This window comes from Scyliorhinus canicula, chromosome 3, assembly GCF_902713615.1.
Source record: "Scyliorhinus canicula chromosome 3, sScyCan1.1, whole genome shotgun sequence".
Classification (NCBI taxonomy): Eukaryota; Metazoa; Chordata; class Chondrichthyes; order Carcharhiniformes; family Scyliorhinidae; genus Scyliorhinus; species Scyliorhinus canicula.
This window is the reverse complement of record NC_052148.1, coordinates 143,085,799-144,239,231: the sequence shown is the minus strand read 5'-3', so window position 1 is coordinate 144,239,231 and position 1,153,433 is coordinate 143,085,799. Positions and strand designations below refer to the sequence as shown.

At 45.8% G+C, this 1,153,433-nt stretch overlaps 1 protein-coding gene across 4 annotated transcripts; it reads left to right on the top strand.

Moving 5' to 3' along the window:
• Positions 1 to 606,996: 606,996 nt before the first annotated feature.
• On the top strand, positions 606,997 to 1,108,670 carry pcdh7b (protocadherin 7b). Of its 4 annotated transcripts, XM_038791444.1 has the most exons (4): positions 606,998 to 611,971; positions 847,874 to 848,090; positions 985,027 to 985,080; positions 1,103,566 to 1,103,687. In XM_038791444.1, exons 1-3 carry the CDS (start codon positions 608,945 to 608,947, stop codon positions 985,053 to 985,055), a joined length of 3,273 nt encoding a protein of 1,090 aa, XP_038647372.1. In that variant the 5' UTR covers positions 606,998 to 608,944; the 3' UTR covers positions 985,056 to 985,080; positions 1,103,566 to 1,103,687. The 4 variants fall into 4 exon arrangements, with proteins under 4 accessions (XP_038647374.1, XP_038647372.1, XP_038647373.1 ...); XM_038791443.1 differs by lacking the exon at positions 985,027 to 985,080 and having other exon boundaries at positions 607,000 to 611,971; positions 1,103,566 to 1,108,670; XM_038791446.1 differs by lacking the exons at positions 847,874 to 848,090; positions 985,027 to 985,080; positions 1,103,566 to 1,103,687 and adding an exon at positions 684,486 to 685,183 and having other exon boundaries at positions 606,997 to 611,971.
• Positions 1,108,671 to 1,153,433: the final 44,763 nt, after the last annotated feature.

Genomic DNA, 1,153,433 nt, shown 5'->3' with positions numbered 1-1,153,433 from the left:
CGTAGACAATAAGAACATTCAGTGTTAAAATATATTTGACGTGTGATTGTTGCTTTAGTCTGGAAAGAGATCACCTAATTTTCTTCCTTCGCTTTCTCAGCAGCAACTGAATACAAAACCAAGATTTCAGGTACTGGAGATTTCCCCAGTGCTACAAGAGCCATGTCTGCATCCACATGTAGATCATGTGGTCTCACGAAATGAACGTGTTTTCCAATACAGAAAAGGACTTCATTCTGTGACTGCCCAGGTGTTGTCTAATTCCAATTTTTCTTTTTTTGTCTGAAACCTTGAGTTTATAATCCATGACCTTCGATACAATGACAAACAACTGTGCGACTTCTGGCGTTAACTCCCTGTGGATGAGTGTGAAACAATTCCTCGACAACCAAGTGTTACACCTCCCATTGATGGAACAAGGTGATTTTTCATTCTCCAGGGATGATATAAAGATTCCATTCAAAAGGGTTAGGCAGAGGAACAACTGTTGAGTCCCTAAAGCGTATATGTATTGAATGCCCTTTACACACCAGAGTCATACATATTTTGGACGTCCTTTACATACCTTAAAGCTTTATGCACTAGTTCTCCTTTGTTCACCTTATTCTCTTGGGCTGGATGATTATCTTTTTACATATTTTATTTCTCTGTGTACTGGATGTCCTTTTCACCTTCTAAACGTACATTACACAGATCGGGAAAACAACACTCAAACAGGATGCCTGAACACACCATTTGCTGCTTAATTCAATAAGGTTATTTTGCAATATTAAATCTTTTCTTACTTTTCAGATGATGTGAGTTGCAACACGAAACCATGACTGACAACACATTGGCGAACTCCCCAAATACTTGGAGAAGTACAATGCACTGATATGTTGCAGATGTTGCAACTTGAACTCTACACCAAATCCCAGAGTAACAAAATTCTTGTTGAAGAATAACCTTATTGGAAAAAAAAGAGCAATCACTTATTACAATGCAAACTAAGAAGATTTATTGGACAACAAAAATCAATACTTAACATTCCACTAGTCGAGTCATGGTGCATGTTTTTTTTTCCCAGCAAGCCTAATTGTTCTTGTGTACATTGGTGTATAACTGTTGGGTTCATCGCAGAGCCCAAATAATATTTATTTGCTGTTGTTCTGAAACAAATCGTTGAGGCCAAATATCGCCGGCACCAGTGCTGGTCCTTACCTTGTCAAGGAAGGTTGTCTGCTCCAATTAGCAAGGCAACGGCAGCACCCAACATGGCTGCTGGTTGCCTTTTCCACTGCTGCCAGGCAGGCAGCTTCCAACTCCTGGAGGTGCTTGGTGCCTCTAATTGGGCACAGAGCTTGCCTCCTCACCATTAGATCATTTACATTTAAAAATCGTAATGCAGGAGTTATGCAGCTCAGGTGTGGGGTCAGGACACAGAATTCTTTTTGATGGCAGGTTTCCAATTCTGTATTGAAAACTATGAATAGAAGCCACAAAATGTAAGGAAAGGGACCTGGTATGGAACCCTCTAGAAATCTACTGGAGATAGCCTTCCAGTCACAAAACCACCCATCGATCATTACCATTTGCTTCCTGTCGTTGAGCCAACTTTGGATTCAACTTCACTTTCATTCTTTCATTCACTTCATTCATAATTTCATTCATTTCATTCATCAACTTTCACTTTCATTCTTACTTTTCTGGCCTGTCTGTCATGTAGGATCTTGTCAAAAGTCTTGCTGCAGTCCATGTGGGCTACCCTCAAATTAGCTACCGTCAATGACTTTCCCGATATCTGCTAAAATAATTCAAATCAAGTTTGTCAGACATGACCCTCCCTTGGTAGCAGTGCCACACAATGTCTAATGATTTCACATGGGGTAGTCAAGGTCATTGAATGCATCTTTCCATGAAATCTCTGACCAACCACTCCATCATGCTGCTCAGTGCATCACACATCAGTATCCGGGACTCACAAGTAACATCCAAATACTCCAGCTCAGCCTCACACATTTACCAATATGCCAGCGTCAAACCCAGCTCCCATTGCCTGCACATACTTCAGCTATTCAGCTACTACTGACATATTACCACACAAGCACAATCCATCACAATCACTGGGATTCACTCTTTCAGCACAGATAAAGGGAGCAAAGCAGAGCTGGCAAGGGACAAGGATAACTGTTCTCCTGAGCACCACAGAGGAGATGATTCTCTGCATCATAATTCTGGCTGCCAAAGATCTCGTGGAATCTGATTCATTAAAACATTAAGGATCATGGAATGTTCCTGCCTAACACCACTTCTAAACTTCCAACTCATACTCATCTTGCTATCTGGCATGATGAGCAAATTGATGGAATTCTTGTTTCCAAGACTGAGTTCCTTCAATCACCTATCCTTTCCTTTCTGATTTCCTGATTTCGGACTTGCCAATCCAAGATCTGCTGCTGCTCAGCCCCAGGAGCCCTGGAGGCAAGTGTGAGTAACAAGATACATTGGTAAACACCCCTATCAACCCCCACCCCCTTCACTTGACCTGACACTCATGGCCATCAGTTCAGATACTGACACTGCACATTCCTTGGAGGTAAGTATAGAGTGGGATCGGTGTGTGGGGTACTATTGAATTAGCTTGTTGTCAGGTAAGGGCTCACGGATGGTTTGATTTCCAGCTCGCCAGAGGGCAAGGATGCAGATGAGTTCCACAACAGCTCAGGGACTCAAATGACAACCTTCATGATGTGGTATACAGGCAAAGGCTGACGAGGATACACTCTGAAATGCTGCATGGAACAACTGGCCTGTCAGAGAGCTTCCGATCACCACCACGTAGCATGGAGGGTTCCAGTTTCAAACTGGCACAAGGAATCATCCAAAGTTTGTCCTCAGTAGAATCCCTGCTCCATCTCCCTATCATGTTCCAGACCCAGAGTCAGTACAACTACAACCCCCCCCCCCCCCCCCCCCCCCGCCCCCGGCCATTAAAGTGTTTGTGTGTACAAAAGGCCAAATCCTCGACCCTCCTGCAGCAACATTCTGCCAAATCGATGTGCAAACATCCCAAGTGTTTGCAATTCCTCAGTTGACTGCACCCCTGGTTCCCGTGGTTCCGGGTTCAATTTTCACTTCAGAATTCAAAATTCAAGGCTGACACTCCACTAAGGGAGCATTGTACTGTTGGAGGTGCTGTCCTTATGTTAAAGTGAGGCCCATTTGCTTGCTTAGGTAAACGTAAAAGATCCCATGACATTATTTCGATAAAGAGCAGCAGTGTTATCCCCTGGGATCCTGATCAATATTTATCCCTCAAACAGCACCACTAAAACACATGATCTGGTCATTATGACATTTTGACTTGTGGGAGCTTGCTGTGTACAAATTGGCTGAGCCTTTCCTACCTTACAACTACGCCTACATTTCAAAAGTTCTTCGTTGACTATAAAGCACGTTGAGAAGTCCAGTGGTTGGAAAAAGTGCAAGACATAAGTGTAGTCTTTATTTTTCCCTTTAGCACCTCTTCCAGAGTTGTTACAATATTGTTATTCAAAATTGCCTGTACGTTGGGTGACCGGCTCTTTAAATAACGGTAATGCTGGCCACTCTTGCAGCTGGAAGTTGGGCATCATGTCAGGCAATAGGCTGAGTGATGACATGATAGCAGCACTTCAATTGTTTTTCAATCACACTGAGGGTGCCGTCAGGATTGCCCTTCTCAGGGCGGTGTATCACACGGTTCATAGTGGAATCAGCTGACAGGATGGTGTGGCACTTCCATAGCACCCCTTCCAGTTGCACCACAGATGCAGATTTTGCTTCATTTTTACTCCGTCTGTCCATCCATCCATCTCCAGAAGAGGACAGTTAGAAAATTCTGAATTCTGTGAAAAGTGAAGGAAAGCAAAAGTGAATGAGAAGTTAAAAGGAAAGATGCAAATGTCATGTGGGAGAGTGAGAGAAATGAAGACCTTTTGTCAAATATAAGTATCTTGGAAGCTGAAAATTATGTCATGGTTCTTAGTCCAAAAAAGTTTCAAAACAACAAATATTATTATAGATTATCCAGAACTTTATTATTTTGCCTGAACAAAATGGGTTTTGCCAAATGTTCGAAGAGATGAGTGTGTCACAATTGAGCTCATTGCTTCCTGCACCTCTGGCCTTCTCCCATCTAAAATTGCCTTCATTGTACACTCCACCAGCACCACGCCCTCACCTCCAGAAACATTTGTCCCACTTGCCTAGTGCTCAATGTTTCTGTCTCCCATGCATTTACTGCCAGCACTGTCCCTGTCTAATCTGTATTCTCATCTCAGTCTAGCCAATCTCAGATCTGGATGTGTGGCAGGCAGTAGGTTTGTGTTCTGGATTGCTTTGAAAATATATATTCCAGTATCTCTCAAACAGCATTATTCCTTCAGTGCATCAGTTCATCTCCCTAATCTTTTTTTTCTATGGAAATAAAACATTAAAACATTTCTGCTTCATGGGGTATTATTGTTACTTGATTTGTGTTTGCATTGATTTTCCCTTCAGCTATACTAGTTAAAATTAAATTAGAACAAAATTTACTTGCTGGAACAGTCAAAATCATTCTTTCAGTATATAGCAAAACTGACAGAAGTGATGATATGTTGTAATTAGTTCTCACACTGCAGCATATACACCGAAGCATACATTTATTTATTTGTTCTTGGGATGTGGACGTTGCTGATAAGGCACACATGAATTGAATTGTCCATCCCTTTATGTCTTGGGAAGATGGTGGTGAGAAGCCTTCTTGAATTGCTGCAGTACATCTAATGTACCCCACAGTGCTTTGAGGAAGGGGGTCCAAGAGTTTGATCCAACAACAATGAAGGAATTGTGATATAATTCCAAGCCAAGGTGATGAATTGACTTGAAGGGGAATTTGCAAGTGGTGGTGTTGACATGCGTAGGCTGCCCTTGTCCTTCTAGGTGCTGGAGATCACGGGTTTGGAAGGTGTTGACAGAGCTGTAACTGTGTGCTCTCTTTGGCAAGGCACTTGTCGTGGCTGCTGTCTGCCTTTGCTGCTCATTCTTCATAGGCAGCTCTGAGTTTATGTTCAAGAGCACTAATTGTGCACTAAACGTGCCTCCAGCCTAATTAGGGTGTTTACATTAAATGATTGTGTCGAGTGGTTGATGCAGATGTGATGCTCATTTGGGACCAGGGTATTACCCAAGCGCCAACTTCACAGCCCCAAATTGAAAAATCAAACCCATTCATTATTCTCTCTCCACAGATGCTGCTGGACTTGCTCCGCATTCCAGCATTTTCTGTGTGTGCTTCAGAATTCTTTTATCTGCAATATTTTGCTTTTCCAACAAATAAAAAAGGAATTATCTTTGTTCTACAGATTGTTCATGATCCCTATTTAATGTTAGAAAGCGATAAGAAAATAATTTATGTCGTGGCTTTTCCATCCTCAGGATGTGTCCAAAGTACTTTTTAGCCAGTTCAATAATTTGAAGTGTAACATTGCCACAGGAGGTGTGTTAACTAATGTATGCACAGCAAGGTCGAACAACAGCAGTATGATAATGTGCAGATAACTTGGTTTAGTGTTGTTGGTTGAAAGACACACACCAGGCGAGACACCAGAGAAAAGACCTTGCTCTTGCTTGAAATAGTGACTTGAAATAATTATCCTTGAGGGCAGACAGATTCCCAGTTTAATGTCACAACTTTAAGACCACACCTAAAACAGTGGCACACCTCCTCAAGTACTGTTTTGAAGGTTGAGCCTAGATTTTGCTTTCCAGTCTCTGGGGTGCGACCTGAATCTACTTCTTATGATTCAGAGGCAAATAGTGCTCCCATGGAAATTAGAACAGTTATGTCCAGTTGCACTGTGTGAGATCTGCTTGTGATTTATGGTGTAACATGTGAAACCTTTAATTTGTTTAGGGAAGCGGCACTAAGCCTGGCTCAGTCTGTTTTGTAGATGTCTGTACAAAAAGTGGCTTGACTGCACAATATTGAAAAATAGGTAATTTTCACTGAAACAATTTAATATGTTTCAGTTCTCCTATTTAGTTGGTATGTTGGGTTTCATGGTATATGGGCAGCATGGTAGCATAGTGGTTAGCACTATGGCTTCACAGTGCCAGGGTCCTTGTTTGATTCCCAGCTTGGGTCACTGTCTGTGTGGAGTCTGCACATTCTCCCCGTGTCTGTGTGGGTTTCCTCTGGGTGCTCCAGTTTCCTCCCACAAGTCCTGAAAGACGTGCTATTACGTAATTTGGACATTCTGAATTCTCCCTCTGTGTACCCGAACAGGTGCCGGAGTGTGGTAACTAGGGGCTTTTCACAGTAAGTTCATTGCAGTGTTAATGTCAGCCCACTTGTGACAATAAAGATTTGAAAACAACTTGAAGAAGAAATTTGTCTAATCAAGTTTTGTGATTGAATCTTGGTATGTTCCCATTTTAACACAGAAGGCAGCAACGAAACATTACTTTGGCCCAGGTTTTCACTACGATGGAGAGACTCCCCATCATGGCAAAAATGTCGGAACAGCTCAAAATCGTAAGTGCAACCCCTGAACACAGCATTTTCCATTTTCGCAGGGGTGGGTTTTGGGATCAGGTACACATGCAGGGGGATGGGAACCAATGGAGGAAGTCGGAAGGTAGTAAAACAGGGACAGAAACAAAAGGCAGTAAGGGGGAAAGTGTAAGGCACAGGAGCCATAGTCAAAAATCAAAAAGGGCGACAGTACAAGGTACAGTGACTGAGGGAAGCTCAGTGAATCGGCCCAGTAATACAAAAAAGAAATAAAACGGGAAGTAAAAACATAAATGGTAAGCGACAGGTTGTGACATGAAGGTATGGGTTCAACGACAAGCAAAATTAGGAGAAAAGTTAAGAGGAAATATAACTTAGGAGAGGTTACTGATCGAGGTGTTAAGATTCAAAACAGAGGTATAAAAGCCAACATAAGTGTACTTTACCTGAATGCTCGTAGTATTCGGAATAAGGTAAATGAGTTGATGGCGCAAATCATTGTGAATGACTATGATTTAGTGGCCATCACTGAAACATGGTTAAAGAATGGTCACGACTGGGAGTTAAACATCCAAGGGTATCAAACAATTCGGAAGGACAGAGTGGATGGTAAGGGAGGTGGTGTAGCTCTGTTATTTAAAGATGATATCCGGGCAATAGTAAGGGATGACATCGGTGGTATGAAGGATAAGGTTGAATCCATTTGGGTGGAAATCAGGAGTAGTAAGGTGAAAAAGTAATTGAAAGGAGTAGTCTATAGGCCATCAAATATTAACATTATGGTGGGGCAGGCAATAAACTAAGAAATAACTGATGCATGTAGAAATGGTACAGCAGTTATCATGGGGGATTTTAATCTACATGTCAATTGGTTTAACCAGGTCAGTGGAGGCAGCCTTGAGGAGCAGTTTACAGAATGTGTCTGTGATAGTTTCCTAGAACAGTATGTAATGGAACCTACAAGGGAACAAGCGATCCTAGATCTGGTCCTGTGTAATGAGACAGGATTGATTAATGATCTCATAGTTAGGGATTCTCTCGGAAGGAGCGATCACAGTATGGTGGAATTTAAAATACAGATGGAGGGTGAGAAGGTAAAATCAAACACTAATGTTTTGTGCTTAAACAAAGGAGATTACAATGGGATGAGAGAAGAGCTAGCTAAGGTTGACTTGGAGCAAAGACTTTATGGTGGAACAGCTGAGGAACAGTGGAGAACCTTCCAAGCGATTTTTCACAGTGCTCAGCAAAGGTTTATACCAACAAAAAGGAAGGACGGTAGAAAGAGGGAAAATCGACCGTGGATATCTAAAGAAATAAGGGAGAGTATCAAGTTGAAGGAAAAAGCATACAAAGTGGCAAAGATTGGTGGGAGACTAGAGGACTGGGACATCTTTAGGGGGCAACAGAAAGCTACTAGAAAAGCTATAAAGAAAAGTAAGATAGAGTATGAGAGTAAACTTGCTCAGAATATAAAAACAGATAGTAAAAGCTTCTACAAATATATAAAACAAAAAGAGTGGCTAAGGTAAATATTGGTCCTTTAGAGGATGAGAAGGGAGATTTAATAATGGGAGATGAGGAAATGGCTGAGGAACTGAACAGGTTTTTTGGGTCGGTCTTCACAGTGGAAGACACAAATAACATGCCAGTGACTGATAGAAATGAGGCTATGACAGGTGAGGACCTTGAGATGATTGTCATCACTAAGGAGGTAGTGATGGGCAAGCTAATGGGGCTAAAGGTAGACAAGTCTCCTGGCCCAGATGGAATGCATCCCAGAGTGCTAAAAGAGATAGCTAGGGAAATTGCAAATGCACTAGTGATAATTTATCAAAATTCACTAGACTCTGGGGTGGTCCAGGCGGATTGGAAATTAGAAAATGTGACACCACTGTTTAAAAAAGGAGGTAGGCAGAAAGCGGATAATTATAGGCCAATGAGCTCAACTTCGGTAGTCGGGAAGATGCTGGGATCTATCATCAAAGAAGAAATAGCGAGGCATCTGGATAGAAATTGTCCCATTGGGCAGATGCAGCATGGGTTTATAAAGGGCAGGTCGTGCCTAACAAATTTAGTGGAATTTTTTGAGGACATTACCAGAGCAGTAGATAAGGGGGAGCCAATGGATGTGGTATATCTGGATTTCCAGAAAGCCTTTGAAAAGGTGCCACACAAAAGGTTGCTGCATGAGATAAAGATGCATGGAATTAAGGATGAAGTAGTAGCATGGATAGAGGATTGGTTAATTAATAGAAAGCAAAGAGTGGGTATTAATGGGTGTTTCTCTGGTTGGCAATCAGTAGCTAGTGGTGTCCCTCAGGGATCAGTGTTGGGCCCACAATTGTTCACAATTTACATAGATGATTTGGAGTTGGGGACCAAGGGCAATGTGTCCAAGTTTGCAGACGACACTAAGATGAGTGGTAAAGGAAAAAGTGCAGAGGATACCGGAAGTCTGCAGAGGGATTTGGATGGGTTAAGTGAATGGGCTAGGGTCTGGCAGATGGAATACAATGTTGACAAATGTGAGGTTATCCATTTTGGTAGGAATAACAGTCAAAGGGATTATTATTTAAATGATAAAATATTAAAACATGCTGCTGGGCAGAGAGACCTGGGTGTGCTAGTGCATGAGTCGCAAAAAGTTGGTTTACAGGTACAACAGGTGATTAAGAAAGCGAATGGAATTTTGTCCTTCATTGCTAGAGGGATGGCTTTTAAGACTAGGGAGGTTATGCTGCAATTGTATAAGGTGTTGGTGAGGCCACACCTGGAGTATTGTGTTCAGTTTTGGTCTCCTTACCTGAGAAAGGACGTACTGGCGCTGGAGGGTGTGCAGAGGAGATTCGCTAGGTTAATCCCAGAGCTGAAGGGGTTGGATTACAAGGAGAGGTTGAGTAGACTGGGAGTGTACTCGTTGGAATTTAGAAGGATGAGGGGGATCTTATCTAAACATATAAAATTATGAAGGCAATAGATAGGATAGATGCGGGCAGGTTGTTTCCACTGGCGGGTGAAAGCAGAACTAAGGGGCATAGCATCAAAATAAGGGGAAGTAGATTTAGGACTGAGTTTAGGAGGAACTTCTTCACTCAAAGGGTTGTGAATCTATGGAATTCCTTGCCCAGTGAAGCAGTTGAGGCTCCTTCATTAAATGTTTTTAAGATAATGATAGATAGTTTTTTGAAGAATAAAGGGATTAAGGGTTATGGTGTGCAGGCCGGAAAGTGGAGCTGAGTCCACAAAAGATCAGCCAGGATCTCATTGAATGGCGGAGCAGGCTTGAGGGGCCAGATGGCCTATTCCTGCTCCTAGTTCTTATGTTCTTATGTTCTTATGCCTTTTTTGTTGAGATAGCTCACCATTTAAATCATCAGCTGCATCTCCCCTCATGGATCAGTGACTCTAAGTGGTGAAACTCCAATATTTACAAACATTGACCACATCAAAGAGAGGTAAGTGCATTCCAATCATAGGCTTGAGTGATTAGAATACACTTAGTGTGTGACATGCACTTATATCTCTTTGATAGGATTATACTCTCACATAAATGTGCAATACGAGTTAAGGTGCCAAATTCTCCAATTTGATATTTGACCCCTCCTAACATGTCACAGCTTCACCTTGCGCTCTGTTAGAAAAATCAGAATTCATCAGGGTGTCCTGGCCCACAATGCCTGACTCCTCTCATAGGTCTTGAGAGCCCTCAATTTCCTTGGAATATTTGTTGATATTTTTTTTTTTCAATTGTGTCATTGATTCGGCTTTGAAAAGGGTGGTGCCGAGGTACCACTGACAAAGTAGCTTTGACCATACCCCAGTGATTGTGAAAATTCCTCTCATCACGGAGGAGCATCATGTTCAGGTTTTCCTCCCTCTAGTCACACTTCTTTCCCCCCCTCCCCAACTAATCCACAGCAATAGTTATGGATATCCCTGTCCTTTCTTCTGAATTCTTTGATGTTGATGTCCTGATGCCTCATGTAAACCTGACCCCTCCACATTTTGAGGCCAATCGCACAATGACCTACAGAGAACAACCCCTAAAGACTATCGAATGCCTGACCCTATATTCCCTCTTTCCCATCTACAGGCAATAGATGCCTCGCTTGACTCTGACTATGCCACCCGCAGCCCAGTATTAAGCCAGAAACCCCTAGGACTGACGTGTGTGAGGGGATGAACATGCCCTGCACATGCCATGCTGGACATGACTGACAGACCCTCCCCCTCTTTGGACTGGGGCAAGGACAGTCATTTGACAGCTCTGTAAATTATGGCACAGAGCCACAGGACCGTATACATTCTGGCTCCAACTACCTCTTGTGCTCTTGCCCAGGATTGTCTGTGCATATGTACTCCCTCCCAGACATGATTCCGTGTGCACCCTTCCCCAGTACCACCTACTCGAGTGAAGCCTTTGCCCTCCAGTGTCCTCCCTTCCCTTACCCTTATCTTGTGTCACACACCCTCTCCCTCACAAGTAAAGCCTTTGCCCTCCAACCCATCAATGCCACCAACCATCGTCCCTGCTGGTTTGGAATGGAGAGCCTTGGCTCTAAGCCCCCTTGAGCTCTCGCTGGTCTTGCCAGCACAGCCTGGAGTCAGAGCAGCCACAAATGCAGCCCGTAGAAAGGTAGGTGAGCACACCTCAAAGTCATGAGTGAAGGGCAGGGTACCATGAGCATGCCACTTATACATAGCTGTGAAACACACCAGTCTAATGAGGCATCATTTGATCTGGAGTGAGAACATGATAATGGTTCACAGTGATTAACCCTTCACCAACATACAGCTGTTCAGGTGCTCTGGAAATTTCCATGTCCATCTGTTCCATAGGATGGATGTGTCTCAGCCTGCCTGACCCATCCGCAGACTGGGCCATCGCTGTGACCTTGTTCATCTTTTCCGGCTGTAACAACAAGAAGAATTTTTGTTAGTCTGATATACGGGGGCACGGTGGCACAGTGGTTAGCACCGTTGCCTCACAGCACCTGGGACACAAGTTAAATTCTGACAAGTTACATGTCTGAGTGGGTTTCCTCTGGGTGCTCCCACAGTCCAAAGATGGTTTGGCCATGCTAAATTGTCCCTTAGTGTCCAGGGATGTGCAGGGATAGGGAGTGGGTGGGGGCCGAAATAGAGTACTCTTTCAGAGGATTGGTGCAGACTCTATGGGTCAAATGGCCCCCTTCTGCACTCTAGGGATTCTATGGATTCTATTAGGTGGATTAGGTTAGGTGGATTGGCCATGCTAAATTGCCCGTAGTGTAAGGTTAATGGGGGGATTGTTGGGTTACGGGTTACGTGGGTTTAAGTGGGGTGATCATTGTTCGGCACAACATCGAGGGCCGAAGGGCCTGTTCTGTGCTGTACTGTTCTATGTTCTATGTTCTATGTTCTATGTTCTATGTTCTATTCAAGGAGGGATATTGATCTTCGCTACATCTGTGATTCATAATGCTCATTCACATTTGTTCTTTGTTACCATTTCAGTTGGTGTTTTAACTGGACGGGAACATTCCAGAATGAAACATCCGCTCAAGAGACCGTAACGTTTCCTTTTTTTTCAAACATTAATTAACAAAGTCACAGTAAAATTGTTAACTAATTTTAACAACAAGAAAATAACATATATTAAGCATGAAATGTTTGATGATTGTACAATACTCCTTTACTCCCCCCTTAGCTTAACAATACATACAGATTTAAAGATTAACATGCATTACAAGCGCATCGTAAACTATAATGGCCTCATTGACACAAAAAATCCCTTGAAGCACACAGATTGGCTCTGGTCAAATATACACACTCCGCCTTGAACCCAGGCTAGTGTCTGAGGTTTTCTTATCAAACCCCGTTCCCCACACCCCCCACACCCAGATGATTGTCAAGTTCCATTCCGAAAAAGACACCTTAAAATCTTCTCTCATAATTATGCTTTCCCTCAGCAGTTTTCATTCAAAAATCCAGTCCAGGTTTTACAAATGACACTTTTAAACAAAGCTACTGCTCCACTTTTAACAGTAAATCCAGTCAGGGTTTCAAACCAACTGCTTCTGGATTTCTTGGTCTTGACTCCTATGCAAACTGCTCATAATTTATTTAACTCTCAACTCGCAGAATTTACTAAAATTACATCAAAGTTTCATCTATCTTTCAAGTCTGTTGTCCCACTTTAAATGTAGTTAATGTGACTGTCTCTTTAACTCAGAACACTGTGTTTACAGTTCCTTGAATTTTCCTGAACAATACCTTGGTCTTTGTTCACTTAAATGCAGACTCCTTAGACACTCTTTCTGTTCCAATTCCTTAGCTATCTGGACTATAACTTGCACTTCAGGAAGACTGCCTCTTTGTAGCTCTCATCCTGTCCAGCTTTTCTTCTGGCACGGTTGAGAAATGTTCACTCCCCAAGATCCTGTTTCCAAATGCTTTGGCTTCCAGTTAAAACTAATAAAAAAGGAAAGCTCTTCCATGTGGAAGTGGCCTCCTGTTGCTAAACAACGGCTTACTTCTACTATTTATTCTTCATGTTGGAGCCCTCTCCAAGCACAATAGAAACACAATTAGAACTTAACTAACCCCACACAGACAAACACCTTTGTCCAGCATGAATCTGACAATAGGTTTTACCATTCCAGAAGCAGAAACATTAAGTTAAACACTCCTAAAACTATCCCTTACTTTAAATGTTGTCCATACAAATATAAATCACTTAAAAGTAACTTTGTTTTTCTACCTACATGAACTGTGTACAAGTACAAGCCTCTGAAGCAGGAGTATGTAGCATATATCACACATTAGCTACAGCATGCAGATGAAGCCCTTTCTTTGGAGGTTGGATGAACCAAGCAACTCACCTTGCCAGAACGCAGCAAGTCATTGAACCTTTCTCTGTTCTGAATCCATGAGCACTGAGAGACTCCTGCTGTGCTCACCGCTAGGCTTCTTATTTATTGCAGGGGCATTATGGAAGCCAGCAGGATACAGGGCTTCCTCTTCTGGACCTTTTGTAAGAAAACAGGAAGATCCTGGTCGGAAAAGCAAGGGGCAACTGGACCCATCTCTTCCTCTGTACCTCCTCTGTGTGACATGTTATAAATAAAACCCAAAGGCAAAAAGGGTTGTGCGTTATTCAGATCACAATGCTCTCAATCACTGTTGTCTGCTTCATATCCAAACTATTTTCACCGTACCATCAATGTGAAGTGTGATGGAGATTCTGTGCAAATGATTGATGCCATGTGTATTCTGGCTGTGACTACAAGGTGGCATGTTGTGCTCTGTGATGACTGACAGGCCTACTGGGTACTTCCCTCTTAGTCACATTGTTATACTGTAACAGTGTGCAACTGTGAGGCTCCCCCGTCAACATTTTGCAGGGACCGTATTCGACGGAATACCCTGGCCAACTCTTCCATCACCCCTCACACCTCACCCTCTTCCCACAGCACTTTCTCATGTAATCGCAGAAGGTGTAACACCTGCCCCTTTACCTCCTCTCTGCTCACCATCCTTGGACCTAAACATTCTTTTCAAGTGAGGCAGCGCTTCACGTGCACCTCCTTCAATCTGGTCCATTGCATTTGCTGCTCCCAATGTGCTCTACTCTACATTGGAGAGTCTAAACGCAGACAGGCTGACCACTTTGGAGAACACCTTCAGTCCATCTGCAAGCAGGACCCACACCTTCCTGTTACTTGCCATTCCAACTCACCGTCCTGCTCTCATATACACATGTCCATCCTGGGCCTGCTGCAATATTCCAGTGAAGTCCACTGTAAACTAGAGGAACAGCACCCCATCTTCCGATTGAGTACGTTACAGCCTTCCAGACTTAAAGTTGAGTTCAATAACTTCAGACTGTGAACACTCTCCTCCACCTTATCCCCATTTTTATTTCTAACAATTTATTTTCATTTCTTCCATTGATCTGTTTTTCCCTCATAAATGACTCCCCTCCCCCCACCCCACCCCACTTGGACCATTTGTTCCCTGTTTCTAGTTGTCCTTTGACTCACTGCTCAATTTAGTTCTGCCATTAACACATTCCAATCTTTTAATGTGCCACTATCTGCACCCTTACTTTACATTCCCTTTGTCTTTCTGTCCAAAACATCTTTTTCAATCTCCACCTAACGCTGGCCACTATCCAGCCCCACTGTTCTATCCCCACTCCCCCTGTTTCCCCACAACAGTATAAATCTGACCTTATTTCCAGTTTTCCCCAGCTTTGACAATGAGTCACCCAGACTCGAAACGTTAGTTCCCTTCATTCTTCACAGATGTTGTCAGGCCTGAGGAGATTGTCCAGTATTTTCCGCTTTTGTGTCAGATTCCAGCATCCACAGTAATTTCCTTTTTCTTACAGCTGTGAGGGACATGATCAAGGGCCAACAGTGTGGGTGCAACCTGATAAATGGGTACCGAGAGGTACCCATTTTTTGCTTCCACTTGTAGCCATGTTTATATTAACGGTGAGTGGTTCAAAGCAGGCATTTTGTTTCTTGCACGTGTATCATTTACATTTCTAATGTGGTCATTGGTTTACATGCAGACACATTTGCTTCACACTTCAATGTGTTTGTACAGATGGCTGTGGGGTGCAACCTAGAATAGTATTTTAGGTTTATTGCACACAAACATCAGGCTCCTCAAAGTTTATCGGGAATTATATGCCCACGCGTGTGTGCATGTAAACAAGGTATTGCATTTTGAAAACTTCACTGTGTAGAAGAGGTCATTCATCATTTTTAGTCAATCAATATGCCACTATGTGTCAGTAGCATACAAATCAGCACAAAGTATCAATGGCCCTTTGTGTGAGTCACAGGTTCTGATGTTTGTGCATGAATGAGTGTAATACTAAATAAAACTAGTTGGTATATTTTGGAATTCTGCTGTTCCAAATGTTTCAATATTAATCATTTAATGCTTCAGACCAAAATGCTTTTAATGCACAAGAGCATAATATGCAGGAAAACAAAGTAAATTTTGTAAATTACATAGCCAATAGATTTCCATTTATTGACAGAGCTAACTCATTGGTAAAGCAAGTATTCAAAATGATAGTGCATATGGGTAAGTTGCTCTTAAAAAGATTTTATTAGACAAAGCCCTGGGATAGATGTTTCTGAGCCATTAATGTGCACTCAGTGGTGTAGAGAATCATACAAAGGCTGAAAAATCACTTTACATCACTCTAATGTGCTGCAAAAAAGCGTTCCTAAGCAACGTTGCTTGTTCTTAAGTCTTCACAAAAATGCAATATAACTGAAATCAATGTGTTGAAGGGAGAATTTTGTTATTAAGAATATCTTTCTGCAAAGTCAAGCTGCCTGTTATACCCAATCCTTGGGAGAACACTAATGACTGAATAAGCATTCAAAGATTTTTGAATTTAAGATTTGGCTTTATGAAAATTAAGTATGGATCATTTTGAAATCAAAACCCACATCTAATGCCGCATCAGCCGTCTTTAGCCAGGAAATATTTGTGCCTCTTTTGTTCGCAGGTCAATGAGGAGTTACTCCTGCTGCAGCAAGACCAGCCATGAAAACTGAAAGCATAAACTTAAGCCGCACACAACTGCCAAGAATTGGCTGCTCGAGAACCAGGAACTGAATGAAGCCCAAATAGGGCCTGACCATCTTCTGAACAAAGCAATAATACAGCTGATATCGAATTAGGAAATGAGTGAATGACAGCATTGGATTTGCATCCAATTGTACAAAAATGCTGATCTCCATTCTTCCAAGTCAATTGGACATTTCGCTGTGCATAGTTCAGTGTCTCTGACTTATTTTAAGCCTCATTGTTCCTCAATAGCAGTTCCATTGTAGATTTGAAACAGGGAGAAGGGGCTGCATCTCCGTTGGCTGACACCAAAATTGGGAAGCACGATTGGGCGGAGAATAGGTTCCAACACCAAAATCGCAGCGGGTGCCGATTTGACGCTAAATCGTAATTCTCCTTCACTTCGACAGCGATGTCAATGCAGTCCGGAATGCACAGACAGGAAACGGCACTTGCATATCATTAGCGGACCTGTCCCAGTATTCTCCGGGGCCTCCGCGGTTCTCTCCCTCCGAGTTCCTAACTCTGACTTAACTTGTGATTTTAAAAAACCTTAAATCTGCAACATGGCTGCTGAGGAGGGAGTACGAAAGTGCCCAACATCGCCATTGTTTGTTGACAGTTCTGCCGCTGGCTGGTAGCGCCTGCCAGGGCTGGGGGGGAGTAGCAGTAGCAGCGGGAAGGGGGGGGGTGACCAGGAGGCGGGCTGTGGTGTCGGGGTGGACGGACATGGAACACCATTGCCGCAGTCAGAAAGGCAGCCCATGCAGCTGCGCACGCCGCTGACAGCCCACTATGAACTTTGGGCCTCGGGTCGTATAGGTGTCCCCGCAGGGCACTCCCCTCGGTGCACTCTGGCCCCAGCCGACCCATCAGCAGGATGGGCGCACGCCAGCACAACCAGTGCCACCTTGTTGGCTGGAATGAGTGGGAGTGGGGATTGTAATGTGTATATGTGTGAGCGTCATGGTAGCACAGTGGTTAGCACTGGTGCTTCACAGCGCCAAGGTCCCAGGGTTGATCCCCAGCTTGGGTCACTGTCTATGGGGAGGCTGTACATTCTCACCATGTCTGCATGGGTTTCCTCAGGGTGCTCCCATAAGTCCCGTAAAAAGTGCTGTTAGGTTAACTGGACATTCTGAATTCTCCCTCTGTGTACCTGAACAGGCGCCGGAATGTGGCGACCTAGGGCTTTCACAGTAACTTTGTTGCATGTTAATGTAAGCCGACCTGTGACAATTAAGATTATTATATATGAGGCTGCAGCTTGTCAGCCTCCCAAGTATCAATAATGGACCAGGCAAATCCCTGACAGTTTTTCATTGGAATCAATGGTGTTCCACAAGGTGCTGGTGCTAGCCGCTCCACTGAATCGGTCCAGTTCGGCACCAGTTTTGCTGTCGTGAAAGTCCACGAATCCTGCCCAAGCGTTACCACTTAGTTTCAGGAAGGGAGAATCCAGCCCAAGATTTTTTTTAATGGGTTAAACAAATAGGGGGAAGCGTGATGCCCTGAACATATTTCACCTCACAATGTCCTTTCCTTGGGATTGACAATTTCCACCTAATTTAGTTGTTTCTTACATTATTGAGTTTTTAAATATAATATGCAATTTTAGACAGATTGGAGTATTGTCATTGTATGTGGAAAACCTTATTCCAGAAAGCAAAAGAGATACATCAAACGGTATTGGCCAGAATTCTCTGGTCTTTGTGATTCAATTTTCCCTCCGGCAGCGCAACCCTGCCAGTGGGTATCATGGCAGTGTGGGGTGGTTACAGTGGGAAATCCCATTGACAATCGACAGGAAGATGAAATCCAGCCACCAGCAAATGACGCAGGGCCAGGAAACACGTGGCTGGTGGACCGGAAAGTCCCGCCAGTATTTTTACATTTCTGTAGGCCGTATGGCACACTCCTACCATGAAACAGGTATGGCACTGGCAGATGGCTCAGGAAATAGGCCGAAGTATGTCCGTGTTGCGTGACGGCAATTTATGATCCAGATTTTTCCTTTCATGGACAACATTCATGCCCCCCAACCGGCGCCGAACATTACTATTCTTATATTCCTGGGTGAGGGGTGTGTTTCGTGCGTGTGTGTTTTACGGAAATGGCTGGCCATTTAAATCCCCAGCTGCCTCTACCTGGGTGGGATTCTGCGGGAATCGGCGGGGCGGGCAACTCCGGCGTCGAGGAGTGGCGTGAACTACACCAGCATTGGGCCGCCCCAAAGGTGCGGAATCCTCCGCACTTTCAGTGGCTATGCCGGCGCTGGGGTGGTTTGCGCTGCACCGACCGGCGGGAAAGGGGTTTGGCGCCAAAGGGCCTCCGCCTGCCGGCGCAAGTTGGCACATGCAGGGGGGGGTTCATCTCTGTGTCGGCCATGGTGGAGGACCACAGCGACCGATGCAGAAGAATAGCGTGGCCCCACGGCACAGGCCCGCCCGCGGATCGGTGGGCACCTCCCGGGGTCAGATCCCCCCACACACACACCCCCCCCCCCGAAGACCCCGGAGGCCGGCCGCGCAGCCAGGTCCCGCCGGGAAGTAATTACTCTAATTTACGCCGGACGGGACCGGCCGATTGGCGAGGCTCGTTTCCTGCCCCCGCCAAATCCCCGGCACGGAGAATTCGGCAGCCAGCGGGGGGCGGGATTCATGCCGCCCCCCGCCGATTCTTCAGCCCGGCAGGTGGTCTGAGAATCCCCACTCACTAAGTGGGATTTTTGTAGGTTTGGAATGTGAAACCCAAAGTGTGCAGATTTGAACTACGAAGAGCAGGGATGGGATTCTCCCCTACCCGGCGGTGCTGGGGGTCCCGGCGTAATGGAGTGCCGCCAACCACTCCGGCGTCGGCCCTCCCCAAAGGTGTGGAATTCACCGCACCTTTAGGGGCCAAGCCCTCACATTGCGGGGCTAGGCCCATGCCGGAGCGGTTGGCACCACACCGACTGGCGCCAAACCGGCTCCAGCGGCCTCTGACGCCCGGCGCCGGAGCTGGCCGAAAGGCCTTCGCTGGTTCGTGCATGTGCCGGTGCGTCAGCTGCCGCTGACGTCACCACCGGCGCATGCGCGCTGGGGGATTCTCTTCCACCTCTGCCATGGTAAAGCCCATGGCGGCGGCGGAAGAAAAAGAGTGCCCCCATGGCACTGGCCCGCCCGCCGATCGGTGGGCCCCGATTGCGGGCCTGGCCACTGTGGGGGCACCCCCCAGGGTCCGATTGCCCTGCGCCCCCCCAGGACCCTGGGGGCCCACTCGCGCCTCCGATCCCGCCGCCACCAGAGGTGGTTCAAACCACGGCGGCGGGAGAAGCCTCCCAGCGGCGGGACTTCGGCCCATCGCGGGCTGGAGAATCTCCACAGGGGGCTCGCCGATGGGCGGGTGGTGTGTCCCGCCCCCGCCAATTCCCGGGTGGCGGAGAATTTCTGCCACGGCGGGGGCGGGATTTTCGGCGGCCCCGGGCGGGGTCGGAGAATTTCACCCCAGGTCTGAGCTTTGGGGATTTGTTTGGATAGCCAGGGTCCCTTTCTGGAGAGATAATGCACCCTTTTGAGTCTGGTCACTGGACACCTCCATAGAAGGACACGTGCCTTTTGTTGGATGTATAGTTCCTTTTGATGAAGGTCAGGTAACCTTTGGAAGACATAGGCTTCCTTTGGAATTGTTGAAAGTAGGCATGAGTGTGGATATGTTGAAAGTAGGCATGAGTGTGGGTAAAAAGTGCATGAGCTCATTAATTGCCAAGCTAATTGTAATTGTCAACAGACCTGTCAAAGTTGTCTGTCAAAAGTGTGAAATTAACCTCTCAAAGGGAGCTATCAAAGGTATCAAGAGGAACTGTCAAAAACACCTGTCCGTGGGAGCTGGCAAGCATTCAAGGCATTTAAAAGTCCTGTCCATTAAATCTTTGAAAAATTGTTTGAACTTTTGTAAAAAAGTCAATGCCACTTCATTCTTTATTTTGACAGAAGCCTCAATGTTTCCATTAGTAGATTACATAGAACATACATAGAATATACAGTGCAGAAAGAGACCATTCGGCCATCGAGTCTGCACCGACCCACTTAAGCCCTCACCTCCACCCTAGCCCCGTAACCCAATAACCCCTTCTAACCCTTTTGGTCACCACGGGCAATTTAGTATGGCCAATCCACCTAACCTGCACGTCTTTGGACTGTGAGAGGAAACTGGAGCACCTGGAGGAAACCCACGCAGACACGGGGAGAACGTGCAGACTCCACACAGGCAGCGACCCAAGCCGGGAAACGAACCTGGGACCCTGGAGTTGTGAAGCAATTATGCTAACCACTATGATACCGTGCTGCCCTAAATTAATTTCACAACCATCCATCATCATAGCAGAATGCCTACCATTCCACAGCTTGATTGACAAAATTGAGTGCTTTAGACTCTGAAATGGGAATTTGAATTTCAATACTTGTTGTTATTTGGGATAGTGTATTTGAATGAAATGTTTGTGATATAAAGCCCTATGCAGTTTTTTTACGAATGAGTGTTCTTTTTTCAATATTGTGAAGCCTGCGATAGACACTTAGAACTTTAGTTTAGATAGCGTTATTTTATATCATCTCTGTATGGGTCCTGAGATCTGCCCATGTTGGACACTGGGTGAGTTGGCATGGTGTATGTAAGGGAAAAGTGTGTTGGGTTGGAGGCATGGATTAGCACAACTTGAAACTAAATTGGTATGGGGCTACAATGATTATGGAGTGGGGACAAGGGCACAAGTTGACATCGAGGCTATAAAAATCTATGAGGGATTGATATGGGGCAAAGGTCAGTATAGGGGTTGTAAAGAGCCATGGGAGTAGGTATAGGGACATCAGTTGGCTTGGAGGGCATGAAGGACCATAGGGAAGAGTGGGGAAATTAAATGGCATGTGTTAGCATGGATGGAGCATGGGAGTGCGTGAGGGATTGGGGGTGAGGGGCAAGAACTGGAGAGATATGTTATGTTTTGTTCTTTTCAAAGTTTTAGCCACAGTGCCAGAGCAGCAAGGCAGGCCTTCTACCTAGCTTGCCTTCACACAGGCCTTCAACCTAGCCCACCTCCACACAGGCCTCCTACCAAGTCCACCCCACACAAGTCTTTCACCCAACCCGCCTTCAGACAGGCATTGGATCCAGCCCGCCTCCAAACAAGCCTCCCATCCAGCCCGCCTCCATGCCTGGCAGCCTTATCAGGTCTTTCAGGATTGCCAGCCCAAACTTCTAATCTAGCCTACATTACCCCACCCCGAACCAAAAATCTGCCATCTGGGCAGGCGTTTTTAGACGGCAGTTTGATGGAGCTAGGCATTCTACTGACTCTGCTTAAGAGTGAAATTGTGGGCCTGTGCCTCTCTAAATAAGGTTACCCCTGTCAAAAAAAGGTGTGAGCGGGGGGGGGGGGGGGGGGGGGGGGGGGGGGGGTTGTGGTTGTTGGGGGGATAGTGGCAAGGATTCCCAGGCTGTGAATTTCCTTATGCACACTAGGTGGCTGGCAGATATAGAATATATCTCAAGACCCTGAATTACCACCACGATCTCGGAAGATTCATGCCAAAACATTTATTTTGTGTTCGGGATAACAATTCCATTCTCCTGGGGCATTGGTACTGGCAGGGCAGAAAATCTTGCTGGTGCTATGTTTGTCATCCTCACTCTCGAACAAATGTTTAAGGTGCACAGATCAAACATCAGAAGGCAGCCTGGTAGCACAATGGGTAGCACCATTGCTTCACAGCTCCAGGTTCCCAGGTTCGATTCCCGTCTTGGATCACTGTCTGTGCGGAGTCTGTGCCACAGCACAACGGGCTTGTCATGCAGTTGGAGAAACTGACAAGGTCTCAGTTTATTTAACAGCTGCTTTAACATCAGCATTTTCTCATTACTCCAACCTCAATAATGTGTTCAGATCTCGGGAGTTTGGCTTGAACCCACAACCGTTAAGCCAGACCTGAATCTTTTCAACAGCCTTCCCACCAAATAGATGAACAGGCAGTTGGGAATAGAACAAGGGAGAAATTTGGGTCTTCAGGGTTTTAATCAGGAGAGCTATTGAGGCATTTTGGTTTAGAATGGGGAGGTGAAGATGAATTTCTTACAGAGGGTCATTCGTCTTTGGAATTCTCTTCCCCAGAGAGCAGTGGAGGCTGGGTCATTCAATATATCGAAGACTGAGTTGAACAGTTGTTTTGATATGTAAGGGAGTCAAGGGGTTTGTGGAGCAGGCAGCAAAGTGGAGTTCAGGCCACAATCAGATCTCATTAAATGGTGCAGGCTCCTGGGGTCATAAGATCTGCTCCTGCACCCATTTCTTATGGTATCAGCACTAAGCACAAATACTAACCAGTAAAAGGCAAGTTTATTGTTAATAGTAGGAAACATTTCTTCATGCAAAATGTAATTAATAGTTTTTACAACATTCTGGGTAAGATACTTAAGACTACGGAAACTATTCGAGAGACAGTTTATGACAAAGGAACTGTAGGTCTCCATCAGCCCAACATCGGGTTAATTTGATGACCACACAGAGATTTATGCCATGAAAGTCTTCTTATTCTGATCGTCTTGTTTGGAGCAAGTAGAAACATCAATGGTAGGATTCTGGTTGAATTTGTTCCCCTATTAGCCATTTTTATAGCCAAGGGTTTAAGAAAGAATGAGCTACATTAGTTGAGTTCCCTCTTTTCTGCACACCCTTTGTGAAGCACACCTAATCTGTTATATGGTTGGAGAATTTAAGATTGACACAGGTTGCCAAAGTGAAAATGATTCTATTCTACCACGCAATCATCCTTCATCTTAATTAGCACAAGAAAACAAAGAAAGGAATAAACGGCTGCAGCCAAACGGGTTTGGATCAGTTCAATGATTACAAGTTAATGGTAAGCAAAGGCGAGGTAATAACAGTGATTTGTCAAAATGGAAACTACTGCATGACAACAAGGAACCTTCCATTATCCACCACACCATTTTTGTACTGTGTTGTGAAATAAAGGCATATTTTTCCACAGTTGGCTTAATATATACTTAAACAGAGATCTATGATTTAGTGGAAATTGTGCTCTACACCTATTTTAATGAAAATAGTTATAATAAATAGTGAAACATAATATTAAAATAAGATTAAAACTTGTAATGCTTGTTTTCAAAAGGTTTCAATAGGCTGTGATTTTATTTTTGGTCTTGTTGGCAAAGTGGGAGCAGCTCTGAAGAAATTCCTGGCAATGTCTTTATCATGTGAACATTCTTCACTGAGTGCATCAAGAGTGAGCAAAAGCGAAAAACGAAAATGGGGAGATTTACAGAATGCCCCTCATCATGCAGTGTCATCAGAGTATCATTCTCTTTGGGAATCGGCAAGAATCCTGATCCAATTTCAGTGAGCCAATCTGTCCCTAGAATCAATGTTCTTCAAACAGCTATCCCTGAAGAATATTATTAATCATAATCACACTTGGAAATTTTAGGCTGTTCATTATTGTTATTATATTACAAATTTAAAGTTTGATTCATTGATAATTGAATGAAATATATTTTAAAGCTGTACATTGTAGGTTGCAAAGGAAATATCTGTGTTCTCAGAATGATGGTCCGTGCAAAGGAAAGGAGGGGGAAGAAATCAAAATTGAAGCTCCTCGAGCTCTTAACTGTGATAATTCATAGGCTTTTAATTTTGTACATTGTGAGTAAGTTCCAAGATTAGCACAAATTTGTGTCCTTTATACAATGACTAATGGATAATTTAGGATAAAAGCACTGAGAGTACACTTTGCTTCCAATGTTCTGGAAGTGATAATCATCCTTAGACAATCAAGACTCACTGCTGTTCCCAAGACAGGTGCAGCAGTAAAGCTACTATTTACAAAACCCAGACTATATTAACTGTGTGATTACCAAACCACATTTGACAAAAACACATTCTTATTTGTATCCTTTCCTTACGAAGAAAGCCAGCGATGTGCTGGTTTTGTTCTCTTCAAAGTGGAGCAGATGGAGGGGATTGAAGCTTCTGTGACTTCAAATAAATTGTACCTTTGAGATGTGAATGTTCTGCATTAAGAATTCTCCAGACTGCAAAGCCAATGGTCTGACTTTGATTTATTTGCATAACTACTGGACCACATTCTTCGTCACTGGATTTATAGATTCTCTTAACTACCTAAACAGACACCCCAGCATCCTAAATCAAGCTGAGGGACTTTTATATGAAGTTATAATTCTGAGTATACATTTATCCCCCAATATTACAAATGCCTCGATGTGAATGAAAAGAAGCAGATTGTGAAATGATAATACAATCGGCCACAAACATATAGATCAAATACCATAAAAACTTCAATGTGTCAGGTGGAATGATGATTCTGAAAATTGTAGACCAGCTCTCCTGATTTTACAGTTAAGGTAAAAGAATTATTCCTAATTCTGTAAATGTGTCTTATTTATTTTTACTTAATTTTCCTTATTCTTCTCCCATTTTTCTAAGTCTGTGCGAGAGTAAATCCAGGACTACATCTCATCGAAGTGACCATTTTTAAACTGCAATTGCTAGTTGGCAGGCTATTTGAAGGCTAGGATGTTCATTGCTAAGCATTAATCTGCACTTGCAAAAGTGCATTTGCAGCAAGGGTTGCTGGCTTGTAATCAGCAATATTGACCAGTTATCCTCTCCATAACTCAAAGGAGCCAAGGCCAATTGCAACACGCTTTGTACATACTTAAAATCAATTAACGTATCAAGGATCAACCATCAAATGCAGTTTATATGTCTCAGTTACTCACTCATAAACACAGGCATTGAATATTGTCTGTATGGGTAGGATTTCCAATACAGGGTTGAGAACCCGACACACAAATCATTTTGCGGTCCTGACCCCGTGTCACGTCATGGATCTGAGTTGAGCATGGCGTCCAATTGGTTAGGGATGACTGCTGCTTGGAAGTAGATACAGATTCTGGAGAGTTATTTTCAAAGGCAAACAACAGACATTACTGAGCTTGCCATTGCTTTGCTGAATAAAGGAGGCAGTCTAAAAAAGTATGTAAACATTCAACCATCGGGTACTTAATCTGCTCTGCTGAAGCAATGGTAACTTTGTGCCACCGCTTGAGCAACTCAGTTTGACTCTCCCTTTTTTTTATAAAGAATTACATCAGCAGCAATATATAATGGCTTGTGACAGCTGCCCATTAAAGTGCCTCAGACTGCTTGCTCTTCCCACTCCTATACTGTCGCTCTCCAGCCTGTTTACATTTTCATCAGAAAGCTTAACAGCCAGGCAATTGGAGGCATGTGGATTATTGGCTCCCCTCTTCACCCCAACCCTCGCTTTGAAAGCAGAAGTGCATTCCACAGGCTTTGGGAGGCCTACACATCACCTTTCAATACACGCTAGAATAAGTTGGCTCGCCAGCTAGGTATGAAACAACTAGGGTGGGATTCTCCAGTCTGCCAAACATACTCCCCTGGGCGGCCTGCCCTAGCCAGCAGCGGGATTCTCCATTCCTTCCATCTACCAATGGAGTTTCCCATTGTAGCCACCCCACAGTGCCAGGAAAACCGAGGGCTTGGGAATGCTGTGAGCACAAAGGAGAATCCTTCTGGTGGAAAATACCGAACGTAATGTTTATTTACAACATACTGGACGCGATCCAATGGCCATGCTGTGCCATGGTGCAGTGTGGCCGATAAAGCCGGGAGATCCCGCTCTCAGGAGCGGGCATGGGAGCAGGGTCTTTTGTTAAAATGGCAAGCAACAGGAAGGTCAGGTTACTGAATGCCCACAGACCGAAGATGCTCAGCAAAGCGATCACACAGTCTGCGTTTGGTCTCACCGATATATAGGAGACCACATTGGGAGCAGCAAATGCAGTAGACCAAATTGGAAGAGATGCAAGTGAAACCAAAAAACATGCGGCTGGGTGGCCCGGGAATCCCACCCAATGTCTTCCCACCTTGGCAATGTGCTGGATCACATGATCCACCCTGACAATCATGCACAGTCCTGGGCCGTACCATTTATGATGACACCCACCTCATGCAGGACCTGATTTACATTGCCACTGGGCTGATCTGTCGAGTGCCTTCCTGCCTGTTGACCAGGAAAAGGTGTTCAATAGAATGGATCTCAAATGTTCATGCAGAACTCAAGTGGACATTCTGGTTCGAGATGCACTTTGTCACCCAGATCCAGACTTCTGAACGCCAGCACAGAATGTCTCATTCATTTAAGATTAACGGGTCCCTGACGGCGCCCCTTTACTTTTGGAGAGGGATGCATCAGGGCTGCCCCTTGCCTTGTCAATTTTTATTCTGTGTTGAGCCTTTCCTGCATCTCCTGTGGAGGAAGTTGTCATGATTAGTTCTGTACAGGTCGGGCATTGTGGTGGTCTTTTTGGCCTGCACTGATAATGTGCTCCTCATGTTCAAAGACCCTGCCGACTGGCAGAGGATGCGCAAAGGCCAGGCTGTTTACTCTGCCAGATCAACTGGGCTAAGTGTTTCAGACTCCTGGTCAGTTCATGGCAAATAAGCCCCCTCCCAGAGAAGCTCAAGCCTTTTCACCTGGAACAGGACCAGTCTCCTCGACTTGGAATCCATCTTTGCATGGCTGAGAAATCCTGCTTGGCGAATTGAAGGAGCTGGAGGCCAAGGTCACCGCTTACCTGAGACCTGGACAGGACTGCTCCGAGAGCTGCCTTACAGGGGTTAAGTTCTGGCTATGGACCAGCTGATTGCCTCCATGTTGTGGTATCGGCTGGTCACTTTGACCCCTCCCCCCGAGTTTATCACAAAAATCCAGAGAATGCTCATTCAATTCTTCTGGGAGAACAGACTGCACTGGACCACTGTTGAGGAATCCACACCTCCGCCAATCCCATTTCTGGTGCCTGGTGGAAGAACGGGGAGTGGCTGATGGGGTGACGAAGATTTGGGGACATGCTAGGAAGCAGAGGAGTGGGGTACATAACGCCCCATGAGTTGGCACATCTCATGACAGTGGGTGTCCAGCTCACGGTCAGTGCCTTCCATGACCTCAAAACAATTGTGCTCAGACCCAATGGCACTCATGGTCTCAAGTTAGCGCGAGTGCGTGGTGTACTCCTATCTGAGTGTACCCCTGCTCGGACAGAATTTCACATTGGTCCCAAGCACCAAACTCTTGCGAGGTGGAGGCCCACAGCCTGCGCCACCTCACGGAAATGCCTTCTCTGCCCTTTCGCACTCTGGAGTATGGAACGGTTTCCCATATGGGTTGCTGCTGCACACACTTTACTTATTTGCCCTCGTCTGCCATCTGGAACAGTCCCATAGAACTGTAGGTTGCATCAGTTCATAGACTACCACGGTGCAAGCCTTTTTGGTCCCTTTTGGAGTCCATGGACAATGCGTATAGGTTGGTTTAGACTGCACTCTCTTTTTAGTTATTTAAAAAATATTTTGTTACAGTTTTTTTTGCACTTCAGCCCCATTCTCCTGATCTACGGGCACCCATTGTGGAGAGGGGAAGAAAGGAGGAGGAACTCCTCATGAACTTGCTCCTGGGCCTAGTTAAACTCTCCATAAACAAGTTCAGGCAGCGGGCGACTGAGGTGGGGGGGGGGGGGGGCGGGGGGTGGGGGGTGGGGTGGGGGTGGGGGGTGGGTGGAGTCCCGACCCAACTGCCCTCCCCTCTACCGTGGCTACATTCGCAGCCAGCTGTCTAGGAGAGGGAGCCTACGGTGTCCACTGAAGTTTTCAAGGCCCTCTGTGCTCATTGGGCACCACAGGGGCCAGGTGTCTTATTGACCCCTTTAATCACATTTTGATTCAGTGTCTTAAGTGTCATTTGTGATTTGTTTTTGTTTAAGGCAGTGTCCCTTTAAGAGACTGTCCCCTTTGTCCCTCAGTTCATTTAATTCAGTTTAATTGATTTATACAAAATAGTTTTGTTTGGGGTGGGGGGGGGGGGGGGGGGGGGCTGGTGAGGTGGTGGGGAAAGGCCTTGAGAAATGTGCCGGTAAGACTTTCAATTGTCTAGGTGCGTAATCCTGGTGGAGTTATGCCAGTGTGCTAGGGTAGGTTGTGAGGCGCAGTGGAGAGTCACTACTAAGGGGGAAGTGCATGGTGGAGGTCCCAGAGCAGCAGAGAACTGAAGGATAGGCCATTCTCAGGGATTCTCACCACTCACTCTCGTTTTTTATCTTCTCAGTGCATAATTTTGCAGGATTATGGAGCCTGTTGAGTTGCCGTTTCTACTCTTGTCTATAGAGCCGTAGCAGAGACAGTGACCAGCCGCTGTAGGTGGCCAGCACCAGCACCCTGCTGAGAGGAGGAGCCTGGGCCCATAACAGGACAGGGAGCAGCACTATTTGGGAACAGCCTTGTTTGAGCCTGTACCGGCAAAGATCTTCCTGCATTGGTCTTCGAATTTACAGATGTCAGAGCCAGAAGACTGCGCCTGTCCCAGGGGATGGTGGACTACCTGTGCCATGTCCTGCAAGAGCTGGCACCCCAAGGATTGAAAGACATCTACTTTCCGTTGCCTTTAAAGTCACCACTGCTCTGAACTTCTGTGCAAGTGGCTTGTTTCAGGGCAGCACCGGTGATCTGTGTGCCATCTCCCAGTCAACCATGCTCATACGCATTAGTGAGGCGAAAGATGCCCTTTATGTGAAGGCCCAAATATTAACCTGGACCGGGACCAGGAGAGCCAAAATGCCACGGTCATGGGCTTCACCCATTTAGCAGGCGTGTCCCAAGTGTAGGGTTTGATATCCTGCACCCGCATGACCTTGCGGTCTCCATGGCATCATGCAACGCTGCCAATTCCATCTACAAGCAGATTGTCTGTAAACACACAATGTGAATCATGAAGGTGTGTACCCGTTTCCTGGGGAGTATACATAGAAAATAGAAGCAGGAGGAGACCATTCAGACCTCTGAGTCTGCTCCGCCATTCATTATGATCATGGCATATCATCAGGTTCAATGAAAGTTCAATAACAGCATCCATAAGTTACATCTTGGGGCACTCACAAATGCCAGATATCTTTGAAGGAAAACAGTATCTGGAGGAATGATTCCTCGGGGACAAGGGGTACTCAATAAAGAGTGTGCTGATGGAGCCAATGCAGAGGCCACAAACTGAGGCAGAGGCTCGCTACAAATAAGCTCATGTTTCAATGCACATGCTGATCGAACAGGTGATTGGACAACTGAAGGTACAGTTCCAGTGCCTGGACTGGCTGAGTATGTCCTCCAATACAGCCCCCAGACGGTGTCCCTCACAATAGTGTTCTGCCACGTTCTCCACAACCTGGTGCTGCAGAGGAGAGACCAAATGGACCCGAAGGAGATGGCGAAGAACCACATCTCCTGAGATTGAGGATGGCAGAGAGGGGCAAGCCACAGAGGAGGGAAGGACTCACCTCCAAACTTTCCAAATTTTTTCCACCATCTGCATGCTAAGTCATGAATGTGATGGAATACTCTCTATTTCTCTGGATGAATGCCGGTCTAACAATGCTCAAGGTGATATGTGTTATGACCCCCCTCGGAGGTCAGGTGGTGTGCATTGTCCATTTCCCCGTGACCACCAAGGAATACAAACTTCCTCGATGAACGAGGCGGGGCTTCCCCCTTAACAAGGGGAGACTCTCAGTATACGTGCAGGCCGGGGAAGAGGACCCTTCGGGAAGTGAAGAGATTGCTGTATGAGAAATAAACTTGTGTTTGTTTTGTATCCAACTGTATGTTTCCGTGTGGTCACTCTGCCGGATTCTACACTGGTGACGAGGTTGAAGTGGGACTGCAGACGACACCACATATTTCATACCTGCACCACTTCATCTGGGCCTGAGTAGGCCACTCTTCAGCTGACAGAGATGCCCCATATTGGGAAGTTGGAGCCGTTTGATGGGAGTACCGATGCCCGGGCTCAGCACATTGAGCAAAGGCAGAATTTTTGCAGGACAAATGCAATTGTCGGAGACAAACGAGAAACCATGGTCTTACTGAAGGCCACTGGTGGACCGACCTTTGCACTATGTTGTCCAACAACAACTTTTTGGCGTGATTAAGGAAGCTCGCTGAAACTTGTGAATTTGGGCTCACCTTGCATGAGTCCCTGCGAGACTGGTTTGACTCCAGCATCCGTGGTACAGCGACACAGAGGGAACATTTGATGGAAACACATTTCACTTGACAGTGAGCGGTCGAAATTGGCGCCTCCCACATGTGTGCTGAGCTAGGGGTACAAAACAGGGGATGGCAGTCCTAAATCTGGAAGCCAAACCGTGTACCGACCGGGTTTTCCAAGGCCTTAAGAATGGGATCCCTGACAGTGGATGCACGCCACAAAGGTGGAGACCATTGCAGACACCTCTTTGGTCCCAGTGACGTATGGCCAACAATCGGCATGTCTGACGTTGGTGGTAGTTCGTGGTGGAGGACAAGGTTTGTTAGGCCGCGACTGGCTACGACACCTTATACTGGACTGGCAGAGAGTGCTGTCTGTGTCCAAATGGCCCCGAAGGAAATTCCCAGGGTCTTTGAGGAATGTTTTGGAACAATCAAAGGAGTAATGGCTAGGACCTCTATGCCAAGTTCAGCGGTGGCAGGGCTTTTGCGTTGCTCGACATGAGCCATGCGTACTTGCAGTTGGACTATACGGCCCGGTTGTTCATCACCATAAATAACCATGGGGGGGGGGTCATACAAGTATAGCGCCTGCCATTTGGAGTTTCCTCAGCATGCGTGATTTTCCAAAGAGTGATGGAGAACATTCTGCAGGAGTAGCCCAGAGTGCCCGTCTACCTTGAGGATGTTCTCATTCCCGGATTGTCTGACCAGGGACCTTTAGAGAACCTGTCCGAAGTCCTCCGGTGCTTCCAGAAGGCTGATGTCCATCTCCATTGGGAAAAATTAGTTTTCAACACCCCCAAAGGTCATGTACTTGGGTTGTAGGGTGGATCTCCACCGTCTACACCCTGTAGAAGACAAGGGGCTGGATTCTCCGCCCCGCCGCACCACATTTCTCCTTCACTCCGCCGGCGGATTGCTCCTTTACGCTGGCTGGTCAATGGAGTTTCCCATTGTGGGGCAGCCCCACGCCGTTGGGAAAACCCCGGGCTGTCGGCAAAACGGAGCATCTCGCCGGCGGAGAAGCCAGCCCAAGGTTTGGGTTATCAAGCAGGGCCCTGGAGGGAAAACTGGAGTTGTGTTCGTTCCTGGGTTTAGTTAACTATTATGGGACGTTCATCCCAAACCTGAAAATGCTTTTAGCCCCCTCCACTGGTTTTTGAAAAATGGACGCCTTTGGGAATGTGTCCAGCTACAACAGGAGGCCTTATCTGCGGTGAAACGGCAGTTGCCCTCCTCTAAAGTACCCACATATTTCGACCCGTCCAAGCCTCTGCTCTTGACTTGTGATGCATCGCTCTATGCGGTGGGGGCCATCCTCGCCCACTGCAAGGGTGATGACTCAGAATGGCCATAGCATTCGCGTCCAGAACGCTCGCCTACGCAGAGCAAAATTGTGCACAAATTGAGAAAGCGGGATTAACTGCCATCTTCGGTGTGAGGCGATTTCACCCATATTTCTGTGAGCACGCACTTACGGTCTACACCGACCACAAATCATTGCTGGGACTCGTATCGGCGAGGATCCAGTCGTGTACCCTGCTGCTGTCAGCGTACGAGTATATTTTGGAGCACTGTCCAAAGATTCCCCTTGCAGATGCTCTAAACCGCCTCTTCTTCTCCACGAGACCACCTGCACCTACGTAGGCTGAGGAAGTCATCGCTGCCCTCCATTTTATGGACACCCTGACGATCACAGTGGCTCATATACTGGGTTGGACCCAGACAGACTCTCCAGCTAGCTTGGGTCTGTCACATCATTCTATACTAGGCCCAGCACTGGGCTTTCCCTGAAGATCTCCAGGCCTATATCTCAAACATCTCGGAACTTACCATAAAGGATGGTGTCATCTTGTGGGGAACTCGGGTGGTCATCCCGAAGTGCAGTTGGGGCTTTCATGTCCGCATGTGGCACGTGCTGACTGGCCTCTAATGGGTTAGCTGAATTGGCAGTCCAGCCATCAAGCGAAACCCCGTTAGTCCGTTTTTTGTTACTGACCACACCGTACGCCACCACAGGGGTCACGCGTGCCAAGCTACTCATGGGCCATGGCTTCAAACGTGTTTGAGCCTGGTCATCTCAGACAGACATCGGCGAGAAGGTCTGCCATGGCCAAGACCGATCCAAATCAGACATGGGCAGGAGCATGTCGCTCTGTGGCTTCACGTTGGTAATGCAGTTTACATCCGCAATTTTGTCAACCATGCCACATGGATTCCAGGTGTGGTATTGTGCCAGACGAGGCCGGTCTCCTGTTCCGTGTGGATTCAGGACAGAGAGTGCAATTGTCATGTGGACCAAATTCACCAACACTTCCAGGAGCAACCGGAGCCTATCCCAGGCGCCCTGGACCCGCATATCCCACAGCCACCATTGCCACCTCGACCATCTGCTCCGCCAGCCGTTAATGTACAGGAGGTCAAGGTGCCTATCAGATTCCAATCATGATTCTGAAGTGGACGTCCAGCAATAAGCAGAGGTCGACATGTCGCCACCCATGCCCGTGTCCTTGGCCATGCTAATCTAGTCAAGATGCTCCGCATGGAAACGCCAGTCCCCAGTGTGGTGTACGCCCTCGGCCCAATTCCATTGATGCCTGATTGCCATCCTCTAGTTAAGTAATGCCAGGACCCCTCGCTACATAGATATTTCTCCACACTTGGGAGGGCAGGAGGTTATGACCCCCTCGGAGGTCAGGTGTGTGCGCCATCTGTTTCCCCATGACCACCGCAGAATAGCAACTTCCCTAATGAATGGGGCTGGGCTTCCCCTTTAACAAGGGTAGCCTCCCAGTCTATAAACCCCGACCTCGGTACAGGTCGAGGAGGAGGAACCTTCAGGGAGTGGACAGATTGCTATATGAGAAATAAACCTGTGTTCATTTTGTATCCAACTGCGTTCCCGTTGGTCACTTTGTCAGACTCTACAATATGCATCATATAAGATAAAGCACCCCATTTTATCAGTACCCCATCCACCATTTTAAACATTCACACGCTTCCATCACTGGCACAAAGTGGCAGCAGTGTGTACCATCTACAATGTACATTGCAGTATAATCCTTCAACAGAACCTTCCAAACCCATGACTTCTACAACCTAGAATTACAGGGGCATGGAATCACCACCACCTGCAAGCTTTTTGTCAAGACATACACCATCCAGATTTGTAAGTATATCCTCGCTCCTTCACTTTGCTGGGTCAAAATCTTGCAAGTCCCTTCCGAACAATAGTTTGGATGTTCCTTCACCACATAGACCACAGCAGTTGAAGAAGATGGCTCATCATTACCTTAAGACACGTGAGGGATGGATAATAAATGCTGACCTTATCAGCGACACCCACATCTCATGAAAGAATAAATAAGGAATAAGTGAAAAAACATTTACATATTAATTGGCAATTAAACCACAGCAGGAGGTTAAGTTTGCTATTTAAGAGGATAAGTACCCGTCTAATAATATGATATTTGTAAATACATGCCAACCAATCTTTTTGACCAGGATGTGGACAATTGACACTGATTCCTCCATGTAAATTGTAAACTCTTCCATGTAGCGAACTGACCAGCCCTCTAGGTTTCCAGTGGTGTTAGACAGGCAGCAGAGGAGATTCTCCTGCAACATCTCTAAGAAGTGACCCAGAACTACTCAGTAAATCATGTTGTCGTTTATGATCAAATTGTGTAACACACCTGCCTGATGTAAAAATAAAAGCCCAAGTTTTCTGGTATATAATCAAGCACCTATTAAAACATCTCTGATGAGCCTTTGGAATATTAATGGATTTACATCTACGAATGACGCAAAGAACCTTAGTTAGTCGCACTGAAATGCGGAGGTAGAAATTGGCATGCAGCCAAAATGAGTGCTACATGGTTGAGTTCGACAGCATAATGTTCCACGCCGCGAGTGTGTAGAAGTGCGTCCAAAGCAATATTTACTTGGGCATTTGACAAATGCTCCCTGCATGCCGAGCAAAACAAACGTAGACAAATATGTTAATGAGCACCCAGCAGCTGAATGAGGACTGCTTTGTGAATTTGGTACCAGTGCATGCCTGAAATATCATTTTGATAATCCACCCAGCAAATTGTAGCAGGAACAGTCAGCCGGTATATGTTCGAAGCAAATGTTTAAAAGGGTACTCATGTCCATTAAATTAAGACTCTGGTTAGTCATTTTAAGCTTCTCAGGCGCTTGGGGTCATGATTGACTGTTTTGGCAAGGGCTTGCCTTTGAGGTATTTTTGTAGAATAAGTTTATGAAGGGAAAGTATGGTTTCACAGAATTTGTTTTCTCAATTGCTGAAAATATAAATGTCTACTGGAATTCTGCTGAGGCTCACTAGAATCGTAAAATTTACAGTGAAGAAGGAGGCCATTCCGCCCATCAAGCCTGTACCGGTCCTTGGAAAGAGCACCCCATGTAAGCCCACGCCTCCACCCTATTCTCATAACCCAGTAACCCCACCTAACCTTTTTAGACACGAAGGGCAATTTAGCACGGCCAATCCACCTAACCTGCACATCTTTGGACTGTGGGAGGAAACCAGAGCACCCGGAGGAAACCCACGCACACATGGGGAGAGCGTGCAGACTCCACACTGACAGTGACCCAGCCGGGAATTGAACCTGGGACCCAGGAGCTATGAAGCAACTGTGCTAACCACTATGCTACTGTGCTGCCCTAGCAACGGCAAAGGAGGAAGAAAATAAATGTTCAGCCTACAAGAAGAGGTGAGGAGGCATTAAAGCACATGGTTCTTTCTGGAACATCATGGTGTTAAAATTGGTTTGCTCTCATTTTCAAGCCTGGGGTCCCGTTGAGACAGGCTGCAGAAACATTTGGTGCTGCTTCCTCATTTGACTGACAGAATCATTCAGTCGAGCACAAACTGTACTGCTGGCTGGCTGACCAATCAACATGGGGCCTAACTAATAGAGTGTTCGGCTAGTTCCAGCTAACCTACTCCTCTCAAAGGCAATCTGCCCCTCTTAAAAGGGGAGTTTCACTCAATACAAGGAAGTAGCTCCTCACAGCCTAAATTGGAGTTAGCCTTTGTGGTAGTCATTGTGTTGTGTTGTCGTGTTGTATATATCATATATAAGGTGTATTACAGTAAGGCCCCTGTACCACAGGTACGGGGGTAAATCTCTGCCTGTTGGCTCTGCCCAGTAGGCGGAGTATAAATGTGTGGGCTCTCCGAGCTGCAGCCATTTCGGCAGCTGCTGCTGGAGACTACACATCTCTGCGTAATAAAACCTCGATTACACTCTACTCTCGTCTCGTCATAATTGATAGTGCATCAGCCTTCAAGTAAAAGGCAAAACAATATGTTCAGGTTCACAATTCTGGAGACTTCAGTGATGAGGATAGCAGGACGACAATGATCATCTTGCCTGCGATGGTCAGACTAGGTGGAATTCTTCCCAAAAACGGAAAAGTGGCAGCTTCAGTCAGAAAGTGTGCTTCTCCCTAGAGAAACAGATATGTTTCCCGATGAGATCTTGCCTTCCTGTCGTGATCTTGCTGCACTTTGCCATTTTTTTGAAGGAGGGTGTGTTCTGTGCCGACATTGTGAGGGGTGGTCCTAAACATGCCAGCAAGCTCGGTTTCACAGAGATCTCAAAATGAAGTTAAAGATCCCCCTCCCTCCAACCACGGACATCGGGACCCCTCTCCCTTTTGGGCGAGGATCTTGGTTATGCCAGCTGGAACTGGCCTGGGCTTAGGGCTCCTTGACAAATTCACTGGCCCTGTGGGATTTGTGCCTGGGGCTAATGGGGCCACTGAATCACCCTCCCTTGTCAATGACCCCTTCTTTCACTTTGCCTGAAACCAGGTCGTCTAGGCCCAGAGCTGCTCAAGGACATCCTGCAATGTCATCTGCTGTCTCCCATGGTGGCACTCAGCAGCCTTTCAGCACTCATGCTGCCAATACTGGGATAACAGGCCAGGCAAAGGCACCTGCAAAATTGGCACTAAGACAATGCAATAGAGTAATTAGTTGATCTTAATATAGAATGTGCAGAGCATCCGTGAATTTGAGTTAAATTGAGAGCAGTTAAGACATCATCAGAATGCTGTATTGATCTTTATATAATCAGATCAGGTCAAGTGGTGGAAATGCCCACACTCACTGGGCATTGATGAAATCGGTGCATGTTAGAGTTGGGGGGGGGAGGGTGAAACTTAGCCATTGTATTTTGTGTAAGGGATCATACTCCCATGATCACATTATCTTGATTTCCTATTGCTAATTTTAGCAACAGCATGATTGTCACTAACAGGACCTATTTATTATTTCACCAGCTGAGCGGTCCAGATGGAGCTGCCACCATTAAAGAAAATAGAGCTTTAAATATTTGATATCCTTCATGTGGTCCCGACTGTATCCATCTATTCGACTACGTTGTACAGTTCCACTGACCTCAATTGAAAGGCAAGAAAACAAAGGCTCCTACAGCCACAGCAAGTGTCTGAATCTCATCCTGAATGGCACAATCCTGAGTTGCATACATATGGTACGAAATCATGAAATAGGCTTTAAAACCTGCTGGGATTAAAAATAAATAAATAATGTGATTCCAGAGTCATCTTCAAGGCTCATTTCTGATTGTAACCAAACACAAAAGGAGAACAAAACACAAATTCAAAATGCAGATCACGCTATTACATTGACGTTTGCTATTTTCTGTCAGGCGTTTTTATATAACTTTAGGCTTTTTATAGTGAATGAAACTGCTGTTGTCTTTTTTATATCAATAATGTAAACATTTTTCTCTGAAAAAAAAACCAGATTAAATTTATTTTCCCGAAATGTCTATTCCAACATTTGGCTCACGCTCAAAGTCCAATTTGTTTGCTGAACCTGTGAACTCACAGGCGATGTAACAAAGAAAAAAGCAGCTCATAACACTGGGATCACATTCACTGCATTTACTCAATGTCTAGTTAAATAGTACTTTGCCTTCACTGTTGTCAGCTTCCTGTTTTTGATGTTGTCGAGCCATTTTTTCCTTGGTGTTAGCTCTCAGCCGAACATAAGTTTAGTCAAATTTGCTGAACCAAACTGAACCCCTGTACTTTCAATATTGTAAAACATATAAAAAGTTTTAATATGCTCTGTATGTTTCTATATTTTCATGTAATTCCATAAATAAGATGCTGGAATGAAGATGAAAATCATTTAGTGTCTTTTACATGAACGTTTCTGGGGCAGAAAGAAATGGTTAAAGTTTAATCAACACCTGTAAATCAGGAACGGCACTGTAATTAACATAAATCATTACAGAGAACATTTTGCTGCTGATTCACCCACTTTAAATGGATTATTTTTGTCAAAGCTGTCACTTTGGGATATAATGGGAATGAAAACTACACGACACAGCAACTCCAGGTAAATCAATCAAAGTTAAATTAAAGGATAGAAATGAAAAGGAACTTTCACAAAAATGTCACAGCTGACCTATTTGATACATCACGCAAAATCTTATTTACATTTCATGAGCAACCTGCGCCATGTTTCTGCTCCATTTATTTGTTGCACTTTTCTTGGCTTCCCTTCATTTGAGGGGAAAGCGTAGATTTTAACATTAAAGTGGCATTATTGAACAGTAATTCAAATTTGCATGAGCTTACATGAGCATGAGCAATGTGCTAGTCTGTTATTTTGTAATCATTCTGAGCATACTGGTTACGATATAAATAGTTGAATTGAAGAAGGATGAGTTTCCTGATATTTTGCAAGTGCTATGTATAGTTGTGGAATAAATTCTCAGTAAATTGCCCAAATGATGCTGTAGGAATGCTGGGTTCCAATGATGTGCAAACAAGGACATATAACAACAATAACATGAAGTACTCTGAGCAGCTCTTGCATACATCCTTACATACTATTACCACACCCTGGGTGAGTGCATGGTCAATTCTAGCCCCACATACCCCGGAGTCCCAACATAAGTGAATAACCAATAATGTGTATTTTCCTAAGATCCTTGACTGCTCCAATAAGTTACAGGGACCATATTTGCAAGTAAAACATAAAAAACTGTTTATTTATAATAAGAGAAGAGATAAACATGCAATGAAAATAACAGAACAATGGGCCACTGATCTAAATATTCCCCAAACACCATCCGACCCTCCACTCACACACACACACACACACAAGACAGGAACACAGCGGGGAAGGATCAAAATAATGGGGATTTAACTGCGTGTGAGATATTTGAGGATTTTTGTTGTGAGGTTGAGGCCTTTATAGGCGGTGATCTCTTCAGAATGCGAGGTATTGAACCATCATCAATTGGTTTGGATCTTCTAATGTCTGTCTTCAATTAGAACATCCAAGCTGCAGAATTCTCTCTGGAATCACCTTCTCTTCCACTGAACTGGACTTTCACAGGTTCTCCTCAGGCCTGTGCAATTCTCACTGGCATTCACCTGATGGACTATCAGCCTCACTGAGTTGAATCGACACTTCTCAATGTGAGGGTTTTAAGTTGATTTTTAAACAGCCCCTTTGCCAGCAGGTGGCACTGGACTGAAACCTCCTTCAGGTTGAACTACTTGCAGAGGGAACGGTCTTTACAAGACCTGGTTGCATGGAGAGTGTTTTGAACCACCCCTTCAGACAGAGATCCATCAAATCAGAGAGATGAGGGCTTATACTCTCCAACTTCTTGATTTAACCAAAAACTGACTTGGAGAAACAGTCTCACAGAGAATGCTTACCAACTCAACTGAGGAGATTACAGAGCCCGCAACTGGTGTTTTTCACAGAGATCGACCCACTTCAGGGAGAGAGAACTTTACGCCTGAAACTGAGCCCTGCTAGCCAGCTTGCCTGTCTTTCTAGAAGTTTCTGAACTGTTCCACCAATCTCGGTCGACAACTGGGGTTGTACCGGAATTCTAGAAGAGGCTGCTGGTCAAGCCTGTCAAAATGGGACATCGCTGATTTTTTAAATCAAAGCCCCAGCACTGCCAAGGTGCAGGAAGTATAACAGCCAAAAGAATAGGAATTAAAAGGGAAACAGCAGTCCAATGAAGACTCACAAGATGGTTTGTTACAATACATCCAACTGCCTATGCTCCGGAGCAGCTCTTACATGCATCCGGTCTGCCCACACTCCGGGAAGAACTCTCATGCTTCCGGCCTATAAAACAATTTCATATCATACAAATTGAACAGGCTAATAATGCATAACTTTACATAAGGTAAAACATGGATTAGGCTGCTGCAGCTGGTGCATTTTCCATCATTTCTCACCCTTCCTCTCCCCACCCAAAGCCCTATACTATACCCCTTATTGGTTTCTTGTTTAAAAGGGCAAAGGTCAGTTGTAGACTAGTTTTTTTATGTAGTCCTGGAATCTTGCGTTATGTTTGATCATATGCCCTGAGCGTGTGATTGTGCCAGTTGGCTGTGCTGGAGCTGCTCTCAGGCTAGTGTCCTAGGTCTGTACAACCTGAGGCATTCCTGTGGTGTACCCAGTGGGTGCTGGGTTTGCTGTGTCGCCTTGGGGATAGCCTCCATTTCCACTGGTGTAGGGGGCCTGTATTGTCGGCTGGATCACTGGGGTATTGTGGCATTTGCTGGAGCTGATTCCGGTACCTGTAGTAGGTAACGCTAGTTTCATACATAGTGGACGCTGTCTGAAACTACCACATAACTGTTTGGCTGTGGGGCATGGTTGTATGACTAAAAATTTGTCACGGCCATGTGTGGTCTGGATTCTGATAGTTTGACCAGGGAATTATGATCATGCTATCTTTCCTGTTTGAGTCTGTTGAAGACCGCTGCGTGGTGCTCCTACAAGCACCATTCAACATTCTGATGGAGGAGTCTGCATTTAGCAGGGTTTAACTTCAGATGTATGGTCCTGATTCTGTAGAGGATGAGACAAAGACATGCATCATGTTTTTCCATAGTATGATCTCACATTAGGATGTCATCAGCAACGATTTTGCAAGTTTGGCCTGTGACGAGTTGCTTCATGCACCACTGGATGATCTCGCTGCCAGTGGGAATCTCATAGTGCATACAAAGAAAATAGTATCTGCTTACCAGAGACATGAATGTAGTAAGTTTTGAAGATTCTTCATTGAACAGGATTTGCCAGAACCCACATTTCACATCCAGAATGCTGAAAACTTAGTATCGGGCATGTCTGCTATCACCTATTCAACCATTTTGATTCGGTGATGAGGTCTGCGCAGTGATTTGTTTAAGTGGACTGGGTCGATGCAAATCCTGACCATGCCATCTTTCTTTACTGTAGCCACCATTGCTTCGTCTATAGGAGTCATGATACCCAGTGTCATCATCTGATGCAGCTCATTGACTACTTTCTGCTTCATGGCTATTCGTTCTCTTCTCGGAGCACAGACTGTTGGTGGTACCGAGTCACTATCCTCATGTGGTACATTACAGGTAGCTAAACGATGACGTTGTAGTTGAAGAGGTCTTAATACTGTATCATTTCTGGGGCCTGGTGCTGCAGAGCATGTACCTCTGGACCATGGTAGTAAGACCCTGTGTTATGCTGTCTTGAAGACCGAATCATATCCTTACATTCTGGTCAACTATGTGAAACGGGCGGCACGGTAGCACAGTGGGTGCACTGTTGCTTCACAGCTCCAGGGTCCCAGGTTCAATTCCCAGCTTGGGTCACTGTCTGTGTGGAGTCTGCACGTTCTCCCCGTGTCTGCGTGGGTTTCCTTCGGGTGCTCTGATTTCCTCCCACAAGTCCCAAAAGACGTGCTGTTAGGTGAATTGGACATTCTGAATTCTCCCTCTGTGTACCCAAACAGGTGCCGGAATGTGGTGGCTAGGGGCTTTTCACAGTAACTTCATTGCAATGTGAATATAAGCCCAATTGTGACAATAAAGATTATTATTAACTTCAGGCTGCCCCATGTGCAATTGAGAGTGACCAACGCTTCTGTGCAGATGGTTTATCCATCATCGGCTACACGGTCCAACTGCGTGTTAAGATCTGGCGCTGCATATGGGTCGAGTTCCTGTAGTATTTGTCTGGGCAATAGTTTGCCCAATGTTAATATTTACCTTTAGTTTTGCTTTGCTGCAAACAATGTTCAGGGTGATGGAAATCTCCCACTTCTCTGTGACTGTGCCGACACTCCCACAGTTGGAGGCTCAGTGGGTTGGTTGCTCTGACTGAGTTCGAGTTTATTTACCTCGCTCGCGTTTCGAACTTTGGTGGAATGACTGGCTACAATGTAGATGGTGACATAGGAAGGCTGCTGTGGCTTAGATTTGCAGCATTTTGCAAAATAATTCCATCTGCCACATATATTGCAGAGTTTACCAAATGCCAAACTTACTGTCCTGCTCTGAGAGTGATGGCCACTGCAGTTGAGGCGGGGCATGCCCTGTACCACCTTAACTCTGAGATGCTTTTTTCAGACTGCTTGTTCAGCTTGCAGATCCTGATAGCTGGTTGCAGTGCTAAATCATTCTCTTGAAGCAGCTGCTTGTGGGCAAGATTGCTGGGGATCTCACAGACTATGTGCTCCCTGACTACCTCAACCATAAGGGTGCAAAACATATGTTTTGTTGCTAATATTTTTAAGGTTACAAGTATATGGCCATATCGATTTATTCAATCTTTGGTTTGTCATGTTAAATGCGTGCCTGTCAGGTATTAGGTTCTTCGCTGGCAAACAAACGTTCTCAAGTTTTTTTTATCTCGGGGTCCTCGTTCTCCTCCATTTGACTGACAAAAGATTCAAACTTCTCGATGACCTCTGGGTCTGCTAGATTTAGTAGAGTGCACACTTGTACTTTTTTTGGATTTGTCCAATAATCCGCCATAGCACTGGATGCGCCATTTCTTTTCAAACTTGGCCTAGTTGTCTGCAATGTTTTCATCGAACACGAGTGGCCAATGCAACAAAGATTTTGTGCAATACTACCAACTCCTGACACCGTGTTGAAGTGCTGGGTTCAAGCAATTAATGACCAAGGACTTATAACAATAACATGTTAAGTATGCTGAGTAGCTCTTACATGTTTCTCTCAGCCCGCACTCTGAGGAGAACCTCCACACTTCTAACACATGACCCTTTAAATAGTCATCATCATGTGACCTTTCGGTCTACAGGTACTTTCAAGAATTCATAAGAGAAACTATTTGAAGCAAATTTAAAATTGAGACTAGCTTGGGTGCAACCCACTTAAAATGGAAATCGCCAGATGAATCGAATGCTGGGAAAAGGCTGTTAACCAGCACAAGCTCTCGGCTAGTTCGATCAATAAATGTTCCCAGATATTCAGGCCATAAGACAACAAAGTTCACTATGCCAGGAAAAAGCTAGTGCCAATTCTTTCTAACAACAGCAACATGCATATATAAAAGCAAATTACTGCGGATGCTGGAATCTGAAACAAAAGGGAAAATGCTGGAAAATCTCAGCAAGTCTGGCAGCATCTGTAGGGAGAGAAAAGAGCTAATGTTTAGAGTCTGATGACTCTTTGTCAAAGCTGTCAAAGACAGTGTCCAAAAATGTGCAGGTTAGGTGGGTTATGGAGTTACAAGGATAAAGCAGGGGAACAGACTTGGGTGGGGTGTTGTTTTAGAGAGTTGTGGCAAACCCGATGGGCCAAATGCCTCCTTCAGCACTTTAGGGATTCTATTGTTTTTCTATGGTTCTTACATCATGACTATTTTCGAGGCATACAACAAATCAGTGACAATTTCAGCAGAGATATTGCCCATATTTGACCGATGCGTTTGTCTGGGCTGCTGCTACATTGATCTGGACCTGATATCTTAGGTGGTTATAAAGCCCATCTGAAATGACCAGAGGTCTCATTTCATATTGAAATTATGATCCTTTATCCTTTTCCAGACGAATGCTTTCAGATTAGCCAGATTTTTCACTTCACAAACTCTGAAACGTTTTTCATGTTTTGCCGTTGCCTAAGCAGTGGTCCTTGTAAAAGGACGATTAAAAGCTGCAGAGGAAACCAGCAGGTATTATTTTTCTTCACATATTTTAATTTTGGTCTAAGGGAGCAGAAATGCAGCTTGCCACATTTATTCCATTGAGGCCTGAGGGAGTAGTTAGCACTCTCCTCGGGCTTTTCTGATCAAGCATACATGTTCATCACAATAATCGTGTTGCACCTGATATGAAGCACTGTTGAATTTGAGCCACAACGTCCGTCATGATGTTTGGAAAGCATGCCCAGTGACTCGATAACAATCATAAGAGTTGACATTTATCTTGCTCAGTTGTCAGAACTGGAAAGTGTGGGTGGGACGTGGGATGAAGGATGAGACCTTCTGTCACTTGTTTCACGCAGCCTGGTTAGGAATACATCCCTTGCTAATTAAGGTATCATTATAGAGTGGTCAGCATCTCCACAAATGATCAGTAATCGACAGTAGGTTGTAATCGTTTTATGAAGTTGTTCAGCAGCAGAGAGGGAAAATTATCTCTCCAATGCATGTCTCTGTGAAATTAGCAATATTTCTCTTCTGTTCAAACCATTAGAGTCTCTCCCAAACAGGTGCAGATAGATGCCTTTACAGGTACAGACATTAAGCGAAGGGATGAAATATTGAATTAACTTGCGAAGTTGAAGGAGCCAGCAGCAGGCAGGGAAAAGTGTCACTTAACTTTCAGTGTCTGAGAACAAAGAAAGGTGAGAATGAAACTGGTCGCAATCACTTATGCCCAAAGTGGGTTCACTTGGAATCAAAAGTTCTAAATGGAACTGATAACCTCACTGCCTGAAGGTAATTGGCTAGATGCTCTAAAGCATCTCTGAAATATGCCGGTCGGATAATCCCAGAAGAGAGAATATTGACCATTCCTCTGAACCCTCAGGATATTGCTATTAGGATATCAAAAACTACATCTTCTTATGTTGGAGCAGAGCAACTGACAGAGAATATTTAAACTTTATTTTTTATTTCTGCAATCCATTAAAATAGACGTAGTACTTTGGGTAATTGCCTGAGCAATCTGTCTCCTTGGAGATCTATTTGTTTAAGGATACATCACATACATCAAGGAGCTGGTTTAGCTCACTCGGCTAAATCGCTGGCTTTTAAAAAAGCAGACTAAGCAGGCCAGCAGCACGGTTCGATTCCCGTACAAGCCTCCCCGGACAGGCGCCAGAATGTGGCGACTAGGGTCTTTTCACAGTAACTTAATGGAAGCCTACTCGTGACAATAAGCCATTTTCATTTCATTTCATATGTGGTCCCAGTTTCCAGGCAAGCGCCTTACCCAAAGCTATTGCTGCTCATTTTGTTTGTCGAGATCAGGACACCCACATACATTGTAGCTTTTTATTCAATTAATTGCTGGTTAGATTTAACAACCCACAATATTACAAAAAAGGTCTCGCATTTTAACTTGCATTGTCCTCCCTCGTTCTTCAAAGATGTTTATTCGCAGACAGATGGATGCACAGATGAGGAATTGCTTCTGCCATTCAAATTGTTTGTGGAAGTGGACAACAGTGGGGGATTTGATGGAGCTTGCAATCCCAGTTTGCATGAAAATCCAGATGAGCCTTTGACCAATACTTAGTGTAGATTGTGTGTTCATGTGTACATTGTGATGACCTGTAGGTGCAGTTGGCTGTGATATGTTGGGTAAGCTGGGTCTGTGAGGACTGCGTTTACTGCAGTGGTGAGAGAGACAGGCTTCCAACACTTGAAGAAATGCAACTCGATCTTATTGAACTCTTAACTATAATACATGCTTTAAACTGTGGGTTGACACTATGCTGAGTTGACTGGAGACCTGAGGCTAACCTGACCAGACTATCTTACTACCACATGGTGTTTGTTCTAGTTGCTGCTCACGGGCTCTGACTGTCTCAGAGGCTGGATCCCGAGAGAGGGGGAAAACTGGTGCCCTCTGGCTTTCTAGTGGTCGTGTCCTGTCTGGTGATTGGCTGCTGTGTTCTGTATGTTCACTGGTCATCCTGTGTGTCAATCATTGCCTGTCTGCACACCATCATATACCTGGATGTATATTATGACAGGCTGGACAGCTGGTTTGTGATGCAGAGCGAGGCCAAGAGCACAGGTGCAATTCATAAAGGCCCCGCCTTCTCAACCTTGCCACTTGCCTGAAGTGTGGTGATCCTCAGATTAAATCACCACCAGTCAGCTCTCCCCTTCAAAGGGCCTATGGTCACCTGGGATGACGGCAAATTTACTTTACACAGGAAGTGACTTGCCGGTAGCGTAGGAGTTCTCCCCGGCATGTCCACACACACTCAGCATGTAAGTGCTGCTAAAGGACTCTCAGTAAACCCTTTAAGTTGTTAGTCGTTTGTCATCATTTCCATACAACCCAGCAGTTTTACACTTGACACACACAAATTGGGACAGGATTTTTATGTTCAACACTCTGAAAGGTCACAACGAAAATTATAGAAGCAGGAGACAGTTTGACAACGTGTCCTGTCATTCCACAATATCAGCATTCTAACATTCAAATTATTCTCTAAAAATCTAAGCAGTTCCAAAGGGCGGAAAGTAGTGCCAGACACAGGGGTATAACAGTGGCTAACATTTGTAGTGGGGAGCAACAGAGTTCATGAAAAATATGCATCCACGACAAAAATTAGTAAACGAGTCAATAACGAGGCATCATGATTAGTCCTCAAAAACATGAAGACAAATTTGAACGCGCAAACCACGATATGATTTATGTTTCCCATTATTTTAAACATCCAGATTGTGTCCCCCTTTTTGAAATTCATCTGAACAAATCTTTTTCCTACGCAGTGTTAAATTTTGTCATAATGGGTGGAATTCTCCTTAAAGCATTTCCAAGGGCGCGATTCTACAGAAAGATTTCTAAGTGTTGTAGCGAGTGGAAATTGATGCAAGCTTCCAGGCACTCGAACCAGCTAGGCAGGCAACGCTATTCAATGGTAATTGGTCCACTTAACGAGGCCTCATGGGCTTCTCGCCGCAAATGAAGATTCGCCAGCTGATTCGCCAGGACCTCACTCGCCAGCCCCCCGCTAACAAGGTTGAACAGAACTTAAGCTGCACTTGCTCAGCCAACCCCAGCCAGCTTGCAACAATGGCGCCGAGGAGACTAGCCCCAAGATTCTGGGATGGTGAGCTGGGAAGCCGCTAGACCATAAGACCATAAGACATGGAGCAGAATTAGGCCATCGGCCCATCGAGACTGCTCGGATATTCAATCATGGCTAATATTTTTCTCATCGCGATTCTCACGCCTTCTCCCCATAACCCCACATCCCCTTATTATTCAAAAACCTATCCATCTCTGTCTTAAAGATATTGAGTGAGTTGCCTCTAGGCTTTCTGCGGCAAAGAGTTCCACAGATTCACCAGCCTTTGGCTGAAGAAATTCCTCTTCATCTCTGTGTTAAAGGATTGTCCCTTTAGTCTGAGATTGTGTCCTCTGATTCTAGTTTATCCTACAAGTGGAAACATCCTCTCCACATCCTCTCTATCCAGGCTTTGCAGTATCCTGTAAGTTTCAATAAGATTCCCCCTCATCCTTCTAAACTCCAACGAGTACAGACCCAGAGTCCTCAACTGGTCCTCATACAACAAACTCTTTGTTCCAGGGATCATTCTTGTGGACCTCCTGTGGTCAATTTCCAAGGCCAGCACATCTTTCCTTAGATACGGGGCCCAAAACTGCTCAGAATACTCCATATGGGGTCTGACCAGAGCCTTATGCAATCTCAAAAGTACATCCCTGCTCTTGTATTCTAGCCCTCTCGAAATGAATGCTAACATTGCATTTACCTGTCTAACTGCCAACTGAACTTGCATGTTAACCTTCAGAGAACCTTGAACAAGATCTCCCAAGTCCCTTTGTGTGTCTGATTTCCTAAGCATTTAGAAAATATTCCCCATTTAGAAAATATTCTGTGCCTCCATTCCTCCTTCCAAAGTGCATAACCTCACACGTTTCCACATTGTATTCCATCTGCCACTTCTTTGTCCAGTCTCCTAGCCTGTCCAAGTCCTTCTGCAGCCCCCCTGCTTCCTCAATATTACTGTCCCTCTACACATCTTTGTACCATCTGCAAACTTGGCAACAGTGCCTTCAGTTCCTTCTACTAGATCATTAATGTATATTGTGAAAAGTTGTGGTCCCAGCACCGACCCCTGATGCACACCACTTGTCACCGGCAGCCATCCTGGAAAAGCCCCTTTTATCCCCACTCTCTGCCTTCTGCCAGTCAGTCAATCATTTATCTATGCCAAGATCTTACCCTTAACCATGGGCTCTTAGCTTATTTAACAATTTCCAATGCGGCACCTTGTCAAAGGCCTTCTGGAAATCTAAATAAATCATGTCCACTGGTTCTCCTTTGTCAAACTTCCTTGTTACTGCCTCAAAGAACTCTAACAGATTTGTCAGACATGACCTTTATTTTATCATGCACTTCCAAGTACTCCATGATTCCATCTTTAATAATGGACTCTAAAATCTTACCAATGACTGAAGTCAGGCAAACCGACCTATAATTTCCCATCTTCTGTCTCCATCCCTTCTTAAACATTAGCCACTTTCCAATCCTCAGGGACCCTTCCTGCCTTAGCATATTTCCTCTTCCTTGGGATGAATTTCTGTTGTGCCTCCCTAATAACCCCCAAAAACTCCTGCCATTGCTGTTCCACCATCTTCCCTGCTTGGCTCCCTTTCCAATCAACTCTGGCCAGCTCCTCCCTCATGTCTTTTTAGTTACCCTTATTTAATTGTAATACCATTACAGCTGATTCCAGTTTCTCCCTCTCAAACTGCAGGGTGAATTCTATCATATTGTGTTCACTGCTCCCTAAGGGTTCCTTCACCAAAAATCAAATCTGCCTCATTATACATCACCAAATCCAGAATTGCCTGTTCCCTAGTAGGCTCTGTCATAAGCTGCTCCAAAAAGCACCTTAGACATTTCACAAATCCCTTTTCTTGGGATCCACTACCAACCTGATTTTCCCAGTCCACCTGCATATTGAAATCCGCCATGATTATTGTAATGTTGCCTTTTTTACATGCTGACTACTGCTCGGGGGCCTGTGCATAACTCCCATCAGGGTCTTCTTATCTTTGCGATTCCTCAACTCGAACCACAGAGATTCTATGCCTTCTGATCCTATATTACTCCTTGGTATCGATTTAACTTGATTCCTTACCAAAAATGCAAACCCGCCCCATTCGCCCATCTGCTTGTCCTTTTGATAGGACACATATCCTTGGATATTTAGATCCCAGCCCTGATCCCCTAAATGCTGTGGAAGCCAGGAGAGATGTCCTATTCCCCTGTAGGTCCAGGACAGACAGTGCTGCCTGGAATGAAAGGCCGGCGGCTGTGCACTTGGGGAGTATGACCAGGAGGACTGGCCTCCAGTGCCGAAGAAAGGCCAATGACCTGCACCGGGCAGCATGAGTGAGGAGGCACCAATGCCTACCCCCTGCACCCTAACATCTTTCCGCCCCCACGAGAGCATTCCCCCCAACTCTCCATTTGACACCCATCCCTCCCTCCCATCCCCTCCCCTTCAACCCCCGAATCCTCCTTCTATCCCCTCCCAGTTTAACCACCCCCGCCCCCCAACAAACCCTCCCTTCACACTGGTGAACCACGGGTGTGTGGTTAACGATACCCTCTTGTTTCTCCTCAGGAAAAGCTCTCCCACAATCACCGGGAGAAGGCCCAGACTCGCAGAGGTATGCCAGACATAAGACTCCTCACCACCTTTGAGGAGCATGCCCTGGAGGTGACCAGTGGGTCCGAAGACATAAAGCATAGAACATAGACCATACAGTGCAGAAGGAGGCCATTTGGCCCATCGAGTCTGCACCGACCCACTTAAGCCCTTACTTCCACCCTATCCCCGGAACCCAATAATCCCCTCCTCACCGTTTTTGGTCACTAAGGGCAATTTAGCTTGGCCAATCCAACTAACCTTCACGTCATTGGACTGCGGGAGGAAACCGGAGCACCCGGAGGAAACCCATGCAAACATGGGGAGAACGTGCAGACTCCACACAGACAGTGACCCAGCAGGGAATCGAACCTGGGACCCTGGCGTTGTAAAGCCACAGTGCTAATCACTTGTGCTACCGTGCTGGTCCCCCAAGCAGAGATTGGCAGATGCAGCAGAGGTGAGGAACCATCTGGGAGGGTGGGAAATGGAGTGAGGGCTGACGGACCAAGCCACGTCCTAAGGGAACAGGGCGAGTATAACGGCTGCGGTGACCTTGATGGCCACCGGGAGCAGTTGTCCTCCTTCTCCACATGGTCCCTCTGCTCCTCCTCCTCCTCCTCAGAGGTGGCCACATGTTCCACATCACCAACCTCCAGCACGTCACCCCGCTGCTCTGAGAGGTTGTGGGGGACACAGCAGACCACCAGAAAGCGCGTGATCCTCCTGGCGATGTATTGGTGCGCATCACCGGAGCGGTCGAGGCATTGGACCCACATCTTGAGGAATCCGATGCACCACTCACTCACAGCCCAGCTGGCTGCATGGGCCTCATTGTACATGGTATCCATGCCGGACTCCGGCCTTCGTACTTGCGTCATTATCCAGGCCCTCATCGGGTACTCCTTATCCCTCAACAGCCAGCCACCCACCCTGAGGTGCTCTTCGAAGTGGGCGGGAATGACCGACTGCCCCAGGATGCAGCTGTCATGGACACTCCCCGGGAAGCGGCACGCACATGCATTACCTTCTTCTGGTGGTCACACATGAGTTGTATGTTGAAGGAGTGGAACACCTTTCTGTTAACATAGAGCACCCCCAGATGGCCCGTTGAGTGCAGGGTGACATGCATGGCATCTAGTACCCCCTGGACTTGGGGCATCCCGGAGATGGCGGAGAAACATGTTGCATGGGCATCTTGTAGGGCATGGTCCATGTCATAGATGATGTAATTTTCTGCCCTGGCAACCAGGGTATCCGTGACCTGCTGGATGCACTTGTGGGCTATGGCCTGCGTGATGTCACACAGATCTCCACTCGAGCCCTGGAATGATCCTGAGGCGTAAAGGTTCAATGCTGCGGTGACCTTAATGGCCACCGGGAGCGTGTGACCTCCTTCTCCATGTGGTGCCAAGTCCACGAGGAACGTTCTGCAGCACTTGCTGTCTGACATCTGTTCAAATGACCAGCGACACCTGTACACCCTCACCCATCGCGGACCTCCCCCTCTGGGTCTCATGCTGGCATGATGTGTAGCCGGATCCTCAGGGTGTGGGGCGCAATTCGGCACATGGGCCGCCGCCTCGAGCATCTGCAGGTGCTGCTGCCGTCTACAATGCCTGGCCACCCAGACTACCAGCAGCATCAAGAGGGCAAGTTCTGGATCCAATATCCGTGCCATAATGTTCAACATCCGGAAAGCATTGGAAGAGGGAGTTAGACTGCCAAACAGCAGTGGCTCCCACCCAGGGACCCTCCATTCCCCCATTGAACCCTCCCCTCCTTGCTGGGGAGTTCAATGAATGATGGGAGGCCGTTGGCTCTCGTTAATTTTCTGGAAGTGGGGCTTACGTGGTGATAATTGGTTTCTTCCCACTCGACGACGAGATCCAGATTTCGCCTATGGGAGTGAGCCAGTTGCATCAGAAACTATTTGATCCCTGGCACGGTCTCATTTACGGCTCCTTCCACTATTTATTGGCCTTGTTTCGCTTCAGCGAGAGTGTAATGAGCAGGGAGAATTGCGCCCTAAGTGTTGTCCAACACGAAAAACAATGAAATTTGTACCCAGTGAGTTACCGTGATCCAGATCGAAATTCACTCGCACATAGTCATTTTGTTGGAGGTTGGGGAGATAGCCCTACGACTCAGTGGCAGAGACCTCCCCCCAATCGCAAGCATTAGCACCACCCCCATGGGTGGTGCCTGTGAACCCTCCCTCTTACCAAGTGACTGACAAACCGCTATGGGGTCGCCAAAGGCCCCCTCCTTTCAGCCCCTCCCTCTATACCCCCACTTCATGCCTTCCCTCAATGTCCCCTTTAATAGCCATTTTCCTTTTCATGTCCCACCTCCTGGTAGTGCCCCGGGAACCCTGGCAGCGCCAACCTGAAGTGCCTGGTGAGCACTACGAGGGTGCCAGGGTGCCATGGTGCTGGGGAAAGTGCCACTCAGGGGCTTCAATGGGTTCCAAGCCCCCTGCTGAGGTCATCATGTCTGGTCTCTGTTGATGCTGCACCTCACGTGGGCGTGAACCAGATCGGGTATGGTGCCACAGGTCAGCGACATTGCGCTCCATTTGACTCCTGGCGCAGGCCCCATTTAGGGTCACTCTTGCTATCCTCCAGTAATTGTGGGATGTGTGCTGGGTAGAGAATGACCCCCAATATCGTACAATTCAATATCTGCACTGGCTGATGAACCACAGTTCACTTGAGATTCTGTCACTCAAGCTGTTTTTGTAAACTAATAAATTATCATGTGTTCTGACTGCATCTTAATATCTGAAAAGGTATGTTGCAGGATTCTCTAGTCCACCAGCATCGTTTTCCAGCAGGGCGGCCTGAATGCAATGGGAACAGTGACCCCGGTTTGGGGGGGGGGGGGGTTATCAGTGCTGGAGTATTGATGGGCAAGTGGAGGAGGTGGGGGTGATTGTGGAAGTAGTGGCACAAGGGAAGAAGGAATCTGCAGCAGCATTTCACTTTGTTCTTGCGGAATCCGAAGAAGCATTCCTGGTCCCACAGAAGTAATTTTAGCATTCACCTCTCTCTATCATGTTTCTTCAATTGCCCAATGGTTTTGACTGTGCCGAATATCCATTACCACTGAACAACATAGCAGGTCAATATGCATGGATTGACGAGGCTCCCACTTGAGTCACATGCGGACTTTGGCTGTCCATGAAAACCCTGAAGTCTACATCGAGCTTAGCGAGGGGCATGAAATGCGATGCTGCAATTTTAACTCCACTACTTTCCTTTTCCTGCCTGATGGGGGGAGGGGGAATCAGTTGACCTCTTGTGGACATGCAATACCACATTTTCAGCTTACTTGGAAATGGAATGGATTACTTAAGTCAAAATATCCTGACTGGCAGAGAAACATGACAAAGGTGCAGGGTGGGAAATGGAGGAGAGTGATTGCACTGCCGGCAAATAACACAGTAATGTGCTCCGAGAGGCTCTCAGAAATAAAACAAAGTTCTTTTCAATCTATGAATAAAGAGGCTTTTATCTCAACCCATGATCATTCAATGTTTTCTGCTCCTGCTCTTCAGTTTTTAAAAAATCTAAAATGAGTTGGCATGCTCTGTGCACTCCATCATGCATGCTATCCTATTCATCCAGAATTTGCTGGTGTGCCTCTTAGCATGTGTTCCTAATATACATTGCTGATGACTGCTATTATTTATTTTATTTTTTTAAATAAATTTAGAGTACCCAATTATTTTTTTTCCAATTAAGGGGCAATTTTAGCGCGGCCAATCCACCTAACCTGCACATCTTTGGGTTGTGGGGGTGAAACCCACGTAGACACAGGGAGAATGTGAAAACTCCACACAGACAGTGACCCAGGGGCGGGATTTGAACCCAGGTCCTCAGCGCCGTAGCCAGCAATGCTAACCATTGTGCCACGTGCTGCCCCTGATGACTGCTATTATGACTATTACGAGTATTACAGAAACTGCCATTCCACTAATATCATGAACTTTACCACTAATTGTTTTTGGAGGACTGAATCCAATAAAACTATAAATGTACAAGGAGGAATAAATTTCAAATTATTTATTTCTTGAAAATCTCCTGCAAGGTTGAGAATGTGGTGTTGTTTTTTCAGTGAAGCAGAACTGTTTTCTTACTTCAAATGGGCTGCTCTTATTACATAGTGATCTTGATGCAGGTGCTCATTTGGTAGCATAATGAGCAAATTCATAAAATGCAACATGAAAAATGGCATGAATCATATGAAATAATGAACTTGGTCTTGTATATTCTTACAGAATGCCTATTTTTATAGTAAAATCTATAGGTCACATTTCCTTACAACACTCATCCCTATCTATATATGTTGTCTCCCACAACATATGCAGCAGGTATTACTGTTTATATCATTTGTATTAATTTAAAAAAAGACAAACAAATAAAATATGAAGGGTATTCTCTACTTTTGCTCTACTGAACAGTGAAGGTTAACTTGGAGGACAGTTTCACATATTAATTTCATGTTATACCCACTATTCACGCATTGGCAGATAACTAAGAAAGCATTCACACTAATCCAGGATCTCAAAAAGATCCCTGCTGGATCACGTTCTACACGCTACAAACTGATGACAGCCTCACCTCTCGAGGGCGCATCTCCTGATTGATTGCAAACTTTACCAACCACAACCTGATAACTGACCCAGTGGTGAAGTCCCAGGTTGCAACTGTCACAAAAAATACAGACCACCTTCACCTGCTTGAGGACAGGCCAGGGAAGATGGAACGTGGGGAACAGCTTCAGGTCCTGAGAGTGGCCATCCATGCCAGACCTTTGCCCACATGCTGAATTCCAGCCTTGAGAGATCTATTTCTGATGGCAACACAACCATAAGCACTGGGCGGATTCCCGTGTGACGTTCATGGAATCTTGAGCCTCTTAGAAAAGCAAGTGAGTGACCACAGTTAATGCTGTCACTCTGGCAGAGTGGCGACTCAGAATCGGGAACCAGGCATGTCCCTCTATACCCCCCACTCCCCCACGCACACCCTTCCCCGGCCTCCCGAGAGGTATATTTACCTCTGAGCCCCAGAGGGATCACCTCGACTGCCTCACACCTGGTCAGACTTAGTGTAAATGATGCCGGCATGCTGGATCAAAATTCCATGAGGGAGGAAATGTCTGGAGAAAGTGCTCACTAATTGATGCTTTGGGTACTCTGGATCCGTGGAGACTGTGTTTACCTCAGCAGTAACACATACAGGTTACCAACACATGAAATAGTACAACACTATTTTATTAAGCTAGAAACTGTTGAACATACTTTCACTGTGGGTCGACACTATGTTCGATTAAACTAAAGACCTATGCCTATCCTAACCAGTCTATGCACTCAGCACATGGTGAAGATCTGTGTTGCAAGCTGTGAGCTCTGTCCTTCTGAGAGGCTGCATCCCGAATGAGCGGGAAAACTGATGCCCTCTGTCTTTATAGTGAGTGTGCTCTAACTGATGATTGGCTACGGTGTTGGGTGTGTTGATTGGTCTTGCTGTGTGTCAATCAGTGTGTGTGTCTGCACCATGATATACTGGTGTATATGATGACACTAATGGCATACTAATGTATTAAAATGAAGTTCCTGGGATTGCGCCGCCCCATTCGCACAACTCCAGTGGGAGGTGGGGGTAAGACTCCAAAAGCTAATCAGTCTGGAAAGAATCATGTTTTATGCTTCTTTTTGGATTTTGAGTCCACGTTGAATTTCTCACAAACGTAAAGTGGGAGTTCAGAATAGCTGCCACTGCATCGTTGAATGAATCGTTAACTTTGACAGTGAATTATAACTGCCACTCTAACAATACAAATATTATAATTATTGCTTTCTGACAGTACTTGGGAACCTTCATCTCATTGATGGCAAGGATTCAAGAAAGCTCAGCACAATCTTCTCAAAAGCAACTGGGATGGGCCCTAAGTTGATCTTCCTTGCAATGTCCATTTTCTGAGAATATTAAAAGCATCCTCAAAATATTCATGTTATATTTACAAATTGTGTCTATTATTACAACCACATGAGGAGAGTAAAATGACTCCCCTATTCTCCCTCTCTTGATCTGATTGTAACAGCGGTGTTTTGTGAATTTGGATAGGCTATGTGCTGCCAATACTACAGGAGTTCTATTATTTACACTTTCAGCCAGTAAAGAATTACTTAGACATGTTTTCTTAGGTTAAACAAAGAACAAAATAAGGGTAGGTAAACTGCAACCACCATTCACGCGTCACAGATTCACCAGGGCCTCATATACACAATAGAATAAGAGGATAGGATGTCAGATTCTTTACAGTTTGTGAAGAAGACCATTGACAGCAGCAGTGCACTTGAGCAGCCGTGCACTGATTCAAACAGATGGTACACAACGGGTACAACATGGCTTTAAGCCATGAAAACAACCACCCGGTATCCTGTCAGAAACATATAGGTAATTTGGACATTCTGAATTCTCCCTCTGTGTACCCGAACAGGCACCGTACTGTGGAGACTAAGGGCTTTTATAGTAACCTACTTGTGACAATAAAGATTATTATTATTTTAACATTAATTCAACATAATATTCCTGTTTTAGTCGATGGTTTCCCTGAGCACATTGAGGATACACACACTGTTCAGTAGAATAACAAGACAGAAGTCATTGTAGATATTTGTACTATTTTTTGGTGGGGAAATGTTTTTTCTATGCTGTGTACCAAAATCCAAAATACATTTCTAAAGAATAAGTTTATGATTATATTACATATGATGCAGGGAGGAAATTTTCACTCAGCATTCTCTGAACATATTTTGTTGTTGCACTTAAGTTCATCCTATAAAATTTGAGAATTCCAATGTTGCAGCGAATTTCGAATACCATGTGACCTCCTCGCCCAAGGTTCCGGCAAATCTCGAAGGTCACGTGACCCCCCGGCCAATAAAATCAGAGCGCGTGCAGATCCCGCTGGAAAGCAGCCCTTTAAAACCCACAGTCAAGATCTGGATAGCAGGAGAGTAGGAGTTTTTGTTTTGCTATGGTTATGTTCGATAAATGGTTATTTGTGAGTAGTTTTCGTCCTGTAAATAAATAATTGTTATTTTCATCCATTGGTGGTTACCTGGAGTTTTTGTTATTACATCCACAAAAGTCAATTTACATGCTTTGTGTTGCATTAACATCGGGGTAAAGGAACAGAAGTCCCTTGAGCCTTTCCAATACTCGATGAGGTCATAGCCAGTTCATTACCTAATTTGCCCAAATCCCTCAGTATGTTTGGGGTACAAAAAGTTATCAAGCTCAGTTTTAAAATGAATGTCAGTTGTTCTATGCAGAAGAGAGTTCCAAACTCCTCCCACCAGGGTGGGAAGAAAAAGACAGAATGAAAATAGAGGCAGGGTGACCCTGACAAAAAGGAATGACAGAGCAATAGGAGTAAGAAAGGATCTTGGCTCAGAAGCAGAAGCAGGAACAAAGGCAATGTGATAATGGTGGGGAGTTTTAATCTGCATCTAGATTAGGCCATATAAATTTCCAAAAATTGTCTCGTTGATGAGTTTGTTCAAAACCTTTTTGGTATTTTCCTGAAACAATATATCATGGAATTAACTAGGGATAAAACTATTTAGGTCTGAAATTGTGCACTGAGGCAGGGTTAACCAGTGATCTTATAGTAAAGTGTCCGTCGGAAAAAAGTGAGCACATTACAATTGAATTATATGTTAAATTGGAAAGTGAATTATCCAGTCCCAAACAAGAACCTTTTAAATTTAAACAAAGCCAGTTATGGTATGATGGCAGAGCTGGCTAAAGAGTGGGTAAAGAGATGAAAAGATTTGGCAATAAATAAACTGTGGGAGACATATGAAGAAATAATTCTAAATATTCAACAAAAATACATGCCATAAAAAACAAGCTCAACAAAAAAGATCCACCGGGCGACATACTCGCAAAGTCAAGGATAATATTAAAGAAGAGACTTATAATGTTGAAAGACATAGTAAAGCTAAGGAATTAGAATGTTTTACAAACAAGCAAAGAGTCACAAAAAAGTTGTTGAAAAGAGAAAAAAATAAAATATGCACGCAAACTAGCCAGGAATAAATAAAACAGTTTAAAGTGGTTTTAGAAGTACATAAAAGGAGCAGAGTAGCTAAAGTAAACATTGGTACATTAGAGGTAGAAAGGAGACATTGTCATGCCAAATGATGAAATGATGGACACTGAACAAATATTGTTTTTGCCTACCTTCACAGCACAAACACAAATTGCATACAAGAAATAGAAGATAATCAGGGCACTAATAATAATTAAAAAATAATAATAATCTTTATTAGTGTCACAAGTAAGCTTACATTAACACTGCAATGAAGTTACTGCGAAAAATAAGTAAGGAACCTAAGGTAATTAATCTCTTCAAAAAGTAGTATTGGGAAAACAAGGGACTAAAATTCAACAAATCTCCAGGAACTGATGGCCTACAATTTTGGGGTATAAAGAGGGAGCTGAAGTGAATCTTATGATTTTCCAAAATTCTCAAGATTCCTGGATGGTTCCTACAGATTGGAAATGAGTAACTGTAACATTGCTATTCAAGAAAATAAGGAGATATAAAATAGGAAACTACAGGCTAGATAGCCTGCCATCAGTTCTCAGGAGAACTCTGGAATATATTATTAAGAAAGCATTAATAATGCATTTAGAAAATCATAATACTATCAGACAAAGTCACTGTGGCTTTAGGACAGGTAAATCACATTTGGTAAATTTATTAGAGTTTTGTGAGGGTAAATTAATTGGATCTATATTCTCTGGCATTCAGCAGAGTAAGAGGTGATCTCATTTAAAGTTGCATGATCCTGAAAGGGCTTGATAGGATAGACTCTGTGAGGTTGTTTCTACTGGCTGTGTAATCTAGAATAGGGCATTACATTTGCACGGCAAAGAGCGAACCATTTAACCTGTGAAATTTGTCCATCCCAGAGAGTTGTGGGTGCTCCATCATTGGGTATAGTCAAGGCTGAGGTAGACAGAATTTTTGTCTCTCAGAGAATTAAGCGATCTGAGCAGTAAGTAGGAAAATGGAGTTCAGGTCGAAGATCAGCCTTGATAATATTAAATGGAAGAGCATACTCCAGGGAATGGTCAATTTCTGCTCTTATTGTCTATGCCCTTATGAATGTAATGAAGAAAATCACCAATACTCTGAAACAACAGTTCTTCTGCCTGGGCCGCTCTTGTGGAGCCCTCCAATACTCATCGAAGCATGTCTCCAAGTTTGTGGGGGTATGTTTCACCATTCATAAATTCACCATCCGACTTTACAACTGGTCCACCACCAGACCTTTGGAAGGTGCGTTGGAAGAATAAGGAAGAGGAGGAAGAGGATTAAGAGACAGCCTATAGGATTCCTTTGTTCTATGTCGGCTGTCCATGTGCAGGACTTCAGTTCCCCTGAGACCTCAGCCCCACGTAACCATTCCTTCACAATTTGCCACCCATCCTTCCACCCTTCTATGTGTTAAAGAACATAATGGCATCCTCTTGATTAAAATTCTGAAATAAACTACTACTGCAATACTATTCCAAAACAATGTTATCCAAAAATACTCCTCCATCCAATAAAATGTACAAAATTGAACGATACACTCTTGTGTATTGCCTTAGTGCTTGTCTTGTGGCCACGTTTGCCTGGCCTTCAGCTCCATTGCAATCGCGCTCTAGCTTGGCTGGCGGAAGGCTCCTGGGTTTCATTGTGGGCAATCGCAGATGATTTTGCAAGGTGACCTTTTGTAACTCTGATCATTGAAGGCCCTGTTTGGAGCTGCACCATCTCTGTATAATTGGCAGCCTTTGGACTGGCTGTGGCAGGCCTGTCAATGCAACATGATTTTGGTGTACATATCCCAAAACCTTTCACTGTTTTCTCCCCATTGAACTCTTTTCTGAGTGCACGACAGCAGAACTCATCTGCCATCTTGCCCTCTGGTGAGCTGGCACATGCTAGCCTTTCCCCTGACCTGGCTACAGCCCATTCGTGGTTCGCGACTTGTCATGTGCTAATTCCAATAGGAAACAATAGGGGCACTGAACAAAGGGAAATTATGTGAGCGTAAATGCTGTAATTCTGAGAGAGGACAGCAGGTTCATATTCCAAGGAGCCACTATCACTCCTCAGGGCAGCACATTACCAATCCCAATAATATAGAAAGACAAATTGTTGAACTTCTGTGAGGCCCTACAATTCCCTTTGGGAACTAATATCACTGACATAATGGCAACAGTCTTAAACTGGATAGATACAAACTGGGTTTGCATGGCAACAACCATGATCTCAAGTTAACTGCATAGATGAACAGGCAGAATGGAGTTTGTGTGACATCTATCTCAATGGACTAGGCATGGGCTATCATGCATTATGATTCCTATATCATATATCAGGCATAATCGGGCAGCACAGTGGTGCAGACTTTCTTAAAAGAGGAGAGAGAGGTCTAGGGGAGTAACTTCCAGAGTTTAGGATGTATAAAGATGAAGGTCTAGCTGCCGATGGTAAATCAACAATGAGAAATCATCAATTTAAAATTGAAAAAGTGAGGAGACAGGCTTAAACAAATTTATGTATAGCATTACTGACGAGTATAATGCTTAATGCAAGGAATACCTGAGTCAGAACCATTTCATATTTTAAAGAAAAAGTGGACAAACATCTGAGGCAAACAAAAATGCAGGTCAATGGCAAGCCAGCGGGATGATTTGGAATTGCTGTATCAAGCAAACGGGCTCCTTCTGTGCTGTAACTTTCCTTTTTATTTGAATAAAATACAGTTCTCCTCATGTTTACATTTTTATTGACCAACTGATGCATCAATTTGTGAAAGTTTAAGAGTGAATTTTAAAAAGGCAGATTGAAATAAAAATGGAGCAATTAACACTTGATTGATTGAATCTGACTTAATTGATCACCAACGACCCGTCCTTTTAACTTCTCCTTGGTCCTTCATTTCTGACTTTGATGTTTATGCTGCCATTTTCTGAAGTCTGTTTTCCTTTTTGCAAAATCCAGAGCTTTTGGAAATACCTGTATGATTTCAGCAAGGCTTTCTTAAAACTTCAGTGAAGAAAGCTCAGGTAAAACCAAAATAATACTTTAGGATCTACCAGCACAACAGAACAAAATAGCCCAGGTACAGTTTTTTGCCGAGCAAACTTAGCATAAAGATCAAGAAGTATTCCTCCATGCATAGCTACAGTCATTTGTTGTAGAGGCTTGTTTAGGCCATGATATTGGACTCATTCAAGTGGCAATCCGATACTGTTAATGGGAAGATGATGGAGTTGGTGTTCTGAAAAAAAGAGATCAAATGAGTTGTGAAGCCTCATTAATACAAATTACGGCCCCATGAAAATTTCTTTGGTATTAGAACAGAATACATGAAATAAAAGGCAAATCCAGCCTTTTAAATTGCTTCATTCAATATTCAGCACAATTTATAAAGTTCTTTTGAAGAGACTTCAAAATCAATTCAAGTAATTAAACTATAACTGATGTGTATTTCTTTAAAAGTCAAATTAATATTAGAACTACTGCACAAATTTGAAATTCGTCCAAATGAATGAAATTAATATGATTTCATAATTGTGTCATGGGGTTATCTGTAATATAATATATATTATTTTAGTCTTATAGTATTAAATCAACCAAGTTTCAAATAACTGATGAAAAATATGGGTTGAAAAGAAATGCATATATATTGATGCACCAAGAATTGGCAGCTCAGCTGCTTAGGACAAAGAGTTTGTGTGGTAACTTTGGCCTGAACACAAAGTGCTCTACTTTTTTAAAAGCATTTCCTCAAACTAGGCAATATCTTAATGAATTTCCGATGCACCTTCTCTATTACCCACAAATCCTTCCTATTATGTAATGTTTAAATCGACATACAATACTAAGGATTAAAGTGTTATTCAGGTTCCTCATTGCATCTTGATTTTTATATTCAATGGTGACTTAATTGGATTGCCATGCAATCAAGTTTGGAAATTGTATATGTGCAAATAACCAATTTCTGTTCAAAGTAAGGCACTGTGGTGAATGTAATATCAATGTATATATGTTAATTCACACTGTCTTTGTAAGCGCAGTAGCGCTATCCTACCACTAGGTGGAGTAGCACTGGGAGCACTCAGGAACTTGTACTGGGCTCCACCCTTGGCTCCGCACATGACTCCTCCCCCTAGTGCAGCTGTATAAATACCCTTGTCCAGAGTCAGCCTGAGTTCACTACGAGTTCATCAACAGGTAACAGGCGGGCTCTGAAGTAAGTCGATTAAAGCCTAGATTCACATCGGAAGCATGTGTCTGGTGAATTGATGGTTCCATCAATTTAATCGACTTAAGAACAGTAAAGATCGATTATGGAACCGGCCCTCAAGCCTGGACGCCTGGAACTCGACCCGCAGGATGCAGAGGCTAAAGAAATCTTCTCCAACTGGATCCGGTGCTTCAAGGTCTACCTGGCAGAAGTGAGCACAGCCGGAACAACAGAGGATCAGAAGCTAAGTCTACTGCACGCGAGGGTGAGCCACAGAATCTCTACGCAACTAAACTCGGCCAGTTCATATACTGCGGCGCAAGCAGTTCTCGAGAAAATGTATGTAAGGCCCATTAATGAAGTTTACGGTCGCCATGTGTTCACGACTCGCCGCCAGCGGCCTACGGAATTACTCGCCGAATTCCTAAGGGAACTTAATAATTTGTCCAATGACTGTAATTACCAAGCGGTTACCGCGGCTAAACACAGGGAATTGGCGGTACGCGATGTTTTTGTAGCGGGCCTCAGGTCTAACTATGTGCGCCAACGACTGCTGGAAAAGGGGGCCCAGGACTTAGAAACGACTGTGGAAGCTGCTACCACGATGGAGGTCTCCTTCCGCAGCCTTAACACGTTCCCCGCGGACCCCGCGACCCAATCATGGGCCCCCGACCTGCGACTCCCCCAGGTGTGCTACGCGGCCGCCCAGCCACGATGCTGCCCCAGCCAACCACTATGCTGGTCCAGTGAGCCACTATGCTGCTCCAGCCTGCCATTTCTGCGGCCAGAACCAGCACCCACGGCAGCACTGCCTGGCCCGCAACGCGACCTGCAGCAGCTGTGGGCGAAAAGGCCATTACGCAAGAGTGCGCCTCGCAAAAAGGGCCCCAGCTTCCAACTCCCCAGCGACTCACAGTAATCGCTCCCTTCACTCGCAGCCCCGCGGGGCCCGAAACGCTGCGGCCTATGCCCCGACTCCGCCCCCTCCATCCATGTGCGATCTATGGGGGCCGCCATGTTGGAAAACCTCCACCACGTGGCCGGCCACGTGCGACTCATGGGGGCCGCCATTTTGGACGCCATCTTCTTCGCCGCCCGCCACGTGCGATCCACGGGCACGATCGGCATCTCCGCGCTCGGACAATTCTGCGGAGGAATTCGAATTCGACTATGAACTCAGAGGGCAGTCATCACGGGGCCACTCCAGCATAGCTGATCGAGCCACCGACTACCCGCAACTCAGCGCGGTAACCCTGGACCAATCACGACCAAAGAATCTACGAAATTCAATGGCAGAGGTCCATATCAACGGGTACAAAAGGCCATGCCTCTTCGACTCCGGGAGCACGGAGAGCTTCATACATCCAGACCTGGTAAGACGCTGTTCGCTCCCCGTTTTCCCCACGCAGCAAACTATCTCGCTCGCTTCAGGCTCCCACTCGGTCCAGATCCAGGGGCGCACCGCTGCGACACTCACAATCCGAGGCGCTAGTTACTCGAAATTCAAACTCTACGTTTTGCCCGAACTCTGCGCGCCACTCTTATTAGGTCTAGACTTCCAATGCAACCTCAAGAGCCTCACCCTCAGCTTCGGAGGGCCCCTGCCCCCATCACGATCTGGAGCCTCGCTATGCTGCGAATTCCCCCCCCCCCCCCCCCCCCCCACCCTCCTCTCTTTGCCAATCTCACTAAGGACTGTAAATCCGTAGCCACTCGTAGCAGGCGGTATAGCCTGCAGGATAGGGTATTTGTCAGAGCAGAGGTGCGAAGGCTACTCAGTGAGGAGTTTATAGAGGCCAGCAATAGTCCCTGGAGAGCTCAGGTGGTGGTCGTTAAGACCGGGGAAAAATTCCGTATGGTAGTCGACCACAGTCAGACTATAAATAGATTTACGCTCCTCGATGCGTATCCCCTCCCCAGGATTGCAGAGATGGTAAACCAGATCGGCCAGTACCGGCTCTTTTCCACGGTGGATCTGAAGTCTGCATACCACCAGCTCCCAATCCGCCCAGAGGACCGCCACTACACAGCATTCGAGGCTGCTGGCCGCCTCTTCCATTTCCTCTGGGTCCCTTTCGGCACTAATTGGGTCTCGGTGTTCCAACGAGCAATAGACCGAATGGTGGACCAGTATGGGCTGCGGGCCACGTTTCTGTACTTGGACAATGTCACCATCTGCGGCTATGACCAGCAGGACCACGACACCAACCTCCACCGTTTTCTCCAGACGGCACAGAAACAGAATCTCACGTACAACAAGGAGAAATACGTTTTCCGCACATCCAGACTAGCCATCCTCGGCTATGTCGTGGAAAACGGAGTCCTGGGCCCTGACCCGGACCGTATGCGCCCCCTCTTAGAACTCCCTCACCCTCATTGTCCCATGGCCCTCAAACGGTGCTTGGAATCGGTTGCCTTCATGTTTGACAACTCGCAAAGGGGCAAAATAAAAAACGACAAAATTCTGAGGTGGAGGATCGAACTCTCCACCCGGGACGCTCAACGAGCCTCCAGATGCCCTATCTCGCGGGACATGTGCCAGCGCGCAGATCGACTGAGTAAAAGTCATCCACAATGACCTCTGCCACGTGGGGACCACCCGGCTCACCCACTACATCAGGGCCCGAAATCTGCCTTTCTCCAACGAGGAGGTAAAAGCGGTCACCAGGGACTGCCCGATCTGTGCGGAGTGCAAACCGCACTTCTATAGACCAGACAGGGCTCACCTGGTCAAGGCTTCTAGGCCCTTTGAACGCCTAGCGATTGATTTCAAAGGGCCACTCCCCTCAACTAACAAGAAGGTTTACTTTCTAAACGTCGTAGACGAGTTCTCCCGTTTCCCATTCGCTATCCCGTTCCCCGACATGACCTCCCACACAATCATTAGGGCCCTGCATAGCATCTTCACCCTGTTTGGTTTCCCCAGCTACGTACACAGCGACCGGGGTTCGTCCTTCATGAGCGACGAGCTGCGTCAGTACCTGCTCGACAAGGGCATTGCCTCGAGCAGGACTACCAGCTACAACCCCAGGGGGAACGGACAGGTGGAAAGGGAGAACACGACGGTCTGGAAGACCATCCTACTGACCCTCCGGTCTAGAATGCTCCAAGTCTCCCAGTGGCAGGAAGTCGTCCCAGACACGCTCCACGCTATTAGGTCCCTTTTGTGCACGGCGACCAACCAGACTCCTCACGAGAGGCTCTTCATTTTTTCCAGGGGCACGACCACGGGGGTCTCACTTCCGGCATGGCTGAGGACGCGGGCCCTGTTCTTCTGAGGAAACACGTCAGGGCGCACAAAACCGACCCCCTTTTTGAAAAGGTGCGCCTACTCCACTCCAACCCCCAGTACACATTCGTCGAGTTCCCTGACGGCCGTCAGGACACGGTATCCCTCCGAGATCTGGCACCCGCCGGATCCAGCGCCCCCTCTACCCCCATACAAGGATCTCTCACCCTACACCCCATGCTGCCGCCCCCTTGCGCTCCCGAGCCCACGAGCTCGCTCCACCAGTTCCGCGCCCCCGCGCCGGCCAGCCCCAGTGCCCCCAGTCCCCGGTCGAACCAGGAGAGTATGAATCTCGGATACAACCCTCCCTGGAGTCCGCCATCGTACCCCAGCACACTACACCCATCCAGCCACCCCAAGAGGCTGCAACCCCGGTGCTCCGCAGATCTCAGCGGACAATTTGACCACCGGACAGACTGACTTTATAGACTAGACCACCACCCCCGCCGGACTTGATTTTTTTGCAGGGGGTGAATGTGGTGAATGTAATATAGATGTATATATGTTAATTCACACTGTCTTTGTAAGCGCAGTAGCGCTATGCTACCACTAGGGGGAGTAGCGCTGGGAGCACTCAGGAACTTGTACTGGGCTCCACCCTTGGCTCCGCCCACGACTCCTCCCCCTAGTGCAGCTGTATAAATACCCTTGTCCAGAGTCAGCCTGAGTTTACTACGAGGTCATCGACAGGTAACAGGCTGGCTCTGAAGTAAGTCGATTAAAGCCTAGATTCACATCGGAAACACGTGTCTGGTGAATTGATGGTTCCATCAGGCACCAAGCAAACATTGTGTTGTGTGCTAATTATAATCATTCTGGAGAGCAGTCCAGGGTTCAAAATATACAGGGAGCAGCAGATGAATTTTCTCTCAAAAAACTGAAAAGAGCTCGTAAAAAATTGAGGGTCCAAATGGCCCTGAACACTTGCAAGCATCCCTGGGAGTGAAAATTTAATGCACAGTTCTGATTGGAGGAATAGTAATTGTGAGAGAGACAGAATCAGTGAAGTGCTGCTCCTCTAGTCAAGGTTTTCATTTCTCCGATGCTCACTTTTCCAGCTCCTCCAATCACAAGTTTCCTCCCTCCCACTCTTCCTGGTACGCCAGAGACTGAATCAGTGATTGGAGGAGCAGCTGGCCAGAAGGGAGGTAAACAGTGATTGGAGGAGTTGGAGCAGTTATTCTGGCCAATCCCCCTGCTGCCATTAAGGAGAATTTTGACTGTGCCATTACCAATTGCTCGAGAGAAAACTGGAAGAAAAACCCCAAATTTTTAAAAAATAAATTTAGAGTACCCAATTCATTTTTTTTTCAATTAAGGGGCAATTTAGCGTGGCCACTCCACCAAGCCTGCACATCTTTGGGTTGTGGGGGCGAAACCCACGCAAACACAGGGAGAATGTGCAAACTCCACACGGACAGTGACACAGAGCCGGGATCGAACCTGGGACCTCGGCGCCGTGAGCCACTGCGCCACCATGCTGCTGCAGAAGAACCCAAAATTGATTGTTTTTTTAAAAAGGAGGAAGGAGGCGATTGGAAACTCAGTAACACAGCTGAGTATAGGGCCCGGGGGACCTGTTGGGTAGCCTCATGCTAGCCTGGGCCAGGATAACATCTGCAAAGATGGGCCCAGGGTTCTTTACTGACCTTTGACCTTTTCACAGTGATGGAGCCTGGTTGAGTTTGCACAATGTAGTTCTGAAGGGAAGTGAGAAAAGGAGAACATTTTTAGTAACACTGGTTAACATGAAGGTTGGGGTCTAAGTTTTTGGGCCTGTGCCATTCATTATCTTATTGTTAGCTTGGTTCGACAGCATTTATTTGTGTGTCCTCCCCTTGTTGCACAGTTGGATCCTTGTTGTCAGTTTTCTGATGTGTTCTTCAGTGCTCACTTTAAATAGAACTATTGAAGGGAAAGAAACTGGAAATTGGCAGAACAAAACCAAAGAATCCTGGAGCGTGCTAATTATTTGAAATTAATATTTAAAAGGGACTGCGGATATGATGCTCATTCTCAATCATTATCCTGTGCCAAGCAATCAGAATCATCAGTTTAGAAACAGAGAATGGGAGAGTTATTTATAATAAATTTACAGGCACATCTTACTGAGAAAGTGAGTTTATTGGAAACTGAATATCAGGGCCTGGCTCGCAGACTCCAAGAAAAAGTTGCAATAACATATGATGGAACCATCAATTCAGCGAACACGTGAAGTTGGATCTGAACAGAGGCTTTAATATACTTACAACAGAGCCAGCCTATTCGTCGTTGAACTTCAGATAAACTGGCAGGCTGGCTCTAAGGCACTGATCTTTATACATCGGCCCCAGGGGGAGGAGTCCTGGGCGGAGCCAAGGGAGGAGCCCAGTACAAACTCTTGCGTACTCCCAGAGTGACTCCCCCTGGTGGTTGGATAGTGCAACTGCACTTACAATGGTGGATAGTGAATATATATACACGGAGTTATATTGGCAACTCTATACAGCATTGATCTTACAACGGGTAGAAAACAAACATATATACATGGAGTGATATTGGCAACTATATATAGTGTGAATCACATTCACCACAACATATACATTAGATACAGTCGTTGGTATTTATGCCATCTTACCTGCCCAAAGGAGAAAACACTAAAAGTGTCAATACAAGCAGAGGGAAATGCCACTATGTGACTGCATCACGTAGAAGTTGTTGAGAAAAAAAATGGAGCCCTTAAAAACCAAAATGTGGTCAATAAAATTTAAAGAGCAATCCTCGAGATAATTTCAAAAATAGACCTTTAAAAGAAAATTATTTTAACCCCTGGTGCAGCCCAGTGCTAAATGTGCTGTTCGGTGGCTGCAAGTCTCAGGAAGCGATCCATGTTTGTTTGAGATCAACATCAATTAGAGTTAGCCTGCACCATGTTAAGGCAGCTTAAAGGTGCACACTGAGTGCAACAGGCCAGAAACATGTCCAAGGTTCTCTGGTGCTGCGCTGAAAGCCTGAGTGCAGGGATTTCAGAGAAAGGGGGAGACCCTCTTTCCTCATAGGGTCAGGAGATCCTCCTGGTAGCTCCTCAGATGTCAATAGGAGCAGATAGCTGTTCAGGTCAGTGCCAAATGGCTAGCCTCAATGAAGTAACACTGCAAAAGGTTTAATGACCTCATACAAGTAGTCAAGGACATTAAATGCATCTTCAAGTGCCATATTCAACCAATTGCACCACTAGCCTCACACCCTCTTTCTTCACTTGTCCATCAAGCATTTTAGCAAGCCTCATGCTCATATATCACAGCTTGGAAGCATTGGCAACTACTGAACTGTGGCAGGCACATGAATCAAAAACTTTCCACGCGGTATCCAGTTACTCATTCACTCACTCAGACACCAGTAGGCCCAACTCCTGTCTCATGCTCTGCTCTGGAGTGCCTGGGCCTCTTTCCAGCCCACCTAGGCTCCTCTCTAGTCCACCTGGGCCCCTCTCTTGCCCAACAGGGCCATGCTCCAGCCAGCCTGGGCCTCCCACTGCACTACCAAAGCCCCACTCTGGCCCGTTTGGGCTCCTCTCCAGCCCACCAGGACCTCACTCCAGATGCCATGTGCTGTTGCCCACCCCCTGCTTCAGATGCCCTGCTCCCTGGCACCCATGCTCCAAACACCTCTACTCCTTGGAGCCTGCGCTATACATCTTGTTCCCTGCTCCTCAGCCCCTCCTTGGTTCCTTGCCCCTCGGCTCCCCAGCCCTCAGCTTCCCATGCCCCAAACCCACTGCTCACTAGTGAACCTATCAGCAATAAACATGGGAAATAAATGGGCTGCGATTGGAGAAAGAGCTCCTTGCAAATATTTCCATTGTGTTGTGACTGCCATCTTTCTGAACTCCATTCTCAGAATTTGAATATGCACTCATTCTTGATGCGACAGGCATAATGTTGGATAACTCTCTCAGCTGACATCTATTCCTCCTCACTGTCTCTCCATTCGGGATGGTCAGCTCGATGTGACTAAAGTTCATTCGAGATGTTTGACACCTCAGGAACCATGGTCTCTCATGCAGGGGAATCATTCTGACCTCCTGTCCTACATGCAGAGGAGGCACCTCCAGTCCTGCAGGTTTGACATGTATGATTTTCATTTTCTCTTGTTTTTCTCATATTTTTTCTTGAATCAATGACAATCTGATCAGATGATGTCTTGGAAGAGTTGCTCTGACTTGTCTTCTGAGAATAATCTCTGCCAGGAATGGTTATCCAATATCTAGCAGTGTTGATTATACAAAATTGTCATTGAACACTTTGACTGGTCTCGTTACATTTCCTAGTTTTTTGACTTTACTGTCTGCACCAGCGTTCTTGATAACTAATTTGACCTTCGATAGTGTGGGGATGGCATAACATGGTTTATAGCCCAATTTGCATGCCTGTCTTGGGGGGTTCACTGCTGTTTTGTGCATCATTTTCCAACACTATCCTCTCCAGAACCAAAAAGATCAAAATTGCGCTCAGCGTGTTTGCCAGGGATAGGACATTTGGAGAAGTGATTGGTAATAAGTAAGAAGTGATCGTCTCTGACAGTGAACAAGTCAGTAGCTATTCTTGACCACAGATATGACAGACCATCACAAAGACGCAGTGACTCTTTGTGTTGATGAGGCTCATGCTACTGACCTGCATCACACATCCTCATAGCTCATTCGATGATATTATTGATCCCTGGCTAATAAACTGTTTCACATGCAAGGCAATTTTCTCTTTCATTGCCCATGAACCTTGCTGTAACTGTGCAAGAATATCTTGACAAAGCACTTCCTGGATCAGCCCTTAAAATTTACTCTACTTGAAATAAAAATGTCATCATGATACTGCCAAAAGGCAACCTCTTGGACTTTATCCAGCCATCCACTGACGATCTGCTATAATGCTCTGATGACAGGATCTCTGGACTTCTCTCTTGGAGCTTCTCATGTTTGTCTTGTCTAAATCGCATTCGGTCAATGTTGTACACATCTTTAATTTCTACATCTACTTCATCCATTTGGACATCCAATGGTATATCATCTGCCTTCTTAGAGTTGAGTGGCCTGCTCAAGTTAGCAGACATAAACACGAGGTTTCCCGCTTTGTACGAGACCTCGGTATTGGTTTCTGTATAACCCTACACTTTGATTAACAATCTTTGGTGCACTGGTGAGTGACCTTTTCCACATAATCTCCAGCGGTTTGTGATCAGTATCGATGACAAAATGTTTGCTAAATAGATATGTATGGAACAGGATGATACCCAACACTAATAACAATGTTTCTTGTTTGATGTTTTAATAGTTTGCCTGAGCGATTGACAAACATTTGGAACCAAACTCAAATGGTGCAACTTTCTGCACCAGACATCCTCTGAGGCCCTTTTATGAAGCATCAACTTTGAGTGTAGTTTATTTTCGCATAGGTCATGGTATTGCGAGTATGTTTCAGCAGCATGTAACGGTTTTAATGAATTGAAAATGTGTAGATAATCGTCATGCCACAAGAATGGTGTATCGTTCGCGAGAGGTTGCACAGTAATTATGCTTTCTCAGAGAACTTCAAGATATATGTTGCCAAGAAATTTACAGTGTACATTTTCTGTAAAATTTAAAACTTCTTTATCTTAAGGAGTAGGCATTAATAATAATAATCTTTATTGGCATTAATTGCACATCTTCAACCTTGTTGGGATCTGATCATGTTCCAGTATGAGAGTCAAGTTAACTGAAAAAATTAACATCGTCCACATTAATACCACATTTTTATTATTAAAGATGTGACCTTTTTTTCCAGCTGTCTCCATTAGAATGGAAATATTCTTGCCCTGCTCATTTTTGGTATACCTGTGACCATTATGTCATCAACAATACAACATAGCCAGGATGTGATCAGTAATGCGATCCATATGTTATTGAAACAGGTCCTGACTCACTTACAGATCAAATGTCAAACATAGAAAGCGATAGTTCCCAAACGGCGCTCTGAATGTGGTTCATTTCTGTGAATCCTCGGGCACTGACCAATATCCTTGCTGCACATTGAACTTCAAGAAGAACGTGGCCCTAGCAAACTTTGTGTTGAGCCCTCCAGAGTAGGCATATTGTGAAGACATCTCTTGAATATTCAATTTAAAGACAGAGATTGATAGATTCCTAAGTATTTATGATACCAATGGATATGGGGATCATGCAGAAACATGCTGTTAAGGTAGATCCATGATCTCATTGGTAGAGCAGGCTCAAGGTGGTAACACCCTACTTCTGCTCCTATTTCTTATGTTAGTAATCGTCTGGGATCCGAGCATACTCTGATTGTACCATCTTTCTTAATCACAGTGTTCATGGAGCTACACCATACTGTGTGTTGCTGAACACAGCGAATAAACCCTTGCTGCTCCATCAAGTCAAGCTCAACTTTTGACTTGTCCTTTATATGGACTCTCCACTTCCATGGTGGATACCGAAGGAACTGAATCATTTTTCAGGTGAAGACTGGCATATAAAACTTGTATAAAACTGTCCATGACGTTAAACCTGTTTGGGTATTTCTGTTTCAGTCTTGAATAAACTTAATGGGGTCACACTTGCCCTGACTATCTAGCATTGGTGGTTTACTGATGTATTGATGTACTTTTGGATACTTTATAGAGTAGATCAGAAAGGGGTTTATTTACAAGACATTTACAGGAGCTGTATGTTCACAGCTAATCCAAAGTACCTCTGCATTTGGCGAACTCCTGTCTCTGGAGAGATTCCCCACGCTGGGTCCAGTTGGTCACCCAGTTGTGAAAGGGAGAAACACCACGACTAACCTTATGATTCATCATGATATGGAGTTCATTGCATGCTGGCAGTCCTACTACTGCTGGAACATTGGTGTCAACAACATACAAGAACTGTGACAAGCATTCAGAACTTACATATCTGCACTTCAGTGTCAATACTTCCATGCAGCAGATTGGCAAACTGCTATGTGCAGTGAGTCTAGCTCTTGTTGGCTGTAACATGCACACATCTTTTAGTATCCAGAGTGGTAAAATATTGGCAAATTCCACAGTATTTTCAGTCTTGGCTTGTCCTGGCTAATTATACCAGGATGTATGAGGGGTGGCACGGTAGCACAGTGGTTAGCACCGTTGGTCCACAGCACCAGGGTCGATTCCCGCTTGGGTCACTGTATATGCGGAATCTGAATGTTCTCCCCCTGTCTGTGTGGGTTTCCTCCCACAAGTCCCGAAAGACGTGCTAATTTGGTGAATTGCATATTCTGAATTCTCCCTTGAACAGGAGCCGGAGTGTGGTGACTTAGGGATTTTCACCGTAACTTCATTGCAGTGTTAATGTCAAACTACTTGTGACAATAGTAAAGATTATTATTATAATCATGGTGAAAACTTCCAGTTGGGTGATTGCATCCACGTGCGGCACAACTATGGAAAGCTTGTTTACTTTTGAACTTGTGTTCCTCTCTTTCACTGCCTTCTTTGTCATCCAAGTCTCTGGCTACCTTATGGACTTGACTGTGCTTGAACTGATGTTTGCTGAACACTTTATTGATCTTGTCATATTGTGAATTGCTTTTTGCTCAGCAGTAGTTGATCTGGCCTCCAGTCCTCTCTGATAGACTTTCTGTGCAATCTCGTCCAGTGTCTCTTTAAACCACACAACTTTTTTTTACCTTACAGTTATCTCCAATGCATGACATTTACGTAGTTGATGCATTAGACCACATTTGACTTGTGCCTTCCCCCGTCTGATTACTTTGACTATGTCACCTATGGTTGTTGCTACTCCAAGTGCTCAAATACATTGCCTGCCTCTGGATGTAGCCTCATATTTTCTGGCATTTTTAAGTAGAATGTTGATACTGTGTCCGTTTTTGTATCAAGCAGCTCCTTTTGGAGTGCTTCCATTTGGGGGTTATACGATTGGCAACTTCATTATACTCTCAGAATTCTGCGCCAACAAAATTTCAATCTCTGCTTGTGTCTCAACGCCTAGTAAGGAGCTGGTCAATAGTTTAATTGGGCTGTGGTCCACAGATCATCAGATAGAGTTAGTGGATTCTGAAGTTGGTCCAACATTCAACTGGTCCTCCAACATTTTCCAGAGTTTAGATGGGTCTTCTCTCTGCATCTGGCAGTCCAAACGTGGTGATATGATAAGCACCCATTGGCAATTGCTATCATTATCTTGGATCAGATTGGATTGGATTGGATTTGTTTATTGTCATGTATACGGAAGGACATTGAAAAGTATTTTTCTGCATGCAGCTCAAACAGATCATTCAGTACATGAAAAGAAAATACTTAATAGGGCAACACAAGGGACACAATGTAAAGATCTAGACACCGGCATCGGGTGAAGCATACAAGAGTGACTGCCAGCTCAAGAAGAACATACGCTGGTGAAACAATTTGAATTTGTTGAGGACTTCTGGAGCTATCCAATACATAACTGGATATCTCATTGCCCTAGCATCAAAATTCCTAGTTTCTCAATATTCTCTTTTCCAAGACTTTGTTCTGAAACCACTTTTCCTCGATGGAGCAAAATAGAGTGCAATTCAATTATTCTTGCATCACTGGACCTCTGTCACATCCCGAGCTCTGTGTCTGCACCATCATTTTCAGCTTCTGTCACATCCCGAGCTCTGTGTAAGCTGTAGGGGTCCTTCCTGCTATTCCCTTATTTCCTCTCTTTTATTTTGCCATTACCATTTTTGATCCATGGATGATTAATGGATATGTATCTTTAAGTCAAGCAGCGGAGAGGAGGAATTCAGAAGTTACAGGAGAGAACACCCTATTAATCTCTGCTAGTTTGAACGGGAGTTTCAGACGTTTCGGCACCAGAGAGAAAGATGGGGTGGGACTTGGTTTGATTGATTGGCTGGTGGGCAATGAATTGGCCATAAAGCCATACTCTGCCCAGCTAAATAAGTGATTGGATCCTATCACAGTGGGATAGTTCTCAAGATGCAGGAATGGCAGTGCCAAGATGCCTTTGTGACAGGTTGGCATTGCCAGGATCGCAGCCTGAGGCAGCCATGCCAATGAAGGTGGGGATGAGGGGAAGTATGAAGGGGCTGGGGGTCCTTAATGTAGGGTTTCTGAAATGGGCGGGAGGGAGACGGGGGAGTGGCGATCAGGCCAAACATTCTAAATGGCACTTGATCTTCTTGTACTAGTCCTGCTGGTGAGATCAGTTCCCCAGTGGCGGAAAAATTTCAAAGTAAGACTTCGATGGGGAGGCCCCAAAAAACATCCAAATGCCGTTGAATAGCGGCATCCATCTCGACATTGCATAACCCCCAAATGGAAGCATTCCAAAAGGACCTGCTTGATACAAAAATGGACACAGTATCAAAATAACCCTGCAAGAGTGCCCAAGTTCGCACTTTGAAAACTTTCCAGTGAATCACACCCAGGGAAGAATGAAAGTCATCAAAGCTATTATTGCAAATAGAATTGAACAATTATTGTCACACTAGCAGAGAAAAGATGGTTTAAATCAAGGTGTGGAGGCATAATTTGAAAAAGAAAGGTACAGCATTAAGTAAGGATTCCTGTCAAAGCTGGCTAAATCTCCATACTACCTGTACGTGTCATTTTGACCACTAAATTATTCGCAAAACATGAAAATCCAAATTAAACTTTACTTTTGATTGAATGCAGCACACCCAGATTCTCCAATTTGAATACTGATGAAGGATCAGGGTCAACTATTAGAGTTTTACAAAAATTGGATCCATGTGCAACATGTCAACATATTAAATAAAAATATCGATAGTTCACATATTACATTACATATTCTGGCATCAATCACATCATGTCTTAATTACTTTGGAAAATAACAAGGGCCATCGATTACATACTTAATCTCTATTGCTAGCACATTTATGGCCCAGATTTTGTGGTCAGTAGTGAGACAACAGCATATGTCACTGACCGCACTGAAAAAATTGCAATCACATAGTTTGATTAGTGGAATATGATTTTTAACTTTTAGCTGCAGTACAGCACAAGGAACAGTGAGGCCCGAGACCCTGCAGTAAATCACATTCCGGTTGAAGCCACAACCCCTGGTGATGCACAAACCAAAGGTACACCAATAAGGACAATCATCATGGAATCTCTACAGTGCAAAAGTATGCCATTCGGCACATCAAGTCCACACTGACAATCTGCACCCTACCTAAGCCCCCCACTTCCCCACCCTATCCCCGTAACCCCACCTAACCCGCACATCCTTTAGGCACTGAGAGGAAATTTAGCATGGGCAATCCACAATTGGACTTTGGGAGGAAGCTGGAGCATCCGGAGTAAACCCACGCTGACACGGGGAGAACGTACAAACTTCACGCAGGTGTCACCCAAGGCCAGCATTGAACCGGGTCCCTGGCGCTGTGAAGCAGCAATGCTAACTGTTGTGCCACGGTGTTGCCCCTGTTCCGCTGATGGGTGGGTGAGTGACAATGATTTTGAAACATTTTTCACATCTCTAATAACCTTTAGCAACTTACAAGTCTTTTGAAAACTTTTATTAACTTTTAAAAGCCGTGCCATAATTTGATAAACCTTTGAAAACGGAAAACAAAAACTTAAACTTTGAAATTATAGCAAGTGAAATGGAAAGGATGAGCTCAATAAAACTGACTTTTTTTTTTAAAGCATTTGTTTACTTACTTGCATACAAAAAAGATGGTAGTGCAGAAGGTAGAAGAGAGAATAGATATCATAGTCATCAGCGCACATCTCACTGGAGGTGAAGGCTGGGATTTTCCAGTCCTACCTGCCAGTGGGATCTTCTGGTCTCACCCAAGGTGATCTGCCACCATGAGTTCCCTGGCGGTGTAGCCGGCGAGCATCACAAATGGCTATTGACTTTGGTGGGAGCGGAAGAACCCACCAGTAGCCAATGGGAAGCCGCCTCCGCCATCAGAACATCCACTGCGGTGGGGGGGGGCAGAAAATCCCGACCAAAGTGTTACGGCTTATCATTTAATTGTGAGGCGCCTTGGAAAGTTTGCACCTTGGTGTGGAAGGAAGTGGCACAGGCTATGACCACTAACAGCACATTCTCAAACAATGCAATGTCACAAGCACTTGAATGATTTCTCTTGATCTGCCAGGGTTTATAAAGTTCAAGCTAATGTTTTCAAGTAAATTTTAATTTCAGGTTAAAGGGATATGAAGAAAAGGTTTTGTTTGCAGGTCGATAGTGTGTTCAGTTTAAGATGGCATCAAGTAGTTATAGAATTCAGTTGCAAGTGTTTGCAAATGTGCACAGTGAAAGTGTGAAATTGTTTCCAAATTACCCAACGAGTCTTGCCCAAATCCAATGAATGAGCAGAAATTGATATATATTTTCCATGGCTGTTGGGAATCACTTGGCTTTTTCATGCCTGTGAGCAATCATTGACCCAAAGGGAGGGGGGGGGGGGGGGGGGGGAGGGTGACATGTGGCATTTCTAAAGGATTTTAGTAAGTATGTAGAGAGGGCCAGGCAGTGTTGTGTTCATTTTTGAGAGTTACAATTATAACTTATTGTTTGTTTTCCACGTCAGTCTCGTGCTGTATTTACATATTAGTCTGAATGCTCAAGTGTGCAAAATAATTTTATTAATATGAACCATTTTAATTTTCCAACAATCTACAAAGCAGCAAAAATAACTAATTAGCACAAATGTTTTGAAAGATTTTGCACTAAGCACTAGGGCCAGGGTTTTAGCGCTCCGCCACAGCATGTCGTGTCCCCCTCCCCCACCCCCGCCCCCGCCATCGGGCAGGACCATGGGCCATTTAAATTGCTGTTTACACAGAAGTCTACATTAATTCATAATAACTACCTCAGAAAACTTACATTGAGTCCATGCTGCTAAAATTGTTTCACTTTCCACATACACTCTTATTTTGTCTGATTTCCTGCAAGGGGGTGCGGGGCGTGGGGGGGGGGGGTGGGGGGGGGGGGGGGGGGGTTATCATGCTCAATGCCCAAAACCAGCATCAACAACAACTTATATTTATATGGCACCTTTAACATAATCAAGTCCCAAAGTGCCTCATAAGAACATTATAAATCTAACTAAGACACCAAGCAAAAAAAGGCTCGAACAATCGAATTTGTTGAAAAAAAAGCTAAAATGTGGGCTTTAGTGAAGCCTAATACAAATCCAATATTAAACAAGTAGTAGCAGGACATGTCAAAAATCAAAATAAAACCAGGAGTAAATATGGTATTATGAAAGGCAAATTGTGTTTGACAAGTTTATACAGAGTTCTTTGGGCATGTAGTGAGCAGAGTGGATAAAGAGGAACCATGAAATGTAGGGCATTCAGTTTTTTGGTAAGATATCACATAAGCGGTTACTGCACAGTGAGCTCATGGGGGTGATACATCAGCTTGGGTCGAGGATTGACTAACAGGAAACAGAAAGTTGGGATGAAGCATCATTTTCAATTTGGCAAACTGTAACCAGTGGAATGTCACAGGGATCAGAGCTGGGGCCTCAACTATTCGCAGTCAATAAGAAATGGTTTGGAAGAAGAGACCAAGTGCAAACAAAACTGGCATGCCCACTACAGTTCTGGAAAGTGCTACAAAAGCTGTGGCTTCAAGGCATTCAGAAGAAATTCCAGTCATAAAATTTGAGTTGTAGATTTTAAATCTTGTTAACATTACCACAAGTGAATGTGACTCTTCCTCTTTGACAAGGATCTTTCGGTCTGTTCTCACTGTCTTTTTCTGACCCTTTCAATTAATCCCTCATTCATTTAATTCTTTTTTTTTTAAAGTATGTTTATTCAGGTTTTACGTTTTGACAAACAACGTAACAAAACCACAGGAATGATGCAGCACAGCAAGTGAAAAAAAAGCTCAGCATACATGAATACAGAGGGGGACAGGAGAACAATATTATTAAAGGCTCGATGTAATTATTAGACATAGCTAGATGCCTCAAAAAGTACTGACCAAGGGAGAAACAGGATAAAGCCATGACAACATGGTGAAATGGTGCACACCTTCCCAAGCGGCGATTAGTCGCAATTGCCACGAGAGTTCAGGTTAATATTTTCACACCTTGTTCAGGCGCGCACCTATAAGTGTCTTCGAGAAGGGACAAGGCTCAAGGGGGAAACAGGATGCCAATTACAGCACCACACCTGGCCCAACACATTCTGACATTCAGGAATTGTACCCCCAGGTCTTCCAGCACACCCCAAAACCTAAACCCTAGCCGATCCTGCACCTCACCAATCACACGGAGGGCACTGCACCACCACCATTTACACAAAAAATATTACGCCAGTCCCAGCCAGGAGACTCCACTGAAAAGAAGAAGATTCGTCAAGACACCCAATAATTGGGCACCCTGGGAGGGGGGATGAATTCCTCCCATAGACGACTGGACCGGAACAGGATTTATAACAATACATTGCTCACCCAGAGGAAGAGTAGAAGAAAAAAAGGGAAGAACACCTGAGCTGACCGAGGAATATTAGACCTGCATTTCAAACCAGGGTATTAAGGAAAATGACAGCACCTCAACAGGCACGCAAATATTGCTTCCACATGGAATACCCAACCATGAGGAGGATGCTCAAGAAACCACCATTTAAGACCACTTGGAGGAGGGCGCCCAACTCCCCCATCAATCCTGCCCCACATGAAGGAAGGGTTCAACAATGTAGAGATATGGCAAACGGTCTCTCTCTTCAACTAATCAGTGAAGGATTGGCTAAAGCGACCTCAGCGTGGACGACCACTCAATTCCTCCTGTTCTAATAGCTCTAAAGAAAAAAGATCCAAACAAAAACACTCCAACCTCAAGTTAAACTCTGAAGGATCCCAGTCTTCCTCAGGGTACCTGGACTGCCAAGCCTTTAAAGGAGAGAAGCACGGATTCTTAAATACAAAATAACAAAAAACAAATTAAAGGCCTCATACGATTAGCCGTCCATCTCAGTGAGGACTTAACTAACCCTACCGTCCAACTCCACTCCAACCAATCACCCATTACCCTGCCATGGTTCCACTCATCTTCATTATAAAAAGATAAGGGGTATCCATAAAATATTCCCTTCCCATAACAACAAGGATTACAGCACATAATAAAGAAAATAAGTAAAACTGCACAGACCCCATTTCACATCGAACATACAGTACAGGAGGAGGCCATTCGACCCATTGAGTCAGCACCAACCCACTTAAGCCCTCACTTTCACCCTATCCCCGTAACCCAATAACCCCTCCTCATCTTTTTGGTCAATTTATCATGGCCAATCCACCTAATCTGTACGTCTTTGGACTGCAGGAGGAAACCAAAGCACCCGGAGGAAACCCACGCAGACTCGTGGAGAACGTGCATACTCCACACGGACAGTGACCCAGCCGGGAATCGAACCTGGGACCCTGGCGCTGTGAAGCCACAGTGCTATCCAATTGTGCTACAGTGCTGCCCAATCAACTCAATATGGGTTTTGCTGGAAGGAGGAAAGACAATGGGCTGGATTCTCCCTCCCACCCACTGCAAGAACGCCATGGGCGAGTCGCAAACAATGGATATATCTCCATTGACCTCGGGCGGGATTCTCTGTTCGCTGGGCGAATGCGGCCGGAGAATCCCACCCAATGCCAAATAATGACCAACATAATCACAAGGGAGTAATGACCAGGATCCCCACTCATTCACTTGATATTGGGGCAAATCTCTGGCCACATGGCGCCCAGCGCAAATCCTGCTATGTCGGCAGAATTGCGGGAGAGTGCTGAAGTGGGATTTGTGCCAGACGCAAAACAGTTTCCAATTCTCCCTGCCCTCTCCCGCTGACGTGATGAGAATCGCGCCCAGAAAGAGTCAGAAACTGATCACAGCTAATTTATATTCATTTTAATCTTGAGAATGAGATTCAAGTAGAATTCAATGGCGTCCAGATATTCTCCCTCTATCACCGCCCTACTCCCTTATCCCGCAAGCGGGGAATCACCTGGGCACGAATCACCACTTGTTCTTAGAAGCATGGACCAGGTGCTATGGACTCTGAGGGGGAGCAAGGAGGTGAATACCCCTCTCCACTTACCTCCAGGGAGCAGAAACACATGGAAGCCACTGGCCATATGCCGTGGAGGGCCGGTCCTTCAAGGGAACTGGGGGTTTGAGGAGCTCAGGATGGGGTGGAGGGGCCCAAATTAGGGGTTCCCCCTGAATGGGGATCGCCGAGGGGGGGGGGGGGGGCACGGGAGCACAGTGGTTAGCACTGTTGCTTCACAACACCAGGGTCCCAGGTTTGATTCCCACTTGGGTAGTTGGGTAGCTGTCTGTGCAGAGTCTGCACGTTCTTCCTGTGTCTGCGTGGGTTTTGTCCGGGTGCTCCGGTTTCCTCCCACGGGTCCCAAAAGACGCGCTTGTTAGGTGAATTGGACATTCTGAATTCTCCTTAAGTGGGCGCAATTCTCTGCTCCCACGCCCGGTGGGAGAATCGCGGGAGGGTCGCTCTGGCACCCCCCGCGATTCTCCCACCTCCCCCAAAATGGCGTGTCGTGTTTTGCGACATGCCGCTCGGAGAATCGCGGGCCGCCGTTTTTCACTGCGACCTGCGATTCTCCGACCCGGATGGGCTGAGCGGCCTGCCGTTCCCGACTGGTTCACGCCGGCGGCAACCACACCTGGTCGCTGCCGGCGTGAACATGGCGCCAAAAGCTGCTTTGTGGCTTATGGGGGGGCGGAGAGGGGAGTGAGCACCACGACCGTCCTCGGGAGGGGACTGGCCCGCGATCAGTTCCCACCGATCGTCGGGCCGCGTCTCAAAGGGACGCACTCTTTCCCCTCCGCCGCCCCGCAAGATCAAGCCGCCATGTCTAGCGGGGCAGCGGAGGGGAAGACGGCAACCGCGCATGCGCGGGTTTGAGCCGTCAGCCGTCGTGACGTCAGCCGCGCATGTGCGGGTTGGAGCCGGCCAACCTGCGCATGCGCAGCTGACGTCATTTGGCGTGCCGGGCCTTGACGCCAGTGACAAGGCCCCGTGGCCGAGATTTAAGGCACGGCCCTCCTAGCCCCCTGGGGGGGGGGGAGAATAGGGGGCAAGGAGCGTCCTCCGACACCGTCGTGAACCTCTCCGGGTTTCACGGCGGCGTCGGGCCTTGCAGAGAATTCTGCCCAGTGTACCTTAACAGGCGCCAGAGTGTGGTAACTAGGGGATTTTCACTGTAACTTCAATGCAGTGTTAAAGTAAGCCAACTGGTGACAATAATAATATTATAATCACTTATTGTCACAAGTAGGCTTCAATGAAGTTACTGTGAAAAGCCCCGAGTCACCACATTCCGGCGCCTGTTCGGGGAGGCCGGTACGGGAATTAAACCCGCGCTGCTTGCCTTGTTCTCCATTACAAGCCAGCTTTTTAGCCCAATGTACTAAACTAGTCCCAGTAAAAGATTATTAAGATTATTATTAGGTCTGTGAAGCCATGAGGCCTGCTCTCATTCATGTTTAGCACCCCATAACACAACTGCTGCCTGTCTGTCCAAAAATCCTCCCAAAGGAGAGAACCATTCTGCAGCTTATTTCTGGAAGAGGCATTTCACTCCCCTTGAAGTTTCAATATGCTCTGCATCCCCACAGTATGCCTACTTTTATCCCTTTATGCTTGGTTGATTACATTAAACTCCACACCCCAGTGACTTTTAGAAAACTCTTGATTGACAGCTATCTCAAAGGAGGGTTCAGCTTTGTTTGAATTTAGAGAACTTCACGGTCCATTAACTATGAAGTGATTCCTCATTTGAGCAGTTGTGCTGTCTGACCGCATTCTTTTTACAGGACTTTTTCTTCTCCGAAGTAGAAAGACCTAGAAAGACATGGCTTCCGCTCTGTTCCTGGAAGTTCCCGATTAGTCTTTTTGTGAGGAAAAAGCTGAGATAAAATGCTAAAATCCTCATTTGTTCATTGCGGTCGAAGTGGGTTGGGGTGGGACCCAGCTTGGAGTGGCACAATTGCTGCTACGCAGGTTCAAATCTTGGCAGTGCTGCATGTATTGGATAATGGCCATCATTGAAGATGTTGCCTTGATTGAGAATTATGATTCTACGGTTCAGGTCGTTTGCGCTTACTTTGAGAGACTGTAGGGTGCATTTAGCAGAGCGGTAAAGGCACATGGAGGGTTCTTGCACTCAAAAGAACACTATCCCTGGTTGGGGGCCACTTTCATGTCATCAAAATACTGCTGCATAGTGTGTCATTTATCCTAACAGGTTTGAGACATGGAGGCCGAATGGGATGTCCCCCTGAGCCTGGTACCTGGTGAGAGATGGGAGATGAATTTCCAGTTGAGTTGAAGAATTTGGTGCCATGCTTTGGAGGCTAGGTACATCAGATTCAATGGAGCACACTGTATCCTGTCATCGAGACCAGGGTTCAGTAGGGCATACCAATCACCCGTCCTATTTCACCCTATTCTTGGGAATTGGTCCTCCCTCTAAGGGCATCTAATTGCTGTGTATCTTGATGGTTCTTCTTCTCAGGTGGCCCCCATTGGCCAGGGCTGGAATAATCATCCTCTTATGGTGCATCCACTGGATGCGATTGGAAAGGTACAGGCTTGATGGGAGTCTGGGTGCTGGCGGCCCTGGGGGTATAGTTTCTTGTGTGTTGGTTGGTGCTGGGCTAGGCCAGGCCTGGTGCTATGGCTATTTCCCTGTTGCCTCAAGAGGGTCAGGATGTAATAATAATAATCTTTTCATTGTCACAAGTATGAACTTACTGTGAAAAGCCCCTAGCCGCCGAATTCCAGCACCTGTTCGGGTAAGCTGGTATGGGAACCTACGCTGCTGGCCTTGTTCTGCATTACAAACCAGCTGTCTAGCCCACTAAGCTAAACCAGCCCAAGGATTTGGAGAGGGGCTGCTTGGGAGACTGAGTTTTGTTTCTTTTCCTTTCTGGTGCACAGGGGCCAGGGACGGGTCACGTTCTGCACCTTGTGCATCCCTGTTGTTCCCTCAGGGGAAGTGGACCACCCTCTTGATGATTGAATGGCCTGTTCTCCTTTTCACTGTTGGGCGTTGTCATCTGTTAGGATAGCTCCGAAAGGTCTTTTCTCACTTTTCTTTCTTTTCTATCTTGGGAGGCCCTGAATGGTTGACCATGTTTTGAACATGTTATTGTTGCCGCTTCTCTCTTCCTCTCCTCTCTTCATAATTGTGGCTTTTCCCTGGCCTTGGTTTTTGGGGTTTAGTTGAATTGTGCATTATGTATGTAACTCCCCTTAGACCTGGGGGTTCCGTGTACTTTCCTTTGTTTTTGTGAGGGTGGGTATGACAAATCCACTCTTGGCTCCTACATGAGCGCAAATGGATTGGAATCCGGAAAGAAAAGGCTGTGTTGGGTCACTGGTGCCATTGGCGCTGGTGGAGTTCAGGGGGGTCTACATTGGTTCGCACCCAATGATGCCACTGGATGTTTATCCTGATCTCTCGTGAAGATTGTGGGTTTGTTCGGCACGAGAGGCTGTGCACCATTTTGTCATGTTTCTATGATCCAATCCTGTTTCTCCCTCGGTCTCTGGTGGGGCGATATGGCTATCTGTTCTGTTTAATGATTGTATAAAGCCAATTATGATGCCGTTCTCCTGTTCCATGCTGTGCTCATGTAAATTAAGACATTTCTGTTATTCTTTTCCTTTTCTTGCTTATGGCGATGTATTATTTTGTAACTTTGTTGCGTTATTTTATGAAATGTAAAATCTCAGTAAACATACTTCAAAAAAATGTAAGTGAGATAAAGTAGAGGTTTTATCTGTTTACTATTTATTAGAAAATTATAAACCCATTTATAATAATGGGTTTATGTTTTTATTACATGCAATGCACAGTGCACATCTCCTATTGTCAGTTATTACAATATATGCAGGTTTCTATTCACCATTAATAGTAGCAATGGATCTGAAGAATGGGAAGAAAAGAATATGGGCGCGGTTCTCTGGAAAGATTTCCAAGTGTGGAGCGAGAGGGAACCTCCCAGCGCTCGGCCCGGCAAGGCCAGCATTGCTATTCAATATTAATTGGTCCACTTAATGATCCCCAATGGGTTCAAGCTGAAAATGAATGCTCGCCAGCCATTTTGACGGGACCACACTAGCCAGTACACACCTCCCACCCCCCTCCCTGCTAACAAGGTTGAGCAGCACTTAAACAGATAGCACTTGCACAGCCAGCTCCACGGCACCGAGACGTCGGGCCACACGATTTGGGGATGCAGACCTGGGGAGGCTCCTTGATGCTGTGGAAGCCAGGAGGGATGTCCTGTTCCCTCGAGGGTCCTGAAAGGTGAGCCACAGGGCAGCCAGTGCCACCTGGGACAAAAAGTGGCAGCGGCCGTGAGCTGGGGGGGGGGGGGGGGGGGGGGGGGGGGGGGGGGGGGGGGAGTGTGACTCAAGGACTGGCCTCCATGTGTCGCAAGAAGGTCAACGACCCTCATCGGGCAGCACGGGCGAGTTGTCTCCACCACCACCCCCCCCACCCGGAGCCTTCCAACCCCCCAACGCGACCAGCACCCCCCCAACCCTCCATTTGCCCCACCAACCCACCCTTCACACCCCCCTCTCTTCACCCCAACCCTCCCTTCACACCACCCCCAGTACTATGATCTATGGGTGTGGCTAATGGTGCCCTCTCTATGTCACCACAGGAGAAGCTCTCCCACAGTCACCGGGAGAGGGCCCAAATTGCCGGAGGAGCGCCGGATATTAGAATCCTCACGACATTTCAAGAACGGGCCCTGGTGCTGTTGAGGGTGGTTGAGGACTGAGTGGTCACCAATGCGAAGATTGGCACACGCTGCAGAGGTGAGGATCCACCGGGCCCGACCAGGAGGAGCTGGCAAATGTGAGTTGTAATTGGTATACAGACAGACCCATCCCTCCCATGGACCACACGTTCATTCTCCTGCAGGTCCTCCAACTGACGATACTGGCCCCTCCGGGGTAGTCCCATCCCTTGCCTCCCATGTGACCACCTCAGAGGAGAGCTCCGAGGATGCCATAGTCAATGCATCACAGCTCTCATCCCCACCCTCCGTCAACGCCGATGCATGCACCCTGGTGGGAAACCTGAGTGGACAGGCTTCTGGGGCACAATCTGGTGAGCACCACACAGTCGCTGATGCACATCAGGTGGAGGCAGGAACCCTCAGGCGAGACAGCAGTCAGAGGGCTGCTGGATCCCAGGACTCAGCTTGTCCCAGAGGCAGGTGGGCATTGCCGAGTCGTGCACAATAACTGCGGAGCATCGCCGAGGGCGTCGATGGTGCAGGCAATGGGTAGCTACCAGATCTGGCAGAGTCAGATGATGCAGAGGCATCCGAGGCTCAAACGACTCTCACTGAGCATGACATCAATTGAGGGAATCACTATCATTGATGAAACATCTTTTCCTGATACTTTCTGTTAATTTTGTGTTGCAGCCAACAAACATGTTGTTCCCTTCACCGCTGAAGATGGCAGAGATAATGACTGGGATTTTCTGGAACCACCTACAACAGGAATGCCACGGGGAGGATGGAAAATTTGATGAACAAGCCAAAAGTCCATTGACTTAGGGCAGAAATTTCTGGTCCTGTGGTTGGCAGGACTGGAAATTCTCAACCATTGTGTTAATTGAATCATTACAGTTCTTGATGATGTAATAAGCAAGGTGAATAAGGCGAACATGTAGATGTGGTATACTTGGATTTCCGAAAGGCTTTTGATAAGATGCCACATCAAAGGTTACTACTCATAATAAGAGTATGGTGCAGGTGGTAACATATTAGAATGGATAAAGGATTGGTTAGCTAGCGGGAAGCAGAGAGTAGAGGTAGGATTTTCCAGCCCTTCCCGCTCGCGGGATCTTCTGGTGCTGCCAAGGGTAACCCCCGGCAACGGGTTCACCGGTGGTGGAGCGGCGAGCAAAACAAATGGCCATGAACTTCAGTGGGACTGGAAGATTCTGCCAGCAGGAAATGGCGAGTCACCTCTGCCACCAGAAAACCCACCTCAGGGGACCCTGGAAAATCCCAGCCCAGAGATAAATGGATTTTTGTGGAATGGTAAGCTGAAACTAGCGGAGTGTGACAGGGATCAGTGCTGGGCCTCAACTATTTAAAATCTATATAAATTACTTTGATGAAGAGATAAAATACATGGTCGCTAAATTTGCCATTGACTCAGAGTTGGTAAAGTGTCTCTGAAGGGACATAGACAGGTTAAGTGGGTGGACAAAAATTTGTCAGATGGAGTATAATGTGGGAAAGTGTGAACTCATGCACATTGGCAGGAAGAATAGAAAGCAGTACACTATTTAAATGTAGTGAGATTGAAGAACTCAGCAGTACAAAGAAATCTGGATATCCTGTAACATGAATCACAAAAGATTAGTATGCAGATTCAAAAGTGACTGGAAAGCATATGGAATGAAGGTCTGAAAAGAAAGGTTGAACAGGTTGGGACGACACCCATTAAAGTGGGAGGTGACCTTATTGAAACATATAAGATCCTAAGGGGTATTGGATTGCTTTATTGTCACATATACCGAGTATTGTTCTGCATGCAGCTCAAACAGGTCATGAAAAGAAAATAGATTATAGGGAAAACACAAAATACACAATGTAAATACAGAGACACAGGCATCGTGTGAAGAGATCAGATCAGTCCATAAGTCCATCAGTCCATAAGAGGGTCGTTTGGAAGTCTGGTAACAGTGGGGAAGAAGCTATTTTTGAATCTGTTAGTGTGTGTTCTCAGACCTTCATATCTCCTGCCCGATGGAAGAAGTTGGAAGAGTGAGTAAGCCATGTGGGATGGGTCTTTGATTATGCTGTCCGCTTTCCCCAGGCAGCGGGAGGTGTAGATAGAGTCAATGGATGGGAGGCGGGTTCGAATGATGGACTGGGCAGTGTTCACAACTCTCTATAGTTTCTTGCTGGCCGAGCAGTTGCCATACCAGGCTGTGCTGCAACCAGATAGGACGTTTTCTATGGTGCATCTCTAAAAGTTGGTCAATGTGGTCTTGCCGAATTTCCTTAGTTTCCTGAGGAAGTAAGGCACTGTTGTGCTTTCTTGGTCGTAGAATCAACATGGGTAACCAGGACAGGTTTTTGGAGATGTACACACCTAGGAATTTGAAGCTGTCAACCAACTCCACTTCGGCCCCGTTGATGCAGACAAGGGTGTGTGCAATACTTTGCTTCCTGAAGTCAATGGCGAGCTCTTCAGTTTTGCTGACATTAAAGAGTGATTGTTGTTACATCATTTCACTAGGTTCTGTATCTCCCTCCTGTGTTCTGACTCATTGTTGTTCAAGATAGGGTGGATACCAGGAGGATGTTTCGTCTTATGGGGAGACTGGAACTAGGTGACACTGTTTAAGAATGAGGTCTCCATTTTAAGATGTTTTCTCTCTTAGTGTCATTATTTTGTGGAATTATTTTCCCCACAGAGTGGTGGAACCTGGATCATTGAATTTATTCAAGTCTGATTTAGATAGATTTTTGATTATGAAGGAAGTCAAGGTGAGTAAAGTAGAGTTGAGACCACAAGCAAATGATCTTATTGAATAGCAGAGCTGGCTTGAAGGGCTAAATGGCCTATTCTTGCTCCTGAGTCCTATGTTTCTTCAATGATTCTTTTTAAAGACATAGGCTTGATGTTTCCATTAGTTAGTGAGAGTATTGTCAGTGCAAAGTAGGTGAGAACAGCTGAACCAATACAAAGGGATAGGGAATTTTAAATATAGGTTACGATATATGTAACCATGTTACTGCAACTCCTAATGTAGATTTAAAAATGATTTCACCCAAAGCTAGCCCCTGATTGAACAATCAGGAAGAGCCAGTTTCCACTGATTGTGTTCATTTATGGCTGTTTGAGGTGGTTCTGTACATAAATGTATAATTTTCAATGTAAAGAAAAAAAGTTTTGTTCTTTTTTTAAATAAATTTAGAGTACCCAATTAATTTTTTCCAATTAAGGGGCAATTTAGCATGGCCAATCCACCTAGCCTGCCCATCTTTGGGTTATGGGGGCGAAACCCACGCAAACACGGAGAGAATGTGCAAACTCCACACAGACAGTGACCCAGAGCCTGGAACCTCGGCGCCATGTGTCAGCAGGTCTAACCCACTGCGCCACCATGCTGCCCTAAGTTTTGTTCTTTTATTCTTATCGAACACACATGTTCTTGGAGGATTTTACTTTTGCAAAAAATTGAATGATAAATTTTTCATAAGAACAACACAATTACACATGCAGTTGATGCCCAGTTTCATGATTATAGCCAAAACAGATCTCTCCCCCCCCCCTCCCCACCCCCCCCCCTCCTCCTCACTTCCTAATATCTAATTTAATTTTATCCTTCACAATCTATGACTGGCTTATTGGAAAGTTACACTTCAGGTTTACTCTCTGCACATCAGTTATGTTTAGCACTAACCTGTTTCCCTACAAGGCCAAAATCCATGAGTTTATTTCCGCTCTTCCCTCTGAGGCACGTCATGTTCTTCTCAAGGACTTGCACTGTCCTTTTATGTCTTTTTTTTTTTTTTTTTTTTTTTTTTTTATAAATTTAGATTACCCAATTCATTTTTTCCAATTAAGGGGCAATTTAGTGTGGTCAATCCACCTACCTGCACATCTTTGGGTTGTGGGGGCGAAACCCACGCAAACACGGGGAGAATGTGCAAACTCCACACGGACAGTGACCCAGAGCCGGGATCGAACCTGGGACCTCGGCGCCGTGAGGCAGCAGGGCTAACCCACTGCGCCACCGTGCTGCCCCTTTTATGTCTTAATGAGCAGAGCGGTACACAGTTATCTAAATGCACTACACAGCAGCCCCTCTGAGAATGTGAACATAAGTCATTTAGTAATATCATCCTATTTGCATGATAGCTGTCTCTGGTATTCAGATATGGTGAGTGGGAAGTCTCCACGAGCCTCAAAGTTGATCTTTTATCAGTCTCCAGGCTCGGTGGTCAAACACAATCTACTATTTGGCCCATATTCAATGTTGTTGGACATTTTGTGCAACGTTTGCTGGCGAGAAAGAATTGATAGGGAGCTTTATCTTTTAAAATTTGATTTTCTTATTTGTTAGGTAATCTGTGCTTTCTAATCTAATTTTCCACATTAGTCTATCACACCTGCGTAGAACAGGATCAATCTCTAATTATTACATAACCTCTGGTATGACTGAGACTCACCACATTAGAATTGACAACGTGAATCTATATCAGAAGACAATGAACGGTACAACAGTTGAGGTAATAATGCTGTCTACTACCTCACTATCTGCTTCATTTTTTTCCGAATGTAACATATCGTCAATGCAAGCCCGACCGAAAGAAAAAGCAAAGATTGTCATCTCCAGCAAAGCAGAATTCTCTCACCACTGCACTAATGTTTTGCCGCCAAACTGAGAATACCACTACTCAGCCAAGCTGAATGAGCATTTATTAGAACTTAAGGGTCATAGTCTCCTGAGTAATTATAAAATACTTTCCAACTGGGTGGATTAAGTCAAGATTTGAGTTCCCTGCCTCTTTGAGAAATTCTAATCTTCCTTTTTTCATAATTTTTCTAAGTTTCATAGACTGATTTTGAAAAACCACCTGTTCCAGAAATTTTATTTCAATATGAATAAAATTTGACTAAAATATACTGCAGATTAGTGAGAATCTGCTCCTGATAGGAGTATAAATTGAACAATATTGCACAGAGATTAGCAGCAATAACGTGCAGCACTTTGAATTTTATGTCCATAATCTCCATACCCAAATCTTTGATTTGTGCTCCCATCCGGCAGAACTGTTGCAATTTAATGACTTAAGCATTCAACAAGATGTTTTGGAGACTTGAATACTGATTTACTGGCCTTGTATTTTCATTTACATCTCCTTTCTTCTGACATTGACTGTTTTTTATTGTCATATACAGTTGAACATCAAGACATTTAAATTTTCCTTGTTTGTTTCATGTTTAAGTAGCATTGGGTTCAGCATAATTTCTTCACAGCTCCAGGGTCCCAGGTTTGATTCCCGGCTTGGGTGGACGTGGAAACCTTGGGTAGGGAGCTCTTTCAAAGAGCCGGTGCAGACACGATGGGCTGAATGGCCTCTTTCTGCACTGTAAATTCTATATATCTGCACCATTTAATAATCTATTCCATCCTTTTTTATTGATCTGTAAGAAGATAAGAGCTTGTTCAAGTGTTATTAACCCAATAAAAAAAATCCAATAAAAAACAATTTAAAAAAGCTTTGACAAAGGGTCATCCGGACTCGAAACATTAGCTCTTTTCTCTCCCTACAGATGCTGCCAGACTTCCTGGGATTTCCCAGCATTTTCTCTTTGGTTTCAAATTCCAGCATCTGCAGTAATTTGCTTTTATTTAAAATTAGCCAACAATTGTGCCCTCTCCCCATTTAAAGGAAACAACGTCATACTAAGGAAAGGAAATGTTCAACTATTCTTTATAAAGCTGAGGCCTACCGAGGTTGAAATTAGTTTCACAGACTTGCTTTTTCTCCTTTTCATCTTCATTCCAGTGGTGAGGCCAGTGTTTCAAAGTCTCAAGAGGCTATCATTAATAGACTAGGAAACTGGACTTGTTGAAGTGATTTATCTGATTGGTATCAGCCTAAGAGTTAATTGTGTGAAATTTGCTGTTACTTTATGATGCAAACGTGTTTAGTTATTTCTTTCTTAATCAATTGGAATGCCTCTGAGATTAAATGCAACAACATCTCAAAGTATTCTTCAGTTGTATCTTCCAGATTTCTGAAATCCGGGATTCTCCAGTTCGCTGGGCTATGTGTTCCTCAGCCGCGCTCCCTCGCCAGCAGAGGGATTCTCCGTTCCCGCCACCTGCCAATGGGAAACCCGCAGGCGTGGGTACACTGCCGGCAGAACAGAGAATCCTGCCGGTGGAGAATCCTGCCCAATATTTCTTTTTGGCTAGGGTAGTATTTTCTTCTCAGATGGTCATACTGACCACACACAATAGTCATCTGCAGAAGTGACAAAGCAAATTCTCCCACAACTGAGGAATATATTTTGAAAAAAATCAAATTGCTGAGTTCCCCAGAAAGCATTTCTGGAACAAAAACACAAGCCTTTCTGATATGCCAATCGGACATTAGAAAGAGAACATTACACAGTTTACTTTTCCAATGTCCATTCTAATGGATACATTAGAATCATCACCATACAAGGCACAGTAACTTGGCTTTGAAATCATCGAATTTACAGTACAGAAGAAGGCCATTCAGCCCATCGAGTCTGCACCGGCTCTTGGAAAGAGCACCCTACCCAGGTCCACATCTCCACCCTATCCCCATAACCCGGTAACCCCACCCAACACTAAGGGCAATTTTGGACACTAAGGGCAATCTATCATGGCCAATCCACCTAACCTGCACATCTTTGGTCTATGGGAGGAAACCAGAGCACCCGGAGGAAACCCACGCAGACACGGGGAGACCGTGCAGACTCCGCACAGACAGTTACCCAAGCCGGGAATCGAACCTGGGACCCTGGAGCTGTGAAGCAATTGTGCTTACCAATATGCTACCGTGCTCCCCCAAATACCAGAAGAGGACCAATTCGAGAAGATATTTCCAGGCTTTGACAATATTCCTAATGGCATCATAACATCCAAACATCTGCCTGTTGTGGAAGCTGACTCTTCAGTTGTATTGGAATGTACAGCACATCCGTTCATTATGCCTGTGCCAGCCCTTTGAAAGAGCTGTCCAATTGATCCTTCTCCCAACTCTTCCCTCATAACCCTGTTCTTGAATGCTACTAAGGAACCTACTTCCTTCATCCTTTCAGGAAAAGCATTTCAGATAATAACTGTCTGTGTAAATAACTGTCTTGTCATTTGGTTAATTTTCTTAATCTGCGTCTTATTTGTAGTGTTCTTCCGTGAGTCTGGTGGCAGCTATGGCACAATTTCAAAATTTGGCGATGATTCAAAATTTGGAGGCACTGCAAACTGTGAGGAGGATACTGTTGAACTTCAAAGTGTAAAGGTTTGTTGACCCCACAGGCAGTGGTCGCGGATACCAGTCTTGAATGTGTGTGTCTCTATCCTGCAGGTGGTGGTAAACTGTGAAAGTGTCACACTGGGACGACTTCGCCGGAGAGAGACAGAGTGGGTCACTGTTTATGCCTAGCCAGTGAACCCACTTGAGTGAACGTTTTTGAGGCGCTCAGACCCTTACGGTTCTGGACTTTGGAATTATATTCTGACTCTGTGATTCACCAGGACAAAAAGAGAGATGAGTGGGTGACACAAAAGGCCACATTTTATTCAGGAAGGGAAGAAGTCGTCCAGACCAGTCAATATGCACAGACACAACCAGCTACTATAATATGGAAGAGTAAAAAAGGACTATAGCAGCACAATGCATATCTTTACATTTACACAATTCCCAACCACCCTTCCCAACTCCCAGCTAATTGGGGATTTCTGGGAACCAAAATGATATATTCACCAATCCTGGGGTAAAATTAATTTTTAAAGTATTTTCAGTTGTTTGGAACAGTCGAAGGTAGTTTATTGCTCGTGTCTTCTGTCGGTCCCTGGGTCGTCTTTACTTCTTGCTTGCCCATCAGCTAACTGACTTCTCCTCTGTTCTCTCCACTCTCTCTGTTCCATGCTTCTGTTCCGTGCATCTGTTCTGAGTCCAATATTTTAAAGATGATGTGGAGGTGCCGGCGTTGGACTGGGGTGAGCACAGTAAGAAGTCTTACAACACCAGGTTAAAGTCCAACAGGTTTGTTTCAAACACTAGCTTTCGGAGCACTGCTCCTTCCTCAGGTGAAGGAGCAGTGCTCCGAAAGCTAGTGTTTGAAACAAGCCTGTTGGACTTTAACCTGGTGTTGCAGGACTTCTTACAATATTTTAAAAGAAGCAACTTTCACAAGTTTGGCTGGCTCCTCCCACTGGTCAGTTGAATTTGATGTGATTACCTCTGGCTGATAGGGTGAGGAATGGTTCAGTATGGCCTCCATGAGGTGTTAACTGTTTTACCATCAGGATGGTTTGCATGGCAAAGGCTGGGGCTTGAACCTATTAGAATCTTGTAGACTTCCTGGAGCCGCCAATGTGCTCCCCCATTGTTTTCCAGTTTCGAGCCAAGGCTAATGGGCCCATTTTGCATAACTATCAGGCTAGTTTTGCCCATCACTCAGAGCCCCTTTATCATGTTCCAGGGGGGTTGGAACAGGCTGTGCATTTCCTTATCTGTCTGCAGCCAGTTTGAGCACATGTGGGTTTTTTTAAAACGTTGCATTTTTAATTTGTCCTTATTTCATTCAAAATGTCCATTTTACAACCCAGTTCTGGTTCAATGTTCCTGAATCAAATCGACATTGGCCAAAAATGGATTTAACTCATCTTACAAAAGGGACACGGATATGAAGTTCAATGCAGAGAATTGTAAGGTGATCCATTTTGGTAGAAAGAACATGGAGAGGCAATGTAAAAGTAAGCGGATGTAGGAGCTGGGTTAGAAATGAAAATGGGGAAGGCACGGTGGCGCAGTGGTAGCCCTACAGCCTGCAAGCGCTGAGGACCCGGGTTCAATCCCGGTCCTCGGTCACTGTCCATGTGGAGTTTGCACATTCTCCCCTCGTCTGCCTGGGTTTCACCCCCACAACACAAAGATATGCATGGTAGGTGGATTAGCCACGCTAAATTGCCCCTTAATTGGAAAAAATTGGGTACTCTGAATTTATTTTTTTTAAATGAAAACGGAAGATGTCATCCTCCCCAAAGACCATAGGCTGGTGGTGATTTAGCATGAATGGCAAGGTTGAGAAGGTGGGGCCATTATGGGTAGTCTCACCCAGTACAGGAATTGAACCTACACTGTTGGCATCCCTCTGCATCATGAACCAGCCACCCAACCAACTGAGCTAACCAACCCCTGCATTTGTATGTGCACAAATCATTGAAGGTGACAGAATGGGTTGAGAGCACAGTGAATAAAGCATATAGTATCCTGGGCTTTATTAATTGAGGTATAGAGGCTAAGAGCAAGGAGGTTATGTTGAATTTGTGCAAGACATTGTTGTATTGTTTCTCGTTCTGGGTGCCGCACTATAGAAGGATGTAAAGGTATCGGAGAGAGCGCAGAAATGATTCCCCAGAATGGTTACAGGGATGAGGAATTTCAGCTATAAAAGGTAAATTGGAGCGGTTTGGACTGTTTTCCGTGAAGAGAAAGTAGGGAAAGATTTGATAGAGGCATTCAAAATCACAAAGGGTCTAAACGGAAGAAACTGTTCCCACTTGTGAAAGATCAATCACAAGAGGGTAGCGGTATATGATAAAGCTTGATAATGCAGTGAGTTGCTAAGGTCTGGAATACACTGCCTGCGTGCGGTAGGACAGGCTCAATGAAGGCATTCAAAAGGGAGATGCACTGTCGTTTAAAAAAGAATAATGTTCAGGGCTACAGGGAGAAGGCAGAAGAAGGGCAGTAGGTGAATTGATCATTCAGAGAGAGTGCAGACATATGGTTGAATGGCTTCCTACCGCGCTGCAACAATTCTGTGATTCTGTGGCCAACCAACCTCCTGCAAGCAGGTTGATTGTCCACACCTGCCCCTCCTCCATTAAAACTGGACGTAAGAAATTTTGTGGTGGATTGGGGGCAGGTTTGAGATTTTTAAAATTTTCACAACTCACCTCTTTTGAACACTTAAAATTCCTCACATGCATCTATTTTTAACAACCAATACATCCAATATGCATTTTTTGTAAAGTCTTATCAACTTATCTTTCCATCTTCAAATAATATTGTCCATGCATCAACAGAATTTTAATATGTTGTTGTGTTTCTGGGCTATCATAAACATTTCAGCTCAGCCAATAATTGAATGGTGGGTTGAAGATTTCAGTTGGATGGTGTAACATGCCCTCACAGGATAGCAGCATGGCATCACCACAAAGGAAGTGTGTCATGAAATCCGGATTTACTTTCACTTTTGCTTTTGAGCAACGCACACACAAATACACATATATGCACAGCTCTGCTGCTGACATCTTCAAGTTTTCTACCTTTGCATAAATGTGCCTCGTCTAAATAAATAAACCCACTATATGTTTGCACAAACCCTGATGAGTGATTTGTATTTTTATTGGTACAACAACATGATATGGTACTCAGCGATCATTAAACAGCATGCCAGCAAGATTAAATACATGCATGACAGACATGGGGAACAGCCTTAGGCCATGCAATATGGAACGAGACGACCCTTGCCATTATAGTCAGACTGCTATAATAGAGTCACATTGTTGGAGAGTGTTGAAATTGCCGTGTTGTGACTGTGCAAAAAAGATTTGAAGACACAATTCTGAGATAGGTCAACTAGGGATGGTCAATAAATGCTGGCCAACCAGCGACGCCCACATCCTGTAAATAAATTTTAAAAGTAGTGCCCAAGCAAAGAGGGGTAAGCAGTTAATCCTTTATGATGAGATTGCAGAGCATAGCCTATCAGTTAGTGAGTGGGATAGCTCGTCAAGAGGACCGGCGCAAGGTTATTTCGGTCAGGAAGATGGTTGACCAGGGTATGGGTTGGATTGATAGCAAACGAGGGAGAGTCAAACAAACCCCCCCCGCCAAAAAAGTCACAAAAATCAAGCCAGAGAGGGACGTGATTATAACAAGTTGAGCTTCACAAAAACATGGAAAAGTGGCTACAGCGACAGGCCATCGCAGGTACTATAGCAGAAGAAAGATCAAGGTGATATAGTCAAAATGTACACAAAATTCCCGGGTTTGGATTGGGGTGCAGCTTACCGACGACCACAATTTAAAATGTATAAACAGTGTACAGAGCTGTGGTTTCTTGATTCAGATATGACTTCAACAGACAAACAAACCATAGATATTCAACTGGCAATTAAGAATGAAGGTCTATATTGGCAAAACGCATCAGATTAAAAGAGCTGAAGGATCTCCAAGAGATATGGGCCTATATCCACCCTCACCCCCATTTCCAGAGGCAGCTGCGATTTCTGCTTCTGGCAACAAAAATATGACAAATGCAATTTCAAACACTGACTGGCCAATTAAGGGCCCCACATGTGACTCCAGACCCATAGCAATGTGGTTAACTCTTAACTGCCCCCTCAAGGGCAATTAGGGATGGGCAATAATTGCTGGTTCAGCCAGCAATGCCATGTCCCATGAATGAATACAAATAAAGTGTGAGGTCATCCATTTTGGTTGGAAAAATAGAAAGACAACTTTCCATCTCAATGGGGAGAGACTTCGTAGTAAACCGGTGTAGAGAGATCTGGGTGTCCTTGTGCATGAGTCACAGAATACTAGGTACACCAGGTATAAAAAAAGTGAATGAAATGTTGGCATTTATAGTTAAATGAATAGAGTATAAAGGGAAGGAAATGTTGTTGAAAATATACAAGGCATTGGTGAGAACGCACCAAGAGGATTGTGCGCAATTTTGGTCCTCTTATTTGAGGATAGATGTAATGGCTTTGGAGGCAGTTCAGAGGAAGTTCACCAGATTGATTCCAGAGATGAGGGGTTTGTCTCATGAAGAGAGATTGAGCAGTGTAGGCCTATAACCTCTAGAGTTTAGAAGAACGAGGGGAGATAAAATTGAGATGTACAAGATGATATGAGGTATAGGTAAAGTAGACATGGACGGGATGCTTCCTCTTGTGGGGCATTCTAGAATGAGAGGTCATAATCTCAGGATAAGGGGTTGCAAATTTTAAACAGAGATGAGGAGAAACTACTTCTCCCCAAGGGTCGTGAATCTGTGGAATTCGCTACCCCTGAATGCAGTGAATGCTGGGGCAATGAGTAAATGTAAGGAGGATATAGACAGATTTTTAATGAATAATGGGTTGAAGAGTTATGGAGAACTAGAACGGGCACGGGTAGGATGGTGGAGTTGAAACCATGATGAGATCAGCGATGATTGTACTGAATAGTGGAGTACGCACGAGAGGCTAAATCGCCTACTCCTGCTCCTAGTCCTTAAAATCTAACAAAGAACTACTCTGTGTAGTTCCACCTTCCAGCTCTTGGTCTGTAGCCCTGTAGGTAACAACACCTCAAGCATAAATCTGTTGTTCTTGATTAATAAGGGGATGTTTTTGTTAATAAGGAGATCAGGAATTATGAGGAGAAGCAGGAAAATGGGGATGAGTAACATGTCAGCCATTATTGAATGGTGGAACAGACTCGATGGGCCAAATGGCCTAATTCTGTTCCTATATCTTATAGAACATAGAACATGGAACATTACAGCGCAGTACAGGCCCTTCGGCCCTCGATGTTGTGCCGACCTGTGAAACCACTCTAAAGCCCATCTACACTATTCCCTTATCATCCATATGTTTATCCAATGACCATTTGAATGCCCTTAGTGTTGGCGAGTCCACTACTGTTGCAGGCAGGGCATTCCACGCCCTTACTACTCTTTGAGTAAAGAACCTACCTCTGACATCTGTCCTATATCTATCTACCCTCAATTTAAAGCTATGTCCCCTCGTGCTAGCCAGCACCATCCGAGGAAAAAGGCTCTCACTGTCCACCCTATCTAATCCTCTGATCATCTTGTATGCCTCAATTAAGTCATCTCTTAACCTTCTTCTCTCTAACGAAAACAGCCTCAAGTCCCTCAGCCTTCCCTCATAAGATCTTCCCTCCATACCAGGCAACATCCTGGTAAATCTCCTCTGCACCCGTTCCAAAGCTTCCACATCCTTCCTATAATGCGGCGACCAGAATTGCACGCAATACTCCAAATGCGGCCGCACCAGAGTTTTGTACAGCTGCAACATGACCTCATGGCTCCGAAACTCAATCCCTCTACCAATAAAATCTAACTCACCATGCGCCTTCTTAACAACCCTCAAATGGTTGAATGGTTGACACTGGGGGGTGACAGGTTTGCCTCCTCAAAAATGTTTGCTAAGGAGGTCGCGCTCCGACGTAAGGTTGAAGCAATGCCATGCAGCCTCGCTGAAGGTGCATTGAATTAAGGTGTGCCTGGTGTCTCTGCCTCCCTAAAGGTTCCTGATGTTTGCACACATCCTTACTCTGTGCCTCCCTGGCTCCTCATCTGATCCATCACTGGAGTCAACCTTTGTAGACTGTGGTGCTGTCTGGCTATCTTCATCCTTCAGTTGGTCCAAGAGGGAACACAAGCGGGCCATAGCCAGATTGTGACTAGATGATGACTATAATACATGTGCTCTGGAGTGCAGTGCTCCTCTTGATCAAACCCAGCACCTGAACCTTACTTTCAGCAGTCAAATCGTCCTCTCACCCACCGTCCTTGTGGAAGCATGGCTCCTATTGTACCTCTCTTCACCTCTGTCCCAGGATGCCGGAGTGGCATCATGAGCCACCTTTTCAAGGGATATCCTTTGGCTCGCAGCAACCAACTATCCAGCTGAGCTCGAACCATGAACAGCCTTGACATCCGGGAGTGTCGCAGGATGTATGCATTATGGGAGCTGCCAGGGTTCTGCACTCAGAACTGTAGAATCTGGGTCCTGTGAATGTAATTTATGACACCCTGGATGTGGGGTAATCCAGCAATAGCTGCAAAGTCTCTGGCTCACTCAGCCTGGCTGGCTTCATCCATCTGGTGATGAGTAAAAGTTACGACCCGCCTGAACAGAGTGTCAGTGATATTTTTTTTATAAATTTAGAGTACCCAATTCATTTTTTCCAATTAAGAGGCAATTTAGCATGGCCAATCCACCTAGCCTGCACATCTTTGGGTTGTGGGGACGAACCCCACGCAAACACAGGGAGAATGTGCAAACTCTACACGGACATTTACCCAGAGCCGGGATCGAACCTAGGACCTCAGCGCCATGAGGCAGCAGTGCTAACCCACTGTGCCACCATGCCGCCTAGAGTATCAATGATGAGCTTGACACAGGGTGTGGGCAGCTGATTGGATACTCTGCACAAATCCCCCTCTAACCCCTGGAAAGATCTGAATGCAAAAAAATTGAAGGCTACTGTGGTCTTCAGAGCCACTGGCATTGGGTGCCCAACCATATATCTCCAAGTGAATCATCTTGAATATTGATGTCATGGTGTCCCTAGTGAGGAGGAGTCTGCTGCAGCACTGGACCTTGGGCATGTTGAGGTAGCTGGATCGCTGCCTGTGCATTCTGGCAGAAGGAGAGTGGCTTCTTCTGTGATCCCTTCTGCACTGCTCTCCCTGCTGGCCCTGAACCCCCAGTGCCTGCTCCTCTTCTCCCAGACGTCTCTCTCTGCAACGCGACCTGTGGATACCGAGCCTCCTCTCCCTCCTGCCCCTCTTTTCCTTTTCAGAGGAGATCCCACCATGGGAGTAGACAATCCCCTGATGCCACTGTCCCGTGCACTGAAGACTGCACTGGGTAGAAATGCTCCAAGAGAGTTGAAAAAAGTAAGAGTCCTCAAAACAAAGTTAACAAAGCAAATACATCAGAAGAAAACACGGGAAACTGCATGAAATCTCAGCAATGAAGCAGCAGCCAACTTAGAACTTAGGACAGTACAGCACAGAACAGGCCCTTCGGCCCTCGATGTTGTGCCGAGCAATGATCACCCTACTCAAACCCACGTATCCACCCTATACCCGTAACCCAACAACCCCCCCCCCTTAACCTTACTTTTTTAGGACACTACGGGCAATTTAGCATGGCCAATCCACCTAACCCGCACATCTTTGGACTGTGGGAGGAAACCGGAGCACCCGGAGGAAACCCACGCACACACGGGGAGGACGTGTAGACTCCACACAGACAGTGACCCAGCCTGAACTCTCACCTGAACTTCACAAGACGGACACAGCATATACTCCTGTCCCCTTTTATCCTGCCCTTAGATGAGAAATTAGAAAAAACAGATTGGCCGCTGTGCATGTCGACTATGAACCGAGTGCTAAGTCGTGCGGGCAATGTAAAATTCGATTCAATTAGGTTGTTAGTGGGTTTAATTACCTGTTTAATTGTTTTTTTAAATTAAACTTTAGAGTACCCGATTAATTTTTTCCAATTAAGGGACAATTTAGCACATCCTTTGCTACCCTGCACATCTTTGGGTTGTGGGGGCGAACCCCACGCAAACACAGGGAGAATGTGCAAACTCCACATGGACAGTGACCCAGAGTTGGGATCGAACCTGGGACCTCAGCGTTGTGAGGCAGAAGTGCTAACCCACTGCGCCACCTTGCTGCCTCTACCTGTTTAATTGTTGGTGGGCACATTTCCAGCCGTCGCGCTCACCTGCCATCCACAATGTTGTGCATGAGCATGATGATATTGTCACAGACACACACACACAATGTCTGCTTGCACAATTTCACGCAATTTTGGATAGGGCATGCACCCGCTCAAACAACATAAAATTCTGACTCTGGACTATATTGGAAGGCCAATTTAGTATTGAGTTCAACTTGCAGATTCATCAGCTAGGTTTCATGTCACCTTGACAACAACCTACAGAATCCATAAACCACTTTGTCAGCAGATGCAGAAAAAGGGGTACATCCTGTGACTTTTCAAATGCAAAGTTAGCAGACTGAATTGTTGAATTGGTGATCGCATTCACTCCCAAAGAAATGTTCCAGATTGACCTACTAGGCAAGCCCAAAACATATAACGTCAAAGAACGATGCAAGGATAGGCTTAAATACAAGGCAATCCTCAAAGGTTTGCAATGCTTACAGATCCTAAGTACAATCCCAACTGTTGATGAACTCTCTACACCATCCAAACTGGCAAGATATGTAGAAGGTGCGGACTTCTGCATGCACCAAGGAAATGCCCAGCATTCCATAAATTCTGCAAAGCATGAGGCAGAAAGGGCCACTGACAGCAGCAGTGCACTTGAGCAGCCGTGCACTGATTCAAACAGATGGTATACAACTGGGGCGCGATTCTCCGGACTTACGAAAAATCGGAGAATAGCGAGCGGCGTAAATTTTTACGGACACGCTGGTCCGACGCCCTCCCGCTATTCTCTCCCCCCCCCCCACGCCCGCCTCCCGACACGAATCGCTGCCCGCCGTTTTTTTACGGCGAGCAGCGATTCACTCCCGGCCGATGGGCCGATTTCCAAGGCCTTTACGGCCGTTTTTACAAGCGTAAAACACACTTGCTCTGACCGTTCGTAAAAACGGCCGTAAAGTCCCGTTCTCGGGAACCATGGCACCGATTGGTACGGCCGTGCCAAGGGTGCCATGGGACCGCGATCGGTGGGCACCGATCGCGGGCAGCGGGTACTTACCCCGCGCACTCTTTCTCCCTCCGCTGCCCCGCTGGATCCATTCGCGGGGCGGCTGAGGGGCATACCGGCCCGCGCGTGCGCAGGTTTCACGCATATGCGCGATGACATCATCCGCGCATACGCGGGTTGGAGTCGTCCAATCCGCGCATGCGCGGCTGACGTCATCTGACGCGTCAGCCGTCACTAACTTTGGCTAGCAGGCTTAACGAAATTCGTTAAGCCCGCGATGCCGGAGTTCACGGCCGCGCGATGCTAGCCCCGACCGGGGAGATGAATCGGTTCCCGGTCGGGGTGGTGGAGGCTGGCGTCAAACGCGCCCGTTTTTGACGCCAGCTTCCCGATTTTTCGTAACGCGGGAGAATCGCGCCCCTGGTACTTTAAGCCATGTAAACAACCACCCGGTATCCTGACAGAAACATATATATTCAGCAATTTGGACATTCTGAATTCTCCCTCATTGTATTCGAACAGGTGCCGTAGTGTGGCAACTAGGGGCTTTCCACAGTAACTTAATTACAGTGTTAATGTAAGCCTACTTGTGACAATAAAGAATATTACTATTATATATGAGGTGATTGCCAAACCAGAATACAAAGATGATGTATGCAAAGAGATGATGAGTGATGAAAACAACTTTCACATCAACGTAGACATACTCACATCGTCCAAAGTGTTTGCCAATGTTCACATTATTTGTCGTAAGAAAATTGGGAACTACTCCTTATTGGCCAAGGTCAACACAGGGGCATGTCCCAATATATTTCCTACAGATTCTAAACGGTATGCATCCACAAACATGAAAGGCCATGATTCCCCACTGGGTCACTGTTTGTGTGGAGTCTGCACGTTTTCCCCATGTTTGCGTGGGTTTCCTCCGGGTGCTCCGGTTTCCTCCCAGTCCAATGACATGCAGGTTAGGTGGATTGGCCATGCTAAATTGCCCTTAGTGTCCAAAAAGGTTAGGAGGGGTTACTGAGTTATGGGGATAGGGTGGAAGTGAGAGCTTAAGTGGGTTGGTGCAGACTTGATGGGCCAGATGGCCTCCTTCTGCACTGTATGTTCTATATTCCATGTTGTGCTTCTCCTTGCTTGGTGGTTGAACATCAGTTGTTTACTTCATGATAGGGAACAGATACACGGATGTCAATATGAACAACATCACCCATGGTGACAGGGGAGTGTCAGGGGTTTAAAATTTGAAGTCTGTGTAACCCAAACCCAACACGCTGAGCCTGTCACAAGTTTTACAATGGTGCATGGCGGGGTGTCCAGGTATCCCTCCATGGAGAAGCAGGATTTTCTAAGCATATGTAAATCCGGCTTCCATACTGCAACTTGGGACCGGATTTTAAATTCAAAGCGACTTGGGAAACTCAGCACCAAATCAAAACAGGGAAGAGCCAGCTCCCGAAGATCAGTGTTCCACATGGTCTTCCTTGTGAGCCAGAAGGAGCAGGAGTGCTCCTCCCTTCAGGAACCTGAAGGAAACTTTTGATCTCCCCTTACTCCGATCTCCAACTAACAGTCCTCTCACCCACTGTCAGGCTGTCCATTTGGAGGTAGACCTATGACAGGTAAATGTGGGCTTGCTTTTAGGATTGTTAAGCGTTCTGCATCTCCACTCTTGCTGGGTTCTTTGGCCATTTTCAACATCACCTGCACGCTTCCTTTAATTATCAGACCTTTGTTCTCCAACTGGGAGTCAGGCATTTTGTAATTAAATCCCAAGTTTTGTTTCTTGTTCATTCATTTGAGGAAAAGGACTGCATCTAAGAAAGATAAATAATTTTAGGCAAATATCTCTTGCATGATGTGCAATTGGTTTTGGTTTGGGTGACGCTTGGTGAAAGTACTCTATTTTCTGATCAACGTGAATTAATATATGGTTTTTCCTTCATTTTTGAAGACAAATAATTTGTTCCTTGTTATTTAATGTGACAGACTGTAGTAATTACTGCTGACTGCAGTCATGGTTTTGAACTTCGTGAATGTAGCACAGGCTGTTCATTGACAACTGTTGCTTCCACATCGTCATGTTGTTCATCTCACTTGTACCTTATCACTGATGAAGTTACTAATGAATGAAAGCCAGAAGCTTGAGGCCACCATTTTCCCCTCCTTCCCAGCTGCCTCTGGTGCAAAAAGATATTTCACACCATGCCAAACCATCCCAGAGAACAATAATCGGTATAGAATTTTAATTAGTCTTGGCTTTCCGAGAAGATCTGACAGTAATCTAAAGAAGAACCATAAATGCAGGTCCAATTTACCAGCTGACGGGTAAAACTTAACTGAACAATTAACATACTTTAGCACTTGCTGGTATTATTTTTGTTATAAGTTTGGTAATTGCATTGTTGGAATGTTTCTAGAGCATAAAAGTGTTCAAGTATGGAAAATAGCATTTATGTTTTGGTATGATTTGTCATAATATCCACTCATGTATATCATGAGATGCAGACCGGCAGTGATTGACACACAGGATAACCAATGAACACACACGACACAGAACAATCAATCACCAGACAGGACAGCACCACTATAAAGCCCACAGGGCATTAAGGCTCTCCCTCTCTCACAGGACATGGCTAAGGAGATAGTCAGAGTGCACAGGCCAATGAACATCATCACCATGTGGTAGAGAGCTAGTCTGGTCAAGCCAGTAGGAGATTATCAGTGAGGTTAATAGAGTGTCAACCCACAGCAGATTATGTGCAGCAATCAACAGGTTCAATAAAACAGTGTTGGACCATCTCCTGTGTCGGAGGCCTGTTTCTCGTTTTACTGCATCCAGTTGCAGTCAATGTTAGACCAACACAGATAGCACATCATGATTCTGTATGTGGCACTCCTAACATTCCTTTCAACTTTGTGAGTCATTGAATTGTCTTCACTGGCCCAGACCTTCCAGTCTATGGATTGTTAGAGTCCAGACGTCAACCCAAAATGAATGTCAGGACCCTGCCGAAGTCCCAATGTCCTGACTCCATGCGAATTTGCACAGAACGTTTGAATTTCCAATGGACAATTCCCCTGATTATTGGGACCCTCTGAAAATGTTTCGAACTCTTGAGTTAGAGTTCTAATTTACATACCTGGATAGTAATCAGGCAATGTTGGACAGAAAAATAATTAGTCAACTTCCAGATAACGATCAAACTGACTTGAATGACTCAGACTGACTCCCAGACTCCACCCTCAAACCTGAGCTATGCTCGACCCCGTCCTGACATCCTGACTTCCTCACAATTCAACCCAAAGTTACTGCCGCACAATTCGAAGAGACTTGTCCTCCTGACCACACTAAACCTTGACCTCCCGACCCAACACGTCTACCCACCACCTAAACCTGAATAGCCCTCAACCCCCAACTATAATCCTGCTCTGACCCAGCTAGCCCCCAACCTGACTACCCCTCCTAACCCAGCCCAACTAACCCCTAACCAACCTACCCACTCAAACACCTACCTACCTCACCCAACTTCCACCTTACCTGTCTATCACCCTACCCACCTGCCACCCAATCAATCTATCAACCTACGTCTCTCCCCACCAACTGCTCTATCTCCCTGCCACCTACCAACCTATCCACCTGCTGCCCTACCCACCTCCAACCATACTATCCTACCCACCTACCATCTCACTTACCTGATGCCCTACCACCGTACCCAATCTGTAACCCTACCCAGCAACCTCACCCACCTACCTCACACAACTACACCTCACTACCATTCACACTGGACATTTAAACTTACCTTAAGGCAGTTCATGCCATATAAAGAGGCCGTTGCATCTGCACTGATTCTCTTTGCTGCTCTTTGTTAGGATTCCTGCACTGAGGGAGCTCTTCTGCATTATAGTCGGAAGTCTAGCCTTTTTAAACGTATTCAGGTAAGTGAGTAGTTTTCTGTCTGATCAGCGTCGGACAAAGTGGTGGTAATTGGGAGATTTGGGCCCTTGTGTATTGTTGCAAAACATTTTGATTCAGCAAGAAAACACATGAAACTGCAGTTGTCCACCAACCTTGACATTTGAAAGGCAGTTGTTGAGCACATTGGCTTATGCTGTCTATTGAATCACCAGAGATAAATGCTGAGCTCGTCGCCATTCAGTATAAACCTCTAATTTTTTACTAGTTTCATTTACCGGGATTCAATGGAGAATGAATAATTAATTCTTATTTTTAATAGCTGATTAAATATTTATAGAATGGTTTTAGAGAATATGTTTCACAGCAGAAAGATAGGAGGCTGGAGATTGAATCTCGTCCAAAAAATAATAGTAAATCTTGAGCAATATATGCGTTATGGTTAGTGAGTAGAACTATTACTTTTACTGATGCTTAATATTAGCTAAGACTGCTCTTCATTCATTAGCCATGCAAGTATCAAAATGCAAGCACATTTACTGCTCAGAACAGGATCGATATTGTAAAAACGATGCTATAACAATATCAAAGCATTTTCTGTTGAACAACAGAAATACAACAATGCATTTTGTAAGTTTGCAATCTTGTTTATGTCAGAAAAGAGAAATAAATAAATCATGTAAGCTTTGCACAGGTAAAGGAGACACATCCTGAGTGAGTGATACACATTCAGAGTGGGAATTGGAACTTGGTAATTTGGTGCAGTGAGGTAATCAGGAAAGGTAAGTGGTAAATCTAATTTTGCTGTTTTTCAGTTAAAAGTGCAGTGTGTAGCTTTGTGTCTGATTGGCTAAAGCTACCCCCACCCTAATTGTTGAGAGGCAGTTATCTGTCAGTCACCTGAAGCCTGCTTACTGGCACAAGGGTGTACATTGTATTCTTCTGTTTGAAGTTTAAGTAGTGTGAGTCACCCTGGTTAGCTGAGTTCTGTATAAAAGACAGACAGAAAGAGCACTCAGTAAACTTTGCACAGGTGAAGGAGACACATCCTGAGTGAGTGGCACAAATCCAGAGTGGGAATTGGAACTTGGTAATTTGGTGCAGTGAGGTGATTCGGTGCAGTGTGGGAGAAGGTGCTTTTTCCCGACCGTTTTGTTTTCTTCCTTCTGGCTTATAACTGAATCTGCAGGGAGAGAACCAGAAAGCATCCTGGGAAGGGAAGTGATTTTTATTTTATTTTTATTAGCTTTTCAAATTGTGTGTGTGTTGGGGGGGGGGGGGGGGGGGGGGCGGTGTCTGGTGTCTGTAAGGGACATCACAGTAAAGCTGTGACCTGATTGGCTGGTTTGGAATCTGTTAAGTTTCAAAAATAAATTGCAAAAAGAAATCTAATTGATTAACTAGATAGTGGAGTAACTAAACCTGAGGGCAGAGATTGGTATTTAGCATTTAATTTTACAGTGAAAATCATCCAGCATCAGGACCATAAAGTTAATTGTAACTCAATCGAACAACAATTCAAGTGCTTATTTTAAATTAATTAACTATTGCTTAAATGTCACTCAATGGGGTGCAGTGCTCCCACTGTGCAATGTGGCAAATCTGTGATGATTTCAGCGTTCCAGTCGACTATATCTGCAGTAAGTGTAACCAATGGCAGCTTCTCACAGACCACATGATTTGGTTGGAGCAACAATTGGATGCACTTCGGAGCATGCAGGTAGCGGAAAGCAACATAGATAGGAGTTATAGAGATGTGGTCACACCCAAGGTGCAGGCAGAGAGATGGGTGACCACCTTAAGTGGCAGGCAGGCAGTCAGTGCAGGAATCCCCTGTGGTTGTCCCCCTCTCGACCAGGTATTCCCCTTTGGATACTGTTGGGGGGAATAGCCTATCGGGGAAAACAGCAGCCAGAGCAGTGGCACCAGGGCTGGCTCTGATGTTCAGCAGGGAGGGTCAGAGCACAGAAGAGCAATATTCATAGGGGACTCTATAGTCAAGGGCACAGATAGGCACTTCTGTGGATGTGAAAGAGACACCAGGATGGTATGTTGTCTCTCTGGTGCCAGGGTCCAGGATGTCTCCAAATGGGTAGCGGGCATCCTGAAGGGGGAGGGCAAACAGGCAGAGGTCATTGTAGATATTGGTACTAACGACATGGGCAGGAAAGGGCATGAGGCCCTGCAGCAGGAGTTCAGGGTGCTAGGCAGAAAGTTAAAAGACAGGATCTCTAGGGTTGTAATCTTGGGATTACTCCCTGTGCCACGTGCCAGTGAGGCTAGAAATAGGAAGATGGAGCAGCTAAACACATGGCTAAACAGCTGGTGTAGGAGGGAGGGTTTCCATTATCTGGAACACTGGGAGCTCTTCCAGGGCAGGTGAGACCAGTATAAGAAGGACGGGTTGCATCTAAACTAGAGAGGCATAAATATCCTGGCCATGAGGTTTGCTAGTGTCACACAGGAGGGTTTAAACTAGTATGGCAGGGGGGTGGATACCGGAGCAATAGGTCAGAAGGTGAAAAAATTGAGGGAGAACTAGGGAATAGGGCCAATATGGCTCTGAGGAAGAGCAGATAGGGAGATGTTGCTGAAAACCGCAGGACTGGTGGCCTGAAGTACATATGTTTGAATGCAAGAAGTATAACAGGTAAGGAAGATGAACTTAGAGATTGGAATGGTACTTGGAACTATGTTGTTGTTGCCATTACAGAGACCTGGCTGGGGGAAGGACAGGATTGGTAGTTAAACGTTCCAGGATTTAGATGTTTCAGGTGGGACAGTGGGGGCTTTAAAAGGGGTGGCGGAGTTGTGCTATTGGTTAGGGAGAATATCACAGCTGTACAACGGGAGGACACCTCAGAGGGCAGCAAGGCTATATGGGGAGAGATCAGGCATAAGAGGGGTGCAGTCACAATGTGGGGGGTTTACTACAGGCCTCCCAACAGCCAGCGGGAGATAGAGGAGCAGATAGGTAGACAGATTTTGGAAAGGAGGAGAAAGCAACTGGATTGTTGTGATGTGAGAGTTTAACTTCCCCAATATTGACTGGGACTCACTTAGTGCCGGGGGCTTGGACGGGGCATAGTTTGTAAGGAGCATCCAGGAGGGCTTTTTAATACAATATGTAGATAGTCTAATTAGGGAAGGGGCTGTACTGGACCTGGTATTGGGGAATGAGCCCGGCCAGGTGGTAGAAGTTTCAGTCGGGGAGCATTTCGGGAACAGTGACCACAATTCAGTAAGTTTTAAAGTGCTGGTGGACAAGGATAAGAGTCGTCCTAGGGTGAATGTGCTAAATTGGGGGAAGACTAATTATAACAATATTAGGCAGGAACTGAAGATCGTAGATTGGGGGCGAATGTTTGAGGGTCAATCAACATCTGACATGTAGGAGGCTTTCAAATGTCAGTTGAAAGGAATTCAGGACCGGCATGTTCCTGTGCAGAAGAAGGATAAATACGTAAAATTTCAGGAACCTTGGATAACGAGAGATATTGTAGGCCTTGTCAAAAAGAAAAAGGAGGCATTTGTCAGGGCTGGAAGGGTGAGAACAGACGAAGGCTGTGTGGAATATAAGGAAAGTTGGAAGGAACTTAAGCAAGGAGTCAGAAGGGCTAAAAGGGGTCACGAAAAGTCATTGGCAAACAGGGTTAAGGAAAATCCCAAGGCTTTTTACACGTAGATAAAAAGCAAGAGGGTAGCCAGGGAAAGGGTTGGCCCACTGAAGGATAGGCAAGGGAATTTATTTATGGAGCCAGAAGAAATGGGTGAGGTACTAAATGAATAATTTGCATCAGTATTCACCAAGGAGAAGGAATTGGTGGATGTTGAGTCTGGAGAAGGGTGTGTAGATAGCCTGGGTCACATTGAGTTCCAAAAAGACGAGGTGTTGGGTGTCTTGAAAAATATTAAAGTAGATAAGTCCCCAGGGCCTGATGAGATCTACCCCAGAATACTGAAGGAGGCTAGAGAGGAAATTGCTGAGGCCTTGTCAGAAATCTTTGGATACTCACTGTCTTCAGGTGATGTCCCGGAGGACTGGAGAATAGCCAAAGCTGTTCCTTTGTTTCAGAAGGGTAGCAAGGATAATCCAGGGAACTACAGGCCAGTGAGCCTCATCTCAGTGGTAGGAAATTACTGGAGAGAATTCTTCGAGACAGGATCTAATCCCATTTGTAAGTAAATGGACATATTAGCGAGAGACAGCACGGTTTTGTGAAGGGGAGGTCGTATCTCACTGACTTGATAGAGTTTTTCGAGGAGGTCACAAAGATGATTGATGCAGGTAGGGCAGTGGATGTTGTCTATATGGACTTCAATAATGCCTTCGACAAGGTCCCTCATGGCAGACTGGTACAAAAGGTTAAGTCACACGGGATCAGGGGTGAGCTGGCAAGGTGGATACAGAATTGGCTGGGTCATAGAAGGCAGAGTGTAGCAATGGAAGGGTATTTTTCTGATTGGAGGGCTGTGACGAGTGGTGTTCCAGAGGGATCAGTGCTGGGACCTCTGCCGTTCGTAGTATATATAAATGATTTGGAGGAAAATGTAACTGGTCTGATTGGTAAATTTGCAGATGACACAAAGAATTAGTGGAATTGGTGATAGCGATGAGGACTATCAGAGGATACAGCAAGATTTAGATTGTTTGGAGACTTGGGCAGAGAGATGGCAGATGGAGTTTAATCCAGACAAATGTGAGGTAATGCATTTTGGAAGGTCTAATGCAGGTAGGGAATATACAGTGAATGGTATAACACTCAAGAGTATTGACAGTCAGAGAGATCTAGGTGTACAGGTCCACGGGTCACTGAAAGGGGCAACACAGGTGGAAAAGGTAGTCAAGAAGGCATTTAACAGGCTTGCCTTTATTGGCTGGGGCATTGAGTATAAGAATTGGCAAGTCATGTTGAGCTGTATAGAACCTTAGTTGGGCCTCACTTGGAGTATAGTGTTTAGTTCTGGTTGCCACCCGACCAGAAGGATGTGGAGGCTTTAGAGAGGGTGCAGAAGAGATTTACCAGGATGTTGCCAGGTATGGAGGGCATCAGCTATGAGGAGAGGTTGAATAAACTTGGTTTGTTCTCACTGGAACGATGGAGGTTGAGGGGCGACCTGATAGAGGTCTACAAAATTATGAGGGGCATAGATAGAGTGGATAGTCAGAGGCTTTTTCCCAGGGTAGAGGGGTCAGTTACTAGAGGGCATAGGTTTAAGGTGCGAGGGGCAAGGTTTAGAGGAGATGGACGAGGCAAGTTTTTTCACAGAGGGTAGTGGGTGCCTGGAATTCGCTGCCGGAGGAGGTGGTGGAATCAGCGACCATTACTTTTAAGGGACATCTTGACAAATACATGAATAGGATGGGAATGGAGGGATACGGACCCCGGAAGATGAGAAGATTTTAGTTTAGACGGGCAGCATGGTCGGCACAGGCTTGGCAGGCCGAAGGGCTTGTTCCTGTGCTGTACTTTTCTTTGTTCTTCATAACATTAGCAGTGGTTAAGAAGCAAGCAAGAGTTTTAGCCAATCATTTAATGCTTTGGGAATAGTCTGAGCGTTTACTTCTTTACAGATCAGGTGACAATACTAGGCCCCTTTCAAATGCTTACTTTAGATAGTTGGATCTCAGTTGGATTAAAATAATGCTGTATAGATATATCACACTTTAAATCATGTAAGGAAAACCAATGTGAACTATTTCTTCTCCAGGCACAGTCTATGCTGAGCATTAATGTTTTATATTGGAAAAAAAAGTCAATCCTTGTGGATTTGGAAAGCATTGGCGGAATTTTCCCATTTTTTTCAGAGTGTCAGGCTCTGACTGAAATCCGGCATGTAGCTCTCCCGCTGGACAGTTATCTTTTAATCCCTAGGACCCACCACCATCAATATCGGAGTCTCTCCCCCTCAACCACCATCAGCAGAATCAGGGGCTCCCCCCACTAGCACCTCGCCACCCCACCACAAGCATCGGGGGTATCCCATCCCCCAACACAAGGTTCTTCCCACCTCCTCCCCCTCCAACCACAAGCCTCAGCACCGGGGACTCCTCTCCCCAACAAACATACCATTAACCCCATCTCCAATGGGCTCCTCAGAGAATCCCCTTCTGGTGCTGCCCCCTGGCACAGGTTGGTACTGCCCACATCCTAGCAGTACCAACCTGACTATCAGTGGAGTTTCTTGTTGCACTGTAAGAGAGGGAAGCACAAGGATGGCAGCTTGCATGGAGATTTGGGACCAGCAAGGCTGGGTCAGTGGTGCAGGGACTGTGAGGAAGGTTGTGGGGTGAAGTCAGGAGCATGAGGTCTGGAAGACGGATCCAATGGATGACTGGGGCTTGGAGGGGGAAAATAATAAGGGCCTGCCGTTGTGATGTGATGGGAGCGAGAGGTGGTGGGAACAGCTAATGAACTTAAGAAAATGATGGGCCTCAGGGCAGAGAATCCACAGTGCAAAAGGAGGCCATTCGGCCCATTAAGTTTGCACTGGCCCTTACAAAGAGCACCCTATTCAAGCCCACATATCTACCCTATCCCCGTAACCCAGTAACCCCTACTTAACCTTTTTGGACACTGAAGGGCAATTTAGCATAGCCAATCCACCTAACCCGCACATCTTTGGACTGTGGGAGGAAACCAGAGCACCCGGTGGAAACCCACGCAGATATGGGGAGAATGTGCAGACTCCTCACAGACTGTGACCCTGCTGGGAATCGAACCTGGGACCCTGGAGCTGTGAAGCAATTGTGCTAATCATGATGCTACCGTGCTGTCCCTCTGTCAATATTGTTCAAATGTCTGGCAGTGTCTTTTCAGAGCTTTGAGCTTATCCACAATATTTCAGCTATACCAGCTGAAAGTGATCTTTGACAATGTATTTTACAGTGCATAGAAGTGAGTGACAGCTGAGCCTGCAAGTTCAACTGTGTCCTACCAGATGGCAAGTACCACACTGGTCAGTAACATAAACATTCAACGAATAATGAAAGCAAAAACATTGCATTGTTTCTTCCACAAAAAAGAAAATATCCTTAACTCTCCCATAACCATCAATGCATTCCAATAATTTTCTTTACTTAACTTTCATGGGATGTTGGTATCAGTGGCAAGGCTGCTATTCTATATTGACCTTAATGGCATGTGAGGCGATTTTAGAGGGATTTAAGAGACAATCACATAACTGTGGGTCTGAAGTCACATGTAGGCCAGATCAGGTAAGGATAGCAGATTTTCTTCCCGAAAGGACATTCGTGAACCAGATGGGTTTTCACACCAATTGACAATTTCTTCGACCAGTTTCTAATTCCAGGTTTTATGAATTGAATTTAAATTCTGCCAGCTGCCATGGTGGAATTGAACACATGCCCCAGTATATAAGTCTGAGCACCTGGATTACTAGTCCAGTGATATTAACATTAGGCCCTTGTTTTCTCGAGCCACATTGTGAGGCATGGCAGTACAGTTAACTACCTGACTAAACTAATTTACACAGAAATAAAGTGAAACCAATGTGAAGTGAAATATTTACATCTAAAACTGACTTTTGAAAACACCCTTGCCACCTTTTGCCTTCAATAAGTCTTACATCAATGGCAATGGTGTTCAGCAGGAAAGTTTTGACCATGATGCAGTGCATCCCTTTTTGAACAGGAGGCTCTTTTATAGCCCAGCCGTGGCTGCAGCATTGTTAGCTGATGGCAGGTTTTGTTACTGAAAAGAACCCGACACCATGGAATCACACATATTTTCCTTGCATGGCACCAACACTTTAAATGTTAATTATTATCGCATGGTAAATGACAAAAAAAACCGCAAGAGTATAAGTGGTGCCATGCTTCGGGTTCTGCTGTCAGGAACAATGCTCCACTGACAAAATTCCATGCATAAATTTAATTTTGAAACGATTTAATTTCAACTAATTTCAAGGATATGACACCATAATATTAGTATAGAAACTTTTAGAGGGCGATTTCAAACCCTCTCTCTCCATCCGTGAGAACGTCGACGTTCAAAATCCATAGAGAAGCGGAAAAAGTGATTCTCTCCAGGCGATTGGCTTTTGGAACATTACCACCTACCCCCTCTTTCGCCATTGGAGTAGTGCAAACTGCACAGCACAAACCCAGAAACCTCATTTTAATACATTTGCATGTCATTAGCGAGCACTCTCTTCAGACCTTCCCCCCTTATAGAACCTTGACCCGACACTGGTGTGACGTCACACTGGCATCATTTTCACCAAATCTGGGCAGGCGGGAGGTAGATCCATCCAAGGACGCAGAGGTATTTTTTAGCACCCCTCCCGGGGAGGGTGGGGGGCTGCGAGGGGGACATAGAAGGACATGCATGTACAGTGCCCTGGCACTACCCCATGACACAGGTTGGCACTGCCAGTTTGGAGCCCCATTGCAGGGGGGGTGTACATGTGTGGTGGGCGGAGACAACGCACATATTGAGGGTATGGGGGGATGGAATTTGCCGGAGATGTTGAATGACAAGTCGGTGGGGGGGGGGGGGGGTCTGTCGTCAATGACAGTCACGGGGCTGCTGTGGGGGTGGGATCTGCCGGCGATGACAGTCAGTGGGAGTGGAGGGCCAGTTTTCAAGGATTGACTGTCGGGGCTGGAGCCCTGAAACCTCGGGGTTGTGGCCTGGGTGCCGGTCGGCTGCAGCGCTGGTCAGGGTGCTCTTTAAAGATGAAGCCTCAATCTGTTTGAAGCTGGTTCCCAGCTCTAAGAATCCTACCTTGCCAGGGTGATGCCATTAATTAAACTCACCGTTTTGTGAATTTTATAGCCGTTTATACGAGTCGGAACCTCCTGCGGGGGAGGCGAGATTGAACCAAGTCCTGGAGAGGCCTGAGTTCCCGAAGGTAGATGAGGAGCTGGTGGAAGTCTTGGCGGGCCCAATTGGGCTGGGTGAAGTGTTAGACGGAGTGGGGGCAATGCAATCTGGTAAGGCCCCGGGACCTGACGGATTCCCAGTGGAATTTTATAAAAAGTTTTCGGGACTATGGGAACGCTGTTAGTCAAGGCTTTCAATGAATCCAAGGAGTTGGGCATGCTTCCCCCAATGCTATCACAGGCATCAATCTCTGTCATCCTGAAGCCAGACAAGGACCCGGAGTGCTGTGGATCGTAGAGACCAATTTCCCTTTTAAATGTAGATGCTAATTTACTGGCAAAGATCTTTGCCACCAGAATAGAGGACTGCGCCCCGGAGGTCATAGGTGAGGATCAGATGGGGTTTGTGAAGGACAGGCACCTGACGTCTAATATTAGCCGGCTTCTCAATGTTATAATGATGCCAGCCGAGGGGCGTGAGGCTGAGGTGGCAGTAGAGGTGGCGGAGAAGGCTTTCGACCGGGTGGAGTGGAAGTACCTATGGGAAATTTTAGGCAGATTTGGGTTCGGGCAGCGATTTGTGGACTGGGTCTGGCTGTTGTATCAGGCCCCGGTGGCAAATGTGAGAACCAACCGAACCCGGTCAGAATATTTTAATCTCGGGAGATGACAAGGCAGGAATGCCCGCTCTCCCCATTACTGTTTGCCCTTGCCATCGAGCCTTTAGCAATGGACGGGGGGGGAGGGGGGGGGAGGGGGGGGGAGAGGCTGGAGCACAGGGTTTCGCTTTATGTGGATGACTTGCTGCTCTATGTTACAGACCGAGTGGGGGGAATGACCAAAATCATGGAGGTACTAGGAGAATTTGGGTGATTTTCAGGCGACAAGCTGAATATGGAAAAGAGCGAGATGTTTGTGATCCAGGCACGGGGGCAGGAAAGGAGACTGAGGGAATTACCTTTTAAAGTGGTGGCGGGGAGTTTCAGATATTTAGGGATTCAAGTCGCTAAGGAGTGGAGTCAGCTCCACAAGTTAAATCTGGGCAAAGCCGGTCGACCAAATGACAAGGGACTAGCGGTGTAGTGATCTGTACATCTGTACATACATCTGCACATACACCAGGGACTGCAGACAGATGTAACAGCCACAGCATCACTAGAGGGCAGCATCAGAGACGGGTATAAAGGGTCCAGCCCAAGGGAGGATCCGCCTCTTTCAGAAGTAAAGGGCTAGTGAGCAGCAGCAGACAGACAGCTCAGCATAGGCAGTTTACCTTAGTCTCACTGGTCATACCTGTTGACTGTATTCTATCTAGTTAAGCTCTGGAAACAGAACAAACCCAGTGAATAACGTATTTGTGTTAACTGGAAGTCTACAATCTTTATTCAGACTTAGAGAATAACATAAGCGGGAAGTGTCCAGACGGTGAAAATGACTGTCCTCCCAAGACTGCTTTTCTTTTTTCAAAGCCTTCCGATTTTTGTCCCAAAGACTCTGTTTAGAAAAATTTTGGGTTTTGAGTGGGTGGGGAAAACCCCGAGAATAAAGAGGGCACTCCTGGAGCGGGGTCACGTAGAGGGAGGCCTGGCCCTCCCGATCTTTATTAATTATTACTGAGCAGCCAACATATCGATGGTCAGTGGGTCGTGGGGGAGGGGTCGGCCTGGGAGCGAGTGGGAGCGGCATCCTGTAAGGGCACGAGTTTAGAGGCTTTACTAACGCCGCCCCTGCCATTTTCGCCGGCTAGGTACTCTACAAGCCCTGTGGTGGTGCCAGCCGTAAGGGTATGGGGGCAATGGAGGCAGCACATGGGAAAGGAGTCCGTGTGGTCTCCAATTTGTAACAATCACCGGTTTATCCCGGGGAGGCTGGATGGGGGCTTCAGAAGGTGGCAGCAGGCAGGGATCAAGAGATTTGGGGATTTTAAATATATCCAGGAGGGCTTTCTGATCTTGGAGGCACTAGAGGAGGAGTTTGAGCTACCGGGCGGGAATGGGTTTTGATAGATTCAGGTCCGGGACTTTGTCCGGAGACAGGTTCCAAGCTTCCCTTGCCTCCCCCTGAGGAGACTACAGGATAAGGTGATGTCAAAAACGGGGGTTGGAGAGGGGAGGATTTTGGAGATGTACAAGGAATTGATGGAGTGGGAGGGGGCCCCAATCAGGGAAGTGAAGCGGAAATGGGAAGAGGAGCGAGGAAGAGAGCGGGAAATGGAAAAGTGGGAAAAAGCCTTGAAAAGAGTTCATTCACCTTCGTCCTGTGCCAGACTTAGCCTGATCCAGTTCAAAGTGGTCCACAGGGCCCACATGGCAGTAGAGGAGGTGGAGGATAGATGTGGGGGTAGTCCGGCTAACCATGTGCATATGTTCTGGGCATGTCCGAAGTTGAGGGGATTCTGACAGGGATTTGCAGACATAATGTCAGAAGTCCTGGAAGGGAGGGTAACCCCTAGTCCAGAACTGGCAATATTTGGGGTATCGGTTGATCCGGGGACAAGTGGGAGAGAGAGGCCGATGTCCTGGCCTTCTCTTCCCTGGTGGCCCGGAGACAGATTTTGCTGAGATGGAGGAACTCGGAGCCCCCGAAGTCAGGTATGTGGGTCAGCAATATGGTAGGGTTTCTCAGCCTGGAAAAAATCAAGTTCGCCTTGAGAGGATCAACTCAGGGATAGCCCATAGGTGGCAACCGTTTATCGACTTCAAAGAAAATTGAACGTCAGCAGTAAGAGAGATGGGGGGAAGAATATAGGAGGCATGGCAGTATTAGATAAGGACAGGGAACTCAGTATAGGGGTAATTAGGAAATAGGGCGTGGGCAGTTGGGGACATTGTGTTTTTTTGGGTTTTTTTATGTGTCGGCCCACGCGGTTGTTTACGAAATGTTAATGTGTTAAACTGTGAAAATTACAAATGCTTCAATAAAATATTTTCTAAAAAAAAATTAATTAAGCTCACTCACTTTTTTTTCTAGGAGGTTCAAGAATCCATGAGAAATTCCGCCGGCAGTTTTCTTGCCGTGACTGATACTTTGCCATTTTTAGTAAGATGCCACCCTTCATGTGCTTTTGTGACATTGTATTGCTATATTAACAAATCCATTATTTATTTTAAATGGGTTAATGCATCGGTTAACATAGCAAGCAAAATTATGTTGCACGAATGTATGTAGTGTCTGTGTGCTAACATTTTGCACAATTTCTTAGTTGATCTATGCAGCCAAATTGTGGATATCACAAATCTCAGATATTGCACAGAGATAATAACAAATATTGTAAAGTTCTGTAACATTTGTCCAAGGGTATGTTGAAAAGAAACCACTTGCATTGAAAAGTTTTATTGCTTGTACTCGAGTATGACTTTGCCTGAGGTCGGAGGAGAACACCTTTGATTAGTTGGATCAATAACTAAGTTACAGGGAAGGTTGTTTTTGATTTAAAACCACTTGTGATTTTGGTTGTTACTGCTTTATATATGAGTGTAATATGCTCCAGAATATTACAAAAAAACTTATGTTAATAATAGTTTGAGAATGTTTTCCACTGGATAAAGCAGTTATAATAACGGAACTTTGAACATATTCCTACTTTTCAAGAAAGTGTTGTGCTATAAATCTTAATTCTAATCATCTAATTGTCTTGAAGGCATTCATCAAGAAGACTAAGTGTGTTCACAGCACCTTGTAATAAGTCATCCTTTTAAGCAGGCTGTATTCCATCTTTGCCATATCTTCACTTAATATTTAGCCACAGAAATCGCAATTGTTGATATGGCTGAAAATCGGAGCAGCGAATGGCAGGATAAACCCTTTCTTCTTGATTGTGTGTGACACAAATGGCAGTGTATCAACTAATGAGTCTTTATACTTTAGATACCGTACATCTTTGTGGAAGTTCACAAGTGAGATCTTACTTATTGTAATGAGAGGGCATGGCAGCGGTTGAAGAAGGTGGCTCACCGCTATATTCTCAATGGCAATTAGGAATAGGCAATAAAACACAGGCAGGCTGACAACACCCACGTTCTGTGAAACCATCTTTTTTTTTAAAAAAGGGGGTGAGACTTTGTCCAGTGTGAATATCTGGTCGTGCTTTCCAGTCTGTTGGGAGATATGGCATCATGATGTTACCTAGACACTTGGTGTGTGCACTGTTAAGTAATTTCCTGCTTATCAGTGGCCAATGTAACATTTATGGAACGTATCTTAGTATTCCTCGTCAGAATGTTTTGGTCACTTGCTCCCTTGGTCAATGGGTAGATTTGCGCCCAGTTTGCTTCCTTCAACAATGATTGCGGCAGAGGAGGCCTCCATCACAAGGAATGCAATTTTTCTCCATACCACATGCTATGCACGACCTCCATATATCAAGCACTGAAGGAAGCAATTCTTGGACTACCTTAGAAATTTTCTTCACCTAGTTGCCAGTTTTCAACCAAAATTCCGCTGCACCTTTAATTTTTCTTTTGAATAATTGATCTCCAGTTAAGCTTCTTCCAGCTTTCTCTTTGCTTTTAATGAGGAAGCAGAAAATTAGACCATCAGAAGCAAAATATTCTAGTCATCAGCTTTGTCCTCTTTTTTAATAAGTTTGAATTTAATGTAATACAACTACAAACAAAATAAAACAGAGTCACAACCGAAACCAAAGTCCAATTTCATATACCATGCTAAACAGGGTCTCACCATAATAATTAAACCTGTTTCAAGTTCCACTCCATATGTAATTAAGAAAAGGAATCTCGGTCAAGTAAATACTTCTTTCTCACTGGCAAAAACTCTCCCATGATACAGAAGCTACATATTACTGAAGAAAAGTACACATTTTTCGGGCTTGAAGCTTTTATCTTTGACAAAATGTTTACACCTGAAACATTAATTTATTGATTCCCTTCACAGGCACTCACTGATCTGCTAAGTATTTTCGGCATTCTTTGTTTTTTTTGTGGTTACAGTATTTCAGGCTTGTGAATACTTAATATTGACACAGAAAAAGAGACAGAGAAAAGACCAAAACAACTACAATTTAATGAGAAATAGGCAATTCAAATTAATCCCAGATATAGAACATAGAACAGTACAGCACAGAACAGGCCCTTCGGCCCTCGATGTTGTGCCGAGCAATGATCACCCTACTCAAACCCATGTATCCACCCTATACCCGTAACCCAACAACCCCCCCCCCCTTACTTTTTAGGACACTATGGGCAATTTAGCATGGCCAATCCACCTAACCCGCACATCTTTGGACCGTGGGAGGAAACCGGAGCACCTGGAGGAAACCCACGCACACACGGGGAGGACGTGCAGACTCCGCACAGACAGTGACCCAGCCGGGAACTGAACCTGGGATCCTGGAGCTGTGAAGCATTTATGCTAACCACCATGCTACCATGCTGCCCTCCATGCTACCGTGCTGCCCTATCTTCCCAGAAGAATAACTTGAAGATATCTGAATTCACCCTTATTCAATCTACTAACAAAATGCTTACCTTTCCCCAAAGGTTGCCCCTTCATCTGTATACCTTACAAAACCATTCTAATTTCTCCGATGTTCGCCATTGTTGCACTGGTGGAAGAGAGGACACTAATTGTGGACACTAATTGTGCTTTATACTGAACAGATGCTTTTCTTGACACTAATTGTGCTTTATACTGAACAGATGCTTTTCTTGACCAGCACTGCACTGACTTCATCCTGTCTACATTGAATGGCCTGTTCGCGAGTACCAGCAGTAACAGAAAAACAGCTGCACATGCGTAGCACAGAGGTCAAAAGTCACAATCATGATCAAGTTTGAATTCTAGCCGCAAGCCTTCTGCCTCGTTTGAGAAAATCACCACTGTCAACTTGCTCGCTGCCAGAAACATGTTGGTCGATGTCTAATACTGTTGCTCCACCATTTCTGAGAACCAGAACACTTTTTTTCTTAATTTAGAGAACCCAATTATTTTTCTTTTCCAATTAAGGGACAATTTAGCATGGTCAATCCACCTAACCAGCACATCTTTGGGTTGTGGGGGTGAAACCCACACAGACATGTGGACAATGTGCCAACTCCACACAGTCAGTGACCCAGGATCTGTGTTATTAAAATATTCAGGTGATCAACTTTGATGCCGGATGACTTGGGTGGAAAAATGTACATTTTCAAATTGCCATTTGTGTAGTGTGAAACTCAACCTGATCAAAGGATATGTGTCATTTATTTAGTTCAGCGAAAAAAATTGCACTCGACTTTGCTGCCAAGATTTTTAAAAAATTTGCAGGGGGCTAGCAGGGCCCCGGAGTGCTTCTCTGTTATCTTCTTGGAGATCCTCTCCACTTTGAGCAGTCAGTTTGCAGTGTCGATGGTAGCCATGATGTGGAGATGCCGGCTGGGGTGAGCACAGTAAGAAGTCTTACAACACCAGGTTAAAGTCCAACAGGTTTGTTTCAAACACTAGCTTTCGGAGCACAGCTCCTTCCTCAGGTGAATGAAGAGGTGGGTTCCAGAAACCACATCATGGCTACCATCGACACCACAAACTGCCGGTTCAAAGTGGAGAGGATCTTCAAGAAGATCGCGCATATAGACACTGACATTAAGTTCCTATAAAGTTGCGAGAAAGTAGATCATCTTGCATCTTTGACTTTGTCTATATAAATGTTTCTGGAACCTACCTCTTCATTCACCTGATGAAAGAGCTGTGCTCCGAAAGTTAGTGATTCGAAACAAACCTGTTGGACTTTAACCTGGTGTTGTAAGACTTCGTACTGTAATTTAATGCTGAGATGAGGAAGAATTTCTTCTTGCAGAGGGTGGTGAGTCTTTGGAACTCCCTGCCACAGAGAGCTGTGAGGGCAGAGCGTGTGTATATTTAAAGCTGAGACAGATAGATTCTTGATCAGTAAGTGAATTAAGGGTACGGGGAAAGGGCAGGAAAGTGGATGTGAGGAACGTCGGATCAGCCACGATCGTATTTAACAGCAGAGAAGGCTCGATGGAATGAATGGGCAGCACGGTAGAACAGTGGTTAGCACAGTTGCTTCACAGCTCCAAGGTCCCAGGTTCGATTCCCAGTTTGGGTCACTGTCAGTGCGGAAACTGCACATTCTCCCCGTGTCTGGATGGGGTTTCCTCCAGGTGCTCCGGTTTCCTCCCACTGTCCAAAGAGGTGCAGGTTAGGTGAATTGGCCATGCTAAATTGCCCTTAGTGTCCAATAAGGTTGGGTGGTGTTACTAGGTTACGGGGATAGGGTGGTGGTGGAGGTTGGATAGGGTACTCTTTCCAAGGGCCAGTGCAGTCTCGATGGGCCGAATGGCTTCCTTCTGCACTGTAAATTCTATCTATCTACCTACTCCTGTTTCTATTACTGATGGTTTATTAAAACTCCAAGAAGGAGCTAATACTGATGCCCCTCCTCATGGGGTGAGAGCAGCACTCTCGCAACATTGGGAAGATGGCATGGGAAGACTCATTGTCTGTATCCAGGACCCTGGTGGATGCAGAGCATGCTACTCACAAACTGAGAAGGAGAGTTTGGCAGTTATCTTAAGTGTAAAATAATTCCACCAAGATGTCTATGGTCGACATTTTGTGATAATGACAGACCACAAACCTTTGCTGGGCCAGTTCAAAGAGGATTGGGGAACTGGTCTCATCACTTTGGCCCAGATTCAACATTGGGCCTTGTTATTGGCAGCCAACAAATACTCCCTCGAGCACATCCCTGGAGCATGAATAGCCAATGCAGATGCTTTGAGTCCTCTCTCACCGCCCACAAGCCTGACCCCTCTGCCGGCTCTGGAAGAGGTGACCATGACCTTAATTTTTTAGAAATCTTGCTGAACTCTGCAAAACAATTTGAGGCTTGGACACAGAAGAGCTCTGCATTGTCCAATTGACACATGGTCCGTCATGGCGGGATCTGAAGACATCTGTGTGACGACATGGAGCGCTGCCTTACAAAAAGAGAAAAACTGAGTGTCGAGGGTGGTATTATCTTGTTGGGATCCCAGGTAGCCATCCCCCACCCATCCTAGTGGTCAGCGCCCATCCTAGTGGAGCTACATAAAGGTCACTCTTGGGTTTTCAAAATGAAGATGCTCACGAAGAGCTACGTCTACGTCTGTGGCCCGGGATCTACTTGGATATTGAGACTTGGTGAAGCGAGCTCTCCTTATGCCAGGAGAACCAGATGCTCCCTCCTTCAGTCTCCCTACACCATGAGAGTGGCCAGGGAGACCATGGTTGCAAGAACATGTCGGCTTTGCCAGTCCGCTATTAGGTCTATGTTCCTAATCACGATAGGTGGAAGTACACTGCATGGCCTCGACTACTTCTCACCCCACGATAGAGAAACTTCAGCAGAGCTTTTGTATTCCCGTCATTCTGGATGTTCTAGTTTCCGACAATGGTGCAGCCTTCACCAGCAGGGAGCACCAGGCATTCCTTGTGTCAAATGGCATCAAACACAATCGGAAACCACTGTATCACCCATTGTCTAATGGTTTGGCAGAGCAGCCGGTACAGCCTTCAAAATCAGGATGAAGAAACAGCTGACAGATCCATGGAAAATAAGTTGGCATGATTCCTGTTTGATTATCTCACCACACCCCATACCAAAACGGAAGGGATGACGACTTCACACCAGGCTGAATCCGCTATTTCCTAATATGGCAGGGAGGGTGGAGTCTAAAAGGAGAGTCAAAAGGGAAATTGTGACACCAAGAGTCCCAAGAGAGTGTATAAAACAGGGGCCGCCGTACATGTATGAAACTTCAGGGACGGCTCCAGTTGGATCCTTGGAGTCATATTAGAGTACACGGGACCGATCTTCTACAGTGTTAAGGTCCAAGAATAATTCCTTAAAAAGTACCTTCACCATCTTATGAGCAGGGAGCCTGCTCCAGTTGAATCCATGTTTCCGACCCCAGTTGTGGCTATCTCTGGTGCCAAGCTACAGTCCAAGGAGGATCGGAAGGCCATCTCACCCAACAGTGAAGACTCAGGGTCTGATATGGAGGCCGAAGAAACTGTTCTACTCCCGGTGGCCAGTGCTGATGATGAACCTGCAGCAATGACCCTCTGGTTCTCCTTGACCTCCGTGGCTTTCATGGCTACCATAACAGTGGGGTGATTGAGCAATGGGCCAGAATGTCACAAAGTGAATGGTCGTTTCAGAATGCTGTATGGGCTGGGGCATGGGGAAAATAATTTTAGTGATTCAATCTTTCACACCAATGCTTCTGATGGTTTTCCATTTTTCTAAATTGAGGATTTCCTTCCACCATGCTTGATAGGGCCCTCAGCTCTATCTACCTAACATCCTGCATTTCTGCTTTTACCTCTTCCCCTCTCCCCAAAAGCATGATTGGGTTCCACTTGTCATTACCTTCTACTTCACTAGCTTCCATATTCAACCCAGCATCTTCTGCCATTTTCATCACCTCTAGCATGATGTCACCAACCAACACGTCTTCCTGCCCCTCTCCTTTCCCATTTTGAAAGGATTATTCTCTCTGTAACACCCTGGCCAACTCCTCAATCACTCTTAACCCCTTCCCATGGCACTTTCTCTGCCAAATGCAGGACATGCAGCATCTGGGCCCCAAACACATCTTACAGGTGAAACAATGATTTGTGTATGTTTTTTATTTCAATTTAGTACACTATATTCGCTGCTGAAGCAGCGAGCTGCTTCTATATTGGACACCAAACATAGATTGGGTGATTAACCTGTAACCCTGAACTGCTCATCGCCTGCCATTTTAATTCTCTACACCATTTCCAACCTGACCTCTCTGCCCTCGGTCTGTTTCGATGAAGCGCAATATAAATGTGAGAAACAGTAATCCATCTTTCAATGAGACACTTGGCACCCTTTTGGATTCAACATTGAGTTCAATAACTTCAGATCAAAAATACTGCTCCAATGTTTTTTCCTATCATCAGCTGTAGGTAATTATTCTGCTATTCCCATTTACAGTTCCTCAAGACCCATCTTTTGATTTCTTATTTGTTCCATTAACATTCCTTTTGCTGTTCATGTCATCCCTTTCGTCATTTAATCTCTCCTTCCTCCCCTATGCCAGATCTTCCTTTTTCTCTCCCCTCCCTGCTCCTTTCCCTGCCTCTGTTCTTACTTAAAACCTGTTAAAGCTTTAACTTTTTCCAGTTCCACCAAAACTTGAAACACTGTGGATGATTCTCACTGTGGATGCACCCAGCAAAAATCTCGCATCGACGGGAGAATTCCAGGAGAGGCCCGAAATGGGATTTGCGACAGGTGTCAAACAGTTTCCAATGTTCCTGGCCCGCTCCAGCTGACTCGATTAGGATGTCCCACAAAAAGGATGCGAATATGATCAGAGCTCATTTGCATTCATTTAAATCTCACTCCAGCTGCCTCTCCATCCCACAGAGTCCCCATGGCACTACGAGCACTCTCGGGGAGGAGGAGGAGCTGGGGGCCTGCCACCAAGGAGACCGCAGCGGTCTCCAGTTCGTCCGATTCTCCCCCCTGCTGACACGGATGCATCTCAAGGGTGGCATGACAACGGCTGTGGTGTGACCTTTAACCCCGCCCTCCGGTTCCAGCCCCTCAAGAGGACGTCCGCCAAGGGGATCAAAGATCACAGGGCGTGGAAAGCAGCAGGCTGCCTCCACCTCTGATGTGCATCCTGGGGACACACCTAGACGTAAGCATTAGATGATGAAAGATCAAAAAGAGTGAGGAGCATCGAGTGGGCACTGGAGAGGGTGGGGGGAGGGGGCTCGAAACAGCCACTATCTGAAACTAAGAGGCATGGAAATGTAAAAAGTTCACTATTAAAATATGCAACATCTGATACATGTGAAGCCTCTGTCGCGTTAATCTTCACAGCGGGCCTGCCTGCATCCCCCTTCCTCCCCGCCCGCCCCCCCCCCCCCCTCCCCCCACTCCGGGCACAGTGCTTCAAGATCAAAAGCCCCCGATGCAGTCCCCGTTCAGAGGATGTGTGTGTGCACATTGTCAGCAGAAAGCCAGGAGTCAGACTATTGCATAAACTGAGGAACATCAGAGCTTTCCTCACAATGAGTTAGCATCACTCCTCTGCCTTGTATATTGACCCGCTGACAGTGCCGACACAGGCCCATCATCCTGAAGTGATGTTACACAGACCTTTGGATATTGGAACTGGGTGCTTGGGAGGAAGTGATGTGATGGGAGGAGGATATGGGAGGTGGATTGGGGGAAGGAGGGAAATGAGGGGGGCATTGAGCTGACAAACACAACCTTGTCCTATGAAAATCCGGAGACGATGTGGGCCTCCCTTGTCCTCTGGGCATGTTGGATCCTTAGCACCTCCTCCACCACCTCTTCAGATGAGCTGCATGTTCCTCCTCCTCCTCATCCAGCATGTCGCTCCACTGCTGTGTCAGGTTGTGGAGGGCACAGCAGGCTATTATAAAGTGGGAGACCCTCTGGAGGGTGCACTGCGGGACACCGACACAGCTGTCCAGGCATCGGAACTGCATATTCAGCAGTCCAAAACACCACTCAATGACAGCACGGGTGGCAACATGGGCCTCATTACAACGGGTCTCCGCATCGGTCTCAGATCTCCTCGCTGGCGTCATAAGCCAGGACCTCCATGGGTATCCCTTGTTCTCCAAGAGCCAACCTGTCATCCTGAGGTGGTCCTCGAAGATGCTGGGGATCTCTGATTTCCCCAGGATGTAGCTGTCATGCATGCTCCCTGGGTAGTGGGCACACATGTGCATGATATGGAGGCGGAGCTCATACATGATCTGAACATTTAGCGAATGGAACCCCTTCCTGCTAATAAAGGGCATTCCCTTATGCCACGGTGCGCGCAGGGTGACATGCGTGCCACCGATTGCCCCCTGGAGCATCCCGGCAATGGCAGAAAATCCTTCAGCCCAGGCATATTGGTGTGTCCGGTACAGCTCAAAGGTGATAAAGTCTAATGCCCGGGTATACTGAGCATCAGTGACCTTTGGGATGCTCCTGTGGTCTGCAGATTGTGAAATACTGCACAGATCCCCGCTTGAGCCCTGGAATGACCTGGTGGCATAAAGGCTGAGGACAGTGGTGACCTTTAACCCATTAGAAGCAGGTGTCCCTCCTCCTCCAATGGGTGCCATACCCACAAGGACATGGCACAAGTGCGGCACTGTCTCTCTCCTGAGACGGAGCCTTCTGTGGCACATGCTGTCCATAATCTCATTGAATGGCCAACGACGCCTGTACATCTTGGGTCGTCGCTGGCTTCCTCTTCTGGGTCCCTCCTCAGTCTGAAGGCAGCCGGGTCTTCCGGGTGTGGGGCAGTCCCCTGCACATAGGGTGCTGCCTCCAGCCTGTGATGATGCTGCTGCCTTCTCCAACATTTGGCCAACTCGGCTACCACCAGCAATGCGAGAGCACCCCCTGTGGGAGCGATACCACCAATCATTTTGGTATCGGCAAGGAATTGGGGAAGGAGATAGACCGACAATCAGTTAGGGCTTCCATTCCGAGACCCTCAAATCTCCAAACCTACGCCCCGCTTACGTGTCCCACTTTCTCTCAGAGTGCCATCCGCCAAGCTAGTTGTGCCAGAACACCTCGCTCTGCACCCTCGCCCATGGCCACGTCAGAAAACCCTAGACCCCAGACCTCTGCCAGGAACATAAGGGAGTTCATGCCCTCCCATAATCCACACACTTGCCCTTTGGCTGCAAGAGGTTCCCCAGCGCTGAAGCCCTACTTTTTAGTGTTTGATAGTTGGCAGCTGCCTCTATGGTGCAGATCTCAGAGTATAGGCACACTGTTCAGGCTTCAAAGTTTGCTTGTCATTCAATGCACCAATTATCCTCTGAGACATGGCACATGTGCCCTTGAGGAGGCACTTGAAAGTTGTGCGTGAAGTGCTATCACAACTAACACGCTAATTACTCAGTTGAAATTGCATTCTGCAGTGAAGCTAGAGGCTGCTCACAGTCAAAGGGAGTGATATTGAATTTCAGGATAGAAGCTGCTGCAGGCTCTGTCCTGGAAGTGTTTGGTAAGACAGACAGGCTGCAGTTGGTGTTGCCCAGTTATGGGTCTCCACAATATTTAAAGATGGCTTGAAGGCCTTACAGGCAGAGAGCCACTCATCACCCGGCCCAGGTCCCCCTCCCCTTCATTCATTGAGCAGTCCGACACCATGTGCAGCAGAAGATTGCATCTAAGCAATGTAGCACCTTTGTCAAGTCCTTACGGTCTTGGCACCCCACGTAGGAGGAGGTGATCATGAAGGTCACGGCCGGCCTCAACATCTACACCACTGGGTCATTCAGGGCTCGAGCGGGCAATGTGGTGTCTTACAATCATCAACCCATAGGTCCATCCTGGAGGTAATGGATTCTCTTTATGCCCAGGCATCGAACTACACCTACTATAACCTGGACCAGACCCAACCCAGGCTGCAGGATTCACTGCCATCGCGGGAAACCCCAGGGGCCATTCATGCTATACATGTTGCTTTGAGAGCAATGTGGCATCAGGGAGTGCCCTTTATGAACAGAAAAGAGTTTCCCTTCCTGAATGTACAGATCCTTGCGACCACTGCATTGGGAGCATGCATGTGTGCGCATGCTATTCTGGGAGCGCACATGGCAGATACATCCTGGGGCACATGGAGATCCCTGGGTCTTCAAGGACCACCCAGGCTGATGGGTTTGCTTGTGGGAGACAAAGGATGCCCGTTGAGGTCATGGCTGATGACACCAATGCAGAAGCCCCAGAGCGAGGCGGAGCCCCATTAAAATGTGGCCCACGCTCCCACCCAGACTGTCATGGAGAAGTGCATTGGGTTGTTAAAAATTCTGTTCCACTGCCTTGACGACTCTGATGGTGCTCAACAGTACAGCCCCCAGAGGGTCTTTCGCTTCACAGTAGTCTGCTGTCCCTCCACAGCCTGGCACAGCAGCGGGGCGATATGTTGGAGGAGGAGGAGGAACTTGCAGCGTCTTAGAGGAGGAGGTCCAGGAGTAAGTGGAGTACCAGCCCAAAGGGAACCTGGAGAATGGAATATAGCAGGTGGCCAGCGTGTGACAGGCCAGGAGGGCCAGGCAGGCATTCATAGCCTCCAGATTTGCCTGACAGGAGATTTTGTGTCTGGCAACTCAACCATCACCCCCAACCTCCCCCTTCCCCGAACCCCGTTTCCCCCTTCCCCGAAGCCTTATCCTCCATCCCACGACCGTGCTCCCCCACAAATACATTGTCCCCCCCCCCCCCCCCCCCCCCCCTCCCATGACCTGCACTCCTACTCCCCACTCCAGGAGTCTAGTTGACATCACACCAGGGTGATGGCCAGCATTGGTCATGTCAGTGGGTCACTTGTCAAGGCAGGAGGGTAATGATGATTCACTGTGTGGAAAGCTGTGGTGTTCCATAGGTTCTGCCTATGTCTGACTACTGACTCTCCTCTGACAGTGCACTGACTTCCGGCCTCATGGCTGAGTATGGGTCAGGGGTACATTCCTTCGACCCAAAATTACACGGAAGGGCTAGGCAAGGTTGTGTCCACTGTGATGAGGCTGTCATTCCAAGATGTCCATCACTGTGGGTTTCATGGGCTCTCACTGGTGGCATAGCTTAGAGGGCCTTAGGTGCCCTGTGGCCTATGATGATCTTGTTGTGCATTCTCTGCAGGACCTGGACATGGAAGTCCCCGGCCGATTAACGGATGTCACTGGTGTCGCTGTATTACCCTGTTCTACCCGCTGCCTGAGATGCACCAGTGTCAGGAGGGGGTGAATTAGAAAGCCTGGAGACTTCCCGATTCTCGTTGGCGGAAGGCCCTGGATGGGCGTCAGCACTTTCTCCTCCCTCAGGGTGCTCGTGGGCCCTTGGGTTACTCCATGGGATGCAGGACCAGCTGGAATGAACTCCAGAAGTCACCAGTCAGTCCAGGCATCTGAGTCACCTGGCACTGCCTGTCCTGGAGGCCCGCCATCGTCTGGCCATGGTGTCAATGCACTCAGCCACGGTCCTCTGCGAATGGAGCAAGCTCTGGAATGCCTCGGCAATATTCCTCTTTTGCTCGGACATGTCCCTCTGCGACTGGGCAATGGTGTCAAAGCCCTCAGCCATGGCCGTTAGAGAGTGAGCCATGCCTTGGCGTTCACCAGGCATGACTCAGATGTCATGCCACAGGTTTTCCACTGCAGATGCACGCTTGAAATGAAATGAAATTAAAATCGCTTATTGTCACAAGTAGGCTTCAAATTAAGTTACTGTGAAAAGCCCCTAGTCTCCACATTCCGGTTCCTGTTTGGGGAGGCTGGTACAGGAATTGAACCCGCGCTGCTGGCCTGCCTTGGTCTGCTTTAAAAGCCAGCTATTTAGCCCACAGTGCTAAACCAGCTGCTGCAGTGTTGGCATGGGTGCCATGCAATGCCAACACAAACTCCTGCTGCTCGAGGCTTCCAAACTCCTCCTATCAGCCTTGCAGTTGCTAGAATGTAGCTGACACCTCCTGAATATCATGGGCTAGATTCTCCACCCCGCCGCGCCACATTTCTGCCCTGACCCGCTGGTGGGATTCTCTGTAACGCCGGTTGTTCAATGGGGTTTCCCATTATGAGGCAGCCCCGTGCCGTCGGGAGACCTCCGGGCGCTGGCTGGCAAAACGGAGAATCCAGCTGACAGAGAATCCCGCCCCATGCCTTTGCATCTCCAGCAGCTCAGAGAGAATCTTTTCCAGAGGCTTGGAGCCTGGCTGTCGGAACCTGTGTCCTGGGATCCAGTAGACCTCCAACTGCCGCTCCCTTGAATGTTCCTGCCTCCATCTGATGTGCATCAACAGCTGTGTGGTGCTCACCAGATAGTGACACAGAAACCTGTCTGCTAATCTCGCCCACCGAGGTGCGTATCTCTGCGCTGTGGAAGAAGTGGGTGACAGCTGTAAAGGCATTGTAGATGTCCTCCTCGCAGATCTCCTCCGAGGTGGTCTTTTGGGTGGTAGGGACGGCGGCGACTCCGGCCTCACTTGTTGGAGATCCCACAATACAAGGGAAGGACAAGAGACTGGGAAATAAAAAATTTGTTTGAGACAAGTCATCTGGATGAAAGTGCAGTGAATATTCACCTCTCTGGCACAGGCTAACCTTGCTTGTTTCTTGCCCTCCCCTGTGATCTCCAGCACCCTTCCCTCATCGGGGGTGAGTACTCACAACTCATGGACCCCCGTCTCTCCCTCTCCCTCCCCCTCATATTATGGGCCACCTCGCATGTACAATAAGAGGGCATTGTGAGCCTGACTCTTGGTGGGTCAGGGGGGTCTGTAGCAGTTGGCATGAGTGTCATTGCACCTAGGCAGAAAGGGGTTGTGATGAGGTGCCGGGGAGGGTGATTCTACGGAAAATGCTGGGAGGTCGGGTTTTGCGAGGGTGTAAAGCGGCTGCGAGTGGGTTGAGGGTGAGGTTCCAAAGATGATAGGTGGCACTGATGTGAGGAGAAGAAAGGTGGTAACTCACCATTGCGGCTCATAGGAGGTCATTATCTTCTTACAACAGTGGATGCCGGTCATCCTTGTCATGCTGCTGACACTAACTGCAGGTATCATTGCATCCCAGGGGGGTTTAGACACATTGTTCTGGAGTCTCCTACCCACATGGGAGTTCAGGGTGTGCCACCTCTCATCCATTCGCATCCTGAAGACTGGTTATGTCTCCCTCCAGGAAGTGAAGAGCAGGTCTCTGCATTGTTATCTTCCTGGCTTGACTGGGGGTGAGTGTTGAGGGACCATTTAAATGCAGCTCTCCCTTGTTAGAAGTAAACCGCTGAAACCCACGTCAGCTGAATCAGCCACGTGGGTTCTCTAGCTCAGCATGATTCACGTGGGGGATAATGTTTTGTGTGGGTTGTGGCCAGTAAAATGGCCGCCCGCAAAGAATAATGGGAATTATGGTCAAGTTGGGACACACATTGACCACTCAAGCTGTGTGAGATACTTGAACAATGGAATTCTGTACTTTAATTTGCATTTCTGGTCTCTCTCCAAAATCTATTGAAATTAAAATGGGGGAGTCACACATGGTGACAATCATAAAGGGTAATTGGAATTAAGAGAGAAAGACCAATAAAATATAGATGTCAACCAAAGATAATAACACAATACTATGCTTGATTCCCTAGGAAATACATGGAAATACACGGAAGACAGACAGAATACAGAATGAATCCAGGACCCCTATTATTCGCAATGATCATCGCTGGACTTATTGAACTCCAAGCGCTACAAAACATGGACTTACTCCATGCTGGACAATTGTGGTGCACCCCACCAAGTGCAGGGGAATGTGAGGACGGGACATTATGGGTAAAACCCAACAGAAGCATCCTAGTTGGGTATAACAATCAAAGGGCAATGTACAAAAGGCCGAATGGGACCACATCTGTGTGCTACATCAGCACAACTGGAAAAGGGGATTGGTGGGAACTTACGAATAAAGGGTGTCCCGAAATTGGATGTTTCAGGAGAAGCTCAATAACACATTAGGAATAGGACAAAACTGCTCTGGGACACCCACTAAAGGCAACTTGGTATTGCACAGAATTAGATTAGGACATAAACCAGCCCCAAACACCACCACTCAACAGACTACCTCCAGTCACGATACCATTCAGCAACTGTTAGAGATCGAGACCAAAACCCCCACCTGGTGGGAAGACTTTGCAAAATGCAACCCCCTCACCTACATAGTCGAGACTCTCCCCCTGATTGCGGTAATATATATTGTCCTCCTCACATTCCAACTCCGTAAATGGAAGGGAAAAGCCTCCCACCCCCAGATGTACACGGTCCGAGCCCCCCTTTACGGAATTCAATAAGAAGCTATCCTGAGAATGTACAACTTATAACTGAATGTAACAAACACTGTTCAAATGAGCCATTTGTGCCTTTGTATTGATGATAAGTAGATTGAATGAGGTGCTGCTGCTTTGAATCTTGTGTTGTAAATAAAGTCTTTAATATGTGAGCAAGCAGCATGAGAGTAGGTTAGCTTAGAAAGGTTAGTTAGAAATTAACTGTCTCTATATGAATGTAATTTAAAATGAGAAAATAATTCGCAATGGATTTAATTTTGATGAACTGTATGTAACAATGAATGAATTAGGTAAAACTGTGCAATGAATTTAGGACAGAATGGAGTAGGACCTAAACTGACCAACAGATGACTGGGACAATAAGGTAGACATGGGCTTGAATCTGTGATCCACCACGCTTAGCGTTCGGGAGCAAGAGGATGGATATGTGGCCATCTAAAATGGCCGCCCACAAAGGATAATGGGAATTTTGGTCAAGTTGGGACACAGACAGTACACAGCCCCTGTGTATTGTGCAAAGGAAAACCAGACCAAACTGAAACTTGCACCTGTTAAAGGTCAATCACCGATTTCCCCAGGACAATAGACTCAAATCAAGGAATAGCAACAGTGGCAGACTCCCCGGCGTCACTTCCCCTTATTTGGAAAGGCATACGTACTTGAGACAATGGTAACTGGGCCGTCCAGCCATCGAGGTACTCGCCCCTAATTAGCCAGAATCCATTGGGGTGATCGAGGTCCTATCGATCCATTGGATCCTGAGTTAGCACCGCCTAAAAGGGCGCGGAAAAGGAGACGGATAAGTGGCACTGTGCCACTAGGGATCAATCTCTTTTGGGACCGACCTTTGCCCTCACCAACTGTAGCATAACGACTAGCCAAGTTCTAGCGATCGCTGCCTGAGAGAGAGGAGCTGCAGCCAAGACAAACCTGACAACCTCCAGCCAACACACGTGGGGATTCAGTTAAAGGCCTTATCTACCTGCACAGAGCCGGTCATCCAGATGTTAAGTAAAGGTCATTTTAGTTGATAGCTGTAGTTTAATGCGTAGCTAAGATCAAGTGTCGTATCTGAACTGCCTTTCGGCTCAGATCTGGTATGTCTCTCTTGTGGGACCATGAATTGGATTCAATTTGAATTTGAATTAGTTTTTCGAGCAGGCAAGGAGCTGGATTAGGGGTTTGCCCCGACCACACTCTGAGCCCTGGCTTTGTAACTCAGAAAAAGTAACAAAAAAATCTGTATCATTGCACATAGAGATAAATCTTGTGTTTAATAATAAACTGCCTTTTGAACTAACATACTGGTTGTGTGGTTATTTGGTCAATACAAGAAACATACTCACAGCTTGTGGTTTGTTAATAGAAGTAACCTTAGGGTGGACTACGATCTGGATCGTGCCAACACCTAGTCATTGTTTGGAGGAATGGCTGTTTCTCTCTCCACAGATGCTGCGCAACTTGTTGCGTACTTCCATCATTTTCTCTTTCTCTTATTGGCCATTTAGCAAATGTTTTTTAGTGAACGAACCCAGTCCAGAATATTCTATCAAAAAGTAGGCAATTTCTTGACTTTTTTAAATCAAGCTTTTGTTGGAAAACTGTTTGTAATCTGCTGAGAAGATAACCCCTCTTGCTTTGATAATTTGCTCCGTAGCTTTGACTCTGGCTGTGTCCCAGTTCTTTTGATCTCTTGGCTCTTTATCTTAGTGCTTTGAAATAATAACAAAAAAAAACTTCCTCCAGAACCTTTCAGAAGCTTAAATAGATGTTATGTTCATGTCTCCTTTGTTATGTTGTTCAATGCAGTGTTTCAATGTCCATGAACTAGCTTGTGGAAAAAAAAGTAGAATGTTGGATTAAAAATTGCTTATTTTGAATGGCTATTTCAAGCACTAAACCTAATCCATTGATAAAGGCAGATCCTTAAGTTAACAAATGAACAAGTATCTCCATGTGTGCCCAGTCATGTGAGTTAGTACACACTCTGTATAAATCTATGTTCTTCCAGGCAGAGTTTCACTATCACAAAATAGTCTCTTCATTAACTTTAATCCACAAGGAGTTATGATTCAGGAAACAATAATTAGTTGATGGTGGGGCGTCTCATCAGGTGATCACACCTCTGGTAGCAATAAGATAGTTTTCTCTCATGAAAGCAATAATGGTGAAGTTTTGTGATTTTAGTTGCAAAATGATTGTTTTGTGATTAGAGATTTGTTTTGGTGCAATTTACTACCTGATATGAATAGATTAAACAGGTTGAAAGGTTGCTTTCAAGCTGTGTATAAAAATTACTTTTCTGCTTCCCTGTTTGAATATTTTAAAATTCTTAATGTTAAATTATTCTGCAAGATTCAGGTGTAAGCTCCAAAATCAATATTTGCATACATATTGTCAATCTGGACACATTGCTATATACACGATCTGAGAACTAAACAGTTAGCTTGCTATTTTTCCAACAACATTCCGTGCATATGATTATACATCCATCATAACAACTTTACCAAAGGATAGATTAAACTGGCATCATTGAATATTTATCATTGGGCTTTAGATTTTTGACTGTGGTACCTTGACTCCAAAGCTTATGATTCAAGCTAGATATTTTTATTATTTTACATTGAGGTGCACATTGCAAAGTTTAAAAAGGTTTACCTCACCTAAACTTCAAATTGACCATTTGGATGTGACTGATGGTTTAGTAAGGCAACCTCCTTCAGTGCTAAGTTTAATTAATGCTTTCCCAAGATGGATATTAATGTTACTTTGACTTTACCATTGTTGATTATTTATTCTTGCTGTAAATCATTTCTGAAAATTATGCCGACATTTTTGTCCAGTTGGAAGGATTCCGTGCCTTAGCAAAAATGGAGCTGGAGCCTCCCACCCACCAAAACACAGTTCCTGTCATTTTCTCTTGAGGAGGGGAGGTGGTATAGGTGGTGGGGGCAGAAGGTATTTCAGACATCCACAGATCATGAAGCAGCAACACATTTATGCATTCATCTGCCTTAAAACAGAAGCAATTTTCATTCGAGGAATCCGAGAAACACAATTTATGGGCTTTCGATATTTGCGCTTTAAATTTTGGAAAAATCAGACAGCCTACAGTTGAAAAGAATCAAGTCTTGCAAATTCAATAGATGGTTGTTAACATAAGCCTGAGGGTTATTATGACAGGATTAGTGTTCTTTGGCTGCTTCCATTGCCTATCATTATCACAGTAGGGAGCTGGTAAATTCATAATTTGATTGGCAGCTTCAAAGAGATTAGATGTCTTTGATGTCAAGCTATGAAAAACGAGTTTGTTTTTATGCAGGATTAAGTACTTAAAGGGATTTAAATGTATTGAATGGGCTTTTATCAATGAGACTACTTTGATTAAATATACCAAAGCCTGAACCAGGTATTTAGAAGTTTATTTTATTTAATCTCATCATGGTTCCTAAATCCACTCAAGGTGCATACTGGGTGAGCTGGTATGTAAAAATAAAGGATTTTGGATGATATGGGTTGCAACTAAGTTCGCATAGGGATTATAAAGGGCCACAGGGGTGGGTAGAGGAGCATAGGTTGGCATTGAGGGTACGAGAGAATCTGGGAGGTGGGTGAGTGGGGGCATGAGGTGGCATGAGGAATGTATGGGGTTTGAGGGAATATCAGGAGTGAGGACTAGTGAGATGTCTTTTGTTTGGTCAAAAGCCCAAAGCCCCGAGATGGAACTTTTTAACCAGCTTGTCTTGACACCCTGTGGCTACCTCTCCACTATTTCTAGAGGCAATTGGCCCAACTCCTGTGTGCACCACCCAGCCCACTTCCCAGAGCAAAACATTTCGGGCACATTCCCCCGAGTTGAGTTTGCAGTGTCTGAACCTCTCTGACCGAACATAAGAGCAAAGATTCAGTACTCACTCCCAAGCAAGTGCCCTGTTTAAACAGGTTAATTAGGCATTCTTTAACTTGCTAGCATGATGCTAGAATTAGCTGTGATCATGGACATAAAAGCAGTGATGGATGCATGAACGGTGGGTTGGGGTAATTTTCTGTTAACTTGACATTTTAATCCCCCTGCTGAACCTCTCCTACCCACCATGAAGGGAATAATATCAAGGTAATTGTGCCACATGGAGGTGGAAACATTTTCAGTTTGCTTATCGAAAAGCTTTAAACTGCATTGTTTACATTCAATTTCATGGTCCATTACCTTTTACAAGTTTCTTGATTGACAGGTCCAGGCTATTTCAAAGGAGGGTTTTTCTTTGTTTTTATAACTCTTCATGGACCATTAACGTTGAAGTGTTTTCTATTTTGAACAGGTGTTCTTTCTAATCATAGTTTTTTTTTTAAATAGGCTGTTTCTTTGTTCTGAAGAGCTTCCTAGAAATAACAGGTAAGAAACAGCCTCTGGGAAATGAAACTAACTGTGAAAAAAGCACTTCAAAGTTTTCCCGCACACCAGCTCTCTAGCCCAAGCATCCCTGATACCCACTGATACCCACCTCTGTGAAGGACCCACTCTCGGCACATTGGAGGTAAGCACAGAGAGGGTACTCACTCCCTTTACCCCTCTTGAAGTTCACAGCTCCTGGACCCCGCTTGTCAGGACCAGGAGAGATTGGCGCCCGTGGAAATTCCAGCTACGGAGCAGGGGTGGGAGTATACCAGGAGGCCAAAGCAGTTGGCCTCAAACCCGGTAATTATATTGAAATTCATGTTGATCAGCTGTAATCAGGTTCTTTACTGCTCTGGCGGTGAATCTGATTGGGCCAGGCACAGCAGGACAGCAGACTCGCAATGGGTTTGACGCCTGGCGAGAATCCCGTTTTGCCCAAATCAACAGGCCATTGGGAATCCCACCTGGGGATAGCGTCCCGGAGAATCATGGGTTGTTGTACAGATATGCGCATAGCAGTCTCAACAACTGAACAAAAAACAATGACCAGGAAAGGAGGATGAAATTTGTCTTGAGTAGCACTGCAGAAGGGGCAGTGTCAAATTAGCGACCCATTTTACACCCCTCCTCATTTTCTTTGTCCAGTTCATTAATTTTTAACAACCTTTTTGTGTTACTGCCCAAGACCTATTTCAACTCCCAAACTTTCAGTGATGTTTGTCAAAGGAGGAAAAGCTGGCTCAAATATCAGAAGAGTATCTATTCTAAATATTGTTTCTGCCCTATTGATTGCCTCCAGCATTTTGTGTTTTGGTCCCATATTTCCAATATCTGCATTTATTCTTTGTTTTTTTTTTTGCTCACTGCTTTTGAAAAGTGGCAATGGAAATTTCATGAACACCTGGGCAAATAGAAAGGATGTCACTTTTGCATTTCCACTGGTGTACGGCACCCTGAGACTGTTAAGCATTTTGTCAGAGCTGAAATAGCAGTTTAGGTCAGATGCTCAAGTCTATTGTTCATTAGTATTGTAAAAATATTTGAGTGTGACTGTAATGCCTTCTCATGTGGCCTTTTGCTTTCAATAACCTCTGTGAGCTGTCTCCCCTTTTTCTGTTTTAACATCAAAAGGATGAAGTGCTTCCTTTTTGCAATGCTTAATCCTCCCCCTCTGTTGCTGAGTTAAGCAAAGTGACAATACGCCATAGGTAAGCACCAGATTCATTGGCTGCTGATGTCCAAATCTCTGGAATCGGACCCAAAAGTGCATGCAATGTGCCAGGAGCAGAGAGGCATGTTTAAATCAGCTGACCTTATATTATGGGGCATGGATAGCTCATTCGTGTGCAGGAACATGAAGCATCTAAACAAGCTGCACATTATCAATCCATTGACTCCTTGTTGGATTACCATGGAAACTAGGCACCCTTTTCTCTCTTGCCCAAACAGCTATTATCCTTATCCAAACCTTAGCAGTGAGCAGTTGGCAGGCTGCTCAATCACACAAGGCATCGCAGTCCAGTGTGATGCAATTCTCATGCAACGTCTTCATGAGTAATTCCAGATGAGACTGAGGACAGTAATTCTGATTTTGAGTGACAGTGTAAACCAACAGTATCAACTACTGTTATATAACCAGTCTAATTTTCTACTCCTGTTGAAGTAATTGGAAATAAAAAAATCGGTGAGCAGTGTGTCAAAAAGCTAAATATCACAATTTTTACATTTATACAAAATTCAAAAGTAACCCCTGCAAGTGGAAATCAATTTTCCAAATACATTTATGGGATGTGGGCTAAGCATTTATTGCCCATACCTAATAGCCCTTGTGAAGGTGGAGGTGAGCTGCCTTCTTGAATCGCTGCAGTTCCTGTGCTGTAGCTGCACCACAGCGCTGTTAGGAAAGGAGTTCCAGGATTTTGATCCAGTGACAGTGAAGGAACGGCGATATATTCCCTAGTCAGGATGATGAGTGACTTGGAGGGAATTTACAGGAGGTAGGTGTTCCCATGTGCTTAATGCTCTTGGCATTGTAGATGGTAACGGTCGTTGGTTTGGAAGGTGCTGTAGAAAGAGCCATGGAGAGTACAGCAGTGCATGTTATAAATGGAACACACTGCTACTCATGTGTGTCGGTGCTGAGGGGAATGATTGTTTGTGGAAGGGATGACAATCAAGCGGGCAGCTTTTTCCTTGATGGTGTTAAGCTTCTTGAGTGTTGTTGAAGCTGCACTCATCCAGACAAGTGGGGAATATTCCATCACCAATGTGAGTTATGTCTTATCTGCAATAGGCAGCCGCTCCCAGCCCCCAGGGGACTGACCTCTCACAGCGACCCCCTGCCAAAAGGGACCACCTCCCCCACAAAGATCAATCCCACACCAGAAAAGATACCCCTGTCTGGAAGCTGGAGAGCAGTCCAGACAGGGGCAGTGAGAGGAATTAGAGCTGTAACACTTACAGCTCCATGTGTCCATTCCTGGAAGGAGAGCAGCTGTGACCTGCTTCTGGTACCCACAGATCCATCAGCTGCAAGTCATTCATCGCTTTCTAGTCGTGGTCTGTGATCAACAGCTTCTACAAACCATCTGTAGTTTTGATGCTGGAGGTCTTGAAGCGCATCAAGGTAGATAGATCCACTGGATCTGATGAAATGTATCCCAGGACGTTGTGGGTGGCTGGGAGGGATTTGTCGGTCCCCAAGCAGAAATATTTGAATCATCGGCAGCCACAGGTGAAGATTGGAGGGCAGCAAATGTTGTGCCTTTGTTTAAGAAGGGCCACATGGAACTACAGACTGGTGAGCCTGACGTCTGTGATGGGTAAGTTGTTGGAAGGTATCCTGAGGGATAGGATCTGCAGGCATTTAGAGAGGCACGGGCTAATTAGGGACAGTCAGCATGGAGAGTGGAGAACCATGTTTCATGAATTTGATTGAGTTTTTTGAAGGGGTAACCAAGAAGGTAGATGAGGGCAATGCAGTCGACATTGTCTACATGGACTTTAGCAAGGCCTTTGACAAGGTACCATATGGTAGATTGTTGCATAAGGTTAAATCTCACAGGGTCCAGGGTGAGGTAGTCAATTGGATACACAATTGGCTTGAAAGAAAAAGGGTGGTTGTAGAGGGTTGTTTTTCAAACTGGAAGCCTGTGACCAGCGGTGTGCCTCAGTGCTGGGTCCATTGTTACTGGTTACTTATATCAATGATTTGGATGAGAATTTAGGAGGCATGGTTAGTAAGTTTGCAAATGACACCAAGATTGGTGGCACAGTGGACAGTGAAGATCAATTGGGCCAGTTGGCCAATGACTGGTAGGTGGAGTTTAATTTAGATAAATGTGAGGTGATTAATTTTGGTAGATCGAATCGGGGCAGGACCTACTCAGTTAATGGTAGGGAGTTGGGGAGAGTTACAGAACAAAGAGATCTTGGAGTACAGGTTCATAGCTCCTTGAAAGTGGAATCACACGTGGACAAGGTGGTGAAGACGGCATTCGGCATGCTTGGTTTCATTCGTCAGAACATTAAATACAGGAGTTGTGACGACTTGCTGAAGTTGTACAAGACATTAGTAAGACAACACTTGGAATACAGCGTACAGTTCTGGTCACCCTATTATAGAAAGGATATTATTAAACTAGAAAGAGTGCAGAAATGATTTAGGGAGTCCCCCTATTAAAGGGATCTCTGTGGGGGGGGGGGGTGACTTCCCATTACAGGGGTCCTTGTAGGGGGTGGGTTGGGTCATTGCCGTCCTGGGGGGGGGGGGGGGGGGGGCACCAAGGAAACCAAAAGGGAAAATGTTGGAAAATCTCAGCAGGTCTGGCGATTTCTGTAGGGAGAGAAAAAAGCTAATGTTTCCAGTCTGGATGACCCTTTGTCAAAGCTAGTGGTCTCCTCTATATTGGAGAGTCCAAACATAGACTGGGTGATCGATTTGCTGAGCACCTTCGGTCTGTGCGCTTTCAGGACCCTGACCTTCCCGTTGCTTGCCATTTTAACAAAAGACCCTGCTCACATGTCCACATGTCTGCCCTTGGCCTGCTGCAATGTTCCAGTGAAGCTCAACGCAAACTGGAGGAACAACATCTCATCTTCCATTCGGCACGCTCCAACCTTCCGGTCTCAACATCAAATTCAACAGATTATTAGCACCACGCCACTTCGACCCCTTTGTCTTCATTCCATTTCATTTTAACTGTCTTTTACATTATATTTCTTTCTTGTCTTTATTTATATATATATTTTCCCCCTGTCCTAACCCTCCCCTCTCCTTACCTTTTCTCCTCTTTGCTTCCCCCTACCTCCTACATCTGTCACAGTTTACCCTCTGCTTTTAGTTTTTCTGCTGTTTGGCCTTTCACACCTTTTATTCTCTCTGGGGATTGCCATTAACACTCGTTTCCCTTGGTTTCTGAGACTATGACTCATCTTTCATTCTCACTCCACACTATAAATATCTCCCACTTAAAAGTAGCATTGATAAAAGCTTCATCTGGACTTGAAACGTTTCCTCTTTTCTCTCCCTACAGATGCTGCCAGACCTCCTACGATTTTACAGCATTTTGTCTTTTGGTTGCAGATTCCAGCATCTGCAGTAATTCGCTTTAATCTGGCACCAGGCAATCCAGGGTTAGAGCTCTGGGGCGGGAGGGAGGGGTTTGGGGTGTTGGAGGTGCGGGCCGCACAGCCGCGGACCTCGGTATCGGACCGCCCGCTCAAGGTGACAGTCCAATAACAGGATTCCTTCGTAATCCCTCATATTCCACATTTTGCATAAATTTACATGGCAAGTAATACAGAATTGCATCCTGGTTTACGCTCCCAGGGGAACGTAAACCGGTTGCAATTCAGCTCTGGCAGGAGAACATAGGGCTGGATTCTCCGATTTTGAGGCGATGCTCTGAGGAAGTGTCCAGTCTTACGACAAAAAAATTGGTGTTGCCCCCGCACTGATGCTCCGACCGGTGAGAGGCTAGCAACCACGCCCGCATCATCGAAATGCACTGATACAAACGGCAGAGAATTGGCAGGTCCGTGGCTGTGCATGCGGACGGCTATGACCTGCCGTGCTCGCGCCATACATGGCGCCAGCCATGCGCGGACCTGGCCTGACAGATAATGTCACCCTGGAGACCCCCTTTCCACTCCTGGGCCACCCCCCCCCCCCCCCCCCCACCACTCTCACAGCCCTCACCGACGACACCCCGGTCAGCAGCATGGCTCCCATCTGTCTTCGGCGGTGCTGGAACAGTTCGTAGGCACCACACCAGGTTCACGGAAACTGAGAGCACACGTGTCCCTGGCGGTCGGGAACACAGCCCATTGGTGGTGGAGAATCGGGGGAGGGCCTCAGGTAACGTCCGGACGCCACCCCAACTGTGTGTGGTGTACTCCTCGATGAAGCCGTTTTGGAGGGGGTGGAGCATCCGAAAAGAGGCACCGCCACCGATTCAGTCCTAAACAGGGATTCTCCACCCAATCACCAATTAGGATATCGCCGTCGGGCAATGGAGAATCTCCAAAATGGAGAATCCTACCCAACACCTTTAACTTTGAATGAAATTATTTCTTTATTAAACGCAATATAAAAACCCAATGCTTATGTTGTCACTACTACAAGAGAGGTCTGTAATACATTGGATCAAAAGTCCATTACACAAGTGTCAAAAGCTCTATTACACACAGTATCAAAACTTTGTTCTACAAAAGTATCAAAACTCATGGCTTCGACCTAAATACCGCCTGTTAGAGGCGGGGTAATCAGATGTCCTCTTGGTGGATCCGAATGTCCTCTCTGGATCCCGGACGCAGGGCATGGCTTCTTACGATGGTTATTCCTCAAGGTTATCGCTACAGAAGTCTCTTTGTTTCTCCTTTCTATACACATCTCGCTCATGCTTCCAATCACATACTCACAGGACAGCACTGATCAATCAATGTCTTTGAGTCATGAATGTTCAAAGAATCGTGACTCACTGAGGAGTCATATTTCTCCTCAGGAGCACAAAACACAGGGGTCTGTGTTCAATCACTGCCTGTCCAAGGCACAGCAACAACCATTGTCCAATCAGCTCCTGTGCTCACTCCCTAACTGCACATCCTGTTTTGTACTGCAGATCCCCCGCTGTTTATGCTGCTTATGCTGATGTAGAGTTAGCATTTTTAACCATCAAGCTTTGCTGGTGTCTTCACTTTGCTGGTGGCTTTATGAATACAAATTAGGCTACATTTTATTTTTGCCTTCGTAATCCAAGAGGACTGCCAATTATAACCATTCCTTCCCTCACTCCTGTCTAAATCAGGCATCCCTATGCAGGCCAAGATCAAATGGACTGTTTGCTGTCAGCATGGCTCCTCCACTGAGGAGAAATTTGCTGAGATTTCAAGGAAAGATTAGTTTGCTGGGCTTACAGTATATATATTTAGAAGCTTACGGGGGTTGGTTTAGCTTAGTTAGCTAGACAGCTGATTTGTGATGCTGAGCGAGGCCAACAGTGCGGCTTCAATTCCCATACCAGCTGACGTTATTCATGAAGGCCCGCCTTCTTAACCTTGCCCCTCGCCTGACGTGCGGTGACACTCAGGTTAAACCATACCAGTCAGCTCTCCCCCTCAAAGGGGAAAGCATCATATGGTCATCTGGTACTCTGGCGACTTTAACTTACATTTAGAAGCTTATGATAGTCACAAAAATCTCAATATTGCAGATCGCCTATAGGAGTATAGAAAGTACAGTGACCAAGTAAAAAAGGAAATAAGGAAATCAAACAGAGGACATGAAAAAATATTAGCAAGCAAGATTAATGAAAACCCAAAGACATATAACGAGCAAAAGGGTAATGAAGAAAAAAGTGGAGCCTGTTAGCGATGAAGAATGGAACTTGTGTGAAGATGCAGAGGATATGGAAAGAGTTTTAAACAATGTTTTTGTCGCCGTATTCATAAAGGAAAAGAGGAGCAGTGTGAAATATTGGATAAAATAATCATAATGAGAGAGCAAGTGTTAGGGGAATTGGAATCCTTGAAAATGGACAGCCGCCAAGGCCGGAAGGATTGTTTTCTAGGATGTTGAAGGAGATCAGGGAAGAAATAGCAGATGCTCTAAGGATTAATTTCCAATCTTCACTGAACACAGGGGAGGTTCCAGAGAACTGGAGGAATGAGAGACTGGTTCCGTTTTTTAAAAAGTGCACGGAGGAAATGCCAATTATAGTTGGTTAGTCTTACTGCGGCAGTGGGAAAATAGTTACAATCAATCCTGAGAGATTGGCTAACCTGTCAATTACAAAGGCATGGGCTAGTCAGGGATAGTCAGCATGGCTTTGTTAAGTGAAGGTCATGCCTTACAAATTTGATTTAATTCTTTGAGGAATTGATCAATGAGGGTAGTGCAGTGGATGTTGTCAACATGGATTTTGATGAGGCATTTTAAAAGGTCCCACATGGCACACTGGTCAAAAAAGTAAAAGCCCATGGGATACAGAGTAATGTGGTAAATTGAATCCAAAGTTTACTTAGTAACCATAAACAAAGGGTTAGCGGTTGCCCTTGTGAATGGAAAGCTGTTTCAAGTGGTGTTTCGCAAGAGTCAGTGTTAGGACCCCTGCTGTTATTTTATACATGAATGATTTGGACATGAATGCGGGGGGCACGATTAGGAAATTTGCAGACGACATAAAAATTGTCCGTGTCATAGATAGTGTAGAGAATAGCTGTAAACTCCAAAATGATATGGGTTGGTGGAGTGGGCAGGAAAGTAGTAGATGGAGTTCAACTCTGATAACTGTGAGGTAATGCATTTAGGGAGATCAGACAGCAAAAAGGAATGCACAATACACAGGAATAGATTGTGAGGGGTAGATGAAGTGAGAGATCTTGGTGTGCAACACCCTAAAGATAGCAGTACAGATGGATGCAGGTGTAAAGAAGGCATGTGGAATGTTCTTGTTCATTGGCAGAGGTATAGAATATAAAAGTAGGGATGTAATGATTGAGCTGTAGAAGACACTTGTAAGGCCACAACTGAAGTATTGTGTATAGTTTGTCTCACCACAATACAGGAAGGATGTCATTGCTCTGGAGCGAGTGCAGAGAAGATTTACTAGAATGTTGCCAGGGCTGGAGAATTGCAGCCAAGAGCAAGAGATTGGAGAGGTTGGGGTTATTTTCCTTGGAACAGAAAAGGCTGAGTGGTGACATGATTGAGGTGTACAAAATTGGGAGGGGTAGAGATAGAGTAGACAGAAGGAGCCTGTTTTTGCAACAGAGAATTCAAAAATCAGTGGTCATTGATTCAAGCTAAGTGGCAGAAGGATTAGAGGGAAACCAAGGAAAATCGTTTTTACAGAAGGTGGTGAGTGCTGGAATCACTGTTTGCATTGATGTTGGAGGCAGACACCCTAATATCTTTTAAAATATACCTGGATCTGCACCTTAAGTGCTGTAAATTGCAAGGCTGTGTGCAGGAAGATGGGATTAGAAAGGGTACCTGGGTGTTTTGGGGTCAGCATAGACAAGATGGGCTTAATGGTTCCCTTCTGTGCTACATCATTTCTGTGGTTCAAGCATAGAAACTCAGAAAATAACAGATCAAAAGGGGCTCATTTGGCCCAACATATTTGTGCCAGCCAAAAAACAGCTCTCTAACCTAATTCACTCTCAAGCTCTTGGACCCCATAGATCATCCGATAGAGTACAGCATCTATAAATGCATATCCAAGTATTATATTAAGTGCACTGAGGGTTTCTACCTCTATCATCCTTTCAGATGAGAAGCTTGAGACAATCATAAATAACCCTCTGGGTGAACAACTTTCTCCTCAACCCCCAACTAATCATTTTGACACTTAATTTAAATTTATGCCCATTAGTTTTTAATCCAGGTCTTGTGGCGCTGTAGCTAGCATCCCTGCTACTGGACCAGGAGCTTAAGGTTCAATTCCCAGTTCAGGAATTGATGACCAAGTACGGTGCATTCATAATGAATCCAAACAGGTTGAGTACCTACTTTTAAATCCTACCAACACATACCAATGGCAGGCAGTAAGAATGGGAGGCATTCTTGGTCAGTCATGTGATGGAAATAAAATGGGAGCCTCGACCATCACTATTCATAGCTCCAGGTTACAAAAAAGAAAAGTGTATATGTTGTCACGGCAACTCGGCTCCTTGGGGGAGCCAGTTGGCTGGCCAGCCAGTGTGGATCAGGTTATGCCAAAAGCTATGGGGTTTGACCCCTGACCCGCTGGACTTTGTTCGAGACATGTCTCTATAACGTAGACAATACAACCAATTCTTGTATTGTCTGCCAACCTATTAATCTGCCCCATTTACTTAAGTCCAAAACATTAACATATACCACAAAAAGCAAGTGACCTAATATTTAACCATCGACCATTACCCTTATTTCCTGTCACAGAGCCTATTTTGGAGCCAAACTGTCACTTGTCCTTAGATATCATAAGCACTTACTTTTCTGACTGGTCTGCCATGTAGGATCTCATCAAAAGCCATTCTACAGTTTACATAGATAACATCAAACATGCTACTCTCACCAACCCTTCTTGTTACACCTCAAATAAATGAAATCATGTTAGTCAGATAGTGGGACCGGAACTTTCTGGCTGCTCATGCTGGCGGACACTTCCAGGTCTATCGACGGCGTACCCCCAATGCCAGTTTCCAGATGGGAAGAGGTGCCTTTAACTGGAGACCCAACAGCGTATGACAAATGGAGGATTTTAGGAATATTGGATTCTAAATTTTGGGGGCAATTTAAGAGTTACAAGCCTGGGGTTATAGTATGTTTGACTGCAGTGGTCATGCTTTTAAAAAGGGTTTTATTTGCAGGGCCTGGGAGCTTTTAGGAATCAAAAGGTGAAATTGACCAAAGGAATGTGCTTTACAGCCTGGGCGAATGCACTGTGGTATGACTGGGGAAAGTCCATCAGGAGTTAATGTGCTTTTAGCCTTGCAAGGTAATTTGTTTTTCAGCTTGGTAGGGGGGTGCGAGGTAATTGCGAGGTGGAGCTGAGGGATTCGGAGAGATTTGGAAAAAGCTTTCGAGAGGAGCTGATGTCTGATCTGGCAACACTTTTTTTGTTCACAAGCGAAGTCAATTTTTTCTCACATTAGGATAGTTATGAAAAGAGTAATAACATTTCAAGCAGAGCAGTCTTGTCCAAGGATAAGGATGAAGCTGAAGCATGGCAGGTGAACCAGCCTTTTTAAGTTATCCAGCCAGAGTCTGCAGGGGTTCTAACAGGAGCCAAATCTGTTTGATAAAGCAAGTATTACTCAATGCCATGCTGATTTTAAGATGGATTGAAAGCTGTATATTTATTTTCTTATTGTTTAATGGGGATTTGAGTCGTTGTGTTTTGGGAGTCATTGCAAGCTGTTCTTCTCGGGTGTGAAGTTAAAGAGTTTAATATTGTATTCAGAATAAAGTTTTGTTTTAAAAATACCAAATCCCTATTTCTTCATGCAATCACTCCTGAAGTGAATCATTCTTTCCGCACAGTCTTATAAAATATAATAAAATATTGCGGTTTTGGTCCAATATCCCAGCCACTGTTGGGGACAGGTCTGGGATCCTAATAGGCAGGACCAGAAGATCCCGCTTCTGGCACATCCCGGGCTACCTCTGCTGCTGTGAAACACGCAGTGGGTTGCGCGGGAGCAAATCCATGATAAAGGTCCTTTACTGTTCCACACCTTTTAAGTTAAATACTGTTCCTCAGAACTTTCTTTCATTGATTTTTCCACTGCCTAGCTTAGACTGACTGGCCGAAGTATTTGGTTTATCCCTTGCTCGCTTTTGCAACAACAGTAGAATCTTATAGCAATCACCCAGTTCACTTGCACCATGCCTGTCGACAGAAAGGCTTGGAAAATGATCTTCCAGCCTCTGCTAATTCTTCCCTTTTCTTTTTTGGGAACTTATCAGCGCTGAACCTTATCCGTCTCCCACTTGAATAACTTCCACAACTCTGACACAGGTATACTTTCCGGTATTTGTCTCCTGCCCACTTTTAACAAATCAGATCTCAGTCTATTAAAATTGGACCTTACTCAACCTGAAACTTTTGCTTTTGATTGAACTTAGTCCTTGTCCATAACTATGCAAAATCTGAATCTGCACTCATCCCAATGCTAACTTGTTTAAACCATTCTCAACAACACTCACAGATGATATGAACTCGCCCCTCTTGAGATGTGTGGCTTATACAGTTCCCATCTCCCTCAGTTTCCTCGGAATCTAAAGATCTCTCTCTTGCTCCATCTCTCCATCCATGCATTCATTTGTTCTACTTTCATATTTCAGTACTTACCAATGTGTAGCACACAGAATAATTTTAAATTTCTTTCCCAGCTCACGAAAATCACTATTGCTTTTCTATCTCTCCTCCTCCTCATCTGTAGAGCTGAGCTAGCACTGGTGCTTGGACACAGAAAAACCCATTCTCTTCACCGGTATTCATAACTGAATATTGGATAGAGAACACAATGCACTCAGGAAACTCCTGCTCTATTGTCTTGACTCTCCTTGTCCTTATTGTGGTCACCCAGATATACCATTGGCATCTAAAGTCTTTGGCTTGTTTTATAAATATTTGTCATAAAAGATCCAGGGCGGGATTCTCTCAGCCCGGGGCCAGGCCGGAGAATCGCCGCGACCGGTGTGAATCGTGTCACGCTGTCCCGATGCCAGGACACAATTCTCCAGAGAGCGGAAAATCGGCGGCATTGGATTCTCTATCCGGGAGGGGCCGAGCGGCCGTACCGAAAAACCTGAGTCCCACCGGCGTCGCTCTTACCTGGTCTTACCCGGTGAGACCTCGGTGTGGAAGGTTCCGGGGGTTGCCTGTGGGGGGGGGAGGGGGAGTTCGACCCCAGCGGGGCCTCCGCTGTGGCCTGGCCCACGATCGGGGCCCACCAATCGGCAGACCGGCCTCTTGCGCCGGGGTCCTCTTTTGTTCCGTGCCGGCCCCTGTAGCCCTGCGCCACGATGGGTCGGGGCCGGCGCAGAGAAGGGAGACACCAATAAATCGTGCAGGTCCCACCGCAGACCCGCGGCGCACATCTGATGCCGGGCTCGGCAGCTGGAGTGGAGTGGGTCGCTCCAGTGCTGGGCTGGCCCCCTGCAGGGGCCAGAATTGCTGATCCTGAGGCCATTTTGATGCTGTCGAGAAACACGACGGCGTTTACGACGGCGGCAGCACTTAGCCTCAGGATTAGAGAATTCCGCCCCCAGTGTATTATTCGCACACTTAATTCCATGGAGTGTTTTTCTGCCATTCTGTCCTTCAGGAAATACAGTTTTTAATTTGTTGTAAATATGTCTAAATTTTGCAGATGATTGAAGGCTTCCTTCCCAGTGGATAAACTATTAGATTTACACTTTAATTGCACTCCTTGATAATGTGCTAAATTGTGAATTTTAAGGATATTTTAAGGTTCTTCACCTGAGGAAGGAGCAGTGCTCCGAAAGCTAGTGTTTGAAACAAACATGTTGGACTTTAACCTGGTCTTGTAAGACTTCTTAAAGATTTTACCAACACGCGAGTGTGTCTTGAATTCTTGCAAACAAATCACTGATCATTAAATATAAAAATAAAAAAGTAATGCCAGACAAACATACATAAATAATAATTAGGAGCAGGAGTAGGCCCTCGACCCTCGAGACCACTCCGTCATTCAATAATATCATATTTCTCATCTCAATACCACATTTGCACCTCCCCTCGATAACCCTTCACCCCTAGCTTACCCTGAACATAAATAGCTGTGCCTTAAATTGTCAAAGACTCTGCTTTCATCGTATTTTCATGAAGTGATTTATAAAAACTCACAACCTTCTGAGAGAAAAAGATTATCCTTATCTCTGCCCTAAATGGGTGACCCCTATTTTCAAAGAGTGACCCCTAGTTCTAGATTGCCTCACAAGAGGAAACATGGTCTCCACATACATCCTGTCAAAACCTCTTACGATCATATGCTTCAATCAAGTAATCTCTAACTCTTCTAAACCCCTTTACAAATCTATGGTACCGCTCAAATAGAGTAAAGTGTATAATTTGGATCAGGATTGGCAGGATGTAAAGGCCTTAAAGATGGTAGAGAAGAAATTTACAAGGGTAATATCAGGGATGAGGGGTTTCAGAAAATGGAGAGATTGGAGAAGACAGACAAAAGCAAAATACTTCAGATGCTGGAAATCGGAAATAAAAACAAAAAAGTGCTGAAAATACTCAGAGCTATAATGAAGGGTTATCGACCTGAAATACTAACCCTCTGCTTCTCCCTAGAAACGCTGTCTGACTGTTGAGCATTTCCAGTATTTTCTGTTTCTATTGGCCAAGTTGGGATTCATCTTCGAGCAGAAAAGTTAAGGGGAAATGCGACACATGTATGAATTATTATCTGGGGTTTGCTGAAACAAGTAAGAGAAACTGTTTCCTTACGTAAGTATGTCAGGTAAGTATGGGCATCACGGTAGCGCAGTGGCGAGCACAGTTGCTTCACAGCTTCAGGATCCCAGGTTCGATTCCCAGCTTGGGTCACTGTCTGTGTGGAGTCTGCATGTTCTCACCGTGTCTGCGTGGGTTTCCTCCGGGTGGTCCGGTTTCCTCCCACAGTCCAAAGATGTGCAGGTTAGGTGGATTGGCCATTCTAAATTGCCGCCTAGTGTCCAAACAAAAGGTTGGGTGGGGTTACTGGGTTACGGGGATAGGATGGAGGTGTGGGCTGGGGTGCAGACTCGATTCGCCGAATGACCTCCTTCTGCACTGTAAATACTATGATAATTAAATGCCAATTGGCAAAAGAAAAAAATGGGGAAATGAGCAGATTCTTTTTCAAACAGCAAGATGATGAGTAAAAACAGGAAATGCTGGAAATAGCAGGTCTGACTGCATCTGTGGAGAGAGAAACAAAGTTAATGCTTTGAGACAAATATGATTTCTTCCGAACTACATGTTAAGATCTGGAACACACTGATTGAAAGGACCGGGAAATTGCATTCCACAGGAACTTTCAAAAACCAATTGGGTTGTAGTTGAAGAAGACTAATTTTCAAGGTTATGATGAAAAAGTTGGACAGTGGACATCTCTTTCAAAAGGTAACGCAGGCACGATAAGTCAAGTGGCCTCCTTCTGTGCTGTAAGATTCTCTCATTTATTTTTCATTAATTGATGTGGCTACGGATGAGAATTCTTGCCAGTAATATCAACCCTCCAATAAAAAATATGATGAATTTAATTTTAAATCCATTTTAGATTTCCCTAGCTTGCCACTTGCAGGTTGCGGAACTCTTGATGGCAGAGGGAAGAATTTGCTCCCATCACCCATGCCAATCCAAGGTAACCACCAGGGTTTCACGATAACATTTTTATTGTTCCTTTTCAGAGACTTCATTTAATTAGCATCTCCATCCAGCAACAGTTGGTATTGAATGTGGTGAGGAATAAATGTTTTGACGACTTTCTAGTCACTGCTAATCAATGCTCCAACACACTGACCCAGTGCACCATGGCAAAGAATGAAAATACCTTCAGAATGGTGTTGATTATGGAATATGGTTACGTGACGAATCCTATTTTTTTGATGGTATTTGTTTAATTTCAGAAATGAAACAATCTCAGGTAAATGTGTGACCGAGGGTATATAATATGTTATTGATGCCGATTGACTTAGCTGCATTAATTTACGTTGTGGACATTGATTGTTTGGTACGAGCATTAAACGAGTTGGTTCAGTTGAAATAATTTTTGAATGGAATATGTTCTGCTGAATACGTAATCAGCCTTTGGTCATGCATATCTGTGGAATATTCAGCAATGTTGTTTTTGTAATGTGCTTTTAGCACATTGTCTCTAGTTGGTTTTATTGTCAGGTAGAATGTTGTTTCTTCCAGTGCTCTCTGTGGTTAGATAATATTTACTTATCATTGTGTGGCCTTTATTTTTGTCATCTCTCTCATGCGCTGTCCCTTTTTATGCAACATTTGGTTTTGATTTCCACTCGCATTTGGCTTTAAAGTAAGTATCTCTTTTCTTTCCAGTTACTTTCTTTTTAGGCCAATGCATATTGAATTCCAGTACACTGAAAAGTCACCTTGTGCTTATTAATATTTAGCTTGTATTGGGACTATGTTTTCCAGTTTACAAAATGTTTGCTTTGCCTTCATTCGTTCCAATTATTTGCATCATTCAGAATGTTCCAATCTTCTTCAGCTCTTTATAATTTTCCAGATAGTTAACAAAACATTGTTTGGAGATTAGACACCTACCATTGAAAGGTTTTGCTGTTATTTGAAATATCTCACTCTAGATCTCACTCTAACTAATGCTTAAACATCCAAGTTGAGAGTTGTCTTTCAGGAACAAATATAGGAGCAGGAGTAGGTCATCCAGCCCCTTCAATCAATTTCTGCCATTCATCATAGATCTGAAATGAAAAAATGAATTAAATGAAAATCACTTATTGTCACAAGTAGGCTTCAAATCAAGTTACTGTGAAAAGCCCCTAGTCACCACATTCTGGCGCCCGTTCGGGGAGGCTGGAATGGGAATTGAACCCGCGATGCTGGCCTGCCTTGCTCTGCTTTCAAAGCCAGCTATTTAGCCCTGTGCTAAACCAGCCTCTGAGTGGATCTGTGTCCATTTTAACTTTCCTTTTCAGGTGTTTGAAAGTGGATAACATGAAAGGCTGCAGAAGGATGTCCTCATGGTACTGGGAAGCTCAAGTGATGCGGCTGTGATTCAGCGATCTTGTTGCACCTGATGTGGAACTGGGTGCACCGGGTGAATCCCTGAAGAGCTCCAAATTGGGCTCCGCACCAGCCACCAGGCCAATAGCAAGCCATCCCAATCACTCGGCCCAGCACAATCTGGATCCCGCCCCCATTGGGGGAGAACAGATCTGCACATTTAAATGAGCCATTAGGCTCATTTAAATATCTGAATGTCAGATTCACCCGCCGCCCAGGCATCAACGAAACCTCGGTAGGGCAACATTTAGCACTTGTTTCTGCAAAAGTTGACAGGCATGATGGCACCTTGGGGGGGGGGGGTCTTGTAGGCCATTATAGACCTCCGGATGGTCAGGGACTAGGTAGGGTAGTACCCTGGCTCTCCTACTGGCACCTGGGCACCTTGACACTGTCAGCTTGGCACTACCAGGATGCCAAGCTGGCAGTGCCAGGGTGCTTGGGTTCCAGGGTGGTGCTGCCAGGTGTCAGGCCCAGGATGAGGGGGCCTTGCCCATTGGAGGGGGGGGATGGGGGATTCCAGGGGCCTCAACAGGTTGGGGGGGGGTGAAGGGGGGATCGATAAAGTGGGGGGACCTGAAAGAGGGGGAAGATCGGGACTGCTGTTCAAAATGGTGCCCAACCTGCAAGGAGCTGTTCCTCCTGTAGCATCTTGCCAGCTGAAAACCAACTAGAGTGTGGCCTTGGAAAGGCTAAAAACAACAGCAAAGTGGTGTTGGAAAGCAGGGTGAATCTTGGCACTGCAGCCGCCGAGAAACACCCTGTCAAACACGTCCAAATGTTGACTTGAACTTTTATCGCCTAAATCGTGCCCGCAGTGTGTTTTTAGCCAATTAAAGGGTTAATGTTTTGAGCTCTTGTTGCTGATGGGCTGTTTTACCCACCAATTACAATTTTGTATAATTTCAGCAAAGCCATCCACCATTTTTCGACGTTTTCCCCACTGGGTGTTCAAAGTTGTAAAATTATGCCGACAGTGTAGATATTGTGAACTTACATCCTTCCCCTAAAAATAAATGCACTTTCAAACATGTTCAGGTCTCCAATCCATGTTAATTCTCCAAGATGGCAAGTTCTTTTTTGTCCGTCGGATGAACTACAAGCATAAGTAATGTAGAAATCTGTTCCATTTTAAAGCTGGAGCTAGCTTCAGTTAAATATTTTCCAAATGAAGATAGAAGCTAATCACGAGTAGCTATGGATTTTAGGGATATTTCATTTCATCCACATTGATTGATGTCTGCAGAATGTAATTTATTTACTAATGACCCTGTACTCTTGTTGCATTCTCCTGCTTCTGTACAGTCAACTGCAATTCTTTTGGAAGTGATTGCATTTAGAAATAATCATTTTTAATCACAAACTTGCTTGTATTCTACCCCTGCATTAAAAATATCAAATTGTGGCATAAAAGCATTACTATAATCAAATAGTAAACAAACAGTAGAAATCATTTTCCAATTTGTGTTCTGACATGGAGCCTGACATCCGAGGAGCACACCGTTGAATGTGTGGTGCACATGATTTTCCAATCACTGATTTAAACGGTGAGTGCTAACCGTATTCTCATTCCGCCCCCACTGTCATGATATGCAGACATGCACATAATAAGATACAGACAGGCAGCTAATGAACACAGAGAACAGGACATAACCAATCAGCAGGCAGAACACTTGGGGATGGTTTCCCACTATAAAAGACACGAGGCACTCACATTCCGCCTCTTTCCACTGGTGACATCTACAGTGTGAGTCAGGGTGCACATATCATATGTGCACCCTGAGACAGAGTAATCACACTAGGTTAGCAGAGAGTCAAACTCACAAAGAATTGTGCTAACCGTGTGACAGGTTCAATAAATCAAATTGAACTAACTTCAAGGTCTGGAGTATCTCTCCGATAAAGCTGCATCCAGTTGCAGCCCATGTTATCTTAGGGTGCTTAAAACGACATGATACTAGGAGACTGCGATCCGTAGGTGATTTACCTCAATCTGTTCCGTGATGACCAGCAAATATATCCCAGCACCATGCAGAAGATCCAGGCTCCTCAACAGTTGCGGACCTCTGACAATCTCAGTGCCAACTGGCGGACTTTCAGGCAAAGGTGTCTGCTGTACATCGAAGCATCCAGTTGCAGCCCGTGTTATCTTAGTGTGCTTAACACGACACCCACCACTGACTTTAGCGTGCAACTTCAACTTCACTCCTCCTTTGCCTGAACACACAAGAAACATTTAATAAAACTTGAGAAGCATCTCTTCTGGTCCCAGATACTCTTTCCTTTTCCTTCACCCACAATGGTGAAGGTCACAATGCTTTATCCATCTGGACTTCCATTTCAGAATAAAGTCAGATCCTCTTAAGTACGTTGAAAGAACAACCCTGCTTGCCTCAGGTTGATTGCCCATTCAAAGGAGAAAGTTAATGTAAACGATGTCAGAATGGAGCAAGACTATAGGCAGGATTTACTAGCCCTTGACTCCAGCTGAAGGCAACATTCCTAACTGCCCCCCAACTCTCACGGATGAGTTGACTAACAGCAGACGGATAAGCCAAGCAAAATGCCATAGACATTGGCAAAACGTGAAAATCCTGCCAGCGGCCAATGGCGAGATGCCCCCACTACCGGAAAACACATAGTGATAGGGTGGGTGGGCTGGGGGTTGGGCGTAGGGGGGGGGGGGGGGGGGGGGGGGGCATGGGCGTGGTAATGATCCCGTCCATGGTAGCCAAGTGCTTTTAAGTGTTGGTCCCAGCAGATTTGCACCAGGTGGCAAAATTAAATTCATATTTTCAAATTTCTCATCTTCACATTGTAGTAGTGAGGCATAGAGCAGGAAATCAGAAAATAACTCTTACATGGGTTAGCGATAAAATTATTTATTAGGTTGTTATTTTTTTTTCATTCATGGGATGTGGGCATCGCTGGTTAGGCCAGCATTTATTATTCATCCCTAGTTGCCCTTCAGAAGTTGGTGGTGAATTGGCCTCTTTTTACCTCTGCAGTGCTTGCGGTGTAGGTACACCCATTGTGCTGTTAGGGACAAGGTTCCAGGATTTTGTCCTAGTGACAGTGGTTGCCAATGGCGATATATTTCCAAGTCGGGATGGTTAGTGACTTTGAAGGGAACCTCCAGGTGGTGGGGTTCCCAGTTATCTGCTGTTCTTGTCCTTCTAGATGGTAGTGGTTGTGGGTTTAGAAGATGCTGTCTAAGGAGCCTTGGTGAGTTACTGCAGTGCCTCCTGTAGATGGTACACACGGCTGCTACTGTTCAGCGGTGGTGTAGCATTTGAATATTTGTGGAAGGGGGAGCAATCAAGCGGGCTGCTTTGTCCTGGATGATGTTGAGCTTCTTGAGTGTTGTTGGAGTTGTACTTATCCAGGCAAATGGAGAGTATTCCATTAAACTCCTGACTTGTGCCTTATAGGTGGTAGTCAGGCTTTGGAGGGCCGTGAGTTACTTGCCATTGGATTCCTAGGCTTTGACCTGCCCTGGTAGCCACAGTGTTAATGTGACAAGTTCAGTTCAATTTCTGAACAATGGTAACCCCCAGGATGTTGATTATAAGGGATACTGCGATGGTAATGCCATTGAATGTTAAGGGGCAATGGTTAGATCTACTCTTGTAGGAGATGATCATTACCTGGCACTAGTGTGGCATCAATGTAACTTGCCATTTGTCAGCAGAAGCCTGGATGTCATCCAGGTCTCATTGCATTTGGACATGGACTGCTTCATTATCTGAGGAGTAGCAAATAGTGCTGAACATTGTACAGTCATCTGCGGACATCCCCACTTCTGACCTTATGAATGAAGGGAGGTCATTGATGAAGCAGCTGCAGATGGTTGGGCTTAGGACACTACCTTGAGGAACTCCTGCAGTGATGCCCTGGAGCTGAAATGATTGACTTCAAAACACCACAACCATCTTCCTTTGTGCCAGGTATGACTCCAAACTGATTCCCATTGACTCCAGTTTAGCTAGGGATCCTTGATGCCATACTCGGCCAAATGCTGCATTGATGTCAAGGGCAGGTACTCTCACCTCACCTCATTTAGCCTTTTGTCCATGTTTGAACCAAGGTTGTAATGAGGTCAGGATCTGGATGGCCTTAGCGGAACCCAAACTGAGCGTCTGTGAGCAGGTTATGCTGAGTAAGTGCCGTTTGATGCCACTGTTGATGACTCCTTCCATCACTTTGCTGATGATGGGGAGTAGACTGATAGGGCCCTAATTGGCTGGGTTGGATTTGTCCTGTTTCTTGTGTACAGGATACACCTGGGCAAGCTTCCACATTACCGGGTAGATGCCAGTGTTGTAGCTGTACTGGAACAGCTTGGCTGGGGTATAGCAAGTTCTGGAGCACAAGTCTTTAGTACTACTGTATTTCCAGAATATTGTCAGGACCCATAGCCTTTGCAGCGTCTAGTGCCTTCAGCCGTTTCTTGATATTACGTGGAGTGAATCGTATTGGATGAAGATTGACATCTGTGATGCTGGGGACTTCCGGAAAAGACGTAGATGGATCTCCACTTGGCACTTCTGGCTGAAGATTGTAGCGAATGCCTCAGCCTTGTCCTTTGCTCATATATGCTGGGTTCCTCCATCATTGAGGATGGGGATATTTGTGGAGCCTACTCCTCCAGTGAGTTGTTTAATTGTCCACCACCATTTAAGGCTGGAAGTGGCAGGACTGCAGAACTTAGATCTGATGTGTTCATTGAGGAATTGCTTAGCTCTGTCTATTAATTATTGCTTATGTTGTTTGGCACAGAAGTAGTCCTGTGTTGTAGCTTCACCAGGTTGACACCTTATTTTTCGGTACCCCTGATGTTGCTCCTGGCATGCTCTCCTGCACTCTTCACTGAACCTATGATTCTATTATTTTCTTCTATCCCAGAGTAATTAATGGTGGAGTGGGGGATATGCCAGGGCATGAGGTTGCAGATTGTGGTTGAATACAATTGTATTGCTGCTGATAGCCCACAGTACCTCATGGATGTCCAATCTTTAGTTGCTTAATCTGTTTTAAGTCTATCTCATTTAGCATAGTGGTAAGACCATAAGACATAGGCACAGAATTAGGCCACTCGGCCCACCGAGTCTGCTCCGCCATTCAACCATGGCTGATATTTTTCTCATCCCCATTCTCCTGCCTTCTCCCCATAACCCCTGATCCCACACAATATGATGGAGGATATCCTCAATGTGAAGACAGGACTTTGTCTCAGCAAGAACTGTTTAGCAGTCACTTCTTTTTTTAAATTTAAAGTGCCTAATTCTTTTTTTCCAAATTAAGAGGCAATTTAGCGTGGCTAATGCACCTACCCTGCCCATCTTTGGGTTGTGGGGGTGAAACCCACGCAAACGCAGGGAGAATGTCCAAACGCCACAGACAGTGACCAGGGCCAGAATCGAACACAGCTCCTCGGTGCCGTGAGGCAGCAGTGCTAACCACTACACGACCGTGCTGCCCTCTTTCAGCAGTCACTTCTACCAATACTGTCATAGACAAATGCATCTGCAGCAGGCAGATTGGTGAGGATGAGGTCAAGTATGTTTTTCTCTCTTGTTGGTTCCCTCACCACCTGCTGCAGTCCCAGTCTAGCAGCTATGTCCTTTAGGATCCAGCCAGCTCGGTCTGTGGTGTTGCCCTTTTTAATACTGAATAGGATACTATCCCACCAGTGTCACCAAGAATGTTGCCAATTAATAATGATGATATTGCTTTACAGAGTCGTCAGGTATCGAATGATGCCACCACAAGGTTCAACTGGATATTGATCAAGGACCCAACAACCAATCAGTTAGGTCAAGTTCAATAATGGTTTATTTACACACAAGATTAACTCACACATGCAACATAAAAACACCACGAGCTAAGTTATACCTAACACTACAACAACCTGTACTTAACTTCAGGCACCCGACTTTGGCAGAGGAACAAGGCTTTTGTTCGGATCTGGAGTGGCTGGGTCTGGAGAAGTAACTTTGGTTCGTTGATCTTGAACTTGCTTCTGGTCGTGGTGCTGCAGTTGGCTTCAGGTGTAGGCCGGGCTGAAGAGTGCCGGTGTGCAAAGGCCAAAATAGATCGAACACATGGCAGTGTCTCTCTTTAACCTTTGGGGTTTTGCGCTCCTTTGGGCGGTCCTTAGCTTTGGACCCAATAATTCGGCAGGCTTCGATTACTGCCTTCGATTTGAGCCAATAAAGGGACGGGTGCCTTGATGGCTGGGCGTGCCCTGAGCGGTCATTGACCTTGGCTGTTTGGGCTTCCTGGGTGAAGGGAGTGGCACCGATGTGTCTGGAATTGTATCTGATACCTGAGTATCTGAAATGGGCCATTAGAATGCAAATCGGCTAGGGGTTTCAATACTGTCTGGTTCACTGTCAGCAAATATATATTTAGGCTCTGAGTTTGCCTGAATCCTGTATTGGCCATATTTCCCTTGAGTCTTTGCAAGTATCCATGTTTACTTTGTGTGGCGCTAACAATTGCACACAAAGACTCGAGACATGCACTCGAGTACAGCTGTAGAATAGGATCTCAGTGACTCACATGCATATTTATACACAAGCTCCCAGTGGGTGGAGCTAGCCGGCAGGGGCTTACCGGAGGAACCTGTATTACAGGTACAGCCATACATCCCCCTACTGCAAGTACACATATCTACAGTGGTTATATCACCACACTTTGTAAGTGGCCATCCCAGATGGCTCCAGAGTTGATTAACCAAGCCACTCTTGGTGATGAAGATTGAAGTCCCCCACCCAAAGCATATTCTGTACCGTTGCCACCCTCAGTGCTTCTTCTAAGTGGTGTTCAACATGAAGGAGTGCTGATTCGTCAGCTGATGGTGGTCGGTACGTGGTAATCAGTTGGATGTTTACTTGCCCATATTTAACCTGAAGCCATGAGACTTCATGGGGTCCAGAGTCAATATTGAGACTCCCAGGGCAACTCCCTCCTGGTTTTATACCATTGTGGCACCACCACTGCTAGGTCTGCCCTGTCGGTGAGACAGTACATACCCATGAATGGTGATAGTGGTAAATGGGACCTTATTTGTAAAGTATGATTCCGTGAGTATGACTCTGACTATGTAAGGTTGTTGCTTGACTAGTTTATGAGACAGCTCTCCCAACTTGTGGCACAAGCCCCTAGATGTTAGTTCGGTTTCATTCTTTGTGTTTTCGTTACAGTTGAATACAACTGAGTGACTTTCCAGGCCAACATTTCAGGGAGGCATTTAGGAGTCAACCACTTTGCACATTTAGGCCAGATCAGGGAAGGATGCAGATATCATTCCTCAAAGGATATGAGTGAACCAGAAGGGTTTTTATGATAACCAACAATGGCTTCATGGTCATCATTCGACTTTTAATTCCAGATATCTTTTTAAAAATAAATTTAGAGTACCCAATTAATTTCTTCCAATTAAGGGGCAATTTAGCATGGCCAATCCGACTACCCTGCACATCTTTAAGTTACGGGGGCGAACCCACGCAAACACGGGGAGAATGTGCAAACTCCACACGGACAGTGACCCAGAGCCGGGATCGAACCTGGTCCTCAGCGCCGTGAGGCATCAGGGCTAACGCACTGCGCCAACATGCTGCCCCAGATATTTTATTGAGTTTAAATTCCACCACCTGCTGTGGTAGTATTCGAACCTGGGTCTCTGGATTTCTAGTCCAGAAACAATACCACTATGCCATTGCCTTCCCATATTCACTTATAAACATTTAGACAAAGGTTTACGTTCTCAATTGACAATATTTATTTTAACACTGGCTGAGATCCTTGGATTTTATTCTTCTAAATTAGTTCATCTTTGTTGTGGTGAAGATGAAGAAGCTTATTAACTAGCATTCTATGGAGCTCATGAATTGAACAGTTAACGCCAGGTATAAATGTTTTTGGCCTCATCCTGGGGATGTTGGACTGAAGACGCTGAGAGCAGGTTATTGTCTCAGCCATTTAGTTGAAAAATGAGGTCAGTTCTCGCAGCCCACACTGTTGAGGAGGATCATAAGCAACATTTCCATCAGCCAAATTGTTCATTCTGGCTCAGTAAAAATTATTCCAGAAACCACCCAAATCTGTGGAAATCTTTGCTCCAAAGAAAGCTTGGCCATTAATTCCAAAGATGGACTTATCATTAGTGACATCTGGCTGCCTATAATTGGTGTTACCTAGGCAATGGCTTTAGGCTTTTCCCAGGCTTGTAATCCATTATACTTGCTGCTGTTTAACTTCCTTACACTTGGTCTGCATTAACAACTTAGTTTGGAAGCTTTTGTACAGTCTGAAGATGATACATGCCAAAGCAGTGAAACGTTTTATCTTTCCATCCTTAATTTGTCATTTTGTGGTTCTTATCTTTAGTCTTCCTTTCAAATAATTCTTATCTAACTGTGTATGAACCATTTTAATATCTTTCTTGAGCAATATTTCTTGCCAGGAAGTTATTATTTTTTTTCTAATTTATAGTACCCGATTCATTTTTTCCAATTAAGGGGCAATTTTAGCATGGCCAATTAGCCTACCCTGCACATCTTTTGGGTTGTGAGGGCGAAATCCATGCATACATGGGGAAAATGTGCAAACTCTACACGGACAGTGACCCAGAGCCGGGATCGAACCTGGGACCTCGGTGCCGTGAGGCTGCAGTGCTAACCACAGTGCCACCGTGCCGCCCAGGGAAGAACCACCTTTACATGGTGGAGTGCTTTTGTGCTCTGAGGATCGCCTGAGTGACACAATCAGGAGCCCCTTACTCCTGGCAGGGCCACCTATGGCAGCCAGGTCAGGGGGAGGTGCCAGATAAAGCGTGATCCAAACGATCCCTTAGACAAAACCTCAACTTAGCGTCTCATCCAAAAGTCAGATTTCTGACAGTGCAGCACTCCCTTCATATTTCATTGGCGTGCCAGGCAGGATTATGGGTCAAGCTGCTGGAATGGGGCTTGAATTCACAACTTTATGATTCACACATGAGGACGCTACCACCTTAACCATTCCAGCCACAGACCAGGTACTCACATTTCACACATAGGTGTTTTGAGTTGCCGAGGTGAGTAGTGGTGAAGTGCATCCCCGACCTTGGCAGCAGCAGCAAGTAAAAGTCCCGGTTGATGTGTTGGGTATGCTGGGTCTGCGAAGACTATGTTTATCATAGCAGTGAGAGAGACAGGCTTCCAACATTTATAGAAATGCAACTCTATTTTATTGAACTATGAGCTTTTAAACATACTTGAACTGTGGGTTGACACTATGCTGAGTTAACTGGAGACCTGAGGCTAACCTGACCAGACTATACTACTCGCACATGGTAGATGTTTGTGTTGCTGCTCACGGGCTCTGGCTGTCTCAGAGGCAGCATCCCAAGAGAGCGGGAAAACTAGTGCCCTCTGGATTTATAGTGGCCGTGTCCAGTCTGATGATTGGTTGCTGTGTTCTGTGTTTTGATTGGTCATTCAGTGTGTCAGTCAGTGTCTGTCTGTGCACCATCATATACTTGTGTGTATATTATGACACCAGTGACTTCAAAAATTATAGGACAAACTGGATTTGATGCCATACGACCTTCGGATTATCTTTGTAAATAACTATTATCTTTTGTTGTGTACATAGTTTGACTCTAAAAGGGAGAGGGATGTTTTAAGGGGTGTTTCCCAAAAGGGGAATTTGAACTGCTGGTCCCCTGGGGAGTGTAGTTGGAGACTCACTCGGAATTAGAACATAGAACATACAGTGCAGAAGGAGGGCATTCGGCCCGTCATCTGCACCGACCCACTTAACCCTCCCAACCCCCCCCCCAACTAATGTTCGATGTTATCCTTTTCTTGAAAGTGCAAAATGAATAATGCCCATGAATTGTAGAACCCCTCCATCCTTCCCCTCGGTTCAAACTTCACCTTCTCAAGTGTCAAGAATTCCAACAGGTCCCCCCCCCCCCCCCCCCCCCCCCGTCCCCCACCACGCCAGGGCACAGGGTGAAGAGGTTGCTCTTCAACCCATCAGGATCCGCTTTTGGGCGATCAACGAGGTGAAGGCTACAACATCTGCCTCCGCACCCGTGTCCAACCCTGGCTGGTCTGACACCCTGAATATGGCCTCCTGAGGGCCCGGGTCCAGTTTCACATGCACCACTTTAGAAATTACCCTTGTGATGAACGGTATTAATAACTGCTGTAAACGGTACCTGACCTTTAATACCTTGCCCTTTTAAGAGGCTTGGAACCCTGGGGGACTCCGCCTCTGGCTACGCCCCCAGGAAACGGTATATAGGATAAGGCTCCATGTGGTGAGCACACTTCTCTCGGATGCTGTTCAGTTCTTTGTAGATTAAAGCCTTTTGATTACCGACATCGCTCTCACGTCGTAATTGAGGGTGCCTCAACCCGAAAAACCTCCTTCCAGTAATCCTCCAGCTTTGGGCAGGACCAAAACATATGAAGGTGATTAGCGGGCACCACCCCCGCAATGTTCACATACATCTTCTACCCCTTCAAAGGATCGGCTCATCCTCGCCCTCATAAGGTGTGCTCCATATACCTTCAGATGTGTCAGTCCCAACCTCGCACACGAGGTGGAGACGTTCACTCTCCGGAGTATCTCACACCAGAAACTCTTCTCCATATCCTCTCCCAACTCTTCCTCCCACTTTCCTTTAATCCCTTCCAGTGATGCCTTCTCCTCTTCCAAAATAGCTCCGTAAACTGGTGACGCTACCCCCTTCTCCAGTCCCCGTGTCGTCAGCACCTTCTCCAACAATGTGGAGGCCGGTTCCTCCAGGAAGCTCTGTATCTCCTTTCTGGCAAAATCTCGAACCTGCTTGTATCTCAACATTTCCCCCTGCTCCAGCCCATACATCGCTTCCAGCTCCTCCAATCCTGCAAACCGACCCCCATGAAACAAATCTTTTTGTGTCTTAATCCCCTTCTCCTCCCATTTCTGAAAATTTCCATCCCACTTCCCTGACTAATCTGTGGTTCCCTCGAATTGGCATTTCCCTTGACCCTGCCCCCAACCCGAAGTGTTGGGGAAACTGCCACCAAATTCTGTCCCCGGGGCCATCAGGAGCGGCGCTGTTGCTCGTGCCTTCAATCCCGATCCTCTGCACAAACTCTCCTCCATTCTGACCCATTGGGAGTCAACCCCTCTGACCCAGCTCTGCACCTCCACATTCGCCAAGCAGTAATAATATATCAGGACTGAATTCTCCAACCCCCCGCAGGGTGGGGGAATCGCCCGGGGCCGGCATAAATCCCGCCCCCGCCGTGGCCAGAATTCTCCGCCACCAGGGAATCGGCGGGTGCGGGGGGCGATCGGACCCTGGGGGGGTGCCCCCACGGTGGCCTGGCCCACGGTCGGGGCCCACCAGTCGGCGGGCGGGCCTGTGCCGGAGGGGCACTCTTTTTCTTCCACTGCCGCCACAGCCTCCACCATGGCGGAGGCGGAAGAGACCCCCTCCACCGCGCATGTGCCGGTGGTGATGTCAGTGGCCCATGACGCTCCGGCGCATGCGCGGACTCACGCCGACCGGCGAAGGTCTTCCGGCCAGCCCCGATGCCAGGCGCCGTGGCGCCAAAGGCCGTTGGCCACAGTCGGCGGAGCGGGAGCCACTCCGGCGCGGGCTAGCCCCTAAAGGTGCCGAGAATTCTGCACCTTCGGGGAGGCCAGACGCCGGAGTGGTTGGCGCCACTCTGCTACGCCGGGACCCCCCGCTCCGACAGGTTGGGGAGATTTTCGCTCCAGGTTCGGAAGACCCAAACCACCTGCCTGACGTCCCCTTTGTAGAGCACCTTTCTAACTCTGGCCACCTTCCCTCTCCATATGAAAGAGGTAATCATTCCTTCAATCTCTCTGAAAAGTGCCGTTGGCAGGAAAATCGGCAGGCATTGGAAAATAAACAGAAATCGCGGCAACACTATCATTTTAACCACCTGCACCCGACCCGCCAGTGACAGAGGGAGACCATCCCACCTTGCCAGATCAGCTTTCACTCTCCCCACCAAACTAAAAATGTTGTACCTGTGGATCCCTCCCCAATACTTTTGCGTTCACATTTAAAAGTGATATGGGCCTGTATGACCAACTCCAACGAGAATAGACTCAGCGTCCTCAAACGTTACTCATACGACAAGTTCTTCATTCCAAGGATCAATCTCATGAGCCTCCTCTGGACCCTTTCCAAGGCCAACACATCCTTCCTTAGATACGGGGCCCAAAACTGCTCACAATACTCTAAATGCGGTCTGACCAGAGCCTTATACAGCCTCAGAAGTACATCCCTGATCTTGTATTCTAGCCCTCTTAACATGAATTCTAACATTGCATTCGCCTCCCTAACTGCCGACTGAACCTGCATGTTAACCTTAAGAGAATCGTGAACAAGGACTCCCAAGTCCCTTTGTGCTTCTGATTTCCTATGCATTTCCCCATTTAGAAGATAGTCTGTGCCTAAATTCCTCCTTCCAAAGTGCATAACCGATCCTTTAACACAGAGATGAGGGGGAATTTCTTCAGCCAGAGGGTGGTGAATCTGTGGAACTCTTTGCCACAGAAGGCTGTGGAGGCCTAATCACTGAGTGTCTTTAAGACAGAGATAGATAGGTTCTTGATTAATAAGGGGATCAGGGGTTATGGGGGAAGGCAGGAGAATGGGGATGAGAAAAATATCAGCCATGATTGAATATCAGAGCAGACTCGATGGGCCGAGTGACCTAATTCTGCTCCTATGTCTGATGGTCATATGACCATCAAGGGCCCCCAAATGCCTGGGAGATCCTCCCCGCAACAAGTGCTTGTACATTGGTGGAGACCAGCGCTCACTCAAGGTCTCTGAGGCACAGGGATTAGATTCCGTGTCTTGGGTCACTCCGGGGAGAGCATTATCAAGTGAGCGTGACTGCACATTTGAATATGTAAATATGGATCCCGACCTCAATGGGTGAGATCCAGACCAGGATGCCTCGCGACATCTCGCGGGGCATGATGAGGCCTGGAAAATCTTGCCAGCGGCCTCTCATGAGATTTACTGGCTTCACCACGTCCCAAGTCGGGAAAATGTTTCATTGTATTTAACATAGCTTTCATGTGTTTCTTTTAGTTACATCTCATTAATATCACAGTGATAGAGCACATTTTGACACCTGAGTACTTTTATTACCAGAAATCATTTAGGCTTGTTTTAGCATTGCAATCTGTGGCAATCACACATATTGAAAAACATCTGAGATCTCTGGCCTCCACTGGCGATCGATCAGTCATGGTGCTTTGTTCTTTGAAGTTTTCTCCTGGAATCATTTTGTTACCTCTCTCTTTTTCCAACATCTGTTCATTCACTTTGTCCTCTTCCATTTAATGATCTACTTCCTGCCTGTGTTCCCTTCTCCCCTATGAAGTATTCTGAGGCATAAATACTGCACAACTGCTAGTTGTTGCTGTGTTGAAAGCATCAAAAGGTGGCTGGCCTGAGGGGACTGATATCTTCCAGGACTGACAGCTATACAGGACTGTAGAAAACAAATTAATAAGCAGGAAATTTTCGAAGAACTGAACTACAGCATAGTCGAAGACAGAAATCAATTGTACATGAAATATGGTAGCTGGAAAATAATCAAATGCCCAAGCTGCAAGAAGGGACAGCACTGCATCCACATCACAATTCATTGCTGAACTTAGCATTGTGATAACATGTCACTGATGTACCTGTGGGATGGGAATACAGTTTCCCAGACTCTGGTAGCAGCCTTCAAGCCTTTATTATTGGTTCAGTAATTAAAGTTTGAATTTGGAGATCATGTTACTGAAAATAACTAAATGTTTCCCCCTTCAACTAAAATTAAAATTAGATGTCTTTTGTGAAGGGAAGCTAATCCAATCAAGCAGTTTTAAATCCGTCTGCCACTTTTAAAATATACCCCTTGTGCTTTAAGCCTCCATTTTTTTGCTGTCTCCTGAATGGAAGCTGGGTCTTAAAATGATTAATTGAATGAAAGTGTCGACTTTTGGCTTTGTTGGCAGCACTCCCTCCTCGGAGTCTCCAGGTTCAAATCTTACTCCAGGGTGTGAGGGAGAAAAGTCAAAGCTGATGATTCTATGCTGCACTGAGGGAGTGCGAAATTATTGGATGCCATAATGCCAAAAGGGCTGTCTTTTGAATGAGATGAAAATGAAAATTGCTTATTGTCACGAGTAGGCTTCAATGAAGTTACTGTGAAAAGCCCCTAGTCGCCACATTCCGGCGCCTGTCCGGGGAGGCTGGTGCGGGAATCGAACCGTGCTGCTGGCCTGCTTGGTCTGCTTTAAAAGCCAGCGATTAGCCCTGTGAGCTAAACCAGCCTGCTAGTTACATGCCAATGGCATTGACTGTACGTGCAGAGTGGAATGTATTGATGCTGCTGTCGAGGCACGGAGAATTGCGATTCAGTGTGAAACTGGCGCCGGATTTGACTTTGGCATCAAAACCGATTCTCCATTCAATCGCATGATTCCGGCTTCAGTCAACCTAGTATCCCGCTCCCCATGTTTAATGTGACCATTCGTCTTTTGGGCGTTTTGAAGTTCAGTTATTCTTATTCTATCTAATTAGTATTTATATCTATCCTGTTGAACCAGGATAAAACTCAAAATATACATTTACATAGAGCAGACTGTGCATCACAAAAAATTGCATTTAATAATAAAACCTGACAGAGATAGGTGCTTTTTAATTCTTGGTACGTGACTTTATTTCAGATTGCATTTTAAAAATTTCTAGGTAAAAATGACTTGGCATAGATTTAATTCAATGGTCCTTCACTTCACTAACAGAAACACTCTGCAGGCTATTCTGTGTCTATTTACCGGTTTACCACTACACACACTGACACATTGCATTGTTTTCTATGAAGAGAGATGTAGTAGTTATCATGAAATAACATGTGATTGGATTGATTTGTTAAGTAAAAGCCCAAGGGCTGAGTTTTCACTCCTGAGTTGGGAGTGCGGAGTCTGCAAAGGCGATTCTGGAGAAAGTGCCCCGAATCTTTGGATTTCTGATCCAGAGTGGCATGTGTTGAAAGGAGTCAGGCCTGTCATGGTGGAAAGACTTTTGAGGCAAGTTCGTGGGCTATGGATGCCAAGGTGGGGTAGTTAAAAGATCTGCCTCAGTGCTCTGGGACTTTGTCCTAGTTATAATTAAAACAATGAAACAAAAAACAGTCCTCTGGGCCTCATCCCCCCTCACACACACCCAATGCCTCATCCAAGCCAACTCATGCTCTCGATCAACCCCACAATGGCCCTTCATATCCTCCATGCTAATACATGCCCCTGCCCATCCTCATGGCTCTTTACATTCCAATGACAACTTAGTGCCAAATCATGCCAACTTATACCCTCACCCATCCTTATGCTAACCTATACCCTCACGCATCTTCATTGCCTTTTATGGTCCATATGCCAACTTATTGCCAAATCATGTCCCTCCATGCATCACCCTTTTTCCCTTATACCCTCCATGCCAACTGACCAAATATCTACCATGGGCATATTGCAGGAGTCATGGTCAGATGAAATAAAGTATATATCTTGAATGTTGATTGCAGACTTCATTATATTAAAACAAATCTCAAAGCTAACATTTACATTCTTTCAAATACTTAATCCCTAATAGAAACAAACATTTCTTTCAATAATTTGATCCTCTATGAATATAAACATTTGTATTCATAACCGCACAGCTAATTTCTTGAAACTTTGGAGGTATCAATCAAAATCAATTCACAGATCTCCCACTGTGATAATGATAAGTTCTAAAAGCAGTCAAACAGTATCAAACCTAAAAAGATAACCCACAGGCCTATGTCAACAAATGGGGAAATAGAAAGCACTGTTATATTTTTCAAATGCAGACTGACGTTTTCTTTTCAAAAATATAAGGGTCCTGAGGATTTAAATTGTTTGAAAACTTAAAAGTTCGACAGAACTTATCCACATTGTTACGTACATGCATGGCTAATTTTAACAACCCCAAAGGGGGTTCTAACCTCCCCCAAAGGGATTCATGCACCTCTTCAAAAGGGAACTGACCTTTCTAAATAACTCTGGCAGTTTACAACCTTTTCCTTAAATGTCTAAACCACATGTGACATGTTTTGGATATCCCAGTAACAAAAAATTACTTCTGTTTGGAGGTGGTTGCATTTCTACATGTGTAGCTGCCTGCATGAGCCTCAGGTATACAAGTACTACCCATCTCCACCCCCTGCCCACAACCCCAGGCAAAAATGGTAGATGACGGGATCAGGAATGATACTTCTAGAGTTGGAGCTCAGGCACTAGTTGGCTAAGGTGCAGAGCCCTTTCATCCAAATGAAAATTCAGGCCTGAGTATTTCCACTTCAGTTGTTTTTTTTATTTAAAAAAAAAACAGATTTAGCATCAGCATGATTTATAAATGCAAGAACAGAGAAGCACTATTAATTTAAAAATGTGATATATATCAAATTCGATGCACCCCATCAACCTATCACTGCCATATCTAAAGCAAGGCTATTTTATGATTAGTTCTCGTGCCAGGAAGTATGTATTAGACAGAATGGATAAAAATATGTTGGAATAAATGGGAAATTAGAAAGAACAGTCATCATAAAAATAACAATTAGGAGCAGGAGTAGACTTTGCGGCCCCTCAAATAAATCATCTGCCCCTCTGCTTGCATTCAGAGACAAAATAGGTTATACACTGATAGTTCTCAACGCAATCGGTGAAATGATCGAAAGATGGGCAAGTTTTCTGTGGAGATGTCTGTAGAATAAGACACAAATGAATAATTTATACAGAGCTTTGTACAGCTGAACAGAGGGTTTCCCCAACAGTTAACAGAAAATACATCTCACCTAACTGGGACAGATTCCACGCTATTTTTCTCCTGGGCTGACATCTGAATGTCTTTAATCATATTGAAGTTTTGATGACCCTATAACCCAACTTCATACTCAATTTTGTCAGCTTCAAAAAATATTTTAAATGTCATGGCTATAGACTTGCCAGGAATGGCAAGCTTCAATGTTTTGCTGTAATTTGGTAACATACACATTTATTGCATCAATGTTACTTTGCTTACTTTTTCCAAATAGAATTGTATAACATTTTGAATTAGATGTTGGCTAACATATTGAAAGGTAATTTATGAATAAATTCAACTTCATGTAAATTTACTACCTGCATTGAGAATCACATTTCATTATGCTCTTATAACAATGTAATTGATTGGAATATTTAGGTCAAATAATAAAATTGGATGCAATAAAACATTAAATTTTCAGACTGATTTAAATCATTCTTTTAAAAACTTGTCAAACTAAAAAAGTGTATCTTTTTTCAAAACGCATCTGAAATTGCTGAGTATCTCATGCCCATGAAATAGCCAGTGCGGGGGAGGGGGGGTCCCGCCATCTGCCGCCGGTTGACCCTGGCATGTTGGACCTCATGGTGGGCAAATGGGGTAACTATTTAAGGTAGGTGCTCCCAAAGTCCATTCGAGGCCTCCCTCTCTGCTATAATGCAAATCCTACCCACCACGCCTCTGCAACTCCACCCACCAGAGACCTCCCCGTATCAGAGACCCCCTCACCAGAGACCCTGGGCTGAATTCTGCGAAATTGGGATTCTACATTTTGATGGCAACCTGGGGGATTCCCGACGGCGTGGGGCTACCCTACAGTGAGAAACCTCATTAACCAGCCAACGAAACGGAGGACCCCGACGATGTGTCGCACCAGAAATCTGGTGCGGTGGGATGGTAAAACCCGCCCCCCATATCAGAGATACCCCCATATCAGAAAACCTCCCCATATCAGAGAATCCTTGTATCAGATAACTCTTTATACCAGAGAACCCCCATATCAGAGAACCCCCCCATAACAGAGACCTCCCATAACAGTCACCCCCTCCCCCATCAGTCACCCCTGACTGGGAGCTAAAGAGCAGTCCCAGCAGAAACAGTGAAAAAAAAAATACTGCTTTTTCACTCACCTGTCCCTTACATCTTCTGCCTCAGACAGACGCCTAGAAATCAGCAGGTGTTATTTCATAGAGAGCCAACACCACATTACAAGGCTTTGATCTGCAAGGCTCCTATTCACTTTCAAAGGGAAAAATATTTTAGTTGACAGTAATTGACAGGTTCCAGACAACCAGATGTCTGGATTGTTTACTTTTTATTTCCATTTGAGTTTAAATGCATCTCAAGTGTCCTGCTTGGAACCTAACTGTAACATTTATAAACATCTTGGCTTTAAGTGCTTTCACTTCCTCTTTTTCTCAGCAGAAATCACTGAACTACTTTGGTATGGTCAGAAGCTGTGAATCATAGCTAGATGTTTATAAACTTTGCAGTTAGGTTCCAAGATGGGCCTACTGCTGGGGGTATCTGGTGGTTGGCTCTGTTGCATGAGTCTAGTGAGGAGTCTCTGATGTGGGGTTGCTGTGGGAGGGGGTCAGATTGCCCTCTTTTGGGGGAGTGGCCCTGAAATTCCCATGGAAGAGGGTAAGGAGGATGCCCCTACCTGTCAGTGGGGGGTGAGGGGTTGCAGGATTAGTGTTGGGGGGTTGCAGGGGCCAGCCGCCAGTACTCGTTACCGAGCCGCCTGGTCAAAATGGCAGTCCAATAGTGGGATTCAGAATGGAATCCATTACGCTCCCCGCCCTGCATACATTTGCATAGCTGGGAGAGTAAAATGAATTGGGGGCCGTTCCAAGTTCCAATGCAAACCAGAAACTATTGAGCTCTGGAAGCAGAATATAGGCCTGATTTCTCTGTTTGGGAGATGATATCCTCACACTGGAGATGAATAGTCTCTGATTTGTGCTCGCACTGGAAATGGAAATCCAAAGGCATTTCACTAACTATAAATGACAGCGATTGCGAGAGATTCTGTCACAGATCCCACTATCGATCCACCCTCTTTTGGGGAATGTTTGTTTTAGCCAAGTCTGGTCCCCCTGCCCCTCTGCAATGTAATTCCGCCCACCCCACCACGAAGATTTCTGGGTTCGAACCCCCACAGTATGAGGATGACCCGACTTCCCCAACGAGGTCCCCTAACAGAAACACCCCATAAGAGAGGTCCCCACCAGAAACCCCCCCATAAAATGACCCCACCAGAAACATATCATAAGATACCCCCACTAGAAACCTCCTCATGAGAGTAACCCCACCAGAAACCCCCATTAGAGAACTCGACCAGAAACCGCCTCATAAGAGTGACCCCATCCAGATAGCCCCCACTACAGAGACCTCTGCCTGTAATTCCCCCGTTACAGAGACCCCTGCCTGGAACTATAGAACAGTCCAGAGAGAGACAGTGATAAACACAATGGGCTTGATTCTCCGCATCTCTACGCCAAAATTGCGGCCGGCGCGGGGCGGAGAATCCATTTTCCCGCAAGGTATCGGGACCGGCAGCGGTGCCCGATTCTGTGGGCCCCGAAAAGTGGTGTATTCGGGGAGTACGCTGTGCCACCTCGGACACACCTGGGGCCATTGCCAGATGCCCGCTCCACCATTCTCCACACCCGACCGGCCGAATCCCGACGGTGTGGAAATAATCTGCTCCAGCCGGTCGGGATACTCGTGGAACAGCTACGGACACAGTCTGTGGCAGCCCTGGTCAGGGGTGGGCAGATCAGAGGGTGGAAGGGACTTATAGGCAGCCGGTAAATGTTAGTGCGGGTGTTAAAAGTTGGGTGCGTGGCCGATCAGGGGGTTTCTTTTTTGGTTTCAGCTCCACGGTGCGAGTCCGCCATGGAGCACGGCGCAGCCTCTGGAGGATGGAGGACGCTGCCGTAAACATGCAAGGTCTCCGACCCAGAAGTGCGGGGGCCCGCATCTGCAGCAAAAGCTGCTGGATCAATGCCAGGTCCCTGTGAGCCCCCTGCAGGGCTAAGAATTAGTGGTCCTTTCACGCCAGATTTTCTAGCGTGAAACTCCACCGTTTTGATGCTGGCGTGGGGACATAGTCCCAATAATGTAGAATATATCCCCACTGCTTTAAAACTCACCTGTGCAATTCACCTGCTGATTCAGCAGAGAAAGCAGCACCTGCACATTTCTAGAAAGAGGAAACGACATCAGCTGGATTCAAACCCTCTCAGATCTTTGATCGGCAAGACTTTCATTCACATCAATGTGAAATTGATTTTATTAGGCTGTGAATGGCAGCTTGCACACATCCAGCTGTCTCTATTGTTTAATTTCACTTCCCTTCCCGTTTGAGTGGATTTCAAATAGGCTGCTGTGAAGCGAAATGCAATGTTTAGAAACATCCAGCTATGATTAACAGATTTTGGATCACATCAAAGGCAGTTAAGTACTCTCACTTACTCTTTTTCTCTGTAGGAAGCACTTAACTGCTATTTATGTGGTCAGAAGCTGCCAATTATAGCTAGATGTTTTGGAGTTCCAAGATGGGGCCCTCTGGTGGGGGCTCTCTGGTGGGTGTCTCTGGTGGGGGTCTCTGGTGGGGAGTGTCTAGTTGTGGGTCAGTGGAGGCAGTCGGCCCACCCTCAGGCTTGCAGTGGGGGGGGGGTGGGGGAGGGTGGGTGACCCAGCAATTCCAATAGTGTGGGCCAGGATGCCCCTACCTGTCAGCAGCGGGCGGGGGGTGGGGGTTGGGGGGGGTGGGGTGCAGGATTAGCATTGTGGGAGGAGGTAAGGCAGGCTGTCAAACCTCGCTATCAGGCTGCCACTAAATTGGCATCCCAGTACTCAGATTTGGAATGGTATCACTTGCTCTCCCCGCCATGCACACTTTTGCATGGTTGGGGAGAGTGAATTGTTCCTGGGTGCCGCTCCCAGTATCAAAAGCAATTCAGTGGGAGAACATTGGGCTAAATTCTCCATTTGGGAAACCATGAGCAGGATTCCCCGCTTGCCGACGCCAAAATTGTATTTGCCGAATGGGCGGAGAATCCCTTCTGACATCAAAATCGGGGGTGGTGCCTATTTTCAGATGCTCCACCCCCTCCAAAATGGCATCATCGGTGAGTCTGCCGCACTCCATTGGGACAGCCTCAGGATGTCACCTGAAGGCCCTGCTCCGATGCGCCGAGTTCCGGATGATGTGGGACACGTATGCTCTGAGTTTTCATGAACCTCACATGGTGGCTGCAGACTGTGTCCAGCGCCGCCATAGTCGGGGTGGGGGGTGGGGGAGCTGCTCTGCTGGCCAGAGGGAGGGGAGATACAGCGGGGGCTGGGGGGGACTGGTGGAGGTTGGTCCAGGGGTGGTGAGGGGGAATTACAGGGGGGCACTATCTGACAGGCCGGGTCCGCACGCAGCCAGTGCCGCCATGTTGTATGACGCGACCACTGCAGGTCATCGCCATGTGCAAGCACGGCCACGGACCCAGCAATTCTCTAGCCGATTCTGTCAGGAAGGCCGGGTGTTTTACGTGGCGTGGCTGCTAGTCCCACACTGGGCGAAGCACTGACATTTTCATCATAAAACTTGACACTTCCTCCAGACAAATCCTCAAAATCAGAAAATCCAGTGCTATGTTCTCCCGCCGGAGATGTATCATCTCTGATTTGCACTTGCGTTGAAAGCAGAAATCCAGCGGTGGTTCACTATTTCTTGCCCATTCAAATTTATGCATGGCAGGGATTGTGAAGATCGCAGCTTCACAACACATGCCAGTTTGTTCACCTTTACTGTGAAAGGGGAGCCTGCTTAGTCCTTCCAATCCAGTCAGATTCACAGGAGGAGTGGGAAATGCACATATCAGGTGCAGACTTCAGCCAGTTCCTTTATGCTGTATTCATCTTTGTGAGAACAAAAAATTCAACCTCGCACATGTAGGTCTTTGTGAAGGGCATTCGTAACAAAATGGTTGTTTTGCTGAACTCTAGATATTCCTGGGAGATTCTACTCCACGAAGCTGACAGCCTCGTGGTCCTTTGGTTTGTTTTTAATGTTCTATTGCAGGTCAGGTACAGAAATGTAGCCTTATAATTATCTTGCTGGCAAGCAAGATAAGAGGATTATGAAGATGATTCATTTTCAGGTTAAAGTCCAACAGGTTTGTGTCAAACACCAGCTTTCGGAGTGCTGCTTCTTCCTCAGGTGAATGAAGAGGTATGTTCCAGAAGCATATATATAGACAAAGTCAAAAATGCAAGACGATGATTTGAATGTGACCATTTTCAGGTAATTAAGTCTTTACAGATCCAGAGATAGGTGTAACCCCAGGTTAAAGAGATGTGAATTGTCTCAAACCAGGACAGCTGGTCGGATTTCGCAAGCCCAGGCCTGATGGTGGGGGATGAATGTAATGCGACATGAATCCAAGGTCCCGGTTGAGGCCGTACACATGTGTACGGAACTTGGCTTATAATTTGGAGTCAGTTTAAGTTAAAAACTGACTCTGGGGTCTCAACATCCAAAGGAATTTCTCAACTATCACTTCTCTCTTTGAAATCTGAAACTTCTCCTTCCTTTGGCAGTAGTTCCCTGCATATAACACACGGGGGCTTTGCATCCTTATTTGCATTTGCACAATTGACAAAACCATACTCAAGAAATTAACTTTATACTGTTTTGTTCCCGAGTTAAGTCCCAGGAATCTCCTCAGCAGCTTTCTCCAGCAGATTTAGTTGTGAGATCATGGGCAGTAGGTACTCTGCCTATTTGTGTCTCTGGCTGTCCCTTTCTTGTAAGAAAATTATTCATCTTCATCATCCTCTGATCTTGCTTGCCAGCAGATAGAAAATGGAAGAAGTTCTCCTCTGTGATTTGGTGCTAAAAGCATGTACATACAGGGCGTTTCACATCAAGTGTCTATGAAAGGCATGTGACCTGCTCACTGCTGCTGCTTATGGCCAGAAGACTGCAAACAGCCTCATTTCCTTCTCATTTGAAAGACGGCAGCGGGTAACATTCTCAATAAAAGTTCCAGTAGCGGCTACTGGGTGCTTCTCCCGTGTTCGGGAACTCCGCGACATTCCAGACACTGGCCCATGACTCACCCGCTGGTTGCAACTTGCGCTTTGAAAAACCCTGCATTACAAATTTCCTAAAGGCATGAAAGTAGACTACTGGATTTTCAACTGGGGAATAATGCAAGACATAAATAAAAAGGAAAAAGTGTAATTACCAATGAACGCCTCTGTGCAATTGTGTCTTTATGTGTTTTGGTAGTGATGGTGGGGGCAGGGGAGACCAACAACTGAAGCAACTCAAAATTTAAAAGGATCGCTCAAAATTTATTGCATCAGCGTTTTATACTTCTGTTGTTCAGATAGAATCAAAAGGAATGCTGGTGTATTGAAATGGATTTTCTATTTAAGATGTTTTTGTGCACAAAATCTTCAAAACAGAAATGAAGGCTTCAGCATTTCAACAGCTGTTATTGTAATAGACTCTCTTATAACTGTAAAAAATAGTTGCACACAAAGAACTTGAGCTAATGAGAATGCTATTCAGAAATTCTTTACAGAAAGCTTTGTATAAATAATCCTTTTTGTTTTATTGTTCTTGACGATTTTCCTAGGGGTATACTGGCTGACTGACACAAAGCTCATATTGCTGAGAAATATTTTACTGGATTCAAATGGAAGCTCCCACTGCCAAAATCCAGCAACAAACCAGGAATCTTTAAAGCTTCAATTCATGAGATATTCAGGCTTTGGCTAGGACAAGTCATTTTCTGCTAGAGTATTAGAACGTTCATTTATTCTGCTCATGACCAACAAAAAAAAACTGTCAAGTACTCATGTCACTGATTTTGTTTTTCAATACTACAATTATTAAAACTGAATGGAAGCACACTAAAGGCTTGCTCCACAATACTAATGCACCAGGAGATAAATCCAGGATTCTATTTTGGTTTCTTTAGTTATCAACAGGGAAATGAACTGCAAACTAGAATGGAGCTAAATCCAGCTAATTTGGGTTTAATCACAGATATCCAAGTCTGCAGTGATTTAGGCAAAGCACAGAAATGTCAATCTATTTTTCAAAGACATGGCTTTACAAATTCAGGCACACCCATTTTTGGCACGACCTGAATGGTGAAGCTTGAAGTGTACCCAGAGTTGGGCCTTAGCCCTCATTAGCATAAAGCTAACTAACTGCAGAAACTAAACATGTCTACAAATTGAAATAGTGTTTGGCCAGCATTGGGACAATATGGCTAATTTTCAGTGAGTGGTTAAAATGAAGATGGGGTGGTGATTTTGTGTTTGGATTGAATGGTAGTAGCACCCCAGGGTGATGTTGTGAAGCGGGGGCAGGGGGAGGGATGGGAGGGTGGGGGACAGCGGGCCGGTGGTGGCCTGTTTTACTTGAATTTGGAGACAGCTTGCGTTCCATGCTTCACAATCAGTTATGTATATTTTGGCCTTTTTGTGGGTTGCAGTGGTCCCTTTTACGAATTGACAATTAGATTGTGGGCTTAGTTTTCCTGAATACAGATGATGCCAGCTGCCTAAGAGAAAACCAATCTTGTAGAGGGAACTGCAAAACAAGTGTAATTTGAAAGGCAGTGCCAGTCAATGATGATGACATTAATGTCTTTCAATCTGATAATGTAAAGAAAAGTGCAAAGGCTAAGGGGATTCAGAAAGATTGTGTAGCTCAGTACAAAGCTACGGTCTAAGAAGTCACCACTTATTGCTATATCATTTATTTGGGAGGGGGGGGGTGAAACCATAGGATGATGAAGCAATGTCTAATGCTTGATTCACACATGGATCTCCATGTTGATCTTTCATTGGATTTTACCAATATGGTAGGCGATACTTTTCTGTTTTGCAATAAAAGTGTGTTTTCCACCCACAATATTCGAGGCTTAGAAAGCTGTTTCCCATTTGTAAAACAAGTGCAGAACATCTGGTCTTCTTGGTTATTCAATGGTGTTTTGAGACCAGGGGCTGGATTCTCCCCTACCCGGCGTGATGGAGGGTCACGGCGTAGGGGACTGGCGCCAACCACTCAGGGGTCGGGCCTCCCCAAATGTGGGGAATTCTCCCCACCTTTGGAGGCCAGCCCCGCACCGGAGCGGTTGGCACCAGAAGACTGGCGCAAAAAACCGGTGCCCCCGGCCGCTGACGTCACCACCGGCGCATGCGCGATGTGGGTTTCTCTTCCGCTTCCGCCATGGCGGAAGCCGTGGCGGCCGCGGAAGGAGAAAGAGTGCACCCAGGGCACTGGCCCGGAGTCCGAGCGGGGGGACCCGATCGCGGGCCAGGCCACCGTGGGGGCAACCCCCGGGGTTCGATCGCCCCCCGCCCCCCCCCCCCCCCCCCCAGGACCCCGAGCCCGCTCGCGCCGCTGATCCCGCCGTTACAGAGGTGGTTCAAACCTCGGCGGCGGGAGAGGCCTCCCAGCGGCGGGACTTCGGCCCATTCGGGCCGGAGAATCACCGCAGGGGCCTCGCCACTTCCCGGGTGGCGGAGAATCTCTGCCACGGTGGGGGCGGGATTTTCGGCGGCCCCAGGCGATTCTCCGACCCTGCTGGGGGTCGGAGAATTTCGCCCCATGTCAGGAAAGGATTGAGTCTGACCCAGCAACCCTGATGGAAACAGAAGAGGCAGGGGATTAAATTGTGCGGTTGAGGGTGGGGAAGGGAGAGGGAGGGTGTTCACACTGCATTTCCTTTCCCCACCCTCTGTCATTTTAACTTGCAGGGTAGACTCGGCAGTGGTGGGAGCACAGTGGTATACAGTTGGATGAATATAACTCTGAACGTTCTCAATATTAACTCTGGTCTTCATGAATCCGTGACTTCAAGCCAAATGAAGTTACAACCTTTCAGAGTGCCACAGACCATTCTACTTCAAATGATGAGTTAGTACACGTCCATCTAGAACGCCACTTGGAGAAAGCACCAAGGGTAGCAAGGGCACAGATGTATTCTGTATAAAACAGTAAATGGAACAGGGGAGAATTCGCATGATTTAGTAGTTGGGGGAGAATACACTAGGCTTCATGGTGCAGTGGAATCTGATAATAGAGTGTGGGAGATGCTAATGTGCTGATATCTGGAGGGGGATCCTGGGGACTGTGAACAATGGAAGAGGGTTACATACCCTGAGATTATTCTGAGAGAAATTTTCTTGCAACGGGAATTGAATAGTTAAATTTAAGAGTTGTGGAATGGATCCTGAAGGCTGCGTTAGGAATTACAATGGGAACACGCAATGCATTGTAAATAACTCAAATGTGGTTCCCAACCCAGTGCCACAAGTGCTGTACGTGTTATGCTCCTTTCTACGCAATTGATATGTTCCCAGAAATTGGCATGAATGCACTTCTACTGTGTTAATAAGAGGCTGCTGTTCAGCATGTCCAAAGTGGAGAGAGGTAGGAAACAGTGGGAGGTGTCAGTACTTTGCAATTGGTATAATGCGCAATTTCACACACTTTTGAGATAAATTCCAGGAGTTGGGAGGATGCATTCTGGAGTCACATATGAAGAATGAGCCAGAGAATTAATGAAAAATAAACTTACAAGGTTGAGGTATGGTAGAGCTGAAGACTGCATTGATGGAAATATTGAAATGCAAAAGGTGCAACAACAAAATACTAAAGGAATTAGTGATATGTTTAAAGGAAGCATAGGCCAAATATACATCAGCTCAAACTATATTCTAAATATATGACCAGATTTGACTGACTCCTCTTTGCAGTGCAGAATCAGCATCTTGTCCACCTCCATGGGATGACAAAATACCACACCATCATGAAATTAGGAGCTGATGGGCCGGTTCACGATGGTAATTTTAGAAATTAGGAGTGGAATGCAATGTTGGTGACGGGATCCCACCCGCCGGCTGATGAACAAACAGGAGCCCTTCATCACCTCCATAGGTGAAGGCCAACCAGTATTAAAACCAGTATCCAACAGGTACATAAATGGCCAATGTCATATCTTCTCCTGGATTAAGAACCTCAGGTTGGAAATTGCAAAGATCAGCAGCTCTCCATTGCCATTGGTGTCAATGGGAGAGTGGCCAGCTTCCAGCAATGCACCCACCTGAGGATGAAGGCAAATGAGGGACCCCAGGCCAAATATGAGTGAGAGCAGGATGGGGGCCATGGGACAGGAAGGGGATGGCGGTGAGCGAGATGGCACGAGAGAAAGGAGAAGGGTGTCAGAAGCAAGGACAAGTGAGGGCGTGCTTCCAGCAGACAACCTGTTCCCAATGCTGAGTCCTTTGATCAGTTATTGTGTGCTTTTGATTGAGGAAAGCCCCCTCCCCTAATGCCCCCCCCCCCCACACCCCCGGAGCCCAGCTTTTTCGGCTTCCCACTTGACTGTCTTGCCTGTCGCTGGTTGATATTTAACCGCAACAGGATGAGGCTATTAAGTAGGCATTAATTAACATCCAGGTGGGAGGGCAGTCCACAAAATATCCGGACCCTGATTTAATCAGGCAGAAGTTGGAAGGTGGTGGAGTACCCACCCCACAACCCCCTGCCCGATCAATTTCTTACCACCTCCAAACTACCCTGAGGGGTGGGTGAGGGGCTGCGGGGAGGTGATGGAGGGTGTTTGTGGTAGTCACCACTGTTGTATTATATTGTATATATGAGTATTACGGTAAGGCCCCTGTACTACAGGTATGGGGGTAGATCCCTGCCTGCTGGCTCCGCCCAGTAGGCGGAGTATGAATGTGTGTGCTCTCCGAACAGCAGCCATTTGGTCAGCTGCTGAAGGAGGCCACACATCTCTGTGTGATAAAGCCTCAATTACATTCTACTCTCGTCTCGTTGTAATTGATGGTGCATCAGCGTTCAATTCCACTCTAGGAATGGACTGAAGGATTTTGGAGCAGGAAGGGATAAATAGGGGCAGCACGGTAGCATTGTGGACAGCACAATGGCTTCACAGCTCCAGGGTCCCAGGTTCGATTCCGGCTTGGGTCACTGTCTGTGCGGAGTCTGCACATCCTCCCCGTGTGTGCGTGGGTTTCCTCCGGGTGCTCCGGTTTCCTCCCACAGTCCAAAGATGTGCAGGTTAGGTGGATTGGCCATGATAAATTGCCCTTAGTGTCCAAAATTGCCCTTAGTGTTGGGTGGGGTTACTGGGTTATGGGGATAGGGTGGAGGTGTTGACCTTGGGTAGGGTGCTCTTTCCAAAAGCCAGTGCAGACTCGATGGGCCGAATGGCCTCCTTCTGCACTGTAAATTCTATGATCTAAAATCAACTATCCAGTGCATGTTGGGAGATGGAAGTGGAAGAAATGTCCCCATCTTCTCTGCTAACGAATAGCAGGGGAAATAGTGGAAATGGGGGTCAGATGCTTTAGTAGTGATTGTTAGTTTAAACTATGGCAGGATCCTCTGATTCGCCAGCAGCATGTTTTCCGGCCGCACGCTGTTCTCTGGCAGCGGGATTCTACCTTCCCTCCAATTGTCAATGGGGCTTCCCATTGTAACCGCCTCACAGCGCCGCAAAACCCGTTGGCGGGCGGCGCCGCCGGTGGGAAAATCGAATCGCAATGGCTGGAGAATCCCTGCCTATGAATTGATAAGTAACCTGCATCTTGTAGTCTCTACAGCTAAAAGCTTTGGAGAAAAATAATCCTTCTCAGAACTTTTAAAATAAAGTGGAACATGGATAAATTACACATATTATACAAATTTGTTTGTGATGTTGAAGAATAGCTTTCAATAGAGCTGAGTAAATCCTAATGAAATACCTTTTGTCCTAGAACTTCAATTTATATTTGACATATTCAAATGAAATGTTGAAAAACTGACAGGTGCAAGACTGTGAACCACTGTCTGTATAATGGAGCCACTTGAGTTTTTCCTACGGTGCATAATGGATACACAATCAATGGATGTGCATGCTGAGGGTTATAATCATTCTGTCTGACTTGATAAGAAAGTTACACCACTCTGTATTGGTTTTTAACACTTGAATAATATTTTAAAAATGAAACAATATTACTAAATTGCTGAAAAGCAGAAAATTCCTGGCGAGGTTTGGTAAGATGCAAAGTTCAGTTGAATCGGCTAGCTCTAGATATTGTAGTGGATTTATGGCTTGGTTCCACCTCATAAATGAATGTAAATGGGGCATAACTGAGCATAAATTTGGGCAGCCATCAGATTGACTCTCCGTGCATGGTATGCATTTTCATTAGGCACACTGATGGACAGAGGAAGCTCCTGTCTGACAGTCTGACTGAGCTGCTTCATATCTCAATCTTGTGCTTCTTTTGTGGTATGGTTGTGTGAGGTGACCTGTTGTTCTGGGTCCATGGGAGGCTCTGGAAGTTGATGTGGGCTTTCAACTGCTGTGACCCTCTGACAATGCCCACCAATAGGCTGTGACAGTTCCCTAATTGGAGGACAACTTGTCTTACCCACTTTCTGAAACATACAGGTCAGGATTTTACAGCCCCTCCTGCCCATCGGGATTTATGGCCCTGCTGACGTAAATGGCAATTGTAATGGCCCACCGCATCGACTGGGGACAGACAAGCAGCGGTGGGACTGAAAAATCCTGGCCACATAGTTATGGCAGGAGTAGATAATTTGTTGCATATAAATCCTCATGGCAACAATCTCAACATGTACAAGGAACACCACTATTTGGCATTGCTGTTTCTCCTAAGAGGGGCTTTACAACAGATGCCCCAAGAGGTGCCAGGGAGCCCAATGGTGGCCGTAGCATTTCAATTCTGTCAATCATCACAGCACTGTTGTGAATTTTGGATTGCTTCACACTAACTATCATTTGATGGTAGTTACATGCCTGTCTCCATTACCTGGTGCAATCTTTAATGCCGAGAAATCATTCCATATCTTGAAGAGGACAATCAGAGCAGAGAGAGTGAACCTGAAGGAAAACAGTGCGAGAGGCTAACAAAAAAAAGTGGGAGGTCTGGCAATTCATCAGTGGTGGTCGTCTTACCTTATTTAAGGCTTCACCAGTTGAGGATGTTTGTGAGTTCACTTTCTTTCCAGTTTGATTTGAATTCTCGCCTGCTGTCATCAAACATTGTGCTTCTGATCTGTGCACGTCGCTACACTATTCTTCATCTCAGCCTCAAAACCCCCAGGATGAATGCACCTGAACTGCTGTTCTGTATGGTTAGAATGCAGGACGCTGCATGCTGTGACTTGATGTCTTGATGTATTTCACTGCTTTCAGATTTAACTTCCTGTGGCTTTATGAGAACCAGAATGAAAATAGATGTGGCTTTCAGCAGGATGATTGATATGCAATTGTGTATCTGTATATACTTTGGTGGCAATGAGAGGGAATGGAAAGGATGGGAAGAAAAGACCAGGATAAGGATATCATAATGTGTTAGGACCAGGCCTCCTACTTTCCCACTCCTTGCTCTCGCATTCCAAAATCATTGGCATTACTTCCTTGAGTGGACAAAGGAGATGCAAATGAGCTTTCTCACTGTTCTGTAATGTACTATCGTCTTCAACAAACAGTGCAAAAAATGCAAAATTAAAATTGTCAGAAGCATGTAAAAGAGAAAACAAATGTTAAATAATCACACTTTGAGACAGAAATGCTGGGGCTGACTTTGAATGTATTTCTTGTGTCTGACCATGTTGGATGGAATGCTGCATTGTTGCTAGATACATGGACTGTAAGCGATGTGGCATTTATATATGTGCATGCAATAAAATAGTTCCTAAGAGTGCGATTTACCGGCCTCATTGCGCTCGACTTGATGGTGCAATGAGGCCATTGAATCCTGCAAAAGGCTTCTCATGTGATTCAGGGTGCTTGAGACGTCTCACAAGATTCAACTGAGCCTTGTGAGGTGTCGTGATCTGAATCTCATCCTTGCCGGGCAAGATCCAGATCAACATTTTTAAATGAGCCACACGTCTCATTTAAATATTTCTGCACAGAATTCTCCCGACGCTGGGAACTAACCGCCTCCCCAGCGAAGTCTTGACCAGGTGCCTTTTAGTACTGGTCCACACAAACATAGACTACGTGTAACGGCAACTGGAGGGGTGTTCCCAGGCCATTGGATATCCTTCGGTGGTTGGGCACAGGGCAGGGTGTCTTTCCCTTTGGTACATAGGCACCTTAGCACTGCCAGGTGCTAGGGTGGCAGTGCCAGGGTTCCCAGGTGCCAGGATGGCATTGCCATGGGTCAGGGTCTGAGGGGGGTCATGCCCATGAATGGGGGAATGAGAGGGTTTATGAAGGGGTGGGGGATGAAGGGCAGGCATGAAGGGGCTTCATAAAGGTTGAGGGGATTAAGGATGGGGGTCCTGAAAAGAGGGGTGGGGTCCGAAAGTTGGGGTGGGGAAAGCGGGGAAACAAGTGGACATCATAAGTCACATGCTCCTTCAACTTGGGGAAGTGGGGGGAAGCTGGGGATGGAGGTGTGATGGAACCATCAATTCACCAGACACATGCTTTCCGATATGAACAGTGGTTTTAATCTACTTACTATAGTGCCAGCCTGTTACCCGTTGATGAACTCTCGGTGAACTGCAGGCTGACTCTGGACAAGGGTATTTATACAGCAGCACAAGGGGGAGGACTCGTGGGCGGAGCCAAGGGTGGAGCCCTGTACAAACTCCAGCTCATTTCCATAGCTACTCCCCCTAGTGGTCGGATAACGCTACTGTGCTTACAAAGATACAGTGTGAATTACCAAGTTACATTCACCACAAGGTGATGTGGGATGGTGGGGGGATTGAGGGGTGGGGGGATGGGGGAGCAGGTGTGGGGGTGTGTCAGGGCATGTTATGGTGCTGCGTGGGAGTGGTGCCAAGTGAATCATCATTGAGGGGGACATCATTGTCGTTGATCTCCTCATGGCACTGGGTTCTGGTCCTCCTGGTGATGCTCCCTGAGCAGACGGCTGCTGCCACCTCCTCCCAGGCTGCACTGGCTGACCTGCGGCTGACCCTCTGAGCCCCTCGGGGGAATAGGTCACCCATCTAGACTCGACCACATCGAACAATCTGACCATGTCGGCATCTCCAAATCGTGGGGCTGGTGTCCTCGGTGGCATGGCTGCGGCTATGTATGGTTGGCCGTGCAGGATCGGTTTAAGTGCTGCTCCCCCTTGTTGGCAGGCAGATGGCGGGCATAGTCCCGGCAAATCAGCCAGCCATCATTTGTGGCATGCAGTCTGTGGGGTCTCAGAAAGCAGTTTGATACCGATGATGGCATCGCCAGCTCGGGCATCGGTAAGCTCGTTGCAGTTCCCACTTGGAAACATTTCCATGAATTTTCTTCATCACTGGGGAGCCGAACTCAGAGATTGGGCCACCATTTTGAAATGGTGCACTGTTCTCAAAGTGAGCTTGTGGGTCACCCTCATGGGCAATGTTACCCGTCACACACATGGGAATTACTCCTTCCCCTGACGTGAGAACACCCCACTATGTAATTCCTGGGGACCGCCCCACCTCTTCAGTTCCCCCCACATGATTTCTTGAGGTAAGTTTTCTGTCAATTGAACCGATGCAAATAAGGATGCTAAGCCCATGTGTGTTATATGCAGGGAAGTACTGGCAAATGGGAGAAGTTTCAGATGGAAAGAGAAGTGGTGGGTGAAAAAATCCTTTTGCGGTTGAGACCCCAGAGTCAGCTATTAACTTACTGCTGACTCCAGATGAAAATACTGCACTGCTGTTCCTAACTTGTGCCAGCACATTTAAAATATGCCAAAAGTCTGAAGTTGTCAACATTCTGCAGCAACATCTTCAAGTGCTGGTAAAACAAGCATTTTGAAATGAAAATGAAAATCACTTATTGTCACGAGTAGGCTTCAATGAAGTTACTGTGAAAAATTCCTAGTCGCCACATTCCGGCGCCTGTCCGGGGAGGCTGGTACGGGAATCGAACCGTGCTACTGGCTCTTGCCCTTCATGATGATCTACCTGTGTGAAGTTGGATTTTCTCTTCTCACAAAGATGAAGATGGCACAACGGAACTGGCTGAAGTCTGCACCTGATATGCGCATTTCCCACTCCTCCTGTGAACCTGATTAGAGTGAGAGCGTGAGGACCAAGCAGGCTCCCCTTTTGCACTAAAGTTAAGTGAACATGTGTCACAAAGGTCAGCCAGTGTGGATCTCAAAGGGCAGCTATTTTCCCTAATCCAGGAAAAAAAGTTTGAAAAACACTGGGTTAGGTCGTAGAATGTTGTGCCTTCATCTAATGGATTTGGTAGTAATCAATCTCAGTAACATGTTGTATTGGTAATTTTGTGTGTATTGCTCCTGGTGCTGTTGGAGTTGTGTTTGCTGTATTTGATGTGTCATGTGTTGTTGATGTTGCCTTGCTTGTTGGTGATGTTGTCTCATTGTTTGATGATGTTTCTGGCGTTGTTGATTACCTTTTCTTACTCTAAGGTGCAGGTTTACTTTACACTCTATTCCTTCTGATTTGCTTTCAGTCTTGATGAAGTATGACCTTGGAGTCTCAGCTTCGACGCCAACCTTCGTTGGTTTTCTTAATTGGGTCTTGTACATGTAGTCTGCTCTCTCAACAACCTGACTTAGATCTGGCGTGCTTGTTTAAGTTTTAATCTTCCACTTCCTGTCCATCAGTGTGTTGTTGTCTTACTTCCTCTTGGTCAATTGAAAGGTGTGTCTTGCTTGGCAAAGTTGCTTTGTACTTCTGCCATTAAGTAGCTTTGCAGATTGTTTCATGTCGATCTTGATAAGTGTAACTTGGAATGACAACAAAGTAAATTGAGTCTTCCTTTATTTCTCAACCTTTTGTAAGGGTTTTCTTGACTCTCTGGGCATGTCTTTCTCTAACACTATGTCCTCTTGAGTATTGTGGAGGTGAGGTTATGGTGTTGAACGCATACTGTTCAGTCATTTCTTTAAACTCTCTAGAAGTGAAGTAGGTTCCATTTTCGCATATTACTCTTTCAGAAATTCTTTGCTCAACAAATAGAATTTGCATTACTGACATGAATATTGCAGCCCTCAATTTTTGTTTACCTTTCTGAGAAAAGGGAACACTGTGTAATAGTCTGCTGCTATGAGATGCCAGCCTTGCCTTTTTCAGAACTTGGCCCAACTCAGGTATGTACACTATTCCGAAGATCACGCATTCTGCCATCTTCACAATGTATTCATCTGCATTTTACTTGATCCCATATTTTCTGGTTCTCTCCATGGCTTCCTGTGGATGGGATTGATGATTTTCTCATCTGTACCAAAGATCTGGATATCATCAGCTATGCTGACTGCTCCTTTGCACCCTTTATATGCCTCCTCTATTCTCTGCTAGAACACATCCTGCCTCATTTTACGGCCAAAATGTATATGCAGAAATTTTCTATCATCCAAAGGAGGGGTTCCCAAATTGGGTCGGCGTAACCCAGGGAGTCCGTGGAGCCTCCCTGGGGGTCTGCAGCAGGGTGAGTGTGTGTGAAAGAGAGAAAGGGGTAAGTGTGTGTGAAAGAGAAGGGTTAGTGTTTGTGAGAGAGAGGAGTGAATGTGTGTGTGTGAGAGAGATTTAAATGTGTGTGTGAGAGAGAAGAGTAAGTGTGTATGAGAGAGAGGAGTGTGTGTGGGAGAGGGAGATATGGATGTACGTGTGTTAGAGAGAGGGGGACGTATGTGCATATATGTGTGTGTGAGGGAGAGAAAGGTGAGTATGTCCGATATGAGTATCAGCTTTCCAGCATCAGTCCTCCCATCAAAAATGACAAAGGTCAGGCTTAAGTCTTTTTTAGTAACAGACCTTTTTAGATTATCTACTTCCAGCAGCGAATGTTAAGGGGCCATGGAAGCGTGGCTTGGCCAGGTGTTAATGTGAGGGAGGCATGTAGCTGGCGAATGTATTTGTGACTGTGTGACTCTTCCTAATTCCTAATATATGTATAGATACAGCTAGGAAAGATTTGTTTCCATTTGATTTCTGTGTTTGCACCTATTTTTTGTCAAAAACAGGGTGACATTAAGAGAATGCTTGATGTGCCTCGATGTTCTTGGGAGGTCACTAGGAGTTCCATGGCTCAAAAAGTTGCCGAAACCCTGATCCAAAGAGTATGTTGAATGTTATCACCAGCAACAATTCCCCGTCACAGTTCACGTTCCAGTAGCCATTTCAGCCATCCGTTTTGCGGTAAACATTTGCTTCTGCCAGTACTGGTCTGATCTCTTCTAATGTTGGAGCAGGATTCCTCGTTATAACTTAATGCCTCTAAGAGATTCAATGTAGCTTTAAATAATGCAGGACAGAATTAAGTCATTCTCATCTCGTGTAAACTTCGATCGCCTGCTGAGGTGGCATTGGAGACATTTCAGAGGAGGCTCACTAGATCGATTCCAGAGATGAGGGGCTTGGTGCCTGAAGCAAGATTGAGCAGTTTAGGCCGATACTCTCTAGAGTTTAGAAGAATGAAGGGAGATCAAATTGAGGTATAAAAGCAAACGATAAAGTAGACGTGGAGCATTCTATAATGAGAGGTCATATTCTCAGCTTAAGGGGTGGCAAATTTAAAACAGAGAAGAGGAGAAACTCCTTCTCCCGAAGGGTTGTGAATCTGTGGAATTCGCTACCCCAGAATGCAGTGGATGCTGGGACAGTGTGTAAATTTAAGAATGAGTTACATTTTTAATTGGTAATGGGTTAAAGGGTTCTGGAGAACAGACAGGATGATGGAGTTGAGGTCATGATAAGATCAGCCATGATTGTATTGAACGGTTGAGCAGGCTCGAGAGGCTAGAGTGCCTACTCCTGCTCCTAAATCTGGTGTTCTTTTTTAAAATCAATTTAGAGTACCCAATTTTTTTTCCAACCAAAGGGAAATTTAGCATTGGCAATTCACCTGTCCTGCACATCTTTTTGGGTTATGGGGGTGAGACCTACGCAGACACGGGGAGAATGTGCAATTTCACATGGACAGTGACCCAGGGCCGGGATCGAACCTGGGTCCTTGGAGCTGTTAGGCAGCAGTGCTACCCACTGCACCGCCACACCGCCCCCTCATTCTGATGTTTGAAGAAAGAACTATACTGTCTGATTTCATCATTCAGCTTTTGATCTGTAACCCTATAGTTAATAGCACCACAAGCACAAATCTGGTGTCCTCGATTAATAAGGGGATTTCTTGATTAATATGGAGATCAGGGGTTATGGGGAGAAGCCATGAGAATGGGGTGAGGAACATATCAGCCATTATAGAATAGTGGAGCAGACTCGATGGGCCAAATGGCCTAATTCTGCTCCAATATCCTCTAGTCTTATGGAGGTGTGCAGCCACTCCACATTATGTTCAGTAAATGGTTTCATGCCACAACCAGGAAAATGAGCAAGCAGAATTAAGTTTGTGTAATACCTGCATCACTTTGAATGGATGGGGTGTAATTACTCATCAAGATTCCTGTGCCTAATTTTGGAGGCTATCCAATTTAGTCCCCAATGTTCCTGACTGAGATTTAGGTGAGTGAATTGATCCCTGAACATTCTCGCAGAAATAGCCACTTGTTGAAAGCCCTACTCCCCCCTCTCCCTCCCTCTTCAAACAGCTTGTCCTGCTCTGTGCTACCTCTACTCATTCTCCCAGTCATGCCATAGTTCAAGGGAATTGCCTACTCTTGTTGTAAGCAGCATTCTTTAAGTCAGAAATAGGTCCTTAAGCATGTGCCACACACACCCAGTAGATTTGAGAAACTTCAAACTATTTTTTTTCTAAGCACGCCGACCTTACAAAGAGGATTACTAACTAAATTAGGTGGGTTCTTTTATTTAAAGAGGCAAAACTATAATATCCAAGTGATTAAATAACATGTCTGGTCTCGAGGACTGCGCCTCCCGCTGTCTGTTGATTACATGCCATCCTGTCTGGTGATACACAGCAGTTTCAGATGCACCCCTTTAAGATATGCCACAATAAAAAACTCTTCAAACAACCAAACACTTATACAATCGCAACAACTGCCAATGGAAGACAATCATCAACAAGTCTGAAACTAATTGATAATTCTTCAAAAAATGCTGAGAGAGGGGAGGTTCTTTCCTACAGCTAAACACATGTTAGCTGTGTGTGGTTAAGAGAGAATATTGACTGAAGCATTGAGGTTGAAAATGGCAGCACTGGCATCCAATCAGCTTTAGAGACTTTAGAGGATCTGCATCCTTCTGCGAGAAGATACCAAAATGGTAACAGGTGCAGCAAGTACCTGAAGTGTGCAGGCATGGTGCATCTTGCAGCATAGTGAGGAGTGGAATTTTGCAGCCTTGTTCTCATCTAAATATCTTCGCTGTTGATATCTGATAGAATGTCTATCAGTTTCAGTTAAGTCTAGTGAGTATATCTAACACCTACAGTTATGAAGCAAATTCATTGAAAGATTTAGAAATCATTTAAAAATCAGACTGAAAGCACATAGGCACAATGGTTAGCACTGCTGGCTCACAGCGCCAAGAACCCGGGTTCAACTCCGACCTTGGGTGTCTGTGTGGTGCTTGCACTTTCTCCCTGTGTCTGCGTGGGTTTCCTCCAGGGTGCTCTGATTTACTCCCAGAGTCCAAAGATGTGCAGGTTAAGTGGGGTTACGGGTTTACGGTGGAGAGGTCCCAGGTAATGTGCTCCTTCAGAGGATCGGTGCAGACTCGATTGGACAAATGGCCTCTTTCTGCACTGTAGGATTCTATGATTCTATAATCTCCACGTACCTGAAAGCAAAAGGGGGCAAAAAAAACACACATTTGTGACAATATATGGAACTTGCTATGAATGACAGCAATGGCCTAAAATGAAAGTTAAAATTATTTTGTATCGTAGAAAGATTGCTAAAAAGTACGATTAGTTTACTCAAATCCTAGAAGCATGCACCCAAGCAAAAATAATCCAGGCATTTGAGTGAACCTAAGCAAAGTTATTCCTTTTTAAGTTACAACCAAGAGGTTGGGCAGCAGTAACAGAACAATGTTGCTGACCAGAACATTTTAGTAGTTATTCCAAGATGCATTGAGTTGCATGAATCTTTGATCAGACAAATTACCAACATGTGGAATTACAGACTCGTCCTCGAAAGAAATAGGTTTAAGTTTAGTAAAGTGTGCAAGGTAGAAATTAAAATCGCTTATTGTCACAAGTAGGCTTCAAATGAAGTTACTGTGAAAAGCCCCTGGTCGCCACATTCCGGCGCCTGTTTGGGGAGGCTGGTGCGGGAATTGAACCGTGCTGCTGGCCTGCCTTGGTCTGCTTTCAAAGCCAGCGATTTAGCCCTGTGCTAAACCAGCCCCACAAGAGCACTCCTACGTATTAGTTCACAAAGAAATTAAACTCCGTGCTAAAGTAGTTGAGATTGCAGTCTGGCAAGATGAGACTGTGTAAGTAGCTCATTTAATTAGCAGTACCTGCTGTCGTTACCATACAACAGTGCAACTAGTTTGGGCAGTAACAGAAACAGGCAACAAAAATGTCCTGTATTTATGTTCTGGGGTTAGAACTGCCGCCTCACAGCACCTGGGTCCCAGGTTCAATTGCAGTCTGATTGACCGTGTGGAGTTTGCACTTTCTCCCCGTGTCTGGGTGGATTTTTCTCCAGAAGCTCCAGTTTCCTTCCAAAGACCAGGTTAGGTGGATTAGCCATGCTAAAATTGCCCTTAGTGTCCAAAGATGTGCAGGTTAGGTGGGCTACAACAGTGGAGAGAGAATGGGGAGTGGGCCTTGGTCAGATGCTCTTTCAGAGGGCCGGTGTGGACTCAATGGGCCGAATGACCTCCTTCTACACTGTAGGGATTCTATGATTCTATAAGATCTATATTCTGGGGGCGGCACGGTGGCACAGTGGTTAGCATTGCTGCCTACGGCGCTGAGGACCTGGGTTTGAATCCCGGCCCTGGGTCACTGTCCGTGTGGAGTTTGCACATTCTCCCCGTGTCTGCGTGGGTTTCACGCCCACAACCCAAAGATGTGCAGGATAGGTAGATTGGCCACTCTAAATTGCCCCTTAATTGGAAAAAATAATTGGGTACTCTAAAAAAAATTTTTTTACAAAGATCTATATTCTGGAATTTCTTCCTAAACCACTTTGCTACTTCACCGCTCTCTCCATCTTTAAGGCATTGCTTTCAACTGACTTTTTTGACCATGCACTTAGCCATTTGGCTTGATAATTACATCTTCGACTCAGTGTCACTCTTTATTCAGTAATGCCCCAGTGATGTGTCTTGAGATGTTTTACTGTAGGCAGGTACTATATAAATGCACATTTCTGTTTTATTTTCCAAATGAAACATCTGCCATCTGTTTGATGTAATAGCATGTTGCAGATACACTGATGGTGACTGATGTTCCCAGTCACACCCTAGAAAAAGCCCAAGGTAAAAAAGGTAAGGATACTTTCAGTAGCAATGGTGTTCAGTTGGACTGCAGGTTATCCTACAGTACACTGTGTCTCGCTTGTGAATCCTCTAAAGTTATGTAAAAGAGTGGTGTCTCCGCCTGTGGTCAAGCTCAACAAAACATCACTTGAAGCAGTGAACAGGTTCTGCTACCACGGATCTCTGATGACAGGAAATCTGTCTCTTGTTTGGACAACTAACAAAATGGAGAATCCTTGATGACTAGGTGGTTGCAGGGGGAAGGGAGACTCCTATACTTGTGTGATTGTGGAGGATGGGGGAGAACCGCTGATACCTCTGTGGTTGGAAGGGTTGGGGGGAGGTGAGCCGCCAAAATCTCAATGGTGGGGGAAGTCGCCCCAATGTTTGTAGGCGGTTGGGTGAAGTTTATACTCAATGCAGATCGGGACTCCCTTTAAAGATGGCGTCCCGATCTCTGCAGAGCCGGTCTTGCTGATTCTATCAAGCCCTGCCCTGCCAGGGCGACGGCACAAATAACTCCGCCTCCCCCCCCCCCCCCCCCCCCCCCCACCCCCAGATTATCTGTGCTCTAAGTGCCAAGAAATCTGGTCCTTTAAACTCGGTTGTGCACCTGGAGACTAACATGCTGGTTTTCAGTCAGAGCATGGCATCTGACAAATTTTGGTATAATTCCACCCAAAGTCACGAATGATGCACCCTTCTGTGGTGTTCTTTGTGGTTCAGAGCCTCAGATAGTTGGGTAGTGATCACAAAGACCACAACTCACTGCTGTATTAAGCAAAGCTAAAGATTTATTTACACTACTTAATTGAATATGACCTCTTCTATATAATAAACAATTGACAATAAATATACAATCTACATTCATCTACCACTAATCTCTACACTAATACAATAACTATGATCTGCTCTCTCTCACACAAGCTTTCCCACAGTCCAAAAGTCTTTCTCCTCGCCTTCTCCTCAACATTCTCCCAGAAGGCTTAGCATCAATGCTTTATATAGTTCCGCATCTAGCTCCCTCTAGTGGTTGATTCAGACACAACATTAACCCTTACAGTTCTGTACATTTCTCATGTCACACCTTTCCAAGGGCAAAATTGAAGTGCTAATCAAGCAAAGGAGACTTCTTTGACTTGGGCATGTGCACAGGATTGAAGATGGCTGCAACCACATGGATATGCAATACAGGGAGGTAGCCCATGCCAAGAGACAACCTGGGTGCCCAGAACTCCAATTCCAGGATACTGTCAAAAGACAAATGAAAACCCTCAACATCAATCCTGACAAATGAGAAATTCTACCTGACGATTGATGCAAATGACAACATGAACTGCTGGCAAGAATTCACCACCACAATGACATGGTTTCAGAAGCCCTAGAGCACATGTCAGGCCTGCAAAACAGGCATCTACAGAGGTCACCTCACACCATTGGCAATGGACAACTTCACATGTGGCACTTGTGGCCAACTTTGTCTTTCCAGCATCAGCTTGTGCAGCCATCAAAAGAAGTACAGATGATCTCATCTGACTTCTGAAAAGTTCTCATGCTACATTCCCATCTGTTCTTGTAGATGGAAGGATACCAACCAGGCCAACCAAATTTAGAGATGGCAAAATTGAATATATGTGTAAAATGGGTGTAACAATAAATTAGCAGAGCAATGTCAGTGCCCAAATTTCATGGCGGTTCAGGCTCCAGCTAATTTGTAAGATTGCTTCCTTGGTGACCCTATAATCTGTGTGAAAAGAGCAGAGGCCTCACTTCAGTGCTGAAATGAAGATCCTGACACATTTCCAGTAAAATTGTTTAAACTAGTTGCACTATTCATGATTTACAGGCTCAACATCAACTTAACAAGAGATCTTTAAAGGGAATGTCAGAGGCCAAGGAAGAAGGCAGCTGGATTGTTTACCTTAATGTACAGCCAGGAGGAGTATCCATGTTCTTTTTTGCTCCATATTAAATCTGTGAGGTTGTTGCCAATCCATGCTGGCTTCATTTCTATTTGCCTCACCCTCTTGCCTAGACTTGCATTTGGACTGGCGAGGTGTTTGCGTCAGATGAAGGGACTGGGCCAGTGAGCTATATCAGAGTGTTCGATCAAGCAAAAAATACTTCTCTGGCTTGGGCATGTGCACAGGATGGAAAATGACCTCACCCACATAGTGTCTTCAGCTCACCAGATTTAGTTCAATGAGCCATGAGGATGAATTTACATGATTATCATATCCTGACAAACAGGCGAACACCAAGTTCATTAATGAATAGCAATTTATTAAAGTAATGACCAAATACTGAGAGTGAGATAAAGGCTATCATGTTTCAGGACTCCAAACTCCAAACTAATTGGGAAAACCGCACTCCACTCCCAGGGTTTGGGTGCTCCTGCCCCATTGGTGACACATGACACTCTGGGAATTTGTCTCCTCAAAGGGGCACGCTATCACATCCCTCCCGCTTTACGTTCCGGATTAGCATTCTTCAATTAACAAAGGAATTAGTTACCAAAATATGTAAAAAGTGTCTCTAAAAACAGTCCCTAATAAAGTAAGTTAGTCAGGGGGCTTGTTGATCCTTTGAGAATTATGCAATTCACAAACAGGTGCTTCAGGAGTAAAGGTAACTTCAGTTTGAACCTCAATGGGTTGACTCCTGATTTGCAAAGTTACCTCCATGCAGATAGTTTCCTCAATTCCCCCTGGAACATTCATGGGTTTGTCACCAAGGGTAGCTTCCTGTGGCCTCACTTCCATTTGTAGCCATCTATCCGATACGTCTACCTGGGCCAGGTTGTCTCATTGGTTCGGTGTGTGGTTCGCTCCTTGTCAGATAGTCCATGTGTTTTTTTAACCTTCTCTCGTGAACATCCAGCCCATATGACACTCATACGGCTGGTGGAACTCTGCACAACCAAGGGCCACAGTGGGCAGTCAGTGGGGTGCGCAACAAAATGGCGGTAATGGCGATACCTGCCTGGGCGCCCTAGTCCCATGGGGTTATCCCAGCCTGCTGGCCCATCCCCTGGTCATCCCGTCACAACCCGCTGCCCCCCCCCAGAGTGGCAGAGGCCCGCCCCCCACTTGCCAGCCTTGCCAATGGGCAAAACTGGCAGTCTACTGTCACGCCTCTGCTTGTCCTACCTCCTCTCTCTCCCTCATCAGCCACAGCACCTGTTTCCCGATTTGTGAAACCACAAGTGAAACTCACCATAAGTAATTCCCCCCAGTGGAGGCGGAGCATCGTGGAGGCCCCAGAGATCTCCCAGTCAGGTCCGCTAATGATACACGTTTACTGTACATGCGAAGTAGAGCATATTGATGCTGCTGTTGAGACACCGGAGCATGGCAATCTGGTGTGTGTCCGGCGCCCGCCAGATTTTGGCTTCACGACCGATTCTCCATGTAATGGCCTTTCTCAATTTTGGCATCGGCCCACGGACAAACCCGCCCTATCTCTTTTGAAAGGTCAAAATTGTGCAAGAGACAGGATGACTGTAAAGCTAGTTAAATTTGCTCAAAGGCTGTTTTGTGATGGACTTTCTAATACAACCTCTTTCTTCTTGTATAAGTGTGTAAAGGTGCCAACATTGTAGAAAGATTAGGAATAAATCTGCCATAATAGTTCACCGTCCCTAAAAAGGATTTCAATTCTGATGTATTTTTGGCAGTCGTGCTTGCTTAATTGGTTTGATCTTCTCCTCCATAGTGTGCAGCTCTGTGGCGTCTACCCTGAATCCTAAGTACGTCACTTCCTGAGCTTGGAACAAGCATTTATTTTCAGCCTTATTCAGGCCTTCTTAAATCTTTTGAAAATTTCTTCAAGATTTGCTAGGTGCTCCTCCTGGGACTCTCCTGTGATAAGTACATCATCTAGATTGACAATCACCATGGGGAGATCCTGTAGTAAACTTTCCATCATGCGTTGGAAAATTGCACATGCAGAAGGGACTCCGAAGGGTAGCCAGGTGTACTGGCATAAGCCTTTGTTAGTGTTTATAGTGACAAATTCCCTGGATGTTATGTCTAACTTTTTAATTGTTGGTACACATGACCCATTGGCTGATCGAGTTACATGACACTCCGGGAACTCACCATCTTTTTCCCTTCTCGTTCATGGGTTCAATGCAAGGTATGAAATTTCAGCTCAGGATTCCTTCGTCTGCTGTTGCAAGTTTTGTTGGAGTCGACATATTTGGTTGTCAGGTGTATTTTGAATAAGAGTGCCTCTTGCCATGTTGTTTTAATCTCCTGCCTTCTGAAGGTTCTTCATTGTCCATCTCTGCATTAGTACATTGAGATTAAAAAGGGAAAATGTGGAAAAATTATTATTATCAAAGGTCTATTTCTCTAAGCATCAACTTCCTATCGTGGAAAGTGGTCAATTGAAGCATTAACTTTTAATTATTTTTGAGTGAATTATTTGTATCATAATGTAGAGTACAGACAAAAAGATAGAAGTCTCACAAGAGTTTTAGCCCACCACCTTGATCTTGCATTTACCCTGTCCCAAATCCTAGCGATGGAGTCACTTAAGTAATAGGAATGGGCGCCTAAACCTAGAGCAGCCCAACAGGGACAATCCACCCACAGAAGCAGCATTATTTTAAGTGTAATGTTGTGTCTCTGAGAAAAGGTGCCAAGGCCCAGACTGAACCAAAGAGAACCATGGTCTTTTCTTTCATCACCTTCAGCAGACAGAGAATTTGTGATAATAATCCATCCCTTTGGAATCAATTATCAATGACTTCTTCTTTCCTGAGGCTGAGACTGAATCAGGAACAGAATCTTTGTCTGCTTCACCAGATGTAGACCCTCTTTGGATGATGAGGAATTGCAATTTCTGTATGGCATCCTGGAAAGATTTTCCAAACATTTCCCTGGAATAATGGAAGTGGACGGCATTATGATTCAGATTTCCGAATCGAGCAGAAAACTGGTGGTTGTAGGTTCCATCTGACAATCCACTCTGCACAATAGAAATAGCTAGAATTGTGTCAAAGTTAGAATGAGCTCAGTAGTTCAAGGCAGATGTTTTTTCATTTGTTTTGAGGCTGTGGGCATCGTTGGCTAGGCCAGCATTTATTGTCCATCTCTAACTCCTCTTGTGAAGTTGGTGGTAAGCTGCCTTCTTGAATTGCCTCAGTCACTGTGACGTCAGTACTTCCATAGTGCTGTTAGGAAAGGAATCTAGGATTTTGACCCAGTGATGATGGAGGAATAGTTATATATTGCCAAGGGTCAGGATGGTACGTGACTTGGAGGAAATTAAAGGGTAATGGTATTCCCTCATGATATCGGTAGAAGGGGCGGTGAAGTTGATTGACAGGGACCCAGAGACACAGGAAGGTGGAAGGGGGAGGTCAGGTATGGGGGAGGAATTTTCACAAGGTAGGGAATGTGCATGTTTACCTGGACATTCCTGAAGGAGAAAGGTAAAGGTTGTAGGATAACGGTGGGGAGGTTGAAGGTGATGCCAGGGGGATAATGGTGATGGGGTAAAGGACATGGGTGACTGGGGAAGGGTATTGAGGGTCGAGCTGATTGAGAAGCTGGCCACTACCATTTGTCCAAAATAGAAAGTGAAGGGAGCCTCATGTTGGACAGGCACAGGTGCAGTATGGGAGTGGGTGGATGGGGACGCTGATTAGCTCAGCTGAACAACTGAAGGAGAACCCCAACAGGCAGCATTTAAAAAGCTCGGCACGGTCAGATGAGTGTGATGGATAAAGGATCCATGTGATGGACAGCTTGCATGAAGCTGTGAAAGGTCCTGACAAAGACACTTCTCTCTCCAGAATCATTCATGGCCCAGCTGTGTACAGCTAAACTGTGAGTTAGGGGTGATGATGGGGGAGGCCTGAGGGAGACTATATAAGAGGCTGAAAGACAATACTCGACATTGTGTAGTGAGAGTGAATATATTTGCAGATAATAGTCTTTACAGTGTTCACCCTGTGCAACCACTTGCGATCAATTCATGGCGTCCTGCTTTGTCTAACTGTTGCCAGTACATCTGCAGCAGGGGTGGAGGCAGCCTGTGCCGTTGTTGGCCCTGTTGTCTTTGATAGTTTGGTCGGCCATCCTTTCGAGAGCCGAGGCCTGGAGGGCCACAGATTACTCTGGCTCTCCACCGGTGGGGCAGTTGCTCTCTCTGCAGTGACAGAGGACGATGTTGAAGCGGTAACAGACCAAGAGGATTTGGAGGGAGTGGATAGCCTCTGAGAGTCCTGAGTGGATGATCCAGGGGTGTCCAGCAGCTGCTCCTTTTTTATTCTTTATTCGTTCATGGGATGGGGGCTTCGCAGGCAAGGCCAGCATTTATTGCCCATCCCTGAGGGCATTTGAGAGTCAACCACATTGCTGTGGGTCTGGAGTCATATGTAGGCCAGACCAGGTAAGAATGATAGATTTCCTTCCCGAAAGGACATTTGTGAACCAGATGGATTTGAACGACAATTAACAATGGTTTCATCGTCATCCTTAAACTTTTAATTCCAGATTTTTATTAAATTCAAATTTCACCATCTGCCCGGGTGGGATTCAAACCCATGTCCCCAGAGCATTACCCTAAGTCTCTGGATTACTAGTCCAACGACAAAACCACTGTGCCACTGCCTCCTCTCTCTTCCTTTGAGTGCCTGAGGGTGTCAGCCTGACTCCTTGAAGGGAAGAGGCACTTGGAGAGATATTGAGCTGCAACATTATGCTCTTGCATTACCATTTCATGAACTCACCCATGGCAACAGTAATGGAGGAAAGGCCTGCGCACATTTCCGGCAGAAACTGGGCATTCTGCTGGACCAGGATCTCCATGGTCAGCATCCTCCCCATGGAGAACTCAAGACCCGCACATGTGGGCACCACTTCATTAGAGAGCAGGTGGATGGACTCCTCTGACTCAGGTGTCACTCTGTTGAGGGTTTCTAACAGCACTATCTGATGTTCCCCCGCCTCTTCTAACTCTCCAATGTGAGTTGGAAGATCGATCCCAGAGCCCGTCATCGGATTCGGGGCTTACTGATGTCTCTACTCCAGCAGCCCTCCAAGAGCCGGAGAGCTCAGTTAAACTTGCCTCCTCCTGCTGTGGAAATCATGCCTGTGCAGTGACTACCAGATTGGGAGACACTTCCTGAATTAGCTCTAAATCCCACCGAGGTGTATGTTCTTGAGCTTGTGGAGGGTGCAGTTGACCGCCTAACACCTCTACGCGTGTGAAGCTCTCATATTCCATTCCCTCCCGGCTCAGCTCTGGGCTGAGGCATGATAGGGAGTCATCCCCCTCCTCCTCGGTCCTGGATCTATTCCTGGAGGCAACTGTACAGGAGAGTGCAAGTGACAACACCAACAGCCTCCAACATGGAGGCACATTTGACCCTCAGGTTTGCATTCAACAGATGAATCCTTACTGGGTGGCCCAAAGCCAAGCTCCCCATTGCCAATGGCTCTGTCATGCTCCATTCCTGTAAGCTCAGATGCAATTTCCTCAAATTAAGACAGAGCCCTCAAGAATGGTTGCCTCCGCCCCCCCCCCCCCCCCCCCCCCCCCCCACCCCCCGTCTTCTCACATTCAGCAAGACTGTGACACAGCTTCTTCTGCTCAAAGAAGAGAACATGTTTGAGACGAGTTGCATTTTACACCAGTTGGAGCATTAGGACTTGGTTTATTCGTCATTCCTCCCCTAGTAAAATAGCCCAATTCTGTGCGGCAGATCATAACTGGTGCGAATTGGGCAGAAGGTAGGCCAACTGCTCCAGAGCACTGGACACATCCACATGCAAGTGGAAGACTCACACAGTCATGTTATTTTCAGAGGTTGTTAAATCTCTCTGCACCAACCCCCCCCCCCCCCCAACCCACCAGCCCCCCCCCACCCCCGCCCCCGCACCCACCTTCAATGCAGTGTCCTATGTCTGCTGAAGGGTGAAGAAGGAGGCCAAGTGGTGACTCCACCGCAGCATTAAAGTGGGCCTGTGAGGCAGGACATGCCGTTGCCACTGCTCTTTGGACCTTGACATATTGGGGTATTTGTGGAGTGTGCAACCATCGGTGAGACTCACCCTGATGGAGCAAATCAGGTAATTCAACCTCTTGCAGCACTGTGTTGCCAAACTTTCATGAACCCCATTAACACCAGCAGCAGCAGCCACCTGCAGTGTTGCTTTCCCTATTTCGCCTCTTCCTCCCATCAAACCACATTGCTTAATGCCTCGATATGGTCCAGAGGGGCACTTAGCTAGGTGTCACTGAACTTTGGAGAAGGGTCACTGTCTGTGTGGAGTCAGCACGTTCTCCCCGTGTATGCGTGGGTTTCCTCCGGGTGCTCAGGTTTCCTCCCACAAGTCCCGAAAGACGTTCTGTTTGGTAATTTGGACATTCTGAATTCTCCCTCTTTGTACCCGAACAGGTGCCAGAATGTGGCGACTAGGGGCTTTTCACAGTAACTTCATTGCAGTGTTAATGTAAGCCTACTGTGACAATAAAGATTGTTATTATCATTATTATTAGTCCCAGGTGGGACGATTTCACCCATTGTTTCTAGAGGTTTCCCCACCACATAACTTAAACTGACTGTTCAGCAGTTGCTGGACTTATCTTTGCAGTCTGTTTTGAACAAAGCCCTGACATCAGCCCTGTGTTGAAAAAGGGTGTACAATCATGGCTTCCACAATTTCCACTCTCATTTCCCTCAGTATCATTGAATCATCACCTGGATCCAATGTCTTGCCTTATCAATTATAAACCGTTCAAGTATTCGACTCACTTCCTCTTCCACCATGACCCTGAGCAGCATCTTCTTCCTTGGTAAAGATCAGTGTAAAGTATTCATTTAGTATCTCAGAGAAGTCTGCAACCTCCGTGCGAAAATCTCCTTTTTGGACCATAAATGGGCATATAGATGGCACGTATGTCACCTTGCCGCACACCGCGTCATCTGGGAGTGCCCTACATCCACAGGAAGGGTATCCACTCCCTCAGTAACCTCCACGTGAAGATCATGCATATGTGTGCACGCTTCCCAAAGTAGGTGCATGACAGCTACATCCTGGGAAATTTGGCCACCTCCCGCCTCTTCGTGGACCACCCCAGGATGGCCAGTTGGCTATTGGGAAATAAGGGGTACCCGTTGAGAATCTAGCTCATGATGCCTGTAAGGGGGCCGGAGACCGAAGTGGAGACTTAATACAGTGCCCATGCCCGGGCTGTCATTGAGTGGTGCATCAGACTCCTCAAGATGCAGCTGGAAAGCCTCAGCCATCTTTGTGGTGCACTGCAGTACACCCCCCAGAGGGTTGCTCACTTTGTGGTGGTCTGCTGTGTCCCTCACAACCTGGCTCAGAAGCACAGTGACGTGCTGGAAGTGGGGGGGGGGGGGGGGGGGGGGGAGAAATATGTGTCCACCTTCGAGGACGAGGGCGAGTAGGTGCCCAGCCAGGAGGGGTTGGAGGATGAACCCAGGGAGAACCCACAGAACCAGCTGAAGGATGGAGGGCAGGCGGCAGCAGTGAAGCCTGGAGGGCCAGGGAGGCCCTCATCCTCACCCCCTTTACATAAGACTTGGCCTCTTCCATCATTCCCCCTCTCCCCAATCCCCCCTTTCCACTCCCATCCCTCAACCTTCCCTCTCCACCTTCATTCCCCACCCCCTTCACCCTCCCCCCCAACCCCCCCATTTCCCACCCTACCCAGGGTCTGTGTAACATCACTCCATGATGCTGTATTGTGTCGGCACTGTCAGCGGGCCACTGTCGAGTGCAGGGGGGGTGGTGATAAGCTGCTGAAAGCTGAGCATTGGTGTCCCTATTCGATGTTGTAGTCTGACCCCTGCCTTTCTGCTGAGTGCTCACTCACACCCGCCAACTTCATGTGGCGTGCTGGGGTGGGGCCGGGAGGGGGGAAGTTGGAGCGGGTGAGAGAGAAGAGGAATCCAGGACCTCCACATCTGGGGAGATGGGGCAAGGGCTTGGTGCTTGCCCTGTATTGTGGAAGAAAATGCCGCGCCATCATATTGGTCAAGGTCAACGATCTCTAATAATTTACACACGTGTCCACAACTGCCCCAATCTGCCAATGATGCTGCCCCACTCTCTCAACCCCTCCAAGACCCTGTTCACGCCCCTTCCCCCCCCCCCCCACAAAATGCACCCAACTCCCCCTTACCCCCTCCCCCCATTGCCCTCTCAGTGATCTTCAACCTACTTAGACTTCCGTCAAAGCTTGACCACTGCGTCTAGGTGTGTCCCCAGGATGTATATCAGAGGTGGATGCTGCTTGCTTCCTACTGCATCCCTTGGCCATTAATGCCCCTGGCGGGTGACCTCTGGGGGCCACCACATTTACCAGCAGCACATGCCCTGCTGTACCACCCTTTTCCAGGTGCTGACTCTGAGACAAAACTGTTGTCAGTGGGCTAGGTCTCAGGAGAGTGGGTGGCCACTGGCGCCACTTCACAGAGTGGCTCTGGGTTGGCACCCAATGCCCCTTCCTCCCGGTCAGTGCCCATATGACGCCGTGTGTCACTTTAGGGTGGAGGGGCAGCTGGATCAAGCTCCAGCTGCCCCTGCGTCATCTGGCTCTACCAGCACTGGCGGCTCTCCAATGTTTGCAGTACAGTGTCGACGCTCAGTCCTCAATGGGACATGCTCTGGAGAGCTCTGGCAATGCCCACCTGTGACTGTGACACACCACCCAGTGAACAGGACATGCTCCACAGCGTCTTGGCAATGCCCACCTGAGACTGGGGCATACCCTGCAGTGCCTCATCAAGTTTCACCTGGTAATAGACCACATCTCCTAGTTACTGGGACACGCTATTGATGCACTCAGCCATGGCTGTCACTGACTTAACCACACCGTGGACACCTCCACTCATGCTGCCGACATGGTGCACCAGGCTCTTCAGTACGGTCACCACCCTAGCAGTGTTGATCTTGGTGCTACGCATTGCCTGTGCCATCTCCTGCACCTCTAGCCTCTAGGACTCCTTCAATAAGCTATGGACCTATTGCAGGATCGTTGATATCTACCTCTGAATCTCACAGCTGTACCTTAGCATCTACATCAGCTCCGGGACTGGGACAGAGGGGGCACTACTGGACATGGGTGGGCACGGAAAGATGCCTGTCGGGAGCAGTACGAGGCGCATTCCCATGTGTGAGGGGTTGGAGGTCCAGTGCCAACCTACCTGTACGGCACTGGTTGCCTTCCGGTTGAGTCTCCGAGACTCTCGGGGGAACAGGGCAGCCATCTGGCCTCAACCGCCTCCAATAATCTGCCCAGGTCGGCAAGCCCGAATCATTGAGCTGGTCTTCTCAGAGGCATGGCTGCTCACTGTGTGAGGTTGGTTGTGCAAGAGCGTTGTTAACGAGGGGCTGGCAAGTCCAGTCCCAGTGAATCAGCCAGCGGGGTCATCATTTGCAATGTGAAGCCTGTGGGGCTTCTTTAAGTGGACTAATTGACGCTGTATAGTGGTGCTGAACTCACCAGTCCGAGCACCAGGAAGCTCACGGCAGTTCCTGCTTGCTACCACACATCAAATCTTTTCCATTTCATCATGCGCCCTATCTCTATGTCATTCACGAAGCTCCACATTTGTTTGTCCTTTGTGGGAATGTTCCTTGATTGTGCCTGAACTCTCACCTCTTTGACGGTACCCCATTGTTCAGGTACTGTTTTTCCCACCAATCTTTGATTCTAATTTCTCAAGCCCAGATCCATCTTATCCTGTTTACGTTGGCTTTTCCCCCAATTAATTATTCTTACTCTGGATTGTTCCTTGTTCTTTTCTATAGCAAACCTTGTGCTCCAATGATCATTATATTCTAAATATTCCCCGACTGACACTTGATCCATTGACCCATTCCATTTCCCAAGAACCAGGTCGAGCAGTGCTTCAACCCTCATTTGGGTGAGTAACATACTGCAGTCGAAAATTCTCCTGAAAACATTCTAGAAACTCTTGCCCCCTCTCTGCCTTTTACATCACTACTATGCCAATCTCTAATTGTATAATTGAAGTTCCATTATAGCTATTCTATGATTCCTGCACTTCTCTGTAATTGCCTTGCAAATTTGTTCCTCGGCATCTTCGCACAAAGTGGGTGGCCTATCGAATACACAGAGCAATGAAGTTGCAACTTTTTTTGTTCCTGAGCTCTAGTCAAATCGATTCTGTCCCTGCTCCATTTTGAACATCCTCTCTCTTTGGCACAGTAATAATGCCCTAAATCAACACTGCAACTCCTTATTTTCCGAACTTCCTGAAGACCTTTTATGAGTTTAAATTCCACCATTTGCCGAGGGGGGATTCGTACCAGGATCCCCAGAGCATTACCCTAGGTCTCAGGATTACTAGTCACGTGGCAATACCACTACCCCACCATCTCCCCCATATATAAGAACAACAAGAACTTTTAACAATTGTTTGATGTATGGCTGAAGGTATGCGCTCATGGTGAGACTGACTGATTACTTTAATGCATCGGAGCACTTCTTAATAAAAAGGTGAAATCTCCATAGTCCCAGATGACTATAGGCTGCTTTCCCCTTTGAGGAGAGCTGACTGGTGGTGATTTAACCTGAGGGTAACAACACACCTCAGGCAAGGAACAGGGTTGAGAAGACAGGATCTTCATGGACAATCTCAATCATTATGGGAATTGAACCCTTGCTGTTGGTCTTGCTTTGCATCACAAACCTGCTGCCCAGCCAACTGAGCTAAATTAGCCCCCAGTTTTTAATGTATTTAAGATGGACCTCTGTGGTAGAGTAATTGTTTTCTTTTTATTATTATTCATTTCTATATAACTTTTTAACGAAAGTGCAATGTACTGAAAATTGTTTTCCATTTTGACATTTGATCATAAGAGAATAAAATTAGCAAAGCTATAGAAAAAGGCAGAAAAATGTGTCTGGATGAGCTGCCCTTGCCAAGGGCTTACACTGGCATGATGGGTCATATCTCCTGCTTCTGTGCTGAAATAATTCTGGGATTCTTGTTGTAACATACACGAGACCCACGAGCCCGGCCAATTAGGCTCCCCATGAGTGTCATGGAATACGAGCTTCCCCGCTGAGGGGGACGGAGCTCCCTCAACAGCGGGAGAGCAAATCAGGCGATAAAAACCCCGGCCCAAGTGTGCATTGGCCGCGTAGTCCCTTCTGGGAGCAGTGTACATGAAGCCTTCGTTATTGTTTATAAATATTTTGTTCCTTATGCTTCCTGTGTGGCCGCAGCTTGAACTCAATTGAACTCAATATGATAAAAGATCACCTTCCTCAAGCACAAGAAAGGAAAAACAGGAGGTGAGGGACTTATGTCCATTGCAAAGTCCTTTCTATTACAAACATGCAATCCTCCCTGCCTGTTTTTATTCAACATACTGTGTCCGTGCAATGAGAAAAAATGTATTCCATTCAAGCAGCCCTTTTGGACATCTGAGAGAGCAGTGAGTCATTGAATAGCACTCTTGTTTTGAACAAATAGCCTGACTTTGCAGTAACTCAAAAGAACAAGAGAGGTGAAACACTACATCTAAATTTAGATTATTTCCTTCCTCATGACTGAATGGTAAATTCTTCTGTTGACTGTTTTAGTGCATTTATATGATATTTAGCAGTACTTAGATTTGTCAGACTAAGTGCACTGACATTATTGAGCTGTTATTCTCTTGCACTGACATTTCATGAAATCTGCAGCCCTAATGTTGGATAATGGCACAGATGGATCTATATCAAGATCTTCCATGTTTCTGCTCCATGTTTATTGCATTTTAAGTTATGTTTAGTGCATTTTGTTTATGCTTGTTTCCTCTTTCCTTACTCTCCAAACAAATTTAAAGTTAAACATCATTTTATTTGCTGTAAAAACATCACAGGCTATTTTAAACACAATTTCTCAGTAATCTTTCATGTATTGTCCAGTCAAAGATATGCTCACGATAGATAAAATGTTAGTTTAAGCCCAACTACAACGGAGGAACTAACTTCTCCTGCAATGGAGATGTTTTGGACATTAACGAAACATCGAAATACTGCTGAGTTTGATTGTTTGCTGTGTATAATAGGACTCCCTGATCGTTAGTCAGACATTCTTTTACTTTACTTTTCTGGGACCACATGAAAATGATGCTATGTCAAAAGAGGAAGTAATTAAAGGCAAAGAGGCATCACAGGCAATTTATTGTCTCAAGATTAAGTTAATGATCCTGAATGATTTTAGGCCTGAACTGTCTCTCATCAACTTGCATTGCTGGTTTACAGATGACTTCCCCACTAATTGTCATGGTGATAATAGTGGAGTGATTCTGGGAAAAGAGCCATACATTGAATAAATTGAGACAATATTTCAACATTTGCGGTATTATTCTCATTTTGCATTGTTGGAGACCCAGAAAATCCAGAAAATGAATTCACCTACGGAGAACCCTAGTAAGACCAAGCTGGTAGCAACAATCTCAATTTAAAATTTGACCTTTACAATATCACTTCCTCACATTGAAAGAAAACAGACTGCAGGTTACATTTAATGTGTGAAGATAGTATCTGCCCTTAGGCCTATAGTATAGGTTTAAATTTGTGTACCTCGATGTATAGGATTCAAATAAATCTGGTACTGTGGTGCTGAAGGTCACTGACGCTGTTGGTTACTTAAATGGAAAAGTATTTGGCACGAAGTGAAAAAATATATATCTGTGTTTGTTATAACTTCTTCTGACTCCATCTATAATTTACACATTGATCTACTGTAGCTTTCTTCCCAGGGCATTGTCACGTTATATTTAATTGAGGATCCAAAGCAATCCAAATGAAAATCTTGCATTCAATAATAATAATAATGCTCTATTATTCTTCTATTGCCCACAAGGCTCTTTATCACATGGTTTGCTATCAAATCCCCTTGAAAGCAACAGAATAGGAGGCTAAAAGGAGCAGTAAACATGTATCCAGGCAAAGTGACCTGCACATATGTTTCTCTTCCATTATCTTCAGCAGAAGGAATAGACACTGACAGAAAGGAAGGGATTCTCCGTTTGAGAGACCATGGGCTGGATTCTCCGGTCACCGACACCAAAATTACGTTCGACGATCGGCCCGAGAATACAAGTTTGCAACGAAACCAGGGGTGGCGCCAATTTCGCAATTCTCTGCCCCCTCCAAGACGCCATACTCTAGGAGTGTGCCACGCCACGTATCGACAGCCTCAGGACATTGCCTGAGGCCCGCCCCCCTGGAGCTCCGCCCTTGACCGGCTGAGATCCCGACGGTGTCAGTCGCCATGTGGTCTGATCTGTCAGGAACTCGGCGTGGCACCGCCACAGTCAGGGGGAGGGCCGATATGCGGGCAGGGGGGATATTATTTGGGGCTGCAGGCGCTGTGGGGGATGTTCCGCGGGGTGTGGGCTGGCCAAAGGGGGGGCACTATATCGGGGGCCAGGTCCGCGGGCCGATTTGCGCCATTATTTCTGCAATAAAACGGCACCATTCCCACGCCGGCGTGGGGACGTGGCCCCAGAATCGGTGAATTCCGCTCCATGGGCAGGTTTCTCCGTCCCGCCGCACCAGATTTCTGGATTCTCCAATTTTGAAGCTAAGTGGCAACACGGACATGGGAACCGTGCCTTTTACGACAGAAAAAATGGCGCAACAGCTGCACCAAGTCAGCTACATTAAATGGGCTAGCACCTTCAGCACGTGAAACGCAATCAATTCCATGGAAAACGGTGCCGGATTCACCGGTCCGTGATTGGCACTCATGAGGCTCACTCACCGCAGCCGCACTTAAACGGTCCATCCCCCCCACACACACCGTCCCAGCCAACAAGGTGGCTGGAAGGAGAGCAGCGGCACGGTTCAGGGACGCTGAGCTGGACACCCTCATGGACGCTGTGAAGGAGAGAAGGGTGACCCTTTGCCCCTGTGCCCCAGCCTGCGATGTCGGCATACTGGGGGTTAGTATGTAGCAGCTGGACCCTCCCAACTAGGGGATCCGTCTTATGGCACCTCACATGCCTCCGGAGAAGAACAGGTCCCGGAGTTGTCAGCCAGGATGGAAGCGAGACCCCGGAGATGGACCTCCTATGGAAAACAAACAAGCAATTGTGAGGGGTCTCGTTCATGGCCGTGCAGAGGAGAGATCTAATGGACTGGAGCGCATCGGGTAGTACTTCCTGCCAACGGGGAATTGGGAGACTTCTAGACTGAAGGGCCAGAAGGACAGCCTTCCAAACTCGTTGCGTTCTCCCTCTCCGCCTGCCCATTTCCCTGCGGGTTGTAGCTTGTAGTCCTGCTCGAGGCGATGCGTTTACCGAACAGTTACTGACGCAGCTCATTGCTCATGAACGATGTACCCCGGTCGATGTGGATGTGAGCGGGGAAACCGAACAGAGTGAAGATGCTGTGCAGTGCCTTTAGAACAGTGGCCGATGTCATGTCGGGGCAGGGGACAGTGAATGGGAAGCGGGAATACTCGTCAATGATGGTTAAGAAATAGACATGCGGTTGATGGATGGAAGGGGCCCTTTGAAGTCAATACACAGACTTGGCAATCCTTGGTCATGGCCCTGACCTCCTCGGTGGAGTAGGGCAGATTGTGGGCCTTAATAAAGTGGGAAAGCCGGGTGACCCCCGGGTGACAGAGGTCATTGTGGATAGCCTGGAGTCAATCCTCTTGCACGCTGGTGCATGTACCGCAGGACAGGGCATCTGGGGGCTCATTCAGCGCCCCTGGACGATACTTAATATCGTAAGTGTAGGTGGAGAGTTCGATTCTCCACCTCAAGATCTTATCATTCTTGATCTTGTCCCGCTGTGCGTTGTCGAACATAAAGGTGACCGACCGGTGGTCGGTGATGAGGATGAACCTCCTACCCGCTAGGTAGTGCCTCCAATGCCGCACAGCTTCCACAATAGCTTGCTCCTCTTTCTCGACAGCGAAGTGCCGGATCTTGGAATCGTTGAGGGTTTTAGAAAAAAACGCAACTGGCCTGCCCGTCTGGTTGAGGGTAGCAGCCAGGGCGATGTCTGACGCATCGCTCTCGACCTGGAAGGGAATGGTCTCATCCACCGCGTGCATAGCGGCCTTAGTGATATCGGCCCTGATACCACTGAATGCTGAACGGGCCTCAGCCGTCAGGGGAAATGTCGTGGTCTTAATAAGTGGGCGGGCTTTGTCCACATAGTTGGGAACCCACTGGGCATAATAGGAGAAAAGCCCCAAGCACCGTTTGAGGGCCTTCAAGCTGAGGGGAAGAGGGAGTTCCGTGAGGGGGTGATTGCGTTTGGGGTCGGGCCCTAGGACCCCGTTTTCCACGACATAGCCGAGGATGGCTAGCCGGGTTGTGCGGAATATGCATTTTTCATTGTTGTAAGTTAAGTTGAGGGCCCGGGCGGTCTGGAAAAACTTCTCAAGGTTGGTGTCGTGGTCCTGCTGATCATGGCCGCAGATGCTGACATTGTCCAAGTACCGGTAAGTATCCCGCTGCCCGTACTGGTCCACCATTCGGTCCATCATTCTCTGGAAGACCGAGACCCCATTAGTAATGCCAAAAGGGACCCTAAGGAAGTGGAAGAGCCAGCTGGTTCCTTCGAAAGCCGTGTAGTGCCGATCTTCCGGGCAGATCGGGAGCTGGTGGTAGGCGGACTTCAGATCGACCGTGGAGAAAACCCGGTATTGCGCGATCTGATTAACCATCTCCGCTATGCGGGGAAGGGGGTACGCATCAAGCTGCGTGAAACGGTTTATGGTCTGGCTGTAATCCACGACCAGGCGGTTCTTTCCTCCGGACCGGACTACCACAAGCTGCGCCCTCCGGGGGCTGTTGCTGGCCTCGATGACCCGCTCTCTCAAGAGCCGCTGGGCCTCTGACTTGATGAAAGTCATATCTTGGGCACTGTACTGCCGGCTCCTGGTGGTGATGGGCTTACAGTCGGGGGTAAGGTTCGCGAAGAACGGGGGAGGGGGATCGCGAGGCTACAGACCGTGAGGGGGGGGTAAGGGTCCGCCGAACTTCAGGGTCAGGCTTCGGTGACTACATTGAAAATCCAGACCAAACAGTAGGGGCGCGCTGAGTTTAAAGCGGGCGTATTCAGCGAGGTTCGTGATACAGTACCCTCGAATGCAGACGGAATGGGACCCAGAGGTGAGGGAGATTGTTTGGGAGGCAGGGTAGGTGCACAGGGAGCAGCGCCTTACCGTTTCTGGATGCACAAAACTCTCCGTTCTCCCGGAGTCAAAGAGGCAGGGGATCTCGTGCCCATTGATCTGGACGACCATCATGGAGCTCCGCAGGTGCTTCGGCCGCGACAGGTCGAGGGCGACTGCTCCAAGCTGCGGGTAGTCTGAGTCATCCGGGAAATCAGAGTCAAAAAATGGCCGCCCCCATCGGTCACACGTGTCGGGTTGAGCAGAAGATGGCGGCCATGATGGCCGCCCCTACGAATCGCACGAGGCCGATGACGTGTCGGAAAAGGGTGTGTCCGGCAGGCACGCAGCCACATTGTGGGGCCTGTGGCCTGTGAGTCCGTTGGTCAGACCTGGTGAGTTTTCTGCTTCTGGGCCTTCAGTCTGGCCAGGCAGACTCTAGCGAAATGCCCCTTTTTGCCACAGTCGCTCCATGTCGCGGAGTGGGCTGGGCAACGCTGTCTTGGATGTTGGCCCTGACCACAGAAGTAGCACGAAGGTCCCCCGGTCTGGGTGGGCAGCCGCGCGGCACAGGCCTGTGGTGTGGTCGGGTCTGGTGAAGTCCACGTGGGGCTCGCAGGGTCATCAGGATACGACCCCGGCGGGTAGAGAGTAGATGTCACACGAACACCTCATTGACGGGCTTGATAAAGCGCTTCTTTACAATCTCGACGAGGCCGCCTTCTCAATTAAAACGGAGATTTTGTGGCTCACCCGGGCATGGAGGAGGTGCAGCTTGCGAGTTTCGAGGATAGGTGCTTCTGAGGAGCCGATATATGCCTCGAAGCAGAGAAGCCAGTGCGAGAAGATCTCCTTGGCTACTGGCGCACGGGCATCTAGATCGAGTTTCTCTGGCTAGAGAGCGGGGTCCATAGTGTCATTGTTTGCGTATTAAATTGATATACCATCAATTACAACACGAGAGTGAGATCAAGTGAATGAAGGCTTTAATACGCAAAGAACTTAGCTAGCCAGAGACTTTGGTACAAACTGAGCGCCACACACTGGATGCAACATTATATACAACCCCAGGGAGGCGGAGCCAGAGGCGGAGTCCACCGGGGTTCCAACCCAAGCCTTTAAAGCATATCACACCAAACCTTAAAGGCATTTCACCTATCTGGTAAATACACTCACCACACCCAGGAACTACAAGAGGGGATGTCGACAGGTATCCAGCGCCTGCAGGCAGAGGTGGAGGAGTCCATCCGCGTGCAGGAGCAGGACGTGGTGCCAGTCATGCGTGCCACCCAACCCGACACTGCATGGGTGGCGTCCGCAGTTGAGACATTGGGGGCGATGGTTTCAGCTATGGATCACCGTGTTCAAGGCCTGGACCACTCTATGCAGACTGCGGCCAAGGCCCAGGATAGGGCTGCCCTCTCGAAGCCACCTGGACACTGCAGTGGCGCTCCTCAGCATGGCCCAGTCACAGCAAGTCTGGAAACGTTGGCGGCATTGCCCAAGCACTGGCCGGCATTGCACAGACACTGGGCGCGGTGGCCCAGTCCCAGAGGGAGGTGGCCCTCACTGGCTAATGTGGTACAGTCACAATGTGATATGGTGCCATCCCAGACAGAGATGGTCCACTCCCTGTGCTCCATGGCCGCGAACATGCAGACCCTGGTCCAGACCAGAGCGGGTATTCAGGACTTGCAGTGCCAGGTGGCGGAGGGGCCTCAGGGGATGTCTCCACTCGCACACCCATCCAATGGAATGCCATGGGGCCATCGGGATCTCAGAGGGAGGAGGAGGTGATAGGGCCTGTGCTGGTGACTCCTGCAGGGGAGTTGCCAGAACACTGCAGCACCTCAGACTCCCCCTCTCCTGTCCCTGGTGCATCTGGTGGACAATTGTGTCACTGGTTGGGTGGAGGTGACCCAACAGGTCAGAACAGTGCGGCACCATACTACCCAGGATACCTGAGCAGTGGCCGGGCTCATCCAGGCCGGGTCGCCCCAGGAGACGCTGGCAACAGGGACCCTTGTCGCAGGGCAGGAGTCACAGCAGGCCGCCTCCACTCCTGCTGTACCACCTGGGGAACCACAAAGTGTAGTGGTAGGGCACGTAAGGCAAGAAAGTTAGACACCAGTTAAGTTGACACGGGTGCAGGGCACAGTTGAGTTATAGGGGCTAGGGCACAGAGTGTGTATATATTTCCGCACAATCAAAACACCGTTAACACCATTGAAACCTGCCTCGGTGCAGGGACATGGTGGACAGGCAGAGTTTGGAGATGGCTGGTGGTCCTGCGGAGTGGGCAAGCTGATAGTGTCAATGTGAGGCCTCTGCCTAGAGAGGGGAAGTTTGCCAGTGTTTTAGGTTTTAGGGGGGCCTGCCAAAGGCCATGGTGCATGTGTCCTGTGTTTGGGGTGAGCGCTGCTATTCCGCTGCTTGCCCTGCAGCGGGGTTGTGTTTCTGATGAGTGCGCTGAGGAGTGGCAGCACCTGGTGTGCCACTGATTGAGCTTGGCCACGCCCATCCTATTGATGGGTCAGCTGGGGTCTGAGGGTTTCCAGACGGGCAGCCTGGATGGGCCCCCAAATGACCAGAGGCTCTGTGAACATTTAAAGCACACAGTGAGCAGTCGGCAGAGTGAACAGCCAGGGTCCTGTAACTTGTGCAGAATGGCAGAAATGGAGGTCCGTGCCCATCCACCCCGATCCCGGGGGGGTGACCCTGAATCCATGGCACTGCCACTAGGTATCTCCCCACTACTCCCCCTGGCCCTGGCAGTCATCCCCCAGCAAGTGGCACAATTTTCAGCACAGTACAGCTGTTTCAGAAACTTTTCTTCCCTCCCCTCTCTCCCTCAGCAGCCATGGCAGCTGGTGCCTGTATTTTAAGTACCTGTAGTGAACCACAGGGGTCACGTCACTTCAGCCTGATGGGGTGGAACATCATGGATGCCCGGAGAATACTGGGTCAGCCGGTAATGGTTTGTGCATGCCGGTGCGGGGCGTGGAGCACGTTATGTGTTATCGCATGGCTGACTTACACGCCTTGCAGACTACAGCAATGGTGTTCCATGCCTACACACCCTGACTACACAGCACACCTCCTGGCCACCCCCTGCCGGGCAGAAGCGCCCCCCCCCCCCCCCCCCCCACCGCCACCTCCACCCAACCAGTGGCACAACTGTCAGCATAATATGATGATGCTGCCCCCTTCCTCCCCCTCAGCAGCCACGGCGCCAGTTTCACAATATTTGAAAGCAGAAGTGAACCTTGTCGTCGGGAATTCCCCCTGGATGAGGAGGAAAATCGCGGAGCCCCAGAGCATACTGTGCAGGATTACTAATGATATGCAAATGCCGATTACTGTACGAGCGGCCTGGAACGCATTGACTTCACTGTCGAGGCACCGGGGTATTGGGATTTTGCATGAACACGGTGACCGCCACAATCGCTTTTCCCGATTTTGGCGACTGCTGACGGAGAATCCCGCCCAATATTTTGCACTCTCATTCCAGACTCATACGTTTATTTCACATAAAATTTATCTACAGCGAATATGGAAAAAAAATCAACAAGTTCTTTCTCTTGAACACTCTATTCCAGATTAATATCATGCGGATGTGTTCATATTACTAGTCAGTGTGTAGTCTCATTTCGGCCCCACATGACACAGAAGACTTTTACATGAAATTAGGAGAAAATTCTTATGCCATTATCACATAACAATTAAAGTTATTATCACTGATAAAAATAATAATTAGCACTGGCATTATGTGAATTAGGTATACATTCTAAATGAGTACACCATGTTATCGCCATTTTAGGATCGCCGGCAGATCACCACATTTCTTCATACAGTGAAACAAATAGTGGTATTTCCTTCAGGCTGCACCCAGATGCACTGGATAACCTGAGCCCAGTTGCTCAGATAATGTAGAAGGTCAAAGTCTTTAAAGGAAGCCACCCAATTTTCATTACTTCCTCCATAAATGGGGAAAACGTCAGATGGATACTTGCGTGCTTTAATCTTTCCAATTTTCCATAATTCATTGTATCCAAGTGATTGAGTACATCTGGGCTCAGATCCAAGAAAATCTGCCATTACATCTCCAGATATAATTATGCCCTCTGATCTTTTCCCAGTCTCAACATTGAATAGTGCCGTGATCTATTAATGCTGCCTGAGGCAGTCACTCTCATGCACATCCGGAATTGTCATTGTTTTCAAAAAATAGTGAGAGCGACAAAAAGGAGTCTGAAAAGAAACTTGAAAGGGACATTGTAGTCCGAGGGGGGTCACATGATGGCATGGCTACAGCAGGAGGTCAAATGCCAGGGGCACAGGAATTAGCATTGGGTGCATGGGCACGATACAAGCATAAAGTAGCTGCTATGCGAGTGTATATATTCTTCTTCATTATAAGCCCTTTTTTTCGGGAACGTAAAACATTTCCATAGTGTCAGGAGTTGACAATATGGCACAAGGACATTGCTACATCAACCCACAGAGAAGAAACCCCCTGCGCATGCGCCAGAACACGCCGGCGGTTCTGCAAGTGCGCCGGCCCTTCGGCACCAGTTGAAGAGTGTCAACACCATCACAAAAAGGGGTGAGTTTTTCACCACCCTCAACATGATTTGCAATAACGCAATACTGAAGCCAAAGATTGACACTGGAGAAAAGTGGAATGTATTGTCCAGCTGAATGTTACGTGAATTAGACCCATATGCCGCACCTGATCCCAGCACCCAGATGGATCTCGTGGCTTATGGCGGCTAAACCATCTGCACTGAAGGTGTAGCCAATCTCCACTGCACACAAGACAGTTTAAAGTTTCATATAGTTTACCAGGACATATATTAGGTCTTGGGGCTCATTCAACTTGGTCCAGAAGTCCATGCTTTACAACACCAGGCCCCAGAAATTGCAACATACAAAGACCTCTTCAACTGTGAAGTCATTGGTCATTTAGAGGTGGGACTGTGGGGGGAGGGGGGGTATCACATGCAGGGCTCGGTCTAGGGGTTAAAATAGTTACTCTGAAGTTAAAAGTGGTATTATTATTTCGAACTCAGGGTTTTTCAAACTGTGGGTCGTGACTTCAGGTGGATCACAGGAGGGTGTCAGGAGGGTTGCAGAGAAATCGGTCGTGGTGTTCCCGATCGCAGGAGAAACATCCAATGGCTGCGACCGACCTTCAAGAATGCCGGGCAAGACTGTTTTTAAGTTGAGAATACTGGCTGTAGCCACATTTAAATGTGAACAATGAAGTCTTCTCGGCAGAAGTGGCGGAAGAGAGCAGGTCATGCGCCCAGCACGTACGCTGATGTCATGCACCCTAAAAGTCTGTGCTTTTGGTGTGAAATCACGGAGGATGTGAGCTAAATACAGAATTCCAGGGTCTCTGGTGAACAGCTACTTAGAAGAAACTGAAATCGTGAACAAAGAAGTATAAACATTTATTGAGGTATGGCTTTGTTAATTGTGCCCGTGCAAATCAGGATGCAAATACCATGTGTGTTATATGCAGGCAAGTACTGACAAATGAAAGTTTAAACACTCAAAACTTAAAAGGCATTTGAAGACGAAGCGTGGCAAGTTCAAGGACAACCCTCGTGATTTCTTTCAAAGGATTAAGCGAGAATTTCACCTTAAATCATCAGCTGAAGTCTTCAGCAAAAATGTAACATTGAATGTCAATGCACAATTAGCCTCTTACATGATAGCTGACCATGTAGCTAAAGTGAAAATACCCTACACTATAGCAGAGATTAATTCTCCCTGCAGTGTTAGATATGGCTTGTACAGTCCCAAATGAGAGGCCAGCTGAAAGACTGAAATGCAGCCCACTTAGTGATAACACAGTGGTTCGCCAAATTTGCGATATTGCTGAGAATTTAGAAGTCCAACTTATTTCTCATTTAAGTCAGCACAGGAGTTCTCAATATAACTGGATGAAAGTACAGAAACATCGGATTGTGCAACATTGCTTGTTTACAGTAGGTATGTTTGGCACAATTAATTGTTGAGGATTTGTGTGATGCCTGATATTACCAACCAGCAGGACTGGCGCAGAGATTTATGAAGCATTGAATAGTTACGTGGTTGGAAAGTGAGAGCTCGACTAGGTTCAATGCAGAGGAATCACAAGCAATGGGGCAGCCAATATGACTGGGAAAAAGAGCAGAGTTATAATAAGGATTAAGAAGGCAGCTGGTCAGGATACTGTTTGGAATCATTACTTTATTGAAACATTGGAGTCAAAGGAATTCCATCCAATCTTGAAGTGGTGCAGAAAGGAATTGTGAAACTTCTGAATTTTATTAAATGCAGCGCACTCAATATTAGTTTTTTTGAGATTTTTTGTTCCGATATGGGGGCCGAGCACACACATTTATTGCACCGCACAAAGGTATGTTGTCTATCATGGGGTTGGGTGCTTATCAGAGTTTACAAACTGAGGTATGAAATCCACACTTTCCTCCTTGAGAAATCACCCCCTCTGGCTGATTCGTTTGGGGATGAAATTTGGTTGCCAACTATGCCTTACCTTGCAGATATTTTTCAATTCTAAATGAACTGAACCTCAAATGGCAAGATAAGGATGATGATTGCTTTCAGCACTGTGAAGTAATAGATGAGAATACTAAGCCAACGCTACCACACGTCCCCCACACTATTACGACACATAAAAAAAACAATGATAGAAAGGAAACTTTCAATAGACTGGCAAGCCTTATTCAGTCACATCTGGCTGTGCTGAACAACAGCTTTCGTCACTACTTTCCAGATGAGAAGTTTCAGATTTTTAAAGAAAAGAAGTGGGTGAAAATTCCTTCTGAGTTTGAGACTCCAGAATCAATTATTAACTTATAGCTGACTCTGAATGAAGAGACTGAACTTCTGTGAGGCTGTCAGCATTCTGGAGTTTGTCTCCAGGGATTGTCCAGTGCTGAGTAAAACAAGCATTTTGTTGTTATTGCCCTTCACAATGAACTATATGTGAGGTAATGCATTTTGGAAGGTCTAATACAGGTAGGGAATATATAGTGAATGGTTGAACCCTCAAGAGTATTGACAGTCGGAGAGATCTAGGTGTACAGGTCCACAGGTCACTGAAAGGGGCAACACAGGTGGAGAAGGTAGTCAAGAAGGCATACGGCATGCTTGCCTTCATTGGCCGGGGCATTGAGTATAAAAATTGGCAAGTCGTGTTGCAGCTGTATAGAACCTTATTTAGGTCACACTTGGAGTACAGTGTTCAATTCTGGTCATCACACTACCAAAAGGATGTGGAGGCTTTAGAGACGGTGCAGAAGGAGGGTATGGAGGGCATCAGCTGAGGAGAGGTTGAATAAACTTGGTTTGCTCTCACTGGAACGAAGGAGGTTGAGGGGCGACCTGATAGAGGTCTACAAAATTATGAGGGGCAGAGAAGAGTGGATAGTCAGAGACTTTTCAGACCAGGCAACATCCTGGTAAACCTTGTCTGCACCTTCTCCAAAGCCTCCACGTCCTTCTGGTAGCGTGGCAAACAGAATTGTGCGTAGTATTCCAAGTGCGGCCTGACCAAGGTTCTATACAACTGTAGCATGACTTGCCAGTTTTTATACCCGAACCCCGGCCAATGAAGGCAAGCATTCCATATGCTTTCTTGATTACCTCGTCCACTTGTGTTGCCACTTTCAAAGATCTGTGGACCTGTATGCCCATATCTCTCTAAATTTCTATATTCCTAAAGGTTTTGTCATTTATTGGATATTTCCCCTCTATCTTAAACCTACCAAAATGCATTACCTCACATTTGTCTGGATTAAACTCAATTTGCCATTTCTCTGTCCAAGTCTCCAACCTATCTATGCCCTGCTGTTTCTTCTGACAATCCTCAACACTATCTGCCACTCCACCAACCTTAGTGTCATCCGCGAACTTACTAATCAGACTAGCAACATTTTCCTCCAAGTTGCTTTTGTACACCACAAACAGCAGAGGCGCCAGCACGGATCCCTGTGGAACACTACTCGTCACAACCTTCCATTCAGAAAAACTGCTTCTACTGCTACCCTCTGCCTTCTGTAACTGAGCCAGTTCTGTATTCACGGTGCCACAGTTGTTAGCACTGCTGTCTCATTGCGCCAGCGACTTGTCCTTGGGTGGCTGTCAGTGTGGAGTTTGCACATTCTCCCGTATCTGCGTGGGTTTCTTCCGGGTGCTTCTGTTTCCTCCGACAGTCCAAAGATGTGCAGATTAGATGGATTGGCCATGCTAAATTGCCCCTCAGTGTCCAAAAAGGTTAGGTGGGGGTACTGGGTTATTGGGGTGTGGGGGCATGGGCCTAGATAAGGTGTCTTTCGGTGGGGCGGTGCAGAATCAATGGGCAAAAAAACTCCTTCTGCACTGTAGGGATTCTATCACACCCTGCTGTAGCAAACTGTTTTCTGGATTTGATTAAATAACAGTGACTATGCTTCAAATTTATTCAATTCATCGTAAAATATTTTAGGAAATCCTGTTGGGCAGCACGGTAGCACAAGTGATTCGCACTGTGGCTTCACAGCGCCAGGTTCCCAGGTTCAATTCCCCGCTGGGCCACTGTCTGTGCGGAGTCTGCACGTTCTCCCCGTGTCAGTGTGGATTTCCTCCGGGTGCTCCGGTTTCCTCCCACAGTCCAAAGACATGCAGGTTTGGTGGATTGGCCATGATAAATTGCCCTGAGTGATCAAAGGAGGGGTTATTGGGTTACGGGGATAGGGTGAAAGTGAGTGCTTAAGTGGGCCGGTGCAGACTCGATGGGCCGAATGGCCTCCTTCTGCACTGTATGTTCTTAATTCTGGCATGTTCTTAAGTATGAATGGCACTATATAAATGCAAAATTCTTTATTTTTAAATTCTGACGGTTCGACAAACATAGTAACAGGATTACTCAAATAAAGACAGTTAATGCACTCACACCAGGAAACATCCTCGTTATTTTTCTTTGTTCTTTGCGACAGTTTTAGATGGAGGATCTGGATCGGCGCAGGCTTGCAGGGCCGAACGGCCTGTTTCTGTGCTGTAATTTTTCTGTGTTCTTCTTCATTTCAGAACAATTGGTCACAAATGGTCTTCAAAGAAATTAACCAGCAAGTAAGCGAACAGTTGGGTCAGTTTGAGGAAAATAAAGAATAACATCTGCATTTTAAAAGCTTGTTTATTATACATGAGGAACAGACATGAATTAACCATAGCTACAACTAGCAGAAACCATCAGCTCACCTCAAAAACTTTTCTTGGTAATTTTGTGTGCGACAGGGCAGGTAGGATTCTCCCATCCGCTGCTGACAGTCTCAATGTGAGGATGGGGACAGGGAGTGTTTCCCTATGTGGAGGGCAACTGGAAACCACGACATATCTTTCAGTCCCGACCTCATTAATTATGCATGATTTCCCGAATCCTACTGTCATACTCAGGTGCCATATTGTAAAGGCCCCTGACATCACTGGCCCACTGTTGAAGAAAGAAGATGGATGTCCAGGAACACTGCTTGAGGTCAGAAGATGGATTTCCCCAATGACACTGAAGCTGGAAGATCCACCTGATTGATGATCCTCCGAACCACTGCTGTGGTGTTCCAGTGTCCAGGGCCACGGGCGGCCTCCATCCTGAAATCCAGAGACAGCCCCAGGCATTCGTCGGGTAGGTCTCGACTTCTGCATGCCATTCAGTTCCAGACGTGTTTTGGACCGGTAGCTTCTTCCTACTGGTGTCACGGAGAATCGGGCATGGTGGGAAAGTCTCTGGTCGGGCCTTCATCTGCATCCATCTGTGGGTTTCCTGATCTGCCCTGGCAGTCATCAACAGAAGATCTTGGAGGAAATTCACGCTGGTGCAAAACCGATTCTTGGCCTCCCGTTAAGTTCTTCCCTGTTGGCGCTCCATTGAACCTCCCGGACGGGGCAAGGGAGAATTTTGTCCTGGGAGTGGAAGAAAGTAACATCTGATTACTTCAACAGGCTCCATATCCTTGCTTTCCAAATAATTCATGTTGACAACCCTATTTAGTTTACTTTCCTTGCAAAATAATGATTGGCTACTGTATTGATTAAAACACTGGGCTGGATTCCTGTGTCTAAGCGCTGACGCCAAAGGAGGATCCCTGGTGTTTCATGACGGAAAAATCGGCACCACAACCGCACCGATTCCGGTACCGGTGAGGGGCTAGCACCGGTGCCGTGTGAAACACCCGCAGTGGGAGAATCGGCGTTTCCATGCTGGACATGACAAGCTGCAGCCAGGCATAAGTCTACACCTCTCACACATGCACCGATCGCGCCAGAAAAGATAGTGCTGGTTGTGCTGGAACTCGCACCCGTCGACCCCAGCCCCACAGCCCACCTCCTGGCCACCCCCCATGACTCCCTGCAGCCCTGGCAGAAGCAGCCCCCGGTCAGTGGCCCGGCTCTCGGCGGAGCATGGCAGTGCTGCAATCTGCCTACACACCCTCTCTCTCTCTCTCTCTCTCTCCAAAGACGCCATACCAGGCTCACGACTGCTGAGACCACATGTGGCCCATGCCGTCGGGAGCTCGGCTCATCAGAGCCGGAGCATCGCGGGTGGACCCGATAATGATATTCAAACGGGGTTGCAACTGCGCGTGGTGCGCGTCTCGTGACATCGGTTTGGAGGAAACGGAGCATCGCGGTCCGAAGTCAAACCGGCACCTGCTGCAATTTCGGCATCAGAAGCCATTCTCCGCTCAATCGCCGTTCCCAATTTCAGCACCGGGAACGGAGGATCCTTCCCTATGTTCTGCATGGTATGGAAAATGGGGGATTCCCAGAAAATCCCGCTACTGAGCTGCCATCTTGGGTGGGTGGCCTGATAGCCAGGTTCCGCAGCTGGCCATTCTCCCTCCCATACCACTCAATGGAGACACCCCCCACAGAGGACCCCTATAATAGTGACCCCACACTGGGACCTGTGTGATAGGGAGACAGTCCACAGGGACCTTTGTAATAGGGATTCCTCCCCCCCCCCCCCCCCACGAAGACACCCGCAAGAGGGAGATCCCCACAGAGACCCCTGTGTTAGAGAGACCCCCCAAAGGGACCCCTGTAATATGGAGACACTCCACAGGGACGCCTGTAGTAAAGAGACCCCCCACAAGGGACCCCCCACAGACCAATCCCCACACACACAGACTGCCCTCCCCCCAAAATCAGGCCGCTTTCTGGAAGATAGAAGCAGTCCAGACAGGGGCATTGAGAGGAATTAGAACTGTAACACTTACCTTACAGCACCATGTGCCCATTCCTGGAAGGAGAGCATCTGTGACATGCGTCTGGTTCTCACAGATCCATCAGCTGCAAGCCATTCAGAGCTTCTCGTAGTGGTCTGCAATTGACAGCTTCTACAAAGAGAGATAAGTGCCGTGAAATCACACCTTGAGTGGTTGGAATGCACTTAGTGCTTGGAATGTACTTACCTCTCTTTGGTATTGTTAATGTTTAAAAACGTTGGGGTTTCACCACTTAGGCCACTGAACTGCGAAAGGAGAGGAATGAATCAAAGCTGCAGGTAGTCTGTATTACTGGGGTTCCTGGGGGGGGGGGGGGTCCTCCTATTACAGGGGTCCCCGTGGAGGTTCCCCTATTACAAGGGTCCCCCTATTACAGTGATCCCTGGGGTGGGTCTTACTATTATAGTAGTCGGAGACGGGTGTGGGGTGAGGGGTCTGGTAGAGGAGGCTTGGGCAGACAGTGCACTGATGGCAGAGGAGTGGCCCTTACGTGGTCTCTATCAGCGTAGCCCTGGCATGGTAGACCTTGGAGTGAGCTAAGGTGATAACTAGTGGGTGGGGGAATACCCCCTTTGCCCACTGTGAGCTCCACTACACCAGGGCCATGCTGGTAGAGACCACGAGTAATCCACGCCCAAGTGATTCCCGGCCGGGGGGACCAGAGAATATTGGAAGGCCAGAACATAGTCATTAAGACCCATTTGCGTTTATTTAAATGCTCCTGCTGGCGAGCGGCATGGACCTCGTTTATGCCATCTGCGGGTGTATGAAGCCTCGCATTCGTATCAGCGCCTGGCGTGAATTCAATTTTCCCTCGATGCCCGATTCTCCGTCCCATCCAGGTACGCAATCCAGGCATCCCGGAACAGAGATCCCTCCCACTAATTGTCAGCTTAAAAAGCTAATGACGCAATTCTCTGTTCCACATTCAAAGTATTTTCACCATCAGATAATCGGGACATTTTCACACTGCTACTAGGAGTGTAAGTGAGGCGCGATTCATGACACGGTAATGGGCTAGAACACTGTCCACGTACATCCTGTCCAAATCCAAAATCCACAGGAATCTGATATACTGGGGTCAGGAATCCCATTGGGAGGCTGACAAGCTGAGGCAGCATTTAAGGGCTCCATGCAGTCCACCCTTTCATTCCAGCCAAGAGCATGACTGCAAAATGACTGCTCCCAGGTTTCTGGATTCGGACATCCACAGGATGCTGGACGCCATCAAGGTGAGAAAGGACACCCTCTTACCCAGGGTGGGGTGGAGACAGCAGCCAGCAATCATGAACAAAGTCTGGGAGGAAGTGGCAGACACAAGAATGTGCTGGTAGTCTCACCAACAATACCGGCATGCAATTCCAGAAAAAGATGGACAATTCTTTTGAGCAGCTTGCGTGAGTAACCACCTGTGACTCCTTGGCGTCACTCCCATCCCTGACCCCTGACAGCTGCCCCCACTTCCCTATATGCCAGTGACACCCCACCTGCCAGCATGTCCCTCAGAACCCACCCTCCAGGAACCCCCAACACATGTAAACGCCGCCATTACTGAGAAACATTTTATAATGCTGCACTGCTAGCTCGTGTGCTTGACAAACCTTAACTATTTGTTCCAAGGACGTCTCCGATTCCCTCAGCAACCGGTCCTTCAGCTTATTTTCATTCACACCAAGCATAATTGGTCCCGAATCATGAAAGATTCCACCGCATAAAAATTACAGGTATTAGCTTTTAACTTCAAATCAGTAATGAAATGATCTATGGACTCTTCTGTCTTCTGTAAATATGATCTGAAGCACATAACATTCATACATTTCATTCTTTCTGGGGGTGCAATGTGCATCAACTCTTCAAATTACTTTATTAAAATTTTTACTATTTTCATCATTTGCAAATTTAAATGTATTAAACGGGCTGTTGGAGCATCGCTACCTTATGCAAATCTGCTTGGTCTAAATTTACTGCAGTAAGAAACAGATTAAATTGTTGTTTAAACACACATCAGTTGCTGTCCACGTGACCATGAAATCTGAGACCCATTGGTGGCTTCAAGGACTCCATGTTGTTAATTCGTGCAGTCTGCAATATCTTCAAATCTCTGTGAATATCGAGTCAGGCTTCACCTGATGATGTAATAGATTTTCCTCAGTGTTTAACACCATCCAGACCTGATACCATGTGATGTTCTTGTTGGATGGCCTGGTTTATATTATAAGAACACTTGTAGCTAAAGCTATAAACGATTTATCAACATTAACTGTGGGTCAACTATATACAAAACAACAGATGAATAACAGTATGAGCATACACAAGCAGCCTCTCTTTTCCCTGCTCTCCAGTCAGCCTGAGGTTACCTGACTCTAACATTCACTTATATACTACTGAGACTCCTAGTGGACAGTCGATGAATTACAACACAACCATGATATCACCACAATGTGCAGCTGGTGATCGCACACCAACTGCACGTTCAGGGAGTGGAAGCCCTTCCTGTTAATGTAGGCCACTCCCTGTCAAGTCAGTACTCTAAGGCAGCATGTGTGCCCTCAATAACCTCCTGTACCTGGGGGATGCCAACACTGGCAGCAAATCCTGCAGCCCAGGCATCCTGATGGGTCTGCTCCAGGTTAAAGAGGACATTGATAGATATCTGGATGCATCAGGTATCCATGACATCTTAGATGCATCTCTGCATGAACGTTTGCGTAATCCCGCACAGGTCCCCACTCAAGCCCTGAAACAAGCCAGAGGTGTAGAGGTTGAGGACAGCCATCAACTTTACGCCACCGGGAACAGGTGTCCTCCTCTTAATCCTCACAGCCCTAGCTGCGCCATCATCTGGCACAGGTGGTGCACGGTCTCCTTGGTGAAGCGTAGTTGATGGCAGTACATGCAGTCTGACAGCTCCTCGAAGGACAGGCACTTGCAGTATACACGTGGCCTGATGCGGCGCTACCTTCGCACCTCCTCCTCGACCTGTTGGATGGCTGACACTTGAGCCTTCTCGGATGATCCCTGCTGTTCTTTGGCAGGCTCCTACCATGCAGGGTCTTCCTTGGGCTGGCACTGATACTCTCACCACTTTTCATCTGTGGCGGCAGCAGCGGCCAGGTAGATAACTAGCATGGCAGGCTGAGTTCCAAATTCCATTTCTGTGTGGGGGGGGGAGGGAGGTGAGACACAGAATGTGAGCAGGGTGAGGATTCACTTGACCATCCAGCCCCCCCCCCCCGGATTACGTGGTCACCATGAGTTGTACTGCTCCACCACCCTCACCATTCCCACCCACCCACCCCCCTCACTGCACCTCGCCCCCTTCCACATCACGCATTTGACATTGTAGCCTTGTCCCCATCAGTGGTTGGCACCTGAACTTTGATAACTTTGAAGCTTCTATCCTCACCACCCGTCCCTGCCAACTGGGGTACCGGTAGCTGTTACGCCAGGTGTTATTGATGGGCTCTGTGGCCCTTGACATGGTTTTCCCAGTGGACTGCATAATGTGAGTACCCTCATTGATTGAACTTTGTGCCTTCCCATCAGAACGGTGGCAGCTGGGTGTGTGGTGAAGGTGTGTGGGCAGATGGAGTCAGTGAGGGATGTATGCCTTTGCTGGGAGTTTAGATGCAGTGTGTTGTGGAGCCTGGGTTTAACACAAAGGTTGTGACAGGGAGCTTCTCAGGTTTCCGCGGTGGATCCGGCTGCATGGCTCATACCGTGTGATATCAATGGGGTGTGTTTGACCTGCAGGGCATGGTTAGCCGGCATTCTCAACGGTGAGGCTGTTGCTCTGAGTGGGGCTGTGTGCCAGGGAGGGTTCCAGCAGCACTGTTGCATGTGTCCTTTGTGTGGGGGTTGGCTCTGTTATTCCCCTTCTTCCTCAGCTGTGGAGTGATGCACAATCAATGGACATGAAATGTAGGTGAAGTCAGAAATGAAAGGCTTTAATTAGCAAGAAGTGAGCCCAGCAGCAGACGTACAGGAAAATGGCTGGCTGCCGGGTAACACGGGTTCTTATACGCCACCTCGTAGGCGGAGCTGCCTTCCTCTTAGCCAATGGGGATAAGAGGCACACGATACCTGGGCCAATGGGCAGCGAGTCCTCTGCACCAATGGCAGATCACACTCCCAGGTACCGTAATACCCTTAGTCATACTACCACATTCACCCCTTGTTGAGAAAAGAACCGGAGGGGGGGGGCAAGGGGTGCGTACGGGGAATGCGCATGTGGAGGGGGGGGGGGGTGTCCCGTGCGAGTATATAAGAGACTGGTAGTATGACTAGTGATGTTGGATCGTATCTTTTCACTGGTGGCTGCCCATTGGCCCGCAACTATTGACAGGGTTGAGTTAAGACACAGTAACTATGTACATTTTGGAGAACAGAAAAAAACAAGAGTCCATCAACAGTTCACATGGATTCGATCAGCCGATCGGGTGCCTTGGACGTCCTGTGCGACCTGCGGAGCTGAGCTGGCGACGTTGGAGTGGTGGTCGTCCGTGACTCCGGGAGCGATGATCCTGTTCTTGCGGCTGCTCCATACCCCTAGTCGGAGCTAGCGGGGGCCAAGCCGGGGGAGGGTCGTCCTGTCCACTGGGCAGCGCGTGTAAAGGTGTCGGTGGGGCAGGGGGGGGGGGGGGGGCGCCTGCCGGAGCCAATTGGGGTTGGGGGTGCTGGCGCCGGGGGGGGGTGGCCGGGATCCAGCGGGTGCCAGGTCCCGTAGGGAGACCATGTCCTGTCAGCCGTCGGGGTACTCCACATACGCGTACTGCGGATTCGCATGGAGCAGCTGGACCCTGTCGACCAATGGGTCCGACTTGTGCATCCGCACGTGTTTCAGGAGCAGGATGGGCCCGGGGGTAGCCAGCCATGTCGGGAGCGGGATCCCTGAGGAAGACTTCCTGGGAAAAACAAGAAGGCGTTCGTGAGGCGTTTGATTAGTGGATGTACAAAGAAGTGACCGGATTGAATGGAGGGCGTCTAGTAGGACCTCTTGCCAGCGGGAGACTGGGAGATTTCTGGACCATAGGGCCAGCAGGACTGCCTTCCAGACCGTACCGTTCTCCCTCTCAACCTGTCCGTTACCCCTGGGGTTGTAACTGGACGTCCTGCTGGAGGCGATGCCCAGCTGAGCAGGAATAGCGAACGGGAAGCGAGAGTACTCGTCAATCAAGTTGAGGAAGTACGTGTTGCGGTTGGTAGAGGGGAAGGGACCTTTGATGCGCTTGTTTGGGGCGGTAGAAGTGCGGTTTGCACTCCGAGCAGATGTGGCAGTCCCTAGTTACTGTCCTGACCTCCTCGATGGAGTAGGGCAGGTTGCGGGTCTTTATAAAGTGGAAGAAGCGGGTGACCCCCGGGTGGCAGAGGTCTGCGTGGAGGGTCCGAAGGCGGTCCGCTTGTGCATTGGCACAGGTGCCGCGGGACAGGGCATCGGGAGGCTCGTTTAGCTTCCCAGGATGATACAAGATGTCATAGTTGTAGGTGGACAGTTCGATCCTCCACCACAAGATCTTGTCGTTCTTTATCTTTCCCCTCTGTGCGTTGTTGAACATGAAGGCCACTGACCATTGGTCTGTGAGGAGGGTAAACCTCCTGCTGGCCAGATAGTGCCTCCAATGTCGCACAGCTTCTACTATGGCCTGTGCTTCCTTCTCAACCGAAGAGTGACGGATTTCGGAAGCGAGGAGGGCACGGTAAAATTTGATGCGGCTGAAGGCCTGGCGGGCCTTCATCGACAGGGGGAACGTGGCTGATTGGATGAGGGGACAGGCTTTGTCGGCGTAATTGGGGACCCACTGGGCGTAATATGAAAAGAAGCCCAGACAGCGCTTGAGGGCTTTGGGGGAGTGGGGAAGGGCGAGCTCCATCAGGGGACGCATGCGGTCCGGGTCGGGGCCTATCACTCCATTACGCACTACGTAGCCGAGGATGGGTAGACGGTCGGTGCTAAACACGCATTTGTCCTTGCTGTAGGTCAGGTTCAGGAGTTTTGCGGTTTGGAGGAATTTTCGGAGGTTGGTGTCGTGGTCCTGCTGATCGTGACCACAGATGGTGACGTTATCGAGATACGGGAAGGTGGCCCGTAAACCGTATTGGTCGACCATTCGGTTCATCTCTCGTTGGAAGACCGAGACTCCGTTTGTGACACCGAAGGGAACCCTTAAAAAGTGGTAGAGCCGCCCATCCGCTTTGAACGCAGTGTACTTGCGGTCACTCGTGCGGATGGGGAGCTGATGGTAGGCGGACTTGAGGTCCACCGTGGAGAAGACCTTGTACTGCGCGATCCTGTTGACCAGGTCGGAGATACGGGGGAGAGAGTACGCGTCCAGCTGCGTAAACCTGTTAATGGTCTGACTGTAGTCTATGACCATCCTATTCTACTCCCCGGTCTTTACCACCAGCACTTGTGCTCGCCAGGGACTGTTGCTCGCCTCGATGACCCCTTCCTTCAGAAGCTGCTGGACTTCGGACCTGATGAAGGTCCGGTCCTGGGCACTGTCCCATCTGCTCCTGGTGGCGACGGGTTTGCAATCCGGGGTGAGGTTTTGCAAACAAGGACGGGGGATCGACCTTGAGGGACACGAGGCTGCAGACAGTGAGGGGGGGCATACGGCCGCCGAATTTGAATGTTAGGCTCTGGAGGTTACACTGGAAGTCTAACCCCAGGAGTGCTGCTGCGCAGAGGTGAGGGAGGACGAATAGCTTGTAGTTTTTAACCTCCCTCCCCTGGACCGTGAGGTCCGCTATGCAGCACCCCGTGATCTGTACCGAGTGAGAACCAGAAGCCAGAGCGATTTTTTGCTTAACCGGGTAGACAAGGAGAACGCAGCGCCTTACCGTGGTGGGGTGGACGAAACTCTCTGTGCTCCCGGAGTCCAGAAGGCAGTTTGTCTCGTGGCCGTTGAGCAGAATCTTCGTGGTCGCTGTGAGAGGGTGCGAGGCCGCGACTGGTCCAATGTGACTGAGGCGAGTCGTGGCAGATATTCAGAGTCGTCATCAGGCAGGGAGTAGTCACCCGCCGAGTCCTCGGTGCTGATCCAAGATGGCGACGCCCGTCGGCCGCACATGGTGGGGGTGGACAAAATGGCAGCGCCCGTTCCCCGCACGTGGAGTCGGTGGTCCAAAATGGCGGCGCCCGGTAGTTGCATATGGCGTCGGGGGTGTAAAATGGCAGCACCCGGAGATCGCACGTGGCGGTGGGGGGTGGCGGCAGCGAGGTCTGCGGGCCGCACAGGGCCCCTGAGGAGAGCGAGGGGGGAGTCCCACGGTCGCTGCTTGGGACCGCAGCGACCGCCTTAGCTTGGCATACCACAAAGTGGCCCTTCTTCCCGCAGCCCTTGCTGTGGGGGTGAGAGAGGTCGAGTTCGGCGCTGCCCAGGGGGCCGCCGTGCGGTCGGGGGCGTAAGCGCGAGCGTTACGATTCGCAACGTCTAGGGAGGAGGCGAGAGCCCGTGCCTCCATGAGGCTTAAGGTTTCTCTCTCCAACAGTCTTTGGTGGATCTGTGAGGACTGCATACCTGCAACGAAGGCGTCTCGGATCAGAAGTTCGGTATGCTCAGCAGCAGACACCTGTAGGCAGCCGCAGTTCCTCCCCAGTACGAGGAGGGCACGGTAAAATTCGTCCAGGGTCTCACCAGGTATCTGTTGCCTCGTGGCTAGTAAGTGCCTAGCGTAGACTTGGTTCACCGGCCGTATGAAATGTCCTTTGAGCAAGTCCATAGCCGCGTCGTAGTCTGTTGAGTCCTCTATGAGCGTTACACGGCGGTGCCGACGCACGAGTGGAGGATGTGCAATTACTGCCCCCTCGTCGGGACGTTTTGTGCTGTGCTCAGGTAACTATTGAAGCAAGCCAGCCAATGCTTAAATGCGGCTGTTGCATTTGCTGCGTGAGGGCTGAGTCGAAGACACTCCGGCTTGATGCGAAGCACCATCCTTTAAAATCTTGCTAATTAAATTGATGCACAATCAATAGACACGAAACGTAGGTGAAGTCCGAAACGAAAGGCTTTAATTAGCAAGAAGTGAGCCCGGCAGCAGACGTACAGGAAAATGGCTGGCTGCCGGGGAACACGGGTTCTTATACCCCGCCTCATAGGCGGAGATACCTTCCTCTTAGCCAATAGGGATAAGAGGCACACGATACCTGGGCCAATGGGCAGCGAGTCCTCTGCACCAATGGCAGCTCACACTCCCAGGTACCGTAATACCCCTAGTCATACTACCACATGGAGCTGTGCATCTAAGGAGTACAATGAGGACTCCCAACATCGGGTAGCATGGTAGCACAGTGGTTAACACAGTTGTTTCACAGCTCCAGGGTCCCAGGTTTGATTCCAGGCTTGAGTCACTGTCTGTGCGGAGTCTGCACGTTCTCCCTGTGTGCGTGTGGGTTTCCTCCGGGTGCTCCGGTTTCCTTCCACAGTCCAAGGATGTGCAGGTTAGGTGGATTGGCCATGATAAATTGCCCTTAGTGTCCAAAAAAGGTTAGGTGGAGTAACTGGGCAATGGGGATGGGATATGCTTAAGTGGCGTGCTCCTTCCAAGGCCCGGTACCGACTCGGTGGACCAAAGGGCCTCCTTCTGCACTGTAAATTCTCTGAATATATGAATTCTATGAATTCTATGAATCTGGTGGTTCGGTAATTGATCATGACTACGCCGCACCCCTTGATTATACTACTGATATATGAAGGTGTCCAGATGGGCGGGCTGGATGGATTGTTACATGATCTGGAGACCTCTGAGCTTTTGTAGGATGCTGGCAGCAGTGAACAGTGTCAACATCCCATAATTAGCACCTAAGGAGCGTGTTCGCAATACTTTTACAGCTGCAGTGGACGTTTAATGACCAAGGAAGCCACCGGTATGAAGCAAAAGATTTATTTTACTGTGAACAACAATGATATGAAATGAAAATCGCTTATTGTCACAAGTAGGCTTCAAATGAAGTTACTGTGAAAATCCCCTTGTCACCACATTCTGGCACAGTAATTATCTACAATCACAGTCCCCGTTGGGACAGCCAATGTGCTGGTCCCTGCTCGGGTTGACTTTTATGCTTGGTTCCAACGAGCCCCAGCTGGGTGCACCTCCACCCTCTACCTGGGAAGTTCGTATTCCACGAGCCCCATGGAGAGATCGCGAATGGTTTCCCGGTGGGCCTCGTGGGAGCTATGACACCCCTCCCCCAAAATCCCAAAGGTTCCCCCTCTTCCATCATCAGTGGGGGCCTCCTGCGCTGCTTTGCCTGAGGCTGAGACTTCTGCCTGTGTCGGACGGTATATATGGGTTGGTCAACCCCCTTTTCTGGCCGGCCTCCATGGGCTGTCGCCAGAACTTCAGCCCTGGGCACAACATCATCCATCTGAGCGGATGCCCCTGTGCCATATCCGAGCTGGAGTTATCTTTCTCCTGCTAGTCCAGTCAATGGGTCATGGCCGGTTGGGTTCCATTGCTGAAAGGTGGTCCTTGGCATGGCGGAGACATTAATGTCGTCACTTGTAGTGTGGATTTTTGCTTCTTGAGATTGTCCACATATTTTTGTTGGATTTTCCCTTGGATCTTGACTTTATAGGAGACCAGCCCTGTTCTCTTGATCATGACTCCAGAGAGCCAGAGTGTTCCATATCCAAAGCTGCAGGCATAGACCACATCTCCTGATTGGAACTCCTGCCCTAGCACCTGACGGTCAGGGTGCTGTTTCTGTGCTTCTTGCTGCACTTCTGCTTTCCCACCCAGATTCGGGAAAGTCACGCTTAACCAGGTCTTAAGCCTGTGGCCCACTAGCAGTTCTACTGGTGCTAACCCTGTTGTCACGTGTGGCGTTGTCCGGTAATTAAAAAAGAATCGTGCCAATCACGTATCTATGGAGCCTATGGTCTGCTTCCTTATGCCTCATTTGAATGTCTGAACCACCCTTTCCGCCAGGCTGTTCGATATGGGAAGGTGCAGGGATCGTTACGATGTGCTGGATGCCATTCCATTTAGCGAGCGTGGCAAAGTCTTCACTCGTGAGCGGAGTTCCACTGTCCATCACCAAGACTTCAGGGGTACGGTGGGTGCTGAACGAGCACTTCAGCTTCTCGAGATGGCCCTTGACATCAAAGCCATTTCAAATGGGAATCCACGATAATGAGAAACATAGACTGCAGGAAAGACCCTGCGATATCGCTGTGCAGTCTCACCCATGGACAGCCTGGCCATTCCCAGGGATGAAGGAAGGCCACCGGCGGGGAGTTTATTGGTGTTCCGGACATGCCGGGCAATGGTATATGACTCGCTCTATATTTCTATTGAGGCCAGGTGACCAGACTTAGCTCCTCGCCAGCATTTTCATCTTCTGACCCTGCGGTGGGATAATCCATATTCACATAGCATTTCTTACCGAGGAAACCACCGCCCTCTCTGTTTAACGTACCACACCCTGATCACTCACCAAGCACCTGCCCTAGTTCCGTAGGACTGACATAACATTCAGACAGTCCACCTCATCCTCACCAATGTGAATAGCCTCACACCAGCCTCTCACCATTTCCCCATAAAAACTATTAAGCGATGGCAGGCAAGTAGTCCAAACACATTGCAATACAATCACTGACATCCTTTTCTCTCTTTTGCAGGACAAGATGGCACATATTGGAACCAACAATAATGCATGCATCTCCTGAACTGCACAGAGATGGTTCTCTGCATCATTGGGGCCAGCTTCGGCAGAGCCCACGGCAGGGGCTGGTTTAGCTCACTCAGCTAAATCGCTGGCTTTTAAAGCAGACCAAGCAGGCCAGCAGCACGGTTCAATTCCCGTACCAGCCTCCCCAGACAGGCGCCGGAATGTGGCGACTAGGGGCTTTTCACAGTAACTTCATTGAAGCCTACTCGTGACAATAAGCGATTTTCATCTGGTGTCACTGTAAACGTTCAGGATAATTATGTGTTCTTAGCTTGTGCGCCTTCTCAAATTCCAGCTTTCACTCAGCTTGCTATCTGGCATCATGAATAATCTGCAGATGGTATCACTATGATCCTTTTGTTTTCCACCCCACTATGCTTCCCTCAAGCCAATCTTCCCGTTTAGATTTCCTGCTTTCAGACACCCAGAAGAGCCACAGAAAGGGGAAGAGAGAAACTGCGAACCTCAGGTGAAGAAGCTCCATCTCACGCTCGCAGCCACCACTCAGATACTGCCACTGTACCAACCTCAGAGGCAAGTTTCGAGGCAAGTATGGGCTCAACACGTGGTGAACCTCTGCGCAGCAGTGCTATGATGATTGCTTACAATGCTCGTGGGGGCCATCTTCTCAAGTTGAGTGCACTAATCAGGCTGCACCGGGAGTGGCTGGCACTGCAGTGCGCACTCCCAGGAGGGCAATCAGAATCTTTAGTGCCATCTCCACCAGCGCCTCAGATCCAAATTTCACGCCCTTGATGCTGGAAGCAAACTGAGACAATGGTACCTTTCAAAAGCAAATTGGATCTCTACATAAAAAGGAAAAATTGCAGGGCTGCGGGGAAAGAGCAGATGATTGAGACTAATTAGGTAGAGAACCGCCACAGGAACCTGAGCCAAATGCCCTCCTTCTGTCATCCCTGATTTCTACGATGATTCCAAGTGGGAATGTAGAGGTTTCATTTCAATATGCCAGTATTCTTCCAGTTCAACAAATATTTTTGAACAAATCTCAGTAGCTTATGGTGATTAGCAGCTCAATATGCAGGAGGGGAATCTCTTGATGCTGAGAAGAAACAATCTTTTCTCCAATACAGTTACGCTAAGTGGAAACTTTAGAGCCAGGCTACATAAATCACTGAGCATGGTATAATCTATAGAAGCCATGGAGAATTTGATCAGAAGGATAGTAATACTTTACTTTGTTCTCGATCTACATATTACAAAGTAAACTTGGCAGGAGATCAATGACGTGGTTAAGTCCAATGATACCAAGAGTCATGCGGATTCAAACAATAGAGACAAAGTAAACTAAATGACAAAACATCGGGATAAGTTAGGAATGCGGACTGATGATTACAAGTAGCATTTGATATGGTCTAATGCAAAGTATTAAGGTCAGTAATAAATATTGAAATAGATAGTGAAAATGTAAACTAAATGGCTGTGGGTTATAGGACAACGTCTCAAGGGCATTAGGGGATGGGTAAGAAATGTTGGCTTTGCCAGTGGCACCCATATCCCCTTGAAAGAATAAATAAAAGAGAGGGGTGTGTCATATTGTTCTTGAGGCAGAAACCCAAGGTCCATTCGCAGCTATTTGAATTCAACAGTTTTCTGAGGAGACAATACTCAGGGCAGAAATTAATGCAGACCATGAGAGCCAGGAGCAAGGCAGGTGGGAGGCGGACAGGGGGAGGAGCATGGGGTGGGCGGGGAACAGAGAAAGAGAGAGTGAGACATGTCATGCGGAAAGTGCAATGTCAGGGCTCAGGTGGTTGGGGGGAAGGCCTGAATTATTCCACCGGCAGGAAGGAAGCGAGTGTCACACTCACGGCGCATGGCGGGAAGGTAATTTCAATGGCTTTGCACATCATTAATACTTATTGAACATTCAATTTCAGCAATTCAATGGGACCTTTGGAATTAAGTTAAGGTACATGAGAATCACGAGCCTTCAGTTTCCCAGCTGGTTAAAGCTGATGGTGAGCAAGCCACTCGGTGTTTGAGGTGGAAGGCGAGCTAGTTGGATCTGCCAACCACCTCTTGAAATTTTCTTGGAAGAGGAGAGGAGGCTGTCATGCAATTCTCGGGAGGAAGAAGGTCACTGCAGGGAGATTGGGGATTATTATAGGAGGGTAAAGGGTGACTGTGGGTAGGTCAAGGGTCACAGCGGAGAAGGAAAGGGTCACTGTCCGAAGGTCAGGTGTCACTGTGGGAACATGGCACCCACTGCATAAAGAACAAAGGTCACTGTGGGGAGTTCAGGGATCACGTCAGGAAATTTGTGGGTAACAATGAAGAGGACAATAATGATCTCAGGGGGGTCCAGGGTCTTCTCTCTGGTTGCTGGAGCTTGGTGACTATGGAAGAGGCAAATCAACCATAGCAACAAGATTTTTGTTGAATGTTAGGTAACCATTGGAGGATACACCCACGACAGGATCCTGACCTCTGTTGAGGCAACATGTGTCTAGTCCACCTCATATTCCCAGAGCCTCGGGCAAAGGATAAGCATCATGGGAGGGAGGCTGGGACTGGGTCCAGATGCACGTGGAAAAAGGCCAAAGAAAGGGCTCAAACTGTAGCCGGATCAGATGCTGAAAATGGTCAAGAGGGACCAACCAAGGTCCATGGCAGGTTGCAGATCTTTCCTCAACTGCTTGCAGATGCCTGAGAAACAATGCCAAATATTATGGATGCCTCAGGAGGCCAGCACTGGCCTGTGTGCTCGATTACAGGAAGATCTGGGGCCTCTGGAACTTGAAGGGAACCCAACATCTGTGGCTTTGAAAGTAATGGCAACATTAAATCTTTACATCAGCAGCTCCTTCCATGGCTCCATTGGGAACATGTGCAGCATCTTCCAGGAAACGGCTCATCATAATAATCTTTATTGTCACAAGTAGGCTTACATTAACACTGCAATGAAGTTACTGTGAAAATCTCCGATTCACCACACTCCGGTGCCTATTAGGGTACTCTCAGGGAGATTTCAGAATGTCCAAATCACCTAAATGCATGTCTTTCGGGACTTGTGGGAGGAAACCGGAGCACCCGGAGGAAACCTACGCAGACACAGGGAGAACATACAGACTCTGCACAGACAGTGATCCAAGCCGTGAATTGAACTCAGCTCCCTGGTGCTGTGAAGCAACAGTGCATTACATCAAAGTGATGATGAATGCTCTGTTTAAAAGAGCTGGAGAGTGTGTGCTGTACACAATGAGCCAAAAGAGCCAAGCCAAAAGATCAATAGGCTTCAGGGTCATCGCAGGTTTCCCATAAGTGCAGAAAGTTAATCAATTGTGTAACTGCAGGAATCAGAGCTCTCTGGGATAGTCAGCCTGCATCATTTAGCAACAGAACGTCCATTAATGTTCAATTGGCATGCAACCATGGGGAAACGTAGCCTCCACATTTATGCTTGTTTTCCAGGTAGCTCCTATGATATTCCATGCCACTCGGAGATGCCACAGCTCTTCGAGGCCCCACACACCTGCAAGGATGGATTTTGGGAGACTGGGGTAATCTACTCAGGTCTGGCTGGTGGCAAGAGTGATGCACCCTCAAACTCCAGCTGCGGAGCATCAGAAGAATTCCATGAATCTGTAACCTCAGCGATTGTGCAGACCACTGGATCACTGAGAATGAGGTCCCACGGCTTGGACCACTCCGGAAAAGCTCTGTAAATGTGGCTCAGAGGTTTAGTGGCTCAGGATTATCATTTTCTGTGGGGCACAAACCCTCGCACCAGAGCAGGGAGGCCTTAGCATCCAGAGGCTTGGAAGTTCCACACTCATCACCTGAAGAGGATGAAAAGGTGGGAGCTGAGCAGGCAGTCCAGCACATAGAGGTTCCAGCACCGGATTCCAGGGCCATGAAGAGATATGCCAAGGAGGCCTGTGAGTTTCTCATTCACACCAGATTCCAGCAGGCATGATGCTTTTGAGAAGCCATCAGTTCGAGACCTTACACCCATCTCCTCTGCATCTCCACTCCACATCAACTCATCATTGTCCATCAACAAGCCATTCCATGCTTGCTACATAATAATATTGATGTTTGTCTTCTTCCTTAACCCATACAGACTTTCTACTTTGAGCTTTGACAAAGCTTTGACAAAGGGTCATCTGGACTCGAAATGATAGCTCTTTCCTCTCCTTACAGATGCTACCAGACCTGCTGAGATTTTCCAGCATTTTCTCTTTTGGTTTCAGACTTTCTACTTATTCTACATGTGATCATTCTGCTCACACATGAGCCTATGTGCTTTTTCTCTTACAATGCGGGTGTGACACCGACATCTACAGCTGAAGTGGAGAAAGGTTGCTGAGTGTGATGGTCCCATTTGCAGTCATCCTCTGGTTGTCTGAAGCCTAAAAGGCCCCAGAATGCTGAGGGTCTCCCACACCTGTGCAGATGCAACCTCTTTGGCCATTGGGGTCACTGGCAGAAAGGCAGAGGAGCATCTGCTAGCCTTTGGATGACCCTGAGTGGAGCTTCTGGAAGATGCAAGTTGGTGCCCCTCCTGCCTCTCAGTGTATAATGGCACCTCCCTGACTATTGGGTGAGGAGGGACACCTGGACAGACGTCAAAGCTCTTCATACCCTCTTACAAGCTACTTCTGTATGCAGCTCATGGCCAGAGTGATGCATGAAGGATCGAGTGCATTCTGATATCTGTTGAGTGGTCTGCTGAACCTGGTTCTTATAAAGATCACCAACCTCTACACGGAAGAAGCCAAGTGCTCGCCCACCTGACACATGGCTAAACTCATGGCCTTGGCTGATTCCTTCATCATACATGCATGTCTGCCCATTGTTCTGCCAGCTTCCTGCTCCAATGCCTGTTGTTACATCTTCACAAGGTTTTGTCTGGCCAAGGCCAGAGGCCCATCCTCAGCCTGGGATGCAGTATGGCCCTGGCCTCCAGTAGTCCTCCAAGTGTCATGAACCACAATTGTCACAAACCCCATCAGTTGCACCTGAGTGTTTGTCAGGCACTCACAAGATTGTGAACCCAATTTTAATGTGATTACGTACCCACTGAGGTAGATGTACCTGTGCTGGCAGAGAGCGCTGGGGATAGATGGGCGGCTGGAGTTTCTGGTCCCCAGCTGCGTGATTCTATGTGGCACGCCGTTCACTGGTCCCTCTTTCCACCGCTCGTCAATGGGATTTCTCATTGAAGCCACCCACTCCACTGGGAAACCCAAGGGTGGGGGTGCACTGCCAGTGGAAACAGGGAACCCCTAGCGCCAGAGAATTCGAGTCGTGATGTGCATCTTCTGGGGCTTTGACACTCTCCTTCATCGAGGTTGACAGCAGGGTTGTGGACAGTGGAGCAGGCCAAACCTCCAGAACGGAAAGGATTGAAGAACAGAAAGAATCAGATTCATGCTATTCACACTCCCTCTTCCCTCTCTGATGCACATCTCCTTTCTGCCCAGTGGTCAACACCAGGCTCCAATCCTTCTTGCTGTCTTCCCCCTGGAGTCCTGCTTCACTATCCACAATTGTCTGGCCCTTCCTGCTGTCTAACCATTTCACTGCCGCCTGTCCAGCAGTGTGAGTGTCTCTATGTTGGGCACTCCTACACCCTTCTTTGCCCATCACGTGCCATTTTTTCCTGCAGACAGAAGGGGAGAACTCAACGGGCATCTAACAACCCCTTTATCAGCATTCATCACTCTGGCATATACTGAGGCCTCACAGGAAACCTGTCCACACATCCACTCTCATGGCACTTGCATCACCCACACCCACATTTATCCAGGCCTAATGATGAATCTGCTGCCGTGCTTTACACTCCAATATATTGCCTGCCTGAGCTCGCACAGAGACACATTGATTGTTGCCCTCATTGTTCTAACGACAGTCATACTCGGCCTGGATTCAAATTCCTGGGGCATTGGGACCGGTTCAGGGGGAGGTGGGATCAGTACAAACCAGACAGTCTGCACCTGGGCAGGACTGGAACCAATGTCCTGGGGGGGTGTTTGCTAGAGCTGTTGGGGAGGGTTTAAGCTAATGTGGCAGGGGGATGGGAACCGATGCAGGAAGTTGGAAGGTAGTAAAACAGGGACAGAAGCAAAAGGAAGTAAGGGGGAAAGTGCAAGACAGAGAAGACATAGTCAAAAATCAAAAAGGGTGACAGTACAAGGTATAGTGACTGAGGGGAGCTCAGTGAATAGGCCCAGTAATACTAAAAGGAGTAAAACTGGAGATGTTAAGATTCAAAACAGAGGTTAAAAAAAAAACCAACATAAGTGTCCTTTACCTGAATGCTCGTAGTATTCGGAATTAAGTAAATGAGTTGATGGTGCAAATCATCGTGAATGACTATGATTTAGTGGCCATTACTGAAACATGGTTAAAGGATGGTCATGACTGGGAGTTAAATATCCGAGGGTATCAAACTATTCGGAAGGACAGAGTGATTGGTAAGGGAGATGGTGTAGCTCTGTTATTTAAGGATGACATCCGGGCAATAGTTAGGGATGATATCGGTGCTATGGAGGATAAGGTTGAATCCATTTGGGTGGAAATCAGTAATAGTAAGGCGAAAATGTCACTGATAGGAGTAGTCTATCGGCCACCAAATAGTAACGTTATGGTGGAGCAGGTAATAAACAAAGAGATAACTGATGCATGTAGAAATGGTACAGCAGTTATCATGGGGGATTTTAATCTACATGTCAATTGGTTTAACCAGGTCGGTCAAGGCAACCTTGAGGAGGAGTTTATAGAATGTATCCACGATAGTTTCCTAGAACAGTCTGTAATGGAACCTACGGGGGAACAAGCAGTCCTAGATCTTGTCCTGTGTAATGAGACAGGATTGATTCATGATCTCACAGTTAGGGATCCTCTCGGAAGGAGGGATCACAATATGGTGGAATTTAAAATACAGATGGAGGATGAGAAGATAAAATCAAATACTAGTGTTTTGTGTTTAAACAAAGGAGATTACAATGGGAGGAGAGAAGAACTAGCTAAGGTAGACTGGGAGCAAAGACTTTATGGTGGAACAGTCGAGGAACAGTGGAGAACCTTCCAAGCGATTTTTCACAGTGCTCAGCAAAGGTTTATACCTACAAAAAGGAAGGACGGTAGAAAGAGGGAAAATCGACTGTGGATATCTAAGGAAGTAAGGGAGAATATCAAATTGAAGGAAAGAGCATACAAAGTGGCAAAGATTGGTGGGAGACTAGAGGGCTGGGAAATATTTAAGGGGCAACAGAACGCTACTAAAAAAGCTATAAAGAAGAGTAAGATAGAGTATGAGAGTAAGCTTGCTCAGAATATATAAAAGCAGACAGCAAAAGTTTTTACAAATATATAAAGCAAAAAAGAGTGGCTAAGGTAAATATTGGTCCTTTAGAGGATGAGAAGGGAGTTTTAATAATGGGAGATGAGGAAATGGCTGAGGAACTGAACAGGTTTTTTGGGTCAGTCTTCACAGTGGAAGACACAAATAACATGCCAGTGATTGATAGAAATGAGGTTATGACAGATGATGACCTTGAGAGGATTGTTATCACTAAGGAGGTAGTGATGGGCAAGCTAATGGGGCTAAAGGTAGACAAGTCTCCTGGCCCTGATGGAATGCATCCCAGAGTGCTAAAAGAGATGGCTAGGGAAATTGCAGATGCACTAGTGATAATTTACCAAAATTCACTAGACTCTGTGGTGGTCCCGGTGGATTGGAAATTAGCAAACATGACACCACTGTTTAAAAAAGGAGGTAGGCAGAGAGCAGGAAATTATAGGCCAGTGAGCTTAACTCCGGTAGTAGGGAAGATGCTGGAATCTATCATCGAGGCATCTGGATAGAAATTGTCCCATTGGGCAGATGCAGCATGGGTTCATAAAGGGCAGGTCGTGCCTAACTAATTTAGTGGAATTTTTTGAGGACATTACCAGTGCAGTGGATAACGGGGAGCCAATGGATGTGGTATATCTGGATTTCAAGAAAGCTTTTGACAAGGTGCCACACAAAAGGCTGCTGCATAAGATAAAGATGCATGGCATTAAGGGTAAAGTAGTAGCATGGATAGAGGATTGGTTAATTAATAGAAAGCAAAGAGTGGGGATTAATGGGTGCTTCTCTGGTTGCCGATTAGTAGATAGTGGTGTCCCTCAGGGATCCGTGTTGGGCCCACAATTGTTCATAATCTACATAAATGATTTGGAGTTGGGGACCAAGGGCAATGTGTCCAAGTTTGCAGATGACACTAAGATGAGTGGTAAAGCGGAAAGTGCAGAGGATACTGGAAGTCTGCAGAGGGATTTGGATAGGTTAAGTGAATGGGCTAGGGTCTGGCAAATGGACTACACTGTTGACAAATGTGAGGTTATCAATTTTGGTAGGAATAACAGCAAACGGGATTATTATTTAAAGAATGAAATATTAAAGCATGCTGCTGTGCAGAGAGACCTGGGTGTGCTAGTGCATGAGTCACAGAAAGTTGGTTTACAGGTGCAACAGGTGATTAAGAAGGCAAATGGAATTTTGTCCTTCATTGCTAGAGGGATGGAGTTTAAGACTAGGGAGGTTATGCTGCAATCGTATAAGGTGTTAGTGAGGCCACACCTGGAGTATTGTGTTCAGTTTTGGTCTCCTTACTTAAGAAAGGACGTACTGGCACTGGAGGGTGTGCAGAGGTGATTCACGAGGTTAATCCCAGAGCTGAAGGGGTTGGATTACGAGGAGAGGTTGAGTAGACTGGGACTGTACCCGTTGGAATTTAGAAGGATGAGGGGGGATCTTATCGAAACATTTAAAATTATGAAGGGAATAGATAGGATAGATGCGGGCAGGTTGTTTCCACTGGCGGGTGAAAGCAGAATTAGGGGGCATAGCCTCAAAATAAGGGGAAGTAGATTTAGGACTGAGTTTAGGAGGAACTTCTTCACCCAAAGGGTTGTGAATCTATGGAATTCCTTGCCCAGTGAAGCAGTTGAGGCTCCTTCATGAAATGTTTTTAAGGTAAAGATAGATAGTTCTTTGAAGAAAAAAGGGATTAAGGGTTATGGTGTTCAGGCCGGAAAGTGGAGCTGAGTCCACAAAAGATCAGCCATGATCTCATTGAATGGTGGAGCAGGCTCGAGGGGCCAGATGGCCTACTCCTGCTCCTAGTTCCTATGTTCTTATGTTCTAGGTCTAACCCACTGTGCCACCGTGATGCCTGAATTAAATCATTCTTTATACTTCTGTGAACATACATTCTTACGTCACACTATGTTCATTAAACTGCTACCTGAAGCAAAATAAATCTGTGTTTTATTTCACAAATCTTCTTCACATCGTTTCCCTCATTGTAAGGGCTTTAAACTTTATCACATGAATGGTTATTGTTTGTTATTCCTAAGAACACTGCATACTAGAATCATTGCAAGGTGAATGGTTACAGTAATGCTATCCAGGAATTCTTAATCAGGGTCACATTTCAACACAAAATATTTTCACATTGAACTTCAACTTTGCACAAATTCATCAGTTGCTTTTCTTGAAGTTGAATACAGGTAATCATAGAATTGTCTGTCAGCACTTTACAAGTGGAATATTGCATTCATTTTACCGTGATAAAGCTGGTAATACTCGAAGGGGACGGTTCTCCAGCCACATTGCGCTTGGTGCAAATCCTGCTATAGAACATAGAACATAGAACAGTACAGCACAGAACAGGCCCTTCGGCCCTCAATGTTGCGCCGAGCAATGATCACCCTACTCAAGTCAATGTATCCACCCTATACCAGTAACCCAACAGCCCCCCCCCCATTAACCTTATTTTTTTTTTTAATGACTTGATGGGCCGCATAAAGACCTTTGGCAGCCCGCATGCGGGCCGTAGTTTGCCCACCTCGATCTAGAATAAACACGACATTAATGTGGACAACTCAAAAACAAAAGAACAATGTTGATATGCCTACAAATATCTGGCATGTAAATTCTGCACTATCCCTTATGGAGTGGTTATGACATTACTAGCTAAAAATCATTCCGGGAGAAGCCAGAAACAAGGGCGTAAATTATTTGCCGATGGGTTTTTCCGATCCACCGGCAGCGCATCCCCACCCATGGGTTTCCCGGTGGTGTGGGGTGGCCACAATGGAAAATCCCATTGGCGGCGGTGGGAATGGAGAATCCTGATGACGGCGATAGTACGCCACTGAGGAACACACGACTGGGGAGGTGGAAAATTCACCCCAGGTTTTGTGTCGGGCGCCAAACAGTTTTTTATGCTTCGAGCTCACTCCAGCTTGCGTGATCTGGTTCATGCCTTATAAGTAATGCTAGCAGAGAGGTTATGTTATGACTAATACAGAAGCCTTATTAGCTAATGTTTCCCAAGCTGCTTGACTCCGATGGCTGGCAGCTATTGAAGGTGGAACATCCACACTGAAGTTGCCAAAGGCCTCATCGCCAAGCTGGGTAAATGCCCGACTGGCAGATTGGGAGGGGTTCCAGTATGGCGACATCAGGGTTGCTACTTGCTCTCTACCCTCTGAATGGGTACCCTACTGTGACCATTATATTCAGGTCACAAGTTCTAATTCCATGGCTGGAGAATTTAAATTCAGTCAAGAAATTTGGAATAAAGAGTCAGTATTAATGATGGTGATCATGTAATCACCAGATTTTGTACAAAAATGTTTGTTTCACTGATGTCCTTCAGAGAAGAAAATCTGCCAGCCTTACCCAATCTGACCTATATGTGACTCCAGATGCACAGCCATAAGTTTGACTCTTAATTGCCCTCAGCAATATCCTAGCAAGCCACTATGTTAAAGGTAAGTTAAAGGAATGTGGAGACAAGGGGCTTTTCACAGTAACTTCATTGAAGCCTACTTGTGACAATAAGTGATTATTATTATTAATAATTAGTGATGGGCAAATAGATGGTAGCCTCAGGAACAAAAATGACACAGATAGAAAGATTCATGTTTTTTCAGATTTAAACTCTCTAGTACCAATGTTAAGAACGACAGAGAAAGGAGAACTGACTCATCTGAAAGGAAGCTAAGAGATAAGAGACAATTAACACAACCTGATTTCCTTATTTACCGATTATCACTAATGTAGGGCATCCTATCCAAGGCTAGTTGTTTCAGGCTTTGAGAACTCACCTTTGTCCTTAATGGTCAAAATATCAACTGCATTTGCTGGAAAACTATGTAGTCACAAAACAAGCTCTTTAAGGCAATAAATCAGCCCTCTTTACCACGGATGGACTATTGATTCCCTCTACACCTCTGTTGGTAGCTAATAAAAGCCACCAAATGCTAGAGGCAGATAATTGAATATCATAATTATGTCAGTCAGAAAGAGAAGTTTCAACATCAAATAGAAGCAGAGTTGTTTACAAGTCTAGCAGCAGGAACCTCTCACCACCAAGAGAACCAAATCTGCCCGTGCAGTCTGTTGACATGCATGATGAAATTATACACTGTTTGTGTATCCCAGTATTTATTTAATCAAACCACAAAAAATTGCCTCATTAGGATGTATGGAAAATCTATATTTATATTGCAAAAGGGTGGCACAGTGGTTAGCACTCCTGCCTCACAGCTTCAGGGGCCCAGGTTCAATTCCGATCTTGGGTAACTGTCTGCATGCAGTTTACACTTTCTCCCCTTGTCCATGCGGGTTTCCTCCGGGTGCTCCGGTTTTCTCCCACAGTCCAAAGATGTGCAGGTTAGGTGGATTGGTGCCAAATTTCCCCTTCGTGTCCAAAGATTGGGTGGGGTTTTGGGGATGGGGCGGAGGAGTGGGCCTAGGTAGGCTGCTCTTCCGAAGAGTCCGTGCAGGTCCAATAGGCCGAATGGCCGCCTTCTGCACTGAAGTGGTTCTGTGATTCTAGAAATGTATTGGCCCTATCATGTATTATAAATTGCCCAAAGAAGCATAGCTGATTTTTTTTACATCAGAAATGGTAAATAGATATATGTGTGGCAGTGGGGTATAATTTTCCTGACAGTATCAAGCTGGCTGCAGCATCTAACGAGAGCTTGCTGTGTGTAAATTGTCTGCTTTGTTCCCTACATTGCAACAATGATTACATTCCAAAGTACTGAAGTGATTGTGAATTTATTTGGGACAGATTGCGGTTATGAAAGTGTTGCTCTGTTTCGGTCCCAACAGCATCACCAATATTGTGGGTATTTCTATTTATCTTAATGAACCACAAGCCTTCCCTTATATTGATCAAATGACCACACAACCAATTAGTTAGTTCAAAAGATGGTTTATTTGCATACACAAGAGTTATCTCAACATGCAAACACAATATCTGTGTTTTGTTTAGAATTTACAGTGCAGAAGGAGGCCATTTGGCCCATCGAGTCTGCACCGGGTCTTGGAAATAGCACCCTACACAAGCCCACACCTCCACCCTATCCCCATAACCCAGTAACCCCACCCAACACTAAAGTTGAATTTTGGACACTAAGGGCAATTTAACATGGCCAATCCACTTAACCTACACATCTTTGGACTGTGGGAGGAAACCGGAGCACCCGGAGGAAACCCACGCACACACAGGGAGAAGGTGCAAACTCCGCACAGACAGTGACCCAAGCCAAGAATTGAACCTGGGACCCTGGAGCTGTGAAGCAATTGTGCTATCCATTATGGTACCATGCTGCCCTGTCTACTACGAGTTAAACTACACCTATCAGCTACAATAACCTTCAGGGCGACCAGCACTGTGCAAATGGATAAGCCCTTTATCTGGATTTCACTTGGCTGGTTTGAAGAAAGTGGCTCTGTTTCTGCTGGGCTCATCCGTCAGGTAGCAATCGTTGGTCTTGAACTTAGCTGGCTGTTCCTGCTGCAATTGGGCTGGCACAGGCCAGATCCAAAAGAGACAGAACACATGGCTGTGTCTTCTTTTATCCCTCTGGGATTTTGCGCTCTTTGGGGTGATCCTTAACTTTGGACCCAATAGTTCGACAGGGCTCTGATCAATCTCTTCAATTTCGGCCAATAAAGGGGCGGGTGCCTTGGTAGCTGGGTGGGTCCTTAGCTGTCATTGACCTTGGCAGTTGTGCTTTCTGAGTAAGGGGAGTGGCGCTGATCAGTCTGTGGCTGTACCGGTTGCTTGATTGGAGTTCTATTGTCCTGGGAAAATGGGCAATTAAAATGCAAACGAGCGGGGGCTGAAATGTTTCGGACCTGAAATGTTGCTCTTTTCACAGATGCTGCCTGACCTGCTGAGTATTTCCAGCATCTTTTATTTTTGATATGGATTTATAAAGATACGTTTGCATTTGACTAATTTTTTGTTTGTACTTGTTTGTTTATTGTCACATGTACCGAGGTACAGTGAAAAGTATTTTTCTGCGAGCAGCCCAAACAGATCATTAAGTACATGAAAAGAAAATGAAAGAAAAGAGGATACATAATAGGGCAACGCAAGGTACACAATGTAAGTACATAGACACTGGCATCAGCATACAGGACTGTAGTATTAATCTGGTCAATCCATAAGAGGGTCGTTTCGGAGTCTGGTAACAGCGGGGATGAAGCTGTTTTTGAATCTGTTTGTGCGTGTTCTCAGACTTTTGTATCTCCTGCCCGATGGAAGAAGTTGGAAGAGTGAGTAAGCCGGGTAGGAGGGGTCTTTGGTTATGCTGACCACTTTCCCCAGGCAGCGGAATGTGTAGATGGAGTCAATGGATGGGAGGCAGGTTTGTGTGACGGACTGGGCTCTATTCACGACTCTCTGAAGATTCTTGCGGTCTTGGGCCGAGCAGTTGCCATACCAGGCTGGAATGCAGCCAGACAGGATGCTTTCTATGGTGCATCTGTAAAAGTGGGTACGAGTCAATGTAAACATGGTGAATTTCCTTAGTTTCCTGAGGAAGCATGGACACTTGTGCTTTCTTGGTGGGAGCGTCGACGTGGGTGTACCAGGATAGATTTTTGGTGATGTGCAACCCTAGGAATTTCAAGCTGTTAACCATCTCCACCTCGGCCCCTTTCATACAGACAGGGGTGTGCACAGTACTTTGCTTTCTGAAGTCAATGACCAGGTTTTTAGCGTTGCTGGCATTGAGGGATAGATTGTTGTCATTGCACCACTCCACTAGATTCTCTATCTTCCTACTGTATTCTGACTCGTCGTTATTCGAGATCCAACCCATTATGGTCATGTCGTCAGCAAACTTGCAGATGTAGTTGGAACCAAATTTTGCCACGCAGTAGTGTGTGTACAGAGAGTGTAGTAGGGGGACCAGGTATTGAGGACTATTGTGGAGGAGGTGTTGTTTATTCTTACTGATTGTGGTCTGTGGGTCAGAAAGTTGTGGATCAAGTTGCAGAGTAAGGAGCCAAGTGCTAAGTTTTGGAGCTTTGATATGAGCTTGGCTGGGATTATGGTGTTGAAGGCGGAGTTATAGTAAATAAAAAGGAGTCTGATGTAGGAGTCCTTGTTATCGAGATGCTGTAGGAATGAGTGTAGGGCCAGGAAAATGGCATCTGATGTGGATCTAGGCATTCTGGGAGCATGGAGTTGATGCACTTCATGACCAACCTCTCAAAGCCCTTCATTATGATTAATGTCAGGGTCACCAGACGGTAGTCACTGTGGCACGTTGACTGGTTCTTCTTTGGCACTGGAATGATGGTGGTCTTCTTGAAGCAGGTGGGGACCTCAGAGCGGAGTTGGGACAGGTTAAAGATGTCCATGAACACATCTGCCAGCTGGTCCGCGAAGGCTCTGAGTACACGACTATGGATCCCGTCCGGACCCGTCACCTTCCAAGGGTTCACTTTCAGGAAGGCCGATCTGACTTTGGTAGTTGTGATGGTAGGTATGGGTGTATTGTGGTCTGCTAAGGCACTCGACAGCGGATCAATAGTTTCCTGCTTGACCGAACATAGAATGCATTGAGTACATCGGGGCGGGGTGTGCTGCTGCCGCAAATACTGCTTGGCTTCGCTTTGTAGCCCGTTATGTTGTTTCGGCTTTGCCACACCAACGAGTGTCTCTAACACTAATCTGTGACTCTAGCTTGGTCTGATATTCTCCCTTGGCATCTTGGATAGCTTTCCTGAGGTCTTACCCTGATTTCTTGTCTAGGTCAGGGTTGCCTGACTTGAACACCTCAAACCTATCCTTCACTGGGGAGACAATCTCCCAATTAAGCCATGGTTTCCTGTTGGGGAATGTATGTACTGCTTTCTTTCGAATGCAATCGTCCACACATTTGCTGATGAAGTCTATGACGGTGGTGGCATACCCATTTAGGTTGATCGCTGAGTTCTTAAATATGGAACAATCTATGGTCTCTAAGCAGTCGCGTAGGAGCTCTTCTGTTTCCTCAGACCAGCACTGCACAAGTTTCTTAGCCGGATTCTCCTCCTTAAGTTTCTGTTTGTATGTGGGAGGAGCACTGTCTTATGGTCGTATTTTCCAAAGTGCGGTCAGGGGATGGAATGGTAGGCACCCTTGATTTTGAGTAGCAGTGGTCAAGGGTGTTAAGAATAATAATAATTACTTATTGTCACAAATAGGCTTCAATGAAGTTACTGTGAAAAGACCCTAGTCACCACATTCTGGCGCCTGTTCGGGGAGGCCAGTACAGGAATTGAACCATGGGTTACTAAACCAGTTGAAACATTTGTCAAGTAGAAGAATGATGCTTATGTAAAGATGAGACGTGATGGTTCAGTTAGGGCGCTTGAGAGTTACAAGTTATCTAGGAAGGCTCTAAAGAGAGAGCTAAGAAGAGCCAGGCGAGGACACGAGAAGTCTTTGGCAGGTAGGATCAAGGATAACCCTAAAGCTTTCTATAGATATGTCAGGAATAAAAGAATGACTAGGCTAAGAGTAGGGCCTGTCAAGGACAGTAGTGGGAAGTTGTGCGTGGAGTCCGAGGAGATAGGAGAGGTGCTAAATGAGTATTTTTTGTCTGTATTCACACAGGAAAAAGACAAAGTTGTCGAGGAGAATATTGAGATACAGGCGACTAGACTAGAAGGGCTTGAGGTTCATAAGGAGGAGGTGTTAGCGATTCTGGAAAGTGTGAAAATAGATAAGTCCCCTGGGCCGGATGGGATTTATCCTAGGATTCTCTGGGAAGCTAGGGAGGAGATTGCTGAGCCTTTGGCTTTGATCTTTAAGTCATCTTTGCCTACAGGAATAGTGCCAGAAGACTGGAGGATAGCAAATGTTTTCCCCTTGTTCAAGAAGGGGAGTAGAGATAACCCCCGTAACTATAGACCAGTGAGCCTTACTTCTGTTGTGGGAAAAGTCTTGGAAAGGTTTATAAGAGATAGGACGTATAATCATCTGGAAAGGAATAATTTGATTAGAGATAGTCAACATGGTTTTGTGAAGGGTAGGCCCTGCCTCACAAACCTCATTGAGTTCTTTGAGAAGGTGACCAAACAGGTGGATGAGGGTAAAGCAGTTGATGAGGTGTATATAGATTTCAGTAAAGTGTTTGATAAGGTTCCCCATGGTAGGCTATTGCAGAAAATACAGAGGCATGGGATTCAGGGTGATTTAGCAGTTTGGATCAGAAATTGGTCCAGTTACTAGTGGTGTACCACAAGGATCTGTTTATGGCCACTACTGTTTGTCATTTTTATAAATGACCTGGAGGAGGGCGTAGAAGGATGGGTGAGCAAATTTGCGGTGGAGTTGTGGACAGTGCAGAAGGATGTTACAAGTTACAGAGGGACAGAGGCTGCAGTGCTGGGTTGACAGATATCAAAGGGAGTTTAATGCAGAAAAGTGTGAGGTGATTCATTTTGGAAGGAATAACAGGAAGACAGAGTACTGGGCTAATGGTAAGCTTCTTGGTAGTGTGGATGAGCAGAGAGATCTCGGTGTCCATGTACATAGATCCCTGAACGTTGCCACCCAGGTTGAGAGAGTTGTTCAGAAGGCGTACAGTGTGTTAGCTTTTATTGGTAGAGGGATTGAGTTTCGGAGCCATGAGGTCATGTTGCAGTGGTACAAAACTCTGGTGCGGCCGCATTTGGAGTATTGCGTGCAGTTCTGGTCGCCGCATTATAGGAAGGATGTGGAAGCATTGGAAAAGGTACAGAGGATATTTACAAAGATGTTGCCTGGTATGGAGGGAAGATCTTAAGAGGAAAAGCTGAAGGACTTGAGGCTGTTCTCGTTAGAGAGAAGAAGGTTAAGAGATGACTTAATTGAGGCATACAAGATGATCAGAGGATTAGATAGCGTGAACACTGAGAGCCTTTTTCCTCGGATGGTGATGTCTAGCATAAGGGGACATAGCTTTAAATTGAGGGTAGATAGATATAGGACAGATGTCAGAGGTATGTTCTTTACTCAGAGAGTAGTAAGGGCGTGGAATGCCCTGCCTGCAACAGTAGTGGACTCGCCAACACTAAACGCATTCAAATGGTCATTGGGTAGGCATATGGACGATAAGGGAATAGTGTGGAGGGACTTTAGAGGGGTTTCACAGGATGGCGCAACATCGTGGGCCGAAGGGCCTGTGCTGCGCTGTAATGTTCTATGTTCTGTGCTGCTGGCCTTGTTCTGCATTACAAGGCAGCTGTTTAGCCCACTGTGCTAAACCGGCCCCTGGTGGGACAGGAGATGTTGTCACCACTGGTGGGGCAAGAGATGTGCTGGTTGAGGTTGGCCTTGTTGAAGTCCCCAGCCACAATGAACAAGGTCTCCGGGTGATCTGTTTCGTTGTTGTTTATAATTGTGTACAGTTTGTCCAGTGCCTTCTTCACTCTGCCTGGGTGGGATGTAGACCACTGTGATAATGGCTGAAGTGAACCCACAAGGAAAGTAGTATGGGTGGCCCTTCACGGTCAGGTATTGCAGGTCCGGGGAGCAGTAGGTCGCCAGGGTCACCACTTCCAAGCAGTAGGAGTTGAGGAGGAGGAAAACCCCTCCACCCTTTGCTTTGTCTGATGACGCGGTGCAGAAGCCTTCAGGTTGTATGGTGCAGTCTGGTGAGGCGGGTGTGAGCCATGTCTCTGTGAAACAGAGCACACAGCAATCTCTTACTTCTCTCTGAAAGATAAGTCTGGCGTTAAGTTCATCCAGCTTGTTCTAGGGGAGGGAAAATGGTGAATAGTTTAGGCATAACTTTACAGAAGGCATTTGCTGAGGTGAAATATAAGGGAATTGTCATACATTCAAATCAGATAGTATTGAAGGAAAATCAGGAGATGGCTAGGATATAGAAAGCAAATGGTGGCTGGGAGACAACGTTTTTCAGATTGCCAGGATGTGGGTGTTGGTGTACCCTGGAAATCTGGACTCAGACCTCTTGTTTCACTTGTATGTAAGTGATTTGGATATTAGCAGTATAAAATCAAAGTTAGCTGATCCAAATTAACAGACATGCCAAACAATTGGGGAGCATATACAGGATTATAGAAGAACATAAAAGGTTAGCAGGATAAATGTAATTCAATGCAAGCAAATGTGTAGTACGTTTTGGTAAAAGGAACAATAAAAGGAATTGAACCATGACTGGCAATATTTATAACAAGATGGAGGAACAAAGATGCTCAGGAATACCAGAGATAAAATTTTTTAAAGTTGGCAGTTCAGGAGAGAATCACAAACAATTCATAGAGGATGCTGTAACATACGCATCCAAAAAAGCCAGGAAGTGTGAACTTGGGCAATGTGCAGGGTGGGCCAAAGTTGGAGTATTGTGTTAAATTCTGGGTGACACAAGGTGTCTTAGAGCCGTGTAAAACTCTGAGAAAAGATATCAGGGGCGGGATTCTCCATCCCGCGTGTGGCGCGGCCCCAGGATTCTCCGTCTCGCCAGCCGGCCAATGGGGTTTCCCATTGTGAGCAACCCCACTCCACTGGTAAATCCCCGGGCTGCTGGCACAATGGAGAATCCCGACAGTGGAGAATCCAGGACCAGGTCTCAGACAGATAGATCTGGGTGAAGGCCATGCAAGACAACACTGGGATGTGTGATGGAGCCACAGGTCAGTCTGGAGTTTGGGACCACATGTTGGATCAAGAAGCCTGATTTTCTTTGGGCCAGGGCAAGGCATTAGGAGCCAGGCACCAGCTGTACCAGGAGCATGGGTCAGGACCACAGATGGCAAGTTGTAGGAGAATGGGAGATCAGGGGCTTGAAGCTGGAGGGGGTGATTCCGTGGTTGGGAGCAGTAGAGATCTGGTGGGGGAAGGTCAGTGGTTTAGAGGAACAGATAAGTTACTTATCTTCTTTATAGTAAGAAGTTTTACAACACCAGGTTAAAGTCCAACATGTTTGTTTCAAACACTAGTTTTCGGAGCACTGCTCCTTCCTCAGGTGAATGGAGCTGTGCTCCAAAAGCTAGTGTTTGAAACAAACATGTTGGACTTTAACCTGGTGTTGTAAGACTTGTTACTGTGCTCACCCCAGTCCAACGCTGGCATCTCCACATCATGGGCACGATTCTCCACTCCCCACGCCGGATGGGAGAATCGCGGGAGGGCCCCCCGACTAATTTCACGACCCCCTGGCACCCCCCGCGATTCTCCCATCCCCCCCGCTCGGAAGAATCGCCGCTCGCCATTTTTCACGGTGACCGGCGATTCTCCAACCCGGATGGGCTGAGCGGCCTGCCGTTCGTGACCGTTTCACGACGGCGGCAACCACACCTGGTCGATGCCGTCGTGAAATCGCCGTGAGATGCCCGTTTGGGGTTTGTAGGGGGCCTGGTGGGGAATGAGCACCACGACTGTGCTCGGGAGGGGACAGGCCCGCGACCGGCTTCTCAATCGGACGCACTATTTCCCCTCCGCCGCCCCTCAAGATCAAGCCGCCACATCTTGCGGGGCGGCTGAGGGGTTCGAGCTGTCAGCCGTCGTGACGTCAGCCGCGCATGCGCGGTTTGGAGCCGGCCAACCTGCGCATGCGCGGCTGACGTCACATAGGCGCCGCTGTCACGTCACTCTCGGCGCGCCGCCCGGCGGCCGGGAGGGGAGAATAGGGGCGAGGAGCGGCCTCCGAGGCCGTCGTGAAACTCGGCCGAGTTCACGACGGCCCGCCCGATTTTTCCCGGGAGCGGAAAATTCCACCCCATATCTTCTTTATGATAGACAATCATTAGGGATGGTTTGAGTGAGCATAGCCCATAACATGATACCTGTTTCAGGACAAGCCATTGTTCTAGTATGGACCTCAAACAGACAGAAGACATGTTATTTGCATATGCAAACAGTCTAACACTTGCTCCAGGTATGAGAAGAGGATACTTCTTGTTTGTCCTTACCTATTATTGTGCTTGGTGCAATTAGAGCTGGAAGTTTGCACGCACTTCCTGCCCATCATTTTGCAGATTTACCTACAACTTTATATGCCCGTGCAGTACCTGAAAACTGGATGTTAAATGATGCATTTAGACAGAATACTCTTGGTACAGGTTGTTATGATGCAGAATCCAGGATTACATGTTGGAGGTGGAATTCTCACTTGTCGTCACCACATATTGAAAAGATTAAGGGGTAATCCTGGGCGCAGAATGAAGTTCTCCTTTTTTTGGAAGCCACAAGGTGACCTTTCAGGCTCCAGAATGGAATCCACCACACAATAATTCTGATGCAAAAAAACGCCACACTGTTAAAATTTTGAGCAACCACACACATATCCACCAGAGGTATGCAAAACAGGTAGAGCACAACACCAATCAATCTTGCACTGATTTTACACTGGCACTGGCATTTTGGAGCTTTATGCTCCAGCCTCCTGCCTCCCTTAACCTGCCACAACTGAGTACGCTTCAATGGTACCATCAGCTCGATTTAAAGAGGTCATTAACCTCTTCAGGCTAGTTGCTGGATTATTTGTACTGCTATTGTAATTATTCATATTTTTTGTGCTTTTCCATACTTGTTAAAAATTTCAATAATCTACAGGGACATGTCTGGCTGTTTCTGAACTACCTTTTGGTGAATCAAATACTCATGTTAAAACCAAATTACTTGCAGACACAGGTGGCCTTGGAGCGCTTCCTTGTGAAATTCAGCATGACTGGGAGGATAAGAAGAGGTTCAAAAATTGGTCAATTTGCTGGAAGAGGGAGATGGAGGAGAGGGCTCTCAAACGTAAGCCATGTCCGCAGAAGATATTTATGAAGCAGATCTGTTGGAGAACTCATTGGAGAGTCTATGATGTCCTGGTGGTGCCATTACATGATAGTGTCCAGAGTGAGGATGCAGTCTAAGGTTCCATCGCAGAAATCTGAGATCGCACGATATCGATCTGAACTCCCACAGTGTCAATCAGACATGGAGCGCAAGCTACTTATTTTGCAATGGGATCTGGAAGGTCAGCCATTAATCGTTGGTTGCATCATAGTTGGTTCCAAAGGTTTGAAAATGGAGGTGATCATCTGTTCCACGTTGGAAAGGGTGGATTTCAATTCTGTGCAAACCATGGGCCATATTGGTACAGGACTCCTCCATGCTCCTTAATATTGTGCGCAACCATCCTGGCAGCCTCTTCAGTACATCACACATTTTGATGCATATATCCTTTTTCTGAAGTGTGGCCCATCAAATTTCACATCTGAGTATTCTGCAACAGACCTAGTGTGCAACATCACTCTCCTGTGTTTGGCATGACTACTATACTTCCCCTTGCTTTGGTTGCCATCAATTTGCACCCAGTGACTCACTACATGCAGATACCACCTGAATCATAGTCATAGAATTTACAGTGCAGAAGGAGGCCATTTGGCCCATCGAGTCTGCACTGGCCCTAGGAAAGAGCACCATACCTAAGCCCACACCTCCACCCTATCCCCACAACTTCACCCTATCCCTGTAACTCCACCTAACATTTTTGTGCACACTAAGGGCAATTTAGCATAGCCAATCCACCTAAACTGCACATCTTTGGACTGTGGGAAGAGACCGAAGCACCAGGAGGAAACCCATGCAGACACGGGGACAATGTGCAGACTCTGCACAGACAGTGACCCAAGCCGTGAATCAGAACCTGGAACCCTGGAGCTGTGACGCAATTGTGCTAACCACTGTGCTACCGTGCTATCCTTTCCTCCAAAATCCAAGTGTCAATATCTGAGCAGGTAATACTACCTCAGTTCTTTGAACTAAGGCAACACCATTTGGTAGGAATAACAGCAAACGGGATTATTATTTAAACGATAAAATATTAAAGCATGCCGCTGTTCAGAGAGACTTGGGTGTGCTAGTGCATGAGTCACAGAAGGTTGGTTTACAAGTGCAACAGGTGATTAAGAAGGCAAATGGAATTTTGTCCTTCATTGCTAGAGGGATGGAGTTTAAGACTAGGGAGGTTATGTTGCAATTGTATAAGGTGTTAGTGCGGCCACACCTGGAGTATTGTGTTCAGTTTTGATCTCCTTACTTGAGAAAGGACGTACTGGCACTGGAGGGTGTGCAGAGGAGATTCACTAGGTTAATCCCAGAGCTGAAGGGGTTGGATTATGAGGAGAGGTTGAGTAGTCTGGGACTGTACTCGTTGGAATTTAGAAGGATGAGGGGGGATCTTATAGAAACATTTAAAATTATGAAGGGAATAGATAGGATAGATGCGGGCAGGTTGTTTCCACTGGTGGGTGACAGCAGAACTAGGGGGCATAGCCTCAAAATAAGGGGAAGTAGATTTAGGACTGAGTTTAGGAGGAACTTCTTCACCCAAAGGGTTGTGAATCTATGGAATTCCTTGCCCAGTGAAGCAGTTGAGGCTCCTTCATTACATGTTTTTAAGGTAAAGATAGATAGTTTTTTGAATTATAAAGGGATTAAGGGTTATGGTGTTCGGGCCGGAAAGTGGAGCTGAGTCCACAAAAGATCAGCCATGATCTAATTGAATGGCGGAGCAGGCTCGAGGGGCCAGATGGCCTACTCCTGCTCCTAGTTCTTATGTTCTTATGATCTCCACTACAGATAGGACAAGGAGGCAGGTCCCAAATCCAACTGAGCCAACCAATCCCCTTAAGGAGTTAATGTTGCTGTGGTAACATATACTTTTGATTCTGGTTGTAGCCTGGAGCCCTGAATAGTAATGGTAGAGGCTCCAATTTCTGACCAGGAATTTCTCCCACTCTTAACATCTGCCATTGGTGTCTGTTGGAAGGAAGTACAAGTTGATACCTGTTCAGCTGAATTATGAATACACCTTCCTTGGCCAGCAATTCCTGGAGTGGGGCTTGGACCCAGAACTCCTGGCTCAGAAGCAAGGACACTATCTTTGTGCTACAAGGCATCCTTACTCGTGAGTGTGAGTATGAAATCAAGTGGTAGGATGCCTTCATCATCACTGCCTTCCTGCTTTGCCACCAATGTCTGAGAAGCTTGCACTTCTTGAGAATCGGAAAGAAAAAGGTGATAGGATAAGATCATCATGCGGGGATAGGAGAAAAAAGTGCATGCTTCTACAACTCAACCGCTCATTCGGAAAAGCTTGTAGAATAAGGGAAAAGTGATTTGAGAAAGGAGGATTGGATATGAGGACATTATCATCTTCAATGGCTTCACTCTGACTGTGACAACAACCTCAGCAAAGGCCCTTCCAATAATCAGCAACACCATCTCCTCCATTGGGGTTAGAGCATGCAGACACCTCTCCCTCTCTAGTTCATTCCTCCTGGCTCCATTTGTGCATGACTTCCCCCTGCACGAGAGAGAAAGAAAGTGTCAGCGTGTATTTTGGAATATATTTCAGTGATATGAATGTTGTTTTTGAATATTTGACCATGTGCAAGCTGGGTTTGAATCTTGCAACATTTCCAATGTATGAAGGTGGGACTTTGATAGATGACTGATGAGGGTGGCAAAATTATGGAAAAGTTACAGTACAGAAGGAGGCCATTCAGCCCATCTTGTCCATGCCAGCCTGAGGACACCCAGGTGCCCTTTCTAATCCCACCATCCTGCACCCTGTCCATAGGCTTGGAGCTTACAAGTTCTTATGGTGCAGGTCCAAGTACTTTTTAAAAGAATTTAGGGTCTCTGCCTCCACCACTACCTCAGGCAGTGAATTCCAGACTCCCACTACTCACTGCGTAAAATTAGTTCTTCCTCATGTCCCCTCTACACCTTCTGCCACTTATCTTGAATCTATCTCCCCTGGTTCTAGAATTCTCCACAAAGGGAAACCATTTTATTCTGTCCACTCTATCTCTTCCCCCCTAATATTGCACACTTCAATCAAGTCACCCCTCAGCATTCTTTGTTCCAAGGAAAATAACCCCAATCTCTCCTCATAGCTACACTTTACTATTACTCTAGCCTTGGCAATATTCTTGTAAACCTCCTCTGCTCTCTCTCCAGAGCAATTGCATCATTCCTGTAATGTGGTGACCAGAACTACACACAATACTCCAGTTGTGGCCTCACAATTCCAACATTATATCCTTACATTTGTTCTATACCTCTGCCAATGAAGGAGACCATTCTTATGCCTCTCAACCAGGTATACCCCTTTGGATACTGTCAGGGGGGATAGCCTATCAGGGGAAAACAACAGCAGCCAGAGCAGTGGCACCACGGCTGGCTCTGATGTTCAGCAGGGAGGGTCAAAGCGCAGAAGAGCAATAGCCACAGGGGACTCTATAGTCAGGGGCACAGATAGGCGCTTCTGTGATCGTGAAAGAGACTCCAGGATGGTATATTGCCTCTCTGGTGCCAGGGTCCAGGATGTCTCCGAACGGGTAGCGAGCATCCTGAAGGGGGAGGGCAAACAGGCAGAGGTCATTGTACATATTGGTACTAACGGCATAGGCAGGAAGGGGCATGAGGTCCTGCAGCAGGAGTTCAGGGAGCTAGGCAGAAAGATAAAAAACAGGACCTCTCGGGTTTAATCTCGGGATTACTTCCTGTGCCACGTGCCAGTGAGGCTAGAAATAGGAAGATAGAGCAGCTAAACACGTGGCTAAACATCTGGTGTAGGAGGGAGGGTTTCAGTTATCTGGACCACTGGGAGTTCTTCCGGGGCAGGTGTGACCTGTATAAGAAGGACGGGTTGCATCTAAACTGGAGAGGCATAAATATCCTGGCTGCAAGGTTTGCTAGTGTCACACGGGAGGGTTTAAACTAGTATGACAGGGGGGTGGGTACCGGAGCAATAGGTCAGAAGGTGAAAGCATTGAGGGAGAACTAGGGAATAGGGCCAGTATGGCTCTGAGGAAAAGCAGACAGGGAGATGTTGCTGAAAACAGCAGGTCTGGTGGCCTAAAGTGCATATGTTTTAATGCAAGAAGTATTACGGGTAAGGCAGATGAACTTAGAGCTTGGATTAGTACTTGGAACTATGATGTTGTTGCCATTACAGAGACCTGGTTGAGGGAAGGACAGGATTGGCAGCTGAATATTCCAGGATTTAGATGTTTCACGCGGGATAAAGGGGGATTTAAAAGGGGTGACGGAGTTGCGCTACTGGTTAGGGAGAATATCACAGCTGTACGACGGGAGGACACCTCAGAGGGCAGCGAGGCTATATGGGTAGAGATCAGGAATAAGAAGGGCGCTGTCACAATGTTGGGGGTTTACTACAGGCCTCCCAACAGCCAGCGGGAGATAGAGGAGCAGATAGCTAGACAGATTTTGGAAAGGAGTAAAAACAACAGGGTTGTTGTGATGGGAGATCTCAACTTCCCCAATATTGACTGGGACTCAATTAGTGCTAGGGGCTTAGACAGGACAGAGTTTGTAAGGAGCATCCAAGAGGGCTTCTTAAAACAATATGTAGATAGTCCAACTAGGGAAGGGACTCTACTGGACCTGGTATTGGGGAATGAGCCCTGCCAGGTGGCAGAAGTTTCAGTAGGGGAGCATTTCGGGAACAGTGACCACAATTCAGTAAGTTTTAAAGTGCTGGTGGGCAAGGATAAGAGTGGTACTGGGGTGAATGTGCTAAATTGGGGGAAGGCGAATTATAACAATATTAGGCGGGAACTGAAGAACCTAGACTGGGGCGGATGTTTGAGGGTAAATCAACATCTGACATGTGGGAGGCTTTCAAATATCAGTTGAAATGAATTCAGGATCGGCATGTTCCTGTGCGGAAGAAGGATAAATACGGCAAATTCTGAGCACCTTGGATAACGAGAGATATTGTTGGCCTTGTCAAAAAGGAAAAGGAGCCATTTGTCAGGGCTAGAAGGCTGGGAACAGACAAAGCCTGTGTGGAATATAAGGAATGTAGGAAGGAACTTAAGCAAGGGGTCAGGAGGGCTAGAAGGGGGTCACAAAAAGTCATTGGCATATAGGGTTCAGGAAAATCTCAAGGCTTTTTACACATACATAAAAAGCAAGAGGGTAGCCAGGGAAAGGGTTGGCCCACTGAAGGATAGGCAAGGAAATCTATGTGTGGAGCCAGAGGAAATGGGCGAGGTACTAAATTAATACTTTGCATCAGTATTCACCAAAGAGAAGGAATTGGTGGATGTTGAGGCTGGAGAAGAGTGTGTAGGTAGCCTGGGTCACATTAAGATCCAAAAAGACGAGGTGTTGGCGTCTTGAAAAACATTAAGGTAGATCAGTCCCCAGGGTCTGATGGGATCTACCCCAGAATACTGAAGGAGGCAAGAGAGGAAATTGCTGAGGCTTTGACGGAAATCTTTGGATCCTAACTGTCTTCAGGTGATGTCCCGGAGGACTGGCGAATAGCCAATGTTGTTCCTTTGTTTAAGAAGGGTAGCAAGGATAATCCAGGGAACTACAGGCCAGTGAGCCTCATGTCAGTGGTTGGGAAGTTAGTGGAGAGAATTCTTCGAGACAGGATCTACTCCCATTTGGAAGCAAATGGACGTATTAGCGAGAGGCAGCATGGTTTTGTGAAGGGGAGATCGTGTCTGATTAACATGAGTTTTTCGAAGAGGTCACAAAGATGATTGATTCAGGTAGGGCAGTGGATGTTGCCTATATGGACTTCAGTAAGGCCTTTGACAAGGTCCCTCATGGTAGATTGGTACAAAGGGTGAAGTCGCACGGGATCAGGGGTGAGATGGCAAGATGGATACAGAACTGGCTCGGTCATAGAAGGCAGAGAGTAGCAATGGAAGGGTGCTTTTCTAATTGGAGGGCTGTGACTAATGGTGTTCTGCAGGGATCAGTGCTGGGACCTTTGCTGTTCATAGTATATATAAATGATTTGGAGGAAAATGAACTGGTCTGATTAGTAAGTTTGCAGACGACACAAAGGTTGGTGGAATTGCGGATAGTGATGAGGACTGTCAGAGGATTCAGCAGGATTTACATCGTTTGGAGACTTGGGCAGAGAGATAGCAGATGGAGTTTAATCCGGAAAAATGTGAGGTAATGCATTTTGGAAGGTCTAGTGCAGGTAGGGAATATACAGTGAATGGTAGAACCCTCAAGAGTATTGACCGTCAGAGAGATCTAGGTGTACAGGTCCACAGGTCACTGAAAGGGGCAACACAGGTGGAGAAGGTAGTCAAGAAGGCATACTGCGTGCTTGCCTTCATTGGCCGGGGCATTGAGTATAAGAATTGGCAAGTCATGTTGCAGCTGTATAGAACCTTAATTAGGCTACACTTGGAGTATAGTGTTCAATTCTGGTCGCCACACTACCAGAAGGATGTGGAGGCTTTAGAGAGGGTGCAGAAGAGATTTATCAGGATGTTACTTGATATGGAGGGCATTAGCTATGAGGAGTTGAATAAACTCAGTTTGTTCTCACTGGAACGACGGAGGTTGAGGAGCGACCTGATAGAGGTCTACAAAATTATGAGGGGCATAGACAGAGTGGATAGTCAGAGGCTTTTTCGCAGGGTAGAGGGTCAATTACTAGGGGGCATAGGTTTAAGGTGCGAGGGGCAAGGTTTAGAGGCGATACTGTATGAGGCAAGTTTTTTACACAGAGGGTAGTGGGTGCCTGGAACTCACTGCCGGAGGAGGTAGTGGAAGCAGGGACATTAGTGACATTTAAAGGGTATCTTGACAAATACATAAATAGGATGGGAATAGAGGGATACGGACCCCGGAAATGTAGAAGATTCTAGTTTAGACGGGCAGCATGGTTGGCACAGGCCTGTAGGGCCGAAGGGCCTTTTCCTGTGCTGTACTTTTCTTTGTTCCTTGTTCTTTGTTCTTCTGCTTTCTTTTCAACCTTGTCTACTTGTACTGTTGTCTTTAGGGGCCTGTGTACTTGTACACCAAGATATCTCACTTCCTCTACACCTCTTAGTATATTCCCATTTATTGTGTACTCCCTAATACTAATTTACTTCCCTAAATGCATGAACTCACACTTCAATGTGTTAAATTCCATCTGCCTCTTTATCGCCCACTCCACCAACCCATCTATATCATTTTGGAGATTATAACTATCTCTATGCTGTCCCCCACTCAGCCAATCTTTGTGTTTTCTGCAAATTTCCCAATCATGCTCCCTAATTGCATGTCCAAATCGTTAATATATAATACAAACAGTTAGAGTCCCAACACCGAGCCCTGTGGAACAGCTTTCCAACTGGAAAGACAGCCATCTATCATTACCCTTTGTTTCCTGTTACTAAGCTAACTTATTATCCAGTTTGCCACATTGCCCTGTATCCCATGGGCTTTCACTGTCGACCATCTGATATGTGATACTTTGTCAAATGCCTTCCTAAAATTAATGTGCACAACATCCACTGCACTATCATCATTAAAACCTTCTTGTCAATTCCTCAAAGAATTCAATCTAATTTGTGAGACAAGTCCTTCCTTTAACAAATCCATGCTGATTATCCCTGCCTAGTCCATGCCTTTCTATATGCCAGTCAGAATTGATTCTACCTTGCTCACCACTGACGTAAGACTAACTGGCCTTTAACTATTCGGCATTTCCTTCAATCCCTTTTGAAACAACGGAACCAGGCTTGCATTTCTCCAGTCCTCTGGTACCTCCCCTGTATCTATCGAAGATTGGAAAATCATCCATAGAGCATCTGCTATCTCCTCCCTGTCCTAATTCGGGAAAGAATGGAAACAATCCATCTGGTCCTGGTGACTTATCAACTTTCAAGGATTCCAATCCTTCAAGTACTTCTTCTCTCTTTATGATTATCCCATCCAATACTTCAGTGTTCCTCCTGGACTACTATATCTGCAGCATCCATTTCCTTTGTAAATACGGCAACAAAATATTCATTTAAAAACCTTCTCACAGCCTCTGCACCTACACACAACTTTCTTTCTTCATCTCTGATAGGTCCCACTTTTTCCTTAACCTACCTTTTACCATCAATATTTTGGTAAAACATCTTTGGGTTTTCTTTAACTTTACTTGCTTTTTGTTTTCATGCCCTCTCAGTTTTTTAATTTCCTTTTTAACTTTGTCCCTGCATTTCCAATACTCTCCTCAGCTTTCTGCAGTGTTTAGTTCTTTGTACACATCGTATGCTTTATTTTTCTGTTTTATCTTCCCTGTATTCCTCTAGACAACCGGGGTGGGGGGGGGGTCAAGTCAAGAATTGGCAATATCACTCTTATTTTTGGAGGGGGCATGTCTATGTTTTACATTTAGGATCTCACTTTTTAGTGCTTCCCATTGGTTTTCCACTGATTTATCCTCTAGCAGTGACTGAGTTGGCACAAGATGCCATTGGGAAAGGCATTTATTGACCTTAACTAATTATGTCAGACCGTTAAACATCATGTGGCACAGCATGCAAGTCATTGGAGCTATACTTGTGGCATTAACCTGCAGGACTATCTGCTCCAACTATCTTCAGCTCATGGTCTGGAGGGCCTCCTGACCCCATTGATGATACAGGAGATCGCACCTCCTGTAATCTGATCCACCAAGATTTCCAGTACAGCATCCAAAAATCTGGATGTCGCACTCTCCCATGGTCAGCCATTGATTTTGCAGTATTAGTTGAAGGACGACCCCCCCAGCACCTGTTGCAACCACAATGCAGCTCCCAATAAAAGGGCCAGGCTAGATTTAAGAAACGCAATTACCAACAAGAGTGGATCCCCTGCTGATATGTGCAGCCGATGAACAGCAGGTAGTGTTGTGAACATGCTACCTGCATTCTACTTAACAGGCAGGATTAATCACGCAGTGCGATCCACATGTTGGCCGTCCAATTGTCAGCACCAGGCCTGTATCAAAATTTACATGGGAACTAAATAAGATTTTGAGAAGTATAGTGTGGAAGCCAACAAAGAGACACACAGAATGTAAAATGACACAGGTTTATTCAATATACACAGCTAACTCCCTTCACCCTGAGGGGTCAGGCTTCCCGGCCTACACCCAGTCCGGGGTTTAAATACAATGAAGTTTACCCTTGTTAAGGGGAAACCTCACCCCGTTTTGCCAGGGGTGTTCATTCTCTCTGTTGGTCACAGGGAACTGGATGGTGCATAAATCATGACCTCTGCAGAGGTCGTAACATGTAGTATAAACTGAAAGGCAGAGAAAGGTCATTAGGGTAGACGGCTTTAATTGTAGAGCTGACTTTGGCAAAGGAGTGATAGATAAAATGGCTTCAGCCTGTGGTGTCCATATGACTGCAATATAGCTGCAGTATTCTTTCTTTTCTTAATTTGCTTTACTTGGAAGAGAGCTGAATTATTTTTGTGTTAAACAAAACACTTTTTATTGCCTTATCATAAGGCTCCTAAATGGTGCAACCAGTTCTAATGAGGATACAGCTGACACATTCTTTCATTTCAACATCAAAAATCAAGCAGGATTAACCATCCCTCTTTCATCTCCATTCTCTTGCTGAATTGAAGTATTTTTCTCAGTTCTTGATTCAACCTAGCCACATGGGATATGCGTTCATTGTCTGTGAACTGGAGTTAACAATGAAGCCCAGGAAAGTTTCACACAAACTCAACGGTGTTGCAGTTGATAGAGTAGATTTTGACTTTGATTTTTTAACACCACTTGGGAGAATCACAGGGTAGCATAAGGTGTAAAATTTACTTGATCAGTGCGTAAAATTTACTTGACCTCATTCTCACCAATCTATGTGTTGCAGATGCATCTGTCTGGAATTGATAGGAGAGACCACCTCAGAATCCTTGTGGAGACAAAATCGCCAAATCACAATGGAATATCCTCCATCATGCTGTGTAGCACTTCCACAGTGGTAAATTGGATTCAAAACAGATTTAGCAGCTCAAAAGTGGGTATCCATAAATTGCAATGAGCCATGAACAGCAGCAGAATGGCATTTAACCATAATCTGTAACTTCATGCTCCAGTATATCCCTCACTCTATCATTAGCATTAATCCGGGAGACCAACTGGGGTTCAGTGAAAAGTATAGAAGAGCACGTCAGGAGCAGAAACAAGCATACCTAAAAGTGAAGTGCGACCAAACAGACCTGCATGCCAAACAGTGGAAGCAGCATGTTAAAGACAGTGATTCACATTCCCATAACAAAGGGATCAGATAAAAACTTCCCCTCTGGCCATAACCCAGTCATGAATGATGGTGAACCAATGAATGGTAGGAGGAGGCTTCATGAATATTCCCCAACCTCAATGATAGTGGAGCCCAGAACATGAGTCTTGGATGTGAGTATTTGCCATCTGATGCGACCATCAATTGACTCGAGACAAGAGTAGAAGTAAACCGTGGCTTTATTCAACTTAAAACAGTGTCTACCTGCGACTGAACCAATACTGAGAACCACCTACAGGTCAACTGCTCTTTATGCCTCCCTTCAAGGGGAGGAGCCATGGGCGGAGTCCAGACATGCCCCAACATGTTCCCCTATGGATAATGCCATACAATGGCCCAGAGGAGGTGCCCACAAGGGCACCAGCATAGCACAGATACAAATACAAGGACAACAGCAGAGATACAAATACAATGGTGGATTATTGGCATAATACATTCACCACATTCACCACCTTTTAAAAAAATGAAATCCGGCGGGGGTAACGGGTTCATAAGTTCAGCCGGTCCGGCGCACGGATTGTGCGCTGTGATCGCCGAAGCTCTGGCATTGTTGCTGGCCCGGGTGTCGATCTCGTCCGTGCTGGCATCGGTAGTGAGGGCGCCGGTGCGGGTACAGACGTGGACTCCGGGAGCATCTCTTCTGGAGCTTCATTCCTGTGAATTGGTGAAGTGGGTGTGGCGGGCGCGAGGAAGCGCGGGAGCCATATAGGGGCGGGGGCGCTGGCCATGGGAGGTTGGGCGGGATATGGTGGAGGGGCGGCGGTGGAACCGGCGGGCGGCAGGTCCCGGAGGAAGATCGTATCCTGTCGGCCATCGGGGTGTTCGATAGAAGCGTACTGGGGGTTGGAGTGTAGGAGTTGGACCCTCTCTACCAGAGGATTGGACTTATGGCTCCTGACGTGCTTTCTGAGTAGGACTGACCCTGGTGCCTTCAGCCAGGACGGAAGCGAGGCCCCTGAGGTGGATCTTCTAGGGAAAACAAATAGGCGGCCATGAGGGGTCTCGTTTGTGGCCGTGCAAAGTAGGGACCTAATAGAGTGGAGCGCATGGGGAGGACCTCCTGCCAGTGGGAAACTGGGAGATTCCTGGACCGCAGGGTCAGTAGAACGGTCTTCCAGACCGTCGCGTTCTCCTTCTCCACCTGCCCGTTTCCCCTGGGGATATAACTGGTAGTCCTGCTCGAGACGATGCCCTTACTGAGCAGGTACTGACGCAGTTCGTCAGTCATGATCGACGAGCCCCAGTCACTGTGGACATAATTGGGGAAACCAAACAGGATGAAGACACTATGTAGGGCTTTAATGACGGTGGACGTGGTCATGTCAGGGCAAGGGATTGCAAAGGGGAAGCGGGAGAACTCATAATAATATTGACAAAATATATATTGCGGTTATTGGACGGGAGGGGCCCTTTGAAATCGATACTGAGGCGCTCAAAGGGCCAGGATGCCATTACCAGGTGGGCCTTATCTGGTCGATAGAAGTGAGGTTTACAATCCGCACAGATCTGGCAGTCCCTGGTCATGGCTCTGACCTCCTCGGTGGAGTAGGGCAGGTTGCGGGCCTTGAAATAGTGGATAAGCCGGGTGACCCCTGGGTAGCAGAGGTCATCGTGAATAACCCGTAGTCCGTCATCTTGCGCGCTGGCGCATGTGCCGCGGGACAGCGCATCTGGAGGCTCGCTGAGCTACCCAGGATGATATACTATATTGTAATTATAGGTGGAGAGTTCAATCCTCCACCTCAAGATCTTATCGTTCTTGATTTTGTCCCGCTGCGTATTGTCGAACATGAAGGCTGCCGATCGTTGGTCGGTGACAAGGGTAAACCTCCTAACAGCGAGGTAGTGCCTCCAGTGCCGTACGGCTTCCACAATGGCTTGGGCCTCCTTCTCGACTGAGGAGTGCCGAATTTCGGAGGTGGTGTGGGTGCACGAAAAAAACCGCTACCGGTCTGCCTGCTTGATTGAGGGTAGTGGCGAGAGCGACCTCTGATGAGTCGCTCTCCACCTGGAAGGGGACGGACCCGTCCACCGTGCGCATCGCGGCTTTGGCGATGTCCGCCTTGATGCAGCTGAAGGCCTGGTGGGCCTCAGTTGCTAGTGGGAAGATGGTGACCTTGATTAGTGGGCGGGCTTTGTCCCAATAGTTGGGGACCCATATAACAAGAACCTGAGGCACCTCTTCAGGGCCTTGGGGCAGTGAGGGAGGGGAAGTTTCAGGAGGGGGCGCATACGGTCAGGGTCGGGACCTTGAAGCCCGTTTTCCACGACGTAGCCGAGGATGGCTAGTCTGGTTGTGCGGAAAACGCATTTCTCCTTGTTGTACGTGAGGTTTAGGGTTTGGGCAGTTTGGAGAAATCTGTGGAGGTTGGCATCGTGGTCCTGCTGATCATGGCCGCAGGTGGTAACATTGTCCAAGTATGGAAATGTGGCCTGCAGCCCGTACTGGTCCACCATTCAGTCCATTGCTCTTTGGAATACCGAAACCCCAGTCGTGACGCCAAAGGGGAACCGGAGGAAGTGGAAAAGGCGGCTGTCTGCCTCAAAAGCCGTGTAGTGGCGGTCCTCTGGGCGGATTGGGAGCTGGTGGTATGCAGACTTCAGATCCACCATGGAGAACCCCCGGTAGTGTGCGATCTGGTTCACCATGTCTGCAATCCAGGGAAGGGGGTACGCATCGAGTTGCGTGTACCAGTTTATGGTTTGGCTGTAATCTACAACCATCCGGTTCTTTTCCCCGGTCTTGACGACCACCACCTGAGCTCTCCAGGGGCTATTGCTGGCCTCGATGATCCCCTCCCTCAAGAGTCGCTGGACCTCGGACCTGATAAAAGTCCTGTCCTGTATGCTATACCGCCTGCTTCTGGTAGCGACTGGTTTGCAGTCAGCGGTGAGGTTTGTGAAGAGTGGGGTAGGGTCGACTTTTAGGGTCGCAAGGCTGCATATGGTGAGTGGGGGTAGGGGCCCCCCAAACTTCAGGGTTAGGCTCCTGAGGTTGCATTGAAAATCTAGTCCCAATAGGAGAGGAGAGCAAAGGTCTGGGAGCACATATAATTTGAAATTGACGTCCACAAAAAGCAGGATAAATCCAATCCAGTCAATGATCATCCCAGCTATCTTCTCTCAATTATCAAAAAAGTGATGGAAGGTGTTGACAGTGCAAGCAAATGACATCTATTCACCAAAAACCTGCTCACCGATACTAAGTTTAGCTTCTGCCAGGATCATGTAGCTCCAGACCTCATTACAGCATTGGTCCAGAGATAAACTAAAAAACTGAATTCCAGATATAATGAAATGAGGGTAATTGCCTTTCGCTTCAAGGCAGCATTTAACCAAGCGTAGCAATCAGGAGCCTTAAAAAAATCGACATCAATAGGAATGAGGAAAAAAGTTCTCATTTGCTGAAGTCATAGCTAACACAGCTGAAAATGTTTGTGATTGTAATAAACCAACCATCTCAGTACAAGGACACTACTGCAGGTGTTCTTCAGGGTAGTGGCCAAGGATTGAGTAGCACATGTTACCTACCACACAGGTAACAAAACAGCTACGTGGGTGCGCCCCCGCACTCCGGGCTCTCCCTTTGTTTAGAGACCCTCCAAAGTGGCTGCTTACAGCAAACTCTTGTAGTCATAATATACATCCAGATATATGATGGAGTGCAGACAGGCAGTGATTGACACGCAGGATGACCAGTGAGCACACAGAACACAGCAGCCAATCACCAGACAGGACACGACCACTATAAAGCCAGAGTTTTGCCGCTCTCTGGGGATCCAGCCTCTGAGACAGACAGAGCTCATGAGCAGCAGCTAGAACAAACACCATGTGGTAGTCAGTTAGTCTGGTCAGGTTTGCCTCAGGTCTCCAGTCACGTCAGCATAGTGTCAACCCACAGTTAAGCATGTATTATAGTCAGTTGTTCAATATAATCGTGTTGCATCTCATCAAGTGTTGGAAGCCTGTCTCTCTCTACACTGCATCAAATGCAGTCCACATAGACCCAACTTACCCAACACATCATGGTACCAGTGAGTAATGCTGAAGTTTGACGGACCTACCTTGAGATAATCTTCCTTTGACCAGCGATCAGCCATCCGGTAACATGGACAGCGTCCGCTTTCCTCCGCAGCTCCGCATCGCCGGCAACCTCGGTGCAAACTGGAAGATTTTCAAACAGAAGTTCCAGCTATATCTTGAAGCCACCGACCACGAGGCCGCATCGGATGCCAGGAAGATCGCTCTCTTCCTTTCTCCAGCCGGGGACCACACTATCCACATCTACAACTCCCTCACATTTGCTGAAGGCGAACACAAGACAAAGTTTGAAACAGTCCTGCTGAAGTTCGACAACCACTGCGACATTGAGGTGAATGAGAGCTTTGAACGGTACGTTTTCCAGCAGAGGCTTCAGGGTAAGGATGAACCTTTTCAGTCATTTTTAACCCATCTCCGCATCCTCGCGCAGTCATGCAACTATGACTCGACAACTGATTCCATGATCCGGGATCAGATCATTTTCGGGGTCCTCTCCGATTTCCTACACCAGCAGCTCCTGAAAGTTAAGCAGCTCACCCTTACCATCGCTATCGAAAACTGCGTCCTCCATGAGCACGCTAACAACCGGTACTCCCACATCAAGGCGGCAGAAACGGCAAAGCTAAGCCCCCACGAGGCAGAATGGGTACAGGCCATCAAGCAAATGCAGGGCCTGAGTCTGGATGAGAGTGGCCATTTTGCGCGCTTTTCCCGGGCTCCACGACCGAGGGGACGGCGAGACCGACGACCAGCCCACGCAAGTGCGCACATCGTTCGATCACACTGCGCATGCGCGGTGGCGCACGGAATGTCCTGACGTCGGCGTCATGACGTGTTCCAATTATGGCTCTGCCCATTTAAAGCGTCAATGTCTGGCAAAATCTCGACGCTGTCTCCAGTGTGGCAAGCTTGTCCACTACGCAGCCCTTTGCAGATCTGCTCCACTGCCCAGCACACAGCGATCCTAACCGCAGCGCAGGAGGGTCCGATCAGTACAACAGCCCGTGACAGACTCCGACCCAAACAGTCTGCCAGTTCCCGACGGTGAGGGCCTCAAATCCCCATTCCGGGTGGGCATCATCACTAAGCATGCGCTGCCTTTCTCAATGATGGTGAAACAACTCCCAATCCTGAGCATTGATCCAGACGACGAGTGGTGTGCTGCCCTTACAGTTAACAAGGCTCGCATACGTTTCAAGCTGGACACCGGTGCTTCAGCAAATCTCATTTCAAAGTCTGACCTCGACACCATCCACATCAAACCAAGCATTCTTCCACCGGCCTGCCAGCTCCATGACTACAATGGCAATGGCATTGCTGCCAGTGGCTCATGCCAGCTTGCGGTGTCCAATAGGTCATTGAAAGTGATGCTGCAATTTGAAATCGTAGGACCCGACAGAGCTTCCCTGCTCGGTGCTCGGGCCTGCAAACTCCTGAACCTAGTGCAGCGGGTTCACACCATGTCATCCGCACAGGTAACAGCCTCGCCAGATGATAACTTCCAGGCTCAACTCGGTGACATCATAGCACAATACCATAGTGTGTTCGAAGGTATGGGCACACTCCCATACCGATACAAAATCCTATTGAAGCCAAATGCCACCCCTGTGGTTCACGCACCGTGTCGTGTGCCGGCACCCCTCAAGGACCGCCTCAAGCAGCAGCTGCAAGACCTCCAGGACCAGGGCGTCATTTCAAAGGTCACAGAACCCACGGACTGGGTTAGCTCCATGGTAGCATCAAGAAGCCGTCAGGGGAACTTCGAATCTGTATCGACCCCAAAGATTTGAACCGCAACATCATGAGGGAACACTACTCAATACCTAAACGAGAAGAACTAACCAGCGAGATGGCTCATGCCAAATTCTTCACGAAGCTGGACGCCTCCAAGGGATTTTGGCAAATATAGCTGGACGCGTCCAGTCGCAGGCTGTGCACATTCAACATCCCATTCGGTGGCTACTGTTACAACCGAATGCCCTTTTGCATCATCTCTGCCTCAGAGGTATTTCACCGCATAATGGAACAAATGATGGAGGGCATCGAGGGGATGCAAGTGTACGTCGACGATGTCATAATCTGGTCCACAACTCCTCAAGAGCACATCGATCGCCTCAAGCGGGTGTTCCACAGGATCCACGAGCATGGCCTCCAACTCAACAGAGCCAAATACTCGTTCGGTCAACCAGAATTTGTCGCCCGCCACAGAGATTGAATTTATAGACTGAATATTGCATCACCTTGTTCTCTCATCGTTTTGACATCTGTACATATCGTTTTTTTCTCATCTGTTATCTGCCCTCTATCTGCACTAGACACCTTCCCATGTATATACATTAGCATATTCTGTATAGTCAGGTTCCTGTACACATATTCATTATTTATTGACCTGAACACATATTAAAAAAAAGGGGGGATGAGATGTCATAATATACATCCAGGTATATGATGGAGTGCAAACAGGCAGTGATTGACACACAGGTTGACCAGTGAGCACACAGAACACAGCAGCCAATCAACAGACAGGACACTACCACTATAAGGCCAGAGGGCACCGGTTTTCCCGCTCTCTGGAGATCCAGACTCTGAGACAGTCAGAGCTCGTGAGCCCCCTTGCCTTCCTAACAGCAGCTTTCCCCACTAGTGTGGTGGCTCCCCTCCCGGGGCTGATCTTACCCCTTTCCTATGCCCGATAGCTGTTCCCTCTGTCTCCTCTTCCCCCTGATGATCCGATGCTCGTAAGGGGACATGTGTCCAATCGATCACCCCCTGGACCTGGGGAGTGCCAGTGATGGCGGCAAATCTTGCTGCCCAGGCATCCTGGTGGGCTTGGTCCAGACTAAAGATTATGTAGTCTGCTGCCTGGGCACATAGACATGTGTCACAGAGCATGTGTACCTGGGCAGCACGGTAGCACAGTGGTTAGCACAGTGGTTTCACAGCTCCAGCGTCCCACGTTCGATTCCCGGCTTGGGTCACTGTCTGTGTGGAGTCTGCATGTTCTCTCAATGTCTGCGTGGGTTTCCTTCGGGTGCTCCGGTCTCCTCCCACAGTCCAAAGATGTGCAGGTTAGGTGGATTGGCCATGCTAAATTGCTCTTAGTGTCCAAAAAGGTTAGGTAGGGTTACGGGGATAGGGTGGAGGCCTGGGCTTAAGAACGGTGCTCTTTCCAAGGGCCGGTGCAGACTCGATGGGCCAAAAGGCCTCCTTCTGCAATGTAAACTCTATGGTCTGCGCAATTCCAGACAGGTTCCCGCTCGACCCCTGGAAAGACCCAGCTGCAGCTAGGTAGATAGCAAGCACCCCTGGCTGTACTCCCATATTCTGCAGGGAAGTGGGGTGGGGGGCAGGGGAGGGCGGGGGGTGGAGAGAAGGCATGTTGGCAAGATGAGTATTCCCTTGCCCATCCAGATCAAACAGGCTATATGGTGACTGTAATAGTAATGGCCCATACAGAACCTACAGGGTGGGAATGCTAATTTTCCCCATGTTCCTTGGGGAGTACGGGCTCCGCCACTTGGGGCGGAATATATCAGTTAACCTGTGTCTATAAAGCCGGCCAGTAAGGCACCGACCTCAGAAGGTACCCAGTAGGGATCTAGCAGGTAGAATGCATTGTGTTTATGTAAATAAAACTTTGTATTTTATTTTACACAGTGTGGACTCCCATGCCGGGATTCTCCAATCCCGTGCCGGGTCGGAGAATCGTCGGGGGAGCGCGAGAATCGCGCCATGTTGCTCCGATGGCAGGCTGCCAATTCTCTGGCGCCCGCGGGGTCGCGCCGCTCCGGTCGGGGGTCGTTGAAAGCGCCCCCCCAGTGATTCTCCACGCCTAGACGGGCCGAGTGCCTGCCAAGTTTGGCTGAGTCCCTCCGGCGTGGGTTACATATGGTCCCACCCGGTGGGACCTCGGAGTTCAGACTGCGGGTGCCGTCCTGGTGGGGGGATCTGACCCCAGGGGGGGCCTCCAAGGTGGCCTGGCCCACGATCGGGGCCTACCGATCGGCGGGCAGGCTAATTACATGGGGGGCCTATGTTCCTCCATGCCGGGCTCCTGTAGGACCGCACCATATTGCCCGGGGGCTGGCGCGGAGATGGGAACATATGCGCATGCGCAGTCTCGCGTCGGCCGTGGTGCACCGGCTTTCGAACGCCGGAGCAGCGGACACCCCTCCGGTGCCTTACTAGCCCCCTAGGAAGGGGTGAATGGAGGCCCATTGACGCCGGAGTGGCTTACGCCACTTTTGATGCCGACGGCAGAACTTGGCCAGGGAGTCGGTGAATCCCGACCCCGGAGTCCTTATTAAACTGGCAACGGGGAGTAAACCAGTTTGCTGTCAACGCTGCGACCTATTCAACTGAGCTACCTTCCCAATTTTATGGACCCAAGTTTGATTATTTTGATTCACCATACCTCTGTTTGTGCGGTGAGCTGCATTTGACCCCATTGTTGAAGACTGGAACCAATACGCTGAACCAGTGCTTTATTTCTTCCTGGTCAACAACATCACGGAGGAAGAACGGCAGACGGTCATAATGTTGAAAGCCTGTGGACCGGGGGGGTCCGGAGTCTTACATACCCGCCGATGTTGGATACACAATCATTCAAGCAGCTTGTGGCGCAATACATTAAGCCAACCCCGTTGATAATCGTTCAAAGATATCAGTTTACTACGGCGGAGAGTCAGTCACCGAGTCTGGATCTCGGCTACAGTAGATAGCGGAGTTTTGTGAATATGGAACTGTGTTGTCCGATACGCTCCACACTCACTTGGTCTGCGATATTAATAATACTTAATATGAGAAAAAAACACTGGGCGGCATGCGGCGCAATGGTTAGCACTGGAATTGCGGCGCTGAGGACCTGGGTTCGAGTCCCGGCCCTAGATCACTGTCCATGTGGAGTTTGCATATTCACGGGAGTGGCCGTTTCTATGGTGGCGCAGAGCACTTTTGATCGTATCACACAAGGAGTGCATACTTTGTCTTTGGCTGACACGATGGCTCATTTGGTCACTTATGCAGGGGAATGACTATCTATTGGGTTGGCTTTTGTGAACTTAAAGACAGTGAAGGATTGTTGCTTTTCCGGTGTGGTATTTTAGTTTAAGTGGGGAGAGTTTTCTAAACAGTGGCTCTTTCAGAGGCTCAGAGGTTTTTGGGGGTGGAGAATGTGACACGCAGTACCTTATGGACAGAGACGAAAAGCAGACTGTTAAATTTGGCAAAACCTTTGCAGTTAACATTACATGACAAAATGCGAAAAGATGAGGTAATTATGGCGGTGGTTAAGCATTTAAAGTTGCCTGAGATAGAGTCTGACTCATTGGAAATGGCAAAAATTCAGTTGCAAATTAAACAAATGGAACATGAAAAAGAATTAAAGCAGCTTGAATACAAAAGAGAGAGAGAGAGGAAAAAGAAAGAGAGAGAGAGAGAGGAAAAAGAAAAGGAGAGAGAAGAAAGGAGAAAAGAAAGAATAGCCCTAGCAACAAAAAGAAAAAGAAAGGGAGATACAGATCAGGGAAAAAGATAAAGAGAGGGAGTTTGAACTTCAGAAAATGGACATGAAACATGACAGTCTGTTAAAATTGGCAGACGTAAAGGGAAGCGTACAGTTGGATGATAGTGATGAGGATAGTGAGAAAGAGCGTTATAGTTGAAGGCTTGGTGGGAATCTATTTAAATATGTCCAAGCATTGCCAGAGTTTGACGAGAAGGAAGTGGAAGCCTTTTTCATTTCATTTGAGAAGGTAGCTAAACAAATGAAATGGCCACAGGACATGTGGGTGTTACTGATTCAAACAAAACTGGTAGGTAGAGCTAGTGAAGTGTTTGCATCAGTACCGGAGGAGGTATCTGGGACGTATGGGGAGGTGAAGAAATCCATCTTGGATGCATATGAACTGGTGCCTGAAGCTTACAGAAAAAGGTTTAGAAATTTAAGGAAAGAATTTGGTCAAACATACATGGAGTTTGAAAGGCTCAAACAGAGTCATTTTGATAGGTGGATAAGGGCTTTGAAAATAAATCAAACGTATGAAGCGCTCAGAGAAATTATACTTTCGGAGGAGTTTAAAAATTAAATTCCTGATGTAGTGAGAACTCATGTGGAAGAACAGAGGGGTAAAACTGTGAGATCAGCAGCAGGAATGGCAGATGATTTTGAATTAGTTCATAAATCAAAGATTGGTTTCCGACATCAGTTTCAGCCGGTGAGGGTAGAAACTGGGGACATGAGAAATACTCAAGTGGTAAAGGTAAAGATGATCTGATGGGAGACAATAAAGAGAGTGTACCTCAGATTAAAAAAGAAATCCAGGAGGGTGGAAAAGAGATGAAAAGTTTCAAATGTTTTCACTGTAATAAACTAGGCCATGTAAAGTCACAGTGTTGGTGGTTGAAGAAAAGCACTGGGAAGGCTGATGTGGTAAAACAGGATAAAACAGTGCGATTTATTAGAGTGATAAAGGAAAGCCCAAGGGAAGCGAATGAGGTGCAAACGATTGTACAGCCATGAATGGCATCACGCTGCTGCTAGCCCATTCGGGCCCGGAGACCTTGCACCGTTTGGCGGGGCCCGACGCCGGAGTGATCGCGCTGTTTTTGGCACCGGGTACCAGCCATCGTGCCGGTTTTCGGATAATCCAGCCCAAGAACTCAGAAATTTTTCTGCTGAATTGTGCCTCCCGTTTCCTTATTAAAGTGACCCTGAGTCGCACTGCAGCTCAACCCTCCCCGTGTCCCCGCCAAATCCACCCCCAGCCGTCAGCAATTCCTCCTGACAGGGCAGGGCAGCACAGTAGCATAGTGGTTAGCACAATTGCCTCACAGCTCCAGCGTCTCAGGTTCAATTCCCGGCTTAGGCCAATGTCTGTGCGGAGTCTGCACGTTCTCCCCGTGTCTGCGTGGGTTTCCTCCGTGTGCTCCGGTTTCCTTCCACAGTCCAAAGATGTGCAGGTTAGGTGGATTGGCTATGATAAATTGCCCTTAGTGTCCAAAATTGCCCTTCGTGTTGGGTGGGGTTACTGGGTTATGGGGATAGGGCGGGGGTGTGGGCTTGGGTAAGGTGCTCTTTCCAAGAGCTGGTGCAGACTCGATGGGCCTGTAATTTCTATGATTCTATGAAATTCTATATGCGACCTTGCACCCTGCACCCTTGACCCCATCAGTGAGTGGGCCTGTGATGTTGGAGCCTCTAACCTCACCACCCGTCCTTGTCAACAGGGGTACCGGTGGCTGCCACAACCCATGTCAGCGATAGGCTCTGTTCCCCCAGTGGGGCCTACTGTGGGTGTCATTGGGTGGGCGGTGTGTTATCCTACCAGCAGGTTTGCAGCTGGTTGTGCAGTGGAGAGCATCACTGTGTGCCACCAATCGTCTTCATGCTTACGGGCTTGTGTGTGGGCAAGTCCTACAGATGGAGTTGACATAGCTGCAGTGTGATCCGGGTCATGGGTGTGACACATAGGTTGTGACAACCTGTCCGGGGGCAGGATGGATAGCAGCAGGGGCGCAGTGGACAGACAGGGCTTGGAGACAGCTAGTGGACCTGTGGAGTGGGCTAAGCTGATAGTGTCACTGGTGAGGCCTCTGCGTTGAGAGAGGTGGTGTGCCAGGGAGGGTGCCAAAGGCCACAGTGCATGTGTCCTGCGTTTGTGTTGATCTCTGCCATTGCCCTGCTTCCCCGGCAGTAAGGTTGTGCCTCTGATGAGTGCACTGAGGAGTGGCAGCACCTGGTGTGTCACTCATTGAGCTTGGCCGTGCCCATCCCGTTGATGGGTCAGCTGTGGCCTGAGGGTTCCCACAGGGCTGCCCTGGGTGGGCTCCCAAATGACCAGAGGCTCCCTGAACATTTACAGGACACAGTGAGAGTCAGCAGAGTGAGCAGCCAGGGGCCTGTGTTTGTACCAAGCGGGTGCATTTGAAACAAATACTGAAGCAATGACAGTCTGAGCCAGGCCACCCAGATCCTGAGGGGGCATCCTGAATCCACAGAGCTGTCAGGAAGTCACTCCTCTCCAAACCCCCTGGCTCTGGCAGCCATCCCCAGCAATTTTAACCCTTTTTCCAAATTTTTCTTACCTTCTCTCTTCCCCTCAGCAGCTATGGCACTCAGTCCCCTCTTGTAAATACCTGTAGTAACCTGGGCCCGCGTGACTTCCGCCTAAGGCAGGTGGAGCATCGTGGAGGCCCGGAGCACAGAGGTCAAACCAGTTAAAAAGCACATTTAAACGAATACAAATGCCAGCAGCATGCAGAACCTCGTTATTGCCACTAGCGAGGGACCGGAACATGGCGGCTGATTTGGCATTGGGCACGAAGCTCGATTTTTGTCTGAACTCCCGATTCTCCACGATTCCCATTTACCGCGTCACGAGGTGGAGAATTTTGTGTATGATTTCAGAATGTGTGCTCCAAGCTCAGAGATTTGCCTTCCAGGGGCACAGATAAGGAAACCATGGGGAGCATATCATCACAATATTAATATCACACAACAACCTGCATTTATTTAGAACCTTAAACATTGTAATATTTCCCATGGTGTTTCACATCATCAGATAAATTTTGACAATGAGCCACATAAGAAGACATTCGGACAGGTATGTTCGGAAGATATTCGGTCGGAGATTTTGAGGGGCATTTAAAAGGAGGATACGCAGAAAATGAACGAGATACTGAGAAGGAATTCCATGGTTTATCGCTGAACAACTGTTTTCATCTCACTTGGGTTTGCAAGATCTACCGCGCAACGTGCCACTTGTTTCGTAGCAGGGGGAGCCAGACCGGCATTGGCAATGGCGGGATCTTCTGGTCCTGCCATTGTCACCAGGTTTTCCCATTGAATGCACCCCTCGCCGCTGGGAAACCCACGGCGGGGATGTGCCATCATCAGGACCAAAACAACGACTGGAAAGTTCCGGTTGGATTCTCCATTTCTGCGGTTAAGTGCCAGTGCCAGCGGAGCATGTGTGGTCTTTTGCAACTAAACAATCGGTGTGAAACCCTCACCGATTCTGGGACCAGTGAGGGGCTAGCACCGGTGTAAAATGAAATCCCGCCTCCCGTGCCAAAAACAGCGCATGAGCATGGCTGACGACCTGCAGGGGTTGCACCGTACAACATGGCGCTTGCTGTGTGCGGCCACAACCCGCCATCTGCGACCCCACAACCCACCCCCTGATCACCCCCTACCAGTCCCCCCCGCCCTCGCAGAAGCCCGCCCCCCCCCCCCCCCCCCCCCCACCCGTCCAGCGGCACAGATCCCGGCCAAGGATGGTGGCACTGGACACAGTCCCCAGTTGCCACGCCGGGTTCCCGCACGGCTGAGGCCACACGTATCACTCGCCGTCAGTAACTGGGTCCATCGGGGGCAGAGAATCGCGAGTGGGCCGGCCGATGACGCGCCAATGCCGTTGCAACAGCGCACGTCACAATGACGCCATTTCGGAAGGGGCGGAGCATGGCTGACTGGTGTCAAACCAACATTGACTCCAAATTTTCGTGTTGAAACCCATTCTCCATGCGATCACCGAACACTATTTCAGCAACGGAGAATCCTGCCCATGTTTTTTTGTTCTAACATAAGTTTCTGCTTTGAATCCTGACCTAACAATATTTATCTCAGAAAGAGTTAAATCAATAGTCATCAAGTTAGGACTGTAAGGTGTAGGAGGAGAAGTAGGCCATCAAGTCTTCTCTGCCATTCAATCAGATCATGGATGGCACGGTAGCACAGTCATTGGCACAGTTGCTTCACAGCTCCAGGGTCCCAGGTACGATTCCTGGCTTGGGTCATTATCTGTACGGAGTCTCCACGTTCTCCCTGTGTCTGTGTGGGTTTCCTCCGGCTGCTCCAGCTTCCTCCCACCGTCCAAAGATGTACGGGTTAGTTGGATTGGCCATGCTAAATTGCCCTTAGTGTCCAAAAAAAGGTTAGGTGGGGTTATTGGGTTATGGGGATAGGGTGGAGATGTGCGTTGAAGTAGGGTGCTCCTTCCAAGCGCCAGTGTAGACTCGATGGGCCAAATGGCTTCCTTCTGCACTGTAAATTCTATCATTCTATGATATGATAACCCTCGACTCCACTTTCTAGCCTGATCCACATAACCCTTCATGCCCTTACTGATTAAAACTCTATCTTTGCCTTGAACATATTTAATGACCCAACCTCTACAGCCCTCTGTGTAAAGAATTCCACAGATTCACTACCCTCTGAGAGAAGAAATTCTTCCTCATCTCTGTCTTAAATGAATGACCCCTCACTCTGAGATACTGCCCTCTAGTCTTAGACTCCCCCAAAAGAGGAAACAACTGCTCCGCATCTACCCTGTGAGAATTCTATGGTCGGGATTCTCCGAGCCTGTGCCAGGTTGGAGAATCAGCGGTGTGGTGGGGGGGGGGGGAGAAAGGATCCCGCCACGCCGCTCCGACGCCGCACCACCGATTCTCCAGTGACCAGAGAATCGGCAGCAATCGCGCCTGCGTGGTTGCCGTGGCGCCAGTCGGGGACCATTGAAAGCTGCTCCGTGGCGATTCTCCGCGCTCGAGGGGCCGAGTGGCACTGAATTCCACCGGCGTGGTTCACATATGGTCCCACCCGGCAGAACTTCAGCGTTCTGGCTGGGAGGCCATCCTGGTGGGGGGGCGGGGGTACCCGAATCTCGGGGGGGGCTACATGGTGGCCAGGCCTGTCATCGAGGGCTACCGATCGGCGGGCGTGCTCATTCCCAGGGTGAGGGGGGTGCCTATGTTCCTCCACGTCGGGCCCCTGTAGGGCTCTGCCATGTTGCACGGGGGCCGACGCGGAGACGGTAACCAAGTGCATGCTTCGGCGCAGAGACGGCCGTCGCACGCATGCGCGGATCCTGGCCGGCCGTGCTTTCGGTGCCCACGGCCGACATGCTTGAAGTTGGGGTGGCTTGTAAATTGTAATGTGTGGCCTGCCTACCTCCTTCCCACTCATAAGCCTGTTGAAGCCTTTATGTAGCCAATTAATGACTCCTTAAGTGCCACATATCATCGTTGCCTCTATTTGTCCTGCAGCAGGAGAGTTCCACGCTTATCAGATAGCCAGAGAGGTTTTATAGGTTGCATTGATGTCAGGCAGGAGAGGGGAATCGTGCTTTGGGACGTCCCCTATACCCATCAGAGGCATCCACCCCAAGGTCATATCCCCCCCCCCCCCCTTTAACTCCACCCTCCAACAAATCCTGTCCCCCAAATCCTTCACACACATACCCCCCCCCCCCCCCCTGCTGCTAGTCAGGGCTCTTTGATACCCAACCTGGCTTCATTCAGTCTGATACATTCAGTCTGGCTTCGATAACTCCTCTTCCTCAGGTTCTATCTGTAGACCCAGCAGTGGCCTCCATTTGCACCTGGAACCTGCTGGTACTGTAGAGCTACTGGACAATCAGATTGGCTGGCAGCTCTCTGAGGCCAGACTTCTGTCCCAGATAGAGGTGGAAGTCCTCATGTGAGCAAATTAAAACATTGGCAAGTGTCAAATATCAGCCAAGCAATAGACTTTATCATGGTCAGGTGTAGTCAGGGGGGGGGGGGGGGGAGGGGGGGGGGGGGGGGGAGAGAGAGAACGTGGATTCCCATAAAATCTATCCAGGATCTCACAAATGTTGCTGAGAATGACAGGGGTTAGTTTAAATAATTTTTCTCCAAAAAAGATTATGACAATTTGGCATGACATTGAAATTGAACGAATTGGTCAAAGTGCAGGAAAATGGGATTAGAGTAGCTCGTTCCAATTTGAAAGTAGCATTGGCACATTGATGGTGGACTGAATGTTCCATTTTTCACTGTCCATAAATCTCAATGATTTTGCATAGAGTGCAAAGCACAGGAATAGACCATTCAGCCCAACTGGCCCATACTAGCCAATATGCTTCAAACAAGCTTACTGTTCATCTCACACTGTTGGCATAATCTTTGAATTTTTGCCCCCTCATGTACCTATCCACCTTCCACTTTCAAGTTCCACATTCTAACCGCTATGATTCCTGGAGAGATCGAAAACTTTTAAGTGCAAATTCAAGCGTGTATTTAATAAGAATGACATGTCAAGATTTCATATTTTAAAATGTTTGCAAATGACTAAATACACTGACATGTAACTTCCAAACTCCGAGGAAGTGTATCTGGGGGTACCCGCCAAATAATCCTCAGGTAAAGATTGCCTGGCAATTGCCCAGGGAGTTCAAACTACCAATGGGCAATGGCCCTGCAATCAGAAACATCTAAAAGCACAATATAAATCTCAAACTTTGGATGCTTCAAACTGTCTTCCCAGAAAGGTGGGCCTGAATTTCCGTGCAGTAGCTATCAGAGTCAGTTTGCCACTCCCCTCCTAGTTTCTTACCTGATACTTCAGCCACTCCCTTCTCATCTGGCCTTCCGATTCGGGCCAAGCGATAACTGTCTAGTGCAGCACATTCTTCAGGCCTTCACTCAAGGGATTGAGATTTAGAACTAAGGAAGCCATGCTCCCTTTTTCACTACAATTACTGTTGTAAAGATGGTACATTTTAAGGTCCAAACACTTTCAGAAACCAGGGAGGAGGTAGGTTTGTATATTGGGTCGGAGTGATAGATTGTGGGGCGTGTGGAGTGGTAGATATTGGTCGGGACGGAGGGGAGTCGGTCACTTGGTGTGGTGCGGTTGGATCATTGAGGAAGGCAGGTGCTAAGTTGGGGGGTTGTGTGGTGGCGGGGGTAGCTGGGTGGTTGGGGGGGGGGGGGTCATTGGCGGGGAGTCGAGTGGTTAGCCTGGAGGTCGGTGGTCAATCGGGGTTGTGGAGTCAAGATAAGTGGGGAAATTATCAGCAGTGAGGTCCTGTGGGGGGCAGTCAGCACTATTGTTACCCAAAAGTTGAAAGTGGTTTTACTTCTTCTAACTTTTGGCAACTTATACTTTAAACTGCAAAACTGAATAACACCACTCTCCCTTATTCTTAGCTCAACCATGAAAACACACTGATATACTTTGTACTTGCCTTTAATTTATTTATTCAACTTTCTCAGAATCAATCCGAAGTGTTACTTCATGGTTTATTCCTATTTTTTTCTTAGTCTGGTACTTGCAATCTTAGAGCTGCCTTTAATATGGAAGTTTTCTGTTCCTGGGAACTCTCCTTTAAGCCCAAGCTAGGCAACTCTATCAGCTGTGTTTTAACTTCATATGTATTTGTTTTCTTCATCCAAGTTTGAGCTTCCACACGCATTCTTGCATGGCAAACCATTGAGAATTTTTTGGTCTCTAGCTGTCCTTCACTCCTGGATCCAGGTAGACTCAAAGCACCACCTGTGATATTTATCTATACTCTAGAAAAGCTGGTACCTGAAATTTACAACAGGTCCCTCTGCATTCTTCCTCATGGCGATGTGAATCACATGTGCCTTGTATCTAGGTAGAAATGCTAATTGGCTCTCCTTGAGAGCCCTACTCTCTTTCATCTTGGAGGTAAATGTCCAGTTTAAAGCACAGCTGTTTACAACCCAACATTCTCAACACGTTTTTGAACCTTTGGAGACTCTTGGTCTTTGCTGATTCCACACAGATTGCTACCATTGTCTCCCCATATAAATACTTTGCATCTTCTTCCCAATAAGACAAACCAAGTCTTCTATTGATCTTTGACAATCAAATCACTGAGCTTACTGTTAGCTGGACTACAGAATAGGTCGCGTGACCCCACCCCCCCCCCCCCCCCCCCCCCAACTTAAGTTTACGTTCAATTTAAAGCCACAGCTCCAAAACCTCACAAATGTAACATAGCCACTCTCTGGATAAAGATGTTAAGATGTTTCTTGTGTACCAAATTTATTAGTGGTCATCTTACAGTCATGACCCCTCATTTATGTCTCATCCACAATTACAATATTTTTCTCTATGTTACCAAATAAAATCCTATAAAACGTTGTGAAAAATCTATTGGGTCACCCCTTAGCATTCATTTTTCCAGAGAAAAGAGTCCCAGCCTCTTCAATGTTTCCTGATTTTTTTTTACCATTGCACCATTATATTAGTGCCTTTACAGATCTATCAGATAGTAATTTGTTCTAGTTATTGTCAGATATGGTTTTCTGAGTATCACTTTACTTCACAATATAGGTACTGCATTTTAATAAACATAATATTGATATTTATGATGTTTACCTGTATAAACATGTCAAAAAATAAGCACAGTAGATTCTGAGCAGAAGTCCAATGTCACAGTTTTAAGACATTTATGTTCTTGTCATCATTCATAGTGTGTTCTGCCTCTCAACCCATCTCATTTTAATAATAATAACAGCTGTATCAACCCAATACATTTGTTTTCCAAAAAAGAATGAAACTATCATTAACACATCCATTCTACTTTTGAAAAGATATCAAGCAGATCCTTCTCGGTGCTTGCACTGCTGTCTCCAAGAGAGAAGGCTCTGGTTCAAGCCACAGTCCAATAACATGCACACATAAACTCAGCTGCCACTTCAGGGTAGAGTTGATGGAGCGTTGCAGTGTTGGAGATGCTGGGGAAGAAACTCATTTGTAGATGCCAATAGAGAATGGCGTGCGGGTCACTGAGCTATTGACCTTTCAGTGCTGTCCGCCCCCTGCCCCAGATGAATTGATGTAGTCTGCATGGCGCTGCTCGAAGTGTTGTCATGTGAATGAATTTCTCTGCTGTTGTCTTCCAGATGTGAGGTTAAACTAAAGCCCTCCCTGTCATCTCAGGTGGATAGAGGAAAATAAAAGAATGGCTTGATGAGAAAAGGCCAAGGCCCAACTTACCTTCTGCCACCCTTGTACACACAAGATACATCAATGATGGAGTTGCTGACTAATCTTGACAATAATCCACATTAATTATTTTACAATACACACGAGGTACATTATCTGTGGTGGAAAGCTTTGAGAACAATACGTCCAAAGTCCCTGTTCCTCCCAAGCATATGTTACATTTCAAAAATGCTGTTACCCAAGATACTAATTTCTGAAAGTAATTTATCTAATTTGCATTGGAATGAATTAACAGTATCAGGTTTTGCCATCTCCCGAGGTAGCATGCTCTACAGATATAAAGGAACCTATCGTGCAATTCAAACAGCGGGGTTTTAGTGATATCCTGTCAAATATATCCTTCAATCAGAACCACTAAAATTAAACTACCTTATAATTTATTTCATTCCTATTTATGGGGCCTCACTTCAGATCATTGACCTGCTGTGTTTTTTTGTATTGCAACAGTACCAACATTTCAAAAAGATTTCATTTACTGTACTACTACTAGAGTATGCACTAATGAACAGCTAGATGTTAAATTTGAAATTCTTCAGCCAGTGGGCAGCCTCCTCATCAGCCTGGTGTAGGGCAGTCAGACTGCCACTGGAGCACAAGTCGGGCCACTTATATGCGCCATGGTTTACACTTCATCACAGTTGTACAGGTGTGTGTCATGGTGTCCCCAACAGAAGGGGTTGTTGCGGCAGGGTCTGAAACCACCGCGAATCATGTTCAGCTTGACCCATTCACTGTGCGAGAGGTGGAGGACTGGGATCAACCAAATGCTGATTCTGGGCTGTGTTGTTGTTCTTGTATCACAGGTCCTTCCACAGGTCTGCAGCAGACCTATGTAGCTCGGGCAGGTTCGTCCAGATTGGCCACCTTTAGATGAGGCATTTGCTGGGTGATGTCTTCTGCCAGTGGCAGATCCGGATTTTTGTGCACTCTTTCTAGCAGTTTTGCTGTGCTAGTTACATGATGGATTTATGTAGGCGCAGTGATGCAGAGCACAGGTAGCTAATTGACCAGATGTTCCTCTTAGTCTCATTCAGCTGGACAGCTTCCAGTTTGCAGTACGCAGAGTTCTTCCAGACAGAAGCGCAGTATTCATTGCTGAGTAGCAGAGAGCCAAAGAGAAGGTTCTTAAAATTCTGGTGTTGGCCCCTCAGTGGTTCCTGCTAGTTTACTGATGAGACTGTTGCGTGTCTTCAGTTTAACTGAGACTTTCTGGAGGTATGGCTTTGAGGTCAGTGTGTGGTCCAAAACGACACCAAGATACGTACATGTAGGGTGGTGTTTGATATAGCTGCCGTTTAGAAAGAGGTCAAGTTCTTGATTACTTCTCGCATTGTCAAGAGAGTAAATATATGATAAGATTTTGGCAACTATTGATTTGACACACCAGTTTTGACAGTAGTCAGAGAGTTTATTTACTAAGGTCATCATTAAGAACACTATTAACGTTCTTGAAATCTCTTGCTTGGTGAGCATAGCAGATTTCATCTGCGTAGATGAGCTTGTGGCTGCATGTGGTTGACAGGCCATTTACGTGCAGGTTGAACAGGGTGGGGTCCAGTACTGATCGAAATGGTCTGTTTTAAAGAAAATAAGCGTTGGTATCAGCAATCGAGGGTGGTAGGACCCTAGAAAGCTTGACCAGTAGGTCTTTGTGCCACACAGTGTCGTAGGTTGCAGTGAGATAGAGGTAAATAACTCCAGTTTTCAGGCACTTTTGAAAGCTATTTTTGATGTGGGTGGTGAGGGCAAGTACCTAGTTTTCTCTGCTGGCTGTTTATTGAATCCAGCTTGGTCTATGAATAGTGTATCCTCCACAGTTGATTGGGCAGCTGATATCCAGCAGTTGATACCACATGGACAAAAGAGAAATTGGTCTCTAATTGGAAGCTTCTTTCGGGTCCTTGCCAAGCTTGGGGGTTGCAATGGTCTTAGCTTTCTGTCAAATGTTTGGTAGTTACTTCTCCTGGATGAGTCTGGTCAGGAATACAGAGAACCGTCTTGAAGCCACAGGGCCAAGCTGTTGAATGAATTCAGTGTAGATTTGGTCGTAACCCACAGCCTTACCAGATTTCAGTTTGCTGATTGGACCTCATCAGTGTTTATGGCTTTGGTTATTTGGCCTGGTCTTGAGTTCTTTTCCTTTTTGAAGGATCGCCATTCCATAGCAACGTTGCATCTATGACCAAAGAGAAAATGCTGGAAAATCTCAGCAGGTCTGGAAGCATCTATACAGAGAGAAAGGAACTAATGTTTCGAGGCCAGATGACACTTTGTCAAAGCTCATCTATGGCTCATCTATTGTATCTATGGCTTGCTCTGGTGAGAGCTCTGCCATGTTTGACAAGATGAGTGGCCCTTGCACTCAGCGGGATCCAACTCCGGTTGGAAGCTGCAGGTTGCTGCCCAGAAGTTAGTTGCTGCATCTTTCCTGCTAGAGTGAGTACAGCCCAGGTTACTCGTGGGCTCTTCCCAGTGAATGCAGCATGCATTGTCCAGTGTTTTAATGAAACAGTGGGTAATATCAGAATCGCCAAATTCTTCAAATTCTTTTAGGAATTCTTGACAGTTCCAGTCGAGGAAGAGAATGTACTTGCACAAATCCCGTGTGGAATGGTCGCTTTAGCATCTTTAAAGATGGCCTTGGTGAAGCCTCATTGATTGAGATTTCGTTGATCGGGATGCAGGCAACAAACTCCCCTAGCTGGTCAGTGAACTGTTGCCAGCATGCTTTGAGGAATTCCATCTTGGCTTTGACAAGATGATGGGTAAGTAGAGCACAATCTGGACGATTAAATTAAAATAAAATAAACATAGGCCAATGCTGGTTTTCAGAAGATTATTAAGGACTTGGTATGTGGATTGAAGGGGGTATACATCGCTGGAGGTGAGAACTGGTGAATACTGGTCACATCTCACGGAATGGTCGGAGAACCATTGCTTAAGGTCGAGCGCTAGGTTCTGGCTGAGCTGAGAAGACCAGTCTGTTAACCATTTGTCATCTGTATCTGGCCTGTCAAAAACCCAGAGCATGTGTCAGCTGTTGAAGTTACCCACATAGACTGCTGGGTTTTGGAGGAAGGTAGGGAATCACCTTGTCACAAGCTAGAAGAAGGCTATACATGTTGGCAATTCTGTAGTTTCTGATGATATCGATATGTTTGAATAATTGATGCACCTGTGATGGCATGTACGTACGCTGCTCAGCCATGCTTGTCTGGCCATGGAAAGCAACTAGATCATAGTTGCCGATTTTCAGATTGGATTGTGGGCAGTGTCGTTGATGTGGGTTTCCTATAGGCAGATCACATCAATTTTATAGGCTCTGCAGAGTGACTCAATGATTTCATACTTATTGTGAGCAGTTTTGGGCTACATAAATAAGGATGTGCTGTCCTTGGAAAGGGTCCAGAGGACGTTCAGATGAATGAAGAATGGAAGTCGGCAGAGGGATTTGGATAGGTTAAGTGAATGGGCTAGGGTCTGGCAGATGGAATACAATGTTGACAAATGTGAGGTTATCCATTTTGGTAGAAATAACAGCAAAAGGGATTATTATTTAAATGATAAAATATTAAAACATGCTGCTGTGCAGAGAGACCTGGGTGTGCTAGTGCATGAGTCACAAAATGTTTGTTTTACAGGTGCAACAGGTGATTAAGAAGGCAAATGGAGTTTTGTCCTTCATTGCTAGAGTGATGGGATTTAAGACTAGCGAGGTTATGTTGCAATTGTATAAGGTGTTAGTGAGTCCAGACCTGGAGTATTGTGTTCAGTTTTGGTCTCCTTACCTGAGAAAGGATGTACTGGCACTGGAGGGTGTGCAGAGGAGATTCACTAAGTTAATCCCAGAGCTGAAGGGATTGGGTTATGAGGACAGGTTGAGTAAAGTGGAACTGTACTCATTGGAATTTAGAAGGATGCGGGGGGGATCTTATAGAAACATATAAAATTATGAAGGGAATAGATAGGATAGATGCGGGCAGGTTGTTCCCACTGGCGGGTGAAAGCAGAACTGGGGGGCATAGCCTCAAAATAAGGGGAAGTAGATTTAGGACTGAGCTTAGGAGGAACTTCTTCACCCAAAGGGTTGTGAATCTATGGAATTCCTTGCCCAGTGAAGCAGTTGAGGCTCCTTCATTAAATGTTTTTAAGATAAAGATGGATAGTTTTTTGAAGAATAAAGGGATTAAGGGTTATGGTGTTCGGGCCGAAAAGTGGAGCTGAGTCCACAAAAGATCAGCCATGATCTCATTGAATGGTGGACCAGGCTCGAGGGGCCAGATGGCCTACTCCTGCTCCTAGTTCTTATGTTCTTATGATCCCTGGAATGAAGAACTTGTTATATGAGGAGTGGCTGAGGACTCTGGGTCTGCACTTGTTGGAGTTCAGAAGGAATTAGAACATAGAACATAGAACAGTACAGCACAGAACAGGCCCTTCGGCCCTCAATGTTGTGCCGAGCCATGATCACCCTACTCAAACCCACATATCCACCCTATACCCGTAACCCAACAAGCCCCCCTTAACCTTACTTTTATTAGGACACTACGGGCAATTTAGCATGGCCAATCCACCTAACCCGCACATCTTTGGACTGTGGGAGGAAACCGGAGCACCCGGAGGAAACCCACGCACACAGGGGGAGGACGTGCAGACTCCACACAGACAGTGACCCAGCCGGGAATCGAACCTGGGACCCTGGAGCTGTGAAGCATTTATGCTAACCACCATGCTACCCTGCTGCCCCAAATTGTTCTTGTTTGAGGTGGGATCTAATTGAAACTTTCAGTATACTGCGTGGCCTGGATAGAATGGACGTGGAGAGGATTTTTCCACTAGTAGGAAAAACTAGAACCCGAGGACATAGCCTCAGACTGAAGTGACAAACCTTTAAAACTGAGATGAGGAGGAGTTTCTTCAGCCAGAGGGTGGTGAATCTGTGGAACTCTTTGCTGCAGAAGGTTCTGGAAGCCAAATCACTGAGTGTCTTTAAGACAGAGATAGATAGGTTCTTGATTAATAAGGGGTCCAGGGGTTATGGGGAGAAGGCAAGAGAATAGGGATGAGAAAATATCAGCCATGATTGAATGGCGGAGCAGACTCGATGGGCCGAGTGGCCAAATTCTGCTCCTATGTCTTATGGTCTTATCGTCTTATAGGTGTAGAAGCAGCAGATTTGTCCTTGCACACAGTCAATGGATATTATCCAGCACTAATGGGAAGCCTTGGCTGGAAAAGATCAGACTAAATTGGGCCAAGGTAAATCCCGTGTCAGATTCCAAATCAGGTCTACTCAAAATGTTGGTCGAGTTAGAATTAGAAGTGCTGGTCATAACAGGAATCCTTGAACACATTAACATGAGCAATTGGGCCACATGAATTGTACCCATGATGAAAAAAGACAGATCTGTCCGCATGTGGGCAATTTTAAAGTCACTATTAATCCTGTACTGTGTGTCCTGAACAGTACCCTCTACCCTTCATTGATGACTTATTCACTGGGTTGGCTGGAGGCCAACACTTCGGTAAAAACGACCTTCAAATTAATATCTTCAAATTAATGTGGATCCAGTCCTTGACAATTGTGACACACAAAGAGTTGTTTTGAAGTAAAAGACTACCATTTGGCATCACTTCTGCACCAGTGTTATTTCAACAAGCTATAAAACAAATCTTAAGCGGATTAAATGCAGTCCCGTGTTACTTAAATTACATTTTGGTTATTGGAGAGAATGGGGAAGAGCATCTCAGCAATCTAGATGCCACACGCCAGAGATGAGAAGATTATGGATTAAGAGTCCAAAAAGACAACCTTCAATTGAATATCTGGGACATATTATCGATGCCCAGGGACTCCATAAGTCCATCTTTGAAAGTTTAAACCATTACAGAGGCACTCACACCTCAGAATGTGTACCAACTTCAATCTTTCTGAGGCTTACTAAATTATTACGGAAGGTTCATTCCTAATCTGGATATTTTTCGAAAGCCCTGACACAAATTATCGTGTCAAAATACAAAGTGGACATGTGTGGATCACAGTGAGAGCATTTGAGCAAGCCAAAGAGGCGCTAGTCAAGTCAGAAGTCCTGACACGTTTTGATCCAAATTAACCCCTGCAACAGGCTTTTGATGCATCACTTTATGGGGCTGGGGCAGTGGTTTCCCCCATAATGCCCACAGTGACGATAAACCAATAACCTTCACGTCCAGTACCTTGAATAACACCAAAAGGAAGTATGCACCAATGAAGAAGGAAGCCCTAGGAGTCATTTTTGACAGAAAGTGGTTCTAACAATTCCCATATTGGAGTAAATTCACTTTATATACCATCATCCACTAAACGATTTTTGGGCCACACACTGGGATTCCATCAATGGCAGCGAGCAGGATGCAGAGCTGGGCATTGCTCTTGTCAGCACACACACACACACCCATGCACACACACATGTGATCAAGTGTCATCAGTGAAGCCTTCACGGGGATGCGGATTGACTTTCCCAACTACCTTTACTAAATAGGTCGTCGATCAGCAGTTTGGCAGGAAACATTTTCTACTGTGAGCAAGTAACCGCAGGACAGGTTAAGAAGCGTACCAGAATTATCCAATATTCCACAGGTCAAGGACATGGTGCTTCGAGGAAAGATTTCAGGAGCAAGCCCAGAGCTAAAGCCACATTCTACTCGAAGACTTGAATTATCTGTACAGGCAGGTTGTCTCCTCTGGGGAGTGAGGGCCATCATTCCCCCATTATTATGAAAACATGTATTAAATCCATTACACAAAGGCCATAGCGGCACGATGTGCACAAAAGTTAAGCACTGCCTTGCTTCTCTTCTCCCCCAAACAAGGGAAACCTGAGCTGAGCCAGTTTTCCTTTTGTGTTTTACAACATCTCCAACTCTAAATGTGTTCTTGCAGGGTACTTGTTACAGAGCTCCCACGACTGTTACCACGTGTCTTGGGCAGAGCACATAGTGAGCTTCTTTCCAAAGTTGTTTCTTCGGATTCCTCAATGATTTTTTGGTTCCCCCTGTGGTTGCAACAGTTGTTTGGCTCCTCCATTACCAGCAGTTGTGTCGCAACAATTTGAAGTGTTTTTTTCTTCTCGGGTCCCTACAAACGCTTTTGGACTTTTTTTTTCAGATGCCTACTGTGGTGATATGCATCACTGTAAATACACAAGGGGTTAATGCATGTACACTGCAACTAGGTAAACACTAGAGGGAGCACCAGAGACATCATGACACACAGACATTCAACCAATAGGTCAGTAAGCTAGGACACGACCAATGGGCAGTCAAGATACACCCAGAGGTGACACTACCACGAGGGGGCTACCCATATAAAAGGACAGGGCACACATGCTCTTTCTCTTTCCATAGGCGACACTCAGAGACACAGGGGCAGATCAGGAAGCATCACACCCACCGCATGGCTTAGAGCAGACTGGTTAGTTAGACTGAGTTACTATAGTATGATCAGCAGGAGAGTCAAACTCAAGTAGGAGAATTGTTAACTGTTCAATAAATGTGTTAAACCTATCTCCAAGTCTGAACCTTTCTTTGTCAGAGTATATATCAAGGGAGCAGCTTATGCTACATGAAGAAGCATAACACAGCACCTACAACGCTGTTCACCTACCTCATCGCCTGTTTTTATGTGGTGCTTTTAAAGGAAAGTGTGTACACATAGAGTGCCACCCCTGGTCTTTATGGATGTTTTAAAATGAACTCTGCAGGCCTCAAAAGTTCAAACAAATGAAGAAGAGATTTATTAAGAAGATGTTGACCCCACAGGCTGCTGCTATGTTACACTGTGGTAACCACTGTTACTGTATTATATATATTGTGGTAAACCACTGTTGCTGTATTATATATATTGTGGTAAACCACTGATACTGTATTGTATATATTGTTTGTTGTCTCTGCTGTCTCCGCCTGTGGCTCCTCCCCTCAGGCTCTGTATAAAGCTGGCCGACCTCTGGCCCTGCCCCAGTTCGGGATCAGTTGCCAGCAGGTTCTCGTTTAGCTTATTAAAGTCACAGTTTCATTCCACAACTTGTCTTTGTTATAATTGATGGCATATCATACACTTTTGTATGCTTGCACAAACGGCCGATGACGTCCGATGGCATTATGCGATCGGTCTCTTAAAGTGCCCCTGTTCCACTGCAAGAGTGAGGAAACACTAAAAACACTATGAATACACAACCCCCTGAGGCAAGGTCTAATGTATCAACGTTGGTGCATGCTGTGCTTTAAATGTTACAATCTCCAGTCCACCAAAAGTCACTCCCACAATTGCTAACAAAATCACACAAAAATCTAGAAGTATAGATTCCCTCACAGTATTTAAACAGACATTTGTCAAACATAACCTCCTTTCTGCAAGCCTGTTTTCCGGCTTGATCACATTTCCAGGCTGTCATGTTAAAAGATCTCTGATTTGAGCGAATTCTGCAGCATTTGAATTGTTAAATCGAAAAGTTATTTTCCACGATGCTGTTTACTTTTGGGCACCTTTGTGGGTACTTTCTTTATCTTTCATTATCTTTCTTCAAATTAAGAACTGTGGTGAGCCACGTATGGCTGTTGTATATATGATTGTATTTACTCACTGTTACTGTTGTATATATTATTGTATTTACTCACGGCTGTTGTATATATTATTGTATTTACTCACTGTTACTGTTGTGTTGATGTTGTTGTTGGCTCTGCCTGTGGCTCCGCCCCTCTGAGAAGGTATATAACCTATCGATCCGGTACAGCCTCTCAGTGCGGGAGGAGCTACTGGTGGGCATATTCCAGCTGATTCAAACCACAATTCTTGTTAACTATCGTTTTGACTGAATTGATTGGTATAGAATTTAGAGTGCAGAAAGAGGCTATTTGGCTCATCAAGTCTGCACCGGCTCTTTGAAAGAGTACCCTACCCAAGCCCACACCTCCACTCTATCCCCATAACCCAGTAACCCGACGCAACACTGAGGGCAATTTTGGACACTGAGGGGCAATTTAGCATGACCAATCCACCTAACCTGCACATCTTTGGGTTGTGGGAGGAAACCGAAGCACCCGAAGAAAACCCACACAGAAAAGAGGAGAACGTGCAGACTCCGCACAGACAGTGAATCAAGCTGGGAATCGAACCTGGGACATTGGAGCTGTGAAGCAATTGCGCCAACCACCATGCTACTGTGCTGCCCGGTTTATCAATTTAATCAGCTAGATTTTTCTTTTTTTTACTTTAGTCAGCCTCTAGTATTTGGTGCAGTCTTTGTTACAGGGAAGACCTTAAGATCATAAGAAATAGGAACAGGAGTAGGCTGTTCGGCCTCTCAAGCTTGCTTTGCCAGTCAATAGGATCATGGTTGATCCAACATCCCTCACATCCACTTTCCTGCCCTTTACCTGCGACCCCGATTCTCTTACTGAACAAGAATCTATCTATCTTAGCCGTAAATATATTCCAAGGACTCTGCCCTCATAGCTCTCTGTCGCAAGGAGATCTAAAGACACCCAACCCTCTAAGAGAAGAAATTCCTCCCCACCTCAGGCTTAAATTGGCACCCCTTTATTCTGAAACTATGCCCTCTGGTCCCAGACCCTCCTACGAGTGAAAACATCCTCTCAGCATTTACCCTGTCAAACCTCTGAAGAATCCTATGGCCGGGATTCTCCGACCCTGTGCCAGGTCGGAGAATCGCCGGTGGGGGGGAGCGTGAGAATCGCGCCACACCACCCTGACGCCAGGCCACCAATTCTCCGGTGCCGATTCTCGGTCGCCCGCGGGATCGCCACCACGTCGGTCGGGGTTGTTGAAAGCGCCACCTCCCCACCCCCCCCCCCCCCCCACCCCCCCGCCCACCCACACCCCGCCGATTCTCTGGGCCTCGACGGGCCGAGTGTCCGTCGAGTTTGGCCGAGTGCCGCCAGCTTGGGGTATGTATGGTCCCACCGGCGGGACCTCGGAGTTTTGGTTGTGGGGGTCATCCTGGTGGGGGGGGGGGGGGGCGGGGGATTCGATCCCAGGGATCGCGAACGGGGCCTTCCGACCGGCGGGCTCCACCGTATTGCCTGATAGGCTGGCATGCAGACGGGATCCCACGCGCTTGCGCGGACTCGCGCCGGCCATGGCGCGCATGCGCGGACTCATGCTGGCTTTCGGGCGCTGGAGCTGCAGACAACACTCTCGCGCCCTACTAGCCCCCTAGGAAGCAGTGAATACCTGCCACTTGAGCCCCGGTGACGCTGGAGTGGCTCGCGCCGCTTTTCACGCCGGAGTCAGAACTTGGCCGAGGGATTGGAGAATCCAGGCCTATATGTTTCAATGAGATCGCCTCTCATTCTTCTAAATTCAGGGCCAGCATGGTGGCGCAGTGGGTTAGTCCTGCAGCCTCACGGTGCCGAGGTCCCAGGTTCGTTCCCGGCTCTAGGTCACTGTCCATGTGGAGTTTGAACATTCTCACCGTGTTTGCATGGGTTTGGCCCCCACAACCCAAAGATGTGCAGGAGAGGTGGATTGGCCACGCAAAATTGCTCCTTAATTGGAAAAAATGAATTGGGTACGCAAATTTATTTAAAAATTAAAACATTCTTCTAAATTCAATGAGTAGTCCCAACCTGTTTAACCTTTGCTCATAAAATAATCCCTCCATTCCAGGGATCATCCTAGTGAACCGTCTCTGATCGGCTACAATGAAATACTACTTTTCCTTAAATAAGCGACCAAAACAGTTCACAGTACTCAAGATGTGATCCCATGTACCCTGCACAGTTGTAGCAAGACTTCCCCACTCTTATACTCCAGTGTCCTTGAAATAAGGGCAACATGCCATGACCATTCCTGATTATCTGCTGCACCTATGCGCTAGCTTTCTATATTTTCTGCACAAGTACCCCCCAAGTCCCTTTGTGTTGCAGCTTTCTGCAGTTTTTCTCCATTTAAATCAGACTCATTTGTTTCGTTCTCCCTTCCTCAATGAATAATTTCAGATTTTCCCACATTCTATTCCATTTACCAACTTTTTGCCCACTTACTTAACCTATCAATATCGCTTTGCAAACTGCTGAGGAGGGTCCCAGAAAGGGAGACCAGCGATGGTATACCGGCATCATTGGTCATTCAATGGGATGACAGACATCATGTGCCACAGAAGAATTTGTCTTAGCAGGGAGACAGTGAGGCACCTGTGCCAGGTCCTCACGGACATGGCATCCCACAGAGGAGGAGGATACTTGCTCCCAATGTCCATGAAAGTCACTACAGTCCTCAATGTTTATGCCAAAGGGACATTCCAGGCCTCGAGCGGGGACCTGTGATATTTCATAACCAAAATCCACAGGTGTATCCGTGAGGTGATGGATGCTCTGTATGCCCTCTGTATCACCTTCAACTGGACCAAGCCCACCAAGATGCCCAGGTTGTAGTATTTGCTGCCGTCGCCGGGATGCTCAAGGTCCAGGGGCGATCAATGGCACGCATGGCGTCCTGCGAGCACCGGGGCCTCAGGGAGTTCCCTATATTAATTGGAAGGGGTTCCATACACTGACTGTTCAGATTGTGTGCGGCCATCACCTCCATATCATGCATGTGCATGCCTGCTACCCAAGGAGCATGCATGGAGATCTCTGGGGTTTACAAAGACCACTCTAGGATGACCGGTTGGCTCATTGGGGACAAGAGATACCCGCTGAGGTCATGATTGATGACACCAGTGCAGAGGCATGAGGCATGTGCAGACCCACTAGAATGAGGCCCACCCACGCTGCTATTGCGCGGTGCATCATTGCACTACTGAAAATGCGGTTCCAATATCTGGACAATACTGGTGATGCCCTGCAGTACCCCCCAAAGGGTCTCCCACTTTGTGGTTGTCCACTGTGCTCTCCACAAACTGGCATAGCAGTAGGGCGGCATGCTGGAGGAGGAGGAGGGACATGGGGCTTCATCTCAGGTGGAGGAGGAGGTTGACTTGGAGATGCTGGAGGACGAGCCTGAGTTGGAGCCAGAGGCTGGATAATAGGCAGCAGCAAGGGTCCGACTTTCCAGGAGGACCAGGGAAGCCTTTGTCTCCAGATTTTCACAGGACGAGGCTGTGTCCTTCAGCTCAAAACGGCATTTCCCTCCTTCCGAAAATCCCCATTTCCCTCCTTCCCCCATTTCCCTTGGTCTCCCCAATGGAATGAAATGAAAATCGCTTATTGTCACAAGTAGGCTTCAAATTAAGTTACTGTGAAAAGCCCCTAGTTGCCACATTCCGGTGCCTGTTCGCGAAGGCTGGTATGGGAATTGAACCGTGCTGCTGGCTTGCCTTGGTCTGCTTTAAAAGCCAATGATTTAGTCCAGTGTGCTAAACCAGCCCTTGCTGCCCCATCCCCCTTCCCACCATTTTACTCCCTCCCCATCCCTCCTCACCTCCCTAAACCCCCATTTCCCTCCCTTCCCCACAATCACCCCTCGCCCCCCAATCGCCCCCTCCTCCCCACATTTTCCTCCATCCCCCTTCAATTCCTCCTCCAGTTCACTAATGATGCCCTCGAAAATGTGTCTCTCTGCGATGGTAGAAGACGGGGGTTTCTTCAGAGCCCTCCTCCGAGGTGGTCTCTTCGCTGGTAGGGCGGGGGGGGAACAATTCCAGATGTCCCAACCTCATCAGATGGAGATCCTGCAAGACAATGGACATGTGGTCAGTGAAAGAGAATGATCACTCTGTCTAACATGAACAACTGATGCAGTTTTCACCTCTGCGGTGCAAGCCAACCTCACTGTCGGTGACTGCTCTCTCCTTGACCAACACCAAGATCTCCAGAGGCCCATCCCTCATAGGGGTGAGGACTCAGACCTCTGGGACTCCAACCCCCTCCTTGGCTTTTTCCCACTTATTATGGGTTTTCTTCTCCTGTGGGCACAAAGTAAGGTCATTTTCAGCCGCACGCTCATGGGTCAGTGCAGCTCAGTGGAGGTCGTTGGTTTTCTTATGACTTTAGATGTTGGTCCCTTTGTCATGCTGCCTACACTGCAGGCAGAATTGCTGACCCTGCTACTGGTCCTCCAACTCCCTCAGGAAACAGGGTGGTCTCACAAGCACAGCTTCGAGAAGCCTGACCAGGTCGACTTCGCCAAAGTGAGGAGCAGGTCTGTGCGCTGCCATGTTTGTGTGTTGACTGGGCAAATGTGGTGAGGGAACATTTAAAAGCTGCTCCCTCTTGTTAGCAGCACGAAACTGAGGCATGAGCCTGGCAAATCAGATGGTGAGGGAGCCAATAATGGTGGGAAGCTCGTGGGGGCTCATTGTTAGCACAAGGTGAAATTGAATACGGGCCACGATCTCACGGCCGTCAAGAAACACCCCGCCAAACATGGCCAAAATGACATTTTGAAATTTATCCATGAATCGCGCCCCCTGAATATTAAATACCAAGTTTTGATCTCCATGTAATCATGTTTCCATAATAGCCGTTTACTCTGATTTGCGCTGTCTGTTCGTCTACCTTATTCCAAATGCTTCATACATTTAAATATAAAGCCTTAAGGCTTGCCTTTTAGTCATTTTTAATCATCCTAACTTTTCTTTATACTGTGGCCCTGTTTGCTTCTCACTCTTGATTAGCCGGTCTACTGTTTTTGCATTTTACTGTTCTTTCATTTATTACTGTCTCCCATTCACCTGCCATTCGACTTCAAACCCCGCCACACTAGCAAATACTCCCCCGAGGACATCAATCCCGATCCTGCCCAGGTGTAACCTGTCTGGTTTGTATTGGTCCCACCTCCCCGAGAACCAGTTCCAATGTTCCAGGAATCTGAAACCCTCCCTCTTGCACCATCTTTCCAGTCATGTTTTTATCTGCTAAATCCTGCTATTTACACTCTGATTAGTACCTTGTTCTCGTAGTAATCCTGAGAACACCACCTTTGAGGTCCTACTTTTCAACTGACTTTGAAACTCCTTATACTCAGCTTTTAGCACCTCATCCCTTTTTTTACTTATGTAATTGGTAGCAATGTCCACTATGACCACTGCCTGTTCACCTTCCCGTTCCAGAAGCCCCGTGATCGTTCTGAGACATCCTTGACCTTCGCACCAGGAAGGCAACATACCATCCTGGAGACCCGTTTACATCTACAGAAATGCCTATTTATTTCCCTTACGATTGAATCACCTATAACTATTGCATTCCCACACTTTTTACTCCTCCCCTGTGCAGCAAACCACGATAAAACAAAATTGGCTGTTGCTGCTTTCCTCTGCGAGGCCAGTCCCCTCGACAGTATCCAAGGCGGTATATCTGTTTTACAGGGGAATAGCCACAGGAGATTCCTGCATTGCCAGCTTAAGTCCTCTTGCTCTGCCTGGTAGTCACCCATTCCCTTCCTGCTTGAGAGTTAAGAGTGTCACAGATCAGCTGCAGTACATTCATCTGGGAGAGAGTGAACAGCCAGGTGGCATGGTCCTCATTGGTAGCAATGACATAGGCACAAAGAGAGATGAGGTCCTAAAAGCAGATTTGAGGGGTGAGGAACAAAATTACAAAACAGGACCTCAAGAGCTGGGATTTTAAGATTACTTCTAGTGCCACATGCTAGTGAGCATAGAAATGGAAGGATTGCGTGTCTGAACACATGGCTGGAGAATTTGTGTCAGAGGGAGGGAATGCTGATTCCTGAGGAATTGGGGCCTGTTCTGAGGCAGGTGGGATCTGTATAAAATGGACAAGGCACACTTAGCAGGACCATGTCTAACATCCTTGCAGTGAGATTTGCTTCTGATGTTTGGGAAGGTTTGAACTAAATTGGCATGGGGATAGGAAGCTGAAAGGGAGCACAGACTGGAGGGAAGTAGAAAAGTAATCAGCAAAATTAGAAGACAGGCAAAGCAAAGGCAAGCATCAAATAGGAATAATGTCCAAAGACAAATTAATGGCAGTCTATCTGAATGCACACAGCATTCGTGACAAGGTAGTGATTTGAAGGCACAATCAGAGTTAAAAGGGTATGATTCAATTGCCATCATATTTCCAAGGTGACGAAGGTTGGGCTCTGAATATTCAAGGATATTCATTGTTGAGGGAGGTTCGGCAAAAATAAAAGGAGGTTGGAAAGTGCTGTTAATAAAGGACAGCATCAGTACATTCGTTTTATAGAATCATAGAACTTACAGTGCAGAAGGAGGCCCTTCAGCCCATCGAGTCTGCAACGGCCCTTGAAAAGTGCACCCTACTTAAGCTCACACCTCCATTCTATCCCCGTAACCCAGTAACATATTTTTTTGGACACTAAGGGCAATTTATCATGGATAATCCACCTAACCTGCACAACTTTGGACTGTGAGAGGAAACCGGAGCACCCGGAGGAAACCCATGCAGGCTCTGCAAAGACAGTGACCCAAGCTGGGAATCAAACCAATTTGAGGGGATCTTAGAACAAATAATTCAAAGATGTGCAGGTTAGGTGGATTGACCATGCTAAATTATCCCTTAGTGTCCAAAGGTTAAGTGGGGTTACATGGATAGGGCAGGTTACGAGGACAGGGCAGGGGAGAGGGCCTGGGTGGGGTGCTTTTCCGGAGGGTCGGTGCAGACCCGATGGGCCAAATGGCCTCTTTCTGCACTGCAGGATTCTATGATTCTATCAATCAAGATGGAGACTCAACTTGAGTGGAGCTAAGGAACAAGGGGCTGCAAACATTGGTGAGAGTTGTTTTAAGGCCACCAAACTGCAGTGGTAACAGAGGGCATGGTATAAAATCAGGAAATTAGAGCTGCATGCAACATGGGTAATCCAGTGATAATGGGCAACATTGATTCTCATATTGACTGGGTCAACCTAATTAACATGAATGCTGTGGAGGATGAATTCCTGGAGTTTATACGAGATGGGTTCCTGGAGCAGGAAATTAAAGAACCAGCTAGGGATTGGGCTATTTTAGTTTTGGGACTATACAATGAGAAAGGGTTAACTAAAAGCCGTTCTGTACAGGAATCTTAAGGAAATAGTGACCATAATAAGATGGAATTTTATATTAAGTTTGAAGGTAATATAGTTTATTCTGAAACTCAAATTTAAATCTGGACAAAGGAAACTATGAAGGTATGAGGGTCAAGTTGGCCATGGTGGATTGGCAAAACGCATTAAAAGTTTTGACAGTAGACAAGTCATGGCTAGTATTAAAGGGGTATTATGTGGTCTACAACAAATATACATTCCTTTAAGACGCAAAAAACCAACAGGAGTAAAGCAAATGTGGTTAACAAAGTTAAACATTGCTTGAGATCAAAGGAAGTGGCTTACAGGAAAAATGGTAAACCAAGGATTGGGAGCAATTTAGTATTGAGCCAAGAAACTGAATAAGAAAGGGAAAAGGAAATATGAATACAAACTAGTGAGAAACATTAAAAGTGGACCATAAAACATTCTCTAGATACGTGGAAAGGAAACGATCAGCAAGGAGAAATGTCCGTCTGGAAGGAGACAGGACATTTTCCAATGGAGAATAGAAAAATGGCGGAAAAACTAAATAATTACTTTGGATGCGACTCTTTTGCTGCTTTGCACTCAAGCAAGAGCACAAAATAGCCAGAGAATCTTGGGAGAGGCCTCCACCACCCCTCCCAACAGTCTCCGTGCCTCGCGGAATCTACCCAAGTCCCGCAAGACATCAGAGTCAGAAAACTGCCATTCCTCCAGGCCAACAGAGACCCCTGAGTGGTCAGGGTAAGTGCAGGGTGGCTCCCTGGCCCTCCCCTGGAATGTGGGCATCTTGGCACTGATCAACTGGCACCTTGGCACTGCCAAGCTGGCAGGAGCACTGCCTGGGTGTCAGGGTGGCAGTGCAAGGGTGCCCAAGTGCCAGGGTGGTGCTGCCATGGGTCAGGGGCCGAGGAGGGCCATGCCCATGATGGAAGGGTTGGGAGGGGGGGTATTTGAAGGGTGGGGGAGTGCAGGAAGATAAGTAGGGGCCTTTGGGATGTTGGAGGGGTGATGAGTGGGGATCCTGGAAGGTGCGGGTGCTGTCAGGGAGCTTTGTGGTTCTGAAGAGGGGGGACTCTCCCAGGTCCCCCACTTGGGGTCCTCACTTGGGGGCTCAAGGGTAATGTTCATGTGTGTGGGGGGGGTGACATTGCCCATGGGTGGGAGCATGCGGGGGACCCACAAAGTCACTTAGCGATCGGGGCATCCTTTCAAAATGGCGGCCCAATCTCTGAGTTTAGCTCCCCAGTGCTAAGAACAATTCTAAGGTCAGGATTCCCCGGCCACGGCGCCCGGAGAGTGGAGAATCCCGCCCAAGGTCATTGGGCTTTTCCGTTGTCGGAGTCTCACCCACAGTGTTCTTGCAGCGCTGAGAAACACCCGAGGGCCCAAAAAAGTGACTAAGTGTCATTGAATAACAGTAGAGAACTCACCGGCAGAGCCGGTGGGAAACTCCCTAAAAAACCCGCCACAAATTAACTTGAAATCTTTTGGGAGAATCGCACCTTTTAGGCACCATCTTCCAGCCTCGTTACACTTGCGCTCAAGTGTAGTGAGGCCAGCGAATAGCGGGAGAAGCCAAAAACAGGAAACGCGCCAAGTGCCAAACAGTTTGCGATGCAACCTACACGCTCCCGTAGGTGAAATCGGGACCTCGTCGTAGCATGGCAAGAAACCAATTATCACCACTTAAGCCCCATTTCCATACAATTAACGGGAGCCAACCCATATCCACCGACCTCCCGTCATTCAGCAGCCTCTCCAGCAAATGATCACTCTGGCACCGATTAATACTCCTTTTTAAAAATGTGAACCTGGCTCCGTGGGGAGCTGAGGAGGTGAGTAGCCATCTTTGCTCACAGGCAAAGGGTCCGGTGACGCTGAGCTTGCCACCCCAGTGCTTGGTGAAGGGTAAGCAGCCGTGGGAGGGTGGGGGGAGGTGCTGGGGGGGGGACAACTGGGGGGACAATCGCTCATGGAACCACCATACCAACCCCTGGATCCCAACCCCATTCTGGGGCAGCCCTTGTCCCTGCCCGTCTGCCATACCGATCACCCATAACCTCCACCAACTGCTGAGGCCTCTGGCTGCGCGGCTGAAGACTATTGCTAATCGGGAATTGGCAATCGTGGCTAAGTGAGCAATTGACACATGCCAAGTGGATTCCCATGGGTGGGGGGGTGTCATTGCCTAGCATTCCAATCGCACCTTGACGTCTGGACACTGTGCTTGAACACACACACGCAGCAACCAACATCCGAACACCCAGGAGATGTAACACAGCTCCGGGGACATGATCACGGCCAGAGGGTGGGTGGGTGTCATGGGGAGGGGGTAATACCTGGAGGGATAGGCAACGGTCCGGAGGTCAGCCCTCATTGCCGAGGAAAATGACAGAGGCATCATAATGGTTGTGCAAAAAGTTGTTTAATGTGCTGTACAGCACCCCGTTCCCGATAGCACCGCCGCTCCAACCCCCAGCACCTCCAGCCTCAACCTCACCCCCTACCTAACCCTTCCCACCCCTCCCCTGTCATGATATGCAGACACGCAGATAATGATATACAGACAGGCACAGAGAGGCACAGACAGGCAGCTAATGAACACAGAGAACAGGACATGACCAATGAGCAGGCAGGACATTCAGGGGTGGTATCTCACTATAAAAGGCATGAGGCACTCACTCTCTGCCTCTTTCCACTGATGAACATCTACAGAGTGAGTCAGGATGTATGTACAGTATCACACCTCCAGCACGTGGCTAAGAGCTAGTCTGGTTCAGTCAGACAGAGTAACCACACTTAGGTTAGCAGAGAGTCGAACTCATAGAGAACTTTGCTAACTGTACTACTGGTTCAATAAATCAGATTGAATTAACTTCAAGGTATGGAGTACCTTTTGGTTAAAGCTGCACCCAGTTGCAGTCTGTGTTATCCCAGAGTACACAACACGACACCCCCTACCCTCAGTGATGCTCAACGTGCCTGACACTCCTAACTCTTGCTGTTTCCCCAGGATGCACATCCGAGGCGGGGGCAGCCAACTGCTTACCTCATCCCATGGCCTTTGATGCCTCTGGCGGGCATCCTCTGGGGGCTCTGGGGCTGGAGGACCCCGGTGCACTTGCGGCTGCACATGCAGAGCCGTGCTGACCTGTCCCGTGTGCTGCCTGCCAGATGCAACCTCATCAGAGGGGTGGAACTCGGGGGAGCTGATGGTCACCATCGCCACTCCGTCGTCCAGGTTGGCACCCAGCGCCACCTCCTCCCGATCGCTGCCCACAGGGCCTTGGGTTTCGCCTTGGGATGGAACGGTCATTATTTCGAGCCCCGGCTGTCCCTGCATCATCTGGTTCTGCCAGCTCTGGCAGTTCCCCATGGTCCGGACTATGGAGTTGACACCCTTGGCGTTGTTCCTCTATGACTGGAACACATCCCCCAATGACCGGGACATGCTCTGCAGAGCCTCAGCCATGCCCACCTGCGACTGGGTCAAACTCTGCAGCACTTCGGCATTCCCATCTGAGAGCGGGACATGTCCTGCAGAATCTCATCAAGGTCGGCCTGGTACTGTGTAGCATCCCCCAGTGAGGCAGGCCTACTGCCGAGACCCTCAGCCATGGCCGTTTCTGACTGCGCGACACCTTGGACACCTTCACTAATGGTGCCGACGTTGCGCACCAGGCTCCCCACAGCAGAAACCACCCTAGCAGTGTTAGCTCGGTGCCACTCATTGTCTGTGCCATCTCCTGCGCCCGTAGCCTCTGGGACTCCTCCAAGCGGCTTTGGATCTGCTGGAGTGATACTGATACCTCCCTCTGAATGTCCCGGCACTCCCTATCATCTGCATCAGCTCCAGGTAACCCACTTCCAGAGGCTCAACATCAGGCTGGGACCGAGCTGGGACCTGGATCCTGTAGACCTCCGACTGCTGTCTCGCCTTGGGGATCCTGCCTCCACCAGATGTACATCAGTAGCAGTGCGGTGCTCACCAGATTGTGCCCCAGAAGCCTGTCCACTAACATGTCTCACCGAGATGTGTGTATCTGCGCTGGGTGAGGATGGGGATGACAGCTGTGCCGTGACCATGGTGGCATCCTCTGAGCTCTCCTCGCCGGTGTTCTCCTTGGAGTCAGGAGAGGGAGCCACCCAGGATGAGTCAGTGTCATCGGCTAGAGCAACTACAGGAGAATAGACATGTGGTCAGTGGGAGGGATGAGTCATTCAGTAAGGTAATCGTTTGACAGATCTTCCGGAAGGATCTCGATGGTTCCTCACCTCTGCGGTGTCCTCCAGCCTCCGCGTTGGTGGCCACCCTGTCCTCGGCCACACCGGTCACCTCCAGGGCCCGCTCCACGAAGAAGGTGAGGATTCTCAAGTCCAGCATCCCTCCGCCAGCCTGGGCCCTCTCCCGGCGATTATGGGAGAGCTTTTCTTGAGGAGGCACAGAGAGGGCATCGTTAACTACACGCATGGTTTACAGTGGTGGGTGAGGGGGTGTGAAGATGGGTTTGGGGGAAAGGGGAGGGAGAGCTGGGAGTCACATGGAGAGTTGGAGATGGATACTCCCTTGGTGGGGAGTGAGGGGCGTTGCAGTCTACACACACGTACTGGCTGGTGTAGGTCGTTAACCTTCTTCCAACACTAGAGGCCAGTCCTCCTGGTCACACTGCCCGAGCTGATTGCTGCCACCACCTCATTCTAGGCAGCACTGGCTGTCTTGTGGCTCACCCTCCGGGACCCTCAGGGAAACAGGACAACCCTCCTGTGTGAAGTTATCTACTTTGATCGAAAAAACAGAATGGAAGAGTATTAAGTGGTCTGAGACATAGGATATGGGTGTCCTTATTAATGAGTCAGTAAAAGGTAGCAGATAGGTACAGCAAGCAATTAGGAAAGCAAACGGTATGTTGGCCTTCCTGGCAAGGAGAGTTGAGTACAGAAGTAAAGAGAACTTGCCGCAATTATATGGAGCCTTGGTAAAATTGCATCTGGAGTATTGTATACAGTCAGCAGCATGCGCAGCTGCATGGCTGCCTCACCGGCTACGGCAATGATATTCCGTGTCTGCCCACCCCAACCCCGGCTCCTCCTGGAGGAGCCCACCTCCTGGCCATCCCCTGCTACTCCCCCTGGCCCTGGCAGAAGCCCCCGGGCCAGCGTCACACCTGTCAGCCAGCTATGGCGATGCTGGATACTTTCCATACCCCCTCTCTCCCTCAGCAGCGACCAGCCAGTTTCCCGATTTTTCAAAGCACAAGTGAACCGCCCCGTCAGGAACTTAACCCATCAGAGGCGGAGAATTGCGGAGGCCCCAGAGAATACCAGGTCAGGCCCACTAATGATATGAAAACGGTATATACTGTACGTATGTTCCGACCGCATTGACATGCTGTCGCGGTGATGGAGAATAGCAATTTGACATCAAATCGGCACCCTCCATAATTTTAGCATTGGCATCTATACTCCACCCAATTGCATTTTGCGTTTTCTGCGGCGGCAAATGAAGAATCCCATCAAGGATGTTTCCCTTGGCTGGTGAAACCAGAACCAAGGGACACACAGGCGATTTGTCACACAGAGTGTGACAAATAATTGAAATTCTCTAACCCACAGGGCTTTGGAAGCTCAATCATTGCGCATGTTCAAAAGAGAAATTGATAAATTTCTGGATACTACTGACATCAGAATGAGGTAATGTGGCACAGTGGGTAGCGTCTCTGTCTCTGAGCCAGAAGCATCAGGTTCAAGTTCCACTCAGAACTTGATGGCCAAGGAAGATGCATTCATAACATAGCTAACAGGTTGAGCATCAACCTGGAAATCTTTCCAACACACCAATGACTGGCAGTAAGAGCGGGACAGACACTGGTCAAACCTGTTGATGTGGAGTGGCACCTCTCAAATTACAAGCTTCTGCCGACAGGGCAACGACCTGTTCCAGGGAAAGCCTCGCCACGGGAAGAGATGAAAGTCTGCCTTGTGCACCATTATGTGTGGCGAGAGCAACTATGGGCGTTCAGGTCCATAGTTTCAAGAAAGTGGCAATGCAGGTGGATAAGGTGGTCAAGAAGGTGTATGGCATTCTTGCCTTCATCTGCTAGGCATTGAATACAAGAGTTGGCAGGTCATGTTACAGTTCTATAAAACGTTAGTTAGGCCACATTTGGAATATTGTGTGCTGTACTGGTTTCCACACTACCAGAAGGATGTGAATGCTTTTGAGAGAGTGCAAAGAAAGTTTACCGGGATGTTGCCTGGTTTGGAGGGTGTTAGCTATGAGTAGAGGTTGATTGAACTCGGATTGTTTCCGTTGGACAGATGGAGGCTCAGGGGAGACCTGATTGAAGTCTACAAAATTACAAGTGGTAGAGACAGGGTGAATAGTCAGAAGTTTTTTTCCCAGGGCGAAAGACTCAATTACAAGGGGGCACAGGTTCAAGGTGAGAGGAGGTGTGCGGGGCAAGTTTTGCACACAGAGGGTGGTGGGTGCCTGGAAAGTGTTGCCAGTGGAGGTGGTGGAGGCAACACAATAACAACGTTTAAGATGTACCTTGATAGACACATGAACGGACGGGAATGGAGGGTAATAAGTAGTAGGTCTAAATAAGAAATCTGGATTGGTGCAGGCTTGGTGGGCTGACGGGCCTGTTCTTGTGCTGTAATGTTCTTTGTTCCTTCTTATGTTGTTCTCCCAGCTTGATGGTAATGGTAGAATAGGGAATATGCCAGGCACGGGGTTACAGATGGTGGTTGAATACAGTTCTGCTCTTGTTGATGGCCCACATTGCCTCATGATGTCCAGTACTGAGTTATCAGATCTGATTGAAATCTATCCTATTTAGCACTGTGAACGTGTCACATAACACAATGGAGCGTATCAGCAGTGTGAAAACTGAACTTGTTCCCCCCAAGGACGGTGTTGTGATCATTCCTACCAATAACGTCATGAATAGATATGTCTGCAACATGGAGATTGGTGAAAATGTGGTCAAGTAGGTTTTTCCTTCTTGTTGGTTCCCTCACCATTTGCCAAAGACCCAATCTGGCAATTATCTTATTTTCGGACTCAGCCAGTCAAGTCTGTAATGGTGCTACTGAGCCGCTCTTTGTGATGGACAAGTCTCACCCATCTTACATTGTTTCCTTACCACTCTTGGTGGTTATAAAGATATGCACTCAGGATGGGACTCACTGGAATAGCTTTTAATACATATTTTAATTATAGTTAGATCTCTATGATAGGGTAATTTTCTTCATTTTATTGTCATCATTCATGTATATGCAATTTTTAAATGAATGATCAATGCAGCTGAAATGCATTTTCATATGGACAATAAAGTAAGTTTGAAGACGAGATAGAGAAAGGACAGCAATTTTCCTTCCCTTCAGGCCATTGTGAACCAAATGGATTTTCATGACAATTGAAAATTGTTCCGTGGTCACTATTACTGAGATTAACTTCTAATTCTAGATAATTTATTAATTGAATTTCCACCAGCCTGTGGTAGCATTTGGACGGGCCTGGCCTCTATATTACTGTTCAGTGATATTACCACTATGCACCAAGCCACCACCTCCCCACAATAATCACTATGACAGGATGGTTTGAGGGAAACAGGGCAGAATGGTAACACACATATAATAAGGTTTGCCCAATTTTCCACTTACTTCAGTTAATAGAAGAATCATTGAGTACATTCTAATATAGGCATGCACCCAACCCATCTAATGTATATTCTGCCAAAGCAATTATTTGTGCCACCCTACCCAACTACCAATCTACCACCTCACCAACCTGCCACCTTTCCAGTCTATCCACATGTCACCCTTCCACACTACCAACTCACCAATCCACCCACCTGCCACCCTAACCCCCTACCACACTACCACCTACCATCGCACCCAACAGCACCTTGCCACCCTACCCACTGAGTTTCTCTCCGTGGCTTTGAAAAGAAGCTTTGGGACATTTTACTGACAGAACATGGCAGCTGGTGCGACAAAAATGGGATGTGCTTGTGTGCAGATCTGTCTGCTGCACTGTCCGTGGTTTCCATGTAGTGACTGAGCTCTGAAGACTGCCCTGAAAAATCTGAGGTTTATTTTTGTATGATTATAGTTGGGAATGGGGGTTGTGATCCTGAAAGGAAAATGTGGGCTATTCTCTCCCAAGGGAGTGACACACACACAGATATACACACACACATACTACTGCTTTGGATGGAAATCAGGAAGTTGGTGGGTTGCATTGGCAGTGTGATTTAATGTCAATTGTGCTGACTTTAGCCTCCACCTGCATGCAGATTCACCCCTTTGGGAGGAATATTGGAAGGGTGAGTTAATGAAAACTGAAGGAAGAGTGTTTTTTTAAAAAACCTGCAGTCACTCTATTTATATCCTATACTCTAGTATGAGCTGTCCCTCAAGCTTACTTTTACTAAACTCCTTTTATCCTAGTCATAGTGATGGCTTTGTAATTGTAGCACCAATTGCGTGTAATGGCTTCTTAAATGCTTATTTGTCTGCTGTTCTAACAAAGGCGACTGGGTTAATGAATTCCTAATTCCAGAGTTTAAAAGGCATAATCAATCCAACATCTGAAGCTTTTAGCTTGACTCCACAATGAATTTTCCACAACATTGCGACCTGATTGTGGACAATAGAGGGGCAATTAGGATCAGAGGGACTGGTGACTGAGGAAGATGGGATAGCTCCTTGAATTCAGTGCCACCTACAAGAGTTTCATTTGCAATTGATAACAGATGGTGGGGAGGATTCAAATTCAAACGAATGATGGAAATATGCCTGTCATCTTAAAACCCCTGATATCATTGATATTTAACATTACCAGGACAGCAGAAGGTTTTTGTTTCCCAAACTAGAAAGTCATCACGACTTATGCAAGAGTTCACATGTGACACATTACACAAAGCAAGGTGGGAGATTCAAATACTATCAATTGCGTTCTCCAGTTTTGGGCCATGGCATTCGTGGGGGGATAAAATGCTCCTTGGCGCAAACCTCTGGAACCAATCTAACCATTTTCCAATTGTATCTGTTAAGATTCCCATTGATCTTAAATGCAAGATTATCTCAAAAGCCAGAAGGATAATTTGGAAAACCGGTTCTTAATGGTGTACATTTTCAATTTGGTATACTGTGAGAAGAGATATGCAAACCAGTGAGGAATAGTCCAGTCATTTTGTGATTAATTAATTAGCAATATTTATTAACTTAGAGAAAAACACACGAGAAGGATGATAATACAGTGCAACAGTGCACTTAAATACACTGATGGCTAGATACACACAGTATTACTGTACCACTTTGTTGCCACTTTGTTCCCAACTACATACGTTTGCTGAACTCTTGAGTTGTGCTTTGTCCCCAAACACCCCCAATGTTATATAACTGTATGAGCTAAATCCGGCGGAGAATTACCACACACAGGTTATTTGTCCACATTTGGGAAAACAGTCTTCAGTTTCAGCAAAGACATAATCTACTCCGTTTGAGTTTTGTATTTTAACCTGCTGCGTTTTTAGCAATAACGTGTTTTCAGGGAAGACAATTCTCTATAACTGGGTGTGACTGTGATGGCAGCTACTGCAACTGTGCCCCTTTCTCCAGTTATTATGCTATGGATATATTATTCTTTTCCTTTGATGGTGTCCATCCTGTGGCCATGGGTGTGGCTATGATGTAACTGTCTGTATCCATTTCTCCAATCATTGTGCTATGGATATATTATTCTTTCCCTTTGATGTTATCTGCTCTGTGGAGTCAATGTTTAGCACATATATGCCAATTCGTTACCTCTCCGCTTTGAAGTTACCTCGTCCACATCCCATTGTTTTCTCGTAGTCACATGGATAAACATTGCTTTTTTCACTAGTATGCTAATTTTCATATCAAATCCCTCTTCAGACAGCTGCTCTTATCAACATTCCTTTTTATTTTTTTATCCAATTTTCATTTTGTAATCTTAATTTCCCAATTTTTTTTTTCTCTCCTCCTCTTTTTTCAAATGAAATGTCATAAATTGAAAAATGATTTAATTTCTTAACCATTTCTTATTTAACTTATTTGACCTTATTTAACAAGTATGATTTAATAATAATACTCTTTATTATTGTCACAAGTAGGCTTACATTAACACTGCAATGAAGTTACTGTGAAAAACCCCTAGTCGCCACACTCTGGTACCTGTTCTGGTACACGGAGGGAGAATTCAGAATTTCCAATGCACCTAACAAGCACATCTTTCAGGACTTGTGGGAGGAAACCGGTACACCCAGAGGAAACCGGAGCATCCAGAGGAAACCCACGCAGACACGAGGAGAATGTGCAGACTCTGCACTGACAGTGATGCAAGCGGGAATCGATCCCGGGACCCTGGCGCTGCGAAGCAACAGTGCTAACCACTGTGCTACCGTGCCGCCCTGTTTAAAAACATTTATCAACATGAAATGTACCCCAAAGTATTTGCACAGAAGGAGCGCGATCTTCCCAAAAGGGAACAAAGTTCCCAAGTGAGCGCGTTTAACCACGTTTCCTGGCACTCGCAGTGCTGAGAAACACATGCCTATTTAATATGACTCGCTTTGAATAAGGGGTCTAAACGGGAATGAGCAGCTGAGGCTACCCATAGCCCCGTTTTTTACAATAGGGAGCTTCAATTGCCAGAACTCTCCGTTGTAACAAGAGGTCGGGATGGCCCGAATGCAATATGGGAGGGTCGCCCGACTGCCAAACACCTCCCAGCTCCCACGGTGGACAACCCCAGCCTGATCGCACATATTATAATAATAATCTCTTATTGTCAAGTAGGCTTCAATGAAGTTACTGTGAAAAGCCCCGAGTCGCCAAATTCCGGCGCCTGTTCGGGGAGGCTGGTACGGGAATTGAACCCACACTGCTGCCTTGTTCTGCGTTACCAGCCAGCTGTTTAGCCCAGTGTGCTAAACCAGCCCCTGGTGCACAAAAAATGCCAGCTTGGCACCTTGGCAGTGCTAGGCTGACACCAAAGTGGCACTACCAGGGTGTCCAGCTGGCACTGTCAGGATGCCCAGGCAGCACCAGCACTGCCAGTGCACCGCCTTGCCCAAAGAGCATGCAGCTGCGGGGCTCCGATCCCCTTGAAAACCCCCACAAGTGCCGTTCCATCTGCTCCCCTTGTGTGCCGACCAGTACCAAATGGTGCTCGCCCGTGGTGCCCAAGGCCAAGGGATTGAATCCCAATGCCTCAGGTAATTTAGGAATCTGCACATTAATAATAATAATCTTTATTTTACAGGTAGGCTTTCATTAACACTGCAATGAAGTTACTGTGAAAAGCACCTAGTCGTTACATTCTGGCGCCTGTTCAGGTACACAGGGGGTGAATTCAGAATGTCCAAATTATCTAACAGCACTCAGAAGAACCCCACGCAGACAAGGGGAGAACGTGCAGATTCTGCGCAGACAGTGATCCTTGCCAAAGTCAAACCTGGGACACTGGAGCTGTGAAGCAACAGTGCTACCCACTGTGCTACCATGCTTCCCTTAGGGGAAGGCTGACTGCCTCGCTCTAATATGCAGATATGTCAAAAACTGATCCCACCCATTGTGGGCGGGATTCCCCTTGCAACGACTCACGAGATTCCGTTGAATCCCGCGAGCCGAGTAAATCCCAGGAGCGGGGGTCTCCAAGCTTTCACTGCCGCACTACGCCGTGGCGAGTTGCTTTTCCAATGCAGCGCATCCGGAAGATCATGGCCGAGGTTCCCAATAGTTTCTTGTACAATTGTGGCAAGGCATCAGCAATGATCTTTTCTCTCCCAGACACATGCATGATTTTCAAATTAACGTTTGTAATAACAAGTTCCATCTAAATAACCTGGTGTTCTGATTTGGAAGTAGTTCCACAAATTTTAGGGAATAAAGTTTGTATATTTTCAATAAGTTCCTAACATATGAGCAGAATTAGGCCCTTTGGCCCATCGAGTTTTGATTTGATCATGGCTGATCTCACCTGACCTTAACTCTACCATTCTGCCCCTTCTCCATAACTCTTCAACCCATCACCAATTAAAAACCTGTCCAACTCCTCCTTAAATTTACTCACTGTCCCAGCATCCACCGCACTCTGGGATAGTAAATTCCACAGATTCGCAACCCTTTGGGAGAAGCTGTTTCTCCTCAACTCCATTTTAAATTTGCTATCTCTTATCCGAAGACTGTGACTTCTCGTTCTAGGATGCCCCACAAGAGGAAGCATTCGCTCCACATCTACTTTCTCCATACCTTTTATCATCTTATATACCTCCATTTGATCTCTCCTCATTCTTCTAAACTGTCAAGGGTATAGGCCTAAACTGTTCAATATGTGATTGCTTCTGCTGAATTACTGCCAACATAAATCTCAAAATATTGTAATGCCAACACCAAACTTAAAGGCCGGCATTCTCCGACCCCCGCCAGGACGGAGAATCCCCGGGGGGAGGCGCAAATCCTGCCCTGCCGCCCCTCCGCCGGCTGCCCTATTCTCCGGCATTATTTTTCGGGAGCCAGCGCTCTTAAACTTTCCCCCTCTCACCTTGAAATCGGGACCCCTTGTAATTGACACCCCCACTCTTGGAAAAAGCTTGTTGCTATCCACCCTGTCCATACCTCTCATAATTTTGTAGACCTCAATCAGGTATCCCCTCAACCTCCGTCTTTCCAATGAAAACAATCCTAATCTACTCAACCTTTCTTCATAGCTAGCACCCTCCATACAAGGCAACATCCTGGTGAACCTCCTCTGCACCCTTTCTAAAGCAGCCACATCCTTCTGGTAATGTGGCGACCAGAACTGCACGCAGTATTCCAAATGTGGCCTAACCAAAGTCCGATACAACTATAACATGACCTGCTGACCCTTGTACTCAATACCCCGTCCGATGAAGGCAAGCATGCTGTATGCCTTCTTGACCACTCTATCAACCTGCGTTGCCACCTTCAGGGTACAATGGACCTGAACACCCTGAACCAGGACTCTTCCATTGTCCATATAGTCTGCTCTTGAGTTAGATTTTCCAAAATGCATCACCTCGCATTTGCCTGGATTGAACTCCATCTGCCATTTCTCTGCACAACTCTCCAATCTATCTATATTTTGCTTTATTCTCTGACAGTCCGCCTCGCTATCTGCAACTCCACCAATCTTAGTATCATCTGCAAACTTGATCATCAGACCACTTATACCTTCATCCAGATCATTTATGTATATCACAAACAACAGTGGTCCGAGCACGGATCCCTGTGGAACACCACTAGTCACCTTTCTCCATTTTGAGACACTCCCTTCCACCACTACTCTCTGTCTCCTGTTGCCCAACCAGTTCTTTATCCATCTAGCTAGTACACCCTGAACCCCATACGACATCACTTGTTCCATCAACCTGCCATGGGAAACTTTATCAAATGCTTTACTGAAGTCCATGTATATGACATCTCCAGCCCTTTCCTCATCAATTAACTTTGTCACTTCCTCAAAGAATTCTATTAGGTTTGTAAGACATGACCTTCCCTACACAAAACCATGCTGCCTATCACTGATAAGTCTATTTTCTTCCAAATGTGAATAGATCCTATCCCTCAGTATCTTCTCCAATAGTTTGCCTACCACTGACGTCAAGCACACATGTCTATAATTCCCTGGATTATCCCTGCTACCCTTCTTAAACAAAGGGACAACATTAGCAATTCTCCAGTCCTCCGGGACCTCACCCGTGCTCAAGGATGCTGCAAAGATATCTGTTAAGGCCCCAGCTATTTCATCACTCGCTTCCCTCAATAACCTGGGATAGATCCCATACGGTCCTGGGGACTTGTCCACCTTAATGCCTTTTAGAATACCCAAAACCTCCCCCTTCCTTCTGCCGACATGACCTAGAGTATTTAAACGTCCATCCCTAGCCTCAACATCCATCATGTCCCACTCCTTGGTGAATACCGATGTAAAGTACTCATTAAGAAGCTCACTCATTTCCTCTGACTCCACGCATAAATTCCCTCTTTTGTCTTTGAGTGGGCCAATCCTTTCTCTAGTTACCCTCTTGCTCCTTATATACGAATAAAAGGCTTTAGGATTTTCCTGAACCCTGTTAGCCAAAGGTATTTCATGACACCTTTTAGCCCTCTTTATTGCGCGTTTGAGATTTGTCCTACTTTCCCGATATTCCTCCAAAGCTTCATCAGTTTTGAGTCGCCTCGATCTTATGTATGCTTCCTTTTTCATCTTAGCTCATCTCACAATTCCACCCGTCAGCCATGGTTCCCTAATCGGCCGGTCTGCACCTGCGCAAACTCGCCCCAGCCCTTTGGCGCCGGCTGGAGCGGCACCAACCCCTCCGGCGTCAAACTAGCCCCCGAAAATTTGGAGAATTCCTCACTTTCGGGGGCTGTTGACGCTGGAGTCGTTGGGGCCGGTTTTCCTGCTGGTGTGGGGATTTAGTCCCCAGAAGGGAGAATCCCGCCCAAAGTCTTTCTTTCAATTATAGAATAAGTATTATAATTTGATCATGGCTGATTTCACCTGGCCTCCACCATTCTTTCCCTTCTCCATAACCTGTTAATGAGGATTTAATTTCCTTGAGAAATCCCCACAGGATTCTCAATTCCAAGTTCATTATCCTGTAACAACACAGCACCCACAACGATGTCACTAGCATCCATAGCCAGTTTAAACTGCTTTTCATAATTTGGTGCGCCTAACACTAGCACTATTGTCAATACCATGTTCAAATGTTGGAATGCATTTTGGCAGTTCATTTTTTTCTTGTTAAATTTCAGTTAAATTTCTTGTCCTTGATCAAGAGTTCTGTTAGTGATGCTACCACACCCCTAAAGTTCGGCAGGAACTTGTGATAAAATCCACTCTTTCCCAGCAATCTTCAAATTTATTTTCTTGTTGTAGGTTCTGGAAAATCACAAATGACCTCTGTTTCGTATCTTGTGGAGATATCTGACCATGTCCCATAATATGTCCCAAATTAAATTTAAGCTTTAGAAAATTTGCTTTTAGCCAAATTCATGACTAGATTGGCTTATTTCAAGCTTTTAAATATTTATTTTAAGTGTTGCAGATGCTCTTCCCAACTTCAACTAAACACCACTTAATCAACAATGTACACCGCACAGTTACTCAGTCCCCGAATAACTTTATTCATTAGTTTCTGAAATGAACGCGGGTGGGTTCTTTGTTCTGAATAACATAACTTTATATTGATACAGTCCATTTTGTGGCAAGAATTCTGCGATTTTCTTGGCTGCCTTAGACAAAGGTACTTGTTGTTATCCCTTTAATAAGTCTACTTCTGTAATGAAATTAGACTCTCCAACACTTTCAATGTAATCATCCAATTGTGGTTTTAGAAATATATCTCTTAGTGACAGAACACATTTTTTTTTGTTCCATCTGGCTTTGGCACCATTACATAGATTACATAGAACATGCAGTGCAGAAGGAGGGAATTCAGCCCATCGAGTCGGCACCGACCCACTTAAGGCCTCACTTCCACCCTATACCCACAACCCAATAACCCCTCTTAAACGTTTTGGATACTGAGGGCAATTTAGCATGGCCAAACCACCTAACCTGCACGTCTTTGGACTGTGGGAAGAAACCGGAGCACCCGGAGGAAACCCACGCAGACATGGGGAGAATGTGCAGACTCCGCACACACAGTGACCCAACGGGGAATTTAACCTGGGACCCTGGCGCTGTGAAGCCACAATGCTATCCACTGTGCTACCGTGCTGCAATGTGTTAGGAAACCAAAGGTACTTTTAAGGGATTTAAATTGTATTGATAAACATTAGAAATAAGGTTCACATTTTCAAAGCAGTATATTATGAAAAAAGATATGCAAACCAGTGAGAAATAGCCCAGTCATGTTGTGATCAATTAATAAAGATTAACTATTAATTGAAAAGAAGGACACACAAGGACTATAATACACTACAACAGTACACTTAACTGCACTGATAGATGTACACTCACAGTATTACATGAAGTTACCCCTTTATTCCAAACTGCCTGTATTTCCTGAACTCTGAGACACCCCTTGTTCCCAAAAAAACATCCAATATTGTGAACTCAATGAGCTAAATCCAATATATAATTACCATGCACAAGCTATTTGTCCACATTTGGGAAAACCATCTTCATTTTTGCGAAAGCATAATCTTCTCCGTTCATGTTTTTGATTTTAATCAGCTGCCCTTTTCGCAATAACTTGTTTTCAAGGGACACTGTTTTCTGCTGCTTAGTGTGACTATGATGATAGCTGCTGAAACTATATCCCTTTCTCAGTTGTTGTACAATGGATATATCATTCCTTTCCTATGATGTTACCCACCTGTGGAAATTACTTTTAGCAAATAAGTAATAATTCTCTTCTCTCTCCACTTTGAAATTACCTCTTCCCCTAGTCACATGGTAAACACTTGCTTTTCTCACTGTTGTACTAATTCACATATTAAAACCCCTTTGAGACAGCTGCCGTTACCAATTCCCCTCTTTCATTTTCTTTCACCGAATTTCATTTTTTAATCTTAATTTTCCCCAATTCTTAACACATCATAGGATCTAGCACTCTACGACTTGACTAAGAAAATAAAGGGTGTGTCACTGTAATATGAGTCCCTTAAAAACTGACAATGATAATGTAGTCTAATGTTAATGTTAGGAAAATTGGAAAAATTCTGAGGGACAGGATTAATCAACACTTGGAAAGGCAAGGATTGATCGGGGATAGTCAGCACAGATTTGTTAGTGGGAGATCCTGTGTAAGTAATTTAATTGAATTTTTTTAAAAAGGTAACTAAGGGTAGTGCAGTTGGTGTTGTTTTCATGGACTTCACTAAGGCCTTTGACAATGTCCCACATGAGGATGGTCCAAAAGGTTATAGCCCATGAAATCCAAGGCCAGTTGGAAAATTGGATCCAAAATTGGCTAGTTAATATGAGGCAAAGGGTGATGATGGAGAGTTGCTTTTGTGTTTGGAAGCCTGTATGCAACAGTGCTCCACAGGGATCGGTGCTGGATCCCTTGCTGTCTGTTAACAACTTGGATGTGAATGTAGAAGGCATAATCAGTAGGTTTGCAGATGACATGAAAATTGGTGATGTTGTTGATAGTGAGGAGGACATTCTGAGGCTACAGACTATTATTGATCAGCTGATAAGTTGGATAAAGCAATAGCAGATGGAATTTAATCTTGATAAGTGTGAGGTGATGCATTTTGAGAGGGCTAATAAAGGTAGGATGTACACCAATGAACAGTAGGTTCCTAGGGAGTTTTGAGGAACAAAGAAACCTTGGTGTATAAATCCATAGGTCTCTGGGATGGCAGCACAGGTAGATAGGGTGGTGAAGAAGGCATGCAGAATGCTTGCCTTCATTAGCCAGGGCATAGAATGCAGGAGAAGGTAGGTCTTGGTACAACTTTATAAAACATTGGTTAGGCCACAGATGTAATATTGTGTGAAGTTCTGGTTGCCACACCATCGGAAGGACATGATTGCACTAGAGTTGGTGCAGAGGAGATTCATCAGGATGTTGCTTGAGATGGAAGGTTTTAGATAGGAGGAGAGATGGGATAGGCTGGGTTTGTTTTCCCTAGAGCAGAGGAAACTGAAGGGGTATCTGACAGAGGTGTGCAAAATTATGAGAGGCAGAGGTAGGGTAGATCATAAGAATCTTTTTGCCATGGCAGAGGTGTCTAAGACCAGAGGGCATATGTTTAAGGTGAGGAGTGAGTAGTTTAGATGGGGCCTGAGGAAACATTCTTTCACGCAGAGGGTGGTAAAAATATGAAACCCGCTGCCTGATAGGGTGGTGGAGGCAGGTTGGGGTGAGGGTTACATTTATGAAGCATCTGGACAAGCACTTAAATCGCCAAGGTATAATAGGCTATGGACCAAGTGTTGGTAAATGGGATTAGCATAGGTTTGTATTTGATGGTCAGCAAAGATATGGTGGGCTGACGGGCCTATTTCTGTGCTGTCTGACTCTATGATTCTGTGACTCCAACTGAAAATAACATGGTTGTCATGTTAAATAATTAATTTGCCCCTGTATTTATTGACGAGGAAGAGGCTAGCATGCCAGATATCCCAAGGAAATTAAGATTGAGTCAGGAGCAGGGACTGAACAAAATAAACTTTAAGCAAAGTAACAGTAATGAATAAATTAATGGCATTAAAAAGTAGCAAATCCCCAAGATGGTCCAGCCCAATGTTTTAAAGGAAGTAGCTGACAACATTATAAATGTCCTAATTATGATTTTCCAAAATTCTATTGATTCAGAACCATTCCTTTAAATTGGAAAATTACACTCGTCATTCCACTAATTAAAAAAGGTGAGAGAGGGAAACCAGGCAATCATAGACCAGTTAGTCGAACATCTGTTGTTGGGCAATTACTACAGTCTAAAATTAAGGGTGGAGTGGCTGAGCACCTTGAAAATTTCAACTGATCAGAGGGAAGAGACGTGGATTTGTAAAGGGTCGGACATGTCTGTTGAACATGATTGAAGTCTTTGAAGAGGTGACTAAGGTAATAGACAGTGAAATGGAAATTTTTGATATGGAGTTCCAGAGGGATCTTATAAAATCCTTCATATTATCAGCATTATTCGTTGACAGAATGTAGACATCACTGGTAAGGTCAGCATTTGTTTCCCATTCCTAATTTCCCTTGACAAGATGATGGTGAGCACCTTCTTGAACAACCTCAGAGTTTGTGGTGTGGGTCCTTCCACTTGCTGTTAGGGATGGAGTTCTAGGATTTGACCCAGTGAGGAGGAACATTGATATAATTCCAAGTCAGAATAGTCTAATTTAAAGGGGAACTTCAAATGTTGATGTTCTCATTAACCTACTTCCTTTCATCTTCTAGCCAGAAGACTGAAGTGTGACAATGAGTGATTATTTTTATTATTACTACTGTCGAAGGAGCTTTAGTGAGTTGCTGCAGTGCAATCTGTGGATGGTAAACACTGTGGCCATAGTGTGTCAGTGGTGAAGGGAGTGAATATTTAAGGTGGTAGATGAGATGTTAATTAAATGGGCTGATTTGCTCTGGATGATGTTGAACTTCTCGAGTGTTGTCTAGTCAAATACATTCAAACTAGCACAGTAGTAGTGCCATACAACATGATCTAATACTTTCTCAGTTTGCAGATGTGACTATGTTTCCACAAGAACTGTGGTAATTAGATTGGTGAGGTGAAGTATTTTTTTCCTAAATTGGTTCTCTCACCACTTGCTGAGTCAGATAAAGTTAGGTAAAGTTGAAATCGATGGAATTGTAGTGAAGTTCTTGAACTAATTCAGAAATTCGAAGAGTTGCAGGAGACAGAGAGTAGGGATAACAGGCTGGATTTTTATCCTAGAGGCAGAAAATGGGGATCAGAATTGTGACACTCAGAAGATTTCTGGGGACCAGGTCCCTACTGAGTTCTACATTGATGGCGTGTCTCTGATTGTGGCTAGAAACAGCCTTCTGGAGGTGCAACAAAGGGTGGGGGGACATATGGTGTACATGCCAGACGTTATGTGTTGCTTTGTGCAGTCCATATATGCTATGAGCTCTGCCATCTCTCCGGTTTGTGAATTCATGACTTCCTTCATCAAGAGGGCGTTGACTGCCATGGAGAACCAGCTCGAGAATTTGATCCATATGTGCTCTGAACTACATTCCATCATGTTGGCCATGGGTTCCATACAGCAGCAGCTCGGTGAGAGGGGGACAAGGCATCTGGATTCTCCCCCTGGTTCCCCTTCTCCTCTGAGAGACAGGTTAGTGTCATTACCTGATGTGTTGGCTTGTGTAGGCTTGAGAGATGAACAGACACTTCCAACACAGATGAAGGTTCAACTCAATTTTATTAACTACTTCTAACTAACTAACACACGATGACTGTGGTTCTAAATAATGCTAACTTGAACTAGAGACCTAAGCCTTGTCCGAACCAGTTGATTCTCTCAGCACGTGTTGTAAGTCTGTGCTGGGCTGGATGAGTTCCTGTTACACTCAGCGGCAGCACCCAGAATGAGCGCGAACCGTGGTGCCCTCTGCCTTTATAGTGTGTGTATTCTAACTGGTGATTGGCTGCGGTGTTTGTACATGTTGATTGGTCCCTGTGTGTGTCCATCAGTGTGTGTCTGCGCCATGATATATTGGTATATATTATGATATTGCCCACCAAGATGGAGGAGGAACGCATGTTCACTATCCCGGGGCATTCCTCTCAGCACACCCTCAGTATGAACATCCTCTCCTCATTCCCCCGTTGTCATTGACTCCATTACCTCCAGTCAGTGAGGACTGTAGAAGAGACCACACCTTGGTCGGAGTTATCCTATCTGGACATGGTTGGTGACACCAGTGAGGCCTCCCCAGATTTCAGGAGATGAATGCTACAATTTGTGATGAGTGCCCACACTTCCATCACTCGCTTATTGAAAATACATTTCCAGCACCCTATCCATCCTGGAAGGGCTATGGTGTATGGTGTATAGAGGATATCACAAATAGTCACGTTGTGCTGTACACTGTACAATATAGGTATGCAACACAGAGAACTGTTGCAAAGGGATGAGAGAGAAGAACTCCTCCTCAAATGAGGATGACTTGGATCTGCCAGAGGAGGGGGCCATGAATGTGTGTGAGCTGTCACTGGATATCAGAACGATGGAGATACATGTACATGCTATGAATGATAACCTAATATATAATAGGTTAGGCCAAGAGTGAAGCACCTACATGACCATGGTCCCATTGCTGGAGCTCCATTGCATAGTCGGAATGTAGACAAATCCTTGCCATCCTTCCTGGTGGAGCTACCTGTAAACCTGCATCCTCTACCACCTAAGAGAGCAAGTGGCACACAGCTTTGCTGCACACACTCATTAGTGAATACTGGTCCAAACAACATCTGCTTCACACGTGGACATACATCAATCAGTCCATCATTACTGATAAATTAGATCCTGCACCGTCTTTACAGGGCTTTAGTCATGAGCGCTCTCTGGTAAACGAGCACAGGCCTGCATGATTCTTCACTTGTGGCTACAGACCAGTTGCAAGTTCTATTGGCGCGATTCCACAGAAAACTTTTGACGTGCTGTAGCGAGCGGGAATTGCCATGAGTTTCCCGGTATTCAGCCCGGCTAGGCCAGCAAGACTATTCAACATTAATTGGTCCACTTAACGAGGCCACACAGGCTTCCCGCCTCGAATGCTGGCTTGGCAGCTGATTTGCTGGGACCGCGCTCGCCAGCCCCCCCCCCCCCCCCCCCCCCCACACCCCCCACTAACAACGTTGAGCAGCACTTAAACTGCACTTGCTTAGCCAACCACATCCAGCGCACAACAATGCTGCCGAGGAGACTGGCCCCAAAATTCGGGGATGCTGACCTGGGAGGTTCCTGGATGTGGTGGAGACCAGTAAGAATGTCTTGTTCCCCCGATGATCCCGGAGGGTGAGCCACAAGGCAGCCAGTGTTGCCTGGGACGAGGTGGCGGCAGCAGGGAACGCCGGGAGTGTGGCCAGGAGGACCGGCCTCCAGTGCCGGAAGAAGGCCAATGACCTACACCGGGCAGCCAGAGTGAGTAGACACCAAATCCCACCCACCAATCCTCCCAAGGGAGCATCCTCCCAGGCGACCCCAACCCTCCCTCTTCAGCACTCCCTCCACCCACCCCTTCAACCCTTCCTTCCTCCCCAACCCTTGCTTCACACACCCCGCTCCCCCGACAACTGTGAACCATGTGTGTGGCTAACGATGCTCTCTCTCTGTCGCCTCAGGAAAAGCTCTCGCATAATTGGCGGGAGTGGGCCCAGAGGGTCCTGGCGGTGGGTGCTGGACTTGGGAATCCTCACCTCCTTCATGGAGTGGGCCCTGGAGGTAACTGGTGTGGCTGAGGACAGGGCGGTCATCAACACGGAGGCTGGCAGACGCCGCAGATGTGAGGGACTACCAGGCTCCACCCAGAGGATCTGTCAAATGTGAATAGTGATTGCTTTACTGACTGACCCATCCCTTCCACTGACCACATGTCCATTCTCCCGGAAATCTAGCAGCCAATGGTGCCAGTCCATCCCAGGCTCCACCTCCCATGATTCCGGGGAGACCACCTCGGAGGAGAGCTCCGAGGATGCAACTGTTACAGTCGCGGCACGCCCTCCACCAGCGCAGATACACATACCTCAGAGTTACCCGGAGCTGATGGAGATGATAGGGATCGGCCGGGATATTCAGAGGGAGATGTCAGCATCACTCCAGCTGGTCCATAGCTGATTGGAGGAGTACCAGAGGCTATAGACGCAGGAGATGGCGTCGGCAATTAGTGGCACCTAGGCCAACACTGCTAGGGTGGCGACCACAGTGGAGAGCCTGGTGCACGGCATTGGCACCATGAGTGAAGGTGTCCAAGATGTCCAGCAGTCAGTAACGTCCATGTCTCAGCAGAAGGTCTGCCTCACTAGGGGATGTCACCCACTACCAGGCCGACCTTAATGAGGTTTTGTGGGACATGTCCACTCTCAGATGGGAATGGCTGAGCCATTTCAGAGCATGTCCCGGTCACTGGGGGATGTGTTCCAGTCACTGAGCAGCATCGCCGAGGGTGTTGACACGATGGTGCAGACCATGGGGAACCGCCAGGGCTGGCAGAGCCTGATGATGCAGGGACAGCCGGGGCTCAAACCAGCTGCCCCTCCGTCACAAGGTGAACCCCAGAACCCTATGGACACCAACCAGGAGGAGGTGGCGCAGTGTCAACCTGGACCTTTCCCATGGGGCGGCGACGGTGGCCACCAGCACTCCCAAATTCCACCCCTCTGATAGGGTCCCGTCTTGTGGTTAACACATGGGACAGGGCGGCATGGCTGTGTCAAAATGTGAGCCGGGGCCCTCTGGCCCCAGAGCCCCCAGAGGCCGCCCGCCAGCGGCATCGAAGGCCATGGGACGAGGTAAGCAGGTGGCTGTCTCCACCTCAGATGTGCATCCTGGGAAAACACCAAGACATAGTGGTAGAGCAAGGAGGAACAGGAACGTTGGGCATCACAGATGACACTGGGACATGTAGGTGGTGGGTTAGGGGGTGGGGTTGAGAACCGGGGGGCGTTGGGGGTCGGCACGCTTGGAAATGGGGTATTGTACAGCACATTAAACAACATTATGATGCCTCTGTCACTTTCTTCCACAATTCGGGTTGACCCACGGACTCTTTGCTTGTTTCTCCAAGCAACCCACCCCCCTCTCCCACCTCCCCATTGCACCAACCTACCGTCCGGCCATAGTTGTGTCCTGGAAGCTATACCCTATCCCCTAGGTGTTCGGATGTTGGCTGCTGCGTGTGTGGTGTTGACTCCCACAAAGTATCCAGGCATCACAGTGCGATTGGAATGATAGGTAATGACTCCCACATGCTACATGGCCTGCCTACCCACGGGAACCCACTTAGCGTGTGTCAAGTGCTCACTTAACCACGATTGTCAGTCCCTTATTAGTGATAGCCTTCAGCCTTCAGCCAGAGGCCTCAGCAGTCGGTGTGAGTTATGGGTGATCGGTGGGGCAGGCGGGCATGGACAGGTGTTGCCCCTATAATGGGATTGGGATCCAAGGGTTGGCACGGTGGTGCCAAAGAGCAATTGTCCCTCCCCCCCAGTTGCCCCCCCCAGCACCTCTGTCCCCCACCCTCCCATGGCAGCCCACCCCTGCGGAGGGTCCCTAAACCTCGCCGAGCACTGGGGTGTTAAGCCCAGTGCCCCCGGTCTCTGCCTGTGAGCAAAGATGGCTATTCCCCTCCTCGGCTCCCCACGGAAGCCCTTCTGTCCACTTCACATTTTAAAAAAGGAATACTAATCGGCTCCAGCGTGAGCACTTGCTGGGTGGGCTGATGAATGACAGGAGGCCGGTGGATATGGGGTAGCTCCCATCAATTGTCTGGAAATTGGGCATAAGTGGTGATAATTGGGTTCTTGTCAAGCTACGGTGGAATTTCGAATTCGCTTGCGGGAGCGGGCCGGTTGCATTGCAAACTGCCTCAAGTGGTTTCAGTTTATGCCTCTCCCACTATTCACCAGCCTAGTTATGCTTGAGCGCGAGTGTAACGGGAAGATCGCACCCTATGAGTGAAAGTCTTTATGATTTACAAATGCCACTGGCTGGTTCCAAGATGTTCTTATGACCGCATGAATGCAGTCGATAACCCCTTGCAAACTAATTAAATGAGTGGCCCCACTGGCCTTGCTGCCTGACAGTCCTCATCTGTGGCGTAATTGATGAATTCATTCACATGACAAAAGACAATGGTTTCCTCATTTATGCACTTGTGTGTGGCAGGCCACATAGATTTCCATGGAGCTCTGGGAAACACTGAAGGCTGAAAAGTGAGTGCCACAGGCACCTCGATGAGCGCCGGCACAAGGTTGCAACCAAACCCATGTGGCATCAAGTCTGTGTTCCGCGGAGTCATATTGGACTAGAAATGTTCACTCTATTTCTCTCTCTTCAGGTTCTGCTGGACATGCTGAGTTTGACTTAAATGTTGTTGTGTTATATACTCTGGGATACACAAGCTGCAACTCGATGCAGCTTTGGCCAAAAGATATTCCAGACTTTGAAGTAAGTTCAATGTGATTTATTGAACGATTAGCACAGTTCTCTATGAGTTCGACTCTCCTCCTAATCTTGCTATAGTAACTCAGTCTAACTAACCAGTCTGCTCTCAGCCACGTGGTGGGTGTGATGCTTCTGATCTGCCCCTGTCCTACTCTCTAAGTGTTGCCTGTGGAAAGAGACAGAGCATGTGTGCCCTGTCCTTATACCTGGATTGTGTAATGCCCCCTTGTAGTAGTGTCACCTCTGGATGTCTTGACTGCCCATTGGTTGTGTCCTATTCTATGTGCTCATTAGAATTATGTATTTACATTAACCGCTTGTGTAATTACAGTGATGCATATCACCACGAATGTGGGAGATATGGGGTGAAATTCTCCGACCCCCAGCAGGGTCGGAGAATCGCCTGGGGCCGCCGAAAATCCCGCCCCCGCCGTGGCAGAGATTCTCCGCCACCCTGGAATTTCGCCACTCCGATCGGCGAGGCCCCTGCGGTGATTCTCCGGCACGGATGGGCCGAAGTCCCATCGCTGGGAGGCCTCTCCCGCTGCCGAGGTTTGAACCACCTCTGGTGGCGGCAGGATCGGCGGCGCGAGCGGGCCCCCGGGGTCCTGGGGGGGGGCGGGGGGCGATCGGACCCCGGGGGTGCCCCCACGGTGGCCTGGCCCGCGATCGGGGCCCCCCGCTCAGACTCCGGGCCAGTGCCCTGGGTGCACTCTTTCTCCTCCGCAGCCGCCACGGCCTCCGCCATGGCAGAAGCGGAAGAGAAACCCACATCGCGCATGCGCCGACCGGCGAAAGCCTTTCGGCCAGCCCCGCTGCCGGGGGCGCCGGTTTTTTGCGCCAGTCTTCTGGTGCCAACCGCTCCGGCGTGGGGCTAGCCCCCAAAGGTGGGGAGAATTCCCCACCTTTGGGGAGGCCCGACCCCGGAGTGGTTGACGCCACTCCCCTACGCTGGGACCCCCCGTCACGCCGGGTAGGGGAGAATCCCGCCCATGATTGGGGATGACACAAAAATCGACCATGTAGTTGTTAGTGAAGAGGATAGCTGTTGTCTCCAGATTGAATGGTTTGGTTGAGTGGGTGAAAAAGTGTCACATCAAATCCAAGCAGAAGTGTGAGGTAATGCATTTTGGAAGGGCAAACAAAGCAATGAAAGACTCAATAAACGGGAAGATATTGAGAGAGCTAGAGGAAGTAAGAGACCTTGGAGTGCATGTCCACAGGTACCTGAAGGTAGCTGGGTAGATAGATAAGGTGGTAAAGAAGGTATAAGGAATGCTTCCCTTTATTGTTTGAGATATAGGAGAGATGTAATGTGGGAACTGTATAAATGCTGATTAGGCCACAACTGGAATTCTGATTAGCATATTACGGGAAGGACGGACTTGCTGAGGAGAGAGTACAAATGAGATTTACAAGAATATTGCCAGGGCTGGAAAATTGCAGCAATGAGGAGATTTTGGAGGCTAGGGTTGTTTTGCTTGGAAGGGAGGAGGCTGAGAGGTGACTTAATGGAAGTGTAAAAAATAATGAGGGCCTAAATAGAGTAGACAGAGAAGACTTGTTCCCCTAGCAGAGAGGCCAATACCAAGGGACACAGATGTGAGGTGATTGGTAGAAAGGTTAGAGGGAATAATAGGAAAAGCTTTTTCACCCAGAGGGTGGGAGGTTTCTGGAATTTGCTGCCTAGATTGTTGGTTGAGGCAGAAACCCTGTGTGGCAAGATTCACTCCAATTCAATCTATAAGTTTGCAGATGATACGACTATAGTGGGTCATATCTAAAACAGCGACGCGTCATACTACAGAAGGGAGATCGATCACTTGGTTGCATGGTTTACCGAAAACAACCTCTCTCTAAATGTCGGAAAGACCAAGGAACTGATCATCGACTTCAGGAAGCATAGCACGACAACACCCCCCCTTCTCCATCAATGGCTCCGAAGTAGAGATAGTCGACAGCTTTAAGTTCCTGGGAGTCACCATCACCACAATCTGTCCTAGTCCACTCAGATTGATGCAACAGTCAAGAAAAGTCAACGTCTCTACTTCCTATGGAAGCTAAAGAAATTCAACATGTCTGCATCGACTCTCACAAACTTGTACAGATGTGCCATAGAGCACATCCTATCCGGCTGCATCACAGCTTGGTATGGCAACTGCTTGGTCCAAGATCGCAAGAACCTGCAGAGTGTGCTGAACTCAACCCAATGCATCACCCAAGCTTGCCATCCTCCCATTGATTCTGTATACACCTCCCACTGCCTCAGGAATCAGACAGCATTGTCAGAGACCCCTCACACCCAGGCTTTGCCCTCTTCCAGATCCTTCCATCAGGCAGAAGATACAGAAGTCTGAAGACGCGCACATCCAGAGATAGGAACAGCTTCTTCCCTATAGCTACCAGACTCCTCAACGACTCTCCCTTGGACTGATCTATTCCTGTAAGAACACTATTCACAATGCCCTATGCTCTTGGTTGGCCCTTGTTCCGCACTGTAACCAATCACTATTTGTTGATGTCCCATTGTCAATGTATTCTGTCGATTATTCTTTTGTCTACTGCGTACATTCCCTTGGCCGCAGAAAAATACTATTCACTGTACTTCGGTACATGTGACAATAAATATCAATAAATCAATGGATCTACACCTGAAGTATTCTGTGCTGCCAAGCTACTGAGCGGGTGCTCAAAGGTGCGAATAGAATGAGCATTAGTTTTTTTCAGCCAGTGTAGACACAATAGGCTGAATGGCCTCTTTGTGTTCCGTAACTTTTTTATGGCCTATGGTTCTGTGGTCCTTACCTGTCATCCCCCTGTCCAATTAAATGCCCCCACCACCAAGCTCACGTTGGGGGGGGGGGGGGGGGGGGGGGGGTCGGGGGGGGGGCATTCAATTCCACTCCAAAAGTGTCTCCGCCATGATCTTAAAGCATGAAACTTTTTTGGCAAGCCAGACAACAAAACAACCAGTGATTCATTGTGCTACACCTATGAGCTCCCTATTCCTTCATGAATTGTCTGGATAGATTTTGCTGGTTTCTCTGAAACTAGTGAATATGATGTCATTAGTGTTTTGGCCTTTAAATTAGGAGCCCCACTTGTATGAGGCATAACCAAAACATGAGTTAAAATGGTGAGGAGGAGGCCAGTGAGAAGAACGTAGCAAGATTCCTAGTTGTCCCGGATGACATTTTAACACTTTGCCTGTCCTATTACTGCAAGGCAAGCTGGCTTAAAATTGAACCTCTATTGATTTTTTGTAGTGCATTATTGTATTATCAGATAATCCAGCAGACCGTACAGAAATGCATCTTCAGTGCATTGATAATTATTTTGCTGAATCCCAATAGAGCTCATGCTTATTGTCAAGACCATCTGGGTTTATGTTATTGAATCCAGTGCTTCTGGAAGCTGATGAGTGAGCCAAGTGCAAGCATTCTCTTCGCAGTGCAAGTGACTGCAGCTGCTGCCTCTCTGGGCCCCAGCAATTGCCAGTGCTCCAGCTTTCACCCTCAGTCCTTCACAGACATCATCATAGCAGGTGAGAATAGGCTGCACAAAAGGCGCATCCAACAGCAAGCAATAGTAATGCCAGGCAGGAGCCATCAACCATGAATTAATGACCGCCTCAGCTCCAGGGCTCCTCAGTCCAACATCAGCAGTGCACGAGATTCAACATTGCTGGTCCTGAGGTCATTGTAAAAACGCAGCAGTAGACAATTTGTCAGAAAGTCACATCTGAGGCACCACACCATGTGCAATATCTTAAAATAGTAGCATGACTGTGTGGTTACATCTGACCATAGATCATGTCCAATTCAAACTGCATTTACTTGATGTGTTCTTATTTTTGGAAACTGCTTTGTACATTGTCTGAACTGCACGACGGTTGACTGTGTCATTATTCTGTTCTGAGTCATTAATGAAAGCCTTTTTTGTCTTTGCTGATTCCTTTATTAAGGTTCAATGTGCAATAATACAGCTTTATGGAAAATGTTTTATATCTTAAAATTAGGCAGTTATATTGTGCACTCATTCTCCTCTGAATGACTAATATAATTCCTTGAAGAATGCTCTGTATCTCACAATTTATGTATTCAGGTTAAACTTTTGCTTATTTTATGTTTTGATATTTATAAAAGTCTGGCTAGGTTCTTTTCATATTTGCATTAAGTTTGAATTATGACTTTTATTCTTTGGTCTGCTAATCATTGAGATCACAGTCACATAAGGAAATGTCAAGACGAATAATTCTGACTTGTTCACTCTGCTGATGAAAGTTGACATTTTTATGTTTGTTTGAGACATTATCATGTGCTTGGGTAAATATTGCTTTCAGACAAACTTTGCAAGTGGATCAGGTCTCACCACCTCTCTCTACACGTCCCCCTCTAGAATGCCCATTCACTTCTAAACAAGACACTTGCTAACCACTGACTTGTTATAGATGATTGTCATCCATCAACATTGTGGGCATAACAGACCCTGACTGAAGAATGATGAAACATTTCTCCTCAATGAAACCTCCTCAGCCTGGTTACATAATCTACTACTTGCCCCTTAAGACCATTACGTGCTGATGTGTCTCTTTTCATCAAACAATACCTTGGTCTGACCCTCAGACTCAACCATTCCTACGTCCTTCCCATTCCTACATCTCACCTTGTTTAACAACTCATTCAAAATCCTGATATTCGACTATTCAGAAAGGTACGGAAAAAAACCCCTCACAAGATATCTTCATGGACCTTCCTTTCTCAGCATCTGCAGTAAATGGCTCCTCATACATGACAGTTTCAATCTCCATCTCAACGCATCACGTGCTCTCTCCTCCGAGTTCACTGCCCTCTAATCGCCCCTTCACCTCTCCCTCAGTGTAAGCACCCCAATTTATATTCAAGGCTACCTCCTGGACCTTGCCTTCTCACATAGTCTCACAATCACATGGTCTATCATGGATAAAACCAACTCTGATTTCTTCCTAGTATCAGTCTCCACCTGCATCCCTCTTCCACGCACCATATTTCTGTCACCGCCCCCAGAAAAAAAACCTATACCCCAATTCACTTATAACTTTCAAAATCCCAGCTATTGCTCCACCACACTATCACGTTTGATGCATTAGTCCCCAGTAAAACCAGTGCTCCCTCTTTCACTGTGGCTATTCCTCTTGGTGGTACTCACTCCACTCCTCTAAGTCCTCAAAGGATGCAGATTTGAAAGGAAATGGTGAACAACTAGTTTAATTATACACCAGCACACATAAGACACTATCATAGTCTCCTGGAACAAAACAATAACCCCCAGCTTTTTTTCTGTACTGCAAACCTCCTACTTACACTCCACGTCCATTTTGCCTCCAACAATAAGTTTGAGAAGCTCATGGCATCTCTACCATTATGAAGAGACTGTCCAATCAGTTACCTCCGTTGCTTCTCTCCCTTCCACCAACTCACTGGGCCAAACGTCGTCTGAAGTTCCACTTCTCCAAGCCCTGAACTTGCCCTGGTTTCACTTCTATCTCTTCTCATACCCCATCTGAACTAAACTTGGCCATGTAATCAATCTGCTGTTCTATTGATTCTTTTCCATGACACTGTTGACTACCCAAACTCCCTCCTGGTTCCCATGTTAACTAATATCATTAACAATGCTTTCACTACAGATACTATCTTTCTCTTCTTTAAACCTGTCATCACCTCTGTCCTCAAGAACCAACCTTGATCCTGCCATCCTTGAAATGATCTCTAACATCCTTTTTCTCGTGCCACATTCCAAATCGGAGGCAGAGCATTAGGTTGGACGGTGGCAGGAACAGAGAATATCATCACCAACAAATGACGCGCCGATGGCCCATGAATCCAGCTCGATGATTTTTCAACATTCTAATGACTAGCAGAGGAAACAGTCTGAAAGCTGCTCTCTCTCTCCCGCTCTCTCTTTTGTAATAAGTATGTCTCCTAGATTGAGAAACCAACTCTACCAGAAAGCTACCAGCGAACCGCAATTTCATAGTAATTGCAACACCTTCCATATCTGACCGCCATCCAAGAAACCAGCTCACCTAAATTGACCGTAAAATCTACAACTCAAGGACAATCAAATGACACTAAACCGCATATTCTTTCACCTTTATTTATTGGACTATAATTTTGCCACCAATGGTGGCTATGCTTTCAGTTGCCTCGTTCCGAAGCTCTGTAATTCCCTCCTACACCCCTTTGCCTCTCTACCCCTCTTCTTTCCTTTAAGATGCTCCTGATGGCACCCGGATCTATTTCAACACAATCTTTATTGACTCTGCTATTATTACTAAATCATTCAGTTGCTTATCCAACATCCAGTCCTGGAGTAGTAGAAATTGCCTCCAATTATAAACTGAGAAGACGGACCACATCAAACTCTGTTCCATCCCTCTCCCTGGCAACTGTGTGGCAATGTGGCAACATTTAAAAAAAAATTTAGAGTACCCAATTCATTTTTTTTCCAATTAAGGGGCAATTTAGCGTGGCCAATCCACCCACCCTGCACATCGTTTTGGGTTGCGGGGGCGAAACTCACGCAAACACGGGGAGAATGTGCAAACTCCAATGGACAGTGACCCAGAGCCGGGATCGAACCTGGGACCTCAGCGCAATGAGGCAGCATTGCTAACTACTGTGCCACAGTCCTGTCCTTTGGGTATGTTAAACTGCCCCTTGGTGTCCAAAGGTTTAGGTGGGGTTACTGGGTTACGGGGATAGGGTGATGGTGTGGGTTTAAGTAGCATGTTCTTTCTAAGGGCCGGTGCAGACTTGATAGGCCAAATGGCCTCCTTCTGCACTGTAAATTCTATGATTCTATGAATTCCAGATTCTGTGAACCTGACCTTTAAAATGGCTGTCACAGCTTGGATTTTCATTCAAGGATGGGGTGCTGGGAGGTTGATGCGACCATCAATTCACTCAGAGACACGAGTAGAAGTAAACCGTGGCTTTAATCGACTTACAACTGAGCCTGCCTGCAGCTAGCTGAACTGAAGGCAGGCTCGCAAGACCGCAGCACATTATACTTCCGGTTGTGGGTGGAGCCATGGGCGGAGCCAAGGGCGGAGCCCTGTACAGGCTCCTCATCTCCCCATGTGGGCAGAGCCGCGCAACGGCTCACAGATGGAGCCCACAGGGACAGTGATATACAGTGTGAATTTATGTTATACATTCACCACATTCACCCCCTGTTAAAAAAATCAAGTCCGGCGGGGTTGACTGGTCTATAAGTTTAGTCGGTCCGGTGCTCAAATCGTGCGTTGGGACGGATGGACCACCGGAGTTGCAGCCCCTTTGGATGGCTGTGGACAGATGTTCGGTGTGAATCCGAGGGTGGACTCCAGGGGTGGTTCTTCCAGAGCTTCATTCCTGACCAGTGTGATGGGTCAAAGGGGGCGCAGGAAGCCTGTAGGTGCAGGGACGCAGGGCATGGGAGTCGGGTGGGGTGTGGTGTGAGGGGTACTGGTAGTAGTAGTGGTAGATCCTGCAGGTACCAGGTCCCGGATGGAAACGGTGTCCTGTCAGCCGTTGGGGTGCTCGATAAATGCATAGTGGGGGTTTGAATGCAGTAGTAGGACCCTCTCTACCAGCAGGTCTGTTTTATGTGCTTCCGAAGGAGGACGTGCTTTATGTGCTTCCGAAGGAGGACAGGGCCCGGTGTCCTCAACCAGGATGCAAGCGAGACCCCCGTGGTAGTGCCCCTAGGGAAAACAAATAATCACTCGTGAGGAGTCTGATTTGTGGCCGTACACAGGAGGGACCTAATTGCATGGAGCGCGTCGGGGAGGACTTCCTGACAGTTGGACGTCGGGAGATTCCCTGACCGTAGGGTCAGTAGGATGGTCTTCCAGACCGTCGCGTTCTCCCTCTCCACCTGCCCGTCCCCCATGGAGTTATAGCTGGTAGTCCTGCTCGAGGCAATGCCCTTGACGAGCAGGTACTGACACAGCTCGTCGCTCATGAAGGATGAACCCCTGTCACTGTGGACGTAGCTGGGGAAACCGAACAGGGTGAAGACACTATGCAAGGCTCTGATGACTGTATGGGAGGTCATATCGGGGCATGGGATGGCAAATGGGAAGAGAGACAATTCATCTATAGAAATGAGGCTATGACAGGTGAGGACCTTGAGAGGATTGTTATCACTAAGGAGGGAGTGATGGGCAAGCTAATGGGGCTAAAGGTAGACAAGTCTCCTGGCCCTGATGGAATGCATCCCAGAGTGCTAAAAGAGATGGCTAGGGAAATTGCAGATGCACTAGTGATAATTTACCAAAATTCACTAGACTCTGGGGTGGTCCCGGTGGATTGGAAATTAGCAAACGTGACGCCACTGTTTAAAAAAGGAGGTAGGCAGAAAGCAGGAAATTATAGGCCAGTGAACTTAACTTCGGTAGTAGGGAAGATGCTGGAATCTATCATCAAGGAAGAAATAGCGAGGCATCTGGATAGAAATTGTCCCATTGGGCAGACACAGCATGGGTTCATAAAGGGCAGGTCATGCCTAACTAATTTAGTGGAATTTTTTGAGGACATTACCAGTGCAGTAGATAACGGGGAGCCGATGGATGTGGTATATCTGGATTTCCAGAAAGCCTTTGACAAGGTGCCACACAAAAGGTTGCTGCATAAGATAAAGATGCATGGCATTAAGAGTAAAGTAGTAGCATGGATAGAGGATTGGTTAATTAATAGAAAGCAAAGAGTTGGGATAAATGGGTGTTTCTCTGGTTGGCAATCAGTAGCTAGTGGTGTCCCTCAGGGATCCGTGTTGGGCCCACAATTGTTCACAATTTACATAGATGATTTGGAGTTGGGGACCAAGGGCAATGTATCCAAGTTTGCAGATGACACTAAGATGAGTGGTAAAGCAAAAAGTGCAGAGGATACTGGAAGTCTGCAGAGGGATTTGGATAGGTTAAGTGAATGGGCTAGGGTCTGGCAGATGGAATACAATGTTGACAAATGTGAGGTTATCCATTTTGGTAGGAATAACAGCAAACGGGATTATTATTTAAACGATAAAATATTAAAGCATGCCGCTGTTCAGAGAGACTTGGGTGTGCTAGTGCATGAGTCACAGAACGTTGGTTTACAAGTGCAACAGGTGATTAAGAAGGCAAATGGAATTTTGTCCTTCATTTCTAGAGGGATGGAGTTTAAGACTAGGGAGGTTATGTTGCAATTGTATAAGGTGTTAGTGCGGCCACACCTGGAGTATTGTGTTCAGTTTTGGTCTCCTTACTTGAGAAAGGACGTACTGGCGCTGGAGGGTGTGCACAGGAGATTCATTAGGTTAATCCCAGAGCTGAAGGGATTGGATTATGAGGAGAGGTTGAGTAGACTGGGACTGTACTCGTTGGAATTTAGAAGGATGAGGGGGGATCTTATAGAAACATTTAAAATTATGAAGGGAATAGATAGGATAGATGCGGGCAGGTTGTTTCCACTGGCGGGTGACAGCAGAACTAGGGGACATAGCCTCAAAATAAGGGGAAGTAGATTTAGGACTGAGTTTAGGAGGAACTTCTTCACCCAAAGGGTTGTGAATCTATGGAATTCCTTGCCCAGTGAAGCAGTTGAGGTTCCTTCATTACATGTTTTTAAGGTAAAGATAGATAGTTTTTTGAAGAATAAAGGGATTAAGGGTTATGGTGTTCGGGTCGGAAAGTGGAGCTGAGTCCACACAAGATCAGCCATGATCTAATTGAATGGCGGAGCAGGCTCGAGGGGCCAGATGGCCTACTCCTGCTCCTAGTTCTTATGTTCTTATGTTAAGAAAATAGATATTATGGTTGGTCGAGGGGAGGGGTCCTTTGAAATCAATACTCAATCGTTCAAAGGGCCGGGATGCCTTTACCAAGTGGGCCTTGTCTGGTTTATAGAAGTGTGGTTTACACTCCGCGCAGATCAGGCAATTCCTGGTGACAGCTTTAACCTCCTCGATGAAGAAAGGCAGATTGCGGGCTTTGATGTAGTGGGCGAGCCGGGTGACCCCCGGGTGGCAGAAGTCATTGTGGATTGCCTGTAATCAGTCGTTTTGCGCGCTGGTGCATGTGCCGCGGGACAGGGCATCTGGGGGCTCGTTGAGCTTCCCCGGACGGTATTTGATGTCATAATTATAGGTGGAGAGTTCGATCCTCCACATCAAAATGTTGTCATTTTTAATTTTGCCCCGCTGCGAGTTATCGAATATAAAGGCAACCGGTCTCTGGTCGGTGATGAGGGTAAACCTCCTACCTGCGAGGTAGTGCCTCCAGTGCGTACGGCTTCCAGAATGACTTGGGCTTCCTTTTCGACTGAGAAGTGTCGAAGTTCCGAAGTGGAGAGCGTTCGGGAAAAGAACGCTACTGGCCTACCTGCCTGATTCAGAGTGGCAGTGAGAGCGACCTCTGAGGCGTCGCTCTCCACCTGAAATGGGACGGATTCATCCACCGCCCGCATGGCGGCTTTGGCGATGTCCTCCTTAATGCAGTTGAAGGCCTGGCAGGCCTCGGCTGACCATGGGAAGAGTGTAGTCTTAAATAGTGGTCGGGCTTTGTCCGCATACTGGGCGTAGTAGGAGAAAGATCCGAGGCACCTCTTGAGGTGTGTGAACCGGTTAATGGTCTGGCTGTAGTCAACCACCATCCGGAACTTTTCCCCAGTCTTGACGACCACCACCTGAGCTCTCCAGGGGCTATTACTGGCCTCTATGACTCCCTTACGTAAGAGCCGCTGGACTTCGGCTCTAATAAATACCCTGTCCTGCAGGCTATACCTCCTGCTGCGAGTGGCCACTGGTTTGCAGTTAGCGGTGAGGTTAGCGAAGAGTGGAGTGGGGTCAATTTTTAGTGTTGCTAAACTGCATATAGTTAGAGGGGGAAGGGTCCGCCGAAGCTGAGTGTTAGGCTCCTGAGGTTACACTGGAAATCCAGTCCTAGGAGGAGAGGGGCGCAGAGGTCTGGGAGTACATACAATTGGAAGTTGGAGTAGTTGGCGCCCCGTATCGTTAGTGTTGCAATAGTGCGCCCTTGTATCTGGACAGAGTGCGACGCCGAGGCGAGGGAGGTAGTTTGCTGTGTCGGACATATCGGAAGCGAGTAGCGTCTTACCAGGTCTGGGTGAACGAAGCTCTCGGTGCTCCCGGAGTCGAAGAGGCAAGGTGTCTTGTATCCGTTGATTTGAACGGGCATCATGGAGCTTTTGAGGTGCTTTGGCCGCGACTCGTCCAAAGTGACTGCACTTAGCTGCGGGTAGTCGGTGGCGTGGTCAGCGGTGCTGGAGCGGCCCCGGAGGTCCGTAGTCGTCGAGTGGCATCTCAGGTGATGGCCAAGATGGCGGCCCCCATGATCGCACGTGGCGGGCGGCGAGGAAGATGGCGCCCAAGATGGCGGCCCCTATGAATCGTACATGGTCGGCCGCGTGGGGGAGCATTGCCAAGATGGCAGCCCCCATGAGTCGCACATAGAACACAGAACATAGAACAGTACAGCACAGAACAGGCCCTTCGGCCCTCAATGTTGTGCCGAGCAATGATCACCCTACTCAAACCCACGTATCCACCCAATACCCGTAACCCAACAACCCCGCCCCTTAACCTTACTTTTAAGTACACTACGGGCAATTTATCATGGCCAATCCACCTAACCCGCACATCTTTGGACTGTGGGAGGAAACCACATGTCGTGCGGAGGCGGAGTCGGCAGAGACGCTGCCACATTGCAGGGTCTGCGGGCCTGTGAGTTGGAGGGGCGAGTGTTCTGGTTAGCGTTCAAGTTGGAGTTTTTATTTTTAGCCAGGCAGACCTTCGCAAAGTGTCCTTTCCGCCCATAGCTGCTGTAGGTCGCGTTGCGGGTCGGTCAGTGCTGCCATGAGTGTTGGGGCTGGCCGCAAAAGTGGCACGGTAGCCCTCCGTGGTGGGCGGGTGGCCGCGTGGCGCAGGCCTGGGGCAGTCTCTGGTCGGAGGTCCACGATGGGGTCGCGTGATCGGCCGGGAACGAGTTTAGCGTTACCGTGTCTTCCAGGTTGTGGGCCCCTTTTTCGAGGAGACGCTGGGGCACATAATTGGACCGGAGCCCTGCAACGTACACATCTTAGACAGCAAGTTCCATGTGCTGGGAGGCTGTCACGGCCTGAAAGTTACATTCTCGTGCTAGAGCTTTAAGGTCGTGCAAGTAGTCTTCTAGCGACTCTGCAGGGTGCTGGCGGCGGGTTGTAAAGATGTGCCGCGCGTAAACTTAATTTACGGGCCGCATGTACAGGCGGTCGAGTATCGCGAGGGCCTCGATGTAAGAGTCAGTACTATCAAGTTGAGTTGAAATACGATGGCTCACCCGTGCGTGTAGAAGACTGAGTTTCTGTTCTTCTGTAACAGAGGATGTAGTCGACGCAGCCAGGTAGGCCTTGAAGCACTGAAGCCAATGCAAAAATATTTCCTTCCCTTCTGCGGCCTGTGGATCGAGATCCAGTCGATCAGGTTTGAGGGCTGATTCCATGGTAGTTTTTTAAGTTGATTAAATTGATGCGACCATCAATTCACTCAGAGACACGAGTAGAAGTAAACCGTGGCTTTAATCGACTTACAACTGAGCCTGCCAGCGACTAGCTGAACTGAAGGCAGACTCGCAAGACCGCAGCACTTTATACTTCTGGTTGTGGGAGGAGCCATGGGCGGAGCCATGGGCGGAGCCCTGTACATGCTCCTCATCTCCCACTGTGGGCAGAGCCGCACAACGGCTCACGGATGGAGCCCACAGGGACACAGTGATATACAGTGTGAATTTATGTTATACATTCACTACAGAGATGAGGTGGTGCGGGGGGAGGGGGGATGGGGGGTGGCTGGAAGTAAGTTTGGATATTGGACTCACCTCTCCTGGAATGAGTGAGGTTGCTGCTGGATGTGGAGGCATGTTCGGTAGAAAGCTACCCTCTATGCTCTGGCACCATATTGACGTAAATCTAAAAATGAACCAAAAAAGAAGGTACTCACAACTCAAACCTCCCCACACCCAACATACTCTCCATTGCCCATCTATGTCAACTCTTTGTCACTCTATCCCTCTACCCACCCATGACCTCTCTTGCCACCTATGCCAATGCATGCCCCTCTGCCACCTTTGGACTCTCTGGGTGCTGGAGGGGTGAGTGAGAACAGTGAGAAAGCTGCTGCCCTGCCATAATGCCTCATTCCCTAAGCCTCATTCTTTGTGCCCTTCCTCCTCCACTGTGTTCAGGATAGAGGAATGCCCAACCTCTCTGTTCTGTGGATATGTGCAGCATGGGTGGCAAGAAGAATAAGTTAAAGAAAAGCTTGGCAAAATCCATGGGTAAACTTCAGAATACAACAAGGATTTCAGATCTCTTCACATTAAAAGTTGTAGTTCCTCAGTGATGTCAATATCAGGCAATGGGCTCCAAAGATGGGTCATATTGGACTCAAAAACATTTATTTCTCTCTCCACAGATGCTGCCATGCCTGCTGGAGCTTTTCCGGCACTCTGTTTTTATTTCAGGTGATGGAGCCCTTGCTCTCCCTAAATATACAGGCTCAAATCCACACCAGCTCTTCACGGCATAAAGTCAGGAAACTCACAGCAGCCGTTTTGTCACAGAAGATGATTTCAACATGTGTCCCACTGAAGATGAGAAAAGAGCAAGGCTTATATGTTGAGTCAGCAGACTTGGCACGATGCTCAAGCAGGAAATGTGCTGAAAATTTTGAGGAAGTTTCAGTCCATTAAAATTATCCCAAACTGAAAAAAGGTAGAAAAGGAAAATTACAGTAATATGATAGAAGTTTAACTAGATTATATTTACTGGCAATAGAACCCTCCCTCTAAGTGCTTCATGAGTTCAGAATTTCATGCACAAGGAGAACAGAAAGGAACAACAAGGAATCCATTCTATGCATTATATCTCAAAAGTGATGCTTAAGTAATTGAGCTTTGAATTAAGCAAAATGAAGGTTTAATTTAATCAGTTTAAAGTACCACCAACATAGCCTTCTCTTTAGTTTGTGAAATGATTTAGTACCTCAAGTCCATAAAAAGACTTTTGTGAGATTAATTGACATTCCCAGGAGCAGACCCACAAATGTAGAAACCTAAACGAAACAAATCTGGCTTGGATCATAAAGCAGGAGAAATGAAACCATTTTATTCTTTGGGAGCAGTTTTGAGGAAAATCCAACAAAATCCAACACAATGGTCATATCCACTGGGGTTTCTGAATATCTTTCGTCATTTTAAATCAGCAGCAACCTCCTAAATTCCAGTCGTAACTTGCTGAAAGCATGCCAAAGCAATGGTGTTGTTTTTCCCCAAATAATCACCATAACTGTTGAAATTTACCCCTGTTACTCTGTGAATAACAATTTAACTCAATCTGGCGATATTTTGTTATGCTCTAATCCAGCACACCTCCAATGTCAGTTTTATCTTCATGGGAGCTGTCTGCTTGTTTCAGCTGATAACTCTAATTTGGAGACATTTATTTCTTTCAAGAGGCTCCTGTCAATCCATTGGGATTTAACCAGAAGGAATTCAGAATTACCTACATGACTGCCTGATCTAATAATAAACACAATGGTAAAATCAATTATTGATCTTCCCATGGTCAATTTGGACAATAGACAACAGGAAGATAATACTGCAATACAATAAACTAGAGTCAATTGCAACTGAGCATTAGAAAGGTATTTGCAGACATCAGCTTTAATTGCACAGCAAGGACGAGTGGTAGTATGTTGTACTGGCATATTGTATTATGCAGCTGTAGGTTGGGAAACCACGGGCGGGATTTTCTATGCATCCTGCCACAGGTTTCACTGAGGCAGAGCTGGTTCACCATCGACTGGTGGCGTAATCTTCTGCTCCCGCCATTTTCAATAGGGTTTCCTGATAAATGCACCCCTTGCCACATGGGAACCACGGCAGACATGTGATATTGGCAGGACTGGAAGATCATGCTGGTGTGAACGGTCAGATATCTCTGGCCCCCGCTTATAGTTTTGTAAGTAATGTCAGGGTGGCTAAGACCTCACACTATTTATTTTTTAAAATATATACAGATTTCCTCATGGCTAATTTCTAACATTTTAAAAACTGGAAAAGACTCCTTTAAAATTTGTAAGGGGCCTCCTTGTTTGTTCCTGTTCATTCCCGTATTTTCCCATTCTTTTATTTTTGCCATTACAATTTTGATCCATGGATGTTTCATGATTTGAAGAATAATAATAATCGCTTATTGTCACAAGTAGGCTTCAGTGAAGTTACTGTGAAAAGCCCCTAGTCACCACATTCCAGCACCTGTTCGGAGAGGCTGGTACGGGAATCGGACCCGCATTTGAACCCAGTTGTTCTGCATTATAAGCCAGCTGTTTAGCCCACTGTGCTAAGAAGAAAAAGCAGCATGTAAGTAGCTTTTAATTCAAACAAGCAAATTCCAGAAGGTTGTGCTATTTTAGACTGGTGATTGGAGATTGGCTGACCTCAGTGATAACTCAGTTTGGTTGAATGGCTGGTGGCCAATGAATGGGCCCAAAAGGCTGTGTTCTTCTCGGTAAGAAGTGGTGATCGGATATCGTCCAACCAGAATATTTCTCAGAGCCACAAGTTCCATTTTGTTTCAACTTCTGATTCTGCAGTCTGGGTGGAGGGTTCCAACTAAAAGGTTAATTTAATCCCAAAAGATCCAGTTAAACTCTCTTCATAAGCGTTTGTGAGCACTGGCTATCTCTCCAGGAAGACAGTGTGTCATTTTCTCGAAGCTGGAAATGCTTGAAGTGAAACCATGAGCTGGATGCAGGATTTGATGTGAGATAGAGGCCGGGATTCTCTGTAACCTGGCCAAGTGTTGACGCCAGGATCAAAACCGGCCCAAGCGACGCCGGCTTCAACGGGTCTCCAGGCCCAGTCATTCTCCCCTTCCTCTGGGACTAGAGTGCTGTGCGCTGCTCCGGTGACGAAAACTGGCCCTACATGGTCGGCGCAGGTCCGCGCATGCGCGCCACGGCTATCTCCGTGCCGGCCCCCAGGCAACATAGCGGAGCCCTACAGGGGGCCGGCGTGGAGGAACATAGGCCCCCCTTGGAATGAGCACGCCCGCCGATGGGTAGCCACCCCCGATCGCAGGCCTGGCCACCGTGGAGACCCCCGCCCCCCGGAGTCGGATCCCCCTGCCCCTCCCCCAGAAAGCCGAGGTACCACCGGGTGGAACCATATGTAAACCATACCGGCGGGACTCGGCTGACTTCGGCGGGGACTCTGTCCGTCGAGTGGCGAGAATCGCCGCGGGGGGCGCTTTCAATGGCCCCGACCAGTGCCGCGGCGATCACGCGAGCATAATTGCCGTTGATTCTCCGGCTGCCGGAGAATCGGCGGCACAGCGTCAGAGCGGCATGGCTGATTCTCCCCCCCGGCCGATTTTCCGACCTGGCGTGGGCTCGGAGAATCCCGGACAGAGTGTTTCAGGAATGAAATAGGAATTTGAGCCTCACATTGAAGGTCCCGTTTAATAAGAACTAAAATGACTCTTTAGAAGGTTGGCTGCTTGTAAGTACTGAACAAATAACAAAGAAAAGTATAGCACAGGAACTGGCTCTTCGGTCCTCCAAGCCTGCGCTGACCATGCTGCCCGGCTAATCTAAAACCTTCTACGCTTCTGGGGTCCGTATCTCTCTACTCTATATGCACAGTAGCATAGTAGCTCGCACTATGGCTTCACAGCACCAGGGTCCCAGGTTCACTTCCCGCTTGTGTCATTGTCTGTGTGGAGTCTGCACGTTCTCTCCGTATCTGTGTGGGTTTTCTCCGGGTATTCCCATTTCCTCCCACAGTCCAAAGATGTGCAGGTTAGGTAGATTGGCCATGCAAAATTGCCCTTAGGTTAGATGGGGTTGCTGGGTTACGGGGATAGGGTGGAGGTGTGGCCTTAAGTAGGGTGCTCTTTCCAAGAGCCGGTGCAGACTTGATGGGCCGAATGGCCTCCTTCTGCACTGTAAATTCTATGATTCTATTCCCATCCTATTCATGTAATTGGTCAAGATGCCCTTAACCATTACTGTCGGACCTGCTTCCAACACCTCCACCTGCAGCGAGTTCCAAAACTTACCTCGCACATCTCATCCAAAAATTCTTCCTCGCACCTTAAACCTATGTACCCCAGTAATTGACTATTCAACCCTGGTAAAGAACTTCTGACTATCCACTCTGTCCATGCCACTAATCTGAATGAATGACTTTGCAAAGAAAACCATTACCCGCTGGAAACCAGAGGCTTTGATCAAGTTTACACCTCTGTGTTTGTCTGTCTTGTGCGTGTGGGACAGTTAAAGGGGGTAGTAGGTTATCTTGTGTTATTCAGTTGCATTTACTGCATATTTAATCTTCTTATAAATAAACAATATTTGTGTTTCGACTTGCAAACCTAGTAACTGTAATTATTGGGCCATTAAGGGACAAGGATTTCATGAATTTACATAAGAATTATTGGGTAATTCACTTGTGTTGTGACTCATGTGGGGATGAAATTGTCCATGCACTTGCCCAGGGTGGTGTAACAAGTTGCTGAAGCTATGTCTGTCTGAGATGCTAAGCCAATGTAGCTGTTTGGATGTTTCAAAGAAGCTTACACCTCATTATCTCCAGAGACTCCAGCCCCAGCCCCAGCTTCCCCCCCCCCCCCCCCCCCCCCCCTCCCTGTGGGCTGCAGAGACCATATTCAAAGAGAACTATTATACAAAGTCCATCCAGGCTTGCTAACTAGAGTCAACGACTCTAGGGAAAACCTTATTTTAAATTTTTAATGGATGGGACATTTAAGCATCTCAGGGGCCCAGATGAGGTTCTTTGTTAAAGGTGGTGTGGAGAGATGGGAATCATGTGACATGAACCTCTAGCTCGTGGAATCAATAATATTGCCTTGTCGAGCTGCAAAGTTCAGTCTACCATTTTTACCATCGATAAGCAGCACAGAAAAGCGGCTCTGCCCAGGTTTGAATGCCTGGCCCCATTTAAGTTGTTTCCACTGGAACTTCTGTATTGTTGTCTGAAAGACGGATTCACCTCTGCGTGCCTATATCCTCGTGTGAAGACAACTGTACTGGAAAAGTGAATTATATAGCATTGGGTTTGAACCGACAGACCTCTATGAAGGAATACCTCATTGGGCTCTGATTCTGGGTTCCAGGCTCACGTACAACAATAATTCTCTTCTCTGTGCTCTTTGCCCTGTAAATCTCTCCTTTCTCTATCCCACTTTTATTGTGTGAGTGCACATGGGAATACAGGGCGATCTGCTTCCTGCCTTTTGAGTGCGTAAAAATAAATCTTTCAGTTCATCCCATCACAAGTTTGCTGTGGGGTTATTAATAGAAATTGGACCATGTCAAAACTGAGGGGTTGGGAAATATGCCACTGCATATACAAAGGGAAATCAAAATAAACACCTGGCTGGTGAGAGGAGAAATTAGGGCTCTTTAAATTCCCAAACATCCCCCCCCCCCACCCCACCCCACCCCACCCCCCCCCCCCCCCACCCCCCCCCCCCCCCCCCCACCCTCCTGTCCATAACAATAGTGATCTTCAGTCTGATTCAGCCTAATAGGAGAATGAGGGGAGCAAATGAGTCAATCTGATATTGAGAGCTATGTTTAGAGTGGATAGTCTATTTATCTCATCACACCTGTATTGATTCTGTGCTAAATCAGTCCAAATTTAATCCCTCTATCTTTCCCTACAGCTCTGTTTCACTTGCTTCAAATCTTCCTTTAAAGGTTGCAATATTACAAAGGCAAAATGCTGCAGATGCTGGAAATCTGGCATAAAAGTAGAAAATGCTGGAAAAACATAACAGGTCAGATAACATCTGTGGAGAGAGAGAAACAGAGCTAATGTTTCACGCTCATAAAGGGTCATTATGACCTGAAAAGTCAAATTTGCTTGTCTATCCACAGAACCTGCTGAGAATGCATTGGCCCTTGCCCAACTGACTTCAAGTTTATATTTCCTCAACTTTCTCAAACAAGAGCCATTACAGTGGTTACTTTCCAGATCTTGGGATTTATGTACATATGTACAGTTCATAAAACATGATGTTAAATGGACTGGACACCATATTGTCCAAACCAGCGTGATTCTATGGTCCTCTGGGCCAGGATTCGCTTGGGCGAGAATTGGTGTAGGTCAAATATGGCCATGACATGGTGGACCTCGCGGTGGGTGAAGGGGGTAACTCTTCAAGGGAGTTTCACCCAAAGTCCATTGGAGGGCCACCTCCCACCCTCAATGCAAATCCTACCCACCCCTCCGCCACCAGACCCCCCCTACACTGCCCTGCCACCAGTGACCCCCCCCATTACAGAGACCCCCAACAGAGGCTCCATAATTACAGAGAACACCACCACAGACACACCCAATTATAGAGACCCTCACCAGAGACACACCCTAATACAGCGACCTCCACCAGAAACACCCCCCATTTCAGAGACCCCAACAGAGACACACTCACTTACAGAGACTCCCACCAGAGACACCTCCCATTTCAGACACCCCACCAGAGATACACCCAATTACTGAGACCCCCACCAGAGACACACCCAATTACAGAGACCCCCACCAGAGACACCTCCCATTTCAGACACCCCACCAGAGATACACCCAATTACAGAGACCCCCACCAGAGACACACCCAATTACAGAGACCCCCACCAGAGACATACCCAATTACAGAGACCCCCACCAGAGACACGCCCAATTACAGAGACCCCCACCAGAGACACACCCAATTACAGAGATCCATCAGAGACCTCCCAATTACAGAGACCCCCACCAGAGATATACCCAATTACAGAGATCCACCAGAGACCTCCCAATTACAGAGACCATCAGCAGAGACACACCCAATTACGGGGGTGGGGGGGTGGGGGGGGGGGGGGGGGTAGTGGGGGGGGGGGGGGGTGGCAGGAGGGTAGTGGGCCTAGGTAAGGGTGCTCTTTAGATGGTCGATGTAGACTAAATGGACCAAATTGCCTACTTCCACAATGTAAGGATTCTGTTGTGCTTTCTTGGTGCTAGCGTCGATGTGGGTGGACCAGGATAAATTGTTAGTGATGTGCTCACCTAGGAATTTGAAGCTGTCAACCATCTCCACCTCGGCCCCGTTGATGCAGACAGGGGTGTGTGCAGTGCTTTGCTTCCTGATGTCAATGACCAGCTCCTTAGTTTTGCTGGCATTGAGGGAGAGATTGTTGTCGTTACATCACTCCACTAGGTTCTCTATCTCCCTCCTGTATTCTGACCCACCATTGTTCGAGATCCGACCCACTATGGTCGTGTCATCAGCAAACTTGTAGATGGAGTTGGAACCAAATTTTGCCACACAGTCGTGGGTATATAGGGAATTTAGTAGTACGCAGCCTGTGGGACCCCAGTATTGAGGACTATCTTGGAGGAGGTGTTGTTGTTTATCCTCGCTGATTGTAGTCTATGGGTCAGAAAGTCGAGGATCCAGTTGCAGAGTGAGGAGCCAAGTCCTCGTTTTTGGAGCTTTGATATGATCTTGGCTGGGATTATGGTATTGAGGGCGAAGCTGTAGTCAATAAATAGGAGTCTGTTAAACAGGAGGACACTCCACTGAAAGAATTAGAGGAGCAGATAGCTGTACCTATATGTAGCTCCACAATAACAGATGATACTTGTACAATGTTACCAGACATGGCTGTATCTGTATGCAGTTTCACGATGACGGATGATACTTATATATTATTACAAGACGAGGATGAGCCATTACTTGGTTCTTCAGGAACAGATGACGTACGCATTGTAATTTCGAGTGAAGAGGAGCCATAACTTAGGGCTCAAATACAGGATGTAGGGACAGCACCCAACTTGGAGGATGTGGATCAAGCCCAGACACCAGAGTGCAAGACTATGCAGTCAGCTACTGAAGGTACAGGCGTGACCATGGCCGTACAGTCCCTCGGAAGTGTGCCAGCACAAGACGTTTCAGCAGATGATCCGCAAATAACCACTCCCATGGGGCAGGCCAGTGGCAAGACGAGTGCCACCAAAGCCAAATGGAAAAAGAGGAGCAGTCACAAAATCACTCTCAAAACAAAAAAGAGGAAAGAAGGAGAGTGAGGGATACTGTGAGTCCCACCGATGACACTAAACAAGAATAGCCATGATGTGGAGATGCCGGCGTTGGACTGGGGTGAGCACAGTAAGAAGTCTTACAACACCAGGTTAAAGTCCAACAGGTTTGTTTCAAACACGAGCTTTCGGAGCACGGCTCCTTCTTCAGGTGAATGGGCTCTTGTCAGCATCCCGATTCACCTGAAGAAGGAGCCGTGCTCCGAAAGCTCGTGTTTGAAACAAACCTGTTGGACTTTAACCTGGTGTTGTAAGACTTCTTACTGTACTAAACAAGAAGACATCGGCAGTGTTGCCGACAGACCAGAGAGTACAGAACAACACAGCAGCAAAAAGTATCATGTAAAGACACAAAAGAAGCTGGTGACACAGAAGTTTATGATGCAGGCATGTCTGGAAGCATCATTGTAGTCAATCTTCAAGGTGCATTGTGTCAAAAGGCTCAAGCACAAAAGACCTGCGCGGAAACCAGTCTTCCAGAAACGACATCGGGATGCTGACAAGAGCCCAGAAGATCAGCGGGATGATCCTGTCGTAGATGCACAATGAGCTGTGCACAAGGGACACTGTTAGCAGGCATACCATGTTAATTGAAATAAGTTGAATCTGTGTATACATCTGCCGCAAGTTTCAAAACGATAATGCAAATCATGTTTTTTGTATATAACTGTTAACATCTCCAAAGGAAGGGGATGTGGTGATATGCCTGTGAATAGTATTGTACATAGTTAGCAATGCAACCTCCAACCAGCTGGTGGCATCAGATATCGGTCACGTGACATGAGACACTTGCCAGTTGGCAGTAAGGCGTATAACAGGACAGTCACACAGATGGTCGCACATAGGGTAGTTCCAGGAGAGTTCACAGAACTCTAATAGTAACCTCGTCTGTATAGTATTCTGTTTGTTATCTTTCCACATGTTCATCAATAAATCATCATTTGAGTGCGGCATGGTGATGCAGTGGTTAGCACTGCTGCCTACGGCGCCTAGGACCCGGGTTTGATCCCGGCCCCGGGTCACTGTCTGTGTGGAGCTTGCACATTCTCCCCATGTCTGCATGGGTTTCTAAACTTATCAAAAAGAAACATAAATAAATCATCATTCTCGTGAAGTCATCAGATTTTCTGTGTGCATCATTGCAAAGGCAAGGTCACAGAACACAACACTAACCACTGTGCTACCGTGCCGCCCCCATCATCTAAACATGACTCAGTGTCAGCTACTAAAACACCAGCACTTCTTTCTCTGTAGTTATGTTCTCTGGTCTCTTAAATGGTAAGACCTAGGAGTAGAAGTAGGCCATTCAGCCTATCGGGTCTGTTCTGCCATTCATCAAGATCATGACTGATCTGATCATGACTGATCTGATGTGATAGTCCTCAACTTCACTTTTCCACCTTATTCCCATCACTCTTGATTCCCTCATTGATTAAAATGTTGCCTTCTGCTGCAATGGGGCAGGAATTCTACGGCCATTGCAGTTCTCTTTTGCTGCTGGCAGCGCAGTCCTGCCCATGGGTTTTTCGGTGGCACAGGTGGCAATAGCTTCAATTAGAAAACCCTTTGTGAAGCGGCGGGAAGATAAGAATCCCGTCGCCAGAGAATGGCACTCCACCGAGAAACACATGGCGAAGGGAAAGGAGAATCCAGCCCCAGATCTTTGAGTGATTGAGATGGCATATGTTCAACTGATGGATGCAGTCAAGTCAATAAGAGAAAACATCAGAGAGAGGCAGATTGTTAAGGATCAGGGTGAGTTGCAATGATAGAAGGAGATGTGAGAAAATTAGACATGTTAAGGATGTTGGGAATTTTTACTTCATTAAGGTGCTATACAAATGCAAGCTGCTCCTGTTGAAGGAGAAAAAGAAGGATGGCTGTGCTTGCAAGGTCAGTGTCTGCGAGAAGTTAAGTAAATTTGGCAAGGCAGAGTAGGCTTGGGGATTTTAATAACTTTAATAACAGGTTGTATGTGATTGTGCAACCTTATTTACCTTTCCTGATCTGCTTAGGTTATTAACGCACTCCTCCCTGAATCTAGGAGTATTGCACAATACTTCCTCTGCTGACCTCCCAGGTAACCTCCATCCATACCTTCTTTATTGCAGCAGAAGGCATGGTGGCACAGTGGTTAGTACTGCTGTCTCAAAGTGCCAGGGACCCAGATTCAATTTGGCCTTGGGTGTCTGTGCGGAGTTTGCACTTTCTTCCGTGTGTGCGTGGGTTTCCTCCAGATGCACCGGTTTCCTCCCACAGTCCAAAGATGTGCAGTTTAGCTGGATTGATAATGTTAAATTGCCCCTTAGTGTCCAGGGATGCGCAGTTTAGATGGGGTTATGGGATTGCGAGGTAGGGCGGAGGAGTGGGCCTACATGGGGTGCTCTTTAGAGGGTCGGTGCAGACTCAATGTGCCGGTAAGGTCTCTTTCTGCACTGTATGGATTCTATAGTTCTGCATTTTCTCCCTCTTTTCATTTAAACTCTTAAGTCCTGCAACTTCTACCCTGTAGGTTGGCCCTTTAAATGCAGCTAGCTCCCGCTGTTTGTTGCGTTCCCACGGATTCCTCGCGCACGAAGCGTGAAATTAGACATGGCAAGCCAGTGCGCGCAGAGTGAGAAAGGTGAGAGTTGAGCATCTTAACTCACCTGCGGAAAAATTTGGTTTTAAGAACAAAGAACAAAGAACAATACAGCATAGGAACAGGCCCTTTGGCCCTCCAAGCCTGTCCCAGTCATGATACCAACCTTTGCCAAAATCCTCAGCACTTCCTTGCGCCATATCCCTCTATACCCATCCTATCCATGTATTTGTCAAGATGCTTTTTGAACGCCATTAATATATCTATTTTGGGATCGTTATGCCCACAGCTACATTGGCACACATGCGAGGGGGTAAGACAATTCGCCCCATAGCAGAGGTCTCAATGAGAGTTGACTGTGCTCCAGTTGAGTTTGCGCTATTGCTGCTCGGCATCAGACCCATTGCTGCAATCTTGACACCAACACGGAAGTAATATATTTAGATGACAGCTTTAGGGGATAGAGAGGGGATTGGGCCGAGGTAAGGTGCTCGTTCGAAGGGTCGGTGCAGACTCAATGGGCCTCCTTCTGCATGATTCTAGAATTTGTGTTTCCCACCCAATATCGCTTCTCCCGTCACTCCATATCAAATGCTCCCCACAGTTATCATGGGAGGCTCCTAGTACTTTGGTATAATTGTCATCCTATTCACAACTAACTAACTAACCCAAAAAGAATAGGGTTAATAAAAGAAAGGTAGTTCAGGAAATTTCTAAGCAAATGGTTTATAGAACATAGAACATAGAACATTACAGCGCAGTACGGGCCCTTCGGCCCTCGATGTTGCGCCGACCTGTGAAACCATCTGAAGCCTATCTGACCCACACTATTCCATTTTCATCCATATGTCTATCCAATGACCACTTAAATGCCCTTAAAGTTGGTGAGTCTACTACTGTTGCAGGCAAGGCGTTCCACACCCCTACTACTCTCTGAGTAAAGAAACTGCCTCTGACATCTGTCCTATATCTATCACCCCTCAATTTAAAGCTATGTCCCCTCGTGTTGGTCATCACCATCCGAGGAAAAAGACTCTCACTGTCCACCCTATCTAACCCTCTGACTATCTTATATGTCTCTATTAAGTCACCTCTCAGCCTTCTCCTCTCTAACGAAAACAACCTCAAGTCCCTGAGCCTTTCCTCGTAAGACCTTCCCTCCATACCAGGCAACATCCTAGTAAATCTCCTCTGAACCTTTTCCAAAGCTTCCACATCCTTCCTATAATGTGGTGACCAGAACTGCACGCAGTACTCCAGGTGCGGCCGCACCAGAGTTATGTACAGCTGCAGCATGACCTTGTGGCTCCGAAACTCAATCCCCCTGCTGATAAAGGCTAGCACACCATATGCCTTCTTAACAGCCCTATTAACCTGGGTGGCAACTTTCAGGGATTTATGTACTTGGATGCCGAGATCTCTCTGTTCATCTACACTACCAAGAATCTTGCCATTAGCCCAGTACTCTGCATTCCTGTTACAGGATCTGCACTGCATCGATTTCAGATTAAATTGTTCCAGTTTAATATTTGTAGCTTTCAGTTGTGTACACATCCTTTATTTCATGGTCTTAATAAGTGACTTATCACAGTGTGGAGTGCATTGATTTGGAGGCGAAATTTTTTTGTCTGTCATCATTTCACCAGCAAGGAGTCAGACTTACACTCCTGAGCAAGCAACTATTAAAACCTTGGCAAGCCAGAATTTAGCAGAAAATAAGTCCACAGGCATTTTTCCTCACCTAAATTGATTTAGTTTTGAAAAAAAAATCTCCATTAAATAATATGCTTATAGGCTTAAAGCAAACTGAAGCACAGCCAGTTGCTGCAACAAAAAGTATTATTGAGATATGTCAGACCAATAAGAAAGCATCAATATTATGAATGATCATTTGAGAAAGTGTGAAGAATTTCAGTGCTGGGCAGAAAACTAGTGACAGCAGAATCTTCTTGTTGTTCACCACATTATAAATATAGTTATTATTAGATTTTCAAGTCTTCCTGCCTTAGGGATAAAAATTCTTTCCATTTCCCTTGGCAGAAGATTTGAGAAAATCCCTGGAGAAATGGCAAGGATATATTTGTTTCAAGTTTCCAATAAAATTACCATGAGAGACCAGAAGGGTCCTTTGGGTAATTTTGCCCCCCTCTACATAACTATGCGAATAGTTAAGAAGTGTTTGTATTTTTATTTGTCACACATTCAGTGAGGTCATAAATAAAGAAGAAAAATAAGAGATCGTAAAATAATAGAATTTTAAAATGTTTGAGTCGCAGGAATCTTATGCACCAAATAGCCAAACCAAAATAATTGTTTCTCTCAAACTGATAACAGGAGTCTGACAGGGTCTCCAGGGGAAATCTCAGGTTCAGAGTTGTTAATTGTCATTTGCCATCATTGGCGCCGCCAACTTTCCTTTGACAGGGTGGCACAGTGGTTAGCACTGCTGCCTCGCAGCGTTAAGGACCCAGGTTCAATTGCAGACTTGGATACCTGTCTACATGGAGTTTGCACGTTCTCTCCCTATCTGCTTGTTTCCTCCGGGTCCTCTGGTTTCCTCCCACAGTCCAAAGATGTGCAGGTGGATTGGCCATGCTGAATTTCCTCATAATTTCCAAAGATGTGCACGTGAGGTGGAGTTATGGGGATAGGGTGGGGGAGTGCGCCTCGTTGGGTGTCCTTTAGTAACGTCGGTCCAGACTCGATGGGCCGAAAGACCTTCTGCACTGCAGGGATTCGATGATTTGAGGATGACGTTTACTCAGAGTCATAAGTTTCTGTCATGGATCTTCATGTGACGGAACAGGCTGATTCTCAACTCACGAATCTTAGGGCACGTGAGGCAGACCATTCCATGAGGTTATGTTACCGTAGTACAGTATTTGCTTCCTTTTCTTTCCTTCTCTGCCAGCCTTTTGCCTCATCAATAAAGTACTTGGAGTCAAAGCATAATGAAGCTTGATGGACAAGTTTGTGACCATTTAGAACAATTGATAGGAAGCTCATCCCAGTTATTAATGTCAATGTTGCCGTGCTTCAGGGAGAGATTTGGAATCTTTAAAGTGTTATCTCTGCTCACATCAAGACCACCCTGAGGACTTATGAGGAAAAAAAACTCCCCCGTCTCTCCAGACATTAGGAATGCAACGATTGTAACTATCATCAAGAAAGGAGATAAATCAGCTGGGGAACTATTGAGTACTTCCTTCTTGTCTAGAAGCAGGGAAAATCCAGACACACTTTCTCTCAAATTGCCTACTTCTTATGGGTGATAATGTGATGAAGCAAATTGCCTGTCAGCTATAGAATTTCATCTGACTTTCTTTCCATTAGAATTATGTTTGACGAATACTATGAAAACACATTTTAGTATGTTTATTATAGAAATATGTCCGAACCAGGAACTGTGATGTTTATGTTCTATCTACAGTGAACATCTGGTCAAATACTGAATATTAATCATTTATAGCTTAATTCAGCCAGTAAAGCCTATACCACTGATACACAATTACAATGTCTACCATGGGAACAGACAGATCAGTGTATTTGTTTGAAAATTTGTTGATTTTATTGAACACAGTTTGTTTTATGCACTCTCTCCTTCAGAATAACTTGCTATTTTCTTCCCACAAATCTGCCTTTTAATTCTTTCCTCAGGCAGTTTAAGCACATCAGCATTTCATTATGAAACAAAACACACTTGTTTGTGTCTCTGTGCCACTCAGAGAACAGACCAAACAAGAACAGTTTCCATTTCAACATAGTTCAAAAGTCTTTAGAATGTATTTGCATCTAATCTGCATATATTCCACATCTGAATAGTAATACACATCTGAAGAAACTCAGTTCAATAAATACCCTCATGAAGCAAACAACTAATTTATTTTTTTCAACATGTAGGCAGGGCTCATTTTAAAATGTTTGCTGACAAAGTTAATTTTATCTTTTAGATCAAATATAACCAACATTTCTACATTTTGTGATCAATCATTGAAGGTAACTAATTACCTGATGGTTACAAATCAACATGAAATACAGGTGGTCCCTAAACAAGACATTTCATCCACAATGCTTTAAGCTTCCCATGACTAACCAGAGAAACATGTTTTGCGTGATGCAAATGTATACAACTGTTAAATAAATGAAACAAATTCTGTCTATCAGTCATAAATGTATCATCATAAACGCAACCCTATAACTAAAGACTAAATCCATGGCTTTTCTCAGGACTTTTCCTGTTCCATGGCTGTATCTTTGCAGGAAGCCCTGTTTACACATATAAAGGCTGTTCTGTCACAGTTATGGTGGTGATTTCAACGAAGCCTTGAGGAAATTCATTTCAAAGTGCAAGAAAAATAGTGATGGACTTACGGAAAATAAATTTCCCAAACTATTTAAATAAATGGACATGCATTATGTATATAGAATGCATGTTTTGGAGTGTTGTTTTGATGGAGGTAAACAGCTTGCGTTTACCAATATAGCTCATTTATGTCTGCATCAAGGATGGGTTAGGCAGCAAATCGTATGACACCATCAGTTTCTGGCTTGTATTCTCCACTTAGTGCAACAGATTATTGAAAATGCAACAACAATGAAATGAGCAGCTTGGTGAATGTTTTGAAGCGAATGGCACCAAAGAATAGTGTAGAATCGCTAGTGGATTTGGTTCCGGTGGAGCAGTGCGGCAGGGCCTGCACAACTGCAGCTATTGGTCGGAGAATGACACTGATACGTGGGACAGTCACACATTGATGGGATAGATAATTCCTGTGACTAAATTCTGGACATGATAGCATGTTCATTATCCTCCATTTCTGTTGAGCAACCTGCGAGGGGACGATACCTTGTGTCAGTTTTCTTTTGTGAAAATCAGCTGAACAAGCTTTGTATTGGTACCAATATGGAACAGTGACCTTTCCTTGTTGTTTACTGGTTACTGTCATATGTGAAATGTTACGTAGTTGATTTTCAATTCTTTGTTACTGTTGATTATTTAATAAACAAAATATTCTCAACTCTCAAGAGCCTACTCCAGGGTACATGTGCCATGCCTCAGAGGATCATGGGAAGGGGGCTGGGGTCGGGGGGAGGGGGCTTGTGGGATTTGAGGATCCCGGAATAGAGGCCATAACTGATTGTCAGTCTCTCTCTTTCTCCAATTCCTTATAGATACCAAAATGGATGGTGTTGTCGGACCTGCAGCGACTGCCCTCACGTTGCTGGTGGCCCAGGCAGATGCTGGAGAAGGCAGCAGCAGCAATGCACAGCCTGGAGGCAGCACCTCATGTGCTGCCGCTCACCCTGAAGACCCGGCAGCCCATCAGGCCAAGGAGGAACCCAGAGAAGGAGAGGCCACGATGGCCAAGGTATACAGGTGTCGTTGGTCTTTGAATGAGATGATGGGCAGCATGTGATGCACAAAGCTGTCTCTGAAGTGAGACAGTGCAGCACCAGTGCTACATCCTTGCAGATGTGGCACCTGTGGAGAAGGAGGACACAATCCTGGTAGCCATGAATCTCACTGCAGCACACACCTTCTTTGCCACTGGGTCATTCTAGGGCTCGAGCCTTAAGAGGCATTTCTCAATTTACAAGTGCCCACAGGTGCAGCCGGGAGATCACAGATGCTCTGTATGCCCGGGCATCAGACTTTAACACCTTCAACCTGGTCCAGGCTCATTATGATGCCTGGATTTCAGGATTCTCTGCCATCGCTGATATGCCCAGGCCCAAGGGGCAATAGATAGCATTCATGTCACCCTATGCGCACTGGGGCATCAGGGAGTGCCCTTTCTTAACAAGAAGAGGTTCCACTCCCTGAATATTCAGATTGTGTGCAACCACCACCTCAGAATTATGCATGTGTGTGCCCACTACCCAGGAAGTGTGTATAACAGCTGCATCCTGGGGCACTCGGAGATCCCTGGTGTTTTAAAGGAGCACCACAGGATGATGGGTTGGCTCTTGGGGGGTCAATGGATAACTGCTGAGGTCCTGACTGATGATGTCGGTGTGGAGGCCTGAGACCGATGCAGAGACTCATTATAATGAGACCCATGCTGCCATTCATTCTGTCATTGGGCGGTGCATCGGACTGCTGAAATTACGGTTCTGACACTTGGACCATTCTGGTGGTGCCCTGAAGTATACCCCTCAAAGTGTCTCCCGTTTTGTGCTGGTCTGCTGTATCTGTCACAACCCGACACAGCAACGGGGTGACATGGTGGAGGAGGATGAGTAGGAGGGACATGAGGCCTCGTCTGAGGAGGAGGCAGACCCAGAGGAGCTGTAGGATGGAGGACAAGCGCGGCAAGGGTCAGACATGGCCAGAGGACCAGGGAGGCCCTCATCCTCACCACATTCTCACGGGACAAGGCTAGGTCTGTCAGTTCAGCCCTCATCCTGCATTTCCCACCTTCCCCCACAATGCCCCCTTTGCCCTCCGTTCCCCCTCCCCCATTTTACTCCTTTCCCCAGTCTCCCCTTCCCACCCAATTCCCCCGATTCCCAATTACCCTCCTTCCCACAATCCTCCGTCACCCCTGTCCCCCATCACAGCACCCTCTTCCTGACAACTGCCCTCTCCCAACCACCCTGTTCTATCTTCCAAGGATCTATGTAACATCACTACAGGGTGATGGGCCTGTGTCAGCACTGTCAAGGGGTCACAACAGGAGAGTGATGATAACTCGCTGTGAGGAAAGCTCTGGTTCTTCTCAGTTTTTGCAAAAGGTTCGATTCCTGTCTTTCTGCTGACAGCGCACTGACATCAAACCTCTGACTGTGGTCTGCATTGGGGTCTTTGACCTTGGATCGTTGTGCCGGGGGCGGTGAGGGTGTAAGGAGGCCCATTGTATAGATTAACATGACAGAGGCTTCACATGTATCAAGTGTAACATATTTTAATGGTGAATATATGACATTTCCATTCCCCTAGCTACAGATAGTGACAGTCCCCCCCCCCCCCCCCCCCCCGCCCGAAAATGTTGATTCAGTGTTCCTCAATCTTAAGGTGTGTCCCCAGGATGAACATCAGAGGTGGAGGCAGCCTGCTGCTTTCCATGCCCTGTGGTCTTTGATGCCCTTGGCGGGTGTCCTCTGGAGGGGCTGGAGTCGGAGGGCCCTGGCCAAATTATTGGTGCCACAGGTGTCGGCCGTGCCACCCTGTTCTGTCCACTGCGCTTGAGATGTGCTGGTGTCAGGAGAGGGGAGGGATTAGGAAGAACTGGAGACCACCATCATCCCCTTTGTGGAAAGTCCCAGGTTGGCCTCCAGCCCTTCTTAACCACGACGGTGCCCATAGATGCGGACATCGTGCCCCAGGTTTTCCACGGCATTGCTACACATTGTTGGCACAATGTCTGCAACTGAAGCCTTTGGGACTCCTCCAATCACTATGCAGTCACTGGAATGTACCTGACATCCCCTCCTGAAAGTTATGGCTTTGGCCTATTATCTGCATCAGCTTTGGGAAGACCTTGTCAAGAGGCTCGGCATCTGACTGGGACCGAACTGAGTTCTGAAATCCAGCAGAACTCTGACTGCTGTCTTCCTTGGTTGTTCCTGCCTCCACCTGATGTGCATCAGCAACTGTGTAGTTTTCACCAGATTGTGCCCAGAAGCCTGGTCATTAATGTGCCCCATTGAATTGTGTGTCTCTGCACTGGTGGAAGATGGGGATGACAGCTGTCATGCTTCAATTGTGGTCTCCTTGAATCTCCTCTGAGGTGGTCTCTCGGGTGGCAAGGTCATTGAATCCGAATGGCCCGGCCTAATCAGATGGAGATCTTGCGAGACAATGGTCATGTCGTCAGTGAGAGGGAAGGATCATTTTGTCTTACGTGAACAACTCACTTGAGACAGGTGGTCTTGGTGAAGGGGCAGTGAATCCTTACCGCTGTGGTGCTGGCCCACCTCATTGTCAGTGACTGCTCCCTCCTCAGTCAACCCTGATCTCCAGGGCCCATTCTTCCTAGGGGGTGAGGACTTGAAGCTCTGGGACTCCACCTCCCCATCTTGGCCTTTCCCACTTATTATGGGCTGAGAGAGCGCATTGTGAGCTGCACGTTTGATGGGTCAGGGAGGGCTAATAATAATAATCTTGATTTGCGTCACAAGTATTCTTACATTAGCACTACAATGCAGTTACTGTGAAAATCCCTCAGTTACCTCACTCTGGCACCTGTTTGGGTATACTGATGGAGAATTCAGAATGTCCAATTCACCTAATAAACACTTCTATCAGCCAGTGATTTGTGACACTAATAAAGATTATTATTAGCCCTCCCTGGCCCATCAGACCTGCAGCTCACAATGCCCTCTCTTCGCCCATTTGTGGGGGGGGGGGGGGGTCGATTTGGGAATTTGAGGAATGGTAGGGGAAACTGATGTCAGGAGAAAGGTGGTAACTTGCTGCTGGTCCTCCGATCCCCTTAGGGGAACAGGGTGGCCCACCTTTCATTCACAACATCGAGAAGCCTGACCAGGTTGGCATCAGCAAACGGATGAGCAGGTCTGTGCGCTGCCGTGCTTCTGTGCTGACTGGGAGTGAGTGATGAGGGAGCATTTAAAAGCAGCTCACTGTTCATAGAATCATAGAATATATATTGCAAAAGGAGGCCATTAGGCCCATCGAGTCTACACCGGCCCTTACAAAGAGCGCCCTACTTAAGCCCACGTATCTACCCTATCCCCGTAACCCAGTCACCCCCACTTAACCTTTTTTGGACACTAAGGGCAATTAAATATGACCAATCCACCTAACCCGCACATCTTTGGACTGTGGGAGGAAACCGGAGCACCCGGAGGAAACCCACACACACACGAGGAGAACGTGCAGACTCAACACAGACAGTGACCCAGCCAGGAATCGAACCTGGGACCCTGGAGCTGTGAAGCAATTGTGCTAACCACTGTGCTACCGTGCTGCCCTGATAGAAATAGCAGAGGATGGCTATTATTAGTGGCAAGAAGCTGCGGCGCGAGTTCGGCGAATCAGACGGCGAGAGAGCTAGTAATGGCGAGAATCTCATGGGGTTCCTTTTTGGCATGAAGGGCCATTGAATATGGGCCGCAATCGTGCCAACACTGCTGTCGAGGAACATCCTGCCAAACACGCCCAAATTGACACATAGAAATGTTTCCATTGAATTGCACCCTAAGTGTCATTGTGGGCGAGTTTGTTGGTGTGTTTCTCGCCAGCTTTTTGGAGGAGATCCAGACTGTTATTCCATCACATTTAGTCATTTTTATGAGCCTTGGAGAGTTTCTCTCTAGTCGGAACCTCTGGACTCAGTGCCTCCCTTGTTTTCAACTCCTTGGACATGACATCTGCAAACCCCTGCAAGAATCCCCTAAGATTCGGGCATGTCCAGAACATAGGAACATGGTTTGATGGTCTTCCCGCACACCTTGCACACCTGTCTCCTACCCCAAAGAAGCTGCTCATACAGGCCACTGTCATGTGTGCCCAGTGAACAACCTTAAATTGTAACAGGCTAAGCCTGGCGCATGATGTGGACCCATTCAACGCATCTGCCCAGAGACCATCCTCTTTCTCGCCTCCTAACTCCTCTTCCCATTTGTGTTTCAGCTCCTCGGTCTGCGTTTCCTCTGTCCCCATGAGTTCTTTATAGATGTCCGGAACCCTCCCCTCTCCCACCCATATTCTGGAAACTACCCTGCCCTGTATCCCCCTTGGTGGTAGGAGCGGGAAAGTTGAGACCTGCCTGTGCAGGAAGTCCCGCGCCTGCAGGTTCCTAAACTCATTCCCTCCTGTCAATTCAAATTTCAAAGCCTCCCCAGGGAAAACCGATGATTGTTGCAGACTGGAGACCAAACCAATGCTCCCTCTGCTCCTTCATGTTTCCTCCATTGCCCCCAGACTCTCAGTGCCGCCACCACCACGGGGCTGGTGGAGTACCGTGCCCCGGCGGGAATGGCAGAGGCAGAGGCATCGTTACCAATGCTCCCAAACACGTGCCCTTACATGATGCCGCCTCTACTCGCTGTCTCCCCCCTTCCCACCCCCCCCCCCCCCCCCCCACTCGCCACCCACCGCACCACCTACTTCCTAATTATGGTTATATTTGTCGCCCAATAGTAATTGCTAAAGTTCGGCAGCGCCAACCCCCCCCCCCACCGGCTGCACTCCAGCATCCCCTTTTTTACTCACGGGTTTGTTGCCCACCCATACAAAGCCAGAGATCACCTTGTTTACCCGTTTTAAAAAAGGCACGTGGAATAAAGATGGGGAGACACTGAAAAACAAACAGGAATCTCGGGAGGACCGTCATTTTCACTGTCTTTACCCTCCAGCCAGTGTTAGCGGGAGCATGTCCCACCTTCGGAGGTTTTCCTTCATTTGGTCCACCAGTCGGGTCAAATTTAGCTTATGTAGCCGTTCCCATTCCTGTGCCACCTGGATGCTTAGATACTGAAAATTTCCCCCTACCCCACTAAACGACAGCTCCCCCAGTACCCTCTCCTGCCCCTTTGCCTGGATCGCAAACATCTCACTTTTCCCCATGTTCAATTTATAACCCGCAAACCGGCCAAATTCCCCCAAAATCCTCATAATTTATCCTATCCGCTCTAGTGGGTCAGAAACATATAGTTTCATAGAATTTAGAATTTACAGTGCAGAAGGAGGCCATTCAGCCCATCGAGTCCGCACTGGCTCTTTCAAAGAGCACCCGATCCAAGCCCACACCTCCACCCTATCCCCATAACCCAGTAGCCCACCCAACACTGAGAGCAATTTTGGACACTAAGGGTAATTTAGCATGGCCAATCCACTTAACTTGCATATCTTTGGACTGGACATATCGGAGCAGGTCATCTGCATATAGCAAGCCTTTGTGTTCCACCCCTCCCGAACCAGCCCCTCCCAGCCCCTCATGTCTCTCAGTGTAATTGCCAGCTGCTCTATGGCCAGCGCAAACAGCAGTGGGGAGAGGGGGCACCTCCTGCTTTCTCCATTATCCCTGATTCCCTTTTTAATCAAGAACCTATCCATCTCTGTCTTAAAGACACTCAGTGATTTGACCAGAGCCTTATGCAGCCTCACACTACCCTATTCTTCCGACCAAAGTGCATCACCTCACTCTTTTCCAGATTCTATTCCATCGGCCACTTCTTTGCCCACTCTCCTAGCCTGTCCAAGTCCTTCTGCGGCCTCCCCTGCTTCCTCAACACAACCTATCCCTCTACATAACTTTGTATCATCTGCAAACTGAGAAAAAATGCCCTCAGTACCTTCTTCCAGATTGTTCCTGTATATTGTAAATAGTTGGTAGTAAGTCATGCCATGCATGTCATGGAAACCTAAGGGTCACACATTCCTCCATGTTGAAGGCTGCCCATGCAGTAATCGCTCTCTCCTCTCTCACTTAAAGATGCCAGTTGGAAGAGGGCAAGGCGCAATAAAGACAAAGCCCTGTTCAGATTCAGATAAGCCCAGAGAGGACTGAAGACATTGCAGAGGATGAAATTGGACTTGTAGAGACACCACATCAGTCCCCTGCACCCACCACCAGCCCATGCTTCAGCGGGTATTATATCTAATTTAAGATTTACGTTCTGGTGGTCACCGCATGGAGAGGTGTGCACAGCAGGAGGAGGCAGGGTTAGCCAAGCTCACCGGCAGTTGGAGGACTGCTGGGGGAAGAAGCATCTGTGAGGTTCAAGACCCAAGATGGGCTTCTGGAATCGGCCTTCCACAAGATGTTGGAGAGGCTGCAAGAATCAGGGGAACATCAGGCAGGGATGTCGGAGGATCTCAATAGAGTGGCACATGAATGGAGTCCGTCTACCTGCTTTCTAATGCAGTGACTGACCAGTGCACACATCAAGGTCTCCAAGGGGAGGGAGGGTGGTGGATGCCATGGAGAACTTGGTCCAGCAGCTTCTGCTGGAAATGCACGCAGACCTGAACTTAATTTGGGTTGCCATGGTTAATCTTTGGTGTGGTTTCATGAGCGGGGAAATGGTCCACCTTTGCCACTTTCTAATGCCCCTCAAGAAGTCAGGCAAGGACCTTCAGGCACGCAAAGGGAGAAGGTGTGGCTGCTGGACACCCCAAAGAACTCCACTCAGGACGCTGTGAGGGTATCTGGTCCTTCTGAATCACCCTTGTCTGTGACCCCCTTCAGCATCGTCCTCCATGACCGCGGAGGGAGAAGCTGTCCCACAGCAGGACAGACAAAGTAAGCTGGGACCCTCCAGGTTTCAGCCCTGTAGAGGGCAGCCACCAAAGTTATCTAAGGCATCGGGGCTAAGTAGTCAGCAGGCTGTTTCCACCCCTGGTGTGGATGTCAGAGGAGCACCACGAAGAAGTGCTAGGTAACAAAGGATTAAGACATTTTGATTTCACAAGTGGTTGCACAGGTGCACTGTGATGGTTAAACTTATCACACTTGCGTAATTATAATTCACTTTCACTTTAACCATGTCAGAGATGGTTTATTTGTGCTAAGCTTTAAGCGTCTGTGCAGCTCAAACCCCATCCCACCCCACCTCATCATCTTCTGAGGATCACCCAACGCCCCCTGGAATCAGGCTTGTGCACGGAAGCAAAGCTCTTTGCCAGGGCCTTTGTGAGCCATGCGCAAGAAGTCTCCTGCACACTGAGCTTTTTGCCTTCACACTCTCACACCCTCATCTGTCCCAATGCCCTAGCATTGGCCGAACTACATGCTGGGATTCCTGTTTGGTTATCCAGTTGAGCTGACCTGCAACATCACCCATTCGTGGTGACCCAACTCCCAAGCACGATCTCACGATCTCCATCACAAGAACATCACATGACATGAAAAGATTGATGTCACATTTGAAGTTAATTTCAATAACTTTTCCATCCCCCCCCCCCCCCCCCCCCCCGCCTCCGGACATCACCACGTGCTCTCCCAAGTAACCACTGACCCTCTCTCCACTGCAGGTCAATATTGAAGTCTCCTACTATCCCAAAGAACCCCTCATCACAGTTTATATGCCCCTCCTCGTTTTCCCGACCCCCCCAAATGCATTTCTCATTCCAGCTCTGCTCGAGCAATGCTCACCAAACAACCCTCACCCTCCCAATCTCACCATCCCACTGACCTTCACCATCCTGTCCTATCACCATTATTCTGAGTATGTCTTCCAGGACTCCTTCATTGTCTCTTCAGACCCCTTCATCTGAACCATTTTCCCCTTTTCTCTCCCATGCCCATTCACACCCGTGCACCTCTCACCATGTCCTTTATCACCCCCCTCATTTTGCGCTTTCGCACTTCATTATCTCTCTGATTCCACTCTTTCACGCAGCAAGCGGAACCAAGAATCATGGCACAGAGAAAGGGAATGAACCAATGCTAAAACTATCAACAATGAACACTGGAACAAGAAATTGGCTTATTCCATCAGGAACCTTACCACTTTCCCAGCAGAATCCTGAGGTGTTATCTCAGGGTGATATAAGGTATCTAGTTGAGGAATTGAGATAGGATCATTCACAAATCAGAAAGAACATAGGAAAATAGGAGCACAGAAATAGGAGTAGGTAATTTAGCCTCTTAAGCTTTTTCTCCCATTCAGTGAGATCATGACTGGATTCTCCATCAGCGAGATCCTGCTATTAACAATAATGATCTTTATTATTGTCACAAGTAGGCTTACATTAACACTGCAATGAAGTTACTGTGAAAATCCCTCGTCGCCACCATACTGCGTCTGTTCAGGTATACAGAGGGAAAATTCAGAATGTCCATAAATGATTTGGAGGAAAATGTAACTGGTCTGATTAGTAAGTGTGCGGACGACACAAAAGTTGGTGGAATTGCTGATAGTGATAAGGATTGTCAGAGGATACAGCATGATTTAGATCGTTTGGAGACTTGGGCGGAGAGATGGCAGATGGAGTTTAATCCGGACAAATGTGAGGTAATGCATTTTGGAAGGTCTAATACACGGAGGGAATATACAGTGAATGGTAGAACCCTCAAGAGGATTGACAGTCAAATAGTTCTCGGTGTACAGGTCCACAGGTCACTGAAAGGGGCAACACAGGTGAAGAAGGTAGTCAAGAAGGCATGCTTGCCTTCATTCGCTGGGGCATTGAGTATTAAAATTGGCAAGTCATGTTGCAGCTGTATAGAACCTTAGTTAGGCCACACTTGGAGTGTAGTGTTCAATTCTGGTCAACACACTACCAGAAGGATGTGGAGGCTTTAGAGAGTGAGCAGAAGAGATTTACCAGGATGTTGCCTGGTATGGAGGGCATTAGCTATGAGGAGAGGTTGAATGAACTTGGTTTGTTCTCCCTGGAATGAAGGAGATTGAGGTCTACAAAATTATGAGTGGCATAGACAGAGTGGATAGTCAGAGACTTTTTCACAGGGTAGAGGGGTCAATTACTAGGGGACACAGGTTTAAGGTGTGAGGGGCAAGGTTTAGAGGAGATGTACGAGGTAGGTTTTTTACACAGAGGGTCGTGGGTGCCTGGAACTCGCTGCCGGAGGAGATGGTGGAAGCAGGGACAATAGTGACGCTTCAGGGGCACCTTGACAAATACATGGATATAATGGGACTAGAGGGATACAGACCCCGGAAGTGGAAAAGGTTTTAGTTTAGGCGGGCAGCATGGTCGGCCCAGGCTTGGAGGGCAGAGGGGCCTGTTCCTGTGCTGTACTTTTATTTGTTCTTTGTCCAATTCACCTAACAGTACATCTTTCAGGACTTGTGGGACGAAACCCACGCAGACACGGGGAGAACGTGCATGCTCCGCACAGACAGTGACCCATACCGGGAATCGAACCTGGGACCCTGGAACTGTGAAGCCAAAGTGACAGCACACTCATGCCCGCGAATTTCTCGACTGTGTGGGGATGCCCACAATGGGAAGCCCCATTGGCTGGCGGGACGGAGGACCCTGCTGCCTGCGGGATACACTGCACCAGAAAATAGGTGCGGAGAGATGGAGAATCCCACCCAATATCTACTCCGTATACCCACCTTGTTCCAATATTTCTTAACATCTTTGGTTTTAAAAAAACTATCCAGCTCAGTTTTAAAATTAAAAACTTACTGAGTATCATTTGGTTGTTGTGGATGGGAGTTCTAAACTCGCATCAATCATTGTATGTACAAGCATTTCCTCATCCTGTAATGTCTGGCTCTGCCTGTTTTAGACGACACTCCCTGGTCCCAAATTCGACAACCAGAAGAAATGGTTTCTTTCTGCCTAACCGATCAGTTCCCCTTAATATCTTGGAAATTTCAAACTAATAGCCTTTTATCTTTCCAGGGAATACAACCCTAGTTTACATAATTTCTCCCCAAACTTTATAGGCCCAGGTCCCATACAGGTAAACCTATGCTGCACTTCCCCAAGGCCAGTGTATCCTTCCAAATCTGTGATGCCCAGAATTGCTCACAGTTAATCGAGTTAAAGGAGTGTTGATTGGCTGGGAGTGCGTTTTTTGCCCCTCACTCAGGAGGGAGTCCCACCTCAGTGAACTGCCAGTCAATCAGATTGGTTGGCAGCTCTGCAGTACTAGCATCGCCACCAGGAGCGGTGGCCACTGTTGGGATTGCAAGTAACTCCACAGAATTCCACAGTGCAGAAAGAGGCCCTCTGGCCCATTGGGTCTGCACCAACCCTCTGAAGGAGCATCGTAACTAGGCCCACTTCCAGGCCGTACCCCCAAAACCCCTAACCTGCACATCTTTGGACACTAAGGGGCAATTTAGCATGGCCAATCCACCTATCCTGCACATCTTTGGAATGTGGAAGGAAACCCACACAGACTTGGGGAGAATTTGAGAACTCCACACAGACAGTCACCCAAGACTAGAATCAAACCCAGGTCTCTGGTACTGTGAGGCAGCGGTGCTAACGACTGTGCCACCATGCCGCCCTCTCTAGATTCTAAGTTCCAGAGCCAGGGTGTAGGCAAACGTTGGGGTATCGCAGCCGGAACAAAATGGAAAGCATGAGGGGTTGGAGGGAGGGGACAGAGGGAGCCATGATGAAAAGGCTGAGGGGTGGGTCGATGGAGCACTCAGCGGGTGGATGGGGGATACTGGGAGGTTCCGATGTGAATAGAGGGCCCCCGTCCGTCGACCTTCCCATCTGAGGTCTAAGTAGGCAAGCCTGCCAGTCTTCCCCCAGTCACTGAACTCCTCCCACCGGTCTCAAAATTAAATGGCCCCTAAGTGGCCATCTCATAAAATTGAGGATGGTTGGGTGCAGGCAGGAAGATCACCAAGGAAATTTCATGAACCTTCTCGCATCTGCAAAACCTCGGGCAAGGACCCATAAAATCCTGCGCCAGGTATGGTCTAATCAAGGCTTCTATGGTTGAAGCTCTGAATTCTAACCATCTAGATATAACAGTCTGTCTTTTTGATTATTTTTCTGTGCCCATGATATTTAACGACCCTTGTATCTGCTCCCCCTCACACCCCTCCCCGTCACAAGTCTCTTTGGATCTCCACTTGCCTTTCACTATTTGGAAAGTATTCTCCCCTTTTTAGGCGCAAGTGGATGATCTCACATTTTCCTCCAGAGAAAATTATTTGCCACAGTTTTGCTCATTCGCTTAATCGACTAATATCTCTTTGCAATGTTGTGCTTCTATCCACACTGTCTCCAATCTTTGTGTCACATTTAAATTTGGGTATGTGTTTTTCCATGCTATCATTTAAGCTGTCAATAAATATGCTGAATAGGTGAGGACTTAATTACAGATCCTTGCAGGATTAATCTAGTTACATCCTACCAGTTAGAATACCTACCCATTATTCCTACCGTCTGCCTCCTCCTGTTCAGCCAATTTCCGAAATAAGTCCAAATTTGCCTTCAATTCCATGAACTTCAACTTAAATTAGCAGATTATTTTAAGAGACTTTACAAAACATCTTTTTGATTTCATTTTTAAAGAATATATCCATAGTCATACCCCTCTGCGCTATTTTAATCACCTCTTCACAGAAGTCAATCGGATTTACCACATGACCTATTCTTTACCAGTACATACTTGTGATTACTGAAGCTGAATTTCTTATAGGTGTCCAGTCACACTATCCTGCATTATAAACATAAATAATTTCCTGAAGTACATGTTAGAATTACTGGTCTCTAATATCTTGGTTTCCCTCTTTCAATTTTCATGATCATTTGCATATTTCTAATCTAAAGGGATAATTCCTTAATCAAGATAATTTTGGAAGACTATTGTGAGGGTATCTGCAATGTTGTCACCTACTTCTTTTAAAATCCTGGGACTGAAACCATCTAGTGCTGGGGGCTTGTCACTCTTTATGACATTGTTTTCTTCATTACTGTTACCGAACTTGTTCTAGTCCCTGATCCTGGTTCAGTTTTCGTTTTCTTGGAATGTTCGGTATGCTGACCTCTTCCTTTATTCTAAATGCTGAAATAAAGTAATTATTCAGCATGTCTGCCATTTCCTTGTTTTCATTTAAAATATCACTATTATGAATTTTTAAGGGCCCCACGACATTCCAGATGACCCCCTTTTTCATAATTCAATTTTGTCTGTTGATTTTGGGCCCCCTTGCAAGTTTATTTTCCTACCTTCTATATTTATGGCTTTTACTATCAATTTTGTCACCATTCTCTAAGCTCTGTTGTACGTTTTATATTTTAGCATGCATTTTCTTTTAGTTTGATGTTGTTTTCACCATCTTTAGTTGTCTGTGAGTGTCTTTTTTCTTGTCTTTTAAGGCTAAACCGACTCTACCACATTAAATTATCTTTTAAATACACCCCGGCGATCTTCTGTCACCTGTTAACAGACTTGGCTAGTTTGCTGTGCAGAGTCTCTGTCTCACCATATTAAAGTCAACCTTATCTAAATCTAAAATCTATTTAGCTCTTTCATTTTCTCCCAGCGCAGACCCAATGGGCTGAATGACCTCCTTCTGTGCTGCAACCAACCTGTGATTCTTTCCAACACCGCATTTAACTTGATTGTATGAAGATTGCCATTAGAAAATATTCACACATCATGAGGCCGTTTGTTAAATGTAGCTCCATAATAATTACTGAATCTAATATGGCATTTTCCTTTGTTTATCCTGTTGCTGCAAAAATCTACCCTCTTTATGTTCAAGTGATTTGCTAACTTTCTGGCATATGGCCGTCTGCTGATCCCAATCTTTGTGAAAGTCAAGGTTCACCTTTAAAATACCTCAGCTTTGGTGCATGCTTGCCTCATCTCTGCACTCATACAATCTACAACTTGACAGCAGCTACCACAACTTCAGTATAGTCTTAAAATGTTTCCTATTTCTTAATTCTACCCTTAAAGTCTCCACTGCATGCTTACCTCTTGCTATATCCACTCTCGTCATCAAATAATTTCATCCTTAATCTTTAAAGCTAAACCTCATGTGTAAGGGTCCTTCCTGTTTATGCCATTATTTTCCCTTTCTTTTATTATTGATCCATGGATGATCAATGAACATGTAGCTTTTAAATCGAGCAGCAGAATTCAGTAGCTATAGAAGAGAAAACTACTTCCTATTGGTTTGAACAGGCTTCAGATTTGTCGGCACCAAAGGGAGAGATGGGCTGGGACTCGATTTGATTGATTGGTTGGGGTCAATGAATTAGCCCAAAGGCTGAACTCTGCCCAATAACGGGTTGCCATTGGGTTTTATCCCAGTTAAATGGTTTTCAGAGTCCCAAGGAATTTAAGTTTAACTCCTGGAAATAAATGCCCCAATTGCAGTCCCTTAGGGCACTTACTCAGTGCCATCACTTGACAGAACCTCTATATGAGAAGATCCTACTCTCCTCCGTGCTTCTCTCCAGAAAGCCTGTGGGTGCCGTACTTCTGAACTTGCAGAGTACCTGAATGAATCTATCTGCAGGAAAACCAGTACAGGCTGCAAAGACCAGAACTAGCTCCTTGCTCTCTGGAAAGGCTGTGACTGCTGTACTTCTGAGGTTGCAGAGAACCGAGATGAATGAATCTACAGGGAAGAACATTACAGGCAGCGGACAGAGACTTTAACTTGCAAGCTTGCTGTGGAGGAAGGTGTGCTAAGAACCGTCATCTGAAACAAAGACTCTTTTTCCTTTTGCTTATTATTTTTACCCCTTTCCACCCGTTGTGTGTGTGTACAGAGTGGGGGGGGGGGGGGTGGGGCAATTTAAAGTGGGTTGTTGGGAGTTATGATTTAGTTGATAGTTGGCCAGTTGTATTTGCTACAGAGTTTCATAGTTTTTGATGACTGTAAATATTGGGAAGCCAAGGGCCAAAGGTTTTGGGTCTTCTCCAGTTAGGGGAATTTTGACAAGTTGGCCAGGCAGCCTGTGTCTTTGTCACCGATCGCCAGCCGAGAAGGATTCTTCAGCGGGCAATTAGGGAGGCAAAGGCTCGGGCATTGGCCCCCTCCACATAAATTGTTCTGGCTGGTCTGATATCCCGAAGACTGCCACTTTTGTGCTTGGCTCCACCTCACTCCCACCTTGGACATTGCCTCAAAACAGATTGTCCAGAACCCCACCAGTCTGGGGCAAGCCCAGAACATGCAGGTGTGATTGGCCGGGCCTCCCTGGCACTGTTCACCTCCACCTGTTCATTCGGGTTCTGGTGGGGTGTGCTCTTTGTACCACCTTTAGTTGCATCAGGCTCAGCCTTGCACATGTGGAGGTAGAGTTCGCCCTATGTAGTGCTTCAATCCAGAGTCCTTCCCCAATCACTTCTATGCCCAGTTTCTCCTTCCATTCCTCCCTAGTCTCGTCCAGGAGGGATGTCGCGATCCTGTCATCTCTGTTCATGTCGCTAACTGTCAGTGTCCCCTCGTCCTGTCTCCACCTTTCTGGGTGGCGTCATTGCAGGTGTGAATCTGTAGTTATTACAGATGGGGAGCTCTAGCTAACATTTTGGTTAGGGCGAAGTGCTATCTCATTTTATACCACATTCAGAGCGTGACCAATGGTCTTGAGTATTTGGTTGGATGGGGTGGGAGTGCGGTCGTTCCTACACAGGAACTCTTCTCCATCCTTACCCATTCCGCCTCCGATTACTTTACCCATCCTCTAACTCTTTCTGTTGTGGCCGTTCAGTGGGAGACCTGTAGGTTTGGGAGGGCCAGACCTCCCATGTTTCCTTTCCTTTGTAGGACCCTTTTATGGACCCTCATTTGCTTACCCCCCCTCCCCCCCACCCTGCCCCACACTCCATGGTTAGTTTGTCCACCATATTAAAGAAGGCCTTGGGATGTATATCGGGAGGGATCTGAACAGGAAGAGGAACCTGGGCAGTACGGTCATCTTGACTATCTGCACTCGCCCTGCCAGCATGGGTGGGAGTGTGTCCCACCTTTGCTGGTCTTTTTAACTTCCTCCATCAGATTTTTCAGGTTCCATTTGTGGATCTGCTTCCAGTTGTGGCTATTTGGATCCCCAGGTAGCGGAATTTGTTTTGGGCTTGTCTAAACGGTAGTCTCACCAGCTTTGTCTCTGCTCCTTGCAGGATTAATGGGAAGATCTCGCTTTTGCTCACGTTGCATTTGTAGCCCAAGAAAACTGAACTCCTTGTCTTCACAGCGACAAAGATGGTTACGGACCAAGTGGGACGGTATGACATGGTTAGTGGTTCTCAGATGGGGCGCAAGTGGTCCTTGTAAACATGTACGCTCACAATTGGGAAGATGCAGACTTCATTAAAAAGACCATGGCAGGGCAGCACGGTGGCGCAGTGGTTCGCATTTCTGCCTCATGGCGCTGAAGTCCGAGGGTCGATCCAGCTCTGGGTCACTGTCCGTGTGGAGTTTGCAAATTCTCCCCGTGTTTGCGTGGGTTTCGCCCCCACAAGGGGGTGGGGGAAAGAAATCAAACATGGCGAAGAAACTAGGAGTGTTCATGGAATAAATGAGGGCGGTAGACCCGTGGACGTTCATAAACCCAAGGGAGAAGGAATTCTTCTTCTTCCCCAAGGACATATGAGTCTACACTAGGATTGCCTTCTTCATAGCTGGGAAAGCAATGCTTCCAGGGGTAGTAGGAGTGGAATACTGTGCAATCGTAATCTCCAGACATGTTCCACACTATGTGGATGTGAGATTGGAGACAGACTGGGCCCAATGTCCCCCATTGAGGTTGGACACGGCCCTCCTTGCCGATAAGGCATTTTGCGAAAAGATATTGCAGGCCATATATGTGTACGTTTCCAACAAACAGAATGGGGAGGTCTCACCCTCCACCTTCTGGGAGGCGCTGAAGGTAGTGATTAGAGGCAAAATTATCAAGACAAAGCGTACAGAGACAGGGAAGAGAGGGTATCCAGGCAACAGCTGGTTGCCTCCATACTGGAGTTAGGTTGACGGTACTCTGTGTCCCCAACCGTGGAACTACTGGCAGAGAGGAAAAAGTTACAAATGGACTTTGATCTGCTCTCCATGAAGAAAGCAGTGTACCAACTCCGCCAGGCATGGGACCGTCTACGAACATGGAGAGCATGCCAGCTGCCTGCTGGCACACCAGCTGAGGAAGCAGACAGCCACCCGGGAAATAGGGCAGGTCAGGGACAACCACAGACTACTAGCCAAGCCGGAAAACATCAATGGAGCCTTTGAGGCCTTCTACCAAGTGTACATATCCCCCCCCCCCCCCCCCCCCCCGCCCCCCAAAGGGGGACTCGGGGATCAAACAGTTCCTCGATGAACTGGAAATGCTGGGTGTGTGGGAAACACGGCCTGGAAGCACCATTAGAACTGGGACAAGTTATGGAGAGTATCAATTCCATGCAGGCGGGGAAGGCACTGGGACCAGATGTATTCCCGGCGGAATTCTATAAAACATTCACAACAGCACTAGCCCCGTACCTGCGGGAGAATGCTCGCAGACTTGCTGGATAGGTGCTCCCTGCCACCAACTATCGCACAAGCCTCCATATCACTGTCACCCAAAAAAGACAATGACCCAACTGATTGTGAGTCCTACAGGCCCTTATCGCTGCTCAATGTAGATGCAAAGATCCTGGCAAAAACCCTGGCTATGCGGCTGGAGCTGCATGTCGAAGGTAGTCGCGGAGGACTAGACGAGCTTTGTCAAGGGCAGGCAGCTAACATCAAACATTATATGCTTGCTGAACATGATAATGACACCATCGGGGAGAGAACACCAGAAGTGATTATCTCCCTGGACGCAGAAAAGGCCTTCGATAGAGTAGAGTGGAAGTAACTCATCGAGGTACTGGAGCGGTTTGGGCTTGGATCAGGGTTCATCTCCTGGGTGAAACTCCTGCATAGCGTTACCACTGTGAAGGTCTGGACTAACACCACCAGCTCTAAATACCTCCAACTGCACAGAGGCATGAGGCAGGAATGCCCACTGTCCCTGTTGCTAGTCAACCTGGCAATCGAGCCACTGGTGATCGCCCTCAGATCGGTGAAAGGCTATAAGCGTATCCAGAGGGGGGGATGGAGGAGGGGGAAGAGAGCATTGGGTCTCACTTCACACAGATGACCTGCTCCTCTACATCTCGGACCCACAAGCCAGCATGGAAGGAATCAGCCAGCTATCATTGACCTTCAAACCTCGCTCCAGTACAGTGGATGTCTATGCACCATTCTTTGTCTTGCAGATTTTACCTACTCATCAGAGTTTTTGTACTTATAGCCCTTATACCCATTTGGGAACACAGACTGCAACAATTTTTGCTTTCTAGATTTTAATTGTTCTTTACTTTCAGAACCAGAGGATGGCACATCAATGGCGCCATGAACATTCTGGTTGTTGTAAAAAGATGCGGTGGCAGAATTACTACATGGTTCGCCATCCACTTTCCTCTTAGTTTCAAAAAGGAATGGTTTACTGATTAGTTCACCGCTTTTGTTGTTTACTTCCTTTAGAGGCAGTGTGGGCCTTTACAAGGATGTGGGCTAGCCAGCTGTTCGCTTGGTATCACTTCAGAGTCCTTACTGTCCTCGTCCTGACTAACCAATGCACACTATCACGTATACTTTTCTTCAAAGCAGGTATGCTCTGAGAAATATTTTCACTTGAAGTGAATGGCAACGGGTTTACTGCAAGAGGTTGTAACAAATTACTTTCAGAAAAATCCAAGCCATTTTCTTCTTCCAATTTGGTGTCTTCTTTACGAGCTTTGGAAGAATTACTTACCATTTTCTCAAGATCAATTAGTGATGGGTCGATATGGTAACAGCTGTTTATCATTACTTCATAATCAGAACCAAAATCAAAATCAGAACTCTCCTCTGGCTCTGCATCACTGTCATTACTATTAAATTCGGACTCCTCTTTCTTATGGTCACCTTCAGTTTCAGAATTCTCAGAATCTGGTTCACTACCATTGCCATTTAATATGTGACCAATGTCTTTCAACATTTCTTTCTTTGAATCATTCAATACCCAATGAGTTTTCCTAACTCCCACATGCCCTACCGTTGGCATCTCTGTGCCATCTGCAGTAGTTCCCTCAGACTCTCTGTAACCATGGGTGAAGCTACAACCTTCACTCCCGCCAAATCATTCCCCAAAGATAAGTCTACTCCGTATACTGGCAATTCCTTAACCAGCCTGGCAACTACTGGACCTGACCCTAGATCACACTCTGCTATCATTGACCATCAAACCTCGCTCCAGTACAGTGGATGTCTATGCACCATTCTTTGTCTTGCAGATTTTACCTACTCATCAGACCCTAGAGCTCTCTGAAGGAAAAAACAAATCCTTCTCCAGCAAGAGAGTTTGTCCTTTAATATTGTTATGGGTTTGACTACATCAGTTGATGAAAATAGTGTGACCTTCCCCTCAGACAAAAAACAGACATAGCGCTTCTTTACCTCATTCCTCACACCTGTTCCCACAGCAGTGGTCACCTCAGGTCTCCTAAATCCAGTTAAAGCTACAGTCTGCCCTGCAGGGTTCTCCACTTTTGTTTCCTTTTAATAATCCTCTTTATGAACCCCCACAAATCCCACAGTCTTTTCTTCCAACTCCCAACATGTCTGTTTCTAGCTTCACTGCATCCAGTTGCAGTCAACGTCGAACCAACCTGCCTAACACATCAGCTGCCTCGACTGGACCCCGCACCGCTGCCTCGGCGGCTGCCTCGACTGTGCCCCGCACCGCTGCCTCGGCGACTGCCTCGACTGGACCCCGCACCGCTGCCTCGGCGACTGCCTCGACTGGACCCCGCACCGCTGCCTCGGCGGCTGCCTCGACTGTGCCCCGCACCGCTGCCTCGGCGACTGCCTCCACTGGACCCCGCACCGCTGCCTTTGGCTGCCTCGACTGTGCCCCGCACCGCTGCCTCGGCGACTGCCTCGACTGTGCCCCGCACCGCTGCCTCAGCGACTGCCTCGACTGGACCCCGCACCGCTGCCTCAGCGACTGCCTCGACTGGACCCCGCACCGCTGCCTTTGGCTGCCTCGACTGGACCCCGCACCGCTGCCTCGGCGGCTGCCTCGACTGGACCCCGCACCGCTGCCTCAGCGACTGCCTCGACTGGACCCCGCACCGCTGCCTCGACTGGACCCCGCACCGCTGCCTCGGCGACTGTCTCGACTGGACCCCGCACCGCTGCCTCGACTGGACCCCGCACCGCTGCCTCGGCGACTGCCTCGACTGTGCCCCGCACCGCTGCCTCGGCGACTGCCTCGACTGGACCCCGCACCGCTGCCTCGGCGACTGCCTCAACTGGACCCCGCACCGCTGCCTCGGCGACTGCCTCGACTGGACCCCGCACCGCTGCCTCTGTGGCTGTCTCGACTGTGCCCCGCACCGCTGCCTCGGCGACTGCCTCGACTGGACCCCGCACCGCTGCCTCTGTGGCTGCCTCGACTGGACCCCGCACCGCTGCCTCGGCGACTGTCTCGACTGGACCCCGCACCACTGCCTCAGCGGCTGCCTCGACTGGACCCCGCACCACTGCCTCAGCGGCTGCCTCGACTGGACCCCGCACCGCTGCCTCTGTGGCTGTCTCGACTGGACCCCGCACCGCTGCCTCGGCGACTGCCTCGACTGGACCCCGCACCGCTGCCTCTGTGGCTGTCTCGACTGGACCCCGCACCGCTGCCTCTGTGGCTGTCTCGACTGGACCCCGCACCGCTGCCTCTGTGGCTGTCTCGACTGGACCCCGCACCGCTGCCTCTGTGGCTGTCTCGACTGGACCCCGCACCGCTGCCTCGGCGACTGTCTCGACTGGACCCCGCACCACTGCCTCAGCGGCTGCCTCGACTGGACCCCGCACCGCTGCCTCTGTGGCTGTCTCGACTGGACCCCGCACCGCTGCCTCGACTGGACCCCGCACCGCTGCCTCGGCGACTGCCTCGACTGGACCCCGCACCGCTGCCTCGGCGACTGCCTCGACTGTGCCCCGCACCGCTGCCTCGGCGACTGTCTCGACTGTGCCCCGCAGCACTGCCTCGGCGACTGTCTCGACTGGACCCCGCACCGCTGCCTCGACGACTGCCTCGACTGGACCCCGCACCACTGCCTCAGCGACTGCCTCGACTGGGCCCCGCACCGCTGCCTCAGCTCCATTTCACTTTGTTTTTCTTTTTGCTTCAGCTCCCTTTCCTTTTGTTGCGTCTCCATTTCTTTTTCTTTTTTCTGCATTTCCAATTGTTTCATTTGTAACTGTATTTTAGGCAGTTCTACCTTTTGTTGTCTTGACCCAGGCTGTGTTTCTTGCATTTCTTTCAAATTTTTATGTTGAGAAATCGCTTCAATTATTTCCACCTTCTTACTCACGCTGGTATCTCTATATCTAATTCACCTACTAATTCGACGGGCTTGTCTTTTTGAACCGCTTTTAAATAAACCAGAGATAAGTTCGCCACCTCAAGAAAACACTTAGCAGCTTCCAGAGCCATTCTGGTATATCACCACAACCCCATTGTCTCTTTTTAATTTATAATGCACCCGAAACTTAGCCGACTACCATTCCAAAAATCCCGGACAAAACCCCAAAGAATGTTATGATGCCCTTGGCAAGTGAACAGATGCCCTACTGGTCCAGGAGTCACAACACAATTGAAATCACCAATAATTCTTAAAAAATGCCCGAAGTTTTTGACCATGGCTGCCCAATAATGACAGTCACCAGGTTTGTAAGTTGAAACACAATTACTGTTCATTTATAACAAGAATAAATATGCAGCAGATACAGTTGGTTAAATATTAATAAGAACCCTTTTTTAAATTTAGAGTGCCCAATTCTTTTTTTCAATTAAGGGGCAATTTAGTGTGGCTAATTCATCTACACTGCACAGTGTTGTGTGGGTGAGTCGCTTGCAGGCACAGAGAGAATGTGCAAACCCCACACGGACAGTGAGCTGGTGCCAGGATAGAACCCCTGTCCTCAGCACTGTGAGGCAGCAGTGCTAACCACTGCACCACCATGCCACCCTGTATTAATAAGAAGCTAACCCCTTCTTTAACTTGCTTTCCCACTCTCTACACACACACAATTCAGGCAAACACAGAAGGGTAGAAAAAGGGACAAAATCGAAGTGAAAGAGAAAATAGTCTGCTTTATATGATGGTTCCTAGTGTGCTTTCTTCACAAGGTTACAGTTTTTATATTGCAGCCCATACTGCTTTTCCTGCAGGCTTTAAAAGCAAAATTATTCAGGCACATTATTCACACATTTCCTGGAGAGACAGGTGCTTTTCTCATCAAACTTTGTTTTCAGTACGTGGCCTGCTTTCAGGCCCTGATTCATCCGATTCAGTACTCCCGGGCAGCACGCCTTCTGGAGAAAGGTAGTTGATTTACACCAGTTTTTCTGGGGAGAGTTAGCAGATTCTGAGCTTTGCCCGTACAGCCTGTAATGGTTCTCCTGGAAATAGATTTAACCAGGCTTTCTGCCAGTTCAGAAACTCAGCCTTTCTGGAAAAAACAGAGGGAAGAGAGAATGGGACTTCTGTCTACACTATTAGGAGTCAAATTGAAATCAAACTGGAAACCTTGTGACTCTGAAAATATTCCAGTGGGATCAGATCCAATCATCACCAGTTATTGGGCAGAGCACAGCCTTTAGGCCAAATCAATCAATCCGAGACTCAGTCAATATCTGCTATTGGTGCTGGTCAGTCTGCAACTCCAGTCCAAGAAGGAGGCCATTTGGCCCATTGAGTCTGCACTGGCCCTTGGAAAGAGCACCCCACTTAAGCAAATTCTATGTCTATTAAACCAGCACACGCTTCTGCTGAATTCAAGGCACAGGCTTCTTATCTTAAAGTGACATGTCCAATAATCATCCATAGATCAAAAAAATGGCAAATAAAAAGAAAGGGGAAATAAGGGAATAAAAGGGAATACTTTCCTGTATAATCTAGATTCTATCCTCTGACTCCACAGGACTCCATAGATCTGCAACCTCTTTCCCCGCTTCTGTCCCTCACACAGCCAAGCCCTGTTCTGCTTTGACGACCACCTCACTCCCTGCCTTGGTCAGCCAGGCTCTGTTCCCCTTTGACAATTGCCACCAACTCTCCATCATCAATGCCTCCTCACCAGTCATTGAACAAATCTCCCCATAGAGGAAAAAGCAGCTCACTCCAAATCGACCAGGGAGACTCTACATTTCCTGGTGCACACCACATTTAAACAGTCGTGAATCTGAAGCCTCGTACTTCTCGTTCGTTGATTACTTCATTGGAAAGGTGTACTTAATTCCAGCAAGATTGTCTTTTAATGAGCATGCATGACATGCAAATATATTAAAAAAGAGGTTCCCAAGGCTTGCCATTGGAAAGCTTGATTTACCGTTAATGTGCCACAACTTAACTGTGCTTCCATCTAGCTGTCAAAAGCTGAATTTTGGCCTCCCTCCCATAAGTGCTCCCACCCCCCTCGTTTCTCTTTCTCAAGACCTTCATACCCTAGCTGTGCAGCTGCCATGAGCTCCTATCCATTTTTTAAAAATTAAGGCGAAGGGCAGGATTCTCCATCCAGTGGATTTCTCTCCTGTTGCTGCAATGAATGGGAGATTTGGCTGCGCATCAGGTTCTCTGTCCTTGCTGGCAGCAGTAGTGGGACGGATAATCCTGGCCAAATTTTTTTTTCCAGTATAAATAATTGTATGATATTGTATTACTTTGGTTGCAGGAATAATCTTCCAAGTCATCAAACCTGTGCTGAAAACATATGTTAATTTGACCTAATGCATCTGTGTGGGCTGCCAACCTAATATCTTTTTGCGTATCTTCACACCCACTGTTTTTCCCTTTATGGAATAACAGGCGTAAGTGGAGGAAAGACTCCCGAGCTGATTTATCAGCCTGTTAAACCCTCTATGAATGGTCCTTATGTGCCAACAAATCCTGTCGTTGGACTTGAACCCAAAGATTCTGTTCCAGGGATAGGGACACTACCATTGTGCCACAAGATCTCCTGTGCCAACTGATGAAGCTCCAACACAGAGCTACATGTGTGCTATAGATAGAGCTAAATGATCCCACAACCTACAAATCAAATCTCTGGGGCAGCACGGTGGCGCAGTGGTAGCACTGCAGTCTCACGGCACCGAGGCCCCAGGTTCAATCCCGGCTCTGGGTCACTGTCCGTGTGGAGTTTGCACATTCTCCCCGTGTTTGCTGGGGTTTCGCCCCCACAACCCAAAGATGTGCAAGGTAGGTGGATTGAACATGCTAAATTGCCCCTTAATTGGAAAAAATGAATTGGGTACACTAAATTTATATTAAAATAAATACATAAATAAAATCTCTGCAGTACTGCCATATCCACTTAAGAATGGTGGTGAACAATTTAGCAACGAACGAGAGGGGTAAGTTCCACAAGCATCCCCATTGTTAATGGTGGAAGAGCCAGTACCTGAGTGCATAAGACAAGGCCGAAACATTTGCAATTATCTTTAGCCAGAAGTGTCAAGTAAATGATCCATCTCCTGAGGTTCCCACCATAATAGCAATAAATCTTCAACCAATTCTCTTCACTCCATGTGATATGAAGAAGAAGCTGAATGCAGGGATATGGCAATGGTATGGCATGCCAACATCCCACTGTAGTGCTGAAGATTTGTGCTCCAGAAATAGCTTCTAGCTAAGCTGTTCAAGTACAGTTATAAATCTGGCATCTAGCCAACAAAGTAGAAAATTGTCTTTTTCAATAAAAAGGACAAATCCAATCCAACCAGTTACCACCTTAACAATGTTTCACTCATTTGCAGAGTGATGGAAGGAGTCATTTTCAGTGCTATCATGCTGTACTTACTCAGCATTGATCTGCTCAACAATGCTTATTTTGGGTTCTACCAGTGCCACTTGGCTGCAGACCTCATTACAGCCTTAGTCCAAAATAGACAAAAGAACTAAAAACAGAGGGTGATGAGAGAGTCACTGTCCTTCATATCAAGACAGAATTTGACCTAGTGTGACATCAAGGAGCTGGGGGTACACCGAGCAAAAAACAGGATTGTTGTCATTGTTGAAGGTCAATCATTTCAGTTGCAAGACATCATGGGCAGCACGGTAGCATGGTGGTTAGCACAATTGCTTCACAGCTCCAGGGTCCCAGGTTCGATTCCCGGCTTGGGTCACTGTCTGTGCGGAGTCTGCACATCCTCCCCGTGTGTGCGTGGGTTTCCTCCGGGTGCTCCGGTTTCCTCCCACAGTCCAAAGATGTGCAGGTTAGGTGGATTGGCCATGATAAATTGCCCTTAGTGTCCAAAATTGCCCTTAGTGTAGGGTGGGGTTACTGGGTTATGGGGATAGGGTGGAGGTGTTGACCTTGGGTAGGGTGCTCTTTCCAAGAGCCGGTGCAGACTCGATGGGCCGAATGGCCTCCTTCTGCACTGTAAATTCTATTTTTTTTTTTTAATTGCAGGAGTTCCTCAGAGCAAAGTCTCATGCCAACCATCTCAACTGCTTCAAGTTCCCTCTAACAACGTCAGTAGCTCGGAGGTTCACTGATGAATTTCAGTTTCAATTCCATTCATACAAAGTTCAGATTTAGACTGATAAGTGGTAATTAACATTCAGGTATCAGACAATAAACACCTCCAGCAAGAGATAATTTAGCCATCTTTCTTGACATTCAATGGCATTATCATCACTGAATCCATCACGATCAACATTCTGAGAGTCACCATTGCCCAGAAACTGAACTGCATCAGCGATATATGTTCTGTTGCTGCAAGAGCAGGTCATAGGCTTGGAATTTGATGATGGGCAAGGTACAATTGGAATTTTATGCAAACACAAAAATAAAACACTCCAAATGCACAGGGAACTACACAAGAGAGGCAGTAGAAGCTGGGGTAGTGGAAGTTTATTTATGAAGGCCCGTCTTCTCAACATTGCCCCTTGCCTGAGGGCCAAACCATTTTTATCACCTGCGAAGCACAAGTCAGGAATATGATTGAATTCTTCCAATTTGCCTGGGTGAATACAACCCCAATAGCTCCAAGAAGGTCAACACCATTCAGTACAAACCAGCCCACTTGATCAGTACCCAATTACTATAAACATTCATTCTTTCCACTACCAATACACAGTGAAATCAGTGTTTACCAGATAAAAGATGCACTGCAGCAACTCACCAAGGCTCGTTCAATAACACCTCCCAAATCCTTGGGGTCAAAAGTGGTAGGTGCTTAGAATCATCACGAGATGCAAGTTCCTGTTCAAGTCACACACCATCCTAACTTGGAACTATCTCACCATTCCTTCAGGTCACAAGCCTGAAACTACCCCTCACCAACAACATTATCGCGAGATGTTCCCCACAGTGACTGCATTAGTTCAAGGACGCAGCTCATTACCAGGTTTTCAAGATCAATAAACACTAATCTCGTTTATGATGTTTTCATCCTACAAATGAATTTTAAAAATCCTATTCCTCTTTCTTTGAAGTCTGTATTCCCAATATTTCTTTCTATCTTCCATCGACTAATGGTTTGCTGTTGCCCTCCTTTGCCTTCCCTTCCTGCTCACCAATGCTTGGTGCTTCACCCAGTGTTATTTCTTTCTGTGCTCCTGAGTGGGTGCAAACACAGTTGATGCTCAACCATTTGGTGATATTGGAATGGATTTGTTCTCTTTTTTTACATTAAAGAAATAATAATTGAGAGTACCAAATTATTTTCTTTCCAATTAAAGGGCTATTTAGTATGGCCAATCTACCTATCCTGCAAATCTTGGGATTGTGGGGGTGAAACCCACGCAGACATGGGGAGTATGTGCAAACTCCACACGGGGTTTCGAACCCGGGTCCTCAGCGCCATAGTCCCAGTGCTAACCACTGCACCACAGGCCACCTTGAGTGGATTTGTTAACCTTGATGGAAGCGTGCTGATCTTTAACTTACGTCATCTTGGTCATGATACTTCGCTCATAGGATAAACAAAGGAAACCACTTTGAGCAATGTGTACTGTCCAATGTTACTGTTAGGATGTTACCACTCAGTGATGGAGCAACTGCTAACTTTGAGCATTGAAGATGGCAATAACCTATCCATTGTTCTGTATTGTGTCTTGGCCATTCTGTTTTTGACAGCTAACCTCCAACTAAAGGTAAAGTCGCTCCAGTTCCAGATGACTATAGGCTGCTTTCCCCTTTGAGGGTGGGAGCTGACTGGTGGTGATTTAACCTGAGGATCACCACACCTCAGGCGAGGGGCAAGGTTGAGAAGACGGGCTTTCATGAATAACCTTCCACTGCCCCATCTTCTACTGCCTCTCATGTGTAGTTCCCTGTGGATTTGGAGTATTTTATTGTTGTGTTTACATAAAATTCCAATTGTACCTTGCCCATGGAGCTTTTCTTTGCTGCTGTTTGTGGGCAATCTCTTTCTTTGTAAGGAATTCAGGCAATTGGGAACTATATTGACTTTATCCAGGTGTCCATATCCAAACCATGATGATACTGCTCTCAAATGCAGGCTAACTTTAATCGGCTTTCCCTTGACATTTAGGATTACTACCCCTGTGTCATAAATCAAGAGAATACACAGCAATGAAATGAAATGAAAATCGCTTATTGTCACGAGTAGGCTTCAATGAAGTTACTGTGAAAAGCCCCGAGTCGCCACATTCCGGCACCTGTCCGGGGAGGCTGGTACGGGAATCGAACCGTGCTGCTGGCCTGCTTGGTTTGCTTTAAAAGCCAGTGATTTAGCCTGGTGAGCTAAACTAGCCCTTTGTGGTGGGAAGGAGATGCATGAGGTGTTCCTGAGGCTTTTTGTAAATATCAAGGTTTGACATCCACTTACTTATTTTTTCTGTAAGGGCTTGATATTATAGTGGTGACTCATACCTCTTAACTTACCATGGCCAGCTTTGTTAGAAAATATTCTACCACTGTGTCCCAGTACAAGGGGTGCTGGAGATAGCACTGATTATCTTTTACTCCTTCCGTAACACCTGCAGCAATGTCTTAAGTTGCTTCTTTTCCTCACTTTCCAGGTGATGACACAACCAGAAATTTATTTCTATTAGCACCAAGTCCATATTACAAACCCAGGGTCTTTTTCCACCTCTTCCGGCAGTCCTGCAGTCTTTCATGTCCTGAATTCCTAAATATGCATTCCTCTTTGAGCAGCTACAACATTTGAAATAATGGCCAAGGTTTTCCACACCCATTAGCCAGGCGGATTCAGAGGCGGAGATGGGGGCGGCACGGTAACACAGTGGTTAGCTCAGTTGCTTCACAGCTCCAGGGTCCCAGGTTTGATTCCCGGCTTGGGCTACTGTCTGTATTGAATCTGCACATCCTCTCCATGTCTGCGTGGGTTTCCTTCGGGTGCTCCGGTTTCCTCCCACAGTCCAAAGATGTGCAGGTTATGTGGATTGTCCATGCTAAATTGCCCTTAGTATCCAAAAAAGGGATAGGATGGTGGTGTGGGGATAGGGTGGAGTGTGGGGATAGGGTCGATGTGTGGGCTTAGGTAGGGTGCTCTTTCCAAGGGCCGGTGCAGATTCGATGGGCCGAATGACCTCCTACTGCACTGTAAATTCTATGATTCCATAATTCTATGAAAATATCTCGAGAAGCCAAAGCCGTGTTATAAGTTGGTGTAAAAGCTTTTTGTGATCAACGCCTCTCCCTGTCAGTAGTGGGCTGCGTATCCCACTGTTCAATTCCAGTAACATCATTATAAAACATTTGCATCTCATTATCAGGCTCACACACCAGAATCATACCCCCATCAAAAAATCCATCCACGGCGGCATATTGTGAGAACGGTGTAAATCTTGACTAGCTTCAAAAGGCGTTTACCTGCTCAGCACCACTCCTATAGCGGAGCTTGGCGGTGAGCACAGCGATCCGTCTATGAAGGGGGTTAATTCAGGGGTACTGGGTCTGTCTCAGGGTGACCAGTCTTTAACTGAGGATTATCAGTTCTGACTCAGGGGTGACCAGGCTTCACTTGGAGACGACCGGGTTTGATTCAGGGGCAGCTGTGCATGACTCGATGGTGACTGGGCTTTGACTCGGGGATAACCAATCTTCACTCGGGGGAGAATGGCTTAACTCAGGTGCAACAGGGGTAGTACTGGAGGGCTCCTGGGGTAACACTGGAGAGAGACCGGGGAGGGGGGGTGACTCAGGGGGGACGGAAGGTGACTTGAGGAGACTAGGGGATTGACTCAGGGCAGACCAAAGGGTTAACTTGTTTTACTCGGGGTAAACTGGGAGTCGGGGGGGGGGGGGCTTGACTTGGGAAGACCTGGTGGTTGAATCAAGGAAGACCAGTGTTGAATCAGTGGAGACCAGAGGGTGACTTGGAGTTAGACTCTAGGGTGACACAGGAAGATGGCAGCATGACTTGGGGGAGACCGAAGAGTGATTTGTTTTCCTTGCAATAAACCGGGGGGGGTTGACTCAGTGAGACTGGGGAGGGTTGACTCGGGGAGACCAGATTGTTGAGTCGGGTGACACACCAGCAAGTGAACGCGGGAGACCAGAGGGTGACTCGGGGTAGACTGGAAGAAGTATCCTGTTGCGGTGCCATGGGCTTCGTGAAATGGCATAACAGAGGGAAGGGAAGCCTGGGACAGTGAGTCAGGGGGTGGGCTTTCATCATGGACTGATGGTTCCACTCAAACCTGGAGTGAGGAGACGCCTCTTGAGGCAGGATGTTGATAAGGGCAAGGCTAATGAAATGATATATCAGTGATCAGTACCCATTTGCAGCGGAGACTGTTCAGCTGTAACTCAATTGACCTCCCTGGTGTCATGCAATTATGTGTACTCAAGCACCACTTATGTGTGCCACTGATTCCTGATCAGCATTTGACCCTTGGCGCACTGACTTCCAAAATTGCTGACTGTCATGGCGTGCCTGTACCATTTGTTGGCTGGGAAAGTAATTATATCACAGTGTCCAAGGGGATTATCTGGATGTGCTGAAGTGCATATTGACAAGTGCCCCCATAGACCACAGGGAGTGTGCACAACGCCGACATATGGTGTAACAAGGGTTCACAGTCTAAGGATACAGACAAAACCTGTAGGATTGAGCTGAGGAGAAATATCTTCACCCAGAGGATGTTGAGCTTCTGAAATTCGCTACCACAGAAAGAAGTTGAAGCCCAAACATTGTGGCCCATAACTTCTTCTGGGATTCGTAACTTAAGTTGCTGGACCACAGCACATACGCAACGTAACTACCTGCAAGTGCGGGTGGACGGGCATGCACGCTGGAAGCGTGCGGCATTGACTCCCCCCCAGCCGGATCTTTTTGATAGCTGGAACTCCTGTGCTGGACCTGCTTCATTAAGCAGCGCTGACTTAGTCAACTTGCCTGATGTTGGTCGACTTGCCTGATGTTCATTAAGTTTTTACACCTTTTTATTTGCACTTTATTTCTCAGTCCAGGATCCTCGAGCAGAGGCAGGAAACATCCGCATTTGCAATTTTGGTCAGTGGTCGGTTAATGTTTTATATTATCAGTGTTTAAAATGCAAATAAAGTGAAAGGAAAATATATTTTTATTTTCTTAAAACTTTGTCATGAGGTTGTTCATTCCATTAAAAAGATACTTTACTGTGAGTTACGAGATATAGGCATGACTGTTGTGTTCAGTCACTTTGAAGGGACACCACCAATATGCTAGCAACTTTTCACAAAGCACATGGAGAAAGCCCGGGGCTTAATACCCTGCCTCTATCTTGTGCAGGAATCAAGTTTTCAGATCAAGATTATAGGATCACAGCTCATCGCTGGCTTTGAAAGCAGACCAAGACAAGTTCAATTCCCATACCAGCCTCCCCGAACAGGCGCTGGAATGTGGCGACTAGGGGCTTTTCACAGTAACTTCATTTGAAGCCGGCTTGTGACAATAAGCGATTTTCATTTTTCATTATGCATCAATGCGTAACATTGCGCTGTGCAACTAGAGCCTCTTAACCTTTCTATCTATGCCAAAATGTCTTGTTGCATCCCCAACGTCCACAGTGGAGGTGGAGGCAGCCTGCTGACTCCCATACCCGGTTGTCTGTGATGATGTTGGCAGGCATCCTCTGGAGGCCCCAGCCTACTTTCAGAGCCCTGCTGTGTGGCAGGTCCAACATCCTCGGCAATTGGGGTTGGAGCTGAAGCAGCCACAGGAAGAGGGGAATTCTGATAGGTGGGACACTTCTGGAGTCACCTGGGTGGATAGCCCCGGGGTGTGCACCAGCTGAACCTCCTCTCTAAGGGCTCCTGGAATCCTCCTTGGGATAGAGGGCAGCTGGAGTAAGCCCAAGAAGCTCAGCCATCCTCTGGCATTGACACTGATGGATCCAGCAAGTGCCTGCACCGTAGAGTGCATGTCCTGCAACAATGGCAGCCACCGCTTCAGCAAGGTTGACCTTGTTGCATTGCAGTGTTGGCACAATCACATATGACAGAAGATTGATGGACTCCTCCATCCAGCCTTTCAATCTGAGAAGTGTACCAGACATCCCTTCCTGCTTTCCCGAATTTGCCTCTGTAGTTCCAGAAACTGAAGCTTGACCGAGTCCAGAGGGACATCATCTGACTAGGCCTCAGCAGATTCCAGGCCTCCAGACATCCTCCAGGTGCTAACGTCTTGGGACATCCCTGCCTCCATTTGCTGTGGATCTGAAAGTGTGATGTGCCCACCAGCGTGTGACCCCGAGGCTGCTCTGGAAGTAGGCCCCACCAAGGTGTGTATCTTAGTGCTGGTCTAGGGCTTGGTTGAGCGCTGTAATGGTTCTTCTATATTGGGGTCTGTGAATCCCTCCTCTGCCCTACTGTCAATGCTGGAGTCAAGTGACTCTGCACAGAACTCTACACGTCACCAGATCCAGAGGCCACCTGAAGCCCCTTTACATATCAGTCTCAATCATTGAACACTTAACATAAATGAGACAGTCATTGAACACTTAACATAAATGAGCCAACTAATTGCAATGTCTCTTAACCCATTACTTAACACCTGGGGCTGCTTCCCAGATGTGCCTGTGAAAGAAAGGAAAGTTCATTGGTGTATGGCAGGTGCATGAGAAACAGGAGACATGACTCACAGCATTGTTTTCTGCTGCACCCTCACTTGGTTTATCACTGCCAACCCCACCATCAGCACAGGAGCGGCCGGCATCCTCCCTGGCCAGCTGGAAGGATCTGCCCTTGAAGTAGCGTGAGGACCTTGAGTTCTGGCATCTCTCCACCTGTCTGGTATCTCTCCCTCTTGTTGTGTACCAGCTTCTCCTGAGGAAAACAGACGGAGACAGTGTAAACAGGGCATGTGCCAGGGCAGATGATAAGGATGCCTGGCCTGCAGGAATGATGAGTGGGATCAGTGATGTGATGAGGACATGACCCGTGGATGAGGTGCAGATATATGTGGGAGAGCGAGTGGTGGTGTCCTTGAGCTGGCAGCGAGTGAGATTTCTGTGGATGTGTGGTGGGTATGTGAGTTGAGAGCAATGCGAAGAGTTACCCTGGCAGAACAGAGATCATTCATCCTCTTGTGGAAATGGAGCCTGTCCTCTTCTGCAGGGCGTTAGCACTCACAACCGCTGCCACCATGCTAGGTTTGTGACCTTGCTGCTGGGATTCCACCCTGAGCATGGGTGGATTATGCCATGATGGCCCTTAACAGCATCGAGGAGTCTCTCTGTCGGAGGATTTTGGGCTGGATTTCTTGGCAACCATCATTTCCCGGTTGCCTGAAAAATGTGGCTGGTGTGTGCTGGGCCGGCCTTTCAATGTGTCGTCCCAGTGATGCCAACTCTGAGGCTACCCTGCCAGTGATATGGTGTGGAATCTGTGGCTGAATATTTTTGGCACTAAGTGCTGCATTATATGGTGGGAGAATATGCCATTGCCGTCAGCAGGCACAACAACGCATTTCCCGCACGCAGCCAGCCTTTTCTGTTTTCTTGAAAAACCTCACCCAATGTATTCTCAGAGCCTATTGCCTGCCTTGTAGCCATTAGCTGATTAGGAATTGTGATATGTTCCTCAATCCACCTTGTATGTTATGTTCTCCCACCTTCTCCTAAGGAAAAAGAGTCCGCCCTCTGACTGGGTCACGTTGACGAGTGGTAGTCTCTTCCCCCACTGCATTTAGTACAAATTGAATATTGTTCCTACCGAGCACAACATAAAGCTGATCTGCACCTCTTGAAGAGCAGGTGGATTGTGGGAGTTGGTGGTGCTGTGATTATCCTGAATATTGTGCTGAATATTGGAACAATTCACAAAGGCTGACCATGGGAGTACGTGTTTACCAAGACTCTTACGACACTGGACTGCAGGTCTTGGTTGAAGAGGTAGATTGGAATTTAGATCCCCACACCCTCAGCAAGGCTGGAGGCCCTGTAGGGACAGATGGCAAATGATAGAGGTAGAGGTCATATCAGACTCAAAATGTCAAGTCTGTTTCTCTCTCCACAGATGCTGCCAGAGCTGCTGAGTTCTTACAGTACTTTCTCTTTTCATTTTGCCTCAGTTTTTGTTCAACCAAGAATCATGACTAGACTTTATCTGTGCATCATGCAAAATTTTGCGCATTTTCCCTGAATTTTTAATTTGAGAAAAGAATTAGATCGTGTACAAGGAGATTAATGTCCTTTTGACAGACATCCACTGTGCAGATGCCAACTCAGCTGAGTGCCCATCAACACATTTACATTTCTCTTTCACAGCATTAAAGGGAAAATTAAATTTTAGGGAATGCTTCATCTGTCACTGGCATAACACGAGTAAATCAGCTAGCATCGGCTACGCAGAAAGAAGTCGTACCCAATGTCATTAGCTATTGATGTAAATGCCAGACTATACCAAGATTATGAACTGAGCATATTTAATTGAAGCTTAAATGTGAAAGGAAAAATACAGTTCAGTGTGCAATCTCACATACCTAATCATGTTGTCACTGTTGTAACTATTGCAGCCTTTCTTCAAGTGTTTAATGATAAGTTTCTCAGTCGAGCTCAGCTGCTCCTTTTATCTAATGTTCCCATTTTACAGCTTCAAATTGATATTGCTTCACTCCATTTTATTTTGACCTTCTAAAATGCAAGGGTTTCCCTCCTCCTGAACATTCTGTTTCTGTGTTTGAATTCTATGATCCTAATTAATTGTTTTACCCGATTGATATTCCTATGGTCCCAAAAGCACACAAAATATTTTGTCTCACATGATGTGTAATCGGTTATTAATTAAGTTTAAATGTTTTACCATCTACTGCCTGACCCACCGACATTGATACAATTATAAGATTAAGGTTATAAAATTACTGGGCGCCATTTTTCTTTTGAGTGACAAAGTGCTGATGCCGGGACAGAATGGGGGGTATTCCATAGTCCCGATGGGAACCCCAGTCCCAGAGCCATTCAGGACATGCTAATGGCCCAGCACTTGCGTCTCGACAGCACAGTGGTTAGCACTATTGCTTCCCAGCGCCAGGGTCCCAGGTTCGATTCCCGCTTGGCTCACTGTCTGTGCGGGGTCTGCACATTCTCCCCATGTCTCGGTAGGTTTCCACCAGGTGATCCGCTTTCCTCCCACAAGTCCCAAAAGACGTGCTTGTTAGGTGAATTGGGCATTCTGAAGTGGCGACTAGGAGATTTGCACAGTAACTTCATTGCGCTGTTAATGTAAGCCTACGTGACAATAATAAAGATCATTATTATTATTAGGTGGAACTCGTGCAATTCCAACTCACACCGGTGTTGGCGCTCGGGTCGGGATTGGCACTGGAGAGCATGAGAAGCTGATCTGTCTTTAAGCACTCCAACCCCCACACACTGTCATCCCAGCCAAGAAGATGCCACCCCAGAGAATGGCCCCGAGGTTTGCCAACACAGAGCCTACCTATCCGGGGGCAGGATGGATAGGAGCAGGGGCACAGTAGTGGGCAGGCAAGGCTTGGTGGCAGCCAGTGGTCCTGCAACATGGGATAGCTGATAGTGCCACTTGCGGAGCATCTGCCCAGAAAGGGTAGTGTGCCAAGGTGGGTGCCAAAGGCCACAGTGCATGTGTCTGCTATCAGGGTCTACTCTGCTCTCCCCCTGCTCCCCTTGCACAGTAGGGCGGAGCCTTGGATGGGTGCACTGATGAGAGCCAGCATCTGGTGAACCACTCACTGCACCACATCCATCCCGTTGGTAGGGTGGCTGGAGTCTGAGGTTTCCTGGGGGTTTGCCGGGGTGGGGAGTGGGGGTGGGGTTGAGGCAGGGCACTCATATGGCCAGTGCACTTTGCACATTTACAGGTCACAGTGAGCAGTCGGCAGAGTGTGCAGCTAGATGGCTGCCTTACAAACCGTGGCAATGGCGGTCCATGCCCAGACACCATGGTCTTAGGCTAAAATAAAAGGAGCCTTGTGATTATTCTGAATTATACCTGACAACAAGCCTGACTTAGTCAAGGAACTGGCTGAACATGGTGCGATATTCTCACACATGGAATCAAAGCTCTGCTGACAATAATCTTGCCGGATTCAAGTCTTTGGTGCCAAAGGAAAAAGCAAAGGAGGAAAAGAGCAACAGCTGGTGTGAGCAACAGAGAGGCTGCAGGTTGTTTGTGCACTACCAGAGCCATAAAGGGAACGGAGGCAGTGTCTTGTCAAAGATGTTCAGGAGATACGTCCTGACTTGACCAGGGTGGAAGAATCATCAGTTCAGGTTTTACAGCTAGTAGTGAAGTTGGAAAACTCTCTAAAAACTGAGGGAAGCACCTGAAGACATTCACTGCAAAATGGAAATCATGAATTCATTGGAAGCTGGAAGCGACACTGCACTGTAGAGACCATTCATTTTGAGGAGAGTGCCACACATCATCAGTGTAAAGGGGGAACATTTCTTTCTGCGGTTTAATGTACAAGTAAGTAGAAGTTACGAAAAAAATACGTCTTAGTTATAAAAGTAAATTACTGCGGTTGCTGGAATCTGAAACAAAAATAGAAAATAGATAATCTCAGCAGGTCTGACAGCATCCGTGGAGAGAAACAGGAGCTAACGTTTCAAATCTGGATGACTCTGTTTAGTTTTTAGTGTTTTTAGCCTCTTGTTCCGGTAAAAATGTGAAATTGTGCGGTGTCTTCCGTTTCATCTATTAACTGTAAATGTGAATTTCTTCTTTCACGTTACAAGACTCTATGGAGATTGTAACAACATCCAATTATTTTCAAGGTGTTTGGGAGAAGTGTCTTTATGCAGTGGGTTGTTGGAGCATAATCTGTTTCACTACAGTGAATTGTCCTTTTAAAGGAAATCCATGCTGTGAACTTGCACAGTGCCAAGGTAATTGACGAACTTCCATTTATTTTCATTTTATTATGTGTAAGTCTGTGATCACAGTTTAAGCTGAGTAATATCTCGTGAGCATTTAATTGCTGAAATGAACAGTAAGTGGAACAACTTGCCTGTTTGTTTAATATAGAATCTGCACCCTTCCTACCTGACGACATGACCACACAAACAATTTTTCAAATGCTTGACTAGGCAAAGATAGTGAAACACCAGAACGATCTTTGCAGGAATCTATGTCGATAATTTTAAAACAAATGAACAAAATAGAGAAATCAGAGAGAACTGTCATGGAGAAGTGACTTGAGTGGAAAATTCTTGGTAGAAGGGAGGTCACAGAAACTCGTAGAGATTTATGCTATGAATTTCATCGGAGTACAGGGCGGTACGGTGACACAGTGGTTAGCACTGTTCCCTCACGGCGCCAGGAACCTGGGTTCAATTCCAGCCTAGGGTGACTGTGTGAGTTGCCTCTGGGTGCTCCGGTTTCCTCCCACAGTCCAAAGATGTGCACGTTGGGTGGATTAGCCATGCTATATTGCCTCTTAGTGCCCAAAGATGTGTAGGTTTGATGGGATTGCGGGTTGCCTAGGTAGGGTGCTCTTTCGGTGCAGACACGATGGGTCGAATGGCCTCCTTCTGCACTGTAGAAATTCTATGGTACTTCTGATCAGCCACTGTAATTTGAGCAGAAGATCAGAGGAAATTATTCACACATCTATCTCGGTATTCTGCTGATCCCTCATCAAAGATATAGCAGCTATGCAGGAGATCCCTTGAGGGAATTCCAAGTTGTTGAAGCTGACTATAATAATAATCGCTTATTGTCACAAGTAGGCTTCAATGAAGTTACTGTGAAAAGCCAATAGTGGCCACATTCCGGCGCCTGTTCAGGGAGGCCGGTACGGGAATTGAACCCACACTGCTGGCCTTGTTCTGCATTACAAGCCAGCTTTTTACCCCACTGTGCTAAACCAGCCCCTGCAACTATGATTATGACAACTGACATAAATTCACGATGCTGAGATCCCAGTGACAGACACAGCAGAGGTAGGCAAGATCTCCAACCTTATATGTTAGTGCAGAAGGACAAAGTTACATAAGATCTGCAGGATAATGGAGTGTGTTAGACCAGGTCCCACAAAGTCTATAATGAAGAAGGAAGTGATATGCACTCATGTGATCTGAGAGTCCAGGAGAAAGCAACATTGAAAGAAGCTAGTGTAAGGGGGTGTTCTCAGAATTGTAAAGAGGTTACAATGAAGTTAGTGTTTGCAGCTGGAAGTCTTTGGGAGTCATTAAGACTACTCCAACTCAACAATACAGTAACATATGGTGGCAAGCAGTAAAAAGATGGTGATGGAAAGATCCCTACATCTACCATTGAGTTTCAAGAAAGTTGCAGGCCTAAATCAGGCTGAAGCATAGCTAAAGTGGGACAGGAGATTCATTCAATGTTGTATCGCATTGCACCTCTCAGTGAAGCCAGATTAGGAGCAGATCAGTAAGGAAGACTGATCTGTACATGTCCTTTAAGTTATTCTGGGGATTAATGAAAGTAAAGTCATATATGTCAAAGTTATTAATGCATTTGAAACATATTTCAATCTCACCATTGTGTCAGACACAAAGTTCAATAAACGTGCATGGAGGCACAGGGAAAGCATTGACACTAATGATTTGTTCTGTTCTTACCCCCGTGGATATCACAGTACAAGGACTTTCAGATTCCCCGTGACCTCAACAAAGTAAGAACGGAGTCTCCCCCTTAAAAAGGTGAAACCTCACCAGTATTTAAACCCTGACTTGGATGCAGGTCGGGGAGGGAGACCCTTTGGGGAGTGCAGGTTATTGTACATTGAAATAAACCCAGTCTTTATTTTGTTACCTGCTCTCTATGAGTGCTACTTTGGCGGATCCTACACTGGCGACGAGCATAAAGTGGAGCTGCCGTCAGCGCCGAGTCCTACACACTGGAGCCACACCATCTAGGCCTCAAGAGGTCTCACATCAATCCACTGAAATGCCACATATTGGAAACATTGAGCCATTTCAAGCAGGTATCGATGACTGGGCGCAGTATGTGGTTAACATGCAATTGTTTTTCCGAACAAACAGGACCCTGGAGTTGAAAAGCAAACTGTGGTTTTGCTGATGGCTTGCGGAGGGTCTACGTACAGCCTCATAAGGAGCCTCATCCGCCTAGAGGCGCTGGATTCTCAGTCATTTGCCATTTTAGTGACCATGGTAAGGGAGCATTTTGACCCAAAGCCATTTTTGAGCATCAGGCGTTTCAGTTTCCATATGGCCATCCAAGCTAGTCAGAATCTACAAACGACTTCCTGGCCTGCCTCCAAAAATTGGCTGAGACCTGTGAATTTGGTGCTGCACTCAACATGCCCTGGCAAGATCAAATTGTGTATGGATTCCGCGATACCGATACGCAGTCACTGGCTGTGACTGACCTGACAATGCAGCGCACCATGGAAATAGCACAGTCCCAGGAGAGCACGGAACAAGAATTCCAGGAGCTCAAGTGAATAGCGGCGTTGAGGCTTGGCCACCGAAACGTACACCACTCAAACCCCGCCAAGGAAGCAGGCTCCCAACAGTGAGTCGCCTTCCACAGAGACACTGGCTGCCTCTGCCGGGGTTCGGAATGTGCCAGATTTTCTCCCCCAACCGGGAAGGCCCGAAGTATTGGTACCGACCTGTGGCCTCGGGGCCCAGGGCCCTGGAAAGCGGCAAACACCGAGAAGGCCTGCCACCCTGCCAGACGTGTCTGCCATCCCAGGGACCAGGCCCATTACTCAGGCAATGAGAATGGTGCCGATAACCAACTGTACTGTGTGGCTTATATTTGTGTCGCCCCAATGCAGCTGTTATTATAGCTAAGTTCCGCACGCATGAGTGCGGCCTCAACAGGGATCTTGGATTCATGTCGCATTACATCCACCCCCCACCATCTGGCCTGGACTTGCAAAATCCTACCAACTGTTCTGGCTTGAGACAATTCACACCTCTTTAACCTGTGATTATCCCTCTCCCTGGATCTGTAATGATTTGATTACCTGCAAATGCTTGCATTCCAAGCATTGTCCAGCATCTCTGACTTTGTCTATATAAATGTTTCTGGAACATACCTCGCCATTCACCTGAGGAAGGAGCTGCGCTCCGAAAGCTCGTGTTTGAATCAAACCTGTTGGACTTTAACCTGGTGTTGTAAGACTTCTTACTGTTGTTACAGGTGAATAGGCATTCTACCTGCATGGAGTTAGACACGGGAGCAGCAGTATCTATGGTCAGTTGCCATATCTCCAATTGGAACCGATCCAGCCTCCAGATGCTGACTTTTCAGGACACCAACGCCCGCCTCCACGTACACAGGAGAGCCGCTGACAATAACAAGTACCTCCATGATTCAGTTTGCCTATGGGCAGGAGATAGCACACCTACAATTGGTGTTCGTCCATGGTGGTGGTCCGGGTTTGTTGAAACAAGATTAGCTGTGTCGCCTCTGGTTGGACTGGCAGAGGGATTGTCAGATGTACCAGCATGGCCTTGAAGGCATCTTGGCCAGGTTCCCGTCCATATTCCAGGAGGGGTTGGGCACCATAAAAGGGGCCGTGGCCTGCATTAGCCTGGACCCATTGGCATAACCGCGCTATATTTGCGCCCAACCTGTCCTGTATGTTATATGGTCCAAGGTAGACGCAGAACTGGACCATCTCAAGGGCCGGAAGATAATCCGCCCTGTCCACTTTTCTAATTGGGCAGCATTGGTTATGCCAGTCATCAAACCTGATGGTACTGTCGCCTCTGTGGGGACTATAAGATGAAGGTCAACTGCATCTCACATTTGGATTGCTACCCTGTCACTCACATTGAGGATATGTAAACCAAACTCAGTGGAGGCCGATCATTTTCAAAACTAGACATGCACCATGCGTACCTCCAGTTGCCACTGGCTCCGGATTCCAGATAGTTTTTGACCATCAGCATGCACCGTGGGCTATATGAATATACCCCGCTGCCCGTCAGACCTTTGTCCGCTTGCAAAATCTTCCAATGGGTGAGGGAGAACATCACATGCAGACTGATCATGAAGAGCACCTGGAGAACTTGGCCAAGGTCCCCGGAGAGGGAAGTGTGTATTCAACTCGGCCGAGGTGACCTACCTGGATTATCGTTTGGATCGCATGGTTTACATCTAATGGAATAGAAAGTACAGGCAATCCACCAGACCCGTGTCCAATGGCCCAATGGAGCTGGGTTCATTTTTGGGCCTTGTCAACTATTATGGCAGGTTTATATGAAACATCGCCATGATATGGGCCCCCTATCCACCGGCTGGTAAAGAAAGGACAATGTTGGGACGTGCTCCAGTCCCCAGTGTTGTGTGCAGTGCCAAGAGCACCAGAAACTGCTGCTGGCAGCACCGCTTCACCAATGGGAATAGGCGGGGATCCTTGGTCCTGCCTCCATATCGATTTCATGGGACCATTCCAGGGGGTGATGTTTCTCATCGTTGTGGACGTCCACTCAAAGTGGATGGAGGTCCATAAGATGCAGATGCAACAGCTCAGGCCACCATAGAAAGACTGCGACAATCCTTCAGCAGACACCAGATACAGGAGGTACTGGATTTGGACAATGGAACGGCTTTCGTGACTGCAGAGTTCAGGGCAGTCAAGGCTGCTAACAGCATTTGACACGTGCATACTGTCCATGCCACCCAGCGTCAAATGGATTAGCGGAGCAGGCAGTCCAGACTTTTAAACTTTTAATGAAGAAACAAACCTCAGGTTCCTGGGAGACTGGGCTGGAACGATTCCTCTTCTGCTAACGGATGACTCCGCAGGCCACGGCAGTGGTCACTCCAGTTGGATTATTGATGGGTCGCCGTCTCCACATCCGGTTGAGTTTAGTTATCCCGGACATTGGTGGGGAGTTCCGCTAGGGCTAAGGCAGGACCGAGGCTGATGCAGGGCGATGTACGCCTTTGCAAACATTTGCCCTCGGAGATCTGGCACATGTGCAGAACTTTTGCGAACGGGCCCCATGGATCTCTGGCATTGCATTGGCCCAGACTTGTCAAGTCTAATATCGGGTGCTGGCCCAAAGACACAAGTCAAATTGACATGTGGACAACCTTCACAACTGCATTCCTGACACCTGGACCAAGTCACCGAGATCCCTGCCGGGCCCCTTACAGTCACAAACAGGCAAATCTATATCGGGGAACAAAGAAATAGCTGAGGAATTAAATTTGTACTTTGTGCCAATCTTCGCAAAGGAAGACATGAATAATGCACTAGAAGTTTGGAGAAACAGAAGTTTTTCGGTGAGGAGCTGAAGGAAATTAGTATTAATAGCGAAATGGTTTCAAGGAAATTAATGGGATTGCAGACAAATAAATCCCCAGGGCCTGATAATCTTTATCCCAGAGTACTTAGGGAAGTCGACCTTCCGGTCATATTCCAAAATTCTTCCCACAGAGAGGAGCCCCAGTTTAAAGTCCAACAGGTTTATTTAGAATCCCTAGCTTTCGGAGCATTGCTCCTTCATCAGGTGAGTCACCTGATGAAGGAGCTGTGCTCCGAAAGCTAGTGATTCCAAACAAACCTGTTGAACTTTAACCTGGTGTTGTAAGGCTTCCTACTGTGCCCACCCCAGTCCAAAGCCAGCATCTCCAAATTACAGATTGGAGGGTCGCTAATATAACCCCACGATTCAAAAAGGGAGGTAAAAAGAAAACAGGGAACTATAGACCAGTGAGTCTAACGTTGGTAGTAGGGAAGTTGCTGGAGTCCATTCTCAAGGATTTCATCGCACAGCATTTGGAAAGCAGTGATATAATTAGACAAAGTCAGCACGGATTTACGAAAGGGAAATCATGCTTAACAAATCTACTGGAATTATTTGAAGATGTAATTAGTAGAGTTGACCAGGGTGACCTGGTGGATGTAGTTTGTTTAGACTTTCAGAAGGCTTGCGTCAAGGTCTCACATAGCAGATTACTTTGTAAAGTGTAGGGGATTATGGGTAGTGTTGAGATGGATAGAAAGCTGGTTAGCAGACAGGAAGCAAATGTTGGAATAAATGGGACTTTTTCGGATTGGAAGGCAGTGACTAGTGGGTTACCACAGGCATCTGTGCTAGGACCCCAACTGTTCACATTATATATTAATGATTTGTCGAGAGAACTAAATGTCGTATCTCCAAATTTCTTGGGTGGAGTCCCACTAAAGGCCAGGCTGCGAAAGTAGAGTGGGAGACTCAGGAAATAGGTGCTTCCCTGCGGAGGAAGATGTAAGACCTTCTCAATCGGGGAAGGACGAATACTGTGAGATTGAACCCCAAATTCAGGGAGGACAAAGGCAATAAGCTGCATGGAAGGTCAAGGAAAGAAAGGGATGGTCAGGGGTTAGGTATCACTGAGACTCTAGGGTCATGCTTCATCTTCGTGGAGTTGAAAGGAATAACTGTGGGGAAGTGGCTATTGTGTTAAAGAGGAGGGAGTGGGGCTATGTGAAGAGGCACTCACTGAGGAGGTAGCACATAGGTGGATATCCCAAAAACATCAAGGATTGAGGGTCAGAGCACTGTCAGGAATTCTCATTGCTCACTCTGATGTTCTCTTACTTTCAGTTTGTGATTCTGAAGAATCATAGAGCCAGTCAAGTTGGGTATTCTTGAGCGGGGAGAGTGTAATGAACCTCTTTTAAATTCTTGTCTAACCGTTGTTTCCCTGTTTAATTTCTGTCTTGCTGGCTGCTATAATTCTGTAGACTGTAGTTTTAATATTTGTACCTGGACGATGACTGAAACTACCCTGTAACAAGGTACTATTTGGACTCCAGAACTTCCCTCAGTGCAGTGTGTTATGTTGTATGGTCTAGTGAGGTCATTTTGATGTACTTGACAAGCAACCTGTCAACTCTTCTGAAATTCCAGGACTTATTCAGTTTAAAATTTTGATTGGGAGAGCACTTCAGAAGCTTCTGGAAGAACAAGGGAAACTCCATTTTAAGCTAGTTCTGCTTAAACCCAGGAGAGGAGAGGTTTGTTTTCTCTCTATCAGATAAGATGGACGGTTAACTTCTGATTTAAAGACTGCAAACAGTCTCTGTAGCCAGGTCTGTGAAAGCCTCACCTCTGTTTAAAAGGCTGTGGAAGGTACAGTGCTGATAGTTTTCTCCTGAGCCCTCTAATGGTCTGGAAGAAAGAGCCTTTTACTTTCTGTCTATCCTGCAGCCAGAGAACCTGCACAAAGACCAGACAAGCGTTCGAGAGGCAGAGTGGATGGAAAACCCTCCTTCAAATTCTCAGACAGAGAATTCTAAGGTTGTCTCAGTGAGACTGAGAGTCAATCTTATGCAGGTCAATCAAGTGAAAGTGATTCTCCACAGGAAATTCTACAGCATGCTGGTTCTAATTACAGGCACTAACTAGAGGGTGCGGTCCAACTGATAGATTTCAACACTTCGCATTCTGAGAAGATCATCACCGACAAATATCGCAACCTCAGCAGCGATGATACTCATCTCTCATTCCCAGTTTAATCCCCGTTATTGTCATAGTATACATTTATGTATATAATGGAGTGCAGACAGGCAGTGATTGACACACAGGATGACCAGTAATCTCAGAGAACAGAGCAGCCAATCACCAGACAGGACACGACCACTATAAAGCCAGAGGGCACCAGGTTTCCCGCTCTCTCTGGACCCAGCCTCTGAGACAGTCAGAGTTTGTGAGCTAGTCAGTGCAAACACCATGCGGTAGCTAGAAAGTCTGGTCAGGCTAGCACTAGGCCTCCAGTCAAGTCAGCATAGCGTCAACCCACAGTTGAACATGTATAATAGTTAAGACATTAAATAAAATTGTGTTGCATCTTATCAAGTGTTGGAGGTCTGTCTCTCGCTACACTGCATCAAGTGCAGTCCACATCGACCCAGCCTGCCCAACACATCAGTTATTTTGATCCTTCCCTACGCTCACTGTGTGTCTGTCTTGTCTGTATGTCGGTGGAGGGTGGGACGGTGTGAGAGAAATAATTAGCTTAACGGACCATTGTTCTATTATCACTATTACATGTTTATCTCGTTTCCTGTCACAAATTTTGGGGCAGCATGCTAGCGCAGTGTTTAGCACAGTTGCTGCACAGCTCCACTGTCCCAGGTTCGATTCCCGGCTGGGTCACTGTCTGTGCGGAGTCTGCACGTTCTCACCGTGTCTGCGTGGGTTTCCTCCAGGTGCTCCAGTTTCCTCCCACAGTCAAAAGATGTGCCGGTGAGGTGGATTGGCCATGATAATTTGCTCTTTGTGTCCAAAAAAGTGAGATTGGATGGGGTGGAGGCGTGGTCTTAAGTAGGGTGCTCTTTCCAAGAACCAGTGCAGACCCGATGGGCCGAATGGCCTCCTTCTGCACTGAAAATTCTATGAAATTAACAGTTATTAAGTATTATTTGCAAATCCGGTCCGGTGCCTATAAGCCATTGGAGCAGTCAAGGGGCAAAGGCCTCAGGAAAATATACAAATTATTGGTTCATTCACTTGTATTGGGACTCTGGGGCTAGTGTGGCTGGAATTGTCCATGCACTAGCTCAGGGTGTTGTAACAAGTGGGATACATGATAGCTGTTGGAAATCCTTGAGGTGGCTGGGGGAGAGATCACTGTCGAGATGTGAAGGGTGTGTGAAGGGGTGCAGCAGGAGGCTTAAACAGGCAGACTTACCTTGGCTGTGTGAAGGTCATTCCTCTTCTTGCCCCTCCTCTTCTGCAGAGAGCTGGCACCCAATCATAAAACCATGTTGACTTTATCTAATCCCGTTGATATTTTCTCAGGGTTCTGTTATCACATCCTGTAAGATAGACTCGGGATTTTTCCCTCGTTTTGATGTGAGGCTAACCCAAGACGATTTGGACAAGTTGAGTAACTGGGCAAAAATGTGGCAAATGCAGCATAACGTGGATAAGTGTGAAGTTATCCGCGTTGGTAGGAAAAACAGAATAGCAGAGGATAATTTAAATAGGATAGATTGAAAAATATTGATGTACAAAGGGAGCTGGGTATCCTTGGATACCATTCACTCAAAGCAATCAGCCAGATGCCGCAAGCAGTTCTGGAGGCAAATGATAGGTTGGCCTTCTTTGCATGAGGATTTGAGTACAGGAGCAAGGCTGCCTTACTGCAGCTATGCAAGGCCTTGCTGAGACCACACATGGAGTATTGTCTGAAATTTTGTTCACCTCCCCTCAGAAAAAGTATACTTGACATGGAGTGCAGTGAAATTTCACCATACTGATCGTAGGGATGGCAGGCCTGTCTTATCAGGAGAGATTGGGCCGACAAGAACTGTTTTCACTGGATTTTGGCAAAATGAGAGAGGATCTCATTGAAATGTGTAAAATTCAGATAGGGTTGGACAGGCTAGATGTAGGGATGATGTTTCCCCTGGCTGGGGGTCACAGGTCTGAGGATACAGGGAAGGCTATTAAGGACTGATCAGAGAAGAAATGTCTTCACTCAGAGGATGGTGAGAATTCTCTGACATAAAAGGCAGTGGAGGCCAAGTCATTTAATATGTTTAAGAGATTATCCGTTTCAGACTAAATCGGGGGCGGCGCTGCTTTCGAAATGCTCCGCCCCCTCCAAAGAGACATAGCGACGGCCTCAAGACGTTGCCTCCTGATGCTCAGTTCCCGACCGGCTGAGTTTGCGATGGCATCGATCGCATGTGCTATCATCCGTCAGGAACTCGGTGTGGCGGCTGCGAACTCAGTCCAGCACCGTCGCAGTCGGGGGAGCGCCGATTGACAGGCAAGGGGGCTGGGGGCACTGTTAGGGGGTGGTCCGGGACATGCAAGCCAGCCGAAGGGGGGGCACTATTTTGCAGGCCGAGTCCGCGGGCGGCAGGAGCCATGTTGCACTCCGCGCCCGCTGCAGTCCGCCGCTGTGCGCATGCATGGCCACAGACCCGGCAATTCTCTGGGCCATATCGCCAGCTATACCCGGGTGCTCTAGGCTGCTTGGCTGCTAGCCCCCAGCCAAACAGGGGATCGGTGCCATTTTACGCCGAATCTTCAGTCATAAAATGCCACCGTTCCCATGCCGGCGTGAGGACATAGCCTCACAATCGGAGAATCCAGCCCCATATCATTGTTGGACATTAAGCATAATATTAAATGTTAAAAGAGTAATTTAGCTGATGCTAAGTTACTGGAAAACATAAACTGGCTCTTAGACTAATGGGGAGGCGGTGGCATAGTGGCATTGTCACTGGACTAGTAAACCAGAGACCCAGAGAAATGCTCTGGGGACCCAGGTTCAAATCCCACCACCATAAATGGTGAAATTTGAATTCAATAAAAATATGGAATTATAAGTCTAATGATGACCATGAATGATTGTCAATTATCGTAAAAACTCATCTAGTTCATTAATGTCCTTTAGGGAAGGAAATCTATCATCCTTACCTGGTCTGGCCTACATGTGACTCCAGATTCACAGCGATGTAGTTGACTCTTAACTGTTCCTTCAAGGGCAATTAGGGATGGACAATAAATCCTGGCTCAGCTGGCGATGCCCACATCCCGTGAGCACGTGAAAAAAAACTAATTTGGTCATTTAATGTCAACTCAAGTATGTTGAGCAGTCTTACTTTGTGATATTAAGATTTTCCGAATTGTATTAAACAAATATGAGTTAATTCTTTCATTCTCTAACTTGTCTTTTGGAATATTCAGATTAGCTCAATTAATCACACATATCCTAATAAGCGTTCAGTACAATAAATGCTTTATAATTTGATGCAAAACACTTTAAGTATTTAAGCACCTAGCCAAATTTAGGTATTTAGTAAAAGAAAAAACAAAATACTGCAGATGCTGGAAATCGGAAATAAAAACAGAAAATTCTAGAAAAGTTCAGCATGTCCGAGATTCTGCCAAAAGAGAACCAGAGCTAACATTTCAAGTCCATATGACAAAGAAGTCAAATCAGACTCGAAACGTTTATTCAGGGCACGCTCTATCGGCTTAACCACACACGACCCAGGACACAACGAGACCGGTAAGTCTTGCGAGAGGCCTCACGCAGGATTTATTGGCCTCATCACGCCATGCGAGATCTAACAAGATCTCATGAGGCGCCGTGATCTGAATCCTGCCCATTGAGAATGGGACGCAGATTTGCATTTTCAAGTGGGAAGCTAGTCTCACTTGGATATGTCCATGCCAGATCTACCCAGTGCCCGGGAATTAATGGTCTTGGAGAGCTCCAGTGTGCACTGTTTAGCACTGATTTCCACAAACGTGGACCAAGCATACCGGCACTTTGGAGGGGGGTCCCCAAGTGATAGATGGCCCCTGGGTGGCGGGCTCTAGGTAGGATGGTACCCAGTCACCCCGGATGTGACCCGGGCACTGTGACACTGCCAGTCTGACACCCTGGCAAAGTGGGTACCCACGTGGCATGCCATTGCTGGCAGTGCCAAGATACCCAGATGGCATCATGCCTGGGCCGGGGAGCGGGCCCGGGGGTTCACTGCTCTAATGGGGTGGGGTGTGGAGGGACATGATGACCCCCTTATTGGTGAGTTAGATATCATAGAATTTACAGTGCAGAAGGAGGCCATTCGACCCATCGAGTCTGCACCGGCTCTTGGAAAGAGCACCTTACCCGAGGTCAACACCTCCCCCTATCCCAACAACCCAGTAACCCCACCCAACACTAAGGACAATTTTGGACACTAAGGGCAATTTATCATGGCCAATCCACCTAACCTGCACATCTTTGGACTGTGGGAGGAAACCGGAGTACCCGGAGGAAACCCACGCACACACGGGGAGGATGTGCAGACTCCCCACAGACAGTGACCCAAGCCGGAATCGAACTTGGGACCTTGGAGCTGTGAAGCCATTGCGCTATCTACAATGCTACCGTGCTGCCCACCGGGGCATTGAAGGGTGTCCGGAGGCCGCCCCGATCTCTTTCTGCACTGGCGAGCTGAAACAGAGTCCTGTTTAATAGCAGGGTTGTTTGTGGGACAGCCAGCACTGGGAAACACCCAACTAAATGTGCTTGACATGGGACTCTCTTTCATTTCCATTAAAGCGTGCCCTCAGTTTCTCTTTCCACAAATACTATCAGACCTGCTGGGTTTTCCTGACACTGCCTGTTTTTATTGTATATTAGATACTTAGTATTTCCCTGCATGCAGGCAGTTTCCTGAGCATCATTACTGAGATTAGCTTATTTTTTTCCAGATATCGTAATTACTTTTCAACTCCCACAGCCACCAGATTGGATTTGAAATCGTGTCTCCAGAGCATTAGTCTTTTCTGAAAATTAAAAAACCCTTTGATCTCTTTCCCCTGCTGGCCAAATAGATGTGCAAGTAAATGGAAGATGAAGTCACCATAGTCCCAGCTGACAATAGTCTTCTTTACCCCTTTGAGGGGGGAGAGCTGACTGGTGGTGATTTAACCAGAGGATCACCACACCTCAGGTAAGGGCCTTCATGAATAACCTAAGCCGGTACGGGAATTGAACCCAAGCGGTTGGCTTGCTCGGCATCACAAAACCAGCTGCTCAACCAAGTTGGGATGTGCAAGGATCGGTGAGGCTCTATTGTTGCATATTGATACCAATAATTGTAATAATGTAAAAAAACAATTAATTATTGCTTTTGGCACTATGTCAGGTGTTTATCAAAAAATTATAATGAACCCAGAACACTTCAACGCGGTTATAGACTGAGTTAACATTGATGGTGTCACATCTCGATGATCATTGTAATTTGTGCTGAAAATAAATAGGATCTGTTAGAAATCTTCATCTATTTATCCAAATGAACTGCCTAATTTTAATTATTATTAACTGGCTCAAGTCAAAAGTCGTTCCGTTGGGATGCATCACCAGGTAGTTGTCTGCTTGTTGTAAGTAACACCAGTTACATTGTATTCCATCTACCTCATCACTGATATCCAGTTTAACAGTAGCATTATGTAATAATGAACCCAACAACTGGACATGCTGCACTTATCCTCCCAGTTTTTTATATATCACATGATGGAATCAAATGATTAGCCAGAAGATGAAGTTTTGATTCTTTTGCGTTGACACTTTTCAGTAAGTACTTCATATTTGCTGAACTTGGAATATGTTTAAGGCTCTACTGAACATATCGTCAACCTATGACATATGTAACAGTCAGCACAACTCGAAGAAACACAATAGAAATATCATGGTTCATCAATGGACTAATATTGATCCATATTGGTCAACTGATTATCCTGAAAACACCCTGAGCATAACTTTTCCAAATAGCCAATTGAAATACTGGTTAACCAAATCTTCCTTGCCAGCAGAGCTCAATGATCTGGAAGACCTGACTAGAATAATTGCAGTTATAATGCACAATAGCAGAAGTTCACCAGGGTTATAGACAAGATCCATTCCGTCTGTCAGTTGATCAGTATCACCTAGAGCAAAAGCAATTGAAGTCATCTTGCTGTCAAATTTGCCGTAACAATAGTGTCCTTGAGAATATTGATTCGCTGAGCATGTTGAAATCTGAATTATCTTTGTTATTCAGGCTATAAAGTGCCTAAAAACCTGATTCATTCGAACACCTCCAAGCTCATCTTGGTATTTAACTAACCACGGTGATAGTGGTTTCATATGGACCACATTCTTTTGATAACTAGTTAATAATCGCATCGAAAACATTTTATTTTTCCACTTTTGTTAATTGTTAAATCTTTGAGTTTTCTGTAACGTGAAATGGTATGGAGGTGCCCACTCTCTGGATTCTCATCAACAAGATGAGTAGTCTATTAGGGATGTTGCTCCGACAATCTAACATAGAGTACTGAAGCCTGTGCAAACACTATCTGCTGACGTCACTACAGATCATGTGATGCTTCACCATCAGGGATGTATTCTCTGATGCATAAAACCCATCCCTCTTTACTTCTTCCATATAACGACAACGACTTTAAGGGAGCAGGCTATTCTGGACCTAGTGCTATGTAATGAACCAGACTTTATAAAAGATCTTAAAGTAAGGGAACACTTAGGAAGCAGTGATCATAATATGGTTGAGTTCAGTCTGCAGTTTGAAAGAGAGAAGGCAAAATCGGATGTAATGGTGTTACAGTTAAATAAAGGTAATTACGAGGGCATGAGAGAGGAACTGGCGAAAATCGACTGGAAGCAGACCCTAGTGGGGAAGACAGCAGAGCAAAAATGGCAGGAGTTTGTATGCATAATTGAGGACACTGTACAGAGGTTCATCCCCAGGAAAAGAAAGATTATCCGGGGAGGGATTAGACAGCCATGGCTGACAAAGGAGGTCAGGAAATGTATCAAAGAAAAAGAGAGATCCTATAAAGTGGCCAAAAGCACTGGGAAATCAGAAGATTGGGAAGGCTACAAAAACAAACAGAGGTTAACAAAGAGACAAATAAGGAAGGAGAGGATCAAATATGAAGGCAGGCTAGCCAGTAATATAAGAAATGATAGTAAAAGTTTCTTTCAATACATAAGAAACAAACGACAGGCCAAAGTAGACATTGGGCCAATTCAAACTGATTCCGGAAGGCTAGTGATGGGAGACGAGAAAATGGCTGGAGAACTTAATAAGTACTTTGCGTCTGTTTTCACAGTGGAAGACATGAGTAATATCCCAAAAGTTATAGAGGGTCAGGGGGCTGAGTTGAGTATGGTTGCCATTACAAAAGAGATGGTGCTAAAAAAGCTAAAAGGTCTTAAAATTGACAAATCTCCTGGCCCCGATGGGCTACATCCTAGAGTTCTGAGGGAGGTGGCTGAAGAAATAGCGGAAGCGTTGGTTGAGATCTTTCAAAAATCACTAGAGTCAGGGAAAGTCCCGAACGATTGGAAGATCGCTGTTGTAACCCCCTTGTTCAAGAAAGGATCAAGACAAAAGATGGAAAATTATAGGCCAATTAGCCTAACCTCGGTTGTTGGTAAAATTCTAGAATCGATCGTTAAGGATGAGATTTCTAAATTCTTGGAAGAGCAGGGTCGGATTAGAACAAGTCAACATGGATTTAGTAAGGGGAGGTCGTGCCTGACGAACCTGTTAGAATTCTTTGAGGAGGTGACAAGTAGGTTAGACCAGGGAAACCCAGTGGATGTGGTCTATCTGGATTTCCAAAAGGCCTTTGATAAGGTGCCACACAGGAGGCTGCTGAGTAAGGTGAGGGCCCATGGTGTTCGAGGTGAGCTACTGGCATGGGTTGAGGATTGGCTGTCTGACAGAAGGCAGAGAGTTGGGATAAAAGGTTCTTTTTCGGAATGGCAGCCGGTGACCAGCGGTGTCCCACAGGGTTCAGTGTTGGGGCCGCAGCTGTTCACCATATATATTAATGATCTGGATGAAGGGACTGGGGGCATTCTAGCGAAGTTTGCTGATGATACAAAGTTAGGTGGTCAGGCAGGTAGTGCTGAGGAAGTGGGGAGGCTGCAGAAGGATCTAGACAGTTTGGGAGAGTGGTGCAGGAAATGGTTGATGGAATTCAACGTGAGAAAATGTGAGGTCTTGCACTTTGGAAAAAAGAATCCAAGCATAGACTACTTTCTAAACGGTGAGAAAATTCATAATGCCAAAGTGCAAAGGGATCTGGGAGTGCTAGTCGAGGATTCCCTAAAGGTAAACATGCAGGTTGAATCTGTGATTAAGAAAGCGAATGCAATGTTGTCATTTATCTCAAGAGGGTTGGAATATAAAAGCAGCGATGTGCTACTGAGCCTTTATAAGGCTCTGGTTAGGCCCCATTTGGAGTACTGTGTCCAGTTTTGGGCCCCACATCTCAGGAAGGACATACTGGCACTGGAGCGTGTCCAGCAGAGATTCACACGGATGATCCCTGGAATGGCGGGTCTAACATATGATGAACGGCTGAGGATCCTGGGATTGTATTCATTGGAGTTCAGAAGGTTAAGGGGAGATCTAATAGAAACTTACAAGATAATGCATGGCTTAGAAAGGGTGGACGCAAAGAAACTGTTTCCGTTAGGCGAGGAGACGAGGACCCGTGGGCACAGCCTTAGAATTAGAGGGGGTAAATTCAGAACAGAAATGCGGAGACATTTCTTCAGCCAGAGAGTGGCGGGCCTGTGGAATTCATTGCCGCGGAGTGCAGTGGAGGCCGGGACGCTAAATGGCTTCAAGGCAGAGATAGATAAATTCTTGATGTCGCGAGGAATTAAGGGCTACGGGGAGAATGCTGGTAGGTGGAGTTGAAATGCCCATCAGCCATGATTGAATGGCGGAGTGGACTCGATGGGCCGAATGGCCTTACTTCCACTCCTATGTCTTATGGTCTTATGGTCTTATGGACTTAACATTTGTACCACAGGTACACTTATGCCTTATCTCAATACATATTTACAAGTCTAATAAGACAGTCTCTCAGGTGGATGTCTATTCGTTTTGGGTTCTGTTTGACGTTCTGGAACCTGGCTACTCGCGACTTAGGAAGTGTCCTCTGTTCCTTCAGCAGGTAGTACTTCCTGGGAAGTTACTCAAAGGCACTTGATGAATTGTACATCGCAATAAATAACAGTGAAACAGAATACCCCGAACCCTTGTTCATCGTGACCGGGGACTTCAGCCAGACCAACCTCAAGAGTGTACTGACAAAATTCCACCAACACGTCTCCTGTTCCACCAGAGTTGCCAACATCCACCGATATAGAAACATCAAGGGCGCCTACCGACCCTTCCCCCGACCGCACTTCAGAAAATTGGACCATAAGACTGTGCTCCTTCTCCCGGCATACAAGCAGAAACGTAAGCGGAACAATCTGGTTAAGAAGGTCGTGCAATGCTGATCCGAGACAACAGATGAGCTCCTCCATGACAGCTTGGAGTCAGTGGCCTGGTCCATATTCAAGAACTTGTCAACCAACCTAAAAAAGTATGCCACCACCATCACAGACTTCATCGGCAAGTGGGTAGAAGATTGCATGCCAAAGAAGGTAGTAAATAAGTTTCCCAACCAGAAACCATGGTTTAACCGGGAGATTCACTCCCTACTGAAGGCCAGGTCTAAGGCAATCAAGACAGGCAACTCTGACCTCTACAAGAAATCCAGGTATGACTTCCGCAAAGCCATCACGGTAGCCAAGAGACAAAACTAGACTAAGCTAGAGTCACAGACTAACAACACAGAATCTCGCTGGTTGTGGCAAGGCTTAAACAACATAACAGGCTACAAAGCAAAGCTGAGTAGAATCTCCAGCAACGCAACCCTCCCCGATGAAGTCAATGCATTCTATGCTCGGTTCGAGACAGGAAACCATCAAATCGCTGTCAACTGCCCCACCAGCCTTGGACACACCCATACCTTCCGTTACAGCTTCCAAAGTCAGATCAGCCTTCTTGAAAGTGAACCCTCAGAAAGCAACGGGTCCTGACAGAGTCCCTGGTCATGCACTCAGATTATGCGTGAACCAACTGGCAGGTGTGTTTACCGACATCTTCAACCTCTGCCACTGCGTTCTGAATTTCCCACCTGCTTCAAGAAGACCACCATCATCCGGTGCCAAAGAAGAACCAGGCAATGTGTCTCAATGACTATCATCTGGTGGCCTTGACATTTATCATTATGAAGTGCTTCGAGACGCTGGTCACGAATACATCAACTCCATACTCCCAGAATGCCTTGATCCACAGCAATTCGCATATCGCCACAACCAATCCACAGCATCTCCATCTCCCTGGCCCTACACTCATCCCTGGAGCATCTCGACAACAAGGACTCCTACGTCAGACTCCTATTCATTGACCACAGCTCCATCTTCAACACCATAATCCCAGCCAAGCTCATATCAAAACTCCAAAACCGAGGACTTGGCTCGTTCCTCTGCAACTGGATCCTTGACTTCTTGACCCAGAGACCACAATCAGTAAGGATAAACAACAACACCTCCTCCATGATATTCTTCAATACCGGGGCCCCACAAGGCTACATACTTAGCCCCCTACTATACTCCCTATACAAACACGACAGTGTGGCAAAATCTGGCTCCAACTCCATCTCCAAGTTTGATGATGACACAACCGTGGTGGGTCAGATTTGGAACAACAATGAGTCAGAGTACAGGAGGAAGATAGAGAACCTAGTGAAGTGGTTTAATGACAACAGTCTCTCCCTCAATGGCAGCAAAACTAAAGAGCTGGTCATTGACTTCAGGAAGTATCGTACACACCTCTGTCTTCATCAATGGTGCCAAGGTGGAGATGGTTGACAGCTTCAAATTCCTAGGTGTGCACATCATCACCAATCTGTCCTGGTCAATGCTACGATGAAGAAAGCACAACAACACCTATACTTTCTCAGGAAACTACGAAAATTTGGCATGGCCACACTGACTCTTACCAATTTTTACAGATGCACCATAAAAAGTATCTTTTCTGGCTGCATCACAGCTTGGTATGGTAACTGCTCGGCCCAAGGCCATTAGAAACTACAGAGAGTCGTGAACACTGCCCAGTCCATCATGCAAACCCGCCTCTCATCCATTGACTCTATCTACACCTCCCGCTGCCTTAGGAAAACAGGCAGCATAATCAAAGACCTCTCCTGCCCGGGTTATTCTTTCGTCCAATTTCTTCAATCGGGCAGGTGATACAAAAGTCTGAGAACACGCACGAACAGATTCAAAAACAGCTTCTTCCCCGTTGTTACCAGACTCCTCAATGACCCTCTTATATCTGGGAGTTACGGTAAGAGTGGGAGTTTAGAGAAGTGGGGGAGATGATATTGCTGTGTCTTGTGTTCTTTACTGTGTCCACAGGTCAGTGGGGGAAGATGCAGGACAAGGCAGGAGAGCTGGGGCCTATGTTGCAGTAGTACTGCAGTGAACAGGTCTGTGTGATATCACAGGTAAGTGACTGGTACGTGAGTCTTTCTCTTCTACCTTTCTGACTTTGGAAGTGAAGGTTTGGTAGGGAAACAGAAATTGCGGGAAGTAAAGATTAGTGGTGTAAGTATAAATAAAATGAAGTTCTAAATTAAATAAATTCTAATTAAATGAAATATGGATGCAGGGCCTGGCGATGTGTTGCAGCTGCAACAGGTGGGAGCTGGTGGACCCCATTGTGGTTCGTGATGGTGGTGTCTGTCGCAAATCTTACTTGCTCGAGGAACTTTGGCTCAGAGTTAGTGAGCTGGAGTCTGAGCTTCAGACATTGTGATAGATCAGGGAGGGGGGATTTATCTGGATGCAGTGTTTCAGCTGGCAGTCACAACCCTTAGATTAACTACCTTAAATTCTGTCAATGGTCAGGGACAGGAGGATGTGACTGCAAATGAGGCAGGTAGAGGGATCCAAGGGATAGCACTACAGGAGCCTCAGCCTTTATCCCTGTCCAAGAGGTACGAGATTCTTGCTCCGTGTGTGGATGAGAGAGGGGGCTGCAGGGAGGAATGAGCAAACTGACCACAGAACCATGGTGCAGGGAGCCATTCAAATTAGGGTAAAGAAAAGTCATATATATTTGTAGTTGGGGATAGTATAGTCAGGGGAATAGACACTCTTCTCTGTAGTCAGGATTGAGAAACTCGAAGGTCGTGTTGCCTGCCCAATGCCAGGGTTTGGGACACTTGCTTTGGACTGGAGAGGAGCTTGCAGTGGGAGGGGGAGGGTCCAGTAGTCATGATCCATGTAGGCACAAATGACATAAGTAGAACACGAAAGAAGGTTCTCTGTCAGCAGTTTGAGGAGTTGGGCACTAATTTAAAGAACAGAACCTCCAAGGTTATAATCTCTGGATTATTACCTGAGCAAGGTGAAAATTGGCAAATGGTATGTAAAATTTGAAAGATGAATTTGTGGCTCAAAGAATGGTGCGGGAGAAGTGGACATCAGTTTGTGGGACATCTGAGCCATGCTGGGACCAGTGTTCTTGCGCGCCGTATAAATAGGGAAGTAGAGAGGGCTTTAAACTGAAGAGTGGGGGTAAGGGTTCACTTGCATGGAGAATTAGGCAGTTAAAGGTAGGCTACAGTTAGGGATCGTTCTGAGTCTCAACAGAAAACAACAGGTTGGGACAGGTCATATGAGCATTATATTGCACCTAGGACTCAATCAAGAGCCCAAGCTAGGAGGGGAGGAGGGTTCCAAAAATGCAAGGTTTAAAAAATCAGAAGTATATGAGAGAGCAGTGGTTCAGGATAGTGAGGGGGAACTTGACTGTCATACTGTATCAGGCCAGGGCAGGAAACATAAACAAAATTATGAAAAGCAGAATAAATCCAGAGTTATAAACAACTGTAAAAATATCAAAGCTAAATGTGCTTTATCTGAATGCATTTTCAACAAAATAGATGAGTTATTAGCACAGATTGCAACATATGAGTATGATGTATTAACTATTACTGAAACATGGTTGCGTGGTGACCATGGCTGGGTGCTCTACAGTCCAGGGTATACAATGTTCCAAACGAATAGGCCACAGGGGAAAGGAGGTGGGGTAACGCTGTTAATCAAGGAAGGTTTCAGAACAGTGTTGACTCATCATATAAAGGCAGTGCATAGTGATGTAGAATTGGTTTGAGTTGAAATCATGAATAGCAGAGAAAGGAAGACAAGGGTGGGAGTAGTCGATAGACGCTCAAAATGTGACCTTTCAAGAGGTAAGATCATAAATGGGGAAATATCAAGGGCATTTTTGAAGGGAATTGCAATTATGGGAGATTGTAATCTGTATATTGATTGGACAAACCAAACAGGTAAGGATAGCATAGAAGAAGAATTTGTGGAGTTCATAGGGATTGCTTTTTCGAGCAGTATGTTGTGGAACCTATGAACAGGCTATTTTAAATTTGGTTTTGTGTAATGAAGAAGGATTGATAAGGGATCTTGTGGTTCAGGAACCCTTCGGGTTAGTAACCACAACATAATAGAATTCCAAAAACAGTTTGTGGTGAAAGCCATATATCCATAATCAGTGATTCAACTTCAATTCGGGCAATTATAATGGTATGCCGGAGAAATTGTTCAAAGCAAGCTAAGATACAGGTCAGGAGATGAGCAGTGGCAGATGTTCAAAATGCTAGTACATCATTTTCAGTAGGAGTTTATCCCAATCAAAAGAAGGGATTCCACGAGAAAGAGGCAAAATCCTTGGTTAACAAAGGAGGTCAAGGATAATGTTAAATTGTGCAGCACAGAGACACAGTGCTTAGCACTGCAGCCTTACAGAGCCAGGGATCTGGGTTCAATTTCAGCATTGGGTGACTGTGTAGAGTTTGCATAATCTCTCCATGTCTGTGTGGGTTACCTTATCCTCAACAGTGTTCACTCCCTCATTCCCTGATGATGTTCAATCCAACTTGCCCTCACCCCATGAACATCACTCCCTAACCCACTGCTCCCCATCAATGCTGACTGCTGACATTGGCTGGACAGGAGCTTGGGGTTCTGGGTGAGCCAGGAGAGGGCTAGTCAAGATGGGATCGTGAGGGGTTGGAGGGGCAGCACGGTAGCATAGTGGTAAGCACAATTGCTTCACAGCTCCAGGGTCCCAGGTTTGATTCCCGGCTTGGGTCACTGTCTGTGCGTAGTCTGCACGTTTTCCCCGTGTGCGTGTGGGTATCCTCTGGGTGCTCCGGTTTCCTCCCACAGTCCAATGATGTGAAGGTTAGGTGGATTGGCCATGCTAAATTGCCCTTAGTGTCCAAAATTGCCCTCAGTGTTGGGTGGGGTTACTGGGTTATGGGGATAGGGCGGGGGTGTGGGCTTGGGTAGGGTGCACTTTCCAAGAGCCAGTGCAGACTTGATGGGCTGAATGGCTTCCTTCTGCACTGTAAATTCTATGATTCTATGATGTGGGTGCTCCGGTTTCCTCCCACAGTCCAAAGTTCTGCAGGTTCGGTGGATTGACCAGTTAGTTCAGTCCTGGTGATTTATGTGCACTCTGAACAGGATCAAGAATGATTTCAGTTGACCCTCTTAATCAGATGAAGCTGGCTAGTGAACAAAAGCAGTTCTGGGACAGAATCCTATGTAATACAATGACAACCCATTCTGAGAAACTGTCTTTAACTTCAAGGTTCTCTTTTGTCCCTTGTAACTAGTTTGGATTCAATGTGATCCCCTCCCTCAATTACATACCTGTTACAAATACAATTCTCTCCAATAGTCTCCCACATGCTTACCTTGCCAAAGGCTTGCTGAAAGTCCATATAAACCATATATACATGGTAGAACTTACAAATATCCCAATCACAAGGGGTAGAGTATTAGAGAAACTCAAGGGGCTAAAGGCGGACAAGTTGCCAGGACCCGATGAACTCTATGCTAGGGATTTAATGGAAGTGACTGCAGAGATCGTGGGTCCATTGGTTGAAATTTTTCTTAACTTGCCAAATTCCTGGAGGGTACTAGAAGATTGGAAACCAGCCAATGTGATTCCCTTGTTCAGAAAGGGGAGAGGCAGAAGGCAGGGAACTATAGACCAGTTAGTTTAACATCTATTATTGGCAAGATGCTTGTGTCAATAATCAAAGAGGAAATAGCTAATTTTTTTAGGAAAGCTGAATATAATCAAACCTAGTCAATCATGTTTGACAAATGTGCTTGAATTCTTTGAGGATGTAACAGGAAGAGTGGATAGAGGGGAAACTGTAGATATAGTGTATTTAGATTTTAAAAAGGCATTTAACAAGTTGCCGCATAAGAGGCTGGTGCATAAAGAAAAAGCCCGTGAAATTGGAGGAAGCGTGTTATCATCGATTGAAAACTGGTTTTCACATAGAAAACAGAGGGTTGGAATAAATGGGTCATTTTCAGAGTGGAAAGATGTCACCAGTGAAGTACCACAGCGGTCAGTTCTTGGCCCACAATTGTTCACGAATTAAATTTAATGACATGGAGGAAGGGACAGAATGTAAGGTTTCCAAACTTGCCGATGACACAAAAATAGGTGGAAGGGCATGTTGTGATGAGGACATTGTGACTCTGCAATGGGGTATAGATACAATGGGTAACTGGACAAAAATCTGGCCAATGGGGTTTAATGTGGGGAAATGTGAAGTCATGCACATCGGTAGGAAGAATCAAAAGGCAGATTATTATCAAAATGGAGAGAAATTGCAGGTGAGTGAAGTACAGACAGATCTATCTAGGGGTTCTTGTGCATGAATCACAAAAAGTTAAGAAGGCAAACAGCATTTTGGCCTTTATTGCTAATCGGTTGGAGTTTAAAAATAGGGAGGTTTTGTTACAATTGTACAGGGTGTTGGTGAGATCTCACCTGGAATACTGCATAAAGTTTTGGCCCCATTACCTAAAAAAAGAGTATAGTAACATTGGAGGATGCCTAAAGGAGATTCACTAGGCTAATTCCTGAGATGAGAGGGCTGTCCTATTAAAACAGACTAAATAGTCTGGGTCTGTATTCCTTGGAATTTAGATCCTGAGGTGGATTGACAGAGTAGATGGTGAGATGTTTTCAATAGTGGGAGAGATTTGAACAAGGGGACATAGCAACAAGATAAAGGGCTGGTCATTTAAAACTGAGATGCGTAGAAATTTCTTCTCGCAGATGTTTGTGAATCTCAGGAATTCTCAACCCAGGAGAGTGGTGGAGATGGGATCATTAAGTGTAATTAAAGTGGAGGCGGATATATATTTGATAGTTCGAGGAATAGAGGGCTCTGAGGAAATGGCACAGAAAAGAATTTGAGGCTGGCATAGATCAGCCATGTTTGCATTGAATGGCGGAGCTTGGAGGGTCTGGTGGCTACTCCTGCTTCTGTTTCTTGTGTGTGTTCTTGTATGATTCCCAGGTTGGAGGACTGTATCGAGAGGATCGGCAGTGCCTCAAGATCTGGAAAATCGACCTGGTTGTATTGTCATGAGTTTAGGTGTTGATAAGTGGCAGATACAAGAATTGGGATAACTTATTTCAGAAGGATGAATGGATGTATGTTTTGTGGCTTGTGTCACAGACTTTGTGATGGAAGGTCCTTGAAATGGCATTTCAGCCCTTGAAGTAGGTGCAATGTAAGAGTCCTTCCTGTTTATTTCCTTTGTTCCCATTTATTTTATGTTATTTTATTATTATGGTCCATGGACCGTTATCTGAATGTGCCTTTAAGCAGATGACTTAAGATTCAAGCAGCCTGCTTGTCAGGACACTGTGTCCTCAGGTTTTATTTTTGCAGAGGAGAATCCAGACTCCTCAGCACTGAATAGATCTTAAGAACCAAGTTTGAAGAGAGACAGATCGATTGGTTGTGCGGAAGCCAGTGGCTTGGCCAGGGACAGTGTTCTGCCTGACAGTGGTCAGTGATTGGTTCCTGTGTGATGCTTTGTGGAAGAACTGGGCAGAAGCGTTTAGACCTTGGAAGTGAAACGAACTCTATGGGCGGGATTCTCTCGCAATCGGAGGGGTGGGCCGTACCGGCACCAAAGAGTGGCGTGAACCACTCCAGCGTCGGGCCGCCCAGAAGGTGCGGAATCCTCCGCACTTCCAGGGGCTAGGCCGGCGCTGGAGTGGTTGACGCCATGCCAATCGGCGCCAAAGGGCCTCTGCCAGCCAGTGCGAGTTGGCGCATGCGCAGGAGCGCCAACGTGTTCTGGCGCATTCACAGAACCGCTGGTGTGATTCCTGTGCATGCGCAGGGGGTTTCTTCTCTGCGCCGGCCATCGCGGAGCCTTACACAGGCCGGCGCGGAGGGAAAGAGTGCCCGCACGGCACAGGTCCGCCCGCAGGTCGGTGGGCTCCAATCGCGGGCCAGGCCACCGTGGTGGCACCCCACAGGGCCGGATCCCCCTGCGCCTCCCGAGGACTCCGCAAGCCGCCCTCAAAGTCAGGTCCCGCCGGTATGCATCTTGTCTAATCCACGGCAGCGGGACTAGCCGAAAACGGGCGGCTGCTCGCCACATCGGGCCCCGGAGAATCGCCGGAGGGCCGCTGCCGACAGCCCTCGACCAGTGTGGCGCGATCCCCGCCCTTGCCCTAAAACCGGCACAACAGAATTCGGCAGCCGGTATCAGAGCGGCGGGGTGGGATTCATGCCGCCCCCACGCCTGCCGATTCTCCGACCCTGCAGGGGGTCGGAGAGTCCCGCCGAAAATCTCTCCTTTTTTCTGAAGTGAAAGAACTCCTTTATTGTTCTGAAATTAGTGAGCGTCTGGCACATCCTTTGCTGTGAACCTGGAATGCTGTTGAGTCCACAGAGAAGGTAGACAACCTTTCCAGAGGAATCCATCTCAAGCCCAGAAGGAACAAGCATCAAAACAAAAGTTGAACTCCATAAAAAACACTAGAAGTGATCCCAGTGCAGCAAAGATCTTTATCCTTTTATTGTTATTAATATTTTCTTTCCCTTTCCTCCACCCTTTCCCCTGTCTGTGTGTGTGTGTGTGTGTATGTATGTGTGTGTGTCAAGACTGAGGGCAGTTAGAAGGGGGTTTGGGAAAGGGGTATTAGATAGGCAGTTGCATATACTGTCTGTTTAATTATAATACTGTACATAATAAAAGCTTACTTGTGTTAAAGTTACAAACCTGGTGAGTGCAGCTGACAATATCAAAGACCATCTTTGTAACCTGCTAGCTGCTACAGAATGAATACCTTTATATGGCCCAAAGATTGTCTTCTGTAACAAAACCGATCTTTGTGTGTCATGATAGTGAGTAGCAGCTGTGATTTTGCAGGCACATTTGTTTATTAATACGCCTGTGATTGATCAGTTTTACTGAATTTCTGTCCTCCAGGAAGTTTAGCAAACAAGTGTTCAATCAGTGGCAGTGTAGTGATCTGTGCACAATACCAGGTGAATAGTTTGTTTTAATTCTCCACATATTCTCATTGAGCCACAGCTTTCAATACAAGAACCATTGGCGTTGCCCAAACACTTGAAGCAGCTGATTCACTCCCTCCTGCTTGAACTAGCCTTTCTAGTTCTTCCTCATCTTTTGGCCTTATGGTGTATGGTATGTGTTACAATCTACGTGAGACCTATGGGGTTGGAGCAATCAGTCTCCCCGTGAGTCTCGCTGAATACAAGCTCACATGCTTCAGGGGTGGGGAGCCCAAGAACATTTATGATTGAGATCTGTTTCAAGTTGGCCAGGTATGGAACTGACAGAACAGACCTGGCTGGGATCTGATGTATATTGTAAATCTAATTGCTTTGTGATTAAACCAAGTTTTCTTTTAACTGACTTGGTTCCGACTCGTTTGTGGCCTACTAAAGTATGCTTTCAGCTTTGATTGTACTGTTTGGTTTGATCTTTAGTTACACTTCAACACCAGTCATGGAGACTAGTGAATCGTCAAACACCTTCTCATACTTCTACTGGAGATATTGTAGGTTGTCCTTGGACTCTACTGGTTGATTTACTGCTTCCCAGTTAAGTTTAATAATGATAATAATTTTTATTGTCACAAGTAGGCTTACATTGACACTGCAATGAAGTTACTGTGAAAAGCCCTGAGTCGCCACATTCCCACGCCAGTTCGAGTACACAGACGGAAAATTCAGAATGTCCAAATTACCTAACCCCTACTTTGTCAGTTATGCTCTACCAAATAAAGCATGAAAAACATGAATTTATGTCTACTTTCACCATATGTATCCTTTTAATGGTGGGGCTACAGGGATAGAGCGGGGGAGTGGGCCTTATTCGTGTGCTCTTTCAAGGAGTCAGTTAATACTTGATGGGCCGAAAGGTCTCCTTCTGCACTGTAGAGATTCTATGGATACAGCTGAGCCTGTATCCACTTCCAGCTTAATTTGATAATTGAGTTTTGGGCAGCACAGTAGCACAGTGATTAGCATTGTTGCTTCTCAGCTCCAGAGTCCCACGTTCGATTCCTGGCTTTGTTCACTGTCTGTGCGGAGTCTGCAATTCTCCCCGTGTCTGCATGGGTTTCCTCTGGGTGCTCTGGTGTCCTCCCACAGCCCAAAGATGTGCAGGTTAGGTGGATTGCCATGATAAATTACCCTCAGTGTCCAAAAAGATTAGGCGGGGTTGCTGGGTTGTGGGAATAGGGCGGATGTGTGGCCTTAAGTAGGGTTCTCTTTCCAAGGGCTGGTGCAGACTCGATGGGCCGAATGGCCTCCTTCTGCATTGTAAATTCTATGATTTCTACAAAATGCCCAGAAACGTTGTTGATCGCTCCGCACCAACAAGACGCCAAGTTTCAACTCCTGTAGTTACTTGCATATGTCATTTTCTGAGTACAGTAAGAAGTCTTACAACACCAGGTCAGATGAGGAAGGAGCAGTGCTCCGAAAGCTAGTGTTTGAAACAAACATGTTGGGCTTTAACCTGGTGTTGTAAGACTTCTTAATGTGCTCATCCCAGTCCAACGCCGGCATCTCCACATCACGTTTTCTGAGTAGTCTTGAACTTCGACTACTATTTTAGTGATATGACTAGTCTGTTTAGATTTGTTTCTCCTCTTGCACATTCTTGATGTTTGAGATGTTTTCTGAGTCCAACATGCCTTGGCAATATGGCCGTTTTTCCCACAGTTCTTACACTTATTTTCTCTACTCCAGCATTCCCCACCCCCGCTGAGTACATTGGTGACATGGTTGTCTCCTTGCAGCCTTGTTCTTTGTGGAGTCTATCTTGTGGACCTTCGCTCCAGCCCCGATCTGTGAAGCCTCTCTCGTTTCTAGCTCCATAGATGTGGTAACTTCCACAGCAGCTTTGAGAGTTAAGTGAGCAGCTTCCTCTGATTAGCTTCACTGCAGAGTCCACAAAACAGCCTGTCATGAAGAGTGTCATCAAGTGTTACATCAAACTCACAATTTTTTGCTCACCTTCTTAATAAAGCTACAAATTGTAAAATGCTTTCACCTTCTTCCTGATATGACAGTGAAACCGAAACCTTTCTGCAATTAACAATTAACAGGTGAGGAGTGACCTTCTAACATCTTCATTAGTTGGATATAGGGCTTATCTCCCGTTTTTTCTGGATGAACCAAGTTTTGTAGCAACATAAAACTTTTACACTCTACCGAACTGAGAAAGTTGTGACCTTTAGGTCCTCTCGTTTTTGATTCTCTATTAAATAGAATTGGAATCTTTCCTCACACGAGTTCCACATCTCACAGTTTTCATCAAATGCATCCATAACACCCATTTTTCCCGCCATTCTGTATCCTGGTTCTTAGGGTCTAAACTTCAACCAACTTCCTCCTTTCCAATTCTTTTGGATGTATGGCCTCCACGGAGTTAGAAGAATCCCGAATCCCCATTCCCACTTAGGTTCACCGCGTGCATGGTCTCCGCAATCCAGACTCCACCCCTTCAATGGCAACCGAGATTTTGAACTGTCGTTCTTCTTTACTCACGGTTATAATCAATTTTCTTTTTAAACTTTCAGCATCGGAGGCTTGCTTCACCCAAGGTGTGTGTGTCTGTGTTAGTCCGGTCCCAAGAATATTTCTCCTCACTCAACACTGTCTCCACTGGTTTAGTCGATGATTTTCTTCTTTTGTCAGCAATCCCGTTTTCTTGCCCCAATCCTCGTCGCCAGTTTTCATTTTGTTATATCTTTGAGTTTTCCACAAAGAGAAAATGTTTGGAGGTGCCCACACTCGGGATTCTTACAAACACGATCATCGGTCTTGTTGCTCGTTATGCTTTCCTTAATTTGCTCTGTTTCTAATTACCTTTGCTCAAGAGTCGGCAGGTATACCACCACAAGGTTCAAAACTGAATACTGATCAATGACTCGATACACTAGTTAGTAAGTTTGAAATCAATGCACATTTATTTACACACACAGTCAATTATTACTCATGCACAAACTCTACTCACTAAAGCCTATACTTAGCTTTGGGCGCCCACTCAGTCAGAGGAACAATGGCCGTTGTCCGGTTCTGATACTGCTGGCTTCGAACTGGTATAGAATAGTATCTAGGAGCGCCTATCTCGTAGCGTGCGTTGACCTTAGACTTACTTGTCTGGTGCTTGGCGGCCTCTCGTCGCTGAGAGCCAAATGCCATGGTGAAGATGAAGAGTTCAAGCGTTCTTAAGAGAGCGCTCTGACCTTGGGGACTCTGTTTTATACTGCAAAGGGTTTCGCACCCTTCTGGGTGGACCCTGGACTTGGTCCCAATTAATTGGACCATTTCCCAATCGTTTGTATCAATTCTCTCCAATAACGGGGTCGTTCCCCGATCGCTGGGCGGGCCCTAGGTAACCGTTGGCCTGCCTTTGTTTCAGTCTCCACTGGTGCCGGGGAGTCTGCCCTGGTACCGATTGTTTAAATGTTTCTTTTTGTCCCCGGAGATAGCTCATTACTATGCTAATGCTTGTAGTTTCAGTTCTGCCTGCGTTCTGCAAGTTCCAATCCACAGGAAACCTTGTACCTGCTTGTTTTTCTAGCACTGTCCATTTTTCCCTGTACTCTTTGTGAATGTCCATTTTGGAATCAGGATGTGGCCACCCCAGGTGGCTACAGTCTGCTTAGGGATGTTGCTCAGACAATCTAAGATGGAAAACTGAAGCCCGTGCAAACACTCACTGCTGATGTCACTCCAGATCACATGATGCTTCACCAGCAGGGATGTATTCTTTAATACATAACACTGATGAAGAACTTAGAATTATATATGCACACATTTCATAATGCTAATTTCAATGTGTATATCTTCAGAATTTCACATTAAAACCTAATGATTTCTTAATATATGTAGATCTCTCTGAATGTTAGTATGTCAGACGAGCAGAATTGTGCTCTTTCAGATCATGTGAATTCCTGCATGGTATATTTGTTGAAGAATCTGTCACTGTGCCAGTATTCTACCAATTTTAAAATGGATTCTGTAATTCCATTCCGGGAGAGATTTACTGCTGTCTTTGTTTCTCTGGAAGAAAGTAGTCAACACACAGTCCTCAAGCAAAAAAAAACGGCATATACTGAAAATCTGAAATAAAAATAGAAAATACTGGGAATACTCAACTGGTTAGGCAGCATTTGAGGAGAGAAAAACAAGAGTTAATAGGTGGAATTGGGTTCCAGCCACACAGGTCCCGACAGGGTATCCAGAAGCTGAAGAGACCGCCGCTTGTGATGGAAAAGGCTGGCTGTGCGCAATTACATGGTGACCAGTCAATTAGATATGTAGAGATGCGGGGCCTAGCCAGGGGTCAGGAAGTTGGTGGACCTGCCAGCAGCTGATCGGGTAGAAGGTCTAGGCCCATGTATAAATGGCAACCGAACATGTTTTCAATCATCTGCTGTCACCCCACAAAGAGTGACAGAGATGTCTCAGGCCAGGCAATGCACGCTTCCATCGTTTAGTGATGCCTCCCTTCTGGTTTTCCTCCAAGCTGTTCGGGAAAGTTAAGAGCTACTGCGCCCCGGTAGTAACACCAGGTCACCCAATTGCCTGACCAAGGACGCCTAGACAGATATCGCAGCAGAACATAACAGACATGGGGGTCCATGAGAAAACCTGTGTCGAGTGCAGGAAAAAGGTCAACGACCACCCTGGCTCCACCAGGGGTAAGTTGCATGGTGACATTACGGCAAAATGGCCCTTATGAGAGCATCAAGAAATGTATATTTGTGAGCAGAGGTGATTGGCAGGCAGAACTTTGCATGCTAATACTCAGCACCATATATAAATGAGGCCTGAATGTGTGTCAGACATTTCATGCAGCCAAAGACAAATTTCAGAAGAGTCTATGCGTGGACCATTTACTAGTGAGCGGCCTTCTTCTGCCTCTTTTCCAGCACCCTGAACCACCATTAAATCCTGTCCAATGTTTCAGGTGACTGACCTTTCATTCGAGCTCTATACATAATATACATGGTATGTCGATGCCTGTTTAAAAATTAGCCCAATTCATGGTTATTATTAAGCAGTGTTATGAGGCATAAAGCCCTCTCAGATGATAGAAACGATCAATGATGAACATGAGTCTATTGGTTGTATATATTTGTTATTTACTTCATTTGTTGTTGTCCCAGGTCCCCAAAGTTAAATTGTAAATATATTAATCACACATTTTCAATGACACAGGGAGGGAGCCTCCGTAGGCTGGCTCCGCAATCACGAAACGCGATTGGGCGGAGAATAAGTTCCGATGTCAAATTCGCAGCGGGCACCGATTTGACGCCAAATCGCGATTCTCCGTCACCTCGACAGCCGAGCCAATGCGTTCTGGAACACACATACAGTAAATACCATTCGCATATCATTAGTGAGCTTGACCCGCTATTCTCTGGGGCCTCCACGATGGGCCGGCTTCACAACGGCATGCTTCACTTATGCTTTTAAAGATCATGAAATCGGCATTGTGGCTGATAAGGGAGAGAGAGGAGGTAGGACACAGAGAGGTGTGACGATGGGCTGCCGGGCCCGAAACTGGCTGGGCTGGCTGGGTTGGGGGACTGGCTAGGTTGGGGGACTGGCTGCAGAATGACACCGGCAATATGGGTGCTCCCAATGCCTCCGCCACCCCCCCTACCCAACCCTCCACAATACCCCCCCACACCAGGCCGCCACCCGCCGCAGGCCAACCCAGGACAACACACAATGTTGCCTCTATGGGGGCACAGGGCAGGAGCCGCGGAGCCTACTGCTGGCAAGGGCAATGTCAGCCGATGGTACTCCTGGCAGCAGGGACGGGTGCCAGGGCGAGAGGCCCCCATGGGGTGGGCCACCGCCAGGGCCAGGGGTGCGGAGATGGGATGGGTAACATGTGGGTGCAGAGTCCGCGGTGCCAAACAGGGGCACTATGTAGTCTGTTGGACTGGTTGGGCACGGGGGATATGCACCATGCCAAAATGGTGGCCTCTCACCCCCTGAAGACAATGGAATTCAACCAGCAATAGTATCCTTCCTCCTAGTAGCCGCAGCCCTGCAGCTGTACGAGCTGGAGCTGCTCGAGAAGGAGGATAATGCTACAGTAAAAGAATGTGCCACTGAGGAACAGATGGCAGCCCCCCCAGGATGGACAGCCAGCCGCCCAAAAGGCCGAGGAGGAGGAGGTGCCAAGGATGTGCCGCATGAGGCCTCGTGTTTACTGGCAGCTGATCTGTTATCTGAGTTGATCTAACATCGACTGCAACTGGATGTAGTGAAAGTAGAAATAGGCTTCCGACACAGGAGATGGTCCAACACTGTTTTATTGAACTTGCTGATTGCTGTACATAATCTGCTGTGGATTGACACTCCATTAACCTACCTGATAACCTCCTACTGGCTTGACCAGACTAGCTCTCTATCACATGGTGATGATGTTCACTGGCTTGTGCATTCTGACTGTTTCAGTAGCTGTGTCCTGTGAGAGAGGACTTTATAGTGGTGGTGTCCTGTCGGGTGATTGGTTGTTCTGTGTCGTGTATATTCATTGGTTATCCTGTGTGTCAATCACTGCCTGTCTGCATCTCATGATATACATGAGTGGATATTATGACATCTCCCCATTTTAAAATAAAGTTTGGAATGTGGCTGTATATACATGCGTGACTATGTATAAGTGGGGAATGAATGAACATATGTACATGGAAAGGTATCTATCCTGCAGATACAGAGCAAACTGAACAAAATTTACAAGATTTAAGTCTATAGGTTCAGTCTTTGTAGCGGGCGACAAATTCTTGAGGTGGAGGGGGGGGGATGCCGGCACCTGGACAGGCGGGATGGTTGCCATTTCTGTGGCCTCATGGACAGGCTTGATCGCTGCCCGATCGGTGGCCTCGTGGTGCAAGATGTCCGGAGGAGGCATGATGACATGCGGAGAAGTACAGTCAGGTAGTGGGCAGGGAACTTTGCGCAGCGCCCTCCTGTTGCGCCGTAGAAAGGAGCCATCAGCCATTTGAACAACGAAAGACCTGGGGGTAGCCTGTCTGAGGACAACAGCTGGGGCTGATCAACCTCCCTCAGGCAACTGGACGCGAACAACATCTTCTGGAGCCAGCGCAGGCATCATACGTGATATTATGCTGGTCCCTGGATCGCTGCACTTCTGAGGCACCGTGAGGTGGTCAACGTCTGGAACATGGATGGCTGGAACAGTCGTCCTCAGGTTGCTGTTCAAGAGCAGCATCACCGGAGACAAACCAGTCGACAGAGGGGTTGCCCAGTATGCCAACAGCGCCAGTTTGAAATCCGAGGTTGAGTCTGCAGCCTTGCACAGCAATCGCTTGACAATATGGACCCCTTTCTCGGCCTTCCCGTTTGATCGCGGGTCATGGGGACTGGATGTGATGTGACTAAAGTGGTAGGATCCTGCAAAGTTGAACCACTCTTGGCTGTAGAAACGTGGACCGTTGTCATTCATTACAGTGAGTGATATCCCATGCCTGGAAAACATCTCTTCGCAGGCTTTGATGACTGACTTGGACGTGAGGTCCGACAGTTTCACCACTTCCGGGTAGCTGGAGAAGTAGTCGACCAAGAGCACGTAATCACACCCATTTGCGTGAAAGAGGTCTATCCCCACCTTGGACCATGGAGAGGTCACGATCTCATGTTGTTGCAGCATTTCCTTGGGCTGAGCTGGTTGAAACATCTGGCATGTTGTGCAGTTGAGGGCCGTGTTGGCAATGTCCTGACTGATGCCAGGCCAGTAAACTGCCTGCCGAGCCCTGCGTCGATATTTCTCGACCCCCAGGTGACCATCATGGTTTTCTTGCTTTCGGGAACGACAATTCTATTTAGTTTAAGAAGGATCCCCTCAACAACCGTTCGCTCGTCCTTAACGTTGAAGAACTGGGGGCACTGCCCCTTTTGCCAGCCATGGGTGAGGTGCTGCATCAAGCGCTGCAGTAGAGGATCTTTGGCAGTTTCTTCGCGTCTTTAGACAACTCGTTCATCAGTGGCTGGGAGGTTGCTGGCACACAACTGCACCTGTGCCTCAATGTGGTGAATGAAGTCGCCCTGTTCACACGGTGTGGTAATGGATCGGGATAGGGCATCCACGATGATCAGCTCCTTACGCGGTGTGTAGACGAGTTCGAAGTCATATCGGCGGAGACGAAGAAGAATTCGCTGCAGCTGAGGTGTCATGTCATATAAATCCTTCTGGATTATGTGGACTAAAGGCCTGTGGTCTGTTTCCACCGTGAATTTTGGCAGGCCGTATACGTAGTCATGAAACTTGACTATTCCTGTCAGGAGACCCAAGCACTCCTTTTCGATCTGGGCATACCGTTGATCGGTCAGAGTCATGGCCCTGGAGGCGTATGCCACTGGAGCTCAGGACGAGAAATCGTCTTGCTGGAGGAGCACCGCCCCAATGCCATCCTGGCTTGCGTCTGTGGATATCTTGGTATCCTTGGTTGGGTCAAAGAACGGCACTACTAGAGCTGTGGTGAGCTTCACCTTCAGCTCAAGCCACTCCACTTGATGTGCGGGAAGCCACTGGAACACTGTCGACTTTTTTACAAGATGCCGGAGGGCTGTGGTGTGGGATGCCATATTGGGAATGAATTTCCAGAGAAAATTTACCATCCCGAGCAAATGGAGGACTGCCTTTTTGTCCTCTGGGGTCTTCATGTCATTAATTGCCAGCATCTTGTCAGCGTCAGGATGCACACCCTGCTGTGAAATGTGGTCACCCAGAAACTTGATAGCGGACCTACCAAATGAGCATTTGGTCCTGTTGAGCTGGAGGCCGTTTTCATGAACCATCTGGAAAACTTGTTTGAGGCAAGTGATGTGATCCTCGGGCGTCGTGGACCAGATGTTCACATCGTCCACATAGACTCGCACCCTGTAGATGCCCTGCATCATTTGCTCCATTATGCGATGAAATACTTTGGAAGCTGATATGATACCAAAAGGCATGCGGTTGGAGCAATACCTGCCGAACTGAATGTTAAACGTGCACAGCTTCCGACTGGACTCATCCAGCTGTATCTGCCAGAACCCACAGGAGGCGTCCAGCTTGGCAAAGAATTTGGCATGAGCAATCTCACAGGTTAACTCTTCACGCTTCGGGATTGGGTAGCGCTCTCGCATGATGTTGCGATTCAGGTCTTTGGGATCAATGCAAATGCAGACCATGGAGCCAACCCAGTCTGTTGGTTCCGTGACCTTTGAGATGATGCCCTGGTCTTGGAGCTCTCGTAACTGCGTTTTCAGACGATCCTTGAGAGGACCCGGCACCCGGCGTGGTGCATGGATGACTGGGATGGCATTCGGTTTGAGCAATATCTTGCAGTGATATGGGAGCGTGCCCATCCCATCAAACACGTTGTGGTATTGCATGAGAATGTCGTCTATCTCAGCCTGGAGATTCGCATTGGGCGAGGCAGTCGCCGGTGTCAAGGACATGGCATGGACGCACTGGACCACATTTAGGAGTTTGCATGCGCGGCACCAAGCAGGGATGCCTTGCCAGGCTGGACGATCTCGAATTGTAACATCGCCTTGATTGCCTTGTGAGATAAACCTAGCTGACACGATCCACTGGCAGCTATGGCATTGTCTTTGTAGTCAAGAAGCTGGCAGGCTGTTGGAAGAAATCTAGGTTGGTCTCAGATGCTGTCGAGTTCCGACTGTGATATGAGGTTTGCAGACGCGCCAGTGTCCAATTTAAATTGGATACGAGACTGGTTGACCGTGATGACAGCACACCAGTCGTCGTCAGGATCCGCGTAGGGACCCGGGAAAAGCGCGCGAAACGGCCACTCTCCTTAATGCTCAGGCCTTGCATTTTTTGACGGCCTGCACCCTTTCTGCGTCATGGGAGGCCAATTTTGCATTTTCTGCCGCCCTGATGCGGGAATAACGATTTCTGGCATGCTCATGGACAACACACGTTTTGATGGTGATGGAGAGGCTCAACTGTTTGATTTTGAGGAGCTACTTCCACAGGGAGTCGGACTGGACCCCGAAAATGATCCAATCTCGCATCATGGAATCAGCCGTCAATTCATAATTACATGACTGCGCTAGGATGCGGAGATGTGTCAAGAAGGACTGAAAAGGGTCATCCTTACCCTGAAGCCTCTGTTGGAAGATGTACCGTTCAAAGCTCTCATTCACCTCAATGTTGCAGTGGCTGTCGAATTTCAGCAGAACCGTCTTGAACTTCGTCTTGTCCACGCCATCGGCAAACGTGAGCGAGTTATAGATGTGGATGGTGTGATCCCAGCAGTCGACAGGAACAGCGCGATCTATCTGGCATCTGATGCTGCCTCGAGGTCGGAGGCCTCGATATACAGGAGGAACTTCTGTTTGAAGACTTTCCAGTTGGCGCCGAGGTTGCCGGAGATCCGGAGTTGCGGAGGAGGCTGGATCTTTTCCATGCCGCTGCATGGCTGCATGCTGGTCGTTGCAGGTTCACTCGAGGTAGGTTCGTTAGAATAAATACCTCCCTGGTACCATGATATTGATCTGAGTTGGTCTAACATCGACTGCAACTGGATGCAGTAAAACGAGAAACAGGCTTCCGACACAGGAGATGGTCCAACACTGTTTTATTGAACTTGCTGATTGCTGTACATAATCTGCTGTGGGTTGACACTCTATTAACCTAACTGATAACCTCCTACTGGCTTGACCATACTCACTCTCCACCACATGGTGATGATGTTCACTGGCTTGTGCACTCTGACTGTCTCAGTAGCTGTGTCCTGTGAGAGAGGGAGAGCCTTAATGCCCTGTGGGCTTTATAGTGGTGGTGTCCTGTCTGGTGATTGGTTGTTCTGTGTCGTGTGTGTTCATTGGTTATCCTGTGTGTCAATCACCGCCTGTCTGTATCTCATGATATACATGAGTGGATATTATGACAGCAGCGTTTGTCATTCAAGGACCTCCCGGACCGGGCATGCCATCGAAGACCCAGCTGAGCAGGGAGAAAGATCATGGCGCACCTGGCACCCGCTCCCGGTGAAACCTGATACCCGCTCCCGGTGGCTGTCACGGTGATGGTCACCCTGAATCTGTCCAGGATCTCACAGATCTCGCTGCACAGGTGCATCCGTGCCGTCAAAGAGGCCCTATATGCCCAGGCGGCTCAATACACCCATTTCAATGTGCATCGAGCCCACCAGGATGACCATCGTCAACGGGATGCCCTGGGTACAGGGGGTGATCGACAGGGTGCATGTCCCCTACAAGCACCTGCAGATGACAGACTGCTCTACACAAACTAAAAGGAGTTCCACTCAATGAACCTGAGGCTGATATGTGACCAGCAGATGCGCATCATGCACATCTGTGCCCAATATATCCGGGCAGGGTGTATGACGCCTTCATTGTGGCACACTCGACGATTCCTGACATGTTCGAAATGCTCCCCGGGCTGGGGGTTTGGCTCCTGGATGACTCTGGTTTGCCCACTACAATCATGGCTGATGACACCGATCTGGGGCCACAGACCAACGAATGGCCAGGGGCATGGATTCCGCATCCTTCCTCACACACCTTTCTCCACTCCCCGGCCACCCCCTTGCCTGCAACCCCCTCCATGACACATACCTGCCACACTACGGGGTGTGGGCCCTGGTTTGGTAGTAACACCGGGTCTGGTCCATGGGATGGAAGATAATGACAACCCACTCTGCAATGAGCTCTGGTGCTCTTCATCGTTTGACAATGTCTGACTCCTGCCCACAATCACACATTCCGCCATCGACTTGGGTGATCCCTGCACAGAGTGCCCCAGGCCTTGGATCTGCCGATCCATAGCCAAAACTGTTGCCAACAATGCCTCCACCAAGGATGCCACCCGTGCGATGTTGGCCTGGGTGGCACGCATGGTCGGCAACACCTCCTGCTCTTGATCCTGCACACGGATAGGCTCCTCCACCTTCGCCTGCAGGTGCTGGATGCTCATCGATAGCCCTGTAGTCCCTGACTCTGCAACTACATCTCCACAACAGATGGAACTCACCCTTTCAGAAGCCTGAACCCACCTGGATGGCAGCTAGTCCCTGGGGTAGGCCCGCCCTCTGACCTTCCGCTCTTTTGGGTGTTCCTATCTCCACCTGCTGTACCGGATCAACCGTGTAGTGCACATCAGATAGTGTCCCAGGAGCCTCTTCACTAAAGTGCCCAACCGAGGTGAGTGTCTCTGGGATGGTGGAGGGTGTTGGAGACAGTTGTGTTGGGAAATCACTGTCATCCCCTGACCCCAGCTCCGGAGTCTCCTACGTCTCAGGTGGAGGGCAGGATACCTAGCTGCTCTCAAAGTCGGTGCTCAGCTCATGGGAGGGCTCCGGCTGTGGTGGGGGTGGTGTGGAAGTGAGAGTGGGGTTGAGGGTGAGGTGGGCTGAAGGTGGGGGTGAGGGTGGTGTGTGGTGGGTAGTGTGGAGGTGAGGGTGGGGGTCAGAGTGTTGTGGGGGTGTTGTTCGGGGGGAGTATTGATACATGTGCCGCGGGAATCGCAACACAGCGAGGTCTCACTTCCTTGCCGGCAGCCGAACTGCACCCCTTTCCTCCGGACCGCCGACCACTTCTAGAGCTCTCCACTCTGCCATGGTGAGGGTCCGCAAGTCCGACGGTCCCCCTCCAGTCTTCTCCCGCACCTGGTCCTGGGGTTGAGGGGGGGGTTACAGAAAATGACCGTGTTAGGCAGTCCAACGAATGCAGCCCAGGGGGTGGCTGGCTGGTGGCCTCAGTGGCCAGGGCATCTGGCCATGGCACAGGTATGGGTGCCGGCATGTCATGCAGGGTGGGGTTCTGGCGCCCTCTGGATTGTGGGGGATAGGGTTCCGGGTGTGTGGGAAATGGGTTAGAGCCAGGGGCACGGTGTTGCCTCCTCACCCTGGCCGCCCTGAGGAGGTTGTGCAGTTTTTTCCGGCACAGCTGGCCGGTCCGGACGGTGTTGCTCATGGCGCTGACCGTCTCTGCCACCTGCTCCCAGGCACAGCGAATGGCAGCGCAAAGCAGCTTCCTTTATGGGCCGGGATACAGGGTCATCCGCCTCTCCTCCACTGCGTCAAGCATGGTCTTTAGCTCGGCATTTGTGTGGGGCCGCGCATCATGCTGCCATATTGCTGGCTGGGATGTTGTGTGTGGGAAGGGAAGTGTCTACATGCAGCTGCAACTTGTCAGCCTCCTGAATATCAATCGCGAAACCTGCAAATCCGGCACCATTTCTCATTAGAATTGATTGTGATCCACGTGGCCTCGGTGCTGGCCCCTCAACAGTTACAAAATTGTTCCAGGTGCGGTGCCAGTTTTGCTGTCCTGGAACTCCACGAATTCTGCGCCGGCGTCAAAATTTTGGGCGGGATTCTTTAATTTCGCCGGCTTGGGAACTGACGTTTTACGACCCCAAAACCGGCCCTGAATCCTCACCGATTCCGGGACCGGTGAGGGGCTAGCAGCGGCGGTAGGTAAAACTTACGCGCCAAAACGGCCGGAGACCGGCCGGGTACGTGGCTGCGCATGCGCATGGCAATGACCTGCAGCGGTCGCGTTGTACGAAATTATGCCAGCTGCGCATGGACCCGACCTGCCAGATAGCACCCCTCTGGATCACTCCCCACCATTCCCCTCAGCCCCCGCCACCGAAGCCCCCCGGCCAGCAGAATGGCTCACCCCCCCCCCCCCCCACCCCCGACTGTGACGGCGCTGGACACAGTCAGCAGCCACGCGAGGTTGTCGAAAACTCAGAGCAGAAGTGAACTGTGCCAACGTGAACACGGCCCATCGGGGGCGGAGCATCGGGGGGAGGATCTTCAGGTGACGTCCTGAGGCCGTCCCAATGGCGTGCACCATACTCTCAATTACGCCATTTTGGAGGGGGCGGAGCGTTCAAAAACAGGCGGCGCAACCGATTTTGGCATCCCAAGGGATTCTTTGCCCGATCGTCGATTACGAAATCGGTGTTGGACAACGGAGAATGTCACCCTTAGTCTCAGAAATAGGGGGCTTGATTGTCCGGCGTGGGAACGGTGGTGTTTTACGACAGGTAAAAAAGGTGTAAAACAGCCACCGTTCCTCCGTTTGGCTGGGGGCTAGCATACCGGCAGGATAGAGCACCCAGCTCTAGCTGCCGATACGACCCGGTCTGCAAAATATTGCCTCCCCCCTTTGGCCTGCTCGCGTGCCCCAGATCACCCCCCAACAGTGCCCCCAGCCCTTGGCAATGTCCACCCTGCCCGCAGATCGGCCCTCCCCCATCAACTGTGGTGGCGCTGGACTGAGTCCGCAGCTGCCATGGCGTGTTTCTGACAGATGAGGCCACACTCAACCAACGCCGTTGGGAACTCAGCCGGTGAAGGGCGGAGCATCGGGGGCTGGGCCTCAGCAAAGTCCTGAGGTCATCGATACGGCGCTTTGCAAGGAGGTGGAGCATTGCCAGACTCGATTTCGCCGACAGCAACCGGAGAATCTCACCCGGAGAATACGGTCAACAGAGTCAGCTCCAGTTTGCTGGTAGATGGTGGCAGAAGACATGTGATCAGCACATTCGCCCATCCTTCTCATTGTCCAAAGGTCAGTCAGAGTGGGACTCACAGGCAGATGGGCATAATTGCTGTGATTTTTATCATGTGCCTAGCTCAAAATCATGGCTTTGAGTTTGACCTGAGCATTCAACATTCAAAGATCAGCTGGTGGTGTGTGGGGGAGGGGTTGTTGGGCAGAGGGAGACACGGTTGCCGCAAATGTTGAAACCAAAATGGGCCTTTGCACAGGATTCCTGAAACAGGCTTGATACGCTATCAATTGCACATAAAGACTCGAATCGGTACAAGAGAGGCTTTATTACTGTGAGATGCTTATCCTTCGACTGCAGCTGGTAGAATGGCAGCTCAGCAGAACTCATGAATATTTATACTGCTCCCTGTGGGCGGAGCTAGCCGGCAGGAGCTACCGGCGAACCTGTAATACAGGTACTGCTGTACATCCCCTAATACAGGCACACATAAATTTACACAGTGGTGAATTACGACATTCACCCCCTGTTAAAAATGAGTCCGGCGGGGGTGACGTGGAACTATGTACATAATCCGTGAATTATTTACAGAGGGGAGGGGAAAGGTTGAGTCTGACCGGTGGTCTGACGGTTCGTTGAGAGCGACGCAGCAGTGGGCGCGACGTCTGTACAGGCAATGTCGGTGTCAACGGCATCGGTGCTGGCGGTGTTGGTGCTGGCCAGTGGCTGGGCGACTCCGGGAGCGTGCCAAAATCTTCCATGTCCTGTAGTGTGGGCAGGGGAATGAGGGATGGACCTGGTGGGGCTGATGCTGGGAGCGCCAGGGGAGGGGAGGGTGGCGCGTAGGTGGAGAGGTGTGTGGGAGTGGGATCGGCACCCGAGGGAGCCAGGTCCCTGAGCGAGACTGTGTCCTGGCAGCCGCCGGGGAACGCCACGTAGGCATACTGGGGGTTGGCGTGGAGCAAGTATACACTGTCCACCAAGGGATCCGCCTTGTGGAGTCAGACCTGCCTACGGAGCAGGTCCGGTCCTGGAGCTGCTAGCCACGTCGGGATCGACACCCTGGATGTGGACTTCCTAGGGAAGGTAAAAACCGGTGTGTTATTAGTAGCGGTGCACAGCAGTGACCGAATGGAGTGGAGTGCATCCGGGAGGACCTGCTGCCAGCGAGCGGCTGGGAGGTTCCTGGACCATTGGGCCAGCTGGACGGCCCTCCATACCGTCCCCTGTCACTGTGGATGTAGTCGGGGAAACCGAACAGGGCAAATATGGAATTGAGGGACTTGATGACGGTGGAAGACGTCATATCCGGGCATGGGATGGCGAAGGGGAACCTGGAGAATTCATCGACCACACTAAGGATGTAGGTGTTGCGGTCGGTGGAGGGAAGGGGCCCTTTGAAATCTACGCTGAGGCGTTCAAAGGGGCGGGCCGCTTTCACCAGGCGCGCGCGGTCTGGCCGGTAGAAGTGCGCTTGCACTCCGCACAGACCTGACAGTCTCTGGTGACTGTCCATACTTCCTCGACAGAGTAGGGCAGATTGCGGGCTTTGACTAGGTAGTACAACCAAGTGACCCCGGATGGCAAAGGCTATCGTGCAGGGCACAGAGCTGGTTCACTAGCACTGGCACATGTACCTCGGGAGAGGGCGTCTGGGGGCTCATTGAGCTTGCCAGGGCGATACAAGATCTCGTAATTATTGGTGGAGAGCTCGATTCTCCACCGCAAGATTTTATCGTTTTTGATCTTGCCCCGCTGCGTGTTGTTAAACATGAAGGCTACCGACCGTTGGTCAGTGAGGAGAGTGAACCTCCTGCCGGCCAGGTAATGCCTCCAATGCCACACCGCCTCAACGATAGCCTGGGCCTCCTTTTCAACAGACGAATGTCGAATTTCGGAGGCATAGAGGGTGCGGGAAAAGAATGCCATGGGTCTGCCTGCCTGGTTTAGAGTGGCGGCAAGGGCGACATCTGAAGCGTCGCTCTCTACTTGGAAAGGCAGTGTCTCATCTACTGCGTGCATCCCGGCCTTGGCTATGTCTGAGCGAATACAGGCGAAGGCTTGTTGTGCCTCGGCCGTGAGGGGAAATTGCGTAGACTGGATCAGTGGGCGGGCCTTGTCTGCGTATTGTGGGACCCACTGGGCGTAGTAAGAAAAGAACGGCAGGCATCGTTTGAGAGCCTTGGGGCAGTGGGGAAGGGGGAGCTCCATGAGGGGGCGCATGCGGTCGGGATCGGGCCCCAGGAGTCCATTTTGGACTACGTAGCCGAGGATGGCTAAGCGGCCTGTGCTGAATACGCACTTCTCCTTGTAATAAGTGAGGTTGAGGAGAGATGCGGTGTGGAGAAATTTGGCAAGGTTGGCATCATGGTCCTGCTGGTCATGGCCGCAGATGGTGACATTGTCTAAGTACGGAAACGTGGCCCGCAGTCCGTACCGGTCAACCATTCGGTCCATTTCTCTTTGAAATACCTAGACCCCGTTAGTGACGCCGAAGGGAACCCTAAGAAATTGATAGAGGCGACCGTCCTCCTCGAAGGCAGTGTAGGGACAGTCCGATTTACGGATGGGGAGCTGGTGGTAGGCGGATTTAAGGTCAATCGTTGAGAAGACCCAGTACTGTGCAATCTGATTGACCAGATCAGATATGCGAGGGAGGGGGTATGCGTCGAGCTGCATGTACCGATTGATGGTCTGGCTGTAGTCCACGACCATCCTGTGTTCCTCCCCAGTTTTAACCACCACCAATTGGGCTCTCCAGGGGCTGTTGCTGGCCTCGATAATACCCTCCCGAAGCAGCCGCTGGACTTCGGACCTGATGAAGGTCTTGTCCTGGGTGCTGTACCGTCTGCCCCTGGTGGCGGTGGGCTTGCAATCTGCAGTCAATTGGCAAAGAGGGAGGGAGGGTCAACCTTGAGGATTGTGAGGCCGCAAACGGTGAGTGGGGGTAGGGGTCCGCCGAATTTGAGGGTGAGGCTCTGGAGGTTACATTGGAAGTCCAGGCCCAGTAAAAGTGTCGCACAGAGGTTGGGGAGAACGTACAGGCGGAAACGGCTGAATTCAACGCCTTGTACGGTGAGTTTGACCAGACACAAACCCCGGATCGGGACAGAGTGGGATCGGAGGCCAGGGCGATCCGCTGGTTGGCGGATGGACCGCGAGGGAGCAGCGACTTACCGTGTCCAGATGGATGAAGCTATTGGTGGTCCCGCAGTCTAGTAGGCAGTAGGTCGCGTGGCCGTTGATGAGCACCGTCGTTGAAGCAGTAGCCAGGTTGTGAGGACGGGATTGGTCGAGCATCATGGAGGCGGGTAGCGGGCAATCGTCCGAGGAGTCCGACGAGGAGCAGCAGCGACCCGGGTCTCGTGGTCCAGTCCTGAGGGGAGGACAAAATGGCGGCGTCCGAAGTACCTGTGGGGGAGAAGACGGCGGCGCCCATGCAGTGCACGTTGCGGGGGCGGGGCAAGATGGCGGCGACCATGGAGCTAACGTTGTGGGGGTGGGGCAAGATGGCGGCGCCCACTGGCCGCACGTGGACCTGGGGGGAGAAGATGGTGGCGCCCACTGGTCGCACGTGGACCTGGGGGGAGAAGATGGTGGCGCCCACTGGTCGCACGTGGCTCCGGGAGCAGAGGACGGTGGCGCCCATTGCACGATTGGCTGAGGAAAGGGGGAGAGGTCGGGCGCGATAGTGGCAACTGCGCGGGTCTGACACACCACTGCAAAGTGGCCTTTCTTGCCACAGGATTTACAGGTCGCGGCGCGTGCAGGGCAGCTCTGGTGGGGGTGCTTCTGTTGGCCGCAGAAGTAGCAGCGGGGACCCCCAGAGTACGCGGTGTGGCGAGCAGCGCAGGCATATTGCGCGGAAGCGGCCCGAGTCGGGGGGGTCGGTGGTGGGGTCCACGAGGGGTAGGATGGGTGGGCTGTGCGGCAGGCGGGGTAGAACTGCACGTTACGGGAGGCGACCGTCATGGAGAGCGCTAACGTCTTTGTCGCCGCTAGATCGAGCGCGGCCCCTTCCAGCAGTCGTTGCCGGATGGGGTCCGATGCAATCCCCGTCACAAATGCATCCCGCATGAGGTGATTGGAATGTTCCGTGGCCGTGATGGCCTGGCACTCGCAGTCCCGTACTAGAGGGATAAGGGCCCGCCAGAAGTCCTCAATCGACTCACCCGGCAGTTGGACGCGAGTGGCGAGTACATGTCTCGCAAACAGAGTGTTCGTCGACTGGAAGTAATTTTCTTTGAGAAGTTCTATGGCGCGTGCGTAGTTCGGCACGTCCTGTATCAGCGGGAACCCGCTGGAGCTCAACCTTTAGTAGAGGAGTTGAATCTTCTGATCCTCCGACGGTGCGGGGTTCGCTGAGGTAATGTAGGCCTCGAAGCAAGCCAGCCAGTGATTAAAGTCTTTTCTGGCGTTTGGCGATTGCGGATCCAGCTGCAAGCAATCGGGTTTTATTCTGATGTCCATGATGTGGAAAATCTCACGGTAATAAATTGATACGCTAACAATTGCACATAAAGACTCGAATCGGTACAAGAGAGGCTTTATTACCGTGAGATGTTTATCCTTCGACTGCAGCTGGTAGAATTACAGCTCAGGAGAACTCATGAATATTTATACTGCTCCCTGTGGGCGGAGCTAGCCGGCAGGGGCTACCGACAAACCTGTAATACAGGTACTGCTGTACATCCCCTAATACAGGCACACATATATTTCCACAGTGGTGGATTACCACAAGGCTCAAGCACTTTAATCCAATATATCAGACTACTTTTTAGGTAGCTCAGTGTCTTTTTCTTCCACTCACTGAAGCAAGCTATTGCAAGTCACTGCTAAAGATAGGAAGTAAATTGCCTCGGTTCCAGAAATGTGACCAGAGGATAAGGAGCATCTCTGATGAGGCCGAAAGTCCTGACTACTTCAGATTTCCCCTGCATTTATAAAGTTAAACAGAGTGTGACTGTTCCAGGCACTGTACCATTTAGAATGCAATAATGTTCATCTAACGTCGTGTCCTGTCGACTTATTTACGATTAGAATTGTGAGTGAAACTTCTCATGTCACGACATCATTCTTCCTCACATTTATAATTAGTACGAATAACAGAAGACCTAAATAGAACCTCCTGGAACTCTGCTTTATTATTATTGCCGGAAATCTTACATATCTTCCAATCAAATGTGCAGTAGAGCAAAGGGGTAATTTAGGATCTTTCTGAATGGGTTGACTATCTATTGTCAGCCATAATTATTTTTTAATCTGTGAAATCAGCAAAAAGCCAAACAATAACATCTTAACTAGATTGCTCTGATTCATTAATTTCAGACTGCATGGAGATAATAATCAGCTGCTGCCAGCCCGAATTTTGCTGGAGGTTTCTGACCTTCAATAGGCCACATTGTAAAGCCCCTCTCTCTACCACAAGCAGCTCGAGCACTGTTTTGTTTCCCAGAGGTTTAACCAACAGGAAAACAGATTTGCACATGTGTGGCGCTGTATCTGATGCTTATAGAATATTGAGGTGGGGCTGAGGTTCTGTCATCCATGGTTGTGCAGGTTAGGTGGGGTTATGGCGATTGGGCAGGGGAGTGGGCCTAGGTGGGGTGCTCTTTCGGAGGGTCGGTGCAAACTCAATGAGCCAAATGGCCTCCTTCTGCACTGTAGGAATTCTATGATTTGTGAGTGGCACAAAATAGAATGCAAAAGCCATGATAAATTATATAATCAACTTATCCACGCACTGCAGTTGAACGTATAATAGAGAATCATAGGATAATGACCATTGTATGAGGCTACCTCCGAGCAGCATGTGGTCAGGAAATTAGCCTGATGTTCTCTCCATTTTCTGATTATTGGCAAGGATGTGCACCCATTCCTAGTGAGCCTAACAAATCTGGATGCATGCTGTGCATGGCCTTCTGACTGTTTAAATTAATAGTCAAGAAGTGAGACACGGCATCTGTCCAAGTTTCCAATATACCCAGTTGACAGAGAAGGCATCTGGCTGAAAGTTCCAATTACCTTTCAAGACATGAAATATACATCTCATTCCATCGCATCACTGACTTGATAAGATACATACATCTGCAAAATTACATTCTGTTTTACTGGCCATAATGGCTGCTAATTGGCAGCCTGAGAATTCCTTTGCAGCTCCTTCAGGAGATAAAACCTGCAAGGCCATGGTGCAATGAGTGTGTGATTAATGGAAAAAGCAGTTCTGAAAATAGGACATGTGGGAGGAGGTTCAGTAAAAAAACAAGAAAATGCTTCTGGTGATGTGGCAACAATTTTGCTGCTTGGCTTCAACAGTAAAAAATAATTGAGACCTAAAATTTGTAGCAACCACAAAACTGCCCCAAATTACAGCATAAACTTAAGCTGTAAATGTACTTGTGTAACTGCATTTGAATGGGCATTCACTGTTGTACAGGAGGCGATGCAATAAACCACAGAATGGTGAATATTGGTTATTTTCAGTTAAATGAAATTGTGATTCATTGCACTCATAACATGACACGTTGTTTGAATCTTTGGTTTCAGGCAGCAGCAGTAATAGAGATTAAAATGGAAACTTATAACAGGGCCAAATTCCTCTCTAAAGGATTTGAGGCTGTCAGGAAGTCCTTACCACAGAGATATGTGCAATTGTTAATATTCTAAGAAACAGACGTACGTATAAATGCTTAAATTGGCAATTGACCCTCAGACTGTGAGAAACCACCAGGCAATTCCACGCTTGCTGAGATGACCATATTTGTTTTCACTTTATACAGATGAAAACTCTTGAATTGCAGTATGCATTTCCTGTGAAACGTGTCTGGAGTAATTTTATTATTGTAATACGAAGGGTAAATTTCCACAGGTACTCTCGTAAAATTCTGCAACTTTACTGAAAGAGCCATGAAAAGCCCGAAGAATTGTTTAAACATCATCTTGCTTGTTTTTTCAGGGTTTTGAAGATAACCTCAGCCTTTTTTCTCTACTGCAAGCTCTTTGTAAACCCCTCTTCCTTGTCCACTCCAACCTTACCTCCAGCGATAGGTGCTAGGACCTCATGAACTCCTTTGTCACCAAGATCGGGACCATCTGATCAATTGCCTCTACCACATTCCTTCCTTCTCCTAGACCAGCTGTCTAAAGGTTCCCGAATTCTTCTCCGTCCCAATCTTGAACTCGCAGCTTGCTATAGTTTCTCTTCTTTCTCCCCTCATGATCACCAAAAGTTCAATTTGGCCATGTGACCGACTTCATTCTCTCTCAATCATGGTGGCACAATGGTTAGCACTGCTGCCTCACAGCGCCAGGGACCCAGGTTCGATTCCGACCTCGGGAAACTGTGTGGAGTTTGCACTTTCTCCCCGAGTCTTCGTGGGTTTCCTCCGCGTGCTCCAATTTCTTCCAAAGGTGTGCAGGTTAAATGGATTGGCCATGCTAAATTGCCCCTTAGATTGGAGCTGCAGGAATAGATCGGGGGATTGGGACGAGGTAGTGTGGTCGTTCAAAGTGTCAGTGCAAACTCGATGGGCCGAATGGCCTCCTTCTGCTCTGTATTCTATAATGAATTTCCATTAATCTGCTAATTACCAAACTTCCCTCCTGGTTCCACACCTTAATGGGTGTGATGGGTTTCTCTCTACAGGTGTTGTCCCTCTCTCCGTTAAATCTACCTTCATCCTCCATAACAAAAAAAATCCCCTTAACCCAACTCTCCTGGCAAAATACCATCCAATTTCCACCCTCCCTTTCCTCCCCGAAGTCTTTTAGCATGTTGTCACCTCCCAAATCTGTTTCTATTTTCCTTGAACTCCATGTTTGAACCTCTTCAGGTTTCAGACCCTGTAAGAGTACCAAAATGGCTCTTATTAAAGTGAGAAATGACATCCTATGTGACAACAATAAACTTACCCTTCTCATTCTTCTCAAATTATCTTATTTTTGACACAGTTGACCACACCATTCTCCTCCAATGTCTCTCCACTGACATCCAGCTGGGTTGGATTTCTCTCATTTGTTCCCATTCTTATCCATCTAATCGTAGTCAGAATAGCAGTCTTCCTGCCTTGCACTTTTGTCCCCAGCGTCCCCCAAGAATCAATCCTTGGCCCACTTTTATTTCTCATCCACATGTTTCCCCCAGTGACATCATCCCAAAAGCACAGTGTGCATTTTCGCATCAGACCATAAGACCAGAAGACATAGGAGCAGTATTAGGCCATTTTGTCCATCGAGTCTGCTCCACCATTCAATCATGGCTGATATTTTCTCATCCCTATTCTCCTGCCTTATCGCCATAACCCCTGATCCCCTTATTAATCAAGAACCTATCTATATCTGTCTTAAAGACACCCAGCGATTTGGCCTCCACAGCCTTCTGCGGCAATGTTTCACAGATTCACCACCCTCTGGCTGAAGTAATTTCTCCTCATCTTTGTTTTAAAGGATCGTCCCTTTAGTCTGAGATTGTGGCCTCGGGTTATAGTTTTCCTACAAGTGGAAACATCCTCTCCACGCCTACTCTATAGAGGCCATGCAGTATCCTGTAAGTTTCAATGAGATCCCCCTCATACTTCTAAACTCCAATCAGTACAGACCCAGAGTCCTCAACCGCTCCTCATACAACAAGCTCTTCATTCCAGTGATCATTCTGCGTGCTCTGTTTCACGGAGACATGGCTCACTCCTGCTTCACCGGACTGTGCCCTACAACCAGAGGGCTTCTCAATCCACCGGATGGACCATACGGCGGCCTCAGGCAAGGCAAGGGGAGGTGGGGTCTGCCTCCTAATCAACACCTCCTGGTGCCTAGATGTAGCAACACTAGCGAGTTTCTGCTCCCTGGACCGAGAATACCTGATGCGAAAATGCTGCCCCTTCTATCTTCTGTGGGAGTTCAGCTCCGCAGTTTACATCCAACCCCATGCGAATGTGAAAATTGCACTGGATGAAATATTCACCGCCACAAATAGCTTGAAACGAAACATCCCGAGGCCTTGTTCATTGTAGCTGGGGACTTCAATCAGGCCAAACTCAAGAGCGTACTACCAAGTTACCACCAACACGTCACCTGTTCCACCAGAGGCCCAAACATCCTGGACCACTGCTGCACAAATATCAAACATGCCTACCGCTCTATCGCCCGCCCACACTTTGGCAAATCTGACCACAAGGCTGTGCTCCTGCTCCAGGCTTATAAGCAAAAACTGAAGCGGGAGAATCTGTCAAATGGTTGCAACCTTTGGTCTGAGAAATCGGATGATCTGCTACGGGACTGCTTAGAGTCAGTGGACTGGTCAGTATTTACAAACTCAGCCACCAGACTGAACAAGTACGCCACTACAGTAACTGACTTCATTAGTGTGCAGAAGACTGTGTGCCAAAGAAGTGTTTCCCAAATGGAAACCCTGGATGAACAGGGATATCCACTGCTTGCTGAAGTCTAAGTCTGAGGCATTCAAGTCAGGCGACCCTGACCAATACAAGAAACCCAGATATGATCTAAAGAAATCCCTCAAAGATGCCAAAAGACAGTACCGGACCAAGCTCGAGTCCCAGGCTAGCCACACGGACCCCCACCGTCTATGGCAAGGTCTGCAAGACATAACAGGCTACAAGATGAAGGCATGTAAAATCGCCGGCTCCAATGCACCCCACCCTGATGAGCTCAACGCATTCAATGCACGCTTTGAGCAAGAGGTCAGCGAGAGCAAGCCCTCCACCAGGAGCCTCGGATGAACTTGTATCTGAGATCACCACTGCAGAAATCAGGGAAGCCTTCTCAAAGGCCTACGTACGGAAAGCCACTGGCCTGGATGGGGTACCGGGCGGGATGGCTGAATTCATTGTTTTTGGTCCCTGCTCCAAACCCCATTCCCCAGTTACTGCCAACTGTTCTGAGAGTGAGATAGTCTGTTTGCAACATAGATGTCACCTTTGACCCAGAGATAAGCTTCTGACCTCGTGCTTGCGCCATCACTTGGATTGCCTTCATGGGATTCTCCGAGCCCGGCGCCGAGCCGGAGAATCACTGCAACCGTGCCACGCCGCCCCGAAGCTGGCACGCAATTCTCCGAGGAGCAGAGAATCGGCGCCATTTGCGCCGGCGCGTTTGGTGTGGCGCCGGTCGCGGGTGGCTGTCCGTGTCCGGGCCGCCACTTCTCCAGCCTTGATGGGCCGAATGGCCACGCGGAAATGGCAGAGTCCCGCCGCCGCCGTCCAAACCTGCTCACAGCTGGCGGGAACTCTGCGTGCAGGGTCGGGAGGCGGCCTGTGGTGGGAGGGAGGGGGGCTCCTTCACCGGGGTGGGCCGCCGATGGGGTCTGTCCCGCAATCAGGGCCCACCGATTGGCAGGCCGGCCTCTCCAGCCCCGGCCCTATTTTGTTACATGGCAGGCCCCTGAACCCCCGCGCCATGTTGCGTCAGGGCCGGCACATTGAGGAAGTCCCCCGCGCATTCGCGGGTTGGCGGGGCGCCATGGCACATGCGCGTGTCGAAGCCGAGCCACTGTGCATGCGAGGGTTGGCACAGCACCCAGTTGGCGCCGAGGAGAGGCTGGAGCGGTGTGAACCACTCCAGCGCCGTGCTGGCCCCCTTTGCGGCCAGAATCAATAGAGCCCGCGCCCGTTTCATGCCGTCGTGAAACGCGATGGCATTCACAACGGCGCGGACACTTTGCCTCTATTTCGTAGAATCCCGCTCCCTATTTCCACCCCCGAAGGATCACCTGACTTTGCCCCATCTCAACTCATCTGCTACTGAGGTCCCCAGTCCTGCCATTGTTCCCGAAAGAATTGTCCATTCCAATGCACTCCGAGCCTGTCTCCTACATGAAATCAAATGCTTGAGTGATTGAAATGCACTTATATCTCTTTGATGTGGTCAATGTTTTCAAATATTGGGGTTTTACCACTTACAACACTGAACCCGTTAAGGGATCTGAATGGATCACAGCTGCAGATGGTTTGTCAATCACAGGCCAGTTCTCAAATGTTATGAATAGCTTGCAATTAATGGATCTGTGCGAAGCAGAGACAGACACTGCTGCTTCCCTTGACAAATGGACGTGTGGAGCTGCAAGGTAAGCATTCCAGATATAATGGGCGCGATTCTCCCGAGTTACGAAAACTCGGGAAGCTGGCGTCAAAAACGGGCGCGTTTGACGACAGCCTGCGCCCCCCCCGACCGGGAACCGATTCACCTCCCCGGTCGGGGCTAGTATCGCGCGGCCATGAACTCCGGCATCGCGGGCTTAATGAATTTCGTTAAGCCCGCTAGCCAGAGTTAGCGACGGCTGACGCGTCAGATGACATCAGCCACGCATGCGCGGATTGGACGACTCCAACCCGCGTATGCGCGGATGACGTCATCGCGCTTGTGCGTGAAACCCGCGCATGCGCGGGCCGTTATGCCCCGCAGAAGCCCCGCGGATGGATCCATCGGGTCGGCGGAGAGAGAAAGAGTGTGCGGGGGAAGTACCCGCTGCCCGCGATCGGTACCCACCGATCGCGGGCCCATGGCACCTTTGGCACGGCCATGGTACGGTGCCATGGTTCCCGAGAAGGGGACTTTACGGCCGTTTTTACGAACGGTCAGAGCAGGTGTGTTTTACGCTTGTAAAAACGGCCGTAAAGGCCTTGGAAATCGGCCCATCGGCCAGGAGTGAATCGCTGCTCGGGAGGCGGGCGTGGGGGGGGGGAGAATAGCGGGAGGGCGTCGGACCAGCGTGTCCGTAAAAATTTACGCCGCCCGCTATTCACCGAATTTTCGTGAGAGCGGAGAATTGCGCCCAATGCTTCCCACTGCCCCCGTCTGGAATCCTCTCTAGCTTCCAGACAGGGGTTATTTTTTGGGGCGGGGGGGTGGTCTGTATGGGGGGGCGTCTGTGGAGGGTTTTTTTTAGGCAGGGGGCCCCTGTAGTGCGCCCCCTAGTATAGAGATCCCTGTGGGGGCTCTCCCTATTCTAGGGTCGCTCTGGGGTATCTCTCTATTACAGGGGTCCCATGGGGTAGGGGGGTCTGTTAGAGGAGGCGTGGGCAGGCAGTGCATTGTTGTGGGGGGGGGGGGGCGGTGGGCCTCTGATGGGCTCGGATGGTCTCTACCAGTGTAGCCTTGGTGTGGTGGACCTCATGGTGGGCGCATCACATTAGGGCCACGTTGGTTAAAAACCACAAATGGCCCCCATGATACCTGACTGCGGGGACCGGAGAATCACTGGAGTCTGGGGTATAGGGCACTGGGCCCACTAAATAAATACAAATGGATCATTAAGACCCTTTTGCAATTACTTCCCTGCTCCCGCTGACATGTGGCATGGACCCAGCGAGGAGCCTGGCACCAATCCCAATTTTACCCTGACGCCCGATTTTCCATCCCATCGGGGAATACGATCCACCTGTCCCGGGATGAACAATCCCACCCTTGGCCTTCTGACCTGATGTCTCCTTATGTTGCAAGATGTCTTGCTTTATTCTTTAATGCTCCTGTGAAGCAGCTGGGAAATGTTTTATTGTGTTAAAGGTGCAATACAAAAATACGTTATTTTTGTTTCTTGGTTCTTTCATAGAAGTTGTAGATCAACAGCAATCAGAAGATCTCCGACAGAACTTCATCACCAAAATGTTTTATAAATGTTATTTGTGTTTACCCGGTCTTTTTCCTACTTGGTTCTAGTTTACTATTTTAAGTTTATTCTTCTATTTCAATTTCTAACATGTTTTTGGTGGCCAAACTGAAAGCATTATCACTCAACAAGTTATCTAGTTACAGCCTGGCAACTCAATTACACCCTGACAAGATAACTTGTCAGCAGCAATCAAATGGCTAAGAATAATGCTTAAATTATAATAACAGAGTGAGTGTCAAACCTACTATTAAAGAGAAGATCAGATTCTCTTTTAGCTAATTGAACAAGAATGTCAGGAAGAACAGTCTACACAGAATGCAGACAAGCCCCACAGAAAAGGCATTCTTTGACTATTATAAAAGGAAAGTTTCAACAGGAGGAACATGGGAATTATTGGCCCGTGACGTCCTCGGAGTGGCAATCAGCAGTGGATCATTGGATTGACTCTCTGTATCGAATTACCTGTGCTTAAATTGGAAAGTGCCTATCTTGTGGCGACCTTCCTGAGTCAGGCTGGATGAAACTGAAGAAGTAAAGTGACCCAGATATGTGGAGGGGGTGAGCGGGGTGGGATGCGGAGATCCAGATATCCGGGGTGGAGGAGGGGCATGGAGGACAGCAGGGGAAGATCCAGACATTTGATGGGACTTACAGGGTGAGAATGATTATCTTCTCCATGTTTATTGTAAATAAACCTAGTTCTTTATTTTATTTGGTGTGGACTCCCCCCCCCTGGACACAGTTTAAAGGGTGATAAATCTGATACTTTTAATGTGAATGACTAGAAGGACCTAGTTGCCCTTGAGAAGGTGATAATAGAGATCAATTCCTGGTGCTTGGCTTCAAAGACAGGACGACAGTGCTGGAAGGAGCTAAATGGATATCGTAGGCGGTCAAGGTCAGTGAATGCATCTTCAAAGGACCTCGCCTACCGATTGCTCCATCAACCGCTCAAACTTCTCAATGCACCACAGGCACGTCACTCACCGATCAGCAACCTCTACCACTCGGGACTTATGCCTAACATTAAAATTATCCACTTCATTCTCAGACAAGCATCGATGTTGCCAGGGTTACAACGACATCTTATTGTTTCCATATATAAGTTCATAAGATATGTTATGACAGGCACATGATCTAATCATATCCACTGTCACTGATAACCTCCTTGCAGGACAAGGTGGCCATAACCACAAGGAACAGTAGAAAAGAACAGTGATGCCACTTTGAGGAGATGATGCTCCACATCCTGGAGTTAATTGAAATTGAGACTATTGCATCCAATGATGCAGTGAGCAGTTAGTACGAGGTTACATTGCTGCCTTATGCCCCTTTTTCAAATCCCACCTCACCTTTTCACGTTGCTCTCAAGTATTAAATGCAGTCTGCAGACAGTGTGACCATGACCTCTTGCTTTTCACTCCAACCCCCTTCCCCTGTCACAATACTCATTTTCTGCATTTGTACTTTCAGACATTGAAAACCACCAATGGCCTACCAGTGCAACCTCATGAGTAAGGGAGGCAGCTGCTTCTGAACTCTGATGAACAAGAACCATGTCTTGATCTGACATTGGCAAAAGATTTTGGCCCTGTTCGTACATTAGAGTATGGTGTAGAGTTGGGTCTACAGATACGATAGTAACTTTTGAGAGGAATCTTGATAAATACATGAATAGGATGAGAATAGAGGGATATGGTCCCCGGAAAGATTGGGGTTTTTAGTTCAGACAGGCAGCATGGTTGCTGCAGGCTTGGAGGGCCGAAGAGCCTGTTCCTGTGCTGGAATTGTCTTTGTTCTTTAGATGTGCATATGGTGAGTCGCCAGGCCTGAGTGGGATGCAGTCAGAGAAAGGGGAAAGAATAGTTTGTGTGCTAGCTCATGTGAAGGCAAAGTCACATACTAGATCTGTGCAGAGGACTCAGATGACAACTTCACTGGATGGCATACAAGGGAACATTGATGGGAATGCACACAGGAAAGTCATTTTAAGTGGTGGTGCTACCATAGAACTCACAAAAGGAGGCCATTCAACCCATCAAGACTGCACCGACCACCCATCCCTATCCCCATGACCCCGTAACTCCACCTAACCTGCACATCTTTGGACACTGAGGAGCAATTTAGCATGGCATCCACGGAACCTCCACATCTTTGGACTGTGGGAGGAAACCGGAACACCCGGAGGAAATCCACATAGACAGGGGAGAATGTATAAACTCCATACAGACAGTCACCCAAGGCCAGAATTGAATCCAGTCTCTGTGAGGCAGCAGTGATAAGCACTGTGCCACCTTGCCGTTGTGTCTGTTTCCCTCATTCTTCTAGGTGGTACAGCCATGGGTTGGAAGTGAGGTCAAATGAGGCCTGTTGAATTGCCACAAAGTGTATTGTAGATGTTTCGTACTGCCATTGTCTTGCAGTTGTGGAAGGAGTGAATGTTTAAGGTGATGGATGGTGTATCAATCAAGCAGGAGCTTTGTCCTGGATGATGTAACTTCTTGATTGTTGTTGGAGCTACACTCATCCAGGTAAGTGCAAAGAATCCGATCATACTCCTGGTGTGTGGCTTGTAGATGGTGGACAGCATTTGGGAATCAGAAGTTGAGCAATTGTAGAATTTCCAGCCTCTGACCTGCTCTGGTATGCATAGTATTTATGTGGCTGATGCGATTATGTTTCTCGTCAGTGGTAACGCCAGTAGTTTGATTGTTGGAGATTTAATGATGATAACACAATTAAATATCATGGTAAGTGGTTAGAATTTCTCTTGTTTTAAGATGGTCATTGCCTGACACTTGTGTAGTATGAGAATTACTGGCCATCGATCAGTCAAACCTGAATGTGGTCCAGGTTTTGCTGAATGTGGGCTCAGACTGCTTCAGAATCTGAGGAGTCACAAATGGTACTTAACATTATGCAATCATCATGAACATCCACACTTCTGCCCTTCTAGGGAGGGCGGGTCATTGACGAAGCTGAGGACCGATAAGTAATGTCCTGGGATGGAGGTAATTGACCTCCAACAACTACAACTGTTATAAATGATGTAGAAATTTTCAGTTGAATAAATAGTACATATATATATGTATTTGTGTGTGAAAAAAATTAATAGTTTGCATTTCATTTAGGTTGTTTGTGAGCCTAAGAGCCTGAAAGTATGGATAGACTCCTGGCTAAAGGTCAGGTATTTGGGGTTTGTTCATATATGTACATTTGCAATGAGGTTTACAGCCCCTGCACGTAAAGAGATGGGTTTAAAGTTTCGTGACTGTCATCTCCTTGGATGCAGAAAAGGCCTCTAACAGAGTTGACTGGAAGTACCTCATTACGGTACAGGAGTAGTTTGGTTAGGGATGGGGTCCATGGGTGAAACTCTTGTACAACACCCCAAGGTGAGCTTTTGGACCAACGCCACCAGCTCCAAATACTTCCAGTTGCACAGAGACACGAGTCAGGGATGCACGCTGTCCCCGCTCCTGTTCGCCCTGGCATTGAACCCTTGGCGATTGCCGTGCAAGACGTAAAAGGCTGGAAGGGAATCCGAAGTGGAGGCAGAGAGCACAGTCTCACTCCAGGCGGGTAGTCTGCTCCTCTGCATTTTGGAGCCTCAAAACTGCATGAACAAAATCATGAATCTTCTGGACGAGTTTGGAGTCTTTTTGGGCTACAAACTCAAGCTGGGCAAAAGTGAGGTTTTCCCGGTGAACCTGAGAGGGGGAGGGGCAGAGCTGGAGGGGCAGAGCTGGAGGATTTCCCGTTTAAAATAGCCCAAAACAAATTCCGCTACCTGGGGATCCAGATAGCCCATGAATGGACATGGAGCCACAAGTGGAATCTGACCAGGAGGAAGTTAAAAAGGACTTACAGAGATGGGATGCACTAGTGCTTTCCCTGGAGGGAAGGCTGCAGATGATCGAGATGAACGCACTGCCCAAGTTCCTTTTCCTGTTTAGATCCATACCGATCTTCATCCCCAAGGCCATTTTCCAAAAAGTTGGCAAAATGATTATGCCATTTATGTGTGTGTGTGTGTTTGGTTGGGGGGGGGGGGGATCCAAGAATCCCTAAAACAACATTGCGAAGGAGAAGAAGCATGGGAGGCCTGGTCCTAACGTGCCTACAATACTACCACTGGGCAGCCGTGGCCGAGCGAGGGAGGGGATGAGTGAAAGAACCAAGCATGGAATGGGTGAGGTTGGAGGAGTTCTCCTGCACAAGAACGACCCTCCGGGCCCTCACCACGACAGCACTCCCATCCCCGCCGTCAAAACACTCAACCAGCCCAGTGATAGTGGCAACACTAAGAACCTGGAACCAGATAAGACAGCACTTGGGTCTAACCAAGGTGTCCACCATGGCCCCCATCTACGGCAACCACAGGTTCCCACCAACCATGCTAAACGCCACCTTTAAGAGGTGTAGACTGGATGTGGGGACACTAGCGGTTAGGGATGTCCGCACAGGGGACAGACTTGCGACCCTCAAAGAGCTGAAAGAGAGACTGCAACTACTGAGTGGATAGGAACTCTGACATTTGCAAATCAAAAACTTTCTCTGCAACCGAGGTGCCTTAGAGCCCCAGAGACACAATGTTGAGGAATTACTGGATGCGGATAGTCTGGAAAAGGAGAACTACGGATGACTCTTAGAAATTACACGCTCCCCACTGGACGGAACAAGGGAACTAGGGATGGAAATAGGGTGGGGACTCTGAACACGGCCAACTCCACCTCCATTTGTGCAAGGCTAAGACTCATGCAGCTTAAAGTGGTGCACAGAGCAGACCTGACAGAAACCCGATTAAGCAGGTTTTTCTCAGAGGTGGAGGACAAGTGTGAACAATTTCTCACATTGTTAGGTAAATGCCAGTGCTGTATTAGAACAGCTTGGCTAAAGCACGGCTATTTTAGGTGCACAAGTCTTCATGAAGGCCCACCGTCTCAACCTTGCCCCTTACCTGAGGTGTGGTGATCCTCAGGTTAAATCACCATCAGTCAGCTCTCCCCCTCAAATGGAAAAGGGGCCTATGGTCATCTGGGACTATGGCGACTTTACCTTATTTTACTTCTGTCAGATTATATATAATGCCCATAACTTTTAGCGTATTCAATACCATCACAAGGGTGTGTAGATAGCCTGGGTCACATTGAGATCCAAAAAGACGAGGTGGTGAACGTCTTGAAAAATATTAAGGTGGATAAGTCCCCAGGGCCTGATAGGATCTACCCCAGAATACTGAAGGAGGCTAGAGAGGAAATTGCTGAGGCCTTGACAAATCTGTGGATCCTCAATGTCTTCAGATGACGTCCTAGAGGACTGGAGAATAGCCAATGCTGTTCCTTTGTTTAAGAAGGGTAGCAAAGATAATCCAGGGAACTACAGGCCAGTGAGCCTTACGTCAGTGGTAGGGAAATTACTGGAGAGAATTCTTCGAGACAGGACCTACTCCCATTTGGAAGAAAATGGACGGATTAGCGAGAGGCAGCATGGTTTTGTGAAGGGGAGGTCGTGTCTCACTAACTTAATAGAGTTTTTCGAGGAAGTCACAAAGACGATTGATACAGGTAGGGCAGTGGATGTTGTCTATATGGACTTCAGTAAGTGCCTTTGACAAGGTCCCTCATGGCAGACTGATACAAAAGGTGAAGTCATACGGGATCAGGGGTGAGCTGGCAAGATGGATACAGAACTGGCTAGGTCATAGAAGGCAGAGAGTAGCAATAGAAGGGTGCTTTTCTGATTGGAGGGCTGTGACTAATGGTGTTCTGCAGGGATCAGTGCTGGAACCTTTGCTGTTCGTAGTATATATAAATGATTTGGAGGAAAATATAACTGGTCGGATTAGTAAGTTTGCAGACTACACAAGGTTTGGTGGAGTTGCGCATAGCGATGAAGACTGTCAGAGGATACAGCAGGAATTTGATCGTTTGGAGACTTAGGCAGAGAGATGGCAGATAGAATTTAATCTGGACAAATGTGAGGTAATGCATTTTGGAAGGTCTAATGCAGGTAGGGAATATACAGTGAATGGCAGAACCCTAGAAAGTCAGAGAGATCTAGGTGTGCAGGTCCACAGGTCACTGAAAGGGGCAACACAGGTGGAGAAGGTAGTCAAGAAGGCAGACAGCATGCTTGCCTTCATTGGCCGGGGCATTGAGTATACAAATTGGCAAGTCATGTTGCAGCTGTATAGACCCTTAGTTAGGCCACACTTGGAGTATAGTGTTCAATTCTGGTCGCCACACTACCAGAAGGATGTGGAGGTTTTAGAGAGAGTGCAGAAGAGATTTACCAGGATGTTGCCTGGTATGGACGGCATTAGCTATGAGGAGCGGTTGAATAAACTCGATTTGTTCTCACTGGAATGACGGAGGCTGAGGGGCGACCTGATAGAGTCTACAAAATTATGAGGGGCACAGACAGAGTGGATAGTCAGAGGCTTTTTCCCAGGTAGAGGGGTCAATTACAAGGGGGCATGGGTTTACGGTGCGATGGGCAAGGTTTAGAGGGTATGTACGAGGCAACTTTTTTACACAGAGGGTAGTGGGTGCCCTGGAACTCGCTGCCAGAGGAGGTGGTGGAAGCAGGGACGATAGTGACGTTTTAGGAGCATCTTGACAAATACATGAATAGGATGGGAATAGAGGGATACGGACCCTGGTAGTGCAGAAGATTTTAGTTTCGACGGGCAGCATGGTCGTCACAGTCTTGGAGGGCCGAAGGGCCTGTTCCTGTGCTGTACTTTTCTTTGTTCTTTGCTCTTTGTTCAGTCAGTTCCTGATATCATGTGGAGTGAACAAAATTCACTGACATGTGTCATCTGTGATGCTGGAGACCTCAGGAGGAGGCTGAGATGGATCATCCACTCGGCGCTGATGGCTGAAGGTGATTTTAGCCTTGCCTTTTGTACTGATGTACTGGGCTCTTCCAACATTGAGAATGGGGATTTTTGTGGGGCCTCCTCCTATTAGTAGTTGTTTATTATCCACCACAATTCATAACTGGATGTAGCAAGACTGCAAAGCTTTGATCTGATTTGATGATTCTGGGATTGCTTTGCTCTGTCTATCACATGCTGCTTCTTTGGTTGGCATGCATACAGTCCTGTGTTGTAGCTTCACTGGGTGGGAACTCATTTTTAGGTATGCCCAGTGCTGTTACTGATATTTTCTTCTACAATCCTCATTGAATTCAGGTTGAGAGCTGAGCTTGATAGTAACCGTATAGTTAGGGAAGTGTTGGGCCATGATGGTTGTAGTTTAGTACTATTTTAACTGCTGATGGTCCACAGCACCTCATGGGTGCATCAAGAAAGCTCAATTTTGAACTATTCGATCTATTCTGAATCTTTCCAATTTAGCACAGCGTTAGTACCAATGGAGAGCATTGTCAGTGTGAAGACAGGAATGTGAAGGTCACTCCTACAAATATTGTCTTGGAGAGATGCATCTGCGGCAGATAAATTGCTAAGAACAGAGTCAAGGAGTTTTTCCCTCTTGTTCATTCTCTCACCACCCACAGGCTCAGTCTGGTAGATACCTCATTCCGCACTGGCCAGCTGGTGATGCATGGTGCTACAATACCAGTCTTGGTGAGAGAAGTTGAAGTTCCCCACCTAGAATACTCTCTGTTCACTTGTTACTGTTAATGCTTCTTCCAAGTGGTTTTCTACATGGAGACGTACTGATACATCAGCTGAGGGAAGGCAGTAGGTGGTAATCAGCAGGAGGTTTCCTTGCTCATATTTGGCCTGACTCTGCGAGACTTCATAGGATCTGGAATCAGCGTTGTGGCCTAAATTGATGCTGGGTGATCAATCCAGATTTATCCTTTTGCGATTATCCCACAGCAGTTTTTACAACTGAGTGATTTACTCCATCATTTCAGAGGGTAGTTAAGAATCCGCCACCTCATTGCTATGGGTCTGGAATTAAATGTAGATCAGACTGCAGAGGATGGCAAACTTTCTTCCCGAAAGAACATTCGTGAACCAGATGGGTCTTTACAACAATCCTGTAATTTCATGGTCATCATTACTGAGACTAGTTTTTTTATTCTAAAGTTATTAATCAAATTTAAATTCCCCCAGCTGTCATGGTAGCTATTGAACTCGTGTCTCATGGAGCATTTATCTGCTCCTCTGGATTATTACTCCTCCCGCATCCCCACGATCTTACTGTCTCTGATTAGGCAGCGACACCTCTATCGGTGGCTAACCTGAGGAGAGTTTGGGAGTCAGATGGAGGACATCAAATTTACATGCATCTAGTGGATTCATGTGGGAAAACAACAAAATGAAGAACAGCTTGTATTCTATTGTGCCTTTAACATGATAAATATCCCAAGATATTTTACACGAGGAATATAAACAAAATTTGACACTGAGCAAATTTTCAGGAGCTTCATGAAGTAGAAAAGGGAAGTGCTGATGCAGAGATGATGAGGGAAGGAATTCTTGAGCTTAAAAACATTGGCAACTGAAAACAAGAGCCCAAGTGATGACAATTAAAATTGGGACGCTCAAGAAGGCAAACTTAAAGGGCGGGATTCTCTAATAAAGGGGCTATGTCCCCACGCCTGCATAAAAACTGCCGGCAACAACTCCAGCGTCAATGGCCCCCGAAAGTGAGGAATTCTCCCCTTTCTCGGGGCTAGGTTGCTGTCAGAGAGGTCCCCACAGCTCCAGCTGGCGCGGAACGGCTCGTGGAGTCTGCACATGCGCGAACGGCCAGCATATTTCCGCGCATGTGCAGGGATTCCCTTTTCCGCGCCAGCCCCAGGCAATATCACAGAGTCTTACAGGGGCCCGGTGCGGAGTAAAATAGGCCCCCATGGAAGCAGCCCGCCTGCCGATCGGTAGGCCCCAATCGCGGTACAGGACGGCCCCTGCACACTCACCTTCCAGGTCCTGCCATGTGGGAGGTGAGTAATCCACACTGGAGTCAGCCAAAAATGTCGGCTACTCGGCCCATCGGGGCCCGGAGAATCGCCGGAGGGGCCGCTGCCAATGGCCCCCAACCTGCGTGGCGGCGATCTGGGGAAGCCAGCGTCGGGGCGGTGGGGCACGATTGTTGCCCCCCCTGGGATTCTCCGACCCGGCTCCAGGTCAGAAAATCCCGGCCAGAATATCTCAGAAGGTTACGGCAATGGAGGAGATGGAAGGATGGAAGCAAAGATTCCTTCTTTTCTTGCACTTTGGGAGTGGCTGAACAATAAATTGAATAAAAAGTACATACACCATTACTCTGTGATGCGTTCCCTCCACAAGTTGTCTTTGTGGGTGGATCTTCAGAAAAGCAAGCAAAAGCGGCCTCAGTGACGCCCTTCTTAGATACGACAGAGGGATGAAAGTTAAAGGGATATTGTCAGAGTGTACACAAAATTCCTAAGTTTCAATTAGGATGCAGCTGACCCACTAACCAAATTCAAAATAGTTAAACAGCGCACAGAGCTATGGTTTGTTGATTCAGGTGTCTGAACCAGATAAGTAAGCCATAGGAATTCACCCAGAAAATGGGGTCTGCGGAGGCCGATAACGTCAGGATTTTTTAATAACGCATTTTATTCAAACTTGTATCAAAGTAGGTTACAGCAAACAAACAACCCGGAAAACATTCTTCTCAATAATCAACTATACAGTTTGTACAGATTTTCCTCCTTTTTCACCCCCCCCCCTCCTCCCCATCACCCACCCCTGCCCCTGCGATGAACAGCTCCTCAAACATGGTCGCAAACATCCCCCACCTTTTCTCAAACTCCCCTGATGAGCCCCTTAACTCATACTTTATCTTCTCTAACTGCAGGAAGTTGTACAGGTCACCCAACCATGCTGCTACCCCCCGGTGGCGATGCCGACCGCCACTCCAGCAAATTCGTCGCCGTGCAATCAGAGAGGCAAAGGCCATGACATCCTCTCCATGAGCTCCGGCTTCTCTGAAACCCCAAATATTGCCACCAATGGGTCCGGGTCCACCTCCTCCTCCACTGTCCTGGCTAAGACCGCGAACATTCCCGCCCAGAGTCTTCCACATTTTTATCAACCCCAAAACATGTGCGCATGATTCGCTGGCCCCCGCCCACACCTCTCACACTCATCTGCTACCGCCTGAAAGAATCCACTCATTCTCGCCTGAGTCATATGCACCGTATGCACCACCTTGAACTGTATCAGGCTCATCCTTGCACAAGAGGAGGTCCCGTGTACCCTATGCAGTGCCTCACTCCATGCTCCCCAATTGATCTTCATTCCCAACTCCGCTTCCCATTTCTCCTTGATCTTCACCACCCGCTCACCTCCCTGCTCTCCCAGCCACTTATATATATCCCCAATTCTTCCCTCCCCTTCCACATCCTGAAGCCATGATGTGGAGATGCCGGCGTTGGACTGGGGTGAGCACAGTAAGAAGTCTTACAACACCAGGTTAAAGTCCAACAGGTTTGTTTCAAACACGAGCTTTCGGAGCACTGCTCCTTCCTCCTTCACCTGAGGAAGGAGCAGTGCTCCGAAAGCTCGTGTTTGAAACAAACCTGTTGGACTTTAACCTGGTGTTGTAAGACTTCTTACTGTGCACATCCTGAAGCAGCTGTCACTCCAGCAGGATGTATCCCGGCAATCTTGGGAACCGCTTTCAGACCTTTTGTGCAAAGTCCCTGACCTGTAGGCACCTGAACTCACTATCCCACGGCATCTCTACCCTGCCCCTTAGCTCTTCCAGACTGGCAAACCCTTGCTCCAAATACAAATCCCTCACCATCACCAGGCCCACTTCCCTCCACCTCCTGTATATACTATCCATCCCCCCCGGCTCAAACCCATGATTCTCGCACAGCTGCGTTATCACGAACATCCTTTCCACCCTCAAATGCCTCCTCAGCTGATTCCATATCTTCACCGTGGACTGTACCACTGGGCTCCCTGAATACCTACTCGGAGCCATTGGCAATGCTGCCGTCACCATAGCCCTCAAACTAGACCCCTTACAAGATTCCTGCTCCATCCTAACCCACTCTACCCCTTCTTCATCCTACCACCGCCGCACATTGTCCATATTCGCCGCCCAATAATAATGAAGCAAGTTTGGCAACGCCAACACCCCTGCTGTGTCTGCCTCTGTAGCAGGGTCCTCCCCACCCTTGGCACCTTCCCTGTCCATACGAAGTCAGAGATGATTGCGTCCACTTTCCGAAAAAGGCCTTTGGTATAAAGATCGGGAGAGCCTGAAAGATAAACAAGAACTTCAGCAGAATATTCATTTTCACTACTTGGACCCTCCCCGCCAACGTTAAGTGCAGTGTATCCCACCTCTTAAGATCCGACCTGGCCTCCTCCACCAACTTTGTTAAGTTCCACTTATGGAACCCCGCCATTCCCTCGCTATCTGAATCCCCAAGTACCTAAACCTATCCCTTGCTACCGTAAATGGCATCCCTCCTAAATTAGCCACCTTTGCCAGCACATTCACCGGGAATACCTCGCTTTTCCTTACATTCAGCTTGTATCGCAAGAACCCTCCAAATCTCCCCAACAGGCCCATAATCCTTCCCATACTCTCCAACGGATCCAAAACATATAGCAAGAGGTCATCGGCATAGAGTGACACCCGATGCTCCCTCTGCCCCCTCATTATCCCCTGCCACTCTGCCGACCTCCTGAGAGCCATCGCCAATGGCTCTATGGCCAGCGAAAACAGCAGCGGTGACAGCGAGCACCCCTGCCTTGTACCCCGGTGTAAGTCAAAGCTTCGTGAGCTCATATAATTCGTCCTCACCCTCGCTCTTGGCACCACATACAGCAACCGCACCCATGCCACAAATATTGGCCCAAACCCAACCTTCCCAAAACTTCGAACAACTACCGCCACTCCACCCGGTCAAATGCTTTCTCCGTTTCCATGGACACCACCACTTCCGGTACCAGAGCTCTCGATGGATTCATCACCACATTCAATAGCCGTCTTATAGTACTCACAACTGCCTGCCCTTCACGAAGCCTCTTTGATTTTCTGCAACCACCCCCGGGACACAATCCTCCATCCTCCCCGCCAACAACTTAGCCAATACTTTCACTTCCACCTTCAATAGTGATATGGGTCTATACGACCCACATTCCACCGGATCCTTCCCTTTTTTGGGATTAGTGTGATTACTTCCTGCATCATCGTCTCCGGCAACTCCCCCTTTTCCAGTGCTTCATTAAACGCGTCCAACAGATGTGGTGCCAGATCCGCTGCAAATTCCTTATAAAATTCTGCCGGGTACCCATCCGGCCCAGGGGCCTTCCCCGACTTCATACCCCTGATACTATCCAGCACCTCCCTCAGCCCCAGGGGCTCCACCAACGCCTGCCTCTTTTCTTCGTCCACCTGGGGAAAGAAACCGCCCCATGTCCCCCTCCTCTCCTCCTGGGTCTACCTCAGGATAATACTCTCCAAATGCCTCATTTATCTTTCCTGGCTCTGACACCACATCCCCAGCCCCAGTTCAGATCTTCAATATTTCCCTGGACGCAGCCTGCCTCCGCAGCTGGTGGCACGCCTTCTCCCCATACTCGTACTGCACCCCTCTTGCCCTACGCAGTTGCCCTACCCCTCTCCCCGTTGTTAGCCTGTCAAATTGCCCCTACAACTTTTTCCTCTTCGCCAATCCCTCCATGGTGGGCACCCTCGAATATTTCCTGTCCACCTCCACTATCTCGCTCACTAGACAGTCATGTTCCGCACTCCTTTCCTTATTCGCACGAACCGTAAATTAGATAATTTCTCCCCGGACCACTGTCTTCAGTGCTTCCCAAAAAATGCCTGCCGACACCTCCCCATTCTGATTGAACTCCACATAATCCCTAATCACCAACCGCACCTTATCACAAAAACCTCCATCCGCCAACAACCCCGAGTCAAACCTCCACCCCGGTCTCTGCTCTCGTCCCATGCTGAACCGAATATCCAGCCAGTGGGGTGCATAGTCCGAGATAACTATCCCCGCATACTCTGCCCCCTCTACCCCAACCAAAATCTCCCGACTCACTACAAAGTAATCAATCCTCGAATACACCTTATGGACGTGTGAAAGAAGGAATAACCCCTTCCCCCTGGGTTCTGAAAGCGCCATGGATCCACCATATCCATCCTCTCCATAAAGCCCCCCAGCTCCCTTGCCATTTGTCCCCTACCCATTGACCTGGGGCTCGATCTATCCACCCTCGACTCCAGGACACAGTTAAAATCTCCTCCGATGATCAATTGTGCATGGCCAAATCCGGGATTGCTGCCAGCAACCCCCTCATAAAACCCTCATCATCCCAATTTGGGGCATACACATTTACCAACACTACCGGTTCCCCTTCCAATACCCCACTCACAATCACATATCTCCCACCCGGATCCCTCACCTCCTTCACACTCACCCCCGCTTTCAAGCTCCTGAGGTGCGCAAACACCCACGACCTTTTAACCGGCCCATTCAGTCCCCGGGCGTTACACATTACCAACCTTACTGGAGGCTTGCGCCTCCAAGGCAGGCCCACTATTCGCAGGTTCTGTCTTCTCGAGCTATTCTCCTGCTCCTCAATGTTTGCCCTCAACGTGTTACAGAGGTCACCTAGGAGCCCCACCTCCGCCTCCAGAGCCACCACACGATCACTGTGGTCCCAGATCACTCCTTCGATCTCCCGAATCTGCGACCCCTGTACCTCCAAACACCTCTCCATCCGCTCCAAAGTACTCTTTAGGGGTGACACAGCTTCTGCATGGCCTTTGCATGATCCTCATGCATTTCTTTCCTCTGATTATGGAATTCCTCCTTGATAAAAGTCATTAGTTCCTGTATCTGGGGCTTTCCGGCTTGCCCCTCTCCTGCCTGCATGCTGGAAGAGGCTCTTGCTGCAGCACCAGACTGTTTCAACTTTCCAGCCAAATCTCTCACTGCTTTCTGCCGGGTCTGGCGATCAGAAGACATACCATTCCAGGGGTAAACTACTCCTCTGACATTCACCTATGCCTTTACATCAAAATTCCACCCAGACCTGTATGAAAATAACCCTTTTCTGTGACTTTAAGCAGGAACAGCCCTGCATGTGACCACTCACTCCATGGTCACAACCGGAAGTGATCACGTCAGTATTAACTGCAAAAGAGCGAAAGGATCCCCCCCCAAAATATGGACCACATTGAAAGACCGATTTTTCCGTAATCATTGACTAGTGTTCATGTCTTTTGAACAACAACCTTCAGAATCCATAGATACTTTGTCATCAGATACAGAGAAAGAAGGGTACACAGTGCATATTTTTAAACACAGAGCTGTCAGTCAGAACTTTTGAATTAGTGGTCACATCTGTTCCCATTGAGGAATTCTAGAAAGATCTGCTGGACAAACCCAAAATATTAAGATTAAGATTTTTAAAAATGAAATTGGGATAAAATAAAATAAAATAGGGAGTTGATAAGGGCATCTGTCTGAAGAGATTTTGAGATGCAAATTAGCATATAAGTGAGAAATCAAGGATTTATCTATGTGATCAGAGGAAAACAATGGAGTATAGAAGAGGTTTTCTTCAAAGTGGAGAGATAAGGAAATTGACAAATATATGCTAAAAGCTGCTTCCGCAGAGCAGATAGCTTCAAAGAGGATGAATAATATATCCATAGCACAATAATTGGCAAAAGGGATATAGACACAGTTACCATCACAGCCGCATCCATCTGCAGACACAGTCTCCTGAAAAGAGGGAGCAGATTTCACCTTCACTGAAACTAAAGACGGTGTTCCCAAATTGGCAAATAGTCTGTGCATGGTATTTATCTGCTGGACTTAGATCATAGAATTGTATGATATTGGATGTTGGTTGGGTACAAAGGGGCCTCTCAGAGTTAAGGGAATATCACTAGTTGGGAACCAAGGGGTAACTGCAGGTAATACAGTGTGTGTATAGCCATCTGTGTAATTAAGTGTATTATAATCCTTCTTGTTGTGTGCTTTTTTTAAGTGAATAAATATTCTTTATTAATTGTTCACATAACAACTGGACTATTCCTCCCTGGTTAGCGTATCTTTTCTCACAGTACACCAAACTGAAAATACACACGACTCAGACACAATGTTCCAACTTACCCTTCTGGGCTTTGAGATATTCTCGCATTTAACATCAGCAGAGTTCTGAACAATTGTATCGAAGAGCCAATCAAGGAAGGACGTAAGGTCCACCATATTGGTGCACCATCCACATCCAAGACAAAGGGGCCTCACGGTAGCAAGGGGCCTCACGGTAGCATGGTGGTTAGCATCAATGCTTCACAGCTCCAGGGTCCCAGGTTCGATTCCCGGCTGGGTCACTGTCTGTGTGGAGTCTGCACATCCTCCCTGTGTGTGCGTGGGTTTCCTCCGGGTGCTCCGGTTTCCTCCCACAGTCCAAAGATGTGCGGGTTAGGTGGATTGGCCATGCTAAATTGCCCGTAGTGTAAGGTTAATGGGGGGATTGTTGGGTTACGGGTATACGGGTTACGTGGGTTTAAGTAGGGTGATCATTGCTCGGCACAACATCAAGGGCTGAAGGGCCTGTTCTGTGCTGTACTGTTCTAAATTCTAAATTCTAAAAAATGAAGGTCAAGCTGGACAAAATAGAGAAAGATTGAATCATTAAAAAAATATAAGGGCACACAGATTGGTAGAGCTCGATCGCATGAAGGACAGATCATTGTGAGTATGCCTCAATCCTAACATTTACATAAAAATTTGAAATGTTGACCTCATAGAATAGCCACATTATCATAGATTATCATAGAATTTACAGTGCAGAAGGAGGCCATTCGGCCCATCGAGTCTGCACCAGCTCTTGGAAAGAGCACCCTACCCAAGGTCAACACCTCCACCCTATCCCCATAACCCAGTAACCCCACCCAACACTAAAGTTGAATTTTGGACACTAAGGGCAATTTATCATGGCCAATCCACCTAAACTGCACTTCTTTGGACTGTGGGAGGAAACCGGAGCACCCGGAGGAAACCCACGCACACACGGGGAGGATGTGCAGACTCCGCACAGACAGTGACCCAAGCCGGGAATTGAACCTGGGACCCTGGAGCTGTGAAGCAATTGTGCTAACCACTATGCTAAATATGAGATTTGCAAGTACAAAAGTTGACTCGAAATTTGGTGGTAAGCATGGCACAGATCAGAACATTTTGAAGGAAAGTCCTAAGACCTCACTACTTTTCTCACACCATTCAGACAATACTGTTTTCAATGACTTCCTTTCAGGTTATCTGTTAGCCAGGATCTCTTTCAAACTCACATGGATTACATATACACGTGGATAAACTATAACAGGATGCACCTAAATCACAAGTGAGATATTTGTTGTGGAAGAACAAAACAAGAACATGAACATAATCTGCACTTATTGATGCAAGCAAAATGTAGGGGAGGATTAGTTCAGCAATCTGAAATGTGATATCAACTTGCAGCAGGTCAATTTCTGTGGTTTTATTTATCCCAATCCAAGCAAAATTGAGGATATTAAGGCTATGACAACTCCTCAAGATAAGGATAATCTTCAAGGAAGTTTAGGTTGTTATTTTACTCATTGGTAATATGTCATTACTATTTGATTTATATATCCAGAATGTGAGAACACATGAGAACACCACCCACCAGTACGCGGTACATACTCGTGCGATTCGGCCAATGTTGTCCACCTCATACGCTGCAGGAAAGGATGTCCTGAAACATGGTATATTGGCGAGACCATGCAGACGCCGCAACAACGGATGAACAGACATCGCGCGACAATCGCCAGGCAGGAATGTTGCCTTCCAGTCGGAGAAAGCTTCAGCAGTCAAGGGCATTCAGCCTCTGATCTTCGGGTAAGTATTCTCCAAGGAAGCCTTCTGGACGCGCGAATTGCCGAGCAGAAACTTATAGCCAAGTTCTGCACACATGAGTATGGCATCAACCGGGATCTTGGATTCATGTCGCATCCATTCACCTCCCACCATCTGGCCTGGGTTTGCGAAATCCTACCAACTGCCCTGGCTTGAGACAATTCACACCTCGTTATCCTGGGATTACCCCGCTCTCTCGATCTGTAAAGACTTAATTACCAGCAAATGCTTGCATTCAGAGTATCGTCTTGCATCTTTGACTTTGTCTATATGTTTCTGGAACTTATCTCTTCATTCATCTGAGCAAGGAGCAGTGCTCCGAAAGCTAGTGATTTGAAACAAACTTGTTGGACTTTAACCTGGTGTTGTAAGACTTCTTACTATATCCAGAATGGTCAGATGGTGTGATTCTAAAGAAACCACAAATTTTCAATTTAAAGCAAAATAGGTTTAATAAATAACGAATTGATTAATGTTGAGTTTGCTCAATCTTACAGAACTATAACTAGTGATTAAGTAATTCAGAATAAAATATTAACTACATTTAACTACAAGTGCAAACTATGCTATTATCTATCTCGCTAACACACTGCTGTCTAGTCACTCCTGGTTCGAAAAGACCCAAGATCGTTTATGTTCACATATTTATACATGAACCTAGTGCTGCCATCTAGTGGTTGTCTTACACTATGATGTAGTCATTAACCCTTTATATATCTTTATGTATACACATCACGAGATAGGTCTCTTTGATTTATTATCTCCATCCTAATTTCTCTCAGAAGTCTTCATCGCTGAGGGAATTGTTGAGAAAGGATGTGCCTTTCCTGTGGCATAAAGGCCATCAATAGCATTTCAAAACACTGAAACAGTCATTATCAGAAGCATCAACACTGTAATTTTATGATCCTAGGGAGACAACTACCCTGGAGATAGATGCCTCACAGAAAGATGTAGACGCATGCATTCTTCAAAAAAGCAAAACAATTGCATTTGCTTCAAATCTCTGTCGGTAACACAATCCAACTACTCCAACATAGAGCGAAAAATATTAGCTTTTTTATTTGCAATCATGCATCTTCATTCCTATCTATTGTACCTATTATGCTGTGATGCCTCACAGTATATCAATTGGCTTCTATGTTTCCCCCTGATAAAGTGATAACACTTTAAAAGTACTTCCTTAACTGTTAGCAGATTGTGGAAGGCACTGTAAAGGTGCAAGCTCTTTCTTATCGTCCTTTTATAGCTTGGTTGTAAAACCTGTTCAGCTCACATTTACAAGTAGCATTTGAACAATTCAACATTCTGGATTAAGTTACTGCAGAATAACAGCCACAGACATATACAGGTAGACTAATGCAACATTTATGTTTGCTGAACACTAATTGTTTTTAGATACATAACCGAATATACAGTTATAGCAGGACAAAATCTCTGTGACAAAAAGTGAAAAATAAAAGTTCATCTATAAACAAAATTACAAAATAAATTTAATGGTACAGTGTGAGTGGCTTTTGTATAGTATAGTAAAGCATGCTTAATAATAATAAATGTGTGTTCAGAAAGCTTAAATGCATGACTTTAATGGAGGCATAATTTAGAGGCGGCAGAAGCAATGCCAGAGTAAAACAGTTGAGACAGAAAGATCTACACTTTAAGCCTTTGGTATAACATAAAAATAATTATTGATTCCAGCACAACGAGATGAGAATTTTAAAACAAACTGACTATTGTTTTTTTCAGTTTCTGATGCATGAACCTTTGGAGACCATTCCTCCACCTCAAGCTTTACATTTTTTATAGCCATTTGGTAATGTACATGCATTAGCTCCAATCTGTAGTTCCTGCCTCACTGCAATCAGGAAAATATTGTTTAATGGAAGCAGCTGTGCTTATTGCACTTTTCTATTGCTGTTTAACTTATCATAATTTTTACAGGTCAACAGCCAATAAAATTATATTCAGTCTAGTTATGAAGGCATGGCATAATGTTTTAAAAGTTTATTCAACTGAGAACTTCAGCCTATTTCTAGTTAGAATTTCAGGACTAAGCAATAGCTAACTTATTGAAATATTTGCATTTTGCAGCCCCTGGAAACCTTTAGTCAAGACAAGTTTTCAATTTTCCTTCCAGAAGCAGAATTTATTTGAAAACAATTCAATGTAATTTGAGCCAATTTCAGGAAGACATAGTCAATTCCCCATCTCTTCGTTCTTTCATGCCTCCAGAAATCATTAATAACAAGCCATTTTAAATTGTGGGCCAAATAATGTTTTCCACGGCGAGAGAAATACTTTCTTTTTCTTGCTATATTCAAATTAATTTCTGAAAACAATAAACTTTATAAAGTATGACGATAACTTGTCAAGATGTCAAAATTTCTCAATGCACTAATCGAGCTTACTTCATCTCCTTTAGAGTGGAAATGTCTGAAATTTAGTAGATTATCTGAATGGAAACATGTTGAATAAGGAAATAGTTTTCAAAAAGGGAAGTTTACAGGAGTGCACTATTAAATACAAATGACATTCAATTTTACATGTTACAATTCCCACTACAACATTGGGATCTAACCCATTGTGTTTTCTTGTTGATGTGTGACTCTGTGGTTTGCCAGTAAATACTGAAGACATGTTTTTGTTTTTTGCCAGTTTGTTAACATACACTTCAATAGTTGAGAATCCTGGAAAACTCAATAGAAAGATTAATGCTGACATTACACAAGCAGAATAATTAACTTTGCAATTAGCAAATCACATCCTCTGGGTAAAAGAGATTGTAAAACTTATTTTCAATAGATAGAGAAATACATGCATGGCCATTAGCTTATATCAATTACTGCGCTATGAATTCCCAAGCACCTAGTGTACATTGGGGCTGAATTCTCCACCGACGACGGTGGAGTTCCCAATACGACAAAGAATCCTGTGTCGGGAAAAAACGGGATTGTCCCTGCTGGGGTGTCTCTGATACGGCAGGGGGGTGTCCCTGTTAAGGGGGGACCTCTCTGCTATGGGGGTGTTCTCTGCTATGGAAAGGTTTTTGCTATGGGGGGGGTTGCTGATATGGGGTGGTTCCCTATTAAGCAGGGTTTCCCTGTTGTGTGGGGGTTCCCTGCAATGGGAAGGTTCTCTGCTTTGCAGGGCTTCTCGGTTGAGGGAGGGATCTGTACTATGGGGGCTCCCTATTATAGGGAATCTCTGGTGGGGATGTATCTGATGGGGGTCTCTGGTGGGGGGCTTTTGTGGAGAGGGAAGTTCAGGTCACCCTCATGCATGCATTTTGTTCGGGGGGTGACCCAGCAATTCCCATGGAGGGGGCTGACGATGCCCCTACTTGTCCGGGGGGGGGGGGGGGGGGGGGGGGGGGGGGGGCAGGATTTGCATTGCGAGCGGAAGGGGCTAGCTGCTGGACCTCACTATCAATCCACTTGCTCAAAATGGCAGCCCAATAGCGTGATTCATGACGGAATACCTTGTTATCCTTGCCATACATAAATTGCAGGAGCAGGTGTCCTCCTCCTCCATGTGGTGCCAAATCTCCTTGTTGAGGCGGAGCCTCCTGCGGCACATGTTGTCCGTCAATTGTTCAAAGGACCAGCAACTCCTGTACACCCTTGGCCGTTGCAGGACTCTTCCCCAGGTCCCTCCCTGGCCTGATGGGCGGCCGGGTCCTCAGCCTGTGGGGCGGGGTCAGGCATATGGACCGCTGCCTTGAGCACCTACAGATGCTGCTGCTGTCGCCTTCTTTGGCGTCTGGCTGCATCGCATAACACCAGCACCACTAAGACAACCTCTGCATCCAACATCCCTGTCATAGCATTCAATATCTGTAAGGCATTGGGAGAGGGTTTTGGACTGACAAACAGCAGTGGCTCCAACCCCGGACCCTCCATTCCCCTATTGATCCTCTCACCCCCACTTCCCCACCAGGAACGCCCTGCCCACATACTCCCAGCCGCAGCGGGCCCCCCTCACCAGGCCCCAGGCCCTGCACTCCGGACACCTGCTCACACCATCAACCGACTGGGTGTTGGCCCCCTCCCCGTGGCACTCACCCACCCTCGGGCCATGGACATGTCCCCCAGAGCTGTGTCCCATCCCCTGGGTGTTGAGATGTTGGCTGCTGTGTGTTGGTGTTGCCTCCTGCAGTGTCCAGGCACTGCAGTCTAATTGGGATGCTTGGCAGTGACTCTCACATGCTACATGGCTCGCCCACCCTCAGGAGTATACTTTGGTTGTGTGAAGTGTTCATTAAACTAAAATTGCCAATTCCCTATTAGCGATAGCCTTTAGCCACACGGCCAGAGGCCTCGGCAGTCGCTGGGGGTTATGGGGGGGTCAGTGGGGCAGACGGACAGGGACAAGTGTTGAACCCGGAACAGGTACACATGGTCCAGCGGTTGGCATGGTGATGCTGTGAGCGCTTGCCCCTCTTTCCCCCTCCCCTCCCCCAGTTTCCCCCCCCAACTTCCCATGGTGGCCCACCCCTCCAGAGGGCTCCCCTGCCCAGCCGAGGGTCCTCCACCCCCCCCCCCCCGGCCGAGCACTAGGGTGGAAGCCCAGTGCATCCAGGCTCTTTGCCTGTGAGCAAAGATGGCTACTCACTGTGGTGGTATGAATGTGAGCACTGCCATTGGTGCAGAGCACGAGTTTCCCATTGGCTCTGGCTGGTCATATGTCTCTCATCCGATTGGCTGGGACTAGTCATGTGACTGCTCACCAATTGGTCGAGAGGCAAGTAGACCCCGCCTCCGAGGTGGGGTATAAGTACCCAGAGTTCCCGGCGGTCGGCCTTTCTCTGTAGTCGACCACCGGGCTAACAACTAGCTGATTAAAGCCACAGTTTGGATCTTAATCGTGTCTTGAGTCCAATTGATGGTACATCACTCACCTCCTCAGCTCTCCACAGAAGCCCTTCCGCAATGTTCACATTTTTCAAAAGGAGTACTAATCGGCGCCAGCATGGGCACTTGCTCGGCAGGTTGCTGAATGACAGGAAACCATTGGATTAGGAGTGGCTCTCATTAATTGTATGGAAAAGTGGCTTAAGTGGTGATAATTGGCTTCTTGCCACTCTACGGCAAGATCCCGATTTTGCTACGGGAGTGGGCATGTTGCATCGCAAACTGTTTGGCGCCTGGTGTGGCTCTTGTTTTTGACCTCTCCACTATTCACCGGCCTCGTTTCACTTGAACAAGAGCGTAACGAGGCCGGAAGGTCACGCTCACTGTTTCAGCATGCAAACAGCACGACAGATGCATTCACACAATGGTCGGATATCATGAGTAGTTCGTACTATTTAAAGGCAGATTGGACCTCTTAAGAGACAAATACATTGTGATTGCAAGACGTGGTGGGATGTTTTTCACAAGTCATTCTGGGCTGTGATACTTTGAGCAATCTGAGAGAGCGACCACTAAAATTTTCAGAAAATGCACTGGAGATCCTGTTAGTAGTTTCAAAATTGATAACTTAGTCTGACTATAATTATCTTTCTGACTTGTTAGTTTTTAGTGGTTAATACACTATCTGAATTCATCATTTAAAGTATTCATTCTTGTTGAATAGCTAAGTCTGTAGAACTTGATGTAATTTAAAACTGGGGAGTTATTGCAAACAGGTGAACCCCATAAATCTTCTTCACAGTCTTAATGGAAGAGGTGGAACCATGAAAGAATATCCTGCATCTATTGGATTAGCAGGAGGTTCTTCAAGTATATGCTCATTAGGACGAAACACCTATCTACCCATCATCTCTAACAATCAGTAGAGAAAAATCATTTTGTTTATTGAAATTTGGATTATTGAGATTAATACGTTTTGCTTCATCCTCACATTCTTAGCATGTTATTAGCCTCATCCCCACAATTCATACACAGTGGCAGCTATTCAACCATGACGGCTGCATCACCCAAACGTATTGCAGGACACTCACTGGTGTAGTTCTTTCTTTCTTGAAGGAGAAGATGGCACATACCAGCTCAAACAATGACTCGGGTGTATTTTAGAGGATAGGATAGAGAAACGCTTTGAACATGGTGAGATGCTGAGCACAGGTGCACAGAAACCATGGTGAGAGGAATGGACAAAATAGATACCAGCTCACCAGGGATTTAAATGTTGTTCTGACATCCAGCAACAGCCTGGAAGAGCCATTAAAGTTAAGAGTCTCGGCCACTTTGACTGCCAGAGGCAATGCTGTTGTTGCCCTGTTTTGAGATTGCAGTTGTGCCTGAAGCATTTACCAGATTTTAGTCATGACCTCTTTAGGGAAGAGAAAGTGGCCTAAGTATTGGTTGTTGCTGAAGGTGATGCAAAAGGCCCAACGGATTGTCATGCTCCAGTGCCTTGATAGCGGTGTGAATGCATTCTATGCTGCATGTACAGTAAACACCATTGGCATCATTAACAGACCCATCCCGATATTCTCCGGGCCTCCCGCGATGTTCTGCCTCCGCCAGGAGGAATTACCGACAGTGAGATTCACTTGTGGTTTTAAAAATTGGGAAACAGGCTCAGTGGCTACTGAGGAATGAACGAGGTTAGCTGCCGGTCCTGCTACTAACATGGCTGGCTAGTGGGGGTGGCATCAGCCAAGGCTGAAGGGAGTAGCAGAGATGGCCAGGGAATAGGCATTGGAGCGGCCCCAGGGACCGGGGTGTCCAGGCACAGAACACCATTGCCATGGCCTGTAAGGTAGCCATTCTTCTGCACACACCACTGTGGCCCATGATTGCGTAGAGCGAAACCGGCCATATGGGTCCACGCACTCCAGTCTCCCACCCCCAACTCTTCCCTCGACCCCACCTCTATCCACAAACTCCCCCTCTCCCCCGTCCCCACCCCTAACAGGCACCATCCACTGGGAAGGCCTCATGTGGCCCACTCAAGGACAAAGCCCACGGAAGCCCCAAAAGGACGGCGCCAGACAGGAGTCACATAGCATGCCACTGGCATGGATAGAGCCAGAAACAGGTACCTCTGCTGGCAGGGACATGTGTCTGGGCCAGAGGCCCCACGGTGCCGGACACCGACGTGCTAGGGTGCAGTGTGGAGGGCAGAGTTCCCTGCAGAATGGCCGGGGGTGGGCGTGGTGATGGGGAGGAGGGGGCAATGCATGGGCAGGGGCACCAGTGTAGGGCGGGTCCACCGTGTAGCCCATTGGACCTGGCTGGACACGGGGGATGCACCACGCTAACATGTCTGCCTTTTATCCCATGCAGACATTGATTTCAGAATCCAAACAGGAATGGTAGTCTTTAACGTGGCCACCGCAGTCCTAGAGGATGCACTGAGGCTGAGCGAGCAGGAGCTGCTCAGAGAGGACCCTGTGGCAGCATGTCCCTGAGGAACACGAGCCAGCCAGTGAGGATGGAGAGCCAGCTGCCCAACAGGCCAAGGAGAAGGCCGCATTGGGCCTCATGTGTGCCTGCAGTGCCTGTCATTCGAGGACCTGCCGGACCCGGGATTCGTCGAAGACTCCGGCTGAGCAGGGGGACCATATGACATATCTGCCGGATTATGGCACACCTGGAAATGCGGGGGGGCAGGGAACGACACCTGCTCCCGATGGCCGTCAAGGTGACAGTCGCCCTGAACATTTTTGCCACCGGGTCCTTCCAAGAACCGGTCGGGGATCTCATAGACCTCAGTGCACAGGTGCACCCATGCCATCTGAGTAAGCCCCCTCAGCGCAATATATCAGCTTCAATGTGGACTGAGTATCCTGATGAGGGTTGACAATGCCTATGCAGAGGCCACAGACCAACGCAGAAACTCGCTACAATGATGCCCATGCTGCGACCAGAGCCGTGATCGAACGGTGCATCAACATCCCAAAGATGGGGTTCAGGTGTCTGGTCCACTCTGGAGAGCCCCTCCAGAATAGCGCTCAGAGAGTCTCCCACATCGTGGTGGCCTGCTGCCTCCTCCACAACATCGCGCAGCAGAGGGACGACATGCTGGAGGATGGAGATGAGCGGCAGGCCTCATCTGATGAGGAGGATGTGGGTGAGGGCCAAGATGGGCAGGGCAGGGGGGAAGGGCAGGACAGGAGACTGCATACTTGTGCGCCAGGGTCAACACGCAAGATTGCTCTAAATGCCTCCAAATTCATTGACTAGGGGGCCTGGCCGACGACAGCACAATCATCCATCCTCCAACTGCACCTGCAGGCACTGGATGGTTGCTGACATCTCCTCATGTAGCCCCCGTCTCTGCATCTACGTCTCCAGCAGCGATGCGACCGCTGATTCCAAATGCCTGAGATCCATCAGCACAACAGCTAGTCATTGGGCCGGGCCGCACTCCGACCTTCCACCCCGTCAGTGGTTGGAGAGGTGAGGTGCTGGGTTGGGTGGTGTGGGGAGGTGGGGTGCTGGGTTGGGTGGTGTGGGGAGGTGGGGTGCTGGGTTGGGGTGGTTGGGGAGGTGGGGTGCTGGGTTGGGTGGTGTGGGGAGGTGGGGTGCTGGGTTGGGGTGGTTGGGGAGGTGGGGTGCTTGTTTGGGGCGGTGTGGGGAGGTGGGGTGCAGGGTTGGGGTGGTTGTGGAGGTGGGGTGCTGGGTTGGGGTGGTTGGAGAGTTGGGGTTCTGGGTTGGGGTTGTGTAGGCGAGGTTGGTGATGGGGTTGGGTGGTTGGGGAGGTGGGGTGCTGGGTTGGGGCGGTGTGGGGAGGTGGGGTGCAGGGTTGGGGTCGTTGTGGAGGTGGGGTGCTGGGTTGGGGTGGTTGGAGAGTTGGGGTTCTGGGTTGGGGTAGTGTAGGCGAGGTTGGTGATGGGGTTGGGTGGTTGGGGAGGTGGGGTGCTGGGTTGGGGTGGTTGTGGAGGTGGGGTGCTGGGTTGGGGTGGTTGGAGAGGTGGGGTGCTGGGTTGGGGTAGTGTAGGCGAGGTTGGTGATGGGGTTGGGTGGTTGGGGAGGTGGGGTGCTGGGTTGGGGCGGTGTGGGGAGGTGGGGTGCAGGGTTGGGGTTGTTGTGGAGGTGGGGTGCTGGGTTGGGGTGGTTGGAGAGTTGGGGTGTGGGTTGGGGTAGTGTAGGCGAGGTTGGTGATGGGGTTGGGTGGTTGGGGAGGTGGGGTGCTGGGTTGGGGTGGTGGTGTGGGGGCTGTGCCATGCATGCTGTAGGGACACCGAAATTCAGCGGGGGCTCACTCAGTTCCTAATGCCGACCTCCGCCTCAGGTCCAGTGCCCGCCGACCAAGTCCAGTGCCCCCCGCTCCGTGACGGTGAGGTGCCACATGTTCAGGCAGCCCCCTCCAGTCATCTTTCTCTCCCTTGCGGTTGTGCACTGCCTTCTCTGGGTGATGGTGGGGGGGAACAGGAAATGCACCGTGTGAGGCAATCGGACACGGTCAGCACAGGGGGTGGGCAGCTGGTGGCCTTTGTGAACAGGACACCCTGCCATGGTGGGCGGTTTGTGTTGGCATGTGGTGTGGGGTGGGGTACGAGCATGTTTCCGGTGGGTGGAATTTGGTCGCCCTCTGGGGGAGGGGGTTTATAGATGTGTTGAATGGGTGTGGACGCCAGTGGCATGGTGCTGGCTACTCACCCTGGTCACCCTAATGTGTTTGTGCATCTTTTTCAGGCACTACTGTCCAGTCCAGGCAGTGGGGGCCAAGGCGTGCATGACCTCTGCCACATGTCAACTGCGTGGTCGGGAACTTGGCCCATCGGGGGCGGAGCATCATAGGTGGGCCTGCCGATGACACCCAACGTCGTTTCGGAGGGGGCAGAGACTCAAACCGGTGTCAAACTGGCGCAGAGCCCGGTTTGGGGTGTGATGTAAGAACAGCCTAATAATGTTGCTATTAAGAAGGGAGTTCCAGGATTTTGATCTCGTGACATTGAAGTACTGCCAATATACTTCCAAGTCGGGGTGGTGAGTCGTTTGCAGGGGAACTCACAGGTGGTGGTGGTGTTCTCATATGTCTGCTGCCCTTGTCCTGCTAGATGGTAGCAGTTGTGGATTTGGAAGGTGCTGTCTAAGGATCCTTGGTCAGTTTCTGCAGTGCATCTTGTCGATGGTGCACACTGCTGTTACTGTGCGTTGTTGGTGAAGGGAATGAATATTTGTGGAAGGGGTGTTAATCAATTGGGTTGTTTTGTCTTGGATGGTGTCAAGTTTCCATGTATTGCTGGAGCTGCACTGAACCAGGCAAGTGGAGAGCATTTCATCACACTCCTGACATTTGCCTTGTTGGCTATGGACGGGCTTTGGAAAGTCATGGGGCGGGATTCTCTGTCCCGCCGCACCAGATGTCTGCTGCGACGTGCCCCCAGGATTCTCGCCAGCCAGCCAATAGGGTTTCCCATTATGGGCAACCCCACCTCGTCAGGAAATCTCCGGGCTGCCGGCACAATGGAGAACCCAGACAGCGGAGAATCCAGCCCATGATGTGAGTTACTCACTATGGAATTTCCAGTCTTTAACCTGCTCTGGTAACCAGAATGTTAGTGTATTCAGTTTCTGGTCAATGGTAGTCACCAGGATGTTGATAGTGGGGGAATTCAGTGATGGTAATGCCATTGAATGTCAAGGTCAGATGGTTGGATTGTCTGTCAGTAGAGATGGTCATTGCCTGGCACTTGTGTAGTGTGAATGTTATTTGTCACTTGTCAGCCCAAGCTTAGATATTGTCCAGATCTTACTGCATTTGGACATGGACTGAATCAGTATCTGAATAGTTGTAAATTGTAATGGATATTGTGAAATCATCAGCGAAAACCCCAACTTCTGAACTTCTTTTTAAACGCATTTTATTCAAACTTGTGTCAAAGTAGTTACAGCAAATAAACACCCCGGGAAACATTCTTCCCAACAATCAACTACACACTTTGTCCAGATTTTCTTCCTTTTCCACCCCCTGCCTCCCTATCACCCACCCCACCCCTGTCCCTGTGACGAACAGCTCCTCAAACACGGTCACAAACATCCCCCACCTTTTCTCAAACTCCCCTGCTGAGCCCCTTAACTCATATTTTATCTTGTCTAACTGCAGGAAGTTGTACAGGTCACCCAACCATGCTGTTACCCCCGGTGGCGATGCCGACCGCCACTCCAGCAAAATTCGTCACCGTGCAATCAGAGAGGCCAAGGCCAAGGCATCGGCTTTCCTCCTCTCCATGAGTTCCGGCTTCTCTGAAACCCGAAATATCGGCAACAAAGGGTCCGGGTCCACCTCCTCCTCCACTGCCCTGGCTAAGACCACGAACACTCCCGCCCAGAATCTTTCCAATTTTTCACAACCCCAAAACGTATGCGCATGATTCGCTGGCCCCCGCCCACACCTCTCACACTCATCTGCTACCCCCTGAAAGAACCCATTCATTCTCGCCCGAGTCATATGCACCCAGTGAACCATCTTAAACTGTATCAGGCTCATTCTTGCACAAGAGATGTTCCATTTACCCTTCGCAGTGCCTCACTCCATACTCCCCAATTGATCTCCATTCCCAACTCCACTTCCCATTTCTCCTTAATCTTCACCACCCGCTCGCCTCCCCGCTCCCCCAGCCACTTATATATATATCCCCAATTCTTCCCTCCCCTTCCACATCATGAAGCAGCTGTCGCTCCAGCAGGGTGTATCCCGGCAATCTAGGGAACCCCTTCCAGACCTCTTGTGCTAAATCCCGAACCTGTAGATACCTGAACTCACTACCCGTCGGCAGTTATACCCTCCCCCTTAGCTCCTCCAGACTGGCGAACCCTTCCTCCAAATACAAATCCCTCACCTTGACCAGCCCCACATCCCTCCACCTCCTGTATGCACGATCCATCCCCCCCGGCTCAAACCCATAATTCTCGCACAGCGACGTCAGCACCGACATCCCTTCCACCCTAAATTACCTCCTCAGCTGATTCCAAATCTTCACCGTGGACTGCACCACTGGGATCCCAGAATACTCACGCGGAGCCATTAGCAATGCTGCCGTCACCATAGCCCTCAAACTAGACCCCTTACAAGATTCCTCCTCCATCCTAACCCACTCTACCCGTTCTCCTTCCCACCACCGCCGCACATTGTCCACATTCGCCGCCCAATAATAATGAAGCAAGTTTGGCAACGCTAACATCCCTGCTGCCTCTGCCTCTGTAGCAGGGTCCTCCCCACCCTCGGCACCTTCCCCGCCCATACGAAGTCAGAGATGATTGTGTCCACTTTCCGAAAAAAGGCCTTTGGTATAAAGATCGGGAGAGCCTGAAAGATAAACAAGAACCTCGGCAGAATATTAATATTCAGCACTTGGACCCTCCCCGCCAACGTTAAGTGCAGTGTATCCCACCTCTTAAGATCCTTCCTGGTCTCCTCCACCAGCTTTGTTAAGTTCCACTTATGGAGCCCCGTCCATTCCCTCGCTACCTGAATCCCCAAGTACCTAAACCTATCCCTCACTACGGTAAATGGCATCCTCCTGTCATGTGAGAGTACCATTAAGAAATGGAGCAGCTCATATTACTGAAGTGATGTCAGAGGGTGGGGGGGAGCTGAGCTGAGCTCACTTCTGTTTTTGGTTTCAGTTTTGAGAAAAAGAGCTTGGGTGTGTCTGTGTTTGCAGTGAGCTGGATCTGCTGTGATCTCTGCCATGAAAGACTATCTCTGAATCGTTTGGGTGATTTAAACTCATAATAGTAATGTCTTTAACCTGATGTGTTTCTGTTGTTAAAGGTGAAGTCTTTTGGGGGTTTGAAGGAACACTTTGAGGGATTATTTAGTGTTGTATTATTCTCGGGGTTACCTTTGAAGTAAGGGGTGTTAAGTGATCCAATGTTTATTTGAAAGGTTAAGTTGAATTCATGGAATAAACATTGTTTTGTGTTTAAAAACCCACATGTCCATAATTGTAATACCACACCTGGAGAACAAGCTGTGTGCTTCAAAAGCAACAAAACATTAAAGGGGGAGGTTGGTTGAACTCCATGATACATTTTGGGGTTCTGAAAACGCCTCTCCCATAACACCCCCTAAATTAGCCGGCTGTGCCAGCTCATTCACTGGGAATACCTCGCTTTTCCTTACATTCAGCATACAAACAAGAAACATAGAACATACAGTGCAGAAGGAGGCCATTCGGCCCATCGAGTCTGCACCGACCCACTTAAGCCCTCATTTCCACCCTATCACCGTAACCCAGTAACCCCACCTAACCTTTTGGTCACTAAGGGTAATTTAGCATGGCAAATCCACCTAACCTGCACGTCTTTGGACAGTGGGAGGAAACCGCAGCACCTGGAGGAAACCCACGCAGACACGGGGAGAACGTGCAGACTCCGCACAGACAGTGACCCAGAGGGGTATCGAACCTGGGACCCTGGCGCTGTGAAGCCACTTGTGATACCGTGAAGCCAATGCTTGTATCCCAAGAACCCTCCAAACCTCCACAACAGCCCCATAATCCTTCCCATACTCTCCAACAGATCCGAAACATACAGAAAGAGGTCATCGACATAGAGCGAAACCAGATGCTCCCTCTGTCCCCTCATTATCCCCTACCACTCTGCCGGCCACCTGAGAGCCATCGCCAATGGCTCTATGGCCAGCGCAAACAGCTGCGGTGACAGCGAGTACCCCTGCCTCGTACCCCTGTGTAAGTCAAAGCTTCGTGAGCTCATATCATTCGTCCTCACCCTCGCTCAACCAGACCCATGCCACAAATCTCGGCCCAAACCCAAACCTTCCCAAAACTTTGAACAAGTACCGCCACTCCACCCGGTCAAATGCTTTCTCCGTTTCCATGGACACCACCACTTCCTGTACCAGAGCTCTCGACGGATTCATCACCACATTCAACAGCCGTCTTATATTACTCGCGAGCTGCCTTCCCTTCACGAAGCCTGTTTGATCTTCTGCAACCACCCCCTGGGCACAATCCTCCATCCTCCCCGCCAACAACATAGCCAATACTTTCACATCCGTGCTCAATAAAGATATGGGTCTATACGACCCACATTCCACCGGATCCATCCCTTTTTTTGGGATTAGTGCGATTACCGCCTGCTTCATCGTCTCCGGTAACTCCCCTTCTCCAGTGTTTCATTAAACCCCCCCAACAGATATGGTGCCAGGTCCACTGCAAATTCCTTATAAATTCTGCCGGGTACCCATCTGGCCCAGGGGCCTTCCCCAATTTCATACCCCTGATGCTATCCAGCACCTCCCTCAGCTCCAGGGGCTCCTCCAACGCCTGCCTCTTTGCTTCCTCCACCTGGGAAAATTCCAGCGCGCCCAGAAACCACCCCATGTCCCCCTCCTCTCCTCCTGGGTCTGCCTCATAAAGTCCCTGGTAATATTCTCATTTATCTTCCTTGGCTCTGACACCACATCCCCAGCCCCAGTCCGGATCTTCAATATTTCCCTGGATGCAGCCTGCCTCTGCAGCTGGTGCGCCAGCATGCGGCTCGCCTTCTCCCCATACTCGTACTGCACCCCTCTTGCCATACGCAGTTGCGCTACCCCTCTCCCCGTTGTCAGCCTGTCAAATTGCCCTTGCAACTTTTTCCTCCTCGCCAATCCCTCCACGGTGGGCACCCTTGAATATTCCTTGTCCACCTTCACTATCTCGCTCACTAGACAGCCATGTTCCTCCCTCCTTTCCTTATTCACATCCCACTTCTGAACTTATGGTGGAAGAAAAGTCATTGATGAAGCACCAAAGTCCCTGAGGACCTCCTGCAGTGATGACCAGGAGCTGTGATTACTCACCTCCAACAACCAGAATCATCTTCCTTTGTGCCAGGATTGACTCCAACCAGCAGATGTTTTCCACTTGATTCCCATTGACTCCAGTATTGCCAGGTTTCCTTGATGCCACACTCGGTCAAATGTGGCCTTAATATCAAGGGTAGTCACTCTCATCTCACTCTGGAGTTCACCTTGTTTGTCCATCTTTGAACCAGGGCTTTAATCTTCAAATTATTTTCAGCTACTTCCAACATAAGGGCTGTGGTAAACACCACAAATAATTGTATGCTGTATGTATTACGGCACTGTCCGTGTATTACGGGTACTACGGTAAATCCCTGCATCGATTACGTTTACTTTAGTGATGGAAAGGGATAGGTACATACCGCAGGCAAGAGTTATATCTGGGGTAAAGGCAATTATGATGCGATGAGGCAAGACTTAGGATGCATCGGATGGAGAGGAAAACTGCAGGGAAGGGCACAATGGAAATGTGGAGCATGTTCAAGGAACAGCTACTGCATGTCCTTGATAAGTATGTACCTGTCAGGCAGGGAGGAAGTGGTCGAGCAAGGGAACCGTGGTTTACTAAAGCAGTTGAAACACTTGGACCGGGATTCTCCCCTACCGGGGGGGCAGGGGTCCCGGTGTAGCGACGTGGTGCCAACCACTCCGGCATCGGGCCACCCCACAGGTGTGGAATTCTCCGCACCTTTGGGGGCTAGGCCCGTGCCGGAGTGGTTGGCGCCACGCCGACTGGCGCCAAAACCGGCGCCAATGGCCTTTGACGCCCGCCCCCCAACATCGGGGCTTCGAAAAGACTTCGCCGGTTTGCGCATGTGCCGGTGTGTCAGCTGGGGCTGACGTCACCACCGGCGCATGCGCGGTAGGGTGGGTTCTCTTCTGCCTCCGCCATGGTGGAGGCCATAGTGGCAGCGGAAGAAAAAGAGTGCCCCCACGGCACTGGCCTGCCCACCGATCGGTGGGCCCCGATTGCGGGGCGTGATTCCTGCCCCCGCCAATTCCCGGGTGGCGGAGAATTCCAGCCATGGCGGGGGCGGGTTTTTCGCCGGTCGGAGAATTTTGCCCTTGTCAAGAGGAAGAAGGAGGCTTATGTAAAGATGAGATGTGAAGGTTCAGTTAGGGCGCTCGAGAGTTGCAAGTTAGCTAGGAAAGATCTAAAGAGAGAGCTAAGAAGAGCCAGGAGGGGACATGAGAAATCTTTGGCAGGTAGGATCAAGGATAATGCTAAAGCTTTCTATAGATATGTCAGGAATAAAAGAATGACTAGGGTAAGAGTAGGGCCAGTCAAGGACAGTAGTGAGAAATTGTGCGTGGGGTCCGAGGAGGTAGGAGAGGTGCTAAATGAATATTTTTCGTCAGTATTCACACAGGAAAAAGACAATGTTGTCAAGGAGAATACTGAGATACAGGCTACTAGACTAGAAGTGCTTGCGTTTCATAAGGAGGAGGTGTTAGCGATTCTGGAAAGTGTTAAAATAGATAAACCCCCTGGGCCAGATGGGATTTATCCTAGGATTCTCTGGGAAGCTAGGGAGGAGATTGCTGAGCCTTTGGCTTTGATCTTTAAGTCATCTTTGTCTACAGGAATAGTGCCAGAAGACTGGAGGATAGCAAATGTTGTCCCCTTGTTCAAGAAGGGGAGTAGAGACAACCCCGGTAACTATCGACCAGTGAGCCTTACTTCTGTTGTGGGCAAAGTATTGGAAAGGTTTATAAGAGATAGGATGTATAATCATCTGGAAAGGAATAATTTGATTAGAGATAGTCAACATGGTTTTGTGAAGGGTAGGTCGTGCCTCACAAACCTTATTGAGTTCTTTGAGAAGGTGACCAAACAGGTAGATGAGGGGAAAGCAGTTGATGTGGTGTTTATGGACTTCAGTAAAGCGTTTGATAAGGATCCCCACCGTAGGCTATTGCAGAAAATACGGAGGCATAGGATTCAGGGTGATTTAGCAATTTGGATCAGAAATTGGCTAGCTGGAAGAAGACAAAGGGTGGTGGTTGATGGGAAATGTTCAGACTGGAGTCCAGTTACTAGTGGTGTACCACAAGGATCTGTTTTGGTCATTTTTATAAATGACCTGGAGGAGTGCGTAGAAGGATGGGTGAGTAAATTTGCAGATGTCACTAAAGTCGGTGGAGTTGTGGACAGTGCGAAAGGATGTTACAAGTTACAGAGGAACATAGATAAGCTGCAGAGCTGAGCTGACAGGTGGCAAATGGAGTTTAATGCAGAAAAGTGTGAGGTGATTCATTTTGGAAGGAATAACAGGAAGACAGAGTACTTGGCTAATGTAAGATTCTTGGTAGTGTGGATGAGCAGAGCGATTTCGGTGTCCATGTAGATAGATCCCTGAAAGTTGCCACGCAGATTGAGAGGGTTGTTAAGAAAGCGTACGATGTGTTAGTTTTTATTGGTAGAGGAATTGAGTTTCGGAGCCATGAGGTCATGTTGCAGTTGTACAAAACTCTGGTGCGGCCGCATTTGGAGTATTGCGTGCAGTTCTGGTCGCCGCATTATAGAAAGGATGTGGAAGCATTGGAACGGGTGCAGAGGAGATTTACCAGGATGTTGCCTGGTATGGAGGGATGATCTTATGAGGAAAGGCTGAGGGACTTAAGTCTGTTTTCGTTAAAGAGAAGAAGGTTAGGAGGTGACTTAATTGAGGCATACAAGATGATCAGAGGATTAGATAGGGTGGACAGTGAGAGCCTTTTTCCTCGGATGGTGATGTCTAACACGAGGTGACATAGCTTTAAATCGAGGGGAGATAGATATAGGACAGATGTCAGAGGTAGGTTCTTTACTCAGAGACCATGGAATGCCCTGCCTGCAACAGTAGTGGACTCACCAACACTAAGGGCATTCAAATGGTCATTGAATAGACATATGGACGATAAGGGAATAGTGTAGATGGGCTTTAGAGGGGTTTCACGGGTTGGCGCAACATCGAGGGCCGAAGGGCCTGTACCGCGCTGTAATGTTCTATGTTCTTTGTTCCTCCCAGCGGGTGGCGTATAAAAGTGTGTGCTCTCCTGCGCTGCTCCCATTCTGGTTCCAGCTACAGGAGGCACAACATCTTGTGCAATAAAGCCTCGATTGTTTCACCATTCTCGTCTCGTGGTAATTGACAGTACATCAAGGGCAGGTGTGGGAATATTCGCTGATGATTGCGCACTGTTCAGCACCATTCATGGCTCTTCAGACACTGAAGCAGCCTACGTGCAAATGTAGCAAGACCTGGACAATATCCAGGCCTGAACTAACAAGTGGCAAGTGACATTCGCACCACACAAGTACCAGGCAATGATCATCTCCAATAAAAGCGAATCAAATCATCATCCCTTAACATTCAATGGCATTACCATCACTGAATCTCCCACTATCAACATCCTGGGGGTTACCACTAACCAGGAATTAAGCTGGACTAGCTATATAAATTCTGTGGCTAGAAGAGCAGGTCAGAAGCTAGGGGTCCTGCGGCAAGTAACTAATCTCCTGACTCCCCAAAGCTTGCCCACCACCTATAAGTGTCCAGTGTGTGGGGTGGAGCTGAGCTCTGCTCTGGCTTTTATTTTTGGTTTGAGCCGGTTTAAGCTGGTTTGAGTTGGAAGCCATTTTGTAGCTCTGTGTGTTTTTAGTTTTGGCTGTGAGTTGGAGTGTTGCAGTGAATGCAAGCACATGTGTATCAATCTCTCTCTGCAATCTATAGGATGTTTTCAGCTCATTTGATGATTCCAACGTAGTACCTGTTTCTGTAAGGAAAACAAACTTGCTGTCTGTATTAAAAAAGAGTTTTGACTTAATGGATGTTGTTGGGAAAGTTGTTGAGGGTTACCTATAGAATAGTATCTTTGGGGAAAGTATCAGTGTTAGTATTTGATAAGATGTTAATGTGGGTGTTTATAAAGTGGTAACTGGATTTATAAAAATAAACATTGTTTTTTGTTTAAAGATTACTAAGTTCTCTGTTGCATCACACTTGGAAAGTGATCCTTGTGCTCCCCACAACCAAAATCTAATAAAAATCATGGGTCAAGTTAACTCCATGATATACTTTGAAGTTTTCTAAACTCTGGCCCATAATATAAGGCACGAGTCAGGAATGTGATGGAATCCTCTCTGCTTGCCTGAATGAGTGCAGTTCCAACAAGTTCCAACAAGTCAAGAAGCTCAACAGCATCCAGGACAAAGCAGCCCACTTGATTGGCACCCCTTCCACAAACACCACCCACACACAGTATGAACATTGTATACCATATATAAGGTGCACTGCATGAACTCACCGAGGCTCCTTTAGAAAGCACTTTCCAAACCCACGACCACTACCATCTTGAAAGACAAGGGCAGCAGACACATGGGAACACCACCACCTGGAGGTTCCCCTCCAAGTCACTCACCACCCTGACTTGGAAATACATTGCTGTCGCTGGGACAAACTCCTGGAGCTCTCTCCCTAATGGCACTGTGGGTGTACCTGCACCTCATGGATTCCAGTGGTTCAAGAAGGTAGCTCACCACCAACTTCTCAAGAGCAATTTGGGATGGGCAATAAATGCTGGGCTAGCCAGTGCAGTCCACACACCTTGAATGAATTTTAAAAAGGCTTGATTAACCCTGGCAAAGGGCAAGGAGTAATTTAGAGTAAAAATACTAAATTAGAGGAGGGAAAATTTCAATGGGATGAGAACAAATCAAAGGTTGGCAGGCAACATTGCAGCAGAACAATGGGCTACCTTTAAAGAAGAAATTAATTGGGTATAGGGGAGGTACTTTTCCACTAAAGGGAAAGGTATGCAAACAAAGCCAGTGCACCCTGGATGCTGAAAAAGATGGAGAGTAAAATAAAACAGGAAAAGGGGGTGTATGATTGATGTCAAATTGATAAAAGATATGAGAATCAGGCTGTTTATAGAAAATTCAACTGGGAAGTGTAAAAGGAAATAATAGAAGCTAAGAACACAGAAAGTTATCCGACAAGTGTCAAGGTACAGCAAGCAATTAGGAAGGCTAGTGGCATGTTGGCCTTTATTGCAAGGGGATTGGAGGATAGAATGAAGTCTATCTACAGTTGTACTAGGGCTTTGGCGAGACCACATCTGGAGGATATTGATAGAGAGTAAAATCTCTGTATTCTGTGGCGCAGTGGGTTAGCCCTGCTACCTCATGGCACTGAGGACCCAGGTTCGATCCCAGCTCTAGGCCACTGTCCATGTGGAGTTTGCACATTCTCCCCGTGTCTTCATGGGTCTCACCCCCACAACCCAGAAATGTGCAATAGGTGGATTGGCCATGCTAAATTGCCCCTTAATTGGAAAATAAAAGAGAATTAGGTGCTCTAAATTTGTTTTTAAAAATCTCTGTTTTCTGCCATATTCTGAGAAAGGAAGGTGTTAGATAATCAAATATACCAGTTATCTGAGATGAGTAAGGTGAGTTCCACATTTTCATCCAATCAGAAAGCTCCTGAGTGATCGCTTGGTGGTGCAGATGTTGTGCAGGAGAATGCAAATCTAGTGAATGGGCCTGAGGGAACATGTTGCTGCAGAACAGTGGAAAGCTGAGACTGAAGTGAGGGCAGGCATGCCAGTCAGTTTGACTATTATTAGCGGTTGTGTGAAAGTGAGGCTGGTGGGGAACAAGTGTTCGTGCCGATTTTGCAGGATGACAGGCATCTCCAGTTAATAAACAGATCCAATAGACACAACCCATAATTACGGTTAACAGAATGGCTAATAGAGTGTCGGGAAGAGACATTTTTTCGTCCTTGCATTAGAGGCAGTACAGGTAAGGTTCACTAAATTGATCCCTGGTATGAGTATTGTCCTGTGATGACAGGTTGAATGAATTGGGTTTATATTCGCTAGGATTTAGGAGAATGAAAGTTAATCCCATTGAAACATTAAAGATTCTGAAGGGGTTTGACAGTATATACACTGAGAGTTCAATTCTACTAGATGGGAAATCTAGAACACAGTAGGACTGAGATGAGGAGAATTATTTTCACTCAAAAGGGTTGTGATTATTTGGAATTCTCTACCTCAGAGGGTTGTGGGTGCTCTGTGATTAAATTGAGCAATGATCTCTAACACAATCATTTCCTGTTGCAAAGCATTCCTTGTTCAATCAATCCCCGGCAAATATAAATTCATCGGAACCTCTTCCCTCTTTCTTTCGATGACAATTATTAATTGATCAACTTTCACTACTGACTCACAAACCTGAGGAAATAATCCTTTATAATTATTTCTATTTAGGCCATTTCACATTTTGAAACATATCATACACCTCACCATTACAATAGCTTCCTATCCCTGGCATCATCCAAGTGAATCTTTGCTGTACAGTTTCAATGGCTTCATTGCGCTTTCAATTATTCAGTTCCCAAAACTACATAATGGACTCTTACTTTGAGTGAATCACAGTTTTAAATAAATTAATTGGTGCTTTATTTACTCTGTGCCTTTATTTTTTTTTTAAATCCAAAATTATACTGGTCTTTTTCATGACTTTGTCGGCTCTTCACATTAAGGGAATTATGTATTTGAACGCACTTGTTTCCAGAACTTCTTGAATGTCTTTACAATAAGTATAGCCCTTCCTTGTTTATATTTTTCATGACTGTATTATTTTGCACTAATCCACATGTGCCACCATTCTGCCCTATCCAGTAAACTTTTGAAATAATTTGTGTCTGTTGCAGATTTTGAGATTCTATTCCTTACACCCAATTCCAATTATCTATATGTACCAAGATCAAAAGTGAATCCATTAAACCCAGGGAACAGCACTCTCCAGTCAGAGTAACAATCATTTACACTGTTTATCAATCAACTTTCAATTTATGATGCAAAATTATACTAATTTTCTCTTATGCCATAAGCTTGATTTTTTTTCTTCTGAGACATCTCATCAAACCTTTTTTTGGCAGTCCATATAGATTCCAACTACTGCATTCCTTCCATATATCTAATTGGTCATTTCTTTTTTAAAAATCTCGATAAAAATTGTCAAACATTACCTTTAATAAAACTATGCCTTTCATCGATTTTGCAAATGCACTTTAATTTTATCCTCAATTATAGATTGTGAGTGTTTACCTGTAACTGATTTTAAATGCCATTTTAATTCTCAGTCCAACTCTCACTGACTTCCCTGTCCTCAGCCTCCTTCACTGTGCCAGTGAAATTCAATGTAAGCTTAAAGAACAGCACCTCATCCTTCAAATGGAGACCTTCCAACTTTCTCGCCCCCAACTTTAGTTCACAATCAACTATCCCACTTTATCTGAGAGGAGTGTTGGTCATGATTTTTCCGTAACAAATTACATCTCTTTCGACCAGTCTTCTTCTTCATCACTTGCCTCAACATCATCATCCTATGTTCGCACATTTGCTGTTTCGTAACTTGTGTTGTCCAATCCATCACAACATTTCCCTTTATCTTTCCTTCTTTCACTTCTTTTCCCCACTTCTGTGTTTTTTTTAATAAGTTTAGAGTACCCAATTATAATTTTTTTCAATTAAGAGGCAATTTAGTGTGGCCAATCCACTTACCCTGCACAGCTTTGAGTTGTGGGGGTGAGACCCACATAGGCATGGGGATAATGGGCAAACTCAACATGGACAGTGACCCGGGGCTGGGATTGAACCCGGGTCCTTGGCGCCGTGAGACAGCAGTGCTAACCACTGCACCACCGTGCTGCTTTCTGTGTTTACTTACACATTGGTAAACCTCCACCTTCTGCCTGTTCTAATGAATGGTCATCAACTGAAATGTTAACCCTCTTTTTCATCCCACAAATGCTGCCTGACCTGTTGAGTTTCATGACAAATTTTCCATTTTTATTTCAGATTTCCAGCATCCGCAATGCTTTGCTTTTTAGATAAGGGTAAATAATCCACTGTTTAGGGCAGCACAGTGGCATAGTGGTTCGCACTGCTGCCTATGGCGCTGAGGACCCAGGTTTGAATCCCGGACCTGGGTCACTGTCTGTGTGGAGTTTGCACATTCTCCCCATGTCCGCGTGGGTTTCACCCCCACAACGGAAAGATGTGGATTGGCCACTCTAAATTGCCCCTTAATAGGAAAAAATAATTGGGTACTGTAAATTTATTTTTTAAAATAATCCACTGTTTCTTGGTTTCTCGTTAACAAGCATGTGACATTGGCAGCTCTCCAGTCCCACAGCACAATTTTCCTATTTAAGGACGAATGAAAAGTTGTCAGATTTTTATAAAGTATTTTGATAAATGAGGCAAAACTGTGAAGGAAAAAAAGACTTGGATGTTCTAGTGCATAGATTTCTAAAGGCTGATGAGCAATGTTGTGAAGCGATAGCTAGAGTAAATAGGGTGTAAGAATGCATTCATAGAATAACTGATTGTAAGACTGTGCATATTATTTTGACTTTGTACGGGACCTTGGTTAAGACTTACTTGATTAAATTGGCCGCTGTTAAGGCAGCATCACAAAAGAGAGGGTGCCTCAGTGCCAAGATGCATTCGAAGACCAGTGGATTTTTGTGGGGAAGATGGGCTAGGCAAACAGGTCTGACAATCAAAATGGGATTGGGTTGCACCAGCGGTGCTTTGGGCACAGGGTGGCCAATGCTGCTGGGGGGAGGGCCCCCTTCAAAGAGGACATCACTCCACCCTCCCTCCGAACCCACTGAAAGCCACCAGAATTTACTTGGCAGCCTTCCCACATGGCAAGAGTCCCATCCAATTTCATTAAAATGCCAGCAAGGAAGGAAAGTGGCTCCTAATTGGGCAACACATTGCCTCAATTGCCAAGGCACCGCTGGCAATATGCCATGGTAGCAGAAAGGCTTCCCTTCCTATGTTTACCCCAACATATTGCCAGAATTTCCAAAGGTTTGACAAAATCCTGCCCTCTGTTTATCTCTCTCTATAAATACAGTCTGACCTATTTCCGAAATGTTCTGCTTTTATGTGAGATGAGAAATTGCTATGAATGCATTGACTTATTATGATCTGGAATACATCACATTGAAGAGGAATGGAAACAGATTCAATATTCACTTTCACAATGGTTGGATAAATATTTGAAAGAAAGGAAATGGCAGAGATGTGAGGAGAGAGCAGGAGTGTGAAACTAATTGGGTTGCTCTTTCAAAGGGCCAACGCGGGCACAATGCACTGAATCACCTGCTTCACTGTTATTGGATTCTATGATTCCATGAACCACTGCCATGCCTTCTCCAAATTCTTGAAATATCAGAGGTTATAATTCTCACAATCAGCCAGTAACTTATCCACATCAAGTTCTATTAATTGTTTCAGAACTAATTCCGTTTCTCTAGTTATTTATATCTGTCGCTCCATAGCCTCTTCTCACACTTCCAGAGTCTGATTTCCATCATTATTTGCAAAATATCAATGTAAAATGTTTATCTAATATCTCTGTCAGATCATCTTACTCCACATTTTGATTTACTCCATCATCCTCTCGTGGTTTCCCACTTCCATTTAGCTATTCTTTCACATGTTATATGCTTATAAAATGGTCACTATTGTTGGAGGGAAGAAATGCTCAGAGTCCGTTTGCCACTGTGTGGTGTTGGTAAAACTTTTGTTTATTTGAAAAATGGTTGTGTGCACAACAGGAGAACCCGAAGTTGCTGCTTACTTCTTGCCAGCACGAGGCTGTTCTGATTTTTTTACAGGGATTCCATGCATGCATATTTTAAGTTTGTTCACAGTTACAGATAAGCATTGACGTCATTGATCAATTTCAGACAATACAATCTGACCAGCAGAGATGTTTCCTGAGCCGCTTAATGGGAAACCAATTTAGGGGCTGGTTTAGCACACTGGGCTAAATCGCTGGCTTTGAAAGCAGACCAAAGCAGGCCAGCAGCACGGTTCAATTCCCGTACCAGCCTCCCTGAACAGGCGCCGGAATGTGGTGACTAGGGGCTTTTCACAGTAACTTAATTGAAGCCTACTTGCGACAATAAGCAATTTTCATTTCATTTCATAGAATGGGTTTTTACAAGTTACCAGATCGTTTTCAGAATATTCCCCTTAACCTGAAATAATGCCGTTAGTCCTTGATGAGGCATTAATGGGTTTGTATTCCCTGTTCTGGGTAGAACAATGAATGACCCGCAGACAAGCTGGGGCCATAGTCTTGTGATGTGGTTTCCCCATTATTATTATAATGTCCTGCAGATGATTAAATTATCCTCAGTGCAGGTTTTCTTAGGTTTTCTGGCTGATCCAACAACTTGAAATGAAATGAAATGAAAATCGCTTATTGTCACGAGTAGGCTTCAATGAAGTTACTGTGAAAAGTCCCTAGTCGCCACATTCCGGCGCCTGTCCGGGGAGGCTGGTACGGGAATCGAACCGTGCTGCTGGCCTGCTTGGCCTGCTTTAAAAGCCAGCGATTTAGCTGAGTGAGCTAAACCAGCCCCTTTGCCTACCGGTTTTCCACTCCTCATGTGCTGCTTGTAACCTAGAACATCTTTTTATTAATATATCTATTATTTTATCGCTAACAAGTATTTTATTTTGTGCTATCTGGGATTTTTGTTTTGCATACTTCCAATTATGACTCTCTATATTTCATTTCTATATTGTAAGGTTCCTTCCTGTTGAGTCCCTTATTTCCCCTTTCTTTAATTTTGCCATTATTATATTTGGTCCATGGATGCTTAATGGAAATGTATCTTTAAGTCAAGCAGCAGAGAGAATGAGGAATTCAAAAGTTCTAACAGATCACTCTCCCAGCCTTGGACAGAAAAACTCAAATGTTTTGGCACTCAAGAGATAGGGTGGGACTCAGTTTGATTAGTTGGCTGGTGGCCAATGAATTGGCACCCGATTTCCAGAGAACTGAGACCTGGACTTGCAGAGTTGAGACCTGGACATGTAGAGACAAGGACCTCTCTCTCTCTCTCTCTCTCTCTCCAGAAAGGCTGTGAGTTGATATATTTCTGAACCTCCAGAGTCTTGAATAAATCGACAGTGAGAACCTCGAACTGAAAGCAAAGTTTGAAGATAAGAAAGGTGTCAGAAACATCATCTGAAACAAAGACTCTTAACTTTTGACCGTCATTCTTATTCTATTCACCTCTCTCCTCCCCTCTGTGTTGTCTCTCTTGTGTGTTTGTCTCTCTTCTGTGTGTGGTTGTGTGTGTGTAGAGGGTGGAGGCAAATCAAAGCAGGGGATTAGGAATTAGATAATAGTTAACCAATTGTGTTTGCTGAATTATAGTTCTTGTTATGAATAAAAAGTAATTGAGTTTAAATTTACAAACCTGTAATTATTGGGCAGCCAAGGGCCAAAGATTTTTCTAAGAATTATTGGTCAATTCAATTGTGTTGCGACTCCTGGTCAAATGGAATTCACCACGCACCAGCCCATGGTCTTGTAATAATATGATGAAAAGGAACCAAGTCTGGGTTAATGTCTTGGAAAAATTGGACAATCAAATTAAAGAATAGAATTGAGATGTGTTTGAATATGGATTGATAAGGTATACGTTAAATACACTGTGGCTAGAAGTGAAGGGGTACAGCAAAGGCTAGATTTCCATAGATGAACAAAGAGATTATAGCCAAGGGGAGGTTTCAAAAAGTGCTTTTTTGATCAATTTGTGGAGCAAAAGCAAGATAAAGTTTTCCAAATATTTGGAAACAGCAAGAAAGATGAGGTTGAAGGATAAGAGGGAATATGCAAAGAAGCTTGTCAGATTTACTAATGGAAAAAAGCCAGTGCTTTGTAAAATGATAGTCAATCTCTCATTGAATTGCACAATCCAAGTTTAGATCAAATGCAGCCCTCAGCTACAAGAGAGTCAGAGGGGCAATAATTGACCCACGGTATGCAGAGGTAATTTGCAACAGACAAAAATTTGAGACTGCATCACACCCACTGTTAATCTATGGTTGACAGGCCCAGCAGGATTCAGGTGTTCTTCTAGGATACTGCAAATGACAGACATTACCTGATGGCAGCAACTTCACATTTGTAGAGTACTGTTCCTCTAAGGGATTAAAGAAGCTAAGCCTCTCTCTGTACACCCTGTTGTGTGTGTAATACGTCCTCCAATTAGTTCAACTCTTCTGCTGTTACCCTCTCAGCTGACCACCTACAGGTCTCTCTACAGTAGGCTATTGCTGCAGATGGTCATCTTGCTCCTCATCCAAGGGCCAATCTAGGATGGTCATAATACCACCTAACCTGATTGTGAGTTACAACACCTCCAAAGTGCAGAAATTAGCCTCTCACCATTAGTAGTTTCCAGTGTTTTGTTTTGCGATAGAAAGCAGCCGGGTGCACTAATTATTCCTTGCTGTATTTTCCTGCATCCATTAAGCCCCATGAATTGCCTTTCAGGCTTCTTGGCTTAGTTGCAATGATGAGCTTCAGGAAGGACAGGAAGTCGTGTATGTGTCGTTAGGTGACCTGAGGAAGAAGCTGTGCTCCGAAAGCTAGTGATTCCAAACAAACTTGTTGGACTTTAACCTGGTGTTGTAAGACTTCTTACTATATCATACTGTTTCTCACTCTTGGGTATACAATCTTCCCCTGCACCTCGATACATTGATCATGTATGCACTCAAGGTGGAATTTTCAACTCCAGAGACTAAGTGCGGTGGCAGGAGTGTTTGCAGCACATTTTCCACTGAACTGCACGATGGGAAATCGTGCCCAATTTTGCACTTAGAAGCACATTAATTACACAGCATCGAGTACCTCCCTGAATCACATGGCGCCATAATTAAAGCACACCCGAACACACACATTACTTTCAGCAGTCCAACTATGTTCAGGAAATTTTGTGATACGACTCCACTGAAGAAAAGCTACTCCCAAGTGCAACAATAAGTCCCTTGAGATCATGCCAGCACTGGATGACCTTTACCCCAGATGGGATGCAACCTGGAGGCCCACCTGCCTCACCTCACCTCACTGGCCCAGGAGGCGATTGCAAGGTAGGTCAGCTTGTTGGGCACTCATCTGAAAAATAGCATCCAGCGCAGGAAGAGTATGAATGCTCTCAGGTCTTCCACCTTCTTCTCACTCCAATCTCACCTTCTCATAATGGCATCATGCTACTTCTGGATCTCACACGATATTAGCAGGGAAGGGACGTCACCACTGATTGTCTCATGAACACTTTGACATCACCAACACCTCATCTATCTTGCTGCATAAGTTCCAACCCCAGTCCTGTTGGTATTTTTATTTATCTCGGTGAACCACAAGCCTTTCCCTTATATCGATCAAATGACCACACAACCAGTTAGTTGGTTCAAAAGATGGTTTATTTACATACACAAGAGTTATCTCGACATGCAAACACAATATCTACTATGAGTTAAACTACACCAATAACCTATTCTTAACTTCAGGGTGACCGGCACTGTGAAAATGGATAAAGGCCTTTATCTGGATTTCACTTGGCTGGTTCGAAGAAAGTGGCCCTGCCTCTGTTGGGCTCATCCGTCAGGTAGCGATCATTGGTCTTGAACTTAGCTGGCTGTTCCTGCTGCAATTGGGTGGCACAGGCCGGATCCAAGAGAGACAGAACACATGGCTGTGTCCTCTTTTATCCCTCTGGGATTTTGCACTCTTTGGGGTGGTCCTTAACATTGGGACCCAATAGTTCGACAGGGCTGTGATCACTCTTTTTGATTTCGGCCATTAAAGTGGCGGGTGCCTTGGTAGCTGGGCGGGTCCTTAGCTGTCATTGACCTTGGTAGTTGTGCTTTCGAAGCAAGGGAGTGGCACCAATCATTCTGTGGCTCTGCCGGTTGCTTGGTTGGAGGTCTATTGTCCTGGGGAAATGGGCCATTGAAATGTAAACGGGCGGGGGTTTCGGTCAGGTCTGGTTACCTGTGTTTTAGATACATATAGGCTATGTATCTGTCTAAGTCCTGAGTTGGCCATAATTCCCATGGTCCTTTGCAGGTGGCCATCTTAGATGGCTACAGTCCTTACTGGGGGCTCAGCTCACACTGCACCCATGCATGCTTCCTAAACTCTCCTCCATCTCTTTGTCCAAAGATCAACATATAGGGAGTGGACTCACTTTGAGGAGGATGCCACTGAGCTGACTGGTGAAGACAATGAAAGCAGCTGTAAGGAAGGTGATATCAACCTTTCCCAGAAAACCAGAATAGATGAGCCCTCCATGAGTTAACAGAGCTGATGATCACAGTGAGTGACAATGTTGTATTCTGCCAACTTATGATCTAAATCTATTTTCTCTCTGATACAGGCAGCAGCAGGTCCAAACAAATATCAGAGATACCATAAGTCCCAGCCACCAGACCATCTCAGAGGAAGATGCATCAGATGAAGACTCATCACTGAATTCCCCTGCACCCTCCACCAGCGCATAGGCATACACCCCGATGGATCATGCATTTAGATGAAGTCACATTCTGGATAACACCTCATTGACCAGTCTGCGGTTGAGGGGGTTGGCATGCCAAATTTGACGAAGGTTCAGAAATGGGTCGTGGAGGGAGGGCCGGTTTTGGCGCGGATGGAGGAAGCTTCCTGGTTAGGGTCGGGTTTGAGGCCAATGGTGATGACTCTGCTTCCATTCTCACCGGCCAAGTACTCTACGATTCCGGTAGTGGTAGCTTCGTTAAGAGTTTGAACCACTTTAGGCACCATTTTAAGCTGGAGGCACTATCGCTGTGGGGATCGATATGTGAGAACCGTAGATTTATTCCAGCGGGGTCGGATTTGACATACAGGCTTTGGGAACAGGAGGGGATAGACAGGTTTAGGGATTTGTTTGTGGAGGGTAGATTTGAAGTTGCTGGAGGAGCTGGTGGAAAGGTTTTTGCTGCCAGGAGGAAATAGGTTCTGGTACTTACAGGTTAGGCTCTTTGTGAGGAAGGAGCTAGCCATGTTCCAGCGGTTGCCACCCACTGCATTATTGGACAAGGTTGTTTCAAGGATGAGATAGGGGAGGGTAAGATCTCTGATATCTATGGGCAGCTGATGAAGAGGGAGAGGACCTCGTTCGAGGAGATAAAGAGGAAGTTGCATGGGTTGTTTGAAGGGTGTGTGTCGAGTGAGGGCTTACATCGGGTAAACTCGACCTCTTTGTGTGCGAGGATGAACCTGGCTCAATTTAACGTAGTGCACAGAGCGTATGTGACCAAAGCATGGGTGAGTGAGTTGTTTCCAGAAGTGGAGGACATGTGCAACGGTGTTTGAGGGAGCCAGCAAACCACACACACATGTTCTGGTCCTGTCCGAAATTGACAAGATTTTGGGAGTCCTTCTCCAGGACAATGTCCGAGATTTTAGGGGTAAAAGTGGCACCAAAGCCGTGGGTAGCAATATTGGATGAACCAAGAGTACAAGAGGGGCGAAAGGTTGATGTGTTGGCCTTTGCCACCATGATAGCCCAGAGGATGATTTTGTTTGGGTGGCACCTCCAGAGCCGACAAAGGCAATGGCATGGCTGGGTGATCATTCGTAATTTCTGCATTTGGAGAAGATTAAGGTTTTAATCAGGGGGTCGGAGGAGGGGTCCTACTCGAGGTGGAGGCTGTTTATCTCCTTCTTCAGGAGTTGTTAATCATCAGCTGGAGGGGGTGACGGGGGTTTGTTTTGTTTTGTAAATATAGAACGGGGCATACAGTGCGGGATGGTGGGTAGGTTGTTTATTATGAGAAGTATATAATGTTTAAAAAGTGTATTTTGTTCATAAAATGGAAAACGTCTTCAATTTAAAAAATAAATAAATGCATGAAGTGTATTGATTTGCTTCATTGGAATATATATTGTGGCATGTGTCAATAGTGAGATAAAGTTATTCTTATTATTTAAAAACTGCTTAACTGTTAATTGTAACACTATTATTTCTTTAATGTTGATGTGGTTAATTCTGTGTTTAAATTAAAGTTTGTTTTAAAATAAAATATACCTATTGGTCAGAGTCATCACTCCAGGAGTGACGCATCCTTTGCTCACAGCTTTACAAATTGTAAATCGTTTGGAATTTCTCATTCAGCATCCTAACAAAAAATATGATCTGGTCCTGTATCCTTTTTTTTTTATAAATTTAGATTACCCAATTATTTTTTCCAATTAAGGGGCAATTTAGTGTGACCAATCCACCTACTCTGCACATTTTTGGGTTGTGAAGGGTGGCACGGTGGCACAGTGGTTAGCATTGCTGCTTACGGCGCTGAGGACCCGGGTTCGAATCCCGGCCCTGGGTCACTGTCTGTGAGGAGTTTGCACATTCTCCCCGTGTCTGCGTGGGTTTCACCCCCACAACCCAAAGATGTGCAGGGTAGGTGGATTGGCCACGCTAAATTGCCCCTTAATTGGAAAAAATGAATTGGATATTCTAAATTTATTTTTTTTTTAAAATAAAAAATGTTTGGGTTGTGGGGGCGAAACCCACGCAGACACGGGAGGAATGTGCAAACTCCACACGGACAGTGACCCAGAGCCGGGATCGAACCTGGGACCTCAGCGCCATGAGGCGGTTGTGCTAACCACTAGGCCACCGTGCTGCCCTTGGTCCTGTATCCTAACAAAGATTGAGACTCTTTGCTGGGATTAAAAAGTATAATTCCGAGTTTGGCTTGGGATCATTGAACATAAAAACAGTGAATATGAGGGGCTGGTGCTTTCTTCCAGATGTTGATACTCTTTGTCAGTTTAGTTAGGGAGTGACTTGTAAAATGGCTCTTTAAGTGACTAAGAGATTGCTGGTTGCTGAAGAGGTCACTCTGAGTGGTATACAAATAGTGGTTAAAACAGAGCTTTAGGATTTGGCAGACAAGCTGCCATTGACTTTACCTGAAAGGGTAAGGAAGGTGGAGATAATTAAAGTGACAGCGCAGCATCTAAATTTGCCAGAGACACAGTCAAAATCATTGGAATTAGCTAAAATTAAATTACAAATGAAAGCTGCATCATGATAAACAGATGAGATAGTTTGAATTGAACTTAAAAGGAAATGCTAGAAAGAGCAGAAATGGCAGAAGAAAAAGAAAAAGAGAGAAAATTTGAACTTCAGAAAATGGAACTGTAAAGAGATTATCAATTCAAAGTGTTGGTGTTAAATGTAGACGTTCAGGAAAGTCTAGAGGAAGGAATAACCGCTCCTAGTCAAAAACCTAGTGGGGATATGTTTAAATATGTTGAAGCACTGCCAAATTATGTCGAGAAAGATGTGGAAGCCTTTTTATCTAATTTGAGAAAATATGTAAACAGTTGAAGAGGCAAAAAGAATGTCGGTATTGTTGGTTCAAACAAAGCTTGTAGGTAGAGCTAGTGAAGGTTTGCAACACTATCAGAGGAGGTCTCTGAGGATTATTATGAGGTGAGAAAAAACATTTTAAATGGATTTTCTCATCTCATAATAAAATAGAATGATGACACCAAACTTCAAAGACCATATGTGGGCCTCCGGTCAGGATTATACAGAGAATTGGAATAAAGGATTTCCATTTGTACTATTTGCAATTTGGGATGTACCTAATGAATCGACTAAATTCAGTCTATTTGAATTGATATTTGGTCTTGCGGTAAGAGGACCACATAAAGTGATTAAGGAGAAATTGGTAAATCAGCATTCTGAGACTACCTTGTTGGACTATGTGTCAAACTTTAGGGAAGAAATTAACAAGGGCTGGTGAGTTGGCTGGAAAGCATTTAAAATTGTCACAACATGTGATGAAAAAAGAGGCAGATATGAAATCATCTGAAGGATGGCACATCCAGCAGTGCAACTCTGTGAGTGTCAGCCTACACTTTTGTGCTTGAGTCCTGGAGTAGAATTTGGAACACAGAAGATGGGATTTTCTGGCCCCTCTCAAGGTCAAGATCTTCCAGTCTTGCCAAACCAATGTGAACCCCTCATGGTAGGTCTGGTGGCGGGGCAGGTGTGCCAAACAAATGCCCATAGACTTCAACAGGACCGGAAGATCCCACCGGTGGCAATGGTGCTCTGCATCTGCAATGGGAATATCCACCACAATCTTCTGACTCTGTGGAAAGAGTGATACCACCTGAGTCACAGCTGAGAGTTCAATGCTTAGACTCATGACATCATCTTTTCAATCAACTGTTTCTTCAAAGTTGTTTGTAGTTTCAAATTTTGCTCATATCACTCTCATATTCCTCCCACCTCTCTCCTAGCTCTAACACCTATTCCTTAAGTCAAGGGTACAGCATGTATGTTTGTAGAATAGGAGTTTGAGTTTCAAGGGAGAAAATTGTATGAAAATCATAGTAAGGAGAGGTCAAGAGAGAGGAGGGGAAGACAATAAATGACCTATATAATTAACAATTCTTTTCATAAACCGCATCACATAATGATTCTGTATGCTAAAGCATTACAGTATTTCTCTTCACAAATGCTGACAGACATGCTGTACCTTTCCAGCATTTTGTTTTTCGATTCTGATTTGCAGCATTGGCAGTTTTGTTTATTTGTACTGGAACATTAAATCCATCTACGGCAGGAAACAAGAATCAAAAATCATGCTGTTTGCAGTGACTTTATGTGCCATCTTCCACATTGATTCACTGAAATATAAATCAACCAAAAATATCACTGAGAACAGATATTTGCTGAATGACAATCGCACTGCAGAACTCTGGAGCAGAAACACTGGCATGGACCTATTGAATCAGATGGCCTGTTGCAGTGCTGTAAAAGCTAACCTGTTCCTTTAAAGTCGTTCGAGGTCTTCATTTCTATTTTTGGTCCAAAGAAAAACTTTATAATATCATAACCAATTTAAAATCCACTCTTGTAAAGACCCCTACACTGTATTCCACAATTTTATGCAACTGTTCTTACTCCAAAAGACTCAGGCTGTATGCCTCCCTACCTGCCTGCCTGCCTACTCTCCCTTAAGTTTGAGTTCTGCTTCAGTCACAAAGTTAGAAATTTATCCTGGGTTTTGGGTGTCTGGAGATTCCAGGTGTCAAACTAGGAGATGGGAGTACTGGCAAAATGATGCAAGCATGTGACCAATGGCCATGTCCAGCAACTCTCCACCATCATGCTATTTTACCAGCGGCAGGTAAGGAGGCAGATGGCCTGTACACTTTGAGCAACATTGAACCACTGAGGTGGTCAATTAAGGGCCTAGTCCCACCTTCCTTGGCACTTTACCAGCACTTGGCAGGCCCCGCCACCATGCGTGGAGGCCCAGTAAACCCAAGCAAAGTTGCAATAGGTTCCGGAGTTGAGCCTTCCTTTTTGGACATTCTTTGGTCCATGAGGGGGCCCCCAGTGGGAAAGACGGTGAACAATGCATGTTAGGTAAATCCTTTTATGATAACCAATGAGAAATAAGATGAAATTCACCATATGTGTTTTGGTGCAGGTTTGTCCAAGCATGGTCCTGACATGATGGACCGCGAGGTATGTCAAGAGATTATTGCACAACTGAGGTGCCCCGCAAAGTCTATCAGAAGGCAACCCTTCCACTATGCCTCCCCCGCTGAAAAGTAGGGGCATCCAACCCCCAACCATGAGAATAACAGATCACCGTCCCCCCACGGTACTCATGCAAGAGAGTGACCCACCCCCCAAGTCCCCCATCAGACCTCCTATCAGTTACCCCTATCAGACCCCATCCGTCACCCTCATCAGACCCTCCATCAGACCCTTCCATCAGTCACCCCAACAGAGACCTGCACCAGAGATCCTCATCAGTCACCTTGCCTGAAAGCTGAACAGCAGTTCAGGCAGTACAGTGAAAGATTACTGCATCTTCACTTGCCCTTCTCTAACATCTGTTGCCTCGGACAGAAGTGTTTAAAGCAGCAGCTGTTACAAGTGTCAGAGGCTTCCTAGAAAGCCAAGTATACTTGAAAAGGTTCATATTCCTTAACAGCCTATGAAATGCAAAATTCCCATTCAATTTCACACAGTAATACATTTTACTAGCCAGCGATTGACAGTTTTATTAGTCCAGAGGCAGGTACTTGATGGACTGTTTATCTATCTTTCCCTTCATGCTTGAATGCATAACAAGTACCCTGCTTTGATGTGAACCACAATGTTTATAAACACTCTTGGTATGATTGTCAGATCCTCACCACAACAAAAGGAGCTAAGTTGTTTCACTTTCTCTTATTCACAGCAGAAAGGTAGCATGGCTCCTATCGTTTGGCATGGTGAGTTACTGCGCCAGATTGTCTGCTTTTTAGCTCATTATATATGTAAAAATGAGCAGTATGCCGTATCTTGTGGCAGGGATGGCTGGATATCATCCATCCGGTTATTAATTCATCAGCTCATATTTCCAGGCACCATATTTAAATGGCACCCACTCATGTATTCACTCGCTGCAGCCCAGAATTTGTTGTAGTGAGTGATGGCCCTCAGAAGACATGCGCACTGTGCCCCAAAGTTCAGCGACAAGGCACTGGTGGCACTCATCTAAGCAGTCGAGGACTGGCAGGAGATAATTTACCCCCATGATGGGAGCCAGAGGTCCAGCAACCCCCCGACCAAGACTATGGTGGAAGTCACCACTGTGGTCAGAGCCAGTGCTCTCTAAAAGAGGGCCACTATCCCGTGCAGAAAAATGATGAATAATCTCATTCAAACTTCCCCTCAGTCTCTACTCACACTTTCATAAATCAATCAGGTATTCACAGAGTTACAGTCTACGGGGATCTCACACACTACCAACACAAAGGGCATCACTTCTTCTCTCACACAAATGTTTACATATTCACCTCTTGTCACATCCTGCATAAATAGGTCCACTGAGCAAACACAGTAGGTAGGCAAACTTATTGTCTGCTTTGGTATCTGTCCTAATCACAGTCTGTCCATCTGCCGTTATGCAGGAAAAGCTTGTCCACAACAACAGGTTAGAGATCACGGACAGGAGGGGTTTTGCTGGAGCTCAGGCCACTCACCCCGTTTGAAGAGCAGGTGAGGACGGGGACCGTGCCTGCACCAAAGATGCGATTGGTGTCCCCCAACAAGCCACTGAGGCCCCATTCACTAGTCTCCATTCAGCCTTTGTCCAAAACTGTAAGTGCTCTTTAATGTGAAAATGAAGAAATCTTAAAACTCCAAAGGTGATTGTTCCCACATTACTTTGCACTTCTGCAAATATATTGGGTGAAATTATCCGTTTGGAGGACTTAATGTTGACACTGAGACTGAATTGTGTGCGGTTCGCATTCTCATTAGGCTGCTATTTCCAGAGCAGTACAGGACATACGAATGGGCCAGAACTCTGCCCACGTGAACCGAGAGCAATACTTATTGTCTTTTTTGTCACGTATTTTATGCCAAACATGTGTAAAAAAATAGTAGCACATGCAACAACATGCTCCACAACCTCACAGTCCACAGACTGTACAATGTTTCCCCTTTTTACCCCCTCCCCTCCCCATCCTCTGCGACAAACAGTTCCTCAAACATTCCGATGAACAACCCCCACTGTGTCTTGAAACCTTCCGCCGACCCCCTCAACTCAAATTTGGGGCTGGATTCTCCATCCCGCTGCTCCTGTTCTCTGATGCGGTGCGTCCCCGCCAGCAGCGGGATTCTCCATCCCGGCAGCTGGCCAATGGGGTTTCCCATTGTGGCCACCCACATGCCGTTGGGAAATCCAGCCCTTGATCTTTTCCAAACAAAGAAAGTCATACAGATCCCCAGCCTGGCCGCCACCCCCGGCGGTGCACCCAACCTCTAATTCAGCAAGATCATTTACTGGGCAATCAGAGAGGCAAAGGCACCAGTTGCTCCAATAGGATATAGTCCGGCAACCTGGGAAAGGTCCTCCACTCCTTTCTTCCAATGTCCCTCACCTGTATATATCTAAATTCATTCCCCCTCAGCAACTCAAACCTCTCCCGCAACTCATCCAGACCTGCAAGCTCCCCTTCCAGAAACAAATCCCTCACGCTCACCAGCCCTGCCTCCCTCCACTTCCCGTACATTCCATCCATTTCCCCCAGCTTAAATCTATAGTTCCTGCACAATGGTGTCAATACCAACATCCCCTCCAAATTAAAGTGTCTCCACTGATCACAGCCTAACCATCGACTGTACCACTGGGCTCCCCGCAGCTCGTGGCAGTGGAGCTGCCACCATAGCCTCAGACTGGAGCCCCAACAGGACTCCTCCTGCATCCTGACCCACTCTTCACACCCACCCCCGCCATCGCCTCACCTTCTCTACATTCGCTGCCCAATAGTAGTGCAGCAGGTTTGCCTCTGCCTCTGTAACAGAGCCGTCTTTACCCGTGGCACCTTCCCCATCCATATAAACTCCAAAATCACTGTCTCCAATTTCCGGAAGAAGGCCTTCGGAAGAAAAATCGGGAGGGTCTGGAAAACGAATGTGCTTGGCAGAACATTCATTTTTACAACTTGCACCCTACTTGCCAGTGTCAGGTGTAATAATAAAGAACAAAGAAAAGCACAGCACAGGAACAGGCCCTTCGGCCCTCAAAGCCTGCGCCGACCATGCTGCCCGTCGAAACTAAAATCTTCTGCACTTCTGGGGCCCGTATCCCTCTATTCCCATCCTATTTATGTATTTGTCAAGATGCCCTTAAACGTTACTATCGCCCCTGCTTCCAAGGAGGTAATGTATCCCATCTCTTAAATACCCCTACTCTCCTGCACCAACATTGTCAAATTCTACCTGTGCATCGTTGCCAATTCCCTGGCCACCTGAATCCACAAGTACCTTTCCCCAGCTACCTTAAATGGCAACATCCCCAAAGTTGGCCCCTTGCTCCACCGCATTCACCGGAAACACCTTGCTCTTCCCGACATTTAACTTATACCCAGAGAAGGCTACAAACCTCTCCAATATCCCTATGATCCTACCCATACTCTCCAACGGGCCCAACACGAACAACAACAGGTCGTCTGCATATGATACCTGATGCTCCCTACTCCCCCTCACAATCCTGGGGCAACATCTTGGAACTGCCTCCCTAACAGCAGTGGGTTTACCTGCACCTCAAGGACTGCAGCGGTTCAAGAAGGCAACTCAGAACCATCTTTTGAAAGGCAACTAGGGATGGGTAATAAATGCTGCCCTAACCAGCGATGCCCATATCCCATAAAATGAATAAAAAAGCTTCTGCCACTCTACAGACCCCTAAGGGCCATCATCAAGGGCTCAATTGCCAGCATGAACAACAATGGCAACAGTGGATGCCCTGCCTTCTACCTCTAGACAGCCCAAAACTCCATGAACTCATCCCATTTGTACATACACTCGCCACTGGAGCTAAATATAACAAATTCACCCACGCCACAAACTCCGGGCTAAACCAAAACCTATCCTAGATCTCAAATAAATACCTCCACTCCACCCAATTAAAAACCTTCTTTGCATCTCTCGAGACAATGACCTCCGGCACCCACCCCACTGAGAGAGTCAGAATCACATTTAACAGCCTTCTGATGTTACTGGAGAGCTGCCTCCCCTTTACGAAACCCGTTTGATCCTCAGCGACCACCTCTGGCACACATCCCTCCATCTTCCCCGCCACCAATTTAGCCAGCACCTTCACGTTTGTGTTCAACAATGAGATGGACCTATAGGACCCACGCCCAACGGATAATTCCCCTTCTTCAGGATTAGCGTGTTCGATGCCTGTGTCAGTGTCTCTGGCAGCTCCCCCTTCTCCAACGCCTCACTAAACATTCCCAACAGAATCAGTGCCCACTCCATCGCGAACGTCTTATAAAATTCCACTGGAAAGCCATACGACCCTGTAGCCTTTCCCGACTTCATCCCACTAATGCTGTCAATCATTCCCCTCAGCCCCAGTGGTTCCTCCAATGCCTGCCTCCTCTCTTCCTCCAACCTTGGAAACTCCAATCCATCCAGGAACTGTCCCATATCCCCTTCCTCTCCACCCAGCTCCACCCTGTGCATCTTCTTGTAGTAACACTTCATTTATCCTCCCCGGCTCTGACACTATCTCCCCCTTCTCTGTTCGCATCTTTAAAATTTTCCTGGATGCAGCCTGCTTCCGCAGCTGGTGGGCCAGCATACTGCTCGCCTTCTCCCCATATTGGTATTGCGCCCCCCCCTCGCCCTCAAGAGCTGCCCCACCGCCCTTCTCATCGTTAACCTATCGAACTGCCCCTGAAACCTCTTTCTCTCTGCCAACAGCTCTTTAGTGGGGGCCCCCGCATATCTCCTGTCCACCTCGGCTATCTCATCCAACACCCATCCATGCTCCTCTCTCCTCCTCCTGTTTGTGTGCCTTGAACGAGATAATCTCACAACGGGCCACCGCCTTCAAAGATTCCCAAAACGTGGCCGCCAAAACCTCCCTGTTCTGATTTCCCCACATACTCGCTGATCGCCGCCCTCAGCTTTCCGCAGAACCTTTTATCCGCCAGCAAACCCAAGTCCAGCCTCCCTCCCGGCCTCTGCACCTGTCCTGAACTAAGCCTCACTTCCAGCCAATGCAGAGCATGATCGGATATCAAAATCCCCTCATACTCCACCCCCAACACCCCCTACAACATCGCATGGCTCACCAACCAGAAATCAATTCTCGAGTACACCTTATACACGTGTGAGAAGAAGGAGCACTCTCTTCCTCCACGTTCTTAAACCTTCACAGGTCAACCGTTCACATCCATTCCACAAACCCTCCCAACTCCTTCGCCATCCTCAACCTTCTCATTGACTTGCGGCTCGACCTGTGCACCCTCGGTTCCATCACACAATTAAAATCTACATCCATAATCAATTGGTGCATATCTAGGTTGGGAATGGCTCCCAGCAAACCCCTCACAAACCCAAAATCATCCAAATTTGGCGCATATACATTGACTAGCACCACCCACATCCCCTCTAGCACCCCACTCACAATCACTTATCTTCGCCCTCCAGATCCCGGACTTCTTAGTCCCCACAAACCCTCTTCTTTTGTTTAACAAAATAGCCAGTCCCTGCAATTTTTAATCAAACCCTGAGTGAAATACTTTTCCCACCCATCCCTTCCTCAGCCAAACCTGGTCCTTCACCACACATGCCCCCTACCTTGGCCCATTGTGGAATCTTTTCCTTTACAACGCAACCACACAATCACTGCCCGTGGCAGCTCCCCTGCTCCTGGCCTCTGCCTTGAAGGCCCTATCCACCTCTGCGACCTTGTCCAGCACCCCTTGCTCCACCATCCCAGGCAGCATCTTCGATAAATATTTTGTGGCACTCGTTCCTTCCGCACCCTCTGGCAGCCCCACAATCGCAGGTGATGCCACCTGGACCTATTTTCCTGCTCCTCCCTCTTCATCCTCAACAACTTGCATAGGTCCCCAGGACTCCCATCTCCGCTTCCAAGGACATGATCTGATCACGTTGGTTGGACACCACGTTCTCCACCTCTCATATCTTCACCGATTGTGCCTCAAGGTACTTCTCTACATGGTTGATCGATTCTCCCAGAGGTGGTCAATGGCCTTCGACCAGTCACTGTGTATCTCTTTCCTTTGCTGGTGAAATTTGTCTTTGATGTAGGCCATCCACTGTTCCATTGAGCCTTTCCCATTGGTGACGACCATTCCCCTCCGCTATATTCACAGTTGTTGCTGTGCCACCAGTCCCCTCCAATTCGTCAGCCAGGTCTTTAACTGCTTTTGGCTGGGTCTGGTAGACAGTAGACATGCCACTCTTGGGAAGAACCTCTCCCTGTACACCTTCTGCACCACTTTCCTGCCAGAGTTATCCCACTAACGAGTATAAAATCCCCAAACTAACGCCATGGCCGCCGCCAGAAGTAGCAATTCTCATTCTTGCCTTGTCGTATTCGCTGGGGCCAGAATTGGCACTGGAGAGTTTGACAAGTTGGAGCAGCTTATAAGCATTCCACTCCTCACACACTCTCATTCCAGTCACGGTGGCTCCACGAAGAGCAGCACCACACTTTGCACATGCGGAGCTCGAGAGAATGTTGAATGTGGTGGAGGAGAGGCGGGGCACCCTCTTCCCTAGGTTGGGTAGGAGACTACCACCTGCGGTTGTTAAACAAGCCTGAGCGGAGGTGTCTGAGGCACTCAGCGTGGTAAGCCTCACCAGGCGCACTGGCACGCAGTGCCGCAAGAAGGTTGTCATAATATACACACAAATATATGATGGTGCACAGACAGACATTGATTGACACACAGGATGACCAATTAACACACAGAACACAGCAGTCAATCACCAGACAGGACACGGCCACTATAAAGCCCGAGGGCACTCGTTTTCCCGCTCTCTTGGGATCCAGCCTCTGAGACAGCTAGAGCCCGTGAACAACAACACGAACATCCACCACGTGGTAGTAAGATACTCTGGTCAGGTTAGCCTCAGGTCTCCAGTCAACTCAGCACAGTGGCAACCCAGAGTTAAAGAATGTTCAATAAAATAGAGTTGCATTTCTCCAAATGTTGGAAGCCTGTCTCTCTCATTGCTATGTAAATGCAGTCCTCGCTGACCCAGCATACCCAACACATCATGGTACCAGTGTGTGATGTTAGAGTTTGACTGACCTATCTTGAGATAGTCTGCCTTTGACCAGCGATCAGCCATCCAGTAACAGGGACAGCGTCCGCCCTCCCCCGCCGCTCCGCATCACCAGCAACCTCGGTGCCAACTGGAAGATTTTTAAGCAGAAGTTTCAGCTGTATCTTGAAGTCACCGACCTCAAAGCCGCATCGGATGCCAGAAAGATTGCTCTCTTCCTCTCTACAGCCGGGGACCACGCTATCCACATTTTTAACTCCCTCACCTTTGCTGAAGGTGAGGATAAGATAAAGTTTAAAACAGTCCTGAGAACAACCTCCTTTGGACAGCTCGGTAAACAGGCGCCATAGCTGTTGAGGGTGAGAGGGCAACTAGAACTTGTTCCCAGAGGTGCGACCATGGGCTTCCGGCCCTGCCACTGGCTAGGGGGAGGAGGCGCATCTGTCAGAGCTGGGGAGAGTAGATAAGGGTTTCCAGGGGATGAGCCTTAGGGTTGGGGAGTCCTGCCATGACTGGGGTGTCCAGGCACAGACCGACATTGCCACAGACTGCAAGGCAGCCATACCCCACTGACCAGCGACCGTGGCCCGTTGTGTGCAGAACGACATTGGCCGTATGGGTACTCCCCCTAGACTCCACTCCAACCCTCCCCCCACTCACAACCGAAAGCCACCCTGCCGACAGGGCATTACACACCCACCCAAGGGGGATGTGGCTCATACAGGTGGGTACCAAATGAGGGACGCAGAGCATACCGCTTGCATGGGTAGCGCCAGCCACCACTACCCCTGCCAGCAGGGACGGGTGCCAGGACCAGAGTGTCATAATATGCACACAAGTATGTGATGGTGCACAGACAGACATTGATTGACGCACTGGATGACCAATTAACACACAGAACACAGCAGCCAATCACCAGACAGGACACGGCCACTGTAAAGCCAGAGGGCACTAGTTTTCCCGCTCTCTTGGGATGGAGCCTCTGAGACAGTCAGAGACTGTGAGCAACAACACGAACATCCACCATGTGGTAGCAAGGTAGTCTGGTCAGGTTAGCCTCAGGTCTCCAGTCAACTCAGCATAGTGTCAACCCACAGTTCAAGTATGTTTAACAGTTGGTAGATCAATAAAATAGAGTTGCATTTTTCCAAGTGTTGGAAGCCTGTCTCTCTCACTGCTATGGTAAACGCAGTCCTCGCAGACCCAGCATACCCAACACATCATGGTACCAGTGTGTGATGTCAGAGTTTGACGGACCTACCCTGAGATAGTCTGCCTTCGACCAGCGATCAGCCATCCGGTAATATGAACAGCGTCCACCCTCCCCCGCCACTCCGTGTCGCCGGCAACCTTGGTGCCAACTGGAAAATATTTAAGCAGAAGTTTCAGCTGTATCTTGAAGCCACCGACCTCGAAGCCGCCTCAGATGCCAGAAAGATTGCTCTCTTTCTCTCCACCGCCGGGGACCACGCCATCCACATTTTTAACTCCCTCACATTCGCTGAAGGCGAGGACAAGTCCAAGTTCAAAACAGTCCTGCTCAAGTTTGACAGCCACTGTGACATCGAAGCCAACGATAGTTTTGAACGCTCGTGTTCCAACAGGGGCTGCAGGGTAAGGATGAACCTTTTCAATCCTTCTTAACCCATCTCCGTATCCTCGCGCAATCCTCTAACTACGGCTCCACCTCTGACTGCATGATCCGCGACCAGATCGTTTTTGGGGTCCACCGACCCCCTCCACCAGCAGCTCCTTAAAGTGAAGCAGCTCACCCTCGCCATCGCCATCGAGACCTGCGTCCTACATGAGCACGCTACTAACCGGTACTCCCATATTAAGGCGGCAGAGACGGCGCGGCGAGGCCCCCACGATGCGATGCGGGTGCCGGCTGTAAAACAGCTCTAGGGCCTGACTCTGGATGAGGGCAGCCATTTCATGCACTTTTCCTGGGCTCCTACGCATGCACGCAACGACCAAGGGGACGGCGAGGCCGAGGACCGAACTGTGCAGGTGCGCACATCGTTCGACCGCACCGTGCATGCGCGATGGAACACGGAGCGTCCTTACGTCAGCGCCACGACATGCAACAACTGTGGCTCCTCCCACTTAAAGCGGCAAAGTCCCGCGAAATCTTGACGCTGTCTCCAGTATGGCAAGCTTGGACACTACGCAGCCCTGTGCAGATCTGCTCAACTTCCCACCTCATATCAGTCCCAGCAGCAGCGCAGGAACGTCCGGTCCGTGCAGCAACCCATTGCAGATCCCGATTCCGACATGGTTCCACAACCCGACACCGAGGATCTCACATCCCCATCCCGGGTGGGCATCATCACCAAGCGTACGATGCTTTCCTCAAAACAGGCCAAGCCCCTCCCAGTGCTGAGCATTGATCCGGACGACGAGTGGTGTGCCACCCTTATGGTCAACAAATCTCGCATATGATTCAGGCTGGACACCAGCGCTTCAGCCAACCTCATTTCGCAGTCTGACCTGGATAACATCCACGTCAAGACGACCATCCTTCCATCGGCCTGCCAGCTTCTCGACTACAATGGCAATGCCATTGCTGCCAGTGGCTCATGCCAGCTTGTGGTATCGCACTGTTCCTTAAGAGCCACCCTGATGGTCGCCCGGTTTGAGGGCTGATTCCATAGTAGTTCTTTAAGCCGATTAAATTGATGCGACCATCAATTCAACCAGAGACACGTGTTGGAGTAAACCGTGGCTTAAATCGGCTTACAACTGAGCCTGCCTGCGAATGTGCCGAACTGAAGGCGGACTCGCAGGACCGCAGCACTTATACTTCCTGAAGGGGGCGGAGCTGAGGGCGGAGCCCTGTACATGCTCCTCATCTCCCCCTGTGGGCAGAGCCATGCAACGGCCCACAGATGGAGCCCGCAGGGACACAGTAATGTACAGTGTGAATTATAGTGGTTACGCATTCACCACACTCCCTCCGCTTCAAAATTGTAGGGTCCAACAAAGCTTCCTTGCTCGGTGCTCAGGCCTGCAAGATCCTGAATCTCATACAGCGGGTTCACTCCATGCCGCCCGCTGAGGCATCAGCCTAGCCGGATGCCGGCTTCCACACACAATTAAGGAACATCATTACACAATAACACAGCGTCATCGAGGGTATGGGCACACTCCCATACACAAACAAAATTCTTTTGAAACCGAATGCCATGCCTGTGGTTCATGCACCCCATCAAGTGCCAGTGCCCCTTAAGGACTGCCTCAAGCAGCAGCTGCAAGACCTCCAGGTCCAGGGCGTCATTTCTAAGGTTACGGAACCCACGGACTGGGTTAGCTCCATGGTTTGTTGGAGGCCTCTAAGTTGGAGGCCTCTAAGAGGTTTTGGCAGATACAACTTGACGTATCCAGTCGGAAGCTCTGTACTTTTAACACCCCGTTTGGCCGGCATTGTTACAACTGGATGCCCTTTGGTATCATCTCCGCCTCGGAGGTGTTCCACCGAATAATGGAGCAAATGAGGAGGGCATCGAGGGGGTGTGGGTGTACGTCGATGACATCATAGTCTGGTCCTCGACTCCGCAGGAACACATCAATCGACTCAAGCGAGTGTTCCAGAGGATCCACGAGCATGGCCTCCGACTCTACAGGGCCAAATGCTCGTTCGGTCAAGCAGAAATAAAGTTCCTCGGCGACCATATTTCGCAGTTCAGTGTGCAGCCAGATGCAGATAAGGTGTCAGCGATCAATGCCATGAAGACACTGAAGGACAAGAAGGCGGTCCTCCGCTTCCTGGGGATGGTCAACTTCCTTGGGAAGATAATCCGCATCCTTGCATCTCACACCACAGCTCCCCACAATCTTGTAAAGAAAACCACCGACTTCCAGTGGCTTGCCGCTCATGAGCGAGAGTGGCGTGAATTCAGGGCGAAACTCACCAAGGGCCCGGTACTGGCATTCTGCGACCCAGCCAAGGAGATGAAGATCTCCACTGATTTGAGCCAGTCTGGCATTGGGGCAGTACCCTTCCAGCGGGACGAATCCTCCTCCTGGGCCCCTGTCGCATATGCATCTAGAGCCATGACACCTATTGAGCAGCGCTATGCTCAAATCGAGAAAGAGTGCCTGGGCCTCCTCACGGGGATTGACAAATTCCATGACTATGTGTATCAACTCCCCAAATATACGGTCGAAACGGACCACAGGCCACTGATTCACATCATACAGAAGGACCTCAACGATATGACGCTACGCCTACAACGCATCCTCCTCAAATTCAGACGCTATGATTTTGAACTGGTCTACACCCCGGGTAAGAAGCTCATTGTGGCCAATGCACTCTCTCGCTCCATCACCACGCCGTGCGAGAAGGCAGACTTCGTCTGCCAGATCGATGCCCATGTTGAGTTCTGCGCATCCAACTTTCCTGCCATTGACGAACGAGTTGTCCAGATTCGTCGTGAAATGGCCAAGGATCCTCTACTCCAACGGGTCATGCGCCATCTCACAGATGGGTGGCAAAAGGACCAGTGCCCACAATTCTACCACATAAAAGACGATCTGGCAGTGGTCGATGGCATTCTGTTGAAATTGGACAGGATTGTCATACCACAAAGTATGCGGGAGCTCGTCCTTGGCCAGCTCCATTAGGGTAACCTGGGGGTGGAAAAGTGTCGCTGGCGAGCCCGAGAGGCAGTATACTGGCCTGGCATCAATCAGGACATCGCCAACACTGTTCTAAATTGCCCAATGTGCCAACGGTTCCAGCCGGCTCAGCCGAAAGAGACTTTGCCGCCACATGAGCTGGTGTCGTCCCCATGGACCAAGGTTGGCATTGACCTCTTCCACGCAAAAGGTCGGGACTACGTCCTCATTGTGGATTATTTCTCTAACTACGCCGAGGTGGTCAGACTGCATGACCTCACTGATGCGACCATCAATTCACTCTGAGACACGAGTTGGAGTAAACTGGGCTTTAATCGGCTTACAACTGAGCCTGCCTGCAACTGCACGATACTGAGGGCGGTCTCGCAGGACTGCAGCACTTATACTCCCTAAAGGGGGCAGAGCCCTATACATGCTCCTCATCTCCCCCTGTGGGCAGAGCCGCACAGTGGCTCACAGATGGGGCCCACAGGGACAACAGTAAGGTACAGTGTGAATTACCAGTTACACATTCACCACACTCACATCAGCAACAGTCATCAGGGTGTGCAAAGAGACTTTGCCCGTCATGGCATTCCACTCATGGCCATGACTGATAATGGCCCATGCTTCCTCAGTCAGGAGTGGACCGATTTTGCCCAACGGTACAATTTCACGCACGTCACCTCATGCCCCCACTACCCCCAGTCAAATGGGAAAGCTGAAGAGGGGGTACACATTGTCAAACAACTCCTATGTAAAGCGGCTGATTCGGGTTCAGACTTTCACCTCGCACTGCTAGCCTACAGAGCGACACTTTTGTCCACTGACCTGTCCCCAGCACAACTGCTAATGAACCGCACACGACAGACGACGGTGCCGGCAATCCACATCCCAGACCTTGACAATTTTCCGGTCCTGCAAAGAATGCAACTGTCTCGGGCCCAATGCAAGTCGGCGTATGACGCCCACGCCACAGATCTCCCTGCTCCCTGGTCCCTGCTGACCGAGTTCATGTTCAGCTACCTGACGGTGGCTGGTCTGCCACAACTGTGGTAGTCAAGCAAGTGGCCGAGATCGTTCCTTGTTCGCGTGAATGATGGCTCTTTCCTTCGGCGTAATAGGCGGGCACTGCGACTGCTTCCACGCTCGCCACCTAAACGTGATATCCTGCCTCGCCTGATGCATCTTCAGGACATGCCCTTCCAAGAGCTCACCGGTCTGCCTCTTCTTTTGCCACCCTCTACAGTCGATGCAGCTCCACCCATTCCAAAGCAGGCGGCCCCTGACCCACCCTTGAGGCGGTCAACCAGAATTCGTCGCCCGCCACAGAGACTGAATTTAGAGACTGGCTGTTTCGTTGCCTTGTTCTTCGTTTACTCGCCTGAACATATTGTTTTCTATAATTTGTTATATGTACTCTATCTGCACTAGACACCTTCCTATGTAAATACGTTCATATTTTTTGTATACAGTCAGGATACTAGTCATGTAAATATGCTTACATACTTTGTATATAGTCAGGCACATTCACATACTCACTATTTATTGCCATGTACACATTTTTTTAAAAGGGGCGAGATGTCATAATATACACACAAGTATATGATGGGGCACAGACAGACATTGATTGACACACAAGATGACCAATTAACACACAGAACACAGCAGCCAATCACCAGACAGGACACAGCCACTATAAAGCCAGAGGGCTCTAGTTTTCCCGTTCTCTTGGGATGCAGCCTCTGAGACAGCCAGAGCCCGTGAACAGCAACACGAACATCCACCATGTGGTAGCAAGGTAGTCTGGTCAGGTTAGCCTCAGGTCTCCAGTCACTTCAGCATAGTGTCAACCCACAGTTCAAGTATGTTTAACAGTTGGTAGTTCAATAAAAAAGAGTTGCATTTCTCCAAATGTTGGAAGCCTGTCTCTCTCACTGCTATGGTAAACGCAGTCCTCGCAGACCCAGCATACCCAACACATCACAGAGGTCTCCAGGGTGCCAGGAACCGATGGGGCCAGGGGTGCAATGCGGAGGGCAGAGTTCCAGGGGGAATGGCTGGGGCTGGGGGTGGGAGAGGAGGGAGGGGGTATGAGGGGCAGGGGCGGCAGTGCAGACCAGAACCACCATGTAACCCGTTGGATGCAGTTGGGCATGGATGTACGCACAATGCGAACATGTCTGCCTTTCATCCCCTGCAGACAATGGATTTCGGAATCCTACCAGGAATCCAACTGTGGTGGTGGTGGATGACGCCGATTCAGAAGCCCCAGACCAAAGTGGAGTCTCGCTACAACAACGGCCGTGCTGGAACCAGGGCCATGAGAGAGCGGTGCATCGGCGTCCTGAAGATGCGATACAGGTGCTGGCTCGCTCTGGAGGGGCCTTCCAGTATCGCGCTAGTAGATCTTCCTAGATTATGATGGCCAACTGCATCCTCCACAACATCATGCAGCAGAAGGGCAACGAGTTGGATTAGGAGAATGAACACCAGGCCTAATTTTATGAGTAGGATGCATAAAGCAAATTTCTACATAATGTTATGCATGACCTCTGACCGTGGCAGTGTAAACCCACCACATCACCCTGTGGTTGGGGAGTTGGGAGTAGGTCTTACTAAGGGATAGACGTATTTTGCAGTCGCTCTACAATAGCTAATTAGTGTTAGTATTTTATTATTTTATTTATCTTTATTATCTTAGATAATTTAGTAATCAACAGGTCCTCATTCTTTAGGAGACTCCATACTGAGTGATTTCCCTGAAATTTTCCAAGGTTTTCTAAGGTTACCATACACCTACAAGGTTCAACTGAGGGAAGATATGAAGCCTGTGATTCATGCAGTGAAACACGGGCCAGCGCCATTAAGGGATAAACTAAAGGCAGAGCTGGAGAGAATAACTGCCTTGGGTGTCATTAAGCGTATTGAAGACCCCACAGGCTGGGTTAATTTTATGGTCTGTGTAAAGAAGCGGAATCCCAAAACGGAGGTGATAATGTGTGAAATGGCAGGAGAAACCTGCTTCAGCAAATTGGACACATCACAAGGCTTCTGGCACATTCAACACACTCTTTGGGAGATGTTGCATTTTAAGAATGCCATTTGGCATCATCTCAGCTTCAGAGATCTTTCATTGTCCCATGGAGAATATAGTTGAGGGAATTCTTGGGTCCATGTCCATGTGGATGACATTATTATTTGGGGGTCGACTCGGGAAGAGCATGATAAATAGCTTCTCAGGGTCATAAAAAGTATCAAAAATACGGTCTGAACTTGAACAGGACGAAATGTCAAGTTGGGGTGCACAGCATCACCTTCCTGGGAGACAAGCTGTCCGCACAGGGTGTCCAGTCCGATCTAGACAAGATGAGGGCAATTCTGCAGATGCCATGCCCTATGGATAAAAAAGGCATTGTAGGCATGATAAATTTTGTGAGCAAATTCATTCCCAACTTAGTTAAACGGCACATCTGAGGGAGACCATAAAGAAAGATGTATCATTCCAGCAGTCCAGAAGCCATGGAAGAGGGTGGCAGCATTGCAGGTTTCATTTACCACAGCGCAGTTCTCAAGTTTTTGACCCAGCAAAAAATACGAAAATCTCAACCGATGCATCACAGGATGGTTTGGGGACGGGGCTGCTCCAGCAGGATCTGGAAGGAGGCTGGCAGTCAGTAGCGTATGCGTCCAGGGCGATTTTTGACACTGAACAAAGATACGCACAAATTGAAAAAGAATGCCACGCGCTCATTAATGGGCTAATGAAGTTCAATAATTACATGTTTGGGCTTTCAACCTTCATTGTGGAGACAGACCACAGGCTGCTGGTAGCCATCATTAAAAAAAATCTTAACACGATGTCACCTAAACTTCTACGAATGATGATGAAGTTGCAATGGTACGACTTTGAGTTGGTGTGTATGCCGGGTAAACATCTTATTGTGGCTGATATGGTTTCCAGAGCTACCGGCAATGAGGAATCACTCTAGCTGGATAAGGACGTACAGGTCCACGTAAGGTGGCACAGTAGCACAGTGGTTAGCACAGTTGCTTCGCAGTGCCAGGGTCCCTGGTTCGATATCCGGCTTTGCTCACTGTCTGTGTGGAGTCTGTACGTTCTCCCCGTGTCTTAGTGGGTTTCCTCCGGGTGCTCCAGTTTCCTCCCACAGTCCAAAGATGTGCAGGTTAGGTGGATTGGCCATGCTAAATTGACCTCAGTGTCCAAAAACATTAGGTGAGGTTACTGGATTATAGGGACAGGGTGGTGATGTGGGCTTACGTAGGGTGCTGTTTCCAAGTGCCGGTACAGACCTGATGTGCCGAATGGCCTTCTTCTGCACTGTAAATTCTATGATTCTATAAACATGGTGACAGAGTCTCTGCCAGTCACTGAGAAGTCAAAAATAATTAAAGAGGGAACTGCCAAGGACTGCAGAAAGTGAGAAAGTATATCCTTGAAGGATGGCCCAAAGGATCCTGTTCAAGTTTCTACAATATTCGAGCAGAATTAAGTGATGTGAATGCATTTTTGCTGCAAAATCAGCAGATTGTGATTCCACAGGCACTACGGTCAATGATCCTCATGAAGTTGCACAAAGGGCACTTGGGGATGGAAAAATGCAAGAGGAGAGCCAGGGAGACAGTCTATTGGAGTGGGATCAAACGGGGCATCAAATTGATTTTGGAGAACTGTGAACCATGCCAAAGATTTCAGCGCAGGCAGAGCAAGGAACCTATGCAGATGGGCGAGACAGTCACAGCTCCCGAGCAGAAGATTGGCATGGACCTTTTCCATTGAAATGGAAAGGAATACCTTCTGGTCATAGACAATTTCTCTAACTAACCCGGAGATAGTGCAGTTGTCAAATTCTACAGCAAGATATGTTATTAAGAATGTCAAATACATTTTTGCTCGACACGGCATTCCGAATGTGGTCATGAACGATAATAAGAACATAAGAACATAAGAACATAAGAACTAGGAGCAGGAGTAGGCCATCTGGCCCCTCGAGCCTGCTCCACCATTCAATTAGATCATGGCTGATCTTTTGTGGACTCAGCTCCACTTTCCGGCCCGAACACCATAACCCTTAATCCCTTTATTCTTCAAAAAACTATCTATCTTTACCTTAAAAACATGTAATGAAGGAGCCTCAACTGCTTCACTGGGCAAGGGATTCCATAGATTCACAACCCTTTGGGTGAAGAAGTTCCTTCTAATGGTCATGTTTTGACTGCTACGAGTGGACAGAATTTGGGTGGCAGAATGATTTCCAACATGTTATTTCCAGTCTGCATTACCCTTAGTCGATTGGCAAGGCTGAAAAGGACGTGCACATCGTTAAGCAGCTCCTAAGAAAGCACTGAAGAGTCATGAGGACATATCTTGTGTTCCTCAGCTATCGTTTGGCACCGCTCGTCAATGGCTCTCTCCTGATCAAATGCTGATGCACAGGCAACTGCGAACAACTCTACCTCATTTTCCTCAAGAGCCCGTGAACCACTCATTAGCAAGCCAATTGACCTCTCAGAAAAGGAGGCAGAAGGGATTCTATGATAGGTCTGCCAAAAGATGTCAACCCCTGCAGCCGGAGGATACGGTGAGAAAACAGGCAAAGGTACTGCGACAAGCAGATCCAAATTCGTATCTCATTATTACGGATGAAGGTGCTGTCTTGAGAAGGAATAGAAGAGCTTCGCTCAAAGTAGGCAACCGTTTGTGATGCAACCACCAGAAGAAGCATGCAACAGCCCTAAAACATCCGAAGAACACACGAAACAAACACAAGAAGAGGCAGATACATGAAAACACGAAGAACATCAAACTCAAGCAACAAATACTAAAAGAAAAACCAACCTGTGCAAGTTCAGCAGACACTGAGAAGGTCTACAAGAATAAGCCGCAAACCAGAAAGACTGAATTTGTGACAGACTGTAATAAAAAATTCTGAAAATAGTTATGCATATCATGGTGAAATGTAAAAAAATAATTTAATGGATGCAAATAATTTCCTTTTCCAAAGGAAAGGGATTGTGATGATATGCATAAAGCAAGTTTGTACATAATGTTATGCATGGCCTCCAACCATTAGGTAGCAGTGTAAACCCACCACGTGACTCTGTGGTTGGGGGTTGGGAGTAGGTAGTGTTGAAGGATAGACATATTTTGCAGTAGCTCGACAATAGTTAATTAGTGTTTATTATTTTATTTATCTTAGTTACCTTTATCATGCAGTTGTTTCATATTAAATTATATGAACTAGATGTTCTGTAGTACATCATTTACTTTGGCCAGTCGACTGAACATGACAATGACCTCTTCCTCTGAAGCCTGAACATCCTCAGTGACATTGAGCTCATTCCTATTGACATCCTCCTCATCAGAGTTCCTCCACTTCTCCATCTCGCAAGTCATCCCTGCTTTGCAGCGCTATGTTGTGTATAGCACAATAAGCTGCAATGATGTGGAAGAGCTTCTGAGGGGTGTATTGGAGAGTGCCGCCTGACCAATCCATTCATCTGAAATGCATCTTCAACATGTCAATCTTCTGCTCAGTCAAGAAGCGCGTTGCAAAATGAGCCGCATTATACCTTTCCTCTGATGCACATTGTGGCCCCAAATGGGTAAAATGAATCACATCTTCTGGAGATAACCTTTCGCACAGATAATAATAATTGCTTATTGTCACAAGTAGGCTTCAATTAAGTTACTGTGAAACGCCCCTGGTCGCCACATTCCAGCGCCTGTTCAGGGAGGGCGGTACAGGAATTGAACCCATGCTGCTGGCCTTGTTCTGTATTACAAGCTGGCTGTTTAGCCCACTGTGCTAAACCATGAATGCTCTGAAGGCTCTTGAAGATCTGTGGCATGTGCAAATGACTCAAGGTGTAAGAGTATTGCCAGAGTATCTCACACAGTCTCGTATTGTCATTTTCATAGAATTTCATAGAATTTTCATAGAATTTACAGTGCAGAAGGAGGCCATTCAGCCCATCGAGTCTGCACCGGCTCTTGGAAAGAGCACCCTACCCAAGGTTAACACCTCCACCCTATCCCCATAACCCAGCAACCTCACCCAACACTAATGCCAATTTTGGACACTAAGGGCAATTTATCATGGCCAATCCACCTAACCTGCACATCTTTGGACTGTGGGAGGAAACCGGAGCACCCGGAGGAAACCCACGCACACACGGGGAGGATGTGCAGACTCCGCACAGACAGTGACCCAAGCCGGAATCGAACCTGGGACCCTGGAGCTGTGAAGCCATTGTGCTATCCACAATGCTACCGTGCTGCCCTTTTCTTTGATGAATTCAAGGGATGTAGGTGTTGGCCGGTCAGCATCCATTGCCCAGGCCCTATTTGCCATTGAGAGTGTGGTGGTGAGCTGCCTTCTTGAACAACTGCAGTCCGTGTGGTTTAGGTTACATCCACAGTGGTTTTAACGAGGGAGTTCCAGGATTTTCACTCAACAATTGTGAAGAAACGGCGATATATTTCCAAGTCAGGATGGTGAGTGGCTTGGAGGGAAACTTCTAGGTGGTGTTGTTCCCATGTATCTGCTGCCCTCATCCTTCGAGGTGGTAGTAATTGTTGGTTTGGAACATGCTGTCTAAGGAACCTTGATGAGTTCCTGCATTCAGAGATGCATTTTCAATGAACACCCCATGCCGAGGCCCAGGGCCCCAACCAATGGATGGTGGGGGTGGGGGGAGCAGGGGCTGAACCGAGCGAGTGCTCTGGGAAACTAATCGATAGCTGACTACTCTGCATTTGCTGGTAGGTTTATTTGTATTTGTGTGACTATCGGCAGTGAAATCAGACTCTCACTGCTGAGTACTTTTTTTGACTTTATTCAAAACTTGTATGCCTTTTTGATTTCCACGCGTTGATGGAATATGTTGCAATTATGTTTGGAGCACCAATTGGGAAACATCTGACAGTCAAAAGAATTTGTAGCACCAGGTGGTCCGCTTTGAAAATTAACTTTGCAGTAAAGGAAACCTTATTAGAAATAGCCGCATCAATTCAGCAAAATCATGTGTGAAAGCTAAAGCAAAATCTAAAGCAAAAGCTAAAGCAGAGAAGTTTGAAAAGTATACTATTACTGTTTTAACGCTTTTATAGAACGGTTTACTTCAAATAATTAAGGTCTTCAGAAAATCTCCACAAAATCTTGATACAACTTTTTTGAATGCTGCATAATTATTTGTCTCAGTTAAATGTTTTATCATGGAAGTTTGAAATTACTATCGCTTGGTGGAAGCAGAGGCACTATCATTAACACAAATATACGTCCCTCTGATGATGAGAAGCATACAAGGTGCAGGAAGTTATTTTCTCGTGAAACTAGAGAAAATGAATTCACTTTAAAAGGTACAAAGAAGATCATCACTGAGACTGCCAATGTTATTTGTGACACAACAATGGTGCAGTTGCAGAGTAGAAGTGAATCTAATGAAAACTGTTGATTTATTCTGCATGATGTTTGTAATGAACTCCAATTGGCTTTATTGGTTGGCCAATTGGAGTATGAGCTCCCTCAATGATAGCTCATTGAGGGGGCCCATATAATCACCTGTGTAGTCTGTGTAGTTTGTGAGAGTCTTAAGTTGACTGGACTGCTAGCAGCACTGTTTGTAGCTGCTCCTGTAATATCGTTATTGTAAATAAATATTGGTGTGGTGATGGAACTCCTGCCTCCCGTGGATTACTACAGTGGCGACGAGGTAAACTACGAATTTTGTGGAGGCCAGCTGCCGCACTCGGAGGATAAGCCTTGCCATTTTAAAAATGCTGTTTTTTGGGAGGTTAGAGGCATTCGACCCGGCTATTGAGGACTGGTCCCAATATGTGGAGAGAATGTGTTACTCCTTCCGGGCAAATTATATACTGACGGACGAAAGGAGACGGCTTATCCTGCTGTCGGCGTGCAGACCCTTCGCTTTCGCCATTATACATAGTCTGACTTATCCCGATGTGTCGGACACGAAAACTTTCCAAGAAGTAACGGAATTGGTGAAAGAGCACTACGACCCAAAACCACCCCTCATTTTGCGTAGGTACAGATTCTACACAGCGAAACGGGAAGACAGGGAGTCAGTCATGAATTTCTTGACCCGCCTGAGAAGGCTGGCGGAAAAATGTGAGTTCGGACCGACGCTAAATGAAATGCTTCGGGACCGGTTAGTGTGTGGTACAAACGACCTCACAATACAGAAACGCCTGTTGGCGGAAACGGAGTTAGACTGCAGGCAGGCGTTACAGCTCGCACTTTCCCTAGAAAAGGCAGCAAGTGGGGCGCAGGAACTACAGGGCACGCCAATGGAGGTAGATACCTGTGAGAGGGACTACCACAACGGGTCCTGCTACCAGATAGCCGCTCTCAGGAAAAACCTGAGGAATAGAGCGAAAAAGGAAAACCCCAGAACTGCCCCCAAGTCTGCCAGGACTAACTGGAGACAGAGGGAAGTACCGGCTGAGGCTCCCCTAACAGAGAAGGACCTTATCTGGCACCAGACAGAGTGGGGTAACAATGACAGAAACCCTAGAAGGATGTGGCAAAAGAGGAATAGCAGGTGGGGACGCAGGGAAGTACACAACCTAGACGCCCCATCCTCCTCCGAAGGGGAACAATTATATAATATTACAACGAAGAAAGCAGAACCCGTTAGGATTACCCCACGGGTGAACGGGCGGCCGACAATAATGGAAATAGACACGGGTGCGGCTGCATCAGTAGTGGGAGTGGCAGCATTTAGAAAAATCAAAGATGGACTCCAGCCACTAACCCTAACAAAAACATCGACGAAACTTAAAACCTACACGGGTGAACCCCTGGAAGTTCAAGGCACGACTCATGTACCTGTGGAAGATGAGAAACAATTGCTCAGATTGCCGTTGATGATAGTAGAGGGCTCTGGACCGACCTTAATTGGACGGAACTGGCTGAAAGACCTAAAATTAGATTGGATGAAAATTTTCCAGAGTGGAAGCGGGCAGTTGAGTGGAGTACTCCAAAAATACCCGGAAGTCTTCCAGGAAGGTTTGGGGGAAATCATAGGCCCCAAAGCAACTTTGCACGTGGACCCAGAAGCCCTTCCGAAATTTTGTAAGGCCAGGCCGGTACCTTTTGCGTTAAGGAAGAAAGTAAATGATGAAATAGAAAGGTTACGGCGCGACGGCATTATCAGGCCAGTACAATTTTCAGAATGGGCAGCACCGGTGGTACCAATTTTGAAGCTAGACGGCTCGATACATCTCTGTGGAGATTTCAAACAGACAGTAAACAAATACGCACTGCTGGACAAATACCCAATCCCGAAAATAGACGACCTATATGCCAAATTGGCAGGTGGGCTTTTGTTCACAAAACTAGACATGAGCCACGCCTACCTGCAGTTAAAACTGGACAAGGGTTCCCAGAAGTTCGCTACGATCAACACCCTGAAGGGCCTTTTTCGTTATCCTAGGCTTTTGGAGTGTCATCAGCCTGCGCTATATTCCAGCATACGATGGAAAATAATCTGCAGGGACTACCGCAGGTGGTGATTTATTTGGACGATGTCTTAATCACGGGTAGGACAAACAGGGAACACTTAAGGAACCTGGAGGAAGTGCTCAGGCGTTTCGCAAAGGCAGGCGTACGGCTAAAAAGGGAAAAATGTGTTTTTCTGGCCCCACAAGTGACGTATCTGGGATATAAAGTAGACGAGTCAGGCTTACATCCATTAGAAGACAGAGTAAGGGCAATAAAAGAAGCCCCAGCTCCCACCACGGTCCAGGAGTTACGATCATTTCTAGGGTTGGTAACATATTATGGAAAATTTATTGAAAATAGGGCATCCATCCTAGAACCCTTCCACCAGCTACTAAAAATGGGGCAAGAATGGAAATGGTCCACCTGCCAAAACCGAGCATTTAAGGGCATTAAGGAACAGCTGTCATCCGAAAATGTCCTAGAGCATTATGACCCAAAGAAGGAGTTGGTGGTCACTTGTGATGCATCCCCCTACTGGGTAAGAGCCGTCTTAGCCCATTGAGGAAGGAATGGGAAAGAACGGCCAATAGCCTATGCTTCGAGGACCTTGGTGATGGCTGAGAGGAAGTACGCCCAAATCGAGAAGGAAGGACTGGCGGTGATATTCGCAGTAAAAAAATTTCACCAGTACCTGTACGGGCGGAAATTCACCATAGTGACGGACCATAAGCCGTTATTAGGGTTATTAAAAGAAGACAAGTCAATACCCCCGATTGCATCAGCTAGAATCCAATGCTGGGCGTTGCTACTGGCGGCGTATAGATACGTTCTGGAGCACAGACCGGGAACGCGAGTAGCACATGCAGATACTTTGAGCAGACATCCCTTCCCGGACACTCCACCGCAAATACCAAAAGTAGACGAGACAGTAATGACTCTAAATTTTTTGGACACCCTACCAGTAGACACACAACATATTCGGTTGTGGACGCAAAAAGACCCAGTTTTAGCCAAGATGAAGCATTTACTGCTAACAGGGGAACTGGAAAGACCAGTGGAGCCCCAGATACACCCATACTGGAGCAGAAGGGACCAAATAACCTTAGAAGACTGTATCCTATTATGGGGAGCCCGGGTAATCGTCCCAGGTCGGGGCCATCAGGCAATCTTAACTGAGTTACATCACGGACACCCAGGGGTGTCTAAAATGAAGATGCTAGCTCGAAGCTACGTTTGGTGGTCAGGTTTGGACACAGACATAGCAGCCTTGGTATGTCGTGCCAGGAGTGCCAACAGGGGCAAAGAGTGCCACCAGCGGCGCCATTGCACCCGTGGGAATGGCCAGGCAGACCGTGGACTCGCCTGCATATTGACCACGCCGGCCCTTGCATGAGCTCAATGTTTTTGGTGATAGTGGACGCCCACTCTAAATGGTTGGACGTCCACCGGGCAAGCACAGCATCGACAATTGAAAAGCTCAGGGCCTCGTTTGCAACACATGGACTTCCGGAGGTATTGGTGTCGGACAATGCAATGGCATTCACAAGTGGAGAATTTGGAAAATTCCTGAAGGAAAACGGAGTCCATCACATCAAAACGGCCCCTTACCATCCAGCGACCAACGGCCTGGCAGAGAGAGCGGTCCAGACACTTAAAGCAGGACTTAAGAAGCAGCCGGCAGCGTCAATGGACACAAAGCTCTCCCGCTGGCTGTTTGATTACAGGACCACACCGCATTCCACAACGGGCATACCGCCAGCTGAACTCTTAATGGGAAGGCAGCTGCGAACGAGGCTGAGTCTCCTTTTCCCAAATTTAATGGGGAAAGTGGAGAAACAACAGGAGGCCCAATGCTGGGGGCATGATAATAGTCAGCAGCAGAGACATTTCCAGGTGGGGGCACCGGTTTGGGTCAAGAATTATGGGAATGGACCAACGTGGGTCAAAGGCACGGTAGAGTCCCAAACAGGGTCCATATCCTATGAGATTTCAATAGGAGGTAAGGTGCTGAAGAAACACCTAGATCAAATAAGGACAGTGGAACCACACCTAGAGGCAGGCGAAGTAGGACCACCTCAAGCTGGGATAGCCCAGACGGAAAGGATAGCCACACTCCAGCCCCGAGCAATTTCTCCAGACCCCGTCATCCAGTCATCAGAGTCGGAGATGGACACACTCGACGAGGCCGCTGCGACACCTCTCCCCGAGGAGGAGGAAGAACAACTTCCAAGGAGGTCGTCATATATAAGGTACACCCCGCCCACTTCGGAGAACGACCCGGCGGACGACACAGAGGTGACAGACCCAGACATGAGGAGCAGGAAGAAGCTCAGAGGAATGCCAGCTGGCAGGAATTCCTCGGACCTTGGGAGGGAGGGGTGTAATGAACTCCAATTGGCTTTATTGGTTGGCCAATTGGAGTATGAGCTCCCTCAATGATATCTCATTGAGGGGGCCCATATAATCACCTGTGTAGGCTTTGTGAGAGTCTTAAGTTGACTGGACTGCTAGCAGCACTGTTTGTAGCTGCTCCTGTAATATTGTTTTGTAAATAAATATTGGTGTGGTGACGGAACTCCTGCCTCCCGTGGATGACTACAATGTTTGACAGAAATTTGGGTGAAAAGGCTAAAAGCATTTCGTAAAAAATTAAATGAATTCTACCACGAGAACATAGACACAAGGTGGGATTCTCACTTTAGGGGACTAAGTCCCCATGCCCGCCGGAAAACGGGCGAGAATGACTCAGGACTTTTTCCAAGAAAGTCCAGGGTGATTCACAGTTCTCCAGGGGGCTAGCAGGCCTCTGGCATGCATCCCGCAGCTCTGGGTGGCGGCGGGGCCCTGCTGGACCGACTGCAAGGCCGCGCATGCACAGAACTGCATCAAGCGGGTCTGCGCATGCTCACGACGTCCCATCTCAATGCGGGCACCGCTGACATGGCGGAGCCATACAGCGAGCCCGTGCGGAAGAAGATAGGTCGTTCCCAGATCACGATGGCCCACCGATCGGTGGCCCCCAATCGCCACCCCCGGTGTTTTATCCCCCCGGCCATATCAGCCGCGACTCCGAGTTCCCGCCGGGTGGAACCACATTAGAACCATGCCGGCGGGATTGGGCGGGCACTCGGCTCGTCAAGTGGGGAGAATCACCGGAGGGCCTTTGCCAACAGCCCCCGACCGTCGCCACCTCGATCGCGCGCCCGTGTGCGAATGGCGCCGATTCTCCGGTCGCCAGAGAATCGCGTGCCAGCAAGAGGGACTATTTTGGATAATTCTCTGCCCCCGCGCCAAGTACGTTTTGCCATGGAGAATCCCGCCCACAATCGTTTTGAAGCTGAAGTGAAACAATTCCCTAATTTAATCGACATTGATGAGTTCTGTGCTTCTGTATCTCCAGTTGATTTGTACAAATGCGGAAATCATCCTGAAAATTTTTTCACAGTACCTGACACAAATGCTTCCAGTGAACATTCATTTTCTGTATTCAAAAAAGTTCAAAATTATTTGCGAAGTGCGATGAGTCAGGCACATTTGACAAGTTCAGAGATATTAATGATTGAAAGTGCATCTTTACATGGTGATGTGATTGATGATTTTCTAAAGAGAAAATGTAGGAAAAAAGCTATCTAAATTGGCATGCCACAAGAGATGAAGGAAGAAAATCTTTAAAATTTGTTCCTCTTTTATATTCTTTTGATTAAATTCTATTTTCAAAATGGACCATTGCTGGTCTGACATGCAGCTGGTCACATGCTGGTCATCACTCTCAAGACTGGCCTCCAGAGAGTCTGCAGGACAAAGAGCGTAATACTGCCAGACAAACCACCGATATTGGACTTGGCGTCATTGGACCCCACTCTGGTGAATTTACGACAATAACTTCTTTGGTATTGTGAGAGGAAGTAAGAAAGTTATCTTTTATTCCTGAAACTGAATGAGACTCTGTGAAATATACTGAATGATAGCAGCATCTTGCTGATTGGAGTTTTTTCTTCTGCAGCCTCTTATCTCTTCCCTCTTCTGGCTCCCCTTTTTTGTTCTCGCCCCTTCTTCCCCCTCCCTCCCTTCCCACCCCCCTTCCCCACTTCTTCACTGCTGGGTTTGATACCTCACCTTGCTCCCCACCCCACCCCGGTCGCCCCTCGCTTTCCTCTTTCTATCTTGTCCTGGTTATTTATCCCTGGCTACTGGCTCTTTATTTACTTATGTGTTGGCCACAAACAGATCTCGGAACAGTCGAGTGAATGGCTCGCATGTTTTGTGAAAGCTCTCTTCCGGCCCATAGATGGCGAATCTGATTTTCTGCATTTGGAGAAATTCCAATAGGTCGGACAGCCAGTCTGCAGCTTTAGGTGGTGCTGCTGACCGACAGCTGAGCAGGATTCTACGGCGGGCAATCAGGGAGGCAAAGGCAAGGGCGTTCGCCCAACTCCCCATGAAGAGATCTGGCACCCCAAAAAACGCCACTTTCGGGCACAGCTCCACATTCATCCCCACTACCTTGGACATTGTCTCAAAGAAGACTGTCCAGTACTCAGCAAGCCTGGGGCAAGACCACCAGAACATGTGGGTGTGATTGGCCAGACTTCCTTGGCACTGTTCACATCTATCCTCCACCTCTGGGAAGAACCTACTCATTCGGGTTCTGGTCAAGTGGGCTCTATGTACAACTTTTAGCTGCATTACGTTGAACGTCGCGTCGCTCATGTGGAGGTAGAGTTGACCCTGTGCTGTGCTTCACTCCAGAATCCCCACCCTATTTTGAATCCCAAGTCTTCCTTCCATTTCTTCCTTGTCGTGTCCAGTTCAGTGTCGGCCCTCTCCAGCAGTCATTCGTACATGTCACAGTTCCCTCTGCCTAGGATGTCTGCGTCCAGTGGCTATTCCAATAGTGTCTGTCATGGTTGGCGCGGGTATGTCCTTGTCTACGTCCCAAGGAAATTTTTAAGCTGCAGGTATCTGAGTTTGTTGCCTTTAGCTAGTTGGAATCTCTGCATCAGTTTGTCCAGTGTTGTTGCCCTACCGTCAGTGTATAGGTCCCTGACTGTCAATGTCCCCTATCCTGATTCCACCTTTTAAAGGTGGTGTCAGTGAGTGCTGGTGTGAACCTGTAGTTATTGCAATGGGGGCTTTGTCGGACATTTCGGTCAGTCCGAATTGCTGCCGTACTTCCAAGTCTGGAGTGTGACGACCACCACTGGGCTGCTGGAGTTTTCCTTGGGTGGGGATGGGAGTGCCGCCGTGGCGAGGGCCCGGAGAGAGAGCCCCTTGCAGGAGGCCTCCCCTGTGCTCACGCACTTGGCTTCTGACTCCTTTATCCATCCCATCACTCCTTCAGCGTTCACTGCCCAGCGGTAGAATTGTAGGTTTTGGAGGGTTAGCCTCCCCTGGATTTTGTTTTCTGCAGGACCTTCTTTGTAATCCTAGCATTCTTTCCTGCTCCCCCTACAAACGCCATGATTAACTTGTCCAGTGAATTAAAAAAGGCCTTGGGGATACAGATCGGGATGGAAGAGGTACCTGGGCAATACATTCATTTTGATCGTCTGTACTCTCCCCACCAGGGACAGTGGGAATGTTTTCCATCTCTGCAGGTCCTTTTTGACTTCCTCTGTCAGACTGATCAGGTTCCATTTGTGGATCCTCATCCAGTCATGAGTGAGTTGGATCCCCAAGTAGCGGAATTTGTGTCGGGCTTGTTTAAATGGCAGTCCCATCAGTGCTGCCCCTCCCTCTTGTGGGTTCACCGGGAAAATCTCACTTTTGCTCATGTTGGGTTTGTAGTCTGAGAGGGCACCGAACTCTTTCAGGAGCGCGATGACTCCTTCCATGCTGCTCTGTGGGTCCAAGATATAGAGGAGCAGGTCATCCGCTTAGAGCGAAACTCTAGGCTTTCTGCCTCCTCTTTGGATTCCTCTCCAGTTCTTTGCTGTTCTGAGCGCGATCACTAATGGTTTGATCGCTAGGGCGAACAGCAGCGAGGACAGCAGGCATCCCTGCCTGGTGCCCCTGTGCAGCTGGAAGTACTGGGAGATGGTGGTGTTTGTCTGTACACTCGCCATTGGAACGTTGTACAGGAGCACCACCCATCAGGTGAATCCTGTTCCGAGCCCGAACTGCTCCAGCACTCTATGAAGTACGTCCACTCAACTCTGTCAAACGCCTTTTCTGCGTCCAGGGAGATGATCACCTCAGGTGCTCTGTTCCCGTGTGGGGTCATGATCACGTTCAGCAGACACCTGATGTTCGATGTTAGCTGTCTACCTTTGACAAAGCCCATTTGATCCTCTGCAACCACCTCTGGTATGCAGTCTTCTAGCCTTTTGGCTAGGATCCTGGCCCATATTTTGGTGTCTACTTTTAGTAGCAAGATGGGTCTGTATGAATGGCATTCAGTCAGGTCTTTGTCTTTCTTAGGTATTAGCGAGATTGAGGCTTGTGCTAGCATAGGTGGCAGTGTTCCCCTTGCCAGCGAGTCTGTGAACATTCCCGCAGGCGCAGGGCCAGTGCTGTTACAAATGTTTTGTAGAAGTCCGCTGGGAACCCGTCTGGTCCCTGCGCCTTCCCCGCCTGCATGGAGCTTATACTCTCATGATCTCTCCCAATTCTAGCGGTGCGCCCAGCCCCATTTTCTGTCCTCCCCCACAATTGGCATGTCCAATCCATCGAGGAACTGTTTCATCCCCGAGTCCCCTGTAGGTGGTAGAGGGAGTGAATGTTTGTGGAAGGGATTGCTTCTGGTGGTTTCAGATTAGCCGTATGTTGAGTGGAAGTTCATTCTGTTAACCCAACACGGCTGCTGCCAGGGAAGTCTTGAAGTCACATTTGTGTCATTAATCGTACCCTGTTCCTGTGGAAAGCCGAAGATCGCTGCAAATCTCACTTCTAGTTCATCTAGGAAGCTAGGAGCAATTGTGTGGCTTGCTCAACAGGATATCAGTAACCTGTGAGGTGCATTTAAGAGCAGATGCTTGAGAAATCTCACAAAATTCGCCAGAGGAGCCCTGGAACAAGCCACTTGCAAAGAAATTGAGTGCTTCAGTCACCTTTAAAGCCACTGGTAATGAATGGCCTCTGAGGCCGTGTGACCTCAGCAGCCAATCCCAAAGAATGTGTAGATGTGAGCCACGCCATGCCTTGACAAGTAAAGATATCGCCTGCAATGTACTTTGTTCATCCGTATGAATGAGATGTGTCTTCAGCACACCGTTGGTTGAGCCAAACCATTTCCATGATATAGGTTCGTCAGTTTCAATTTCTGGGTCTTGATGGAGGTTCTGCTGACCCATGTTTCCTAGGGAGAGGCTCTTCCCTCTGCCCTGCTTGACAGTGAAAAGTTATTCTTCACCTCTTCAGTTGCCTGATGGCCTACTCTTCCATGCTGCACCCCTCCTCAACTTTGTGGGACATTGAACAGAGGCGTGATTGAATAGAACCCTGCAATGATCACCTTCTGTTGCCAAGCTAGGGAGTCTTTGTCAGCCCTTGAATTGCCTTCATTCCAGTTATTCCATCCCCAGATCGTCCCTAGCAGTTGTCACACAGCCTTATAGATCACTGGGAGTATCACCCGGGGTGTGGAAAGAGTCTGGATGATGCCCCATGTGGGGCTTGATCTGTATATTTTAAATAGTTATGCTGAAGTTAGAAACGGTTTTATTTCTTCTAACTCTTGCCGAGTAACCATTGGTGTAAAATTGAAAGAACTATCCACAATTAGTGATTCAAATCACTTTGTTGGATAGTTCCCAATGCAGCACAATTGTCCAGGGAATGGTACCACTTATGTACAATTGCCATGTAAATTCTTAGTTAGGAACTTGGCAATGAATCTTTGGGGTACCCCTATTCTGACACTATTGAGCCAGGAAATTACTGACCGAGGGCACTCAATCTCTCCTCATGGGACAAACTCCTTCCCAAGATCCGTTCCAGTGAACCTTTATTGCACTCCCTCTCGGACAAGAATATTGTTCCTTATGCAAGGAGTGAAAACTACCATAACAACTCTGTGTAGCCTCACCGACATCAAATATGATTGCAGTAAAACTTCTTTAATCCTGTACTTCACTCCCTTCAGAACAAAAGCTAAAATAACATTTGTTTTCCTAATTGCTTACTGTTCCTACATGTTAATTTTCAGTTTCTATAAAGAGATACAAAGCATTTGTTTAATATCTCTGCCATTTCCCTATTCCCCAATATAAGTTCACCTGTCTCTGACTCCAATGGATCCATGTTTACTTGCAATAATCTCATCCTATTTACATGCCTGTTAAAATGTTTGTCGTCTGTTTTATATTTCTTGCTGATCTACTCTCAATTTCTTTTTCCTCCTGTGCTCAATTTTGAAGTCTTCACAATTCTCAGGCTTATGGCTCTTTTTGCCAACATTATAAAACTGTTTTCTTTGATCTAATATTATCTTTAACTCATTGTTAGCAACAGCTGAACTACTTTTTTGCTGTGATTTTATGGGTAATGGAATGTATAATTGTTGGAAATTATGTATTAATACTCTAAATGCTAACCATTGCTTGTCCACCATCATATCTTTTAATATAGTTGCCCAATTTATCTTAAACAACTTATTCATACCTTTATAGTTTTCTTTGTTTAAATTTATGGCCTGCATTTCCTACTTAACTCAATCACTTCCAAATTCAACATTGAATTCTGTAATATTACAGTAATATTATCCCTCGACTATTGCTACATTACATCAAAGTTATACATTATCCCTTTCTATCTTGAAATATATCCTAAAGAGTATATTTTAATTTGCAGTGGTCTGCTATTTGATTGAATTGAACAAATGGAAAACTTAATTTGGCCATCAAAAAGATCAATAGATTTTCCACCATACTAAAACCAACATCGGTAATGAAAATACAGGTGATTTCCTTAAAAGATGTTTCTTTGCCGATTGAGGAGGTAACTTGCCACATTATCATTGATTTGCTTGGAAACTGGGATATACTGCATTGATGGTACAGCAATAAATTTGTGGCCACATCCTGACTGACTGCTGAATTTGCAATGCTCCAAAATACAGCTAGGATTGGGCGGAGAATAGGTTCTGATGCCAAAATCGCGGCGGCATTGATTTGACGCCAAATTGTAATTATCCATCACCTCAACAGCGGTGTCAATGCTTTCCAGAACGCACGTACAGTAAACACAGTTTGCATTTCATTAACGGGTCCGACCCGGTATTCTCCGGGGCCTCTGCTATGCTCCTCCTCCTCCGACGGGCCGGGTTCCGGCAGCATGGTTCAAAAAGTGCTTTCAAAAATCATGAAACCGGCATCTTGGCTGCTGAAGGAGAGAGAGGGGGTACAGAAAGTGTCCATAGTTTGCTGACTGTTGTGCAGCTGACTGGGGGTTTCCACCAGGGCCGGGGGGAGCAGTTGGGGGGGGGGGGGGGGGTGGCCAAGAGGTGGGCTTTGGGGTAGGAGTGGACAGGCATGGAACACCATTCCTGTTGCTGGAAAGGCAGCCATGTAGCTGTGCATGCCGCTGACAGCCCACAGTGAACTTAGGGCTATGGGACCTCTAGGTTTCCCCCCAGGCCATCCCCCCCTTGGTGTCCACTTGCCCCAGCCTACCCATCAGCTGTATGGGCGCGCTCCAGAACAACCAATGCCATCTTGTTGGCTGTGATGAGTGTGTGTAGGGATTGTAATGTGTATATGCGGCTGCAGCTTGCAGCCTCCTGAGTGTCAATCGCAGACCCGGCGAATCCCACACCGTTTCTCATTGGAACCGATTATGTTCCACGTAGTGCAGGCGCAAGCCCCTCCACAGTAGCTGAATCAGTCAAGATTTGGCGGCAGTTTTGCTGTCGTCAAAGTCCACAAATTCTGCTCCGGCGTCAACACTTAGTCTCCGGAACGGAGAATCCAGCCCTATAATATTCACCTGCAATTTGGGGCAAAATGATGTTGACTTTCCTGTTGATCTTATTATTGTGGTCAGATTTAACAGTCGTATTTTTTTTAACCAGTAAAGTTACACATGTGGAGTAATTATTACCCACTTAGATTTTCTGTTTGCATTAGTAAATGCCATTAATGAGGCACCAAAGTCATTAATATCTAAATAATCTCATAAAGGAAAGGTTCAATGTGGGGAAACTGCTTAGTTGTCTAAATTAGAGCTATTTATCAGCACTTTTAGTCCAATTCGAAATTCATCCTGACATACCCAGAACAATATTAACAATGGTTTCAGAAACATCGAGGCGGAATCATTCCAAGGGGCTGGTTTAGCACAGGTCTAAATCACTGGCTTTGAAAGTAGACCAGGGCAGGCCAGCAGCACGGTTCAATTCCCATACCAGCCTCCCCGAATAGGTGCTGGAATGTGGCGACTAGGGGCTTTTCACAGTAACTTCATTTGAAGCCTACTTGTGACAATAAGCAATTTTCATTTCATTGTTCATGACTCTGAAAGCTTACTTTGAAATGGCTGTATATTTTTATGCTTAGTAAGCAACTACATTGAATGTGTTTGTATTACAAAGGGTATAAACAAAGTTGCTATTATTATTCTTGTTATTTTGATTATTATTCCTCGGTGCGGTGAGTCAAACAGTAGCCATTATTGAGGCTGTTTGTGGTAAAATGCGAGTATATTTTGCATACTTGCACACATGGATTTGTGGACAAGAAACACTTTTGGGAAAGCCAGGCTCAGAGGTCAGCAGGTTCCTGAACTCACTTTGTTCATTGTAGATTGAAGATTGTGGATATGGGGAAAGACAACGAATTTGAACTGTCAAAACCATATGACTTGATGTACATTGATGTTCAAAAGGATTTTGATAAAGTTCTACAGAAAGGTTATTAGATAAACTTAAAGGTCTGAGAATTCAGGATAATTTCTGGGAATGGATAATAAACTGGATGAAGTGTAGGAAACAAATGACAACTTATTAGAGGATAAAAAAGAAGCCCTAATTTATTGCCTAAAGCCTTAGCTTGAATTGAATAAAAATCTCAAGAAATGCCACTGAGCCTGTACAACGTACTAGTTCACACTCATTGGAAGCATTGTGAACAGTTCTGATTTCCAAGTCATAGCAAATGTTTCGCTAACAAAAGCCTTCTTTGCTCAGTTGCCAGGAATATGAGATTGTGTGTTTATATTAATTTCCATTAGCTCATTCCAGATACTTGGGATCCCATTTTAACTCTGTGTAAGTGAATGAGTTCTGAATGAGCTAAAATCCCACCACTTTTCTATGGCATTAGTCAGTGACAGGTCCACATCCTTCACTCATTTACAACAAAACATTGACTTGGCATAACTTAGCCATCTGATTATACCTGGAGAAAAGGTAAATGCACTTCCTTGTACAGTCGAAAGACAGATTTTTTACTAGAAGGTTAGAACTCCACAAAGAATATATAACTGTTTTACTTGTATCAACACAGAGCAGCCTTGGGAACAGGGTGGTTGGGATATGTTCTGAACAAGGCTGCTCCTGCACTTTCCTGAAGAACATTTCTGTTGATTTCAAAACAGTCTTTGTTAAAATATGCATTTGTATGCACAACCTTTCTCAACAGTGCTCCTAAAATGTTGCTGGAAAAGGTGCAGTAAGGGTAATTGTTATAACCCTTACGGAGATCACGGGGTGTGGACTATTAGGTACCCCATGACCTCGACAAAATATGAACCTCCCCATTAAAGGGGCGGGCCTATCCCCTGAACAAGGAAGCCTGACCAGCATAACTCTGGCCTGGATGTGGGCCAGGGCAGGAGAGCTCTTTGGAGAGTGAAGTGAGTACTGTATTGTGTGTATGATTATACAGTACCTTGTTTCGACTCAGTGTCATTTTTTGGGATTTTTATTCAATTCAGTGTGCTATACAATGTTTCATTTTGCTTCCAAACATTCACTCCTTGTGGTCACTCAAGAATGGCGACGAGGATGGTACGTGGAGCAACCAACAGCGACAATTCTTCAATCTCTGCCCACTTGATAAAGGACTCAAGAGGCCGTTTCACCGACAGCAGGGATGCCACATATGGGGAAGCACGAGACCTTTGATGCAGGTTCAGATGACTGGTCCTAATACATGGAACAAATTCAGTATTTTATTCAAACAAATGCCATTTTCGATGATGAGCGCCAAATGTCATCCTCCCCACGGCTTATGAACCTGCCACTTACAGCGTAATTAAGAGCCTCACTTACCCTGACGTACAAGCTACATGGTCTTTTGCTGCTTTGGTTGCTTTGGTTGGGTGAGGATTTCAATCCCAAGCCTCCCATGGTAGTTTGCTGTTTCCAGGGAGTTCTGTACGTTTGGGGCATGCTTGTCAGAAACATTGTGAGACAGACTAGTTTGCGGGATCCATAATACGGCAACGCAGAAGAAGCGCATGGTCGAACTCCCTGTGGACCTGCAGAAATCACCATATCCTGCAAGAGTGCGGAGCGAGGGGTGCAGGAGCTGCAAGTTCTGGAGGTCCTCAGCCTGGGACTCCCGACTGCAAGCCAAGCGTGCCTTCAAGATGGAGGCATTACTGCTGAGAGCTGGACCATCAGCGGCAGGACCCAACCCAACTGATATTTTCCCCCAAACCGGAGGAACCAGATTATGGCAACCAGTACGCGTACAACTGCTGAGACTGGGCTGAAAGGTGCCCGAGAGAGGGGGCATCCTTCTGCTTTTCCACCAGGTGTAACCGCCTTCCCCGGGAGCAAATTTATTATTTGGGTGAAGAGGTTGATGACTACCAAGAATTAAACTGCATTGCTCCAGCAAAGGTGGAGCCGATCCGCATCACTCTTTGCATAAGCGGCCACCCAATTCAGATGGCGTTGGATACCGGGGCCACCGTCTGAGTCATCAGCCGGCACACCTATGACTCCGTTTGTTTGGGTGCACATACTGGGGAACCGTTGGCCATCGGCGGTACCTTGATGGTCCCCGTCAAATATGGGCAGCAGTCCGCCAGTTTGTCCCTGGTTGTGGTATGCAGAAGTTGTCCTAGTCTTCTGGGACGAGACTAGTTGAAGCACCTCCGCCTCGACTGGCAACCGATTTACTGCATGTATCCGAATGGGCCAGGACCTGTGTTGGCAAAGTTCCCAGAGGTTTTCCAGTAACGTTTGGGCACTATCCGGGGGCCAAAGGTCACAATCTTCATTGACCAGTCAGCACAGCAATCCATGTCCGCCCGGTTCTATATGCCCTTCAGCCAAAAGTAGGCGAATCCTGGAATTGAGTTAGTGTGTATGATTAAACCTTTCTTTTTACCTCCCAACATTCATTCCTTCTGGTTACTCTGTTTAGATCCAATAAAATATGATGGAAAGAAATAACGAGGGAGAAGATAAAGTATTAGGGTAAATTAGCAAGTAATATAAAAATGGACAGCAAGAGTTTCTTTAAATATATAAAAAGAAAGAGAGACACCAAAGTGAACGCAGGCCCCTTAGAGAATGAGACTGCGGAAGTAATAATGGGGAACCAGGAAATGAAAATGAAAATGAAATGAAAATGAAATGAAATGAAAATGAAATGAAATGAAATGAATGAAAATCGCTTATTGTCACGAGTAGGCTTCAATGAAGTTACTGTGAAAAGCCCCTAGTCGCCACATTCCGGCGCCTGTCCGGGGAGGCTGGTACGGGAATCGAACCGCGCTGCTGGCCTGCTTGGTCTGCTTTAAAAGCCAGCGGTTTAGCCTGGTGAGCTAAACCAGAGGAGTTGAATAAATATTTTGCATCAGTCTCCACGGTATCAACGGCGGGCGAGGAGGGGGGGCGGGGCAGAGAAATGAATGCAATAGCAATCATTGGGGGAAAAGTATTAGTGCAAATAATGGGGCTAAAGGCCGATAAGTCCCCTGGACATGATGGATGAATCGCAGGACATTAAAGGAAGTGGCTACAGAAATAGTGGATGCACTGGCAGTAATCTTCCTAGAATCCTTAAATTATGGAAAGTCCCAGAGGATTGGAAAACTGCCAATGTAACACCTTTATTCAAAAAAGGAGGAAGACAAAAAGGAAATAACTATAAGCTTAACTTCTGTCAATGGGAAAATGGTTGAGTCCATTATAAAAGATGTAATAGCAGAGCATTTAGAAATGCATAATATAATCAAACATAGTCAGCATGGCTTCATGAATAGCAAATCATGCCTGACAAGTTTAGAATTCTTTGAGGTAGCAATAAGCAGGGTAGATGAAGGGGAACCAGTAGATGTAATGTACATTCCAAAAAATGCTCGATAAGGTACGACACAAAAGGTTACTTAATAAGATAGGAGCCAATGGTGATAGGGTAGTATATTAGCATGGATAGAGGATTGGTGACTGACAGATGACAAAGAGATGGGATAACTGGACCATTTTCAGGATGGTACCCTGCAACTCATACACTGTCAATGGGATCTGTGCTGGGGTCACAATTATTCAAAATTTATAGTGACTTGGGCAAGTGCATTATTGGCTGGTATTCTCCCCTACCCGGCGGGGCGGGGAGTCCCGGCTAGGCCCGCGCCGGAGTGGTTACCGGGGCCGAAAGGACTTTGCCGGCCGGTGTACGTCCGCGCATGCGCCGGAGCGTCAGCGGCTGCTGACGTTATCCCCACGCATGCTCAGGGGAGAGGGTCTCTTCCGCCTCCGCCATGCGGAAGAAAAAGAGTGCCCCCACTGCACAGGCCCGCCCGCCAATTGGTGGGCCCCGATCGTGGGCCAGGCCACCGTGGGGGCACCCCCTGGGGTCAAATCACCCTGCGCCCCCCCCCCCCCAGGACCCCAACGCCCGCCCGCGCCGCCAATCCCTGCGGTAAGAGAGGTGGTTTAATCCACACCGGCGGGAGAGGCATGTCAGCGGCGGGATTTTGGCCCATCACGGGCCGGAGAATCACCAGGGGGGCCCGCGTACTGGCGCTGCGCGATTCCCGCCCCCGCCGAATCTCGGGTGGCGGAGAATTCGGGACACGGCGGGGGCAGGATTGACGCCGGCCCAGGGTGATTCTCCGACCCGGCGGGGGGTCAGAGAATCCCGCCATTGTCAAGTTTGCGGAAGACACAAATATAGGTGGAAGACAAGTGGCGGGATGAAACATATGGGCCGGGATTCTCTGAACATGCAGCTAAGTGTTGATGCCGGCTTAAATACCGGAGTTAATCACGCCAGCGACAACGGGCCTCTTGGCCCAGCTATTCTGTTGCCCACAGGGGGTCAACACGGTGGTGGAGTGCTCTGAACTGCTCCAGCTGCTGTACGTGGCACTGCACTGCTCGCCGCGGTCCGCTTGCGAGTTGGCAAGCGGGCAACATGGCGGAGCCACTCAGCAGGCTGGTGCGGAAGAAGGTAGACCTCTCCCAGATCGGGTGCACCCGCCGACCGTTTGGCCCCGATTGCGGGCCTGGCCATCGTGAATGCCCCTCCCGGAGTCTGATCCCATCCACCTCCCCACCAGGACAGCCACCGTGGCCGCGGGTCCGAGCTCATGCCAAGTGGAACCATACGGGAACCACGCCAGTGGAACTCAGCGGGAACTCGGTCGGTCAACCACAGAGAATCACTGCGGAGATCTCTTTCAATGGCCCCCGGCCGGCGCCTATTCGACCGCGCCGCACACCAATTCTCGATTCTCCATTCGCCGGAGACTTGCGCCCCGGCATCAGACCAGCTGTCTCGTCGTCAACACCAATTCTCGGGAACACGAGAATCCCGGCCAGGGTCTACAGAGTGATATAGGCAGATTAGGTAAATCGGGAAAAATTGGCAGAGAGAATATAAAGTAGGAAAATGTGAAGTTTTGTAGGAATACCGGGCCAGACACCAACTTTTGGTGGACTATCGGATAAGAACCCCAAATAGTGACTATCGGATGAGAATCCCAAACAGTTTTTAAGTTTTTCAATCTGTAGAACTGTGATAAAAAGGTACTTCACTCCAGGAGTGATGACTCTGCCCAGTAGGTATATTTGATGTTAAAATACATTAACATCAAAGAAATAGCTTCACAATTAACCATTAAACAGCTCTTAAATAAAAGAAAAAACTTTAACGTACTCTCTGCACCTGTTACAAATTCTAATTAAAGCCCAACAGATTTATTTAGCTGTTGAAGGAGCAGCGCTCTGAAAGCTTGTGATTCCAAATAAACCTGTTGGATTTTAATCTGGTGTTGTGAGACTTCTTACTGTGCCCAACTCAGTCCAGCACCAGCATCGCCACATCATGAATTTCAAGTAAGCAACCCATTCAAATACCATTCATAAATAAACACAAGTTCACTTGTGGTCTGCTGTGTAGATACATTTAGGGAAAGACCCTTTCAAGAGCAGATCCAGTACACTTTTGGCTTGTCGGACTCAAATCCTATGGCTAACTGCTGTTCAACTTTTTTTTATTTTAGAGAGCCCAATTCATTTTTTCCAATTAAGGGGCAACTCCACACGGGCAGTGACCCAGAGCCGGGATCGAACCTGGGACCTTGGCGCCGCGAGACAGGAGTGCTAACCACTGCTCCACCATGCTGCCCCTAACTTCGGTTCAACTTAAATTATTCTGGCAGTCTGTAAAACTACAGGCAGACATTGCTCCTCCCATTAATTATATCATCTGTATGTCACTAAGATGTCACATGACCTGCTTAGCTCAGACTAAATCCAATCCCTCAAATTTTATATACCCCAGGAACCATCCAAAATATAAATAATGTTCCATTAGCCCTTTATCCGCAACCAAATAGTGGTTGGAATGAATGATGACCTCACTCTTTTATGACACCTTAATTACAGCCTCAGTAGGTACACTGCCTGTATGTATTTTAAACCAGGGTATTTAATAACATTACAGCAACATCGTATAAAATATAACATATAACAATTTCTACATTTATCACAAGCTGAATATTATTTAAATGGAGAAAGACTGCACAGAGGGATTCGGAAGTATTCATGCAGAAATCACAAAAAACTAGCAATCGTTTTCAGCAGGTAATTGGGATGGCAAATTGAATATTAGCTTTTATCTCAAAGGGAATAGGGAAGGCCTGCTGAAACTATACAAGGTGCAGCTGAACCAAATTGCATGATGGGAAATTTGGTCAAGTTAAGAAATATTTGGACTCGAGCTGCAATAAAAAGTATACAATGATGGAAACCACAGGTGTCCAAACACAAGACCCGTTGTGCTGAACCAAAAGAAAGGTCATAAGCAAAAGGTAACAACTTCATAATGAAAAAGATGAAGGGATGTTGAAATCAGACAACCACAGATATTTGGAGGCCCTGAACAAGAGGCTCATCTGACCTTTGCAGTTGCAAAGCACTGTTAAGGTGGGAAACTGCAAAGGGAACATGAAACAGATGTATCCTGTTTAGCAGATTCTGGGAAGAATGGTGTCAGCCACATGAGGGTCTTACACATATGTCATTGAACATTCAAGTAGGTGAATATAAAGGTATAAAGGTACGGGAGATCAGAGCCTTGGGAGCGTCAACCTCGGTGTGAAAACCCTGAGAACAACCATCACAGAAGACCCCGAGTCAGGCACTCAGACACCAGTGAGGTACCCCTGTAGAAGAGCCTGGCCAGCTGTTCCGCAGGGTGATATGTGAGTTTGATTTGTGAGTTGAGTAATGCTAATTAGTATATTGAGGTAAGAGTCTGTGTGACGTTCATTGAGTTGAAGAGTTAAGTGACATTCACTGAGTTAAAGATTCTGTGTGACAAAACAGTCTGTGTGACATATTAGTACAAATAAAGAGTTTTTAAATGAACACTATCAGTCTTGTGTAGTTTGTGTGATGTGTCAGTTGTGAACCCTCGAGGATTAGGGGCCCAACGTTGGTACTAGTTAGACCACACCTGAGCTACTGTGAACAGTTTTGGTCCCTTTATCTATGGAAATATATACTGACATTGGAGGTAGTTCAGAGATGATTTACTAGGTTGATCCCAGGTATGGAGGAATTTTCTTTTGAGGAGAGGTTAAGTAGATTGAGCCTGTATTCTTTGGCATTTAGAAGAATGAGAGGTGACCTTATTGAGACATTTAGATCCTCTTGTGAGAGAGTCTAGGACCAGAGGGCATAACCAAAGGGTAAGGGGTCACCCATTTAAGATAGAAATGGGGAGAAATTTCTTCTCTCAAAGATTCTCACAAAGAATCTGTGGAATTCTTTACCGTAGAGAGTTGTAGAGGCTCGGTTGTAAGTGTGTTCAAGGCTGAGATCAACATATTTTTAATCAGTCAGGGGATCAAGGGTTGTGGAGAAAGGCCGTAAAGTGGAGTTGAGGATTAAAATCAGATCAGCCATGATCTCATTGAATGGCGGAGCAGATTCGATCGGCCGAGTGTCCTACTTCTGCTCTTGCGCCTTCTGGCTTTATGGAGACAGAAAAAGCTGCTTAAAAACATAAGGCCCAATTCCAAGGTGAAAGTAAGAAACAAACCAATCACCCTCAGGGGAGTATATAGAGAGAGACATTTGCTATAATCCAGACACCCATTAAAACTGGTAATCGTCTTCAGAAGAGACATTAAAAATGTGAAGTACTGGATATTAACACAATGGCTGACACAGACAGACATACCCAAAATGTCTTGGAAACACACAGTTGTAATTATATGTACAGTACAAGTGTAGTAGAGGGTTAACAACAGAAACTATGTGTACCTCAACTCGAGATGGCGTTACTAAGTTATTGTATATAAGGCAGCATCTCTAGGAATTCTGGGAGAAGATGATGAGAAGCTGATGAGATAGCAGAGGGAGAATATATTGTAGAAACACAGCACGAGGTTGAGTTATAGTGTAGTTTAATAGTTAGAGAGAATCTTGATTACTGTACTACAGATTCAGCATTATTAGTTTATTATTTGTTACTTGGTAAAGTGTGCAAACCTAATCAAGTTTAGTAGTGTGAAATAAATTTGTTTTGATTTAAACTTCCTATTTTTATATTCTTTGTCAACACTACATATCTACCTATCTTGGAGAACAAGGCAAGGAATACAACAACAGTGGGTGAAGTATTTCAAGGCAAAGCTACTCAACCACTGGAGAAAGATCAAAGTGACACAGATTGCTTCAAAAAAGTATCTGCAGAGGAAACCCTCCCTCTCCAAGACTGAGAAGCTAACTCTACCAGAAACCGACCAATGAACCGGGATCTTGTAATAATTGCAACATCTCCCGCATCTGGCCGTATCCAAGAAACCAGTTAATCCAAATAAGCCACAGCGTTTAAAATCTATGCCTCAAGGACAATCAAAAGACACTTACCAATATATTGTATTGCGTCCTTTATTGAACTCTAATCCTCTTATTTTTGATGTGTGTGTGTGTGTGTGTGTGTGTTTTGCTTGATGATGAATTTTTATTATTTTTCTCGCATTTGGTAGTTAATAAATTTATTTAATTTCTTTGGCCCAAGAAAACCTTGTTTGATTGCATCCATATTGCTCACATGTTAAAAAGGTACACACATTCTGATTTGGAAAAGGCATATCCTTATGAGAAAGAAACTTAAACCTTGGTTGTGATCAACCAAAGAGGTTGGATGGAAGGGAGCCAGTTCACCTCTTCTTGCCTGGGCGTAACAAAATATTAATTACATTAAGTTCTGCACTCTGAGCTTGCCAGTGCAGGAAATTACTTGAAGAGTGGCCTCGACAAGGGGTTCCTCCATTATATCACGGGGTCTTTCTCGGCGCTGCAGATGCAGAGAAATACTACATTAAACACAGTGTTCAGTTGAGTTTAACTCGACTCCGCTGAGTCGTCCCCATGATTTCTCTTGTTTCTGCCTCAGAGGGATTTTGTTTTATTTTCACTCTTCTCTTTTTAAATATTTTAGAAGTTCTCATATTTGTTTCTATTTCTTTCTCGTTTCCGCTCATTTTCTATTTCTCTCTTCTTCAATTACCAGATCATCCCTTGCTCATTACTAAAAGCTACCCAATACCTATGCTTTATTATCTTTTTGACAACATTGTAAGCCTTTCCTTTTAATCTGATACCAGTAAGTCATGGTTGGACCACTTTTCTTGTGGGGGTTTCATCCTCAAGGGAATTAAAGTTTGTTGATAATTTTGTTTTTTGAATGTTCACTAATGCTTACTTCTCTCACCTTTTAATCTAATTTCCCAATCTATTTTACCAACATCCCCCCCCCCCCCCCATACCTACACAATTGGCTTTGTTTAAATTTAAGACCCTAGTTTCATACTTAACCACATCACTCGCAAAATCAATGTGAAATTCTATCATTCCATTGTTTCCCAGTGGATCCTTTCCTATAAGATGACTAATTGATTCTGCTCATTGTACAATGCTAGATCTAAAAAAAAACAGCCTGTTCCCGTGTGGGTTCCTTGACATATTATTCTCTTAAACACATTCCATAAACTCACTATTTAAACTACTTTTGTCAATTTTGTTTGCACACTTTACCTGAAGATTAATGTCCCCCACAATTGTTACATGGCTCTCTTTTCATGTATCTCTAATCTACTGATATATAATCTGTCCAACATTCTGACTATTGTTGGGATCCGATTAACTACTCCCACCAGTGTTTTCTGCCCTTTCCTAATTCCGCCCTTCACTCATACATATTCCACAAGCTGATTTAATATAACTTCTCATGATTGACTACTGTCTCTATTAAATCCTTTCGTAGCAGGTATATCCCACCTTCATTTTCAATTTACTTATCTTTTCTAAAAGTCAAGGACTCTGAAATACTTAGTTTCCAACCTTTATCACTATAATGTAAGTACATCTCAGTGATAAGTATGAGATCAAACCAACGTCGCCATAGCGTGCTGACAGTTATGCTGCTGGCCAGGAGGCTTCTGCTAGGGCTGGGGGAGTAGCGGGGATGGCCAGGAAGTGGTTGGTGGGGTCAGGGTGGACAGGCATGGAGCACCATTACCACAGCCTGCAAGGCAGCCATGCGGCTGCACAGGTCGCTGACTGCCCACTGTGAACTTGGGCCACAGGTCCCCCAGGCCACCCCCCAGGTGCCCTCTGGCCACAGCTGACCCATCAGTGGGATGGATGTGCTCCAACACAACTAGTGCCACCTTGTTGGCTGGGATGAGTGTGTGTGGGGAGTGAAGTGTGTATCTGTGGCTGCAGCCTGTCAGACGCCTGAGGGTCAATTGCTGACCCGTCAAATCCCACACCATTATTCATTGGAATTGATCATGTTCCATGTGGCGCCAGTGCTAGCCCCTCAACAATCGCTGAATCGGTCCAGGTGTGGTGCCAATTTTGCTGTCATGGAGGTCCACGAACCCTGCGCTGGCATCAACACTTGGTCTTAGAAACTATTTTTTAAAATGTTTAGCAGGTCCCGATTTCAGGATTGCAGACCTCATTTCTGGGCAGTGTAACTTTCAGGAGCACCTTTTCATAGTGCAGGTGAGTTCAGGTCCCGAGTCTGAACCCAGCACTCATGACTTGGTTGGCTCGTTTGGAGAGATAGGAGATAGGAGATAGTTGTACTTCTCTACAACTTTCCTGAAGTTGGGCCAGGATTTTAATGTAATAGTTTTTGATGCCTTAGAGATGTAGTGATCCACAGTCAACATCGGGGGACATTTAAAAGGGGAGTTCAAAGAGTCTTCATACTCCCTCTACCAAACTATACCCCATCCCAAAACACAAGGCCTCTCATTCCCCCTGTGCCAAGATATGTCCCTCCACCCATCCACATGGCCCCACCATGCCCTATGTGCCCCCAACCCACCCCCTCATGGCCCCTCAAGCTGCACAATAAAAGAAACAAAACCTCATTATGTATTCTTGACTGTAAGTTCAGACATCAATTACTCTGATGAAGCATCTGAGCCCCAGGAAAAACATCACTTGATTGACAACCCTCGGTCTCTTATCTAATGATGGCCATAAAACCATTGTCGATTTCCGTAAAAACCCATCTGGTGCACGAATGTCCTTTTTGGGGTGGAAATCTGTCATCCTTATCTGCTGTGGCTTACATGTGACTCCAGACACACAACCATGTGGTTGACTCTTAACTGCCACCTAATGGGCAATTATGGGTGGGACACTAGCACAATGGGTAGAACTGATGCTTCACAGCTCCAGGGTCCCAGGTTCGATCCCCAATTTGGGTCACTGTCTGTGCGGAGTCTACACGTTCTCCCTGTGTCTGCGTGGGTTTCCTCCAGTTGCTCCGGTTTCCACCCACAAGTCCTGAAAGACATGCTGTTAGGTAATTTGGACATTTTGAATTGTCTCCTTGTGTACCCGAACAGGCGCTGGAGTGTGGCGACTAGGGGCTTTTCACAGTAACTTTGTTTCAGTGTTTATGTAAGCCTACTTGTGACAATAAAGATTATTATTATTATTATTAATTAGGGATGGGCAATAAATGTTGGCACAGCTTGCGACGCCCATGTCTCATGAAGGAATTTCAAAAAAGGATGGTATCGTGCTTCTGGAAAGATCCCATCACTGGTGGCGATGAAGACACAGAGCCAGACTCTACAGGAAGAGGTGTCAGCAACTTCCCAGCACCTGCAGGTGTGATTGGAGGAGCCCAACTGCCTTCATGTGCAGAACATTGTGCCTGAACGAGTGGCGTCCGCGGTGGAAGCCTTCAGTCAAAAAGTCACAGCTGTGGATCAAGACATCCACGGCTTGGGCACACTGTGTGTACCTTAGCTGTAGGCCATGCAAAAATAATGAAGTTAGACACCAGTTGGCACTGCTGCAACACATCGGGTGTAGGCAGGGGTCAGGACACATGACTGTATGTAGTCACGATTAAATACCGTATCACAAACATTCCGACCTGTCTCAATCCTCTTACTGAAGGGTTGTGTGTAGATTGTGTGCCGGGTGGGGGTGTGTGGAGGTTGGTCATGTGAGGATGACAGGGCAGGGTCCCCAGGTCAACTGAACGTTCCCCTGGGGACATCCTTAGAGGGTGCATGGAACGGGACCAGAAGTATGAGGCCAGAGCCAGACTCTACAGGAAGAAGTGTCAGCAACTTCCCAGCACCTGCAGGTGTGATTGGAGGAGCCCAACTGCCTTCATGTGCAGAACATTGTGCCTGAACGAGTGGCGTCCGCGGTGGAAACCTTCAGTCAAAAAGCCACAGCTGTGGATCAAGACATCCACGGCTTGGGCACACTGTGTGGTCAACGGCAGAGGCTCAGGACAGGGGAGTCACAGGCAGCCATATACTGGGCCCACATGGATGTTGCTGCGGTCCTCCAGAGCTTGGCTCAGTCACAAAGGGTCTTAGCTGAGATCGTTGCAAGCATTGGCTGGGCACTGGCTGACCTGGGCTGGTCACAGAGGGACATGAACAAAGTGCAGAGGGTCAGGACTGATGCACAGAGAGACATGAGTCACCAACCGGGGGATGTGGTCCAGTCTCTGTGTTCCATGGTTGAGGGCATCGATACACTGGTTGAGACAGGAATGGCCTCCAGGACAGAGAGCCAGGTGATGGTGGAGCCTCCAGAGTTCACTCCAGCCTCATGTTTGTCCCATGGAGTAGCCTGAGGGACATTGAGCACCCCAAGTGAAGAGAAAGTGATGGCACCGTGCCAGTGCCTCCCACAAAACAGGTGCTGGAATACCTCATCACCTCTGAGTCCCCCCACCTGACACTGGCACATCTGATGGGCAGTTGGAAGAACAGAGTGGCACCTTGTCACCTGTGACACCTGAAATTCAGCCGGCCCCTTCCACGTCCAGGCCCTCCAGAGAACAGCTGCCAAATACATCTCAATTCAAAGCACAAGATATGCAGCAGGCCACCCCCATGTCTGACGTGCTGTCTGGGGGTCACACCACGAAGGAGCTGTAGGCCATGCAAAAATAATGAAGTTAGACACCAGTTGGCACTGCTGCAACACATCGGGTGTAGGCAGGGGTCAGGACACATTACTGTATGTAGTCACGATTAAATACCGTATCACAAACATTCCGACCTGTCTCAATCCTCTCACTGAAGGGTTGTGTGTAGATTGTGTGCCGGGTGGGGGTGTGTGGAGGTTGGTCATGTGAGGATGACAGGGCAGGGTCCCCAGGTCAACTGAACGTTCCCCCTGGGGACATCCTTAGAGGGTGCATGGAACGGGACCAGAAGTATGAGGCCACCTTGTAAGACCACGTGCCCAGTGAATATCACATCACTGCCCATCTCCATAACCACCCCTCCCCTCCACCACCCCAAAGAATATATGGGACCGTGAGATGGAATGTGCAGCACATGCAGGGATGACCTGGGCAGACTGTTGAAAGTGATACTGAAGGCAGGACTTTGACTTTGTCAAAGGTGAGGAGTACCAGAGCACATCTCACAATGAGTCATCATCATCCTCCGTCCCCGTGGACAAGACCTGCTGATGACCTGCCCATGGCTGACACTCTGTACTGATGCTGGTAGGAACATCAGAGTGAGGAGGGGGAGTTGGGGTGGTGGGAATGGGGTGAAGGGAGGAGGGACATTGGAGCATATGAGCAGTTATGGGGAAGGGTATCACTTTAAAGGGAGTGGAGGGGAAGAGTATGGAGGGGTAGGACTGTGTGGCAGAGCTGCCATTGACCAGGCCTCTTAGTTGGCAAATCTGGAGGTGAGGAGGTTGTCCCATGGGCCGTGGCCTGGAGCACACATTGAGCGGTATGCCGTGCCAATCCCGGTTCTTCCTGGCCATCCTCCACATCCTTCTCATCAGTTAAGGCCTGACATTCTTCCTCCTCCTCCAGCATGACCCCCCTGTTGCAAGATGTTGTCCAGGGGGCAGTAGGCCAGCACGATGTTCAAGATCTACCAGGGGCTATATTGCAGAGCCCCACTGGAGCGGTCCAGGCATCGGAAGCGCATCTTGAGAACATTGATGCCTCGCTCAATGATGCTCCTGATTGCTGCATGAGCCCGTTTTCGAATTTATCTATGTCGGTCTGGGGCTTCCGCACAGGCATCTTTAGCCAAGACTTCAGCGGGTAAGGTTTGTCACCCAAACGCCAACCACTCACCCAAGGGAATGCCTCGAAGATGCCGGGAACCAACGAGTGCACCAGATTGTAATCGTTGTGTGTGCTGCCAGGATCTTGGGCAGAGACATGCATGATGTGGTCACACATCTACTGGACATTCAGGGAGTGGAAACCTGAAAAATAACCTGTTACTCCCACTCGCTCTTTCCTGTCCATTAGCCAATTCTCTGTCCATGCCAATATACTACCGCCAATACCATGCGCTCTTATCTTATGACTGAACTCTTTGTGAAGTACCTTGTCGAATGTCTTCTGAAAGTCCAAATGCAACACATCTACCGGTTCCCCTCTATCCATTCTGGTTGAGGCTTCCTCAAAAGTGTAATAAATTAGTCAGGCTCAAAACCCCTTTCATGAAGCCATGCTAACTCTGCTTGACATGATTATATTCCAAGTGCTGCTATTACTTCCTTAATAATTGATTCTGTTATGGGAGAGGCATTTTCAGAACCCCAAAATGTATCATGGAGTTCAACCAACCTCCCCTTTTAACGTATTGTTGCTTTTCCAGCACACAGCTTGTTCTCCAGGTGTGGTATTACAATTATGGACACGTGGGTTTTTAAACACAAACAATGTTTATTCCATGAATTCAACTTAACCTTTTAAATAAACATTGGGTCACTTAACACCCCTTACTTCAAAAATAACCCCGAAAATAATACAACACTAAATAATCCCTCAAAATGTTCCTTCAAACCTCCAAAAGACTTAACACCTTTAAACAGAAACACATCAGGTTTAAGACATTACTATTATGAGTTTAAATCACCCAAACGATTCAGAGATAGTCTTTCATGGCAGAGATCGCAGCAGATCCAGTTCACTGCAAACACAGACACACCCAAGCTCTTTTTCTTCATGCAGCTCTCAGCAAACCAGCCAGGCACTTTTCAGCTGCTCTCTCAAACTGAAACTAAAAGCAGAAGTGAGCTCAGCTCAACTCCCCCCACCCTCTGACATCACTTCAGTAATATGAGCCGCTCCATTTCTTAAAGATACATTGCTTAAACATCCATTTCTCAATGGTACTCTCACATGACACCTCCCCCCAAGAAAAAAAATAAACCATCAACTACAAGCACCATCCATTAAGAAATGTACACAGTAAATATACTTTTTCATTTCGCAAAAAAAACACACGCAAACATAATAATAAAGTCCATCTTTCCCGTTCTTCTTCCTCCAACCGAAATCCTTCTCGATTGACAGTCTCTTTGAACAAGAAAATGAAAGCACGATCCATCCATTCTTCTACGGCTCAGCAATTCTCTTTAAAGTTAGATACTTCAGTTCAATCGAATCACAGAGTCCATTGCAATTCTCCAATACAGGAGCATCAGTTATCACAGCTTTCAGGCAGTCATATGCCTGTTGAAAGTCGGCTGTCCATTGAAATTTTTGAAGTTTCTTTAGCAAGTCCATCAGTAGAGTAATCACTCCACAAAACATTTGCACAAAGGTTCAATCAAATCCACTCGTGCTAAGAAATCGCATTATTTCCCTTCGTCTTGAGGGTATCGGAAACTCCTCAAGGAAAGTGATTTGGGCTTCTCCAAATCACTTTCGGCTAGGTTCATCATTTCCCACATCTACATCATATATAGCCATTTTAGTACTTCCCAATTTATCTCTACAAACTTGCCCATGTGATATCAATAACTCTTTCAGGTCAGTTCGTTTTTGCTCTGGAAGGTAACTTAACAATTCATCCGAAACATCCTAATTTTCCAATTTAATTTAAGGTATGTCAAATTCAAGTCATCTGGATTTGGTTCGTCACTTTGAGTTAGAATCTCTTTCCCTTTATCTCCTTCCCTTTCAAAGTACCTTTTAAGCATATTCACATGACACACTCAGTGAGTCTTCCTTCTATCTGGTGTCTTTACCACATAATTCACCTTACTTAATTTCCTTTCAGTCTGATACGGTCCACAAAACCTAGCTTTTAAAGGGTCCCCTACCACTAGTAGCAAGACTAAAACTTTATCCCCACTGGCAAAACTACGAAATTTGGATTTCTTGTCTGCTACCCGTTTCATCACATTTTGTGCAACTTTCAAATGTTGTTTAGCCAATTCACCTGCTCTATTTAATCTTTCCCTAAAATTTGAAACCTAATCCAATAGTGTATTTCCGATTTCTCACCCACCAATTTTTCCTTAATCAATTTAAGTGGTCCTCTTATCTCATGACCAAAAGTTAGTTCAAAAGGACTAAATTTGGCATACTCATTAGGTGCATCCCTAATTGCAAACAATACGAATGGGATTCCTTTATCCCAATCCTCTGGATAATCTTGACAATATGCCCTCAACATTGTCTTTAATGTCTGATGCCACCTTTTGAACACTCCCTGCGATTCTGGATGGTACGCAGTTGATTTAAATTGTTTTATTCCTAAGATATCCATAACTTCTTTGATTAACTTTGAAGTAAAATTTGATCCTTGATCTGATTGAATTTCTGTGGGTAGTCCATATCTTGTAAATAATTTAAGTAACTCCTCCACAATCCGTTTAGCTGTAATATTACGTACTGAATGGCCTCTGGAAACCTAGTAGACACATCCATTATTGTCAAAAGATATTGATTCCCACTTTTTGTTTTAGGAAGCGGTCCTACACAATCGATTAGGACCCTTGTAAAAGGTCCCTAAATGCTGGAATGGGTATTAAGGGCGCTGGTTTTATCACTGCTTGAGGTTTCCCTATCACTTGACATGTGTGACATGATTGACAAAATTTAACTACATCTTTATGTAGTCCAGGCCAATAAAAATGTTTCTGGATTTTAGCTTGAGTTTTCCTTATTCCCAAATGATCTCCCACTGGTACCTCATGTGCAACTCCTTTCTATATCCTACCGGCAATACTAATTAATGAACTTCTGCCCACTTTTCATCCGCCTGCATATGTACAGGTCTTTATTTTCTCATCAAGACATCACTTTTACGGTAATAACACTCTGGTATTCTCTCAGATTCCTCTTACATATATGCTGTCTGATATATCCGTTTTTTTTTCTACATCTTTCTGTTGTAACTCCGCCAATTTTCCTGAGCTAAAAATATCCGCCTCATCCTCCACCTGTTCTTGTTCTTTTTCAACCATCTGATCAAAAATCGTTTCTGATAATTGCACTTCAACTTCATCTTCACTCTTTGATTTCTCCTCTTGTCTTAACCTGTGACTTTGCGACCGGACTACACAATCCGGAAAAATCCCAGGATATTTGTCCTTCAACCCTTCAGTTGTCTGATTTTCCACTAACTTATCGACCACAGTAGGCATCACTCCCACCTGCGATCCAGCTATATCATTACCCAAGATAAACTGTATTCCTGAACAAGATAGTTTATCTATTACTCCTACTACCACTTCACCACTCTTCACTGGACTTTCCACCCTTACCTTATATAATGGAATGCTACCCCTCTCACCCTGAATTCCATATATCACCACCTTTTCTGGCAACATTCTTCCCAAACTACATAATTCCTCATCTCTTACCATTAAAGATTGACGAGCCCCTGTATCTCTTAAAATTGTGACTTCTTTACCTGCTCCTCCTGATACACATGAGTAGACTTTACCCACACAAGTAAATTCTTTAAAGACATCTGGCACCTTCTTAACAATTACTTCTTGAACAGTCTGTACAATCATTTGCACCTCCTTTGCTTCCCTTGGGCTTTCCTTTACCACTCTAACAAATCCCACTGTCTTATGCTGTTTTACCACATCAGCCTTCCCAGTGCTTTTCTTCAACCACCAACACTGTGGATTTACATGGCCTAGTTTATGACAGTGAAAACATTTGAAACTTTTCATCTCTTTTCCACCCTCCTGGATTTCTTTTTTAATCTGAGGTACACTCTCTTTATTCTCTTCCATCATATCACCTTTACCTTTACCACTTGAGTATTTCTCATGTCCCCAGTTTCTATCCCTCACCGGCTGAAACTGATGTCGGAAACCAATCTTTGATTTATGAACTAATTCATAATCATCTGCCAATTCTTCTGCTAATCTCGCAGTTTTAAACCTCTGTTCTTCCACATGAGTTCACATTACATCAGGAATTGAATTTTTAATCTCCTCCAAAAGTATAATTTCTCTGAGAGCTTCACATGTTTGGTCTATTTTCAAAGCCCTTTTCCACCTATCAAAATTACTCTGTTTGAGCCTTTCAAACTCCATGTATGTTTGACCAAATTCTTTCCTTAAATTTCTAAACCTTTGTCTGTAAGCTTCAGGCACTAGTTCATATGCACTTTAGATGGATTTCTTCACCTCCTCATACGTTCCAGATACCTCCTCCAGTACTGATGCAAACACTTCACAAGTTCTCCCGACCAGCTTTGTTTGAATCTGTAATACCCAATGTCCTGTGGCCATTTCATTTGTTTAGCTACCTTCTCAAATGAAATGAAAAAGGCTTCCACTTCCTTCTCGTCAAACCTTGGCAATGCTTGGACATATTTAAATAAATTCCCACCAAGCCTTCGACTAGGACGCTCTTTCTCACTAGCCTCATCACTATCATCCAACTGTACGTTTCCATTTACGTCTGCCAATTTTAATTGACTGTCATGTTTCATGGCCATTTTCCAAAGTTCAAACTCCCTCTCTTTATCTTTTTTCCCTGATCTGTATCTCCCTTTCATTTTCTTTTTCTTCGCTCTTTCTTTTTCCTCTCTCTCTCTTTCGTATTCAAGCCGCTTTAATTCTTTCTCATGTTCCATTTGTTTAAGTTGCAACTGAATTTTTGCCATTTCCAATGAGTCAGACTTATATCTCAGGCAACTTTAAATGCTTAACCACCACCATAATTACCTCACCTTTTCACATTTTGTCAGGTAATGTTAACTGCAATCTTTTTGCCAATCTAACAGTCTGCTTTTCGTCTCTGTCCGTAAGGTACTGCTTGTGACATTCTCCACCCCCAAAAATGTCTGAACCTCTGAAAAAGCCATTGTCCACAACACACTTACTCAAATACCACACCGGAAAAGCAACAATCATTCACTGTCTTTAAGTTCACAAAAGCCAATCCAATAGATAGACTTTTATCCCCCTCGAGCCCCAATTGTTATGGAAGAGGCATTTTCAGAACCCCAAAATGCATCATGGAGTTCAACCAACCTCTCCCTTTAATGTATTGTTGCTTTTCCAGCACACGGCTTTTTCTCCAGGTGTAGTATTACAATTATGGACACGTGGGTTTTTAAACACAAAACAATGTTTATTCCATGAATTCAACTTAACCATGAAATATACATTGAATCACTTAACACCCCTTACTTCAAAGGTAACCCCTAAAATAATACAACACTAAATATTCCCTCAAAATGTTCCTTCAAACCTCCAAAAGACTTAACATGTTTAAACGGAAACACATCAAGTTAAAGACATTGCCATTATGAGTTTAAATCACCCAAATTATTCAGAGATAGTCTTTCATGGCAGAGATCATAGCAAATCCAGCTCACTGCAAACACAGACACACCCAAGCTCTTTTTCTTCATGCAGCTCTCAGAAAACCAGCCAGGCACTTTTCAGCTGCTCTCTAAAACTGGAACTAAAAGCAGAAGTGAGCACAACTCAACTCCCCCCACCCTCTGACATCACTTCAGTAATATGAGCTGCGGCATTTCTTAAAGATACATTGTTTAAACATCCATTTCTTAAAGGTACTCTCACATGACAATTCCAAAATTTTCCCAACAATAGAAGATAGACTAATCAGCCTATATAGTTATCCACTTTTGGCCTCCCTCCCTTTTTGAATAGGGGTGTCATATTGGCAGTTCTCCAATCCTTCAGTACTTCTGCTGTATCCAAAGATTTTTGGGAAATTTACCAATGCGTCCAATATATCTGTAGCTATTTCTTTTAAGATCCTAGGATGCAAACCATAAGGACGAGGGGACATATCTGCTTTTATCCCCATTAGTTTGTCTAATACTATTTCGCTAATGATGGAGATGGTATTTAATTCCTCCCCCGTATTCTTTAGCATTAATGCGATGTTCAAGATATATTTAAAGATGCTTCTTCCATCAGGCAGGAAATACAGAGAACATGCACGAACAGACTCAAAAACAGTTTCTTCCCCGCTGTTACCAGACTCCTTAATGGCCCTCTTATGGACTGGCCTCATTAACACTACACCCTGTATGCTTCATCCGATGCCGGTGCTTATGTAATTACATTGTACACCTTGTGTTGCCCTGTTATGTATTTTCTTTAATCCCTTTTCTTCCCATGTACTTAATGATCTGTTGAACTGCTGGCAGAAAAATAATTTTCACTGCATCTTGGTACACGTGATAATAAACAAATCCAATCCAATCCAATCTTATTGTCAGTTTGTATATTCCCCACTTTTCCCTCGTAGTTTATTTTCTTTCTCTTTATTATCTTTTTGTCCTCTGCTGGATTCTGAATTGATCCCAGTCTTCAGGGCTATCACTGACTTTTACCTCCTTATATGGCTTTTCTGTCAACTTAATACTCTCCTTAACCTCCCTAGTTGGTTTGTCCCTCTCTAAGGATCTTTCCTGGGATAAATATTTGCTGAGAGTCATGAATTACCTCTTAAGATGTCTGCCACTGCTTTTTTATTGTCTTTCTTGCTCATCTATCCGCCCAGACCACTCGAGCTAACTCTATCCTCATTTCATTTAATTCCCTTTATTTAAGTTAAACACAGTTGTTTCCGATCTAAGTTTCATAATCTTAAACTGAATATTAAATTCTATCATTGTTGGCCTTTAACACAATTGACTACATCGTCCTCTTCCAACATCTTTCCTCTGTTATCCAACAGGGTGGCAGTGCCCTCATCTGGTGGGAAGACCAAAGCTTTAAACTCTAAACCCAAGACAGTGACTCCATACATCTCCCTGAACGTTGTCTGAGGTGGTACCAGGCTGGATTCTCCGTCCCGCCACGCCAGTTTTCTGGTGCGGCCCGCCCCCATCAGCAACCGGATTCTCTGTCCTGCCAGCCAGCCAATGGGATTTCCCATTGTGGGCAGCCGAAGCCATTGTGAAATCCCCAGGCCTGCTCAACGGAGAATCGTGCCAGTGGAGAATCCAACCACAGATCTTTTACAGCCCTTGCCATTCTATTTGACCATGAGTTAAGCATCCCATTCCATATCCCATATGAAGACTGGCTTCATCCACCTCCGTAACATTACCCATTTCTGTTCAGTCTCAGCTCATTTTCTGCTAAAATCCTCAATCACGCTGTTGCTACCTCTGAGCTCAACTATTTCAGTGTTCCCCTGGTCAGCCTCCCACCTTGCACCCTCTGTGAACTTGAGCTCCTTCAAAACCCTTCTGTGGTAATCAAACGTGTATCTGGTTGCATTCATTCATCACCCCTATGCTTACCAACTTACATTGGCTCCCTGTCTGACAACGTCTCAATTCTAAAATTCTCATCACTGCATTCATATCACTCCATGGCCTCATCCCTCCTTATCTCTGTCACCTTCTCCAGCCTGACAACTTCTGAGATTTTCAATTCTAGTCTCTTGCATCCCCAATTTTAATTGCTCCACCAATGGTAGCTGTGTCTTCATCTACCGAGGTCCTAATCCCTGAATTTCTTTTCCCGAACCTCTCCAGCTACCTTGCACTCTCTCCTCCATTAAGACACTCCTTCGAGCCTACTTCCTTGGCCAGGTTTTTGGTCATCGGTCCGAATGCCTCCTTCAACCTGGCAGCAAATTAGTTTAGAAGTGCTCCCGGGAAGCACATTGGAACATTTTATGAAGTTAAAGCTATTATATGAATGCAAATTGCTGTTGATTTTTCGCACAACCTTTTTTTAAAAAGCTAATGGAATGCTGGGTTTCATGACAAGAAACAAGAGCATAAAATATAAAACCTGAGATTTAATAAAACCACAGTTAGTGCACCATATGCAGTTTTGGGTTCCACAATACTGTAAAGCTATTTATATGATACTGAAAGGACAATTTCACTGGAATGCTACCTTGTATTAGGAAATAAACATACAAAGTATGATTTGAAAACGTGGGTTTGCTTTCATTGCAAAAAGATTAGGGAGCAACTTGGTGAATGTGTTCAAAACTATGAAGGAGGAGAGCAGAGTTGGTAGAAATAGATTGGTTCCAATTATTGAGGGATCTAAAATGAAGGCGCATAGATATAAGATCAAATGCAAAAGATTAACAACACTAAGCATGAGATACCGTTTTTATGCAGAAGTTTTGGATTGAAGCAGAAGCGTTTCAGCATTCAAAATTAGATTAGATGAGTGATTCAAAGAAAAGAAGAGATATGTAAGAAGAATACATACATATGCAAATTGGTTGGGTCAAAAAGTCAATTTTGGTGTTGCAATTTCTATGTGATATTCTTCAAATTTAATCAGGCTAAATTCCACGAATGGCCAAAAGGTTTGCCTTGAAAATTATATTGAAAAATTATTATGCTGGCCAACAGAATACATTTGCAATGATAGGAACTTCAGTGAAAGGAAGAACTGTAATTGTTAATCATTTAATATGCAAGGCAATTGTCAACCTTGGCTTTAATTGCTAAAAGAATAAGGGCTATATGCTGCATGTAGTCAAAATGGCAGAATAGGTGGAGCTGCATTATTAGTTGGTATCATGCAACTGTGGGATCTGAGTCGATTAGTGATTCATTGAATACAACCAAAATTAAACCATATTCAGAAGATAATCTAAATCTACTTTGAGTTCACGCCAGCTGTAGTCTACCTCTAAGACCAGTATGAAATTAGTTTTTGTGCATTCCTGAGGGCTTAATAAGTGTACTTAATCATGGTTTAATGTTAGAAGAAAACAAATGTTTCAGTTTGCTGTCACCTAACGTTGACGTTTTGGGAGTCTTATACATGTAAAGTTTAAAGTATTTATTTGTTGTTGACCTCAGTACAGTAGTGTTATGACAATAGCAGCACAACTCGCTTTTACAAACAAGTCTGAAAATATAGATGAGAGCTGGCGCATGTGCAGAGTTGGCTTTTCTTTGATTTGAATGTGGGGGTGTGGTAAATGTATTCACCATAATGCATGACACTGTAACCATTGTATCCACCTAATGTAACCTCTGACCTGGAAGTGGTGACACGAGCTGCCTCCAGGTACTGTATGGTAACCCAGGTAGGCTCTGTCTCTGGCTCCGCCTCACCGGGGCCATATATAACCCGGCCACCTGCGGGTGGTACTCATCTGCACAACCGACTCTGGCTAGGCAGGTTCACGACTAATGAAGCCTTATGTTCACTCGTTCTCTCTGCCTCTCGGTGAATTGAAGGTATGTCAATTTATTAGTCGTCGACAGCACCATGGAAGCTGCTCTAAAGCCAGACAGGCCAGAACTCGGCACCCACGCGTCCGAAGCCAAAGAAATATTTGAACATCAGTTATGATGCTTCAAGGCCTACATCGACTCCTCCACAATGACTCCCTCGGAGACCCTCAAACTACGACTCCTCCACACTCGGGTGAACCATCGAATCTTGGTAATGATTGAGAAAGCGGCCACGTATGAGGAGGCGGTCGCAACCCTCAAGACGCACTTCGTAAAGCCCGTAAAGGTGTTCGCTAGACACCTCCTCACTACTCACCGTCAACGCGCCAGAGAATCGCTGGGCGAGTATCTGGGAACCCTGACTGAACTCGCGAGGAACTGCAGCTATCGAGATGTGACGGCGGAGGAGCATATGAACTCACAGACCCAGGACACCTACATGGCAGGGGTCCGCTCGAACTATATCAGGCAGCTCCTGCTGGAAAACGGGACCTCCGACCTGTGGGACACAGTAAAGCTAACTACCTCGCTAGAGGTGGCCTCCCAGAACCTCAGCGCGTTCCCCGCGGGCCCAGCGAACCCCTCGTGGACACTATCATCACGGCCCCCGTCGGACCCGCCTACATTGCAGACCTGCGGTCTGCCAGCCCAGCCCGGAGAACCGCAATGACACTTCTGCCATCAGGGCCCGGCAGCGCTGCCCAGCCCGCTCAGCGACGTGCAGCGACTGCGGGAAAAAGGGGCATTACGCGAGAGTAATGGGCCGACCTAAGACCCAGAAATCTAAAATGCACCAGGCCCGACCCATGGACCTGCAGCCCCACAGACCCCGCAATGTGGCTGCATGCCTGCCCGGAATGCCCCCTTTAGATGTGTCATCGGCATCGTGGGAATTGTGGGGGCTGCCATCTTGGCCACCAGCCTCAACACTGACCGACACGTGCAACTCATGGGGGTCTCCACCTTGGCTGCCGGCTCCAGGCACCAACCGGCACGTGCAACTGATAGGGGCGGCCATCTTGGTCACCATCTTCGATCCCATCCGACACATGTGACACATGGGGGCCGCCATCTTGTGACTCCACCGACCACGCAGACTACCCACAGCTGGGCGTGGTGACCCGCGACCAGTTGCAGCCGAAACCGCTGAAGAACTCCATGATGGTCGTCCATGTCAACGGGCACGAAAGCCCCTGCCTCTTTAACTCCGGGAGCACAGAGAGCTTTGTCCACCCCAACACAGGAAGGTGCTGCACCCTCCACACCTACCCCGCCTCACAAACAATCTCCCTTGCCTCCGGGTCTCATTTGGTCCAGATCCGGGGGTGCTGTATCGCCAATCGCGCGATGCAGGGCGCGGAGTATACCCGCTTTAAGCTCTACGTCCTCCCCCACCTCTGCACCCCCCTACTGCTCGGATTGGATTTTCAGTGCAATCACCGAAGCCTGATCCTACAGTTCGGCGGACCCTTGCCCCTCCCCTCACAGTATGCAGCCTCGCGACCCTCAATGTCTCCCCCCCCCCACTTCACTCTTTGCGAACATCACTCGTGACTGTAAGCCCATTGCCACCAGGAGCAGGCGGTACAGCTCGCTAGACATGGTATTTATTAAGTCGGAGGTCCAGCGTCTGTTGAGTGAAGAGATCATAGAGGCCAGCAACAGCCCCTGGAGAGCGCAAGTGGTGGTCGTCTGGACCGGTGAAAAGAACCGGATGGTTGTGGACTACAGCCAGACATTGAACCGGTTCACGCATTTGAATGCGTATCCCCTCCTCCACATAGCGGAGATGGTCAACCAGATCGTACAGTACCGTGTGTTCTCCACGGTCGATCTGAAGTTGGCCTACCACCAGCTCCCCATCCGCCCAGAAGAGTGCCACTACACTGCCTTTGAAGCAGCCGGCCGACTCTTCCACTTCCTTAGAGTTCCCTTCGGTGTCACTAATGGGGTCTCGGTCTTTCAGAGAACGATGGACCAAATGGTGGACCAGTACGGTTTGCGGGCGACATACCAGTACTTGGACAACGTGAACATCTGCGGCCATGATCACCAGGACCATGACGCCAACCTTCAGAGGTTCCTTAAGACCATAAGACCATAAGACCATAAGACATAGGAGCAGAAGTAAGGCCATTCGGCCCATCGAGTCCACTCCACCATTCAATCATGGTTGATTTCAACTCCATTTACCCGCTCTCTCCCCATAGCCCTTAATTCCTCGAGAAATCAAGAATTTATCAATTTCTGTCTTAAAGACACTCAATGTCCTGGCCTCCACCGCCCTCTGTGGCAATGAATTCCACAGACCTACCACTCTCTGGCTGAAGAAATTTCTCCTCATCTCTGTTCTAAAGTGACTCCCTTTTATTCTAAGGCTGTGCCCCCGCGTCCTAGTCTCCCCTGCTAATGGAAACAACTTCCCTACATCCATCCTATCCAAGCCATTCATTATCTTGTAAGTTTCTATTAGATCTCCCCTCAACCTCCTAAACTCCAATGAATATAATCCCACGATCCTCAGACGTTCATCGTATGTTAGGCCTACCATTCCTGGGATCATCCGTGTGAATCTCCGCTGGACCCGCTCCAGTGCCAGTATGTCCTTCCTGAGGTGTGGGGCCCAAAATTGCTCACAGTATTCTAAATGGGGCCTAACTAGTGCTTTATAAAGCCTCAGAAGTACATCCCTGCTTTTATATTCCAAGCCTCTTGAGATAAATGACAACATTACATTTGCTTTCTTAATTACGGACTCAACCTGCAAGTTTACCTTTAGAGAATCCTGGACTAGGACTCCCAAGTCCCTTTGCACTTTAGCATTATGAATTTTGTCACCGTTTAGAAAATAGTCCATGCCTCTATTCTTTTTTCCAAAGTGCAAGACCTCGCACTTGCCGACGTTGAATTTCATCAGCCACTTCTTGGACCATTCTCCTAAACTGTCTAAATCTTTCTGCAGCCTCCCCACCTCCTCAATACTCCCTGCCCCTCCACCTATCTTTGTATCATCGGCAAACTTGGCCAGAACGCCCCCAGTCCCGTCATCTAGATCGTTAATATATAAAGAGAACAGCTGTGGCCCCAACACTGAACCCTGCGGGACACCACTTGTCACCGGTTGCCATTCCGAAAAAGAACCTTTTATCCCAACTCTCTGCCTTCTGTCTGACAGCCAATCGTCAATCCATGTTAGTACCTTGCCTCGAATACCATGGGCCCTTATTTTACTCAGCAGTCTCCCGTGAGGCACCTTGTCAAAGGCCTTTTGGAAGTCAAGATAGATAACATCCATTGGCTCTCCTTGGTCTAACCTATTTGTTACCTTCAGGCCGCCCAATCCCTCAATCTCACATGCAACAAAGAAAAGTGTGTCTTCCGTATTACCCAACTGACCATCCTCGGCTACGTCGTGGAGAACGGAGTCCCAGGGCCTGACCCCGACCGTATGCGCCCCCTCACAGAACTCACCCCTCCCCACAGCCTCAAGGCCCTGAAAAGATGCCTGAGGCTGTTCTCCTACTACGCCCAGTGGGTCCCCAACTACGCGCACAAAGCCCACCCACTTAGTCAAACGACCAGTTTCCCTCTGACGGATGAGGCCCGCTCGGCCTTCAGCTTCATCAAGGAGTACATCACCAAGGCCGCAATGCATGCAGTGGACGAGTCTATCCCCTTTCAGGTAGAAAGTGATGCGTCAGATGTTGCCCTGGCCGCCACACTCAACCAGGTGGGCAGGCCAGTAACATTCTTCTCTAGGACCCTCCATTCTTCCAAAATCCGACACTCATCAGTCAAGAAGGAAGCACAAGCCTTAGTGGAAGCCATGAGGCACTGGAGGCACTACGTAGCCGGTAGGAGGTTCACCCTATCACCGACCAGCGGTCGGTCGCCTTCGTGTTTGACAACGCACAACGGCGCAAAATAAAAAAATGACAAAATCCTGAGGTGGAGGATCGAACTCTCTATCTACAATTACAATATCAGGTATCGTCCTGGGAAGCTCAACGAGCCCCCAGATGCCCTGTCCCGCGGAACATGCACCAGCCCGCAAGATGAACGACTTTGGGCTATCCACAGTGACCTCTGTCACCGGGGGGGGGGGGTCACCCGGCTTACACACTTCATTAAGGCCCACAATCTGCCCTTCTCCACTGAGGAGATCAAGGCAATGACCAGGGACTGCCAAGTATGCGCGGAATGCAAACCGCACTTCTACCGGCCAGACAAGGCCGGCCTGGTAAAAGCCTCCCGGCCCTTTGAACACCTAAGTATCGATTTCAAAGGGCCTCTCCCCTCCATCGACCATAATATATATTTCCTCACCGTTATCGATGAGTGCTCCCACTTCCCCTTTGCTGTCCTCTGCCCCGACAAGACCTCGGCCACTGTGATAAAGGCACTGCACAGCAGCTACACACTGTTCAGTTTCCCTGCATACATCCACAGCGACCAGGGCACATCGTTCATGAGCGATGAGCTGCGTCAGTACCTGCTCAGCATAGGCATCAGCTCAAGCAGGACTACGAGCTAGAACCCGCAGGGAAATGGACAGGTGTATAGGGAGAGCGTGACGGTATGGAAGGCCGTCCTTCTGGCCCTCAGGTCTAGAAGTCTCCAAATCCAGGCTGTTAGTCCAGCACACTGGGCTAAATCACTGGCTTTGAAAGCAGACCAGCAGCACGGTTTGATTCCCGTAACAGCCTCCCCGAACAGGCGCCGGAATGTGGCGACTAGGGGCTTTTCACAGTAACTTCATTTGAAGCCTACTCATGACACTAAGCGATTTTCATTTTCAAATCCCCCGCTGGCAGGAGGTCCTCCCCGACACCCTCCACTCCATCAGATCACTCCTCGACGCAGCCACGAACAAGATCCCTCACAATCGTTTGTTTATCTTCCCCCAGGAAGTCCATCTCCAAGGTATCGCTTCCACATTGGCTGACAACTCCAGAACCTGTCCTTCTCCGGAGGCACATGAGGAGCCAGAAGACTGACCCCCTGGTTGAGAGGATCCAGCTGCTCCACACCAACCTCCAGTATGCCTACATCGCACACCAGGACGGACGGCAAGATACGGTCTCTCTATGAGACCTGGCATCAGCTGGTTCCCCTGCCACGCGACCCCCCCGGCTGCCCGCCCCCACCCCCAATGCCCTGTATGCCCCCCTGGGTCTCCTGCACTGTCCCACGCCGACAATGCCGCCACCCTCCACCCCCGCCTACCCCCACACCCCAACCGTCTCCGACACGCCGGACTGAGGCTCAAGCTTCAGACACAATGCCACTGGAGTCACCACCTGCAACAACCGTGCCCGCCGCATCGCCAAAGCTTAGGAGGTCGAAGAGAACCATCTGGCCTCCAGAAAAACTGAATATGTAATGACCCCACGTCATCACTGCTGGACTTGATTTTTTTAACAGGGGGTGAATGTGGTGAATGTATTGACCAGAATGCATGAGACTGTAACCATTTTATCCACCTAATGTAACCTATGACCTGGAAGTGGTGATACAAGCTGCTTCCAGGTACTGTACGGTAACCCAGGTGGGCTCCGTCTCTGGCTCCGCCCTCACCGGGGCCATATATAACCCGGCCACCTGCGGGTGGCACTCATCTGCACAACCAACTCTGGCTAGGCAAGTTTACGACTAATAAAGCCTTATGTTCACTCACTCTATCTGCCTCTCAGTGAACTGAAGGTATATCAGGGGGGTTGGGGGAAGGACAAATCGAAGTGGATACCGTGACGTTGTACTGATTTCTGCCTTGTTGAAAGATTGGTAGGAGTCATTTAACCAGGGTGAGAAAACTGTAGCTAGGAGGAGAGATTGGATAGGTTGGGGTTATTTTCCTTTGAACAAAGAAGACTGAGGGGTGACTTAATTGAGGTGTACAAAATTATGAGGCAAAGTGATAGAGTGGACAGGATAAAATTGTTTCCCTTGGCGGAGAATTCTAGAACCAGGGTACATTGATTCAAGTTAAATGGCAGAAGGTATAGAGGGGACGTGAGGAAGAATGATTTTATGCAGAGGGTAGTGGGAGCCTGGAATTCACTGTCTGAGTTTGTGATGGAGGCAGAGACCCTGAACTCTTTTAAAACGTACCTGGATCTGCACCTTAAGTGCTGTAAACTCCAGGGCTATGGACTGGGAAAGTGGGATTAGAAAGGGCACCTGGTTGTCCTCAGGCTGGCATGGACAAGATGGCTGAATGGCCTCCTTCGGTGCTGTAACCTTTCTGTGGTTCTAACTGAATTATGACAAAGAACTTTCAGTTGCACTGTTTCTATTTGATATTTGGTTAGTTACACTCGTCTAACCACGTGAAAGAATATGGGTGACATTCTCCGGCCTCGTTGTGCTCTCGCACAAGTGAAACAAGGTCAGTGAATAGCAGGAGAGGCCAAAAACGAGACTCGCGTCAGGTGCCTAAAAGTTTGTGAAGCAACCGGTCCGGTCCCGTAGGCGAAATCAGGATCTCACTCTCGTGTGTCGAGAAACCAATTATCACCACTTAAGCCTGATTTCCAAACAATTAAAGTAAGCTACCCCATATCCAACGGCCTCCCATAATTCAGTGGCCTCCCCAGCAAGTGGTCACACTGGGGCCGATTAGTACTCCTTTTGAAAAACATAAACCTGGTGGAAGGGCTTCTGTGGGGAGCCAAGGAGGTGAGTAGCCATCTTTGCTCACAGATGAAGAGCCTGGGGGTGATGGGCTTGCTGCCTCAGTGCTTGGCGAGGGGTGGGAATCCCTTCATTGGTGGGAACCCTCAGCAGAGGTGGACCGCCATGGAGGGGGTCTGCTAGGGGGAGCAACCGTGAGCAGCTCCACCATGCCATCCCCTGGGTCATGTGTACCCGTTCTGGGTGCAACCCTAGCCCTTGCCTGTCTGTGCCACCGATCACCCATCACCCCCACCAACTGCCGAGGCCTCTGGCCGTGTGGCTGAAGGCTATAGCTAATAGGAATTGGCAATCATAGTTTAGTGAGCACTTCCCACAACCCAAGTGGATTCCCATGGGTGGTCGGGCCCTGTAGCATGTGGGAGTCATTGCCTTGCATCCCAATCAGACTGCGATGCCTGTACAGTGTCTCTGAACATTGCAGGAGGCAACAGGTGGGACACAGCAGCCAACATCCGTAAACCCAGGGGATGGGACACAGCTCCGGGGACATGTCCATGGCTGGAGGGTGGGTGCACGCTACGGAGAGAGAACCAGTGCCTGGTTGAGATGAAGTTCATAAGATACAGAAGAGGAATTAGGCCATTCGGCGCATCAAGTCTGCTCCACCAAGTTATGTGCAGGTGTCTGGGGAACAGGGTCTGGCACCCCGCAGAACAGGCCCTGGTGGAGCTGCTGGTAGGCCGGGCAGCCAGACACCAGAGCACCTGCAGAGGATTAAGGCAGAGGCCCATGTGCAGGGACACGCCCCACACCCTGAGAACACTGCTGCCCATCAGGCCAGGGTGAGACCAAGAGGGGGAGGCCTGCGATGACCCAGGGTGTACAGGTGTCACAGGTCCTTTAAAGAATTGATGGACAGCGTGTGCCACAGAAGGCTCTGCCTCAACAAGGAGACAGTGCGGCACCTGTGTCATGGCCTTGCGGATTTGGCACCACATGGAGGAGGAGGACACCCGCTCTCTGTGGTCATCAAGGTCACTGCATCTCAGTGCTTTTATGCCTTGGGATCATTCCAGGGCTCGAGCAGGGACCTGTGTAGAATCTCACAGGCCACAGCCCACAGGTGCATCCGACAATTCACGGATGCCCTGTTTGCCCGGGCGGAGAATTATATAAAATATGACACAGACCAAGCCCAACAAGATGCCCGTGCAGCAGGCTTCTCTGCCATCGCCAGGATGCCCCAGGTCCAGGGGCTGATAGACTGCACACATGTCGCCTTGCACTCACTGTGCCATCTGGAAGTGCCCCACGTTAACAGGAAGTGGTTCCAATCCCTAAATATACAGCTTGTGCGTGATCACCACATGAAGACCACGGTTGGGCGTGGTGTGTGCACGTTTCCCAGGGAGTGTGCATGATGGTGACACCCTGGGGCAGTGAGACATTCCCGTCCTCTTAGAGGACCACCCCAGGATGGGCGGTTGGAGACTTCTGGTGATGGTGATGTCACAATATCCTCTCATGTATATAATGAGATGCAGACAGGCAGTGATTGACACACAGGACGACCAGCAAGAATACAACACGGTATAGCCAATCACCAGACAGGACACTACCACTATAAAGCCAGAGGGCACTAGGTTTCCCATTCTCTCGGGATCCAGCTACTGAGACAGTCAGAGTCCATGAGCTAGCAAGTGCAAACACCATGCGGTAGCTAGTAAGTCTGGTCAGGCTACTACAAGGTCACCGGTCAGATCAGTATAGTGTCGACCCACAGCTGAATATGTATAGCAGTTCTACAGTTGAATAAAAGTGTTGGGTCTTCTCCAGTGTTAGACGTTTATTTCTAACTTCACTGCACGAGTGCAGTCCACATCGAACCAACCTGCCTAACACATCAGGTGATGTGCTGAGCGGACGCACATAAGAACATAAGAACATAAGAACTAGGAGCAGGAGTAGGCCATCTGACCCCTCAAGCCTGCTCCACCGTTCAATGAGATCATGGCTGAGCTTTTGTGGACTCAGCTCCACTTTCCGTCCCGAACACCATAACCCTTAATCACTTTATTCTTCAAAAAACTATCTATCTTTACCTTAAAAACATTTAATGAAGGAGCCTCAACTGCTTCAGTGGGCAAGGAATTCCATAGATTCACAACCCTTTGGGTGAAGAAGTTCCTCCTAAACTCAGTCCTAAATCTACTTCCGCTAATTTTGAGGCTATGTCCCCTAGGTCTGCTTTCATCCGCCAGTGGAAACAACCTGCCCGCATCTATCCTATCTATTCCCTTCATAATTTCAAATGTTTCTATAAGATCCCCCCTCATCCTTCTAAATTCCAACGAGTACACTCCCAGTCTACTCAACCTCTCCTCATAATCCAACCCCTTCAGCTCTGGGATTAACCTAGTGAATCTCCTCTGCACACCCTGCAGTGCCAGTACGTCCTTTCTCAAGTAAGGAGACCAAAACTGAACACAATACTCCAGGTGTGGCCTCACTAACACCTTATACAATTGCAGCATAACCTCCCTAGTCTTAAACTCCATCCCTCCAGCAATGAAGGACAACAAAAAATTCCACTAAATTAGTTAGGCACGACCTGCCCTTTATGAACCCATGCTGCGTCTGCCCAATGGGACAATTTCTATCCAGATGCCTCGCTATTTCTTCCTTGATGATAGATTCCAGCATCTTCCCTACTACCGAAGTTAAGCTCACTGGCCTATAATTACCCGCTCTCGGCCTACCTCCTTTTTTAAATTGTCGTGTCACGTTTGCTAATTTCCAATCCACCGGGACCACCCCAGAGTCTAGTGAATTTTGGTAAATTATCACTAGTGCATTTGCAATTTCCCTAGCCATCTCTTTTAGCACTCTGGGATGCATTCCATCAAGGCCAGGAGACTTGTCTACCTTTAGCCCCATTAGCTTGCCCATCACTATCTCCTTAGTGATAACAATAATCTCAAGGTCCTCACCTGTCATAGCCTCATTTCTATCAGTCACTGGCATATTATTTGTGGCTTCCACTGTGAAGACCGACCCAAAAAACCTGTTCAGTTCCTCAGCCATTTCCTCATTTCCCATTATTAAAACTCCCTTCTCATCCTCTAAAGGACCAATATTTACCTTAGCCACTCTTTTTTGTTTTATATAATTTTAGAAACTTTTACTGTCTGTTTTTATATTCTGAGCAAGTTTACTCTCATCATCAATCTTACTCTTCTTTTAGCTTTTTTAGTAGCTTTGTGTAGCCCCCTAAAGATTTCCCAGTCCTCTCGTCTCCCACCAATCTTTGTCACTTTGTATGCTACATCAGGTGACTCTCCTCCAAACCAGAACCATAAAGGGCAATTTTAGTCGAATTTTGTCCAAAGTTCGATGACCAAACTACCTCAACAACAAGAAGAAAACAAGCTTGAGAGTATGCCAGCAAATGGGAGCTCAAGTAGCTGAAAGGAAATGGGGGAAAAGTCACAAGCAGCAGGCAGGCGAGGCGGTGGACCCACGAGGCGAAGGAGCTCCGGCCGCCCAGCAGACTAACAACCCGAGCATCAGCCTCCCTCCTACCACCTGCAGGCAGATGGAAGAATTCCTCATGAAGGAGCTGATTGCCATGTAAGAGGCAATCAGGACAGAAATATAGGTGGCGATGACAGAGGTGATGGCCACCATGCAAAAAGCTATTGATGGGATGTTTAAGAAAGTGGAGACACAAGAGCAGAAGATCCTCGACCTGGAGAAGGCCTCAATGCACCAGAGCGACAGAATCATTGCCCTGGAGGAAGAAGTGAAAAGGTTGGTGGCGGCCCAGGGGAACATAAAGGGGAAAGTCAAGGATGATGGGAACAGGTTCCAATGACAAAACATTCGGATCGTGAGCCTGCCGGAAGGCATCAAGGGCAGAGCTCAGACGGGCTAGGTCACCCAAATGCTGCTGACTTAGTCGGGAGAAAGAACTTCCCAACCCCTTAGAGCTCAACAGAGCGCACAGGTCGCTTAGGCCGAATCCCAAAGCCGGAGAGCAGCCGAGGGCGATTATTGCAAAGCTCCACTGATACCAGGACTGTGAGAGGATCCTGCGGTAGGCGCATCAGATGAAAGCGAGTGTCATAATATACACACGAGTTACATTTCTCCAAATGTTGGAAGCCTGGCTCTCTCATTGCTACAGTAAATGCAGTCCTCGCTAACCCAGCATACCCAGCACATCATGGTACCAGTGCGTGATGTTAGCGTTTGACGGACCTACCTTGCGATAGTCTGCCTTTGACCAGCGATCCTCATAATATACACACAAGTATATGATGGTGCACAGACAGGCAGTGATGGACACACAGGATGACCAGTTAACACACAGAACACAGCAGCCAATCGCCAGACAGGACACGACCACTATAAAGGCAGAGGGCACTAGTTTTCCCGCTCTTGGGATCCAGCCTCTGAGACAGTCTGAGCCCGTGAGCAGCAACTAGAACATCCACCATGTGGTAGCAAGATAGTCTGGTCAAGTTAGCCTCAGGTCTCCAGTCATCTCAGCATAGTGTCAACCCACAGTTCAAGTATGTTTACCAGTTGGTAGTTCAATAAAATAGAGTTGCATTTCTCCAAGTGTTGGAAGCCTGTCTCTCTCACTGCTATGGTAAACGCAGTCCTCGCAGACCCAGCATACCCAACACATCAGCGAGCACCTGGGAAGGACATAAAATCCATGTCTACCAGGACACTGGAGCGGCCCTAGCAAAATGAATGGCCGAGTCCAACGAGGTGAAGTCAGCCCTGTACAAGAATGGGGTATGCTGTTCCTGGTCAGGCCACATACCAGAAGAAAGAACATTACTTTAACACCCCGGAGGAAGTGAATGAATTTGTAAAGAACAATGGCCTGGACAAGGGATAGGCAAGGCAGCAGTGAGGGTTGTGCAGAGAAAGACTGTGAGAGGGAACATCTAGGATTCATTGACCAGTGAGCATGCTTGCGCGGGACCGCGCTACCTCGCTCTGATAGTAAGGGGAAGACAGATGGAGAATGGGAGCAAGGACAGGGTAAGGCAGGTGAGGGTTTAAACAGGGGAAATGGACAGTCAGCAGGCATAAGGTAGGGGCTAGACCAGCCCCAGGAGGAGGACCACCACACTAGCAGGGATAGGTAGCCCGGGAAGGCAGACAGCAAGTGGGAGGCTGCGGTGCCACTCCCGGCAAGGAGGGAGTGCCTGGACGGTAGGTGGAGGGGGGTTGGGGGAGGGGAGGGGGGGGGGGGTTGCACAGGTATGGGGAAGGGGAAAGCACAGGGAGAGACAAGGAAATGGCGATTCATGAGGGGAGGAGCGGAGGGGGCGGAGGGAAGAGCACAAAAGAAAGAAATAGAACAGGGAAAATGAGTTGGTTTTCACAAGGGCTTTGGTGGATGAGGAATGGGGGAGGAAACAAGATGGCGCATCAGGGGACTTAACAGACCAGTGAAACGATCCAGAGCCTTCATCAACCTAAAATGTTTGAAGGGCGACATAGTCTTCTTGCAAGATACACACCTGAAGGAGAAGGACCGACTGCTGGTAAGAAAGAGCTGCGTGGGACAGACGTACCATTCAAGCTATGAGACAAGGGCTGGGGGAGTAGCCATACTGAATAGCAAGAAGATGAGATTCCCGGCGCCAAGCAAGGTTCAGGGCCAAGGGGAACGGTACATCATGGTCAGCGGTGTCCTGGACAGGGCACTGATAGTTTTGGTAAATGTGTACACTCCCAACTGGGACGACACAGATTTCATTAAAAAGACCATGGCTGAAATCCACGATGCTAATACGCTCCAACAGATCATGGGGGGCCATTTTAACTGTTTTCAGGATACGCTGATGGACCAATCGAACCCCAGATCATGGAAAAAGACAGGTATGGCTCGGGAGCTGGGAACATTCATGGAGCAGATGGGGGCTGTGGACCCTTGGCAGTTCTTACACCCTGGTGAGAAGGAATTCCCGTTTTTTTCACCCGCCCACAAAGCGTACTCATGAGTAGATTTCTTTACAGTGGGGAAAGCGGTGCTTCCAGGAATAGTAAGAGCGGCTAGTTATCTTCAATATGCTCCACACTACATGGATGCGAGGTTGGAGACAGGACGTACCCAATGCCTCACTTGGAGGCTAGACACGGACCTACTGGCTGATACTGGAATCTGCCAGAAATATCACAGGCCACAGGTGAGTACATCACAAATAACCAGAGCAAGGAGGTTTCACCTTCCACGCCCTGGGAGGTACTGAAGGTGATTAGGGGAGGGATTATAGCCTACAAGGCATGTAGAGACAGAGAAGAGAGGGAGGCCAAACAACAACTGATCGCCTCCATTCTGGAGGTCGACAGAAAATACTCCAAGGCCTCGACCGCAGAGCTTCTGGTGGAGAAGAAAAAGCTACAGATGAATTTTAATCTGCTATCCACCAGTAAAGCAGTGCACCAACTCCGCCAGACACGGGGGACCTTCTACGAACACGGAGACAAGGCTACCCGCCTACTGGCTAACCAGCTGCAAAAGCAGGCAGGCATGAGAGAGATAGCTCAGGCGAAGAACAACAGAGGCAGCATGGTAACTGAGCGAAAAGAGGTCGACCGAGTGTTCGAGACCTTTTACCGAGGACTGTACACCTCCAAGCCCCCGACAGGGGCGCGGGGATGAAACGGGTCCTCGATGGACTGCCCATGTCAGTCGTGGGGGACAATAGATGGAGGGAGCTGAAAGCACTGATAGGACTCGGAGAGATCATGGAGAGTATCAGCTCCATGCAGGCGGGGAAGGCACTGGGACCCGACGGGTTCCCGGCTGTCGTCTATAAAAAATTTGCACCAGCCCTGGCCCCACACCTACAGAACATCATCGCAAATTTGCTAGTGAGGGGCACCCTGCCTCCTAAGCTAACGCAGGCCACAATATCGCTGATACCCAAAAAAGACAAGGGCTCAATGGAATGTGGGTCATACAGACCCATTTCGCTACTCAATGTGGACGCGAAGATACTCGCGAAAGTCCTGGCCAAGAGACTTTGTTCAGGATAGACAGCTCACAGTGGTCATCAGGTGGCTGCTGAATGTAATAATGACCCCATCAGGGGAGAGAAAACCAGAAGTGATTGTCTCCCTGGGTGCAGAAAAGGCCTTCAACAGAATTGAATGGAAGTACCTCATAGAGGTACTGGAGTGATTTGGGCTGGAGACGGGGTCCAAACACGCAGGTGAAACTCCTGTACAACTCTCCCAAGGCGAGTGTTCGGACCAACACCACCAGCTCTGAATACTTCCAGCTGCAGAGAGGCACAAAGCAGAGATGCCCACTATCCCCGCTTCTGATCGCACTGGCAATTGAACCCCTGGCAATCGCCCTGCTCGATGCGAAAATCTGGAAGGGCATCCGAAGAGAGGATAGAGAGCACAGAGTGTCGCTCCATGCGGATGACCTGCTCCTTCACGTCTCAGATCCACAGACTGGCCTTAAAGCAATCATGTAACCTGGGCAAGAGCGAAACATTCCTTGTGGATCCGAACAGGGGAGAGAAAGAGCTGGAGGGACTACCATTCAAACTAGCCCAAAACAAATTCCACGACATGGGCATCCAGGTGGCCCACAACTGGACACTGATGCACAAGTGGAATCTGGCCAGCTTGGCGGAGCAATTTAAAAAGGACCGACAGAGATGGGATGCTCTCCTGCTTTCCCTGGCGGGGAGGGTGCAGACAATCAAAATGAACGTACTGCCGAGATTCTGCTACCTGTTTAGATCCATACCGATCTTTATCCCCAAGGTCTTTTTCCACAAAGTGGAGCGAGGCACTGAGTAGGGCCAACTCCATCTCCTCCTGCACCAGGCTAAGCCTCATGCTGTTTAAAGTGGTGCACAGAGCTCATCCAACTAGAACCCAAATCCCGGAGAGGAAGGATAAATGTGAACGGTGCCAAGGAGCCCGGCTAACCATGTCCACAAGTTCTGGGCCTGGCCCAGACTTGTCAAGTTCCAGACAGCCTTCTTCGAGACAATGTCCAAGGTTGTGAGGGTGGAGCCGTGCCCGAGAGTGGCAATCTTTGGGGTATTGGACCAGCCAGAACTATATGGTGAAGAGGGCCAACCCCCTCGCTTTTGCTATCGCACGCCAGAGAAAACTGCTTGGCTGGCAATCAGCAGAACCACCCACAGCTGCAGACTAGCTGGCGAAATTCCTCCAGCTGGGGCCGGAGGATGAACCGGAAGCTGCAGGACAGGCAGCAGCTTCATATAGGGTGTGGCCTGGTCCATAATAGCGACCGTCCCCACCGCCACACCCCCCCCCCCCCCCCACGCCCCATTTTCCACTCCCCCAGGGTATGTGTAACATCAATCTAGGGTGCTGGGACTGTGTCGGCACCGTCCACGGGTCACTGTCGAGAGCAGGGGGTTGGTGATAACCCGCAGAGAGCTGAGCGCCAGCGCTCCTCAATCTATGCCATTGTCTGACCCCTGTCTGTTTGCTGAGTGCATGGCTCACACCCATCACCTGCATGCTGTGTGCCCAGGGAAGGGGGATGCGTGGAAAGATAGACCAAGGGTTCGGACGTCGGGCCTCATTGCAGAAGAAAGTGACAGAGATGTCATACTTAGGACCAATTTCTCGGCGCCATGGCACAAGTGGAATCCACTGATAGGACTGGGAGAGATCATGGAGCGTATCAGCTCCATGCAGGCGGGGAAGGCACTGGGACCTGACGGGTTCCCGGCGGGAATCTATAAAAAACTTGCACCAGCCCTGGCCCCATACCTACAGAACATGTTTGCAAACTTGCTAGTGAGGGGCACCCTGCCTCCTAAGCTAACGCAGGCCACAATATCGCTGATACCCAAAAAGGACGTCAGGCCCCATTGCAGAAGAAAGTGACAGAGATGTCATACTTAGGACCGATTTCTCGGCGCCATGACTGTGCTGATTAACGTTAGCTGTGCAAGTGCTGTTTAAGTGCTGCTCAACCTTGTTCATGGGGTGTGGTGGTGGTGGATGTGAATCCCATGAGGCATCGTTAAGTGGACCGATTAACATTGAATCGCGTTTCCAGCCTCACCGGAAGCTCCGGGAAGCTCGTGGCAATTCCCACTCCCTACCACACTTCCAAATTTTTCTGGAGAATTGCGTCCAACAGCTGCTATTCACTTTGTGGGTCTTGAGGTGAAGTAGTGGCACCTCTATCTCTGGGCTAGAAACTACAGGATCAAGTCCCATGCCAGGACTTAGTGCCATGGAAGGAGTCTTCATGATGCCGTTCAACAGGTTGATACTCAGCCTGGGAAATCTTCCACCATTCCCCAAAGGGAAAGAAGTGCGTGAAGATATGCTAAAAATCACTGATTTAAGGTGTGAAATTAATTTAAATAACTTAACTATTTAACTTTCTATTATAGATATTCTTTCACTGATGCACAATACACATACACGTTTTATGACAAGTATTATTCATGCGCACACTCCTGTAATTTAAGTAAAAAATCTGAACAACTCCTTTAAGACCTCCCAGTCAGAATGTCACTGGCAGCAGACTCTTAACTCAGGAGTTTGTTGACTTTGTTGCCAAAGCTCATTAAATAGAAAGGCTTTCTCCCACATTCTGCATTGACTTGGATTGGCCTACATTATTCAGATTACAATGATCAGTAATTATCTTGAAGTGGTCTTTGTTAGTCGTTTACTGCCGCCCCCTCTCCCCCTCTTTTCTTTTTACATCCAGTTTGAGGCATAAGATGGGAGTGCCTTCTGTCTTCATTTATCATCATTATTTGTTCTTGAGAATATATACACTGGTAAATATGCCCCAAATAGGCTTGCTTGCTGGTTGCAGGTTCCGGGGTTTAGATGTTTCAGTAAACTCAGAGAAGGTAGTAAAAGAGTGGGAGGTGTGGAATTGTTAGTCAAGGACTGTATTACGGTGGCAGAAAGGACGTTTGATGAGGACTCATCTACTGAGGTAGTATGGGCTAAGGTTAGAAACAGGAAAGGAGAGGTGACCCTGTTGGGGGTTTTCTATAGGCCTCCGACAAGTTTCAGAGATGTAGAGGAAAGGATTGCAAAGATGATTCTGGATAGGAGCGAAAGTAACAGGGGAGTTGTTATGGGGGACTTTAACTTTCCAAATATTGACTGGAAACGCTATAGTTCGAGTACTTTAGATGGGTCAGTTTTTGTCCAATGTGTGCAGGAGGGTTTCCTGGCACTATGTAGATAGGCCAACAAGAGGCGAGGCCACAGTGGATTTGGTACTCGGTAATGAACCAGGCCAGGTGTCAGATTTGGAGGTATGTGAGCACTTTGGTGATAGTGATCACAATTCGGTTACATTTAATTTAGCAATGGAAAGGGATAGGTATTTACCGCAGGGAAAGCGTTATAGCTGGGGAAAAGGTAATTATGATGCGATTACGCAAGACTTAGAATGCATAGGATGGGGAAGGAAACTGCAAGGGATGGGCACAATTGAAATGTGGAGCTTTTTCAAGGAGCAGCTACTGCGTATCCTTGATAAGTATGTACCTGTCAGGGAGGAAGTGAGCGAGAGAACTATGGTTTACTAAAGTAGTTGAAGGAGGCTTATGTAAAGAGGAGATGTGAAGGTTCGGTTAGGGCGCTTGAGAGTTACAAGTTAGCCAGGAAAGACCTAAAGAGCGAGCTAAGAAGAGACAGGAGGGGACATGAGAAGCCCTTGGCAGGTAGAATAAGGAAAATCCTAAAGCTTTCTATAGGTATGTCAGGAATAAAAGAATGACTAGGGTAAGAGTAGAGCCAGTCAAGGAAAGTAGTGGGAAGTTGTGCGTGGAGTCCGAGGAGATAGGAGAGGTGCTAAATGAATATTTTTCTTCAGTATTCACACAGGAAAAGGATAATGTTGTCGAGGAGAATACTGAGATACAGGCTACCAGACTAGATGGGTTCGAGGTTCATAAGGAGGAGGTGTTAACAATTCTGGAAAGTGTGAAAATAAATCAGCCCCCTCGGCCGGATGGGATTCATCCTAGAATTCTCTGGGAAGCTAGGGAGCCTTTAGCTTTGATCTTTATGTCGTCATTGTCTACAGGAATAGTGCCAGAAGAATGGAGGACAGCAAATGTTGTCCCCTTGTTCAACAAGGGGAGTAGAGACAACCCCGGTAACTATAGACCAGTGAGCCTGACTTCTGTTGTGGGAAAAGTATTGGAAAGGATTAAAAGAGATAGGATTTATAATCATCTAGAAAGGAATAATTTGATTAGGGATAGTCAACATGGTTTTGTGAAGGGTAGGTCGTGCCTCACAAACATTATTGAGTTCTTTAAGAAGGTGACCAAACAGGTGGTTGAGGTGGTTGATGTGGTGTATATGGATTTCAGTAAAGCATTTAATAAGGTTCCCCACTGTAGCCTTTGGAGAAAATATGGAGGCATGGGATTGAGAGTGATTTAGCTGTTTGGATCAGAAATTGGCTGGCTGTAAGAAGACCGAGGGTGGTGGTTGATGGGAAATGTTCAGCCTGGCATTCAGTTACTAATGGTGTATCACAAGGATCTGTTTTGGGCCCACTGCTGTTTTTTATTTTTATCAATGACCTGGAGGAGGGCGTAGGAGGATGGGTGAGTAAATTTGCGGATGACACTAAAGTCAGTGGAGTTGTGGACAGTTCGGAAGGATGTTGCAGGTTACAGAGGGACATAGATAAGCTGCAGAGCTGGGCTGAGAAGTGGCAAATGAAGTTTAATGCAGAAAAGTGTGAGGTGATTCATTTTGGAAGAGTAACAGGAATACAAAGTACTGGGCTAATGGTAAGATTGTTGGTAGTGTGGATGAGCAGAGAGACTCGCTGTCCATGTACGTAGATCCCTGAAAGTTACCACCCAGGTTGATAGGGTTGTTAGGAAGGCGTACGTTGTGTTAGCTTTTATTGGTAGAGGGATTGAGTTTCGGAGCCTTGAGGTCATGTTTCAGCTGTACACAGCTCTGGTGCGGCCGCATTTGGAGTATTGGGTGCAGTTCTGGTCGCTGCATTACAGGAAGGATGTGGAAGCATTGGAAAGGGTGCAGAGGAGATTTACAAGGATATTACCTGGTATGGAGGGAAGACCTTGTGAGGAAAGGCTGGGGGACTTGAGGCTGTTTTCATTAGAGGGAAGAAGGTTAAGAGGTGACTTAATAGAGGCATACAAGATGATCAGAGGATTAGATAGGGTGGACAGTGAGAGCCTTTTTCCTCAGATGGTGATGGCTAGCACGAGGGGATGTAGCTTTAAATTGAGGGGAGATAAATGTAGGACAGATGTCAGAGGTAGGTTCTTTACTTAGAGAGTAGTAAGGGCGTGGAATGCCCTGCCTGCAACAGTAGTGGACTCGCCAACATTAAGGGCATTTAAATGGTCATTGTATAAATATATGGACAATAATGGAATAGTGTAGATGGGCTTTAAATTGGTTTCACAGGTCGGCGCAACATCGAGGGCAGAAGGGCCTGTACTGCGCTGTAACGTTCTATTGTTCTGTAAAGAACAATGATTACCACTTTTCGGAAGATCCAAGATAACTGCCACTAACTTTAAGTATCCTGTGAATGGCTGTACATTGGGTTGCAGTTTACACTGTTACTGCCAATCTATGCAAGAATAATTGCCTCCACTTCCATATTATAATGATCCAAGCCAAGGACAAGTTACCAGTTATAACTTTTACTAAAATGTATTGCGAGTCATTCATTACCTGTCTCTTTTACCACAAGCATTACCCTGCCATTTATTTTAGTTTCTTGTCAGCTCTATAGTAATTTTGTTTGTGTTATTTATCTTATTGCTCTTGATATTGATGTTCCAATAATGTAATTCTGACATTTATAAAAGTAATTACAATGAACTGCAAAAATTGTATTTTACTGCATCAAACTTTTATGAATAACAACAATTAACATTGAGTGCTAAGCGTTTGGTTTGATATAGTGCCTTCCATGTGAGGAAACCACTTTATGGCCAATTAATTATTTTGATGTGTAATCACTGCAGGAAAAGGCAACAACCAATTAACATGTGCAAAACAGTGAGAAATTATCAATTAATCGGGTTTTGTTGAGGGATAAACGTTGGCCAAGAATGCTATCCTTTCAGAAGTGTCACAGAATTTTTTTTACATCCACCTGAACAGCAGACGGTGTCTTAGTTTAAAATTTAATCTCAAAAACTGCATATGTAAGAAATAGGAGCTAGAGTAGGCCATTTGGCCTCTCGACTATGTTGCGCCATTCAAGATCATGGGCTACTCTGATTGTGGCCTTAACTCGACTTTCCTGCCTGCCCCCATTATCCCTAACTCCCTTGTAGCTCAAAAATCTGCCTAACTCAGCCTTGAACATATTCCATGACCTGGCCTCCACAGCTCCCTGTGGAAGTGAATTCCAAACATAAATGACCCTCAGAGAGATTACCTGTGGGTTTCTCCATCTGTGGGATCCTCTGTTTCATCAGCAGCGCACTCACACTTGTGGGTTTCCCAACGATTTGGTATGGCCACAATGGGAAATACCATTGGCCAAGTGCTGGAACGGAGGATCCTGCTGCCGGCAGGGGCATGCCTCGCCGGAAAAGGAACTGGGGAGGACGGAGAATCCCGCCCTCCATTTCTCCTCGTCTCCATCTTAAATGGGAGACCCTTTATTTTGAAATTGTTCCGCCAATTCCAGATTTCTTCCTGACGGGAATCATCTTCCAAGAACCCCCCCCCCCCCCCCCCCCCACAACGCCCCCCCACCCTGAATCTTTTCTGCTTGAATAAGATCAGCTGTCATTCTTCTAAACTCCAGTGAATATAGGCCCAACTTGCTCAACCTTTCCTCATAAGATACACCCCTCACCCCAGGAATCGGCCAAATTAATCTTCTCTGAACTTTTTGTAATGCAGTTATAACCCTCTTTTTGTAAGGTGACTAAAGCTGTACACAGTACTCTGATTGAGGTCTCACCAATGTCCTGCACAGTTGAAGTAAGATTGCTCTGCTTTTATATTCCATTCCCCTTGCAATAAAGGTCAATATTCCATTTGTCTTCCTAATTACTTGCTGTACCTGCATGCTTGCTTTTTGTGATTCATGTACAAGGTCACCCAGGTCCTTCTGTACCTTTGTATCCTGCAGTCTCTCTCCATTTTAAAAATATTCTGCTTTTCTCTTTTTCCTGTTAAAGTGGGCACATTATATTTAAGCTGTCTAATGTTTGCTCACTCTCTTAAACTATCTATGTCCCTTTGAAGACTCTTTGTATCCACCTCAAAACTTGCTTTCCTACCTATCTTTGGATTGTCAGTAAATTTTGCTGGATTATATTTGGATTATAGTTACAATCATTCATGGCTCAGCAAGGATGGATCCTGCAGAGACTGGAAAAGAATAGCACCAATAGTTTCTGTCAGGTTCTCCTGCATCCCTATCATAATTTCTCAGAAACATTGGAGAAATGGTGTAAGTGGCCATTTATGCTGCGCAAGGTTTAGTGCTTGTACCGTTTGTTTTTTTTGTACAAATGTGTTGTGAACTATTTTAATAATCAGAGTACCCTAACCCCCCCCCCCGTACGTTGGTGCTGAGGGGAGGATACCATGTTTCTCCAACACAAAATTAGCATTTGTACCGTTTGGCCTTGTATATATTTTTTGTTGTTTTAATAAAAATATATTGATCTCTAAGCTTTCAGCTGATTCTCTGTTGGGTTCCTGGAGGCGTTAGGTGAGGTGCAATGCCAGCAAGTAGGTTAATTAGCAAGACAGGTTTAGTAGTTGATAGAGAGGAAATTGGCTGTTAGTGATGCATTACTGGATTTTGTGCACCTATTGCAAGTTACAAGTTTTAATTTCTTCCTTGACACTGCCTGTTTCTAATTTCTGTGGCAGCAGCCATTTCCTGCATACACACCACTGCCACACCCCCGCACCACGCCTCCCACCCTGCACCTGCTGCCCCCCCCCCCCCCCCCCCCCCCCCCCCCGCCCCAGTTAGCAAGTTTCAAAAATAATATTTGGTGCCTATTAATAAATCTTGTCAGCTCACCAGTGCAGGAAGATGACTTGTGGATTGTGCACCATTTTTAAAGGGAGCTCCGAGCTTTCGACCACCACACTCAGTGACTCCATTGCAACCTCCTCCCCGCCACTGCAACCAACATACCTTTTACGCAGTCCTTGAGATCCCCTCACCCCACCTCCTATGGGCTCGACATCCCAGGCCCAAACCCTGGCATGGGCAACCTGGCACCTGGGCACCTTAGCTCTGCCAGCCTGACACCCTGCCCGTGCCCCTGACAGCCTGGCAGTGCCACCCGGTCCCTGCCAGGGTGTTCAGGTGGCAGAGCCTGGCAGTGCTTTTGTGCCCATTGCCAGCGGGAGTGCCAGGGTGCTACCCTGCCCAATTCCCAACCACCCTTGGACCTCCAGTGCCCTGGGGGACATCCCCAGGTGGTGTCATTACAGCTGGTCCATGTTTGTGTGGATCAGCACGAAACAGCACCCTGGCAAGTTCTCCCAGGCACTGCCGTTACCTCCAGGGTGCCAGGAGAATCCACAACAGACATATTCAAATTACCCTAATGGTTAATTTAACTATGCTAATCTGGATCACGCCAGTGAGACATTTCAAGCGGCAAGAATCAGATTCAATGCCCTTGTTGTGTCACCAAGTCGGGTGTGACGAGACAGGTAAATCACGCCCATGGTTGTTGAGCTTGGAAGTGCCTGTTTGTTAACTGTGCAAATAGATGTTTATGAAAGGATGCAAAGATTGGCTCCAGTTATACCCTTCAGCAGCTGGCTTTCTGAAATAGAAAGGGTCGCTGAGAATGGTTGCTTTTAGATAAGGTTTGGAAGCTAAGAAAAAAGCAGTTAGATAGAAAACTACCAGCTTCATAACCAAAATGTGGAAAATGTTGGAAAGTTTAAGTTGTTGGGGTTTAATTACCCTCAGTGTTTGAACCATGTGACCAGCGGAGGAGTGAAGTGGATATGTGGACTTGAATTATTCCTTTTCTAAAGAGGACTAAAAGTATGGCTTTGGCTTTCTGCGCAAAATATTTTGGGACTCTGCTCATCAGTTGTATAGTGATGAATGTTTGAATATTCTTTTTGAGTTCTTGGATGAGATTTAGATGAATCCTATTGTACCTTTGACCTTCTAACCCTGTTGAGTACTCAGGTTAAAGTGGCATCACAGGGTGCAAAATATCGGACTGGAGTATTTCCATAAGACATAGGAGCAGAATTATGACACTCAACCCATTGAGTCTGCTCCACCATTCCATCATGGATGATATTTTTCTCATTCCCATTCTCCTGCCTTCTCCCCATATCCCCTGATTCCTTTATTAATCATGGGTGTACAGCCAGTTTTTATTTTTAAAGATGTGATTCAGCTCTTCTTTGTAAGGGGGCCAACTCTTTCTGTTCCAATAATATTCAAGGACCCATGCTGGGATGCATGCCTGTACACTGATATGGGCCCGGCTTCCGCATATAAAATGACCTGAAAGGCAGATTCTTTCTGCTGTCCAATTGACTGGATGGAAAGCACATAGAACATACAGTGCAGAAGGAGGCCATTCAGCCCATCGAGTCTGCACCGACCCACTTAAGCCCTCACTGCCACCCTATCCCCGCAACCCAATAACCCCATCCAACCTTTTTGGTCACTAAGGGCAATTTAGCATGGCCAATCCACCTAACCTGCACGTCTTTGGACTGTGGGAGGAAACCGGAGCACCCGGAGGAAACCCACGCAGACACAGGGAGAACGTGCAGACTCCACACAGACAGTGACTCAGCGGGGAATTGAACCTGGGACCCTGGCGCTGTGAAGCCACAGTGCTAGCCACTTGTGCTACCGTGCTGCCCCAGAAGGTAGGATCTGTGGGAATTCAAACAGGAAAACTGTCTTACTGGCTCGAGCTCCTTATGACTTCAAGGAAAATGTTTTTGGTGGATGAAAGTAGTAGGAGGCAGCACGGTAGCATGGTGGTTAGCATAAATGCTTCACAGCTCCAGGGTCCCAGGTTCGGTTCCCAGCTGGGTTACTGTCTGTGCGGAGTCTGCACGTCCTCCCCGTGTGTGCGTGGGTTTCCTCCGGGTGCTCCGGTTTCCTCCCACAGTCCAAAAATGTGCGGGTTAGGTGGATTGGCCATGCTAAATTGCCCGTAGTGTCCTTAAAAGTAAGGTTAAGGGGGTGGGGGGTTGTTAGGTTACAGGTGTAGGGTGGATACATGGGTTTAAAGTAGGGTGATCATTGCTCGGCACAACATCGAGGGCCGAAGGGCCTGTTCTGTGCTGTACTGTTCTATGTTCTATGAAAGTTGTGTCTGGCATAGGGTCAGCGGAAAATTGTCTGCCTTGCCTTCTGGGTGAAGACCCAGCATGCCTAGCTCTTGCTTGATTTATTGCCCCATTATTCCTCAAGTGAGAAAACTAAGGTTGATTGCTGGTATGCTGCTGAGGTGCAATGCTATGCCTGTGTCAGTGAATGACTTAGCATGTGAGTCGAGCAGATAAAGTAACAAACAAAAGGGTAGCACTTGTACTGAGCTTGTCAAATAATTTGAAAAGCCTTCATAACAGGGGTTCATTAGCCAATAGTTGCAAGATAATCTCTTGTTTGCATTTATTTCTGTTGAGTGGCCTTTTTCAGGTGCAAAAGGTGCACATATTAGAAGTTGGAAGCGCAGAGAGAGTGTCATCCAAGTGCCCTCTCTATATGTCACCATGTCTATGAATATGAAACCTGATGTAACTTCTGCTTGCAGTACTGCTGATAGTCCTCACTTGCAGGGTTTATGTGCAATTTTCAAATCCATATTTTATTCCAAAAAAGTAAGCCTAGTATCACCATAAAGGAAGGCATTTCTACTTCCCACAATGAAAAAAAATGCTTTTTCTAATCTATATTCTGTGCTTGTGTCTTTTGCAGTTGTTTTATTAGCTTTCTGTTTAGTACCCTGCCATGTCTTTCTCTAGGTTAATGAGATACATCCGCTGGATGTAGTTAAAAGCAGTCTCCGATATTCACCACAAGTAGGTTTCATCAAGGCTAGCCACAAACTATAAGCAGTCTGTTCAAAAATATAAATTTTTTTTCAGCAAAGCAAAAATCAAAAATATGAAATATTCTGGTTTGCAATTGCTTCCGATATGTCTAGAAATGCAGAATACAATGCTCGACACAAAATTAATACAAATGACTTTAATACCTTTCAAAGCTTGCCAGGGAAGGAAATTGAATCCAGCAGGCTTACTGGCAAATACCAAAATAAGCAGTTTCCATCAGGGTGGAAGGTAGATTTTTTAATGTGAGGTCAAAGACATCCAAAGAAGAAAAGATAAAGCTTTTTTTAACAAAAGTCTCTACAATTGTGCATAATGTTATGAGATGCTACTATATTACATTTCAATTTTGGTCTTTTTAAATCTAGTGCTTTTGTGGGATTCTCCGTTTCTGAGAATAAGTATTGACGCCAACGCAGAATCCGTGGACATTCATGACAGCAAAACTGGTGCCACACGTGGACTGATTCCACCACCGTTAAGGGCTAGCACCAGCCTCACATGGAACACAATCGATTTTAATGAGAAACAGTGCTGGATTGGACGGTTTTGTGATTGACATGCAAGAGGCTGACCAGTTGCAGACCCATATACACACTGGGTGGGAACGTCGGCGGCATTGCGCAGGCACTTGTCGACATGGCACAGATATAGAGGGAGGTGGCCAAGTCCCAGAGGGAGTTTGCGCAGTCACTGGTTGATGTGACACAAACCCAGATGGTGGTGGCACAGTCTGTGGGTGATGTGGCGCAGTCCCAGATGTAGATGGTCCATTCCCTGTGCTCCATGGCCGCTTGCAGACCCTGGCCGAGAACAGAGCGGACTTCCAAGACTGGCAGCGCCAGGTGTTGGGCGTGCCTCAGGTATTGCTCCCCCCCCCCTCACCACTAGAAAGGCGGAGGCACAGTGGAGGAAGGCACAAGGGGCAGTGTACGAACATGGTGAAAAGGCGAGTAGGATGCTGGCTCATCAGTTCCGCAAGCGGGATGCGGCTAAGGAAATTGCTGGAGTGAGAGACAAGAGTGGGAATGTGGTGCGGAAGGGGGTAGAGGTGAATGAGGTCTTCAAGGACTTTTACGGGGAACTGTACCGGTCGGAGCCAACGGTGGAGAGGAGGGGAATGGAGAGGTTCCTCGATGGGCTTTCTTTCCCGAAGGTGCAGGAGGAGCAGGTGGAGGGGTTGGGGGCGCCGATTGAGCTGGAGGAGCTAGTTAAGGGGATCGGGCAGATGCAGTCAGGGAAGGAGCCCGGGGCCGGATGGGTTCCCGGTGGAATTTATAAAAAGTTTGTGGACCTAGTGGGCCCCTTGCTGGTGCGGACACTTAATGAAGCGTGGGAAGGGGGGACTTTGCCCCCGACGATGTTGCGGGCGCTGATTTTGTTAATCTTAAAGAGGGACAAGGACCCACAGCAGTGTGGTTCATACAGGCCCATGTCTCTCCTCAATGTGGATGCCAAGGTGCTGGCAAAAATCCTGGCCACCAGGATAGAGGACTGTGTGCCAGGGGTTGTACACGAGGACCAGACAGGGTTTGTGAAGGGAAGGCAGCTGAACACGAATGTGCGGAGATTGTTGAATGTCATCATGATGCCGGCGATTGAGGGGGAGGCTGAGATAGTGGTGGCGCTGGATGCACAGAAGGCCTTTGATAGAGTGGAGTGGGGCTACTTATGGGAGGTGTTGGGGAGGTTTGGATTTGGTGAAGGGTTTATTAGATGGGTGAGGCTGCTATATGAGGCCCCGATGGCGTGTGTGGCCACGAATGGGAGGAGGTCGGAGTACTTCTGGCTTTACCGAGGGACCAGGCAGGGTTGCTCCCTGTCCCCTTTGTTGTTTGCATTGGCAATCGAGCCGTTGGCGATGGCGTTGAGGGAGTCAGGTAGGTGGAGAGGTTTGGTGCGAGGTAGGGAGGAACATAAGGTGTCGTTGTATGCCGATGACCTGTTATTGTATCTGGCGGACCCGGTGGGAGGGATGCCGGGGGTGATGGAGCTGCTAGCTGAGTTTGAGACCTTTTCCGGCTATAAACTAAATTTAGGCAAGAGTGAGGTGTTTGTGGTGCACACTGGAGACCAGGAGGAAGGAATTGGTAGGTTCCCGCTTAGGAGGGAAGGGGAGAGTTTTAGGTTCCTGTGGGTGCAGGTGGCCAGGGACTGGGGGACTCTTCACAAGCATAATTTCACCAGGCTTGTGGATCAGATGGAGGGGGAGTTCAAGAGGTGGGACGTGCTGCCATTGTCATTGGCGGGGAGGGTGCAGTCCGTCAAAATGACGGTGCTTCCGAGGTTCTTGTTCCTCTTTCAGTGCCTGTCCATCTTCATCCCCAGGGCCTTCTTTAGGAGAGTGACTAGCAGTATTTTGAGCTTTGTGTGGGCACATGGGACTCCGAGAGTGAAGAGGGTTTTCCTGGAGCGAGGGAGGGATAGAGGCGGGCTGGCGCTGCCCAACCTTTTGGGGTACTATTGGGCGGCCAATGTGTCAATGGTGCGGAAATGGGTGATGGAGGGGGGTGGGGGGCGGCGTGGAAAAGAATGGAGATGGCGTCGTGTAGAGGTACGAGCCTGGGTGCCTTGGCAACGGCGCCGTTGCCGCTCTCTCCTAAGAGGTATACCACGAGCCCGGTGGTGGTGGCGACCCTAAGAATCTGCGGACAGTGGAGACAGCATAGGGGGGAAACAGGGGGCTCGATGGAGGCTCCATTGGGTGGAAATCATTGGTTCATCCCAGGGAACAATGATGGGGGATTTAGGGGGTGGCAAAGGGTGGGCATCAGTAAATTGAGGGACCTGTTTATTGGCGGGAGGTTTGCGGGCCTGGGGGAACTGGAAGATAAATTTGGGCTGCCCCAAGGGAACATGTTCAGATACTTGCAGGTAAAGGCGTTTGCTAGGCGACAGGTAGAGGAATTTCCTTTGCTGCCCTCGCGGGGGGCGATGGACAGGGTGCTTTCGGGGGTGTGGGTCGGAGAGGGGAGGTGTCTGACATCTATAAGGTAATGCAGGAGATGGAGGAGTCGTCAGTGGAGGAGCTGAAGGCTAAATGGGAGGGGGAACTTGGGGAGCAGATAGAGGACGGGACTTGGGCGGATGCCTTGGAGAGAGTCAACTCTTCCTCTTCATGTGCGAGGCTTAGTCTCACCCAATTTAAGGTGCTGCACCGGGCCCACATGTCCAGGACTAGGATGAGTAGGTTCTTTGGGGGTGAGGACAGGTGCACCAGATGTTCGGGAAGTCCAGCGAACCACGCCCATATGTTCTGGGAATGCCCGGCACTGGAAGAATTCTGGAAGGGGGTGGTGGGGACGGTGTCGAGGGTGGTTGGATCCAGGGTCAAACCAGGGTGGGGATTTGCGATTTTTGGAGTTGCGGTGGAGCCGGGAGTGCAGGAGGCGAAAGAGGCCGGTGTCCTGGCCTTTGCGTCCCTAGTAGCCTGGCGGAGGATCTTGCTGCAGTAGAAGGATGCGAGGCCCCCAAGTGTGGAGACCTGGATAAGTGACATGGCGGGATTTATAAATTTGGAGAGGGTCAAATTTGTCCTGAGAGGATCAATACAGGGGTTCTATAAACGGTGGCAGCCTTTTCTGGACTTCCTGGCTCAAAGATAGGTACCTTGGTCAGTAGCAGCAGCAACACAGCCGGTGGGGGGGGGATTCCTTATTATAGTTTCTATTTTTTTTACGGTTATGTAACTTAACATTGAGTTAATTTTAAGTTGTTGTTAATATGTTGTGTTGTTCATTAAGGAGGGGCCAATGTTTATGATTGCTATCATTATTGTTATTGTTGGTATTTTATTATGGTTCGATGTTGTACAAATTCAAAATTTTTCAATAAAAATTTTTTTTTTTTTTGAAAAGGTATTGCTCCCCTCGCACCCCCTCCCCATGGAGTAGCCCGAGGGCCATCGGGCACCCCGAGGGAGGAGGAAATGATGGGGCCCATGCCGGCGACTCCCGCAGGGGAGGTGTCGGAACACCGTAGCACCTCGGACTTCCCCCTCCTGTGCATTTGGTAGGCAGCAGCAGAATGGAGTGCCACCATGCCACCCGGGACACCTGAGGAGCAGCCGTGCCTATCCAGACACGGTCGGCCCAGAATGCGCCCGCCAATGGGGACCCATGCCGCAGGGCAGGGATCACAGCTGCCTCCACTCCTGCTGTGGAGGCGTAGCATAAGGCCTGTAAGGCCAGAAAGTTAGACATCATTTAAGTTGGCATGGGTGCAGGGAACAGTTTAGTTATAAGGGCTAGGGCAAAAATCTGTATATATTCTTTCACATTGCCACCATTACAACCTGCCTCGTTTCTCTGTCCAATGGGTATGAGGCATGGGCTGGTCTTGTCTGGCACGGTGGCACGGGGGGAGGGAATTGGTATACATTTGAGGGGGAGGGGGTGGTGGAGTGGTTGGACCCTGTGGATAACCTGGGCTCAACACCCTCCCCCACCCCAATCGTCCCCAACACCACCATCCCAGGGATCTGATGGGACCATGTAATGGAATGTCCAGTTCGCATGCAGTCGTCACCCAGTGGATGGAGGAAAGTGAGCAGGAGTCCAACATTGCCAAATGATGCGGAGCACCGGAGCTCGATGCAGAGTGGGTTGGAATCATCTTCCATCCCATGGACCAGAGTCGCTGTTACTGCCAACCCAGGGCCCATACCCCCTAGAGTGACTGGTATGTATCATGGAGGGAGTTGCAGGCGGAGGGGTGGCTGGGAAGTCTGGGGTGTGTGGGGAGGAAGGAGAGAGTGAGGAGAGTGGGGTGGGATGTGGTGTCCCTGGCCAGTCCCCTCCCCTTCACCACACCCACCTCCCACTTGCCCCCCAGTCGGTGAACCTGGAGGCGATCAGAGCACCCTTGTGCGTTGGCCCTCCCGCCCCTTCATGAGCTCCATATTGTGCCCACCCCCACCCTCCTCCGCATCTTCCTCATCGGATGAGGCCTGGCATTCCTCCTCCTGAATGATTAGAGTAAGATTAGGGCCAATCAAGGATAGTAGTGGAAAGTTGTGTGTGGAATCAGAGGAGATAGGGGAAGCGTTAAATGGATATTTTCCGTCAGTGTTTACACTGGAGAAAGACAATGTTGTCGAGGAGAACACTCAGGTTCAGTCGACCAGGCTAGATGGAATTGAGGTTCAAAAGGAGGAGGTGTTAGCAATTTTGGAAAATGTCAAAATAGATAAGTCCCCTGGGCCAGATGGGCTTTATCCTAGGATTCTCTGGGAAGCCAGGGAGGAGATTGCGGAGCCTTTGTCCTTGATCTTTATGTCATCTTTGTCGAAAGGAATAGTGCCGGAAGACTGAAGGATAGCAAATGTTGTCCCCTTGTTCAAGAAGGGGAGTAGAGACAACCCTGGTAATTATAGACCTGTGAGCCTTACTTCGGTTGTGGGTAAAATGTTGGAAAAGGTTATAAGAGATAGGGTTTATAATCATCTTGAAAATAACAAGTTGATTAGCGATAGTCAACACGGTTTTGTGAAGGGTAGGTCATGCCTCACAAACCTTATTGAGTTTTTTGAGAAGGTGACCAAACAGGTGGATCAGGGTAAAGCGGTTGATGTGGTGTATATGGATTTCAGTAAGGCGTTTGATAAGGTTCCCCACGGTAGGCTATTGCAGAAAATAAGGAAGTATGGGATTGAAGGTGATTTAGCGGTTTGGATCAGTAATTGGCTAGCTGAAAGAAGACAGAGGGTGGTGGTTGATGGCAAATGTTCATCCTGGAGTTCAGTTACTAGTGGTGTACCGCAAGGATCTGTTTTTGGGCCACTGCTGTTTGTCATTTTTATAAATGACCTGGAAGAGGGTGTAGAAGGATGGATTAGAAAATTTGCAGATGACATGAAGGTCGGTGGAGTTGTGGATAGTGCTGAAGGATGTTATAGGATACAGAGGGACATAGATAAGCTGCAGAGCTGGGCTGAGAGGTGGCAGATGGAGTTTAATGTGGAAAAGTGTGAGGTGGTTCACTTTGGAAGGAGTAACAGGAATGCAGAGTACTGGGCTAATGGCAAGATTCTTGGTAGTGTAGATGAACAGAGAGATCTCGGCATCCAGGTACATAAATCCCTGAAAGTTGCCACCCAGGTTAATAGGGCTGTTAAGAAGGCATATGGCGTGCTAGCCTTTATCAGCAGGGGGATTGAGTTTCGGAGCCACAAGGTCATGCTGCAGCTGTACATAACTCTGGTCCGGCCGCACCTGGAGTACTGCGTGCAGTTCTGGTCACCACATTATAGGAAGGATGTGGAAGCTTTGGAAAGGGTTCAGAGGAGATTTACTAGGATGTTGCCCGGTATGGAGGGAAGGTCTTACGAGGAAAGGCTCAGGGACTTGAGGTTGTTTTCGTTAGAGAGGAGAAGGCTGAGAGGTGACTTAATAGAGACATATAAGATAGTCAGAGGGTTAGATAGGGTGGACAGTGAAAGTCTTTTTCCTCGGATGGTGATGACCAACACGAGGGGACATAGCTTTAAATTGAGGGGTGATAGATTTAGGACAGATGTCAGAGGCAGTTTCTTTACTCAGAGAGTAGTAGGGGTGTGGAACGCCCTGCCTGCAACAGTAGTAGACTCGCCAACTTTAAGGGCATTTAAGTGGTCGCTGGATAGACATATGGATGAAAATGGAATAGTGTAGGTCAGATAGGCTTCAGATGGTTTCACAGGTCGGCGCAACATCGAGGGCCGAAGGGCCCGTACTGCGCTTTAGTGTTCTATGTTCTATGTCCTCTTCCAGCACTTCACTCCGCTGCTGCATGATGTTGTGGAAGACACAGCAGGCCACCATAATGCGAGCAACCTTCCCAGTATCCTACTAGAGGACCCCTCCAGAGCAGTCCAGGCACCTGAGCCACATCTTCAGGCGGCCGAAGCACTGCTTGATCATCTCCTGGTCGCTGTATGGGCATCGTTGTAGCGGGTTTCCGCGTCAGTCAGTGGCCTCCGGAGATAGGTGTCATCAGCTACAACCACAGTGGATACACCCTGTCACCCAGGAACGAACCTCCCAGCCGGGTGGCATCTCAAACATGTCAGGAATTGTTGAGTGTGCGAGGATGAAGGCATCGTGCACACTGCCCGGGTATCAGGCGCAGATGTGCGTGATGCACAGCTGATGGTCACATCAGCTGCACGTTCATCGGTGAACACCTTTTACTTTGTATAGAGCAGCCTGTCATCCGCAGGTGTTCATAGGAGGACGTGCATCTCGTCGATCACTCCCTGGACCCGGGGCATCCTAGCGATGATGGCAAACCCCACTGCCCAGGCAGTGTGTACCCCCGGTGCTGAACTAGGACCAAAGGGCTACATAGTGGCTCCGGTTGGCACTACGGAGTCTGCCCCTGCATGTCCCCCACCCCAATCCCCGCAACCCTGGCCTTGCCAATGGCCGGCACCGTCGGGGCCTCTGGTTCATCCCTGATGCCGGGGTACCATCAGCTGGCACTGCCCTAGCCAGGGGTATGCACCGTGGTCCCTGTGGGGCCATTGTGGGTGTTGCCCTGGATGGGCCGCCACGGTGGTTGTGGCAGAGGGTGGGGTGCGGGGGTGGAGGCGTGGCACTCTGCAGAACCAGGATGATCAGTGGGGTGTGCAGCAAGATGGCCACGGTAATGACGGTCTGTGGCTAGACACTGCCCCAGTCCCGTGGGGAGTCTACCTGGCTGCTCAACCCACTCCCCCCTCTCCAGCCCTGGCAGGGACCCCTCCCACCCCAGCCAGCCCAGCCAGTGTCCAGCCCAGCAACCCGCAGTCGTTCCTCTCCGTGACCTACCTCCTCTTTCTCTCCCTCAGCAGCCACGACGCCGGTTTCACGATTTTTAAAAGCACGAGTGAATCACGGCGTCAGGAACTTGGCTTATCAAAGAAGGGGAACCATGGAGGCCCCGGAGAATACAGTGTCGGGCCCGCTCATGATATGCAAACGGTGTTTACTGTACGTGCTTTCTGGTACGCATTGACGTCGCTGTCGAGGTGACTGAGAATCGCGATTTGGCGTCAAAACGGTGCCCACTGTGACATTGGCATCGGAACCTATCTCTGCCCAATCGCATTTCGCAATTTCGGCATCGGCAAAGTGAATCCCGCCTTTTTTTTAAACTCTTTTTAATAGTCCTCAGGATTTCCCTCCTTTTAAGTTCGCTTTTTTTCTCCTTTTAAAAAAAATTTTGTATCATCGATTGAAATAAACCTAATTGCTATAAACCACTCAAGAATATTATAAAAAGCCAGTGAAAAGTAAAACTTTCACTTGCCACACCTATAGCAACATGAGTGTACCTGTATCAACCATTCGAAAGGTGACTTGAGAGCTATGAGCAGTGGCGGACTGGGTCTAAAAATATTGGTTGCCAGGAGACAAAGGGGGCGCACCCACAACTACAATGCTATCATTTAATTTTCATAACGAATAAATAAAATTTTCAAAACATACATATGGAAAAAAGGTACAATTAAAATTTTTGTGGAAAAAATGTGTATTTCTTAGTAATTACAGTGTACATGTACTGTACATATTACTGGCAGTAGATACCAAATGTAAATACAGAATGTTCTAATTTAATTTTTTATTTATTTTTTTAAATTTTAAGTAATTGGTTGATATTTTTAAATAGTTTACTGCACAATTTACACATTAACAGATAGTTCAAAAGCACAATAGAGCATTGCATGCAGTCCACTATATTAAGAGCAATTGTTTGTGTTCGCTAGATGATTGTGCGAATCTGCCAATAATTGCTTCTGCATCCAATTCATCTAACAATTCCTTTTCAATGGATAGCAACATGTATGATTCCAAATTCTCCTCAGACAGCGAATTTCTTAACCTTGTCTTTATGATCTTTAGCTTTGAAAATGTCCTCTCACATTGGACTTGAGTAACTGATAGTGTGCAGATGACTTTATAAAGTTCATAAAGGTTATCATATGCCTTTTCATGAAGTCTGTTGGATGCCAGAATTTTTAGTACACACGATGGGCAAGTGCTGCAAATTTTACAATTGTTGCAACAGGAATCCATATTCTCACCATCATTAAGCAATAGCTTTAATACATCAAAGTTTGAAGCAAAAGAAAACAATTCCAATATTACTTGATCTTTGCTGATTTCTGGAAACAGCTTAATAATACCGTCCAATGCTTCATCTTCAAGGCCCTTCTCTGCAATAGTTTTAAACTTTGCTGGGTCCAAGCAGGACAAATCTTTATACAACTGTTTGTGTTGTACAAAGCGTGATTCTAGTGACTGGACAATGTGATCCATAATTAGGTTAAACACATTTACTTGAAAATCAGCTAAAGAATCTGAGGAATTTCTTTCATCATCAATAAGCTCATCTGCCATTCTTTTCTGCTTCCTCTGCCTCTTAACTGGCAATGCTGTTTCTAACGCATCAATTTCCAATGTTTGATTTTCATCCATATTCATCTGTGAAATCCTGTCATTACATTTAGTTACAAATTCCAAAGCTTTGCTGTGAACGTTATCAAATGTTCTTGTCTGTTCCTTCAACTGTTTTGTAGCTGAATCTACCAAACTCCATGCAGTAAACATATCTAAACCACTTGTCTGTAGATAACTTGATAACGGGGTTGTAGTTTCAAATATATACAAGTAAGTAAATGCTGTCAATATGGTTTCAAACTTTAGAAGACTTTGAAGTAAAACATTTGCTTCATGTTTTGTTTTTGCATCAAACTTTTCTGAATCTTGTATCATTGATAAGCATGTCAATAGATTTACGAAAGTACTTGCAGCGGCATCATCAAAATGTCCAAATATAGTTGTTGCTGTATTGGATTTTCCTGACCATCTGGTCTCACCAATTAGCTTTAATCGTGTCATTTTTTCTTGTCCTAGATGTTTTCCAACAACTTCTATCCATTCTCTTGTCTGATGCTTTCACAAAAGTTGCTATATTCTGGAGCAAATTGAAAAAAGAAACTGCAAGCACACAACATTTTGTTGTTTCAGTTATCACCAAATTCAAGACATGGGCATAGCACCATATATGAACATGTTGATCAGCCACATCAGCAATTTTACTTTGTAAACTATTATACTGGCCATGGTAGCTGGCAGCGCCATCTGTGCTATCAGATAAACATTTTTGGGGGTCAATTTTAAGATGCTGTAATGTTTCAATCAATAGATCAAAAAGTCCCTGTCCTATACCATCATTACTTGGCACAACTGAAAGTAGTCGCTCACAGATAATAGCTTTAAGCACATACCGAATAATAATGCTAAACTGATCGATGGATGAATTATCTTGTGTTGAATCAACCTGAATAGAATAATATTTTGCTTGAGAAACTTCATGACTAATTCTTTCTTGTATCATATTCTTCATAATTTTGATTAACATGTTTATAGTTGTTTTACTCAGGTATGTAACAAGTCCACCACGGCCTTTACTTTGAGCCTTTCCTTGTTGCTCTAATCGTTTGATTCTTTGTTTAGACTTGTTTTGCACTGCAGAAATGTGAGCTGCCATAATGGGGTCATATTTTGCCATCAACTGCACTGTAGCTAAAAAATTGCCATGATTCAGAACCTCATTATCTAGAGTGTAGGCCAATTCATTTCTGTGACCTCGAAAAGGAAGTGCTTGCTTGCCTAACATCTTTATGATGCCTATAATCCTCATGACAATACTTCTCTGCTTCAATACTTCTTTCCTTTTAATTAATGATGCTGCAAAAAATGTATCTAAGGTGCCATCATTAACCACACTGATATATTGCTGAGCATTTCTGACATGTGTTGTTGTCAATTCATATAAAGTCAAGCTCTGGCTAATGCACCTGTAGTCACTAAAGCCACGTACAAAGGGTGATGGATTACAAGTGTTGGGAAACTCAAAGGCTAAGCAGTATGAACAATATAAGCATCTATTTTCTTTGTTATACGTTAGCCATTTTCTTAGGACTGAGTCATTCATAATTTTCCTCTCAAACAAACGAGCACCAAATGGCAGATTATCAAGTGGCTGAAGTGGATGTTCAGCAAAAAACTGTTTTAGCTTTGCTCGTGATGGATATTGGAAGATTCTAGTAATTGATCTTTCATTTTCTTGCGTAGGTTCATTTACAGGATGTGCTTCAGAAACCAAGTCATTTATGCTTGAAGGAATATCTGATTCCCTGCCACTAGTTGAAGCTATGTGTTCAGATGTTGCAACTACAGGCAGTACAGATACCGGAACAAAGAAGCCAGAAGAAATATTGGGCCTGGGTTGATTAGTAATGGATGCACTTGTATTTGTCTCTACATTCAAAGTAGTTTTTCTCTGTTCTTTGTAACTCGCATGTCATTGCATCATCACCATGAGCATTGTTTCTTGCTTCTTGATTATTTGTTGCAGAACTGGATATTGATGTGGATTGTGCTTGTGGTATTATAAACTCTGTAATAGGCCTGCATCACTTGGCTGATTCCTTCCTTTCTGCTTCTTTTTGTTCTTTGCATTTTAGTGACCCAGATTTATGCTTTTTCTTTTCCATGCTGGTAGGGGTAATATTCCTGAAATAAAAACTTAATTAAAAATAGCCCACATTGGGAAAAATGAATATTGATGATTGCAAGAATAACTTGAAGGAACGCCAGATAAACCCCTACTTGATAAAAAATATAAAATAACTTATTTACACTTCAATAGGCTATGTTCATTAGTCAATACTACTGTGGCCTATGCAGCTTCAGAAGAGGAGACAATCCACTGTCCAGTGTTCACACCAGCAAGCAACTGAGACAACTGTTGAAACTTAGAAGTTTGGTCTGACTATAGTAAGACATTAAGAATGGTCCCACGACCAAAGTTAACATGTCCAGTTTGATACCAGTGTAGTGTTACAAGTCGTAACCCTTTGAGTTTACCGATAATGGCTTATCACTTCAATATCATTGACCTCATGATTCACGGTCAAAGGTACCGCTTCTCCTTTTCGGTGACCTCACGACCCTATGTACTGCTTGATATCCTTTCAAGTTGCCGACCATCTCAAATCACGAACTGTAACTTTATCTTTAAATTCACACGCTCTTGCTGAAAACGTGGATTTCCAACTATGTCCGACCCGGGTGAACCAGTCCCCCCCCCCCCCCCCCCCCACCTCCACTCCTTTTCACATCCGTTTAACACTGCTTCGTTCCTTCATACACTGAGTGATTATTTGTTTGTTTCTTTATTGCATTTTTATTTGGGATTGCTCTTTTTAAAAACAATTAGATTTTATTAAGTTAGAATACAAATCTCAGGAAAGAAGTTGGAGATTTATTTATCTAATTAATTATAATTTTTAAGGGCCCTTCAGAGATTCACGGGCCCCTTCTTGGCTCTCCGGGCCCCGGACCGATGTACTGGCTGAACCAAGACTACTGCTTGATATCCTTTGAAGTTGCCGACCATCTCAAATCACGAATTGTAACTTTATCTTTAAATTCACACACTCTTGCTGAAAACATGGAATTTCCTTAATTATGCCCGACCCGGGCCCCCCATTCCACATCCTTCCACTACCTCCCCTGCTTCGTTCCTTTTCATGCACTGCTTATTTGTGTCCTGTTCTCTTTTTTTTCTTATTCCTTTTTATTACTAAAACAGTTGTCTGTGTTTGTTTCTTTATTGCATTTTTATTTGATATAGGGGCCCACTTCATCAGGGGCCCACTTGCCATCGGGCAAGCTGACACCCTGGCCAGTCCGCCACTGGCTATGAGCGTTCCCCTTTGAAGCTGTATCAAAATGAATGTCTGTTGCTGAAGCTCATCACAAGGCCACCTATTAACGGTAGGTAAATTCAAGGTATTCTTTCTTTTGGCAATATTCATGAGTACAAATATTGCTTGAGCATCTTCTTCTTTGGCTATGGATGTGGAAAACTGCAATGTTATTATTCAGCAGAGACTTCAGCCTGAAATGTGCCCATCAGCTCCAAAGAGGTTAACCTTTCTTTGTAATACTTCCTGTAGTAAAATTCCCAGAGCTGAATCTCAAGAAGTCTTGAACCTTTCTCTCTGCTGCACGACACATGTGAGATTGGAAATTGTGCAGCTCTGTGTTAATCGTCAGCACCAGCTTCCTGAGAACTGCTGACTTGCCAGATGTGCTTCCTTGCAATTCCAGCACACTCTGCGTGCCTGACAATCCATGCAGAGAACATCACAATTATAAGATTTTCTCATGAGATGTCACTCGGTCTCTCATACACATTACGTGTATGCCATACATGTGATATACTGCACAATAAGCCCCTTAGTCCTTTCTTCTAACGAAATAATTTGACAAGGAATTTATAACAATCTTGTGATTTAAATCACAATCAAAAATGTTGTTACACATCCTCTGTTCGCAAATCCACATGATGGCAGGCAATCCCTACTTTCCAAATACAACTTCAATCCCAGCCGTTTGCACTTATTTTGTGTATTATCAAAACAACTGTCTACCTTGGAGAAGAACAGAAAATGTTCCCGTTTGGGTAGCCAACATTCTTTCCTCAATTAATAACACCATCTCAAGCTGTGAATAAAACCATTAGCTACAAGACCAGGAAACACCAAGACCGGTTTGGTGAGAATAACCACATCATCCAAGACCTCATCGACAAGAAGGGGAAAGCTACCCGCAGCTGGCGAAACTACATTACCAGCAAGGCATAGAGGAGAGCTCATCAATTAGCCAAGATGGAGATACAAAGAAGAACTAGAGAAATCAAGAACCAATGGTGGACTGAGAAAGCTTAGGAGCTGCAGCTCCTTGCTGACAAGCATGACAGAGCTTCTTCAGTGCTACCAAGGCAATATATGGACCCAATACCTAAGCCTCAAACCACACTGAGTGAGGATGGAACCCCGACAGTGAAAATATCAGCCTTTGATGGAGAGAACACTTCAAAGAACTCCTAAACCATGATACAACCATAGATGAGGTTGTGTTTGAGAAAATTCCCCCAACTCCCCATCAAAGATGATCTTGGACTCCCACCAAGCAGGGACGAAGTTGAAGCCACCATTAAACACATGAAGAATGGAAAAGCCACAGGATTGGATGGGATCCCAGTGGAGATTTTCAAACTTGGAAGAGAAGAGATCACCCGTCACCTCCATCAGTTATTGCTGAAAAACTGGGACAGAGAACAAATTCCTGCCGACCTCAGGGATGCCGTCATCACCACTATCTTCAAGAAAGGAGACAAAGTGGACTGTGGGAAATACTGAGGAATTTCTCTACTCTCCATCACCGGGAAGATATTCGTCCATATCCCCACTAGCCGCCTTCTCCCAGTCTCTGAAGAAATCCTTCCTGAAAGCCAGTGTGGCTTCCAACCAAATTGTGGAACAGCGGACATGATTTTCACTATGCAGCAACTTCAAGAGAAATGCCAGGAGCAGCATTAACCACTCTACATGACCTTCATCGACCTGACAAAGGTTTTTGACTCAGTCAGTCAGGATGTGTTATGAAAGACCCTTTCACAGTCCAGTTGCCAGGGAAACTCATCAACATCCTCTGATTCCTCAACGACAAAATGTCAGTGACAGTCCCCACTGACAAAAATAAGACTGAAACCTTCGAGGTCAAGACTGGAGCCAAGCAGAGATGTATACTCGCCCCCACCCTTTTCTCCAATTTCATCGTCATCATCTTTCACCTCCTCAAATGCAAGCTTCCCAGTGGAGTGGACATTGCCTACAGGATGGATGGAAAATGTTTCAGCCTAAATCAGTTGAAATCCAAGAAGGAAACAACACTGTCATCACTCATAGAATATGCGGATGACATTGCCATCTCCACTCTCTCAAAAGAGAATTTCCAAGCCATGCTTGACACCTCTGTGGAAGCATTTCAAAGAATCGATCTCAGCCTCAACCTCAAGAAGACTCAAGTAATTTACCAACCTGCCCCAGGGCATTCTGGTCTCTCCCTCCACCAAGATTAACTGAGAAACCCTACCAAACTGGAACATTTCCCTTCACTGGGGAGCCACCTCTTCTTTCAGGCTGACATCAATGCAGAGATCAAGCATCATATCAAATCTGTGAGCGCCTCCTTCAGACGCCTAAGGAGGGAGTCTTTGATGACCCTGACATCTGTGCTGACACCAAGATCCTCATGTACAAGACAGTCGTCCTCCCAACTCTTATATACGACTCAGAAACTTGGACTACGTACAAATGCCATCTCAAGGCCCTGGAAATGAAATAAAATGAAATGAAAATCGCTTATTGTCACGAGTAGGCTTCAAACGAAGTTACTGTGAAAAGCCCCTAGTCGCCACATTCCGGCGCCTGTTCGGGGAGGCTGTTACTGGAATCGAACCGTGCTGCTGGCCTGCTTGGTCTGCTTTCAAAGCCAGCCAGTGTGCTAAACAGCCCCTAAAAGTTACTATCGACATTGTCTGGGACAGATTCTCTGCATCAGCTGGGAGGACATGTGCACTAAATCCTTGAAGGCACCAAGAGCATCAGCATCGAAACCATGATTATCCGAAACAAACTCCGCTGGGCCAGCCACAATCTTAGGATGTTAGAGTCCCGATTGCCAAAAGAAATTTTCTTTGCCCAGCTCGAGGAAGGCTTTTAAACAAGAGGAGGACAAAGGACGCGCTTTAAAGACACCCTGAAGGCTTGCCTCAAGAAATGAAATATAGACGTCAATGCCTGGGAGACCTTTGCTCAGCAGAGACCTACTTGGACGAACCTCCTGATTCAAGGGAAACAATTCTTCGAGAACACCCAACGCAAGAGGAGGTCCAGAGAAGCAGCCTGAGAAAGAAATACCAGTGATCTAGAGTCCAAGGACCGATCACACCTCCCGGAAACACCTGATAAGTGTACGGTTGAAGATACGGCTCTCAAATCGGGCTCATCGGCCATGCAAGGACCTACAGAATGCATGACCAGTAATGTTGAATTTCTTAGATGGACAATCAAACTCAATAGCAAGTAATCGCTGAAGAGGAACACCAATAAAAAGGCTAACTGGGCATTTATCTTATATGCTATTAATGGGATCTTGCAGTTGTGTTTGCCTGTACAATAATCGGAAGTATGCTGCAAAAAGTAATTCTATGGGGGTGAAGTGCCTTGCAACACTCTGAACATACAAGATGCTATATAATTACAATGTCTTCATATGAGGAAGGAGGCAACTGTAAGAGAACTTTATTGAGATATTCAATATAAGCTGAATAGAAAAAGTTAATTCTGAAAGCGACGTCAATGACAAGATGACAAAAATATGAACTGGCAAAAGATAAATTCCAGACGAATGTCAGAAAGCCTTTCTTTACTTAAATATTGAACAATATCTGGAATGTACTTCTGAGTAGTGGAGGCAAAAGTAAGGAATATTTCAAGAAGCAGTTTGAAGGCTGCAATGGAGCCTTTCCTTCGAAGAATGGGCTGGATAAACCAAATGGGTGCCTTCATCTGCACTTTATCTTTCTGATATTCCATTGATATCTGCAGCTTCCAGGTTCTTGCCAAGTAATCATCCTTGGTGTATGAGCCTTGGCAGGGAATATCCATGGGCTACCTTACATGTGAACCATTACAAATGAGCAGCCTTGTTCACATTCAAAATCTATGCATATATGCTTTCCAGCAGGGGTCACTAGATAGCAATTAGTATCAGCTAATTTTTAACCTAGCTTGAAGGTGCAGAACCCATTTGCAGTGCCTCAACTGCTGGTCTCATTAAGATCAGCAGCCTCAGTACAGATCAAGAATTAAACTTACACCTTCCAACCTCCACAACTTTTCACCATATGACGCAATACCCTTATACATTTGGCAATCAAAGTACTTTCAATCATTCCCTTTCATTGTGTAGTTTTCCAGTTACCAAACCAAAATCTGTAACAAAAAAATAAAATTGCTTTCACCTTGTATGTGAAGATTAACTCAAAACGGGTGTTTTTAATTGACATCTAATGGCACATTATTTGTGAAATTGTGCATAGCCAATTAATTTTGTTTTTTTGAATAAATTATATCTTAGTTACAACAAAAAGGCATTTCAAAACAAATTTGCTACATTTAATTGCACTAATCCTTAGATTAATGTTGGGGCAATGTCTGAATGGATTTTATTTCCAGTGCAATCTATTGTTTTTCTAATGTCACCTGTTACATTGAAGCTTTTTTAATTGCTCACTCTGCCTAATCTTAAAAGATTAAATGTGTGAGATATACAATCAAACTATTCCAAGGACAGTAGCTTAGCTGATACTACCATGTAAGGAATCTTCATTGGTAAATTATATCTGTCCCACAACTTCACTAAAATTGATTTTGTAGGATTGCATTGTCTCCAATAAATTATATGACAATAACTGTGCTCCAGTGATGTTTCCTTGAATCTTACTAATACAAAGGGACTTTTTCTATTGCAAGTTTGAGAAAATAACCTATGAATAGCAATTTAAATTTATTTGAGATAAAACAAATATTTGAAACAACTTTTCCAGTTATAGCTGCAATAATTTGAGCAAGTCCTTCATTCAAATTTTACAATTGAAGCCAATTTTTAAAATTATCATTTATAATTGTTGCTATTATGAATCCTGTAAGTGGTATAAATAAGTTAGAAGGACAATTTTGCAGAGCAACATAGATTAATATCCAATCTAACATTAAGAATAGGGAGGGAAATTAAGGAAATTACCTGCTGTACACATAAAGCTGTTTCATGTGTTGTACTTTTGAAGTAAAAACTGTAGGGATGATTGTAAATCACAAATATAACAGAACATTAGCAGATGTTATCAGTGTAGAAGGGAGATAAGCATATAACAGGCTTGTCAGCAAAGTTGAAACCTAAAGTCGAAGTCCATAGAATAAAAGAGAGAGTGGCATCATGGATGTGGAGTTGACGGAGTGACAGGAAACAGGTAGTGGTAAATTATCGTTTTTCAGATTGGAGGAAGGTATATAGTGGTATTCCTCATGGGTTAATATTAGGACAACTGTTCAGCTGTTTTTCTTGATCAATATTATATGTCCTGGATTTGGGTGTGCAGAGCATAATGTCAAAAATTATGTGTAATACAGAGCCTGGGCGTATTGTGAACTGTGAGGACGACAGGGATTGAGTTGAAGAGGACATGGACAGGCTTCTGGAATGGACAGATGTGTGGCAGATGAAATTTAATACACAAAGCAGTGTGAGGCGATACATTTTGGTAGGAAGAAAAAGGAAAGATAAGACAAAATAAAGGACATACTTCGAAGCTGGTGGGTGGGGGCAAGCGGGGGGAGGGATGTAGTGCAAAAATCGAGAGCACGGGGGGTATATGCACACAAATTGTTAAAGATGGCAGGGAAGGTTGGGGAAACATTTAGTCAGGCACATGTGATCCTGTGCTTTAGAAATAAAGACGTAGATTACTAAAGCCAGGAAGTTACTGTGAATCTTTAGAAAACACGAGTTCACCCTCTATTGGAGTATTGAATCCAATTCTGGACATCACAGTTTAGGAAGAATGTGAAGGTATCAGAGAGAATGCAAAAAAGATTTACGGAAATGATCTTGGGGATGAACAACTTCAGTGTGAGGTTGGATTGACAAAGCTGTGGTTGTTCTTTTGAGGAGTAGTTTGACAGATTTCATTGATGATGAATTCAGCGGGTCCAGGACAGAGTTGATAGGGAAAAACTGTTCCCATTGGCAGAGGGGTCGAGAACCAGAGGATACTGATTTCAGGTGATTGGAAAAAGAACCAGAGATAGCATGAAGAAAAATGCTTTTTCACAGTGAGAATGTGGTCAAAGTAGATTTAATAATAGATTTTAAAAGGAAATTTAATAATTATCTAAAGAGATAATATTTGCAGATCTACAGGGAAAAGGAGAGGGAATGGGACTAGCTGAGCAGCTCTTAGAGCCAGCCATATGGTCTCAATGAGCTGTTTGAGATTTTTCTGTTCTGTAACCATTCTGTGAACACTGTGGTCTCACACAGGTAACATAACTGCTTTTATACATCCAATTAACAATGAAAGATTCACACCAGTGCATAAAGGGCAAACAAACTCTCGAGGCTCATTGGACAATCATTTAATCATAATTATTCAAGAAAATTGTTGAATAAATCACCGCTTTCTGATCATTAACAATTCCGCTCGTCATCTGTGACCAGAATGCTGTGACTTGAGTACATTCAGTTTGTAGTCGTGAAGCCCTGATCATCCAACTTCACAGTGATGCAAGTTTTATCGTGAGAAACATGGCTACTCACTTATTCCGTAATAATAAAGCCTATACTGCACCCCTTGGTGAAGTATAAAAGTGATTAAAAACATTGCTGCAGGTTTTCATTGCCATTACCTCTAGATGGAGTTGTAGAGTTTCTTTCTTACCTCCGTCTATCTTTGCATTATCTCTGTTCCTTTTTGTATTGTTTCATGCTTTTCATTTTTCTCATACTTGCATCTTTCCCTGACTTGATGAGCATTGTTTTATATTTCTCACACACCTCTTGAGCATTGATGGTTCTTTTAATCGTCCCTAGTTTTAAATGCTGATTATTCCATATAATTTTGCCTTTTCAGTCTATCTCTGTTAGATAGTACACATTCTTCCTTCTTTCCTGGAAATACATCTCTCATCCAAACTATGCATTGTGTTTTGAAATGTATCTGAAATTTCTACATAAAAGCTGGAATGAATGTAAAGGTTGTGTAGTAATTTGTGCAAAAATCAGTGGTTACTCTGGTTGTTTCTAGTCAATGCTGATACTTGCATTACACTACAATTTTACGGTTGCTTTCACACTGTACTCTGAAATGAAAACAAATGTTAACGTATCAAATTAACACTACACAAAGTAAATTCACCACTCTTTCTTCCCTCCACCCTGCTCCTGCCTGCCAAGAATTGATGACTGTCCAGGTTAGACTGTCTCTATTTTTATGTGCACACATTTCCATCGCAGTTTTTGCACTCTTCCCCCTAACACTCTCTACGAATTCTTCACAAACAGGTCAGAAAAACAGTTCCCCTTCCCATTCCTCAGTATACGGAACAAGATAAATTAGCTTGTTGCGTACATTGAAATTGGCCGGTACAAAGTAAGGTTGTGGGCATCACAGAGTCGTGCTGCAAGGAGATCAGGGCTGGGATGTAAATGTACAAGGATATGTGTTCTATCGAAAGGACAAGCAGATGGGGAAAGGTGGAGGAGTTGCATCGTTAGTAAGGAATAAAGTTCAATAGATAGCAAGGAGCGATATAGGATCAGAAAGCATAAAAGCTCTGTGGGTAGAATTGAGGAATCGCAGTAGTCAGGGTGCGGGGCAGAAAATAAATCAGGAGATAGAAAAGGCAATATTATAATAATCATGGGGGACTTCAATATGCAGGTGGACTGGGAAAATCAGGTTGGCAGTTGGTCCACGGAATTTGTGGAATGTCTAAGAGATGCTTGTGACAGAGTCTACTAGGAAACAGGCAATTCTGGAGTTGGGGATGTGTAATGAGGTAGACTTGATTAGGGAACTTAAGGTGAAGGAACTCTGAGGGAGCAGTGACCACAATATGATAGAATTTACCCTGCAGTTTGAGAGGGAGAAGCTGGAATCAGATGTAATGGTATGACAATTAAATAAGGGTAACTACAAAGACATGAGGGAGGAGCTGGCCAGAGATGACTGGAAAAGGAGCCGAGCAGAGCAGATAGTGGAACAGCAATGGCAGGGGTTTTTGGGTGTTATTCGGGAGGCACAACAGAAATTCATCCCAAGGAGGAGGAAACATGCTGAGGAGAGGACAAGGTATCCATGGCTGACAAGGGAAGTCAGGGACAGCATAAAAGCAATAGAAAAAGGATACAGAGTGGCAGGGGTTAGTGGGAAGCCAGAGGATTGGGAAGCCTTTTAAAGCGAGCAGAGGACAACTAAAAAAGCAATAAGGGGGGAGAAGATGAAATATGAGTGCAAGCTAGCTGGTAATATAAAAGAAGATAGGAAGAGTTTTTTTCAATATATAAAAGGTAACAGAAAGGCAAAAATAGACATTGGACCACTGGAAAGTGTGGCGGAGAAGTAATAATAGGAAACAAAGAAATGGCAGAAGAGCTGAATAGTTACTTTGCATCAGTCTTCATGGTGGAAGACACCAGTGGGATGCCAGAGCTGGAGGAGAACCAGGGGGCAGAGGTGAGTGTACTGGCCATCACTAAGACGAAGATTCTGGGGAAACTGAAAGGTCTGACGGTGGATAAATCACTTGGACCAGATGGACTACACCCCAGGTTCTAAATGGGATAGCTGAAGAGGTTGTGGAGGCATTGGTGGTGATCTTTCAGGAAATACTGGAGGCAGGGAGGGTCCCAGAGGACTGCAAAGTGGCTAATGTAATACTGCTGTTTAAGGAGGGAGGGGGCAGAAGACGGGAAATTATCAGCCAGTTAGCCTGATTTTGATTATTGGTAAGATTTTAGTGTCCATTATTAAAGATGAGATTGCGGAGTACTTGGAAGCGCATGATAAATTCGGACTGAGTCAGCACGGCTTCATCAAGGGGAGGCCATGTCTGACAAATCTGTTAGGTTTCTTTGAGGAGGTAACAAGGAAGTTAGACAAGGAGAACCAGTGGACTTGATTTATTTAGATTTCCAGAAGGTCTTTGACAAGGTGCCGCATAGGAGACTGTTAAATAAGTTAAGAGCCCTTGGTGTTAAGGGTAAGATGCTGGCATGGATAGAGGGTTGGCTGATGGGATAGAAGGCAGAGAGTGGGGATAAAGGGGTCTTTTTCAGGATGGCAGCTGGTGACTAGTGGTGTGCCTCAAGAGTCGGTGCTGGGACCACAAATTTTCACAATATACATTAATGACATGGAAGAAGGAACTGAAGGCACTGCTGTATGGTTTGCAGATGATCTGGAGAGGGACAGGTAGTTGTGAGAAAGCAGGGGGGCTGCAGAAGGACTTGGACAGGCTAGGAGAGTGGGCAAAGGAGATGGAATACAATGTGGAAAAGTGTGAGGTTATGCACTTTGGAAGGAGGAATGGAGGCATAGACTATTTTCTAAATGGGGAAATGCTTAGGAAATCAGAAGCACAAAGGGACTTGGGAGTCCTTGTTCAAGATTCTCATAGGTTAACGTGCAGGTTCAGTCGGCAATTAAGAAGGCAAATGCAATGTTAGCATTCATGTCAAGAGGGCTGGAATACAAGACAAGGGATGTACTTCTGAGGCTGTATAAGGCTCTGGTCTGACCGCATTTGGAGTGTTGTGAGCAGTTTTGGGCCCCGTATCTGAGGAAGGATATTCTGGCCTTGGAAAGGGTCCAGAGGAGGTTCACAAGAATGATTCCTGGAATGAACAGCGTGTCGTATGAGGAATGGTTGAGGACTCTGGATCTGTACTCGTTGGAGTTTAGAAGGATGAGGGGGGGAATCTTATTGATACTTACAGGATACTCCGAGGCCTGGATAGAATGTATGTGAAGAGAATGTTTCCACTTGTCGGAAAAGCTCAAACCAGAGGACACAATCTCAGACTAAAGGGACGATCCTTTAAAATGGAGATGAGGAGGGATTTCTTCAGCCAGAGGGTGGTGAATCTGTGGAGCTCTTTGCCGCAGAAGGGTGTGGAGGCCAAATCACTGAGTGTCTTTAAGACAGAGATAGATAGGTTCTTGATTAGTAAGGGGATCAGGGGTCATGGAAGAAGGCAGGAGAATGGAGATGAGAAAAATATCAGCCATGATTGAATGGCGGTGCAGACTCGATAGGCTGAGTGGCCTAATTCTGCTCCTATGTCTTACGGTCTTATGGTCTTATAAATGCTCTTCTGCTGCTCATGTCCTCACAATAGTTACAAACACAATAGGAACATAGAAATGAGAGTCAGCCATTCAGGGCCTCAAGCCTGTTCCACCATTAAATTTGTTTAATGATTGGTGTGTACCTCAATCCATTAATTGCCTTTGCTCCATATTCCTTCATCCCTTTGTCTGAAAACTGGGTTCACATGGTCAGAACTGGAATGTATTTCGCTTCTTTGCGAATGGATTCTATTTCTTTTGTGAAATCATTTTCTCGCACAAGAACACCTCTGCATCCTTCTTCTAACTTGCTGCTTATTCTTTTCAGCATTCATTCCAAGGCAAGGAAGCCCACACAGTTAAACAGTAGACTATTTCAAAGGAATACAATGTTTCAGGATGCAGCAGGTGACCATGATATGGAAGGTGGAATGAATGTGTAAGGAAACACCCATATTAATCAAGGCAACTAAGCCATTGTTTCAAACCGCCATTGTTTGACAGTCCCAAGACCTGTCTCTCAGCTGGGTATGTGTGTGCTGGGCAGATGCCATCAGCAATGGCAATTACAATTGGCATTGTGCCTTACTAGATCTCCTTGGACCTGCTGCTCGTGATCTAAAAGAGCAAAGTTGTTGGGCTGGTATAAGGTAGCAAAGCTGTTAACAGGGCACCATTTGCAAACCTGTGTCATTTTCAGTCAATGGTCAAAAGACAGCTGCACAGGGAAATTGGTGTGCCTTCCAATTTGCAAAAAAGCATGGCACATCTGGTGCTGTCTTATTCACCACATGAAAGCAATCAGTATCAATTAGGACCTTTGGGAGCCCGCAAATTGCGGCAAATCCTTCAGTTTACTGGTGGCCTCCATTGGGAACTTCGTGTACTAGCTTGCCTTAGTGAATGGAGTTTACTCTGCCATGTGCAACCAACAGGTGCAATGTCTCCCACTTGCGCTTGAAAGAACCCTGGAGCAAAAAAAAGCTGGCAACCACCACCTTGACTGCCCTTGGCAAAGAGTGACAAGATGGCACAGAAGGTGCTGTCTCATCATCAGAAGCCTGCACAGGTCTGCTATTGTCTGCCAAAAGAACCTTGCCTCCTGACACATTGTTAGCCTGAATTCCTGAGAACAAATTTTGGACTAGTTGCACAAAACGTCCTGCCAATGTGGTGCTCCAATGGCATCTGTTGCACCTCAAGTATACGCTCCTTGCTGATCCTGTTTGTTCCTGGTACTGATATTGCATTGCCACTTCATTCTCTTCCCAAGGCAGGATTGCTTGAATCATGCCTGCTGGGGGTTGGTTAGCTCGGGTGGCTAAATGGCTCATTCAGATTAATGCCAAAAGTGTTGCCTTAATTCTCGTTCCAGCTGTGATAGACTTTGGACCTAATCCCTCATCCTGCCCCTGAGAGTGCAAGGTAATGGCAAACCACCATTGACAAAAACTGCCAAGAAGCTCAGGATGAAACATCAAAAGACAATGTGCCAAGGATCTGCCATCAGGCAGCACACACAAAGGAAGAATCACTCCTATTCCTCCTTCACTCAATCACTCTCTCTGGAGCCAAAGAATAAATTATTTCAAAAAACCTCTTGGCAGAACTCATCTAATTTACACCACCTCTGGAATCATCAATTTTTTTCTGGACCTGTCCCATAACCATCCTCTTTTGCTATGCACTATCATCCCTTTTATCATTTATTCAGCCTGTCTCTGACCCTATTAATGACCTTCCATTTTGTTCTTCCATCACAACCACACCACCTCCCACTTTGCCTATTGCTGTACTTGGCTAAAACTTGTTCTATCTCTCATTTATTCCAGGTGTGATGAAAAAACAGTTACTTGGTTTCTCTCTCCCCACAGATTTTGCCTGACCTGAGTATTTCCTGAATATTCTGTTTTGTCATACGCGATAACATAACTTTGAAAGTAATTAAGCTACTGGGGTCCATGAAAGAATCTACTACTACTTCCAATGAAGGACTTAAGAAATATGACAGAACTTGTACATTGCAAACTTTTATTTGATGTTTGATAAGTAAACAGCTGGGCTTAGATATAACCCCTGGTGAAAATTGTAATGAATTATGATGAAATTATTGAATCTCACTCTGCCTCTCACCACCCACAAACCCGTCACTGCCATTAGTTTCTCTTTAGCAATCACAATTTGCTGTGACAATGATACCCATCAGACAGTCAAGTTACAGAAAAGCTTTATTTTAAACTAAATTACTAGTTACTAAAGATATGTTCAGCTCTTTACATGTTTAAACAAGGCTTTGGTGTTTCAAAGATAAAGTTAATAAAGTTGAACCTTGTAAAGGTCTTGCTCTTGAAACTTAGATAAGACATTGCAACATGCAACACTCGAAAGGACATCGAAAGTCATTCATCTATAATTATCTCTATTACAGTATTAAAATCACAATCTCCTAAATAAAACTGTGTACCATTTTACTCCTGATTTCTGCTGTTCTATCACCCCATAATATTTCTGTTATTTCATTGCAACTCTGAATTCAGAGTTAGGAAAATCAGAAGAGTCTGATTTTCTTCCTCTATTTAATTATATAATCACATTGAAGTGGTAAGGTTTATAATTACATAAATGAAGAAAAAACTTCTTAGTGTTTACTTTGTTTCATATTTTTGAAGCAAACTAATCAAAATTGATTACAAACAGACATCAAAATTGCCATTAAAAGTTTTCTCAAAGAAGTTGAATTTTAATTTTATGATCAATGATTAGCATATTTAACATGAAGAAAGATAATCATCTTGACACAACAATTATTTTCTACATTACTCCTGTACTATGATATTGCTTGCAGTGCTTTTTTGAGTGGAATCTTGATGCTTATGCTCCCGTGCATCGTCAGCTGTTTTCGAGTTATGAACAGATCTCCTGGAGTTCATAACAGTGGCCTCATACATTATTTTCAGAAGTATTACATTAAGCAAAAGCCATTATTTTATAGAAAACTTCCAAAATATTGAAACAATAAATTATTTTCAATTCTTGAAAGAGTAAATATAACAATTCTTATGCCTTTTAATTGCATCCATATGATTAATGAGGATATCCAGATTACAGCAGAATTTGCATTTGTGCAATCAAGTAGCAGGTGTTTCTGACATCATACAAAATCCACAAGCACTGAGTTCAGTGGCATGCTATTTTGTTACAATATACACACTTTTTTTAGGAACAGCATTTATTGTCTCCACACTCAATTGATTGTTAATCTATGATTTCAGGTTTAATGAAGGCATTGAAAAGAAAAGCTGTGCTTTTTTTTGATGAGCTTCTTGCTGGATTGACCCTTTGACCTCACATTTGTGCGACATTTTGTTTTGGGACACACTGCATAGTATGACTGCAGTATGACTATGCTGAATTTGCATCAGTTTACAGGAGCAGGAAGTCACTAAATGCTGCATTGGTTTAGCATTGGTAAAAAAAAAGAAATAACCTTCCGCTAAAGATAAATCAAGACCCAGTATAATTAAAGGGATTGAGATCCGTTGGAAGAAGGAACCTCACAGTTAATTCAATGCTCAGCATCATTTTTTTAAACTTAACTTTAATTTCAACGTTCCCCACTCTAAACATTAAAATTTTAACTGGTGGGACACAGCTCCTCAAGTTTGTAACCAGGGCCTGATGGTTAGTGCCAGCTAAAAATGTGTTAAAATTGTTCTACCCGGTTGAAACTCAAACATCAGCTATTAGTTTAAGATTGATAACAGTAAACACGTTCTTTGAAGAGTTCCAAAGTTTTCCTGGCTGGCATCCCATCTTGGAAACTTCAAAATGTGAGATCATCCAAACTTCTGCTGTCCAACTCACACCACGTCCTGTCCATTCATTATTCCTGTGCTCACTGATCTCCATTGACTCCTGGTCTGGTAATGCCTCAATTTGAAAGTTATCATCCTTGTTTTAAAGACCCTCCATATCTCTACCTATCTCTGTAACCTCCTCCTGGCTCTGAAACCCTTTGAGATCTCTGTGCTCTTTCTATTATTGCCTATTGAGCATCCCTGATTCTTTTGACTCAATTACTAGGGGGCACAGGTTTAAGGTGCGTGGGGCAAGGTTTAGAGGAGATATACGAGGCAAGTTTTTTTACACAGAGGGTAGTGGGTGCCTGGAACTCGCTGCCGGAGGAGGTGGTGGAAGCAGAGACGATAGTGAAATTTAAGGGGCATCTTGACAAATACATGAATAGGATGGGAATAGAGGGATACGGCCCTGGAAGTGTAGAAGATTTTAATTTCAACGGGCAGCATGGTCGGTGCAGGCTTGGAGGGCCAAAGGGCCTATTCCTGTGCTGTACTTTTCTTTGTTCTTTGTTTTTTGTTCTTTGACTCTACCATTGATGGCCTTATCTTCAGTTGGCTGTATCCTAAACTCAGGAATTACCTCTTGTCCCAATTTTTCCACTGACTATCTCATTCCCACCCTTTAAAAAGCATCTTTAAAATCTAAAATAAGCGGAATAAGGCAGATGCTGGAATCTGAAACAAAGCAGTGAATGCTGGCAAAGCTCAACGGGTCTGGCAGCATCTGTAGGGAGAGAATAATTGACTTTTTGGACTAAACTTTTGGTCACTTGTGCTGTAATTTCTTTCATAGAATCATAGAATAACAACAGTGCAGAATGAGACCGTTCGACCTCGTCTGCACCGATCCTTGGAAAGAGTACCCTCCCTGGGCCCACACCCCAACCCTATCCCCGTATCTCCACCTAACCTTTCTTGACACTAAGGGTCATTACAGCATGGCCAATTTACCTAACCTCCACACCTTTGGACTGTGGAGGGAAACAGGAGCATTCGGAGGAAACCCACAGACGCACTGGGTGAAAATACAAACTCCACACAATCACCTCAGGCTGGAATTTAACCTGGGTCCCTGGTGCTGTGAGGCAGCAGTGCTAATCACTGTGCCACCATGCCGCCTCAGGTGGGAAAGCAGGCAGTGAAGAGGAGATTAAAATTAAAAGATAGGCTAAGAGATTGGGCCACAATTTGGCAGATGGAATTTAATGTAGATAAGTGCGAGGTTATCCAATTCAGCCGCAAAAATAGAATGGCAAGTTATTATCAAAATTCAAAATGCGCCTGGGCAGGGTGATCTGGGCGTCTATGTTCATGAATCACGGAAAATCGGTATGCAGGTACAGCATATAATTAAAAGGCAAATACCACATCTGGAGTATTGTGTCCAGTTTCAGTCCCCTTAATTGGGGAAGGATGTGGTGGCAGCGAAGGCAGTTCAGGGGAGATTCACCAGATTGATTCCGGGGATGAAAGGGTTGACGAATGAGGAGAGATTAAACAGTTTGGACTTATACTCGCTGGAGTTTAGAAGGATGAGAGGGGACCTGATTGAGGTATATGAAATCAAAAAGTGATTGATAAAATAACCGTTGACCGAATGTTCCCCCTTGTGGGCAATCTCGAATGAGAGATCACAGATATTGGTTAAGAGGAGGTAGATTTAGAACTGAGATGAGGAGGAACTACTTCTCAGAGAGGGTGGTGAATTTGTGGATCTCGCTACCCCACAGTGCAGTCAATTGGAGTCATTAAATGGTTTCAAGGTGATAGATATATTTCTGATATCACGTGGCTCTGTATCGAAGCCGGATGGGAGAGCATCCTATCTGGATGTAACACAGCCTGGTATAGCACCTGCTCAGTCCAAGATCGCAAGAAACTGCAGGGTGATGAACTCAGCCCAACGCATCACACAAGCTTGTCACCCCCACATTGATTCTGAATACACCTCCCGCTGCTTCAGAAGGCAGACAGTATTATCAGATATCATTATCAATGCCTCCCACCCAGGCATTGCCTTCTTCCAGACCCTCACATCAGGCAGAAGGTACAGAAGTTTGAAGACACACACATCCAGACATAGGAACAGATTCTTCCCCACAGCTACAAGATTCTTCAACAACTTCCCCTCAGACTGATCTGTTTCCTGTAAGAACACTATTCACAATGCCCTATGCTGCTCTTGCTTATGTATTTGCTTTGTTTGGCCCCTTGTTCCACACTGTAACCAATCACTGTTTGTCGATGTCCCATTTGTCAATGTTCTCTGTTGATTATTCTTTTTGTCTCCGATGTACGTACGTTCCCTCGAATGCAGAAAAAATACTTTTCACTGTACTTCGATACATGTGACAATAAATGAAACCAAAAAATCTAAATCAAACTAACTTTTGAAGTACCTTGAACTTTTTACTAAGTTAAAGGTTGCCACCCTCACACCACTTGCATTGCATATTGACTGCGTTATTATTGAATGCAATTCAGAATTAATCGGCAATTAAAGGTTTAAAAACTTAACATTAATCTCAATGGACTTCCAAAGTTTCCAATAGTATACTTGATGTCTCTTCTCTACTGGTAAACATATCATCAAATTTGGAAACTAATCTGATTTCTCTCTTCAAAAGTACTGTGTATGAGTGATATAATTCCATGTCTGCTTGCATCATCGAAAAATCAGTATCTGTTACATACCAGTATGAATGATGTAACTTGATATTTCAAAACATAAGATGCAAAAAATATTTATTTTTGAAGCTTGAGAACATTTTGGATTACTTGCACTTTTAAAGACCATATATAACTGTATCTGAATTCTAATATGGACATTCTTATAAGTAAGAATGATGCAACAAGGGGACCTGCTGCCATGGGGCAGCACAGTGGCATAGTGGTTAGCACAGCTGTTTCACAGCTCCAAGGGTTCCAGGTTCAATTCACGGCTTGGTTCACTGTCTGTGCAGAGTCTGCACGTTCTCCCTGTGCTGCGTGGGTTTCCCCTGGGTGCTCCGGTTTCCTCCCACAGTCCAAAGATGTACAGTGTTGGGAGGATCGGCCATGCTAAATTGCCCTTAGGTTAGGTGGGGTTACTGGGATAAGGAGGGGGTGTGGGCTTAAGTGGGATGCTCTTTCCAAGAGCTGGTGCAGACTCGATGGGCCAAATGGCCTCCTTCTGCACTGTAAATGTTATGATTCTATGAAGTTCAATGCATTATAATTTCGCATTAATTGGCGCAATTCAGCAGTTTTCTTTTCAGGAATGTACTTTATCCACGAAAAGAATGTAAAATTACATTTCAGTTTAAAGTATACATTACTGGAAGTGGAATATAGACCACATTCATTCCATACAGCATGTTACACTCTGAGGCGACTCAATACAACTGCAATTACACATGACATTTACAATATACATTTCACTTCAAAGATACCATGCAACGGGTTTTACATAATTTCCAGCTCTGCGCTACCCTATGGCAGATGGACTTTAGACAGTGCCTTTTCCCCATTGCGCCTGTGCAGCTGCTGCTCCAAGTTTTAGTCTGTTCCTCAGCATGTCGTTCTGGACCTTGACATGTGAAATTCAGCAGGTTCTTTTTTTCCAGAAAATCTCCTTTTATTCATAAAATTTGTGAAGGTACATCATATGACCATTCAAAGTAAAGGAACAAATCAAATCAGCTTCTTCCAATACTGTATGTAATTGTTACGTTCCCAGTTGATGTTATAACTGGACGGGAAAATCCCAGAATGGAATTCTGGTGTAAAAGACCATAACTTTTACTTTTTTATAAACGTGGAGGAACAGAGTCACAGGGCCACATATCAATTTTTTACAACAAGAAAAAAACATTTATTAAACATGAAAAAAATGCATTATATAAAATTCCTTTACTTCCCCATAGCTAAACAAATATACACAGTTTAAGATTAACATGGATTACAAAGTACATCTTAGACTACAATAGTTTGTTATCACAAATTACCACCATTTTAAGCACACAAGATGACTGTGGTCAAATACACACTCTGAAATCAAATTAGTGTCTGTGGATTTCTCCACAGAATTCCCCCAGGTGATTGTCATGTGAGAGTTTCCAAATCCACTCACAAAACACGCTTCAAAATCTTCTCTCATAATAATGCTTTTCCTTAGCGGCTTGCATTCTGAAATTCAGACCATGTTTTCTGAATAACACTTCTAAACAAAGCTTCCACTCCACTTTTAGCATTGAGTTTAGTGCAGGATTTCTACCACCCCCTTTCTGATTTATTTTGTCTTCAAGGTTTTCACACAAACTCAGAGGTCCAGCCACCAATTTCCACAATTATTTCAAATAATGTCTCCCAAACTGTAGTAATTTCACACAAACCCTAGCACTACTGCAGATTTATTTCTGGTCACTCACGCTCCAAAGCACTTTCAACTCTCTGTGACTTCACTGTTCTGGTTCCATTAACCCACACTTCTTGGAAACTGAACAGGTGAATCCTGATGAAGGAGCTACGCTCTGAAAGCTCATGATTCCAAACAAACCTGTTGGACTTTTACCTGGTGTTGTAAGACTTCTTACTGTAAACTAAAGTCAACAGCTTCTCTACAAGTCCCCAGTTGCTAAGCAACCACGGTTGGTTTATTTACTCATCATGTAGTAGCCCTCTCTAAGCACAATAGAATCGCAGCTGGAATTGAAACCAACCCCCACACACCTTTGTCCAGCATAAATGAAACTATATGTTTTATCCTTCCGGGCATATAATTATTAAATTAAACCCACTTAAAACTATACCTTATTTTTAATGTTTACCAATATAAATATGAATCCCTTAAAATTACCTTTATTTTCCTGACATTACTCACTACATTTACAATGATTTAATATTTACAATATTCATGAAATGTTATATGGCCCAAAGAGTTTTACCCAGTCTCCAATTCCTGTGGCTGATAGACCTCAGATGGTGGCTCTTTCCCATTGTGCCTTTACAGCGGCAGTTTTTGTCAGTCCTGGACCTTGGTATGTACCAGTCTGCGACATTGGGTCGTAGAAAACTCTTTGCACTGGAGACCAGGAGCTGGACAATTGTTTCTTACTCCCACCACAGAGCAATGCATGGAGCAGGCTTGAAACCCCAAGTATGCAGGAAGGACATTTAGTAAATTGACTCAAAGAAGGCACAAGGTAGCTTGTATAGGCAATTCACACTGTTATAATGATTAGAGTGTGCTTTTCTGATACAGGCCAGCTTCACAATATTGTGTACCAGGTCTGGCCTGTTGCTGCCGCTGGGAGCGAAAAGCAGGAACATGTTTAATTACATCAGATTCTATTTGATTTATTGTCGCATGTACCAAAGTACAGTGAGAAATATTTTTCTGCGGCCGAGGGAATGCACACAGTATGTACATAGTAGACAAAAATAATAATCAACAGAGTACATTGACAAATGGTACATCGACAAACAGTGATAGGTTACAGTGCGGAACAAGGGGCCAAACAACAGGGAACAGTCCGAGGGGGAGTCGTTGAGGAGTCTTGGAGCTGTGGGGAAGAAGCTGTTGCTATGTCTGGATGTGCGGGTCTTCAGACTTCTGTACCTTCTGCCTGATGGAAGGGTCTGGAAGAAGGCAACGCCTGGGTGTGAAGGGTCTCTGATAATGCTGTCTGCCTTCCTGAGGCACCGGGAGGTGTATTCAGAATCAATGTGAGGGTGGCAAGCTTGTGTGATGCATTGGGCTGAGTTCACCACACTCTGCAGTTTCTTGTGATCTTGGGCCGAGCAGTTGCTGTACCAGGCTGTGATGCAGCCAGAGAGGATGCTCTCTATCGCACATCGGTAGAAGTTTGTGAGAGCGGATGCAGACATGCAAATTTCTTTAGCTTCCATAGGAAGTAGAGACATTGTTCGGCTTTCTTGACTGTTGCATCAACGTGAGTGGACCAGGACAAACTGTTGGTGATGGTGATTGTGACCCCCCAACCCCAACTTAAACCTATAATTTCCACTTTGGAGCCATTGATGCAGACAGGGGTTGTGTCCAGCTATGCTTCCTGTAGTCAATTGCCCAATAATTCTCTTGGCATTGCCCCATTACAAGGAGAACCTCAACATGCAATGTTAAAACTAAATGACCAGAGCTTTGCTGTTTAATTACTGTTTTTGGTTGACAGTATTACTTCATAAATCCACCTGGCCTGTTGAAAAACGAGCCAAACCGAAGCCCCGATTACTCTTTGTTACAGATACATTTCTCCAATTACTATGGTGACCTCTGCTACTTAGAAGTTGATGCAGTTATCTATCATATCCTAAATTGCGGCACATGTTGATATTTCTTGTCTGTTATTATAAATGCTATTTTCGCTTCTCTCTCTTCTGTAATTTAATGACCAACGTTCCTTATTTCCCGCTTATTATTGTGTTGCGCATGGAGGAAGCCATTAAAGCACATTAGGAAAGAAACAGAACTGCGACACAACACACTGCTAATCTAAACCATTCCTTTCCTATAAATAGTCTTCTTAAAGGTCAACTCCACCCTGCTTATAATTGCAGATTAGATACTTATAATTACGGGTAGGTTGAAATGTCACTTGGCAGGTTTCTATTTATGCCGAACAGTAATGAAGAAAGGAAGTTGTGTCAGATATATGTGCATCTTACCTGATATTAGAGAGAAAAGAATACTTTAATTGTGCATTTCCTGTTAGCTCACTAGCCAAAAAATATGAATTACTTTTTTTTGGAAAGTCTCAATATTGTGCTGTAAAATGCTCTCCTGATGCCACAGACTCTCCAGTCCTACAGAAGTTGGGAACCATTCCATTGTTCATAGGCAATTAGAGTTGATGATTATTCAACAACACCACGGGATATTATTGTCTTGGTTTGGTCATATCTTTATCTGATATTCACACGTGCTTAAAACATCATTAAAACCTAGAATCATGAGTGGGAATGAGGATTTCCTCCCCCCCCCCCAAAAAAAAACTAACTGTGGTGACCCAACTGCTGAAATCAGCTAATTTAACTCAGGTTGCCGATCAGCATTGGAGACTTCCTCATAATTCTAAGTAAGATGAAGACATTTCAAACACACCTTTTTTTCCCCTTGGTTTGAACAGCTCAATGTCACATGACAATACGTTTGCTTAACAAGCCATCAGACATCTGAAATGTCATGATGTTTTAATTATTTTATCAATATTGATGTAATACATTGATGTATATAGTTATGCTACGTTTAAAGATATGAATTAATATTCTGTACACCTATATTATTAGAATTGCACAGTGGTACATGCTAATTGCCATTTGCCAGAACCCAAGAACCGAATTCTGGAAATCGGAGCGGAAAAATAACTGCACTGTGAAGAACTATGGATTTGAATTTTAAAATTGGTGCAAGGTTCAAGCAGGTGACCCAACCTGAACACGAATTAATGCATATTGCAAGTGTGTTATTGCTCCGGACATTACGGGTCCACTTGTGTCCTCAACCATTTGCAAGGGGTACTAACGATTTAATTTTGCCACAACATGGACCCTGTACTCAACTGTGAGGACGCAACATTGGAGTAACTGGGCTCGTTGTAAGAAGGTGAATTGGAACCTGATTACAATGTGCATATATATCTTACAGGATTTTTCTCACATCGGGGCTGTATATAGCTTATGTTGATTTAACCGCAGAATGTGACCTTTTCAGCTTAAGTGGATCACATATAAAATGGGATTGTTCACTGTTTATTAAATACCGCAAAGTTGAAAACGCGATGTATTAGAAGTCGCTTTGTGTTAAACATGAACCCCATTCAAAAAGCCATTCGCGCGTGGTATTCCTCGTTCAATTAAAATTCTGATTCACGGATAGTGCCCCTCGCACATCCTGCCCTGAACTTCGCATGCATTAGAATGTAAATCGCACCAAAAAGTTTCTTTGAAATGCAAATGAGGACACTGATTTTAAATAGTCTCTGAACCGATCAGCAGCATCACGAGCTACGCTGATAGATTGCTTCGCACAATAATCAACCTGCTTAAAGCTGCCTTTTTCTTCCCCTCTCCATCCTAAACTGCAATTATGGGAAGTATTAGTTGATGAGGAGGTAAAAGAGATGCTGATTTCTAACCTGCTGGTCACCAGGTAGATTTTTGTTAGCTCTCTCTCTCCCTATTTATTTCCATATTCTCTCTCTCTCTGCGGCTCTCTGCTCTCGCCAGTATTTTTTTCCTGTCTCTGTCATCACTTTCTGGCTGACACCAGTGCTGTCCCACGCCTCCCCGCGCAGGCGCTGCTCATTGCTGCCGCAGACTCGCTGCGGTCCGCGAGCTTCCTCTGGCTCAGCCCAGCAAAAGCGGGGGAAAGAAAGCGGGGCAACGAACTTTCATCCTCCACAGCGCGGCTGCCAGCGCCTCCCGCTCCGAGCTTCTCTCTTAAAGAAGCCACCGCGGCGATGCACCACTCATAGCTGCAATTTGCAACTGCAGCACTCGCCGCAACCCTCCCGCCTCCAGCTCCAAACAACAAAAAACAGAACGGGAGCTCCAACTCACCCATTCTGAGGAAGAAACGATGGTTTCTGTCATTAAAACGTGTTTTGTCAAATATAGAAGCATATATTTCTCCAGTACTCTCTAATCTTAGCTTTTGAGTGGGGAGGGAGGGAAGGAGGGGGTCAAACAGGGGAAACGCAATGGAAACACCGTGCTTACGAATGAAATAATGTAGGGAAAATATACCATTTAAAGATGTGAAACTCGCAGTGTTTTACACACACACGAGCGTTTTCTACCCCACCGCGTCTAAATAAAAGACGGATTTGAGACCGCACCTTCCCTCAAAGCTACAGGACCAGCTGGATTTTTAAAAATCGATCATGCAAATATAAATATATAATATTCTTTCGCAAAGAATACACTTCCAAGAGGAAACTGAGAGGTTTAAACACGAAGGGCAACAAGACACGTAGCCGAATGCACATAGTCGGAAAATAGGAAGATAACGTAAAAAAAATCCAATGTCAGGAACATGTTTAATGGGGAAGATAACGTTGTATTAAATAAGTGCAACGGCTCAGATAAAAAAAGGAAGCGACGAACGTAAAAGGAAGCAAACGAGGGAAGAGATGGATGATGTAGAAAGAGGAATCTCTGCATTTCCTGACCGCGCTTCAGTTCCTTTTCACTCGTGTAGGTGACGTTACCTCAAATGAGTCAGAAAACTCTCACATTCACCCACACTCTGAGCGGGATGGCATACAAAAGAGGGTGGGAGAGAGAAATCGGAACTGTGCTGCTAACCTGAATTCACAGCTAACACAACGTGCAGCTATAAAGGAGGGGAGTAGTGGAATTTACAGATCGCTCGCCCGAGGGAAGAGAGGAGAACATTATCGCATTCACTCTTTCATAGACTCCAATCCGCTGAGAACCACCGGCTTTGGAGTCAGCCTTGCGCTATATAACCTGCAGCGACTTTCTGAATACAGAAGGCTGAATTGTACGCGGGGGGAAGAGAAAGACAAACCCAACTTCAACTGCAGGAATAGCAATGAACTACTCAGCAGACCACGACTAATCGAATAACAAGGAAGGACTTTTTTCCCCCTCTAAGAAGAATTTAGCACCACAGAAAGAAAGGACTGCGTCAGGGAATACTTCGGGGACTGGAATAAGAAAACTTGCTGTTGTCAAAAGTACTGCAGCCTATTCATTCTTTAATTGGGGATTTTTTTTATTCTCGGACCAGATCCAGAAGCAATGCACTTACAGCCGTCGTTTGTTTTAAAGGTCCGCATCGTGAAATCAGTTTTTTTTGCATTCGGATTCTCGTTGTGCCAACTAGGATTTCCCTATCCACCTTCAATCCAGAGGAGTATCTGCATGTAGACGCATCTTGACCCCCCACCCCCCTTCCTCCCCAACCCGGTGTACCATTTTTTTGCGGGTTGAATACGAAAGTCATTAACTGCAACCTTTTCTATTCTGCGGGACACTTGCTCGTCGTAATCTCCAACGACGCCGGGAAGCGGATCGCGTTCCCAATCGTCTTCACAAGCGCCCTTTTCAACTTTCTGATCGGCTTCCAAACCCTTTTTTCACCCCCCCCCCCCCCCCTTCCGCGACTCTGTCGCTGCCTCTCGAGCCAGATCGGACGGACGGAGAAAGGACAGCGAAAAAAAAGAAAGACACACAGTGTGAAGTGAAAGGGAAAAACTGCAATAGCAAGGCTGGGGCACTCAGAGTGCTGCTCACACACAGTCCAGTAACCAGCAGCATGCAGGTAAAGAAACACTAACTGCGGATACAGGACAAACTTGGAACAACGTGACTCCAGAGGCACGTCCAAAAAAGCACGGACGGATTCAGGTGATCAGTTTGACTTCAATGCTCCTTCTTCTATCGGGGTTGGAAATCCCGAAGGCGGCAATCGCAAGGCTGGAGCAGAGTGTGAGCCAGTTTAAGAGGGATGCTGAGAGGGGCTGAAAAAGTGGAGCGATGTGTGTGAGTCTGCAGAGCGCCTTGTCCTTTTTTTGCCCGTTACTTTATTGAGTGTTGAGGGGAGTGTTTGTTGGGCCGGCAGTTTTGAGCAGGTTCCCGGGCCGGAGAAGAGACGGTCGGTTGTGGTTTGTACACACACACACACACACCGGGAGAACATGCCTTTCGGCTTCCCGCTGCTGCTCTTCCTGCGGTGCGCGGCCGTGCTGGCGAGTGCCAAGCAGGCGCTGCGATACCGGATCACCGAGGAGGGACCGGCCGACCTGCGGATCGGCAACGTGGCCAGCGACCTGGGCATCGCGACGGGCTCCGGGGAGGTGACTTTCAGCCTGGAGTCGGGCTCCGACTACTTCAAGATCGACAACATCACCGGCGAGCTGAGCACGACCGGCCGGCGCACGGACCGGGAGAAGCTGCCCCAGTGCCAGATGATTTTTGACGAGAACGAGTGCTTCATCGACTTCGAGGTGTCGGTGATCGGGCCGGCGCAGAGCTGGGTCGACCTGTACGACGGCAAAGTCATCATCGAGGACATCAACGACAACACGCCCAGCTTCCCGTCGCCGGTGCTGACCCTGACGGTGGAGGAGAACCGCCCGGTGGGCACCCTCTACCTGCTGCCCACCGCCACCGACCGCGACTTCGGCACCAACGGCATCGAGCGCTACCAGCTGCTGCCCGAGAGCCGGCGGGGGGAGCCGGGCGATGCCGAGCCGCCGGGCCCAGGCCGCAGCAGCGTGTTCGAGCTGCAGGTGGCCGACACCCCGGACGGCGACAAGCAGCCGCAGCTGATCGTCAAGGGGGCGCTGGACCGCGAGCTGCGCGACTCGTACGAGCTGACCCTGCGGGTGAGGGACGGCGGGCAGCCGGGCCGCTCCTCCTCCGCCCTGCTGCGAGTCCTCATCTCGGACGTCAACGACAACAGCCCGCGTTTCGACCGCGGCCTCTACGAGGCCGAGCTGCCCGAGAACAGCCCGCCCGGCACCCCCATCCTGCAGCTGCGGGCCACCGACCTGGACACGGGCGTCAACGGGCAGCTGGAGTACGTGTTCGGCCCCGCCACCGAGTCGGTGCGCCGGCTGCTGCGGCTGGACGAGAGCAGCGGCTGGCTCAGCGTGCTGCACCGCCTGGACCGCGAGGAGGTGGGCCAGCTGCGCTTCAGCGTGCTGGCCAAGGACCGCGGGCAGCCGCCGCGCACCGACCGCGCCACCGTGCTGCTCGGCGTCCGCGACCAGAACGACAACGTGCCCCAGGTGGACATCCGCAAGATCGGCCGCATCGTCCTGCGCGACGGCGTGGCCAGTGTGGCCGAGGACGTGCTGGTGGACACCCCCATCGCCCTGGTGCAGGTGTCGGACCGCGACCAGGGCGAGAACGGCGTGGTCACCTGCACCATCGTGGGCGACGTGCCCTTCCAGCTCAAGTCGGCCAGCGAGTCGGAGAACGAGCAGAAGAAGAAGTACTTCCTCCACACCTCGGCGCCCCTCGACTACGAGGCGGTGCGCCAGTACTCGGTGGTGATCGTGGCCGTGGACTCGGGCAGCCCCAGCCTCTCCAGCAACAACTCGCTGCTGGTCCGCGTGGCCGACATCAACGACAACCCGCCCGTCTTCCCGCAGGCCGTCTTCCAGCTGGCCATCGCCGAGAACAACTCGATCGGCGACCCGGTGGCCACCGTGCTAGCCTCGGACGCCGACGACGGCCGCAACGCCGAGATCGCCTACTCGTTGGAGGCCGCCGCCGCCGGCCTCTTCTCCATCGAGCCGGCCAAGGGCGCTATCATCGCCAACGTGGTGCTGGACCGCGAGCAGACGCCGCGCTACGAGTTCAGGGTGGTGGCCCGGGACAAGGGCATCCCCAGCCTCCAGGGCAGTGCCACCGTGGTGGTCCAGGTGAAGGACACCAACGACAACGAACCCAAGTTCATGCAAAACGTCTTCACTTTCTACGTCAAAGAAAACTTGCCGCCCAACAGCCCCGTTGGGATGGTGACCGTGATGGACGCCGACGACGGCAAGAATGCGGAGCTGAGCCTCTTCGTTGAAGAAGACGACAACATTTTCTCCATAGACAACGACACCGGCACTATTTACTCCACCATGTCATTCGACAGGGAGCAGCAGACCACGTACTCTTTCAAAGTGAAAGCCATCGATGGGGGAGAGCCCCCTAAATCTTCAACGGCCATGGTGTCCCTCTATGTCATGGATGAAAATGACAACGCACCCACCATCACTTTCCCCAAAAATGCATCTTACACCCTGCTACCCCCTTCCAGTAACTTACGAACGGTCGTGGCGACAGTCCTAGCTACAGACAGAGATACTGGGATCAATGCTGACCTCAACTACAGCATTGTGGGGGGAAATCCCTTCAAACTCTTTGAGATTGATTCCGCCAGTGGCGTCATCTCTTTGGTGGGAAAACTAACCCAGAAGCATTACGGACTACATCGTTTGGTAGTGCAGGTTAATGACAGTGGACAGCCTTCACAGTATACCACGGCAATGGTCCACGTGTTTGTGAATGAAAGTGTTTCAAATGCCACAATAGTGGAAGCTCAGATAGCCAGAAGTCTTCGCACTTCGCTGAGGCAAGACATTGCTGGCGATCCAAATTATGAAATGAGCAAGCAACGACTTAGCATTGTCATTGGGGTGGTTGCTGGTGTCATGACAGTCATTCTAATCATCTTGGTCGTGGTTTTGGCGAGATACTGTAGACCCAAAAAATCCAAGAATGGATACGAGGCTGGCAAAAAGGATCCCGAAGACTTCTTCACCCCCCAGCAACATGACAAGTCTAAGAAACCCAAGAAGGACAAAAAGAGCAAAAAGTCCAAACAACCTCTGTATAGTAGCATTGTGACTGTGGAAGCCTCAAAACCAAATGGACAGAGATATGACAGTGTGAATGAGAAACTTACAGAGAGCCCTGGCATGGGACGCTATCGCTCTATGAATGGTGGACCAGGAAGTCCTGACCTCGGTAGGCATTACAAATCTAGCTCTCCATTGCCAACGGTTCAGCTTCATCCCCAGTCACCCACTTCAGGGAAGAAACATCAAGCAGTGCAAGAACTGCCACCCGCCAATACCTTCGTAGGGACAGGTGACAACATCTCAATTGAATCAGACCATTGCTCTGAATACAGCTGTCAGATCAATAACAAGTACAGCAAGCAGGTAAGAAGCAACAATTACCTTGTGTCTAAATGTAGCTCAGAAATTTGAAATCTGTGATCTTAATGCAGAATATTATTGGTATTTTTAACATACACATGTACGTGTGATGATTTATACACATTCAGAATTGATTTTCTGTAAAATTGTAATGTTGAATGTTGCACGATAGATTGAGAAATATTTGGAACCACAGACGAAGTAGTTTTAAATTATTCAAATCCTAAATGGGAATAAATGTAACTTAACTGTGTAGTTCTGTTAAAAATTTATATATGTTGCAAAGCCAAAACAGAACTGTACATAATCAGCCAGTTAGGATTGTGCATTTTGGGTAATTGAGCTTGTGTGATGTCACTGCACTAATCCTCCTCTTTCTCCTCCTCCTCTATCTCTGAATCAAAATGAATTACTGTGCAACATCAGTTGCTCACAGATCTCTTTCATAGTGACAACTACATTGAAGTAGATTCATGTTCTGTTCGGATTTGTATTGTGTGAGATAAGCATATAAAATATAATCTGCGGAGATTTCTGTTCAGTGTTGGTATTTGCAACACCAACATTTTGGCACATACCAATCATTGGTGAAATTCAGATGTTGTAAATGTCACTGTCGAAATAAATCTCCCGAGACTTTCGTTACATGTGTGTCGATATCCCTATATGGATCCCACTGAAACGGTTACCGTTGTTGTTTGGGTAACTACACAACAGTAGCTCAAATGTGATCCTTGAACTAGAGACCATGCACAATAGCAATCACGTGTTACACTGTGCATTTATTCCCACAAATTAAAATTGAGAAGACATTTGTTTAAATTATTTAAAAAATGATAGAACTATTTTTGATAAATGAAAATAGGAAAATGTGTTAGGGTCTGAGAATTCCCATTCATAGACAACCAATTTTCTACAAACTTCAATCGTAAGGTTTAATTAATTTAACTTTCAGTACCTAAAATGTAATGTACACAGCATTACTTTAGATAGAGATGTATTACTGTAGTCCTGAAAGTTTTCAAATGGCTTCACTATTCCATTACTTTGAAGCTTTCATACACAATGAATCAGAATGGAATAATGCTTTATTAAGGCTAAAAGTCTAGACTATTCCAACAGTGTTAAAAATTCTAACGCTATTCTGAAGACTGTTTAGTCTTCTGAGGCTGGTACATTTAAGATATTTAATATCTGTGTCAGAAGCTGAATTTTGGGGCATGAGCATAACTCAACCACTTTTTACTAGTGTGTGTTGAATGGCAGGCATTCTCTCGCCAAGATAATAAAAACTAGCTGCAGCAAATTTTGGGTTTTGTTACTATTCGAGGTATAGAGGGAGAACGAGATGTCAACAGTGGTTACACGCATTCCTGCATTAAGTCAGAGCGCTTACATAATCTGATGCATCCGGAATTGTTAAGTAGAAAGCATACCTTATTAATGTTAATACAAGCACCAACGTTCAGCTGCACCAGAAACTTGCACTTTTTAACCATTAATTTAATCTGAAAATGTGCAAGCTAAGCCAAAATAAGTAGATTTGCGCACTCTAATTAGGTATAAATTATAGTTTTGCTCATCAAGTAATGCCGCTGCAGATCAGATTAAATTCTTCGTTGTCATGATGTTAAATAAATATGCTGTGCTTCTGGTCACAGAGAAATTAAGTATTATGACAGGGAAAATAGCTTCAAGACGAGGAAAGAATATAGTTACATAAATTATAACTTCAGGCTGCTGGTATTTGTTGTGTATTTATTCCCTATTGTGCTACATTAAGCAACTCTTCGCTCAAATAATAAATCTGGGGGAGGGTCACATTTTTGCACATTTGTTGGGTAAGTATGTATTTTTTGGTAGATTGTCAATGCAAATGAAAAGATATGTAAAGCATATTACTCAGTGAATTTTCCTGGTAACTGGAACTGAAGAGGGTACTAAAGTCAACTGATAATATTTATGTAGAAGCTTAATAACCCCAATCTGTTCCAAATATTCCATGTTAAATTCTATGAATCTTCATAACCAAGCAGGATTAAATGAGTATTTCAAATACGTCCTGAAAATACACAGTGAACATCGTCAATTATGAATATAAATGTCAATATAGTGAGATGCTTAATGACATTCAAACCTTTCTTAACTAGGTGTGGAGGAAGTTGAAAGTAATTAGACATGAGAAATTTTTAGGCAGCTGAGCTTCTCTGCTGTTTGATATGGATTTCTTTGGATGTAAATCAAATGATACAAGAAGTTGCAATTCTGCTCTCACTGTAGAAAGAGCATCAATGAATCATTTGCTTTGTTTATAATATCTTTAGCTTTCAGTCTTGATTCATTTTATGCACCTTTGCAAGTGAACCAAAGTTGAATTAAATCTCTTTGAAGTCTAAAATGACTTTTGACTAAACTGTTTCTAACTTATGTTTCTCAATCAGAAACAGTGCTTGATAGTAGAACTGGCTGGTGGAAAAAGCAATTGTACATCTATTGTGACGTGTCTGTGTTATACGGCTGAATTGCTCTATAACTTGATGGCACTGCTTTTATTAGAAATGAAATTGTGGAAATCAGTTAATGTCCACTTGGAGAAGGGGTTCCATCTTCTGGTTTTGCCATCCACCCACTAAATTTTAACTATTTAGTGCAATTTAAATTTAACCTCCACACCTTTGGGCTTTGCTACTTATGAGCTAAAAAATGTGTCCATTAATAAATTAAATTCAGAGGCATTTGCTAGGCGGCAGGTGGAGGGATTCCCTTCGCTTCCCGCGAGGGGGGTGAGCGACAGGATGCTTTCGGGGGTCTGGGTCGGAGAGGGGAAGATATCTGATATCTACAAGGTTATGCAGGAGGCGGAGAAGGCGTCAGTAGAGGAGCTGAAAGCTAAGTGGGAGGGGGAACTGGGGGAACAGATCGAAGACGGGACATGGGCTGATGCTCTGGAGAGGGTTAATTCTTCCTCCTCGTGTGCGCGGCTTAGCCTCATCCAATTCAAGGTGCTGCACCGGGCCCACATGACTGGGACGAGGATGAGTAGGTTCTTTGGGGGTGAAGACAGGTGTGTTAGGTGCTCGGGGAGTCCAGCGACCCATGCCCATAGAGACTTCAAAGAGATGTTCTGGGCATGCCCGGCACTGGAAGAGTTCTGGAAGGGGGTGGCGAGGACGGTGTCGAGGGTGGTGGGATCCAGGGTCAAGCCAGGATGGGGACTCGCGATTTTTGGGGTTGGGGTGGAGCCGGGAGTGCAGGAGGCGAAAGAGGCCGGTGTGCTGGCCTTTGCGTCCCTAGTAGCCCGGCGAAGGATCTTGCTACAATGGAAGGATGCGAGGCCCCCAAGCGTGGAGACCTGGATCAATGACATGACGGGTTTCATTAAGCTAGAGAAGGTCAAATTAGCCCTGAGAGGGTCGGTACAAGGGTTCTTTAGGCAGTGGCAACCTTTTCTCGACTTTCTGGCTCAACGATAGGGTACAGGGACAGTAGCAGCAGCAACCCGGGGGGGGGGGGGGGGGGACAATGACTATGTTTGTTTGTTTATTTAATTTTAATTTATTTTTAAGTTCTTTTGTTGTTCATTGGGATTGGGGGGTGGGGGGATGTGATACATGCGTCAATACGGCCTGGGGGTGTTACAGTTATTATGGGTTATTTTGTTGCATTTCATTGTTTGTCGTTATGTTTTATATTTTCTGTAAAAAATTCCAATAAAAATTATATTAAAAAAAAATTAAATTCAGTATGTCAATTTTTAAAATCCACACCTAGTTGTTTGTGTGCACCACCAGGAATTTGCACTTGAAAATTTAAGAATGCAGTATTAGAACATTGTAAATGTGCAGTCTACATGCTCATGCCTTGGAACCGAAGAAAGGCATTTGATAAATCTTCAACTGAATGAGTGTGAGCAAAATGTAACTGCTGTATTCAGACTGCTCTTTGGGCTGCAGATATACTGCAGCTATTTTGACTGTGTGGGAAATGCAATTTTCAGCCAACTGCATATATCACTATTGATCTCACTAAAGTCAGCAACAAAATTTTCTCTGCATGCATCCTTGGCCCCAAATGTTGAGATCTGCTTCTTGGGGGACATAAATTGTTTGCTTTCTTTTCACGTTGCACATATTGAAGAGTAACTGGTCACCTGGTTAACGTTTAAAATGCAACTGGCTGGAATTATACTTAGTGTAACCTCAAACCCGTGTGAGAGTACCTTCTGGAGGGAGCTTCATACCTTTTCGGGTTTGTAACAGACCACAACCTTTTGCTCAAGTTATATGGCCATTTTCACAATGATGCAAATCAAAACAGCATCTAACAGACATGTGTCAGGAGAAGGTACCTCCAACAAATCTGGAACATTACAGAATTTATTGCTTGTTATTAGATGCCCTGAGGACATTAAGAGCCATCCATCCAACATGGGATTGCAGTTGCAGGATGCTCTACCCAGAAGAACTGTGGTGAAATAAGTGTTTTGAAAATTTAGCAGCTCTCACAGTCACTTGTTTGTTCAAAAATGGCCAGAATATTTGAATCCATAGGGTGATTATGAAGGTCCAATCATTTGGATTCTGGTACAATAAGCCAATCCTTTCACCTTCAATTTAATTTCAGTAGCTTCAGTGAAAACAAAACATCGAGCTTGATTTTTGGATTTTGATCATTTGTGTTTCATGAAAGGTTCGAATAATTGGAATATTTGCACACATAGATCCTAATTTGGTACTGTAATTAAAAAAGTAATTCAAGCAATAATTGAGTGTATTATTCGCAACATAGAACATTTAAAACATTTTATGCTTTTCCTTCCTTGAAAAACATGAAGCACGACATTTCTAAAAATGCATCCAACAAAAAGCATGCCTTTCAGAAACTATAAGGTACAGCAATTTACTTTACAAAATGCAAGTTTAAGAAGATTAAAATAACAAATAGTTGCATGTTATTTGGACATTCTCATGTTCTTGGTGTCTTAAACCATCTGTTTTAACAATACAGTTGCATACCAGAGACATAACTTTGCTTTAAATAGCAAAGAACAAAGAACAATACAGCACAGGAACAGGCCTTCCAAGCCTGCGCCGACCATGGTACCTGCCTAAACTAAAACCGTATGCACTTACGGACTCCATATCCTTCCATTCCCACCCTATTCATATATTTGTTTGTATGCCCCTTAAATGCCGCTATCGTACCTGCTCCCACCACCTCCCAGGCAGCGCGTTCCATATATTTAGCATCATCTGTGTAAAAAACTTGTCTCGCATATCAGTTCTAACGTTTTCCCCACGCACTTTAAACCTATGTCCCCTTGTACTTGACTCTCCTACCCTAGGAAAGAGCCTCTGACTATTCACTCTTACTCATAATCTTGTAGACCTCTTTCAGGTCGCCTCTCAAAGTCTGTAGTTCCAGTGAGAACAGACCGAGTTTATCTAACCTCCTCATAGCTAATGCTCTCCATACCAGGCAACATCCTAGTAAACCGCATCTGTGCCCTCTTCAAAGAATTCACATCCTTCTGGTAGTGTGGCAACCAGAATTGTACACAATATTCCAAATGAGGCCTAAGGTCCTGTGCAGCTGCAACATGACTTGCCAATTTTTATATTCAATGCCCTGACCAATGAAGGCCAGCATGCCACATGCCTTCTTGACCACCTTATTCACATGCATTGCCACTCTCAGTGATCGGTGGACATGCATGCACAGATCTCTCTGCCTGTCAGTACTCGCAAGAGTTCTGCCATTTATTGTGTAATTCTTAAATGCATTGGACCTTCCAAAGTTCATTACCTCACACTTGTCCGGAGTATTCTTCTGATGGCTAGGTGGATGTATACACCACATAATGGTGAAGTGAGCAGATACAGCTAGAGAAATAGATCAGCTTTGGCCTTTGGCCTATTTTAACTGATGTCAACCTCACCTGGATCACAGTAAAGGCAATTGATGTCCCAAGGCTAAGACAGATAAAATTAGCAATACTACTAAATCATGATGGCTACCCTTTAGATGCATGTTTGTAGGTCTACTAAGTTCACCTGTCATGGTTTGCACCTTGAACTAATCTGCCCACTGCACAAAACAATAGCTACTTGGCTGAGAAGGCGGAGTAATTGACAAATGATTCCTGATGCTGTTTGGCAGTTTATCACTTCATTACATTGGTATTTCTTCTAGCTTTGGCATCTATCATTGTATTCACTTTTTTTCTTTACCTCTTCAGTCTATCCAGTACATTTTGTATTTGTGATTTACAATTTGATTCTATTTGTTTCATTCGGTCCATTTGTTTTTGTTCCTCTCTTGTGCCTTTAATACCTTGCTGAATTCATTGTTAGTTTTGCTTCCAACTGATTCCATTATATTTGATATTCAAAAGGGGTAGAATTGAGTAGAATTGGAGAAACCATGCATAACTGAAATAAAAAGAGAAAGTGCTGAAAATGCTGTGTAACATCAATACTTTATGCAGTCCATTTGTTCCTTTTATTTCACCACATTTGAATTCGCATCTCTTTTCAACAGGGTAGAAATTGACAAATTCTACATTCAAGAAAAATAAAGATTGTAGAATGATGATTCTAGAGTCTACACTATTTTAGAATTTCTATAGTTGCAAATAAGTTTCTCAAGGATAAATCAGCAATGGTTCTAGGACAGGCATTGGCGTGTAGTGGAATTTCAGAATTGTAATAGGTAATAAAATAATTTATAGGCCATATATTTGTAAAGTATTGAAATTAACTAATTTTACCTTTTACTGTTAAGTTTTTAGGTAGCACCATAGATTCTATCATTTTCCAAAATTGTAATTTTCCTTTCATTTGTTGACCACATTATCAATTTTATCAACTCTAGTTTTATTATCTAATTAGGAAAAATAGTGACTGTACCAATGTTTGAAGGAATATTTTTGTTATTTTGTATATTAGGTGGGAGAAAGGTTAGGATGAAAGCCTCCAAAGCAATGTTTTTCTGAATAAGGTTTGACCAAGTTAAGTAGTATTTGGGGATGGTAAGATGGCCTGGGAACAATGTGGCCAAATATTTTACGAACAATGTTTTCTATATGTGGGGCAAAAAATGACAATGAATAGAGACTGCTGTTGCAGTCCAGTATCAGTACTGGAAGTTAAAACTTACCAACAGGTGGCGTCACATTGTTATAATTGCTACTGGCACAAAATTCCGTTTCAACAAACTTGTTTCAAAAGCACTCTTTAAAAACATGTTTAATGATACTGTAGGCCATATTCCTGTCTTCGCAGTTGGTAAAATATGACCATAGTTGGAGGTCTGAAAGCAGCACTCTATTTGAATGGCATGTGCTAGTCTTCCTTTGTTTAATCTACGGGCGGTTATCCAATGCTGTCATCATGGCTGAGTGCTGCGCTGTCATCATTGTGCTGGAGGGTGAAATGTAAAATTTAGAAGGCTATGTAAAGATACTATGCTCTTTGAATTCAATCTGATAACTACAGGTAGATTATTCTATACTTAAAATATTAATTCATGTTCTTTATTCCTTGTTCAACAACGCAAGTAGCAGGAATTATAGATTGAAGAAAGGAGTGTAGTGTGGAAGTCAGCATCAGAATAATGCTATATAATACTACATGTAATAATATTATAATATAAAATACCTTTTGCCTTTAGATATGTAGCTGTCAAAAAAGAAAAATTTGCATTAAGGTAGCACCTTTCACAACCAAAGCATTTTCCAACCAATTAAGTAATTTTAATGTAGCCATCATTTTGATACAGAAAATATAGCAACCAATTTGTACACCGCAAGTTTCCACAAACCACCAGATAATGTGTTTTTGAAATGTTGATTAAGGGATAAATATTGGCCAGGACATTGAAGATAATTTCCTGTTCTTCTTTGATATGGGCCGGGATTCTCTGAAACGGCGGTTAATTGTTGATGTCGGTGTAAACACTGGAGCGTTTCACGTTGGTGTCAATGGGCCCCTTAGCCCAGCGATTCACTTACCTGAAGGGGACCAGCAGGGTGCCGGAGTGCTCCGCGCAGCTCCAGCTGCCGATATGGGGCCCTGCACATCCGGCCCCAGGTCTGTGCATGCACGCACTGAGCAACATGGCTGACCCACACAGCAAGCTGGCCCGAACAATATAGGCCCCCCTCCCCCCAGATCGCCCGTCCCCGCTGATCGGTGGCCCCCGAGCTGAACCCCGGCCGTCCTGGAGGACCCCCCCGGTGACAGGTCCCCTCACCAGGACATCCGCGGCAGCCACCACTCTGAGTGCCCGTCGGGTGGAACCATGTTAGAACCACGCCGTCAGGAACTTGGCCAGCTGTTGGCAGAGAATCGGCACGGGGGCCTCTTTCAATGGCCCCCGACCGGCACCGCCGGTCCGCGGAGAATCGCGGGAAGGTGTCTGACCAGATCGCGGGTCTGATGTCCCATTCTCCTTCCCCGCGCTGAGTGCGATTTCGGTGCTGAGGCTCGGAGAATCCCGGCCAGGGTGTCTGTCAAGAAGAAAGGTGTTGCTTTAATGTCTAACCCAAAGGATAGCACTTCCAACAATGTAGCATTCTCTCTCTCCTGCACTGGAGTGTCAGATTTTGAGTTAATGCTCTGGTCCCCAAGGCGACTTGAATCCTTCTACTATCCAGAGGCAAAAGTGCTGTCAACCTTGCCATAACTGGCTCAAGAATGATTTGTGTTGCGAATGCAACTGGTTTTCCTCCGATAACTTGCTTTACCTCTGGTGTTCGAAAAATAATTTAAGGAAAGGTAATTATGAAGAAATACATAAGTACAATTTTTAAATTTTTGTTTCATATTCTTTTCAAATAATGTAAGTAAGAACGTACAGCATCTTCTGCACATATCTCTTTTATTATTTGCAATGACTCTAGTTCGGCTTTCAATGAGCATTTACGTTTTATCTCTTTGGCTTCATTGCACTTGTGTTCACACATATATCGGGTATGGAGTAATATAAGAGCAAAATTCTGCAAGACAGATTGTGGATGAATGGAACCAGTTTGTTAATTTATACTCAAATTAAAGAGTATTTGACCTTGATCACTCACACTCATCTTCTCTTTCTATGTCTGACCATCACCCCCTTCCAGATATACACACACCTCTGAGTACAGACAAAAACAGATCAAATAATTATTTACAAGATCATTAATATTAGCTTCTCTTAGTCAGGGATTATTACTCTTTCAAGTTAATAGTTACTTAGCACAGGAGTTTCCTGATGGTTTTTCATAATTTAGAAAGCAATGTGGACAGGCTGTTCTACATCATGCTTATTTCAACTCTACATAATCTCTTCCCACCTGAAACAAATTTCAGGGGTGGCCCTTGCTCCATGTAGCTTCATGTTTCTTAAGGTACCACTGTGTTTCTGAGATTCTTCTAACCTCTTTGCCTTTGGGATACTCCCGAAACCCTTTGCCCTGACACAATTCTCTATTTCCCCAACACAAGCTTTCAAAATTTCATTTCCTCTTCCTTTCTGTCTTTCCGGCTAATTATAGTTATTGTATTGTTTCATGGGATGTTAGTCTCGCTGACAAGGCCAGTACTTGTTGCCCCTTCCAGTTGCCCTTGAGGTGGTGGTGGTGAGTTGGCTTCTAACTTAGTGGTTTGATAGGCCATTTTAGAGGACCTTTAAAAGACATGGAGGCGAGACCAGATAAGGACAGTAAATTTTCTTTCCTAAAGAGCATTATCGAACCATATAGGTTTTTACAACAATCCAGTAGTTTCCTGATCATGATTACCACCAGAGCAGTTACAACTGGAATTCAACGTGGAAAAATGTGAGCCAATGCATTTAGGAAGGGCTAACAAAGCAAAGATTATATTCTGATTGTTAGGACCCTAGATAGTACTGAAGATCAGAGGGACCTATGAGTGCATATCAACTGTTCCCTAAGGTGGCAGGGTAGGTAGATAAGGCGGTTAAGAAGACATGTGGGATAATTGCCTTTATTAGTCGAGACTTAGAATACAAGAGCAGAGAGTTCGTGCTGGAACTGTATAAAATGCTCGTTAGGCCACAACTGGAGTACTCCGTGCAGTTCTAGTCACCACATTAGAGGGAGGATGTGATTATGCTGCAGAGGGTGCAGAGTGTGTTACCAGGTTGCTGTCTCAGCTATGAGGAAAGAATGAGTAGACTGAGTTGTTTTCCATGGAAAGGTTGAGAGCGGACCTTGTAGAGGTGTGTAAGATTATGCAGGACAAGGTAGCACTGTGGCGCTGCAGTCTCACGGCGCCGAGGTCCCAGGTTCGATCACGGCTCTGGGTCACTCTCCGTGTGGAGTTTGCACATGCTCCCTGTGTTTGCGTTGGTTTCTCACCCCACGACCCAAAGATGTGCAAGGTAGGTGGATTGAGCACGCTAAATTGCCCCTTAATTGGAAAAAATTAATTGGACACTCTAAAGTTATAAAAAAAAAACAAGATTATGCGGGACAAAGATAGGAAGGCACTTTTTCCTTTAGTAGAGTGGTCAATAACCAGGGAGCATAGATTTCAGGTAAGAGGTGGAAGGCTAGAGGGGAGCTGTGGAGAAACCTTTTCACTCTGAGGGTGGTTGGAGCTTGGAACTAACTGCCTTAAAAGGCATTCACCTGAGGAAGGAGCTGTGCTTCGAAAGCTAGTGATTCGAAACAAACCTGTTGGACTTTAACCTGGTGTTGTCAGACTTCTTTTTGTGCTCACCCCAGTCTAACGCTGGCATCTCCACATCATGGCCTTAAAAGGTGGTTGAGTCAGAAATTCTTGTAACATTCAAGGCATCATTAGGTATTCACTTGCGCTGCCACAACCTGCTGGGCTATGGGCCAAGCACTGGAAAATGGGATTAGTGTAGACACACCTTTGATCGGCATGGACACGGTGGGAAATCTATGACGTCAGGATGAAAACAGATCAAATATTTACTGTTTTAGTCAAAAATCGAATAAATTGCCTGTTACTCGGGGCCTCACGGTAGCATGGTGGTTAGCATCAATGCTTCACAGCTCCAGGGTCCCAGGTTCGATTCCCGGCTGGGTCACTGTCTGTGTGGAGTCTGCACGTCCTCCCTGTGTGTGCGTGGGTTTCCTCCGGGTGCTCCGGTTTCCTCCCACAGTCCAAAGATGTGCGGGTTAGGTGGATTGGCCATGCTAAATTGCCCGTAGTGTAAGGTTAATGGGGGGATTGTTGGGTTACGTGGGTTTAAAGTAGGGTGATCATTGCTCGGCACAACATCGAGAGCCGAAGGGCCTGTTCTGTGCTGTACTGTTCTATGTTCTATGTACTCCTGCGGAGTAGTTGAAGATTTTTGGAATCTTTACAAATAAGACATTGGAGCAACTCATGATAGAGGTGACTGACTCTTAAGTATCAGTAACTTTGTTGCACCTTATTCTACTACTTCCCATCTGTAAACTTTCAAGTTGCCAGAAGGAAATTGAGCATTTGCTTTCAGTTTTATCCAAGTTGTTAATTATTTGAAACTTTGACAGGCATTGCTTCATGCAGTTTGCTATTGATGTTGAATTCAAATGCCTCAAAGAATAACTGAATTAATTGAAAGACAATTTTAATTTAAACAGTGCTTGGTATTATTTGCTTCGTGGCAGTGAAGGACCTGCTGTGACATTATTGAGCAGGAATGAATGGAATGACTTATATTATGATGTCATCGGTTTAGTAAGCATTGTACACTGGCACTGAACCAACATGTTTGGGTGAGGTCACACTTTTAATAAGCTTACCTAATTTAGATTTTAAAAACCACAGCAATGGCGTGTTTGGAATTAATTGGTAGTGCAGTGGTAAATTAGTCCATAGTTTGAGAGATAAAGCCCAGCGAGAGTCAAATATATAAACCACATATATATTTATACATGACTGCTAATTTAGGCTACCAGTTCAAGGATTTTAGAAGTGACTGAATAAAGCCTGAAGTGATTACATCAAGTATTATTATGAAGATTGCTCCATAACTCTAGGGGCAATAAATTATTTGCAACACAAAAGTAATGTCATGGTTAATTTTGCTAAAAACATGGGCGAAGGCAATTTGGAAAACCATCAGGAAAAATGTGACAATTGTGAAATACTGTATATTCAAACATGTTTCAATTTTGCTTTGTGATACAGAACTCGTAAGCATTAGCTTCTTCTAATCCATTCTCCACAAAAAGAAAACATGCATCTAAAGTAAAGTCACCATAATTCCAGATGACCATAGGTTGCTTTCCCCTTTGAGGGGGTGAGCTGACTGGTGGTGATTTAACCTGAGAATCACCACACCTCGGGCAAGGGGCAAGGTTGAGAATGCGGGGCTGTCATAAATAACCTCAGCTGGTTTGGGAATTTAACCCATGCAGTTGGCCTTGCTCTGCATCCAGCCAACTGAGCTAAACCGGCCCCAAACCTACATCTATTAGTTTTGTAGTCAGGAGCAGATAATCATCACATTTCTACAAAAATATTATGCATAATTTAGTACACCGGGGAGTAGGAATGAATAGAAATTTACTTGCAATCAAAGGCCAGCAATCATCCTTTAAATTCTTTCTTGGTTGTGAGTTGGTGTAATGATAACCAATAGTTTAATCTTGTGGTAGAGGTGTAACTTAGGAAACTATCACAAAAGATGATTAATAATGCCTTACGTTGGGCTAAGTTATTTCCTTCACAGTACATTTGCATCTGTATTTTTCTAATGAAGAATGTGTCCAATATTAAAAATTTAAATTTGGGCTCCGAAGTTGAGAAAAATTCCTTTCCCTCCTCCTGAATACAGGTTGTGAATAATTTTATTGACAAAAGTAAGATTCATATACTTCGGCTGTTGTAGCTGAACAATTGTACACAGCAACATTATTTTGAGTGCTTGATACTCTGTTAGAAAACCAAGAAATTGCCCTAGCTAGCATTATACATATTTAAAAAACAAGCAGAAACTGGAGAAGGCAAGCAATTTGTTCTTAAATCACACATTTTCTTTTTTGCACATAACTGAGGTTGAAACGTTAGTAGCAAGATCCATTAAATATTAAGCTGATGCTTACAGCAGACACTATCATTTTACACTATTGGGCTAAAAATGTAGTTTGTACATTTAAATTATGTACTTCCATATTATCTATTGGAGGTATTGTGGTGTCGCGTCCCTGCCTCTGAACCAGAAGCTCTGGTTTTGAGTCTGAGCCCAGGATATGATGGTCAAGGAAGGTGCGTTCATAACATGGCTAAACAGGTGGTCCCTTTGTTCAAGAAGGGGAGTAGAGATAACCCCGGTAACTATAGGCCGGTGAGCCTAACGTCTGTGGTGGGTAAAGTCTTGGAGAGGATTATAAAAGATACGATTTATAATCATCTAGATAGGAATAATATGATTAGGGATAGTCAGCATGGTTTTGTGAAGGGTAGGTCATGCCTCACAAACCTTATCGAGTTCTTTGAGAAGGTGACTGAACAGGTAGACGAGGGTAGAGCAGTTGATGTGGTGTATATGGATTTCAGTAAAGCGTTTGATAAGGTTCCCCACGGTCGGCTATTGCAGAAAATACGGAGGCTGGGGATTGAGGGTGATTTAGAGATGTGGATCAGAAATTGGCTAGTTGAAAGAAGACAGAGAGTGGTAGTTGATGGGAAATGTTCAGAATGGAGTTCAGTTACGAGTGGCGTACCACAAGGATCTGTTCTGGGGCCGTTGCTGTTTGTCATTTTTATAAATGACCTAGAGGAGGGCGCAGAAGGATGGGTGAGTAAATTTGCAGACGACACTAAAGTCGGTGGAGTTGTAGACAGTGCGGAAGGATGTTGCAGGTTACAGAGGGACATAGATAAGCTGCAGAGCTGGGCTGAGAGGTGGCAAATGGAGTTTAATGTGGAGAAGTGTGAGGTGATTCACTTTGGAAAGAATAACAGGAATGCGGAATATTTGGCTAATGGTAAAATTCTTGGTAGTGTGGATGAGCAGAGGGATCTCGGTGTCCATGTACATAGATCCCTGAAAGTTGCCACCCAGGTTGATAGGGTTGTGAAGAAGGCCTATGGTGTGTTGGCCTTTATTGGTAGAGGGATTGAGTTCCGGAGCCATGAGGTCATGATGCAGCTGTACCAAACTCTGGTACGGCCGCATTTGGAGTATTGCGTACAGTTCTGGTCGCCTCATTATAGGAAGGACGTGGAAGCTTTGGAACGGGTGCAGAGGAGATTTACCAGGATGTTGCCTGGTATGGAGGGAAAATCTTATGAGGAAAGGCTGATGGACTTGAGGTTGTTTTCGTTAGAGAGAAGAAGGTTAAGAGGTGACTTAATAGAGGCATACAAAATGATCAGAGGGTTAGATAGGGTGGACAGCGAGAGCCTTCTCCCGCGGATGGAGGTGGCTAGCACGAGGGGACATAGCCTTAAATTGAGGGGTAATAGATATAGGACAGAGGTCAGAGGTGGGTTTTTTACGCAAAGAGTGGTGAGGCCGTGGAATGCCCTACCTGCAACAGTAGTGAACTCGCCAACATTGAGGGCATTTAAAAATTTATTGGATAAGCATATGGATGATAAGGGCATAGTGTAGGTTAGATGGCCTTTAGTTTTTTTTTCCATGTCGGTGCAACATCGAGGGCCGAAGGGCCTGTACTGCGCTGTATCGTTCTATGTTCTATGTTCTAGGTGGAATATCAACCTCCAAAATCCTTCCATCATATACCAGCGGCAGAAAGTAAGAAAGGTAGAAAATCTGGTCAGCCATGCTTGATATAGAGTGGTACTCCTCAAGCTATAAGCCTCTGGCGACAGGTTAGTGACCTGTTCCAGGAAAAACTAGTCATGGGAACAGTTGAAAGCCTTGTGCACCACTAGGTATGGGAAGAGCAACAACAAACAATATTATTTACTCGTGTTGTAAACTTAATTAATACTTTTTTCAGTCAAATGTATAATTATAAACTGAATGCAACAAAAATGTTTACATTAGGAATTTCTGTTTGAGAGTAATGCTCAGACAGTATTATGAGTACCTACAAAAGAACCTGCTGTGATTTTTGATATAATTGTAAGTTAGTGCTCATTAAATCTATTGGATGAGCATTGACAATATTTTGGATTCCTTTCCCTTCTGGCATCTCCATAGATGAATGCAGGAAATTTAACTATTTTGACCAAAAATCTCTGATTACAGTGGTCCTTTAACTGATAGTTAATCCTTATTTTGATTATAGGTTTCAAAATGGTTTGTGAGTCACAATAACTCTGATACTTTTGAAGCTTTTAATTAGCATGTGTGGAAATGAGTCATCTTTCTGACACAAAAGACCTCAAACGACTGTAGTTTGGGAGTGAAATATTTCTGTCAAGTTAATGCTTGGCCTCAGTGATCCGGACCTTGCTTTCACAAGCTTCAAAGGAATGCCAAAAGTTATTTTGCTTGAAGTACTTGTGTGGATATTGGCATTTTCAAAAGATTGCTCGTTTAGTTATTTGATTTGCAAACATTGCCAAATTTCCACTCCCCCCTCCCCAGCAGTTTTGTTTTCAGTTTGTTGTCTCCATGTCTTTCATGCTTTATTTGTCTCTCACTTTTCATTTTCCTAATTTTTTTCTGACTTGCCTATTTTTCCTGTTCTTTGTTGCTTGCCTTCCTTCTCCATAACGGTTCCTCAATTCTCTATTTCCTCCCTTTCTTTAGTGCCATTTAATTTTTTGTTGTTCATGAGCTCTACCTATTATATTTGTTGTACTTCTGCTGCTGCAATGCTTGCCTTCTCTTTTTCCTTCTGTGTTTTTTACTCTTTGTCACAGTGGTTCACCAATCGAAGAGTCCCTGCTGATACTGCCTGCCTCGCAGCTATTTCCTACTCGAATGAGTATTGACCGGCTGCCGGCATGACTTCTGCCTCTCACATGTGAGGAAGTCCCTTCTTGTCCTCTTGTGCAATCCTAATTCTAATTGCTCTCTAGTCCCTGCAGTGACAGAAGCTGTAGTGGACAGAAATGGAGGTTCATGAAGTCCACAGAACCTAATCCTGGGAGCACATAGAAAGCTGAGTTTTCAGGGTTGCAGGGTAGGGAAGGCCTGGCAGAGCGGATGGTGAGAGATTGGGGTGTTGGGGGGAGGGGTGCGAGGCCGGTGGGTGTTGGAACGTAGGTGGCGACCATAGTTAGAAGGAGGCGTCTGATGGAAGTGCATCCCCCCCCCCCCTCCCTCTGCTTCTGAGGCCTAAACCTAACCAGGCCTCCCCCACACCTGAGAAATCCTTCCGCCAGACTAGAAATTGAGACTGGGTGGGAAACGTCACATTAAGTGGTAAATAATTGGCCACTTAAGGGCCTCACTTCTGATAAGGGCGGGCTGTTGTCGAAGTCCTTGTCTGCCCCAGTGTAAAATCGCTGAAAAACAAAACGCTGAGAGGTTCAGTGGGCGGGAACCCAACAAGAAGCTCATTCGTGGTATTTCAGGCCTCCCCAGCCTAAAATCCACCAGTAGGGGAGAGTGAAATTCTCTCACATCTCTCCGAGATATCTATACTGTCCTCACGTGATTCCAATTCTAATTGCTCTAACATTGGTGGCTGTGCCTTCAATTGCCTCTGCCCACAAGCTCTGGAATTCTCTCTCTGCACATCTTCATCTCATTTTCTTTTTTTAATACTCACCAGCTTTTGTTCATTTGCCCTAAACATTTCCTTGTGTGGCTTGGTAACAAACTTTGTTTTAAAATGCTCCTGTGAGAAGCACCTTGGGACATAGAACAGTACAGCACAGAACAGGCCCTTTGGCCCTCAATGTTGTGCCAAGCCATGATCACCCTACTCAAACCCACGTATCCACCCTATACCCGTAACCCATCAACCCCCCCCCCCCCCTTAACCTTACTTTTATTAGCACACTACGGGCAATTTAGCATGGCCAATCCACCTAACCCGCACATCTTTGGACTGTGGGAGGAAACCGGAGCACCCGGAGGAAACCCACGCACACAGGGGGAGGAGGTGCAGACTCCACACAGACATTTCATTATGTTAAAGGTGCTATATAAATACATGTTGTTATATGAAAACCTGGGCTAGATGCTGCTTGACAGCAGGATATGGTGTTAGTTTAGATCAAAATAAGGAACTTAAAAGAACACATTTCTTTGAACCAAAATTTAGACAGATTCACGTAGTGGGGTGTACTTTTGAAGGGTCAATGCAGACTTGATGGGCCAAATATCTGCCTTCTGGACTGTAGGGATTCCATGATGTTATGATAAAAATGCAGTGATGTTAGTTTGATACCTCTGCTGTGCCTGAGCCTGTAAATTAAGATTAGTAACCAAATCAGCGCCTTCATGTGCACTCTTTGCTTTCATCAGATATCAATACCGCAGTAAACATATAACATTATGCTGTGTCATGGTGAGCATCAGAAACAAACTATCAAGTAACAATACATAAGTTTATAAGAGGAATGTGAAATGTATGACCCTTGTTAATGATGAGCGTTAGCCTGACTCTAGCTTGCATGTTAGTCATGTTTCAACCCATTTTCTTGTATAGAAGGGCACACATCACATTCATGCATTTAAACCTCAGCATGTTTACTGTGGCATTTGTTATGAGTGGATACAATCCATTTTTTTCCAATCAAATGAGGTTTAATCAAGATTTAATTTTCTAGAATACATTTAATAGCTGCCCTTATGATATACTGAAAATGAAGGTTGTAATGCTTTGTGACAAAAAACTGTTGTGTTGCAGCACAGTAGCATTGTGTGGCAGCATGGTAGCATTGTGGATAGCACAATGGCTTCACAGCTCCAGGGTCCCAGGTTCGATTTCGGCTTGGGTCACTGTCTGTGCGGAGTCTGCACATCCTCCCCGTGTGTGCGTGGGTTTCCTCCAGGTGCTCCGGTTTCCTCCCACAGTCCAAAGATGTGCAGGTTAGGTGGATTGGCCATGATAAATTGCCCTTAGTGTCCAAAATTGCCCTTAGTGTTGGGTGGGGTTACTGGGTTATTGGGATAGGGTGGAGGTGTTGAACTTGGGTAGGGTGCTCTTTCCAAGAGCCGGTGCAGACTCGATGGGCCGAATGGCCTCCTTCTGCACTGTAAATTCTATGATCTATACAAAACAAAATCCTAAAGCAAGAATGAAAAGATGAATTTATACCAAACAATTCTTTTTGATAAGAATGAGTGTTAGATTAATGTTGTGTAATTTTGAAGTCGTAGTAAGAAACTGGACAGAATTGTTTTTCTGTTAGCATTCACATAATGTTGGTTGTGATTAGTGTGGGTCACTTAAACATCACTTTGTGTAGTCATGATTTGTGTTTATCATGTTCATATAGCTTAGCCTTGATGAAATCTCATCATAACTTATTGTTGAAGTCATCTTTGGAAAATGTTTGTCAGAGATCCACTGAAAATCCTTTCTTCATCAATACATACAGTAAGTATGAAACTGAGATTTGTTGCATTGTTCCTATCCTCACTCATTCTTTCCCAGGACCCTGAAACAGTACCTCTGAATCATCTATTCTTCTGGCAGTCATGTGCTTTCAAATCCCAAATTTGGTGTGACCTAATCACTAGTTGATTTACTTGGAACTCTTTCCTACTGCTTCCTTCAACTCATGGATGTCCTGCAATATGGTTCACTGCACTTTATGTTTACCAAAGATAGAAACCATTTGTAATAACTCAAATAAAGATGAAAATATATACCAGATGATCTTTTTTTCCAGTCAAATATTTTGTTTATTCCATTGTTGCTTGAACCACAATGACAACTTGTATTTAATTAGCACTTTAAAGTGCCAAGGTGCTTCGCAGGAGCATTATAAAACAAAATGTGACACCAAGCCACATAAGGAAATATTAGGGCCTTAGACCAAAGGCTTGGCCAAAGAGATAGATTTTGAGGAGTGTCTTAAAAGAAGAAAGCAAGATAGAGAAGAGGAGAGGTAAAGGGAGAGAACTTCAGAGCTTAGAGTTCAGCTAAATTTGTGTGTAGCTACCAAAAATGGAGTGATTAAAATGAGATGCTCAAGAGGCCAGGATTAAAGTGGTGCAGATAAGATTGAAGGTTGAGGCCATGGGGAGATTTGAAAACAAGGATGAGAATTTTAAAATCAAGATGTTGCTTGACTGGGTGTCAATGAAGGTGAGCAAGCGCAGGAATGATGGGTGAATGGGCAGCAGAATATTGGATGACCAAGTTTACAGAGAGTTGAATATAGGAGACCAGCCAGTCGTGCATTAGTACAACCAGATTTAAATGTTAGGGATTGAGGATTTCAGCAAATGAGCTGAGACATAGGTGAAATTTACAATGTTAAGAGAAATGTGAAATCAGAGCTGGGAACCCAAACGATTAGGATAAAATGTGCAATAATTCAGAGCAACAGGAGATTAAAAAAGTATAATATGCACACATTTATAGGTGGGAAAATAGATGACAAATATACTCAGAGTTCTGTTGAAATAGTTTAGCATGAAGTTAGAGACCTAGGAGTCCCAACTACCATGAGGCAAGCCAATCATCAAAGCCAAGAGAATGTTGAATTATATAGCTAAAACAGTAAAATGTTAAGTTCAGATATATTTTAATTAAATTATAAAGTACTCTGGTACAACAATAGCTTGAGTATTATGTTCTCACATCTGATCAATGAGACAGAAAAGAGACATTCTATATCTGAAGATGGTTTGAGAATCCTCTCTCATTTGCCATCTTGCAATATAAGGGGTATTCAAAAAGTCAATGCAAACAGATATACAAAGATGCACAGATAGGATCTGTAGGATGGGAAAAATGAGTAATAAGGTACAGAAACTAAGAAAAAGAAGGCACAGCTGGAAAATAAAATTTATAGCAAGATTGTTGCACAAGTTTTATGTCAGAATATGGTGAGTTCTTGATCATACTTGTGCTATGAGGGATGCAGTAAGTGCAGGTTAGATGCTTTGCTATGGGGGGAGGCAGAATTGTCAGAGCCTTCAACAAACTCATTAATAATTTTTTGTACATAGGTATATGTTAAGTATACAAGATAGATATCGCTGTAGTCTGTGTTTGATCTGGATCAGTGAAGTCAATATATTACCAAAAGATTTATCTTGTTTTGATTTATAGGAAAACATTTCCTTGGTTTTATGAATGTTGTGCAGTTGTACAATAATAATTCAGGTTCATTCTGTATTAGAGATTGATTTTCAACTTTCTCGTGTTTCATTTAGGTAGGATTTCAATTCCACAAAATGAAGTCACAGTTCTGAATTTAATATTGAATTATTTATCGGTATGAAGTTACTAGTAATGCAAATGTTCTCAATATTTTATTTCAAATGAATTATGGACTCCTTTTTATTTTCAGATGAAGTTAAAGTATATTTAATAGTGTTTAAATTTATTTCCTGTGTAAGACAATTTTTCTGTGCATATTTTTACATTGAAGTTATATGCAAAGCAACCGATGAAGTTATATCTGAAGCGAGTCAACCTGTAATTTGGTAAAACTAAAATTAGCTCAAAGGCAGACTCAGTGTTTCAAACTGATTGTAAAATTAACATATAGTAATTATGCCAATGACTTGCAAAATGGGGAGGTGTGCAGCACCGTGGTAGCATGCCCCTTTATAAAATCATAGAATCATTGAAACGTTACAGCACAGAAGGAGGCCATTCAGCCCATCTTGCCAGCCTGAGGACACCCAGGTGCCCTTACTAATCCCACCTTCCTGCACCTAGTCCATAATCCTGCAATTTACAGCACTTAACGTGCAGATCCAGGTACTTTCTAAAGGAGTTTAGGGTCTCTGCCTCCACCACCAACGTTTTGTTTTATTTGTTCATGGGACGTGAGCATCGCAGGATGTGCCAGCATTTATTGCCCATCCCTAGTTGCTCTTGACGGGGCAGTTAATTGTCAATCACATAGCTGTGGGTCTGGAGTCACATGTAGGCCAGACTAGGTAAGAATGACAGATTTCCTTCCCTAAAGGACATTAGTGAACCAGATGGGTAATGATTTTATGGTCATCATTAGACTTGATTCCAGATATTTTATTGAATTCAAATTTCACCATCTGCAGTGGTAGGATTTGAAACTGCGTCCCCAGAGCAGTACTCCGGATCTCTGGTTTACTCGTCCAGTGACAATATTGATTTAGCGTCTCCACCATTTCTCTGTTCCCTACTATTAACTCCCAGGCCTGATCCTCCAACAGACCGGACCTGTACAGTTTTCAGAGTGGCCAACACTCATTGTTTCAGTGCTTAAGTCATATCGAGCCATCAGAATATGTGGGGACGATAATCAATCGTGAATCAGACAGCAAAATATGACCGATACCCAATACAAGAACTGGAGATTTTAAACGCGAAATTAGCAGGAGGCTTAACTTACAATAAACTTGATGTGAGTCATGTGTATCAACAATTAGAATTAGACGTGGCACTTGAGAATTTGTTACGAGAAATATCCACAAAGGCTTGTACCATTATAGCAGGCTACTTTTCAGAGTCTCATCAGCGTGTGCAGTTTTCAACCGCACGAGGGAAAGCGTACTGTAGGACCTACCTGAGGTGGTTGTCTATCCAGATGATGTGCTGATTACAGGAGCGTCTGAAGAGGAGAACCTAGCAAATCTCAAGAAGTTTTTAAAATATTTAAGAAGGCTGGAATAAGGCTAAAAATAGAAACGGTGTATGTTCCAGGATTATGAAGTGATGTACTTGGGGTTCAGAGTAGATGCCCAAGGCTGAACTCTATGGAGGAGAAGATAAAAGTAATTAAGGAAGCACCAGCCCCCAAAAATGTGTCAGAACGGAAATCTTTATTCAGAATGGTGTATTATTACGGAAGAAAAGAAAATTACTGCGGATGCTGGAATATGAAACGAAAGGGAAAATGCTGGAAAATCTCAGCAAGTCTGGCAGCATATGTAGGGAGAGAACGGATCACATCTTTCACATCTTTTGTCCTCTCTGGGGACTGCCATTAACACTCTTTCCTCTTGGTATCTGTGGCCATTAGCACCCGGTTTCCCTGGGCTTCTGTGGCTATGACTCATCTTTCATTCTCACTCCACGGTATAAATATTTCCCATTTTCTCTGTCTGTTAGCTTTGACAAAGAGTCATCGTACTCGAAACATTAGCTCTTTTCTCTCCCTACAGATGCTGCCAGGCTTGCTGAGATTTTCCAGCATTTTCCCTATTATTACAGAAGATTTATTCCTTATCTTTTCACAAACTTTGCTCCCTACACACACTGCTCAAGAAGTACCAGGGGCGTTATTGGAGAGAGCATGATAAAGAAGCCTTGAACAGGTTATATTAGCTTTGCAGTCATCCAGATGCTTAGTTAATTTTGACCTCTCATTAGAGATAATTCTTACCTGCAACGCATCCCTTATTGAATCAGAGCGGTTTTAATAATAATAATCTTTATTGTCACAAGTAGGCCTACATTAACACTGTGATGAAATTACTATAAAAATCCCCTAGTCGCCACATTCCAGCTCCTATTCGGGTACACAAAGGGGGAATTCAGAATATCCAATTCACCTAACAAGCACGTCTTTCGGGACTTGTGGGAGGAACCGGGAGCATCCAGAGGAAACCCATGTAGACAGTGCTACTGTGTCGCCCATTTTAGCGCATAAGGTGGAAGATGATGCAAAAAGGCCTATCGCCTATGCCTTGAAGACTCTGACTGATGCTGAGAAAGCTTATTCTAAAATCGAAAAAGGGGAACGAGCCACAAGGTAAAAATGGAAACATGTATGTTCCAGGATTAGGAAGTGATGTACTTGGAAGCTCCATCAATACATTAATGGGTGGCACTTCATAGTATTCACTGACCACAAACCTGTGTTTGGCTTATTTAGGGAGGGTGAGGCCATTTCTCCCAAAGCTTCAGCTTTGGTCCAGTGCTGGGCTCTATATTATTGGCAGCCTATGAGTATACTTTTCAGCATAGGCCGGGCATACACACATCAAACGTGGACGTTTTATGCCACCTTCCCCTATTGGAAAGTATATCACCTCCACCAGTATCACAGGAAATTGTTCTTGCTCTAAACTTTCTCAATACATTACCCGTGTCCGCACGACAGATCACGGTTTGGACCCGGAAAGACCCCGTATTATCTAGAGTTAAGCATATGGCCTCCCGTGGCTGGCATTATGATGACCGGTCTGAGCAATTAAGATATGAAAAGACGAGCTAAGTTGTAAAGGCGCGTATAACTATGGGGAGCAAGGGTGGTTGTTCCCACTCCCTCTAGAAAGTTATTACTCCAAGAGTTAGACTGTGCCCATCCTAGGATGACAAAGTTGAAGATGCTTGCACGCAGCTCTGTGTGGTGGTGCATAACGGATGCAGGCAGAGAGAATCTCATCAAACAATGTGACCAATGTCAAATGTAGCAAAAAGTGTCACCTGCGGCCCTAATACACCCATGGAAATGGCCAGGTCATCCATGGGTGCGTCTACATGTCTGTTTGGGGATCCGTTCATGGGCGACATGTTCCCGCTCATAATAGATGAGGTTGGACAGACAATGAAATTTAGTTCATGACCTTATCAGCAACCGTAGAGAAAATTTGACAGACATTCGCCACCCACGGGTTGCCTGATGTGCTAGTCTCGAATAATGGGCCTGAGTTCCAGCATTTTATGAAAACCAATGGGGTTCAACATCTTCAAACTACTCCCAACCACCCTGCTTTAAATGGACTGTCTGAGAGATCATCCAAGCATTTAAAGCTGCCATGAAGAAACAATCATTAGCTTCTCTACAAACTAACTGGCCTGTTTCTTGATCGCCTATAAAAAACACCCCCTTTCACCACAGGTATTACATCTGCCGAGTTACGAATGGACAGATGTTTTAGAACAAAGTTGGATCTGGTATTTCCAAATTTGGTGGGGATTGTGGCAGCTAAACAAAACACACACAGAGACATCACGACTCAACAAAAACTGAGAGAACATTTGAGGTGGACGACTTGTTATATGTAAAGAATTTTGGTGCGAGTCCAAATTGGATCCCTGGAACAATCATGGCCAGAACAGGTCCAGAAGCCTACAAAATATATGTTCAAGGTAAAAGGGTGAAGAACCACCTAGACCATTTGAGAAGAGAAACACACACAGATCCACTAGGGCAGTACACCTTGAGTATACCTGTCGGTTACATTGCTACAAATGAAAGCATTGCTGCAGCAAGCGGTCCCGAGGAGGAACCAAATAATATTCCACTGGGAACTGGAGAAGTAATTGGCACTGATGCACCTTCACAAGTCGAGAGTCAACCCATTGAGATTCAAACCAAATTTACCTCTACTGCTGGAGCACCCACTAATGAATTACAAAGCTCCCAAAGGATCACCAAGTCCTGGACTGACTTCTTACAAGGGACTGTGTTGATGTTCATTAGTTGGATAATACAGTAAACAGTTCCATTGTTATTTGAATGGATGGGAGGGATGCGTCGTGTGTCCCTTTTAAGAGTTGAGTTCTCGAGTCATGTGACCCATTCGGCCAATCTCGGAACATGTAAATCCTGGGGCTGAGTTTTCCTTGCCAGTCTGGAGTCATGGAGCATCTCTGTAAATAGTTACTTACCTTGATAAACCGTTTATTCGTTGATCTACTTTGTGGTCACCAGTTGTTCAGGATACTACAAGCACATAATGATTTTAGTGCTTATTGTTGTTTGTGATGTACTAGCTGATTAATAACTAAATAAGGTTAAGGTAATGTCCCAAAAATCTATTCATCGAGGTTTTGTGGCTGACATGCATTGCAGAATATAAGTTATGGAATGTTGGCACTCCAGTCCGAATACTTACGGTGCAGCTACATTCTCAGAAACCCATGTTTTTAAATAGCACAGGATCATATTTTTGAACACCATTACAGTTTCCCAATTACATTATTATTCAACACAATATATAACTAGTCTAAAATAATTGGCTTGTTACATTATAGTTTCTGCAAAAACTAATGTAACTCACCAGTGAGGTTGTGAAAGTGAGGATAAATTTGCTTTTTGGCATAAATCTGAGACTACCTTGACTGGGTGGTTTCACTGAATTATCATATTCAGTGTTGGAGAGCTAGCTTATGTTTTAAACTTTGGTGTTCGCAAGCCTTGAACTACCATGTTAGCTCTTTTCTATGATTAAAGATTTAGCTGATACTCTGAATGAAGTTATGCAAATAAGCACAACAAAAATATGATTTATTGTTTTATGCTTGTGGAGTGCTGTACATCACGACCAGAGAGCAGTGTGGATCCAGCAATATAGTTCAGTATTGTCAGCTATGCGCAAACTAATGCAGTACCAGTCACAAACCTGTTGTTGCAGTATAACAGGGCCAGAAAGGAAGAAAATATGAGCTGGTGACTGCACTATGATTTAAGTTATATAATTACTAGCATTTTTGAGTAGCAAAGGAACTCAGAATTTATTGCCACTTAAGGAAAAAAAAGAAAAACTCGCATTTTTCAGAAATTTGAAATAATAAAAGAACACAATTTCAAAATGGAAAAACAATGATCACTATTTGAGGTAAGTCCATGATTGTTTATAATTTACTTCTTTTTCTAATGTCCAGCTAATTATGGGCTTCCTAATATTAGTGTTCAATCAAAATGGAAACATATTTATGACTTCACAAAGTTAGTAAGGTTATCTCTTTTCTATTTCATTGAATCACATTAATCTGAAAATCTAACCAAAGGTATCTACCATGCTGTTATAATAATCTTTATTAGTGTCACAAGTAGCCTTACATTAACACTGCAATGAGGTTACTGTGAAAATCCCCTAGTCGTCACACTACTGCGCCTGTTCGAGTACATTAAGGGAGAATTCAGAATGTCCAAATTATCTAACAAGCTCGGTCTTTCAGGACTTGTGGGAGGAAACCGGAGCACCCGGAGGAAACCCACGCAGAGACAGGGAAAACGTGCAGAATCCACACATACAGTCACCCAAGCCGGGAATCGAACCTGGGACCCTGGTGCTGTGAAGCAACAAAGCTAACCACTGTGCTACCTTGATGCCTTTTTAACTGCATCAATTATTAGGTAATTGGTTGAAATGTTGCATTGCTGACATCTTTTGAACAGTAAAACAAGAATTAAAATTCACTATTTAAAATTCATCCTCCCTATTTTTATTAAAATATGACTGTCTTCATTTATCAGGAAAGTCTTGGACACTAAAAGTCACTTGCTCTTTGATTAAAAATCTTACCTGTGCTTTGATCAACAGCATAGAGACCTAGTAATTAACTTAGGTCTGTTTTCCCCATGTTTGGAAGTGCACAGTGGAGCAATTGCTTTCTTACTCCACTCAGGGCAGCCAAATTTCTCTGAGGGATTCTCAAAGCGGCATTTGTCTCATCATTAGCATTTGTAATTGACTTAATGGCTGATCCATAGGTATAAAAAAGAGCACAACCTTATTTTGGGTCAAATGTTTTCAGGTGGCCTTATACAATAATAATCTTTATTATTGTCACAAGTAGGCTTACATTAACACGGCAATGAAGTTACTGTGAAAAGCCCCTTGTTGGCACATTCTGGCACCTGTTCGGGTACACACAGGAAGAATTCAGAATGTCCAATTCATCGAACAAGCACGTCTTTCAGGACTTGTGTGAGGAAACTAGAGTATCTGGAGGAAACCGAAGCAGTCACAGGGGCTGGGATTCTCCCCTACCCAGTGGGGTAGGGAGTCCCGGCGTAGCGGAGTGACGCCAACCACTTCGGCATCGCGCACCGTTGGGGGCTAGGCCCGCGCCGGAGTGGTTGGCGCCACGCCGACTGCCGCCAAAACCGGCGCCAACGGACTTTGACGCCCACCGGCCGGCGTCAGGGCTGGTCGAAAGGCCTTCGCCGGTTCGCGCATGCGCATGCGGGGTAGGGGGGTTCTCTTCTGCCTCCGCCATGGTGGAGGCCGTGGCGGCGGTGGAAGAAAAAGAGTGCCCCACGGCACTGGCCCACCGGCCGATCCGGTGGGCCCCGATCGTGGGCCTGGCCACCGTGGGGGCACCCCCCGGGATCCGATCGCCCTGCGCCCCAGGGCCCTGGGGGCCCGCTCGTGCCGCCAACCCCGCCGCCACCAGAGGTGGTTGAAACCACGTCGCTGGGATTGGCCTGTCAGCGGCGGGACTTCGGCCCATCGCGGGCCGGAGAATCGCCGCAGGGGGCTCGCCGATCGGCGCGGCGCGATTCCTGCCCCCACCAATTCCCGGGTGGCGGGGGCTGGATTTTCACCGGCCCCGGGCAATTCTCCAACCCTGCGGGGGGTCGGAGAATTTCGCCCAGGGAGAACGTGCAGACTCCACACAGGCAGTGACCCAGGCTGGGAATCAAACCTGGGACCCTGGTGCTGTGAAGCAACAGTGCTACTTAGTTTACACTGAAATGAAATGATTGTCTCTGAAATTGAAATTACCCGTTTAACACTTGCGAAAGATCCACTTTATATCGGTAAATTTAAGCCAATCCCAACATCTGAATTGGGCCAAACTATCAGCACTTATTTGGTAACACACAAGGAGACTTTCAATCAATCACAACATGTGAATTCAACTGTACAACCAGTACTTTAACAGAACAAAGTTGATAGTTCAGTTATAACATGGAAGCAATTTATCTGATTGCAAGAGTAAAAGAAAATAAATGGTTTACGGTGACATAGGGAGGGATTTTCCGTCTCTGATACCACTGGGCATTGTCATGGGTGGGACTGGAAAATTTGAACAGCCATAACAGCCTTATATGTGTCTTTTATTTTCAGGATGTATCTATTAAATTACTTTTGGAGCACAGTCACTGCTTTTATGTCGGCAGCCAATTTGTGCACATCCATGTTCCACAAACACTGAATTACTTGTTGTTTTTCTTTGACACCCTCATACAACATCAATAATGTGGACTCGGACACAGGCGGACATATTGCTTCTCTTTGAATAGCAGCAGTTAGATCTGAAAGACAGTACAGTAACTTCACAAAATCACATAATTGTTATGGAGAAGATGGAGGCCATTTGGCCCACTATGTCTGGACCGGCTCTCCAAATGAAAACTCTAATTTAGTCCAGACTCCTGCTTTTTCTCCATACCCCTGCACGCGGTTTTTATTCAAATAATCATCAAATGCCTCTTGAACGTCTCAATTGACTCTGCCTCCATCACACTTCCAGGCAGTGCATTTGAGACTCAAATCACTTGCTAGCTCACATTTAATGCATTGTTTTTTGCGCTATGGCCTCATTTTCTGCCAACCTTTGTTTCCTCTGCCTTCCATTTTTGCTTTCTACATTTCCGCCTTTCATTTCTATCTTTGATTCCCTGTCTTGTGCCTCTCCATTCATGTTCCCACGCCCCTGAAACTCTAGGTTAAATCCTTCCCAAAGCACAAGCAAATGCCTCATGAAGATATTGGATCCGGTCCTGTTCATTTGCAACCTGTCCAGCTTCTGCAGGTCCTATCTCCCCAGAATTGGTCCCACATTCCTACCTTTTACGGCATCTCTCCAGCCATAAATTCTGGTCTATTCCTACCGTTGCTAGCACGTGGCACTGGGGGTAATCCTGAGATTACTCCCTTTTGAGCTCCTGTTTTTTAAAATTTTATTTGCCAGCTCTCTTTATTCTGCTTCCAGGACCTTACCCCTCTTCTTACCAATGTCATTGTTACTGATATGGACCATAAACTCTGGCTGTGCATACTCTGGCTCCTCCTCATAATGTCCTGACGCTGCTCAGTGGCAGTTTAAAACATTTTAAAATTAATTTAGGGGATGCTGGTTCGGCCAGCATTTATTGCCCATCCCTAGTTGCCCTTCAGAAGGTGGTGATAAGCTGCCTTCTTGAATGGCTGAAGACCCTGACATGTAGGTACTCACACAGTGCTGTTAGAGAGGGAATTCCAGGATCAGGCCCAAGCAACAGTGAAGGAATGGCAATGTATTTCCAAGTCAGGGTGGTGAGTGGCTTGGAGGGGAACCTCCGGGTGGTGGGGTTTACAAGCATCTGCTGCTCTTGTCTTTCTAGATGATAGTGGCCGTAGGTTTGGAAGGTGCAGTCTAAGGGACCTTTGTGAGTTCCTGCTGTGCATCCTGTCGGTGATACATATGGCAGCCATTGTTCGTCGGTGATGGAGGGTTTGAATGTTTGTGGAAGACCTTGACCCTAGCACCAGGGAAGCAACATACCATGCTGGTGCCACGTTTGCGGCTGCAGAAACGTTTATCTGTTCCCCTTACGCTACGATCCCGGATTACTATTGTTCTCCCACTCGTTTGTTTTCCTCTCGTGCCCCCCCCCCCCCCCCCCCTGTGCAGCTGAGCCATTCGTGGTGCCATGGACCTGACTTTTGCTGCATTTGCTTGAGAAAGAAGCTCCCCCAACAGTATCCAAATGGAAAACCTGTTTGAGAGGGAGATGGACCCTGTACTGTCTGCCGAGTGTTTTTGCTCTGTTTTGTGGTCACCCATCTCTTTTCTGCGGAATGAGGTACGTAATGATTATTAATTGGCCAGTTAAGGGCCTTAGTTAGCCTGAGGGCCTGACTCCTCTTATCATCTCCTCTAAAATGGGAGACAAGTTGGGGTGGGCAGGAAAGCGACAGGCAGGCCATATACTGCATTTTATGAGCACTCTCGGTTTCAGACTTGCTGGTGGAGGAACCATAAAACTTCACACCATGGGTTTTAATTTTAAAATATAGCTGAAGAATAATGATGCTTGTGTTGAGAATTTCTCTGACATTATATTTATTAATTAGAACTATTTAATCATTTACTTTAAAAAATTTTTTTAGAGTACTCAATTATTTTTTTCCAATTAAGGGGCAATTTAGTGTGACCAATCCACCTACTCTGCACCTTTTTGGGTTGTGGGGGCGAAACCCACGCAGACAATGTGCAAACTCCACACGGACAGTGACCCAGTACTGGGATCGAACCTGGGACCTCAGCGCCGTGAGGCAGCTGTGCTAATCACTAGGCCACCGTGCTGCCCTTAATCATTTACTTTTAATGTTTTAAGAAATAAGATAGTTTTCTGACTTTAGTTATTGGGAAGCTTCACCTGCTGGCAGCAGGCCTGAAATTTGGGTGTACTGCGCTGGAAACAAGTTTGGAACTAGTGTCAGGAGTTAGGACTCCCTTCTTTCACAGTGCGTGTGATTCCCCGGCCTCGTTGCACTCTCACTCGAACGCAACAAGGCCGATGAATAGCAGGAGAGGCCAAAAACGAGAACCGTGCCAGGCGCCAAACAGTTTGCGATGCAACCAGCCTGATCCCATAGGTAAATCGGGATCTCGGCATAGTGTGGTGGGAAACCAATTATCATCACTTCAGCCCGATTTCCGTCCAATTAATGGGAGCAACCCCATATCCAATGGCCTCCTGTGATTCATTGACCTCCCCAGCAAGTGGTCACGCTGGTGCCGATTAGTACTCCTTTTAAAAAATGTGAACCTGATGTTAGCGTTTTTGGGGGGGTGCTGCGGGCTTCTGCCAAGTAGATGAGTAGTCATCTTTGCTCACAGGCAAAGAGTCCGGGGGCGCTGGCCTGGCTGCCCCAGTGCACAGCGGGGGGTGGGGGACCCTCGGCTGGGTGGCGGGGGGGAGGAACTCACGGGGAAGGGGGAAGTACTCATGGCTGGGGGGGGGGGGCATCATTGGCGGTGGGGGGGGGGTGGAGAAACAAGGCGCTGGGGGGGGGGGGTGGGGGGGGGGGCGCGGTGAAAGCTGTTCCGGCATCACCATGCATGTATCCTTGCCCCTGTGCATTTGCCCCACTGACAACCCATAATGTCCACCGACCTCTGAGGCCTCTGGCGGTATGGCCGAATGCTATTGCATATAGGAATTGGCAATCGTGGTTAACGTGAGTACTTCACACAACCCAAGTGGGTGGGTCGGCCATGTGGCATGTGGGAGTTATTGCCTAGCACCCCAATCAGACTGCGATGGCTGGACACTGTGCCTGAACACTGCGGGAGGCAATACTAACACGCAGCAGCAAATATCTGAATACCTAGGGGATGGGACACAGCTCCGGGGAGATGTCCACGGCCGGAGGGTGAGTGAGTGCAACGGGGAGGGGACCAGTGCCTGATCCAGGTGATGTTATGAGCATGTATCTGGGGTACAGGGTCTGGGGTCTGGTGAGGGGGGCCTGCTGCTGCTGAGAGTGTGTGGGCAGGGCGTTCCTGGCGCGGTGGAGTGGGGGAATCAATGGGGAATAGAGGGTATTGGGGGTAAGCCACCGCTGTTTGTCAGCCTAACACCCTCTCCCAATTCTTTATTGAACGGTATGGATGGTATTTTGGACTCCCCATAACTTGTCCTTGTGGTGCTGCTGCTCGGCTGGGCGGCCAGACGCCGGCGACAGCAACAGCGTCTGCCGATGCTCGAGGCGGTGGACTATGTGCCGGACCCTGCCGCACACCCTGAGGACCCTGCTTGCCATCAAGTAAGCCTGGTTAAATGGCTTACTTGAGGGGCCTGAGCAGAGTGCTGCTGCTTCCCCAGGCCCACAAGCGGTGCTGATTGAGTGTGTGGAACCAGGAGCTCCAACGTCCCTTTCACTGCCCTGTTTTCTGATACCTGGGAAGTGGTGCAGCAAGAGTAAGGTTTAAATTGGCTCTCAATTGCAAATCGTAAGACAGATTTAAACGGCATTATTAAACAGCAAGTCATTTGGAAGCCCCAATATCTGCCCCCCAATTTTAAAAAAGGACCGAGTGTGCGCGCTGCAGGTTGGGGTCATATTTTCCCAATTTAATTATTTAACCTCTCCCACTGATCACCTTCTATCCAATCAAGTACTGGAAAATAGGGTTAGACCAGATAGGTGCTTAATGGCTGGCCCAGACACGATAGACTGAAGGGACTCTTTCTGTGATGTAAAATTCTATGACTATGATTCTGATATTCGTGGGGACAGGTTTGATATCAAGGCCATTTCTCAATAATATTGTTCTCATATGGTTTTCAATATCACACACGTGCAGATACTCACACACGGACTCTGGATTTAGTCAGCAGAGCAGGATATTACCTTGCAAATCAAGGCATCTAGTCAAGTAGCATTACCATTTGCTATGCTTGTTTGAAATGTTCATGATCTATTAATCATTTTAGTAATTGAAAATAAAATGATTGCCAATATAATTGCTTTGTCACAGAGCTATTCTGAGCTGCCCAAGTGAGCAGTGATAGATAACATCCAAATAGTGTAAAAGTTATCACTTGCATCTCGTTTTGCAAAAATATATTACATGACACAGAAATTACATTGGACTAGAAAAAATAATTTCTCAAATTTGGCTGCTTTATAATTTAGGAATTTATTTTCTCTGAATGCATATAAATCTTTGCATTTAAGTAGATTATATGGACTAAGTTTGCTGACTACAGTGGAACTTGTTGCATGTACTTAACTGTTGTAATAAAGCAAAAGTTTATGATGGTAATTTACTATTATGCACATTTTCAAAAGTGATTGTAATCCCATTGATCACATTATAGAATGATAAAGCACAGAGGAGGCCAATAGGGACCATCATGCTCGAACTTACACTTTGGTAGAAGTATTCTACGCTGAAGGAGAACAACCCTAGCTTCTCTACTCTTTGAACATAACTAATGTCCCTCAACCCTGGTATAATTTTCGTAAATTTATTCTGCATCCTCACAGTGCCCCTCAATAATACTGTTAAAATTATACCATGTAACTTATATTGCCTTTCCTCATGTCTTCTACATTTCTGAGTTTCATTTATTTGCAAAAATTGAAATTTATGCCCTGTATACTCTTAAAAAGAGTTTTGGTATTAATATGGGTCACTGGAGCCACCATTGCACACTTACCTCCAGTCTGCAAAAACAACTATTCACTAATTCTCTCTGCTTTCTGCCCCTCAGCGAATTTTATATCCACACAGTCACTATCCAGTACTAATGGTGACTTATAATTACATTTTTATGTTGGAAAAATCTGGCTTACTAATGTCCTTCAGAGGGATTAAATCTTTCACGCAGTCCGGCCTGTATGTGACTCCTGACTCAGAGCAAACTGGTTGAGTCTGAAATAACCTAGCAAACTACTCCGTTCTACCAAACTACAATGCAAAGTAACTTTCAGAGCATGTACTGCAGTTATTCAAGAAAGTTGCTCATCACCACCTTCATCTCTCAGGATGGGCAATAAAGCATTTCTCCGTCAATGATGCCCATGTTCCATGATTGAATGAAAAACAAAACAGAATTGAAAAGATGAAATAGTGTGTTCAGTGGCAGCATGAGAGAAATGGAATATAAGGGGTACAATAAAAAATTGTTGATCTTATTTGATGATGAATCTGCTCCTGCATTTGGAAAGTTATTCTGATCACTTAATTTCTACTGTATTTTGTTATCATATGTATCTCTTTACCTGATGCTTTGACCTTTCTTTTTAAAAAATAATTTAAAAAACAAATTTGGAGTACCCAATTCAATTTTTCCAATTAAGGGGCAATTTAGCGTGGCCAGTTTACCTACCCTGCACATCTTTGGGGTTGCGGGGGCGAAACTCAAGCAAATACGGGGAGAATGTGCAAACTCCACACGGACAGTGACCCAGAGCCGGGATCGAACCTGGGACCTCGGCGCTGTGAGGCAGCTGTGCTAACCACTGTGCCACCATGCTGCCCCTCGCCAAGACCTTTCTTGTCTAATTCCCTTAAGTTATTTTCCCCAGCACTTGATGCTCTCCCCTTTTATTTTTCTGTTGAAGATGGCAAATCAATCTGGTGTATAATTTGATGAGCAATTATTGGATTGGATTGGATTTGTTTATTGTGACGTGTACCAAGGTACAGTGAAAAGTATTTTTCTGCAAGCAGCTCAACAGATCATTCAGTACAAGGAAGAAAAGGGAATTAAACAAAATTCAAGAAAATACATGAGAATACATAATAGGGCAACACACGATATACAATGTAACTACATTAGCATTGACATCGGTTGAAGCATACAGGGTGTAGTGTTAATGAGGTCAGTCAATAAGAGGGTCATTTAGGAGTCTGGTGACAGTGGGGAAGAAGCTGTTCTTGAGTCTGTTCGTGCGTGTTCTCAGACTTCTGTATCTCCTGCCCGATGGAAGAAGTTGGAAAAGTGAGTAAGCCGGGTGGGGGGGATCCTTGATTATGCTGCCCGCTTTTCCCCGGCAGCTGATCCTATACAATCCGCTTTCATGAATCAGTGCTTTATAAATCTGATGGTTGTCATGAACAAGCGTGGCCATATTTCCATTGGATATCATACATCCGTGCTTCCAGGGGATCAAGAATGGGAACCTTGTCCAAAGTTTCCCTTTCTTATCTGAACGTCCTTGACATATACCATTGCTTATCTTGCATTGTCATTTGAACAACATATACTGTTGAAGGAGAGACCTAAAAGACTCAACCATCAGCAATAGCTCTCTATTATGTTAAATGGATGAAAATTCAAAAGCTAGAATATAACAAATTATTTTGTAAAACATAACATAGAACATAACATAGAACATAGAATGATACAGCGCAGTACAGACCCTTCGGCCCACGATGTTGCACCGACATGGGAAGTCAAAAACTAAAGGCCATCTAACCTACACTATGCCATTATCATTCATATGCTTATCCAATAAACTTTTAAATGCCCTCAATGTTGGCGAGTTCACTACTGTTGCCATTTTATATTTATTGACGAACGAAGAAGTCTATTGCTTTTTGTTTTGGAAGACAAAATTCTTTTTGCTGTGATGTTTTGGTAATTTTATGGCAACATGGTCTGTCCTCCTGAAGTAAGAAACAGAAAATTACTGGAAATTACTCAGCAATCTAGCAGCATTGGTGCATGCTTTACTGGCTGGATCTAATAAAAGCCACTTTTGAAAATTTTGATACACAGGAGTTTAACTTCCTAATAGTGATAAATTATTACTACTTTCATTTCAACAAGCAATAATGAGGCACTTGACGTATGGTGCCCAGTTGTAACCCATTCAAAACCTATTCACTTGTGCACGAGTTATAATTGCATCCCATGTTAGATGTGTATTAGAAACTATTGTGCTAAAGTTCCAAATTCACACCTAAGACATGAAGTCTTTCCAGCTGGGACAGAATGTGTGGATGTTGAAGATTCATCCCTCATAATTATCTACCCATTGAATGAATGGATAAAAAAATTACAGGGAAAGACTTGCAATGTGTCAAACATTGCTCCTGGTGGACCAGGCTGTATATTGCAAGCGCTCTTTTGAAAAACAGCCCTTGAGACTAAAGTTATGCAGAGGGTAAGTTCATTTTGGTGAAATAGTCCATAAAACCAATGGCTAATCTCTTTGGAATTTAACCAACGTCTGTGACCAAACAAGGATAAAAACAGAAATGGGCCATTATATCTCCTGCAGTCAATAAAGTGTCAAAAGGTCCACAAATGATACACGCTTGTTTTGTATCACTAATGATCTCAAATGAATGACAAAAAGAAGGTGGAGCACAATTAAAGCAAAAGGTTCACAAGACAACTACGAAGCCATCAAAGCAGTGAATCAAAAAAAAACTTTGTTGGCTTGAATACATGATCGTCAAAAACAACTATTTACTCCATGAGGGAATTAGTGTGTCATCAGTCTGGTAAGTTCAAAATACAGTGTTTCTTATCAAAACAATCTCCCTGAGCAATACATAGCTTGAAAGCATAGTACATAATATCCACTTTAATCAGCTTGCGAAATTGCGTTTGTAAAGTAATTAATTCACATGAATAACATTATCTGTCCATATCAATATATGCCTCTCTGGCATCTGCAGAAATATTTCTGCATCTCCATTGCAAGTTGAGTTCAAATCATTAATGAATCAAAATCTTTAATGTCTCCACAGATGAGTCATCTTCATCCAGATGTGCTGCATCTGACCATGAGGCTATAAGCACAGAAGGATATTGAGACCACAGGCAAGGGAAAACCAATATCAGTCATCGATATTGTACTACCCAGGGTCACTGTACTGAAAACCGTTGGAGAGATCTTTCTTGTGTTGCTCTTTAGGGCCTTCAGGACTCCACCTTGATCCTCCATAGGGCCTTCACTGGAGTATACAATAGAACTTGGGAAAGTCAGTAGCCCAGGGCTTGCTGGAGCAGGGGACACAGCTGCCATTACCTTGTGCAGCCTGCTAAAATCCCAATATGCTGAATTAATACCCAGCATAATATTATACATTGATGATACTCACAGGTAAGCTTCTAGTCAGTTTGTTCAACAAATTGATGCCAAAAGAGTAACCCTTCTCCAGGCTAATCTAAGATATTACCTGTCACAGTTGTACAGAATTTGCTGATAGCTTTCCATCAAGATTCCGGGGTTAACATACGATTTTTCCGCTGAGTTGGGTCCAATGCAGAGTATCACCGTATGTTAGTTTGAGTGCTAGATGCTCTGAAAACTACCAGTCAGTACTTTGCACATCGGAGAACAGAAATGCACAAACCATACTAAACTATCATATAATTATAAATTACATTGTTTTACAGTCACCCTTTCACAATAGTACTTATTGTGTTCCAGTATTAAAGTAATATAGTGCTGCAGACATTGCACAAGAACTCTCACATTTTGTTTCGTTATCTTCTATTTATTTACAGTTATTGTCTCAGGTTGTAATAAAGATAAGTAGACCTATAATATACATATATAATAGGTTTTACAGGCTAAATCAGTATTTACTTTAAATGAAATAGGTTTCTATTTCTTAAAGTAAAAACATTTATTTTTATATATATATATATATATCTCCAAGGTCAACTTTTCCCAACCACGCAGGTTTCCAATCCATATAATAGAGCCTTCTGTGTGTGCTTGTTCATCTTCCTGGGTGTGTAACCAAAGGTTCTCGGAAGGTTCAGTCACATGTGGCACTTTAATTCTGTGTTCTTCTCTTATTAATATATTCATGGAGACAGTATTTTGATGTCTTCCAGTTCTAACAAATAAATGTTTTCCTCCATATAAATGTTGCACTTGTATCATTTTCCTTATTTGCTATTAAGTAAAATGCAAAAGCAAATATATGCAAAAGGAGACACAGAAATGTGTATTGGTATTTTGCATATGGTACTTCCACATGTGCCACTCTTGATATGTGCACGTATGCTAATGGACATATTCAGTGAGGTATTTAAAAATCAGGGTCTCCATCAGTGGTCACATGCTGTGGTACCGAGCAGGCTGGTTTCATTGGTTCCATATTCTGTGTCAACGTAAATTAGTTAATCTCAACAAGATCTGCAGTTTGGATACAAAAATTTACGTCATTATCTTCAGATCCAGTAGAGAAAAATCAGCCAGACTTGTACCAACCAGATTTATATCCAGTGACTATCGCTTAACTTGTGTTGAAATCAGATGTGGCTCAGCATCAGCAGTAATTCAATTTACAGAAAAGCTTAACCCTGAAGAATAGGTGCTCAGACAAGATACCAGAGGATTTCAGTGGCAATGGAAATGTCTGCCAGCTTGGATCACTGCCTTTTGAAAAGGAAGAGAAAAAATGCTGAAAATTACAAGGATGCAAAGACTTGATCATATTAACTTTAATCTGTTGGAGTAAATTAAACCCAGTTGAAAGTGTGACTTGCAACATCGATTGAATATGCCAAGTAACTATTTGAAATTTGCGGCATGACTTAATTGGATCTGCATCCTCCCATAATTGATTTGTCATTATTGCTGATATTTGCGAAGCAACTTTGACAGTACTTTTCATATGACAATATATCTGTATAAAAGCAAAAGTTGGAATATCGCACTCTGGACATCCTGTGAACAAGACAATGACTCAATTGATTCATTTACTGTATAGCCACGTAGTGTATTCATCCACAGCTTCAACAAAATAATTAAATCTCACAATTTCTGTGATGCTTTGAAAAAGGTTTGAATAAACACGTATTTCTTGCGATAAAACTTTTGCCATTGTTCAGTGTATTGCTTGATTCTGCAACCATGAACCTTTGAACTATTTCCTCTGCTTGATTATTAATTGACCTGAAATTCAAACCTTGCTTCATAGTCACTTCTTAGAACGCTATTCCAATTTTAAAAGCATGAATTCGGTATTCTTCTTTCATAGCTTCCCAATGTTTCAGTGTGAATAAAGTACTTAGTTCCTCTTATGGTCCAAGTCCACTCAGAGCTTTAGCCCCAAGCAGATTTAACCTTTCAAATCCTGAAATTGTATTTGCCACATGTCAGGAACAAGGGTGATATATCCATAAAGAAACAATAATAATTGGATGCTTCATGAGTGCCTGGGATTTCATGGCTATTAATTTTGAACTTTTGTTTGCAATTGTTTTACAAGCTCAGATGTTGCCAGGGAATTGCTCAGCTGTGACAGAAAGAGCTCCCACAAGATGAGACACATTTGCCATAGTGTGATTTTTAAATACAGATTGGGGAATGCCAAGGAAACTGGATAATTCCATGCAGCTAGAGCAGTTTTTCATTTTTGGGTTCAGTTGTAGTAAAGATATGCCAGAAGTAATGTGGCTACTTTTTATGTTTTGCAAGATAGAAAAAAAGTTAAATATTACATGTGGAAAAACTACCCACCCATCTCTGCAGACATTTAGTGCTTGAAATGAATATTTGAGGTACAGGAAGCAGTGCTTTAATTTTTTTTTACCATGAATCACTTTTTCATTCACATTCACCACTGAATAAAATCCTTGGTGCTGCCTTAACCCAACCTGCCTGGAGGGAATGAATCAGGAATGAGTTGAACAGTTGTTTTGCATCCTGCTTGCACTTCCTCTGCAATGTGGAGAAAGGAAAGATTTAAATATGCATCTTCGACAAGCTCATCTTGATGTTGTCAGTTAGGTTTGGTTAAATTTGGCATCAGTTACCAACTACCTTATTCGTCCTTTCTTGTGAAAATGTTAGTTTTGTATGCTCATTAATATGTTTTGAATTAGATGGATCTTTATGGCTATATGCTCTTGTCAATTTGGTACAAATGTCACAAATACAGTATATTTGGGATTTAAAAAAATTATTTTCACGCTATCTGGGCATTACTGACTTGGCCATCATTTATTGCTTGTCCCCAATTGCCCTTGGGAAGGTGGTGGTGAGCTGCTGCCTTAAACCGCTGTTGTCCATGTGGTGCAGGTACACCTGCAGTGCTAATAGGGAGGGAATTCCAAAATTTTGATCCAGTGACAGTGAAGGGATGGCGATGTATTTCTAAGTCAAGATGGTGAGTGGCTTCATGGAGAGCTTGAAGATGGTGGTGTTCCCATGGGTCTGCTGCCCTTGTACTCCTAGATGGAGATTGGAAGCTGCTGTTTAAGGAACCTTGGTAAGATTGCGTTGACTGGAGGAAGTGAATGTTAGCGGAATGGATTGCTACTGGTGGTTATAGTTCAAATGTATGTTGAGAGAGTAAAAGCTTTTTCTGGAATCATTGCGGCTGCTGCTAGGGAATTCTTAAAGTCACATTTGTGTTGTCAGTGATACCTGTACCTGTGGGAAGCTGGAGATCGCTGCAAATCCCCCTTCTCTAGCAGACTGGCTGGGTTAACCAGGGAACATCTGGATGCAATTGTGTCCTTTGCTAAACAACTTTAGAGCCACTGACAGTGAATGGCCTCTTAGGAGATGTGGCCTCTGCCCATCTCAAAGAATGTGGCAGAAGTGAGCCAAATCATGCCTTGACAAGCAAAGGCATCAACAGGGCAATAAATGCTGGCACAGCCAGCGACACCCATGTCCCATGACTATTAAAAAAAAGATTCCTCCCACAATGGATGGAACCAAGCTTCGTACGCTTAAGTAGGTTTAAAACCTGCTTAGGCCTGCTGACCTCGGATCTAACGGGCTCCCAGCATCTACCAGACTCCCCAGGGAGACCCCAGCCAGGCGCTGTTCAATACTGGCACACACAAATATGGTCCAGATGGAATGGCACCTGAGAGAGGTCGCCAGGGACATAGAAGGTCCCTGGGTGGTCAGGGAGAGGGGAGGGAGTTCCCCCCAGTCTTCTCCCTTGGACACCATCACCTTGACACTGCCAGGCTAGCACCGTTGCACTGCCAGCCTGACACTGCTAAGTGCTCTGGTGGCACTGCAAAAACGCAGGAGCACTGACCAAGAGGGGGCTATGCTAATGAAAGGAGGGAAGGGGGGATGAAAGGTGGAGGGGGTGCAGGGTGGGTCTGAAGGGGCCTCTGGAATGTTGGGGGGGGGTGTTGAAGGGCAGGGGCCCTGGAAGCGGGGAGGGTTCGAAAGGTGGCATGGGAAAGCCTGAAAAGGTGAAGGCCCTCAGCGACTGCATAGCGGGGTGTGTGGTAATGCCCAAGCGTGTGTGTGTGTGTTGAGGGGGGGGGGTGTAATTGCGTATGAGTGATGGGTGTGGGGGACCAACAAGCCTACCTTTCAAAATGGTGGCCCAATCTCTGAGGTCTGGCCAGCGAGTTCAGCTCCCCAGTGATGAAAATAATTCTAAGTGTGGGCTTGACCAAGGAGAAACTCCCATGGCCCAAAGAGTTGACCAAGTGTGGCTAGATAGTGGTGGGGATCTCACCGATAGAGCTAAAGTGAAACTCTCAGCAGAACCCATACAAATGACACCTAAAAACGTTTCCATTAGATCATGCCCTATACTTCCTTAGTATAAAGGCAGCATCAAATGCCCTTAATACCTTTCTTAAACATTGTACGATTTTACATAAGTATTTGCATGGCATGGTGGCAGTGATTAGCACTGCTGGTTCACAGCTCCAGGGACCCGGGATCAATTCCAGCTTCGGGTGACTCTTTGTCGAGTTTGCACGTTCTCCCCATGTCTGTGTGGATTTCCTCTGGGTGCTCTGGTTTCCTCCCACTGGCTAAAGATGTGCAGATTAGGTGAATTGGACACTCTAAATTACCCTTGGTGTTCAAAGGTTAGGTGACGTTACAGGGATAGGGTGGAGGAGTTGGCCTAGGTGGGGTGCTCTTTCCAGGGGTTGCTGCAGACTCGATGAGCCAAATGGCCTCTTTCTGCACTGTAGGGATTCTATGATTTTGTATGTTATGAGGCCTTAAACATTGTTAAAGATTGATTGTTTGCCTACTAGTTTTTGATTACCCCTGTATTCTAACAGGTAATGAAATTTGAAAATAATTTGTCAAAAAGTTTGATTGTGTGAAGTTTGCACTTTCTCCCTGTATCTCCATGGGTTTCCTCTGGGTGCTCCGGTTTCCTCCCACAGTCCAAAGAAGTGCAAGTTAGATGGATTGGTCATGATAAATTGCCCCTTTGTGTCCAAAAGGTTAGGCGGGGTTACTGGGTCACAGAGATAGGGTGGAGGCTTGGGCTTAAGTGGGATGCTCTTTCCAAGGGCTGGTGCAGACTCAATCTGTCGAATGGCTTCCTTCTACACTGTGAAGACAGTGATAGCATGATGATTCAAAAGCAAATACCTCTTCCAGTTTTTGGAAAGTTGTAATTCCAGTTTTTTAATGCTTTGCTAGGCTGTGAGTCTTACTGGTCAGGCCAGCATTTGTTGTCCATACCTAATTGCCCTTGATAAAGTTTTTTTTTTTGATTATACTCATGAGCTCTTGTTAATGACCTCACACATTACTAATTGACAATTTTCATTTCCGAAAACATTTGAAACAAATCATTTTAGTTGATCACAGTATAGGTGATCCACCAACCGTGGAGTCAGGATTCCAAGGGCAGGATTTTACAGCTCCCCGCTAGGTATGTTTCAGGTGGGGACACAGGTAAATAGGATGGGTAGCTAGCTCAAAGTTTTTCCACGGACCCCCAATCTGCCCTGAAAATGTGGTGGGTGGGTAAGGCATCTGCTGACCCGCCCGGCCTTGGGCCTAAATCTGTCTATGCTGCCATAATATGGCAGACAGAAGAGAGTGGGCAGGCCACTTTTTCACTAACTTTTGTTCAAAGGTGAGAAGGAAGGAATGGGGGGATCTTTATTTGTGAGTTGCCCTTGCGCATTGTCGGGATTCTATGATTTTGTGTGTTATGAGGCCTTAACATCGCCTCCCAAACCACCCAAATGGTCCCCAATCCCTCGCCGCCCCAAAAGCCCAGACATATCAGAGTTCAATGTACATGTTGACATGGGTGGCATGGTAGCACAGTAGTTAGCACTGTTTCTTCACAGCACCAGGGTCCCAGGTTCGATTCTCGGTTTGTGTCACTGTGCGGAGTCTGCACGTTCTACCCGTGTCTGCGTGGGGTTCCTCCGGGTGCTCAAGTTTCCTCCCACAAGTCCCGAAAGACATGCAGTTAGGTAATTTGGACATAAGGCTTTAAACATCGCCTCCCAAACCCCCCAAATAGTCCCTGATCCCTCCCCGCCCCAAAAGCCCAGACATATCAAAGTCCAACGTACATGTTGACATGGGTGGCACGGTAGCACAGTGGTTACCACTGTTGCTTCATAGCGCCAGGGTCCCAGGTTCGATTCTCGGCTTGTGTCACTGTTTGTGCGGAGTCTGCACATTCTACCCGTGTCTGCGATGGTTTCCTCCGGGTGCTCAAGTGTCCTCCCACAAGTTCCGAAAGACATGCAGTTAGGTAACTTGGAAATTCTGAATTCTACCTCTGTGTACCCGATTAGGCGCCAGAATGTGGCGACTTGGGGTTTTTCACAGTAACTTCATTGCAGTGTCAATGTAAGCCTACTTGTGACAATAAAGATTATGATTATTATTATTATGTTGTCTTCTTCCTGAGGACTAAATATTGTCCTAATAGTGCCTACTACTGAGTTCTAATGCTGCTAGGACTACCCAGCAGCCGGCCCGTCTTATTGACCGTCAGTGATTGAGGGTGGGATTTCCTGTCCCTGAGGGGCAGAGATCCCACAATTACTTCATTATGGCCACTTTCGCATAGTATCACTGTAGGGAAGTCATTTTAAAAATTGGTTGGCTGGCAATTGACTTTTCTAATGCGGCGAGCAATACTTAAAACTTAAAATTCAGCCCTTAGACTTTAAATGTAAGTTAATTCGAACTGTGTGCGTGGAATTGGGTTTATGAATCATCTAAGGAATGTCTTATCTCGTTGTCTTATGTCTCATGGAACTTCTGATTGTTGCTCTGTTTACTTGCTATAAATATGGCGCTTAATAAGGTCACCTTTCTTAATCCTAATTATGAGTATACTTTCAGAGTCGCCAGGTATCTCTTGATACACAAGGGATCAAGAGATCAAGGTCGTCGGGTTGAACCACAAGGTTCAACCCGAATACCGATCAAAGAGCCAATACACCAGTCAGTTAGTTCAAAGTCAATGATACTTTATTTACACACAGTAAGATCTACTCATGCACAATAACACTACAGGCTAAACTATATCTATCACTAACACCTATACTTAACTTTGGGTGCCCACTTAGTTCAGAGAAACAATGGCCGTTGTTCGGATCTGAGGCCGTTGGGTTCGAAGAGGTAACAGGAGTACAGCTAAGGTCGTCCGTCTGGTAGCGAGCGTTGACCTTGAACTTACTTGCTTCTGGTGATGCTGGTGGAAGGGTCTGTCCGCTTGAGAGCCGAATCAAAGAGGCTGAACCTTTCACGTGGGTTCCTTCTTATACTTGGAGGGGCTTTGCGCGCTTTTAGGCGGGCCTTAAACTTGGTCCCAATTAATTGGGCAGCTTCTTGATCATTGTCATCGATCTAAACCAATAAAGGGGTGGGTGCCTTGATGGCTGGGCGTGTCCTTGGTGGCCTTTGGCCTTGCTTTGTCTGTGTCTTCTGGTTGGGATAGTGGCGCCAGACTGTCTGGGACAGCATCGGCTACCTGAGCACTCGTTCTTTGTTTCCCGGAGATGGGCCATCAATATGTAAATCGACCCAGAGTTTCGATTCCGTCTGCAAACTGCCTTCCAAATATACATTCAGGCTATGTACCTGCTTGTTGCTTAGCATTGTCCATATTTCCCTATAGGCTCTGCGAGTGTCCATTTTATATCCTGAAAGTGGCCATCCCAGATGGCTACATGATCGTGATAGTTTGCAATTTGATTCAATGACTTGAATACCTTGTCTATATTTTTGAAGATTGCGTTTGGGCACCTTCATTAATAACACTCTTTAATAACTGGTAAAAATTGATTGATTTCCCCTGTAATAGTTCAGAAAAGCATAGTGAATATTAGTTTATGCCAAGAGTATTGAGGCAAGGCATGATTAAAATCTAATTACAATTCAACAGGTATGGGAATCTTTGGTTACTGCCACCTCCGGTACCGTTCCGAGGCGGCAATGGAAGTGGGCAAGTGTGGAGACATTCTGGTTAAAACTTCCGCCTTGGTTCTCTGAGACTTCGGCCCAGAGTCTTAAGCTGTGAAGCCCTATAGCCTTCACTCAAATTCACCCCCATGCAACCTTGAGAGCAGCTCACCCAGTACCCAATATGTGCAGACCTCAGGGGCCATGTGGGGATGAAAAAGAATAACATTTCTAACAATTCAAAAGATTTCTCATTCATACATACTTGATACAGAAAAAAACTCATTCATGAAACCGAGTCACTGATTTTATACCTCTCAAGTGATAATCCGTTGGATATAAAAAAATGTTTTATTCAGGAATCACATTAAAGGCAGCCCATCCTTTAATTGTCTCTTAACACAGTCAATCTGTGAACTTGGTTCCTCTGCTGAGATAAGTGCTTTTAGACCTTTTGAAACTCGGTCAGTTTTCATAATTGGCTCAGCTATAACAACAACCCTTGGGAAGTGTGAACAATAATGTTTGTTGGAACTGCAAGAACAGTTTGTAATGTTTGTTCCGAAGCTACTCCAAATAGCCTGTCAAACAGTGCACTTCACAGAAGCATATGGTTAATTTTACTCTGACAGTTGCAGCCTAATAATTTATTAAATTTTTAAAGGGCTTCAGATCATGACACCTAAAATACCTATCCACCTTTCAAGAGTGTTTATGTCTCCTCCATAAATCTATGACTTCCACACTGCAGTGAAGATGAGATCTGTTTAAACTAAGCACTATTTTCAAATGGCTCCACAGATTTCTGTTGTGTGCTTCTGTGATTCACACCCCACCACCTTTACTGGTAAAAATTGTATCAGTCAGAAATGGGGATGAGGCTTCTGTATCTTGGTCCTGTCCACCATCATTAAAGGCTTCTCGAGTTGCTCCAACTTGTGAAAATGTAGCCCATTAAATGGTTATTTGGGGCTGGATTTTCAATGCGTGGTAAGGAATGCAACACCTGAATGATTTCTAGGTCTCAGCCCTGTCACCCTCAGTTGTGCTTTGATTGCAACACAATCTTCAAAGACAAATTACCTATTTGGCCAGGAGATGGGAGCTGCTTGTCTGAGGCCAGTGGGGTAATGGCAGGCAGCAGCCATGTTGGGATTGAGCAGACATCCCCTTAAGGTGGAACGTGGTTGCAGGTGGTCATGGAGGAGGCAGGTAGGAGCAGTGCTCATGCTGACAGTCGTTGGACCAGCAAGCTATTTAAACTGTGCGGCAGACCTGACAGCTGTGCATAATAGTTGCCAGGATGAATTTTCAAAGTCAGTGTTTGTTTCAGACACGCCCCTCCAAAAGCTCTTTGAGGAGCTTACAAGAGGAGGCGTTAAATGGAGATGAATACATTCCACACCACTACCACATCCTTGCTGCCGCACACCCCTTCCCGCAGCCGCACACCCACCCCCACCCCTGCCGTAGCCAATTGAAAATTTGAGTTTGTCCTGGAGAGGTTGGGATTCTGACACAGGGCGGCTCGGTGGCACAGTGGTTAGCACTGCTATTTCACAGTGTCAGGGACCTGGGTTCTATTCTGACCTTGGGTGACTGTGTAGAGTTAGTACATTCTCCCCGTGTCTGTGGGTTTCCTCTGGATGCTCCAGCTTCCTCCCACAGTCTCCTCAAAGATCTGCAAGTTAGGTGGATTGGCTGTGCTAAATTGCCCCTGATGGTTAGGTCAGTTTACGGGTACAGGGTGGGGATTGGGCCTGGGTAGGGTGCACTTTCAGAGGGTCAGTGCAGATCCGATGGGCCAAATGGCCTCCGTCTGCACTGTAGGGATTCTATGACACAGAGCCAGGACTGTGACTTTCAAAGGCCAGCTGCCCATATCGACTTCTGAGCCTATGCCCCATTGAAATTCCCAACCTTGGTATCTATTTCCATGGTAGAAGACAGAAAAAAAAAATCAGTAAACAAAGAGTACGATCGGAACTCAAAGCTGGAAAATCCTCTGGATCTGATGACTGACATCCTGGTGTTTTAAATGAGATCGTGGATGCATTGATATTGAACTTGCAGAAATTCTTTAATTTTGCCCTGATTCCAGTGGATTGGAAGGTAGCAAATGTAACCCTGCTGCTCAAGAAAGAAGGGATAGAAAACATGGGAACTATAGACCAGTTGGTTTGATGTTAGCAAGAGGAAAAATGCGAGAATCTATTATAATAATAATGAAGTTACTGTGAAAAGTCCCGAGTCGCCTCATTCCGGCACCTGTTCGGGTATACAGAGGGAGAATTCAGAATGTCCAAATATGAGGGACGTAGTATCAGGGCAGTTAGAAAATCATAATATGATTGGACAGAGTCAGAACAGAGTTATAGAAGGGAGATAATGGGCGGAATTCTCCATCCCGCCGAACTAGGTTTCTGGTGTGCACCCCCGGCAGCGGCGGGATTCTCCATCCTGCCAGCCGGCAAATGGGATTTCCCATTGTGGGCAGCCCCATGCCAGCGGGAGAACCCGAGGCATGGGTGCGCTGCCAGCATAATGGAGAATTCCGACAGCGGAGAATCCAGCGCAATGTTTCAGAATTTGGAATTAATCAGCTTTGGACTCAAATACTGCAAATTTGTCATGTATTTCTTGAAGTTCTTCATGTGACTGGTGGACTGATACATTGAGTTACAGCAGTGTACAAAAACAATACAGAGTGATGTAGCATCCTGGATATTTATGCATATGTGTGTTAAACAATACAGTTGCAAACTCATCAAAATAATATAACAATATCACACCGTATAATCAGCACATTCCAAAAAACAACTTCAAGCATGTCTAATTTTACCCTTGTTTATTATTTTGCATGTAATTACTGAGAAGTTGTTTAACCTTTCTGCATTAGTAATACTGCTAGCCTGTAAGAAATTATGATTTTACTTGAACCTTAAACATTCTATTTTGTTATTAGAATATTAAAAATACAGACCCTGAAATTATTTTGTGATACATACATTTAATATGTTTGTCTGAACTTCTCTGTTATTTCAGTGGAGGTGCTAATCCTTTTATTTTAAACAGGGGAACACCAATAACAGTATGAAAAGAGGAATATCTGACTGAAAGTTTGATCAGAATTAAATTACATAATTCCAAGGCCATAAACACGCCATACGATCTTCACTGATTTTTTTTCAACGAATGCAAAGCAGTAGTAGCAAGAACAAAAATAGCTTTGTTTATCAGAGAAGGCTGACACTTTCGCAAAAAGAGTAATTAAGTGTTCGTGTGCTGTTATTGAATGCACAAACGTATATGATTACAAGGATAAAAATAGCTTATTTCAATTAACACTTGGCTTACAGCAACAGTTTATAAGAATGCCCTGCCTAAAATCATCTGAAATTGGACAGAATTATGTAATTGAAACTCTCTTGGTATCAATCAGCTCTCATTAACAATCTTAACAGCACCAGTTTGATGAAAACAGCTGGGCCATGCCTGAGAAAAGGCATGAAGTGTAGGTTACTATTACCCTTTACCACGGTTCAATAGCATATGTCCCAAAATGAGATTAACAGTGTGCAAGACAGGCTGCTGAAAATTTCAAATCCATCCATCAAACCACAGGGAAGATGACTGCCAGTCTCCAATGGCAAGCAAGTAGAAAACTGAAACATATCACTTTATCAGCTTTCTTGTAAATAATAGTAGAACACCGAGTGCCAGACTTTGTCCCAAAGGTTCCAAATTCAAAAAGTATAGTATCCGCATTGATGTGCATGTTTTTGACAAATATGGAACAAAATACGACTTTTGAATTCCTTTCAGAGTTGGAAAAAAATCCTAGTGCTAGATGACGTAAGAACCCTGTGTTTTATCAAGGGCATAATATTCATGACTAATTAAGTTTACTGTAAATAATTTTCTTGGTGCTTCACAGTCACAATGCAATTACAGAAGATTTGGTCGAAATAAGCAGAATGGAAATAGACACATATAATTATAATGAATAGTTTGCATATTTGGAATGATAGATTCTTGTTGATAGCCACGTCATGCTTTATTGCATTTCTGAAACCAAACTGTGTTTGCACAGAATGTGGCCAATTACATCCAATTTGCCTTAAAATAATATTAGTGTGTGCACCATAACAGTAGTTACTGTTTAATTTAATGAAAATAAATAACCAGTTGATTTTTCTTCATAAAGATAATTGGAGCATATCTTGGCCATTGGTTCATTTTTATTTTCACAAGGTCTGATTAAAGCGGAGAGAGCCAAGTATTCCATTTCCTGTTAGTTCCGGTTAGTGTCTTTTTGTGTCACAGTCTGCAGATTGAGATCTCAGGCTGTGTTAAGTGAGGCCACCTGTTGGGTATTGCTTGCCATAAACACCTACAAAATGAAGTGGACACTTAACTCAACAGGTGTTATTACACTAGGGTGGATCTCCTCAGATTTTCTTCAGCTCTGCCCCTGTCCCCTTTTATAGGGTTTCACTACTATAAATTATAAATTTAGGGCCAAAGAAGGCAAAAAGAATGTTTTTTTTTAGGTGAAGCCCTGCTACATTTATCTACATGTAGCAGGAAATTAAACGGGCATCCGATACCTGGCCTGGCGTGATGACCGGTGTCAACTTAGTAAAAGAACACAAAATAACTGAGGGAACAAAAAGGGGGGTGTACTCCAAACCGACGAGCAGAGCACAACCCAAAAAAGAATGAAAAGGAGAAACGAAAACTTAGCAAAACCCCGTCAAATCAAAGTGTCTGCCCCTATCCCATCTACTTGAAGTTATGAAAGTGAAACAGGAGAAAAAGTCTGGGGAATTTCACCCGTGATGTTTTTAAACATTTAGAGGGTAAATGGTTAGAAATTAGCTGCATTTCTTGTTGCCTTTAGTGATGCCTGCAAGAAGGTGCTGTGAAACTGACTAGGTTCATCTGCTCTGAGACACCATAGATAATACATTATAGTAATTTACATATGAAATAAGATGAATCGGGCGACAGCATGTAACATGCAATTGACTGGATATCATGAGTTTTGCACCTCAAAGCTGAAGCTTCTGCCACCAATATTTCATGAGGGGTTCTGTTTTTTTTGCAGTCCTGGGACATACTACTGTGTAATTAGAAAATGGGCACCAAGACAGATTCTTGAGTATAAGACAAAGGGATCCTCTTACAGGAGTGATCAGCATGACGTTACCTGATAGAACATCTGAGGCAATTTAATTCAAAGTGAAAATTTACGACCTAATTTCAACATTGCTGTAGCGATGAGAATACAACAAAAGTTTTCAACAATATAATAAATCTACAACTATCCCAGATTATCAGCATACTTTTAATTAAATTGAATGAAAAGAGGCAACTAAAATAAAATATTCTATCATCACCTGGCCATTTTGCGATTCATGGATTATGCTCTGAGCCACCATGGATATTCCATACTTTCCAAACTCTCCAAGAATTGCCTGTATTGGCCTATATATTGACAAACTGTTGCCCTTTCCTGAAATATCACAGCAGTGAAATTGTTACAGAACTAAGCAAGCTCTTGAAAAGAAAGGAGTGCAATATCATGGGTAAAACATGGCAGTTGATGGTTACCGTGCAACAGGCGCACTTGCAGGAAAATAATGTGCTTGCGGTGGCATGAGAAATCACAGCTAATAAGAAATTATATACAGCAAATAGATATTCGTGGTGTGGGGCGGGGTTAATTTTGATTTGTGCAAGCATGTAAAAAAGGTAGCAGCAAATTGACAGGTCATTTTGTACTTCTCAATTTTATTTCCACCGACATCAATTGAAATAAAAATTGGGAGAGATGGAAAATAGGCTGCTGATTTTCTAAAACCCATTTTGCATCATTTCAGAAAGTCAAATGTACCCTCAAATCTTATTTGTATAATACATAAACAAATATATGAAGACTATCAGTCATCATAGGCAACACCAGGTGCAGAGTTTTGAATTAATTTTGTCAATAGGAATAATCTGAAGATATTAGCTAAGTGCATTTTGAAGATGGTAAAACTGACTTTGATTGTAGACACCTTCTACAGAGTGTCAGTCTCAGCTATGTTTAGATTTCAAATCACTGTCAGACTGTAATTTATCCATCAGTGATTCCCAAAGTACAAGCTTTGCAATTTGCAAGCATTTGTTCTATAGCCGCCAGAACAACCTTTTTAACAGCAGTTGTTATGTTGAACTATTGGAATCCCTTTCCTTTAAATAACTTCCCATTCCATTTTACTTAGTTTCCTCAGACTATGCGACAATTTTGACTGAAAGTGAGTTGGTTAATTGTTTTCTCGCAGGCTACTGCCAATATCTGCCGAACCTGACCATAAAGAATTTTGTGGGGTATAGGTTAAGTGATTTCCTCCTCCTTTCCACTCTGATTTATTCTCCATCAGCTTCTGTTCACCACTTCTAATAGTGGCCTGATTGAGAATAAGAACGAGGGCATCACGGTAGTATAGTGGTTAGCACAAATGCTTCACAGCTCCAGGGTCCCAGGTTCGAATCCCGGCTTGGGTCACTGTCTGTGTGGAGTCTGCACGTTCTCCCTGTGTGTGCGTGGGTTTCCTCCGGGTGCTCCGGTTTCCTCCCACAGTCCAATGATGTGCAGGTTAAGTGAATTGGCCAGGCTAAATTGCCCTCAGGGTCCAAATTGCCCTTAGTGTTAGGTGGGGTTTCTGGGTTATAGGGATAGGGTGGAGGTATGGGCTTGGGTAGGGTGCTCTTTCCAAGAGCCGGTGCAGACTCGATGGGCGGAATGGCCTCCTCCTGCACTGTAAATTCTATGAAATCTATTCTATGAAGCATTAAAAAGAATTCTTCATCTTTTTGGTACCAATTGCTGATACTACCTTGTAATATTTGAGACTCTTATCAGCTTATTTTCATCTTTTAATGGCCTGAGCTTAGTAAATGCTAGAGAGGTATAAAAGTAATTGTACAACTTTGTGCTCCTGGCAGGGAACATCATTTATCAGAGGGATGTATTAGTAATTTAAGTAGAAATTGTGCATGATTTTCCAACCATTAATTTAATTGGTAGAAAATTGTGTGGAACTAGAATCTTGACTCCCAAAAGCTTATTTTATCTAGTTAAATGTTAAAACAAATTCTACCAAACTCACCTTCAACCCACTCACCCACTTCTGGGTTTAATGGAGGTGAAGCAAGTACAGACAGTTGTCTGTTCCAGGGGGGGCAGGTTGGCCAATTACATATTTGAATAAGGCTGGCAACCTTTGATTTAACATGCTTTGCTGGTTTAACTGTGACCAGGCCTGAGTTCCCGCCACATGGAACCATGAGTGAACCATGCCGACGGGAACTTGGCCAATTGTCGGTGGAGAATCGCTGCCCGGTCCCCAGAGAATCACGGGAAGGCGTCGAACCCGATCACAGGTCTGACGCCCCGTTCTCCACCCCCGCGCCTAGCGCAATTGTGGCGCAGAGCCTCATGAAAATCCCGGCCCAGATCTACAATGCAGAAGAACCTTCTCAGAATAGGAATCCTCGCAGAGTGAGGCGAAGAGAATCAGTGCAGAAGCCACATCCACTTTTTATGGCACCAACTGCTGTTTGGTAAGTTTAAATCTCCAGTGTGAATTGGTGATTGAATGAATGGATGATTGAGTGAATGGGTCGATGGGTGAGGTAAATGGGTAGGATGATATTGGTGGAAGGTGGGCAAGGTGGGTAGGGTGGCAGGTGATAGGAAGGCAGGTGGATGAGGTGAAGACTTTTTGGAAGGTCGCAGGGGAACTGCCGATTTGGATTTCAAACCTCAGGCAATTCCCACAGAGCCAGCATGTCAGCACTTGCGCAGGCCCCATTGCACAATGTGGATAGCATGTCTGGTCTCTGACAATCTGGAGTCTGTAAGATCTGGACTGTTTGAGTCTCAGAATGATGCAATGTGGTTTAAATTCTCCCACATAAGTCCGGACACGAGGAGAAGAGGCTATCACAGGGAGTCAGGCTACATGTCAGCCTGAAAACTTGATGAGGGATGGAGAAAAACAAGAAAAAATAGAAGCCAACATAGCTAAGGAATCAAAGAAAAGAATGTGCAATTATATACATATATATGTTTCAATGAACAAGATTACAGAGTTAATGTCTGCTGTCAACTTTGCTATTAATCATTTTTCGTGCCTTCTAAACATGTTTCATGTAATGACAAGTGATAATATAAGGCACGAAAGGATTAAACTGTACATAATATGGCACCATTGAACTCTGCTCAGCTTGCTTCTGTACTAACGCCAAATCTTTTGTGTAAATGGACTTGTTGATATGGCACATTAGGTATACATGGTATTATATCCAGAAGAATTTTGATAGCATTATTTATAGCAGGATATATACAGTAAATGATTAAAGAATAAAGAAAAGAACAAAGAAAAATTACAGCACAGGAACAGGCCCTTCGGCCCTCTAAAACTGTCGCCGATTTTCTAAGGATCTGTATCCCTCTGCTCCCTGCCCAAACAGAAAAGCTGGGATTCTTTGCGTAGTTAGAACCCCATAAGCATCTTGGCAATGACAGAAATTCCGCCCACCCCAATGTTCATCAACTTTGAGGTATGATTATTTTACATATTTAAGCAGGCCCCTTGCCCTCTGATGGGAAACATATTGGGAATTAGTGGAGGAGGGTTGCAGCAAAACTCTGACCGTTGGATTGTCCAAAAAATGCATTATGAATGTAGAAAAGATGATCAATGATTTAGGTGCAAAAGATAATAAATAGTTGAGATTTGTGCGACCCATCATTTAGATATCATTACAAGACTCATACTCATGATTCTCAATTGTAATCAATTTCTACCTTGAGACGTTTCCATTTACAATTAACCACTGATCCTCTTTCTCTGCTGGCTGCAACTTTAACCAGAGAAGAGGGCCTTCTTTCTGCCATCATTATGTAACCATCAGATGCGCCTCTTTGCAATCGCCGTGAGTTTGTATGTCTGCTGAATATCACATTCCTGACACTTTGACATTAATGTGCATTACCTTTCCACCCATTCATCTAGAGCTGATCCACTTGTCACAGCATCTAGAGATAGACTATTAACATTATGAGGTTACAAAAAGTCATTTGGGATTTCTCCAAAGGATTATTATTAGTCAGCAGTTACGTGCAAAATGCCTTGAAATATTTTTAAATAATAAAAAAAATCCAAGGAACTAGTTACTGGAAAACCAAAAATGAGCTGTAAAGCAAAGGTATTTGCTGCTGACCTCGAAGGAAGATGCTCTTTGTGTTGTGGTTTTCTCTTTTTCCCGACAGAAGTTTAAATCAGCTGTTCAGTCAAGGGCATCTCAGGTATGTAGGGCAGTGATGCCAGCAAGCAGGGTAAGAAGCCAATTGCAATCAAGTATTCACACACAGCAAACCAGAAAATCACTTGGGTTCTTGGTGTTTTAATTTAACTTTTCAGATAGTGAAAGAAACTATTGTGTATTGCTGAATAGAGAGACCCCTCTTGAAGCTAGTTTTACAAAGAGTCATCCAAACTTGAAACGTTAGCTCCCTTCTCTCGCCACAGATGCTGGCAGTCCTGCTCAGATTGTCCAGTATTTTCTGTTTTTGTTTCAGATTCCAGCATCCGCAGTAATTTGCTTTTATCCTCTTGAAGCTGGTCGTCTTTACACTCATTAAGACAGATTTGCAAGAATACCAAATGTCAACAATTTATACTGATGTACTGAATGTGAAGAGGGTACTGACTGGCTGGAAATTGCCATGCTCTTCAACACCAAGTGTTAAGTTCCAGACTACCAAGGAAATAAATGATTATGATTGGATTAATATAGGAGCTAAAATAAAGATGAAACTATTTAAAAATAAATAAATGTGGATGATTTTATACTGATAGAGAAATTTTTAATTCCCAAATAAAAGTTCAGATATTCATTGAAGGTGTTTTTCCTAATTATGAAGCTTTTCTCAAAAAAGAGACATGTAGTAAAAGCTATTCAGCTTTCATTCATCAGGGCATACCCAAGAATGCCAAAATTCAAGGGGCACAATAAATTATACTGCATGAGAAAAGGTTGATTGGCAAATGGACTCTGAATATGAGGCGTTGCCATGGAGAAATTTAAAACGCCATGTCACCCTGATTGGTCAAAGCTTCACCATGGGAATTGTCTTGACTGGCAGGTATAAAAACAGTGTAACTCAAGTACATCAGCTGAAGTGTCAAGGTACAGTGGCAACCATGTCAATATTCAGCAACAGCTCCCCCCTCCCCCCTTCGACAATATTCACCCCACCTCCGGCAACACTGACTCCCCTACCGCCTCCCTGGACAGTGCTATCCTTTCCCAACTCACCTGGAATTTCTGACTCTTTCATAGAGTAGTTTGCCGTTGCTTTTCATAGAATTTACAGTGCAGAAGGAGGCCATTCGGCCCATTGAGTCTGCATCAGCTCTTGGAAAGAGCACCCTACCCAAGCTCATACCTCCACCCTATCCCCATAACCCAGTAACCCCACCTAACACTAAGGGCAATTTGGACCCTAAGGGCAATTTATCACGGCCAATTCACCTAACCTGCACATCTTTGGACTGTGGGAGGAAAACGGAGCACCCGGAGGAAACCCACGCACGCACGGGGAGAACGTGCAGACTCCACACAGACAGTGACCCAAGCCGGGATTCGAACCTGGTACCATGGAGCTGTGAAGCATTTTTGCTATCCACAATGCTACTGTGCTGCCCCTCTTGTTGGGCCAATGTTAGAAGAATCAGCATTGTTGGGGTTTAGGTGGAACATTTTTATGGGCTGAGAGGTGTGAGGCAGGCTGAACATTGTTGAGGGTGAGTGAAGGGTTTGATGATTGCTGGGGGAATAGAGGGGGTGAACATTGTGAGAGGGTTTAGCACTGTCAGTGAGGGGGAGGTTAAACAGGAATGAAGTTGACAGCTCCATTTTAAACTTTGTAAGATATTGAAGGGAAGGCACATCTTAAGGGATCTTGAACTCATAATGAGATAAGGGGGTTGCACTGGAACTACTCTTGACAAGCGGCCACCTGACTATTGTTTGTCCCTGCACCCCTGCTGGAGCGGCATTGGAAGATGCAAAGACTGGTGTAAAATGATAAGTGGGCTGATTAAATCATAGTCACCTTCCCTCTCCAACGCTGACTGGAAGATCTGGGATTTGTCAAAAATATTTTCATTATCTTCAACAGAATAGATTATTTTGAAACAGATTTGCTGGTAAGTGACAGGTATGAAAAATTGTCCACAGCATTTACTGAGAACATTTTAAGGTTAGCAGCAATGTAAATGTAGCAACAATGCAGTGTGGGAAACATGAAATATTACAGCATTTTAGAACTGACAGGTTTGTCAAAGATTCCTGCCTCACCCTTTGGCTTAAAATAGCTTGTGGAAATTAAATGCCATATGGCCAGGGAAAATAGTATTGATGAAAGTGTAATACCTGATATATTTTCAGTTGTTGATGATGGGGCATTGTGAATGAAGCTAAGCTACAAGTTCAGTCAGAGCAATAATCCTTATAACTAATATAATCATTCTTAATATTTATGTTTTAATATACACTGAGCAGCATAGTCTGTTTGATCTCTGTTCTAAAGCTTTGTCTTTTCAGCTCATTCCTCTGCATTAAATTTGACCCAGAAAGAGAGGCTGAGAAAACTTTTAAGTGTTATAAGTTTGATGATCTCTGGCAATCTTCATTATCTCATGTGAATACAAAACTGCAGCACTTACTTAGATTTAATTCCTCTGGTCTTCTGTAATGGACATCAGATCCGTCACTGGCCACAGTTCATCACAATATATTTTGTTCCAATCCAGGTAATGTCCTGCTCTTGAAGGTCCTCCTAAGTGTACTTTGCCAGGTCCTCTTTGGCCGGCCCTGACTTTTTCAATCTGGTGGTGTCCATACGACTGCCAATCTGTACGTCTAGGTGGCGACATATGTGTCCTTCCAGCCTCGACCATCGCTCCATCAGAATGTCCCGCAGGCACTTCTGATCAGTTCTCTGTAGCACTTCTTTGTTTTGATGCTGCCTCTTCATTTGATGCTGAGGATCTTACCTAGGTAACACTGGTGAAAGATGTACAACTTATGTGTGGAGCAGATGGTTTACCGATGCTGCTTTACCAATTCTTGTGTGTCAACTATCATCATCATCACCACCCTCCTTGGAAATGTTGCTTCCTAGGTAGGGGACGTGGTCGACATCCTCAATGTTCTATTGCTCGTTAATGATGAGAGGACATTGTTGTCATCCAGTCATCATTGTCTTGGTCTTATCTCAGTGAATGTATATACGAATCTTGGCACCGTTACTCTCAAGACTGGTGACCATATCTTAGAGAGACCATGATTCTTTGGCCAACAAGGCAATGTTGTCTGTGAAATCCATGTCCGTCAACAGGTAAATATTTTTAGCACGTTCAATAATCACCAAGCCAAGCAACAGCTTCCGCAGAGGCTTAATGGAGCTCTCTGAGCTTCCGCTGAATTTTGTCAGGGGGCAGTCTTCAATGACATGAGTCATCGATTGGGGTGGACCACAGCTACAGTCGGGTTCTCTGCAATACCCACCTGTGCCCATTTGCTGCACAAAGGGGTTCCCCAGTGCGGAGACGGTTGAGGAGAGCCCAATGCTGGGGTGGCAGGTTGAAGCCTGGTAAGCAGGCTGTGGGACCTGTGATGAGGATGTGGTTTTTAATGGTGGCATGTTTGTTCAATTCCTGCTGCCATAGGTCCTGTGCTGTTATTCCTTGACATGGTGGTCTTAACCATGCAGACTGGTGTAATGGAAGGCGAGCAGCAGGTGGATTGACAAACGCCTTGTGTAGTGGCAGGTTTGGATTGATGTGAACCTTCTCCAGGAGCTTTCTTGTTGTAATCTCCCTCCTTCGTGCGAGTGGGAGGAGTGGGAAATGTTGGGAGCCAGGGAGTTCAGTTGTTTGGTGGGTACCCAAGAGATGCGCATTGTGTGTTGAGCTGGGTATCTGCAAGAATGGTAAGGGATGAATTGGACCATACTGGTGCACAATACTCTGCAGTTGAGTAGACGATGGTAAGAGCTCAGGTTCTTAAGGTTCGACCATGTGCACCCCATGAAGAACCAGTAAGTTTCCTGAAGATGTTGTTTCATATTTTGATCTTTGCTGCAGTCGTGCTTGGGTGTCAGTGTTCAGTCATGGGTAAGATAAAGATAAATCGGATGTTGTTCATGGATCAGTGTCTTGCCTTTCAAAGAGATGTTAAGTTCCACCTTGGCACTGGCATTGTGGAGGTGAAATATAACCAAGACTGTTTTGTTGCTGCTGAACTGAAGGCCCAGCAGTATTTGGCCAGCTTTGCAACGTTGTTTTGTGTTTCCTCTAGTTTACAACATGCCTAAGGCAGAGGGGCACAGCAGATATTGTCAGCATGGAACTTCCAAGTCAGGGTTGGATGCAGATCGTTGATTCCTCACAAAGATTATCATAGAATCCCTACAATGCAGAAGGTCACTCGGCCCATCGAGTCTGCACTGACCTTCTGAAAGAGCACGCCACCTAATCTTTGGACACTTAAGGGGCAATGTTAGCATGGCCAGTTCTCCTAACCTGCACACCTTTGGACTGTAGGAGGAAACCAGAGTATTCTGAGGCAACCTATGCAGACTCTGGGAGAAAGTGCAAACTCCACACAGCCATCCAAGGTCGGAATACAACCTGGGTCCCTGGTGCTGTGGGGAAGCAGTGCTAACCACTGTGCCACCATGCTATCCTTAATTATCTGCGAAGGAAGGCTGCCTAAACCCTGGCTCATATCCAAAGTCATCTGCCCCCCCCAAAACCATGCTTACCTTCAATTCTCTACCAATATCTCTGCTCTCTGTGTGCTGCAGCTTCTTAAAGTGCCTCATCTTACAGTGGATAGAGCCAGAGATGGAGAAAATGTTGAAAGATGAACCAGATGGATTTTGGTGAGGGTGCAACACATGTGACCAGGTCCTTGCCCTAACCACGTTCAATCAGACTGACTTTGAAAATAACCTCAAAACAGTTGCTGTCTTTCTCAATCTCACTGCAGCATATGACACGGTTTGACACACTGGTTTACTTGTCAAAATCTCAAGAGTCCTCCCTCCGTCGGTTACCGATTCCATCAAACCATTATTCCGAGATAGATGGTTCAGGGTGTACATGGTGACGTGACAACTTCCCGGAGGAAACAGAATGGGCTTCCCAGGGATCTGTTCGAGGTGGTGTTGATACAGGATGCATAAGTTTGCACCACGATCGCCTTCCTAATGATGAAACCAATAATTAAGAGGAATGGAGAGAGTATTCAGCCTCGCCGTACACCTGTGATGATGTTGAATGAGTCTGTGGTGCCTGTGCTGGCTTTGATGCAGCAACTGGAGGCATAAGGCTCTGAAGATGTTCGTTACTATTCCAGGATGCCATACTGTCATGCGATGTAGCAGAGTGACTGCTGATGGATGTCATCAAAAGTCTTTATGAAATCAATGAAGTTGATAACAATTGGCTTCTGATACTCTAGGCTGTGCTCTATGATGTTCTTGAGGTTAAAGATCTGCTCGCAGCATGATCTGTCACCCCGGAAAGCCGCCTGTTATTCACAAAGCGTACCGTCTACCTCCTTCACTCTTTTGGCGAACATTGTGTTGAAGACCTTGCCAGGTATTGGCCGCAGTGTTCTGGAACACTTGTTGTTGCAGTCATTGAGGTTCCTTTTCTTTGATTACTCCTTGTCTCCAGTCATCCGGGACATCCATCTCAGTTCATATCTTATTGAACAGATCCGTGAGCAGGCTCGAAGGGCCGAATGGCCTCCTCCTGCTTTTATTTTCTATGTATATTTCTTTGTATGTTGTGATGGTATTCATATCATAGAATTTACAGTGCAGAAGGAGGCCATTCGGCCCATCGAGTCTGCACTAGCTCTTGGAAAGAGCACCCTACCCAAGGTCAACACCTCCACCCTATCCCCATAACCCAGTAACCCCACCCAACACTAAGGGCAATTTTGGACACTAAGGGCAATTTATCATGGCCAATCCACCTAACCTGCACATCTTTGGACTGTGGGAGGAAACCAGAGCGCCCGGAGGAAACCCACGCACACATGGGAGGATGTGCAGACTCCGCACAGACAGTGACCCAAGCGGGAATCGAACCTGGGATCCTGGAGCTGTGAAGCAATTGTGCTATCCACAATGCTACCGTGCTGCCCACTTCCTTGCTTTGTTTCAATACCTTTGCTGGTATCTTGTTTATCCCAGGTGCCTTGTTGTTCTTCAGGCTCTTTGATGGTTCTTTGGACCTCTGAAGTGGTAATTTTTCCCAGGTTGATGTTCAGCTGTTGAGGGTCGGTGCTATCGTGTGAACTCTAACATGAAGCTGGGGCTGGCCTACGACATGAAATCCAATAAAATTACATCAATCACTTCAACCTTGAGAAAGAAAAAGATGTGGCGTTAGACGATTTGCAAAACTATTGTGGATGAAGTGGAGAGTATCACGATTTTAAAGAGGGCTATGATAGAGAATACTTTTGGAAAACCCACTGTTACATTCGCCATATGCTGTCTGAGGATACTGGACCAGACTCCAACTTTTGTTCGGATGCCGGATGAGAGGCCCAAACAATTTTCCTCTCTGTAAACTGTGAGGAAAGGATACTTCACCCCAGGAGTGATGACTCTGGATAATTGGTTTATTTTATTCCAAAATAAACTTTAATTTAAACACAGAATTAGCCACGTTAGCATTAAAGAAATAGCTTTACAATTATTATTTAAACAGTTTTTAACTAAAAGGAAACTTTGAAAGTACTATTTACACCTGCTACTAATTCTAATTAAGCAACCCAATATTCTTTGGAGAGAGTTCCTTTCAAGAGCAGATCCAGTACACTTCTGTCTTGCCAGGATCAAATGCTATGGTAAACTGCTGAACAGCGTAAAATCTTACAACAGACTGCAAAACTACAGACAGACCTCCCATTAATTACATCATGCGTATCCCACGAAGTTGCATGACGTGCTTACACTCCAGGGAGCCATCCACAATATAAACAATGTTCTCGCCTTTTATCTGTAACCAAGTAAGTGGTTGGAATGAGTGACTATCTCACTCTTTTACAGCACTTTAATTACAGCTTTAGCAAACATACTACTGTATGAATTTTAAACCAGGGTTTTTAATAATATTACTGCCACAAATATCAAATATGATATATATCAATTTCTTACATTCATTGCAGCTGATCTGTGTTCTAAGGGTGTATTAGTCATAGTACTATGAAAAGTAAAAAATAGCCTATACTCCCAACATTGTCATCTATGGCAACACTGAAAAATGCTGGAAAAACTCAACAGGTCTGGTTGCATTTGTGCAGAGAGAAACAATTAACCATTCAAGTTCGTATGACTCTTCTTTGTCATCCATGGCTTCGATGGAAAAAGAAACTGGCCGATGATAGAGTATAATATAGATTTGTTTTATATGCATTGATTCTCTTCCTACTTCCTTGTTATTCCATCATATATTTTGTGGATGAATTTCTGAAAGTGTCCACAAAACATAATAATTATAAATGGGAAAATATGCTGATAAAAATTTTTAAATTAATTTTGGAGAACTCACTTTGAAGCACTGGACTAAGTTCTCATCATCGCATCACATTGCTGTGTTTCAAGATTCTGCTGGAGGCATAGAACCTTTCTGCAAGTGTAACATTCAAAAGTGTTTTTGATCTGCTTGTCATCTCTACCATTGACTAATTATTCTTATAACCATTAACATCAAATATCCTGTGTGGACTTCTGTTGTTAATCATTATTGCACATCCAACTATCTGAAGAGACATATTGCAATGCTTATAGCCTTTAGGCAGTGTCCAAAAGTTTTTGCAGAGTTTGATCTGATGGGGTGTTAATGCTCAAATATGCCACTGTCAAACTTGATTTATATTTCTCTCTAATGTTTTACACATTTTTTAAATGATATCATCTGGATATTATTGTCACTTATAGCAGTATCCTGATTGACCAGAAAACCAATTGGCTCTAAGATACAGAATTTGATAAAAAGAATAATTTAAAAGTAATATAAGTGAACACATATTTGTATATAATATATATATAATCTGAGATTTTAACATGTTTTATTTTTGTACATATAAAAAAATAGATTCAGTAGCCAATTAGCCATCTATCAAAAATTATGAAATGTATTTTGCATGCCAGTGTAATTATGGATTGAACTGTTTAGAGTATCACCTTGTTTAAATATGTCTCAAAACTTATGTCGTTGTATATCACTGCCACCATGCATTTACTAAAACAGCAATTTCAGTAAATGAAGCATCTTTTTGAACAACATCCACTTACCTTTTGTTGCCAAAATGGCATAGACACCTGCAAAATTGGGTTTGAAACGATTTGCTTATCCTCCATTCTGGACCATTTTCTTGCTAACTTTCTGGCATCAATTGTTAACAGTTACTTTGCTCGTTTTAACTTTTTATTATTTTATTTATTTTGTTTTATAGCTATTTATCCATGTTCACCATTGTTTAAATGCCTTGGAACAATTTTGTTGGAAAGAATGAAATAAATGAAAAACCTGCATTTCAAGATTTCAGAATATCCCAATGTGGGACATTCACGGCCACTGAAATACTTTTGATGTGTAGTAACGATTATATATGGAATACAGATCCTTTGTATCTCACAAGGAAACCCCGTCCTGGGCTTCACCCGTCCCCTGCCTACACTCACCTACTGACCCCACCCCATATCCCTGGTGCACCCTTACTGCTGACATCCACTGCCTTGGAACTGCAGCGGTAGCCTCCTCATGTCTCAGTCACTGCCCATTGTCTTTCCTGACTTTGAAAATAAATTAAAAGAAACTGCAAGCTCTGTAAAATATCAAGTTAACAGAAACTGTCAATGGCAATTAACTGTCAGTCAACTGAGAGTGGTTGCCTGAATTGGTGTTGATCACTGTAGTACGTGAATTAGCAGTTGTAACTGGTGTGAGCTGTGTATTCTGTAGGTCAATCAGTGGGAAGGGTGAAGAACAAATTTTCAAGGAAATGACAGGTGTAAAAACTATACATTAGCAATAATTGGGCACTTTAATTATCCTAATATTGTCTAGGATAGGAATTGCATAAAGGACTGAGAAGGAGAAGAGTTGCTGATATGTGTTCAGGAGAATTTTCTGGATCATTATGTTTCTGACCCAGCATGGAGGGAAGCATTGTTGGACCTGGATATGGGGAATGAAGTGGGTCAAGTGTCAGTAGGGCAACACTTGGGGACAGTGATTACTGCGTTCTGAGGCTTAAGTTAGCTTGGTAATTTTGCTGTCACCTTAACACCACCTAGTCAGGTAATAAAGATTTTGAGCAGGTTTTTATAACAGTATATCAATACAAAAAGCCCCAATTCTGAAACATCACCTATTCTTCAAGTAAAACAGATTTTAATGGATAAACTATATACAATATAAGATTATTTAACTGCAGGAAATGTGTACATGCAGAGGTTCAGGGGTATGACTCTCTTTATGCAGGGTGAAATGCTTAGCCTGATCATGGTCAGAATTCAAACAGTTTAGGGCGAGAATCTTAAAGCCCAATATGTATGTTAAGTGCGAACATTTGACGATATTTTAAGGGGCGAACATTTTAAACATTCACATCTATGTTATTGCTCACTGTTGTCAATCAATTTCATTGGGGACATATGCAGTGTTGTAGTCTTTTGAGAGTGCCTCTGCCTTCTTCAGTGGAATGTTAGTTACTAAAGCACTTCAAAATGTAGAGGAATGAAAACAAAAATGTTTCCATCTGAAGTTGAAACTCCTGAAGCATTTCCATTATCCAGAATGGTGAGCTTTCACCAATGGCATTGTAAAACCCTTCACTGGCTTGACTTTTGGCACTTGCAATATAATGATCGAACAAATAGGAACTTGGGAGGGAAAGTGGAAAAATAGGATTGAAAGTGAAATTAATACCCAATTATATTGGCTAGGGGAATTTAAAAATTGGAGAAATGTTTAGAACATGGCCTATCTCTTCCAAGCAACAGCAATGATAAAGGGATTGTTGCTGCATTCGTAAATTTGCCCAACTCGACGCTGCTGCACATTTCTTCCAAACCTGGCTTTCACAGAAATGAAGCATCGCTTGGGGAAGTCCATCGTAGCGGTGTGGGAGGGCGGACAGGTAGGGTGGTAGTCTGGGTGTTGGGGGGGGGGGGGGGGTAGTCTGGAGGGCAGGAGAAATGATTGGGAGGGTACTTGGAGGGTTGGATGTGTAGTTATCCAGGTGTTAGACAAGGTTTTAAATAAAATTTCATGGGTAACTAAAGTAAGTAAAATCGCCATTGTCCCAGATGACCATGGCTGCTTTCCCCTTTGACGGGGAGAGCTGACCGGCGATGATTTAACCTGAGTATCACTACAACTCAGGCGAGGGGCAAGGTTGAGAGGGCCTTCATGAATATCCCAGCTGGTACGGGAATTGAACCCGCGCTGTTGGCTTTTCGCTGCATCACAAACTAGTAACTACCTGGATATGAACTGCAGATCTCCTCAATGCCTCTGACTCTACTTCATAATAACAAACATTCACAGAGAGTCTCGGGAACTAGGAAATTTCACATTGGAAGTTTAAACTTCCCAGGCAATTTCCATGTCGGTTAGAACATAGAGAACATGGAGAAATACAGCACAGAACAGGCCCTTCGGCCCACGATGTTGTGCCGAACTTTTGTCCTAGGTTAATCATAGATTAGTATAGAATTTTGGACACTAAGGGCAATTTATCATGGCCAATCCACCCAACCTGCACATCTTTGGACTGTGGGGGGAAACCGGAGCACCCGGCGGAAACCCACGCACACACGGGGAGGATGTGCAGACTCCACACAGACAGTGACCCAAGCCGGAATCGAACCTGGGACCCTGGAGCTGTGAAGCAATTGTGCTATCCACAATGCTACTGTGCTGCCCTTAAGAACAAATTAATCTACACTCCATTATTCTACCCTAATCCATGTACCTATCCAATAGCCGCTTGAAGGCCCCGAACGTTTCCGACTCAACTACTTCCACAGGCAGTGCATTTCATGCCCCCACTACTCTCTGGGTAAAGAACCTACCTCTGACATCCGCTATATATCTTCCACCATTTACCTTAAATTTATGTCCCCTTGTAATGGTTTGTTCCACCCGGGGAAAAAGTCTCTGACTGTCTACTCTATCTATTCCCCTGATCGTCTTATAAACCTCTATCAAGTCGCCCCTCATCCTTCTCCGTTCTAATGAGAAAAGGCCTAGCACCCTCAACCTCTCCTCGTAAGACCTACTCTCCATTCCAGGCAACATCCTGATAAATCTCTTTTGCACCTTTTCCAAAGCTTCCACATCCTTCCTAAAATGAGGTGACCAGAACTGCACACAATACTCCAAATGTGGCCTTACCAAGGTTTTGTACAGCTGCATCATCACCTCACGGCTCTTAAATTCAATCCCTCTGCTAATGAACGCTAGCACACCTTAGGCCTTCTTCACAGCTCTATCCACTTGAGTGGCAACTTTCAAAGATCTATGAACATAGACCCCAAGATCTCTCTGCTCCTCTACATTGCCAAGAACCCTACCATTAACCCTATATTCCGCATTCATATTTGTCTTTCCAAAATGTACAACCTCACACTTGTCAGGGTTAAACTCCATCTGCCACTTCTCAGCCCAGCTCTGCATCCTATCTATGTCTCTTTGCAGCCGACAACAGCCCTCCTCACTATCCACAACTCCACCAATCTTCGTATCATCTGCAAATTTACTGACCCACCCTTCAACTCCCTCATCCAAGTCATTAATGAAAATCACAAACAACAGAGGACCCAGAACTGATCCCTGCGGTACGCCACTGGTAACTGGGCTCCAGGCTGAATATTTGCCATCCACCACCACTCTCTGACTTCTATCGGTTAGCCAGTTCGTTATCCAACTGGCCAAAGTTCCCACTATCCCATGCCTCCTTACTTTCTGCATAAGCATTTGATAAGGGGGACCTTCTCAAATGCCTTACTAAAATCCATGTACACTACATCCACTGCTTTACCTTCATCCACATGCTTGGTCACCTCTTCAAAGAATTCAATAAGACTTGTAGGGCAAGACGTACCCCTCATAAATCCGCGCTGACTATCCCTAATCAAGCAGTGTCTTTCCAGATGCTCAGAAATCCTATCCCTCAGTACCCTTTCCATTACTTTGCCTACCACCGAAGTAAGAATAACTGGCCTGTAATTCCCAGGGTTATCCCTATTCCCTTTTTTGAACAGGGGCATGACATTCGCCACTCTCCAATCTCCTGATACCACCCCTATTGACAGTGAGGACAAAAAGATCATTGCCAACGGCTCTGCAATTTCATTTCTTGCTTCCCATAGAATCCTTGGATATATCCCATCAGGCCCGGGGGACTTGTCTATCCTCAAGTTTTTCAAAATGCCCAACACATCTTCCTTCCTAACAAGTATCTCCTCGAGCTTACCAGTCTGTTTCACACTGACCTCTCCAACAATATGGCCCTTCTCGTTATAAATACTGAAGAAAAGTACTCGTTCAAGACCTCTCCTATCTCTTCAGACTCAATGCACAATCTCCCGCTACTGTCCTTGATCGGACCTACCCTGCTCTAGTCATTCTCATATTTCTCACACATGTGTAAAAGGCCTTGGGGTTTTACTTGATCCTACCCTCCAAATATTTTTCATGCCCTCTCTTAGCTCTCCTAATCCCTTTCTTCAGTTCCCTACTGGCTATCTTGTATCCCTCCAGCGCCCTGTCTGAACCTTGTTTCCTCAGCCTTACATAAGTCTCCTTCCTCTTAACAAGACATTCAACCTCTCTTGTCAACCATGGTTCCCTCACTCGACCATCTCTTCCCTGCTTGACAGGGACATACATATCAAAGATATGCAGTACCTGTTCCTTGAACAAGTTCCACATTTCACTTGTGTCCTTCCCTGACAGCCTATGTTCCCAACTTATGCACATCAATTCCTGTCTGACAGCATTGTATTTATCCTTCCCCCAATTGTAAACCTTGCCCTGTTGCACACACCTGTCCCTCTCCATTACTAAAGTGAAAGTCACAGAATTGTGGTCACTACCTCCAAAATGCTTCCCCACTAATAAATCTATCACCTACCCTGGTTCATTACCAAGTACCAAATCCAATATGGCCTCCCCTCTGGTCGGACAATCTACATACTGTGTTAGAAAAGCTTCCTGGACACACTGCACAAACACCACCCCATCCAAACTATTTGATCTAAAGAGTTTACACTCAATGTTTGGGAAGTTGAAGTCACCCATGACTACTACCCTGTGACTTCTGCACCTTTCCAAAATCTGTTTCCCAATCTGTTCCTCCACATCTCTGCTTCTATTGGGGGGGGGGGGGGGGGGGGGGGGGGCTATAGAAAACTCCCAACCAGGTGACTGCTCCTTTCCTATTTTTTACTTCAACCCATACTACCTCAGTAGGCAGATCCTCAAACTGCCTTTCTGCAGCTGTTATACTATCTCTAATTAACAACCCTTTTTCCTACCTACATCGTTGGTACTAATGTGCACCATGACTTCTGGCTGCTCCCCCTCCCCCTTCAGGATCCTGAAGACATGATCCAAGACATCCCTGGCCCTGGCACCTGGGAGGCAACATACCTTCCGGGAGTCTCGCTCGCGACCACAGAATCGCCTATCTATTCCCCTAACCATTGAATCTCCTATTACTAATGCTTTTCTATTCTCCCCCCTTCCCTTCTGAGCCCCAGAGCCAGACTCAGTACCAGAGACCTGGCCGCTAGGGCCTTCCCCCGGTAGGTCATCCCCCCCAACAGCATCCAAAACGGTATACTTGTTTTGAAGGGGAACGACCACGAGGGATCCCTGCACTGTCTGCCTGTTAGTTTTCTTTCCCCTGACTGTAACCCAGCTACTCTTGTCCAGTACCTTGGGTGTGGCTACGTCCCTGTAACTCTTCTCGATAACCCCTTCTGCCTCCCAGATGATCTGAAGTTCATCCAGTTGCCTAACACGGTCTCTGAGGAGCTGGAGTTGGGCGCACCCTGCAGGTATAGTCAGCGGGGACACCAATGATATCCTTCACCACCCACATCCTACAGGAGGAGCATGCAACTGCCCTAGCCTCCATCCCCTCTTACTTTACAGAATATAGCTGCCCTGTGGACCAACTGGACCTCCGCCCTCCGACTCTGCTCCCAGTCAGCTGCACTCTGTAAACTCCTGGCTCCCTTCTCGCTCTTTGCGGAAATGAAAGGAGCACCTTGCCTCACCTAATTCCCTCAGTCACCAAACTCTCACTATAGCACTCAAATGCACCAAGTTCAGCACTCCCTCAGTCACCAAACTCTCACTATAGCACTCAAATGCACCAAGTTCAGCACTCCCTCAGTCACCAAACTCTCACTCTAGCACTCAAATGCACCAAGTTCAGCACACCCTCAGTCACCAAACTCTCACTATAGCACTCAAATGCACCAAGTTCAGCACTCCCTCAGTCACCAAACTCTCACTATAGCACTCAAATGCACCAAGTTCAGCACTCCAGTGCAAACAAAGTCTGCACTGTAGCTGGATCCTTTTTATACTGTGAATCTAGCCTCTGAAAACTGTCCTAATCCAATTAACTAATTAACAAGCTCTAGCTGCAAGTACCTACAAATAGAACCTTTGTTTAAAGCTGATTCAAAATTCACCTTCTTCTAAACCAAACAGCAACTTTTAAATTAATTAACTAAATAAAAGAAATACTAGACTTTAGTTAAAAATGAACCTTATACTCCCTCAGTCACCAAACTCTCACTACAGCACTCAAATGCACCAAGTGCAGCACTCCAGTGCAAACAAGTTGGAGACTGGATAATTTAGGCATTATATTTAAGTTAACTATGAGTTATTTTGGATTCCACAGGCAGAATTTAATGCCCAATCCATTGGAGTGTGTAGAGGCAGAGGGACATTGGGTTGGGTGGTGGGTGGGGTTGCAGCCACCTTTCTGACAATGCTCCAATGAAGTCCCAAGGCAGGAAGGCCCATAGACAGCCTTCCTGACCCACTGCTAATTGAGGCCTTTACGTTGGCAATTCATGCCCACTTAAGGGTCTTACCTGCCACAGCTGATATTGACACAGTTGGAGGTCGGAGGTGGGGGCGGGAGGGGGGGCGGGTGCTCAGCATGCTTGTGGGCTCCCAGTGAGGATCCTTCATTCAAAGATATTCAGTTAATGATTGAGGAATCTGCCGTTGGAAAGGGTGATGGATTTGCTGACAGCCACCCCTGCACTAGCTGCTGACTCTGATCCAATCTGAGTGGGTGCCAGCAACTTTGACCGTAGCGCATTGTTTATGATAAAGCTTGGCTGGCAAGTTGATTAAATGTGGTGGGTGTTCAATGGTGGGAGGTAGAGAGAACCTTGTGGAGTGGTGCAGCGACAACATCTATCCCTCAATGCCAGCAAAACTAAAGGACTGGTCATTGACTTCAGGAAGCAAAGTACTGTACACACCCCTGTCAGCATCAACGGGGCTGAGGTGAAGATGGATAGCAGCTTAAAATTCCTAAGGGTACACATCTCCAAAATTCTGTACTGGTCCACCCACGTCGACGCTACTACCAAGAAGGCACAACAGCGCCTATACTTCCTCAGGAAACTAAGGAAAGTAGGCATGTCCACATTAACTCTTACCAACTTTTACAGATGCACCATAGAAAGCATCCTATCTGGCTGTTTCACAGCCTGATATGGCAACTGCTCGGCCCAGGACCGCAAGGAACTTCAGAGAGTCGTGAACACCACCCAGTCCATCACACAAACCTGCCTCCCATCCATTGACTCCATCTAGACTTCCCGCTGCCTTGGGAAAGCGGGCATCATAATCAAAGACCCCTCCCACCCGGCTTACTCACTCTTCCACTTCTCCCATCGGGCAGGAGATACAAAAGTCTGAGAACACGCACGAACAGACTCAAAAACAGCTTCTTCCCCGCTGTTATCACATTCCTAAACGACGTTCTTATGGACTGATCTGATTAACACTACACCCCTGTATGCTTCACCCGATGCCGGTGTTTATGTATTTACATTGTGTACCTTGTGTTGCCGTATCATGCATTTCTTTTCTTTTCATGTTCTTAATGATCTGTTGAGCTTCTTGCAGAAAAATACTTTTCACTGTACCTCGGTACACGGGAAAATAAACAAAATACAATCCAATGTCTAACATTGTCAACCAGTGTTTCTCATGCAAAGCCAAATCAAATTCCTTCACAAAATCAATGAAGCACATGCATATTGGTTACTGATGTTCTTGGACTTTGCACATGATGATTCTAAGATTAGCGACTTGATCTCTGGTTCCTCTTCCAGCTTGCTCAAAAACAACCTCATTCTCTGCCTTTTTCCTGATCCTGAGCAACATTTTACTAGCGCAGGAGATCAAAACAATTGTTATGTATTATGTGCACTGTTTCAGGTGACCTTTCTTCAGAAAAGGGATACATGTGGAACCAATCCAGTCCTCTGACCAATCATTGGTCTCCCACAGTGCCAGCTATATTCTATGCATCCTGTCCTTTACTGATTCTTCTCCCATCTGAAATTCTGCAGATATATTGCCCAGGCCCGTGGCATTGCGGCTGGCTATTTGATGAATGGCTTGCTGTGCCTCAGCTTGAAGTGAAGGAGTTTCAACTTGACTTTAAAATTCCAACTCGCCTTCACCATTGTAAAGCTACTGACCAACATTGTGCCATCGAACAACAATATTCTTTGTGTCTGTTTCATTCTTGTGAGAAACTGAATGAATGTAATGTAGATGCTGCACCTTGGCAAGGACGGGGTCGGTTTGCATCCAGTCACGAATACACAATGCAGTGACGGGCAAGGACTCCATAAAATTCAGTACAGCGACCACTTTGTCCGCCACACTGGGGATTGTGGATTTGGTCTGCTGGGAAAGATGGCTCAACGCTCCAGTATGGGCAATCTGGATCCCCGGACAGTGTTTGAAAGATTATTCATAAGAAGCCTATAACAAGGCCGAGTGCTGAATCCTCGCAGACGCAATTGGCGGGATCACCTTGGCTTTACGGAAGAGGCTCAGCAACAGCTTGTGATCCGTGATGATAAAGAAATGGTGACAATACACGTACTGATGAAACTACTTTACACCAACTACGACCGCCGGACCTTTTTCTATTTGGGCATATTTTCTTTCAGCCAGCATCCGGAAGGCAAAGGAGATTGGATGTAAAGGGCCATCGCACATCCAATCCCATCCTCTTCGCCAGTTTAATAAAGGCACTGGGAGTCCACACCGAGTAAAATAAAGAAAATTAGTTTGAATTACAACACAATATGTATGCTACTCGGTAGATCCTGTTTAGTTGGTGTCATATTAGCCGACCTTTTATACAAAGATTAATAGAGATCCCCCACATCTATTGGGGGGCCACAGGGGAGATGGTCATTTCCACGCCCTAGGCCCCGAGCAGGCTGATACAGTTGGCGAGGTTAGAACTTTTGTGTAAATGATTGACCCCTTCAAAATCTGACCTGCAGCTCTACGCAATGAAGGGGTGAACAATTGGAAGTAGGGGATTTCTTGTTAAAGCTATGCCATCAGTGATGAAAGTTTGTCTGAAGTGCCATCTCGGGCGTTATGCAAGATGGACATAAGAAATAGGAGCAGCAGTAGACCACAAGGCCCTATAAGCCTGTCCTGCTGTTCAATACGATCATGTCTAATATTTTCGCCCATACCCAATATCCTTTAATTCCCTGTCTATCTCAGCCATAAATATATTCAGTGATGGAGCGTCCACAGCCCACTGGGATAGAGAATTCCGAAGATTTACCATCCTTTGAGTGAAAAGGTTTCTCCTCCTCTTGGTCCTAAATGATTAGCTCCATATCCTGAGACTGCTGTTGTGTTTTAGATTCCCCAATCTCTCAGCATCCTCCCTGTCAAACCCCTTCAGAGTTTTCTGGGTTTCAATGGGATCGCTTCCCATTTATCGAAACTCCATTCTTCTGAACTCCTTGGACAGATTCAACTGGAACGCCAAAGAAAGCTGGCTAACGTGGGCAGTGAAGGCTTGGGCAGCAGTCGGTTCTTCTAACTGCTGGCTGGGCAGATGGCCACAGTCAACGGCCAACATATGGCAACAGGAAGGAAGATAATCAGTGAACTGGAGAAGGAAAGATGGGGTCCCAATTACCTTATTTACCCAAACAGCACCATAGACAATGGAAGCAGAGAATTTATGTAGCAAATCCAGTAACGTTTAGCTGAAGTTATTATTTTAATGTATGTGTGCTATAAAATTGTACAAAGCAGGTACTCAATAGGGACCATAATGCTGGAAATACAGGGAAGAAAGCACTTTGAGACTGGTTAAATGATATTATCCAATTATACTTTTGTGGTTAATTTCCTCTTTATGTTATATTTAGTGCCCTGGTATTAAATTCTTTTCTGCAATTTCAACAATTATTAAAAATAGCAAACAAGTACATGGAAGTCATGAAACAAACTATGAAAGGAATGGAGCAGTACAGAAGTGAATGGCAAACAGGTTAGAATTTTTCAAAACAGCCATTGAGGTGAATCAACACCAGACAAAATCAACACACGACCTGGAATCAGGTAGAGGAGTCATGTGCATTATATTGCCAAGGGAGCAAGGAGCCACAATTTAAGCAATGCTGTATTTGGGCACGGATCTCTGGTTCTCCGTAATTTTAAGAATGTTCATATTTATTACTGTTGAGGTACTGAAAAATAGTGGGAAAAGCAGGAAAGAAGTTAACCTTATGTTCCCGTGCTGTACTTTTCTTTGTTCTTTGTTCTTTATGCAATATCGTTATCCAGAATTGTGAGCTTTCAGCTGTTATTTTGTAAAATCCTTCACGTCCTGGTTTGATATCTGGTAACATGATGATCACAACACAATGCAGATTTGTACAATTGGGAAAGTCTAAACTAGGTGGCTATGTTTCATTTTTCAGATTACTTCTTGGAACAGTTGAAAAAACAACGCTGGCAGATGGACGTTAACATTCATTCACCAAGGCCATCATTGCTTTTGCAGGGAGTGCAGTTATTTAAATAGAAATGAATTCAGTTATGCCAAATGCTTCACTGTATTCTGTTCTATTCTTTATATTTAAGTGAGTCTTATTGTTTGGAGCTTCTGCTTTATTAAGTTATACTATTGCTTATTGTTTTCTTCGTCAGTTGATTGACCTGCTTGGCTTGTGCTTAAAGCAGGCAAAAATAAATCTACATGAAATATTTTCCAGATTGTATTTTCATGAATTGTATCTATAGTCCATAGTGTAGAGGGAACAAGCCTTGTAATATCTATATTATGTAGAATTTAATTGCTAAAATCTGTTCCAAATGTGGCAAAACAATTGAGCAATTGAGACTTCATGTTTGTTGCTTTGCTGTTGTTCAGACATCACTTTTGATATTTTGAGGTCAAAATTGATTAACGTAATGACCAATAATATTGCAAGCTTATAAGAACTGAGCTATCAAAAAATGTTATATTCTCTGAGCATCCTTCAGGCTGAAGATCATTTACTTGTGGTTGATGTGTGTTTTTGGGACAACTATGACAGCAAATCTAATTATGCTCAAATCGCTGTGGCATACGCTGATGGATTATTGTAAATACAATAAAAGGTTCCAACAGGTTTAACCCATTGAAATTGTCATTGACAGCAATATTCTATAGTTTTGGCGTATGCAGTTCGAATTACAGTTAGGTCACAGTACATTTGAACCTATGTATATATAATGACACAACCTTGGGGAAAACAAAGCAGTCACTTCATAATTAAGATCTGTTAATCATTTCTTTTTTAAAAATTCTGAACTGAAAGTGTACAATTTAGTTCAATTTAAAATGAAAGCCTTATTTAATGACTTTGATAGCCTTGTACTGCTGTGAATTATTTTTTGAATGAGACTTGTAGAAACAGTTGACATGGATTCAATAGTATATTACATTCTCAGTGATGGGGTGGATTCTGGTTACTGAGATGGGCGACCTGCTGACCCTGGAAGTAGAGTGTAGGCAGCCACAGCGACAAGCAAATGCCAAGGTGGGATGGTTAGAAGTTTGGTTCCATGGGACTTTGTCCCACTTGTTTTAGAAGTTGTGAGGAGAGATTGCAGGGGGTTGAGGATAGAGTACTAGATTAGATTGAGGATTGGCTGACTGACAGGAAGCAGAGGGTTGGGTTAAATGTGTCCTTCTCTGACTGGCAAACTGCAACCAGTGGGATGCCGCAGGGTTCAGTCCTTGGACCTCAACAAGTCAAATTATTATCTAAATGGAAAGCAGATTCAAAATGCGTCTGGGCAGAGGGATCTGAGTGTCTTTGTTCTTGAATCAAGAAAGTTTGTATGGAGGTACAAAATGTAATAAGAAAAGCAAATGGAATGTTAGCGTTTATTGCAAAAAGACTAGGGTATAAAAGTAGAGAAGTGTTGTTACAATTGTATGGGGTGTTGGTGAGACCACATCAGGAGTATTGTGTCCAGGTTTGGTCTCCTTATTTGAGGAAGAATGTGGTGGCCATGGAAGCAGTTCAGAGGTGGTTCACCAGATTGATTTTGGGGATGAAGGGGTTGACGTTTGAGGAGAGATTAAACAGTTTGCGCAGAATGTAGAAGGATGAGAGGGGATTTGATTGAGGTATATAAAATACTAAAAGGGATTGATAAAGTAAATGTCGACCAAATGTTCCCCCTTGTGGGGCAATCTAGAACAATAGGTCACAGATGTATGTTGAGAGGCGGTAGATTTGGAACTGAGATGAGGGGGCTCTAATTCTCGCAGAGGGTGGTGAATTTGTGGAACTAGCTGCCCCAAGGTGCGGTGGAGTCCGAATCATTAAAGGTTTCAAGAGGGGGATAGATATATTTCTGATTTTAAAAACGGGTTACAGGGATATGGGGAACAAACAGGGAGGTGCCTTTGAGACCAGGAAGAGATCAGCCATGATCTGATTGAATGGTGGAGCAGGCTCAAAGTGCTGAATTGCCTATTTCTGCTCCTCATTCCTATATTCCTCTTTCCTATGTTCGGCCCTGATGCTGCTTTACACCCATCCTGTACCCCTGCCTCTCCAAGGCCCCTTGTACCCTCCATGCCATGTCCACTCGCACTGTATTCATTATGGGATGACGTCGAGCCATATGGAGATGAGAAAAATAAACTTCTAACCATCTAGTAGTGATTTCACTGATACAAAAACACTTTTTGACCATGAAAAGAACTCTGCTTCATAAAATCAATTCAAAGCTTTTAAATGTCAAGTACTTAATACCTTGTAAGAACAAACAACCCTCCATTTACAAGCTATATCAAGACAGCTAATCCTTTAATAGCTTATTTAAGTTGTCAATCAAGCTGTGAACCCAACCCCTGCTGAGATAATTGTGGCTTTTAAAATTCAGTCAAGCATACATATTGAATTAATGACAGCCCTTGGGTAAATGTCAACAAAGAGCCCTATTGAAACTCCTTTGTTTCTAAACTACACATGTCATCAGGTTTATATTACTCTCATCGACAACTGCAACCTTTTGTTTTAAAGTTTAAAGAGTGGGGCATTTAACAAATTTCAAATCTTTCCAGTGATACAGACATGTTCTGCCCTTGTAAGAGTGCTGATATCTGCTCCATTATTTTCTGATTCTCACATTGCAGGCTAAGACAGTTTGACCAACCAAAATGGGGTTTGATTGAACTCAGAACTTGAGATCAAATGACCCTGCTGAGTTTCGACAATCTAATTGGCTGGAAGTTGTCCAGTCCCACCACTGCCACGACATTGCAGTGGACAGGACTGGGACTACAAGTAATCCTTGATGTCTAAGTCCTGGGAGTCCAGGACCAGGTTGGTTTTAGGGGTCTCAGGGTGGGGTGGGGAGGTGTGGAAGGGTGGGAAAAGTTGGGTCGGGGCATTGGAAGAGAGGCCAGGCGGGAGGGAGCATTCACAGTGGGCCGACCTTTTGGAGTGGTGGGGGAGGGAGGGGGGGGGGGGGGGGGGGGGTAGGTGGGGGGGGGAAGGGAGCCAGGGATGGGGAACTATGTCAAGAGCCCTCCTCTTCCTGCCTCAGGTCTGAGCGAGTTTTCATTTTGGACTCCTCCCACCCTCTTGTACTCCAGCCTGAAATTTGAGGCTGGGCGGAAATGGTCATTAGTTTGCCATTTAATGGCTTCAGTTGGTGAAGGGGTGGGGGGTGAGGTATGCAGCCTCAGCTTCATCCTCACCCATCCCACTGTAAAATTGCAGAGCTCTTGGGGCTTTCTGCAAAGGTTTACAGCCAACTGTGCCACCCCCCACCCACAAACCTGCCATGGGTGGACTGGCAAGTGGGGCATCAAACTGGAAACTGGAGAACACAGAGCTGTTCGATGAGCTAAGAAATACAGACCCTTCCTGTCCGAACATGAAAGTCACGGTTGGGTGTCAGAACAAAATGCAGGTTGTTCTTTTGTTTGGATTCCTCCTGGAGAGGTTTCAAGCTGATTGGATCTTGCCCTTATCAAAGCTCTGCTTGGAATATTATCACCTCTCATAGATGGGTTTCACTCAGGCCTGGCCTGTCCGTGGACGGGTTTCCTTATGAATTGCTAACTGATGAGTTGCTTCTTTGCTAACTCAGGGGTTCAACTCATTTCTCTTTTATTTCCTTACTGTTAACTTTGATCTCAACTTTCCTTGACAGCAGTTAATACTACTCTTTTTGTGGTTCTTTATTTATCTCCTGATTGATTGATATATATTGTCACATGTACCAAAGTACAGTGAAAAGTATTTTTCTGCGGCCAAAGAAACATACACAGTACGTACATAGTAGACAAAAGAATAATCGACGGAGTACATTGACAAATGGTACATCGACAAACAGTGATTGGTTACAGTGCGGAACAAGGGCCAAACGAGCAGCATAGGGCATCGTGAATAATATTCTTACAGAGAACAGATCTGTCCAAGGGAGGAGTCTAGTAGCTGTGGGGAAGAAGCTGTTCCTATGTCTGGATGTGCGGGTCTTCAGACTTCTGTACCTTCTGCCTGATGGAAGGGTCTGGAAGAAGGCAAAGCCTGGGTGTGAGGGATCTCTGACAACGCTGTCTGCCTTCCTGAGACAGCGGGAGGTGGAGACAGAATCAATGGGAGGATGGCAATCTTATGTGATGCGTTGGGCTGAGTTCACCACACTCTACAGTTAAATAAGAATCTCCTGATTCTTATTTAAAGTTTATGTATTTCTTTACCTCTCATTTCTATTTTTTATCCTAGCTGAGAACCTGCCTCCTCTCTTTTCTTTCATGTCCTATTCCATCGTTCTCACTTAGCCCTCAACTTGTCTCACAGCAAGCCTCAGTTGAGAATTCCACATGGTTGGCATTACCCAATCACCACCTCAAGCTTTAGTTTATTATTAAAAACAAATTTGTATCTGAGTTTCTGTTAGCACGCTACATTTTAGCTATTTTGAAAATGCATTTGCTCATTTTTTTATCCAATTTGATTCGAGTGATGTAATTTTAGCTATTAAAATTTAAGCAGATGAAATAGATACAAAAACTACTTTGAAAATCTTATTTTAACAATCTGTGTACCCGAGGATTAATCCTGGACTGCATGAAGATTGCTTATATTTAGTTTTATTCTTCTGCAAATATTATAAATCATTTTCTGACATTTAAAAAATTCCAATGACACAAATCTATACTAATAACAACAATCATTGGAAATATTGAAAGAGTTTTGGGATAATAATGCCATTTAAAGGGTAAAAAGATTTAATTGAGGATGGAAGGGGTTACAGACAAACCTTCTGTTGTTGTTGAATATTTGGCCCAGGGATAAATGAGCTGGTTGATATCTAGTCTTAAAGTGCTGATGATGTAAAAAAAACACTCGGGGAATGATAGGGCAGTTTTAAGCTGTCACCTGACCCCCCTGCGTTAGATTAGATTACACCTTCAGTTCTGCCATGACTTCTGATTTTTTAATGCTGCATATCCTGTTTTCTTTGCATGCCCATTTTAAATGGTTTTCTTATACTAGCAGCATGCTGGTTCCCTGAACTTGAGCTTTGTTTTAAACAAATTAACACCTTTGCTAAAATAGAGGATTTTCAGTCAAATGTATTAGGTGTTCAAATTCTATTTGCAGATAGTGCAGTTTTCAGGTCTTGATATCTTTGATATATAATAACATTTACTAAATGTTAAACTTTTCCAGTAATATATGGCTGTGTGGGCTTATTGCAAGGATTCAGTAATGAGTAAAGGTGACCTTCCCAGCTGACCTTGTCACCATGACATCCGCCCCTGTCACCCCTCACTCAGGCCACTTTTCTCTTAATTTTCCTTGTCGTTGAACCCATATCTTCATGTAACAACCTGCTTTTCTTATACTAGCAGCATGCTGGTTCCCTGAACTTAAGCTTTATTTTAAACGAATTAACACCTTTGCTAAAATAGAGGATTTTCAGTCAAAAGTATTAGATCTTCAGATTCTATTTGCAGATAGTGCAGTTTTGAGGTCTTGATATCTTTGATATATAATAACATTTACTAAATGTTAACGTTTTCCAGTAATATATGGCTGTGTGGGCTTATTGCAAGGATTCAGTAATGAGTAAAGGTGACCTTCCCAGCTGACCTTGCCACCATGACGTCCTGTTCCTGTTCCTGGCATCATACCCAGCACCAACCCTGTTCTAGTGGGCTCCGTCACCAAGATTGATGGGACTGCTTGTAGCCCAACAGTGGCCACCACTCCTGGTAGAGCTACTGGGAATGCATAGTTCTGATCAATCAGATGGCGGACGACCCTCTGGGTTGGAACTTCCACCCGAGTGTCTCCCACCAATTAATGGTCCTTGGAGCATTAAATGGCTGTGGGTCAGCAAGTCTCGGTAGGGATGTATTCCCTGCAAACTCATTGGGTTACAAGGCTGGAAAGTCCGTCTGAAAAATCCTACCCTTGGTGTTGAAAGCATTGACATAGCATCAAGTGACACAAAAAATGACATGGCATTGTTTTGTACAACATCAGATGCTGGAAATCTGAATTAAAAACAAAATGCTCGAAAAACTCAGCAGGTCTGGCAACATCTATGGAGAGATAAACAACGACATAGGTTAAAAAAAAGGGATGAGGTCCTAAAAGCAGAATACAGGGAGCTAGGAAGGAAGTTAAGAAATTGGACCTCGAAGGTAGTGATCTCAGGATTACTACCGTTGCCACTTGCTAGCCAGAGTGGAAATGACAGGATATATAGGATGAATACGTGGCTGAAGGGATGGTGTCAGGGGGAGGGTTTCAGATTCCTGGGGTATTGGGACCAGTTCTGGGGGAGGTGGGACCTGTACAAACTGGATGGGTTACACCTGGGCAGGACTGGAACTGATGTCCTATTTGCTAGAGCGGTTGGGGAATGTTTAAACTAATGTGGCAGGGGAATGGGAACCGATGCACAAAGTCGGAAGGGAGTAAAACAGGGACGGAAACAAAAAGGCAGTAAGGGGGAAAGTGTAAGGCAGAGAAGCCATTGTCAAAAATCCAAAAAGGGCGGCAGTACAAGGTGCAGTGACTGAGAGGAGCTCAGTGAATAGGCCCAGTAATACTAAAAGGAATAAAACGGGAAGTAAAAACATAAATGGAAAGCGACGCAGCAGGTTGTTACATGAAGATATAGGTTCAATGACAAGGAAAATTAGGAGAAAAGTTAAGAGGAAAAATAACTTAGGAGAGGTTACTGATCAAGGTGTTAAGATTCAAAACAGAGGTATGAAAGCCAACATAAGGGTACTTTACTTGAATGCTCGTAGTATTCGGAATAAGGTAAATGAGTTGCTGGCGCAAATCATTGTGAATGACTATGATTTAGGCCATTACTGAAACATGGTTAAAGGATGGTCACGACTGGGAGTTAAATATCCAAGAGAAACAAACTATTCGGAAGGACAGAGTGGATGGTAAGCGAGGTGGTGTAGCTTTGTTATTTAAGGGTGACATCAGGGCAATAGTAAGGGATGACATCAGTGCTATGGAGGATAAGGTTGAATCGATTTGGGTGGAAATCAGGATTAGGAAGGCGAAAAAGTCACTGATAGGAGTAGGCGAAAGGCCACCAAATAGTAACATTATGGTGGGGCAGGCAATAAACAAAGAAATAACTGATGCATGTAGAAATGGTACAGCAGTTATGGGGGATTTTAATTTACATGTTGATTGGTTTAACCAAGTCGGTCAAAGCAGCCTTGAGGAGGAGTTTATAGAATGTATCCGCGATAGTTTCCTAGAACAGTATGCAATGGAACCGACGAGGAAACAAGCGGCCCTAGATCTGGTCCTGTGTAATGAGACAGGACTAATTAATTATCTTATAGTTAGGGATCCTCTCAGAAGGAGCGATCACAATATGGTGGAATTTAAAATATAAATGGAGGATGAGAAAGTAAAATCAAACTAGTGTTTTGTGCTTAAACAAAGGGGATTACAATGGGATGTGTTGCTCATTGTGTTCTCTCTTTAATTGGCTCTGTTTATGGTGGTTAATATGATCACCTTCCTTACTTCTAATTACGTTCGCTCAAGAGTCGCCAGGTTTCTTTCGATACCGCCACAAGGTTCAAAACCGAATACTGATCAAAGACTCGATACACCAGTTAGTAAGTTCAAAATCAATGCTCATTTATTTACACACACAATCAATCATACTCATGCACAAGCTCTACCAACTAAACTATCACTACTACTAAAGCCTATACTTAGCTTCGAGCGCCCACTCAGTCATAGGAACAATGGCCGTCGTCCGGTTCTGAGGCTGTTGGGGTCGAACTGGTACAGAATAGTAGCTAGGAGCGTCTATCTCGTAGCGTGCGTTGACTTTGGACTTACTTGTTCTGGTGCAGCTGCTAGGCAGGCCTCCCGTCGCTGAGAGCCAAGGCCAAGAAGAACGATCCTCTCTTGGGGGCTTCTAATACCAAAGGGGGCTTTGCGTGCTTTTGGGCGGTCCTTGAACTTGGTCTCAATTAATTGGACTATATCCTGATCATTGGTATCGATTTCCTCCAATAAAGGGGTGGCTGCCCTGATTGCTGGGCGGGCCCTGCGTGGCTGTTGGCCTGCTTTGTTCTAGTCTTCTCTGGCGCCGGGGTGTCTGCTTTGGTATTGTTTGTTTAAATGTTTCTCCTTTGTCCCCGGAGATGGCTCATTAGTATGCTAATTGTTTTGCAGTATCGGTCTTGTCTGGGAGCTGCAAACTCCAATCAACAGACAAACCTTGCACATGCTTGCTTTCTCAGCATTGTCCATTTTTCCCTTCATTTTCTGCAAGTGTCCATTTTGTAATCGGGATGTGGCCACCCCAGGTGGTGACAGATGAGAGAAGAGTCTAAGGTAGACTGGGAGCAAACATTTTATGGTGAAACAGTTGAGGAACAGTGGAGAACCTTCCAAGCAATTTTTCACAGTGCTCAGCAAAGGTTTATACCAACAAAAAGGAAGGACGGTAGAAAGAGGGAAAATCGACCGTGGATATCTAAGGAAATAAGGGAGAGTATCAAATTGAAGGAAAAAGCATACAAAGTGGCAAAGATTAGTGGGAGACTAGAGGACTGGGAAATCTTTAGGGGGCAACACAAAGCTACTAAAAAAGCTATAAAGAAGAGTAAGATAGATTATGAGAGTTATCTTGCTCAGAATATAAAAACAGATACTAAGGTTTCTACAAATATATAAAACACAAAAGAGTGGCTGAGGTAAATGTTGGTCCTTTAGAGGATGAGAAGGGAGATTTAATAATGGGAGATGAGGAAATGGCTGAGGAACTGAACAGGTTTTTTGGGTTGGTCTTCACAGTGGAAGACACAAATAACATGCCAGTGACTGATGGAAATGAGGCTATGACAGGTGAGGACCTTGAGATGATTGTTATCACTAAGGAGATAGTGATGGGCAAGCTAATGGGGATAAAGGTAGACAAGTCTCCTGGCCCTGATGGAATGCACCCCAGAGTGGTAAAAGAGATGGCTAGGAAAATTGCAAATGCACTAGTGATAATTTACCAAAATTCACTAGACTCTGGGGTGGTCCCAGCGGATTGGAAATTAGCAAACGTGACCACTGTTCAAAAAAGAAGGTGGGCAGAAAGCGGGTAATTATAGGCCAGTGAGCCTAACTTCGGTAGTAGGGAAGATGCTGGAATCTATCATCAAGGAATAAATAGCGAGTGATCTGGATGGAAATTGTCCCATTGGGCAGACGCAGCATGGGTTCATAAAGGACAGGTCGTCCCTAACTAATTTAGTGGAATTTTTTGATGACATTACCAGTGCGGTAGATAACGGCGAGCCAATGGATGTGGTATATCTAGATTTCCAGAAAGCTTTTGACAAGGTGACATACAAAAGGTTGCTGCATAAGATAAAGATGCATGACATTAAGGGAAAAGTAGTAGCATGGATAGAGGATTGGTTAATTAATAGAAAGCAAAGAGTGGGGATTAATGGGTGTTTCTCTAGTTGGCAATCAGTAGCTAGTTGTGTCCCTCAGGGATCAGTGTTGGGCCCACAATTGTTCATAATTTACATAGATGATTTGGAGTTGGGGACCAAGTGCAATGTGTCCAAGTTTGCAGACGACACTAAGATAAGTGGTAAAGCAAAAAGTGCAGAGGATACCGGATTTGAATAAGTTAAGTGAATGGGCTGGGGTCTGGCAGATGGAGTACAATGTTGACAAATGTGAGGTTATCCATTTTGCTAGGAAAAGAGGCAAAAGCAATTATTGTTTAAATGATAAAATGTAAAAACATGCTGCTGTGCAGAAGGACTTGGGTGTGCTAGTGCATGAGTCGCAAAAAATTGGATTACAGGTGCAACAGGTGAATAAGAAGGCAAATGGAGATTTGTCTTTCATTGCTAGAGGGATGGCGTTTAAGACTAGGCAGGTTATGCTGCAATTGTCTCAGGTGTTAGTGAAGCCACACCTGGAGTATTGTGTTCAGTTTTGGTCTCCTTACCTGAGAAAGGATGTACTGGTGCTGGAGGGTGTGCAGAGGGGATTCACTAGGTTAATCCCAGAGCTGAAGGGGTTGGATTACGAGGAGAAGTTGAGTAGACCGGGACTCACTTGTTGGAATTCAGAAGGATGGGGGGGATCTTGTAGAAACATATAAAATTATGAAGGGAATAGATAGGATAGATGCGGGCAGACTGTTTACACTGGCGGGTGAAAGCAGAACTTAGGGCATAGCCTCCAAATAAGGGGAAATAGATTTAGGACTGAGTTTAGGAGGAACTTCTTCACCCAAAGGGTTGGGAATCTATGGAATTCCTTGCCCAGCGAAGCAGTTGAGGCTCCTTCATTAAAGATAAAGATAGATAGTTTTTTGAAGAATGGGATTAAGGGTTATGTTCGGGCCGGAATGTGGAGCTGAGTCCACAAAATGCCGCTGACGTCACCACCGGCGCATGCGCGCTGGGGGATTCTCTTCCGCCTCCGCCATGGTGGAGGCCGTGGCGGCGGCGGAAGAAAAAGAGTGCCCCCACGGTACTGGCCCGCCCGCCGATCGGTGGGAACCGATCGCGGGCCTGGCCACCGTGGTGGCACCCCCTGGGGTCCGATCACCCCGCGCCCCCCCCAGGACCCCGGGGGCCCGCTCGCGCCGCCGATCCCGCCGGCACAGAGGTGGTTCAAACCACGGTGGCGGGAGAGGCCTCTCAGCGGCGGGACTTCGGCCCATCCAGGCCGGAGAATAATGGCAGCACAGAAACCCGTAGCCTCCCGTCGGCCCCCGCCATTCTCCGAGGCAGGGGTGGTATTGGCGGCACGCCAACGTTTTGCGGGTGGGTGAATTCTGAACATGGCGGGGGCGGAATTTTCGGCGGCCCCGGGCGATTCTCTGACCCTGTTGGGGGTCAGAGAATTTCGCCCCTTATCAGTCTTCAGAGCCAAAGAGTGGGAGCAATGTGATGCATGATATACTGTTGATTTATTGATTGATTTGTTATCACATGCACCGAAATACAGTGAGAATTATTTTTCTGTGGCCAAGGGAATGTACGCAGTACTTACACGGTAGACAAAAAGAATAATCAACAAAGTACATCGACAAAAAGTGATTGGTTACAAGGGGCCAAACAAAGCAAATACATGAGCAAGAGCAGCATAGGGCCTCGAGAATAGTGTTCTTACAGGGAAAGATCATTGAATTTACAGTGCTGAAGGCGTCCACTTGGATCTTCGAGTCTGCACCGGCCCTTGGTAAGAGCACCCCACCCAAACCCCCACCTAATCTCTTTTTCGACACGGAGGGCAATTTAGCATGGCCAATCCATCTAACCTGCACATCTTTGGACTGTGGGAGGAAACGAGAGCATACTGAGTAAACCCATGGTGATACAGGGAGAACTTGCAGGCTCCGCACAGACAGTGACCCAAGCTGGGAATCGAACCTGGGATTCTGGAGATGTGAAGCCAGTGAGGGAGAGCCGTTCAGGAGTCTCGTATTTGTGGAGAAGAAGCTGTTGCTATCTCTGGATGTGCGGGTCTTCATTCTTCTGTATCATCTGCCTGATGGAAAGGTCTGGAAAAGGGTAAAGCCTGGGTGGGAGAGGTCTCTGATAATGCTATCTGCCTTCTTGAGTCAGCGGGAGGTGTAGACAGAATCAATGTGAGGATGGAAAACTTGTGTGATGCATTGGGCTGGGTTCACCACACTCTGCAGTTTCTTGCGATCGTGGGTTGAGCAGTTGCCATACCAAGCTGTGCTACAGCCGTGTAGGATGCTCTCTATGGCATATCTGTCGAGGTTTGTGAGAGTCGATGCAGACATACCGAATTTCTTTAGCTTTCGTAGGAAGTAGAGACGGTATTGGGCTCTCTTACTGTTGCATCAACATGAATGTACTAGGACAGATTGCAGTGATGGTGACCCCCAAGAACTTCAAGCTCCACTTCAGGGCCATTGATGTAGACGGGTGTGTGTGTCATGCTGTGCTTCCTGAAGTCGATGATCAGTTCCTTGGTTTTGCTGACATTGAGAGAGAGGTTGTTTTCGGTACACCATGCAACCAAGTGATCTATCTCCCTTCTGTAGTCTGATTCATTGTTGTTAGAGCCACCATCCGCATACTTATAGATCGAATTGGAGTTAAATCTTGCCACACAGTCGGACATTGGGAGTACTGTAGAGGACTGAGCACACATCCTTGCGGGGCCCCGGTGTTGAGGACTATTGTGGAGGAGGTCTTGTCCTATCCTGACAGATTGCCCCTTTGTTGGTGAGGAAGACAAGGATCCAGCTGCACAAGGATGGGTCAAGCCCAAGATTGCAGAGTTTGGTTCTTAGTCTTGTTGGGGTAATGGTGTTGAAGGCAGAGCTATAGTCTCTGAACAGCAGTCTGAAGTAGGTGCCCTTGTTGTCAAGGTGTTTGAGTGTTGATTGTAGGGCCAGGGAGATAGCATCTTCTGTGGACCGGTTGCGGCGATAGGCAAACCGCAATGGATCAAGACCATCTGGGAGGCTGACATTGATCCGTCTCATGACTAGCCACAAGAAGCATTTCATGACAACAGATGTCTGGGCCACCAGTCGGTAGTCGTTGAAGCACGCTACCTTGTTCTTCTTTGGTACTGGTATTGTGGTGGTCTTATTGAAGGAGGTGGTAACCTCGGAGGGGAGAAGTGAGGTGTTGAAGATGTCTGCGAATACACTCGACTGCTGGGCTGTGCAGGATCTGATTGCTCACCCAGGGATTCCGTCGGGGCCTGTCACTTTCTGCAGGTTTACTTTCAAAAAGGCAGTTCCTACCTCTGAGGCTGTAATAGTGGGTATGGGTATGTGGCAGAGTGGAGGTACAATGATAGGTGAGAGTCCAGGAAAGATTGTCACAAACATGTGTGGGACACAAGACAGAGGAAGCGTTAATAGCGGCGCGAGGGTGCTAGGTGTTGTATAAGAGTAAGATATCCGAATGTGTTAATGGTGGAGCAAAGGTCAGTGCTCAGTGAAAGTAAAATATTTTGACTAGAAAAAGGGGTCAAGATAGGGGACAAATTTCACGGGCGAAAGTTGTTGAACGCAGTGTTGAGTCCTGAAGGCTGTAATGTGACTAATTGGAAGATGAGGTGCTATTCTTCCAGTTTGTGATTGGCTTCAATAGGACATTGCAGCAGGTCAGGGATGGACATATGCCAGGATTTAATGCAGCCTCCCCAATTAAATGAAACTAATCTAAATCTCCCATGCCTCCAAGAATACCCATTTAGTCCTGGTTACTTAAATGTGGCTCACCTGACTCACTGTGAGAGTGCTTTTCACTTGCATGTGAATGAGTCACAGGGAGCTGCACAGCCTTTGGAATTTTTTTCTCTGTGTTCAAAAAAATCTTTGAAACTCTTGAGGGGTGAAGTCTGAGGCAGAAAGTGGCTTGGTTGAAAGTGTTAGTTCCAAAAATTGAAGCGGCATGTGTATCCTAGGGATAGAGGGTTACTCAATAAAGTGTTATTACATATTTGACTCCCAAGGCAAGGTCACTTCAGAAGCTGCCTTAAAAGAAAGGGAAACAGCTGCACAAAGGGAATCATTACCTCAAGCGTTGGACGCAATCAGCACTGCACAGGAACGATATCAAACAGTTCAGCTGCAGCACCAGGAGAGAGCACACTGACAGAAGACCAGGCAGCAAGGCAGAGACAAATGTAGGCCCTCGCAAATCTGAGAGTTTACAGGACCCTGATGATGTACCCACAAATGTTGGAGAGACAGTGCCTGAAGAGACTACCCATCTCCACGGAGACTCTTGCAGAACTATGCACCCTAATTCAGGATGAATTCTACGTCAGCGGCAATGACATTTACTGAATCTCTTGCTCTCTATGGGCCAATTCCATCTCGGGGTCACAGGTGACATCTACAACATCTCTCAGGCAGCCACGCACCACTACTTCAATGAGATTACAAATGCACTGTGCAAGAGGGCTGGAGAATTCATAAGATTGCAGACAAACTCAGTCAGCCAGGCGCAGAGGACAATAGGATTCACAGCCATTTCCACCGTTCTGCACTTTCAAGGAGTAATAGACTGCACTCGTGTTGCCTTCAGGGCACAAGCTGAGCGGCCTGCGCATTTATTAACAGAAAAGAATTCTATTCCCTTAATGTGCACTTCAATCTGTAACGACAAGGAGCGAATTATGCAGATGTGTGTTCACTATCTCGACTGTAGCCATAATACCTAAATGCTTCGGCATTTGCAGCTGGCGCACTTGCTTGTGCCAAGGTCACAAATCAAGGGATAGATCTAAGGTGACAAGAGTTGCCCCCTTTGCATATGTTTGATAATGCCCACCATCAGAAACCCGTGCGGCGAGACAGAGGTTCACTGCCAGCCACAGCACATCACAGAGCAAACCATCTGCCTGCTGAAGATGTGCTTCCTCTGTGTCAATCATTCTGGGGGTGCTCTCCAATATGACCCAGTAAAGGTGTCACAGATAGTTGTTAAGTGCTGGGCAACTCAGGATGGGCAATAAATGCTGGTTCTAGTCAAAAACACCCACATTGCATAAATTAATTTAAAAAATGCACCAACATTACTCGTTTAAGAAACTGAAAAATGCCACTAAAGCAAGGTGAATGATATAAAATCTGTTTGGAAAAATATAATGTACATCACCAGAGAAATAATCAGGCTGAATAGTTATTAATTGTTATTAATCTTTATAAAAAAGGCATTTTTTGGAAATTGAACATGATCATTTTGGGCTTTGTATGGGTGAGGAAGGTGCCGAGGGTCGGGAGTACCCTGCTACAGAGGCAGAGGCAGCAGGGGGATTGGTGTTGCCAAATCTGCTTCATTGTTGTTGGGCGGCGAATGTGGATAAGGTGCGGCGATGGTGGGATGGAGAAGGGGTAGAATAGGTTAGGATGGAGGAGGAGACTTGTAAGGAGTCCAGTTTGAGGGCGATGGTGATGGCAGCATTGCCAATGGCTCCGAGTAGGTATTCAGGGAGCTCGATGATGCAATCAACGGTCGCATAGTGGGTAGCACTGTTGCTTCACAGCTCCAGGACCCAAGTTCGATTTCCGGCTTGGGGCGCTGTCTGTGTGGAGTCTGCACATTCTCCCCGTATCTGCGTGGGTTTCCTCCGGGTGCTCTGGTTTCTTCCCTCAAGTCTCGAAAGATGTGCTGTTACGTAATTTGGACATTCTGAATTCTCCCTCTGTGTACCCGAACAGGAGCCGCAATGTGGCGACTAGGGGCTTTTCACAGTAACTTCATTGCAGTGCTAATGTGAGCCTACTTGTGACAATAAAGATTATTAGATTAGATTATTAGATTATTATTGGCATCGATGTAATAATAACTTTTAAAATTAAATACTGTGCCTTTGTGATGGGAACTAAACATATAGTTGTGACAAATATTCGGGACAATTTTACTGGTGAGAGTGGGAAGTCAGAATAGTGTGCGGCTGGGAGAGAGTTTTGCCCCTGGGTCATATTTCCATATTGGAGGCCAGATTCCCACCTGACCAAAATATTAATCACCACCTAGCTACCTAGTGTGAATGGGATTTTGAGGGAGGTGGGGTGGGGGATTGGAAAAAAATGAAATGTTTCCCAGCATTTTGTTAAGTGGTAGTGGTGGGGTAGGATCCAATGGTAATTATGCTTTGTGGAGGGAGAGGTATGCAGTGAAGACCTCGCATTTATTCACTGGGCTGAAAGGAACACCTATCCACTTACTGGCCCACAATAAAACTAAAAAAAAACACAAAATAAACCTTAGCTTTCTGGGTTTTTTGGCCATGGATTCACTCCTTGGTCAGACAAGGAGTGGAGGTGCGCATTACTGCCTGGAGTCTTGTTTCTTTTAATAAATTAATTTTTATTAATAAGAACAGATCATAGAAAAATATAACCATGACTCAATGTTTAAGTTGCTCCTAATTACACTTGAACTTCAGGTAAACATTCCTACAATAGTAGCCCATAGCTGCTCGCTTTTGTGCTTTACCCCACTTTGTGTTACACAATCTTATCACAGTTTAGGCTGGATTCTCCATGTTTGGGACAAAGTCCCCACGCCTTCGTGAAAACTGTGGTCTTTTACGCCAGGAAAACTGGAGTCAAAAGGCCACAGATTCCCTGTTTTGCTAGGGGCTAGCAGGGAGCCGTTGCAGAGTTCGCAGCTCCAGCTGCCGATATGCCCCCAGCAGTTCCGCGTCAGAGGCCGCGCATGCGCATGGCGGCAGCCTGCAGCGGCCACGCCGTGCTCCATTGGGGAAATCAGCCCGCCGCGGACCTGTACCGCCGAAGTAGTGCCCCGCATCGGCCACTCGGGTGCCCCGGATCACCCGCCCACATTGGCCCCAGCCCCGAATGAATGCCCCGAATCGGCCCTCCACTGACTGTGGCAGCCCCGGACTGAGTCCGCAGCCGCCACATGAGGATCCCGGACAGTTTGAGCACATGTAAGCTACGCTGTCGGGAATTCAGCCAGTCGGCAATGGAGCATCGCGGGCCGGCCTCAGGCAATGGCCTGAAGTGGTGGATACTCGGCGCGGAGTACGCCGATTTTCGGGGGGCGGAGAATTCAAAAACCAGCGCCGCTCCCGATTTCAGCGCCAGAACGGATTCTCCACCCCGTCGCTGAACACGATTTTGGCGTCGGGGAGCGGAGAATCCAGCCCCTTATGTTTCAAAATGCGGTTGGCTTTGGTACTAATCTGCTGTCTACAGCTATGGGACTGCAGTGCAAAAACAAAATGCTTGATAAACAATTTCAAAATATGTATATTGCATATTCAATTGTAATACCTGTTAAATAAAAGCTGTGTTTAGTTAAAAAGGACATTGTAACATTAAAATGTGCTTACTAAGTCTTGCCTTTAAGTGACTTTTTCCCGTTAGTTGATCATGTGTGGGAGACTGAAACAAGTGGCAAATTAGCATATTACTGAATGAAAGCTTGAATGCCAATCATTTTGCTAATGGATTAGAATGTGCTGAAATTGACCCGTGTTTGATATGCCATGTTATAGCTCTGAAATGGGTACTCCTGTTTGTTAACCCTTCTGTAATTTCATCAGTTTCTCTCTGATTGTAAGTGAACTGATCGACAATAGTGTTGATTATTATGGTGCTTGGCAAACTGAACATAGCAGTGTCACATAGCAGGAGACTATCATAAGCATCAAGATTAATTGCAATCCCCAAAGCACAAACTACTTGCCTAGAATAGCTGCTTATATATTTTTTTCTGGACTGTGTGGAAACAGGCTACTTCTTGCTGCAACAAAGCTAAAGGCATACAGTCAGCCTCGCTTTCGTCAACCCAAGAGGCGGGTAGAATAGCTCTTCATAATGGGGCTTTATTCACCAGGTTTTGAATATTTGGACATTTATTACCACGTGCAAATTTTGTGATTATACATGGTTATAATACCATAGTAATAATAGAGGTTTCTAATAGAAATGGTTTGTTTTAACCAAAAGATCTAAGAACCAGAGCATGCAGGTTTGCAGCTTGAGTTTATATTTTAATTAAACTAGATAAAAAAAAGACTAAACACATATCCAGCTGCAAAACTGGTGCCATCTAAGTATCCAACCAATATAAATAATACATGAAAGCGTGAACCTCAAAACTCTCAAAACGTCTTAGCCCAGAAATTCCACTACTTTTGAAAGTGAAAATTCAGTGCAGTAGACATGGAAGGGGCTGGGAATGGGACATTGGTTTTGCTTCATCACGTCTAATACCTATCTGCTTCCATACTGACCCTCCAGCTTCTAGATCAAATCAAAACTAAAAACCAGATGAGGCCTTCCTGTCCTTGGCAGAATATTCCAGAACGGTCAGCACCAATCAGCATAGACTTTCAGCTAAGAGCCCAGCAGAGTAAACAGCTCATTGGCTGACAGCCAAGTCCATCAAGATGAGTCATCACCGATGTCAGCACATCCTGCTGGATTCCTTACAGATATAAGAAAATTTTTGTCCAGGTACAAAAATTGAAATAGCAGAATAACAGAAATTAAAGGGAAAAAACAAGAATTCAACACGGTTTAACAGGAGTATCCTTACACTCCTCACAACCACTTAGAATTGTGCTTAGATTTACAGCTGTGCATGGAACCTGCCAAGTGCAAAAATTAAATGCAGTATAATAAAAGTACATCGCATTAACCATGCAAACAAATCATTAGTCCAACCCCCCCCCCAGTGGTCAGTAGTGGTTTCTTCATTAGGTATTTCTGTCTAAAAACTAATTATCCTATCAACAGTGTTGATATCAACGGGGCAGCAGGGTAGCATGGTGGTTAGCATAAATGCTTCACAGCTCCAGGGTCCCAGGTTCGATTCCCGGCTGGGTCACTGTCTGTGTGGAGTCTGCACGTCCTCCCCCTGTGTGCGTGGGTTTCCTCCGGGTGCTCCGGTTTCCTCCCACAGTCCAAAGATGTGCGGGTTAGGTGGATTGGCCATGCTAAATTGCCCGTAGTGTCCTAATAAAAGTAGGGTTAAGGGGGAGGTTGTTGGGTTACGGGTATAGGGTGGATACGTGGGTTTGAGTAGGGTGATCACGGCTCGGCACAACATTGAGGGCCGAAGGGCCTGTTCTGTGCTGTACTGTTCTATTTACTATTCTATTTAACAGTGGAAAATAAAAATCTGAATGTATTAATACTCTCTCTGTGGACTTTTCGTGTAACTGGAACTAATTTTACCAAAGGATTACAGGGAAGAGCTGACGCTAATGTGTGACACTTATTTTGTTATAAATTGCTGCTTCCTGGACTCCCTCGGAGGCTGAGCAGATGGTATATGAATGTATCTCTCCTTGGGGACTTGCAGTTCCTCACCCAGCTTCAGAATGTTTGTTTTAATTTCTTGAGCTCAACACAGTTCAGCACTGAAACCTTGGTAAATCTGTGTTGGGAAATTTCCAAGACATTTCTATGTCGTAATATTGTGGCCTCTGCTTCTATCAAAAATTAGATTTGTCTTGCCGGAGGCAGCTGGAAGAGTAAATCCGTTGCTTGGAAATTGTACTGATTGGGATGAATCAGACATCAGAGATGTTCTCTACTCTTCAATGTGCTAGAAAGTAGCTCCCTTTCCTCCAGTATTCTAATATCACGCACATGCCCATCTGTGCCTACTTTTATGAATACTGACAGCTGACAACATTTTATTATTTGAATAGCAACAAAAATTACATTGACGCAGTCCGTTTACCATAGTTAACCATCACAAGGAGGTTCACAGGCAGCCAAGCCCGAGTAGTTGAGAAGGGGCATTAGGGAGGATGGTTGAAGGTGCTATTCATGAGGGGAGACTTTAAAGAGGATTTTGATGGCATTAAGAAATGTAGTGGGACAAGAAGGTTTGGATAAAAATGATGAAAGATAATATGATTGACCACATCAAAGTCCACAGAGAGTGAGGAAGGAGCTGCGCTCTGAAAGCTAGTGATTCGAAACAAACCTGTTGGACTTTAACCTGGTGTTGTAAGATTTCTTATTACGTCCTCAGAAATAGCATACTCCCCATTCCTACAGATAACTGAAGGAACTGCATCCGTTCTAAAACAATCCAAGTCAATTTACTGTGATGAAGTATGAATGCAGAGTGTCAAACTTTATTTAGATTAGCAAATATTGTATTGGTTGAAATATTTTGCAATAGCCATTTGAATGAGGATAGTGGGATTATTCCAATTACCTGTTTTATTACTGGTCAGTACAACATATCTACACTCCTTTGTCAATTGAACTCAAACTTTGGTCAATTATCCTCTTGTGTAGATTGAGGCAAGTGCTCTCATCTGTTATTCTGTTTTTTCATTTGCTGTTTGTGGAAGTTGTAGAGTTCCTGCCTGGGCTAGATGGTACAGTATATTGTCTAATGACCCTAATACTGCAATGAAGAGAAACATTTTCAAATTCTTGAAGGATTGTTTCATGGTATAAATTTTAAGTTATGGTCCTATTGCAAGTATATTATTTACAGCAAAAGTTATGACAAATTTCTTCATGAGCTACTTCATTGGGCACCTTATTTGCAGTTCAAGGCATTCATTATAGACTTCTCTGTTCATAATTTTAATACAGCCATTAACCTGTCTATAACAAACACCTTTGTACCTCAGTTAAGGTATCAGACAGTGGAATTTGTTGCAAACGCATTAAGTACCCTTACAGCAAATGATAGTCATTTCTAAGATGTGGTCCCTTTTCTATGCCATTGTATCCCTAACGATGCCGAACTGGTTTTCAATGTGATATTGGTCAGTTGCACACAACAGAACTAGTTGGATCTGGAGCATTGGTATTGCATATTTCTGCATTGCTATCTTACTGAGTAGCTTCATAGGAACGTAACAATGTGTAGGCTTGAAAAGGACAATTCTGATCCATTTGACAAGTCCCAAAGTTCAAAATAATACCAGGATAGGGATGGGATTCCTCTCTTTGATCTGGAGCAAGGTAGGGCAGAGCTTCTTCCAACCCCTTTATTTCGACCCTAAACTTGACCCATTCCTACTGCATGATCCATTGACTGCTACTGAAGAGGAGAATGAGTTGATGCCGAGGGATGTTAGAAGTGTGGAAGATCCCCAGAAAGGAAAAAAACTTTATGGTTTTGTAATCCGAGTCACAATCGGAGCCTAAAAACCCGTGAATGGAAATGATGTGGCCTCAACAAGGACACTTTCCTCTATTTACTAAGTTCACCTATATCCTAGGCCTAATGCTCCTTTTCACTGGGGAGGCCCAAGAAGCTCCTGTAATCAGTTTGGCAATTTTATGTATGCACCTATCTGTTTCTACTTTTTAAAATTCTTTAGCATTGTATTTTCCTGTGTTTAGTTGTTCAGTGTTTCAGTGTTTTAAGTGGTGTTTTTGTTGCACTCATTGGAATTATCCGCAAATTGAAAAAATTATTGAAGTAGGAAAATATTGTCCACTGAATCCTGGGCAATATAAAATGGAAGCGATGGGGGTGTTGCCCGCTAGCTTGAGAACTGGCGAGAGCCAAGTTTGCCTTTTTTAGGGATGGCCCGCTGCTTTAAGTACTACTCAGGTACTTAGCTGAACAGTGGCAAGCCTTCTCGGGTAGCAAAGAGCTGGAAGTCTTGCCTGCTCAGAGCTGCTGGTCAGTCAGAGGCCAACATCCTATTGAACAGCAGCAGCACAAGTTAAGCAGTGGCTTCTGCCAATAGGGCACCTACCTCAGGCCATCGATCCATCCAGAACCACAGGGGAATGATGGTGTGATAGGGAGGTTGTGTGGTGGGGGTCGCAGGGTAGATGGGGGAGTGGGATTGGCCAGAATGGCAGGATCCCTCGAGGGACCCCCCCTCCCCCCACCCCAGGAGCCAGCAAGCAACCTTACGCAGGTTTGCTTGTTGTGTATACTTAAGGGCCTCAATTGACAGCCGGACAGGAAGGCCATCCATGAGTCTTCCCAACATGGTCATAATCGGGGTGAAAGTGGGAAGGTTCGACCCACCATCCTCCCACCCGATTAAGTGTTATCCATCGTCAAACTTGCAACAGGGTAGGGAATTAAATTCTGCGTCCTGTCTCTGTAGCAGGGTGGACAATTGCTATGTGATTGTAAGTAAATTAAGAACTAGGGCGAGATCTTCTGGCTGTGACACCGGCAGGATCTTTGGTTCCGTTAATGGCGCACCTCTGCCATGGGTTTCTTGGTGGCGTGGGGTGAATTCAATGGGAAATCTCATTGACAGCAGCAGGATCAGAAAGTCCTGCCACCGGCCACCATCCACCGCCGAGAAACACAGCGCGGTGGGGCCCGAGAATCTCACCCCTTATGTTTGGGTAGAGGCAACAATAAGATCCGTTTACATCTGATTTTGTTGTGAAGTGAACAAGGAAGTTGAAATAGTGCGGTTGCTCAACTGACCTGTATCCATGTCTGAGCCTTGCTATCACCACTGCTCACAGATTGATAATGTGATACCGATCCAAATTTTAATTTATTGTAAATTAAAAGATATGAAAGTGATAATATTAAAGTCGCCGGGTGATGTAAGTCAATATTTGACGGTTTTACTTTACAAATAATAGGGAGTGGCTGTGAAGTCAGATATAAACCTTTGTTGTCCTTCTCACTGCTTTCTGCTCCCGGATTTGTCTTGCTTTCAAAAGCAATAGGTCAATGTCTCTGAAATGTGGACTATGTCAACCAATGATCTTTTGTGCACACAACTTTTCTAAAATACAGTGGCTGGGATTTTCCGACCGTGCCCGCCTCCAAGATCTTCCAGACCCGCTAAAAGTCAATGGACTTTTGGCTGGCCCGTCGCATCCCTTGCAGTGGACCCCACAACAACGGGGCTGGGAAATCCTAGCCAGTAATACCCACACAATAACTTTTCACGAACTGTGTGCAGTGGATTCAACTTTTGCCTCTGGGTTCACAAGAAGCTCTCAGACAATTGGAATGAAAATATCTTATCACCGAATCATAGGCCTCATAAGTGAGATGATTTCAGACATTCTGACCCACCAACTAGAAGGCACCATTTCATGATATGAAAGTGCCCATAACTCATCAATAATTGGCCTTAAATAGTCAATTTTACTCAGTGCAACCACAAATACAGTCAGTCTGGGAAATAAAAATGTCATGTTGCTTTAAAGTGAGAGAAAAAAAATGAATACAATGTACAGATTTTGATGGTGGAGTCATTAAAATAGGAATAAAATAGGAAAACAAACTACACTTATGTCGTTGGAGACTTACATTTTGAAAAAAGAAGACTTGATCTTTAGACTCTGCAATAATTCAGATGATTTTCTGTTTTAAAAAGTCTGTTGGGATTATTTTTACATTTATTGCCATGTCTTTTGATTTTGGATCAAAACCTCGTTCTTGAGTTTAAAAAAAAATCATAATAACTATAACTTTTGTCTGGCAAGGCAACCAAAATGTGCAATTCTCCATTTATTCCTCTCAGCTCACTGTGGTAGATTTTCACTTTCTCTGCCCAGCAGCAATCCAGTGGACAGGATCAGACTCGGTTGTAGACTCGCCTGATCTTTATTTCCTGGGACGAAAATCAGAGTGGTTCTACAAAAGTTGGGTCTTCTGCTCTGCCTGATTACAGCCCAGGTATTAAATGTGAAATTTCATCCCATTATTAACCCGAGAAAAATAAAGACAGAAAATATTAGAAATACTCAGAAGGTCGAGCAACATCAGTAGGGGGAGAAACAGGCTGGATTTTCATGTTGGAGGTGGGAATCGGGAGATGGAATTAATCCCACTGTTGTGACCCATCTCTGCCTCGAGACTGCTGGTTGACAGGATTTTCTTGATTTCGGCCCGAAGTGGCCTGGAGACTGACCTGGTGGTTTGATGGGCCGTCCACAGTGGGATGGTTAAAAGGCTCAGCTCCAGCCCAAGGCTGGAGCTCCCAATGGAACCAGCAGCTCATTTATGACCACTTTAGCACCTCTTCACCATGTCACATGCTTTACCCCCTCACCATTCCTCATCCCCTTCACCCACATCCCTTCGCCCTCTCATCCTCACCTCTCTCACGCTCACCTGAATCATCTCACCCATTATCTGCTTCATGGACATACTCACAAGCCCTGTTATCACAGTTAGAAGTTGTTGAATAACCCATTAAGATCTCCAAGTAAAAAACAGACTCTTCAAACCAATAGTAAAAATAATTGCAAGCATTTGTAAAATTATCAGACAGTTGCATTGCAGCCAAGAACCCACAAAACTCCCTGAGTAGACAAACAGACTTCAGAACTGCTATCATAATAGATGTCGAGACTGAATCTAAAAAAGCAGTGAGAACCATTAAACATTTACATTTGGTTGTCATGATATTCTACCTTTTCAATAGTTTGAAATATACTGTATTTTCTTATCTATTAATTTTGATTTATTAATCGGAAGACTTTTCCAAATTCACAGCGTTGATCTTTTACTTGTCAGCTTGCCAGTTGGCAGAAGTGACAATCTAACAAGCACACTGGACAGAATTTAATGCTTTCTTTGAGATGGATTTGGTGGTGCAAGGAGCATTTCATCAGGAGGGTGTAGAGTGGGGAGCCCACCACCTTTTGATTATGTCCATGGAAGAAGGCTGTTGGACAGTAACTAATGTACACGAAAGGGCCTCATCCTGCCATCATTGGTATTCGAACAGAGGCAGAAGGAGGACTCACCAGGCAGGAAGCCTGAACAGCAAAAGCTATTGTCCTTGCTTGTGGCTTTTCCGAGTGGGGGGTACTCATTCAAAGGCACTCAGTGACCAGCATTGTGAAGGGGAGAACCTGCTGATAGCCATAACTATGTCCATTCTGCTGACCTTCCACCCCCTCTTGACCCCTGTAGCACGACTCCCATCCAACCACCATGCACATGTGACCTAGATCCCATGCTGATCTTGGGCCTCTGATGGATGTGTTGTTGGCAGCTGTCACCAGTCCCCAAGTGGCACTACTGACTTCATCCTGGGCGAGGCCCACCACTGTCCTGTTACTTGGTTGATTGGTGATTTCTTGAAAGGAGATGATGCAGGTGTCCTGATTACTTCCCAATCAGTAGGCAAGAGCCCCATCATCTATAGTAAACAGTCACCATTTAAATCACAATGCTGTCATAACTCACTTTACTGAACATGATACAACTCACACGGCATCATTTAATTTTGAACTGCAGAGGAGCAATAACAATAAGTTCTAAGCGAATGAAAGGGGGTGTTTGGGAAGAAGAAAAAAAGGAAAGTCTGTGATAGGGTAGAGAGCAGGAGGGATTAAATGATAAAATATTTCATAATGCAAGGCCAAAGGTACTAGGACAGACAAAGATCCAAAATATATCTAGAGGGAGTATGAATGGCAGTATTCTAAATAGCTGCTGTTCAAAAGCAACGTAAAGGAAATAGGAGAGAAACGAGAGAGGAAAAAAAAGCAAACACAAGCAAAATGAAATGGAACAGAGATTATGATCTAAAATTGTTGAAGTCAAGTTTGAGTCCAGAAAACTGGTTGAAAGATGAGGGGCATGATTTATTGGCCACGCAGAGCCAAAAAAGCAGCTCGCCGTGGCGTAGTGTCGCCAATAAAAGCCGGAAGACCCCGCTCCCAGGATCTAATCAGAGCGCAATGCCCCGTGAGATCCAGTGCTTCCCGATCACTTCCTACACTGAGGAGTTCCGGCGAGCGGAGCTCCTCAATGTACAAAACAGGACTATGTGCGGCTTCGGTCGGGCATTCCCCGTTGAGGCCCCTTATCAAAGGCGAGTCGCATTTTATGTCCTTGAGTTTCTTGGCGCTGTAAGCGCTGGGAAACACGCAGCTAAACGTGCTTGCTGTGGGACTTTGTTCCCATTTAGTTAAATCACACCCCATGTGTTGTTCCCTAAGCTTACATTGAGCTCCATTGCAACACTGGAGGAGGCCAATGATGGAAAGTTCAGAATGGGAGCAAGATGGAGAATTAAAATAACCCGAAAATTAACACGAAATGGGCAGCACGGTGGCCTAGTGGTTAGCACAACCGCATCACGGCGCTGAGGTCCCAGGTTCGATCCCGGCTCTGGGTCACTGTCCGTGTGGAGTTTGCACATTCTCCCCGTGTCTGCGTGGGTTTCACCCCCACAACCCAAAACTGTGCAGAATAGGTGGATTGGCCACGCTAAATTGCCCCTTAATTGGAAAAAATAATTGGGTAATCTAAATTTATTTAAAAAAAACACGAAATGAAATGAAATGAAAATTGCTTATTGTCACGAGTAGGCTTCAATGAAGTTACTGTGAAAAGCCTCTAGTCGCCACATTCCGGTGCCTGTTCGGGAAGGCTGTTATGGGAATCGAACCGTGCTGCTGGCCTGCTTGGTCTGCTTTCAAAGCCAGCAATTTAGCCCTGTGCTAAACAGCCCCAGAAAATGAAAATCGCTTATTGTCATGAGTAGGCTTCAATGAAGTTACTGTGAAAAGCCCCTAGTCGCCACATTCCGGCGCCTATACGGGGAGGCTAGTACGGGAATCGAACTGTGCTGCTGGCCTGCTTGGTCTGCTTTCAAAGCCAGCGATTTAGCCAATTTAGCACGAGAGAGTTCAATGGATTTTTGTCCTATAAGCAATGTGATATGCTCGGAGATTTGCATCCATTGAAATGAGTGCCACATTATCACAATCATATTGACTGGAGCAAGTGTGGAGTCAGTTTGCTCAGTCACAAGTTGTAAATGTGGAAGATATTTTTTCATTTGCTATTTACAGCTGACAGCTTGACACAGTGTGAGTTTTCTGTGATTGAAGTTGCAGAACTGTCATCTGCGTATCTTTTCCTGTTCTGTGAGTTGGACACACAATTCCTTATTCATTGGACTCCTTGCTTTTTCTTCTAATGTGATTCAAAATTTCACTTTGTGAACAAAGTGACAAAAATTATAATTTTAATGTTTTCTTCCACAAAGTAATTTCGGTCTGACACTGTGAGAATGACCTCCACTCCCATATCTGCTGCAGCCTGTCCCAAAAAAGGGACCATAGACACAAAGCTGCTTTTCAAAAAATTATCTTTTTGTCATTTCCCCCTCCCCAGCTCACAATAAAAATGGGGAGCTGCTTTACATTCTGGGTAGAGAGGTGCTTTTGAGTTTGCACCAGGTTGTTCGAGGTCACAAATACAGAAAATGCATCGGGAATAAAATACGTGTAAATTCCATAATAATGTTTATTCTGTGCTGTGAACCAGTGTGCTATGCTGACAAACAGAAAATCTAATTCAGTGCACCAGTTGATATGCTTCAAAAATGTAATTTAGCTATATCACTGACACAGGGTCCCTACAGAAAGAGCTTTTATTGTTCTGAACGTTTTATTACTATTAGGACACCAAGGGTAATCTTATGACTTTTCAGTGGTATCACTGTGCCTTCCACTGGGAGCACATATTGGCAATTCCTGCTCACTGCAATTCTGTCAGCTTATCCCACCGAGCCCTCCTTGCTTTCTCTGCAGTATTCCAGATAGTCAGTCTTACCATTCTTCTCCTCTGCTTCTCTTCCATGATATTAGCTTTTCTTTGGTTCTACTCTTACCGCCCTACAGAGCCAGTGCTCTCTAAAAGCGGTACTTTCTGCAGAAGCCACACACCCAACTTCCAGAGTTTCCTCAGGATCCATTCTTGATATCATTTTTTCTCTTCATCCACATGTTGCCCTTTGGTAACATTGGGGGCAAACTTTAATTTTGGCACTCACAAATGGACAATAGTGAATCACCCATCAATTATAGCACCTGTGGAAATTTCCTATCCATTGATTGAGGATCAGGTATATAATGGATATCTGGCCGCGCTTAGTCCCAATTCCTGCATTGAGGAACCCCGCTGTCCAGAACTCCTCAGTGCAGGGAGAGATTGGGATGCCATTTTTAAATCGGGTCCTAATCTCTCAAGCCCTCAACGTGAACCGCCCCAAAAGCCCCAACTGACCGATAAGGGTGTCCGTGGGGGCCTACACCCCACCTCACATGCACGTGGCACCTCCGGGCCGCATTCGGACATGACCCCCAAATCTCCAACTCATCTATAAAGGTATCCTCGCGGGACCCCCCCCCCTTCCGGGCCCGATCCGCATCAGTAAAAAAATGTCAGCTTGGCACCCTGATAGTACAAGTGCAAACCTGGCACCCTGGCAGTACTCCTACCAGCTAGCAGTGCCACCTGGGCACCTTGGCAGTGCCAGGCCAGTGCCCATTAGGTACTGCCAGGGTGCCATCCTGGTCAGAGTGCAAACACTTGGGGGGCCTCCGATCCCCTGGGAGACCCCACCAGTGCCGTTCTGCCTGATCTCCATTTGTGGGGACCAGTACCTGATGGCGCTCGCCTTAGGTCTCCGAGGCAAAGGAGATAAATACGAACACCTCGGTTACCTCAGGGATTTTCCAAAAAGTGATCCTGCCTACAATGGGCGGGGTTCACATTGTGACGTCTCATGAGATTACATTAGACTTCGCAAGGCATGGTGAGCTGGGTAGATTCCAGGAGCGGGCTCTTCCAGCATCTACCGCCAGGGCGCACTGACATTCAGGTGCTGCGTGGCCGGTAGATTGCACCCTTTATCAAGTTTCATAACTCTGAAACCAACTGTTAAAAAAACTAGGGGTAATATTAAAATTCAAGGTCTGAGTGGTACCCTGGCGGATGGATTGACCACCCATGTAGAATAGATCCAATTTTCATTCTGTTGTTTGAATGAGATGGAAATTAAGTGGGTTCTTCAGTGGATACTATCCCAGTGAAGTAAGAAATTACAGTGTAAAAATGTGGCACGTATTGTGTTAATGAGGGAACTCAGTACAGTATCGCCCACACTGTGATGTAAGAGAGGTGATCAGAGGCTCCTGGCTCTGGGAAGGGTGGCACCCTGGCACTGCTGGTGCCACCCAGGCATCTTGGCATTTCCAGCAATACCACCCTGGAAGTGCCAACTGGGTGCCAGCCTTCCAGTACCAGGGTGCCCAAATGGCCCTGAAAGCCTGGCAGGGCACAGCCAGCCTGGCAAGGACATTTACAGGGTGCAACGCTGGCAGTGTGAAGGTGGCATTTTGCCTGCGCTGGGGATCAGGCCCAAGGCTACCCTGCCCTTATGAAGTGGGGTGTGGGGGGGTCCTCGAGCAGGTAAGTCGGGACGTGGGGGTGGGGATCGACATATTGAGGCGCCATTTAGAAATGATGCTAAGTGTGGCCTCAGCGTAGCCTTCTCCGCTAAGGTCCGAAAAACAAAAGAGTCCTGTTCGAAAGCGGGGTTGTTCATGCCAGAAAACACTGCTAACCTGCCCACAACTGGACTCTCCTTGTGAAATCATGCCCGGTGTCAAACTGGAAAATACTCTAAAGAAACGAAATAGCTAAAGTAAATGTCAATTTTGATTATACATTTCTGGACTTCATACTCTATTGCTGCTTGATTGACAGATGTCATTAATGAGATGTAAAAATAATGCAGAGGAAATGGACCCCACATTATATATGGGCTGCATTCTTTCCCTTTATATGCAGACTCATACACCCACACATAAAATCTGGCTTGATTGCTTCAGGGATTGAAAAAGAAATCAGATTCACACAGTATCTATTCTTTTAAATTGTCATCTAATTTCTCTAATTTCTATTATAATGCATGGAAAAAATAGACAATTTAACAATGCAAGGCCTTCATGAAAATCTCATTAAAAAGGAAGAATCCCAGGACGGACGTACACATGATCCTAAAGAGGCTCAGAGAATCAGAGAATGAAACAAAACCAAATCGGCCCATTGTACCAGCTCTTTGAAAGAACTAACCAGTTATTCTCACTCTCTTTCCCCATAGCCCTGCAATTTTTTCCCTTCATTTATTTATTCTGCTCCTTTTGAAAGTTACTATTGAATCTTGTTCCACCACTCTTTCAGGCACTGCATTACAAATCGTTACAACTCAGTTCTGCTTCTTTTGCCAATCACCTTAAATTGGTGTCCTCTGGTTAACAACACATCTGTCATGGAAAACAGCTTCTCTTTATTTATTCACACTTGCTTATTTATCATAACCCCCCACAAGATTTTGAACAGCTCCAATAAATCTCCACTTAATCTTCTCTACTCCAACAGGGACAACCTAGTTTTTTTTCTAGTTATGCCGTTTAACTGATATCTTTCGTCCCTGGTATAAATCTAATAAATCTCCTCTGTACCTTTCTTAATACCCTTCACAAAGGGCTGTGGCTAGAATTGGCTATAATACAGTACAACAATTTGACTCACCAAATCTATATGCAGCTTAAAGCCATCCATAATCACCAATGTTCCTATATCACATGCATCGCCGGTTTCCTGTTTAATGCTATTTCCAACATTATCGCTATAGTTCGGTGGTCTGTATACCACCTCCGCGTATGTTTTTGTGCCTTGGTGTTTCTTAATTCCACCCATACAGATTTCACATTGTCTGCGCTGATATAGTTTCTCAATATTTTATAAATGTCCTCTTTAATGGAACTCCACCACCTTTTCCTTTCTGTCTCTCTTTCCTAAACACTGAATAGCCCTCTATGATTATTTACTATCCTTGATCACCTTGGAGGTATGTTTCCGTATATCCAACAATATCATATCCATGTGCATCTATCTGCACAGCTAATCCATCCATTTTATTTTGAATGCTTCAAGGGTTCAGGTACAAAACCTTAAGGCTAGTCCTTCTAACGTTCCTTGTCCCTTTCCTACTATTTTTTACTGTGTCCTTATCTGATTCAGGCCCTTGATTACTCTGCCTACCAGTTTTCTTATTCTCCTTACTGTATTTTTGTCTTGTCCTTGACTTCCCTGCTCTGAATCCTTACATTGGTTCCCACACCCCCTGCCACACTAGTTTAAACTCTCCCCAACCACTCCAGCAAGTACCTCCCCGAGGACATCTGCCACTGTCCTGCCCAGGTGTAACCCATCCAGTTTGTACAGATGACTGAAGGTGACTGGGACAAGGGACATTCTCTGTATGAATTTGTGTGGGGATGTCCTTGGACTGTGATGATTGCCTTTGAACAACAAGAGCTACCTATTTTTGTGTCACTTTTGACTTCAGCCACTGAATACTTTTCCACAAGCTCCCCATTTACTCGAATGATATCAAGGAGAGTTACTCTCACCAATTTTCAGGCATTTAGCTCTTTTATCCATCTGAATCAAAGCTTTGATGAGGTCTGGAGCAGTGTTTTTGGAAGGCCCTGAACAAAACATAGGTAAGCAGATTACTGGTGAGTAATGGTACCTATCATCACTTTATTGACCGGAAGGAGAGGACTAACAGCCCAATAATTGACAACGTTTGATTTGTGCTGATTTTTGTGCATCCAATATATCTGTGCAATTTTCCATGTTCTTTTGTAGATGCTAGCTGTGTGGAATAAATTGACTATGTTGAGAGAAGGTTTGTGCTGTTATTCATGCACCTTTACTGTGTCCAGTGCACCCAGCCATGTCTTAGTATCACATGGCGGAAACCAAATTTGTTGCATGTTGGCACTTGTGATGATGGCGACATCAGCGAGAGGGCGAATATGTTTATCTATCTGACATCTTTGGCAGCGGACATGTTCAAAAGCTTACTCAGCCTTTTCTCTGAGACTTGCAGGTTTGCTGATGGGAATGTTCAGGAGCTTCCACTTTCCAGACATTGTTTGGTCCACCAACATTGTTATCTAGATGTGGAAGGAGTCGAGAGCTTTGCGGTGACCAATTAGTTGTTCCGTAGCTCAGTCTATAACCTACCGCCTTTTGTGTTTTTTACGTTAGAAGATAAACTCGGTTTTACAGCTTTGTAAGAGAGAGATTGTCTGTCAGCATGAGCTAAAGGTGACAGAATTTGCCAACCATCTCCAGCGGAGTGTCCTTTAGTGTGATCAAGGGTGAGATGTGACATCTTGTCCATCAGCACAATTTTCTTAATTAAGCAAGGTTAAATGAAAAGCCCATTACAATTTTGTAGTATGGTTGTTTGTTTCAAATATCTACCAGCTATTCTCACACCATTCTTGAGGCCTTCTTGGCCATGGGGTCCCATTTTGGGCTAGGTACTTTTCCCATCACCTCAGAATAATTATTCCACTGATTAGATTGGATTTGTTTATTGTCACGTGTACTGAGGTACAGTGAAAAGTATTGTTCTGCATGCAGCTCTGACAGATCATTCCTTACATGAAAAGAAACTACATAATAGGGCAAACATAAAATACCCAATGCAAATACATAGACACAGGAATCAGGTGAAGCACACTGGAGTGTAGTACTACTCAGTAGAGAAGATGTGTAAAGAGATCAGATCAGCCCATAAGAGGGTCGTTTAGGAGTCTAGTAACAGTAGGGAAGAAGCTGCTTTTGAATCTATTTGTGCGTGTTCTCAAACTTTTGTATCTCCTGCCAGATGGATGAAGTTGGAAGAGTAAGCGGGTGGGAGGAGTCTTTGATTATGCTGCCTGCTTTCCCAAGGCTCCGGGAGATGTAGAGAGAGTCAATGGATGGGAGACGGGTTTGTGTGATGGTCTGGGCCATGTTCAGGCTGTGATGAAGCCAGATAGGATGCTTTCTGTGGTGCACCTGTAAAAGTTGGTTAGAGCCAATGTGGACATGCCGAATTTCCTTAGTTTCCTGAGGAAGTATCGGCGCTGTTGTGCTTTCTCGGTCGTACCGTCGACGTGGGTGGACAAGGACCGATTTTTGATGATGTGCACACCCAGGAATCTGAAGCTGTCAACCATCTCCACCTTGGCCCCGTTGATGCAGACAGGGATGTGTACAATACTTTGCTTCCTGAAGCCAATGGCCAACTCTTCAGTTTTGATAACAGTGAGGGAGGGATTGTTGTTGTTACACCACTCCACTAGGTTCTCTGTCTCCCACCTATATTCTGACTCATCGTTGTTCGGGATCCGACTCACTACGGTTGTGTTGTCAGCAAACTTATCGATGGAGTTGGTGCGAAGTTTTGCCATGCAGTCCTGTGTGTAGGGAACATATGAGGGGCCTAAGTACTCAGCCATGCGGGGCTCTGGTTTAGAGTACTATCATGGAGGAGGTGTTGTTGCTTGTCCTTACTGATTGTGATGTACGTGTCAGAAAGTCGAGGATCCAGTTGCAGAGTGATGAACCAAGTCCTAGGTTTTGGAGCTTTGCTATGAGCTTGGCTGGGATTATGGTGTTGAAGGTGGAGCTGTAGTCAATAAATAGGAGTCTGATGTAGGAGTCTTTGTTGTCAAGATGCTCCAGGAATGAGTGTAGGCCAGGGAGATGGCATCTGCAGTGGACCGGTTGCGGCGCTATGCAAATTGCAGTAGATCTGGCATTCTGAGAGTATGGAGTTGATGTGCCTCATGACCAATCTCTCGAAGCACTTCATTGCGATCGATGTCAAGGCCACCGGACGGTAGTCATTGAGGCACGTTGCCTGGTTCTTCCTTAACACCGGTATGATGGTGGTCTTCTTGAAGCAGATGAGGATCTCGGAATGGAGTAGGGAGAGGTTGAAGATGTCCGCGAACACATCTGTCAGTTGGTCCACTCAGGATCTGAGTACATGACCAGGGACCCCGTCCAGACCCGCCACCTTCCCAGGGTTCACTTTCAAGAAGGCCAATCTGACTTCAGAAGCTGTGACGGTGATGGATGTGTCTGGGGCTGCTGGGGCAGTCAACAGCGGTTTGATGGTTTCCTAATCGAAGCGAACATAAAATGCATTGAGTTCATCGGGGATGGGTGCGCTGCTGCCTGAGATTCTGCTCGGCTTTGCTTTATAGCCTATTATATTGTTTACGTCTTGCCACAACCGACGAGAGTCTGTAACGATAGTCTGTGACTCTAGCTTGGTCTGATCTTGTGTCTTGGCATGTCTGATGACTTTGCGAAGGTCGTACCTGGATTTCTTGTATAGGTCAGTGTCGACTGACCTGAACGCCTCAGACCTGGCCTTCAGTAGGGAGTCAATCTCCCTTTTAAGCCATGGTTTCTGGTTGGGGCGCGTACGTACTACTTTCTTTGGCACGCAGTCACCTACACATTTGCTGATAAAGTTTGTGACTGTGATCGCATACTCGTTTAGGTTGATCGCCTGAGTTAAATATGGACCAGTCCACTGACTCCAAACACACATGTAGGAACTCTTTTGTTGTCTTGGACCAACATTGCACGACTTAAGTTTCTGCTTGTATGTCGGGAGAAGGAGCACCGTCTTATGGTTCCGATTTTCCGAAGTGCGGTCGGGGATGCATTTGATTTGACAAACAGAACCTTAAGCAGTTTCCTGGAAAATAAAATTAGCTGCGCCAATTTTTTCCTTTGTCTATTTCAGGATGATTTATATGTACGTTTATTCTGAGTCTATATCCAACTTCTGACAAGTTGGAGTATGGTTAGTCATCCAATCCATTAAACACTTTGTCTCTGCATGATCATGAATTTCCCACCCACACCACTTGTCGATCAGCTCCTTTTGAGAAACATAAAAGTATAGAAGAGGCCACTTCATGTATTCCTTCCCACCATCTCCCATGTACATAAAGTTTAACTGCAATTAATGCTGAGGAAAAAAAACGACTGAAGAGGCTTTTCAGTTGATGAATAGGAATCAATCTCACTGAACTGCCCCCGCACCCTGGCCCCTTCCCACACTCGCTATTTGAAGTTTACTAAAGATAAATCAAATAAGGGATTGCAGGAAATGTAATTATATTGTCATGCAGAACATTATAAAACTAAGTCCTGCACTGGTTTGCAAAAGAGGGTTTCTTCCTGAACACAATTTTCCCAAATCTAACAGCAAAATACTAGACCTAAATACTAGATTTGAATAGTACTCAATCTACACTTCACTGCCCTTTGGGATTAGGTTAATGGGTAGATGTGTGCAGAGTTGTGCTTCTGTGATTGCTAAGGTGAATTCAGCATACATAATTTAGGAAAGGAAAAAAGCTACAATTTTTTCATTCAGCAATTGTAAGTTATTTTAAAGTTTTAGAGTGTCTGTTTAGTATAAACCTTGAGATAAGCTTTTCCCATAAAACATGCACTCTGTCAGTGTTTTAGCCTATTGCTTCACCGTGGGACCATTTTCAGAATTAATGTTTCCACTGAGTGCCGAGTACGAGCAATTTCTCTGTGCATGTGCTGAGTAAGGGTTGTGAATTTAATGCTTATTTCTGCAGCTGCATGCTACAGCATTCGTCATCATAATTTGGCAAGCCACAGTTACTCACTTTGCAACTGTCGGTTTGATTTCAAATTTGTCTTTACATGTTGGATGACTTCACAACATAACTGATCATACTTACATTAACATAAGTGTCTTTTTCGATTCAGTTCTCGTGTCTGATATGTTTTCCTAACCATTCATCTCCTGATGGCAACTGATGCTGGGAGATGGGTTCCTTGCACTCTGGAAGCCCAATGGTACCATATCCAAATGTCACTCTGCACCCACGAACCTGAACAATAAATGCTGGCAGACCGTTTGATCAATAGGCCCAGCTTGAGATTAATACAAGTGAAAATTCTCATTTTAGAATAAACGTTCTCTACTCTAAGAGACTATCAACTAAAAACCTGGGTTGATTTAAAAACAAAATTAGAGTACCCAATTATTTTTTCCAATTAAGGGGCAATTTAGCATGGCCAAACCACCTACCCTGCACATCTTTGGGTTGCGGGGGCGAAACCCACGCAAACACGGAGAGAATGTGCAAACTCCACGCGGACAGTGACCCAGGGCCTGGATCGAACTTGGGACCTCGGCGCCATGAGGCAGCAATGCTAATTACTGAGCCACTGTGTAGCCCCTAAACCTGGGTTGATTTAAATTATCCACAGTAAAATACAGGAAAATAACTCATACCCATATTTGAATCACTGTAACAGTCACACCTCTCATTTCGAAGTTAATGTGTTCAAACCATTCCTTTGCGTCTTTGTTAAATACTGTCAAAAGTATAGATGCCCAGGGTAATATGGTGTCCCATTGTTTAAAATATTGGCTTGTTGCTTCAGTGGCAGATTAGATTCCAGGCTGCTACTGCATCAACTAAAGAACTGCGATCTGGTTTAGTTTGTCAGCTGCTTCTTTCCTTTGCTGGTTTTTGATTCTTCTCTCTTCGTTCTGTTATCCTGAAGCTGGTAGCAATATACTTAGATGGTGCTTGGTTACTTTGGAGTATTTAAAAAAATGTTGTATCATGTATTTGAGCCATGTTGTTTATACTTGCTAATATTTTAAATTAAATCTTAAAAGGTGGAATATATTTCAAAGAGAGGTTGAAATTGCAGACGGAGGAATTTGCTGTCTATTGCACAGTTGCCATTCCATTGAAAGATTATGAATAATGATCATTATTTATTATACATCACAACAGTGACTACATTTAAAAAGTAATTTGTTGGTTGTAATGCACTTGCAGTATCCAGAGGTCGTGAAATGCTAATCTTTTTCTTTTCATGCATCATTTTCCATATATTTGGAGGGTATATAAGAAGACAAGAATATTAGAAATAGAAGCAGAAGTGGGCCATATGCCCTACCAAGCCTGTTCACTATTCAAGCACCATTCAATAACATCATATGTGTAAACACATGCAGGAAGGTAGGACCCACAGGCAGGATTTCATAGATTATTTCATTATTTACTTGTGGGATGAGGGTAATTCAAGCAAAGCTGTATTTTATTGCATATCCCAGCTGCACTGAGGAGGTGGTTGTGAGTCTTCTAATTAAATTGTAATAATGTTTGATGGTGCGACCTTTCTGGGCTGGGATTCTCCCTTCTGGGGACTAAGTCCCCATGCTGGCGGGAAAACCGGTGCCAACGGCCCCCAAGGTGAGGAATTCTCATCTTTCTAGGAGGCTAGGTTGACGCCGGTGGGGTTGGCGCCGTTCCAGCTGGTGCGAGTTCGCGCATGCGCAGAACGGCTGGCATGATTCCATGCATGTGCGGACCGGCCGGCGTATTCTCGCACATGCATGGGGGGTTCTCTTATCCGCACCGGCCCCGGGCAGTATGGCGGAGCCCTACTGGGGCCCAGCGCGGAAGGAAGAAGTGCCCCCATGGAACAGGCCCGCCCAAAGATCGGTGGGCTCCGATTGCGGGGCAGGCCACCGTGGGGGCCCCCCGGGGTCGGATCCCACCGCGCTCCCCCCCCGAGGACTGCCCACGCATACTGACCTGCCAGGTCCCGCCGGTGTGTGAGGTGAGTGATTCACGCCAGTGGGACTAGCCACAAATGGAAGGCCGCTTGTCCCATCGGGGCCCGGAGAGTCACTGGGGGGGGGGGGGGGGGACGTTGTCAACGGCCCCTGACCGGCATGGCGGCGATCCTGCCATGCCTGAAAACAGCACCAGAGAATGCGGCAGCCGGTTTCGGGGCGGGATTTGCGCCTCCCACCGGGGAATCTCTGACCCGGCGGGGGGGGGGGGGGGGGGGTCGGAGAATCCTGCCCATGGTGTTTGTCAGGAAATTCATGGGGCTGGATAATATGGAGCAACATGGTCCCCGCCGCCCCTCGCCAGCTGTTAAGTCACTGGGGAATCTGCCCACAATCCTCATAGCGTCCTGCAGCAATTAAAGACTGGGAGCAGTGCTAATTGCTTTAAATTGCGGGGCTAATTGCATTCACCTGAAGAAGGAGCCGTGCTCCGAAAGCTCGTGTTTGAAACAAACCTGTTGGACTTTAACCTGGTGTTGTAAGACTTCTTACTGTGCTCACCCCAGTCCAACGCCGGCATCTCCACATAATTGCTTTAAAGTTAGACCCCCAGTTCTATCTCGGAAGGGAGTCCCACCTGAGAGAATGGGTGGCCAGATGGGTGGCTGGCAGCTCTGTTGGCCAGCATCGCCAGGCGGGAATGGTAACAATTGCTGGGATTACAGACAGCTCCAACGAAGATGAGCCTGGACTCAGAGGTGAATCCGTGGTGTCTCAAAGGTGAAACTGGCAGTCCACAATGAAGTGGGTGCAGTGGATGGTTGGGGGAGGATAAAAAGAACGGAGACCTCTGGAGGTGGAAGGAGGAGGGAGGAATTCCCCCTTGAGCCTGGGGGACCTCAAAGGTTACATTCCCAACACCAGTTTGCGTAGCTAAAGTGGTTGGCCTTACCGCATGCCATGGGTCTTGGCCAGCCTTGGGTAAAACCTTGGTGTGCGTGGGTGACTTAGGGCTTCAATAGGCCGAAGGGAGACAGGGCTGTATGATGCCTCCCTGCCCTCAATAATTTCAGGCAGATCGGGAGCAGGCAGGTCGGACGTGGGAAGGACATATCCTGCATTTTCTATGAGCCCCCCAACCTCCACGTTCAAACCCAGCAATCCTGGAGTGTAAAATTGAGCTCATGGATTTTGATAAGTAGCCAATGAAAGAATGGCAATGTATATGTTTTAGATTTTAATTAGTCAAAAACTAGCTGGGGCAAACTAGAACGCAGAAAAAGTAAAATCCAGCAGGAGTTTGCAGTTCAATGGAATATAAACATGGTTTCCATCTGAGATGTGACTCCAAGGCGAGCTGTAGCTCAGGTTTAAATGTTAACAAAATCATAAATTACGTAGAAATTAGGGTCTAGATTTTCTCCATGACAGAGAGCCTCTCCATGACAGAGGCCAAAATGGCAGAAGAGACCTAAATCAAGAAGTCCTGCCCCTAAATATGGCACTGATCATTTTCCCGAGGGCAGCAATGAAGTTCAGATGGGTTTGGCACATAGAAATCAGCAGTTGCCTCCCCTCATGTGTGATTTTGGTGTGAAAGGTGTCTGAAACCTCACACTCACAGGTTATATCTGATAGTATTAAGTCTGAACTTTTTTGATTCATTTGGATAGCCAGGGTATACTTTTGGAGAGAAAAACTGCCCCTTTGTATGTGGTCTTAGGACACCTTAGGGGGAAGTTAGGTATTCTCTGGGAGAGGTAAGGTGCCTTTTGGGATTTCTAAAAGTAGGCATGAATGTGCATTGACTCATTGGAATTGTGAAGAACATTGGAACTGTCATAAACAACAGTCAAAGATGTCAAAATGAACTGTCAAAGGAAGTTGTCAAGTTGTCAAGAAATGTAAAATTCCTGCCCTTTAACTCTTTCAAAAGGGCTATGTGGACTGGGCAGAGTACATGAGATGAAATGGGTGGGCATGGCTGTGTGTGCGGGTGGGGGGAGGGGAGGTGGTGAGGACTGCTTTATGTTTTTCTGTTTTTTCATTAAACCTCAGCACAGTGCTGGGCCACTGAGGCAGGCCTTACAATCACCCTGCCTCTGCACCTGGCACCCTCTGCACTCGTTCTGGGCTCGTCCCCTCCAGGAACTAAATCTGATCTTCGGCCAGGCATTTTTAGAATCAGATTTGCGGAGTCAGGAGTTCCCCTGACTCTGATGCGTGGATGAAATTCTAGGCCTAGAACTTGATCATTCTTTTCCCCTAATGTTGAAGGATATGTGTACCTTGTTTCTATTATCAGTTACTTTTAAATGTTTCTGAATAATTTGTGCACCAACATTTTCCACTGACTTTTATTTCATTTTGTTCTTTTGCATGTTCTTTTCAAAGGAAAATGTGTTTTCATGTGTGTTTTTACCTCAGTTATTTTTTCCTACAATATTTTGAATCTCTCCAGATCCCACTCGGTTTCAATCTTGATGCTTCTTATATTAGTTGCAGCATGCTGAATCCTGACCTGGGAAGCTTCAGGTCCCTTTAGATTGTTATTTGCCCAAACACAAATTGGTGGCATCCTTGAAGCAAATATCATAAAGTCTTTAATAGTTAAAATGAATTATTAAAATATTAAAATTAATATTAGTTTTAATACAATCTATGGAGACAGTGATGTAATGATTGTAGTGCCAATCACAGTAACTGGAAGCCAACTGCATGTCCCATGTGACTACAGCGTCCCTATATGAGTATGCAGTGGTATAGTATGCTTGGCGTAGTGCACAAAATGGCACAGGAAACATTAAGGCTACTTAATGTGACATGATGAGGCAGCCATCTTAGTTAGTCTGCACAGCGAGCAGCACATTTAGCAGCAGGAAGAAAAATCCCACTAAAGGTCTGTGTTTAACGCCTGCATATGCCTTCAGCTTTTCTGTATCAGTCTCGAACAAAATAATGCACCAAGTGGGCCTTCCTGCCATTCAGCTAGAGTATTGAAGTGTTGTTGAGTGACTACTTGGAATAGGCATTTTAAGGGAGGCTCATTCTGAAACTTTAAACATGCATTCATGGGTGGTTATAAGGCAATGTTTATTTTTGGTTCAATCTACAAACTATCATAAATAGCAGTACCATATGGGCATCTAACAGCCCTCGTGTTGCTTTGGGCCCCCAACATTCTGGTTCTGACCAACACACCATTCCGTGTACATTTTACTATGTGTTAGGGATACCACAAAATATAAATTGAGCTGACCTTACAGTATGACTTAAATCAGCTTATTCTGATCCAGGTGTAGCCAATATTCGCAAGGGGGTGGGCTGCACAGCATAATGAGGATTGCATTCTCAGCTTCTGTGTTATTTTGGTCATGAAAGTAAATATTGAAGTGAATCACAAATATCCTCAGTTTGACCCCCTCCAGTTTCCTCACATTTTTGCTTTCCATCTCATCTTTATCTTCCAAATTTTCTTTAATAACTTTTCAAATATTTTCTCTCTCTCTTGCCGCTCCCCTGTCACAAAATCCTTTTAATAGAGAGGTGATCAAATGATGAAAGCAATTAAGTTTGAAGGATTAAAACAAAATTAATCTCTCTGAGTGCAACTGAAATAACAAGGATTCCAGAAATAATTATATTAGAGAAAAGAAGATTCAGGGAGGTCTTATTAAAGTTTACAAGCTTCTAAGGGATATAAATAAATTGAACTCTTCGAAATTGATTATCATAACCATAAACCTTGTAACCCAAGCCTGGAATCATGCTGACAAGATTTAAAAAAGTAAATAAGCAGTTTAGATCTACCTCTTTCACATGGAAGATGGTCAGTGCAGGGAATCAACTACCTAGAGAGAAGATGAAGGTCGAAACATAGAAACCAAGAGCAGGAATAGGCTGTTGGGCCCTTGGAGTCTGCGCCGCCATTCAGTATGATCATGACTTTTTTTTAATAATTTTTATTGAAGAGATTTTTTACATGAAAATATTTACCCCCCCTAACCATAGACTATTACACAATATTCCCTCTTAACAGATATCCCCCCCCCCGCCCGACCCCCCGCGCGCGCTGTCCCTCCCCCCCCTCCCCCCCCAAAAAAAAAACAAACAAAGCAACAATTAACATCAAACATGAACTGCGAACAAATTTGCCCGCATTTCAACCTTAAATAACCCACCACACCCGTTGTTGCCCCCCCCCCCCCCGCCTCCCTCCCCCCCCCCCCCCCCCCCCCCCCCGGGTTGCTGCTGCTGCGACCTCTGCACCCTATCTTTGAGCCAAAAAGTCGAGGAAAGGCTGCCACCGCCTGAAGAACCCTTGTACCGACCCTCTCAGGGCGAATTTGACCCTTTCCAACTGGATAAAGCTTGCCATGTCATTAATCCAAGTTTCCACGCTTGGAGGCCTCGCGTCCTTCCACTGTATCAGTATCCTTCTTCGCGCAACTAGGGACGCAAAGGCCAATATTCCGGCCTCTCTCGCCTCCTGTACCCCCGGCTCCACCCCAACCCCAAAGATCGCTAGTCCCCATCCTGGTTTGATCCTGGATCCCACCACCCTCGACACCGTCCTTGCCACCCCCTTCCAGAACTCCTCCAGTGCCGGACATGCCCAAAACATATGGACATGGTTCGCTGGACTTCCCGAACACCTGACACATCTGTCCTCACCCCCAAAGAACCGACTCATCCTTGTCCCCGTCATATGGGCTCTATGTAGCACCTTAAATTGAATGAGGCTAAGCCTCGCACACGAGGAGGAAGAATTAACCCTCTCCAGGGCATCAGCCCAAGTCCCATCCTCTATCTGCTCACCCAGCTCCCCCTCCCACTTGGCTTTCAGCTCCTCTACTGATGCCTCCTCAGCCTCCTGCATTACTTTGTATATGTCCGATATCCTCCCCCCTCCGACCCAGACCCCCGAGAGCACCCTATCGCTCGCCCCCCTGCTGGGGAGCAAGGGGAACCCTTCCACCTGGCGGCTAGCAAATGCCTTCACCTGCAAATGTCGAAACACGTTTCCCGGGGGGAGCCCGAATTTCTCCTCCAGCTCTCTCAGGCTCGCAAACCTCCCATCTACAAACAGATCCTTCAGCTGCCTGATGCCCACCCTGTGCCAGCTCTGAAATCCCCCGTCCATGTTCCCCGGGATGAATCTATGGTTCCCTCTTAACGGTGCCTCCATCAGACCTCCCACTTCCCCCCTGTGTCGCCTCCACTGCCCCCAGATCTTGAGGGTGGCCGCCACCACCGGGCTCGTGGTGTACCTCGTGGGAGGGAGCGGCCATGGCGCCGTTACTAGGGCCCCCAGCCTTATGTTGCCACAGGACGCCCTCTCCATTCGTTTCCAAGCTGCCCCCTCCCCTTCCATCATCCACTTGCGCACCATCGACACATTAGCCGCCCAGTAATACCCCGAAAGGTTGGGTAATGCCAGCCCTCCACTCTCCCTACTCCGCTCCAAGAAGACCCTCCTCACCCTTGGGGTGCCATGCGCCCACACGTAGCTCATGATGCTGCTCGTCACCTTTTTGAAGAAGGCCCTAGGGAGGAAGATGGGCAAGCACTGAAATAAAAACAAAAACCTTGGGAGGACCGTCATTTTAACGGACTGCACTCTGCCCGCCAGCGACAGCGGCACCATGTCCCACCTTTTAAATTCCTCCTCCATCTGTTCCACTAGCCTAGAGAAGTTCAACTTGTGGAGAGTCCCCCAGTTCCTTGCCACCTGCACCCCTAAATATCTAAAACTCTTTCCTGCTCTCTTCAACGGGAGTCTCCCGATTCCCTCTTCCTGGTCCCCTGGGTGTATCACAAATACCTCACTCTTACCCAAGTTTAGCTTGTACCCCGAAAAGTCCCCGAATTCTGCTAGCAGTTCCATCACCTCCGGCATTCCCCCCTCTGGGTCTGCCACGTATAGCAGCAGGTCGTCAGCGTATAGCGATACCCGGTGCTCCTCCCCGCCCCTTGTCAGCCCTCTCCACCCCCCTGAGCCCCTCAGTGCCATCGCCAACGGTTCAATTGCCAGTGCGAAGAGCAGGGGGGACAAGGGGCACCCCTGTCTGGTCCCCCGGTGGAGCCCAAAATACTCCGATCTCCTACCATTCGTCACTACACTTGCCGTCGGGGCCGAATAGAGCAGCTTCACCCATATAATAAATCCCTCCCCAAATCCAAACCGCTCCAGCGTCTCCCACAGGTACTTCCACTCCACCCTATCAAATGCTTTCTCCGCGTCCAATGCCACCACTATCTCCGCCTCCCCCTCCACTGCCGGCATCATAATGACGTTTAGCAGTCTCCGCACGTTCGTGTTAAGCTGCCGCCCTTTCACAAAACCCGTCTGGTCCTCGTGTATCACCCCTGGCACACAGTCCTCTATCCTGGTAGCTAGGATCTTTGCCAGCAGCTTGGCGTCCACATTCAGGAGCGAGATAGGCCTATATGACCCACACTGCACGGGGTCCTTATCCCGCTTCAAGATCAGAGAGATCAGTGCCTGCGACATTGTCGGGGGAAGAGCCCCCCCCTCCCATGCCTCGTTGAAGGCTCGCACCAGCACAGGGCCCACCAGATCCGCATATTTTTTGTAAAATTCCACCGGGAACCCGTCTGGCCCCGGCGCCTTCCCCGACTGCATATGCCCAATCCCCTTGACTAGCTCCTCTAGCCCTATCTGCGCCCCCAGCCCCTCTACCAGCTCCTCTTGGACCTTGGGGAACCTCAGTTTGTTCAAGAAGCCCTCCATCCCCCCTCCCCTCGTCGACGGCTCTGACCGATACAGCTCCTTATAGAAGTCTCTGAAAACCCCATTTACTTCTGGCCCCTTCTGCACTATGTTCCCACCCCTCTCCCTCACTCCCCCAATTTCTCTAGCCGCATCCCGCTTGCGGAGCTGATGCGCCAGCATCCTACTCGCCTTCTCCCCATACTCATAAATCGCGCCCTGCGCCCTCCTCCACTGTGTCTCCGCCTTTCTGGTGGTCAACAGGTCAAACTTAGCCTGCAAACTACGCCGTTCCCCCAGCAGCCCCTCCTCTGGTGCCTCTGCATATTTCCTATCCACGTCCAGAAGCTCCCCCACCAGCCTCTCCCTCTCCTGTCTCTCCCTCCTTTCCCTATGTGCCCATATGGAGATCAGCTCCCCCCGGATCACCGCCTTCAGGGCCTCCCATACCATCCCCACCTGCACCTCCCCCGTGTCATTAATGTCCAGATATCTCTCAATGCTCTTCCGGACCCTCTTATACACCTCCTCATCCGCCAGCAACCCCACATCCAGACGCCACAGTGGACGCTGGTCTCGCACCTCTCCCATTTCCAAATCTACCCAGTGTGGCGCGTGGTCTGAGACCGCTATGGCCGAGTACTCCACTTCCCGTACTTTCGGGATCAGTCCCCTGCTTAATACAAAAAAGTCAATTCTAGAATAGACTCTGTGGACATGGGAGAAAAAGGAATACTCCCTCGCCCTCGGCCTCCCAAACCTGCAGGGGTCCACCCCTCCCATCTGCTCCATAAACCCCTTTAACACTTCTGCCGCTGCCGGCCTCCTACTCGTCCTTGAACTCGATCTGTCCAACACGGGGTCCAGCACTGTGTTGAAGTCCCCCCCCATGATCAGGCCCCCTGCCTCCAGGTCCGGAATGAGGCCCAGTAGGCGCCTCATGAAGCCAGCGTCGTCCCAGTTCGGGGCATACACGTTAACCATCACCACTTTCTCCCCCTGCAGCCTACCCTTCACCATGACATATCTACCCTCTTTATCCGCCACCACCTCCGCCGCCACGAACGACACCCTCTTCCCTACCAGGATCGCCACCCCTCGGTTCTTTACGTCCAGTCCTGAGTGGAACACTTGTCCCACCCACCCCCTTCTCAGGCGGACCTGGTCCGCCACCTTCAAATGGGTCTCTTGTAGCATTGCTACATCCGCCTTCAGCCCCTTCAAATGCGAGATTACTCTCGTTCTCTTGACCGGCCCATTCAGCCCCCTCACATTCCAAGTGATCAGCCGGGTCGAAGGGCAGCCCGCCCCTTTCCCCCGCCGACTAGCCATATCCTGTCACCTGCTCGCCCCGAGTCAGCCCTCCCTTTCTGACCCGCTCCCCATGGCGATGGCGCCCCCCCCACCCCTCCAGTCCTCAACTTCTCCCTGGCCTTTTCAGCAGCAACCCGGTGGCCCCCCCCTTCCCCCCTCCCCCTCCCCCCCCCCACCCCCCTCCCCCCCCAGGCTAGGACCCTTCCTAGCCGCGACGCACCCTCCATAGTACTTCCGTGAGTCAGCTGGTTTACGCTGACCCGGCTGCCCCTGCCACACTCCGGCTCCTCCCGGCATGGGGGACGTCCCCCCCTTACCACCCCTCCTTGACCCCGCTCCAGCGCGGGAAAGGGAGCCATTGCTGACCATGCCCCTTACTCCCACCCCCCTCCCTCCTCTGCCCCGTGCGCGGGAAACCAGAGGAAAGCCCGCGCTTTCGCCCTGCCCCTCCCCGCCCCTCCATCTTCAGTTCCACCCCCGTCCCCGATCTCCCACCGATAAATACAAAACAACCAAACACCCCACAAGAAACACATACCCCCGGCACTCCCCCCCCCCACCCCGCCCTCCCACCATAACATTATAAATAACAGGAAAAAGAGAGAAAAAACTGGTATAGAGAACAAAAAGGGACCAAAAATACGGCCAAGTGAAAATCCAACCAACAGAAAGCCACGTGTCCAGCTTAAAGTACCAGAGCGGCAACGACCGCCACGTATCCCCTGGTTCTAGTTCGAGTCCAGCTTTTCTTCCTGGACAAAGGCCCACGCCTCCTCCGGGGACTCGAAATAGTGGTGCTGGTCCTTGTAGGTCACCCACAAGCGCGCTGGCTGCAGCATCCCGAATCTAATTCTCTTGGCATGCAGCACCGCCTTCGTCCGATTGAACCGGGCCCGCCGCTTTGCCACCTCCGCACTCCAGTCCTGAAAGATCCTCACCGTCGAGTTCTCCCATTTGCTGCTCCTCTCTCTCTTGGCCCACCTCAGCACCCTCTCCCGGTCACTGAATCGCTGGAACCGAACCAGCACCGCCCTCGGGGGTTCGTTTGCTCTTGGCTTCCTGGCCATTACTCTGTAGGCCTCCTCCAATTCCAGGGGCGAAGGGACGGCCCCTGCCCCCATCAGTGAGCCCAGCATTTCTGCCACATACCCCTGGAGGTCCGACCCCTCCAGCCCTTCTGCCAGACCCAGGATCCTCAGGTTTTTCCGCCTCATGCGGGTATCCATCTCCTCCAATCGGTTTTGCCATCTCAGGTGGAGTGCCTCGTGCACCTCCACCTTTCCCACGAGGACCGTGGCCTCCTCCTCCCTCACAGTCATCTCCTGCTGCAGCTCCCGAATTGACGCCTCTTGGGTCGCCTGTGCCCCCAACAGCCTTGTGGTCGTCGCGTTCATCGACTCCAGCAGCTCCACTTTCAGCTCCGTGAAGAAGCGCAGGAGAGCGGCCTGCTGCTCCTCCGCCCATTTCCTCCAGTCCTCGGGTGCGCCTCCAGCCGCCATTTTGGATTTCTTCCCCCGCTTTTTTCGGGGAGCTGCTGCCGCTTTTTTTCCTGCCCCACTTCGGGTGACGACCATAAATTTGACGGGGTTCTCCTCTGGGAACCTTCCCCCACCGGGAATTGCCGTTCCAGCGCCGTTAAGGGCCCTCCAATCGGCCCAAAAACACCTTCCTAACAGGAGCAGCCAAACGTGCGACTTAGCTGGTCATAGCCGCAACCGGAAGTCTCCAGTATGATCATGACTGATCCTCGATCTCAATGCCATGTTCCTGTTATCTCCCCATACCCCTTGAAGCCATTAAAATCTAAAAATGATCTTTCTTCAATATATCCAGTGACTTGGCCTCCACAGCCTTCTGTGCTGGAGAATTCCACAGATTCACTCCCCTTTGAGTGAAGAAATATTTCCTCATCTTAGTCTTAAATAGTCTACCTGGTGTTTTGTTACTCTTGTCCCCTGCTTCGAGATTCCCCAAACAGGGGAAATATCCTCTCTGCATCTAGTCTGTCCAGCCCTGTTAGAATTTATACATTTCAATCAGCTCTCCTCTCTTTCTTCCAAACTCTAGTGAATACAGGCCCAGGCAAACCAATCTCCCTTCATAGGACAGTCCTGCCAACTCTGGTATCAGCCTCATGAATCTCCGATGCATTTCCGCTATGGCAAGTATATCCTTTCTTAGGTAGGGAGACCAAAATTGTACGCAGTTCTCCAGGTGGGATCGTACCATAACTGCAGTAAGCCAACCCTAATACTGAACTCAAATCCTCTTGTAGCGAAGGCCAGCATACCTTATGCTTTCCTAATGCTTGCTGAACCTGCCTCTTCACTTTCATTGACTGGTGTACAAGGACACCCAGATCCCTTTGTACATCCACACTTCCCAATATATCTCAACAATGAGGACACAAACGCCAGACTTCTGTTTGTTGACTACAGCTCCGTCTTCAACACCATAATCCAGCCAAGCTCATATCCAAACTCCAAAACCTAGGACTCGGCGTCTCCCTCTGTAACCACATCCTCGACTTTCTGACCCACAGAACGCAATCAGTAAGATAAACAACAACACCTCCTCCACGATAGTCCTTAATCCCGGGGCACGCAAGACTGTGTACTTAGCCCCCTACTATCCTCCCTATACACACACGACTGTGTGGCAAAATTTGCCTCAGACACCATCTACAAGTTTGCTGATGACATGACCGTAGTGGGGTGGATTGCAAACAACAATGAGTCAGGAGGGAGATAGAGAACCTAGTGGCATGGTGTAACAACAACAATCTTTCCCTCATTGTCAGCAAAACTAAGGAGCTGGTCATCGACATCAGGAAGCGAAATGTCGTCCACGCTCTTGTCTATATCAATGGTGCAGACAGTGGACAGCTTCAAATTCCTAGGCGTAGACATCACCAACAATCTGTCTTAGTCCACCCACGTTGACGCTACGGCCAGTAAAGCATAACAGCATCTATACGTCTCAAGAAATTAAGAAAATTCATGCCTCCCACCCATTGACACTGTCTTCACTTCCCACACCTTGGGAAAGCGGGCAGCATAATCAAAGCAGCATAATCAAAGACCCCTCCCATCCGAGTTATTATCTCTTCCATCGGGCAGAAAATACAAAAGTCTGAGAACACGCACCAACAGATTCAAAAGCACCTTCTTCCCAACTGTTACCAGACTCCTGAATGGCCCTCTTAAGGTCTGAACTGATCTTATGGACTGAACTGAACTTTCTATGCATCTTCTCTACAGTTGTGGCACTATATACTATATACTTCACCTGCTGTCTAAGTTTATATACTTTCATAAAGTATCCTCACCTATTTATTGTATGTTCTATGTTTTCATGTACGACTATACACAAAACAGGGGCAGCACGGTAACATGGTGGTTAGCATAAATGCTTCACAGCTCCAGGGTCCTAGGTTCGGTTCCCGGCTGGGTCACTGTCTGTGCGGAGTCTGCACGTCCTCCCCGTGTGTGCGTGGGTTTCCTCCGGGTGCTCCGGTTTCCTCCCACAGTCCAAAGATGTGCGGGTTAGGTGGATTGGCCATGCTAAATTGCCCGTAGTGTCCTTAAAAGTAAGGTTAAGGGGGGGGGGGGGGGGGTTGTTGGGTTACGGGTATAGGGTGGATACGTGGGGTTGAGTAGGGTGATCATTGCTCGGCACAACATCGAGGGCCGAAGGGCCTGTTCTGTGCTGTACTGTTCTCTGTTCTATGTTCTATGTTCTAAACAATACTTTTCACTGTACTTCAGTACACATGACTATGAATCAAAATCTAAATACTGTATCACTGTTTAGATAATACACTTTCTTTCTGTTTTTCACACCAAACTGTATAACTTCACAGTGCTACCACATGGCTATCTGTACTCAAGAACTTGGCTCCCACATTACTTTTGAAATCTTACTATTGAAGGTAGATTTCTCTTTTCCATTCCTTGTTCCAAAATGCATCACTTCATTTTTTTTCTTGGTTCAGCTGTATTTGCCATAAATCTGTTCCTTCTGCCAGCCCATCTATATGCTCCTGCAATCTGGCACTGGCACCTGGTAAAGCAAACCTGATATGCTGGAGTAACAAATAGATGGTAATTTAGTGTGTGCAGATGGTGAGGTAATATCAGTTTGGGAGGGAAAGGAGGTAATGGGAGCAAACGCTCACAGGGAAGACAGAAATTCAGAATTCCCTGAAGTCATAGAGTTTTACAGCATGGAAAGAGGCCCATTAGCCCATTGTGTCAAAGAAGTGTAAGGAGATAAAATTGTGATAAAGACCTGGATAATTCTGGGTTTCGTAAACAGGACCAGAAAGTACAAGTGTGAAAATGTAACAAGGAATTTATACAGAATGATTGTTCGGCCACAACTTGAGCACTGTCTCACAGTCTCATAATATGAAGGTCATATAAACTGCAGACAGAATTACATGTAAATTCACCTGGATATCAGGCATAGAAAATTATAGTTATGAGGTGAAATAAGGGGCTGGACTTTCCATTACTGAGACTATTTCCCCATGCCGGCGTCAAAACGGTGGAGTTTTACTCCTGAAAATCCTGAATTGAAGAGCATTCGTAACCCTGCAGGGGGCTAGCAGGGATCCAGAGTAAATCTTGCAGCCTTTGATGCAGATACGGGACCCGCACCTCCGGGTCAGAGTCTGCTCATGCACAAGACGATGGCCTCCAGCGGCCGCGCCGTGCTCTATGGCGGACTCAGACCACGGAGCTGGCCCTGAAAGAGAGACCCCCGATCGGCCATGCGCCCAACCTTCAAACCATGCACAATCATTGTAAGGCTCCCCCTGGCCTCCGATTGGCCCACCCCAGACCCGGGCGGCCGCGGACTGAGTCCGCAGCCGCCATGCAAGTATCCGGGCAGGCAATACCAGGTTAGTTCCACGCCATCGGGAACTCGGCTGGTCAGGGATGGAGGATGTCGGAGCGGGCCTCTGGCAATGGCCCTCGATGGCGCGACCTACTCCCCAGTGATGCCGCGTTTCGGTGCCCGGAGTATCGCCGAACCGGCGCCGGCCCGATCTTGGCGTCAAACTGGAGTCTCCGCCCTGGCGCCGGCCGCGATCTAGCTGTTGGGGTGCGGAGTATTCAGCCCAAGATATTGGGACAATCTATATTAGAGTAGCGAAGCCAAAGAGGAGACTTAATGGAAAACTTCAAAATTATGAGGACCTTTGCTAGTGAATAAGGAAAGGAAACTAAAATTGGCATTAATTGAGCGAGTACTGAGGTTAAAAGAGAGAGTTGTGGAACAGCGCATGCTTTCTTCACAGTGAAGTGTTTCCATAGAATCTATTGCATCATGTAGTGGAAATTGGCATGAATATTTGAAGCAGAATAGGAAGGACAATGGGGAGAGGGTATGTCTCTACCTTTCTCAGGTGTCGATGATACATCACCCAGGCTCACAGCTACAGAGGAACATCAAGAGGATGGCTACCTTGTAGACTGCGACCTTTGTATCCATTGATCTGCAATTTAATGAAATTAAATGAAATGAAAATGTTAATGAAAATATATCTGAGCAACTTCCCAATGGAAGAGCTCATACACTGGATACTGTGCAGGATCCCCAAGTCGGTGGTCATGAGACATGTGGATAACAATGTAGTCAACTGCCACTGGATATATAGAAGCAATTCTGCTGGAATCCCAATGTTGGTTTCGGAGCATCGAAAAACACGTTAGATCTGATCTTTATCATTCGGCAGGTCCAAGAGCAATGCCGTGAGCAAAACCAAACTCTTCAGATGGCCTTCATCAATCTGAAAAATGCCTTCAACTCAGCCAACCAGGAATTTCTGAAAGATTCTGGGCCACATCAGCTGTCCACGGAAATATGTTGAGGTTGTACAGTTTCACCATGATGAAATGACTGCCACCATTCTCCACAATGGGCTGCAGTCTGATATCTTCTCATCACAACTGTTGTCAAGCAAGGATGTGTGCTTGAGCCCACCCTTTTCTCCATCTTCCTTGCGGCCATCCCCAACATGGTCAAGGATACCTTCCCACCCAGGGTCCAAATTGAGTACAGGTTCAACCGTAAGCTTTTCATCCGCCAGATAGTGAAGATCAAGTCTCATGCATAAGCATAACAGACATCCAGTATGGGATGACTGTATTATCCTCGTGCACACAAAAAAAGACCTACGGATCACTGGTGACTTGTTTGAAGAAATAACTTTAGCTTTGGGGCTCCATCTGAATGTTGAGAAGACAAAGGTCCTCCTTCAGCAAAAATGGGCTTGCACCTAATCCCCTAGCATCACAACTGCAGGTTTCCACCATGGCTTTTAATATAGGAGTGGAATTCAATTTATATTTTTTGACAAGGTTGAAGCGGAATAAGTCTGATAGAAGTGATGTTGAAGCTAGAGTTTTGAACAAAAGGTAATTTTACACGCTAATCTCTTCCAGCTTGAAGATATCGCCCAACAAAAGCACAGCTAGAAATGTATACAAGAAGGGCAGCATGGTGGCACAGTGGTTAGCATTGCTGCCTCATAGCGCCGAGGTCCCAGGTTCGATCCCGGCTCTGGTCACTGTCTGTGTGGAGTTTGCACATTCTCCCCATATCTGCGTGGGTTTCACCCCCACAGCCCAAAGATGTGCAGGATAGGTGGAATGGTCACGCTAAATTGCCCCTTAATTGAAAAAAATGAATTGGGTACTTTAAATTTATATTAAAAAAAAGAAATATATACAAGATATTAGCAACGGGTGTTGTATAGTCTTGTACTGTGTGATGGGCCATATGCTTTTTGAGAAAAAAAGATGTTTTATTTGGGCTGGTTGTCCCCTTAAGAATTACGATCTGATTACTAGTAAAAACAGCTAGGTGTTGGCTGAAGGAGTTAAAACGTTTGTGAACTGAAGGACTCAAGAACCAACAGTGAGTTGAATTTCTGGTATAGCCAAACTGAGAAGGGGTAGAGAGAAAGAAAGTTTAGATGCAAAACTATATTTTTAAAAGTATATTAGTGCCAGGAGAGTTCTGACCTGAAGTGGATATGGTTAAGATGCCTATTTTGACCAAGCAGTTTGAAACCTTGGGGTACATGGAGGGGGTTTGATGGGACAACCTTTCTAGAAATAAACAGAAGGCCCAAGAAACCTCAGCCCCAAAAATGATTCATTGACACAATAGCATGGTGAGATTAATCTTCCAAGTTCTGATTAGTACCAAATTTGAGGTTTCTGGGCCATGAGTTCAGAGGGATGAGGTAGACGTTTCGAAGAAAATTGGAGTTAAAACCTTTGATTTGGAGCATAATTAATTGTGTTCATTGTATTTTTATTATCTTTGACATAATTGACTATTTAAGATAGAATATAGTCAGTGTTGTTCATGTTCTTTGATTTTTGTGCAGTCAAATTCTTTTGTTTGAAGCCTGATCCTTCTTGTTCCATTCTTCTCGTAAATAAGTGAACTTTGGATTCTAAAAATAAACAAATAAAGTTGGTCATCTCAACAGTCTTGATCAGAACAACATTCTTGGCTTGGTTAATTTCTTTTTCACATACCATCCAAAATCAAAAACTGATGTTCTCTAAGGCATCATCATTAACCAAAGAAGAAAAATTGATCAGAATTTTTCAAAATTAGACATTCAATACTCTGGATAAGTTCCTGAATTGGTGCCAGAAGATTAGAGTTGGTAATCTTTTGTGAAGGTTCAGATGGCTAATAAATTGCAAGAATAAAGTTCAAAGAGAAGCGCTTCATGGTGTCACTTAATCCTCACCGTTGTGTTCAATCCAACTCAACCAGTCTTTATGTGCATAAACATAATTTTACTTTGGATCAATTTTTGGTGAACATTTGGTGAACCACAGTGACTATAACAGACATTTGATCAGCTATTCCTGCCACAAGGGTATATAGACAATCATGTTCCTTGACATCATGCCACCCATGTCACCTGGTATTGTGCCAATGCTTTGCAGGCAGTCCGCCCAGCATATCACAAGCATGCGCCAGCCTATTAGGCAGCATGCCAACACTATGTGGACTTCTGTTCTGCCAATCATAAACCATCAACCTGCCAAGTGTCATTGTTTTCTGTGTCTCTTGCCAGTGTCAGTTCCTCCCTAAATGTGGCTTACTGAAAATGTTACTGTAAGAGATTGAAACAGCTATTCAACAGTGAAAGATTACTGTGTAGAATCCAAAATAGCAGAAAATAAAGAAGCCCATTGTTGGCTGTAGAGCAGCTTAGTGGAATTTATTTTGCTTGGAGTTTGTGCTATAAACAGTATCTGAGTTCACTGGCGAAACAAGAAATATATTATTGGTACGGTGATGTGTATAGTATTTAAATCTATAAGTAGTGTAATTTTTTTCAAGTGCATCAAGATCTCAGAGATTCTATTAATGCATGAGCTTAAAGCCTATCTACAGATTTGCTTTAATATGTCTGTTGTTATTTTGTACATTTGTATGTTGCTATTTTCAAGGACCATTACACAACCATAATTAGTCAAAAAATGTTAGTGCTTCATTATTATTAATGGATGTTCACCCACTTGTACACCAGATAGTTTGCAAACAATCTTTGGTGACAAAAGTCAACAGCTGAGGTTCGTAATTACACCTGAACTCTGCACAGGTGAAGATAATAAGAAAAGCTAGTCGGCAAATGGGAATTGCTAAGAAATCTTTTTGTTTCTTATCCTTCCGTGTTCTATGAAACTTGTATCTTGTTCAATAATTAAACTTTGCAGTTCACTTCAGCCACGATGTTCACTGTAACCCAGGGCTCCGATAAGGAGCCCCGATCATCTCATCCTCCCCTGTAACTGAAACACATGTGAGCAAGTTGTTATATCTCCTTAAATTTCGAAATACCGCAGCATTACAAGAAGTGGTGGCACTTAAATCTGGATTCTCCGGTCGCTGATACAGAAATCGTGTTACCGACCGAATCATAGTTCCCGACTGAATCAGGGGCGGCTTTCACGATGCTCCACTCCCTCCAAAGCGGCACATATCAACGGCCTCAGGAAATGGCCTGAGGCCCGCCCCCTGATGCTCTGCCCCCGACCGGCTGAGTTCCCGATGGCACCGGTTGCATGTGGTCTCATCTGTCGGGAACTCGTCGTGGCACCTGCGGACCCGGTCCAGCACCACCACAGTCTGGGGAGGGCCGATCCATGGGCGGGGGGGGGACTTTATTAGAGGCTGGGGGCACTATGGAGGGGTGGTCCGTGGCACGCAAGCTGACCAAAGAGGGGCACTATTGCGCCGGCCAGGCCCGCAAGCGGCCTCCGCCATGTAGCAGGGCGCGGCAGCGGCAGGCTGATGGCGTGCACGTGCATGGCCAAGGACCCGGAAATTCTCTGGGCCGTATCGGCAGGTAGGGCCGGGTGCTCTGTGCTGCCGGCGTGCGAGCCCCAGCAAAATGGGGAATCGGCCGTTTTACGCCATTTTTTCTGGTAAAAAACACCACCTTTCCAACACCGGCATGGGGACATAGCCTCAGAATCAGAGAATCCAGCCCCCCAATCTTCAGCAAAGCAATATCTTTTTAAAAGTGTCGTGAGGATATACCAACTCTGGCCATTATGTCAAACGTCCTGTCACTTTGCAATGGAATACTACTGCCTCTCCTCTTCATTTTTCTTTTATCTCCTATAATTTGACTGCAGTGTGTCTCTAGTCAGCTTTCTAATTTCAAGTGTAGTAATAAAACTTGTTGCTGTATTATTGAGGGAAAATTACTTCCTTATTGATAACTTGCACATAGCGAGGTGAGAAAAAAATACAATAAATCAATGACTTGCTGTTGTGAAATCTCTTGCAGGGAAATTGTTAGAATCTATAATTTAGGGCTGGGCGTTTAAAGAATTTTGAGATGATTAGAGGGAGTGAAGTTCTGTTCAACCTTTACCGCTGTGCTCTCTGACCTACATTATTTCCTGGTCAAGCAATTCTTATCCTTATTTTCTAATTCACCCATGGAATTACCCCTCCATGAGTCTCGGTTCTCCCCCAACTCACAACCATTCAAGATATCTGCACTCTTCCGCTTCTGGTCTCTTGAACATCCCTAGTTTTGATTGTTCCACTAATGTTGGCCATGCTTCAGCTGCCTAAGCTTCTCAGTACCTGGAAATCCATCCCTAAACTTCTCCACATTTCTGCCTAATTGTCATTCTTTAGGACAGACTTCACAATCTACACATTTCACCAAGCTGTTGGTAATTTGTACTCATATCGCCTATATCTCCTTACGTGGCTTAGTATCAAATTTGCTTTATGATATTCCTGTGGGGGCGGACGGTGGCGCAGACGGTGGTTAGCACTGCTGCCTGAAGACGCTGAGGACCCGGGTTCGATCCCGACCCTGGGTCACTGTCCGTGTGGAGTTTGCACATTCTCCCTGTGTTTGCGTGGGCTTCACCCCCACAACCCAAAGATGTGCAGGGTAGGTGGATTGGCCACGCTAAATTACCCCTTAATTGGAAAAAAAAATAATTGGGAACTCTAAAAAAATATACAATATTCCTGTGAGTTAAGTGCCTTGCGATTTTTTTTTGTTCTGTTGAAGATGCTCTATAAATACAAGTTGCTGTGTAGCTACCAGGGTTGTTAGGAGGGGAACTAATGGATGTAGTATAATTGGATTTTAAGGAAGCATTCAATAAGGAGCCACACAAGAGGTTGTTTCACAAGATTAGAGCTCATGGGATTGGAGATAATCTGTTAGCATAAACTGAGGGTTAGTTAATAGATAGTATGAATAAACAGGTCATTTTTGGCCTGGCTGAGCGTAACTGGCCAAATTGCAACAACTTGCATTTTGCACTTAGGCCCCATATATCCACAAGCCATGTCAATGATTTAGATGGGGAGACTGAGAGTAATGTATCCAAGCTTGTTGTCAATGTTGTGAAATGATGAAATGTGTCTTTAAGGGACCATATCTTAAATTGTTTTCAATCAATGCCACTTTGACAGGGTGTGATGTATTAGCCCCATGCCTTGTGGCTAGTCTGCAAGTAGCAGTGGTCGAGGCCAGACGTTTGCCTCACAACGACTCAGTGAAGGTTTTCTGTGTATATTTATATCTTCAAAAAATGAACTCATTATTGTTTCACCCATATGATTGATATGTTTACATCAAAGAAGTGAAGAATATGGTGGCAGAGTGCAGCACTCCAGCCAGTAACCATTGGGTCCCTGTAAGGTTGATCGAATTTGGAGTAAAGTTTATCTGCTGTGAAATTTTAATTTTTTAATTTTAGAGTGCCCAATTAATTTTTTCCAATTTGGGAGCAATTTAGTGTGGCCAATCCACCTACCCTGCGCATCTTTGGGTTGTGGGGGCGAAACCCATGCAAACACGGGGAGAATATGCAAACTCCACACGGGCAGTGACCCAGTGCTTGGATCGAACCTGGGACCTCGGCGGCGTGAGGCAGAAGTGCTAACCACTGCGCCACCGTGCTGCCTATCTGCTGTGACATTTGAGGAAGAACAGAAATTAAGTAGAAGCATCTGGAGAGTGTCACTTTAAGCAGAACACACAGAAAAGAGAGAGTTGATCATTGCTGTTTCTGGGATGTTAAACTACTGCAGATTGAGCTGCGAAGAATTATCCATCCAGCAACAGTTCCTAGCAGTCAGAAGAAGCCTGTTTAAAGAAATGCTCAGAGAAATATAATAAATTGATTAAAAGGAAGCAATAGCTAGGATTCCTGACTCAGAGTAAAGAGTACATGCTATTTAAATACTAACACACCCAGTCACCAATGAACCTTCTACACTCTATGGGCCCATATCAGCAGAATTCTCCAGTAAGTTTTGGGAACCAACTGTTTACTGGTATATGGTTTCCAGGAATTAAGAAAAAAGTATAGGGAATAATTTAAGGCACAAAAAACAGAGTCCCGATCTGGGCGTGTACAATAGGGTCTTTCTCGGTGCTGCAGGCAACCCCACTATCAAATGGGACTGACATTGTTTTCTGGCCTTGCGGAAGAATGTCCTGCCGAGCCACACTTAGCTCACTCGTTAGTGCAGGAAAAGATTGGGCCGCCATTCTTAAATGCCGCTCCAATTTTTCAACCCTCTGATAGCCCCCCCCCCCCCCTCCCCGCCCCACTTAACCCTTAGGGGGTTCTTGAACCCATCTCACCTGCCTTTTAAGGGCAAGGTACCTCTGGGACCGATACCTGGCATCGGCACCATGGCACTGTTTGGGTAGCACGGCCAGGGTGCTTATGTGGCAGTGCAAAGGTGCCAGTCTGGCAGTGCCAAGGTGCCTGGCTGCCAGTGGAAGTGCCAGCGTACCACCCTGCCCAGAGCTCAACCATACGGGGGCCTCTGATGGCCTGAGAGACCCTCAAAGGTGCCATTACACCTGGTCCATGTTTATGTCGACCAGTGTTAAACGGTGCCATGGTCAGGCCAAGTACACAGAAATTGTTTAAATTACAGTCTTGTCCACCTATTTGTTTATCTTACTTCACCAAAGCAGGCTCATTCTTTCCTCCTAGTTAGATATTATTTGACTTCACCCAGAGACTTTGTGATCGGGTGAGATCAGATTAACATATTTACCATGGCATCATTGCCATGGTGTCATGGTAAGGTCTCCAGGCACAGGCGTTAGTTCCCGGGCCTCGGGAGAATCGGGTGCTGACATATTTAAATTAATCTAATGGCACATTTAAATACGTTAATCTGGATCTCACCCTATCGCAATGTCTCGCAAGAGCTCATTAGATCTCACGAGGCATTTCGAGCATCGCAACTCTCGCGAGAGGCCCAAACGCTCTGGGTGGAGACAAATAGTATCTAACTAGGAAGAAATAATGAGCCAGCTTTGGTGAAGTAAGATAAACATATAGGTGGACAAGACTGTAATTTAACCAATGTTCTGTGTACTTGACCAACAATATATAAATAAAGTGAACATTTGTGATTTGATTGGGTGCTGTATTACTGACCTCTAAGACAGCTTTGGCTGCATGCTTGAATAAACGATCGTGACCTGTACCGGAGTCTCCTACGATCTGTTTGTAGACGCCAACCGTAACAATTTGCTGTAGTCAACAGGAGACCCGTATCAGATCTTCAGAATGGCCCAGCAAACAGGGTGAGCATTTTTTATTTCCCACCCATAGTTAGTGCAGCAAGCCTGCCTGAGTACGGCCTGGTCAAGTATCAAAAGAATCTGTAAGGAGGGTCAGGACATGAGGCACCGGGGTGTGATGCAGAACAGCGCTGATGGGCTTGCGATGCTGAAGCCATGCCAGTAAGCCAGACCACTACCATGTGAAGTTAAGGAGGCAGAGCCATGCAGGCAGGCCACAGTCGGGAAAGACAGTAGTTGAAGCCGTGCTGGTGAGCTTTGTCTCTTTGAAGTCGCACACATCAGTCAGACCTCACATAACAAGTTTATCGGAGCTGCACAGGTTCAAGAACAAACGGCCCAGAGATGGACAGATATAGAATGCAGATGTGAAAAGAAGAGGAGAGTACCATTAAACATTGATTGGGCAGCTGAGGACTCCAACATGAGCAGAACAACAGTCAAAAATAATTAAGAAAATGTGGAAAGATGGGTGGAACCCACAGTGAATTCCCAAGGAACAAATGAGTTGGTGGATAGATCAGAATATGGATAAAGAACAAAAGGGGGTGATTGCCCCATCAAATAAAGGATGGGGCTAACCTAGAGTGTGTATTTGATTGAGAAACAGCTCAAGACATACAGAAGGGCTTTGAGAAAATAATTAAGAGGCTCCTCCACTTCACACTTCCACTTAGGAAGTCTGCAGCTGTTTTTCCCACCTAAATAACTACTTAATGTGCGGAGCTAGAGCTGAACGCAGGAAAATTTGAGTGTGCTCAACAGTGCAGTCAACCAATAACCTGTGACCAACGAAGGCAGTGGTCACTAAAGGTAGTGCAACTCAGAGCTAAATTAACTTTAAAAGAGTTGGAGGTAACCCAATAGCTGTAAAACATTCCAGATAGCATTAAAAATCCTGCAACCAGCTAAATGATGACCACAACATTTCCAATACTCAATTGGAAAGCAATGGATCCTCTATCTGAATTTATTTTGTTCCAGTAAAGACCTCAATATTTACAAACCAGATAAGCAAGTAATTAAAATTAAAATTGCAAATGTCAATGTAGACCTCAACAGACTGAACATGTCAGTTCTGTCCACGAATCATCTTAAAATTCCAGAAAAACTATGATCAACACTCGAAGATCAATCAAGTTCAGAATACATCATCTGGAATTTAGGCAACACCCAACAGGGATAATTGCCCGATTCATAAGTAGGTGCAGAAACAAGGGCATGATTGTGACTTAATGGCAGCTGACTTAGCTGATCAAATATTTTAGTTTGTGATAACATCCACCCCAATGGAAGTGTTCCAAATAGACCTCTTGGACCAATCAAAGGTTACACTATGGAGACACTACTACTAAGTGGACAAGCATGAAGCCATACTAGTGAATAGATCGAGTCTCCAGGTTAAGCAATGTGCCAGTGCGGTCTCAAGTATGCACCAAGAAAATGCCCAGCTTTTAACACTGTATGCAACACGTGTGGTCCAGAGGAAATTGGAAGTGCCAGTGCTGGAACAATGGTTCAATGTCACATGCAGTCTCAATTAAAAGTCACACAGCTACAGCATTCCAGGCAACCAAGAATTATATCACTCTGTGCGACCAATCCCTCAGCTGCAGAATCACTATTCAGCAGACAAGTGCAGACAAACCTTCCCATCCATCACTCGTCAATACTCCCAGGAATAACCAATTATCGACAAAAGATCCCCACAACCAACATGTGGGTAATGATTACCCAACCTGAACATTTGATAGAAAGTTTGGGTGGAACACCCAACTGGTGGCACCTGGAATCCAGCAAAAATTGTCAGCATATGCCTTGGACCAAGATAATAACAAGTACAAACATCAAGTAGCATGACAACTTGACAAAACGGATACCAAATCAGAACAGTACCATGACCAGGAACATCAAGTTAACTCTATTGGGACTAAACATGGTCTAAGATGCAACACAAGCAAAACACCCCTCACTAGCACTCTTAAAATGTTCAGCAGCCTCCAGAAAAGATCATCATTACTAAAGCGGCACGTTAAAGAAAACAACCCCAATTTGTTTCAGAGACCTGTTGGTGTTAACTCTGTCTTAAAATATATTCAGACAGAATGAAATTTTCTTTTTCTTTCATGTAGTTTGATTATTTAAGGGTATGTTGTGATATGATGACATGCACCATTAAGGAGACATATTTTAAACTGTTGTCAATCAATATCACATTGACAAGATGCGATGTATTCATCTTGGAGGAAATCTGCAAGTAGCAGCGATCGAGGTCAGACATGTACCTCACAGCCACTTCAACTAAAGAATGCACATTATTGTTTCATCAATAAATGCACATTGTTTTATCAATAAATGCACATTATTGCTCCGTCAATCCTTGTATAGGATTGGTATGTTTACTTAGAAGAAAGGAAGAATGGAACAGACAATACAAAGCTAGGCGGGAAAGTATGCTGTAAGGAGGGCACAAAGAGGCCGCAAAAGGGTGTAAACTGGTTAAGTGATTAGGCAAGATGGTGGCAGATCCAGTATGATATGATTAGTGTAAAACAATCCTATTTAGTAGGAAAAATAAAAGAAACATAGAAAGATGGAAAATAGAAGCAGGAGGAGGCAATTCGGCCCTTTGAGCCTGCCCCACCATTCATTATGATCATGGCTGATCATCAAGTTCAATACCCTGATTCCACTTTCCCCCATATCCCTTTAGCCCCAAGAGCTATATCTAATTCCGTCTTGAATTTACACAATGTTTTGACCTCACCTACTTTCTGTGGTAGCGAATTCCACAGATTCACCACTCTCTGGATGAAGAAATGTCTCCTCATCTCAGTCCTAAAAGATTAACCCCTTATCCTCAAACTATGACCCCTAGTTCTGGACTCACCCAGCATCGGCAACATTACTTCTAAATTTACCCTGTCTAATCCTGTTAGAATTTTATATGTTTCTATGAGATTCCCTCTCACTCTTCAGCCTGAAGACATCCCGCTGAAACATCTCTGCACCTTCCTCACAGCTCACCCTCCCACCCAACTTTGTATCGTCTTCAAATGTGGAGATAATACGTTTGGTTCTCTCTTCAAAATCATTAATATATAATGTGAACAGTTGAGGTCTGAACACAGATCCCTGCGGTACCCCACTAGTCACTGCCTGCCAATCAGAAAAAGACCCATTATTCCAACTTTTCGCTTCCTGGCTGCTAACCAGCTTTCTTTTCATCTCAAGACACTACCCATAATCCCATGCGCTTTAGCTTTACATATTAATCTGCTATGTGAGACCTTGTCTAATGCCTTCTGAAAGTCTAAATAAACCACATCCACGGTTCTCCCTGATCAACTCTGCTAGTCATATCTTCAAAGAATTCTAGTAGATTTGTCAAGCATGATTTACCTTTCGTAAATCCATGCTGACTTTGTCTGATTATACCACTGCTTTCCAAATGCTGTGCTATGAAATCCTTGATAATGGATTCCAGCAACTTTCCTACTACCGACATTAGGCTCACTGGTCAATAGTTCCCTGTTTTCTCTCTATCTCCCTTTTTGAATAGCGGCGTTACATTCACTATCCTTCAATCTGTAGAAACCATTCCAGAGTCCAAAGACTTTTGGAAAATGACCACCAATGGATCTACTATTTCTCGGACCAATCAACCTATTTTGTATCCATGTTGCTAATGTCCCTTTTCTGTGAGCTATAACTTTGCTCACAAGTCTGTATGTGGCACTATATCAAATGTCTTTTGGAAGTCTGCGTACACCACATCAGCAGCATTGTCCTCATTAACCCTTTCTGTGACCTCTTCAAGGAATTCCAGCAAATTAAACATGATTTTCCTTGGCTTTCTTTATTAATTTGACCCATATTGTTGCTTTGAGAAGTTGCCCCACCACTGAAGTTAAACTGACTGGCCTGTAGTTGCTAGGCTTAACTTTACACTCTTTTTTTAAACAAGCGTTTAATGTTTGCAAATTTCTAGTCCTCTGGCACCACCCCTGAGTCTAAGGAAGACTGAAAGATTATAGGCAGTGCCTCGGCAATTTCCACTCTCACTTCTCTCAGCATCCTTGGAGGCATCACATCCAGTCCTGGTATCTTATCCACTTTAAGTACAGAAAGTGGATCCAGTACCACTGACGTGTCAATTTTAAATCATTCTAGCATCTTAATTACATTCTCTTTCACAATGGTCTTGGTAGCACCTTCTTCCTTGGTAGAGACAGATGCAAAGTATTCATTTAATACCTCAGCTATGCCCACTGCCCCCATGCATAAATCCCCTTTTTTCCAGCCCTACTCCCTACTCTTTTACTATTTGCAATTATTCTAATGCCTCTAGAATACTTTAGAATGACCTTTTATGTTAGCTGCCGGTCTCTTTTCAGATTCGCCCTTTTATTTGCTTTCTCGCCTTTCTTCTGAACCTCTATATTCAGCCTGGTTTTCGATTGTATTTTCTGCCTGAGATCTGCCATAATCACACTTTTTCTTATTCATCTTAATTTCTATCTTTTTTGTTATCTGGGATCTCTGGCTTTGTTTTCCCTACCTTTCCCTTTCAAGGGAATTATTTTTGGGATTTATTCATCGACTTTGCCCGAAATACCCCCTCTTTGATGGTAGCCTATTACTCAGCTACTTTTTTTTTCTGCCGATCTTTAACACAATTTGTTTGGTTCAGCTCTGTTCTCACTTCATTGAGGTTAGTTTTCCCCCAATTAATTATTCTTATTCTAGATTGCACTGTGTCATTTTCCATAATCAGCCTAAACCTCATGATGCAGTGATCACTGTCCCATAAATATTCTTGTACTGACACTTGATCTGCTTGGCCTACCTCATTCTCATGAAACAGGTCCAGCTGTGCCTCCTATCACATTGGATTTGAAACATATTGCTGTTAAAACATTTAGAACATAGAACATAGAACAGTACAGCACAGAACAGGCCCTTCGGCCCTCAATGTTGTGCCGAGCAATGATCACCCTGCCCAAACCCACGTATCCACCCTATACCCGTAACCCAACAACCCCCCACTTAACCTTACTTTTTTAGGACACTACGGGCAATTTAGCATGGCCAATCCACCTAACCCGCACATCTTTGGACTGTGGGAGGAAACCGGAGCACCCGGAGGAAACCCACGCACACACGGGGAGGACGTGCAGACTCCGCACAGACAGTGACCCAGCCGGGTATCAAACCTGGGACTCTGGAGCTGTAAAGCATTTATGCTAACCACCATGCTACCGTGCTGTCCCTGTTTCCTGAACAAACTCTATGGACTCTTGCCCCTCACTGCCCTTTATGTTACTGCTGTCACAATCTTTATTTGGATAATTAAATACCCCATTATAGATGCCCTATAATGTTTGCACCTTTCTGTAATTTCCTTACAAATGTGTCTCCTACATCCTTCCCACTAGTTGGTGGCCTATAGACTACATTGAGCAATGTTACTGCATAATTTTTGTTCCTTAGCTCTAACCAAATAGATTCTGAACTTGATACGTTTGAGGCATCCTCTCTCTACAACGCTGTAATGCTGTCCTTAATCTACACTGCCACCTCTCCCTATTTTTCTTCCTTTCCTCTTGTTCTGAAACACCTTGGGCGGGATTCTCCCCTACCCGGCAGGGTGGGAGTTCCCTGCGAGATGGAGTGGCGTGTACCATTCCGGCGTCGGGCCGCCCCAAAGGTGCGGAATCCTCCGCACCTTTAGGGGCTAAACCCTCACATTTAGGGGCAAGGCCCATGCCTCAGTGGTTGGTGTGCAGCCGGGGCCGAAGGGACTCCGCCGGCCGGCTGACCTCATCCCCGCGCATGCGCAGGGCGGGGGGGGGGGCACCTCCGCGTCGGCCATCGCGGAGATTGATGGCCGACGGGGAGAGGAAAGAGTGCCCCCACGGCACAGGCCCGCCCGCAGATCGGTGGTCCCCGATTGCGGGCCAGGCCACCGTGGGGGCACCCCACGGGGTCAGACCGCCCGCGCCCCCCCAGGACCCAGGAACCCGCCTGGTTCCGCCGGTAAGGGAGGCGGTTTAATTCACGCCGGCGGGACGGGTATTACAGCAACAGGACTTGGGCCCATCGCAGGCCGGAGAATCGCCAGGGGGAGACCGCTGACCTGCGCGGCGCGATTCCCGCCCCTGCCAAATCTCCAGTGCTGGAGAATTCGGCGGCTGGCAGGGGTGGGATTCACACCGCCCCCCGGCGATTCTCCGACCCGGCAGGGGTTCGAAGAATCCCGCTCCTTATATTCGGGGATTTTTAATATCCAGTCATGTCCTTTGAGCCAGTTTTCTGTTATAGCTGCAACTTTATATTACATATGACAATCTGCGCCTGTAACTCACCAATCTTAATTACCACACTCTGTGCATTTGCATACATGCTGATTTAGACTTTATTACTTTCTCCCTTACTCTCTTATCACCTGTTAAATTAATATTCCTTAGTTTAATGCTGTCTATCTCTCCAAGTATTCTGTGTTCTTTGGTATTCCTCTCAGATATTGGGCTGAATAGAAAATAGCTTGTGGCACTGGGAACAGCTGTCAAGACCCATAGACGAGGAACATGAGGCCCTGGCTGAAACCGATACTGGCTACCTGCAAGTCAACGCATGAATTCATTATTTCTGTATGGACTTTGTGATTACCCATTCCCATTTACACAAAGAACAAGACCATGCTATGAATATGTAACAAATTTCCAGACACAGGTGATCAACTTTGCAGCAGGACGAAGGACAGACAAAAGAAGCCATCAGATTTCACAACGAGCTGATGGCTGGTCAGACGAGGGTGTTTCAGAGGACGGTGTGTCTTGATTGAGTCACCATCGATAAACAAGAATATCCTGTCTTTCCCATTAATGAGTTGGGGTCACGATGGGACAATTGCCAACTGGTCATATACCTCTGACTCAATGCTAGCAGAACAGTATAAAGAAAGGAACATCAGAACAGATCATCTGGGAGTGCCCCAGGCACAACCATTGCATGAAGACGGGACCCTGGGTTTCGAGGCCCAGAGAAGACATCCACATCGAGTGATCATGAAGTGTGGGTAAAACCTGGAGCTCAGCTGTGAATCATACTTTGTTAAGTAAGAGAATTGTGAATAAAATTGCGTTAAACTGTGAACCTGTTTTGTCCTTTGTGCATCTCGCAAATAAGGGCACCTGTGTAAAACCTTTGAGAGAGTAAACTGGTCGAAAGCATCTGTGGTTTCATAGGTACAACAAGCTTATACTCATCCCTTAAACAATGCTAATCAATACGGTGAATACAGTAATCCTTACCTGCTATCTTTATTCCCACTCAAACAACAAGAAACCCAGCTCTAAATCCACTGTTAAAAACAGTTAGCACTCAGGCATATCTACTTTATAGACACACTCTACTTTGAGAAAAATTGATCTTTCAACACTGCTTTAAACAAAAAGACCTGAATCCTATCAGATTGATTGACAGGATGCATTGTCTTGCAGATATCCAGTGTTGGTTTCAGAATCTTTGGCTGTATTTCTTCAGAAGCTAGTCCAGCTTGTTTCCTGTCACCTTCTAAGCACACCATTCTGAACTGCTTGGAAATAAACTACTAATCTAGCTGCAGACATTTCTTTTAACTGAACTGAGATGCTTGACTTCTGCTCATATCTCCAGCTAACACTCACCTAAAACTGTGTTTCTACTAAATGCCTGATACCATGGCTCCTCACTGTAATTACACTTTGGCTCCTTCCTATAATTGCATCATCTCAACAAGCTGAAATCTAATTAACTCCTCTGGGAACACTCTTAATCCACCAACATTCCATTATTCCAAGCTTTTTCGATGCTTCAATTGCACCCCTGACTCCCAAAACCTTTCAACCCAGGACTCTTTAAAAACACTACCCAGGCTTTTAACACTTACTGCGCCAAATACCTATAAGATATCTAAATTCCAACATTTATCATCACATTACTGAATGATGGAGCGGGGTTGAGAGGTTATCAATCCAGATAAGTATGAGATTATGAGATCATCGAATTAAAATTTTTTTTTTAAAGTACCCAATTCACTTCTTTTCCAATTAAGGGGCAATTTAATGTGGCCAATCCACCTACCCTGGACATCTTTGGGTTGTGGGGGTGAGAACCATGCAGACACTGGGAGAATGTGCAAACTCCACACGGACAGTGACCCAGAGCCGGGATCGAACCTGGGACCTCAGCGCCGTGAGGCAGCAGTGCTAACCACTGCACCACTGTGCAGCCCCATGTCATTGATTATGAACCAAAAAATGTTGATCCATGTATTAAATGGTTAAAAAAGAAATATGTGAACAGTGGAGGTTCAATGAGACTTGGGGATCAATGCACGTAAGTCACAAGATGTAGTGGTCAGGTACAAAAAGTAATCATACAGGATAATAGAATGTTAGCCCTTGTTTGACTTGAATAAAAAGGGGACAAAGGTTTGCTGCAGTTAGAGGAATCCCTGGTTAGATCATGTCGAGTGTACCTTTCTGGACACCATCCTATAACCTTGGAAGACGTGTCGCACACATTTGCCAGAATGTTACCAGGACTCCAAGGGTTAGATTGTGAGAAAACATTACATATTAGGGGTGGAATGTTTTCCACACATGGAGGCGGCTCACAATTGGTCGTCGGTGGGTTCTTCCCGTCCTGCCAATGTCGACAGTGTTTCCTGTGGCTCACCCATCCCGCTGCCACGGAACCTGCCGCAGGGGGTCGCCTTTGGCAGAATGGGAAGGGACAGAAAATCCGTCCCTATATTCTTCAGAATAGTGAAAGTGTGGTTTGGTTTAGGCTTATTGGATTTATAATTAATGGTTCGAGTAATTGAGAGAAACCTTTTCTACTGAAGGGGGAGTCAAGACAAGGCGACATAATGTTAAAGTCAGAGCCAGGTCATTCCTGATGGAAAGTAGGAAACACTTAACAACACAATGGGTGGTAGAATTGTGGCATGCACTCCCACAAAATAGGCAGTAGATCCTCGTTCAATTAATAATTTATCATGTGAGATGTGTAGATATTTTTGACGCAAAGAATAAAAGGCAGCTGGATGGATTTAAGATTCAGATCAACCATTGAATGAAGTTTAGGGGGCTGAATGGCCTACTCTTGTTCCTGTGTTCCTATGATTCTAATTTTACCTTAATGCCTAAACGTAATTGCGGTACAGTGACAAAATAAATGCATGTAAATCAAGCCTATGTATTTATTCATGACGTTAAATGGGAATTTGCAGTCCTGAAAAATCATCTGTTTCACAAAAATAAGGCACAAAAGTACTCATGACATGCAATCAAAAATAATAAAGCGAGGAAGCTTTTACCTGGACTGTAGCTGATTATAATGTAATTTATCCCCATGAATCTGCATATTTCCAAACCTAATGTCAATGTTATTTTAAATTGGACTTCTGTCACCAAATTATGTAAATCTGCAACATCTTTTTGCTCACTGTACTAAATATTAAAAATAAGCCTGTCTCCCTTTGCATTTCTTGCTGTGCTATGCAGGCTTATTACCATCCTTTATGTACGCTGGTAAATTATAGCATATGATGTAATCACCATGAAAGGATATGGATAGGATAAGATGATTGATGTTCCATTGCTGAGATACATCAGTGATATTAGTTCCGTGCACTATCGGTAAATGAAAGAAACATTAAATAAGTATACCGCATTAGGTATTACAAGCTAGTGGCATGATATCACTGCTGCAGAATGGCAGATTCACTTTTAAGATTGGCATCAACAGCCCAGAAATGAACTTAAGAAAACAGTATTGTCTTAATAACGCGACAAATAATAATTCAAAAGAACTGCTGTGTGAAATTCTCAAAGCTTCTGAAACATATGAATTTGGGACGGTCTAACTTTTTGCAGAATTTCTGCTCCTTGGATTATTTAATAGTTGTTGACTTTCATTGAGAAAAATGATGTGCAAAAATATTCTCAGAACAGGGCAAGGATACGTTAAAAGGTGAATCTGTGCCCCAAGGGGTGAAGGACAAGGCCGGATTCTCCAATCCCCGCTGCTGCGACCGGGATACCCAATCGGACGGAGAACGAAGTGTCCCTCGAAAAATGGTTTGGCACCGGGTGCTAAACCCATTGCAATGTTCCGATCCCCTACCGGGAGCCTCTGAGTCTCATATGGGGAGCGGGGGTATTGTGGGGGCTGCTGGGTCACCCTCATGTGTGGTGCTTTGGGGAGGTGACCCGTTATTCTCATGGGTGGTGGGGCTGTGAGGGACGGGGGAGGAGGATGTCCCTGCTTGTCAGCAGGGGAGGGACATGCCATCGGTCCTCGGTATTGAGCTGCCGATCAAAACCAGGGCCCGATACCAGGATTCTGACGTAATCTGGTGAGCTCTCCCCCCTGCATAAATTAGCATGTTGAAATGGAAGCATTTGAATACCGGGCCTCGCTCCTACTGCCAGCGGAGATCAGCAGTGATTCTCCATTGGCAGGAGCATTTAACCTCCTAAATGGAGAATCCTGCCCAAGCTGGCGGGATTCTCCAGCCTTCCAGCCGCGTGTTTCTCGGCGGCCTGCCGTTTGCTGGCAGCAGTTCCCTTTCATAAAAGCACAGATTGTTGATTGCTGGGTTAAATAGGGTGTGATACATCAACAGTGTGTGAGGGCGGTAGAACAGTTGATGGGATCTGGCATTTAGAGATCCATTCACTGACATTGATGATGCATGGGAACTTCTTGTGGCATTGAATCCAAGTCCTCGGGTAGACCCCTGACATTGACTGTCATGGCTATCTGGTCACTATTTCGTCGTAAAGCTCGACTGGAGAGTCTCCTGACCCGCCTTCCAAACAAATGACATCTCTGCTCCCCTCCACCTCCTCCACCAAGGCCTGCAATGCTATGTCATTGAATATTTGAGCCGGTTGTTCCATTTTGTACCATTCTTCTGTCATTTCCACTTCAAGAGGTGGAGGCTCTTTTTAAGCTTAAACACTTGTTAATCTCACACAAATTTTGAGCTATCTGCTCAGGTGTGCAACCATTCAACAGCATACTTATCTCTGGGTGCAAGCTATACTAGTTTCAGCTGGCAGGTTGCAAAAGGTTTACATGCATTGCCTGCAGTGGGTGCCTAGGCATAGTTTAATTGCACATCGTCATCTTTATGCCTGCTTTGAGGAATTATTGAATTTTGTGGTCCTTGCGTTTGGCGCTCAGAACCACTCGGGTCACCTTCATCAACTGACTTTGGTGTCAAGGTCACTTGTGGGATTCCATTGATCTGCAAAGACTTTTATGAAATTGGGACAACTAATATGGACGTTCAGGGCTGGTGTTCCTTCACAAAAACAAAGAGAGTGGGAATGGGAGTAGCAACGGAACAAAACATTGGTCCAGAGTAGCTTTGCTGTTTCTCATTAATGTGATGGCTTTCATCACCTCATGGGCACTGGCAGAGTCCCAAGCTTGTCTCTAACTGGGTGTTGTGGGACGGAGTCAGCAATTAATTTGGGAATGAAAAGGTTTTCAAAATGCTCCTTCCAACAGGCATTAACAGCTTCCCTTTACTTGATTAGATCTCCCAGTCCTTAGGTTTCAGGAGCAGGTCTTTGAATACTTTGTCCATAAGTACTTGTGGCAGTGAAGAATGGATGTCATTCATGTCAGCAGAATGCTGGATTTCCTTTGCAATGTCTGCCCACTGCTTGTACTTCATGTCATGAGTACATCTTTGAGCCTTTTTTTTTGCTTTGAACTTGGGTCATGCTGCCATGTGCAGGAAGTCCTGCACTTGTGATCAGTCATTTCATTGATCTCCTAATCATTTTCATCAAACCAATCCTGAGATTTCCTGACAGAAAATCCAAGTGTTCCTTTACAGACATTGATGATATAGGCCTTAAGGACAACTCCAGTAACGTGGACACTTTTTCTCTTCTTGATTGAAGTTTGAAAGTTTTTCCTTAAGGCATTCTTTGAATCAGTCTCTTTTGATTGGATCCTTCATGGACATCTCTTCTATTGCATCCGTATTTTGGGAGCCAGTCTGATGGACATAATTGAACAAGTAAGTGGGTGATAAGTCCAGCAGTTATCAGCTTCTGTCTTTGCTCTGGTAGTGCGGACATCTTTGTGATTCCGGGCATGGACAATGATGTAATCAATCGAATCCCAGTCCTTGGTGTTGCTTTAACATTTTCGACTTGTTTTCCTGCTGGCACAGGATATTCGTGATGATAAGCCCATGCTGTGTTCACTTGGGAAGAAGAGGATTGCCTTTGGAGTTCTCATTTCCAATTCCTTTCCTGCCATTGTTTCATTCCAGAAATTTGAATCTCTTCCATTTCTGGTGTTAATGTCCCCAAGACAATAAGCTTGTTCTACTATGGAACCCCACAGAGAGCTTGGTCAAATCTGACATTGAAACCACCCTTGGTTTTGTTGTCCAGAGTCGGGGCATCTGTGCTGATCACGTTGGCGAATTGACTCCTTGTCAGTTTGAGACGAAATAAGAGGCTCTCATTTCTTCCAAAAGAGAACTCATTAAGCTGGCTCACAAGCTCATTCTTTACGGCAAGTTCAACTCTGTGAACTCTGCCTTCTTTTTCTGATTTCCATTTCCAACAAAAAGTATAATGGCCTCAGAGTTCTTTGGCTTGTACAGCTTGCCGGGTTTCACTCAAAGCGATGATGTCAATGTCATATTGCTGGAGTTTGTGGGTGACACCCGCAGTGTGACAGTCTGGGAGTTCACTTGAGGGTCCTGATGTTCCAGGTCCCAAACTTTACTACTTCTGTTTGTTGTGTGTTCCTACTGCAGAAGTTGGTCCCTCTGGATGCAGCTATCCAGTCAGGATAATTGAGGGAGACTGTGTCTGGGGTATCTTTTCTAACTCACTCCCCGATAATGAATGAGCAGAGTGAATCATAAAGACGTCATGTTATCCCAATAACCCCTTAACCTAACTTACACATCTTTTTTGGACACTAACCTGTCCACCAATCCACCTAACCTGCACATCTTTGGACTTTGGGAGGAAACCGGAGCACACTGAGGAAACCCATGCAGACACAGGGAATGTGCAAACTCCAAACTTTCACCCAAGGCTGGATTTGAATCCAGGTTCTGTCAGGCAGCATTGCTAACCACTGTACCACTGTGCCGCCCCTAATTTGTTGTGACTAGTTATTCAGAGAGCTAAATGTACTGGCATTCCTCATAGTTGGCACACACATATGGTTAGAAGGAGTTAGGGACAATTATTTCCTTTGGAAGAAGCATGTGTTTTTTTGTTCACTCTTTACCTAATGTTCATTTTAGCATCCAGTATGGTACTTGCCACCCTGTGCGATATGGTTGAGGTTGCAGGCTCATCTGCCCTCCTGTTCTCTGCTTTACATAGGACATTGTCAGAAATTACTCTCAGTGCGGATAATTTAAATGTTGTGAGTGAACTCAAAACTCTGTAAGGACTCTTGCCAGTCAAAACTCTGACTTGAACCCACAGTTGGAAAACACTGACAATGCCCTTTAGGTCCATCATTTTCTTACTTGACTGACTGTTCCCACCACTCAACCCACCATGCACAGGTTGCCAGATCCTTCCCACTTCACTCCTTCATGTTCCCACTCCTAACCTCTGTCCTCCCTTGGATCCCTTTTCCATTTCTCTATGCCCTCGACCCAACCCCACGTTCACCCACCTCACCACTGACTCAATCTTGCTGCTCCTGAGCCACCAATGCAAATTGCCATTCTTCTTCTTCCCTCCTTTGTGTCAAAGAGTTCAACAAGGAAAACCATTGACTTCAGAACAACTGCACAAAACCAACCGGTGCACGCCACCTTTAAACAAAGTGAATTGGGCGTCATGAGATTCCTTTGCACTGTTGGCCGTCATTCTCTATTTCCCGCCACTGCGATCGGCAGGCCTGATGGGGTGGAGAATGGAGCATCGCCTGAAAAACTGGATCAGCGCCAGCCACCAGACTATTTGCCATTCTCTGCTGCCCTGCCGCTGGCAAGAAAATGCAAATTGATGATTAGCATGTTAATGCATGCAATTAATGAGCTAGAATCCCGAACCTCTTTACCCCTCCCAACTTGATGCTCTAACCCCTACAGCGGGAAATTCACCAGGTGGGCTTCATTGCAACATTGGCCAAGTGCAGCCCTGGTGTGGCAGAGCATGAGGAAGGACGAAGGGGGTCAGGGCACTGATAATGTGCAGCTGCCAGGCTACAGAGGGGTGGTCCCCCAGTGGTCCTAGGTTGGGTGGGTGGGGGCTTGACACTGGGGACCCATGTCTTGTCTGCCTCTTCCAGCCTTGGGCATCCTGAAGATCACTCTTGCTGAACAGCATCCTCCTGGTCTGACATGGTTCACTCTGAAGTGGCTTCCTCAGCACGAACTGCTGTTCATGGCAGCTGAAGAGGATTCCAGGCAGTCCAGAGAGGAATCAATGCAGGAATACTTTGCCTTCAGCTCCCTCAGACAAATGTCTTTAAAGTAGCATCTGTTACTAGTGTCAAAGGCTTCCTGGAAAGCCCACAACACTTGAAAAGTCTTCAAGTCCCCCGACACCCTTTGAAATTCCAAGCATCCATCAAATTTCATGCAATACCTGTGATTCATAGTTTAATGGTTCAGAGAAAGCTGCTTTGGGAAACTGTTTATTTATCTTACCCTTCATGTTTGAATGCACCTTAAGTTCTCTGCTTCAATGCTAACCATAATGTTTATAAAGGCTCTTGCTATGATTGACAGCACCTCATGTCAGTTCCTCACCACATCAGAGCAGTTTATTTATCTTACCCTTCATGCTTGAATGCACCTCAAGTACTCTGCTTTGATACTAATCACAATGTTTATAAAGACTCGTGCTATGATTGACAGCACCTCATGGTAGTTGCTCACCACATCAAAGCAGCTAAGTGTTTTCAATTTCTAATTTCTAACAGTAGAAAGCACTTGGCTGCATTGATATGGCGAGGAGCTGCCAATCATAGCTAGAGTCTTTATAAACATTAACTAACTTTGGGATTGGGCCGCCCGCTCAGTATACTGTAATTTTGTGAGAATCCGGTGAGTTCGCCACCATGCAGAAATTTACATGGCAAAGGGCTGTGACTTGCACTTGGTTCCAGCGTCAGTGGAGACCAGTCCCGATTTGCCCCTGGACAGAGCACTTAGACTCCGCAACAGAGAATCCACATGTTGACTTTATCTTGAAGGTAGAACTTAATTTTAAAAAACTTGCGATAATAAATATTTGCGGCCTGCAACCATATTACAAGTGCAAGCCCGCCACAGGCCAGTGTGAGGTCCGACCTGCGACAAACATGCCACTCTGCATCTCAACACATTATTGGGAAGTCAACATTTTGGTTTCCAGCTAATTCAGTCATGTTTTTCTCTCTTGCTTGCCCCTCAAAATTCCTATCAGAGTTTCTAATCTAGTTCCATTCAGACAGTGGGTGCAAAAGATCATAAAATATTCAATTTATGTCTCTTTCATCATTCTGATAAACAGAATCACACATTGGGCCCGATCAAACAGTCTCGTCGCACCCAACCCGGCGCTGCGACGAGGCTGTTCTCGCGGGATTTATGACGCTTGGGATGCCTCGTGAGATCTAATGAGATCTTGTGAGACGTCATGATCTGGACCTCACCTCGCGGGATCCAGATTTGCATATTTGAGTGTAGTTAGCTTCACTTAAATATGCCTTTGCTGGAGTATCCCAAAGTCTAGGATTGAACACCCGCGCCTGCGAGACCTCGCCGGGGCGCCATTAACCAATGGTTTCCACAAACATGGACCAGGAGTAAAAGTACTTGGGAAGAGCTCTCCCAGCGATCTAAAACCCCCGGGTGGTCAGTCTCTGGGCAAGGTAGTACACTGGCACCTCCGATGCCACCTGGGCACCTTGGCACTGTCGGCCTGGCATCTTGGCATTGCCACCCAGGCACACTGTCAGTGCACCCTGGCAGTGCCAGAGTGCCCAGGTGGCTCTGACAGGAGCGCTGCCAGGGTGCCAGGCCTGCAGTGTCAGGTTGCCCATGCTAGGGATCGGGCCCGGGAGTGCCCTGCCCTAATGAGGTGGGGCGAGGGGAGCTTGAGGACCCCCTAATCGGAATGTTGGGGTGTTGGGGGGCATCCGGAGGACACGGTGGGGGGTTGAGAGATCGGGGCAGCATTTAAAAAGTTTGCCAGTGCAGGAAATGAAGCTAAGTGCTGCCTTGGTGGGGTATTCCTCTCAGAGGCTCCCCAAAAAAAACAAAGTCTCGTTTAATAGTGGGATCATTCTTGCGGCTGCAGGTGACGAGAAACACCCCACTATTCATGCCCAAAACGGGATGTTTGTTTTTGTTAAATCGCGGCCATAGACATTTTTATGCTTTCAACATACTTTCATCAGTTAATTTACAATATCACAACTGCAAAATTTTAGTAATCATAACGAAAAGATGTGGATTTTATTGATTGTAAAGTTCCTCTGTCCACACCGATTAAACACCAAGTGTATGGGTCCCATCATTTTCTTTTATTTCATCACATAAGAAGCATTTACTGGCTCAGGGCCACTGGCATTTATTGCTTAAAGAGCTAATCAACCATCTGTTCAGGTAATTTCAGACAGTGAATCTTTTATCACTCATCACTCCACAAAGGTGTAACTGTTTTGCAATTGGCTTCTGTGGCGTCTACATTACTGAGCAGGTGAATGAAGAAATCTGCTACTTAGTTGAGAGGTGTTCTGCTGGAGCTGCCACTGCATACTGATGGCAAAGGATGAAAAGTGCAAGCTAGATGAAGCATGTAGCCCTGGGGCATCATTGAGATTCTACTGTGCTGTGGCATGCTGCTCATTTTTTATTAACTGTCAAATTAAAGAGCAGATAAATTGATGATTAAAAAAGTAATATTATTGCAAACAGCAGGTGGTGATGCAAATGGAGAATTGTTTAAGATTACAAGATTATATAATTTTACACTTGGTTTTACTTCAGTGGGCTCATAGTGGAGTTTTTTAAGAGTCAGAAGCCTGGAGTAGTGCTTAAATAGCTTTTCCTCTATCGGTACCTTGTGTGATCAATCAAAACCTTTGTGATGAAGATTTGGAACACAGTAATAGTGTAAGGTGTCCACAAACCAGACCTGATATAGCTGCAGGATGTTTTTCTTAAGTGAATTTTATCGTATCATTTAACTAATTGAAAGGTACGATTAATAGAAGATGCACGAGAGAAGAGTAGAAGACTATGTAAAATAAATGATTGAGTGACATTGAGCAACAGCGCCTCTTGGATTTTATCAAGAGTGTTTTGTTGCTAAAATCCATCAAACACACAGCATGCAATCTGTTTTGTTGAACAAGTTTTAAAGCCCCCTGGAAATACTTCAATAATGAAATTAACTTTTGAAAGGTTTTCAATATTCTTTTGCCATTTTGGGCGCCCTTTTCAGATCGTGTGTCTTCATCTCTCGCTGTTAGGATTTCGAAAATAAATTCTTCAGGGTTTAATATTGATTTGAGCTAATATTTATGGTTTTATCTTAACCACCTTTTAAATAGTCGAGGTTGAAATTCTGCCTGCTGAGTGAGACAATTAACAAAGCAGTTTGAGAACAGGGAAACGGCTGCTTGTAAGAAACTTTTCTTGATAAACTAATGACCTTAAAGGTGTCAAAAAGTCGGAGTTCAAACAGTTATATCTGTCTTAATTACTCTTTGTACAATTCAAAGCTGCTTTGCCAGCTTTAAAGAAATAAGGAAAGGCTTTGAACCCAGCAGCTTGAATTTAGTGTGACACCTTGCCTTTCACCAAGAGCCATGTATTTTAATTAGGTTTTCACTGACTAACTGCTTTGATTTATTAACTGTATCTGTAGGCCAGAATACCATACTTTAAAAATACAGCACTACTAAAATCTGTTCTTCATTTCGTTTGTATCTGTGGGAATAGGTTAGCATGTTTTTGTTTACAATGGAATGAAGATCTGGGGGCCCAGGAAATAAGAGATAGACATTTGTCTCAGTTTGCGACCCAAGTGGCAAGGAATATGAAGGTGGGGGTGACACCAGGTGATCCGCACCCTTAGCTAATGAAAAGGGTAGTTTTGCCTAATGAATTAGCAATAAATGTTGAAGACTCAGAGCCTTCCTTGGCACAGCTTTTACCATTGCTTCTGTGGTATAATTCTTCTGAGATATAGTTCAACATCACTTCAGAAACAGAAGAAAGAATTTGCCTGTGCTAGAAGCACTTGAGGAAACTGAGGCCCTTAGAGGATAAGGAACTTCCACACTGTCTTCACGATTTTTGTTAATTATTTCTAACATCTTACTAAATAAATTCTATACAATTCACAAATATTAGTTGTGTGTACCTTTTTTAAGATAACAGCACAACTAAAGACCGCATTGTTATAGATTAAAAATTAGATATTTTAATTAATTAATTCAAATTTTAATCCTCAAAACCTCTCGAAGTTACAGATCACAGGGCTTGATGCCTCTCAGGATTCATGAAAAATATTTGATCTCTGCTGTTGGTGCCACAAAATATGTATAATTACATGAGACATTGCAAATTAAGATTCAATTAAGACTTGCAGAGGAGCAGCGCAGAATCTGTGCCATGTTTATTGCCAGTCATATTTATTGTAATATTGTGTTCACTATTTGATAGATTAGAAGTGAATTTCCAGAAAACATCTCTTGCTTCCCTCCATAACTTCAGCAACAAAGCTGTGGAGTCCCTGGCAGTGGTTTTGATGGGATTTAGCCACAGTTTCTGCAGGCCATCCCACTGAACTTATGGTGAATGAAGAACACAATAGTCGCAGAAATTGACCCTTGTTAGATTTACTACTAATGCAGCAAATGATGAGACCACCTCTAATACCTCAGGGGCTGGTTTAGCTCACTGAGCTAAATCACTGGCTTTTAAAGCAGACCAAGCAGGCCAGCAGCACGGTTCGATTCCCGTATCAGCCTCCCTGGAGAGGGGCCGGAATGTGGCGACTAGGGGCTTTTCACAGTAACTTCATTGAAGCCTACTCGTGACAATAAGCGATTTTCATTTTCACTTCATTAATATGTCCAAGTCTTGAATATAATTCCTCTATCCGCAGGAGCAATTCTAACAGCTCTCTGGACAAGGTACAAGAAAATGTTGGGTTCTTGATAGCACAAGAGTCCTTCCTATCTATTTCCTTTATTATTTTTGGTCCATGGACCATATTCGGAATTTGCCTTTAAACTGAAGCAGTCTGCTTGTCAGGACATTGTGATCCTCGGATTTGTATTTTGGAAATGAGAAACAGACTCGTCTGCGCTGAGTGAATCTTAGAAACCAGCTTTGGAGGAAGTTGGTTTGATTGGTTGGCTGGCAACTGTGGGTTGGTCAGAGACGGTGGGCGGGATTCTCTGATCCCGAGGCTAAGTGTTCACGCCGTCATAAACGCAGTCACGTTTCTCGACGGCGTCAACATGGCCTCAGGAGCAGCAATTCTGACCCCTACAGGGGGCCAGCACGGCACTGGAGCGACCCACGCTGCTCCAGCTGCCGATCCCAGGCGTCGAACGGGTGCCGCAGGTCTGCACATGCGCAGTGGCTTCCTTCTCCGCGCTGGCCCCAACGCAACATGGCGTCGGGCTACAGGGGCCGGCGCGGAACAAAAGAGGCCCCCAGCCCGAGAGGCCGGCCCGCCGATCAGTAGGCCCCGATCGCGGGCCAGGCCACAGCAGAGGCACCCCCATGACCTGCAGATTTTTGGACTATGGGAGGAAACCGGAGCCCCCGGGGGAAATCCACGTGGACACGAGGAGAATGTGCAAATTCCACACAGTAACCTAAGGTCGTAATCGAACCGGAATCCCTGGCACTGTGAGGCAGCAGTGCTAACCACTGTGCGAGCATGCCAGAAAGGCATTAACTGGAATCCTAGTGCATCAAAGATTCTTTATCCTTTTGTTTTTTATTAATAATTTATTTACTTCTCAACCACTCTTTCCCCTTTGTGTTTGCCTGTGTGTGTGTAGAGAGATTGGGGGGGAGTTAGGAAATGCGGGATGGGGGGTTGCTGGGTTTGGGAAAGGGGTATTAGAATGTCAGTTATGTTTTCCTGTTAGTTTAATTATAACACTGTACATAACAAAAGGTTACTTGTCCTCAGGTATTTTAAAATAAAATCTAATTTCACTTGTGCAGCGACTTCAGATCAATTGGGGCTGGAATTGACTACGCACTAGCCCAGGGTGTCATGACAGTAGGCAACCCTTCTCTCACCTCTACCTTCCGACCTTGTGTCTAATTCAACCTTTCCTATCTCCCGTTATTTTATCAGTGCTTTTAGGAAACTTTCCTTGTGCTTTGCTCTCTTATTTTGACCACTCTTCAAATATGGCAATTTAAATGTGGCACACGGCCACAATTGATCCATAGCAGAAGGTAACTCCCTGGTCCTACACTCATCCCTGGAGCATCTCAACAACAAGGACTCCTACGTCAGGCTCCTATTCATTGACTATAGCTCGACCTTCATCACCATAATCCCAGGCAAACTCATATCCAAACAGCAAAACCTAGGATTTGACATCTCCCACTGCAACTGGATCCTTGACTTCCTCACTCATAGATCACAATCATTAAGGATAAACAACATCTCCACGATAATCCTCAATACCAGGGGTCCCGGAAGGCTGCCTCTTATTGGCCGCAATTCTCCGCAACCACGATGGGCTCCCGCACCTCCCGCTATTCTCCCACCCCCCCCCCCCCAAAATGGCGTGTCCGGTTTTCCGACAAGCCGCTCGGAGAAACGCGGACCGCCGTTTTTCACGGCCTGCCGTTCCCGACCTATTCACGACAGCGGCAACCACACCTGGTCACTGCCGTCGTGAACATGGCGCGCCAGGTAAGTGTGGGGCCTAGGGTGGGCGGATCGGGGATCGAGCACCACGACCGTGCTCAGGAGGGGACTGGCCCCGATCGTCGGGCCGGCGTCTCAAGGGGACGCACTGTTTCCCCTCCGCTGCCCCTCAAGATCAGGCCGCCACATCTTGCGGGGCGGCTAAGGGGAAAGACGGTAACCACGCATGTGCGGCTGATGTCATTAGGCTCCGCCGCGGCGTCATTCTTGGCGCGCCGGGCCTTGAAGCCAGGGACAAGGCCCGGCCACCGAGTTTCCCGGTACGGCCCGCCTATCCCCCTGGGTAGGGGAGAATAGGGGGCCGGGAGAAGCTTCCAACGCCGTCATGAACCTCTCCAGGTTTCACGACGGCGTCGGGCCTTGTGGAGAATTCCACCCATTATACTCCTTTTACACACGATGTGTGGCAAAATTTGGCTCCAATTCCATCTAAACGTTTGTTGCATGGTGGCACAGTGGTTAGCACTGCTGCCTCACAGCATTTGGGTTCAATGGGTCTTGGGTCACTATCTATGTGGTGTTTGTACATTCTCTTTGTGTCTACGTGGGTTTCCTCTGGGTGCTCTAGTTTCCTCCCACAGTCCAAGGATGTGCAGGTTAGATGGATTGGCTGTGATAAATTGCCCCTCGGTGTCTAAAAGGTTGTGTGGAGTTACAGGGATAGGGCAGGGTTGTGTGCTTAGGTGGTGTGCTCTTTCAGAGGGTTGATGCAGGCTCAATGGGTCGAATAGCCTTCTGCACCGCAGGGATCTATGATTGTACTCAGAACAATACTTTTCACTGTACCTCAGTATACGTGACAATAAATTGAAATCTAAATGCATGTTCCTGCATCATCTCCTTTAACTTCTAACAATTGAAAAACAATGTCCCTTACATTGAAGTAACAACCGCCAATTTATAGTTTCTAATTCTATTGTGGGCAGCACGGTAGCATGGTGGTTAGCATAAATGCTTCACAGCTCCAGGGTCCCAGGTTCGATTCCCGGCTGGGTCACTGTCTGTGCGGAGTCTGCACGTCCTCCCCGTGTGTGCGTGGGTTTCCTCCGGGTGCTCCGGTTTCCTCCCACAGTCCAAAGATGTGCGGGTTAGGTGGATTGGCCATGCTAAATTGCCCGTAGTGTCCTAAAAAGTAAGGTTAAAGGGGGGGGGGTTGTTGGGTTACGGGTATAGGGTGGATACGTGGGTTTGAGTAGGGTGATCATTGCTCGGCACAACATCGAGGGCCGAAGGGCCTGTTCTGTGCTGTACTGTTCTATGTTCAATTGCTGGATTAAAACCTCAAAATGGTTGTTTAAATAGAACATGTAAATTACTTACTGCAAATATGCATTTGCATCATATTTGTGAATATAAATTTGTTGGCTGATCAGTAATCAGTCTGATCTATTCTAAGTATATCCCAGTTGAACAAATCTTGTAATATCTTTTCTGTTTGAGACTTTAGCATCTGCAGATGGAGTCCAATGGAATTTCAAGTTAACCCTGGTAACAAAAAGTTTTGTCCGTTGGATTCTAGGAAGATACCTTAAATTACAGGTTTCTCTGAAGAGATTGGATTTTCTTTGATAATCAAAGATTGAAGTGACAAGTACTTCATGTTAAAATACTCATTATGCACCTAATTCCCCTTTCAAATCTAATGATAATTTCCTCCAGTAAAAGATCCCTTTGTCCATGCAAACTACCTTCCAATCTCCAAAACGCTTTTCCTCTCTAAAGTATTTGAGCATCTCTTTGCTTCTCTCGTCCATGTCAATCTTTCGTCCAACTCTATATTGAAACAAATTAATTTATGTTTTTGTTCTTGCATTTTTCAAAGTCACAAATGCCATCATGTGTGACTGTGACCAAGGTAAACAATCTCATTTCATGCCTTCTTGACCTAGCTGTAGCCTTTGACCAGGCTGACCACACCATTCTCCTCTAATACATAACTTCTACTGTACTACTGGATGGGATACCACTCACTCAGGTCCCATTCCTATCTACCTAGTCATAGGCAGAAAAATCACCCGCAATAGCTTCTGATCCTACTCCCAGATATTTGGAGTTCCTGGGGGATTTATGCTTGACCCCCCTCTAAATCAAATGAAATCAAAATGTCAGGATTCGCAGGTGCACTGATGACAACCACCAGTACTCTTGGCCTATCCACGCCCTCTGATCTGTCACGCTGTTCCTAAGATATGAGCCAAATTTTCTTCCAACTAAAGCTGAAAACAAGAACAAAGGTGAGAGTTGTTTATTGCCCACAAAACTAGTGCTAATGTTGGGCATGGTATAAATCAGGAAACTACAGATGCGTGAAAGGTGGGTAATAAACTTCAATTTACACATAAACAAGCACTTCCAAATCAGCTTTGGAGGAAGAATTCCTCGAGTGTGTATGAAATGCGTTTCAGGAGCCAACTAGGAATTGGGTTATTTTGGATTTAGTGTTGTTGAATGAGAAACAGCTAATTAGTAACCTTGATGTAAAGGAACTTTTGTAAATAGTGACCATAATTGGATATCATTTTATATTAAGTTTGAATGCGATATAGTTCATTCGGAAACATGGGGCGCGATTCTCCCAAACCGGGAGAAATCGTAAGGCTGGCGTCAAATCCGGGCGGGTTTGACGCCAGCCCCCCCCTTCCCGACCGGGAACCGATTCTGGTCCCCGGTCGGGGCTAGCAGCCCGACGCCGTAAGCTCCGGCATCACGGGCTTAATGAATTTCGTTAAGCCCGCTTGCCCGAGTTAGCGCCGGCTGACGCGTCATATGACGTCAGACGCGCATGCGCGGATTGGAAGACTCCAACCCGCGCATGCGCAGATGACGTCATCGCGTATTTGCGCGAAACCCGCGCATGCGCGGGCCGGGATGCCCCTCAGCCGCCCCGCGAATGGATACTGCGGGGCGGCGGAAGGACAAATAGTGCGCGGGCATCGGGCCCGCTGCCCGCGATCGGTGGGCACCGATCGTGGGCCCATGGCACCCTTGGCACGGCCGTGGTACTGCCGTGCCAATCGGTGCCATGGTTATAAAATGCGAGTGTTTACGGCCGTTTTTACGAACGGCCAGACCAGGTGTGTTTGCCGTTCGTAAAAACAGCCGTAAAGGGCTGGGAACTCGGCCCATCTAACAGCTGTGAATCGCTGCCGGCCGTAAAAAAACGGCGGCAGCGATTCGTGTCGGGAGTTGGGCGTAAAATTTTACGAGCCACGCTATTCTCCGCACCGTCGGGAGTGCGGAGAATCTCGCCCTTAGGGTCTCAAATGAATTACGAAGGTCTGAGGGGAAAGTTGGCTCTGGTGGACTGGAAAATACACGAAAAGATTTGATGGTAGACAGGTAATAGCTAATATTTAAAGAACTACTACATAATCTACAACAGATATACATTCTTCCAAAGCACAAACACAGAAAGGGAAAGGAAATTAACCACGGTTAATGAAAGAAGTTAAAGATTGCAGTGGTTAGCACCGTTGCTTCACAGCGCCCCTCAATCTTGCCCCTTGCCTGAGGAGTGGTGACCCTCATGTTAAATCACCACCAGTTAGCTCTTTCTTTTAAAGGGAGAGCAGCTAATGGCTCTGTGCGACTGTGGCGACATTTCACTTCATGCAGGTTAGTAAATAAAATTAGAGTGCATGGGATTGGGGAAATATATTAGTGTGGATTGAGAACTGGTTAACAGACAGAAAGCAAAGTGAAGGTTCATTCACAGGTTGGCAGGCTGTTAAGAGTAGCGTATTGCAAGGATCAGTGCTAGGTCCACAGCCGTTCACAATCTATTTAAATGATTTAGATGTGGGGGCTAATTTTCTGATGATACCAAACTCCACGGGAATGTAAGTTATGAGGAGGTTGCAAGAGGACATGGACAGGTTAAGTGTATGGGCTAGAACATAGCACAAGGAATATAATATGAATAAGTGCAAAGTTATTAACTTTGGTAGAAAATAACAGAAAGATAGTGTATTTCTAAAATGATGGCAGGTTGAGAAGTGAAGGTGTTGAAAGGGACCTGGGTGTCCTTGTTCATGAGTCACTAAAAGCTTACATGCAGGTGCAGCAAGCAATTTGGAAGGCAAATGGTATGTTGGCCTTCATTGCAAGGGGATGTGAATACAGGAGTGAAGATACCTTACTGCAATTGTTTATAGTCTTGTTGAGACTTCACCTGGAGTATTGTCCAATGATTTGTTCCCCTTATCTAAGGAGGATGGTGATCTTTGGAATTTTCTACCCCAGAGGACTGTGAATGCCCAATCATTGAACATGTTCAAGACAGAAATCAAAGGATATGGAGATAGTGACGTTGAGATAGATGATCAGCCAAGATCTAATTGAATGGCAAAGCAGGCTCGATGGGCTGAATGGCCTACTTCAGTTCCTATATTGGCGTTATTCTGAACTACACTCTAGCCATCTAGGCAACTGTGCTAACTTCCCTCATAATCCTTTGCTCTCAGCCACTCCTGAAAAACCCTTGAGAAAAACTGCACCCTGTTGAATGAGGTGTAACTGGGATTTTAATGCCATACAAACTTCATAATTATCGCGAAACAACTTTATTGACCCCGTAAGCTAATTTTATAGTTGGAGAATGTCAAATGCCTCCATGTTAAAAAGTACACACTTAAAAAGATATATACATATATATATTAAAGTTTATTGATCTTTATTTTACCTTTATTATTAATCTAATACTAATAATTTATTTTGCAGTCTGAACGTTTTAATTAAAAGTGAAAGATATTAAATACTTTTAACTTCCAAGTTTGTTCTTGTGTGATTGGCTGCGTGCTGACATCACTGCTGCTGCAAGCCAAGAGATCCCTTAGACTTGGCACCAGATTTAAACTACTGTTGGGAAAGAGGAAAACCACACCGAGGTCACTAAATCTTTAGAGGCATGCTTGCTCAAGGTTAGCAATGAGTGCTGAGGTTTCATCATTGACTGCAAAGTAGGCCATCATGAATTATAACACAATTTATAAGGTAGCAGACAAGAGTGGAGTCCATGGTTGCAACAAAGTTGCATATCTCATGAGATTATTGAAATTCTTAGCTTTGCTGATGTATTTTCTTATCTGATGTGAACCTTTCCATCATTCTCTTGTCTTTGCATTTTGAGGTCCTTCGTTTTTTCTTTAAGAAAGCAATGGTTTAAAAATAAATGTATACGCGATGCTGCGGCACAATTCATATGTGTTTAAATCCATGTAGTTTCTACAGATTGCACTTTATGATCTCAGCCATACTATCAGGAAAGACATTTGAAGGCCAGCTCGTACTTTCCTACAGATAGGGAGGCAAACACAGAGGGTACATCCTCTCAGACTGCTCTTGTACTGTATCCTTTTGCAATCACAATTCACTGTCCTGGGAGTACAGAATCGCTCTTCCCAAGCCACAGGATGATCTGAAGGAATTGTGCAGTGGACAATGTACACAGCAAATGGAAAAGAAAATGATTTTCCTATGGGAAAGTCGTATTGTTAAAAAGATACGTTATTCCTATTAAAAACAGACTCATGAGTATATGCTTGTGATTCATGGCATCAAGATATCATGAAATAAATTAAATAATATTCTGTATTTGAAATTAATAGTCGTGAAATAAAAATTTATTTCAGGATTGTTAACTTCACATACAGACTATTTTAATATTCAGTCGTGTAAATCTAACTTCATTACGCTGCTACTTAGAGAAAATGAAACGAGCAGTCTAGAGGAATATTCCTGCATTTTAGCAGTAAGTCTGTAAACGTTATTGTTGTCTGATGGAAAAAGAAGTGGTTACTCGACATATATTCATTTTGGTTTATTCCTTTCAAGTGTTATTGTTGTATGTTTAGATTCTGATTTTAAATACAACCTTTTTTTGTACCAATTTTCTATTGTAAAAAATCAGTGGAGTTGTGAAAAGCTGGAGTACAGGAGCCTTATCTTCGCCCTGTAGTCTAATTTAACCAGCAGGCACTTGCCTGCAATGCCATATACATCTATTATATTCAAAATCCTCACCGCCCCCTCCCCCACCCCATTATGATGCATATGTCCCATGGTATTTTTCATAGCCTGACATGTGCTGGTAACGGTTCTATTAGCCACAGTGTATCTGCTGAGCTTGCTGTTTCCAGCAGCCTTGTCGTCATTACTGCTTTTCTGCAGTTTTCTTATTAGCATGTGCCCTTCACTGACTCTGCAGGAGCTATCACATAGAATTAGATGCTTTCCACTAGACCTGTCCTTTTTCCACTCTGCTCCTTTCAAACTGACGCATGCTGCTGATATTACAATAAAATCACTTACTATATGAATATGTTATTTTTATGTTAAGACATGCTTATGATGAAACATGTGCAAAATATTAAATTGCGGAGAAATGCTGAGGTTTCTGGATCCCGTGGCATTTAATAAAAGGAGCCTTCTGCGCGTCATACCAGCTACTTAAATAGCCATCATTCTTAGTAAGCCCCCAATTAAGGTTAAGTTCTCTTTCTGAGAGCAACAGTATATCTTTAATATCTGATGCAGACGTACCACTAAGACAGTCCATTAAGCAGAACACTGAAATTGATTGTAACATTCATTACTGTAGGATGAAGCAAATTTGTCAATTCAGGCCAATACCTTCAAATCAATACAGTGAAAACATTTGATCCCAGCATCTGGAATTTACTGAAGGGGTGTAACCCAGATGTTTGGAAAAATGATGCCATCGCTGTGCCTATTCTGTCAATGTCAAAATATGCTTTCATTTTGTACCAATCTGGGCAGCACGGTAGCACAGTGGTTAGCATTGTTGCCTATGGCGCTGAGGACCCGGGTTCGAATCTCGGCCCTGGGTCACTGTCCGTGTGGAGTTTGCACATTCTCCCCGTGTTTGCGTGGGTTTCACCCCCACAACCAAAAGATGTGTAGGATAGGTAGATTAGCCACTCTAAATTGCCCCTTAATTGTAAAAAATAATTGGGTACTCTAAATTTTAAAAATAAATTTGTACCAATCTCATTAGTGTACACCTAAATGTAAAACTGGGCACAACTGGGAGCAAAACTCCAGGAATTAATTTTGACAACTGAGGACAAAGGGAGGTGCTACGTTTTTTCTTCAAGTATGAAAATTAAAGATTTAACTTATCCAACCACCATTTGTGCACATGCAGAACAGATTTTAAAGGAAGTGTGAGTGCGGTGAGTGATCACCAAAACTTGAAAGGGAACCCAAGACCTGGACAGTCTTAAAGACAGGCCGAATTTGAATAGCCCAAAACCGGCCAGTTTGACTACTTGGCTGGCAGGTGAAAGTTCAGCTGAAGCCAGGGTCCCCTTCATCAGTTGAGAGTGGGATTATGGGTGTCCCTTGAGCCAAACTGTTGGTGGTGGAGTGGGAAAGACCAACCAAAACAATTTGACATATATTATTCCTGGATCTCTTTTGCTGTATTGCTTGTGGAACTGATCGGAGATTATACAACAGTTCTCCCCTAAAATGGCAATTGCCATTCTATTCACATGACAGGAACCCAACTTGCATGTTACAAGGGGAGCACCATCTGATGCAGCCAGGAACTTCAGCTTTCAAGCAGTCGAGTCCTGTCAAATTGATTGTCTGTGATAACGAGGCAGTAAGGTTACTGACCCATTTTTAGCCTTTAGCTTCAATAACAATTTTTCCAAGTGCTCGTACCCTGATTGCGTACCTGGAAATTCTGAGTGTGTGCAAATTTAAGAGTGGTTTGTACATTTGGCGCAAATAGATTTTTAAGAATAGCAAATGTTTCTTCCTTTTCCCTCCTTGGTCTCTGTATCATGCAGCAGTGCAACATAGATGGATGCATTGGTGGTCCTCTTCCACGATTCTATAGACTCCAGAACAGTTCCTACGGATTGGACGGTAGCTAATGTATACCCACTATTTAAAATGGGAAGTAGAAAGAAAACAGGATATAGACCAGTCAGCCTGACATCGTTAGAGGGGAAAATTCGAGAAAGAGTTGAAAACATTTAAAAGCAGTGCACATGGAAAAACAGTGACAGATTCGGACAATCAGCAAGAATTTACAAAAGGAAACTCAAGCTTATAAAGCCACTGGAATTTGAGGATGTAACTTGTGGACTTGATGAAGGGAAGCCAGTGGATGTGGTTTATTTGGACGTTCAGAAGGCTTTCGACAAAGTCTCACATAAGAGATTAGCATGTAAAATGAAAGCGCATCAGATTGGGCATAGTGCATTGAGATGGCTAGAAATCCTTTTCCGAATGGCAGGCAGTGACTATTAGGGTATCGTAGGGATAAATGCTGCAACCCCAACTATTCACAATAAAAATTAATGATTTAGATGAGGGAACTAAATGTAATGGCCGGGATTCTCCGATCCCGTGGTGGGTTGGAGAAACGGCAGGGGGGCGACTGGAGAATCGGCGGCAATCGCACCAGCGCGGTCGCTGCCGCGCTGGTCGGGGGCCAATGAAAGCCCCCCACCTGGCGATTCTCCATGCTTAACGGGCCGAGTGCCCGCCGAGTCCCGCCAGCATGGGTTGCATATGGTTCCACCCGGCGAAACCTCAGAGTTCTGGCTGCGGGGGCCGTCCTGGTTGGGGGGGGGGGGGCGGAGGGGATCCCAATCTGGGGGTGCCTCCATGATGGCTAGGCCCGCAATCGGGGCCTACTGATCGGCGGGCGGGCTAATTCCGGGGGGTAAGTTCCTCCACGCCGGGCCACTGTAGGGCTCCGCCATATTGCCCGGCGGGGAGACGGCAACGCACGCGTATGCGCGGATCCGCGCCGGCCTTTGAGTGCACAGCACTCCGGTGCCGTACTAGCCCCCAAAGAAGGGGTGAATGCCTGGGCCTGAAGGCCCATTGGCGTCGGCATCTCTCGCGCCTGTTGTGACACTGGCGTCAACCCTTGGCCGGGATTTCGGAGAATCCCGGCCAGTATCTTCAAATTTACAGCTGACACAAAGCTGGGTGGGAGGGTGAGCCGTGAGGAGGATGCAGAGATGCTTCTGTGTGATTTGGACAAGTTGACTGCGTGGACAAATGCATGGCAGATGCAGTAAAATGTGGGTAAATGTGAGGTTGTCCACTTTGGTTACAAAAACAGGAAGAGGGATTATTATCTGATGGCTGTAGATTGAGAGAGGTGCACCTTGGCTTGGGTGTCTTTGCATATACATGTAGGTGCAGGAGGCAGTAAAGAAGGCATATGGTATATTGACATAGCATGAGGATTCGAGTATAGGAACAAGAATGTATTGTTGCGATTATACAGGGCCTTGGTAAGATCACACCTGGAATATTATGTGCAGTTTTGCTCTCCTTATCTGAGGAAGGATGTTCTTGCTACAGAGGGAGTGCAGCAAAGGTTTACCAGACTGATTCCTGGGATGTTGGGACTGGCATATGGGGAGAGATTAAGTTGGTGAGAGTTATGTTTGCTGGTGTTCAGAGGGGGAATCTCATAGAAAACCTATAAAATTCTAACTGGACGAGACAGAATAGATGCAGAAAGGATGTTCCCGATGGTAGGGATGTCCAGAATCAGGGGCACAGGCTGAGGATATTTTTTTTAACATATAAATTTGGAGTACCCGATTAATTTTTTCCAATTAAGGGGCCATTTAGTGTGGCCAATCCACCTAGCCTGCACATCTTTTTGGGTGGTGGGGGCGAAACTCACACAAACACGGGGGAGAATGTGCAAACTCCACAAGGACAGTGACCCAGAGCCGGGATCGAACCTGGGACCTCGGCACTGTGAGGCAGCAGGGTTAACCCACTGCGCCACCGTGCTGCCCTCATTTAGGACTGAGATGAGGAGAAATTTCTTCACCACGAGAGTGGTGATCCTGTGGAATTAGCTACCACAGAAAGTAGTTGAGGCCAAAACATTGTATGTTTTCAAGAAGGAGTTAGATATAGTTCTTGGGGTGAAAGGGATCAAAGGATATTGGGAGGGGGGGGGGGGGGGGGGAGGTGAAAACAGGCTATTGCGTTTGATGATCAGCCATAATCTTAATGAATGGGGGAACAGACTCAAAGGACCAAATGTTCCTATTTTCTATGTTTCTTTGTTCCCAAGTGCAAGGACTGGGACATGAAATTGAATGTAAACAAAGCAGATCAAGGTTTCAATCTTCTCGACATACACACAGACTTCTATACTTTAAAGGCCAATGAAACTGAATGTGTAAAAACACATCAAAGGTTTCCACCACTTTAAAGGGATTACTTTTACCTTCACCTCACAGATCTTTAAACTTGGCATACTGACAGATTTTTAAAATGGTTTAGGGTTATAGATGTGAACACTTTCACTTTATTAAGAGGGATGTGTATTTCTGAGATACTGAGTGACTGATTAAATGGTACAGGGGCACAGATGAGAACACTTTCACTTTATTATGAGAAAACTTTAATTTTTACATACTGACTGACTGTTTAAAGTGTTTAAATACTGCAGATGGCGAGAGCAGCCAAACCAGTCCCGTCCCAGAAGAACCTCTGACCTGAGCCCATCTAGCCCAGCATAAGCCTGCCTGACCCATTCCTCCCATAAAGGTACCCCCCTCAGCACTCTGGTGGCAAGTATTGGGAGTGCAGTTACTTCCTTCCCACCTCTCGGACTGCAAGCCGCCAGGTCCACATTCCTCAATACTTGCATCAAACCACGCTCATGTGACTCCTGGCTGGCGGAGGGTGGGTTGGGTGGGAGGCGGGGAGTGAATCGGGCTTCCAACCCGTTAATTGCATTCAAATGACTCCTGGCTGGCAGAGGGGTGGGAATCCCATTATGGTCAGTGAGGCAGGCCTAGAGACTCACGCCAGATCTGGCGACCGTGGCAGATCCTGATTTTGGCCCGCCACGCTATCCTGCAGCTGATCGCAAATCCCGCTTCTAGCAGCCAGACCCGGAGGATCCCAGCTTATGTTCCTATGGAGGGCAAGAGCTGTCTTGACACTCTCACAATTGCCTATGCTATTTTAAGGTGTGTGTGGAGCGAATAAGCCTCACTTTAGCTCTATTTCCCTCAAACTGGCTTTCCCATAATAGTTTGGCTGAGATTAGAAATTTACCTTGTGGACAAGTGTATGCACAAGGCAATAATAATAGAACATAGAAAAATACAGCACAGAACAGGCCCTTCAATCCATGTCTTCTGCTTTAAAGTACAATACATTGGAACTCTAAACTGTTCTGCCAATCTGCATTTCTATACATTGATAGAGGGGCTGGTTTAGCTCACTGCGCTAAATCGCTGGCTTTTAAAGCAGACCAAGCAGGCCAGCAGCACGGTTCAATTCCTGTACCAGCCTCCCCGGACAGGTGCCGGAATGTGGCGACTAGGGGCTTTTCACAGTAACTTCATTGAAGCCTACTCGTGACAATAAGCGATTTTCATTTCATATTACAATGTCAGAAAACGACAGAATAGCAAGAAATACCAAAGAAATTTCCTCCACACCCCAAAATAAATATTTTTAGCCTTTACATTACTACAACTGTAACAAACTCCGATATTTACCTAATGTTCAGATTGGGAGTTTGAGAACTACAATTCCTTGCAGACTTCGCGACTTCAGCGCATGCACTGGCCGGGGAAGTGCCGTACACGATCATTTTGTCCATTTTCATGTCTTCAGGCCAGTAACCGGCCCTGCAGATATGCACAGAAACAACGAAGAATAAAAGTGAAACAGCGCAAAACTGCATGTCAGGTGGCCTTCAGAGCAGCTCCATTGCAGAGAAAGAGACCCAGGGAGTAGGACATAGTGGGAGGACAGGGAGAAGGTCCAAAACAAGGGAGTGAAACAGAAAGAGGTCCCAGAAAAAGGCTCCGGTAAGGGACAAGGACAGAGATCAGAAACCGATCCTGTGAAGTAAAGTTGAGATTAAAGAGAAGAGCAATAAGCTTTGAAATAAAGCAAGAGGGCTGTGGGAAGTAAAGCAAAGTGGGTTCAAGAGAAGCCCTGGATATCTGAGGAGTCAGGCGATAGTGATTCTTTTCCATGGGTCTCTGAGCAAGGATGCTATGCTTTAGGTGGCCAAAGATCTGAAAGTGTGCGAGGAAGGAGAAGCTTGAGTGTGTGAAGATCCAGGAGGAAAAAGTCTCAGATGGCGAGATTGAAACCCTGGTTGTGAATCCTGGCTGAAACCACTCGAGTGGGAGTGATTGGAGAGAATTCCGTGGTGTATTCTTCGAATGTGGATATTGGAAAGCCCCCAGGAGAAAGCCAGAGGCCTAGATTCTCCTGTCCGTGAGGCCAGAAACACGGATCACGATCGGATGGAGTATCGGGTATCCGGTCAAAGCCGAGGTTCACACTGGGCTTCGTAATAACCACTATGCACCAGCAGCAGCACCCTCCCCCCCCCCCCCCCCCCCCTCTTGGTAGCGGGATCGGGATTCTCGACTGTATTCCATGGAGAGGATGCTGATGGATGCAAATGGATCCTAATGACCAATTTGTATACACTTAGTGGGCTCGGCAAGAGAAAAGCAGTGACCTGCGTTCAAACTCCTGAGATCCTTTAGCTGCAAGCCGTTCATTTATTTCTGTTACTGGGCTGTGATTGACAGGTTCCACAAACACTGCTATCAGCCTTGCTTCATTCATTTCCCTTCATGGATGAGTAACTCTGAAGTGCGGTAACCATAATATCATAGATATCATAGATTACATAGATTTTACAGTGCAGAAGGAGGCCATTCGGCACCGGCCCTTACAAAGAGCACCCTACTGAAGCCCACGTATCTACCCTATCCCCGTCACCCAGTACTCCCCACTTAACATTTCTTTTGGGCACTAAGGGCAATTTAACATGGCAATCCACCTAACCCGCACATCTTTGGACTGTGGGAGGAAACCGGAGCACCCATAGGAAAACCCACGCAGACACGGGGAGAACGTGCAGACTTCGCATAGACAGTGACCCAGCCGAGAATGGAACCTGGGACCCTGGAGCTGTGAAGCAATTGTGCTAACCACTATGCTACCGTGCTGCCCTCATCCAATTCTAAGAGAGTTAAGTGCATTCCAATCACCCCCTCTCCCTTTTACACTTGAGTGATATTGAAGTGCTGAGCTGGAAATTGACAGCACCTAACTCTCTGTTCAGGTGTATGCCCAGGTAAGTGTTACAACAGTACTTTTTTCACTGCCCTTGTCTGGACTGCTCTCCAGCTACAACTGGGGAGAATTAAAGGGAAAGAAAACCCAACAACCAGGGTTTCTGCCTCTGCTTGCTACCTTATTTCCTTAGCTGAAAGTGCGTGAATTTTGGTATCTCGACTACCTCATGTTTCAAAGGGAACAGGGCAGTAGCAAGATCAAAATTGCAGTGTAAATACTCACCGCTTTCTTTGCTTCTCCTGCAATCCTAGAGCAGCCTGAGGAATTGGAAGCCAATGATTTAATTGGAAATAGGTGGAATTTTCATGATTGTAAAAACAACAGAGTCCTATGATGTGCATAGAACACTATTGTAAGTATAAATCTAAAACCTGCACTCGCGACTGTGCACTGGTCCAAACACTTGCATGTGGAGTTAAGTGGCCAAATCCATGTCCTGTATAGAGATTGGTGGAGGTTGTTGAGAACTAAGCTTGAGGGCGGGAGAGCTCTTCATGTGTCCCCATAAATATCCTCTTGACTGCACTCGAACTTTCAACTACTCCTCACCCCCTAACTGGCCCAATCCACCCCGCAAAGCGCTTGTCCCGCACCCTTTAAGCAAACTCTATCAACTTAGCTCCGTGGATGACCATTTGAATCTCCCCTCTGTTCTCTCTCTCTCTCTCTCTCTCTCTCTCTCTCTCTCTCTCCACCCCCCCCCCCCCCCCCCCCCCCCCCCCGGGCCGGCTCACTGTGCAAGAAGTTAGACTTTTAGTTCATTATATGCAAGTTAATTGACTGCACAGAAATATAAAGAAATGACTGTTGGCGGCTAGATTAGTGAATGTGTTTAATATTCATATGACATTCCTCTGTACTAGACCATTTAAAATATACAAATTAATGCTGCTGTTACATTAAAGGACAGGAATGTCATATAAATATGTTAATTCTCATTCTCCAGGAATGCCGATGGAGTCAGTCATGGTGTAAAAGAAGTCATTGGAAGCAGATAAATACTGAGCATCTATTTTCAAATGAAAGAAAACAAGATTACATCTCTGGAGATAAGAGTTCACAATTGAAGGTTTAGGCGGCTCAGTTAGTTGAGCAATGGACTTGATTACCAAACAGCTTTGTATTTGAACATTGGTGGAGCGCCCTCACCATTTCACCCTTCTTGTGTGGATTGTGTGCTGTGCCTTAGGATGTGGAAGAAAATTCTGCCCTGCTTCAAGTGTTGTTCCAATATACCGCAGCTAAGTAGAAACAAGAATCAGAAAAACACCTGGTAGATCTTTCTTGTTGAGCATGGATGGCTTCTATGCGATCCTTTCTTTCTGCCTGTTCATACAATTTAGAGTCATCGACTGAATCTTTAGGAGCCCGTTGGCATGGGCATGATGACAGGCAGGCATGAAGAATTGCATGGGAGGCCACATGTCTGACTCCCAGTGGTGGAGAAACTGTAAGCAATTACTTACAGCAATGGGACGATACCAACACTGGAAACATGCCTGTTAGCAGTGGGAAGCTCAATGATATATGTTTAATTGCTCATTTACAGACAATTTAAATTTCAATTTGATGCAATTTAATCCTGCCTCTCCAGTTTAGTGAAGCGCCCATGTGTCTCTCATGCCTTCGATAACCCACCCAGTGAAAGCTTATGAATTAAATGTGGCTTCCTTGGCTCATTGAGAGAGAGTCCTTGACAATTCCACGAGACAAAGTCACAGGGGCTGGATCGATCCTGGAGGTGTGACTTGCTGAGCTGACACGGAAGGGTAGAGCTTCAGGCAGGATATACAGAACCCAGAAGCATTGGGCTCAAAATGTAAAGGGAGAACACACAACTAAGGTACAGATGGATCATCCCCTAATGTGATATTCCAGATCTGAGTCCCGAAGTGGAGGACATTTAGAAGCCTACCTGTAAGGAACCTGAGAGGTAGTGGCAGCAGGTGTATCATCCACCTTGAACACTGGAGAGGATGTGCTCGCTGCAAAGTGATATCTTAGACCTCAGTTGAACCCATTGATGCCATGAGATGATCTTGTGTGACGATGCCGAAATTGTAAAATAAACTTGGGAACACAATAATAATAATAAGAATAATCTTTATTGTCACAAGTCAGCTTACATTAACACTATAATGAAGTTACTGTGAAAACCCTTAGTCGCCATATTCCGGCACTTGTTTGGGTACACAGAGGGAGAATTCATAATATCCAAATTACCTAACAACATGGACGGGGATCGCGCCGCGCCGGTCGGGGCCCGTTGGCAGTGCCCCCCCCGGCGATTCGCCGGTCCCCGATGGTCCAGTACCACCAGCGTGAATTACACAAGGTCTGTACTGGCGGGTCCTGGCTTTGAGGGCGGCCTGCGGAGTCCTCGGGGGGACGCAGGGGGAACCGGCCCCGAGGGGGCTTATGCCGGCGATCTGTGGGCGGCCTTGTGCCATGGGGGCACTCTTTCCCTCCACGCCGGCCTCTGTAAAGCTCCGCCATGGCCGGCGCGGAGACGAAATCCCCTGCGCATGCGCAGGAATCGTGCCAGCGGTTCTGGGAACATGCTGGCGCTCCTGCGCATGTGCCAACTTGCGCGACCAGCGGAAGCCCTTCGGCCAACCACTGCAGCGCCGGCCTAGCCCCCGAGGATGCGGAGGATTCCGCATCTTCCGGGCGGCCCGACGCCGTAGTGGTTCACGCCACTCTTCGGCCCGCCCGCCGGATACTGGAGAATCCTGCCCTATGTCTTTCAGGACTTGTGGGAGGAAACTGGAGCAACCAGAGGAAACCCATGCAGACACGGGGAGAACGTGACCCAAGCCGGGAACTGAACCTGAGACCCTGGAACTGAGAAGTAACAGTGCAGGGTCTGGCTTCCCTTCACCTGTCAGGTGATCAAGCAGCAAGTCCATGACACTCCCATTCATGAGCTTGCACCGCATAGCCAGGTTCAGCCGACCGCCACACACCCTTGCCAGATCGCCAATAATTTCTAGGATCGGCAGAGGCTGCTGCGACGGAATGGTTAAATCCAGCCTGGAGAGCCAGCATATAAGATGTACAGCACATAAGATGGTCATTTGGCCCATTGCGTCATAGCACACTCGACAGGCCGAATGGCCTATCCCTACTCCTAAGTACTATGGGCGCGATTCTCAGCAAATCCGGCATGCCGTGAAGGCTGGCGTGAAACTGGCCGTGTTTTATGCCAGCCTCGGAGCTCTGTCCCGGGTCCTGATTCTCCCCCCTGGGCGGGGCTAGCATAGGGGCCCGGGGAATCACGGCGCCGCGGAGTTAGTGAACGTCGCTAACTCCGCCTGCCAAGAGACACGGCGGCTGACGCGCACGATGACGTCAGCCGTGCATGCGCGGGATGGACGGCTCCAACCCGCGCATGCGCGGATGACGTCATCATGCAGACGCGTCAAACCCGCGCATGCGCGGGCCGTCATGCCCCTCAGCCGCCCCGCGGACTGATCCTCCGTGGCGGCGGAAGAACAAATAGTGCGCGGGTATCGGACCCGCTGTCCGCGATCGATGCCCACCGATCGCAGGCCCATGCCACCCTTGGCACGGCCGTGGTGCGGCCGTGCCAATCGGTGCCATGGTTGTCCAGGACGGGCACTTTGCGGCCGTTTTCACGAACGCTGAAAGCAGGTGTGATCGCGGCCGTGAAAAAGGCCGTAAACTCCGCGGTATTCGGCCCATCGGCCTGCGGAGAATCACTGTTCGCCGTAAAAAACGGCGAGCAGCGATTCGTGTCGGGGGGGCCGGCCGGAGGGGGGGGGGGGGGGGGGGGGGGGAGATTAGCGGGAGGCCGTGAAAATTGTTGGGAAGGCCCTCCCGCTATTCTCCGACCCGTCGTGGGCAGCGGAGAATCGCGTCCTATGAGTCCAGGCCAGCTCTCCATAGAGCAATTCAAGTAGTCCCTTTTCCCCTCTCTATCCTGTTGGCCCTGCAAGTTTGTGTTTCTTAAATTCTCATCCAATTTACTTTTGTTATAATTGTCATTGCTTCTATCACCCTCCTAGACAGAACTTTCAGATCATTCTAACTTGCTGCACAAAAAAACTCACATCCCTGCTGCATGTTTTACAAAAAACTTTAAATCTGTGTACTCTAGTCCTAGTGAGGACAACTTCTTGTCCAGCTTATCTAAACTTATAGTAATCTTGTACACCTCTACCCATTCTCTCTGTAATCACCTTTGATCCAAGAAGAACAACCTCGGTTTCTCCAACCCAACTGCATAGCTAAAATTCTTCATGCCTGGAACCTGGATTCTGGAAAGGTTTCAGTGGAGTGGAAAACGGCTAATGCAACACCACTGTTTACAAAGGGAGAAAGGCATAAAGTAGGAAAATATAGACCAGTTAGTTTAACATTTATCATAGAATCACAGAATTTATAGTGCAGAAGGAGGCCATTCAGCCCATCGAGTCTGCACCGGCCCTTGGATGGAGCACCCTATGCCTCCAACCTATCCCCTTAATCCAGTAACCTCACCTAAGCTTTTTCTTTAGACACTAAGGGCAATTTAGCATGTCCAATCCACCTAACCTGCACATCTTTGGACTGTGGGAGGAAACCGGAGCACCCGGAGGAAACCCACGCAGACATGGGGAGAACGTGCAGACACCCAGTAGGGAATCGAACCTGGAACCCTGGGGCTATGAAACAACTGCGCTAACCACTGTGCTATTGTGCTCCCTCTGATCCAATCTATCCTTATACTAGACTGGCAGCATGGTCGGCACAGTCTTGGAAGGCGAGAGGGCCTGTGCCTGTGCTGTACTTTTCTTTGTTCTTTTTTAATCCTTCCATCCCAGGAATCAGTCTGGTGAACCTTAGAACATAGAACATAGAACAGTACAGCACAGAACAGGCCCTTCGGCCCTCAATGTTGTGCCGAGCCATGATCACCCTACTCAAACCCACGTATCCACCCTATACCCGTAACCCAACAACCTCCCCCTTAGCCTTACTTTTTTTTATAAGGACACTACGGGCAATTTAGCCTGGCCAATCCACCTAACCCGCACATCTTTGGACTGTGGGAGGAAACCGGAGCACCCGGAGGAAACCCACGCACACAGGGGGAGGACGTTCTCTGCACTGTCTTTCTGGCAAGTATACCCTTGATAAAATGAGATGATAACTGCACACAATGCCAAGGCCCTGTACAGCTGCAGTAAGACATCCTTGCTCCTGTACTCAAGTCCTCTTGCAATAAAGGATAACATACAATTTGGTTTTCTAACTGCTTGCTGTATTGATTTTCTAGTCTTTCCCTTTAAAGCGGCCAATCTCACTTTAGGTATTCTTTTCCAGTGTACAAACGTGGAGAACGTCTGTCAGTTTTTTGATTTCATCCTCCTTTTTTGTCATTCTTTGCTCGTTTCCAGAATGGCACCAATCGTGAGCCCCCCACTGATCTCTGCAGAATTGTATTACTTTTATTACAAGCTGATACTATTCCTCACGAATGGTGCATCCTTTTCATCGACTGCTTTCTCTCATTGAAATGTACCTTCGTTCAGACTTCAAAAATGTTTTCAACTGTTTTCTACTTTCCTAACCTCTTGAGCCTTTTTTCCCCATTTCACCGTTAGCCAAAGCTGTTCTCAGAGCTTTTTCATTGACTTCATTTAAGTTTAAGACTCTAAACTTTGGCTCAGATGTCTCACCTGCAAAGTGAAGTCAGGTTATGATAATTTCTGCCCAAAGACAGGTTTACTATGGGATTATTAATTAACCTGCCTCACTGTATATTACAAGTTCTAGAATTGCCTGCTTTGTGTTTGGCCCTCGAGAACCTGCTTCTCCAAGAAATTGTCCCAAGTCCATTCCATGAACCCATCTTCCGTTCAGTCTTTGACTATCAGATTCATCTATATGATGATTAAAATATGCTATGATTAAGATGGTGCCTTTTTCCAAGCCCCCACTATTTCTTGCTTTATACTCTGTCTGAAATTGTGACAAATGTTAGGAGCTTCTAAAGCTTAGCTAATTCCTATCTCTACCCAAAGTGATTCTATATGCAGATTATTTGAACTAAGGTCACCTTACTACTGTCATTTGTTATGAGCAGAGTGACTCCACCACCATTTCCTAGTGGCCAGTCCTCCATTTACTGTGAAAAAGAACAAAGAAAAGTACAGCTTGGGAACAGGCCCTTTGGCCCCCCAAGCCTGCGCCGACCACGCTGCCTGTCCAACCTAAAGCCTTCTACACTTCTGGGGTTTGTATCCCTCTATTCCCATCCTATTCATGTATTTGTCAAGGTACTCCTTAAACATCACCATTGTACCTGTTTCCACCGCCTCGTCTGGCAGAGAGTTCCAGGCACCCACTGCCCTCTGTGCAAAACACTTCTCTCACACATCTCTTCTAAATGTTTCCCCTCGCACCTTAAACCTATGTTCCCCCAGTAATTGACTCTTCCATGCTGGGAAAAAGCTTCTGACAATCCACTCTGTCTATGCCCTCATGATTTTGTAGACTTCTATCAGGTCGCCCCTCAATCCCCGTCGTTCCAATGAGAACAAACCAAATTTATGTTACTCATTCACTTTCTCGCAAATAAAAGACTGGTGTGTCCAGGGGAGCACTGTGCCACTCTGAGGATGAGGAGAGAACCTCAGATTATTCCCCTCACCCTCAACACAAAGATGTGTGGAAATGGCATCCCATTGCTAAGGATTCAGAGAGAGAAACAACAGGAGTCAGAATAAATGCAGTTTCCCTTATTAATAACTGACACCAATAGCAATGGACATACTTTTTAAACCAATACCAGTGCTCGAACTATGTTGTTGAATATTCAGTTATTGTAAACACAATCACACAAAGTCTGTTACTTACTGCAGCCATTGGGAAATTGGTGGAATTCATTATTGAGGACGTAGTAATGGGTCATTTGGAAACTCAAAACGCAATCCATCAGTCAACATGGTTTTATGAAGGGTAAATGGTGTTAGACTCATTTGCTAGAGTTCTTTGACGATGTAACAAGCAAAGTGGATAATGGGGGTCCTATAGATGTAGTATATTGTATCTGGACTTCCAGAAGGGATTCGATAAGGTGCCGCACAAAAGGTTAATCCACAAGGTAAGATCCCATGGCGTTGTAGTGATACACTAGCTTAGATAGTAGATTGGCTAACCAACGGAAATTAGTGAGTGGGATAAATGGGTCTTTTTCTGGTTGGAAGATGTAACTAATGGTGTGCCATGGAGTTCAGTCCTCTGGCCCAAACTATTTACAATCTATATTAACTTGGATGCAGGGTTAGAATGTACCAAGCCAAATTTGCAGATGAACCTAAAATAGGTGGGAAAGCAAGTTGCAATGAGGAAATAAGCAATTTACGAATGGATATGGATAGGTTAGGCGAGTGGGCCAAGATTTTGCAGATGGAATATAATGTGACTAAGTGTGAGGTTATTCATTTTGGTCAGAGGAATAAAAAGTCAACTTATTATATAAATGGAGATAAACTTCAAAATGCTTCAGCAGAGGGATCTGGTTAAGGCCCCAGTTGCTAAGCAACTCCCACATGCTTATACCTTTTTTGTATTCTTCATGCTGAAGCCCTTTCAACATAAGAACTCATACCACAAAATTCTAGTATGATTATTTGTTTATTACTATTGAGTTCATGATTCACTACAAGAACTTAGGTAGCTTACATGTTTCCATCATGACTTCAGTTTATGGTAGTTTACTCAAATCACATATACAAATTCTACCTTTGATCTCTACATTCCACACATATTCTTTTCAGGCAGCCCCTCAGGATTGAGGATGACTTGTTTCCACTCTGATTCAATAAGCTCTGTGGTGGCTAATAAGCCTAATGTGGAATTTGCAGATTCTGCCACATGCGGGGCAGATGATGCTTGAAGGATCAGTAGATGAGATATTTGGAGGTTTTGTGCACGCTCTTCAATGCCTCAGCATTCCTGCACGATCCAGATAAAGTCTCTCAAAGTGGCGAATTTGTGAATGAATCTTCTCCATCCATACGAACACTAAACCACAACAATCAGAAGGCTCACAATGCAGACATCAAAATAACAACACCGAGACAACATGATACACTTAGCACATCTCAACTTCCCCTAATCATCTTTTGTCATGGTGCACTTAAGCTCTGCAATCACTTGATTACTATAAACATAACGACATGATCCTGACGCTTAAGACATGGATATGACAGATCAGAAAGCTTCTCCACATTCAAAAACTTCAGAAATTGAAAATAAAATCGTGTTGTCTTTTTCTTAAAAACAAAATCTGCTGCCTATTTCATTCTCACAACAGTTTAATGTCACTGTGGACATTTCTTAAAACTTTTTTTTTCTTCCTAACCATCTTCTGTAATCCAGGGGTTTTAAAATTCAACTCTTTCACAACATTTGAATGCTATAGTCCCGATTTCTCACGCACTATTTATTTTCCTCTTCTCAAATCCTGTAACCTTATACCTCCTTCCTCATATCAGAAATCCTCAAAACCAGCAAATGTAGTCATACCATTATAACCACCCTAAGGAATAAAAGATTTATGGTCCGGCTCTTGACATGTCTACCTCAGCAATTTCTCACACTCTCTGTTACTGCAAGTATGAATGTAATGTCCTCGGGTAAAAAAATCTTCTTTCGCAATCGTGGCACAGTAGTTAGCACTGCTTCCTCACTGCACCAGAGACCCAGGTTCAATTCCAGCCTTGGGTGACTGTCTGTGTGGAGTTCACATGTTCTCCTTGTGTCTGTGTATCTTTCCTCCAGGTGCTCTGGTTTCCTCCCACAGTCCAAAGATGTGCAGGTTATGTGGATTGACCATGCTAAGTTACCCTTTAGTGTCCAATGATGTGTAGGTTAGCTGGGGTTACAGGGATAGGGCGGGGTTTGGTCCTCGGTAGGGTGCTCTTTCAGAGAGCTGGTGAAGATTTTATTGTCTGAATGGCCTCCTTCTGCCCTGTAGGGATTCTGTGACTCGCTAACTAGTATGATTGTCCACCTAAGAAATTCCGTGTTACTGGTAATGGGCTTTGTGGTCCATGCATGGCTGATGAGCCCGATCCTAGAGCCGCACCTTCGACCGCACACCTGGCAGATGGGATTGGTCCTTGGACTCTAGATTGCGGGTATTCCTTTCTCAGGCACCTCTTCCGGGCCTCCTCTTGTGCCGGGTGTCCTCGCGGAATTGTGTTCCATCAATCAGGAGGTTCCTCCAAGTAAGCCTCTTCTGAACGGCTTACCCAGGCATTGACCTCTATGTTGCATTTCTTGAGGTAAGAGTGTCTTTGAAGAGCTTGCTTTGTCTTCCTCTTTTTCAAGAGCCTTTCTGAACTGGGCAAAGAAGATTTGCTTTGGCAGTTGGGACTCTGAAATCCTAAGCACATGGCTGGCCCAACGGAGTTCGCTTTGGATGATCATGGCCTCGATGAGGTGTTTTTGGCTCCTTCAAGGATGCTAATGTTAGTACGCCTATCCTCCCAACTGTTGTGGAGAATCCAACTAATTCAGCATTGATGGTACCTTCACAGCACCTTGAGGTGGCGTCTGTATGTCTTTCAAATTACTGAGCCATACAGAAGAGTTGGGAGGATGACTGCCTTGTACATAAGGATCTTGATGTCAGCACGGATGTTACAATCATCAAAGTCGTTAGGCATCTGAAGGAGGTGCTTGCGGATTGGATATGATGCTTGATCTTCTCATCAATGTCAGCCTTAGATGAGAGGTGGCTCCCCAGGTAGGGGAAATGTTCCACATTTGGTAGGATTTCTCCGTTAATCTTCATGGAGGGAGAGACTGGATCTTGCCCTGGCGCATGTTTGTAAAAGACTTGATGGTGAGGCTGAGACCAATTCTTCAGTATGCTTCAATGAAGGTTTCAAGTATGGCTTGGAGATTCTGTACTGAGAGAGTGGTAATAGTGATGCCATCCGCATACTGAAGTTAGACAAGCAATGTCAGTGTTGTTTTGTTCTTGAATTTCAAGCAATTGAGGTTGAGATGCTTTCTGTCCACCTTGTACACGATGTCCACACCACTGGGAAGTGTGCTCGTGACAAGGTGAAGGATGGTGGCCATGAAGGTGGAGAAATGGCGGGGGCAATTATACATCAAATGCTCATCTCCAGTCTTGATCTCAAAGGCTTCTGTCTTATTTCTGTTGGTGAGGACTGTGTCATAATGTTCATCAGTATATCATGGTGCAGACACACACACTGATGGACATACACTAGGACCAATCAACATGCACAAACACTGCAGCCAATCACCAGTTAGAACACACGCACTATAAAGACAGAGGGCATCACTTTTCCCACTCATTCTGGATGCTGCCTCTCAGAAGCACAAGAGCTTATCAAGTACAGTACAGACTCACCATGTGCTGAATGATTCAACTGGTTCGGACAGGCACAGGTCTCTAGTTAATCTAGCATCGTGTAAACCCACAGTTATAGTATGTCTAGCATTTTATAAGAGTTAATAAAATAGTGTTGAACCATCTTCAGTGTTGGTGACATATGTCTGCTTCACGAATCTACAGTGCCTAACACTTCAGACTGTCGGTGACGTCTTTCCATTAAGGAATTGGAGGATGTTGATGAATTTCTCTGGACAGCCTGCCTTTGACAGGGTCTCTCATAGCACTTCTCAATTGACTGAGTAAAAGGCCTTGGTCAGATCGATGAAGGCCATGTAGAGTGGTTGATGCTGCTTCTGGCATTTTCCTTGAAGTTGCAGAGCAGTGAAAACCATGTCCGCTGTTCCATGATTTGGTTGGAAGCTACACTGGCATTCTGGTAGGATTTCTTCAGAGACTGGGAGAGTAGGGAGATTTCTCGATAGTTTCTACAGTCCGCTTTGTCTCCTTTCTTGGAGATAGTGGTGATGACGGCATCCCTGAGGTCGGCAGGAATTTGTTCTATGTCCCAGTTTTTCAGCAATAACTGATGGAGGTGACGGATGATCTCTTCTCCTCCAAGTTTGAAAATCTCCACTGGGATCCCGTCCGCCCCTGTGGCTTTTCCATTTTTCATGTGTTTATTGGTGGCTTCAACTTCATCCATGCTTGGTGGGAGTCCAAGATCTTGCTGGGGGAGTTTGGTGGTTTCCTCAAATACGTCCGCATCTATGGCTGTATCACCATTTAGGAGTTCTTAAAAGTGTTTTCTCTGCCTCTCAAGAGCATTCCATCCTTATTCCCCACCGGTTTGAGGTTTAAGATGTTAGGCCCATATATTGCCTTGTTGGCATTGAAGAAGCCCTGGGTGTTGTGCTTGTCAGCAAGGAGTTGCAGTTACTTAGCTTTCTGAATCTACCATTATGTCGCGCCAGGCGTGAATCCAAGCGAGCCGGTTAGATCGCAGGAAAGTCCCAAAATCGTGAACTGTGCCAGACGCCATTCCGTTTCATATTTAACCAGCCCGCTCTCATTGGGAAGATCTGGATCCTGCCTCGGCATGTCGGGAAACCAATAATCACTGTTAAGGCAAATCTCCATGCCATTTATGGGAAGAACCCCCTATCTGACGGCCTCCCATCATCTAACCGGGTCTCCAACAAACAGTCATGTGGCCGCTGATTTGTATTGGTCCAAACAAACCAGGACCAGGCATCATGACACCTGGGAGGTCTCCTGGTCCATCGGAGGTCCCTGGGTGGTCAGGGATAGGGTCGTATGGCCCCGTGACCCTCCCGCTGGAACTTGAACACCTTGACACTGCCAGGCTGGCCCATGGCACTGCCAAGATGCCAAGTGACACCGCAAAACAGGTAGAAACACTACCAGGGTGTCAATGCCAGGGTGGCACAGCCAAGGGTCAGGCCCACGAAAGGAAGATGGAGGCATTGGTATGACTGCTGGGGCAGAGGCAAGAAGGGTCTGAAGAAGCCTCTGAAAGGTTGGGGGCTGATGGGTGGGGTCCTGAAAAGGGATGGTCCCCGAAAGGGTGTGTGGGGAGGGCTGAAAAAGGGGGCCCACAGCGACCCCATAACAGGGTGCCATCACTTCGGTGAGGGTGGGGGGGGGTGTAAATTCCATGTGACATTGGTACACTCACAATGCTCTTCGGGAGGGAGTCCCAGGATTTTGACCTTGTAAAGTTAAGGACCAGCGATATATTTCCAAGTCCGGGTGGTGTGTGGTTTGGAGGAGAGCCTCCAGGTGGTGGTGTTCCCATGTGTCTGCTGGCCTTGTCAGCCTAATCCTGGATATTGTCCAGGTCTTGCTGCATTTGAACATAGGCTGCTTCATTATCTGAGGAGTCGCGAATGGTGCTGAACATTGTTCAAACATCAGGAACATTTCCTCATCTGACTTTTATGATGGAAGGAAGACCATTGAAGCAGCTGAAGGTGGTTGGGCCCAGGACACCACTCTGAGGAACTCCTGCAATGATGTACTGGAACTGAGATGATTGACCTCCAACAAACACAACCATCTTCCTGTGTGCTAGGTCAGACTCCAACCAGTGGGGAGTTTTCCCTCTGATTCCCAACTACTCCACTTTTGCTCGGTCTCCTTGATATCATACTCGGTCAAATGTGGCATTGATGCCAAGGGCAGTCACTCTCACCTCACCACTGGCATTCAGCCCCTGTTTGAACTAAGGTTGGAGAGAGGTCAGGAGCTGAGTGGCCTTGGCAGAAACCAGACTGAGCATCGTAAGTGCTGCTTGATAGCACTGTTGATGACCCCTTCCATCACCTTATTTATCTTTGAGAGTAGGCTGATGAGGCAGTAATCTTCTGTTTGGATTTGTCCTCCTTTTTGTGCACAGGACATATTTGGGCAATTGCCTACATCATCGGGTAGATGCCAGGGTTGTAACCATACTGGAACTGCTTGGCTCAGGGCGTGGGAAGTTCTGAGGCTCAAACATTCAGCACTGTTGCCGGAATATTGTCAGAGTCCATAGCCTTTGCAGTATCCAGTGCCTCAGCCATTTCTTGATATCATAGAACATACAGTGCAGAAGGAGGCCATTCAACCGACCCACTTAAGCCCTCATTTCCACCCTATCCCCATAACCCAATAACCCCATCTAACCTTTTTTGGTTACTGAGGGCAATTTATCATGGCCAATCCACCTAACCTGCATGTCTTGAAATGAAATGAAATGAAATGAAAATCGCTTATTGTCACGAGTAGGCTTCAATGAAGTTACTGTGATAAACCCCTAGTCGCTACATTCCTGCACCTGTTCGGGGATTCGGGGGAGGTTGTTACGGGAATCGAACCATGCTGTTGGCCTGCCTTGGTCTGCTTTCAAAGCCAGCGATTTAGCCCAGTGTGCTAAACTGCCCCTAGCTGTTGGAGGTGTGGGAGGAAACCAGGAGCACCTAGAGGAAACCCACGCAGACACGGGGAGACCGTGCAGACTCGGCACAGACGGTTACCCAGCGGGGAATCGAACCTGGGACCCTGGAGCTGTGAAGCCACAGTGCTATCCACTTGTGCTACCGTGCTACCCATATGAAGTGAATTGTATTGGCAGCTGTGAAGCTGGGGACATTGGGAGGAGGCCAAGGTGAATCATTCACTCGGCAATCTGAAGATTTGTGCATGAGGGTCTGGATGTTAGTTGGACCTCCCCCTTTGTCTTACTCATCTCCTTTATATTATGAGCCATTTTTTCCTAAAGAAAAGAGAGGCAATTAGTGATATTTGTGAAGGGAATTCTATATATGTGGAATTTCTACAGACTGTTTATGCCAATAGTGGAGGAGTACTTTTCAAGAAGAATGGGGAGGTACTTAAAAGGTAATCAAAAGAAAGTGGCTGAATTGTGAAGTGAGAAAACAGATTTATTTTTTCATGAGAACACAATGCTCTTAATGCCTAATTTGAAGGCATATGTAATTGAAATGAGAACAAGAGGTGGTCGAGCATCTCCTTGTGATGGCTGTAGGGGTAGGGAAATGAGGAGAGTGCAAGATGAGCGAGAGATGTGCTATTGCCAGATTTAATGCACAGAAATGTGGATTTGAAAACCTGTATACATCCTTGCTTCTCTGGTCAGGTCATTAAAATGTTTCCTGCATTAAATATGTATACTGGAGGTGGTGCTCCAAGACCTTACTACCTCTGTTACCACTCTTCAGACGTACTGTAAGATCTTCTTTGGCAGCTTCTTTCTATCAAATGGAAATACAATATTCCTCTGTGCCCAAACCTCATCAACGCTATGTGTCCAAGAACCTGGGGCTATGCTGACAGCTGATTTTCAATGTTCAGCTGCTTTCAGCTAAGCCATGTGTAAATGTCAGCATTGTGAAACAACTTTCCTTAAAATCCAGCAAAGCGATCACCACTAGTTAAAATCTTCCAGGTCTCACATTGATGGTGTCCAGCAGGTGCACTATTTTGCCCATCTAAAAGCAAGCCTATGCTCAAACACCCCAAATTACAGGCACAACTTCAGATCTTTGACCATGCAGAGCAGAACGCTATTGTTCCAAAGGGGTACCTTTGCCCCAATAACCCGCAGCACCAAGTCATTAACTTTAGGTTTCTTTCTTCACTTAAAGTCCCCGTAATCCTTTTCTTGTTTGGTGACTGTTTCACTGCTCCCCACATTTTCCTTAATTGGGACCTGTTTCTGTCCCCCCCATCTCTGCCCCCTGCCTGGATCTTCCATTTTGGACCTCTTCCTGTACCGTCAACTCTTTTTGTGTTCACTCCCTGCCAGGGACACTTGATGGTTGTGGCACTCAGCACCCAGTACCTGACCTGCGTTTTCGGGCTTATTTCTCTCTGTATACGCATGCCTGTCCTGGGCCCGAAGAACTTAAAGATGCACAACTGCTGAATTCAGCACGTGCAGCCCGCTCCTGGTCTGCGCATGTGCGGGAAGTCTGAAGCTTGTTGGGACTTGAAGTTCCTGACCTCTGTACTCAACATTCTGGTAAGTTTGGGTGAACAGACCCTGACCAAAGGTGAGGAAAGGCAAGATGGGGATCGCAGGAGGTGGATTTCAACAGCACCCCCATCTTCCTGATGCTGGGTCTTTGATGAGGCAGAGAGTGTCTTAAGGCACCTCCCTAAATGGCCTATTAATTAGCCACTGGTGTACATTTGAAATTGATTCACTAGGAAAATAGTCCAAATCTTGTGCAGCATTTGTCAAGCAAATCGCTTTTAAAAGATTGTCTCATTGATGATTCTGCTGACATGAAAATGGATTCATTTGAGTTCAATATTGATATTTTGCATTTCAAAAGCAAATTCTTTCTATATGTAGACAATAGTCTGAAAACACAGTTTGCTTTCATAATGATCAAAACAGTAATGTTGCATTAAAAGAACATATATCAAAGGTACCAGCATTTCTAATGTTGTATTCAGTTTTCCTGGAGGTGTGTACCACTATGGAACTGGTCTCGAGCAACATCAAACATCATCTCATTTGTATTATGGGAACAGAAGGTGCTTGTTACTCCTGTCCAACCATCAAATAAAATATTAAGCTTATTTATGCAATGAAGGGCATTGAGTCATTGCAGTAGCAGAAATACTTGTCATTATATTGCCATTTTTATGACATTTTGTGCTCAAACGATGAGACACTGACAATGGGGAAAACAAGAGATTTTAGCCATGATGTGGAGATGCCGGCATTGGACTGGGGTGAGCACAGTAAGAAGTCGTACAACACCAGGTTAAAGTCCAACAGGCTTGTTTCAAATTTTAAGACCAAGCATTTCAATCCGCTGAGCGTTTCCCTCTGTAATGTTGTTTGCATTTTGGGAACAATCCCATCTTTAAAGAAATCTGCTAATCACATTTTGTATTCAGTTCAGCACCGCGCACTTCATTTGTTATATCAAAATTTTCAGTATTTCTGATTAATTATCTTCTTTATATGCATTATTTTGCCATATATCAACCCATGTTGCTTTTAGAATAGAACAGTACAGCACAGAACAGGCCCTTCGGCCCTCGATGTTGTGCCGAGCAATGATCACCCTACTCAAACCCACGTATCCACCCTATACCCGTAACCCAACAACCCCCCCTTAACCTTACTTTTTTTTTTTAAATAATTTTTATTGAGAAATTTTGATTTTATACAACAATAACGCACCTTAGTAAAATACCGAAAATAACAATAATATTAACAATCATTTACATTCGCCCCATCCCCATGAACAACCCAGCATTTTAACAACAACGCAAATTAACACACTATAAAGTTACAGAATAAACACTACAATAATGCACCCCCCCCCCCCCCCCCCAACCCCCCGGGTTGCTGCTGCTATTGACCCAGTAACCTATCTCTGAACCAGGAAGTCCAGAAAAGGCTGCCATCGTTTATAGAACCCTTGTATTGATCCTCTCAGGGCAAATTTGACCTTTTCCAATTTTATAAATCCCGCCATGTCACTGATCCAGGTCTCCACGCTTGGGGGCCTTGCATCCTTCCATTGTAACAGAATCCTTCGACAGGCTACTAGGGACGCAAAGGCCAGGACACCGGCCTCTTTCGCCTCCTGCACTCCCGGCTCCACCCCAACCCCAAAAATTGCGAGTCCCCACCCTGGTTTGACCCTGGATCCAACCACCCTCGACACCGTCCCCGCCACCCCCTTCCAGAATTCTTCCAGTGCTGGGCATGCCCAGAACATATGGGCGTGGTTCGCAGGACTCCCCGAACATCTGGTGCACCTGTCCTCACCCCCGAAGAACCTACTCATCCTAGTCCCGGACATGTGGGCCCGGTGCAGCACCTTAAATTGGATGAGACTAAGCCTCGCACATGAGGAGGAAGAGTTGACTCTCTCCAAGGCCTCCGCCCAAGTCCCGTCCTCTATCTGCTCCCCGAGTTCCTCCTCCCATTTAGCCTTCAGCTCCTCCACTGACGACTCCTTCACCTCCTGCATTACCTTATAGATGTCAGACACCTTCCCCTCTCCTACCCACACCCCCGAAAGCACTCTGTCCATCGTCCCCTGCGAGGGCAGCAAAGGGAATCCCTCTACCTGTCGCCTAGCAAACGCCTTTACCTGCAGGTATCTGAACATGTTCCCCTGGGGAAGGCCAAATTTATCTTCCAGTTCCCCCAGGCCCGCAAACCTCCCGCCCTTAACCTTACTTTTTAGGACACTACGGGCAATTTATCATGGCCAATCCACCTAACCCGCACATCTTTGGACTGTGGGAGGAAACCGGAGCACCCGGAGGAAACCCACGCACACACGGGGAGGACGTGCAGACTCCACACAGACAGTGACCCAGCCGGGAATCGAACCTGGGACCCTGGAGCTGTGAAGCATTTATGCTAACCACCATGCTACCATGCTGCCCTTTTTATGCCACTGGATTTCCTTTCCCCCTTTTTATTTGGTGATTTCTGCCGTGTTCAAGATTGCCTGTGCAGTAAATAGATTTTCAAGTGATTTATTTTTGAGATTGATGAATGTTTCATAAAATTGCATTTTCAGAATGCAGGTCTTGTTTTTGTTGGTGCAAAATCACCTCAGAGATCAATGATGTCTTTCATCTTGTATATCAGTAGTTTTTTCCGTCTCTGAAGATAAAAAATACAAATTATTATGCCTTTTCACGTCTGAGAGAAATTTGTACTGATCGTAGTACATTGCTGAGAAACATTATTTTTATGTTATTAGAATGAAAGGGGAAAAACAAGGAATTCACCAAGAAATCACAGCAAATTGACCTCGCATAAAATCACAACAGTTTCACAACTCACATGAGAAAAATCAACAAGTCATCTCTCTCAGTTCACAGTTTTACCTCCTTTGATCCCAGTACCAAGTAACAAATAAATTCATTTTTCTCATTGGCGGCACGGTGGCACAGTGGTTACCACTGCTGCCTCACAGCTCCAGGGTCTTGGGTTCAATTCCGGCCTCTGGTGACTATTTGTGTGAAGTTCTCACTTCCCGTGTCTGCGTGGGTTTCCTCCGGATGCTCCGGTTTCCTCCCACAGTCCAAAGATGTGCAGGTTAGGCCATGCTAAATTGCCCCTGAGTGTCCAAAAGGTAATGTGAGGTTGCTGGGTTACACGGATAGGGTGGAGGCGTGGGCTGAAATAGGATGCTCTTTCCAAAGGCCGGTGCAGATATGATGGGCCGAATGGCCTCCTTCGCACTGTAAATTCTACACATTGTGAGGTTACAGAACTGATATGTGATAATTCTGTGATTGCAACTGTCATGAGATTGCTTCAGTTGGAGGTGGCACAGCACTTCATTCACCGTAACCTGGAAACAGTGCTTGAAAATCATGAATGTACTTGTGTATGGGCGCGATCTAACCGGGTGTTTTGCAGTGCTTGCAGCACCGAGAAAGACCACATTATCTAACGGGGCTTTGTTGCAATCTAGGGCCTCAGCAGGGACACCTCTCCGAGGCCACACTTAGTCCCATTTTCTGCACGGAGGAACTCCGCTCGCCAGAATTCCTCAGTGCATGAGGAGAGTGATCCCAGACTCCCCAAAGCCCCACCTCACCTATAAGGTGTCCTCAGGGCCGCCCGCACCTCACCTCACATGGGCATGGCACCCCTGACCCAGATCCCAGGTACAAGAGAAATGCCAACCTAGCGCCACCAGCCTTGCGCCCTGGAGCTGCCCCTGCCAGCCTGGCAGTGCAACCTGGGCATCTTGGCAATGCCATGCTGGCACTCAGGTGGCAGTGCCATGGTTCCCAGGTGGAACCAACAGTGCCAGGGTGCCACCCTGCTCAGAGGGCAACACCGGGGGGCCTCCGATCCCCTGGGAGCATCCCCCCCCCCCCAAATGCCATTCTGCCTGGTTTGTGGGGACCAGTACTGAATGGCGCTCACCTAAGGTCTCCGAGGCAAAGGGGTTAGACCCGGGCGGCCTTGGTAGATCAGGCGAGTGCAAATTAGAGTGACATTGGCTGCAGATTTTCCAAATACTGATTCCACCAACAATGGGCGGGATTCAGATTGCAGCGTCTCGCAAAATTCTGTTAGATCTCATAAGGCATAGCGAGCTGGGTAGATCCCAGAAGAGGAATCTACCTGCGGCGCCATGCTCCGCTTCACCCAAACAGGGCTGTGGCACGACCAGTAGATTGTGTCCTATAGTCTATGCAGAGTGCTAGACATAGGGAGTCTGATTTTAACTACTAGACGGCAAAGTGCATGGCACGTTTGCTTGATGATGGTAGTCGGGAGTCTTTGACTATTCTTATATTCCACTTACCCTGCATCTGATTTTTAAAAACATATATTTTTATTCCAGATTTTCAACCTTTTACATGAGACAACACCAATAAACCACCCAAACCATTGAAACCCCCCCACCCAATCAAACCTTCTAACTCCGCACCCCCCCCTCCCCCCCGCACCACCCCAGCAGTCAACAGTAACCAACTCTTCAAAATGCAGAATGAACAAACTCCAGCTTCAGTGGAATCCATCACTCGCACACACCCATATCCAGAGCAAATTTCACCTTCTCCAGGGCTGAGACCTCCAGCATGTCTCCCCGTCACCCAAGGCACAGGGTGGAGAAGTTGATCTCCACCACAGCAAGACCCGCCCGTGAGCAATCAGCAAGGTGAAGGCTGAGACCACACCTGTCTGCAACACCCCGAATATTGCTTCCGGGGGGGTCGCCCTCCACATCTACATGCAAAACTCCCGAAATGGTACTGAAAACCTTCCAAAACCTTTCCAGCTTCGGACAGGATCAGAATGTATGTATATGATTAGCAGGACTCCTCCCACACCACTCACAGATGTTCTCTACCCCTCAAACAGCCAGTTCATCCTTGACTTCGTCAGGTGTGCCCTGTGCACCACCTTGACTATATCAGCCCGAGTCTCACACACAAAGTCGAAGCCTTCACCCTCTGCAGCACCTCACACCACAATCCCTCCCCCAATGCCGCCCCCCAACTCCTCCTCCCTCTTGGCCTTAACCCCCTCCATGGACACCTTATCCTCCAAAATCCTCCCATAAAGCGCCGTTCCCCCCTCACCGCTAAAAACACCTCCTCGAGCAACGAGGGGGCGGGCGCTATCGGGGAGGTCAGAAACACCTTCCTCGCAAAGTCTGGCATCTGCATGCGGCAGAAACTCTGCTCCCTTCGCAGTCCAAATGTCTTTCAACTCCTTCAAGCTCGCAAACCACCCTCCCAGAAGCAAATCCTTCATCTCCCTGATCCCACTCTCCTCCCATCCCCGGAACTTCGCATCCATCCTCCCTACCTCAAATCCTTGATTTCCCCTGATCGGTGCACCCCAACCCCCGCTGCCCTGACCCCGCTCCCAACCTAAAATGCTGCCAAAACTGCCTCCAAATCTTCAGCGTGGCCACCACCACCTGACTCACCGATGACACCCCGAGAGCCAACAGAAGAGGCTCCGTTGCCAGCAGCTGCAACCCCAACCCCATACATGAACCCTTGATCGCCATCCCCTCTGCAGTATCATCCTCCTTATCCTGGCCACCTTCCCCGCTCATCCAACTGAAGAAATCAGCCTGCCCACCCCATTGAAAAATGCCTCAGGCAAAAAGACCGGCATACACTGAAAAACAAAAACCATGGTAGAATGTTCACCGTTACTGTCTGGAACCGGCCGGTGAACACCAGGAAGATTATTCCCCCCTCGACAAATCAACCGTTACCCTCCCCAGCAAACTAGAGAAATTTAACTTCTGAAGCCCTGCCCAGAACTGGGCCACCCCCAGATACCTAAAGCTGCCACACAGACTGGCAAACTCCCCTACCCGAGCTCCCATCCCTGGAGAGGAAACCACAAAATATTCGCTTTTCCTTCAGCTTATACCCTGAAAACGTCCCAAATTTTTGAAGCAAACCCATTATGTCAGCTACTGAGGAGCCCGTCTCTGAAATGTATTAAAAGACAAGTGCATACAAGGAGACCCTGTGCTCCACACTACCCCCCTCGCTATCCCCTCCCACAACTCCGAGCTCCTCCGTGCAATGGCCAAGGGCTCTGTGGCCAAAGCAAACAGAAGGGGGGACATGGACCACCCCTGCCTTGTTACCCGGTGCATTGAAAAATACCCTGAATTCATATCATTCATGTGCACACTCGACAATCAGCTCCTTATACAGCAACTGCACCCATGCTACAAAGTTAGCCTCAATCCCAAACTTCTCCAACACCGCAATCAGATAACTACACTCCACCCGATCAAATGCCTTCTCCGCATCCAACGCCACTTCCAGCTTCCTTCCCTCTGCTGAAGAGAGCACCACATTCAGCAACCGCCTCACATTCGATGACAACTGTCTGCCCTTAACCAACTCTGTCTGATCCTCCCAATCACCCTCAGAAGGCCCACCTCCAACCTTAATGCTGGCAGCTTTGCCAATATCTTGGCATCTACATTCAACAGAGATATGGGCCTATACGACTCACACTCCACCGGGTCCTTATCTTCCTTTAGCAGCAACTAGGTAGAGGCCTGCCCATCGTTTTCGGCAAAGCCCCCTAAACCATCACGTCCTCGAACATTTCCACCAGCAATGGCGCCGAATTATCCTTAACTTTCTTGTAAAATTCCACTGGGAACACATCCGGCCTCACCTGCATCTTCCCTATTGCTGCCTTCACTTCCTCTACCACCACCGGTCCCTCCAACCCCACCGTCTCCATTCACGAAACCTCGGGTACTCTAACCCTCCTCCAAAAACTCCCTCATCTCCCGCTCATCCTCTGGTGGCTCCGACTTATCCAAATACCTACAAAACTCCTCCAATATCTGTTAATCCACTCCGGGGCCACCACAAACTTCCCATCCTATCCCAAAAACCAAACTATCTCCCTCGCCACGGCTTGCCTACAAAGCTAACCTGCCAACATACGACATGCCTTCTCCTCTTACTCATAGACTGCCCCGCTCACCCTCCTCAGCTGATGCATCGCTTTCCCCGTGGGCAGCAGGTTGAGCCTCGCCTGCAACGCCTTTATCCCGAACCACCTTAGCCATAAACAAAATCACCTCCGCCTTCACCACTGCCTTCAGGGCCTCCCAAATCATCAATGGCGAGAAATCCCCTGTACAATTGAACGCCACATACTCCTCAATCACCTTCCTTATCCTGTCACAGATGCTCTGATCCGCCAACAACCCCACATCCAGCCTCCACCTGACTTCTGAGCCAATCCCTTCTCCAGTACCATGTCCATCCACTGTGGAGCGTGTTCCAAAATTGGTCCGCTTCAGGCGCTCCACCCCCTCGGACAATATCCCAACCTCAAATTTTGTCTCCTCGACCTGTTCTCCAGGTCCTCCATTTTGGATCTCAGTTCCTTATCGACCTCCACCACCGTCCGCAGCTCCTCACTCATTGAGGTAAACTGGTTGCTCTGTTAAGACAATGCCTCCTCCACCCCTTCATCTTCTCCTCTTGGAAACAAAACGTTTACCTTTTAAAGGTAGCATATTGGCCGTATAGTGGCCCTAATAGTTGTTGCCAGCAGTTTTTGCCTCACAGGGCATCCACCAGGCCTCAGGTTAAATTGGCAGATAGGTGGATAGATACCATTGAGAACCTGATCTGTATTTAAAGAGAAGCCTGTCAGCTTGCTGTGGTTTGGGTTAATTCGCCCTCAGCTGGTTTCTGCCGGGTGGGGTGGGGAATGAAAATCGACCACAATAGATTTTTAAACTTGAGGTGGTCACTAAAAGAAAAAGTCCAATGCAGTGAAAAGCAAAAGTGGAAAAGAAAAGCAAGATGTGCAATGCTGGATATCTGAAAGGAAAACTGAAAATGCTGATGATGCTCAATTGGTGAAAGAGCATCTGTTGAGAGAGAAATAAGAGTTAACATTTCGAGGAATTGACCTTTCAGCAGAATCTGGTGAACCAATGAAAGATCATCAATCAGAAACGTTGGGCTGAATCTTCGGCAATCTCCATGGTGGGGTTTATGTCGGGCGGTAGCCCATTGCCTTCCTACTATACAGGTTGGAGGTGAGGTATGATTAAAGTACCTACTGGCTCTCCAACTCTTAGGCCTATCAAGTCCCTTAAGTGGTCAATTAATGGTCACTTATGGACATTTATCCACCTCCACTACCATCATACAGTATAAGGTAGTCGAGAGTGGGAAGACCAGTTTACTACCAAAGTTGGTGGAAAGAAGGAAGAAAGTGTGGATGCATCTTGTGGAGGATGCTCTTTGCACATTGAGGACATCCCCCCTCCCCTCCAAGACACTCTCTATTTGTGCCTCCTACTGTCTTCCAGAACCTGACCCCCATTCTCCCTCTGCAGGGTAAGCAAACCCTCCCTTCCCAAAAAGCCCCAGACTTACCTGGATCCAGTGTCGCTACTTGATCTTTGTTGAGATATTTTCAGCGTCAGCAGTACTCACCACTGAGTTCTGGCATCAGCTGTGCTCACTACTGAGTTTTAGCGTCAGCAATGCTTACTACTACCGGCGCTGCATGGACTGCAAGAGCTGTCGGTCAATCATATTGCTCTCAAGGGTAGGACTTCCTCCTCTGTGGGGTTGAAATCCCACTGTCTGCTTGTTAAGGCCACCCACAACATAAATCACTATGACTGATTTGTGTAAATGCAGGGTGAGCAATCTGCCCCAAAACCACCGTATATTTGACTTGATTTATTGTCACGTGCACCGAGATTTTTGATATGATTTGATTTGATTTATATTGTCACATGTATTAGTACATACAGTGAAAAGTATTGTTTCTTGCATGCTGTACAAACAATGCATAACGTACATAGGGAAGGAAGGAGAGACTGCAGAATATAATGTTACAGTTATAGCAAGGTGTAGAGAATAAGATCAACTTAATACGAGGCAGGACCATTCAAAAGTCTGATGGCAGCAGGGAAGAAACTGTACTTGAGTCGGTTGGTACGTGACCTCAAACTTTGGTATCTTTTTCCTGACGGTAGAAGGTGGAAGAGAGTATGTCCGGAGTGAGTGGGGTCCTTAATTATGCTGGGTGCCTTTCTGAGGCAGCGGGAATTATAGATTGAGTCAGTGGATGGGAGGCTGGTTTGTGTGATGGACTGGGCTACATTCACGACTTTTTGTAGTAGTGAAACTCCACAAAGATACAGTGAAAAGTATTGTCCTGCATAGAACAATCCAGGTAGATCATTCCATGCAGAAAAAAAACATAGGACAGACCAAATGCACAATGTAAATACATAGATACAGGCATCAGATGAAGCATACAGAGTGCCGTACTACTCAGTAGAGAAGATGTGTGAAGAGATCAGTTCAGTCCATAAGAGGGTTATTCAGGAGCCTGGTAACAGTGGGGAAAAAAGCTGTTTTTGAATCTGTTGGTGCGTGTTCTCAGACTTTTGTATCTCCTGCCCAATGGAAAAGGTTGGAACAGAGAATAACCGGGTGGAAGGGGTCTTTGATTATGCTGCCCGAATTCACAAGGCTGCGGGAGATGTAGACAGAGTCAATGGATGGGAGGCGATTTCGTGTGACGGACTGTGTTCACGACTCTGCAGTTTCTTATAGTCTTGGGCTGAGCAGTGGCCATACCAGACTATGAGACAGCGAGATAGCATGCTCTCTTGGTGCATCTGCAAAAATTAAGAGTCAGTGTGGACATTCTGAATTTCCTTAGTTCCCTGAGGGAGTATAGGTGCTGTTGTGCTTTCTTGGTCAGAGTATAATTCAGTCTATTAACTCTTTCTGAATTCTTTCTGAATAGATGCTGACTGAACCAACCTTTTATGCATTTTCTAAAACTGTAAGGGCATGTTTAAATTAGATATCAAGTTTAATATTGATTTACAGCAAAACAAAATCATTTTCTGCAGGAGAACTGAACTTCGAGCCATGGTGGTGTAAAGGAAACTTACGCAGAAACTTAACACAGCACCAAAGTTATTGAACATCAAGTAATTTATCTTTGAAGTTTTTCCTTTCTTAAGAGTTTAATGCTTTGTCTGTATTGATGCCACAGTGGAATTGTTACTTATTTCTAACAGATAGCTTCTATTTTGGGTTTGTTGTGGTGCAATGCTAGGTTGCAAATGAAATCTGGTATAAATCTTTTCAAACTGTATGCAGTACATTCCAATTCATATTGGGTAGAAAACTCCCAAAAGTTGGAAATTGCTATTTGGTGTATTGTGGTATGGCACCATAAGGTGTTTATCTAAAAACCTTTTTCCTGCTGTTTTTCTAGAAGCAACAAGTTGCTTCTAAGTAGCACTATTGGACTAGGCTACGGAGGGACCGTGGGTTAGGTCAAGAATTCGGATGACAGCTCTTCTGATAATTTAAATACTCTCCTCCGGCAATCTCTCCCCCCCCCCCCCCCCCCCCTCCCCTCCACTCGCTGTTTGCAGCTGCCGGGGACACCCTGCTTCTATTTCCTGCCTTTTAAGCTGTTTCTAGACTCTGCAAGGGGTGACCCTTGCCAAGGGTTCCCTGGACATGTAAATGGTGATTTGGGTAACTTGCTGTCGTCCATTGTCAGGATGTGGGGAGACATGGAATTCTGTCTTCTTATGTTGCCAAAAATAGATGTTCCGTGTGCCAGATACAGTTTGCTCAGTTCCCTGCAGCCGTTTCCTGGCAGTTTTGGAAGTGAACCTAACTTGGCATACGGAATTGAGGTCCAGGATTTAACCCTCCACGATCTGACACTGCTGAGATGAGGATGTTTGCCGCCAAATTCATCCCCAGCCCACACCACAAGTAAAACTAGGTTGCTTAATCATTGAGCATTGGACCTCAAACGGGGTGGTTGTTCACTGAAGGAACCTATAGACTGAAGCAGTTGATAAATTTAGAGACCAGTTATCAGTAAAAGACTGGAGAGGGTAGAAGGACCAATAGAAGAAATTGTGGATATGAATGAAAGAACAAAGTGGAAATTTTGGTGATTTCTATGTTCATTGGAAAAAAAGTCAGAGGATGACGAATCGCCTGTGATTCAGCGAGAATGACGAGAAGAAACTAGAGTCATAAGAATTGTGTTTATTCGGATGAAATATTTGCTCATGGAGAAAAATTCTACCCAAAACAAAAATGGACAAACTGTATTTTGTACAATTTTGAAACAGCAAACTATCTTCTATTGATAGCCTTCCATATTTAGGCTATTTTATTGTAAATCAGTCTGCTGAATCCAGAGTTGCTAATCTAGGATAATCATTCACTATTTTCAAAATATTCCTTCTTTTTTGGTTACTACTTTAGGAAGCAGATAGAAATAAAGGAGTTGTGGGGGTTAACTTGATCTTCAGTGGTGTGAACTGGTCCATAGTTTGGGTTCTGCCAAGCTCACTCAGCTCCTGATCTCATTATAATCTCAGTCCAAAATTGAGCAAAAGAGCTGAACAAGAGGTGAGGTGAAAGTGACTGCTCTTGACATCAAGGCAGCATTTTACCAAGTTTGGCATCAAGGACCCCTAGCAAAACTGGAATCAATGGGAATCAGGAGGAAAACTCTCCACTGTTTGGAGCCATGCCTAGAATAAAGGAAGATGATGTGGTTGCTGGAGATCAATCATATTGGTCCTGGGACTGTAGGAGTTCCTCGGCCCAACCATCTTCAGCTGTTTCATCAATGACCTTCCCTCGATCATAAGGTCTGAAGCGGGGATGCGGGGCAGCACGGTGGCGCAGTGGTTAGCATTGCTGCCTCACAGTGCCCCTGTCCCAGGTTCGATCCCGACCCCGGGTCTCTGACCGTGTGGAGTTTGCACATTCTCCCTGTATTTGCATGGGTTTCGCCTCCATAACCCAAAGATGTGCAGGGAAGGTGGAGTGGCCATGCTAAATTGTCCTGTAATTGGAAAAAATGAATTAAGTATTCTAAATTTTTTAAAAAAGAAGCGTGGATGCTTGTTGATGATTGCACAACGTTCAGCACTATTTGCAGCTACTTAGATATTGCAGCCCTGCATGCCAACGTGCAGCAAGTCCTGGACAATATTCAGGCTGGGGCTTATAATTCATGCCATACAACTGACAGGCAATGACCATCTCCAAAAAAGAATCCAATCATCTCCCTTTGACATCCCATTGCTGAATCCTCAACCATCAGCATCCTGGGGGGTTACCATTACTAGAAACTGAACTGAGACAGTCATACATATACCATGGCAGAACAGGGGCTGGGAATTATATGATATGTAACTCACCTCCTGACTCCCCAAAGCCTGTCCATCATCCTCAAGTCTCAAGTCAGGAGTGTAATGGAATACTTTCCACTTGCTTGGATGAGTTAAGCTCCAGCAGCATTCAAGAAGCTTAACACCATCCAGGAAAAAGCAGCTCCTTCATTGGCACTCCGTCCACTTCTTTAACATCCACTCCCTCCATCACCAATGCACAGTGGCAATGTGTATCATCTACAAGATGCACTGCAGCAAATCACCAAATCTCCTGAGACAACACCTTCCAAACTCGTGACTTCTACCATCTAGAAAGACAAGGGCAGTAGATGTATGGGAACTCCACATGTTCATGTTTTCTTCCACACACCATTCTGACTTGGAACTACATCACATTTCTTCACTGTTGTTGAGCCAACGTCATGGAACTCCCTCCTTAACAGCACTGTGGAGGTACCAACATATGTACCTATACCACATTGACTTGGCAACTCGTTTTACATGCTGTCCAATGTCTCATATATTTTTCTATAATTTTACCAATGTTATCACCATCCTTACCTGGTATGCCAGAGTTAAATCAGGGAATTTGCTTGTCTGCTTTTCAGCTAAAAACTTTGATTAGGATAAGAAGCTTATGGTATTTAGAATATACATTTAGAGATGGTTGTTGATGTGGGTCATTTGCCACATTTAAGGAGGAGCTGAATCATTATCTGTTGAGAAATGGGATTGTGTTTTAGAAATTCTTAATAACATTTATTGATTTCCTTCAGGACATTGGAGAAAGAGGTTCTTGTTCCCTGAAATAAAGAGGAACTGTCTTGATTGCTAATCTGGTCTTGTCTGTTTATTTTTGTGTCCAAATCTCATTTGCAAAAACTGCAATAATATATTAACAAATCCACCACTTTGTAATTTATGTAACTTGGTGGTTTATGAACATTTTGAACTATGGTGGGGTGCATGTACAGAATCAAAGGGCGCGATTTACTGGTCATGCCCCCCCCCTGAAATCGTGATGGGACACGGAAGGTAGATGCCCCAAGAGGCCTCTTCCAGGATTCCTGATGGTCATTACGCCTTGCGAGATCTAACAAGATCTCGCGAGATGTCTCAATCTGGATCCCGCCCACAATGGGAAGGTCCCAGACTTGCAGAACTCTGCCAACATCAGATCTAACTGGCTCCCGGGATTTACTGGCCTTGCTGAGGAGACCTCAGCCAGGCACCGTTTAGCACTGGTCCCCACAAACAGGGACCAGACAAAATGGCACTTTGAGGGGGTCTCCCAGGGTGGCACTTGGATACCTTGGCACTGCTAACCTGGCACCCTGACAGTACCACCTGGGTACCCGAGCAGTGCCACTTGGGTGCCAGCCTGGCACTGCCAAGGTGCCCACTGAGGATGGCCAGGAAACTGCCAAGGTGCCCAGGTTGCATTTTGTCCATGCCGGGGATCGGGCCCGGGGGTGCTTTGTCTCTATAAGGTGGGGTGTGCGACTCAATGACCCCCCAGTAGGTAAGTTGAGGCATTGGGGGGATCCGGTTACATTGAAGGGGTCGAGAGATGGGAGCGCCAGAGAGGCTCCTGAGTGCAGGAAATGCAACTGAGTGGAGCCTTGACGAGACGTCCCCGGTTGAGACCTCAATAAAAAGAGTGCTGTTTGATAGCAGGGTGGTTCCTCATGCTCCAAACACCTGGAAAGACCCTTCTCATCCCTTTCAGAACTGACTCTGTTTTTATTTGGTTAGATCGCCCCATATTGTGTAATAACTATTCCAGATTTTCTTGTGGGCCTTTTTGTGGCTAGTGTGATTGTTAGTTTAAGTCATTGGCTCACATAATTTATTGCAACCAGTTAATATTCAGAAACTATTGCCTGCACATGACTGTCATCCATGATGTTATCGTAGCTTAATGCACTTGCACCAAATTCCTTTCACTAAACTTGCAATGTCTACCCATTTTGAACAAATCTATGCCCCGCTAAACTAATGGGGATAATCATTTGATTTGAAAACGTTTCATTTATCCAGGATCATATTACTGAAATTAAAATTTGGTTGAAGTAAAGTTTAAAAAATAAATTTATCATAAAGAAATGGTTGCTTTATTTTGTGCAGATCAACAATGTTAGGAGGCACAGTCTGAGAGATGATTATTTTACTGTTGCTTCCATTTGACTGACATTAAGTAACTCAGTGTGGAATTTAATCCAGCCCGTGCGACAGGAAACATGGTGGCTAGGCGCACTAAATTGTGTGTGAAGCTGTGTGGCATTTTGCTGGCAGTGGGAAACCCTCCTGCAATTAAGATGGAGGTGGGAAAGTGCTGATGCAAGAAACTCACTCATTTGAGGATGTCTTTGGCTCATTAGTTAGCCACCTGACACCAATTATCCCTGCACCCTTGGAATTTAGTGGTGTCTCAGGAACTAAATGGAGGAAGGGATGGTGCAGGGAACAGGGGCAGAATTTCTGAGATAAATATGACAGCCATCTAGTGCCAACAACCTCAACCAATATTTGTCCCCGAGCTGGGAGATAGCGTTGGATCCATCTAATATTTAATTGCCTGGTGTGACCCAAATCAGGAACTGCTTGACTGGAGGACTTGAATCGATGTACTCCGAATACATGGTGCTAGAGATTTTTCATCCAGTGTTTAGTTTCAAACTTGTCAACTGTGAGCTGTAAATTCTGAATTACATTGTGCCTTTTAATATCCTGACGTGTCTAATCGAAATACCTAGAAATTGCAGCACATAAACTGGTCATTCAGCCCAAACAGTCTGTGTGGGTGTTTACTTTTCGATTGTACCAATTGCAGAAATCAGCATGTTACTGATTCTTCTTTTTCTCCTATTTTTCCTATTGGATCACAACTAACAACTAATTCCATTGATAGTCTAACCTGTCTAATTTAGATTTGACTTGTAAGAGAGAACACTTCTCATACTGAATGAATGATACACACGTCATCACTCCTTCCTGCCATCTTCGTCAGGTTTTAACAATCTTCAGTTTAGGCCATTCCTGATATCAGCATTTGTTCTTGTGATTAAGGAGCGTAGAGAGAACACTGTTATATCTCAGGTCAGGCTGTGTGATAATTTATGTGCTGCTATGAGCATCCCAGTGCCATTGCAGCTGTTAATATGCAGGCATCACACGCACAAATGTTCCCACTGAAATACCATTTTCGAATTCTCAGTACTGATGGCTGAGAACTGTAGCAGATGAACCTTTTTGCGTATTCACTCTCTGTAACGTCTTAAGTCAGATGGTCTTATATTTAGGAAAGCTTTTACTTTTAATTTCTTTATAAACAAAAGAACGTAAAACAGATTAATTAAAAAAAATTTTTAAAGTACCCAATTATTTTTTTTCCAATTAAGGGGCAATTTAGCGTGGCAATCCACCTAACCTGCACAAAATCTTTTGGGTTGTGGGGGTGAAACCCACGCAGACATGGGGACAATGTGTAAACTCCACACGGAGAGTGACCCAGGGCCGTGATTCGAACCTGGGTCCTCAGCGCCACAGTCCCAGTGCTAACCACTGCGCCACATGCCGCCCAGTCAAACAGATTCATAATGTTTTTTTTAAACAGCAGACCCACCTCACCACACATGATATCAATGGGGTTTCACAAACACTTGCTATATGAAGATAGTGCATCTTCAGTTTTGGTAAATTTTTCTATCATGATTCTTTAAATAACTGTGAAATGCCACCAGGGTTTGCTGCATTCAGGAAATGCCAAATGTATCCACCATGGTAACAACAAACTATATTAAGGATCTGGCCAGCTGCATTTCTTTCATAGGATTGACACAATGCTCAGCTGTATTCTGTTTCATGATTTCATTATTCATCAATATATTTCCAGTGATATTTATGGAAGTTGATGAGATTTTAAATGTGCCTTGAAATTGTAAAGGGATTTTAATTACTTTGCCAAAATAATATGGGCAGATTAAGTTCTGATTTCACTCAAATTAGCAGAGAATTCTAAAGATTGTGAAGTACCCCCTGGCATCAGGGATGGGTTCCTGGGCCAGAGTCCCAATGGTGTCGGGCACCAATGGGGCCAGGGATGCGGGAATAAGGTGCAGGACATGCGGGGCGGAGTGGCCAACCGGAACCACTATGTAGCCCGGTGGACCTGGTTGGGCACAGGGGTTTGCACCATGCTTACATGTCGGCCTTTCACCCCGGCAGACAATGGAATTGGAATACAACCAGCAATGGTAACCTTCCTGCCAGTCGCCACAGCCCTGGGAGATGCCCTGTAGCTACACGAGCTGGAGCTGTCCGTGGAGGAGGAGAAAGCTGCAGTGGTGGAGCAGGCAGCATCGCAGTGTGCCCCAGAGAAACAGGAGGCAGCCGCCCAGGATGGAGAGCCGGCTGCTCAACAGGCCGAGGAGGAGGAGGTGCCAAGGTGGCGCTGCATGAAGTCTTGTGTGTACCGGCAGCTCCTGTGATTCGAGAACCTACTGGACCGGACATGCCGTTGAAGATTCTGATCAATCAGGAGCTTATTAAATGGCAGAGCAGGCTCGAAAGGACTGAAAGGCCTATTCCTTTTCCTAATTCACGCTTTTGTATGATTCGCATCGATATAATTTGACCTCCTATGGATAGAGTTATCATCAACTCTTATTGTTCCATTAAAACCTTTCAAATCCTATTGAGAGATTTTCATTCTACTTGAAACAAATAGCTTATGGTTGATTCGAAGAAAATATTACAATTAAAATGATAAGGATGGATCAAATTAAAAGCCATTTTAGCACAATACATAATGTGTATTGGTTAGCATTTGTACACTTTTTTAACAGTTAATTACTTTTTATACTTTTACATAAATACGTTTTCTGCAGACTAGCAAAAAGTGTGAGAAAGAAACAATCTTACATTTATTAATCTGGCAGAATTACTTTTGTCAACAAATTCAAAATCTAGTAGATCTTCAATTGGGCTTCATATCTATTTATCCCGCTTAAATTCCAATCAAGGAAATATTTTGTGTTTTCACGACAGAAATTGAAAATCTATGGACGTGTCTATCTCTACTAATTGTACCTGATATATTATTGTACCTATTAAGGTGATTTTGCGCCGTAAATGACATTATTTGCAATATCTCCTGTCTAAATCAGACAATTGCTCATTGCGTGTTTAATAATTTAACACATTTCAAGTTAAAGCATTATGGAATGCTTCATATCATGCCAATTTTTCATTGCAGTTATGTGCATGCAAAGAATCACGATTGTTACGAATTTGTATTTCTCTTTGAATCTCTTGTAATTGCATACCCTTGGGAGCTGCTATGTACAGCAGGTTATTCATTTCACTGAATTATTTGTAATGCATTTTTCGTCATCGTAATTCATGAGGCAGACATATTTCTGTAGCTAGTTTTCCTGGAACAGATCACCAGAGGCCGTAGTTTGAGGGGCAACCATTCAGCATCAAGCATTGTCAGCCAGGAGTCTTTCCCACTCTTATTGGCAGTCATAGAATTATAGAATCATGATAGGCACATTGGAAGAGTTTACAGGTTGATTATAAACACACATGCACCTTACTTAGCTATCACGTCCTGTGGTGGGACTTGAACCAAGGTCTTTTGGTGCAGAGAAAGGAACACTATCCAATGCACCACAAGACCCTCCCTTTTTAAAGTGATCACAAGTTTGAAAATATCAACATTAAATAAATTCTGATATGATGTGTTTTTAAACTGCACATTTTCATGATTGACAACCATGGTTGCTGAGACCCTTTCAGGATGACAGCCGCCTGTGTACATTACAAACCTTTGAGATGTAAACACATGGACAATATCGATCAACAAAAAGGTTTAAAAAGCAACATTGTACTTTGCTTTGAAATTCCCGTTATCAGCATTAAAGGTACAAACAAAATACTCTGGGTGGCTGAAATCTGAAATAAAAAACAGAATGGTGGAAATGCTGGGCAGGTCTGACAGCATCTTGGAGAGAGAGCCGGAGTTAAGGGGTCGGATTTCCGCTCCGGTAGCAGGTAGCTCAGTTCGGAAAATTTCCCAACTTGGCAGAACCGCCTCAATATGGACACATTTTTCTCCCTGGGGAGGCAGGAGTGGGATTGTGTTGTGAGCTAATCGTAGTCGGACATGGAAGCGGATGCCGATCGGGGGCTGGTGTGGGAGGGGGGAGAGGAGGGCAAGTGCGGAGGCAGGCTGATTTCTCTGGGATTCATCCCAGTTGTTTTAAAAGCTGTATGGTACTCCAGCCGTCACACACCCTAATCTCCTCCAACTACCTATGTCTCCCCCATTGCCCCCACATCATAACCATGCCACCTCATAGTGCTCATGCAATCTCCATAGCCACTAACCCAGTACCCACTCTGGAAAAACTTAAGGTGTCATGTGACGATGAAAAAAATCTTCTCATGTTCTAATGGAGTTCTCACTCATACATGCTTGTTACTGAACAAAAAACACTTATTTGAAAACCATTCAAAGGCGAGAGCAGGAAATGTGGAGGGCGGGGTGACATAATTAGGCAGGAGCTGACATTTCTCTTTCCCAATGGCAGGTTCAAATTTAGAGATTAACTCTGCAGCATATTTGACCATGCTCGCCCCATGGTATTTTCCGACTTGTGATACCTTTGCATGGGATGAATACTTATATTAAAACCAACATTTTGTAATCACATTCTACCTTCATGCAGCAGCACATGAAAATCTCATGGAAGTCAGTTCACCTTCATTCAAAGGTTGTGTGTAACAGCTGGCTTTGTGCAGTTGTGTCTGAGGTCAGCTTGTTGAATTCTGCAGCGCGAGGGAGGGGAGCTGCAGAACGGCAGCTGACATGGAGGCTCAGGACCGGCACGGGCGAGTTTGGTGAGGAGTGGAGTTGTGCCGGGGGCATGGAGGATGGGAAGAGGGATCCAAGGGAGGACTGAGGATGGGGTTGGGGGCTTGGATGGGCAAAGTATGAGAGGTCTGGGCATCTTGGATGTGGTGGGTGAGGTATGGGTGGTGGGAACTGTCAGCTGAGGTAAGAAAATGAAGAGCTTAAATAGCAGTCATGATGTGGAGATGCCGGCGTTGGACTGGCCTCCACATTTCCTGCTCTTGCCTTTGAATGGTTTTCAAATAAGTGTTTTCTGTTCAGTAACTTCACATGAGGAAGGAGCAGCGCTCCGAAAGCTAATGTTTGAAACAAATCTGTTGGACTTTAACCTGGTGTTGTAAGACTTCTTACTTAAATAGCAGTGTCAATACTATTCAAATGTGGATCCATCTCATGGAAGGTTGTGGCCGGGATGATGAGCCTCCCTGTTTGTCTTTAAGGGCCCACTTTCCCACCTGTACCTGCTGCATTGACAGTTGATGGGACGTTTCACCACTGAAAATGTCTCCCACAGTGTGACTGCACATATCTCCCATGCACACCACCAGCACTTTAAATTTTACATGTACAAGCAAAAATTAAGAGAGCATAAATGGAGCCCATTCCACCTTCCCAACAGGATGTCCCCGTTAAAATAAAAGACTTTAATTAATCTGTTATAAAAATAGACTTCTATTCAAAGCCACATTAAAGACAAATAGTTCTTTCAAAACCTCTTAAAACTATCAATCAAAATGTGAACTTAGTGCCCCCCCCCCCCCCCCCCCCCCCCCCACTCACCCTACTGATTTAAGTGCTTTCGGAGCCGTTGAAACTTTGTTAAACTTTCGTAAAGCACTCAGCTTTAATAGTAGCCCTCGGAACATGTTCACAATAAACCCTTGAAAGTGCAGGAAATAGTTTTTTAATAACCTACACCAGATGGCCTGTCAATCAATGCACTCCAACAGCAAATATTTGCTTCTTTTTACTCCAACTGAAGCCTGTTTTCATCGTCAAAGGACTGGGATTTAAATAACTTCCGACCATAGTACTTTATTATTATTTTTTAATTTAGAGTACCCAATTTTTTTTTTCCAATTGAGGCAATTTAGCATGGCCCATCCACCTAGCTGCACATTTTTTGGGGTTGTGGGGGTGAAACACGGGGAGAATGTGCAAACTCCATACGGACAGTGACCCAGGGCTGGGATTGAAACTGGGTCCTCGGCGCCATGAGGCAGCAGTCCTAACCACTGCGACACCACACCGCCCTCTAGTACCCACAGTACATTAACGGACCTTATGCTGCCTTTAAAAGTGTTCATATCTCCTCCATCAATTTGTAATTTCCGCAATGCAAGTAACAGCCCTCAGAACAGCGAAAACTCAGAAGAAAGTTTAAATAGACCGGGTTTCCATCTGTATGATTCAAGCCACACCCACTTGTTCACCTTCCAGCAAAAATGGGATCTGCCGGGTGTGGGAGCCAGATTGGAAATCTGATTAGTGTTTCAGGTCAATGGTTTTTAGCATTAAAGAATGGAGAAAGGAATGTTGAACAGAGAATTCTGGACATCATAGTTTTCTAACAAAAGGAAAACGATGCATAATACTTATGTATAATAAAAGCAAAACACTGTGGATGCTGGAAATCTAAAATAGAAACAGAAGCTGCTGGATAAACTCAGCAGGACAGGCAGAATCTGTGGAGGGAGAAACAAAATTAACTGTTATGATTTTACACTGGCATCCACCCTGAGTGTAAATGGCGATGTGGGTGCAAAATAAACTGCAGATTTTTTTTGCAGAGTGCTGGATTACCTGGTGAGAAAGACTGGCTGTGCAGTCCAATGTTTTAAGTCCGTATGACTCTTCTTCAGAATATTTATAATAATATTTAGTCTTATACTGAGGATCTACTGAAAGAAAAATGAATAACATAATATAAACAGCTACCTAATTGGAAAGATGCAAGAGAAAACCATGGACGCAATCTAACGGAAAATTTACTAAATATCATTTATGGCGGGTTTTGCTGGGAGAGTTCTCCACCGCTATCTAACCACACTTAGTCAGTTTTGTAGGCCCTGGGGAGTTTCTCACCAGTTAGCCCACACTTAGAATTATTTTCATTATTGGACAGTTGAACTCGCTGGCCAGACCGGCTCCTCCGAGATCGGGCCGCCATTTTGAAAGGGTGCCCCGATCTATATGTTTGTGTGGACCAGTACGGAACGGTGCCCAGCTAGGGCCTCCCTGAGGAGGCTGGTAGCCCCTGGGTAAACTCGCCTAAGTATGTTTAAACCATACAAAGTATGTTTAAAAGCGTGTGTGGCTTGGTCATGCCCATTGTGGGCGGGATCCTGATCTCGACGCCTCATAACATCTGGGTAGATCTCACAAGGTGCACTAGCTGCGAAGGCCGCGGGAGGCTTCACCCGGCATCTACCGGCAACAATGTGCTCCTGGTCGAGCGCAACAAGGCTGATAGGTCGCACCCCATATTTTGGTTCATGAAAAAGTATCAAGATTAAAATAAATGCACAGATGTCGAAGAAATGTCCTTCTGAATTAATGTTGAGAAATTCCCAAATTTGTCTTTCTCAATATCTTCTGCAATTAAAATAACCCTTTTATCAATGTCTTCTCATCTGTAGTTAACTACTGCATGCTTCCAGCAGAGGAAATTAAAAAGTTGAACTTTGTCAATTGGGAATTGGAAAGATATTGGAAAAGAGGGGGCTTGCAGAGCTAAAGAGCAGAGCTAATGTTAGAAAGAGCTGACATAGGCACGATGGGCCAAATGACGATCTCCTGTGTTGTATTTGTCTGGAAATTGTCAATAAGGGAGTGAAGAAAGATGGTAGCATGCACACTAAAAAGCTTGCTGAATTAATCGCACTTCACTTTTAAAAAGGAAATCATTTTGACAGACGGATGGCTTGAAGCTGACAAAACAGTGCTGAGTGGGCAGCTTTTTTTAATTACCAGAAAGCACGTGGGGGAAATGATCGCATGGTCCCAGGTGTCTGCTGTTTCTTAGGTAGATGTTGCAGAAACCCCAGTTGAGAAGCTTTTACGCATTTGTTTGTGTGGACCAGTATGGAATGGTGCCCAGCTATGGCCTCCCTCAGGAGGCTGGTAGCTCCTGGGTAAACTCGCCTAACTATGTTTAAACCATACAATGTATGTTTAAAAGCGTGTGTGGTTTGGTCATGTCTTTTGTGGGAGGGATCCTGATCTCGACACCTCATAACATCTGGGTAGATCTCACAAGGTGCACTAGCTGCTGCGAAGGCCGCAGGAGGCTTCATCCGGCATCTACCGGCAACAGTGTGTTCCTGGTCGTGCGCAACAGTGCTCGATTTCCACAGCTCTTACAACTAATTCACAGATAAATAATGGGACTGCTCTATAGTAACACAGCCCCCTTTCCAAAACATTTAAATCCCGGATAATTATAAATGGTTAAAAATGTTACTGACTTTCACATTTTTGTAAAAACGCAGTCATGATTGGCTGGCAACAATATTTATTCCTTTGAAATCCTTAGTACCCTTGACACAAGAAAATAGAAAAGCGGAAGCAGTGACTTAATGGTAATGTCACTGGACAAGCAATCTGCAAATTAAAAACCAGCTTCAGTAATCGTGATCAGGAAACCATTGTTGATTACCATAAATTCCCAGCTGTACCCCTACCCAAGCTGTTCCAGTCAAGCTACAACACTAGCATCTGCCCAGCAATGTGAAAATTGCCCATGGATGTCCTGTGCACAGGAAGCAGGAAAAATCTCACCCGGCTAGTTACCGCCTCCTCAATCTCCCCTTGGTCATCAGCAAAATGATGGAAAGTGTCACTGACTGTGCTATCAAGTGGCATTTACTCAGCAATAATCTGCCCACTGATGCTCTGTTTGGGGCCTGACAGGCAACTCAGCTCCTGATCTCATTACAGCTTTGATTCAAGCATGGATTAAAGAGCTGACCTCAAGAATTGAGGTGAGAGTAACTGCCCTTGAGATCAAGGCATCAATTGACTGAGTATGGCATGAAGGCGCCCAAGCAAAACTGGAGTCAATGGGAATCGGGGGAAAGTTCCCCAGTGGTTGGAATCATTCCTGGCACAAAAGTTATGGTTGTTGGAGGTCAATCGTCTCAGTCCCAGGACATAATTTGAGGAGTTCCTTAGGGTACTGTCCTAGGCCCAAACATCTCTCACTGCTTCATCAATGTTCTCCCTTCCATCATAAGGTCAGAAAAGTGAGGATGTTTGCTGCTGATGATTGCACAATGTTCAGCGTCATCTGCAACTCCTCAGATACTGAAGCAGTCTGTGTCTGCATGCAACAAGTTCTGGACAATATTCAGGCTTGGCCTGAAAAGTGGCAAGTAACATTCACGACACACAAGTGCCAGGCAATGACCATCTCCTACAAGGGAGGATTTAACCATCGCCCCTGAACATTCAATGGCAATACCATTACTGAATCCCCCACAATTAATAACATTGACAGAAACTGAATTGAACCAGTCATATAAATGCCATGCCTACAAGAGAAGGCCAGAGGCTGGGAATTCTGTGGTGAGTAACTCACCCCCGACTCCAAAAAGCCTCTCAAGAATGTGATGGAATATTCTTCATTTGCCTGGATGAGTGCAGCTTCAACAATACTCAAGAAGCTCAACACCAGCAGCACGGTAGCATGGTGGTTAGCATAAATGCTTCACAGCTCCAGGGTCCCTGGTTCGATTCCCGGCTGGGTCACTGTCTGTGCGGAGTCTGCACGTCCTCCCCGTGTGTGCGTGGGTTTCCTCCGGGTGCTCCGGTTTCCTCCCACAGTCCAAAGATGTGCGGTTTAGGTGGATTGGCCATGCTAAATTGCCCGTAGTGTCCTAAAACGTAAGGTTAAGGGGGGGGTTGTTGGGTTATGGGTATAGGGTGGATACGTGAGTTTGAGTAGGGTGATCATGGCTCGGCACAACATCGAGGGCTGAAGGGCCTGTTCTGTGCTGTACTGTTCTATGTTCTATACCATCCAGGACAAAGCAAATGGTTTAGTTGGCACCCCCTCCGCCACTGACATGCAATGGCAGCAATGTGTGCGATTTGCAAGATACACTGCAGAAACTCACCAAGACTCCTTAGACGTTACCTTCCAAACCTGTGACGTCTACTGCCTAGAACGATAAGAGTGGCAGGTGCCTGAAACACCATCACCTGCATAATTTCCCCCAAGGTACTCACTATCCTGATTTAGATTTATGTTGTCGTTCCTTCACTTTTTCCAGGTCAAAATCCTGGAACTCCCTCCCTAGCAGAACTGTGGATGTACTTACACTATATGCACTGCAGCGTTTCAAGAAGGCAGCTCACCACCACCTTCTAAAGGGCTATTAGTGATGACCAATAAATGCTAGCCTATCCAACGAAGCCAACATCTGTGAAAAATAATTTAAAAAAAATAATGGATGGCAAAACAGAGAATCGACAAATAAGGAAAACCTGAAGATTTATTAATAAGCTAAATATAAAAAGGTTGTGTTTGGCTTTGTTGGGAAGAAAGGGTAGGATAAATGATTCTAATTAATGAATATTAGAATAGCATAAGCTGAAATTTATTTTTTTAAGTCAGTGCAGAGAATTCTGACGGAGAAAGAACTTACGCAGAAAAGTTTGTACATTCAACTCAATGAGAGGCCAAACTGATACGAATCATATGGACAGCAATTGGGATTCATTTTAATTAGATTTGCTGACAGTCAGGCAAAATCATTGAAAAATGTTAATGACCATTTTTTATTGCTCTTCACTGAATCATTGGGTGGGGGATTCCAACTTCAGAGCGGGTGCAAAACTGGGAGTGGTGAATTGCTGGACCATTATACATCCCACCCGATTCTCCTCCCCCATTGAAGTCAAAGGGAAGGTAGCTTGTGTGAGTTTAGAATGAGCGGATGACCTGCTACCATCTATGTTACATCCCCACCAAAGTTGAAAGGCCCATCCATTCTGTTTAGTGTGAAGAAGTAAATGTATATAGAATAGCATCAATGTTCAATTTATACCATTTGTCGAAATAAAGGATCATAGGGGTAAAGTTGCAAAGCTTGTGATAAGCTGTTCAATAAGCAGAAGATCCTTTAAATGTTTTCTGCCAGTAGGACCGCTTGAAGCCAACTGGTCTTATTGGATGTGCTGGAGAGTCAGCTTCCAGCACGTCCACAACTTGTAAAATGACATTGAATCCTTCTCTGCCTTCCTTTCCTTTATGCTAATAAAGTTCCCATCTACTTCAGATACTTGATCCAGGCCAAACTAAAACAGTCAACAAACGTCAATACCAGGGAATCTGGCTGAATTGATTTCCAGTAGTTTTCTTCGCCTCTTGTCACATAACGGCCAGATGTTCCTGCAGCATAACTGTTCGTGCCATATGAAACATCACTTGAAACTGGCAGTCAACAGTGGCCCAAGTAGGTATAATTCACTGCTGGGTTTTTATACAGTCAGATAGTTTGAACATCTACAGGAATGATTAACTTTCACTGAACTATGCTGTGTGCAAAAGAGGTCAAATTACCAAATATGTGTTCCTAGTTTAAAAGTCAATCTAAAATTAATAACTTGATTTAAGTCTTGTTGGCAGTAGACTTACTCAAATCCTGATAAAGGTACCGACATACTTGAAAGGCAATAGATTGTCAATTTTGTTGGAACTTTTCTTTAGAAAATATTTAGTTTGGACTGACTCCAAATTTACACAGATTAAACTGTAGGCATGCCAAAAGTTCTTCTGTTACTGATACAGTTACAACAGACATTGTTGTTCCTCATCATGCTTTTAAAAGAAATTCCCATAACTTTCTTAATCTCATTCCTGACCCCTCTTAGTTTTTCATATTCTCCTTTTTCATTATTATTTTGCAATTACAGCCCACTTTCTTCAATTTTAATTAATGTCTAAGCCTTTCAATTATCCATAGCATCATAAAACTACTTTATCTCCTTTTAATTGAATATACTTACTCCGTACCTTCCAGTAAATACAACTTGTCTGTTGCTGTACAATCTGTTGCAAGGTGTTAGTCTTATTAAGGTATTCATAGCCTTGGGTAGTTAATAGTAAGTACTTATTAACTACTAGACACTACGTAGGTACGGTAAAGGTCAAGCTAGGAGCTGCTCCATGTTTGCTTCTACACACGGCTCTGCCCAATACTACACTATCCTCGAGGAATGGGTCATATGTTCTGTCATTTCACTGTGTGAGCAGTACTATGCTCAGTCCCATTTTAACCTTTCATGTGACAGGCCTTTTCCTTCACTATCCTATTTACAAATATAATTTTCCACTTCTGTGCAAAACCAATAAATCGTTAACATAATCATGATTGTTATGAAAGTCAAACTTACCTTAATTTTGAGAGCAGAGCTCGGGAACGTCAACTCCCGATGAGCCTCGGAGCTTTGATTGATTGATTGATATTTATTGTCACATGTACCGAAGTATAGTGAAAAGTATTTTTCTGCGGCCAAGGGAACGTACACAGTATGTACATAGTAGACAAAAGAATAATCGACAGAGTACATTGACAGTGGTGCAGCAACAAATAGTGATTGGTTACAGAGCAGAACAAGAGCAGCAAAGGGCGTCATGAATAGTGTTCTTATAGGGAATAGATCAGTCCAAGGGGGAGTTGTTGAGGAGCCTAATAACTGGGGAAGAAGCTGTTCCTATGTCTGCATGTGCAGGTCTTCAGACTTCTGTATCTTCTACCTGATGGAACGGTCTGGAGGAGGGCAAAGCCTGGGTGTGAGGGGTCTCTGACAATGCTGCCTGCCTTCCTGAGGCAGCGGGAGGTGTATGCAGAATCAATGTGAGGATGGCAATCTTGTGTGATGCATTGGGATGGGTTCACCACACTCAGCAGTTTCTTGAAATCTTGGGCCAAGCAGTTGCCATACCAACTTGTAATGCAGCCGGATAGGATGCTCTCTATGGCACATCTGTAGAAGTTTGTTGGAGTCGATGTAGACATGCCGAATTTCTTTAGCTTCCGTAGGAAGTTGAGACGTTGTTGAGCTTTCTTGACTGTTGCATCAATGTGAGTGGACCAGAACTGACTGTTGGTGATCGTGACCTCCAGGAACTTAAAGCTATCGACCATCTCTCCTTTGGAGCCATTGATGTAGACGGGGTGGGGGGGGGGGGGGGGGGGGGGGAGGGCTATCGTGCTACGCTTCCTGAAGTCGATAATCAATTCCTTGATCGTTCCAGCATTTAGAGAGAGGTTGTTTTCGGTACACCATGCAACCAAGTGATCTATCTCCCTTCTGTCGTCTGATTCGTCGTTGTTTCAGATATGACCCACCACAGTCATGTCATCCGCAAACTTATAGATTGAATTGGAGTTGAATCTTGCCACACAGTCGGACATAGCGGGTATAGTAGAGGACTGAGCACACATCCTTGCGGGGCCCCAGTGTTGAGGACTATTGTGGAGGAGGTGCTATTGCCTATCCTGACAGATTGTGGTCTGTTGGTGAGGAAGTCAAGGATCCAGCTGCAAAGGAAGGGGTCAAGTCCAAGATTGCGGAGTTTGGTTATTAATCTTGTTGGGATAATGGTGTTGAAGGCGGAGCTGTAGTCTATGAACAGCAGTCTGACGTAGGTGTCCTTGTCGTCGAGATGTTCGAGAGTTGATTGTAGGACCAGAGAGCTGTGGATCGGTTGGCGCAGTAGGCGAACTGCAATAGATTGAGACCATCTGGGATGCTGGTGTTGATCCGTCTCATAACTTGCCGTTTAAAGCATTTCATGATAACCGACGTCAGGGCCACTGGTTGGTAGTCGTTGAGGCATGCTACCTTGTTTATCTTTGGTACAGTAAAGTTTATTTTTGTCCGTCCAAAACCCGTGGAATCTTGTAGCTTTATGCACTTAGTCAGTGTCTTGAATCTCGAATTTCATCAACCTTAAGAGTTGTCTGTAGCGGTGCCAACCCCTCCGCCGTCCACCTAGCCCCCGAAGGTATGGAGAATTCCGCACTTTCGGGGTCTGTTCACGCCGGAGTGGTTGGCGCCGATTCTCCCGCCACCGTGGGGACTTAGTGCCCAGAAGGGAGAATCCCAGCTCTCCTATCTCAAAATTACCAAAGTTCTGTCAGAAGATAACAAAATTATTTGATGAAGACTATTCAGTGTATATCATTTACTTCAGCTTTTAGAAAGAATCTTATAATCTTTTGCCAGTGAATGCTTAAAACAAGATTAATGCTTCTTAAGTCAAAGGCATGCCAGTGATTTGGCAAAAAGAAGTAGAAGATAATGATAGATGGGAAGATCTCTGCCTGGGGGACAATAACTCGAGTTATATTGGAGCCAGCTCTGGCTCCTCTCCTATTTACACTATTCAGCTAAGAAGTGATTATGGGGTTAGATAATTCTGGCAATGCTATAACATGTATTGATAGCACCAAGTCATACAACCAGAGAATGAATGAACATACGTGTTTTTGTGTTTAAAAATAATTGTTTATAAATTAAATAAATCACAAGATGCAGAAAACTTTCAAATTAGGTAAGACATCTGATAACTTTAATTGATCCATTTGAAGGTATTTACAGATCCCCATTACGACATCAAATTGTTTCATAAAATTATTCCACGGTTCTTTTCCTCCATCGCATTATTAGCACATTATTCTATTCACTTAAGCTTCCTTTGGAAGCTTCTGAAGATTAGATAGCAGGGCAAAATACCAGACACTGAGATGCTCACCCAAACTGGCATGCCAAGTATTCATGCCATATTGAGACAGTCACAATCGTGTTGGGTCAGCCGGTTGGGATGTAGCCGGACTACCTGACACTCACTTAGCAAAGCAAAGCTTTTGTGGCGCACTTGAGTCTGGGTGCGCTCCCATGGTGGTTGTAGTCCAAGGGAGACGGGCATAGTGATATGACAAAGCTTTGACAAAGAGTCATCGGACTCGAAACGTTAGCTCTTTTCTCTCCCGACAGATGCTGCCCGACTTGCTGAGATTTTCCAGCATTTTCTCTTTTGTTTCAGATTCCAGCATCTGCAGTAATTTGGTTTTATCCAGTGATAATTTTGCTGGACTAATAATCCAGACACCCAAGCTAATGCTCTGGGGACATGGGTCTAAAACCCACCTTGGCAGCTAGTGGAATTTGAAATCAGTTAATAAATCTGGAATTGAAAACGAGTCTCAGTAATGGTGACCGTGAAATTATCATCGATTGTCATCCGGTTCACTGATGTGATTTCTGGAAGGTAATCTTCTATCCTTACGTGGCGTGACCTACATTGGACTCCAGACCCATAGCAGTGTGGTTGACTCTTAACTACCCTCTGAAATGACCTAGCAAAGCCAGTTGTAGGGCAGTTAGGGATGGGATATAAATGTTGACCTTAATCAGTGACAGCCACCTCCCATGAAAGAATAAAGAAAAAATAAAGCCTTACAAGGACACTCTGACTGCTTTACTTGGGAGTTTTAATCTTGACTTCAAGTCCTGGGAGAAGTTCACTCAGGATTGCTCCGCCGGGTGCAACCAATTAAAAAATGGCGCAGCCTCCTTCAAAAACAAGCGCATGTCAGAGGCAGAGAGAAAATGCAAGGAGAGGAAATCCCAAGCCAGCGACTCATCCAATACTCAATTATATGTGATATCCAGTCCTATTTGCAGCAGAACCTTCCACTCACAGATCGGCCTTTGCAGTCACCTGTGCACCCACTGGAATCTTATCAAAATACCGCACATGATGAACATAGTCATCTTAACCTTGAAGGACAAACAAGATTCTACCTGGGATTCTATTCCATGTATTGGTCACGCGAGATGTGAAGAGTTTCCTGACAATGGCCCTAAGATTTCCTTTCTCAAGTAAAAATATGGTGCCTTTAACCAACTCTCACAGCTCAAAGTAAATTTCTGGAGTTATTTTTTCATTCCCTTAAGTATAATGTGCACCTCTATACAATTACCTTACAGAAATCTCCTTTCTAGTGTAAAAAGCCAGATGTTTCCATTCTTTATTCAGAACTCAGACATTCGTGATCTTCAATGGGTCTTCATTGCATTGCCTCCAGCACTTAAATGTCACCCTGAGCACTTTAATATACAGGCTGAACATTGTCCAGGTAAATCACAAGTTCCTTTGACTTTTAAGGCCACATTTTCAGATCTTTGAAAGTGAAAGCATTTCTTGCCATTTCCAGGAGATCCCATTTTTTCCCGTGGGGGAAATGGCAGGGCATTAAAGTCATAGGTGGGCAACCCTAACTCTGCAGGGCTGTTGGAAATTAGTGTTAAGTTCAATTTTGGCTATTCCAAAGGCCTTAACCAAAAGTGTATGAGTAATAAATTGACGGAGTGGGCATAAGCGCTCTTGAAAGATCGATGAGGTATATTTAGGTGTCATGATCTGAATTTGTACATGCAAAGGAACAAGCTCCAGCTGTCAGTTAGAGTTAAAAAGAACACCTACTGTTGGACTTCTTTGATTGATCGGCCATCTGGTGTAGGTTATGAAACAATACCCTCCATTCCTGCAGTTTCAGGAGATTTCCTTGTTGACATTTTCCAATTGCTGTTATTATGAATGCTCAGCTGAGTTCCAAAAAACTTAAAAACACTATGTGTGTGTATGTGTGTGTGTGGGGGCGGGGGGGGGTGGGGGGGGGGGGAGGAGAAGGGTGGTAGCATGTTGAGCTCACATTTTGACTGACAGTTTAAAGAGGCTATTGAAGGTTTGAATGTCTTTGAAGTGGCTACAAAATAGGAGTTTGGTTTTATAGCATATGAGGGGATTTAAATTTTTGAATGAGTTTGATAAATGGGAGATTTTGCAGCATCAAGAGTGCATGAAAGCTTTATTAGATTGTTTAAAATCATTATTATTTTGATCTGCAAATGGCTCCTGAGGTCTGCCCCTGGTAGATGCCGGGTGAGTATCTATGGAGGTGGGATTTTTAAAAATAAATTTAGAATACCCAATTTTATTTTCCAATTAAAGGGCAACTTAGCGTGGCCTGATCCACCTATCCTGCACATCTTTGGGTTGTGGGGATGAGATGCACACAAACACGGGGAGAATGTGGAAACTCCACATGGATAGTGACCCGGGTTCGATCCCGGTGGCGTGAAGCAGCAGTGCTAACCACTGCGCAACCAACCCGCCTCTTCTATGAGTTGATTTGATTTGATTTTTTGTCACATGTACAGTGATAAGTATTTTTCTGCGGCCAAGGGAATGTACACAGTACGAACATAGTAGACAAAAGAATAATCAACAGAGAACATTGACAAATGGTACAACGACAAACAGTGATTGGTTACAGTGCGGAACAAGGGGCCAAACAAAGCGAATACATGAGCAGAGCAGCATAGGCATCTCAAATAGTGTTCTTACAGGGAATAGATCAGTCCGAGGGGGAGTCGTTGAGGAGTCTTGTAGCTGTGGGGAAGACGCTGTTCCTATGTCTGGATGTGCAAGTCTTCAGACTTCTGTATCTTCTGCCTGATGGAAGGGTCTGGAAGAAGGCAATACCTGGGTTGGAGGGGTCTCTGATAATGCTGTCCGCCTTCCTGAGGCAGTGGGAGGTGTATACAGAATCAATGTGGGGGTGGCAAGTTTGTGTGATGCGTTGGGCTGAGTTCACCACACTCTGCAGTTTCTTGCGATCTTGGACTGAGCAGCTGCCATACCAGGCTGCGATGGAGGTAGAATGTAAGGGTTAGTAGGGTGGGTGGTATGGTTGTGGCATGGAGGAATGAGGAGGCATGAAGCTAAAAAAACTGATACTGACGTTGGATAGAGAAGCCAATAGCAATCCATTGAATTCGGCCTTTAAGTTGAGTACATTCTTCAGCTGCCCTCAGGAACCCACCTTGGGAAAGGCAGATTGCTAATTATAAAGTGCACAAAGGCAATTAATAGTTGTTTTATCAGGTGTTATGGGCCAGGGTTTAGAGAACCCCAAAGTGTATCATGGAGTTCACCTGACCCACCACTTTTAATAGATTGTGGTATGGGGAGCACGCCCACTCTACAGGTGTGGTACAGCAGAAATCGAAAAGTATTTTTTTGAGCAAAACAATGTTTATTCTATGAACTCAAGTTAACCTTTTTAAAACATACAATGAACATCTTAGCAACCATCAATTCAAATACAACCCCCAAATAATACAACACTAAGTAATCCTTAATAAATTCCCAAACAACATCCAGATGACAAAAGACCCTTTTAACACAGAGATCAGGTTTAAATTCTCTAATGAGAGCAGTTATCCCTTTGAATTCACCCAAATGAACACTCTTTAGTTTGCAGAGAGATCCATGCACATCTGCTGGCTTTCACTGCAGCTCTGCTCTCTGTAAACAGAACTAAAACCTCACTCCATAGCAGCCTGCTCAAAACGAAAGTAAGGCAGACAAACAGCCCAGTTCCACCCACTTTCTGACATCACTGCAGTAATAAACACCCATTTCTTAAAGGTACACCCACTACAGTTATTCGATAAAAAACACCCATTTCTTAAAGGTACTCTCACATGACACATGGATATTGAAAATTAACCCTGGGTGTGCACAGGTTTCCCAGCCTTCATATAAATTGTCCGTCTGTGCAAGGCAAGAGGACAGCAGGAATTGCAGGGACTAAGCATACGGTACACAAAAATCCTGGAAATGGCCAGACCTCACACCTGACTCCGTGCCCAATTAATGGCTTTTGCTCATATGTCCTTCTGAGTTTGTGCTTTTGTTACTTTGGAAATGATTTCCAATCCTTTGGAGGTCCTTGAAGTCTTGTGCATCTGATTGACACTTCTCATCAGTCAAACATCGATGCAGTATTGGTGTTGTTTATTCAACCTTACTTTGAGTCTCAGATGCAAAATCAGCAGCACCAGCGGCAGGAACAACAACATCAGAAGCAGCAGCAGTGTTCTCCTCAACCAGAGGAGAGGTCAGTGAACACAGAGCTTCAGCTCATAGGAAGCATCATCTCACCTGAGGTTTTGCAGACAGATGATCAGCTTCATGCACATATCAGAGCACCAGTGCCCCAGGAGACTCAGAGCACGGTGGGACCTCAGAGCAGGCGGCACAGTGGTTAATCCTGCTGCCTCACAGTGCCAGGGACCCGGGTTCAATTCCAGCCTTGGGTGACTGTGTGGAGTTTGTACGTTCTCCCCATGTCTGTGTGGATTTCCTCTGAGTGCTCCCACAGTCCAAAGATATGCAAGTTAGGTGAGGTTATGGGGATAGGGTGGACTGGGCCTGGGTGGTGTGCTCTTTGAGAGGGTTGGTGCAGACTCGATTGGCCAAATGGCCTCCTTCTGCACTGGAGGTATTCTATTTTAATCTTGTTGGCATGTCGGGGATCTTGCCTGCTGACTGGAGAGCCGGCGAGATACCCGCACTGCCTCTTTCTGAGCAGGCCCACTAAACCACATGCCAATCAGGCAGTGGCAAGGCACCCAGGAGGAAGCCACCCCAGCACCATCGGGGAGGTTGTGGCTGCTGCTGGATAAACAGGCACTGTAGTCCCAAGATCACGAGCGACCTAGACCATAGGTAAGAGATAAGTAATGATAGTGGGGAGTTCCTGGGCTAGGCGTCATGGGGAGAGGGGTTGGCAGTGTTATGTAGTGTGCCAAACACCTGGCGTTGTCAAGAGACTTCAGACTTATGTTAGTAACAAGAAGGTGTTTATTTATAAAGAGTAACCTGGTACAGGAGGTTTGCAGCTCCAGGCAGCCTTGGAACACAGCGTGTGACCATTTCAGCAATCTTGTCCTGGCAAGTAACCTCAGTTTCCTTCTCTGCCTGAATTGCTGCTTTGTCTAGTTCTCTCTGGCACAACTCTGCAACTGTGGGGCATCGTTTTCCAATCTCTTGCTTTCGTCTTCTGCATCAACCAGTCTTCTGCTTGGACTGGAGCAGCTCTTTATTTAATGCATCCGCTTCCCCCTCCACCTGTATTTTGCACTCAGCCTCCACCAGTTTCAGTTTGGTCTGAGCCAGTTCCAGCAGCATCTCCTTTATCATATTCATCTGAGGTAACCTTTAATTAACTGACAATTTAAGCGGCTGAAAGCAAATTAGTGCCGATGCTGGAATCTGACTCAACACTAGCTCCGTTCTCTCTCCACAGATGCTGTCAGACCTGCAGCGATTGTCCAGTATTTTATGTTTTAATTTTACGTGTCCCCTCTTTGTTAAAAGAGTTCTCTGTAGTGATCACAGTCTTCAACCTGTTTCCAAATTTGTTCCAACTCACCTTTGTTTCCCAACTGTTGCCTTCCTAATCTCTCACTCAATTGAGAGTTAATGTGTTTGTGTCCGATGATTAAACTGTTCTTCTTCGTTTCTGATTCTCAACCTCCGTATACGCAAGTTTTACTCTCAGTCCATTTGTCTCATGGAAACATTACTCCATCAGCATTCCAACCTTGATCATCAGCTCTTTGCAAGAAATTTCCATTCGACAGACATTTTTCACCAACTTAACACTCAATTATGGAACACATCGGAGTTCTTCCTCAACCCACTGCAGTTTTTTTCTCTGGTGGAATAACTTTCTCTTGTTGAAGAAAATCACACTCATTCTTTAGTCCATTGTTCTGCATTTGCAATCCATTCAGTATATCCATTTCTGAATTTCTTCCAAGGTGAATCCATCATTCCCCCCCAATAATATTTGGTAACAATCCCTTCCTTCTCATGCTTTGCATGGTATCAGAGGACTGACACATTTCTTTTGTTGAGTTTGCATCATTTCTTCCTTCTTTTACTTATATTTATTTGACAATTCTCTTGAATTGCTAACTTGGGCGGGACCCGCCGCCGGGTCGGAGAATCGCCGGGGGCCGGCGTCAATCCCACCCCCGCCGTGTCCCGAAGTCTCCGGCACCAGAGATTCGGCGGGGGTGGGAATGGCGCCGCGCCGGTCGGCGGGCCCGCGATGGGCCGAAGTCCCGCCGCTGTCATGCCTCTCCCGCCGGCGTGGATCAAACCACCTACCTTATCGGTGGTGCGGGCAGGCTCCGGGGTCCTGGGGGGGGCGTGGGGCGATCTGACCCCAGGGGATGCCCCCAGGTGGCCTGGCCCGCGATCGGGGCCCACCGATCAGCAGGCGGGCCTGTGCCGTGGGGGCACTCTTTTCCTTCTGCCTTCACCATAGTCTTCACCATGGCGGAGGCGGAAGTGACTCCGTCCCCTGCGCATGCGCGGGGATGACGTCAGTATCCGCTGACGCTCCGGCGCATGTGCGGACATCAGCCAGCCGGCGAAGTCCCTTCAGCCCCGGCTGGCGGGGTGCCAACCACTCCAGTGCGGGCCTAGCCCCTCAGTGTTAGGGCTTGGCCCCTAAAGGTGAGGAGACTTCCGCACCTTTGGGGTGGCCTGATGCCGGAGTGGTTCACGCCACTCCATCACGCCGGGACCCCCCGCCCTGCCGGGTAGGGGAGAATCGCAGCCCTTGTTCCCACAGTTCTGTTTTCTCTTTGAGTTTGTCTATTGTTAAGTCTCTCTCAGCACCTTCAAATACTGGACAGTTTCTGACTCTGCAGAATGCCAATTTCTCCAGCTCATTAGTGTTTTCCAAATGACTGGTAGTTCAATCATTTAGTTGGATCTCTAGAGAATTCCCATTAATGGCTCTGGTAAATGATACCTCTGCTCTGGGGTGAGATTCTCTGACCCCCCGCCAGTTCGGTGAATCGCCGGGGGCTGGCGCCAATCCCGCCCCTGCCGTGTCCCGATGTCTCCGGCACCGGAGATTCGGTGGGGGCGGGAATCGGGAGGCGTCGGTCGCCCCCCCCCCCCCCCCCCCCCCCGGGCGATTCTCCGGCCCGCGATGGCCGAAGTCCAGCCGCTGTCATGCTGGTCCCGCTGGCGTGGATCAAACCATCTACCTTACCGGCGGGACCAGGCGGCGCGAGCGGGCTCCGGGGTCCTGGAGGGGGCGCAGGGCGATCTGGCCCCGGGGGGTGCCCCCACGGTGGCCTGGCCTGCAATCGGGGCCCACCGATCGGAGGGCGGGCCTATGCTGTGGGGGCACTCTTTTCCTTCCGCTTTTGCCATGGTCTTCACGATGGCAGAGGCGGAAGTGACCCGCTCCCCTACACATGCGCGGACTTCCGCCGGCCGCCGAAGTCCCTTCAGCCCCGGCTGGCGTGGCGCCAAAGGCCGTTCCCGCAAGCTGGCGTAGCGCCAACCACTCCGCGCGGGCCAAGCCCCTCAGTGTTAGGGCTTGGACCCTAAAGGTGCGGAGACGCCCGCACCTTTGGGGCGGCCCGCGCCGGAGTGGTCCACGCCAGTCCATCACGCCGGGTAGGGGAGAATCCCGGCCTGATTTCTGCTTCAAGTGTGCGATGACTCGTGCAGTAGATGATACAGGATGTCCCACATGAGCACCATGGATCAAATGTTGGATTAGTTTCACTCTGGGACCAGTAGTTCTGTCACTCATCACAAAACTGACAATAATCTTTATTATTGTCACAAGTAGGCTTACGTTAACACTGCAATAAAGTTACTGTGAAAACCCCTGGTCGCCACACTCCGGCACCTGTTCGGGTTCACTGAGGGAGAATTCAGAATGTCCAATTCAGGCACACACGGGGAGAACGTGCAGACTCTGCACAGACAGTAAACCAAGCCGGGAATCAAACCCAGCTCCCTGGTGCTGTGAAGCAACAGTGCTAACCACTGTGCTACTGTGACACCCTTATCGGGATTTCCTTGGCTCTTCACGCTCCATGCTATGCCCATTGTTTCTGAGTTTTTGGCTTGTGCTTTTTCTCTCAACTCTTTTTACCTTTTCTTCACATCTTTGTACTCTAACTCCAGTTCCTTCGCTACTTGCTGATGAATGTTGTACTGTTTCTTACCGGCCCTTGTAGATTTCCTCGCTACTTCCACCTTTTTCATTGTGCTTGTTTTTTTTCATTAGCTTTGATACAGCTGGGCAACTTGTCATTTAGATTAGGGTCACACACTCTTACCTCATTTCTGATTTTCTGTCGTTCTCAGTGAAGTTTATCCAACTTTCTTTCCTCACTCTTACTGCTTCTTCTGCTGTGGCTTGTCTTACTTGCTGACTGATTACAGCTTTATTGTCTGCTTTTAATTTATTGCTAAAGCTCTCCAGGAAATTTTCATTACCATATGGGATACAACTGAGTCTTGCTTGTTTCAGCTCTTCATTTAGACATTTAAGATCTTTTGTTGTCCTCCTTCTGGGCCAATTGGTACTCTCTTATTGTTGCCCACTTGTGCCCCCCTGGGTCTATTGATGCCCTCTTTCTGGGACCCATCGGTGCCCTCCTGGGTCCATCAGTGTCCTCTTCCTGGGGCACATCAGTACCCGCATCCTGGGTGCCATCGGTACCCTCCTTCTGGGTCCATCAGTGCCCTCTTCGTGGGGCCTAATGTGCCTTATTTCTGGGGGTCCATCGATGCCCTCTTTCTGGGGCCCATCGGTGCCCTCCTGGGCCCATTATGCTCCTCTTTCTGGGGCCCATTGGTGCCACCTTTCTGGGTCCTATCAGCGCCTTCCTTCTCGGGCTCAGCGGTGCCCTCTTTCTGGAGCTCTCCTCTGGGGACCATCAGTGCCCTCCTTCCAAGAGCCCATCTCCTTCTGGGGAGACTTCCCTGCCTACTTCAACTCTGGCATTGCCTCTTCTCTGAGGGCTTATTACCTCCTCTGAGCTCCAGTGTTGCCTCTTATTTGAGGTCCTCATTGTCTCCTTTGAGGTCTTGTGTTGCTTACGGAACCCTTTTTTAGAGTTGCCCGCTATTAGGGAGGGATCTTCTCTGATTTTCCTGAACCTTGCCCTGTGTTGTTGCATTAAATGTTGTACAACTTTAAATGCATTGCCACTTTAAGACTGTGTAGCAATCTTTATTCTCCACACAGGCTGTCATTGCTTGGATACAGCTTCCCTTTGCAGGAGTATTTTGCAACAAATGTATCAATACAGGTGCAGAGTGCCTCTGGCTGCTTTATTTTCGGAGCTGCAGCATGGCATCCCAGTGCCTGCTGTTTTGCTTAACTTTTTAAACTGGTTCTTGTTTAAAACAGGTTGGGGACTTCTCCCCAAATCTCCAAAACTTTTCTGCTGGAAATCCCTCGATGCAGGGCTGTCTCTCCCCGACCCCCTGCTAGCTCTGTTCAGATCGGCACATATAGAAAGTGAAATGAAGAACGTTTAGCCTTCAGGAGCAAGTGAAGTAAAACCTGAGCTAAATAGAAACTAAAAAAAAGAGGCACAGAAGTGTTTGAAGTAAAAAACTAAGTTATACCAGCTGGAAGAAAGCTGTGGTCCAGACTTAAAAAGAGGGAATAGAAGGCAGAGATTTGCTGCAGTCAGATATCTCAGCAGCTTCTTTCCCGCATTTCTGGGACAAGAGTTGCAACTCCCTTTTCTCTTTTTAGCCTTAGAACTTATTTTTTGACTTCAAACACTTCTGTCCCTCTTTTTGTAGTTTATATTTAGCTCTAGTTCTACTTCACTTGCTCCTGAAGGCTAATCACTCTTCATTTTAATTTTCTTTCAAAAAAATAAATTTTATTCCAAACACATTCCAACAGAACAGCACAGCACAAAAATAAGCCTGGTACATACTGTTCAATTTCCCCCCTTTTTACTCCCCTCCTCTCCACCCCCTCCCCCGGGGACAAACAGTTCCTCAAACATGGACAGAAACAACCTCGACCACACATAGAACCCCCCCCCCCCCCCCCCCCCCCCGGCCCCTGAGGGCAAACTTTATCTTCTCCAAACTGGGGAACTCAAACAAATCCTCCAATCATGCCGAGACCCCCGGCGGCGCTGCCAACTTCCAGTTCAAAAGTATCCATCTCTGGGCAATCCGAGAGGTGAAGACCACAACATCAGCCCCCTTCCCCCCCACCTCCCCCCCACCCACTGCAGTCCTGGCGCCTCCGAAACCCCCAAACTTTGCCACCATAGGGTGCAGTGTTATTTTGACCCCCACAATCCCCCACAAACTCTCAAACACCGCCTCTCAGAATCTATTCAGCTGTGTACACCCCCAAAACATATGGATATGGTTAGCTAGCCCCCTCCCACACATCTCACACATAACCTCAACCCGCAGGAAGAACCCATTCATCCGGTCTGTGTTATCTGTGCCCAACGTACTACCTTACATTGTATGATGCTCATCCTCGCGCAGGAGGAGGTTGAGTTGACTCGATGCATTATTTCATTTCACATTTCTCTTGATTTCTTTCACCAAAGTCGACCCTTTTCTCTCAACCATATACAATTATCCCCAATCCTCATTCCCCCCCCCCCCCCCCCCCCCCCCCCCCCCCCCCACACATCCAGGAGCAGAAACATCTCTAACAACGTATACTCCAGTAACTGAGGGAATGAAGGTAGCTCCTTCCACGCAAAATTCCGCACATGCCAACACCAAAACTCGCTCCTGCTTGGCAACTCAAACTTCTCTCGTACTTGCTCTAGCCCGGCGAACTTATCCTCCCAAACAAGTCCCTCACTGTCACTATCTCTTTGTCTCGCACCCTCCCATACATTTGCCCCCGGTACAAACTTATCATTCCCACATAGCGGGATCCAAACCGACATGTGTCCAATTTAAAGTACCTCTTTAACTGATTCCAAATCCGAATTGAAGATTCCACCGCCGGGCTGCTTATATCGTTCCCCAGGGAAAAGGGCAAGAAAGGTGTCACCAGGGCCCTCAAACTCGTCCCCTTATATGATTCCTCCTTTAACCCTCCTTTCAGGCTCCAGCCGCCCGCCTCCCCCTTCCATCTTCTCAGAGCTCTACCAGTAATAATGCAGCAATGTTATGTCTTGTGATGCATTTCTTACATTGTCAAGAGACTTCAGATTTTGATCGGAACAAGAAGGTATATATTAGTAAAGAACAACTTAGTGCAGCACTAGACTGCCAGCACCAAGTCCTTACATGCTTGTTACATGGCTGCTCGATGTATTCCGCCCGGGAGGGGACTCCACCCTCTGGGGTGATCACCCCCTCTCTGATTCCCATTGTTCCCCAGAACCAGGTGACCTTCTTCTGCTGTGCTGTCTTAAGCTCACAAGGGAACCTCCGCCCTGACCACCTCAATGACCAGTCCCTCAATCAGGCACTGAGTGCCTTTGACTGAGGGACCTTCCAGAACAGTCAATCATGGTTCTTCCTGTCCTGAGATTAATTCTGCTAGAGGGAGAAGGATGGTGGGGCTCATCCCACCTAAGTAAATGCCCTTCCTGTCTAGCAAGAGAACAAGATTCTGGCCAGAGTATCCTGTCAGGCAGCTGTTGATATTTCCAGCTTCCTAGAATTAGACGACCTGCTAGTGTACCTGGTGGACATGCATTGTCAGCATCCATAAAATTCACCACTCCTCTAATTTTTCGTTTCTGACTCCTTCCAGGAATCTGTAGGAGATATTTTCAGAATCTCACAATCTGTTGTCCTCAAATGCGTCTGACAGGTAACTAATGCCATTGTTGCTAGGGCTGGGAATTATGTGCACTTTGCAATCGATGAAACCATTCAGGATTAGCAGGTGCTCAGCTTTGCGGCCCTGGCTAGCTTCCCACGGCTCCAGGGAGTCATCAACTGTAAACATACATCAACCAAGGCATTCCCAGATTACCCTGGAGTCTTTACCATCTCCCAGGGCTTCCACTCTGTCAATGTGCAGCTTGTCTGCAACCACAAAAACAATAATTATGCATGTTTGTGCAGGAATCCCAGGGAGATGATGCTTTTTTCCTGCACCATTCAAACCTTTCGGAGTTTTTCACATTTCAAAACAGTTAGCGGTTGGGGACAAGGGCTACTTACCGAAGGTCTCCTGCTGACGCCGAATAGGAGTGCAGGCAATGATGTTCCAGAGGGATACAATCAAAACCAGCTGCCTCCTGCTGGAGGAGGGCCTTGGATGTGGGGAGTGCCTCTTCAGAAGAGCACACATTTTATCTAAGTGGCTGAATTCTTGCTTGCTTGCATTAGTGAAGCAACCTGAGATGCAACTTCTGAACCTATTGCACCCCACAATGCTGTTGCATGATCAGCAAAGCATTCCTAACACAGACGAACACTGCTCACCTTATAGAACATAGAACAACACAGCACCGGACCAGGCCCTTTGGCCCTCCAAGCCTGTGCCGGTCATGATACCAACCTTTGCCAAAACCCTCAACTCTTCCTAAAAGAACAAAGAACAATACAGCTGCAGCACAGTTGTACCTCTTGTTTTAACCGTTAATCACAAATGAGAAGGCCGCTTGCCTGGCAGCAAGCAAAATGTACAATAGGGGAAAATGGTTCATATATATAAATTTAATCTTGCAGAAAGATTAAGCAGAAACGTAACAATTTAACGCTGTGTTAACCCTTTGTGGATGCCAATTTGTAACCACAGTTCTCTGCAATTTTGTTCTATTACCCGCAATATGGTTTCAGCACAGGTAGAGTCAGGTTGCTCATATCCCTCCTCTTGGTTGACATTGTCTCGGTTTTGAAGCCAATGAGATCCCTACCCCCACCTACATCTTCTCCCCTTTGGCCCACCTGTACTTTTGTGCAAGCAGTGAGCTGGAGAGAATTTCATTACACATGTTCTAATCAAGAATAAGGGTGGTGCCAACAAATCCAATGAACCCTGGATATCGCGGGATATGTAGCATTGGATAAGGAGAAAAAGGGGAGGCTTATGGCAGATATTGAGCGCTCAAAACATAAGAAGCCCTCTAGGTGTATAGAATGTGCAAAAGGGAACTTAAAAAGGATATGAGGAGAGAAAACAGGAGACATGAAAGGATATTGGCAGGTAAAATAAAGGAAAATCCTAAGTTGTTTACAAGTACATTAAGGGTAAAAGGATAACTAAGGAAAGAGTAGGGCCCATTAAGGACCACAGTGGTAATTTGTCTGTGGAGCCGGATGATGTATGTTGGGTTCTAAATGAATACTTTGTGTCGGTGTTCAGTAGCGAGAGGGAGGAGGCAGGTATAGAAATCAGGGCTGTGATAAAATTTTTAAAATTAGCACAGAAGTTCTGAATGGTCTGTCATATTTACAAGTAGACAAGTCTCCAGGGCCAGATGAAATGCACCCCAGTCTATTGAGTGCGGCAAGGGAAGAAATAACAGGAGTGCTGGCAATAACTTTCAATTTTTCTCTGACCACCGGAGAGGTGCCGGAGGAGTGGAGGATAGCCATTGTGGTAACATTATTCAAGAAGGGAGGAAGAGATAAACTAGGAAACTACAGGCAAGTCTAACTTCAGTGGTGGAGAAACTATTGGAAGCAATTCTGAGAGATCAAATTAATCTGCAATTGAAGAGGCAGGGATTAATTAAGAACAGGCAATGTGGTTTTGTTAAGGGTAGGTCATGCCTGACCAACTTGATAGAATTTTTTGAAGTTGTGATCAAGTGTGTCGATGAGGGCGTAGTCTACTTGGTCTACTTGGAATTCAGCAAGGCTTTTGATAAAGGTCCACATGGAAGACTGATAGCAAAGGTACAAGCCCATGGGGGATACAAGGAAATTTGGAAAATTGGATCCAGGATGCCTGGGTGGCACTACCAGGGTGCCAGGCAGACAGTGTTATGGTGTTCTGGTGCCAGGTTGCCCGTGCCAGGGATCGGGTTGGGGATGCCCTGCCCTTAAGATGTAGGGTTGGGGGGGGAGGGCTCGAGATCGATGTCCCCATAAGAGGCAGGTTGGGTGCAGTGTGTGAATCTCGAGGCCACGGTGGGCTGGCTGAGGGGGGGGGGGGGGGGGGGGGGGTCGAAAGATCGGGCAGCATTCCAAAATAGCGCCCCGACCCGCTAATACTCTTCTTGCACTGGTGAGCTGAACATGTTAGTGTAGGAAATGATTTAAGTGCGGCTTGATGGTCCATTCCCCGCCGAGGCCAAAAAATACCGGCAAAGTGACATTAAATAGTGAGGTGCAGTACCAAGAAACACCCTTAAACGCGTCCAAAACGTGACTCTGTTTTTGTCCCATTGAATAGTGCCCATTGTCTCTCTGCATTTTCCCAACCAACATTAATTCATTTCTGCAGAGGAGCAGGAGTAGGCCATTAAATCCATCGAGCCTGCTCCACCATTCAATCCGATCATAGCTAATCATCCACTGAAATGCCGTTTTCCCCACAATATCCCCATATCCCTTTTTGTAATTGGTATTTTGAAACGTTTCAATCTCTACTTTAAATATGGTCAGTGACTGGGCTTCCACGGCCCTGTAGGATAGAGGATTCTAAAGATTCACAATTGTCTGTGTAAAATAAGTTCTCCTCATCTCGATCCTAAGTCGTTCCCCTCTTATTTGAAATTGTCCCCCCTGGTTCTAAACTACTCAACCAAGGGAAACTTCTTATCTGCATTTTATATATGTTTCATTGGGCTGGGCCATTCAACTATTCGCAATAGGTAATGTGCAGACTGGAGCCAACCATCCCACGCTTACAAAATTCAAAACAGTGTCTGACATTAAACGTGATTCCACAATGAGACAACATTTGCTAAATAATTCGCAGTGTGCTGAGAATTACACTGACAACCAATTTAAGATTGTCAGTCCGGCTCACAATGTGGTAATTTGCATGTACTGGAAGCTACTTATATTAATATACAGGGCCCTGTTCCGTGTAGACTGAAGGAATATGTGCACACATTGTGCCTATTACAGCTAAACAAAATAAGTGACAGCCATTTGCTGATTCATTCCCCAGGGCACTGCCTTCACCAATCAGAGTCAAACAGCCTGGTTTAAATTTTAACAATGCTTGACACTTTCCGGACATTCATCATCAACTGGTGCATTCTCCGTGGCAACGCCTCTACCAATCAGAGTCTACTCGCCAACTAATCCGCATTCACTTCTCATACAGTATAAATAGTTGTTTTCCACTTCCACTGGTATGCTTGCGAAATCTCCTGATGAGTGTAAGATGAAAAGCTTCGACATGTCTCTTTTTTGCAGCAATATTCAAGTTCACTGCTGCCAAACATCTATTTACTTTAATGGTTTTTACCTCTCCCCGACTGCCCATTCATTGTTATAGTCCTCTTCCAAACAGCTCTCACAGTAAACCACTTCCTCCCATCAATTAAGATCAATGCAAGATCCTGGAAAATATCTTACCACTTTCTGTAGCTTGGGAGCCACCGCTTGAAGAAAGCAGATGTGGATGACAAAATTCATCATTTCCATGTGCCCGTTGAGCATTTAGCCATGTGAGGAAAATAATATGAGGACCAGAAGCTCAAATCCGAGACTAAGGTCTTGATTTACCAGGCAGCAGTTATCCCCATGCTCCTGTATGCTTCAGAGACTTGGATGACCGATAGCAGTTACCTCAAAGTACCACCAGCAGTGTCTTCGCAAGATCCTCCAAATCTAGTGGCAAGAAATGTGGTCCAACAGCATCCTTCCTCTCCCAAGCCAATTTGCCCAGCATGAAGCCACTAATCACTCAACCACCTCCGCTCGACAGGACATGTCATTCATGTACCTGACATCAGATTCCTAAGTAACTGCTCTCCTTGGAATTATGTTGGGGCAGGGGGACAGCAGAAATACTTAAGAATGTACTCAAGTCATCCCTATAAAGGTCGCAGATAGCAATGATTCATGGGAGAATCTGGCTTGCACCCACCAAATGAAGAAGGCTCCAAACATATTGCAGACTTAATTCGGAACTTGCAGTCGCTAAGTCGAAGCATTGGAGGGAAGGAAAACCTCCAAATAATCCAACCCTTCAAGCACCACCTGTTCTGCATGTAGCAGAGTTTTCATATCGTGCATAAGACCTACCCATTTCAGACCCCAGCAAAACAGAGTAGCAAATGATCCTTGATCCTGAGGGACCACCTAAGAAGAAGACAGTACTGAAATTATTTTTGAATGTTATCTTTTGCCTTTGGCCATGCCTTCCTTTAATCGTTGTCTCTTAGCACCACTGATCACCCTTTTAACTTGCCTGAACATTTTGTTTCATTCATTCCAATAAATTCCTTCCCCTTTCTCCCTGTGTCGTTTAGAGCATTAAATACAAATCCATTCCTATACTGCAGATTAAGTGTGGATGAGATAAGTAATTTGTATTAAACGTTTAACAATTGTACATAAAAGCATTAAAAAATAGGTGTTTTCAGATCGTCTGGCAGATTTTACATGTATGAATGTCTGGGAGGGGGTGTTATGCTTGTAATTTAGCCTGGTTGTTCTGCATCCATTTGAAATAATGAACAGAAAGTCAGGTTGGATTTCTTATGGATATATGAGTCTTCATACCTGATTTTCCTCTATGCACTCCATCCACATGATCATTTATGGCCAAATGCTAAACAGCGGAAGTGCCAAGATGTAGAAAATGCTTGAAATTCGCTGACATGCCTTAGTGTTGGACTTGAAGTCCATGCCTGTTATGGCACCACATAATGTCCTCACTCCAATCGATCATTCTCTCTGCAAATTAATTTTGTTTATTTATTATTGTAAAAAGGCCAAGTGCCAGGCACCTTCTTCTACTGCCACATTTAACACATTTTGGGGCTGAATTTCTGCAGGGTTCTCCTACTCTTTTGTCAGTGAAAGAGCTGCAGAAATCTAGAAATAAATTGCACAAATGTTTCCGTGGTTCTTCTATTCTAACAAACAATAATTCTGTAATTGTTGGCTTGTTGCACTTATTGTACAGAGTTCCTGTCAATCCAGAAGGTTACAGTCAAACATGCAAATAGCCTTTCATGATTTGAGTCGGCATTCTTTATGATGGAAATTTATTAAAATTTAGCCTAACAAATAATATTTCATGAGACCATAGTGGCTTCTTTAACCAAAGCAACAGACGGGAAGATTTGTACGTGTGCATTTTTCAGGGCAGTATGGTAATATTACATTTAAGGAGGCAGAGGAACCAGGACTGCTCAACAATATTATTAAATTACTAAATTTTGTTCATAACTCAGTTATTGAACTATGTACGATAATTTAATCATGCTGTACTTTAGGCTCTGGACTCGTTGCATTGAGCAGTAAAGTAAAATTCACTGCTTGGCTGTGTTTGAAAAATGTACGAATGTTCATGGAAGGCAAGTATTCAATTTGTCATACATGCAGGAATAGAAATTGCCGGAATGGAAGGAGGGCATCAACTATAATGCTTATCTGTAACCAACACGTAAGACTTGCCATAGAGTGACAATTATTCCACAGGAATAATTTAAAGTTGCGCTCAGTATTGATCACGAAGCTGCAGAAAAATACTGTTTGAACATAGTTAATTTTATGTCAACATAATCAAATCGAACCGATTATGTTTGGTTATTATAAGGAGGAAAATGGCAGTAACTGAGATCATAAAATAAAAGCATGTATTTGTTAAATTAATTCCCTCAAAATCCCAAAACAAATTCATTCACTTGTGAATAATGAAGAAATCTGCGCATCAGTCAGATCCATTCTCCCAACAATCACAGCAGTAGACCACATGGTTGTTGTTTAAAAAGGAATAGTAATTTAAAAAATACAAATTGGGGTATAAATTGGGTATTATTCTAGGCAGATAATAGAGACAAAAAAAAACAATTTTGCATGGTTAAAGGTGACCTCTGATGATTTTCAGCCATCTAGAAGAATTTCCAACAGCATGCATTAAGCCTATTGCTTATGCTGATCAGGGTCTAAAAGCTGTGTGAGGCCCCTCTGGCTGAAACCTAAACAGAGACAATAGTGGATCTGCTCTGTTCAGGGTTTGCTGATGTGTTAGCAGCCCAGCAAGTCACTGCTATTAAAAGGAGAAACAAAAATGTCAATAAAGAGGAGCAGGAGTCCCCCATTTGACTCCACGGCACTCTGATCATGATCTTTCCTCAGCCACCTGCTGCTGGTGATGAGGCGAACAATCCACAATTCAATCCTTCTGAAAACTGGGTAGCATGTGAAGGTATGACATGTGCTTGAAACCTAGAATATCTAAATGAGGCTAGGGCTTTGTTTTTTAAAAATTCGTTCATGGGTTGTGGGCATCACTAGCTGGGCCAGCATTTGTTGCCCATCCCTAATTGCCCTCGAGGAGGCAGTGAAGAGTCAACCACATTACTGTGGATCTGGAGTCACGTATAGGCCAGACCAGATAAGGAAGGCAACTTTCCTTCCTAAAGGACATTATTGGACCAGCCCAAGACCTCTTGGTTTGGGCTTGGGCATCCACAACATTTTCAAGACTACAATTAAAATAATGGAGTGTGAAAATTGCATTGAGAACATAATTTTGAATGCAAGTGAAAAACAATCTTTCAGATGTGGGTGGCACGGTGACACAGTGGTTAGCACTGCAGCCTCATAGCGCGAGGCAACTGGGTTCAATTCCAACCTTGGGTGACTGTCTGGAGTTTGTACGTTCTCTCCGTGTCTGCGTAGGTTTACTCTGGGTGCTCCGGTTTCCTCCCACAGTCCAAAGATGAGCAGGTTAGGTGGATTGGCCATTATAAATTGCTCCTTAGTGCCCAAGATGTACAGGGTATGTGGGGTTAAGGCGATTAGTTGGGGGGAATTGAGCCTGGGTAGGGTGCTCTTTCAGAGGGTCGGTGCAGACTCAATAGGCTGAATGTCAGTGTCGGAATTCTATGATTCAATAATGCAGATTATAAAATAATTATATTCAGTGCTCTGGCTTTCTTCTAATTTTCAGTTATAAACAGACCCCGTGGAACATGGTTATAGATTTAGAGAGCCTTGGACATTGCAACCAGTGAAAACATCTGAAAAAAATTTGCCTTCCTATACAACATTCTTAACTTTTCTTTTGTCCTTGCCGCAAACCTTATTTTAGTATCACAAGATTGCACACAACAGTGTAAACTACCCAAAGCAACTAGAATATGAGAATATTTTACATATCAATACATTGCAAATTGTAACGCAGCACTCTGCATTTAGAATGTACGAAAGTGCATGCCTTTGTGTGAAAAGGCAACTTTAAAATTAAGATTTGAATTATTTTTGAATTTATATACAAAATAATTCATTTTAATGTGAATGTTTTATGATATTAGTTCCTCAGACTGTAGAGTAATTGCTTACTCATACAAAATACTTCTGTTCTTATCTGTCAGCTTTTTTTTCCACTGAGTTCCAAATTATTGTTATGTGATACTGCAATTAGTTTCCTTTTACTGACTTGGACAGAACTATTTTCAATTAATGAAATATTATTGCTGATGAAGGGTTAATGATCAGGAGCCATTACTAACCATGTCATAATCTATTAGTAACAGGATAATCAATGACATGAGGCCAAGTGTGTTAATGTAATTTTTCTGATGAAATTAAGGGATATGATATTAAATTTAAAATATGGTTATGTTTTTTATGCTTCACTAGAAGTATTAATGGGTGGGTATTGCAGTAGGTATAATAGTAAGGCTATCGGTCTCACAGTTATTAAGGAGCAGTCAGATAGCAACGTCCGACATCCTCACATGGAGGTGAATGGAGGAATCAGAAATTTGCTGGCTGGGTTACCCAGTTCCTCCTGAAGCTTAACTATAACAATATATTGTGCCAAGAGATTTGGCGGTTGAAATTGTCAAAGAATGTGAAGTTGAGGTGCTTATGTGATAGATACTCAATAAACATGCCAGAAGAAGTTAGAGTTAGTCCATTCCAGGGTAAGTACACTTTTTTCACACCTCATAAGTTTATGAATTATTGCCAAAATGACATATATGGCACTAAAAAATTACTTTGTAAATGCGGAATCTCATTCTTCCAGATTTTAATTATTGTTGGAGATTTAAATATCACAGATATAGTTTATTTTAATAAACGCCAGAATCACAGTTTGTGGGTTAGGTTACACGTATGGCCGGCACCATGTTGTAGGTCATCAGCCGTGCGTATGCGCAGCCTGGGATTCGGCCATTATCCGGCCGTTTTCGGCGTGGTCTGCGGTTGTTCCACGCGGCGCCATTCCTAGCCCCACACCGGTACCGGAATTGATGGGGGGGGTTTGCTCCGATTTGCCGGTCGTGAAACATCATGGCTGGGATTCTCCCTTCCGGTTACTAAGTCCCCACGCTGGTGGGAAAACCGGCACCAATGACTCCGGCGTCAACAGGCCCCCAAGGTGAGGAATTCTCACCTGTCTCAGGGGCTAGGTGGACGCTGGAGAGGTTGACATTGCTCCAACCAAGTTCGAACATTCGTGGAATGGCCATCATTATCATGCGTGTCCACGGAACCGTTGGCGTGATTCCGCGCATGCGCAGACCGGCCGGCGTCTTTTGGCGCATGCGTGGGGTTTCTCACCTCCGCCCCGGCTATGGTGGAGCCCTAAAGGGGCCGGCGCGGAAGGAAGTAGTGCCCCCACGGAACAAGGCCACCCACAAGTGGGTGGGCCCCGACCGCGGGCCAGGCCACCGTCGGGGCCCCCCGGGGTTGGATCCCCCCTGTCCCCCCGAGGACTTCCCCGCCGACTTACCTGCCAGGTCCCGCCGTGTGGGACAATGTGTAATCCACGCCAGCAGGACTGGCCAAAAATGGACGGCCACTCGGCCCATTGGGGCCCGGAGAATCCCGGGGGGGGGGGGGAGGGTTGGGGTGGAGGGCGCTGCCAATGGCCCCCGACCGGCTTGGCGGGAATCCTGCTCCCACTCGAAAAATGGTGCCGGAGAATATGGCAGCCAGCGTCGGGGCGGCGGGTTGGGATTTGAGTCGCACCCGGGGATTCTCCGACCCGGCGGGGGATCGGAGAATCCCTTCCCATGGGTCCCATCCAGCGTCAACATCCCATCTTTCTTTTACTCTCCTTGGCCGGGATTCTTCCCTACCCGGCGGGGCGTGGGGTCCCGGCGTAGTTGAGTGGCGCCAACCACTCCGGCGTCGGGCCTGCCCAAAGGTACCGGCGTCGGGGCTGGCCGAAAGGCCTTCGCCGGTTCGCGCATGCGGCGGTGTGTCAGCAGCTGCTGACGTCACCACCGGCGCATGCGCGGTAGGGGGGGGACTCTTCCGCCTCCGCCATGGTGGAGGCCATGGCGTCAGCGGAAGAAAAAGAGTGCCCCCACGGCATTGACCCGCCCGCCGATCGGTGGGCCCCGATTGCAGGCCACGCCACTGTGGGTGTACCACCCGGGGTCCGATCGTCCCGCGTCCCCTCCAGGCCCTGGGGGCCCGCTCGCGCCTCCAATCCCGCCGCCACCAGAGATGGCCGAAACCACGTCGGCGGGAGAGGCCTGATAGCGGCGGGACTTCGGCCCATCGCGGGCCGGAGAATTGCCGCGGGGGGCAAGCCGATCGGCGCGACGTGATTCCCGCTTCCGCCGATTCCCGGGTGGCGGAGAATTCCGGCCACAGCGGGGGCGGGATTTATGCCGGCCCCGGGCGATTCTCTGACCCTGCGGGGGGTCGGAGAATTCCGCCCAAGCTTATTTCTGTGTATCATTTGACATTGAATTGGTTATTTTATTCATTCCTGGTTCATTCTTCGATTTGGTTGGTCTAGAGACACTGGGCTGGATTTTTTGCCCACGCCCGCCGCAAGATCGCTCCAGACGGGACATGGACCAGGTAAAGGTCCAGGCGGGAATTTCAGGCCGCCGGGCAGGCGTGGCTGAAGAATCCTGCCCATTGCTGTTTTTTCCTGTTCACACTAATCCTCAATCTCCGAGAGGGAGCATGTTGCTCTAATAACTGCACGTTTAGTGCAAAAATTAATGGAAAGTCTGTGGACAAATATAAGTGTAGTGTGCTGTTTGTTCATCACTGACCGCAGAATCTGGTCCAGTTATCTTCCTAGGTATGCGTAACCTTTTATGTAAAGTATGCTAATTGCACTTTAATTATCATAGTTTAAAGATGCGTAGTCTAGGGTGCTAGTTAGCCTTTTCATAAAATTTCATGACATAATACAAGGACAAAAGATTGAACTTTAACCACAACTGTGAATAGCATTCACCATAGCTGAGAAAAATAATTGGTCAAGAATTCACAAATACTATTCTTGTGTTGCTATGTCTCAGAAAATTATCCGTGCACATTCCAGTCCAGAAACCTGGGCAGGATTCTCCGAGCCCGCGACGAGTCACAGAATCGGCGGTGTCGTGTGAGATTCCCGCCTCGCAGCACCGACGCCAGGCCGCGGATTCTCCAGTGACCGGAGAATCGCCACCAATCCACCCGCGCAGTTGCCGCGGCGCCGATCGGGGCCGTGAAATAGGCCCCCGCGGTGATCTTCCATGGGCGACGGGCGGAACCCCCGCCGAGTCCCGCCAACGTGTTCAAACCTGGTGCCACCCGGCGGGAGCTCAGACCCGCAGCCGCTGTAGACATCCTGGTAGGGGGGGGGATCTGACTCCAGAGGGGCCTCCATGCGGTCCAGGCTCGTGATCGGGGGCTTACGATCGGCGGGGGGCCGCGATCTGGAGGGGGTCTACCTCCTTCCGTGTGGGCCCGCTTTTTCATCCCCGACATGGTGCTCCGCGCCAGAGCGGAGACGGCAACCACGCGCATGCTCCGGCGCAGAGACAACCGTGACGCACTCCGGCGCCTTGCTAGCCCCCTAAAAAAGGGAGAATTGCTGGGCCAGGAGGCCCTCTTCCTGGCGTACATCACTCCGGTGTTTATGCCGGTGTCAACACTTGGCTGCGATTTCGGAGAATCCCGGGACCGAGCACAATAACCAGGCTGACATTCCAATGCAGCACTCGTGGAGGTGCTGTTTTCAGATGAGATCTCAGACACGGTTTAGGGCCATATTTCGTCCGGCGCGGATCCATGCATGCCGGTTAAATTGCCGAAGAGGCCGAAATCGGGATCCACGCCAGGCACCGATCGGTTCGCAATCTAACCGGTCTGCTCTTGGTTGCAGATCCTGCCCGATGTGGCAAGGCACCAATTGTCACCAATTAAATGCAATCTCCATCCCATTAACGAGATGAACGCCCTATCAAACAGCGTCCCGGAACTAGCCAGCTCCCCGGCGAGAGGACAAGCGGGTGCTGTTTCGCACTCCTATTTTAAAACAGGAACCTAGCGCAATGACTGCTGAGGAGATTGGAGGAGGTGCATAGCCTTTTTTGCTTTCGGGCATGCAGCCCAGGGGCACTTTCCCACTGTTCAGGAGGGTGGGAGAGCCCCGGGGTGCGGTGTGTTTGGGGGGAGGAAGTGTGGCGGGCCTGATCGGGGAGCTGGACGGCATTGGTCAGGTGTTGCCTCTGGGCTGGTTGGGGGTGAGGGGCTCGGTGCCTGCGGGTCCAACATGCCATACACTGAACTGTGTATACATACCCATAACATTGGCAAATACAGCTGCTGCCTAACTGCCCCACCAATCACTTCCAAGGCATAGTCCAGTTTGTGATTATATAGTGAGGGTTACTTTAACTCGCTTTGACTGTGAGCAGCCTCCACCTGCACAGCTGAAGGCTATTGTTAATAAAGAATTGGCACTGTTAGTTCTGTAATCACTGCATAGCTGCAGGGTGTGTTTACTGCTTACTGCTGCTGGTGGCTGCAAATGCCTGGAGGTTTCTGTTGCTGAAAATAAAGACACAGTTTTTCTAAAATACCTGGGTCCTGGAATACCGGGCTCAGGGGACATTTGAGTCCAGAAAGCATCCGGTTTGAAACAAGAAGACGCTGTGGGATCTGGTGCATGATATTTACCACATGGACCACCTGATGACGCCATTGAAGAAATGCTTTCGCAGATTGCTGATGCTTTTGTTGCTGGCGTACCCTGTTCTGCCCACTGAACTTGAGACCCACCAGTGTCAGGAGAGGGGGTTTCTGGTCAGGTGGAGACTGCTGTCGTCTCCCTGGTGACAGGCACCAGGTCAGGCTCCAGCGACGGATGGTGCCTGTGGGGCCCTGGGGATCTCCATGGGACAGAAAGGCAGATGGAGTGAATTCCAGAGGTCTCTGCGTCATCCAGCCCTGCAGGCTCTGGCTCTTCCCTGTTGTCTGCTCCATGTTTTGATGCTCTCAAAACGTGGAGCAGGTCTATGTGGTGGCATGGCTGTTGATGACTGGAGTGTGTTCGGAGGGAGCGTTTATGAACAGCTCCCCCTTGTTAGCGGGGAGCTGCTGGGCGTGGTCCAGGTGAAATAGTTGGCGGGATAGCTCGTTCCGCCGTGAAACACATGGGGGATCATTTTCTGGCTTAGTTCCGTCAAATATAGTCGCAGTCTTGCCGGCTTGGGTGCCCGGAAGCACCCAGGAAGTTGCGTCTGTTACAGCACTTAGTACGGCGCCAGTTAAATCGCTCCCATTAAACCAAAGTACCACCTTGTATTTAGCTGTAAATGTTATCGTGGCATTATTTTGAAGAAGAGGAGAGGAGTTCTCTGGAATTCTGACCAACATTTACCCTCACAAGTATCACTGGAAACAGATTGGTCATTATCGCATTGCTGTTTGTAGGAACTTGTTGTGCGCAATTTGGCTGCCATCTTCCAAAATTGCAAAAATGCCTACTTCATTGGCTGTGAAGTGCTTTCGGTCATCCTGAAGTTGTTAAAGGCTTGGTAGAAAATGTAAGATTGCATTTTTCTTAAGTTCATTTCGTGGGCATGAAATTGGCGTTGAGCAACAGCATAAAATGGATGATCATGATCAGCAGCCTATTATACAGTCTGCCAGATTATATTTACCATTGATTGCAAGACCAACTACCCCCCTCCACCCCCCACCCCCCACCCCATCGTACCCATGTCCAAGTGGTTTGCACTTTTCAAATTTCACCTTGAGAGGTACCCAAATGAAGGGAAATAATTCCTTTCAGGGATAGAAAATTAATTGCTACCTTGCTATCCTCAGTATTAGAGTGTTCAAAATATATATTGAAGGAATAACTTTTAGGGACATTCTATACAAGATTAATGGAACTATTTAAAGCTCGAAATTACTAATGGTGAGAAAGAGACAGATGGTTAAAGTGTTGGTATGACAGTCCTCTGTTACTATTTCATTAATCCATTTTACTTTTAAATTGAAGTTGAGGCTGAATCGATGGTTGGGAAAAGCAAAGAGAGGCTTACTCTGTAAGCTATTATGTGGCCCCTCACCTGGCATGCTTTTTGATGTTGCCTTCCCAGTGAGAAAAGTATTTAATTTCTCTTTGTTTTGAATAGCACAATGTTCAAATAAATGGGTGAAAATTAAGGAATAATAAAGACAAATTTGGAAGGAAAGCATCATAGAGAAAGCATCAGTGCAGAAGGAGGCCATTTGACCCATCGAGTCTGCATCGGCCCCCGAAAAGAGCACCCCACTTAAACCCACCCCATCCCCGTAACCCAGTAACCCTACCTAATCTTTTTGGACACTGAGGATAATTTACCATGGCAAATCCACCTAATCTTCACATCTTTGGATTGCAAAGGAGGGTGCAAGAAATGAAGAAAAGTATTTGCAGATAAAAGGATTCAGAATTAAATTATAAACATCCTGGAATTTTTATCACGTTTTATTTAGACATCCATGGCAGTATGTTTCAATTATAATTCATGGAAAAAAATCTTAAATGAGTTAACTGGATAATCCTGACTTATTTCATTATTGCAATAATAGAACAAAACAATCAGTTGTAATTCGGTTGTGTATAAATGTTGGTATTTGCAGATTCTGTGAAGAAAATGACTAATTGGAACATAGTCTGTAACCTAAAAATCTGCATGAAGGCACAATCACGATGTACTCTTTGTCCTGCCCAAAGCATGCACATATATAAATAGCTGTTCTGTGATATTCATAAATGTGACTTATTGTCTGCAAAGGTTGCTTTATGCAAGGAAGTACCAGTATGTGCCAGCAAATAAATCCTACTGCAGTGCAGTTAGTGGAAAACCAAGAAATGTAACTACTCTGTCCTTCAACTTCCAAGTACCCTGAACACAAAAGAGAATAGGAATCCCCTTCCTTTACACGACTCTGGATCAAATTCATTTAACAGCATAATTTGAATTAAATGCATGAATTTGTTTTCCAAAGTTCAATCTCTTAAATGTTTTCATCACTGAAATAGACAAACTCATTGATATAATTAGACTGCATTACCATGCAATGTTATTGTTACCCCTTGATCCAGGTGGATTTTAAGATTTTGTAATATCTGCAGAAAATTTGCTGCCAATTTGCCAATGCAATTGCTATTCATTAGCAATAATTTACTTGTCAGCAATCTGTGAAGATGTTAATTTAAAGTACTTTATGAACATTCAGTTCTTTGGAAAGGGGAAAATTACAATTTTATGAGATTGCTTCAAATGGGTCATTTATTAGTGTGAGACATGCATCCGATTCACATGACTGAGCATGACGGCGTTGACAAAAATAGGAGTCATTGTCTTCATTGGGAAACCTTTTGTTCAGGCTAGCACCACCTGATTGTTTTGATGGGAGAATAAAGCAAATCATTCTTCCTACTTTTTTTCACACATGATTTTAGTATATTTAGCACATTATTTGCATCATAAAATGGAACTCATTTTATTTGCAACCGTCAAAGAGACAGCAGTTTACATAGGTAGCACTGTATTAAGCAAAATAATGCAGAAAGATTTTGCAATACAGGTGGCACTGTTGGTACAATTGTAAAACAGGCATATGTGACTGTTGGCAAAGTTGGCACAGATGGCATAACTGAGAACTTTAGAACAGATGGGAAAATTGGCTTGGTTGACATAGCAGGTCTGGCTAGGAAAATTTCCACAGATGGTATAATTGGCACGAGAAGGATCAGATGGTACACGCGACACCATAGGGCCACAAAAGTACCTCGTCTCCTCCAATTAATCTGGCCAGGAATCCAAGAAAAAAAAGAAAATAATGGTTAAGAGAATTAAGTATGAGACAGCTAGTAATTCACCAGAGAAATCCCATGGCCACAAATGTATTGTTGTGTTGTCTTCAAACTATTCAGTCATTGAAGGGAGACTGCTAAAATAGGAATATAGCACCACGTTTGTGAAATAAGCAAAATGAATTGTGTCAAATTATGTAAAGTCTACTCTGGCAATTGCTCTTGTCAGTGAATAATTTTTATAGACGCAGTAGTTGCAAACATTGATATTCATTACTGAACTAACAATTGAGCATTTTCATTCATTGTTTCAGCAGGCCTCACTTTATTCGTTACGTCTCATTGAATGTTGTAGATTTACATTGCGGATTTGATGGTGCTAATGCAGTTGTGACACTTATGATCATGTTTCTTCTAGCCTTTCCGTCGAGTGACTTTCTCTGTGGTGAGTCAGCCTCAGGATCCAAACCAGGGGTCCCTACAGAGCTGTTATGACAGTGGCTTGGAGGAATCAGAAACACCTAGCAGCAAAAGTTCATCAGGACCAAGACTAGGTTCGCTCCCACTTCCAGAAGACAACTATGAGAGGACCACACCTGATGGCAGCGTTGGTGAGGCGGAACATATGGAAAATGGTAAGGTCATCAAATTAACCACTTTTCTCCAAACCACAGTATATTACGATTAATGCTTGAGACTAGTTTTCACAGATAACATAAACAATTAATGCAGAATTCAAAGTATGGATATAGCATGAAACATTTTAAAAAGATGAATACAATTATATTTCTCCATGAGTATAATAAGATTATTGCTTTCACGTCAAATCAACAATTGCAAGATGGTAAATTTCATTCGTAATTTCACAGTATTAGATTGTATTGATACATTTATTCAAAATACCCTTGATCAAGAGATTTATTATTATTCGCTCTTTCAGAATCATGCATAGATGCATCTAATACAGCTGTTGAACTGGAAACAGTCTAATTTCAGAGTTTTTTTTCCAATTTAAAGTTTTCCCAACCAATTTTCTCTCCCCTTTTTCTCCTGAAGGTGTTGACTCTCAAGTAAAAAATGTTTTGAAGGATTCTGATTATGCTCTCCTCCCTTGCTCATGTGATCATTATCCATGTGTGAGTCTGGACAGTGAGGGGTAATTATTGAACAGCTGATCAATAAAGCATGCTGGTCAGACAAATATTATTAGACGTGTCCCATTTTCCATTACCATGCTGCTGGCAAACTATGGGCACCTTATCGTAGTTTGCTGGGACTGGGACGGCACAATATTGGACGGCCCGGAGACTGACCCACCAGGCCGGATGATTGGTCATAAGGCTATTGGGGGAGTCAGTTGTGGAAAGGGTATCCAGGGCAATGGCAGCTGATGTTATTCTTGTGGAGCCCAGAGGAACACTCTTGTTCCTTCTCGCTCCACAAGAATAATTTAAAAAATTAATGTGGTGCATTTTCTATACCATCTGGTAGAGCTAGGTGGAGTGTGAAAGCTGCTTGGTCCCTCTGAGTTGTCCAACATTTAAATCTGGCCCATGAACATCATGCAAACAGTATTTGCATATTAAAAGGGTCCACCCCTGAAACAAGCAGAAGGACTTTAAAGATGGTGGTGACTGGAGAGATATGATAAACAAAGTGGTAAGTCATTTCCAATTAACATTTACCCTGAATCTCGGTCAGCTATTTGATCACGTTATCTGCCACAACCGAGGACCAATTTGTTCTCACCTGAAGTACACACGTGTACATAAGCCAGGATAATGTGTTAGCTTTTATCTATTGTTTTATCTATCCCATCAATTGTGGTACTGCTTTATAACGTTCTCTTTATTTTTTTATTGGATCAGTTGTGCAGAAAGATGAGTTGTTAAATAAATATTAAAAGATCATTCCCAACCAGAGAAAAATTAATCCCACAGAAACAATTGACCCGTCTTGGAAGTCGCTAGACTAGGATTTCTGGGGAAGCTATGGCATATGCTCCATTAACATTGGAAGTCCTTTTTTTGGGTCTTCATAAGAAATGATACTGGTAAAGTGAGTTCAAGTCATTGTTTGGCCAACAGGATATTTCTTGCTATGTAAGAGACCTAATTTGAGTGATCATTTATGTCCTAGTTTTAAAATATGTTGACTCGAAAGATAGTTGAATCTGTCAGGAGACAGGCATCTATGCCGTTCATTAACAAGGCAGGCTGCATCTGTCAGCAGTTATTGAAACTCTGTGGTCAGAGCTTGCATTAAGCTGTACATTAGGATTGATTACGTGAATTAAAAATGAGCAATTTTGCCTCTGCTCTTGTCCTCCTTTGAGATACATTTTTCATTATTATGGAAATATCAGGTACTTTATTTTAGTTATGAAAATGTCAATTACTTTGGAGCAGGAAAATGTCCTTCCCCCTATTTTTCTGTGGGTCAGTTCTGTAAGCTGTATATTATTCTTCTGAGGGAAAGAAAAGTTATTTTCTAAGCATAGAATCCTTATATATCAATGCTATTTATAATCCTCTTCTGCCTCTTTACCCCAGTGGCCGCTGCAGCAGATGTTCCAGTCACCTTAGCCTGGAACTTAAGCTACATGATATTATACATACACTTAACTAATTCGTATCAAATTGTTTTGCCTGCTATTTTTACCAGAGGAGTTAACCCATTTAAAATGAAGCGGTGAATGAAATGGCTGAACATCTCTTCCAAAATAGGGGACAAAAGAGTTTAATATGGAAATCTTAAGTGCTTGCACTTCAGGTCACACAACATAATCTCTGCCATATGGTATTTCAGCTTTTGCCTAATGTTTTAATAGCATATTTCTATTATTTTATCAAATAAACTGGCTGGCACTCCAGTTTGTTAGTCACTTTTGTTCAGTCTCAATCAGCCCAGTAAATTGAATGCATTGCAATAACTGTGAATTGCACCTCAGGGTAAGAAAAAAAAACCTCTTAAAATCTTAATCTAATTTCCATCAAATAATATATAGAAAAAGGAGCGGGGTTCATTGAGTATGTTGCATTGACCTTCATAATCTACTAATGACCAACTTAAGAAGAGGCTATAAAAATCAGAAACATTGGATTTTATGTATTTGTTAATCCCTACAGCTGTTATTCAGACAGCCTGCAACAATCTTGCAGATGTTTGTTGCAAATTTTCCAAGCTAGTTTACGGAATAGCATTTCTCCCTGTCAGCAAAACTTAGAATAGGACATTGCTTTGAGTCCAGTCTGATTGCAGCGGACACACTGCTCCTTATTTCGATGCTTTGTGACCGAGCTTTGTGACCGAGTATAGAAATTGATCTACATTTGGGGGGGTAAACAAAGTTGCTAATATGACAATGTCACTTTTATAGTCTGCCACCTTCTGTATGGAAATAGCAGAATTAGAAGTGCTGAAATTTGCACTTAAACCGACCCTTGTAATTTAACAGCAATATCATTAAAGAAAGAACAATGGGCTCAATTTTTGGGGCCACTATTTGAGCTTCCTACAGACAGGAATAGTGTGCGAAATAAGGGAATTCAGAACCTGCTGAGAAATACTGTCTAAATTACCTTATAAGGAAACAAATTGGAGAGGCTATTGTATACAAGTAGCAAAAGAAAATGGTTAACTTCCAAGTTATAAATATCATCGATATTATCTGGAGATTGTACCACTTCTCCATGAATATCGACTGCTATTTTGTGGACTCACCTGATGAAGGAGCTGTGCTCCGAAAGCTGGTGACTCCAAGCAAATGTGTTGGAATTTAACCTGGCGTTGTAAGACTTCTTACTGTGCCCACCCCAGTCCAACACCAGCATCGCCACATCATGGTAAGAAAAGACTTGCCACGGGATAGCCGGTGGCTCAGCCAAAATTCCATTGACTTTGGAAACACCCGGTGGTGTTTTGGGGGAGGGAGAGGAAGAATCAATGCCATGGACAATGGAGGTTTAGAGAACAACATGTAGATTATATTTTTTAAGACCTCCACTATCCTTTTATTGTGCTCCTAAAAGGGATGAATGTCAAGGAACACACAGGCAATCAGTTAGCTCAAATGATACTCCACAAGAATACGAGGCAAACAACAATGAACTTTATTCTGAAAACAGATTCGGTCACAAACACTGCGGAACACTGGCACTAAGAACATAAAAATAGGAACAGGACCATACGGTCCCTCGAACCTGCTCCACCATTCTACAAGTTTGTGACTGATCTTCAATGTCGACTCTACATTTCAGCTGTATCCCTTGATTCATTTTGTCAATCTCAGTCTTCAGCTCATTCTCATCAACTGATGACCTACAGTGCTCCAGGATGGGAGAATTCCAAAAATTTACAAACCTCGAATGAAGAAACTTCCCATCTCAATTCTAAATGGCGAACCCCTTTTCCTGAACCTCCTAGATCTAGACGTTCCACCAAGCGGAAACAGCCTCTCAGTATCTATCCTGTGTTGCCTTTTAAGAGATTTATGGGCGTGATTTAATGGAAAAGAAACAGTATCCTGCATTTTAGCGGGGTGTTTCACGGCGCTTGCAGCGCAAAGAGAGACCTGCTATTAAACGGAACTCTGCTTCAGTTTTAGACCCCGGTGAGGAATGCTCTATCGAGGTCGCAGTTAGGCTGATTTCCTGCACTAACGATCTCAACTCGCCAGTTCAGGAAGAGATCAGGTTGCCATTTTTAAATCGCAGCCTCTGGACCACCGAACACCCAATTTACCAATTTGAGGCACCTCGAGCCCCCCGCACTCCACCTCATAGGAACAGAGCACCTCAGGCTTGTTCCCCGGCATGGGCAAGATGGCACCTTGGTGCCTCCAGAGTGGCATTGCCAGGCTGGCAGTGGCACAGTGCCTGGATGACATTGGGAATGCCAGTGTACAAACTTTCCCAGAGCCCAACCATCCAGGACCCTGATCACCTCAGAGAAACCCCCCCACCCCCCACCCGTGCCAGTAGACGTGGTCCATGTTTGTGATAAGCAGTCTCTGACGTGAGGCCGTTAGCTCCTGCGCCTTGGGTTACTCAGGCGAGAACATAGCTTAAATATGCAGATCTGGATCCCACCATTGAGGGTGGGATCCAGATCACGACGCCTCACAAGATGTGTCAGATCTCGCGAGGCGTAATGAGCATCGTAAATCTCGCGAGAGGCCACTCGTGAGATTTACCGGCCTTATGCCGTCCCAAGTCGGGCGCGATGAGGCTGTTAGCATGCGCTCAAAACATTTTAACAACACTTCTCATCCTTCTAAACTTCAGTGGTTAATTTTACTCGATCTCTCGGCATATATTAACCCTTTCATTCCAGGATCAACTTTCTGCTGGAGACTCAATATTAGGCATGATTTACCGGTCTCTACGCGCCCGTCTTGGTAATGCGATGAGGCCATTGAAACTTGTGAGAGGCCTCTCGTGAGATTGGCGACACTCAAGACATTTCGCAAGATTCAATCAAACTTAACAAGCTGTCATGATCGGGACCTCGCCTATGCTGGGCGTGATCCAGGTATGCATATAGCTCATTTAATTATGCCTGCGCCGGATCCTCCCGGGGCCCAGCACCTAACAGCCTTTCCTCAGAGACCTTTGCCAGCGTGCTATTTGGTACTGGTCTTTACAAATGAGCACCAGGCGTCACTGCACTTGGGGGGGGATCTCCTGGGCTATTAAAGACACCCCGGGTAGTCGGGCATTGGACTGGGTGGTACCTTGGCACTTCCTCTTGTACCCGGGCAACTTGGCACAGCCACCCGAGAACCCATGCAGTGCCATCCTTGCACTTCTAGTATTCCCAGATGACACTGCCAGGCTGGTAGGGGCACTGCTGGGCTGGGAGCACCAAGATGCCTGAGGTCAGGTCGGTGTTCCTTGAACTTAGGAGGTGGGGTGAGGGGGGGCTTGAGGATCCTGCAAGGAATACATTGGTTGCAGTGGGGTGGGGGGGTCCGGAGACCATGGTGGTGTCGCTAGCGAGGGGTATGGTAACATTCAAGTCTATGGGCAAAGTGCTGGCAAGTGGGATTAGGTGGGCAGCTCAGGGCCTTTCATGCATCGGTGCAGATCCGATGGACCAAAGGGCCTCTTCTGCACTGTAGTGTTCTGTGATTCTGTTTAAAAGATCGAGGCTACCTTTAAAAATGGCGCCCAGCTCCGCGAGTCGTCTTCCGAGCACTTCGAGGAACAACTTTCTGCTGGAGATGCAATATTAGGCGTGATTTACCGGCCTCTACGCGCCCAACGTGGTAATGCGATGAGGCCATTGAACCTTGTGAGAGGCCTCTCGCGAGATTCGCGACACTCAAGACATCTCGCAAGATTCAATCAAACCTTACAAGCTGTCACGATCGGGATCTCGCCTATGCTGGGCATGATCCAGGTATGCATATAGCTCATTTAATTATGTCTGTGCCGGATCCTCCCGGGGCCCAGCACCTAACAGCCTCTCCTTGGAGACCTACATGCAAGTGCCAGGAAATGATATAAGCCGCCTCGGCGGGGCTGCAGGCACTGCTTTCCACAAATGTGAGTCAGGTGTAACAGCACCTGGGGGGAGGGGGGTCTCCCAGGCCATTAGAGACCCCTGGGTGGTTGTATATTGGGCATGATGGTACCCTGGCACTCCCTCTGGCACCTTGGCATTTCCCGCCTGGCATTTTGGCAATGCCACAATGATAGGCACCGAGAAACATCCTGTTAAACGCGCCCAAAATGGGAGCCTGTTGTCCCATTGAGTTGCGCCCATTATTTACAAAATTAAACATTTGTAATCAGTTTCAGATACAGTGAATCAAAAGCAAAATAATTTAATGCAATTAGCATAAAGTCAACTGTGAACAATATTGTTAAAACATGACTGCTATTGCTTTATTACATCCTATTTCCATAACCATAAATTTCTTTATTTAAGTGTGATTAATTTCAGTATTCAAGCTGTGATACATTTTTTTCAAAACTAATCCAATGATATATTTGTTTCTTCAGCTGTTGTTTTGCAGGTAGTATTTAATTAAGTGTGAATTTCGATTAACCATTTCACATTGATAATAAAAAGCATGCTCTTAATCGTATTGAATGGCGGAGCGGGCTCGAGGGATTGAATTGCCTACTCGGGCTCCGAGTTCTTAGGTTCTAATCACTGTACTCCGGGCAGAAATGTTTGGTGTTGATGAGGACAGATTGATGGTGGGCTAGTGGTGAAAATATAGGTGCTTGCTGGCGTTCTGGCTCTGGTTTCCCCACGGCCATTCTCAGCATGGTGAGTTTCACCAGGGCGGCGGGGGATGCCAGGAATGGGGTGGGGGGATAGAGGGTGGATGGCAGCCACCAGAGCTCACCAATCCATTAATAGACTTAATTATGTTTACTTAGGAATTCATTGAGAACTGCTTCTTTCGTGGACTTCATGATCAGAATGTGCCATCATGGTTTTTATGTCAGCTTCTTGAACCAGTACAATGCCTCGCTCGGGAGCAGCGTACATCCAGGATGTCACCCTCAAACTTGAGTCGGGGGCAAAGATTTATTACGTGCTCCAGGGTTTGGCCAGGTTTTCTGAAGTTGCAGTCAGGCGAGTCATTGAGGCTCCACCTTTACATCAGTTTGCCACATTGACTATGTCCAGTCCATATTCCATTGAGGATTGTCCACATGCTCCGAGGGATGCTGGACGGAGATTATGGGCAGAATTCTCCCATCTGACACCAAATCCTGTGGCGGTAGGGGCGGAACAAGAAATATGTCCCGCTGTGGAGCGGACAGGAAACCACGCCATAACATCCAGCCCCGGCATCATTAACCATGCATCCAAGAGTTTTGCGGGCTTGATGGTGATGTCATACCTGGGTGGCATATTAAAAATGCACCGAAAGACTGACCTAACATTGAAGAAAGAAGATGAACCTCCTGAAGGGAGAAGATGGACCTCCTCAAAGACAGTGAAGCTGGAAGATTCACCTCAAGAGATGTTCACCCTTACCCACCGTTCCACGGTCGCTGGCAGCCTCCGTCCATCAATGTGCAGTTGGTGTGCAGCCATCCAAAGCACATCCTGTATGCTTGTACACAGTTCCCTGGGAGTTTCCAGACTCCTACATCCTCAGTCACTCCCGGGTGCCTGTGATCTTTAAGGGGCCAGGATGTTTGCAGGTTTGGTTGCTGGGGGAAAGAGCTATCCACTTAAACAGTGGCTCATGATTCTGCTGTGTCACCCTCGGACCCCGGTCAATGAAAAGTGCAATCATGCTCATGCTACCACATGTTCCTTCATAGTGCAGTCCATCGGACTGCTGAATATGCAATTCATATGCTTGGAACGTTCAGGTGGCTCTCTGCAATACGCACCAGAGAGAGTTTGCCGCAGGATTGCAGTTTGTTGTGCCCTTCAAAATATGACTATGTAGAGAGGTGAGGCCATGCCAGAGGGTGAACTATATGCTGGAAGCCGAGGAGGATGCTGAGGGACAATATGAGTGCCATGATGTCATGGCGCAGGGGAGCTGCGGAGGTGCGCCTGTGATACACACATAGCTGAAAACTTTCAAGAGGAGTAACTCTTTAAGTCCGATCATCAGGAGACATCTCTAGCCTTCCAAGCCATTGCATGACTTCTGAAGGAATAGCTGAGTCATCTTCCCCTCAGCAACGAAACCTGCAGACTTCCTAGCCCCTTGAAGATCACATTTTGAGAGGATGGGTCCTGCATTCAAACTTGGGCCTAAAGTGCTTACAACTCACTGGGATCAGATCTTAGCTGTGGAAATTGGTGTCCTGGTAATGTCCAGGAAGGAAGAACAGTGATGTGAGTTGAGGCTGGACATTTCCCATGCCATATAAGAATGCAAACACTGCCGCGAAGAAAATGCGGACCAGCATAGCGTTCTCACCATAAAGTGCATGTCTTGATGTGGAACACTATCAGCTATGAAACCCAGATGCGCAGAAAGTCACATATCTGATGAGCCTCCATCAGCCATTGCTATTCCTTGAGGACTAATGATTGCGAACTCACCCATCTTGCATCCTGAATAAAGAATTATGCACATCTCCCTGACAACGCACAACGATCCAGTGCCAAGAGACACTGAGGTTGACATCACATGAATGTTAATCTTAAAAAGGAACACTTGCAGGATTGGTTGACATGATTGAGTTGAGATCTGTACTAGGTTGTTGCAAGAGGCCAGGTTCTGCATCATCACAGGGCGATCCTTGTTCTCGCTGGCGAGCGCTGCAACAGTCTCCTTGAACTTGCTGACGCCGATGATCTCTGTCATCCCTCCCCTGGCTGGGATTGCTCTTGCTTGTTGTGCGTAAGTTTGGCCTTTATGGGACAAAGAAAGAGATGTATGAAAGGGGGTGGAACATGCACTGTGTGAAATGCATGTCACCTGTGTTTGGCCCGCCCACCCAGAATGGACATGGACTGAGCAATGAGGCAGATGAGATGGTGGTGTTGACAGAATAAGTGTTGATATGTGTCCCCCCATAACTGAATGTGTGAGATCCATGAAGAGAGTAGTTGTTTGATACCATGCAGAAAATTTGATAGTGGTGGAACTGAGAGAGGACATGGGAAAAGAAAAAAAACTCCTCATCACTTGGATGTCTAAATCTCCACAGGTCTGCCCCCCCCCCCCACCCCCCCCCCCCCACCCCCCCCAAAAACAACTGAAGTCCCCCCCCCCCATTGTTAACTGATGCATGTAGAGATCAGGAAAAGACACCAGCACCCTCTGAATAAATTTAGCATCATCCCAACTCGGCACGTATATGTTAACCAAAATCACCGGTGTTCCCACTAACATTCCGCTTAATATTAGATATCTCTGTCCTGAGTCCGCCATAATGTTGAGTGCCATAAAAGCTCCCCTCTTATTAATCAACACTCCATGACCTGGCATCAAAGCTAGGGTGAATCACTTGTCTAACCCATCCTTTCCGCACCCTTGTTTAATCCCTAACTGTCAAGTGGTAGAAGGATCACATCAGCCCTCAAATTTTCCATATAACCAACAGGACAAGGGGCCTCTGCGCATCCCCCCCCCCCCCCCCCCCCCCCCCCCCCCAGGTAACCAGCTACAGCCATCACCCCACTCTGCTCTCGTTAACTAGCAAACCAGCTAGCCAGGTGACCCCACATAGGGTAAAAAACCAAATCTTACACACCATGTATCCATAACAGCCCCCCAACCCATACCCAGCTTTAATACCAAACATTAAAAGTAGAAAACAGAAAACCACACCCCAATTCTCTCCCTCCACCAGTTTCAACAACACCAGAAACAACCCCTAAATTCACCCCAAAACAACTCCCATCAGCAAACCCAATTACAACAACACATCCTCATCCCACATATGACAAAATAAAACACAAGAGAACACAAAAATGTCCAAACAAAAACCTCATAGTCCTCAAAGCTTTCAGTTTAGTAACAAAGTCTGTCTTTGTCTCTAACCTCTTCCACATGTGATGTGCTCAGCACCCATTGCCACCCCATCTATGCGCTCACAAAACCCCACTAAGGTGACTGTATCTGAACTTATAAAGGTGTGCTTGTACGGTGAAATGGTGCCGTGTCTGAAATAGGCTCTTGGTGTACTAGGCTCGGTGATGCAGGACCCTTGGTACAAGAATTGATCTTCATGTCTTGACATCAAAACCTGCAGAAGTCACAAGACGAGTTCATGAGAATTAGCCTTGGAGAGCTGAATCCTCTGTAGTGCAGAGGCTTCCCAACACAGCTGAGTCTTCAACATTCTGTCAGATGAACAGGCGTTTTTCACCTCCATTCTGTACCAGGGATGCAAATCTTGTCATCGCCAACTTGCTCCTCGTCAGTGACCCTGATGACTTCCAAGTCACTCTCTTCCATGGTGGTGATAATGTGCAAGACATGAACCACTGAGCCTTTCTGTGTCTATTTGCAGGCAGTGTGAGCGTGATACTGTATGATGAAGGAATGCAAATCCTTCCCTGTATCATTCAAAAACATTATCAGTGCATTGTTCATAAAATATTGTAATAATATCAGCAAGCTAGTGAAGCGTCTTTTTAAATGTTGACCTTCCTGGAATAGAACATAGAACATACAGTGCAGAAGGAGGCCATTTGGCCCAACGAGTCTGCACCGACCCACTTAAGCCCTCACTTCCACCCTATCCCTGTAACCCATGTAACACCTCTTAACCTTTTTGGTCACAAAGGGCTATTTATAATGGCCAGTCCACCTAACCTGCATGTGTTTGGACTGTGGGAGGAAACCGGAGCACCTGGAGGAAACCCACGCAGACACAGGGAGAACGTGCAGACTCCGCACATTGACCCAGCAGGGAATCGAACCTCGGACCCTGGCGCTGTGAAGCCACAGTGCTATCCACTTGTGCTGCCGTGCTGCCCAATGTATTTAAATTACTAAATCACGATAAGCGTAAACATATGTCATACTTTTGTATCTCATAAGAACAAGCTGAAAACGGCAGATAATTGATGAGCTAACGTGCTCCAATTCATTTCAAGTTTGAACTGAACCAAACTCTTGCAGTCTGCCTCAGGTTTTCAAATACATTACCTGGTTCAGCCTCATTACAAATGTCCTTACAACTGAAACTTATTAACAATAGCAATGATAGGTTCTGCCTTTAATTTCCTGTCGGGGCCTATTCCAATGTTATGCCAGAAAAATATTCTCAGAAACTGGACTGCATTTTTTTTAATAGATTGTTTTGCCCAAAGCAGCAAATATAAGTACTTGTTCTGTACAGATGACACGTTTTTAGTTCCTCCAGTATTTCATTTTGATGTTTTCCATCAAGTCATAAAATGATAGCTTTGCCAGGTGCCATTGGCAAAGTAGTTTCTCCTGTTTCTAAGCTCAGGTTAAAAATTAAATTCCCATGTTTTGTGGACCAAATTTGAAGCGATTACAGGTGAAATACTTTTAACCCCTCATCGTGATACTTGTACTTTTCAGGAAGGGTGAGCAGTTATACAAATCATTCCAATGTCAAAAACAATGTTAACTGTTTAGCTTCAACATATGATTGGTGCGGCTGACATTATCACCCATCATGCATAAGTAAGGCAGTTCATTTAGATGGGTAGTTAGAGAGACATGGCCAAGATTTTAATTGCCCAGGTCAGCTGGAACAAGACTGGACGCGCAACACAAAAATAATGCTGCTGTTTGGCTCCAAAGCCTCTGGGAGGAACTGGAATACGCTAGAAGATAAATGTTTGTTTTCTGCTGAAAAGTTTGGGGACCTGGGAGAACGGTCTCCGATCGTGCATTATCTTTCATTTGGCCGTTTGATCAACTTTGTGTGCTTTGAGGCTGCTGGCCTTTGTGTGCTTTGAGGCTGCTGCCTTCTCTCTTCTTCAAGGCAGTGGTAGGTCGCACCATGGATGCCATCACTTTGATAGTCTGCACTAATTGGACACCAAGCTCGCTGCTGGCCTAATTGGGGCATTTACATTTGAACATAGTAGTGCAAGGTTCATATCTGGAAATTATTTAATGTTAGGCTGACACCGAATTTAAATTCAAGCCCATGTTATCATAATCAGCAACATGGCTTTTCATTTTACAGTTATGTGCATGACAAAAAATTATTTTCATTCAGTATTGCAACTATGTTGTGACCGACAGGTTTTTCATATTGTTCAGTAGCGATCTTTAAGTATCGATTCACATATTTCATATTTTTCTGATATCATGGCCGGGATTCTCCAATCCAGCGGCCAAGTTCTGACGGCGGCATGAAAAGTGGTGCCAACCACTCCGGCGTCAACGGTCCTCGATCATCAGGTATGCTACCCTTTCTACGGGAGGAGGTCGGCGCCGGAGTGGACCCCGCAGCTCCAGCCGGCGAGCCACAGCCGGTGGGAGTTCGCACATGCGCGCTACGGCCGGCATGATTCCGCGCATGCGCGTGGGTTCCCGTCTCCATACCGGCCCCCAGGCAATATGGCGGAGCCCTAAATGAGCCCGGCTCGGAGGAACATAGGCCCTCACAGAACAAGCCCGCCTGGCGATCGGTCGACCCTGATCCCGGGCCAGGCCACCATGAAGCCCCCCCCCCCCCCCAGCACGAGTCTCACACACATACTTCCAGATCCCGCTGTGTGGCAACATATGTTTTTATTTTTAATTTTTTAAAATAAATTTAGAGTACCCAATTATTTGTTTTCCAATTTAAGGGGCAATTTAGAGTGTTCATTCCACCTAACCTGCACATCTTTGGGTTGTGTGGGCGAAACCCACGCAAACACGGGGAAAATGTGAAAACTCCACACAGACAGTGACCCAGAGCCGGGATCGAACCTGGGACCTCGGCGCCATGAGGCAACAGGGCTAACCACTAGGCCACCGTGCTGCCCATGGCACCATATGTGACCCATGCCAGCGGGACCCGGCCGAACACGGCACCATCCGGCGCGTTGGGATCCATAGATTCGGCGGGGCTTTCAACTGCCCCCAACCGGCGTGGCGGCGATCCCGTGGGCGCCGGAGAATTGGCGCCTGAGAATCGGCGAGCCAGCAATGGGCGGGATTCTCCGACTCGGCGCGGGGTTGGAGAATCCCGGCCTATATGTCTAGCTTCAAAACATATCTAAATTTTTGGAAGGCCATCCTGCTAACCTTAGTCATGACCTTGATTCCACAACAGGTCACGTTTTGCCAATAGCTCCTCAGAAGTTCCAAGACATAAGGACCACATTTCAACCAACAAGTCTTGGTCACATGAGCCAATGGCTTCCTTCTCACAGCCGTCATTCATCATTATGTAATCACTGTTTCAGAGCTGAACTTCAAATGTCAGTAAATTTTTCGAACCAAACAATTAAAGATGTTAGGCAAAAGCACAGAAGGCAAAGTATTGTGTGAAATATTCCGTTGCTGGTTTCCTTTCAAGGTTGGGTTAATATCTGTAATCTGTAATCAATTCATTATACGAAGCTGTGATGGAAGCAAATTCTTTCTTTGCAACTACCTAATGATGCTGTGCCATAACCCCACCTAGCTCCAAATGAACCAAATTTTGTATGACCGATTGGAAAAGTTCAAATTTTATTGAACAGAGTGGGGTTGATAAGGCATTTCTCATTTGAAGCCATCTAGAGTCCTATGATAACCAAGAACCTAATAATTTCCGGTGGCAGCCAAGGAGTAAATGGCCGAGCACACGGTGGCTCCTGCTGAAGAATGCATTCTTAGATCTTTCTTGCCAGATTTTCGGGGATGCTGCAAGTATAAAAAGGGAAGGATTCCAGAAATAGTTTTTCTTCTTTGGTGTTGTATGACAAAAGAATGGTAAAAGGAGTGTGTTGAGCAAAGGACATTCCTCAGACCTGAATAATATGTGTGGCGCTGGAAAGGAAAATATAACAGAGAGCCCTGCAATGTTGCCACCTACTCAGCGGTCAATGGAGCAGTTGATAGAACTTGTATCGTCCAAATTCAAGAAACGGAGATTGGCGTCTTCAGAGGACCTTACAAGTGCTGTGGAGCCACAAAAAATGGTCCTGGAGAGAGTAGAACAGAGCCTGGAGTCACAAATGCAACGATCCAGAAAGTTGAGAAATCAGTGGCCGACCACGAGGATCGCATTGTCTCTTTAGAGGCTGAAATGCTGATCATGGTGGAGAGGCAGAAAGAACTGTGGGAAAAGGCTGATGACCTTGAAAACCGTTCATGCAGGCAGAACTTAAGGATCGTGGGACTACCTGAATGCACATTCGGAACAAGGGCTACAGAATTTGTGGCCAAAATATTTGCAAATCTGGGGGAGGTAGATTTCTACCGTTCTTCCGAAGTGGATTGAGATCATCGATCGCTGGGAAGAAAACCGAGAGCAGGAGAACGCCACGTGCAATTATCTTGAGGCTACACCGATACCTCGACAAGGAGAGGATCCTGAAATGGGCCAAGGAGAACCATAAATGGACCTGGAAGGGCCACACAGGCCATATTTTCCAAGGCCTGGGGAAAGAATTGGCCAAGAAAAGGGCTAATATTAATAAGGCCAAGGCTCTTCATTTCAAGAACAAGAATCGGTTTGGCATGTTATACCGGGCTCATCCGTGGGTCACGTATGGCAGCAAGAACAAAGAACAAAGAAAAGTACAGCACAGGGACAGGCCCTTCGACACTCCAAGCCCGTGCCGACCATGCTGCCCGTCTAAACTAAAATCTTCTACACTTCCGGGGTCCGTATCCCTCTATTCCCATCCTATACATGTATTTGTTAAGATGCCCCTTAAACATCACTATCGCCCCTGCTTCCACTACCTCCTCTGGCAGCGAGTTCCACTACCCTCTCTGTAAAAAACTTGCTTCATACATCTCCCTAAACCTTGTCCCTCGCACCCTAAACCTATGCCCCCTAGTAATTGACCCCTCTACCCTGGGGAAAAGCCTCTGACTATCCACTTTGTCTATGCCCCTCATAATTTTGTCGACCTCTATCAGGTCGCCCCTCAACCTCCTTTGTTCCAGTGAGAACAAACCAGGTTTATTCAACCTCTCCTCATAGCTAATGCCCTCCATACCAGGCAACATCCTGGTAAATCTCTTGAAATGCGGGCAACCGATTCTTGGCGCCGGCGTTGGGCCATCCCGCCAATTGCAGGAAAATCCCACCCAATGTTTGTCATTAGGGGATCAAAGGAGGGTTTCCACTTGAAGTGGAGACTGTTCATCTCCTTAAGGATAGGTAAACGTCAGCAGGGGGAAGGGGGTTTGGGAGGGTGGGGCCTTTTGGGGGATTTTGCATTATTTAAAGTATAGTTACAAAGTGAAGCAGGTAGAGTTTAAGACAAGAGGGTTTGTTCAGAAATACTTGTATAAAGTTGATTGTATTGTGTATTTTGTATATAAACTGAAAATGCCTTGAATAAAAATATTTTAAAAAGAAACAAGAACCTATTTTTTAAAAAAAACAAGAGCTGGAGATGATACCCTGAAATAAATTTTAATTTATTGGTAGAACATCATATCATCAAGGCAGTGTTGATACCCAACAATTTGAATGCTTTTATAATAAATACACTCCCTGTTATTTTATAAGGAAAGCACACTAGTAATCAATAGTATCGGAGGTACATTGTTATTCACCGAAAAAACCAAGAGTTGGTTCCTGTGCCTTCTTTGAACATTGAACAAGCTGCTTCATAAGGAACATTCTAAGATGACCCCCCTTATCAAAATTACAAAAGGTGGTGAACCAAGTATTATTGTATTTATAATCGTGTAATTCTGTTTCTTTTAATATTCTCAGAAATATCTGTAGCTTTATTTCATTCCCTGTGGACAAGATCATGGAGCTCAATTTGTAGTAATGAGCACTCATCTATTCTGGTGCATTTGCCATTGGTCAGTTCCAGAATTCAAATGGCAGCAGGCATATCTGTGGAAGGAATGAGTTAGTAATTAGATTTATTTTCTCTATTTTAACCCAATTTGGTTGGATCAAAGTTAGGCTCTACATATTCATCATTATAACATATGTTTTGCACAAGTAAGGACACTAATCTGGGTCTATATTGCTGAACTATAGCTTTCTCCAGATACAAAACAAGGTGTCCAGCTAAATTATGCTCCCTTATATTGTACAGGAAGAGAAAGCCACACAATTGTACTTGAAAAGTCTGCTAAAAATGGGCTCCTGTTTTTGGAATGTTTGTTGTACCTTTGATAGGTAGAGAAATGTGAAGAATATCTTAAGTTGAATAATGAAGTCATTTATTTTTAAAGGTTAGTAATCAACCTCTTGTTCCAGTGCTTGGAAAATTTAATTGCATTTTTGGCTTTGTCTAGCACTTGCTGCGAAATAAATTTAGCTTGTCTTGCAGTATTATGCAACTGGACTAAAACTGTACTAAATCGTTATGGCGTGAGCTCTGTCGCTTCTTCAGGTAAACCATGCAGCACAATGACACATGTAAAGGTTTTGAGTGCTCTATATGACAACTTTAATAATCTATTCTGATATGAGAGTGATATCAATATTATCAGATGTACATTATTATTCACTAATAAGGCAACACTCCCTTTTCTGTGATTTCATCTTTTGTTGGTAAACCATTGGCAGACAAAGTGATCTTTATAACCTGTATATAATAGTTCATTTTTTAAAACTGGTATTTGAAACTGGTACTTAATAAACCGTGCAACAGAGTTGTCATGATTGTCATCACTGGTAGGGTGGTTGGCCTGAAAGCTATTTCAGCTTCTGATTTTACACAGTGCCTAGATGTGTACAAGTACTATCAAGTGAAAACATGTCAAAATTTAAATATTTGATTCAAAACAAGTAAGTACAATGTCTAAGCCGCAAACACTGTATTTGTCAAAAGGAATAGAGTTATGAGCTACAAGTGGTTCAATTAAATTAACATAGGGGAATTAAGTATTTTGAACATAAAATCCTGAAAAAATAACGATAATCCTTTGCAAAATAATTTGTTGGCAAACATTCCAAATATAATAAATAGGTTTGATTGACTGTATTTGCATAAGTGCCTGCATACATGAATGGTAGTTGCAATGTCAAATATTTTTAGGCATGTAGCATATTAAATATGCAGCAGACATATTACAAAAGCAGAATGCTAATTCATCTGCATCAATAGCAGAGTGGCCTCACATTGAAATCAAAAAGTCAACTGTGAAATGTAAGACAAAATGGCTTATACAAAAGACCATTGAATAGATTGAAAGAAGAGCGTGTTCATTTCAAGCAAGTTAACTATGACAATGCTCAACCTAAGAAGGCATGTCCATTACATTTTGTGACTATGGCTCTCATAAAAGTCTATTTTATGGTTAACAACAAATAGATGACAGCCACAAGGGAGGAAAAGAAAAATGACTGTTAATAAAAGATAGTAGGGCTAATTTCTGTTCCTGGCAGTGGAGTGGGCCCAGAGAATAGTCAGCTGAGGTACTCAGCAGCATAGTCCCAAATCACTTCATTGCTTCAACATGTAGCGAACCAGAGAAGACAATCTACTGGAAATGACTTTGCTGCCCTTACAAGGTGACCAGAAGTCAAATCCCATGTAGATTGGTGCACAATCAAAGGGTAATCAGTCACACTTGGTACGGTTAAAGCTGTTACCTCTCTATCCTATCTGGGCCCCTCTAAGTATCAAGGGCTAAAAAGTGGAAAGGATCTGCTGGTAGGATAAAGAAAGTACCCTGGATTTTCTGGGAAGACATATTTGAAGTTTACCATTGCACTTAAACTGGATCTGGAGATCTGTACATGGAACCCCAGGAATTTCAGGGCTTTAATGTCCATACTTAACCTCACAAGTAATACAAGGAAATGGGAAGTTTGATGATCTTCCAAAATTTGTCCGCTTTATTTTATTGAAAATAAGATTGTTCAAAATCTTTATTTCACGATAAAGTTAATAGCAAAATGAACTTCACCTGTTTCAAAGGATTGTTATTTTTTGGAAGATTAATTGGTCAAAATGTATTTTTGTACTATTTTAAACATTGTTAAAATTTGTATAAAATGTCGCCATATGATATTTTAACAAAGCTGTTAACTGCTTACAACTCTTCCAGCTAACAGACAAAAGATGTTATAATTAACTCTGGGTTTTATCAACTTAAGTCCTGGAGCTGTAAATGCAAATCTGTGGTTCAATTCCACCATCTCGTGGCTCCATAACTTTCAGCAGCCATATTCTGGAGCAGCCTGGAGGAAACCCCGACAATGCTTTTTTCAGCCTACTTCTGGATAAGATTCTGGTCCTCATTTTGATAGTTTGGTCCAATTTGAAAACTCGCATGGACAATCACAGATATTAACCAGGCCACTGTGCTATCAGATTGCGATAAAGGATATATTGTTTTAAAAGCTGCTGCACTCTTTCTTGGCAAAAGCATTTGGCACACTTTATGGAAATGTTTTGTGCACACTGAGGGCTAGACAAAATGTGAAGATTCATTTTTAGGTTAAAAAATAACACACAGTTGAAGACAAATTTTATCTTTAAAAATAAAAGCTTTGTATGGGTAGTATTGAATTTTTAATGGATTTTCAGTCCAAAAGGCCTTAACTTGAAAGCTGTAAGTAAATTTTTGATAAAAATGTGAGCCATTTTTATTTTCTTCAATGTCAAATCAATTTAATGATGTGAGCTGCGACTGACCTTAATTAAATTCTAGTGGCTGTTCGTTGTTACAGAGTTGTTTCCCAATCTCAAAAAAAGAACCTAAGAAAAGGCCAAGTGATTCATCCATCAAAATATTTTATTTCTAGCAGACTCCGTCTTAAACTTTTGATAGCTAATCGCAGATTTTCAGAATGTGTGATTTCTGGGATTTGTTTCCAGTTCCCTTTAAATTATAAAACTTGAGTTTAATGACACAGCACAAAGATCTGTGGTACGAAAACACAAACTGATCAAAGGCGATTACCAGGAGACATCTTTTCTCCCCTCAGACAAATAGCTGTAACATTATATAACAATTTTCTTTTGTGTAATCTAAATTGACAATGGCAATTGTTTTCAATACATTATTCTCTTATATTATGTGAGATCAGATGTTGAGATTTATGTCCCAAAGGCTTGCTTCTGTACATAAGTGTACTGAATTACAATTGAATCGGTTTACATGTGCTCAAAACACAAAAAGGGTTATTCACTCTAGAAAAATTGTTGAAGCTTTCTTCATAAGAAAATAACAAACAGCCTTCTGTCCTTTTAGATATTAACAGGTTCTCATCTTTTGATAATGTCCTCGCAGGGAAATACTTGCAAGCAGTGCTGGGAATTATGCTCCACAACGTAACATTAATTTTGTAGAGACTATTGAGCAATTCTAGACAAATGCAAGTCAAAAAAAATTTCAGTCAGGAGCGAGGAGATGACAAGTGACAATTCACTTCAACAACTTGTCCAGACTTAGATATTGCAGCATGCTTGAAATACGATTATAGGAAACTGGAGCAGCGGTAGGACGTTCAACCTCCCAAGCTGACTCTGCTATTTAATAAGATTAAAGCTGCTCCTCAAACTGCACTCCACTTATCGCTTGATTCTCAGAAAGTCTAAAAATTACCAATCTTGGCTCTGCATATTCTCAGCCACTGAACGTCCTCAGCCCTCTCAGATAGAGAATTGTAACAATTCACAACCTCCTGTGTTAAAAAGATTGATCTTCAGCTCAGTTCATCATAGTCTTTCCCTTGTCCTGAGACTATGCTCCCTCGCACTAGAATCTCCAGCCCAGGGAAACAGTCTCTCAGCATTTATTTTGTTGTTTGTTTCAATGGGATCATTTCTCATTCTTCTAAACTCCAGGGAGCATAGATCCATTCTACTTGCAAAACAAATGTCTCATCTCAGAAATCAATCCAGTCAATCTTTGTTGCAGCCCTTCAAAGCCAATTGTATCCTTCATTATGTACAGAAAGCAAAAAGGCAGAGTAGTCCAGGCGTGATTTGTCAAAAGCCCTGCACAGTTGCAACAAATTTTCCTTAAATTTAGGCCAACATGCCATTTGCCTTCCTAATTGTTTCCAGCACCTGCTAGCTTGATGGGGAAGGAGGATGGGAGGGTTGGTGGTGGTGTTTATGCAGGCGTGTGAGGTGATTCTTGCTGGTTAGAGACCTTGTGAGAGATCCACTTCGTCTCCTTAGGAAAGGCCTGCTGGTATGAGGCACTGAAATGGCCAGTGGAGGACCTGCCCAAGGATGAAAGAACAAGGAGGCAGAGCTCTGTCCACAGAGAGCTGCCAGTCAATCAGAGACAGGCAGTTCTTTTCCTCAGCTGCGTCACCGGGCAGATGATAGCTGCTGACAGAATGACAGTCACCAGGGGCCCAGGATCGTGCGTGTGATGCTGAGGGTGGTTTTGTGGGATGGGATCACAGTGGAGAAGGTGTAGAATGGGTCAGCAGCAAGGGAAGAGTGGTGGGTTCTCGCAAGGTTCCCCCTTTGTGATATTGGGCCTCTCAATCAGGCACTGAATGCCTTTGAATGTGGCGGAGACGATAAAAAACCTACACAAGTTTGATTGTTATGCTACCCGTCTGGTGATGGCCCGCCCACTCGCCAGTTAATATCAAAGGTGGTGGGATAAGGTCCTTTAATGGTCATCAATAACCCATTTAAAGGTATCATTTGCAGCTGTGCAGGGCATCTTCCATGTTTAACTGGAATGTATTTCTAAATGAGTCAGTGATTTTACAATGCAGAAAGGCAATCGACTGTGAACTTAACACTGGACTCTGGATTTAACTGTGCGGGCGTTGATTTTCCCAAGCTGTCTGAAACTCGGCAGGGCCAACAGGATGAGAACCCTTGCTGATTGGTGTGGCTGTAACATTGACAAGCTTTAAATATGAACCATGGCAGCTGCTTCTTTGTCTAAACAGAAGATTTTTGCTCATAGGGCATATTCTGAGACTGTGCTTTCAATGCTTTGGAGGTCATTTTACTATCTTGGAGTTCTTTTTCATTTGATACGCATTTCCTGGCTCTCAGCCTTCTCAGCAGCACAGAAGCAGCATACGCAGCAATACGTTGGGCTTCTGATGTGGAACAGGAGGAGCAACACAAGCATCAGCACCAGGAGCAGCTGTCTTCTCATCAACCCAAATGACAGGGGTAACCACAGAACTTCAGTTTGCACAAGTTGAAACACCCATTTGCAGTGTCCTTTCAGTGGACCAGGTGTGGACACATTGCTGGTGGCTGTCAAGGTCTCTGCAGCCCTGGCTTTCTTTGCTTTTGGCTCCTTCCAGGGTTCTTTTTATTCATTCTTGGGATATTAATGTAATTGGCAAGACTAGCATTTATTGCCCATCCCTAATTGCCCTTCTGAAGTTGGCAATGTTCGTTCTTGAACATTTATCGTCTATGTGGCTTAATAACACCCAGAAGCAGATCCGAGGATTTTAATCCAACTGAAGGAACAATGACACAGGACTGGACTTTCATCAAGTCAAATTGACCCGGGAGCCCTTGAAAAATGGTTGGCAGGCTCCGATTCCAGGATTACCTACCCTATTCCTGGACAGTTCAATTTTTTGGGAGTGCTAATAATGGGTGCGGGTGTCTTCCTGTCAGAAGCCTGCATCTGGCACTCTGACTTGGCCCATTCCATTGTGAGGGTAGACATGCCCTATTCCTTTGGGATTTTCATGGAATCAGGCCAGGAGTTGAAAGACTCATGGTTCACAACACTAGTCATGATGTGGAGATGCTGGCATTGGACTGGGGTGAGCATAGTAAGAAGTCTTACAACGCCAGGTTAAATTCCAACAGGTTTGTTTCAAACACTAGCTTTCGGAGCACTGCTCCTTCCTCAGGTGAATGAAGAGGCATGTTCCAGTAACATATATATATAGACAAAGTCAAAGATGCAAGACAATGCTTTGAATGCGAGCATTTGCAGGTAATTAAGTCTTTACAGACCCAGAGATAGGGGTAACCCCAGGTTAAAGAGGTGTGAATTGTCTCTAGCCAAGACAGTTGGTAGGATTTTGCAAGCCCAGGCTAGATGGTGGGGGATGAATGTAATGCAACATGAATCCAAGGTACCGGTTCACTTCAACAGCCAAGGGCATTCAGCCTCTGATCTCCAGGTAAGCGTTCTCCAAGGCGGCCTTCAGGTAGATTTCTTAAAATTCCAATTCCTGAAGGCACTCTCACATGACAGCGGGCATTTCCTCACAAGGAGGGCAGACTGAGTTGGACTTCCCCTACCCTCCTCCAGAATGAAAATCCAAGCATAGTTCCCAGCCATATGGTGTATAACTTGGAGGGCAATATTGTGCAATCATCACTGAACATCCCACTTTGGACTTGTTATGGGCCAGGGTTTAGGGAACCCCTAAGTGTATCATGGAGTTCACCTGACCCACAACTTTTAATAGATTATGGGGAGCACACGGGCATACTTTATAGATGGGATGCAACAGAGATCTACAGTACTTCTAAATTAAAATAATGTTTATTTATGAAATCAGTTAACCATTTTTAAACCAACAGTAAACATCTTAACAGCTATCAACACCAATAAATTCCCCAAAGAATACAGTACTCTATAAGTAACTCTTAATCTTTCCTTGCAACATCCATAAGACAAAAAAAAACCTTTTTACAGAACACATCAGATTTAATTTCTCTACAGAAACAGGTATTATTTTAAAATCACCAAAGGATCTGGAGACAGTCTTTAGATTGCAGAGAGAGAGACTAATACACCTTGCTGTGACTAAAGCTATCCAGCTGTGCAAAACTAAACTAAACACACCCTGTAGCTGCGAGTCCAAAGCGAAAGTAAAAGCAGACAGACAGCCCAGCTCTACCCACTCTCTGACATCACTGCAGCTATCTAATAAACACCCATTTCTTAAAGATACACCCACTACAGCTATTCGATAAACTCCCATTTCATAAAGGTACTCTCACATGACAGACTGTTGATGAAGCAGCTGAAGATGTTTGCGTCTGAGACACTGCACTAAATGCTTCTGCAGTGATATCCTGGGGCTGAAATGATTGACCTCCAACAACAACAACCATTTTTCTCCTACAAGGATGACTTCCTCATGATTACCATTGACTCTAGTTTTTCTAGAGCTCCTTAATACCACACTCAGTCAACTGCTGCCTTGATGTCAAGGACAGTCAATTTCACCTCACTTCTTGAGTTCAGCTATTTTGTCGATGCTGAGACCTTGGAACCAAGGCTGTATTGAGGGCTAGAGCTGAGCAGCCTTGGTGGAACCCCAAACAGAAGATATGTTGAACAGGTTGTTGCTGAGCAAATACGTGGCTTGACAACACTCCCAGAGCAACTGGTGATGTGCAATAAGTATTGCCAGGCCAGTGTTGGCCAAATTCCAAAAAAACAAATGAATAAAGTGTGGTACAACCTGCTCACAACATCAATACCATCCCATGCCATAAAACAGACAGACATCCTTGCCAGTATTGATACATTTTGGGCACTCTCTGTGTGGGTGAAAGTAAAGTATAGTGTTTGCCATTTGCCAAAATCAACAAAACATCTGCTCACATTTAGAAGTGGATTTATTTCACTCAGGCAAACATTTCTTTTTGAGAATATTGAAGCATGATCCTAGGCTGGACAGTCCAGTGGATCTATTTACGCTGCTGCTCTCAATTACGTGCTGACATCATGTCAGCATTTAGTTCATTTGAGACAGAGGACATTAAGACTTGCTGGAGGTTTTGAGCATGATACCATAATCTGCCAGGCTTATTTCCTTTTCATGCACCGACCTTCTAGATAATTGATGAAACTATTACCCACCTCTGCTCCTTGAGGCATACTGTAGGTTCTGAGAAAGCTCTGTGGGCGCGATACACCCAAATGGTAATAGAGTTCCATAGCGAGCTCGTTTAGCCTTGTTTTTCCCAGTGCGCGCAGTGCCGGGAAACACATAGCTATTCAACACGACTTGCATTATATAAGGGTCCCGAATGTGGAACGTGCGGCCGAGGCCGCATGTAGCCCCATTTTATACAGTGGGAAGCTCCGCTCACTGGACCTCCCCAGCGTAGTGAGAGATCGGGAGGTGTTTGGATCTCTGAGGCCCCTTAAGTGATCCTCCTCCCAAGCCCGAATGCACTATGTGAGGGTCCCCGGTCCCTCCGCAACACCCATGCAGGGCATCATGGCCAGATCGTCGCCACCAGAAAATGCCAGCTTGGCATCCTGGCAGTGCCCATGCAAACTGGCATTGCAACCTAGTGCCAGGCTGCATCCAAGTGGCACTAAAAGAGTGCCAGGCTGGCACTGCCAGTGTGCCCAAGTGGCGGCAGCAGTGCCAGAACACCATCCTGCTCAAAGGACATGCAGCTGGGGCCTCTGATCCCCTGGCGGTGTGAGCCTGGTAGACCCCGGGAGCGAGGTCTCCTGGCTTTCATCAGTCACACTGCTCCACGGCAAGCAGTTTTTCCGGTGCAACGTGGCCATTGGCTCGCGCCCGATATGCTGAAATCCTGGAATCAACACTTTTAGTTGCTGACCCTGTTTGGAGTGTGTCGCAGCCCAACTATCTCTCTCAGATTATTTCAGAGGCCTGCCCAATTTGAAGAGAATAGATGGAGAGATATTTTTTGCAGAAAAGGATAGCAAAGAAAATTCAAACATTTATTTGTCAACCTAAATGAAAGGTGACAATGGTATGTATTTATGAACAAAAATTACAATATATTTGTATTGAATTGAATGGCCCATCGTTCTTTCAGATTCCTGGCCAAACAAAATATCTGTTCTGAGAGTATTTTGCATCAGACGAATTTGGGGATTTTCGGGCATGAACCCTTTTATAGAGTAACAGAATTTAAAAAAATTAATTATATGATAAGACAGTGGACAAAATGTTTCATTGTTGTCACGCACCCCCATTCTATTGTGTTTATTCTTCTCCCACTGACGTCTGAACAGATTTTGTTTTCAAAGTCCCCAGCATTTCATTGCCCTTCAACCATAGGACAAAAGGCTTCGGTCTCAGGTGAATTATCTTTCGCTGTGATCAGTAGTTCAGAACTGAACATCTTTGAGAATCAGCTGGGATCTGTGAAATAAATTGACATTCTTTTTCATGGACTCAAAAACATTAACTGATAGGGAACTCAGGTAGAGATGCTTCTGACTATACCTCCAATATAGCTCAAATCAGGTAATGCCCATAGGCCTCGATATTCCGGTTAGCAGTGAAGCAAGGGTGTTCACCGCTGGTGTCAAAGGAATCTGTCCACAATGACCGTGTGGCATGGCTTTCCCCTTTCTTGGCAATAGTGCAAATTTGACACCAAGTTGGTGGGATGCTTGGTATGCAGCAGTAGTGATGGTAAACAAAGAACAAAAAAAATACAGCACAGGATCAGGCCCTTCGGCCCTCCAAGCCTGTACCGGTCATGATACCAACCTTTGCCAAAACCCTCAGCACTTCCTTGTGCTGTATCTCGCTATAGCCATCCTATCCATGTGTTTGTCAAGATGCCCTTTGAACGCCGTTAATGTATCTGCTCCCATAACCTCCCCTGGCAACGTGTTCCAGGCACTCACCAGCCCCTGCGTAAAAAAACCTGCCTCGCACATCTTCTCTGAACATTGCCCCATGGACCTTAAACCTATGCCCCCTGGTGACTGACCCCTCCACCCTGGGAAAGAGTGCCTGCCCATCCACTCTATCCATGCCCCTCATAATCTTGTAGACCTCTATCTCGTCACCCCCTCAACCTTCGTCGTTCTAATGAAAACAGTCCAAGTCTATTCAGCCTCTCCACATAGCTAACACCCTCCAGATCATCCTGGTAACATCCTGGTAAACCTCTTCTGCACCCTCTCCAAAGCCTCTACATCCTTCTGTCGTGTGGTGACCAGAATTGTGTGCAAAATTCCAAGTGCGGAACAAGTAGGTTTTTGCCAGTCACATTGAAGTATTCAAATACAGCACAAAAAAAGAAAGCTGGAAGCATTTCTTATCCTTCATTTTATGGTTAAACTCTAAGATTATTAAAGAAATTATTATGATTGGATAAAGATATAGTGGGTCCGATCTACCAGCTGCATTGCGCTCTCGTTAGAGTAAAAAATGAAGCTTTTAAAAGAAAGCAAGTTTTTTTTTAAAAATGTGTAATTTTTTTATCATCATGGAGAAACTTTCCAGAGGCATTCAGGGTATTTAGCTATAAGTATGAAGTTAGGACACGATTCAAAACCCAGTTACATCTCATTCAACAAGGTGTAATTTTCAAAGTAATTTTCCAGTGAAACTAACAGTGTAAGACTGGAGTGGACGTTCTCATCGATTTGATTTCCATTGATTTCAGCCTGGGAGTGCCTCCAGCGCTGGCTCTGGAAAGGTATAGAGTTATGGAATGCTCTCCTTAGGTTTTCGTGTTGTCCTGCAGAGGTGTGGATTCCAGAAGTTGCTGACTGCATCAGGAGATGATCGTGAACACTGACAGTTTCACCATCATTACCACGGCAAAATTCAATGTAGTCAGTATCTATAATGCAAAGGAGATAACAGTTTTGTACATTAGATCCCATGATATGTACTTTAACGGTAGAAAGCAAAATGAGGTTGCAACTTTTGAAACAATCTACTGGAGTTCACTTTGTTTCTGGTTTTGTAGTTGAGAATTGAACTGGATACATTTTGAGTGAAAGGAATTGCTTGAGAATAAAAATTGTAGAACTGCTGCCATGCAGATATTCATTCATTTTATTTTTACGGTAGTTAATTGTACCAATTGACAAGGAGTGTACTATTGTATTTTAATAAATGTATCTTCTGATGAAATAATGAATACATGAGCGTTTATTTTGATTCAGTGTTTCAAGCAGTTACACTTACCTAGCTTGAGATGTTTGCGGCAGATGTTGATATTGTTAATTCAGTCAGTTCTGTGATTTGCACTGTTAAGATCAGTTCTGTCAGTCCCAGGCTATTTGTCGTCACTGAGGCTCTATTCAGAATTTCACATAATAGACAGACAGTACTTTGCAGCGGTTTCCCCCTCATGGTCCGGTTATTTAAACTATTGTTTTGTGTTACTGAACTATTTAAACATGAAATTAACGTTTCTTGCTGAAATACATTAAGTGAGACCCAAGGCAATGATTAGCTCAAGCAATATTTTGATGCATTCATTGATTATTCTTTCTAAAGCATCCTTGTGGCTTTTGTCTTCAAGGCTAACAAAGAGCAGCTCAATCCTACAGATTGTGGGTGTGCCTCTGCACAACAAAAGAAAAAAGTGTATTAAATTACATAGTGATCTTGAGTTGATAGTCTATCTCAACAGAATTTGTGTACTTTTTGTCCTAAATTGTTTCTAAAACACAAAGTTCCACTGGAAAAACCATAAGCAAATTTCTTGGATATGTGCTTATTTAAATTTAAAAACATTTACACAGCAGTAAATTAAAGTCAATAAATTTAGATAATGACACAATTAATGAAGCATATTAACTGAAACGAATTAATATTATAATGACCCTGAAACATTAAGGATATGATGCTTAATGTTTATACAATTAGGCAGCAGGTCGGTGTCTATAGAAACATTTTTCGCAACTTAGAACTACAAAATCACAGACGTTTATAGTCCCGGAGGACTCAACCTGTTGTACCTGGACCAGCTCTTTGCTAATCCCACTGCCTTGTTTTCTGTCCTACATCTGCATGAAATATGTCAGGAAACTCAATATTTTTGTGTATACTATTAGGAGGTATGGCTAAATTTGAAATGCAACTCATACTATTTATATCAGTAACATTATTGGCAATTTGACTTGATGAGCATTATTAAATTATCACAGTATAAACAAATAACATATTTTCTTGCTGTATTTTTATCGTTATAAAATAAACCAGCATCATTACAGCCACTTTAAATGTTAATCTGCATACTTCACCTAAATCTCCAAAGCAGTTCACTGCAAATTCATCCAGACATACTTTTATTCTCATCAATTCCTAATGCTTGATAGCAGAAGAATACAAATGAAACATATTTTTAAAAAACTATTCTTGTAACATTTCCACAAAAGTCAACACAATTTAAAATATTTGGATGAAAGTGAAAACCAACAAAGAAAATGCAAAAAAAGATTTAGTATCAAAGAGGATTTTTCTGCTTTTCTTTTCCGTTTGATTCTGATAATTCGATTCAGTACCACTCCCTTTGATTCAGTGGTTTGCACGTGTGGTTTAATAAACCATTCAGTACCGTGTTGAATTAACTGTTCTTCATATGTGGAACAGTCAGGGCCAAATGTCCATGCTGTGCACTTCACACCCTGCTCCCTTTCCCCTAAGGGTAAAAATGGGATCTGTCGGAAATAGGGCATGCATCTGGTTCCCTTCCTCCATTTTAAAAAGTCTGTGGAGTCTTCCAGACTGCACAGAACTCCGGCTATTAGTGTCATCAGACTAGGCATTCCGTGGTGACCTTTGAATAGTGAGCAGTTTTGGCAGAGGAAGCATTCATGATAATTTGATTAGTTACTTCCAATACCATGACAGCAATCCACAACATTGGCTGTTTTAAGGGAATTAAGTGAAATTGAAAATTTCAACTTATTGTTTTTCCATTGTCACTTTTTAGTGAAAAAAGTAGATACAAATAAAAATGGTATAATATCAGTGGATATGCTGATCAAGTATTTTTGCTATCTAATATTTCTTTGATTCCTACATGTCCAAAATTGCATGAGTTCTAACAAATTCCGTAGAAAGATCAATTTTTGTTTAAGTCCACAATGAGGTCATCAATAAAGAAGTCTGCTCTGTTCCTTAGCTGCACAAGTAAATCAGGAAGAAAATATTTTACAGCAAAGTTTGCGCGATGAAATGAGTTGGTGCTACTGAAGAAAAAGGTTGAGACCGCGGGTATGGTGTTGATGGTTGCCTCAGAATGCTGCAAGAGAACTGATCCTAATCACAGTTGCATCCACAACATGAAGGTGTAAATTCATTTGTAATCCATGTGGGCTAAGTTGTAGCCAGAGATAGTTACTGAGGAAAGAATTATGGTTGTCAAGATGGGGTTTTGATGGGATAACTGCTGAAATACAAGAATGGAAACTGAAAGCAGTGAGGGTGAACAAGGTACCATACCAGTTAATGTGGGATGACACACTGTGTCTCCATCCCCAGAACCCTCTGACTACGAAGAAGGCTGTGTCTTCAATCTGTACCGGCTGCCCACTCTTCGTCCACCACCACTTGTGCTTTTTGTTAGTTCTAGAACTACTCGGCACAGAATAAAAGGTCAGTCATCTAAGATTGAGATAAGAAGAAATTCATTCACCCAAGAGGGTTGTGAATCTCTTGAATTCTGTCCCTTAAAGAACTATGGTTGCTTAGTCGTTGAGTATATTCAAGACTGAGATTGGTTAGAATTTAGGGAATTGGGGATAGCTTCAAATGGAGTTAGGGTAGAAAGTTAACTATGACCTTATTGAATGTCAGAGAAGGCTTGAGGGGCTATTTCCACTCCTGTGGCTTATGTTTTTTATGACTTAATCGATGCTTAATCTTTAGTATCATGAGCTATTTCGCCCTTTGTGTGTGCTTCAATTGGGGAAGGTGACGGTCCAGAGCTCTGCTGAATGATCCTATTTAGATTCAGGTGGAATATGACTGCAATTTCTTTGCTCTGTGCCAAGAGTGATAGCTTGCCACATTTTTGTATTTGAGGATCATTATCCCCCATCAAAAATCTGCTCACATCATTGCAGTTTAAATCTTCTTGTTACATTGAAGATCCTGCCAGTGGAATGGGTTTTCTTCATTTTTCCTGAACCACTCTTCCTGATTTATTGGAGAGGGCAAATTGCCTTTGACTTTGAAAATGATAAATGGTTCGTTAACTATCCAAAGAGTTATAATCATGACAATTATGTCACAATTGTGGCTACTATTTGCTCATTACACTAATGTTATTGCATACTGGATATAACATTTAATGTGTTTTCCCATTTTTTGTGGGCTATAAGTGTACTCACATAAGCCACCGTGACTAACAAAAGGGTGTATACTGGGTGACAGATTATTCACTGATCATGTGGTTCATGATTTCAGCTGGCAATCCATGCACATGTGGGAAGCATGCTTCGAGTGGAAGTCATGCTGCCATATTAAATGTGGTGGAGCACACCATTGGCATGCTCAACCAAGATTGTGTTTATTGCCTGGACCACTCTGGTGGGGCCCTGTAGAGCTCTGCTGAGCTGTACGACAATTCATAGTGACTGCTGAAAGCTGCACAAGTTCACAGCATGAGAGGACAGCCTTTGCCACCAGCTGCATGGAAAGCAGTCAAGGATCAGGAGGAGGAGGAAGAGAGGACCTAGACAGACTCTATCTGACCAGACAGCATGTGAAAATAACCGTACCAACCTACATTTATTCATCACCTGTAAAACATTCAGATATTCCAAGATGCTCATCTCCATGGGATAAGGATATGTGGGCGTGCCTATCCCCTGATATTTTACTCCTGCTGTCTTTGGTTCCATACTGCACTGTTGAGCAAGAGAGAGGAAAGTGTGTCAGTGAATGTGGTGCAATGAATAGCTTGCTGAATTATTTCAAAAAAGAGGTGGATGTGTTCCTGGCTGGGATGGTGACCAGTTTTTAAAAAGGACAGGTACTGAATCGAATTATCAAGACCAGAGCATTTCCCTCGACTAGTTTTATAAGTTCATAAGATATAGGAGCAGAATTAGGTCATTTGACCCATCGAGTCTGCTCTGCCATTCGATCATGGCTGATCTCATCCTGGCCTTAACTCGACCGCCCTGCCAACTGTTCTCCATAACCCTTCAACCCATTACTAATTAAAAATCTGTCTAACTCCTCTTTACATTTACTCACTGTCCCAGCATCCACCCCACTCTGGGGTAGTGAATTTCACAGATTCACCAACGGTGGGTCAAAGAGGAATTTCCTAGATTTTTTTGTCCCCAGTTGGTCTATATTCTTATTTTTTTTGCCTCTGCCAGGAGATAACTTATTTTTGAGTTGCAGAATTTATTTATGTTATGCGAGACATAGTACAGGCTAGATGGGCCCATACATATATGCTGCAAGAATCTGTGAACCATCTCTACTTGGGGCTGCACGGTAACACGGTGGGTAGCATTGTTGCTTGACAGGGCCCGGGTTCCAGGTTCGATTCCCTGCTTGGATCACTGTCTGCGGAGTCTGCATGTTCTCCCTGTGTCTGCGTGGGTTTCCTCTGGGTGCTCCAGTTTCCTCCCACAAGTCCCGAAAGACGTGCTTGTGAGGCAATTTGGACATTCTGAATTCTCCCTCTGTGTACCCGAACAGGCGCCGGAGTGTGGTGACTCGGGGCTTTTAATATTAACTTCATTGCAGTGTTAATGTAAGCCTACTTGTGACAATAAAGATGTTCATTATTCTATAGGTTATTGCACTGCAAAAATGCAACGTGAGGGGGAAAATGGCCTACATTCAGATAGTTCATTATTTGTAGAAATAATATTATGGAGACTTTAGACTAGTCTAGATCCCTGTTAGTGATAACAACAGATGAGTGCCTTAACACACGCCCATAACATTCCCCCGAGAACTTCATTAAGTGTTGGTCTGCTATCATTGCCAAGAATAATTTCTGGGTTTATAATTTTAAGCAAGAAGATTCCTTTAAGGTGTGACTTTTTGTGGAATTAAGAAGTTCCACCATCATCTTAGAGAGCAGCTATGGATGACCGGTATTCACCATGATACCCACATTCCTAGAATAAATAAAAAAATAACCCTGGAAAGAATAGTTGTATGATTTTCCTACCCATATGTCCAAAATCTTCCCCCACAGTTACATTTTATAATAAACAAGATTGACTTTTTTTAAAAACTGCTATCATTTAGATTTGCTAATATTTAAAGATAAAAAGAGTAACTTTTTCTAATAGCAGTTGAGATGCTTCAAATTGAAAGTTGTTTTGTTCAGGGATTTGACTGCAGTAGCAGTTCAGACATACGCTGCCAAATTCTGGCTGCATGGATCCTTATGGACTCCAATAAAATATGAAATACCAAAATATATTTTCAGCTCAGAGCCGCACAGAAAACAAAAATGCACAACAGAGAAATCATGTTGGTCCCTAATGGAACCAGACTGTTCAGAAAGATGCAAGCTTAAAGCAAAGTTGAACTTTTTCCCTCAGGTGTCATGTAAGTAGAAGACGATTTCAGTGTTTAAGTTGTTGAAAGGTTGGAGAATGGGCGCGGTCAAACAAAGCAGATATCCAATAACTCAGCTGAGTGTGACATGAAACTAGATGAGAACTTGTTCCATTTAGTTTTTAGCACTGTGGACTCGCTCAACTGAAAACAGTATTGCAAGTAGGCTCTTTTACTGTAAGATCTATGCGTCTGGAGCTATTTTAAAATTGAACCTGTACAAATCACTAAGAAAATTTAATTTAAGTAGTGTTAAGAAGTGCATTATTACCGTAATGATTTATTGTGTAAGAGTGCTCCTTCTTCCATTCCAATTGAGTATTGGATGATTCCACTATCTTAAAGATACCTTTTCTTTAGAGTACCTTTCTGTCAAAACTTCTTGGAGCTGTGTGCGCAGGTTGAACAGGTGAGATATGCAAGTGCTTCATGACTGCAATGAGTGCAACATACAAATTGTATAATTCTATACCTTTTATTATAAGCAATAATTAAATTTCAATTCCAGGCGAATAATCATCCGTTTCTCCAGGTTCATGGAGCTTCAAACCTAGTCATTCTTAGCATTGCAACTTCAAGTGAACATTCTTCACTGAGTAATTTTTTATTCTGGATGCCAACTTCATAAGCAGGAGCAGCTCATTCATGTTATTTGAAAACAATACGAGCAATAGAATTTTAAATTACATGTTTTTTAAAAATCTCTGGTTTAACTCCTACCCCTCCCTGCAGGTCAATATTAGAATTGGGAGTTTTTCTTTCCACATTTTGTGCCCAAAAGTCAGCTTGTCAATTGCAAACGCGATCTCACTGTCACCAAAGCTGGGGTAGTTGAAAACAGAGTTGCTGGCAGATTTCTGTGTTTTCACTAAATGAAAAATATCTGTATCCACTGATTATTATGCCACTATTATGCATTGCCAGCAACAAAGCCCAGCCAGCCATATATAAGGGAGGATTAAATCAAGGAAAACAAGGATTCTCTTTCTCATCTTGACTGAAAGATGCATCTAATTTTATATTAAATTCAACAAAGCCTGTAATGTGCTGTTGAGCAAAGTAATCTATCTATTTTCTCTGCAATGATTGATATCCACAGGAAAGAACTCTACACAAGGACTTCATTTCCACAACATATGGTGCCTTGTCCCTTGCATTCAAAAATTAAAAACAATGATCACATCTTCATTACATCTAACTTCTGTAGCATATTTTTACAATTTTTCACAAGGGTCTCAGATAAACACAGGCATCATTCATCCTTGAAATTTAAAATAAGTTTTAAAAATATCACCAAATGAAGATAAAGGTCCATTTGACAATAGACGTGGGCATCCCAAAGGTGGTTCAATGGGATGATTGCAGAGACTTGTGTTATCAAAAGATGCAAGGAAGGGAGGAATCAAAATCCTCTCGGACTGAGCACTAATCAGATTGGTAAGGCTCAGAGCAACTCGCCACTTCCATCTCCTTTGGATCACTGCCTAAAAATTGTCAGTCAAAGATTGAACCTAATAACTGACAAATATCGGACCAGATGTTGTACAAGTTCAGGTTGCCAGAATGAAGGACAAAACAAGTAAGAGTTCTGAGTTCAAAATAGAAACATATGTCTGTATAATCTTATGTTCATTGAGATTTGTAGTACATGTAACATTGCTACAGTAGTGATAATTTGAATCAAATAAATATTTTTAAAAATGTGATCAAGTCTTACTATCAGGGATAAGATGAGGATGAAGTTGGATTTGACTGAGGATGCAGTCGATTTGCATCCTGTTAGTCACTCCTTCAATGCTTATTGACTGGAATAGACTTAAATATCAAATGTATCCTATAACGGGTGAGTAAAGCTGACCTTGTAGTGTTTTGCATCCGGGACCATGGGTCGCATTCTATGTACCCCCATTGGGTGTGTTTTCGGTGGGACATGTGGCATAAAATAGGACGCGTTCAATCAATTACCTTCCCACCCACCCCTGAGCTCACTCCCATTAATCACATTCCAATGAATGCATATAAACTGTTTGCATGTTCCCACTGACATGGGGTGGGAAGCCCTCTATGGCCAGGGGGATCGGAGACTGAGGCTTGGCCTACTGCCTGGCATGAGTCCCATTTTTGAGCTGACGCAGTTCTCCGCCTGACCGGGATTCCCAATCTTAGCAGCGGGGAGCGGAGAATTCTGCGAAGAATGTTGTAAACAGTTCTTGGTTAATGTACTTTGCAAAGTCCAGTTGAAGTTTCAATTTTCCTTTGTCATCTCTGTCATTTACCTTGGTTGAGGCTTTGCTGACTTTTAGATATCATTCACATTGGTTGCTTTATTTCTGGATAATTTATCATTTATCCTATTTTTGATGTTAACAGCTGGTTTTATCATTTTTTGATGAATGCCACAGATTTACCCAGTGGCTACAACCGCTGTAACAATTACAATTGTTCCTGAATATCATATCACTTCAAGATTTTGAAGATTTCGTCAAGTGCAACAGAAGACTTCAAAATGGCCATGGCGAGGAATTTGCTTGGCGCTGCTCCCACTCTAACAATATAATTTCACTGGATGAAGATATGAAATAGGAGCTGGCATAGGACATCTGGCAACATTTACTTTCACACAGTAACCTCATATCCCTTGATTCCCTTTATATACAAATTCTCTTAGCCTCTGACTTGAGTCTATTTGATAGCTGAACAGCTCTGTGCAGTAGCGAATTCCAATGTTTCACAACCCTTAGAGTGAATACATTTCTCCTCAACTTAGTCCTAATTGTCTAACCATTTATTCTAAGATTGCCACCCCTGATTATAAAATTGGAAAGTAGGGTTGTTATGCTGAAACCTATATCGAACCTTGGTTAGACTGTGTGCCATTCTGGTCACCATATTTTTAAGAAAAGGTATAGAGACATGGGTGAAGCTACAGAGAAGATATTCAGTGATGATTCCTGAAATACGTGGTTCATTGTTGTGGGCATGAGGACCTAGTGAATTGGATTATTATTACTGTTCCCCTCTTCTGCCAGTAACAGCGATAGTTTTAAACCTCTAATTTAATTTGTTTCCCTTAGTACACTTTCTCATGTTGAAATGGACCGTGGTGTATTTTCTAAACCCTGGTTTATGAAGTCCAATGTTAAAAATAGCCATGCAGAAAATTCTTTCAAGCAAAACAAAACAAGGATTTATTAACATGTTTGAAACCCAAGGGATGGATCACATTCATATTGACGAACATAAAAATGAGAAAGGCAGAGAAAGAGAGGCAAAGAGGATACAAATAGTAAATTACTAAAAAAATAAATAAAATGGTATTGGCATTATTTCCAGTATGTCTAGTGTGTTAATGTCTAGTGAAGGTTCTTACTGGTAGCTTTGTCTGGCAGAATTCAGGATCTTTGTCCTAGGAACTCAGTTGAGGCAGTTGAAGATGTAGTCAAGTATTCTTGTATGCGAAGAGTTGGTTCTCTCGGCAAAATACAGGATTCTTTCTCGAGATCCAATTCTTGAGAGAGATGGAGGTCAGAGGCATGCTGCATATCTAGAGTCTGGTTTTCTCTTCTGGGGTTAAGCCGCAACTGAAGACAGAATTGTAAAGCTGTATTATTTCGAAATTCAAACGGCTCAAGTCTCATTCATGGAAAGGGTGGTTTTGGGTTGAGCTATTTAGCTAACAATGTATTTAAAACAAAATTTAGAGCACCCAATTCATTTTTTCCAATTCAGGGGCAATTTAGCGTGGCCAATCCACCTAGCCTGCACATCTTTGGGTTGTGGGGGCGAAACCCATCCAAACATGGGGAGAATGTGCAAACTCCACACAGACAGTGACCCAGAGCCGGGATTGAACCTGGGACCTCGACGCCGTGAGGCAGCAAGGCTAATCCACTGCGCCAGCTAACGATGTATTTTAAGGACCTTCATTAAAATTCTTTGTATTTTGAGCGGATAACTGTAGAACCATTAACACAATGTTTGGAACTGAGGAGTCACAAATAGCTCTGCCTTTGTCCAGACTTGGCTGATGCAGCCATCTCATCTCATTGTCCTTTGTGTTGGCTTGGCTGCAATGTTCATATAATGTGAGGGGTGTGACATTTCATGAGTTTGATGAGTTAGCTGTTGTCTATTTATGAAATCAGAATTTAAAGAGAATATGGAAGAGAAACAATTTTTAAAGATTTTTCTTTCTTCATGCATGACATACATATCAGGAAAGGATTGACAGTTTGAGTCTCTTCTTTCATGAAAAACGAAAGGTGAGTGTTGCCCTTATAGAGATCTTTAAAATTATGTAAGTGTTTGAGAGAGGGATACAGAGAGAATACTTTCCCATGTGGGGGCAAGCATAACAAGAGTCCATCAACATAAGATAACCCATCAAGAAATCCAATAGGGAATTCAGAAGAAGGTTTGTCACCCAAAGAGTGGTGTGGATGTGGAATTCGCTACCACAGGGAATGGTTGAAGCGAATAGTATGGAAACATTTAAGGAAAAGTAGATAAGCATATGAGGGAGAAGGGAATAGATGGCTCAAGTGGAGCATAAACACTGACAGGGACTGGTTGTGTTGAATGGTCTGTTTCTGTGCCATATGTCCTATGTAGACTCCTTAGACAGGGGAAATATCCTCCCAACATCAACCCTGTCAAACCCCTGAAGAATGTTATACGTTTCAATGAGTTCTCCTCTCTTCTCAACTTTTGGGAACAAAGGCATAGTTTGCTCAATCTCTTCTCATTGGACAATCCACTCATACCAGGAATCAGTCTAGAGAACTTTTGTTGCATTTCCTTGAAGGCAAGTATGTCCTTCCGAAGGTACGGAGACACAGTCCTTCAAGTGTGATCCTGTACAATTGCAGTTGTGATAAAAGCTTACATAGAACATAGAACATAGAACAGTACAGCACAGAACAGGCCCTTCGGCCCTCAATGTTGTGCCGAGCCATGATCACCCTACTCAAACCCACATATCCACCCTATACCCGTAACCCAACAACCCCCCCTTAACCTTACTTTTTGTAGGACACTACGGGCAATTTAGCATGGCCAATCCACCTAACCCGCACATCTTTGGACTGTGGGAGGAAACCGGAGCACCCGGAGGAAACCCACGCACACAGGGGGTGGACGTGCAGACTCCACACAGACAGTGACCCAGCCGGGAATTGAACCTGGGACCCTGGAGCTGTGAAGCATTGATGCTAACCACCATGCTACCCTGCTGCCCCTCATTTGATTTCTTAATTGTTTGCTGTAGCAGGATTTTATCTCTCTGTGACTTGGGTACAAGGACACCTAGATTCCTCTGAATGCAATGGGCAAGGTTGTCCGTCCCGCAAATTCTGATTTTGCACCCATTTTCTGATATGGCGCGACCCCGCTGGCAGTGGGATCCTTCGTCCCGCCAGACAGCCAATAGGCTTTCCCAATATGTGCACCCCCACGCCGTCAGGAAACCAGCAGGCATGAGTGCACTACCGGTGAAACGGAGGATCCTGCCGACACAGAATTCAGCCCAATATTTCCTAGTCTCTCACAAAACAAGTTCTGTCTTTCCATTTTCCCTGAGTACATTTCACATTTTTCCATGTTGTATTCCATCTGCCACATTCTTGCCCATGCATTTAAACTGTCCAAATTATTTTTGGGTTGGAGCCCACTGCAAGAATGTCATTGACGAAATGCCAACAGTGGAAAATCCTATGACTTCGGGCGGCATTCTCCGGTTGCTGGACGAACATGGCCTGAGAATCCCACCCCTTGTCTCTGTGTCCTTTTCACAGCCCACTTGCCCACCTAACTTTATATCATCACCACACTTGGATACATTGCACTCAATCCTCTCTGGTGAGTAATTGATTTAGATTGCAAATATCTGAGGCCCAAATGCTGATCCTTGTGATATCCCATTAGTCACAGCCTGCCAATCTGAAAATGATCCATTTATTCCTACTAATGTTTGATCCATGCTAATATATAACCTCCAATTCCTTGGGTCCTAATTTTATGTAATGGCATATGTGTCATCAGATCAATTCCTATTTGAAAGTATAAATATGTGCTGCGGGATTTTCCTTTCCTGAAACTAAGTGTTGACGCCTGGATAGGATTCGTGGACTTCCACAACAGCAAAACTGGCCCCGTAGAATACCGAGTCAGTCCCACTAATGATATTCCAACAGTGGTTACTATATGTGCGTTCCTGAATGTGTTGTCGCCGCTGTCGAGGCACTGGAGAATTTGGCGTGAAACCGCCACCGTCACGATTTCGACATCAAAACCGAATCTTCGCCCAGTCGAGTTTCCTGATTCTGGCATCATCCGACGGAGAATCCCACACACTATTTTAACTGGTTCCCCCTTGTCTATCATACAAGCTACAGATTTGGTAATCACTATTTCCCTTTCATGTGGATTTTTCTCCATTAAATTGTGATTTTCTAAGTGCCCTATTATCACAATGTAATCTAGCCATTCGTCCTGATACTGAAGTCAGACTAACTGGAATATAGTTGCCTGTTTCCTCCATCTCTCTCTCTGTCTCCATTTTTGAATAGCAAGCTGTCCTTGGTGTCTTTCGATCCATGGGGGCCAGAGAGAATCTAAAGAATTCAAGACAATCAAAATCAATGTATCCACTATCTATTTAACCACCTCTTTGAGAAAGTATAACATGTAGCCATTTGGTTAAGGGATTTGTCAACTTTTAGACCCAGTAATTTCTCTAGTACTATTTCCTTAATAATGCAATCCTGAAGTCCTTAATTTCCCATTCTAGAATATTTTTGCATCTTCTACCTTGAACAGTACTTTTAAAAGTGTATGTTCAATATTTCTGCCGTTTCCTTTTTCCCCATGATAATTTCTCCTGCCGCTACCTCTAGCCCATGTTTCCTCTTACTACTTTTTCCTTTTCTATGGAAGCTTATTCAATCTATTTTTATGTCTCTAGCTAATTTACTCTCAGATCCTACTTTTTCTTTCTTTGTCAGTTTCTTGATCATCCCTTGCTGCATTATAAAATTCTTCAAATCCTCAGTTTTATTTATGTTTCTGGCAACATCATAAAACTTTTCCTTTAATCCAATACTATTATAAGTCCTATTGTTAGTCAAGGTCGGATCTCTTTCCCTTTTAGGTTTTTGTATCCCTTAAAGGTATGTATAGTTGTTGTAAAGGTTGTGTATGGTTGTTGTAAATTAGTAATTAATTAATCAATATTGGCTATTGCCAACTCTGTGATTTAGTAAAAACTCTGCTTTCAGGCATAATCAGGCTTCTGTTGCACTTCCAGCTTGGCTATGGTGACGAAGTTGCAGCAGCTCAGAGAATGTTTCTGGTCTATACTTTGGACTGTTTGGTGGGACTATTTAAGCCCATTCCTTTTCATTACATACAGTTCACAGGATAACATGGTTAACATAGAAAAGGAAGACTATTCAGCTAATTCCATCTTCAATTTCAAATATTGATTGTTCTGTGAAAAGCTACCTTGCAGTAAATTTGCCTTTTACACAAATTGTCCCTGTGTCCCCATATGTGACTTTTATCATTTAGTTTGAAGACATTTTTGAGCCTTATATTTTTCATATCACCTTTCAGCCACTCCTTTTTAAAGCCCAAGGGTCCAGCTTTTTCTCATAATTCTATGCTTTTGATGTTAGTCATGAACACATAAATTGTCTCCAACATTTTGGGACCCTTATATCTTGATGACTAGAACTGAGCAGGTTTAATCTGATCAGAGTATTATGTAGATTTTTTCTGATTTGTATTCTTGTGTTTGGATACTGTTTTCTTTCTGTTGATTGCAATTTTGCAGTGATTATGCATATTGGATGCCTAGTCTAATCAGACCCAATGATCTCTTATAACTTTATCTTTAGCCACGAAAGGCACAGTGCATAAGAATTCTTACATTGCCTAGTTTCCCTTCTGATGAAATTTAATGTGTGGTTCCTGAGCATCCTCCTCAGACATAATTGTTCTTCCTAGCCTGCTATAGCTGCAGATTTGACACTTTTCCTTGAGTCTTAAATGCATGTTGTTTACTGAAACTATAAATAGTGGGGGTCCAAACAAAATCATATCCATTCTGTACCTTCTCTTCGCTGACATTACATGCCCAAAACCTTCTCCTCTACATCCAGTTTTTTGCTTATTTCCAATGTTTACCCTCCATTCCTGCCACTTTTAGCTTAAATTGTTTTCTTTAAGCATAGTTGCTTTTATATTTTGCATCCAATTAGGATATCAATCACTCAAAATGCTAAATAGGTTGATCTGCAGGCATTGGGTCCATATTAAAGTAATAAAAATTATTTGAAATAGATGTGAAAAAAAACCTCAACCAGTCTGATAGAAGTGTGACTCAAACACACAACCATTCAGACTGAAAAACCTCCAGACCAATTGAAACAAACTTAAATTCCCTCAAGTGGTCATTCAGTTGTAAAGACAAAGAGTCATCCAGTCAGAAACCACATCAAAGACAGATAATTCTTTAATAACCTCTTTAAACTGTCAGTAATACCGTGTACACTAACCCCTGCAAAGATAGGTGGGTCATTGCAGTTTGAAAATCAGCCAAGCATTCATAATAGACTAAACTGTCAAAAACAAATTACAGTTCCAGACAATGGGGCTTATTGAAACTGAAATAACAAATTACTTGGTTTTTGGACACATTCACATATCATTTGGACCTAACACCAATTACATGAATCAAATATTTCTGAACCGGTGCAGTGATTCTTTGCAGTATCACATGTGATAATCGCTTATTGTCACAAGTAGGCTTCAAATGAAGTTACTGTGAAAAGCCCCTAATCGCCACATTCCGGCACCTGTTCGGGAAGGCTGGTACGGGAATTGAACTGTGCTGCTGGCCTGCCATGGTCTGCTTAAAAGGCAGCTGTTTAGCCCTGTGCTAAACCAGCCCCATGTGAAAGTTTGATAAATTTTCTCTTCCTACCCCCACCTCCATTTAATAAATCTGAAACTAACATGGCTGGCGGTATGATGCAGCATCCAATAAATCTTGTTTGTGTTCCAAAGAAGAATCATATTTACCCAAAACATTAAGGGCGAAATTCTCCCAAAACGGGAGAAATCGTCAAACTGCCGTAAAACCCGGGCGGGTTTTACGGCATCGCGCCCCTTCCCGACGGGGGACCGATTCTGGTCCCCCGTCGGGGCTAGCAGCCCGACGTCGGAGGCCCTGACAAGTCGGGCTTAACGAAAATCGTTAAGCCCGCTTGTCGGACTTAGCGCCGGCTGACGCGTCATATGACGTCAGCCGCGCATGCGCAGGTGGGAAGACTCCACCCGCGCATGCGCGGGTGACGTCATCGCGTTTTTGCGCGAAATCCGCGCATGCGCGGTCCGGGTTGCCCCTCAGCCGCCCCGCGTATTGATACTGCGGGGCGGCGGAAGGACAAATAGTGCGCGGGCATCGGGCCCGCTGCCCGCGATCGGTGGGCACCGATCGCGGGCCCATGGCACCGTTGGCACGGCCGTGGTACTGCCGTGCCAATCGGTGCCATGGTTATTTTTTTCCAGGTGGTCACGACGTTTTTACGAATGGCAGGACCAGGTGTGTTTGCCATTCGTAAAAAGGTCGTAAAGGGCTGGGACTTCGGCCCTTCTAACAGCTGTGAATCGCTGCCGGCCGTAAAAAAACGGCGGCAGCGATTCGTGTCGGGATTTCGGCGGGGGGGGGGGGAGAATAGCGGGAGGGCGTCAAAAAAGTCGGGAAGGCCCTCCCGCTATTCTCCCACCCGTCGTGGGGGGGGGAGAATTTCGCCCTAAGTCTATTTCTCTGTCTAGAGATGCTGCCAGCGCTACTGAGTTTCTCTGTACTTTGTGTTTTCATGTCCAATGGACATGACGCATAGATTACTTTAGTGTTATGTGTTGGATGGTTGGTACCACCAATTTAAATATTTTCTTTTTGCACTGTGGTTAATAACACACTTTCTAATCTCATAGGAGCATGGAAATGAAGATAGCTTTTATTTTGATTTGGGGAATGTTTTACATTTTGTTTTGACACAGATATTAACATTATTTTAAATGGGTCAATGCCGCCAATAATACACTGGAAAGGGGAATGTCATATATTTATGTTAAATGCTTAATAAACAATATGAATAACAGAAATTTCTAGCCCAATAACTACTGGCCGTCTCGGGTGAAGAATATTCCAAGTGGATCGTGACTGCTGCCAACATTTCCAAGTTGACAGCTATCTATCAATTAAACATTAAGACGTCCCCTTTGTTACAAAAAACTTTCATCGGGAACTCGACCACAAATAATTACATGCAAAATGATTGTGATTTAAAACCACATTGTGATATTAGCAGATTTTTCTGGTCCCCATTAACAGAACAATAAAGGATGGATTTTCTGCAGGAGCAGACTTCGGACAGCTGACTGGCATAACATGCAGACTAGTTGTTCTGACTGGAGGCCTATACCATTTTGCAGGCTTGGCCTCATTGGCAAAAAGTCGACAGTCAGTGGCCATACACCGGGGCAGCTCACCAACTCTGGGCTGCAGCAGTATTGGCACCCTGGTTCACATCCAGGCTGGAAAATGTTTGCTGTTGCCCAGTGGAACCAGAACAGCAGTGGCCCAAGCTAGTATTCTGAAGTCAGTAAAAGCAACTATGCTACTCCTGGCCCCAGAAAATAAAAAGGAGCTTTCCCTTGATGCCTTCCCGGGTCGGGCCAACAGCCAATGCTGCATTGTGCATTTGCTGACCAGTTCGGCCCCAAAATGGGAATTGGCATCCTACGTATATCACTAGGCACCCAGTTTTCATTTCAAACAGCTCCTATCAGATTCCCAGGGTTGCTATAGCACGGGTAGACAGAGGAACTATTGTTAATGGGGGCAAACAGGGTAGTAAGTCATAGCCTACAATAATGTAGTTGAAAATTTGTCCTTCTGTGTCAAAAATGTAATGTAGTCTGAAGAAACTATGGTGGAAAGCTAGACCTTTTCCTCAAGACACATCAAAACCAAATAACTTTGACAAAAAGATCTATAAATTCCCATGATTCAAAAAATGTACCTTTGTTTATATTGTATTTCTTGACATGAACTCAAACCATACCTTAAGGATTCAAGAGGCATTTTTTCTTCTATAATGATGGAGACTTAATTCCATTTGGATGATTTTCTTGCCAGAAGAAATGTCAGACATGACTGCACACTGGTGTCATCTAATTTTTGAAGAAGAAGACATTCACTTCAGGATGCAGAAAGCAGACGGTAATGCTATTTCGACCTGTAGAATTCCACTTCAGGCATGTTCACAGCAAATTTTAATGATGCAACCTTTTTTTATTCTTCTGGGTATCTTTTGATTTATTGGATTTTGTTGTGAAACCAGGGAGTGCTAACTTTAATAAGTTCCTACATGTGTGAACATTGTCGCTCAACACCTTAGAATTGACAGGTTAAAAAATGTAATTGTCAGAAATTGTAAACCAGTGTTACTCTGCAATAACATGGACAGGTTAAGGAATGAAGTGGGGTAACATAAATCACTAAATGTGCTTCAGGTTGTGAAATTTCAACGGCTGAAGAGGTTAGAGGCAGGGTGCATGACCTGCTGCATACTGGAATTTGGGCAAAACCCAGTTCTACTTTCTCCTCGATTACTCGTGTGGAAATGTTCAGTCAGGGTTTGGTGTGTGGGAAGTTTTCTGCCACCATTACTGTCGAGAGCTGTGTTTGATACCAGACTCACCTGGGATTTCTGCCGACCAAACCGATGTAAAGTGCAGCCTAACTCATGCTGGTAAAATTTTGGAGAGTACCTTATTCTGACTCCAAGGAAATTATTTTTTCCCCAGATACTTTTGGCTGTAAAGAACCTCTGAGATGCAAAGGTGGAGTGTTGGGCTGCAATACCTATTTAAGCCCACCTTTGGTGCAAGACGTGACCCAAATAAATGAATTGAAGGACCAGCCACCCAAGGACCATTGAGGTTCTTTTGGCTGCCAGTGTTCATGAAAGAGGCGATACACCATTTTGCTTGCTCACACTGCAGGAGATAACCTTTCATTGCTGAGGATTGTGAACACCACCAGCCACACTCAACGTTCACTGATCACTGCTGCTGGGGAGTGAATACACTACATTTGAGGAAGACTTTTGAGACAGATTTCCTGGACACTTGGTCAAGACTTCTTCAACACCATTCAGACCTATTCTGGAATTTCTCAACTTGACCCGAAGAGAGTGAGTGCTGTGCTACCACACCTTAGTGGACATCTTACAGAGTAACAACAAGAAAGGGAGTGTGTGTTCATGGGGATCTTTCTCGGAGTCCCCTTCATCCCAGAGGTAGACTGGGAGGAGATGTTAAAGTCAGACGAAACAGCACCCATCTGCTGCAGGAGAAATGGATGGGAGGACAAAGTTGTTCCCTTCCCCATGCAGGTACAGGACATCCCTCCTCCTCTGGACATCTTCCACCAGGACCTCCAGTGTTATATCCGACAGCCTGTGCAGTCCTGAGCCATTCCGAAATATTCTGGACTGGATTCTCTGTTCTGGAGACTAAGTGTTCCCATCAGATTAGAATTACTGTTGGTCTCTGTTGGCACTAGGAGCTGCGCCCGGGGGCGATTCCCTCCTTTTCCAAGCAAACGTATGGTTGGAGGCGAGCTCGCAGGATTCTGTTGGGATCCTGGAATTGGACCGCTATTTTGGCGGCAGCCCAATACCGAGGTCCAGCGGCTATGCCTCCCCTTCCCCCCATAATGCAAATCCTGCCCTGCCCCCGCAAACAAGTAGGGGCATTCTTTTCTCCCCTCCGCCCACCACCACGTGAATAACGGTTCACTCCTCCATCCCCCTACAGCACGCACGGGTGAGGGTGGCCCAATCCTATCAGAATGGGGGACATCAGAGAGACCCCCATTACAAACCACCCTATTAGACCCCCATCAAAGGCTCCCTATCAGACCCCCAACAGAGATCGCCCCCATGAGACCCCTCTCCCAGACCCCCTTTCAGAAATCCATACCTGAAAGCAAACTCGGCAATAAGGTTTTACTTACCTTTCCGAACATCTGCCTCAGACAAAAGTGTTTAAAGCAGCAGTTGTTACAAGTGTCAGAGGTTTCCTTGAAAGCCCAGTACATTTCAAATTGTTTGAAATACATTAACAGTCTTTGAAATGCAAATCTTACATTCAATTTCGCACAGCAATACATTGTAATAGCCAATGGTTGACAGGTTTATTACTCCAGAGACAGCTGCTTGGTGGATATATCCTGCTTTGATGCTAACCTCAATGTCTAGAAACATTCTTGCTATGATTGACAGCTCACCACAGCAAAAGCCATTAAGTGCCTTGACTTCCTGTTTTTCACAGCAGGAAGCACCTAACTGCTTTTGATTTACGTTGTGGAGGGGAGGGGGGCCTTCCTAAGAACTTGGGGGCACCTTCGTTATGCACTGACATCCTGGACCCACCGCAGGGTCCATTGCATCAAGACCACGCTTTAAACTACCTGCTCCAATTCACGCCCGGGTGAATCCCAGCTGAGAGTATCACGCTGGGCTGGACCATCGGGCTTCCAGCCCGTGAATTGGATGAAAATCGGTACAAATGACCCATTTGCATCTTTACACTGGTATGGGCTGTGTAGCTCTCTGCAGCCGCTGGTGGGGGAATGGAGCATCCAAACACCGATCCCATTTGTAGGCTGACACCGGATCTGGAAACCCATTACCGGCACAGGCAGCAGAGAGTCCACCCCTGTTGTGTGTCAACCAGCACACTCTACACCTTCAATCAAATGGGGTATGTGGAACTCACATATACTGCTCCATGATAATTGCTTGACAGTACATTGCAGGTTTTCTTTCGCAGCAATGACTCAAAAATTATTTTTAAAATGGCAAATTGAAATTCTCACTCAGTGGGGATAATTTTGACTTTCTGTTCCAGTGCAAAATGGGTGATTGCCAATAGACTGACCTTGTATACCTCCCCTGATTTCTATTTTCTCTGTCTTTGTTGCAGTCAGGTGAGAAGTGGTAAAATGGCCCCTCTGTTTTTCCACCCCTCATTTGACGGCTCAACAGGATTAAATAAAAAAATAGTATACTTGCCAATTCAAAGTGTTTAAATGCAGTGACTGTCAAAGGCACATACAGACAGATTTGGTATACGGATTTAGTAGATGGATGCTTTGGATGGTTTCAGCCTGGGCTCAGTGGTCTCTCCAAATTCTGCTTGTGATAATTTAATGGTGCTGAAGGATGAGTCTCCTGGTGTCAGCAGCTGCTGAGTTGGGTTTTAGATGCTGTCCGCAACGTATTGCAGTTAAAATCAGGCAGGGCACAGGCTTGCAGAATGGATGGAGAGAGAGAGAGGTCAAAAGAAAGTGCCCACTCTCAGCGTCCTCCTTATTGTGTGTCTCTTTCCTTCTCTGGCCTGGAGAAAAGCAGTTTTTTTTTAGAAAGCACAGAGATTCTGTGTTCTCTTGCCATGATCTCCCTCAGAAACTGACTCGTTACCCAATTTTCAAATATAGACTGACAATGTGCCTATTATCTTTGTGGGATCCCTGTTAATTTGGACATTGTGGCAGGGAATTTTATTGGGACTGCTGCCACCCTCGCCATAAGTATGGCGTAAATCCCACTCTAGCACAGGTAATACAACAGAGAAGGAGCAATTCTGTGGAAATTCTAAGTCTGCCTCTGGGTTCTCCCATAATCCCGATGCTGTTGAGTTGTTGGTCTCAGTGATCATAGACATATGGGCCTGGATTCTCCAAAAATGGGGCAATGTCCCCATGCCGGTACAAACGCTGGTGTTTTACTCCAGACTTTCCTGAAAAAAATATAGAGCAATTCACTCATCTGCAGGGGGGCTGACAGGGACCTGGGGAGTTTTACGCAGCTCTAGCTGCGGATACCGGCCCCTGCACTTCCGGTTCTGAGTCCGTGCATGCGCATGGTGGCGGCCTCCAGCGGCCGCGCCGAGCGTCTTGGCGGACTTGGACCGTGGACCAGCACTCAGAATGAAGGTCCCCCCGATCACCCCACACCGCTACATCTGAACACCCCCCCCCCCCCCCCCCCCCCCCGATCACTGCCTCGGCAGCCCATAAGGCCGCCACCAGTGATGGATCCTCCCGCCCCCTACCAGGACAGCCGCGGACTGAGTCGCGACCGGCCATACGAGATTAGAACCACGCCATTGGGGAACTTGGCTGGTCGGGACCGGAGTCTCACCGGGAGGGCCTCTGGCAATGGACCCCCAGTCGTGCGTCGTGATTCGCAGGGAAATGATTTTCCGGAGAATCGCGGGAGCGGCGCTGGGCCCGATTATCGCGTAAAAGTCAATTCTCTGCCCCTGCGCCAAACGCTATTTCGGCATGGGGCTGCGGAGAATCCAGCCCATGGTGCAGCTTGCAACGGGTCCAGAATTGAAAGAAAGCGTGACGCATATGTGATCTTTTTTCTATTAATATGTATAATATATAACGCGTATAATGTGCAAATAATTAATCCGAGCTATAATTTATTACATTTGGTCTAATTCAAAGGGGTACAAACTCTTTGGCAAAGGAACTTGACTACAAGCCTTTTGTGTCCTTTTCTTATATAAGTGCACTTTTCCCAGGAGCACGAGATTCAGATTCTCATTGGAATGATGAAGCATAGGCTTTAAACTATGATCACTCGTATTAAAGAATAATTTAGTGCCTGAAATTGTTTTTCATATTTAAATTCATTATGGGCCAGCTATTAGGTAGGACACAATTTATTCCTAGAGCTTCTTGTCACTCAGCATTGATTTTTATCTTCACTTTGTAGTATTTCATGAACCAGCATTTTAGCCTTTAGCAAAGTTTGTTTTTGTAGCCACCAACAATTTATGCAGATTTGTATAAATGACTGATAGTCATTGGCTTGACTGATAATTGTATCTTGTTATTTATTAAACACTGACAAAGTTATAATCATGTATTATCTGTAATGGATAATTGAATAGAGTCTGTCGAGACTGAATTAATCATCAGAGAATCTGCAGTTTGATTGAAAAAAGTTCAGGCCGCTTCAAGACAGATTAAAATCCTGTTTGAGTGAAGAAAATAAAGTCATAGGGGAGTAAAATTGGGGTATAAGGGGCTGGATTCACCGCACCACCGCGCCACATTTCCGTTTCACCCCGCTGGCGGGATGCTCCGTTACGCTGGCAGGTCAATGGTTGTTTCCATTGTGGGGCTGCCCCATGCCGTCGGGAAACCCCCAGGCTGCTGGTAAAATGGAGCATCCCGCCGGTGGAGAATCCAGCCCCAGATCTCTTTCAGGTTGGCAGGAATCTGTGGAAGTACAGAAAATTCAATGAACTACTAATGTAGACAATGTGCTGGTAAATTAAGAATAGTTTAAATCTAGTGACGTGTTCACCTGATCCTCTATTCTGTGCTTTCATTAAGTGAAATTTTGTAAAATGTATTTTGTTGAGTGTTCAGAACTTATATTTCTGTAAGGATTGGGTTAGGTACTAATCCAGATTCAAATATTTTATGAAACAATTACAGGCAGAGCACATGCAGGATTTCCTAGCATATGCTCCCATGGTTGACTTTGGTAACTGGGTTCACATTTTCAAAATGATCTCTTGTAAACTGGCCGTTTAACCATCGGCTGACTCTGCTCTCAGCCAACATACATATATGTACACACACAGAGTTTCAACAAAGACCCCTAAATACCTTGCAAAAGGACTAATCCAGGCTATTTTCCAACCCTCCCCATCCTCTGCAGCAATTGCAGAGCCTGTTTAAGGTTCAAGTATACGTAGGATAAACTTGGTGAGTCATCTGACTGAAGTATATGAGGTGCCAGATTCCCCCGAACTAAAACGAGAGGGAACCTGCCAAAGGGAAATATAACAGGAGGCAGAACTTCCACCATCAAGTCACGATTCAGAGATCTGCCATCCAGTCGGAGGACGGCAGCTCTCCAGCACTTTGGGGTAGAGGTCTGTAATACTGGTTTAATTTGGTGGTTTTGCTGGGGACCAGCTGGCAAGCCCAGACAAGGGGATTGAGAGTCTGGGGTGTGAGAAGCCCTGAGAGGAAGGCAACTTGAGACGGGATAGACCCGCAGACCTCTCCCCACCACGAATGCACACGAGGAACCTGCTGGGGTGGCTGCATGACGTCGGCCTCTGTTGTCTTGCAGCAACAAGATGAGCCCTTTAATGGGCATGAGTAGCCCACTTAAAAGTCTCAATTGGCCTGCTGGCGGACAAGCTGCCTGGTGCCATCCCCGCTGCTGGTATAATTACATGGGAGCAGGGGCGGACGTGTAAGCAGTGGGCAAGACGCCAGAGGTTTTAACAAGCCCCTTGACCTTCAAACCCATCGGCAGGGGAGTGTTAAATCCATCCTGTCAGAGCAGCATTTGAAACTTCCTGAGCTGAATTCTCCATTTTGCCGGCAGCCCGGGGATTTCCCGGCGGCGTGGGGCTGCCCACAATGGGAAACCCCATTCTCAAGTCGGCAAAATGGAGAATTCCAACGGTGTGCTGCACCAGAAATCTGGTGCGGCGGGACGGAGAAAGCCGCCCTATATATTTTTAAGCAACTATGTTCTTTACAGTGATTCATGTAGCTTCCACAACAAAATATTCTACTGGGGACATTTGCCTACTCCCTTCCTTGTTTTGTTTATTGGATGAGTCATTTAGATCATTCTTTTATTGCAGTCTCTCATCAAATATTAATACAATTTCTGCCATAACTTAGGTTTGAAGGACTTTGTAGTTTTTAAATTGGAGAGCCTTAACTTATGTAATTACATATGTTCGATATACTGATTTCTGGAAGCTGTGGTGCAGATCATCCTCGAGGAGAAAGGGGGCCTGCCTGATTTAATTAATCGGGAAAGCTAGGTGTGAGATCTGTATTTGTGTCCAGGCAATTCAGTACATCTAGGTGGAATAACAGGAAATTCTGTCAGCTGGATTCAAAGAATGAGTATCGAAATTGAATTGTCTTTTTTAAATTGATTTCCAATTTACTGATAATGCTACAAGCAACTCAGCTAAGATTTTTTTCAGATCTTGATTAGAAATTTAACTTTAGGCTATCCTTGATTTACCAACCTGGAGTGACCCTGGCATTAGCCCCTGGAGGCAGGCAATGTGCAATTAAAAGTGGCATAATGTGCAACTGGTATTAAAGTTTAATAAGATGGAACTTAATTGTAGCAGCAATAAAATAATAGAGAAACTAAATCAGAGCAAAAATGTTAGAGCTGCTACACAAATTTATTCCAGGCTGTGTTTCATAGATTAAAATTAACTTCATGGGGTTGAAAGCAGTGGGATATAACTTGTCCATTCATAATTAGGTATTAAATGAGTACTTTGCATCTGTCTCTACCAAAGAAGAAGCTGCTGCCGTAGTCATAATGAAAGTAGATTGTTGAGATGCTGGACTGGCTAACATTAAAGGAAGAGGTTTTGAAAAGGCTGACTGTACTTAAAGTTGGTAAGTTACTGGGACAAAGGATGTATCGTCAGATACTGAGGCAGGTAAGGATGGAAATTACAAGGGACTAGTCATAATCTTTCAATCCTCCTTAGATCCAGGAGTGGTGCTAGAGAACTGGAAAATTGAAAATGTCAAGCCCTTCTTCAAAAAAGGGTGATAGTTTAATCTCAAACTTTTTCAACCACTAACCTGGGACCAAATTAACACTGGAACAAATGTGGATTAGTTAAAGAGATCTGGATGGATTTGTTGGTTTGAGTCTTTTGATAGGTGACGACGAGGGTTAGTGAGCATAATGTGATCGATGTGCATGGACTTCCAAAAGGTGCTTGCTAAGGCACCAAAAAGAAATATCAGCCCATGGAATAAAATGTACAGAGGGAGCATGGATACAATGATGACGGAGTAACAGGAAACAGAGAGCAGTGGTGAGTGGTTGTTTTTGGACTGGAAGAAAGTATTTCATGAGATTTGTTATTATAGGAGTTGATCTTATTACTACTTTTCTTGATCGATATTAATGACTTTGATTTGGATGTGCAGGGCACAATTGCAAAATTTATGGATGACACAATACTTGGAAATTCTGTGAACTGTGAAGAGGATAGTGACAGACTTCAAGAGGACATAGGCTGGTGGAATAGGCATACATGTGGTAGGTTAAATCTAATACCGAAGAGTGAAGTAATAGATTTTATTTGCAAGAAATACAATTCTAAAGGGAGTTCAGGAGCAGAGGAACCAGGGGGTATATGTGCACAAGGTGGAAGGGCAGGTTGAGAATTGGGTTTATAAGGCAGACAGGATCCTGGAATGTATAAATGAAAGTATAGAGTAAAAAGGCAAGGTGGTTATAGGGAACTTGTATAAAACATTGGTTGGGCCTTAACTGGAGTATGGTGTCCAATTCTGGGCACCAAAACTGAGGAAAATTATTAAGGCATCAGAGAGGATGCAGAAAAAATTATTCCAGGGGGATGAGGCACAATAGTTATGTAGATAGATTGGAAAATTTAAAGACGTTTTCCTTTGGGAAGACAAGGTTGATAGAAGTATTCAAAATTATATGAGGAGTCTAGACAGAGTAGATAAAGAGGCATTGGTCCGATTGGTTGAATGGTTGAAAACCAGTGGACACTGATTCAAGGTGAATGGCAAAAGAAATAAAGGCGACATGAAGAAAAACATTTTTACACAATGAGTGGTTAGGATCTGGAATGCACTGTCTGAGAATGTGGTGGAGGCAGAGTCAATCGTGGCTTTCAGAAGAATAGGATAATTATCTGAAGAGAAGATATTTGCACGAATATACAGGAAAGCCACAAGAGTGCGACTAGTTGGGTTACTCTTACAGAGAGCCAGCTAAAAATACGACTGGCTGAATAGCCTCCGTCTATGCTGTACTAATTCTCTAATTCTATATTATCACTCAAATCCTAACATGCATCAACTCCCATTCACGCATACCTCCTGAGTTTACTAACCTTCATTAACTTCCCGTCCGCCAACACCTCAAATTGAAAGTCCTCATTGTGTTCAAACCCCTCCATTGACACACTCCTCCCTATCTCAGTCATCTGCTCCAGCCCTACAACCTCTGAGAATGCCAATCTTCCTCCAATGTTGGTCCCTTCTGCATCCCAGAATTTCATGTCACCACTGGCTCCCATATCTTGAGCTGTCTATGCCATAAACCTGGAATTCCCTCCCTAAATCTCACCATCTCTACTCTCTCCCCTTCTTTAAAACATGCTTCTTTGACTAAGCATTCGTCATAATTAATAATACCTCCTCTGTCATGATCTGTAATTAATAGAGGAATTTCAGATATATTTTATTGTAAGGATTTGGTGAAATAAGGGTTAAAAGCCTGAGTTAGAGTGTGCATTGATTGCTGCAGTTACCTTTTAAAAGAATCTTAGTTTGAAAGTCAACAAAGGTTTTAGGAGCCGCTGTTGGGGTCTGGTCTGGGATCGTAACAAAATTGGGAGCTCATCCAGGATTTAAAGTATGATTTCTTGTTTGGCTTGTGATTATTGAATTGAGTGTGTGAGTGTGTGTGAAACAGTTGCTTTCTTTCAGGTTTTGAAGTTTAAATAGGAAGTGTGACTGGAGATGGCTCTTTCAGGTGCAGATGTTTTCGTGGGTGTGGAAGAGGTTACTTGGGATGGTTGACTAAAACAAACCTTTTGGGTTTGGCGGAAAAGCTGCAGTTAACCTTATCTAAAACGGTGAAGAAGGTAGAGAAAATGCAAACAATAGCTCAACTTTTAAATTTGTCAGACACACAGCCTGAAGTCTTAGAATTAGCCAGAATTCAATTACAAATTAAACAATTAGAAATGCAGGAAAATAAACAGAAAGAAATAGAACTAAAGAAATTGGAAATTGAAGAAAAGGAAAGGGAGAGGGTTTTTCAAAAGGAAATGAAAAGGAGGAAGCTTGAGGTAGAAATGTAAAGGAAGAAAGGGAAAATAAAAAAGTGAGATTGGCAAAGGAAAACAAGAGAGAATTGGAACTTCGCAAACTGAAACTGTAAATAGAACATCAATGGAAAATGTTGGAGTTAAAGGCAGAAGTTGAGGAAGTTCTAGAAGAAAGATAAATACTTCCTAGTCAAAAGCTTAGTAGATATATGTTTCAATATATTCAAGCACTGATAAGTTTGATGACAAAGATGTGGAAGGCTTTGTTATCTCATTTGAGAACGTGGTTAAACACATGATTTGTCCAAAGACCACGTGGGTAGTGTTAGTTCATGCAAAGTTGGCTGATAGAGCTAGTAATATGTTTGCATTAGTATCAGAGGAGGTATCTGGGATTATGGTGAGGTGAGACAAACCATATTATGTGCATTGGAACGAGTGCCAGAAGCCCATAGACAGAAATTTAGAAAACTAAGGAAAGAACCAGTTTGGAATGCTGTGTTGAAATGATGAGACAAGCAAATGTTATTAACAAACCTGATTTTGTTAAACGATATTGACAGTACTTTTATCAGACAGAACAAAGGACGTTTTAGGTTTTGTGATGCCATATGGCCTGTATCAGTTTAAAGTCATCATTTGGAATGACAAATACGCCAGCAACATTTCAAAGATTAACAAACAAGGTTATTTCTGAACTAAACAGTTGTTTACATCAACTATATTGATGATTTGGTGGTGTTCAATCAATCAAACATGGAAGGAGCTTTTGGAACATTTAAAGGAACTATTTGATTGACTACAGGGGGCTGTATTGGTGGTAAACTTGGATAAAAGTGAATTTGTGAAAGCTCAAGTCACATTCTTAGGCCATACAATGGGTCGTGGTCAGATAGTCCCACTGCATGTCAAAACGAAAGCTATTGGGGAGTTTCCAATATCATCAACGAGGATAAAAGTTCTGAGATTTCTGGGCATGAGTCGTTTCTATCAGAAATGTGTATGTTTCACTGCTGCAGTCATGTTGTAAAGGATCTTAGTTTGAAGAAAAAACAAAGCTTTTAGGAGCCACATTTGGGGTCCAGCCTGGGATCGTAATAGATGTTAACTTTTCTGTGATTCCATTTTGTCGATATTCTTTACGCTAAGGGCATTATATAAATAGAAGCGATTGCTGTTAAAGACCTTACACTGTGAAACATTCTGGATAGTTATGGAGCAAAATCGAGCTGCATAATATTAATAATGATTTTTTCTAATTCTACACAAATGGGTAACATAAAATAATTACATTAGAAAATTGACGCCAAAGCATCTGAAGTACAAATTTGAAAAATAATTCCTAGGTGCTTTGAAATAATCATAGCAAGTTTATTGCAATTGTATAAGGTGGTGGTAAGACCACATCTGGAGTATTGTGTCCAGTTTTGGTCTCTTTATTTGTGAAAGGATGTGGTGGCATTGGAGGCAGTACAGAGGAGGTTCACCAGATTGATTCCGTGGATGAAAGGTTTGAAGCATAAGGAGAGATTGAACAGTTTGGGTTTATACATGCTGGAGTTTAGAAGGATGAGAGGGGATCTGATCGACGTGTTTAAAATACTAAAAGGGATTGATAAAGTAAACATTCATCATTATGGGGCAATCTAGAATGAGAGGTCATGGATATAGGTTGAGAGGCAGTAGATTTAAAGCTGAGATGAGGAGGAATTACTTCTCGCAGATGGTGGTGAATTTCTGGAACTCGCTGCCCTATAGTGCGGTGGAGTCTGAGTCATTAAATGCTTTCAAAAAGGAGATAGATATATTTCTGATTTTAAAAAACAGGTTACAGGGACATGGGGAACAGGTAGGGAGATGGATTAAAGACCAGGAAGAGATTAGCTATGGTCTGATTGAATGGCAGAGAAGGCTGGAGGGGTGAAATTGCCCACTTCTGCTCCTAATTCCTATGTTCCTATAATCTACCTGATTTCTGAAGATATAACTAGTTAGTTCAGTAGCTCTATACCAATTTAATTAAACACATAATTTCAACAACTTCAAATTGCTTATTTAAAATGTTTCCAATCATATCAAGTGCTCGTCCAGCCCATCCTGCCTGGACAAGTCCTTGCAGGTATGCATTCAACTTTCTGCTCTAGTTCTTTTTCTAGGTGGCCTGATATATTTATCCTCATAATTACCTCACAGATTTATGTTTGCCTTGCGCTTCAATAGTCCCTAAAGTAGCTTATTCCATAGAGTGTAAAAGCTGTTCCTTAAGCCTCATTTATGGTTTTAATACCAATCGTAAATTTAATGTTTCACTGACCACTGATAATTTTTCATTTGTTATCCTCTCAAAAAGCTTCAAAACTTCAGTGAATAAAAATTTGATTGCCCCATGTCTAACTTTCAAGCATAAATCAGGTGGGTACATGTCCAAGATGACAGATGGCAAGGAGACCGACCCTCACAACATACACTTGCCGCCACAGGGTGACCAGGGCGCACAACAGGATTTTTTCAAATCTCATTTAAATAAAGGTCCAGAGTAAAGGAGTGATGAGATGCTCTATTAATACTGGACCGCAAGACCAAGATGATCGTGTATAAATTTGACTGGTAACCAGATGAGTCACTCTTTTCTGAATAGTTGGACTGGCAAGCTGCATCAGGGTGCCTGACTAATGCTGGCAGCTCACCTGAATTACAGCGGTGAAACCTGAGGCTCAATGTGGGACTAGCCTCAGGCTTCCATTTTTGGCTGAGAATTTTCAACACCCATTTTGCAGTGCTTTCCTGTGGGAACCCAATTACATCCATAATGTGCCTACAAAATACACTGGGACAATCACAGAACAATTTACGTCACTCTTAACTCTAATGTGAAGAGGTGCTGAGATTTACAACTTCCTACAGTCTTTGGGTGGGATTCTCCGTCCCGCAACACCCGTTTTCTGCTGCGGCGAACCCCCACCGGCAGCACGATCCACAGTCCCGGCAGTCAGCCAATGGGGTTTTCCATTGTGGGCAGCAGCACGCCGTCGGGAAATCGAGCTGATTGTCTTTAACATCACCCACTATCTCCCACAATCTATCTTGGTGCTTTATCTGTCTTTAGTTTTATCAAATTTTTTTTTAAAAGTTTACTACTGTTTAAAATAATCTAACAAAATAATGGCTATGCACAAGTGACATATTCTAGTTTTGATGCCTTGAAGTTGCAAAAACTGTTCATAGAGATTTGATGATTTCCCGCACAATTTTTGACTAAGGAGCAGTGGTCTTGTGCTCCAGTTCTCTTTTGAAATAATCATCAGATGTTTATCTCCCCGCAAATTTGGTATCCTCACATCATTTGCATGATTGTAGCTTACAACCGAGTGGGTCCTGTACTGCGGTTTGTACCGGCAAGTTGCCTGCAGTCTCTGTACTCAGTAGTGAGGGCTGGCAGACTTGTTTGCAGACTATATGATAGAAGCAGCTACCCCTCTTCAAGGCAGTAACTTAAAGAGGAGCTGCTCAAAAATATTGCTGCAATGTAAATTATTGCATAGTGAATACCAGGATAGAGAGAGGGTTCTATGGTAATGGATACAGCACTGGAGACATTTGTGGTGGAGGTGGGCAGGAGGAGATATGCCATGGTTCCACAGGATGGGGATGGAGGAGGGGGTGATAGGAGTCTCTCAAAGACCATCCTCAGCAGGTAGGGAGTGGGAACTGGTGGCCAGTAGCTCACCTCTCTGAGTCTGAACCTAAGGACCTGACAGCAGTGCCACAAGAAGTCTAATTAGCTCATGCAGGTAGTCAGCATCTTTAAATGCATCGTCACATAACATCTCCAACCCACCACAACACCAGCCACTTATACTGGTCAATCACCACAGCCACATCACTCCCTGGCAATCAGGACTCACGCCAAACATCTAGATATTCCACCTCGCCTTCATTCACCCAATGATGCAGCCAATACCATCGCTTGCTTCCAGCGATTCAACTTTAGCAGGCACATCACTCCAACGTATCACCATATAACTATTGACAATCCGCCTTCTCTCCTCCAGAACAAGGTGACACACAATAGAAGGGAACAGCACGAATGCCTCTCCTGAGCCCAATGGAAGAGATAGCTTTTGCAAAACGAAGCTTGTGGCATCAGATGCCACTGAGAACATTGAGGATGATGGTATACTCCTGCCTTATTCCCTTCTTAGTGCTCAGCACAACTTCCATCTACAATCTGGCAAGCAAGCTGCAGGTGATGTAAACATGAGCCTCTTGCTTCTTATCACACCACCCTTCTTTTTATGAGTTCCCAGTTCAGATACCCAAGAACTGCTGCCTGCTCAATCCCAGGTCCAGTAGGCGGAATGAGAGCAACTGCACAGTACTGACAGAGAGACCCAGCCACTTGATCTGACATTGATGATCATCAGCTCAGATACTAGCGCTGCACATACCTCGGAAGCAAGTATAGAGTTTAGATCAGTAGGTGATGTGTCATCCAAGCACGTGAGCTGCAGCCAGACCTGGGGTAATGGATGGTTCATTTCCTTGCTCATCGGAGAGTGAGATGCCAGATAAATACTGTTGCAGGAGATTCCATAGAGGACCTCAATGGAGAGGCATCGAGGAAAGCCCTAATGGGCATGCACATTGAGATGTTGAGCATATTGGTTGATCTGCCAGACAGCTTCCTGCCACTATCAAGGGATACAGCAGTAGTTAGGCAGAGGAATTATCACTAAGCGTACCCTCTCTCCGGAGCCTCTGCTTAATTTCCCTAATGTCCTGCTGCTTCCATACCCATGACAGCCTTTGTGTGGCTAAGTTACTTACTGTCTGTCCGCAACCCTCACCACTCCTTCCATAAAAATGTTGCATCACTCCCTGGAAAATCCAGCAACCAACTATAACATCTCCAACACGCCAGAGTACTTCCAAATACTGAGCAAGAGAAAAAGTTCCAAGAAGTTGCTGCACCTGCAAGTTGAGTACATGGCTATTTAAATAATTCTTGTCCTGGTCCTTTCTTACAGTTTCACCTCTTTATGCTTGTTGTTTACAATAAAGAGGCTGTCTACATGTCAATTTACCAAATTTACATCATGGTGTCCATTTAAGATCTTTCAGCACACACAGGGGATCCCATGCCAAAAATGGACGGAGAATGGCTGAGTCCCTGGCCGTGCATGCACATGCGCACGGCGACAACCTGCAGCGGTCGTGCCATACAACATGGCGCTGGCCGTGCGCGACCCAAGCCACCACCACGACCCCACATGCCAGCCCCCTACCTGTCCCCTCAGTCCTCACGGTAGGCCCCCGGCCTGTGGCACGGATCCCGGCTGAGTGTGGCAGTGCTGGACACCCCGCAACTACCACGCCGGATTCCTGACCGCTGAGATCACACGTATTCCGCGCTGTAGGGAACTCGGCCCATCGGGGGCGGTGCATCGCGAGAGGGCCTGCCAATGACGCACCGATGCCATTGCAACGGCGCACGATGAGTTGACGCCATTTCAGCATGGACAGATTATGTCTGCCCTGATGTTATGCCTATGTTATGCCGGCCCTGATTTTGCATTGGACAAAGGAGAATCCCACCCATATTTTATCCAAGGCGCACAAGTTAAAAGTTACAGGCCAGGATTCTCCGAGCCTCCGCACTGAAATCGCGCTCGGCGCAGGGACGGAGAATGGGGCTTCGGACCCGCGACGCCTTCCCGCGATTCTCCGGCAACCGGCCGGAGAAGCGCAGCCAGTCGCGCACGTTCGACGCGCCGCCGGTCGGGGGCCGTTGAAAGAGGCCAAGTTCCCGCCGGCGTGGTTCTAACAATGTTCCACCCGGCAGGAGCTCGGAGTCGCGGCTGCGGTGGCCGTCCTGGTGGGAGGGGCGGGGGGATCCATCACCGGTGGCGGGGCCTCCACGAGGGCCAGGCCCGCGATCGGGGGCCACCGATCGACGGTCGCGTGCGATCCGGAGGGGGTCCTACTTGATCGGCGCCGGCCCGCTCTGTAGATCCGCCATGTCGCGCGGGGCCGGCGCCACAGGCGGCCGCTACGGCATGCGCGGTCCCATGACCGGAAGTGCAGGGCCCCATATCGGCAGCAGGAGCTGCGTGGAGCACTCCGGGGCCCTGCAAGCCCCCTTAAAAACAGAGAATCACTCCGGACTTTCCAGAAAAAGGTCCAGGGTGATTCATGCCCTTTTTCTCGCGGGCGTGGGGACATAGCCCCATTATTGGAGAATCTCGCCAGGATGCTCATCTCCTCACCTAACCCGCAACAATACAGTAGGTGCAGGTGAAGAGTAAACCTTTTCCTTTAAATATTCATGCTCCATCTCTTAATGAAGTGTAACTTCCTTAAGTTAAGGGAGATTGTTTGCTCAGTAGCTGCTGGTAAGTGTTCATGTGGGCGATTCAATTCGTTTCAGGACTGGCTCAGCAGCAAACACCTTGCCCCTTACCCGTTGGAGTCAATAGCATTCTGACACACTATACAGGGTCCAATGGACTGAGACGTCCTCTATTACCATGGAACGATTACAGCCTTCAAGAGAAGTAGGCAGAATTCTCGCTTTGGGAGTGTTGCCGCCGGGACTGAGTGGCTTGCAATTCGCATTCCCACTGGGGGCATTATTCGGAAAGTGAGTCAGGACATGCTAATGGGCCAGCACTCTGCTGGTGCGAATTCAAAGCAATTCCCAGCCCAGCAAGCATTCTTACCTTGGGGCCGGAGTCAGCACTAAAGAGCCTAGCAGCTGGAGCTGTTTTTAAGTACTCCACTTACCACACACTCACTGCAGCCATGATGATGGCTCACAGAAGACCTGCTCGCTGCCACCCCCCCCCCCCCCCCCCCCCTCGAGGTCGGGTATCTGAGATAGACCCACGTCTCCATGCCAGTGAGGGGCAGAGGGACAAGAGGGACACGTTCTTCCCCAGGATGGGTCACAGATCAAGCCTGCCCCACTGAACAACACCTGGGAGGTGCTGACAGGGACAATCAGCATTGCCAGTCTCACCTGGAAGAGACAGCTGGTGATCCGAAGGGGTAGAGCTCACTGGTAAAATCTGCCCTGAGAGGGGTCAAGCAGCAAGAGGGCTCAAAGGCCACAGTGCAGGTATCCTCTTGGGGTGAGCTCTGCTGATTCCCTGTTTCCTCTGCAGTGGGGCAGTGCTTCTGAGGAGTGCCAACACCTGGTGGGCTCCTGATTGAAATCGGCCACGCCCATACCTTTGACAAAACAGCTGGATATGAGTGTGTCCAGATGGGCACCCTGGATGTGCTTCCAGATGACCAGGGGTTCCTGAACATTCAAGAGACGCAGGCAGAATTCAGAAGAGTCAACAGCCAGGGGCCTGTAAGGAGTACCAAAGGGGTGTATTTAAAAGACAAACTGCAGCAATGGTGGTCTGAGCCAGGCCACCTATGTCCCGAAGGGGACATCCTAACTCCACGGACCTGGCACCAAACTATACCCCACGACTTCCCCCCGGCTTGGGCAGCTACCCCCCAGCAAGCCCAACAATTTTCAAAGGTCTTTCAATGTTTTTTAGTCTCCCGCTTCCCCTCCCCAGCCGTGGCGCCCAGGTCCTGCATGTCAATGCTTAGACTAATTTGCGCCCGCGGGAATTCTGCCTGAGAGGGGCGGAGCATCGCGGAAGAATGGAACATGCTGGGCGCGATTCTCCGCACTCACGACGGGGCGGAGAATAGCGGGCGGCGCAAATTTTTACGGCGATGCTGGTCCGACGCCCTCCCGCTATTCTTCCCCCCCCACGGCCGCCTCCCGACGCGAATCGCTGCTCGCCGTTGTTTTACGGCGAGCAGCGATTCTCAGCTGGCCGACGGGCCGATTTCCAAGGCCTTTACGGCCGTTTTTACGATCGTAAAACACACCTGGTCCTACCGTTCATAAAAACGGCAGTAAAGTCCCGATCTGGGGAACCATGGCACCGATTGGCACGGCTGTACCACGGCCGTGCCAAGGGTGCCATGGGCCCGCGATCGGTGGGCACCGATCGCGGGCAGCGGGTACTTACCCCGCGCACTCTTTCTCCTTCCGCCGCCCCGCGAATGCCGGCATACCGGCCCGCGCATGCGCGGGTTTCACGCATATGCGTGATGATGTCACCCGCGCATACGCGGGTTGGAGTCGTCCAATCCGCGCATGCGTGGCTGACGTCATATGACGCGTCAGCCGTCGCTAACTTTGGCTCGCGGGCTTAACGAAATTCGTTAAGCCCGCGATGCCGGAGTTCACGGCCCCGCGATGCTAGCCCCGACCGGGGAGCAGAATCGGTTCCTGGTCGGGGGCACGGAGGCGGCCGTAAAACACGGCCGTTTTCGTCGCAGCCTTTCGTCGCGGCGGCCGTTGGGGAGAATCGCGCCCGCTGTGTCCAAGTTTGCGGGGTGCAAAAATCGATATCGACGCGAGGGACCGGAGCATGGGACGCCCGGGACATGCTGCTGGCATCAGGAGCAAGCAAACCTCGATTTTTGGGTTAGCCACAATTGTCCGCCCGATTGTGACTTGCGTCTCCAGCATCGTGAAGCGGAGAATCCAGTCTGTAATGGAGAATATGTGGGGGGAAATTATGCACCTGCAAGTTTGACTCTCAAATAAAGAGTCAGCTAATGTTGACTGATGAGAACAAAGAAATACAAAATTCTCCATTTAAACTGAAAATAACTCGAATGGTCAAAATAAAATTATCAGCAAAGTTGTATATACGAGAGTTTTACAGCAGAAATATTTTTGCAGATATTAACAAAAATATACCTGTATGTATAAAGGGATAATGGCATGTTACTTGCATTTAATTTCCCTGACACACAAGCATCTGGTATAAAGTTCATTTTGAGGAAATGCACAAGGTGCAAGAAATCCTTTTGGATTTTGGAAAAGGCCTTTCGGAAAGACTGGCAAATTTTCACCCATTTATGGCGACTCTGCGGACCTTTAAAAATGGTGGATGGATCCTCTTTGTGGAATCTTCCCAGCACAGATTCCCAAAACCTCCAGTTTTAAGTAATGTGGGAGACTGGTGCAGGCAGTGACCTGGCCAGCTTCTTTGCAGGGTTAGGCACCTGTAATTTTCATGAAGTCAGACCAGCTTCTCAAGGACTCATGGTTCACAGCCCCTAAGAGGAGTTGTGAATCAAAACCTGGATGTGGGGGAACCTTTTGAAGGAAAATTTAAAAAGTTTGTACCCATTCCAATTCCTCCCCCCACAACCAATTACCCTTCAAAACCTCCAGGCCATTCACTCAGTATACACTCTGTACAGAACCAGTGAACCCAAATAACAATCGCATGTGTAGAAATGTTTAAAAAAACAGCCATTCATAACTTACTTTAAAAAAACTACTGCTTCTAAAATTCTATAACAATGTTAATCAACCAAACCTCTTTGCTCTCTCTTCATCTTGTGTAAATTAACATTGAGCCAATGACTAAATAGGTCACAGGGAGAATGATTTCTAATCATTCATTCAGGCAATATTTTTCCTGAACATTGTTTCAACAAAGTAATGTAAGTCTGGACTCTCCACCGAGCATATATAATGAGGCTTGACTGAGAGCCCAGACTTACACTATTTAATTGAAACAGGTGCACAGAAGGGAAAATATTTTTTTATTCGTTCATGGGACGCAGGCTGAGGTAGTATTTATTGCCCATTCCTAATTGTCCTTGAGGGGGCAGTTAAGAGCCAACCACGTTGTTGTGGATCTGGAGTCACATGTAGGCCAGACCAGGTAAGGACGGCATATTTCCTTCCCTAAAGAAAATTAGTGAACCAGATGGGTTTTTACAACAATCGACAATAGTTTCATGTTCATGATTAGACTTTTAGTTCCAGATTTTTATTTAATTCAAATTTCACCATCTGCAGTGGCAGGATTTGAATCTGGGTCACCAGAGCATTACACCAGGCCTCTGGCTTTCTAGTCCAGTGACAATATCGCTGTACCACCACCTCCCCATGAAAATATACTTCATTGACAGCTCAAGCATTTTTTTCTTTAATCTATGTTATAGGGTTAATTCTATGCGGTTGTGTTTATTTGTTCCATACAAAGTGTATACTGGGTGAATAGGCATGGAAGTGTGATCAATTTACATGGAGAGTATGCTAGGATATTAATGGTGGATTAGGGGCATGGAGGATATGAGGGGCCATTGGTTGTGTGTGGGGGCTAGAGTTGGTATAGAAAGTCAATGTTATTCAACTCAGTGAAGTGTTTTTTATTTAGTGTTTTTTCATATAAATTCTGAGCAAGTAGTGCTTAGATGTATCTCAGTTGTCTGCAGTGGGTTTTCTTCCTGCATTAGAATGTAATCTGCCTTTCACTATTCTGGAGGACACATCAGGGAGGATGATTAATTGTTTTATTGAAAGGAACATTGAGTGAATTATCCTAAACAAGTACAGACGTAAGATTATGCACAATGTTAATGCTTTGATGTTTGTCAAGGGCACATATAGACTGATCACTCTATTTAATCTCTTTATGTTTTGCAGGATGCAAATCAATTTGACAAAAAACAGAATTGTGCCACTGAATTCATTCAAACTGAATTGTTAGTGTGATTTTGCATTGGTTCAGTTTGACCAAATCTCTGTATTCATACAGTGTACTTTCCACTGTCTTAAGTGTGAAGGTTAGAGTAAAAAATAACAACTCATATTGAAGTGAAATTCAAGATATTAGCATCATTACCAGTTAGGAACATATGTAGTGCATTCAAATGAGAGTATGTTCATAAATTAATTAGTTAATAAGCATAATCACTCTTATAATTGTCAACATTTGTTTCAATAGAATCAATGATGATCTACTTTATATTTTTGCCTGAATAGCCAAAACTCAGTAATACCTCTGTTCCCTAAAATTATTACTGGAAGCTGAGAGTCTAGATGAGGTCGAGGAACAAATAAATGTTAAGTGCAAATAGAATTGCAAAAATGGGAAACAATGCTAAACCTGTATTGAACCACACTTAAGAATACTGCATGCACTTTCCGTCAGCATGGGCTGGATTATATATTGAGGGTAGAATTTCTGCATCCCAGTCTGAAGGTCAGGGGCAAACCTGCCTCTGCTTGACCAGCTCAGCCCACTTTACCTTTTTTGGCACTTTAAGTAGTATGAGGCAAAACGTCTGTCTGTCTCCAGCAGGAAGGCCCACCTCAGAGTTATACTAGTCAGTTGGAGGCCAGCAGCTCTGTGCCGCACCAGACTTGGAGGTGGTGAAGAAGAAAGAGGAACAATGGATACCCGCAAATCCAGGTAAGTCCAGGGTCTCACCAGAGCCTGGTTGAATGGGCTTGGTGAGGGATTGGGGTCCATGTTTGACAGGACAGGGGAAGAGGATGGACACTGGACAGCAGAACTGTAGGAAGGCCTCCAATTGGCACAGGAGGCTCAGGAAACAGGAACCCCCTTTTCACTGACCAACAGCCCGCAAGGTTAAATCAGAGCAACAGAGGGATGAAGCCCTTAACTGGGCATTAATTGTGCACTTAAGAACCTCACTTGGGCCACAGATGGGTGGACCAACGAACATGTCCCCCTGTGCCTGGGGCAGTGATGATGGGTACACAGACAGTGGCATGTGCTCTAACTTATGGGTCAAGCTGCCTGTTTTTTGGTGGTCTGTGAAATTTATAAAAAGTATACAGAGGAACTGGAGAGTGTGATGTTCGGAAAACCGTAACTTTGTGAACGATATTTTCCTTTTAAAATGTTGAAGGACATTCTGTAGTCATTCTGGAGTACAGAACTCGAGTAGTACTGAAAAAAGAGACACGTTGAAGCATTTCATTTTGCACTCATCAGGGCACTTCACAAGAATTCCAGAATAAGGGGGGAAACAAAAATTAATACTGTACGAGAAGAGAATGATGATTGATGGCAAGTGGACTTTGATTGCTGGAGGGGTTGCCGTTGAGAATGTACCAGTTGGGGCAAGTGTTAGGTAACTGCAAAACATTATTGCAATTTTACCCAAGCGACTTGACCCTGATTGACCAAGGCATTGCCTTGGGGAAGGAATCAGTGAAAGGCTGTCACTTATTTTGTTTAGCTGAAGACGGCATAATGTTCTTTCTGTTTGCAAAGAACATGGCCTTGTGTCTTAATATATCCTACAAAACTACATAAAGCCTGTCAGATCTATTATAGTAACCTGCAGTTTTAGGCCACTGGATAATTCATTGAGCATTCCAAAATCTCACTTTGTTGCTATGGCTGGAGTTTAATCAAAAGAAACAATGCAACTTTGGTCATCTAGCACTTGCAACCGATATTTTGGCCAAATGGCAGCCACATCGATCCATAGAAAAAGAAACATGCTTCACACCTTCCATTTATTGTCAGGGTGTACTCCATTTGCAAATAAAAATCAATTGAGGAAACATACCTTGGCATTCAGTTGATTCAAATAGGATAGATATATGAAGAAGGGAGTGAACCAGTCTTCAAGGGAAAGACATGCTACACTCATCCAATGGAAAGTTATTTGTTGCGGCTAGGTTTAGCACAGTGGGCTAAACAGCTGGCTTGCAATGCAGAACAAGGCCAGCAGCCCGGGTTCAATTCCTGTACCCACGTCCCCGAACAGGTGCCGGAATGTGGTGACTAGGGGCTTTTCACAGTAACTTCATTGAAGCCTACCTATGTGACAATAAGCGATTATTATTACTATTAGGTAAGCTTTATTCTGGAGATTTGAAGTAAAAAAAAAACTGCTGCATCTGTAAATAAGTCATAATGACTATTCTAGCTTTCTGAAAAGTGAATACATTTTTTCCATTTTCCACTTCCCTCAGCTTCACAAAGTGGCAGAATTACTTTACTCTGAGACAATAAGGCTAAATTTCTTCTTGGACAAGAAATTCAGATGACATATAAAAGAAGTTGCTGATGCACAATGTTTTTGTGCTGCTGCCCTCAACAGATTTCACCTACAATGAACAGTGAAATGGCACCAATTGGGTTTTGAGGAAATACCAGAAATATTTATAAATGAATGATATCCTTGTAAAATGATTATGGGCTAGATTCTCCGGCCCCTCAGCCGCGTGTTTCTCGGCAGCGGGAGGTGGCGCGGCGCTTGCTGGAGGCAGGATTCTCTGCTCCCTCCGCTGTCAATGGGAATTCTCACTGAAGCCACCCCATTGCCGGGAAACCCCGTGGGCAGAGTTGTGCTGCTGCCGGAATCAAAGAATCCAGCACCAGCGAACGGCTGGACAATATTGTTTCTTTATCTCAGATTATTAGTCCAAATTCTTCAAAATCCAATTTTTCCAAGCACTTCCAGATTTTACTTTAAATGCAGTGATATATTGGTAACATTACTGGCTTCGACCAATTATATGCAACAAAGTGGTCAATTTTGCTCAATTCAATGTCAACTACTAACCCCTCCCAAGATACAGTTCATTTAAAATGATGAGCCATACTTTTTGCAGTTTGAGTCAAAAGGCTCAGTTTTTATTCTCCGCTACACTGATGCAAAGCCAGTTAAATAGGGCTTGCAAACCGGGACTTTTTCCTTTGACTTGAAAAGTGGAATAGGCTGTTGCACTTAAACAAGTTGCACATATGTGAAGTCTTGGCATGAAGAGTGGGACAGGCTACAGGCAGAATTGGAAGATAATAGTATCTTGCCATTTGTATTCTGGGTCTAGAACCAATTTTAAAATCGAATTTAGTTTTGGCTTAAGTGGGGTTTGGTTAGTTTGGATTGAACCAAAGTAGAGGCTGATTTATTGATTTTGCCACATTTTGTGCAGAGTGGGCAGGGTTATTTATCAATCAGTTTCTGTCTTTTCCTCGACTTTTGATTCAGACCTGGATTTTTGTGGAGTCATGGAAGCTCCAGGAACTTTTCTAATTACCAAACGGGACCGATTCAAGATCCCATCCTCAGTCCCATTAAATCTTATTTGATGAATGAGGCTTTTTTATATAGCGAACTCTAAAAGATATTTGTAGCTTTATTTAATTTAACCTCAGCATGGTTCCTGAGACTTTTGATGAGTTTTGGAGACCCAGGGAACCTTCCAAAATGTTGGATGGGACTCAGAACTGGGAAATCCTACCTCCATTTCTGATAGATCCTATTTTTGCAGGTGGGATGGAACAGGGGCGGGACAAATGTGGGGAATCTGAACTCAGCAGGGTCATTTAAATTAAATGCTGAGTTCAAATAGCCCCCAGTTTCACTGCATGTTGGGTCTTAACCTGTAGTGTGCTAGTTCTGAATTTTCAAATAAGTCGTAAATGCTCTTAAAGTGTGCATAAAGTCTAAAACACTGACAAGCTCTCAGGTTATTTAAATGGCCAGCCATTTGATTTTAAATTTAAAAAGCCGCCTGCCTGGGTCTGAGAGTGGAGAAAAATCTGTTCTCACAGCTTCAACAGCTTTTTGTTAACATAACCTTAAGTGCTACCATTATAGTCTTATTAATGATACAGATAATCATTATGACAGTGGGGATAGAGGAAATGTTGTTAGTTCACAATTTCACTGGCAGGTCCAAGTGGTTATTAAGGGGTTAGCTGTCTGTCTGGCGTTCTGAATGCAAGTCTTTCTGATTTGATAAGAAATTAAGCACTTTAGGGACTTCTAAACTTCTAAATGAATGGGACTGTGAAAGCTGTAAATGGGTATTTAGGTTGTTATTTTATTTCACGTCAATTTGGCTCCTGAGGGATAGTCATGGTGGACACTGGGTTTGTTAGCATGGAGGATAGATATGGGCAATTGGTGGAGAGGTTATGAGTTGGCACTAAGTTGGAAGAGAGACTGTAAGGGGATGGTTTAAGACATGGGTTATGGGTTATCATGAAGGACATGAGAGGCCATTTAGGGTGGATGGAGAGTCATAGTTTTGTATGTGTGGGCATGGTGTATGGTTGTGAGTGCGAGAGGGCCTAATGTTCAAGAAAACAGCTTGGATAAAATCCTGTCGGCCTTTTAACTAGCCCACCTCGACATTGGGGCTGCATCTAATCTGCTCCTGGGGGTGGCAGACCTGAATCCACCCCTTTTCCCAATGTAGAGAGCCAGGAAGCATTCAGACTCCCACTGCTACCAATTTGAGCAACAATACTGGCCTCAGTGTCCAAATTGAATCTGCGCTCTTTACATTCTCTGAAATATGAACAGTGGTTAATAACATGACATTTTCATGAATTTATGTGTGCATGTTATCAGACACAATTATCAGCACCAACAAATAAATCATGTTTTCTCTTCACAAAGCAAATATTACTTGAGGATTGATGTTTCTACTTTGTTATCTTTTTAAATATGGAGATGGTTTGCAGATTAGAAAAGGCAAAAATAGCTCTGACAGACAGAAAGTTAATTCTAAAATCTTAAGCAAGTATTTGTGTGGTGTATGTAGCAAAAAATTAATCTGGAAAAGTAAATTTAATCTAACATCCAGCAACACAATCAATGTTATAGTCGTGAGATATGGAGACTGGTAATGCAGTAAAATGTAAGAGGATTCAGTGCTAATTGTGTGACATTTTAGATGATTTACTTTGACCTCTACACATAGATTAATACTGAACTAGAGAGCAGTTATTAGAAAACAGATTTATTTTCTGAGGCCAATGGATGGTATTTTCAAAACGTGAATTACATTTCAATTGAACACCTAATTAAATCAGTGCTGAGCGTCAAAGCTCAGTTCTTCATCTTCCACTTTTCTGATCATTGACTTTCTGAAAATTAAGGCTTTGTGAAATTCTAGTCACTGAAATTCTCTGTGACATCTGATAAGATGAGGCTGAATTTCTCTTTTGAGGTCAGTGCATCAGAAGGATCGAAGAAATTGATTTAGGGGAGATGATATGGACCTTCCAGCCTGCTCCACCATTTCGTACAATCATGGCTGATCTTCCATTCCTGCTCCACTTCCTGACCCTTTCCCTATCCTTCGGTTCCCTGAAGGATCGGAAATCTATCTATCTATCCTAGCCTTGAAGATACTCAACAATGAAAATTAACCTCTGCCCGCACCCGTTCTATTAGAGAATTCATAAAACCAGGGGGATTTGCCGACTGCTTATAGGTACCTATAAGCACCTACATTATTTTTGAAATAATTGGAGCACGCAGCTCAAGGAGCAGAGAGGAATTTCATTCTGCCGCTGCTACATAAGGCTGCAGTCAGAATTAAGAAACGTAGATTGTATTAAGGAGACTTAGCTTTAAAATCTGACCTAGTCTGGCCTTGGATTAGGAGGGATTGGATTTTTCTTAATTCAATGAAAATAGAGGCCTAGCCTTCCCTTTCCTTTTCTTTCCTTCCTATTCTTTCATTGTTGCCTTCCTTCCACATTGTTTGGCCACAAAACTCACAAAACAATGTAACATTGATGTCTTTCTACTGGTGCACATCAGAAAAAGAGGCACTGTTAGCCCTTGTATTTGATAAAATATTACTTCCAACAGCATGGCAAACACTTGCCATCAGAGAAGAAGTCATAAGAAAGACATAAAAGAAGTCATAAGAAAGACATCACAGCACCAGGGACCTGGGTTCGATTCTGACATTGGGCGATCGTCTGTGTGGAGCTTGCACGTTCTCTCCATGTCTGCATGAGTTTCCTCCGGGTGCTCCGCTTTCCTCACATAGTCCAAAGATGTGCAGGTTCGATGGGGTTACAGGACTAGTGCGGGGAAGTGGACCACGGTACAATGCTCTTTCGGAAGGTCAATGCAGGCTCGATGGACCAAATGGCCTCCTTCTGCACTATAGAGATTCTATGGATCACTGTCCCCTGCCCCCATCTCCCCAACCCGGCCTTAAAGCAGCTTCCAGTAAAATATGGCAGAGGTGAAACATGCTGGCAGACTGCACATGCAGGCCAGTGGTGTGGAATTGCCCGCCCTCCTGCCTCAATTCAAACCTCCCCAGCCCAACAAATATTCAGCACATTAATTCTGTGGGCGCGATTTACCGGCCGCGTCCCACCGTAAATCGCGGCTTGTGCATATCTGGAGGGGCTTCCCCCAGGATTCCCTGGCAGTGCCAGGGTCACACCCAGGGTGGCCAGGTGGTGTTGACAGTGCGGGCCAGGGTGCCAGACAGACAGTCAGTGCCAAGGTGTCAAGCTAGAATTTAGTCTGCTCTGGGCATCGGGCCCTGGGATGTGAGTTGTGGCGGTCTGGGGGTCACGTTAGGGAATGAGAGATCGGAGCGGTGTTTAAAAATGGCGCCCCAATCTCTTCCTGCACCTCCGCTTGTCAGAGTTCCTCAGTGCAGGATATGCGGCAACCTCGGCAGGGCATTCACCACCGAGGGCCGAAAAAAAGAGTGCCACTTGATGACGTGGTGGCTCCCGGCACTCAGTTCCCACCCAGAACGGACTCTATTTTTAAATCGTGCCCTATATCTTTGTCCAGAGAGGCTGCCTGATCTCCTGAGTGTTTCCAGAATTTTTTGTTTTTATTGCATGGTAACTAACTTGCCTGAAATATGGAAAACCAGAGATCGAGTTTGTTCACAATAGGAAAAGTGCCATGACTGACAACAAGTTTGAGTTAAGCAAGATGATAAAAGGACAAATTAAAACAAGGTATTAGCAAAAGGGTGGAATCATGTGACACAACCAGCAATGGAAATCAATAACAAAAGGAATAGAAGCAGTCAATAAAATGAGATTCTCATATAATTTTCTGCTGGCATTTTGTCCTGGATGAAATATGCCATCATATGAGATATATTTGATATAATTTAGAAGGAAAGAGGTTGAAAAATAAGAATTTAGTGTAATTAACCAACTTTAGCAACCAGCTCTATTGACGAGTATTGTTATGCAGACACAGTTCTACTGACTGATCTTTTACTTTATTCTGCTGCCTTGCCTCATCAGCGAGTTCTGTTTCCTGGTCTATCATCTTGTTCTGCCACCTACCTCAATTGGATAGTTCGACTACCTATTTCTGTCACCTGTTTCTTTTTGATCTTCTTTCATTCAGACCTGTTACCAATTTCCAGTTCGTAGTTCCATCTGCTAATCCTGTCATGCTTTATAGTCACCTAGTTATGTCACATGTTCCTATTATCTAACGCTGTCACCTTCTGCTGTCAGCTAGGTCAGCCATTTTGAGGGGAGTGATGCTGTTTCTGTTCCAAACTGACTTCTGCAGCAGTTCTCTGTATTTCATGCACATTGGCTGGTATTGCATTCCACTCTGCAGAAATTTTATGCTGAGCAATCAGTATTTTATTCAGACTTGCTGGGAATTTCAGGCAGCCTTGATGGTTTGTATTACAGAATTGCTGTTGTGTGCGTGGTACATATGAGTCTTGAAATTTAAATATGAGCTCCTAATTCCTTCACACATTAACCTGTTTATTCATTAATTTGTCAAAATAATGGACTTTAAAAAATGAACAAATCAAGCATTAATATGTTAATTACAGTGCAATTAATTTCAAAGTCCTGAATTTTTTTTTTTGCGCGTGTGTGTGTGTGTGTGTCTCATATTTTAAGGTCATTGAATGCTGCGATACTTCCAGGTTATTTTTACTTTAATTTCAAAATAGATTACTTTTTTTTCAGTTTCATTGATATTGGCAGTTTATTCTGGGTGGAGTTTTCCAGGCCCAGCAGCGCTTGATTTGACGTGAATTAGAAAGTCAGTTTCCTGCCAGCGAAGAATTAGTTTGGAATTTTGTTCCCCAGACTTTGATGGAGGGTTGAAGGCGGTCGAGTTTCCCACTGAGCTATATCGGGAACCACATTTGCAATCATTTTCATCTCATGAATGATCATTAAAAGACCAACTCACTGGAATTACATCCCCCCCCCCTAAAAATCAAGTGCCTGCTAGCAGATAGCTAGAACGGTCTGTTTTAGGACCATGTAAGCGGCAAAGCTCAGTTCATCCATGCCTTGCAGGTCAGCAGATGCTGCTTTTGCCTTCCTTTCACAAGGTCACTGGAATATATCAGGTACTGTAACAAAAGTTATAGAAAGGCTGTGGACGGGAGGCACGACTAGTGGGGAGGGGTGAAACAGAAGCAGGATGGGGGTGGGGGGGGGACAAGAAATGGAAAGGTGAGATGAAGGCACGACTAGGAGGGGGAAACATGAGAGGCGAAGGGTGAGAGGTACATCGCATTAGGGGGTAGACAAGGAACAAAGTGAAAGTGAAAAACTGTCCAAGGACAAAAGATAACGGAAGAGTCAGAGATTTTCATGGGACTGAGGCCATGCTGTCGGGGCAAGTTTCAGATACTGTCCTGTGGCTGCATTCCAGAATGCTCTGCACGGCACACATGTCTTGGTCCTAGCCTTGTATGGGGGGAAAGCTCTCTGGCAATGACAACCATGCACTGTCAGGAACTGCAAAGTTATAGGGATGGGGGAGTGGGGGGGGGGGGGGGGGGAGGGGTTGGATGGTATAATGGGAGGTGTGGTTTGGTCTCAGGTCAGCAAATGGCCTGGGGACATCAACATTAAAGCACTCAGTGAGGCGAACAATATCAACATGAACAATGCTGTGGTCAAGTGTAATGGGGGAGGCTGGATTGTGACAGGATGAATGGGATTTAGGAGGCAGAGAGTATGGAGGAAGATGGCAAGAACTTGATGGGTGACGGAGAAGTTGGAAGTTGAGCCCACTGATATGTTAAGAGCACCATTTTTGCAATCACTGAAGGACGATGCAGTTTGAAAAACAAGCTAGAAAAAATAGATTGGGGAGGTATCTCTGGACATATGGAAGGGGTTCAGCACAACAAATTTGGGCCCATTGAGGGGGTACCCTATAAAGTTCCTGCACAAACCTTGGAGAGCATCCCATGCCAGTGAATTTGAAGGTAACCTCCTCACTGAATTTCTTTACCAGCGGTTCCTTACAGGCCACTTTCTGGAATCTCACAATCAGCGACACAAATACATTAGGGAGGAGACAGATGTTCTTTTAGTAAAGCTCGCCATGACATGCAGTTCTGTATGGATGATGCAAACCACGGTGCCAGAGCTGTGGGATTCACTGCAGTCTCAAGCTTCTTGCAAATGCAGGGCACCATTGACTGCATGGTTGGGTGCTCCCTGACATCAACCTGTGTGATTCATTAATAGAAACCGGTTTCACTCTGAATATTCAGCTAATTTGTGATCACAGAAAGCAGATTTGCAAGTTTAAGCTAGCTACCCAGGAAGCTCTCGCGACTCTTACATTTTGAGTCACTCACAGGTGCCACAGATCTTTGAGGGACCTTAGCATTTAGATGGTTGGCTCTTCAGTGCAAATTGGTACCCCAGAAGACATAGCTATGGACACCCATTCGTTGCTCACAAAGTGCATCTGGAGGGAGATACAATGCTGCACATTCATCCACAAAGTCCTTAATAGTGCAAACTGTTAGCCTCCGAAAGATGCTTTTCCGATGTTTGAACCACTGACGGGTCTCTCCAATACTCACCACAGAGACTGTCCCACGTTGTTGTTTGCTCTGCCCTGCACAGCCTTGCATTGCAAATGGGTGATGTGTTGCCAGGGGGAGACGCTGAGGAGCTAAATATCTCCTCGGATGAGGAGGATATGGAAGGGGATGAGTCTTAAGATGGCGAGGATTCAGATGAGCCACTTAAGAATGTCATTGCATGGGCACATGCTGCAGACTTGTCCATGACAAGCTCAAAGCTACAAGATTTCAGGAAGCCAGGTTTTCACAGTTGGATTTCTCTTCAGCCTTCAAAGCAGGGATGAGACCTTCAATGAGACCGTCATTCTCAGCATGAATTGTCAAGAAAGGTCAGAAATCTCATAATAATCAAAAGTAGCATAATTTACCTAATGACCAAATGATAGGGTTATCCGTAGAAGGCACATAATCTTGGCAATTGTACTAGCACACCTCTTTAAGTAACTACTGCTGCTCTATTAATAATGTTGGTGAACCACAAGCCTTTCGTTATATCGATCAAATGACCACACAACCAGTTAGTTAGTTCAAAAGATGATTTATTTACATACACAAGAGTTATCTCGACATGAACAGCGGGTATGGCGAAAGCTATTTTCCGGCTCACAATCCCTCGATAGTTGTACACAATTCTGGTTAGTACACACTTCAGAAATTCGGTTATTTGGTCGACATGGGACTTGCACTTGTGGTTCTTTCTCTTTCTTGCAATTGGATTCAAAGTTTGTGGGTTCTCTTGGAGTGAGTCACTCCTAATCGAGTCCTGTCAGTGTTCGTCAATAATGTTGCTCTATTAATAGTGTTGGTGAACCACAAGCCTTCCCTTATATCGATCAAATGACCACACAACCAGTTAGTTAGTTCAAAAGATGATTTATTTACATACATAAGAGTTATCTTGACATATGAACACAATATTTACTACCAGTTAAACTATACCTATCAGCTACAATAACCTATACTTAACTTCAGGCTGACCGGCACTATGCAATTGGATAAGGCCTTTTTCTGGATTTCCCTTGGCTGGTTTGAAGAAAGTGGCTCGCTCTCCACTGGGCTCATCCATCAGGTAGCGATCGTTGGTCTTGAACTTGGCTGGCTGTTCCTGCTGCAATTGGGCTGGCACAGGCCGGATCCAAAAGAGACAGAACACATGGCTGTGCACTCTTTTTTCCCTCTGGGATTTTGCGCTCTTTGGGGCCGTCCTTAAACTTGGACCCAATAGTTCAACAGGGCTCTGATCACTGCCTTCGATTTCGGACAATAAAGGGACGGGTGCCTTGGTGGCTGGGCGGGTCCTTAGCAGTGATTGACCTTGGTAGTTGGGCTTTATGAGTAATGGGAGTGGCACCGATCAGTCTGTGGCTGTACCGGTTGCTTGATTGGAGTTCTATTATCCTGGGAAAATGGGCCATTAAAATGCAAAAAAGCGGGGATTTCAATCAGGCCTGGTTACCTGTGTTTCAGATACACATGTCCAGATCACCTGACAGCATGTCTTTCGAGACTTGGGGAAGAAATCCGGAGGAAACCCACACACACACACGGGAACACGGGGGACTCCGCACAGTCAGTGACCTAAGCCAATAATCGAACCTGGGACCCTGGAGCTGTGAAGCAACAGTGCTACCCACTGTGCTACCGTGCTGCCCTTACTTCACTTATTTAAACTGGATGTTCCCTATTCATCATTCACTTCAGCCAGTCGACAGAACTTGACATGGCACCTGGATTGATGATTTACTAACAACTCGAAGATTCTGTATGAAAAAATCCGAACCACTGAAGATAACTTTGAAGGAAAAGGAAGAAAACATATTTTTGGCCCTAACGTTGCTGGCTACTGGCATCTGGTGCTCAATGCATGGTCAAACTTTGAAGTCTGGGATGGAAGACATCAAGGCATCTCAACAGCGTCGGATTACCGGTAACATAGACGAGAATTGAAAGGTGTTTAAGCAACAGTTTTAACTATATGTTGCAGCTCTTGGTCTGCAGGCAAAGCCCGATGAGAGGCGTATCGCGTTGCTGCTCACTGCAGCAGGTCCCCAAACACTTTTCAACACTTTTGCCTTTGAAAACGAGGCTGACAGCAAAACCTTCAATGATGTTCTGAAACAATTCGATCAGCATTGTTCCCCCAAAAAATGAAAACTTTAAGTGCTATATATTCCGGGCGCATACCCAGAATGCGGGAGAAGCATTCAATAGGTTCCTCACTGACTTGTGATTGAAGGCGCAGTCGTGCAACTTCAGCACAGCACACTCCAGTCATCAATGATACTGTGGTGAATCATAATAGCATAATTCACACTGTTATCACACATGTTGTACCATGCCTCTGTAAGCTCGGCACACGAGCAGTTCTGCGGCTCTGCCCCTAGGGGGAGGTGTACTGGGAATGTACGGAAGTTTGTACTGGGCTCCACCCTTGGCTCCGCCCATGACTCCTCACGCCCCCCCCCCCCCGGTTGTATAAAGCTTGGCAGTCGTAGCCTGCCTGCCAGTTCATCTACAGTTCATCTCGTCACAGGCAGGCTCTGTTGTAAGACGATTAAAACCACTTCACTTCTAACCACGAGTCGCGTGAATTGATGGTCTCATCAGATACGCAATCAGATAATTTTTGCAATCTCCAATGATAAAGTGCGCGAGCGGATTCTGCAGGATACAGACCTGCAACACGTAAGTCCGATTCAAATATGTCACACTAGTGAGCGAGCAGCAAAGCAGCTCAACGCGCTGAATCTTCGGCATTTTGGCATGAAGGCAGAAGAGGAGTCAGGCTCCATTAGTGTGGTGACGCAGTCGAATAAGAAACGTGTTTCCAATGCATGCGGCCATTTTGTGCGCCGAACCGATCCTCCATTTTATGTTCGCAATATGGCAAACGCCATTTGCCACGGCAATGCCCTGCTTATGAAAAACCATGTGACAACTGTAATGGCAGAAATTATTTTGTGTTCTTCAAAAAAAGGCCTGAACAAGCAAAGAGTATCAGCACCATCGATAAAGTGTGCCTACAAGACACATTCTTTGTGGGCATGATCTCCAGCGAAGACAGGGATACTCAAGTCATACCAAATAACAATGTATTTATACCAATCTGCAGCAATAGTGAATTGAAGACAGATAATCATAAGGATAAATGGACAGTGCCATTAAAGATAAATTGCAGTGTGATAACAGTCAAGCTCGACACTGGTGCGGGGGCCAACCTCATCAACCTATCCGATGTAAAAAAAAACGCTGCAAATTGAACTAAAACTCGTTACCAGAACGGTATTGCTAAGAGATACAATGGTAATGAAATCTTGTCATTCGGAGCATGTAAGTTTGATGCTTATGTTAAAAACAAAATTCCCAATTTGAAATTTTCTGTGGTGGCGGTGGACCTCGAATCTTTAATTGGAGTTGAGGCGTTTGAGGAGCTGCAGCTGGTCCGACGAGTCTACAGTGCAGACAGTGCTGCAACAGGCCTTCATCCTTCAGGAGACTTCATACTGAATGATTGCCTTAAAATTTTCCAAGGCTTCGGTACGTTACTATCGACCTACTATATTCAATTAAAGGAAGATGTAAAAATTGGAATTCATGCAATGAGACATGTGCCAGCGCCATTAAGGGATAAACTAAAGGCAGAGCTGGAGAGAATGACTGCCTTGGGTGTCATTAAGCGTATTGAAGTCCTCACAGACTGGGTTAATTCTATGGTCTGTGTAAAGAAGCGCAATGGGAGCTTAAGAATTTGCATGGATCCGAAGGATTTGAATCTCAATGTTAAAAAGGGAACACTACCCTATGCCAAAAAGGGAGGAGATAATGTGTGAAATGGCAGGAGTCACCTGCTTCAGCAAATTGGATGCGTCACAAGGCTTCTGGCGTGATTTGCTTTTAAGAATGCCATTTGGCATTATCTCGGCTTCAGAGATCTTTCATCGTGCCATGGAGCATACAGTTGAGGGAATTCCTGGGTCCGTGTCTATGTGGATAACATTATTATTTGGGGGTTGACCCGGGAAGAGCATAATAAATGGCTTCTCAGGGTCCTAAAAAGTATCAAGAAAATCGGTTTCTGAAGTTGAACAGGGTAAAATGCCAAGTTGGAGTGCACAGCATCACCATCCTGGAAGACAAGCTGTCCGCACAAGGTGTCCAGCCAAAACAGCACATCTGAGGGAGGCCATAAAGAAAGATGTACCATTCCAGTGGTCCAGCAACCATGGACAAGAGTGGCAGCACTGCAGGTTACGCTCACCACGGCGCCAGTTCTCACGTTTTTTGAGCCAGCCAAAAATACAAAAATCTCAACCGATGCATTACAGGATGGTTTGGGGGTGGCGCTGCTCCAGCAGGATCTGGAAGGAGGCTGGCAGCCAATAGCGTATTCATCCAGGGCAATGTCTGACACTGAATGAAGAAATGCACAAATCGAAAAAGAATGCCTCGCGCTCATCAATGGGCTAATTAAGTTCCATGATTACGTGTATGGGCTTGCAACTTTCATTGTGGAGACTAACACAGGCCACTAGTCGCCATCATAAAAAAAATAGCTTAACAAGATGTCGCCGAGACTTCAGCGAATGATCATGAAGTTGCAACGGTACGACTTCGAGTTGGTGAATACGCCGGGTAAATATCTTATTGTGGCTGACACGGCTTGCAGAGCTGCCAGATATGAGGAATCATTCTAGCTGGATAAGGACGTACAGGTCCACAAAGGGCAGCATGGTAGCAAAATGGTTTGCACAGTTGTTTCACAGCTCCAGGGTCCCAGGTTTGATTCCCGGCTTGGGTCACTGTCTGCACGTCCTTCCCGTGTCTTCATGGGTTTCCTCCGGGTGCTCCAGTTTCCTCCCACAGTCCAAAGATGTGCAGGTTAGGTGAATTGGTCATGCTAAATTGCCCTTAGTGTCCAAAATTGCCCTTAGTGTTGGGCCGGGTTACTGGGTTATGGGGATAGGGTGGAGGTGTGGGTTTGGGTAGGGTGCTCTTTCCAAGGGCCGGTGCAGACTTGATGGGTCGAATGGCCTCTTTCTGCACTGTAAATTCTATGATTCTATAAACATGGTGACAGAGTCTCTACCAGTCACTGACAACAAGTCAAAAATAATTAAAGAGGGAACTGCCAAAGACACTACAGAAAGTGAGAAAGTATATCCTGGATGGATGGGCCAAAGGATCCTGTTCAAGTTTCTACAATATTCGAGCAGAATTAAGTGATGTGAATGGATTTTTGCTGCGGAATCAGCAGATTGTGATTCCACAGGCACTACGGTCAATTATCCTCATGAAGTTGCACGAAGGGCACTTGGGGATTGAAAAATGCAAGAGGAGAGCCAGGGAGACAGTCTATTGGAGTGGGATCAAACGGGGCATCAAGTTGATAATGGAGAACTGTGAACCATGCCAAAGTTATCAGCGCAGGCAGAGCATGGAACCTATGCAGATGGGCAAGGCAGTTACAGCTCTCTGGCAGAAGGTTGGCATGGACCTGTTCCATTGAAATGGAAAGGAGAACCTTCTGGTCATAGACTATTTCTCTAACTAACACGGAGACAGCGCAGTTGTCGATTTCTATGACAAGATGTGTTATTAAGAATGCCAAAGAAAGTTTTACGTGACACTGCATTCTTATTGTGGTCATGGACGATAATGGTCCTTGTTTTGACTGCGATGAGTGGACAGAATTTGCGCGGCAGTATGATTTTCAACAGATTACCTCCAGTCCGCATTACCCTCAGTCGAATAGCAAGGCTGAAAATGGCGTGCATATTGTTAAGCAGCTCCTAAAGAAAGCATTAGACAGTCTCAATGATACATATCTTGTGTTCCTCAGCTATTGTTTGGCACCGCAAGTCAATGGCTTCTCTCCTGCTCAAATGCTGATGCACAGGCAACTGCGAACAACTCTACCCCATTTTCCTCATGAGCCCGTGAACCACTCATTAGAAAGACAATTGACCTCTCAGAAAAGGAGGCCGAAGGGATTCTATGATAGGTCTGCCAAAAGATGTCAACCCCTGCAGCCAGAGGATACGGTGAGAGTAGAAGACTCCAAAGGAAATGGATGGCCTAAGCAGGCAAAGGTACTGCGATAAGCATGTCCAATCCCGTATCTCATTATTCTAATAATAATCACTTATTGTCACAAGTAGGCTTCAATGAAGTTACTGTGAAAAGCCCCCAGTCGCCACATTCCGGCGCCTATTCAGGGAGGCCGGTACGGGAATTGAACGCACGCTGCTGGCATTGTTCTGCATTACATGCCAGCTGCTTAGCCCACTGTGCTAAACCAGCCCTATTATGGATGAAGGTGCTGTCTTGAGAAGGAATAGAAGAGCTATGCTCAAATTACGGCAACTGTTTGTGATGCAGCCACCAGAAGAAGCATGCAACAGTCCTAAAACATCTGAAGAACATACGGAACAAAGAGGATGATGCATCAACACGTGAAGAACATCAAACTCAAGCAACAAATACTAAAGAAAATTAAGAACCTTCGCAAGTTCAGCAGATTCTGAGAAGGTCCCCAAGAATAAGGTGCAAGCCAGAAAGACTGAACTTGTGACAGACTAAAAAATAATTCTGAACATGTAAATAGTTATGCATATCATGGTGAAACGTAAAAACAAATTGAATGTATGTAAATAAGCTCAGTTACCAAAGGAAAGGGGATGTGATGATATGCATATGCAAGTCTGTACAGAATGTTATGCACAACCTCCGCCCACGAAATGACAGTGTTAACCCACCACGTGACCCTGCGGCTGGGGAGTTGGGAGTAGGTTGTGCTGGAGGATAGATGTATTTTGCAGTAGCTCTACAATAGTTAATTAGTGTTCGTAGTTTATTATTTTATTTATCTTAGTTATCTATCACACAGTGGTGTCATCATAAATTATTTAAACTAGATGTTCTGTAGTTCATTATTCACCCTGGCCAGTCTTCAGAACGTGACACATGGCAGCTTTCAAGCAGCTGAAAAGCCAATTCACACATGGATGCACTCACATCAGTATGGCAGCAGCTTAAGTAGGTGGCCCAAACAAAAAAGAAAGTTTGAACTTGCTCATCTTAAGAGGGAGCAGAATCTGGAGAATTCCATCTCGCCCATCAACAGGCCCCATGGGTGAACAATGCAGAGGCATCAGCTTGCTAGTGACCCTCAATTGCCCTTCGTACAGAAGGACTCAGTGACCTGTATCTCTACATCATGCACCTAAAGCTGTTTGCATTATCCTAATAGCGAGTGCCTCACCAGGACAATGTTTTGATGGTTTATAAACACTCAGGACCCTGCATTCATTGTATGCCTGCCTTGTTTCTGTCTTGGATAACTTTTGCATTTGGGAAAAACTTGGCCAAGTCAGTATTGACATGGCAGCTGATGACTATTTCGTTCCTTCATAGAATCTACTGAGATGGGCAAAATCATTGTTTTCTGAGTATATTGTCCAGCTCACAAAGGTCATTCCTTTCTATATATGCTAAGCCAGCAAGAGCACAGTTTGTACAATAAATTCAATATCCAGTGTGATATTTACACAACGCGCCGCAGGCAGCCATTCAGGAGGGGAAATAAGAACCTCACGGTTTAGGAGATGGGTTCATCAAGATGAGCAGGCGCCTCTGACATCTCACACTTATACCTCTCTAGCAGACACTTATAATGTTCCTGATTGACCCTTACTTTCCTCGTTCAGCGTCATGCATGGGGAGTGTGGGAACTAACAATGGGATGATTTGAATGCAGAGATGATAATCAGCTGCAGGGATACCTGGAAACCTACGGTGGTTGGTAATGAGTACGACATTTTCCAAAAACACACACTCATAGAAGTGAAAATTATCTACAATGAGTGACATTGTGCCACCATTGTGTTCTCAGTACTTAAATTTTTCGAACCCTATTTCTATGTTTAGGTAAAAGCAAATTACTGCAGATGCTGGAATCTGAAACCAAAGAGAAAATGCTGGAAAATCTCAGCAGGTCTGGCAGCATCTGTAGGGAGAGAAAAGAGCTAATGTTTCGAGTCCAGATGACCCTTTATCAAAGCTGTGGCTTTTACTCTTAGGGTTCTATATTTAGGTGCTGTCCCCAACAACCACAGCAGTCTTGGAGGCAGCCAGCTGATTGCTATGCCCTGTTAAAAGCCTCCTAATCTGAGGCAGTTGCACCCTCCTTGGCCTGACTGCTGGAGTTCAGAAGAATGAGAGGGGATCTCAGTGAAACATGTAAAATTCTGCCACGACTGGACAGACTGGATGAGGTGATGCTGTTCCCTCTGGCTGGGGGTCTAAAACAAGGCGGTCATAGTCTCAGGGTACTGGGCAGGCTATTCAGGCCTGCGATGAGGAGAAATTTCTTCACAGAGGGTGGTGAACCTGTGGAATTGTCGACGACAGAAGACTGTAGAGGCCAATTCACTGAATATATTTAAGAAGGAAATGGATTTCCATAGTGAGGGGTATGGGGGAGAGAGTGGGAGTATGGTGTTGTGATAAGAGGATCAGCCATGATCATATCAAATGGCGGAGCAGGCTCGGAGAGCTGAATGACCTTCACCTGCTCCTATTTTCTATGTTTCATCTGGAGAGTTCAGCTCCAAAATTACTCCATTGAAAGTTATTGCTTTCTAATTTGTCTCATCAACTACCTGCTCTGGCGGCAGCTAACTCGGTCACTAATATGGCCCGGGATTCTCCCCTACCCGGAGGGGCGGGGGTCCCGGCGGGACGGAGTGGCGTAAACCACTCCGGCGTCGGGCCTCCCCAAAGGTGCGGAGAATTCCGCACCTTTATGAAAAAAAAAGAAAATCGTTTTATTGTCACGAGTAGGCTTCAATGAAGTTACTGTGAGAAGCCCCTAGTCGCCACATTCCGGCGCCTGTCCGGGGAGGCTGGTACGGGAATTGAACCGTGCTGCTGGCCTGCTTGGTCTGCTTTAAAAGCCAGCGATTTAGCTGAGTGAGCTAAACCAGCCCCTAGTGAGCTAAACCAGCCCACATTGAGGGGCTAGGCCCGCGCAGGAGTGGCTCCCGCTCCAACCAGCCAGGGCCGAAAAACCTTTGCCGACCGGCGGAAGTCCGCGCAGCCGGTGCGTCTGCGGCTGCTGATGTCATACCTGCACATGCGCAAGGGAGGGGGTCTCTACCGCCCCCACCATGGTGAAGGCCATGGCAGGGCGGAAGAAAAAGAGTGCCCCATGGCACATGCCCGCCCGCCGATCAGTGGGGCCCGATTGTGGGCCAGGTCACCCTGTGGGCACCCCCCCCCCCGGGTCAGATTGCCCCGCGCCCCCTCCCCCCCCCCCCCCCAGGATCCCGGTGCCCGCCCGCGCCGCCAATCCCGCCGGTACCAGAGGTGGTTTAACCCATGCCGGCGGGAAAGGTCTGTCAGCGGCAGGACTTCGGCCCATCGCGGGCCGGAGAATCTCCGCGGGGAGCCCGCCGACCAGCATGGCGCAATTCCCGCCCCCGCCGAATCTCGGGGGGCGGAGAATTCAGGACACGGCGGGGGCGGGATTGACGCCGGCCCCGGGCGATTCCGCCCAAGGTGTCCACTGCGACTCACCGGTAATATGTTCACGCACTCTGTGAATGTCATTTTGGATATCAAACTTCACTCCATGTTGATCCAAAATTGACACTAAAATGAATCCACGGTGTCATGGCTTGTTCAGCTGTTTACACGTTGTAACTCTGGGATATGTCAGGACTTAGATTCCTGCTCCAGCTCCAACTTAATTTAAATAAAACCCCCTTTGCCAGAGAGCAGGAAGGCTCCCTGTCAGCTAGCTGTGGCAGAATTGAAGAAGAGCCCCTGAGAGACTGGTGCTCATCACCAGCGTCCCAGCCTTTGGGATCCAAGCTCAAGCAGCACCATGTCCTCTCTCAGCAGCTGATTCACATCTCAATGTGCTGGCAAACAGCTCACATTGGGTACTCTGCTCTGGGGAAAAGTTCTGTAGTATTAGGGGTTATTGGAGCGAGAGTCTGAATCCTGCAGCACCCTGTTTTGACAGGCAAGGTGGATTCTAGGCAATGTAGTCCACCCTGTAGATAGAAATAGTATATGATTACAGGTGAATCATTTGGTACTAATATACTGGAATTTCTTTGCAATTTTTAAACATAGCAGTGAAACCAGGAGTGAAATAATTATAGTATAATACAATATTGTATGTCACTGTTAAAGATATTCTCATTTGTCCAAGGGATTGCTGTTTGTGTTGCTTGTGAGGTTCAAGTCTTTTGGATGTTGCTGTCCAAAAATCGCCTATGGCCAAGTTCAAAACAGCAGAGCTGATTGCATTATATGAATGAACAAATTGTGTGCAATTGAGTGACAAAGCCATGGTTGTAAAGTGTATCATACTGAAACCTGAGCTTACAATGGGATTTATAAATCGAAGTAAAGAATACAAAAACCAAGAAGTTTTGTTGAACTATATAAAACAGTTTGACTTCACAGTGGCTATGGTTTCCAATTCTGGGCACCCGAAGAATGAGAGGAGCATGGATTCAGGAAAGTACCAGACTCATGATCTCTCTCCCTGGCCCTGCATTGGAATTAATTTTAGGAGCATGGCAACTCTCAATAGATATAAATGACCTTCATTCATGTAAAAGGAGCACATTATCGAAATTTAGAGGTGACAGAAACAGGGAGCATGGTTACTTGTGTGAATAAAATGGTACTTAACTTCACGAGGACATAGATGGATTGCCACTTGGATGACAGGTGAAATTAATTCTAAGAAATATAAGATGAGGGATTTTAGGAGGAAAAATAAGTATTGAAAGATGATGCAAAATAAAAAGCATTCAATATGTAGAGGAGTTGAATCAATTTACATAATCCTTTAAAAGTGAGGAAAAAATTTGATAAAATTATTTGTAAAAATGCACAATGGGAATTATAAGTATATAATCGAAGTTCACTCTTGAACCTGACTCTTGAATCTCGCACTGAGGGAGGGAGTGACGCATTGTTAGAGGTGCAGTCTCGGGATGAGATATTCCTGTGGACATAAAACAAAATCCAATCTGTCATAGAATAGCAGGGAATTTGTGTTGTGCCTTGATAAGCAAAAATGCGGCAATCACCATCATTAAACAGAAGTTGGATTCACTGCCGCATTGGGAACTCGCTACCAGCGGTAAGCGGTGAAGAATCCAGCAACAGGCAGAAAATGGAATCGGCACCGATGCTCTGGTCCCCATTGGTGTCGGGATTGAGGTTCGTGCCCCGCACCAGCGAGAGGATACAAATGGGTCTTAATGACCCATTTCCATCCTAGTAATGGGCCGGTCACCATATTGTCCTATCCTCTGTGCTGGGAATGACGTGGGTGAGAATTGGTACAGGTCATGAGAAGCGTGTATCTGACACGGTGTGCCATGGGGGTAACTCTTTAAGGGAGTTATCCCCAGACATTCGGAAGGCCACCCTACCCTCCACAATGGAAGATCTGTCCACCCCCCTCCACCAGACCTCTCCCCAGCCAGAGAGCCCCGAATTAAAGAGACCCACTCCAGAGACCTTCTAATTAAAGATACTCCCCCACACCCCTAATTAAAGAGACCCCCACCAGAGAACCCAGCAGAAGAGAGACCCATGTTTGGAAGCTCCCCAGAAGAGATACCCCTGGAAGCTAGAACAGCCCAGACAGAGACAGTGAAAAAAGTCATTGCTATAAAACTTACCTCTGCAATACACCCTCTGGCTAGGCAGAGGAAATGAAATGAAATGAAAATCGCTTATTGTCACGAGTAGGCTTCAATGAAGTTACTGTGAAACGACCCTAGTCGCCACATTACGGCGCCTGTCCGGGGAGGGTGGTACTGCTGGCCTGCTTGGTTTGCTTTAAAAGCCAGCGATTTAGCCTGGTGAGCTAAACCAGCCCCTACCACCTGTCAGGAAGCAGCACCTGTCAATTCTTGGAAAGAGAAAACCAGTCAGCTATGTTTCCATCCCCTCAGATCTCTGAACTGCAAGCCATTCATTTATTTCTCTTTGATATTGATTTCACTAGGCTGTGATGGACAGCTTCCACACACACAGATGTCAGCATTGTTCCATTCCCACAATGTTGATCAACACCAAGCTTTGATTGACAGCTCCTGGAGAAGTTGTGCTTTCTGTTAGTTTCACAGCTGACTACTTCAAAGTCAGTTAAAATATGTGTGTGTTTTTGAATCCCCTAATGTAGGAAAGATGCTAAATCAGTGGTGACTGTACAGAAGAGGTTTGCTGAAATTATATTCGGGATGAGAGCTTTCGTTTTGAGGGTCTAAAGAACTGATGTTTGTTTTTGCATTAGAACAGAAAAGGTTAAGAAGTTGTGAGAAAGTATTGTTCAAAGTTTTGTAGTGTTTAGATCAAGTTAATCATTACAAAATTATTCCTACTGCTTGCTGAGCTAGTAACTAAAAGTACATAAATTAAGACGGCAGAGAGAGATTTGCAGAATTCTTTAGATACAGAGGGTTGTTATGATATGGCTCGTCCGATCAGAAACAGTGGCAGAAGCAGAATATACACGAGTTATTGAAAATGATGGCGGCTAAATATTTTAAAATAAAATAAATAGAGGAGTATGTGACAGAGCAGGGAATAGCTAAATTGGGAAGCTCCTTCAGTGAGCTAACGCAAGCACAATAGGCCTTCTTACCCCCTGTGTTGTGAAGTTCTGCATTTCTATGATTCTCTTTCGAAATGAGACATAATATTTGTCTGGAAAACAATTTTCAATTCAGGTCAATTATTTAAAGGATTAAGTTGTCAACTAATTTGTATAATTAAACTTGTTGCTGTTTCCTGTATAATCAACATGTAGAAATAAGCAGACATCCACATTACGTTGCTCCGAGGAACATTATTGTCAAATTCATCATCTGTGATTAATATTAATATGAATAATTTTCTTTGAAAAATAAATCTTCTGAGAGCAATCTATTTCCCTTTTATATTGGCTGACCCTATTGGTGAATTTTGTTATATTTTTCCATTAGAGCAATTTTTGTCTACTCTTCTGGTAATTTATTAAAGACTCCGCATCACAAAGATGAGATTTTAGATGCAATGTCTCGTTGTTAAAAATCCGTGACATAGACTTCAGTTCATGATTGTTGTTTTCACTTCAAAGGTTGTCTTTAATAAAGTATTAAATTGCCTCACTATCATGTTACAGTATGAATACAGATTAGAATACATTAGGGCAGTTTTAAAATGTATTGTTTCACAGGATGTGGGTGTCGCTGGCTACGTTTAAATATTTGCTACAGGCAATCAATGAATGTGATAAACCATTTCACTAATCCCCGTTAAGGATGTTTCATTACTTGTGATCACAGGTTCTGTACCAAAATAGCCAATTTCCACAAAACATATCAGTATATATATTTTCTAGTGTCTTATGAACATGCAGTTGATAGTCTAAGGGGGCAAATTTAAGCCCGCATTTGCTGTTAAGAGAACTGCAATGAGGGTGGAAAATCCAGAGAGAATCGGGAAACACAGTTCTCTTTGGACAGATCGTGTTTCCCGATTTTCCACACCTCTCGCTGATGGTGTCATGCAGTTGACACCCACAAAGGACGAGAACCTCTTTTTCATAGATTTAAATAAATTTGAATATTATTAGCCAACACCCCCGCCACATTATCCCTCCTCACTGAATATTCAAACCCCACCGACACGATGTCACGTCAACGAGGTTTACAATAGCTTTTTAAAGCAAGATTCAGTTGAGGGGATCCCTCCGGGGATGCAAAGGTAAGTAAAACCACATGGGGAGAGGAATATGCCAGACACAGGTTGGTACTCCCTGTGCCAGGGAGGGACCTCTGGGGAGCCACAGGTTCCCAATGATTGATGGATCCCAATGATTGGTGGAGGTGGGGAGTTAATGTCCAGTCCTGATCAGGGCACCCTATAGAGATGCCGCCTTGATCTCTGTGGAACTAGGCTCACCGGCTCTATCAGGTCCCGCCCTGTCAGAGTGACGGCAAAAATCCCACCCACTCGTTTTTCTTCTGAGAGGCTCGACATCTGGAGTGAAAACTGGTCTGTGCAGCTGGAGAGCTACACGCAGGTTTCAAATCAGGACCACCACTTTATTTTTCAGATGGTATTAATGAATAAAAGTCTAATTTGCTTGAGGGTGTTATTGGACTTACTGAAGGCTGTGATTATACCACAGCAGCAGAGCTCAAATTGGTAGCTCCTGTACTGATTCACAATGGCAACATCCTGCTTTACACTGCCTGGCTGAATATCCAATACCTATGGCCAAGTGTGGCAGTTTGTCAATGTACATTCCATTTCTAACCAGTAATTATGTGCTGTTAATGCAGGCGATAACATTGACTTTATCAAAGCAGTTAAATAAATTCTGCTTAAGTTGATAAAATGACCAGGAGGTATTTCAACTCAACTTGATGCTACATTGCAGTTATACAACATCTGCTGTCAAACCAAAGTGATGTGAGACAACTATCCTAAGGCAGTGTCACACCATGGTTCCCAGGAGTCAGATAAAACTCGATTGTGTTTTTTGTGGTGAAGCAGAAACTATCCCTTATGCCGCCCATTTATGTTAATATATATTGAAGTCTGGCCTGGATGTTACATTTGTAAATGTTAGTCTCATATTTTAATGTTTGCTGCTTTACTTAAAAATAAATAATTATGCTTGAAAATGTAGGAATGTTTCTGTCTTTAAGAATATCCCGTACCTTCTAGCATGAACAGATACCACATTTATGAAACGAACATAGACAAGAGTTGACAGTAATGACTACTCTGAATACTATTGAGAAGGGTTAACTTCAATCTTTATTTTCCAATTCTTTTTGCGTTTACCATAATCTTATTTGAGATTCCTTTTTGTTTGTACCTCACAGCAATCATTATTTCCAGAACTTTCCACACTGCTGCCTCAGTGTGGCCTAAGACCTTCAATTCCTCTGTATTGATGTCAAAATAATTTTTATTTTAAGCTTTCATATCTCATACTCTGACAGACATCTTTATTTCCATCTATTCCATCTGTTCAAAGGTGTTGCAACCCCCTGTAATGCAGCTCCTACTCATGCTGTTCTCACTACAGGTTAGGTGGATTGATAATGCTAAGTTGCCCTTCAGTGTCCAAAGATGTGCAGGTTAAATGGGTTACAAGGTTACGGGGATAGGGAGAGGGAGTGGGCCGAGGTAGGGTGCTCTTTCAGAGGGTCAGTGCAGACTCGATGGGCCAAAAGGCCACCTTCTGCACTGTAGGAATTCATCCTATTCTTCTAGCCTTTGGTTGTGGAAAGGGCTATGTAAATGCAACTCTTTGCTTTAATTGCCACCAGAAGATGCTCATTTAACTTCCTAAGAAACACAGTAAAAATCGGTTCATTTTTTTTTGTTCCTGTCTTCGCTGGAATGGTAAAATATCATCTTGCAAAGCACTTTCCATAAAAGCTCTGGTCTTCTATGTGTCCATCTGTTGCCACCTCTGGCCAGTTCCTATAACATTTTTGTACTGATGGAAGAGTTTGTCATATGTGAGTTGCTTAGCATTCTACATTTCTTTACTGTCATTTGTTTTTTGAAATATATTTTCCACAATGAATGATAGCACTTTTGTGTTGTGTATTGTATCTGCCTACAGCCATTTTTGTTTATCCATGAACATTCATAGCTTTCAATAACTATTATTTAAACACAATACATTGCGCCTGCTCAAATAAAAATTCTATTGTGTTTTATGTGCATTTTACAATCATACTTCAATCATAAGCTTACAATGTCACTAAACGAATATGAGGGGCGCAACTGGAGCCAAGTACTCAGCTTAAGCAGAGCTTCCATCTCTTCTGTGACCTTGATAGGGAGATTTCCAGAAGGCAGTAAGAAGGGATAGTTTGTGTCTGCCGAGGGGGAGAAGGTTCAGGCAGCAGGCTAGGGAGCTTAGAATGAGGAAGTGGGGAATTCAGTTCTACTACAATAACAACAGCTGGGTGAATTTTCTGTCTTGGGATGCTGAAAACCCATTTGCCGGTGGGACAGAGAATCAAAAATTCAGGATCGGCGACAGGCGTCAGTGGGCACCGATCCGAACGCGATGCTCCGACTCCCCCCGCAAAGCTGGCGGTGGAATTGAGCTTCATGCCCGCACGAACAGGAGGATATGAATGAATACAAATGGGTCTTTTCCTTAATTAAAAAAACAATTCCAATGAAGGGTCAGTTTTGCGTGGGCAATGCAACTACCCAGCACATCTTTGGGCCGTGGGGTTAGACCAACACAGACACGGGGAGAATGTGCAAATTCCACATGGACAATGACTCGAGGCAGGGGGACGGGGGTGCTATGGTGGCCGGCTCCTGCTATCGGGCCATCCACTCGAAATGGCAGCCCGATAGAGGGATTCCCTTGAGACTCCCTCATATCCCTCACGATGCATATATTTGCATGGCAAGGGATACAGAATTGCATCCCGATTTGCACTCCCAGGAGGAACATAAATCAGTAGCAATTCTCCTCCAGCAGAGAACAGAGGGCGGGATTCTCCATCCCACCACACCAGGGGTGGGATTCTCCCCTACCCGGCGGCGCGGGGGGTCCCGGCGTAGCGGCGTGGCGCCAACCACTCAGGCGTCGGGCCTCCCCCAAATGTGTGGAATTCTCCGCACCTTTGGGGGCCAAGCCCTCACATTGAGGGGCTAGGCCCGTGCTGGAGCGGTTGGCACCATGCCGACTGGCGCCAAAACCGGCACAACGGCCTTTGACGCGCGCCGCCTGCCACCGGAGATGGCCGAAAGGCCTTCGCTGGTTCGCGCATGCACCGGTGCGTCAGCTGCCGCTGACGTCACCACCGGCGCATGCGCGCTGGGGGATTCTGTTCCGCCTCCGCCATGGCGGAGGCCGTGGCGGCGGCGGAAGAAGAAAAAGAGTGCTCCCACGGCACTGGCCCACCCACCGATCGGTGGGCCCCGACCGCGGGCCTGGCCACTATGGGGGCATCCCCCGGGGTCCGATCGCCCCGCGCCCCCCCAGGACTCCGGGGGCCCGCTCACGCCGCCGATCCCGCCGCCACCAGAGGTGGTTCAAACCACGGCGGCGGGAGAGGCCACCCAGCAGCGGGACTTCGTCCCATCGCGGGCCGGAGAGTCGCCGCAGGGGGCTCGCCGCTCGGCGCAGCGCGATTCCCGTCCCCGCCAATTCCCGGGTGGGGGAGAATTTCTGCCACGGCGGGGGCGGGATTTTCGGCGGCCCCGTGCGATTCTCCGACCCTGCGGGGGGTCGGAGAATTACGCCCCAGTTTTCTGATGTGGCACGCCCTGCCGTCAGTAAGATACTCCATCCTGGCAGCCGTCCAATGGGGTTTACCACTGTGGGAACCCCTATGCCATCGAAAAATCCGCGAGTGTCGGTGCTGCCAGAGTAACAGAGGATCCCACCATTGGAGGATCCAGCCCATAGTCTCCCAAACAGAGAATCTCACCCAACTTGTATTTGATTTGTGCCTTTAATGTATCAAACAAAATCTGACATTAAATCATGTGAGGAAATATTTGAGCAGACTAAAATCATGGTCAAAGTTTTAAAGATTTAAAGAAGCGTTTCAAAGGAGATAATGAGATACCAGGAGGTTTAGAAGTGGAATTTTAGAGGTTTTTCTATTTGTGTAGCAAAATAAATCTACTCAGTGGAAAATCTAGTCCATGATGTACGGTAGCAGTATTCAGTAGGCTCAATATTGGAATTTAAAAAACCCACTGCAATACTGCTGTTTATCCACACGAGGTAGCTACCACGATGGATCGATAAAATTCCTACTATTGCCACCTGTTTAGATGAGGGTCAATGATAGCATGCAAACATTAGAAATAGGAGCAGGCTTAGACTGTTCAGTCTACTGAGCCAGCCTTGTGTTTAATATGATTGGTCATGGCTCACCTTCAACTCCACTTACCCACCTACTCCACATATCTCTTGATTCCCTGAGAGAGCAAAAATCTATCAATCTCCGGCTTCAATTTACTCAATGATGGAGCATCCATAGCCCTCTGGGTAGAAAATTCCAAAGATTAAGAACCCTTTGAGTAAAGAAATGTCCCTTCTCAGTATCTACCCCAAGTTCAGTTTTTAAGGGCCTCTTAGTTTTCTACTTTTCCAGCAGCCCCTTATGCAAAGACCAATGTTGCAAACATGCGACTTGGAAGGTACGGCATAGTCAACTCGCAAAGATATTTAAAGGCTGGCCCATTAAAATGTACGGTCATGCACAACAAGAAATTAGAGAGGCATTTGGGCAGGATTTTCCTCCCACTCTGGTGTGCTCTGCAACATCAGAGGGCGTCTCGCCATTGGGGGGTGGTGGCATCTACTGGTCCCGCCGTTGACAACAGGGTTTCCTGTTGAATGCCTCAAAAACATCGGTGGGACCATAAGATCCCGCCAGCATGAACTGACAGGAAATGCCAGCCATTATCCATAAAGCTCAGTTCTTATTCATTCCAATATAAAGACCAAGCAGCCCCCCATTCTATCCATTTCAGTCCCTCATACCTTCATTACAAAGTCCGAACATGAGGTGAATTTTCCCAGTCCATTGGAGAAAGGCTGAGAGCCAGAAAGGCTGAAATATGGTGGGGTCGGAAGGCATCAGGACAGGAGCCCAACTCCTTGCTAGCGCCAAGAAACATGGTGGCTTAGCCGTCCAACCAGTCGATTTTAAGGGCCAGTTGCCATCTATGTGTATTTTACTGGCATTGCAAGGACCCTTCGCAGCCAGGAGAACCTTAGTGGTCTCCCGGAAGTTTTGCAGGGTTGGGGGTGGCATGGGGGGGGGGGCTTCCTGGATGGGTGCATCATGGACCATGGAAGGACCCTCCAATGGCATTGACCATCCCCATGCCAACAACACTGCCGGTGCACCACAACCACTGCCCACCCTCCCCAGCTGATTGCCAGGGTCGGCCTGCTGATCCCTGCTTTCATCAAAGTAACTCACCTCACTTTAAGGATACCTTGTCATTGAAGCCTTTCTGATGCCTCCAGTGAGCCTTCTGATTAGACAACAGCTCTCAGGTACAAGCCACAATCTTAAATCAAGAGACTGCCGGAGGCCATATTCCGTCCTGGTTCCTACAACCACTGAAGCAGAGTCAGCTCCTGCTTTCAGCTCTGGCGGTGGGACTTCTAAGTAACCATAAAAATTCCTAAAACAATGCGCTTTTGAGTCTCCTCCCCAGCATACACCTGGCAAACATCCAAGCGGGTGAAAACAAGCCAGACGAGCTGGATGCGAGACTTACCTCTCAGAGCGAAGTAAGAGACTGCTGTGCTCTGTTTCATGGAGATATGGCTCACTGCTGCCTCACCGGACTGTGCCATCAATACACTGTGACGGCTTCTCAATACACCAGATGGACCGCTCGGCGATGTCGGGCAAAGCTAAGGGTGGAGAGGTTTGCCTCCTCCTATGCTCAGATATGATGACCCTGATGAACTACTTCTCCCCAGACCTGGAATATCTGTACTGCCAAAATGCCACCAACACATCTCCTGCAATACCAGGGGCCCCAACATCCTTGACCACTGCTCCACAAATATCAAGGGTGCCTTCTGATCCACCGCCAACCACACTTCGGAAAATCGTACCATAAGACGGTGCTCCTTCCCTAAGGCATACAAGCAGAAACTTAAGCAGGAGAATCCGGTTAATAAGCTCGTACAATGCTGGTCCAAGGCAATGGAAGAGCTCCTGCGAGACTGCTTGGAGTCAGTGGACTGGTCCATATTCAAGAACTCAGTGTCCAACCTAAATGAGTATGCCAGCACCATCACAGACTTCATCAGCAAGTATGTAGAAGATTGCATGCCAAAGAAGGTAGTATGTGTGTTCCCCAACTGCAAACCCTGGTTTAAACGGGGGATTCACTCCCTACTGAAGGCCAGGTCAGAGGTGTTCAAGACAGGGGACCCTGACCTATACAAGAAATCAAGGTAGACCTCCGCAAAGTCATGAGGGATGCCAACAGCCAATACCAGACTATACCAGAGTCGTAGACTAACAACATGGACTCTCATCGGTTGTGGTAAAGCTTAAACGACATAACGGGCTACAAAGCAAAGCCGAGTAGGATCTCTGGCAACAGAGCACCCTTCACCGATAAACTCAATGAATTCTATGCTTGTTTCGAGCAGGAAACCAACAAACCATTGTCAGCTGCCTATCAGTCTCGGGCACACCCATACTCACCGTCATAGCCTCTGAAGTCAGATCAGCCTTCTTGAAAGCGAACCATCAGAAAGCAACAGGCCCTCACAGAGTCCCTGGTTGTGCACTCAGATCCTGCGTGGACCAACTGGTGGGTGTGTTTGTGGACATCATCAACCTCTCCCTACCCCATTCCGAGGTTCCCACATACTTCAAGATTACCACCATCATACTGGCACCAAAAAAGAACCAGTGCCTCAACGACTAATGTCCAGTGTCCTTGGCATCTATCATTATGAAGTGCTTCGAGAGGTTGGTCATGAGACACATCAACTCCATACCCCAGAATGCCTTGAGCCACTGCAATGCACATACCGCCACAACCATTCCACAGCAGACGCTACCTCCCTGGCCCTATACTCATCCCTGGAGCATCTCGACAACAAGGACTCCTACATCAGAAGTCCTATCAGCTCCGTTTTCAACACCATAATCCCAGCCAAACTCATATCAAAACTCCAAAACCTAGGACTTGGCTCCTCACTCTGAAACTGGATTCTCGACTTCCTGACCAATAGACCAGATTCAATAAGGATAAACAACAACATCTCCTTCCCGATAGTCCTTAATACCGGGGGGCCCCGCAAGACTGCGTACCTAGCCCCCTACTATACTCCCTATACACCCACGACTGTGTGGCAGAATTTGGCTCGAATTCCATCTGGAAGTTTGTTGATGATACGACTGTAGTGGGTCGGATCACAATCAACGATGAGTCAGAATACAGGAGGGAGGAGATGGAGGACAAATGTGAGCGGTGCCAGAGGGGCCCGGCCAATCACACCCACATGTTTTGGGCTTGCCCCAAACTTGCTGGGTTCTGGACAGCCTTCTCCGAGGCAATGTTCAAGGTAGCGGGGGTGAGGGTGAAGCCATGCCCAATAGTGGCAATCATCGGGGTATCAGAGCAGCCAGAGCTACACATGGGGAAGGGAGCTAACGCCCTTGCTTTCACTTCCCTAATCGCACGCCAGAGAATCCTGCTCGGCTGGCGATCGGCAGCACCACCCAACGCTGCAGACTGGCTCGCTAACCTCTCGGAATTTCTCCACCTGGAGAAAATTAAGTACCCCATCCGAGGGTCAGAGGAAGGCTTCCTGGATTCTGGGGGCAGTTCATCGGCCTGTTCCAAAACCTGTTTGAGGCCAACAACGAGGGGTAAGCTAGGGGAATAAAACAGATGAAGAACCAAAGGACTGCGCAACCCGGAGGGTAGGGGGAGGATGGGGAAACCACAAGAGAAGAGGAAGGGTGTTGAAACCAATGGGCGGGGTGGGGGGGGTGGGGGAGAAGGGGGGATATGATAGACGGATCTAGAGGGCAGCAAAATGTACAAACAGTGAGTCAAATGAAGGACAAAACAAACCTCTCTGTACCAGCCTCCTCGAACAGGTGCTGGAATGTGGCGACTCGGGGCTTTTCACAGTAACTTCATTTGAAGCCTACTTGTGACAATAAGCGATTTTCATTTCATTTTCATTTCATTTCAAATAAAGAAAATTAGCGCGGGCAAGAAAAATGTAATGTATATGAGCAACAACTGTTTATAAATATGAGAAAAGCCAATAAAAAGATTTTCCAAAAAAAAAAGAACACAGGAGGGAGACAGAGAACCTAATGAAGCGGTGAAACGACAACCATCTCTCCCTCATTGCCAACAAGGAAACAAAGTGTCGTACACACCCCTATTTGCATCAATGTTGCCGAGGTGGAGATGGTTAACAGCTTAACATTCCTAGGTTGCACATCACCAACCATCTGTCCTGGTCCACCCATGTCGACATTATGACCAAGAAAACACAGCAGCCAATACTTGACTTACTCAGGAAACTAAGGAAATTCCTCAAGAAACTAAGGAAATTCGGCATGTCCACATTGACTCAGTTTTTACGATGCACCATATAAAGCATCCTATCTGGCTGTATAACAGCATGGCTGCATTACAGATAGTTGTGACCGTAGTCCAGTCCATCACGCGAACCCGCCTCCCATCCATTAACTCTGTCTACACCTCCTGCAGCCTCGGGAAAGCCGGCAGCATTATCAAATCCTCTCCCAACCGGGTAATTCTCTCTTCTAACCTCTTCCATTGGTAGAAGATACAGAAGTCTGAAAACACGCACCTACAGACTCAAAAACAGCTTCTTCCCTGCTGTTACCAGACTCCTGAATGACCCTCTTATAGACTGAACTGATCTCTCCACGCATCTTCTCCATTGTGTCACACACAACACTGTATGCTTCGCCCTATGGGCGAAATTCTCCCAAAGGGAGACTGAGTGCCGACGCCGGAGTGAAACCCGGAGTGTTTCACTCCGGCGTCGGAGGCCGCTCCTCGCCCCCTACTCCCCCCCCCTCCCCCAGGGGGCTAGGAGCGGCGTTTCGGGAAACTCGGCCGCCGGGCGCTTGCGCCAAAGCGGCGCGCCGAGAATGACGCGGCCGGCGGCGCCTTAATGACGTCAGCCGCGCATGAGCAGGTTGGCCGGCTCCAACCCGCGCATGCGCGGTTGCCGCCTTCCCCTCCGCTGCCCCGCAAGACGTCGCGGCTTGATCTTGCAGGGCGGCGGAGGGGAAAAAGTGCGTCTCTTAGAGACGCCGGCCCAACGATCGGTGGGCACTGATCGCGGGCCAGTCCCCTCACGAGTACACCCGTGGTGCTCGATCCTCTCTCCGCCCCACACTTACCTGTCGCACGCAGTTCACGCCGGAAGCGACCAGGTGTGGTTGCCGCCGATGTGAACCCGTCGGGGTTGTCAGGCCGCTCGGCCCATTCGGGCCGGAGAGTCGCCGGGAAAAACGGCGAGCGGCGATTCTCCGAGCAGCGTGTCGCAAAACGCGACATGCCATTTTTGGGGGGGGAAGAATCACGGGGGGTACCAGGGCGGCGTGGCGTGATTCGCCCGGCCTTCCCGCGATTCTCCCACGCGGTGTGGGGAGTGGAGAACGCGCCCTATGTCTATGTGTTTACATTGTATATTTATTGTATGAAAAGTATGGAAGTATCAACCTGAATGTACGCAGAACGATACTTTTCACTGTATCTCGGTACACGTGACAATAAGTCTAAATCAAATGATCAAATTCAGCTCCATCTTTCCTTGCACTTTTCCGTTCAGCTCAGACACTTCTTCTCGCTGCCTCGTATCAATCCTGACTGGTAACCCCAGGCTTGATAAGTATCTCAGGTGCTCCCCCTTTAACTGTGGATGTGATGGAATTTTTTTTTTAATCGAAAAATTGAGCACAAAGGGAAAAAGCTCAACATTTTATGAAACATAAATGAAAAGAGAATGTGATAAAATGAAAGGAGGAATTAGGGAGCAATTGACAGAAAATGAAAAGGAAAAGAGACACATTTTCTTTCCATGGAACATAATGAATGAAACCCTCAGTGACAGATTGCACTATGGACTGCCATTGAAAGTAATCCAATAAATATGTTCCACCATGTATACTTTGTATTGACACGTCCTCTCCATTTTAATGTAGTGAGGCTATTAGTTCCAATTATAGATGTTACTTTGACTGGCTAGATGCATATATGTTCACTATTTTGTGTTTGGTAATAAGGCATTTTCTACACTGTTGTTCGATGTTACTTTTTACTTTATAACTGCCACAACTGTGCTTTTGTTATGTCTAGACCTTTATAATGCCCTCTATTATCCTGAGCTCCGCTTACATAAACTTTGAAATCATCCAGATCTCTACCACTCACTGTTATCCTGCACAATTTCCATCCTTACTCTTGACCAGCTCAATCTTAAAATAGTTATTCTAACCTTCTTATCCCTGTCTCCTCCTCCAGCTCCATCTTCTTGCCTGTATATTCTGTTCTTCTAATGGATACAATTTTTCCAGTCCCTCTGTGTACCAGAAGGGGTGGAGCCTTCGACCATCTTGTCCCTCCATTCTGACATCACCAAACTTTGACACTTTTGCTGAACCCCTTTATTGCTGTTCTAAACCTAGATCACAGCAATAGTGATAAGCTACTCATGCCAGATGCAAACCAAAGGCAATGTGGTGTCAAAATAAAGTGCTGTTTGAATTTTCAGTGATTTGTCTACAAATAACAATTCTTTTTCTGCTTTGTTTACCACTTGGTGCTCTTTTCACGGGCTGGTGCAGACTCGATGGGCCAAATGGCCTTCTTCTCCACTGTAAATTCTATGTCTATCTCGATGCCTTCTTTTAAAGATGAAAACTTGTTGTTGTCCCACGGCATAATAAAACAAGATAAATGGTTTTAACAGGATCAGCTGCCCTGCTGATCCATGTTGTGATCGCTTTGGTCAGTACACATTTGCCAGATATGAGATTCCGAGGTCAATAACTTCACATCTGTGCATGTTAAATTATGATCAATCTAATTGTATTTGACAGAATCCCTACAAGCATCTCTTGCTACCCATGATTTGAGATAGGTTTGTTCCTATTCTTGCTGTGGAATATTGCTTGCTAGTGAATTCTTCAGAATTACCCGCCTGCTCATTGACTCCTGCAGTCAGCAGCTTTTGAACTGGTATGCAGTATATTTGTGAAATGTCAACCTCCGAATAGGCTGCCTTCGATCACCGTGATAACTAAATGGAAATGTTCTGAGTTAGTTTGCTTTGGAAGCAAACATTTGCACAAAACCTGCTTCATAATTTATCTATTTTACAGTAAATTACTAAAAGTAAGCAAACCGATCAAGCTCTTAGAATTTACACAGAGAAACACAGAAAGCCTAGAAAGAGGCAGGGAAAAGGCCTGAGGGCAGACATTAGGAATAGTGTGTGGGCCAACCGTACTGGGCATGATGATGGACTGTTACTAGACTGAATGGAAATATCAGGTTTTGTTGTGGGTCAGAAAGTATTGTTTGAATCCAGACTGAAGACATTAGTATAGAATTCTTGAAGAATTGATTAATCTATTTATTCTCAATTCAGGCACTTTTTTTTGTTTCATGAATAAAGCGAGTGTGGCCTTTACAGAAGTTACTGTTTTGTGACTATGCCTTCCCAGGCTCGTTGTGAGGTGAGCAGCAACAAACCTGCCAGCGTTCTGACCAAATCAGTGATTGTGAAATAACTAATGTTTCCGTGACCTCCTGCAGCCCTATCCCCAATTGCCATTAAATGTGCCCCAGTTTAAACAAAGGAAACATGACTCACTTAACATGGAGAATGATTTAACACCAATCTGTCAGAGAAATTTTGCACCTCGGTAAATTCAAAAGCTGAAGTTGCACGATTGTCTGGATTCTTTTGTCTGCCTTCCTGTTCACTTAGGAGAACAGCAGACCTGTTATTTCCAAGCCATGAAATCTGAATGGCAACAAAAGTGAAACTGCACTCAGCTCACCAGAAGGCAAAAACTGTTGGTTGTTACTATAGCTCAGCAAGGATTGACATGTGTACTCAAGTGAGGATAAAGCAGGTATGTCAGTGAAAATAAAAAGCTGCCAAAATACCAGACATATCAATCACATGTATAAAACGATTAAATTGAATGAATTATTAGAAACTACTAACTATATGTAGGTTAAGTTACATTGTAATGGGAAAGGCTCTCAATAGAGAAAAAAAAGTGCTTCAAGATCTTTTACAGTACAATTTAAACATCCTTTGCTGGGGTGAAACTGTGCCTATTCTGGTTTGTCGGTAGAAATGTTGTATGTTGGTGTTTATAGTCTGCTCCTGTAAAAACATATCTGAGAGGACAGTACCAGCTGAATTTTCAGAAGACAGATAATAGGCCTGATTTTAACTCTGTAATTTGAATTAATTAAAATCTCATTCATTGGTTCAGTTGCTGCTGCTTTATTTATCTGATTGCATTGCTACTGAATTAATTACCTGTAACAAAGAAAGAGATACAGAATGTACGCATCTTTTGGATGAAACATTCTTCTGAAAAGGGAAATAAAATCACAAATGTGATCAGACAAGAGATACCTAATGCAAAGTTGGTTCTAGACAGAAATATTTTCACATTAAATGTATTTGTATAGGGCAGCACGGTGGCTCAGTGGTTAGCACTGCAGCCTCACGACGCCGAGGTCCCAAGTACGAAGCCGGCTCTGGGTCACTGTCCATATGGAATTTGCACATTCGCCCCGTGTTTGCGTGGGTTTCACCCCCACAACACAAAGATGTGCAAGATAAGTGGTTTGAACACACTAAATTGCCTCCTGTATGGGGCTGTTTTAACACAGTGGGCTAAACAGCTGGCTTGTAATGCAGAACAAGCCCAGCAGCGCGGGTTCAATTCCCGTATCGGCCTCCCTGAGCAGGCGCCGGAATGTGGCGACCAGGGGCTTTTCACAGTAACTTCATTGAAGCCTACTTGTGCCAATGAGCGATTATTATTATTATTCATTGGAAAAAATGAATTGGGTACTCTAAATTTTTTTTTAAAAATGTATTTGTATCTTTGATATAAACTGGATCCTGCATTAATATTTCAACCATTAAATTTACCAAAAATCCAAAATGTTATCAATATTGCACTAAAAATCTTTACTCCTGCATTTCAATGAATGTTGCCTTTTGTTGCCTTGACATTTCTGGCAGCCATCGCCTTTCCTCCAATATTTCCAGAAGAGTTTAAGGATACAGCATTATAAAATATTGTAGACACATGGGCCCAGATTTTCACAGGTTCATACACTGCAGCGTGACCTAGCTCCAGAGGACCGCCCCCATTTTCGACAGATTCCATTTCTGCCTAATGGGGACAGGGAGCTAGGTGTGACTCACACATGAGGGAAACCCCAACAGTTATCAACCTCATCAATGAGAGTTAAGTGTATTCCAGTCCTGTCCCTTCACGCTTGAGTGATTTTGAAGTGCTGAGATGGCAATTGATAGCATTTAACTGGTTGATGATTGTAAACATTGTGGTTTCAGCACTCTGACTTACTCATCCATGAAGAAGATGAAGTAGGTTCACAGCTGGTTTGTGGAAGCTGTCAATCACAGCCCACTACCAGAAGTGAATGAATGACTTGCAGCTAATAGATCTGAGGGGTTTAAATACAGGTCACAGTTGTTCTTGTTCCAGGAATGGACACGTGGTGCTTCCAGTTAGTGTTACAACTAGGTTTTTGCACCGTCCCTCCCTGGACGCTCTCTAGCTTTCAGACCGGGGTCCCTTTTCTGAGGGTCCCGTGGGAGGTCCCTCTAGTTAGTGGGTTCCTTTAGTTAGGGGGTCCTGTGGAGAAGTTTATTTAGTTTGAGGTCCCAGTGCGTGTCTCCCTATTTAGGGGGGGGTCTTGGGAGGTCCCTCTGGTTAGGGGGTCTCTGGAAGGTCACACAGGTTACGGTGTCTCTTTGGGATAGGGGGTTCCTGTGGGGTTCTTCCTGTTTAGGGCGATCCAGGGAGGCGGGGGGGGGTTCATTAATTAAGGGGTCCCTGTGGCGGGATCCCTATATTTAGAGTTTCCCTGCGGTAGTCCCTCTAGTTAGGGAGTCTCTGGAGCGTCCTCTAATTAGGGGGTCCCCATGGGGGTCTCACTATTTAGGGGTCCCCTGGGGGCGTTCGGGTCACACCCACCCCTCACCCCGTACTTGGAGGAAGAGGGCACCGGGAGGGCACCGGGGCCGGGGGGGGCAACTGGTTTTCGGAGCGGGGTGGTGGCTGGCACAGGGACTTTGCTATTGAGCTACTCACTCACAATTAAGGCCCGATAGCGGGAATCCCTTGTATTCTCCTCATCATGCAAAAATTTGCATTCCAAGGGGTACTGAATTGCTCAGTGGTTTGTGCTCCCAGTGGGATCGCATATCATATGCAATGCAGATCCAGCGGGAGAACATAAGAGTTGGATTCTCCGAATTTGAGGCTGTAACCTGAGGAAGGGTCTAGTTTTACAATGAAAAAGTCAGCTCCGGCCTTGCACCAATGCTCCTCCCGGTGAGGGGGCTAGCAGCAGCGTCACATAAAACTCCCGGTGTTACCAGCATATACGGCCTGAGATTTGCTGGGTCCGTGGCCACGCATGCGCTCGGAGACAACCTGCAGCGGTCGCGCCGTACAACAAGGTGCTGGCCACGCGCGGACCTGGCCAGCCAAATAGTGTCCCCCTGGACAGTCCACCCAGCCCTCACCGAAGCCCCTCCTGCCAGCAGCACGGCTCCCGCTCAACTGTGGTAGCGCTGAGGAGCATCAGGGTTGCCCTCAAAGCGACGGACTGACACCGTCACAACGGCATGCGGCGCACGCCTTGAAGACGCTGATTTGGAGGGCGTGAAGCATCCAAAAAACAGCGCCAGTCCGAGTCGGTTGCAAATGCCGATTCTCCGCCCGATCGACAAATACGATTTCACCAGCCGGTTGCAAACAGAGAATCCCGCCTATAGTCTCCCGATTGGAGAATTGTGCGTATTATTTCTGTAACGGATCCTGCATTCACAGTTTAATAGCTCAAAGAGGTTCCGAGAGAGTTCTTTTATGTGGCATTATGAATTCATTCTTTTTATAAGGGATTAGGTGCTTGAGCAAATTTAAATGTTTTGGATGGGCATTCACGGATGGAAGTGCTTTTTAAGTATTATAAAGGCTGTTATGGATACTTAGATATTTCATCTCAACGTAGCTGCTATGGTCTGACTATGGTCTTATTGGAAGAGTTGGCATGGAAGGTTTAAGGGAAAAGGTTAGCAGGTGGGGACATGGGTTGGCAAGGGGGCATGAAAGTGGAATGGGGATTGGGTCAGTGAGTGATGGAGTGTGAGGGGTAAAGCTTGAGGACCTAAAATTTGACAAAATGGGACAACGTCGCAGAGAACTGAAATGGGCCTGTGATTGCTTCTTCTCTGAGCCCAGGAGCAGGAGACCCAATTCCATCCTGCACACACCTCCCACAATAAAGATCGGGAAGTTTCTCCCCAGGCAGGTACAGTGAGCCAGGAAATTTCCTGACTCCTACACCTGACTCAGGAGCAAAAATCCAGGTCATTAACTTCTAGGCCAGCATTAAATTTTACCCTGGTGTTGTGTTTTGGTCTGTCATTTCATTGACTTGTTATGTACTGCAGCAGTATCACAGCTTGCAGGGTATTGAGACTCTTTACTAGTTGAAGGATTAGTTCATCCTTATTTTGATGGTATTTCCCCACCTATGGTGCCACTGTCCTCCAGGTGCTTATCGATCTGAAACAATTATAATGTTTTGCCGGTGACAAGATTATTCAAGCATCACTCAGCACTCAGCATTGACTCACAGGTTATACTGTCCATTCTAATTATGGTCGCAGATTTTTACATTGCCAGAGAATATTTGGACTTAGAATAATGACAGTAATAAAGTATGAAGAGCTGAAAATAGCTGGCAAATTTTTAAGAGTAAAAGAGAATCTGACTTCAAAGCTATTTCCTTACAATCAAAATATTGAAACAAAAAAAAGAGGTTGGTTCAGAATTGAGCACAAAACTTAATTGAATAGGCTTCCGATCTTCCCATAGAAAAAGTACCACCATGCATGATGAATGAAGAGGTCTAGTGAAAATCAATTGATCTCCAAAGCTAGTTGATGATGATGGTAATAATACAATAAATATGGAAATGGGGACTCAACCCAGTAAGAATGTTTCTTATACATGCACACAATACATAATGTAAGGAACAAGAGTCGAAAAATCCCTTTTCCTGTCTCTCTCACTGCTATTGATGCGATCTGCTATCCCAAAATGGCTTCCTGATTTTGAACAAAGCAATTCATTACAACTGAAATCCTTGAAAACATTTGGGGACATCCTTCTTTCAACCCTGGAAGTGAGGTAATGAAGATTTCCTCTCATTGACATCTTGAAAAAATAGTAATTGCTGCAACAAATTTCCAAACATTTGTAATACAACATTACAGACTACATAAACAAATATTTGTATAGATTTTTAAAATTAAACTTTGCAATTATAGTACCCAAGAAACTTCAGTACCCTGGTCTAAATGAGTTACAGTGACACTAAATGACAGCATACCGCAGAGTTGGCTTTGGCAGAAATAACTCAGTTTTTTTGGGTTGATTAAGGCACATGACTATCAGTCATGGCTTAGCAGCAAAGCCGATCAGCGGGATTCTCCACAATCGGCACGATGGCCCGACGCCAGTGTCAAAAACGGCATGAACCACTCTGGCGTTGGGCCGACCGGAAGTAACGGAATTCTCTGCATTTCCGGGGGCAGGTAGACGCCAGAGGGGTTGGTGCCGCACCAGCCGGCGCCGAAGGGACTGCGCGACTCCGCGCATGCGGCAAACGGCCGGCGTGATCCCACGCATGCGCGGACCCACTGGTGTACTCCGGCACATGCGCAGGGGGGGTGTTTTCTCCGCACCGGCCATGGCAGAGCCCTACAGGGGCTGGCACGGAAGGAAAAAGTGTCCCCACAGCACTGGCCGCCCGCAGATCAGTGGGCCCCGATCGCGGGCCAGGCCACTGTGGGCACCCCCCCCCCACCACCTGGGTCAGATCCCCCCGTGCCCGCCCGAGGACCGCCCCACCCGACTTACCCGCCAGGTCCCGCCGTGGGGACTGGCCAGAAACCGACGGCCACTCAGCCCATCGGGGCCCGGAAAATTGCGACCGGCGTGGCGTGAACCCCGCCCGAAAACCGGCGCTGGAGAAAACGGCAGCTGGCGCGGGGCAGGATTCATGTCACCCCCCCCCCCCCGGGGATTCTCCGACCCGGCGGGGGGTCGGAGAATCCTGCCTGATATCTCCAGGACAAAAGGTTATGGGTTCAAACCCCAAACCAGAATGCATTAAAGAAGGAGTGTTGCACTTGTTGAAGTTGCCGTCCTTTAGATGAAATAATGAACCTTGGCCTTATCTAACCTTTTAATAATAATAATAATCTTTTTTGTCACAAGTAGGCTTTGATTAACACTGCAATGAAGTCACTGTAAAAAGCCCCTCGTCGCCACATTCCGGCGCCTGTTCGGGTACACAGAGGGAGAATTCAGAATGTCCAAATTACCTAGCTTTCGGGAATTGTGGGAGGAAACCAGAGCATCCGGAGGAATCCCACGCAGACATGTGGAGAACGTGCAGACTCCTCACAGGTAGTGACCCAAGTCAGAAGTCGAACCTGGGAACCTGGAGCTGAGAAGCAACAGTACTAACCACTGTGTTTTGATACAAACGATCTCATGGCAAAATTCCAAGAGCAGGGTATTTCTCCAGTTGGCTTGCGTAGCGTGTACCCCCTCAAAGGACAGTACCAAAACATATCATTAATGTCACTGCCATTTGTGGGAGTTTGCACTTCCATTACATTAATGACTGTGCCTGCTATCTGGCCTCCAGTCCTGCTATTCCCTGCAACTCCTCTTGGTTGTCAACATCATGTCTGGAGTTGTTTGTTTATGTGAGTGCAACATTTTCATTGCGGCATCTCCTGCACTTATAAAATTTGCAGGTAATGGGACCATTTCCAAAAGTGGACCCCACTTTTGTCAGCAGCATGCCGGCAGGGAAGATCTTCTGGAGGGTGGCCCACGGCAGGCTGTCTTCGCAGACGGCAAGCAGAAAAGGCATGTGGGAGGGCCAATGGGAGACCTCGCAGGACTGTCCAGCCAGCAGCCACATTGGAAGAACTGAGTGGTGCTGAAGAAAAAGAGACTCAGGGACTGCTTCATATTGGAGGCACTCGCAAAAGGCTCAAAAGTCAGTTTAATAAAACAAAGTCTAGAACCGTGAGGGCTCTCCGAGGGGAGGGGAAACTCCACCACCCTGTGGCTACAATTGGACCCATTTGAGTCTTGTGGCTCCCTGACACTGGATTTTATTTAGCCTCTGATGGCCCACCGATCTGCCAAGTGGCCCTCCTTGAAGCACGGTGGGTGGGGGGGGGGGGGGGGGGGGGGGGGTGGAGTTTGGTGGGCTTAATGATAATTAAAACCTCATGCATCTGGTGAGAAACTGAGTAAATCAAAGCAGGCAATTGTTTTAAAATGAGAACTTTCTGATCCTGTTAGTTTTGAGTTGGACATAATTAATTAAGTCATATAAGCCTCAAGGTTACGGAAATTAGCTGTGTTCCATTGAACCCGTGATATCTGATTATGAGCAGAATGAGTTGAAATCGTCCTGCTTTTGTTACATTAGCAATGGGGCAACATCTCTGACCAGTCTTGCAATTTCAATCCCATTTCTTCAAGTTACTTCCAGAGTTTCAAACTATCAAGAACCAAATCGAAAAAGAAACTCAAAAGAGAATTTACTCAACTTTATGTTGTTCAATAGTTGCTCCATTCTGTTTTGCACTTGCTGCTGAGAAAATGATGTGGTGAGAACATGTCAATCATAGCAAGAGTGTTTAGAAACAGTGTGATTAGCATCGAATGAAGGGTACTTGATTGCATTTAAGCCTGAAGGGAAAGATGAATAAACATGCTCCCTAAGCATGCTGTGGATGAACCAATACAACTGCCAATCATTGGCTTGTGAAATTTATTACTGTTTGAAATTGAATGGAAGATTTACATTTCAAAGGCTGTCAAGGGATTTGAAGCCATTTGAAGTGTACTTGCTGTTCAAGGAAGTCTCTGACACTTGTACAGCTATTGCTTTAAACATTTTTGTCTGAGGCAGCAGATGATAATCAGATGCTTGCTCCTCGGGTAGGAGAGTCAAGTACTAGGAGACATAGGTTTAAAGTGCGTGGGGAAAAGTTTAGAACAGATGTCCGAGGAAAGTTTTTACACAGAGGCTGGTAAATATATGGAACACGCTGCCTGGGGAGCTGGTTGGAGCAGGTACGATAGTGGCATTTAAGGGACATCTAGACAAATATATGAATAAGGTGGGAATGGAAGGATACGGACTCCATAAGTGCATACGGTTTTAGTTTAGGCATGGTCGGCGCAGGCTTGGAAGGCTGAAGGGCCTGTTCCTGTGCTGTATTGTTCTTTGATAGGGAAGGGGAAGTGAAAATGTAGTGACTTTATACTCTGCTGCCTGGACTGCTGTCAGGCAGTGGTGACTGATGGGGTCTCTGATGGGGAGATTTCTGATGGTGGGGGGGAAGGTTCTGATGGGGGTCTCTGTTGGGAATCCTGATAGGGGTTGGAGGGGTGCGTAACCCACTATGGGGGTGGCACAACTTACACTGTGTGGGGGAGGGGGCCCACCGCTGGACCTCTGTATCAGGTGCCTACTCAAAATGACACCAAATTCCATGATTCCGACGGGATCAGGCGAGCTCTCCCCCATGCATAAATCAGCATGGTAAAGGGGAGAGACTCGCATATCGTTCCCCGCTCCGCGCAACAGTGGAGAGCAGTAGCGATTCTTCGCTGGTAGAAGCACTTCGGCTCCAAGCGGAGAATCCCAGCAATGATCTTGATTTTTTCCAGTTCTTGGAGGGTCTGTGTTTTAGATATGGATTCCCCACCATCGGGATGCTCCATTTTGCCGACAGCCTGGGGCTTTGACAACGGCGTGGGGCTGCCCCACAATGGGAAGCCCCATTGACCGTCCAGTGAAACGGAGCATCCCGCCAGCATGCTGAACCAGAAATCTGGCGTGGCGGGATGGAAAATCTAGCCCATGGTGTCAAGTATGCTGTAACACTGAAGCAGGTGGATCTTTTGAGTCTTTCTGGACTTTGTACTAGTCCTCAGGCTAGTCCAAAGTGTAGGTGACCAAATGAAGGAATTAACTCCATTGCAGCACTCATGAAACTCCTCTATTATATGCACTATTAGCACAGCTCTGAGTTTGAACAGCAATCTGAAATTATGGGTAGTAGTGTTAACCAAAGTAATCCACCTGCCTCATTCCTTCCGTAATTAGAGTAACATTAATTACAATTTTCAAAAATAGAGGTTAGTAGTGTTTAATGAGATAATAACTTTTTTTAGGATATTATAAATTATCTTTGTAGCATTCAGTTAACAGTTTTAACACACCTCCACCATTCATAAGGCATACTTTTACAGCAGTGAGAAGCTGGACCCAGAAGAAACTGTGCAAAGATCATTTGGTCGGTGCTGAGTTAGCTCGTCTCAACTGGGATGTATTTTTTATTCTTGAATCTGGGCTGATAAAACTAACTCAAGCCTCTGCTTACAATCACTGTTCAGCAATTCCTGAATCAATTATTGATAGAGGATAGATTGGGTATTCACAGGATTGAGATTGCCTCAGAGCCCCCTTCAGTCAAATAGCCCAATGAAACTTAAGGCTGAATTCTATGAGGCTCAGAGGTAGAAAGGCTGACAAATTGTTGAGGGAAGTCCTCGGGGGTGTGCTCAGTGCCTTACTGTCACCATGCCATTATTCTGAGACAGGAAAGGGGACAGATGGCCCATCTGCCCATCTGTGTGGAACCAAAATGAACCTGCTAGGGTCCTCTTCCCATCTCTACAGTCATTTTAACAGCCGTGAGGAGTTCTCTGCCTCATGGGAAGACTGTCAGATAAGCTCTGGCATCCTCCAGCAGAAGCCTCCTTTTTGGGCACACTTTGGGCCATCAATGCTACCATCCCCCCACCCTCCCCATCACATCAGTGCCTGCACTCAGTGATCCCTCCCACATCACAGGGGCATAGTTGCATTGTCACTGGACTCGTAATCCAGAGACCCAGAGCCATGCTCTGGTACCCAGGTTCGAATCCCACCATGGTAGATGGTCAAATTTCAATTAAATTTAAAAATTGAATTAAAAGTCCAAAGATGACCATGGAACCATTGTTGATTGTCGTTAAAACCCATCTGGTTCGCTAATGTCCTTTAGCGGAGGAAATTGGTCATCCTTTCCTGGTCTGGCCTGCATGTGACTCCAGACTTGCTGCAATGTGGTTGACTATTTAAAAAAAAAACTATTAACATTTTTTTTAAGTACCCAATTTCCCCCCCCCCCAATTAAGGGGCATTTAGCATTGCCAATTCACCTACCCTGCAAATCTTTGTGTTGTGGGGGGTAGACCCATGCAGACGCAGGGAGAATGTGCAAACCTCACACAGACAGTCACCCCGGGCCGGATCCGAACTTAGGTCCTCGGCGCCATGAGGCAGCAGTGCTAACCACTGTATCGCCCAATGTGGTTGTCTCTTAAATGCTCTCAGAGATGGGCAACAATGCTGGCCCAGCCAGCGGAGTTCACATCCCATGAACGACTAAAAAAAAAACACTTCCCTGAGCCTGCCTGACTGGTACAACTACGACAGACTTAACTTACTTGATAGTGAGGGCAAAAGCCTATCTTTGCATCGTCTTCCTCTGGGTGCAGCTTCAGGATTAGTCAGCAGTCCTGGTGGCACTGCTGAGCTCTGAACACATTGGCAGCTATAGGGGGACAGGTCGGTGCTCTTATTATGACGACCGGGACGAGGCTGCCACTAAATTGGCTGCCGTCCGTGTTGCTGTCGGTTCCGCTAACCTGCCAAACACACTCTGCACTTTTACCCCTGGTGGCAGGACCCCTCCTTCCTCCAGAAACTCCCAGCCTCATTGTCAAGTGCTGGGCGGGACACCGCTGAGAAGTAATTATTTTGAGCAGAGATTGGAAAAAAAAAACATTAAGAAGGGAATTCAGGAGTAAACCCTGAGCAGAATTTTCCCCAAAACTTGCTGTCTCATTTTGGGTGCGAAAATCATCAGATCCTTCCATCCTTAGTCATTTGTTTGGAGGGGGGGTATGATTTGCCCCAGCATTGAAAGGGGTGGGACCAAAACACCAGCAAACATGGCTTTACCGAGGTCGGAGGGCCTTTTTTAAAGGGCGTCCCGGGGCGTCCCGATCTCAATGTGACAGGAAAGGACACGCATTTTAGTGCCCACCCCCCTACCACCACCATCCTCGCCGGCACCAACCACCCCCCTCCACCCCCCCTCCCGCATCCCACCACCATCCTTTCCCACTCACCCCCCCCCCCCCCCCCCCCCCCCCCCTTCAGGATCGATAGGATCAGGGCACCCCCAATGGGTTCCCCTTCAGGCTCCGCCCACTCTCATCATGAAAGACCGCTCCCCGTCCTCTCTGGCATCAGCCTCTCCGCAGATCGGCACCTGCATTCCTGCCTTCCCTCTCCCCCCAGGTGAGCGACACTCTGCCCAGGGTCACCAAATGACCCCCCTTCATGTCCCTGCCCCTTTCAGGCCCCAACCATGGCATCCTGGCAGTGCCAACCTGGCATTGATTCCCAAGGGCTCCACATTGCGCCGGTAGGTGGGAGAGTACTAGGAGCCGGGAGAATTCGGCTCAAAGCCAATTTTGAATATGGTAATACTGCTTTTAATATGCTCATCTGGTTCACGCCCAGCGAGTGTACGAACCAGATCATGTCAGCTGCAGCGGGCTGGGAGGCTCACGCACTGTTCGGCAGCCAGCACGGATCCTGTTTCGGGTCCCTCCCACTATTCTGACACAGCGGGATTTGTGCGGGGGTGCAACGTGCCTGGAAAATCGCCCCTCTAAAAATATTTGGCATGAAGGTGAAATAAATACAGTAAACAGAAATTAATTCTCAGCCAGTGCAGGATTATCCGCTGACTAACGTGAAATGAGCTGATTAATACAACTTCAAACCAACTAATTACTCGACACATATTACCTATTCAAACAAATCAAAGATTCTGTCAGCTGTTAAAGAAGACATTTATAACTGGGGATTTGATACAAAATTCCCCAATTAACAAAAACTGTTTCTGTCTGAAGGAAAGCTCTTATTAATTATGCTAATATACTCAGTGCTATCTTGCCATTTGTCACATTATGCATAGAAAATTGCAGCACCTCATAGTAGGAATCCACTTCTGTAATGCCTTCACTTAGACTGCACCTTCAATTACATAAATCGGACTACACAAATATAGACAAAGTATTATTGTTATACATGTCAAAGGTTAATGGGTGAGAAATTAGGCTGAGTAATAACTGTTTTTGGGGTGCTATGTGTGTCATTAATAATCCAGCAAGGCATCCGCTGCAGGACTCCTATTGTGAAGCATAACGATGCTATCTTGGTACAAGCATTTGTACACACACAATATCTGCAGGGAATGGGCAGATCATGAATCATGATACCAATCAGTGTGCAATGAGAATTCATCATGACTCCGCCATTTTGGAGCTCCAGCCAACATCCTCTCTGCACAGTTGAACACGAGTTAAGCAGCATGATGGCCAGTCCTACCGTTCCCACCCCCGACCACTACCACCGTCACTACTTAAAGGAAATAGTCAATTAATTGCAGATTAATTCCCACTTTGTCCCTTCTAGTTGCAACAATTCTACAAGTGCTTTGTGCTTTCTATAGTTCTTTCAAGTTGCAGAATCTGCAAGATGTGGCAGGTGCGGACTGTCCTTTTGCTGATTTCTAGACTACTGCGCAAACCAGCTATATTCCCAGACCTGGGTGCACCAGTAGGCATTCTCTTTGGATGACACCATAATTTGGAGAATGAACATAGGCCTTGCCATAGGGACAATCTGTTAAAAGAGGGAGGAGGGAAAGACGATCTCTGAGCAGAAGGGCATGTCTATCCAGGGTGCAATAGTCCGACCTGAACATCAGTAAGGGACAATGAGTGAGATACCTGTGATTCAGTAAAGTCATCCTCATTGATATTCACTAATTGCAGCGAGAACTGCAAACTCTGAGCAGGGCCCTGACGATATTTCTAGTTGCTGTGAAGGTGTTCAATGAACATTTATGTCTGGTTCCTGTTGGCTGGAGATACTTACAAAATCTGTTGTGTAAGGGCTGATTACTTGAGGCCCTGTTTAATAGGGAGCCAACTTCATTTCATTCTCCCTTGTCAGAGACAAAGGGCGGGATTCCTCAAAAACCGGCGGGGCGGGCAACTCCGGCGTGAAGGAGTGGCGTCAACCACTCCGGCGTCGGACCGCCCTGAAGGTGCGGAAGCTGCGGAAGGGGCTTGGCGCCACGCCGACCGGCGGCGAAGGGCCTCCGCCGGTCGGCACGAGTTGCCGCAAGCGCGGGAGCACCAGCGTGTGCTGGCGTCATCCCAGCGCATGCATGGGGGGTTCATCTCCGCGTCGGCCATCGCGGACTGTTGCAGCGGCCGACGCGGAGGAATAGTGTCCCCACGGCACAGGCCCACCCGCGGATCGGTGGACTCTAATCACGGGCCAGGCCACCGTGGGGCCACCTCCTGGGGCCAGATCCCCCCACACACCCCCCGAGGACCCCAGAGGCCGCCCGCCGAGCCAGGTCCCGCCGGTAAGTACCTGTTGTAATTTACGCCGGTGGGACAGACTGTAAACGGGTGGCCACTCGGCACATCGCAGGCCGGAGAATTGCCATGGGCGCTACTGCCAGCGGCCGCCGACCGGCACAGTGCGATTCCCACGCCCGCCAAAACCCCGGCGCCAGAGAATTTGGCAGCCGGCGTGGGTGGGATTTACGCCACCCCCCGGCGATTCTCCAACCCGGCGGGGGTCTGATATATCTTCAATCGCAGTGAGGCAGAGACAGCAAGTGAACAGTAGGCTTTATTAGTCATGAACGTGCCTAGCCAGAGTCAGTAGTACAGATGAATGCCGCCCACAAGTGGCCGGCCTATATATGGCCCCGGTAGAGGCGGAGCCATTCCGGGGTTACAGTACAGTACCTGGATGCAGTTCATATCACCACTTCCAGGTCATAGGTTACAGGTTATGGTATCATGAATGCATTATGGTGAATACATTCACCACAGGGTTGGAGAATCCCGCCCAAAGAAGCAGAGCAAGCACAAGGGTTTGCAAAGTTTGCAGCTTCCCCATTGTTACATTGTTGAATTATTCAAAAAAGCTACAGACTGTATTGTTAGGTGCATGTGTACCTATGTATCTACATCACTCACTCCTGCACTAGTCTGTGCATCAAACTGACAATGTATCATTCCGTAGCACATGGTGATATCTGACAAATGCATTTGATGCCAGCTCCTGGGAACCACAAGACATAATATTGTGGCAGCAGGTGTTTATGAGTAAAATCCAAGCAGTAAATACAAAATAAATGCTGAATTATATTGAGAAAATCAACCCGAATCAGTGCCAGAGAGAAAAAAACTGAGTGAATGGTGCAAAAGCAAAATGGTCACCAGTTCAGCAATGAACACAGCTCCAACTCTGGATGGATTGGGAGGCAGGTGATGTTGTGGAAGCATGTGAGGAGCTTCAACAAAAGTGCAGATTTACATTCAGTAATTTTCTAAAAAGCACTAGTGAAGAGTCAGCTTCATTCTTTCATGAGTAAGGAGAGAAAGTTTTAGATCTTTTCACTAGCTGGGAAATGAATGAGGAGGACAGTAAACACCCAGACAAAATTGGAGAAGTTCAGCACTTGTCTCCAGCCAAAGTCAAACCATCTGATCCATCAAAATGAATTCCAGAGCCGAAAACAGGAACCAGATTAGTCTGTTGACAATTTCACATGAAATTGTGAAATGTAGCCAGCAAGTTGGCTCACATCAACTGATTTGGGCACTGCACACCCTAATATTCACAACATTCACAATAGACAGGCTGTTGAGACTACCAGAGCACTTTACGCCACAAGTGGACAGATGAACTGACTACCCGAACAGCTAGACTTTAGTGAAGAGAAAGACAGCAGTGTTGATGCAGTGAAACATTAATAGAATGCACAGCAGACAGAGAAAGATGTGCGAGAGCTGTAAATGACCATGAGAGTTCACAGACAGAAGGAAATGTCCTGAACACAGATCAAACTGCGAAGCCTATGGATTTGGCTGTGCAGAACAAAGAAAGATGGCAGTAAATGATGGATACATTTGTACCGAATATTTCTTACTTCTGGTAGGAGTATGAGTGTACGACCATCAAACTCTGCATGACGACTCCTTCATCTCACAATTTACTGAGTTTAGCTGTAGCTCTTCGCAACTGTTCATCCTCGGGAAAGCAGAACATTTGTTTCAGTGGCATAAAACATGTATTTAATATCTTTTCCTTTGTGTGTCCCTCTGATTTGGTCATTCCTAGCTACTAGGTCTCAGTTCCACCATATGCCGGAAACATGGCACTATTCGTTTTCAGTGCATTTTTTTTTGTGTAACAATTTTCTTTCTAATTTTCTGGTATAGACCGCCAGTGGGACAAGAGAAGACCTTTGTGCATGCCCCCTCCCGTGGTCATCATTGCTTTTTGTTGCACCTATTCCCAATGATGCAACAGCCACAATGCCCCTTTCCTTAGAGATGTAGGCTAGTTTTATGCAGCGCAGGCTAGCTTTAAATAATGCTTGCAGGTACCCATTTAGACCCCCTGTTAATGCAAACAATGAACAGTGTGATGAATGCTGTCTGCATGCAGAAATCATGAAAAGTAGGCAAAATGATCGAATGGGCGGCGATTAAGCATGTGTCATGATTCCAACACCCATTTTTGGGGACTACCCACTTAAGTCCTCAGTAAAGTTCAGCTTCATAATTTATTTAGCTACTATTTATTCATCATACTGCCAGTTCCAATGTACCTATCTTTTTGAGGAGAGCACAGGGTTCTACCAGTCTCCCAGACTAACTTCAACTGGAACCCTGTTGAAAAGCTTAAGTGGCAGCAGTCAGTTGGGAGAGACGTCAATGGATGTTTCAGGTTTTTCTTTAATGTTTGTCAGTGCGCTGACATACCTATTTGCATTGGTAAGCTCTGTTCAAACATTCTCCTTTCAATTTGGACATTAGGCTCTTTGCAAATACAAATAAAGGATGTAAAGTCTTTGTTATAACCTGCCTGCTTACCACTGGCTGGGGACTAATGACAATCCCACAATCCTATGGGAGTATGAGCTTCCCCAATGAGTGGGACTGAGAAATCATTAGCAGACTCCCTGCATAAATAGAGCTGGCCAGTTTGGAACCAGCAGAGAGAGAGGAGTGAGCAGCAAGGGAAGATGCTGCCGCTGCCGCCCCCTTTGCTGCTGCTGCTTGTATGTATGTATGTATATATATAAAATTGTAAATAAATGTTATTTGTAAATGTATCCTTAAAACTCATGCTGGATTCTTCGTGGCCCTCACTAAAGCCTTTTTGAGGATGCCTTTGCAAATGTTGGTAATGAACAGTCGACCCACGAATTATGGGCATGTAATTGACAAATGAATTCCAATATATTTAACTGTGAAGTTCTGCAATTCACTGAGAATTAAGAGGCCACCAAACTTTCGATACCAAGCCGGGTAGGTCAACTTAAAAAATGTCCTCACTCGCTGGACATGCCTTGGTAGGAAGTCGTCTGAATGGTGCAATCTTCATCCGGAGGTGGAGGGTGGGGGGTTGCATGCGTGGGGTTGCAGGTGTGGAATAGGGGCGGGCTTGTCATCCCCGGAAGAAATAGGTAGATGACCACTGAGGAGACCAGATGCCAAGGTGGGGTGCTTAAAGACCTGCCTTAGTTCTCTGGGGCTTGGTTCAGTTGTATTTTGGGGACTTTAGCCTTCAGCAAAAGGTACTAAAAACATTTTTACCAATGGAAACCACATATCAATAAAATATTTGATTATTTTGAATAATTGTCTATCATGGGCAGCTATCTAACACAATTCCTCCCAGCATCTTATTTCTATTATAAGCAACTCTGTAATAGGTGGCACAGTAGTATTGTCACTGTGCCAGTAATCCAGAGACCCAGGGTAGTGCTCTGGGACCCAGGATCAAATCCCACCATGGCAGATGGTCAAATTTGAATTCAGTTAAAATCCGCAATTAAGTCAGATGATGACCATGGAACCGTTGTTGATTGTTGTAAACACCCTTCTGGTTCTATCATCCTTACCTGGGCTGGCCTACATGTGACTCCAGACCCACAGTAATGTGGTTGACTCTTTAATGGCCTAGGAAGCCACTCATTTCAAGTGTAGTCAGGGATGAGCAATAAAAACTGGCCTAGCCAGCGACGCCCACATCTCATGAACATGAGCTTATGAGACATCACTCGCCACAGAAAGTAACCCCTTTGCCCCACCACACCCATGGCCCCTTATACCTTCCATGCCAACTCACCCAGTATTCACCATGGGCAGACCTCAGCAGCTACATTTAGATGAATGACATGGCCAGTAGCTGCCAGGTGAAGTCTCCCGCGTACTTCCCAACAGCCACAATGCCTCATGGGATCAAGAACCTGCCCACATTGGCAGGACCAAGCCGCGCTCGCGTAAGTAGGCCTTAAACCTACTTAAGACCTGCTTACCAGTTATCTACCAACCTCCTGAGGGAGGCCGGAATCAAGCACCGTTCAGTCCTTGTCCACACAATCACGAATCAGACGGAAAAGCACCTGGGGCATCTCCCAGGCATCAGAGGCCCCTTAGTGGCCAGGAATAGGGCAGGGTAGCCTCCTGGCCCTCGGGGAGGTTAGGGGATGACTGTGGGTGTCATGGAAGGGAGGGATCCTGTAAGGACCTGTAACACTAACCCTAATCCTAGGGGGATCTGAAGAGGGGGGCCCCCAGGGACCTCATAGCGAGGCATCCTCACTTGGGGGAGTGTGGGGCAATACCCATGTGTGTGGGGGTGACAATGCCCATCAGTGAGAGGGTGTGGCTGATCCACAAGCTCACTTAGAGATCAGGGCATCCTTTCAAAATATTGAAAGAAATTCTGAGGACGCAATCTACTGGCTGCATTGTGCTCTCGCTGTCATGCAACACTGCCGGTAGAAACCAGGAGAGGCCTCCTGCGGGCTTCACTACAGCTTCAATGACTTGCGGGGTATACTAAGTCCCGCGAGGCATCAGTCAGAATCCCGCCTTAAAGGGGCGTGACAAAAGGGGTGCGCCTAACTTGGGTTTGAACCTAATTAGGCAGGTTCACCTGATATCTCCCGGGATCTACCAGTCTTTCCAGGGAGGTCACAGCCAAGGCACCATTCAGCTGTGGTCCACACAAATGTGGACCAGGTGAACCAGCACCGGGGGGGGGGGGGGGGGGGGGGGGGGCAGGGCAGGCCATCCGAGGACCCTGGATGGTCAAGACAGGGCAGGATAGTTCCCTGCCCCCCAAATGCTGGCATCATGGCACTACCCAGATGGCAACTTGCCACTCCCACTGTGGTACTGCCAAGGTGCTGTGTGGCACTGCTAAAATGAGTTGTAAAGCAAAAAGTGCAGAGGATACTGGAAGTCTGCAGAGGGATTTGGATAAGTTTAGTCAAGGGGCTAGGGTCTGGCAGATGGAATACAATGTTGACAAATGTGAAGTTATCCATTTTGGTAGGAATAACAGCAAAACGGATTATTATTTAAATGATCAAATATTAAAACATGCTGCTGTGCAGAGGGACCTGGGTATCCTGGTGCATGAGTTGCAAAACGTTCATTTACAGGTGCAACAGGTGATTAAGAAAGCAAATGGAATTTTGTCCACTAGGGAGGTTATGCTGCAATTGTATAAGGTGTTAGTGAGGCCACACCTGGAGTATTGTGTTCAGTTTTGGTCTCCTTGCTTGAGAAAGGACGTACTGGCGATGGAGGGTGTGCAGAGGAGATTCACTCGGTTAATCCCAGAGTTAAGGGGTTGGATTACGAGGACAGGTTGAGTAGACTGGGACTGTACTCATTGGAATTTAGAAGGATGCGGGGGGGATTTTAGAGAAACATAGAAAATTATGAAGGGAATAGATAGGATAGATTCGGGGAGGTTGTTTCCACTGGCGGGTGAAAGCAGAACTAGGGGGCATAGCCTCAAAGTAAGGGGAAGTAGATTTAGGGTTGTGAATCTTTGGAATTCCCTGCCCAATGAAGCATTTGAGGCTCCTTCATTAAATGTGTTCAAGATAAAGATAGATAGTTTTTTGAAGAATAAAGGAACAAAGGGTTATGGGAGTCAGGTGGGAAGGTGGAGCTGAGTCCACAAAAGATCAGCTATGATCTCATTGAATGGCAGAGCAGGCTCGAAGGGCCAGATGGCCTACTCCTGCTCCTAGTTCTTATGTTCTTATTGTCATGTGAGAGTACCTTTAAGAAATGGGTGTTTAAGAGCCGTACCTTTAAGAAATGAGTGTTTATCAGTGATGTCAGAGTGTGGGTGGAGCTGGGCTGTCAGTCAGCTTTTTACTTTTGTTTTAGGCTGTTTGCTGCAGGGTATGTTTTAGTTTTGTTTTCAGTGTTGGAGCTGAAGCCAGACCAAGCAGGTGTACTGCTGTTCTCTCTGCCATCAAAAGACTATCTCTTGATCATTTGGTGAATTCAGAATTATAAATGTTCTCAGTGAATGTAAACCTAATGTGCTTCTGTTAAAAGGTGTTTATTTTGTGTTCTGGATGTTGTTTGGGAAGTTATTAAGCATTACTTAGTGTTGTATTCTTTGGGAGTTGTGTTTGAATTAATGGTTGCTAAAATGTTGACTATGTTTTAAAAAGGTTAACTTGAGTTCATAGAAAAAACATTGCTTTGCTTTAAAAAATCCATTTCCATTTCTGCTGTACCATACCTGTAGAGTGGGCCGTGTGCTCCCCATACCACAATCTATTAAAAGTTGTGGGTCAGGTGAACTCCATGATACACTTTGGGGTTCTCTAACCCCTGGCCCATAACATTGTGTTCTTATATCTAGTCATTTAATTGTCCCTTATAAATGTGAACGCAGAACCTCCAACTGAGAAAATCTTTGCTTTCAGAAATCAGTTAAGCCCTCATAAAAGAGTCCTGAGGGAAATGTTAACAAACAACAGTTGCAGTAGCTCGAACAGCGGTTGTTTTTGTAAACTTGCACTGACACTTGCAGCCTACTTGTTTTAAAATTTTAAAATTTAAAATTTAAATAACTTCACATCATGTCAGTTACACATATCTTCATGTTACCTGCATCAAATATGTTTATGTCTACTCCACAAATTTGGGACTCCCACACTGCAGATTACAAGGGTTAAATGGGTTATTTTGAACTCGGCACTTAGTTGAAATGGTCCTGCAGGGTCCGGGTTTCCCTCGTGTGTCAACCATGCCTTGCCACTTTTCTCCTACCGGCAAAAATTGGATCTGTCGGATATGGGGCCGGGGCTTATACATCTAGGTCCCGCCACCATTTTGAAAGCTCTGCGCGGAGTCTCCATGGAGGGGTGGTAAGAGGGACAATAGGGGCAAAGTGTCCACCATCACAAATGATTAAAATTGATGCAGGTTTATCAAACTATTAAAAAAAAATAAGCGCTGGTATTCATTTCCAGAGGGATAAAACGTAAAAGCAGATAATTTGTGAATTTTGATTGTTTGGAATGTTGTATCCATTTTGTTACAATTGGCTTGGGACCATTAACATTTAAAGAACATTTAAACACGCATTTAAGTCAATAGAACTGTGGCACAATATTTCACTTTTATTTTTAACGAAGTACATACATTATTGTATAGAGAACAAATTAAACAAAACAAATACTGAGTGTTGGTGGGGACCATCCGTAAGTATGCAATGAACCCCAGATGAATTCTCGTCAGTTCCAGCTATTCTCAGATATAAAACTTTAATTTCCTATCTCTTGACAGTCGATGCCTCAGTCTACGGTTCTGCTTATATGTCAATACTTCACAACTAATCTGCTTGTTGCTATCTTTGACATAAGACTCTGCAAGGACCACTGTAGATTCTCCCAGTTTCAAACTAGCCAATCTTCCAGTGTCTGTTCCCTCACAAAATTTAAACTGAGCTGAGGTTTACCTACATTTCACACAATCAATCGTGATTTTCACAGTTTACTCTGCTTACAGTGCAATCTGTCATATACTTTGACGATCCTCTCTCAATGAGCTGGAAACTGCACAAACCTGTTCCAAACTTCAACTAACTCACTCATCAAAGTCTGATACCAGAGAACTTTCCTCAGCTTCAGCCATCTCCATAAACATGTAGCCTATTAGAGGATGTCCTCAAATAATTCCATATTTGATCTGATGAAGTAAATGGGTTTTATCACCTTTCAGAGCTTACTGAATGTTTTTAAACTAATTTTTACTCTTCCAGTGGCATATGCGAGCGGGACTTCCGCATCAAGAAGAGCTATCGCCTGTGGCCACGATTTGCGGCGCTTTCGGGGATTTCCTCGATTCATCGACCCCCCCCCCCTTGACTATCGTCGGCCTTTGGGGCCGTCACAGGCAGCTAGCGAGGCCGGTTTAAACACCGGCAAAGAACCCCACGCGGGTGTCGGGTGGCGAGGGCTGAGGCGTCTGGCCCAGCGCGCATGGAGGTCGGAGCAGTGGGGGCGGAGCCAAAAGGAGGGCAAAGCGGCAGGCCCGAGGCCAGGGCGCAATGTAGGTAGGATATCATACATCGGATGTCTCCCACCTAGGATGAAATAAGAAGGCTGAAGTCCGGTCCCAGGGGAACTCTGGGAGAATTTAAAAGAGAAGAGAAAGAAGTTTTAAAGAAGTTTGGTGAAAGTTCTTTTTTCTCCCCTTTTTTTGTGTGAAGGAAGAAAAATTGTTTTTTTTTCAAAACAAAACAGATTGATGAAGAACAGGAGGGTGAAAAGGAGGAAAAAAGAAAGAAAAAACAAGAAGCCGCTAAAGGATGCAAAGAGCAGCATCGAAGAAAGGAGGAAACGCGGGTTCGCCGCTGAATGAAAGGACGACCAAAAGTGCTGACAAGATGGCGGAAGCCGAACCGCATGGTGGGGCTGCACTACTTACGCTGGAGAAGATGACTGAGGTGATGGCGGTGGAGCTGGAAAAACAGTTTGCGAGTCAGATGGAGGCCTTGAGGAAGGAGATCGCGGTCGCATTGAAGTCATTGGTGGAGGAGGCAATTGCCCCAATGAGGGTAGCTGTGGCAAAGACATCGGCCGAGGTGAGAGAGCAGGGCGAGAAGATGAAGGAAGTGGAGGAGGCCGTGTCACAGCACAGCGACCAGTTCACCTCGAGGGGGATGAGCTGCGGAGGGTGGTGGAGGTCAACAGAGGACTTTGAGCAAAGCTCAAGGACTTGGAGAACCGCTCAAGGCGGCACAATTTGAGAATTGTGGGCTTGCCCGAAGGGACAGAGGGCCCAAGGCTATCAGAATACTTTGCTAAGAAGTTGGCGGAGCTGATTGGGGAGGGTGAGAATGCTTCCCCGGTACGAGCTAGACCGAGCTCATCGGTCATTAAGGCCGAAGCCCAAAGTCAACGAGCTGTCAAGAGAAGTAATTATCTGCTTCCATAAGTTCTGCATGAAGGAGAAGGTATGAAGCTGGGCAAAGAAGAAGTGTGAGGTGTAGTGGGATGGTACTGCAGTTTGGACCTGCCAGGACTTGACGGTGAAGTTGGCAAAAAGACGAGCGGTGTTTAGGCGAGACGGCATTGTACAAAAAGGAGGTGCAATTTGGTATGGTGTACCTGGCGAAGCTGAGGATACCGTATAATGCCAGAGACTTTTATTTTGAGGCAGCGGAGGCGGCTGAGGCGTTCGTGAGGGCAGAAGGCTTGAGACAGACATGAGGACCGGAGCTGGAAGAGAGACTGTGGACTGTGTTTGGGCAGCTGGAAAATGTATAAATGCTATAACTTTCTTTTTACTGACGTGTATTGTAATTTACTTATCTTTACATAGTTGTAGAGGTCAAGTTAATGGTTGGGTTGATTGGCATTTTTTGTTGCGACGGTTAAATCTTATTTCAGTGAATTGCATGGGTTGGACTGTTGTTTTTGTTTTTTCTTTCTCTGGGAATGGGTGGGAGGGGACGGTATATCATGGTGGGGGGGAGCCACCCACGCTAGCTAACTAAAGTCGGCTAGTAAATGGAGGTGAGGTGAGAGGAGGGCTGCGGACATTGGAGCCTGGATAGCAGGCTTCAATGGGCCTACAAGGCGAGTGAAGGGGGGGAAGGGATTGATGCTGGGAGATGTTTTTTCAAGGGGAGATGTAGGGGGGGATTTTGGGAGGGGGGAAGGGGTTCGATGTTAATAATGGACAGGGGCGGGTCAGGGCCTGGTGGTATGATGATGATGGTTAAGAAGGGTGGGGGGGGGGTGAGATAACCCCAGTTAGGATAGTCACGTGGAACATGAGGGTGTTAGGAGGTCCGGTCAAGCGGTCAGGGTGCTTGCGCATCTTAAAAGTTTGAAAGCCAATGTGGCAATGCTGCAGGAGACTCACTTGAGGGTGAAGGACCAGGTGAGACTTAAAAAGGGCTGGGTTAGTCAAGTGTTTCACTCTGGATTTGACAGAAAGGCTCGAGGGGTAGAGGTGCTGGTCAGCAGAAGGGTACGCTTCCAGTTGGAGAAGGTGGTGGCAGATTAGGGGGTAGATATGTGATTGTGACAGGGGCGCTGGAGGGGAGATCAGTGGCGTTGTTAAGTGTATACGGTGCCACTTGGGACTACGTGGGATTCGCGAAGAAGGTGTTTGGAGCCATCCCCGACATGGACACACATGAACTGATTGTGGAGGGGGGGGGACTGGAACTTGGTGCAGGAGCCAAGGTTGGACAGATCACGGCCGCACTCGCTAGTCCCATCAGGGGGGGGCAAAGGTGCTGGCTGGGCTAATGGTGGAAAAGGGAGGGGTGGACCCTTGGAGGTTTCTGCACCCAAGGGAACGGGAGTACTCATTTTTCTCAGCAGTCCATAGGGTATACTCGCGGATCATAAGAACATAAGAACTAGGAGCAGGAGTAGGCCATCTGGCCCCTCGAGCCTGCTCCGCCATTCAATGAGATCATGGCTGATCTTTTGTGGACTCAGCTCCACTTTCCGGCCCAAACACCATAACCCTTAATCACTTTATTCTTCAAAAAACTATCTATCTTTACCTTAAAAACATTTAATGAAGGAGCCTCAACTGCTTCACTGGGCAAGGAATTCCATAGATTCACAACCCTTTGGGTGAAGAAGTTCCTCCTAAACTCAGTCCTAAGTATACTTCCCTGTCCCCTAGTTCTGCTTTCACCCGCCAGTGGAAACAACCTGCCCGCATCTATCCTATCTATTCCCTTCATAATTTCAAATGTTTCGAAAAGATCCCCCCTCATCCTTCTAAATTCCAGCGAGTACAGTCCCAGTCTACTCAACCTCTCCTCATAATCCAACCCCTTCAGCTCTGGGATTAACCTAGTGAATCTCCTCTGCACACCCTCCAGTGCCAGTATGTCCTTTCTCAAGTAAGGAGACCAAAACTGAACACAATACTCCAGGTGTGGCCTCACTAACACCTATACAATTGCAACATAACCTCCCTAGTCTTGAACTCCATCCCTCTAGCAATGAAGGACAAAATTCCATTTGCCTTCTTAATCACCTGTTGCACCTGTAAACCAACTTTTTGTGACTCATGCACTAGCACACCCAGGTCTTGTGGTGGGGAAGGCTTTGCTTGCTGGGGTTAAGTGGTCGGAATACTCGGCAATTGCAGTGTCAGGTCATGCTCTGCATTAGGTAGATATGGTACTGGAGAAAGGGGTAGCTCAATGGCCGTGGTGGAAATTGGATGTGGAGCTTTTGGGGAACCAAGTGTTCTGTGAGAAAATTGAAAAGGTAATTGAGGGATATGTAGGTTTCAAGTGTACGGGTGAGGTGTCGAAGGCAGTTGTCTGGGAGGCTCTAAAGGCAGTGGTGAGGAGTGAGGTGATTTTGTTCAAGGCCAGGGTGGACAAAGAGGAGAAGTTGGAGCGGCAGAGGGTAATAGATGAGATGTTGGAGGTAGATAGGAGTTATGCAGAAGATGGCACCCAGCAAAGCTGGAAAAGAGGAAGAAATTACAGGTGAGCTTCGACCGACTGTCTACAAGGAAGGCTGTGCGCCAACTGAGACGAGCAAGGGATGCAGTTTAAGAACATGTAGATAAGCTAACACGGGGATAGCGAAAAAGAAAATTAGGGTTAGGATTAGGGTTTGGGTTAGGGTTATCAGGGTTAGGGTTACTTTAGAAGAGGATAAGGCACCACTGGAAGGGATAAAAGCAAAGTGGGAGAAAGAGTGGGAGAGGTTATAGAGGAGGGGTTCTGATGTGAGGTGCTCCGGAAAGTAAACGCCTCCACCTCATGTGTGAGGTTGGGGCTGATACAGCTGAAGGTGGTGTACAGAGCACACCTCACGAGGGCGAGGATGGGCTGATGTTTTGAAGGAGTAGAAGATGTGTGTGAACGTTGCGGGGGGGTCCCGCTAATCACGTTCGTATGTTTTGGTCCTGTCCAAAGTTAGAGGATTACTGGAAGGAGGATTACAGGGTAATTTCCAAGATGGTGCACGTGAAACTGGACCCGGGTCCCCGGGAGGCCATATTCGGGGTGTCGGACCATCCAGGGTTGGAAACGGGTGTGGAGGCAGATATCGTAGCCTTTGCCTCGTTGATCACCCAAAGGCGCATCCTGTTGGGATGGAGAGCAGCCTTTCCACCCTGTGCCCTGGCGTGGCGGGGGGACCTGTTGGAATTCTTGACTCTTGAGAAGGTTACGTTAGAACTGAGGGGAAGGACGGAGGTGTTCTACAATTCATGGGCATTATTCATTATGCACTTTCAAGAACTGAATAACATCGAACATTAGTTGGGGGGGGGGGTTGGGGGGAGGGGGTCTGTGTGTATTAAGGGTGACTATGGGTAATCCCCGATTCCTTTTTGTCATTTGTTTATGTAAACATGCGGGCTAAAGTTTGGGGTTTGATGGGAGGATGGGATTGTTGTTATTGTTATGGGGATTGACATATTTGTTGCTGATTATTGTTTATCGTTGGTGGGTGTAAATGTGGGAGAAAATGTGAAAAAGGAGAATAAAAATATTTTTAAAAAACTAATTTTTACTCCAGCTCCCTGAACAAAACATCTGTCTGCAATGCCCTTGTTTTTACAAGCATTGCAGCCTCACATCTCCAGTTTTCCACAACTAAGTAAGCCCATCTGCTGTTTTATGATCTTACCTTTCTAGCTGTTAACCCCTTATGTCACCATGGCCCCAACCTTTTACATATCAAACACTCCGTGCTTGTTATAATTGCATTCACCCCATTTTTTACAGTTAAACTTTAATTCTTAAAACTGAAAAAAACCCTCCAAAACGCGTGAAATTTGAACTAGGTAATCAAGGGTGGAAACGCAGCGTGCTGTCGCACAATGTGGCCGATAGAAGCCGAGAGACCCCGCTCCCGAGATCTACCCGGCTCACAGCGCCTCGCAAGATCTAACACGATCTCGAAGACGTTGCAATGCGAGTCCTGCCCATTGTGGGGATCTTTCCCCTTCGCCTTGGAGACCTCGGGTGGGCATGGTTCAGTACTGTTCTCCACAAATGGGGAGCAGACCATCACTCGCCACTGCCAAGATCCCAAGCTGGCATTTTTCACACAGCAGCAATCGGGCCACGGGTGCCATGCGTGAGTGTTGGGAGAGCTGCGGGAGCTCCCGTGGGTCCTCTCATAGTGAGTTTGGGTTTGGTGGGTGGGGTCGGGGATCGCGTTGGGGCTCAATAGATCGGATGCCATTTAAAAATGGTGCCTGATCTCTTACTGCACTGAGGTGTTCGGGCGAGCAGAGTTCCTCAGTGCAGAAAATGGGGATATGTGTTGCCTTGGCAGCGCATTCCCTGCTGAGGCCCCGCATCAACCCGGAGTGACGTTTGATACTGTTGTGTTTCTCAGCACGTTGAGCGGTGGGATACATGTGGCTAAACACGCTCACTATTGACTGCCAAATGTCACCTTGCTCACTACTGGACTTTGTTCCCATTTAGTTTAATCACGCCCCAAAACAATATCCAAAAAAGACATAGGAACTGTAGGAAATGCAAAAAAGATTCGCTAAAATGTTACCAGAACTGAAAGGAGCATGTATCAAGAATTTGCGCCTAGAGATCAGTATTCAGTGTACAAAAGACTTGTGCTCGATGATATTGGACTTGTAACCCAGTGGTTAGAAGTTCAAATCCTTTTGTAGCAAATTTTGAAGTTAAACTCCATAAACCTGCTAAATTATGGGTTAAATAGCCTGTACAATTATTGTTGTTTCGAAAAGTCAGCTCATTCACTACTATTTCGTCTGACCAAAATGTGACTCCCAACATTAGCCCAACATTATGGGTCCAATCTAAAGGCCTCTCGCGAGATTTACCCAACTCGCCAGACCTTGCGAATCTAGCGAGATCCTGCGAGAGGTCGCATTCTGGATCCTGCCCACATTGGACGGGACCTAAATTTGCATAGTTAGATGTGCAGTTAGGCACGCTTGAATATGCACTCAGCAGAATTAACCAGCGCTCGTGATCAAATCGCCCTGCCAAGGAGGTCCACTGGTCTCCACAAACGGGTACCATGCAGAAAGGCACTTGGGGGGGGGGTCTCCCAGGTGATCAAAGGCCCCCAGGTAGGCAGCCTCTATGCAGGGTGGCACCCTGGCACTGTTGATGACACCTGGATACCTTGCACTGCCATCCTATCAACCAGGCAGTGTCACCTGGGCACCCTGTCAGTGCATCCTTGAAGTGCCACCTGGATGCCAGCCTAACACTGCCATTGTTCCCAGATGGCACTGCTAGGTTGGCAGGGACACGTCCAGGTGACATTTGGCCGGTGCTGAGGATCGGGCCCGGGGATGCCCTGCCCTTATAAGGTGGGGTGCTGGGGGCTCAAGGACCCCCAAACAGGTAGGTTGGGGCATTGGAAGGGTCCAGGGGTCACAATGGGGGATCAAAAGATTTCAAATGGCGCCGCAATCTCTTCTTTCACTGGAAAGTGGTGCTCCTCAGTGCAGAAAATGAAGGTAAGTGTCCGCCGAGGCCCGTAAAATGTCCCGTTCGATAGCGGGGTCGTTCCTGGTGCTGAAACACCCCGCTAACCTGTCCACAACAGAACTCTGTTATTGTTTTAATTAAATCTTGCCCAAATGTCTGATTCACTGCAGCCTCTGGGCAAATAGAATGAGAAATATATGACATTTGGCAATAATACCAATATCCAGAAAAGATTAGCCAAACAAAAAGTTGAAATTGACCAATTGAGATGAGGAGAAATTTCTTCAGCCAGAGAGTGGTAGGTCTGTGGAATTCATTGCCACAGAGGGCGGTGGAGGCCGGGACATTGAGTGTCTTTAAGTCAGAAATTGATAAATTCTTGATTTCTCGAGGAATTAAGGGCTATGGGAGAGAGCGGGTAAATGGAGTTGAAATCAACCATGATTGAATGGTGGAGTGGACTCGATGGGCCGAATGGCCTTACTTCCGCTCTTATGTCTTATGGTCTTATGGTCTAATTGTTCATCATGTTCAAATAGCAGTTTAAATCTTGCACCAAGCTAAAGGCATCTCCAAGCATTTGGCATCAACAACGTCAGCAAGAAAAGTAAACAGCCAAGCTCACTGATAGGAAATTCGAAAATTAAAAATACTGAATAGTTTTACTTTCCATTTAAGTTTGCAGATAGTGAAATAAATAATTGCTTGGTTTAAGTTAGAAGGTAAAATCATGTATAAAAATTGAGAAAAAAATCCTTTTTAAAAAATATGCAATTCTTTTATCACAGAGAAATTCAACATTCCATAAATATATGCTTAGCTTTTCAAAATCAGAGAGTGTTTAGCAAAAAGTATGAAGTTTGTGTGCTGCTAAAAACCCAGTTACATCTCATTCAACTAGATGTAACTTTCTCACCAATTTCTACAGCAAGACTGACAACATATATATCGGGCAGAGATAGATAGGTTCTTGGTTAATAAGGGGATCAGCGGTTACGTGGAGAAGGCAGGAGAATGGGGATGAGAAAAATATCGGTCATGATTGAATGGCAGAGCAGACCCGATGGGCCGAGTGGACTAATTCTGCTCCTATGTCTTATGGTCTTATAAAAGTGGAAGTTTTCATTGATGACCTGGATTTTGCAGTGGTAAAGACAGTGAAATGGTCAGCTTTACTTCCATTACTCCCCTGCAACCATCAACTTTGGTATTTTGCATATGCATGGAATTATGTAGAAGTCTAAAGTCACTGTCAGCAATGCAATGCTGTTCCAGAGGGAATGGAGTGTTGATGTGCACCGTCCGTAAATAAAAGTGCAATGGCTGAGCAATCAGTGAATGTTATCAAAGGAAAGCGGTCTGGGAGCATTTGATAAAGTAAGGCTTTTCGAGTTTAAAACTTCAAAAATAGGCATCTCAAATATTACTTTGTTAACTGCATTGACCTAAAATTGTACCTCCAACTTAATCAATCAGCTGAGTTAGCTGACTCTGCTGTGATTCTACAGTTGGTCTACTCCAGTGGGAAAGCTGGGATGAATATTTCCTGGGTGCCTGGTGATTCTTGTATGCGCATCTGCTGAAAACACAATTGAGCTTTGACGTTAATATCCTCCCCACAATCACATAGCACACCAACACCTTCTAATGACTCTTGGAAATGGCACAAGATGTAACACACTGTTCAATGTAACTGTGCCCCGGCAAGGAGTCAACATCTTCAGAAAGGAGAATATTGGTGAGGATGAATGGTTTATTGGTAAAACATTTTAATGGAAACTGCTTATGGTTGTGTGCACCTGAATCATGAGAGTAAACAAGTTAATGATGTTACAAATGTAGTTTACTGTGTGAATTTTGACTAATGGCCCAAATTAACTCTTGCAAGGCACAATTTCCATGTTCTTATGTGGATACATGGATAAATGTATTTTATCTATTACTTAAAATAATTCACCTGAGGAAGGAGCTGTGCTCTGAAGGCTCGTGTTTGAAACAAACCTGTTGGACCTGGTGTTGTAAGACTTCCTACTTAAAATAATTTAATTAAATGTTTACACAGTGGAAAAGCAAAAGTGGGATATCAAAATGAATCTATTAATTACTTCAGCATCTATAAGAACTCAACCAAATTAGAAATACAAGTACACAAAGTACACAAAATATACCTATGCTTCACGTTAAGTGAATTTCAGCACTAAGTATGTCCATGAAAGTGTACAAAGGATTGAAATTTCTCAATTCCCACTCAGGCATCAGATTTGCAGTGAGGCAGCATTTACAACCACTCAACATCATTCTTGACCCAGTCCAAATTTCTGGCAATAGTCATTAACTTAGAAAGGGTAGGAATCTTTGTCATTTAAGTGAGATTTCAGAGTAGCTCATTCTCACTGTACTGGAAATTTAGAGAGAGTTTACCATTTCACCTTGGGTGTTAAGCATGCAGCTTTGTGAAGCCAATTAAGAAGATGGCATAGTGCCCCTGGAGATTCGCCCACCCGGGGGAGAAAGAATTCTCTTTCTTCTCCCCAGTACACAACGTGTACACCAGAATTGACTTCTTTGTGGTGGGGAAAACGGTGCTTCCAGAGATAGACAAGGTGGAATACTCCGTAATTGTGATATCAGACCACGCTCCACACTACATGGATGTGCGGCTAGAGACGGGAAGGGCCCAGCGCCCCAAATGGAGGTTGGACGGTGCCTTACTAGCTGACAAGGCCTTCAGCGAAAGGATAGCGCAGGCCATAGCGGAGTACACTGAGATCAACCAAAACGGGGAGGTCTCACCCTCCACGTTCTGGGAAGCGCTTAAGGCCGTACTAAGAGGGGAAATCATAGCCTACAAAGCGCAAAGAGATAGGGAGGAAAGGGTGGCTAGGCAGAAGCTGGTCGACTCCATACTGGAGGTAGACCATAAATACTCCGAGGCCCCGACTGTAGAACTCCTGGCGGAGAGAAAAGAATTACAAAGGAACTTTGACCTGCTCTCCACCAGGAAAGCAGTACACCAACTCCGCCAGGCACGCGGGGCCCTATACGAACACGGAGACAAAGCCAGCCGCCTGTTGGCCCACCAGCTGAGAAAGCAGGCAGCCAGCAGAGAAATTGCGCAAATCAGAGATACCAGAGGCACGTTGGAAACAGAACCAGAGAAGATTAACAAAACCTTCAAGGCCTTCTACCAAGAGCTGTACACCTCAGAGCCCCCAACGGGGAAGGCTGGGATGAACCGGTTTCTTGACGGACTGAACATACCAGTTGTGGGAGAGGGCAGAAAACGGGATCTGGAAGCACCACTAGCACTGGGAGAGATCATGGAGAGCATTAGCTCCATGCAGGCGGGGAAGGCGCCGGGACCGGAGGGATTCCCGGCGGACTTCTACAAAAAATTTGCGACAGCGCTGGCCCCGCACATGCGGGAGATGTTCACAGGCTCGCTAGCTAGGGGCACGTTGCCACCCACGTTAGCACAGGCCTCAATCTCGCTGATACCTAAGAAAGACAAAGACCCAACGGAATGTGGGTCATACAGACCCATATCTCTGCTGAATGCAGACGCCAAAATACTGGCCAAAATCCTAGCCAAAAGGCTAGAAGACTGTGTACCTGAGGTGGTCACAGAGGACCAGACGGGCTTTGTCAAAGGTAGACAGCTGACCGCGAACATCAGGCGCCTGCTGAACGTGATAATGACCCCCTCCGGGGAGAGAACACAAGAGGTGATCGTCTCCCTGGACGCAGAAAAGGCCTTCGACAGAGTCGAATGGATATACCTCATAGAGGTACTGGAGCGGTTCGGGCTTGGAACAGGGTTCACCGCTTGGGTAAAGCTCCTGTACAACGCTCCCATGGCGAGTGTACAGACCAACAATACCAACTCCCAATACTTCCAGCTGCACAGGGGCACCAGACAAGGATGCCCACTGTCCCCGCTGCTGTTCGCACTAGCAATCGAACCGCTAGCAATCGCGCTCAGGGCAGCAAAAAATTGGAGGGGGATCCGAAGGGGAGGTAGAGAGCACAGAGTCTCACTCTATGCGGATGATCTGCTCCTCTATATCTCGGACCCACAAAGCAGCATGGACGGAATCATCGCGCTCCTGAAAGAGTTTGGAGCCTTCTCGGGCTACAAACTCAACATGAGCAAAAGTGAGATCTTCCCATTACACCCGCAGGGGGGGGGGGGGGGGGGGGGGGGGCAGCACTAAAGGGGCTGCCGTTCAAACAAGCCCGACATAAATTCCGCTACCTGGGGATCCAAATAGCCCATGACTGGAAAGGGATCCACAAATGGAACCTCACCAGCCTGACGGAGGAAGTTAAAAGGACCTGCAAAGATGGAACACACTCCCGCTCTCCCTCGCGGGGAGAGTTCAGACGATCAAAATGAACGTACTGCCCAGGTTCCTCTTCCTGTTTAGATCCATTCCGATCTACATCCCCAAGGCCTTTTTCAAAGCGCTGGACAAACTCATCATGGCGTTCGTATGGGGGGGTAAAAATGCTAGGATCCCAAAGAAGGTCTTACAAAAAACAAAAACCAGGGGAGGGTTAGCCCTCCCGAATCTACAATTCTACCACTGGGCAGCAACAGCCGAGCGAGTAAGGGGATGGATCCAGGAGCCAGAAGCTGAGTGGGTGCGTGCGGAGGAGGCCTCCTGCATGGGAACCTCCCTCCGGGCCCTCGCCACGGCAGCACTCCCATCCCCACCCAAAAAACACTCCAGCAGCCCAGTGGTGACAGCCACCCTCCAATCCTGGAACCAACTGCGGCAGCAACTTGGCCTGACCAAAATGTCGAACAGGGCTCCCATCTGCAACAACCATAGGTTCAAACCAGCACTGACCGACGCCACCTTCAAAAGGTGGAGGCAGGACGGGGGGACACTGACAGTCAGGGACCTATACACGGACGACAGGATCGCAACACTGGACGAACTGACAGAGAAATTTCAGCTAGCTGGGGGGAACGAGCTACGGTACCTGCAGCTCAAAAACTTCCTACGAAAGGAGACAAGGACGTACCCACAACCGCCACGACAGACACTACTGGAAGACCTACTGGACGCAAGTATCCTAGAGAAAGGGAACTGTAGTGACATGTATGACCGACTGGTAGATAGGGACGACACCGTACTGGACGCAACAAGGAGGAAATGGGAGGACGACCTGGGGATGGAGATCGGGTGGGGACTCTGGAGCGAAGCACTGCATAGGGTCAACTCCACCTCCACGTGCGCAAGGCTCAGCCTGACGCAACTAAAAGTGGTACATAGAGCCCACTTAACAAGAACCCGTATGAGTAGGTTCTTCCCGGAGGTGGAAGACAGATGTGAACGGTGCCAAAGAGGCCCGGCCAACCACGCCCACATGTTCTGGTCTTGCCCCAGACTCGTGGAGTACTGGACAGCCTTCTTCGAGGTAATGTCCAAAGTGGTGGGAGTGAGGGTGGAGCCATGCCCGATAGTGGCGGTCTTCGGGGTTTCAGAACAGCCAGGTCTATTCCTGGGGAGGAGGGCGGATGCCCTTGCCTTTGCCTCCCTGATCGCCCGCCGTAGAATCCTGTTTGGCTGGCGGTCAGCAGCACCGCCCAGAGCTGCGGACTGGCTGTCCGACCTCTCGGAATCTCTCCAAATGGAGAAAATCAAATTTGCCATCCGAGGGTCGGACGACAGCTTCCACAGAACGTGGGAGCCATTCATGCAACTGTTCCGGGACCTATTTGTGGCCAATGTACAAGAGGAAGAATAGTCGGGGGAAGGTAGCGGGAGGGGGGGGGGCTACAGGTTCGTTACGGGGGTTCGATGGCTAGCTAAGGCCCAAAACCAAGCTAAATAAACATGTTGAGGGGGGGGGGGGGGCGCAGTTACTACTACGAAGATGCTTACCTGTAAATATGTATGTTAATTTTTGCGTGTTTGTTTTTGTTTGTTTTTTTTTGTTTCTCTCTCCTAACAATTTGTAATTTGTTCAATATAAAATACGAAAACTGAATAAAAACATTTATAAAAAAAAAAGAAGATGGCATAGTGGTTGGCACTGCTGCCTCACAACTGCAGGAACTTGGGTTCAATTCCGGCCTTGGGGAACTGACTGTGTAGAGTTTGCATGCTCTCCCTGTGTCTGCATGGGCTCCTCTTGGTGTTCCGGTTTCCTCCCACAGTCCAAACATGTGCAGGTTAGGTGGATTGGTCAGGCTGAATTGTCCCTTTAATGTGCAGAGATGTATAGGTTAAGTTCCGGGGATAGGGCGAGCGGGGGAGTGGACTTGAGTAGAGTGCTTGTTTGGCGAGTTGGTGCATATTCAATGGCAATTCTGCACTGTAGGGATTCTATAGGATACTATGCTGCCCATCTTATTTTTGCAGGCTCACACAACCATACTTTCCACTGGTGAAAGAAAGACAGAGAAGCTAGGATTTCAAAACATGGTAACTTGCCTCTTTGAGTGAGTCCAGGGTGGAAGCTTAAATGGTTAAAGAAGGACCCAACAGCCTCCATGCTGAAATGAATAAAGTTGAAAAACTAATTTGTCGATCCGTCAGAGGTAGACCCATCCTAAATTTCAAGGATCCTGAATTAATGGATATGGTATATGTATTATTGTGACAGACAATACACAAACTCCAGTCCTTAACTACTGACTATCCCTTTCTCTGACCACTGCCCAAGGCCTAACCAGATTTTTTGCACAACAGCGTCATGTTTGTCAATCATATATCTGCAACATCACTAAGACTGTAAATTTCTGTCTACATAGCATTGCCCGATTCTACTCCTGCCTCAGCTCATGTTGCTGAATCCTTCATTCATGCCTTTGTCACCTCTTCATCCTTCACCTGTGCTCTGTTTGAAACCAGGTCCTTGGTTCATTGCCTCCCGAGGCTTCATCCTGAGCTGTTTTTCTTGGCAGTTTTTTGGTGGGTGTTAGTTTGATATTGGCTTGGCAGGAGCAGGGTAAGGAGGCAGGTCCCAAGTCTACCTCAGCCAAAACATTCATTGAACTCAGCACGGTAGCATTGTGGATAGCACAATGGCTTCACAGCTCCAGGGTCCCAGGTTCGATTCCGGCTTGGGTCACTGTCTGTGTGGAGTCTGCACATCCTTCCCGTGTGTGCGTGGGTTTCCTCCGGGTGCTCCGGTTTCCTCCCACAGTCCAAAGATGTGCAGGTTAGGTGGATTGGCCATGATAAATTGCCCTTAGTGTCCAAAATTGCCCTTAGTGTTAGGTAGGGTTACTGGGTTATTGGGATAGGGTGGAGGCGTTGAACTTGGGTAGGGTGCTCTTTCCAAGAGCCGGTGCAGAATAGCCTCCTTCTGCACTGTAAATTCTATGATCTATTCTATGTTGGCATTACTCTGAACCATGCCCTAGTCAGTATACCGATTGAGCCTTTGTTTGTCACCTTCCAACTTCACAAAACACACATCTGCTTTTTGTTAAGTGAATTTCGGCACCAAGTATGTCTTTGGAGCTGTACAAAAGGGCTGAAATTCCCCAATGTCCACTCGGTCATTAAACTTGCAGTAAGGCAGCACTTACAACCACTCAACATCACCGTTGACCCAGTCTCAAATCCTGGGAATAGAGCCATTAACTTAGAAAAGGCAGGAACTCTTGCCATTCAGGAACTATTGTCATTTACATGAGAATTGAGAGTGGCTCCCTGTCTCTGTACTGGGAGTACAGAGAGAGTTTAGCATTTCAGCTCAGAGGTTATGCATGCAGTTTTTGTGAAGCCAATTAAGAAAGCAACATTACGTTCCCACTCCTATATTTGCAGGTTCTGTTGGCTGGCGTCCCGTGTTCTTTGAACTTAAGGTCATTCAAAACTCTGCTGCCCATGTCCAGTCATCGGGTCCAGTTCATCCACCATCCCTATCCTTGTTCATTAGCATTGACTCCCAATTAAAGAACAATTTAATTTTAAAATTCTCATTTTTGTTTTCAAATTTTTCCATGCCCTTGTCCTCTTCCCTGCCACGCCCCAATCTCTGTAATTTTTTGCTTTATAATGCCGCTGTGAAGTGCGTTGGGGAATTTTATTATGTTAAAGGCTCTAAATAATTGCAAGTTTTGTATTTTTTTTGTGTTTGATAGTTCGGATTTACAAATTCAAGCAAAAATACTCCAAATGTTCAGGTTCTGCATTTCAGGATAGAATTTACCCCTTCACCAGCTGGTCAGTAAATCGGTGTGATTGATTGCACGTCCATTCTACAAACCTTTGGAATGAAATTCAGGCAACTTCTATAAGAGTTGCGAAGTCCATGCCATCCAATTACTGCCAGACTGGTGATAAGGCGAATCAATGACGGGAGGAATTTTCTGGCCTTTCTCGCCTGTGGGTCCTGCCGAAGACTGGCGAGTCACACAAAATGGCGCAGTTTTCAGCGGGTCTGGAAGATCCCGCCGGCAGCCAATGACTAGCCGCCTCTGCTGCCAGAAAACATGCCGTGCCAGGGCTGGAAACTACCACCCCATGATTCTGGAAACAAAGCAATATAAGAATACATTTCATTTTTATTAATTCAAATCTATTGACTAAATGCAAACATTGAAACCAAATAAAATAATGACAGATCTCTTTTAGCTTGCTTGTAGTCCCCTATATAAGAACAGAACCTTACAATAACAATTCACAAACCTTTCGCTGCATGCTTTTTGCCAACACCTACAAATCTATTTTTAAATATTGACAAGTATTTACTGAATGAAACACCTGTCTTCAACTGGTCCAAGTAAAATGAAATTGGAAAATGTCAGAAATATATAGCAGGTCAGTCAGCATCTCAAAGGAAAACAATAGGTTAATATTTTCTGTGACTTTCATCAGAACTGGCAAAATTCAAATTGATGAAGGTTGTCACCCAAAACATTAATCTTGTCCAATCTTCTCTGTATGCTGTACATTTCTAGCACTTCAAATTTTTATAAAAATCTATTATTCCTTAATTTCTTTTGACCAATCAGTTACATTTTTTTATTTATCCCACAACAGTGATCAATGGTAGATAAATTGGCAGTAGTGCCAGCCTAGTTATGCAGCCCAGACTGTGAATGCACTGAATCTACCGTATATGTTAGTGCACAGGAAATTTACTGTGATCTATCGCAGTAGAGATCACACTATTCCACTTTAGGAAGTACGGCATGATTATAAATACTGTAAGCCTGTTCCTGTACATATGAGAGAATTATTTATTTAGAATTTAAAATATTGCAATCAATAATTACTACAATGAAATAAATGTAGATGAGATTATTCCATTTAAAGTCTTGGCTAGTTGTATGAACGCAGGATTATCCTACCATAAAGATATATTGCAGCCAAAGCTGCTTTGGATTCAGGGCACACTGTACGCTTCAACACAGTAACATGTTTTCAGAATTCAACAGCTGTCTTGGGTATCAATAAAGAAAATGGTTGCAAAAATCTACCATTTTCTCTTGATACAAAGATATTTTAAAAATTTAAGAATGACCATGTACTACACTATGAAAAATCATTTTTTCAGGAGGGTGGAAGATTATAAATGTATTGTTCATAAAGCAAATTAATCATGTTTTGAAATATTGGAGAAGCAAAGCAATATTATACAAACTGTGCCACATATCTAGTAAAGGTGTAAGAGGGAAGATTAGAAGTTTATAGTATGTTTGCTGCTGTACTTAAACAGTCCCATCTTGTGGTGAAATGGAATGAAAAATGACAGTGCTGTAATATGGCTCAGGTGTCTTAGCAGCTTCAGCCACTGATTCTCACCAGCGTGACTGCAGTTTAAATTGCTGCTTACTCAGACAAAGTGAGGTTAACTGCTGCAGCAAGAAGAGTCACACTGGAATAAAACAAATTAATTTTTTTCCAGCAACCAGAAAAAAATTACGTCATTAAAATTCATGAATTATGATGAATTATTTATCTTCATGAAGTTATCGATAGCCAAAATGGCTCAGCACCCACAATCCTAGCTGTTTCGACAAGATTGTGAACTCTTGTCCCCTAAACATGGACTCCACCAGTATAGTTCAGGGTGTTGGCACCTAACTTTCATGGTGGCCGATGGGTAGCATCACAGTTATGTATCAGACCGCGAGGAAATCTGGCTTCAGCCATTCTGACGAGAAGAAGTTTTCACCCCTCTTCCAGAAGCCATCCACATGTGTTATTCACAAAAACAAACTTGTGAAATACTTGCTTTATCATACTGTGAAAATTGAATCCCTTATGTTGAACTGAATCCACCCTAAATAATACTCTCATTGGTGCTGGGAATGGTTTAGGTCAGCTTGCCCACTGTTAACCATCAGGAAATGTTTCTGATACTCTTGTTGCTGTGATGCCCACAAGGAAAATAACGTGTTTCAAATAATATTGTGATAGGCCATTTTATTTATTTAAATTATTATATATATGCAACATATACATGTTAATATTTACAGTGAATTTTTTGATGGTTATATTATAGGGGGTAGAATGTCCCCACGATGCAGATAGGAAGCTCTCCTCCTTAATAATGCAGGTCAGCTCTTTTTCTTTTCAACACCCAATCGTGACTAAATCTTTTATGCTTTTTGAATTCAGTTACTGTGGTGAAATAGAGTTGAGGATAGAAATGTATGTTGGCAATCTTATCTCATGAAAGCCAAATGTTCTTGCACCAATTAATAGTGTTTACTGTTTTAACAAGAGGTGTTAACACATTGTGTACACCATATGGGATAATGCTTCCAGTAACCTAGTGACAGAGAAATTTGATGCACAAAGATTAGGGGTAATTTTGACTCGGATCACAGTGTAAAAGGTCCAATATTGATTCAACTGTGCATTGTGTATTTCTCCACTTCAGTGAAAATCAGAGGAGATATACAAAGAACATAGAACATAGAACAGTACAGCACAGAACAGGCCCTTCGGCCCTCAATGTTGTGCCGAGCCATGATCACCCTACTCAAACCCACGTATCCACCCTATACCCGTAACCCAACAACCCCCCCTTAACCTTACTTTTATTAGGACACTACGGGCAATTTAGCATGGCCAATCCACCTAACCCGCACATCTTTGGACTGTGGGAGGAAACCGGAGCACCCGGAGGAAACCCACGCACACAGGGGGAGGACGTGCAGACTCCACACAGACAGTGACCCAGCCGGGAATCGAACCTGGGACCCTGGAGCTGTGAAGCATTTATGCTAACCACCATGCTACCCTGCTGCCCTTAAGCAGGTACCCAGGTACCAAAGGTACCTGATCAGATAATAAATACCATTTTATTACCCAGAATCAAAATTGGCCCGATCAGGTAACCATTTGATAATACCACCAGTTGGTAATTTCTACTCTGAAAATAGTTGAACACTGTTAGACCAGACCTCATTATTGTGTAGCTGATTCCTGGATATGGACGACAGATTATTATTAGTCATCTGAGGAATTTTTCAAATGCTGCTGATAGTTTTTCAGAAATCCGCACACCAAAAAAGGCCAAATAGAAAGAGAGTTTGTAGATCTGATGGTTCAATTTTATGCTAAAATCACCACAAGAAAATAAAGAAGCAACTCTATTGTGACTATGTCTGTGTCATCAAAAAACAATGATTCCACTTTATCTTCATTTGAAATGAATAGGATTCACTGCATACATTATTTCTACCATGCTGGTAAATAAAATTCTGACCTCAATCTTTTGTCTTTTTTGCGTTATTTTTTAGCTATCTAACTAGCAAATTCCAGTGAATATTAAGTGAGCCATTTTATTTATTAATGTCAACCTTCATGTTATGGGCTTTACTGAATGCAAAGGATCAATGGAAATGATTTCCATCTGCATGTATTAGCTGAGGTGGCAACTTTCTTAAAATATAGTTCTAAAAGCTATTAATTAACAGCCAGTCATTTATCACGTGTGCATGTTCAGCATTGACATGTTTTTAAGATCACATTTTATTTGCAAGTTGGAAGTCACTAAATTGCACTGAAATATAAATGTTGATTGCAATTAATTATCAAGGAAAATGAAGATAAAATTAGATAGACTTAATTAAAAAGTAATCAACAGAAATTTCTAGCTTAATGTAGCTCAATGAAATCAATTTGAAATGTTATATTTAAAACAGAACCAATTTTATATTGGATTCAGTTTTAAACCCTTCCCAACTTTGTTGGCTTATGTTTCCTGTTGCGTTTACTTGCACCACATTTTATTCTCTGCCAACATGAATCGCTCCCACTACTGCTCTCGAACGAGCTAATAGAGTGTGACTCTTTTTCTAATTTTCTCATCCTCTGTGTGAGAAAGTACATGAGAAAATATGCATAAGAAATTGCAAAAATATGCAAGAGTGAACTTTGTTATTTTTTAAAATGTATCAAACGTCTCTCTCCATTGATCATCTACCCTATCATGAACTCTACCGTACCTAGTTAAGCATGTTTGGCAAAGCTCGACAGAGTTCCTCCCTGACTGCTGGGGAGTCAAGTAGTACATCATAATGTCTATCTTCACATCCAATTCTATTATTTACAGCTATTTTTCACAGTTAAATTTACTACAACCCCAGTGGCAATGAAAGCATTGTGTTGCATGGTTATCTCAATGTGATGGTATGCTTAAGGTGAAAGTAGACCTTTAGGGAATCACAGGGGTAAATATGTGCCTCAGCGAATGGTACGTTTGGTTATATACACCGGATATTTCCTCATGTTGCCCAACCTTCAGAAGAAGAGCGGCTAAACTTTCACCTCAGAACTTTAGGGAAAATTTCTGATGATTGATTGCAGTAGAATCTCACACTTACACAGATAGGAAGATAATGATACAGATAGTTGTTTGTTTCAATAACTCAATCATCCTTGTGAACCCACTTCTCAAATCGCTTTTGGCAGCTATGCCTCCCCACCTCCACCCCCTCACCCCACTGGCGACTGCAGCTGCAGCTTCTCATCCACTGTCATGAGATCCATTAAGCCCTCCCAGATTTCCTGAGAGGAACCAGGAGCTGCATGTGTCTCCAGGTTCCTCATCACCCTCTCACCAGGCACTGGACTCCGAAGCCAGGTGATGGAGTTCAGGTCAGCACACATAACCAGCATCTCATCAGTGAGTTGCTCAGTTTGGCCCTCCATGACAGTCGCCAGTCTCTCAGTGAAGGAAGCCATACGTTCTGTAGATTGTGTGATGGCAGCACTCACTGCCTGCAGGGACTCCTCTACAGTCAGTGTCAGTGCATGCAACCTCTCTGGAATCTCTTCCACAATTCCATGTACCTCATGCTGCATGTCCAGCATCTGCCACTTGATAGCCACCTCAAGAGGCTCATCATCATCCTGTGGCCCAGCATCTAGGTTGCCTCCAGCTCTCCTCTGACTATCAAAGGTCTGCTCTATCTTAGTCTCTGACAGCTGGTCTTGCGGCTGCGATTTGCTGGCATCAGTGAGTGGATCCCTTGGAGCTACATCGTGCATACCCACCAAGGTTTGTCCATCTGTGCCAATGCTCACTGCACAACAAGAGTGTGAGGCTGCACCCTCCGAGACTTCCTCCTCAGATTGATATCCCTCAGGGCTAATGGCTGCAGCTGCTGATGTTTCACCTGTGGGGAGACCAAACAAGGGGAATGAAAAAAAACATAATTTGAAATGGCTTCAGGGAGACACACTCCCTCAAACCACACACTGGTGACATTGGGAGATGATAACCTGGATTTGAACCTTCGGCCCTTCAGTATTGAGATGCTCATTTGTCCACAAATTCCGTAAGCCTCCAAAGTCAAAAGCCATAAATGCTGCTCTAGTATAAGGGTATCTAGCACAGCAAGAGTTAATGTGGGCCTGGAAAACAGTATGCTAAGAAGAGACCATGACCTGAAACTACCATTTTATCCCTACAGTGCAGAAGGAGGCCACTTGACCCATCAAGTCAGCGCTGACATTCTGAAAGAGCACCCTACCCAGGCCCACTCCAACTTATCCCTGTAACTTCACTTGACCAAAATAACTTTGGACACTAAGGGCCATTTAACATGGCTAGTCCACCTAACCTGCACATCTTTGGACGGGGGAGGAAACCAGAGGAAACTCACGCAGACACTGGGAGAACGTGCAAACTTCACACAGACCAAGGCCAGAATTGAATCTGTGACCTGGTGCTGTGAGGCAGCAGTGCTAACCACTGTGTCACCATGCCACGGATGGGACAGAGACCTGTGAAGAAGCAAGCATAGAGTTAGTTCCCAGCTCCTGCTCTACGTTACATGTATGTGGATGTAAAAATGTAAATGTCACCACAGCCCAGAGTAACATAAGCTGCTTTCCCCATTGACAAACACACGCTATACCCACCCACAACGGCACTCTGTTTTTTTTTTGTTAAATTGCACCCTTGGTTCTAAACCAGGACTAGTTTAAAAAGCTTCAGTGCTGTTAAAAAATGAGCGCATCAGATTTCTGAGAGCACCCTCACCAGCCCAGGTTCGGAATCGGTGCCTTACCACATAACGGCCGAGCTCGTTGAAAGAAAGAAAAACAAAAACAAATCAGATGGTCAAATCCACTGTAAAACATATGAAAATTCAACAGGGAAGACGCAGAAAAGTTAATTGACTAAATCGCTGAACACAATTATAGAGAGAGGTCACGGATCGCCATCGCTGCAGGATCCAGCGAAAATGCATCAAGTACTAAAAGAATCTATGAAAAACGGTTGTGCCAGTCATTCCTGACGAAGCTGCAAGCAGTTAAAGCTAGATTCACCTGAACTTTAAAATAACCATGGACAGCAAATCAACACTGCCAGAGCAATTTGGCCTGATCCAAGGGCCTGATAAAACTAAAAACTGAAGATTTCGGCAAAAGAGATTCTTAAAATACATGATGGCTTCAGGATTAGATAAAAAGACAGCAGCTGTATCAGTAAATACATCATTTTATTCAGTAGGTCCAAGTGCCAATGATATTATTGTGAAGCAAGGAATCAACAAATCCTCAGATAAAAATAGATTAAATTCTAAAGTCATTCAATACAGATTTTCATCTTCGAAGCAACAAAACTTTAGAGAGCGTGAGGTTCAATAAACATGTCCAACAACCTGGAGAACAGGTTGACTCTTTTATAAATGCTGCAAATTGAATGAACGCTATGGTGACCTTAAGTCAGAATTCATAAGGGACAGAACTGTTGTTGGAGTGGCTGATGGTGCCCTTTCAGACATACCACAGGCCAAGGAAGAAATGACTCCAGAAAAGACCATCCAAATAAAATCGTCAAAGAGTCTGAAATCCGCTAACAACATCAATTCATTGGTGAAAGCAAGTAATGGTATAGAGTAACTCCAACTGTCCAGCTAGAGAAACAATAAAGGGGTTGAGAGATTCCAGGCCAAGGAAGATAAGACCCAAACCGACCACAAGAGAGCAGGTAACCGTATCCACACTGTGGAATCAAATGACCTCGGAGGCAAAAGCAATATTCCGCAAAATCCATCCAGTGTTTCAACTGTAACCACCTGGTAAACTTCAGAAAGTCATGTAAGGCTAAGATACTCTCATGGATGGAAGATACCAAGGTAATCCATGAGATTGAGGTACTACACTGAGGGTGAAAATTACCATGTTGGCTTCTAAGGTGCGGCCGACATGTTCTTTGTCGGCGGTCAACAATTCTCAGTGCTCTTTGCTAAACAATTTATGGTAGATGGTGGTGTGGTAGTAATCTCTCTGGACTAGTAATCCAGAGGTCCAGGCTAATACTGTCAGGATAAGAGGTCAAAAAGCCTGGATATATGGGTGGCACGGTGGCACAGTGGTTAGCACTGCTACCTCGCGGCGCTGAGGACCTGAGTTCGATCTCGACTCCAGGTCACTGTCCACGTGGAGTTAACACATGCTCCCTGTCGTGGATCTCACCCCCACAACCCAAAGATGTGCAAGATAGGTGAAATGGCCACTCTAAATTGCCCCTTAATTGGAAAAAAATGAATTGGGTACTTTAAATTTATAAAACAAAGGTCTGGATAGCTTAGTCAGCAGAGTATCAGGGTTTCAATCTGAGGGTCCAGGGTTCTAGTCCTTGTCTGGGTACTTCTTTTAGTCCAAAGACTTCACTCTACGTGAAACGGTAGAAAAAAGAGTCTACATTGATTTGCAAAAACACCTTCTCAAAATTGCATTTGGGTTCAAATCCTACCCCGGCAGCAGGTGGAATTTAAATTCAATTATTAAATCTGTCTGAGTAATGGTGGCTATGATAACCATCATTGATTGTTGTAAAAGCCCCATCAGGTTCACTAATTCCCTTTAGGGAAGGAAAACTGCCATCCTTACCCGGTCTGTCCTACATATGACTCCAGATCCACAGCACGTGTCTGACTCTAAAACTGTCCTCTGAAATGGCCATAGCAGACCACTCAGTTCAAGGGTTGTTACGGATGAACAGTAAAGGCTGGGTTTGTCAGCAACGCCCACATCCCAAAAAATAATAAAGAAAAAAGAAACAGGGATTGCAGTTCGTAAGACCACTCCATTGCCATGCAGAGTGGTATGTCTGCTTCATGCCGCCTTGTGCACTTGGCCAACACATGAAGCAATCTCACACTTGACACTCATTATCCTCTTCCATAGGTCCATTTCCAAAATGATTACACACACTCACCCTGGCAAATTGTAAGAGATAGAGGTCACTCAACCTCTTATGGCACTGTAGCTAAGTCGACCCCATGGCTGCTGATCCCATCTGTGATCTCTATTCAGGCTGCTTTGGTCTGGCTTGGAGCTCTCCTTTTCCCACAAGCAAACATGAGGACCCCTGCCCCCTCCCCCCCACCCCCGATCAGTCATAATCTGAAGGAGGACTTGCAAGGAGGCATCATCACACCATGGGACTGGATCCCTCAACAGCTTCTCTCTTTACCATATGTTGGCCTTACAGCCTCTGTGGACAGAGACAAGGTAAAGAATAGAATTTGAATCTTTTTTTAAAAAAGACGTTTAATTCCAAATGGGAGTAGGACAGGTGTGCTGAAATGTTTTTTCCTCCCAGCAAGTGTCCTAAATGATACTGTGCCGGCACAATGGTCGCCAACATTTCAAAAACAAGCTCTTACCTACGGCTGCTCCAATAGTTCAAAGTATTTAACACTCTTCTGGGTCAAAGCATGTGTCTGTCTGAAAACAGCTATCGAAAGTGCAGCTATCAGAAGTTCGTACCAGGGTGTCATGACCAACTTCTAATTGAAGGCCTGGCCCCCTTCTCCCTGGATGTTCTGCCCTAGAGGCCCGGTTGGGAAAGCTGATCGCTCTTCCCATTCCTCTTTGACCAACTTTCTAATGGGCGGCCATTAATTGCCTGCAAAATGCTAAACTCACTGTCTCTGGAAGGAGTCAAAGAACTGCAAACTTTAGGGTTGGACTCGCACCTATGGCCAAGAAGTGTAAAACTCACCCTTTAGTTTTTCATTTCAGTCCACCTCTGGTAAACTGCCAGCACCATATGGCATTCCTGCATGATTTAACAAAGCAACAGAATAAAGGCATCAATTATAGATTTTGGATTAAAAGGATGAGTGGGGTGGAGGTAATGGAGGGAGTTTGGGGATGTCTGGAGGGATCTTTGTTCGTGTATTTTATTCAAATTTGATTGGGTCCAAAGACATTCTGTTCCCCTTAGCAAACAAAATTAAAAAGGAAACATGCAAATGCAGCATGAGTCAAATGTCGAGGGGAGATTTTGTGCATTCTCTAAACCTAATACCATATAAACAATTTGCTGTGCTACTGAAAGCTTAATATGGTTCTGACTGGTTTTCAAGTTGAAATGTAATCTTGTGACGAGTGAGGTGACCACCAGTTTAGCCACTCTGTGCAGTAATATTTGTATTATTTCACTTCAGTAAAATGACTTTCAGTATATCGATAAACAGATGCCAATTTATGGCTTTTCAGCAGATCTTAAACATTTTCAGTTTTAATTGATCCATCAGGGTTAGATGTCCAATGTGCATTTCATATGGAATTAGAAGTCCGTGCTGAATGTTCTGGTACATTAGCAACAGAGTAATGCTTCAGCTGAATAGAAATTTATTTTCAAGGACAATGTGTTGCATACCCTACACATGAAGTTAACTTGATTATTATATTGCATAAACTTGCTATAGACTATAAATATATATGTGACTCATAACTTTATAAAGAATGTCTTCTTGAAATAGGCATTGTGAAAAAATACTTTCACTGCATCTTACTGAAACATAAGTCCATAAAACTTGACTGGTAACTTACGGATTAAGCTAAGACTTCTGATCAATGTCCAGATTCTTGTACTGTCCATCTTGTAGCATTACACTTGCATTGGAATTATAAAGGACAAGGAAATCATCGTTTGATTTTGTTAATTTGCAAGTAATTCAAAGCACTGTGCTCTTTGGAACTCATGGCTAACTGATCGATTTATTAGTAGGAGAAAGGAATGATATAACTCCAGAGTTAACTGGTTTGCATTGACTGTCCAGTTCCTACGTCCAGTATTCTGCTAAAAATGTAAACCTTAGATGACTGAGTAGAGGGCCCAGTGAAAACAGAGGCCAGAAAATGGTGCATTGCATCAGCCCACTGCCTTCCTTTGCAGCAAATGCAGCAGAGACTGCCTGGCCAGAGTGGGGCTCCTGAGCCACACCAGGTGATGCTGAGCAGACTTGACCAGCATGATGCAAACCCCCATCTGAGGAGATGGAAGGCTGCCACCTCCTGGTAAGGCAGCAACAGGTTAATAATAACTGTGACCATTAACATTTTTAATTACAAAACTTGAATGACAGGAATTTGTGTGTTACTCACATTGTTTGTGGGCACTGTAAAATTGCTATTGCATCAGGATTTCTGCCATCTATGCTAGAAATCCCTAATGACAATGGCCCAACAAAACAGAGGAGATGCAATGCTGCATAAAATTAGGTTCTGTGGTACGGACTGATGAAATTCAATGCAAGTGGACCACATACTTGGCCACAACAAGGAGAGAATTTAGCAGGAAGCCACCCTGACCACACTATGGCACCTTTGATCGTTGGTTCTCAGTCAGGAAAAGCACAGAAAAATGTAAGAAATGGGGGTGACAATGTAGGGGAAACATAATTAATGGTATTAACCTATAAGTAATCAATAAATCACCTGAAAGGCAATTTAATAGATCTATTAATACATTTATTCTCTCAACATAAAATCTCACTGCTTGAAGATACCCATAGAGAAATCAGGCTCACCGTGCTTTCCTCTATTAAATATTCTGATATATAAACCGAACGAACACTGCTCCAGGCTAGAATCAGAGAAGTTCACTTAAGTTTCCCTTATATTGCTGTCTAATATGATTTCCCAGAAACTGGATGGAAATCTGTTCTTCCAAGAGCAATCTCATGTCACTTTCTGACAAAATCTAGGTGTTGGGATTTCAACGAGTCGGACCAACTTCCGAGACCTTTAGAAATGGCCATGAGAATCTGGCTGCAGAAGTCCTGCTCCATTTCCAACAGATTCCATTTTTTCCAGCAGGGGGAAAGGGGTGGAGGTTGAATCACACAGGAAACTCAAACTCAGCAGGGCCATTTGAAATTAATGCTGAGTTCAAACATACCCTATTTTGCTGTCTCAAGGGACTTAACTTGTCTGGGATTTGCGAATGGATGAAATCGATGCAAACGCTTTTCAAGTGTAAATAAGGTCTGTTTAAGGGTCAGTATTTGAAGTTTCTAAATCCCCAGCTCTTTAGATTAGAAAACAAGGATTGAGCTGTCAGGTAGAGTTGAATATACACAGCTATCTCAGCAGGGGGTTCCAAGTTTACAGTTTGATTTACAGTTTAAAGAGCTGATTAAAGGATTAGCTGTCTTTGTGAGTACTGAATGGAAGTTTGTTTTTTATAACAGATTGAACATTGAAGGGATTTGAAAGCTTCATGCATTTCATGAATTAAAGTTTTTTCATTGTCAAGTGTACATGAGTGAGAGCTGTATTAGATTGTTGTAGGTTGTTTAAAATATCCACATAGTTCCTGAAGTCTGTTGCTGGTGGATAATGGGTGAGTGGCTGTGGAGGTGGCATGGGAGTTATGAGAGGGCATGAGGCATGGTTGGGAACCATGAATTGGCCTCAAGGGGGCGTGAGAGGGCATGGTGGAATAGGAGGTAGATGGGGGTGGCTGAGTTATCATAGAGGGGGCATGGGAAGTGGGTAGGGGTGATGGAATGTGTGGGGTGAGAGCGAGAGGGCCTAATAATTTCTAAAACAACTGGGGAAAAATGCCTGAGAACAGCAGTAGATCTTCTAACTAGCCTGCCTTGGCACATATCCACCTCTTTGGCCACCGAGGATCTGTCTCTGCGATCGGCAAACCAACTCTATCTTGCCCTTTCTCCAGCAAAAAAATGAGGTGTAATCGGGTGTTTTAATCCAAGATGGGTCAGGAAATGTGCTCGTTTTGGCAGCAAAATTACAGCCCAAGCTATAATTTTTGCAGCAGTTTGATTTTTTAAAATAATTGCTATTATGAACTCAAAATCTGATTGTGACAAAGCCCACTTTTGGATTTCTCTGAATCGGTTCTGTGCGGTTTAATTTCAAACTTGTCTGTATTGTTGCTTTGAGAGTGAGTCTTCCAATGGACTGAAATTAATGCTGATTTCAAGATATTTTATTCCTGTTAATCTTTGACCTCAATCAACAAGGTCGATACATTTCACTACTGGTCAGTAATTCGCCTTCTCTAAAGGAGGAACTGCATCAAAGATAGTGCGGGTGAAATTAATCCTGGGAGTCAGGGTAAAATAGGACACAATGGCCCCCAGTCTATCCAAATGGGTACAGATTCCCGTAGCGTGCTCGATTAGCCAGGTGTTTCCTGGCACTCAGAGCACTGAGAAACACCCTGCTATCTAACGCCCATCTAGGTAGATCAGGAGCCTCAGCGGGGAACACATGGCCGAGGCTACACTTAGCCTGTTGTTCCCTCCACTGAGGAGCTCCGCTTACCAGAACTCCTCAGTGCAGAGAGAGAGATCGGGACACCATTTTTAAATGGCATCCCCATCTCTCGAGCCCCCGTCGCAGCTCCCAACGCCCCCCCCCCCCCCCGAATCCCCAGCTCACTATAAGGGGGGGTCCTCAGGCCCCCTGCACCCATCCACACACCCCCGGCTTGAACACTGCTGCGTACAAAATACCAGACTGGTACTCTGGCACTGCCCCTGCCTGTACCACCTGAGCACCTTGGCTGTGGCAGGCTGGCAATGTCCAGGTGGCACTAGCAGTGCCTGGGTGCCACCCTGCCCAGAGGGCAAGCACCTGGTGGCCTACGATCTTCTGTAAGACCCCCACGAGTGCTGTTCGGTCTGGCCCCTGTTTGCGGAAAACAGCGCTTACCCGAGGTCTCCAAGGCAAGGGGTTCGATCCCACGCCTTGGTTAGATCTCAGGAATGCATATTAGAGGGAGAAGACCCGACTCACTCCAATGTGAAAATTTGCTATAAAATAATCCCACCCACAATGGGCGGGATTCACATTGCGACGTCTTGCGAGATCTAACGTGATCTTGTGCGACGTGGTGAGCCAGGTAAATCCTGGAAGTGGGATCTCCCAACCGTGCCGTGCTGCCTTTCGGGCGCAACACGGCCAGTAGATCCAGGACAAGAATATCAGCAGCCTGTTAATGCCCCACCCAATATTTGTTCTGTTGATGTCAGTGGAAATCAAAATTGAGCTGAGTGTAAAACAGGCTGAGAATTTGCTATCACTCATTTTGTGAAACTATCCAAGATAAATTTTACCCCCTGAATATCCTTGTTAAAATATTTCCAGTATTATTCTAAAAACTAAACATGCCATGGTCATTGGAAAATATTCAATAAGTTAAAATGTTACTTAATCCATATATTTTTTATTAAGTTATCATTTAAAATAATTTTGGTGCCCATTGAAAATTTTTTACATTTCTTCTTGCTGTCAAAGATATCAAACCTTGATTGCATGCTCCAATTGACTGTCAGTGTAAGTGCAGTAATTTAGAGAAGTGCTTATTGATGCATTTAAGGGCAATCTCATTGCTTTTGCTTTAGGCTGATGTGAGCATTTTCAGCAAGAAGCTGAGATTCACCTTTCAAAGGAAACCAGAAATGCCAATGAATAATTTGTTAAATTGTAATTGCACATTAACATATACTATGTCAGATTGATGTAAATTTACAAAATGTGATAGTCTCTGTTCAGCCACACTTGAATGTAGCCTTGAGTGCAGAAATGAACTTGAGTGTTTGTTGACTGTTGCTTTTCTGTGCTATCTCACAACTGCACCAACAAAATATCCACATATATAAAAGCCAAATGTTTAGATTTCAGCAAAGAAAGGAAACTAAAATGTGTCTACAGATTGCTGTGTTAAGGTATAATATGTGAAGTTATATTTTTATTGATGCAGGAAAATTACATACTTTTTCACTGTTTTAGTTTATTATCAAGAAAGGCATAACCATCTATCACTAGGTGTACATCAATCTAAATTAAATTGAATAGTCCAATTCAGCAGAAACATTGAATATGGGTTATGCAGAAGTTTAGTCCTTAATTTTATACATTGGTTGCCCACCCATCATCAAATCAGCCTTTTGTGATGTTGAGTAAATATTTGATATTCTTGCAGTGGCTCATAGTTACATTTAAATAAAGCTATGTTTAGGCCTCACTTAGAATGCTGGGTTCAGTTTTGGGCACGACACCTCAGGAAGGATATATTGACGTTGGGCGGGTTGTAGTGTAGGTTCACTAGATTAAAAGGATTAAATTAGGAGGCATAGACCGGGCTTTATTCTCATGAGTAAAGGAGATTAAGCAGAGATCATACCAAGGAGTTTAAGGTGATCAAAAGAGTTGATAGGATAAATAGAGATAAACTATTTCCTTACGTTACCAGAACAAGAGGCATAACCTTATAATTAGAGCTGGGCTGCTTAGGGGCCAAGGATCACTTCTTCACACAAAGGATGATGGACATCTGGAACTCTGTCTCACAAGCTGTTGAGGCGAGATCAGTTGAAAATTTTCAGAAGGAAATTGCTAGATCTTTGTTAGGTAAGTGTGCTAGGTATTATGAAACCAAGGTGAGTAGATGAGTTAAGTTATATCTAATTATCATGCGGAACATGCTTGAGAGAATGACCTACTCCTATTCTGTAACACTGAACAATACAGACTTCACTTTGCTTAATGCTCAATCTACTTTCCTCAGTAATGGTTAAGTTGGGCATCACTGAATAGAGATGATAACTATATAAGGGTTCTCATCCTTGGTTGCTATCACAACTGCAAAGAGTGCAATATTAGAATAAAGCTAGCTGTAGCTTCCCCTAAGGTCAAAGAGGTGGCTGACATTCATTCTGCTGGAAACCAATATGAGCCGTCTCTCTCTGCCCTGGAGAAAATAATGTCAAATTAAAAACTTGGACTTGTAAAATAAATATTTGTCAACTGAGCTAGATACGCAAAATGAAATCTGTAAGTACATTATATTCAACAACATAAAATGCCTACATGTCTCCAGTTATCACGTGTACAGATGAATCATGCAATTCATTTCACACTTATTACACATTTTTTCCATTAATGACTAAAATAATGATCCCCTTAACGGTGTGCATTTTTGCCCAGTTAAAAAGCTAGATCATTGAAAAAAGAACAATGTCAATTACTATGTCACAATTTAATTTCATCTAGTTGTGCTCGTACCAAATGCTATCAATACCTCAGTTGAGTAATCTCTCAATCCTCTATTTCAGCAGATTGTAGTTCGAGTTGTTCATTATGTATAGAAATGCAGATAGCTATGGGGACTCAAGGATGTTTTAGAAACAAGCAATTGTCATTGCCCTCATAAACTACTTGGTTTTACTTGAAAGCTTATGACATTGTTTGCCGCCCTCCTCCACCACTGCACTCCTGATTGAGTTCTAGTCAAGTAAAGGACTAATGGGAGGTTTTGTGGTGATGTGGATAGTAGCCATGCCTCTGAGTCAGACGCCCCATGTTTGAGTCCACCTCAGAAGTGATGGCCAAGGAGGGTACATTCATAATGGAGCTGAACAGGTTTATTAACGACCAGTAAAGTCTTCCAACATGCAGCAATGAAAGCTGGTAAGAACGGGAGAGGCTCATAGTCAGCCATGTGGTGAAAAGAAAGTTGAAGCCTCTACCATATCGCTATGCATAGCTCCAGATGACAACATGCATATAAAATCTCATGTTACAGAAACCCAGACTTGCTGAATGATCTGTAACACACCACTACAACTAAATAACTTATTATGTCGTTTATTTTCTATCATATTGCATATTATTGTTGGTTTCATACTATGGGCTGGATTATACACTGAGGGTGGGCTCCCTGCACCCCAGTATAAATTTCAGGAACGAATCCGCCAATGTTTGATCAGTTCCCACTGCTTTAACTTTTCAGCCAATGGCCCTCTAATTAGAATGAGGCGGAACGTGCATTGATTTCCATGAGGAAGTCCCGCCTCATTGAGCTTCTGGCCAATCAGAGGCAAGCAGTTCTGCATTAAACCAGGCTCTGCGCCACTCCGGGATTGATGGCCACTTCTATATTGCAGGAGGCCCTGGAGGAACAATGGATGCTGATTGGAGCCTGGTTGAAGGTCCAAATGAGGAATTGTGGAAGGTCATGTTGACAGGGCAGAGAGTGAGGCTGGACACGAGGATGCACAACTATGGGGAGGGACTCCGATTGGCACAGGGGACGCAGTCTATTGACCACACCCCCCCCGCCCCCAGGCCCTTCATTGACCAGCAGGCTCCAGGGTTATATCAGCCAGGTTACATGTTGGGTCCAGGGCTCTCCTGCTGCCTGTTTTATTGGAACAATGGCAGGATGAGGCCATTAATATGCCAACACTTGTGGACTTATGCCTTCGATTGGACATGGGTTGGCTTCGCACCCAACTCCTTGCATGTCATCCATAAGATCATAGGCAGAGAGGTGTCGGGCAGGCTGGTGGTGGGCATGTCATCAATGGCACGGTGCCCTAATTTACAGGACCACCAGCCTATTTTTCTACCTGTGGAGGCCTAGAAAATTGAGCCCTATATGTTTTGGGTTATCAAAGTCATTTTTCAACTCACTAACCCACGTAGAGGCATATTCAGTTCATGTTGCTAGATTCATGTAGCCTTTCTGGTCTTCATCTCTTAATGGATAAATAACATCTAAGACAAAATTGTTACTATTTCCAGTGCCATTGTGAGGAACTGTATATACTTGGGCTCTATAAACTTTTACCAAAATTAGCTAGTGAGTTAGAATTCACTAAAATCCTCCGTATTTGAATATGGCTATATTTACTTAACAGATTGAAAGAGAATAATTTTAAAAATATATATATGGGGTTGGATCACACGGGCGGGAAGCAGGCAATGGAAAACTTCATTGACCTCGGGCGGGATTCTCTGGTTGTCAGGCGGGCACAGCCGGAGAATCCAGCTCATGTTGTTTTGCTTTCAAAATATCAAAGTATTAGGCACGATTCTCCGGCCTCGTTGGGCTCTCATTCAAGCGTAAATAGCGGGAGAGGCAGTAAACGAGAACTGGGCCGGGTGCCAAACAGTTTGTGATAACCTGCCCGCTCCCGTAAGAAAAATCAAGATCTCGCCTTAGCGTGGCGAGAAGCCAATTATCACTACTTAAGCCCTATTTCTATATAATTAACGAGGGCCACCCCATATCCAATGGCCTCCCATCATTCAGCGGCCTCCCCAGCAAGTGGTCACGCTGGCGCCGATTAGTACTCCTTTTGAAAAACATGATCCTGGTGGAAGGGCTTCTGTTGGGAGCCAGAGTGGTGAGTAGTCATCTTTGCTCACAGGCAAAGAGCCTGGGGGCACTGGGCTTGCCACTCCAGTGCTGGGCAGGGTGTGGGGGACCCTCGGCTGGGGGAGCGGGGGGGGAAAGCTTCTGAAGGAGGGTGGGTGGGAAACGCTTGGAGGGGGGGAGGGGATCCGGCAGGCAACCGCTAGCGTCACCAACATGCCATCCCCTGGATCATGTGTACCCATTCCCGGGGCAACCCTTATCTCTGCCCGTCTACCCCACCAACCACCCATAACCCCCAGCAACTGCCGAGGCCTCTGGCTGTGCGGCTGAGGCTATTGCTAATGTGGAATTGGCAGTCGTAGGTAAATGAGCACTTCACACAACCCAAGTGGATTCCCGTGGATGGATGAGCCATGTAGTTTGTGGGAGTCATTGCCTAGAATCCCAATCAAACCATGATGCCTGAACACTGTGCCTGAACACTGCCAGAGGCCACACCACATACACAGCAGCCAACATCCAAACACCCAGAGAATGGGACACAGTTCTGGGGATATGTCCATGGCCAGAGGGTGGTGCGTGCTATGGGGTTGGGACCAGCACTAGATCCAGGAGACATTATGAGCGGGTGTCACACTCGCATACGGCCAGTGCTCCTGTCAGTTCGGCAGTGCTACCCGGGCACCTGGGCAGTGCCCAGGTGCCCACGTTCCAGGGAGAGGGCCAGAGAGCTACCCTGCACTTAACCTGGCCACCCAGGGGTCTCCAATGGACCGGGTGACTCCCCCCAGATGCCGTTCCACCTGATCCACATTTGTGGACCAGGTGGAATGACACCCAGCTGTAGCCTCCCTGGAGAGGACAGAGAATCGAGGGAGGCTGGTGGATATTGGTTGTAAGTAGGTTTAAGTCCTACACCAGAGAGCGTCATTTGGTCCTGCCCCTTTTGGGCGGAGTTTAGACTATGACATGTCGCGGGACTTGGGTAAACCCCATGAGGCACGGAAGCTGCTGGGAGGCTCGCTGGAGGGCTGTCCAGGGATTCTCAGGCCGTGTTGTGCTGTCTTCTCATGCAATGCAGCAAGAGAATCATGCTCAATCATTTGAAATATATTTTGCTAATATATTCCCATATGTCTTTTCTCTTTCCTTGTCAGTTTCCTTGTCATCCTGAATTTAAATTTAAAAAATTAAAAACCGTCCTAATTCTCAGTCTTTACTACTCTTCTTGGCAACATTGTAAGCCTCCTTCATTGATCTAAAACTATCTTGAACTTTCCCTGTTTGCCACGGTTGGACCTGAAGAGTAAAGAGAGCAAGAAAGTAGCTTCAGGAATGGAATGGTTCCTGACCCTTGACATTTCTTTGCTACTGTGACAAGATTTCTGACCTGGACTTGCTGCCATCCCTTTTAGGAATGCTGAGATATTTACCAGCAAGATTCCTTTGCTCGAAATTTCTTCAGAGCTGCCCCTCTGTCACCACCAGTATGTCCCCAGACATGCAGTAGGAAGTCACAGAGACGAAACAGGAGCAGTGCTGAGGAATTTTCTGGCCTATGTTTTAATTCATAGCATGACGGACATTGCCCTCAAGACTTTTGTAGCCCTCTTTTTATAATCTCCTATTAAAATAGGGCAAAATATGTTTCTAATTTCAGAACTCGAACAGATTGGAAACAATTGCAAACTGTTCAGTAACCCCTTCGGTGTGGGCCCTGAAGGAGGTGCTTTCAAAAAGTATATTTCACACAAATAGTACATGCACCACTGTTTGTATATATTACACATATGAGAAGTAATACGGTAAGGCTCCTGTACTACAGGTGCGGGGTGCATTCCTGCCTGCTGGCTCCGCCCAGTAGGCGGAGTATAAATGTGTGTGCTCACCGAGCTGCAGCCATTTTGGCAGCAGCTACAGGAGGCAACACCTCTACTTAATAAAGCCTCGATTACTCTCTACTTTCGTCTCGTCGTAATTGATAGTGCAGCACATGGTATGCCGTTAGTCCAGCTCTGCCAGTAATTTCAGAAATGTCAAGGTTTTGTTTTAACAGAATTACTTAATATTTATGAATTACTTAATGTTATAGTAGTTAGTTACTGGGCTGACAGTGGGGAAGTCTGGACTAATAATTTAGAAATAGGAGTATCAATCACACGGCGACCTGAGAAATTTAAATTCAGTTAATGTTATAGATCTGGAATTAAAATGTTGTTATCTATAATGCCGACCATTTTACTATTGAATTTGTACAATAACGTTTAGAAAAGGAAATGTGCCATCTTATGTAGTCCGACCTGTACATAATTCCAGACCGACAGCAATGCTATTCACTCTTAACAACCCTCTGAATAGCAAGCCACTCAGTTGCATCGAACTATTATAGAAAATTAATGACTGCAGCAGTTCAAGAGGCAGCTCACCACCACCATCTCAAGGGCAATTAGGGATGGGCAATAAATATTGGACTTGCCAGCACACCCACACCCTGTGAATCAATTGAAACAAATGCAGAAGAGATCCTTTTAGGATTCCAAGGCCTATCTGTGCAGAACAGAAGCTGAGATGTCGCAGTAATGAGAAAAGATGGTGGTTGTTATATCTAGAAATTAAAATGAATGAATGCTCCCTCATTTCACTTTCTGTGATCACTTTCGAATTTTTCTCGTTATTAAGAACCTGTATAATTTCAAAGTTCTTTTATTTGTGAATGTATTCATTTTGTTTCTAATTAACATAAATAAACCCATTCCATATTAAATTGATACAATAGCTGGCAGATATTTAAATTATGTTGAAACTATGTAAATATGACACAAAAATGACACAAAAATGCAAAACTTAGAAAATAAAACTTGGCTTTCATTGCATTATGTGTGAAACTGTATTAAAAGGGAAATACAGTGCATTCATGTTTGAAACTTAATTGATGTTCATACATTGGCTTAAAAGTTGATGGTGTTGTAGGATGGGTGCACATTTTACCACTTCAGCAGTGAAGCTAATATATATTGATCCTTGGAATCAATACCACTGCTTTGGGTGCATGCTTGTTGTACAGTGCCAAGTTCAGACAGAGAATCATTTCTCGGCCATTAAATTGGTTATTGCTTTTGGTAATTAAAATGTATTGCATTTATTTTCTTTATTAGGGAGTGCTAATAAGACAGGTTTAGCTCATTTCCTGTTGTGAAGCACAGGTTTAATACTTACCTGATTTCCCCAATCATTAATTGCGAAACACATCATCATGTATCCCTCCTCTCATCCTTGTTATTTCCCCTGTATTTTCGATGTTTCTTCCCTCAAGTCCAACGCTAGAGTGTATTTAATGCTTGGCCACCCTCTAGATGTCAAAAACTACTGGGCTCCACTGACCTCTGCCAAAATCATCCTCTTCCCCAAGAATTGCCCTTGTCTTCTTTTATCTACTACCAAGCATCTTCTTAAACTGTTCTCCTCTGCCTCTTCCATCCTCTCTTCCAAGATAAAGTGTGCTGACTCCTTTATCACACACCTGAGGCTATCTGTTGAGTTGTCTCTGTTATCTTTTCCATTTATGTTTATCCACCAACCCATACCTTCCCCACTTTTTGAGCTTGTCTCGTCAACCCTACTCTCTTGACTGCGTGTCTGTTAAGCTGTTGACCATCCAACTCTCCTTTCTAACCCCATATTGGTTTGCATGCATCATCTTCCCCTCCCTTTCAAAACTGCTATCATTAAACTCCCCTCGTCAGAAAACCCTTGACCTCTCTGTCCTTGCAAACTGGAGTCCTCCTTTTGGCCTTATTTCCTCTCTAAACTCTGAAATGTGTTATTGCACCCCAAATGTGTGCTCTGCCACAAAAGCAAAATGCTGTGGTGCTGGACATTTAAGATGATAATAGAACATTTTGAACATATTCCTCAGGTCTGTAGACAGAGATGTTTCAGTTCTGTGACCTTTCATCATAACTTTTTATGTAGCAGGACATTAGCCTGACTCAGAAACATCTGGACAAGTGCATGGACAGCCCTAACCAAATTTTAGAAATTCAACTCCCTCCCAGCCAGATGCAGTTCGACCCTTCATCCGAGTTTGTCTTCCATTTCCTTTTAGTTATTATCTCAATAATAGAAATTCATTGTAACCGTGAGCAAAGTGAAGCCAAGTAAAGGAGGCTTTCCACAGGGGATAATGATGAATCCACTCTCTAAACAGATCAGATGTGATGCAAGGTGATGATAACAGGCACGATTTAATGGGAAGATTCTAAGTGTGGTGGCGAGCAGAAACTGCCGTGAGCTTCCCAACTCTCGGCTCGGCGAGGCCAGCACCGCTATAAACGTTGATTGGCCCACTTTACAAGGTCCCACAGAATTTAGCCGCAAATCACGGTTCTCCGCTTGTTCCACCCGGGACCACGCTCGCCAGCCCGCCGCTAACAAATGACAGCCAACCCCACTCCACTCACAACCATGCCACCATAGAGACCAGCCCCACGCTTTGGTGACACCGACCTGGGATGGCTATTGAATGCGGTGAAGGCCAGACGCGATACTGTTTCCCTGAGGGTCGAGGAGGGTCAGCCACAGGGTAGCCATAGCCACCTGGGAGGAAGTGGCAGCGGCTGTCAGCTCGGGGAGCCTGACCAGGAGGACCGGCACCCAGTGTCGCAACAAGGTCAATGACTTGTACTGGGCCATCGGGTGAGTTTGCATCGGACACCGTCCCCCCAATTTCTGAACAACCCCCTCGGGGGGTGACCATACATGCGGCTGACGATACCCCTCTGTGTCCCCGCGGGAGAAGTTTGCCCACAACCAACGGGTGAAGGCCGAGACAGATGGCGGGGTGCCGGACATCAGAGTCCTCGCCCTTTAGAAGGAATGGGTCCTGGAGGTGACTGGAGTGGCCGAGGACAGATCGATCACTGATGTACCATCAATTCGACTCAAGACACATTTAGGATCCGAACTGTGGCTTTAATCAGCTAGTTGTTAGCCCGGTGGTCGACTACAGAGAATGGCCAGCCGCCGGGAACTCGGGGTATTTATACCCCACCTCGGAGGCGGGGCCTACTTGCCTCTCGACCAATTGGAGAGCAGTCACATGACTAGTCCCAGCCAATTGGACGAGAGGCACATGACCAGCCAGAGCCAATGGGAAGCCAGTGCTCTGCACCAATGGCAGTACTCATATCCATACCACCACACTCACCCCTTCTGGAGAAAGAAGGGGGGGCTCCGAGGACTGGTGGTATGAGCAGTGAAAATCGATAGGGGTGAGCTGCCCACTGGCTCGTGGCAAAACAATACTACTATTACTAATAACAACAGAGTAACACAAAATGTCCAAAAAACGTCCCATGGCCGCATTAGATAGAACATAGAACAGTGCAGCACAGAACAGGCCCTTCGGCCCTCGATGTTGTGCCGAGCAATGATCACCCTATTCAAACCCATGTATCCACCCTATACCCGTAACCCAACAACTCCCCCCCTTAACCTTACTATTAGGACACTACGGGCAATTTAGCATGGCCAATCCACCTAACCCGCACATCTTTGGACTGTGGGAGGAAACCGGAGCACCCGGAGGAAACCCACGCACACATGGGGAGGACGTGCAGACTCCACACAGACAGTGACCCAGCCGGGAATCGAACCTGGGACCCTGGAGCTGTGAAGCATTTATGCTAACCACCATGCTACCGTGCTGCCCCGTGCTGGAGACTATCAGCCTGTCAGGTGCCCGTGGTGTTCTGGAGGACCTTCGCAGTGGAGCCGGTGACGTCGGGTCGATGGTCGTCCTTGCCTCCGGGTGCGTCGGTCGTAGATGTGTCTCCGTACCCCGGGCCGGTGGTGGAGACGCTGTAATCGGGGAAGAGGGGGCATGTGCGCTGGGTCGTGTGGGGCGGGGGGCGCTTGGGGGAATTGGGGTTGGGGGGAGGTGTTGGTGTAGGGGAAGAAGGCCGCACGCCGGCGGGTGCCAGGTCCCGGAGCGAGACCGTATCCTGCCGACCGTCGGGATACTCCACGTACGCATATTGCGGGTTGGCATGGAGTAACTGGACTCGCTCAACCAACGGGTCGGAGTTGTGCACCCGCACATGTTTCCGGAGCAAGATGGGGCCGGGGGTGGCCAGCCAGGTCGGGAGAGGGGATCCTGAGGGCGACTTCCTGAGGAAAACAAGAAGACGTTCATGAGGTGGTAGTACAGAGGAGAGACCGGATTGAATGCAGGGCGTCGGGAATGACTTCTTGCCAACGGGGAATAGGGAGATCTCTGGACCATAGGGCCAGCAGGATAGTCTTCCAGATGGTGCCATTCTCCCGCTCGACCTGACCGTTACCCCGGGGGTTATAACTGGTCGTCCTGCTAGAGGCTATGCCCCTGCTGAGCAGGAACTGACGCAGTTCGTCACTCATAAAAGAGGACCCCCGGTCACTGTGGATGTACGCGGGGTAACCGAACAGGGAGAAGATGGATAGGAGGGCCTTTATGACGGTTGTTGTGGTCATGTCGGGACAGGGAATGGCGAAAGGGAATCGAGAGTATTCGTCGATAACACTCAAGAAATAAGTGTTACGGCTGTTGGAGTGGAGGGGACCCTTGAAGTCTATACTGAGACGTTCAAAGGGACGGGATGCCTTGATCCGATGCGCTCGTTCGGGGCGGTAAAAGTGCGGTTTGCACTCAGCACAGACATGGCAGTCCCTAGTGACAGTCCTGACTTCCTCGACGTAGTAGGGCAGGTTGCGGGTCTTAATAAAATGGTAGAAACGGGTGACCCCTGGATGGCAGAGGTCCGTGTGGAGGGAGCAGAGGCGGTCAATCTGCGCGCTGGCGCAGATACCGCAGGATAGGGCATCAGAAGGCTCGTTGAGCTTCCCAGGACACTACAAGATATCGTAGTTGTACGTGGACAACTCGATCCGCCACCGCAAGATCTTGTCGTTCTTGATCTTGCCCCTCTGTGCATTGTCGAACATGAAAGTGACTGACCATTGGTCTGTGAGGAGGGTAAACCTCCTTCCGGCCAGATAGTGCTTCCAGTATCGCACAGCTTCGACTATGGCCTGTGCCTCCTTTTCCGCCGAGGAGTGGCGGATTTCGGAAGCGTGGAGGGTTCGTGAAAAGAAGGCCACGGGTCTGCCCGCTTGGTTCAGGGTGGCCTCCAGAGCTTAGTCAGACGCGTCGCTCTCGACCTGGAATGGGAGGGACTCGTGGATAGCATGCATTGTGGCCTTTGCGATATCCGCTTTGATGCGGCTAAAGGCCTGGCAGGCCTCCATCGACAGGGGAAAGGAGGTGGACTGGATGAGTGGGCGGGCTTTGTCGGCGTAGTTGGGGACCCACTGGGCGTAGTATGAGAAGAAGCCCAGGCAGCGTTTAAGTGATTTGAGGGAGTTGGGGAGAGGGAGTTCCATCAGGGGGCGCATGCGTTCGGGGTCGGGGCCTATCACTCCGTTTCGCACTACGTAGCCGAGGATGGCTAGACGGTCGGTGCTAAACACGCACTTATCCTTATTGTAAGTTAAATTAAGGAGTTTTGCGGTTTGGAGGAATTTTTGGAGGTTGATGCCGTGGCCCTGCTGGTCGTGGCCGCAGATGGGGACGTTATCGAGATACGGGAAGGTAGCCCGTAAACCGTGCTTGTCGACCATGCGGTCCATCTCCCGTTGGAAGACCGAGACTCCATTTGTGACACCGAATGGAACCCTGAGGAAGTGGTAGAGGCGCCCATCTGCCTCAAACGCGGTGTACTTTCGGTCACTCGCGCGAATAGGGAGCTGGTGGTAGCCGGACTTAAGGTCCTCCGTGGAGAAGACTTTGTATTTCGTGATCCTGTTAACCAGGTCGGAAATACAGGGGAGAGGATACGCGTCCAGCTGCGTAAACCTGTTGATGGTCTGACTGTAATCGATGACCATCCGGTTTTTCACCCCAGTCCGAACTACCAGCACTTGGGCTCGCCAGGGACTGTTGCTGGCCTCGATCACTCCTTCCTTAAGGAGCCTCTGGACCCCGGACCCGATGAAGGTCCGGTCCTGGGCACTGTATCGTCTGTTCTGAGTGGCGACAGGTTTACAATATGGGGTGAGATTAGCAAACAAGGAAGGGGGGTCCACTTTGAGAGACGCGAGGCTGCAAATAGTAAGAGGAGGAATAGGGCCGCCGAATTGAAAGGTCAAACTCTGCAGGTTGCACTGGAAGTTCAGGCTCAAGAGTGCCAGACCGGCGCATAGGCGGGGGAGAATGAGGAGTTTGAAATTTTTGAAAGCCCTCCCCTGGACTGTGAGGTCCGCTATGCAGCACCCGGTGATTTGGACGGAATGCGAACCTGAGGCCAATTCAATTTTATGTTTAACCGGGTGGATGGGGAGCGCGCAGCGTCTTACCGTGTTGGGGTGGACGAAACTTTCCGTGCTCCCGGAGTCCAGCAGGCACCTTGTTTTGTGTCCGTTGAGCTGCACCGTCGTTGTAGTCTTGGCAAGCGAGCGTGGTTGCGACTGGTCGAGCTTGATGGAAGCCAGTCCTGGTGAGAGTTACAGATTCTCTTCAGTGGCCAAGTAGTCGCTTGCAGAGCCTTCCGAGTTGATCCAAGATGGCGGCGCCCAGGACCCGCACGTGGAGTCGGGGTCTCAAGGTGGCGACGCCCAGGACTCGCACATGGAGCCGAGGCCCCAAGATGGCGGCGCCCATGGCCCGCACATGGCGTCCGGGGCCCAAGATGGCGGCGCCCGTGGGAGCCTCGTGGCGGCTGGGGGCAGTGTCAGCGGCGTCTGCGGGCCGGTCGGAGTGAGGGTCGGGAGGACCGTGGGGCCGTTGCGGGAGCCGGGTGGCGGGCCGGAGAGGTTGGTGCCTGGGGGGGCCCGGGGGGGGATTCACGATCGCTGCGCGGGACAGCAGCGACCGACTTGGCCTGGCAGGCCACCGCGTAGTGGCCCTTCTTCCCGCAGCTCTTACACAGAGCGGAGCGGGCCGGGCAGCGCGGGCAGGGGTGCTTTGAGAGGCCACAGAAATAGCAACGGGGCCCCACTAGTTTATCGGATTGACCCGCGGCACAGGCTTGGGGGGGTCGGGGTCCACGGAGGATGGGGGTGGCGCATGCCATGAAGTCCAGGGGGTTGCTGCGCGGTCATGGGGCGTATGCGCAGGCGTTGAGGTCAGCAACCTCCAGGTAAGTTGCAAGAGTCCGTGCCTCAGCTAGGCTGAGGGTGTTCTCTAGCAATCGTTGGCGGATAGAAGGAGACTGCATGCCAGCAACTAAGCGTCTCTGATTAGAAGTTCCATGTGCTCCGTCGCCGAAACTTGGAGACATACGCACGTTCTCCCTAGAGCTGTGAGGGCCTGGTAAAACTCATCGAGGGACTCATCAGGGAACTGTTGCCTAGTCGTCAGGCGATGCCGTGCGTATACTTCGTTGACCGGCCGGAGAAAGTGTCCTTTGAGAATCTCCATGGCCGCATCAAAATCGCCTTCGTCTTCGATCATTGCGTAGACAGATGTGCCCACGCATGAGTGGAGGATGTGGAGTTTCTGCTCCTTGGTGGGCTTGCCGGCTGCAGTCGTCAGGTAGCTATTAAAACACGCCTGCCAGTGTTTAAAAATTGCAGACGCATTTGAAGCATGCGGGCTGGTGCAGAGGCAGTCAGGCTTGATGCGAAGCTCCATTCCAAAATTCTAGCTGATGAAATTGATGTACCATCAATTCGACTCAAGACACATTTAGGATCCGAACTGTGGCTTTAATCAGCTAGTTGTTAGCCCGGCGGTCGACTACAGAGAATGGCCGACCGCTGGGAATTCTGGGTACTTATACCGGGGCCTACTTGCCTCTCGACCAATTGGAGAGCAGTCACATGACTAGTCCCAGTCAATCGGACGAGAGGCACATGACCAATGGGAAGCCAGTGCTCTGCACCAATGGCAGTGCTCATATCCATACCACCACAATCACCAAAGTAGAGGTCGACGCACAACGTAGAGGCAAGGATGCAACGGCTCCCACGCAGGTGAACTTTCAAACCTGAATTGTTAATGTCATACAGACTGACCCATCCCTCCCACTGACCACATGTCCATTCTCCCACATGATCTCCAGCCAACAGCGTCGGCCAATCTGGGATGGCCCCGCCTCCCATAGGAACACCTCGGAGGAGAGCTCCTAGGTTGCAACCATGTTAATCGGCACCTTCCACCAGTGCAGAGGCACACACCTTGGTGTGCAACGATAGTGGCGTGACACTATCTGGGACATTTTCACAGTTGCAGATGCACATCAAGTGGAGGCAGTAACGCACGGGCGAGACAGCAGTCAGAGATATGCTGGATCCTAACATCTGGACCAGGTTTACCCGGAGCTGATGCAGATGATTGGGTGCAGTCATGATATTCAGAGGGGGATGTCAACAACCCTCCAGCAGGTCCATAGCCGATTGGAGGAGTCCCAGAGGCTACGGGTGCAGGAGATGGCACCAGAAATGTGTGGCATGAAGGCCAATACTGCTAGGGTAGGGACCGCAGCGGAATGCCTAGTGCACAACATCAGGTGAAGGTGTCCCAGATGTGGCACAGTCAGTGAAGGCCATGGCTGAGGGCCTCGGTAGAAAATCCAACTCACTGAGGGACATGACCCAGTACCAGGCAGACCTTGATGAGGTGCTGCGGGGCATGGGCTAGTCTCATTTGCGAATGGTTGAGGTGCTGTGGAGCTTGTCCCAGTTGCAGGTGGCCATTGCCAGGGCGCTGCAGAGCATGTCCCAGTCAATGAGGAGCATCGCCGAGGGTGTCCCCCCATGCTGCAGACATTGGAGAGCCACCAGGGCTGGCAGAGCCAGATGAGGCAGGTGCAGCTGGGGCTCGAACCAGTTGCTCCTCCATCCTGATTGAGCACCAGGGCCCTCTGGGCATTGACCAGATGGAGGGGGCACGGGATGCCAACCTGGACCCATCCCACAGAGTGGCAACGGCGGCCACCAGCTCCCCCGGGTTCCGCCCCGCTGACAATGTGGCATCTCACAGTAAACACCCGGTTTTTACCGTCAGGGCCATCAAAGACCACAAGTAAGCAGCTGGCTGCCTCTATCTCTGATGTGCATGGGGGTGGGGGCGACACCATCAGGAAAGTGAAGCAATGGTAGACATTCTGTGAAATCCATTAAGGTATCTTCACCTCAACCAGTATGACGCCTCTGGCACTTTCTTCCGTTATGCAGGCCACTCCCATTGGCAAAATCAGCATCTTCTCCCACTATTTAACGGCCTTGTCACGCTCCTGCCATTAAATCGCGGCCAATATCTTCAGTAAATATCTTTTTAAAAATAAATTTAGAGTACCCAATTACCTTTTTTTTCCAATTAAGGGGCAATGAAATGAAATTTGAAATGAAATGAAATTCGCTAATTGCCACAAGTAGGCTTCAAATGAAATTACTGTGAAAAGCCCCTAGTCGCCACATTCCGGCGCCTGCTCGGGGAGGCTGGTACGGGAATTGAACCGTGCTGCTGGCCTGCCTTGGTCTGCTTTAAAAGCCAGCTCTTTAGCCCTGTGCTAAACCAGCTCCTACAATTTAGCGTTGCCAATCCATCTAACCTTTGGGTCTTGGGGGTGAAACCCACGCAAACACGAAGAGGATTTACAGTAAATATTTTAACACTTTTTTAAAATCCAGGACATTTCAAAGTTAACCTTCTGTTTCATACTACAAGCAACAGAACTAAAAAAAACTATTGTCTGACGAGGAACAAGATGTTTGTAGTTAATAGTTAATCATTATTTTCTGGGAATTCTATGTGATAATCATCTGAAGGTCAGCATGGGAGCCAGGGGACCTAACTGCAGAGTATATTAATAATGTATCATTTAGAACTTTAAAGGAGCAACATTGACAGGAATTAGTGGTTGCAGAACTGTAAAATCCTAAAATAAACAAATTCCATGTTTCATAGAACCCAAAAGGATTTTCAATTTACCTAGCTTTTGAAAAGTTTAAACAATGCTACTTTATATATTAGCTTAACTGCTTCAATGACAAAATTCTTCATTTAGAGAGAAAAAGTTCTCAGTCGTTAGGTAAGCTATGGTGGTGTGTTACAGATCACTCAGGGAGTTTGGGATGCTGTGGCAATGTGCACCGTTGCATGCATGTTGTAGGCTGGAGCTATGGATGGTGATCGTAAAGGCTCTAACTTTCTTTCCATCACATGGCTGACCAGGAATTTCTGCCACACTTACCGCCTGCCATTGGCACGTCCTGGGGTGGGACTCAAACTCAGAGCTTCTGATTCAGAGATAGACACACTACCCACTGCGCCACAATATCTCTACATTAAGGTATCAGAAAGACACATGCAAAAAAGAAAATGAAGTTATCCACTTTGGCTTGAAAATTAGAAAAGCAGAATATTTTTCAATAAGTGAGAGTCCAGTAAAAGTTGCTCTTTACATCATTTGAGGATCTTTGTAAATGAATGACAAAAAGCTGCCATGCAGTATCAGCAAGCAATGAGGAAGACAAATGGTATGTTGATCCTTATTGCAAGAGGACTGGGGTTATAGGAATAAAGGAGGCTTGCTACAGTTTTATAGGGTCTTGGTGAGACCACAACTGGAATCTGTGTAGAACTTAGGGCGCAATTCTCTGCTCCCCACGTCGGGTGGGAGAATCGCGGGAGGGCCGGGCGAATCACGACACGCCACCCTGGCACCCCCCGCGATTCTCCCACCCCCCCCAAAATAGTGTATTGCAGAATCGCCGCTCGCCGTTTCTCATGGTGACCAGCGATTCTCCGACCCGGATGGGCCGAGCGGCCTGATGAACTCGACCGGTTCACGCCGGCACCAACCACACCTGGTCGCTGCCGGTGTGAACATCGCGCGACAGGTAAGTGTGGGGCCTGTGGGAGGCGGAGGGAGGATTGAGCACCACGGGCGTGCTCAGTAGGTTACAGGCCCGCGATCGGTGCCCACCGATCGTCGGGCCGGCGTCCCTAAGAGACGCACTCTTTCCCCTCCGCCGCCCTGCAAGATCAAGCCGCCATGTCTTGCGGGGCAGCGGAGGGGAAGACGGCAACCGCGCATACGCAGGTTGGAGCCGGCCAACGTGCGCATGCGCGGCTGACGTCACTTAGGTGCCACCGTCGCGTCATTCTCGGCGCGCCGCTTTGACGCAAGCGTCAAGGCCCGGCAGCCGAGTTTCTCGCAACGCCGCTCCTAGCCCCCTGGGGGGGGGGGGGGGGGGGGGGGGGAGAATAGGGTGCAAGGAGCGGTCATCGACGCCGTCGTGAAACTCGGCCGAGTTTACGACGGCTTTCCCGATGCCGCGTAGCATCGGAGAATCGCGCCCTTAGTCTCTTTACCGTCCTAAAGAGTGGATACGTGCCTTGGAACGGGTGTAACAAAATTTCACTGAGTTGATTCCTGGGATCAGAGAGTATCATGAGATGAGAGTGAGTAGAATGGGCCTGCATTCTCTGCAGTTTAGGAGAATGAGAGGTGATCTCATTCCTTAGAGATATTGATGGGGTAGATCCTGAGAGGTTGCTTCCTCTATCTGGACAGTCCAGTACTAGAGGGTCATAATTCAGGATAAGGCATCGGCCACTTAGGACTGAAATGAGGAGAAATCTCTTCACTTAAAGGGTTGTGAAAATTTGGAATTCTCTACCTCAGAGGGTTGTGGTTACTATACTCAAGACTGAAATTGATCAAATTTTTGAAACATAAAGGATTTCAGGGATAATGGAGTAGTTTTTAAATATTCATCTCATTGAATGCTGGAGGATCTGGCTCAATAACCATGTGGTTTTCTCCTGCTTCTATTTCTTAAATAATGTTTACATTCTCCTCTATCTGTTTATCATGAAACTGTGGGGATGAATGCTTCCACATGCTACTTTCAAACTGCAGCCCCTAATCCTCGTTACAACAATGGATTTAAGAACGGCCCCAGAATTCAGCAGGAACAACACATTTTACACTGCTATAAAAGGACAGGGAACTATTTTGTTTATCCTCTTTATTACTTCTAGCACTCTTCTCCATCCCACCAATCTGGATGTAGTATGTTACAACCTCAAAAAGGGTAAAATTTTCACAGGGAAAATGGCATCAACAGGTTGGTAAGGGCCTCTGTTTACATCGATTCCCTGGACACCCAGAGCACTTGCCTGAAAAAAGCGGCAAGTTTCTTTCCAGTGCCAGTCAGGTCCCAGTATTATATCGCAATCATATTGTACTGGATTTCTTATCTGGGTCTGGCATGAAAAATATATACTTTTTATGGAGCTGGGAGGTGCAGGAGTAATCCTCCTGCCTTCACTGTCAATGTGGACCATTATCAGCCCAGCCCCTCTCCACTTGGTGACAGCCGCCCATCTATTCGGTGACTCTGTCAATATCCCAACCACAAATTCTTGGCCAAAGATTAGTGAGCTACATTGGGAAACATGTTTAGCATCCACCTGCAGCTTATTTGTCAAAAATCAATGGGGTAGAGCCCTCAAAATAGTGGCAGCTCTTCAACGCTGGTACAGAAAAAAGTCATCACAACAGAAAGCAATTTATGCACTTGGTGTTCAACAATTGTCTCATGTTGTAATGCCAGTTAAACCTAAATACACAAAGTCGAAACTAACTTTAACAATCCACATTCTGAGATTCATTCTCTGTTTTAGATGCCATTGGATATATGTCTGACTACTACAAGTAGCATCATTTCTACCTGACCCTTTACGTGCATTGCTACATATAGTTTGACCTTGCATTTGAAAGTTTAGTTGAAGGAGCAAGAGAGATACGTTTTAGTTCAGCATACATTCCCGTACCAGCCTCCCAGACAGGCGCCGGAATGTGGCGACTAGGGGCTTTTCACAGTAACTTCATTGAAGCTGACTCGTGACAATAAGCGATTTTCATTTTCATTTAATTTTTTCACATGTCATAGGCATCATAAGCAAGAATGTCTCCATCTGGCTAAATATCTAATACATGACTTAAGGAATCTCTATTCACAGTTATGTCCTTGAACATATGCCTCACAATCTATCAAAATGTAGTGGAGTGCCATCCCATTAATTCATTTTTAAACAGAATTTTAAATTCCCATTTTTCGAGTTATGTAGCAATGGTTTAGGATTATAGTCAGCCAGATTCCCGGCCTGCACCCCAGACCATAGAACTCTAACATGCTGTACTTATCCATTCATAGAAAGAAAATAGAAATGCCTACTGTCGGACACTTTATCCCAGAGGCTTTGCTTATATGTTGAGACATTACCCATCAAATCTCACCCAGAATCAGTGTCAAATAAGGCCATTTGGCCCATTTTGTCTGCACCAGCTCTCCAACTGAACATTATGATTCGGTGCCATTTTCTTGCTTTTCCTCTGTACCACTGCACGTTGTTTCTATTTAAATAATCATCTAATGTCTTATGGAATGCCTTGGTTAAACCTGCCTCCACCACACTTCCAGGCAGTGTATTCCAGATGCAAACCACTCGCTGTGTGAAAATTTTTTCTCTCACATCACACTTGCTTCTTTTGCAAATCACTTTATTTCTGTGCCCTCTCGTTCTCAAATCTTTTCTAAGCGGTAACAGTTTCTCCCTATCTAATCTGTCCAGCCCCCTCATGATCCACTAATCAAAGTTGGCAGACAAGCCATTCTGAAATGTATTCCCCACACTTTGAACTTTTCAGAAGTCCCATTGCTATGGTTACCATCAAACGTCGAATCATTTCCAGGAATAGTCCAGGCACCTTGACCAAAAAGCAATTATGTCCTCATTATTTCCCCATTAGCAATTGGGAAGATTCTCTCTTCCTTTAACACTACCCACAATCAAATACCATTAACTGCAATAAAAAAAGCTTTTTTTATTAAATGCAATGAGTGAAATGTATTTAACACCTCCTTTTCCTACACTTCCTATCAGCCTAGTTACAACAGTTCATATTTTGCATTGCTCTCCAAAGTCTTTTATTTTAATAAATGGCAACACTTTTTCACACTCTGGATATTGGAAATCTGGAATTCACCCCTCAAAAAGGCTGTGGATTCTGGGTCAATTGAAATGAAATCAGTAGATTATTAGATAAAGGTATCAAAGACTATGGAACAGCGGGATAAAAAATTAAGTAAATGGAGCCCTGATCTAGTTGAATGGCAGAAGAGGCTCATTAAAGAGCTGAATGTTTCTACTGCATTTCCATCAGTAAATTTAGCTGGAGAATATTAAAGAAATAATTTAGAATGAAATGCCTTCCTTGTAAATTTTGAAGTATCACAAAAATTCTCTATGCATTTTTAGGTTGTCATGATAAAAATCGATAATAAAATGATGATCTATATTAAATTATATCAGTGTACTATTTAATGTGGTTTTGCAGTGTTCCTAATAGGGGAAACTGCAATCACCAAGTCGTCTGCCAAATAATATTTTGAGTTTTCTCTAAATCATTTCTATAGTTATAATTTTAAACTAACCCACCCGCCAGCAATGGGCAAATTTAGTCACAAGTCTACTCCAATCTGATTTACTCTCCATTGGCATCAACAAGGTTTAGAAATAGGCAGGATGTTAAACACACATCTGTCCTGAACCCATTCATTACTTCCGGGTAAATTAGGGTAAAATCAGTACTAATGTGAGCAAATTAAGAAACAATAGACTGGAAAGATGCAATGAAGAGGTAACATAACATATCTAATTGTGAATCTAGATTATAGATGTTCCATTCATAGAATTTACAGTGCAGAAGGAGAGTTGAGTCTGCACCGACCCTTGGAAAGAGCAGCCTACCTATCCCCACCCTTCCACCCTATGCTTCAGGAGGGATAGAGAGGGAGGTAGAAGGGGTGGAGGAGTTGCGTTACTCGTCAGAGATGATATCACAGCTGTGATTAAGGAGGGCATGATGGAGGATTCGAGCACTGAGGCAATATGGGTGGAGCTGAGAAATAGGAAGGGTGCAGTAACATTGTTGGGACTTTACTACAGGCCTCCCAAAAGCGAGCATGAAGTAGAGGTACAAATATGCAGACAGATTATAGAAAAATGTAGGAGCAATAGGGTGGTTGTGATGGGAGATTTTAACTTCCCCAACATTGAATGGGATTCGTGTAGTGTTGGAGGCGTAGATGGAGCAGAGTTTGTAAGGAGAATCCAGGAGAGTATTTTTAGAGCAGTATGTAAATAGTCCAACTCGGGAAGGGGCCATACTGGACCTGGTATTGGGGAATGATCCCGGCCAGGTGGTTGATGTTTCAGTCGGTGATTACTTTGGGAATAGCGATCACAATTCCGTAAGTTTTAGAATACTCATGGACAAGGGCAAGAGGGGTCCGAAAGGAAGAGTACTAAATTGGGGAAAGGCAGAGTATAACAAAATTCGGCAGGAGCTAGGGAATGTGGATTGAGAGCAGCTGTTTAAGGGTAAATCCACATTTAAAATGTGGAAGTCTTTTAAGGAAAGGTTGATTAGAGTGCAGGACAGACATGCTCCTGTGAAAATGAAAGATAGAAATGGCAAGGTTAGGGAACCATGGATGACGGGTGAAATTGTGAGACTAGCTAAGATGAAAAAGGGAGCATACATAGGATCGAGGCAACTCAAAACTGATGAAGCTTTGGAGGAATATCGGGAAAGTAGGACGAATCTCAAACGCGCAATGAAGAGGGCTAAAAGGGGTCATGAAATATCTTTGGCTAACAGGGTTAAGGAAAATCCCAAAGCATTTTATTCGTATGTAAGGAGCAAGAGGGTAACTAGAGAAAGGATTGGCCTACTTAAAGACAAAAGAGGAAATTTATGCGTGGACTCAAAGGAAATGGGTGAGATTCTTAATGAGTATTTTGCATCGGTATTCACAAAGGAGAGGGACAAGATGGATGTTGAGGCTAGGGATGCATGCTTAAATACTCTCGGTCAAGTTGTCATACGGAAGGGGGAAGTTTTGGGTATTCTGAAAGACATTAAGGTGGACAAGTCCCCAGGACCGGATGGGATCCATCCCAGGTTATTGAGGGAAGCGAGGGTCGAAATAGCTGGGGCCTTAACAGATATCTTTGCAGCATCCTTGAGTACGGGTGAGGTCCCGGAGGACTGGAGAATTGCTAATGTTGTCCCTTTGTTTAAGAAGGGTAGCAGGGATAATCCAGGGAATTATAGACCTGTGAGCTTGACGTCAGTGGTAGGCAAACTGTTGGAGAAGATGCTGAGGGATAGGATCTATTCACATCTGGAAGAAAATAGTATTATCAGTGATAGGAAGCATGGTTTTGTGCAGGGAAGGGCATGTCTTACAAACCTAATAGAATTCTTTGAGGAAGTGACAAAGTTAATTGATGAGGGAAGGGCTGTAGATGTCGTATACATGGACTTTAGTAAGGCGTTTGATAAGGTTTCCCATGGCAGGTTGATGGAAAAAGTGAAGTCGTATGGGGTTCAGGGTGTACTAGCTAGATGGATAAAGAACTGGCTGGGCAACAGGAGATAGAGAGTAGTGGTGGAAGGGAGTGTCTCAAAATGGAGAAGGGGACTAGTGGTATTCCACAGGGATCCGTGCTCGGACCACTGATGTTTGTGATCTACATAAATGACCTGGAGGAAGGTATAGGTGGTCTGATTAGCAAGTTTGCAGATGATACTAAGATTGGTGGAGTTGCAGATAGCGAGGAGGACTGTCAGAGAATACAACAAAATATAGATAGATTGGAGAGTTGGGCAGAGAAATGGCAGATGGAGTTCAATCCAGGCAAATGCGAGGTGATGCATTTTGGAAGATCAAATTCAAGAGTGGACTATATGGTCAATGGAAGGGTCTTGGGGAAAATTGATGTGCAGAGAGATCTGGGAGTTCAGGTCCATTGTACCCTGAAGGTGGCAACGCAGGTTGATAGAGTGGTCAAGAAGGCATACAGCATGCTTGCCTTCATCGGACGGGGTATTGAGTACAAGAGTTGGCAGGTCATGTTACAGTTGTATAGGACTTTGGTTCGGCCACATTTGGAATACTGCGTGCAGTTCTGGTCGCCACATTACCAGAAGGATGTGGATGTCTTGGAGAGGGTGCAGAGGAGGTTCACCAGGATGTTGCCTGGTATGGAGGGTGCTAGCTATGAAGAAAGGTTGAGTAGATTAGGATTGTTTTCATTGGAAAGACGGAGGTTGAGGGGGGACCTGATTGAGGTCTACAAAATTATGTAGAGGTATGGACAGGGTGGATAGCAACAAGCTTTTCCCAAGAGTGGGGGTGTCAGTTACAAGGGGTCACGATTTCAAGGTGAGAGGGGGAAAGTTTAAGGGAGATGTGCGTGGAAAGTTTTTTGCGCAGAGGGTGGTTGGTGCCTGGAACGCTTTACCTGCGGAGGTGGTAGAGGCGGGCACGATAGCATTATTTAAGAAGCATCTAGACAGGTATATGAATGGGCGGGAACAGAGGGAAGTAGACCTTGGAAAATAGGAGACAGGTTTAGATAAAGGATCTGGATCGGCGCAGGCTGGGAGGGCCGAAGGGCCTGTCCCTGTGCTGTAATTTTCTTTGTTCTTTGTTCTATCCATCCCCACCCTTCCACCCTATCCATCCCCACCCTTCCACCCTATCCATCCCCAACCTTCCACCCTATCCCCTAATTAGTGCTTTAAATAAATGTTTTCACTCATAGATTTCCTGCAGCTTTGCTTCCGGGAAGTCAGATGATCCAGTGTCTTCTTAAGGATAGGAAACATACCATATAACATTCATTGTTATTCTGGTTGAGTCTTTAAGGCAAAATAGTCTAATTGCCAATAATGAACACAAAGTGAAGTCAGAGTTTGATTGTTCGTCAGACTGCTGGTCAGCAGCTGGCTTCCTTCTTCTTTGTTTAACATTCAGATCAGTAAGATCATCCAGGGAGTACAGATTCTGACTCTGATGTCAATTAATTTTGCAAATTACTGCCTTTGTTTCTATTTTTTAAGTGCAATCGGGCATACAATAGACTCCAAGTGGATTCCAGATGTACTGTATTTATTTTACTGTGGGCAATTTAGTAATTAAAGTGCAACAACCAATAGAATATCAGCATCAGAACCCCTTTTTCTGGTGTCTGAGGTAGTTGATTAAAAGTGACAAGCCCTGGAATTAAGTTGTGAGGTACGAATGCGCAAACACTTAACAAATTTGTCTGAAATTATACTCTGTTGTTTCAGTGAAAGCGCTGACATGTTTATTTTAAAGTGGTAACATTATGCTAAAATAGCAGAGAGAGAAATTTCAGGTGCAATTTTACATAAGCACCCTACAGCATAATTGCAGGCCATATTTCTGCCTGTAAATAATGTGTTCATAAAAGAATAGTAGGAATTTTTGAATTCATGCTTCTCCTATCCCTTCCCCTCCTCCATTGTGTGACAAGTTCAGCATTCAACATTCCTTACTTCACTAGTTTTAAAATGCTAAGACAACCATAGCATAAACTCAACAATTAATCTGCCTTTCCAACTGATTTTATGTTTGATGAGATTCTAGACAAGTTCATTCTTAATGCAAAGTCACGAGTAATAGAAAAGTTGCCACAAAATAGACAGAAACTGTTGTAAAAAATCATTAGTGCTGTTATTAGCAAATACAATCATTGTTTTTGTTCATTAGGAACTTGGCATACCACCATCAGATTCTAATTTACCCATAAGTGATGTGTCTTGCACCATCTTGACACGCACATTCAGCAGCCATTCGTCAGGCCCATTGCCAAGAAACAAACCTCTCTTTCATCAAATTCTTGGTATTGAAATCCTTCATCACAAACACAAGAGACAATTATCTAAGTTAAAGCTGCCTGCTTTTGTTTCTCAGAAGTATTGCCCATGCTGTCATTCCTGCAGGCAGCTTCCTATCTTGTTTCGCTTTTGATTTTTGGAAAATTTGTTCTGATTAATGCACAGAATATCACTTCTGGGATATGTGATTAGAATAGTGAGGGAATTTCAATTATCATACTTGTACCTACCATTTCTACGTCCTATGTAAGTTATCATTGTTGTTTCTTATATGAGGCAGCTAAGTTAGTACTATTGACATTAAATTTAATGCCTTTAATGTAATTAAATCACCCAAGGCCCATCGGAGGAGAGTATTCAATCAAAAATTGACCTCATGCCACATGAAGAGATGTAAAGAGAGACAACCAACTGCTTGGTCAAAGAGATAGGTGTTAAAGAGTATCGTAAAAAAGGAAAATGATATAGTGTTATGGAGACATTTAGGAAGGGAATTCCAAAGTTGGGGCCGATAGTTTTTTTTAATAAATGTTTTTTATTGGGTTTTTGAACAAAGTATATTTACCGTTATGTACACAGGATAAGAGACATATAACATATATAGAAGAGAAAGGCACACCCAAACATACCAAAGAAAAGAAAATAGTAAATAATTTTTTTAAATACAAAAAAATAAAATAGAATAACTGGTAGGGTATTGTGCACCAGCTCAACAGCAGCAACTCTGTACACCTGGTAAAACTATTTACAACACATAAGTGGGCGACTGGGGAGGTAAATATACTTTTGGGTGCCGGAGAAACAATTACAGTGGGCAATACTCAAATGGGTTTGGTGTTGGTGTTGTCGCTTGCTTCTCCTGGATGGATCCCGCTGCCGTCTCGCGCTCACCTCCGCTTCTGCCAATCCTCCCATCTTTCGTCTTTATTCTCCTCATTCCCTGCTCCTGGAGGTGCCATGTTCGTTATTGTATCCCGTGCCTTCCTTCCGGCTCTCATTTCTCTGCTTCCCCCCACCTACCTGGTTCTCCTCTCTTGTTCCCTGTCTCTTCCCTTCCCCCCACCCCCCCCCCCCCCCCCCCACCCCACCTCCCCTGCTTCCCCTCCTGTGATTCGCCTTTCTTTCCTCTTAGGTTTAGCTGTCGTTGTCCCCCTCCCCCTCCCGGTCTATCTCTTCCTCTCATGCTTGGGCGACTTTCCCCTGATTCTTGGCTACCTGGCTATTCCGTATGAGTAGGTTCTTCCCGGAGGTGGAGGATAGATGTGAACGGTGCCAAGGACGCCCACATGTTCTAGTCTTGCCCCAGACTTGCAGGGTACTGGAAAGCCTTCTTCGAGGCAATGTCCAAAGTGGTGGGGATGAGGGTGGAGCCATGCCCGAAAGTGGCGGTCTTCGGGGTTTCGGACCAGCCAGATCTATTCCTGGGGAGGAGGGCGGGCGCCCTTGCCTTTGCCTCCCTGATCGCCCACCATAGAATCCTGTTCGGCTGGCGGTCAGCAGCACCACCCAAAGCTGCAGACTGGCTGTCCAACCTCTCGGAATCTCTCCAAATGGAAAAAATCAAATTCGCCATCCGAGGGTCAGACGACGGCTTCCACAGAACATGGGAGCCATTCACGCAATTGTTCCGGGACCTGTTTGTGGCCAACGAACAAGAGGAAGAATAGCCAGGTAGACAAGAATTGGGGCCGATAGTTAAAGGCATGGCTGCCAAAAGTGGAGCAGTGAAAATTGAATATGTGAGAGAAGCCAGAATTGGGACAGCACAGGGGGATTATAGGGCTTGAGAAGGTACAGAGATAGAGAAGGGCAAGGCCATGCGGGGATTTGAAAACAACAATCAGAATTTTGTTTTTTGTGTGTGCTTAATGATCACCGAGAATTGGGTGGAAATTTCCTATAATTCACTCGGGGTGCACATAGACAACTGTGAAAGACTTTAATTTGAACAACTTGGAATGTATTTGAACCCAGGTCCAAATGAATTTTAGCCCGAGGTACTACCATAGTTAAATATTAACTGGCTTTCTAAAATCCAATTGAACATATCTAATCACTTTTCAATTATATTAACGCAAGAGTACATTTCTGCATTAGTTGAAAGATACCTAAATATAAGCAATGTTTCAATTTATGCTCAGTTGAAGGCCTTCATCAGTTGAAAATAATTTTTACTGTGATGCTCATTTTGTAAATTATACATGAGAAATTAATTTAAAATTCCACACCATTCATTTTATTCTCACAAGGAATCTACAAACATTCCTATACATTTTGGTTCAATTACATTTTTACAGGATTGGTCAAAAATTGAGTAGTGGCATGGAAGGAAATGATCTCCCAGTTTCCTCCAAAGTATCTCCTAGATGCCACATGGCGGCACAATGGTTTGTACTGCTGCCTCACAGCATATGGGACCTGGTTCAATTCCGGCCTTGGGTGACTGCGTGGAGTTTGCATGTTCTCCCCGTGTCTGCGTGGGTTTCCTCCAGGTGCTCCAGCTTCCTCCCTTAGTCCAAAGGTGTGCAGGTTAGGTAGCTTGACCATGATAAATTAATTGGCCCCTTAGTGTCCAGGGATGTGCAGAATAGGGTAGGGTAGACAGGAGATTAGACATGGGTGGGGTGATCTTTCTGAGGATCGGTGCAGACTCGATGGGCCGAATGGCCTCCCTCTGCATTGTAGGGATTCTATTGTTTTAGTACCACCAAGCATCGAAACTATACTGAGCATTGCATTGGTAAAAAATGTGCATGGATAGCTTAAATATGACAGGGTTTTAGCTGATCTATTGTCACGAAGTGAATGTAAATGGATTTAGCTGCCAACATCAGCTGTGCCCCTTAACTCCAGTTGCATAGATCATTAAAATATCATGAACAGATGCAAAAAAATGTCTTAACGTCTGATGAAATGTTGGCCTTTATTGCTAGAAGACTAGATTACAAAGGGGTAGAAGTCATGCTTCAATAATACAAAAAACTGGTTGGACCACAGTTGGGAGTTCTGTGGATAATTCTGGGAACCAAAATTTTGTGAGGGTATATTGACCTGAGAGGGAGAGCGGTCTGGTTTTACTGTAATGACAACTGGACTCAAATTATATTACAAGGAGAGATTACATAACTATTATTGCCTTGAATTTAGATGTGTGATTTAATTGAAGTTTTCAAGATATTAATGTCTGCTGCAGGCACTTGTCCAGGGATTAAATGTTCAAAGCATTACCTTCATAATCTGATGGAAAGCTGAGTTGAAGCGGGTACTCATCTGCAGGCACCTGGATAATTAGGATCTGTTTTTGCCACCATAAATAAGTCAAGATATCTCTGAGCCCGTTTGTTTCTTTTGTCTTTTTTTTCTTATCTACCCTTGTTGAGAGCTCAGTACTTCTCATGGGTGCTGCTTTTGCTGTACTCCTTTGGATGGATGCACAGTTAGATGAAGGAGAGCAGTTGCCCTAAGTAACCAGAAATGTGATTCCTGCCTGATCCTGTACTTGCAAATAAAGCCCCAGAGCTCACCGTCCACATCCCTGCTTCCAATACTACCACCACCGTAAAACATGCACCAACATGAGCAATCCTCAGCTAAAACTGAGCCTTTTTAGATATTTGCTTGACTTTTCCATGTGGAGTAGTTGTTGAATTAAAAGGGAAAGTTAATGCCTTAAAATTGTAATTTGCTTTCATTTCATAATTATGGTTCCATATGAAAATACAAATGGGAGTGAACAGGTCATAAACTGCCTGGATGAGTGCAGCTCCAACAACACTCAAGAAGCTTGACACCATACAGGACAAAGCAGCCTGCTTGTTTGTTTTTCCTTCCACAAACATTCAAACCCTCCACCACCGAGGAACAGTGGCAGCCGTGTGTACCATCTATAGGATGCACTGCAGTAATTCACCAAGATTCCTTAGACAGCATCTTCCAAACCCATGACCACTACCATCGAGGAGGACAAGAGCAGCAAATACCTGGGAACCCCAGCCACCACCTGGAGGTTCCCCTCCAAGTCACTCGCCATCCTGACTTGAAGATATATCACAGTTCCTTCACTGTCGCTAGATCAAAATCCTGAAACTTCCTGCCTCGTAGCACAATGGGCATGCGTACACCTCAAGGACTGCAGCGGTTCAAGAAGGCAACTCACCATCATCTTCTGAAGGGCAACTAGTGATGGACAATGAACGCTGGCCTAACCAGTGACGCTCACATCCCATAAATGAATAAAATAAAAATAAAACTTGTATTTAAGATAGTATGACTATCTTTTGGCAGCTGGTAGAATGAATATGGAATTGCGCTGATCAATTAATGCACATTTAAATAAAAGCAAGTCATTTATAAAGAGACAAATTTATATATAGACAGTTGTGCTATGAATATACATATGATGTACACTCAAAATTGACTGCAATTGAATGGCACAGAATCACAAGAGAGATTGACTGCCATAAATACAGCTTAGCTTAACGATCCGCTCTATTTCACAGCTTAAATAACACATTAAATGTAGAAAGCCAAAGTAACAAAATATGCCTGCTACATAATGCCAGGTTGATCTGCAGCTTCCAGTCTTATATAACATATGAAAGAGGAAAGGCTGTTTTGTTGGTGAAATGTATTTACAATTACAAAGGTCTGAATGTGCTTGTCAGAGTTCTGGTCATAATGTATTCCATAGAATAGCTGGAAAAAATCGGACATGTAACCTGGCCATTTTTCTACTTTGCTTTCAACCATGAGGAAAGTTAAAGCTTTGAGGATTTTCCCAACATTAGGAATAAGCAGAGCAAATATGGACTGGAGGGGCCAAGTTAAGGAAGCAGAAGAAACAATGGGCGCGATTTACCGACCGCGAGCCGCCGGAATCGGGACGGGACATGGCTGGTAAATTCTGCTGGAGGCCTCTTCTGGGATTCCTGACGGTTTTTATGGCCTGTGAGATCTAATGAGATCTCGCGAGACGTTACAATCTGGATCCCGCCCAGATTTGCATAGTTAAGTGAGCTTAACTGTTCACTTAACTGTGCCTACTCAAGGTCTAACTGGCCCACGGGATCTATCGGCCTCGCCGAAGAGACCCCAGCCGGGCGCCGTTTCGCACTGGTCCCCACAAACAAGGTGGAATTTTGCCCGTGCTGGGGGTTCCTTGCCCATATGAGGTGGGGTGCAGGAGGACTTGATGACCCCCAACAGGTGAGTTGGGGCATTGGAGGGGTTCAGGGGTTGTGTCAGGAGGTTGTAAGATCGGGCCACCATTTAAAAATGACACCCAAATCTCTTCCTGCACTGGCAACCATTGCACCTCAGTGCAGGAAATGCAACTGATTGCGACCTCGGCGGGCCATTCCCCACTGAGGCCCGGAAAAATAACAAAGTCCCATTCGGTAGCGGGATCACTCCCGGCTCTACAAGTGCCGGGAACGACCCCGCTATACCCGCCCAAAACAGAACTCTTTTTCGTTAAAACACGCCCAATATTAATTGGAGAAAGTATAAACAGAGGACGCGATCCAACGGCCACGCTGCACCAGAAAAGCAGCTCACCGTGGCGCAGCGTGGCCAATAAAAGCCGGGAGACTCCGCTCCCAGGATCTATTCGGCTCGCGATGCCTCATGAGATCATGAGAGGAGAAAAAGGCAGCTGCTAGTGTAGCTCCTTGTGCTGTTGGTGTTGCTGAAGAGATTGAGAGGTGATCTTATTGAAACATATAACATTCTGAAGGGAACGAATGAGGTGGATGGTGAAAGGATGTTTCCCCTTATGGGAGAGACTAGATCTAGGGCACACAGTTAATAGGGATCTCCCATTTGAGAATGAGATGAGAAGAAAAAATTATCTGAGTGCCGTGAATCTTCGGAATTCTCTTGCCCAGAAAGCAGGGAGGCACAGCCCAAGTGTATTTTTAACGCAGAAATAGATAGATTTTTGACTAACCAGGAAGTCAAAGGTTATCAGGGGAAGGCAAAATGTGGAGTTGGGGCCACAATCAGATCGGCCAGGAGCTTATTGAATGGCCGAGAAGGCTCGAGGGTACCGAGTCGCTTACTCCTAATTTGTGAATTTGTTGTTCGTATATGCTGCTCATGTTACTCCTCATCAGGGGTAGAGCTGTTTTAGCTGCTCCCATGCTGAAGTGAAGGCTGACACTCAAAGAGTGCAGATTAAGGTCTCTGAAGTCCAGTACAGGTGAACTAACTTCGAAGAAGTTGAAAATTACCTTTCAAATAATGATAGTGCCCTCTCAGAAGAAGTGCTGCGAGCACTGGTTTCTCGCCTAACCAGGGCTGCAGCTATTCAGCTTCACTGGTTAAGACTCGACAGCCTGTCAGTTTCACTGAAGAAGCTCTATCTTGGCTGACCCCATGGCAAGTTCCACACAGCACGGTAAACCCATGTATTGGCCATTACAGCCAGATTGAGGATCAAATCTTGAGTTATTGAGAATTTAAATTACTTACCTAGCGGCCCCTGGGAAGTTTCCTGTTCCTCTGCAAAGCTGCCATGGTTAAACCCAGATGTGGACTGGATCATGTCAGAATTCTGATTCTTCGGGGAGTCAGTCCCCTTCTCCGCTATAACCTGCAGCCCCATGGCAATTGAACTTAGTTACCAAAAACATCACATGTGAAAAAAAGTCAAGAACGGTACATGTGAAAACTATCATTGTTCTTCTTAATGATTTTTCTGAGAGTAGCATGTAGATAAGAAATAGGAAGGGGTCTAGGGTAGGTCCCTGAGGAGAAACCAGAGGAAGTTGTAAGAAAAATCATTGCAAGTGATGCTCAGGTTGCCAAGCGAGAGCAGTCCCACCTAGGTGGACAACTATGGGCAGACATTGGAAAAGGATAGTGTCGTCAACATTGTCAAAGGCTGTAGACAGGATAAGGAGAGAAAGTCAAATAAGATATTATTTTTTACTGAGCTGTTTTGATACTGTAGCAGGACAGAAACTGAATTGGAACGATTGAAATGTGGAGCTCTGGGAGAAATGGAAACTGATTAGGGAGACGACAATATATTCCAGAGCTTTGGAGAGGACAGGGATGAAGATGAGACAATAGTTTGCAAGGACGATGAAGGGATCAAAGACTTTTTTTCAGAGTTAGTTGATAATGGCAGATTTATAGAAGAGAAGGCCAGCCTCAGGGGAGAGAACCACTAACAGTTTTGAATTATGCAGGGCCTAGAATGGGAAATTAGGTGTCAGCAGTTTGTTGGCAATATGATTGACAGAGCAGGACGTGGGTCTCATTGGCAGATGAGCTCTGAGAGGGCATAAGGTGAGATAGATTTCCTCTGAACTGGCAAGAATGACTCAGATAACTAATAATGTATTTCCTCACACATTATTTTCTTTCCAGTGAACTTTCATAACAAATATCCTTGTGTCAGTGATATAGGGTACGATCTTCCGGCCACGCTGCATTGGAAAACCAGCTCGCCACGACACAGCATGGCCGATGAAAGTCAGGTGATCCCGCTCCGAGAATCTACCAGGCTCGCAATGCCTCGCGGGATTCTCACGAGACATTGCAAGGGGAATTCTGCCTACAATGAGCGGGGTAACTATTTAGCAAATCTGCATATTAGCACAAGGCAGTAAGCCTTACTCTAATGTGCAGATTCCTGATGTACCTGAGGCTTTGGGAGTCAATCTCTTTCTCTCTGGGACTTCGGGTGAGTCCCGTTTGGTACTGGTCATCGTAAATGGGGACCAGATGGAATGGCACTCATGGGGGTCTCCAAGGGAATTGGAGACCCCCAACTGCATTCCCTTTGGGCAGGATGATGTCCTGGCACCCTGGCAATGCCACCTGATACCAGCCTGGCATTGCCAGGGTGCCCAAGTGGCACTGCCAGCTGGCAAGGGCACTGCCAGGGTGCCGGTTGGAACTGCCAAGCTGGCATTTTTTGAGTGTGCATGATCAGGCCGCGGTTGCCGAGCGTGGGTGTGCGGTGACCAGGGGACCCTCCCATGTTGCATTTGGGCTGGGGGAAGGTCGGGAATTCTTTTCGGGCTCTCGGAGATTGGGTTGCTACAAAGAGGAGTTCCGGCAAGTGGAGCTCCCCAATGTAAAAACTAGGCTATGTGTGGCCTCGGCCGCTCATTCCCCATTTGGCCCCTTATTCAAAGCGTTGACCAGCCACGTTGAATAGCCATGTGTTTCTCGGCACCACGAGTGCCAGGAAACACGTGGCTAAACGCACTCGCTCTGAAATTTTGTTCTCTTTTGGGAAGATCGTGCCTATACAGTTCAACTCATACCAGAGAAAGAAATATTGACTTCTCCAGTAGTGAATTTATACCTTGGTCTTGGTCAGTTTTTTCATTATAGCAAAAGTTCATAACAACTGTCCCTATCAGTGTGGACAGCCTGGAGGAAGGTTTGAATATTGCATCTGGGCATCAATACTGAGGTGGGGATCACCAGCCCTTTGTAGAATCTGCCCCTTTTTCATACTATTGATTTGAATGGAACAAATATTAGGCATGTTCTAAAATGGGCACGCTGCCAGGGCTCTGTTCAAATGCAAAGTTGAAAATTATCCTTTGTAATCAAGCAAATGAGTTGTCTTACCAATAACATTAGCTTTTTGATCAGATATCACAAGGCATCATCAGAGGAATGATTGAGTATATTTGCTTAATTCATTTGAAAATATTAAATATATTTATTTGGCATTGTATAAAGGAAAGGCTGGTTTGGGATAGCTGAATAGCAACTGAAGCAACTGTCCCCATCAAAGGTTTGGCAGCCAAGCTGGGAATGTAACTTGCACGCATCCCAAAAGTTAACAGTGCTGATGCACCACCAGTCCTTGTCTCAGTGAAGCTTGAAGTACACTTGTGCTGCTACAGTTATTGGACAACTGCATGAAATTGGCAATGAGTTGTGGTAAAACTATCCTTCATGTTAGTTTATCAGGCAGTGTACACCCCCTGTAGGAGTAATGCAATATAATTGAGACAAATAGCTTACGGCGACATTTGGAATATACCTTATATAGTTTACTCTATAAATTCATTTGGCACAGGAGAGGAGAGACTAGGCAGAATTTAACGGTCCCATTCGCTGTGGGCGCAAATCCCATTATGGCAGTAAAATCTCGCGAGAGGGCCATAATGGGATTTGCGGCAGCGACATTTCATGACACAATTTTCCCCTGCCCTGTTGGTGAAGTGATCAGGTTCACGCCATAGTGTTCAGCCCCATTCAAGCCTCCCCCTGGCAGCATGATGTCACACCAGTGTGAATCACTACTGGTTTTCGAAAACAAAAGACAGTCGTGATGACCTCGCTGGGGGCACGAAGCTGAGTATAGCTCCCGGGTGGTGTGGTTTAGGCAGTGCCCTGGAGTTGCCCCCGGCACCCTAGCAGAGCCATCCTGTCAGTCAGTTTGGCAGTGTCAGGAGCAGGCCATCTGGGGAGCACGGTGTGGAGAGTACCCGATTGTTGATGGGGGGTTGGTTGCGCATGCATCAGGATGGGTGGAAGAGGGGTGGGCATGGAGACTGTGAGAGGGCAGTGGGGCGATGACAATGACCGGGGGGCTGCTTCGATGTCGGGGGTTTGGGGTTTAGTGTCAGGTCACGCTGATGCTTCCATGGTGTGGGGGGTTTGCCTCTCTACGGTTCAAGAATTGGTGGCTCTCACCTTGACTGTCGGGGAGAGTGGGGAAAGGTCGAAATTCTAAATGTCCATGGGGGCGGAAGGGCCTTTAACGCCCCTTCAAAAGCACACCCTGATCTCAGAACCCCGGTTTTGCTGGTGTATTTAGGCACCCTTACCACCCTTACCACTCCCCCTCCCCACAAGCTGGCTGTGTGATCCTTGCCAACAGTTTGGAATTGCACAGAATGCTGTTTAATCAGGCGAGAAAAGGCAGCTGTGAAGCCAGCGAGTTTTACACAGCTTCTCTCGCCTAATCCAGCACTTTGCACAATTCCACCCACTATTTCGAACCTACATGAAGAGAAAGCAAGGGAAAATGTCATATTTTACACAAGTATTTTTCATTCCACTTGTTCAAACATGGCACAGAAGTGATGTATGACCTATAAATATGACTTGAAGAACTTCTGCCAAGCATGTGCACAGCAGAGGCACAACTCTGTGTCAGAGTGTATTCAGAAGTGAAACTAATATTGAGCCTAGCTCTTGAAGTCATGCGTGTCGTAATGTGAGGGATTACTTGATTTAAATGCTAACGTGAAATGCATGAGGCTGACAGAGCAGTTAATTTTACTGGAGCATTTAAGAAAAATCATACATTAGCCTGTCAGTCAAGGCGTTGTACCATCCTTATTTTGTTACTGTTGTGAACCCTGTAAATCCGATTGTCATACCTGACATTATTGTCTTATCAACAATATTGTCTTACCAGCAATAACTCCAAGTATGTCTTCCCCCAAATGCATGCAGAGCAGGCTTTCACGTTAACAAGAAGGCTACAGTTTATAGTGGACTTCTATATGCGTATGTGAAGTCCATTAGCAGAAAGGTTTGTGAGCTATCCCAATTTTATATTTTGCTTGGCATAGGAAAATCCCAACACCAACTGGATTAAGATTGAGTTTTCAACACAAAAATATGCCTTAGATCTTGGTTTTTGTTTGCAGCTGAGCTTTATAAGTTAGGCATAATACTAAATATATGTATTCATGGTTTACAGCATTTGAAAAACATGCCAAATAGCATTTTATATGATATTCTATTCTGCACAACTCCTCATGACAAAATTTAGAGGGCAGTTTCGAGTTTGGATGATAGTGTAAAACAGGTGATAGTGATTCAGCCAGGACAGATGTATAATGGGTGGCTGAGTCACTATCACCTGCTTTACATTACTATCACACAATTTGAAAATCACCTCCTCGGTCTCTGAATACTCAACTGAACAAGTGAACAGATGAACAATTTACAGACAGCTGACTGATGAAGACTGTATGAGGACTTTACTGACTCTCTGACTTTCCTTCTCTATTGCTGGGGCAGTGCCTCATCTCCCAGATGACATTTCTCCGAACAGGCTAGTCTGAGATTGGCAAATCATTTCATTGAGTCCAGGACAATCTGTTGGTATGCCAACACGCAGCCCCAAACAGGTCCCCAACTTACCTGTTTTCGATGAACACAAGGTAAAATTGTAGAATTGTATTGGTCGAGTGCCATAGTAGTTAAAACAGGAAAATATGTAGGTTACTTGCAAACATTATTTTTAAATTACCTCCGTCAGTCATATCAGATTAGTGCATCATCAACTGGTGTAAAATTCAGCTATTAATTAAATACCAGATGTGAAAACTAATTGTTTCATTCACACTAAGTAATAGCTTTTATGCATTAAATAGTATTTGTCGAAACAAATTTCTTAATGCTTTGCAAACAACTGTTCAAATTAGAAACTTTTTATTGTAACAATTCAACAGCAATTAAACTTTAGGAAGGTACTATAAATAGCATGAATGTTAGCACCAGAAACATTATTTTACAAATAGCGCTGTCATTGTGACTTCTTGGGAAACTAAATTAACTCTTTTGAATAGACTTTAAGTGTGATTTATGTATATTTTTGAATTGTTTGTTCCATTGTTTTCCTCCGGATAGATTTTGTCACCATTAGATTTGTGCAGATGAGCTTAATGCGAGACAGGACTTTAGTAAGTACTGTGTCTGGATAACCCTTCTGCTCTTACATATTGCTTTTAAGTCTTTAAGTATAATGTGAGCATTTCTAATGGACTTCTCCAGCTAATTCCTCAAAGGTAATGTTTATATTCACTTCACCTGATGGTAACCAGCGACAAAAGTACCACAGCCTAAATTTGCTGATGGTGGCAGTTTTTGTAATAACATTGATCATTGCAGATGTTCTGTACCGCTAAACTCATATCAAACAAAAATGTATGGTCATCTAGTTGTATTATCAAGGATATTATTTGAAGGTCAGCATTCATGTAGTGGATGTTATTTATTATTTGGGGATTTCTGTATTCACATTCTGCCTTGTATAATAAAATACAATATGTTTCTTATTGCTTAATATTGTTGCTGTTCATACACTGACTTTGCTTAATCACTGAGTAAAGATGTTGCCTGTAAAATCTAGCCAATTAATGGCTAAGGTTATGTTTTCAGTAGACAACATACGAGATGTATGCTTCAAGTTATCCTATTTGAATGCAAACTAAAAGAAGAGCACAATTTCAACATAAAATAATTGCTCTTTTTTCATTCTGTCAAAGTGTAGTGACTGCAATTTTTAAAAGTAAAAAAGATGTTCTGGTAAACTGTTCTGTGTAATAGTTATTATTAGGGCTTCATTTTTCCAATACATTTGCACTACTCACTGAACCAAAATTGGGGTTAGTTAACTTTTATGAGATTTGCTTGTAATGGCAGTCTTTGTAAAACACAGAAGAATAAAATTGTTTTAAAACCAAAGCTACCTTATTTGCTAACTGAGATATACCTCATTATGAAAATTGCAGGTATGATAGTGTGTGCTATATAAATCTTGTCCATCAGCTAATTCGCATCTTTCATGATTAAACCACAAACACATTCTGGGCTTTTGTTATACAGACACCACAAATTAAATAGGTGGTTGGACAAACTGATACCAAGACTTATTTCTTGAATTTAACTGGGATATGTAGGGTTTTCCACTGATGCATCTCTGGTCTGTGACTAATGGTCCTGATTGTGTGTCGCTCTCTAGATTTGATGTTCTGAGTTTTCTACATTACCACAGACACAAATTATAGGGCACAGCACTAATGTCTTACAAGTGCAGAGCCCTGAGATGCTTCTCCATCCTTTCTCTCTATTCAGTACAATGCCCCTTGCTCCTTCATAGTTTTTTTCACGATAATGTTCTTAAGTGGGGTGGTATACAATCACTTCTGTGCACCAGGTTTGGAAAAAATGGATTTATAATTGAAGTGGCATGCACTGCAGTGGCATTGTCACTATGGAAACAAATGATAAATGATCATAGAGTGAAAAATTGAGCTGTTAGTTAAGGTGCCCCTTCCCCCTTTTTCTGTATTTTTATTAGGCTTAAGACTGAAGGCTTTCATTTCCAAACTTATTATTTTACCTCTACATGTAGGGACTAGAAGAAAATGGTGGTAGATGTTCAGAGAGTCAAATGCATGTCTCTGCTGTGTGGAGTAAGTCGTGGCTTTCCATTTGTTGAATGGCATCAAAACTTTCTATGTGTCCATGTAGACTACCATCAGGGCACCTTTCCCTAGTTTTTAAAATTCTTTCATGGGATATGAATGCCACTGGCTAGGCCAGCAATTATTATTCATTGCTAGCAGCAAGTGGTGGTGAGCTGTCTTCTTGAACTGCTGCAATCCATGTGGTATAGATACACCCGCAGTAATGTTAGGATGGGAGTTCCAGAATTTTTACCTAATGACAGTGAAGGAACGGCAATATGGTTACAAATCAAAATGCTTTGTAGTTTGGAGGGACAACTGCAGGTGGGGTGCTCCCACCAGTCTATTGACCTTGTTTTCCTGCTGGGAGAAGTCACGTGCTTCGAAGGTGCTGTCAAAGGAACTTTAGTGAGTTGCTGTAGTGCATCTTGCACAATGCTGCCACTGTGGTGGAGGGAGTAAATGTTTACGAATGGGGTGCCAATCCAGTGGACAGCTTTGTCCTGGATGGTGTTGAGCTTCTTGACCGTTATGGAGCTGCACTCATCCAGGCAAGTGAAGAGTCTTCTATCACACTCCTGACTTGTGCCTTGCCTTGTAGATAATAGACAGACTCTGGGGAGTCAGGAAGTGAGTTACTTGTTGTCGAATTCCCAGTCTCTGACCTCTTCTTGTAGCCACGGCATTTCTTTAGCTGGCCCAGTTCGGTTTCTGATCATGGTAACCTCCATGATGTTGATAGTGGGGGATTCAGCGATGTTAATTCCATTGAATGTTAAAGAAATTTGGTTAGGTTCTCTTTTGTTGGAGATGGTCATTCCTGACACTTGTGTGGCGTGAATATCACTTTCCACTTATCAGCCCAAGCCTGGATATTGTCCAGGTCTTGCTGCATTTGGACAGGGGTGGCTACAATATCTGAGAAGTTGTGAACGATGCCAAACATTGTGTAATTATCAGAGACCCCTATTTCTGACCTTATGATGGAGGGACAGTCAGTAATGAAGCAGCTAAACATGGTTGGAGTTTTTTAAAATAAATTTAGATTACCCAATTATTTTTTCCAATTAAGGGGCAATTTAGTGTGGCCAATCCACCTACTCTGCACATTTTTGGGTTGTGTGGGCGAAGCCCACGCAGACAAGGGGAGCATATGCAAACTCCACACGGACAATGACCCAGAGCCGGGATCGAACCTGGGACCTCAGCGCCGTGAGGCAGCTGTGCTAACCACTAGGCCACCATGCTGCCCGATGGTTGGACTTGTAACATTAACCCGGACAAACTCCTGGGACAGTTTCCTGAGACTAAGGTGATTTGATCCAGATCTAGGCAACTCCATAAACTAGCTGCTCCCAAGCTTTTGAGAGTAACTAAATAAACATTCTATCCTATATCTACAGGGATGTGAAAGAATTCTGAATTTTAACCAGTGGACTTGTAGTGACAAGGGTTCATACAAAATAGTGATAAATTTAAAGTATAATAGAATGAATAGAAATCAGCATTAGAATTTCACAGAAAATCATATTTTTGATTGAAAAACATGCGGTAGTTCAAAAGCTGCAAGTAACATTCTCCGTTAAATGTGTTTAACTGTTTACAAAGGTTTGTAATTTTGAAAACATCGATATAACTTTTTCCAGCGTGCCATGTTATGGCCTCGTCGCACACGACTCAGGACGCAACAAGGCCATTGAATCTCGAGAGAGGCCTCCTGTGAGATTTGAGGTGCTCAGGACGTCTAGCCAGATCTAACGAGCTCTCACAAGATGTCTGGAGCTGAATCTCGCCTTCACTGGGTGTGAGACCTCGCCGTGGCGCTGAAACTCTTCTGACACTCTTCTGTCATCAGGGCACCCTGGCAGTGCCACCTTGGCACTTTTTGTAGTGCCAGGCCAGGGTACCTTTGGCAGTACCAGGCCAGGCTGGCAGCGGCACTGGCAGGGTGTCAGGCTAGAAGTGCCAAGGTGCCTGGGTGCCCTATGTGGTGAGGGGGGGTCTCAAGAACCTCCTAACAAGTAAATTACGGCACTGGGGGCGGGGATTCCGCATGCTGCGGTGTGGGATTGAGAGATCGGGGAGCCATTTTTAAATTAGCTCATCAGTACAGGACATGAAGGTAAGTGTGGCCTCGGGCGTGTTCTCTTCCTCTACTGACAAGCTGAGCTCATCAATGCAGGAGAGGAAGTTAAGTGCGGCCTCAACTGGACATTCCTTGCTAAGGCTGGAAAAAGAACAGTCCCGTTTGATCGCAGAGTCGTTGTCAGTGCTGCTTGTGTCAAGAAACACCCTGTTAAATGCGTCCAAAACAAGACTTTTTCCTGTTAAATTGCGTCCCTAATTTTGATGGTCAGTAAAATTAGGGTTAATATTATTCAGACTATTTTGAGGAACGATTTTATAAAATAACTTTTATGCAGCCATTCTACAGAATCCTAAATTATATTTATTTTGGATCTTTCTTCATTCTCTTTCTGAAATGGATTCAGTGCTCAGATTAGTATCAAGGGTTGTACTTGTCATCGGCCAAGTTTCATTTCAATTCTATCAAAAATCAATCTTCAGTGCATTAATCCCTACCTTTGAAAAGCAATGCAGGGTTTAACCAAATTATTACAATTTTCAATTTGTTCCAACAAAATATATAAGAAAGAATTATCATAACTGTCTTGTACTTAAATCTTATCCTACTTTATGCCATTAAGCTTTTAAAATCTCATAATATCGTTATTAAAGGTATTATGTGGTCGAGGGCATGTTTACAACAGCAAGCTGCCATGTAAATTCAATACTGATAGTCAAGTACTTTTGTAATCCTGCTTTGTATCCAAGCGAAAAATCGTTTTGAAAGTACTTGCTAACAAAATGTTGCAGAAAGGTATTTGGATAAATGTTTACGGGAGTAGGCTCATTCCAGTTTTGTTCCCAAAGAACATTATTCAGAAATTTCTAAATGTTAAAGCATACTTGGAAGGAAGCGAAATATGTTTTTTCTTTCTAAAATCCACGATATATAACTAACCAAGTAAGTTAATACCATTGCTACATTCTAAAGAAATGCAAAACCATTGGCAATACAATATTTAGACCCAAAGGTCATTGGGCTTTGTGGCAAGAAGTTAGGATTAACCACTCCATTAGAATCTAAATCCAGACAAAACCCAGAAATATGGGGGGAAATAGTAGAGTCATAGGGTGGGATTCTCTGTTTTAGAAAGGAGTTTGCTTCGATTGCACCTCTGTCCCATGGCGTAGCCCGGGAGCCATCAGACACCCCAAGGGAGGAAGAGATAGAACATAGAACAGTACAGCACAGAACAGGCCCTTCGGCCCTCGATGTTGTGCCAAGCCATGATCACCCTACTCAAACCCACGTATCCACCCTATACCCGTAACCCAACAACCCCCCACCTTAACCTTACTTTTTTTTAGGACACTACGGGCAATTTTAGCATGGCCAATCCACCTAACCCGCACATCTTTGGACTGTGGGAGGAAACCGGAGCACCCGGAGGAAACCCATGCACACACGGGGAGGACGTGCAGACTCCGCACAGACAGTGACCCAGCCGGGAATCGAACCTGGGACCCTGGAGCTGTGAAGCATTTATGCTAACCACTATGCTACCGTGCTGACCACGATGATGGGACCCGTGCCGGTGACTCACGCAAGGGAGGTGCCGGAACACCACAGTACCTCGGATTCCCTCTCCTGTCCCTGGCCTATCCGGTGGCCAGCAGGCAGAACAGGGTGGCACCACACCACCTGGGGCACCCAAGCAACTGCCAGGCCAATCCACGTCCGGTCGCTCGAGAAGACGGCCGCTGAAGTGTTCCCAGGTCACAGGACGGGAATCACAGCAGGCCGCCTGGGGATGAACCTAGACATAGTGCTAGGGCCCATAAGGCCAGAAAGGTAGACACCAGTTAAGTTGGCGCGGGTCCAGGACACAGGATAGCGTTAGAGGCTAGCACACAAACCGTTATGAAGGTGTTCACCTGTTGTGTTCAAAATAAACACCTGTCCACAAAAGGTCCAAACGGCCTCGGTGCCCTTTCAGAAGGCTGTGAGGGATGGGCTAAGCTGGACTGGCTGGCTGCAGAGGGGGCGCTGGGCCGAGGGTTGGGTTGGCCAGACATTGGAGATGGGCACGAGCCGGGTCCCTCAGGTCGGACACCCTACATCGCCCCAGTACCCCGCCCCCTCCCCTTCTCCCCACCCCCACCCCGCACCCCATTCCCACCATCACCACCCCATGGTTTCAGTGGAACCGTGTGACGGATGGCCAGCTCACAATGAGGGATCACCCAGGTGGACTGTGGAAAGTGCGACCATGGACTGGAGTCAGACGTTGTCAAACAACATTGAGTACCACATGTCAGAGCAGAGCGGGTTGTCTTCGTCCTCCATCCAATGGAACAGACCCATTGTTACTGCCAACCGGGAACCCGCACCCTGTAGTGTGGCAGGTGGGCCAGGCATTGGCCAGGCCCTCTAGTCAGTGAACCTGGAGGTGATTAGAGCATCCCATGCGTGCCGGCCCTGGCACACACTTTGTGTGGCCTCCTGTGCCTGCCCTGGCCCTCTGCACGTTCCCGTCGGATGAGAACGCTGCCCCCCCCCCCCCCCAAATCCGGCCCAGGCAGAAACCCCGCCTCCAGCTAACCCTGCCAGGGCAGGACTGGCAGCCCATGGTCACACCTCTGTGACCTACCTCCTCTCCCTTCCTCAGCAGCCATTTATTCTAATCCCATTTTCCAACACTTGGTCTGTATGCTGTGGCATTTCAAACGCTCATCTAAATGCTTCCTAAATATTGTAAGAAGTCTTACAACACCAGGTTAAAGTCCAACAGGTTTGTTTCGAATCACCAGCTTTCGGAGCACTGCTCCTTCCCCCCAATGATTTATAACCTCATTCTTACCCTCCATGACTCAATCTCCCTCCCATCCCACTTCCCCATAACTTAACCTCTTTCCCACTCCCCCAATGACTCAACTCTCCTCCCATTCCTCCATCACCCCCAACCCAGAACCTAAGGAGCAGTGCTCCAAAAGCTAGTGATTAGAAACAAACCTGTTGGACTTTAACCTGGTGTTGTAAGGCTTCTTACTGTGCTCACCGCAGTCCAATGCAGGCATCTCCGCATCATTCTTAAATATTGTGTAACTTTGAGTGATGTTGTAATATGGGCGGTATCAAATTTGCTGCTCGGCCCCCAATCTATGAACTACTTTTCTAGAAGGCACCCAAAATGTGCAAACACTGGCACAGGTGCCTGCTGAAGATATATTAATGCAGGGACCACATGCTGATAGCAGGTCTCACAAGCCGTGAGTTTCCGCACTTAGATTGTACTTGTACGGATTAGTTATGCCAAGGAATCAGGCCCCACATTTCATGATGTGCTACTTATTCTTTCAATATTTTAATACAAGTGATATATTCTGGACTCCCATTATTTCTTTCTCAATTTTAAAATTAACACTTGAATCTTGGATAGCCAGTGCCTATAAATGCCTCAATCGGAGCTTAGAATCACCTTGCCTCTGGCTGAGTTCAAAACTGCGATACTCAAATACTCATCTGGTGGAGCTTAGCACTATTACTGCTGAGGGACAAAAGAGACTTTTAAGTCTCAATATTAGAATCCCTGCCCAAGATGCAATGCGTGCACCCACTATTCTTTTTCTCAAGAGCAGACATTGTGGTGGGAGATGTCTGATTTCCTACTGCGGAAACACAGGGTCACTTTATGAGCTTATTTAAATCCCACCATGCAAATTGGGAACCCAATTTTACAATGCTCTGTTGCAATGATCCTGTCCTCAAGATTTGGGATGAAAGTTGTGCCTCTGTGTTTCCCATTTGGCTCTCAAATATCCCTATTTCAAAAGTTGAAAATCTGTCAGTCCTCTGAGCTTTAATGATATGAGATTTAAAGCATGCATTTATCTTTTGTGATTAAAATTCATGTGGTGTATGTGAACAGTTTGGTGCAGGCTTCCTCTGGCTGGAAAGGGTTTATCATGCAAGCTAGATCAAAAATAGAGTCAAACAACCATTAATTGTCTCTTACTTCAATTTCAATAATGGTGGTTAGTCATTTATTGATTGACATTGTGAGACTGCTGCTGAAAGTATATGCCACACAGGAAAGGGAGAGCTATAAAATTTGCACCAGCATATTGCCAGTATCAATCACATCTCTTCACCTTTAATGAGGGAGGTGAATTAGTTACCCACTGCCCTGCATGTGAACTATTAGCCTACTAATTGATTGGCTAATGAGCAAGAGAAAGAGCCAATCAAAGGGTAAGTACGTTTGATGCAAAGCTCAGCTGAAAATTTGATGGATGACTGGTTGCTAATTTTCTTTGCTGACACGTGGAATCTTGGATAAAGAGAACCGCACTTATTCATTTTTTTGAGAGTTCTTGAAAGTATCATCCATTAGGAGCAGGATAAAGATTGACTTCCTAGTTATATTTTAAGCTGATGAATTATAATCAGCTCCAAAAAGAAGCATTGACCTACTGCATGAAAAGACTAGTTTCTGTTTAATTATTGATAAAACGCTAATATATTAAAATAACATATATAAAAAGCAACACATTTAATATACATCAACTGATTTAGAGCAAAGGCTTTGAGTTCTTACAAATTTAGATATATTTTTTCATAAGCACGATATGGCCATCTCTCGTCTGAAAATGAGTGTTTTGTGCGGGTGTGATCGGATATTGGAGCTACATGTTTTTACAGAGATTGGGTTACAACTTACACTTGTGTACATATCACCAGATGGTCCCTTTAATAATATAAACAGAATATTCTAACACAACTCATTAAAAGTTTATATAGATATAGGTGAACAGTTCTGAGTTTGCAAAAGATAGTTTTGCAAGATTATTTTTTGATTTTCATGTAAAAATGCAGGACTTTAACAAAAACCTTCTGGAATTCCATATAAATTCCATATAAATAACATACATAGCCATTCCCTTATTACATTAGTCGCCGCTCAGAAAATTCAATCAAATTCAGCAGTTATGGCTTATTTTTTACAAATCCCCCCTGGCATTCTATGATCACCTGAAAATTTGTAAGGTGTTGAGCCACCCTATCCTTAATTACAAACGCTCGCAATTTCTCGACAGATGTTAGACTAAGTGGTCATTAACTCTTTCGCTTCCCTCTGACCACCTTTCCAATTTTGCTGAGAGCGTTTCTTGTCTTGTTTACATAGACACTGATGACACCGAGCCACCGAGCTCTATCTCTCAACCATATATGACCTCTCCAACATGTCTCTCTTTTCATGCTTGCCAGGCGTCTTCTCTTGGCTAAGCCTCATTTTCTTTCATCTATACCTTAGGAAAACAGTAATTGTGCAGGATTGACTCTTGGAGTCAGGAAGTGCGAGTTGGCCATTTTTTAACATCGCTTTCCTGACTTCCGAAAGTCAGTCCATTCACGTGGAAATTGAATTTTCCAGAGGTGGGGAAGAGCTGGAATGGTGGCCAGCACCTCTCGATGTAGGCCCAAAGCTCGAGCGGGGTTAGGGCAATGTCGAGGTCAGCAGGTTAAAAGGTCCACCTATGTTAACTGGGACATGGGACCAGTTCTCCACATAGTGGTTAGGTCCCTCTAAAAGATTTGACATTTTTCTTTGAAAGGTCTCCAATGCTGATGTTTTCCCGAAGGGAGAGCAGAATCTTCCAAATGATGTTATGAAAGTTATGAGATCTTGGACTCCTCTTCTGGTTACATTTGCTGGAACCTGCTGTTAGCATCTAATTTAGAGAACAGTACTAAAATCATCATAAAATCCCGAAATTCAGAAGGAGGCCATTCGGCCCATCGAGTCTGCACTGACCCTCAGAAAGATCACCCCACCTATGTCCACTCCCCTGTTCACCCTACCCTATCCTGCACATTCTGCACATCCCTGGACACTAAGGGGGCAATTAATTTAGTGATCTGTTCCTTAACTTTGATAAACTCTTCTCTACTGATTCCATTCGATGGATTTCTCTTTTCACTGCCTTACTGATTTGTGTGTGATCAACACATATTCTTATGGAGCCCTTTAGTTTTGCAATCTGTGCCACTAATAAGCACCAACTCGTTGGCTTTTCAACGGGTGAAATTACTCCTTTATACTACAGTATTCACGTTTAACTCGTGTGTATTTTTTTTTTCATTCATGGGATGTGGGTGTGGCTGGCATTGAGAAGATGGCCTTGAGGTGCTTTCGTCTGACTGAAACACGATGTGTGGCTCTCCAGCTGAACAGCCAAATTTTTAGTCCAGATTTTGAGACTCTCTAGAAAAAGAAAAATTCAGGGAGCGTGGTTTACACGGTCACTGTTGCGGGCCTGTTAGAGCCAGCACAGCCAGCTCCACTGAGTTCGCGGCATCCCTATGAGCACAGAATATATACTCCCCCCAGCGCCCCCACCGCAGACACAGGGTACCCCCCACCACAGACACGGGGACCCCCCCCACCCACCCACCGCAAGCATCAGGGGCTCCACTCCCCCCCCCCCCAACCCCAATTCCAAGCAGGGGTGCTGTCACACCCCCGGCAAAGATAACGTAATCCCCAACCCCAACGGGGCTAGCAGAGGGTCTGCTAAAATAAGGTTAACGTATGATTTTCAGTGCATTTAAGGAAAGTTTGCAGAGTACATTTAGAGTAATGTAGTAGAGAACAGAACATTCTGCAACTAATTGTATTTTTGAAAGCATCCTGTGATCTTTTACATTTTTAGACGTAAAATAACAGACAATTCCATAATGCGCTAGATTATTAAATATTACAGGTATAAACTTTTATCCTCACCTGCCCCTTTACATAATGTCAATGTTTTCTCCTTTGCCAGTGATGGTTGTCTGCTAATAATAAACCTTACAAGCATGATAATAAATAAAGTATCTCGACTTGATGTGGACAGTGGAATAACCACATGCAGCTGAGAATAGAAACCCAATGTTGTTTTCTCACCACTGATTCACGTTTGGCTAGCTATTTGTGCTCATTGGACTTTCTGTAAGAATGTCGCTTCCCTTTCTGCTTCACTGGTGTATAGATGTGCTGAATCAGCGGCACTGTCAGTTCTACGTTGCCTTGCACTTTTCAGTCACAGAAATATCTGAGGAAGGCTAAATAAAGCATCAGAACACATTACATTCATGCCAGAGACAGGAGTTTGAACCAGCTGGATGTCTGTTAGCATTTTCTGTGGCAAACAATTACACTTTTTATCTTTAATGCACGACTTAAAGAGGCTCCACTATACAAGAAACAGAGGACAGAATTTTATTAAGGAGGCAGCTTGTGGGCTCCGGAACCCATTTGTAATTGAAGTGATCTTTGCCACGGCTCTTTAACTGAACATAGCTTTAATTTCCCATTTCTTAGTTTCCCCATCAATCTGAAAGGGCGGGTGGATTAGTAAACTGAATCTGTCAAAGGAAAGATTTCTGCTTAAAGGGTCCCCAGAAGGGGTCAGAATGACTGAACTGTACATTAATACCAGAGTCTTCAGTAATCACAGGAATGGAAAGGAAATCTGGGAAGACTGCTGTGTGGGCTGAAGGTCAGGAATGGGGTGATGTTTACCAAGGAAGAACAGCAACAGCCTCTCAAACCAAGCAGGCATGGGTGGAGGTGGTCAGGAAAGTCAGCAGCAGGAGTAAGGTTCCTCAAAGCTGAAGACAGTACCCCAAGACGTTCAAGGCCCTCATGAGCTTATAGGAAAGGTGAGTGACATAAAACTCCCTGGTGCCAAGTTCCGACCTTCTTAACTTTGCAAACTTCTCTTGCACAACACTCTTCGGAACAACATACTTTGCAGCACTACTCACCCCTTTTCTCCAGACAACTCACATTTCCGTCGGAACAAACAACACTCTCGTCCGTCCTCATCTTCATGTCACCTCATGTATGCATTTCTCATAATCAGTGCTGCAAATGTTGTCCTTCCGTCCTCTCCACATAATTCATTTCTCAATTTTACAACCCTCTGCTTTCTCCTCTCTGGGAGCAGAAAATGCAGAACCTCAAGGAGGGACAGAGAATCAGAGGCATCCTCTGTTGATCCTCTGTTGATAGCCACCTTGTCAGTCAATGGCATTGCATGCCCTGAAAATCTGAGCCTCCTGTGTATTAATAACACTCTGAATAGAAATTAAAACTTGAAGCACATGCAGCTTCCTTTCAGCTCAGGTGTTACCAGGAGCGTATGTTTCCCCAGGAGGTTGGGCGAGGTTGAACTGTCTCCGAGTGCATCACTCGTACTGTACATTCCCTTCTCGGCAAAATCTGTCTGTTGCCCCTGAGGTGCATGAGGAGAGAGCTGATCCTCTCCCAGTAGACTCTGAGTTCTGCTTCTGAACTCTGTCAAACCAGATCCCCGTGTTCATCTCTTCTCTTCTGCGGCATAGCATGTGGCATTTTCCTCATCAGAGGTCTAAGGTATAGCTGCATAAACTGCTGCCATGATGCATTGAAGGCTGACAGCAGGGAAGTGCAGATCTAACTGAGTGAAGTCCAAAACAGGTAACCTGACTTCTAAGGAGTTGGAAATGACCTGTGAAGGAGTAAGAGCACACTCACAGAAGAGGTGGTTTGAGTACCTGGCAGGGCTGCAGCTATTCAGATTCACTCTCTGAAGCCTTCCCAGCCTGTCAGTTTCATTGACCAAGCACTCCACACTGTATTCTCGCCTGGTTGACACAGGAAAGCTCCACACAGCCCGGGGAAACCCATGCATTAGCTGTTAACACAAGAATGCTGGATTGAATCCTCATGCACCTCAGAGGCAACAGATGGATTTTGCTGAGAAGGGAATGTGCAGTATGAGTAATGCACTCGGAGACAGCTCAACCTCGCCCAGCCTCCTGGGTAAACATACGCTCCTGGCAACACCTGAGCTGAAAGGAAGCTGCATGTGCTTCAAGTTTTAATTTCTATTCAGATTGTTATTAATATACAGGAGGCTCAGATTTTCAGGGTGTGCATTGCCATTGACTGACAAGGTGGCTATCAACAGAGGATGCCTCTGATTCTCTGTCCCTCCTTGAGGTTCTGCATTTTCTACTCCCAGAGAGGAGAAAGCAGAGGGTTGAAGATTTAAATATTGAAATGGCTTACCCAACAGCTCCATGCAGCTTTCCCAATTATCTGCAAACCTCCTTGGGTTACATCGGGAAGTGGGCAGGTTCAAGCTGGGTTTCCATCCCAATGCCAGCTTTCAGGGCTTTAACATCCTGTGTGCACCTAAACACGCAATCCTGAACCTGCAGTTAAAATTTTATCCATAATCTTCTGGAGATCAAAAAACTGCGATGACCATGTTCTGGCTTAACAGCTGGGATTCATCTGCTGGGAGGGTCTACCGCTGAATGGAATGGAGCTTACAAAATCAAAGAAAAGCAGTGTCACCTACAGTTCATCAAAAGGGCTTGCATCATTGGGAACACATTTATGACGCTTGCCTGTTCCTAAGCCCAGAAAGTTGGTTCACTACTACCCAATCTGAAGGGAGGGAAGAAAGCCAAAGTGCCCCAAATGACCCTTTTAGTACAGGTGGTAAATTTGTAAAATGGCTACTATTTTATTTGAAGTCTAGGCCAGATGGGATCCATACCCACCATCTATGTTCCATCCAGCTATTGGGGGACTAATCTCCTTGAAATACTGGGTAATGTATTGCATCCCAATCTGGTTTTAAAAAAACTTCTGGTCTTCTCACCAGAGTTATGATGGAATTGCATCAAGAAGGCCATGGATTTTCAGTCCCATTATGAGTAAACAGTAATAGAATCATAAAAATTCATCTTGGGCAGCAGAGAACAGCAGGTGGTATCACATTGGCAGCCTGTTATATATTGTCAGATATTCAGCTCCAATGTAGTAAAATTGAGCAACATCTGTCTGTGGATTTTCTTTCTACATCTTAGTTATTCTTCTGAAACTACTGACTCATCCTGGGTTATGGGTCCATGGAAAGCGAGTAATCTCCAGTGGCTGTTCTTAATGTGCTTTTTCACCACTCATTCAGAGGCAATGAGCAGTGACTGTCTCTTGGGCCACAGGGACTGCAGATGAGCCAAGTCTTTCCATGCAGAAGGACACCTTCCACAGGAAGTGTTTTTTCGTGGTTCAGCACATACATTGTCACATTGTCTTGAGTTTATGCTCAAATTGCACATAAAGGTCCATTTAGAGTCTTTCAAATGCTTAGCATTCAATTATAGATTGTTTTATAGTTTGTCTTTTATATATCAAAGAATGATCCGAATTGAGAGGTAAAATGTACGAGAGAGAACTGCTTAACTAGTGATCTGTTTAAAATTTAAATATATCAGTCAGAGTAATTGATGTGTTTTCCACAGTTAGTCTGGAGCTGCGGACCACAAATTAATATGTCACTTTATTACGTCCCAGTGGCTATATATTCCTGTTTAGTGCAAATAATGCAGAGCTTCACACAATGTGATTCAGGAATTTGGGCATGGACTTGCATTTTAGACTCTCCCATTGCAGAAATGTTTGCTGGAAGTGTGCTGAACTCAAAGATTTACCTCAAGCTATTTTTAGTACCATCCCACAGCCAAACAACTGGAATTGGGAGTTCCAGGGATTGTTTTCCATAACTGCTGTGAAAAATGAGCAGAAACCCCAGAGTAACATTCTATGATGATACACTGGGATATCAGAGTACCCTGACATGATTGGATTTGTTGGATTTGTTTTCTTGTCACGTGTACCGAGGTACAGTGAAAAGTATTGTCCTGCATACAGTCCAGACAAATCCTTCCATACATGAATGAAAAAAACATAGGGTATACATAAATACACAATGTAAAAGACACAGGCATCGGGTGAGGCACACAGGAGTGCAGTACTACTCAGTGGAGAACATGGGTGAAGAGATCAGTTCAGTCCATATGACGGTCATTCAGTCTGGAGTCTGGTAACAGCGAGTAAAAAGCTGTTTTTGAATCTGTTAGTGCGTGTTCTTAGAATTTTGTATCTCCTGTCTGATGGAAGAAGTTGGAAGAGTGAATAACCCTGGTGGGAGGGGTCTTTGATTATGCTGCCCGCTTTCCCAAGACAGCAGGAGATGTAGATAGAGTCAATGAATGGGAGGCGGTTTGACATGATGGACTGGGCTGTGTTCATGACTCTGTGGTTTCTTACGGTCTTGGGCCGAGCAGTTACCATATCAGGCTGTGATGCAGCCAGATAGGATGCTTTCTATGGTGCATCTGTAAAAATTGGTTTCCTTAGTTTCTAAAAAGGTATAGGCACTGTTGTGCTTTCTTGGTCATAGTAATTTGACCACGAGCATTCTAAGAGGAATTGAGCCATCTACTTTTGGTCCTTAGAGCACTAGCAGCAAAAGGGAAATCTAAGATTCCTGTTTCACCTAGATTTTAAGTCTGATACAAACCTGCCATTACAGTTTATGAAAAAGCAGTTCAGATGTCAAAAATAACTTTATTACACGATTGTGCACCTTATTCAACTATAACAAATAATGTGACTTGACCAATTCAACATTTGATTTGAATTTTCAATATCAAACACTTGAGCATGATTGCTCTGGATTATTATTCATGGTAGTTTGATCATGCCTGGATCTGCAGTGCAACATAATGAGTTACTTTATTTTAAAGGGCAATAATTGTTGTGGAGGTAAACTAGTTGTTGATGGGGAGGTGGTGGTGTAGTGGTATTGTAGTCCAGAGACCGGAAAAATGCTCTGGGAACCGGGTTCGAATCCCACCACGGTGTGATTCAGATGGTGAAATTTGAGTTTAATAAAAAATCTGGAATTAAAAGTCGAATGATCACCATGAAACTATTGTCGAATGTTGTAAAAATGCTTCTGGTTCACTAATGTCCTTTAGGGAAGGAAATCTGCCATCCTTACCTGGTCTGGCCTTCATGTGACTCCAGACCCACAGCAATGTGGTTGACTCTTAAATGCCCTCTGAAATGGCCAAGCAAACTACTCCATCCAAGGACCATTAGCGATGGGCAATAAATACTGGCCCAGCCGGTGACACCCAGATCCCCATAACAAATGTTTTAAATTAACTTATATGTTAATAATAATGATTTTTATTAAGGGTGTGGACTAAATGGTGTTTCAGCAATCTTTTTGACTGCGCCATTTTGATCACATAGGCAACTGATGCATTTCAGGACAATTAATGGTTTTACCTCCAGGATTTTTAGGATGGTTGGGTTTCACTTCCCAACATCTGCGGAGTCGGTGACGAATATATTGCTGCTGATTCAGTCTGCCTTGCAGACATTTAACAATCCAACGAGTTTCATTGACTGGAGATGGGACTTTCACCCCTCAGTCAGGAGGAAGTGCAGCCTCAGAGAGCTGCCAGCCAGTTTGATTGGCCAGCAGCACTCTAGTCCTAGCAGTACCAGGTTCTGCAGTGAGCAAGACCACTGCAATCAATCCCGAGAAATCCAGGATCAGATAAGTGTTGGGTTCTCAGGGGAATGGAGGGTAGATAAAGCCTGGGGAGTGGCGGGGGTGTTGCTGGATAGAAGGGGGTGTGTATGTTTGTGGAGAGACCCACAGGGGTGCCCAATGTTGGAAGGAGACTGTTGATGAAGGTGTCCCTATATCCTGGCCCACCCGTGGCCTGGGCAAGGTCACTTTTGAGACTTCCCCCTGCCCCTGAACTCCTCTGTCCAGCCTGAAAATTGAGACTGGGCAGGAAATGGCCCTTTAGTGGTCATCAGTTGGCCACTTGGGTGCATCAATTGGGGCAAGGGCAGGCAAATCCACCATATAATTCCTCAGAGTTTGGGGCTTGGTGGGAACACCATCCGAAGAATTGTCGGCCACCCATGACTACAAACTGTTGGCAGGGGAACATAAAATTCTGCCCCATATCTTGAATTTGACATGCATATTTTCATGAAAATGTTGCTTGTTTTGGTTCCTTCTCATACACCCAATGCATTTTTTCTTCAATTCAGTTTCTTCCATTTTAAAGGCACAAAACAACCTTAACTAACATCACAAATGATGGGTGGAATTTTAGATGCTCCTTCACTCTTTGCCAATCAATGACTGACAGTTGTAGAATGAGCTCAGGTCTTCCCAACCACAAGGAGGCAGGCTCACCTTTGACTTCTAAGCCAAAAAATTAGAGCCACCCCTTCCATGTAAAATTCCATCCAGTGTTGACTTTGATTCTGGTGCATTGTCTCTTTTTGTCTTCCTCAAATTCTCGACTGCCATTGACCAGTTGACCATGCCATTCTTATCTACCATCATTCCTCCACTTTCCAACTCCATGAGACAGCCCTCAGCAGCTAGTCCAGTTGTAACCCCTATAACACCACCTCCAGAATCCCCCAATATCCTTGGTCTCTCGACTCTATTGACTAAATACAGCTCCTTGGTGACATCCAGAAAGGCCGTAGTATGAGATTCCACAGGTACGTTGATCTTCAGATAAATATTACGAAGATCGAAGCACCTTCCTTCAGCTACCTCCCCGAAAATTGACTCTATTCTCCTTCTGCATCTGGCTGAAGCTGATTATTCATGACCTCATGATCCCATTCAATCCCAAACTTTGTAAGATTTAACTAATTCAAAATTATTGGCCATATTCTGCACAGAATTACTTTTGCTTTTGAATCACAGCTATGTTAGTTGATCTACATTTGGTTCTTGTCTCCCAACACCATAAATGCAAACGTCTTGTCCTTGCTTATACATTTCTGTATGGCCACTGCCCTTCCTATTCTTACCTCAGTCAGCCATTCAATCAGCCTTCCATCGCAACCTGTTCATTTAAATGCAAGGGCCCTTTAATTTGTTTTGTGTCCACACATGGCAACAGGAAGAGGCTGAACCAGTGTTCAGCCTGTGTGGGAACGTTCAACTTCCTGCCAGGTATGCAGCTGAGAGGCAACAATGTCTACAATTCCTCCCTGTGTTTCAAATTCTTGGATTCCATGCATCCTCCTAAACTTTGCCATGCTTTTAGCTGGCTCGACTCTAGGTTTTGGCAATTTTCCCAGCACCCATCTCTCCAGCTCCTTTCTCCTTTAAGACCTTCCATAAAACTAGCTTATTTACCAAAGCATTAGCTTAACCATTATTCTTACGCATCTGTGAAGCAGTTCGACATTTATTTTATATTAAAGGCACTAAAACAATCAAATGCTTGTTAATCATTTTCCATTGAAAATAATTGAAATGTCCAATAAAACATTAAATACTTATAAATTTCATGATTAAAAGTAATAGCATAATTGTTGTTTTTTCCCAGTAATGTTTTTTGATGCCCAAACAGTGAAATAATCATGGATATTACTGGAATAAAATTGTGTATTGAGGTTATTCACTGTTCAGCAAAGCGGAAATATTTGAAGACACTTTCATTGTCACAGTCAAGAAGAATTTATTGCAGTGGTTTTTGACAGTCTTTGTGCTTTGTCAGCAACTGATTATAATAGCTGGTTAATGGTACCAAACATGAAAAAGCCAACAAAAATACAGGGTTATAATCTCTTAAGTGCTCAGGAAGGAGTGGTGGAAAGGTTCAAGATTCAAGTTTCATGTGAAGCAGTGTTATATGATAAGATGAAAATGATACTATCAATAAATTATTCAGTTGGGGAAGCAGCAAGAATTCATTGTTTCCTGAAACATAAGATATTGTTGGATAATGCAGGTTAAGAATAATACGCTAACATTCTTCTGTGATTGCACTTGCTCCAAGAATCACAAACCTGATATGATTGTGTCTGAATGCAGCCTGCAATGTTAAGCATCCTCCACTGTTAAACATCCTCCACAAAGTGACAGCTAATATGGTTTATGTTTCATATTTTTGAGGATTTCCAGTATGAGAACGAGTCAAGTTCAACACCATCACAAAATGTCAATGGTGTGAAATTGGGTGTTGCAATCAAAAGAAAAGAAAATCAAGTGGGTGTAAACAAGGGACTGATTTTACTACCGCTTGTTTTGTGCTGCCACCCAAGACCAGTTTCACCTCCTCTCTCCCCCCCCCTCCCCCACCCCCATGTGCCAACGGAAAATTCATAATCTGGCCTGTATCCCATCTGGGTGTTAATAAGCAATGTAGCAGCAGGTGATGATGTGTTAGAAGGATGGTAATATGGACAATGTGTCAGTTTGTTAGCAGGACGGTAATGTAGCTCTTGTTATAGAGGTATACATTCAGAAGCTACATTCAGAGAATATTCTAAACAGTGTTAAGCGATTGCATGTGATTACAACTAATTTCATAACAATCTTAATTGTCTGTCATATCTTATGCTGAAAGAAGACACACAAAAATCACTGATTTAACCGCAAGAAGAACAACATCATTTAATCTGCCATGCTGGCTAACTCCCTAATATCTACGATCTGATTTTCCATCCCCCAGTCAGGTGACCCGAATGTAATGCAATGTGTACTTCACAGTATCTTATCAGAGTACCGGATAGAGTCTAATGCAGAAGTCCACAGATAGTCAGTCAGCTATCATCATGACATTCTTCCCTTATTAGAACAAAAACATGTCTATGATTTTTCTGCTTGGTATATCTAGCTGAGACTCCATTCCTTACTAAATATACTTCATTACATTTTGCAAACAAACTTAATAAATCGTTATTTTCCTAACTCCCTGAGTAAATGAATTTCTTCAGTTACAAATGTCAGACAAGTTCAGTACATCACACTCCAACATAATTACAGTCTTTTGTTCAGTATTACATAAGGGGAGCAGTGGTGTCGCGGTATTGTCACTGGACTAGTAATCCAGAGACCCAGGGCAGGACCTGGGTTCAAATTCCACCATGACAGATGGTGAGTTCAATTTGAATTATCTAGAATTAAAAGTCTAATGATGACCATGAAACCATGTCGATTGTTGTAAAATGTCCGAACGTGAACCTGCATACATATACAAAGAATAGCAAAGGAACAGGCCCTTCGGCCGATCATGATGCATTGACACCAGATCCACAACAATGTGGTTCACTCTCAAATGCCCTCGGAAATAGAAGGCAGTTGGGGATGGCCAATAAATGCTGGCCCAGCTAGTGACACCCACACCCCAAAAATTAATTTATTTAAATTTTACTTTTAGTTGCCCATCCATCACAATGTTCTTTGTAGCACTTCTTCATTTTGATGCTGTGTCTCCATGTGATGCGCATGATCTTATGTAGAAAGCAATGGTGAAAGACATCCAATTTACATGACCATAGAATTAGAACTCTTAGAGTGCAGAAGGAGACCATTCGGCCCATCGAGCTTGCACCAACCCTCTGAAAGAGCACCCTTCCCCGCCCTATCCCCATAACCCCACCTAACCCGCACATCTTTGGACACTAAAGGGCAATTTAGAGTGGCCAATCCACCTAAACTGCATTTCTTTGGACTGTGGGTGGAAACCGGAGCACCTGGAGGAAACCCATGCAAACACTGGGAGAAAGTGCAAACTCCACACAGTCACCTATGGTGGAATTGAACCCGGATTCCTGGTGCTATGAGGCAGCAGTGTTAACTACTGTGCCACTATGCCGCTCCCTTTACTATTCTCTACCATGTCTCACTGACATAGATTGGTGGTACTATGTAGAGTCGCAGCTTCATTGGTGAGTTGATGGTTGGATGCCTTGAACAAGTGGAGCCAATGGAAGATCGATACTGCTTTGCTGATTCGTGTTTAAACCTCAATCTCCCTGCATCAAATCTAAATCATTCATTCTTTCTGGTCAACTTTGTCAATGGATAGCCAGGGTTGTAAAGTTAGGTATGGACCTCACACAATAGTTCACAAGTTCCAGAAAATGTCTTACTTTGATTGGAATTTTCTGGTTATTGTGCCTCTGCTTTTCTTTTTTTCATGTCTCAGGTTGAATTGATTCCATCACTCGTGCATTTCTGCATCATGAACATTAGCTCTGTCGCACCCAATGAGCATTTGTCTACATTTACTGTAAATCCTGCTGACTGTAATCTAGCCAATATTACCCTCAGCACCTTGTTATGTTCCTCTCTATTGGCATCATGAATAATGATGTAATCTGAGAAATTGGCTGTTCATGGGATCCCTGGTATCACGTGATGGATTTTGTGTTGTTAAATCTCTGGTGCCATATTGCTACCAAAATGCCAATCTCTTGTATCGGTGAAATCCACAGTGAGTGACAGAAGTTGTCACCTTCCTTGAATCGAGATGGAGCTTAAAGTGGTGGTGTTCCCACTTTAATTCTAATTTTAAAAATACCTTGCTTGTTGAAAACTCTTCAACGGCTTTGGTCCACAGTGGGAATTGGGTGATGTTCTTGGCCATTTTCTTAATCTTTGCCTTGGCTTTCCCTCTCAGACCAAAAGGTTTTCGTCATATGGGCTGAGAACTACAGGCTTCACATTCTCATAAATGGTTAAACTCATTTTGGGATCATGCCACTTCCTAGCCCTTGCAATCACTGCTCCAATCTCCTCTCTCAGCTTCACAATGGATTGCACAGAATTCGCTTTCAACCCAGTGTGTAGAAACCCCAAGGTTTGGGCCATTTCTTTGCGGAGAAGAGGGACACGATCCTCCTCAAATTCAGTCTCTACCTTTGAATCCCCAATTCTTACATCCACAATGAATCATCCAACAATTTGAAGTGGGTCTGGCAGCATCTGTAGGGAGAGAAAAGAGCTAACGTTTTGAGTCCGAAGACTCTTTGTCAAAGCTAACAGACAGAGAAAGTGGGAAATATTTATACTGTGGAGTGAGAATGAAAGATGAGTCATAGCCACAGAAACCCAGGGAAACAAGAGCTAATGGCAGTCCCCAGAGAGAACAAAAGGTGTGAAAGGCCAAACAGCAGAGAAACTAATATCGGAGGGTAAACTGTGACAGATGTAGATTGTGGAGGGACGGGAAGGGGAAAGCAAAGGGGAGAAAGGGTAACGAAAAGTGGATAAGATGGGGAGGGGGGGCTATCAAAACTGGGTTTCTATGGCTATGACTCATCTGTCATTCTCACTCCACAGTATAAATATTTCCCACTTTCTCTGTCTATTAGCTTTGGCAAAGAGTCTTCGGACTCAAAATGTCAGCTCTTTTTTCTCCCAACAGATGCTGCCAGACCTGCTGAGATTTTCCAGCATTTTCTCTTTCGATTCAGATTCCAGCATCCGCAGTAATTTGCTTTTAATTTGACGTGGGTTCTTAGATGTGTAAGGATAGAGTTTTTTGACACATTTTTGGGATGGACACTTTGATTATCTTTGTCTTCAGCTTCTCCCACTATGCTTTGTCACTGCCTGAATCTACAATAATGCTCACTTCAACATCACCAACATTCACTTGAACTTTCTCGTGGTTGCTCCCATGACATAAAACATGTACCCATATTTGAATTTGTGTTCACATTTTCTGTATCTTCTTCAATTCATCTCGCAGTTGTGCTACTTTCATTTCTCTTTCTTTTACGTGGTTTGCCAGGCTTCACCCTTGTTCAGCTTTGTTTTTACACTACGGGCACAATTCTCCGCTGCCCAAGCCGGGTGGGAGAATCACGGGAGGGCCGCTTTGGCACCCCCCGCGATTCTCCCACCCCCCCCCCAAATGGCATGTCGCATTTTGCAACACGCCACTTGGAGAATCGCGGTTCGCCGTTTTTCACGGCGACCCGCGATTCTCCGGCCCGGATGGACCAAGCGGTCTCACGTTCCCGACCGGTTCACACCTGCAGCAACCACACCTGGTCGCTGCCGGCGTGAACATAGCGCAAAAGGTGAGTTTGGGGCCTGTGGGGGGTGGAGAGGGGGTCGAGCACCACAGCTGTGCTCGGGAGGGGACTGGCCCGCGATCGGTGCCCACCGATCGTCGGGCCAGCGTCTCCAAGAGACGCACTCTTTCCCCTCCGCCGCCCCGCAAGATCAAGCCGCCACGTCTTGCGGGGCAGCGGAGGGGAAGACGGCAACCGCCCATGCACGGGTTGGCGCCGGCCAACCTGCGCATGCGCGGCTGACGTCATTAGGCGCCGCCGGCCGCGTCATTCTCGGCGCGCCGCCTTGAAGCCAGCGTCAAGGCCCGGTGGCCAAGTTGCACGAAATGCCGCTCCTAGCCCCCCCCCCCCCCCCTCCCCCGGCCTCCGACGCCGTCGTGAAACACTCCGGGTTTCACGACGGCCTCGGCCGTTGCGGAGAATTCCGCCCTACATGTCAAAATGGTCTTCGCCCCTTCATTTTTTGCATATCGTTCCGTTGGCAGGACAGCAGGCAACTTTTGCATAGTTTACCAAGTTGCCACATCTGAAACGCACTCTCTCAGAATTTCACTGTTTACATTTGCAGGTACCTGGATTCCTTTGCACCATTCAGTTAACCTCAGCTTTTGTTGTGCCAACGGCAGAAATAAGACCAAGTTTCATGCTGTGAAATTGTCCATCCGTTACTTGGAATGCAGCTACTATTTTCAAGGTGTCATCCAACATTGAATCATGTCCTCTATCCAGCAGCTTAAGCCTCAACGTATCCGACTTGCAATGTTGGACTGCCTGAACCATTGTCTGGTTAATGAGATATGGCGCCATAACATAATTGCAACCATCTGACAGACGTCTGCCTCAAACGGGTTACAAATTGGGCAACTGTTTCCCCCATTTCTGTCTCATCTGATGGAAAACATGCCGTTCATGGTACTTCAGAGCTTACACTGCACATTCATAATCTGCCTTTTCTCCCATGTCAGGCAACATTTTGAAAGTCTCCCTCACAGAAATACCCGCATTGAACAGTTAGAAAGCCCATTGCTATGCTTTCTTGGCTGCCATCGCAGAACGTGACTGTCAGTATTTGTTTCAAACTGCTTTCACCAGCTATCATCGTGACAGTTTTAATTCAAATTTACGTGTAGCGAATGATGTGGCAGAATTGTTTAATCAATCCAGATATGAGGCATTGTCTTAACAACAATTACATAAAAGGCAAAACTTCATTCCAAATCAATTCTGCTTGCCAGCTTATTTACTTGTACACAGTGAATTGTTTTTTTTTTCGTGCCATTAATGCCAAGCTACTTTATTAGGAAGATATTTCTCACCAACTCTGATAATATTTCATCGCATCAGCTATGTGTTGGAATCACCTCCCACCTCCCACCCTCGCCTCCCACTCTTTGACAACCTGTTAAGCAACGTTGTAGCAACTGACACAGTTCTCAATGTTAGGTGCAGGCAGTTCTTGCTTCAGGGTTTTCTGTGAATGGGATTGTGCTTTTGCAGACACCAATTCGAGATTCTCAGACATGAAGATACTAAACAACAAAAACTTAGAAGGAAAATGTTCGGGAGAAATGTATTCACATAATGATGCTTCTACTATATGGATATGCATTTATTCCCTGGGTGTAGCTAGTACTTGGGCCGTTACCTATGTGGTCCAGGTTATATCCTCCATTGATATCATTTAAGTGGGTCATGCAGGAATCAGTTCACGATGCTACCTGTCTCGACGGTATCAACCAAAGTTTATGTCACTGAAGCGGCACTTTACAAACAAGTTTCCCCCCCCCCCCCCCCCCCCCCCGTCAAGTTCTAAAAAAATGACAATGCAAAATTCAGGTGGTGCTATAAACTTGGTTTACAGAGATTCGAGCTCAACAATATCTGCATCTAAGATTCTAAACAGTTTCAGGTGATGGAGAGAGATGATGAAGTCCTCTTCCATCTTTATACATGGTACATATTAGGTGCCGTTACTTCAGGTCTATTTTCCCTGACCCGGTCCAGCCTATATTTACAATGTTTTTTGCATATCCTTGACATATTCTGATTAAAAGTCTGATCCAGAATTGGGAAAATAAATATATCCATTGTCATTGCCTCAGGCCTGCCCAAAACCAAAGTTCTCATAGGCACTAACATCCATGCCCAAATGCAGGATGACCTGGACAATTTGCGGTTTGGGCTGATAAGTGACAAGTAACATTCATGCTACACAAGTGCCAGGCAATGACCATCTCCAACAAAAGATAATCTAATCATTGCCCTTTGACATTCAATAATGTTACCATTGATGAATACCCCACTGTCAACATTTGGGAGGGTTACCATTGACCAGAACCAGAACTAGACTAGCCATATAAATACTGTGGCTACAAGAGCAGATCAGAAGCTAGGGATCCTGCATTGAATAATTTCACCTCCTGACTCCCCAAACCCTGTCGACCATCTACACGGCACAAGGTAGGATTGTGATGGTATACTCCCCACTAGCCTGGATGAGTGCAACAACACTGAAGAAGTTTGACACCATTCAGACAAAGCAACCCACTTGATTGACGCACCATCCATCACATTCATCATCGACTCCCTCCACCACCAACGAACAGTGGCAGTTGTGTGTGCCATCTACAAGATGCACTACAGAAACTTCTTCGGCAGCACCTTCCAAACCCACAAACCCTACTATCTAGAAGGACAGGGCAACAGATACATGGAAAAACCACCACCTGAAAGTCCCCCTCCAAGCCAGTCACCATTCTGACTTGGGAATATATCGCCGTTCCTTCGCTGTCTCTGGGTCAAAATCCTAGAACACCGTCCCTATCAGCATGGTGGGTGTACTTACACCCGAGGGACTGCAGCAGCTCAAGAAGGGCAGCTCATCACCATCTTCTCAATGCGATTCAGGATGGGCAACAAATGGTGGCCTCGCCAATGATGCCCACATATCCTAAATTCATTTAATAAATTACTCTCATTATGACATTTGCAGCCTACCCTGTGCGATCACAAGCACAATTCTTTGGAAGAATCACTACATTTTGAAAGGGGAACTGGAAAAGATTTAACACTGTGTTCAGTGGAGATTTTAGTGGAGAATCAGCAAGTGATGAGTTCAGTTTTCATGACAAGGGATTGCAAAAGTAAAGCAATATTATTAGGCTCGCTAAGGATTTGTTCCAATTTCGTAGTAGTTACCAAATGCAGTAGTACTCCACAATTTCCTCTTCAGAATATTGGATTTCTTTTAAACTGACAGTCAGCATTTCCTTCGGCTGCACACGGTCATGTTGTGGTAAATTCTGATCGAGTTACAGTCTAGCCTTCCAGAACAAAAACCACAAAATGCTGCATAGCAACCAGATTTTTCTGCTATCTGTTTAATTCTGCTATTAATATGAAAGCACAAATGTGCATCTTTGCTTTACTTCTAATTCAAAAATACTCAAAAGTGAAAATCAAGACCTTTCTCCCATTATTGGTTATTTTTTGGAATATAGGGATTAACGGTTTGGAAAATGTATTTGTCAGAGGCATTTACTGGACATTTTATGTTCGCAAACAATGACAATGATAAAAAATCATTTGCACATTTATCCTTTGACATTATTGTGCAACTGTGCAACACAGTTTTTCTGGTTGTTCTGTGTGTTCAAAGAAATAAGCAAATGATTACTACTTCCTGCATTACAGCAGTGACTATATTTCAAAAATAATGTTTCATTGGCTGTAAAGTGCTTTGCTGTGTTATCTGGTCATGAAAGCTATAGACCCTATAAAGAAATGCAGCCTTTCTTTTTCTTTCCCTCTATTATGAACAGAGTGCACACCGGTGTTACACGTGCAACATTTTTATTTTATGTAAATATATTTCAATCATTTTGAAAGAATCATGAACTAACTTGCTACTGCACTTTGTTACAATCAATGAAATTGAACAGCTTATTCCACAATTTACTTGAAATCAGTTTTTTAATCAATGCAGTGTAATAGCATTTTGGCAATTAGTTACAAGATCTGGGTAATTCAGAAGCCTGAAAGACCTTATTAACTCTGGATGTGCAAGGATTCATCAGGGAGAAAAAAATAGCACTGACGGCTGCCGATGGCTGCACAAAGTGAAGCGATGGTGAGCAGTCTCTTTCTAGACTCTGATTAGTGAAGAAAGATGCCACAAAAATCACTTCACATTTTTTGACATAAAATTGGCCATCTCAGTTGGAGAGGCTGATGTGGAAACTGGATGGACCCACGAAGCATTTGTTTGTTCTTTTATTGCTTAGTTTAAGATGTATTATTTGAGCCATGTAGAATTATCATGCATTTAACCTGCATTATGGAACAAGTTGATGCTAAGATCAAAAAGTGGGAAAATCAATTTCCCATAGCTGACACTTGTCACCTTAATGAAAGACTGTCTTCCTGTAATGTTTATAGATCAATACTGATAGTGGCTTGGGAATAGCCATATTGTGAACTCCACACACAAAGAATGATGTATGATATTAAGAGGATTCGGGTTATAGCAAAACAAGAAAATCTCCTTAACGTTCTAAATATGGGTGGTTATAGAAAACATTTAGCAGCAGAAGTTTATCCTTCCTGTAAATGGTGACTTGTTATTGGGCTGAATCTTCTGTGGAGTGGTAATCACTGTCAGGTAGCCACTCGCCCCTATTTACTTACCATTCTCGCCTGGACTTCCAACCAGGCCTCCTGGCAATTGTGGACGAACCTGAGAATTTTTCCCTCAGCATGTCGGAGCATTGGGGTAAGCCAAGCCCTTTAACAGGACAATCCGTGATCCAGTAAGTTTAAATACACCAAAGCCACTTAGACAAGGTGTAGACAGAATGTAAGTGGGTGAGGGGATAGGATGGATCTCAGAGAATCTGATAGTCGGGTGGGGGTAGTCAAGGGGTGTGGGGTAGTTGTTAGTTGGGGGTGGGGGATAGCTGGGTGGTGAGGTGGGATCGGGGCAGTGAGGAGTACTTGGGTTGAGGAGGGTAGCCAGGAATCACTGTGGGGGGGGTCGGGGGTTCAGTCGAGGAGTGGGAAGGTTTGTGAGTTCAGTGGGTAGTTGTAGAATGGGGCGTTGTCAGGTGGTCAGAGGGCTAGTTGGGGGGGATTAATGTGGGGAGCAGGGGCGGGGGGGGTGTTCAGTAATACTGTTATCTGGGAGTTAAAATTGGTATTAATCCTTTTAACATTTCCTGGATAACTATTTTGTTAAGTGTGTTGAATCCATCAGAATTCTCTGACCTTAAGTCAGCATTTCAGAGGGTTCCAGATGGAGGGGAATTATGCATTGGATGTTATAGCTGCATTGGGACTTCTGAGGAGATTCCCAGTGCATTTTCCAGAGTACCTCCATGGAGACCGGAGGATCTGAATTATTTCTGTATATCTAAATATGTTTCCCATTTGATGTTGGGCTCAAGATTTTAATTGGTGCCAGATTAAATTCAGCAGCATGTAAATTTAGAAGGAAATGCCAGTGTTTCCTTGGTTGCCTTGCCTATTTTATCGATTCAACTTTTAAATTTCCTCAACCAGTCCTTTGCCAGGAGGGAGTTGGTAGGTGTGCTATTTTGTCCCTTTTTAAGAAACAAGACTTGTTTGTTGCCTAGAATAAGAAGCTCAAGAAGATTGGTTGTTTTAATAAAACCTCCATTTGGCTTTCTGAGACGGGTGGCAGCCTCTACCTCGCAAGATAATCATTTGCACTATGGTGGTCAACTCTGTGTGAAGCATCACCTGGTATGGCTTAGGAGTACCACCCTGGCATGGCAGTCTCTGCCCCATTTGCTGCAGAGGACGACTGGGCTGAAAAGTTTCATGATGCGCATGCTCTTGCGCCCTCTTCTCAGTCAGCTGAGCTTCTTGTTATATTACTGGGTCCAATAATATGTATTGTTACTAGTTGCTGTTGATGCAGAAGGTCTGATGATGTGATCCTGAAGAAACCACAAGTCTTCAACTTAAGCAAACTAATTTATTAAAGTAACGATTGATTATATCTGAGTTTGACACTCGACAGAACTATCTCCTGAAATCAAGTCATTAATATGACTGTATTAATTGATTCACAACTATAAATAGTAACTATACTGAGAGCTATCTGTCATACACTACTGCTTACTAAACACTCCTGGGTTGAAAGAGACCAAGATCCTCTGGGAGCTGATACTTATAGGTGGATCTAGTGGTGCCCTCTAGAGATAGTGTTACAGCTAGATGTTATAATTAACCCTTTAATTATATGCACAGATACATATCATTAAACTCCGCATTTCTGCTTGTTTTTTCCAATTACTTTCCAAAATCAGCCTCCAGAGATCATGGTCGTCAGTAACTGTCTCTCCTCGTCAGTGTCAATGTCTACTATCTCCCATATCTTATTTGCAGGTGTCGAAGGGACAGAAGAATAGACATCCAGGAGGTCATGACCTGTGACCAGTTCAACAGAGGTTATATGGCCACTATTCATCCAATAAATGTGGCCAAGTCAGTCAGTACAGCCATCAGCTTAACAATGAGTGTATGCTAATGGAATCAGCATGCTCCAGTACCTATGTTGGGGACCTTGTCCTGAAAAAGATGGCGAGCATACATTTGAGTTAGCAAAAGAGCTAACTCAGAATTTTTTTAAAGGGTCAAGATGGAGGAGAATGTCCAAAGTCTAAAGTTATTGAACTCAGTGTTGAATCCAGAAGGCCTAACTGGGAGATATGGGGCGGCATTCTCCCCTACCCGGCGTGACGGAGGGTCCCGGAGTAGGGGAGTGGCGCCAACAACTCAGGGGTCGCGCCTCCCCAAAGGTGGGGAATTCTCCCCATCTTTGGGGGCCAGCCCCGCGCCGGAGCGGTTGCCACCAGAAGACCGGCACAAAAAAACCCACGCCCCCGGCAGCGGGGCTGGCCGAAAGGCTTTCGCCGGTCTGCGCATGCGCGATGTGGGGTTCTCTTCCGCTTCCGCCATGGCGGATGCCGTGGCGGCCGCGGATGAAAATAGAGCAGCCAGGGCACTGGCCCGGACTCTGGGGGGGGGGCCCCGATCGCGGGCCAGGCCACCGTGGGGTCACCTCCCGGGATTCGATCACCCCCCGTCCCCCTCAGGCCCCCGGGAGCCTGCTCGCGCCGCTGAGCCCGCCGTTCCAGAGGTGGTTTAAACCTCGGCGGCGGGAGAGGCCTCCCAGCGGCGGGTCTTCGGCCCATCCGGGCCGGAGAATCGCCGCAGGGGCCTCTTCGATCGGAGTGGCGAGATTCCTGCCCCCGCCACTTCCCGGGTGGCGGAGAATCTCTGCCACGGCGGGGCCGGGATTTTAGGCGCCCCCAGGCGATTCTCCGACCCTGCTGGGGCCGTTTCTTACGGCGAGCGGCGATTCTCCGAGGCCGAGCGGCCGGGCCTTCACGGCCATTTCAACACGGCAGCAAGCACACCTGCTCGCTGCCGTCGTGAAACGGGCGCCAGATGCCCGTTTGGCGCATCTGGGGGCCCGATTGGCACGGCAGTACCACAGCCGTGTCAAGGGGGCATAGGCTCGTGATCGGTGCCGTAACGGACGCACTCTTTTCCCTCCGCCGCCCCGCAAGATCAAGCCGCCACGTCTTGCAGGGCGGCTGAGGGAAAAGACAGCAACTGCGTATGCGCGGGTTGGCGTTGTCCAACCTGTCGGCCGCGTCAGCCGGCATGACGCTTGACGAGCGGCCTTGACGATCGTCGTCAAGGCCACGCCGCCATGACGCATGGGGCCGCGCTCCTAGCCCCGCCCGGGGGGGAGAATCGGCCCCGGAAATGGGCGTGAAGGCTGCCGTGGGTCACGGCCTATCCCACGGCAACCTTTACGATTCTCCGCATTTGCGGAGAATCTCGCCCATGGTACTTTTCTTTAGCTCTTATTTGACCTTCTGATGCCCCTGTTAGAGTGATTGCAGGCTGTTCCTTCACCGACTGAAAGTTTGGGTTTGGCACACGTGGGGCGCAATTCTCACCAACACTCCCCCCCCCCCCCTCCCCCCCCCCCCCCCATGCCGGGTGAGCGAGTCGCTGGGGCGCCAGGCGAGTCCCGCCACGCCGCCCCGGCACCCGCACGCGATTCTCCCACCACCCCCCAAACCGGCAGCGCGAGATTTACGGCTGGTCGCTTGGAGAATCACCACGCGCTGTTTGTAACGGGCGAACGTAAATGTCGCAGCCCCACTCCTAGCCCCCCGGGGGTGGGAGAATAGGGGGCGAGGAGCGGCCTCAGACGCCGGAGTGAAACACTCCGGTTTTTACTCCGGCGTTGGGACTTAGGGCGAAATTCTCCCCCCCCCACGACGGGTGGGAGAATAGCGGGAGGGCCTTCCCGACTTTTTTGACGCCCTCCCGCTATTCTCCCCCCCCCCCGCCGAAATCCCGACACGAATCGCTGCCGCCGTTTTTTTACGGCCGGCAGCGATTCACAGCTGTTAGAAGGGCCGAAGTCCCAGCCCTTTACGACCTTTTTACGAACGGCAAACACACCTGGTCCTGCCATTCGTAAAAACGTCGTGACCACCTGGAAAAAAATAACCATGGCACCGATTGGCACGGCAGTACCACGGCCGTGCCAAGGGTGCCATGGGCCCGCGATCGGTGCCCACCGATCGCGGGCAGCGGGCCCGATGCCCGCGCACTATTTGTCCTTCCGCCGCCCCGCAGTATCAATACGCGGGGCGGCTGAGGGGCAACCCGGACCGCGCATGCGCGGGGTTCGCGCAAAAACGCGATGACGTCACCCGCGCATGCGCGGGTGGAGTCTTCCCACCTGCGCATGCGCGGCTGACGTCATATGACGCGTCAGCCGGCGCTAAGTCCGACAAGCGGGCTTAACGATTTTCGTTAAGCCCGACTTGTCGGGGCCTCCGACGTCGGGCTGCTAGCCCCGACGGGGGACCAGAATCGGTCCCCCGTCGGGAAGGGGCGCGATGCCGTAAAACCCGCCCGGGTTTTACGGCAGTTTGACGATTTCTCCCGTTTTGGGAGAATTTCGCCCTTAGTCTCCCGATGGGAGAATCTTGCCCCTGGTGTCCCTTGACTATACAGATGATCTCATACCTGGGTGTCAGCACTAAAGTCTGCAGTATTCGATTTAAGTCAATGGGAATTCCACTGTATCATAGTCACACCAGCAGAGCAGGCCCATGGGAATTTTGGCCCTGTGTGTTCTCTAATCCCTTTGATTTCCTTCTCTCCATTTGTTCCAGTTCATTTTCATTTCCACTTCACTGATTTGTTACTTGATTTTCTTATTTTTAATTAATAATCTTGCTGTTTTGCATCAATATTTTTCTTGCTTTCATTTCCTAAGCCAATCAATACATTTAAATCACCTTCAATCAGGAAATTTGGTCCCGTCTCTAGTTTATCATCTACTGTTTTGCGTTTATTTCCAGACATATGATCATTAAATTTTCAAAAATGTATTTGTTAGTACATCACTGCTGCTCGAGCCTTTCCACCATTAAATTTTCAAATTCTCTACAGCACATTCACTCAGAGATTTAGTTTTTTCTAAAAGAGGTTATGATAATTGAAGCCACATATTTACCATTTAAGCAAATCTTGGTCTGTGCTCATGCAAAATGTCGATTTTTGAGGATTTAATTTATCTGTTTTCCGAAATGTTGGAGTAAGATACCCAAAAATATGCAAAGAAAGAACAAATTTACATTTACGTGCCACCTTTTGTACACAATGCTTCAACGGCAATGAGCTGTTTTCTGGATAAAGCAGTCAATTAGTGCACAATTCCAAGAGAAGTAAGCATGCGAGCACTCAGGGGAATAAAAAAGCATATTGCAGATGTTGGCAAGTTGGAATAAAACGAACAAATGTTGGAAATACTCCGCATCTCAGTAGGGAAACAAACAGAGTTATTGGCTCACGACTCAGGTCTTCTGATTTCCAGGGCGTAGTATCCAGGGGCAGGGGTACCCTGAAGATGGGCAGAAGTCCCCAAGTAAGGAGTGCCCGAGATGTTCTAATCTCCGTTGGGCAATTACCCTGCTCTGGGAATCATCGGATACTCAGGTTTAAATCACAATAGAATTTACAGTGCAGTAGGAGGCCATTGGGCCCATCGGGTCTGCACTGGCACTTGGAAAGAGCACCCCACTTAAGCCCACACTTCCAAGATATCCCCGTAACCCAGTAAGCTCACCCAAGGTTTTTTGGATACTAAGGACAATTTAGCATGGTCAATCCACCTAACCTGCACATGTTTGGACTGTGGGAGAAAACCGGAGCACCCGGAAGAAACCCACGGAGACACGGGGAGAACGTGCAGACTCCGCACAGACAGTGACCTAAGCCGAGAATCAAACCTGGGACCCTGGAGCTGTGAAGCAACTGTGCTAACCATGCTGCCCACCTATGCTACTGTGCTGCCCACCTATGCTACCGTGCTGCCCACTTTAGATGATTCTTACTGTCTCACCGGAATAGTTACCCAGAAAAAGTTAGGAGAATTAAAACTTCTTCTGACTCTTGGGTAACTGTAGTATTCCACAACCCCCTCTCCACCCAAACCCCACTGACCAACCCACAACCCAACTACCTCCTAACTGCCCCCCCCTTACCCTCCTGACCCCTGTATGACCTCACGACTATCCTCTCCACCCCCCACTCCCCCAAGACTACCCCCACTGACCATTCTCCCCTGACCAGCCTCCCCTGACAATCCTATCGCCATCCCCAACCACCTGAAAACCTGACAGAGCTAATGAGTGGTGGCATTAAGGTCCTTATCTAAAAATGTATTAGGTACATGAATAATCCTAGAGCATTGGGAACTGCAAATTTAATTTCTGCCTTCAAAGGGGAGATCAATCTACCTCACAAAACTGTAGGTCCAGTTAGCTTATTTTCAGTGATGATAACAACAATAATAATTAATGCTTTTAATGTAACTAAATATCTCAAGGTGCTTGCAGGAGCATTGTAAATCACAATGTGATGCCAAGCCACATTAGGACATACTTGGGCAAATGACCAAGGTAGGTTTTAAGGAGCATCTTAAAAGAGAAAAAGGAGATAGAGAAGTCATAGAATCCCAACAGTGCAGAAGGAGGCCATTTGGCTCATCTTGTCTGCACCAACTTTCTGAAAGAAGCCCCTACTTATGTCGAATGTGTTTGTTCAAAGATAATTCTGTTCTCTTTCTTCTCCCAGGTATTCAGGGTCTACACTAGGATTGACTTCTTTGTAGTGGGGAAAACAATGTTTCCAGGGATAGTGGGAGGGGAGTACTCTGCAATCGTAATCTCCAACCACACTCCGTGGATGTGAGATTGGTGATGGGCCGGGCTCAACGCCCCCCATGGAGGCTGGACACGGCTTTCCTTGCCGACAAGGCATTCTGCGAATGAATACGGCAGGCCATAGATGGGTACGCTACCAACAACCAGAACGGAGAGGTCTCACCCTCCACTTTCTGGGAGGCACTGAAGGCTGTATTACGGGGACAATTATTGCTCACAAAGCGCGCAAAGATAAGAATGAGAGGGCGGCTAGGCATCAACAAACTGGAGATGGCTCCCTTGTGCTCCATGGTCCCGACCGTAGAGCTACTGGCAGAGAGGAGGCAGCTGCAAATGGACTTTGACCTGCTCTCCACTGGGAAAGTACTACAACAGTTCCACCAAACATGGGGGATCTTTTACCAACATGGAGACAAAGTCAGCCACCTTCTGGCTCACCAACTGAGAAAGCAGGCAGCCACGAGGGAAATGGCGCAGATTCGGGACAACAAGGGAAGGCTAGTTACCATGCCTGAAAGGATTAATGAGGCTTTTGAGACCTTCTTCCGGGGGCTGTACACCTCTGAACGTCCCCCCCGAGGGGTCTTGGGAATTAAGTAGTTCCTCGATGGACTAGAAATGCCGGCCATGGGTGAAGACAGGAGACGGGACCTGGAAGCAGCATTTGAACTGGGAGAAGTCATGGAGAGTATCAACTCCATGCAGGCTGGGACGGCAACTGGGCCAAATGATTCCCGGTGGACCTCGACAAAAGATTTGCAACAGTACTGATCCCACACTTGGGGCAGATGTTTACAGACTCACTGGTAAAGGGATCCCTGACACCAACACTAGCACAAGCCTCAATATTGCTGAGACCCAATATTATAGATGGATGGTGTGTGACCTCCAATCTGTTTTGTTTTGCACAATATGCAACATGTAATTTAACTTATGAGCTGAAGTCCCCCGGATAGGCGCCGGAATGTGGCGACTAGGGGCTTTTCACAGTAACTTAATTGAAGCCTACTCGTGACAATAAGCGATTTTCATTTAATTTTCATTCAAGTGACATAACAAGAAACATAACAAGTGAAAAACAAGAAAAACATTAAAAGAAAAGGGGAGGATTCTCCGACCCTCCCACCGGTTCAGAGAATCGCCGGGGGCGGTGTGAATCCCGCCGTCCGCCGAATTCTCCGGCACCGGAGATTTGGCGGGGGCGGGAATCGCACCGTGCAGGTCGGCAACCGCTCACAACGCCCCCGCCCCCCCCACCCGGCGATTCTCCGGCCGGCGATGGGCCGAAGTCCTGCTGGTTCTTTGCCAGTCCCGCTGACATAGATCAGACTAGCTCCCTTACCGGCAGGGCCTTGTGGTGTTGGTGGGCTCTGGGGTCCTGGGGGGAGGGGGGGCACGGGGCGATCTGGCCCCGGGGGGTGCCCCCACGGTCGCCTGGCCCGCGATCAGGGCCCACCGATCCGCGGGCGGGCCTGTGCCGTGGGGGCACTCTTTTCCGACGTGTCAGCCGTGTTAGCCTCTGCGATTGCCGGTGCGTAGGTGCCCCCCCCCCCGCGCATGTGCGGGGATGACGCCAGCAGCCGCTGCCCTCCCGTGCATGCGCGGACTCTCACCGGCCGGCGGAATCTCTTCGGCCCCGGCTGGCGTGGTGCCAAAGGTCTTCCACACCAGCCGGTGGGGCGCAAACAACTCTGGCGCCAGCCTAGCCGCTGAAGGTGCGGAGGATTCACGCCACTCCGTCCTGCTGGGACCCCCCACCCCTCCGGGCACGGGAGAATCCCGCCCAAGAATTCTGTTCTTCAATGATATTAGTTTTAAAAAGGAATTTGGTTTGCTTCTAGGGAATAGCAAGTGAAATTGACAAAGAAATGTTCTTCAGTCTAGGTTAATGGACTGTGGTTTGACTGGGGTGGTTCCTGGGGAGTTAATGTGCTTTTGTAGCCTGCAAGGAGAATTTGATTTTTTTATCTTGGGGAGATGAAGTCATTACTGTGTGGAGCCAAGGAATGCAGAAAGACATTTTGAGAAGCTGCAGGGAGAGATAGATTTGGAGAAAACTGCGGAAAGAGAAAGGGTTTTGGAGAAAATACTTTTGGAAGTGAGGTCTGATCTGGCAATTGTGTTTTTAAGACCAGATAAGGCAGATTTCTTTCCCAGTAGGATGTGGAAAAAAGAGTAATAATATTTTAAAATCCGAGCATTCTTGTCTGAAGACAATGAAGAGGCTGAATAAACTGAGCTGAAGCAGCTATTGAGATATTCAGCCAGAGACTGAAGGGGTTCTCACAAGAGCCAGGATCCATTCAGTACCGCCCTGCTAATTTTAAGGTGGATTATGAGCTGTAGTTTATTTTGTTGTTCAATGGGAAATTTTATGGTTATGGTTTTTGGGTGTGAAGTTAAAAGTTTAATATTGTATTTATAACAAAGGTTTTGTTTTAGAAATACCAAAGCCCTATTTTTTTCATGCAATCACTGCTGGAGTGAATCATTCTCTCCGCACAATCTTAAAATGAACTAAAATATTGGGATTTTGGTCCAGTATCCTAGCCATTGTTGGGGTCTGGTCTGGTAATAAGTTCAGAAGTGAGACTTGGACTTGGACCTGATGTTCAACTAACGGTTACCAACTTAGCCGTGGCTGATATTTGAAGATACCATGTAACAGATTCATAGCAGCGGTCAGGACACATGGATCAGGAAGTAGTTAGTAGGATGGATTGAAAGATGACTATGAAACAGTAAACACAAAGTTTAGTGGTGGTCCAAAGTGATCCACACTGGGATTATTATTTTTCACCAGATAGGTAAATGATTTGGACTCTGGAATCGGATGTATGGGGTTAGGAATTTCAAGTGGGAACAAATTGGGGAATATAGCTAATAATATGAAGGTTGGAACAAATTATAGACACAAATAGTCTTGCAAAATGGATGGGTTAACAGGAAATAAAATTCAAGGCAGTCAAATCTGAATTTGTTCATTTTGATAGAAAGAATAAGGTGGGCAATTATTCCTCGGAAGATAAGAAATTAAGCGAGCTCAAGTTGCAAAGAGATGATCAATAAAGTTGTATAAATCATGAAAAGCACAAATTAAATGTAAAGAGAGTCTAAATAATGAACAAAATTTTATATAAATCCGAGGAGTAAGATGCACAGTTCTGCTTTCAGTATAGCAAAAAAGATATTGAGGCACTAGAGAAAGTGCAGAAAAGATTTAAAATGCAGAATACAGAGAAAGCCGTTCTCCAGAAAGATTGAGCAGGCTGGGACTCTGCAAAATAAAAGACTGAATGGTGGAATTCTTTAAAATTTTAAAGAGTGGATGCAAAGTAACTGTTTTGTAGTCGTCTTCCAATCAGTTTGTAGGCAAGTCTGGAACAAGGCGATGAAAATTTAAGTTGAGCACTAACAAATACAGGAAAAATATTAACAGGAATTGTTTAACACAGAACGTGGTGAGAATATGAAACTCCTGCTACGTGGGGTGGTCAAATCAAATGCTATTGACACATTTAAGGGGAGGCTTAATGAGAACGAGTGGAATAGAGGGATAAGGGATCGGGGTGGTATGCTGTCATCAGAGCTTTAAGAGGCCCATGTGGAGTATAAACACAGGCATGAACCAGTTTAGCTGAATGATCTTTTTGGATGCTGTAGATTCTAACATAAAAAGCATATCAGATAAATGGTAATAAATCTACTCACTGAGGGTTGATGTTGACTATGATTACAGGCTATTGCATAGTGCTATGGGATCTTGTCTACTTACTGCAGAAGAAAAATTGAGCTCTTGACCTGGGGTAGCTTTTGAAGCAACAACTTCCTGTTGCTTTGACAGAGGTGTCCAAAACTGTGAGGGGTGTGGGCAGATTAGAAACTGTTCCCACGGGCAAAAGAATCAAGAACCAGAGGGTGAAGATTTAAGGTGATTGACCAAAGCAGCAACATAACATGAAGAAAAAACATTTTTATGCAGTGAGTGGTTTTAACCTGGAATGCACTGCCGGAGAATGTGGTAGAAGTAGAATCAGTCATCACTTTCAAAATAGAATTGGAGAATTATTTGAAAAGCCAAAATTTCGAAGGCTCCAGGGAAAAGGTGGATGGGGGAGGGTTGTTGGAGGGTGAGACTAGGTGAGTAGCTCCTCCAGGGAGCTGGCATGGACACAGCAAGCTGAATGACCTCCTGTGCTTTGAACATTCTATGACTCTACGACTTAAATAGAGAGAGTCCTATAACTGAACTAAACTGGTGTTAAATAAATATTTTAGGATTTTCAGTTTTCCAGTCCATTGGCTTTTCTTCCTTTAAGCTTGGCTCTGTGCTCTGTTCTCTCCATAATACCAATTGCTTCTTGCCTCTTATTTGACAAAGTGATGCATGTTACCACACATATTAATATGTATGGGATTTGCACATTTTGGTGATTGAGAAGTTAAGCATATTCCCGAGCAGGAATTAACAAATGGTCACTACCGTGCTTTGCTGAGTACAAAGTAGAACTTCCAGGAGCAGCTCTCATTGTAACTGACACCGGCCGGCACTGCTTCCTTCTCTCAGAGTTTGGTTTGAGTCCATTAGAACTTTCACATCGGGATTGTCCAAATCACATGTCAGTAGTTCAAATGGTAACTGATATCAGTAATGCGTCCGTCCCAAAAGAATTGCAGTATTAATCAACTGGAATGCAACCTGGAGGATCCCTTTCTGAAAATTCCCAGTGGATTTTCACTGCAGCTTTCTTTTGTTTGGACTGCAGTGCTATTGGTATCATTTTCGTTGCAAGCTGCTGCCTAAAATTTTTGTGTTGTATGAATCACAACATAGTCATGCTGTGAAGTTGATGATCAACATTTGTTCACTTTTTAAAAAATAAATTTAGAGTACCCGATTCATTTTTCCAATTAACGGACAATTTAGCGTGTTCAATCCACCTATCTTGCACATCTTTGGGTTGTGGGGGAGAAACCCATGCAAACAAGGGGCGGATGTGCAAACTCCACACGGATCGAACCTGGGACCTCGGCGCCGTGAGACTGCAGTGCTACCACCACGCCACCTTGCTGCCTACATTTTTTTACTTTGCCACACAATGCCAGGGCAGGACTTTCTCTTCAATTTAAAAAATGTTTTTCCAATTAAGGGGCAATTTAATGTGGCAAATCCACCTACCTTGCACATCTTTTGAGTTGAGGAGGTGAGACCCACACGGGGAGAATGTGCAAACTCCACACGGACAGTGACCGGGGCTGGGATCAAACCCAGGTCCTTGGCAACGTGAGGCAGCAGTGCCAACTACCATGCCACCAACTTGCTCTTCAATGATGGGGTGAACAACACTGTATGAAAATTATGGCTGTAACATATTGTGGTTCAAGAAACTGAAGAGGTTGAAGTTTTGAAAGGTTGTTAAAATTGCTGAAAGTAACAACTTGTGAAAGTTAGCTCAAGGGCATCCATTTCCAGATTTAACTCGGGCACCTGTCAATGCTTCTGTATAACTCCTCCACAGAGAACAAATTAAATGAGGCAGTGTTGACGAGATTTTGACTGTTTTTTAAAAATTTGCATCACGTGCAATTCATGGGGCTAATTAAAATTTACAAATGAAGTAAATACTGATCTCTCATTCTTACTTCCCACTTGAGAAGAGTTTACTGAGTGTATTTAGGTTGAGAAGTTAACTTGAGGATCTTAGAAGTGTTTGACACTCAGTGCATCAGAATGAGTAACACCATGACTGTCATCCATGGAACCTCAGACAAGGAACAAAGTGACCATCAGCAGCTATAGACTTCTGTGGAGAGAATTGTATGCTCAGTAGAGGAGCATGGAGCAGCAAACGGCACTTTCCCCTCTTCCATAAGATATAAGCGTCGCTGGCAAGGTTGGCATATGTTTCCCATGCCTATTTGCTTAGAGGTGGTGGTGAGCTACTACTTTGAACCACTATATTCCATGCAGTTCAACACCCACAGTGTTGCCAGGGCGTTCTATGATTTTGACCGAGCAACGTGAAGAAGCAGTGATAAAGTTCCAAGTTAGGAAAGAATGTGATTTGGACCGTAGCTTGAAGGTGGTGATATTCCCAAGTATTTATCACACTTGTCCACTTGGTGGCAGAGGTTGCAGTTTTGGCAGGTGTTGCTGAAGGATTATTGGCTAGGTTCTGCAATGCATCTTGCTGATGGTCTACACTGCTCCCACTGTCCGTGAATGGTGGAGGGAGTGAATGTTTCACGTGCTGGATAGGGTGCCAACCTTGAAGAGTGCTTTGTTTCGGATGGTGTTGAGTTTCTCCATGTTCTCGAGCTGCACTCAGCCAGGCAAATGGCAAGTATCCCATCATATTCCTGATTTGTGCCCAGGAGGTGATGGATAGGCTTGGCTGGGAGGTGAATTACTCTCTTTGGAAGTCCCAGCCACTGACCTATAAACTCTGAAAGGTAACAATCTCTGGATTATTACCTGAGCCATGAACAAATTGCATGGGGCAAATAAGATTAGAGAGATGAATGTGTGGTTCAAAGATTGGTGTGGGAGAAATGGGTTTATTCATGGGGCACTGGCATTATTAGTACTGGGGAAAGTGGGAGCTGTACCTTTAGGACAGACATTACTTGAACAGTGCTGGAACAAGTATACTGGTGAGTTATACTACGAGGGCAATAAAGAGGGCTGTAAACTAAATGGGGGGAGGGATTTTGTGAGGAGAAATGTGGTGGATTAAAGGAAATGACAATGTGATAGATTCGGCTGATGATTTAGGTAATGATAATCAGCGAGGGAGGAAGGGAAGGAACATGCAAACTTAAGAAGAGCAGATAAGAACAGAGACTTAAAAGGTACCCATAAATGATGTTCATAAGAGTGCATTCAGGTCAGTTTCTTAGGGCAGTACATTCTCGACCTGGTAATATGTAATGAGACAGGATTAATCAATAACCTCCCAGTAAGGGAGCTTCTGGGTGACAACAATCAGAACATGATAGAACTTCACATTCAATTTGAAGGTGAGAAGTGTTTTGAGCCTATGAAGGCAGAGTAGGCTAAAGTGAACGCGTAAACTACATTAAAAGATAAGATAGTAGCAATAAGGTGGTAGACTTTAAAGAGGATATTTAATAACTCTCGGTAAAGATTTATCCCAGTGGGAAAGGGAGACTCTTTCAGAAGGATGCATCATCTGTGTCTAAAAAAGGAAGTTAAGGATAGTATCAAATTGAAAGATACAGTGCACATTCTGTGAAGCTCAGTGATATGCCTGAAGATTAGAAGTCTTAAACAGGTATTTTATGTATATCTTCACAGTGGAAGATTTAGATGAGTTCCCAAACACACTTGAAAATCATGAAGTCACATAGCACCAGGTCAAACATGGGCAAGGAAACCTCCTGATAATTATTACATACTGTTGATGAATTAGCACTCCTCCATGTTGAACACCGCTTGGAAGGAGCACTGACAGTGGCAAGGGCACAAAATATTCTCTGGGTGGGGACTTCAATAGCCATCGCCAAGAGTGGCTCGGTAGTAACACCATAGACTGAGTTGGCTGGGTCCTAAAGGACATAGCTGCTCAACTGGGACTGCAGCAGGTGTTGAGGGAACCAACAAGAGGGAAAAACATACTTGACCTCATCCTCACCAGCCACCCTGCTGCAGATGCATCTGTCCATGACAGTATCCGTAGCAGTGACCATCGCACAGTCCTGGTGGGGACAGAGTCCCGTCTTCACATTGAGGATACCCTCCATCGTGTTGTGTGGAACTACCACCATGCTAAATGAGATAGACTTTGAATAGATACAGCAACTCAAGACTGGGCATCTATGAGGCGCTGTGGGACATCAGCAGCAGCAGAATTGTACTCAACCACAAACTGTACCCTTATAGCCTGGCATATCCTCCACTCTGCCATTACCATCAAGCCAGGGGATCAACCCCAGCTCAATGATATTTTAAAAATAAATTTAGAGTACCCAATTCTTTTTTTTCCAATTAAGGGACAAAATAGCATGGCCCATCCACCTACCCTGCCCATCGTTTTGGGTTGTAGAGGTGAGAGCTATGCAGACATGAGGAAAATGTGCAAACTCCATACGGACAGTGACACAGTGCCGGGATCGAACCCGGGTCCTCAGCGCCATGAGGCAGCAGTGTTATCCACTCAGCAGTGCTAACCACTGACCCTGGTTCAATGGGCATGCCAGGAGCAACAACAGGCACACCTAAAAATGGGGCGTCAACCTGGTGAAGCTACAACACAGGATTACCTGCGTGCCAAACAGCACAAACAGCAAATATTAGAGGTAAGCAATCCCACAACCAACCAATCAGATCAAAGCTCTGCAGTCCTACCACATCCATTAAACAGCTCCCTGGAGCAGGAGGCTCTACAAATGTTCCCATCCTTAATGATGGAGGAGCCTAGTATATCAGTGCAAAAGATAACACTGACGCATTCACATCAATCTTCAGCCAGAGTGCCAAGTGAATGATTCATCTTGGCCTCCTCTGGAGGTAGCCAGCATCACATATGTCAGCCTTCAGACAATTTTATTCACTCCACATGATGTCAAGAAATGGCTGAAGGCATTGGATACTGCAAAGTCTATAGGCTCTGACGATACTCTGATAATAGTACTGAAGACTTGTGCTCCAGACCTTACCGGGCCCCAGGCCAAGCTGTTCCAGTACAGCTACAAAACTGGCATCTATCTGGCAATGTGAAAAGCTGCCCAGGTATGTCCCTTGCACAAGAAACAGGACAAATCTAACCTGACCATGTACCACCCCGTCAATCTAGTCTCAATCATCAGCAAAGTGATGGAAAGGGTCGTCAACAGTGTTATCAAGCTGCACTTGCTCAACAATAACCTGGTTATGGATGCTCAGCTCCTGACCACCTTGGTTCAAACATGGACATAAAGCTGAATGCCAGAGGTGAGTGTAGCTACCCTTGACACCAAGGCAACATTTGACTGAGTTTAACATCAAGAAACCCTAGCAAAACTGGAGTCAATGGGAATCAGGGGAAAACTCTTCGCTGGTTAGGTTCATACTTGGCATAACGGAAGATTATTTTGGTGGTTGGAGGTCAATTATCTCAACTCCAGGATATCACTGCAGGAGTTCGTCAGTGGAGTGTCCTGGGTCCTGCCATCTTCATCTGCTTCATCAATGACCTTCCTTCCATCATAAGGTCATATGTGGGGATGTTCACTAATGATTGCACAATTCTCATCACCATTTGTGACTTCTCAGGTACTGAAGCAGTCCATGTCCAAATGCAGCAAGACCTAGACAATATCCAGGCTTGGGCTGACAAGTGGTAAGAAATATTGTGCTTCACAAGTGTCAGTAATGACCGTCTCCAACAAGAGAGAATCTAACCATCGTCCATTAATATTCAATAGCATTATCATCACTGGATCCCCCACTACCAACATTCTGAGGGTCCCTTTTGACCACAAACTGAACTGAACCAGCCATATAAATACTGGTTACCAGAGCAGGTCAAAGGCTAGGAATCCTGTAGAGGGTAACTCAACTGTTGACTAACCAAAGCCTGCCCAACATCAACAAAGCGCAAGTCAGGAGTGTAATTGAATACTCTCCACTTGCCTGGATGAGTGCAGCTCCAACAACACACTCAAAGCTCAACATCATCCAGGACAAAGCAACCCACTTGATTGTTACCCCTTCCACAAGCAGTCAAACTTTCCACCACCAACAAAGAGTGGCAGTCATATGTACTGTCTACAAGATGCATTGTAGGAGTTCACCAAGGTTCCTTAGGCAGCACCTTCCAAATCCATGACCACAACCATTTAGAAGGTCAACATCACCACCTGAAAGTCCCCCTCTAAACCACTCACCATCCTGACTTGGAAATGTACCGCCATTCCTTCACTGTCGCTGGGACAAAATCTTGGAACACGCTCCCGAACAGCACTATGGGTATACCTACTCAGAGACTGCAGCACTTCAAAAAGGCAGCTCACCACCACCTTCTTAAGAGCAACTAGGGACAGACAATAAATGCTGGCCTCGCCAGTGACGCCCACATCCCACAAATTGAATGAAGGGAAAAAAGATGCGAAAAGGTAGGCAGAACTTAAAACAATCACCTCACCAGGAAAAGGTATTGGGAAAAGTATTAGACCTAAAGGCTGACTGTCCACAAAACCTGATGGCCTGCATCCTAGGGTCTTGAAGGAAATGCCTTCAGTGATAGTAAAGGCATTCGTTATAATATCCAAAATTCTATACGTTATGGAAGATTTTGAGGTGTTAAATTTTATTGCTCATGATCAAATATATTTTCTTGTGGAAGTGTGTATTTCTTACTCTGAGTCATTGAGTCAATTTTAAATAACCCAGCAGCAAGCTTTTTGTATTTAAAAAGGAAAAGTTAGTTTCTTTTTCCACATCCTCGGCCTGGAGGTGAAGAAAGAAGATGATGTTTCACTCGTTCCCTCACTCACACTCTGAAACACACATAAAATTAGGTACAGATGAAGATAAAAAGAGTCATTATAAAAATTGAATTTCACTCAGTCTCTGTTTTGGTGCAGGTATGTTTCGTAGTCAGGTTGTTACATTGTTTGAAGTAAAGGCTTTTAAATTGTAGAGATATGTCATCAACTGTGTTGGCTCCGAAAGATGTTTTGCTGGAGGCTGGTTTTCTCTGGTAGGCTTGAAGAATGGAGCAGGGTGGATGAGAGAGAGGTTATTTGTTTCTTTCCAGGTACTATGGTGTGGACCTTTAACAGCCCTGTTGAATATATTAGGCTTCCTCCCACCCCATTTCTCTTTCTTCTCTGTAACGAAAGTCTGTCTGTTGCTGAAGATGTCTCTGGAAAAAGTTTGAATTTTCTCAGCCATGTCTTTAGCAGACAAGGAAGATGGCTGCTGTACTGTGTGACCTCACACCATTGTTGAGACATGGTGCAGTTAAGCTATTGTGGCAGTTGGTTTCTGCTACCGCTGTCATTTCATGACACCAAAACGTTGTATTTCTTGAATAGCTAAATTTTCATTGTTACAATGGGGTTCTCAGCAGAGTTTTGTTTATCTCCTGGCCTGACAGACATTGAGTCAATATCAGAAAGCATGCCTTTGTCCTCTAGAAAGTTAATGGCTGATCCAAAAAAATCGTAGATTGGAGCCATTTTGATTTGAAGAATTTTAAATTGAAGAATTTTAAAAGGTAGCTCTTACAAATATAGGGCTGGATTCTCCGATCCCCCACACCAAAATCGCGTTCGGCGACGGGGCGGAGAATCCCCGATGATGCCGAAATCGGGAGCGCCGCCATTTTTGTGATGCTCCACCCCCTGAAAATAACGGCATGCGTCGTATCCTCGGCCTCCTAAAGTTGGCTGAAGCCCGCCCCTCCCGATGCTCAATCCTCGACCAGCCGAATTCCCAACAGTGTGGGTCTCTCGTGGTCTCACTCGTCGGGAACTCAACGTGGCGGCTGCGGACTCAGTCCAGCACCACAACAGTCGGGGGGAGAGCCGATCTGCGAGCAGGGGGGACATATTCAGTGCTGGGGCACTGTGGTGGGGCAGTCCGAGTCGCAGGAGTAGCCGAAGGAGGGGGAACTACTTCGCGGGCCGGGTCCACGAGCGGCATCCGCCATGAAGCACGGCACAGCCGCTGCAGGCCGCCGCCATGCGCATGCGCGGCCACGGATCTGCAACTCTCCAGGCCGTATCGACGAGCTCTATGCTGCCTGGCTGCTAGACCCCCCAGAACAAGGAATCGGTGGCCATTTTGCACCAGTTTTCCTGGCGTAAAATGCCACCGTTTCCACGCCGGCGTGGAGACTTAGTCTCCAGGACGGAGAATCCAGCCCAAGGTTCTTTTTTCCACAAGTCACAATATCATCATGCCAGTTCTGCCATGATACTTAGATTCTGGAAGGGTCCAGCCAATTGGAAAACAGTAACGGTAACATCTTTATTCAAGAAAGGAGGGAGACAGAAAGGAGGAAACTATAGGCCAGTTCGCCGAACATCTTTCAAAGGAAAATTGTTTGAGTTCATGATTGACGAGGTTATAATCGGACAGTGTGATGTTTTTTGTTGAGTTTCTCAGGATGTATTACAATTGTAGCCGAAGAACATTAAGCTATGTTATTAAACAAAGCTAGTTTATTTACACTACACAAATTATGATTCAAACACGTTATAAGGTATTAACTAATAAACAAGCCTGCACTATATCTAGGCTACAACACTCTATACTATTGATCTATCTTAACTCACACCTACTCCAAGCTTCTCCTTACTCCTTCTTACACCTTCTCCCAGAAGTCTGAGGCATTCCCTTTGAAACATCTGCTACCCAGCTCCATCTGGTGGTAGAATAAAGTATTACATTAACTCTTAATGTGCCAGACATTACACATAATGTCGCAGACAGCAGGATGCTTAGAAAATTATAATGGGATCATATGGAGGCAACATAGTTTTGCAGAAGGCAAATCATGTTTCACTAATTTGTTAGACTTCTTTGAGAAAGTAACAAGAAACTAAAAAGGGGAACCTGTCGATCTGGTGTACTTAGTTTTTTGACAAGTTGTCACATAAAGGGTTACTGTACAAAATACGAGTTCATTGTGCAGGTGGTAACATATTAGCATCAATAAAGAACTGGTTAGCTAAGAGGAGCAGAGAGTAGGGATGTGGGTCATATTCTGATTAGCCATCCGTAGCTCGTGGACTGCCATAGGGATTAGTGCTGGGAATTAACTATTTTCAATGACATCAATGCTCACAGAATCATAGAATTTACAACACAGAAGGAGACCATTCAGCCCACTGAGTCTTCACCGTCTCTTGGAAAGAGAACCCTACTTAAGCTTATGATTTGGATGTAGGGACAAATGTATGGCAGCTAAATTTGCCAGTGGCATCGATATAGGTTGGAAAGTAAATTGTCAAGAGGGGGTGAAGAGTTTGCAAATGGATACACAAAATTTAAGTGAGTGAGCAAAAAACTGGCAGATGGGGTCCAATGTGGGAAATTGTGAACTTGTCTAGGTTTGCAGGAAGAATGGAAAAGCTGTATACTATTTAAATGGCGAGAGATTGCAGAACATGGTGGTACAGAGGGATCTGGGTGTCACAATTCCATCTGTCACAATCACATCCCAAGATTATGCTACCTCTTCCCTGATACACATCATTACCCAATCCAATGACAGAAAGCATACTTGCAATCAACCAACTACCCATTACATTCTCACATTAATTTCTGTTGATTTGTATCTTACTGTGTGAATATTAAGGGAATTGAGAAATATGGGGATAGTGATGTAATATGGAAATAAAAGAAGATTTAACATCATTGCATTGACTTGTGGAGCATATTTGAAGGGCTGAATGACTCATTCTGGATCCTATTTCTTCCATTTATATTCATCAACAAGCAACTGAAAAGTGAAATCGTCACCTTAAGACCAAGAATGGGCAACATGAGAAAGTGGTGCAAAGTAATAAATTCTGTGTGATCCTAATAGCAGTGGAACTTAAAAACATTTTCTCAAACATGTGTACACCATGATTGAACTACAAAGCTTTTCTCTTCTTGTTTTTTATCATTCCTATGTGGTGCAACTTGTCCCTGTACCTTGAGAAGGGGTAGAGGCAGGCTGCTCATCTTTTTGCTCTGACTGCTGAGATGCTGTTGGCCAATGTCTTCTGGGTGCTGGGCCTGAGAAAAAGCTGCCCATCTGCACTTGTGCAGAGCCAGACTCAACCATCGGGAAAGAAACAGCATGGTTCCTGGCTGAGACAATATGGGGGAGTGCAATGGGTGGGAAATGTGGGTTCTCACTTCCACATCCTCTTTCAGCAATATCCCTCTCATGAGTCAGCTGAACTTCATTCCTACACTCTGTAAGAAGCAGCAACTTGAAATAGATCGGTGACATGTTGGACGACCAGGGCCAAGGTTTCTGTCATTCTGTTTAAGACGCCAGACATGCACACATCCATATTTTGCATAACCAGGGTCAAGCCCTGCATTAAGTCATTTTATTGCCATGATAGACATTCCAGAGTTGGCCAGTCTGTCCATGGGAGGAAACATTCCCACAATGCCCTGTGATATTGGCTCACATATATAAAGAACAAAGACAATTACAGCAGAGGAATTGGCCCGAGCAGCACTGGAACAGGCCCTGTTTGAATTGGTTAACTGTATTCTCTCTGTACCATGAAGGCCTGCCAGTACATCACAGACTTTCTGTTTTCCCTCAATCATTATTCTTTAATTGATGGGTCCTGGGTACAGCGTCTCTACTCAGCTGAATAACAGTTGAAGCGGGCTGTTCCCTCCTTCACAGGCTCTCCTTAAACAAGTGAAGTGTGAGTGACCAGTTGAAAACCCAAATATCTGTCCAATTGGAGCCACTGAGGTGTGGGTGACAGAGCTAATGTATGGCTGGTATGTTTCCTGTGATAGCGCACCCTCAGGGAATTTGCTCTTCAGAGGATTTATCACCTGGAAGGTCGCCCAATTGCTAATATGTGTATGAAGGGTGATGGAGAAAATAGATATGAAGTAGTAACAACATGGTAAGAATGTTGTAACTTAGCACTATGAAATTAATTGTATTTCACTCACAACTGAAATCGAGTCAATCTGACAGAACGTTATTTGGCACGCAGGTCGCTGATGTTTAATTCTGTTACCATATAACTGCAAGACCCAGTCTGTACATCTTTAGTGGTCACAAATGCTAAAATGGAGAGTCAAAATCCTGGAATTCCCTTTTTGACAACACTGAAACAGACTCGCGTGGGCAGCATGGTAGCATTGTGGTTAGCACAATTGCTTCACAGCTCCAGGGTCCCAGGTTCGATTCCCGGCTTGGGTCACTGTCTGTGTGGAGTGTGTGCGTGGGTTTCCTCCGGGTGCTCCGGTTTCCTCCCATAGTCCAAAGATTTGCTGGTTAGGTGGATTGGCCATGATAAGTTGCCCTTAGTGTCCAAAATTGCCCTTAGTGTTGGGTGGGGTTACTGGGTTATACGGGTAGGGTGGAGGTGTGGACCTTGCGTGGGGTGCTCTTTCCAAGAGGCGGTGCAGACCTGATGGGCCAAATGGCCTCCTTCTGCACTGTAAATTCTATATAATTCTATAAAAATCTAGATGAATGCAGCTCCCCACCACTTTCTCAGGGGAAATTAGGGATGAACAATAAATTCTGACCTTGTCAAGGGGTCTCATCCCGTGAATGACTAAATTAAAAAAGCCACTAATCTCCAATGGTTCCTCCACTGCAGTGTCCACTGGGAAATCTGTAGAGGCCTATCTCGGGTCCCATCCCTCGTTAAGTGCGATCTTCTGCAATGGATAAAAGTATGAATCGATGAATGACTGTAATAGTATGTGTTCACCTGATGAATTTGGTGTTGTGACTATGAGAAAAACATCAAATGGATCACAGTGAGTGGAAGGGATGATTGGTCGATAGGGATGTGAGAAAGTGCATCTAAAGTGATGGGTTATTCTAAGATCAGTGGGTGTGAGAGTGATATGCTGGAGTGGACCTGCCGAAGCAGAATGAGGGTGTGTACAATATTGAGGTAAATGTAGATCTGTAACTCAGCTTTCCTAAGTGGTTAGGTCACCAATGCGCTTAAGACTACTTGAATGTAGATTGTGGCACACTGCTCCTGTTGGTGACTTCCTTCTCCAACCACTCACTTTGTTACATGAGCAGGTTATTCCTCCCGTGTTGCGGAAGGGATTCTCTCTCCCACTTCTCACTGAATTCAGCATTACATCAAGGGAGGTATCACTAAACCTTGATGCAGCTTATGTCCATCTGGATTTCTTCCTCTTTCTATAACTCCTGACTGCTCCAAATTCCATCTGCGGATTGCTCTTTTAAATGCTCTAGTTGAGATTGAGTCATGCCTTTCTGCATCATGCCTGCTGCTGCACATTGAATATCAAACCTAAAAGTGATATTGGAATGAGGTAGCCCTCATTAGACATAATGAGGCACTGAGACTTCTTCCGCGTTTCACACCAAATATTACACTCCTGCCCCCACCACCCACTGCAAATGTGCTTTAAAGTTATCATCAGAGCCTAAACATTTTTGAAATGAAATGTGGGATATTTGCAATGAACATGTTAGTGCACTCAGATCAAATCCATCTTAACTTTGTTAAAACAGTAAGCCCTGTTTGTCGAGCACCAAAGTTAAGTATCAATGCCAGGGAATTAAACAGTTTCTGACACTGGGGATCCAAAATGCCGATTGTGTTTCTACAGCGTGCACTGCATAATGGAGTGTAAAGATGTCTGATTCTACCCATAATGTGCGTTCACTTCAATATTAGATGAGAATTCCTTATTTCACTTCCCACACCGCCCACTATCATGGCCTGTTTGTGCCTTATTAAACCATTTGCAATTTGAACCGAATTGTATAATTTTATTTTCCCGTGGAATAAAGCCTAATAGGTAGTGGGTTGAAACTGCTCAAACTCATTCTCACTTAATGCTCACAGACATCCATCCTCCCAGCTTAGATTTGTACCCAGAGCCCAGAAGTGCAAGTTTGCTAATATACACTTAACACCATGCCTTGGGAAATATCGAGGGCTTTTGTGCATTCACGACCTTGTGAAAAATTGCCACCAGTTAGGAAATGGACAAATTATAGGTAATTGTGTTCAGTGTGAAGGGAATATTTTCCCCGACGCCACGTTGCTACATCACATAGTTACAGACAAAGAAGGTCATTTGACCCACGTTGATTCATCCATCGTAGAGATCATAAAACCCCATTCCCCACATTTTTGTATCAAATTGTTTCTTAAATGATTTCAGAGTCTTCACCTTCACTACATCTTCTGATTTATCTAAAGTTTCATAGCTGAGTATGTACCTTAAACATTCCATTCTCTAGATTTTAAACCTTCTCTTTTAACAATGTTTCAATCTCTCAATTCAAGTAATATTCTGGGTTAACTTTTTCGATATTGTTAATTTTTATGATACAGCTTTAGTATCTCAAGCGAGGAAGTTAAAACTTCTGCCGTCTTTTCTTATAAACCCAATCTTAGGGCAGCAGGGTGGCACAGTGGTTACAACTGCTGTCTCACGGCACCAAGGTCTCAGGTTCGATCCTGGCTCTGGGTCACTGTTCGTGTGGAGTTTGCACATTCTCCCCGTATTTATGTGGGTTTCGCCCCCACAACATAAAGATGTACAGGGTAGGTGGATTGGCCACGCTAAAATTGCCCCTTAATCGGAAAAAATTAATTGGGTACTCTAAATGTATTTTTAAAAAATAATAATAACCCCAACCTTGACACTGGAAATGAACCTCATACCTGTTCTCTGTATCGGCCTCAGCACTTGAATATTCCTCATGATTTGGCAAACAGAATTGGATGTAGTATCAAAGCCTGAATGGAACATTATAAGAGTTTGATAATTAGCGCCTTTAACTTGTATTTGAATGTTTTGGATAAGTACAATATCTTATCAGCTTTGCTGTTTGCTGCTGTCCAAAATTATACATAGTCACTTGGTAGTATCGGGCCTAAGCCATTTGCTCACTGTGTAAGCTTCGTGCCGAATTAAGGCGCATTAAAATTATCCTGTGGGATAATGGCTATCTCTGTTAGATCTTTTCATGCTGTATATCATGCTAATTTCTGAATGGGACTAAGGCTGTCACTTTCAGCCCGAAAAGTGCTCAGACTACTTCAGATTACCCTGCAAAGGTAAAGTATCTCAAAAATTTGTATAGCAAGTGACACTAGCCATTTCACGCTGAGTGGTATTCTCCATTAACAGGATGTCGCTGTCAAGCCGAAAAAACATTCTGACTAGCACACACGAGTAATGTGGATTATGAATTTTCATACCAGTGGGACGCCCAGTATGTAGGCGCACATCCCAGCGACATATCAAACAGCACTTAGCTTTGGCTGTTTGCAACAGGCACAATATTGACTGTACAAGCCCATGTTTGAAAAACTCAGAATATCGTGGCCAACATTAGACGTGATCCAATGATTGACCAACACTAGCTAAACAATCCTGGTTGTGCTAAGATTTACACTGATAATTAATTGAAGATTACCAGTTAGATTTTCAGTGTGGATCACTTACTCATTCCCAAAGCTGCATATATTCACACACAGGGCCCTGTCCTTTTAAAATAAAAGAACATCTCCACACATTGCACCTTTTTGAATTAAACCAAAACTTGGGGACAACCATTCCCTGGTTCATTCCCCATGGCAATGATTTGACCAGTCAGAATAAACCTGCCAGCTTTGCATTTAAGCTAAATCTTGGCAGTTAACTGTTCCCTGGTGCACCCTCCATGGCAATAAGAATCCACTTGCCAACCAGTCAGCACCCTCTAATCATGAAGGATAAATTGTTGTTCCCGTTGAGATTTGGTATTCTCATAAATCTGCCACAGCCAGAGCTGGTATTAAAAGGATACTTGGACTGGAATGGAAAATCTCTAACTATTTTGTTGACTTTAGTACATGGGCAGAATTTTCCGGGCACTCCCGCCGATGGGATCTTCCCGTGCTGCTGAAGTCGACCCTTCGTAGCAGGGCGAGTGAGCCACGCAAAAGCCCACAGACTTCGACAGGACTGAAAATTCTGCCAGCGGCCATTGATTTATTGCAGTCGCTGTGGGAAAACCCATCATGGGGGTGGGCGGGGGTCAGATAATCTAGCCCAAATAAATGAGATATGTACAGAAACATCATGCTAGTCAATATCTTTGGATGGTGAGTCAGAAAATAATTTTCTGAAGGAACTGAACACCTCGAACAGTAATTTCTTGACTTCCACGTTTAACTGTGTATATGTTTTCAAGAAGACAATGTCCAATTTGCAAATAAGTAGCATTTGAATTCTTATTGCAAATTCTGGCCCCAACATCCTAAATATAACAAAATGTTTCAAGGCGTTTCACAAATGGGAAAAATGAAATGAGCAGTGAGCTAATACAGATTAGGCAACAGTTGCTGCCCTCCAGAAATAATTCATTACATTTTGAAAGCCAGGCACAATGTGGGATAAATGCATTTCTTTTTCTGCACTTAATATAAAATTTACATGACAAACGTTGGTTAGTCTGGTCCATAGCTGGTGAGCACGCAACCATGGCTGCTGAGCCTTTGCTGGAAGATGGGATAACATTTAACTTTGGCGGGGCAAAGAACAAATGAGATTGGATTGTTCACTTGTAAGACACAAGACGCCATTTTCCTATTTGTATCGCAGCAGGCTAATCCAATACTACCAGTTTTCTGCTCCCCAGAGCAGTTATAAATTTGCCCCAATGTTGAAAGGGATTCAATCGTTCCATAAAACATAATTATGTCTTTTGGCGGGTAACGGGAGAAATAAATTTATAATTTCCTCAGAAAGTGCAATCACTTCTTTATTCAAAAACATTCTCAAACTGATTTGAGAATCACAGCAAAGCAATGACCTGATTGGCTGGCAAGGAGAGTGCTCCAATTAGCAGTTGCTGGGAGATATTTAACTCTTCGTGTGTTGATGAGTATTGTGATTGGTAAGTAAAATCTTTATTCCTTTCACTTATTAATTATTTGATACTATATTTGTAATCAGTTAAGGTAAAGGGTAAAAATGGCAGGAGACCCCAGACCTGTGTTATGCTCCTCGTGCGCAATGTGAGAGTTCAGGGACGCGGCCGATGACCCTGACTTCTTCATGTGCAGGAAGTGTGTCCAGCTGCAACTCCTGTTAGACCGCATGATGGCTCTGGAGCTGCGGATGGACTCACTTTGGAGCATCCGCGATGCTGAGGAGGTCGTGGATAGCACGTTCAGTGAGTTGGTCACACCGCAGATTAGGATTGGTGACGGAGACAGGGAATGGGTGACCAAAAGGCAGAGAAAGAGCAGGAAGGCAGTACAGGTGTCCCCTGTGGTCATCTCCCTCCAAAACAGGTATACCGTTTTGGATACTGTTGGGGGAGATGACTCACCAGGGGAAGGCAGTAGTAGCCAGGCTCATGGCACCGTGGCTAGCTCTGCTGCACAGAAGGGCGGGAAAAAGACTGGCAGGGCTATAGTCATAGGGGAAAACGAGACTCCCGAATGGTATGTTGCCTCCCGGGTGCTCGGGTTAGGGATGTCTCCGATCGGCTGCAGGACATACTGAAGGGGGAGGGTGAACAGCCAGTTGTCATGGTGCATATAGGCACCAACGATATAGGTAAAAAAAGGGATGAGGTCCTACAATCAGAATTTAGGGAGTTAGGAGATAAGTTAAAAAGTAGGACCTCAAAGGTAGTAATCTCAGGATTGCTACCAGTGCCACGGGACAGTCAGAGTAGAAAGTCAAGAATAGTCAGAATGAACACGTGGCTTGAGAGATGGTGCAGGAGGGAGGGGTTCACATTTTTGGGACATTGGAACCGGTTCTGGGGGCGGTGGGACCATTACAAACCGGATGGTCTACACCTGGGCAGGACTGGAACCAATGCCCTAGGGGGTGCTTTTGCTAACACTGTTGGGGAGGTTTTAAATTTATGTGGCAGGGGGATGGGAACCAGATTAGGAAGTTAGAGGTCAGTAAAGAAGCAGCAACTAAAGCCAGTAAGGTACGAGACAATAAACTCAATGTGACTAAGGGGAAGAGTAGACAGGGAAGAGATGATGAAAGCAAAGGTGGTCTGAGGTGCATTTGTTTTAATGCGAGAATTGTAGCAAGTAAGGCAGATGAACTTACGGCTTGGATCAGTACCTGGGAATATGATGCTATTGGTATTACTGAGACTTGGTTGAGGGAAGGGCAGGACTGGCAACTGAATATCCCAGGGTATAGATGCTTCAGGAGGGATAGAGAGGGAGGTAGAAGGGGTGGAGGAGTTGCATTACTCGTCAGAGATGATATCACAGCTGTGATTAAGGAGGGCACGATGGAGGATTCGAGCACTGAGGCAATATGGGTGGAGCTGAGAAATAGGAAGGGTGCAGTAACATTGTTGGGACTTTACTACAGGCCTCCCAAAAGCGAGCATGAAGTAGAGGTACAAATATGCAGACAGATTATAGAAAAATGTAGGAGCAAGAGAGTGGTTGTGATGGGAGATTTTAACTTCCTCAACATTGAATGGGATTTGTGTAGTGTTGGAGGCGTAGATGGAGCAGAGTTTGTAAGGAGCATCCAGGAGAGTTTTTTTAGAGCAGTATGTAAATAGTCCAACTCGGGAAGGGGCCATACTGGACCTGGTATTGGGGAATGATCCCGGCCAGGTGGTTGATGTTTCAGTCGGTGATTACTTTGGGAATAGCGATCACAATTCCGTAAGTTTTAGAATACTCATGGACAAGGACAAGAGGGGTCCGAAAGGAAGAGTACTAAATTGGGGAAAGGCAGAGTATAACAAAATTCGGCAGGAGCTAGGGAATGTGGATTGGGAGCAACTGTTTAAGGGTAAATCCACATTTGTAATGTGGAAGTCTTTTAAGGAAAGGTTGATTAGAGTGCAGGACAGACATGTTCCTGTGAAAATGAAAGATAGAAATGGCAAGATTAGGGAACCATGGATGACGGGTGAAATTGTGAGACTAGCTAAGATGAAAAAGGAAGCATACATAGGATCGAGGCAACTCAAAACTGATGAAGCTTTGGAGGAATATCGGGAAAGTAGGACGAATTTCAAACGCGCAATAAAGGGGGCTAAAAGGGGTCATGAAATATCTTTGGCTAACAGGGTTAAGGAAAATCCCAAAGCATTTTATTCGTATGTAAGGAGCAAGAGGGTAACTAGAGAAAGGATTGGCCCACTTAAAGACAAAAGAGGGAATTTATGCGTGGACTCAGAGGAAATGGGTGAGATTCTTAATGAGTACTTTGCATCGGTATTCACAAAGGAGAGGGACAAGACGGATGTTGAGGCTAGGGATGGATGTTTAAATACTCTCGGTCAAGTTGTCATACGGAAGGGGGAAGTTTTAGGTATTCTAAGAGACATTGAGGTGGACAAGTCCCCAGGACCGGATGGGATCTATCCCAGGTTACTGAGGGAAGCGAGGATCGAAATAGCTGGGGCCTTAACAGATATCTTTGCAGCATCCTTGAGCACGGGTGAGGTCCCGGAGGACTGGAGAATTGCTAATGTTGTCCCTTTGTTTAAGAAGGGTAGCAGGGATAATCCAGGGAATTATAGACCTGTGAGCTTGACGTCAGTGGTAGGCAAACTGTTGGAGAAGATACTTAGGGATAGGATCTATTCACATCTGGAAGAAAATAGACTTATCAGTGATAGGCAGTATGGTTTTGTGCAGGGAAGGTCATGTCTTACAAACCTAATAGAATTCTTTGAGGAAGTGACAAAGTTAATTGATGAGGGAAGGGCTGTAGATGTCGTATACATGGACTTTAGTAAGGCGTTTGATAAGGTTTCCCATGGCAGGTTGATGGTAAAAGTGAAGTCGTATGGGGTTCAGGGTGTACTAGCTAGATGGATAAAGAACTGGCTGGGCAACAGGAGACAGAGAGTAGTGGTGGAAGGGAGTGTCTCAAAATGGAGAAGGGTGACTAGTGGTGTTCCATAGGGATCCGTGCTCGGACCACTGTTGTTTGTGATCGACATAAATGACCTGGAGGAAGGTATAGGTGGTCTGATTAGCAAGTTTGCAGATGATACTAAGATTGGTGGAGTTGCAGATAGCGAGGAGGACTGTCAGAGAATACAACAAAATATAGATAGATTGGAGAGTTGGGCAGAGAAATGACAGATGGAGTTCAATCCAGGCAAATGCGAGGTGATGCATTTTGGAAGATCAAATTCAAGAGCGGACTATATGGTCAATGGAAGGGTCTTGGGGAAAATTGATGTGCAGAGAGATCTGGGAGTTCAGGTCCATTGTACCCTGAAGGTGGCAACGCAGGTTGATAGAGTGGTCAAGAAGACACACAGCATGCTTGCCTTCATCGGACGGGGTATTGAGTACAAGAGTTGGCAGGTCATGTTACAGTTGTATAGGACTTTGGTTCGGCCACATTTGGAATACTGCGTGCAGTTCTGGTCGCCACATTACCAGAAGGATGTGGATGCCTTGGAGAGGGTGCAGAGGAGGTTCACCAGGATGTTGCCTGGTCTGGAGGCTGCTAGCTATGAAGAAAGGTTGAGTAGATTAAAATTGTTTTCGTTGGAAAGACGGAGGTTGAGGGGGGACCTGATTGAGGTCTACAAAATTATGAGAGGTATGGACAGGGTGGATAGCAACAAGCTTTTTCCAAGATTGGGGGTGTCAGTTACAAGGGGTCACGATTTCAAGGTGAGAGGTGAAAAGTTTAAGGGAGATGTGCGTGGAAAGTTTTTTACGCAGAGGGTGGTGGGTGCCTGGAACGCTTTACCAGCGGAGGTGGTAGAGGCGGGTACGATAGCATCATTTAAGATGCACCTGGACAGGTATATGAACGGGTGGGGAACAGAATGAAGTAGACCTTGGAAATAGGAGACAGGTTTAGATAAAGGATCTGGATCGGCGCAGGCTGGGAGGGCTGAAGGGCCTGTTCCTGTGCTGTAATTTTCTTTGTTCTTGTTCTTGATAATGGCATGGGGAGTTATCGGTATAAACAAACCCATCGCGATTAATACAATTTGTCCAACATTTTCATTTTATTATTATGCTAGCGAAAGAAGTGGGCTGTTGGAAACTGAATTTGAATCTCTGGTTTACATTCATTGGGCTCCTGGGCCGGGATTCTCCCCTACCCGGCGGGGCGGGGTGTCCCGGCGTAGCGGAGTGGCGCCAACCATTCCGGCGTCGGGCCTCCCCAAAGGTGTGGAATTCTCCGCACCATAGGGGCTAGGCCTGCGCCGAAGTGGTTTCCGCTACGCCGACTGGTGCCAAAACCGGCGCCAACGGCCTTTGACGCCCGCCGCCCGGCATCGGGGCTGGCCGAAAGGCCTTCACCAGTTCGCGCATGCGCTGACGTCACCACCAGTGCATGCGCAGTGGGGGGGGTCTCTTCCGCCTCTGCCATAGTGGAGACCGTGGCAGCGGCGGAAGAAAAAGAGTGCCCTCACGGCACAGGCCCGCCCGCCGATCGATGAGCCAGGCCACCGTGGGGGGCACCTCCTGGGGTCCGATTGCGCTGCCACCAGCACCAGAGGTGCTCCGATTCCCGCCAGCGGGAGAGGCCTGTCAGCGGCGGGACTGCGGCCCATTGCAGGCCGGAGAATCGCCGCGGGGGGCACGCCGATCGGCGGGGCGTAATTCCCGCTCCCGCCGATTCCCGGGTGGCGGAGAATTCCGGCCACGGTGGGGGCAGGATTTACGCCGGCCCCGGGCGATTCCCCGACCCTGTGGGGGATCGGAGAATTCCACCCCTGGTCTCAGTCATACCAAATCATACCATCACAGAGAAGTGTGTGAAGGTCAGAGCCTTAACAACAAAGAGAGACAAATAATTGATGGAGGACGAGAGGCATTGTCAGAACCGAAAATGTCATCCAACTGTCTATCCGCCAATGCTAATGGGTGGCACAGAGAGGTCCAAAAATGAGAAAGGCAAAACATATCTCGCGAGGCATGTACCACTGAGCAAAAAAAGAAACAGCAGCATACCCTTCCTTTGCAATAAGTTGTTTAACCAGGTATAATCTGCTGTTGGTAGTTGCAAGGCACATGAATTACATTTCCACCATTATGCTCCTCAGAAGTATACCATTAAATCCCCGTCTTATATTAATTGAGAAATTGGTGGTGGCAGGGAATAGGAGAATTAATATTCAGTTATTTTAATGTCAATGCATATCATTATTATAACCTTTGCAATTGTTGGAACTACTTTTAGGAGACCGGACCAGACCCCAACATTTGTTAGCATACAGGAAGAGAATCCCAAACAATTCTTTTTTAATTTGTAAAACTGTGAGGAAAGGATACTTCACCCGAGGAGTGACAACTCTGACCAATAGGTTTCTTGTATGTTAAAACAAACTTCAATTTATACATAGAATTAACCACATTAACAAAAAGAAAATAACTTTACAATTATAAGTTAAACAGTTCTTAAACGCAAGGAAAAACTTAAACTTACCACCTATACCTGCTATTAACTCCAATTAAGCAACCCAATACAGTTCAAATGCCACATATAAGTAACCATGATGTGGAGATGCCGGCGTTGGACTGGGGTGAGCACAGTAAGAAGTCTTACAACACCTGGTTAAAGTCCAACAGGTTTGTTTCAAACACGAGCTTTCGGAGCACGGCTCCTTCTTCAGGTGAATCTGAATATAACATATAAGTAAAGTTAACAAACAGATCTTGCTTAGTTGTGTAGGGAATTTTGGAGAGACACTTTCAAGAGCAGATTCAGTACACTTCTGCTCAAACTAACAGCATTTGGCAAAACTGCTCTTCAAGTTAAAATCCTTCTGTCTTGTCAAATTCAAATCCTTTGGCAAACTGCAAAGTACAGACAGACAGGGGGCGGGATTCTCCGACCCCGTGCCAGGTCGGAGAATCGCCGGGGGGCCGCACGAATTGCGCCATGCCGCCCGACACCGGGACGCTATTCTCCGCCATTGTAGTCGGCGCGGCACCAGTTGGGGGCCACTCTACGCGGCCCCCCTGCGATTCTCCGGCCCGGAGGGGCCGCGTGGCTGTAAAAAAAAACCCGAGTCCCGCCAGCGCCGTTCTAACCTTCTCTGAGCCGGAAGGACCCCGGCCTGTGGGGGGGAGAGGGGTGGGGGGGGGGGTCCTCCGATGTGGCCTGGCCCGCAATCGGGACTCACCAATCGGCAGGCCGGCCTCTTTGTCTCACGGCCTCCTTTCTTCCGTGCCGGCACCTGTACTCCTGTGCTATGTTGGGTCGGGGCCGGTGTGGACAAGGGAGATATCACGCATGCGCAGAAATCGTGCCGGTGGGACTGCGCATGCGCGGGTTCACGCCGGACGCACTGTGCATGCCGCATCCCCCGGCATGCATTCCACGGCCGGATCAGCAGCTGGAGCGGCGTGAACCACGCCAGCTCCCTGCTGGCCATCTGTAGGGGGCGTTTCCGATGGCGTCAACACTGAGCCTCAGGATCAAAGAATCCCGTCCCTGGTTTCTTCCATTAATTGTATCATCTGTACATCACTAACATGTTACATGACCTGCATGGCTAGGGCTAAATTCAACCCTTCGTAAATGAACTACTCTCCAGGGAATCTCCAGCAATCATAACAATATTCCATTAGCCCTTTATCTGTAATCAGGTAAGTGTTTGGAATGAATCATGACCTCACATATATGACTCTTTAATTAAAGCTGGAGCAGACTTACTGCCTGTCTGTATTTTTAACCAGGGTTCTTTCATAATATTACTGCAACAAATGAGAAATACAATATATAACAATTTCTACATTCAACACACTGCTATTCAGTACGAACACACTAGCAAAGGTATAATATCTGTTAGTTGTGTTAGCGTTGAGTGCAGTAAGCTATCTTAAACATTTTAAACATCCTCCTACTTTTCGTGAGAGATGTACGGAGCAGTATTCGGCATCAAAATTTTCTGTTTCAATTGATTTTGATTATAGTGTGTCCTGAATGTTACTACAGCTGATGTAACAACTAAATGATAATATAAATTGATAATATAAAGGACTAATTTATAATATAAATGAATCTCTTGAATTGCAAGCCAAATGGAAACTGTCACTTTTTGTGATCACCTTAGCGGGAGAAGGAGGGGAATAAATTTCACAGTGCCCTTTTAGCTCAACATAGAATTATCAAAGCATTGAATTACCAATATACAATAATATTTTAGGACCATGACTCAATATAGAAACCAATAAAAAATGATCATACTTGTTAAAATTGGAAAATTCGACAAGAGTTCACAATTAATGACCACTGCTTCGAGGCTCCAAGTGGTAAGGACATATTGCAATTCTTTATGGCACAGTAGTCTAACTGGATCAGTAAAAATGCTTTTTAATTTCATGCTCTAGCCAAACATTAAGTTAACCAGTATTTTAACGTTTTTTCAGCCCAATACCTAGATTCCGCCTCAGTTTTCATGACTGAAAAAGATTTCTATTGTATGCCAGTATTGCTGCATTTGTAATTTTTCAACTCGCCTTTGGGAATTGAAAGATCCAAAGTTTGAAAGGGGAGATCTGACTTTATTTGCAATAATAATGCAAGATGTTACAGTCTGTTTTCTTTCTAATGCATAATTATTAACTAAAAGTAAATGAGTATTTTTAAAGTTGCCAGGCTGTAATGAGTGGGGTGCCATAGGAATCAGTACTGGAGCCTCAACTATTTACAATCTCCATCAATGATTTGGATGAAGGAACGGAATGTATGGTAGCTAAATTGGCCAATGATACCAAGATTTGTAGGGAAATAAATTATCAACTGGAAGTAAAGAGTCTGTAGAGGGATTGATAGGTTAAGCAAATGAGCAAACATTTGACAGATGGAGTTTAATATGAATGTGAATTGTCCCCGTTGGCAGGAAGAATAGAAAAGTTGCATAATATTTAAATTGGAAGAGATTGCAAAACCCAGTGGTACAGAGGGATCTGGGTGTACAGGTACGTGAGTCACAAAGGTTAGTATGTAATTCATCCAAGGCAGAGTGAAACAGAATTTTGTTAGTCAAGGGAGTCAACGGTTAAGGGAGGCAGACAGGGAAGTGGAATTGACACCACAACCAAATCAGCCATGATCCTATTCAATGGCTGACCAGGGGCGAAATTCTACGACCCCCAGCAGGGTCGGAGAATCGCCTGGGGCCGCCGAAAATCCGGCCCCCGCCGTGGCAGAGATTCTCCGCCACCCGGGAAGTGGCGGCAGCGGAATCTCGCCACTCCGATCGGCGAGGCCCCTGCGGTGATTCTCCGGCCCGGATGGGCCGAAGTCCCGCCGCTGGGAGGCCTCTCCCGCCGCCGAGGTTTAAACCACCTCTGTAACGGCGGGATCAGCGGCGTGAGCGGGGTCCTGGGGGGGCGGGGGGGGGGGGGCGATTGGACCCCGGGGGGTGCCCCCACGGTGGCCAGGCCCGCGAGCGGGGCCCCCCGCTCAGACTCCGGGCCAGTGCCTTGGGTGCACTATTTCTCTTCCACGGCCCATGGCGGAAGCGGAAGAGAAACCCACATCGCGCATGCGCCGGTGGTGACGTCAGCGGCAGCTGGCCGCTGACGTCACCGCCGGAGCATACGCCGACCGGCGAAAGCCTTTCGGCCAGCCCCGCTGCCGGGGGCACCGGTTTTTTGCGCCAGTCTTCTGGTGCCAACCGCTCCGGCGCGGGGCTGGCCCCCAAAGGTGGCGCCACTCCCATACGCCGGGACCCTCCGTCACGCCGGGTAGGGGAGAATCCCGCCCCAGGTTTGAATGGCCCGCTCCTGAGCCGTTTGTTCCTATATTAAAAGCATACAGTATAATCTCTACCTGTGCATGTACATTTTTATGGAAACCTTATATGGAACTCATACTGTAATCAGGAATGCTCCAAAATAAATAAGACACGGTTGTTGCTTTTTGGTCTTACCTCTTACAAAACTTAAGTTCACCATTAATGATCGGCAAATTAAACTCTGTGGCATTCATTGTGTATCTAAAATGTCAGATATGTATTTGATTTGATTTGAAATGGTTTGTCCCACAGACTCTGTGTACCACTGCTTCTCTACACTGTAAAGCCTGAATCAGGATGCTTGGATTTCAGGCCTCTTAAGTTTCCGTTTATCTACTTCTATCCATAGCTGCATGAAAAGATGCTGAATCTTTCATATATGAAGCACATATTACCGTCATGGCAGATTCTATAAAAGATTCTTGTCAGTAATGCCAGAGACAACATTTTCATGATTGTGCTTCTTTTCTCTTTGCAATTCTTTTTACATTGTATATGATATCAAGTTTCATGAGCTGTAATTTTGAATTAAGTACAAAGATATATTGCTGTCTGTATTAGTATAGATACGTTCAAAATATCAGTGTGAGGAAGGTCATCAAAGCTCACAAACTTTCAACAGATCAGATTTAGCCAACAGAGTTTATATTACTTTCACCTTGAATTTTATTCAATTTTTAAGAAGTAGAATTCAATTTTTTCTGAAAAGCATTTAATCTTCAAGGCTCCCTGGACTGCTAAAATATTGGAATTACCTTATTAATGAATTCTCATCTCTCAAAAATCAGAGAATAAAACTATATGGTCTCCCCAATGGTCCAGTTAATAACTGCACTTCTGTCCGTCTCTGAGTCATGCGGACCATGTTTGAATTGCCAGAATGTACGAAGATGGCTGATCTTTACTGTGTGGCAGTAATGTATGGCGTTGCAATTCACCCAACACCACTGGGTGAGGGAGGGGCAATTTCACCCAATTTCCCACTTGTAATAGCTATACAGTGAATCACAATGGCAACTAAGCAGAGAGACAGAAACAATGTGATGGTCAAATTGCCTGCCGATAATATCCAAGCCTCGTTGTAAAGAATGGTGACTTGGACAAGTTATTTCTGACAGCTAATGCTCATGAGATAATAAACCAGCATCATCTGCATCCTTCAGAAAGATGGGAGGGGAATTGATTGATACTCCATCAAATACTGTGACAATTGCTGCTATTGAGGGCTGTAATAGCATTCCAACATCCAAGGAACCCGCTTAAGCTCAAACTGAAAGTTGCAGTGTGGCTGAAAGGGTTCCAGGGAGAAACCCTTGCCGATGGTTCACTGCGAAGGGACTGATGGGAGGGGAGCCAGGGGAGGAGCTGGAATTAAAAGTAAATGAAAGAGAACCTTTATAATTTTTTTTCTCTTTTAAAAAATTTATACGACCCAATTTGTTTTTCCAATTAAAGGGCAATTTAGCGTGGCCAATCCACCTACCCTGCACATCTTTTTTTGGGTTGTGGGGGTGAGACCCACACAGACACGGGGAGAATATGCAAACTCCAAGTGACCCGGGGCCGGGATCGAACCCGGTTCCTCGGCGTTGTGAGGCAGCAATGTTAACCACTGTTCCACCGTGCCGCCCTCCTTTACAATTATTACACACACTTAACCTGTCATTGAGCTGAAGACAGACCTTAAGGTGCGTGCCTTCAGACTGTGATGGGGACATGTGGCTTCCTCAGGAAGGCACCACGCTCCAATAGCTGACCCAACATTGCTGATGGATCCTGCTGCAACTGGTAGAGCAATGTCCCACTGCAGCCAAGGAGAAATGTAACACACAGTCATATTAGGCTTCTGACATGGCAGCATTTTTTGATGTTTCAACCCTCCACCCACCCCTTTGAAGTTAGAATTCTGCCCTAAATCTTTTTAACTTTATTACATTTCACTATAAATGATAGAAATAGCTCTGCCCCCTGACCCTCTTTCCTCCTAAAAATTGCAGCAAATGGTAAATTTTGGCTTTGCACAATTGTGTCTGAGTTTGTGCTTGCAAGGACAAACAGAAAATGAAACTCAGTAATATCGACCTTTGTAAAAACTGATTCTCACTGGTGGAAAGCATTTCTGACTTGCTTCAAAAACATCTATAAATCCTGATTTAACTGCAATTCCTATTGCCTGCTTCTGCCAGTGATAGATAACAAAAATATTGAAGACTGTCAGCCTCATCAGTTCTTGATTCAACTGTGAGGCCTGCACATTCCACATAGTGCAGGAAGAATATAAATATTTACTGCTCATTAAACCAAATCTGGATTCAGTTTCTACTCCCAACATGCAAAAGTAATAATTCATTATATCCTCAGAACTTGGTGCAGGGTGGGGGGTACAGATGCTGAAGAAAACTAGAAACAGTTGTGTCGTTTTCATTGGCCTGGATTGCATAGTCAGTGGGGAAGCGGAGGTGTATTCCTGAACTTCATCTTCGCAAAGGTATGCGGGTAGCCCCTATTGGAACGGTGGATCTGTGAATTAGACAGGTAAAAAATGTGTGTTGTGACGGTACATTCGTACAGCACTTAATCTCCTCTGAGGAATCCTCAGCCTCTGCTCACTCCAGCTCCTACATGGATGTTTTAAGGATCTGTAGGAGATTAAAAATATGAAATAGAAGTAACATGAGAAAAGCCTTCAAAGTCATCATTTTGCAGATGAATAGCTTTCAGATTTTGATGACAGCACATCGACATTAAAGACTGTTATGTGCCATATGGCAGTGAGGCTAATTCTGTCACCCAAGTATGTGTGAGACCCATCCCTTCATCTCCAATCAGTCCACACCCTGCCAATCTCCAAGGCTGACGCCTCCACAGTGGTTGGGGTGGCTCCTTAGTGGAGGGCCACTCCTTCTTGTCATCTTCTCTCAGGAGTTTTACAGTCTCTTCTGCAGGGATAGTTATGAGTGTGAGAAATGGATTGTCTGGAGATGTTGGAATGACAACATTTGTGGAGAGTGACTGTGAGGGATGAGTGTGAGATGGTTGTAAGATGAGGGTGAGTGTTGGTTATTCAGATGGGGACCTGTGGACATGCCTTGAGAAAAAGGAATGAGTGGAGTTGCAAGGTGTGTTGATCTGAGGAGTGCTGTGTCGGGAACACTGGGAAAGTCAGAATGTAGATGTTAGCACCTGAATGTGGGACTCACCTTTCTTTCCCTAGTAACGTGATTAAACTTCTTGTGACACTGAACTTTTGTGCAACCCAACTCTGAGACAAGTAAAAGGTAAAAACCTCTGCCTTTAGTTTCAGTTAATTTTCTTAGTGATACTGAAATTCAACTTTTGAATGATCAGTGACACCAATGGCAGGAGTAACCCCGTGTGTTGAAGAGTGATGGCAGAAGAATAAATTGTGCTTGATTCCAACACCACTACTGTGAAGTTACCCAAATTGGATTTATCCAAACACTGAAAGATATCTGAACTCATTTTGTGCTCATGCCTATTGTGGTGTAACATTGTGAATTACAAACTGTCTCTGTGTAATAGGAATTTTGTTACTTCGGACTGGTAGTTTTCATGGCAAAATTCAGAAAGTTGTGACTACCTGAAAAAAGGGTTTTCATCCGATCTGTTATCTGTCTGGGATTCTCCGGTCCCGCGGGTTTCCCGGCAGCATGGGGTGGCTTCAGTGGGAAATCCCATTACAGCAGCAGGAGCAGAAAATCCCACCATCAACGAACGGCGCGACACCTCCCGCTGCCGAGAAACACACGGTTGGGAGACCGGAGAATCCCACCCAAAATATAATCAGCTGGAAAATGTGTATTTTTGAAGTAATGTGTGGTTACGTCATATAAAATGCTTTGTTTTTTTAAAGTAGCTTGTAAAATCTTGCAAGCTTTTGGTAAAAGTCAGTGGGGTAAATTTGAACTTTCAGTAATGGTGTAAGATGGGTATCACAGATCAGTGACCTATTATAAACCTCATCCCACTGAAGGGAAAAAGCAAACAGGCTGGCTGCATTACAGGTATCTGATCTCATGGCCCAGATTTTACAGTCATGAGTGAAGCAGTGCTGCTTGCTGCTGACCTCAAAGAAAGCCTCACAAAGAGATCTATTCATCTCCATGGTGAGAGCTTTAACTCTCTCAATGTGTCATTGATTGTAACATTGTTTAACAGGGAATCCCAGCATCAATTTGCAGTGATGTCATCAATCTGTGCAAGCTGTGAATCACATTTGAGACATTTTATGAACAACTGATAGGAAATGATGAAGATTAGTTTTTTTTTTCATTTTACCAAGAGTGAAATGCAGTGATGGTGGATGCATTGTTGTAATCTTGCAAAATTCCCTGGATTCTGTAAAGATTCCAGTGGATTGGAAAACCGCAAATGGAATATCTATATTCAAGTATTGAGGGAGGCAGAAAGCAGGGAACTATAGGCAAGTTCATCTAATCGATCATTGAGAAAATGATGGGATCCATTATTAAGGAAGGAGTAGCAGGACATTTGAACATCGATCAAGCAGTGTCAACAAGGTTTTATGGAAGTAAAATCGTGTTTTACACATTTATTAGAGTTCTTTGAGGATGCGATTAGCAGAATGGATAAAGGGGAACAAGTAAATGTATACAGGGATTGAAAATGGCAGCATGGATGCAAAATCTTGAGAGAGACCAAAAACGAGAATCTCGCTAGCAAGATTGTCCCCCCCTTTTCTTGCCTGAGTCTGTACTTAGGAAAAAAAGCAGAAAATTCCGTCCAGTGTATTTGGATTTCCAAAAGCATTCAATATAGTGCCACATAAAAGGCTGCTACACATGGTAAGAACTCATCTAGCTGGGGGTAATATATTCGCATGAATAGAGAATAAAACGTAAATGCATTTAGAATACCCAATTTTTTTTCAATTAAGGGGCAATTTAGCATGGTCAGCCCACCTATCCACATCTTTTTGGGTTGTGGGGGTGAGACTCACACAGACACGGGGAGAATGTACAAACTCCACATGGACAGTGACCCAGGGCTGGGATCGAACCAGGGTCCTCAGCGCCGTGAGGCAGCAGTGCTAACCGTTGCGCCACTGAGCATGAATAGGGAATTGAATAACTACTAGGAAAAAGAGTCAAAGACTTGTGTCTTTTTCAGTTTGGCAAACTGTAACTGGTGGAGTGCCACAGGGATCAGTGCTGGGGCCTCGTCTATTTACGATCTATCTCAATGGCTTGGACTAAAGGATGATTTGTCGTGTAGCCAAATTTGTGGATGATACAGAGATAAAGCATCTGCAAAGGGATGTGGAGAAATTAAGTATGGAGGTAAACATTTGGCAGATGGAGTTTAAGACCATAAGAAACAGGAACAGGAGGAGGCCATTTGGCCTTTCGGGCCTGCTCCACCATTTAATAAGATCATGGCTGATCTAACACTCACTAAGTCCATCTTGCTACCTCATCTTCATAACTCTTAATATTGATTAAAAACCTATCGGTCTCAGTCTTGAAAATGTTGAAAGATTCAGCCTCCACAGCTTCCCGAAGTAAAGAATTCCAAAGATTCACCACTCTTTGAGAGAAGAAATTCTCCCTCAAATATGTGATGAGTGTAGAAATTGTTATATATTATAATTTCATATTTGTGGCAGTAATGTTATGAAAAACTTTGGTCTAAAATACATAAAGGCAGTGTGTCCACTAAAGCTGTAATTAAGGTGTCATACAAAGTGAGGTAATGATTTATTTTAACCACTTGCTTGTTTACAGAGAGATGATTAATGGGGTATTGTTTTGATTGTTGGAGATTCCCTAGAAAGTAGACAATTTATGAAGTATTGTATTTAGTCACAGCTAAGCAGGTGATGGGACCTCTTAGTAGGATACAGGTGATATAATAAATGGGAGGAACCAGGTCTGTCTGTAGTTTGCAGTTTTGCCAAATGTTATTAGGTTGAGTAGAAGAGTGACAAGACAGGCGTATTTTCAGGTTGTTCCTGAAAGGGTCTCTCTCTCCAAAGGTCTGCACAGATAAACAAGTAAGCTGTTTTGTTCATTATATTTCTAAGTGGCATTTGAATTGTATTGAGTTGCTTAATTGGAATTCGTGGCAGGTGTATATAGTAAGTTAAAGTTTTTCCTTTTACTTAAGAACTGTTTAACTGTTAATTGTAAAGCCTTTTCTGTAATGTTAATGTGGTTAATTTTGTGTTTAAATTAAAATTTGTTTCAACATAAAAGATACCTATTGGTCAGAGCCATCACTCCAGGGGTGAAGTATCATTTCCTGACTGTTTTTAAAAGTGAAAGTTGTTTGGGGTACTTGTCTGGTATCCTAACAAAGGTTGGGACCTGGTATCCTAATAAGTCCGCCTTAAGTGAGCACCCCCTTATTCTGCTACTATGTCCTCTGGTCCTCTTTCCTATGCGTGGAAACATCTTCCCAACATTTACCCTGTCTAACCTCCTAAGAATCTTATATGTTCCAATCATAATCACTTCTCATTCTTCTGAACTCGAAGGAGTACAGACCCACACGGCAGTCCCTCCATACCTGGATCATCCCAGTAAATTCCTCTGTACTGTCTCCAATAATATCTCTTTCCTTAAATAAGGGACCAAAGCTGTACACAGTATTCTAAATGTGACCTCAGTAGTACCTGTACAGTTGCAGCAACACCTCTTTACTTTCAAGTTCCAGCCCCTTTGAAATAAAAGCCAACATTGCATTTGCCTACCCTGTTACCTTCTGCACCTGTCTGCTAGTTTTCTGCGTTTCATGAACAAGGACCCCAGCAGTCTCTCTCCGTTCAAATAATAAACTTCTTTCTAACCTTTTCTTCCAAAATTAATAAGCTCACATTTTCCCACCCTGAATTCCATTTACCAATTTTCTGTTCAATCACTTAACCTGTCAATGGTTAACAGTGGTTAGCACTGCTGCCTCACTGTGCCAAGGACGCGGGTACGATCCCCTTCCCGGATCACTGTCCGTGTGGAGTTTGCACATTCTCCCCATGTCTGCTTGGGTGTGTCCCCCCCCCCCCCCACAACTCAAAGGTGTGCAGAGTAGGTGGATTGGCCACACTAAATTGTCCCTTAATTGGAAAACTTAAAAATATATTTCTCTCTGTATACTACAAGGTGTAACAAATTGAGGTTGCCCACTTTGCTGGGGAGAATAGAAAAGCAGAATTTATTTTTAAATGAAGGGAGGCCATAGAATAGTGTGGTATAGACGATCTATGTTCCCTTGTACATGAATCACAACAGTTTGGAATGCAAGTATAGCAATTCACTGGTAAGGTAAGTGGAAGGTTATTGTAAAGGGAATGGAGTATAAAATAGGGAGGTCTTGCTACATCTGTACAGATCAGTACATTTCTGTACAGATCATATGGGCAGCACGGTAGCACAGTGGTTGGCACAGTTGCTTCACTGCTCCAGAGTCCCAGGTTTGCTTCCCGGCTTAGGCCACTCTCTGTGTGGAGTCTGCACGTTCTCCCCATGTCTGCGCGGGTTTACTCCGGGTGCTCCAGTTTCCTCCCACATTCCAAAGATGTGCAGGTTAGAGGGATTGGCCATGCTAAATTGCCCTTAGTATCCAAAAAGGTGGGGTGGTGTTACTGGGTTACAGGGAGAAGGTGGAGGGTGTGGGCTTGGGTAGGTTGCTCTTTCCAAGAGCCGGTGCAGACGCGATGGGCCGAATGGCCTCCTTGTGCACTGTAAATTCTATGATTCAATGGTGGGACTACATCTATAGTTTTGGTACTTTTACTTAAGGAACGTTATACTTATATTGCGAGCAGTTCAGAGACAGTTCACTGGATTGATCCCGGGATGAAGGGTCTTTAAGGAAAGGTTGAGCAGTTTGAGCCTATACTGATTGGAGTTTAAAAGAATGAGAGGTGACCTTATCGAAATATGTGAGATTATTGGGGTGGTTGACAGGGTAGGTGCTGAAAGGTTGTTTTCTCTCAGGTTGAAATCTGGTACTGGGGCATCCAAAATAAGGCATCCTCCATTTAATCTTTGGATTTCTCTAGCTCACATAGTTGTGGAGGCTGGGTCATTGAATGTATTGGGGATGGGAGTTGAAATGTTGAGTTCAGGCCACAATCTGATCAGACATGATCATATTGAATACTGGAGTTGCCTGGAGGGCCTAAATGGCCTACTCCTCTCTCCGATATCCTATGGTCAACAGTATTTTAAATTCAACTTATTTTAGGAAAGCCATGAGATCCTGTAACTAGCGTAAAAAGCAATGCACCTAATGACATATCTATCTATATATAATCATATTTATATATCTATCTGTATATCATCTATGTATCATACATGCCTATCTTTCTCTCTATCTATTTCTATCAATATTTTACTAATACATGTATGTAAAAAAAAATTGACACTTTACAACTTATGCACTCATAGCCAAGGAATTTACTAAGAGCTGCTCTCGCTTCACTAGATGTGCAGTGGAAATGATAAGGTTATTTCTATATCTCACGAGATGTTACTGCAGTGTAGTAAGAACTGCCAAATACCTTAAAACAATTTCCAGCCAGGCATCTACAGAAATTATGTACAAATCTCAACTTTGTGTGTGTCATGCACTAATAGTGTGCATTGCGCATTAATAGGCTTTTATTTTCTCCACAGATTCAAGGCCTTTACCCGATGTAGCTTTGACTGGAAAATGTACACGCGAATGTGATGAGTTTGGCCACTCCGACTCCTGCTGGATGCCAGTGCGCACCTCACCAGAGAGAAGGAAAAAGAACCCACCCAAGCTTTCCACATTCATGCCTGTTACAGATCGAGGCAGTCAGGAGAAACTAGCCAATGGTACCCCTCAGATTATAGGCGATCGCAATCGAAACCTTCTCAACAAGAGGCTGACTTCATCATACGAGAACTTCAACACTGCAAGTTATGGTAAAAACGAGGAAGGCAGTCCTGAAGATATACCCCTGACACAGACAGCAGATTTTAAGCCATCTTCTGTTTCTCAACTCACTAGAAGAGAGGTCTACCTGTGAAAATATATGAGCATGATATTTCAAAAACGCAACACATTAGGTATAAGAGAATTAAAACATTGTGCAGGATATCCCATAAAGGGGGCTACCAAAGAGATATGCTAATGTCTGCTGTTTCTGACTCAACACCTGGCATCTGACCAGTTCTGTAAATTGTAGAAATCATTCTGGCTACCGATTACATGCATGCTGTAAACCTGAACCTTCCTCACAGCCCATCCCCAACCACCTATTCCCTCCACCGCCCAACCCCCCCCCCCCCCCCCCCCCACACACACGCACACACATACATACACATACAACACACCAATAAACACACACACGGAATTTTATACATTAAAAAGTTGCAAGTGTACATAATGGGGGAAATATGTAATTTAAAGAGCACAGGAGTAGTACAGTATCAAGTCTCTTATGTAATGTAACTGTTTCATTGTTTTGAAGCATGATTTCAACTTCCAGGGTATGGATTGCAATGTGTTTTGTGACATTTTCACTTGGAAACTAATGCCCGATTTAGATGATGGGTCAGTGTAGAATATTCAGAAATGTATTACAATCAGAATACATTCAAATGGGGATGTTCCTGTTAACATTTACTGAACTGCTGCTGCTTCAGGTAGCCTGATGTATCTATTTAAATGACTTTAATTCTGGGATCTTACAAGCCTTTTGGAGACATTGATGAAACAAGTCTACCCGCGGTTGGAGAGACAGAATATACAATATTTTTCCAGTTTCAAGACTCTGATAAAATTCATAGACCTGGCCGGAAGCCATGATATCATTATGGACCAGGTTGAATTTTTTTATAAACCGCAATGGTCAGCCCACTGCATAATAATAATAATGAGAAATCATTGTGCTCATCTGCAACCCCATTACATTATTGGAGCTGGCAAGTTTAAGGACATAAAAATAATAATTACAGTCAAAGTTCCTGATCTGTGGGCAACGCAGAACAAACAGTTGACATATTAATCAGGAGCATCACTCTGTGAACTTAAACAAGACACAACTGTGATATAAAACTGCTTGTGTGAACATGTCAAAGGCCCAAACAAGACCCAGGAGAAAACTTGCTGTAGGATGTTGCTCTAGGGTTCTACAGTGAAAGCCAACACTATTCCAGTCCCAGGGAACATTGTCAATTGATTCACACAAGAGAATGCACTGCAATACTGGATTGTTGCTTCAAAACTGTGCTGTTGTGTAACAAAACAGGATGATTCAAGTTATTGTATGAATAGATGATTCTCTACTTTTGTGGTAAGCTGACCCAACATACCAGACTGGACATTCCTTATACTGTTACATTAGTCTGGGATGTTTGAAACCTGATAACTTGCTTGGAAAAAAACTGTAATGTTGGAAACTCCTCTGTTTTTCATACTTGATCATTAAAAAATGCTAGATGACATCAGTAGAATGCACGTTATAGCTTTAGCAAAGGTGTAGCATTATCTAGTTCATGACCACCCTAAAGCACTACTACAGCACATTGTTGTGGTTAGTATACTTTATTCAGCTCGCTGATATGTTTAGTGGTATTATTCGCATTAGAGTTTTACCAAACAGGAATGCAGCTTTGACTAGCAAAGAATCTAGACTGTTACTACACATAATGTGGATTTTCACTGAAGATTGTGCTCTTTGGGCTACAAGAGAATGAGCTGCAGGGTTTGCTTAATTGACTTAAAAAAATATACTTCAGGGCACTGGAAGTGTTGAAGAATCTTCACAGCAGTATTAGAGTGAAGTATCAAAGGATCAATTATTCTCTGAGATACACCAAACAAATATGGACACATTATGCTTAATCACAAAATATCATTATTTAAAGAGAGAAGATAATATAAAATAAAGTTCAAAGGTATGAACTTCAAAGTGGCATGCAAGGTGAAACTTGATGTTGCTTTGGTCAATTCTGGACAAAATACAGCTTTTGGTAGAATACAATGCTTTTCATAATATGCATAGAGTTATTTAAAGTTGTTGCAGCTTAAATATTGGTCAATTATTCAATAAATACTTGTTGCACCCTTTGTTTACCTGGTACCTGCTGTCTTTCACTGTTTTACTGCATCCTTTCCATGATGTTTAAGCCACTGGTTGGAATATTTCTTATTTGACACATGAATGATCTGATGTAATTCTGTGTATTCATGGTAAAAGCAGTGTTAAACAGTGGACAGCTGTGGTGTAAATATGATGCAAGGTCAGCTATTTGAACAGTCAATTATAATTCAAAATGTTTGTATTTGATTATTATTTGAATGTTCAAATTTCTGTTGCACTTCTATTCGATAGTGAGGTACAAAGCTGCTCCTAGTGGTGCTGCTGTGTAGATACAGAAAGTACTTGTTGTTAATGGATGTTCTCATAAATTGCAAATATATACATAAGTATTTTTATTGCACGTTACAAAAAAAAGCATTCACTAAATGCAAAGAAAGTTCTGTTAATGATAACTGTAGCATTTTGTTTTCTTAACTGCAAATATGAAGGTACAGTTAGATTGTGTCCCTTCTATCGTAGTTAGCTCCATATTCCCTGAAATGCAAGTCTCCTTGATTGATTGGATTCATTTAGTTATACAACGTAGCCTCTCATCACATATGACATGTATAATGAGCACCATTCACAAAGAATGGAAGCCACACCATAACAATGACTTTCACATGTGCATGACAGGAAATGCGAACATGTGCAAAGGATACATGATTTATTTTGATTTAAGCATTTGCACAAAGCAATAGCATCCAGAGTGAAGCGCCATTTTAAAAATGTTTTGGTGTTTTGCTGGGGAATGATGCTAGATTAAGTCTTTCTTTATGACATGGATTAAATGTTGGTAATTACCTGATGCCACATGTGGGAGTTCTCCAATAAACAGAGCGAATGCAGTATGTGAAACTGTGCCTTTTATACCGAGAGGTATAAATAACATTTGGTTTGATGAGGGGAGAGAAGGGATAATAATGTTGAAATTTTCTGCAAAGCAGATTTGTGTTATCATTGGGAGTGCATTGGCTTTTCATACATACAATAAATAAATGTAAAATTTAATATTTTCTATTATCAGATAGATGGCCATGTAAAACGTCAGTCCATACACAATGAAAAATTGGTGTGGTGATTTTTTTTTCTCCTGGTCTATACACTGTTACTTTAATGCTTAAATCAAAAGCAATTGTACATTCAGTTGGGTAATTGCCTTCTTCAAACCAGTGAAACTGTCAGTATCAACTTACAAAATTATGTTGACTTTGATTAAAATGTTGTATGTTTACACATGAAAAGAAACTCATTGCAAATGTGTTTTTATTTACATGCAAATGCACATACTACAGCAGCGCTTCTAATAATAATTTCTCAGCAATGGCTTCGTCTCATAATGATTTATATACCAAATCGAAGCAAGTCCATGTTTCAGTAAGTGCATCTGCAGTTGAAGCATCAATAGGTTCACAGTGAAGAAAATAAAATCGTTCCGGCCAATATGTTTTATATAGTCTGACATAATGTCTGAATTTCTGAATAGCAACATTTTTATTTTCCACACTGGGGAAAAGGCTGACTGAAAGAATACTCCAGGAAATGTAGTTTTCAGATAGCACCAAGGAACACAGATCAGATTATTATATCCACAAACATTATGATCGTTTCCCAGTAGAACGTTCATAAAGTAAAGGATGGCCACTATGATAATTTAAAAATTACAGCTGCAATGCTTAACCTGTCCTTAAGTATATGATTTATTTTTAAATTACCATTCTGACAAGGAAATGTAAACGGGATAGTTTGAAACAAAAAAAAATTAATTTTATTTAGCAAAAATTCATTTCTACAAATGATATTCTAATTAAAAATAAAACAGTCAAATCATGAAATATATTCACTGGACTCTGCTTTAAAAATATTGAATACTCTTCTAATTTAAAGCAATACATACCTTAGGCAATACTTGAAAATGACTATCATTTTACACGCCTTGGGTGTGCTTCCAGTCAGCATTGCATGAGATTAAAGCACTTCCATTCAATGCTTTTCCGATCTGCTTGTAATAGTAATCATGAACTATTGTGCTGTGACTTGGGTGTTGATAGCAAAGCAGAGAACAATTTATCATGGTTTACTTACTATGAGTCACAATGCACGTAGTGAACATGACAAAATATATTGAACGTTTGTCCATTTCTGTTTATAAAATAAGAAACATGATTTAATCACTATTGTACAGTTTACTATAAATAAAAGACTTGTTTTTTTTTCTGCTGACTGCAAATGAACTCAACATTTTGGAATTTTCTTGTAACATTTTCATATTTTTTTGCATTCTGAGGCAAATTGTTGTGAATGTTTCCTTCCTCCCACTCAGACACCTTTTGTATATATACCTTTGAATACTGGTCGTAGCATCTCTGTAATCTGACATTAATTAGAGAGAGTTAAGCTTTCCAAGCTTTATTTAAAAAGAGAATGATGTTATGCTAGAAATATTTTGTGAGTTCTTGACATTACCTTGCTCCTCCTCCATTTTCATGATATTTATATTGTTGATTTACAGAGTACATTTTGAAGGTTGTTCATGTAGTAGATAATTTGATGTCATGCTACAACCTGCACCTGAAGGGCAGGATCTGAAAGATTAAGCTAAGTTTTTTGCTGCAGTTAAATCTTGTCTCATTTCTCTGGTGCTTTGCAATAAAAAAGTGAATCTAATTTTGTGACTGCATTTTAGTTTGTACAACCTTTCTATTTTTTTCTCTACTTACTCAGATTTGTGGAAGGGACTGAACAAAACAGCCTATTTCGTTAAAAATAAATAATTACATGTCAAGCTGCAGAACATCTCCAATGACAATGTAGTTGTTCGATCAAGGTTAATTTAATTAATTCTCAAACATTGAAAAGGTGACATCTATGCAGCAATTCATCAATGAAACTATCATTTGAGGATGAGAAAACAATTTCCCAATTAAACTATCTTCTCAATACCTTAGTAGAAAAGTCAAAATTTAACCTGTATTTCCATTTGGCAATTAAACAGTAAAAAAATAAATAATAGCACCAACATTACTACAGATTAGTCCTTGCACTGCTTTGATCCCTATACCATTCAAAAGCTCACTACATGTAACTAGTTTCACAAAATTAAAGCCACATTTCCGTTTGTTTCTGCACAATTCTTACACTCATTGGAGGTAATATACATTTTGTGTGAGTAAAACAGTTAACAGCAAGTCAGCAGTCCCTTTTACAGATCTCTACCCCCCTTCCCCCGATTTTTATTTGTATTGAATTCATTGTAATTTAAAATTGGGAGAGATGTAAAATGGGACTGTTGCTTCGCTATCATCCATTTTATATTGTCATGCAAAATTAAAATTACCCCAATATCTACACTAGGACAATAATGGGGCTGGTTTAGCTCACTGGGCTAAATCGCTGGCTTTTAAAGCAGGCCAGCAGCACAGTTCGATTCCCGTACCAGCCTCCCGCGACAGGCGCGGGAATGTGGCGACTAGGGGCTTTTCACAGTAACTTCATTGAAGCCTACTCGTGACAATAAGCGATTTTTATTTTTTATTTTATTTATATTACAATGTGATTGGATGCCCTTGAACATCACAGAGTGCAAGTTGTTGGCACCCTACATCTTGTGTGCACTTTGCATGCCAGTGCAATACAGAGTTTGTGCATGAATTCCATGCAAGGTTTAACAACGGACGGGAGTTTCTCATGATGGCCCCTAAATCTGAGCAATGGCAACAGCATAAGCACTAAAATAAAAGGCTTGCTGCAGAAGAAGAGGTTCATTCCTTTAATTTGAGTTACTGTTATCAAAAAGGGGTGCGGTACGTTTCAGCGCTGCCGTTTCAGCGCTGCCGTTTCAGCACCGCCGTTTCAGCGCCGCCGTTTCAGCGCCAGGACTTTTCAGCGCCAGGACATTTCAGCGCCAGAAAAAAAAAATTCTCCAATGTTGTCATATAGTTATGACAGAATTTTTTTGGCACTAAGCAATTTACAAATCTGTAAGTTCATAAAATAAAATGAAATAAAAGTCAAGTGTTAACAAAATGTTTTTATTGTAAAAGATCCACTTATAAAGATCCAAAAACAGTACATTAAAACAATTTACAAATCTGTAAGTTCATAAAATCAATCATTAAAAAGAAAGTTCATTGGACATTCATTGGAAAAAACGCATTTAGTTTGTTAAATTGTGCCCTATTGAACGAAGATAGTCAATTTCATTCCTGCTGCCATATTCGGAAACAATTTTCAATATCCTCTCATCAGCTTTTCTATATTTAAGTAATTTTAATTGAGGTTCATTGCCAGCTAAAAGTTTCTCCAAGTGCTCGTCTCTTCCCTTTTGAACATGCTTAAGGACATCAATGACCTTCCAGTTAGTTGGGTGTGACATTAACAGTTCACTTTTCAATCTCCTGTTGGCCGCCTCAGCATAGTTATTTGTTCTGTCATCCCCATCTAATGTTCTTTGATACATATTCCACATCTCGGTAGGAAATAAAGGACTTTGTCTGCCTGCTCCTCGGCGATTAGGACGGCCGATATAATTGTCTTTGAAATAGTTTAAAACCGGAATTAACCCCTCCGGCAAATTACCTGCTAAAGAATCCACGTGACTGTCAAGGTCGTCAACTGGCACAAAACATAGGGCAGTTATCATTTTCGAATGTAATGCAAAATCGGGATTGCTCTTATATAAACGCATGAGACCAAAACCACTTATCTGCCTAAGTATATTTTGAGACAGATGAAAAAGGCAGCCTCTTACTTCTATATTGGGGAAGGAGTCTTTCATGGCGGTAAAAGCAGCGCGTTCAAAATCACAATTGATAATGGCAGGTCCTGCGTTTGTAATCATCTCTTTTACCGTCGCAAACAACATCATATAGGTCGCATACTGTTTGTTTTGTAAAAGCGCGTACAATACAGGGTGAACTCCGTTATTTTTCCTAACCATGATGATATAAACTTGATAAAATAGGTGTGGTGCTACCGCAAATGTTCCGTCAGCAGACCAAGTCGTGGAAGTTGCCATGTGTTCTAACCAACTCTCTCTCCCAAATATAATAATCCGTTCGTTGTTCGTACCACTATCCTTTAAACAGAAATTTTCCTCGGTTTCTAGGGTGGGTTTATACATCATGTATTCATGAGGTAACTGAAGCTCTTGAATCGATCTTGGATTATCGGGGACCTGATTAACTTCGTCTCGTTTTCTACGAATAATTTTTCGCATTGCCTGCCTGTTTGGTAACTGTGCCATACCTGCCACGGACATTTTTTCAATGCACTTGTTGATAATCGTACTTGGAGGCTCACAAGTCTTTTCAGCCCGGTCTCTCGCATCAGTTATGACCTTTTCCACTTCGATAGCAACTGCAGATGGGGGATGAGTATGTTCGTTGATCTTTTCGATCACCTCTCTTTCTAACGTGTGAATGCGGGCCTTGCACCTACCATCCTCATGGCATCGCCAAAACTTAACTTGCTTTTGTTTCTTGCTTTCTTTGTCGAAACGATATATAAAACCTTCATGACAGAACTTCTCTCTGCCTCGCTTGCTTTTCACTGATTCAGCCATGGGTTTAAAGATATGGAACTTACCAAATTTACCAAAAGAAATTTACCAAATAACTAAGTAAGTATAAAAACTTGTTAACAAAACTCTAACATTATCTAAACAGTAATCATAATAAAACTCCAACAAAATCTAAAGACAGTTAGAACGATGAAAGGACCAAATAACTAAGTGTAAAAGCTGGTATACCTGTGTTATACCTGTGACCATACTCAAGAATGATTTCTGAATGAATGAGCGCTGAAACATCCTGGCGCTGAAATATTTGGCGCTGAAACGTCCTGGCGCTGAAACGGCGGCGCTGAAACGTCGGCGCTGAACTGTCCCATTCCCATCAAAAAGTATATATGCAATATTTTAATCTTATTGGACAAGGAATACTTTCTGTGTAATCTGCTGTTAACTTACCAGTGACTACATCTGAAGCTATTGGCAATTTCTTTCTTATGCAGTTACATTCCTATAGACATTCCTCTCCATTGGAAGGATCAGAGGAGGCATGTTGCATTTTAGACATTGGGCTGGATTTTTGACTCACCCCACAGCATATTTTGTGGAGGTGGCCCGCCATTGGCCATGGCGGTATCTTCCAGTCCTGTCGCTGTCAACAGGTTTTCCCATTGTTCCCACCCTCCTGGCTATTGGTGGGGCTGGAAGATAACGCCGGCGGGAACAACCAGAGAATTTTGACCACTATACTCAAATACATCTTTGCGACATAATTCTTCTACATAGCTGAGCTCTCCCTGGATGTCTGAGTACATTTGCCTGCACAGACTAACATTTTGCAATTTGATCATCATTGAATTGTGAACACTCCAGCAGTTAAGTTGCAAGCCAATTTAAACACAGGATTGACCCAGTTGGTAGTTTTGAAGGTTATATTTGTGTTGAACTTATTTTTTAAAAGCACATGCAAACCGCGTGGTTGTGTGTTCAAATTCCAACCACAGAAGCTGTGGTTACCAAAGCTGTGACCAAAACTGTTACCAAAAATATGTCCAAGGTTGCTGTAAAAATCAAACTAGTTCATTACCTTCCTTCAGAGAATCATAGAATCACCACAGTGCAGAAGGAGACCATTCAGCCCATCAGAAGAGAGCCTACCCCTAACTCTACTTCCATGCTATTCTTAATGCATTGAGTGAAGTGGCCTTGTAAAAGCTGCAGAATAAATCATTATCAGTGAGTTAAGAAGGCCGACTGAGTTAAAGTATTTTTTTTTAAATACACATACTGGCAAGTATGGAGATTTATCACATTTTCCAATTTTAAGTGCAAACTTTCATAAAACAGGTCACTGATGGATTGTTTTTCTGGCCAAGTAATTTGATCAATTTCCCTTGACAAAGCAGTCAGCTTTGCTGCGTGCCAGGCTTCCTACAAGTGTGATGCATAATTCAATACGCTCATCAATTGATTGCATTCTCATCCAATGCTTAAATCCCTCCATGATTTTACCCTCCTAGCTATTTAGGATCTACAACCAGCCCCCAAAACACTCAGTTCAACTAATTCCAGCCTTATCAGCATTCCCCTCACCCTTTGCTCAACCTTGGTAGGTATGTTTTCAGAAACCTAGGTCCCACCCTTTGTAATTCCTTCCCTGAAACTCTCCGGGCATGATTTAATGGCCGCATCGCGCCCAACTTTATGTCAGAACAAGGCCGTTAAATTTCATAAGAGGCCTCGCTCGAAGTTTGCAATGCTCGAAACGCCACTCAAGATTTAATGGAGTGCTGTTAAATAGCGGCGTGGTTCTCAGTGCTGCAGGGGCCGAGAAGCACCGTGCTAAACATGCCCAAAACCAAACATAGATTTCTTCTGCTTAAATCGCGCCCTCCAGCTCCCTCTTTTAAGACAAATTTTTAAATCTACCTCAATCATTAAGCTTTTGGTCACTTTCATTAAAAAATTTTTTTTTAGAGTATCCAATTATTTTTTTCTGATTAAGCAGCAATTTAGCATGGCCAATCCACCTACCCTGCACATCTTTTTGGGTTGTGGGGGCAATACCCACACAAACACGGGGAGAATGTGCAAAATTCACACGGACGGTGACCTGGGGCCAGAGTCGAACCCGGGTCCTCAGCGCGGCAAGGCAGCAGTGCTAACCACTGCACCACCGTGCTACCCTTGGTCACCTTTCACAAACTCTCCATCTCATTACTCCTTCGTGAATTATTTTTGATGCTGAACATGTTGGAAGCGATCTATCGGCCTGGTCAATACCGGTAAAGCTCGCGAGAGGCCTTTCACAAGATTTACTGCCCTCGTCACGCCTCACAAGATCTAACCTCACCTAAATGGACGGGATCTGGATTAGCATATTCAAGTCTGCAGTTAGGTTCTCTTGAAAATGCTAATGATGACCTAATAACCTTGCCTTGGAGATCCTGGATGGGCGCCATTTATCGCTGGTGTCCACAAACGTGGACCAGGCGACCGGCACTTGGAGAGGGTCTCCCGGGTGATCAGGGGCCGCTGGGTGGTCAAGCTCTGGGCAGGATGGTATCCTGGCACCCCCGTGCCACTCAAACCCCCTGGCAGTGCCACCTTGGCAGCATCAATTGGGAAGTGCCATGCTGGCACTGCCAGAGTGTCCAGGTGGAACTACCAGGCTGACAGGGCCAAGGTGCCCGGGTGGCATATTCCCATGAGGAGAGATCGGGCCCGGGGGTTCCCTGCCCTTATGAGGTATGGTGTAGGGGGTTTGAGGACGCCCAATCTGTACACTGGGATGTTGGGGGAGATCAGAAGGCCACGGTAGGGGGCCTAGAGATTGGGGCGCCATTTTTAAATGTACTGGTAAGCGGGCTTGTTAGTGCAGGAAATGGGACTAAGTCCGACCTCGGCAGGGTGTTCCTCGCCGAGGCCCAGAAATAAATCAGAGTCCCGTTTAATAGCGGTGTCGTTCTCGCGCTGCCAGAGCTGGGAAGCACCGAGCTAAACGTGCCCAACACGGGATTCTGTTTCATTTCTGCTACATCATGCCCGTTATCTGAATACAAAAATAAAAGCAAAATACTGCAGATGTTGGAAATCTGAAGTGAAAACAAAGGCCAGAATTTCCTGGCTGTTCCCAACAGCAGGATCTTCCAGGTGCAAAAAATGGGAAGCCCCGTTGACAGCAGCGGAACTCGAAGATCCTGCCGCTGGCGAATGACACGCAGGTGAGAGGTGTGGAAAATCCCTCCTAAAATGCTGGAACTGTACAGCAGCTGTGGTGGCATCTATGGAGAGAGAATCTCTATTCATTGAACTTATGAATTCAGCAGCTCATGCAGTTTAGTTGACACCCTGGCCAGGATTCTCCGACCCTGCGCTGGGTCGGAGAATCCCCGGGGGGAGGAGCGAATCTCGCCCAGACGCCGGCTGCCCTATTCTACGGCGCCATTTTTTGGGGGCCGGCGGGATTCCTGCCACCCCGGTCGGGGGCCGTTGAAAGCGCCACCCCCCGGCGATTCTCCGGGTCCCGATTGGCCAGAATTCGCCATAAAGTTTTGGCCAGTCCCGCTGGCGTGAATTACTCACCTCATGCACTGGAGGACCTGCCAGGCAAGTGTGCAGGGGCGGTCCTGGGTGGGGCGGGGGAATCCGCCCCCGGGGGGGGGGGGGCACGGTGGCCTTGCCCGCGATCGGGGCCTACCGATCTGCGGGTGGGCTGGTTCCATGGGGGGCCTTCTTTCCTCTGCGCAAGGCCCCTGTAGGGCTCCGCCATATTGCCCGGGGATCGACACGGAGAAGGGAACCCCGCGCGTAAATACACCGGCTTGTCAGCGCATGCGCGAGATCACGCCGGCCGTTCCGCGCATGTGCGACCTTGCGCCGGCCCTTCAGCACCAGCTGGAACGAAGTCAACCAGTCCGGCATCAACCTAGCCCCCGAGAAATTGGAGAATTCCTCTTTTTCGGGGGCTGTTGATGCCGGAGTGGTTGGCGCCGGTTTTCTCGCCGGCGTAGGGACAGAGCCGCATTTTCAGAGAATCCCACCCCCTGTAGCCCAGATAGATAGAGTTACCATTGTGCCCTCTCCAAGCCCAGTTCTTAAAAAATGTCTTTTTTTGTTTCCACCAAAACTAATTTTCAATGGAATGACTCCTAACCTCCTACTCCTTGTATACTTTGAATACCTAGATGATGCGTTTGCTATACTTGAATCTACAGCTGCATGCAAACAGCTCCTTACATACCTTTATGGGTTTCATACTCTGCTCAGATTCACCTTTGATATGGAGCAGTCAAACAAGCTCCCTTTCCTCGATGTGCTAGCTGAGAAATCTGTCAATGGGTTCTCTACCACAGTCTAATGCAAGCCTACATCCACTGGTCAATATGCACATTGGAACTCCTACAGATCCACATTCTATAAGATCGGTCTTATCAGCAATCTTGTAAACAGGGTCCAAGCCATTTGCTCACCATGCAAACCTGATGTGCATCAAAGCCATCTTACAGGACAATAACTGCCCTGATCAGATTACTGTGCACGTATATCATGCTAACTCATGAACAGGCCTAAGGCCATCGCTTTTAGCCTTGAAAAGTGCCCAGCCCATCTCAGATTACTCTGGTTTCATGGATGCGGTCAGATGTAGCAGATGATGCAATTGTTATGAGATCTCAGTTCACTGGTAGATGTCTAATAAAGTTGGCTTCTGAGCTGGTTAACGCATTTGTACCAAAAGGGAAAGAGGGAGAGAGCCCAACTTTCAATCAGTTTCCACTGCTGAAAACATTCACCCATTGTGTATTTACAAAGAGTTTTGGATGGGTCTTTTTGTGGCAGCCATTGTTTCACTATTCAGCACTTCGCATTGTATGTCTCCTCCTCAGACTGCAGTGGCTTTTAATAGGTCTCTAAATTATAGGAAATGCCTCTCTCTTCGCACTCCCCTGAGGGCGATTGTTTATTTTTCACCTTCGCCTTGGAAGGTGACCTTGCATTTTTAAGTAGTTTATCATGTCTCATTTCAAATTGCAGAATTTTCAGCCAGTTGAAAATTGAAAAATCATATTTTCAAAAATAAAGGGGCATAGCCTCATGAAAATGGCTATTCTTAATCAAGCAAGCTGAGCACACATTTGGCAGCAGCAAGGAATCCCACCACTGTTATTTAAAGAGATCAATGTCTGCTTGCAGGTTAGTTAATGGCTTATTTCTTCTGGCCTACCCTTCAATTCTACAATGATTTCTTTAGTTGTGCTTCCTTTAGTTGTTTCAAGTCGCCAATGTCTGCACAGTGTTGTGGTTGGTGCTGATCAATGTCACTTTATGAGTTCAGGACCTTTGCAAGAGCAATTGGCAGAATAGCCATTCCCCTTTGAATATAAGATGCCTGGGAGAATGAAAAGATGCTGATTAGAGCGGAATAAGCTGCTGGAAGAGGGTTGAAGAGGAGGAGAAGAATGTCTCTCAGCGGGAGGCCATACATGTTCGTGGTGCTCAGGGAGCAATTCTACAACCTGAACCTCAATGAGGAATAGTGTGTTAGATGGCAGGTGAGGTCCTCATTGAAATATTACACCTGCTGGAGCCACAGCTGCAACCTCAGAGCACAACAAGGACTACATGACCTGTGACTGTGAATGTAGTTGCATCAATGCATCTTATGCATCTGGTTCCTTACAGATTGAAGCTGGAGGTTTTTGCAGCATCTTGCAGTTTGCCACCCGGTCCATAAGACCATAAGACACAGGAGCAGAATTAGGCCACTCGGCCCATCGAGTCTGCTCCACCATTCAATCATGGCTGATATTTTTGCATCCCTAATCTCCTGCCTTCTCCCCATAACCCCTGATCCTCTTATTAATCAAGAACCTATCTAATTCTGTCTTAAAGACACTCAATGATTTGGCCTTCACAGCTTTCTACGGTAAAGAGTTCCACAGATTCACCACCTTCTAGCTGAAGAAATTCCTCCTCATTTCAGTTTTAAAGGATTGTCCCTTGAGTCTGAGATTGTGTCCTCTGATTCTAGTTTTCCCTATAAGTGGAGCATCCTCTCCACGTTCACACTATCCAGGCCTCGCAGTATCCTGTAAGTTTCAATAAGATCCCCCTTCATCCTTCTAAACTCCAATGAGTACAGACCCAGAGTCGTCAACCGTTACTCATATGACAAGTTCTTCATTCCAGGGATCATTCTTGTGAACCTCCTCTGGACCCTTTCCAAGGCCTGCACATCCTTCCTTAGATGCGGGGCCCAAAACTGCTCAGAATACTCCAAATGGGGTCTGACCAGAGCCTTATACAGCCTCAGAAGTACATCCCTGGTCCTGTATTCTAGCCCTCTTGACATGAATACTAACATTCCATTTGCCTTCTTAACAGCGACTGAACTTGCACATTAACCTTAAGAGAATCATGAACAAGGACTCCCAAGCCCCTTTGTGCTTCTGATTTCCAAAGCATTTCTCTATTTAGAAAATAGTCTATGCCTAAATTCCTCATTCCAAAGTGCATAACCTCACACTTTTTCACATTGTATTTTATTTGCCACTTCATTAAGCTCTCCTAGCTTATCCAAATCCTTCTGCAGCCCCCTTGCTTCCTCAATACTACCTGTCCCTCTGCAGATCTTTATATCATCTGCAAACTTAGCAACAGTGCCTTCAGTTCCTTCTTCCAGATCAGGTATAAGGCAGGTCACTGAGACTCTATACTCAAAGAGAGCTGACTGCATTTCATCCTCTCTTACGAGAGAAATCGATTGCAGGCCTCTACATGGTGCAGGATGCCATTGACTGCAGGTATATCACTTTCTGGGCCCCACATGCCAACTCTGCCCACACTGGAACTGAAAGGACTCCCTCAACATCCAGCTGCATTGTGAACATAGACAGGGAACCATGCAGGCCAATACCCAATATCCTCGCAGCAGTCATGATATCTTATTCTGTTGTAGTCTGCTGTGCCACCTGCATTTAAACCACCACAACAAACTAAAAGGTGCTTAGTGAGCAGTGAAGGCTATGCAGTGACAACATGGTGAATGACTTTGGAGTTCAACCTGTACACTGCGTTCAGCATACAAACATTGAGAGCTCATGAAATGTGGGAGAGCAGACCACTGGTGTGCAGATGTTCCTGTTTCCTCGATCTCTTTCAGAGTCCCTTGCAATATTTGACAGAATGGATATCAAGATTTGTTATGGTCTTTTAAATGCTGCACAACCTTACCATCATGAGGACACTGACTTTGCGTCAGCTGTATGGTCAGAAGTAGGAGCAAAAGGAGGAGGAAGTTGAAGAGAGTGGCAAACTAGAGAGTCCCTTTCTGGTCCCGGTCTCCATAAAGAACTCACCTGAGTGATATCCGTCAATGAAACCCCGATTTCCCATTCAGCAACAGTCCCTCACCCTACCCTTCCTCTGTGAAAGACTATCACTGAATGGAAAAATTAAGGGCAACACAAAAGAAACATTTCAAACCAAATGTATAGATGGAATCAATCCATATTGCCTGCAAGCATAAATTAATGACTCATATGTTAAGTTGTGCCTGTTGTCCATGTGTCGTTTGTCCTAGTGCCCCTCTATGCTACTATTCCAATGGCTGTACATGGCTGGTGGAAGACTGCTGCCAGTGAGGGGAGGAGACTGCAGGTGACCAGAGGACAATGTTAAGCAACTCTGGACCTGGAAGGCGGTGCTTTGGACCGCACCATCTCAGCGTGGCCAGCAGCAGTCTGGACTGGATGGCTGCTACATAGCAGCAAGGGAACTGGAAGAGTAGCAGGAGTGAGACAATTAATATTGTCATCCTGAGAGATGGCGACAGGTTCGTGCTTGCTGGAGTCACTGCCACTCCCCTGGGGTGACAACTTTAACAATTGTAGTAATCTGCTCGACGACTGCTGTGACAACTTGCAAGTCACCTTTGCACACTGTTATCCTCAGCCATGATGTTAGCAGTCTGAGTCTGCATGGCAACAAGCTGTCCTTGCATGACAGCAGTCTGTGATTCCACAGGTGTAATCAGGCTTCTGGTGGAAGCTACTTAATTGTTCTTGAATAGATTGCATGATTTCTGGCAGAAGTTGTAATCCACCAAACATTTTGTTATATATATCGATCAGTGCTCTTCTGCAAGTGCTCGAATCCTCTGCAGCAGGGTGCAAACTCATCTTTTTCAAAGCTGACATGTGTACTGTCCTGGTCCTCTGCTCTAGCTGCAGACGACTCATACTCAATGCCCAGTGTATATCCCATGTCAGTATCTGAGCTGGTGCCTGTGAGTATGAAATTGAGTGACAGTAACTGAAAGGAGAAAGGTATAAGTGTAATAGGAGTGGAGAGGGGAAGCGATCTGCAGCTTGTAAATCGGTAGGGATTCTGGAATGTCAGGGGGCCGGGATGTGAGAAGAGATTAGAAACAAGGATACTGTCAGCTTTGGTGGTTTCAGCCTTCTGGGAGCCACGTCCTCAGTCATGCCCGCCCCCAGTAATGGCCAGCACTAACTTCTCAATGGCTTTAAGACCAGCAAACATTTCTGTGTCTCTCTGGTTATCACCTTGTCCTGCAAGAGATAGGGAAACAGGTGAGTGAGTGTCATGCATACTATTTGGGGTAGTTGGGTGTGCAGTCTATAAGATATGGTTTTGAGGCTTGCAATGTTGTTAAGTGTGTGACAGTGGAGCATATGAATTCCAGGTAGTATTTCTGATAGGTAGAGATTATTGGGAAGGTGAGTGATGAGGGTAAGAGGCTAGTGGTGCGCATGGCCAGATACAGCAGCCAAAAAATCTCCAGTTGTTGCCGTTCAATTTTTCCGCCAGCAGCATACGCCCGCCAGAGGGTTTTGTGGCGGCGTGGGGTGGTTACAATGGGAAATCCCATTGACAAGCGGTGGGAAGATAAATCCCGCTGGCAGCGAAATGCACGCTGCTAAGAAACATGTGGCTGCGTAATCAGAAAATCCTGGCCCCGGAGTGTGCCCCCAAGGTGGTCTGGCCCGCGATCGGGGCCCACCAATCGGCGGGCAGGCCTGTGCCGTGGGGGCACTCTTTTCCTTCTGTCTTCGCCATAGTCTTCACCATGGCGGAGGCGGAAGTGACCCCCTCCTCTGCGCATGCGCGGGGATGACGTCAGCAGCTACTGACGCTCCGGCGCATGCGCAGACTTCCGCCGGCCGGCGAAGTCCCTTCGGCCCCGGCTGGCATGGTGCCAAAGGCCTTCCATGCCAGCCGGCGGAGCGCCAACCACTCCTGCACGGGCCTAGCCCCTCAATGTTAGGGCTTGGCCCCTAAGGGTGCGGAGACTTCACCTTTGGGGCGGCCCGATGCCAGAGTGGTTCACGCTACTCCATCACGCCGGGACCCCCCGCCCCGCCGGGTAGGGGAGAATTCCGGCCCACACCAGCCGCGGCCGAAGGGACTTCGCCGGCTGGCGGAAGTCCGCACATGCGCCGGAGCATCAGCGGCTGCTGACATCATCCCCGCGCATGCGCATGGGAGGGGGTCACTTCTGCCTCGGCCATCGTGAAGACTATGGCGAAGGCAGAAGGAAAAGAGTGCCCCCCCATGGCACAGGCCCGCCTGCCGATCGGTGGTCCCCGATCGCGGGCCAGTCCACCGTGGGGGCACTCCCCGAGGCCAGATTGCCCCCCCCCCCCAGGACCCGGAGCCCACCCGTGACGCCTGCTCCTGCCGGTATGGTAGGTGTCCTCCGGTTCTAGACTCACCTACTAGTGGAAACATCATCTCCACATCCACTCTATCCAGGCCTCTCAGTGTTCTGTAAGTTTCAATGAGATCCCTCCTCATCCTTCTAAACTCTATCAAGTACAGACCCAGAGTCCTCAACTGCTCCACAAAAGACAAGTCCTTCATTCCAGGGATCATTCTTGTGAATATTCTCTAGACCTCTCGAAGGCCAGAACATCATTCCTTAGACGGGGTTCTAAACTGCTCACAATATTCCAAACGGGGTCTGACCAAAGTCTGATACAGCCTCAACGGTACGTCTCTGCTCTTGTATTCTAGCCCTCTCAACATGAATGCTAACATTGCATTTGCCTTCCTAACTGCCAACTGAGCCTGCATGTTAACCTTAAGAGAATGCTGAATCCTGAACCAGGACTCCCAAGTCGCTTTGTACTTCTGAATTCCAAATCCTTTTGCTATTTAGAAAATAGTCTATGCCCCTATTCTTCCAACCTCTCCCACACTCTCCCAGTCTATCCTGGTCCTTCTGTAGCCTCTCTGCTTCCTCAACACAACTTGTCCCTTGACACATCTTTGTATCATCTTCAAACTTAGCAACAATGCCCACAGTTTCTTCTTCCAGACCTTCAACATATATCCTGAATAGTTGTGGTCCCAACACTGACCCCTGCAGAATACCACTAGTCACTGGCTGCCATCCTGAAATGGACCCATTTATCCCCACCCTCTGTCTTTTGCCAGTCAGCCAATCCTCTATCCATGCCTGTATCTTGCCCCTAACACCACGAGTTCCTATCTTATTCACCAGCCTCCTGCATTGCAACTTGTCAAAGGCCTTCTGGACATCCAAATAGATCATGTTCACTGGTTCTCCTTTGTCTAACTTCCTCATTACCTCCTCAACGAATTCTAACAGATTTGTCAGGCATGACATCCCCTTGATGAATCAAGCTGACTCAGTCCTATTTTACCATGCACTTCCATGTACTCCACAATCTCATCCTTAGTAATAGACTCTAAAATCTTACCAACAACCAAAGTCAGGTGAACTGGCTTATAATTTCCTGTCACCTGTCTCCCTCCCTTCTTAAACAGGGGTGTGACATTAGCCACTTTCCAGTCCTCTGGGATGCTCCCTGTCTCCAGTGATTCCTGAAAGACCACCACAATCTCCCAGCTATCTCCTTCAGAACTCTGGGGTGTAGTCCATCCGGTCCAGGTGATTTATCCATCTTCAGATCTTTCAGTCTCCCCAGCACCCTCTCCTTAATGATGGCCACTTCACTCATCTCTATCCACTGACTCTCTTGAAGTTCTGGTATGCTCCTGGGATCTTCCACTGTGAAGACTGATACAAAGTACCTATTCGGTTCCTCTGCCATTTCTTTGTTCCCTACTACTACTTCTCTGGTCTCATTTTCCAGTGATCCAATGTCCATTCTTGCCTCTCTCTTACTTTTATATATATAAAATAAACTCTATCTTCATTTATATTATAAGCTAGCTGTCACTCATATTTCATCTTCTCCCCCCTTATTGCTTTTTTAATTGTCCTCTGCTTTCTTTTAAAGGCTTCCCAACCCTCTGGCTTCCCACATATCCTTGCCACATTGTATGTTTTTTCCTTTGTTTTTATGCTATCCTTGACTTCCCTTGTCAGCTATAGTTGCCTTGACCTCCCTTTAGCATGTTTCCTCCTCCTTGAGATGAATTTCTGCTGTGCCTCCCGAATAATCCCCCAAACCCCTGCCATTGCTGTTCCGCTGTCTTCCCTGCTAGGCTCCTTTTCCAATCAACTCTGGCCGTCTCCTCCCTCATGACTTTGTAGATTTCCTTATTTGATTGTAATACCATTACATCTGATTCCAGCTTCTCCTTCTCAAACTGCAGGATACATTCTATCATATTGTGGTCACTGCCCCCTAATGTTTCTTTCACCTTCAGTTCCTAATCAAGTCTGCCTCATTACACATCACCAAATCCAGAATTGCTTGTCCCCTAGTAGGTTCTACCACAAGCTGCTCCAAAAGAACACCCTATCGACATTCCACAAATTCCTTTTCTTGGGATGCACTACCAACCTGATTTTTTTCACAGTAACTTCATTGCAGTGTTAATGTAAGCCTACTTGTGACAATAAAGATTATTATTATATCAATTGAAGTCCCCCATGATTATTGTAATATTGCCTTTTTTATATGCCTTTTCTGTCTCCTTTATTTATTTTCTGCCCCACATCCTGACTACTGCTAGGGGGCCTGTACATAACTCCCAACAGGGTATTTTTTCCTTTGCGATTCCTCAACTCTACCCACACAAATTCTGTGCCTTCCAACTCTACATCACTTGTTGCTATCCATTTAATTTAATTCCTCACTAACAATTTAACCCCGCCACCTTTGCCCATCTGCCTGTCCTTTCAATGGACACATATCCTTGTATATTTAGATAACAGTGCTGATTCCCTTGCAGCCACGAGTCTGTGATGCCCACAACATCGTACCGGCCAATTTCAATATGCGCAACACGCTCATTTACCTTGTTCCGTATACTGCGCGCATTTAGATACAACACCAGTACTGGTGTTAATGTCCCATGAACTCAAACCCATTTCTCCCACACCAACGTTTGAGCCACGCATTTACCTCCTTAACCGTATTGACCCTGTGTCAATTAGTTTGTGGCTCAGGTAGTAATGCAGAGATTATTGCCTCTTTGGTTCTGCTTTTTAATTAAGCACCTCGCTGTTCATACTCCCTTAGCAGAACCTCTGTCCGTGTTCTACCTATGTCGTTGGTGCCTCCATGGCTCACGGCAACTGGATCTTTACCCTCCCACTCCAAGTTCCTCTGCAGCCCAGATAAGATTGTCCAAACCCAAGGACCAGGCTGGCAACACAACATAACCTTTGATCCTGGTCATACAGAGCAGCATCTATGCCTCTAATTATATTATCCCCAATTACAAATACATTTCTTGTCTCTCCCCCCAATTGAATGGCTCCATGTACCACGGTGCTGTGATCAGTTTGCTCATTCTCCCTGCAGTCCCCATTCCTGCCCACACAGAGAGCAAGAATCTAGACCCTGTTAGATAAGGTCAAGGGCTGCGGCTCCTAGAACCCTACTTCCTGGATCCCTCTATTTGCCTCACTCGCAGCCACACCCTCCTGTCCCTGATCACTGGCCGAATTCAAGTTAGTTAGTCAAAGGGGTGTGACTGCCTCCTGAAACACAGTGTCCAGGTACCTCTCCCCCTCCATCGTCTGAAGCTCAGAAGCCGGGTCATTAACTCTGAGTTGAAGTTCCACAAGCAACCAACACTTATTACAGATGTGATCACTGGAAACCACAATGGGATCCACCAGTTTCCACATCATGCAGGTACAACATATCATCTGGCCCTACATCTCTATTTTATTTAATTAGATTTCATTTGGATTTTTTAAAATTTCCAGCTAGTTTTAGTCTTCATAATTTGTAAAATATTTCCCATTTTACCTTTAATCTGAAAGCAATAGGTCATGCAAATTCCCAGTTACTTACCAGCCAATGAACTTTACGTTTTCCTATAACATAATTCCTGGATGTTTTTCAAACTCAGCCCACTCTCCAAAGGGTCCCTCTCAGCTCCCGCTCTGACTCTCAGCTCCCGCTCTGACTCTCAGCTCCCGCTCTGACTCTCAGCTCCCGCTCTGACTCTCAGCTCCCTCTCTGACTCTCAGCTCCCACTCTGACTCTCAGCTCCCACTCTGAATCTCAGCTCCCGCTCTGACTCTCAGCTCCTGCTCTTTTTAAATCTGTGCATCGACTCTCTGCTCCCGCTCTTTTTAAATCTCCACTCCGACCTTCAGCTCCTGTTCTGACTCTCGGCTCTCTCTCTTTTTAAATCTCTGCTCTAACTCTGAGCTCCCATTCGTTTTAAATCCTTTAAAATGATTTGGAGTTGGGGACCAAGGGAAATGTGTCCAAGTTTGCAGATGACACTAAGATGAGTGGTAAAGCGAAAAGTGCAGAGGATACTGGAAGCCTGCAGAGGGATTTGGATAGGTTAAGTGAATGGGCTAGGGTCTGGCATATGGAATACAATGTTGACAAATGTGAGGTTATCCATTTTGGTAGGAATAACAGCAAATGGGATTATTATTTAAATGATAAAATATTAAAGCATGCTGCTGTGCAGAGAGACCTGGGTGTGCTAGTGCATGAGTCACAGAAAGTTGGTTTACAGGTGCAACAGGTGATTAAGAAGGCAAATGGAATGTTGTCCTTCATTGCTAGAGGGATGGAGTTTAAGACTAGGGAGGTTATGCTGCAATTGTATAAGGTGTTAGTGAGGCCACACCTGGAGTATTGTGTTCAGTTTTGGTCTCCTTGCTTAAGAAAGGACGTACTGGCACTGGAGGGTGTGCAGAGGACATTCACTAGGTTAATCCCAGAGCTGAAGGGGTTGGATTACAAGGAGAGGTTGGGTAGACTGTGACTGTACTTGTTGGAATTTAGAAGGATGAGGGGGGATCTTATAGAAACATATAAAATTATGAAGGGAATAGATAGGATAGATACGGGCAGGTTGTTTCCACTGGCGGGTGAAAGCAGAACTAGGGGGCATAGCCTCAAAATAAGGAGAAGTAGATTTAGGACTGAGTTCAGGAGGAACTTCTTCACCCAAAAGGTTGTGAATCTATGGAATTCCTTGCCCAGTGAAGCAGTTGAGGCTCCTTCATTAAATGTTTTTAAGGTAAAGATAGATAGTATTTTGAAGAATAAAGGGATTAAGGGTTATGGTGTTCGGGCCGGAAAGTAGAGCTGAGTCCACAAAAGATCAACCATGATCTCATTGAATGGTGGGGCAGGCTCGAGGGGCCAGATGGCCTACTCCTGCTCCTAGTTCTTATGTTCTTATGTTATGTAAAAATACAAGAACAAAGAGGTTATGAGAATTTATACGAGACAAGAGTTAGACCTCAGCGGGAATTTTGTATACAGTTCTGGGCACCACACTACAGGAAGGTTGTGAATGCATTGGAGAGAGTGCAGAAGAGGTTTCCAAGAGCGGCTCCAGAGGCGAGAAACTTCAGTTCTGAGGATGGTTGAATGGTTGGGACTGTTCTCCTTGGAGAGAAGACGAAGGCTAAGAGGAGATTTGATAGAGATGTTCCAAAACATTAAAGGGCTGGAGAGAGTAGATAAGGAGAAATTGTTCCCCTTCATAAGAGGATCAAGAATGAGAGGACACAGATTCAGAATGATTTTCAAAAGAAGCAAATGTGAAATAAGATAAAACATTTTCACACAGCAAGTGATTTTATCATGAGAGACACACCTGGAAGTGTGGTGGAGGCAGGTTCAATCGGGGCATTCAACAGAGTATTGAATGGTTATTTGAATAGAAACAATGTGCAGGGTATGGGGAAAAGTCAGGGGAATAGCAATAAGCCATGATGCTCATTTGGAGAGTTGGTGCAGACATGATGGGCCAAATGGCCTCCTTCTGTACCGTAACAATTCTGTTAGTACAGCCTAGCTTTAACTAGTACTCACAATATTGACTCCCTGCTCAGGTGTCCAGCCAATAAATATCAGAGTTAGCGCTTGCCAGATGCTGAAATCATTTAAAACAACAGTTAGCAGGAGGTTGGTGTGCTGCTGCATTACAATGGATGCAGGTTAACTGCACATGAAAAACCTGCTTGTGCTGGCTCCCACAACCCCTCCCCAAATTTGATGCCCACTGTCTTCATTCATAGCTCATGTACTTAATCTGATGTGTCCGTTTAGTTGTCCACCCATGTATCGTTACTAAAGCCTGTGTTTTGAAATCCGATTGCAATCAAAGATGGGCACACAAGGAGCATTGTGCACAAGGACAGCATAAAATTTGTGGTGGAATTTGTTGATGATGGATTGAGCATATTTTGAACTTGACCTGTGATGCTTATTGGCAGTGGGCCTCATGGAACGGGCGGGATTGTTGAGTTTAGATTTCCAATCTTCCATGGCGACAAGGTCAGATGTGGGTGTGCATTAAAAATTGTTCTTTCGGATGGCACACAAGCCTTCTAAAGCCTCCGGGATGTGTTGGAATCTTTACAGGGAGGATGGGATGGAGGGGAGCTGACAACACGCATGTCTCCAACTAACTTGCTGTTAAGCTCTTGAACAGATACAGATTGTTCACGGGCTGGGGAGGCACAGAATCAAATTGTCAATGTTAATAATGGGAGGAGCATATGGCCTGGGGCACATTACTACACAGCTGTCGGGAGCACAACAGGGAAACATTATTCATTGTGGCTGCTGATGAAAAATTATGTATAAAAATGGAAGAGTCAAACCGAGGTGCTCATGCAGTGTTAAAAAGTTGACTTCGTTTGAGAAGGGAAGCTTGAGTACATGAGGAGCGAGGATTTGGGCACATGTTTGGACGGTGAACATGATGACCCTCTGCTCTCCTGACCATTCTATTCTGCAAGGCAACAGCCAGCTCAGTAATAGCTGCTGTTTACTTTCCAGGATCACCCATCGCACCCCTCCCTTGCCTCCAGGCTGTTTTGAGTGGCACTAATTGGACACCAAAGCTTGTGTCTGGACCAATGGCTCTGCCTTTGAAACTAGTTCAACATGGGCTTGAATCCCAGAAATGATCCAGCTGGCAGTCTCTTGCCACTGGATTGAAGATCCAGCTAGTGCTATGTTTTATTATTTAATGGCAGCTGATACCTCTTAAGAGTTAGGGCAAAACAGTGGTGCAACGGTTAGCACTGCTGCCTCACAGCGCCGAGGACCCGGGTTCGATCCCGGCTCCGGGTCACTGTCTGTGCGGAGTTTGCATATTCTCCCCATGTCTTCACACCCACAAACCAAAGATGCGCAGGGTAGGTGGATTGGCCACGCTAAATTGCCCCTTAAATGGAAAAAAAAGAGTTAGCATTTTGAGTCTGTGTGACTCTTTTTCAGAGCTTCCTTATTCAACCGTAGCAAGCAAATCCTCAAAAGAGTCCGCAAAGTTGTCATAAATACATTGAGCGGGATTCTCTGCCGGCAGGATTCTCCATTTTGCCGGCGCCCAGGAATTTCCCGATGGCGCGGGGCTGCCCCACAATGGGAAACCCCATTGACCGGCTGGTGTAACAGAGAATCCAGGCAACGGGTCGGGGCAGAAATGTGGCGTGACGGGGCGGAGAATCCAGCCCATTCTCTTCACTCCTGCAAGAGAAGGTCGCATCCAACATGAGGCAGCAGAAGCAATCAGAAAAGCCAATGGCTGTTTCACCATACCCTTCCCACTTGAGAATGTCATGAGGGTATGCCCCTTTATTTTTGAAAGGAATGACAGGAAATATTTCAATCTGAACTGAGATATTGCAAACTGCTTATACACGAAAAGCCACATTCCATAGTGAAGATGAGAAATAAAATATCACCCTCAGAGAGACATTTCCTATAATCTAGAAACTCATCAAAACTCATAACGTTCTAAGGAAGAGATATTAAATATGCAAAGTACTGGACAGTGAAAAAATGGCTGGTACCGACAAACATACTGAACGGGTGAAGTGTTTCAAGGTGAGGATGCCAGCCACGAGTGAGAGATTGTAAGAGACTTGTATATACAAATGATTTGAAGGAAAATGTAACTGGTCTGATTAGTAAGCTTGCAGACGACGCAAAGGTAGGTGGAATTGCGGATAGCGATGAGGACTGTCAGAGGATACAGGAGGATTTAGATCGTTTGGAGACTTGGGCGTAGAAATGGCAGATGGAGTTTAATCCGGACAAATGTGAGGTAATGCATTTTGGGAGGTCTAATGCAGGTCGGGAATATACAGTGAATGGTAGAACCCTCAAGAGTATTGAAAGTCAGAGAGATCTAGGTATACAGGTGTACAGGTCACCGAAAGGGGCAACACAGGTGGAGAAGGTAGTCAAGAAGGCATATGGCATGCTTGCCTTCATTGGCCGGGGCATTGAGTATAAGAATTGGCAAGTCATGTTGCAGCTGTATAGAACCTTAGGCCACACTTGGAGTGTAGTGTTCAATTCTGGTCGCCACACTACCAGAAGGATGTGGAGGCTTTAGAGAGGGTGCAGAAGAGATTTACCAGGATGTTGCCAGGTATGGAGGGCATTAGCTATGAGGCATGGTTGAATAAACCTGGTTTGTTCTCACTGGAACAGTGGAGGGTGAGGGGCGGCCTGATAGAGGTCTACAAAATTATGAGGGGCATAGACAAAGTGGATAGTCAGAGGCTTTTCCCCAGGGTATAGGGGTCAATTACTAGGGGGCAGAGGTTTAAGGTGCAAGGGGCAAGGTTTAGAGGAGATGTACGAGGCAAGTTTTTTTACACAGAGGGTAGTAGATGCCTGGAACTTGCTGCCGGAGGAGGTGGTGGAAGCAGGGACAATAGTGACATTTAAGGGGCACCTTGACAAATACATGAATAGGGTGGGAATAGAGGGATACGGACCCAGGAAGTGTGGAAGATTTTAGTTTCGATGGGCAGCATGGTCGACACGGGCTTGGAGGGCCGAAGGGCCTGTTCCTGTTCTGTACTTGTCTTTGTTCTTTGTTCCTTGTTCTAGACACTGGCGGTGTTGAGAAAGCCTTCAGCGGGGGAAATAGGCTCCTCTTTCATTTGGAATCACATTGCCTGGTTTGAGAAGCGAACTCCACCACAAACATCCCAGAGAACCGAGACCTCATAATAGTTCCAACATCTTTTACATTGGTTGGCACAGTGGTTAGCACTGCTGCCTCACAGCAGCAGGCACCCAGGTTCTATTCCCGCATTGAGTTAATGTCTATGTGGTGTATGCACGTTCTCCCCACGTCTGCGTGAGTTTCCTCCGGGTGCTCCGGTTTCCTCCCAAAGTCCAAAGACGTGCAGGTTAGGTGGATTGGTCATGTAAAAAAAATGTTGCCACTTAGAGTCCAGGGATGTGCTGGTTAGGATAGGACGGGGTTGGCGAGATTCAGAACTCACCATTGGGAGGGGGCCTGGATGAATCACAAATTTTTTGTGTTCGGTACAAATTTCAACTCTGTCCTCTCCCGTTATTCACCCACACATCTGGATCAATGTTGGGCCCAATGTGGTCCCTGAATAGTGCCCTAAGTGTGTGTGAATACCGGTCTGAATCACGCCCAAACACCCGGCAGGAATCATGTCGCCAAACCCATCCATTGTTTGGGAGAACTTTGCCCTTGGTGTCAGGCTCTTTGGTTAAGCGCAAGCACCTGATGCATTGCTCCTCAGTAAAGCTGACATATAGCCTAGTGATTCCCTAAAGATTTGCTAAGAGTATGGACTCCAGCAAAGCGACCTCCTGCTCTATCTCCTCCCGAACAGTCCTGTTCCCTGTTGTCTTCCTTGTGTTTAGTCTCCTTGCTCATTTCCAAATGCAGACCTATCTGATTGTGCAAACCTGTAACCAAAACACATTAAAGCAGTGTAAGACAGCAGAAAGTTGTTCCCAGATTCTGGAATTCTCTTGTGAAACCAGACGAAAAAAAAATACCCAGATATTAATCAGCAACCTACCTGACTGGAGGGAACAAAGCCATTACATAGAGTTCCTGCCAAATCTTGTTAGCACCACAGTTGCTAGGCAGTCACATGGTGAGTCAAGTTCTGAGGCAAACTAATTTTACAGCAAGAGACCACAATCCACTTCAACCCCCTTCTTCTGGGATGTAGCTGAGTGCCAGTGCTGGCAGGTTGAGTGGTAGGAAATTGGTTTGCCCCATAAGCGAGCCACTTGCAGAAGCATGATCATTGATGACAGATCACCTTGAATATGCAGGTCAGGCCCGAGAACCAATTTCTCTCAATCCCTCCACCTCCTGCTTCCATAGCAAAATCAGCCCACACTTATTTCTACCCCATTATGTTATAAAATATAGCACTTTGTGTTCAGTTGTATTTGCATTCTAAGTTTTGCAGTACAGAAGAATACGACAGCCACTCAATAAATAACATGCAGCTAAATGTGTTATTGTGTTGGTTGTAGCAAAAGGGTAAAAGCAATTTAAATTTTCCAGAAACACAACCAGCAGGTTGCACTATTTAAAATTCCCTATCAGCTATAGCTTGCAGTTATGCTGCAGCTCTGTGCGTTGGTGACATTCAAGCACAACAATTCACTAGAAGGCTTTCAATTCTAAATGTTAATTGTACATCAGCAATTCCTAAAGGAGAAATCTACTGGAGGCTGCACCATGCTGCTGCTGCTCTATAATGAATACGTCATTTAGTAACCGAACCAAGAAAAAAAAAATGTAATTTCTACGGATTTCAATTAAGCGCTAATAATCTTGAAAGTGCACATCATTTCACGGCTGACACTACCAAGTTTGCACAGTGCGACTCAAACCTCTGCATGTTATCCTTTTAAATTTTAGTTTTGCTACCATTTTACTTCTGTCATGGAATGTTCTTTGTAGTGTGGTGCAGTAATTGACACAACCGGTGACTGAGGGCAAGGAATTTTAAATCCTCTAACAACTTATGGTTCTGCTTAGTTGGAGACTTAGGTGCACCTTATTATCTATGAACTAGTGATGATAATTACCCAGAGGTTTTGATCTTACTACCAATTTGTAGAACCTAAAGCAATACTAATTACAATAAAATGATTCTACTTTAATTATAATGTATCATTTCCTTTTAATTAAAATTATCTTTAATTGTATTTTAAAATTACTCCATGCACATAATGAAAAGTTCTCCTATTCTAGCTTTTATTTAATGTATTCTGTCATATAATTTAATTATTATTTTATTACAATTTAATGTTCTGAATGACTTATTAACACCACTCATAACTTACCTGTCCTCAAAACCTATAATCTTACACATCATTAAACATTAAGAAAAGTGTATAGATATTTTAAGAAACATGCATAATATTGTTCAAAAGAATGTTTTCTGTCAGTACTATCTTTAATCCATAAATAAAATAAAACTCATAAACCAGTTGGGTACAATTACGGTGTATTTTTCCTTCCTTTGCTGAATGTTTATGTTGATTTTCTTTTCTTCCGCGCTTCAAGATGATTGTTATCAATGTTATACAGAGGCCATTTTCCTACCTTGTGTTAATCATAGCCTGGTGTCAGACATTGGCGTCAAATACCACCCAGTCAGGCTTAGTTTCAATGGATCAGAGTAATTCTCATGTGACTATGTCCTAAAAATGGACCAGTTATTCACCCCAACAATTTCAGTATGAAGTTTTATCTGGGTGAAATGCAAAGAGGAAAATAGGATCGGAGGACTATGTACTGATAATAGGGCATTTCCATTGCGTCTTCCATTAATTGAAATCATACAGGTTATCATGCAGGTTTACTACCTGATTTATTTTTCTGCACATTTCCCAGACAATACTTTACATTAAAATGTTATTTTAAGACCAAACAATATTTTTCATCCAGACAATACTTTATATCCAAATGATACTTTGGCAAGATGATACTTTACATCCAGTAATCCTCAACCTCCACAGCACGTAGGTAGAATCATAGAATTTGCAGGGCAGAAGGAAGCCATTCGGCCCATCAAACCTGCACCAGCCCTTGGAAGTCCACGCCTCCACCCTATCCCCGTCACACAGTAACCCCATCTAACCTTTTGGACACCGTGGGACAATTTAGTATGGCCAATACACCAAATCAACACATCTTGAGACTGTGGGAAGAAACCGTAGCACCCAGAGGAAACCCATGCAGACACGGGGAGAAAGTGCAAACTCCACAGTCATCCGAGGCCGGAATTGAACCTGGGACCCTGGAGCTGTGAGGCAGCAGTGCTAACCACTGTGTCACTGTGTCATGGTCGTTACATTATGGAAGGTCGCTAAATGCACCTGAAAGCATGATCAGTGATAGGCAGCACTATGCGATAACTCGGCTGTCCTATTTAGGGATGCACAGCCAGCCTGTTTTCACAAGAGGAGCCAATAAATGGAGGCCCAAACCAAAGCTAGCTTCTTATGTTACTGCCCAGCACACTGTAGCTGGCTGTGACTCAATCCAGCAGCAAGAAACTACAAAAGAAAGCAAAGACAAACACAAAGCCACCCATCATGACAGTGCCATACTGGAATGTCTGCATCTTACTTGATTGTCAAACCAACAGTTAACCTGAATGTTGTTCAGCGCTAATATCCAGGGGATGTAGCTGGTGTGGAGCAGACATATTTGCTCTTGGTGAGACAAGACTAGCAGAAGGTCAGCTTGAAGAAATAAGAGCAGTATATACTTTCTTTTGGAGCATTGTACCTCCTACAGAATGTAAAGATGTAGAGTTTGGCTTTGCCAGCAGGAAATAGATTATAAAGAATCTGGGAAAACTTTCCAAAGGCATTAATGAACACCTGATGAGCCTACACCATTCCCAGAAATAACATGAGCGACATTCATAAGTGCATATCCTCAACAATGACTAATAGTGAGTGGCAATGTTAAGGAAAGATGATGATCTGGACCATCTCCTACTATAAATCCCTAAATACAACAAATAATCCCTGTGAGCATTTGGTGGGACAAAGCCTGAGTATTGCTGAGAAAAGAGACATGCTGTCAAAACTTTTCACTCCAGACATACCAGTTACCAAAGTAGAATAGGTTCAGGTATCTGCAATTAGGGACTTTATTGGGAAGGAGGCGCCGTCCTTTCCGTGGCTGCTTCACCCGGTGTTACAGGATAAGCTTTTGTCAGAGAATGATATTGGGCAAGGTAGAATTTCGGACATGTATGCCGAGTTGATGAAGATTGTGAGTGCTCCCATGAAGGAGGTTAGGCGTAAGTGGGAAGAGGAGTTGGAGGAAGCATTGGGGGCTTGAGTGTGGAGGGAAGCCTTGCGGAGGGTGAATGCACCCTTGCCGCATGTGAGGTTATGTCGCATCCAATTTAAGGTAGAGGCCACATGACGGTGTCCAGGCTGAGTTGGTTCTTTTCTGGGGTGAAGGATAGGTGTGAGCGGGGGGGACTGGCGAACCATGTGCACGTATTTTGGGCGTTCCGAGGTTGAGGGAGTTTTGGAAGGAATTTTCAGATGTAATGTCAAAGATTCTGGGGGTAGAGGTTGCTCCAAGTCTGGAGGTGGTGATATTTGAAGTGCCGGAGGATTTGGGAGAGAGAGGCCAATGCACTGGCCTTTGCCTTCTTGATAGCCCGGAGTCGGATTTTATTCGGTTGGCAGGGTTTGGACCCACTAAAGGCGGGGATCTGGGTGAGTGATTTGGCAGCATTTCTGCATTTGGAAAAAGTGAAATTTGCCATTCAGGGGGTGGAGGAGGGTGTCAGCTTGAGTTGGAAGCTGTCTATTGACTTCTTTAAGGAGTATTGAGTCATCAGCATGGGTGGGCAGTTGGGGTTTACTTTTTGTTTGGGCGGATAGGTTGGAAAGGGGAGGTGGGTACAAGGGGGCTTTGTGGGGTCAGTGGGGGTGGGGGTTGGGGGGATGCAGGGAGGGAGGGGTTTTGTTTTGTTTCCTGTTGCCGCAGTTGGCTTTTGTGTTCTTTATGACTATGCTCTATTAAAAATGCCTACAATAAAATGATTTTAAGAAAAAACTTTTCATCCTGTACTTATCAGGACAGATTTGCAACAATACAAATTCTAAAGTGAACAACAATTTATACTGCATGAGAAGAGAATGCTGATTGGTTGACAAGTGGGCCCTGATTGCTGGAGGCATTCCCATGGAGAGTGCACCTGGGAACGTTTAACTGTCAAGATGTTTAAATTCAAGCCAGGCAGACTTATTTGGATTGTTCAAGTCATTGCTGTGGGGAATGAACCAGAGAAAGGCTGTCCCACAAGCATTTGGTTAGCTTTATCAGTCGTGCTAGCAGTGCAGCTCACTTACACTTGCTGGAAGATGCATATATTTACAGACATGGTCCAGTACTTTGCCAGCAGAGAGAGCTTGTCCATACATTTGAGCCTTTTTCAATTAAACAAAAGCTTTAAAAGGGGCCAGGCATTCTCTTGTTCATTCTCCATGACAAGACTTTGAACAGAGTTGATGCGCCTGATTTCAATTTAAACGAAAGCTGGCAGTTCGCAGTTCCCGAGTGCATTTTCCATGGCAACACCTCTACCAATCGCAGTCCACTGGCCAACAATAAGCACTCTCTTCCCAGACAGTATAAATTGTTGTTGCGTTTAGAATTGTTCTGCAAATCTGTCCTGATGAGCAGAAGATGAAAAGCTTCGACAGCATGTCTCTTTTTCACCAATACTAAAATTATCCATATCGTCATTTTAATGCCAATGGTGGACGTAACAATATTACATGGGCAGGTATCCTCGGTCACCAAGGAGTTGGAAAGGAAAACTCAAATGGAATTATCCTACTTGCATTGTGTGGCAAATATGACTTTGTCATAACTAATACCATGGGCGGAATTCTCCGCTCCTGCGATAAATCGGGAAGGCCGTCGTGAACTCAGCCGAGTTTCACGACGGCCTCGGAGGCTGCTCCTCGCACCTAATTCAACCCCACCCGGGGGGCTAGGAGCGGCGCTCCGTAACTCTCGGCCGTCGGGCCTTGACCTTGCGTCAAGGCGGCGCGCCGAGAATGACGCGGCGGCGGGGCCTATGTGATGTCAGCCGCGCATGAGCAGGTTGGCCGGCTCCAACCCGCGCATGCGTGGCTGACGTCACGACGGCTTACGGCTCCAACCCGCGCATGCGCGGTTGCCGTCTTCCCCTCCGCTGCCCCGCAAGATGTGGCAGCTTGATCTTGCGTGGCAGCGGAGGGGAAAGAGTGCGTTGCTTTGAGACGCCGGCCCGACGATCAGTAGGCACCGATCGCGGGCCAGTCCCCTCCCGAGCACGGCCGTGGTGCTCACTCCCCTCTCCGCCCCCCACAAGCTTCAAACTAGCATTTGGCGCCCATGCTCATGACAGCAGCGACCAGATGTGGTTGCCACCGTCGTGAACCGGTCGAATGGCAGGCCGCTCGGCCCATCCGGGCCGGAGAATCGCCGGTCGCCGCGAAAAATGGCGAGCGGCGATTCTTCCAAGCGGGGGGTGGGAGAATCGCGGGGGGGGCCAGGGGGACGTGTCGTGAGTCGCCCGGCCCTCCCATGATTCTCCCACCCGGCGTGGGGAGTGGAGAATCGCGCCCCATGTTCCACAGGAATGGAACATACAAGACGCCCTGCCAACATGCACGATCTAAGCACTGCCGCCTCCTTGTCAGATAGAGGTAAAAGCTGACATCAAGATAACTCATGTCATGTGAATAGCCGATTGCTGTACAGACCAGTGTCTGATTGGCACAAAGCTGACTCTAAAGATCCAGGCAAAACATCATGAATTAACATCAGGCACAGCCAAAGCTAGATGTCAAACTCCTCAAGAACCCTTCCTTAGACCTTGCAGTATAATTTGTTCTGCAGATTCATCTTCCCCAAGTAACTTAGATGAATGGAAACAGCACCGTGTTCAGATCTTCAAGACTTGAGTAGATTATTTTCTTCTTTATTCATTTATGGGATGTGAGCATCACTGGCTAGGCCAGCATTTATTGCCCATCCCTAGTTGCCCTTCAGAAGTTGGTGGTGAGCTGCGTTCTTGAACCACTGCAGTCCCGGAGATGTAGGTGCACACACAGTGCTGTTAGGGAGGGAGTTCCAGGATTTTGAACTAGCGACAGAGAAGGAATAACTATATATTTCCAAGTCGAGGTGGTGAGTGACTTGGAGGGGAACCTCCAGGTGGTGGGGTTCCCAGAGATCTGCTGTTCTTGTCCTTCTAGATTGTAGTGGTCGTGTGGTTGGAAGGTGCTGTCAAAGGAACCTTGATGAGTTCCTGCAGTGCATCTTGCAGACGGTACACACGGCTGCCACTGTTCGTTGGTAGTGGATGGATTGAATGTTTGTGGAAGGGGTAGCAATCAAGTGGGCTGCTTTGCCCTGGATGGTGTCGAGCTTCCTGAGTGTTGTAGCTACACTCATCCAGGCAAGTGGAGAGTATTCCATTACACTCCTGACTTGTGCCTTGTAGATGGTGGTTAGGCTTTACGGGGTCAGGAGGTGAATTACTCGCCATAGGATTACTGGCATTTGACAAGCTCTGGTAGCCACAGTATTAACATGGCTGGTCGAGTTCAGTTTCTGATAAATGGTAAGTTGACTGTCCTGGGTCCGAAGCACCAAGACTGATTTGATGAGGATGATGATAACACCTCTCATCTTCCCAAGCCAAAACAATTCACACATGCAAATCTTTTCACAGCCCCAAAATCAACAACCAAATTTGAAGGCCAAGTGTCTCCGAGGCTGCCCGCTAGCAGCGGGATTCATGAAGGCCCACTGAAACCCACGTCGGGCCAACATTACGATTTGCGCCAGGCATCAGACCTATCGTGAGTGGCTCGGTCCAGGATCCATAACCGGTTTCCCACCCCGTGCAGGTGGGAACATGCAAAGTGCTCATCAGCATTCACTTGAATGTTATTATCGGTTTGGAAGCCCAATTGCAATACGGGAGTCACATGGGCGTGTTTTGGTGCAAATATTTAAAAATGGGTTCCTGGCACCATGGACGTTGAGGGGGAGCAAGGAGGTATGTTCCTTTTACATTTTATTCTGGTTTGCTGGGTGGTGTTTGTCTGGTGACCTGGGGATAATGGGGATCGATTTGGTAGCAAGGGCTTGTATTGGGGCGCTCGCTCTTGGAATGGGTGTGCAGTGGCTGAACCGACTAATGATGCTGTGAAAGATGAGTGGCTCACTGCTCAGATGTTCATTATAGGCACCTGACTGGTAATGCTATTGTATGATGTCAGTTTCAGTGAAGAGCTGTGGCGTCTCTTGTTCATGCAGCTTCCAATCACCCCACCCAAATCAAGGAAATCTTCATGGTCGTATCAGCACTCTGATTTTTAAAAAAAATTTAGAGTACCCAATTATTTTTTCCAATTAAGGGGCAATTTAGCGTGGCCAATCCACCTATCCTGCATATCTTTGGGTTGTGGGGGTGAAACCCACGCAGACACGGGGAGAATGTGCAAACTCCACACGGACAGTGACCCAGGGCCGGGATTCGAACCCAGGTCCTCAGCGCCGTAGGCAGCAATGCTAACCACTGTGCCACCGTGCTGCCCTTGCACTCTGATTAATCCTTGGCTCCATATATCATTGCTGCAAATCTCACAACAAAGGCACACATCCCTCAGTGACAATCATCTTTCGGCAATGCCCTCACTTCAGCATCGTAAGATCGAGCCACATGCCTGTACAGTATGAACTTCTCCTCCACCAAACAACTGCCACAGTTCTGGCAAGAAGGCACAAGGTTCACTCAATGAGGGCCTCCACATTAGATTCTCTGGGAGACCCAGTGCGGTAAACCACTGTATTGTATTGTCCTGTTGTATTGTTACATGCCTGGGCTTGTCCTTGATGGTTCCGAACACTAGTATATAACATATGTCTTATGGTAAACTGCCACTGTATTATATGTAATGTGGTAAACCACTGCCTGCTGGCTCCACCTCCCCTCGGGCTCGGTATAAAGGTGGTCTCCGCCACTGCCTCAGTTCAGGATCCGAGGCCAGACTTTCTGTTTAGTTTATTAAAGTCTCAGTTACGTTCACTACTCGCCTCGTGTTCGTTGATGGCATATCACCCAGGAGAAGGGCTACATAGCCCATCGCAAACACCTTTGTTGCGGCCATTGGCTCCTCATTTGACAGAAAGGGACTTTGAAGATAGAATTTTCTCACAGCAAGGGGCAGGTGCAACTCACTGATGTGGACAAGGCTGCAGTGTTAAGTCAATGTCCTGTAAGGGCCATTGTGGTGGTGCAGGGGTGGGGGAGGGGCTTTTTGGGGGCAGAGGGTTGGTGGGGTGACCAAGGGACTAGAATTTGCCGTTAAAGTACCTGGTCATTCAGTGGCTGCCCATCTATTTGGAGTGTAGCTACATGTCAGGAATAAGGCGGTGTGATGTCCAATAGTGATCATCCACCTGGTATCCTTCCACGACTTTGTGAGCGCCTGTACACTTTCACATTCCTGCCGGCCGAGGGCCTCCTAGCAACTGTCCATCATCAATGAGATTCCAGCGATTCCCTAGGCTCAATATCAAAGCATAGCTCAAGTGAAGAGGTAGTCAGAGGCAGGGCATGAGCCACATGACAAGGGGGCCGCGCAGGGCTGTCTCCTGTCAACAGGACATGCGGCTCAATATTACTGAGGGAATGAAGGGAGGGGGTCACTCGGACTGGAGGCCATGGATGAACATTAGGGGACATGGGGCAGTGTAAGTGACTGTACAAGCTACCTGGTGAAGCCAACAGCTCATCAACACAATGCTGGCTGGCGGGAATGATGGTCAGCCATCATAAGCAGGATGACCATGCAATTTAAGGGGAATAGATGCATGACCTTGCTGACTGTCTCTCTTATCTGCCTGCCCCACCACCCATGCAGCACCTCCTCCACGCCCCCACCTACTACCTACCGATAAAGTGGTTTTTCGGAACGCGGCCAGCTATGCGAACTATCGACTTGGTCAGTGCGGCCACCGTAGATGCACGGCGACGAGAGCATCAGGGCCAGCTCAGGCAAGACCCTGCTTGACAGGTTCCAGCCCCAGAACCACAGAAGCCTGCCGGTAAGGCTCAAGCACCAACTGCCCATCAGGCCGAGAAGGGGGAATGAAGGCCACGTTACAGTATGCCTCGTGTCTATAGGAGGCACTGGTCCTTTAATGAGCTGCCGGACACCATGTGCTGACAAAGACTCAGCCTACACTTGGAGATGATGGCTGACCTGGTGCCACGAAGAGGAGGAACACACCTGCTCCAAGTGGCCATCAATGTAAAGGTTGCCTTTAACATCTGTCTCTGACACTTTCCTGGGCTTGAGCTGGGACCAGTGCGAGATATCCTTAATATCCATGCACAGGTGCATCTGCAATGTCACGGATGCCCTATGCGCACAGACATTGGACTACATCACCTTTCACCTAAACCAGGCTCACCAAGATGCCCGGGCCGCTTTTCTCTGGCATCGTTGGAATTCCTCAGGTCCAGGAGGCAATCGATGGCACACCTCCAAGAACTCGCACAACAGCGGGCACCCTTCATCAACAGGAAGGGCTTCCACTCCCTGAACTTTCAGTTGGTATGTGATCACCAGATGCACATCATGCACGTTTGTGCACGCTATCCAGACAGTATGCATAAAACTTTATCCTGGCGCACTCTTAGGCTCCCAGCACCTTCGAGGTGGTCCCTCGCATGGCTAGTGGATGACAAGGCCTAGCGCTGTGCATTGGGCTCCTCAAAATAATAATAATCTTTATTGTCACAAGTAGGCATACATTAACACTGCAATGAAGTTACTATGAAAAGCCCCTTGTCGTCACATTCCAGCGCCTGTTCGGGTACACCGAGGGAGAACCGGAGCACCCGGACGAAAACCCATGCAGACACAGGGAGAATGTGCAAACTCCACACAGACAGTAACCCAAGTCGGGAATCGAACCTGGAACGCTGGCAATGTGAAGCAACAGTGCAACAGTGCTAACCACTGTACATGTCATGTTATGTATCTGGGAAGTCATTCTTTCTGGTTCAGCATCACATGATGTGCACTGACATCAGCAGAGTGTTTGCGCAGGCTTTGAGCAGACCACCATCTTGATTGTTTTGTGCAACACCCTCAATACACCTCTCATTGCTTTTACAATAATCCAGAGTTTGGGCACCTCCATGCCTTTTCTCTTTGTGGCAATAAAGAAATATAATAGGAGACAAAACTGGCAACTGGGATTTGAGCCAGAAAACCGGCAACAAGGATTTACGCAGAAAAATGTCAGGAAAGAAGATTTTTGTCAACTAATTGTGGGACGGCATTTGTAGCAACAGAAGATTCTCGGGCCTGGCCTCGCGCACACACACAGACATTGGGGGAAGCATTGCTGCCAATGTGAAGGTTTAATTAAAGTTATCAATAGCAACGGTGAGTAAGAAAACCGACAGCCAGGGAAGACTTGCTTGCGTTGAAGTGAGTGGGGCCTGGGTTGCAGGAACCATGCCTGTTTTGAAGCTACACTGGCTGCGGGGAACGGGGGTTTCAAAGTCTGCCGATTCAGCATGAGCCATTACTTGGTAGAATAGTTGAATACTCAGGCAAAAAGTGAAATATTTCCTTGGTGCTTGTTTCACGGATTGTTTGTGCCATACATTCCAACACAGTTGTAAGGGAGAAAATCTAGGCCGTAGGAGCTGGGATCCAAAACAATGTCGGTAAAACGGGCATCAACATGTTTGACGAGGATTATGAGACATAGAATTTGTATGGGGAAAGATTCCAATTGTTTTTAATAGTAAATCAGACACTAGAGAAGCTAAAGGTCGCAACATTTCTCAGCTTAGTTTGTGCTGCAACAGAATCTTGCCACCCAGCGAAACCAAGAGACATGTCCTTAAGTGAATTAATAAGAATTTTAGGAATATTCTCTCCTAAACTGTTACTGATTGCAGAAAAGTTCCAATTCCACCGTTGCAGTTAGGAAGAAGGTGAAACTATTTTACTGCTTTTACCGTCTTTATACAGATTAGCTCGATATTGTGAATTTGGTGCAACATTGATGATACTCGTCGAGACAGGTTGGTTTGTGTGTTGTGCGATGAAGCAATTCAGAGGAAGTTACTTACTGCAAGTGATTTAATGCTGTGACAGTTGCCACATCCAAGGAGCTTGCTGCAAGAGAAGCCTTTGCAGACAGGGGCAGGAGCGAAGATCCACAAAATGGATGCCTCAAGGAACAAGGCTGCAAAGGTGCAACTATATCACCATTATACACAGGTTGGACAGTTAGTGGGGAAACGCTGGAGTAAATCTTATCAATGCAAGAACTGTGGCAAGAAGGGCCACATTGTCAAAGCACATTGGAGAAAAAGCAAGTAAACAATATAGTTGCGTCTACAAATTAATGGATGAAGCTCATGGTCATTCAAAAGACAATGGGTGGTATTCTCCATCTCGGTTCGCCTGGAATGCGTTCCCTTTCTGGGACAGAGAATCGTGAATTGGGGGACAATCCGGATTGTAACGGGGTGCCAATGTGAACTCAATGCTCCGCATTGAGTATGCTGGCAGTATGAACTACTATGCGCGCTGACAGGAGGATATACATTATTGCTATTGGGTCCGGTTTTTACCAGCCTGGCTGTGACATGGTGGACCTCGTGGTGGGTCAAGTGGGCCCCCTTGGCAAACCACCAGGTCCACCCCATCAGGGCCATGCCGGTAGAGACCATCCGAGCCCATCCAAGGGTCACCCCCACAACAATGCATTGCCTGCCCAGATCACCTCGAGCAGACACCCCCCCCCCCCACTTCCCTTCCCTCAGGGACCCCTGTAATGGGGGACCCCCGCCAGGGAACCCTGTAATAGGGGCACCCCCCCCCCCCCCCGGACTCCTGTAATAGGTGATTCCCCCAGGGACCCTTGTAATAGGGGGAAACCCCACAGGGATCCCCTGCCTAAAATAACTCCCCACAGATGCCCCACACAGACCCACCCCCACAGAGCATGTCTGGAAGCTAGAGAACAGTCCAAACAGGGGTGGTGGGAAGCATTATAGCTGTAATACTTATCTTGCAGCTCCATGTGTCCATTCCTCAAGGCAGAGTAGCTGTGCCTGTGTTTGGTTCCCACAGATCCATTATCTGCAAGCTATTCATACCTTTCATATCCCTTCACGCTTCGGTGGCATAAATGGTGAAACCCCAATCTTTGTTTGTATTGACCATATGAAAGAGATAATAGTGCATTCCAACCATGTATGATTTCACTGCACTTACCTCTCTTTGATGTGGCCAATGTTTACAAACACTGGGATTTCACTACTTAGGTCACTGAAGCATAAAGGGATAAGAAGGGATCAGATGGTTTGTACAAGCTGTCAATTACAGACCATTACTGGAAAGCTATGAACGGCTTGCAGCTAACGTATTTATGGGAACCAGAGGTAGGCACAGCTGCTCTCCTTTGAGGAATGGACATATGGAGCTACAAGGTAAGTGTTACGGCTTAATGCTTCCCGCTGCCTCTGTCTGGACTGCTCTCTAGCTTCCAGTCAGGGGTCTCTTTTCTACAGGGGGGTGGGGTCCGTGTTGGGGGGGCGGTCTGTGAAGGGGGTTCTTTAGGCAGGGGGTCCCTGCGGGGATCCCTCTATTACAGGGGTCCCCCTATTACAGGGATCCCTGGGAGTGTCCCTCCATTACGGAGGTCCGTGTGGGGGTCCCCTTATTACAGGGGTCACTGTGGGGATCTCCCTATTACAGGGGTCATTGGGAGGTCCCTGTATAACAGGAGTACCTGTGGAGTTCACTTTATTACAGTGATCCCTGTGGGGTGTTCTCCCATTACAGGAATCCATGGTGGGGTGGGGGGGGGGGAATTCTCCATCTCTCGGACGGAGAATCGGGCATTGGGGGAATATCGGGATTGGCACGGGGTGCCGACCTGAAAGCAATGCTCTGACCCACCGCTGGCAGTATGAATGGGGAACAATATGCGCACCGACGGGAGGATATAGACAAATGCAATTGGGTTTGAATGTGGAGTTCACTCTATTACAGGGTTCCCTGTGGAGTGTTCCCCTATTACAGGAATCCTAGGGGGAGGGGCGGGTTGGGTCACCCTCCTGTATTTGGGGGTTGGGGGGGGGGGGTCACCCAGCAATCTGGGGGTGGAAGACTGCTCTGGGATGTGGGTGCGGGCGGGGGTTGGCTGGGCACAGGGTATCGCTATCAGGCCACATGATCATGATGGTGGCCCGATAGTGGAATTCCCTCGAAATCCCTCATATTCTTAGCGTTGCAAATTAATGCATGGCATGAAACATTGAATTGCATCCCGCTTTACAACCCCAGGAAGGATCAAATGGGATTCGTCAAGGGCAGGCAGCTGTCGTCGAACGTACGGTGGCTGTTTAATGTGGTGCATTCTCCGGCAGAGGGGAGGGGGTTAGAGGTGATGGTGCCGTTGGATGCGGAAAAGCATTTGACAGAGTGGAGTGGAGGTATTTGCTTGCGATACTGGAGAAGTTTGGGATTGGGCCGAAGTTTGCTATATAAGGGTCCGACAACTTGTGTGCGGATGAATGAGATGCATGGGTGCCCCATATCCTCTCTCTTGTTCGAGTTGGCGATTGAGCCCTTGGCGATTGTACTGAGTGGTTTGGGCTTATGACAGGGGATAGTGAGGGCGGGGTTGGAGAATAGGGTTTCTCGGTACGCTGATGATTTGCTGCTGTATATCACAGACCCGGACTCCTCGGTGAGGGGCATAATGGGGCTGCTACGGAAATTTGTGGTGTTTTCAGGACATAGATTGAATCTAGGGAAGAATGAGTATTTTGCTGTGTCTCCTTCGGGTGGAGGGTTGGGAGTGGAGGGGTTGCAATTTAGGGTGGTGACAACTCACTTTGGGTACTTGGGGATGCAGGTAGCATGGGACTGCGCGCAGCTCCGTAAGCTAACTTTCACAAGCCTGTATGGACGAAGAAGGAGGATCTGGGGAGGTGGGATAGTCTCCGTTTGTCATTGGCCGGGTACAGGCAGTCAAGATGAATATTTTGCAACATTTTTTGTTTCTATTCCAGTGTCCACCGGTATTTTTACCAAAGGTATTTTTCCAAGGCATGGATAGGCAGGTGTCATCGTGTGTGTGGGCAAGGAAGATGGTGAGGATAAGGAAGGCAGTGCTCCAAAGGGGGAGGCAGTCAGGGGGCTTTGTTTTTCCTAACTTGTTGCACTATTACTGGGCTGCAAGTGCGAAGAAATTCCAGGGGTGGAGGAAGGTGATGGAGGCTTTGTGGGTGGGGTTGGAGGGGGAGTCCTGTAAGGGGCGGGTTGTGGGAGCTGGCAACAGTGCTCCTGCCGCTAGCCCCAGGGAAGTATCATGGGAATCGGTGGTGGCAGCCACGCTGAGAATCTGGGGGCAATTTAGACAGCACTTCAAGTTGAGGACGGGGTCGAGGGTGATGTCGTTAAGAGGGGGTTATGGGTATGAGCTGGAGAGGATGGATGTGAGGTTCTGGGGATGGGAGGAGAAAGGGGCGAAAGAGATGAAGGATCTATTTCTGGAGGGACGATTTGCAAGTTTAGAGGAGTTGGGGGTGAAGTATGGGTTGCAGCGTGAGGAAGGCTTAAGGTATAGGTAGATGCGGAATTTCGCAAGAAAGACTTTGCCGGGTTTCCCAGTGGTGCCACCCTCCTCAATGCTGGAGGAGGTGCTGTCGATGGTGGGGTTGAAGAGTGCAGTTATCTCAGTGATTTATGGTAGGATTATGGAGGAGGATAAGGAATTAATGGAGGCGATTAAGGCTAAGTGGGAGGGAATGTTGGGGATGGAGATCACGGAAGGATGGATTATGGTGCGAAGTGCTACAAAGGGTTAATGCTTTGACCTCGTATGCAAGGCTGAGGTTGATTCAGCTAAAAGTGGTGTATAGGGAGCACTTCACGAGGGTGAGGATGAGCCGGCTGTTTGAAGGGGTGGAAGATAGTTGTGAGCGGTGTAGGAGGGGACCAGCCAATCATGTCCATATGTTCTGGTCCCGCCCGAAGTTAGAGATGTTGGAGATTGTTTTTCAGCACCATGCCCAAGGTTTTGCATGTGGAACTGGAGCCGGGGCCCCGAGAGGTCATACCCGGGGTGTCAGACCTGCCGGATTTGCGGACTGCAGTGGGGGAAGATGTTTTGGCCTTTGCCGCGTTGATCACGTGCAGATGGGTCCTGTTGGGGTGGAGATCAGCTTCTCCGCCCAGTGTCTCGGCGAGGCTGCGGGACCTGTTGAGTTTTTAGCCTTGGAAAAGGTAAAATTTGCCCTGAGGGGGGCGGATGAGGGGTTCCACCAGAGATGGGTGTTGTTTGTTTTGCAGTTTGGAGACCTGGTTGCTGTCAAGGAATGGGTAGAGGAAGGTGGAGGGGTGAGGCGGGGGTGGGAGGGGGGGGGGGGGGGGAGGGGAGCGTTGGGTATGGTTGTGTAAAAATGTAAAAGTGTCGAATAAAAACATTTTTCAAAGCAAATATTCACTTGTGTTGTGACTCCAGAGCACGTGAGGCTGAAATTGACTGCGCACTAGTCCAGGGTGTCGGAACAATTGCAAAGATGGTCATTGATATTGTCGGTACAGACCTACGATATCCAGTATGCAAGTCACAACAGCATGCAAATGGTGATGTTGTATCACAATTTCCATTAAAAATCAAGCATTGATCTGAAAAATTGTCAATATTTTGTATTTCTCGCTCATGTGACTTCACAAGTTCAAAGATATACAAGAACCGATCCAGTGATGCGGAAGGTGATGGACTTGGTTCAAGAAGGAATGCTGTTAGATGTTCATAAGAAAAATCCAGACCTCAATCCCTAAATCATATGAAGATTTGAGTTGACAGCACAGAATGGAGTTCTATTGTGGGGAGCCCATGTGGTTATTCTTCCATGCTTACATCGTGAGGTTCTTGACCAATTGCATGAGGGACAACCTGGTGTGGAAAGAATAAAGGAATTAGTACGCATTTATTTTTGGTGGCCAGGATTAGATGCTCAAATTGAAGAGATAGTTGAGCAATTTCAATCTTGTGCAAAACTAAGGAACACTCCATCATTATAACCATTCCATCCATGTGAATGGCTGACACAGCCGTGGCAAATAATACATTGATTATGCTGGTCCACTGGAAGGTCACATGCTCATGGTGATTGTGGACATGCACTCTAAATGGCCAGAAGTCACAATAATGAAGTCAACGAAGCTTGAGCAGTGAATACAAAGTATTCACAAGACTCGTAATACCAAATTATCGGTGATAATGGATTGCAGTTTAGTGCAAAAGAGTTTTAGGATTACTTTAAAGGGAGTGGTATACACCATATCAAATCAGCTCCATATTGTCCAGCAACAAACGGATTGACCAAACGTTTTGTGCATCATTAAAGCATTCCATAATAGCGCCAAAGGACCAGGGGCATTATCAAGAAGAGTAAACAAATTCCTAATATCTTACCGGAACACTGTACATGCTACCACACAAAATTCACCGGCAATGATGAGAGTTTGGAACAGCGACCAGTCACAGGTTTAGACTCTGTTTCTGAAGACTTTCCAATGTCTATAGTTAATAACTACTCAAGACGTACCATCTACAGAGGACACTTCAGAGGTCGCAAGTAGCTGAGTTCAAGAACGCTGAATTTTACCACATACCACTGTCTGCCCGGCTGGTCCCTGAATGTGTGACAAGGGGACTTATTTCTGAGCCACATTATTATGTTAATTTGGTGGGGGAGGGTTGTGGGAACAGAAGCAAGGTTTGAGGTCATAGACTGGGGATGCTGTCATTCCAGAGTGTTTCACACTTATGCTCTCATGGCCTTTCACTTCTGGGTGAGGCTGGAGGGTCTGTGGGAAGTTCATGGGTTCAATGTGGATTAAACTCCTCCCTTCCCAACTCCAGCCCAAAACCTACTCCCCTTGTGAGATTGATGAAGGCAGAGTGAGTGCCCATTTGCCCTTCAGCGCTCCTAGTGCCAATGGGAAGCACTCTGGTTTTCCCGCTGGCAGAAGCCGATCGGGAGAATCATGCTCAAACGTTTATAAAAATGCTAAACACAAGCTCCAGCGTGCTTTAAGAGAAATGCAGAATGACAAGTAATTCAATCACAAGTAATATCCTTACAAGATTTATATTAAACTGTTTACTAGACAGACTCATAGATGATGTCCTGCTGGAACCACAATATGGCTTTCGGCCTAACTGTGGGACACAACAGTTCGGCAAGAAAAGTACAAAGAACAATCTCAGAATCCATATATGCCGTTCATTGACCAAACGACAGTGGTTGATCTGGTCTATGCCACTTTCTCTCCAAACTAGGAGTCTAAACACGGTTGTCAAAATCATGCACCTCCTAATTGATGGGATGATTAGGTTTTTGTGCCTGTGGCAAAATGTCTAATGCCTTTGCGGTAATTAAAGGCATAAAGCAAGATGAGTTGTGACTCCCTAACTTCACAATCTTTTCTTTGGTGCAATGCTTAAGGAAGCTATCAGAGGCATACAAGGATGCAGCAACTTTAGGTTCCATTCAGGGAAGCTCTTCAATCGCTCCAGACTGTGTGCCTCCTCCAAAGTCAGTAATCAGAGAGCTTCTTTATACAGACAGCTGTGTCCTAGCTGTACACAACGATGAAGACATCCAGATTCTTGGAAATAAATCCTCGAGACCTGCAAAAATCTTTGATCTACAAATCAGTATCTCCAAGACTGAGGTTATGGTGATTTTCTGGGCATTTTCTGTCAGAATGGATGACAGGAAGTATGAAGCATTAACTGGTCATTCTAGTTTTAAGAGGCTCATATGGTCTCGTATATTGACAGCATTTCTATCCTATTTCAGATTTCCAGCATTTGCAGTTTCTGGTGCAAATATTTAACATGGAAACAGCAGTGATGTTCGATCGAGTTCCGAAAGATAATGAACAGGTTCCTAACTTTTTTTAAATACATTTGATAACTCAGTTGACAGGACAGGTTAATTTTCAGTTAGCATAAGAAATTGAAAACTAAATTTAAAAATATTTCCCTTTAGTTTGAAAGACAAAAAGCATTAGTTTAATCTCAGATGAACATTTTAAGCTCTGTGGCGATTTTAGGTTGAACTATGCTCAGGGTTGTGTGTGGCGATCTGGTTTCTCATTTTGACTCAGTCATTGTTTAGTGCAATGTCAAACAAATCAGAGCAGAAGAAATGAAAAGGTACAAGTGATGTAATATATACTGACAAACCCGTTTTTGAACAAACATTGATATTTTGGCTATATGTTCCATTAGTGGCAGTAAATATAAACCAAACACAATTTTTGAGGCAAAATCTGCTGTTGTCCCAATAGCGTCCAAATTTTTAAAAATCATTTTTTTAAATTTGCTGCTTTTTGAAAAAGAAAGGCCTGCATTTATATAACATCTTTTTCAACATCAGGACATTCCAAAGTGCTTTACAGTCAAAAGGAATTTTGACGTGCAATCACTGTTGTAATGTGGACTTGTACATGCATGATCACACAAACAACTTTAATATGATGATCAAATAGACCCTTGGTAATGGTTAAAGGATAACTAATGGTCAGGTCACACTCGGGCGAACGTTTCTACTCTTCATTAAATAATGCAATGAGCTATTTTCTGTCCACCTGAGAGGACAAGGTGTACTTCTGTGTAAAGTGTCAACTGAAAGATGACAGGAGGTAGAATTTAACTGGCTCCCTCTTGGAATATCCAGCACCCGTGCATCAGTACTGCTCTCTTACTCTTTCCCATTTCCCATGTGATTCTAAATTAAATTCTGAGTGCCGGCAGCATACAAAGGAAAATCCCAGGGTTGGGGAAGCTTTTCATTGGAGAAATTCCCTGTCCGCTGACAATGCTGCAGCTACTGGCATGTTATAAAAAACCTCCTAGACAAAAAAGGGGTTCAACATCAAGGCTACAATTTTCCTGTGAAACTCCCAGAGCCGTCTTCTATGGTGCCTTCCCTGGAGTGCTGCATCCTGACCAGCCTCCTACTCTGGTGCTGCCTGCTGTTGGCAGTGTGGCCACTGTTGTTGGTTGACAGGCAACATCCTTTGACCCATCCTCTCCTCCTGCTGCTGCTGGGGATTGCAGAAATATTGGATGCATGAGACCCATAGGTATTCCAGATATGCGAGGAGGGTATACAGTGAGATAAGAACATGTGTGACCATAAATGTCACCCATAGAACTGATGACGGTGAGATTTTCAATGAGGAGATTTTCAAATACTTCCATTGTCCGCAACCAAAATTCCCAGACCACACCCAGGACACAAGGCCCTTCCATTTTCCACCCCTCAACACCCCTGACCCCACTCCACATATCTACCCCTGATTCGCCCTTGCCAGTCCAGAGTCTCCATGCAATCTGTCATTCTCCTGCTATTCTCCTTTATACTGCAGAGTTCAACAGAGAAAGCCACTAACCTCAGACACAACTGCACAAAGCCAACTGGTGCATGCCACCTTTAAACAAATATGAACCGGGTGAAACAAGGTTCCTGCGCATTGCTAGCTTTTATCTATCTTGAAGATTGGATGTATTTATACAATGATTCACGCGAATGAGTATTTATTGGATGTAAATGTATTTCAAGTATGAACTTGCCACAGGCTGGCATGAGATACGTTATGGCGCAAACATGCCGCTGACTTAATCTCAGCATCTCAACCCGCTGTTGAGAAATCAAAGCTTTGGCTCCTGCCTAATTCAGCTACCCCGCACAATGTTTCCTGCTCTTGTGGGCTCTTTAAAATAACGCCCCCCCCCAACACAACATTTTCCAGAAGATTCTACTTGTCACCCATCCACAAAAAAAAGATTGCTTTCTCAGTCAGTCAAGTTTCACAAAATAAATTTGTGAACCTGTATGACGTACTTCTGTTCATCCTTTTATTCTAAATAAACTGATTTAAACAAATGAAAACTTCCAGCTATTGACATGGGAACCAGAGAGGGGCCTGCAATTACAGGAGATAATTCAATGAAGAGACTAGTAAGAGATATGAGGAACAATAGGTAGCTGAGTAATATAGGATCAATAGTTGTTCATTTAATTAAGCAACCAGTAATTAATTATTGAAGATAATTATCTGTTGATGGACTGGTTTAATTTTGCACTTCATGAGCAACATGACTGAGGAATTGAAGAAAAACTGAAAAAGTGTGTAATTAATGTACATAGTCATTGTGCAGTAATGGCAAACATATTTAACAAAAACTACTCAACTTCTGATAACAAAATTTATAAATCACACACATTCAATTTAACTAATCAAAGAATATCTGTTTATAGTCTGAAATTCATTATGGAACTTTCTTCAAATATTGCTCTGGGGAGGACTCATTTCACTAATGTTCTAATCTCTGTAGGTGTTTTTTTACTGATGGTAGTTCCAGTTGTGCTGCCGACAACTTGTTGCCCTAAGTCCCAAAAGAATGATCATCAAGCAAGCTGCTTGTGCTGAATACCTGCTGATATTATTAAAATGTGTTGCCTTTCTACCACAGGCAATATGAAATACAAAATGCTGACGATCCTCTGCATATTTTGTTCATTAAGAAACAGAAGCTACTCTTTGCTGTGTTTTGCTTTTTCGTGTCCATTGCAATCAGTGACTGCTGAAGCTAATTTGTCCATTGACATCATTGGGTCATGCATACTACCATAGCAACTAAATTCAGTAGAGTGTAGCAAATAATTGAGCTGGCAAATGAAAAATAGCATCTCTTTTGGCTTCAAACAGAAAAGAAAATATTTGACTATTTTTCCAGGTATTAAGCTTGTTAAGACCAATTAAAGCTTAGTTATTGCATGACTGTTTCTCTACCATTGTTTTCTGTTCATTATTATTTGCTTCAGTCACTGCTGTCGTTCCTGAGAACCCAGGTTGAAATATTGAGTGTGCAGTAATATTACAAATTTGACACAATTAGCACTTTTGTTGGTGGTTGTTTTCAGCTTATGATCATAGAAAACAGATGGCTGAAAGAGAATGCATTTAGCATTATACTTTCACAGCACATGTGATCAGATGCCCCTGGGAGAGTATCTGTCTCATCAATAGCACCCATCTGATCATGATTGACTAGCAGCCTTTACAACACTTGCAATTACCCAGGGAGGTAGCTAAAATTGTGGTACTTCATGGGATCCAGCTGGAGGAAATTCAAGATGAGGAAAGCTTTTATAATGACCGCAGCCCTGACGTTTTATCTTCCAGTGTCTTTTCAATCTACCAGGTGAAATTTGTCAAAGTGGGCTATTCCGTATTGCAGCAATGCATTCAAAAGTGTTACTGAAACATATATCTCTTCAAGCGCACTTTGGCAAAATATAGTTGGCAACCTAACTTTCTTTTGACATTCGCTTCTCATGGATTTAAGGAATCATTGATTACACAAACAACTTTCAACAACTCTGTGGTGTCAGCAGTGTCCAAGAATTTTGATGTCACTTTTTGCAAGGATTTGGAACTGTGCAAATCAGACAATGCCTCTGAAATCTATGCCTATATCAGATGTCTCCATTGGGAGGCCCGACCTTTCACACAGACACTGCTTTGTAGACTGGAGGAAGGGAGCGAGCTGGTAGGCTCGACTGTTAGTCAAGAATTTGATGCCATCCCATCTTCTTCCCTGCTTTTCTTCAGTGTTCCCCCAAATTAGCTGTGTACGCAAATGTAAAATGTGCATACTCTGTAGCTGTGCTCGCATAGTGTATGGACAAAATAGGCACAATGCCAGCAAGTAACCATCTGGGAGAAGTTTGTTCTGTGGTTTCTGACGATTAGATTATTCAAGTGGACATTTCTATATAGTACAGATATGTTCACTCAAACTATAATAATAATTATTAGTGTCACAAGTAGGCTTACATTTATACTGCAATGAAGTTACTGTGAAAATCCCTGAGTCACCACACTTCTGCACCTGTTCGGGTACACAGAGGGAGAATTCAGAATGTCCAATTCACCTAACAAGCATGTCGTTCGGGACTTGTGGGAGGAAACTGGAGCTCCCTGAGGAAACCCATGCAGATTCCGCACAGAAAGTGACCCAACCCGGGTCCCTGGCACTGTGAAGCAACAGTGCCAACCACTGTTCTACTGTGCCACCCTGTACCCTGCAGTGATAATTGACCTGCTGCACCCAAAATATGGTTGAAGATTCGCTGTCCAAATGGATCTGTACAGAGGTCACCGTCCTTAAGGAACGCAGAAGTGGCAGTAGATGATAATAAGTTCTTCAAAAAGCTTACATGCTGAATTGCTCTAGGTATGCTTCCTGACCTCACATTGTTGCATCATCCATGGATAAAGTCTTTGCCTTCGAATGAAGCAAAATACTTGTGCTGTTGCAACCACAAGATGCACTCTGCAAAAGGGACACTGGAGGCATTTGTGGCTGCTTGAATATGCATACTTTCTTACTCTTGACCTCCAGGCTTTGACTTCTATTGTTCAGGAAATACAGAGGAAAAGCTTTGGGAAATAATAATAATAATAATAATAATAATAAATAATAATCGCTTATTGTCACAAGTAGGCTTCAATTAAGTTACTGTGAAAAGC

Coding starts and splice junctions, on each gene's coding strand:
- pcdh7b (XM_038791443.1), top strand. CDS start 608,945: ATGCCTTTCGGCTTCCCGCTGCTGCTCTTCCTGCGGTGCGCGGCCGTG. Junction 611,972..847,873: donor ATAACAAGTACAGCAAGCAG/GTAAGAAGCAAC, acceptor TGTTTCTTCTAG/CCTTTCCGTCGAGTGACTTT. Junction 848,091..1,103,565: donor GGCGGAACATATGGAAAATG/GTAAGGTCATCA, acceptor TTTTCTCCACAG/ATTCAAGGCCTTTACCCGAT.